Here is a 1,153,433-nt window from a genome sequence, read left to right as displayed (position 1 = left end):
TGGCACTATGTTGACTCCACCTTCTGTAGCCCAATTTTTTTTTATATTAACTTTTATTGAGCTTCAAGTGAACATTTAGAAACCAAGTCAGTCTGTCACATATAAGTTAATATACATCTTCCTCCTTACTCCCACTTGCTCTCCCCCTAATGAGTCAGACCTTCCAGTCTCTCCTTTCGTGAAAACTTTGCCAGCCTCCAACTCTCTCTATCCTCCCATCCCCCCTCCAGACAGGAGATGCCAACACAGTCTCAAGTGTCCACCTGATATAATTAGCTCACTCTTCATCAGCATCTCTCTCCCACCCACTGTCCAGTCCCTTTCATGTCTGATGAATTGTCTTCGGGGATGGTTCCCGTCCTATGCCAACAGAAGGTTTGGGGACCATGACCACCGGGATTCCTCTAGTCACATCCAGACCATTAAGTATGGTCTTTTTATGAGAATTTGGGGTCTGCATCCCACTGATCTCCTGCTCCCTCAGGGGTTCTCTGTTGTGCTCCCTCTCAGGGCAGTCATTGGATGTGGCCGGGCACCATCTAGTTCTTCTGGTCTCAGGATGATGTAGGTCTCTGGTTCATGTGGCCCTTTCTGTCTCTTGGGCTCTTAGTTATCGTGTGACCTTGGTGTTCTTCATTCTCCTTTGCTCCAGGTGGGTTGAGACCAATTGATGCATCTTAGATGGCTGCTTGTTAGCATTTAAGACCCCAGATGCCACATTTCAAAGTGGAATGCAGAATGTTTTCAGAATAGAATTATTTTGCCAGTTGACTTAGAAGTCCCCTTAAACCATGGTTCCCAAACCCCTGCCCTTGCTCCGCTGACCTTTGAAGCATTCAGTTTATCCCGGAAACTTCTTTGCTTTTGGTCCAGTCCAGTCCAGTTCAGTTGAGCTGACCTTCCATTGTAGCCCAATTTTTTAAGGCATCACAAATTGGCCATGGGAGTTCATGGGAGGGACAAAGGGATACTGTGGTATTGTGTGAGAAAGTGCTGTTGAATCTCACTGAGGCCCAAATGGGCAGGCATTAGGACCAAGAAGAACTTCAATGGAGTGGGATGAGGGAAACACTTCAGACTGATGGAGAACACAGAGGGAAATGGCTGGATCCCTGCCCAAAGTGGACACCATGGGAGAGCCTGTACAGGGGTGCCTGTGAGTGAAAGACACAGAGAGCTCCCTACCTTCACCACTGGAAAATTGAGCCCTACCACTTACATCAGCATCTATAACCAGCTAAACTCCCTTCCGTACATGCGTATTGAATTCCAGAAATCAAGCATCCATAACTCATGAATCAGCACTAAAAAAAAAAAAAAAAAAAAAAACCCTAAGAATAAGGTGTCCTGTAGTGGTTCTCAGGAGAAGATTCCAAGCACACTGCAGCTTAGCCAATTCTGACTCATAAAGACCCTGTGAGGCAGAGTGGAACTGCCTCATGAGGTTTCCACAGCTGTGTGTCTTCGCGGAGGCAGACTACCACATCTTTTTCTCATGGAGTGGCTGGTGGGTGTGGGCTCTGGCCTTTCAGTTGGCAGCCAGATGTTTGGCTACTGCACTATCAGGGTACCTAATCAGAAAATTTTCCCACAGAAACCAGAATACAAAATTTAAAGTAAAAAAAAAAGAGACAGAGAGACAGAGAGAATGGGATGGCCAGAGTTCAACCAAAAATATTAAAACACATAAAATTGCAACAGAAGAAGGACCAATCAAAAGCAAAACATGAAGAAGAGGAAATTTTTCCTTTGGAAGCCAGACTAAAGCAAAGAATTGGTAATTTTCAGACAAAAGTGCCAAATATGTTTAAAGAAAGCAAAAAGCACACAGAAAACAAACTAGCAAAGATCAGAAAATAAATGGAAGAACAAAATTGGAGACTCAACTAGGAAATAGAAAACATTAAAACAACCAAACAAACAAACAAAAAAAAACCAAGAACTACTGAAAATGAAGAATAAAGCAACTGAATTAGAAAAAGCCAGACAAATACTCAATGGTAGAGTCAGACAGAAGATAGAATAAATGAACTAGAATAGAAAATAACTAAACTTATCAAATTTCAAGAGAAAAGAATAAAGAAAAACAAAATAACCCCCAAGGAAATATGAGATTCAATTAAGAAATCAAACATTAGAATTATTAGAACCCCAGAGCACTATGACAATAATAAAGGCATAGAAACAGTTTTCCAAGAAAAAATCAGAGGGAATATCCCAGACCTGAACCAAAAACCAAGCCTGCAAATACAGGAAGCTCCAAGGACTCCAATCAGAAAAGACACCAAAAGATCAACTCCACCCCATATTCTAACAAAATTCTTGAAAACCAAAGACAAGGAAAGAATACTGAAAGCAGCGAGAGAAAAACATAACACAACATACCAAGGATCTTTTGGAATCAGTACAGATTTCTCCCCAGAAACTCTAAAGACCAGAAGACAATGGAGTGACGCATATAAAATATTGAATGAAAAAAATTGCCAACCAAGAATTTTTTACTGAGAAAAGTTGTCATTCAAAAAGGCAGGGGAAATTAAGTCATTCCCAAACAGAAGCTCTGAGAATTTGCTACTACCCGACCAGCTTTGCAAGTATTACTTAAGGGAGTACTCCAAAACGAAAGGCAAGAACACTAAATAAGTACTCATGTTATACTTGGGAATAAAAAAATAAAAATGAGAGAGAAAGGTATCTCCAAAAAATGCAACAACATAGGCAATCATAATGACAAAGTATATGATATTTTCAGGAAATAAGCTCAATAATTAAATAATTAAATCCCATGAACAATGTAACATCAAGTGTGCAAGAAATAAGCACAAAGGAAACTCATTGAATACAGGTTTGTATTCATGTTAATGAAGAACACACCAACAGAAATGGAGGAGAAAAGAGCATATCAGGAATAGATATATTATGTTCAGGTTGTATATTAACTGTTGTTTATAAGTTAAACATTGTTGTAATTCTAAGTTTTTTAATGAAATGTATGTGGTAACCACTAAGAAATCACCAAGAAAAAAAAATTCAGAAGAAAAAACATTCAAACAAAAACAGAAAAATAAGAATTAAAAAAAAAAAAAAGAAGAAACAAAATGCTCAAAAAACTAATACCAAAATGAATAGGTAGATACTTCATTTTCAGAAATAACTATAAATGTAAATGGTCTAAATGCTCCATGCGAAAGGCAAAGAATAGCAGAATGGATTTTTTTTTTTTAAAGATCTATCCTTCTGCTGTCTATAAGAAACACACCTTCAACATAAGGACACAAAAAGACTGAAAATAAAAGGATGGAGAAAAATATTCCATGCAACCAGTAAACAAAAAAGATCAGGGTAACCTTACTTATATCAGATAAAATAGACTTTAAAACAAAATCTATTATGAGATAAAGAAGGACACTACATAACTAATAAAAGGTCAATCCAGCAAGAAGACATAACAATTATAAATATATACACACCTAATTAACAACGCACCAAAATGCATGAAGCAAATATTGACTAATATGAAAGAAGAAATAGACAATTCCCCAATAACAGTAGGTGACTTCAACAAACCAATTTCAATTACAGAAAAAACACCCAAAAAGATCACTAAGAACAGTGGGAACTTAAATAAAACAATAAGCCAATGGGACCTAGCAGGCATATGTAGAACACTCCAGACAGCATCAGAACAGTACACATTCTTCTCCCGCATACCTGGGTGATTGTCCTGAATAGACGACATACTATGACACAAAACAAATCTCAACAGACTCTAAAAGTTTGAAATCATACAAAGTATCTCCTCTGACCATAATGGTATGAAGCTAGAAATAGACAACAAGAAAAATAAGGAAAAAGTATAAATACATGGAAACCTAATAATACATTTGCTGTTGTTGTTAGGTGCTGTCACATTGGCTCCGACTCATAGCCACCCTATGTACCACAGAACGAAATACTGCCCGGTCTTGCACCATGCTCACAATCGTTGTTATGCTTGAAGCCATTGTTGCAGCCACTGTGTCAATCCATCTCATAGAGGGTCTTCCTCTTTTTTACTGACCCTCCACCTTCAATACTTTATTAAAAAACTATGGCGTTATAGAAGAAATTAAAATAAAAATTTCCTAGAGCCAAACAAAAATGAAAACACAGTGTATCAAAACCTTTGGGACACAGCAAAAGCAGTACTCAGAGTGAAATTCATAGCAATAAATGCCTATATCAAAAAAAGAGGAAAGATCCAAAATCATTAAATTAAACCAACTTGAACAAATAAAAAAAGAAGAGCAAAAGAAGCCAAAAGCTACCAGAAAAAAAAGGAAATAATAAAGATCAGAGTAGAAAGAAATAAAATGGGAAAACAATAGAATTAACAAAATCAGAAACTGGTTCTTTGAACTAATCAATAAAACTGACAAACCAGTGTCTAGATTAACAAAAGGAAAAAAAAAGGCAAATAACCAAATTAAGAAATGGTGACATTACAACTGATCCAATGGAGACAAAGAAGATCATAACTGATTACAAGGAAAAATTTTACTCCAACAATTTGAAAACGTAGATGAATTGGACAAATTCCTAGAGACACACTACCTACCCAAACTAACACAAACAGGTAGAAAATTTTAAACAGTCCCATTACAAAAGAAGAGCTTGAAGATGACATTAAAAAAAAAAAAAAAAAAAAAACTACCAAAAATAAAAAAAGCCCAGAACCAGATGGCTACAGTAGAGAAGCCTACCAAACATTCAGAGAAGAGTTGACACCAAACTTATGTAATCTCTTCAAAAACATAGAAGAGGAAGAAACACTACCAGACTCTTGCTATGAAGCCAACATAACCCTAATACCTAAACCAGGCAAAGACATCACACAAAAAAAGAAAGAAAGAAAATTACAGACCAAAATCCCTTATGAACATAGGTGAAAAAAAGTTTCAAAAAAATTCTTGCCAACAGAATTCAGAAACAGAGAAAAAAATCATACACTGAGATCAAGTGTAATTTATAACATGGTTACACGGGTGGTTTAATATCAGAAAATCAATCAATGTAATCCATGACATAAATAAGCCAAAAGAAAAGAACCATATGATCATATCAACAGATGCCATTTTCTGATAAAAACTCTCAGCAAAATAGGAATAGAAGGGAATTTTCTCAACATAATTAAGGACATATATCCAAAACCAACAGCCAACATTATATTCAACAGAGAAAGGCTGAGAGCCTTCCCTTTGAGAATGTAAATGAAACAAGTATGCCTGTTATCATCATTCTTATTCAACACTCTACTGGAAATCCTAGCCAAAGGAATAAGACAAGAAAGAGGAATAGACATTATCCAAATCAGAAAAGAAGAAATAAAACTATATTTGCAGATGACATGATCCTATACATAGAAGACCCTAAAGATTCTCTAAGAAAACTGCTGGAACTAATAGAAGAATTTAGAATGTTGCAGGGTACAAAATCAACACACAAAAATCAGGTGGATTCCTCTACACTAACAAAGACTACTCCGAAAAAGAAATCAAGAAAACAATACTATTTACAATAGCCTCCAAATCGATAAAACACCTAGGAATTAACCTAACCAGGGACATAAAAGAGACCTACAAAAAAGGAAAGACACCCCATGCTCATGGATTGCAAAACTTAAAATAGTGAAAATGTAAATTCTACATAAAGTGATCTACAGATATGCAATGCAACGACAACACAAATAAAATGATATTCTTTACCAAAATGGTAAATACAGAAAGGAAAGAAACCTCAAATAGCCAAAGCAATATTGAAGAAAAAGAACAAAGCAGGAGGCCTCATACTACTTAATATCAAAACATACTGTTAGGTTTTGTGTCCCCCCAGAATGCGGGTCACCTTGGCTAGGCCATGATTCACAGTATCGTGTGGTTGTCCTCCATTTTGTGACCTGATATAATTTTCCTATGTGTTATGTATCCTAACCTCTATGATGTTAATGAGGCAATTATGTTAATGATGCGGGACTCAAACTACAGGATTAGGTTGTATTTTGAGTCAATCTCTTTTGAGATACAAAAAAGAAGTGAGCAGAGGGAAGAGGGACCTCATTACAACAAAGCAAGAAAAGGCGGGAGTGGAACATGTCCTTTGGACCCAGAATCCCTGCACTGAGAAGCTCCTAGACCAGGGGAGGACTGATGACAAGTACCTTCCCCCACAGCTGACAGAGAGAAAGCCTTCACCTGAAGCTGGTGCCCTGAATTCATACTTCTAGTCTCCCAAACTGTAAAGGAATAAATTTCTGTTTGTTAAAACCATCCGCTTGTGGTATTTCTGTTATAGCAATACTAGATAACTAAGACACATACCATACATCATTGCTATCAAAACAGCCTGGTATTGGTTCAGTGACAGACATATAGACCAGTGGGACAGAATTCAGAGCTCAGAATTAAACCCAACCATCTATGGACAACTGATTTTTGACAAGAAGACAAAGTCCATTCAATGGGGCAGAAATGGTCCCTTATAAATGGTGCTGGCAAAACTGATATCCACCTACAGAAAAACAAAATAGCACCCATACATCACACCATACACAAAAATTAACTCAAAAGAGATCAAAGACCCAAATGTTAAATCTAATACCATAAAATTCCTGGGAGAAAACTATGGGACCTAATCTTTTGTAAAAAAAAATATATATACAGGCTAATAAATATAACAAAAGCACAAATAGAAGAAGACAGATAGGTAGGACTCATAAAAATTAAAAACTTATGCTTATCAAAATACTTTTTTAAATGAATAAATAGACAACCTACAGACTGGGAAAAAATTTACAGAATCAACTTATCCAATAAGGGTCAAAACTGTAAAATCTATAGAAAACTCAACAGCAAAAAGACAAACAACCCAATCACAAAATGGGTGAAGGGCAGGAACAAGCCAATCACAAAATGGGTGAAGGGCAGGAACAAGAACCTTCACCAAAGAGGACATCCAAGCAGCCAATAAACACATGAAAAGATGCTTGTAATCATTACTCGTTAAAAGAAAAAAAAAAAAAAAAACCTCATTACAGAGATGCAAATCAAAACTGTAATTAGGTAACATCTTAAACCGGCTAAAATGTCACTGATTTAAAAAAACAAACGAAGAGATAACAACAAATGTTGGTAAGGATGTGGGGAGGTTGGTATGGCACTTTCTCAGAAAAACTATAAATAGTACTACCCTATGATCTAACAATCCCACTCCTTGATATACCCTAAAAAAAAAAGAATTTTTTTTTTTTAGGGTATATAGAAGTAAAAATAATGATACAAACAAACGTATGCACACCTATGCTTTTTGCTGCTTTATTCACAATAGGAAATGGAAACAACCAAAGTGCCTACCAATAGATGAATGATACATATATGCAAGGGAATACTAAGCAACAATAAAGAAAAATGATGAGTTCATGAAACATACTATAACATGGATGGACTTGGAGGGGTAATGCTAAGTGAAATAAGCCAAGGATATAAGAACAAATATTGTATGATCTCTTTTTTCTAGGAAGAGATATACATATATAGAGAGAGGCCAATGTTCATTGGTGGTTACCAGGGAGAGGAGAGGAGAGAATTAAGTATGCTTTAGATCATAGAGACTTTTTTTTTTTTGATGATGGGAAACGTGCCACCAAATGTGGATGTAGGATGTAGTGAGCCCAAAACTACTGAAGTAAAAATGAGCATTTGTGTACATATGGATGGGTGTAGGTATATTGGTATATGGGTAGGTACAGGTATATACATAAGTGAGAGCAGATAAAAGTATCTATAAAAAAAAAAAGGTATATATAAATACAAATATGTGGATGCAGGCACATGTATTCACTGAAGACACAAATATGGATACTCCACAGGCATAACCAAATACCATCCAAGATTGGTTTTCTGGGTTTGAGAGCTTAGAACCATAGTCTTATGGGACAACTCAGCCAATTGGCATAATAGAGTTCACAAAAGTCATGATCTGCATCAGAGTGAAGTGAGTAGCTTCTACAGTCTTAAAAGCTTACTAGTGGCCGGCCATCTAAGACATAACCACGAGCCTCTACTAGCCAGGAGCCAAAGAGTAAGAAGGTAACCAAAAGGTAAGAGAAGAACCAAGTCTACACAAGCCACAATATCATCTACCCTGAAACCAGAAGAACTAAATGGTGCCTGGCTACCACCACTGACCATTCAGAACAGGGTCAAAATAGATGGTCCCGGACAGGACGGGAGAAAAATGTGGAGCAAAATTCAAATTCTTATTTAAAAAAAAAAAAAAAAAGAAGCCAGACAAACTGGAACAGTAGAGACCAGAAGACTCCCTGAGACTTTCACTCTGAGACACTCCTTAAACCTAGGAAAAAAAAAAAAAAACAAACCTAGAGTAGAGATTATTCCCTAAGACCACCTTTTAGCAAAATAGCAAAGTGGCACAAAAATAAAGGATGTTATCCATAAGATCATGCCCTACTTAAAAACCATCAGTATGAGACCAAAAGGTCAACAATTTTTTTTTTTTTTTATGAGACCAAAAGGTCAACAATTACTCCAACAAAGATGAGAAGAGAAGGGGGCAGGAAATTTAGAGTACTGGAAGTGGAACAAACAACAAAACTGAAGAGAATATTGACACATTGTGATAAATGTCATGGAACAATTTGTGCGGAAATTGTAAGATGGGAATCTAACTTGCTGTGTAAACTTTCACCAAAAAACCCAATAAAATATTGTTTGAAAATATATGTATATATAAGTATATCAACAGTACCAGTCATTTTGACAGCGCCCTGACATAGAGTGGTTAGAGACAGCTCACGAGTGGAAGTGGTTTGGATTTAAGGGTTGCTGGTAAGTAAATGGAAACCCTGGTGGCATAGCGGTTAAGTGCTATGGCTGCTAACCAAAAGGGCTGCAGTTCAAATCCACCAGTCTCTCCTTGAAACTCTATGGGCCAGTTCTACTCTGTTCAGTAGGGTCACTAGGAGTCAGAATCGACTCGACGGCAATGGGTTTGGTTTGGTAAGTAAATAAAGAGTTGATCTTCTAGCAGCTGTGAAGCCCTCCTCTGCCCTGTCTGTTGCTCTCCAGGTCTGTGATGATTCCTGTGTCAGGCTCCACACTGCCCTGGGTGAGTGCTATGAAATCTAAGAAAAACTCAGGGAAGGAGGAAGTCGGGTTAGGGAGGCAGTGAAATAGGGAATAATATTTCTAGATACAACTTCTAACATTCAATCTGTGTGGGTGCCATTGACTGTATTGATGTTGACTGAGCAAAGGTATTTTTTGAGTTTTAATTTTTACCTCGAATATATTGCAAAATTGTTTTCTAGGGACTCAGTCATCGCAGAATGCTAATTAATTTGCATTATAGCAGGAAAGGGAGAGGAAATGGACTTGGATTTTGAGCACCATTAATATTCAGTGCTCACCTTTCACCATGGGGACCCTTGGCTGACATGACAGGCAGATGTGTGGGGCAGCTACAAATTCAGGAGGAGAGGGTGCTACTCACATCCCCACCTTCATTTGTATTTCATCTCTGTACATTAGGGCTGGCAAAAAAGAAAATGGTAAGGTCCTCTAGGCATTTATTTTCTTCTTCTTCCCTGCTTTATGCAGAAATGGAAATGGATGTTCTTCTCCCTTCTGAAAGTCTCACAGATACTCCTCAGGGTTGCTAGGATGGCAGGTACAAAATGCAAAAATGCCACAACCAGAACTTAAAGAATGGAAATCAGCACCGTACGTAAAAGTGGCTAAATAATGACACAATAATCATTCTTTCTACTTTACTCCATTGTTTAAGGAAGTCACACCTGAATGTATTGCATTTTTCTGCACTATTCTGAAACTAAGCTACAGATTTGGAATGAGACCATATCCTGACTAATCTATAACTGAGTGTAGTGAGCGTGAGCCATATTGCCTTGGCCCTGCAGAAAAACCCAAATACATATTTTTATCTGCCAGTTAATATGCTTACTTCCTCAATTAAAGTTCTTTTCCTGGATTTTCAACTTTTCCTTAATTACAGTTTTGTTGTTGTGTGTGTGTTTTAATGTGATTCAAACTAGTTTCCTTTGATCAAGTTGTAAATTTGGATAAACTCACATTAATATCAAATTGATAGATGTTTACATTTTTTAAAAATTGGCACAACAGATTTTCATGTGTAGTATAAAAGTGGCCTAATAATCTGGATTTATGTACATTTATTAATTCCTATTTTATAAACCCTAGTGGCATAGTGGTTAAGTGCTACGGCCGTTAACCAAGAGGTCGGCAGTTCGAATCCACCAGGCACTCCTTGGAAACTCTACGGAGCAGTTCTACTCTGTCCTATAGGGTTGCCATGAGTCGGGATCGACTCGACAGCAGTGGGTTTTTGTTTTTTTTTTTAAATATATATTGCTCACAAATGGCACAGAAATGGAAAGGGTAGCATGTTACCTAGGAACAGATCTAAAGGTTGTTGTTGTTGTTAGATGCCCTTGAGTCAGTTCTGACTCATAGCAACCCTATGTACAATGGAAGGAAACACTGCCAGGTCCTGGGCCATCCTCACTGTCATTATGTTTGAGCCCATTGCTGCACTACTGTGTCAGTCTATCTCATTCAGTCTTCCTCTTTTTTCGCTGGGCTTTTCTACTTTACCAAGCATGATATTCTTCTACAGGGACTGGTCTCTCCTAATAACATGTCCAAAGTATATGAGACAAAGTTTCACCATCCTCACTTCCAAGGAGCACTCTGGCTGTATTTCTTCCAAGACAGACTTGTTCATTCTTCTGGCAGTCCATGGTTTATTCAATTTTCTTTCCAACACCATAACCCAGAGGTATCAGTTCTTCTTCAGTCTTCCTTATTCTTTGTCTAGCTTTCCCACCCATATGAGGTGATTGAGAATATCGTGGCTTGGGTGAGGCACACCTTAGTCCTCAAAGTAATATTTTTGCTTTTTAACACTTTAAAGAGGTCTTTTGCAGCAGATTTGCCCAACGCAACATGTTTAATTTCCTGACTGCTGCTTCCATGGTAAGTGATTGTAGATCCAAGTAAAATGAAATCTTTGACAATATCAACCTTCTCTCCATTTATCATGACCTTGCATATGGGTCTAGTTGTGAGGATTTTTGTTTTCTTTATGTTGAGGTGTAATCTATACTGAAGACTGTAGTCTTTGATCTTCATCAGTAATTCAAGCCCTCTCCACTTTCAGCAAGTGTCATTTGCATATCACAGGTTGTTAATGAGACTTCCACCAATCCTGATGCCACATTCTTCTTCATATAGTCCAGTTTCTTGGATTATTTCCTCAGCATACAGACTGAATAAGTATGTTGAAAAGCCACAACCCTGATACACACCTTTCTTGATTTTAAACATGCAGTATTCCTTTGCTCTGTTTGAACAAGTGCCTCTTGATCTAGGTACACGTTCCTCAGGAGCACGATTAAGAGTCCAGAATTCTCATTCTTCAAAATGTTATCCATAACTTGTTATGATCCACACAGTCGAATGCCTTTGGATAGTCAATAAAACACAGGTAAACATCTTTCTGGTGTTCTCTGCTTTCAGCCAAGATCCATCTGACAGCAGCAATGATATTCCTAGTCCCACATCCTCTTCTGAATCAGGCTTGAATTTCTGGCAGTTGATGTACTGTTGCAACTGCTTTTAAATGATCTTCAGCAAAATTGTACTTGCATATAATATTGTTCCCTAGCTTTCACATTCTGTTGGATCACCTACCTTTGGAATGGATGCAAATATGGGTCTCTTCCAGTCAGTTGACCAGACAGCTGTCCTCCAAATTTCTTGGCACAGACAAGTGTGCACTTCCAGTGTTGTATCCCTTTGTTGAAATGTCTCAGTTGATATTCTGTCAATTCCTGGAGACTTGTTTTTCACCAATGCCTCTAGTACAGCTTTAACTTCTTCCTTCATATGATCATATGCTACCTCCTAAAACGGTCAAATGTCGATCAATTCTTTTTGGTACAGTGAGTGTGTATTCCTTCCATATGCTTTGGATGCTTTCTGCTTCATTCGATATTTTGTCCATAAAAAAAAAAAATCCAAACCTGTTGCCATCATGTGGATTCCAACTCATAGTGACCTATGGGACAGAGTAGAACTGCCCTATGGGGCGGCTGGTGGATTTGAACTGCTGCTCATTTTGGTTAGCAGCCAAGCTCTTAACCACTGGGCCACCAGAGCTCCATTTTGCGCATAAAAACAACAATAAAAAAACAAACTCATTGCCGTCAAGTCGATTCCAACTCACAGTGATGCTATAGGACAGAGTAGAATTGACCCATAGAGTTTCCAAGGAGTGGGTGTTGGATTCTAACTGCTGACCTTTTTGTTACCAGCCGAGCTCTTAGCCACTGTGATTAAAAAAAGAATAGAATCCTTCAAATTTGCAACTTGAGGTTTGAATTTTTTTGTTCAGTTATTTTAGCTTGAGAAATGCCGAGCTCGTACTTCCTTTATCTAAGTCCAGGTCTTTACACATTGCATTATAATATTATATTTTGTCTTCTTGAGCTGCCCTTTGAAATCTGTTCAGCTCTTTTACTTCATCATTTCTCATTCACTTTAGCTACTCTATGTTTAAGACAAGTTTCAGAGTCTTTTCTGACATCCATTTTTGGTGTTTTTTTTTTTTTCTTTCCTGTCTTTTTAATGACCTTTTGCTTTCTTCATGTATGATATCCTTGATGTCTTCCTACAACTTGTTTAATCTTCAGTCATTAGTAATCAGTGTGTCAAATCTATTCTTGAGATGATCTCACATTAAGGTGGGATACACTTAAGGTCATATTTGGGCTCTTATGGACTTGTTTTAATTGTCTTCAGCTTCAACTTGACCCTGTATATAAGCAATTGCTGTTCTGTTCACATTTGGACCCTGGTGACTCTAATTGATGATTTTGAGCTTTCCCATCATCTCTTTCCACAGATACAGTTGATTTGGTTCCTGTATTTTCCATCTGATGAGGTTCACATGAATAGTCTCTGTTTATGTTGTTGAAAAAAGGTATTTGCAATGAATTAGTTGTTGGTCTTGTAAAATTCTGTCATGTGAGCTCTGGTGTCATTTCTATCACCAAAGCCATATTTTCCAACTACCTATCCTTCTTCTTTGTTTCCAACTTTCTTTCACATTCCAATCACCAATAATTATTAATGCATCTTGATTGCATGTTGTATCAATTTCAGACTGAAGAAGTTGGTAAAAAATCTTCAATTTCCTCCTCTTTGGCATTAGTGGTTGGTGGGTAACTGAGTAATAATCATATTAACTGGTTTTCCTTATAGGTGTATGGATTCTATCCTATCACAGATAGTGTTGTGTTTAAGGATAGATCTTGAAATGTTCTTTTTGACTATGAATGGGACACCATTCCTCTTCAATTTGTCCTTCCCAGCGTAGTAGACCATATGATTATCTGATTCAAAACAACCAGTACCAGTCCATTTCAGCTCATGAATGCCTAGGATATTGATCTGTATGCATTCCATTTCATTTCTGACAACTTCCAACTTTCCTAGATTCATACCTTGTGCATTCCACATTCTGATTATAAGTGGATGCTTCCAGCTGTTTCTTCTCATTTAGAGTTGTGCTAAAGGTAAAAGGTCATAATTTAGGGCTTCTCAACACAGGGGCCAGGTAGCAGGGTACAGTGTCAAGTGTGGTAGCCTCCAGAGAGAGCTGTATTTTAGCTGTAACTATGCACCATATAACATTTTAATTTTGGCAAGTCACTTTGCCTGCCTGGGCCTTAGTTGTTCCATTTGTACAAGGAGGATTCTTTTGTTCTTATCAAGCAGCAGCTTACTAAGAACCTACTGCATGTCAAGCATGGTTAATCTAAATAACCCTTAACATCTTTTCTAATCTATAACCCTTTGGTTTTGTTTGTCAGCCCCAGCCCAGATCAGGACTCAACACTGAGTCTGATTTACTGTTGATTTTTATGTCGTATCTGCTCTTAGTCTAAAGACTTTTTATTCCCCAAAGAGCATTAAAGACTGTATATCCAATCCCATCTGAGACTGGATTTTCTCTATGGGATTCCCAATCCCCTCATGCTCATTATTATCCATGTTCCTACATGCTAATCACTGTTTATTAGCTACTATTGGGAACTCTATAGGGAGCCCTGGTAGCACAGTGGTTAAGTGCTTGGGGCAGTTTGAACCCACCAGCTGCTCCGAGAGAGAAAGATGTGGCAATTTGCTCTCATAAAGATTACAGCCTTGGAAGCCCTCTGGGGCAATTCTATTCTGTCCTATATGGTTGTTATGACTTGGAATCTACTCAAGGGCAACATTTTTTTGTTTGTTTTTCATTTGGGGTCCCTATTTCTTCCTGTCCTTCCTCTGCTTAAATAGACACTTCGGCCCTTGAGTGAGGGTTCTTGGGGTCTGTACGCTGCTTCTCCTGTAGCTTGCTCAGTCTTGATCCCTGAATGACCATCCTTCCAATAACCCACCCAGCCTTGCCTCCATGCCCCAGATAGCTACCATGGGGCACACTTGGTGCTGGCTTTCCCTTAACAGGGTGATTCTGCTGCACTCTAAACCTAGTCCAACAGAACTCTGATTATAGTCACCATACAAAAAGCAGGATACACTTATGGCAAATCTTCAGGCAAATACAGTACACTTGGGTTGGTTTGTTTTTGCTGTTTATCTAAGTACAAATGCCAAACAGCAGATGCTCCCTACTCTAGCTGGTAGTAAACCAAAGGAACACTTTTCTGTTGTCTCGTCATCTGCTTTTCTCTGCTTTCCTTTATTTTTAATTCTGTATCAATTATCTGTGCATTTCCCTCTCCCCTCCCAAGCCTTGGATCTCTTTGGAGAGTTGATTTTAGAAACATGCACACATATATATGCAATTAAATGCAGACTTTGACTTTTCGCCTGGGAAACTGGAAGGATAAGGTGAGCTAAGCTTTTAATTACAAGTACCCATTCTGGGAAGCAGGGAGTTTGAGCTTCCGACAGCCACTACTGCCCGGCTTAATCCCATCTTTCAGGGAAGAGAAAGTAAAACAGCTCACATGTACCTCTGCAAAAGTGTAGACTTAAATAATATATTTGACAGGGTTTTTTTGTTTGTTTTTTGATATTTGCCAAAGCAGACTGTGCTTTTAAATCAGAAAACAATATTATTGTTGCTGTTAAGGTGAGGGCTTGGTGTACTAATGCTTCTTTGTTTTTGCTTAGGTTATTGTGTTATTCTATTTCCGTTTTGTTTAAAGTTGTTGCTTGATATACAGAAATGCTAGTATTCTTCACTCTTATAACCACTTTCATCCAAACTCCCAAATCTCTTTGCAAATACTAATTACTGTGGTCTAATGCCGCTGGAAAATGTTAAATATGCTCCAAAGAGGTTAAACACTTTAAATCCCGATTTACAAATTAAAAACTAGAATGTGGAAAAGCTAAGCAGTATTTGGGGATTTAAATAGGGCTTTGGTTGAAACAACTGTAAATGACAGCTGCCAATCCATTCCCCTGGTCCTTGAACTCGTTTGGTATCCTACTCCCCTTGAATGATCAGACATGTAGGAAGGCAGGTTGCCATTCTGAATTCAGACACTGAAGATCTCCTTTCCTCCCAGTAATATATAACACCTAAAAATATCACTGTACTATGCTAGAGCGGTGGCATCTTTCCAGGTAAAACTTTAAAATATTTATTTCTCACAGAAGTCATTCTTTAAAACCAGTGATTGAGATCAGTTAAATTATTCTTTCTTCCTTCGACAATTTCTAGGTATCCACCAACCAGATTCAGTTTTTTTAAGTTAAAAAAAAAAATAGAGATATGAGTATATACCATATGTATGCATACCTCTATTTTTTATCTGCACAAACACACATGCACACACAAAAATAAAGCAAATAAAAATCATTCCCATTTATTCTTGGTATGAGGAGCAAGTAGACATGTGAGGCTCTTTCGTGCTGTGTAACCACCTAGCTCTATATTTCTAGCATTCTGGCCTATTTATCTCTAAAGATTTGTCTACATTTAGAGTTCTTTGAAGCAGGAGGATATAACATCTATAGACATCAACTAACATTCTAACTTCACCTCAGTATTATCTTATTATACTTTCCCCTCAAATCCACTGAGCCAGAGGTATCTCAAAGGCCAAACAGCAAGTAGACTCACATGAAATAGAAAATGTGTCTAAAGAATGAGGCCAATCTTTGAATAGATAATATGTGGCAAGAATTTTATTAGGACTTTCAGAGACAAATAGACATGACCTTAGAAAATATTAAAGTAGATATTTGGAGGGTAAATGTAAGAATATATAATATTTTAATTAAAATTAAAAGACTGCCATTGGCACCAAATTTTTATTGGGAATGCAAACAGGATTTGCCAATAAAATAAGAAAGTCTTGCCTTATTTCCTCTTGAGCCTTGGAGCCTGTGTGTTTGAATCCAAAGGGCATGTTTGCCTACCTCATTGTGAAATCAAACAGAGTTTTTAGATGGCTCCTTTGCAAGTGGAGGACACTAGGTAGAAAAGATATTGGTTGGTGAATGGTTAAGAGGCTAATAAAATATTTAATTTAGCTTTCAGGACATTCTTTATGTGTGTCAAATAATTGTAGCCACTTATTTCCAACTGACAACCATCTATTTATTAAAACTTACTTTCTTAATTTTTAAATCCTCCCAAGTATCCTTTAAGTATGAAGTAATGATTGTAATTAAACACCTCTCTGCCAACAACAATTTTCCCTAAAATTTACTTTCAGTTAAAAGATGATCTTGGACTTTATGGCTTAAAATTCTGTATGTAGAATGTCATTGTCTAGATTGAATTGATTCTTGCCCTGGTTCAAGGTTAGGAAAACGCTAAAAAGTTTGCTTCAGCTCCACACTAGGTTTCATCACATAAGTACAGGCATAAATATCCCTGGATATATAAATAAGCCAGAACTTGTAGACTTCTGGGTCCAGGTTTTCTGGATTCTATCTGATAATTGGACATTCTGGGTATAGGTTATATGAGAAGCTTAAGGCAAGTGTGAGCTATTTATAACCTATGTCCATATATGTCTGTGGAAACTCTGATTAAGTGCTATGGCTGCTAACCAAAAGGCCTCCTGCTCAAATCCACCAGGCACTGCTTGGAAACTCTATGGGGCAGTTATATTCTGCCCTATTGAGTCATAATCGACTCAACAGCAATGGGTTTGGTTTTTTTAGATATATGTCTGTATCTCTATACATTTATATCTATTACATGAGTTAATAGATGAAAACACAGAGCTCTTGGCCCATGTTAAGTGTTCAGTAAGTGTTAGTTGTTGTGGTTGCTGTCATTATTGTTGTTTCATTTGTTGTTTTGTTACAGTTGTTATATGATATCATAAGCTTCCCAGGGAAGTATTAAGCATGGTTTGAAGCAAGACAGCAATCTGCATGATCAGAAACTCTTAGACTGGAGCATTACACACCAAAAGACTCCCAGCTGCCTTGCCCCCAAACAGTAGTTGTTTGTCTCACTTCTAGGGCTGGCGTCCTCCACCTTAGAAGACTCTGCTGTGATTGACAGTTCTAATCTGATGCTGTCTCCTGGGGAGGGGCTGATAGCCATTCAGAATGTGGGCCAGTGTGTATGATCCTCTGATGATCTTTGAGCAAGCATTTCTGGTGAGGGTGGACATTTGGCCTGGAGAGGTCTTGGCAGAATTCAGTGTACCATGTAAGCAGGCTTCCCAGTGTCTTGAATTGGGGGCCTTTCTCTTGATGAGGCCTGAAGGATTCTCACAAGCTGGCTTTGGAGATTCTGGTACTGCCTCCTAGTTGCAGGCAGTGGTGTCACGAGGGTTGGTGTCACGCAGTGTGGTAATCCACGGTATCACGCCCCTTGGGTCTCCCCCCATACCGGACACACAGAATCCTTAGTAACTTTTTTTGTGCTAATGTTACTCTTAAATCACCGTTCTCCTTTACCCTGAATGTAATGGCAATAAACCAATCCCACTGCTGTCGAGTCAATTCCCACACGTGGCGACCCTACAGGGCACAGTAGAACTGCCAAGGAGTGGCTGGTGCCACCAGAGCTCAATAGTTGTGACATAAACAACTACCCAATCCTTAGCCAAATTAAAATTACACCTTTAACTTATAATATCATATGTACAACCTAAATATATTTACATAGTTTCGTGTGGTTAAAGTGAAAATTCACTAAGAAAATGACAGAATTCAAAGACATTTAAGAACTACATGAAAATTGTGTTCTTTTTAATTTTAAAATTTACTGACAAATGAGATACATTAATGGATTAGGTTCGTAATCAATAATGTCCCCAAAATGTAGAAGTATGGAACACATATGGAAATAATACCATAAATATAAACAGGAACAAATACACATGCATTTTACACTAGTGAACATCTCACCTAAAACAGGACTTCCCTGGCCTTCCAACTGTGAACTTATGAAAGTCTTCATCAAAATCAATGCCCTTCACCAAATCACTTTTTAATGTGTCACTATTTTTTCGAATCATAATTCAACCTTAAACCCTGAAGATTTCATTAAAGTCAGATACTTATATTTGTAAGAGTGATGTTTTTAAAGAAAATTAAAAAAAAAAACCCTAATATTAAAAAAAACCCTGCATTTAAAATTTAAGTTATATTTCTAAACATGTATCAAGAGGCGTGGTATTTCCCTCACTTCATGTTTTAAATTGTCCATTTCTCAAATTAGTTATCAAAGAGTTATATAATCAATAATTGTTACACATGTAACTTTATTATCAGTAGTAATCATAGAATAATAATACGTGATAAGTATAATTGTAAATTGCTTAAAAGTAACATTTCTTAGATTATATGAATATTGGCAACAAAATTGTTTTGTAAAATCTTTCTACATTGAATTACAACATTATTAGTTACTGAGCAGAAGCCTTTTTTAATTTTTCTCCTTGTTTTCCTTTAATCATTTCTTCATCCTCAAAAAAGTTATTGGTATAAGTTCACAAATACTGATTTCCCACGACATCGTAGCTAAAACACCAGAAAATTGGACAAAATCGGCAACAATAAAAAACACTGGCAGCAACAAAAACGAGAGTATGTGCTAGTAGCACCACGCAGACAAAAAAATCCCATGATTTGAAGCATCACTGTAATTTTGTTTGTAATTAATTAGGTAATGACAACTCCGACAGGTAATGACAACTCTGACAGGAGTCCATTAGAAGGTTCAAAAGTAAATTAGCACAGAGTTTTAGCCTTGTGGGTATATTGATACATGTAAGCTGGACTTAAAGAATTTTTTCTTGGTTGTTATAACTCATTAAGGGATATCTTAATAAAAATAATACACTTCTGCTGAAACACTGCACAAAAATTTTATCAACAGTCATTTGGGTGTCACCCCCTCCAACAGTGTCAACCTGTTCAGTCCACTCCCTCCTCCTCACCTAGTGATGCCGCTGGCTACAGGTTCATATGAGAACAGGCCCATATCTAGAGTTTACCAGCTGTCTGAGTGGTGGACAGAAACCTGGAATTACCTCTGCTTTGGAACTAAGCTTCGTACCAAAGTGGACTCTAAATCTTACTTCATAAGTGCAGGGTAATTTTCTGCTATGACACACATAATAACCTCTCCATTTTCTCACCACCTGCGCAGCATCTTCCGTAATTTTTCTCATCACTGTGATTTGTCTCTCTAGTTTCTAGGCTAAACGGTGTATCCTACCTGCTACCATCATCACCTGTCCTAAGAGCGCGTGTCGTTGACAGTCAGATTAATCTGCCACATCCGCCACATTTGCTCACATTAATAGTGTGGCGTGGCTGTTTAGATCATGGGCTTCGGAATTCACTAGGTTTGACTTCATATTCCCTCTTTAAATTAAGGAGTTGCTGTGAGGACTAAAAGCTTGGCACATAGCTAGCTATTGTTTGATTAAATTAGATGAATTTGCAAAATACTTAATAAGATATTTTGGCATGAACAAAACACTCAATACAGGGTCACGATTACTAATACTTAACTTCTCTTAGCTTTCTTCTCCCCTTTATTCTTCCCTCAGGTCTTACTTGAACCTCTCCCTCTCTTTTCTAAGCTCTATGGAATAAAATAATAGAATTTCATCACTATCTTCTATTTGCTGAGGGAAGAAGGGAGTCAGGAGCAGGAAGAAAAGTATAAACAGATCACTATGGGAATACTTAGTGAAGAGAAATGGATTCTGACTAGGAAGGGGGCCATCAAAGAAGCATTCACACAGCAGGCAACATTTGAGCTGACTCTTGAATGACTAAAACTGATTGCTGAATGATAAAGAATAAAGAAACCAGAGAAAGACAGGAAATGTGATCATAGTCAAATGTATATCTGACCTGCCATAATTTATCAGATAGCAAGAGGGAGATTAGCAAGGCAGCAACTGTGTCCTGAGACTCGCTATATGAGAAACATTTGTTCAGAATAATTTTATTAAATACTCATTTACTGTTTCTTTCTTGACTCTGGACGAGACTTCAAAGTGAGCAATCAGAGAACTACAGGTTAAATTCTTATTTTTTCACTTATTTTAAGGCATTTATAAGATCTGTAATGAAATAGATTTTCTTTCAAATGGCACAATTTTCTGAGTCAAAGATAAGGTAGTTTGTAATCTTATTTTAGAAGTAACCCCTAGCCTCTCCCACTCCCAATACCCAAACAAATTTATCCACATCATATATATTTGTTGAATTATAATGAAAATAACAATGAAACTATAAACATTTCTCTTTCCAAATATCAATTATGACTTTCCAAAAGTTATTCAAAAAACTTATCAAAAAATTTTTCTGTTTGACCATACCTTTGTATCCTCACATAATGCAAAGCTTATACTTACACACCTATCACTCTCAAGGACATTACAGGAAGGAACCAGAGGAGTTGGTATTAGGAGAGATTGTTGTTGTTGTTGCTGTTAGGTGCCATCCAGTCAGTTCTGACTCATAGCGACCCTGTGCACAACAGAACGAAACACTGCCCAGTCCTGAGCCATCCTTACAATTGTTGTTATGCTTGAGCTCATTGTTGCAGCCACTGTGTCAATCCACCTCGTTGAGGGTCTTCCTCTTTTCAGCTGACACAGTACTCTGCCAATCATGATGTCCTTCTCCAGGGACCCATCCCTCCTGACAACATGTCCAAAGTATGTAAGACGCAGTCTCGCCATCCTTGCTTCTAAGGAGCATTCTGGCTGTACTTCTTCTAAGACAGATTTGTTTATTCTTTTGCCAGTCCATAGTACATTCAATATTCTTCACCGACACCACAATTCAAAGGCGTCAATTCTTCTTCGGTCTTCCTTACTCATTGTCCAGCTTTCACATGCATATGATGCGATTGAAAATACCATGGCTTGGGTCAGACCCACCTTAGTCTTAAAGTTGACATCTTTGCTCTTCAACACTTTAAAGAGATCCTTTGCAGCACATTTACCCAATGCAATGCGTCTTTTGATTTCTTGACTGCTGGTTCCATGGCTGTTGATTGTGGATCCAAGAAAAATGAAATCCTTGACAACTTCAAGCTTTTCTCCATTTATTGTGATGTTTCTCATTGGTCCATTCATGAGGATTTTTGTTTTCTTTATGTTGAGGTGCAATCCATACTGAAGGCTTTGGTCTTTGATCTTCATTAATAAGTGCTTCAAGTCCTCTTCACTTTCAGCAAGCAAGGTTGTGTCATCTGCATAACACAGGTTTTTAATGAGTCTTCCTCCAATCCCGGTGCCCTGTTCTTCATCATATAGTCCAGCTTCTCAGATTATTTGTTCAGCATACAGATTGAATAGGTACGGTGAAAGAATACAACCCTGACGCATACCTTTCCTGACTTTAGACCAATCAGTATCCCCTTCTTCTTTCTGAACAACTGCCTCTTGATCTATGTAAAGGTTCCTCATGAGCACAATGAAGTGTTCCGAAATTCCCATTCTTCACAACGTTATCCATAGTTTGTTATGATCCACACAGTTGAATGCCTTTGCATAGTCAGTAAGACACAGGTAAACATCCTTCTGGTATTCTCTGCTTTTAGCCAGGGTCCATCTGACATCAGCCATGATATCCTTGGCTCCACGTCCTCTTCTGAAACCAGCCTGAATTTCTGGCAGTTCCCTGTCAATATGCTGCTGCAGTCGTTTTAAATGATCTTCAGCAAAATTTTGCTTGCATGTGATATTAATGATATTGTTCTATAATTTCCACATTCGGTTGGATCACCTTTCTTGGGAATAGGCATAAATATGGATCTCTTCCAGTCAGTTGGCAAGGAAGCTGTCTTCCTATTTCTTGGCATGGATGAATGAGCACCTCCAGCACTGCATCTGTTTGTTGAAACATCTCAACTGGTATTCCATCAATTCCTGGGGCCTTGTTTTTCACCAGTGCCTTCAGAGCAGCTTGGACTTCTTCCTTCAGTACCATCAGTTCCTGGTCATATGCTACCTTTTGAAATGGTTGAACATTGACTAATTCTTTTTGGTATAACGACTCTGTGTTCCTTCCATGTTCTTTTAATGCTTCCTGCGTCGTTTAATATTTTCCCCATAGAATCCTTCACTATTGCAACTCGAGGCTTGAATTTTTCTTCAGTTCTTTCAGCTTGAGAAACACTGAAAGTGTTCTTCCCTTTTGGTTTTCCATCTCAAGCTCTTTACACATCTCATCATAATACTTTGTCTTCTCAAGCCACCCTTTGAAACCTTCAGTTCTTTCACTTCATCAATTCTTCCTTTTGCTTTAGCTGCTCGATGTTCAAGAGCAAGTTTCAGAGTCTCCTCTGACATCCATCTTGGTCTTTTCTTTCTTTCCTGTCTTTTCAATGACCTCTTGCTTTCTTTATGGATGATGTCCTTGATGTCATTCCACAACTCGTCTGGTCTTCGATCACTAGTGTTCAGTGCATCAAATCTATTCTACAAATGGTCTCTAAATTCGGGTGGGGTATACTCCAGGTCATATTTTGGCTCTCGTGGATTTGCTCTGATTTTCTTCAGTTTCAGCTTGAACTTGCATAGGAGTAATTGATGGTCCGTTCCACAGTCAGCCCCTGGCCTTGTTCTGACTGATGATATTGAGCTTTTCCATTGCCTCTTTCCACAGATGTAGTCAATTTGATTTCTGTGTGTTCCATCTGGCAAGGTCCATGTGTATAGTCACCATTTATGTTGGTGAAAGAAGGTATTTGCAATGAAGAAGTCTTTGGCATTGCAAAATTCTATCATTTGATCTCCAGCATTGTTTCTGTCACCAAGGCCATATTTTCCAACTACTGATCCTTCTTCTTTGTTTCCAACTTTTACATTAAATTCACCAGTAATTATCAATGCATCTTGTTTGCATGTGTGATCAACTTCAGACTGCAGCAGCTGATAAAAATCTTCTATTTCTTCATCTTTGGCCCTAGTGGTTGGTGTGTAAATTTGAATAATAGTCATATTAACTGGTCTTCCTTGTAGGTGTATGGGTATTATCCTATCACTGACAGCATTGTACTTCAAGATAGATCTTGAAATGTTCTTTTTGACGATGAATGCAACACCATTCCTCTTCGAGTTGTCGTTCCCAGCATAGTAAACTATATGATTTTCTGATTTGAAATGGTCAATACCAGACCATTTCAGCTCACTAATGCCTAGAATATTGATGTTTATGGGTTTCATTTCATTTTTGAAGATTTCTCATTTTCCTAGATTCATACTTCATACATTCCAGGTTCTGATTATTAATGGATATTTGCAGCTGTTTCTTCTCATTTTCAGTCGTGCCACATCAGCAGATAAAGGTCCCGAAAGCTTTATTCCATCCACGTTATTCAAGTCGACTCTACTTTGAGGAGGCAGCTCTTCCCCAGTCACCTTTTGAGTGCCTTCCAACCTGGGGGCTTATCTTCCAGCACTATATCAGACAATGTTCCACTGCTATTCATAAGGTTTTCACTGGCTAATGCTTTTCAGAGGCAGACTTCTGGGTCCTTCTTCCTAGTCTGTCTTAGTCTGGAAGCTCAGCTGAAACCTGTCCCCCATGGGTGACCCTGCTGGTATCTGAATACCAGTGGCATAGCTTCCAGCATCGCAGCAATACTCAAGCCCCCACGGTACGACAAACTGACAGACAATTAATTAATTAAATATCTGCTTAATTAACTACTAATCAAGGAAAACTAATAGCCAGGACTGGTGGGCCTATGACAAAATAAAATTATAGTAGTCTCTTTATTCTTGTTATATCCTTTATAAATACTAGTTTATATCTTTATATATACTAGTTAAAATACTTGTTATATCCTTTATACTTTATAAATACTAGACAGCAATAACTCTGTGTGTGTGTGTGTGTGTGTGTGTGTAGAAACTACAAAAAGTACTTTGACTACTTAGTAAGTTTGCCAGACCACATACAGGAAGAAACCCAGAATTTTAGGCATAATAGTGATTATTGGATTTAATTTCAAGATAGAGAATACAACTTCATATTTGAAAAATAACTGTTATGGACTTCACCACTTTAAAAATATTTAATAGTTCATATTTATAACTGGATGCAGTTAACTCATTTGCTTTGAGATACACCCCTAACTGTTCACGCATGATCTCTGAGAAAGAGCATGTTCTTTCAGATACTACTGCGACAGAAATTCTTGGCACTAGTTTCCCACGGATAGCAGAATTCCACCCTTCAATTACGGAATAATCCTCTGATTAAAAGACTAAGAAGGGTAGCAGTAGCTTCCATTATCACATCTTAACAGCTTACCCAAGGTCTATTCATCATAACCTGAGATTTCCTTCCTACCAGAGGTGACGGAAGACATACATTTTTGGGGGATGAGAGGTTAGATATTGGTTAGGAGTTATGTATTTAGGTAGAAATGTATTTTCACGTGGAGGCAGGTTTAGACATTGAAATACAGTCAGAGTTAGTTAGAACAGGCAATGGGTGGGTTTGGTGACCCAAGGAGTAACAATGATGCCAAAATGGTGGTTCAGATAGAAAGAGGAAACTATAAGGATACTAATTTTGTCTAGGGCTGGGCATAAACAGTTGGGTAATATGAATTATACTCTACATATTAATAGTATAAATATGTTCTCACCTCCAAACGATAGATTGTAGAAAATGAATAATATCTTCTTCTAAGCTGTAATTTCTACTGATTTACTATTAAGATGGAGTTTCTGCATAAGCATTATTTGTATTCTACATGATTTTTTTTTTTTTTCTGTCTCTCAGAATATGCCTAGCACCCTTTGCAATGATAGAGTCAAATAGAGCAGGACTGGTTCCTGAGATATTTGAGTTTTTTGTTAATTGTTAATGTTTCCCGAGTTAGGATAAATGTTGCACTCTTTTTCAACCCGTGTGGTTTCTTAAAATTTTGCAGCCAACTGAAATAAATGGTTATGTGTTAAATTGTGTTTCACAAAAAGATATGTTGAAGTCCTAATCCCTGGACCTGTGAATGTGACCGTGTTTGGAGTAGGGTCTTTGAGATGCTATCAGTTAGGTTAAAATAAGGTCATAATGGAGTAGGGTGGATCCTAGTCCTATCTGAGCGGTACAATATGAAAGAGGAGAACAGACATGGAGTCATAGGGGGAAGATTCCACGTGAAGACACAGCTGCAAGTCAAGGCACACCAAGGACTGGAGCCACCAGGAGGTAGAAAACTAAGAAATACTTTAAATATATTAAACCCAGTTTAGGAACAATACTTTTGCCCTATTAAGAAATATTTGCCCAAACCTAGATGTCAAATGACAGATACTTATTGAACATCTACTGTACACCTAGGCAATGGCTAAACAACAAGACTTTGAAATTTACCAGTTTATAGGAGGAAAAAAGGAAGATCAGAGAATAGACCATTTACTTTATGGTATTTAATTATAGAATTTAAACTGTTAAAAAGCAAAGACGTCACTTTGAAGATGAAGGTGTGTCTGACCCAAGCCATGGTATTTTCTAATGCCTCATATGCATGCAAAAGCTGGACAATGAATAAGGAAATCCAAAAGAGAATTGAGGCATTTGAAATATGATGTTAGCGAAGAATATTGAATATGTGACGGACTGCCAGAAGAGTGAATGAATCTGTCTTGGAAGAAGTACAGCCAGAATGCTCTTCAGAAGACAAGATGGTGAGACTTTGTTTCACATACTTGGGACATGTTACCAGGAGGGACCAGTCCCTGGAGAAGGACCTCACACCTGGTAAAGTAAAGGGTCAGTGAAAAAAGAGGAAGACTGACACAGTAGCTGCAACAATAGGCCCGAACATGATGCAGGACTGGCCAACATTTTGTTCCTTTGTATACAGGGTCGCTATGAATCGAAACCAGCTCGAAAGCACCTAACAACAACAACATGGCAATTACAGAATTATCAAGAAAGACATCATGCTTGGTAAAGTGGGGAGTCAGTGAAAGAAAGGAAGACAGCCAACGAGATAGATGAACCCAGTGGCAGGAACAGTGGCCTCAAAAGTACCTTCTATGGTGAGGATGGCGCAGAACCAGGCGATGTTTCGTTCTGTTATACCTGGCATCACTCTGAGCCAGAGCCAATTCAACAGCACCTAACAACAAAAATTATAGAGTTACAATATTGTACACAAGAGAAGTGCTATAAATAGGCAATTATGTTAGGATTCTGACTTAGCCTATTAGAAAGTATTGAGAGTTTTGCTCTATTTTTTTTTTTTCAATTCCAGGGCAATTATATGTAGATGAATTACGCATTCTTCTGTGGTCATGTTCCACTTTTGCCCCGAGATTTTCCTTATGTTCGTCGGTGTCCTGAATGTACACTGTTTTCAGTACAATCCAACCATTACCACCCGGCCCTTTCAGGACTCCTGCTTTTTCTTTTGCTGCCCCGATCCCACACTCAATGTCAATGTATTTCTCCCTTAACCAAACACACATTTTCTCCCTGTGCTTATTTAGGTTTTTCCTGACTAACTTCCCCATGACCCCATCATTTGACTAATGCCATCTAAGCTCATGACTGAGAAGCTCATTAGTTCAGAAGTTACCTTTTCAAAATCTCTCCTCATCCGTCCCCACCCATCCCTGACTTTTTTTTTTTTCCCAGAAGTGGACAGTGCTTCTTTCATCTCTTCTAAATTAAACTTCTCTTCAGGCGTGGATTTTATAAGTATTCCTCTGCTTCATAAATCCCTAAATCTACCCTTTACCCCAAATCCATAAGACGAGTGTTATTTGTCAGTTTATTGATGACGGCTTAAGAGTAGGGACGAGCAAAAGCCACCTGCCAGATGACTGACTTGTTCTACTTTCTTTGCGAAAAAAGACAAATCCTGTTTCAGACATTTTTTGTTTGTTTGTTTGTTTTAATAGTAGAGCCGTTCCTAGGGATAAAGGCTTATAAAGAATCTAAACTTCTAAGGATTATGCCACATCAGAAGGTGCCATCAAGTGCCTTTTTGAAGTGCTTATAATAGATGTACTAGAGCTTTTCCTCATTGTAGCTCACAGTGAAAAATAATTTGGTATTAAAGATCAAATCTATGACTCTAGCTAAGCATATTAGTTATAAAAATATCTAAAGCAACTCAGGGAAAGATGGTTTTACTTACAAGGAGTTCCTATGGGTGGGACGTCAGGGAACGCCTTAGATTTATCATTACATTTATTAAATGAGAAAAGGCAAGTACAGGCCAAAATAGTGCTCGGCATGTAGAAGGCATCAGTTAATGTTAGTCTCCCTTCTCTTTTTTATACTTGTGGATTTTCTATACCCTCTGTCTCCTTTCTGTGTAGTGTATGTCTGTGCACACATATGTAAATGTACATATACTTCAAATCTACCTACGTATTTGTATGTAAGGTATCATACATATAATTTTTTTTTTTTTTTTTTTAGGACTACGAGGCTAATTTAATGTCTTGCATATGGCATGTGATACGGCTTTTTGAATTTTAAACTTACAGGCCAGGATCAGTCCATGGTGACCAGAATCCATGATAAAATACCTAATGCGGAATAGTGAGCCTCAAGCAATCAGGTCCTGTTATGCACAACGGTTCCCAGGAACGCGTCAGACTTCAGAAGCTAGTAAACATAGATCTTTATTATAACACTTGCCACATCACGCACCCCTCTTTTGATAAGTTCCCTTCTAATTTTAAACTGTTCAAAATTGTGTGTTTCAATGACTACCTCTTGCCTTCTACTGTATCCACAGAGTTTCTAATTCAATCCTTACAATGTCTTCAGGGCTAGCTTTTATTTTTGCTTGATGAATAAACTAGAAAGATAAGTAAGAATTACTTTTGTTCAGGTGCTTTCATAGCATTTCTATAAGATGTTTTTAATCTATCCTTTATCTTCTTTCTCAAGTTCCAGTTTTACATCTTCATCTTCAATAGCTATCATCTTCCTGACTGCCTTTCTTTTACTTTAGTCTTTATCTTTGCTTTGCCCCAACATTTGGCCCATTCTAAAGGAGAACCGAAGTGAAAGACGCATATTTCTTGCTAAACTCTCAAAGAAAAAAAGGTGGATTAGCTACACCCTAAGAGTCATGATTTAATTTGGAGAATTAAAATAGTACATAATTATTTCTAAAGCCAAGCTCTAAATAGATTTAAATGTACTTTCTCTTCAGATGCGGAATGTTTTATTTCACTGAAGTTAGCATTATTGTACCACTATTTTTTGAACGTGAATAAAATTTCACTGGGTTAACAAAACACCTTCTTTCAGCAGCCCTGCATGCTTTCCAACTCCCTCACTCATTAGGACAGGAACTTCTCAGTAACATTGATTACCCTTTCACGTCAGGCTACGATGGAGTAATGTGTTCCGCCAACTATGATAGTTGTAAATGTGTATGACTTTAGTTTATTCCACCTTTTAGTCTGTGAGCACTGCCTTAGGAACAAACCTTTGCAAAGTTCTGGCTGTTGCATTATTAATTTTACATTCTAGAGTTACTTATATTTTCATTTGTGCCTTCTCTTCCTTGGCCAGGCACTCTGTTTTTCTCAGACATCATGACTTATTTAGGTTTAAAAGAAATATCTATATTGAAATAGTACTCATTCAAAAAATATTTATCAAGGCCTTATTATATACCACCACTCTTCTAGGTAGTGGGAATGAAGAAGTATAAAAACAAAGTCCCCTCGTGGCCTGGTAAGCGCCCATTTTACCTAGCAGAGCTAGTCAGTAAACAAACTAGCAAGTTTTATAGCGAGTCAGTTGGTGTTAGCTACCGAGGAGAAAAACAAAGCTGTTAAGAAGGATGAGGTTCAGCTACTGGCGGTGATATGTACATGTATGTGTGTATGTACATGCTTTTGCACACGTGTGTGGTTTTTAATAGAATTGGTAGAAAAGTTTTCTGAATACGATGACCTTTGGGCAGATTTAAAGGAAGAAGAGGAACAAAATATGATTGAGCTCTGGAGAAAAACTCTCCAGCAGAAGAGAACAAGGCCCTAGAGGGTGACTTTACTTGGCATATTTAAAGAACAGTAAGGAAGCCATTAAGGAGCTCTGGTAGCACAGTGGTTAAGCACTCAGATGCTAACTGAAAGGTTGACGGTTCGAACTCACCAGCCTCTCCAAGAGAGAAAGATGTGGCAGCCTGCTTCCATAAAGATTACAGCCTTGGAAACTCTACGGGGCAGTTCTACTCTGTCCAACAGCGTTGCTATGAGTCGGAATCTCCTCTCCGGCAGTGGCAATGGATAAGGGGATCACTGTGGTTAGGACAGAGTGAAGGAAGAGAGTATGACAGGGAATCAGATCTGAAAGTACCAGAGTGGGAATGAGGGTGGGAAGATCACGTAAGGGTTTTGAAGGCATTTATAAGAATGTTGGCATCCTTATAAGAATGGCATTTCTGGCTTATGTTTTGTTGTTGTTTGTTTTTAATTTTTTTAGCTTATGGTGTTATGGTTTACAAAAAATAAAATGCATAGGTTATAAATGTTAGGCTCTGTGAATTTTTTTTCTTAATACATTTTGTTACGCCAATTGACTTAGGTGTCCCCTGAAACCATGGTCTCCAAACCCCCACCCCTGCTACGATGGCTTTTGAAGGATTCAGTTTATTCAGGAAACTTCTTTGCTTTTGGTTTAGTCCAGTTGTGCTGAACACACCTGTATTGTGTGTTGTCTTTCCCATCACCGAAAGTAGTTCTTATCTGCTATCTAATTAGTGAATACCCCTATCCCGCCCACCCTACCTCTTCCACTTTGTAACCATCAAAGAATATTTTCTTCTCTGTTTAAACTATTTCTCGAGTTCTTACAATAGTGGTCTGATACACTATTTGTCCTTTTGCAACTGACTAATTTCACTGAGCATAATGCTTTCCAGATTCCTTCATGTTTTGAAGTGTTTCACAGATTCGTCACTGTTCTTTATCCATGCATAGTATTCCATTGTGTGAATATACCATAATTTACTTATCCATTCATGCATTGATGGGCACCTTGGTTGCGATGGCACTAGTTTTTTTTTTTTTTTTGGTTGCTTCCACTTTTTGCTATTGTAAACAGTGCTATAATGAACATGGGTGTGCGTATATCTGTTGGTATAAAGGCTCTTATTCCTCTAGGATATATTCCAAGGAGCGGGCTTGCTGGATCATATGGTAGTTCTATTTCTAGCTCTTTAAGGAAGTGCCAAATAGATTTCCAAAGTGGTTGTACCACTTTACATTTCCCACCAGCAGTGTAGAGGTATTCCAGTCTCTCCACAACCTCTCCAACATTTATTATTTTCTTTTTTTTTTTTTTGGATTCATGCCAGCCTTGTTGGAGTGAGATGAAATCTCATTGTAGTTTTGATTTGCATTTTTCTAATGGCTAATGATCATGAACATTTCCTCAATGTATCTGTTAGCTACCTGAATGTCGTCTTTAGTGAAGTGTCTGTTCATACCTTTTTTCCCATTTTTTAATTGGGTTATTTGTCTTTTTCTAGTTGAGTTTTTCAGTATTATGTAGATTTTAGACATCAGGCACTGATCGGAAATGTCATAGCTAAAAACTTTTTCCCAGTCTGTAGGTAGTCTTTTTACTCTTTTAGTGAAATCTTTGGATGAGCACAGGTGTTTGATATTTTTTCCCAGTTTCTCTTCTGCATTGTTAGTAATGTCTTGTATACTGCTTATGCCATTTATTAGGGCTCCTGACATTGTCCCTATTTTTTCTTCTATGATCTTTATCATTTTAGATTTTATATTTAGGTCTTTGACCCATTTTGAGCTCATTTTTGTTCATGGAGTGAGGTATGAGTCTGCTTTCATTTTTCTGCAGATGAATATCCAGTTATGCCAGCACCATTTGTTAAAAAGACTGTCCTTTCCCCATTTAACTGTTTTGGAGCCTTGTCAAATATCAACTGCTCATGTGTGGATGGATTTATGTCTGGATTCTCAATTCTGTTCCATTGGTCTATGTATCTGTTGTTGTAACAGTACAAGGCTGTTTTGACTACTGTGGTGGTATAATAGGTTCTAAAATCAGGTAGAGTAAGGCCAACCACTTTGTTCTTCTTTTTCAGTAATGGTTTACTTATCCGGGGCCTCTTTCCCTTCCATATGAAGTAGGTGATTTGTTTCTCCATCTCATTAAAAAATGTCATTGGAATTTGGATTGGAATTCCATTAAGTCTATAGATCTCTTTTGGTAAAATAGATATTTTTATAATGTTAGGTCTTCCCATCCATGAGCAAGGTATGTTTTTCACTTATGTAGGCCTCTTTTAGTTTCTTGCAGTAGTGTCTGGTGGTTTTCTTTATGTAGGTCTTTTACATCTCTGGTAAGATTTATTCCTAAGTATTTTATCTCTTTTGGGGGCTATTGTAAATGGTATTGATTTGGTGATTTCCTCTTCGATGCTCTTTTTGTTGGTATAGAGGAAACCAACTGATTTTTTTACATTTATCTTGTATCCTGATACTCTGCTGAACTTTTCTACTAGTTTCAGTAGTTTTCTTGAGGATTCCTTAGAATTTTCTGTGTATAAGAGAATGTTATCTGCAAATAGAGATACTTTCACTTCTTCCTTGCCAATCTTGATGCTCTTTATTTCTTTCTTTTCTTTTTTTGTTAAATTTTATTATGCTTTAAGTGAAAGTTTACAAATCAAGTCAGTCTCTTCTTTATTTCTTTATCTAGCCTATTTGCTCTGGCTAGGACCTCCAGCACAATGTTGAATAAGAGTTATGATAAAGAGCATCCTTGTCTGGTTCCCGATCTCAAGAGGAATGCTTTCAGGCTCTCTCCACTTGGTCATGGGAAATTATTTTTTTGATATGCTGTTGAATTCTATTGGCTAGAATTTTGCTTAGGATTTTCACATCTAAGTTCTGTAATTTTCTTTTTTTGTGGTATCTTTACCTGGTTTTGGTATCATGGATATGCTAGCTTCTTCGAGGGAGTTTGGTAGTATTCCATCCTTTTCTATGCTCTGAAATACCTTTGGTAGTAGTGGTGTTAACTCTTCTCTGAAAGTTTGGTAGAACTAACTCTGCAGTGAAGCCGTCCCGGCCAGGGCTTTTTTTTTGTTGGGAGTTTTTTGATTACCTTTTGAATCTCTTCTTTTGTTATGGGTCTATTTAGTTCTTCTACCTCTTTTTGTGTTAGTTTAGGTAGGTACTGTGTTTCTAGGAATTCATCCATTTCTTCTAGGTTTTCAAATTTGTTAAAGTACAATTTTTCATAGTAATCTAGTATGATTCTTTTAATTTCAGTTGGGTCTGTTGTGATATCTTCCATCTCATTTCGTATTCAGGTTATTTGTTTCCTCTCTTGTTTTTCTTTTGTGAGTTTGGTCAATGGTTTATCAATTTTGTTAATTTTTTCAAAGAACCAGCTTTTGGACTTGTTAATTCTTTCAATTGTTTTTCTGTTTCCTATTTAATTTAGCTCTGTTTTTATTTTTATTACTTGTTTTCTTCTGGTGCCTGAGGATTTCCTTTGTTGCTCTCTTTCTATTTGTTCAAGCTGTAGGGATAATGCTTTGATTTTAGCCATTTCTTCTTTTTGGATGTGTGGGTTTATTGATATAAATTGACCTCTGAGCACTGTTTTCACTGTGTCCCAAAGGTTCTGATAGGAAATGTTTTCATTCTCATTGGATTTTACAAATTTCTTTATTCCATCCTTCATGTCTTCTATAATCCTGTCTTTTTGAGCAGGTTATTGTTCAGTTTCCAAGTGTTTGATTTCTTTTCCCTCCTTTTTCTTTTATCGATTTCTAATTCTATAGCCTCATGGTCAGAGAAGATGCTTTGTAATATTTTGATGTTTTGGATTCTGAAAAGGCTTGCATTATGACCAAATATATGTGGTCTATTCTAGAGAATGTTCCATGTGCACTAGAAAAGAAAGTATAGTTGGTTGCTGTTGGGTGGAGTGCTCTGTATATGTCTATGAGGTCAAGCTGGCTGATTGTGGCATTTAGGTCTTCGATGTCTTTATTGAGCTTCTTTCTGGATGTCCTGTCCTTCACCGAAAGTGGTGTGCTGAAGTCTGCTACTATTATTGTGGAGCTGTCTGCCTCACTTTTCAGTGCTGATAGAGTTTGTTTTATGTATCTTACAGCCCTGTCATTGGGTACATAAATATTTAATATGGTTATATCTTCTTGGTATATTGTCCATTTTATCATTATATAGTGTCCTTCCTTATCCTTTATGATAGATTTACTTTAAAGTCTATTTTGTCAGAAATTAGTATTGCCACTCCTGCTCTTTTTTGATTGTTGTTTGCTTGATATATTTTTTCCATCCTTTGAGTTTTAGTTTGTTTTTGTCTCTAAGTCTAAGGTGTGTCTCTTGTAGGCAGCATATAGATGGATCGTGTTTTTTAATCCATTCTACCACTCTCTGTCTCTTTATTGGTGCATTTAGTCCATTTACATTCAGGGTAATTATGGATAGGTATGAATTTAGTGCTATCATTTTGATGTCTTTTTTTGTGTGTTGTTGACAGTTTCTTTTTCCCACTTAATTTTATGTGCTGAGTAGATTATCTTTATATATTGTCCTTTCCTCATATTCATTGTTGTTGATTTTTTTTTTGCTGAGTTTTTTTCTTGTATTTATTTTGATGTGTAGGATAGTTTGTCTCCTTTGTGGTTACCTTAATATTTACCCCTATTTTTCTAAATTTAAACCTAACTTTCATTTCTATAGCCTTATCTTCCTCTCCATATTGATGATCTATGACTACATTTCTTAGTCCCTTTATTGTTTTAATGTTGTCTTCTTTTACATAATAACATCGCTGTTATCCTGTTTTGAGGGTTTTTTTTTTTTTTTTCCAATCTTGATGTATTTTTGTGATTTCCCTGTCTGAGTTGACTTCTGATTGCTCTGCCCCGTGTTCTAGTCTTGGGTTGATACCTGATATTATTGATTTTCTAACCAAAGAACACCCTTTAGCATTTCTTGTAGTTTTGGTTTGTTTTTTACAGATTCCCTAAATTTCTGTTTATCTGGAAATGTCCTAATTTCACCTTCATATTTGAGAGACAGTTTTGCTATACATATGATTCTTGGGTGGCAATTTTTTTCCTTCAATTTTTTATGTAAGTCATCTCATTGCCTTCTTGCCTGCATGGTTTCTGCCGAATAGTCTGAGCTTATTCTTATTGGCTCTCCTTTGTAGATGACTTTTGGTTTATCCCTAGCAGCTCTTAAAATGCTCTTTATCTTTGGTTTTGGCAAGTTTGATTATAATATGTCTTGTGACTTTCTTTTAAGATCTACCTTATGTGGAGTTCACTGAGCGTCTTGGACAGATACCTTCTCATCTTTCACAATATCAGGGAAGTTTTCTGCCAACAAATCTTCAACAATTCTCTCTGTATTTTCTGTTATCCCTCCCTGTTGTGGTACTCCAATCACTCTTAGGTTATTTCTCTTGATAGAGTCCCACATGATTCTTAAGGTTTCTTCATTTTTGTAATTTCTTTATCTGATTTTTCTTCAAATATATTAGTGCCAAGTGCTTTATCTTCAAGTTCAGAAATTTTGCCTTCCACTTGCTCAAACCTGCTTCTCTGACTTTCTACTGAGTTGTCTACTTTTGTAAGTTTATTGTTAATCTTCTGAATTTCTGATTGGTATCTGTCTATGGATTTTTCCAACTTGTTAAATTTTTCATTATGTTCCTGAATAATCTTTTGAATTGCTTCAATTGCTTTACCTGTTTGTTTCTTGGCTTGCTCTACATATTGCCTCATATTCTTCCTGATGTCTTGAAGGGTTCTGTATATTAATCTTTTGTATTCTGCCTCTGGTAATTCCAGGAAGGCACTTTCATCTAGAAGATCCCTTTCTTCTTTGTTTTGAGAGCTTGTTGAGGCAATCATGGTCTGTTTCTTTATGTAACTTGATATCTACTATTATTGTCTCTGAGCCATCTATAAGTTATCATATTAGTTTATTTTATATTTGCTTACTGGGTTGTAGTTTCTTGTTTTGTTTTGATATGCCCAAATCGGTTGCTTGAGCCAGCTAGCTTGAGAATATTTCACCTTTGGAACTCTGACATCCTGTCCCCAGATGGCTAGAAGTGTTATCAAGTACATCAGTCTAGGAGTCCATTCACTTTTCTTGTATGGCTTCAGCTCAGGTGATCAGGTAGCTGATCATTGACTGTGTGGTACAGTCTCTGTCCTACAGTCTTAGAGGGGCAAGGGTGATTGGTGTAGGCACCGGTATCTGGTTGCAGCAGGGGGTCACACTCTGAACAAGGCAGGGGGCTGAGAATCACCCCCCATGTGTCTCTGAGGAAAGCATGTCCCTGTTCCCTAGAGTGTGCAGATGGGTGGGTTCTGCAGACGGACCATGGGCACCCAGTGTTTTTGGTTGTAAGGACTAGGAGGTACCAGTTATCCTTGGACCCCGTCACAGGTGCCTGCGTGACCTGAGTGGAGCTACCAGTCTTAGGCCCCTGATATGGGTAGGTAAGGACCCTGTTTAATAGGCAAAGCAATGTCAAACATCAAACGCCCACCACTTCGCTGCATAGCTGAAATGGTTGGAGTCTGCCAACAAGGGCCTATTCTCCTAAAATAGGCCCACACCTGAGGGGAAAGGTGAAATATACAGAAGTACTTTGCCGAGAGTGCCCTTCTTCTCTAGTTCCGGAGGTGTGATTAGACTGTGTGGCTGGCTACTTCTCCCTGAGGAAACTGCAGCTGAACACTAGTACCAGCCTACTGCAACTGCTCCTGGGAATGGCGCCTGAGGGCTTCCTGAAATTCAGGTCCAGTAACTCCTCTCTGCTTCTGAACAGTCTCTTCCTCCACCTGCCCCTCAGTTCGTTTTCTAAGTTTGCCTTTGATGTTCAGTGCTCCTAGCTTGTCATAAATATACTCGTTTCACTTGTTTTTTTCAGGTTTTTGTTGTAAAGAGGGCTCGCCAGAAGCATGTGTCTATTCTGCCGTCTTGGGTCTGCCTTGGCTCTGTGAATCTTGACATTTGTACATACTCATTTAATCATAACCCAGAACAAAATATAAAATATTTCCACCACATCAGAATATTCCCTCATGCTCTTGCCATTAAACTCTCCCCCTTTCTGTTCATGAACTTTCAGATAAATGGCATCATATAAAGCATACTCTTTTGTGTTTGGCATCTTTTGCTCAAAAATAATGTCTGTGAAATTCATCCCTGCTGTCATATGAAATAGTAGTTTGTATGAAATAGTAGTCTGCATCTTTTTATTGCTAAGCAGTTTTCTAACATTTATTTATTTATGTTGCTTATATTTATCCATTTTCTTGTTGATGGATATCTGGGCTGTTTACAGTTTGGGCTATTATGAGTGAGGCTGCTGTGAACATTCCTATATGAATCTGTGTGAAGACATTTTGTTTGCTTGTTTTCTTGTTTTTTAGTAAATACCTCACTGTGATGCTGAGTCATAGGATAAAGACCTACTGCTGCGGAGTTGATTTTGACTCTTAGGGACCCCATAGAATAGAGTAGAATTGTCCCCATAGGGTTTCCAAGGCTGTAAATCTTTATGGATTCAGACTGCCACACCTTTCTTCCACGAAGAGGCTGATGGGTTCAAACCACTGACCTTACCTTTAGCAGCTGGGCCTTTAATCACTGCTCTACCAGGGCTCCTGAGTCATAGAATAGATGTGTTAAATTTATAATAAACTCCCAAAAAGCTTTCCAAAGAATTTGTGTCATTTTATATCCCATGAGCATTGTACAAGTATTCTGGTTGCTTTCTGCTGTAACTGCCTAAATATTATCTCACACCAGAGGGTGTGAGGTGGTCTGTCCTTGGCATTCTAATTTGTTTTCTTTGCTAACTAATAATGACAAGCACCTTTCTTGCTCATATTAGTCGTTCTTTTATCTTCTTATGTGTTGTGTCTAGTCAAGCGTTTTGTACATTTGGTAAATGAGTTGTTTGTCTCATTATTGTTGATTTGTAGATACTCTCTATCTATTTTCCTGAGAATTGCATTTTTTGGATATATGTTGTCTTAGTCATCTGGTGCTGCTATAACAGAAATCCCACAAGCGGATGGCTTTAACAAAGAAAAGTTTATTTTCTCACAATAAAGTAGGCTCAAAGTCCAAGTTCAGGATGTCAGCTCCAGGGGAAGGCTTTCTGTCTCTGTTGGCCTTCTCATCAATCTTCCCCCAGACTAGGAGCTTCTCTGTGCAGGGACCCTGAGTCTAAAGGACACTCTCTGCTCCTGGCACTGCTTTCTTGGTGGTATGAGGTCTTCCTGTCTCTCTGCTCACTCTTCTCCTTTATACTCAAGAGATTGCCTCAAGATACAATCCAGTCTTGTAAGCTGAGTCCTGCTTCACTAACATAACTGCCGCCCATCCTCCTTCATTAACATCATAGAGGGAGGATTTAGAACATATAGGAAAATCACACAATACTGGGAATCATGGCCCAGTCCAACTGATACATGCATTTTTGGGAGGACAGAATTCAATCCATGACATATGTATTTCAAATAATTTTTCCCAGTGTGTCTTACCTATTTTATTTTCCTAAAAAAGTCTTTCCCCATGCATCTGTAAGTTTGTCATCCTGAGGTAGCTTCTGTGTTGCTGTGATGCTAGAAACTATGTTACCATTATTGCAAAAAAAACAGCAGGTCACCCTTGATGGACAGGTTTCAGCTGAGCCTCCAGAGTAAGACAGACTAGGAAGAAGGATGTGGTTGTCTACTTCTGAAAAAATTAGCCAGTGAAAGCCCTATGAAGAGCAGTGGAACATTGATATAGTGTCAGAAAATGTGTCCCTCATGTTGGAAGGCACTCAAAATACGGTTAGGGAAGAGCTGCCTCCTCAAAGTAAAGTTAATCTTAATGATGTGGATGTAGTAAAACTTTTTGGGACCTTCATTTACTGATGTGGCATGATTCGAAATCAGAAGAAACAGCTGCAAACATCCATTAATAATCGGGACATGAAATGTACAGTGTTCAGCCATTTGAGGACATAGCATATGGTCAAGAACCAATGATACAGAAGGAAGAAGTCCAACTTGCACTGGAGGCATTGTTGAAAAACAAGGCTCCAGGAATTAAAAGAATAACCATCAAGATGTTTCAACAAACAGATGCAGTGCTGGACATGTTCACTCTTCTCTGCCAAGGAATTTGGAAGACAGCTCTCTGGTCAACCAACTGGAAGAGACCCATATTTGTGCCTATTCCAAAGAAAGGTGATTCAACAGAATGTGGAAACTAACAAACAATATCATTCATACCACAAACAAGTAAAATTTTACTGAAGATCATTCAAAAATGATTGCAGCAGTACATCAACTGGGAACTCCCAGAAACTCAAGCCGGATTCAGAAGAGGACATGGAACCAGGGACATCACTGCTGACATCAGATCGATCTTGGCTGAAAGCAGAAAATATGAAAAAGATGTTTACCTCTGTTTTGTTGACTATGCAAAGGCATTCTACTGCGTGAATCATAGTAAATTATGGATAACATTGCAAAGAATGGGAATTTCAGGGCACTTAATTGTGCCCATGAGGAACTTGTACATAGACCAAGAGGCAGTTATTCCAACAGGACAAGAGGATACTGTGTGGTTTAAAGTTAGGAAAGGTATGTGCCAGGGTTGTATGCTTTCACTATACTTATTTAATCTGTACGCCGAACAAATAATCCAAGGAGCTGAACTATACGAAGAACAATGTGACATCAGTATTGGAGGAAGGCTCATTAACAACCTGGGACGTGCAGACAACACAAACTTCATTGCTGAAAGTGAAGAGGACTTGAAGGACTTACGATGAAAGTCAGACATCAGCCTTCAGTACGGATTGCACTTCAACATAAAGAAAACCAAACTCCTCACAACTGGACCAGTAAGAAATATCATAATAAATGGAGAAAAGACTGAAATTGTCAAGGATTTCATTTTACTTGGATCCGCAATTAATGCCTATAGAAGCAGCAGTCAAGATATCAAGCAATGCATTGCATTGGGCAAATCTGCTGCAATAGATCTCGTTAGAGAGTTAAAAAAGCAAATGTGTCACTTTAAGGACTAAGGTGCGCCTAACCCAAACCATGGTGTTTTTAATTGCCTTATGTGTATGTGAAAGCTGGACAATGAATAGGAAGACCAAAGAAGAATTGATGCCTTTGAATTATGGTATTTGTGAAGAATATTGAATATACCATGGACTACCAGAAGACCAAACATATCTGTCTTGGAAGAAGTACAACCAGAATGTTCCTTAGAAGCAAGGATGGCAAGACTTTGCCTCATATACTTTGGACATGTTATCAGGAAGAACCAGTCCGTTGGAGAAGGAGGTCATACTTGGTAGAGGGTCAGTGAAAAAGAGAAAGTCTTTCAACGAGATGGACTGACAAAGTGGCTACAACAATGGGCTCAAGCATAGCAATGGTTGTGAAGATGATGCAGGACAGGCAGTGTTTCATTCTGTTATACATGGTGTCACAGTTAATTGGACCCAACTTCATGGTGCCTAACAACAAGGGAGTCTTTTGAGGAGCAGAAAAAATTTAATTTTGTGGAAGATTAATTGATCATTTTTAATCTTTATTGTTAATACTTCTCTGTCCTGTTGAATAATTTTTTTAAACTCAAAGTTTGCTGAGATGTTTTTCTATTAAAATCTACCTCAAATTGATTTTTGTGAATTAAGTGAAGGAGGGATTGAGTTTTGTTTTTGTTTCTTCCATCCTCATGTAGATATCCATATATTAAAAAACACTTTCCTTTCCCCATTGCATTGGCATAGTGACTTGGTTGAATATCAGTTGGCCATGTATGTCATACATTTTAAAAGGATATCTGGTTGCCTATATGCCATGGGTGGCGTGGCAAGGGCAGAAGCAGGAATAACCGTTTAAAGGCTATTGAAGTAATCCAAGTGATAGATGATGGTAGGTTGGACAACAGTTGCAGCAGTGAAAATGGTAAGAAGTGGCCTAATTTTGAGCATATTCTTAAGACAAACCAAGAAGATTTGCTAATAAACTAGATGTGGTTTATGAGAGGAGAGACATTAAGGATGGCTCCAAGTTTTATGTCTTGAATAACTAGTAGTAAGATGTAGCAATGGGGTTGCTGTTTACTAAGGTAAATAAGGAAGACTGTGTACAAGCAGCTGTGAAGGGAAAAATCTGGATATATATAAATCTGAAATGTCTGTTTAGTTTCCAAATCGAGTTGTTTCTGATGTGAGCCATAGTCTCGTTACATTCTTTCTTTTTTTTTCCTTTGTAAGCTATTTATGATTTGATCATTATATAATTTTATTTTTATTTACATTTCCTCAGGGATCTTATTGGAAATCTAGATTCATATATGCAACTGCCTGCTAGAAATGTCTGCCTGAAATGCACCCAAGTACCTATGTCTAAAACTGAATTTAACAGCTTACTCCCAAACTATTGTCCTCTCTCCACCCTTATTCTCCATAATACATTTCATGGCAGGGTGATGATCCCAATCAAACAATAGCTGTGGAACCCTTCCAGATGCTTCCCTCTCTCCTACTATTATACCGAAAGTCTTATCTTTCACTAAGTTGTAGCAACCTACATGCTCAAGAGCTGTAGAAAACTGGCTTTTCATTTCTATGTCCTTCATAGATCATGCCTAAGAATGTCTATGACCACATTCATGAAAATTACTACTAACTTCTTCCCTTGAGCTCTCTGAGAAACCTGGTGTCACTGAAAAGTAGTTAGTGCTGCAGGTATGGGAGCTCTATCTCTTCCTAACTGTATGACCTTGGAAAAATTAGTAAACATTCCTGTAAAAGTGAGTTTAACATTTTAGGGTTGGCAGTTGATTACATTAGTTAATGAGTGTAATGTGTTCAGTGCCTGGCACATAGCACTTAGCAGAAGTTAGCTCTTTAGCCCTTCTTATTTTTATTATTTCTGACCCTGAACTCCTGATGTAGGTTCAGCCCTCAACAGCTCAAGGAAGCTGACCCTCAACCTGGGGCTAGTCTAAACCCCTTGGTTCTATGGTTTTTCAACACATATCAGTAGTTCTCAGCTGAAGGCAATTTTCTTCACTGGGGCATTGGGCGATGTCTGGAGAGTTTTGACTGTTACAACGAGGGTTAGAGATGCTACTATAATCTAGTGGAGTAGAGGTCAGGGGTGCATCCTACAATGCATGAGAAAATTAAAACAAATAGTTATCTGGCTCAGAGTATCAATAGCGTCGAAGCTGTGAAACCCTGGTATAGAGTCTTAATTATAATTGGTAAGATATGATGATCTATTTTATATATGTTTCCCCATTGGACTATAACCTCCATGATGAACGATTGAGTTGATTTGGATCACCAGTGTATCCCTATTAAGTAGGCTACTGTGTGGTACATGGTAGGTGATCAATAAAAAGTTGTTTGTATGGTTGATGGACACTGTATTTGTCTATTCTTGTGTCTGTTTTTCCACCGGACTGCCCTCTACCTGAGGACAGACCAAGTATCTTTACGTCTGTGGGGCAACAGCATGAAACATAGTACCTGACACATAGTAGATGGACCATAGTATTTCTTCAGTAAATGGAAAATTATACAAGCATACCTTGGAGGTCTGGAACTGAACCTGCAATATCTTTGAGGTATGCCTGTACAGGTTCTGTATGATTTTCAAAGGAAAAATGCAACGTTAACATGTAATCTCACTGCTACTTCAAAGCCTTCTTCAAAGTCTTCTTCAAAGTCAACTTTTTCTACATTCTTAGGACAAGAAAACCTAGTCCTGGGAATAATTTATCTGTAGTGATAATTACCCCAAGACTGAATAATTTTGTTTTAAGACAGAAAAGTAAGTGTTCTCTCTAAAATATATATATATATATATATATAGTGTCATTCTGGTTATTTCATGTATGCATAGTGTTTTAAATGTGAGAGTAGGAAACTGGTTTCTTGGTGAACTTTCACACACTGTGCTAAATTCATAATTTAGCAGGAAAGATTGCTATGTAAACAAATAATCATAAAACAATAAGAAAGAGAAGAGACAATGTCATTTGTTTTTCATTGTCTGAGATAGTGCTTGGCTTAGAGTAGTAAGTACTTGCTAGATGAATTTGAAAGGATTTGGTACAGAGCGTGACAATAATGGAGTTCAATAAGTGATTTCTTTCACTTTTGTCCTCCTCAGTAAGAACTCAACGTTACTCATTGTATGTGTATGTCTTTAGTACTTCTTCCACTATTTTTAAAAGGAGGCACCATGCAGTCTGAGCTTTACAGGCTTCTCATGTTATATGTTCCATCATAACCCAAGACTTTGGATTTGGGAGGAGAGAGAGTAAAGGGAAAGAAATTATTTTCCTGGTTTTGCCTAATATTTTTGTGGATAAAACTACCCTCTGTTCAAAGGAGATCAACTCTAATTCCCAGACCTCACTTCATTAGCTTTCAGTTATATGCCTTTGGTCCTTCTGTTCCCTCATTAAATGACTTTCCCCTCTTCCTACCTATCAAAATTGTACTAACTTCTTAATACCCAGCTCAAAAGTTCTTTCTGTCATAAAGCACCACCTGCTCAGCCAGTGGATCTCTCTGTCCTTGAGTGTCAACAGTAGAGCCTTTTTGGTACTATTCATGGCACTTGATACCAGCTGTCTTGAACTCTATGGTCTGTGAACATGTATATCTATTCAAGTGAGGAGAACTTATTGCAGTGCCAGGTACATGGGCTTTGAGTCATGTGGATGTGGGCCCCAGTCTTGGGTATTTGGTCTTCACCAAATTTTATAATTTACTTGAGACTCATTTTTATCATCTGTAAAATGTAGGAAATAACATTCAGAATTAAATCAGATAGCATCTATAAAGTGCTAACCCAGTGACAGGTATTTGATAGATGTCCAATAAAATTCACTACTTTACCATGTACTTTTCACTAGATTGTAAATTTCTAGGTTCTTCTATTATTATTTTTTTCAATCTAAAGAATATGAGGCTTTAAATGGTCCCCATGTTATATGTTCCACCATAACCCAAGGCTTTGAATTTGGGGGAAGAGAGAGAGTAAAAGGAAAGAAAAAAAATTTAATATATGCTTTAAATCTAACACAGTATGTGCACAATTTTTGAAATTTTAGGTTTACATAAAAATTGTGAATATAGTGTAGAAAGTTCCTACATACCTCACACCCATTTTTCCATATAATTAATACCTTACATAGTTTTATATTTGTTATAATTAATGAACCAAAATTGATACACTATTATTAGCTAATAATAAGGAAGGCCAAAAAAGAATTGATGCCTATGAATTATGATGTCGGCAAAGAATACTGACTATACCATGGACTGCCAAAAGAACAAAGAAGTCTGTCTTAGAAGAAGTACAGCCAGAATGCCCTTAGAAGCAAGGATGGCAAGACTTCATCTCACATAACTTTGGACATGCTCTTATCAGGATATCCTTGGAGAAGAACATCATACTTGATAAAGTAGAAGGTCAGTGATAAAGAAGGAGACTGTCAACGAGATAGATTGACACAGTGGCTGCAACAATGGGCTCAAGTATAACAACGATTGTGAGGATGGTGCAAGGCCGGACAGTGTTACTTTCTGTTGTACATTGGGTCGCTATGAGTCGGAACCGACTTGATGGCACCTAACAATAATTATTAGCTAAAGGCCATCTCATTTACATTTCCTTAGCTTTTATTGGAGCCTTGGTGACATAGCAGTTAAGAGCTTAGCTGCTATCCAAAAGTTCAGCAGTTGGAATCCACCAGCTGCTCCTTGAAAACTCTATGGGGCGGTTCTCCTCTGTCCTACAGGGTAGCTATGAGTTGGAGCTGACTCAACAGCAATGGGTTTTTTTGGTTAGCTTTTATCAAATGTTTTCAGGATGCTACATTATATTAAGCTGTCACATTTCTTTCGGCTCCTCATGGTTGTGACTGTCAGACTTTCCTTATTTTTGATGACTGATAGTTTTAGGGAGTGTTTGTCAGCTATTTTGTGGAGTGTCCCTCAACTGGGATGTGTTAGATGTTTTCCCCATGATTAGAGCAGCGTTCTCATGGTTAGAGTGGGGTTTTTAGAGGAAGACAACACAGATAAAAGGCTATTTTCATTACAGCCTATCAAGGGTACATACTGTCAACATGACTTATCTCTGTTGTTGTTGAGCTTGGCTGAGACAATGTTTGTCAGGTTTTTACACTGTGAAGTTATTTTTCAGCCCTTTCCATACTCTACTTTTTGGAAGAAAGTCACCATGCACAGCCCATACTTAAAAAGTGGGGAGTTATATTCTATTTTCTCTACACATTCTTTGGAATTCTTCCGCGTGGGAGTTTTGTCTCTTCCCTTACTTTATTTGTATATTCGGTCATGTATTTATATCAGTATGGATGCACAGATATGTGTTTTATACTTGAGCTTATAAACTCACACTATTTTTTTGCTCAAATTGTTCTATATTTGACCACTAAGAATGTTTCAGTTGACTCCAGTGTTCCTTTGACATAACACTATCATTTTTTATGTGAGTTTTTAGCACTTCCTTACTTTCCAGTACTGTAATGTACTCTAAGCTCATCTTACATAATTCCTGGCCCGGTATTAGAGTCAGCCATTTTTCCAAGGAGCCCTGCTTTCTTTTGTTAGAGAATAGCATTAGAAATCAAGATCTGGGTGCTAAATGTTCCTATTGATACTGGAGTATCATTGCTTCTAACCCTTCTCAGCTCACAGAGCAAGAAAATATATGTATGTATACTAACCAGTATAAATGCACATACGTATAAATATTTCTATATGTAATCAACTCTAAGGAGCTCTGGTGGCACAGTGGTTAAGCTGTCGGCTGCTAACCAAAATGTCAGTGTTCATAACCCACCAGCTGCTTGCTCCACCGGAGAAAGATGTGGCAGCCTGATTCCGTAAAGACTACAGCCTTAGAAACCCTATGGGACAGGTCTATTCTAACCCACAGGGTCGCTATGAGTCAGATTTGACTCCATGGCAATGGGTTTGGTTTGGTTTTGTAATCAACTCTAATCTGTTACTACATGAATCATACTTTGCTTATGTGTAGACTCCCATTCCAACAATAAAAAAACTTGGTTTCCAAGATCCACCATTTATTTGTTATTTTCAGTTCCAGAAGGCATGTATAGTGGTTTTAGAATTGTTAACCTTCATCTCAATGGGAGACAATTTCATCAACTTCTAAAGATACTTAGGTTGTTGGCCCCTATATCACTCAGTGAGGTTGTTTCATACTTTTATTATATAGATTGTTTTTTTAAATTATTTTTTAATAATTGTTATTGAGCTTTAAGTGAATGTTTAGAAATCAAGTCAGTCTGTCACATATAAGCTTATATACACCTTACTCCATACTCCCACTTACTGTCCCCCTAATGAGTCAGCCCTTCCAGTCTCTCCTTTCGTGACAATTTTGCCAGTTTCTAACCCTCTCTACCCTCCCATCTCCCCTCCAGACAGGAGATGCCAATACAGTCTCAAGTGTCCACCTGATACAAGTAGCTCACTCTTCATCAGCATCTCTCTCCAACCCTTTGTCCAGTCCCTTCCATGTCAGATGAGTTGTCTTCGGGAATGGTTCCTGTCCTGGGCCAACAGAAGGTTTGGGGACCATGACCGCTGGGATTCCACTAGGCTCAGTCAGACCATTAAGTCTGGTCTTTTTATGAGAATTTGGGGTCCGCATCCCACTGATCTCCTGCTCCCTCAGGGGTTCTCTGTTGTGCTCCCTGTCAGGGCAGTCATCGGTTGTGGCTGGGCACCATCTAGTTCTTCTGGTCTCAGGATGATGTAAGTCTCTGGTTCTTGTGGCCCTTTCTGTCTCTTGGGCTCATAGTTATCATGTGACCTCGGTGTTCTTCATTTTCCTTTCATCCAGGTGAGTTGAGACCAATTGATGCATCTTAGATGGCCGCTTTTTAGCATTTAAGACCCCAGACGCCACATTTCAAAGTGGGATGCAGAATGTTTTCATAATAGAATACATACAGTGCTCTGTATATTTCATCCCATTGCCTTCTTGCCTGCATGGTTTCTGCTGAGTAGCCTGAACTTATTCTTATTGATTCTCCCTTGTAGGAGACCTTTCTTTTATCCCTGGCTGCTTTTAAAATTTTCTCTTTATCTTTGGCTTTGGCAAGTTTGATGATAATATGTCTTGGTGTTTTTCTTTTTGGATGTGATGCACCCTATCACCTATCCACCTTGAGAAGTAGTGGTGATAGTTGTGTGCACCAGATTCTAGTAGCAGCTGGGGTTCACACTCCAGGGGGGGCAGGATGCTGACAGGCTTCCCCCAAGTGTCAGTGAGGTAGGTGTGTCTCTATTCCTAAAGCACCTTGGTGGGTGGGCTCTGGAGCTGTACCTTAGGCCCCCAATGCAAGTACCTCTACAGATTGGTAGGTGTCACCCTCCTTAGACCCGTAAGGCAGGAGGCTAGGTGGTCTGGGGGGAGCTTCAGCCCTCAGTTCCCTGTTGTGGGTCAGTGAGGGCTCTGTTGAATACGCAGAGATATCAGACCTGGGAAACTTGTCTTTCCAGTAAATCTGCTAAAAAAAAATGCAGTCAGATCCCTATCAGGAATGCCTTTACATTATAATAGCCACCTTGTTCCCTGTAGGGTTGAAAGCCAAAGACCGTGGATCACATATGCTTGGCCAGAGCTGGTTCTGTGTTTTTAGTCCAATTAGGGAAGGATTTTTGGTCCCTGGGTTTTTTGTGGTTGCTTCTCTCAGGCCGGAAGAATGGGTTAGGAAAAGATCAAAAAAAAAGGGGGGGGGAATAAAAACCACGGAGCAGTTCTCCCTCTGGCTCAGGAAATTCCAATGCTTAATGAAGCCGCCTGGGAAGGGGAGGTGAGGGTTCAGAAAAACAGGAGAGAGTAGCACCCCGGAATATAGACAAAGTTACTTATCTTGCTTGCAATGACTATTTTATCTGAGATTCCCGAGGGGCGTGTCACCTATGTGTGCTGGCTGAATAGAGATTGCCCCCGAGGGTCTGGCCCACAGAAGCCGCGGTCAGTTCCTCTGCTGCCAGTCCAAAGCCCAGTGTCAAGGTTCCCTGGCTGGGATGCTGCACTCCTGGCTCCAAAAACAGTCGCTGCCTCCTGGAGATTTCTCCCTCTGCCAGCTGCGTTGCCCGCGCGGATGGCTGGGCCCCCTCCCGGGGTCAGTTCAGGGGGGTAGGGCTGCGTCCCCTGTTTGCACCTTCACAGGATGTCCTGCTCAGCTCCCCTGTGCCCAGTCCAAAGCCCGTTGCCAAGGTTCCCCGGCTGGGACGCTGCACTCCTGGCTCCAAAAACAGTCGCTGCCTCCCGGGGACTTCTCCTCCTGCCAGCCGCGTCGCTGCGCCGCCTGCGCAGACTGGCTGGGCCCCCTACCGAGGTCAGTTCAGGGGGTAGGGCTGCGCCCCGTGTTTGTGCCATCACAGAATATTGTGTTCAGCTCCCCTGTGCCCAGTCCTAAGCCCGGCGCCAAGGTTACCTGACTGGGACGCTGGCTCCAGACTCCGAAAACAGTCTCTGCTTCCCCGTAGTTGTTCATTCTCCGTCTCTGTCACTCAGGTCAACTCTTTAGATCTGTGTTTGATGGTCAGGGTTCGTAGATTGTCATGTATGTGATCCAGTCACTTGTTTTTCCGAGTCTTTGTTGCAAGAGGGATCCGAGGTAGCGTCTACCTAGTCAGCCATCTTGGCCCTCCTCTAGATTGTTTTTTAACACCCTGAGATCCCTTATCTCCTAAATGGTATTTTTAATTTACATACATTAAGCTTCACTTTTTGTTCTGTAAAGTTCTATGAAAATTTTTTTTTTTTTTTTTTTTAGTTCTATGAGTATTGATAAATTCATAGTTTCTTGTATCCACCATTATAGTATCATACAGAATGACTTTACCATCCTAAAAAAATCACCTGTTGGACACTTGAGACTATGTTGGCATCTCCTGCCTGGAGGGTAGATGAAAGGGTAGAGGGGGTTAGAAGCTGGTGAAATGTGCACAAAAAGAGAGAGTGGAGGGAGAGAGTGGGCTGTCTCTTTAGGGAGAGAGTAATTGGGAGTGTGTAGCAAGGTGTATATAAGTTTTTATGTGAGAGACTGACTTGATTTGTAAACTTTCACTTAAAGCACAATAAAAATTACATATAAAAAAAAAAAATCACCTGTTCTTCACCTATCCAGCCGCCACATCCCTAGCAACCACTGGTCTTTTTACTGTATAGTTTTGCCTTTTCCAGAAAGTCATGTAATTGGAATAACACAATATGTATAATTTTCAGATAGGCTTTTTTCATTTAGGAATATGTGTTTAAGATTCATCCTTGTCTTTTTATAACTTGGTAACTCATTTCTTTTTATTGCTGAGTAATAGTCCATCATACAGATGTATCACCATTTGTTTATCCATTCGCCTATTGAAGGACATCTTGATTGCTTCCAGTTTTTGGCACAATAATTTTTTTGATCAATGAAAAAATGAAGGGAAGAATGTAATATGAAGTGAAGTGACCAAAACAGTGTCTTCAGCCTTGAAGATTTAGAGAAGGGGAAGAATATAACTTCTTGTATTTATTTCTCCTCTAATTTCTCTGATTACTCTTCCTTCCTTGCCAACTTCATGTCTGCTCAACTGGGAATCCCTTTCCAATAGCTTGTCAGTGAGGAGTGCAGATTTTTCAGGGGGAAAAAGAAAAAAAAATCTCAGATCTATTATCACAGCCAGAATTCAGTCACATATACAAGAACAAAGAAGTCTACATTATCATCCTTTTTGCCCTGAAGGATATGTGGATAAAGCGTATTTGATATAAGGTAGAAAAACAAGCCAAAGATACAGCCAGCATAAATAATGGCAAAAAGGTTATAATTATATTTCCACTCAGATGCTGCTGTTATAGTGTCCCATTTTTGGATTCTCATGGAAGAAGAGTTTAAGGCATGAGAGTTTGTAGGTGGAGAGGAGAAAAGCTACCTGGAGATGATAAAGACATGTAGCTGTTTACCTTTTACAGCAGGTTGAAGGAAAATTCATGTGCTATACTATTTATTATTATTATTTTATTTCTGTGTGTAGAGAGCCTCCTACTTGGAATGCAACACTCCTCATATCTTACAAGCAGAATTTATATTGGGGCGCCATCTTTCTATCCTGAAGCCGGAAAGAAAACGCACCATCCTCACAGAAGCGTGCCGATTCCAAGGCTGATTCACATTCCAAATTGAGTTGTTTTGCCTTTCTCAGCTTTCCTTTAAATCTGTTTCCAAGCAATAATCTTTAGACAACTGTTCGCCCACATACCTGTGGTTAGGGCATTGTGAGACAGCCTCGCCTTTATTCTGAATTAAATGTAAAAATTACTTTAATGCAGCATTGAAGTAAAAAGGCTGTAGGCACTCCAGGAAATAAAAGCAAGACATTTCTAGTTTAATGATCCTGCAGAAGAAAAATCTCAGCTTCATTGTGTATCCTATGCATATCACAATGTACATTTGACATAAAGCTGAAAGATAAATAGATAAACCACTTTCATCTCACTGCTTATTATGAAGGATTAGAAAATATATCCAGGGCAAGCCAGGGTCTTACTCTTTCCCCTGTGTTGTTCTCGTATATCTCTCCAGGCAGAGAGTTCTTAAGTCAAATTTCTGAGGAGAGCATAGGAGGAGAGCAGAGAAGAAAATAGGACTCAAAGGTACAACCTAGCCGAATATTCTTTTTAGTCATATCAACCATCTTTTGCACTGAAATGGTTTAATTATTTTTTGTTATGAAGGATTTTTCATTTGATCAACAAATAACTATTACAAGTCTATTTTAGCCATTGGATGCTTATAGTTTCTGAAGAGATATTACAATTTTGAAGAGATAGATCACCTTTATTATCTCCTAGAAGAAAATAGACTTAGATTCTGAGATGTTAAAACAAAACTGTATATGACTCAGTGCCAAATAAGTGGTATTGTGACTACTGTTTCCAGAAAGAGGGACTGATAGCATGGTGTGAGAATATAACTGGATCACCTGGTATAGTCAGAAAACTGGAAGAACTCAGAAAAGAGACAGCATTGTTCAAAAAAGAAATTAAAAAGGAAGCAACAAAGCCAGAGCTATTAGCTTTTGCTGCGTAACAAACCACCACAAAACTTAGTGGCTTAAAACAACAATGAATTTATTTAATCATAAGCTTTATGCTTGTGTGGGTGGCTGAGTGGTTGTTTTTGTCTGGGCTGCCTCTGTTTATTTCTACCAGGATCTTGTAGGCAGCTAGAGGTTGGCAGATGGCCTCATTCACATGCCTGGCAATTGTCCACTGTCAGCGAGGGTGCTCCTCAATCAGGCTAGCTTGAGCTCATTAACATAGTGTTCCAAGTGGTCTCTGAGTTCCAAGCGCAGTAAGAGTGGGCAAGTCCCAACGCAAAACAATTGATCAAATCTGCTTGAGTCATGTCTACTATTATCCTGTTTGCCAAAGCTAGTTACATGACCAAGTGGAGAAGTAGATCCCAGTTTTTGATTGGAGGAGCAGTAAAGGGGCATTCATATGAATCTGTGGACATTTTTTAAAAATCTGTCACAATGTAAAATACAGTGAGCAAAGATTTAGCTTCAGTGGACCAGGGTAAGTATTAAAAAGAAATAGAGAAACATAGTGGGATGGCCTTGAATGAGCCACTGAAGGGATTTTGTCAGGGAAAAAAGAAGGCTAACGTTTTGGGAATGTTTATCTAAAAATTGCATTGAGGATAGCTTCGAAAATAAAGAGTCTAAAGAAACATTCAATTTCTGTGAAAGTAGTTGGCATTGCCTGATACCTAGCAGGTGGACACTAAAAGATTGTTGGACCTTAATCTGAATCCAGATGTGAGGTAATAGGGCATGCACTATGGTGATGGTATGAATGAAAGGAAAGTGCCAGATATGAGAAGTAATTTTGAATTATTAGCATCTCTTCACTACTGGTAGATTTGGGGGTTGGAGGAGATAATTAGAAGGAAATTAAAAAAAAAAAAGATAGCTTTAAGGTTTCAATTCTTGGTGAGAGGGAGGCTGGTAATACATTAACAGTTAACATAGAAGGGAGGAAGAATTTATTCTGAGGTAAGGTTTTGTGTCCATACATTAAATTTGAATTATGGAAGGATAGTAAATTCATCATTTTCAGGTGGGAATTGGAAATGTAGATGTGAAGCTTGAGAAAGGGCAAAAGATATATGGGTAAATAGATATTATTGTTCATCATTCACATAGAAATGGTCAGGGAATTTAAAAATTAGATGAATTGCCTGAGACAGAGTATAGGAAGAAAAACAGAGGGTTGCAGATGTGAACCTTAAAGGTGATCATTGAAAGAAGGAAAGAACAGAGATAAACCAGTAAGCGATAACTAAAGAGCAGAGAAAGAATTAGTAACAAGAATTAGGAAAAAAAAAAAAAAAAGCATATAATGTCACAGAGGCCAAAACACAAAAGTGTTTCAAAACAATTAGAATTTAGAACAATTATCATTAGAATTGAGAAATCAAACTGTGCTGTTTCATTGGGACAACAATAATAGACAAAACAGGTTGGTACGAGGTTGTCAGCAATGACAAGGAACGGTGTATAAAGACAAGGGAAATGGCAGCAATAATTGCAATAAGATAACCGACGCCAAGCTCTCAATTGCAAGATTCTTCCCTTGGGTTAAGGGAAAGATCTTCCCACTAAACCCTCCGTGTTTGGCTCCTCAGTCAGGTTCACCACTGCACAATTTAAAACAGAAAAATTGGACATGGAAATGAGAAAATTGTCTGACCATGGAAGACATATGCAAAAAGAGCCAACATTTTCTTCATTCATTTTGTTTTTCTGATTTTCTGCTTTTTAAAACTTTTCTTATTTCCTAGTGTTGGATATGTGTCTAGTGTTTGTTCGGCCATTCGTTTGTAATGAGTTACAAAGTCTACGGGAGCAGGCATCTGTTCAGGGAACACTTGTCTACACTGTGGTCATTGTGAATGGGACCCCACTAGATTTACAAAGTGTAAAATGTGTATAATCATTTTCACGAGCTCAAGGTGAAAAACTATCATCTTGGAATAATTCACAGCCTAATGTGGAGGAAGAAGAGACAGAAAGAAACAACACAGTGCTGGGAAACCCCAGAAATATTTATTTTACAGAAAAAACAGTCAGAAGAATCAGTGAATAGGGAGAGATGTGCAGAAGAGTCTGAAATGGCTTTGTCTGGAGGACAGTAAGCAGATCACAACAGTAGGCTCAACAATGGGCTCAAACATAACAACGATTGTGAGAACAGCACAGGGCACAGGACGGGTAATGTTTCCTTCTGTTACACGTAAGGTCATTATGAGTCAGAGCCTATTCGATGGCAGCACCACCACCACCAACAAGAGGATGCCATCCTTTGAAGGAGAGCTCAGGTTGAGATGGAGTACAGTATGCAATGGGAAAACCAAATAAGTGGGTCGCCAACGGCAATATATAAAGCTATATAGAAGAGAGGGTGAGTAACATTGTCAGGAGAATTCCAAAGAGTAAATGGAGGAAGTTAGGGTAATAATAATTACCCTTATTATTATCTTAGTGTTTTGTACATGTAAAAAGCATAAACCATTCTGATCTACTTAGCCAAGGTATATATCCAAAGATGAAGTCAATCTGAGTGTATGATATATCCTTAAGATTTATTTTACAATTTATTCCTGGATTACCAGGGATGTTTTGTAAATTGAGTACTTTTCACATGAATCTTCATTTTTCATCCTTGTAATATAAGAAAACCTATGTAGACACATTGTGTAAAACTCAGTTATTAAAAATGAATTTACAGTTATCAATGGTAAGCATATTGTCCTAGTACATTCTTATTCTTCTATTTCAAATTAAATGACGTATGTTAAGACTGGAAAACCTGGTGGCACAGTGGTTAAGCACTACAGCTGCTAACCAAAAAGTCAGCAGTTCAAATCCACCAGGCGCTCTTTGGAAACTCTATGGGGCAGTTCTACTCTGTCCTATAGGGTCACTATGAGTCAGAATCAACTCGAGGCAATGGGTTTTTATGTTAAAACTGTCATAATCTTGTTGGGTTGTTTGAGAAGCTGAGTTGTCATTGCATTGATATGGACTAATCAATGGCTAATCAGTTTAAATAGCAATCATTACTGAACATATTAATGGGAATTTAATTACTATACAGTAGTGCCATGTCAAGTGTGAAAAAGCATTAAAATAAACTAGGATGTGTCAACAAGCAATGCCAGGAAGTGCAATGGTCTATGAACACATTACATTTTTATATTTTCAAGTCCTTTTTTTTTTGCTTGGACAAATAATTGAACCTCAGCGATAACTTGCAAACTATGCAGATTCGTTAATATTCCACTTTCAAGAAAGCCAGGACACATTCTTGGCCTATTTCTACAGTCAGTATATTCAACACAACTTACCATCAGTGTCTCTGTTGTTGAGTGTAGATTCCAGAGTCTCTGTTCTGAAATTCTGGTGAGGATATTAGGCAGGTGGTGAAATCTACATTTTCCATCTAAGCTATTCCATTTAGCTATATCTCATGTCCTTGTAATGTTTGCACTTTATAATCTAGCTGAGGTTACCGGGTAAGCTTGCCTTAAAAGACAGGGCCATTGTGGATGAGACAATGGAAAGGCCAGTGTGAATGCAAAAGTCCGTCACTCTGTGTTTAGCAGGGCCAGGAAAATTCGGCCTAACTTCGAAGCTTATGTGGAGAGAGGAAGAAGTGCCTATGTGCCTGTGGAGGTGTGAGACATGCGTGCCCGCTGCAAAATTCTGAAATCACAAACATATTGATGGTAAGGAAGTCAAGTCTTATTGTTACAGGAATCAAATCAAGTTCTTGTCTCTCACTGATCAAGAATGAGCAGGTAAGGCATGTAGAGTTTTCCACACGAGCAAAGCTTTATTGAAGAGGCTTGCAAGAGAAAACGAGGAGGGCCTAAAGCTACACTTACCCCTCCACCCCTTCACAGAACAAGGACGTGCCTGGGCTGGAAAAGATTCCTGTTTATTCATAGGCATGGTGGGGATATGTTAACTACGGTGCCGCGCAGCAGCTTTCTAAGATGGCTCCTGTCCCAGAGGGCACTGGGATTCATAGCAGGACTTATTATGGGGTGTTGCGTCTGCACAGCCTCTTGCTTTCCAAGTTCGATTCCCAGCTGCTGCTGCTGCCCGTCACTGTCCCTGGTGGAAGATCGCACAGTGGTCACAGGTGGATGTTCTGTGCATGTCCTTGGGGCTGGTTTTATCCAGCTCGTTCTGTAAGACAACTTTAAAGAAGTTTTAGGGCTATTTTCTGATACCCTGCCCCATTGTTCTGGGGAGTGGCTTTGTTTCTGTGCCCTGGTCCATCTCCTGTACTTTGTTTGCAGATTTGGGGGCTCCTCTGTTCCCTGTCTTATTCTGGAGGGATGTTTTCACAGCTGTTCTATCCATCTTTCTCACTGTACGTCAGATGTAGGCACACACACATGCACGCACGTGCACACAGGCGAGCATGAACACACACTCCCTCAGACACACACACACCCTCTTTCCTTTCAGGGTTAGAGCCAATGCAGCAAGTATCGTCACCTCCCTTACCTCTTCACCACCATTTTCCTCAAATTTTTTTGCGGGGCTTTTTTTTACAACCTCCGTTCCAAAAGCCAGCTCATCAGTTAGAAAAGAAAAATTCTACTGCTATTAAATGGAACCTTTATCTTTTATTTTGAATCAAAAGCAAAGAAGTGGGGGAAGTATTTCTTTAAGCCTTTTTTTTTTTTTTTATGATCTCTAAAGCTTATTGACAAGAGCACTTGTGTCTTGGGGGGCTTTTCTTATGTATCTGCTCTTTCCATAGTTTCTCTAAGAGATGTGATATTTCTATTTATTTTCACCTTAAATTAAAACAGGTTGGAAAATAGGAGAAGGGATGAGGAAAAGCTACGAAGAATTCATTTTAGTCATAAAATAAATAAAGAGAGACATATTGATTTGGCAGGAGAGGCAAAAATCAGAACACATAATGATTTGGAAAGCCAGAAGAAAATGTAACGCAAAGGTAGGTATGCTTTGACCAAGGCTACAGAACAAATCTGATGGATACAGGTTTTCTGTGTTCATGTCTTGGCTGCTCCTAAATTTACCCAGAAGCTTCCACATCTTTTATATTTCTCTTTAAAAAAAAAAAGAAAGAAAGAAAAGAACAGAGTCCTGATGGATTGATTGCTGTGACAATTGAATCCTAAACACAAAACTATTCTTTCTCAAGCTAGAGCCCCCTAGGGCAAATTTGAATGGCTGGGGATTGCTAGCTCACAGTTGAAGCTAACCTCCTCCATTGTCCAGAAAAATTGAAATTTACACTGCCTCATTGTTTTCACCTATACACTTTTTTCTTTCAGAAAACATAAATACAATTCTGTGTCTATGAGCTCACATGACCTGTAACCTAAGAGTTTAGTTCATCATCTCTTCCCTTTTTTAAAAATAATTTTTATTGTGCTTTAAGTGAAAGTTTACAAATCAAGTCAGTTTCTCAAACAAAAATCCATATACACTTTGCTATACACTCCCAATTACTCTCCCCGTAATGAAACAGGCCGGTCTCTCCCTCCACTCTCTCTTTTTGTGTCCATTTTGCCAGCTTCTAACACCCTCCACCCTCTCATCTCCCCTCCAGGCAGGAGATGCCAACATAGTCTCAAGTGTCCACCTGATCCAAGAAGCTCACTCCTCACCAGCCTCCCTCTCCAACTCGTTGTCCAGTCTAATCCATGTCTGAAGAGTTGGCTTCTGGAATGGTTCCTGTCCTGGGCCAATGGAAGATCTGGGGGCCATGACCACTGGGGTCCTTCTAGTCTCAGTCAGACCATTAAGTCTGGTCTTATGAATATTTGGGGTCTGCAACCCACTGCTCTCCTGCTCCCTCAGGGGTTCCCTGTTGTGTTCCCTGTCAGGGCAGTCATTGGTTGTAGCCGGGCACCATCTAGTTCTTCTGGTCTCAGGATGATGTAGCCTCTGGTTCATTTATCTCTTCCCTTTTTGTCTCTAAAACATTTTAAAGTTTCCGGATTATAGTAACACTGTCAGGGTCGAGGACATATTAGTTAATTCTCCTAGGCTACTTACAAAAACAATGAAAGGGTGGTGAAAGAGTGCAATCACACCAGTGCGGCAGTGCAAGGGTTCTTGATTTTCAGAGTTACTGGACATGCTCAGAAGTTATGGTGTTTCACTTCTACAAAATTTTCTTCCATCAAATATATACAATGTTCTCCATATGAATATTACTGTTGAAATATGTGATCAGATGGGGAAGAGAAAAGAAATGCATTCTACTAAGTTCACGGAAATGTGTCTGGAAACTGTAGAATATTATAAGTAATATTTCTTCCATGGCTTTACATAGGCAAAATGAAGAGAAGAGCTGAAGCCGCCGGATATTGAAAGCTGTTGATGAGAAAGCTCTGATTTATCCATGCTAACTCTCTAATAAATCAGATTTTCTAGAAAATCGTTTTCTTCTCTCCACTTTACCCTAAAGATCTGGATTCTTGTCTGTTTAATAAGTGTCCCATCCAAAGGGAAACAAGCTGACCTTAAAATTTCAGGCTGTTGGAATCAGTCTCTACCAAAAGAAGCTACTGCTGTCTCTCAGCCTACAAGTAGAACTTGAAATCCATAACCCCATTGCGGTCGAGTAGATTCTGACTCACAGTGACCCTATAGGACAGAGTGGAACGGCTGTATAAGGTTTCCAAGGCTGTAAATCTTTATGGAAGCAGACTGCCACATCTTTCTCCCTTGGAACAGCTGGTGAGTTTGAATTGCCAAGCTTTTGGTTAGCAGCGGAGTGCTTTAACCACTGAACCACCAGGGTACCTTATGAAATCCATATTGGTTCACTAAAACACTAGACTTCCATGTGTGCATCTGTAGTGATGACGAGAAGTAAGCAGTGTGATTGTAATATGTGCTTAAGGCTTTTATATATCAGCACATGTATTCATGTAGCAGTGATTTGGAAGGTTTGGAAATACTTCAAGACTGTGTTGATCTCCAAAGATTTCAGGTTGAATCATGGATTCTATTACACGATGTAATTGAAACTGGTGATGATCTAGGTAGGAAAGGAGAAGCTACTAATGTGACTTTTTCCCCAACAGTGGGCTTTTTGGGCTTCTGCAGCCCAACACTCTCAGTCTCCAGTGTGATACCCAAAGATACTGAATGTAAGCCAAACTACCATCTTGCGTTAACACCCACAGATGATACAACTAGCAAATGTTTTCTTCTGGGGAGCCTCTGAGGATCCCAATTACTCTGAATCAAGAGAGAAGTCAGTCAGGCTTGAAGTCAGTGGCTTGCATTTAAAATCAGCAGAGAAAGGAAAAGTGTGATGAACAGATAAAGTTTCTTGGTTTGTCAGAGCTGCTGGAAACTATTACTGTCAAAATTTACCACCTCCCTTCAGCCCTTCCTTCTCCTTTCCAGTATTGATAGGAAATACAATCAGATCCGTTAGAGCACAAGGCTACTAATTGACGTTCTCTAAATTTCAATTCAAGAGGTAATTTTTCAGGATAGGATCCTGGGAGAGTCCCTACATCTCTCTTCAGCCAGAATTAAAACCCAGGAGGTGCTTCTCATGGGGAAGAATAGAAGGATACCTATAGCTGTGTTTTCCGCCAAAGGACGTAATGAAAGATCGCAGTCGCCACATCCTCTTTAATTGAGTTTCAGCCGCTTCACACATGGGAGTACCATTGTCACAAGGGAGTTATAAACGGACACATTGTCCTTCATGGCTGTGGAGGCCAGTAGTGTGGAGGACGTGGAGAGCATTATTCATGGAGATTGTCCATGTCTCCTTAGAAGGGGTCAGATGACAGGAGTCCTTGGGCAGGAAGACACTGGAACTATGTTTCCAGGAGCATTAGACAGTCTAGCCAGCCAGGTGACACCCATTCTTTAAACAGTTTTCCCCTAGTGGTTGTAGTAAGAAAGTGCATGAATACTCTGGGTGAATGATTTCCACTTTGGCTCCTAAAAGTCAACTGTCCATCAGGATCCTTAATAGATTTAGACATTTTTAACCTAGTAGCTTTATTATACGTTCTGGGTTTTTTTTATTATTATTTTTATTCTTCAAGTAGTTGATAAGTAGCTACTATAGGTATAGTATTAATTCCACAAAGAATAATTGAGCTACTCTGTTCTAGCAATGATATTCTAAAACCAAAAACCAAACCCATTGCCGTCGAGTCAATTCCAGCTCATAGCGACCCTGTAGGACAGAGTAGAACTGCCCCACAGAGTTTCCAAGGAGGGCCTGGCAGATTCGAACTGCCGACCCTTTGATTAGCACTTGTAGCACTTAATCACTGCGCCACCAGGGTTTCCAGCAATGATATTAAGTACTGAGAAATAAGTCAGATGAGTCAGCCCTCATGGAACTTGAAGTCTGGTGGGGAAAACTGATATTTGAACAGTGACTACAACGGAATAAACAGTATCATAGAGATAATTACATACATTAATATTCTCTCTGTTAGTAATTTTTTTTCCACCAAAATCCTTTCAGCCACGGTTCCACCATCAGGTCAGATATATCCTCTTGCATTTCCATATTCTAGCCACAGGTCTTATTTCCTGAAAACTAAGATCATGTATAAATCCTTGCATTAAAAATTCAATATCTCTTTATGTTTTCCACACTTGGTACACTAACTCATGGTATCTCAAGTCATGTATAGTTTTACGACTTTTAATTTTTTGAGAATTATAATGAAAAACCTCTACCTTTTTGCCCCTTTCTCTGTTAACTCTCTATTTCTCTATTGTATCTAACATTGTATGCGCATTTTTCTTCCTGCTTTTAATATTTTAGTGTAAAGCCCTTCAATCTTGTCTGGAGACCTTCTGCCATTCTTCCCAAGCCTGTGAGTGGTACTCTGTTCTTTCTAGAAAATCATTTTTTGGTATCGAAAGATGATGTTTGGTATGTTTTTTCTCCTTTGAAACACCCACAGATTCATCTTTGAATATCTGCATTCGAAACTCTCTTCCAAAACAATGATCTTCAAATATAGACAAAAATTCCACTTATAGCTATAATTCCTACAACTTTTAGAGCTGTGGAATTGACACTCTCAAAGGGGCCCTACATACAACTGGCGTCAACACTTTCGTTTTAAACATAAAGAAAATGGAAGTTGGGGGTAGGAAATGACAGGTCCAAGGTTAAAGTCACTAAAGATATAGTCCTGGTTTCTTCTGGCTCCACCATTCATTCCCACTTGAATCAGCAGAAGTGGGTAGTGAATGGTACGTTTGCTGAGTAGCACAGCGTCACCCTTGGGTAAGTGCTCTGGAGAAATGGCATCTCAATCAGCTTCGTCAGTCTGCATAATTCACTTCTGTAAGTGACCGTCCCCTATCATCTTCCTAGGTCTGTGATAAGGTGTTTCAAATTTATTAGTGCCTATAAATCCTCCTTAATATAACGTGGCTCGTGGGAAATAGCAGCCTCTTCAACCGCTATGAAAAGAGACGTGTAATAGTTTTATCTTAGGTAGTACAGGGTTTTTTTTTCTCTTTATTGTCTGCCATGTCCTTCTTCTAAACACTCCATCCTCCGTCACCAATTCATTCATTCAACATATAATCATTGCTCCTGATATACGTCAGCCCCTTGATTTGCCACCAAGTATAAAATGGTGAATAACATAGACCTTATCTATGCCTTCATGTGGGTGCTTTTTGAATTATCTAGCAAGATGATCATTTGTCTTTTCCATCTGTGATGTTTCTACTGGGAGCCCTAGAAATGCTTTGTTTCTTTAAATAGGCTCTAGGTAGGGAGATAGCCTTCACACTTCTTTACCATGTCCACACATAATTGGAACATGTCATGCAAGAAAACCAATGTGATAAAACTCCGTTAAGACATTGTAATGATGAGCTTCTTATCCATTCCTGACACTGCAAATTGCGCTGAAGTTCTCTGTGGCTCTACCCTTAAAATTACCAGGCTGAATTCTGACAGTCGACTGTTTTATTTTTCCTAGGCTTGTTTACTTCAGAGGTGCTAACACATCGATAGTCATTGTAAAGTAGCAACATAGTTTGTGTGTATGTTATCTGGTGTATATTCACAGTGCCTAATACAGTGCCTAGAACTCAATAAGCACTCGATAAATATTGTATAATATGAAAAAAAAATAAATGAATGAGATTTAGGAAAAGTGCTCGTTATGCACTGGCAGGTCATTTTTCTTCCTAACTTTCCATTCCATTCCTAGAAACCCCCATTAACCTGCAAAGAGTTAGTAATTAGCACTATTTGCAACGACTTTACTGTAATTACTGCCTTGTCCAGGAAAATAATCTTAAGGAGTCTTTCTTGCAATATTTACTAATGATTCTTCCACATTCTGTTGCATTCTTTACTCAACCTCTTTTCCTCTTAGCTACTGCATCTAAGAAGCGCTGACAAGTGTCCCACCTGAGGGAGCCCCTCTGGAGACATCTCGGCAAAGCTTGCTTTGTAGCAGGGGCTAGAATTGGGAGCACTGTTTTAAGCGAGGGACACATTTCTAGTATAACTACCACCCAAATCCAGTACGTATTCTTACTTTGAGCTTCATTTCTCTGCCACGGTAATAGGCTAGAAAAAGGTTATGAGGCAATGAATTGAAAAAAAATGAATTGGATTATTTATTTTATTTTCATTTAGTAATTACTGCACTGCAGGAAACAGAGCTGGGTCTGAGGGAATGTTGAGTTCAAATTTTCAGGTTTTGAATTGCTTGGAGAAAAGGAGATTTCTCTGTTTTCACCTACTACTTTTCCCTGGGAGGTAATTGTGCAGAGCAGAGTATGGTCCTGGGCCGTATTTAACATAGGCCGGTCATAAGTAGACAGTAAATGGAATATTGCTTTTAGAATAGGAATAATAAAGGACTGTAACTTCAGAGAAGTGATAGTGATGCCATATACTAGACATACATTTGCAGGATATTGTGTGTTTGAAAGGCATTTTGTTGTCACTTGACATCATTCATAAACTGTCCATACAATCAGGCAGCAAAGCCTCTTCTAACTCTTTATCCCATTGTTTGGGGTGCATTTCCATCCCCAGGAACAAGACTGTGCTTCATGTACATTCTGCTGGTTTTGTTAATATGCAAAGGTATGTATGCATGTATATAATCTACTAGGTGTTTTCCTCAAGTTACATATAAAACAAGAAATAGGGGAAAAGGGCTAATAGAAATTAGCATGGAATCATGGAATTGGAATTGTAGGGATATAAAAAGCTTTTTTAAAAGAATCCCTGGGTAGTGCAAATGGTAAAGTGCTTGGCTACTAACCAAGGCGTTGAACTTTAGAGTCCACCCAGAGGCCACCGAGGAAAAAAGCCCTAACAATCTACACTAGATCGAAAAAAAAAGATCGAAGCCGTTGGCAATTCTGTGGTGCACAGTTCTACACTGAAACACATGGGGTCACCTGGAGTAGGACTCTACTTGATGGCAACTGGTAAAGTACTTTTAAAGATCGTATTTTAGTTCCTTTTTTACCCATGCACAACTCAGATTGAGGAATAGACAAACAAATGCAAACAAATTAGAGGGAATAACTGGATCTCAGGCAGGGGTGAATTAACGAGTCGGCCAGGTATGCACCCAAGCCAAAAACCAAAACCGTTGCTGTCGAGTCAATTCCGACTTACAGCGACCCTATAGGACAAGAGTAAAACTGCCCCAAAGGGTTTCCAAGAAGCAGCTGGTGGATTTGAACTGCTGACCTTTTGGTTAGCGGCCATAGCTTTCAACCACGGCACCATCAGGGCTCTAGGTATGCATAGACTTACTGTAAGCAAGGTACACATGCGATTAATTGTGTTTACTTACTAATCTATAGTGCACAACTTTGCATGAGTTTTACCACATCTTTTTTTTTTAATTTTTATTTTGCTTTAAGTGAAGGTTTACAAACCAAGTCAGTCTCTCTTAAAAAAACCTATATACACCTTGCTATGTCCTCCTAGTTTTTTTTTTTTTTTTTACCCTCCTAGTTGCTCTCCTTCTAATGAGACAGCACACTCCTTCCCTCCACTCTCTATTTTCGTGTCCCTTCAGCCAGATTCTGACCCCCTCTGCCCTCTCATGCCTTCTCCAGACAGGAGATGCCAACATAGATTCAGGTGTCTACTTGACCCAAGAAGCTCTCTCTTTACCAGTATCATTTTCTATCTATTCTATCTATCTGTTCCACTCCAATCCCTGTCTAAAGAGTTCGCTTTGGGAACGGGCTAACAGAAAGTCTGGGGACCATGATCTCTGGGGTCCTTCTAGTCTCAGTCAGTCCATTAAGTCTGGTCTTTTTATGAGATTTTGGGGTCTGCATCCCACTGCTCTCCTGCTCCCTCACGGGATCCCTGTTATGTTCTCTGTCAGAGCAGTCATTGGTTGTAGCCAGGCACCATCTAGTTCTTCTGGTCTCAGGCTAATGTAGTCTCTGGTTTATGTGGCCCTTTCTGTCTCTTGGGCTTATAATTACCTTGTGTCTTTGGTGTTCTTCATTCTCTTTTGGTCTAGGTGGGTTGAGACCAATCCATGCATCTAAGATGGCCTCTTATTAGCATTTAAGACCCCAGACGCCACTCTCCAAAGGGGATACAGAATGTTTTCTTAATAGATTTTATTATGCCAATTGACTTAGATGTTGCCTGAAACCATGGTCCCCAAACCCCCACCCCTGCTACTCTGGCATTTGAATTGTTCAGTTTATGCAGGAAACTGCTTTGCTCTTGGTTTAGTCCAGCTGTGCTGACCTCCCGTGTATTCTGTGTTGTCTTTCCCTTCACCTAAAATAGTTTTTATCTTCTATCTAATTAGTGAAAACCCCTCTCTCTCCCTCCCTCCCCACTCTAGTAACCATCAAAGAATATTTTCTTCTCTGTTTAAACTATATTTTGAGTTCTTATAATAGTGGTCTTATAAAATATTTGTCCTTTTGCAACTAATTTCACTCAGTGTAATGCCTTCCAGATTTCTCAATGTTATGAAATGTTTCAAAGATTCCTCACTGTTCTTTATCGATGCGTAGTATTCCATTGTGTGAATATACCGTAATTTATCTATCCATTCATCCATTGATGGGCACCTTGGTTGCTTCCATCTTTTTGCTATTGTAAACAGTGCTGCAATAAACATGAGTGTGCATACATCTGTTTGTGTAAAGGCTCTTATTTCTCTAGAGTGTATTCCAATGAGTGGGATTGCTGGATCATATGGTAGTTCTATTTCTAGCTTTTTAAGGAAGTGCCAAATCGATTTCCAAAGTGGTTGTACCATTTTACATTTCCACCAGCAGTATATAAGTGTTCCTGTCTCTCCAAAACCTCTCCAACATTTATTATTTTGTGTTTTTTGGATTAATGTTTGGGTTTTTTTTTTTTTTTTTTTGGAGTGAGATGGAATCTCACTGTAGTTTTGATTTGCATTTCTCTAATGGCTAATGATTGTGAGCATTTCCTCATGTATCTGTTAGCTGTCTGAATGTCTTTTTTAGTGAAGTGCCTGTTCATATCCTTTGCTCATTTTTTAATTGGGTTCTTTGTCTTTTCGTAGTTGAGTTTTTGCACTATCTTGTAGATTTTAGGGATCAGACACTGATCGGAAATGTCATAGCTAAAACCTTTCTCCCAGTCTGTAGGTAATCTTTTTACTCTTTTGGTGAAGTCTTTGGATGAGCATAGGTGTTTGATTTTTAGGAGCGCCCAGTTGTCTAGTTTCTCTTCTGCATTGTTAGTAATGTTTTGTATACTGTTTATGCCATATATTAGGGCTCCTTAAAAAAAAAAAAAAGTTGTCCCTATTCTTTCTTCCATGATCTTTATCCTTTTAGATTTTTATTTAGGTCTTTGATCCATTTTGAGTTTGTTTCTGTGCATGGTGTGAGGTATGGGTCCTGTTTCATTTTTTTGCAAATGGATATCCAGTTATGCCAGCACCATTTGTTAAAGAGACTGTCTTTTTCCCATTGAACTGATTTGGGGCCTTTGTCAAATATCAACTGCTCATATGTGGGTGGATTTATGTCTGGATTCTCAATGCTGTTCCATTGGTCTACGTATCTGTTGTTGTACCAGTACTAGGCTGTTTTGACTACTGTGATGGTATAATAGGTCCTAAAATCAGGTAGAGTGAAGCCTCCCAATTTGTTCTTCTTTTTCAAGAATATTTTACTTATCCAGGGCCTCTAACCCTTCCATGTGAAGTTGGTGATTTGTTTCTCCATCTCATTAAAAAACGTCGTTGGGATTTGGATCAGAATTGCATTTTATCTATAGATGGCTCTTGGTAGAATAGACATTTTTACAATGTTAGGTCTTCCTATCCATGAGCAAGGTATGTTTTTCACTTACGTAAGCCTCTTTTAGTTTCTTGCAGTAGTGTCTGGTGGTTTTCTTTGTGTAGGTCTTTTACATCTCTGGTAAGATTTATTCCTAAGTATTTTATCTCCTTGGGGGCTATTGTAAATGGTGTTGATTTGGTGATTTCCTCTTTGATGTTCTTTTTGTTGGTGTAGAGGAATCCAACTGATTTTTGTATGTTTATTTTGTATCCTGATACTCTACTGAACTCTTCTATTAGTTTTAGTAGCTTTCTTGAGGATTCTTTAGGGTTTTCTGTGTATAAGATCATGTCATCAGCAAATAGAGATACTTTTACTTCTTCCTTACCGATCTGGATGCCCTTTATTTCTTTATCTAGCCTAATTGCTCTGGCTAGGACTTCGAGCACAATGTTGAATAAGAGTGGTGATAAAGAGCATCTTTGTCTACTTCCCAATGTCAAGGGGAATGCTTTTAGACTCTCTCCGTTTAGGATGATGGTGGCTGTTGGCATTGTATAAATGCCCTTTATTATGTTGAGGAATTTTCCTTCTGCTCCTATCTTGCTGAAAGCTTTTATCATGAGTGGGTGTTGGACTTTGTCAAATGCCTTTTCTGCATCAATTGGTAAGATCATTTGGTTCTTGTCTTTGGTTTTATTTATATGATGGATTACATTATTTTTCTAATGTTGAACCATCTCTGCATACCTAGTATGAATCCCACTTGGTCATGGGGAGGTTTTTTTTTTTTTTTTTTTTTTTTTGATACGTTGTTGAATTTTATTGGCTAGAATTTTGTTGAGTATTTTTGCATCTAAGTTCATGAGGGATATAGGTCTGTAATTTTCTTTCCTTTTCTTTTCTTTGTGGTGTCTTTACCTGGCTTCATAGAATGAGTTTGGGAGTATTCTGTCCTTTTCTGTGCTCTGAAATACCTTTAGTAGTAGTGGTGTTAACTCATCTGTGAAAGTTTGATAGAACTCTGCAGTGAAACCGTCCAGGCCAGGGCTTTTTTTTTTGTTGGGAGTTTTTTAATTACCTTTTCAGTGTCTTCTTTGTTATGGGTTTATTTAGTTGTTCTGCCTCTGTTTGTGTTAGTGTAGGTAGGTAGTTTATGGGTTTATTTAGTTGTTCTACCTCTGTTTGTATTAGTGGAGGTAGGTAGTGTCTGTCTAGAAATTCATCCATTTCTTCTAGGTTTTCACATTTGTTGGAGTACAATTTTTCATAATAATCTGATATGATTCTTTTAATTTTATTTGGGTCTGTTGTAATGTTACCTGTCTCATTTCTTATTTGGGTTACTTGGTTCCTCTCCTGTTTTTCTTTTGTCAGTTTGGCCAATGGTTTATCAATTTTGTTAATCTTTTCGAAGTACCAGCTTTTGCTCTTATTAACTCTTTCAATTGTTTTTCTGTTCTCTATTTCATTTAATTCTTCTCTAATTTTTTTTATTTGCTTTCTTCCGGTGCCTGAGGGTTTCTTTTCTTGCTCTCTTTCTATCTGTTCAAGTTGTAGGGATAATTCTTTGATTTGGGCCCTTTCTTCTTTTTGTATGTGTGCCTTTACTGATATTAATTGATCTCTGAGCACTGCTTTCGCTATGCCCCAAAGATTCTGATAGGAAGTGTTTTCATTCTCATTGAAATCTATGAATTTCTGTATTCCATCCTTGATGTCTTCTATAATCCTATCTTTTTTGAGCAGGGAATTGTTCAGTTTCCAAGTGTTTGATTTCTTTTCCCTCCTTTTTCTTTTATCAATTTCTAAATCTATGGCCTCGTGATCAGAGAATATGCTTTGTAATATTTTGATGTTTTGGATTCTGCTAAGGCTTGCTTTATGACCTAATATGTGGTCTATTCTAGAGAATGTTCCATGTGCACTAGAAAAGAATGTATAGTTGGTTGCTGTTGGGTGGAGTGTTCTGTATATGTCTATGAGGTCAAGTTGGTTGACTGTGGCATTTACATCTTCTGTGTCTTTATTGAGCTTCTTTCTGGAAGTCCTACCCTTCACCGGAAGTGGTGAGTTGGAACTGTCTATTTCACTTTTCAATGTTGTTAGAGTTTGTTTTATGTATCTTGCAGCCCTATCACCGGGTGCATAAATATTTAATATGGTTATATCCTCCTGGTGTATTGTTCCTTTAATCATTATATAGCATCCTTCCTCATCTTTTGTGGTGGATTTAACTTTAAAGTCTATTTTGTCAGATATTAATATTGCCACTTCTGCTCTTTTTTGATTGTTATTTGCTTGATATATTTGATATATTTTTTTTCCATCCTTTGAGTTTTAGTTTGTTTGTGTCTCTAAGTCTAAGGTGTGTGTCTTGTAGGCAGCATATAGACGGATCGTGTTTTTTAATCCATTCTGCCACTCCCTGTCTCTTTTTTCGTGTATTTAGTCCATTTACATTCAGCGTAATTATGGATAGGTATTTTTTTTTTAATGAGTTTAGTGCTGTCATTTTGATGTCTTTTTGTGTGTGTGTTCTTGCCAGTTTCTTTTTCCCACTTAATTTTTTTGTGCTGATTAGTTTATCTTTATATATTGTCTTTTCCTCTTATTCATTGTACATGATTTTGTTTCTGCTGAGTCTGCTTTTTTCTTGTGTTTTATTGTGATGAGTAGGGTTGTGGTGTCCTTTGTGGTTACCTTAATATTTACCCCTATTTTTCTAAGCTCAAACCTAAGTTTTATTTCTTTATATTGCCTTGTCTTCCTCTCCATATGAAATATCTATGACTACATTTCTTAGTCTCTCTTTATTATTTTAGTGTTGTCTTTTTTTACATAATGACATAGCTGTTTCCCTGTTTTGAGCTTTTTTTCATGTTGATTTATTTTTGTGATTTCCCTATCTGGGTTGACATCTGATTGCTCTGTCCAGTGTTCTAGTCTTGGGTTGATATCTGGTATTATTGATTTTCTAACCAAAGAACTCCCTTTAGTACTTCTTTTAATTTAGGTTTGGTTTTTATGAATTTTCTAAACTATTTATCTGGAAATGTCCTAGTTTCACCTTCATATGTGAGAGACAGTTTTGATGGATATATGATTCTTGGCTGGCAATTTTTTTTCTTCAATGCTTTATATAAGTCATCCCACTGCTTTCTTGCCTGCGTGGTCTCTGCTGAGTAGTCCAAGCTTATTCTTATTCGCTCTCCTTTGTAGGTGACTTTTTTTTTAATCCCTAAGCTGTTCTTAAAATTCTCTCTTTATCTTTGGTTTTGGCAAGTTTGATTATAATATGTCTTAGTGACTTTCTTTTAAGATCTACCTCATGTGGCATTTGCTGAGCATCTTGGATAGATATCTTCTCATCTTTCACAATATCGGGGAAATTTTCTGCCAACAAATCTTCAACAATTCTCTCTGTATTTTCTGTTATCCCTCCCTGTTCTGGTACTCCAATCACTCATAGTTTATTTCTCTTGATAGAGTCCCACATGATTCTTAGGGTTTCTTCATTTGTTTTTTTTTTTTAATTCTTTTGTCTGATTTTTCTTCAAATATATCTGTGCCAAGTGCTTTTTCTTCAGTCTCACCAGTTCCGCTTTCCACTTGGTCAAATCTGCTTCTCTGACTTTCTATTGAGTTGTCTCATTCTGTAATTTTATTGTTAATCTTCTGAGTTTCTGATTGCTCTGTCTCTATGGATTCTTGCATCTTATTAAATTTTTAATTATGCTCTTGAATGATCTTTTTAATTTCTTCAACTGCTTTTTGTGTGTGTTCCTTAGCTTGTTCTGCACATTGCCTGATCTCCTTCCTAATGTCTTGAAGAGTTTGTATTCTGCATCCAGTAATTCCAGAAAGGCACCTTCATCCAGAAAATCCTTTGATTCTTTGTTTTGAGAGCTTGTTGAAGCGATCATTGTCTGCTTCTTTGTGTAATCTGATATTGACTGTTGTCTCTATGCCACCTATAAGTTATTAGTTTATTTTGTGTTTTCTTACTATATCTTAGCTTCTTGCTTTGTTTTGTTTTGATATGTCTGAATAGGTTGCTTGAGTGAGCTAGCTTCATTATTTTTGCCCTTGAAGCTCTAACTTCCTGTCACCAGATGGCTAGAGCTGTTACCAGGTATATGAGCCTAGGAGTCTACTCACTTTTCTTGCATGGATTCAGCTCAGGTATCCAGGTAGTTGGTCATCAAGTATGTGGTACAGGCTCTGTCCTACAGTCTTAGAGGGGCAGGGGTGATTGGTGTAGGTACCGGTATCTGGTTGCAGCAGGGGGTCATGCTCTGAACAAGGCAGGGGGCTGACGACCATCCCCTGAATCTGTGAGGAAAGTGCGTCCCTGTTCCCTAGAACACACAGGTGGGTTCTGCAGACAGACCTTGGGCACCCACTGCTTTTGGTTGCAAGGACTGGGAGGTACCAGTTATCCTTGGACCCCTGTCGCTGGTGTCTGGGTGACCTGAGTGGAGCCGCCAATCCTGAGGCCCCTGATGTGGGTAGGTGAGGACCCTGTTTAATAGGCAAAGTGGTGTCAATCATCAAACACCCACCTTTCCATCACAGTCTGCCAGCAAGGTCCTATTCTCCTGAAACAGGCCCATACAAGTCCATGCATGAAGGAAAGGTATTCAAAGTCCATGGACCATTTATGCCTGGACAGGAGCCACTTCTGTCCTGAGTTCCCCAGGTCAGTGGAGCTGGCAGATTGTCTTTTCTCCAATTGCGGATTCCTTTTCCAAGGCTGGGAGGATGGCTCAGGACACACAACAGGAGCTATCTCAGGCCCAGGCAAATTCACAGCCATTGAAGATGGCTTGGGGGCTGGGGGCATGGTAAAATATATGCAAGTACTTAGCCTTTGCCGAGAATGCCATTCTTCTCTGGTTCCAGAGGTATGAGTAGGCTGTGTGGCTGGCTGTTTCTCCCTGAGGAAACTGAGGCTAAACACTACCACCGGTCCACCATAACCTGAGGGATCCCAGCGATTCAGGTCCGGCAACTCCTCTCCACTTCTGAACCATCTCTCCCTCCCACTGTAGCTCAGTCTGTTTTCTAACTTTGGCTTTGATGTTCAGGGCTCCTAGCTTGTCATAAATGTAATTGTTTCACTTGTTTTTTTGGGTCTTTGTTGTAAGAGTGTTCACCAGAAGTGTCTGACTACTCTGCCGTCTTGGCCTCACCTCCTTACCACATCTTTGATGTGGTGCAAAATAGGTGAAATTATGCATTACAGATTAGCAAATAAACACAAGTAAACCCCTGGGTACCTTGTTTATTGGGTAATCCATCCCTGTTGAGGTGAATATCTACTGGCTTCATGTCCAGAAATTTTTTCCCCAGTACCTCCCAAAAATATTTACCAGAATATAAAATCAACTTCATAGCAGTGTTATAGTAAAACACCTTGAAAACTACACACTTTCTTCAGCAATGGGAGGGTGAGTATTGATTTTAGACTTAACTCGCATATCAGATCTCCTCCTAATGAGTGTGGGAGCTTCATAATCAGAAGAAATCTGTGAGAATAAAAAGAATGAAGAGTGAACAAATAGTTCTACAGAAGATAAGGCATTTCTGTTTACTGACTCAAGAGGAACAACCCAGGGCTGCATTATTTGGGCAGAGTTTATTTTAGAAAAGAAGGAGGGACTAGAGAAGATCATTTCTTCAGTGGCACTAAAATGAATTTGAAGCAAGGGTAATGGGTAATTTTTTAAAAAATAAAAAAAAGGCCTTCTTACTTTATTATCAGAATAAGAATCTGCAAATATAATAGAATTGAGTAAATGGATAGAAGACTTCAGAATTAAAGAGTAAGGTAATAAGAACTCCCATCAACTTGTGTCCTTATCTATCTAATGTAGGCTATGTGTATTTTTAAACATTCATGTATCTAGCAGGTTATCGTTTGTGATATTAACAAGTAGGTTATTATAGAGGCATATATGTCACGTTATATTTTTCGTAAGAATATAAGAGGGAAATAAAGAGACATAAGCATGTATCTGCTTATTTTTACAAAAGAAATTCGAGAGAAATAAAGCAGAGCACTCAAAGAATTGATTACAAAACTGGCTGGGGAGAAGATATGCAGGTATAGGTAGAATACGTCCTACATATTCAAAAGCAAAAATTAAATCAATGAGAATAGATGAAGAAAAAACTAAAACTGGCTACAAATAGAAACAAGTGATCCCAACTGCATTTCAAATAAATAGTATAACCACACCTGATGAAAAGTAAATAACCTAAATAGTCTCACTATAATTTCAGAATTATCAAATTACAATTTACATTCAACAAAATTCACCAATTTTGAGTGCGTAAACTGTCTTTCCAACACATTTCTCTCAAGCACAGACCTTTCCTTCACTCTAAGGAGAAAAACTAAATCTTAAACTTTGTAAGTAGTTGAGATTTCAATTTGTTTATCTGTTCATTTTTGGTAGTGATACGAGTATAACAACCCTGAAAGTATTTTGTGTGCAGTGCAAGATGAGTAAATGTGTCAACGTTGTTGAAATCCAGGGTCTTCACTGTGATAAGAGGGAAATACGAGTATGGAATGAGGGAAGGCAGAGAAGGATTCTATGGAGTTAGACTGGAATTGGAGATATCAGTAGAAACATAGATTTCCTGTGTCCTCTGAAAGGGCAAGAAGCAATTAGACCCCTGGAACAATGAGCATACTTAGTGCCCAGCTCCTGGTTTCTAAATGTTATTCCCCATAAAAGGAACCGGGGCTAATTGGAGACAATTGATTTCAGGGCTGAAGCAGGGAAGCTGTAAGAGTTTAAAATGAGCCTGGAATACCTAGCTGAATTGTGCTTAGAGAAGATGCTCCAAAAAAAAAAAAAAGAAACCCATTAAAGTAACACACAACAAAACAAAAAAATACCTAAAATTGTTGGGGCACTTTAATGGGGCACAGGAGCAAGCTTTAAGAGACTCTCATTTTGTACATCTGGGACAATTTAAGCAACAATAATAAGATACGTAATGGATTATAACACAGTGAGTAAAATAGGAATCCATGAGTCTATACTGATAAACAATAGATAAAACAAAACAAATCAAAAACAAATAAATGGAGGGTAAGAGAGCTTGTTGCTAACAGTAGAATGCCAGATGATAAATATGGAGGGAGTAGAGAAATTGGAAAACCATTATTTTGCAACCATCACAGAACAAATTGTTTCAGGCAATAATGGCCACCGGCTGTCAAAAATACGGAGAAAAATTTAATGTGGTGCAGAATACTTGTATAACCCCAAAAGTGTTTCCCCACAGATTGCTTTTAGTTGAAAGAGGAAAAACAGTTACTGTACAGTGGAAAAATTGGATAATGCCTTGACTAAGATCAAAATTAACATCACCAGTGAGGGGCAGATGGACATGGTGCCTCCAGATACAATACCCTAAGGACACATCCTTATTCTGGTATTCTGAGGAAGCATATGTTATCTGAATGGGATTATGAGGAAACATTAAACATATTCTGAGGAACAGTTTATCAAATAACAAGTCTGGATTCTTTAAAAATGTCAATGTCATGAAAAGCAAAAGAAGAATAAAAAGTAATTTCAGATTAAAGGAGACACAAGAGACATGGCCATTATGTGTAGTAAATGGCCATGAACTGGATCTTACATTTCAAGGGAAGAAAATGCTATAATATGCATAATTGGGTAACTCGATGAAATTGGAAGGCTGTAGATTAAAGGATTGTATCAATGTTAAATTTCTTGAAATAGAAAAATGTGCACATGATATTAAATGTTTAAAAATACATTTAATATACATACCTATTAAATATATCAACATTAAACTATGTAAGTTAATGAGAGACAGAACAAAGTTTGCAATATAGTACATATTTGAAATTGAGAAAGTGTATATGTATATGAAACTTGCAACTTTTTTAAAAGTTTAAAATTATTTCAAAATAATTTCAAAAAGGAGTGTGTTTCTCCGTATTGTTTATTATTGAAGATAAGGTCCCAGCAAAATACAGGAAGGTCTGAATTTCTAAGGAATAGGTCCCTAAATTTTGGTTTATAGCAGTGTAGGCAGAGGATTTATTTTTTACCTAAAGTTTTTTTTTTTAATTTTAATACATCTTCCTTTCTCATTTTATCAGAGCACTCATTTGTGAATACTGTCTTCTCTTTTTTCTTCTCGCATAGCAATCTCACAGGTACTGTGTGTGGTCCGTCATTTGCTTCCCTTGCATTGTTATAATCCAACAGAGGCATCAAAAAGAACATAAGTGGGTATGTGTACAAATGCCTCACAGGCTTGGGCAGATTCCGAGGCCAGGCCTTCCCCCAGAGGTCATTTCCTCTTCCAACTCTAAATTTAATTTTTCACTCAAGGAAAGCAACCAGATGGCTCCCTGGGCTCCAAGGGGCCTCTAATGGAATGGAACTCACTTTGTATCTTGCACAGTCCTTGAGGATTAACAATCCTGACCAGCTAAATTACATATTGTCTGATACTTGTGATATTGCCAACAGCTGAAAGATCCTTAGGGACTTCATTTCATTTACTTTCACATGGTCTTTGAGAAGTAGATAAGGGATAAGTATCACAAACCCCATTCTTCAAAGAAATCAATTGATGCACCAACCTATTATGTACACCGTTCACAGAGCTGGTAAACCTTCTCTTCAGAAAAGACACATTTTACTCTGATTGACTAATGTCTTTCCACCTTCAGATAGAAGACTGAATCTTTGAATCTGATCTAGGTCTAGTCTTTCTCCTCAACCGACAGTTACTAGATACAACAAGAATATTGTAATATTGGAGTAACTTCAAGGTTTTTATTTCTAAAGTTGTTAAGCATGGTTATCTTAACAGCGCTGTAACATTGCTGTCCTTAAAATTTTCTCTTCTGTAAGTCATGTTGTGAACTGATTTCTTATTTTGTGGCTCAGGCTTTTACATTGAGATTTGTCGAAAGAGTAATTATGGGATGTTCGCTGATGGTGCTCCAAAACTAATCTCCTCTTCATCTGAAGCCTACTACCAAGTGAATACTGAAGCTGGGGCTTTGAGCTTTTTGCAGGCAAAAAATAACTAATAGAGGGAATTTAGTACAATTTTCCACTTAACTTTTGTCCAGAAAATGTGTTATTACATATGGCCAATCTCATCCTACAGTAATTCAGGGAAATTATTTTTCAGTGCTAGAAGTTAAGCTAGTTGTTCAAACTAATTTGTTAATTCACTTGGCAAGTGTTTATTGTGCACTGAAGATAGGAGGCATTGTTTAAGCTAGAAACTAGATGTGCCGGGTACAGTGACACACTGTTCTCATGACGCTTGCGTTCCATGAGCAAAGACAGACAGTATACATGCAAACAGGTGGATGAATAGGGTAACTTCAGGCAGTAATACGTGCTATGAGGAGAAGTAACAAGAACAAGGGGATGTGTAAGAAATCGACTGAGTGGGGGCATTCAGGGTTGACCTCTCTGGGAAAGGGTCATCTGATTCGATTATTGGAAAATTAGTAGGTTTCCCTTCAAGACAGTGTGCGTATAAAACACAAAGTTCCCAAAGCAAGAAAGAGGTTGGTGCGTTTGCAGAAGAGAAAGGCCAGTATACCTGAGTGGAGCAGTGAGGAGAGTGGCAGGAGACGGCTTTGAAGAGGTGGGCAGGGGTGCGGATGAATGTGGGGGACCTGGTGGGCCGAGATGAGGAGTTGCATCATTCCTGATTTCATGCTGATTTTGCATCTAAGACAAACAGATGCTTTGGAAGAGGAGAGGGAATTGTGCAGAAGAACGCGGCAAGGTAAACTACTGGTCTCCCAGGACAGCTGTGCCGTTTAGGCCCAGGGCAACCTGACACTTTGGGCAGTTTCTTTAGCTAAAGCCTTTGCTGCTAGTTGCCACCTACTCGATTCCCACTCATGGTGACTCGCGTTCAGAGTAGAACTGCTCCACAGGGTTCTCAAGGCTGTGACGTTTCGGAAGCAGATCACCAGGCCTGTCTTAGAGGCGCCTCAGGGTGGGCTCAGACAACCAGGACTTTCCAGCCAGCTCATTCCAGTTCGAACCCCTGCTGAGCATTTGCGCTTTTAACAAGTTCCCTGCGGAGAATTTGCGTTTCCACCCCAGGTATACTGAATCAGAATCTACATTTTGACAAGCTCCCCAGGTGATGCTTCCATATAACTTCTTCAGAACTTGTTAGAAATCCTGAGCAGGGGTTTGAACCAAAGGAACCACCTCAGAGCCCCGCAAAAACTCAAGCTTTACACTAGTGACCAAGCACTTAACCCATCGCACCGGCCAGGAACTCTTGCTAAAACTTCTACAGGCACTGAGTGAGGGGTTTTGAGATTTTTTTTGGTGGGGGGGTCTGTGGTGGAAGGCGATGTGTCACCAGTTTCTGCTCTAGGTGGCCTTTCGATAGGTTGGGTGTAACGGCCCAGCCTACCCTCCTCTCCAAGGCCAGCATGTTGGTAGTCTCCAGCTTTCCTGAAGACTAGAAGACAGAGCCATTCTTCAATCCTTACTCAGCACAGAATGGCTTCTTCTGAAGTTTCCTTCAGACTAAAAGTTTACCTCAATAAAATTTTATTTACATTGCTTTTGGAAAGGAAGGGTGTAGTGATAATCTAAAACTGCAACTCAAACCTCATCTACATTTAGTTTTTAACTATATTTACCTTGGTTTGCCATCAGGTTTTCCTTTTCCTCACTCAGTTGCTGTGAAATGCTGGGCAAGTCCTAACCTCCCTAAGTCTCATCTTTCTCTTCTGTGTAACTGGGGTAGGGATAGTACTTTCCTGACGGGTTGTTGTGAGAATATATTTGATAATATATGAAAAGCACTAAGAACAATGCCAATTAATCTAATGATCACTCTACACAGTTACGCAAGTTAGTGATAATAACCAGTCACATTTGCATAATGTTTAAATTTTGCAAGACAGCTTCATATACATGATACCATTTGGTACTTACAAAATTCTGTGAGGTATTACTTGTACAAGTTCATGCAGTTTTAAGTATTCAAAGCTGATTTTAAAATAAATTCCGACTCCTAAAAGGTTTTTTCTTTTTTTTTTTTAAAGGGTTAACCTATTATTTGGTTTCAAGGAGACTTCAGGGGATATTTTTGGTTTAAGGTTATCTCAGCAAAATAGTTTCAGGGGTTTATCCAGCCTCCATGGCACCAGAAAGTCTGGAGTTCATGGGAATTTAAAATACCTCAAGAGAAGGCATTTATTAGGAGGAAGAAGACAGACAGGGAAGGCAGGGAAAACAGCCTAGAGGAAAACTAAGTCGGAAGGGAATTTGGTCTAGGGTTTACATTTTTTTAATATAAATACTCTAAAAATAATGTTCCATACATGGATAATAAAATAGTCAATCCATTTTGTATATTAATTAAAATGTCATTAACATAATATCTTTCATTCTGTTGGAGAAATCATGTTAAAAATTCACAGCCAAATTGTGTTCCAAATTCGATTCGCACACCCCTCTGGCATTTTCTATTTCAGACTTATTTCTCTGACATGCAGCCAGTTGTGGGAAACAACATGGCCCCTTTAGCAGATGCGTAAGTATGTAAATGCTTCACACAGGAATGGAAAAAAGATCTGCCCACTTCAAATGGCAGGGAGATTGGAAGTGGTATCACCAGTAGAAATGCCTAGCTATTTGAATGCCATGCTTCTGACTCGTGTACTAGTGCTCTTAATGAGCCTCTTTGGTTCTTAAACATTCAAACTGGGATTTGGCTAATGCCCAGACTCCCTCTTCCCCAAACACAAGTGCTTCTCTCTGAGTAGAGGAATAAGGCCAAGTGACCCAGACACGGCACTAAATAGATTAATAAGGAAATGTCTGCCACAGAGATGGTTTCCTGTGTGTTGTAGCCATTTGTCTTCCTGCTCATCACTCTGCCTTCAGGCATTTTCTCCCTTTTATTCAAGGAATGTGACTCTAGAAGGGCTCATCATCCCTGATAGCCTTATGCCTTCAGGTCAATGCGGGACACACAAAGGTCACTGCCTTATGAAGGGTGGAATCACATCTTCCTCCACGTCAGGCAAAATACAGGGGAGGGACGGCTCTGAGCTGTCTTTGTGGTTTGTTTTTTTTTTCCTAGTTCAAGTTGACCTTAGGCAAAACTGTGGAATAGTCGAAGTCTGAAGGTGATTTTAGTTTAGTTTTCTTTTCTATTATTCCATTCCTCTGTTTAAGCTTTCTTATTATTTAGAGCTACACTGCGCAAGACGCTATGGGTTGGTCATACCAAGATGCAGAGAACTGTAAGCCATAGTCCGTCTCCAGAAGGAGCTTTCACTGCTGACATAGTCAATGGACATTTCTAGCATGATAGCACTTCAGAAGGGGAGACGGTTTAGGATGGGAGGTTTTTCTCTAAACATTTACAGCTAAGGGTCACCAAGCCTACCTATGTGTGAAACCAGCACACTAAGAGTAAGGAAATGGTTACAAATGACATGATCCTAGTGGTTTATCCTTGGAAAAGTCATTGGTATGACACATGCTGAATGTCATTAAAAGATTCCTCACGCTACGGCTGCTAACCAAAGGGTCGGCAGTTCGAATCCACCAGGCGCTCCTTGGAAACTCTATGGGAAACTCAGACCTATAGGGTTGCTATGAGTCAGAATTGACTCAACGGCACTGGGGTTGCATCTGGTAATGTACTGGTATTATAAACCAGGAATCATGACTTAACAACCTTCTGATTTTGACAGGAATACATGGTTTTCAGCATCTGACTACTATACACAATATATGCTCACCGATAGCTGTGGATGATTCAGGCCACAAATGCTGGAAAATTCTAACTTAAGTTGTTGTACCTCCATTTTATTTATTTATTACATTTATGTAAGCTGGCTCCCCAAATTTCTTCCCAGAATTCATTACTGTAGTTACCTTACCCAATAACAAATGATGGCCGAAAGGAAAAGGAACTGAAAATATGGAACATGTTTTCAGGCCAAGTTATAAATGAGATGGAGAGTTAATAGCGTGTTCCATACTGCTCCAATGAACAGGATTCTCACACACAGAAGAGGTCACAATGTTGAAAAGTAAGGGCATAAAACTACCAAGACTCACACACAGTGATCTCCCAGAACTCTAATTTAAGAAGCGTGTCCCTGACCACTTACACACGCACACCCTTACTTTTTTTTGTCCCTGACCACTTACACACACACACCCTTACCTAGACCTCAACCCTCTTATTTTGTTAATTCATAAATGACTTTCATTACTTAAAGGTTTGCAGTAGGCAACATGTTCCATTACTGGTATTAAGGTACGGACTATATTCTCTTTGTTATTTTCCTTGACCCAGATGTGGTGTATTACAGAGAAGAAGTGGACTTGGAATCAAAGAACTTGAGTTTGACTTTGGACTTAGCATCTGTTAGCCCTGTGTCCTTCAAAACATTGCCTATATCTTCCCTCATTCTCTTTGAACCTTAGTTTTCTTTATTTAAATAAGACTTTAACGATAGCTTGCAGGTATTGAGTAAACACTGCATACACATAGGATTTCTTTTTACTTGGATCCACAATCAACACCCAGGGAAGCAGCAGTTAAGAAATCAAAAGATGCATTGCATTGAGCTAATCTGCTGCAAAAGACCTCTTTAAAAGGTCGAAAAGCGAAGGTGTCGCCTTGAAGACTAAGGTGCACCTGACCCAAGCCATGGTGTTTTCAATTGCCTCATATGCATGTGAAAGCTGGGCGATGAATAAGGAAGACCAAAGAAGAATTGAAGCCTTTGAATTGTGATTCCAGCAAAAAATATTGAATATATCATGGATTGCCAAAAGAATGAACAAATTTTTCTTGGAACAAGTACAATCAATATGCTCCTTAGAAGCAAGGATGGTAAGACTACATCTCACGTACTTTGGACATGTTGTCAGGAGAGATCAGTCCCTGGAGAAGGACATCACGCTTGGTAAAGTAGGTCAATGAGAAAGAGGAAGACTGTCAATGAGATGGATTGATACAGTGGCTGCAACAATGGGCTCAAGCATAACAATGAGTGTAAGGATGGCACAGGACCAGACAGTGTTTCTTTCTGTTGTACAGAGGGGTCACTATGAGTTAGAACTGACATATAAGACATGTCAGAAAACCCCATGAAAACTCTAACTGAAAAGCTCATGTAATTGTATGGATTTAAGGTGAAGAGAACTCAGGGGTTGTTTTGGTGACTGTTGTCCTGACTGACATTGAACTGTTTCACCTGTGACTGGAGAGGTGGGTGGTGCTCTTGACTGGCTCAAAGGAAACTGAAGTCCATGTGTCAGTTAGAATGAGTCCACTTGGGAATAACAGAAAATTCATTTTGTAGTGATTTTTAAAATAGGATTTATTTTTCTCATAAAATGAGATTCCTAGGTGTAGGAGGCTACAGTTCTTGGTTTAGCATCTCAATGCTGCTAGGGCCACAGTTTCTACAATATTTTGGGGTTTTCCTTTATGTTTGTAAGATAGTGGCCTCAACTCTAATATCGAGTGCCATTCAAGACATAAAGAAAAGAGGGAGTATTCCAGCCACAACTGCCCTCTTTCATCAAAACAAATGTTTCCTGGAAAGCTCCAGCAAATATCTACATTGAGCTCTTGGCCAAAATGAAGTACTGTAGCCACCCTTAGGTGTAAAAAGGGGGCTGAAAAAGCAAGTTTTCACCTAGACACAATGTTGGTCTGAACTAAGCGAAGAAGGGGGAGGGAAAGAAAATTAGACAGCTGTCTCACAGTATCTGCAATGAAATTTTATTTTTTATTGAAAACTAGAGCCTTGATGAAAGAACTTAAAATTAAGTTATTTTCTTGATTAGAGAAATATTATTTTTACAGTGGGACTTCTGCCCCAATCACCAACATCCACTTCAATCACCAACACCCACTGGCATCCTTACGTGTGTGAAACAATTCTATTATCTCAATATGCCAGTTCTCAAAGAGGATGACTGCATTTGGTGTTAAACTGGTTTTTCTCATCAGTTACTGTAATTGAGGAACATTTAGCTTCTTGGAACAAAAACCATCTAAACCATGTTTTGTTTTGTTTTTTCCTTTTCTCTGGTGTATTTGTAACTACAGAAATCAGCAAACAGAAGGAATCAGATCAGCGAGGCATTGACTTGTACACACATCCAAGTTTACCAATAGTAGCTAATTAGTAGCTGTAACTGGACAAATTATAAACAGTGAAAACACTGCAAATTTGTAAGTGTGACTCTCGTGCAGGAAGCTGATCTTAACTTGCATCTGTAAATATGGCAAGAACCAGTATTGTACTTCTTACGGTTCTGGAAAGAAAGATGCATGCTAATTTGTATGGGCGAAGACTTGAGGCTCATTTGGTGATGGTTATAGAATTGTGACCTTCATATCTTGCTGCATTTATTCAAGCATTTGACAGTTTCTATCAAAAAAAATTTTTTTTTTTTTTTTTTTTTTTTATCAGTGTCCAAAGAGGTTAATGCAATAGAATCTATGTGGTCAGTACACAGTGCTTGATGATAAGAATTATACCCCTATATGCTTTCAAAGGAAACCCTAGTGGTGTACTGGTTAAGGGCTACGGCTGCTAACCAAGAGGTCTACAGTTCGAATCCGCCAGGCACTCCTTGGAAACTCTATGGGGCAGTTCTACTCTGTCCTGAGGGTCACTATGAGTTGGAATTGACTCGATGGCAGTGGGTTTGGTTTTTATGCTTTCAAAACATAATTTTGAGGAGGAGCTACAAAGGAGAGGGAAGATGAAAAAAAAAGGTGTGCAGAGGGGCTCTTGGAACAGGAAAAACGATCTATCTATGTTACCCAAAGGTCCAGATGTATTTTTTTAGTTGCCTCCTTCATCAGTTTCCTTTGGCATAGATGTAGGTAGAATGGTGGGAGTAACACTGAATGTAGTTGGAGCTTTGGAATTACAAGGAGATTACAAAATTATGCCCCCTCTAAGAATTCTTAATAAGGAGTATAGGCATACAGGGACCTATCTGTTTTAAAGCATTTAGGTGTTCTTCTCTAAGAAAATTCAATGACCTCTTCCCAGTTTGATTCATAAATGGGAAAAAATGTCAGAACCTTCCAAAAGTTGAAGGCATACAATATTAGGACAACTTTACATTTCCATTTTAATCACCAACAGCAAGGCAGCATCCTACTGGTTTGGTGTTCGTGATGAATTTGACTGCAATCGTACCCTTACTGGATATTGTGGGAAATCCTGGTTAGCATCCTCATAGATTTATCTAGAACATCATCAGTCAGAAAACCACGGAATAGCAGAATGGTTTGGGCTCCTCTTTGGTATATGATCTATCTTAAACTCCAATTGCAGGAAAATGGGTAGAATAGTTCACTCTGCTAGTTCACTTTTACAAGTTCAGAGACCTTTTGTAGATTTGGGAAACTACAGCTTATACATATGCTTGGTTGCCCCCAAGAAACTCCCAATGCCATTTGAAGAAATTTTTTTTCAGCTTGGTTTACGTCCTGCCTGCCTTGTCCTTGTCATTAGTAAAGTGCAGTACTAATACAGTAGACCTATTAGTATGTAAGTACTTACCCCACCGTACTGCAAGCCACAGGAAGCTTGGACAATGCCAGAACACATTCTCTGTGCAGGTAGAAACCTTTTAAGATTAACAATACAATGAGCAGCGTAATAAATCCCTGGTACATTTCACCAAGGGTATTTGTTGACAAAAGACCATTCCAGCAGCGCCCGTGCACCATCACATGAAAATAAGCAGACTGCTTCAATGTAAAAGATGAAGGTTCCACACTCACCTGCATAAGAAAAAACCTACACAAAGCACGTTTCTATTTCAGGTGTAAACCCAGGCTGAGCCCTGAATGGTGATAAACTGATTGACCATGACCAATAAAGTGAAACATAATTTTCACTTTACTGCCTGTCAAACATCCCTTTCTTTGAGGAACCATCATACCCTATTCCCTTATTACCCTATTTAGCCCATATAGGCCTGGGTGTAGGTAACTGACTCAGGACAGGCCAATGAGAACAATGTCTCTAGCAGTTGGCCAAGTGGGTCATGTGCAGACTTTTGCTTGGGGGCCTAAGGTTTAATCTTAAACCATTGCCTTTCTACCCACAACTATGAGTAGTCCTGGATGTAAAGACTCTTGTATAAGTAGCATTAGCTGTATGGGAATTCTGCTTTGTGGCTATAAAGCCCAGCGAAAAACAAAATTATCTACTTAGTTGGAAAAAAAACTGAGGAGCAGTGCTTACCTGTATCTGTCAAACCTTTTAACCAAAAGCCACAGGACAAAAAGGAAAGGAACACTGCCAACCAGAAGTTAAAACCCCTTTGGATCAGGTTCCTTTTGCACCTAGCAACTTGAGATGTATTATTCCAGTGTTTTTTTAACTTCATGACCATGTCGTGGGGCTCATCTGGAGACCAGAGTCTTGTACACATTGCTTTTTAACAGCTCCATGAGGGAATTGATCACAGATACTCTCTGGTTTTAACCTAAGAGCATGGGGTGGACTTAGTTAAGTGCACTCACTGTCAATATTTTTCCTCCATACACAATGCAGAGCACATGCTCCCTGTTCTAACTGGGTAATTTGGAGTTCAATACTTAGGAGAGTGAGAAAAGGAAAAAAATCTCATGTTATGCTTTGCAACCAATGCTGTTTAACACTTAGATCAAAAGCTTTATGGCAATCACACCTTTGATGCATTTTACTTAAATGGGAGTGGCTACAGGTGATTTATTTCTATTATAGTTTATTCCCCTTGGGAAAGATATGTCACTGGAAAATGCTTTAAAAAGCTTCATACTCTGTATGAGCTTTGTGAGGCTGGTGGTGGGGGAGTGAGGTTGCTGGCCAATCCATGGCATTCTCAGTCATAAAATGCTCTTGAGTTTATGCATTTGTTTTGGCATAAACAGATAACATCACCATTGTTTTTGTTTTTAAATCATATGATATGTACACCTATATTCTATGTGTGAATAGCAGAAAGGATTTTATAGACTATTTAGCAAGATTTTTGGACAGTTGTAATATTTTCAACACCGCACAGGTCCCTGGAGGGACAGACAATCAAACCAACTGCCATCCAGTCAATGCCGATTCATGATGACCCCATGTGTTTTAGAGTAGAACTGTGCTCCATAGGGTTTTCATGGCTGTGACCTTTCAGAAGTAGATCACCAAACATTTATTCTGAGGCACCTCTACATGAGTTTGAATGACCAACTTTTTGGTTAGTAGCTGAACACTTAACAGTTTGTGACACCCAAGGACTCTAAAGGTGCAATTAAAACACAAACAAACAAAATCGTTGCCATCAAGTCAATTCCAACTCATAACAACCCTATAGGACAGAGTAGAACTTCCCCATAGAGTTTCCAAGGAGTGGCTGCTGGATTTGAACTGTTGACCTTTTGGTTAGCAGCCAAGCTCTTAACCACTGTGCCACCAGGGCTCCAGAGGAACAATCAGGAGTCTATAAATCAAGCAATCCTTTATCAGAAGTCAGTCTCATCTTTCAGGGCCTCACCTGATTGGCTCCCATAGTCAGCAAATGTTTATCTACCTCATTTTTCTAGGATTTTCCCTCCAAAGGGAAGCAAGTGATGCTACTGGCAGAGCAGTGCCATGCTTATGGTGGGTCAGTTTGTACTTCATGGACCTCTCATCTCTAGGGAAGCTGCCAGAAGCCTGAAGCCAGGTACTCAGATGACAACAATTGGTCTAAACCTTAGATGTGTTTGTTGGAAACACTCACTCTGCTTAGAATAAATTCTAATTTGGCCTCTTAAGAACATCTCCTAGGACTTCATTGAGTCCAGAAATGCTCAAAGATTAGTTTACGGCAGCATTTGATTAGTCCCTCAGACCTGCATTTTTGCAAACTCCATGAGTCAGAATTTATCCCAGTTTTATTCTGTTTGTAAAGAAGTATTTCAGATGGCAGCATCTTAGTCCAGATTCATAGTGGCTTTGTCACATTAAGCAAGATATAAGTTGGGAATACGCTGTTTTATAGCAGCTCTGAAGTGACTATGGTCTTCGTTTCTTGATCCCTAATTTGCTCTTCTGAAGTGATATGAGGAAAGAGTCCTGAAGTGAGATTTGGAGCCAGAAATACAGAATTCCAGTCCTTCTGAACTTACTCAGGGCGGGGGCGGGGGGGGTGGTGTTGAGGGGTAGAGGGGTGGGTAATGATCCAGTCACTAAATCATGAGTCATAGTTTCTCACACAAATAAGAAATAGAAAAAGTTTACATGTAGATACTGCTAAGTGTCAGGCACCACGATGACCAAATTCTCTGTGTTCATTTGAGTTTTGTAATGGCTCCACTAGAGAAGCATTACCATTGTTCCTATTTCACAGATGTAACCACTGAGGCACGGAGGTGTTACATTTTCTGTTTGACCTCACAAAGGTAGAAAGGAGTGAATCAGCGATTTAAACCCAGGGAAATTTGACTCTGGAGACATTTTCCCTAATCATTACTCTCTACTTCTGCGGGTATGAGTTTCTTTACAGAGTGATCATGAGCATAAAATTGAAAGTCCTGGCCCTCCTACCTCTTCGTTGTTCCTTTGGTATTTCCTAGCTTACTTGAGCTCCTATTACAATGGCTCTGATTCCAGAACTTTTGGCCCTTTTCCATTAATTCTTCCCTGTTCCAATTCTTCAGAGGTCTGCTTCTGGTTGAAGTCCAGCAACGCATTTTCTATGCTGAGTATATTAATAGCCTCTTGTCTTAGCTTTCTAGGACGATAAGAAAATACTACAAAGTGGGAAGCTTTAAAGAACTTACAGTCTCACAGTTTTGGAGCCTAGAAGCCTGAATTCAGGGTGGTGTCAGAGCTATGCTCTCTCTCTTGGCTCCAGGGGAAGATCCACCCTTGTCACTTTCAGCTTTTGAGTATTTCTTGGCTTGTAGGTGGATCCTCATATGGTATGTTCACTCTGTGTGTGACTTCACACGTCTGTAGGGGCCCTGGTGGCACCGTGGTTAAGTGCTTGGCTGCTATCTGAAAGGTTGGCAGTTCAAACCCACCACCTGCTCCATGGGAGAAAGATGTGACAATCTGTTTCTGTCAAGATTACAGCCTTGGAAACTCTATGGGACAGTTCTACTCTGTCCTATAGGGTAACTATGGGTTAGAATTGACTCAATGGCAATGAGTTTTCTCTCCCTTTATAAAACACCACTCAAAGGGAATTAGGATTAGGACCCACTCTCCTCCAGTATGACTTCCTTTAATTTAACTGATAACAAAAGAAAAACTCTATTTCCAAACAGGGTTACATTCAAAAGTAAAGGGATTAAGACTTCAACAGATCTTTTTAGCAGCACAATTGCATCCATAACATCCCTAATACATTAAATATATTCCTTTTATTAGTTAATATGTTTACATTTTAAGAGGCAATGCCCAGTAGCCTCCAATGCCTCAATTTAAAAAAAAAAAAATTATATCAGATAACATGATAAGCCTAAAGAGGAACTTACCTTTAAGTTAGTAGGGTTCTTTCATAAATGTCTCATATACAAGACAAGTCTGAGAGCCAGAGCTTCCCAGTGTTCAGCCTGTAGACCATTTACATTTGACCCAATCCAACATGCATGATTAAAGTTCAGACTTTAAGTCCCTGTGTAGAGGTTCTGATTTGGTTGCTCTAAGATCTTTAGTTGAATCTTAAGTACGTTATAGCTTCATATCCACTTCCTTAGAGTAAATTATAGATCCCACTCTTTAATCTCTTAAAGATAACAATACAACAGTGGGTATGTCCTGCAAGAAAAGTAAGGACCTGTTTTCTCAGAAAAGTGTTGGCTATCAAAGTTGAGCATCGCATCAACTTGAAAAAATTTGTGTTCGTCTCGTATGAAGAAGTAGTTGCATTATATAACTAACAGAATGATGCATTCATTAAAAAGACATTTTTCCTAGGTGGGAGTCAAATGACCTTCTAGTCTTGGATGGCATAACACATCCCTTGATACGAACCAATAATGCAAACCCAGCTGGTCCACTTAGCTGTTATTAGATGGCTAGTTGATTCATTTGCAACTTTGTTTCAAGTGCATTTCGTTTTCCCTGAAAAAAAGTTAATAAATGTGCAGTAATACTTTTTTTAAAAAGTAGACATTCCCAATGTCCTTCCTGTCTACGCTATGACAAAGAAGAGACAAAAGAACCCTTCTTCTGGGTCAGCCAGATCCCTCAGAGTAGCCAGTTAGCAGAAGGAAAAGGGTTATTGGAGCAGTATCTGTCTGATTTGATACTGAGTTGTAAGATAGGAGCTTTTCCTGCGACTGAAGGGGCAGAAAAAATCAGCTGTCCTGGGAACATCGAGGTCTACTGAACCATGTACCCTAAACAGCCAGAAAAATCTCAGGTCTCTCACTTCAAAGCTGTTGGAAAACTTTCAAGTGCAAATGCCAGAAAGCTAGGACCCAGGTTTGAAAGAGAGGAACAGAGTTTTTGTTTTTATTTTCAAAGGAGAATAGCGTCTTCTACAATCACCACAAGTACAGTATTTTGAGTGGGAGTAGTTTCTATTTGAAGGTGTTCTGAAGGCAAGACCAAATACGTAGAGAGGATTGTGACACTCGAAAGTGCTCTCATTCCCAAGGGCCTGTCAGTCATCATATTCTATGCCCATTCTCTCCCAGCTGTATAAATTGATCCCTGGGTGCAGTATTTGATACAGAAAGCTTCAGTCTCAGAAGCTTTCTCTCAACCCAATTTTCCTTAAAATTGGTCTAGCTATTAAGTTTCCAAGACTGAGAATATAACTTTAGTGAGGGAGACACATTCACAGGGACACATGCCACTCAAAGCAATTGCGTTTCTATAGGCAAGTCTATTGTGTGGAAAGTCCTGTAAGGCCCAAGTCCACGGAAGGACATCGGAAACGTCACATTTTGGAGACTGTTAGCAGATGAGTTCATGGAATTTGTTATCGATTGTTTTGTTTGAACAAATCGGGTGCTGCCCCCTTGAGTCTCCATCCGTAGAGCTTTAAAGTTTTCTCTGAGCTACAAAAACAGAAGGAATGAACTCGGGGGTTAAGTAGCTACACTAGTAAATCATTTATATACGAAGGCTTACTACAAAAGCCCCTTAAAAACGCATAAAATATAAATAGCATAAAATATTTCACACCCTTTGGAAATCTGCACATAGTCTTGATCCTCTGCTAATGGATGTATGTGGGCAGCCTCAGGGTTTTAGCAACTCTTTCTCCCTCTCAGTGAGGACACACACACACACATGAGGAATAGTTCTCTACTGTGGCTGCTACCCTAAATAAAGCCAGGAAGTATTTAGAAGCACATGGGAAGTGGAAATCACTTATTAGAGCAGAGTTCTTCTTCAGCTCTCTTAATGAATGACCCTAGAAATAGTTCTGGAAAAGCCATTTGTCATGACCTCATGGAGCCTTCTGATCCAGGTTCACTGGTTAACAGAGTTATTAGAATTTTTTATATTTACTTTTTTCCCATGAGAGCTGTAGAGATATTTTAAGATTTTATTATTTTAAAGTATGTCTAATTTTCCACTGGATAGGTGGTGGTTTGTTTCTAAATGTTCTGCACATGGCTTCAGAAGAACCTCTATCCCCCTACAACCTTCAATAGAAATTCAGTGTCTCTCTGTCGGTGCCTATCCCTTAATGAGTAGGGAGGCAGAGCTCACATCTGAAAGATTATCAGAGAGACTTTCATTCACTCATTCGACAAGTGTTTTTTGTTTGTTTTATGGACTATCAAATACATGCCAAACATAGTCTAGACAAGGGGGTTCACCTGTGACCCCAAAAAGACAAAGTTCTTTCTCTTGTGAGGCTTACATTCCAATCAAAGGAGAAAGAAAGCAAGAAATTGAACTATGAAATATATAGCATGCCAGAGAATAATCTAGAAAAAAAATAAAATGAGGCATAGAATGTGATATTGTAGAATGGAGCAGGTGGGGCTATATTACTATATTTCATTAAATCAAAGATTTTTATCTACCAACAAGAAGGAAAGAAAAGCTTCCGATTATGATTATAAAATACTATCACTTGTAAGATGCATCCAATTTTCAGAGATGTTAAAATGTAAAAACAAAACAAAAGTGTCATCATAAAGAAGTAGAATATATAGTAGATCATCAGAAAAATCTTTCCCGATGAAGTGATATTTAAACAGAAATCCCAGGAATAGAAGGGTGAAAGATGTATGGATATTGCAGGAAGAACATTTCCAACAGAGGGACTTGCAGGTGTAAAGGTCCTGAGGAGGGAGAGTGTTTCCAGTGATTGTGCGTGAGGAATACCAAGAAGGATGGTATGGCTGGAGGGGAGCAAACAGAGAGCAGATTCCACTAGCCCTTCTAGGCCATGGCAAGAAATTTGAGTTTTACTCCAAATGAGAAGGAAAGCCAATGCAGGTTTTAAGCAGATAGGGGATGCAATCTGATTTATGATTTCTAAGAATCACTCTGGCTGCTCTCCACTCTGGAGAACAGACAGTAGGGGAAAAGTGGTAGAAGCAGAGCAGCAAGGTAAGAAACTGTTGAATTAAACCAGACCAAAGATGATGGGGACTTTGACTAAGGTCTAGGGTGTAGTCTTAATTATCTAGTGCTGCTATAACAGAAAGACCCCAAGTGGATGGCTTTAACAAAGGGTAATTTACTCTCTCACAGTCTAGGAGGCTAGCAGTCTGAATTTAGGGTGCTCTAGGGAAGGCTTTCTTATTCTGTTGGCTCTGTGGGAAGGTCCTTGTCATCAGTCTCACCCTGGTCTAGGAATTTCTCAGTCTGAACCCAAGGTCCAAAGGATGCACTCTGCTCCTGGTGCTGGTATGAGTTCTCCCTGTCTCTCTGCTCGATTCTTCCTTTTATATCTCAAAAGAGATTGACTTAAAACACAACCTAATCTTGTAGATTGAGTCCTGCCTCATTATCGTAACTGCTTCTAATCCTGCCTCATTAACATCATAGAAGTACCCAAACCAACCAAACCCACTGCCATCAAGTCGATTCGGACTCATAGTGACACTATAGGTCAGAGTAGAACTGTCCCACACAGTTTCCAAGGAGTGCCTGGCAGATTTGAACTGCCGACCTCTTGGTTAGCAGCCGTAGCACTTAACCACTACACCGCCAGGGTTTCCTCCTAGAAGTAGATTTACAAAATATGGGAAAATCACATCAGATGACAAAATGGTGGACAATCAACAATACTGGGAATCATGGCCTAGCCAAGTTGACGCATATTTTGGGGGAACACAATTCAATCCACGACAGGTGCTAACAGTGAAGTAATGAGAAGTGGTCGGATTCTTGGTATATTCCAAAGGTACAGTCCTTCAGGAGCAAGGAGCTATATAACCTGATTTTGAAAAGGCTATATACTATTCATGAGTTGCCATCAAGTCATTTCTGACTCATGGGACCCCATTTGTTTCAGAGTAAGACTGTGCTCCACAGTGTTTTCAACGGCTGATTTTTCAGAAATAGATCACTAGGCCTTTCTTCCTAGTTGCCTCTGGGTGAATTCAAACCACGAGAGGATGGAAGTTCAAGCCTACCCAAAGGCACCTTGGAAGAAAGGCCTGGGGATCTACTTCCAAAAAAATCAACCACTGAATCTCTATGGAGCACATTTCTACTCTGACGCTAAAGGCGTCGCCGTGAGTAGGTATCAACTCGATGGCAACGTGTTTAATTTTTACTGGTAACTATTCACCTTGCCAGTTATGTTTGCTGTGCAGTTGAGCTAGGATCTGAGGGCATTTCTTATACAGAAAAGATAAAACTGGTGCAGACTACTACCCTGGGAGTAGAATTTAGAAACATGTAGGTGCTGATAACGAGGACCTCGGTAGAGAAGCTCAGAGGAATTCCCCATTTCAGCATAGATGCTAGTTTAAAACTATGGATAAAGAAGTAGAATTGCCTGGAAAAGAACAGCCTGTGTGCCCAAATAGTGAATGTACTTCAGAAAATTGGAATTAGTTGAAATTGGATGAGGAAAAGACCTGAGAACCCATGAACCTAGTAAATTTACCCAGCCAAGCTGATGATCCCAACCAACACTCTATTTTATGAATTCTATGTTTGGTAAATTAATCTATTTTTATAATTTCTTTAAAGAGTATGTTGCTTAGTAAAATCCCAACTTTTTATTACTCAAAAGTAAAGAGTAATAGCAGGTGAGTGAAACAAATTTTACCTTTGAGGTTTGCATACCTGGGCTTGAATATCTGGGCTATAACTTCCTGGATACCAGGACTTTGGAAATTTCCTTAACTTGTCTGAACGCTCAGCACCAAATTCTGAAAAATGAGGATAATAATGATATCATCTTTGTAGAATCATTGTGGGGATTAGAAGGGGTAACATGGTTTTTGCATCTAGCACCATGAATGACATGTAGGGAGTTTTCAATAAATAGCTATCATTTGTGTCCTGAAAAACCAAAAAAAAAAAAAAAACACTGCCATCGAGTCGATTCTGACTCGTAGCGACCCCATAAGACAGAGTAGAACTGCCCTGTAGAGTTTCCAAGGAGCCCCTGGCTGATTTGAACTGCCAACCTTTTGGTTAGCAGCTGTAGCACTTAACCACTACGCCACCAGGGTTTCCATTTGTGTCCTAGTGGTTATTAATAAGCCAAAATAATAAAGAACAGAATGCCCTGGAATCCAACATGGTGAAAGCAGCCATCATTCCAGCTGGTGAAGCAGGAGGAAACTTGAAGTCTCTTACAGATAGATAAATCTAACTCAAAAGAAAAGAGAAGAGAAAGAGTTGCAATTGTGGCTCTTTTCCTGCCTGGGTTTTTCCCCCTCATACCACCATCTCTGCTTGTACATTTGACTTGCATTGAAAACATTGACTCTTCGTAATCTGGGGTCTCCCTTGAGCTCCACTTTCTCATTACAATCTCAGTGTTAGTCAGTGAGACCCTGCTGAGTTAATTAGGTGAGCAAGTGGAAAACCTAGAGGAATAATAAGACACCTGCTATTGTGGGACCCTTAGGGAACCTCTTCAGTGTTCACCTGGGAGTTCACCTTTTGTTGTAATTGTGCACATTTGGTGGACATCTCAGAGAATTCCTGCTGAACTGGACTATGTTGAATTTGTTGAATTAAACCCTTTGAGTTTAGTTTGGTGTCTTTCCTGTTCTGACTTTGAGTCTTGCTTTCTTCGTCTGTCGCCTGTCTGAAGCATCACCTAGTTCCTCTCGTGACTCTCTCCCTTTGATTTTCCATCTGCTTGTCTCTTACTTTTCCACGTTTTGGTTTGCCTCTACACGTTTCTATGGCACCTTTCACCAGAGGCCCTTGGAACTCAACATAGTTATGAATGGGCTTTGTAAAGCATTCACTGGTGTGTCTACGAAATGACCAATTAACTGCCCGCTGCTGCCCTTTACCAACCTGTAGCAAGGGCCCATGGTGTTCCTGGTTAGTTTAAGGCAGCAGGGAGCTAATTGTTCCCTTAGTCAGTGTGGTGGTAAACTCCTTTTATGATGTTCATAGGTTCACACTCTGCTCTTAAAAGAACCTATTTTTACTGCCTCCTTGGCTGATTACCACCCTGCCTGTAATCTACTCTTATGGCAGGAAGGTGCTGTCAAGACAGCTCCAGGCAAAGTGGGATAATACAGTGTTTCTTGACACCTTTCAGTGTGAGTTCTGGCTTCCTTAAGTAATGGAGACAGCCTGCATCATTATTTTTAAGGAGAAAGATGTCACTGTGTGGCTGGGTTTGTGTTCACTAATGTGCAGATTTGGGAGGCCCTCCTCTTCCATTTTCATCGGATGCATTGTCAACAGATGGATACAGCACAGTGGGCTTTGCCCACGTTCAGTGCTACAGGGCTTTGAAAAATGTAGGCATTCTACGAAGGCTGTGTTCACACTCACCTGTGCACGTGTTAAGCTGTACTTAACACCGGCATACATTGTCAATGAGTGCTAGAAATATTCATGAGAAATGCTAAGTGCAGGCATCACATATTTTACAAAACCTCTGCATGACCTGTTCAAAAGATATGCACATTCTTGATGTTATGGAAGCAAATAAGCTCAATTAAAAAAAAAAAATCTTTTTCTATAAGCCCAATTATTGATTAACACCTGCTGGTTCTACCTGTACGGCATACATCCTAAGGCTCTGCCAACAGTGAGAAAGATTTGCCTACCAGTACCTAAAGTACTGTGAGTGTACAATAAATATTGAGCTACTACTACTCTAGTAATTGAAAGATAAAAGAAAATGTTGTAGAATTGATTTATTGACACTAATCATGAGTACGAGGGTTCTTTTAGATGGACCATGATACACACACACACACACACACACACATATATAATCTTTTCCTCTTCTCTCTTACCCTCCTCCATTCATCCCTTTTCATCACCTTCTAATCCTCCTTCCCCTTCTTTTCTAATAGCTGACTTTTCCCCTGGTTCTTAGTGTTTCTTCCATAAGAAATTATTTCAAACAAAAACTTACGGTTATCTTAATAACTTCTAATCAGTCCCTAACTTCACTATTTCCTCCAAATCTCTCCAATTCATCTTTATTTCTAGATCCTACAGCCTCTACCTTGGTCTAGGTACCCATTCACTTTGAGGTTTTGATCCTTTCTCCTCCTTTAATCTCTCCAATGTATAATTCACCCTTCATACAGCTTCTCTTAGAGCTATTCTCTTTCCCTTCCTGCTTCAACACCCCAACCATGGTTCCTGAATACTTGATGAGTCACATTTTAACTCTAAGCCCAGAATCCAAGACCCCCTGTCAACTGCCTACACCATTTTTTCCCAGTGGCATCATTTGTTTGTCTTACGTTGGGCCTACCTCTGTTTTGGCCAGGCTTGTTTGCGTCACACCTTCTCAAACTATGGACACATTTCCTCCATGGTGTTTGGGAACACTTGCACAGATAGTCCTGTGAGGGCACAATGACTTCTGCCTTCATCTCTGCCAGTGATGGACTTCTTTTCTTTATGAGTGAATCAGAGCTCTCACTCCCCTAGAAGTGTTTCTGGAGGTTGTCAACGATCTTTAAGGGTAGCCTTCTACTTCGTACCATTTCACTTCTCTATATTAACATTGCAGGCAGCCAGCTTTCATTTATTGCTTGGTTACCTGGCAATATTTCTGAAAGAATTCTTTGCCTGTGTTTTCTGGTAAATTCTAAACTAATGCTTATCACTGTTTATATTTACAAAGCATTTTTCATTCTGTTATTCTTGGAATAACACTATATACATAATACACATTGTATGAGTGCTTTTTAACTAATTCTTCTCTCACTTCCTTATTGATACAGTCCTGGCCCTGCTGTTTCTTTTCATGTAAGTATGAAAAATCTCCCTAGATAGATTTTAAACTTGCTGAGATTGTAGATTTTTAATGCTTTTACAGAGCTCTGCATCCAAAGGGTACTCCAAATTGTCTTGACATACTGAAATAAAATAATGAAATTTTAAGTGAATTATAAAAGTATTAATGAAAAATATTATTTATCATTTTTGCTATTGCTTCTTTAGTTGGTTTTCCTGTAATTTCTGATTGTTTTGGATATTAATATTATCTTTACAGAAAAACTGTAAGCTCCTTAGAGCAGGAACTTTGACTTCTGTGCCTCTCTCTCTGTAATACAGAACACTGGAAAAGTTGAGCTATAAAAGTGTAGATACTAAGTAATAATTTACTAAGTGACCTTACAAGACACAAGACTCTCTTTAGTTCTGTTTAGTAAACAGCCTGGTGTAGTCAGTGTTTAGTGTGGTTTCTAGGGCCAAACTGCCTGCATTTGAACCTGAACTCCAGTTTTATGAGCTGTGTGACTTGACCAAGTTACTAAAACCCCTCTGTGCCTCATTTTATACATTTGCAGTACAGAAATCACGATAATGCCCACCTCAGAGAATTTCATGAAGGTTAAATTGAGTTAATACGTATAAAGCACTTGGCATACAGTGATTGCTAAAAGGTGTTGCTATCATATCTGCCTTCTACCTCCTATAGTCCAGTGAAGCAGTTTTAAGCTTTACTTTAATCTTTGATGGTTAAGGTTATCAGGCTCTGCTTTGGAGCTTGCCCTATGAATAAATATTATAAAGAAATAATAGTACTAACTGTGCATCATAGTCCTTTTTCTGGAGAAGAGTGTTAATGATTGATCCTAGTAATATAAATAGATCCAGGAGTATTAGCCGTTAAACAACAAAAACAAAAAAGAGTGTTAAGGTCAGGAGACATTTGCAAAGAAGACAAAGTTTAAGTGTGACTAGTGTTTAAATTGCCACTGCAGTATTCAGAAAAACCCCAAAAACCCACTGCTGTCTAGTCAATTCTGACTCATAGCTACCCTATAGGATGGAGTAGAACTACCCCATAGAGTTTCCAAGGAGCACCTGGCAGATTCAAACTGCTGACCTTTTGGTTAGCAGCCGTAGCACTTAACCACTACGCCACCAGGGTTTCTGCAGTATTCAGGAGGATATGCATAAAGGGGCATTGGCATTTTGGGGATGATGGCTTTGGAGAGAAGTGCTTTTTTAGTATTATCTTTGGAAAATTCTATTTGAACTTATGGCATGGGTGCTGGATCACTCATGATACATCTTCCCTCAGCCCAGATCCCCTTCTTCCTCCCCCAACCATCTAAAGCTTCCACTTCACCTATGAGGCAAACTCTTATTCATATTTCAAACACAACTCAGTTGTCATTTTCTAATTCTTTGTCATCTCCACCTCTGTCTCCACCCCCATAAGATTAATCAGTTCTCAAAACTACTTCCATGACTTGCTCACGTTCCTAGGTATTTATTACCTAGGTTATAATTTATTTGTTTACATACCTGTCTTCTTTTGACTTAGTTACTTTATGGGCTGAGCTTTAATTAGTTCTCTATCTCCTTTTTACAGCGTAGTTTCTAGTAGATTTTTAACTGTCCAAAGTCTTTTGTTTGCTCATAAATGTTAACAATTTTTAATGTTATTTATAAAATTTGTTAGAGTTGTTGAATGGAGAATCAAATAAAAGTATCAAGAGCATAAATCTGGTATTGATAAGAAGTATTCTAACAATACATTGGAAAAGAAGATGAAAACATGTAAAGCAGAGCCCCTTAGAAAGAAGCGAAGCACTGAAGTCACTCCTAGAAGAAACATGTAGACCACTTCAGTAATGTCACTTGGTTTTGCAAAGAGTTGCAATGATATAAACTTAAATTTTTCAGCTCTCTTTGCACACAGAAAACTAAAGGTTTATGCATAAGCGTCACAGAGAGCAGAAGTGGAAGAGTCTCTTGGAGTGTGGGATGTGAACTGGCTTTCAGTTCAGATGAGCTTAGTTTCTAAAATTCCAGTTTAACAACTTATCATAGGGCTCTGGGCAAATGAACACATTTTTTTGAGCCTTAGTTTTGTTATGTTGACAGTTAGAATATTAATACCTACTTCCGAGGGATGCCATGAGGCTTAAATATCCCCTGCTGAAATGCTTGGCATCAGTGACTGACGAGTAAAGTTAACTACTGTTATGGTTAGAGTAGATACAATCCTGGTTCATTCATGGAAAAAAACAAAAACCAAAACCCACTGCCATCAAGTCGATTCCGACTCATACCGACCCTACAGGACAGAGTAGAACTGCCCCATAGAGTTTCCAAGGAGCGCCTGGAGGATTCGAACTGCCTGCCTTTTGGTTAGCAGCCATAGCACTTAACGACTTTGCCACCAGGGTTTCCTCAGTAGTGGAAGCAGTGCAATAATATGAACATTTTCTTCTTTTAAATATAGTCAAATTCTTGAGGACAGGATCAATAAAAACTTTGTTAAAAATATTCAAATGGATGTGCTACTGAAAATATTGCTACTTGATATTCAGGTCCTTAGAGAATTACTTTATTTTCTCACGGTATGCCTATGTAATCATTATATATAATTTTGACTATTAAGAAGGCAGTATCTTGATTACAGAAAAGAAAAATTAAGTACAGTGACTTTAGGGTACAATGAAATAATGATGAACAGTCTTCTTTTTGAAGACAGTTAAACATAAGAAGTCAATGTCTCCCTCCTTGGGAATGATTAAGTATTCCATTTTAAAGTTCTAGATCCATAGCTCATCAATATTTTAAAAGAAAAGGTTAAAGCAATGACTTCCCTTCCCATTGCCAGTAGATAAATACGATGAAGTAACTGCTATATGAACACGGACATGCGCAAGTAGACCTAGTTCCATATACAATTACAAGTTTGAATCCTCTGTTAAGATACTTAGCTTATCTGAAGACTCCTCTTAATGTTGGTAAGGCTACTGAATTTTTACCATAGCTTTAGAAAATATTAGACTTAAGATATATTTGTACCCAACCCCACACACAGAGACCCTCTAAAAAAAAAAAAAAAAACTAGCCCCTACAAAATAAAAAGAAATAAAAACTGTGATTTTGAAATGTCTAAGAGCTTCGGCATGCTAATAGAAATAGAGGTTGAACTTCAACTTTTAATAACTAGGGTCTATTTAAGGAAAGAAAGTTTAGTATCATAACATGGTCTTATGAATAGTCTTTATCATCAGCAAGTAAAATGGGCTGGCAACCTGGTGGAAACAAAGCTAAATCTTTCTATCTTCCATCATTTTAAATGGACACTAGACCGAGAAGTTTCAATAACACCAAGAGACTTGATTGACTAGAACAATCTGTTTATGTTATGTTATGGAGATTCTCCTTCGAAGGATGTGAGAATAAAATCTCCCATAGTCCCCACTCTAGCATGACTGGATATTATCTTCACATCATATAGTTGGTTATGGTATCGTCTGTGGTAGTTTTACTTCCATTTCCAATACTGAGAAATCGGAATAAAGCAAATTTAGTAACCCCCCCCCCCGCCACTCCCGGGTCACAGGTGAGTCACAAGCAGGGAGGAGATTTAATGGACAGTGTAAAAATGTCCATTGAATTGTAACTTTCCTAGTAATTCCCTAAAAGGTAATTATTCAAAGGTAAAGGAAATTTGTACCCAATTGCAGGAGGCTTAGGAGATTTTTGGAAGCTTGAATCCTTCCCTTTAATGTAGTCATTTGTGGGCACACTCATTTTGAGAGTCATTTTTCTCTTCTCCTTCTTCTTCTTCCTCCATCCTTTCTTTATTACAAAAGACCCAACACAAAGATCCTTCATAAAAAGGATGGCTCGTGTCCCTCACGCTATTCCCTCACTCCTGCACGTACTGCCTTAGTTTGACAGCTAGATCAGCTAATCAGTACCAGGCTCTTCCTGGCGCTGACACAGAGCCCCTTCACTTGGCAGAAGACAAAAATAAACAAATAAATAAAGGACGAAAAAGAGGGAAAAATGTTTCACTAGATAAATATTTCATTTGCACTTACCCCCTCACTTATGCGTAGAATAAACTAATATTTCCAACTAGCTAAAATTTCCCTCTGGCATGGAAATACTCAAGCTGCCTTACTTTAACTGCAGTAATACAGTAATCCCTTTTATTCATTTCTATACAGTGCCCATGTTGAAACAATTCAAAGTACTTTAAAAATTTCAAGAATTAAAACCAAAACAGAACACTGATTAGTCCTCACCCAACCTCTTCTACATAGTCTTCATTGCATAAGATAACCCCTGCTGGAATTCTAAAACAGAAATCACTCCTATGTTTCTGATTAGGTTTTGTTAAAATTGTTGCTCCCTTAACTTTCTGAAGCTCTCTTACTTTTCTTGAAAGTAAGAAATAAATTCTTCTATGAGAATTTATGAGACATATCTGCTAAGGTTACAGCTTTCTCCAATATCTAGAGGGATCTTGAAAGCTCCAAATAGTTATGAGTCCTGAATATCTGTGAACTGGATTTAGTCTGCCGGAGATGCCCCACGTTAAAGGCTACCATGAAGACAGGCTGCCTTTATGATCGATGGGGGTTTTGGAAGAAGAGGTTCTTTTTGGTATAGGGTTTGGGGGATCCATTAGATTCAACATGGATTGAATTCTCAGAAAGAAGAAATAAGTATTAGTTTTAATAACTCTACCTAAAGTCATATCTATTATGTGTTTGTACATCCTTGAACTATAACAGATGCAGAGTTCTTAGAATGGTTGTTTTCATACAATATTTATTTCTGAGGTGGCAGAGATTTTAGGGAGGGGGACAAATCAGGAGCCCTGCTTATCTCATTTTGGCACTAGGCCAAATCCTCATGAGACTAGAAGTAGCTCTGTGATTCTCTTCTAGAACAGCTAGGAATGGGACTTGGTACCTCTGGTCTTCTTAGGCTTAAATAAAAAAATGAATAAGTAAATAAAACATGTGTAGGCTGTGCAATTTAGATTTCCATAACAGAGCTAAAACACCCTTTAACAAAAAAGTTTGTGATTGCAGATTTTTGTAACAGAGTGTGCATTTTTTGAATGAGTTAAAGGTGTCTAACAGAAAATAGGAAAGGAAGGTGGATAAAGATGCAGTCGGAGTTAACTGAGAAGGGTAGTTTGACAGGCACTCAGAGTAGATGTTCGGGTGGATACGCTCTGCAGTGTCAGTTTCTAAATTTACAAGCATACTTCTGAAAATGAAAAATACAGAAGGCTGTGCAAATGTTACCTACATCCTAAAGATTCAAAGGACAACAATTAGAAAATCAGAAAACTTTACCCGTTGAGAGATGCGGATTTTACTTGATCAGCTTGACTTCCGAAAAACAAAATCTTTGATATGTTATAACTGCACTCACAGTGTTAAAGGACATTGGGATTACAAAGCTTCATTCGGAGCATTCGAGTGACTACAACTACTGTACCAGTGGCAGGGATTCATTGAATCCACAGTGGGAATGTTGAATGTACCCATTTAAATCAGTTCTGTCCCTTATGGACGGGGAAAATAAAACAGGCTCCCAAAGAGCTGTTAAAGAGAAAAGTGCGTCCTTCCACCCCCCGTAAGGTATTCCCATTAAGCTGTGCTGGTACCTGCTTAGTCCTTAATTGTAGCTGGGCACTGAATAAAATCATGTCCCCAACTGTGGGGCTTTCAAAGGCATCTATTTAAATTCTATTTCTTCCCTCCCCATGAAACACATATTGCCCTTTCTCTTGCCGTGTTAAAGAATGGATGTGCGTGAATACACAGGAAGGATCCATGTCAGGACACATGGAAGGTGCTGAGGGTCCCCCCAAAAGATTAAACTCTGTGTGTGTGTGTGTGTATGTATGTGTGTGTGTATCTGCATCCCCCCCTCCCCAATGTGTGAGTGCTGACTCCTTCTTAGCCACAGGCATTTGGTAGCTTCACAGCTGGAGTGAGCTCGAGCACAGGGTTTCTATAAGCCACTCCCAGTGTGTACATGGAGACACTCTCCTACTATTATGGGAAATTTTCATAAACCTCCAGGAATGTCTCAGTATTTTCTGAAGAATATTAAAAAAAGAATTGGAAAGGAACAAAGTAAAAGGCACCACCAAAACGTTCTCAGAGAGTACTGACATTATTCTAAATAAAACTATAGAGAAATATGATATGACTTGTTTGAGGATTTCAGGGCATTGAAATCATTATTTGCATTGTGTCTTAGAGGAAAGGACAAATGTTTTATGTATTCAGGATTTACAGGGAAAACCAGCTTTTTTTGCATGAAAATTTAATCCGGTGTGTATTTGCATCTTATCCTTCATCCTTTAGGCAATTGTATTTATATACTTCAAGACATAGAGAAATATATGTTTTGAAGACTAATTTTCAAAATGTCATTAGTTTATGAAATACTTGTGCAGTCATATTATCTCTTTGGTGTCTTGTGATAAGTTTTCTCTTAGTTTATAACAATTTCAAAATTACCCAAGTACTGATCTTATTAATTATGATTGAAATTTAGATATTTTGACTTCTCTTTTCTCCCCCCACTAGGCCCAGTCCACCCACTAAACACTGCCATTTCTCCTTCCCATGGCATCTTTTGCATTTCACCTCCATAAAGTAAGCCCTCACCACCAGAGCCCCGAATTACTGCCAGTGGCCTCCTAACGCCTGCCTCCTCCTCCCTTTATGTGTCCTTGAATCCTGCACCCACTGATAAGTGACATCTTAAAAACAGTATTTTGATAATTATCCATTTTTTTGTAAAACTTTTCAAGGAATCCATTCTGTTGGTAGAATGTTTTTAACCTGACACATAAGCCTCAACTTTATCTGATCCTCACCTGATTTCTCTCTCACTCTTTTTTTTTTTTTCTCTTAATTAATTTTCCACATGGAACTTTCTTTCTGGAGAGAGCGTTCTAAGGTCTGTCTACTGAGCATTCTCTCCTCACTCCCTGTCTTTCTTGACTCTATTCGTCCTGTGTTTAGGGTCTGAATCCCGCTGCTCTTATTACTCATTCTGCCAGTTAATTATGTCCTCTTGGGTTATTATGTAAGCAGTTCCTCTATGTAACATCAAGACTAATACCCCTCCTCAGTATTTCCATTTCTCTTGCTAGGGGTCAAGGTGGGGATGCATAGGTGGAGGAAAAGATTTGATAATGAGATATTCTAATTTCTATTAATACAGGGAGTCCCAATAAACTGCATTCATTGCTTAGATGTTAAATATGCAAAACAATACTTCAGCAGTGGGGGTAGGCATGTGGGCCATTTTTAGCTTTAAGGTAACAAAAACTGATATTGGTTCATATCTGTGTATTTTAATTGTTAAATGTAAGTTAATATCATTTAATAAATTGTATAAGAGTCTATTTAAACTCCTCATCATACCCTTATAATCACTGCTTTCTCTTTTTTCTTCTTTTGTTCCACTATTCCTGAATAACTTCAAGGTAAAAAAACAAAAACAAACCTGTTGCCCTTGAGTTGATTCCAACTCATAGGGACCTATAGGACAGAACTGCCACATACGGTTTCCAAGGCTGTAATCTTTATGGACACAAACTGCCATGTCTTTCTTCTGCAGAGCTGCTGATGGATATGAATTGCTGAACTTTTGGCTAACAGCCAAGCTCTTTAACCACCGTGCCACCAGGTCTCCTTCATTTCAAGGTATACTAAAGCCAAAACCAAACCTGTTGTCCCATAGGACGGAGTAGAACTGCTCCATAGGATTTTCAAGGAGCTGCTGTTGGATTTGAACTGTCGACCTTTTGGTTAGCAGCAGAACTCTTAACCACTGTGCCACCAGGGCTCCAATTTAAAGGTATACAAAAAAAAACCAAAAACCAAACCCATTGCCACTGAGTCTGTTACAACTCAAGCAACCCAACAGGACAGAGTAGAACTGCCCCATGGTATTTCCAAGGAGCTACTGGCGGATTTGAACTGCCGACCTTTGGTTAGCAGTGGAATGCATAACCACTTTGCCACCAGGCCTCCAATTTCAAGGTATAAGGGTGATAAATCACTTTAGTCTGGTCACTTAATGGCCTATCAGTGACTACTCTAGTTCTTTTTTCCATTCTTATATAGCCAGAAAACCTTGACCCTCCCTTTGTTCCCTAAAACATACCTAAAACTTCAAATGTAAGGATTTTTTTCCCCCTGCTAGAGAAGACACTAGAATCTGCAAGCTCCATTTTCTTACCAATGCTTGGATGGGGTGGGGTGGGGGGCAACAACAGTATTTTAAACCTACTTGAATTGGTATAAATAAGGACTAATATTCTGGTTTCAAAAACAGAACTTAGAGCAAGTTCTTTTCGGTTTTGATAAGTGACCATTTATATTGAGACATTTATTCAGCAATAACGGAGGAGAAAAAGACACACAAGTGAGTTGCAATGTTGCCTCCGGATATCCTAGTCCTATTGGGAAGGAAGTGGAGCCGTCCTTGCCAGAGAGATGATTGTGGTAAGGTTAAGGCTTCTAGTCCTGAGCAATGCATGCTAACAATAGAGAAGCCAAGACTCCTAAGAGAGCTGTACTCTGACAACAAGTCAGGAAAATACACAGAAAGTCTATAAGAAGGTCCACGCGGGTTCAGTGGCATTGTCATGGATCAAGTGTGCAACTACTTGCCTTAGATTGAATCAGAGAAAAACCATCAGATCTCCACTTCGTACAAGATCTGCTGGACATAGTATGATTCTTATTGCCAGGTGTTATGGATTGAACTGTGTCCCCCCAAAGCATGTGTTATAAATCCTGACCCTATACTTGTGTATGTAATCCCATTTGTTAAATGATGTCACATCACTATAGTGTGTGTCTTAAGCCAGTCACCTTTGAGATATAAAAAGAGCAGATGAGTCACGGGAAAACAAGCAGAGATGGGGGAAGACAGATGCCTAGCCACAGGGAGATCCGAGGAATAGAAGCTGAAAAATGACAAGGCGTTCCCCCCAGAGCCGACAGAGAGAGAAAGCCTTCCCCTCAAACTGATGCCTTGAATTCAGAATTCTAGCCTGCTAAACTGCAAGGAAAATAAATTTCTGTTTATTACAGTCACCCGCTTGTGGTATTTCTGTTATAGCAGCACTAGATAACTAAGACGCCAGGAGACAGCTTTTGAGTACCAAAAGACCTAAGCACTTAGAGGTTGAGCAGATGTTCAGGGGTCCTGGATGCATAGGGTCTCAAAGCTGCAGCAGCCTGAGTAAACATAATTCAAAAACCCACTTCAAACAAATAGCATTAATGCCTAAATTCATGTCACAAGCCGTTTGTGATCAGCTACTAACCAAAAGGTTAATGGTTTGAACCCATCCAATGACTCTATGGAAGAAAGCCTTGGTGACCCATTTCCATAAAGATTATAATCAAGAGAACTCTGTGGAACACGGTTTTACACTGCAACGTAGGGGTTCACCATGTCAGGACTGACTCTCTGGCAGCTAACCACAACTTGTGTCAGCAAGTTTTACGGCTGGAGTTCACAGCCTTTATTTCAACTCCTGATCTGGTGATCAAAAAAGAAAGTCAATGGCATTTAGCTCAAAGGGCAAGACCCCAGTTGGGGGCTTGTTTCAGGGACCCTTTATCAAAGCATTGCACTATTACCCCATCCTCCTGGTTTCTGCCTCTGCTTTATCTCATTTCCACTAGCATGCAAAAGGATTGTCCCGCAACTGTATCTCCTGTCTCCAGGAAACATGCCCTAAATTCTATTTGGGTCTGCAATGGCTGTCTGGTCCTTCTTTCCTTTGAATTCATTCCCAGACATGAAAAATAAGGAAATTATCAATGTAAACACCACCTGTCATCTGTTGTCATCATCCCCTCCCACCACCACAGACTTTCTCTGAAAAAACAAATTCTATATTTATTTTTAATTAAAGGGATGAGTGAAGGGTAAAATTAAGGCACTCTAGATAATGATTAACTTGGTCAATATCTCACTATTGTTTAATAAATTGGATTATTAATATAAAAGGGTAATGGAACTCTCAGATGGCATTATTAGAATAGCACCCACACGGCGACATGGCTCTCCTCCTTTCCCCCATCCTGTTTAGAGAAAAGATATTAAGAGATCAGAGGAGGATACTTTCGAAGTAAACATAGAAAATTCTAGGTACTCTTCACAATGTGAAAAAAAAAAAAAAAGCTTTTAATACTGCCCCAAAATATGTTACATGACTTATATACTAATGTTAGATTACTAGTAGCACTGATGGTATGATAGAAGATTTGTACCTTATATGAAAAATGAGGGCAAATATAGACACAGGTGGGTTGTTACCCAACACTGCCCTGCCTACAAGTGCAATGTGTAGTAGAATTTTTAAAGATCATATACACGTGTGCACAGTAAGAAATGTCAAATCTAAGTTCCCATGCGCTCTTCACTCTTGATACGTTTAATATAGTGCTGATGTCCCGGTATAAACGCAAATGTCCTGCGGACAAACGCTTGTGATTAGCCACGGTTGCTCAATAGCACCTCTCCTGATAGTTCTACATACTCCACCATGGCGTTTTCATTTGTGTGTGTGTGTGTTGGCAGTTGTAGCATTAAAAAAACCACCCAGTGCCCTCGAGTTGATTCCGACTCATAGCGACTCTATAGGATGGAGAACTGCCCCATAGAGTTTCCGAAGAGCACCCGGCAGATTCGAACTGCCGGCCCTTTGGTTAGCAGCCGTAGCACTTAACCACTATGCCACCCGACAGTGCAAAACCACAGGTTTGACAAATGACTTTACATATCTCTTGGGCAAAGTTAAAAAAATAATGTGCCCACGCTCACGTTCCCTCCATCTTCTGTCTCCTCCATACACCATGCACTATTGAGTGATGTCTTTGATTATAGTACATGAACAAGAAAAGAAGAACGGGCTTTTGCTGAAGAGAAGAAAACCCCACTGATAACTCAGATTGTGTCATAGATTGAATTGTGTTACCCAAAAATATCTGTCAACTTGGCTAGGTCATGATTCCCAGTATTGTATGATTGTCTGTCATTTTGCCATCTGATGTGATTTCACTATGTCTGACCAATCCTATCACTATGATGTTAATGAGGTGGATTAGTGGCAGTTACACTGATAAGATCTGAAGATTGGATAGTGTCTTAAACCAATCTCTTTTGAGATATAAAAGAGAGAAGGAAGCAGAGAGACATGAGGACTTCATACCACCAAGAAAGCAGCACCAGGAGCAGAGCGCATCCTTTGGACCGGGGGCTCCTCCACAGAGAAGCTCCTAGACCAAGGGAAGATGGATGACAAGGACCTTCTTCCAGAGGCGACAGCGAGAGAAAGCCTTCCCCTGGAGCTGACACCCTGCATTTAGACTTGTAGCCTACTAGACTGTGAGAGAATAAATTTCCCTTTGTTAAAGCCATCCACTTGTATTTCTGTTACAGCAGCACTAGGTGACTAAGGTTGTTTGCTCACTTAAAAAAAAAAAAAAACACTCAACATATCTCAGTATTAAAAGGAATGTTGAATTTTTTTCTCCTGTGCTTCCCAGTCTAGGGGATTGAGGAATACCAGATTTCTCTAATTGTGGTAAGTAAAACTGTTGACATTTGCCTGGACTGAGATTAAATTCAGAGTATAAAATGTGCTCAGGATCCCGCATCATTATTCATAGTCAGCTCCCTGAGAAATACGGTTCAGAGTTAGTTAATGACCTTTCCTTTGTATAAAACCTTTTCTCATTTTATGTTTCTCATTTTTAAGTACTGGAAATTTATATATTTGCCCACCCACTGCTGATTTTTTTAGGAGTAAATAAACTGCTACTAGTCTCTTACATGGAAACCCTGGTGGCATAGTGGTTAAGTGCTATGGCTGCTAACCAAGAGGTTGGCAGTTCAAATCCACCAGGCGCTCCTTGGAAACTCTATGGGGCAGTTCTACTCTGTCGTATAGGGTCACGATGAGTCTGAATCGACTCGATAGCACTGGTTGTTTTTTTTTTTTAGTCTCTTACAAAGGGAGAAATTGGTTATTCCTTTCATTTTCTTCTCTCCAAAGGCCCCACCCCACAAAAATCCCAAAGAGTGAATTAATTCTTCATTTCTATTTACTATAAAACAAAAGACAGTATAACGTTCAGCTGCATTTTTACAAAAGGACAAAACCTTTCTTTATGTTGATGACCAACACAACCCTATGGATCACTTCATCCCAGAAAAAAGGGTGTCCTGGGGCCAGGACAGGTTTGGATGGGGTGTGAATGGTACTACCAGTCTAGCCATGCGAATTAGGTCTCTTTCCTAAATTCATGCAGTGCCGTCCTGGGGTGTAATGTAAGTACCGGAAGTGTATTTTATTTGGTTTTCTGACTTTGGAAGGTAGAGGAAATGTTGATGTATATCATACGTGATATTCACAGAAGAAATATTGCATAATTTCATATTGTGGGGATCTTGCCCGACATTTCCCCTTCCTTCTGCCACCTGCCATCCCCACCCCAAGGAGAGTAACGCGTATAGTAGCATGTTTACCTGAGTGCATGAATTCCTGGATTGTAGATGCCTATTATATGGCGTCACCCACTCCAGCTGGAGTCTAATCACTTCCTGGGTAGACTAGTTCAGGGCCATAGAACCCTACTAGGCACCCAAGTTTTGGACAGTGTGAGCCGTTTTAGCATTCTCACCATGCAGAACACAGAAACATTTATTGAATGTAAACTGATTTGTTGAAATTTAAGGAAATTTAAGAGGTCTTTCATCTCCCTTCATCCCCTTATTTCCCCCCAGGCTCAGGGTGAAATTCTATTGGCATTTTGTGACAAAAATGTGATTAGGTGGTATGTAAACTGTATTGTGTCCTTCTTCAGGAAGACTAAATTAGTGTCAGCCATGAACACATTAGCTCGCGCTAGTGGATTAGATTTCTGATAGAAAGAAAACCCCCAAAGTGTGGAATCAAAAAGATAACAGTCTTGGACCACTGCAGTGGAGGTTGAGGTAGCTGGCAGCAAAGGGCTGGGGGAAAGAGAAGGAAAACATGAAGGCCTTGGGGTAAAAAGCCTGGCTGCAGAGGGAGAGAGGAAACAGATGTGACCCACTTTTTTAATTATACCTCAGGCAGGCGTCTTTGGGACTTAGTTTTGGGGACTACAGAAACTTGAATCTTTTATTACAAAGGATTTTTATAGTAAATATTGAGAAAAGCAGGACTCAGAAAAAGGCCGATATATATACACACACACACACGTATACATGCATATATATGTGTGTTTTATATATATACACATATATATAATCATAAGATATGAGTGGTTCAAAATATTTTTCTTTGGAAAGGGGCGGTTTTGACTAAGAATGAAAGATAATATGAAGGAAAACAATTCTTGATTAGAGAAGGATCTGCTATATAGAAGCAAATGACTCACAATCAAGATCTGCTATTTCAGACCAGACGCTGCATAAACACAGATAAATAAACAAATCAATCAGCCAAATAACCATCTTTCATGCTTGGAGTTTGGAGGAAAAATGTGATTCTTCAATAGGCCCTAAGACATTCACAGGGGAAAAAAAATTACTTTTGGTTTCTGTTGCCAGCCATTCCTGGTCCCAGAGTGAGGGCTCTGGTGCGGTTTCACATTGTCCCTTGAGCTGTGTATAGGGCTTTATCTGTTCTGCAAACGTTTAAGTGCCTGCTACAAAGTACAGCGTACACATGAATTGCACAAATATCCTGACCTCGAAAAGCTCGTAGTATTGGAAGGCAGATGTGTAAACACATATATAAAATGGTAACGGCAAACAGGTATGCCAGGCTTGCAGTATGTCAGGCCCTGCTCTTTGCAATTTGTATGTATATGAACTCATTTAAGCCTCAGAGCAGCCCTCTCCAGAGACAGCAATATTGTCCATTTTCACAGATAAGGATTTTAGACACAGAGAGATTACGTTAACTCATCCAAGATGGCACAGCTATTAAGTGGTAGAGTCAGGCCTTGCACCCAGGCAATTTAGCTGAGTTTGTAATTTTAGCCTTAGTGCAATGATGGAAAAACAGTAGGGATACAAATAAGGGAAGCTGTTGGGGAGAAAGAAAGGTGTCATGTTGTTGTTAGTTGCTGTTGGGTCGTTTCTGACTCACGGCGACCCCTTGTGTTGCAGAATGGAACTACTCCACAGAATTGGTTAAGAGTTTGGCTGCTAACTAAGAGGTTAGCAGTTCCAATCCACCAGCTGCTCCTTGGAAACCCTATGGGACAGTCCTACTCTGTCCTATAGGGGCACTAGGAGTCGAAATCGACTTGACGGCAATGGGCTCCAGTTTTTTGGTGATCTTTTGGAAGTTGACTGCCAAGCCTCTTCTTCTGCAGAACTGCTGTGTGGCTTGGAGAAACATAAACCTGAGACAATTTTTAAGAAATAAGCGAGAGTGAAGGTAGATGAGAGGGAAAAAAGTCTGGGTTGTACTTTTCTGGCACTGCCATTTTTGTCAGTGATTTCTTGTTTTAATTAAATAAAGCTTCTGTGTGACAGATTTGGCTACTTTTGTTTAATCAACTCAATTCAATTGAGAATAAGAAAAAATTGGTTTTCCTAATATACCATGCTTAGATAAATTGGCCAGTGTGATGGAGCGAGGAAATAGATGTTCTGGCTAATCGATTGCATCACAGGCTGGAGGGTGGGGCGTGGGTCTGCAGTTATGGATTTCCCTACCATAGAAGTGATAAGAAACTGTTTCCACTACCAGCCTGCCCCTGCCTTGGTGTTAAAGGGTTTAAGGCAGCAGATGTTATCTGGAAGGGGGTAAGCGGATAGTAGCTAAGAGTGTAAACTATTTGCACCATCCAGGGACTCCCGGGTAGAGTCAAATAGGTCAGAAAATATTAGAGCTTAAAGCTCATCTAACTCCCTCAGGGGAAACCCTGGTGGCATAGTGGTTAAGTGCTATGGCTGCTAACCAAAGGGTCGGCAGTTCAAATCTGCCAGGCGCTCCTTGGAAACTCTATGGGGCAGCTCTACTCTGTTCTATAGGGTCGCTATGAGTCGGAATCAACTCGATGGCACTGGGTTTGGTTTTTTGGTTTAACTCCCTCAGGTGAGTGGCAGTTTTGCCCTCCAGGATTGCTCCTGCCAGCTCAATGCTCCCCCTACTCCACAGTGTACTTTCCCCAGTTATGCTATCCCAGCTCACCCGATCTGCTGCAAGACACTCTCCTGCAAACTCTGATAATCTCTCCACCAGCACAAATTCTACTGTCTTCCTGAAAGCACAAATCACCTTGCAGGAACACGCTGGCGCTGAGTGGGATGGGTTCCTCCTTTCAGTCTCCTCCCTCCCCATGAAGAATAATTTTCCCTTTTATTGGGAAAAAATTATTAGCTGTCTCTCTCAAAGATAGACAGCTAGATGCAGGGACAATATATGGCTAGGATTGCCAGACTCAGCAAGTAACAACGCAGGATGTCCAGTTACATCTGTATTTCAGATAAATAACATTATTTTTTCTTTAGCATACCTATGGCCCATGCAATATTTGGGACATACGAATGCTGAAATAGTATTTGGTGATCATCTGACCCTCAAATTTAACTGAGTGTCCTGTATTTTGTCTGACAACCCTATGTAGAGCAGAGTGGGAAGGGCATAAGCCTTGACATTTAGCAGAACAGGAATTCAAATCCCAGCTCTGCCAGCTACCAGGCATGCGGCTTTGGGGAACTTACTTTCTCTCTCTCAGCATGTTTCCTATCTTGAATAACAGAAATAACTCCAATATCTATCTCATAAGGCTGGTGAGAGGGTTAAATAAGCTAACCTATAAACCGTGTGGTAGAATACTGCAGATTGAGGTGTGTCAGTAAATGCCGGCTCCATCTGGGGCAAGCAGCATTCAGAGGGTCCAATAAAAACTAGTATCAGTTATGGGTGGTGGAGTTTAACTCTCTCACCTTCTAAAAGAGTTTTCATTATGTAGATACGTGATCAGTGTTTAATTTCTACATCAATTTTAATATAATCTTAATTTTGAAGAATTGGGTGTTTTTTATGTTATGTAAAATATTTCATAATCTAATTGAAAGGTACTCTGCAGTTGTAGTCTCTACAAAATTTGCTTGTTGTAAGCCTGTGCTGGGATCCCGCAATGGTACGTAACTCTCTTTATACCCTGTTAGTGCAAGCAAGTGAGTTCTGCAGTGGCCCAACTTCCTGCCAGTGACTCTGATTCTCTCTCTCTCTCTCTCTCTCTCTCACACACACACACACACACACACACACAGCCCTGCCCTTGCCTGGCAAAAGAGCCCATTTGTCTGTCTCAAAGAGAATAGGGTAGGTGTTCCAGAAAAATTTTTTTAAATGTATTTTCCATTTAGAAAGGAGAGAGGGAAAGAAAAAGGAAGAGAGATAACCCCCAAGAAAGTCAAACTATCTATTTATTTAGTTATGTGTATTGGGTTGCATTTTGCATTAATCGCCGCCACACACAGGAGCCCTGCAATTTATTACTGGTGATAAGTATGGACAGTAGCTATTATTTTCTCTCCCTGTTCTAAAGTGTGGCATAGTGGGACACTTAGATTTATGGAACATGCATTATTCAAAACTCTAGTTCTGGGATGGCTCAGCAGGAAGACTCCCAGCGATTACCATAACCTTTCTTCAAAATTCCTCCTCACTTGCTTTGTTTTCGTATCAGGGTGTTAGAAATCACTATAAAACCAGAAGAAGAAGAATTCGTCCTGAAAATCCCTCAGTACAGTATCTTTCAAAAAGGAGAGTGACTAGGAACCCCTGTTCTGCCTAATCCACAGAAAAGCCCTGGAGGAAGCAAGCTGACTTTCATTTCAAGTAATGAGAGATGGCCATCATACTTCTCTAGTGAATTTCTTGGGCTTTAAAGGCCCAGTGATATAGTCCCTTTTCCAAACCGAGTGCTCTAGGAGCCAGGAATTATTCACTGTCAATCATTTAAGGTAATTTTTCACTCAATATCATAGTATTTCATACATGTGCAAGATACTTGAAGAGAGGAAAAGCAAATTAGGAACCTGAGAAGGGTATACAATTATAAAAATAAAGAAATAGAAAATATGCCCATCTGTATATATTAACAGAGGTATATGTAATGTGAATGAATATATAGATAGAAACTATTTGGAATCATCAGAGCATAATATTTATAATTGCTACCAGCAATAATAATAATTGCATGCATGTAATTTTGTGATAGGCTGTATATAAATGCCAAGTAAGTGTGATAAAAGGTATGCAGTTTGTTGGGCGTAAGAAATCCACCTGAAAATGAATCTGGACTAATAAGAGGGTTATGAGCTCTAACGAGATGAGTCGGGGTACCTGCCAATGGGACACGACTGAGAACGGCATTTCGGTGTTGTGGTAACCTTAAGAAGAATTAATAGGGTAGCGTAATCCTTGCCTATAAGCAGTACAGAAGAAACTGATACTATGGGGGTGTGCTTCGTAGCTAGAGCTCAGGGTAGCTGCTGGGTAGTTCTGATCCTATTTGACAATCCTATCTCTAGTTTTCAAATGGGTAGTTCTCTGCCTGACTTTTGTGAGATTTGTAAGACTGAATTTCTTTATGGCAGGTTCTATATTATACATTGTATGGCTCCTAAATGCCTTACTCTGTGCCATCATCTATACTTCTTTGTGGTTTGGGTATGACAGCCATTTACAGACACATATTATATGTCAGGCACCATGTTGTACATCATATGCATATATGTGTGTGTGTGTTTATGTATATGTGTAAATACATCCAGGATCTGAGTTAATTCTTACAACACCCTGAGGAGGTTTTTATTAATATTCCCATTTTAGAGATGCTGAAAAGATGGAAAAGTTTGGTTGCTGAATTCTTAAGGAATTGAACCATTTGGTCTAGTTTCTCTACATTAATGAGAGAGAGTGAGGCTGTGGTTCACAGAAACCAGCAATTACCGAGAGTTAGTGCTGTGCTTCATTATAATTCCCTTTACTTGAGGCACTGACCACAACCCAGCAACAAAAGCACTACCAAATCAAACCCATTGCTGTGGAGTCGATTCCAACTCATAGCAACCCTATAGGACAGGGTAGAGCTGCCCCACAGGGTTTCCAAGGCTGGAAATCTTTAGAGAAGCAGATTGTCATATCTTACTCCTGTGGAGGGTCTGGTGGGTTCGAACTGCTGACCTTTTGGTTAGCAGCCTAGTGCTTTAACCACTGCACCACCAGGGCCCTGCAACATATTTGAGCTGGATCTAAATTCTCCATATGAACTGGACCCCCCACCCCCCAGCCCAGGCTCACTTCAGTATAACATAGTGGTTAAAGACTGGGACTAGGCTTCCTGAGACTGAATCTCAGTTTTGCCATTGATTAATATATGATCTTGAGCAAGTTACTAAAGTGGGAAGAGTGATAGCGCCCCTCTCGTGGGGTCTTTGTGACAATTAAATGAGTGAATAACTAAGTAGAGCTCAGAGTTGTACCTGGCACGTAGTGGGTGCTACCTAAGCGTCAGCTGTTCTCATTACCTGCATTCTTGTTATATCTTGGCCAGGCTGAGACTTTAAGAACATTTTCCTCATTGGGAATAAGTGGGGACCTTTCGACAATACTGGGGAAGGCCTGGAGCTCTGTTAAGTTATGGTGGAGAGAAAAGATATAGCCTTGACTCCCAATCCTGTCTCCCTGGACCAGCTAACAATTTCCTAGGGAAAATAGGGATGACAATTCAGACTATTTGAATATCTTATGATTCTAATTGGAGAGAATGAGAGTATGCTGCCAGTCAGATGTAAGACAAAATCCAAGATGACCCTTTAAGTGGTAATTGTCTGAAAAGAGTCTCTTTCAAAAGTGGCAACTTTGTCCTTCTACTGCTTATCACATTGTGGAATATTCTGCTCGTGGAGGTAAGAAAATAGAAAATCTTTATCTTCTTATTTACTGACTTGTGGGTGGTTTGGGGAAAATAGGGATTGGCAGAGGAAGGGAGAAAACTGGACAATTAAAATATCCAGGAAAAGCCAACTCAGTCATCCTGGCCTTGTGTTAGAATCCCTGAGGTCAGTATTGGGTTAAAGAAAGTGGTAAATAGAGTGAGCTGAGGAATGTGTTTATAGAAAACTGAAGAAAATTTGTCTTCTGGCTTCTGAGCTATTTATGAATAAACTTAAATACATATGAACACATAAGCCTGACTTTTAAGTAATTGGAATTTTAAAAAAAAGGGGAGGTGGGGCCAAGATGACGGAGTAGTCAAGACACTTTCGTTGGTCCCTTTTATAGCAAAGACCCCCCCAAAACAAGTGAATCAATTATATATATGACAAGCTAGGAGCCCTGAACATCAAAGGCAAAGTTAAGAAATCGGACTCAGCAGGGTGGACGAGAGATGGTTCAGAAGCTGTGAGGAGTTGCCGGACCTGACTTGTCGGGAACCGGTGTGACCACAACAGGGCTGATGGTAGCATTTGGGATGTGTTTTCCACAGCAAGAGAAAGCGAGCATCACAGAGGCTACTAACACCTCCAAAATCAGCAAAGAGCAGTGCTCTCAGGAAAAGATAATTTGTTTCTAACTTACCACACGGATCAAAAAGCATCCCTTTCAAAAGAACTCTCTCCCTTTATCTGATCTCTCCTCCCTCTGACTCAGCACTCAAGCTGGCTTCAGTGGCAGTTGATATCCCTGGGCCTGAGATAGGTCCTGCTGTGCTACCTGAGCCATTCTTCTGGCCTTCAAGAAGGGATAAAATAACAAATGGGGGAAAAAATCTGCCAGCTCCCATAAAATGGGAACCGAGACCAGAAGCAGCTACTGTCCAGGCACAAGTAGTCCATGAACTCTGAATGACTTTCACCTTTGCAAGGATATGTGTGGGCCCATTTCAACAGCTTAAGCCCTTGTTGGCACAGTGCAATGGTGTATCAGCCTGAGGTCTAACTTCAACTGTTTTAGCTGTGCATTAGAGAGATGGGTATTTGATGTTTCACACGGCTGTGCCTGTAAAGCAGGGTCTTCACCTACACTTATCAGGGGCCTGAGCACTGGTGACTTCACACACACCACCTCACCACCCATGACAGGGATCCAAGGATAAGTGGTGCCTCCCAGTCCATATGGTCAAAAGCTTTGGGTGCCCTGGTCCTGCTACAGAGTGCACCCACCTGTGTGCTCTAGGGGACAGGGACATGATTTCCTCACAGACACTTGGGGGGTGGTTGTCAGTTCCCTGCCTCACTCAGAGTGTGACCCCTGCTACAACCAGATACCTGTACCTACAACAGTCAGCCTTGCTCCTCTAAGACTATAGGTGAGAGCCTGTACCATACACTTGGTGATCAACTACCTGGACACCTGAACTGAATCCATACAAGAAAAGTGAATGGACTTCTAGGATCATACACCTGGTAACAGGTTGAGCCATCTGGTGACAGTATGTTAGACCTTCAAAGGTGCCAAAATCAAGCTGGCTCACTAGAGCAGCTTATTTGGGCATATCAAAACAAAACAAAGCAAGAAGCTAAGACACAGTAAGCAAACATAAAATAAATTAATACAATACCTTAGAGATGACTCAGGGACAACAGTCAATACCAAATCACATAAAGAAGCAGACCATGATTGCTTCAACAAGCTCCCAAAACAAAGAATCTAGGAATCTTCCAGACAAATATATCTTCCTGGAATTATCAAAGGTAGAATACAAAACACTAACCTACAGAACTCTTCAAGAGATCAGGATGGAGATCAGGCAAAATGCAGAACGAACCAAGGAATACGCAGATAAAGCAGTCAAGGAAATTAAGAAGGTTATTCAAAAGCATAATGACAAATTTAATAGGCTGCAAGAATCTATAGAGAGACAGCAATCAGAAATTCAGATTCACCAAAACTGTCTCTCAAATTTGAAGACAAAATTAGGACATTTCCAGATAAATAGAATTTTAGAGAATTTGCAAACACCAAACCAAAACTACAAGAAATACTAAAGGAAGTCCTCTGGTTAGAAAATCAATAACATCAGATAACAATCCAAGACTAGAACACAGGACAGAGCAACCAGATATCAACCCAGATGAGCAAATAAAAAAATAAATCAAAATTAAAAAATGTTCAAAATAGGGAAACAGCTTTGTCATTATGTAAAAGATGACAACATTAAAACAATAAAGAGGGACTAAAAACTGTAGTCATAGATCTTTCATATGGAGAGAAGTCAGGGTGATATAAAGCAATAAAAGATTGCTTTAAACCTAGAAAAATAGGGGTAAATATTAAGATAGCCACAAGGGAGACTAACCATCCTACACATCAAGATAAAATACAAAAAAAAACATAAAGACCCAGCAAAAACAAAATCAACAATGATGAAAAAGATGGAAAGACAATATATAAAGAAAAACTACTCAGCACAAAAAATTAAGTGGAAAAAAGAAACTGTCAACAACACACAAAAAAAGACATCAAAATGACAGTGCTAAACTCATATCTATCCATAATTACGCTGAATGTAAATGGATGAAACACAGCAATAAAGAGACACAGAGTGGCAGAATGTATATAAAAAAAAATCCATCTATATGCTGCCTACAAGAGAAACACCTTAGACTTAAAGACACAAACTAAAACTGAAAGGATGGAAAAATATATATCAAGCAAACAACAATTAAAAAAAAAACAAAACAGGGGTGGCAATATTAATTTCTGACAAAAATACACTTTAAAGTTAAATCCACCACAAAGGATAAGGAAGGACACTATATAATGATGAAAGAGACAACATATCAGGAGGATATAATCATATTTATGCACCCAATGACAGGGGTTCAAAATACATACAACAAACTCTAGCAACATTGAAAAGTGAGATAAACAGCTCTACAACAATAGTAGGAGACTTCATCACACCACTTTCAGTGAAGGACAGAACATCTAGAAAGAAGCTAAATAAAGACAAGGAAGATCTAAATGCCACAACCAACCAACTTGACCTCACAGACATAAACAGAACTCTCCCCAACAGAAGCCAAGTATACTTTCTTTTCCAACTCACATGGAACATTCCCCCAAATAAACCACATATTAGGTCATAAAGTAAGCCTTAACAGACTACAAAACATTGAAATATTATAAACCATCTTCTCTGATCATAAAGCCATAAAAGTAGAAAACAATAATAGAAAAAGCAGGGAAAAGAAATGAAACACATGGAAACTGAACAACATCTTCCTCAAAAACTACGTTATAGAAGAAATTAAGCACAGAATAAAGAAATTCATAGTCTCCAATGAGAATGAAAACTCTTCCTATAGAAGTTTGGGGGCATAGCTAAAGTAATGCTCACAGGTCAATTTATAGCAATAAATGCACACATCCAAAAAGAAGAAAGGGCCAAAATCAGAGAATTATCCCTACAACTTTAACAGATAGAAAGAGAGCAACAAAAGAAACCCTCAGGCACCAGAAAAAGCAAATAACAACAATTAGAGCAGAATTAAATGAAACAGAGAACAGAAAAACGATTGAAAGAGTTAACAAGCTGGTTCTTTGAAAAGATCAACAAAATCAATAAACCATTGGCCAAACTGACAAAGGAAAACAGGACAGGAAGCAAGTAACCCAAATAAGAAATGAGATGGGCGGTATCACAACAGACCCAACTGACATTAAAAGAATCATATCAGGCTACTATGAAAAATTGTACTCTAAAAAATTTGAAAACCTAGAAGAAAGGGACAAATTTCTAGAAACACGCTACCTACCTAAATTAACACAAACAGAGGAAGAACAGCTAAATAAACCCATAACAAAAGAAGAGATTGAAAAGGTAATTTTAAAAAACTCCCAACAACAACAAAAAAAAGCCCTGACCCTGATGACCTCACTGGAGAATTCTACCAAACTTTCAGAGAAGAGCTAACACCACTAAAGGAATTTCAGAAAAGAATGGGATACTCCCAAACTAGCTTATGAAGCCAGCATATCTCTGATGCCAAAACCAGGTAAAGGCAGTGCAAAGAAAAAAAAAATTATGACCTATATCCCTCATGAACTTAGATGCAAAAATCCTCAATAAAATTCTAGCCAATAGAATTCAACAACATATTAAAAAATAATAATAATTTACTATGATCAAATAGGATTCATACCAGGTATGTGGGATGGTTCAACATTAGAAAAACAATCAATGTAATCCATCATATAAATAAAACAAAAGACAAGAACCACACTATCTTATCAATTGATGCAGAAAGGCATTTTTCAAAGTCCAACACCCATTCATGATAAAAACTCTCAGCAAATAAGAATAGAAGGCAAATTCTTCAACATAATAAAGGGCATTTATACAAAGCCATCAGCTAACATCATTCTAAATGGAGAAAGTCTGAAAGCATTCCCATTGAGAACAGGAACCAGACAATGATGACCTTTATCACCATTCTTATTCAACATTTTGCTGGAGGTCCTAGCCAGAGCAATTAAACTAGATAAAGAAATAAAAGGCATGCAAATTCATAAGGATGCAGTAACAGTATATCTATTTGCAGATGACATGATCTTATACACAGAAACCCCTAAAGCATCCTCAAGAAAACTACTGAAACTAATAGAAGAGTTCAGCAGAGTATCAGGGTACAAGATAAACATAGAAAAATCAGTTGGATTTCTCTACACCAGCAAAGAGAATGTTGAAGAGGAAATCAACAAATCAATACCTTTTACAATAGCCACCAAGAAGATAAAATATATAGGAATAAATCTAACCAGAAATGTAAAAGACCTAAGCAAAGAAAACTACAAGACACTACTGCAAGAAAACAAAAGGGACTTACATAAGTGGAAAAGCATACCTTGCTCTTGGATAGGAAGACTCAACATTGTAAAAATGTCTATTCTACCCAAAGAATTCTATAGATACAATACAATCCAGATCCAAATTCCAACAACATTTTTTAATGAGATGGAGAAACAAATCACCAACTTCTTATGGAAGAGAAAGAGGCCCCAGATAAGTAAAACAGTACTGAAGAAGAAGAACAAAGTGGGAGGCCTCACACTACCTGATATTAGAACCTATTATATCACCACAGTAGTCAAAACAGCCTGGTACTGGTACAACAACAGATACATAGACCAATGGAACAGAATTGAGAATCCAGACATAAATCCATCCACACGAGCAGCTGATATTTGACTAAGGCCCAAAGTTCTTTAAATGGGGAAAAAGACAGTCTCTTTAACAAATGGTGCTGGCATAACTGGATATCCATTTGCAAAAAAAATGAAACAAGACCCATACCTCACACCATGCACAAAAACGAACTCAAAATGGATCAAAGACCTAAATATAAAATCTAAAATGATAAAGATCATGGAAGAAAAAGTAAGGACAATGCTAGGAGCCCTAATACATGGTAAAAACAGTATACAAATCATTACTGACAATGCATAAACACCAGAAGAGAAACTAGATAACTGCGAGGTCCTAAAAATCAAACGCTTATGCTCATCCAAAGACTTCACCAAAAGAGTAAAAAGATTGCCTACAGACTGGAAACAGTTTTTGGCTACAACAAATCCAATCAACGTCTGATCTTTAAAATCTATATGATACTGAAAAAACTCAAAAAAAAAAAAAAAAGACAAATAAGCCAATTAAAAAATGGGCAAAGGATATGAACAGGCACTTCACCAAAAAAGACATTCAGGTGGCTAACAGATACATGAGGAAATGCTCAGGATCATTAGCCAGTAGAGAAATGCAAATCAGAACTACAATGAGTTACCATCTCACTCCAACAAGGCTGGCATTAATCCAAAAAATGCAAAATAATAAATGTGGGAAAGGTTGTGGAGAGATGGGAACACTTACACATTGCTTGTGGGAATGTAAAATGGAACAACCACTTTGGAAACGAACTTGGTGCTTCCTTAAAAAGCTAGAAATAGAACTATCATAAGATCCAACAATCCCACTCTTTGGAAAGTACCCTAGAGAAATAGCGGCCCTCACACAAATGGTAATGTACACACCCATTGCAGCACTGTTCGCAATAGCTGAAAGATGGAAGCAACCAAGGTGCCCATCAATGGATGAATAGGGAAATAATTTATGGTATATTCACCTGATGGAATACTATGCAATGATTAAGAACAATGAATCTGTGAAACATCTCATAACATGGGCGAATGTGGAAGACATTATGCTGAGTGAAATTAATCAATTGCAAAAGGACAAATATTGTATGAGACCACTATTATAAGAACTCAAGAAAAAGTTTAAACAGAGAAGAAAATATTCTTTGATGGTTACAAGGGTGGGGAGGGAGGGAGAGGAGCATTCTCTAATTAGATAGTAGACCAGAACTATTTTAGGTGAAGGGAAAGACAACACGCAATACAGGGGAGATCAGCACAAGTGGGCTAAACCAAAAGCAAAGAAGTTTCCTGCATACAACCAAATGCTTCAAAGGCCAGAGTAGCAGGGGCAGGGGTCTGGGGACCATGCTTTCAGGGGACATCCAGGTCAATTGGCATAACAAAATGTATTAAGAAAACGTTTTGCATCCCACCTTGGTGAGAGGCATCTGGGGTCTTCGAAGCTGGCAAGCAGCCATCTAAGATGCATCAATTGGTCTCAACCCACCTGAAGCAAAGGAGAATGAAGAACACCAAAGATACAAGGTAATATAAGCCCAAGGGACAGAAAGGGCCACATAAACCAGAGTCTACATCAGCCTGAGACCAGAAGAACTGGATGGTTTCCAGCTACCACAAATGACTGCCCTGACAGGTAACACGAAAGAGAATCCCTGATGGAGCAAAACAGTGGGATGCAGACCTCAAATTCTCATAAAAATACCAGACTTAATGGTCTGACTGAGACTAGAAGGACCTTGGAGGTCATGGTCTCCAGACTGTCTGTTAGCTCAAGACTGGAACCATTCTTGAAGCCAACTCTTCCAACAGGGATTGGACTGGACTATAAGAGAGAAAAAGATCCTGGTGAGGAGTGAGCTTCTTGGGTCAAGAAAACACATGAGACCATGTAGGCAGCTCCTTTCTGGAGGTGAGATGAGAAGGCAGAGGGGGACGGAGTTGGTTGAATGGACACAGGGAATACAGGGTGGAGTGTGCTGTCTCATTAGGGAGAGAGCAGCTAGGAGTACATAGCAAGGTGTGTATAAATTTTTGTGTGAAAGACCGACTTGATTTGTAAACTTTCACTTAAGCACAATAAATAAAAAATTAAAAAGGGGGGGGATAGACTGAACAGAAGCTACATTTTATAAATGTAACTTGTGTTTCCTTTCCCTGTTTACGCTGGTATTACACAGTTGCTGATGTATAAAACCTACCCAAACCCACTGCCCTCAATTTGATTCCGACTCATAGTGAACCTATTGGACAGAGTAAAACTGGCCCCCCATAAGGTTTCCAAGGCTATGAATCTTTATGGAAACAGACTGCCACATCTTTCTCCCATGGAGTGGCTAGTGGGTTCGAACAGCCAACCTTTTGGTTAGCAGTCGGACACTTTAACCACTGCACCACCAGGGCTCCTTTACTGATGTATAAAAAACACAACCATTGCCGTTGAGTCGATTATGACTCATAACGACCCTATAGGACAGAGTAGAATTGCCCCATAGAGTTTCCAAAGAGTGCCTGGTAGATTCAAACTGCCAACCTCTTGGTTAGCAGCTGTAGCCAGGGACTCCTAATTGTTAAATAGTGTTAATATGACCACTGCATATATACATAGAAAAAAATTAGAAGCTGTGTAATAATAATTATATCTGGGTGTTCAGATCAGATACATATTTTACACATATATACATCAGTAAGGAAACACTGGTGATGTAGTGGTTAAGACGCCACGGAAGAAAGGCCTGGTGGGCTGTTTTCAAAAGGTCATGGCTGTGAAAGTCCTATAAAGCAGTTCTACTCTGAAACACATGGGCTTCCATGAGTTAGAATCCACTCAGGGGCGTTTGGAGGTGGTGGTAAGGCAATATAAATTAACGTATCAATCAATAAATCCCACAAATTTAAATTCCACTTTGTTTTCTAAATATACTTAATTGCATATATCATAAATCAGCTTACCAAGTGATACAAGCCATGGCTCAAATTTTTCATTATTTCACTCTACTAATTTCAGAATCAGTTGATTTTTAGAGATAACTGGCATCCTCTGCTCTCCCAGGTGTGAAGTTTTTTTTTTTTATATATAATACTGCCTACAAGTAAATGCTGCTCCGATCTGCATCATGATTTCACATAGGACACCCATCAAACTCCTCCAATGATTCCATTAAACAGTCACTGGGTGATTGTGGGTGGTCTCAATAATTAGTGGGTTTTTCTTAACATCAATTATATTGTCAGTGGTACCTAGTCCTCTTTCAGCTTCGGCTCAGCTAATGTAAATTACAACCAAAGTCTTCTAACTCTTTACGAACTGCCTGATGTTTGTAAGATACAGTAAGCGTCTTCGCTATTGACTCAATCACAAACCCCACTCATTGGAAAGATGTATTTAAGTACCTGGAACCTGGTCTATCAGTGCGGACGAGAAATGATGCACTGTATAGCAGTAAGAACTGAGACCTGTTGCCAGACTTTTTTGGACTGGAATTATTGCTTTGCCATTTAATGTTTAAATAATTCTCTGCCACAGTTCTTTATCTGCAAAATGGGAATGGTGATAACAATTATAGTAGTTAAGTGAGTAAATGCATTTGAAAAGAAGTGCCTGGTATAGAGCATATTTTATGCAAGATTGACTGTAAGGTTATTAACAAAATTAATTTGTGAATGCCCATGACCAGCAAGCATTTGGGGGTCCATTTAATACCCCATTAAATGGAGATCAAATATTCTATCGTACGGAGGGTATATTCAACAGGGATGACGGTGAACGTGGATACTCCCACATCAGGTTTCCACTGCTCTCCCGTAGAAGACACAGTTCTCAATCTATCCCTCTCAGCTTCCCTCCTGTTGTGAGAGTATAGCCCATGCCCTTGGAGTCTGCAACACCTGGCCAGTGGTAGAGGTGGCTCCGATTATTTCCTGTTTACCGGTTTTCCCTTCTTTCTTGGCTTTTCCAGAGCTGGAGTTCTTAAAGTCCTTCAAGGAGCACTTGCCCATGGGGATATTAACCTCTCCAGTAGTGGCTAATATCTCTCACACCAGCAACTGACTGGCTTCTGGACAGAGAACCTCACAGGCACCAGCATGACTCCCAGGAAGTCTACCTGTAGGGCTCCTAGGCTGGGCTGCAGGGGTCCTGAGGGGCATGCCATTTGAGGGCCTCAGAACAGCATTTGTTTACCCACTTACATGGAAAGTATCTCAATATTTTAACAACAGTAGGACTGTACTATGCTCATGGAATACCAGCCCTATACACATGTGCATTTTAGCCATCAGGCTTCTATTAATATTTAACACTCTAAGGTTGAACCTTTGTATAAAATCTTTTCATTTTCAATGATAACAGCCTGAATAAAATTTGGAACATCTATGATTTCTTTAATCTCTTCATTTCTCTTTAGAGTGGTGTCTCTTTTTAATTTTGGTATCTTATATCAAAGGAGTAAGTCATCAAAATATTTTGAAAAAAATGTTTCCCTATTCTTAAGATTATCAAGCACATTCCTTGGTGAGACATGAAGCTTCAGTTAAAGCAAATATCTGCTTGGAGGGAAGTTTGAACAAGTGACATGAGAGATGTAATAACCAAATAAGAAGAGCAGGTCAGAAGAAAAACGCTGTGAAATATTGCTGGAGTGTTGAGTTTTTCACCATTCCCTCAGTTTATATTTGCTTTTTAAATAGGAAGAAATTGTCATATCCTAGACTTATAGCATGTAAATGTTATACTATATCATTCATTTACTTTCTACATCTTGGTCATGAATATGGATGCCATTTACTCCTGTAATTAACATATAGTCTAATAATTTACACCTGAAATCAATTACGGCCTTAAATTAGGTTCTCTACTGAGACCCACAAAGTAACTCTGAGTTATTTTGCTCCTGTTCTCATGCTGAGTAATAATACTGGCAAAGTCTTGGCCCAACAGTCATCCAATTCTCTTGCTATTGTAGACAGGCACTCCCAGAAGCTTCTTCCATGTTTCAGCCTCATTAACCCTGGTCTGATTACACATTATGCTTGGTGAACATCTATTCTGTTTCTAAACTCATAAAAAAAAGGAAAATACAATTTCTAGTATATTCCCATACCACATTTACTATTCTTATGCATTCATGCTTATCACTTTGCAACTTGTTTTTCTGTCTCTTACCAACAAGACTATGTGCTTCTAGAGAAGGGATACGTGTCCACGTCATGTTGACATTTCTGTGTTTAGCATGGTGGCTTGTGCATGTTGTTGTTGTTAGGTGCCATCAAATCAGTTCCAACTAATAGTGACCCTATAGTACAAAGAAGAACTGCCTCATCGGGTTTCCAAGGAGTGCTGTTGGATTTGAACTCCTGACATTTTAGTTAGCAGCTGAGCTCTTAACCACTATGCCACTAGGACTCTGGTTTGGGCGTAGCAGATATTTAAAATTGTTTGGTGTACAAGTGAGCAACAAGGAATATGATCTAAAAAAATGCCACAGCTGCTGAAATTATTATTTTGCCAGTGCTGATTTTTTTCCTTTCTCACTAATAATTATGGAGAGAACATCAGCTGATTCCTGGAAATAAATACTCTGTTTATGTTTATTCATTTGCTCCAATACTTTGACTGGAAACTGGACTCAGTATATTTAATTTTAAAAAATTCAATAGTTTATAACCTGTTTAAGGAGCCATAGTGGTGCAGTGGTTAAAGTTCTCGGCTCCTAAGGTCGGTGGTTTGAAACCACCAGCTGCTCCGTGGAAGAAAGATGTGCCAGTCTGCTTCCATAAAGATTACAGCCTTGGAAGCCCTATAGGGCAGTTCTATAAGTCCGTATCGACTCACAATAGTGGATTTGTTTTGGGTTTTTTTTTTTTTGGCTTAGGAAAAAGATAGGAAATGTCTGTTTTAAGTGGAGGAGTATAATTATCATCTTTAATTATGATTGCTTCGAAGTTTGAGGGAGGTATTCTGAACATTTGTGACTCCCTCTTAAAAACGTTTTATGAATTTGTCGTTTGTGATCTATCTAAACCTTTCTCCATTCTGTCTCCCAGAGTAATAGTTCGGAATGTTTACTACTATCTTTAGAAAGTAGCACTTCTTTAATTCACAGCCAGTCTACTCCAAGCCTCAAAGAAAACCCTCTGTTCTATTATACTGGAGTTCGGTGGGCACATTCATGCCATCCATAACCTTCTTCTGCTTAAGGTTTGTATTCCTCAGCAACCACGTGCCTACAGCATGAAGGGTTCTTAGATTTTTGGCCTGCCCTCACCAAAAATGTGCATCTTCCCACTGCCACGCCCTTGACAATGTTAACCATTCAGGTCTGTATTTTCTTCCTTGAAAACAGGTGACTAAAATACAGTATGATATTTTAAGCCAGAAAAAGTATGATTTGCTATAGATAAAATTATGATTTGGATATTTCCAGTCCCCTTGCTGATGAAGACCAGTCTCCTGCTGTGCATCTTTTTATCCTACAAAAATACTAGTTCAGATTTTTGGGGGATGAATCAGGGTAGGCTCTCACATCCCTTCCCAGGTAATACCTGATAGGCCAATGTTTAATAAAAGGTCCACATGGTCCTAAATGTCTTTTTTTTATCAAGCCATTTAAACATATATTTTTTCACCCAGACAAATGTTTGTTGACTGCATTGTTTTCTATCCTTACTTTACCTACACCAGCCTCCTTTCATCACTATTCCATGTTTTCTTAATTTTGTTGGTTGCCAGTCTTCAGCTAACCAACACTTATCATAAGAGGCTTTAAGAAGATCTGTAGAAGAAATTGTTACTGATTTTTCTTTAATCATACGACTACCTGTTTTTTTTTATTAACTTTTATTAAGCTTCAAGTGAACGTTTACAAATCCAGTCTGTCACATATAAGTTTACATACATCTTACTCCGTACTCCCACTTGCTCTCCCCCTATTAAGTCAACCCTTTCAGTCTCTCCTTTCGTGACAATTTTTCCAGCTTCCCTCTCTCTCTATCCTCCCATCTCCCCTCCAGACAAGAGTTGCCAACACACTCTCAAGTGACCAGCTGATATAATTAGCTCACTCTTCATCAGCATCTCTCTCCCTCCCGCTGACCAGTTCCTTTCATGTCTGATGAGTTGTCTTCGGGGATGGTTCCTGTCCTGTGCCAACAGAAGGTCTGGGGACCATGGCCGCTGGGATTCCTCTAGTCTCAGTCAGACCATTAAGTATGGTCTTTTTTGACTACCTGTTTTTTAGAAACCTAACTAGTATAGCATCTCTATGAATCAGAATCTACTCAAAGGCAATGGGATTGTTTTTTGGGAGCGAGTTAATAAGCACAAGACTTCAAAAGATACTACATTTGAGACTGATCTTCAGTTCTCTCTCTTTAATTAGAACTAAAAGAGTTATTTTAAAATGAAAGACAGTAATATGACTGCTAGGGAGAAAAAAGAATTTCAAGAAAGAATAATGAGAACAATAATGATAGTGATGACCAGCATCTATTGTGTTTTCCTATTTGTCCAGCATTCAACGTGTTTCCTGAGCACTTTAAATGTATTAAATCACTGATTCTCTCTACAACCCTCACTGAGGCAGAGTGAGGTTGAATAACTTGCCCAAACTCTCACAGTTAGCAAGTGTAGAGCCAGGATTCAAATCCAGAGAACCTGGCTTTGGAGCCCTGACATCTAACCAGCTAGTGGCCCTGGCTCTCAGCTGTTTTTGTTATGGTTGGGCTGGGAGGATATTCTTCCACAGAGGTAACTGAGAAATGCAAGAATTCTTTTTTTTTTTTTTTTCTCCTGGGGGCTAAGTGATTCACTTTATACCACTTCTAACTTTGTTGCTGAATTGTTGAGTCCCAGAGAAAAGTTTCCACATGCTAAATTTCTGAAGGCTCTGTTTATAATGTAGTCATCATTATGTGACAGTAGTATTATGTGCCATGACTGACTTTTGAGTGTTTTTTTTTTTTTTTTTTTTCGGTGAAAAACACATGACAAACCCAAAATACCTGAACATTGGGGTTTTGCCTTCTGTTGGGTGTGTGTAGATGTTTATCTTGAATTTTTTTTTTAATGATCCTACTTCAAAGATACCTATCAGGGTGTTTTATATACAGTAAGTATTCAAGAAGAGTTTCATGAATGAATGAATTTCGTAAATGGCAGATAACTTCTTGCATTTTTCTCAGTGAAGTTCATAATTTTGGGAACCCATGTCCTTTGCCTTCTCAGATCATACAACTGTTGTTGCCATGTCAGTTTCATCTTGTGTATACATTTTGATTTGCAAAATAAAAAGAATATATATCTTTTGGAGTCAGATATATGGGGATTCAAAGCTCATGGCTGCCAGCTGGGTGATAGTGGACAAATCACTCACTTGCCGTAAGACTCAGTTTCCTCATCTTTCCATCATGAACAATAATAGTAGGTGCTTCAAAGGTTTGCTATGTGAATTAAATGAAATAGCGCATGTGAAGTGCTCAGCACACTGCTCAGCACACAGTAGACACGACATTAGTGTTGTGCGAACTGCCCTCGAACAATCATACCTCGGAACCGATTTCTTAATCTTTCCTCCATAGTCAGTATGCTCTTACAAGGTATTTCTGTTAACTAAACTTGCCTAGTCTTGTCCTTTACTGTTCTTTCCGATAGTGCCATTTGTTTGTATATATACATGAGTTCATTGATCGAAGGACTGTAACAGAGAATATAATCCTGAGTATTATCACGTTTTATGATTTTGTGTTTATTTTTGATGATTAGAAGTTGGGAATGATGGAACAATATACTGTGAAGGAAAATAAGTAAGTTTCTCTTGGCTCTGGGTTTTCCATGAAGGCTCTGTTGCCACGGAACTCCCATACTGTCCTTCTGAACACAACCAGTTCTGCCATTCTCCTCTGAGGTTGAAGGGCTGTCATAATCATTGCATATTACACAAATATATGTTCTATCTCCCAGTCTAAATGCAGAGAGCTGACATTCTGGCATGCTCATGTCTATATTCCAGCCAGTCCTCCAAACCCTGCAGGCACCTCTCAGCACAGGTATTGAGTAATCCACAAAAGAGCTATGAGTCAGAATTAGGTGGGTGAAAGAAGTGGAGGTATGGGAAAAAGGAGCAATTACAGTGGGGTCTTAGCTCTGATATCTCAAATCTCAGGAAACTCCAAGATATGCATCAGTAAAGATTGTGCTTTATCCATTCCCAAAGATAACACAATTTTTGTCAAAATAATCATGAGGATGTTTAGGGCTGTAGTTGTCAGAAACTATCATAAGGACAAGAAGAAGAAAGAAGCAAAATATTTGTTGAGCTTGTGTACTGAAATGAGAAAGTTATTTGTGTATACATTATCACATTTAATTCTCACAGTAGTCCTGCAAAGCAGGTAGTGTTTGACTCATTTTCAGAAAGGAGGACTCTGACCCAGAGATGTTAAGTAGCTGGCCAAAGTTCATGAAGTTGAAATATGAAACAAATCTTTCTAGCACTAAAGCTCATAAATTGTCTTACTGCGTAGCACTGCCTCCCCAGGAATTTTGTGAACTAGGTGTATATGTCAACATTTAAGGAACATAATTAAAGTCTTTAGGGAAGGAACAAGTGAGAAATTGTAAATTCTGTCTCTTAACCATTACAGATGGTTCTAATATTCCAAAGAATGAAGTTACCATTGCATTTCTCCCACTGCAGTCCTATAGAAGGAATAGTTGATCTGTGACTCACGACAAAAGAGAAAGGAAATGGTTGAGCAGTGCACAGGAACAAAATTTGGTCTACTTGACCTTGCGTTGAAAGTTCTCACCTTGAAGTTGTCCCAAGTCTGCCTGAATAACGACGTCTGTCAGGCACGAGACTGATAAAGACTGAATGTCAGACACTGACAACAATAACATTTCATCATTGGTCAAAATGTTCCACCAGGGGCTGATAATATAGCCAGGGATCATGCATGACTTATTCACATAATGGCAGTGGCTCCTGTTCAGAATAGTTTCAGGAGACAATGGAATATGGGCTGGCAAAGTGTTTCCGCTCCATCAGCAAAGCATCTTTGTCCAGGAGAGAAGCTGATGAAATAACACTACTTGAATCTCTTCTTTTTGCATGTCAAAAGGTGGAAGGATAAAAGTTTAAGGCAAAATTTAAAGGTCTCGTGTGCTTTTATGTAAAATACAGAATTTGGTAAATGTTCTATATATCGGGACATGAAATAGACTTATTAAAAAAAGGAGGATCAAGAGGAAGATAAAGGTGATCCGGAGTTCTGAAATCTCAGTCCGAGTGCAGTATTCTTTACCATTAGTATGACCACCTGCAGATTTTGTGAGGTTCAAGCATACAGTGTGGGAGACAGTTTACCTGAAGGATTCGCTTTACTTTAAACTATGTTGTAAAGGCCACAAAGGAAGACAGTGTCTTAGCTTTATTTAGTTGTTCAATGTATACCTAAAACAATCAGAATGGTGATAGGGAGAAGTGGGAACTTTCCTTCACTGTGGGTTACAGTATGACTTAAACCAAAAAACCAAACCCATTACCATCAGGTTGATTCCGACTCATTGTAACCTTATAGGACAGAGTAGAACTGCCCCTAGGGTTTCCAAGGAGCAGCTGGTGGATTCAAACTGCTGACCTTTTGGTTAGCGGCCAATCCCTTAACCACTGACCCACTAGGGCTCCAAAATATGGCTTGGCACAATCATTTTTGAAAGCAATTAAATATACTTAATAAAAAATTAAAATGCATGTCTTTTTTGATTCAGGAATTCTTATTCTATAACATTTGCAAAGAAATAGACAAATTCACAAATAATATGTGTGTGTGTAATTTGTTCCAGCATTCATCACTATGACAAAAAATGGGAAACAATCCCAATTAGTACAAAATTAACAAGATAAATTTGGGAAGATCCATATAATAGACTACTAAGCAACTGTTATAGAGAATAAGATAGATCTATGCGGCTGGATATGGGCAAATTTCCAACACACACTGTTAAGTGAAAAGAACCAAACTAAGAGCAGGAGGTATAGCCTGACCTTATTTTGTAAAAATAAAAAAAGATAAAGTATGTATGTACTTGAATATCTTTGTGTATTGTTTTACAAATACAGAAAATTGAATTTTAAAAAAATGAAGAATATTCTAGGTAATTATGAGTGAAATTATAGGAGATTTTAATTTTCTCCATTACACAGTCCTATGTCATCTGATTTTTTTATTTTGCATATGTCTTTTATAATTAGAACAATAAGTACATATGTAAGGAAAATGACAGAGGAAACAAAGGGAAAAGGGCAACAACCAGGCCTAGAGAAGTTTGTGAAGCTACTGGTTGTGGCAGCAGTAGGTGGGTAATACTGTTTGGGTCTCCCATGTCTACTAAAGAAAATACCATAAAACTTAACAAGCACAGGTCGAAAATGCCTAGGATTTAGAGTTCTTTAACACTTCCCACCCACTAACTTCTCCCTAAATAATTTTCTGAATGTTTTCATATTTGTCTATCCTCTTTCTATGTTTCTTGCTGACTGGTGTTCTTAGCTGGCTCGTAATGAATCAGAGGATAACCAGAAAACATCCCCTACAAGAAGAAATTAAAACTCAACGGTTAGTAGAGAAGCCACTTAAGGTTTTGATGTCTGCAGCCAGGAAGTTGAGGAAGGTGGGAGCTGATGTCACTTCACATTTCTAGATAAATTATGAAGCATAGTATTCACAGCAATGTCTATTTGTAAGATGAAGGATGGCCAATATTGTTAAAAGACGTATTAAGAATTAATAAGGAGAGATACATATTTGTGTTATCATTCACTTTATCAGGCTTGTTATGAAGGCCTATCTGCCTGGAAACTTAAATGTTACCTTTTTTCCTATTTTTATAAAATACATCTTTGACTTCTAAAAAATGAAAATAATTCTCCAACATTTGGCTGGACTTTTGCAGAAACAATCTTGAGAGCATGGGCCTTGTTCAGAGGATGGTCAGAGCATACTTTAACTTCAGTGAAAGTTATTGGATACAAAGGTGTATTGATTCTGATACATATGGACGTTACTGAGGTGTAATTGATTTTTAATAAAATGCATATATTTAAGTGTAAAATGTGACAGATTTTGACATATGTATAACCCAAGAAGAGCTTGGCTGCTAACCAAAAAGTCGACAGTTCGAATCCACCAGCTACTCCTTGGAAACGCTATGGTGCAGTTCTACTCAGTCCTATAGGGTCGCTATGAGTCGGAATTGACTAGATGACAGTGGGTTTGGTTTGTTTTGTTTTACGCATCCATGAAACCATCACCACCATCAGGATAACTACTATTGCCGTTTCCCATCAGTTTCCTCATCCCCCTTAGTAATTCACCCTCCATCCTGCGGCAACCACTGATCTGCCTCTGGCACTATACAGTAGTTTGTATTTTTTTAATTTTATTTTATATGAATGGACTCATCCAGCATGTGTTCTTTCTTGCCTGGCTTTTTGTACTCCGCATAATGATTTTGAGATTCATCCATATTTTCACGTCTCAGTAAATTTTTTTTTCTTTCTATTGCTGAGTAGTCTTGCATGTATTGATGTTTATTCTCTCACCTGTTGATGGAAACTGGGGTTGTTTCCATTTTTAAGCTATTAGAAATAAAGCTTCTATCAATGCACAGGATTTTATGTTTTTTATTTCTTGGGTAAAATACCTGAGGTTGAAATGGCTGGATCATAGGGAGGTGTACATTTAATTGCTTAAGATCTGCCAAACCTTTTTTTTTTCCCAAAGTGATTGTACTATTTTATATTCCCATCAGCAGTGTCTCAGCATTCCAGGTGCTCCACATCTAATAGGTGTGTATTGGTAACTCATTGCAATTTGAATTTCATATTTCTAATTACTGAGGATGCTGAGCACATTTTTATGTGCTTCATGGTCATGTATGTATCTTTTTTTTTCACATCTCAGTATAGTTTTCTCAACCTCTGCTATGCCGTTTTATGTCAGTTTTCAAATCTGTGGTTCAGGATCTAGACTAAGACTTTTACAGAATTAAAGGAGCCCTGTTGGCATAATGGTTAAATGGTCAGCTACTAACTAAAAGGTAGGCAGTTAGAACTCACCCAGGCACCCCACTGGAGAAAGACCCGATAATCTGCTTCTGTAAAGATTACAGCCTAGAAAACCATATAGGAGAGTTCTGCTCTCTCACATGGTGTTGCTATGAGTAGGAATCAACTCCATAGCACCCAACAACAACAACGATACAGAATTATGGGATCCCCTTCTCCTGTTCTAATCCTGCCAGGATTTCCTCCTTATTCTCTAATCCCTGAGACTCCGTTTTGTGGTCCTCCCAGCCATGAAGATAGCAGGTTTTGTTTATTTTTATCAGTTTTATTTCCCAGTGCCATCTGCTGAGTGGGGGCCTCTCCTTGAGGCAAAACTGTGAGGATTTTAAAAAATCAGGAGCCTTGCCACCATGTAGGTTGTCTCTCCTTACAATCTGCCTGTTTTTGTCTAGTTTTCAGAGTTCTCAGGTAGTTTCAGAGTTTCATTTTGTCTAGAGTTTTTAGTTAGAATGAGTGGGAAAAATGGGCTATAAAGATATCGCACCACCATAATGGAGACATGGATACAGTTGTTAAATTTTTTAACTGACTACTTTGTAATGTTGTATATGTTGCTTAGCTTTTCTGAGCCTTGATTTTATCATCTGTAAAGTGGAGAGAACAGGTTCACCATTTATGAGAATTACATGAGATACCATGCATAAGAACCTGATACAGATTTTGGCACATAATTTTATTATTCTTCCATTTAAGTGTTAGACCTATGAAAAGCTGTCTCTTTCTTTGAGTTAGACTAAAATTCCTAACTAGGTCATTCAGAAAGCTGAACTACTAGATCCCTTCCCAATTAGCTTTCACCTTTCTAAATCAGGTCTTGTATGGACTAATATACTTGAGGAAAACTGTCAGCTTTCTTCTACATTAACTTACTTAATCTTGATTATATGTCTTTGTTCTGAAAATCAAGGAGCCATTAAATATTACAGTAGGAAGGAATCTTAGGAACCACTAAATGCAATCCTCACAGGATTTTTTGACTTGATGAAAGTCACAAACTGATTAACAGATCTAGAGCTTAATTGCTTTTTACTACCTCAATTCCTTTGTCTTTTTTGAAAATAGGTACTTATACACTCATTTCAAGATTTTAAAAAGAGACAACTATTTCCATTTCTTAAATTTTATCTGGGGGTCCAGAAGTTGAACTATGACACACAGTCAAATATTCTTCTCCATTTATCATGATGTGGCTTATTGGTCCAGTTGTAAGGATTTTTGTTTTCCTTATGTTGAGGTGTAATCCATACTGGAGACTGTAGTCTTTGATCTTCATCAGTAAATGCCTCAGTCCCTTTTCAATTTCTGCAAACATGGTTGTGTCATCTGCATATCGCAGGTAGTTAAACGGAGAAAATATTGAGTTGTTAAGAATTTCATTTCCTTTGGATCCACAATAAACGCCCATGGAATCAGCAGTCAAGAAATCAAAGGACATATTGCATTGGACAAATCAGCTGCAGACCTCCTTAAAGTTTTGAAAAGCAAAAATATCACTTTGAGGATTAAGGTACACATGACCCAAGCCATGATATTTTTAATCGCCTCACACACATGTGAAAGCTGGATAACAAATAAAGAAGCTTCAAGAAGAATTGATACCTTTGAATTATGGTGTTGGTGAAAAATATTGACTATACCATGGACTTCCAGAAGAATAAACAAGTCTGTCTTGGAAGACGTACAGCCAGAGTGCTCCTTGTAAGGAAGGATGGTGAGACTTTGTCTCACTTAGTTTGGACATGTTGTCAGGAGGGATCAGTCCTTGGAGAAAGATATCGTGCTTGATAAGGAAGAGAGTTAGCAAAAAGGATAAGAAGGTTGACTCGGTAGCTGCAACAATAGGCTCCAACATAGCAACAATTGTGAGGATGGCTCAGGATTAGGCAGTGTTTTTGTTGTTGTTGGACTTGGGGTCTCATACACGTTAGAACCAACTCAACAGCACCTAACACAACAACAAAGTGCTCTTCCCAATGTGTACATTTGATAATTAACAAAATAATTCTGGAAAGTGTGCCTAAAAGCTGATCCCATTATCTATTTTGAAGTGTATTGTTTTTCAGAATGTATACATATTTAACTTTTTAAAACATATATATATATGTATATATATGCTTTTTTTTTTGAGGATGGAATGGTTCCTTTCCTAGAGAGTCAGAAATAACACTGGTAGAGCAGATATTTCAATTCCATTTTCATTAAAATGCATCGCTATGGTTTTGAGTTCCTGTCATTATGAGTGTGGAACCAGGCTAAGACTTGCTAAATGAAGATTATAATGTAGTTTTGGCTGAATATGTAACAAACAACTTTACCCAATCTTTCTACATGTAATCCCACGTCATGGACTTGTTAGGGAGAATGATTTGTGGTGAGGCTGGAGGGCTTGTGGTTGTTTTGAATTCATTTTTGTGCAAACAGGGTGGAGACAAGTTGTTATATCTGTATCAACTAGATAGGTGTTGAAAGGAGGTTTATCAATTACTCTTCTGACATGACCACATCGTTTTGTACACAGTCACAGCTAGCCTGGTCAAACAACAGTTAAGGTAGTAATTTTTTTTTTTTTTATTTTAAAGTATCACCTCCCCCAATTTTGGGCTAACAGAAACAATATCTGATACAGTATAAAAAGAATAAATCCCATACCATTTTACTGTACATCCTAGCTTTGGCAATACTCTTGTTCTCGTCTCTTTGCACGTCATCCTCCTCCAGCTAAGCTGTAAATTCCTTGCGGGTAGGAATTATGTCTTGTCTATCATCGTACCCCCGAGTGTAACTTAATGGCTGTAGGCAAAAACAACATCAAATGGCTACAAGCAGAGACATAATTAGCCAATGTATGCTACAGTGAGTTGGGGGTGGACTGTGGAGAGCTGATGTTTACTTCATATTTAAACCTCCACATAACTTTATATACTAATTATTTAGAATTATCAAGGAGGAAATAAAAGTAATGCAAATTTTAGGTTTCTCTTTCTTGGAAGATAATGGGAGGATTATACATATTACTTTGTAGATTTTATTTCATTTAATTGTGTTATCCCCATTAGACTCTTTGGGGAGACTTACTAGACTATAAGCTTAGTGAAGGTAAAAAAAAGTGAAGGTAGGTACAATATAAATTTTGCCAACTACTTTATCCTCAATCCCACAATAGTGCTTGGCACATAGTAGGGGTTTATTATAAAATTTTTAATTAATCACTGATACTTTTGGTTTGTTTATACCAAGTTTCATTCTAAAAATGATATGAGGGAACTTACATAAATATCTACAGATAGAAATAAATGTATTAAATTTAGGGGACGAAGAGAAAAAGGAAAGAAAAAGAAATAACAAAAGAGAGCAAGGGGTAAGATAAGCACACAAAAATGCAGGAAACATGGCCTTATACAGTTGCTAAATATGGGTCTCTTTTTTACCCTGCGCTTTCTAGATGCCAAAAGAAAAAAAAAAAAAAAGGAGCACGTGGCAGCGCTTTCAGTGCTCAGATCACAATGCCTAAACCTTTCAGTGTGGCTCAGGCAGCATCCAGCTACCCATACCCACAACTGTGCTTTGGACTCTTCCCCCTGCCCCCCAAAAAAATCGAACAGCAGAAATCAGGATGGAAGTGCTCCGAGGACTTCCCAGAGCAGCCCCAACCAAAGATTTTCAGTAGTTGGCATATATTTATCCAAATTCCCCCAATACTTGAGGATGATCATTCCAAGGCACATGTTTTTCATCATTTCCCAGAGTTTCTTTGTGGGGTTATGCTTCAGTAACCCATTCTAGTAGCTTTTTTCATGATCCTTACATTCCCTCTATCACCTCTCCATTGTGTTGCCAATGTTACCTGCCCTTCCCAAATAAACTACTTTCATTCTTGTCTCAGGGTCTGCTTCTGGGAAAAAGTAAATCAGGATAGGCACATAATAAAAATAAGAATCCCAATATGACAATGATAAAATAAACCATACGGGCAGTAGGAAACTTTTTCTGAGAAAAGTTTCTTTACAGGTACAAGGTAGGCATTGGATCATGCGTAAAACAATATCTTCTACGACATTGGGCAGGTAATGTCTCTCTCTCCTGTGGGCATGATAGCTTTTGTTCGAGAAGAGCTTGAGGAAAGAAAAGGAACGTTATTCAGTGCAGCTGCTGAAAGCTGAAATCCTATACATTAGGATAAGTCTTATTCCCTTTGGTCACTTGGCTCCCATTCCATTTTTAGCTCAACCAGCATCCACTTTTATCAGTTTAGCTTTACTCATTAGAGGAAACCCTGGTAGCACAGTGGTTAAGAGCTATGGCTGCTAACCAAAAGGTCGGCAGTTCAAATCCACCAGGCGCTCCTTGGAAACCGTATGGCACAGCTGTACTCTGTCCTATAGGGTCACTATGAGTCAGAATCGACTCGACGGCAGCAGGGTTTTTTACTCATTAGAAGGCTGCTGTTCATTAGCTACTTTGTTACAGTTCTGGTTGACATGCAGCTCAGTTCCCTAGTCTCTCCACATATTTGGTGTCACACATTTTCCTTGAAAAATATCCCTTTTAGACTAAAATTTGTCATGCATGATCCCTGTGGAGATGAGCAGCCTTTCCTTTGTTTTCTCCTAGGGGAGAAAAAGAAATAATAAAGGAAAGGATGATGTCCTGACACATGGGATAGTTAAGCAAGACACCTCATTAAGATAGCTGGACGTTTTTGATCAGGAGCCTGACGGACAGTGATAGCCTATTGTACGTTTGGACACTAGTTGTCATATCTCTTAAGCATGTGACAATTCTGGCAAGTCACTGCTCGTAACTTTTTTTAATACCCCTATTTCCTTGGCCATTTCCTATTTATTAAATGGAAATAGGAAAACAAACTTTCAGGAAAGTGAGAGTTAACAAAGAATTGAATGGAATGAGAGATTCAGGCCATGTTCAGACAACTGAAAATAAGCAGATTGTGCCATCTTTGGTCTAGTTATTTTCGTGCCTTTGACAGCTTGTTCAGAGCTCTGAAGTCTAGCTGTGATTAATTGTTTGGCTATCACTTATTAATATGGCAGGGTAAGAAAAGAAAAGAAAGAACCAACTGCACTGTTGCAGATGAGCAACACTTGGGGTTTATAGACTCAAAACGAGATGTATTGCTGAATAATTGAGAGCGGTGACTAATCGGCGCAAACTACTAGTATGAAAAATTCAGCACTTCTCAGCACCTACGACCCTCCCTGCTGCCCCTCTCCCCAACAATTCCCCTTTTCACAGGGCTGCATATGTGCTGTCTTTAGTAGGCACCAAACCTGTCAGTTTGTCTCTGAATGGCAAACACTAGAGCTAAATGTTAATGGAGAAACTGTAGCCTCCTTCTCATTTGGGTAAGGCAGTATCATTCTGGGTCTTAAAAACAGCAGATTAAAGGAATATAACTCTCTTGTGGGAGAGGCCAGCAGAGTTGAAGGTAGGACGGTTGTTATAGAGGATTTTATTAATAATAAATACTCACTGAAAGTTCATTTAGTGCTAGGCTCTCCACTAAGGCTTTCCTATGTTATATCTTGTTTAATCCTCGTAGTAATTCTGAGATAACCAAAAAAAAAAAAAACCAAGCAAGCCTGTTGCCGTTGAGTCGATCGCAACTCATAATGACCCTATAGGACAGGGTAGAACTGCCCCATAGGGTTTCCAAGGAGCAGCTGGTGGAATAGAACTGTGAACCTTTTGGTTAGCACCTGAGCTCTTAGCTATTATACCACCCTCCTTTACAAATGAAGGAATTGAGGTGGAGATATTAAATTGTTTAATGTCAGAGAGTAATTGGTAGAGTTGGAATTTGCACTCAGATTGATTTTAGAACCATCAGTCTCAAAAGAGCCCCAAATACTCAGGTAGCCAGATGGTTTTGGCTTATGGATACCTTATTAATAAATGAGACAAAAGCAAAAGGCATGTAGATCTCTACAGTATCTGGGTCCGAGGAGAGAAAGATACTGGATTCCAACACTTCCTAAATTTTCAACGCTCCCAAAGAAGAGAGGAACAGGATCATTTGATCAGGAATGGCTTGGCTGTGAACATCAGAACCAAATATTCAAGAAAACTTTATACTTTAAGTAAAAAATAGTATCCTTGCATATTTGCTTAGTGCTTTGTTAATGAATTTCCAAAATGTCATTAGAAACTTAAGGATAGCTTCTTCATTGAGACAGATCTGTTGTCTTCCTCCAGGCTGGCTTGGCTCTGAGTTAGTGGACTTACTTCCAGGCAAGGAGGGAAACCAAGGGGCAGAACAATTTATCCAGGCCATACCTACAGAAAAGCACACCCATGAGGCAGGAAACCCATTTTGCGTTAAATTATATTTCAAAAATTGTTTCAAATCTCAACTTTCATTTGCTCTTATTGATAAGAACATAGCAATAAAAGAAAAAAAAAAATTTCCTTTGCTACATAATCCGGGAAGCTATAAAGGAGGTAAGGTAGAACATGTTTTTAAATGAATCGATACTGAGCAGGGAACATTTTTATAAGTCAATGGATGTGATAAAAAAAAAAAAAAGGTTTGATGTATGTTTTATAATTTTTACAGAGGCTTTGTAGAAAAAGAAAAGTTTGAGAATGATATTTACGCTTTTCCTCTCTTGGATATTCGTGTATGTATTTATGTATAAAAGTCCTGAAAAGTCTTGCAGTAAAGAAATCTCATTAATTTTGTTTAACCTCCTGTTTTCTAAACATATTGGACCGTAGAAAATATTTTTTCAGAGAATGCCTATTAGTGTCAAACCAATTAACCTTGTATCCCATTATGGGGGTGGGACATACGGTTAAATCATTTCATTTTAGAGATTAAAAAATAAAAAGTCATTCACTTATAAAAATAAATATAGCTATTTATTGAGCACTCAGTAGGAGTCAGATACTAGTCTAGGTACTTGGTAATGACAAAGATCCCTACCCTTACAGAAGTTAACGTTCCCTGTGAGAGGTTGTCTCCAGCCAGTTCTGGAAGAACAGAACAACCTCATTGATAATCAAGAGACTTGAGTCGGTGACTTTCAGAGCCTTTGCAAGAATCAAATTGATATTTCAAAGAGATTAGAAACTGAAGGGAACATATGATATTCCTTCAAAGGCAGGGCTTCAGATTTAACGGCGGCTGTATCAGAATGAGGTATCATTCAGCTATCAAATTACATTTGTTTAGTCCAACACAACTTAATAAATCACGGCCAGATTTAATAAATGTTTAGCTCATTTTAATCCCCACTCAATGTGTTCCAGTGGCCTCATCTCTCTAACTGGTTCACTTTAATATTTATAAGATACGATTCCAATTCTACATTTTATTTTTATTAATTCAAATTTAAGTTGTCCAGTTCTGGGAGATCTAATTAAGATTATGTTTTAATCTCTAATTTTGAAACACAAATTCCCACATTTTCACAATTAAATCGTTATTAAGTAACATCATTTTGGTATTGATGTTCTGTCGGGCAATAAAAAAAAAAATAGTTGGCATGCCATTTATTATCGCTGAACTCAAAAGTCTTCTAAAATGGTGAGGTAATTCTGTGGTAATTATGCCTTTGGGTTTAAAAATATATATAAAGTGATGATTTGGAGAGCAACATATAATACTTTCTACTATGTATGTGACATAGATCACAGTTTTAATTAATGAGTGGCGTATGAAAAGACTAAACAAGTTCAAGGAGTATCACTATTATAGGAATTTAAGTAAAGAGCATATTAAGGTTTCGGTTCTCAAACACTTTCAGGTGCAATTTGTTTGAGAGTTTTATCATTATTTGTAATCAAATGTCTTGGATTTTCATGATTTGTGAAGCACTGAATTTGTGTTAGCACTATCTAGAAGATAAGTAGCTTTTATGAAGTGAAACCAGATTGCTGCAAATCGTGGCCTTGGCATTTAAGATAAATGAGCTCCCTGAGGACAAATCCTGAATTATCTTTAAATTCTTCCAGTACCAAGCATTTTATATGGAGACACTTAATAAATTTTTGTCAAATGATGAATTAATTAATTATTTAGTCAATTACTACAATAGAGAATCCTGGTCACTTTAATAACCTTTCACAAAACTGATTTCCCCTAAAATTACAAGCTTAGGATATGGGATATGTGTGTTACCTGAATTGCTTAGGGCATTGAAAAGTAGTAATGATTTGAGGAAGATTTCCCACCTCCCATAAAATAGTCATTTCCTTTCCAGAGGCAATGCCTGAGAATTTCTCATAAACTATCAGTTCATTCTTTCAAAAATTGTATAGGTACTCTGGCTATGGTAATAAACAACAGCAAAAAAAAAGAAAAAAAAAAGTTTGTGCCCTTGAAGAGTTTATAAAGTTTTTAATGATATATCAGTATTATGAATAAAAATAAAGCAGGGTAAGGGAGATAGGGTGTGAATGGGCAGGATATTTAAAATAAGATGTTCAGGGAAAATCTTTTAGAAAAATTATTATTTGAGATGAAACCTGAAGGAAATGAGGGCATGAGCCATGCAAGAAGGTATCTGTGGAACAGTTTTTCTGGTAGAGAAAACAGTGAGTAAAAGTGCTTTGCGGCAGAAAGCAAAGACTAGCAAGTCTTTCCAATGTGTCTGGAAGAGAGTGAGTAAAGGGAAATTAATAGTAGATGAGGTCAGCAGGAGACACATAATGTGGGATTTGGTCTGAAATGGGAAGCCATTGTGTAGTTTCGAGCAGAATGACATGATCTGATATATTTTTAAAGGATTACTCTGGATTTTGAGTGGAGAATATATTCTGGGCTATGGAATTTAGTCTAAAATCAAAATGCTAGTTGGGCCCTTTTAAGGGTCCAGACAAATAAAATAATGGCTTGGACCAGGTTTTTAATTATGTTGATTGTTAAAAAATAGTCAGGTTTTGGATATATTTTGAAGGAAAAGACAACAGGATCTATGCATGGGTTAAATATAGGTTGTGAAAAAAAGAGATGAGTCAAGAGTCACTCCATTGTTTTTAACTTGAGCCAAAAGAATGAAGAAAGTATTATTTACTGAGATGGGAAATAGTAGGGCAGGATAAATTTGAGTGTGTGGAGTTAAATGAACAATTCTGTTTGGGGCATCCAAAATGCCTGTTAGACAGCTATGTAGGGATGTCAATTATGCAAATACGGGATTCTTGATCAACTGAGAGGCCATATACGAAGATATACATATGGAATTTGTTAGCATAATGATAATATTTAAAGCCTAGAAATGAGATGAGATTACCTGGGATTAAGTGTAGCTAGAAGGCAGAAGAGGTGAAACCGCTGGGCCCTAGGTCGAGGAATGATTAGCACATATTAAAAAAAAAAAAAAAAGCACATATAGAAGAGTGAAATTTTAATTATACAAAGCAAGTTATAATAAAAATAGTTAACACCAGAGAAACAAAATACAAACATTTTATTTTGAAGACCAAGACACAATAAAATCAGTAATATACTTTTTTCCCAAAGGCAAGGTATTGGAATTAATCATCATCTCTCAAGATCTAACCTGGACAATTAGTCTATGACTTGAGTTCCTTGGGAGTTGTGCCTATGTTAGATCAATCTAATTTCAGTCCTAAAAAAATTGTTAAGAGCTTAAAACTCAGCTCTTTTTGAGATACTGCAACCTTGGAGACCACTAGGTCCAAAATCACAGAGGAGACGGTTCTTCGTCACACAGCCTTTCCGGCATGGTTAAGCTTAAGGAATGTGGCCCTTGATTGTTCGTCCTTCTCTTGACTGCTGGTACAGTCAAGACACCACAGGCTCCACAGCACCTTTTTCCTCCTAAGTGTTTGAAAGTGAGAAAGAAGTCTTCTGTACCTTTCCTCCTTTGGTCCTACAGGGTAAGAGACACTATGAAAATCACATATTGCCCAAAGTATTAATTATTTTTTTTTAACTATTCACTAGGCTGGAAACCCTGGTGGCATAGTGGTTAAGAACTACAGCTGTTGACCAAAAGGTCAGCGGTTCAAATCCACCAGGCACTCCTTGGAAACCCTATGGGGCAGTTCTACTTGGTTCTATAGGGTCACTATGAGTCAGAATTGACTTGACAGCAAGTTTTTTTTTTTTTTTTTTTTATTCTCTAGATTTACTAAGTAAGAACATAAAGAAACAAGCTGCAAGAATTTAATTCAACATAAAGAAGACTGTCTTGAAAGCAAGGGTTGTTACCACATTGAAATAGATTGTCTATTTAAAAAAAAAAGAGTCAAACAATTGAAGAAGTTGAGGCTCCTTTTTTACAAGTATTTCAAAACTATAAATATTTCTAGTCTAGGAGTGTTTTAGGTGTAATTTAGATGGAAGGGAAGTGGCCAGTCTAAATTAATATCTTCCAAGTTCTCATCTACTACATGATTTTTTTTATTATTTTCTTTCCTTGGGCAGCTTAACTTCATTTACCTTTGAAATGGCAGAATCTGTTTTTCTTCCTTTCACAGTATTTTCCAGATGACTGCGCATCTATTAAAGAGATGCATGGCATAGAGAATAAGAACAAGGAGGAAAAAACAAAGCAAAATGAGTACATGTCACAATAAACTGAGTTAAACAAATACGTCTTGTTTTATGTCACGAAAGTCAGACAATTTCTTTATCATAGCAGGTGAGCGGGAAAAAGATCTGCATGGAAAATTACCTGCCCTCTGGTCTTCTAAATCTAGACACAATTAACACTAATTATTATTATTATTATTTTTTAATATATAACAATGTAAAAGAAAAAATAATAATAATTTCAAAGGTACTCAGGGTCCAGGCTATATAAATATTACATTTTAAAGCCTTGGAAATACACTCATAAGCAGACCAAATATAGGAGAACGTCTCACAGTGTACTGTTGATGAATTAACAGTGCTGCTCTGTTTGATTCTGAATCATAAAAGTGTAGCTAGTCAAACAAAGTTTCATAACATGGGGAAAGTATTTCATTTCTTGAGTCAAACAGAAATGACTAAGCAAGAATTGTCTTCTAGGATTTCAGACATGTGAAACCTTCTCAAATTTGTGAAATTTAGTAGCAAAGGAAACACACACTGAGGCAGATTCCCATTGTTGTCCACTCCATTGTTTATTAGTTAAAAAATAAGAGCTGTTCTAATGCTATAGTCCTCTCCTTCTCTTTTAAAGAATATTCTTTTTGCCAGTATCTCTAAGAAGACTTTTATGCCCCAGTATTTTATACCCACGTTTTCCTAAGAACTTAGAATAAAAGACAAGGATTTACCATGTGTTTATTGTACCTCATTCTGGTTTTAGTTTTCATGGAGGATCCTACTCTCTGATTTTCAAGGTCAATATCACAGAATTTGCAAAATGTACCCAGCATAGGAATTCTATGCTTACCCTAGAATTAATCAATGCCATTAACTGACACAACCAAATGGACTTTATTTCCTCCTTCACATACCTATAGCACAGCCAGAAAGCATTCTGGGCATACAGTGCAGCTTTTCTAAGTTTTGGTGATGGATTATCTTCCCAAGTTCTTCTACCCTCTCTCACATAGGCCCTAACCTACTCCATTTCAAGCTGCACCGCCTCCCAGAATCACAGTAGAGTCACCATGGAATGGATGCTATTTTTGCAGTATCAGGGGGAGAAGAGATCTAGTACCTAAAAAGCCTCTCATTAATCTCTTCCACTTTCTCTGTGTTCCATGCATTTTCTATCTTTCCATCTATGCATCTACCTACTACCTCCCTATCATCTATCTGTCTAACCTGTGTAGTGTGTAGTGTGTATATAGATTTGGGAACCCAACAGATGTGGCATCACTTTTGGGGTAGGACCTATAGAAGTAGTGCCACTGAATTCCTGTAGAGTCTACTCTAAAATCCTCTGTGTGTATGTGTGTGTGTGAGAGGGAGAAGAAGGGGGACACAGAGAGAGAGAGATTAGCCTTTCCTTGGTATCTTTACTGTGTTTGAGGCCTCAGAGTTTCCAATATCAAAAGAATTGCACATGACTCTGAGGCTTAAGGCTTCCCAGAAGTCATCAAGAAGCTTCTTTTTATAGGCAAAGAATACAGACCCCAGACAGCTTAGATGACACTACACATTAATAGTAGAACTTGCATTCTACACTCACCTTCCTTGATTTTTAATCAATCACGATTCTTTCCCTCCACCTGAGCTTAAATCTAAAAGTTCTTTCTCTATTAGGAGAATCATAAGTCAAATATAAATGACTATAAAGTACAGAAATATTAAAAAAGGAAAAATGAAGGGCAAGTACAGTTGAAGAGTTATCAAGTTTTGCTTATTTGTTCTATATTTTATATTTGAACAATATTATTTAGAAAGGCAAGATAAAAAATCAGGTCTGGTGTTAATATGCTGAATTTATTCAACAGTTATAGGATGCATTGCCTATCAAAGTAGAATATTTTTGAAAATATGTTGGGAGTCCTTTGAAAGGTAATTGAAAAATCACTTAATAAGCAAAGTTAATGTACTAATACTTGTAATTTCATGACTACCAGCAGTGAGGACTTAGACTAACCACAGGAGAAAGTCATGGTATTGAAAAAATGGTGTTTATATTCATTTGTATCAAATAGGAAGTTTCCTGATCTTAGATATGGAAACAATTGTCACCAATTTTTCATATCCTTATTTCACCTTGTTACCAAGGTTGAAATGCCTTTTAGAGTACCCAACAGAGTACCTGACATTTAGCTAAAATTCAGGTGTGACTGTGAAATGACTGTTTTTATTAATCAATAAGAAGCTTCCTACCTAGTTCACAAGTTGTATTAGCATAGGCATCCCCAAGGAGTCATGCCCAACCCTGTCCATAGTTCCTTAGGAGCCAGAGGAGCAGGTTCTTTTACATAGCATCAAGCCTTGCTGCACCTAGATTCCTGGGAGATAACTGTGGCACAAGTGGGCCCATCCCTACTGTACATTAAAAAAACAAAACAAAACTGATGACGCTAGCTGTGGAAAGAGACCTCTAGATCAAGTGCCTTAATTTCCTTTACTAAGGATAGTTTAAGGATACTTAGAACTTTGGAGTTTATTCTGTAAACCCACTGAAAATATGAGCCCTATACATTTCCTTTCACCAATTTTAAAAAGTATTCTTCCTGATTTCTTTTTTTACAAACTAGTTAACAAATCAATCTGCCACATTGGTTATTAATACTTGTAATCTCCCAGTCTTTGAACTTGTACAATATTTAATGGGTTAGGAAAGCATAATATGTCATAAGTGCAAACTTTTTAGTTTACGTTTTTTTTTTTTAATTTATAAACTAATTTTACTGTTAATTCCTACAGAAGTTAGAAGCATAGCAAAAAGTACAGACACCTTCAGGAATTAGTGTTCACGACTGGTTCCGTTGCACTTTTGTTTTGTTTCATTTTTTTCCAAAATTGGCCAACAATTTCATGAACATGTGTCTTAGTCTGTGTTCTTTAGAAGAGCAAAACCAGTGAGAATATATATAGAGAGAGAGGTATGGAGATTTACTTCATGGAAATGTCTCACACAATTGTGGGCTGACAAGTCCCAATGCTGTAGATCAGGCAGCAGACTGGAGACCTCTGCTGACTCACAGGACTGTGGAGGGCTGGCAAATCCAAAATCTGTAGGTCAGGCGGCAGGCCTAAGGCTTCTGCAGGCTTACATCCCATTCTGCAAATCAGGTGACTAGAAGAGTACAAGGTCGAGAGAAAGGAGGCAGACCACATCCTCAAGGAAACTCCAGCTGATTGGTTGACCACATCGGATCACATCATGGAAAGTGATTGCATTATATCATGGAACAGCAACCAGTCAGTGTCTACCAAACCACTGAGAATCATAGCCTAGGCAAGTTGACACATAAAATTAAGCACCACACCGTGTGTCCCTTAAAGTGCTTTCTTACAGATGAGATGTAAAGCAAAATACCATAACACATTTATTTTTATAAAGTAAATGTGTCTGAACTAAAATCATTGTTTACTCACTGTGCTAAAATGTTGTTGTTTTAGTTGTTAGGTGCCATCGAGTCAGTTCCGACTCATAGCGACACCATATACAACAGAACACAACACTGCCCAGTCCTGCGCCATCCTCACAATTGTTGCTATGCTTGAGCCCATTGTTGCAGCCACTGTGTCAATCCATCTTGTCGAGGGTCTTCCTCTTTTTCCTTAACCCTCTACTTTACAAAGCGTGATGTCCTTCTCCAGGGACTGATCCCTCCTGACAACAAGTCCAAAATATGTGAGATGTAATCTAGTCATCCTTGCTTCTAAGGAGCATTCTGGTTGTACTTCTTCCAAGACAGATATGATAGTTATTTTCATAGTCCATGATATATTAAATTCTTCACCAATACCATAATTAAAAAGTGTCAATTCTTCTTTGGCCTTCTTTATTCATTGTATATGAAGTGATTGAAAACACCATGGCTGGGATTAGGCACACTTTAGTCCTCAAGGTGACATCTTTGCTTTTCAATACTTTAAAGAAGTCTTTTGTAGCTGAATTGCCCAATTCATTTCGTTTTTTAATCTCTTGACTGGGGCTTCCATGGGTGTTAATTGTGGATCCAAATAAAATGAAATCCTTGACAACCTCGATCTTTTCTCTGTTTATCGTGATGATGCTTATTGGTCCAGTTACGAGAAATTTTGTTTTCTTTATGTTGAGGTGCAATCCATACTGAAGGCTGTAGTCTTTGATCTTCATCAGTAAGTGCTTCAAGTCCTTTTCACTTTCAGCGATATGTGTCATCTGCATATTGCACGTTGTCAAGGAGTTTTCCTCCAACCCTGATGTCCTCTTCTTCTGCATATAGTCCAGCTTCTACGTGCTAAAATGTAGAAGATTCTTTTTCTCAATTCCTTTTTTATGCAAAAAATTAAATAATATTTGATATTATTGTTAAAATCTCATCCATGATCAATTATTTGATTAAGGTAGGAGTAGGCAAACTACTGCCCATAGGCCAATGCTGGCCCACTACCTGTTTTTGTAAAGAAAAATTTACACATTGTCTATGGTTGTTTGCATGCTCCTACAATAAAATTGAGTAGTTGGGACACAGACTCTAGGCCTGAAAAGTCTAAAGTTTTTACTATCTGGCCCTTAAAAAAAAAAATACACTTTTCTGACCCTTGGCTTAAGCTGTGATTCAGTGGGAAGATGGTTTCCATAATCCTCGCAGTGTTTTCTGGTAATATATCCTGGTCAGAAGATGTTATTATTGATACTCCATAATTAGAAGAATCCAAAATGCTAATACAATTTTTAAATGCCATGATATACGTAGAGAAGTATTCTCTCGAATTCTAAATGATTCTGCAGAGTCAGCTTGTACACCATTAAAATTAAATTTAATAATTTGTATTTTACCTTCACTTCCATCTACCTGTAGTTGTTTTTTCTATCCTCCTTTTTATTCCTGCTATAACATTTAAACGTTACCTGTATACAAGTGTGTGTGTATGCATGTGTGAGCTGTACAGAAAATGAAAAAAAAATGCCTTTATTAATATTTAATACATTGACCTCTTCACTTATCCTCAAATTATCCCTTTTTTTAATCCATAGCAGAATAACAGGGTATCATCCAAGATTTCACTGTTATTACTGTGTGCTATCATCTTCTATTTTATTCCTCTATTCACTTCCCAGCCACTTACTTTTTCTATGTCACACTTGGTCTTCCCAGTATGGTGATGTTTATCCTTTGCTTAATTCCATTTGAGTGGAAGGGATACAGCAGGACAATCTAGGTCTATGAGCACCTTGTTCTGCGGTTCTCTTGGACTTCAGAGAAAATTTTCTCTTAATTGGTCTCTGGCATTTTAACTTCTTTAACTATTTTGAATAAATGTTCTCTATAAGAAAGGGATCTAGAAAAAAGTTCACTACCACCCGCGACTCCAATAATATTAATCACTGTTAATATTGAGCCAGTTCCAACTAGACCTGTTTCTGGGAAATCTGACACTAATGATAAGCTAAGGAACTGTATAAGTAGGTGAACAACCATCATCTACACTAACAGAGTCTTGCCAGAGCTGATGTATGGGAAATAAGGTAGAAAAATCAGTAGTATTAATTAGGGAGACACACTTGGAATAGTTCCAAATAGAGGATGACGTATAAGCTTGTTGTGGGCATGAATCTTATGTATCAATTCTTTCTTATTCTCCAATAAGTTCTCTACTCAGTGAGGATACAACACAATATGTGCTGTAGGCAAACTTGTTTGGCATGGGAATCCTGTGACAGCTGCACCTTTGTCAGTAGCAAACCAACAAAATTCAAAAGTGTTATTTCAAGTCCTTTGTAAGCATTGCTGAACATTTGGGAAAGTGAATAATCATTTCCTTTTCTGATCTTTAATGGTATAAACTTAGAAAAATTGTGCAATCTTAATTTTTTTTCTTCTTGTAGAGGAATAGACCATTACAGGTAAAGTTAATTATAGAGCAAGAATAATGTAATACAAAGGATAAAAATAGAAAATATATTTGAAATCACAGTAAATCTACTAAAAAGGTAAAGAGAAAAACTTCTATTTGGTCACCAGTCTGATAACATATTTCACCGCACTGCCACTTGAGTTATGTAGTATACATTTCATGGACATAGAAAGTTAGAATCAGAAACCACTAGGGTGACATGAAAAGTAGATGCAATGTTTGTATTCAGTAGTTTTAGCCACCTCTTGGGAATATTCATTTAGAGGCATCTGCTCCCAGAGTTCTTAATTCTACAACACGGAAATGGACACATATTTTCATTCTCTGGAGGTTCTCCAACTCAATTTCCTTCCAGCTTTCAATTAAATATTTAATAGGTACCATTGTTGTCAGATACTATGTTTTAGGCACAATTAGAGATTACAGCCATCTACTCATCCATTCATTCAATAAATGTCTATTAAATATCTCACAGGTGTGATTTGTGAGGGTTTAATATGTGAGAAATGATAGCCACCTCCATCAAGTAGCTTGTAATCCGGTTGGAGAATTGAGACAAATGTGCCAAGAATTGTAGTAAAAGGCAGCACACGACAAACATTATTCGAACGTTACAATCAATAAATTTCATAAAGGAGAGAGAAATCACCTCTAATCATAAGGATGAGAGACAGTACTGAAGGAGATGGCACTTGATCTGTGTTTTAAAGAAAGTGTACAGATGTGATAGTCAAAGCTGTAAGGAATAGAAATCGGCACTCTGGGCAAAGGGAATGGCATAAGCAAGGACATGAAGTTGGAGAAGGTAAATGCATTTTAATGGAACCAAATGTATTAATGGAATTGGGGAAGGAAAAAGCGTATTGATGGGGCTAGAGTGCAGGGTAATGGTACATACAAGATAAGAAATGAAAGTGTAACGTAAGTGTAAGATCAGGGAGCACACTGAATATCAGGCTTAGATATTTCATCTTTGAGAGGCAATGAAGAGCTACTGGAATCTCTTAAGCAAGATACTTGATTTCATAGATTAATTTGGCAGCAGTTGGAGGGACAGTATATAAAGGAGAAAGATGTAGGACTCAGAGGACTGGATGTTAACAGAGTAGTAAAGACCAGAGATAATAAGACCCTGTCAGCATAGTGGAGGGACTGAAAGAGAAGAGAAAGATACTCATGTAGGAGTTGGTTCAAGCAAGGGACTCTAAAAGCCCTCATTTTATCTATTTTGTTTTCATTCAAATGGGCTGGCAGCTGTGAGGAGAGGTAGATACAATATGGCAAGAGAGCCCATGAGGTAAGAAAAAATTAATCGAAGGATGGTAGTGACTTTATGACTTGAGTGAAAAAATTCATTTTTGCCAAAAGGAAATAGCATGTTTTTTTAATTTTTATAATGCTTTTTGATATATTGTTTAGCATTCAGTAAATTGTTGTTAAATTTAACACTGTATATATATATAAATTTTGGATGCCAAAGAATTTATGGATAGTACTAAAGCTTTTTCAATTGCTGTTATTTTTTTTTTTTATTTAAAAAAAAAAAAAATAATAACAGCAATTGAAAAAGCTTTAGAGGCACCAAATTGGCAATTTTCCATTCAGTTAGCTTTGAGAAAAATAAAGAAGTCATTTCTTTTCTGTAACCATCTGTGTTTACCTAATATCTAATATCTATTGCATATATCATAATGGTGATTTGATTATCAATTTAAATAAGTGATGGTTAAAAGTGTATAGATCTGGGTTTGTTACAGAAGTGTTAGACTTCATTAAGCACCTTCTGAGTCAGCCTTGATCATTTGCCAAACATTTGTTCCCTAATAAAAATAGCACTATTCTCTATCTGAAGTTTCTCTACTAATCACCAGCTATATAGCTCACAGAAGAGTGTGTCTCTCTCTCTTGCCATCTTATCCCTTTTCCCATCTTCTTAAACACCATTAGTTCATTTGCAGGACATTGGTTAGCATTCAATAAATTGTTGGATTTAATATTGCCAAATTTACACACACACACACACAGAGGTAATCCCCAAATTGCAACCAATTAATCATTAGGTCTTTCTTAGCTCAGAATACACACTTCTAGTACTTCTCTAGATTCTTTTTGCTGAATCCACCCCAGTGGTATGACTGTCCTGCATCCTATTACCACAGTTATATAAGATCAACATTATTTTACACGTAGACCCTAGGTCCTAGAGGAAGAATTAAGTCAAAATTTTTCATTGATAGTAGAGAAACACCACAAAAAGGAGAACCATGGAGTTGCCAGCCAAACTTAGCATGTTTTATGGCTTAAAGTAAATATTGGCTACTTATTCAAGGTGAGGGGAAAGATATAATGCTAGGAAATTGAACCAATAATAAAAAGGCATTTTATTCCCCAATGTTTTTAAACATTACTGGTCTCCTTCTGCTGTAGTCAGAAACTTCATTTGTCTCCCATCAAAGCATCTACAGAAATATGAAAAAAATACCTTTCAGAATTACCATTTCTAACCGAGGTTGATAGTTCTTTGCCCTGTTCTTTCAAGGACTGCTTTTATTTTCTATTTTAATCTCAACTTCATATTTCCATTCCATACATATGCTGCAGAGGCCACAAGACACCAATGCATTTTATGCAAATCAAATAAAAATGTACAGGGCGTTTGGTTTGTTTTTATTTTCAAAAGTTCATTCACCTGTGCTCCATGCTGCAAATAGTATGCACGTACAGATGCTTGAGAAACACAGTCCTTTGACCCTGGCACCCTGAGTCCAGCAGGTATCTTTATTCCTTTAGGAAAAAAAAAAAAAAAAAAAAGCTCGTTGCGGTCAGGTTGATTCCGACTCATAGCAACCCTATAGAACAGAGTAGAACCACCCCATAGGGTTTCCAAGGAGTGGTTGGTGGATTGCAACTGCTGACCTTTCGGTTAGCAGCCATGTGCTTAACCACTGTGCAACCAGGACTCCATTCCTTTAGGGAGCAGAGGCCAAATATCTCTCTTCCTGTTTAACAGTAAGGAACCATAGGGTGACATTCTCTCAGAACAGTATTGCTATCACATTTTGGCATCTGCCGCTCTGTCGGAGAGAGATCTTGCAGACTGCTTCCCTAAGTATTGCAGCCTAGGAAACTCTCGAAACCCCTGGTGGCGTAGTTGTTAAGTGCTACGGCTGCTAACCAAGAGGTCGGCAGTTTGAATCTACCAGGCGCTCCTTCGAAACTCTATGGGGCAGTTCTACTCTGTCCTATAGGGTTGCTATGAGTCCGAATCAACCTGATGACAGTGGGTTTGCTTTGTTTTGTTTGGGAAGAAACACTACGGGGCAGTTCTGTTCTGTCCTATAGGTTCTCCGTGAATTGGAAACGACTTGATGGCAATGGATTTTTTTGGGGGGGAGGGGGGGTTATATTGAAAATCTGGTGTGTCTTTAGTTACATTAAATATTCAACACAAATATTTTCTGTTTGGTCCCTTTGAACATCTTACTGAAAATTTCATAGAAGTTCTTACTATGCAGACGTTTGGGCATCAACTTTTTATTACTATTTACGGTTTATTTATTGTATTAAAAATTTTGTAGCCAAGTCCCATCGCCCACCCCACACTATCACTAATAATTAATGTTTCTCTACCTCAAAGTGTTTGAAAGGTTTATTTTTAGCCCTAACACTTAGAAAACAACTCTTAAGACAACTTACTGACAGTATATACAATAAACTGTGGTGGTGATAGAAATGATGAAATGTATTAAAATTAATGCAATGATTTATGTTAACATGGATTGTTAAATTCAGTGATCATTGTTGATACTTTGAGCAAAACGTGTTATAATCTAGGAGTATCAGATCTGTGGTGTTACATATGAGGACATGAAACAATACTATTTGGATTTCAGGAGAAGTAGAGGGGGTAAAAAGGCACTTAAGTCTGCACTCCAGGCAGGCAGCATAGGTGGGTCTCCAGGTGGGAGGAAGACAGATTAGATTGTAACCCCACCACTGCGCTTCATAGGATATGTAACCTGGGGCAAGCTATTTAACTTCTCCAGTTTCTTCCTCAATAGCACCACCTCACTTTACTGTTCACATTTAATGAGGCAATGCTTATAAAACACTTAGTACAGGGCCTGGTGTGTATTAGTTGCTCGACACATAACAACCGTACTTCTTATTAATCACAGCCAGCATCATACTCCTAAAACATACTCCCCTCAGTTCCCCTGTATTGGCTTAAGGCACTTCCTCTAGAAAGGCATTGAATCACATCACTCAACTAGCAGGGTTTGATTTGTTAGATTAGCTGATTTTCCTCAGTTTTGAACGTGGCCATAGTGAAATGATTAAAATAAACAAACAGAAACAGAAATATATTAATAAAAATATGAGCTTGGAGGATTTAGAAAGTCTAGATCATGGATTGAGGCTAAAAGAGAACAGGCTCAGAAGGCAATGTAGTGATCTAATTCTGGAGACCCACCTACGCTGGTTGCCTGGAGCGAAGACTTAAGTTCCTTCCTATTTTTTACCTCCTCTACTTTTCCTGAAATCCAAATAGTATTGTTTCATGTCCTCCTTTGTAACACAGCAGATCTGATTCTCCTAAATTATAATACATTTTGCTCAAAGTATTAACAACGATGATCACTGAATTTAACAATGCATGTTAATATACATTATTGCATTAATTTTAATAAAATAGATATTATTATTTCCATTTTATAGGTAAGTAAAGTTCAGAGTGTTACCTGCAAATTTCTAGTTAATAAGTAGTAAAATTTGGACAACCTAAGGGTGATGAAAAAGAGCCTCAGTAGCCTTTCACTGTGGAAGTGAAAAATTGATGAGATAGTTTTTTTCCTTGCAGGATTCTTATGAAACCATGCATATGGATGTATAAGATTGTGTGTGAAAATACAAAACACAGTGCCTGGCATGTTGTGCTTGTTCAATAAATGCCAGTTTCCATCTGTCTGATGCTAAATTCCATACTCTTTTGCTATCCTATAGGAATATGCACCATTATTGCATCATAAACCCAGTGCAATGTATTTCTAAATTGAGAGAGTTGGCTTCTATTTTTTTTTTCATTTTTTACTGTTGAAAAAATACATATATAACACAATATTTGCCAATTCAACTTTTCATGTGTACAATCTAGTCATATCAGTTGCATTAATCATGTTATACAACCATCACGCATAGCTATTGTCAAATCTCCCAACCCCATAAACAAAAACTCATGAGGATGGGCTGGGCCCTTTTGCATCTTGACCTGGATCCAGAGCTCCCTTCCGTCTTTCCTCTGCCTGTCCACCCACCTACTCCCTCATTCATGCATTAATTAATCAATTTGCTATTTACTGAACTGCATTGTTTTGCTTTCTTCAGTATTTTCTATTTTTCAGTCAAAATATCTGGCATCTTTAATAGTAGTTATGAGCATGGGAAGGTTCGGTTTTCAAAGACGTTGACTTCCAATTACTACCAAAGTGCTTGGCTGCTACTACGCACTATTTAAAACTACACCTTCTTGAAAATATCAGAAGACATACACAACCCACCAATGGGTGCTTTCTTCTTTCTCTAGTTATTAAGAAATGTAGCCCAACTACAGGGCAATAAGTATTAGGTAGAGTATGCTAGACTGCAATAACTGACTCCCAAATTTTAACAGTTTGACACAACAGGTACTTATTCCATACCTAGTTAGGTGTTCAAATCAGCAGAAAAATTCTTCTCGAGTGGTCTTTCAGGGACCCAGGATCCTAATTCTTGTTGCTTCACCATCCCATAAAGTCATTTCATCAAAAATAGCCAGACAATGGAGGAGTAAAAAGCAGTTACAAAGGAGGCGCACTAGTTTTTAAAAGCCTTGATCTGTAAGTGGTCTACATCACATTCACTCATCTGCACTGGTAAGACGTAATCATATGGTCACATCTAGGGACAAGATATGTACCTAAATACCATCCTATTTGTTGTTGTTAGTTGCTGTCAAGTCAGTTTAGACTCATGGTGACCCTATTACTGGAGAAGAAAGAGAAAATAGAATTTGGTAGGCAGCGAGAGGTTTCGACCAGAGTGTATGAAAGAGAAGCTGTATTTCAATGGTATTTCTGGTTGCTCTCCAACAATAACTTGCTGGTCTGTTGATACTTATCTCATTTTGCTGCAAGAATCCACCAAGGAATAGTAATTTAAATTCTGCCTGTTCCCAAATGGATGACACCTTATTTGGGAGTGTGGGTGACATTAGTTGCAGAAGGGGGCTGATCTTTCTTTAAGTAATTTTAACTAACAGACCCAATTTAGTGCAGCACCAGCAAAGCATTCAATTAAAATCATATTATTAAAATAAAAATTAATGTTCTGTTGCTGAACTGCTTGGCTGAATGCACCAATTAAAAGTTCTCTTATCTTTCCAACCCCCTTTCCAATCTCTTTGGGAAAGAGAAGAGGCATACACACAAACACACATACAACTTCACAACTAAATAAATTGAGTTAGAAGATGAACATTTTGTCCCTGAAATATTGTAATATTAAAATTACCTATGGCATTTGAGATATGCAGTGTAGCAAATAAAGTAAAAAAAGAACATATAATGTAAATACTTTATTAAAACAAGCATAGCTTCTACTTTCTCATATTTGGTTTTTTTAGACTATATTTCACATTAACTTCCTTCTCTCTCTCTCCTTGTCTTCTTAAAATGATTTGAGAAGTGACTGAGAACAGATGAAATTGAGGATAAAAAGAGAGGGTACTGACTGTGGGAAAACCTTAGATTTAACAAGATGTGGGCTCTGATTTTAAATTCAGCATTTGTTCTCCTTCAAGTAATGAATCGGCAGGGAAAGACATCATGCTGGAACCACACAGGACCAGAGCCACAGAACCCAGTTGCCTGAAGCAAGTATTAAACCCTAGATGTACTAGATAAATCTCCCATAAATTGTTGTACTACTGTCATACCGTTCTCAAAACACATGTCATTTTTTTATTATTATTTTATTTTCTTCTCCACTCCTTTTTGCAGGATATTTCATGTGCAGGATCCCTTGATATCAGTCCTATGTAATTGTGCTAACCTAGCTCCTTTGACCTCTTAAGAACCCTAGTGCACTAGTTAGTTTTAACATTTATCATCTACTGGGCAGTTCCTTTCTCCTCAAGATCTCTTTGTAGATATAACCAATATAGTGTCTTGTGAAACAACAATTTTTCTAGTTTGACCCAGTTGCCATTTTCCATCTTCCTTGAACCATTCGACCTTTCAGGAAGTGAGTCTTCCTATTCTAATAGATAGTTCTGCCAAACTGCTCTGTAAACCTTCAGATTCATGTGAAAATGGATTGTCTCTCCACTTTTTGTCAAGTACTCGGCATAGCACTGAGACCACACAGATGATCACAGCACAGAATCTGCTGTGGAGCGTCAAACTGGCTTTCATGTTTGTGTGTACAAGCTGATTGCTAAAAGTTTGTGAACTGCGCTGAAGTCAAATCTCCCTTATTTTAAAAGAACTCTAGACCCTCCACAAAATTAAATGGCCAAAATGGTAGTTGATGAAGATGTTTAAAAAATGCAGCAAGTAAGATCATCACTACTCATCTCAGTTTCTAAGTTATGGCCATTTGATATGATGGGACAGCAGGGGTGAGAAAGTGACAATTAAAAATGAAAAAGGGGGCCAAGATGGCGGACTAGGTAGATGCTACCTTGGATCCCTCTTGCAACAAAGACTTGGAAAAACAAGTGAATCGATCACATACGTAACAATCTATGAACCTTGAACAACAAACACAGATTTAGAGACAGAGAACGAACAAATACGGGGAAGCAGTGATTGTTTTCAGAGCCTGCAGCCAGTGTACCAGTCAGGTAACCTTCGGTGCCCGATTTGGGGCAGAGCCCAGGGGAGCAGATGGCACAAACAAGGGGCCCAGCCCTAGCCCCCGAACTCACTCCGGGAGGGGGTCCAGCTGGTTTGCGCGGGCGGCGTGGTGACGCAGCCGGTGGGAGAAGTCCCCGGGAGGCAGTGACTGATCTTGGAGCGGGGAGAGCAGCGTCCCAGCTGGGGAACCATCCCGCCGGGATTTTGGCTGGCCGCAGGCACGGCATAAGCACGGAGAGCTGCTCCGCCTCCCTGAACTAACCCCGGGAGGGGGCCCAGCCGGTTCGCGTGGGCAGCGTGGTGACGCAGCCGGTGGGAGAAGTCCCCGGGAGGCAGCGACTGGTCTTGGAGTGGGGAGAGCAGCGTCCCAGCCGGGACACACTGTCACGGCACAAGCACGGGGAGCTGCTCCACTCACCTGAACTAACCCCGGGAGGGGGCCCAGCAGGTTTGCGGAGGCGGCACGGCGACGTGGCTGGCAGGACGAGAAGTCCCCGGGAGGCAGGTACTGATTTTGGAGTTGAGAGTGCACTGTCCCAGCAGGGGAATCTTAACGTTGGGCATGGGGCTGGCAGCAGAGGATCTGACCGTGACTCCAGCGGGCCAGACCCCCCGGAGGCAATCTCCACACAGCCCGCACACATAGGCAACGCGCCCGCGGGAATCTCAGATATAATAGTCATTCCAAGCAAGACAAGCAACTCTGGCTATATTCTGAGGTGCTACTCTCCTATCCCTCTGATCCCTCCCCTACCCTTCCCAGGCGGCTTCATTAACATCTGAATAGCCTGAGCCAGAGGGAGAACTCTGATAGGGATCTGACTGCATTTTTTTTTAGAGGATTTTCTGGAAAAACTAGTTTCCCAGTGATGGCTCGGAGACAGCAGTCCATATCAAACCACATAAAGAAGCAGACCATGACAGCTTCTCCAAACCCCCAAACAAAAGAATCAAAATCTTTCCCAAATGAAGATACAATCCTGGAATTATCAGATACAGAATATAAAAAACTAATTTACAGAATGCTCCAAGACATCACAAATGAAATAAGGCAAACTGCAGAAAAAGCCAAGGAACACACTGATAAAACTGTTGAAGAACTCAAAAAGATTATTCAAGAACATAGTGGAAAAATTAATAAGTTGCAAGAATCCATAGAGAGACAGCATGTAGAAATCCAAAAGATTAACAATAAAATTACAGAATTAGACAACGCAATAGGAAGTCGGAGAAGCAGACTTGAGCAATTAAAATGCAGACTGGGACATCTGGAGGACCAGGGAATCAACACCAACATAGCTGAAAAAAAATCAGATAAAAGAATTAAAATAAATGAAGAAACCCTAAGAATCATGTGGGACTTTATCAAGAAGGATGACTTGCAGGTGATTGGAGTCCCAGAACAGGGAGGTGGGACAGAAAACACAGAGAAAATAGTTGAAGAACTCCTGACACAAAACTTCCCTGACATCATGAAAGATGAAAGGATATCTATCCAAGATGCTCATCGAACCCCATTTAAGATTGATCCAAAAAGAAAAACACCAAGACATATTATCATCAAACTCGCCAAAAACAAAGATAAACAGAAAATTTTAAAAGCACCCAGGGAGAAAAGAAAGGTTTCCTTCAAGGGAGAATCAATAAGAATAAGTTCAGACTACTCAGCAGAAACCATGCAGGCAAGAAGGGAATGGGACGACATATACAGAGCACTGAAGGAGAAAAACTGCCAGCCAAGGATCATATATGCAGCAAAACTCTCTCTGAAATAGGAAGGCGAAATTAAGATATTTACAGATAAACACAAGTTTAGAGAATTTGCAAAAACCAAACCAAAGCTACAAGAAATACTAAAGGATATTGTTTGGTCAGAAAACCAATAATATCAGATACCAGCACAACACAAGGTCACAAAACAGAACGTACTGATATCAACTCAAATAGGGAAATCACAAAAACAAATTAAGATTAATTAAAAAAAAATACTCATAACAGGGAATCATGGAAGGCAATAGGTAAAAGATCACAATAATCAAAAAGAGGGACTAAATACACGAGGCATTGAACTGCCAAATGGAGAGTGATGCAAGGCGATATAGAACGATACAAGTTAGGTTTTTACTTAGAAAAATAGGGGTAAATAATAAGGTAACCACAAAAAGGTATAACAACTCCATAACTGAAGATAAAAGCCAAGAAAAACTTAACGACTCAACTAACATAAAGTGAAACACTATGAAAATGAGGATCTCACAATTTACTAAGAAAAACATCTCAGCACAAAAAAGTATGTGGAAAAATGAAATGGCCAACAACACACATGAAAAGACATCAAAATGACAGCACTAAAAACTTATTTATCTATAATTACGCTGAATGTAAATGGACTAAATACACCAATAAAGAGACAGAGAGTCACGGACTGGATAAAGAAACATGATCCATCTATATGCTGCCTACAAGAGACACACCTTAAACTTAGAGACACAAACAAACTAAAACTCAAAGGATGGAAAAAAATATATCAAGCAAACAATAAGCAAAAAAGAAGAGGAGTAGCAATATTAATTTCTGACAAAATAGACTTTAGACTTAAATCCACCACAAAGGATAAAGAAGGACACTACATAATGATAAAAGGGACAATTGATCAGGAAGACATAACCATATTAAATATTTATGCACCCAATGACAGGGCTGCAAGATACATAAATCAAATTTTAACAGAATTGAAAAGTGAGATAGACGCCTCCACCATTATAGTAGGAGACTTCAACACACCACTTTCGGAGAAGGACAGGACATCCAGTAAGAAGCTCAATAGAGACACGGAAGACCTACTTACAACAATCAACCGACTTGACCTCATTGACTTATACAGAACTCTCCACCCAACTGCTGCAAAGTATACTTTTTTTTCTAGTGCACATGAAACATTCTCTAGAATAGACCACATATATTAGGTCATAAAACAAACCTTTGCAGAGTCCAAAACATCGAAATATTACAAAGCATCTTCTCAGACCAAAAGGCAATAAAACTAGAGATTAATAACAGAAAAACTAGGAAAAAGAAATCAAATACTTGGAAAATGAACAATACCCTCCTGAAAAAAGACTGGGTGATAGAAGACATCAAGGAGGGAATAAGGAAATTCATAGAAAGCAATGAGAATGAAAATACTTCCTATCAAAACCTCTGGGACACAGCAAAAGCAGTGCTCCGAGGCCAATTTATATCAATAAATGCACACATACAAAAAGAAGAAAGAGCCAAAATCAGAGAACTGTCCCAACAACTTGAACAAATAGAAAGTGAGCAACAAAAGAATCCATCAGGCACCAGAAGAAAACAAATAATAAAAATTAGAGCTGAACTAAATGAATTAGAGAACAGAAAAACAATTGAAAGAATTAACAAAGCCAAAAGCTGGTTCTTTGAAAAAATTAGCAAAATTGATAAACCATTGGCTAGACTGACTAAAGAAATACGGGAAAGGAAACAAATAACCCGAATAAGAAACGAGAAGGACCACATCACAACAGAACCAAATGAAATTAAAAGAACCATTTCAGTTTACTACGTAAAATTGTACTCCAACAAATTTGCAAACCTAGAAGAAATGGATGAATTCCTGGAAAAACACTACCTACCCAAACTAACACATTCAGAAGTAGAACAACTAAATAGACCCATAACAAAAAAAGAGATTGAAACAGTAATCAAAAAACTTCCAACAAAAAAAAGTCCTGGCCCGGACAGCTTCACTGCAGAGTTCTACCAAACTTTCAGAGAAGAGTTAACACCACTATTTCTGAAGGTATTTCAAAGCATAGAAAATGACGGAATACTACCCAACTCATTCTATGAAGCCACCATCTCCCTGATACCAAAACCAGGTAAAGACATTACAAAAAAAGAAAATTATAGACCTATATCCCTCATGAACATAGATGCAAAAATCCTCAACAAAATTCTAGCCAATAGAATCCAACAACACATCAAAAAAAATAATTCATCATGATCAAGTGGGATTTATACCAGGTATGCAAGGCTGGTTTAATATCAGAAAAACCATTAATGTAATCCATCACATAAATAAAACAAAAGACAAAAACCACATGATCTTATCAATTGATGCAGAAAAGGCATTTGACAAAGTCCAACACCCATTTATGATAAAAACTCTTACCAAAGTAGGAATTGAAGGAAAATTCCTCAACATAATAAAGGGCATCTATGCAAAGCCAACAGCCAATATCACTCTAAATGGAGAGAACCTGAAAGCATTTCCCTTGAGAACGGGAACCAGACAAGGATGCCCTTTATCACTGCTCTTATTGAACATCGTACTTGAAGTCCTAGCCAGGGCAATTAGGCTAGACAAAGAAATAAAGGGTATCCGGATTGGCAAGGAGGAAGTAAAGTTATCACTATTTGCAGATGACATGATCTTATACACAGAAAACCCTGAGGAATCCTCCAGAAAACTACTGAAACTAATAGAAGAGTTTGGCAGAGTCTCAGGTTATAAAATAAACATACAAAAATCACTTGGATTCCTCTACATCAACAAAAAGAATACCGAAGAGGAAATAACCAAATCAATACCATTCACAGTAGCCCCCAAGAAGATAAAATACTTTGGAATAAATCTTACCAAGGAAGTAAAAGACCTATACAAAGAAAACTACAAAGCTCTACTACAAGAAATGCAAAAGGACATACTTAAGTGGAAAAACATACCCTGCTCATGGATAGGAAGACTTAACATAGTAAAAATGTCTATTCTACCAAAAGCCATCTATACATATAACGCACTTCCGATCCAAATTCCAATGTCATATTTTAAGGGGATAGAGAAACAAATCACCAATTTCATGTGGAAGGGAAAGAAGCCCCGGATAAGCAAAGCATTACTGAAAAAGAAGAAGAAAGTGGGAGGCCTCACTCTACCTGATTTCAGAAGCTATTATACAGCCACAGTAGTCAAAACAGCCTGGTACTGGTACAACAACAGGCACATAGACCAATGGAACAGAATTGAGAACCCAGATATAAATCCATCCATGTATGAGCAGCTGATATTTGACAAAGGACCGGTGTCAGTTAACTGGGGAAAAGATAGTCTTTTTAACAAATGGTGCTGGCATAACTGGATATCCATTTTTGCAAAAAAATGAAACAGGACCCATACCTCACACCATGCACAAAAACTAACTCCAAGTGGATCAAAGACCTAAACATAAAGACGAAAACGATAAAGATCATGGAAGAAAAAATAGGGACAACCCTAGGAGCCCTAATACAAGGCATAAACAGAATACAAAACATTACCAAAAAGGATGAAGAGAAACCCGATAACTGGGAGCTCCTAAAAATCAAACACCTGTGCTCATCTAAAGACTTCACCAAAAGAGTAAAAAGACCACCTACAGACTGGGAAAGAATTTTCAGCTATGACATCTCAGACCAGCGCCTGATCTCTAAAATCTACATGATTCTGTCAAAACTCAACCACAAAAACACAAACAACCCAATCAAAAAGTGGGCAAAGGATATGAACACACATTTCACTAAAGAAGATATTCAGGCAGCCAACAGATACATGAGAAAATGCTCTCAATCATTAGCCATTAGAGAAATGCAAATTAAAACTACGATGAGATTCCATCTTACACCAGCAAGGCTGGCATTAATCCAAAAAACAAAAAATAATAAATGTTGGAGAGGCTGCGGAGAGATTGGAACTCTTATACACTGCTTGTGGGAATGCAAAATGGTACAACCACTTTGGAAATCTATCTGACGTTATCTTAAACAGTTAGAAATAGAACTACCATACAACCCAGAAATCCCACTCCTCAGAATATACCCTAGAGAAACAAGAGCCTTCACACAAACAGATATATGCACACTCATGTTTATTGCAGCTCTATTTACAATAGCAAAAAGCTGGAAGCAACCAAGATGTCCGTCAACGGATGAATGGATAAATAAATTGTGGTTTATTCACACAATGGAATACTACGCATCGATAAAGAACAGTGACGAATCTGTGAAACATTTCATAACATGGAGGAACCTGGAAAGCATTATGCTGAGTGAAATTAGTCAGAGGCAAAAGGACAAATATTGTATAAGACCACTATTATAAGATCTTGAGAAATAGTAAAAACTGAGAAGAACACATACTTTTGTGATTACGAAGGGGGGAGGGAGGGAGGGAGGGAGAGAATTTTTTATTGATTAATTAGTAGATAAGAACTGCTTTAGGTGAAGGGAAGGGCAATACTCAATACATGGAAGGTCAGCTCAAGTGGACTGGACCAAAAGCAAAGAAGTTTCCGGGATAAAATGAATGCTTCAAAGGTCAGCAGAGTAAGGGCGGGGGTCTGGGGACCATGGTTTAAGGGGACTTCTAAGTCAATTGGCAAAATCATTCTATTATGAAATCATTCTGCATCCCACTTTGAAATGTGGCATCTGGGGGCTTAAATGCTAAAAAGCGGCCATCTAAGATGCATCAATTGGTCTCAACCCACCTGGAGCAAAGGAAAATGAAGAACACCAAGGTCACACGACAACTAAGAGCCCAAGAGACAGAAAGGGCCACATGAACCAGAGACCTACATCATCCTGAGACCAGAAGAACTAGTTGGTGCCCGGCCACAATCGATGACTGCCCTGACAGGGAGCACAGCAGAGAACTCCTGAGGGAACAGGAGTTCAGTGGGATACAGACCCCAAATTCTTATAAAAAGACCATACTTAATGGTCTGACTGAGACTAGAGGAATCCCGGCGGCCATGGTCCCCAGACCTTCTGTTGGCACAGGACAGAAACCATCCCCGAAGACAACTCATCAGACATGAAAGGGACTGGACAGTGGGTAGGAGAGAGATGCTGATGAAGAGTGAGCTAATTATATCTGGTGGACACTTGAGATTGTGTTGGCAGCTCTTGTCTGGAGGGGGTATGGGAGGATAGAGAGAGGGAAGCCAGCAAAATTGTCAGGAAAGGAGAGACTGAAAGGGCTGAGTCAAGAGGGGTGAGCAAGTGGGAGTACGGAGTAAGACGTATGTAAACTTATATGTGACAGACTGATTGGATTTGTAAACGTTCACTTGAAGCTTAATAAAAGTTAATAAAAAAAAAAAATTGATACAAAAAGCTGCCAGGGAAGGTATCTTGTCACATCAAGGGTTGGGGGAAAAAAAAAAAAGGATGGTCTTGAACCCATATTCTGAATCTGCTTCGTTCTTCCAAACTTTTAAAGTAATGCTGATTTTTCCTGGGTAGTGGTTTGAATCAAGGCCACCCTCAGTAAAGCACAGTCCCTCATTCCAGGACAGTTGTGTACTTGTTGCAGAAGTGGTAGGAATTGAGAAGCATCAAGGCTTGCTTGGGATTATGGCTTGAAATGCCTGCAACACAAGCTAATTTAGGGCAAGTGTTTCTTGTCTCCTATAAACAGAAACCAAACCCACTACTGTCAAGTTAATTCCGGCTTACAGCAGCGACCCTTAGGATGGAGTAGAACTGCCCCATAGGGTTTCCAAGGAATGACCGGTGGATTCAAACTGCTGACCTTTTGGTGAGCAGTCGAGCACTGAACCATCAAGGCTCCTTCTTGTCACCAGAAACCCTAAACTCAAAAAAACCAGGCCCAATGCCATCGAGTAAATTCTGACTCATAGTGACCCTGAAAGACAGGGTAGAACTGTCCCATAGGGTTTCTTAGATTGTAATCTTTATGGGAAGAGACTGCCAAGTCTTTCTCCCCTGGAAAGGCTGATGGGTTCAACCTGTTGATCTTTTGGTTAACAGCTGAGCACTTTATCCACTGCACCACCAGGAATCCTTCCAAAAATGTGAACCGTGGTTAATTAGTCATCTCACAGGAAGCCATACTCTGTGTCATCTCTGTGAAAGGAACCCGTATCTGATCCTGGTGAGTCTCAGCTCAGGTCTTCCTATATCTGCTTCCTGAAATGCTTCCCAGGAGGAAGTTGCCCAGACACTCGATGGCAGTTTCTGATGAAGTTCTCATCCAGTCCTTTCAAGGAACAACGTTCTTTGTAACAAAAAAGCAACAGAGCCTCCATAACCCACAAGTACTTCCTGATCAGTCTCCCACCACCACCACGGGACATCTCACAGTCCCTAAACAACTTTACCCAGCCCTGACCTACAGCACTCAGTTTATATATTTGAGGGATTGTAAACAGTGTCTTTCTCAGAGGGTGGCTCAATTCTCCAGCTCAAAATTCATCAAATTACTGTAAATTAAGGCACCTTACTCTTTCTACTTGATGAAAAGAAAAACTCCATACGCGACTCTGTCTTCAAATATTGTTTCTGTTAGACTGTGGATAAACAAAAATTGTTCAAAAAAGAAAGGGAGAGACAGGAACAGATTGCCCTCCCAGTGGGGGTGGACTCCAAATTTGAGGGAATCAGAGGCAGAGATGACCTAGAATACTGAAAAGCTGAAACATTCCCAGGAGGAGGCTGCGTCTCAGGTACTTTTCTTTCGGTCTCTGCATAGCTTCTCATTCCTGAGAGGAACTCAGTATTGAAATAGGTCAGCACGAGGAGAGATATTAAAGAGGCATTACCTGTCTTCTGAATCATGTCATTCAGCACTTCATTTTCCCCTAGAAACTGAGGCAGAGCAAGACTTCATTAGGGCAAATCGGGCCCAAATTTCAAAGCGTGTTTTGACTCTTTTGTGATGGATTCAGCCTCCAGCTCAGATTCAGGTTGAGAGGGTGACAGAGGTAGGGCCTGGGGAATAGTAAAGGGAATCAGTACCTTCATCCGTACCACAGATACCAGTTTCCTCATTGGATGTCATGCTCGTCTAAGTGTAGTGTGGGGAAAAGAAACCGTTTTAGTTATAGGCACTGCTTTCAAGGAGCTTACAGTCAGGAATGGGTGAGGAGAAATGCCAATGTCCTCATTTAGTCTGAAGGAAAATGTGAATTATAGTTTTGTACTTGTCTGACTCAGCCTCTGACTTTCATCCAAGCGCTTACTACGTCAGGCACTGTGCATGAATTATCTCATTGAGTTCTCATAAAAAAATCGTTGAGATGATTAGAGGCTTGTTCCATTTTACAGATGAGGGAGCTGGAGCTAAGCAATGAGCTCAAGGTCACGCAGCTTCTGTATGTGATACCTTCAAACTTCTACATGTTCTGAACACAACTGCCAGAGAAACCTTGTTAAATACTCTTCTGATCAGTATCTAATCCTTTGCTGATTTTTTTCCTACGGTCCTAATAAAAGAGACTCCATGATGGGCTTGGGACCCTATAGAATCAGAGCTTTACTTTCATGCCTTATTTGTCTCTACTCTCTCACAGGAAGCAACTGCGTTAGCCATGTTTCTTTCTTCTCTTGCCATTTCTCCACATAATTTGAACTTTCCAAGCTCTGAGCTTTTACTTCCATCTTGTGAATGTATTGATTTCTGGGTGGTTGGAGTGCAGTTACTGCTATGGCACCTGCTACTTGCTCAGCCTATACCCAACTGTCCTTCTCTAATATCTATCTTTGCACTAGTTGTCTCCAATTATCAACTCCTCTCATCTTCCCAGGTTGCCTGCCCATCATTTATTTATGATCCTCTCTGGTTTACTTTGCAATGACTGAGTCCGACATTCCTATACATTCATCATTTTATGCAACATCTGGTACCCTCTGAATCGTGGTAGGAATTTGGGAGAAGAAAGTAATTAAAACAGATCCTAAGATGAGACACGTTTGATAGGCCCTATCCAAGCAACTCCTTCACACTCAGGGCTCAGCAGGGAGCAGAGAGAGAATTTCTAGTCACAATTATTTGGAAAGGGTTACTTAGCAAAATTGAACTTTTTTCGGTTTGCATTTTAATCACAATTTGTCATTTTGAGCACTATGCCTATGTACCATGTAATTCTGCAAACACATTACACACACAACCCATCATGAGACATTCACGATAACATTACAGCTTCATAGTGACTACAAATTTGGTCTGTTAAACTAATGAGGTATTTTTAGCTTTTGGCAGATGTCATTGTGACTGTTTTTAACAATGGCTTTGTCCTTTCACATTCAAACCATTTTTAAAGGTTAAGAAGAGGGGAAAAAAATAATTTTTTTGGGGGGGAACCAAAGTTCCGAGGACATTTTAAAAGATTGGCTTGAGATTTGTAGCTAAATTGTACAAATCTGTCTCAATCCCTGTTCTACAAGGAATTCAGTTATTTACTAGTCATTTAAAAAAGAAGGAGAATATTTCAAAATACCTAAGGAGTAAAAATTAGAGAAGAGAGCTTTGTCTCTAAGAGACATATATCAAGATTAGAAAGTAAATGTCAAAAGTTTGTAGGCAATTGGGAGAGAACAAGGACTAAATAGCCTTTTAACTACTTTTTAAATTCTAACCTTTTCTATTTTATATCCCAGCTTCATCATTTGCTATATAACTCTGGAAAACACTTTAACTTTCAGGGGCTCTAACTCAAGCCTAGCCTCCAGTCACCTTAAGGCAGTCACAAAAATCATTGGTCATAATACTTAGATACAACTAACTTCTTGTGAATATGACATACAAAGTCAAAGCTATGTTTTTGAGAAAGCTAGTATGAAAAAATATAGACACCTTCAATAACAATTATTCCAATGCATACCAATTGTTTTAATCAGAGTTACCCAACTGTTTATTGAATTTAGTTGAAGATGGTTTACAGTGTAGTTTGGGAGCTTTTGACATTTGCTGTCAGAGAATTGAGGTGTCACCATGACAGGAATATGAAACGTTGGCAAAACAGACAGAAATAGGCAGTGGCTTATAAGCTTTTGTGTCAAAAGAAACCAAGCTAATAATATTGAAAAATAATGGAAAAGAATAGGATTAGGACATACACAAATAATTAAGGACACCATGGAAAAATGAAAAAGGGCAGAGGGAATCTCCATGGGCTGACGCAGGAGAGATAACTCAAAGGAATGCAACATGACATAGCGTGGGGCTTCGTGGGAAAATAGCAGGGATTGTTGTAATTTTAAAACTTTGTGTATGTTTGGTTAAGTGCTACAGCTGCTAATCAAAAGGTCAGCTGTTCAAATCCACCAGGCGCTCCTTGGAAACTCTATGGGGCAGTTCTACTCTGACCTATAGGTTCTCTATGAGTTGGAATCCACTCAACACAACGGGTTTGGTTTTTTTGTTTGGTATATGTTCAATTAATAGCAAAAAGTTTAGAGGACTATTTGTAATTACAGAAGAGTAAATAAGTGATCCCTCTTTTGCTTACAAAGGAGTACAGTGTATTATATTTCAACAAAGAAGCAAGGGGGTTGTTTAAAGTTTGAAATGCTATATTTAAATCCTTCTTGTATAATACAGATGGGCTCTTCAGCAGCCATTTAAAATGTTTCAATCAAGAGAGAGAAGGAAGGAAACAAGGAGAAAGCAGAGTCTGTAAGATGTCAAGAGGAAGATGAAGACAAGGAGATAAATATATGCCAAAGTCATAAAGTTTTCCATAACTTTTTACTAATGCTTATTATTTTTTTGAAAAATTGCTGTCAATTATTGAAGGCCCTTTTCAGTGGTTTTGCGCATTTTCAATCAAATTTTATTTATTATCTGTGTAATGTTTTGAACTGAATATTCAATAAATCAAATTCTTTAACTTCAATGTTCCTTACATTGATCATCGGCAAAATGTAGATAGCACTAGCTCTTACAGTAGTGGTGATTGAGTGAGTTAGGACCATAAAGGAGCTCTGAACATAATAAATAAATATTGAAGGATAGCTGTTATAATTTGTGAATAAATAATCGTTTCTTATATGAATTGAATAAACCAAAAATATTGTCACCTCCTCCCAAATTGAATGATTGTATGTGTGTGTATTAGCATTGTTTGTATTTTGCTTATTTGAGGATGTGATGAAGACATTTTAAATCTGTGCTTTAAAAATCTCATGCAATATCTCGTCTGCAAATGATTGTCTTATTGTCATGTTCTTTGGATTTTAAAGAAATGAGTAAATAAATATATATAATAGTTTATATCAATACAGTTTTAAAAGGCCGCTAAAGGAATATGATACTAAGGAAAGTGTATGGTACTTACACACATACGGCATAAACATATATACACTCTCACATATTATCACGTATATATCATATATTGGAGCCTGGTGGCACAATATTTAAGAGATCAGACTACTAACCAAAAGGTCAGCAGTTTGAATCTACCAGCCACTCCCTGGAACACTTTGGGGCAGCTTTACTCCATCCTATGGGGTCTCTTTAAGTTGGAATCAACGGCAACAAGTTTTTTTGGTTTTGTATCATATATATTAAAAAAAATAATAATAATATATATGATACTAAACCAAAAAAACCTATTGCTGTTGAGTTGATTAAAAAAAAACCCTACTTGTCTGTCAGTTTGTCATACCGTGGGGGCTTGCGTGTTGCTGTGATGCCACCAGGTATTCAGATACCAGCAGGGTCACCCATGAAGGACAGCTTTCAGCTGACCTGCCAGACTAAGACAGACTAGGAAGAAGGACCCAGCAGTCTACTTCTGAAAAGCATTAGCCAGTGAAAACCTTATGAATAGCAGCAGAACATTGTCTGATATACTGCTGGAAGATGAGCTCCCCATGCTGGAAGGCACTCAGAAGATGACTGGGGAAGAGCTGCCTCCTCAAAGTAGAGATGACCTTAATGACCTGGATGCAGTAAAGCTTTTGGGACCTTCATTTGCTGATGCGGCACTACTCAAAATGAGAAGAAACAGCTGCAAACATCCATTAATAATTGGAACCTGGAATGTATGAAGTATGAATCTAGGAAAATTGGAAATCGTCAAAAATGAAATGGAACCCATGAACATTGATAGCCTAGGCATTAGAGAGCTGAATTGGACTGGTATTGGCCATTTTGAATCGGATGATCATGCAGTCTACTGTGCTGGGAATGACAATTTGAAGAGGAATGGTGTTGCATTCATCATCAAAAAGAACGTTTCAAGATCTATTCTGAAGTACAACGCTGTCAGTGATAGAATAATATCCATATGCCTACAAGGAAGACCAGTTAATATGACTTTTATTCAAATATATGCACCAACCACTAGAGCCAAAGATGAAGAAACAGAAGATTTTTATCAGCTGCTGCAGTCGGAAATTGATCGAACATGCAATCAAGATGCATTGATAATTACTGGCATCTGGAATGCAAAAGTTGGAAACAAAGAAGAAGGATCAGCAGTTGGAAAATATGGTCTTGGTGATAGAAACGATGCCGGAGATTGAATGATAGGATTTTGCAAGACCAATGACTTCTTCATCGCAAATACCTTCTTTCACCAACATAAACGGTGACTTTTTTTTTTTTTTTATACACATGGACATCGCCAGATGGAACACACAGAAATCAAATTGACTACATCTGTGGAAAGAGACGATGGAAAAGCTCAATATCATCAGTCAGAACAAGGCCAGGGGCCGACTGTAGAACAGACCATCAATTGCTCATATGCAAGTTCAAGACGAAGCTGAAGAAAATCAGAGCAAGTCCACGAGAGCCAAAATATGACCTTAATTTAGAGAACATCTAAAGAATAGATTTAATGCATTCAACACTAGTGGCTGAAGACCAGATGAGTTGTGGAATGACATCAAAGACTTCATCCATGAAGAAAGCAAGAGGTCATTGAAAAGACAGGAAAGAAAGAAAAGACCAAGACGGATGTCAGAGGAGACTCTGAAACCTGCTCTAGAACGTTGAGCAGCTAAAGAAAAGGAAGAATTGATGAAGTAAAAGAACTGAAGATTTCAAAGGGCTTCTCTAGAAGACAAAGTAAAGTATTATAATGACATGTGCAAAGAGGTGGAGATGGAAAACCAAAAGGAAAGAACATGCTCAGCATTTCTCATGCTGAAAGAACTGAAGAAAAAATTCAAGCCTCGAATTGCAATACTGAAGGATTCTATGGGGAAAATATTAAATGGTGCGGGAAGCATCAAAAGAAGATGGAAGGAATACACTGAGTCATCATAGCAAAAAGAATTAGTCAATGTTCAACCATTTCAAGAGGTGGCATATGATCAGGAACTGATGCTACTGAAGGAAGAAGTCCAAACTGCTCTGAAGGCACTGGCGAAAGACAGGGCTCCAGGAATTGATGGAATATCAACAGAGATCTTTCAACAAACAGATGCAGAGCTGGAGGTGCTCACTCGTCTATGCCAAGAAATATGGAAGAGAGCTTCCTGGCCAACTGACTGGAAGGTATCCATATTTATGCCTATTCCCAAGAAAGGTGATCCAACCGAATGTGGAAATTATAGAAGAATATCATTAATACCACACGCAAGCAAAATTTTGCTGAAGATCATTCAAAAATGGCTGCAGCAGTATATCAACAGGGAACTGCCAGAAAGTCAGGCCGGTTTCAGAAAAGGACATGGAACCAGGGATATCATTGCTGATGTCAGATGGATCCTGACTGAAAGCAGAGAATACGAGAAGGATGTATACCTGTGTTTTATTGACTATGCAAAGGCATTCGACTGTGTGGATCATAACAAATTATGGATAACATTGTGAAGAATGGGAATCCCAGAACACTTCATTGTGCTCATGAGGAACCTTTACATAGATCAAGAGGCAGTTGTTCAGACAGAACAAGAGGATACTGATTGGTTCAAAATCAGGAAAGGTATGCGTCAGGGTTGTATTCTTTCACCATACCTATTCAATCTGTATGCTGAGCAAATAATCTGAGAAGCTGGACTATATGAAGAAGAATGGGGCATCAGGATTGGAGGAAGACTCGTTAACAACCTGCGGTATGCAGATGACACAACTTTGCTTGCTGAAAGTGAAGAGGACTTGAAACACTTACTAATGAAGATCGAAGACCACAGCCTTCAGTATGGATTGCACCTCAACATAACGAACAAAAATCCTCACAACTGGACCAATGAGCAACATCATGATAAATGGAGAAAAGATTGAAGTTGTCAAGGATTTCATTTTCCTTGGATCCACAATCAACAGCCATGGAAGCAGCAGTCGAGAAATCAAAAGACCCATTGCATTGGGTAAATCTGCTGCAAAGGTCCTCTTTAAAGTGTTGAAGAGCAAAGATGTCACCTTGAAGACTAAGGTGCACCTGACCCAATCCATGGCATTTTCAATTGCATCATATGCATGTGAAAGCTGGACAATGAATAAGGAAGACCGAAGAAGAGTTGATGCCTTTGAATTGTGGTGTTGGCGAAGAATATTGAATATACCATGGACTGCCAAGAGAACGAACAAATCTGTCTTGGAAGAAGCACAATCAGAATGCTCCTTAGAAGCAAGGATGGGGAGACTGTGTCTTACATACTTTGGACATGATGTCAGGAGGGATCAGTCCCTGGAGAAGGACATCATGCTTGGCAGAGTACAGGGTCAGCGGAAAAGAGGAAGACTCTCAATGAGGTGGATTGACACAGTGGCTGTAACAATGGGCTCAAGCATAACAACGATTGTAAGGATGGCACAGGACCAGGCAGTGTATCATTCTGTTGTGCATGGGGTTGCTATGAGTTCGAACCGACATGATGACACCTAACAACAAAGAAAAAAATACTCTTAAGTAGAGTACCTCACCATAAAAAAGTCTGTTTTATTTTAAAATATGTTTTATCTGTTTTAAGAACATCTTTTTGAAGAAAGTTGCAGAATTCACTTTTTTGATTGACAAAAAGCAGTTATGTTTGAGATAGTATTTTTGTCTCCGAGCTCCTCCAAGTCAAGGACTAGATGTTATTCATCAGCACACTTTGTGGCTCATAGTAAGCAACAAATACATGGTTAAGAACGAATGCATGAATGAATAATCAATCAATAAGTGACCATATAAATGGAAGAATGAAAGTCAGAAAGTTAGAATCAGAGAACCGTAAAAGGAACAGGACAGTAGCCGTATCTCTCCTTCTTTTGCCTCCAATTGTTTTCCTTTTGCTCCTTAAAGAGAACCTGGGAAATACAATTTTAGAATGCTGGGTAACTGTTCCTGAAGCATGAAACCTCATGTCAGTCAGAAAACAGTAAGCAGGTAGTTGGCAGTTTGAGGTATTTTGCTTTCTTGAGTCTAAGGGCCACCGAAAAGCAAATCTAAGCATACACTCACACATGAAATTTAAAAGTTTAATAAGTAAACATCATCACACTTGTAGTCATTTTTTAAATGTCTCTTAAATTATAAGCTCCAGTATGCAGAGACACTCTTCACCACTGTATCCCTTGCACCTAGACAACATCTTGCACACACTCTTTTTGCTTCACTCAGCTTTTGTTCAATGAGTCAACGAATGAATGAATGATATTGGAAAGAGATGGTAATAATGAAGCCAAAGGTTAAGGAGCTAGGGCTAGACGCCAATAAAGGGAAGAATGGGTGGAAGTAAACTGAAGTCTACGCATAGGAAGAAAGAAAGGAAAGATACGGGATGGATGTGAAGGAGGGGTGAGAGGAAGGGATTATAGACTCCAGTAGAGAACGAGCAGCATGCGGTTGGAAGAAGAGATCATTGCATAAAGCTTTAGGCAATATTGAGTTTTAATTTATTTTCTTTAACTAAAAATTGTTACAGCAATTTTGGAGGAAGGCAAAATTCAAAAATAACAACAAAAGCAAGTTATGTATTATGTTTCTCTGCAGACCTCATAAAAAAGAAATTTGCTCTTGCACATTATCTAAATGTTTGTAAGAGAGAATGTTTCATGGGGATACAGATTTTTTTTATTTCCTTCCTATCTCTAAGTCTTAACTAATTCACTTAAAACAGTAAAAAGTCTTTCTGTAACTGGGGCCTTTAAATTTGAACACTGGGTTCGGGGTTAGTCACTCTGTCATAATTTAAAAGCCATTGTCTTAGTCATCTAGAGCTGCTGTAACAGGAATATCACCAGTGGATGGCTTTAACAAAGGGACGTTTATTTCTTCACAGTAAAGTAGGGTAAAAGTCCAAATTCAGGGTGTCAGCTCCAGGGGAAGGCTATCTCTCTCTGTCAGCCTACTCATCAATCTTCCCCCCAGACTAGGAGCTTCTCTGTGCAGGGACCCCAAGTCCAAAGGATGTGCTCCGCTCCCAGCACTGGAGCCTCTGCATAGCCTTCAAAACACAGGTCAGCATCTTCTGGTATTCTCTGCATTCAGCCAAGGTCTGTCTTACATCAGCAATGATGTCCCTTTTCCACATCTTCTGAATTGGCTTGAATTTCTGGCAGTTCTCTGTGGATGTATGCTGCAGCCATGTCTGAATTATCCTCAGCCTAGTTTTCCTAGCATGTGATATTAATGATATTTTTGTTAACTTCCGGGTTCTGTTTGATCATCTTCCTTTGGAATGGGCATGAATATGGATCTTGTCCAGCGGGCTGGCCAGGTAGCTAGCTGTCCTCCAAATTTCTTTACGTAGATGAGTAAATGCTCTCAGTGTTGCTTCTGTTGGTTCATGCAACTCAATTGGTATTCCATCAGTGCCTGGGGCCTTGCTTTTTGCCAATTCCTTATGTACTGAGAAAAGAGTGTTGATTATTTTAAAAGTAAAGAGGTAGATGTAGTAGAGTTTTCAGTCCTAAAATGGCCCAGAAAACGTCATTGTTGTATATTCTAACTTTATGAAGGCAGAGGCCACGTGGGTTTTGTTTATCACTGTATCTCCTGTATAAAAAAAAAATCTCCTGTAGATTGTACAAAATCTGGTGCTTAGTAGGCGATAGAGAGAGAGAGAGAGAGAGAAATATATAGCTATATTTAAAACTGAGTTATAATCTACATGCAATGACATGCACAGGTCTTAAGTGTTTAGTTTGATGAATTTTGAGCCATTTTATGTACGCATATTACCTCTATCCAAATATTCTGCATATGATCCCTATTTAAGAATATGTGTCATGAAAACATTTCTCCAGTCTATGGCTTTCGGCTTCTTTTTCTTAATGATGTCGTTTGTCCTACCCCAGAAAGTTCCTTTCTGTCCCATTCCAGTCAATCTCTCCTTCTCTCTGCCCACCCGCTGAGGTGACCAGGTTCTGATTTCTATCATCATAGACGAACTTCGTCTATTCTTGGAAGGTAAAATATATATATATAATTAATTGATTAAGTACTTTTTTGTGGCTGGTTTTCTTTACTCCTAACTATGTTTTTAAAATATGTTCATGCTATTTGCCTATATCACTAGTTTACCTTTTTATAATATATGGTAACATATAAAGTATATGTCTATAACCTAATTTGTTTATCCAGTTTTCTGTTGATGCATATTTGTAGATTGACTGTTTGGGACTATTATGAACATGAGAGTTGATATAAATATTCTTTTCCAAGCCTTTGGACATTTTGAAAACATTTTTATGTGCTTATTGGTCATTTTGTGTTTGTTCTTTGTGAAGCTTCTGTTCAAATCTTTTGTCCCTTTTGTAATTGGATTCTTTGTCTTTTTATTATTGATTTGGATGAGTTCTCTATATATTCTGGATATGAGTTATTTATCAGATACATGTCAAGTATTACAAAAACTTTTTCCCAATCTGTGGCTTGCCTATTCACGTTCTAAATATTTTTTTTAATGAGGTATGAATTTAATTTCAATGAAGACACGTTATCATTTTTTTTTTCTTTTAGAGTTACAAATTTTATGTTCTGTTGAAAACATCTTTGCTTGCTTTCAAGGTTACAAAGATATTGTCCTTTATTTTCTTCTGGTCTTAATGGTTTTGGGTTTTAAGTGTAGGCCTAAAATTCATCTCAAATTCATTTATGTGTATGTAGTATGACAATTTTTTTTTTTTTTTTTAGTATGACAAAGGTTGCATTATCTAGTATTATTTGTGAAAAAGACTTTCCGTTCCCACATTGAATTGACTTGGTGCCTTGTCTGAAGATCAATTTACTCCATAGTCACAGAGATTTCTCCTCCCACAGTGCCTCAGAGGGGTCTTCTCTCTCACAACTCCTGATCTCCCCCAGCTTTTGTAAGCTGAAAATCCAGAGTTGAAATTGGTCCCTCTCAGCTCTCCTCTCTTGCCTTCAAGTCTTTGGAAAATGGCACCCCTCCCTGTAACATTCAGTGAAAAGACCCAGGCAAAAGAGTAGAAAGGGAATGTAGATTTAATCTGTGGTGGGGTTCCTCAAATTCTAATCTGTTTTACCAGCCCTCATATAGATTTGTAATTTTTGTTAAAGGTTTGGTTGATTTCCTATTCTCCTTGTCTGTGGGCAACTTTTCCTTTTCCTGCTAGTCAGCTAGAGATGAAAGCAGCTGTGTGTGTTTTCTCCCCTGTGAAAGGCCATCACTAGAGTTTAGTTTACTTAAAATTTCTTTATATTGTCAGTTTTCTGATGGGTTCATGAAACCTGATTTTGTATCTCCCTTGATTTGTTTTGTTATGGTGAGAACCATCACTCAATATGTATTTGTCGATTAAATGTAGGGATGCAGGGCAGCCTCTTCTGTATTTGTTTTTAAATTCCAGTTCCACTCCTAATTTTCTCCTTGCTATATCCTTGATTTATATCCCTGCGCAAGTTTTTAAATATATCTGTTACTTATTTTCTTCAAATATAAAAAAAAGGAGATAATAATAATAACTAATTTATAAGATTCTTGTGAGAATTAAATGAGTTAATATATGTAAAACACTTCGAACAATGCCTTAAACACAGTAAGAATTGTACGGGTAGTTTTTATTTTTATTATTTATTTGGAATAGAGTTTTTCTAAAGAAAACATAGAATGTGTTCAAAAATCTCAGCAAGACATAGAAATGATCAAGATAATTATCCCTCACTTTGTAGAGGCTAGGATTAAAAATCACAACCAATTATTAAAAGAAAAGGTATTTCCATAAATAGAGTAGTGTTTAATCAACCTGAATAACACTTCCAAGTTGCTGGTGAGTTAGATGCTTTATCAGTAGAATTAAGCACTTAGCTGAATGGGGGAGAAAATATGCTGTTCACAAGTTAAAACTACTGACAGGGTAATCAGCCCTTCTGGGTTTGAGACATATGTCATCATTCCTGGTCTGTATACCTCCAGGAGTTGATGGAATACTGTACGGGACAATGCACAGCTGACATACTTACCTTTCCTTTATACTATCCTCCAAGTAGCACTAGCTCACTGAGACTGGCTGGAGGCTCCTGAGATTCTCTATAAATGGCAGGTATAAGCTACAGAGACCAGACAAAACATATCTTTTAGCCTCCCGTTTCTCACTCTTATTTTAAAGTCTTGTCTTCCTGCTTCATACTAACATTGTGGTATCTTCCAATTATCTTCCCATTTTTTTCCCTCTTCTCACCTACCTGAAGCCAAAATGACAACAACAATAACAAACAATATAATATCACTGATAGATTAGACAGATGAATACAAGACCTTTTCCCATGTGAGTATTTTTTAGAGGTTGCTTAGAATTCCAAAACTGTAGGGGAAAAAGCAGATATTACAAAAGGTCTTTAAAGATAAACAAAACCAACAAACAATCCCAAAATCTTAGAAAGTCCTAAATCAGGTCCAGTTATGTAGGCAGTAGTTTGGACAGAACAAGGGGATACTGATTGGTGTAAAGTCAGGAAAGGTGTGCATCAGGCTTGTATTCTTTCACCACACCTATTCAATCTGTATGCTGAGCAAATAATACGAGAACCTGGACTATAAGAAGAACGGGGTATCAAGGTTGCATAACTACCTGTGTTATGCAGATGACACAATCTTGCTTGCCGAAAGTGAAGAGGACTTGAAGCACTTACTAATGAAGATCAAAGACCACAGCCTTCAGTATGGATTACACCTCAACATAAAGAAAACAAAAATCCTCACAACTGGACCAATGAGCAACATCATGATAAACGGAGAAAAGATGGAAGTTGTCAAGGATTTCATTTTCCTCGGATCCACAATCAGCAGCCATGGAAGCAGCAGTCAAGAAATCAAAAGACCCATTGCATTGGGTAAATCTGCTGCAAAGGACCTCTTTAAAGTGTTGAAGAGCAAAGATGTCACCTTGAAGACTAAGGTGCGCCTGACCCAAGCCGTGATATTTTCAGTTGCATCATATGTATGTGAAAGCTGGACAATGAATAAGGAAGACTGAAGAAGGATTGACGCCTTTGAATTGTGGCGTTGGCGAAGAGTATTGAATATACCATGGACTTCCAAAAGAACAAACAAATCTGTCTTAGAAGAAGGACAGCCAGAATGCTCCTCAGAGGCAAGGATGGCAAGACTGCGTCTCACATACTTTGGGCATGTCAGGAGGATCAGTCCCTGGAGAAGGACATCATGCTTGGCAGACTACAGGGTCAGCGGAAAAGAGGAAGAATCTCAACGAGGCGGATTGACACAGTAGCTGCAACAATGAGCTCAAGCAAAATGATTGTAAGGATGGCTCAGGACCAGGCAGTGTTTTGTTCTGTTGTGCGTAGGGTCGCTATGAGTCGGAACCGACTTGACGGCACCTAACAACAACAACACGGAGGTCAAAATTGTGATATGGAAGAATTGTTGCTTCCATCCACAAGCCTTTCAGTCCTCAATCCCTGACTTTCCCAGACCGGTCTTCTTAGATCTTCTCATGTTACACTGGGTCTATCCAGTTACTAAGAATGCTATTAACACCAAGTATTAGTGCAGTACGACTACTGTGAGTATTGACGACTCTGTCACTCAACCTTGCTCTTCCCCAAGCCCACAAAAAACTTCCTCTCTTTCCCTCTCCCTCCCACCTCTTATTCTATCAGAACAGAGTAATACATCTATCAGATGTACTTTCATGTCCTGTGACTCCTGGGTCAAGGAGATATTTTTAAACGACGATCCTTTCCAGCACCAACAACCACTTATATGTAGGCTGGTCTCATTCTCAATGAATTTGCCAAAGACAGACCGTCTGTACATTTTTTTCTGGAGAAAAATTGGAAAGTGGGCCACCTGTACTCCCTTCCATCTGTTCCCAAGCACGATGCTGGGTGAACGAACACCATCAGTCATAAGATCTGCTCCACCCACCCCACTGATAGATGGTTTCCTTTTTGAGTTATTTCCAAGGTTGATACTCTCTGAGCCAGACAGGCAGGGAGGCAGCTGCAGAGGACAGGAGCGCAACTCCTGTATCGTGGGGATAATTGCCGAAGGCAGCTGAGTTCAGGAGCCCCACCTGTTAATGAACTGCCAATTATTTATATGCTTATAAATCATCCTTTAAACTCTAACAAGCACAGACTGTAATGCTGGTTACCATGGCAACTGGTCATGTCCCAAAGTGGAACAGAGACTACTGACATATGGACTCTGGGTCAATGGTCCTGTATCTCCCAGGACGGATGTTTTTATATCCACAGATAAAACTGTTCTATCCAAGTACAACCTAATATCACATAGAAAGTAAGCATAGGGCATGATGAAATGCCTCTCTTTTCCCTGCTCCCCAGGGAGCCTAGAGGGAATAGGATTGTGTCCAACTCCCCATGAGCTACGGGAACAGGCTGCCCTAACCTGTTAAGTGGCAGTGCCGCTGTACAGACACACAGCTGGTCTACCCAAGCCACCTGCTATCAGATATTTTATTCCCTAAAGCTTCCCGGGCTTCTAGGCTCCACCAGTCTGAAGCGGTTTTCCTAATACATTCAGTTTGCTATTGCAAATAAATAAGATGATGAGCTACTTGTGGGATGCTCAGTAATATTTAGCGAGATGCAAGGAATGGTTTCAGATGAAAAAGAACATATTTTTGCTTCCAGCAAACTGAATGCATTTTCTCTCTTAAAAGCACAGTGAGAAGGCGACCAACCGTGACCCAAAACCCTTTTTATAGTAGAGAGAGAAAACCACCTTTGGCCTTCAACTGGTTTTCCAAACTAGATATAGGGAAGCTCACCACAAGTGGTATCAGATATGAGAAGACAGCTCAAAAAAGCTCATGGTAGCAGGACATTAGTGAAAAGTGGCCTAATCAAGCAATAGAGAAATGTGATTGTAATCATTTTGCCAGGACCAACCCAGAAATGGCTTTTACTGGGCCTTCTAAAAGATACCAGTATTCCATAGAAAATTGAATTGCTGCTTCCACAAAGAGGTCCCTTGCCTATCAGTAGTCGTTTGAACTGATACATTTCACATCCCAAACTGCCTACCGAAGGGCAGAGGGCATAAGCTTTAGCCCAAAAGCAAATGATATGAGATGTATTTGTATCACTACCATTTATGTCCTTCTGCTCAGCTGAAGGATAGAAGAAATAGATGCAGCTCTTTGCCAATCTTTAGATTTTGTTGACAATTATGCTAGTGGTGGGGGTATATTACTCCCTCTATTTTGGACTACTTCCTGATCTCTGCCTCCACTGTATTATGGAGGGGGTTGAGGTTCAGAGACAACATGGGGTTACTTTTTTTCAAAACTTGGTATTTAAACATGTTACCTTGGACTTATAGGCATGTTGATACTGGGGGATGTGCCCACTCCCTGCCCTTGTCATTTTCTGTTGGGAGTATCTACTCATGTTTGATTTCTACCAGTCCATCATATAATCTCCTACGCTTGTCAGTTTAAATATTCAGATAGAGATTTAGAATCTCCACAAAGGGCCTGAGATAAGGGCAAACTCTTTGGCAGTCTATTATACATGATGTTCCCCAAAATGAGATGTCCTGGCATGAGCCTGGTGACTATGTAAACAAAAACCCAATGGATGAGAAGATGTAGGGCTGATGAAAGATCAAAAGAGGATCAGGAACACTTCACCAAAGAAGACATTCAGGAGGCTTACAGACACATGAGGAAATGCTTGTGATCATTAGCCATTAGAGAAATACAAGTCAAAACTACATCAAGACACCATCTCACCCCACAATACTGGCACTAATCAAAAAAAAAAAAAACACAACATAGCAAGTATTGGAAGAGTTGTGGGGAGATTGAAATTCTTATGCACTGCTGGTGGGAATGTAAAATGGTACAACCACTTTGGAAAACAATATGGTGTTTCCTTAAAAAGCTAGAAATAGAAGAACTATACAATCCAGCAATCCCACTCCTAGGAGTATACCTAGAGAAATCAGAGCCCTTACATGAACAGATATATGCACACTCATGTTCACTGCAGCACTATTTACAATAGCAAAAAGATGGAAATAACCTAAATGTCCATCAACAGACAAATGGATAAACAAATTATGATACATACACACAATGGAATACTATGCAATTAAGAACAATGATGAATCCATGAAACATCTCACAACATGGATGAATCTTTAAGGCATTATGCTGAGTGAAATAAATCAGTCATGAAAGGAGAAATATTGTATGAGACCACTATTATAAGAACTCAGGAAAAGATTTACACACAGAAAAAAAAAAAAAACAATCTTTGATGGTTATGGGAGTCGGAAGGGGGAGAGAAAATAATTAACTAGATAATAGACAAGTGTCAACTTCAGTGAAGGAAGGACAACATACAGTATAAGTGAAGTCAGCACAACTAGGCCAAAGCAAAATCATAGAAATTTCCTAGACACATCCAAACACTTTGAGGGACCAAGTAGCTGAGGCTGGGGCCTGGGGACCATAGTTTCAGGGGACATATAGGTCAATTGGCATAACAGAGCTCATAAAGTTAATGTTCAACATTTCACTTTGGTGAGTAGTATCTTGGGTCTTAAAAGCCTATGAGCAGCCACCTAAGATACATCTACTGGTACCATCCCACCCAGAACAAAGAAGAATGAAGAAAACCAAAGACACAGGAAAATATTAGCCCAAAGGACTAAAGTAGCACATGAACCACAGACTCCATCAGCCTGAGACCAGAAGAGCTAGATGGTGCCCGGCTACCACCTGATGGGGATCCCTGACAGGGATCACAGCAAAGAGTCCCAGACAGAGCAGGAGTAAAATGTAGAACAAAATTCAAATTCGCTTAAAGAGGCCGGGCTTACTGGTCTCACAGAGACTGGAGGAACCCCCAAAACTATGCCCCCGGACGCTCTGCTAACCCAGAACTGAAAACATTCCTGAAGTCCACTTTACAGACAAAGATTAGACAGGCCTATAAAACAAACAAACAAAAAAAACACACACACACGAGGAATGTGCTTCTTAGTTCAATCAAATATATGAGACCAAATGGGCAGTTTCTGTCCAAAAGCAGGATGAGAAGGCAAGGAGGGACAGGAACTGGACAAATGGACACAGGAAATCTGGGATAGAATGGGGGCAAGTGTTGTCACATCGTAGGGAATGCAACCAATGTCATATATTATGTGTATAATATGTGTATAAATTTTTGAATAAGAAATTAACTTGAGCTATAAACTTTCACCTAAAGCACAATTAAAAAATAAATAAAAGAGGATTAAATGTGTTCAATATATTGTCAAAATTTAACAGTTGCAAAAAATGTGTAGATGAAAGTGTAATGAACCATGTGGATTGTGGAGAAGAGTTTGTGGATGAACTCAGGGCTCTCTGATCTTGCTCTAGCAGGTTGGTAGTGAGGTAGACAAGGCAAACCAGTAATTTCTAAGTGTATGCATGACTGATTTAACAAGGAAACAAGTCAAATGAAATATCAAGGGAAAGCAGACTATTTTCACACACAGGTAGGAATTTAACCCTCTCCCTGCCCCCACCATCTCTTCATTGGATGTGTCAGGTAGAAACACTAGGGCCTGAGAAACAGGGTCCCAACTTTGCTGGTGCTTTTACATAGCTGTGTACCATTGGGCAAGTAATTTCTCACTTCTATGCCTCAGGGTTCACACCCCTTTCTGTGTACCTCATAAAGCTATAGGAGGTTATACCAATACAATTAATATGTGAAATCTATGAGTGATGAAAGTCTCTAAATAAAATATTGTCAGTGTGAAAGATGATAATATTACTAATGACAATAACAACCCCTACTATCTTTTGGCCCTGGACTAATACACTTAAAATTGATGAGAAATGGATATTGAACAATAACTACAGAGAAACTAAAATAAGACTATTATAGACATGATTAGAAAATGTCAAAAGAATAAAGAAGAATGGGGAAACGTAAAAAGAATAAATGAAGTAACGGTTATTTAACTAGTTTATATCATATCTAATCTGATTAAAACCCTTTGTCCTGGACTCATAGATGCTGTAGGACAGAGAAGAGTTTCCAAGGTTTCAGTCTTTATGGAGGAACAGGCTACGTTGTTCCTGTGCTGGAGATGGAAAACCAAAAGGGAAGAACACGTGCGGCATTTCTCAAGCTGAAAGAACTGAAGAAAAAATTCAAGCCTCGAGTCACAATAGTGAAGGATTCTATGGGGAAAATATTAAACGATGCAGGAACCATGAAAAGAAGGTGAAAGGAATACACGGAGTCATCCTAGCAAAAAGAATTAGTCGATATTCAACCATTTCAAGAGGTGGCATGTGATCAGGAACTGATGGTACTGAAGGAAGAAGTCCAAGCTGCTCTGAAGGCACTGGCGAAAAACAAGACTCTGGGAATTGATGGAATATCAATTGAGATGTTTCAACAGACAGATGCAGTGCAGGAGGTGCTCACTCATCTATGCCAAGAAATATGTAAGATAGCTTCCTGGCCAACTGACTGGAAGAGATCCATATTTATGCCTATTCTCAAGAAAGGTGATCCAACTGAATGTGGAATTATAGGACAATATCATTAATATCACAGGCAAGCAAAATTCTGCTGAAGATCATTCAAAAACAGCTGCAGCAGTATATAGACAGGGAACCGCCAGAAATTCAGGCTGGTTTCAGAAGAGGATGTGGAACCAGGGATATCATTGCTGATGTCAGATGGATCCTGGCTGAAAGCAGAGAATACCAGAAGGATGTTTACCTGTGTTTTATTGACTATGCAAAGGCATTTGACTGTGCGGATCATAACAAACTATGGATAACATTGCGAAGAATGTGAATTACAGAACACTTCATTGTGCTCATGAGGAACCTTTACATAGATCAAGAGGCAGTTGTTCAGACAGAACAAGAGGATACTGATTGGTTTAAAGTCAGGAAGGGTGTGCGTCAGGGTTGTATTCTTTCACCATACCTATTCAATCTGTATGCTGAGCAAATAATCTGAGAAGCTGGACTATATGAAGAAGAATGAGGCATCAGGATTGGAGGAAGACTCGTTAACAACCTGCGGTATGCAGATGACACAACTTTGCTTGCTGAAAGTGAAGAGGACTTGAAGCACTTACCAATGAAGGTCAAAGACCACAGCCTTCAGTATGGATTGCACCTCAACATAAAGAAACCACAAATCCTCACAACTGGACCAATGAGTAGCATCATGATAAACGGAGAAAAGATTGAAGTTGTCAAGAATTTCATTTTGCTTGGATCCACAGTCAACAGCCACGGAAACAGCAGTCAAGACATCAAAAGACGCATTGCATTGGGTAAATCTGCTGCAAAGGTCCTCTTTAAAGTGTTGAAGAGCAAAGATGTCACCCTGAAGACTAAGGTGCGCCTGACCCAAGCCATGGTATTCTCAATCACATCATATGCGTGTGAAAGCTGGACAATGAATAAGGAAGACCGAAGAAGAGTTGACGCCTTTGAATTGTGATTTTGGTGAAGAATATTGAATATATCATGGACTGCCAAAAGAATGAACAAATCTGTCCTAGAAGAAGTACAACCAGAATGCTCCTTAGAAGCAAGGATGGTGAGACTGCGTCTTACATACCTTGGACATGTTGTCAGGAGGGATCAGTCCCTGGAGAAGGACATCATGATTGGCAGACTACAGGGTCAGCAGAAAAGAGGAAGACTCTCAACGAGGTGGACTGACACAGTGGCTGCAACAATGAGCTCAAGCATAACAACGATTGTAAGGATGGCTCAGGACTGGGCAGTGTTTTGTTCTGTTGTGCATAGGGTCGCTATGAGTCAGAACTGACTTGATGGCACCTAACAACAACAACAACTTTGTTCTTATTCTGTTTCTCTTTGACCAGCTAAGTTTCTAAGGAGAAATATTTAGTGAGTGGCCCACTCCTAGTAAGAGTCAATTGACCACACATTTGACCAAGACCATTCAATCTTTCGCAACCAAAAGTAAAGGAGGGATTTGGGGGACAAGATCTGTTTGGTTTTCTGAAGAAGTCGTCAATCTCCACCAAAGGTGTTTCCAAATGCTACTCAACAAGGCTTTTAACAAAAAACCCACAGAAGTCTTTCCTAAATTTCAGAATAGAATTGTTATTGTTTGGGGCTTTAAAGCTTTTGGGAAATCCTGGACATTTTCACCTTTTCTTTAAGCCTGAAATTTCTATTTCCAAGTCTGATTCCCCCAGTGGTCTATACATGCACTGCTGGAGAAGGCGAAAGAGTAGAGAGAGGAAGTGGAGAAATGTGGCTTTGGGTGGGAAAACACATTTACCTTGTAGTCTTCTCACAGCTCTCATCTGTAAGTTGTGGATGCAATAACAAGCCCATGAAACTTGATGTTATTTTTTTTTCTCTTGAAAGGAATCTTAAATATTCTGAATATTTACTTATTTATTTAATACAAACGTTTCAAGTTTCCGTAACACCGGCTTTTGCTGGTTTTCTGATCAGATGGTTCTCACTAAGGATTAGAAATCAGACATTTAGCTGAAATTTCATTTGGTACACCTGATGTTCTCCAAAAGTCAGCTACTTTGTGGCTAATATCTGAAGAGGTGAGTGAGCAATGAGTGAGAAGTGGCGTTCTAACGTTTTTCAGCTACTTCCCAAGCAGTTGGCAATTTCACTCTACTCTCTTCTCCTCCCGTCCCCACCATCTATGTTTGGTCTCCTTTTGCTCTTTCTTAACATAAAAACTAAATCTCCCTGTGTGTGTGTGTGTGTGTGTGCGTGTGTGTGCATGTGTGCGTGTGCGGTGTGGGAGGGTATAAGAAAATAAAAGAGTAGTTTCTAGGTTAGAGTTGGAGAGAGAAGAAAAGGAAATTTTTTCACTCTATTTTCCACTTATTTCAAGTTCTTCCTGTGGCCAGGAATGAGCTAGATCCTAAAATGAATATTTAATTCAGACAAGAGAAGTGATATCATAGCCCAGTAATTAGCATGGAAATGAGGTGTGTGTGTGTGTGTGTGTGTGTATAAGCTTGTGTGTCTTGAGTGTATGTGACACATCTGTGTGCAGCTGGGAGAGAGGAAGTGTGGCCCATTTGAATGTGTATATTGTCTCCCCAACATGTTCACATTTCTTTGCTAGTAAAAGTCGGAGCGAGCCCTCTGTGATTTGACTCCTGAGTGTCTCTCCAGAGCATCTCCCTACTAATAGCCTTACTCTAGACATACCAAACAGCTTGCAGTACCAATTAAGCAGAACGATGTACGCTTTTCCTCCCACCCCTTCCTCCTCCCTCTGTCTCCCTCTCTGTCCTTGTCTTTTAATAGTGAGCTCCAGCATCCTGTCTACCCTGGAGCTCTTCCTGTCATTATCTACCACATTCAGGAACTTTGAGGACACTTAACAATCATTCCATCTATGTGCCCTCACTCTGCCTTTTGCAAATCTCTTGTCCAGTATCACAAATTTCTTGTGCTGCTTTCAAATGGCTCTTCCTGTTCTGCTCAGCTATGAGAGTATGAGTTAATCTGATTCCTACTTGTATCCCCAGTACCTGACAAAGTACCTGGCACTAAGAAGTAATATATGTGTGTGTGCGTTACTGTATATTTCACTATATTGGAGCCCTGGTGGTGCTGTGGTTAAAAGCTCAGCTGCTAACCAAAAGGTTGGCAGTTAGAATCCTTGGAAACCCTATGCGCAATTTCACTCTGTCCTACAGGGTCACTATGACTCTGAATTGACTGGACAGCAATGGGTTTATCACTAGATTACTGTACAAATGTTGATATGATATAATAAAAAATCTATTCTTGCAGAAGGCTTAAGAACTATAGTTACTTGCTGATTATTTGGGTTTTGCCCCAGGTATGTTGGGTTTAGGATTGGCTGGCAGTTGAGGATTCTGCTAGGAGAGCATAGCAGGGAAGAGAGAGGACCTAAAGGGAAACCAGAATTTGTGGCTGGGCCACTGAGTCCAGAGGGTAAAGGAATGGCAGCAAAGGTCACTGCTCACATCCTACCTCTGCTGAGGTGATGTTAGGATGGAGTAAGCAGGAACTTCTAGAAGGGGACTGAAAAAGAATTGAGCTGTGTGTGGCTGTTGAAGGCAATGTCAAAAAAAAATGAGCTATGACTGACATCCATAGTTTAAAACCATTACTGTTTTCCTGAGGCCTTTGGGCAGATTCTAATTTGATTCGACAACAGTATCTGTTTGGCTCCAAACTGATGGGCATCTGCTAATTTTTCTAAATGCTTTAATCATTTCTGGGGTTCTTCTTTAGAACCTCGCCAAATTTCTCCTTCTCACTAAAGTCTCAAGTCCTCAAAAATCTACACCAATTTTAATAAAAGTCTGGGAGGATTACCTTATGTTCCCTGCATTTAGTGAGTATTTCCAGTTTAATATTTCACTCTTTATCTCATTTTCTACATCAAAATGCAAAGAGAGGATGCCTGAGTTTCTAGGAGCCAATGATTTACAGAGCAAAAATTTGAAATTCAACCTAAGGTCACACATAAGCAAAAAGTAATTTGTGTGTGTGTGTGTGTGTGTGTGTGTTTAAACACTACAGTATGAGTTGCTTGAGGATAATGACTTTGACTTCTTCAAATTTTACATCCATCAGCTAGCACAGTATCTAACTCCATTTTCTTCCCCCTTGCGTCAAAAGTAAATATTCTGGGATAGTTTACTGTTTTTATCTTTAAACACACCCTATCAAAAGTGCTTAGTAACTGAAAATTGAATGAGAAATTAAGAATGAATAAAAATAAAATAGGATTTTCAGTATGCGTATTAGATGATAATTGCTAAATTCGTAATTACTTTTTTTATGGTCAAGTGTGAAACATGGGGTAAGGGTGAGCAGAAATGCAAAATGTTAGTTTTTTTTTTAAAGATAAAGAAGTGCAGACAAGGGAAATTTTAGGAAAAGGAACTAGACTGAATGAGTCTGAAGACTAAGAAAGGTGAGAGAAAACAAAGTGGAAACAGAGAGACAGAGGATGAAGATATATGCAAAAAGCGGGGCAAAACAAAAACAAAAAAAAACGTGAGTGGCCCTGATTTCCCCACTGATCAAAATTTGTTGAGGTTCAGCCTGCAGAGGTTTGGACAACGCAGCTGAAGCCAAGTGATCCTCCACTATCCGTCATTGGAGAACCAGTTCAGCAAGATGGCTGGTACTTCTTTGTTTTGTCCTCGAAGGTCTTGTTCAAAAAAAAAAAAAAAAAACATTGCTATCCAATCGTTTTCAGCTTGTAACAACACTATAGGACACAGTAGAACTGCCCCATAGGGCTACCAAGGAGCTCCTGGTGGATTTGAACTGCTGACCTTTCAGTTAGCAGCTATAGCTCTTAACCACTACACCACCAAGGCCTTGTTACATATCCCTAAATTGTAGCCTTCTTTAAAAAAAATCCTTTAGTGATGTAAGAATAGCAGCAACATTTCAGAAATTCTCTAGTAGCAAATCTTCAGGCTAGTAAACAGACCTCTAACTGAAGCATCACCCACTTTTGATGAGCCCTGAAATTCCAAGCTGCCTTTGATGACTTTAACAAAATAAATGAATGAGAAATAGCAGCTTCATACAGGGAGAACTCAAAAGGTTCCAACAGGTCATGAGAAGTCATAAAAAAGTCATAGTCACTGTTTTTTCAGAATAAGATTTACTGGGAAATGTAAGGGCCAGCGTTGCATTCTGAAGAACAAAAGCCTGACCCACTGTCAACTTCTGCACCAAGAGTACTTATTAAAGTTAGGTCCTTAAACTTTCTGGACATTCCAAAGAAATTGAAGTGAAGTGAAATATGATGTCTACAGGTATGATTCTTAGCTCAACTAATTACTCTGAAGAGCAAGGTTTTTTCAGTATTCGTCTAAATGAAATTGAGCCAGTTCTACAAATCCTTAGGTAGTGCTCACCATGGTCTAGCCCCGTGCTAGGCGCCATACATTCAAAGGCATATGGTTCATGTCCTTAAGGAGTTCGTAATGTAGGGATAGTAGTTCATATTCTACTCTAAGGAAGTAGACAGATGTATTTGCAAAGAACTCTATAGTGTTTTGCAAGCGGTGCTACCGAAATGAATGCAGTACTATGCGGGCAAAGCAATTGTCTGGGATGGAGCAGGAAGGCAGAAAGAGATGGTATTTGAAATGGGCCTTGATTAAGTGGTAAGAACTTTCTGGGTGAAGTTGGAGGCAGAAAGGGAAGTTGGAGTGATCGGAGTTAAGGAAATTTTACCCAAGAGTGCAGACTAAATGAACGGACACACACACACACACACGTGTGCATATACTAACATAATAAATGGTTTCTCTGTCTGAATGTCAGCGTATTTCAATGACAGTTGTAAACAGAGTTAGAAATATTTTCTCCTTTCTGCTCTGCAAGGATGTATTCTGTGATCTTGAGCAAGTCCTTTATCGTGTCTGGGTCTCAGTTATTCCATCTGTAAATGAGAGAATTGGTTTCTGTGACGGTGATGACCCCTTCAGTGTAAACATTGGGAGAGACAGTTAACCCTGTCTCATCTATGGCTCATGATTTAGAGGATGCAAGGATAATTCATAAGAAGCCACTTAAGCTAGCCTGTATTTTTTCTGTTATTTCATACGCAGGAAAACAGAGTCTAAACTCTCATAAAAAAAAAAATAATACAGAGGTAAAATAATTGCAAATTAAATATTCCTTTAGTCTAAATCTTTTTTGGAAACCCTAGTGGTGTAGTGGTTAAGTACTATGGCTGCTAACCAAGAGGTCAGCAGTTCAAATCCAACAGGCACTCCTTGGAAACTCTATGGGGCAGCTCTAATCTGTCCTATAGGGTTGCTATGAGTTAGAATCGACTCGACGGCAGTGGGTTTGGGTTTGGGTTAAATCTTTTTTACTGTTTGGTAACAAAGAAATCTCCAGACATAAATTTGACATTTTTCTTTAAAAATTAAGGACATTTTCCCTCTAAATTTTAGATAAGAAAAGGCACTGCTGAGAGTAAGGACATTGACATATAGTACTTTATAACACTGTCGGGCTCTGCCTAGGCAAGTGGAGACGATAAACAATCAGCGTAGTACACAGCACCAAGTTGCAGGTGACAGCAAGAATTGAATGGCTGGAAATACAAAAAGAATATACCAAATCTTCTGCTCATATCTGAATATCTGTAGGATTTGTATTTGTCAAATATGAAAACTCTAGCTCAGAAACTGAGCATAATACCAAAGATAGCCCCAGCCACATTATCCTTCTTCTTCTACAAACACATCTCCAAGACTTAGAGCTCAAAGTTTCGACATTCAGTTTTCTGGTACCTATTTGTCTCATCTGGAAGCGGTATAAGTCGCAACTAAGCAGCAACCTTGAAAGTTAAACTCTGTTAATGGCAGAGTTATATTTTTGTTGAAATGATAGTGAATTACTGAACCAGTGACTGACTGGCAATTAGGTCACTAATTGTCCGGGTGCTAGTATATTTGTGGTGGACGTGTAGTTGCATGTGTGTGTTTATGTGTGAAGGTGTGTGACCTACATATTTTCAAATTGGATTTAAAATGTTTCTTGGGGAAATGTTAATTTGGTGTTTGTTAGCAAAGGTTTTTTTTTTTTTTTTTGTAAAATGCTTGGACAACATCAGAATCTCACATGTATTTGCAAGTTGAAATACCTATAGCAAAATGGCATTTCAGGAAATAGATACCATTTCTGTTGGTACTAGAAAAAAATCAAACATGTATTTAAACCATACCTTTCATAGAGGTCCGTGATCTGCCACTTTCGTGATACAGATAAAGACTCTTGTGTAATTAGGGATTGTGATCTAAGAATTTCTCCTGGGAACATGGAAATTGTACAATGCATGTAGCAATCATCTGTTGAATTAGTGACAGGCCTAAAGACGCTTTGGCTAAGACAGAAATGCCCATCTGAAGAGGAGACCACCCTTTTCCCCTCATGGTGTTTTTAATGTCACTGCACACATGGAGATGCTCTAGCCCTTCTCTAGCCCATGTCCTCATCATTCTTTGATATTGATCCAAACCTCTCGGTGATGAAATCTGGCAGCACCCTCCTCCTATTTAAAGGTCTTGCATGTCTATGATTGTTTTTATGTTTATTAGCTTAATATCTGACATTTATAACATCTTTCTTCAAAAGAGCTCTCTGGAGTGCAATAAGCTGTCAAGTGAAGACAAACGAACATGAAAGCACTTTGTCTTCTGCAACGAGAGGAGATCCTCCCTGGCCCTGCTGCTCTCCTGGAGCAAATTTTCTTGCTTCTTCTCTGTTTTCTTGATCCAACATGATGGGCTTTATCCAGAGTACATCCTCAGATTCTGCTCTTCGTTTTCTTCTGTCAGTCTCTCTCTCTCACAGACACACACACACACAATCTCTGCATTTCAACTCTCACCTTTATTCTGATGACCCCTAGTCTGTAATGCTGTCTTGAAGCCCACCTCTGTATTTATAACTAGTTTTGGGAAATGTCTTCTGTAATATTTAAGCTTAAATCTAACATTTCCAACATATAGCTCATTATTTAGTTTTAGAAAAATTATATACTAACTTTATCTGACATTCAAAATGGATTTTGAGATGCACAGAATCAAAAATAAAAATAATGTTAAGGCTCTAGTTAGAAATAGGTTATAATAGAAAAGGTATAAGAAGTTCAAGAGGATAAGGATGAACAACCAAATTCTGTGAGCAGAGCCTGGAATATTTTGAACCCCCTAAGAGTTAGAGGATGAGCTCTAGTGAGGTCTAGAAAATAAAATCCAGGATTATATGAGATAGAAATGGATGACACCAAAATTAAGTGAGTAAGGTACATTTAAGCCCAGGGGTTATGTGTGGTTTAGATGTGCTTCTAAGTGTTCACATGGTTAGACAGTGGACATTAAAGAAAATTGATGTTGTTCTTAGCTGCTGTTGATTAGCCCCCAACTCACAGCAATCCCTAGAAAAATGGAATGAAACACTGCTAGGTGCCGTACCATCCCTGTGACTGGTAGCAGGTCGGACCATTGTGATCCATAGAGTTTTCATTGGCTGATTTCCAGAAATCGATTGCTAGGTCTTTCTTCCTAGTCCATATTAATCTAGAAGCTCTCCTGAAACATGTCCAGCATCATAGCAATGTGCAAGCCTTCACCAACAGACGGGGGTGGCTGCCCGTGAGGTGCACTGGCCAAGAATTGAACGGGTCCGCAGCAGGGAAGGTGAGAATTCTACCGCTGAACTGCTACTGTCCCCGTGGGGAATAATTAATGCTATTTTATTTATGAGTGCTAATAAACATAAGCAGTAATACTGAAAGGATCAAATGGTTTCTTTTCGTAAGACTTCCTTTAAATTATGCATACCTGGGAGATTCACACTGATTGAGCAAAAGCAGGGGAACCCGTTAACAAGCACACTCCCTTCTATAGCGTAGCTAACCAAATGGGAGACCTGATGCCTATAAGGTATTAATCACCACCTCCCCTCACCCACCAAAACACACACATTTCATACAACCCCTCTGCTTTCTATCCTGCTTTCCCAGTTCCCTGATTGCTGTCAATGATGGACCCATTTTCCAGAAACCCAGGCAGGAATCTTAGGACTCATGTTGTGTGCCTTCCTCTTATTCATTCCAAAAATGCAGTTTAGGCACCAATTCCTGTTGACTCTTCCTTTAAAATCTCTCATAAGTTCATCTTTCCTCTCCACCCTCACTTCTGAGTTACTAAGACCATGTCCTAGGTGTACCCTCCATTTTAAAAATCTGCTACACCAAATACCACTTTTTAGAACTCGCCCAAGAAATTAAAATGCATCTTGTTTACTAATGCATTACACTTAGATTCCCCCTTTTTGTCTTTGAAGACCCTTTATAATCCATCTTATATTTTAAGATCCTTTATAATCCTCCCTTATCTAAATGAGTTTCCCACTACTCCTCAGCATGAGTCTTCTTCTCTGGTCAGGGCACCCTCTTCCTTACCCCATTGCCTTGCGCCATGGTGCTAGCTCCTAACTCTAGGCATGTATCCCTGTTGAGGGCCTTCTTGAGTTTTTCCCACACTCTTCCCCAACTGTCCACATCTTAGACATTCTTAAGAAACCTCCTCTAAGTCCCACTTTCTCAGATGAATCCTACTTCAGGACACGTCTCAGATACCATCTCTGTCAGAAAGTCTCCAGTCTGGTCTAGGTAGCCTCCTTCAGGTGAACACACCACCATGTGGCCACTTGCACAGTTAACACTATATTGCCATTGCCCAGCTATTTGTCTGCATCAACCGTACTGTTCACTCTTTAAGGGCAGGAGTCTTGCCCTGTACTTATTTGTGACCTTAGCACCTACAGTAACCTAGAAGGTTGAAGCGATCCCTGCATGTCTGAATTTCTGAAAAGTCTGAATTTCTGGGTTTACACAGAGTCCTTTTCTCAAAATTTCAGACTTAATTGTATACGGTTCTTTAATCATTCACTAAACTATATGTTGATCTTCTTTTACTAATAAGGTTGAAAATTTCCTGTTACAGAGGGTCCTTACCATAAAGACCATACTCAATGGTTCCCACAGACCATTCAGAGTGCCCACTTACACAGAAAGTGAACAGTAAATTTTTGTTACCTAATTAAATAACCAAGTACTATTGCTAATAACATCACAAATAAAAAATAACATAACCAAAATTGGTAAGAGCAGGAAGAAGTTGCAAAAAATGACTTGAATTGTCACAAGCACTTTCCCTTAACAGCAAGGAGGTCATTTTTGTAGGAAGAAAAAATTATTTTATCCCATTTACTAGATACATTGAAACAGGTACCACTCACATAGAGTGATCAGTAAGATTTTCATTGGTCATATTACAAGTTTCTCTTCACTTCCATGTATATGTATATATATGTTCATGGCCTATGCTAGCTTACACTCACTCCAGCTTAACAGGGCTGGTACAATACAAATTTTCTCACCTGGGTATCCTTTTCTTTACTCTCCTTCTGAAGCAGTCTGGTCCTTATATCCAAACTAAATGCTTCATAGATCAAAGCTCTACTATCTACAGTGTAATTCTCTTGAAGCAGAAAATACCCTTCATATCAGCTCATTCCCGTTGCTTCCAAACCTCACAAAAAGCTTATAATGCCACTTACTAACCTGATTCTCTCCTAAGATCAATACTCAATAATGCTTTCTTGCCATAGAAAAAAGAGAACGCCATAGAAGAAAGAAGGCTCTTATTTTGCTACTAAAAAAATAAAAAAGCTGTGTGAAAATTTTTACTGATAAATTATTGTTAGCCATGAGTATTGGGAATACTTACCAAGTGTATCGGAACTTGTCTGTATTTGCGTGTGTGTGTATATATATTATTTATAAAATTTCACTATTATTCTTAACGTCTCTATTCCTGACCAATACCTAATGTGTTTATTGTTATATGTACCCTTTTTCTTAGGTATAATGTATTGAGTTGATGGTGTAAGTTCAGTTCTCTTCTATATGAGTAAATGTTTCATGGGTCAAGACCATATAGTTTTTTTTTTTTTTTCTTTTAAGTTTAAATCTCCTAAAATAATTTCACAGTTGTAAAACCAACGGTCTTTTTCTCTTACCAGGAAGAACCAAAAATTACTAAAGTATTCCTCCATTCAAAAATATCTTCAGGACATGTTTTACCTATGAGAGATTTACTGAATTTTACAAACTCTCCTTGTATAATACTCTTAGAGTTTAGAATTTATCAGTCACTCACAGGAAAATATACATTATTTTAATCAGCTTTTCCTTTCTGGTGAGAGAGAATGGGAATATCTGTGAAGAATGACTATAACTTTAGAGAGCAGACTATTAGGTGAATAGCCAGAGGGCTGTCTACAGAAGGGATACAGAGAGGAAAAGAGTGCACCAGGCAGTTGAAAAGTGGAGAATTCCCACTGGAACCCTTCTGTTGACACAGTGTAATTCTCTGGCACAGTTGACAGTCCTCTAAGGCCTCGCCTGTGGTGATAGAGCTTCAGGCTAAGCTGAGCCCTACTCAATTCAAACAGGTTCTTTGATATTGTGTTTTCCTTAGGTAGTTATTTAACTGATGTACATTTCTTTTGTTCTCGTTTTTTTTTCTTTGTTTTACTTGCTTCTTTGTAAGTTTAGCACAGCTATGGGTTGTAGCTCTAGCCTCAGAGAAATGGACATTTCAGATCTACAACCCATCCTGCCTGTGGAAATGTTTCAGCTATGCTGTAAAGAATTAACATCCTGACATTGTTAGGCAGGAAGCATGGTGCAATGGAGAGAGCACTGGTTTGAGAGTCTCACTATCTCAGTACTAACCTCGATGCTCCTAAGTAATTGTGTGAGTTCTGTTTCCGTGTCTCCGCTGTAAAATCGGGAAGTTGACAAAGAGTATTTTCTGAGTCTTTTCCAGCTTTAACAGTATTCAAGTCTTCTAATTATATATGATTCCTGATTTTCCTCTAATTTTGTGTGCAAGCTTAATGGCTTGGGATCTCAAAGCTTTTTTTTCTTTTTTTTGTCAAATGGAGTAATAATACTTGCACTATTTACCTTACAGAGTTGTAGTGAAAATAAAATATGAGATTTTACGTGATTATCATTGTGAGCTGCAAGGCCTCATACTTGTACATAACAGGTTATTGTTAGATATTTCTATTTCTATTATTATTCTGGTAAAAAAAAAAAAAAAAAAAAACCTCAATGTGCAACCAGCAGAGGGAGACAAGTTCAGATGATATTTTTTTTTCTTGAAATGGAATCAGTTAATTACTATGTGGATATGTGTTTTAAAGAATCAAAATGAGATCCATGTTATTGGCAAATATGTCACTCGCTCACGGGCTCTATTTACATACTCATGTTACAAAATAATGGGAAAGAGAGAAAGATGAAACACAAGGAAAAAAAATCCTGATTTCTAGGCTTCCTTTAGGACAGAACTCCAGAGCAGCCCTCTCGTGACGAATGTCAAGTCTCTGTGATGGCTTCCCGATATGTACATCTGGGCATGTGGGCTATTTGAGCACCAACTTAGGAACCAATCCAGAATTCTAAAAGTAGAATTTCCAAATCCCCTCTGAAGCTGGCTCTATTCCTCAGCTCTCCTTCCATTCTCTCATTCTGAACTTCAAGCAAACAAACTTAGAGGAGCCTTTTGCCCTTCCTGTTTCCTCAATTTCCACATTCGGTGAATTGAGGAGTTACATCAGGTCTGTGAGATTCCTATAAAAGTCCCCTTTTTCTCTTTCCCTTTCCTTGCCCTGTGGCCTACCTTTATCATTTCTTGCCTCTGCTATTTCACAAACTTTATAACTGGTCTTCCTGACTTTGACTTTTCTCCATCTATCTTTTACTCCACTGCAAGTTATCTTCTCCAAGCACAGGTCTAAATATGTCACTTGCTTTCTCAAAGCTTTCCATGGCTCCCTATTGCATAGAAAATAATGGTTGAGCTTGTTACATGCCTGCCAAAACCCTCAGTGACTGCTACTTACAAAAATGGAGTCATTAGGTCATTTTTCCTTCTAACTTTTTCCCCTCTTTACCCCACACCCTTTCCTACAACTTGCCTTTCCCACAAATGTAAACTCTCTGACAGAAGAGCTTTATTCTTCATCACTATTAAAACAAAACAGCACAAAACTGTATATTATCAATAATATTTCTCCCTTTGTCATCATTTCCTGTGCTAATTTCCTCATTCATCAACAATTTATTAAACTTCTAACTAGTTTCTCTACTCCTCTTCCTCCTCCCTTCCACTTTCCCATTGCCAAAATCATTTCCTTCAAATGTCAGTATCTCACCTCATTCCTCCAGGATCTAAAGTAGCTTTATAACTATGAGATTAATTGTGATTCTTCTTTTGAGCTGTCAGGGTTTTTTTTTTATTAGGCAGCTTCTCTACCCTGCCTGGAGACCCTCGGTAATGCAAACGGTTAATGTGTTTGACTGATAACTAACAGTTTGGAGGTTTGAGTCCACCCAGGTGTGCATTGGAAGAAAGGTCTGGCAATCTACTTCTGAAAAATCAATGATTGAAAACCCTGTGGAGTTTAGTTCTACACACATGGGGTCAGCATAGGTTGGAATCACCTCCAAGACAACTTTTTTTTTCTATGCTACCTTTCCTTTCTCCACCCCTTCGGCTAGTTGGGCAAATAGAAGCTCCAGCAGCTCCATTCCTCCCCTCAGACTTGTTCTCATGGGCATGATTTTGCATAAGGGGTTACCCTTCCTCCATCTTCCAAGGATTACTTCATGCATTGACCCATAGCAGTTGAGACTATTCTAACTCACAGTGACCCGGCAGGACAGGTTAGAACTGCCCCACAGGGGTTTGAAAGCTATAATATTTATTGAAACAGACTGCCACATCTTTCTCCTGGGGAGCGGCTGGTGGGTTCGAACTGCTCAACTTTTGATTAACAGCTGATCACTTTAACACCACGCCACCAAGGTTCTAAGGATTACCTATGATACCATTATTGTCAAGAACCCTCTTTCAGCATGGCCTTTACTGAACTCTCTTTGCATTTTGATTCTGTTCCCTAGCAAGTTAATTGCTTATTCCTTGGTTCATCTTATTCGGTGCTCACTTTACTTCTCCATCTTGTTTGACAATGTCTGCATTCCTGAGGATGAGGACTTTAACTTTTATTATTTTAAACTACCCACAGCACCAAAGAGAGGAATGGACACAAGTAATGATTCATTTTGGCACTGCTCTGTAATGGAGAGCAGGTTTGAAAGACCTGCCTTACTATTATACAATAAAAATGATGGTAAAAATAATTTTACCATCACATTTGAGAGACAGTTTTGCTGGATATATAATTCTTGGCTGGCAATTTTATTTTATTTTTTTCCTTCAAGGTTTTATATATATGTCATCCCATTGACTTCTTACCTGCATGGTTTCTGCTGAGTAGTCCAAGCTTAGTCTTACTGACTGCGCTTTGTAGGTGACTTTTTGTTTATCCCTAGCTGTTCTTACAATTCTCTTTATCTTTGGTTTTGGCAAGTTTGATTATAATATGTCTTGGTGTCTTTATTTCGGAATCTACCTTGTGTGGGGTTCAATGAGCGTCTTGGATAGATTTCTTCTCATCTTTCATAATATCAGGGAAGTTTTATGCCAACAAATGTTCAACAATTCTCTCTGTGTTTTCTGTTATCCTGTTCTGGTACTCCGATCACTCGTAGGTTATCCCTTTTGATAGGGAAAAAAAAAAAAAAAACCCGATAGAGTCCCACATTTATTTTATCTGGTTTTTCCTCAAGTAAGTTGGTGTCAAGGGCTTTATCTTCAATCTCACTAATTCTGATTTCCATTGCCTCAATTCTGCTCCTATGACTTTCTAATGAGTTATGAAATTCTGAAATTTTGTTTTTAAACTCCTGGATTTCTGTTTGCTGTCTCTCTATGGGTTCTTGCAGCCTATTAAATTTGGCATTATGCTTTTCTCTAATCTTAAGTTCCTCTATTGCTTTGTCTGTGTGCTCCTTGGCTTGTTCTGTATTTTGCCTGATCTCCTTCCTGATCACTTATAGAGTTCTGTATATTAATCTTTTATATTCTACCTCTGGTAATTCCAGGAAGTTCTCTTCATCTGGAAGATTTCTTGATTCTTTGTTTTAGGAGGTTCCTGAAGCCATCATAGTCTGTCTCTTTATGTGATTTGATATTGACTGTTGTCTCTGAGCCATTAATAAGTTATTGTATTTATTTTATGTTTGCTTACTGTGTCCTAACTTCTTGTTTTGGTTTGTTTTGCGATGCCTAAATAAGCTGTTTGTGTGAGCCAGTTTGATTATTGGCACCTTTGAATCTCTAATGTCCTGTCACCAGGTGGTTAGATCTGTTACTAGTATGAGAGCCCAGAAATCTGTTTACTTATCTTGTATGGATTCAGCTCAGGTGTCCAGGTAGTCAGTCATCAAGTGTGTGGCTCAGGCTCTCACCTACAAGTCCTAGACAGGCAGGGGTGTTGGTGTAGACACAAGCATCTAGCTACAGTAGGGAGTCATGAACTGAGCAAGGCAGGGGACTGAGAGCTGCCTCTGAGTGTCTGGCAGGAAAGTGCGTTCCTGTTTCCTACACCTAGAGTGTAGGTGGATAAGTTTTTCAGCTGAACTAAGGGCACCCAATGCTGTTGGCTGTAAGGACTGGGAGGCACCACTTATTCTTGGGACCCTGTCATGGGTGGCTAGGTGGTGTGGGTGGAGGCACAAGTCCTCAGGCCACTAACATGGGTAGATGAGGAACCTACTTAATGGACAGAGTGGTGTCAGATGTCACGAATCTGCCTCTCCATCATATAGGTGATACTGTTGAAGTTAGGTTTCAGGTATATGCCTGTTGTACTGTGCTAATGAGGGCCTACCCTGTTGCAATGGACTCACACTGGTCTATGCAGGAGTGAAAGGCATTCAAAGTCCATGGACTGCTTATGCCTGTGCCTAGGCAAAGGAGCTGTGCCTACCCTGACTTCCCTGGCTTAGAGGATTCAGAAGATTATTTTCTCCTGTTTGTTAATTTGTTCCCTCTCCAAGCCCAGAAGAATGGTTCAGGGTGCTTGACGGGCCCTACTTCTGGCCCAGGGGACTTGGCAATCTTTGAAGATGGCTCAGACCCAGTGCAGAGTGGGAAGCGGGGCAGGTAAGTGGGAGAGAGGTTTTTCCCAAAGGGTTATTTTTTGACCCATGCGGTAGGTTAGATACATGTACTTATCTTTTGCCAATTGAGTGCAGCTTTTCCCTGATTCTGGTGGTGTTAGTAGACTCTCTGCCCCTTGTTTCTGCCCCGATGTGGAAAACACATCCTGAGCACCGCTGCTTGCCTCACCATTGGTACCAGCCTATCCTGGCCTGCAGGGTACTGGTTCAGGTCTGGCAACTCCTCACTGCCTCCAAACCATCTCTCCTTCCCCCTGCTGCTCAGTACAATTCCTCAACTTTGCTTTTGATGTTCAGGGCTACTAGATTGTCATATATAATCAATTCACTTGTTTTTTTGGTCTTTATTGTAAGAGGAACCACTAGAAGCATCTGACTCCTCTGCCATCTCAGCCCTGCCCCCCTCTAGCAGGGGCTTCTAATTGCACTGCCCTTATTAGACAACATGAGGGAAGGCTTTTGGTTTTTGTTCATCACTGTTTCCCCAGAGCCTACCACAGTACACATCACATTGTATGTCTCAAAAAATACTATTTTAATGAATTGTCTGATACATGGCAAAACAACTGATGAGGCAGATTTTGTGAATACTCTCCCTCTTGTGTAGGTAATGTCCCTACATTCATTTCTAAAAGCAGAGAGGGCTCAAAGTGTGAATAACAGGCCAAAGAGAAGATAAAGATGTTTTTCAACAGGCAAACTTTTGGGGCCCTTTGAATAATATAACAACCTTACACTAGACTTACCCTGAAGCTTCATTTTGTCAGTAAACTCTTGAGAAAACATATTAGTGTTATTTACATGACTTATAGCCTCAAGATATTTAACAAGGCATCCCATTTAGATTTAGCAGGATCGTTATTGCCTGCTAAATAAATATAGATATGTAAGAATATATTTAGTAAAGCTTAGCAATTAAATAGCATATGCTCATCTTGTTATGTACTTCTTAATTATCAACAAAACGCTTTCCCATGATACTGTCATTTAATTAACATATGATAATCATATTAAGGGAAACAAAGTTTGTCATTGAAGAAATTTAGCAACTGGAACCCAGCTAGTTCTGACTAGCTGGTATAAGATGGCTAGTTGGCATTTTGTCAGTTCTTATTTGATCAGTGATGAGTTCAAGTGAGAGACTAACAGAGTTGAACTAGTTGTTGCTATGTGCCATCAAGTCGCTTTGGACTCATAGTCACTCTGTAAGAGAGAGTAGAACTTCCTCATAGGGTTTCCAAGGCTGTAATCTTTATGGAAGCAGACTGCTACATCTTTCTTCCATGGAGTGGCTGGTGAGTTTGAACCACCTATCTTTGTTTAGCAGCCGAGCTTTAACCCATAGGGGAAAATGCTGGTATTTGGTAAATGCTGATCACTGATGATAGGACATGGTCTATGGAAGAGAGGCTTACCATCATGAGCAAGTCCAGTTAACTCAATCTTCTCTCTATTGCCATTGCTATCCCCTAGTCCAAGATTAAAAGTATTGGTTGACATTCAATCATTTTAGGAGGTAGCTTATGATCAGAAACTGATGGTATTGAAAAAAAAAAAAGTTCAACCTGCACTGAAGGCATTGGTGAAAAACAAGGCTCCAGGACTTGATGAAAAAGGACTTGATAGGATACCAAATAAGATGTTTCAACAAATGAATACAATGCTGTCAAGAAATTTGGAAGCCAGAGGACTGGAAGAGCTCCGTATTTGTGCCCCTTCCAAAGAAAGGTGATCCAACAGAATGTAGAAACTATGCAACAACTTCATTAATATTACATGCATATAAAATTTTGCTGAAAATAACTAAAAAATGGTTTCAGTAGTATATTAACAGGAAATTACCAAAAATTCAAGCTGAATTCAGAAGAGGATGTGGAACAAGGGATATCATTGCTGATGTCAGATGGATCTTGGCTGAAAGTAGAGAATACGAGTGTTAAATGTGTTTTATCGACTATGGAAAGGCATTCAAGCATGTGGATGATAACAAATTATGGATAACATTATGAGAAATGGGAATTCCAGAACACTTTATTGTGCTTGTGAGGAACCTGAACATTGATCAAGAAGCAGTCGTTTGAACAGAACAAAAAGACACTGTGTGGTTTAAGTCAGGAAAGCTGTGCATCAGGGTTGTATCCTTTCACCATACTTATTCAGTCTGTATGCTGAGCAAATAATCTGATAAGCCAGACTGTATGAAGAAGAACAGGGCATCAGGATTGGAGGAATATTCATTAGCAACCTGCAATATGCACATGACAACTTTACTTACTGAAAGTGAAGAGGACTTGAAGCACTTACTGATGGAGATCAAAGAATATAGCCTTCAATACAGATTGCACCTCAACATAAAGAAAACAAAGATCCTCCCAACTGGACCAGTAAGCAACATCATGATAAATGGAGAAAATATTGAAGCTGTCAAGGATTTCATTTATTTGGGTCCGCAATCAACACCCATGGAAGCAGGAGTCAAGAAATCAAATGACGCATTGCATTGTGCAAATCTGCTGTAAAAGACTTCTTTCAAGCGTTAGAAAGCAAAGATGTCACTTTAAGGACTAAGGTTCACCTGACCCAAGCCATGGTGTTTTCAATTGCCTCATATACACGTGAAAGCTGTGCAATGAAGAAGGAAGACCGAAGAAGAATCAATGCCTTTGAATTATGGTGTTGGCAGAGAATATTGAATATATCATGGACTGCCAGAAGTTGTACATAAGATTGCTATGAGTCGGAACCGACCCGACAGCACCTAACAAGCCAGAAGAATAAACAAGAAATACAGCCAGAGTGTTCCTTGGAAGCTGGTATGGCGTGACTTCATCTCATATACTTTGGACATGTTATCAGGAGGGACCAGTCCCTGGAGAAAGACATCATGCTTGGTAAAGCAGAGAGTCAGCAAAAAGAGGGGAAGACCCTAAATAATATTGATTGACACAGTGGCTGGAACAATGGGCTCAAACATAGCAACCATTGTGAGGATGGCTGAGGACTGGAAAGTGTTTTGTTCTCTTGTACGTACTGTCACTGTAAGTCAGAACTGACTTGAAGGCACCTAACAACAACAATCTAAGCCAGTTGTCACTGGATAGCTAAAGCATCCTATTTGTCTCCTTTCTCCCACTATTGCCCTCCTATAATCCGTTTTCCGTAATGTATCCAGAGAAATCTTTCTAAAATGTCAATCTTTGCTAAAATCTTTCATTGACCATTCAAGTCACTAGAATAAAATCCAGATTCCTTACCTTGGAACCTCTTCATCATGACCCTTCCTCCATTTCCAACTACCCTTGCCTCCAACATACACACACAAAGTACACTCCAGGTTTATTTTCCTTTTTTTGTTCCTAGTACACATCTCTGAGCCTTGGTGGCACAGCGGTGAGAGCTTGTCTGATAAAGGAAAAGGTCGGCAGTTCAAATCTACTAGACTTTCCTTGGAGACACTCTGGGGCAGCTGTACTCTGTCCTGTGGGTCGCTATGAGTAGGACTCAACTCGATGGCAACGGGTTTTTGGTTTTGGTGCATGGCTCAGGGCCTTTGCAAGTGTTTCCTCTTCAAAGAAGTTTGACTTGACCACTCTTCTTTATGTTCCCTCCTCACAACTCCAGATCATTCATTCTGCATCATACATTTTTCTCCATAGTATTTACTTTCTCATATAATCTTAATATGTATTTGCTTATTTAGTGTGTATTTCTGGATCTAGAATGTAAGTCCCATGAGAGTAGAATTGTGGTCCGTCTTGATTCATTACTATATCACTAAAAGCATATTGAGTGATTGAATAATCATAAACCTACTGGGCATGCCAGAATATGAAATTTCACACCTGCCTCCACTCTTCCTCACTTCTCCTTGCCCTATATTCTGATTCTAGATATCCAAGTCATGATGTCAACCACAAGTAGAGGACAGAATTCCCTGATTACCTCTAGGTCACTATGAGTTGGAATTGACTTGACAGCAATGGGTTTGGTTTTTTTGGTTATACTGAAAATGAAGCCCTGGTGGCATAGCATTTAAGAGCTCGGCTGCTAATCAAAATATCGGCAGTTCAAATTCACCAGCCACTCCTTGTAAATCCTATGGGGTGATTCTACTCTGTCCTATAAGCTCACTATGAGTATGAATCGACATGATAGCAACAGGTTTGGGTTTAAAACTTTTTTTGTACTGAAAATGCTGCTACTGTCATCTTTCCAGGTGTAGCAACGGTCTTCCCGTATGGGAGGGACAGATTAAAAAGAACAGCAGGAATGCAGATGGTGCATTACTTGGCCATTGCCCACTCCATGTACATGATGGTAGAATGGACAGCCTGGAGCTAGTGAGTGCATACATGTGAAATCATAAAGTGTGTGTATGAGAGTAAGTTTGCTGGCGTGCAAATGTATCATGGAGTGTAAGTACCTTTATGCTTTCGGGTAATTAGTAGTAGAAGCAAAGAGTGAGGACCCAAGTAGCAGCTCAAGAATCAGAACAATCTGCAAAAACTGAGACAGATCGAAGTATTGATGCTCATCAAAGTAGAATGAGTGGAGCAATGGACACTTAGTTTGAAGCAGAAGGCTGATAGGCTGATGTGATAGCAGCGAACCACAAAGACGTGCGAGAATAGCAACCTATGAAAGAGTGGTTTTAATTGTGCGGATTTGTATTGGGTGTTTTACATTACTTTGGGGTCTATAGCTAGGATTTAGACAATATTTAACTGACTTGAAGCGGATTGATTTTGTTAGGCAGTAAGACACATGTGAATGAAGTTACTGTATTTGAAGGGGCCAGATAATGAACTCACACAAGATAGTGTCATGTCTATGGGCTTAAACTGGGATAGTTTAGTATTATCCAATTATTATGAAATCATTGAGAATGTCAGAACAGGAATCCAAAGGAGAAGTGTTAACAATTCTGCGTTCACAGTTCATATAGAAATGCTAATTCTACTTACGAAAATAAACTCTAGGCATGGTGTTATTATGATTAAGACCTTACAACTGGAGAAATGTGGAGTAGTATATTAATAATATTATGGATCTGTTTAGCATAAAATGCAAGCAGTGTAGCTGAGTTAGTTGTACATTTCAGGCTGCATCTGGGTTTCATGTGAGTCTATTTCCTTACAAAGCTAAACAGAGGAATAAACCATGCTTCTTAGGATACTCAGACATTAGCCAGTTTTTGTTTTTCCTGTAGCATTTTTCTCTGGTGAGTGCCAGATTTTCAAAAGCCTCTTTTAGAAAGGCAGTTATTTTAAGATAGTAGTCAAGATTATCTTACCTGATTGATGATGGCTGTTTCACATGGCTAACAGCCATACTTGCCTCGCAAATATCCCAAGAGTATGTTCATTTTTTGCCAGTCCTCTTGAAAGAATGTACATAGCGGTTTATAGAAAAATAACTTGTATACATTTCTTTAACTCATTTATTTGTTTCCTCCTCTATCTTTCTTAAGAAAAGCAAGCAAAGGAGTTACTATTGGGGTAGATTTAGGGAGTGACCATCAGCATGAAATAAGTTATCCAAGATACATTGGCTGTTGAATTTATTAGAAAGTGAGAGATAATGGGGAAGAGACAACTGGAAGGAGTCCCTGAGAGAGTAAAAGGGGAAAAGACTCTGAGAAGGTAATGTTGAGGCAGAAGTGCATAGTGCACCCACAAACACATTTAGTATTTCATAAATAGTGATTGATAAACCACGTGATTGTCTTGGTCACTCAGTGATTCCTTCATTCTTATATTTCTCAATTAGAGAATGTCCCTCTGGGCCAAGGGTTAGGTTAGAGTTGTACTTGAAGTGCGACCTGAATAAAAGCGATATTAAATAATTAACTTATGTAAAAAAGAAATCATGATTTTGAAGTTATTCTGAATCCAGTCTGAATTATTGAACAGTCCAAATTGAGCATTTTTAATGTAGTCTTTTGTTATTGTATTTTACTTTCATTGAACAGTCAATTTAACAAAAGGTACCAAGAAATGGACTTCATTTAATGAAGGTATTAAAAGACTTTAATCTCATTATATATATATTTTTTCTATATGAATGTATGCTTATCATTTTATCCTCTCAGGTAGGTTAGGCATTTCTTGATTATAATCCTGATTAACTTAATATGCCCTTTTCTCAGGGATTCTCGAGACAAAATCTAGATTTCATTGATTTACCACAAATAACCTATTCCTACTACTTTGATGTGAATCATTGTGTACCTCAGTATGTTAAACCTTATGCTTTCTTCTAGCAGTATCAGACAAGGCCCACTAGTAGCATGAGATGCCTAGCATAGGCATTAGTTAAGAACCATGTATGTAAAAACATCTGCAAAGAAAGCTGGAAGCAACCAAGGTGTCCATCAACAGATGAATGGGTAAATAAATTGTGGTATATTCACACAATGGAATACTACGCATCGATAAAGAACAGTGACGAATCTGTGAAACATTTCATAACATGGAGGAACCTGGAAGTCATTATGCTGAGCGAAATTAGTCAGAGGCAAAAGGACAAATATTGTATAAGACCACTATTATAAGATCTTGAGAAATAGTATAAACTGAGAAGAACACATACTTTTGTGGTTACGGGGCGGGGGAGGGAGGGTGGGAGAGGGTTTTTTACTGATTAGTTAGTAGATAAGAACTGCTTTAGGTGAAGGGAAGGACAATACTCAATACATGGAAGGTCAGCTCAACTGGACTGGACCAAAAGCAAAGAAGTTTCCGGGATAAACTGAATGCTTCAAAGGTCAGTGGAGCAAGGGTGGGGGTTTGGGGACCATGGTTTGAGGGGACTTCTAAGTCAATTGGCATAATAAAATCTTTTATGAAAACATTCTGCATCCCACTTTGAAATGTGGTGTCTGGGGTCTTAAATGCTAAAAAGCGGCCATCTAAGATGCATCAATTTGTCTCAACCCACCTGGATCAAAGGAGAATGAAGAACACCAAGGTCACACGATAACTAAGAGCCCAAGAGACAGAAAGGGCCACATGAACCAGAGACCTACATCATCCTGAGACCAGAAGAACTAGATGGTGCCCGGCCACATCCGATGACTGCCCTGACAGGGAGCACAACAGAGAACCCCTGAGGGAGCAGGAGATCAGTGGGATGCAGACCCCAAATTCTCACAAAAAGACCATACTTAATGGTCTGACTGAGACTAGAGGAATCCCGGCGGTCATGGTCCCCAAACCTTCTGTTGGCACAGGACAGGAACCATTCCCGAAGACAACTCATCAGACATGAAAGGGACTGGACGGTGGATAGGAGAGAGATGCTGATGAAGAGTGAGCTATTTGTATCAGGTGTATACTTGAGACTGTGTTGGCATCTCCTGTCTGGAGGGGGGATGGGAGGATAGAGGGAATTGGAAGCTGGCAAAATTGTCACGAGAGACTGGAAGGGCTGACTCATTAGGGGGAGAGCAAGTGGGAGTACGGAGTAAGGTGTATATAAACTTATATGTGACAGTTTGACTTGATTTGTAAACGTTCACTTGAAGCTCAATAAAAGTTAATTAAAAAAAAAATCTGCAAAGAATGTGCTGCCAGCCCACCCCACTTTCTCCTTGCCCTGGAGAAACTTTTTCCTTTCTTCATGCAAAATCTAAGCCACTGATAATACCCATACTCACAAGAGTATACTCTTGATATGTCCTACCCTTTCTCATCAGAGTATTTTGGGTCCCATTCAGGGTCATATCACTCATCTAGTACAATTATTGGAAATAGATAATTCCAGTAGCCCCAGTTCCCTATGTCTTTTTTGTTTTTCTTCCTCCTAACATTGGGGCAACCCTGCCCACCCACCTAAGATGTTATGGCTAAGCTTTTGTCTAAGCCAACCCTTCACATGCCTTAAAACTCAGAAGAAACCTTGCAGGGATGGTCAAGCCTGGAAGGAGAGAGGGAAGTGCTCTTTTAAGTGCAGTCTTGGCAAAGAGATACATAATTTTTGACTCTTCCTTTGGCAGTTGAAGCTCATTTTCCTACTGATACTGGGGACCAAAGGATTATGGGTTTTACAGTTCAACTAACCACCCGCCATTACCAATTTTTTCTGCATCAAAATAAGATTCAAGTTTTAAATAATTTACAGTTACAAACTAGAGGTGGAACGTCATTGACTAATTAGCTGGAGACTATTTTTTTTTTTTTATTTATAAGCCCTGACACGAGATAACTCGATTTATATAAAGTTAATGCACAGCACAAACAAAATTATTTGAACTCTAACAACCTTGAATTTTCAACAATTCAGATTCCAGTCCTTCAAAATCTTTTCTTAAAAAAACAGTTTTCCTTCCTTTCCTCACAAAATCTCAATGAGTTTGTCTACCATTAAACCAATACAATGCAGCAGGGAAATTCTTTGAATATTCAGGAGGGATAAGGCGTGTGTTAACATAGTAAGTGCCTTCTTAGGTACTCTGTGGGCCTTAGGAAAGATTTCTAAACATACTCTTTTTTTTTTTTTTTTGCAATTGTCTTTGGCTAACCGTTTGTGTAAATAAAGGGAACAGTGATAATAAGTGTGTGTATTTATCTCTATGTCTAGGGAATATTTTGGGAAAGATGCACATGAAGGTGGAAATTCTTTTTGTCTCCAGTTAAGAGAAGAACTGGGTTGCCCCAAGACAGGGATTAAAATGAAAACTACAATTCACTCTATAGCATTTTGTACCATTTCATTTTCGTACCATGTGAATGCCTTAAATATACAAATAAATTTTTTTATTCAATAAAACTTAAAAAATAGTTAAAAAAAAAAAAAAAAAAAGTCCTTGGATAGCCAAGGCCCATTTTCCCTCCCCAGAGTCAGTACTGAGGGAGATGTCTAACAGTTTTGACTCCTGTGGAATGACAGTGTAGGTGGCCCTCTTCACTTGCTTGGGTCTTGGAGAAGAGGCAAATGACAGCTACCTTGATTGCCACAAGCTGGGAGCTGTATGCAGCCTTAGTGTCACCCCATAAATGACACTCTTTCTGATATACAGGTTGCCTTCCTTGCATATGAACGTTTTGAGAAGTGCCAGTAGAAACTTGGGTAGCAACAGCAATGTGCTCTGTAAACAACAATCATTAACATCATTACTCACATATGGGACCGAGTGAGTGTTTCCTGGAGAGTGAGGTTGATGTAGGGATCAGGGATCAGCTGGTGAGGCTGGTGCTTGGAAAAGACAAGCCAAGCATTCACACCCTGGACCACTCAATAACAGCATTGTCTCCAATCCATCTTTCATAAAGAGTTCCAGAAGGGGGAGGGGATGAAGGAAGGAGAGAAAATAAACCTTTTAAGGCTGTAAAAGAAAATGCAGGAGAGAGGAAAGAAGGAACAAGATGTGAGTATGAAAAGCCAATTGCCAGGAATGTTTAGTCTTGAAATCAACTTTGGCTTTTCATCTTGGACTTCACTGCCAAGTTTTCCTTCTGTTTTATATTCCTTAACCCATCTTTCGGTGCCCTCCTCTGCTTCCCAGCCTTCTCTATTTCCCTGCTTCCATTTGTCAAGACTTGCATCCTTCTCTCCTTTTTGGTCTTCCACCCCCTTTTCCTTCCTTCCTCACTCTTCCTACTCCTTTCCTGCACTCTTTCTTCTGTGCTTTTATAGCAGGCATCCCTCTCCTTCTCCCCTCTCTCTTTAACAGTACGTCTCAGCTCCATTCCCTCTTCTTAAGGAAATCAGCCAGGCCTCAGAAGGAGCTGTTGTCCTGACAACCTAAAGGCGCATCAGCCTTTCATTGAGGCTGGCTACTGCTGAAGGGGGCAGTTGTGCGAAGCCAGGGGCCACTCGGAGGGGAGGGAGAAGGGGATGACGTGAAGGGGCTGTTGAAAAACAGTGGGGGGAGGGAGGTGCTGAGCCAAGAGAGGGAGGGACTGAAGAGAGAAACAGGAAAGGGAGGAGGGGCAGAGAGACTCCGGGCTGCTGCTGCTGCGGCTGCTGCTCTGTGACCGTTGCCTTACGCTCACTGGCAGCTTGGTGCCGGCTCCCTCGCCCGCCCGGGAAAGTGGGTTACAGCGGGAAGGAGCTCAGCACAGACTCTGGGCATCCTCTTACTGGCAAGGGAGCATACAGCCACAGACAGCCCAGAGAAGAACATCTTCCCTTTTGCAGCCTTGTCTTCTTTCCTAGGGGGGGTTATATTTGTACTCTGTTTTTAAATTGCGTTCCTTAGACTTTGCACGCCCTGCTTGGCTTTTCTGAGGGCTTTGTGAAGTCTTTAGCGTGAAAGACACTGAGCTGGGGCAAGAGAGAGGCAAAGTGGGAAGGCTCACAAACTGGAAAAGCCCGTTTTGCCTTTGGGCGGATGAAAGCCCCCCGTTTGTAAAGCCCTCTCCACGGCGAGCAGCACGCGCGCACACCCCTCCGGAGTCCACCCGCCTGCGGAGCGCGACTCGGCGTGGCCACCATGGTCGCCAGAGTTCAGCCTGATCGCAAACAGTTGCCGCTGGTCCTACTGAGGTTGCTCTGCCTTCTTCCCACAGGACTGCCTGTTCGCAGCGTGGATTTTAACCGAGGCACGGACAACATCACCGTGAGGCAGGGGGACACCGCCATCCTCAGGTAGGGCTTTCGGGCAACTTTTCCGCGTGTGTGTGTATGAGGGGTGTGTGTGTGTGTGTGTGTGTGTGTGTGTGTGTGTGTGCGCTACTGACTGGCGAACGTATCAGCCAACAAAATCCAAGGGAATTGAATTGTGTTCCCTGTCAAGGATCAGTTGTGCTGGTTAAATGTGCTTTGGTGCATGGCATCTTGTTTCTATCGCCGTGCCAGCCTAACTTCATCTAGGGTGTTAGTGACATTTGGGCTGTATTCTTGCACTTTGAAGTTTGTTGGGCTTCCTTAAATTGGAAAAAAGAGTTGTTGGATCATGGCTCCGGGAGACCGGTGCACCGTACTGCATTCTCCCAGCTCCTTTCCTGGTACAAGTGTGTGTTTGTGAGTGTGTGTGTGTGTGTGTGCGCGCGCGCCCTAGCAGTAGTTCAGACAGAAGACTTCCACTGAAGATCTTCTTAATTGACATGGAGGGCAATAATACATCAGTCTTAGAACTTTGGTTGGTTACTGAGTCTTTACTGGAATGTGGATAGAAATCAACACAAGAAAGAAGAGAAACAAATAAACAAAGGAACTTGCCAAATTGCTGGTACTTAAGGAGTATTAAGCACCGTGGTTGGGAAAGAATTAACCTGGCATAAAATGGATGTTTCTAATTGATTATTGACCTCAAAATCTTTGTTAGCTCTGCCAAACTCTGAAGTATAATTTGGAACTGAAATTTGGAAAGGGAGAGTCCCAAGTCCTTGGAAGTTTGACCCCTATAAGGGACAGTGACCCAGAGAGGCTAGAGTGGAATCAAGTCAAAATACTATTGCTAAAAACCTCCAAGCTGTTTTTCCCGTGGTTTTTAGTCTCTCTTCTCCCTCTCCACACACTACAGACATCCTTCATCGTTCTCTCTGGCTTTCCTTGAATTTCTGTCAGATACTGGGGGAAAAAAATAAGGAAAAGAGAAAGAAAACACTGTCCTTGGAGATCCTTTAAAATCTCATTTCATCCAAATTAAATGGCCTGGTGTCAGTCTGTCTATCTAGCTAATATCGCTCCTTGTGGCAATAAAGAACAGTATCCGATAGAAACTAAACCTCTAATCTGTGTGCGAGGAGCTGATAGTGCATAAACCCTGGGGGCATCAGGGAGCAGTTTTGTAGCAGAGCTGCCGACAGCAGCAAAGTTTTCTTCCTTTTTCTCAGAAATAAATTTGGTTGGCTGTCACAGAGTCCTGCTTTGGGATCTCTAGCCTTGTTAAGGAGGAAAGTGTTTGTTGTGTGTGTCCCCAAATTGTAAGAAGTAAGGAAACCCTGACGTGTAAGTACTCCTTCCTTCGTTTTCTGGGCATTGGATGATTATGAATCATGAAGACCCAACCATTCACAGCAGGTTTTTCCCTTCCAGCTCTCCAGCCTTGTAAGCCTGCATGCGTGGTTTATCCACACGGAGTAGTAAGATTTGTTGGGTGATTTATCTGTTTGCAAAGGGATTTGGACATGACACAGAAAATGTTTTGCAAACACCCAAGGATGCTATCTCAGCTGCTAACATTCATGGTCCCTAAAATCATAAAGTTCTCTATATAAATCTATGCTGTCCATAGAAGTTTATTTTTATTTTATTTTTTTTACTAATTATAAGATAGAATATTGGAAAAGTGAATAACCTGGATCTTTAGTTTGTTTTCTTTTATGCCCGTGAACTTTGTAAGTTATTTCTAAGTCCTATCACTTCTGTCTTATGCTACAGTTATCATAAAGTTAGATAAGCATCTAAATGTTAGTTCAGAAGATAAATATTCTTATATTTTCATATAGTATATACATAAAAGTCTATGACTATGAAAGGGACTCCCACTACATACGTATCTGCATATGCTCTTATATGTGCTTCTATGTGTCTATGGCTCAAAAGAAATGGAGGTTTTAGAGCGTTGCCCCTTCGTAGAGCATTACAGTGTGGAAATGGGGATAGTGAGAAAAGTGTCTAAATATAGAACCAGTTATTCCCTGGGAAAGAAAAGACAGACAAACAGAGCATGCAAAGAAGTCACCTGTGAGACTCCAGTGCTCTGCAGATTGCTTTGCCAGACCTCACCTAACATGCCCCCTTTTCATTTCCTTTGCCTTGGCCGAGGCTTTATTTCTGGGTTGGTGGAGTTCTATCAGAAGTAACTGTGGAGAGAGTTCTCTTTGTTTTCTTAGCTGACCTTCTTCTCAGTCTCTTTAAATGAATCCAATAAGCTTTGTGGGTCAGTTTCCTGGTGAAGAATGGTGTTCTTGCTTTCTGTTCACAAGCCCAGCCTGGGAAAGGCTTGCTTCCACTTTATTTGTGGGGAGAGGAAGGAGACTTTGATTCCTTGGAAGCTACAGTAGGTGCTCGGCACTGAGAAAGTGAAAATGGCAAGTGGCAAAAATCCTTTCTCAATGAGCCTGTGGCCTTGAATAATCCGAAATGGCAACAGGAGACAAGGGAGATTTGTCATTCTGGTGGTCCAGTGACAAGAGTTTGGCTGACCATCCCCAAAACATTTACCTTCACTGCTTTGCTTCTATCAAACAAGTTTGGGAATTAATGCTTAGTTTTGTCTATTTCTGATCTTTGGTGTAAATGCGAACCTTGATAAGATAGCATATGTTAGTCTTGGGGACTGGCTCTAGAATTTCCATCTTTTTGGGAAAAAAAAAGACTATAGAATGACTGTGACAAAACTGGAGAAAAAGAGATATTCTGATTTATACATACCTAGTCTGGTTGTTTCTCAGAGAAGATTCTGGATCTTTATTAGGAATTTTATAAAGAGCTACAGGAACCTGCCACCACAACTTCCATGCCGAGGACAGAGTATCAAAGTATTGCCCACACTCCAGCAGCTGCAGTAGGAGTACCTGAGGCTCCTTTCTGTACCTACTGGAACAGAGTCTGCATTTTAACAAGGTCCCCAGGTGATTTATGTGCACATCAGTGTGGGTGGGATACACCAGTCCTTAGGACTTTATGTGTGGTGGCGCCTCAGGGGTTTTTCTGAACAGAACCCACCTTCATCACTGCTACTGCCCACAAGCACAGGAGTTCTGCTACTCCACAGTGGTTCTTCAGACTCTTTACCTCACACGCATGCTCCGTAGGGATTCACTGCCTGGTTACTTGGGGGGTTTACACCATGCAGCTGTCTTGATAAGTCAAGGGGAAAGTGAAAATAGGTAGTGTTCTAACTCAACCGTTACAATTTTATTTTTAACAACTCCACTGACCATATTTTTAATATTAGCAGCATAAGGATAGAATATAGTTATAAAATACCTGATCCCAATGAGCCATGCTAGCTGTATAATACAATGAAATGTATCTTTTTATAATATATGACTTCTGTATACATGCATATCTAGACATATACCAAAGTATGTATATGATTAAAATGCAGGGACTTCATACTAATGTGATTTTAAATATTCTAAATTCAAGGTATTAATTTTTTTTCATTTCACAATTCTGACCCTCTGTGATGTTTGCAGGATATTATAATACTTCTTACGATGACGTTTTTTCCATTTAGAAGTGGATATATCTAATAAATTTTAGGTACAAGGAAGCAAAGTATCTTGGAAAATATACTTTAGGAGTATGTAAATTTTTAGTTTTTTTTTTTTCAAAATTCTACGTCTTTAGTTCCCTATATGTTTCTTAAAATAATGGAGAGAAAAGAAGAAACAATAAAAACATAGATATGATTATTTGACAGTAAAATGTGAAGGTTCTGTGCAAATATCAAGGGAAAATATTTTATGTTCTGTAAGGTATCTGGAACGCCTACAATGTGTGAAAATGGATCAAAACTCCTGACACGATGTGTGATTTTCCGTCACTTATCATTCACTATTTGAAAATAAACTTCATGTGGGCATGGGACTACAAGGTTAGTTTGTGAAGATTACGAAGTTTTTTGTTTTATTTTGTTTTTCTGTAGCTAAATCACTAAAGGTGATAAAAATTTATTGGTTGTTACTGATACTGTCCTTGTTGTTGTTAGATGCGGTTGAGTTGGTTCTGACTTTTACGACCCTCTGTACAATAGAACGAAACCCTGCCTGGTCCTGCGCCACCCTCACAAGTGTTGCTGTGTTTGAGCCCATTGTTGTAGCCAGTCTGTCAATCCATCTCTTTGAGGGTCTTCCTTTTTTTCACTGATCCTCTAATTTAGCAAGCATGATGTCTGTCTTAGTCATCTAGTGCTGCTATAACAGAAATCACAAGTGGATGGCTTTAACAACGAGAAATTTATTTTCTTACAGTCTAGTAGGCTATAAGTCCAAATTCAGGGCGTCAGCTCCAGGGGTAGGCTTTCTCTCTCTGTCGGCTCTGGAGGAAGGTCCTTGTCATCTGTCTTCCCTTGGTCTGGGAGCATCTCAGCGCAGGAACCTCAGGTCCAAGGGATGTGCTCTGCTCCCAGCACTGCTTTCTTGGTGGTATGAAGTCCTCAACTCTCTGTTTGCTTCCCTTTCCTTTTATCTCTTGAGAGATAAAAGGTGGTGCAGGCCGCACCCCAGGGAAACTCCCTTTACATTGGATCGGAGATATGACCTGGGTAAGGGTGGTGTCACAATCCCACCCTAATCCTTTTTCACATAAAATTACAACCGCAAAATGGAGAACAACCACAGAATGCTGGAAATCATGGCCCAGCCAAATTGATACACACATTTTTGGGGGGACATAATTCAATCCATGACAATGTCCTTCCCTCAGGATGGTCCCTCTTGATAACATGTCCAAAGTATGTAAGAGGAAGTCTCGCCATCCTCCCTTCTAAAGAGCATATTGGTGGTACTTTTTCCAAAACAGATTTGTTTGTTCTACAGGCAGTCCCTGGTGTATTCGATATTCTTTGCCAACACCACAATTCAAAGGTGTCAGTTCTTCTTCAGTCTTCCTTATTCATTGCCCAGCTTTCGCTTGCATATGAGGTGATTGAAGATACCATGGCTTGGGTCGGGCACACCTGGGGCCTCAAAGAGACATCTTTGCTTTTTAACACTTTGAAGAGGTCTTTAGAAGCAGATTTGCCCGATGTAATATGTCCTTTGATTTCTTGACTGCTGCTTCTGTGGGCACTGATTGCGGATCTAAGTAAAATGAAATGCTTGACAACTTCAATATTTTCTCCATTTTTCATTTTGTTACTTATTTGTCCAATCGTGAGGACTTTTGTTTTCTTTAGATTGAGGTGTAATGCATACTGAAGGCTGTGGTCTTGGTCTTCGTCAGTACTTTCCTTAAGGATCACAAATGTTATAGGAGGGTTTATTAGACATAATGACTTTATCTTCAAATGAATATAATTAGCTTCTTGTCCATTTTCCATAAAATAACTTTATCAGATACATTCGGTTAATGATGGCATATAGTATGATATATTTTATCTAGGGATATAAAATATTGTGTACTGTTTATTAAAGAAGGCTTATGCACTTTAAAATTAAATCACGTATGGCTTTACTAACAAGGCAGGCAAATTGTGATTAATTTTGTATTTCTATAAGTATGAAACATATGCATACATGCACGCACACACACACACACACGACACATAGGTCATTTGACTCTGAATGAATTATTTGTACAATTGTGGAGTGAACAACCAAAAGAGAATGACTCATCTACTAAGTCAGTTGGTGAGAGTTAAGCAACATTTGTGTTTCTCAAAATTGAATTCAAATAATAGCAAATTCAGGCAAAAAAAAAAAAAGTTTAGTGCTTTTTGCTATGGTCTTTGAGGTCCCCAGGTCCAAATGACTGTGACCCACCTGATAGGAGCTGCCTGCCTGTGCACTGTTCCCTCTCCCTGCCACCACCCAAGCCAGAGAGATCCCACACTTTCAGGACATTACTATGGACGACGGCTATTTGAAACCCTGGTGGCGTAGTGGTTAAGTGCTACGGCTGCTAACCAAAGGGTTGGCAGTTCAAATCCGCCAGGCACTCCTTGGAAATCCTATGGGGCAGTTCTACTCTGTCCTACAGGGTTGCTATGAGTCGGAATCGACTCAACGGCACAGGGCTTTTTTTTTTTTTTTTTTACAGCTATTTGACCTGTTTTTCTCTGAACCTTTTGCCTTTACTTTGTTAAGTTTCAGAAGACTTGGGCTCTAATTTTGGTTCTTTCCTTACATGCTATGTGATTTTGAGCAAATCTCTTGAATTTTATGAAATGATAAAACTAGATACTTTACAAGGTTGTTTTAAGAAGCTCACAAAAGGTGAAGTAGTAAAGATTTTCAACCTCTTAATGTGCTATGGCTGCTAACCAAAGGGTCGGCAGTTCGAATCCACCAGGCACTCTTTGGATACTCTATGGGGCAGCTCTACTCTGTCCTGTAGGGTCACTATGAGTCGGAATCGACTCGATGGCACTGGGTTTTAATGTGCTATACAAGAGCTTCTCCAACCATGGGCAGCCTGTTGTTTTGGCTTTAGGGAACTTTTTAAGACTGGTGTTTCTCCAACTTAGTTATTAGAATTACCTGGGGTGGATGGTGGTGGGAGGGGGCTTGATAAAAACACAGATTGCTTGGCCCCACATTTAGAGTTTCTGATTCACAGGTCCTCGGTGTAAAAAAAAAAAAGTAGGGTCCGAGAATTTGCATTTCTAATAAGTTCCCAGGTGATGCTCATGCTGCAGATTGGGGCCAGACTTTGAGAGCCACTGACCCTTGCTACTGAAAGTGTGGTCTGAAAATGAGAATTTTCATTATCAACTATTTAGTACCATATTTTTTTTTTTAAATGCAAGATCTCAGGCTCTATCCAAGACTTACCAAATCAGAATATGCATTTTAATAAGATCCCCAGGTGATTCATAAAGACATTAAGGTTGAAGAGGACCTGCTTCCACAACCATGGTTGTATATTAGCATCATCTGAGAGCTTTTAAAAAATACTGAAGCCACATATCCCCAATCCTCAGTGATTCGGATATAATTAGTATGTGATAGCGTCTGGGAACAGGTAATTTTAAACACAGCACTCATATGTACATAGAGTTAAGAACTACTGTTTTGGTGGGTGAAGAATCTCACAATTTTTTTAGGCAACACTAGTAGTAGAAGGTATGCAGTAAAAAAATTAGAGTCGTGTTTGGATTTGGAAATACGTCAACAGCCAAAGATGTACAAATTCAATTGGGAGAAAGGAAAGAGACAATCATAGATGCATTTGTTCACCTGATGATTTCATCACCATGATGGCATGGAAAATGGGGTGATTTTATTTTAATACGGATCCAATTTACGTACTATCTATTAGAATGAGGTGGCACAGTGCTTAAAAGCTGGGCTGCTAACCCAAAGATCCGCAATTCGAATCCACCAGCCACTCCTCAGGAACCATATAGACCAGCCCTACTCTGCCCTACAGGGTCACTATGAGTAAGAATCTACTCAGTGGCAAAGGGTTTTAACAAGTTATTAAAATGACACTGAAGCTTTTTTAATCATTCAGGTTAGGCAAGCCACAAGAGAGTTCTTTCTTTTTTTTTATCATTACCTCCGTGACAGAAAAGTGAAAGTGTTTAGGCAAGGACAATGTCATGATTGTTAAATTATTTAAAGAGGTTTAATTCTGTTTACTTACATCGCCATATTAAAAAAAAATGTGATTTGCAAAGTAATAGCTATATGTTTGTAGAATTAATCTCCATTTCTTGTCGTGATCAGTCTCTAGTTGAAACTTACAAACAAGTTTTTGTGTCACAGGTAAAGCCTTCCCGCCAAGAATATAGTATATTCCGATTTCTCAACTACTAGTCGAAGAAGACCAACATCTAAATAACTTGCAAAATTCTAATTTATTAAATCGGGATAACTGACAACTACCTATCCTTATTGCACAAGGTATTGTTATATAATCAAATGAGATAATATATATCAAAGGGTTTTGTAAACTATAAAATGGTATGTAAATACAAACAATTAATAAGATTGTCCCCCAGGTATCTGTCAGTTTGTCGTACCATTGGGGCTTGTGTGTTTTTGTGATGCTGGAAGCTGTGCGACCGGTATTCAAATACCAGCAGGGTCACCCATGGTGGACAGGTTTCAGCTGAGCTTTCGGACTAAGACAGACTAGGAAGAAGGACTTGGTCTACTTCTGAAAAGCATTAGCCAGTGAAAACCTTCTAAATAGGAGCGGAACATTGTATGACATAGTGCCGGAAGATTGGAAGGCACTGACATAGCGACTGCAACAATGGGCTCGAGCAAAACAATTGTAAGGATGGCACCAGACCGGGCAGTGTTTCCTTCTGTTGTACCTAGGGTCACTGTGCGTCAGAGCCGACTTGATCAGCACCTGACAACAAACAACAATAAGATTATTGCTGTTATATGCACAGAAGGGAATAAATAACTTTAAGGAAATTAGAAAATTTAATAAAATGAGCTTTTTAATCTTTTTTTTATTTTAATTGTGCTCTAAGTGAAAGTTTACAGTTCAAATTAGTTTCTCATACCAAAATTTATACATATATTTTTATGTGACCCTAGTTGCTCTCCCTATAATTTGACAACATACTCTCCTCCTATCCACCTCGAATTTCCTGTATCCATTCAACCAACTCCTATCCCTTTCTGCCTTCTCTTCTGGCCTCTGGAAAGGAGCTACCCATTTAGTCTCATGTATCTACTTGAGCTAAGAAGCCCACTCTTCGCAAGTGTCATTTTATGTCTTATGGTCCAGTCTAATCTTTGTCTAAAGAGTTGGCTTTGGGAATAGCTTTAGTTTTGGGCTAACAGAGAGTCTGGAGGCCATGTTTTCCTGGGTACCTATAGTCTCAGTCAGACCATTAAGTCTGTTCTTTTTACTGGAATTTGAGTTCTGCACCCCACTTTTATCCTGCTCCATCAGGGGCTGTCTGTTGTGTTCTTTGTCAGGGTGGTCATTGCTGGTAGCTGAGCACCATATAGTTCTTCTGGTCTCAGGCTAATGGAGTCTCTGGTTTATATGGCCCTTTCTGTCTCTTGGGCTAATATTTTCCTTGTGCCTTTGGCATTCTTCATTCTCTTTTGCTCCAGGTGTGTCGGGACCAGTTGATGCATCTTAGATGGCCGCTTGCTAGCCTTTAAGACCCCAGATGCCTCTCACCAAAGTGGGATGCAGAATGTTTTCTTAATAAACTTTGTTATGCCAATTGACCTAGATGTCCCCTGAAACCATAGTCCCCAGAACCCCGCCCCTGCTACTCTGTCCCTTGAAGTGTTTGGTTTTATTCAGAAAATTTCTTAGTTTTTGGTTTAGTTCAGTTGTGCTGACTTTCCTTGTATTGTGTGTTGTCCTTCCCTTCACCTAAGATAATTCTTGTCTGTCTAGTTGAATACCCATCTCCCTTCATCCCCACCCTTGTAACCATCAAAGAATGTTTTTTACTATGCTTAAACCTTTTCTTGAGTTCTTATAATAGTGGTCTCATACCATATTTGTCCTTTTGTGACTAATTTCACTTAGCATAGTGCCTTCCAGATTCATCCATGTTATGAGATGTTTTACAGATTCACCGTTGTTCTTTATCATTGCGTAGTATTCCATGGTGTGAATATACCATTATTTGCTTATTCATTCATCCATTGATGGGCACCTAGGTTGTTGTGAGCAGTTCTGCAATGAACATGGGTGTGCATATATCTGTTCATGTGATGGCTCTTATTTCTCTAGTATGTATTCCAAGGAGTGGGATTGCTGGATCTTACGGTACTTCTATCGCTAGCTTTTTAAGGAAGCACCAAATCAATTTTCAAAGTGGTTGTATACCACTTTACATTCCCACCAGCAGTGTATAAGTGTTCCAGTCTCTTCACAACCTCTCCAACAGTTATTATTTTGTGTTTTTTGGATTAATGCTAGCCTTGTTGGGGTGAGATGGCATCTCGTTGTAGTTTTGATTTGCATGGCAATAGGTTGTTTTTTTTTTAATGAAAAGTGATCATGGGTATTTCCTCATGTATCTGTTAGCCGCCTGAATGTCTTCTTTGGTGAAGTGCCTGTTCATATCCTTTGCCTACTTTTTAATTGGGTTGTCTTTTTGTTGTTGAGGTTTTGCAGTATCTTGTAGATTTTAGAGATGAGTCCCTGATTGGATATGCCAAAGCCAATTTTTTTTTCCCAGTCTGTAGGTTGTCTTTTTATTATTTTGGTGAAGTCTTTTGATGAACATAGGTGTTTGATTTTTAGGAGCTCCCAGCTATCTAGTTTCTCTTCTGGTGTTTGTGCATTGTTAGTTATGGTTTGTATTCTGCCATGTATTAGGGCTCGTAGCACTGTCCCTAATTTTTCTTCCGCAATCTTTATCATTTTAGATTTTATGTTTAGGCCTTTGGTCCATTTTGAATTATTTTTTGTGCATGGTGTGAGGTATGGGTCTTATTTCCAGCACCATTTGTTAAAGAGACTGTCTTTCCCCACTTAACGGACTTTGGGGTTAGAGGAGCCAGCAGATTATTTTTTCCTGTTTGTTAATTTGTTCCCTCTTCAAGGCTGGGAAAATGGTTCAGGGTCCTACTTCTGGCCCAGGTGATGTGGCAGTCTCTGAAGCTGGCTCGGACCCAGTGCTGAGTGAGAAGGGGGCAGGTAAGTGAGAGAAAAGTTTTTCCTTAAGGGGTGTTTTTTGATCCGTGCGGTAGGTTAGATGCATATACTTGTCTTTTGCTGATTGAGCACCGCTCTTCACTGGTTCTGGAGTCTTGAGTAGTCTCTCTCTGCTGCTCGGTCTCTCTCAATGTGGAAGATGGTTCTCAAGCACCACTGCTTGCCTCACTGTGCACACCAGGTGATCCGACCCGCGGGGTGCTGGTTCCTGCTGGTTCAGGTCTGGCAGCTCCTCACTGCTTCTGAACCATCTCTCCCTCTCCCTGCTGCCCAGTCCAACTCTTCAACTTTGCCTTTGATGTTCAGGGCTCCTAGATATTCATATATAATCAAGTCACTTGTTTTTTTGGATCTTTGTTTTAAGGGGGACCACAGAAAGCGTCTGACTACTCTGTTATTTTGGCACCACCCCCCAAGGTTTTTAATCTTATGGCTATGGTCAGAACTGGTCATTTTCTTTAAGATGTTTGTGTTACTTCATTTTAAGTCCTTTTAAGTCACAAGTATCTTAGAATATAGTTGAGTTTCTAATCACACATACAGAGCAAATGAATGGTTTTTTGTAGTCACCTCTAATCAAAACTGAACCTCAAATTTAATGAGTGATTAACCTTCACAAAAGAAAAGCTTCAGACTTTGTTAATTACTACAGGATAAACTAGTAGAAATTTAGAGTAGGAAAGACTTTGGAGATTAGGCAGCCAACCCTCTTATTTTAAAGTGATATAACTGAGAACAGATTAAGTTAGTTGTCAAATAATTTGAGGGGCCATTTGAGAACTAGAACTCATTTTTCTTAATTATTACTTCAGAACTCTTTTTCCAAGCTATTGAGATTATCTTCTTGGTTTTCACTTTATCCCACAATATGCTCATTATACCTGGAAAAATGCTAAAAAAATCTCCCTTTCCATCTTCTTTTCCTTCTCCCTCCTTCTCTCCCTCTTCCTCTCTCACTCTCTCCAAATAAAAGAAGCACTGATCTGATCTATGGACCACCATCTAGTTAGTGCTAGTCAAGGTGATTTTTTTTTTTTTTTTTTTTTTTTTAGGAAGCACCCCATCTTTCTCATATCCACTATCTGCAGACTTTCTTTTCCTTACTTAGAGCCTCTAGCTGGTCATACCCTCAAAGCCATTCTTGTATTTGGCAGGTCAATGATCTCCTAGTCCTAACAACTTTTGTTTTTAACCCTAGTATCATCTTATTTTTTACTTATGACTCTCTACCTGGTCCAGTCTCCCAATACCTGTCCCTCTTGTTGTTGTTAGTTGCCATTAAGTTGATTCTGACTCATGGCAACCCCTGTGTTACAGAATAGAACCGCTCCATAGGGATTTTTCGGCTGTAATCGTAAGGGAAGCAGATCACCCGGCCTTTTCTCCATGGTACTGCTGGGTGGCCTTGAACCACCACCCTTTAGTTTCAGAGTCGGACTAAAACCACTTATGACACCTGGGAACCTTCCCGGTCCCTCCTAGAGACCCTGATTAGGTGGCTGCTGTAAGATTGTGTCCAAGCCTCTACTTTCAGTTGACAGGTTGTCCTTTGGCCAGCCTCAAGGATTTTCCTTAACATTGTACATTGTAGATTTGTTGGTTAAAGTCTTTGGAGGGAAGGTAAAATTTTCTTTTTTCTAATTTGTGCAAAGTTTACTTGGAGTTAATGGTAGGGCTTATAGTAGTACATTGGAAAGAATTGAACCTAGATTTAGACCAATCTCCTGGGCCAGCAAAAGCCTCACTGCAGGTGCTTAGAATGTTTCTGGTGTGGCGTACAGAACATAGCATTATGAAGGTTTTTTAGGAGATGAGAAATGAAGCCAGTGAGGTACAACATGATGGCCTAAGAGAAAAGCAGAGCACAATAAGGGGAAAATCAACCCTGAGTCCCACAGGGAGGCAGGCAAGTGTTCCAGGGAGGTCTGTTGGCTAGCAGAGGTTCAGCCACAAGGCTGAGGCTCAGGAGAAGAAGAGTCCTCAGGATGAGGGCTGGCTTGAAAAACGCAAAGACCTCAGTAATATGGAATTCAGACCACAGGCACATTACCAAGGAAGATAACTTGATCAATGAGTAAAATGGCAGGACCTGGTCCCTATAACTGAAGCTGTGTATCAAAGCTATAGTAACCCAGCAGTGAGTTGAAGGTGAATTCCAGAGCACTGATCTACATCTTTTTTTTTTTTTTTTTTTGATCTACATCTTCTTAAACGTCTGCTCTATAAATTCAGGATCATAAAACTCAGTTCCAGCAATGTGGGGAAAAAAGTTGAAGACAAAGGTCTAAAACCAAGTAAGAATGGGTACTATTTGCTTTTCTCTGCCTTAGGTAACTTTGCTGGATTATATCTTTAATGTACACAGACCTTCCAGACTACTTGTAGTTGGCAGAACTGTAGACCCGAGCTCTCCTGAGTATCCGAGTCCTGTTGTTTTTCAGCATTAGTCTAGAAATGCCGTCAGAGCCTTCAAAAGTCTCTCATCATCCAACAGCATAAAGTTCAAAATCCTTAGTTTGGATAAGTATCCATGACCTGCTACCTCTTGCCTCTACTAATTCAGAAACACAGTCTCTGTTCCGGAGCACATAGTATGTGTGTACACACACAGTGTTGGTTCTTGCCTTGGTTCATGATGCTCTCTCTGTCTGGAGCCTTCTCCTCCCCTACCCCCACTATACTTCTTTTTCAGGTTAACTTCCTACTTCTTCTTGAAGGTTCAAGGCTCAGCTCTGGTATCATCTCATTTTAGAAATCTCTAATACTCCCGGGGTGGGCTTACCCGTTGCCGTCCAGTCGACCCTGACTCATAGCAGCCCTATAAGACAGAGTAGAACTGCCCCACAGAGTTTCCAAGGAGCGCCTGGTGGATTTAAACTGCCAACCTTTGGTTAGCAGCCAAACTCTTAACCACTGCACCACCAGAGTTTCTGAGCTTAGTACCCTATATATTACCACTGATGGCCTCTCTGCACACCTTAAGCGTAGCATTTACTAAACTTTTTTGAAATATTTGTTCACTTGTGTTTTGCCTCAAATGTAGTATCCATTCCTCAAAGGCAGACATCTTATCTAGTTTACATTTTCACTGCAGAATTTAGGTCAGTACCTATAAATTCTCAATTAAATATTTATTCACTGAATTAAACAGAAAGGGTTGGTCATATTATAAATCAACCAGACTAGAAACTGAGTTACAAAAGAGGAAACAAATTAGGAGACAGGGATGAAAAAAGATATTCTGGTAATAAAATCAACCAGCTCCGGAGTAACTGTAGAAATGTGTTTCAGAAGGTATAAAGGTAAAATCAGGGATAGATTCTTCTCTGATCATCAATGGAGTGGTTAAAGGGCTTAGATAGAAGTACTTTCAGCATTTCGCATTGCATCTACTCTTTTCAAGCACAGCTTTTCAGAAAATGAGAAAAACAAATGGGGGTGTCTTGGTGGATCCCAAAGCTTCAAGGTTAAAGATGCAAGGGCCCACACAAAGCATGCTCCTTTCACTGATAGAATGGCAGCTTCTGACAGAACTAGTCGTCACTGAGTGGTCCAGAGCATTCTGGGTAGCTGTAGGAGAAGCAGGAATATACCCTCCAGGGGCTGCTGAAGCTTTCCCACTCTAGAGGTGGCTATGAATTTTACAGGATTAAATTGGGAATTTGGGAGCTACTTAAAGTAGCTGGATTATAAACAACAGGCATTTTCAACCCCATCAGTTCTACTTTCTTGTGAAATGAGGCAAGATGTAGATCACTCACACTTATTTGACTCAAAGTAATTACTCATGCTGAACAATGATGCCTACCTGGGTTTTACATTGCAGAGCTCATTACTCACTCCTGGATAAATTCAAACTTGAAGTATACAGTGAACCTTGTAATAATCCCAAATTCTCTTTTGTATGTCTTGCCATAATGCACAAGGGCATTATTTATATGAGGTCAGAGGAAAAGCCTATAACCCTGAGGAAAAATGCAGCCCAGTTTTCCATACAATAATGTAGTAATATTTATCTCATTGTAATTTTCTGGCAATGCATTTCGTAGTTAATCTCTGTGTTTTGAAGTCACATAAGACTAAAGACATCCTTTCTAATGTTGTGCTGTAGTCATGCTACCATTTACCATACTACTCTGCTAGGAACAAAAGACAAAAATGAGAGTGGTGTAGTCTAACACTAAATCATGCATAGCAAATACCTGGCTGTGGAAATTTCGATTGGGGAAATTAATTGGTTTCCTGATTCCTTTTTTTTTTTTTTTAATTTCTTCAGTCATACTTCACTTTAGCATGTCAATATCAGGACTGCTTATTTCAGGAGGTTTGAGCAATATATGCTGTCCAATTTATGGCTGATCTTTGTCTTGAGGTAACCAAAGAATGCTGTCATCTTATGAATGTTCATGATATAATTGTATGAGCATATCTCAAGATCAGCATTTTATAGTGCTGAACCATGAGCTTAGCAGCTGAATGGATTTTTCATGCCTCTTTTTCTGACCTCTGTTCTTGTTTATCTTTTGTAACTTTACTGTGATGAACTGGTCATCACCGTAATAATGAACTGCAGAAATTCTACAGGACCTCACTAAAATAGATCAAGCTCTGGAGTGGGCATCTAAGGATTTAGACATTAGTTCCACAAAACAACAACAACAAAAAAGCTATGAATTCAGTAAAGTTGGCAATTAACTTCCATCACTCAAAACCAAAATGGATATAATCCCATTGCCTCTTAAACAAACATATTGATCTGATGAAGTGGCATTATGCTTTTTTAATGTAGTTATGCTAGTCTGAAAGAGAAATACATGTTTTAAGTGGGACTATGATGTGCCCAAATTAAAAAATAAATTTTTACATTATTTTATACATGTCATAGTAAAGCGACCCTATATACAACAGAACAAAACATAGCCTGGTCCTGAGTCATCCTCACAATCATGATACTTGAGCCCATTGTTGCAGCCACTTTGTCAGTCCATTCTGTTGAGGGTCTTCCTTTTTTTTGCTGACCCTCTACTTTACCAAACATGGTGTCCTTCTCTGGGGACTGGTCCCTCCTGATAACATGTCCAAAGTATGTGAGAGGAAGTCTCACCATTCTTGCTTCCAAGGAGCATTCTGGCTGTACTTCTTCCAGGACAGATTTGTTTGTTCTTTTGGCAGTCCATGGTATATTCAATGTTCTTCACCAACATCATAATTCAAAGGCATTGATTCTTCTTCGGTCTTCCTTCTTCATTGTCCAGCTTTCACATGCACATGAGGCAGTTGAAAACACCATGGCTTGGGTCAGGTGCACCTTAGTCTTCAAGGTAGCATCTTTGCTTTCTAACACTTTAAAGAGGTCTTTTACAGCAGATTAGCCCAATGCAATGTGCCATCTGATTTCTTGACTGCTGCTTCCATGGGTGTTGATTGTGGATCCAAGTAAAATGAAATCCTTGACTTCAATCTTTTTTCCATTTATCATGATGTTGTTTATTGGTTCAGTTGTGAGGATTTTGGTTATTTTTATGTTGAGGCATAATTCATACTGAAGGCTGTAGTCTTTGATCTTCATTAGCACGTGCTTCAAGTCCTCTTCATTTTCAGCAAGGAAAGTTGTGTCGTGCTTAAAGCTATGCCACCCGTACTCAAGTATGAGCAGTGTCACCCATGATAGACAGGTTTCAGCTGAGCTTCCAGACTAAGGCAGACTAGAAAGAAGGACCTAGTGGTCTACTTCTGAAAAGAGTTAGCCAGTGAAAATCTTATGACTAGCAGAGGAACATTGTCATAGTGTAGGTAACTTATTTTTACATAATGCTTCAATTTCTACAAAAAAACAAGCAGAATTTAAAATTTAGTTCTTCAAAAAATAAGAGCAGGCATTTATACAGAATCTGTTATAATATGTGAATAATTTGTGTCATCTATATAATTTTTTTTTTTTATATACTTATGGGTCAGAAATGACTGTATGGTAATGGGTATATATACGTATTTAATCCATATTATATGGATGTGTGTTTGAATATAAGATTTTTATTTCAAATTTATCTCTATATTAACAATTATATGTAAAACATAAGAGTATAAATATTTTATATGTACATATAATTTACATATACAAAATATGAATACGAATATTATTGTGAATTTGGGTCATATACACTAATAAGGAACCTAATTAATTTTTTGTACCAATGATGGGGAAGTTTATTGCATAAAATTAAATTTTCCATATTATCAGGGATGTAAACATACAGTATATAATAAGCATCACTCAATGGCTTTATTCATTTATTTTGATTAGTATATTTTATTTTTAATTAATTATTATGCATGGTGCTATAATTATTTTTTAGGAGAAGTGGAGCTTAATCTTTCCTGTTTTTATTAGGTGTTGGCAATTGTATAGTTTTTTTTATCATATATTCTAAAGAGTTAAATGAAAACTTATTAAGCTTTATATTTGTTATTATAGGACAGAAATTAATGCTTCCTTAGCCGAATAAGAAATAACTATTTTTTAAAAGAAAAGTTCAACCATTCTATTTATAATCTAAATTCCACTCTAAATTTCTGTTTTCTTTTATTCTAAATCACCAAGAGATCTAGTGATCTGTTAATGAGCGTATTTGCTGGAGATAGAGACTGTCTACTGAAAGAGAATAAAAGTTTTAATTGAATTTCAGTTCGTTTATCAAGTAAAATTATCTTAATTATGCTTTTATATCCTTTTGTATTTGAAAAACCCAAGACATGGAAGAAAAGATGAAAGTAAAATAAACAAATTCAGCTGTAAGACCCGTATGAATGATACCCAGGCACTACAGCAAATTGATAGCACGATTGTGGAAACACTATTGCTAATATTTGAAAACCTATAGGAAACAGGAACATTTTCAACATTTTCATAATATTTGTGGCATATGATATTCTCCTAGTTATGTATAATAAGGGAAAATAATACTGAATCAACAACAAAATCTAAGTGCTAAGATATATTTTTAAACAGATGCGAGCATTTTGAAAAGGAAACAGAGATCACTGGGAACCAACATGGGTTCCCTGGTAACAAACTATAATGTGAAACATTATTGTTAGGTGCCGTCAAGTCAGTTCTAACTCATAGGGACCCAAAGTACAACAGAGCGAAACGCTGCCCAGTCCTGCGCTATCCTCACTATCGTTGCTGTGCTTGAGCCATTGTTGTAGCTACTGTGTCAGTCCGTCTCACTGAGGATCTTCCTCTTTTTTGCTGACTGTCTACCAAGCATGATGTCCTTCTCCAGGGACTGGTTCCTCCTGATAACATCTCCAAAGCATGTGAGAGGAAGTTTCACCATCCTTGCTTCCAAGGAGAGTTCTAGCTGTACTTCTTCCAAGACAGATTTCTTTGTTCTTTTGGCAGTTCATGGTGTATTCAATATTCTTCACCAATACCATAATTCAAAGACATCAATTCTTCTTTGGTCTTCCTTGTTCATTGTCCAGTTTTCACATGCCTATGAGGTGATGGAAAATATCACGGCTTGAGTCAGGGGCACCTTAGTCCTCAAGGTGACATCTTTGCTTTCTAGCACTTTGAAGAGGTCTTTTGCAGCGTATTTGCCCAGTGCAATACATTGATTGATTTTCTGACTGCTGCTTCCATGGGCGTTAATCGTGGATACAAGTAAAATGAAATCCTTGACAACTTCAATATTTTCTTAGTTTATCAGGATAAATAGGTTTCTTTAACACAAACAAAAAAATTCCAGACTGGTGAAATATATATACCAAAGAAATATTGGCTGATAATTGTAGAGGACTCTCTCAGTACCTTCCAACCATGTGGATAACACAAAGAGTTTCACTAAAGGGCTTGTTGACAAGTGTTAGAATGCAAAAAAGGAATGAAAGCTAAGGGAGGTATATTGTAGCTCAATGTAACAAAGAATGTTTTTTCCATGTATTTTATACCACAGGAGGCCTAAGTGACACAATGGTTAAGAGTTTGGCTGCTAATTCAAAGGTTGGCAGTTTGAATCCACCAGCCGCTCCTGTGGGGCAGTTCTACTCTGTCCTATAGTGTTGCTAAGAGTCAGAATTGACTCAGTGGCAGTGGGTTTGGTTTTTTGGTTTATACCACATGTCATTTAAAAAAATTAATAAGTTAGTTTATAATTTAAATAAAACAAAATTTTAATGAAATAAGCAAATCAGGTTGAATAACTTAAAAAAAAACTCAAATAGCTTTATGGCATAATGGTAATAACACAAACTTCTAAGGCAGAAGACCTAGCTACAAATTTTAGCTCTACCAATTATGAACTTTGTAAACATGGGCAAATTGTTTGTCCCCACTGGGCCTCAGATACTTCATCTCTAAAATTAAAATGATAATAATAATGATCAATAATAATGATATCTACCCTACCACCTGACAAGGTTGTTATAAGAACAACATAAGAGTGCTCTACAATTAATATGCTCTACAGCCTGATTGAGTCCAGCACAACTTAATAGTACCCAACTACCTCCACCAACTGCTCTGACAGGGATCACAATAGACAGCTGGAGAAAAATGTAGAACAAAATTCTAACTCAGAAAAAAGATCAGACTTACTGGTCTGACAGAGACTGGAGAAACCCCGAGAGTATGGCCCCCAGACATGCTTTTAACTCGCTGTTAAAGTCACTACTGGGGTTCACCCTTCCCAGACACCCTTTTAACTCAGTACTGAAGTCACTCCTGAAGTTCACCCCTTAGCCAAAGATTAGACAGGCCCATAAAACAAAACGAGACTAAATGGGCACAGCAGCTCAGGGGCAGGGATGAGAAGGCGGGAGGGGATAGGAAAGCTGATTATGGGGAACTCAAGCTCAAGAAGGGGAGAGTGTTGACATGTTGTGGGTTTGGCAACCAATGTCACAAAGCAATATGTGTATTAATTGTTTGATGAGAAACTAATTTGCTCTCTAAACCTTCATCTAAAGTACAACGAAAAAAAAAAATAAGAGAATGAGGCAGGTGTGATCGAGTGCCAGATACCTGAGCCAAACAGTAAGAGCTCTAGATCAGTGCTGTCCAGTAGAAATAATGTAAGCCATGTACTTACTTAATTTTAAATTGTATAGTAGTCACATTAAAAATAAATACATAAAAATAAAGTTAATTAAAAAAAAAAACCCTTTACATAGTAGAAAGCTAAACTGAATGATTTCTCAGTGCTACTAGAACTGATATTCTATCACTTTGTGATATTTTGAATTACTACTCTAGTTGTGCGTGTATTTATTTTTTTTAATTTTTGCTCACATTCCATTATACCTTAGATTGCTTATGGAGAATTGATTTAGAAATCTGTTTTCTAATCATTTTTCAGTGGCTCTTAATGTATGTACCCTACTGTTTTCTTCATGCTCAAGAATTTGTGAAAATGTCAAGAGAAAGGAACCGTATTTCGTTAAGACCAAAGATCTATGTATGCCTTTCAGCCCTCCATGTAGAGTGATATCAAGGCAAATCTGGTCTCAGAAGGTTGCTCTTACAGGTAGCCAGCCTCACAGAGATAGATAAGATTGATTAGGTCAAACGGTGATCTCATCTCTTGCGTCTTCTAACTTTCTCTATTATGTTTGTACTCTTGTTAATATAATTTTGCCTGAACTCCACCTTGCAGTTCTGCATCCTACTGTGTATTACATCTCTGCCTGACCCTCTTTCTGCAATCTGAATGTGAACCTTATGAAAACAGGAATTCTTATGTTAGCCTCAACCTTCATCCTGTATCAACCTCTTGATAAACATGACTCAGATTATTATTTCATTTACTCCCCAAGAAGTAAAACATGATGCCATCTCTAAATGCTCGCTTCCTCTTGGCTCTTTTCCAACTCTAAGGCCATAGATATCCTAAGCCTTAAGCCTCTCCTCTTCTGGGTTCCTCTGAATCTTGACAGGAACCATTCACCTCCTCAGCTATTTAAGAGCCTTCCGCTTGCTGACCCCCACAGTATCTTTCAGGTTGGTCTCAGTGGGATAGCACTGGGATAGCAGTGGCCATGGTACTTTCATTTGCCTGTGGTAAGCCTACTAGTCCTAAATTGAGGAGTGCGCTGATTGTATCACTTCCTTACTTTTCCAATCATGTGCTTTAGCCAGAGGCAATGAATCCAAACAACTGGAATTTCTGATTTTCTATGCTTCAATTAAAATAATCTCTATTGCCACTAAATATGAGGTCAACAACAAATGGCATCCAGCAAAGTACCCGGATAAACTATGTTTTTACCTTCTGCTGATTCCAATCAATTTCACCGACACTAACACTTTTGCTTTCTTATTTTATGTATGTATATTTCCTTATGCATCTCTTTTTGTAAAGTGACTTTAATTTACCAAAAAGTACAACTGCTGAAATTTATAAACAGTAATTATCAGAATATGAAACTAGCATCTCCTGTTGAGCTGCCAAGAACTTAGCCAATTACATCCTCATTGCCTCAGGTGTATTTACTGTGAAAGAGGCATTGATATGCAGCTTTGTCTCTGGAACCAGGTGCCTATTCAGTGGATAATGTGGCATTTTGGCTAATAGTTTTGAAAGAGCTCAGAAAGATTAAACAAACAAAAGTGAAGATTTAAAGGAAGAAGGGAAAAGATAGAGACAGGTTAGGGGCAAGTAGATTAGGTATGGATCAGGTGTCAGGATTTCAGTAAAACAAATATCTCCATTCCAAAGTAGGTTATCTGTAGGTAAATCTGAAAGTATGCCCATGAAGGTCAATTTCCTAATGGAAAATCTATGGAGACTTAATAAAAAAGGAGGCTTGTTAAAAATATTGACAAGGGGTCCTAAAAATTGCCTAACAAAGTTTTAAATATGCCAGAGTCAATTCTTTGATAATGAAATCTGTTTGATTCAATGTTAGTCCCAAAGGATTAGGCAAACATTTCCCAAGCCCTCAGCCCTTCAGGAGCTACCGAATCATTATAAAGTTCCAACAATCCATACACACCCTAGGTACTTTGTAAAGACATTATATGTCTCAAGCATAAATGAATTGCTGTTTTTCAAGTCTGCAGACTTCCTTAAAATGAAAAAATGTGCTAAAAATTTTCTAAGTTTATAGTAGCTTTTTTTTTTTTATTATTACTGGGCATTTCCTTAATTATAGAGATGTATCAAAAATTAGTTTGATCATAAAAGAATCCTCTGACTCATAAAGTTTGAAGCACATTTATTTTTAAACCAAGTCTAATAAATAATAAATAGGTCTAATTAAAGTATAGGTAGGAAATGGACATGAGAAGATTGGGAGAATGGTAGAGAGATAGGGAGAGTCTTAAATAAGATAGAGTATGAATAACAATAATTTAGCTTAACTAGTAAATGTCTAAAAGAATGTCTGCCTTGAGCATTATACTGTTTTAAAAACTATCTGTATGGGATCAGATTGACAACAGCAGCTCCAAAGGTTAGATAGGAACCACAGGGGGCAGTGAGTTTATGTGAACAGGGGAGGAACAATTCAGAGAAGGAAGGTGAGAATGGTCGCACAACTTGAAGGATGTAATCATTGTCCACTGAATTGTATGTGTAGAAACTGTTGAATTGCTGTATGTTTTGCTGTGTATATTCTCAGTAACAACAACAAAATAAATATATATCTAGAGATGATGTGTAGACAGGTCACAAATACAAAAAGATATATGGTATAAAACAGTGGATTTTGAAAGTGAGATTAATTTAGTTGGACAAATTGAATTTGAGAAGCCATCAGGTGATCATGGTGGAATTGCCTGTTGGCAAGTAAATCTGCGGATTGTCATTCAGAAAAAATGTTTGAGTTACGTGGGATCATTAGCTGCTTTCCTATTAAGGGGTAGTTACAACTATGACTTTAAGTGAAATTGCCAAGGGAAGGAGCATAGCATGTGTAGTCAATGTGCGTAAACCTGTGCAGGGCACTGTGGGAACTGAATAAGTGTCCAACTTAAGCAGATTTACAGCAAAGCTTCAGCTTTAGGGCTCCTCACTTGCATGGGCCATATCCGGTTCCTTGTTTCTAATTTAGAATTTGTCATTTTATGTTCTTTTGTTGTTGTTGTTGAAGAGGCTCCACATTGTATGAATTTAAGGGGCCGTGAAAAATCTGGATCTGTGTTTGTTCTTGTCCCTTAAGGAACTTGTACAAGGAAAGCAGTATATGCCTAAAGGTGGTACAGATGGAAATTACTGTGAGCTGATGTGTTACTATGGACATTTTATTTTTAATGAAAGAGTTGAGTCGTAAGGGTTGCCATGAAACTTGAATGGGGATGGAGAGAAAATTGGAAGGCAGGCATTTCAGTAAAGAAGTAAAGGCAGAATAAACAGAGTAAGCTTAATAAACCAATCTCAGATTGTGTATTACCAGAAGGAAAAAACACAAAACAAAAAACCAGGAGATCTTCGTTTTCAACCATCTTGGCACACTTCTTCGCCTCCAGGCTGGTTAGTAGTAATAATTACATTCTGCCCTACTGTAGACTACTTTGGCCCATCATCCTTTGCCATGAGATATGTGTATACTATGCAGTTGACAGCCTGTGTTGCTTGAAAGTTAAAAAATATGGTGATGACAGCCCCAGGGTTCAGGACAAAGAGAAGACAGAGGGTAGTCACATTTCAGATTTGTTTTCCCAATTGTGCTACAGCACTGTTAGTTTTATTATTATTATCTTTTGCTTTTATTTTTCTCTATACTTGGTAAATTTAATGAGCTGTCACTAAGTAATGGGACTTCTTTATTCCCACTACTATCACTCTATTCCAAACCCTTATCAGTGTATGACTGTATTACTGAAACAACCCCAGTTTTCACATTTATGGAATACTTACTTTATGCTAGGCACTTGAGTTGGGTGCTGGCTTGAACAGTAAGGTGGAGCAGATAGTCTCAGACTTAGATTTTCATTGTTGTTTGAATTTTTCTTCAAATACGGCTTTTTATCAATTTCTTCCCCTGCTCAGTAAACTAAAATAGGCCTCCAGTCCATGTCTCAGCAGCCTCAGTTTTAAAGCCCCATCAAATTCTAGCTGGCCTATTTGTCTAATACTCATCCTCTCTTTTTTTTCCAGGAATATTTCTGGATATCCTATCTCCCCATTTTTCCCTTTGTGTATGTTAATGTTTTATATTTCTTCTGAATGTATGGTTTATTTTCTGCCATCCATTTACCTAGGTTCTATTCACTTTAACCCTAATTAATCTCCTCTAAGAAATTTTTTTTTTTTTTAAGAAATAATCCTCAATTGATTATTTTTCCCCCTGATTTATTTATTTCTGGGCTTCTAAGGAGTGCCAAACAATTTAGCAGTTAAGTGTTTGCTAATAGTTTCGTGCATTTTAGCTTTGTATCCTCAATTTGATTGCAAGTTCACTAATCACAGGATCAAGGAAGGTTGGAGATCACACGAGTGCCTTGGTCTGGGTAACTTCTGAATCAATACTAGTAGGTATACGGGCATTTAATGTTCTTTGCATTTTAAAGAGGAAATAGAACTCCAGGAAAAATAAATGATTTCCTATGTTTCCTATGGCCAAACAACTTGTAATTAGCAGAATGCAATCTAACCAAACCAAATCCGTTGCTGTCGAGTTGATTCCAACTCATAGTGACCCTATACAACAGGGTAGAACTGCCCGCATAGAGTTTCCAAAGAGCAGCTGGTGAGTTCAAACTGCCGACCTTTTGGTTAGCAGCTGAGTTCTTGTCCACTGCGCCACCAGGGCTTCGAATGGAGTTTAGATCAGTGTAATTTCCACAAAGCCTTGCCTCCTATGCCCCATATATTTCCTGGGCCAGAGCTGGACAGGTATCAGGTGCTCAAGAATTCTTTTGAATGGTAGGTAAAGATAGATGGAAGTATATTTATTGCTTTCCCCCATTCTATGTATCATATATTATCTGAGATAATGGGTAACAAGGGGGTATCAATTTACCCATTGTTATAACTAAGTATGGGGTGTGGAAGGGCCAATAAAAATATCAAAGGTGAACAATTCTTTTGAAATTACTTTTACGCATTCTCAGAGTTGATGATTTGACAAAAGCTTGATGACTTAGATATCTATAATCATCACCAGGTGTCTTAGTCATCTAGTGCTGCTATAACAGAAATACAGGTGGATGGCTTTAACAAAGAGGAATTTATTCTCTCACAGTCTAGTAGGCTACGAGTCCAAATTCAGAGTATCAGCTCCAGGGGAAGGCTTTCTCTTTCTGTGGTCTGTGGAGAAATGTCCTTGTCATCAGTCTTTCCCTGGTCGAGAAGCTTCTCAGTGCAGGGACCCTGGGTCCAAAGGACACGCTATTTTCCTGGCTCTTGTTTCTTGGTGGTATGAGGTCCCCGTGTCTCTCTGCTTGCTTCTCTCTTTTGTATCTCAAAAGAGATTGGCTCAAAACACAATCTAATCTTGTAGATTGAGTCCTGCCTCGTTAACATAACTGCGAGGAATCCCATCTCAACATTATGGAGATAGGATTTACAACACATAAGAAAATCACATCAGATGACAAAATGGTGGATAATCACACAATCCTGGGAATTATGTCTTAGCCAAATTGATACACATATTTTTGGGAGACACAATTCAATCTGTGACACCAGGTTTAAGTGCTCACTTCTCCACGGTAGACTATTTGGCTTGACAAAACTCCACTCTCTTTTCCTTATTAATAAATTGGCCTCTTAGGGACAGCATTTTCAATAGTAATGCAGATATCTCCTTTCCTACCAATAAATCTGTGATTTACAGTATTTAATCTAGTTGAAAGGCAGGGAAAATGGAAGTTTACATATGGCAGAATTTATAATAAAATGGCACTGTCCCCAAAGTTTTCCTAATATATATTCACCTGGCACCCAGCCTTATTGGCTGCATTCAGAACTCCACTAATCAGAAGACTGTAAATCCAGTCTTTCCAAGACTCTTACTAGAGCATTTAACTTACTAGGGTTTGTAGATTTTATTGGGTAAATAATATATTTTATAACCTCCTCTGTTGTCCTGTTTAAGACTGGGTCTCTATGTAAAGCTTAGAAATAAACCTTATAATTTCTCTCTCACACCTATCCAAGTTTTGCTTTGTACCCATATATGTATATTATATACTCTGTGACCCTCATTCGATTATAAAACATTCAGCTTTCATTATTAAGAGGTTTCTCTAATTTTTTTCTCCACAGATAACTGCCCCTTGGAGAAGGCTGGGTTATGGAAGATAAGTAGTGTTTTGTCAGTAGCCTAGAATCACTGGAATGAAATTTAAATCGTTCCCCAATGAACTATAAACTGCCTTCCCTTGCTCAGCCTCAAAACTTGAGTGTGATTTAATGTTTATTCAGCACCAACAATGTACAGCTCCTTCGAAAAAGCTTTCTGTTTATCTAGCACTCTAAAGTTCTGAAGACATGTCACACGCATTGCCTAATTAGTCCTCACCAGACTCTAGTGACAGTAGGAAAGGACAAGCACATTTTCCCACCACATACCCTGGAAATAAAGTGCAGGCTTTTGAACAACGTAATTGAAGTCAGATGGCCACTGGACACGAACAGAACGCGGCTCCCGGATTCACTCTTAACTAACCAATAAATGGCATTACTTACTTTCCGCTGCCTAGCCCTTTTTCATCATCTGTTTTCACCACCTCTTTTAGATCCTAGTTCTTTCTTGTCTTCAATTTTTAAAGACTATCTGATTCTTTTTGGCCTTGCTGTATTCTTAGTCCCTGTGTGCAGTATCGCTATCATTCCATTCCATCTTTCCTTTTTCTTCTTTCACTTACTACTGCATTTGAACTCCTCATCAGAGGAGGGCAAGGCATTAAGATACTGTCCCTCTCTCTCTCATTCCTGGTGCTGTGTTCGGGGCAGGCTCCCTGTTGTCGCTGAGGCTGCAGCGTCTTTGCTGAATCACTGCTTTGTATTCAGCCAGGGACCATGGAGTATTCCCAGTGTATTTATTTTCTGTTCCTGAGCTGAATGCTGGGTGCTTCTTTGTCCTGACGCCTTCTGCGAAGGAGTAAAGGAGGTGAGGGATGAAGAGGGGGTAAGAGAAGGAGGGGTAGAATGCCAATAAAGCTTTCTCTGGCCCCCAGAGGATTGTGCGCAAGCGTCTTTAACATTGCTTCACTCAGTGTTCCCCTCTCTGCTGCCCTTGCTCTTAATTGGATCTAGACCCTAGAGAAAACAACTTAGTTAATGGGATGGTTAAAGAAAAAGGTGGAAGTTGGCTCTGCTTAGTTCTGGCAACTTGTTCTCACTGGGGATAAAAGTTTCAGATGCCCAATTTGGGGAAAGGATTCCACTTTCCTGATCATCAGGAAATACCACTTCCATTCTGTGGCATTTTTTTTTTCTCTCAAAGTGGAAGATTATATTCTGCCTCCCCTAAAAATATCTGAAACTAATCTGCTTAGAAAACATGGCTCATCCATTTTTGCAGCCATTTATCCATTCATTTATTTATTCATATAAATATGTTCTTAGTTCCAGGGATTGTGCTAAATTCTGGGGATAAAATGTTAATAGGGGACATAAAGTCCCTGCCTTCATGGAACTTACTTTCCAGTTGAGGTGAAAGACCATAAACAAGTAAGCCAATACATAACTAAGAGTTGGAGGTCGTGGCAAGTGCTAAACAAACAAAAAAACACAGCAGAGTCTATTAAGCGGGTAGGGTCTCTGGGTGGTACAAAAGGTTAATGTGTTTGACTGCTAACCAAAAGGTTGGAGGTTCGAGCCTACCCAGAGGTTCCTTGAAGGAAGGACCTGGTGGTCTCCTTTTGAAAAATTAGCCATTGAAAACTGAATAGAGCTCAGTTCTAGTCTGACACGTATGGGATCATCAGGAGTTAGAATTGACTTGATGGCAATTGGTTTTATCAAGGGGATACCTTGGATAAAGTGTTTATATAAGGCCTCTTTGAAGGGATGATGTTGAAGCTGAGATCAGAAAGCTGCTTAGCAAACTTAACAGCACTATTTATTTTTAACGGCTTTAATGAGGTATAATTTATATATGACACAATTCACCCACGTAAAATATTCAGCTCAGAGATTATTAGCAAGCGTGCAGAGTTCTGCAGGCAGCACTACAATCTGGTTTTACCATTTCCATCTGCCCAAAAAGATCCCTCATGCCCATTTCCTTTCAATTTTCATTCCCACCCTGATCCTAAACCCAGTGCCGTCGAGTCGATTCCGACTCATAGCGACCCTATGGGACAGAGTAAAACTGCACCATAGAGTTTCCAAGGAGCGCCTGGCGGATTTGAACTGCCGACCCTTTGATTAGCAACCGTAGCACTTAACCACTATGCCACCAGGGTTTCCTACCTGTTTCTATATATTTGCTCTTTTCTGGGTATTTCATATAAATGGGATCATACCATATGTTATCTTTTGCTTCTGGATTGTTTCACTTAACAGTATTTTGGGGTTCATCTGTATTTATAGCAGGTATCAGTAGTTTGTTCTTTTTATGACTGAATAATATTTCATGATATGAATATTTTATGTTATGCACCAGCTGATAGAAATTTGAATTGCATCTATTTGGGGTTATTATGAATAATGCTGCAATGGACATGTGTGAACAATTCTTTATGTGAACATACATTTCGATTTTGATAGATACCTGCAAGTGGAATTGCTGGATTGCGTGGTAAATTTTTATTTATTTTTTTAAACTGCCATTGTGTTTTCCAAAATGGCTGTAATATTTTAAATTCACACCACATCCTCTCCAGCACTTATTATTGTCTGTCTTTTTGATATAACCATTCTAGTGGGTGTGTAGTAGTATTTTATTGTGGTTTTAATTTGTATTTACCTAGTGATTAATTATGTTGAACATCTTTTCATGTACTTGTATGTCTTCTTTGGATACATAGTGGCTCCTAAGTACATGAAAAGATGCTCAACATAATTAATTATTAGGTAATTAGTTTTTATTACTGAATTATAAACATCCTTTATGTATTCTGGATACAAATTCTTTATCAGACATAAGAATTGTAAATTCTTTCTCACAGTCTGTCATTTATGTTTTTGTTCTCTTAACATTACTTTTTGAAGTGCAAAAGTTTTTAATTTTGAAGAAGTCCAGCTTATCAATTTTTTTTTCTTATATAAATTAAACTTTCGGTATCATATCTAAGACCTCTTTTGTGACCCTCTTTGCCTAGAGCCACAAAAATTTATCCCTAAATTTTCTTCTAAAAGTTTTATAATTTTAACTGTTACATTTAGGTCTATGAACCATTTTACATTAATTTCTGTGTAAGATGTGAGGTAAGGGTCTAAATTTATTTATTTATTTTTCCCCCAATGTGGATATCCAATGGTCCCAGCACTATTTGTTAAAAAGACTATCCTTTCCTTTTTCGTAGAATTTCTTTGGAACCTTTGTCAATCTATTCATTTTTGTGTTGCTTTATTTCAGGAGGAAACAAGGAGCCATGAAAGCTGAAATCTTTTTGTCCCTTGGTTAGTTATTGCCACAGAGTGCCTGTAATTTATAGTACTTCGTCCTCGTTACTGTCTTGTATTCTAAAATATGTTGAAACTATGGGTATATCTACAAACAAATATGTACGTATTCCTTCACTGAGTACCAACTTTGCACAGATAGCTCTGTACCCTGAAACCTTTTTCTGCCCTCAAATGTTTATAATATAGGGATGAAATACATGCCTTAGCATATCTTTGTGTATCTTACCAACAAGGGTAGATAGGGTATCACTTTAAGACAAGATGGAGCAAAGTGCAAATTTCTAAGTCAAAAGAAACTGACAAATGAGAGTTATTTTTATAAAAGGCATTATGATAAATATATTACTAGCTGTTTAATATCTTCCCAAATGGTTTTCTCTAAATGTTGAAGTGACAAATACGAGTAGATGAAAGCTAAGAGTTATGCCCATCTTCATACTGGACAATAGGCAACTTACTATACCTTTCCTGATTCAGATTGATTCCTATTTTCTTGATGTCTACTGTCTCCACCCTGTTAATTTATATACCTGGATTTTCACTTGTCTGCCTTGCCCTACTGATGCCTGTTTTGGATTTTTTTTATTTAAAGACTACTGGTTTTCTCACAGATAAACTTCATACTGTGAAGTCTTCGTACTGTGAATCTTGACCCACTCTGCCTCACTTTACCCCTCTCCTGGGTTCTTAATACCACTGCCTAAACCTAAAACCCGGCACACTCATTTTCTAGAAAATAAATTTAAACAATTTTGAAACAATATTACTTAAAATCTCAACAATCTGTACCCCAAAGAGTCCAGAAACACAGGGAAAAAAAAAATCCAATTACTCTAACTTCAAATCAAAGCAGTATATGATTTATGGAATATGCATTTAGGGAATTCAAAGAGAGAAATCACTTCCAATTGGGATGGCCAAGGAAGGCTCCGAGGATATGTTGCTAATGAAGCCTCTTGAAGGAGGGTAGGATTAACTTAATACAGGTACAGCAGGAATAGAAAAGTAGGGTGCTACAGACAGTGTGGTTTCTTTATTTCACTCATTCATGCATTATCATGTATAACGAATGTTAGGGTACAAGAAAACATAGGGTGATTTGGAGGGTATTGATGAGTCATCTAACCAGAGCAGGAGACAAGGAGAATATTTTCTAGAAAAGGTGATATTGACTCTAACATTGAAGGCAGAGTTTACCCTTTATGGTTAGAAGGAAGAAGTTCAGGTTGCAGGAAGCAGAAATAGCATGTGCAGAGGCAGAGACACTTTAGGGAGTATGGAGAATGCAGGAACTGGGTGAGCTGGTATGCGTGTGAGCATGAGGACTCGGGTAAAACTGGGGAAGCTCAGGGTGATTTTAGGGAATGTGAATCTTTGCATCGTAAAGAGAATCAAGGTAGATACGTCTGGAAATCTAGGTAAGGACAGGTTGTGAGTCACCTTGAATATTGGGTTTGAAAGTCTGAATTTAATTTTTTTTTCAGGGAAGGAGATGTGATTTGATGACGTACACTGTAGTTGTGGCCTATGGGTTAGTTTGAAGATGAGGAAAGGCTAGCAACAGGGACATCGGCTTAGTGCAGTGGTATGTGTTTGATGGTGGTCCCTGAGTGATACAAATGGTTAACGGGCTCAGCTGCCAGTCAAAAAGTCGGAGGTTTGAGTCCACCCAGAAACACCTTGGAATAAAGGCCTGGTGATCTACTTCCAGAAATCAATCACTGAACACTCTGTGGGGCACAGGTCTCCTCTGACACACATGAGTCATCGTGGTTACTGGGTATGTGCTTGATAACATGAGGGAATGCACTGGAATGTGGTACTGAATATAAATAAAAAGACACTCTACATATTTTGAAGAAATGATCAACGAGACTTTGTGGCTGATTGACTTAAGAGAAGAAGGCTGAGTGAGGAGTCAGAGATATCATTGAAGTTTCAAGCTTGGATTGACCCTACTGTGGTTGTACAGGAAAATGATGAAGTGAAAACCCAGATACTGGTCAAAGAGAGAGAGAATAAACACATATTTGTGCAAAAAATGCTCTAAATATGGCACGACTTTTCAAGATTGCATCAACCATAACTCAAGGGAATTTAGGCTACTAAAGCTGCTGCAGTTAGACCTGAACCTGTCACCCATATCTCTCTAAAATGTAATATTTTCCTTTCAAAGGTATCAAAGTGGTGCTGCTGCTTGCTGTGACTCTCCAGGAAATTCACAGAAACCTACAGGACTAGTCCTTAAAGTCAAAGAGCAAAACGTGTTTCTTAAGGGAATCTCAAAGCCCTCCTGTCATCATCATGGAATTATCATAATCAGGGCTGACACTTGAAACAAAGAGACTTCTGCTTCCCTTAAAGGAACAGGAAATCAAGCCAGTTCATTAAAAAAAAAAAAAAAAAAACACGAAAAGAAGGAAAAGAAAAAGCCAGGCTGTAAGCCAAATTCTCTTTCCTTTCCTTTCTCATCCACTTGTCCTATTTTTGATTTACGCTTTCTTGTCAGCATTTTCTCCAGCGGATCGATTCCTCCTCAGCTCATCCCCGTGATTTTTAAGCAAAAGGAGAAACTCTTTGCAGGTGAGAGATAATCAAATTGAATATTACACAGCCCCTGAAGTGCAGGCAGCTGATAACAAGAGCCAAACTCAATATCCTGACAGATGTTGTCTTGGGTTGATTAATCTCTCCTCTCACTCCGGCGTAGCCATCCTTCAAGCCGGGAAATCACAGCCCCTCAGCCCAATCCCAGATGGCTTTGTGTGTGGCTGGGGCTGGCCCAGAAGAAAAACCCTGTTAGGTGTGCAATAGAATCCCTTCTTTTCGAGGAAGAGGAAATTAAATGCCGGCCTGCCAGCCTCTACTTTGAAATCCACTGTAGTGGAAGGCCAGATCCTGGGCTTAGTTCATGGTGCTCAAAACAGAGATGTCTCTGCTGTGAGTTTTTGGTTGAGCTACTACTACTACTACTAATAAACTACTGTCTCTTGAATTGTAAGTATTGAGGAATGCATAATTTTGTGGTGAAAAATAAAGTATGGGCCATTACAACAATAGGATTTTAAAAAGTAAAAAGATAAAAAGTTCTAAGACTACCTCCAGATGTAAGCAAGGGAAGATAAAAATTTCTTTCTTCTTCCCCTCTTCTTCCTTGCTTCCATCCCTCCCTTCCTTATACACTTGTCTTTCTCTTCCATCTGTCCTTTCTTTCTCCCTCTTCTCTTACTTATACCCTCCTTTTCCCCTTCTTTTAGCCTGTTTAATAAGTAATTATTGACACTTACTAAATGCTGTGGATACAATGAGGACAAAAAGCAGACAAAACAAACAGAAAAATAGCTTCTGTCCTCTTGGTGCTTCCAATTTAGCAGGAGATCTAGGAGGTAGACAAATCACAAAATAGCAATGTGGTAAGTCCCACAACAGAATGTCATGCATGTGCCCTGGGAACAAGAGGAAACAGGGAGGGTTCATGTAACAGATAAGGTTGAGCCTTGAAGTGTGGTTGAGTATTCATCAAAAGGGCAAGGGGAGGACCATTCCAAATAGAGGTGAGCATGTATAACAATGACACGGCGCATTCCAGGTAGAGCCTCAGCTGTAGTCCGCACTGAATGGCAGCCCCAGTGTCACCAAAGGTCCTCATACTCAACTCCACCTTGGAAACTACGCCGGGTTCACTTTCAACTACCCACCTTATATATTCAATCGCTTATTAACTCCCCTGTTTTCTTACCTTTATTTTGCTTCTATACCTATTCTTATTCCAAACATAGTATCTCAAACTGGTGATCTAGTTTATCTGTTTATTCCAATTCTGTATTATATATAATATTTTGTTCATATTTATATGCGTGTACATATATGTATATATTTACATTTTTATATATATGTATATATACACCCATTGCCATCAAGTCAATTCTAACTCATAGCAACTCTATAGAACAGAATAGAACTGCCCCATAGGGGTTCCAAGGAGCGACTGGTAAATTTGAACTGCCTACCTTTTGGTGAGCAGCCATAGTAAAAAATCCATAAAAGCCAAAAACTGTGTAAGGCAGAAACCTGTCAGAGAAAGAAAACTCAAATATTTTCCACTAAAACAAGTGATAAGACTGCACCCTATCAAAGGCAGACAACTTATGAGACCCAGAAAACCAAGGCAGTCCTGTCAAGTTCTGCCTCTCACTATATATATATATATATCTATGTATCTATAAAATATATAAAAAATATAATCAGTGACAAATTGGCTACAACTGTGAGTAAAAATGCCTTACTCTCTTTCCAGTCCTGGGACAAAATACTGGTAGATGCTGACCAAGGAGGGTCGTTGCGTTGTTTGGAGAATGTGAGAGGTCGCTGACCAAGGAGGGTTGTTGTGTTGTTTGGAGAATTCGAGAAGTATAGCTTGAGTCCCCATGGAGCGTAGGGGAGTGAGCCTGGAAGTGTAGTGAGCGCAAGTTCCAGTGGAGGCTGAAATGGGAATGTGCACAGAAATACGCTAGGGCTTGTCATAGAGAGGGAGTCCTTGGGTGGTGCCAACTGTTAATGTGCTTGGCTGCTAAACGAAAGGTTGGAGGTTCCAGTCTACCCAAAGGTGCCTCAGAAGAAGGGCCTGTGATCTACTTCTGAAAAATCAGTCATTGAAAACCCTATGGAGCACAGTTCTACTCTGACACATATAGTGTTGCCATAAATCAGAACCGACTCCACGGCAGCTGGTCACCTGGTACACCTGGTGGCTTAGCGAGTGGTAGGGACAGAGAGGACAATGAGCACTGTTGCGAATGGGAATTCCTTGAGATCATGTCCCATTCATCTTTGTGGTTCCCAGTCAACTGGTATACCTGGTGGCTTAGCAAGTGGTAGGGACAGAGAGGACAACAAGTACTATTGCGAATGTGAATTCCTTGAGATCGTGTCCTATTCATCTTTGTGGTCCCTGCCTGTGGCATGGTGCCTGGCACCTGGACAGTGCTCCGTGAGTGTTTGTGGAATCATTTATTATAATAATGCTGACTGAAAGCAAGTGGCCCAGAGCCGCTTCCCACACTACCTTGGTTTTACAGAATAAAGCAAAGTTTTAAACTATGGAAATAAACCCATGTAAATTATAACTCTACTTCTTTGAATTTATGTGTGATTTCTATGCTAGAATCACAGGAATATACGTGAAAGCCTTTGTAAATGTCGCCACTTTAAAGAAACTGTCGGAATTGGCATAAATATTTTAAAATTTACAGAATACATTTGCCCCAGCTGTGCTCCATTCACCCTGTCCCCCAGTATACCGCCTATCTTCCCCCGCTGTGGTTGCTCCTCACACTGTCTGTTGCCTAAAGTCCTGTTGACATATTCCAGAATCTCTTATTTGCATCTCTGCAAAGGCCTGTGTTAATTCAAAACCAGCAGCATCACAATGCAGATGAAGGGTAAAGCACTATTATTATTTATTATGATGCTTTGAATTTACACTTTACCTGTGGGAAGTTTCAAATGCCTGCATCATTCCAGTCTGCTGTAATCATCTATGTGCATAACTTAAGGCGTGTCAGCTCTTTCTCTGAGCTATAATAAGAAAACCAAGGCAATGTGGGTAATGTTTCCTGCCATAGTTACAGAGGTAACAGCCCCCTGCTCCAGGTCATTTTGTTGTGCATAGTGAAAAGCACCAAGGAACCTGTTTGGTGGTCTCAAGTCCGATGACTGACTGATTGTATGATAGCAGATTTAACTCTGTCCTCTGACCTTTATTAGTTTGGGCTGGTTATCTATAGCCCTCCTTCAGCAATACTGTGAAGTAGGAACGCTTTACTTTGTCCAGCAACTATTTTTTGAACAAACCTCCAGGAAATCTCTATGAGCCTCAGTGTCTTCATCTGTGAAATGTTCATAATGATTACTGCTGCTCAGGGTTATTGTAAGAATTGAATAGCAGATCATATGCATAAAGTCAAGGATAGTGAGTACAGCAGACTACAGAGTAGAACTCACAGAACTCATACAAGCTCTGTGATCCAGCAGAAATAGGAGCAGCAACACTGGTTTGATTCCTTCCAGATCTCATTTCTTTCTAGCACCTCACAGAACACTAAAGGGTCTAGTCAGGCTTTGTTATGATTTAGGTGAATTTTATCTGAGGTTGAATAGTTATTCTCTCTGCTCTAAATCAGTGCAATGTAAGATCTTTGAGGTCAGGTCTGTTTTCGATCAATTTCTGACGAATGAATAAATGAGTATATGAACTAATTGGAAGACACAGACCAGGCAGGATCAAGATATGCTGAAGGAATTGTGCAGTAAACCACAGGTGTGTATACCTCATTGAAATCCACTGAATTTCGCAGAAGAAAGGCCTGGTGATCTATTTAAAAAAAAAAAAAAAACAGCCATTGAGAACCCTGTGGAACACAGCTCTACTCTCATACACATGAGCTCTACTCTCATACACAATTTCTGTTCACCATGAATAGAAATTGACTTGGTAGCAACTGGTTTGGTTTTAGTTTTCAGGGTAGAGTGTTTTGAGAAACCCACTACTGGAGGACTAGGGGGTAATTTAGGGGAAAATCAAGGGTCTGCTTTTTTTTTTTTTCTTCTATAGTGAATACTTCAACTATTTCTGCTCTTACTTCCTGCATCTATCTGCGATAAAAATTTCCAGATGAGCTATAAAATTCACCCTCCAAAAAAAATAAATTCCCCAAAATGAGTTTGTATGATGTACATAGCAGTGTAGAATAATCAGTTTAAAATGAAAGACGTTCTCTTTAGAAAGAATAATGTACAGGCATACCTCATTTTATTGTGCTTCACAGATTTAAAAAAAAAACCCAAACCCAGTGCTGTCGAGTCGATTCCGACTCATAGCGACCCTATAGGACAGAGTAGAACTGCCCCACAGAGTTTCCAAGGAGCGCCTGGCAGATTTGAACTGCCAACCCTTTGGTTAGTAGCCGTAGCACTTAACCACTATGCCACCAGGATTTCCACTTCACAGACACTGCATTTTTTTACAAATTGAAAATTTGTGGCAACCCTGTGTTGAGCAAGTCTGTCGGCGCCATTTTTCCAGCAGCATGTGCTCACTTTGCATCTTCATGTCACATTTTGGAAATTCTCACAATACTTCAAACTTTTAAATTGTTATTATATCTGTTATGGTGATCTGTGATCACTGATCCTTGATATTACTCTTGTAATTGTTTTTGGGCACCACGAACTACACCCACAAAAGATGGCAAACTTAATAGATAAATGTTTGTGTTCCAACGACTGGCTGTTCCCCTGTCTCTCTCCCTCTCCTCAGGCCTCCCTATTTCCTGAGACACGACAATATTGAAATTAGGCCAACTAATAACCCTACGATGGCCTCTAAGTGTCCAAGTGAAAGGAAGCGCTGCACATCTCTTACTTTAAATCAAAAACTAGAAATGATTAAGCTAAGTGAGGAAGGCATGTTGAAAGCTGAGATAGGCCAAAAGCTAGGCCTCTTGCACCAAACAGCCAAGTTGTGAATGCAAAGAGAAAGTTTGAAGAAAATTAGACGCGCTACTCTAGTGAAGACACTGGAACGATAAGAAAGCGAAACAGCCTTGTAGCTAATGTGGAGAAAGTTTTAGCGGTCTGGCTAGAAGTTCAAACTGGTCACAATGTTCCCTTAACCCAAAACCTAATCTGGAGCAAACACCTAACTCTTTTCAGTTCTATGAAGGCTGGGAGAACTGAGGAAGCTGCAGAAGAAAAGTTTGAAGCTAGCAGAGGTTGGTTTATGAGGTTAAATGGAAGAGGCTGTCTCCATAACATAAAAGTGCAAGATGAAGCAACAAGGGCTGATGTGGAAGCTGCAGCAAGTTATTCAGAAGATCTAGCTAAGATAATCGAGGAAGGTGGCTACACTAACCAACAGATTTTCAATGCAGACGAAACAGCTTTATATTAGAAGAAGATGCCATCTAGGACTTTCATAGCTACAGAGGAGAAGCCAGTGTCTGGCTTCAGAGCTTCAAAGGACAGGGTAACTCTTATTAGGGCCTAATGCACCTGGTGATTTTAAGTTGAAGCCAGTGCTCATTTACCACTCCTAAAATCCTAGGGCCCTTAAGAATGATGCTAAATCTACTCTGCCTGTGCTGTATAAATGGAAGAACAAAGCCTGGATGACAGCACATCTGTTTACAACATGGTTTACTGAATATTTTAAGCCCGCTGTTGAGACCTACTGCTCAGAGAAAAAGATTCCTTTCAAAATATTACTGCCCATCCACAATGCATCTGGTTACCCAAGGGCTCTGATGGAGATGTACAAGGAGATTGATGTGTTTTTCATGCCTGATAACACAACATCTGTTCTGAAGCCCATGAATCAAGGAGTTGTTTCAACTTTCAAGTTTTATTATTTAAGAAATACATTTTATAAGTCTGTAGATGCCATAGACAGTGATTCCTCTGATGGATCTGGGCAAAGTTAATTGAAAAACCTTCTGGATGGTATTCACCGTTCTAGATTCCATTAAGTACATTCATGATTCATGGGAGACAGTCAAACTATCAGCATCAAGAGGAATTTGGAAGAGCTTGATTCCAACCCTCATGGATGGCTTTGAGAGGTTCAAGACTTCAGGGGAGGTGGTAATTTCAGAGGTGGTGGAAATAGCAAAAGAACTAGAATTAGAAGTGGGGCCTGAAGAAAGGTGTGACTGAATTGCTGCAATCTCATGACAAAATTTTAATAGATGAGTTACTACTTGTGGGTGAGGAAAGACAGTGGTTTCCTGAGATGAACTAAACTCCCAGGGAAGATGCTGTGAACACTGTTGAAAAGACAAGAAAGGATTGAGAATATGACATAAACGTAGTTGAAAAAGCAGGGGCAGAGTTTGAGAGGACTGACTCCAGTCTGGAAAGAAGTTCTGCTGTGGGTAAAATGCTTATCAAACAGCATTGCATGCTACAGAGAAATCTTTCATGAAAGGGGGAGTCAATGGATGTGGAAAATTTCATTGTCTTATTTTAAGAAATGCCACAGCCACCCCAAACTTCAGCAACCACCACCCTGATCAGTCAGCAGCCATCAACACCCAGGCAAGACCCTCCACCAGCAAAAAGACTACAGCTCCCTGAAGACTCAGATTATGGTTAGCATTTTTTAGCAATTATGTACTTTAAATTAAGGTATGTACATTTTTTTTTTTTAGACACAATGTTATTGCACACTTAATAGACTACAGTATATTGTAAACATAACTTTTATATGTACTGGGAAGCCAAAAATTCATGTACTAGCTTTATTATAATATTCACTTCATTGCGGTGGTCTGGAAAGGAACCTGCAATATCTCCGAGGTATGCCTGTATAGCCTTCAGTTGGAAACTTTCACCCCAGCCACCAACCACCTTGCCTATTTCCTCTCTCCCACCAACCTTTTATATCCCCTTACAATTGATCTAATAAAGACATGCATATAGTATAAAGGGGGAGAAGGAGCCTGATTTTTAAATGAGGTTCATATAGTTTTTTTTTTCTTTGAGATTAGCAAGGACTGAAAAGAATGATTTACCTGGTCCCACTCACTTTTGCCAGCAAACAGACACACTAGGATGTGTGCAAATAGCATATGATATAGTCCTGAGAGACTTGACTTCCCAGGTTCAAATTGTGCAATGTCATTTGCAAGTTTTGTGTCATGAGGCCAGTGATGAAACTGTAAAATGAGGACAATAATATTACCTGTCTTACAGGATTTGAATCAATCATAAATGAAAAATGCCTGGTATGACTTAAGTTATAAATAAATGTTGGCTTTTACTTATTGTTATAAGAAGAAAGCATTATGGTAGGATCACATAGGAGAGTCATTTTAAGGACGGTTTTTGATCCTCAGTTCTATGGACATTTTGGGCTGAATACTTTTCGTTGCGTGGGTCTGTTCTGTACATAATAGTATGTTTACCAGCATCCCAGGAGCCTTTGCGGCACAGCGGTTAAGCACTTGGCTGATAACCCGAAGGTCAGAGGTTCCAACCTACCAGCTCCACAGGAGAAAGACATGGTAGTTACAGCCTTGGAACCCTATGGACAATTCTACGTGTCTCACAGGGTCGCTTCAAGTTGGAATCAACTCAACAGCAATGTTTTTTTTTTTTTGGTTTAGTTTAGCAGCATTCCTGACATATACCCACTAGAAGCCAGTAGTGCCCCTCTTCTCCATTTCCTCAATTGAGACAGCAAAAAGTATCCCCAGACATTGTGCCTTGGGAGAGGAGAGGCAGAAAGAAGGGAGGAGTTATGGACTGAATTGTGTCCCCCCCACCCCCACATATGTGTTGGAATCCTGACTCTTCTACCTGTGGAGGTGGTCCTGTTTGGGAGCAGGGTTTCATTTGTCATGTTAATGAGGTCATATCAATAGGGGGTGTGTCCTGAACCTAATCACTTCTGAGTTATAAACAGTGGATTTGCCACAGAACCAAGCAAACACAGAAGAGATGATGGGGGTGGTGCGGGGGAGGCCCGGGGATAGATGCCATGTGTGAACATCACCAAAGTACTGAGGAATTCTGGGACTACAGAAGCTGAGACCAGGGTCTTCCCTCAGAGCCTATAGAGAGCGAGCTTTTTTGTATAGCCGGTGCCCGGAATTTGCACTTCTAGCCTCCTACACTGTGAAAAATTAAATTTTTCTTCTTTAAAGCCATGCACTTGTGTTATTTCTGTTACAGCAACATAGGAAACTAAGACAGGAGGGAAAAGGTGAAGGAAGGGAGGATATGTTTTACATAGAACACAGGCTAAAGGAGTACACTGAAGCTAAACCTCCCAGGAATTGGTCTTTACCTTGTGGAAAATAGCCATTGAATGGATTACAGCAAGGGAGTTGTCTTCTTCTGAAGATGCTCCTAAACTAGGAACTTGCTATTGGTACATATTTAATTCTTTCTTGGTAGATGGTCTGTGTTCTCATTATAAACCTGTTTCTCCTTGGGATTAGGCTCTTGGTTTCTCAAAACATACCCAGCAAATGAAGAAGAGAGTTCAAGTGAATTGCCAGAGATGTAGACAGTCATTATTAAAGCAAATATTTGCAATGCCCTTGATATGGGAGACTACAACATTAAGACTCCATATCCTAAGGGGGTTCCAGGCAGGAGAGAGCCAGAAGAATCTGTTACCTGAATAAGGTTCTTGCCTCTCACTGGTCACCAATGAGCAGGTAAGTCACATAGAGTTCTCCACACGAGCAAAGCTTTATTGAAGAGGCTTGCACGCGGAGACGAGGAGGGCCTAAAGCAATTTTACCTTGGTCTCACAAAATAAAAGACGGCCTGAGTTTTTAAAAGTTCTTGGGCAGGAAAAGATTCGTGTTTATTCATAGGCACAGGCAACGATATGTTAACTAAGGTGCGGGTGCAGATGGGTCCTGTCCTGGAGGCCTCTGGGATTCGTAGCAGGACTTATTATGGGGTGTTGCGCCTGTGCAGTCTCTCATTCCCCAGGTTCAATTCCTTGGCTAGGGCTGTAGCCCCTCGCTGCCCCTGGTTGAAGGTAACACAGTGGTCAGAGGTGGATGTTTTACGTATGTCCCTGGGGCTGCTTTTCTCCAGCTGCTTCTGAAAGGCAACTTTAAAGAAGTTTGCAGGCTATTTTTAAATACCTGCCCCATTGTTCTGGGGAATGGCTTTGCTTCTGCACCCCGGCCCATTTCTTGTTACTTTGTTTGCAGATCTGGGCACCCCTCTGTTCTCTGTCTTACTAAGTCTCTAGGTTCCAGGCTCAACCCCCTATTATCTTCCTGACGTTATGTATAATCTATTTCTCTCTTACTTGCTTCTCCTGTAACCACACCAGTCTCTTCGCTATTTCTCAAATAGGAACCCTCCCATCTCAGGGCCTTTGCTCCCTGTCTTAAATCCTCTATGACTTTCCTAGAAAGTATGTTCATATTCTTAATCTAATCTGTTGCTCTGCCGCACTGTTTATTCCCGTGTTTCTATCTCTATTCTGGCTATTGGGTAGTATAATCATATATGAGTAATTACGACTCCTAGCAGTCCTCACAACTGGACCAATGAGCAACATCATGATAAATGGAGAAAAGACTGAAGTTGTCAAGGATTTCATTTTACTTGGATCCACAATCAACAGCCATGGAAGCAGCAGTCAAGAAATCAAAAGATGCATTGCATTGGGTAAATCTGCTGCAAAAGACCTCTTTAAAGTGTTGAAGAGCACAGATGTCACCTTGAGGACTAAGGTGCGTCTGACCCAAGCCATGGTATTTTCAATCGTATCATATGCATGTGAAAGCTGGACAATGAGTAAGGAAGACCGGAGAAGAATTGACGCCTTTGAAGTGTGGTGTTGGTGAAGAATATTGAGTATACCATGGACTGCCAAAAGAATGAACAAATCTGTCCTAGAAGTAAAACCAGAATGCTCCTTAGAAGCAAGGATGGCACGACTGTGTCTTACATACTTCGGACATGTTGTCAGGAGGGATCAGTCCCTGGAGAAGGACATCATGCTTGGCAGAGTACAGGGTCAGCGGAAAAGAGGAAGACCCTCAAGGAGGTGGATTGACACAGTGGCTGCAACAATGAGCTCAAGCATAACAACGATTGTAAGGATGGCTCAGGACTGGACAGTGTTTCGTTCTGTTGTGCATAGGGTCACTATGAGTTGGAACTGACTCGACAGCACCTGACAACAACAACAGCAGTGTTTATCCAAATAGCTCAGTGAACATAGCTCCTGGGTAACAGACCCAATGGTGATAACTGTCTCAGTAAGGTAACCTTGTATTACCCCCTTACAGAGTTCACCCTGGGGCACCAAGTTTGGGAATGGCGAGTGAAGAGAGGAGAACTGGGATGGATAGCCAGTTGGCACAGAATTCTCAGGATTGACCAAGTGACAACCGTTCTGCTCTCATCTGATCATGCCTCATTCACTGTGGCCTAAGTTTTGTTATAAAAAGTTTTGCCACAAAAATCAGTTAAGGAGATGTTTCAAAACAGAAGCTAGAAATAGAAGAAAACAAAGGACATTTTTGCCAAGATCAGAAAAACTGACTAATTCTGTAATCTTACAAAGATTCTACAAACCAACTGTTGCTCTTAGACATGAATTCCGGCAGTGATGGAGGAAGGTTCAAAGAGCTTTCTCTAGCTCTAATCCCTTCTGCTCTGCAGTGTCCTTCAGCATCACTCCAGTCCAGCGGAGTAACATGACACTGGAAGGTTACGTATGAAACCTTCTTTTGTGATCTCCTCTTGGCTCTTCAATATTTAACTAAGCTTTCATGGATGGGGTCCAAGAATGAATGGTCTTATTAAAAAAAAAAAAAATACTATTCTTCCTATTCAGTAGAGCAGTCTACTTACTAAGTGTGTTAAGAATCCTTGTACTTACTATTATGATTTACATGCTATATAGAAATTTAACAAAAGCTGAAGAAATTATCTGAAAAAAAAAACGAAAATTTTATCCTAATAATAAAAGCTCAAGAAGGAGGGGAAGGTGAGATTTGCTTGAGGCCCACTAAGGCTGTCTGCTTAAAAGGAACCACTGGAGGAATCCACAAGTCCTCTCCATCTGTCTCCAGCTTCAGTACCATGGCAGAGGAGGCAGCCAGGAATCTGAGCAGAGACCTTACGTCAGAGCGGGCTTTAAAAGCACCAATAACTCTTTCCTTCAGTATAGCTCTATAAATAAGCATCTTTTGCTTTCCATTCAGCTCCTTCAAAGCATTTACAGCTCTTTAATTAAACATATGTCTGCTATGTATTACCATTTAAAAGGGCAAGTGGTTAATGTCCCACTGTTGAAAATTCCTAGTAATTAATTATTAACTAAGTAAGCACAGCTCCTTCTCTACCTACCTCATCTTCTGTTGTGTCTCCCTGTATTTATACATTTATATGGGTTTTTATGGAGTAATTAAAGGATGGCAGAAGTGCCGCAGAGCTAGCCAATGCCAGCCGCATTACAATGTACCTACTGTTCCTCCTTCCAGTCTTCATTAGGGCCATTTGCTATCAGTAAAGCAAAGAATGAAGTGGCCTGGTTCCAGCAGTTGCCCTTACTTCCCCAGGCTGCTAGAGCATTTCCCATAGGTAAAAATTGGAGATTACTTTTACTTTCATCTTTAAAAGGGAGGGTGAAAACTACAGATCCCAGCATGCAAAGCAGCTTCACAGCACTGATCAAAAGCAGAGTTTACTTCAGAGATGTTTCATCTGCCTGAGATGGTCCTCTGCAGTGAAGAGGAAGGTCGCTGAGGCCGCCGTGAAGCAACTCGGCACCAAATTTGGCCTGAAAACTAGCTTATCCACACCTAGGTATATGGTACCTGAGGGATCCAGAGGGAAAATGCTTAAACGAACAGCTGGTGGTTAAGCTTTTACTGTGTCTCAGAACGATGTCAGTGATACAATGATATTGTAAATCTTCGTACTTAAAAGCATCTGTCATCCAAGAAATTTGAAGAGTTTACACATGATAACTCATTAGAGCACCCAACATCCCTCGGTGGTAACTAGAAAGCAAGTATTATCTCTGGCGTACAGGTGGGGAAACCAATGTAAGAAGACGGGCAAATTGCTTTTTCCATTTCTGCACAATGACTCAGCGGTAGTCCTGCGAATAGAACGTATGTCTCCTCGAGAAGGACTCTATTTACAGCTAACGCAAAGAATTTATGCTTTATAGTTGTTTTTTTTTTTTAGTCATTGTGTATCTGAGGATCAGAAAGGGAACTCTTTTTCATACCGCCAGTTGCTATGCTTTTAAGTAGTTATTATACTCCTGGGGTGATAGCAAGACCCTTGATTTTGGAGTCGTCTAGGCTCGGCCATTTAACTGGCCTGAGATGTTGCACAATCTAGCCTCACCGAGCCCATGAAATAAGGGAAATACTATCTACCATGTCTGGTGGTTATGAGGACTACACGCTTATTTTTGCTATGCCCATAGTCAAGATTGGATTTTCTCAATGTGTTGAACATAAATCTAAACTTTGCACAAGTCATTCGGTTGTGATTAAGTTTCTACGCAGAAAACTCAGTTTAGTACTCAACTGCTTTCTTCCAACATAAAATGCCAAATGTGGAAGGGTGCTAAATATCATTCCCCATTCAGATTTCATTTTTAGAAGCTATGCACTGTAGATTTATCAATTTCAAATAAATTCTCTATTTTAGTGAATTTCTCCAAAGGAAGAAAAACAAAGATTCCTCCTGCAGTTATAGGACAATCCATAGTGTTGATAAATGTCTCATCCATTTATTTACAGTAACTTTCACAACTTTGAGAAGTCCCTGGGGCGGGGGGTGCAGACGGTTAAGCACTTGGCTACTAACGGAAAGGTTGGCAGTTTGGATCCACCCAGAGGCACCTCGGAAGAAAGGCCTGGAGATGTAGTTCTGAAAGAGTCACTGAAAACCCTATGGAGCAAGTACTACTCTGACACACATAGGGTTGCCCTGAGTTGAATTGACGTGATGACAAGGTTTTTTCTTCTCCCCCACCACTTTACAACTGTAACTATATATATATATATATATAATATTTTCTAATTATAAAAAAAGTACTTTTTGTATAAAATTTATATAACACAGATATGTGTAAAGAAGGAAAACATTAATAGTATTTGGTGTGTTTCTCTTTAAACTTTCATCCCAAAACATATTTCTCCAAGAGTCTGTGTTCAGTCCCTAATTATTTCACAGAAAGTGTTATGGCAAGAAGCTTGTATGATGGTTGCATCAAGGGCTATTCCTCTTTCATAGTTTTACATTAGAGGTTTTAGAAATGAAACTATGATTTTTAACAAGATCAACAGAAAACACACATGGTGACCTACACAGTAGCCCCTGACCTACGACGTATAAGTTGGCCTTTCATCCTTTGTGCCTCTGGGTGTACTCAAACCTGCAACCTTTCAGTTAGCATCCCAGCATGTTAAACATTTGTACCACTCAGTGACTGTACATATGATGGTGCTTTGTGTTCTGTCTAGTCAATTCCAACTCATAGTGACCCTATAGGACAGAGTAGAGCTGTCCCATAGGGTTTCCTAGGATTTTTCAGGAGCGGATCACCAGGTCTTTTCTCCCTCAGATCAGCTGGTGGTTCAAACTGCCAACCTTTTGGTTAGCAGCTGAGTGGTTAACTCTTGTGCCACCAAGACGCCTTTGTACATATGATAAAAACCAAAACTAAACCCAGTGCCGTCAAGTCGATTCCGACTCATAGCGACCCTATAGGACAGAGTAGAACTGCCCCATAGAGTTTCCAAGGAGCGCCTGGCGGATTCCAACTGCCGACCCTTTGGTTAGCAGCCGTAGCACTTAACCACTACATCACCAGGGTTCCCTTTGTACATATGATAGTAGAGTTTTAATACTATATGCAATATACTGAAACTTGCTTAGAGTCTAATTGAGTTTCTAGGAGTTTTTATCTTGGCATGGTGTCACTAGAATGGGTCTCTCTAGTGAACAAATAGTCAGGCCTGGAGTTAAGAACAGATACCATCAGGGGCCACCTGGGATGCTGGCCTCTGGATTGCTCCTATCATGCTCAATTTACAGTTCCTAGCATGCAAATTTATCATTTTACATGACAGCACCACATTCATGAAGAGAGCCCCGTGAACAATAAACAGCCATATCCTCAGATTGAAGGAGCCCAGGCTTGCCTCCATAAGTCATCCTTTGTTTTGGTGCAGACCCTCAGGCTATGCTTAGACATATCTCATAGCATAAACATCCTTTGCAAAGGCCTGAAGATAGGAATAGAACATAATTTTGCTGTATCCTTACAGAGAGAAAGAAAGGAAGGAATAAAGGGAGCAAGGGAGGGAGGGAAGAAGGAATGAAGGAGGAAGGGAAGAAAATATCATAGGGGTTCCTCAAAGGCTTGTTTCCATTGAGGAACAATATTATTTAAGAATTGTAATATTTAGTGTTGAGATTCAACTAAGAGTAATCAGTTGCTGGTGACTGAGTTCTTTTCAATTTGAATTGTATTTTAATTACCTTCACATGTTTGCTTCTAATAGCAAAGCTTTTTTCTGCTTTGTGGCTTCTCTGTGTATCTGCTTCATATAGGTGTTTGATGGATGCATGGTTGGAAAGACACTTACGTTAATAACATACTGATCTAGACAAGTAGATGGAAGATGAATAGAGAGAGGGCTACAAGAATGGATGATGAACTGATGACCATGCACAGTATGTTCTCATTGCAGACAGATATGCTTGGCTGTTTTTTATCAGTCTTCTTAAAGAACTTGAAATCTAAATTAGGAACAATTCAATTAGTGAAGACAGAGAGTTAAGTTTTTTTCCGTATTCTCACAGCAGATGCTTTGAGAATCAAGGACAGGTGGCTTAAGAATTACGAAAAGAGCCAACCCTTTCTTGTCTTTTTCATTTTCTAGGTCTTTTTTCCTTTTTATAACCTCCTCTTCTTCTTTTGCATTTTCCCCTTTCTAGCTTTCATCATCCTTTTCTTTGCAGCTGCTCTATTTGCTTTCCCTGACTCGCAATCTCCATTTCTCTATTTTATTCAGACAAAGTTCATTCAAAAGTGACCAAAGGCTAATTTCAGTTTTTGCTATATATATATATATATATATATATATATATAGGGGATGCAGAGTGAAAGGGGAATAAAAGAAGTTAAACCTTTCAAGAAGAAATAGTAGCACTTTTCCATATTTGCCATTTTTCCTCCTTATTACATTTGCAAGCATTTTCTACCCAACTGCTAATCAAAAAAATAGGAAGTTGCAAAGAAAATTGGGAGGTTAAAATGGAATTATTTGATTTAAACACTAATAAAAAATAGGAAAGGCAGAAAGGAAATGTAGGGTAAAAGAGAGGATTCAATGAGGCATAATCAGAAAGAAAATACACCCCTCACCCCATAAAAAGGATTCATAATGTTATTATTCCCTCCTGAAAGAGGGGCATGACTCCAAGAATTTAAAGCAAATAGCCCACTGAAGCTACTTATTGATCCTGGGCTATACTTCACATTATAAAATTTAGCTTATATCTTATAGTGCGGTTTCCAAGCATAGAGAGTTGGGTGTTTGGATGAATCTCTTTGTATGTTAATTTATTCAGCATTGGTGTTCTTGCAACACATCCCTGGAGCCCCCAACCCTCAAATAAGTAATTGTTTGAAGTAGAAAAGGGATTTGGATAGCATGTAGTTTGTTGACCTTTTTTTTTTTTTTGGCAAATGTACACTTGGAGATTTTAGAGCTAAAATATAGTATAAAAAGAGTTAGGAATTTAGCTCCTATGAGAAACTATAGCATTTTGATTTGCAGCAAAGTGGATGTAGGGAAGAACCAGGAATCTCATAAAGTTCTTTCCTTGGATTCCATATAATTTCTAGGCTCAGACATCAATGATAAATTCAACTTTTACTTTTTTCTACTTACCTTTATCCAATTTCATATAGTTCTTTTTTGTTCTCCCCAGTAAGGTGCACATAGGGGTCCTTCCAACAGATCAGAAGAATGGGTTCTAGTACTTTCTTAGTTACTGACTAACTGCATGACCTTGGACAGGTTTCAAGTATCTTCATGTGAAAAAAAAAGGGGGGGGGTTAATTTTTACCACTTCTAATGAGTCTTATAGATCTAAATGTTTATAAGACTCATTTAAAAAATCCTCTTCTTTTTTGTTTGGTACTTAGTGCTCCTCTTGATTGCAGAATGTGCTCATTTGCATGGAGTCTGGCATGTTGTTTACCTGTTGTTCATTTAAAGTCAAATGCAACCCCCCCCAACTATTTATTGTATTGGGAACATTCCATATTGCTCATGTGTCTGCTACTATCAGCGTGTCAGTCAGACACAACATCTTAAAGACCGGCAGCTTTGCAACCCAGACAGAGGAGTCCCCACCACTGTCTCCCAGACATTCCCCACCTGTCTTCCATCCTTATCAGGAAGAAAAGTGGCTCATGTTCCCCATACAAATAATTTAGTAGCTTGTCTGTCTAGAAGGTAATGGCATGTCATCCATAGTTCTTGCAATTTTGATAGTGTAATATAATAGGATACGTGATACCCCCAAATTGCAACCCAGACAGCCCTGTTATTGAGAGTGGTAAATTACTCTGGCCTCCTACTCACAGAAAAGTTGTGGTCAGCACCATTCATCTCTGCTGCTTCTTTGAGTCTTTTCAAGCTGCCTACTTCTTGTGTTTCTTTTTCACTACGTACCTCATACAGTTTGAGCAAAACTCTTGGCCTCTGAATCCAATGTTTGGGGATCTTTTTATTTCCATTTCTCATTGTCTTTTCCTCTTTTCAATGAATCCTTGTACAATATTAATGTATCTAAAGTCCTTCTTGCTGTTAGAGAGTGAGATATTTAGGGGAAGAGAAATAGAGTTGTCATACACTTGGATACCTTTATGGAAGACAAGAAGAAGTAATTTCTATGGAAAAATAGGATGCGTATTTCTCTTAAAAATTCTGAGTGTGGCCTTTGATATTTACTCCAACAAAGCCTATTCCATCCTCTTCCTAGGAATCATGGAATCTGAGGTCATCTGGTGAGAAGAAAAATCATCTATTTTATTCAACTACTTTAGAGAATATTTTTGTGGTCTATAGAGATACGGAGTAGTTGCTGTTGTCATCCTCCTCATCATCTTAATGAGAGCAGGTCTTCTGAGTGTTCAACTTATTTGCATTCATCCATTCATTGATCTTTCTGTCTATTCATGCATTTATTTTGCATATGTTTTTTGCACATACTTCCTGTGCAAGGCAGTATGTAAAGAACTAGCAGGGACAGAAAGATGAATCAAAACTAGAAATTACCCTAAAAAAAAAGTTTAGAGTTTAGGTCTGGCCCTGACTGTGGATATTTTTACTTTATTAGAAACTCCAGACAAAGCAGATAGAAATGGATGTTCTCTGAAACATTAAAAACAGGAAGAATTCCAAGTTTTACCATTAGATCATAAGAACTCGACACTTAAGCATGATTTTGTATTTACAGCTGAATCTAAAATTTGACATCAATATAATTATGGAACAGATAGAATATGTATACTCAATTCTTGCTATTAAAAAAATCACAGTAATATTTCAAATGGTGAATTATTTTACCTTTTTTTTTTTTAAACTGTGAATTAACAGTTTGTGCGGGAGGGGAAACCACTTTTCACCTAAACCTCTTGATTTAACATGTAAGTGATTCTAAGCCAAACTTTAAACTTTGCAGATTTTCATGTGGTTAATGAACCATCTATGCAAGATATTCAATGCATCAATCTGGAGAAAATATGTAAAATAATAAACCCATATGTATTCCAACACCTGATTTTTTGAGGACAGGCAGAAACATTCCCATTAGACCTTTTAACTACACTTTTATTAATATGGACTTGGTTAACTCATGATCTTTTGAGTTGTAGATTGCTGAGACTTGTACCAAGGTTTTTTTTTTTTTAAAGAATAGGCTTTCAAAGTAAACAGAATGTTCCCCACATTAATCTAGCATCCCTGGTGGATATTTAAATGTTCAATAAACACGAAATATGAAAACAAACTCTAGGGTGCATATCTAGGTGTCTAAATACTTCATAGTGACTTTTATGGAAATAGTAATTCATTGTTCATTGTGCCCAACTCTTCAACATCTTTACGAATCTCCCATCTGAACTGCCCACTGGCATTGAGTGACTGGTCTGACTCTGTTTTAAGTTTAGACTTCCTTTCTTCATTGTCACTCACCATATTAACTTGCTTGCCTGCTTCAATGGTTGCTATTCATGCAAGTATAGTTCTCCAGTTCTATCCCTACCTTACCTGACAGCAGATTTTGGTTTTTAATCATTCACTCCAGAAATGTTTTAGAGCCCCATGACTAAAATAAGATTCTATCCTAGAAGCTAGATATACTACAGTGATTGAGTTGAAAATGGTGTCTATACTAATGCAGATTTTATTAGATATCTTATGTTTCTAAAACCCTCCTAAATTACTATTCCCTGGATAAAATGTCTTTTATCCTCCAAACAAGCTTTATTACATCTACTGAAATCAGCCATTCTCGTGATAGTTTTATAATCATTCACATACGCACATAGTTAATATTTGTAGAAGTGTGGGTATTTGGAGGCATTAAACTATAATGAAAACCTACCCATTGATATGCAGGTATACCAATTATTAATTTTGTTTTTCCATTTTTGTCATTACAAAGGAACTTATTAGGAGCAGACAGTGAAGTTCTGAATTTCATCCATGTATCTACTATTAATTCTGGAAGTGTTTATTAAATTGAGACTCAGGGGACATCTACATCAATTGGCACAAGATAGTTTTTAAAGACAGTGTTCTATATCCTACTTTGGTGAGTAGTGCCTGGGGTCTTTAAAGCTTGTGAGTGGCCATCTAAGAAAAAACCATCAGTCTCTTCTAGTCCAGAGCAAAGGAAAGTGAAAAAAAAAAAAAAAAACTGAAGACACAATGGAGCAATTAGCCCAAAGGATTAATGGGCCATATGAACCACAGCCTACATGATCCTGAGACCAGAAGAACTAGATGGTGCCCAGCGACTAGTACCAGCTGCTCTGGGATTACAACAGAGGCTACTAGGCAGAGTGGGAGAAAAATGTAGAACAAAAGATCAAATTCACAAAAAGGACCAGACTTACTGGTCTAACAGACTAGAGGAACCCCTGAGACCATGGCCGCTGGACACCACTCAGAACTGAAGCCACTCCCAAAGTCTACATTTCAGACAAAGATTAGGCAGGCCTATGAAACAAAAAATAATACATACAAGGAATGTGTTTCTATAGGAGACCAAATGGGCAACACCTGCCCAAAAACAAAGATGGGAAAGCGGGAAGGGACAGAAAACTGGATGAATGGAACCAGGGAACCCAGGGTGGGAAGGGAAAGGGGGAGAGTGCTGACACAATGTGGGGATTGCAACCAATGTCACAAAACAACTTGTGCATAAAGTTTTGAATGAGAAACTAATTTACTCTGTAAATTTTCACCTAAAATACAATAAAAAAAGAATTTTTTTTTCCATTGAGTAAGGAACATAGAAAATGTATTAAGACATTTTCTTTAAAGAAGACATTAGAATGAGTATTTGCATGCTATGAAAAATAAAGTGATAATTAAGAATAATACAGAAGAGATGTCATATGTTCTAAAGAGAAATGGAAGAAAAGACAAACATCTGAGTAACTTGCATAATTCTAAATACTTCTGGAACCTTGGATAAGACAGTTGATTTTTATGGGCCTCAGTGTCCTAATCTGTAAAATAAGGACTCTTACAGCAATTCTATTCAGAATTTAGTAGCTCTTACTAGCTTTTTTTTTTTTTATTAGCTTAGGAAAAACATACAACCAACCACAAAACATCATGTCTCCCAGAAAGTTAAACTGGCCTTAGGATACAGTGGACCCCGAGGTTTTCTAACTTGTAGGCAGTCTCTCTTACTTTCTGCATCTCTCATTTCTGCCTTTTCTCATTTCTGGCTTCTTCTGTATTGTTCACTGGCCTTCTTCACACAGCAGAGGAGTGCAGGGTTGCTGTCAGTGCTGGACTCATACCTATTATTATAGAATTATAGCCATAGAGGGAAGGAAACTTTTCATGTCAACCCCATCTAGAAAACTCTTTGGGGCAAGGGTGACTATTAGTCTCTGTGTTTGTGCGTGACAGTGTTTGTAAGCCTTTTGTCCCACAATAATTATTAATAACACTACCTGGGTGGAGCAAATGGTTAGTGTACTCTGCTGCTAACTGAGAGTTGGCAGTTCAAGTCCACCCAGAGGCACTTTGGAAGAAAGGCCTAGGAATATACCTCCAAAAAAATCAGCCACTGAAAACCCTATAGAACACAGTTCTACTCTGACACACATGGGGTCACCATGAGTCAGCGTTGACAGTAGCTGTTTTTTGTTTGTTTATTTCACTCTCAGAAGCTCAGTTTGAATAATAAGTTACATTATCACCCTACCTTGGAGGAGACTGATGAACTTGGTTTAGGTCTCATGCATGTGTTTGTACCAATCACTTGATCAGGGAATTAGGACACAGCAATTGGTCATATCCTGATCATATGCTAACACTTGAGGCCAGAGACTTGGGATAATGTGCTGATCAGGTTCCATTTGATGCACAGATGGATGAGAAAGGAGCAGTCCCCAAAGGCAAGAGTGGTTTCCATCAGAAGAAAACCAAGAAGATGTATTTACTGCAGGGTTAAGACACACATACGGTAGCCCCCCATTATCCGCGGGGGATAGGTTCCAAGACTCCCGTGGATGCCTGAAACCCCAGATAGTACCGAACCCTATATACACTGTGTTTTGTCTCATACATACATACATACCTATAATACCATTAAAAAAAAAAAATGATACCTATGATAGAGTTTAATTTATAAATTAGGTAAAGTAAGAGATTAACAATAATAAATAATAATAAAATAGAACAATTATAACAATATACTGTAATAAAAGTTATTTGAATGTGGTCCCCAGGTGGGACAGAACAGGGTGGCATGAGATTTCATCAGGCTACTCATTTAACATTTCAGACCATGGTTGACCATGGGTAACTGAAACTGAGGATAAGGGGGGACTATTGTATAACCACAATGTCATGACAGAGTGCAAATTATATAGAAGAGATGCTGAAATGCAGAAAAGAGGCACAACCAGCATTAGACAGGGTTTTATATTATCTAGTATATATATATATTTTTTTTATATAGTAGATTTATCTTTGAAAACTGGGCAAGCACAATGCATACTGTGAATAAGTCAAATTGGTCAGTTATGTATATTTGTATGTGTGTGTGTGTATATATATATATACGTATGTATGTATGTGTCACGTATTGTCGTTGGGTCTGCCTCAAAGCAACCCTATGCACTACAGAACAAAATACTGCCCAGACCTGCGCTATCCTCACAATCATTGCTGTGTTTGAGCCCATTGTTGCAGCCGCTGTGTCAATCCATTGCATGGAGGCTCTTTCTTTCTTTTGCTGACCCTCTGCTTTGTGAAGCATGATGTTCCTCTCCAGGGACTGGTCTCTCCTGATAACATGTGCACAGTATATGAGATAGAGAGGCCCCACCATTCTTGCTTCTAAGGAGGATTCTTGCTGTACTTCTTCCAGGACAGATGTGTTTGTTCTTCTGGCAGTCCATGAAATAGTCAACACTCTTCGCCAACACCGAAATTCAAAGGCATCAATTCTCCTTATTCATTGTCCAGCTTTAGCATGCAAATAAGGAGACTGAAAATACCATGGCTTGTGTCAGGCACACCTTAGTCCTCAAACAACATATTTTCTTGTTAACACTTGAAAGAGGTCTTTTGTAGCAGATGCGTCACATATGTACACACGTACACGTATATGCCTGTACACACGCGCACACATATAACGTTAACTTCCTCTAATATCCATAAATGGTGAATTAATAGCAAATTAATTTTGGGTCACTATTATGTTTGTATTTCTATAAGCAACTAAAATGACTTGTTTGTTCCTGCAAAGATCTTAGGTTGTATGTGTGTGTGTGTGCGTTTGTATTTAATTCCTTACTACTAGTGATTGAGATATTGAGATAAGCTATTATACATTTTGCTTTTCGTAGCCAGGTCTGTCCTCAGTCAGCAGTTTCACAGGATGACAGTGTTCAAGAAGAGTCAAGCTCTTTCTTAAATGAAAGATGATTACCCGTTATAATAGAATTGCAAGAGGTTCCTTAATAAATGGATGTGCTAGTGCCTATTCCCTGTTTAGATGCCTTAGCCCAGATTTGGTCTTTAGCCCTAACATGAAAAATCACAAATAAAAACACATAATTATTACCTTAAACTGGTATCATACCAACTGTTTTTTTTACAGTATGTATACGCTGTGAGTCATCGAATATTTTCCACAATGGGAAAGTAAAGAGTGTTATCAAAATGACAGTGCTTGAATTTGCTATTTTGGTTTTCCATATTGGACAAGGAAAGCATGGAATAAGATTCTTTATAGAGTAGCAATCGGTTTCATTCTTTTTATTATAAAAATATTAATGATCTACATACAACGGATATAGTACTAAGCAGTGATACACAAAAATTAATAAGACAAACCTGTGATCTCCAGGAGCACACAATCTACAGAATTAGCAGACGGGCATAATTTAATAAACATCCAAATATTTCTGTACATATATATTTGATATTATTTGGCAGAACATACGTAGCCTTAACTTGGTCTATTGTCTATAAACAGGGAATTAATTATCGTTATGTTGATGTTAGGTGTCGTTGAGTCGGCTCCAACTCTTAGTGACCCTATAGGACAGAGTAGAACTGCCCCATAGAGTTTCCAAGGAGTGGCTGGTGGATTTGAACTGCTGACCTTTTGGTTAGCAGCCAAGTTCTTAACCACTACACCGCCAGGGCTCCTGAATTAATTATTAGTATGAGCTATTGTGGGAGTAGAAGAAGAGAAATCAAATTCTGCACAGTGGAGGAGCCAGAGGCTAGACAGATATGACTTGAAAGAAAAGATTGTTCTGGAGTCTCAGAGGATTAGAAGGGATGACCAAATCAGCAAGGGAAGGTGTAAGGTGATACAGAGAAGTCACGTGTGCACAAGCCTGTGCAATAAGCTTTTTCCTAACCAATCTTTGCTGGGTTTTATTTGGAAGTACTAAGATGTTTGGCATGTTACAAAGTGAAGAGGGCTGCTAGGTGACCAATAACTTATTTTAAACCTTAACTTGAAGATGCCGCAGGTGGCCTGGATCCCAGGGTTGGCCGAGGAAACTGCAACACTACAGAACAGCCTCACTACCATCAGTGGGTTTTCTCCTGCAGGTGTTTGTTCTTATGTAATTCATTTCTAAGGGTAAGGGGCAAGGATGGGACAATATTTTGCTAGTGGATCCATTCATGGCACTCAGAACATTTACACACATAACTGAGATCAAACCCTTGCAGAAACTCCAAAGAAAAGCAGATGAATAACTAACAAAGGAATTAAAAATGTAATATGGAAAAAATAGGCACTGAGAAAAAGTTTTATCTAAAGGGAACAAGATGACAAGTGGCTGAAAGTGGTGCTGCTGTGGGCAAGCAGGGCACGGAAGGGCACCTGAGTTTCAAGATGCTTACTGACAAGGCCAAACGTTGACACATCTGCAGTGGTGGACTAAAGCTGGTAGAGAGATGGAAACCTTATCAAAAGTCTACAACCCAACAGTGCAAAGTTAATTAGCTAGCTCACCCCTCTTGGAATATATGGGGAAAGCAAAGACGTTCTGGGGCTCTTTAGAAATTCAGAGAAATTATTAGTCTAGCCTTAAACTTTAGTCTATGTGTTTTCAGAGTAGTTCAAGAAGAATGAAGCATAGAAAAACTATTTTAGCAAGATTCAGCTCTTTGGTTTTTCCTTGATCTCCTATTTTCTTTGTTTATTCTGTGCATCAGATTCAGGAAGTACCTACACCCAGCACTCTACATACAGTCTCCTAGCATACCTGCCAATGCTTTCTACACAAGTGAGCCCAGGCAAGAGTTTGGACATGTGTGTGCCTGTGGAAGTGCAGTGAGATGTCAGCATTAGTAATTCTCACAAGCTCTGGGCCCTTGGTCAGTAGCTTTTGCTCAACAGGATATAAATTTGCAGATCAAAAGGAAATCTTGCTCTCCATGTCCACAGAGCATATTGCTTCAGCATAAAGAATTTCTCATCACTAGCTCATTTTTTTCGTTGCTGTTGTTTGTTTTGTGTGTGTGTGTGTTGGCAAAGCCCCTGTGCTCTCCCCAGTCCTCAACTGTAGTTTTGCCGGATCGCCCGTTTCTAGCACTGTCCCTCTGTTTTTGATCCTAACCACTATGCAGGATTACTTTTTTTTGCTGTTTTCCAATCTTTCTACAGTGGATTCCTGTCAATTTCAGTTCCTTAACATCTCTCAAATCTGCCCCCTTATTTTCCTCCCCCACAATTGCTATATCCATACCCAGGGCTGTATTATTTCTTGATTTGAGCCTTGGAAAAGTCTCACTGGCTTCAATGATCAGCATTGCTTCTTCAATCTATTCCACACACTGTAGGCAGAGCTTTCTAAATGCAAATTCTACTCTAAATATATCGTTGCTTTTCTTATTATACTTCAATTGTTCCAATTATTCTTAAAATAAAATAAAATTAAAATTTTTTCTAAAGGCAAACAAACTCTTTGTAATATTGCCCTACCTCTCTACTTCCTTAAGAAGTCCTTGAGGAACCCAGAAGTTAAAGTGTTCGACTGCTAACGGAAAGGTTGGTGGTTTAAAACCACCTGCAGCTCCGCGGGAGAAAGATGTGATAGTCTACTTTACAGCCTTGGAAACCCTATAGGGTACCTATGAGTTGGAATTGACTTGACAACAGTGGGTTTGGTTTTTTTGGATCTACTTCGTTAGTCTCATTTTATATCATTTTCTGCCTACCTTTTCCTCCCACATCCACCTTCCTCTTTAATTCCAGTTCACTCAAAATGCAATCGCACAGAACTTCTTCCATGTCTTCCAAGGACCTACTTTCTCTTTCACCATTCTTCTTCAGACCCTCTCCCTTTTAGCTTCGACATCCTTCAGTTTTTAACTCAATTTTCACTTCCTCTGAAAAGCCATCCCTGAGCCACCAGTATCCCTTGTTTGTTGTTGTTGGTAGGTGCTGTTTGTTCGATTCTGACTCATATCAATCCTGCGTACAACAGAAAAAAATGCTGCCCAGTCCTGTGCCATCCTCACAATCGTTGCTATGTTTGAGACCATTGTTGCGATCACTGTATCAATCCATCTCTTTGAGGGCCTTCTTTTTTTTTTCTGACTCTCAACTTTACCAAGCATGATGTCCTTCTCAGGGACTTGTCCCTCCTGATAACATGTCCAAAGTACATGAGACAATGCTTGCCATCCTTGCCTCTAAGGAGGATTCTGGCTGCACTCCGTCTAAGACAGATTTGTTCAGTCTTCTGGCAGCCCATGGTATATTCAATACTTTTGTTTAGGTAACTCTTGTTAATCCTTGTATGCACACTAGTGTCTGTGGGATTCATCTGTTTCACTTTTCCCCCCTCACAAGACTGCCACATCCTCGAGAAAAATGCCCAAGGTCTTCTCAGTCGGTACATCTAGTATCTAGTGTAGAAGCTTGTATGTAAACCAGTACTAGTTGCTGTCGAGTTGACTCCTACTCATGGCAACCTCCGATCTGTCAGAGTAGAACTGTGCTCCATAAGGTTTTCAGTGGCTGATTTTTCAGAAGTAGGTCACCAGACTACCTCTGGGTAGACTTGAACTTCCAACCTTAGGTACTTCATATATGAATGTTCCCATTATACAGAGATACTATTCAAGACACTTAAAAAACTCAGAGCCCAGTGCCGTTGAGTCAATTCCGACTCATAGCGACCCTATAGGACAGAGTAGAACTGGCCCATAGAGTTTCCATGGAGCGCCTGGTGGATTCGAACTGCCGAGCCTTTGGTTAGCAGCCGTAGCACTTAACCACTATGCCACCAGGTTTTCCTCAAGACGCTTAAACCTTCTAAAATAAAGACCTCTTCTGTGCTTCCAGCAATTAACAAATATTCTTCAACCTTCTACACAGTTCAAAGCTTCTCCAAATACAGTCATTATTTGGATGCTTTTCCTACATAGCCCATAGTCTTTTTCAGTTAAGACAAACAAACATTCTTAAAACATGCATCCTTCCTGTAGCTTTCTCAGATGATAAGAGAGCCAGCATTATTGAAATTATCCATTGATTCAACGTATTTCAGTGCCTACTGAGCCAATTTCTGAAGACCTGGGAGTTTAGCAATAAGAGAGACAGTGCCCCTGATCACACGTGGTTATCTCATAGAATCTTTCCTTTCCTCTTTTTGCTCCTTCTCAATGGGCACTCACTTTCAATGGTAACTTATATATGTATTTTTGCCCAGTCAGCATTAATTGAGTAGATACTGGGAGCTAGGTAGTGTTATCAATTTATATAACTGTCAAGTTCATGATTATAATGTACAGACTTAATTACATGTACATTCTGTGTTTTAAATGTATGGTTTTAGGTCTCTAGTTGTTTTTATGCATTATAGTATAAGCTTTGAGATGGTAGAAACATCTTATTTACCAAACCTGTATTGTAAGTTTATCACTGGGTACAAAATAGAATGCAAAAGAGATATTCAACTCTGTTTTAGAAGTTATATATTCACTCGGAAGATGGCATGAAAAAAATTTACAAAACAATGTATTAAGCCCTCAGGTATGAGGCAGACATTGTAATAGTATAGCAGGTGTGAGCCTAAGGCAAGAGGAGCTCTAGGCCTGTCCTGGGTTATCTAGGCATCCAGTGGCTGAGCTTGGCCTGCAGCTGACCACTCCCAGCCACAGTGGGGAGCACACAGTTATCCATGCCACGGGAGAAATGTACTTTCTCTGCATGGAGCCTTTCTCTGAGATTTTATCAGGGCGATTTCCATTTTCCACTGCGCTCATTTAACAAGACTTTAGGCATTTAGTAAGACTATATTCCCTATACTTTTGTTTACTCATTCATTCACCCATTCATCAAGTGATTATTGAGCATGCACTTTTTGCCTGGCAGTACTCTAGCTCAGGGCAATATAGCAATGAACAAAACACACAGAAATTCCTGCTGTCAAGAAGCTTACGTTCTAGTGGAGGTACACAGACAAAAATACAAATTAATAAGTAAACATTTTTGTATTTTAAGTCATGATAAATACTTTGGAAACAAAAATTAGCTGGAAAAGGGGCTAGGGAGTTGTCAAAGGAGTATGTGGGGTGTGATTTAAATGGTCCGGTCAGAGGAGAAAGTGCTCTCTGCTAAAGGAACAGTAAGTGAAAATTCCTTGAGGAAGGCGCTTGCCTGGTATATTCAAGACATACCAAGGAGGCCAGTGTGGCGGAGAGGAGTAAGTGATAGAGAGAGGAGGTGATGAGACCAATGACCTAATGGAATACCAGGACTACAGGGCTTACAGACCACTGGTAAGAGCTGACACTTACCCTGTTAAGACTTTGACACTTACTCCAAGATGGGAAGTCACTGGGCAGTTTTGGGAAGAAAGGTGACATGATCTGAATTATTTTTTCAAAGAACCATCAGATTCCTATGTTGAGAACAGATTTCACAGTGCAGAGTAGAAGCGAGGGGACTAGATAGGATGATATTGTAATGATACTGTAACAGGAGACAAATGATAGTTGCTTGGACAAAAGCCATAGCAATGGAAAGGAAAGAAGTAGTCACATTTGGATTTGTTCTGGTGATAGATGGGAGAAGATTTCATGATGGGTGAGAAGTGGGGTGTGACAGAAAGATGACTCCGAGGAATTCTGGCATGAACAACACGAGGGATAGGCTTCCAGCAACTGAGATAGAGAAAACAATGTAAAGAGTGGATTTTTGGTGGGGGGTGGGAGGGGTTAAGAGTTTTGTTTTGGATGTGTAAGTTTGATGTACCTGTTAGACTTCCAAGGGGAGATGTTGAATAGACAGAAGGATAAACAAGCCTAGAGTTCAATGGAGGTGTCCAGGATGAAGCTATGATGAGTATGATGCTAAGTCCCACAGGAAATAGAAAGTAGCTCTAAAATATCATCTCTGCTTTCTAGAAATGTATACTCTATTGCCTGTGCATGATAGACATATGAAATTAAATAACAAAAAGGTAAATCAGCAGTAGGTATATTATATTTACAAAGTATATGAGTACCAAAATGAATGTGGGATTAAATAGTTGTCATAACACTTGGAGAAGGGAGACATACATTCAGTGAAGGGTCCATGAGAAAGGTGGACTTTGAAGAGGCCTCGAAGTACACGCTGCATGCCAGTGGTTACAAGAGAGAGAGGCATCCAAGGCCGAGAAGATGGGCAGTCACAACATGGTATTCTTGACACACAGATGAGATCTTCCTACCTGTCTAAGAATATACGTGTGGCAATCACAGATTAGGTTATACAAAATAGAATTGCATAAGAAGTGAAGTGGACTTGATCCAGCAAAAGGTATTTCTAGATATTTTCATCAGTGGATACCATATTTAATGTATTCAATAAATGAATCTGGTGGCCACAATGAATATATTTAGTTTTGGAATCCAGCTTTCCTACTTTCTCCAAAATATTGTTCATCAGAGTTCTGGAGTCTAACTGATAAAATATATATATCTATATATACACGTATATATGTTTTTTATATATACATGTATAGATACCTGTATGTATAGATATCTGACTTCATAGTTTTTGAAGCATTTTCATTGTTTTAAAATATAAATAGGCATAACAAAGATCTTTAAATACAATTGATATGAAATCATTATTTTGTTTCCACATTTATACTTATGACTATTATAAAGTAGTCAAATTAATGTTATGGATTTGATAGGCTCTGGGCAATATACTTTCTTTTTTGGGGGGGCAATATATATCCTTTTTGCTCTAGGCAGGCTGTCTATCAACCCTGCAAGGAAGTAGGCAACTTTTTCCTAAGCAGTAAGAACCATCATATTGGCAGGGGAAGTAACAATAGAAACTAAAGAAGTTGAAATACTTTAGAAATCAAACATTTTCACCTTCCATGAAATGGCTCAGCTTCCCCTGTTTCTAGTCATACTTTCATTTTCCAAGTAGACATTTTCTAATCTGAGTCTTCCTCTGGAGATAATACAGGGTGCAAACCCCTTCAAAGAAGGGATTTGTGCTTGCTGGCAGCTCCTGGAGCTCTGTTCTGTCTAGTAGTTAAGATCTCCAGAGTGGCTTATGGGCTTTGTGTAATTTCTATCTGCACCGAGACAGCCGGACTTCATTTCGTTTTATTTGCATTTAATAATAAGCCGCCTTTCCTTAGCTCTAAGTTGTGAATTATCAAACACTATCAAATCCTCCTTTCCCATATCCCCGCCTACACTTACTTAGAAACAAACCAATTGGTAACATACTGGTTCCAGGGAAAAGCTGGGCTGTATGCCATGTAATTTGGGGTGGGAAATGCTCTGATATATTTCTTTTGGTTGGGGCTACAAGTGCCGTTTCTGACCTAATGTGAACGCTGGAAATGCCAGAGTGAGCTTTGTGGTGATTTCATCTTTAATTATTAAAACAGGGGAGATCATTCATGCCTCTTTGATGTTCTTTCTTTATTTTCAGGAAAGGAAATGAATGTACAAGTCACTACACATAAAGTAAGATAGGTGGGGAGGATAAAAAGAAAACAAAAAGAAACAAAACGGCAGAAGAATAGAAAATAGAGGGGAATGGTGATTACAAAGGGGACGGGAACCATAGAAATAAGAACAAAAGACAGAGATGTCCTGTCTGATAGGAAGCGTGTGTACTGATCTCAGTACTGTTGGGAAACCAGTGGATTTGAGATCTCTTTGGCTAAGTCATTGTCATTCCATATAAATGCAATTGTGTGTTTGCAGCCCCTGGGCTTGGCAAAGCTAATGAGCATGGGCGGAATGAGGAACAAGGAGCAAAGATTTTACATATTAAAACCTGCTGAGAGTTGTGTCCTCTTGCTATGGATTTTGGAAGGAGACATATTAGTTCAGTAAATCGGGGAAGCTGGAATGGGGTGAGGAATTGGGAGGAAGGAAGCATCAAAAGGAAGCATCAGGACCAGAATAAAAAAGTCACTCAGTATCAAGCATCAAAGATCTCAGTGTGTGGTTTTCCTTCTGTCTAAAATTGTCCAGTCCTGCTAATTAGAAGGCAAGCATAATGAGAGGGCTGGTCTGAGTCATGCTTTAACGAGTCAAAATTACAGCAGGCTGGTATCCGTTACACGGAAGCATTTGTGGGGAGGGGACCACGATGCGTTGTTTTTCAGGGGAGAACATTACCAGCACTCTCCTCTCGCTCAGGGTGTACAATGGACTTCTTCAGAAGTCTAGGTCAGGAACAGCAGAGGGAGCATGAGGGCAGGATCTAGGTGCAGGAGTGAACTATATGAATTTTTTCTCAATGTTATCATTCTCGTCATGGATAATGTTATGTATCTATATCAAAATCTAATTATAATCTAGTTGCCTCTCATCCTTGCGGAGTTTGAGACTTTTCTGGCTTACACTGAAATAGCCTTTAGAAAGAAAGAGTCTGGGTTGTGACTAGGGAGATGTTGCTGAATTGGTTATTTGCCACCTTAATAAAAAAAAAAAAGGTCCCCCGTTATTTGAGTGTTCTCTAACCTGACATACCTGGGGTAAAAACGAACTGTCCTCGATAAGCAGAGAAATATGGAGGAAGGGAATTAGAAATACATGCATAATAATCAATGTCTTAGATACATGGAGCCCAAAGCCCCTAGAGTCTGAGGTCCAGATTCATTATATCACCCTTCGGTCACAAGAGCATCGGTTCCAACCCAGCACACTTAGATGAAGCAGGACTCCAATGGAAATGATCCAGCTAAAGTCTTGCTTGCTTGCTGCTCCACACAAATGTATAAATGCATAATGTCATCTATTCTTAATGCCACCAACCTTGCAATACACCAAAAGCTAGTTAGAAACAGATTTCCTGTTTCATCATGGTTTTATATTTAGTTCATCAATAAAACATTATCTCTACAGACTCACTTTAATAGCTCACAGCTATAAGTTAAAAGTGTATTTTAGATTGGAGTCTCAAAAACAGACAAAGGGAATTGTGTCAATGTGGTTTGTCAGGAATGGTTTCCAGGAGAATCCAGTAGAGGAGTAGGAAGTTGATTCCTGAAGAGGAAGAATCCCAGGTGAGAGTACAATATCATGCAGAATACACAGAGGGTAACCTGGGCTCAGTCCTTCGGAGGAGCTCTAAGGACAGTGCTCAAAATTGTCCTGAGCCAAGGGAGCCTGAGTTGTTATATCCCAGCACCTAGAATCTTTGGTTAAGGGCTTTATTTGAGGGATACAAATTCGTAGGCACTTCAGTAACTCCATGTGTATAAAAAATGTGTATAGGCACAATAAATTCTAGTAGCCTGAGTACAGCCCCCTGACAAGAACTTCAAGTACCTGCCATTTAGAGTGAATACTCCCTGGGGGACAATGCGCAGGAAAATGGTAGGGGATTATCTTAGTTACCTAGTGGTGCTATAACACAAATACTACAGTGCTGGCTTTAAAGAACCAAAATCTATTTTTTCGCAGTTCTAGAAGCTGCAAGTCCAGATCAGGGCCTCTGCTTTGTTGGTAGCCCTGGGCCTTCCTTAGTTCCTCGGCTTATAGAAGATCATCACATAATATCTGTTTTTCCCTCTGTGTACATGCCTCTATGCCTGTTGCTATTTGTTGTCATTGAATTGGGTTGCCTCGTGGTGACTAGTCAATTCTAACTAATAGAAACCCTATAGGACAGAGTAGAACTGCCCCACAGAGTTTCCAAGGAGCTCCTGGGGAATTCAAACTACTGACCTTTTGGTTAGCAGCTGTAGCTCTTAACCACTACACCACCTTAGGTATATTAAAAAAAAAAAAAGTCTCACTGCCATTGAGTCCATTTCAACTCACAGCGACCTCAAAGGACATAGTAGAACTGCCCCATAGTGTTTCCAAGGCTGTAAATCTTTTTTGAAGCAGATTGCCATATCTTTCTCCCGCAGAGACTCTGGTAGTTTCTAATCATTAACCTTTTGGTTAGAAGGTGAGTGCTTTCACCATTGTGCCACCAGGGCTCTACCTTATGTATAACAGAACAAAATATTGCCTGGTCTGTCTTGTCCTATCTTCATAATCATTGCTATGTTTGAGTCCATTTTTGCAAATCTGTTCTTTTTATAAATCAGAAGTGATTAGGTTTAGGACATACCTACACTGGTTTGGCCTCATTAACGTAACAAAAAAAAATCCTATTCCCAAACAGGGTTTCATCTACAGGTATAAAACCCAAACCAAACTCATTGCCATTGAATCAATCCAGACTCACAGTGACCCTATAGAACAGAGCAGAACTGGCCACATAGGGTTTCCAAGGCTGTAATCTTTACAGAAGCAGACTGCCTTATCTTTCTCCCATGGAGTGACTGGTGGGCTCAAACCACTGACCTTTTGGTTAGCAGCTGACCATTTAACCGCTGCATCACCATTCTGGCATGTACTTTGGGTGATACCATTCCATCCGTAACAGGGTTCTGAGGGGATATGGGCATCTACTGTAGAGGATGTGGCAGTGAGTCGCCTCGCATAATATCCATATAGCCCATACTTCTTAAGTGCCCCTCGGTTTTTCTCCCTTGTCCCCCTCTATTTTCATCCACCTTTACAGAACTGCTTGCATTATCTTAAATGTTCCCTGGTGTTATATGTTTGCTTGCCTTTGTACATCGCTTTCCTCTTCGGAATGCCCTTAACTCACCTCTTCCCTTTGATTGCCTGAAAAAGCTTTGCCCCATCCTTGAAGACCCAGCTTAAAGTTTGTCTTCTCTGTGACGCTTTCTCTAAGAAGAATTGACACCCATTTCATTCTGAAACTATGGCAGCTTTAGCCTCTAACATGAACCATATCCCACTGAATTGTTACTTTTAATTTGCATGACTGCTTGCTTTGGTTGTGATGTTTATATTTATTTATCTTTGAAAACCTAGAACCCTAGAACCATGTTTGATACATGGTCAGGATCTGTGAGTGCTGTTGAACATAAGAAAAAAAAACAAAGTATGTGAAAAAGAATTTGGATATAGGAGACACGTTGAATTTTTTTGTTTTCATTGTATGAAAATTTTACTTCAATTTTAAAAAAAACATTAAAAACAGCAAAGACAAAGAAAAAACAAAACTTCTATACTGTACTTGTTGTTGCTAGGTGCTGCCAAGTCAGTTCCAACTCATAGGGACCCTATGTACAGCAGAATGGAACACTGCCTGGTCCTGTCATTCTCAAAATTGTTATTATGCTTGAGCCCATTGTTGCAGCCACTGTGTCAATCCATCTTGCTGAAGGTCTTCCTCTTTTTCGCGGACTCTCCACTTTACCAAGCATGTACTTAGGTTTAAAGATGTATACACACAAAAATTAAAGTCTATACTGTTTGATGTACTTTCTTGAAGGAATTCAAATATGGTATGGTTTGTTTGGTTCTTACTCTTTTTTATGTTTGAGCTGCATTTTCTTTTTTTTTTAATTGTACTTTAGATAAAGGGTTACAGAACAAATTAGCTTCTCGTTAATCAATTAGTACACATATTGTTTTGGGACATTGGTTGCCCCATGACATGTCAACGCTCACACTTTCTCGTCCTTGGGTTCCCTACTAACCTCTTCCCTGTTCCCTCCTGCCTTAACGTCCTTGCCTCTGGGCTGGTGTGCCCATTTAGTCTCATTTGGTTTTATGGGTCTGTCCAATCTCTGGCTGAAGGGTGAACATTAGGAGTGACTTCATTACTGAGCTCAAAGGGTGTCTGGGGACCATACTCTCCGGGTTTCTCCAGTCTCTGTCAGACCAGTAAGTCTGGTCTCTTTTTTTGTGAGTTAGAATTTTGTTTTACATTTTCTTCAGATTTGTCCGGGACCCTTTATTTTGATCTCTGTCAAAGCAGTCAGTGATGGTAGCCAGGCACCATCTAGTTGTGCTGAACTCTGACGGAGGTTGTGGTAACTGTTGTCCATTAGTCCTTTGTACTAATCTCTCCCTTGTGTCTTTGGTTTCCTTCATTCTCCTTTCCCCTAGTGGGGTGAGACCAGTGCAGTATCTTAGATGGCCTCTCACAGGCTTTTAAGACCCCAGATGCTACTCTCCAAAGTAGAATGTAGAACATTTTCTATATAAACTATGTTATGCCAATTGAGCTAGATGTTCCCCAAGACCATGGCCCCCACAACCGTCAGCTGACATATTGAATTTTTTACTTGGAATGTCCTTTTGAGGTAATCAAGTCCAACCTCCCACCCAGAGCAGAAATCTCTATGTATAAGCATCTGCACCAGTAGATACTGTATCTGTTTATTTTAAATAAGGTTCCAGCTAAAACTGTCGCCTTTTACTTAACTACCTAGGACACATCAGTTATGAATCTGCTGTGGGAACACTCTTTGGGGCCAAAAATATCACACTTTTAGCAGTTAGATTTTATATCTAAAATCCCTATTTTAGTATTTTAAATGTGTTTTTCATAGATTAGTAATAGTTGTACTGAAAGTCGATGCATCTGTGTTGAAAAGTCAGTAAACAACATTGACCTAGAAGACATACTAATATCAGGTTCGAAGCTGATGCTGTCCATTAGTGTTCCATGGACATTCATCCCTGCTTGAGTGTCCCTTCTCAGGGAAGGGTCTCCTCCTGTTAAGTGTGACCAAACTTTAACAATGACATTTTTTCGTGTTCAGACCATCCACATGAAATGTAAAGGAAAAATAAATAGCAACAGAAAAGGTATTCTGTTATAAGAGGGACAAAAAAAAAAAAAAAATGTAGAATTTGGACATTGGGTTGCTATGAGTTGAAAATTGACTTGATGGGATGGTAACTAACAACAACAACATAGGCCTGTTTTAGAGAGAAATGAGTGATCCAGGAGAGTTCAGAAGTCTGATATGAAAATGACTGAAATGTTAATTCACCCAGCATTACTAAACAAAGCAGGCCCTCCTGCCTGCCAGACTTGACTGTTAGAAAGTATCTCCTCCTCTCTTCACACGCTCCCTCACCCCCACTACCAGAAGGACCTCTGCCATCCCTTGCCTATCCTACCAGAACCAGAACTTGGCTAGCTTATGTATAGACACTAGAAAGCCTGTGCTCGCGTTTTCCCTCTATGCCATCTGTTCACATACAGTTCCCTTCAGCTAAAAATCGGATTGTCTTGGCCCAAGGTCAGGATAAATGTATCAGCATTCTGCTTGACTGCTTGAAATCTCTTCCCCATCTCTCCAAGACAGGAATGTAACATCTACAATTAAAACTTGAATCTCCTTAGTGGTTCTGCTTGCTCTTGCTTAGCAAACCTCTACCTGGAAATTTGCAAAAGTATCTCCTCTTTCCCTGGCCTGGCCTCCTATTTCTTCATGTCAGTGTGTTATCTATTAGGTCCATTTTTTTTTTAATTTTTATTTTTTTAATAAGATAGCTGCTGTCAGCCTTGATTTACCATCAAATGAGCTTGTGCTTAGAACTTTCAGTACCGTGGTCCCAATGCGAGTTAGGGCTGGTGAAAAGAGTTTTTGCCAAATCATTTTGGCACCATCATAAAAGGAAATTTCACTTTGTTCATTGGGGGCCAGGAGCAGAGAATATTGGAGCAGACAGTGAAGCTGAAAATTGAAATTCTTCCCAGATTGTTGGGCCACCACTTCAGAAGACAGATAAAGAGAAGGTGTTGTGCATATTCAAATGCTCCCTCTTCTTCAGAGCCATCTGTTGGCATCTGGTGAAATAATTTTCCGCATCTCAAAGTCCTTATTTTTATTAAAAAAAAAAAATTATAAAAGTAGAAAAATCTATTGTTATATCCAGTCAATTGCAGAGGAATATACTTGAGGGCAGTAGAGGCAGCTGTTGGTGTATATGTCCAGAGCTGTAAAAGAGCAAGAGTAATTGAGAATCAAAAGCTAAATGAAAAAATACCCAACGTCTGTCCCATCACCTTTACTTTCAGGTTACCCGAAGTCTTGAATGAACAGGGTCAATGCATACATCTTTCTAATGACTTCTTAGTTTCTAGTCAAGTGGTCTGACTTTTGTTCATTGATGGTCCTATAAGATTTGCTGTGCTACCACATTCTCTTCTTCATATCTGTTCTCTCCTCGGCTTCTGTGACTTGCTACTGTTACAGATATTTCTTCTTCATTTCTTCTTTTTCTTCTATTCATGCTTTACGATGCCACCACATACATACACACACACACCTGCCACCAATCCAAATGTAGGCATATTCACATGGTATTCCATTTTCACAGTTTCTTTTTAGTTGAAATTATGAGAGGAGATATTATTTCCAGTCACAACTATATATGTGATGTGTCAGTCAATCTCAGTTTCTGTATTTTTTTGTTGTTTACATTTCCACTTGTAAATCCCAATGCTGTTTCCTTCCTCATTTAGATGCTCACACTTCAAACCCAACTTACCATCTTTTTCAAGGGGGAAACAAATCAAACGAACAACTGCTATCCTGACCTAATTTTCTTATTTTATGTATGGAACAATAGATGATTAGTTCTTCAATGTTTACACTCATTTACTCAATCAACAGACATTTATTGAGCACTTCTATGCACTAGAGGCCCAGGGTGGCATAAATGGTTAACACACTGTGCTGTTAACCAAAGGTTGGAGGTTCAAAACCACCCAGAGGTGCCCTGGAAGAAAAACCTGATAATCTACTTCTGAAAAATCAGCCATTGAAAACCATATGGGGGATAGTTTTACTCTGACACACATGGGTTTGCCACCAGTTGGAGTTGACCTGACAGCAACTGTTTTTTTCTATGTACTAGACATACCCACTGCCACTGAGTCAATCCTGTTTCATAGTGACCCTGTAGGACGGAGTAGAATGCCCCATAGCATTTCCAAGGAGCTCCTGGTGGATTTGGACTGCACATCTTTTGGTTAGCAGCTGTAGGTCTTAACCACTGGGCAACCAAGATTTCCTGAAAGTATGCCCAAGATAGTTGAGTTTAGGGGGTCAGAGATGTAAATGCGTGGAGATTTTTTTAATCCTGATTGAATTTGAGGAAAATTAACTCTGCGATCGAGTATAGGATTGGTTGAAGAGGGGGAAAATCTTCCCAGGTACCTCTTTTACTCCAAGAGATCTTAACCATCACGCCATACTTTACCGTGTTATTGGCACTCACTATGCGATAGCATCTTTAGGGTATTCTAACAGCTCTGGATTACAAACCTGCGTCTTCTGCTTCACTAGCCATGTGATCCTGGGCCTCTCGCAGTGTTAATTTCCTCATCAGTAAAATTTGGATAATTATGGTAAGAATTTCACAAAGTTCTTTTGAGGATTAGATGAGATAACACATATAAGGTTTGTTGTTGTTAGGTGCTGTCGAGATGGTTCCAACTCATAGCGACCCCATGTACAACAGAAGGAAACACTGCCTGGTCCTGTGCCATCCTCACAATCATTGCTATGCTTGAGCCCATTGTTGCAGCCACTATGTCAGTCCATCTTGTTGAAGGTCTTCCTCTCTTTTGCCTTTGAATTGTGGTGTTGGCAAAGAATATTGAATGTACCGTGGACTGTCAAAAGAACAAACAGATATCTAGGAAGAAGTACAACCAGAATGCTCCTTAGAAGCAAGGATGGCGAGACTATGTCTCACATACTTTGGACATGTTCTCAGTAGGGATCGGTCCCTGGAGAAGAACATTATGCCTGGTAAAGTGGAGGGTCAGAGAAACAGAGGAAGACTCTCAACGAGATGGATTGACACATAAGGTAATTAGCACATTTTCTTACCATGATATGTACTCAGTAACTGGTAGCTTTTTGTAGTAGCATTAATATTAATATCAGTATAATATTAATATCAAGCATAACTTTATTTCTTTAATTCACTTTTCAGCAAGATCATTGTACATATACCTTCTAAAATCACCCACGGACAATGTCTCTTTACTTATACAAAACACTACTCCAAACAGATTTCAAGGTATTATCTTTTTCATTGCTCTCTCCATGCAGTTCCACAAATAACTAGACATGATAGATGGTAAAAGAATAGACCGGTAGCAATATTAAATAAAGGCATTCCTATAAAATGCAGGGAGACTTATGGGAAGCTCTTAACAATTGTGAAAAATATAAGGTAAGACCTTGGTAAATTCTTAAACTTACCAAGACAAGTAGAGAATGGGACCTTCGTACTGATGCAGAGGCTAGGCAAGCTTACCATTTCCTATATAACAGCCTCTTCGAGACTGAGCTTCATCTTGGCTCTGGCCAAGTTACATGAGCTTTACTGCTATCAAGTAGTAGCAAATCTGTCTTAGGCTGGGTTCTCTAGAGAAGCAAAACCAGTAAAACTTATAAATCTATCTATCTATCTATCTATCTATCTATAGATTTATATCAAGGAAATGGCTCATGCAATTGTAGAGGCTAAAACATCCCAAGTCTGTGGATCAAGATAGAGGCTTCTCTTGATTCATGTGGCCGCAAGGGCTGGCGAACCCAAGATCTGCGGGTCGTGGAGAGCAGGGCTCTTGCTCACAGCCTGTGAAGATCATGAATCCCAAGATTGACAGGCAAGATTGCAATGCTTCTCCTGATTCACGTAGCTGCAGGGGCTGGCAAACCCAAGATCAGTGGGTTGAAGAGCAGGGCTCCTGCTCCCAGGCTGTGAAGATCAATGAATCTCAAGATCGGCAGATAAGCTGATAGCTCAAGTCCCAAGAGCTGGAGGTCAGATGAACAGGAGGCAGCTGCAAGATCCAGAGTGAACAAAAGGCCAGAACATCTGCTTAGATTCACATGCAGGCCATACCCCCAAGGAAACTCCCTTTCATCTGATTGGCTACTCACAGCAGATTCCCTCATGGAAGAGATCACATATAAACACTGAGAATCAGGCCCAGACAAGTAGACATAATCTTATCCCTCACAAAATCTGAAAAACAAATCCTTGTATGCCAAGGGTATATCTTACATTGTTGAAATTATCTCATGTGCACCTTTACTATTTGGGATTCTAAGAATTTGTCTCCTAGAAGCATAACACTTTACAGTGTGCTGAGAATGAAAGGGTTTTAAATCAGCTTTCTCATGTAACATGTGAAAATGAAATCCAGAAGATGAGAACTATTGTGGGCAAGGTTGTGCAGCTAATTTCAGTTCTCCCTAGTTTTAATTTTCCTTTTTAGACTCTTAGAGCGATTCATATAAACATGACATTTTCCTCTCACCTATTTTCTTTTTGGTCTTGGCTTTTGTTATAGCTTCCTCTTGAAAATCCCTTTCTTCTGGTAGTAAAAGGAGCTAGATTCTGACCCTGTGACTGAGTGGAGCTCAATGGCTTACATGCACCTTTGCTTGTCTTATAGTCCAACAGCCTTGGTGAGTGCTTAGCTCTTAGCATGTTGATAATTCATTTCACATGTCCTAGTCAGTGTTGTTTTGACATACAGCTTTTGCAAATGAAAGGCTGGAAAGGCAGGGAGGGTGAAGACAGCCTTGCCCTGGGTATCCATGCTGGACTTACTAGGACTAGGAAAACAATCGCTCATAAAAATGGTGTGAGGGAATTGTTGAACCTTCTAAAATGTGTGACTCAAATTATACATGTTTTCTGTGTGGGTGGACAGGTGGTGATATGTAAGAAAAGGGAAAAAAAAAAATCACAAAACACCTCCTCAAAGTTACCTTTTCTCTGCTTAGGATTTTTAGATCATTCACGTACACTGAGAACAATATACCATCTGTCATCAATATTGGGACTAATCCAACTGATTATATATATATATATATATCCCAACTCACTCAGGTTAACGGGCTTAAATATATATTTGAACATACACTTTTTGAGATTAGCACAAATAGACCAACACAGGTATCTAGGTTCCACCTCCAGAAATTATGAGTCAGTTGGATGGGGGTGTGGACAATACACCTGTATGTCTTTGAAATCTTTACAGGTGATTCTATGTACAGACTATTGAGAACAACTGATCTAGTGTTCCCATAAACCAAGGCAGTTGTTGGCTGAGATGGATGAAGTATAAGAATATTCCTCAAGGGAAATAAACAAAATGAAGAAATGTGTGGTCACCTCTTCCTGAGCTGAGACCCTAAACAGCAGCAGCCTAGAAGGAACTGAAGAAAGCTTTGAGGATACTGCCATGGTCTTTTTTCTTTTCTAAATTGTGTAACATATCATTGTAAGCAGAGGAAGATGGTACAGTGCTGTGCCTTGCTAAATAGAGATTGGCCAAATAATTCTCTGGTTTGATTAATGAATTTCATCCTAAACAAGTACAATCGGTTTTTACTTAATTCAACAAAACCCTGTCATATGGCTTGACCTGAGTTTAGCAGGTTGAGATCTCAGCTGCAGGAGGAAAGTGCTAGTTAGAATGCAGCTATTACACACCAGTGCCCTAATGGGCCAACTATGGCATGTAATCAATGTGTGAAAAATGGGTAATTCTCACTAATGCCCTGCTAATGTTCTCATAATGATCTGTCAAAGTACTGAAGCTAATTATTGTCATGGCAATTTGGCCCAAGTTCACTGGGATAATTCTGGCATTGGTGAACAAGAACATGCATTGCCAGTTTGTCACCTACTTTGTGACTCCTTTCCCTGGCTTTTCCTATTTCTCCTCACATGGATATCCTATATCTCACTCTATATACTTTTATAAAAAGTGCTTACATACCTACTTTTCCTTTTGTTTTCTTGTTTCCCAAGCTCCATCTTTTTTTCCCTATTCCTGTATTCTTTTCGTTGTAAGATGTAGTGATGGAAAGAACACTGGATGGGATCTCAAGAGTCTGTTCTGGTTCTGTAGTAAGGGCAAGTCATTTGCCGAGTCTCAGTTTATTTAATGCAGGGATAAAGGAACTAGATAAACTGTAATATCCTTCTCACTTTAAAATAATAGTATTTTAGATTTTCTTCCCGTACCTACTCTGTTTTGATCCACAGCACCATTTTTTTTTTTTAATTGTACTTTAGACGAAGGTTTAGAGAACTAGTTTCTCATCAAACAGTTAGTACAGGCATTGTTCTATGACATTGGTTAGCAACCCCACGACATGTCAACACTTTCCCTTCTCAACCCCGGGTTCCCTATTACCAGCTTCCCTGTTCTCTCCTGACTTCCAGTTCCTGCCCCAGGGCTGGTGTGCCCCTTTAGTCTTGTTTTGTTCCATAGGCCTGTTCAATCTTTGGCTGAAGGGTGAAGCTCAAGAGTGACCTCATTACTGAGCTGAAAGAGTGTCTGAGGGCCATACTCTCAAGGTTTTCCTTGTCTCTGCAGGGCCAACAAGTCTGGTCTTTCTTTTTGATTTATAATTTTGTTCTACATTTTTCTCCAGCCCTGTCCGGGACCCTCTACTGTGATCCCTGTCAGAGCAGTCAGTGGTGGTAGCTGGACACCATCTAGTTGTCCTGGACTCAGTCTGGTGGAGGCCGTGGTAGATGTGGTCCATTAGTCCTCTGGACTAATCTTTCCCTTTTATCTTTAGTTTTCTTCATTCTTCCTTGCTCCCAAAGGGGTGAGACCAGTGGAGTATCCTAGATGGCCACTCACAGGCTTTTAAGTTAAGACCCCAGATGCTACTCACCAAAGTAGAATGTAAAACATTTTCTTTATAAACTCTGTTATGCCAATTGAGCTATATGTCCCCTGAGATCATGGTCCCCACAACCCTCAGCCCAGGAATTTGGTCCCTCAGGGAGTTTGGATGTGTCTATGGAGCTTCTATGACCTTGCCTTGTACAGGTTGTGCAGTATTGTGTACTGTCTTACCCTTCACCAAAGTTTCCACTTATTTATTGTCTATTAAGTGTTTTTCCATCCCCACCCCTTGCCTCCCTCATAACCATCAAATATTGTTTCTTTTTGTATGTAAACCTTTTCATGAGTATTTACAATAGTCATCTCATACAATATTTATCCTTTTGTGATTGACATATTTTACTCAGCGTAGTGCCCTGCAGATTCATCCATGTTATGAGATGCTTGACAGATTCATGATTGTTTGCTACTGTTCAGTAATACTCCACTGTGTGTATGTACCACAGTTTGTTTATCTGTTCATCTGTTGATGGGCATCTAGGTGGTTTCCGTCTTTTTGCTGTTGTGAACAATGCTGCAATGAACATGGGTGTGCATATGTCTGTCTGTGTGATGACTCTTAATTCTCTAGGATATATTCCTAGGAGTGGGATTGGATCCACAGCACCATTTTTGATCAAGTTTATTCATCACCATGGTGACTCATTTTTGAAGTATGGGGCATAGAGCCAGCAAGGGAACAGGTGCCAAATGGTGATCAATGGCACAGGAAATGACACTCACCTGCTGTAGACATTCAGTGGCAGCAGGAGGAAATAGTTAAAGAGCCTTTATATATGAAAACAAACTCTCAAGTACATAGCAAGGTAACATTGCCACGTCCAAACTTTCTTCTAGGGCATTTATTCCTGTGAAAGAATTTCTCACTGATAATCTCTTAAATAATAAATTATCTTAACAATGCTATCTAGTGAAGAGCTCAGAGCCCTTCTCATCTCAGTTAACAGAATCCCAGTAAAAGAGTTGGGGCAGATGTAAATTATCCCTGCTTTCTAGATGAGAAGGAGGCAAAAGGCCAGTGGACAGCATTTATGGACAGAGTGAATATACAAAAATTTCCTTTTTAATAGCCATCTTTCCTCAAGATTGTTCTTTTTTTCACGGTGTATATTATTTTTTCAGCAATTACTCAGCCCTTTGGAAACCCTGGTGGTGTAGTGGTTAAGTGCTACAGCTGCTAGCCAAGAGGATGGCAGTTCGAATCCACCAGGCACTCCTTGGAAACTCTATGGGGCAGTTCTACTCTGTCCTATAGGGTTGCTATGAGTCAGAATTGACTCGCTGGTGGTGGGTTTGGTTTTTTTTTTTTTTTGGTTTACTCAGCCCTTTTTACTTAGTTTAAGGCAGTTCGCTGGTTTCAGGCCCAAGAGGGAGACATAGAAATTTTGAGAAAGGCAATCTAAAGTTCATGGCCCCCTGAGGCATAGGGCCAGATTTTGGATCCACTTGTTGGGGCCTGAGGTGGAAAGGCAGTGTTGATGGTCCACTCAGAGTGATTTGCTCAGCTGAGTCCTTGGTTCTAATTCTGACTTCCAGTTAACTGGTTATGGCCAAACCACCTGCATTACCTGTCTCCTTATTGATTTAAAGGATTAATGAAGCTTTTCCAATCTCTCAATATCACTTGTGTGTATGTGTGTGTCATACAAAAAAAAAAAACCTAAACCTGTTGCCGTGGAATAGATCCTGACTCATAGCCACCCTGTAGGAGAGAGTGAAACTGCCCCATAGGGTTTTGAAGGAGCAGCTGGTGGATTTGAACTGCTGACCTTTTGATTAGCAGCCAAGCTCTTAACCACTGCACCACCAGGGCTCTGTGTGTGTCATGAATACACATCTACTTCATGAAACGCAAAAGTCTGTAAAGAATCTAAATATTATTAGCAATCATGAAAATAAAAGGTGGATGGATGATGACTTAGAAGAAATGTACGGTATTGGTCAGTAAATTCAATAGTAAGTTTGTACGTGATGGGGGAATATCATTTGAGCTGGTAGTGTGAAGAAAGGAAGGAATGAAAGGTGAAAGTTGAAATTGTTTTTCTTAGAAGTAGTACAAATAGATAAGACAAATTTTGTTGATGGATGTCTTAAATTTCAAAGCCAAAGAGTTGAATTTTATTCAGTATCTGTGCAGAGATTATCGAACAAGGAATTAATGTAAAAAAATGTTTTAGAAAGATTAATTTGACATTAAGTAATGGATTGTATAAATATTTATAGGTGCTAATTGACCCTACAGGGGCATGTTTGAATCATGTTCTTCTTCAGCTTCCTTTAAATTTTGTTTTGGCATCCTTAAAAGTACCTAGCCTGGAAATATCCAGATACATAAATCAAAATAACTGCTCTTGTTGGTTAAATGTAAAAACTGCACTAAGAAAAAATGCTTAAAGAGAGATTGATTACTAATACAGAGGTGTCCTTTCTTTGGATGATTCTTAAGAACCATCAAAGGCAAAAAACTAAACTGTAGTTTTCTTTAAGTGTTTGTGTGCCTGCAAAGATAAAACTCTAATCCCACTACAGTCCTTTAATGCAAGACGTGATGCTTTTCTTGTTGTTGTATGATTTTTTCTGTTTGTTTTTGAAACATCAGGTCAAGCTCTGGCATGGCCTGTGATAAGAAAACCTTTGTAGTGAAAAGGTACCTCTTTTCATTCCACATTTTATACATATTGAGAGGATCAAAGTTTGCATACTTGAGGTAAAGGTAATTAGACATGAAATAAAAGCCCAAAGGATACTTTTTGTTTTCAAACAGAAAAACTAAAATAGGAGCTCCAGAATATTTCATCTGTATTTAAAATTAATCTATCCCGTGGGTGTTTTCCTTTTTTTGGTTGTATTTATCCGAAGTCAAAGAGTAATCCTAATAAGGGGTTGTTAAGACATATGCCATTTAATTACAAAACCTCTCCCAATTTACAAACAGATTGCGTTCCAAAAGTTTGTTGGCAAGCATTAGTCTAATTATTGAAAAGTTCTGAAGAGTCAACCCTGCTGAATTAGGAACAACACTCCCTGAATATTAATTTAGCATATTGTTCATATCAAATAAAAATTGCAAAAAGTTAACTATATACATAGAAAAACCTTCACAATAGTTATCCTGTTGTTGTTAGGTGTCGTTGAGTCAGTTCTGACTCATAGTGACCCTATGAACAACAGAACAAAACACTGCCCAATCCTGTGCCATCCTCACAATTGTTGTTAACTTAAACCGATTGTTGCAACCACTGTGTCAATCCGTCAGGTTGAGGGTTTTCCTCCTTTTCGCTAACCATCTACATTACCGAGCATGATGTCCTTCTCCAGGGACTGATCCCTCCTGACAACATGTCCAAAGTATGTGAGATGAAGTCTCACCATCCTTGCTTCTAAGGAGCGTTCTGGCCGTACTTCTTTCAAGACGGATCTGTTTGTTCTTTTGGCAGTCCATGATGTATTCAATAGTCTTCTCCAACACCACAATTCAAAGGCATCAGTTCTTCTTCAGTCTTCCTTATTAAGCGTCCAGCTTTCGCATGCATATGAGGTGATTGAAAACACCAAGGCTTGAGTCAGGCGCACCTTAGTCTTCAAGGTGACGTCTGTCTTTGCTTTTCAACACTATAAAGAGGTCTTTTGCAGAGAAAAGAGTTTTAGATGATTAAAAGTTTACGTAAATATCTGCATTTTAAAGTATTTTTCATAGAAAGTGAGACTTGAATACATAGAAAAGTGTGATGGGACTTTAATCCTGAAGGTGTTGAAAAGGATCCAACAACTAAAGTAATAGGCTAGAATGCTCTCTGAAATAGTAAATCTATTGATTACCATCAGTTTCTTTCTAACACTTAATTTCAGGATGATCTTATAATCCTCAAATGTAAAAGTTAAAAAAAAAAAGTGCCTTATAGATATTACCAATAAAATCAACCATTAAATGTAATTATTATAAATAATAAGAAAAATACTTTTGGTAAAAGATGAAGAGAAAAAAAAAGGATGTGACATTTTATTTATACCATTATATTCACAGTATAAAAACAAATCAAACTCATGCAGAGAAAGACCAAAAAAAAGTCTCTTGTAAGAAAAAATACTAAATATTAGTTGTGTTTTGCATCAGATGGTGGGACTAAAGGTTTTAATTTTAAGTGTTTTATAAATTTTCTAAATTTATGAATGTGTTTGCTTTAAAATTTTTTTTAAAATGTGTTTGTATTTTTTTTTTATATGTATATTGGAAGTTTTATTTTCAAATACTATGCCAGCAAACAGCAACCCAAATTGTTCAGCACAGAACTCAGTTTAGAGAGTCTTCATTAGCAGTGGTTGAAATAGCCTCCTTTTCTTTTCTCGGTGATAATATAATGATAATCATAATAGTGATGATAGACAAAGAATATATAGTAGAATATATTTGAAAAGCATAAAATGTTTTTCAAACCAATTTCCACATGTTATTTACTCATTTGTTCCTCATAATATCAACTCCGTGAAGTAGTTGACTTATATACCAAAGATGATCAGCACTTTTTTTGTAGCTGAGTCGAAAGAAGAAGGATTAAAGGGGCTGTACGACTGGTCGGGGAGGCATCAGGTATCTTGGATGAATCATTGTTTATTCCCCTAGTGAGTATATTCACTATTACTTCCTCAGTCCCTGAAGTTTTGTTGGTAGTAATTCATGCTCTGGGGTCCTTGGAGAGCTCAACTTTTCATCTTCCGGTTCTCAAGTCTAGAGTCATTTGGGTAGGCTGCAGAGAAATTGGTGGATTGGTATGCTTAGGGTGACACAAAAAGTACACCAATCAATGAGCTGTTAACTGCTATAGTGTCTTTGAAAAATAGTGAATGCCGTCAGTAAGAACTTTCTGATTATCCTCTGTTACTGTGTTTTTTTGTCTTTATTTGAAATTCTATGCAATTCTGGGATAGTAAAGCATGATACAACCAAAAATCTAATAGCAAAGCTGCAGATGCCCAATTTGGTTTGCATCTCTATACATGACTTATATGGTGACATGGGGACAGAGATTTAACCTCCTCCTACCTTTTTTTTTTTTTTTTTTTTACCTTAGGTGCTCCTTGGAAACTCTATGGGGCAGTTCTACTCCGTCCTATAGTGTTGCTATGAGTCAGAATTGACTCGACGGCAGTGGGTTTTTTTTTTTTTTTTTGGCTTACCTTAGTTAGGAACCCCTGGTGGCATAATGGTTAAGAGCTTTGGCTGCTAACCAAAAGGTTGGCAGTTCAAATCCACCAGGCACTCTGTGGAAATCCTATGGGGCAGTTCTACCCTGTCCTATACAGTGGCTGTGAGTCAGAATTGACTCAACAGCAATGGGTTTTTTGGATTTACCTTAGTTAATTTCTAGTAGAATGTACTTAAAGTCGTATTCATACCTGCTAAGCTTATTAAGGCTCTTCAAAGAGAGGTGCTAAGTATTTCAGGAAAATCGAAAGTCTCCATGCAAAAAGGAAGTCTCTTGAATGTAAAACAAGGCCATATTCTTACTGTATTACAACTTAATGTGGTTCTGTTGACAATTACTGGGGACCATTGCTGTCCTCAGCAGAACAGAATAGAGAAATTTCCATTGCCCTCAAAGCGTCTTTTTTTTTTCTTTTTTTATTAGTGGTAATAAATGAATTCCACAGTCCAATCTCTTTACTACTGACCTTTTTTGCCATATAATTTGAACACTGCACAGATGACACTTTCATATAAAATATTAGTGATGGAACATTGAATTGGACATTAAATAGAGATCCCCAAAGATGTCACCGTAGTAAAATGTGAAAGCTCTCACTTATTTTGGGTCACCAGACTCTGGAAATCTTGAGAGGTTTGAAGATGCTGTCTTTGGCCATGTTGGTCCACTCAACCTAGAATCTTTTTTGTTGCATTTGATATTTGAAGAACTGCCTAAAAGTCAACTATCCTATAAAACCTCAATATTGATTATATAACCTCATTTTAGAGTGTGTTATAATTCAGATGCTCACAATTTACCCAGACTTTTGGAATCCCCTATTCTCTCATACCCAGCCCTCATCCTAGAATTATTCCATATGATATAAGAAGCTCAGAACCATCCTCAACGTTTCTGAAAATGCCTAAGGTGTTATTTGGCGTAGAGATAGAGGAAGTTCTATTTGGGGAAAGGAAGTACTTATAATAACTTACATATTAATTTTCTGCCCTGGTTGAATTTTTAGCCCTGTATTTCCTCCCTGAAGCAGGTATCTTCCTTCTGCCCCGTGCTCCCTCAAGCTTTTCTCTGCTATTCCCCAAAAAAAACACAACCACAAGGTTGACAAGTTTAATAGTTTTTGTTTTTTGAGTTTTTTTTCTTTTCTTGTGCTTTAAGTGAAAGTTTACAGTTCAAGTTAGTTTTTTCATAAGAAAATTTATACACACATTGTTACGTGACCCTAGTCGCTCTCCCTATAATATGACAGCACATTTCTCCTTTCCCCTATGAATTTCCCGTGTCCATTCAACCAGCTCCTGTCCCTTTTTACCTTCTCATCTCACCTCCAGAGATGAGCTGCCCATTTAGTCTCATGCATCTATTTTTTTTTTATCTACATGAGCTAAGAACAGTATCATTTTATGTCTTGTACTCCAGTCTAAAAAAAAAAAAAAATTTTTTTTTTTAACTCGGTCTAATCTTTGTCGGAAGAGTTGACTTGAGGAATGGTTTCAGTTCTGGGCTAACAAAGAGTCCAGGGGTCATGTCTTTTGGGCTCCCTCCAGTTTCTGTCAGACCATTAAATCTGACTGTTTTACTAGAATTTGAGTTCTGCACCCCACTTTTCTCCTGCACCATCAGGGACTCTTTGTTGTGTTCCCTGTCAGGGTGGTCAGTGGTGGTAGCTGGACACCACCTAATTCTTTTGGTCTCAGGCTGTTGGAGTCTGTGGTTTATGTGGCCCTTTCTGTCTCTTGGGCTAATATTTTCCTTGTGTCTTTGGTGTTCTTCATTCTCCTTTGCTCCAGGTGGGTTGGGACCTATTGATATATCTTAGATGGCTGCTATCTACCTTTTAAGAACCCAGACACCACTCACCAAAATTGGATGTAGAACATTTTCTTAACAAACTTTGTTATGCCAGTTGACCTAGGTGTCCCCTGAAGCCATGGTCCCCAGAACCCTGCCCCTGCTACTCTGTTCCTTGAAGTGTTTGGTTGTGTTCAGGAAACTTCTTAGCTTTTAGTTTAGTCCAATTGTGCTGACTTCCCCCTTATTGTGTGTTGTCCTTCCATTCACATAAGATAATTCTTATCTACTATCTAGTTAGTGAATGCCTGTCTCCCTCCATCCCTACCCTCATAACCATCAAAGAATGTTTTCTTCTATGTTTAAACCTTTTCTTGAGTTCTTATAATAGTGGTCTCATACAATATTTGTCCTTTTGCATCTGACTAATTTCACTCAGCATAATGCCTTCCAGAATTATCCATGTTTCACGGATTCATCATTGTTCTTTATCGTTGCATAGTATCCCATTGTTTGAATATACCGTAATTTGTTTAACAGTTCGTCTGTTGATGTGCGGCTAGGTTGTTTCCATCTTTTTACTATTGTGAACTGCACTGCAATGAACATGGGCGTGCATGTATCTATTCGTGTGAGAGCTCTTAATTCTCTAGGATATATTCCAAAGAGTAGAATTGCTGGATCGTATGGTACTTCCATTTTTAGCTTCTTAAGGAAGCACCAAATCAATTTCCAAAGTGGTTATATGATTTTACATTCCTACTAGCAGTGTATAAGTGTTCCAGTGTCTCCACAACCTCTCCAACATTTACTATTTTGTGTTTTTTTGGATTAATTCCAGCCTTGTTAGGGTGAGATGGTATTTCATTGTACTGTTGATTTGCGTTTCTCTTTTGATCGTGAGCATTTCCTCATGTGTCTGTTAGCCTCCTGAATGTCTTTGGTGAAGTGCCTGTTCATATCTTTTGCCCATTTTGTAATTGGGTTATTTTTCTTTTTGTTGTTGAGGTTTTGCACTATCTTATAGATTTTAGAGATTAGATGCTGATCAGATTCGTCATAGCCAAAGATTTTTTCCCAGCCTGTAGGTTGTCTTTTTGTTCTTTTGATGAAGTTTTTGGATGGGCATAAGTGTTTGATTTTTAGGAGCTCCCAGTTATCTAGTTTCTCTTCTGGTGTTTGTGCATTGTTAGTAATGTTTTGTATTCTGTCGTGTATTAGGGCTCCTAGCATTGTCCCTATTTTTTCCTTCTATGATCTTTATTGTTTAAATTTTATATTTAGGTCTTTAATCCATTTTGAGCTAGTTTTTGTGCATGGTGTGAGGTATGGGTCTTGTTTCATTTTTTTTTTTGCAGATGGATATCCAGTTATGCCAGCACCATTTTCTTAAAGAGACTGTCATTTCCCCACTTAACAGACTTTGGGTCTTTGTTAAATATCAGCTGCTCATAGTTGGGTAATTTTATGCCTGGATTCTCAATTCTGTCCATTGGCCTATGTATCTGTTGTGGTACCAGTACCAGACTATTTTGACTACTGTGGCAACATAATAGGTTCTAAAATCAGGTAGTGTGAGGCCTCCCACTTTGCTCTTCTTTTTCAGTAATGCTTTATCTATCTGGGGCCTCTTCCCTTTCAATATGAAGTTGGTGATTTGTTTCTCCATCTCATTAAAACATGCCATTGGAATTTGGATTAGGATTGCATCGTATCTGTAGATCGCTTTATGTGCAATAGACATTTTCACAATGTTGACCCTTACTATCCATGAGCAAGGTATGTTTTTCCACTTACGTAGGTCTCTTTTGGTTTCTTGCAGTAGTGTCTTGTAGTTTTCTTTGCATATGTCTTTTACATCTCTGGTTAGGTTTATTCCAACTAGTATCTTCATGGGGGCTATTGTAAATGGTATTGATTTGGTGATTTCCTCTTATAAGTTCTCTTTGTTGGCGTGGAGGAATGCAACTGATTTTTGTATGTTTGTATTGTATCCTGATACTTCGGTGAAATCTATTAGTTCCAGTAGTTTTCTTGTGGATTCTTTGGGGTTTTCTGCATATAAGGTCATGTCATCTGCAAATAGAGGTGCTTCTTTCTTACCGATTTGGACGCCCTTTATTTCTTTTTCCAGGCTTATCATTCTGGCTAGGACCTCCAGCATAGTGCTGAATAAGAGTGGTTATAAAGGGCATCCTTGTCTGGTTCTCTTTCTCAAGGGGAATGCTTTCAGACTCTCTCCATTTAAGGTGATGTTGGGTGTTGGCTTTGTATAAATTCCCTTTACTATGTTGAGGAATTTTCCTTCTATTCCTATTTTGCTGAGAGTTTTTATCATGTTGTCATGTTTTACATATTGATGTTTCTGTTTCCTTATTTTCAGTGTTTTAGCTTTGATTTATTTTTCTGACTTCCCTATTGGGGTTGATATCTGGTTGCCCTGTCCTGTATTCTAGTCTTGAGTTGTTATCTGATGTTGTTGATTTTTCTAACCAGTGAACTCCCTTTAGTACTTCTTGTAATTTTTTTTTTACAAATTCCCTAAACTTCTCTTTATCTGGAAATGCCATAATTTCACCATTATATTTGAGAGACAGCTTTGCTGGGTATATAATTCTTGGCTGGCAGTTATTTTCCTTCAAGTCTTTATATATGTCATCCAATTACCTTCTCGCCTTCACGGTTCCTCATGAGTCGTCTGAGCTTATTATTATTGATTCTGCTTTGTAGGTGACTTTTCTTTTATCCCTACCTTCACTTAAAATTTCTCTCTCTATCTTTCATTTTGGCAAGTTTGATTATAATATATCTTGGTGACTTTCTTTTGGGAATTACCTTGTGAGGGATTTGAAGAGCTTCTTGGATACATATCTTCTCAACCTTTAATGATATCAGATATCAGGGAAGTTTCCTGCCAAGAGATCTTCAGCAATTCACTCTATATTTTCTGTTATCTCCCCCTGTTCTGGTACTCCAGTCACTCATAGGTTATTCCTCTTGATAGAGTCCCACATAATTCTTAGGGTTTCTTCATTTTTTTAATTCTTTTATCTGATTTTTCCTCAAATAAGTTGGTGTCAAGTGCTTTATCTTCAATCTCACTAATTCTGACTTCCGTTGCCTCAATCCTGCTCCTTCAACTTTCTTCTGAGTTAATTCTGATATTTTATTGTTAATCTTCTGGTTTTCTGTTTGCTCTCTATGGATTCTTGCAGCCTGTTAAATTTGTCATTATGCTTTTCTGTAATCTTTAGTTCCTCTATTGCTTTTTCTGTGTGTTCCTTGGCTTATTCTGCATTTTGCCTGATCTCTTGAAGAGTTCCGTATATTAATGTTTTGTATTCTACCTCCGGCAATTCCAAGAAATTATCTTCCTCTGGAAGATTCTTGATATTTTGTTTTGGGAGCTTGCTGAAGCCTTTATGGTCTGCCTTCTTATGTGATTTGATATTGATTGTTGTCTCTGAGTCATCAATAAGTTATTCTTTTTGTTTTATGTTTGCTTTCTTTATCCTAGCTTCTTGTTTTGCTTTGTGTTGGTATGCCCAAATAGGCTGCTCATGTGAGCTAGTTTGATTATTGGAGGCTTTGAACTCTTACATCCTGTCACCAGGTAGTTAGATCTGTTACTGGGTTTGTGAGCCCAAGATTCATTTACTTTTCTTGTGTGGATTCAGCCCCAGTGTCCAGGTAGTTGGTCACCAAGTGTGTGTTGCAGATTCTCACCTACAGTCCTAAGCAGGCATGGATGATTAGTGTCAGCACAAGTATCTGGCTGCAGTATGGGGGTCATGTGCTGAGCAAGGCAGGTGGGATAGTTGTCCCTGAGTGTCTGGGAGGAAAGCTTGTCCCTGCTCCCTAAAGTGCGGAGGTGGGTGAGTTTTGGAGCCAGACTATGGGCATCCAATGCTGTTGGTAGTAAGGACTGAGAGACACCACTTATTCTTGAACCCCTATCGGAGATGTCTAGGTGGCATGTGTGTAGCCACCTAGTCCTCAGGTCCGTGATGTGGATAGGTGTGGACCCTGCTTAATGGGCAAAGTGGTGCAAAATGTCACGAACCTGCCACTCCACCATATAGTTGATACAGTGAAGTTAGACTTCAGGTATATACCCTGTTGTACTGTGCTAATGAGGGCCTATGCTTTTGAAATGGGCCCACACAGATCTCTGCAGGGGTGAAAGGCATTCAATGTCTGTGGACCCCTTATGCCTGTGCCTAGCAAAGGAGACGTGCCTGTCCTGAGTTCCTGGCTTAGAGGAGCTGGCAGATTATTTTTTCCTGTTTGTTAATTTGTTCTGTCTCCAAGTGTGGGAGAATGGCTCAGGGTGTATGACAGGCCTTACTTCTGGCCCAGGGGAAGGAGCAAGGGACCTGATGTAGGGTGGGGAGGGAGTAGGTAAATGAGAGATATTCTTTCCAAAGGGGGTGTTTTTTGATCCGCACAGTAGGTTGGATGCACGTACTTATCTTTTTCCAAACACCACTGCTTGCCTCACCATTCATGGCAGCCAATCTAGGCTGTAGGGTGCTGGTTCCCACCGGGTCAGGTCTGGCAACTTCTCGCTTCTTCTGAGGTGTCTCTCCCTCCCCCTACCACTCAGTCCAATTCCTGAACTTTGCCTTTGATGTTCAGGGCTCCTAGGTTGTCATATATAATCGGTTCACTTATTTTTTCGAGTCCTTGTTGTAAGAGGGACCACTGGGAGTGTCTAACTAGTCCACCATCTTGGCCCCATCCCCTTTTTCAGTTTTTTAAGGATTGAAGCTAATAAAAGGACATACAGTAGACCATATAACAAAAGCAATTAATAGTAAGTTCTCTCTCTATATATATACATTTTAAGCCAAACCTACTAGTTCTGTTTCTCTAAGGCTTTGGCCTACTTTCATGTTACTGAGGTGACCCTTCTCCAACTTTACTTTTCTACTCATCCCTGTGCCATACCCCCAGAAACTATCTTTAGGCTTCCTGAGCTGCTATATGGCAAACTCATATTCCTGCACTTTATTAGCTTAGTCTTACTTCTCTTTTCCTAAATTCACCAGGATAGGGATAGGAGACACATCCAAAACAGTTCAGTAAAGCTGTTTTCCTGAAAATAAGAACTGTTCTTTCCTTGCAACAAATGTTTCTATCATCGTGGCTTGAACTGCAGCCAGTGTTGGAAATAACATTTTTCCCCTGACCACATTCTGCCTTTTATTAAAAACTGTCTATTGCATCTGTGTGCCACAACCGGTAGGATGCAACATCTTTTTGGCAGAGGCTGTGCCTTATTCAGTGTTGTATTCCTTATAACCCGTTGGAGAAAAACTTCATCTCACAGAATCTGCCCTCTTTCTAGCTTTCTTCTTTACGCCGGATGTAAAGACTGTGAATTTCCTTTAATAGGTTTGTTTCATTCTTTAAAACTTTCAGGCTAAACTTGTACACATTAGGTGTTAAGTTTTATTTCAAATAGCACAAACTACCTTATGCTTGTTCTACAATCTTTATTTTGTTAATCTCATAGCTATCCGGAATTGCAAAATATAAGAACTTTCTTATAATGAGGTAAAATTCTAGTTTAAAACCAGTTGCCGTTGAGTCAATTCCATCTTATGGTGACCGTATGTATGTATGTATATGTGCTTCATAATGTTTTCAGTGCCTGATTTTGTGGAAGTAGATCACAGGCCTTTCTTCCAAGGCGCCTGTGGGTGAACTTAAACCTCCAACTTTTTGGTTAGCAGCTGAGTGAGTTAACTATACCATCCAGAGACTATTGGCAATGAATTTACGATGTTAGTCACATCTTTTAAAATGCTGCCTGCTTGCTGCAAGTTTAAATAGGAAAGGTTTATAACCAACCTTGAGTTTTTTTGGGTGAAAGCACACACACACATATACACGCATACACATACATGCATGTATGTATGTGCATCTATAGATACAATACATTTATACACATATATTATCATATTTTTACACAAATATCGCAGCCCTTCTACATTTGTTTGCCAACCACTACTTCATTCCACCTGTCGTAAGCATGCTATACTAATTTTTTTTATAGGGAGGAGGAGAGAGAGCAAACAAATGTAGAAAAGGCCTGCGTTATATGTGTAAAAATATGGTAATATATGTGTATAAATGTACTATATGTATATATGGACATACATATACGCATCTTTAAAATACTTTTTTTCCCCCAGGATAATTTTCAACTCTTACATTCTGAGCTCTGTCTATGATGATGGAGCCATGTGTCACTTTTCTTAAAGATAAACTCCCAATTAATAAAAACACTGACCTCTATTATAGCCTGCCTTAAGGAAGCAGCATTAGGTCACTAATTGTTTCTTTACTATCTAAACTCATAGATAGTAAATCCTATCAAAAATAACCAGCATGAAGGTCCCTGGGTGGCGTAAATAGTTTGTACTCAGCTGGTAACCAAAAAGTTGGCACTTCAAACACACTCAACAGGACCATGTAAAGACTACAGCCAAGAAAACCCTGTAACACATGGGCTTTTCAAATTCACAAACCCCAAATAAACAAACAACAATAACAACAAAAGAAGTGACCAGTATGCTTGTAGACGTTGTTTTTCATTTGGGTTTGGGACTAAAAAGCCAAGTTTTTCAACCTAGTTATCTTTGAGAGGAAGCTTAAAAAGCCGATTCAAAGACAGCTCCAAATACAATTCATGTCACTTTGGGTATGTCTTACTGAATAAATCTAAAATATTTTTTCTTCTCTTGGTCCCTTAGTTTGTCTAAAAACCGGACAATCACTATCAATAATGGAGATTAGCTAATAACTTTCCACTCGCTGTTTGTGTGTATGTGTGTAAACACACACACACACACACATCTTTTGAGATATAGGTGGACAGCACAGATATTAAAAAAAGTGTTTCTTTGGGGCTTACGGTAGAGCCAGCATGACTTTCCTGCCCCACTCTTGATGATCATCTCTCTCTGGAGTTGAGTCCAAGTCTGCCTTCAGTCCTACTTCACCATATATTACCCACCCATGTATATCACCATATATTAGATGAGTTTTTTTTTTTTTAATTTTATTGTGCTTTAGGTGAACGTTTACAGCAGAAATTAGTTTCTCATTTGGAAATTTATACACAAATTATTTTGTGACATTGGTTGCAATCCCTGCATTATGTCAGCCCTCTCCTACTTTCCCTTGCCACTCCTGTTCCCTGTGTCCATTTGTCCAGTTTTCCTGCCCCTCCCTGCCTCCTCATCTTTGGTTTTGGGCAGGTGTTAGCCAAGTTTTAACCTGTCAGGGGACATTTTCCACCTCCTCTGTGCACTGCTGCAGAGGAACGCTGTGGGCAATCCTCAGAGTCTTTACCAGCTCTCCTCAAACTGTTAATTAAATGAGAAATATTATTACAGCATTTACAAAATCCTATCAGGCAGCTAACATTTCCCGCCCACCTGCATTTACCGGAGCAGTTTTGCTCCCACTCACTCGCCCGCCCGCCACTCATGTCCTTAGGTGAAGAGAATATTGGTTTGTGCTTGCAGACCAGCACGTCCCAGAATGGCACATCGTCACAGTCATTAAACCTGAAAGGAGTGTGTGGGGAACTGAAGATAAGAGAAACAGTGAATAATTACTTTTGCTTGTAAACAGTGGATTTCATGTGAAATAAAAGGAAAGGTAAGAAAAAGAGTAAATGTAAAGAATAGAAGGAGAAATACACTGTTGAGACCTGAAGAAACGAAGGCAGAGAAAGAAGTAAATTTGATAGGAAGTAAGGAAATGAAAGGTGTATATATATATATATATATATATGTATATATATGTATATATATGTATATATATGTATATATATGTATATATATATATGAAATCTATTTAAGTTCTACTGTCTTTATTCATAATGGATGGCTGCCTGATTTTGCTTTTTTACTTTTTATGTATTTAGCACACACATACTCTATCGCCTAGCTTAATAATAAAACAATGGCACCATTTTGAAGATATCAGTAGTTATGATTTTTCTTGTTTAAGGCCTTGGACACCCATATACAAGAACTATAGGACTGCATTGGGCTCTCTCTATACCTGACTCTTATAATGAAAGGATCCAATTATCTTAGCATTAATCTGATCAATTGCTATTGACCACAATGTTAAACCTGTTTGGTCAAGTCTAATGTGCCAACTGGAAGTATTTAGTATGGCATAAGAGTAATTGTTTCAGATTCTAGGTATGATAGTTGCTTTTTCTCAAAGTTTAGCAAATGGAACAAATTTACTTATCCTCCACTATACCTGTTTAGTGAAGGGCTAGGTGATGCAGGTGCTGAAAAGTGTGCTTCAAAAAGACAGGATGGGATGGGGGGTGCCAGTGGTAAGGAAGATTCAGAAAATACTATGAAATAATAGAATGAAAAGGCCTTTAAGTCTTGTGCCTAGAGTCATTCTTAATCTTAGCCTTTATTGAGGCAAAGCTAAGAGGGCAACCTTTAAGAACTCAGACTTTATCTGTTGTTGTAGTTCCTGTGGGAGGCCTTATGTATAACAGAATGAAATTTTGCCAGGTCTTGAGCCATCTTCCCAGTCTTTGTTTGTTGGAACTCACTGTGTCTATCTATTTCATGAAGGTTTTTTTCTCATGTTCTCTGACCCTCTACTTTACCAATCATGATGTCTTTTTCTAGCAATTGGTCTTTCTTGATGATGTGTCCAAAATAAATGACCCAAAGTTTTGCCATCCTCTCTACTTCTGAGCATTCTGGCTATGTACTCTCCAAGACAGATTTGTTGGTTCTGTCAGTCAACGGTATCAGTACATTCAATATCCTTCATCAACACCACAATTGAAATGTGTTGATTCTCCTTTAATCTTCTCTTTTTTATTTTCCAGCTTTTATATTCTTATGAGGTGACGGAAAAGACCATGAAAGCCTTATGGATAGCAGTGGAATTTATTTACCATTTGTGAATTCCCAGCTTACAACACAAAATAAGGGAGTTCTTGGGTGTTGCAAATGGTTAAGCACTGGACTATTAGCGAAAAGACTATTGGTTACAACCCACCCAGAGACGCCCCAGAAGATGGGCCTGGTCATCTGCTTCTGAAAGGTCACAGCCTTGAAAGCTCTATGGACCAATTCTTTTCATAGCCATACATGGGTTAGAATCAACTAGGTGGTGACTAATAACAACAGCAGTACAAAGTATTCAATAAATCAATAAATGATTATCTAAATCAATACATAAATAAATGCATTATTTCTGAGACTCTTTTATTACACACTCTTGGGAGCCCTCTGCCTGGACGTCTCTGATCCTTTGAAGATATCCTCTATATTTCTTGAAATCTTTTACTTACCTGTAAAAGTGTCACCCTGAGTGACAGTCCTATGTACAGGCAAATAAGAATGGCAATTTAAAGACCAGAGCAGTGATAAATAGTCTGACCAGTCAGTGCCAAAGGAGCATCTCTGTGGGTGGAAGAAAACACTAATTTTCATTGCCTATCAGTCTTGGTCTTCATCTTTATGGAAAGTTGATGAGTCTTGGAAGGAGGTGCTTTTGATAGGACTCAGCTGTTGGCCTCAAGGCAATACAGTCTCTTATTGCCCACTTCACTAGGAAAACAAAATTTTTACTTCAAATAAACTTCAGTTTATTTTCCAGGATTACATGAGCCACAACGCTAAAAAAAGCTTAGGTGCTTGGAGCCAGTGATATTTAGATACTTATTCTAGGTTACCAAGATGACTGTGATTGGCCTGAGGCAGAGTGATTCCACAATGCTATGATGAAGAGAGGCCAAGCCTATGAATTTCTTACTGTTCACCATTTGATGAGTTTGCTACCATTCTTGATCCCATTCTGAAATTTTAAAAATATTTATCATACCAAAATATTCTATTATTTTAGTGCCTGCTGATTCAAGAAAATATAATTTCTATACATTGATAGATAAATTAATTAAAAATATATACTTAGTATCATCTTTTTGGAGCCTTGGTGGTGCAGTGGTTAAGAGCTAGGCGCCAACCAAAAGCTAAGCGATTTGAATGCACCAGGCACTCCTTGGGAACCCTATGGGGCAGTTTTACTCTGTCCTATAGGGTCCCTGTGAGTCAGGATTGACTCGACGGCAACGGGTTTGATTTTTCGTATATGGTTCTTAGTACAGAGCTTGACCCAAAAGTAATAATATATCATAGTCTCTGTTTTCAGTACGTGTAAAATGGTAACTCATAGTAAAAATACCCACATTAAAATGGGTTAAGTAAATCAAAATTTCTTTCATGGAAACTAGATTTTCCTTCTTTGAGTTTAGTATGGCACAAATAATTCACAGATTTTATACGTGGTGAAGATATTACAGGCAGATAGGCAGACATTTAAATGCAGTCCAACATTTATAACTGAAAATAACATCCTACATCACTCCAAAAATGCTTTTTGATAGAGAAGAGTAATTAGCAAATACATTATTTCATTCCATATTTGTACTATCGGCAATACTTAGATTGTTATGTGTCTATATTGCTATTTTTTATTTTATTAAAACCAGTGACATCTGTCATTAAGATGTGATGTTTGAATGTCTCACATTTTATATTTTGTAGGAGGGGCTTTGATTCAGTCATTATTTTTGTGTAGAAACAGGTGTGCATTATGTCAGAATGTCTCATTTCATCTAATGCATCACTTATATCAAAGGAAAAAAAAAGCATTCTAACTGTTATGTTCATTATCACACGAGAGTAATGACAGTATATCTAATGAGCTTCATTTTTTGGTAAATTCTTCTATCAGCTGTAACGTGGCATAACAAAGCCTTCCTTCCTCCCTAGTGCAGAAATAGTTTTAGGCTTCTGTGCCATTCCCTCCAGTGCTCTTGCAAGTGAGGTTGGTACCTTATTCCCAAGGCAGCTATGCTCTTATAACCCAACAACTCCTCTGTATTTATACATCCTCACAATTGGCTCACTACTGAAGTCCAGCAAATGCCTGCAGTGAGGGAAGCCTGAAGGATAAATACTTGTGTGGCATTTCTCAGGGAACTCTAATGTTTTGGCTTGCCAGACTCCCTTTCCCTTCTTCCTATAAAAGCAACTAGCTTTTTCCTTTGGAGAACTTTCAGTCTTGTGTTCCATGTGCTACCATTTAGACAGTCAGCCATGAAATCATCTCCACCCAGCAAGGGGAACTGGACTAAACAGACTCTTCCCAGTTTAAATATGGAGCACACTCACGCAAGGATGGGAAGTGATTGGAACTACAGCATCCTATGGACAAAAACCAAAGGAGACTCTCTACGAGCTCATTCCTCCAAGCTCCCTGAAGCATCCCTGGTGTTTCACTTTCCTAAGGCCTGCATATTCAACTCCTTCTCTCTGTGCATTGCTATATAAAGCCATCAGTTCCATTCTCTTCCCTGTTTTAGCTCCAGTAGACATTTTCTGTTGCTTTCAATGAAGAGCATGAACTGATATAAATTATTTTTAGGCTCTGTTTTCAAGATTTATTATTTAGTTCTATTGGCTTTGCAACAAGTTAATTGGGTCCAATGGTTCTAAACCTTACCTAAAATCCCTGCAGCATACACATAAAATTAGCCTTAAAACAAATTGTTCAGTTTGTATACTAGGCTACCTCTTTAGGGGTGTACTCTGTACACGAACATTTCTTTTTATTTTCTTTTTTAATGTACCAGGTGAGCTACAGTTTCTAGTCTCCTAGACCCAATCTTGTGGGAATAAGTTACTTATCAGTGTGTATGATTCTTTTTTATATCTTTACCTTTTAAGCCTGTAGGTTTAGTCCATTGTCATATTTGTGGTGATCTCTGCAAGATACTCATTGTCTTTTTTTTTTTTTTTTGAACTTGAAAAGACTTTGATTCCACGAAGTCTCCTGCAAGTTTGCAGAAGATTCCTATTTGTCAAAGAAAATTGTGGTACTTTACTTTTCAGGGTAAATGTTGAAAATAATTACTTTTAATAAAATACAGTTTTTTTTTCATTTAATGATATAGAGATTAATTAAATGAGCGATTTCTGCTTTCATTCTGTTATAATATTTTAGTTTACAACACTAAATATAAGATTTTATATTGGGGTAGTCAGACCTAGTAATGTCATTTGGCAATTTGATGATCTTGCTGTAAGGTTAATAAAAGCCTTGGCCTCAATTAGGTCTACAATTATAAGAAACTGACTTCTTATGGAAAAATGTAAAAGAATATATTTTCATATACACAAAACCAAACCCGTGCTTTGAGTCAATTCTAACTCATAGTGACCCTATAGGGCAGAGTAGAACTGCCCCATAGGGTTTCTAAGGAGCAGCTGGTGGATTCCAACCGTTGACCTCTGGTTAGCAGCCAAGCTCTTCACCGCTGCACCACCAGGGCTCCATATATTTCCATATAGTAATTCCTAATCAGCAGGAATCCTTATTTAAAAAAATCTTAAAAGAAAATGCAAATCAGACTTATAAATCTACTTGTTGTTTTCCCCTTATTAAAGAGTCCTGGTGGTACAATAGTTAAGGTTGACTGTTGAAACTCACCAGCTGCTCTGGGGGAAAAAGATGTGGCAGTCTGCTTCTGTAAAGATTTAAAGCCTTGGAAACTCTATGGGGGAACTTCTACTCTGTCTTATAGGGTCACTATGAGTTGCGATCGACTCAATGGCAATGGGGATTTTGCGTTTTCCCTTACTGCTGATGTTACTCAATCTTAAAATTCAGAAATAAATGCACACGTAAATGTGGAAAACAAACATGTATGCTGAAGACCAAGTTATTTTTATGTGGTTGATTTCATTTTAAAGAATCAGTAGTTAATATAATCTGGTATTTTTTGAATCAATATTGACACCAATTGTATACTATTATATAAAAAACAAACAATATCGCCATAGAAACCCAGGGAATTAGTTATGCCCTTTGGACTTAAATGTTGTGTGTGTGTTCTGAGTCCTCTGAATCCCTTCTCTTAAGGAAATGGAACACACATGTGTACACACACACACACACACGTGGACATACACACACATGGCTTTTTCTGCAGCCTTTGAGGTCTTCGATGGTTTTCTTTATCTTTCCTGATGCAATTATAAAACTATTGATGATGTCCACATCGCCTGCCTTGGTTCTTTTACTTCTCTTTGACAATGTCAAGCTGTCAAGTAGATATATATGTTCAGGTTTTCCTCTGGCTGGCTGTAAGGCAACCTGCCATAAAACATTGCATTTCATGCAATGCCCAATTCAGCTCTACACTTGAAGGACCTCTTCAGTCCCTCTGAGCTTTAAATTTTATGATTCTGTGATTATAGGTGTAAGGTAAATTTTAATCCTCCTCATTATCACTGGAAAGCCACTAGAGCTATGATTCTGCAAATTCAACAAACACTCTCACCAGGTTGTTTGGTAACTGCAGGGGCAATGGCTCAGACAGTGGTAGAGGCAGTCAAGCCTGGAATAGCTGGGTCTGCTGGTCAAGTTGTTTCTAAGAAAGTGATTATAGATAGGGATATAGACAGAGAGGCTGGCAGCATCAGCAGGGTCTGGAGTTTGCATCAAAGTATCTGATCCTGGGTATGCCTGCTTTGCATTCCAGTTCAGGGACAATCCTGGAAATGATCACAGCTTTGTGACTGTAATCCTAGAAGGGAAAGGACAATAATTTAATTTCAGGATTTGGAAGTAAGGGTAAAGCAAAACCAACTATTCCATTAGCCAAAAACTCTTTAAATTTCTCCTGACCAGGGTTAAATATAAGGATTGATGTCAAGCTGTATCAGCTTCAGTGGTGAAAAGAGAAAAAGTATCAAGGGTTTTAGAGGGTCCTGATAATATTTCCTTCAGTCCAACTCTCCTAGAGATACTCGAACTCTCAAATTCAGGTAAATAAATAAATACATGAATAAACAGGCAAATAGATAAATAAATAATTGAAGGAATATGCAGTTGAGAAATCATAGACTCTTTCCTACAGTGATTTACAGGAACTTTCTTTTCATTGAATTATTTGGTTAATAGACTCAACTGGCTATTTCGTAAAGTGGGTGCAATGATGTATAATCCAGTGTTTGTGTTCATTGGTTCATTTGCACATGTAAGAATTCACTTAGCCAAGGCATTTCACTGTATTAAAAGATAGAGTGATAAAGGAATTGTATGAATTTTATTGCGTACAATCCTGATGCCCACACTTGTACACTCTACCTCTTCTTCCCCTCTTTTTTGCATTTTCCAGGACTATAATATCAGAAGGAAGTTTATACCATCCTAATGTTTAATGTTAGTCTAATTTTAAAGATTTAGGTATAATAATGCAATTCAGTGCATAATTATAGAGTGTCTTCTACATGCACTGGATTGTCTGGGGAGGAACTAAATTAGACAGGAAGACATGATCCCTTCCCCCAAGAGTGTACAGCCCTGTTAAGGAAATAAGACTTGTATATATGAAACAATTAAATAACAGTACCAGTTTATAATTATGTGCTAAATTAAATATCATCAAGTGCCATAATTATATGGTTCAAACTGTAACTCTTGTGGACAGAACCAACCAGAGTTAATTGACCATTTTAAATAATTTAGTAAAAGAGTAAAAAAAAAAAGGAATATAATTTATTTTTGTCCGACTTTTCCCATTTAGGTCACCCGATCCTTTTTATAACTTAGTCACATTCCTAGCATGTGATATTATTAACCATAATTTTCTCTTGATTTGCCTCTAGCTGCAGCTCTGCCTCATGACCTTTATGTGTTTGCCCAAGTATAACATCTTTATTAACCAGAGGTCACACTATAGCTAATTACCACTACTCAGAATTTATCTTTGAACACAAGAACAAATAGAGAATACTCTAAGAATATAAAGCCCAGCCAAATGATTTTCCTCTTTGATCATGGGACAAAACAGTTGCCCACCTAGTTTTCTGGCTCTCAGGTTTCTTGGGACCATACTTTTCCCAATGAAAGTATTTGCTGCCTTCCGGTGGGGACTTGTGTAACAGTGAAGAGTGAAAGAAACATTCATTGAAGCAAAATAGCTGGGAAATCAGGCTTAAATGTGAAGTAGGACATCTAGGAAGTATGACTGGATAAAAATCTTGTCTCTTTTGGCTTTTGTACAGCTAGATAAGCCTTGTAAGCATATTTATGATTTTCTGTGTGATAGTCAGGGAGTCTTGGTGGATTTTTTTTTTTGGTCTGTGTGTGTGGTGTGTGTGTGTCATATTTGGAAAACCAGAGGTGCCCAATGTACTTCATTGGAAGGCACCCTGAATACAATGTGCCACCCATGACCAGTGGGACAGATGGGTTTCCACCAGTAATAAGAACCCCTCAAGATTTATGGTAACCATGGGTTCCCAAATAATACTTCTCAAAATCCATACTACCAACCAAAAATTTAAACACACTCCAGGACTCAACATGTTTCCATTAATGAAAATTCATGGTATTAAAAAAAAAAAAAAAAAATTTTTTTTTTTTTTAAAGCAAAAAATAATTGGGTCTTGAAAGGGTTATGGAAGAAAGTGATCTACACTCAGGATCTTATCTAGGTTGGATTTGAAACTTCAAATCCTATAAAAAGAAGCATGCATTTCTGTGAATAGGTAAATAACAAAAGAAACTGAATAGCTATAAACTTAGCACAAATTTTGAGCTATTCCACAGTGGGCTAAGAAAAAAAAGTTGCCATTGAGTTACTTCTGACTCATGACAACCCCACGTGTGTCAGAGTAGAACTGTGCTCCAGAGAGTTTTCAGTCACTGATTTTTCAGAATTAGATCACCAGGCATTTATTCTGAGGTGCCTCTGGGTGCGCTGCAAACTTTCAGGAATGTTAACTGTTGGCATCCTGCAGGAACCCGTGTGGGATAAATACCAAAAACCAAAACCAAACCCGTTGTCGTAGTGTCAATTCTGACACATAGTGCACAAATAAACGAAAAACCAAACCCGTTGCGTCGAGTCGATTCCGACTCATGGTGACCCTATAGGACAGGATAGAACTGCCCCATAGGGTTTCCAAGGAGTGCCTGGTGGATTCAAACTGCTGACTTTTTGGTTAGCAGCCATAGCTCTTAACCACTACTCCACTAGGGTTTCCTAGTGAACAAACAGGCCTATGTAAATACATAAAGGGCGCCCCTGAGTGATGGAAATGGTTAATGCTCTCAGCAGGTAATTCAAAGGTTGGTGGTTTGAGTCCACCCACAGATACTTCAGAAAAAGGCCTAGTGATATACTTCCGAAAACTCAGCCATTGAAAACCCTATGGAATGCAGTTCTACTCTGGCACACAGGCTCTCTGTGAGTCAAAATCAACTTGATGGCAGTTGGTGAATACATCGAGAGACCCCAAGAAAGTCAGATTGTATAAGGCAGTGAAACAGCTGATGCTTGTTGAAATGTGAATTAAAGAAAATAAGAGATTGGCATATTTTATAGTTACAAGAAAAACTATGAAAATGAAAGCATATTTTAGAGATTAAAGAGATAATTTCCAGTTATTTTAATGTTCTGCTTTGAGGCTCACCAAGTTCTCTAGAGAGATCGGGTAAAAGAACTATTACTGTATCTTTATCTAACAAAAAATATTTTCATATTAGACTATAAAACTTCAAAAGAGATTTCTTTAATGACCCGTCATTAGTCTCAGTAAAAAAGGCTGGTTTGCCTTTTCCGGATGCTTCTATCCCTGCCTGTGACTTCCCTTACTGCCTTTCAGTTTCTCTTTGCCCTGCTCTCCATGAGAGGCCCCTGCCTCCCGTTGAACCTCCCCCACTCACACTTGCTTTCACTGGTAAGTCCTAATGTTCTCATCTGTCTTACCTTCCTCTTCCGCAGCCCTTTTTCTTCTTCTCTCATGGTATACACCTCAGGGCCCTGTCATCTGCTAGCTACCTTGATAACCAACCCGACACTGATGCTAGGTGGGTACTAAAAGAGTGATGTGTATAATATAAAGGATCTCCTGTGTTGACAATTTGCCCTAATGGTGGAAATGTCAGAGAAGTCAGGGAGTAGTTTTTCTTTTTTTTTTTTTTCAATTTTATTGTGTTTTAGGTGAAAGTTTACAGCACAAATTAGTTTTTCACTCAATTTATACACAACGTGTTTTGTGGCATTGGTTGACGTCCCAACAATGTATGAGCACTCTCGTCGCCCTTTCCCTTTCCACATGGAGTTCTCCATGCCCATTCATCCAGTTTTCCTGCTCTTTCCTGCCTTCTTATGTTTGCTTTTGGGCAGGTTGTCCATTTGGTCTTGTATACTTGAGTAGTCAGGGAGTATTTTTAAGACAAGTGGCTTTTTTTCTTCAAATGCCTACTAGAGTGGGTGTCTGCTTTGTCTAACTGTACATACAGTGAAGCCTAATTAACCTTTTAACCTAATTACAGAACTGATAAAGAATCATGTTGCCATGTCTGAAGGGGTAGCTCAAATTCCCTTTCACATCTTCACTAGTATTTTCCACACTCTGTTACTTGAGAGAATATAATATTCCATATTGCTGAAATCGGTACATTTAAATAGGAAGTTAGTTGGTGTTTGTCCCTGAAAAGAAACGAGAAACACCCTTGTTTGGCTTCTAGTTAATACTGGCCTTGAACGTTTCAAGAGCGCCAAACGTCTTTACTCAAATCATGTGTGAGCCGGAACAGTTTGGGAATGATGCTGGATAGCAATAACGTCTTTCACATTTTCAGCAGCAGCCCAGATAACCAGAAAACAGCTTCTGGGGGTATGCTTTTATTTATTTAATGAGTTCATCGCTGTCATTTATTCCGTAGTTTCCAGTGGAGAATTCTTCTAAACATTGGAAAGAGTCTGTGTAGTCCCGGCTGATGAGCTCTGACTATATTCAGTTGAGAGGGAACATATTGATTACAGTTAATGTGAGGGGTGAGGATGGATGGGTAGGTATGTGAATATGCCAATGACTGGAAGATTCTTCAGGGTCCCTTCCTGAGGTAGCATTGTTGAGCCTTTCTGCAATTCCCCCATCAGGCACTGAAGCCACCTCTCCATTATTCAGAGACTGATGGCGCTGAGACATCCTTATTTTGTTTCTTCTCCCTTCTGATGTCTAGCTTTTGATCGTTTTCCTGTTTAACAGCACCTCCATCAGAAAGTAGGGTAGAGGAGAAAAACCAAAACAAAAATATTCAAACGAATCAACTGTATCGTGTGTAGGACACAGCAGGCGCACTGCCTTCTCTGTCGGTGATGGGGCTCTTTCTCACGCTCTCCTTCCCCAAGCCCAGATTGATAAAGCCCTCCTTTCTTTATGCAGTTTCAACAAACTCTCAGGCAGTCTTCCGGATCGTGAGAGGCAGTGTCTTTATAAAAGGTGCTGAGCGTGTTCTACAGGCAAACCCCTTGGAGATAAATCAGTATAGAATATACAACCAGCAAAACCAACTACTTGCCATCAAGTTGATGCCAGCTCCTGGCGACCCATGTGTGCAGAGTGGAACTGCTCCATAGGGTTTTCAAGGCCGTGACCTTTAAGAAGTAGATCACCAGGCCTTTATTCCAAGGCACCTTTGAGAGGATTCAAACTATCAACATTTCTTAGTCGTTGGGTGCCTAACCATTTGAGCTGCTCAAGGGAACCACTGTGTCAGCAATTTGTACTTGTGTGTCTTTACAGCGTCTTTAACCTCTGTAGGTATCAGTAACCTTATCTGCCTACCCTAGGAGAGTGCTTGAAGGATAAAAAACACAAACCAAACCAAACCAAACCCCTTGCCATCAAGTCGATTCTGACTCACAGCAACTCTACAGAACAGAGTAGAACTACTCCATAGGGTTTCTAAGAAGCAGCTGGTAGATTTGAACTGCCGACCTCTTGGTTAGCAGCCAAGCTCTTAACTACTGCTCCACCAGAGCTCCCGAAGGATAAAAGGATACCCTCAAATTTCAGCCCCAGCAGTACTTATTGAGCGCCTACTATGCGCTGTGGCAAGAAATCAATTCATTTCATTTTTTTGTGCTCTTTTCTAGCCTTTATTCACTTTTTTACTTACTTGCTCTAATTTTCTTAATCATGTTTAATTTCAAAAGTAACTTGTAACAATAAAAAATGAATAAAGAAAACATTAACAACCTGCTCGCCTCTCAATCCCCGATCTCTACCCCCTGATGTAATGTAACAGTTTGGTATATTCTACTTTATACTTCCCATCATGGTCATATAAAATATACAAGCATATATACATGGTCAGACAAACATAGAAATATTCTTCACCTCTTTTGGGATTCTTCTCAAATGTCTTTTCTTCAGAGAGTTCTTTCCTAACCACCTTATTTAAACTTAGAATGTCCCCAATCATCGTTACCTCCTCAGGTATTCCTGATGTGTGACCGCCCTGCTGCCTTTTTTTTTTTTTAATTAATTATTCTTTTTATATAGCCTGTATCGCAATGAGGCATACTTAGAGTTTACTCTTATTTCTTGTGTGTCCTTGCCCCCTAGAATATACCATGTTTTTACACAAATAATGTGAGCCTAATCATGCCCTCCCCCACAAGGTATTCTGTATGTGTGGTGTGCTATGCTAATTTTTTTTTTTTTTTTACAGCAACAAGTAAAAGAAAAAAAATTGGCATAGTGACACTTAGGAAAACGCCTCATGGGGAAGGAAGGTGTGGTTGGCGAACAAATGCAGAAGGCCTGCCTTATTTGCATAAAATATGGAAAGGTTCATAAGAGCCAGTATTTGCATCTGTTTAGTTTAGTGCTGTAACTTAGGACTACAACAGTGCCTGACATTTAGTAAGTACTCAAAATTTATTTATAGAATAAATATGAATATATATGCATAGATTTTTTTCAAGGGTAGTTATTTTGTCTTTTTATAAAGTGGATAAATACTGAACAAATAAGTCTACAGTTTGCTTTTCTTACTGAACAACCCAGCTAGAACAATGGATATTTAAATTCATTTTTAAAAACCTTAGATTTATAATATCCCACAGTTTGGACTCCGCATTATATTTGACCGTTCTCATAATGATGGACATTGAGTTGTTTAGATTTTTTCCATCACAAACAATACAGTGCACTTTCAACGTTACCTTTATGTGCTCGTGCTTTTATTTCTATACAATAATAATAGCCAAATTCTTGAGAGCAGTTAGGCCAGAACTTTTCTAAGTACTTTATATTCATTGATGCATTTGATTCTCCCAACAGCTGTACACATTATAGTTATTACCCCCATTTCACAGCTGAGGGAGCTGAGGCTGTTTAAGTAACTTGCTGAAATATCATATATTTTGTCAGAGGCCAAACCAGGATTCAAACCCTGGCAGTCTGCCTCCCTAGTCTGTTCTTCTAACCATTATGCTGATTGAGAAAGTAGACTTGGCATGTCAAAGGTAATACATGTGTTAGCTATTGCCAATTAATTTCAAAAGGAGATAGCAGTCCATACTGTCACGGCAATGAGGAAAAATGCCAGCTTCCCTCTACCCTCATCAGAAAATGTTCGGTGTTGCTATATGTTATTTTATTAATAAAGAAAAAAGAATTTTTTTTTTAGAAGTAATGGGTTAAAGAGAAAGCCTGTTTGAATATAGTTTCTAAAAAAAAAAATATATATATAGTTTCTAGTCAGGTTTAATCCTATGGTCAGGACTGAATGCCAGTGCAATTTTATTGCTTTACCAGGAAAAAAATGCCCATAAGAAATGCCTTCAGTGAAATGAGCATGAGAGCTAATTGCTCGGGGTTGCACAGCCCTGAAGGACTTAGCTACCCCTAACAGTGGAGCTGCCTCTCGCTGCCACTACACCTTCCCTTTACACAGGAGAAAAACCACTTGCTGGCGAGTCAGTTCTGCTGCTTAGGAATCCCCTGTGTGTCAGAGTACAACTCTGCTCCAGGGGGTTTTCAACATATCTATTTGGAAATGGATTACCAGGCCTGTCTTCTGTGACACTTTTGGGTAAACTCAACCCTCCAAACTTTTGGTTAGCCGCTGAACGTTGTAACCATTTGTGCCACCCAGGGACTCCTTGGACAGCATAGGATGAACCGAACCTTGAACATCAGATCCGTTTTAAAGAGCAGGAAAGCTGAACTCATGAGAGTGGAGCCAGGATGCCAAGCCCACTTGGGCTGTGGTGTTTTGATTCTGGGTTGGGGCTTCACTCAGCCTTCCGTATGAGAGATTTCCAAGAATGCAAGTGTGGCTGAGTTCACTCTGACTGGGATCACACTCAGTGTCCTGAGCCATGAAGTGACTGTGATCCTTCAGCAAACAGGTCTCTATTATAAACAAGAGGTTATGAATGAGAGATGAGACAAAATTTGTTTGTAGAATTGTCAACCTATTGGGAATAATCTCTATCCTTAGGGCGACCGTATAGTTTATTGATCATACTATGAAATTTTTGAGAGTGAAAGAGGTGCCATCAGTGATTATACTGGAACAACGGGGGTAAACTGAGATCTGTCTAAGCAAACTGCGACGTCTGGTAATTTTCCGTGTCCTAGGCTTTCTTTTTCTCTTTCTCCCACATATGTGCTTCCAAGTCCACTTGTAAAAAAGGTGGACGGTAACATTTTTCATCTCATTTATTTCTTTATATTTCTTTCCCACCCCTTGTCCCTTCTCTTATTTGGTATTTTTCTACACGACCATATTCCCCCACCCCCCAAATGCACTGCTTCTAATTATTAAGATTATAAACAGGAGGAAGAGGTCACCTAAAGTCCACCTGAGGGTTTCCTGGGTTCCGGTGTGGATGGGCCATGGAGCAAGGTTGCTGTCTCTTGGTTTTGCCTATGTTGTTCTTTTTTTTTTTTTTTTTTTACTATCTTGTTTCTGCCTCTTAAAAATCCATGTTATCTCTAAAATGCAACTATCTTGTAATCCATGAAAACACACATGTCTGAATACTTGAGAGAGAGAGGGAAAGAGAAACAGAGACTGAAATAAACAGTGAACAGTAAGGAAGGCTGTCCTGATATAAGCAATCAAATCCTTCAACCACAGTGTCAATTCCCTAACACACATTAAGTTACTGCCTGACCATGTTAAACTAGACCTAAATTAATTTGCCCGTAAGTATGAGGTGAGCCAATATTTGTTTTCTGAAGCAATTATTTGACTGACCTACCAACTCTGAAAATGGTTCTTCAACTTAAGGGTGAGCGTAGGGCAGAAGGAGCTAGTTCTCTGTGTAACAGCAAAACATCGACCCTCATCATCAGAGGTCATTTCATGAAGAGTGAATAAAAGGAAGGATTGTTATTATTATTTCACAACATTGCTATATCTTGTAAGTGTGAATTTATCAGTACTTTATTGCTCAGTATGTAACCCTACGTAAGATTAGAAAATAAACTTGCCCTGTATTATTTTAGCAATACTCTTGGATTCCCCCTGCCTGCTTTAGTCTGGGTATTCTATAGGAACAAAACAAGTGAGATGTGTGTATGTGTGTGTGTGTGAGGCAGACACACAGATTTATTTACTTCAAGGAAATGGGTCATGCAACTGTGGAGGCCGGCAAGTCCTAAATCCATAGGTCAGACGTTGTAGGCCGGGGACTTCTAAGGCTTACGTCCCAGGAACCAGAATCAGGTGACAAAAAGAGTGCAGGGTTGAGAGGGACTGAGCTTTGCCTGAACATCCATTTTTACACCGGAGGCAAGCCGCACCCCCAAGGAAAATCCCCTTTCAACAGACTGGCTGCTCATATCAGATCACAATCATGGAAAGTGATTACCTTATATTATATTGTAGAAGAGCAAACAATCCAGTATCTGCCAAACCTCCGAAAATCAGCCTCTCCAAGTTGACACGTAACGTTAACCATCACGCTACCATTGTGGAAAGCTGGTTTCTATGTTATCGTTTCAACATAAATTAAGAGTATCTCTTGGAAATTTTTCAAAATGGTACATAAATAAATAATTTTATTAGTTATTTACCAAATCCAGAACCTGAGTTGGAGGAATGAGTTCCATTACTCCACTTTACTCTGGTGAGTAAAAAAAACATAAGCACTTAAAGGTGGATACAACTGAGAATATGTTGGAGACCACTATTTTAGGATATGTGTGGAACCAAAATCGACACATAGCAAATGCTTGATGAGTGTTTGTTGAATACATTCTCAGGTCTGCTTGAAATACTTGTGAGACATGTAGCAAGACAGCCTCTCTGACCCTCAGTATCCTTTTCTGCAAAAAAAAAAAAAAATCTCTAATGATGCTTTCGTCTCTAAAATTCTGTGATTATTAACGATAATTAATAATAACAATAATAGGAATTGGTTTCAAAGGCCCACAGGCAGCCAGGTATAATATAGACAGTTATTAAACTCTCTGTAATAAAATAAAATAAACTGTAGAAAATAAATCACCTGCTTTGAACTTAGTGGCGGGGGGGCGGGGAGGACTCATTGGGCATATGCAAACATAAAATGCAAAAATCTCATTAATAGGAGCATTTAACAGTGCAAAATAGCACTCACCTCTGTGAAATTCTTATCCCTGGTGATATGGTTATTTGCAATTACAAGGTAATTTTCTTTTTCAGAAGTTTTGACTGAGATTCCAGAGTCTAACCTTTTTATTATGTGTGTTAACTTTAATAATTTATACCCAGACCTTTTAATTCTTTGGGTTCTCCTGGTTTCTTCCGTCATCTCATTTCAAAATGCAGCCTTCTTTTAGGTCCTGAGCGTGCCACAGCATGTTTGTTTATTCACCTAGTATGGCAGGTAGAGCGAAAGAGCACACAGTAGAAAGCAATCTGTAGTTATTCCTGTCCTTCGATGCTGCTTTCCGATGCTCTGTTTTGTGGTGTGTTGTTTTTGTCTGTTTTATTTTTTCTTCTCAACCTCTTTGTGTCCCAGCTCTTCTAGGCTCACTACCTGGACCAGTAACTGATGCTGTCATGCCTGATTTTTTCAGCATACTTGCTGGTCTTTCTGGGCTAGGTATTAACAAAAAGTATTATTTGGAAACTATGGGAAAAATAAAAACCTAAAAAAAACCAAAATTATGGATGTCAATGAAGCTGTGAGGCTGTTTAGCTACCTAATGTAACTGAGCATCCGTCCCAGTTTGGCTGTTCTTGGAATTCACTGAGGCTCCTGGAAGCATCCTATTTCAACGATTGTTACACAAATCAGGTAGTTATTTCTCTGTTCATTTACAGAAGAAAGAAGATTAACATACCTTAAGCTCTGAACCTTGGGGAGGGTTTCTGGTTCCTCTCACCCATCCAGGTGACCCTTGCTCTGAGTGTTGATAAAAAAGCCCTGCAGAATTCTAATCACTCCATTTACAATATTAAGATCACTTTAAAACTATAGTAATGACGATGACAGCAGTAGAATGGGAAGGTAGATCTCTCACATGTGGTTGTATCCCTTACTTAGTCATACTTTTCCCATTATAAATTCCTGAGAATCAACCTTCTCCAATTTTTAATGCTTTGGCTGCTATATGGTGTTTAATAACTTTGCCTCACCAAGCAGAGCATGCAGCTAGAAAGTAATTTCCATTAGAGTAGAGACCATATCTGTTGTTCTACCCACAATGCTTGGCAAAGTGCTAGTGCTACGTGTTCGAATAACGCTTGTTAAACAAATAAATACTTGGACGTGTGCATGTGCACCTGAATGGGTGCTCACATGTGCGTGTGTGCACATGCACAGATTATGGTCTCTTTGCTTGTAGCCCAAAAGAAGTCAAAGCAAGTTTTGGAATGCCTGCAATGAATGATATAGAAATCAGAGAATCCACCCACTGCTGTCGAGTCGATTCCGACTCATAGCGACCCGATAGGACAGAGTAGAACTGCCCCATAGAGTTTCCAAAGTGAGGTCTAAATTTAAGGAAATTTCTGTATCTCCTCTTTGTTGATTCTCTTCTATAAACACTGGAGTTAGTCAAACCTAGCTTTGGACCCTGAGTGTTAGGCAATGTAGGTGTTTATCCTCCCTGTTTACTCCTATTTAATATTGTAATAACTCTCACCTCTTAGAGTGTTGTAGTGGGTAAGAGCTCAGGCTGCTAACCAAAAGGTCTGCAGTTCAAATCCAACAGCCGCTCCTTGGAAACCCTATGGAGCAGTTATACTCTGTCCTTATAGGGTCACTATGAGTTGGAATCGACTCAACAGCAATGGGTAATGAATATGTATTAAATACGATAATACATGTGAAACCTGTGACATACTTTGTATCTAGATAAACAGTCATCATTATATATTGTTGTGGAGTTTATTTATTTAGTTATTTTTTGGGTGAGGATTAGAGTTGGAGTCATTTGGAGTGGGTTTTTTAGGTGTTGGGAGTAGATGCTTTTCAGATGTGACAATTATAGGAGGTTAAACAGAAGAGGCTGGAGGCAAGAAATGGCTTTAATAAATACGGTATGGTTAGTGTAGGTTTATGGTTGAAGGATTTCTGAAATCTTTTTTGTAAGTCTGCATAGAGTTATAGTATAATAATGTTTTCCCTTTACTCCTCTTTGGCTATCAATCAGTTATTCTGCTTTGTGCTTGGATTTATCTTGTCCCACAAGCAATAAACAACCAGAGAGATTCTATGTTGTTTGCTTTTCCTTTTATCATTTCTTCATTCAAATCTTTATGCGTGTCTCTTGCTTGTATCTGCGAAATCCCAGTGAGGTAAACTGAAAAGGACAACTTCAGTGCACTGTGACCTAATACTTGTGGCCAATCCATGTGTTAAGGGTTGAACTGTATCCCCCAAAATTGTGTGTCAAGTTGGCTAGGCCATGATTCCCAGTATTGTGTGATTGTCCACCATTTTGTGATCCGATGTGATTATTCTGTGTGTTGTACATCCTACTTCTATGATGTTAATGAGACAGAATTAGCGGCAGTTATGTTAATGAGGCAGGACTCAATCTAAAGTATTAGATTGTATGTTGAGTCGATCTCTTTTGAGATATAAAAGAGAATCAAGCAGAGAGGAAAGAGACCTCATACCACCAAGAGAGAAGTGCCAGGAGAGGAGTGCATCCTTTGGACCTGGGATCCCTGTGCTGAGAAGCTCCTAGACCAGGGAAAGATTGATGACAAGGACATTCCCCCAGAACAGAGAGAGAGAGAGGGAGAGAGAGAGCCTTGCCTTGGAGCTGGCGTCCTGAATTTGGACTTCTAGTCTCCTAGACTGTCAAAGGATAAACTTCTCTTTGTTAAAGCCATCCGCTTGTGGTATTTCTGTTATAGCAGCACTAGATTACAAACACCGCACGGCAGAGCTAGCTACGTGGCATTGAATGAAGAACAGTTATTCCATTACTCAAATGTTACCACAACACCCTGTTATTTATTTATTCCCTTGTTTATTATTATTTTTTATGGTTTTGGCATCCAAGTGGTGGTCTTATTACTCTGTCCTTTAAGTCTGTATTTCTTAAAATATTTTTTTTTTATATAACTGTTATCTTAGAATTGTGGCAAAGAGATGTTCACAATTTATCTAGCTTCTCTCTTACTCCTGAGTATTAAATTCACACTCTCACAGCATCTATATCATGGTCCTGTAACTTGCTGACTATCCATCCAGGTTTATTTGAGTAAATTCAGGCAGTGAAAGAACACCTACCTGCTGTGGCTGCAACCGAACAGCCTCTGCAGGCTGAATTGTCCGGCGCATCTCTACAGTTCACGGAGACCGGCATTCTGTCTTCGGTTTGCGTTGTGTCAACCTAGGCTGTGCCTCTTTGAAGCTAAAAAGTTTTTATGAGACATGGCTAAAGTAGTTCATCTGCTGGGTCACTAATAATCAACACAGAGGCCCGTGCTGTCAGTAAACCCAGAATGACCTGACGCTATCATCAAGATGGCCTATGTCCGGCCGTACAGGCTATTTTACACCTGGCATGATAATTTTATGACCATGTTCCGCTAAGCTGGCTGCCTCAGGTAGCTGTCTTGTTCCCATTAAAGCACTTGTATTAGGAAATTACCTGAAACCTAGGAAACTATTTTCTGTACTATTAGAATATAACTAACGAGTGGACCCTGGTGGCTATTGTTTTCACATTCCCCATCCACCCCTTCAGGCCAGTTTGTGGCAAATCTAAGGTGGCTTTCTCTGCCTACATTGCTTCCTTTCAGGGTCACAAACCTGTCCTCTCTGTAACTTAGGGGCTCTTTAGTGACCCCTGTGTCTCTGTGTTTGCTCTACAGGAGATGTCTGACTCCTTAAAGTTTCCCCTGAGCGAGATCTCATGCCTTGTCAAATATATCACAAGTAGGTGCAGGAGTTTCTCATTTCCCTCCCTTCCACTCCAGGGACCAGTGATGGATGGTCACTGCAGTTCCTTTTCTTTTTTTAATGCCCCCACTTTTGTTTGCTAACCCCACACTTCATCAGTCACTTTGCTTCCAAACTGTATCTCCCTGGTATTGTAAATACTACTTAACACATAATGGAACAACTTTTCATCTTTCTTTCACTTGCTTTCTCACATTTTCACTTTGGAAAGAATCAATCAATATTGACTCTTGAATCTTGAAAATGATCCTACAGTCACTGACTTATAGAGTCATAGAATGTTGGAGCTGGAAGGGAGCTAAGTTATATTTCTCTTTCATCCCTGTTTCCAACAGAGCATGTTTTGGCTCGTTATAACTGTGCGACCATTTCCCCCATGCAGCTTCCAATGTCGTAAGATATTTCACATGCTCTCGATGTTAGGGGTTTTAATGCAAAACTCCAAACATCTATTAAATTGAGCTCATTCAATCTCTGAGACTATGCTGCAGCTATTTTCGCAGCTTTAAATGGTGCAGGGGGCACTTCTGAATATAGGCATTTGCCACCAGAAAGCTTACAGAATGTAATTTGAAGGGCACAAGGATGGCCCATATTAAAACATATTCCTCATCAACTGGTCAGAACATGCTTTGTGGGAAAAAGGTATTGATACACACACACACACACACACACATTAAACTCTTATTTCATATAAACTAGCATCTTAGTATAAATTGCTTCTGATACGATTTTCAGACCCTCCATTTTTCTTCCTCTGTTATTTCACTTATAAGGAGAAAGTCCCTAGAGACTGATTATCACAGACAAGATATGCCATGGGTTCTGGAAAAGTGAATGAAGAAATTAAGACAGGTAATGGAAACTAGTGCTAAGGAAGACACTAAAAACACGCTACACATAATTCAGTGTTTCCCAGTAACAACTCTCAACTGCTCAAGTTGCCCTGCTTTGAGAGAGGAGGGTCTGCCCAGTGTGCTCCGGTGACCAGGTGGCAAGTCAAAGGGCTGTTGTCAGGATAGCTGACCTCAGAGAGCCATCTCAGCCCCTCACCCTATGCTAAGGTTACGCTGCCCCCTCCTAGACCTAAAACACCTTCTTATGGGTGTTTTAATACTGGTGCTATTGTTTTACATTTAGACAGCCCCTTCCTCAGAGGACAGTTATACCTTTCAAGTGTTGACATAATGCTACCCTAGCCCTACTTGTCATTGCTTATCCAGCGAATACATATTTAGCTCCTTTCATCTTTTCCCATAAGTACATCATTCCATTCCTTTAATCATTTCAGTGCTATCCTTTCTTAGGCCAATTTCTCAACACATTTTGAGTATCCAGAGGCCTGGTGCTGTACTTTAACCTAACCAGATTCAAGGAAGGTGGGAGTCATTTCTCTATATTTTCCCTCTGCCCCAGCGTAATAGATCATTGTATTCAGTTCAAAATAGCATCAGTCCTTTTGGCAGCCATATCACATTGCACACTGATACCTAATTTGTCCTCCATTATCAGCTCTGGGTCTCCTTCAGCATTACTACTCTCCAGGTTTCTCCTGTCCACTGAATTATTTTTGCTCAAGATGTATTGGTTTTCATTTTCTGAGCTGAATCTCATTTTGTTATTTTCAACTCATATCGCTGCCCTTGCTGGGTTCATTTATATGACATCTTAGGAGCTTCAGAGGTGCCTGCCATACTTCTCAACTTTTCGCCTGCAAGTTTCATTAATGAGCTATTTCCACCGTCTCTTTACCCAGGAGATCATTAACATAATGAAAATAACCCCTTTCCATGTCACTTTTAAAGAAATTAAGTAAGACCTGGGTTAACATAATCCCAACAAGGAAAAGCACTGCTTAGCATTATTTTCATATGCAAAAGGCTGTTCTTTCTACTGCTCCTTCTCACTTTGAATTATTGGAATGGATTTGGATTTTTTTTTTAAAGAAGATTTTGAGAGTTTGTTAATATTTGTATATTTTTATGTACACTCTATTTCACTTACGCATGTTGTGGTGTTTTTAAAACAAGACTCAGTGTTCAAAGTGCTTAAATGTCATTATCTCAATTACTCCATCTGGATCCCTTAAAGAGTCATTTAGCTTCTTTGTCCTTCTAATGCCTCATGGGTAATCACATCAACTTCTCTTAGGGGAGGATTCCGTGATGATGTGTGTAGAGCCTATCAGAAATCTTTCCCTTCTCCTACGTTGAAAGAATCAAAAACTACAAAGTATGTATTTTACTGGGTGTGGTTGTGTAGTATCATTTTTGGAGAGCCTAAAGATGGGGAATTGGAAAAGGACATTGACTTGTCTTAAGACTTAGGTTCTGAGGTTTTGTTTTTGTTGTTAGGTGTCATCGAGTCGGCTCCCTATACACAAGAGAACGAAACACTGGTCAGTCCCGTGCAACCCTCACAATTGTTGCTGTGTTTGAGCCCATTGTTGCAGCCACTGTCAGTCCATCTTGTCCAAGGTCTTCCTCTTTTTCGCAGGTCTTCTCTACCAAGCATGATGTCCTTCTCCAGGGACTGGTCCTTGCTGATAGCATGTCCAAAGTACATGAGATGAAGTCTTGCCATCCTTTGGCTGTACTTTCAAGACAGACTTGTTTGTTTTTCTGGCAGTCCATGGTATATTCAATATTCTTCGCCAGTGCTATAACTCAAAGGCATCAATTCTTCTTCAGTCTTCCTTATTTAGTGTCCAGCTTTTGCATGCATATGAGGCGATTGAAAATATCCTGGGTTTGGTCAGGCTTACCTTTGTCCTCAGAGTGACATCTTTGCTTTCCACGCCTTAAAGAGGCCTTTTGCAGCAGATTCGCTCAATGAAATACGTCCTTTAATTTCTTGACTGCTGCTTATTCTAATAGAACCTTGAACCTCTATTTACATAGAATATTGTCTTAGACTGTGTTGCAGATATATACAGCTATTTTTCTGTATGTTTTGTCTTAGGTTTCTAGGGCTGCCATAATAAAATACCAAAAGTGGGTGACTTTAAAAAACAAAAATTTATTTTTCCATAGTTTGGAGGCAGAAAGTCCAAATTCAGAGTGTTGACTCTTTTGGAAGGTCCTTCATTGTCTCTTTCAGTTTCTAGTAGCTGCCAGCAATCCTTGAGCCTCCTGAGCTTATAGATCTACCTCTGTCTTCTCATGTCGTCCTGTTCTCCCTGGTGTGTGTGTCTCTATCTATTCCGCTCTTTTTATAAAGACAGCACTCAGAAGGGATTAGGTTTAGAATCCACCCTGCTTTGGTATGGTTTCATTAATATAACGAAAGAAAACCCCTATTTCCAAACAGGATCATTTTTACAGTTACAGGTATTAGGAATCAACATAACTTTTGGGGAGACAAATTCAGTCAATAACCTATATTTAGAAGCTGTGGTTGTAACAAAATATTATTTTTCTATCACAAATATAACTAATATGTTAATGTCCAGGGCTTGTTTTTAACTTTAAAAAGAGTCCTTATATGGGACGAGGTTGGGTTCAATAATCTGGAAGAAACTGTCCAATACTTCATAAGTTTTTTTTTTTTTTTTTTTGCCACTATTTGGACCCATTCTACTGACTTCCTTCAAACATGAAAGATAAATGGCCTGGTCTCCACTGAAATATCTAGAGATTCTTGACATTTAGTTCCAATTACAACAGTATCAACAAGAATAACACAGATAATAGAGATAATTATTAAATTCTCACTAGATTACAGGTAAAGTCTCATAGATCGCCTCTTTTAATATTTACCACAGTCCTGAGATAAGCTTTTCTCTCCATTTTCCATATTAGGAAACTGGTTTTCTGAGGGTCTGAAAAGTAAATTGAATGACAAAGCCAGGACTATTGGACTCCATAACCCTCGTTCTTTCCACAATGCAAACTTTCTGGCTGTGATGACTCTGCTATCTCACAACTTGAAGCTGTAAAGCAGAATTTTTTTTTTTTTTTCTTTGCATAGTCTTTGGGTCAGAAATTTGGGTAGGACCCAGTTAGGAGGACATCTTGTCTCTGCTCTGCAATGTCTGGGGCTTCAGTTGAGAAAGCCCAAAGCTGGGGGTGACTCAGTGACTTGGAGTGACTCAACAGTTCTCCGCTAGTAATATCTGGAGGTGTCTTCACTTATACATACAGCAGTGGATGCTGGCTGGTTGCCGAGGCATTCAGCCAAAATCATCAGTGACCCTTTGATATGAGGCATGGGAGCTTCAGACTTCTAACACAGTGGCTCACAGCTCCAAAGAGAATCAGGCAGAAGCTGTATTAGCTTTTATGAGCTAGCCTTGGAAATCATAGTGTCAGATCCTGTGCATTGTATTGGTCAACTAGTTCTTAGATTTAGCCTAGATTTTGCGAGTGGGAGTGATATAGACCCCACTTCTCCATGAGAAAGTGTGAAACAACTTGCAGATGTATTTAAAACCTTCATAATTCATTATCATAAAACATGTTACTATTAGCTGTGATGATTATCATTTAGTGGTGCTAATTGTTGTCAAGTTCTGATATGGGTTCTTGAAGAAATTTCTTTCTTATAGCTTTTGGTTTATTTACTGTGGTTTTCAATGATGGCCGCAAATTCTCATCATGGGGATCATGATAAACCTATCAAGTCCAGACTCTACTCCAATCTATAAGAGGTCACCCTAAGTGCCCATCAACAGATGAATGGACAAATTACGGTACATTCACACAGTGGAATACTACCCAACGACAAAGAACAATGATGAACCTGTGAAACATCTCACAACACGTGGATGAATCTGGAGGACATTACGCTGAGTAAAACAAGTCAATCACAAGAGGACAAATACTGTATGACACCAGTATTATAAAAACTTGTGAAAAGGTTTACACACAGCCGGTAGAAGGGGAGCTCAGGGCTCTGTAGTCTTATCAAGCTCCTGACACTTTCAGTCTGTGGCAAAACTCACTGAGTTTTGCTTACATTGCTCTCTACAGATGGAGGTGTTCTCAAAGCCTAAAGTCCAGCTCTCTCAGGCTGTCCTGACGGGGTAAACTCCCTGGCCTTTGCTATTAAAACTGCTTGTCTGCCATTCCCTCCTCTTCTCACTGCCTTGAAGGCAACCTGCCCACCACCCCCCAAAATAAATAAATAAATAAAAACTATAGGACAGAGTAGAACTGTGCCATAGGGTTTCCAAAGAGCATCTGGTGGATTAGAACTGCTGACCTTGTGGTTAGCAGGCCTGAGCTCTTAATCACTATACAGAGCTTATAAAATACCACTCTACCTTTGCAAGAGGAATCTTAGGAGCTTCTTTCCCCTTCTCATCAGGGATGGATGACAGGACTTTAAGCAAAGGCTCTGCTGAAGCTATCACAGCAGGGGGTGTACCAGCTTAAAGCTGTCAGTTGCTAATCACTCTACCGTGAATGGTTGGGTTAGTAGCACCCAGTGATTCGATTTACATATTTATAAGTTGCTGTGTGCGCAGAAGTGCCACTTTGGGGTGCCACTGCAGTAGCTCCACTCCATAAAAACATCTTCAAAGAGCCTTGTCAGATGCCTTCAGCATTCTTCTGAGGTTTAGAATAAGAGGAGGTTGGCAGTCCACACCTCAGGAGGAGCTGCTGATAAAATCCATTAATTCTTTCTCCCCTTAGACATCTATCTCACAGGCGCAGCAGCAACCAGTCTCCTCAGTGGGAATTTGAGCACTGTTTGATTTGAACATAAAAGAAGAAGGAAGCATCTATCTCGCCTGTCTGGTTGCCAGGCCACAGGTTATCATGAGTTTCACATGCAGCTACGAGTGTACGTGGAGACATGGAGTATCCATGCATGGAGTGGGCGAAAAGAGACTCTAAAAGGAGCAGCCGGGAAGGATGAAAAGATATAAGGAAGAGTGCTGTCAGGAAAAGCTATCTGGAGCTATGAGGCTGGAGAGCAATTGGTAGTTATCTTGAGCAAGGGGCAGGTTACTAAAGAGATTGTCTTGCAATTCAGTAGAGAGACTGTGATGCCCTCCCTCCTGCTTTCATCCACTGGGCCTGAAAAGTAACCTCAGCTTGCAAAGGTCATTGGACCACAGGCCTAACAAACCTCAGCCATGTCTTCACAGCTGTATCTCAAGCAGGCCAAGGAGGTGACCATCAGTAGGGACCATGCTCCCCAAATCCTCCATAGCTGAGAGTCTTTGCAAAATGGAGACAAGATGAAGAAAAAAATCCAACAAAAGTCAAATTGCATTCTTTATAAGAATGGGATAAGTTGGTGGAGGGTAAAAAGCAAATTGACAAGATTTTTCCTTCCCTTCCTTTGTCTAGGATGGTTTCAGACTGGGTCGAGCTATCTCAGCTTCTTTAAAAGTGTAGTTCTGGGACACCCTGCATCAAATAACCTTAGAAGTCTAATAATAAATGGAGACATTTAGAACTCACCCTAGATCTACTGAATCTGCAGCTCTGGGGGTGGGGTCCTAGAATCAGAATTTATCACAATTTGCCCAAGGACTCTGATGCTGAAGACACCTTAAGCTAGCGCCTATCCTTGCCAGCATTAGGGCAGGAGGGAAGAATGTTGCTAAAGGTCTCTATTAGCATGCACACACCTGTTCTCCATCCTTTTCCATCAAGGGGACCCAGGGACACTAGGAGGCTCTTTTGAGGTTGGATGCTGTTAACCTTCATAAGGTAGTTAATATCAAAATCTTTGATATTAGTCATTGGGTCAACGAGCATTCTAAAGAACAAGGCTACCTACCATGCAAGATATAGTAAAAATGCCGCTTTGGTTTTTGAATAAAAATTAGAGATCATTTGAACCCAGTAAAATTGCTTGTCCAATGACTAGTAAATTTCTCTAGCACTGGAAGTAGAGTCTGTAACATTCTAATCAATGTAGAGTCCCAACAAATATCAAATTAGCTGTGTGACGTCCTTTAATAAATGAACACTGTACAAAGAACATGTAAGTTAATTGCCCTTTTGACTAGTAAATTTCTTGGAAGGGTGTTAGGGAATTCATATCTGAAACCTCACTTAATTCAATGAAAATAGGCTTTGCATTGATAAAGAAAACATCTTCTTAAATAAGTCAGCCAGATTCTTATTGCTTATTTATTATGAATGGCACTAGCTGCACTCACCCAATCAACAACAACAAAATGAAAGTGAAAGGAGAAACAAGGTATGGATGTGCTGTCATCTAACATTTGATATGAAGTTAAATGGTACATTTGTTCCATCCTGGATCTTACCATAATATCACATAGTCCTACTCTATAATATTTAGCAAAATGTTTAAATACCTAGGGTTGGCAGAATTACTGTCTAACCCTGAAATTTTGGACCTCATTCCTTTTTTTTGATGATTAATAATTTTCATATATAAAAACCACCAAAGCCAGTGCCGCCGAGTCAATTCCGACTCATAGCAACCCTATAGGACAGAGTAGAACTGCCCCCATAGAGTTTCCAAGGAGCGCCTGGCGGATTTGAACTGCCAACCTTTCGGTTAGCAGCCGTACCACTTAACCACTACGCCACCAGGGTTTCCTTGCATATATAGCATCACAGAATTTTAGGTTTGGCTAAAATATTAACTTCTTAAATGAAGAAGCCAAAGTCTAAAAATCATATTTATTAAATAATTATTTTCCTGTTAACAATTTACAGTCTTTTTCTTAATAGAGGAATCTAACTTAATTTCAATGATTTTTATAAAGTCAGAATCAAGCAAACAACTAGGATTCCTTTTATTTAAGAAAATTTTCATAGGAAATTTCTAACCGAATGTAAAAAGTCATTGTATGTGGCTTTTTCCATATATAACTTAGATAACCTGGGGCCCTCTGTTTTAATATCTTCAACCCTAAAATGAGGCTAAAAGATGGATCTGCTTCATTGGATGGTCTTAAGAACTAAATTTGAAAGTGTACATTCAGTACTTAGTTCAGAACATATTAAAGCTCCATATGTTTTTAATCATTATTCAAATAAGTTCATAACATGTGTTAAACTCTACCTACATGCAAGTCTATTTTTATTAGAAACTACCCTGTAATTCATATATTTTTTGAAGCCAAAAGTGCCTAAACAACAACAACAGACAACGAATCTGTTGCCGTCCCGTCGATTCTGACTCATAGTGACCCTATCAGACAGAGTAGAACTGTCCCATAGAGTTTCCAAGACCGCCTGGTGGACTTGAACTGCCGATCTGATCTTTTTTGGTTAGCAGCTGTAGCACTTAACCACTACACCATCAGTGCCTTACACGGCATAGTTCTGAATTGGGTCATGTTTTACATTGTTAATAATTAGGAAAGAGCCTTGAATGAAATCCTGCACTATAAAGATCTGCAAATTCAAACTCATTTCCTTTTATTTCCACATACTTAAAGCTGTACTCCTTTATTATGGAGCCACAGGGATTTGTTTTAGTCTTAGATAATAGAATATACTCTCCATTTTCTATAGTAACATATAGAAAATATACAGGTTTTCAAAGAAAAATCTTAAACCAAAATTGGCCATCTTTGACGAATGGTGATTAGCTTATGTTCAGAGCACTGGTCACGTAAAGCAGCGGCATCTCTTTCCCATTTTGCTTTGGAATGTCAGTGTACAGAGGGACCTTCTTTGTCGACAAGGTAGTAATGATGACGACCCTAGCAATTTCCAGCTCTTCTCATTAGCTTCTAGCCACCTTCATTTATTACTACTGATTCCCCTATGTTCACTATATTAAGTGTTAACACATGGTTCTGATTTTACATGACAGTTCTAATAATTAATGATTATAGAGACATATTAGACATACAACGCCAAAAAATATTACCTGTAAAATTAATCTCCAACTTGGGTTTCTTTTGCATGTTGGGAATAAACCAAACCAAACCTGTTGCCATCAAGGTGATTCCAACTCATAGTGACCACGCAGGACAGAGTAGAATTGCCCCATAGGGTTTCCAAGGAGCTGCTGATGGATAGCAGCCGAGCTCTTAACCATGGTGTTACCAGGGCTCCATGTAGAATATGCTATTTAGAGGTCACAGTAGGAACACAAGTGCACCCCTGCACCTCTGCTTTTCAATCTTATGCCTATTAATATAAATCATGGAAGAATACTAAGCCTAATTTTCTATCACCCATGTCAGGATATGAGTTAGAATGGACTCAATGGTGACAGATTTTTTTTTGTTCTTCTTGTTGTTATGTCAGGTTTGCAGAAGAGACCTCTGAGCCCAGAGAATAGTAACAGAAATTCTTAATGGAAAGGGAAGGAAGGCAATGAAGGGAAATATTCTTGGCCTGGTAACTCATAAGTGCCCAAATAACTGTCAGAGAAGATTTCATCTTTTGCATAATGGATTACCACTCTTCCTTCTGTCCAGCTTTGGGAAGGAGGGACAAGGGCAGGGAGCAGGCCTAAACCACTTGGAGTCTCAGCTAATGAGCAGTGATAGAAGCATGGACAAAGCGTTGAAAAGGAAAAGGAAAGAGGAAGGGAGGTGTGGGAATCAGTGCCTCAGAAATGAAGAACAGAACTGAGAAGCTGATGGAGCTTGGTTGCAGAACCACCCAGCAAGAGTCCTGACTGTAATGTCTCAGCACAAATAGGAGGGGTGAAAAAGAGACTCACTGATGTCCGCAAGGCATATCATAGAGACTCTAGTCAAACCCACTCTGCATGTTAAAATTTTTAAGATTTATTTTCTGTTTTTTCTTTTCTCTAATCTCTCTCACAGTCATACCCTCCTCCCCCTCACACACCTAGCCTACACCAAACCCATTGACACCCAGCAGATTCTGACTTATAGCAACTCTATAGGACAGAGTAGATCTTCTTCCGTAGGGTTTGCAAGGCTGTAATCTTTACAGGAACAAATTGTCACATCTTTCTCCCATGGAGTGACTAGCGGGTTCAAACCACCAACCTTTCCATTAGCAGCCAAGTGCTTAATCATTGCACCACCAGGACTCCTTGTACATAGCTAGTCTACTGGGTGTTATTTCTTAAGGAAAAGCATCATAAGCTTTTATTAGGAATGGAAATTCTGATTGATCCTTAACTTTTCCATCAGAGATGGTCAAAAATTCAATGTGTTCCTAATATACTGCTTAGCTGAACAAATATTTACAAAGCGCTTTTTTAGAGAGTGATAGGAGCTGGGGATATAGAGAAAAAACAGGTGGAATTTTTGTCCTGGATAGCTTGAGGGTCTACTGAGAAGAGATATATATATAATTTTTATTGTGCTTTAAGTGAAACTTTACAGATCTAGTCAGTCTCTCATACAAAAATTTATATTTACCTTGCTATATACTCATTTCTCTCCCCCTCATGAGACAGCACACTTCTTCCCTCTGCTCTCTCTCTTCACATCCATTTGACCAGCTTCTGACTCCCTCTTCCCTCTCATCTCCCCTCCAGATAGGAGATGCCACAGCATAGTCTCATGTATCTACTTGATCCAAGAAGCTCATTCTTCACCAGTATCATATTTTATCCCATTGTCTAGTCCAAACCTTGTCTGAAGAGTTGGCTTTGGGAGTGGTTCCTGTCTTGGGCTAACAGAATATCTGGGGACCGTGACCACTGGGGTTCTTCTAGTCCCAGGAAGACAGTTAAATCTGGACTTTTTAGGAGAATTTGGGGTCTGTGTCACACTACTCTCCTGCTCCCTTACGGGTTCTCTGTTGTGTTCCCTGTCAGGGCAGTCATCCATTGTAGCTGGGCACCATCTTGTTCTGGTCTCAGGCTGATGTAGTCTCTGGTTTATGTGGTCCTTTCTGTCTCTTGGGCTCATAATTACCTTGTGCCTTTGGTGTTCTTCATTCTCCTTTGCCCCAGGTGGGTTGAGACTAATTAATATATCTTAGATGGCAGCTTGTTTTATCGACAATGCAAAGGCATTCGACTGTGTGGATCTTAACAAACTATGGATAATATTGCAAAGAATGGGAATTCCAGAGCACTTAATTGTGCTCATGAGGAACCTTTACATAGATCAAGAGGCGGTTGTTTGGACAGAACAAGGGGATATGGATTGGTTTAAAGTCAAGAAAGGTGTGTGTCAGGGCTGTATTCTTTAACCATACCTATTCAGTCTGTATGCTGAGCAAATAACATGAGAAGCCGGACTACATGAAGGAGAGCAGGGCATCTGCATTGGAGGAAGACTCATTAACAACCTGTGTTATGCAGATGACACAACCTTGCTTGCTGAAAGTGAGAGGACTTGAAGCACTTACTGATGAAGATCAAAGACCACAGCCTTCAGTATGGATTACACCCCAACATAAAGAAAACAAAAATCCTCACAACTGGACCAATGAGCAACATCATGATAAACGGAGAAAAGATGGAAGTTGTCAAGGATTTCATTTTCCTTGGATCCACAATCAACAGCCATGGAAGCAGCAGTCAAGAAATGAAAAGATGCATTCACTGGGTAAATCTGCTGCAAAGGACCTCTTTAAAGTGTTGAAGAGCAAAGAAGTCACCTTGAAGACTAAGGTGCACCTGACCCAAGCTGTGGTATTTTCAATCACATTGTATGCATGTAAAAGCTGGACAATGAATAACGAAGACCAAAGAAGAATTGACGCCTTTGAATTGTGGTGTTGGCGAAGAATATTGAATATACCATGGACTGCCAGATGAATGAACAAATCTGTCTTGAGGGAAGTACAACCAGGATGCTCCTTGGAAGTAAGGATGGCGAGACTGCATCTTACATACTTTGGACATGTTGTCAGGAGGGATCAGTCCCTGAAGAAGGACATCATGCTTGGCAGAGTACAGGGTCAGCGGAAAAGAGGAAGACCCTCAACGAGGTGAATTCACACAGTGGCTGCAACAATGAGCTCAAGCATAACAATGATTGTGAGGATGGCTCAGGACCGGGCAGTGTTTAGTTCTGTTGTGCATAGGCCAACTCGATGGCACCTAACAACAACAACAGATGGCCGCTTGCTAGCGTTTAAGACCCCAGATGCCACTCTCCAAAGTGGGATGCAGAATGTTTTCTTAATAGATTTTATTATGCCAATTGACTTAGATGTCCCCTGAAACCATGGTCGCCAAACCACCGCCCCTGCTACACTGGCCTTTGAAGCATTCAGTTTATTCAGCAAACTTCTCTGCTTTTGGTTTAGTCCAGTTGTGTTGACCTCTCCTGTATTATGAGTTGTCTTTCCCTTCACCTAAAATACTTCTTATCTACTATCTGATTAGTGAATACCTCTCTCCCTCCTCCTTCCCTCCCTCTCCCATCTCGTAACCACCAAAGAATATTTTCTTCTCTGTTTAAACTATTTCTCCAGTTCTTGTAATACTGGTTTTATACAATATTTGTCCTTTTGCAACTGCTTAATTTCACTCAGCATAATGCCTTCCAGGTTCCTCCATGTTATGAAATGTTTCACAGATTCCTCACTGTTCTTTATTGATGCGTAGTATTCCATTGTGTGAATATACCATAATTTATTTATCCATTCATCCATTGATGGGCACCTTGGTTGCTTCCATCTTTTTGCTATTGTAAACAGTGCTGCAATGAACATGGGTGTGCATATATCTGTTTGTGTAAAGGCTCTTATTTCTCTAGGGTATATTCCAAGGAGTGGGATTGCTGGATCAAATTGCAGTTCTATTTCTATCTTTTTAAGGAAGTGCCAAATTGATTTCCAAAGTAGTTGTACCATTTTACATTCCCACCAGCAGTGTATAAGTGTTCCAGTCTCTCCACAACCTCTCCAATATTTATTATTTTGTGTTTTTCGGATTAATGCCAGCATTGTTGCGGTGAGATGGAACCTCATTGTAGTTTTGGTTTGCATTTCTCTAATGGCTAATGATCGTGAGCATTTCCTCACATATCTGTTAGCTACCTGAATGTGTTCTTTAGTGAAGTGCCTGTTCATATCTTTTGCCCATTTTTTAATTGGATTATTTGTCTGTTTGTAGTTGAGTTTTTGCACTATCATGTAGAGTTTAGAGATCAGGTGCTGATCAGAAATGTTATAGCTAAAAACTTTTTCCCAGTCTGTAGGTCATATTTTTACTCTTTTGGTGAAGTCTTTGGATAAGCATAGGTGTTTGATTTTTAGGAGCTCCCAGTTATCTAGTTTCTCTTCTGTGCTGATAGTAATGTTTTATACTGTTAATGCCGTGTATTAGGGCTCCTCATGTTGCCCCTAATTTTTCTTCCATGATCTTTATCATTTTAGATTTGATATTTAGGTCTTTGATCCATTTTGAGTTCATTTTTGTGCATGGTGAGGTATGGATCTTGTTTCATTTTTTTTGCAGATGTATCTCCAGTTATGCCAGCACCATTTGTTAAAAAGACTGTCTTTTCCCCATTTAACTGACTTTGGGCCTTCGTCAAATATCAACTGCTCATATGTGGATGGTCTTATGTCTGGATTCTCAATTCTGTTCCATTGGTGTATGTACCCGTTGTCGTACCAGTATTAGGCTGTTTTGACTACTGTGGCAGTATAGTAGGTTCTAAAATCAGTTAGCGTGAGGCCTCCCACTTTGTTTTTCTTTTTCAGTAATGCTTTACTTGTCCGGGGCCTCTTTCCCTTTCATACGAAGTTGGTGATTTGTTTCTCCATCTCATTAAAAAATGTCTTTGGTATTTGGATTGGAATTGCACTGTATCTATAGATCACTTTTGGTAGAATAGATATTTTTACAATGTTAAGTCTTCCTATCCATGAGCAAGGTATCTTTTTCCACTTATGTAGGTCTCTTTTGGTTTATTGCAGAAGTGTTTTGTAGTTTTCTTTGTAGAAGTCTTTTACATCTCTGGTAAGATTTATTCCTACCTGTTTAACTTCTTGATGGCCACTGTAAATGGTATTGATTTGGTGATTTCCTCTTTGATGTTCTTTTTTTTGGTTTAGAGGCATCCAACTGATTTTTGTATGTTTCTCTTGTATCCACATACCCTGACAAATTCTTCTGTTAGATTCAGTAATTTTCTTGAGAATTCCTTAGTGTTTTCTGTGTGTAAGATCATGTCCTTTGCAAATAGAGATACTTTTACTTCTTCCTTGACAATCTGGATACCCTTTATTTCTTTATCTAGCTTAATTCCTCTGGCTAGGACCTCCAGCACAATGTCGAATAAGAGTGGTGATAAAGGATACGCTTGTCTGGTTCCCGATCTCAAGGGGAATGCTTTCAGACTCTCTCCATTTAGGGTGATGTTGGCTGTTGACTTTGTATAAATGCCCTTTGTTATGTTGAGGAATTTTCCTTCTATTCATATTTTGCTGAGAATTTTTATCATGAATGGGTGTTGAACTTTGTGAAATGCCTTCTCTGCATCAGTTGATAAAACTATGTGATTCTTGTCTTTTGTTTTATTTCTATGATGGATTATATTAATTGTTTTCTAATGTTGAACCATCCTTGCATTAAAAAAAAGAAAAAAAATTTTTTTTGAATCTCACTTATTCATGGTGAATTATTTTTTTGATATGTTGTTGAATTTTATTGGCTAGAATATTGTTGAGAATTTTTGCTTCTAAGTTTGTGAGAGATTTAGGTCTGTAATTTTCTTTTTTTGTGGTATCTACCTGGTTTTGGTATCAGGGATATGCTGGCTTCATAGAATGAGTTTGGTGTATTCCATCTTTGTCTATGCTCTGAAATACCTTTAGTAGTAGTGGTGTTAACTCTTCTCTGAAGGTTTGGTAGAACTCTGCAGTGAAGCTGTCTGGGCCAGTGATTTTTTTCGTTGAGAGTTTTTTGATTACCGTTTCAAGCTCTTGTTTTGTTATGGGTGTATTTAGTTGTTCTACCTCTGTTTGTGTTAATTTAGGTAGGTAGTGTGTTTCTAGGAATTTATCCATTTCTTCTAGGTTTTCAAATTTGTTAGAGTACAGTTTTTCATAGTGATGTGATATGATTCTTTTAATTTCAATTGGGTCTGCTGTAATATCGCCCATCTCATTTCTTATTCGGAGTATTTGCTTCCTCTCCTATTTTTCTTTTGTCAGTTTGGCCAATGGTTTATCAATTTTGTTAATTTTTTCAAAGAACCATGTTTTGGTCTTGTTAACTCTTCCAATTGTTTTTCTGTTTTCTATTTCCTTAAATTCTGCTCTAATTTTTATTATTTGCTTTCTTCTGGTAACTGAGGGTTTCTTTTGTCACTCTCTTTCTATTCAAGTTGTAGGGCTAATTCTTTGATTTTGGCCCTTTTTTCTTTTTGTATGTGTGCTTTTATTGATATAAATTGACCTCTGAACACTGCTTTTGCTGTGTCCTAAAGGTCCTGATAGGAAGTGTTTTCATTCTCACTGGATTCTCTGAATTTCTTTATTCCATCCTTAATGTCTTCTGTAATCCAGTCTTTTTTGAGCAGGGTGTTGTTCAGTTTCCAAGTGTTTGATTTCTTTTCCCTGCTTTTTCTGTTATTGATTTCTGCTTTTATGGCCTTTTGGTCAGAGAAGATACTTTGTAATATTTCAATGTTTTTAGATTCTGCTAAGTCTTGCTTTATGACATAATATGTTGTCTGTTCTAGAGAATGGTCCATGTGTACTAGAAAAGAAAGTATACTTGACAGCTCTTGGGTGGAGTGTTCTGTATATGTCTACAAGGTCAAGTTGGTTAATTGTGGCATTTAGATCTTCCATGTCTTTATTGAGCTCCTTTCTGGATGTCCTTCACTGAACGTGGTGTGTTGAAGTCTTCTACTATAATTGTGGAGCTGTCTATCTCACTTTTCAATGCTGTTAGAGTTTGTTTTATGTATCTTGCAACCTTGTCATTGGGTGCATAAATATTTAATATGGTTATATCCTCCTGGTATATTGTCCCTTTAATCATTATGTAGCGTCCTTCCTTATCTTTTGTGGTGGATTTAACTCTAAAGTCTGTTTTGTCAGAAATTAAGATTGTCCCTCCTGCTCTTTTTTGATTGTTGTTTGCATAATATATTTTTTTCCATCCTTTGTGTTTTAGTTTGTTTGTGTCTCTACACCTAAGGTGTGTCTCTAGTAGGTAGCATGTAGACGGATCCTATTTTTTAATCCATTCTGTCACTCTCTGTCTCTTTATTGGTGCATTTTGTCCAGTTACATTCAGCATTGTTACGGATCGGTATGAATTTAGTGCTGTCATTTTGATGCCTTTTTTTTGTTTGTTGTTGACAGTTTCCTTTTCCCATTTAATTTTTTGTGCTGAGTAGCATATATATTGTCTTTTCATCATATTCATTTTTGTTGATTTTGTTTCTGCCGAGGCTCTATTTTTTTCTCATGTTTTATTGTGATGTGTAGGATAGTTTGTCTCCTTTGTGGTTACCTTAATATTTACCCCTATTTTTCTAAATTGAAACTTAACTTTTATTTTTTTATATCACCTTATGTTCCTTTGCATATGAAAGGTCTATGGCTACATTTCTTAGTCCCTCTTTACTGTTTTAGTGTTGTCTTCTTTTATATAATAACATCACTGTTTCCCTGTTTTGAGCATTTTTTAATATTGATTTATTTTTCTGATTTCCCTGTCTGGGTTGACATCTGCTCTGTCCAATGTTCTAGTCTTGGGTTGATATCTCATATTATTGATTTTCTAAACAGAGAACTCCCTTTAGTATTTCTTGTAGTTTTGGTTTGGTTTTTAAGAATTCCCTAAACTTCTGTTTATCTGGGAAAGCCCTTATTTCACTTTAATTTTTGAGAGGAAGTTTTGCTGGTTATATGATTCTTGGCTGGCAATTTTTTCTTTCAATTTTTTATATAAGTCATCCCATTACCTTCTTGCCTGTGTGGTTTCTGCCAAGTAGTCCCAGTTTATTCTTATTGACTCTCCTTTGTAGGTGACTTTTTGTTTATCCCTTGCTGCTCCTAAAATTCTGTCTTTAAGTGGCATCTGGGGTCTTAGACACTAGCAAGCAGCCATCTAAGATGCATCAATTGGTCTCAGCCCACCTGGATCAAAGGAGAATGAAGAACACCAAGGACACAAGGTAATTATGAGCCCTAGAGACAGAAAGGACCACATGAACAAGCGTCTGCATCATCCTGAGACCAGAAGAACTAGATGGTGCCCAGCTACAACCGATGACTGCCCTGACAGGGAACACAACAGAGAACCCCTGAGGGAACAGGAGAGCAGTGGGATGCAGACCCCAAATTCTCATAAGACTAGACTTAATGGTCTGACTAGACTGGAAGGACCCCAATGGTCACAGTCCCCAGACCTTCTGTTGGCCCAGGACAGGAACCATTCCCGAAGCCCACTCTTCAGACATGGATTGGACTGGACAATGGGTTGGAGAGGGATGCTTGTGAGGAGTGAGCTTCTTGGATCAGGTGGACACTTGAGACTATGTTGGCATCTGCTGCCTGGAGGGGAGATGAGAGGGTGGAGGGGGTTAGAAGCTGGCGAAAAGGACACAAAAAGAGAGGGTGGAGGGAGAGAGCAGGGTGTCTCATTATGGGGAGAGTAATTGGGAGTGTGTAGCAAGGTATATATGGGTTTTGGTGTGAGAGACTGACTTGATTTGTAAACTTTCACTTAAAGCACAATAAAAATTATTTTTTTAAAATTCTCTATCTTTGGTTTTGGCAAGCTTGATTATAATATGTGTTGGTGACTTTCTTTTAAATCTACCTTATGTAGAGTTCGAAGCGCATCTTGGATAGATATCTTCTCATCTTTCATGATATCAGGGACGTTTTCTGCCAACAAATCTTCAACAATTCTCCCTGTATTTTCTCTCCCTGTTCTGGTAGTCCAATCACTCGTAGGTTATTTCTCTTGGTAGGGTCCCACATGACTGTTAAGGTTTCTTCATTTTTTTTTAATTCTTTTATCTGATTTTTCTTCAAATATATTGGTGCCAAGTTCTTTATCTTCAAGCTCACCAATTCTGCCTTCTGCTTGCTCAATTCTGCTCCTCTGACTTTCTATTGAGTTGTCTAATTTGTAATTTTATTTTTAATCTCCTGAATTTCTGATTTCTGTCTCTCTATGGAGTCTTGCAGCTTATTAAATTTTCGTTATGTTTTTGAATAAGCTTTTTAATTTCTTCAACTGCTTTATCTGTGTGTTCCTTGGCTTGCTCTGAGTGTTGCCTGATTTCCTTTCTAATTTCGTTCCTGATGTCTTGAAGAGTTCTGTATATTAGTGTTTTGAATTCTGCCTCTGGTAATTCCAGGAAGGCACCTTCATCCGGAAGATTCGTTGATTCTTTATTTTGGGAGCTTATGGAGGAGATCGTGGTTTGTTTCTTTATGTGGCTTGATATTGACTGTTGTCTCCGAGCCATCTATAGTTATCGCATTAGGTTATTTTTTGTTTGCTTACTGTATCCTAGCTTCTTGCTTTGTCTTATTTTGATACGCCCAGATGGGTTGATAGAGTGAGCTGGCTGGATTATTTTTGCCTTTGAAGCTCTGACATTCTGTCATCAGATGGCTAGAGCTGTTATCAGGTATATCAGTCTAGCAGTCCATTCACTTTTCTTGTATGAATTCATCTGAGGTTTCCACGTAGCTGCTCATCAAGTTTATGGTACAGGCTCTGTCATATAGCCTTAGAGGGGCAGGGGTGATTGGTATAGGTACCATCACCTGGTTGCAGGAGGGGGTCACCCTCTAAGCAAGGCAGGGGGCTGAAAATCATCCCCAAGTGTCTTTGAGGAAAGCATGTGCCTCTTCCCTAGAGCGTACAGATGAGTGGGTTCTGCAGACAGACCATGGGTACCCAGTGTTTTTGGTTGTAAAGACTGGGAAGTACCGGTTATCCTTGGACCCCTCTCACAGGTGACTAGGTGACCTGAGCAGAGCCACCAGTACTTAGGCCCGTGATGTGGGTAGGTGAGGACCCTGTTTAATAGGCAAAGCGGTGTCAAACATCAAACATCCACCTCTCCACTGCACAGCTGAAACAGTTGCAGTCTGCCTATAAGGGCCTAGTCTCCTGAAATAGGCCCACACAGGCCATGCTGTGGGGAAAGGTATTCAAAGTCCACAGGCCATTTATGCCTGTGGAGCCACTTTTGTCCGGAGCTCCACAGGTTTGTGGAACTGGCAAATTATCTTTTCCCCCAATTGCAAATTTTTTCCTTCTGAAAGGCTGGGAGGATGGCTCCAGGTGCTGAACAGGGCCTATCTCAGGCCCAGGGATATCAATTGCCACCAAAGCTGGGGCATGGTAAAATATACACAAGCGCTTAGCTTTTGTCGAGAGCACCATTCTTCTCTGGGTACAGAGGTGTGAGTAGGCTGCTTCTTCCTGCGGAAACTGTGGCCAAATGCTACTACCAGCCCACTGCAGCTCCTCCCAGGAATGATGCCTGAGGGGTCCCGGTGATTCAGGTCCAGCAACTCTTCTCTGCTTCTGACCTGACTGCCCCTCCGCCTGATGCTCAGTCCATTTTCTACCTTTGCCTTTACTGTTTGGGGCTCCTAGGTTGTCATAAATACAATCGTTGGACTTCATTTTTTGGTCTTTGTTGTAAGAGGGAATCGCCAGAAGTGTCTGGCTATTCTGCCATCTTGGCCCCATCTCTCTCTATTTTTTTTTAATTCTGAAAAGATACATAACAAAACTTACACCAGTTCAACTATTTATTTGTACATGAAAAATTCAGGCACATTGGTTGTTGTTGGCCAGCTTAGAGAAGACAAGCTGCAGAAGGAAGAAATTCCCCATAAAATCTAAAGAAAATGCTTATTCGCCCAGGAAATCCAACATGACTTGTAGCAGAAAGGTGAATACAAGGAAACCAAGAGAAGATCATCCAGGGGAAAATGAGCCTGGTATGTGTGGTTCTGGTGTGTAAGAGCTCAGACTGAATAGATTATGACTCTAGTGTTCATGGAAAGACTTAAAAGTTTCATTGACTACATTCTCTGTATAACCCTATGCCTACCTAAATCTGGCTACGTATTCAGAAATTGTCAAACTTCTGGGGTCTGGGCCTCAGATAAAAACTGAGGTGGATTGTTTGTGTAATACCTCTGTGTGCTCAACTCTAATGGCAAAGCTTAAGGTTTCAAAAGACTTGTCTATAGCCTGAAACTTACAGGGTCAGATTTAGGCAAAAAAGGCTGTTTAAGCTCAGAACCAAGAGCTTGGTGATGAGAAGCACTTTCCCTCACAATTTTAGCAGATAAAATAAATCAGCTGGAGCCCATCACTTGAGGCATGTATAACAGAAAAAGAAAGTGGGTGGGGGGATCCCTGATATAGCTGATGTGGCATCAACTTCTTGATTACCTTATTCATTTGTTTACATATCCTATAAATAAGAATCGAATGCCTGCTAAAGGAATGGGGAGTGTTTTGGGTGTTAAGGATGCATTTTTTAACACCTGATCCTTATGCCTGCCCTAAGGTAACTCATGTTCCAGTAGAGAAAGACAGGAAAAAAAAAAAAGAAAACAAGATGATAGAGCTGTTGAACTACTAAAATGATAGAACTACTATGAAGGAAGAAAATAAGGTGGCATTATGGAAATCCATTGCTCAGATAAGGAAGGTGGACTTGCAAGACCTCTAGGAGAAGGTGTCATTGAAGTTGAGACTGAAATGATAAAGATAAGCTAGGTCTACATCAGCAGTATGTGCATGGCAAAGTAAAAAAAAAATCCACCTTATTTTAGAATATACAGATTAAAGAATGAAGAGTAATTTTCTAACAATAAACCTGTTACTATTTTTTTAAGGAGAGAGTCATTGTCTCTCTCTCTTTGTCTATGTCTCTGTCTCTTAATCTCTTTCTTTTTCTCAGAAAAGTGGAGGCTGGCAACTTTCCTTTATGAATCCATGGAAGTCATGTGTCTCTGTCTTGTGGAGCCGGAAGTTTCTGAAACACAACAGAAGGCATGTCTAGATTTCTCAGGCCCTTCACAGACTATGGTTTTGGCCTCATCAGAGTTCAAAGGATCGTCTTTAAGTCTAATAATGCTGTGTGTATGGTCGTCACTTGATAAGTACTTGCTAACTTAAAAAACAACAACAACAAAAAAGAAATTCCATTGGATGATGGTAGTTGCTAAATAATTGCTGTTGTTGTTAGATGCTGTCCAGTCGACTCTGACTCTTACTGACCCATATGTGCAGAGTAGAACTGCTCCACGGGGGTTTCTGAGTTTTCAGAAACAGGTCATCAGGCCTTTCTTTGTGTCTTTGGGTGTGTTCAAACTGTCAAAAGTTTTGGCTAGTAGTTGAGCACTTAACTATTCATGGCATCCAGGGAGTCTTGCTAAATGCATCCTTGTTGGTAAAGGAATGAAATCGTGTTTAGCCATCTTCTGTCTTTATGACTCTCTTTCAAAGACTCTGGAGTACTTTATTAGTTATTCCACAGTACACCCTTCCTCTCCATTTATTTCCTTAGCCTGGTGTAAGACTGAATCCTGAAAGTGGTAATCCTGAGTAGTGATTTATAGTTTTGGTGGAAAGATAAGCTTTGACTTAAAGCAGCACTCTTGTCCTATCACTCTAATGATATTTAGGTAAATAACAGTGTAAGATAGAACACACCTTTAAAAATAGGTTATTTTCCCAATTAGATTGTAAAATATCAGAAGGTAGGAGACAATTATGCCTCTTTAGATCTCCAGTACCTAGCACATATCATACAAATGATAGATCCTAACCAATGTTGGAGGCTTTGTGGTGAATTGAAAAAAAAAAGGAGCTTTGGAACTAGAGAGACTGGTTTGAATCCTGGGTCTATAATTTGCCAGTACTATGGCTTTGGGCTAATTAGTATGCTCCTTGAACCTCACTGTGACACCTATAGAATGCAGATCACACTACCTTTTGAGGCATATGTGGGAATTAGTGATACTTCAGGCAAAACAACTGTAGGACATAGAATGGGCTCTGTAAATTGTAACTATTAATGAATAAAAGCAGCCAAGAAGAACAGGCAGACAATATGCTGTTAAGTTCTGTGAGGGCAGAACTTTGTTACCTTTGCTTATCTTTGTTAACCATCATATTGACAATGCCTGGCCCTTGAAGTAGATACTCAACAAATATTTGTTGAGTCAATGAATGAATGAATGTTATTCATGATGGTGTGATATGGGTGGGGAGGTAAGAGTTGGTATTGTATTATAGTGTTCTCTACTCAGTGATTACAAAGAATTAAAGAACATAATAACTGTATTAGATATCAAGACATCCTTAAATTTGTTATTGCTAGGAGAAATATCTTTATATTATCTTTGATTTTATAACAGTCCTAGAAATAATACTGCCCCTCCTATTTATAAAGAAACTCAAGAAAAAGAATTACTATTATATTCAGTTTCTAGTAGTAATTTCCAACAAGACAAACATGGACAAATATTAATCAATGAAGCAATACCAAGAATCCACCCTAAATGTCATTTGCAGAACTTTGGGTCTGCCTGGTATTAACAAAGGTGAAGTAAACTTAAACCTGTTGCTGTCGAGTTGATTCTGACTCACAGTGACCTTATTGGACAGAATAGAACTGGCCCATAGGATTTCCGAGGCTTTACAGAAGCAGACTGTCACATCTTTCTCCCATGGAACGGATGGTGGGCTTGAACCACTGGCCTTATGGTTAACAGCCGAGCTCTTAACCACTGTGCCACCAAAGCTCCTGAAGTCACTTTAGTGAGGATAAATCGTCACTTGGTTGACCTGCATTAGTGTTCCGCAAAAAAAGAATGTGTTTCAATCCGAAGGCCGTGCAGTGATTCTCTGAACCAGAGCAATATGAACCTGCAAGGGAGAGTTGAAGATGTGCTTTGGGGCATTAGCTCTTGCACCATCACGAGCAGTAAGCAGAGAAAAGACTGATGAATCTGGGACAGCACGAGCATATTCGAAACACGCAGTTTGTTAGCCTTCGTGCTCAGGAAACAGGGCAGTGTATTCTGAGAATTTCTGAGGGCAATGACCAGAGTCTACGATTGAGTCTGTATCTGTGTACCTCCTGGGAGAGTTAGCATCAACCTACAAGAGATGGTGGAATTAGGCCTTAAGTGGAAAGGATTCTGCTTTTCCAGGGACCTAAGAATCTGATATAAACACCTGTGTCATTACTGTTGGCAGAAATAAGAGAAGCTAGTGAGGAAGATGAGAATTCACCTAGGTACAGAAATATCCGGGTCAATATTCTCTGTGGTAACGTGAGGATTTTTCCCTTCCTTGTGACTACAGTTGTTGTTGGGTGCAGTTGAGTCGATTCTGACTCAGAGTGACACCACATGACAGACTAGAACTGCCCCTTAGGGTTTTCTTGGCTATAATCTTTATGGAAGCAAATTGCCAGATCTTTGTCCCGCAGAGCCACTGGGTGGGTTTGAACTGCCAACTTTTTGATTAGCAGCCAAGCACTTAACTGTTGAGCCACGAGGGCTCCTTACAACCAAAGTAGCCAGATGGAAAGCTGAATTTTATGACTAAGCACCCATATTCCCTTAGTGCAGTCTCAATTTTAGTCTGTCTTATTGTTCAACAAAACTAGTAAATTTCATTCCATTTGTGGTTTGGAAAACATGAATATCATACTCTTTGCTGGCCTAATACAGTCTGTAGTAAAGAGGGGAGAGAAGAGAGAAGGAAGGAGGAAGGAGGAAGGAAAAAGGAAGGAGAAAAGGAAGGGGAGAGGAAGAAAGAAAAGAAAACTGAAAAAAGATTAAAATATTGAAAGATTTGAATAGGGATAGTATGATCCCTTAAGTGGTTAGCAAATTCCCCTAAGTGAGTTTTGAGTTTAAGCAGGTTTGTTCACCTGGAATAACTCTTAGAGTTACCATCTGTCAAAAGAAATAGAAGACAGTCAATTTCAAAAATTTTGCATTCTCAAATATAGAAGGACTAAATAAATCTTCTAGGTAAACAATATGCCTCCAAATATAAAACAAACACGCTCAAGCAGTGCTAAGACAGAAGTGGTGTTTGCGTGTGACTTTGTACCAAGGATCCACCTACCGCTAGTATTTTCTCATTTAAAAAAAAAAGCGTAAGCCTGTTTACAGAACCCAAGTAAGTATTAAAGGAAAATGTCTGGATGTTCCTGGTTGAGTTTGTATAGAGGAAGCAGACTTATTTCCATATAACAGCTCAATGGAATGTTATAGTCACTTCAATAAAAAAAAATAAAATAAAATTTATTTTTATATTGGATCATAAAGTGATTATACCAGAAGTGACCAACAGTTGATCAGTTTTCGGAGGGACTAGTATAGGATGCTACTGAGAAAGGTATAAAATCCCTCAAATGTGTCTAATTGTCCCAAACTATGCCACCCAAGGGAAATATTCTTCTGACCCTTTCTGTGATCAGTTTATGTTATAAAACATACGGGTCGATGACTCTTACAACATAGTTTTGCTTTAGTGGATAATGCAGCCACAGATCTCTTTTATTGTCCTATAAACACCACGTCTTCCTTGGCTCTAGTGTTGGTTCATCGTGCAGTCTCCCTCAAGATTATCTTCTGGTGTCATTATTTCACATATTAATTGAACATCACTAAACTCTATAGAGTATGAATGAATTTTGGAGAACAACCATTAAAAATAACACAGATTTCAGAGCAGGGAAGCGTCTAGAAAATAACTGAGGCAAAACTCAAAAGGTACACTCTCCTTTACTGTCATCTGTTGCAGAGCTGACCCGATTGTTGAATTTGGAGGAGAAAGAGAAGGCTAGGAGACATTTTCTCCAAGCCCTAAGAAATAATGTGTGTGTGTGTGTGTGTGTGTGAGAGAGAGAGAGAGAGAGAAAGAGAGAATGTCGTAGAGGATCCCTGAAGCAATACCACTGACATAAAAGGGTGAAAGTCAAACTACTTAAATGTGAACCTGGATTCCATCACTTATTAGCTCTGTGATCTTGACCTTTTAATCCCTTTCAAATCAGTTTCCCCAGCAGTAAAGCATTGATAATAGTACCTTCCTCGTAGAGTTGTGACCATTAAATGAGAAAGAGCCTGAAAAGCCCCTAATATGGTGCTTGGCTCACTATATGCACCTGTGGGGCAGTTCTTCCCTGTCCTATAGGGTCGCTATGAGTCAGCATCGACTCGACGGCACTGGATTGGTTTTTAAAGGTGACTCGCTAATGACTACGATGGTTATTCTTTATGTAATCGTGATGATTGTTGTCGGGTACCGGCGAGTTGATTTAGACTCATAACAACCCCATGTGACAGAGTAGAGCTGCCTCATAGCATTTTCTAGGCTGTAAAAAAGAAAAAAAAATTTTTTTTTTTTTTAACCTTCATAGAAACAGATCCCCTATTTTCTCCCGTGGAGCTACTGAGTCGGTTCAAACTACCAACCTTTTGGCTAGCAGCCGAGTACTTAACTGTTTGTGCCATCAGGGCTCCCCCCTCATATGAGTAGACGAAAGTGTTTCCTTCTTTATTGTCTGCTAAGGAAAAACACTCTCACAACAGTCATTGAGATCTAAGGGACAGGTTTAGGGCAGGAAGGCTTCCAAGAAAGCAGATTGGAAAAAAAAAAAATAGCCCAGATGCCTAAAGGAAGGAAGAGAAAATTCTGAAAACAAATGAAGGAAAAAAATGTTGACAGAAAATTTACCCGTGTGGGATCCCCTTCACTGCTTGTTTGTAATATACCAGGCGCTGGGCTAGCACTGCTGCCATAATGACAGGTGGGCTTGGGGATCTTTGGAAGGCAGACCCACGAGTAAATTGTGACAGGGAGAGAAAATTTAGGATCTTCCTTAAATATGTCAAGAGAAGAGTGAGTGAATGAAGTAGAGAATGAGGGTGGTAGAGAAGAAGGTGAAAATGAGGACAAATGACGTGGAAGCTTTGTCTCAGTGTTTGCTTTCGGATCTATCCTGGCCACGATTTCCAAGCCATAGAATCAGCTACAAGGCATGGCACCCTAGGAGACGCTAGTCCCTCTGGCTCAAGCCAGCTGTCACGTGTACTGAGAGGACCATATAATAGGAGAAATGGAGGCAAGTTTGACTGGCACTACAGATTAATGCCCTGGCAAAGCTATTAATGATGTCATTGTTCCCAAGGGCTAAAGCACTGAAGACACAACGGTGGTTTCCTTGTATATTTACCCGAAACGCTGGTGTCTGATATCATTTGGGGGTGAGTAGAGGCTGGGGGCTACAAACAGAAAGTATTGTTTTACTGACATATGCAAATGTTTGGAAAGTCTTCTATGTTTCAAGGAGAAAAAAAACACAAGGTAAATTGTGGTGAGAGACAAAACAAACCGTTGTGTGGTTTTCCCTCTTCCCTGGGGAGCGACTGCTGATTTCACTGTAATTTTGGCTGCTATTGCTTTGAGCTAAACTTTTCATTTTTATTAAAAAGGAAAAAAACAAAAAACTTTGAGTCTAGAGGATTACAAGCTCCTGTGCTTTTGATTTTTAATAAAAAGCGAGCATTTACCTCCGAACAGTAGGAGCAAGGAAGGGAATTAAACCTGAGGCGAGCGAGCTGACCTTTAGAGGGGTTCTGCTCCGGAGGGAGGTGAGGAGGGACTTAACGCACATCCCTTTTCTTTCTCATGTACACACTTTCTGGCTAATATGCTTGTAAATATAGTTTTTAATGGAAACAATTATTTGGTTTTTAAAAAATAAATCTGTATTCATTAGTGTTCGTGTTTCATTGATAGACAGGGTGGAGGCAAGTCTCTCCAAGAGCTTTGCAGGCTGGTATGTTTGGATGTCCTTCTATATATCAATGGTTCTGGTGCTGATTGAAGACATAGCATCAAAAGAGGGATATCATAACCACCTCTATGTAAGACTCTACTGAATGAGGAATCTGGGGCGATGCCTGACATAGCGAAACTAATCATTCCAAGACGGCTGACAAAATACTCCTTGCAACTGGGAATATGTATGCCCAAATTGCAGGAAAATGTAATTCCTTACTCTTCACTTTTTTATAGAGGAAAAGAAGCATAGTAAATTTAGCCTAATTTGCATATGACTTTTTCTGTAAAACTTATGTATTCCTGTGGCATTAAATGAATACCACTGTTTAAAGAAAAACGGTCTATGATCCGTGAATTCAGTTTAAAAATAACTGTTTGCATTATTCCCCAACCCTCCCCTGCTGCAATTCTACACACTACTGTTTCACCTCAGCAAAGGGACTCACCCATAGCTAGTTCAGGACTTAAAAGTGGTGAGCCCCTTGAGCGAGGCCTTCCACCATTTGTTTTATTTCCCCCTTCTTCACTCCTCCTGCCTCTTGTGGAAAGAATGTCAGCCTGCTAGAATAAAGGTTGGGAGTTCACATTTCTATTAGAAATCTTTCAGGGCTTTAACTCTCTCTGTCAAATGGATCACTACTCTCACAGCATTTAATTATCTTTACCATCCCCAAATGCTCAGCTTTCAGAGAAAACATTTAAAGACTCCTTTGTTAGCGTATCCAAATAGAATATATTGGATTGGATTTTGTTTTCATGAAATTTGCCTTCTTGTGGCCATTGGCATTACTTAGACGTGTACATTGAATGCTAACTGTATTATGTTTAATTGGTTTTCTTATTTAACTTTTCTGGTAACTTGAAGTTAGTTAAAATTATAACCATGGGATAATAGAAACCTCTCTTGGAGCGGATTAGACAGCTAAGGGATCGTATGCAAAGGTCAGGCTACCAGTTGGCTTGGGAGAAGCAGGAGGCTTACGGGGTAAAAAATGATGGCGAGGAAACATTCCGTATCGACTCAGAGAATGTCAGACTGGAAGAGCTTCAGAGGTGGTTCTGTCTAACCACTTTCTTCTAGATTCTACGTCTATAGATGACTTGTCATGAAATCCTTAGGTGGATAATTTAATGCCTCAATGTCAAGTTCAAACAATCTGCTATTAAAATCCTCACTTTTGATTAATGTGGCCTGAGAGACTCAAAGGCCTGGACAAAACTTTGCTGCGATCAGAAGGAAGTGTGTGTATTTCAATAGTGAGTTTATTGGTTAAATGAAGCGACTTCTGGCCTCTTAAAATAAATGGATTCTTGATCCAACGGCTCACTTACAAGCCTCTTTTTCTCCTATGAATTAAAAACAAAATCATAGAGCATATCTGCTGCCTTCATTTTCTCTGCAACATCATGCAGCCTGGATTGACCCTCTTCATACCAATGGAACAGTCCTTTTGAAAATCATCCAGATACCCCTCTGGCCAAATTAAATGACGTCTTCTCAAGGTTTTATCTTCCTTTACATTATTTTTGCATTAACTCTTGTACTTACCACTGTATTTGTGAAGCACAAGTATTCCTTGCCTTTCTACACTGCCCTATCCTGTTTTCTCCCAACTTTTTTTTCATACGTGCATTCATTCATTCAACACACATTTATTATCACTAGGCGTTTTGCTAGGCATGAAGAGCATATTACTGAATGATAAGTGATTCCTAAAACAACCTAAAAAGAATACCAGGGACAGAATCTTGTAGAGACTATAGGCTTATATGAGTATAAAATCATACTCACTGGTAATTCCAAATAATATTTATAATCCAGCATCCTGCTATTTCATGAGAACCTAGGATGTCACCCTGTTACTTGTCTCATCACATTTCAACTCTTCAATTTAAGGTCAAGTCCTGCATCGTGTCCTCTTTCTGCCTGCAGGTCCTTATTTCTCACTTGCCTTCCTTCATGTAAACCACGGTCCTTGTCACCTCTGTGGCTTTGTTTCGCCTTCTACCTCAAATGTCACGCCTGATCATCTCTAACTGTTCATGTTGTACTTTTAATTTTAATCCCCCTTCTCTCTGAATGCTTGGATTCTTACTTGAATACATTGACTTTTTCCCCCCTCTGAATGTCAGTGATCTTTGAACATGTAGTCGGAATTCCTAAATTTAGTCATTTATCATATACCAATGACAGAAGTATATGAAGGGCATAAATTCTGGTATCAGCATTCCATCACTATACCAATTGAGTGATAGGCCTATGCTTCTGTTTTCTCCTGGGTAAAATGGAGATGGTAATAATACCCACATCTTAGAGTTATTGAAAAGGCAATAGTAATAGAAGATAAATGAGCATATAGGTGGTTATGCTGATAGAAAGATACATAGACAGAAAGAGGCAGATACCAGTTTTTTACTTAGAACAATTCTTACAACGTAGCAAACCCTCAGGAAAATGTTAGATGTTATTATTATTTTGTATTAATATTTACAAATAACTACTTTCTGGATTTTTTTTTGTGTCATTTCTTAAAGCATAAATTCTTTAAAGGCAGAGATTCTACAGTTTATTTCTCCCACAGCCAATAGAGAACTGTCTATGGTGCTTGCTGTATATGGATTACTAAATTGACTGATAGAGGTGTTAGACAGCTGCTTTTCTTTTCCATTTAATACCCTCTGCACCCCCAACATAGATAAATGAATTTCCCTCTCTTTTTTTTTCTTTCTTTTTTTTAATCAGGCCACATACTGTGTGTCTCAGTTTAAGGGAATATCTAGAGCTTATCTAAGGCCAGGGGCTTTGTAATGAGACAACATGTATGAGTTGGACCCTCATTACATTCAGGGAAAGTTTGATCCCTTCTAAGTCTTCGGAGAGAAGTAGACCTCTTACTTAGTCTTGAAGCCTTGATAGATAAGACTTGTCAGAGAAACATTGGGATGTGGCATAAGATCAGTCCAGAAGTGGGGGGGGGGGGTGCGGCATGAGCAACAGATTGGATCTGAAAGTCTGGAGGTGCTTATGGTAATGGCCAGTCATCTGGTTCAGCTGGTGTGTAATGCTCCTGGGAGCCCAGTATTGGAGAGAAAACAGGAAAATTGGGGTAAAATACTGAGCTTGAGGGTCATTCTGTGTTCAACTTGAGGGTTATTCTATTTAAGGGACCGTGATATTCTGATAGGATTTCTGTTATTTACATATCATCATTGTTCAGTAGATTAAATGAAAAAAGCAGAAATTGACATCCTTTTCCTTTTTCTGGTAATGGTGGAGCTTTTTTTTTTCCTTTCTTAAGTGAAAAATGATTCATTCTTAGGCCCTATATGTGGCCCATTTGATAAGATGAGTTCAGCTTTATATAAATGTTGACAGCTCTAAAAACAACAGTACTAATGGTCCAGCTGAGCACTCTCTATACCAACCCCGGAGGGCTTCCAGAAGCAGGCAGGGGAGCTCTGAGTTAAAAACAGCCCCTGAAAGTACCTTATCTGTCTTTATCAGTTAAACCCATAACTATTTTCTGCCACAGCCAGTTTCCATAGACATCATTGTGAGTTTTGTCATTCTTTCATTGAGATGGGCTCATTTCACATTTCACAGGATGGGAGGGGTAGGCAGGAACTCTCCTCTGAGATACCACAGCATTCTCTTTTTAACTTTATTTTACTACTTGGTAGGTTATAGTGTAATTTATCTGTTTGTGCATCTGTCTTCCCCACTGATTTATGAGCTCCACTGGAAGGTTCTGGAAATCTTTGCCACGCTCCAGACATTGTGTTAAGGGTTTTACATGGATAATGCATTCATCTTGCTGACATCCTAAGAAAGAGGTGATATTATTAATCCCATATTACAAACAGGGAAGCTGATGTCTAGAGAGGCTAAGAAAATTTTCCTGGTTTTATACTTAGTAGATCTTGAAGCCAGGATTTGAACCCAGTCTAACTCCAGAGCCTGAACATATTTAACTATCATACCATACAAATACCTATTGATTGAATATGTGAATAAATGGAGCAAATCCCCACCCACCCCACTGCCGTCGAGTCGATTCCGACTCATAGCGACCCTACAGGAGAGAGTAGAACTGCCCCAAAGAGTTTCCAAAGAGCTCCTGGTGAATTCAAACTGCCGACCTCTTGGTTAGCAGCCATAGTACTTAACCACTATGCCAAAATGGAGCAAATACTATGCACATTTTCTTAGAAAGAACATTAAATCGGGGACTAGGCAACCTGATCTCTAGTCCCAGATCTGCTACAGACTAGCCAAGTGACCTCAGGCAGTTATCTCAACTTCAAACCTCATTTTCCTTATGCATAAAATAGAAACTGTAAAACTTCCTTGCCTGTGGTATTGTGAGAATTAAGTCATACAACACAGGTGAAAGCACTTAGCACGATGCCTGGTACAGTCTAAGTTTTTTTTTTTCGGGAGGGGATGTTTTATTTCCTAAGCATTTTAATAATTTTACAATATTAGTACTATATAGATACAGTAACATAATGAAATCCGTAATAAATATTTACTGCTTTTTCATTTTAAGTGATCAGTTACATTTTAAGGAAATGTTTTGAATTGGAGGTAGAGACCTTGTCACTTTTTGGGAATCAAATGACCTCATTTGGGTTGTCCTTGTTTCCTCCCTCTACGTCTGCCTTTCCTTTTCCTTCTCCCTTAAGTCTTAATTTTGAGGCAAGAATATGCTCTTAAATTCTCAATTTCTTCTCCAACAGTCTGCTACCATCAGCAGAAGTTAGTGGTAGTGTAGAAGTTATTATTTTAAAGGCCGTACCTTTCAGTGCCCCTGTGTGCCCAGTTGAATACCTAAGGATAAATTTTGTATGGTATCATTGAGATAAAAATATTTTCTAAAATTATTGTATGTGAGTATTGAACTAAGCTGACCATTTTTCTTGTACTCCACTGTGCTTCATCAGAGCACAACCATCTTACCCCTCACGCCTGTTACACTATCCTTAGCAATACTGGTGAGCTGCCCAGCTACTCATCTACGGGGGTTTTGTTTTCAGTACCAGTACTGGGAGAAAAGACAGTGTCTTTTTTTTTCTTTTCTTTCTTTCTTTTTATTTATTGCCCTGCGTTTCAAAGGTTTTGGACATCTATAAATGAATAGCCTAATTTTTAATATGTGTTCTTCAAAGCTGTATAGGAGCAAAACTTGGCAATAAAATTTTTTGAGGAGAAAGAGACTCACCATCCAAGTCTCCAGGTCCTTTGGCAGGTCTTCAGAGATTTAGCAGGAACTGGGTAGAGGAAGCACTAGGGGTGCAGTAGTTAAGAGCTCAGGCTGCTAAACAAAACGTGAGCAGTTCGAATCCACCAGCTGCTTCTTGGAAACTCTATGGGGCAATTCTACTCTGTCCTGTAGGTTTGCTATGAGCTGGAATTGACTTGATGGCAGTGGGTTTGGTTTGGTTTGGTTTGGGGTTGCAATTGTGTATCATCTGAATTGCTTTGTTTTCCAGGATTCATTGCATAGCAATATAAATTTTTTTTTTTTCTTAGCAACAAAAATAGTTTTCCTTTCTTTCTCACCCTTCTTTGCTCCAAGAGGCCTTTGGGCCAGCCAGCCTTGACTTTTCTAAGGCATGTACATCCTGTCTCAATCTGTGCCCAAACCTCAAAGGCCAGAAGGTGCTTACCCTCACTTGAATCAGGGGAAACTTGGGCAACACCAGGTGGTGACTGAGAGGGCAGAAGTGGGTGAGGGTTACTGCAGCTGCCACCTCAGTGACTCGTGTTGGCAAGCGGCCATCACATCACTGCAGGACCCCCTGTGGCCATGCTGGGTGCACATGCCTCAGGTCCCTGTGTCTCACTAATGTGAGTTACACATGTAATTATCCAGGCAGCAGGCTCAAATATCTCCACGGTCAGCAAAGTCTCATCAGCAGAAGGGCATATTTCATTTCATGTGACTCTAGCAGAGCACTGCTGAGTGTTATGAAGTTGTCGTGATTAATTGAAGGACAAATTACGAAGTTGTGGAGCAATATGTTGTCCCCATGGCAAGGCCCCCATAGGTCAAACAAAACAGGAGATGAAGGACTGTACCTGGGACTGTCAGGAAAAAATACCCACAAAGGTGTTTTTGGTTATGGGGTCCTCACCAAGAGCTCAGGGTCCATCACTGCACAATACTCTGGGAAATCACAGTTTTGCTGGGAAACAGTGGCATGAGTGGAGTGTAAGAATTCTGTGAGTTAAAGGTTTGCCTGAGGAGCCCTGGTGGTGCAGTGGTTAAAGCACTTGGCTGCTAACCAAAAGGTCAGTAGTTCAAACTCACTAGCTACTCTGCCAGGGAAGGATGTGGCAGTCCACCTCCCTAAAGATTTACAGCCTTGGAAGCCCTATGGGGCAGTTCTACTCTGTCCTGTGAGATCGCTGTGAGTCTGAATTGACTCGATGGCAGTGGATTTGATTTGTTTTTTGGTTAAAGTTGGCCTACAGATCAAAACACATACAGACACACATTCTTAATAGCACGTACATTGAGTGCTTCACAGGTCTTTTGAACAAAAACCTTCTTATTTTCTGATCACAGGTTTCGTGTGGCTTCCTTTCCCCCTCCAACTGACCATAGGTTTCTGCTAGGCATCCCCTGGTGTGTCTTTGAGGCCAGAGACCTGCATCATTTTTTAAGAGCAGAATAAATAGCCCCTAAGCCCTGTATTCTCTGATATACCTATGAAATGCTTGTGAGAATTGTGGATATGTTAAAGGTATATGAAATGGAATTACAGATATATATGAAACATACATATACGAAAGGTAATGGACTGTGAAAAATGAAAAAAAGAGGGATGAGAACAAATAAAGAAGAATCCAGCATGGGCAAAAAGGGGAAAGCGAAGTAGATGATTATGGTCAGGAGGGTTAATTGCCATTAGACCTTTGGTGCTACGTAGTGGCTGATGGTGCTAAGAGCGTCCAGCTTGGATCTTAGACTATTAATGCCCCAGGGAGGTCACAGAGAAGTTCAGAGATAGTCAGGACTGCTGAGCCCATAGTTCCAAGGAGCCCCTTCTGCCTGATTCACACCTTTCACTACCATCTGTGGCCAACTAAAAACCAAACCCAGTGCCGTCGAGTCGATTCCGACTCATAGTGACCCTAAAGGACAGAGTAGAGCTGCTCCATAGAGTTTCCAAGGAGAGCCTGGCGGATTAGAACTGCCTATACTCTGGTTTGCAGCCGTAGCGCTTAACCACTACACCACCAGGGTTTCCCCATCTGTGGCCAGTCCCCATAAAAATGTCCGGCATAATGTGGCACAACTGCTTTTTGTTTTGCTTTTCTTGTTTCATTTTTTGCATGGGGAGGGATAGAAAAATGATGGTATACAGAGGGATTTAGAGTGATGAATCAACAGGATTTGTAGAGGAAAAATATTTTAGCTGCCCTGATCTAGACTACATTTTACTATCTTATTGATGATAATGCCAAATGGAAGGGACTCAAAAGCATTATTGATGTCCCCATAGATTGCATCTATTGCTTCCCCTTTCTGCATGGCTTGCCAGTCTATTGGAGATGAAAATTAAATTGACTTGGCACCATTTCCTCCTCACACAGGCATTTGTTATTGCCCGGGGCCTTATTTCTTCTAGTTTATTGCAAGTAGGTTGTTTTCTGGATTGTTTTAGTTTCTTCCTTAGTTAAATTAAAAGGTATTTATTGAGCAAGTACTACTAATAATGCCATCCCTAATGCTGTTTTTTAATGCTGTTACTGCTGATACCACTCTCTGCTACTGCAGCTAGTTTTTTAATGTAAAACCCACATTGTTCATGGCTGTCTACGTGATGCCTTGTAGGCATCAAGTTCTTAAGTATACAACAAGCCTTTAAATTATATACATTTATATGGGAAACTAGGGATCATAGAAGTTTAGTAAACTTCTCGAGGTCTTGTAGGTAGTAGTGACAGGGCTAGACTTGAAGCTGAGATATGTGTGATACTGTACAAGGAATAAGGTTGGGGCAAAACCTACACAACGACACCCCCCCCACCAAAAAAAATGAAATTAAACCTTATCCCCTACTTTAAAATTTAATAAATATAAAGACAGATGTATATATGACTCTAGTTCAGTGTAAATTGTATTGAACGTTCTGAACACTGCTTCTCAAATAAATGCATCAGAACCACTTGGGGAATTTATTTTAAAAATAAAATAAATTCCCAGACTGCAACCAGAAATCTTTGGGAAGAAGACCAAGGGATCTGTAATTTAAAAAAAAAAAAAAAAAAGTAAAATTCTCTACTGATTCCAAAGCTCAGCCAATTTTTAGAAATGCTGGTAATCCTTAACAGCCAAGGTACCGTGAGAGGGAATGAAATAGTCTAAACTGGAGGAACTGGGATTTGGGGAAGGCCGTTTGAGTGATCTAGTTGAGCTTATGGTTTCTAGAGTTGCACAAGTCTTAATCACATCATGATTTCTACAAAATAGTTGTCAGTGGCATTAAACTAAAAAAAACTAGCAGCACCCACTAATTTTATAAATGTTCTACTCTCAATAATTATTGTTAACCATTTTTTTCTATTGTTGGTTTGAATAGATATTATGTCCTAAAGCATTCTTCAGCGGATTTCTTCTTCTACAATAATTTGATCCAACCTTTCAGTTTACTCATCTAGTAATCTAATTACCATATACATGGGAAAAAAAAAAAGGTTTATCGTCATCATCATAGCCATTAAGTTATAACTGCCAGCCTTTTGTTTAAAACCCAAACCCACTGCCATCGAGTCGATTCCGACTCATAGCAACCCTACAGGACAGAGTAGAACTCCCCCATAGAGTTTCCAAGGAGCGCCTGGCGGATTCAAACTGCGAATGCTTTGGTTAGCAGCTGTAGCATTTGACCACTACGCCACCAGTTTTTCTACCTTTTGTTTAGACATTATTTATGTACCCTTGATCAAAAGCCATTTCACTTCTCTGGGCCCAAATATTCCCATCTATGTCATGAAGGGGTTGGGCTCAATGATCTCCACATTGTGAAAACCCATGCATTTAAGATCTTTGAGCATCAACCATCAGCTTTACTCTGGTTACTCAGTTGAGGCATTTCTCTTTCCAAGTAGGAAACTTCTTCACAATTCAGTAAATATAGAATCGCAGCTTCAGAAGCCAGGTCTGGAATAGCTAAGAATCTTGCTGGGTAGAGTTCAGGCTTACATCTGAAAGGCTATCTATATGGAAAGCCTAGACTATCCGAAATAGTCCAGAGCATTTTGGGACTAGACAGCTGATGAATGGGTAAAGGGTGCCTGTGCCTCGCACTGTCAACCTGTCATTTTAATGAATATTAGAATCACCCACACAGCAAATTAGGAAGCCGAGGACCTTATCTTGGCTGAGAGTGAGCCCCTCCCAGGACCTAGGTTAGTCTGTGAGAGCAGTTTCAGTAGCTCAAAGTTTCCCTCCTACCTGCTACTGCAGGGGTTTGTACTGCTGGAATTCTGTGACCTCTCTTGTCCTTGAATTAATATAGGCAGAAAAGTACCTTGAAAAATAAAGATATTTCACATGATTTAGAGTCCGACCTTAAGATGTCCTTGATGGTATGTCTGAAGGAAAAGAAGGAACGCCTGTTCCCAGACAGGTTGAATTTTTTCCTTATCAGAAGGGTTAAAATAAATATTCTTTCTCTTCTGTGCTTTCCCAGCATTTCTCTGGCTGATAAAATGGGAGATCTGTGTGTTGGATTGAGAGTTATGATGAAGCAAATCCAAAGAGATGGGACAAACTTTTCTCTCTGACAATGCAAATCAAGTTGAATTTGAAGAAAATGAGAGGAAGTATGTGTCAATCAGAAAAGGGCTTGGCTGGGAAAAGGAGAGTATCCAAAGCAAAAGCCCTAACGTAAGGAAAGCTTTGAGTGGAAGATTAAGTATTCTAGCAACAAGACTGGTCTGTCCTGGTCCTGTTGGCCAGGTCATGGCAGCTGAGTGACATTAAACCTTTGAATCATACAGTCACCCCTCTTGTCCTGGTTCTGAGCTTTCTAAGCCAACCTCTCTTCATAATGTTCTTTCCATGGAGACAAAGCACTGGCCATGCCACCAGTCTGTGTGGGAGCTTTCTTTTACATTATAAAATAATAAACTGGTATTCTTTTTTTTCTTTTTTTAATTGTTAGCTTGACTAAGGTGTAGATAGATAAATGGATAGCTGCTGTTTTTCTTCTTTTTTTTCTTTTTTTAATTGTTAGCTTGACTAAGGTGTAGATAGATAAATGGATAGCTGCTGCTGAGTCAGCTCTGACTAAGGCGACCTTGTGTACAACATAACAAAACATTGACCAATCCTCCATCATCTTCACGATCTTTGGAAAGTTGGAGTCCATCATTGTGGCTACTATGCCAGTTAATCTCATTGAGGGTCTCCTTTACTGTCCCTGGCCTCCTATTTCCCCAAACATGATGTCCTCCTCCATCAACTGACCTCTCCTGACAACACGTCCAGAACAAGCGAGTTAGACAATATTCCATTGTAATCCATAAAGTTTTCATTGGCTTATTTTTGGAAGTAGATCTCCAGGCCTTTCTTCCTAGTCTGTCCTGACCTGGAAGCTCTGCTGAAACCTGTCACCATGGATGAACCTGCTGGTGTTTTGAATACTGGTGACATAGCTTCCAGCATCCTAGCAACATGCAAGCCACCACAGTATGTCAATGACAGATGAGTGGTAGAAGGAACAAATACGAAGTTTATAAACAAATCACAAAGAACAAGTATGCTTATATTAAACAGTGACTGGTTAGAACTGTACTATTTAATACAGCAGCCATTGGCCAATGTGGCTGTTTAAATTTAAATTAAATATTAAAAATTAAGCTCTTCAGTTGCACGAGCCACATTTCAAGTGCTAAATAGCCACATATGGTTGCTATGTTCAGTACTGCAGATTTTTGACCATTCATCACAGAAAGTTTTGTTGGACACCTCTGGGTTGGAAAGTAGTTCTCAATTCCTTTACCAGATCTTACTTGGTAATCTGCAATAGCACGCTTTGGTCTAGCTTTGTTTCAGTTTGTCTGCGAAATAGGAAAAAGATGCTGTCAACCAAATAGGAATTATATGGATATTTTAATGCAATTGCTAGTTGATGTGTTATAAATAGAACAAAGAAGACTGTTTGTATATTTAAATATTAATACGAATCACATTCCCTATTGTCATCCTGTCCCACAGGAACTCCTTTACTATTTAAAATCTCTCCATCTTTCTAAAACTTCTCTGTAAAACAAGGCAAAGAGAAATACTGAAAGGTCGTCCTTATAGTTCTTGCCAAAGAATTATAAGCTACTGTAAATTTGTAAAATGTCGGATATTAAATGTGAACTGCTAAATGAGCAAAGCTTTGCCAACAAAATAACTAATGACGATATTTTCTATTTGTATGCTGCTTTTCCAAGATGTTCTCACGCACATTCTCTAATTTAATACTTAAAATAACCCTGTGGGATAGATGGGGACAGTGAGGGGGTTGTATTTATTATCCTCGTTTTACATGTTCAAAGAGGTTAAGTTACTTGTTCAAGGTCGCAGTGTTAGTGTCAGCAACAGAACCTGGGCTTTAGCTGCTAATTTTATTTTTATTCTATTATAGTACCCTGCTTCAATTATTAGCACAAATACTATGTTTTAGGCAGACAATGATATAAAGATAATAGGGATTTTGAGGATTGTTGTTGTTGGGTCCTGTTGAGTCAGTTCTGACTCATGACGACCCTACGTACAACAGAACGTAACGCTGCCTGGTCCCACGCCATCCTCACAATCGTTGGTATACCCAAGTCCACTGTTGTGGCCACTGTGTCAGTCCGTTTTGTTGAGGAGTTGGAGTCATGAAATGCAGCCTGAAGACATTCCTCATTTTTCCTCCAGGTTGAAGAAGTACGCTTGGACCTTTGGAGGTCACATGGAAAGAAACTGCCATTTTGTTCTTCCTTTCTATGTATTTTACTCCTGGAACTTAGCTTACATTCATTAATTGCATGTGTACTGAGCATTTATTGTATGCCATGTACTTGCACTTGGAAATATAAAGAGGAACAAGTCATACCCCTGATCTTAATAGGCCCATCTTCTGATGGGGCAAGAACTACGTGTCAATCACGATACCATGGCACAGATGCCAGATAAGGTTTATTACAATGTTCTGGCAAAGAAAAGGAAGGGGTGGTTCATTCTGTCTAGAGGGAGGTGGTTGTGAGAGAAAGCTCACACTCATGTAGGTGACTTTTGAGCTAGGTGTTCAGGGGAAAGTAAGAGCTAGGTAAAGCTTGAAAGGGAGGAAGGATTGCTAGGTTGAAGAAACAGCGTGAACAAAGTTATGTTTATTTAAAACAAAGTAAAATATTTGTACAGAGAGTTTCCTATGTTCCAGGTATTTTATGAATGCATTAAACACCTCTTCATCCCCATAGCAACGCTGTGAGTTAGGTACAGTTATTATCTGCATTTTACAAATGAAACTGAGGCACAGAAAGGTGAAGTAATTTATTCTAGGTCAAATATCTAGTAACTGATACAATCAGAATTCAAATCTAGGCAGCCAGATTCCAGCAATTGTGCTCTGAACCACACAGTAGTGGTAATACTGCATATTCAATTTTATAACCTGATTTTTTCCCCTTTTTATGGCATATCATAAGCTGTTTCTCAAGTCATTAAAATCTTTTATAAATGCTATTTTAATAGCACAGGAACCCATCTTGTTGATGTATTATAATTTGTTTAACCAGTCCTTTATTTTGGGACATTAAGTTGTCTCTAGTTTTTTAGCATTTTGAGTAACAGTATTTTGTGAATCAGTTTCCTTCACAGGCCCAGCATAAAGGAAAATCACATGAGATTCCATGGGTAATATCACCAAGTATTAGAACAGTTTAGAAGGCAAGAGTGCATACTAAATGCACTCCACATTAGATCATTCGCTTTGGAGATCATCTCCAGCCTATTAAACACCCCAAGTTAGCTCCTTCCAAAGGCCTAGATATTTCAAGACCTCTGGTACCCAGTTAGTCTGTTCTGAAGGATTGCAAATCAGTTTTGATATTAACATATAAAACATATAATTAAGAAAGTAATTTAACTGAAAATGTTATTACAAACCCAAAAATAGGTGATCTTTGGATTATCTGCTCTTCTGACTTACTTATTACTATTGCTCTGTCCATTTAAGTGAGTGCTGGCAGTTTTTGATTGCTTTGCCCTAAGTCAAACGTGGCAGAGAGAAATGTGAAAGTTTAGGTTAAGATGCAAGAACTTTTTTCCCCCTAAATGAATCCAATTAAAATGATTAAGCTTCACTTGACTCATACCGATCATACATCTTTCTTCTTGCTTGGTGATAGCATCCATTTTAAGGAATAAACCTAAAAACGCTGAGCAAAGAACACAGACCCTTCATTTCCAAAAGGTTCATTTCCCACTCTCACTTTAGATTGACGCCCTGCAGGGAAACTCATATACCCTATAATTTAAAGGACCTCAGACACTTCATGGGAAACTTGGTAAAACATTCTATTTAGAGACATGCCTGCTGATATGACATATATTTTTATAGTTATACCTCTTTATTGCTGGAACATAAAACCTGTTTTTGCCCAAAATCTGCCTGCTTTCAGAAAATAGAACAAGAGACATGCAGAAAACAGTGATCCTATTATTGTGTCTTGTGGCTTTTGTTTTATAGTTCTCTTTTCCAACTCATCTGTTTTCCCTGCAGCTATGGGATCTGGATAGCAAAATCTTTTGGACATTTCCTCCACTGAGCCCAAGATGACTTCCAGTTTATAGATCTAACAGTATCTCCTTTGAAAGCTACTTCTAAAGCTCTCCTTTACTCATTACCTGACTTGGTCCCTCTAAGTACAAATGCAACAGAGTCATGCATTCAGTCCTTCACTTCTTCATTCGTACTGTGTTGTTGTTTTTTTCTTGTCCGTGGTGGCTTGTGTGTTGCTCTGATGCTGAAAGCTATGCTACTGGTATTTTAAATACCAGCAGGGTCACCCATGGTAGACTGGTTTCAGCTGAGCTTCTAGCTAATATAGACTATATAGACTAGGAAGAAGGACCTGGCAGTCTAATTCTGAAAAAAATTATCCAGTGAAAACCTTATGAATAACAGCAGAACATTGTCTGATATAGTGCCCAAAGATGAGCCTCAAAAGACGACTAGGGAAGAGCTACCTCCTCAAAGTTGAGTCCACCTTAATGATGTGAATGAAGTCAAGCTTTCAGGACCTTCATTTGCTGATGTGGCAGGACTCAAAATGAGAAGTAACAGCTGCAAACATCCATTAGTAATAGAAATGTGGAATGTATAAATTATGAATCTAAGAAAATGGGAAATCATCAAAAATGAAATGGAACACATAAACACCAGTATCCTAGGCATCAGTGGGCTGAAATGGACTGGTATTGGCCATTTGGAATTGGACAATCAGATGGGCAACTATGCTGGGAATAACAACTTGAAGAGGAATGGCATTGCATTCATCGTCAGAAAGAACATTTCAAGATCTATCCTGAAGTGCAATGCTGTCAGTGTTAGAATAATATCCTTAAGCCTAAAGGAAGACCAGTTACTAGGACTCTTATTAAAATTTTTGCACTAACCACTAATGCCAAAGATGAGGAAATTGAAGGTTTTTTTACCAACTTCTGCAGTCTGAAATTGATCAAATATGCAATCAAGATGCATTGATAATTACTGTTGATTGGAATGTCAAAGCTGGAAACGGAACAGTAGTCGGAAAATGTAGCCTTGCTGACAGAATGATGCTGGAGATTGCATGATAGAAATTTGCAATACCAACGACTTCTTCTTTGGCAAATACCTTTTTTCAACAACATGAATGGCAATTGTACACATGGACCTCACCAGACGCAATACGCAGGAATGAAATTGAATACATCTGTGGAAAGAGATGATGGAAAACATCAATATCACAAATCAGAACAATGTGGGGACCGACTGTAGAACAGACCATCAGTTGCTCATACACAAGTTCAAGCTGAAGCTGAAGAAAATTAGAACAAGTACATGAGAGCCAAAGTACGACCTTGAGTATGTTCCACCTGAATTTAGAGACTATTTCAGGAAAAGATTTGATTCATTAAACACTAATGATTGAAGACTGGACAAGTTGTGGAATGACATCAAGGACATTATACATGAAGAAGGAAAGAGGTCATTAAAAAGACAGGAAAGAAAAAAAAGACCAAAGTCGGTGTCAGAAGAGACTCTGAAATCTGCTCTTGATGAAGTAAAAGAGCTGAACAAAAGATTTCAAAGGGTGACTCAAGAAGACAAAGTAAAATATAATGAAATGTGCGAAGACCTGGGGTTAGAAAACCAAAAGGGAAGAACACGCTTGACATTTCTCAAGCTGAAGAAGAGAAAATTCAAGCCTTGAGTTGCTGTATTGAAGGATTGTAAGGGAAAAATATTAAATGATGCAGGAAGCATCAAAAGAAGATAGAAGGAATACACAATCTATCAAAAAGAATTGATTACAGAGAACCCCTGAGGGAGCAGGAGAGCAGTGAGATGCAGACCTCAGATTCTCATACAAAGACCAGACTTAATGGTCTGAGACTAGAAGGACCCCAGAGGTCATGGTCCCCAGACATTCTGTTAGTCAAAGACAGGAACCATTCCCAAAGGCAACTCTTCAGACAGGAATTGGACTGGACTATGGGATAGAAAATGATACTGGTAAGGAGTGAACTTCTTGGGTCAAGTAGACACAAAAGACTGTGTGGGCAGCTCCTATCAGCAGAGGAGATGAGAGGGTAGAGGGGGTCAGAAGCTGGCTGAATGGACACGAAAATAGAGAGTGGAAGGAAGGAGTGTGCTGTCTCATTGGGGGAGAGCAACTAGGAGTATATAGCAAGGTGTATATAAATTTTTGTATGAGCAACTGACTTGGTTTGTAAACTTGTACTTAAAGCACAATTAAAAAAAAAGTATTGATTGACATTCAACCATTTCAGGACGTAGCATATGATCAAGAACCAATGGTACTGAAGGGAAAAATCGAAGCTGCTCTGAAGGCATTGGCAAAAAGCAAGGCTCCAGGAATTGAAGGAATACCAACTGAGATGTTTCAACAAATAGATGCAGCACTGAAAAGACCACTCGTCTATGCCAAGAAATTTGGAAGACTGCTACCTGGCAAAGTGACTGGAAAGGATCCATATCTGTGGCCATTCCAAAGAAACGTGATCTAATAGAATGTGGAAATTATTGAACAATATTATTAATATCACACATAAGTAAAATTTGCTGAAGATCATTCAAAAGCAGTTGCAGCAGTACGTCAACAGGGAACAGCCATAAATTCCAGTCCAATTCAGAAGGGGATTTGGAATGAGCGACATCATTGCTGATGTCAGATGGATCTTGGCTGAAAGCAGAGAATACCACAAATACCTGTGTTTTATTGGCTATGCAAAGGCACTCCACTGGGTGGATCGTAAGGAATTATGGATGACATTACGAAGACTGGGAATTTCAGAACCCTTAATTGCGCTCATGCAGAACCTGTACACAGACCAAGGGGCAGTCATTCGAACAGAAGAAGAAGGATACTTCATGGTTTAAAATCAGGGAAGGTATGTGTCAGGGTTGTATCCTTTCACTACAATCATTCAGATGACACAACCTTGCTTGCTGAAAGTGAAGAGGACTTGAAGCACTTATTGTTGAAGATCAAATACTACAGCCTTCAGTATGGATTACACCTTAACATAAAGAAAACAAAAATCCTCACAACTGGACCAGTAAGCAACATCATGATAAATGGGGAAAAGGGTGAAGTTGTTTAGGATTTCCTTTTACTTGGATCCACAATCAACGCCCATGGAAGCAGCAGTCAAGAAATCAAACAACACGTTGCGTTGAGCTAATCAGCTGCAAAAGACCCTGTTAAAGTGTTAAAAATCAAAGATGTCACTTTAAGTGCTAAGGTACACCTGACCCAAGGCATGGTGTTTTTAATTGTTGCATATGCATGCAAAAGCTGGAAATGAGTAAAGAAGACCAAAGAAGAATTGATGCCTTTAAATTATGGTGTTGGCAAAGAATATTGAAAATACTGTGGGCTACCAGAAGAACGAACAATTCTGTCTTGGAAGAAGTGCAGCCAGAATGCTCCTTAGAAGCAAGGATGGCAAGACTTCGTCTCACATACTTCTTACATGTTATAAGGAGGGATCATTCCCTGGAGAGGGACATCATGCTTGGTAAAGTGGAGGGTCAGCAAAAAATGGGAAGACCCTCAAGAAGCTGGATTGACACAGTGGCTACAACAATGGGCTCAAGCCTAACAAAAGTTGTGAGGATGGTGCAGGACTGGGCAATGTTTTGTTCTGTTGTTCATAAGGTTGCTATGAGTGGGAACTGACTCAGCAGCAAAAACATAAATCAATATTTAAGGAGCGTTTTTTAGGTGTGTGGTAAGAGTTGTGCCACATGTTGCCAAGAATGACACACATGGAAAAAAAAAAATTCTGACCCCGCACCCCCCAGCTCTCTCAGCAAATGACTGTCCCTTGTAGAGTCTTGTATACAGGGACATTCATTACTTCCCGACTTTAAATATTCTAATTCTGCAATACTTCCACCCATCCCCATACACCACCTCCTGGTACAATGGGGAGAGGGGATGCCGCCTTCTATGTAAGATCATTCCCTCTATTTTTGCTTTGGATTTCATCTTTCCCACTATTTGTTGGGAAACTTCACCTGTTCATTTCCTTTCATTGTTTACATTCAACCTCACTCTCTAAAATGGATCTTTTTTCATTTATAATAAGCATTCTCCAATCACTTCCATTTTAAAAGTAAACAAAAGCTTCTCGAATGGGTTTGTTGTGTAATCTCTTTACTTTGGTTTAATTGTATATGTGTTTTTATCTGTTTGTTTTATCTTTTAGCCACCTACCTCCAGACTTAGAAATTCTTTTCAGGGCAGGGATTGTGCCTGCTTTCACATACCATCATTTCTTCAGGGTGTAGCATAGTTCCTGATACATGATAGTCATCTGATAAATACTTGTTGAATTAAGAAATAAGTGAATTTAAAGAACTGATAGCCTAATATGGCATGGAACTGATAGCCTAATATAAGCTTAGACATATGCCAGGCACAGAGTAAAAACTCAAAATACTAACTGGTCACATATGAATATGAAATTAAAAAGCACTGAAGAAATAAGCTCAATATGAGATAGGTAAAACACCATTAAAAAGAAGTTTACATGTCAAACTTTTGCTTCTTCTGGGAAGCCATTTTTACCTGTTATCTTGACAAGGTAGTATAATTCCATCACTCTAGTATCCAACATGAGTCTTATGAGAACACTATGGGAATACATACAGAACTGTGTTGAATACAAATATAATTATTCTAGTGAAATTATGAAGCATTTATTTTCATTGGGATTTGACTTTTACCTACTCATATCAGTGTTGTGCTCCTCACCTCCAGACTGTCTTCTTTTTCTTATGAACTGGCCTATACATTATTTTTACCTGATGAAGGTGGAGGATTAGAAAAAAAAAAAAAAGGGAAATGAGACTAAGGGTGGTAGTTTGGCTTTGAGTTAGAATCGCCTTGACTTAAGAGTGTTTTGACTCAGAATATGGAGTTGTCTAGAACTTCTTTATGCAAAAGAAGTTGTGGTAGAATAGCGATAGAGTAGATCATACAATGCTGTGGCCCTACATTTAGGACTGTAGAAGGCTGTTCCCCTGCTCTTACCTCTTCTCTTAACCCATAGTTTGGGTTTTTTTGTGGTTGCTGTTCACCCATTTGGATAAATGAGATTGTCCTGAAATGAAATCTGTCTTCCATGACAACAAATACTGTGGGCTACAGTTAAAATATATTACGAGGGGACTACAGTATAATTATGCACAAGGCCGTGACACCATCTGTAATTCTTTGGGCCTAGCATCGGAATAGGGAGGGATGTCCGAGCCGGAGTGTGCTTAGGCAAAAAGATGTTGTTCTATCCCTGATCTTTCTTTAAAAAAAAAAAAAAGCCAACATTGTTATATCAGACTAGCTCTAGAGATCTGGCTCCATCTTGAGGTTCTAAAAACACCTTAAATTGAGTAATTTACCTTCTCTCTATAGCCTGATCTTCATTCTGGATTCTGTAACTCAGCTTATGACTTTCCTCCCCTCCTCCATAAGGAAATCATTCAGTAACAGAAAAGTGGCATTTTGCTCTTTGCTTTCCATTACCCACATTCCCCATCCTAGAATCAATTTCTGTTTATTCTACTTCAACATCACACTAATACCATTGCCTTAGTTTAGGTCCTCATCAGCCGTCACATTGTCTTTTATCATAGGGTCTCTGATGATCTCCATACAACAGACTCACACCAAAACTAATTTTAAACAGGTGCTAGAGAAATGTTTCTAAAATATTCCTCTGACCAACTTATTCATCTGCTAAAATCCTTTGTTTTGTCTTCATTTTGAATGAAACGTAAGCATGACATACAGGCCCATGCTACGCTGCTCAGTTTCCTCTCCCATGACTGCTCACTCTCACCTCCACACTTGGCCCTCATTCTCTGACCTCCAACAAATGCTGTTCATTTGTTTCTTTATGGACACCATACTGTTTTACAACATTGCCCCAGTTGTTTCCTTTGTCTAGACAACTTTTTTATGTCTGAATGTCCAACTGGTTTTCACCTCCTGAGGGAAACTTTCCTGATCATTAACTGTCTTCTCAACCCTGAACCACACATCATCAATTACCCGTTCCTCTGTATATGCTTGTACCGTATCCATTTCTCTGAGATTATAGAGATGTTATATTAAATCGTTTACGTGTCTGCTTCCCCCGAATTAACTCTTGGCTTTCTGAGGGAAGGGATGGTCTCTTATTGGTCATTAAGGCCTCAAGACCTGGCACCTAACAGTAGCTTAATGTCTTTGTAGAGCTGTGTAGACCAAGCGGAGTTAGCACAACCAATGAGGGAGCATATGTACTGTTAGCCATGTCCCATTTGGAAGATAAGAATCATTAACAGCCTCTTCATCGTTTTCCTTGGAGATTTTATACCTGCTCTGCCCCCTTCTCTCATTCTTCTGTAGGTGTTACCCTTGCCTTGTCGTTAATACCCTTTCATTCATCTTCAGATGACAACGTCCCTTAAATAACGTTGGCTGTTTTAACACTTCCACTAGTTTACACTATTTTTCACAATGGTATAAGGAACAACAACCCGAACATCACACACCATGTAAAAAAGATTGTTCTGTGCATCCAGCTGTTAAATCTGTTGTGCTCTGAGTGGGCCTGGGCCAGCTCACACATACAGAATATTCACTTGCAGGGCTAGCGACTGTAACATTTTTGATTAAGCTTCCTATACACTTCATGAGCACTTACTTAGGGCCGTGTTCAGATTATGAAGATGACCTGAACCACTGAGATTTTGCTGGATATCTGTTGATATAGTTTTTTTTTTTTTTAATAACTTTTATTAAGCTTCAAGTGAACGTTTACAAATCCAATCAGTCTGTCACATGTAAGTTTACATACATCTCACTCCCTTCTCCCACTTGCTCTCCCCCTCTTGAGTCAGCCCTTTCAGTCTCTCCTTTCTTGACAATTTTGCCTGCTTCCCTCTCTCTCTATCCTCCCATCCCCCCTCCAGACAAGAGTTGCCAACACACTCTCAGGTGTCCACCTGATATAATTAGCTCACTCTTCATCAGCGTCTCTCTCCCACCCGCTGACCAGTCCCTTTCATGTCTGATGAGTTGTCTTCGGGAATGGTTCCTGTCCTGTGCCGACAGAAGGTCTGGGGACCGTGGCCGCCGGGATTCCTCCAGTCTCAGTCAGACCATTAAGTCTGGTCTTTTTATGAGAATTTGGGGTCTGCATCCCACTGATCTCCTGCTCCCTCAGGGGTCCTCTGCTGTGCTCCCTGTCAGGGCAGTCATCGATTGTGGCCGGGCACCAACTAGTTCTTCTGGTCTCAGGATGATGTAGGTCTCTGGTTCATGTGGCCCTTTCTGTCTCTTGGGTTCTTAGTTGTCGTGTGACCTTGGTATTCTTCATTTTCCTTTGCTCCAGGTGGGTTAAGACCAATTGCTGCATCTTAGATGGCCGCTTGTTAGCATTTAAGACCCCAGACACCACATTTCAAAGTGGGATGCAGAATGATTTCATAATAGAATTATTTTGCCAATTGACTTAGAAGTCCCCTCAAACCATGTTGCCCAGACCCCCGCGCTTGCTCCGCTGACCTTTGAAGCATTCATTTTATCCCGGAAACTTCTTTGCTTTTGGTCCAGTCCAATTGAGCTGACCTTACATGTATTGAGTGTTCTCTTTCCCTTCACCTAAAGCAGTTCTTATCTACTGATTAATCAATAAAAAACCCTCTCCCACCCTCTTTCCCTCCCCCCCTCGTAACCACAAAAGTATATGTTCTTCTCAGGTTTACTATTTCTCACGATCTTATAATAGTGGTCTTATACAATATTTGTCCTTTTGCCTCTGACTAATTTCGCTCAGCATAATGCCTTCCAGGTTCCTCCATGTTATGAAATGTTTCACAGATTCGTCACTGTTCTTTATCGATGCATAGTATTCCATTGTGTGAATATACCACAATTTATTTACCCATTCATCCGTTGATGGACACCTTGGTTGCTTCCAACTTTTTGCTATTGTAAACAGAGCTGCAATAAACATGCGTGTGCATATATCTGTTTGTATGAAGGCTCTTGTATCTCTAGGGTATATTCCTAGGAGTGGGATTTCTGGGTTGTATGGTAGTTCTATTTCTAACTGTTTAAGATAACGCCAGATAGATTTCCAAAGTGGTTGTACCATTTTACATTCCCACCAGCAGTGTATGAGAGTTCCAATCTCTCCGCAGCCTCTCCAACATTTATTATTTTGTGTTTTTTGGATTAATGCCAGCCTTGCTGGTGTGAGATGGAATCTCATTGTAGTTTTAATTTGCATTTCTCTAATGGCTAATGATCGAGAGCATTTTCTCATGTATCTGTTGGCTGCCTGAATATCTTCTTTAGTGAAATGTGTGTTCATATCCTTTGCCCACTTCTTGATTGGGTTGTTTGTCTTTTTGTGGTTGAGTTTTGACAGAATCATGTAGATTTTAGAGATCAGGCGCTGGTCGGAGATGTCATAGCTGAAAATTCTTTCCCAATCTGTAGGTGGTCTTTTTACTCTTTTGGTGAAGTCTTTAGATGAGCATAGGTGTTTGATTTTTAGGAGCTCCCAGTTATCGGGTTTCTCTTCATCATTTTTGGTAATGTTTTGTGTTCTGTTTATACCTTGTATTAGGGCTCCTAGGGTTGTCCCAATTTTTTCTTCCATGATCTTTATCGTTTTAGTCTTTATGTTTAGGTCTTTGATCCACTTGGAGTTAGTTTTTGTGCATGGTGTGAGGTATGGGTCCTGTTTCATTTTTTTGCAAATGGATATTCAGTTATGCCAGCACCATTTGTTAAAAAGGCTATCTTTTCCCCAGTTAATTGACACTGGTCCTTTGTCAAATATCAGCTGCTCATACGTGGATGGATCTATGTCTGGGTTCTCAATTCTGTTCCACTGGTCTATGTGCCTGTTGTTGTACCAATACCAGGCTGTTTTGACTACTGTGGCTGTATAATAGGTTCTGAAGTCAGGTAAGGTGAGGCCTCCCACTTTCTTCTTCTTTTTCAGTAGTGCTTTGCTTATCCGAGGCTTCTTTCCCTTCCATATGAAATTGGTGATTTGTTTCTCTATCGCCTTAAAAAATGACATTGGAATTTGGATCGGAAGTGCATTAAATGTATAGATGGCTTTTGGTAGAATAGACATTTTTACTATGTTAAGTCTTCCTATCCATGAGCAAGGTATGTTTTTCCACTTAAGTATGTCCTTTTGAATTTCCTGTAGTAGAGCTTTGTGGTTTTCTTTGTATAGGTCTTTTACATCCTTGGTAAGATTTATTCCTAAGTATCTTATCTTCTTGGGGGCTACTGTGAATGGTATTGATTTGGTTATTTCCTCTTCGGTGTTCTTTTTGTTGATGTAGAGGAATCCAAGTGATTTTTGTATGTTTATTTTATAACCTGAGACTCTGCCAAACTCTTCTATTAGTTTCAGTAGTTTTCTGGAGGATTCCTTAGGGTTTTCTGTGTATATAATCATGTCATCTGCAAATAGTGATAACTTTACTTCTTCCTTGCCAATCCGGATACCTTTTATTTCTTTGTCTAGCCTAATTACCCTGGCTAAGACTTCCAACACGATGTTGAATAAGAGCGGTGATAAAGGGCATCCTTGTCTGGTTCCCGTTCTCAAGGGAAATGCTTTCAGGTTCTCTCCATTTAGAGTGATATTGGCTGTTGGCTTTGCATAGATGCCCTTTATTATGTTGAGGAATTTTCCTTCAATTCCTATTTTGGTAAGAGTTTTTATCATGAATGGGTGTTGGACTTTGTCAAATGCCTTTTCTGCATCAATTGATAAGATCATGTGGTTTTTGTCTTTTGTTTTATTGATGTGATGGATTACATTAATGGTTTTTCTGATATTAAACCAGCCTTGCATACCTGGTATAAATCCCACTTGATCAGGGTGAATTATTTTTTTGATGTGTTGTTGGATTCTATTGGCTAGAATTTTGTTGAGGATTTTTGCATCTATGTTCATGAGGGATATAGGTCTATAATTTTCTTTTTTTGTAATGTCTTTACCTGGTTTTGGTATCAGGGAGATGGTGGCTTCATAGAATGAGCTGGGTAGTATTCTGTCATTTTCTATGCTTTGGAATACCTTTAGTAGTAGTGGTGTTAACTCTTCTCTGAAGGTTTGGTAGAACTCTGCAGTGAAGCCGTCCGGGCCAGGGCTTTTTTTTGTTGGGAGTTTTTTGATTACCATTTCGATCTCTTTTTTTGTTATGGGTCTATTTAGTTGTTCTACTTCTGAATGTGTTAGTTTAGGTAGGTAGTGTTTTTCCAGGAATTCATCCATTTCTTCTAGGTTTTCAAATTTGTTAGAGTACAATTTTTCATAATAATCTGAATTGATTCTTTTAATTTCATTTGGTTCTGTTGTGATGTGGTCCTTCTCGTTTCTTATTCAGGTTATTTGTTTCCTTACCTGTATTTCTTTAGTCAGTCTAGCCAATGGTTTATCAATTTTGTTAATTTTTTCAAAGAACCAGCTTTTGGCTTTGTTAATTCTTTTGATTGTTTTTCTGTTCTCTAATTCATTTAGTTCAGCTCTAATTTTTATTATTTGTTTTCTTCTGGTGCCTGATGGATTCTTTTGTTGCTCACTTTCTATTTGTTCAAGTTGTTGGGACAGTTCTCTGATTTTGGCTCTTTCTTCTTTTTGTATGTGTGCATTTATCGATATAAATTGGCCTCTGAGCACTGCTTTTGCTGTGTCCCAGAGGTTTTGATAGGAAGTATTTTCATTCTTGTTGCATTCTATGAATTTCCTTATTCCCTCCTTCTATAACCCAGTCTTTTTTCAGGAGGGTATTGTTCATTTTCCAAGTATTTGATTTCTTTTCCCTAGTTTTTCTGTTATTGATCTCTAGCTTTATTGCCTTGTGGTCTGAGAAGATGCTTTGTAATATTTCGATGTTTTGGACTCTGCAAAGGTTTGTTTTATGACCTAATATGTGGTCTATTCTAGAGAATGTTCCATGTGCACTAGAAAAAAAAGTATATTTTGCAGGAGTTGGGTGGAGAGTTCTGTATAAGTCAATGAGGTCAAGTTGGTTGATTGTTGTAATTAGATCTTCCGTGTCTCTGTTGAGCTTCTTACTGGATGTCCTGTCCTTCTCCGAAAGTGGTGTGTTGAAGTCTCCTACTATAGTTGTGGAGGTATCTATCTCGCTTTTCAATTCTGTTAAAATTTGATTTATGTATCTTGCAGCCCTGTCATTGGGTGCATAAATATTTAATATGGTTATGTCTTCCTGATCAATTGTCCCTTTTATCATTATATAGTGTCCTTCTTTATCCTTTGTGGTGGATTTAAGTCTAAAGTCTATTTTGCCAGAAATTAATATTGCTACTCCTCTTCTTTTTTGCTTATTGTTTGCTTGATATACTTTTTTCCATTCTTTGAGTTTTAGTTTGTTTGTGTCTCTAAGTCTAAGGTGTGTCTCTTGTAGGCAGCATATAGATGGATCGTGTTTCTTTATCCAGTCTGTGACTCTCTGTCTCTTTATTGGTGCATTTAGTCCATTTACATTCAGGGTAATTATAGATAAATAAGTTTTTAGTGCTGTCATTTTGATGCCTTTTTATGTGTGTTGTTGACAATTTCATTTTTCCACACACTTTTTTGTGCTGAGGCGTTTTTCTTAATAAATTGTGAGATCCTCATTTTCATAGTGCTTGACTTTATGTTAGTTGAGTCGTTACGTTTTTCTTGGTTTTTATCTTGAGTTATAGAGTTGTTATACCTTTTTGTGGTTACCTTATTATTTACCCCTATTTTTCTAAGTAAAAACCTAACTTGTATTGTTCTATATCGCCTTGTATCACTCTCCATATGGCAGTTCAATGCCTCCTGTATTTAGTCCCTCTTTTTGATTATTGTGATCTTTTACCTATTGACTTCCATGATTCCCTGTTATGTGTTTTTTTTTTTTTAATTAATCTTAATTTGTTTGTTTTTGTGATTTCCCTATTTGAGTTGATATCAGGACGTTCTGTTTTGTGACCTTGTGTTGTGCTGGTATCTGATATTATTGGTTTTCTGACCAAACAATATCCTTTAGTATTTCTTGTAGCTTTGGTTTGGTTTTTGCAAATTCTCTAAACTTGTGTTTGTCTGTAAATATCTTAATTTCGCCGTCATATTTCAGAGAAAGTTTTGCTGGATATATGATCCTTGGCTGGCAGTTTTTCTCCTTCAGTGTTCTGTATATGTCGTCCCATTCCCTTCTTGCCTGCATGGTTTCTGCTGAGTAGTCAGAACATATTCTTATTGATTCTCCCTTGAAGGAAACCTTTCTTTTCTCCCTGGCTGCTTTTAAAATTTTCTGTTTATCTTTGGTTTTGGTGAGTTTGATGATAATATGTCTTGGTGTTTTTCTTTTTGGATCAATCTTAAATGGGGTTCGATGAGCATCTTGGATAGATATCCTTTCGTCTTTCATGATGTCAGGGAAGTTTTCTGTCAGGAGTTCTTCAACTATTTTCTCTGTGTTTTCTGTCCCCCCTCCCTATTCTGGGACTCCAATCACCCGCAGGTTATCCTTCTTGATAGAGTCCCACATAATTCTTAGGGTTTCTTCATTTTTTTTAATTCTTTTATCTGATTTTTTTTCAGCTATGTTGGTGTTGATTCCCTGGTCCTCCAGATGTCCCAGTCTGCATTCTAATTGCTCGAGTCTGCTCCTCTGACTTCCTAGTGCATTGTCTAATTCTGTTATTTTATTGTTAATCTTTTGGATTTCTACATGTTGTCTCTCTATGGATTCTTGCAACTTATTAATTTTTCCAGTATGTTCTTGAATAATCTTTTTGAGTTCTTCAACAGTTTTATCAGTGTGTTCCTTGGCTTTTTCTGCAGATATCCTAATTTCATTTGTGATATCATTAAGCATTCTGTAAATTAGTTTTTTATATTCTGTATCTGATAATTCCAAGATTGTATCTTCATTTGGGAAAGATTTTGATTCTTTTGTTTGGGGGGTTGGAGAAGCTGTCACGGTCTGCTTCTTTAAGTGGTTTGATATGGATTGTTGTCTCCGAGCCATCACTGGGAAACTAGTTTTTCCAGAAAATCCGCTAAAAAAAATGCAGTCAGATCCCTATCAGAGTTCTCCCTCTGGCTCAGGCTATTCAGATGTTAATGAAGCCGCCTGGGGAGGGTCTGGGAGGGAACAGAGAGATAGGAGAGTAGCACCTCAGAATATAGCCAGATTTGCTTGTCTTGCTTGGAATGACTATTATATCTGAGATTCCCGCGGGTGCGTCGCCTATGTGTGCTGGCTGTGTGGAGATTGCCCCTGGGGGGTCTGGCCCGCTGGCGTCACGGTCAGATCCTCCGCTTCCAGCCCCAAGCCCAGCGTCAAGGCTCCCCTACTGGGACGGTGCACTCTCAACTCCAAAATCAGTCGCTGCCTCCCGGGGACTTCTCGTCCCTCCAGCCGCGTGGCCGTGCCGCCTCTGAGAACCAGTTGGGCCTCCTCCCGGGGTTAGTTCAGATGGATGGAGCAGCTCCCCGTGCTTGTGCCGTGACCGAGTGTCCCGGCTGGGATGCTGTTCTCCCCGCTCCAATACCAGTCGCTGCCTCCCGGGGACTTCTCCTACCGGCTGTGTCCCACGCCGCCCGGGCGACCCGGCTGGTCCCCTTCCCGGGGTTAGTTCAGGGGGGTGGAGCAACTCTCCGTGTTTATGGTGTACCTGCGTCCAGTCCAAATCCCTGCGGGACGGTTCCCCGGCTCGGATGCTGCTCTTTCTGCTTCAAGACCAGTCACTGCCTCCCGGGGACTTCTCCTACCGGCTGCGTTCCACACCGCCCGTGGAACCGGCTGGTCCCCCTCCCGGGGTTAGTTCAGGGGGGTGGAGCAGGTCTCTGTGCTTGTGCCGTACCTGACTGGTACGCTTGCTCCAGGCTCTGGTAACAATCGCTGCTTCCCCGTATTAGTTCGTTCTCCGTCTCTAAATCTGTGTTTGTTGTTCAGGGTTCGTAGATTGTTATGTATGTGATCGATTCACTTGTTTTTCCGTGTCTTTGTTGTAAGAGGGATCCGAGGTATCGTCTGCCTAGTCCGCCATCTTGGCTCCGCCCCTGATATAGTTTTTATGAGTGTGGAAATTCTGTGCTTCTCAAATTCAGGGAGAGCCAACATAGCATGTTTCCCTTAGTTTTATTTGTTTCCATCTCAGACATAATGGACACTGAATTACAAATTAAAAAAAAAAAAAAAAGACTATGTTATGCCTACATGCCAAGATCTGCATATTCATAAGCACACATAGTCACTCATACACATATATTCAGTTCTTTGGTGCCAGGTTAACCAACCCTTTTAAAGTCTTCTTCAATGCTTTTAAATTGAAGTAAGCAAAATGTTGCATATCTTTCAATTTCTTTTAGAAACTTTAATGACATATGGCAATTTTCTCAAAATTGTTATGTCTCCCAAATATCTTCTGGAGGGGACATAATTTCTGTAGTTTGCTTAATTCGAGTCAGAGAAAACTTGACATTTCAGTGTCTATTTACCTCTTTGAAGATGAAGCCAGACATTTGCTTGAGGTTGAAAACCCTCTCTAGTTGTTTCATCTTTCTACGTTCATGGGCAGACATTAATCCCAGGATTCACGAGAAAACAAACGCAAACTCAGTATGTGTACAATTTAGAACTTAGACTCATTGATAGCATTTCAAAAATAGTATATTTGTTTGACAGATTGGCAAATACATATATGACCAACTTGTAGGCTAGCCCCTCTCATATTGCATATCCTAATGGGAACATTTGCAGATAGGTACTACTAAAATATTCCCTCTCCTGGAGTGATATCATCCAGCCATTCAAACATTCTTCTTATTCCACAACTAGTTAGTGGACTCCCACTATGTTCCAAGCACAAAAAGACATTATAGAAGAATCTTTTCAAAAAGAAAATAGATACACACATCTGAATAGCTATTATGTTTTACTAAAGGAAACACATGGTAAAATATGATAGCCATTCAGACTTATAAATCAAAGACTGCTCATATTTTTACTGATAGACATTTATCCAACAGTCGGCAAAAATTTATGGAGTACCTCCTATGTCTCAGGCACTGCATTAAGTATTGATTTACTGTCCTTCCTGTTTTAGACAGTTAGCAGAGTAGACATAGTCTTTCCATTAATTGGGTTGTGGAGGGAGGAGTTTATAGAGATGATTGCTGTCATAAATACCTTGTAGAAAAAACTTATTTAAAGGGCTTGGAAAGATGAAAGCTGGAAACTAAGTAATGGAAGAAGGAGCAGGTAAAATCAGCATACTTACCAAGGGATAGTGAGCCATACAAAAAAAGTTACTTATATACATTTTTGCCTAGAGCTGCCCCAGGCATGCTTATTTGGAAAGGGACTTTTTCTGAAAATCTGTTGTGATAAACAAACTGAATCATTATTTAGGATGCCCGGGGTGATTACCATAACAGATGGACCTTTTCTTTGTATTAAAACCCACACCCACTGCCATTGAGTCGTTTTCTTTGTATTACTGTGTTGCAATTATCAGTGACTTCAATTTGGAGTTTGTACTTCCTTCCTGACAAGGTTACTATGGTCTCAACAGTAAATGAATATAGATTTACTATCTGGAGGCTTTGAGCAGTGTTGGTTATAAAAAATGGATCTGACTGGAAAATCTGCCCACCCTTGCCCAGCAGAGGTGCTCTGAGTTGTGGAAATATGGATGGATTTCACAGAGCTGCAATCAAGTGTTTTTTTCTTCAGGAGAGTTTTTCATGGGGGGTGTAGGGGAGGGAAGAATCACTGCTTTACTCCAGTTACCAGGTCTAATATGACAGATTTGTGTCAAGGAAATATCTTGTTTGTTATCTATCTTTACAATTTCTAAAATTTTTCTAATTCTATATTTTTATTCTATTTGTTTCTTTCAGAAGCCCTGGTGGCATAGTGGTTAAGCGCTATGGCTGCGAACCAAAAGGTCAGCAGTTCGAATCCACAGGCGCTCCTTGGAAACTCTATGGGGCAGTTCTACTCTGTCCTATAGGGTTGCTATGAGTTGGAATTGACTCAACAGCAATGGGTTTGGTTTGGTTTTTCTTTGTTTCAGTCATCTTATGAAGCCTTAATGGGTTGGGTGAATTACTTTTTACTGTAAAAATGAGGAATGGGATCTTGTCAGATTTCCAGTGTCTCATCCAATGAAATGCCTGAAACGCAGACAATTACTGGATATCTCCCACTCCTTTCAGAGTGGACAGCTTTCTCAAGAAACCATTTTGGGGAAGAAGTACAGTATCAGCATGCAATCTACTTCTTTCTAGAACAAGAGACCGTCGACCAATGGTGGTGACACCATCTTCTATCATCTTCCTTATCCTACTTCACTGGTTTATAAGGGTTTGGCCAAGTTTTAGTTGTTAATTTTATTTTATTTCTTTTTGTTTGATTGGTTTTGGGACCTCAAGCACAAGCTTCGAATTCACCTTTCTTCTCAGTTCAGGATAATTTGTCATTAACACTGAGGTTAGTTGTCAAATGGCTAAATTTTTAGCATATCTTACTAAGTAATTTGATGGTCTATTCTTCCAAACTGGGGAAATTTCATTTTTTCTCTTTTTATTTCCAAATACTAAAGATGCTATTTTAATTCACCAAATATGTGAAAAGTGTACATAAGGTATTAATTTTTATCATTTTGGAGTGAAATAGTATTCTGAGGCATTAGGTTGGTAACCAGGTACTAAAAGATATTATTTTTTAAGAAAGAAGGAGATTTCCTGAAAGACTTAAGTCATTTCTCTAAAATGTGTATCCTTTCTGAATGTTAGATTGGCCTTTTATGGATATTGCAACTTTCTGTGATGAGATGAAGTGTATTATCTCCAATTTAGATATAGCAGTTATTGCTAGAAGTGTAAGTGACTCTATGCATGATATGAACCACGTCAATTGGAGAGCAGAAAATAAATTCCTAGATCCCTGAATCATTGCCCAGTGCAATTCTGTGGTTTCTGATGTCCCATGTCTGAACCCTTGGGAACGATGGCCTAGCTCGCTCTTTTGCTCTCTGATGACTTTGCTTGAGCTCAGGGATGAATGACTGAGTGCTGCCGCACAGCTGACCTGCTTTCTTCTTTCACCCCCTGCTAATGGATGTGATCAAAATGTGCCTTGGACACAGGAGCCTAAATAATGGCACTGTATTTCCTCGTGGAGTGCAGTAATATTTACTGAGCCCAACAGCTTCATTTTCCTTAGTCCCTGCTGCATTAATGGTTGGCTTTAGGGTTGGAGGTAGGAAGGGAGGGAATGAAGAATTGATGAGAGGGACTTGGATGATGTGGTTAATGGATGGCCTTATTAGAGACATTTTCCCTCGGCTTAAGTGAAACCATTTTGTCTGAGTTGGTAAGAAGTGGGTCATTTCCTGAGCTGTCAGGCTCAGTGCTTTCTTGACTTGTGGCTGTAGTTGTAGCAAACTGTTGGCTTCCCCACTGGCTTTTGTTTTTCTGGAATATGCTAGAGGGCCCTGGCTCTCTGGGTCTTCCCAGTGCAGGACTGGACTTCTACACAGACCGTTTGTTTCTTTTCTGAGCTGTGGGCTGCCTCAAAACTCTATATGTTTCACCGCTGGCCTCAACTCTGACCTGGTTCAGTGGTCTAGTGGTTCCAGGTACCTGGAGACCCAGGTAAAACCAAGTCTCCCAACCTTATGCACATTAAGCCAAATCTGTATATGGAATGAAAAAAAAAAAAGAAAAAACTCGTAAATGTGTTGTCATTTTTTCCCAGTGCGTGTGCTTGTTATGGTGAGTAAAATTCAAATTCATTTAAAACATTTCTGGTGTATCAAAACTTTTGGCCACTATGCACTTTCTCCATCAATGCATATTGAAAGAATGACCATGGCCATGTGTATTCCTACACAGTTCTTTGACAGTATTTTCATAATATTTGCTAAGAATTTCTCTCCCTCAATCCTTTTCTGGTATGTGACATGCTGTCTCCTGTAGACTCTCCGTGTCATGGATTATACATCAGTGACCTTCGAGCACAGCGGTAGTAACCCTTCCTCTGCCCACAGCTATTGTTTGGGAGAATTGAGTCATTGTATTTCTACTCTCCCAATCCCCCAGTTCAGGGCTGTGTGGGTAGTCATTCCCCAGGGATATTGGAAGGGCAGAATACGTGGATGGCCAAAACCAAAGGCAACCTGCAGTCTGTTACTTAACAAGACTCTGTACTCTGAGTCATTGACATAAGGCTGTGTTACTCTGTCACTCCTGCTGGTTAAAAAAAAAAAAAAAAGGTTTGATTCCATTCTTTCCCCATCCCCCACCCCATACATGCCTGCCATCAAAATTCCCTAAGCAATTGGTAGATATATATGTAAAGGTAGACCCTGCTTAATTTTGAAAACCTCTACAAAGATAGATTATATCTGTTCCTTCAACTCGTACCCTGAACCTGGCATAGGCAGGGAAACTAAATATACCAAGAAATAAACCAGTATCTCCAGACAGGCTTTTGCAGATTCAAAAATCATAAACGCTTAATTTAGGCAAACTTAAAAACCATCTCCATCTCCAGTATAAAGAAGAAAAGAAAATGAAATTGTGCCTTGAAATCAGTTCGCGAAACAAATATGACCTACCTTAATTGATAGATAAAAAGATAATTTCGTAGGGCTATTTTTCTCCCCAAAGCCACAAGTTAGTGACTGCATCTGTATAGACTAAGAAAAGAACACTTAGGTGTATTTTCCACTGAACAATACTATCCAGGATTCTTTGTGTCTTTATGCTTTCCCCTTCCCTCCTCTCTTCTCTGGCCAATTCCAGGAATCAGAGCAAAGCCTTCTAACTCACTTTTTTTTAACTTCTGAACACATATATTTCTCAAACATATTTCGACTTGTTGGAGCCAGCACATATAAAGCTTCTGGTTTTAAGCCCATAATTTACTTGCTATAACCAGGCATGATTTTGGGCAGACAAGTAGAGAAGGAAGCAGAACGAGGGTATCTCCCTTCTGTCCATGGCTCTGCAGGGAATTCTGTTGAAACCAGAAGAGTCAGACAGAAGGTTTCTTTAGCTTCCAAGAGATAGTAAGTCAATTGTATTACATTTTGGGTATCAGCGTCTGCGACAAAGGCACAATGGATAGCTAAATGGATTTATAGATAGATACCAGGTGGATGATAAAGAGAAACTCTGCATGCATTGAAGAATTGTGCTACGGGATGCCTTTTGGAAGATCATTTGGCCACCAGAGAAGCCACACACAAAGAAGGTAAAGGAGATAGGGCCAATAAGTAAGAAATCTATTATGACTACAGAGTTGTGGATTCTGGAACGGAAAGAATAATGAAGATAAAATTAGAAAACATGAGCAAAGTTGTATACTGTGCTTTTCTCTCTTCCAGTGAGCTCAAAGGATGAACACTTCTGAAAAGGATAATTTCCAGCTATTTTATGCTCATTGTATGTGAAGAAACCAGTGCACAGAGAAGTCAGTTGACTTCTTCAATTTGCTTCACGTGTCTTAAAATAATCCTGTGTTGTTTACTCTCAATCTATCCAGAAAGACATTTCCCAGAATATGGCTAAAAAGATTACGGTAAAGGAATTGAAATGTCCCATGTTAAATGATGAGTCCAAAACTCATAATTTTGATTTTAGTTAAATTAATAGACTCTATTGTATTGTGCGTCATCACCTGTACAAGAAAAATGTTAATTTGTGTTCCCAGAGGAATATTATAAGGGGTTCATGTATCAAGGAAACCCTGGTGGTGTAGTAGTTAAGAGCTACGGCTGCTAACCAAAAGGTCAGCAGTTCAAATCCACCAGGCACTCCTTGGAAAACCTATGGGGCAGTTCTACTGTCCCTTATAGGGTCGTTATGAATCAGAATTGACTCTTGATGGCAGTGAGTTTTGTTTTGGTTTTCACCTATCAAAGAGATTTTTTGTTCTTTAATTTTCATGCAGTATTTTTACTAGACAGAATATTATATCTGATGTCAGATTATATCTGATGTCAGTTAGGGGTCTTGTTTCAACATTCTTTGTTACCTAGGACAAACGTCTTTGACCTCCACAATGACAGCTGGAGAAATCCTATGGCATCCCAAGATTTTAGTGATCCCTGTTTGAAGACTGTTAACTAACTCTTGCGAACTGATAGTCTTATACTTTTCCTTGGCTCTGTGTCTTCTGTCCCTACATTTCATTTCTCCTTCATCCATTTTCAGTTTAGATACAGAATCTAGCCTTTTTACAAAGGTTCACAAGAAATTCATTCACAATATTTTGTACTGCTTTTTGTAGACTTTACAGAAAACTTGTACTACATGGTGCTCAACATCCTAATATTTGGCTTGCTATACTTTTTTTTTTACCTCCACAAACAGGCAACAGATATAGGGGCTAAAATCATATATGGGCATTCAGGATATGTGGGTTTTAGTTCAGCTCTTTCCCAACTGGCTATGTAATCTGGGGTTTGTCACCTAAATTCTCCTGGACTATTGCCTTGTCTGTAAAATTGGACCATCATTCCGATCCTTTCGTGATTTTAGATTCTGAGAGCCTCCATGCCATAAGTGCAGTGTCTTCAACTTTTTTGAATCCTTCACAATGCTTGGTCAATGTAGCCATGGGAATGGAACCTCAGTAGATATTTATAGATTTCTTAAAAAGCAACCTTTGTTCTGGTATGAGGCTAAACTGAAGAACCCTCTAACTTTTTTTGCACTAATAGAGACAAAATAAACACTTCTATAGTCAACCACTGTAGTTCTGGGCTGTTCTTATAAAATCCTTTTTAGTATTGGTTATTGTAGGATGTTTTTACAGTAAAGCTTTTAGTGAATAAATAATCCCCAAGATGTAACGATTTTGTCTTGTCTGATACAGCTAAGAGGAAAGTCCTCTTTACATTTATGTTCCAGAGTTTACTAGGGTATTAGCTAGGGTGTGGATAGCTGCTGTTCATCTCAGGCTCTTTAACAATTGGTTTGGTTTGCCCACACATGATTTGGCTGCAGTGATCATACTCATTCCTTATCCGGCCAGAGTGGTTCAATTCATCTAGCACACACATATATGTGCCTTGTAAGCTTAGTAGTTTATTCTGAACTAAATCTTAATGCCCCATCCAAACTTAAGCAAGCAATCATTTAAGTTTCCAATGTGCTATTCTCAAAGTGCAAGTAATACTCCAGTTGTTTTGTTAATCTGAGTTCTCAAACTTTTGGAGTATTTTATATTTACTCACACAGTGTCCCATTGATCCATCTACTTAAACATAGCAAAATACTCATAGGATCTCCCTTTCTAGGCTGGGGGAAGGGGGAAGGAGGGTCAATATATAATACCTCTTCATTGTCCTCCTGAGTTCTGATTCAATTAAGAAATAACACAGAAAAGACAGATATCTCCCCTATATGATGAATTGTCAATTTCTTTATTACTGACAATGCCAGTTGGAAAATAAAGCTATAGAGCTGTGATTAAAAGGATGTGCTAATACATTTTGTCCCCTGTGCCTCTGTCTAACTGCTCCGCCATCCCTGTTGTCTAGATCTTGGGACCAACCACAGAGTAGAAAGTTTGGCTTTACAGAATAGTCACACTTACTTGGAATTATACTTTCACACTGTTCAAGATGGAAAAACAAATAAATAAATAAATCCTTGTACCTTGCAACTCTTAAATAGATTAGCTCCATCCAGTTGAGAAACATGGATCATATATATGACCCAGTGTTCAAATAACTCAATCCCAGTGAGTCAGAAGGCCTCTAGGTGGGAAAATTACTTCTGGAATTTCTTCTAGGTGGGAAAAAGAAACCAGGGAAAGGAGGTTCCCCTCAGCATTACTTTTATTCAGAATTAACAATTTCTTTGGAGTTGACCAGATGACTACCAAGAGTAAGACAAATTTGACCTCAATTTTTACCACTTTTTCTTTCTCCCTTAAATATAAAGATATGGTTTTCAGGTTCTATTCTATCATTCTTTTGTATTCCACTAAGGTCAAGAGATAAAACCTCTCCTATTAGTTTTTCATTTATTGCTCTCTTGCCAATGAGTTTTAGTTGAGCTTTGGGAAAAGATTGTAGTAAGAAGTGTGCAGCTGTTACAGGTCTTCTGATCTGGCCTGTAGTCAATATAAACACTATATGTTCTATTGGCTACGAATTGAATTCTTTGCATCGTCTGTTACCCATGCTAACTACCCCCCATGCCCAGTCACTGCAGGCTTCTAAGTCAAGTACAAGTTACTTATGTTATTTGATGTTAATGGTGAAATGGCTGCCCCTCTCATATCCCACCTCAGATATTGTCTACACAACATATAAATTAACCTTTGATTCATAACATCTCTTAATATTTAATTTTAAACGACAATCTAAGCATGTAACATTGCATGTTACTTTTAATACTTTGAAGCACAATAGGAAACACTGATTACTATAATGCTGAAATCTGTATGAATAGTGTTTAAAAATCACTGCTGCTATGGTAACCAAAAAAAAAAATCTTATTTTTTATTACAGGGGTCTGTTAAAGAATTTTTTCTTTTCATGCTTCAGATTGATTTTCACTTGCTTTTGTTCATTTCATATGAAATGACTTTTCTGAAATAGAAGTGATTACTCATTGTGCTCCTTTCTTCCAGTCTTCTGCAGTAGACTGTAGTAAGATTCAGGAATCAACATTTAAAATAATTATAGTAAAATGGGGATCCAAAATTACATAGAAATATTGTTCTGCAAACTTTGTTCTTCTAGCCTGTTCTATGAAACTCAGCCATTAACAGTGGCTAACCATTCTGTGAATAATGCAGCCCTCAGTGTCAAGTGGCTGTACCTCAGCAGCTTACCATATGTCCCCTTTAGTAGGTGTGTGTGCAGGAGGTGTAGATTCAAAATTATTATAATTATCCTTATTACTCATTCAATCATGTATGCAATTAATCACTCATTTAACCACTCAGCTAGACAAATAACCAACAAAATAACTAACCAACATATATGGAGGACACTGCTTGCATTGGTTATATGTTCCATATGACCTGGAAGGAGACAAAGCATGTCTTCTTTTGTGTGCATGTGTGTGTGTGTTCAAAATAATGCATGAATATAGCTAAATACATCAAAGTATAGCTCAACCTCCTGCCTCCTTCCACTTTCCCCAAGAATCCTACTTTCTATTTTTAACAGTTTCTGTTTTAATTCTTATGCTCATTAGCTCCATATAGCTTATTTATACTTATTACTTATTAATGTTTATCAACTTTAGATATTATTTATTGACTTCATGCTATATTAGATAACAATTTTGCTCATTGCAAGCATTGCCCAGCTCTCCCAACCCAATATGATTATAAACCTACTCTCAGTTCTCTTATTGGTCAAATCTGTGTAAACTGATTGTACTCAGATTTAAACCTCCATTTTTTGTTCTGTAAATCAGACAAAAGCTCTTAACCTCTACCTGGTCAGTTAAGAACATTTGAACTCCTCTATGGGTTTTGGTTTTTTTTTTTTCTTTTTTTTTTGGTTTATGTGCCTCTAGCTTGCTTCCTACTTTAATTTTTTTTTAGTGAAAATGAGAAGTAAAGCATCATTATCTTATATTTGTATAGCCCTTCATAGTTTGAAAATCTTTAAAGTGTTCGGGTTTGTGGGTAATCTTCAGGAACACTCGTGGCCTCAATAAAGCTGAAAATGAAGGAATGTCCATGTATGGATATTAGCCACATTACTCAGAAGATTTCCTGTTGCCAGTACAATCTAGAGACGCTACTGAATATGAAGTCCTTTGAAGGAGGAATCACCTTGGTGGCAAAGTGAGTAGCAGTTGATATCTGGAGGAGGTAAGCCAACCTAGGGGAGAAGAAGCAAGATGCTAAATTACCACTATTTGGAAAAAACGATGGTGCCTATAAAAGGGCAAGGGTGTCACAAATGATGTCCTCTGGGCTAGCATCATTCATGACAAAGACAGAAAATAAATGAAGAAAGAAATAGTTTCTGCTTCCTTTTGTTAAGGTTGATGCAAGAGGGTTCAAGAGGTAACCCTCTCATAGTATACAGACTAAGAAAGGTCCGTGTGATTGCCTTTGGGTTACTGCACATTTATATTATTCTGAGCTTTACCCTTACTGGCCCTTAGATTGACTATGTTGTAAATGAACACTTTCAGAACAACAGAGAAAATATGTGAGAGAGTCATTTAACTTGTTAGCTTCAGTTATCTTCGCTGGAAATGAAGGGGGAACAAGATCATTTGTGAAGTCATTTCTTGATGTTACAGTCTATACTGTGGCTCAGAAGTCAGGAAACTGAACCATGAAACATTGAGGTTGAATAAAAAAGTCTATGAACAGTAGCTTACATTTGTAGAGCACTTTACCAATTGTAAACTCAAATATTCACCTTGCCCGAATGATTTCTTAGGACAACACTGGGAAATGAACTGGGTGAGTACCATTGACCCCATTTTACAAATGAGGAACTGAGGTTCTAAAAGACAGACTTATTTGCCCAAGATCTTAGTTACATTATAATCACTGAGCTGAGATTAGAAACCTGATTTCTTCTTTCCTGGTAGAATTTTTTCCCACTTCCCCTCTGAGGTAGGCAACACATATGTGTGCAATGTTTTCTTCTTTTTTAATCCCTATTCACAATTTATTTCCATCACATACATACACGAATTTTGTGCCCTATAATCACCATTTGAGGCATTATGGCGGGCATCCTTTTCTTTTCGTTCTTACATACTGCCTTTGTATAGCAAAATCCAGGATTAAAGATGACTTGATTCACTGGCTATTAATATCCTGGTGAGATTAGGAGCATTGTCAGTGTGATATTATTTCCTCCTTACATTTAATTATAAGCATACATTCCATCTAAACTGTAGAAATAAAATAAATAAAAGAAGTAGGGGAGATTATCAAAGATAAAGTTTCAATTAAGTCACTGCTCTTACAGGTCAAGTGAAAAAAATACTTTCTCCTCTGCATCTTTTGTGAGAAGGGTCAGTTACATGCATGGTGTTCCCAGAAAGGGTACGTTTCAAAAGGTGACAACTATAACTCTTTCAGGGATTTATTTACCTCCCTCCCTACCGCCCCACTTTTTTTTCTTTTTCCATTTTAACTAGAAGCCCTGCTACACAATTCATTTTGAGAAAGATTGCAAAGTGGTGACCTTAGAGCTCAAGAAATTTGTCGGGGTGCGGAGGAGAACAAGAAGAGAAATAAAGAGTCCAGAATTGTCTGGAAGATTGCTGTATAACAATGGGAGCTTTGCCAAGTACTTTTTTGTGTGATTCAAGGACTATTTTTCCCAGGGAAACTGTAGATGAATGCAACTTCTGAAGTCTGGTCTGAAAGAGGATACATTTATTTCATAACTAGGGACCCCTTCCAATGTTTCAAGTACCTTAGAGTCTGTCTTAAGCCGTGGTGGGCACAGGAAGTTGTGACAAAGTATCAGAAGTACCCTGGCTGTGCAGGAGGAAAGAAATAAATTGCCAAATCTTGCTTATATATGTGAAATAAGCCTTTGGATAGATCTGTAAATATTTCTCTGATGATAACCCAGGTCATTTCCCAACCTAAAGTTAGTTGTGGCAAACTGATGAAGCCAGCTCATATGGAAATGAAAACATCCATCATGGCATCATAGAATTTGAGGGACTGAACACTCTCCAGATGTCATCTAGGCCATAGCACTCATTTTGCAGTTAAGGATGCTGAAACCCAAAGAGGTTAAGTGTCTTGCCCAAGGTTAAATAGCTTGTTAGTAGCAGATCTGGGACTAGAGCCCAGACCGCATGACTGGTGGGCCAGAGCTTTTGGTCAATTTCAGTATAGTCTGTAGTCTGTCCATATGGCCAAGACATATGGTAGAATCCTCAAAGACCCAGTTCTGCTCCCAGAAAATCTAAGCTAGTCATTGCTTTCTTTTTGATTCTGTCTCATAATTTATCTACCCATATATATCAACTCTAATTAATAAATTGCAGACTTATAATGTTTAGCCTGAATGTGCAGAAGAATAACTAGTTTACATTAAGGTAAGGAAGCAAAGACAGACAGAGAACATGACCTGAGAAAAGGTACAGACATGAGAATTTGGCTGGTGTCCTTAGCAACCAGTGCAAAGACTAAGTTTTCTGTTGAACAGAGAGGTGCACATAAATGCAGGAGCATAGTTCAGTGTCAAGATATGTAAAACCTTCAGTGAAATCTCAAAGACCTTGTATTGAATTCTGTGAGCAAGGGAGGTCCTGGAGGTTTTTGAAGAGAACAGTGGCTTGTGCTAACCATTGTTAAAGTGATGAATAACAGAAAATAGGATTGAGTCTCTCAGGGAGGATTTAGAGGCATAAAGACCAGGTAAGAAATTATTTTAATGTTTAAGCTATCTTTTATGTATCTTGGGGAAGATGGGTGAAATTCTTCAATTTACAGAATCCAGATTTTACTGTCTACTTGTCCTTGGATGTGGTACACCACAGGAAGTGCAGTTTAATACTTTCCCCACATCAGTGTAGCAAGGAGCAGTGTACAGGGCGGGCCATGACGTTTACAGAACCTGCTACATACAATGTCTGTTATAAGCAAAAATGTCATTGTCTCAGTTCTTTCTCATGAAAGTCACTATAGATTGCTTGAACACAGGACTTTTTGATTGACAGAGGGAGTTATACACCTGACTCAAAGGTACCATTCTATACTCCTGAGATCAATTGATAAGAACTCTGTACAATAGGTTGATTAATGATTTACTAGTCAATCAGAACAGCTGCCTCTGGCATTTATCCTGGCAAATATGAGAGGATAAGGCATTGTATAATGAAAAGAGAAGATAATACACGCACACACTGTATTTTTATGTAAATAATGCACAAATCATATGTTTCTTTCCCAACCGTGCAAACCCCCTGCACTACTTTTATAAGTGTGCGAAGCTGCACATTACGTATGTGGGCACATCATTTGTGGGAAAAAAAAGTGTTTTGTGTATATATATATATATATATAAGTTAAAAAAAATTAAACCCGTTGCCATTGAGGCGATTCTGACTCATAGAAACCCAATAGGACAGAGTAGAACCATAGGGTTTCCAAGGAGAGGCTGGTGGATTTGAACTGTCGACCTTTCAGTTAGCAGCTGTAGCTTTTAACTACGGCACCACCAGGTATATATAGAGAGAGAGAGAGAGAGAGAGAGAGCGAGAACGAGCATATATGTATATGCTCTACAGGGTAGCTGTGAGTCAGAATTGACTTGAGGGCACACAGCAACTCAGCATATATATAAAACGCATACATACAGAATACTTACGTGTATATATGTATATATATATATATATACACACACATACATACATATATGTATATATATATAAAATGTGGAAACCCTGGTGGCATAGTAGTTAAGAGCTATGCCTGCTTGCCAAAAGGTCGGCAGTTCGAATCTACCAGTGGCTCCTTGGTAACCCTATGGGGCAGTTCTACTCTGTCCTATAAGGTCACTATGTGTCAGAATTGATGCAACAGCAAAAGATACATATAAAATGAAGAGAGAGAGAGAAAGGAAAGGAAAGAGAAGAGGTAGGCCAAGTAGCCAGTTCCTATAGCTGCTTCGTACTTTGATAGATTTTTTAATCCAAGTTGAGCCCCAGGCTATACACGTCTTTATAATAAATCTTCTTTTCTTAAGGTATCCTGAGTGAGCCTCCGCTTTTTGCAGCAAACTGACAAATATATTAAGTTTTAATGTTGCATAGTTGACAATTAAAACTCACTGAATAAGGTTCGGCTGGAGAGAGTAGACTAATATTTCCATTAGAATGTGCCACCAAGTGGCTACCAGATGGTGTATTTGACTTATGAGATCTTATTTTTGAGGCACTTTGACTTAAAATAAGTCAAAGAGAAACTTTTTCTGGACCTGCGGTCTGGAAATAGCATATATAAAGGAAACAGAGTAGAAAGTTATCATGCATTGAGTTGTGTCCCCCCAAAATATGTGTCAACTTGGCTAGGCCATGATTCCCAGTATTGTGTGATTGTCTTTGGTTTTGTGATCTGATGTAATTGTCCCGTGTGTTGTAAATCCTGATCTCTGCCTGTGGTTAATGAGGCAAGATTAGGTTATATTAAAGAGGATTAGGGTGGGATGCAACACCCTTACTCAGGTCACAGCCCTTTTCCAACATAAGGAGAGTTTCCTGGGGGTGTGGCCTGCATCACCTTTTATCTTACAAGAGATAAAAGGAGAAAGACGCGATCAGAGAGAGAGGGACCTCCTACCACCAAGAAAGAAGAGCTAGGACCACACATGTGCTTTAGATCTGGGGCCCCTGTGCTGAGAAGCTCCTAGACCAGGAGAACATTGATGACAAAGACATTTCCCCAGACCCGACAGAGAGAGAAAGACTTTCTCTGAGCTGACTCCCTAAATACACACTTCTAGCCTCCTAAACTATGAGGGGATACATTTCTGTTTGTTAAAGCCATCCACTTGTGGTATTTCTGTTATAGCAGCACTAGATGACTAAGACAAAAGGTAAAGACAATTGATCACAAAGTGAATGGGTTTCTAGCAACCTTTGCTGCATTATTTGGTTATTGAGCTAAACAAACATTTCCCTGAGGTTGTGGTGAAAAACTAGGACACTCTATACACATTAGTGGATATACTCCTTTGTTGAAAATATGTCTGTTAAATTTGTGTGGAAATTGCTGTTTAAAAGGTTAACCAAAGTTAAACAGGTTTCAGGAATTCAGTCTTTCATACATTACGGTACATTGTGAATATCTAAAAAAGAGGTAAAATGGGCCATGATTTTTAGATTTTTGACAGTGAAAACTCCTTCCCCCTGATTTTGGAGAACTGTTTATTTATATCTCATGGGGAAACCAGTCTTTATTCACTCCTCTTTGTTATAAATTGACGTGTTCTCTTTGATGTTAGGACTTCTCTGATGGCTGTGGATGCAACTGATTGTTCTTTTTGTGGAATTTTATAAAATAGATAAACAGGAACTTTGGGTTCTATGACTTCAGTTTCCATCTCTAAGTGTATACTATATTTTAGAGTAAATCATTTCAAGACTATATAATAAATCGATGGGATTTAAGACTGGGAAAGCACAGATCAGTTTTTACTAGTGATTTACATGTTTATAGGAAATTAAACGTGACTTCACTTCATTTGTTCTTCAACAAATTGGCCTACTGTTCTTCTTGGTCCTGGCATGTGTTAGATAAAGGGTAGTTAATGGAAGAGTCCAGCTATTGTTTGAGGTTCCCTTATGAGAAGTATTCTACCATGTGATTTGGGAGCAAAGATAATTTCTCACTGCATTATGCCAGGAAAATGAACAGTGCTGTGCTGAAGACCCAGGAGAAACTGGAGTGGTTTGGGAAAAAAAGTCAGCTAGCTAATGTCTGGGGAAGTTGCCAAGTCGAAACTCTCAGCATTTTTGTAGGCCTCATTGCAGAAAATCTGCAGGCTTTGTGAGAGAGAGAACAACGTAATGGAGTGAAGTTTTCGGGCTGCTTTTTAAACCTTCAAGATTTAGAAGTTTCACCAATCTCTGCCTTACAAGTCCCCAGTGAAGTATCATCAAAGTGAGAGTAATCACGTGTGAGCTCGTGAACACATGTTTTAATCTGTTGGTTGTGATGATCATAGTGGGGAACAGGGGCACAGGTGAAATGACCATTCTGCCATTTCTCCAACAACCATACTGCAGGCCCTCGTTTGAATGTGCATCTTTTCATCTGTCTTTTCTTGGAAGAATCCATGCACAGAGGAAAACGGAAGCCGCACAGATGAGAAAGGGCAGGAAGATGAGGGTGGCGCTCAATGAGAGTTCGCATCCTCTCCAAAGAGGGACACATATGCTGGCTCCCCATGTACCTTTGTTTGCATTTTTTTTATTCCTTTCCTCATTCTCTCTACCTCATTTTAGACAACATCACGAAAACCACCAGGATGGGAGGCTCAGCCTCTTTATCCTTCACGTGAAGATAATAAACATCCCCTGCCTTCTTTGACATGGTCGTAGTATCCTACATAGTCTTTTTCTGCATCTCTCCTGGGCAGGCAGAGCTGTCTTTTCTCTTACCAGGTCAAAATTACTAGAAATGGAGAGGAAAGATCATGCTTCCTGAGTCTAAGCCAGCTGATTTGAAATTACACAAAGTCTGGGGCTTGTGCATTCTTCTTAGCTAGGAGGCTGTCAATTAACGCTTGTGGTTGAGGGCAAGCTAAGCTCTGTAAGAGCAGGGAGAGACATCTGTGGTTACTGCCCAGAGCATGGAATGATCAGACTGGAGGTGAGACTCTGGGACTTGCTGATGGTAAGAATGGTCAAGTTAGACAAATAACCGTTGCTTTCGATTTCCATCTTTTCCATCTGATAGCGAAGAGATGTTTTAAAATTGTTTTGCCTTGCCTACATTCAGTTTTTTTCGGGTTTATTTTTCTATTGATTTTTGATTTAGAAGTCCTTAATATTTTAAATCTTCACCTTTTTGTCTTTGAAAAGTGTTAGATCCATCAAACTGCAGTAAGTGACGGAGCCAGATATAATGCACACAAAAAGGGATGAAGCGTTCATGGGCAGACTCTCTTTGCTGATGCACACAAGTGTACCATAATTGCACGGGAGCCTGGTAATTATGCCCTCTGTGACAGAGGGGTTTCTGTGTATTGTAGATTAAGCCTTTATACTTGGAAACGCATCTTCTCTTATTACAGGGTCGGATTCTGAGAGCTATTGGTGAGAAAATTGCAGAGGGGCGCAAAGTAGTTCTGACCTCACGTCCATAAGGCAAGCAATGCACGCCAATAGCCTCCTGCCATGATGAGCTTCTCGCTCACTCTTTAAATGCATGTATATGTACATAAACACACACACACGTATACACCAACAATAATTAACTTTTTTAAACAAATGACACATAAGTATGCAAGAAAGCATTACAAACTTCATTTGATTCTGGTTATATCTTTAAGTGTGGCTACTATAAGGCCAGCAATGAGACTGGAGAACATTCTGTATGTAGATGGGCATGGGTGGAGAGAAATGAAGGAGCCACGGCTGGTGTTGGCAGTGTTTTTCTATAGACCTTCTGAGCCCTAATTGTTATTTTTGTTGTTGCTTCTACTCGGGCGGGGGGGGGGCGGGGGGAGGACATGATAGCAAAGTAGGGAATGCAGAAGTGGGAAGACTCTTACCTGAATACTTAACATTAGACTATTATACTGATAAAAACTAGCTTGATGCTAAGCTAAATATATATTTTTTATCCCAAACCCCTGTTTTTGCATAGTACAAATGATTTATGTAATTTTGGTCTAACTAGATTAAAAATCACGAGTCCTTATTGAAAAATGTGATGCCCAGTCCCTTTGCTAATCAAGGTAAATGAGCCATAGTCAGATAGAAGGAAAGACAAACCAAAAAAAAAGAAAAAAAAGCTGGCGGGAGGGGAACTGAGTTAGATGAAGAGAAGTGATTAAAACCACAGAAGCTTCTTCTGAGGACATGAGCCTGAAAGAGAACAGCGTCACTCTGAGCCTGAATTACTGTGAGAGCTGGCCCTCTCCGTCATTTTTAATGGAACGTTATTAAAGACAAATCTGGAGTAGAGAACCCTTCAGTGCTTCCTTTTAATTTATTTATTTCTGCAGAAGAAAACCCTGTTAACCCCAGCAGATAATGTATTCAACAGCTTGTATCCATGTCAAGGTTGTTTCCTAAAAATTTTCTGGGATAAATTTAGTTTAACATTTGCACGTATTTACACATGAGGTCTTCATTTCAAGGTCTTTGGCTTTAGTAAGAAAGTCATTCCTAAGGCAGGATGTCTGCCAGGGCTGCAGAGTAGATTCCATATTCATGGCAAGGCTCCCCTGCTTCCTAGGACATGTAGAGGACATTGCCTCAAGCGCCCCTTTTCTCCTCTTGGAGTGTCACGGTGGAGATTGGGACTGCTGTGAACAGCAGGGAACTTTCTACAGTGAAGCCCTCTGGGTTGCCTCAGACCTAAGCTGGCTTCCCCATGGTCTTTGCCCTCCTTTGTGTAAGACCTAGAGATGATGCCTGCTTTCCTTTCCTCTTTAATTAAAAGAGCTGTAACCCTCCTAACCATTTCCCCCAAGGAAGCTACTCAGGAGTGGCATGTAACCATCCAATCTCCCAGATTCCTTTTGATAAGTTCACAGGAGTACACAGGTTTTTTCTGTTTTAAGGGTTTTACAGCTAATATTTGGAAACCCTGGTGGTGTAGTGGTTAAGAGCTAAGGCTGCTAACCAAAAGGTCGACAGTTTGAATTTACCAGGTGCTCCTTGGAACCGCCAGGGGGTGGTTCTACTCTGTCCTTTAGGGTCTCTATAAGTCAGAACCGACTTGACAGCAATGGGTTTTTTTGGTTTACAGCTAATATTTGGGAGGGGGTAGTGAAAAAAAAAATTTTTTTTTTTTTTTTTAGTGATAGAAAGAGAGAGAACATTCCTTTTTCCTTCCATTGACATTAATAGAGCACCTACAATGCACCTGGCCCCATTCCAGATGCAAGCAATGCTATGATGTAGGAGGAAAACTCCCATTTTTATGAATCTTTCATTCAAGTTTGAGAGAAGACAAGACATACCATCGCCTGCTTTTTACATAAGTTCTAGGAAGAAAAAGAGTTAGGGTAAAGGCTTGACTTGAGGATTGTGGGATGTTTTCAAAAGCCTATTGTATTAAAAATAAATAAATACACATTTCTCAGGAGCAGTGGCATTAGAGGGGAGTCCTGAAAAAAGAGCAGGCATGAGTCTTGCAGAACTCTGGGACAAAGCATCCAGGGAGTTGTCTCAGCAGCTTCAGAGACCTCCTGGCAGCAAAAAGCTTGAGGAGTGGCAGGATTGGTGATGTGACCAGAACAGGAGGAATGAGGCAGAGATCGGCAGGAGGTGAGCTTCCTGAAGCAGGCTAGGATGATCTGCAGTAGAACCAGAGGCCAACAAGGAGTTGAGATTTTATCCTACATGTAATATGAAGGCATTGCAGGGGAGTGACATGAAGTAATTTACATTTTTAAGAGATCACCTGGCCCAACTGAAGACCAAGAAATTGAAGGAAGTTTCCCAAACCATGCAGTCATTTGGAACCAAGCTAACCCTAAAGCTCAAGCCTCAAACCAGCCCTACTCAGGGATCAAGAATTTTAGAGTCAACTTTAAGGTCAAGATCTTTAATCAATTTGTTTTCTTCTGATATTTGTCCTTGAAAGTAACCCTATCGTTCAGCCACTGACTAAGCAAAGATACTTCACTGCAGTGTGAGGAATTCATGAGACAGATACTTGTCCCAGCTGATTATATTTTCATAATTGTGTCATATTTTATCTTCCTTCAGATAGCAGTGATCTGAATGAATATATATTTAGGTATTTGGGAATTCTGGGTAGGCTTGATCATTTTAGGAAAGGGCAGATATATGGAGATATTTGAATTTCATATTAAATTGATCATTTTAGAGGGCTTCTGAAGTTTGAGCGCTGTCCTCTGGGCTCTTTGGATTGAGAGTCCATGAAAGAGAAGTGATAGTCTCCTATATGCAGTGCCGAACTGAGGGAGATAACCATGATGGAATTAGATGCAACGATTACTCCTCCTTTAGTGTAAAAGTGACAGTGCTCTGTACTAGAGCCAAGACTGGAATAGAAAGATCTCATCTGGTGGGCAGAAAGAAGGTATGCTTAGTTTGTCAGAAATGGTCCACAGTGTCTATGATATGTTAGCTCTGGAGAAGAGAAACCAGAAACATGCAAATGGACTGTTATCAAATGGCATGCCTCCTAAGTCCTTTTGAGGCCAAAAGAATATATTTTATCTTCCAGAAAAAAAAATCTTTAAAAAATAAAAGAATCTCCAACTATAATGATTCTGTATTTACAGATTTGTAGTATCAGTGTGTAAAAAACAACCGTATTTTGGCACAGAATTCTGAATTAAGATACCGATTTTGGTACAGAATTCTGAATTAAAGTACCGATAGTGAATACCCCCCAAGTGAAGATGCTGCACTAAAGAAGCAATTTCAGCATGAAACAACCAACCTTTGGAGTGGTGGGGCTCTAAAACCAATCTTTCAATCACCTTTTCATCTTTATTTTTAGAAGGCACAAATAATGAAAATGTTCTCCACATACTCTTCTTATTCTTCTAACTTCTTCCTGACCACATATAAAAGCACAAGCCTGTTTATAAAAAAAAATCTTAAGATAGGACCACCCTAACGAGAAGCAAAATAAAACTAGGGAAGACAGAGGAGTAAGTGTGATTTTTCATTAGGTAGGCTCTTCCTACCATGACAACCTCTATCTGACCTTTGGAAAAACAAGGCTCATGGGGTTTCATCATAAACTTATCTTTATTTTTTGATTCCACCTATCTCTTTAAAATTTATTCACGGGGATAGTCTTCCCCTCTCTCTGACCAGGAGTTTTCTGATCATTCTTAGATAACACAACCCTAAGGTAACTTTAAGGACAAGCATAGACTCCATATAAAAATTAGGCCCCCAATCCCTATTAGTTGGTCAACAGTTTTCTCTTAGTTCAAAGAGATCTCTTCTAGTTTAGAAAAAGAAGGGTACTAGCTTCTTTTCTCTTTTTCTCCTCCTGTCCTTCTCACTCAGTAACAATTCTTTTTTTCTTCCCCCGAGATTCGGACTTTGAGGCGGGAAAAGTGGTAAAAGGAATAGAAAAGTTCTTATGTGATTAGTGCTATTGTAAGTGTATCTAACATTTTCTAACCCTGGCAAAAGTTTAAGGTCAATCTTTCTCCAAAGGAAATTTTCAGAAGTTCTTAGGAGACACCACCCATCACTGGGAATATCTCACCTGAAGTTCCTTTGACCGCACTGAATGCAACCCCACCCTCAGTGTTGACCCTTTCTGAGGCCCCAGGAGTTAACTTATATAACTTCACCTGACATTTGCTTAATCCTGCTTACCTCCACAGGTTGCCCTATTGAAAAGGACCTAAGAATACTTCATCTTGCTCTCTGCCATGTAGGGCAGATACGTACAGTCTATAGGAAATATCCAAAGATCGTTGGGGATCCCTGGAAGTACAAGCCATGTGATATAATCACCTCCTCTTAGCTCCACCTTCAGCCCATCTCTTGTCCTTCTGAATGCTCAGGTGGAAGTCAGTGTGACTCCTAACTGCCTATAAAGCTCTCTGATAGCTTTGTTGAAGTCTTTCTTGAGGTTACTGGGGAACCATTCTAACCTCTTCTAGGGAGAAGGGCTCATAGCACACAGCTTACTCCAATTATTTTTTCTTTTTAAACTCCTCTTCTGTATCTTTCAGTTTTCAAACCTTTTATGCTTTTGATGTTGGTAGACGTTTAAAAATCTTCTACTCTTTAAAAGTTCTACCATTAATCTCACAATTCCTTTTGTTATTTGATGTCTCTCTCCAAGAAATCTACCATTGTAACATTCTCAACTTCTTACATAACCTGACATTTTTTGAGTAGCCTTGTACACGTTCTAATAATATGGGCTTAAGTTTTACCAAAGTGTGTAAGTGCAAAATATTTATTTTATTTCACTCACATTCCTGGGTGGATAACCTGAAGAAAGATAGTGCTTCATTTTATCCACAGGCAGTTTGCCTCTGTGGCATGATTTAGTGGCTCAGAAGACCTTTATGCCTATAAATGATTGTCCTCCATTACCCTTGCCTCTACTGATATCTTGTAGGGTCCTAGAAAATCAAGCATAAGAGAACAATTACTTTCAGTTAAAGTCAGAAAACCTGAGTGTGAACCATTGCTCCATTCAATAGGTATAGAATTTTATTGCTTGTAATGCAAGGTGCAAGACATAACTTCTCTACATTTTAATTTATTCACTTGTAAAATGTGGTCAGAAATATCCCCCTTAAAGGTTTGTCATATTGATTAAATATGGTGATGAATATGTAAGGACAGTATAAACCTATAAAGTATTCACCAAATAGTTGTTGTTTCGACTACTACTACTATTGTTACTGCTACTACACTCCACTTACGGAAGAGAAAGCAGATAGGTGCATTTAGAAGGTGGGCAGCTCTCAGTGGAGGGAAAATTGTTATGGAATACTGAAGAGGTCGTGAGTAGCTAAAAGCAAGATGAAGGCAATGAGCATCTTGTTGGAATAAAGGCAGCTGGAGAGAGACAAGTCACTGGAAAGAAAGCTGATTAAGATCCCAACCAAACTTTTCCTTGATATTGTCTCAGGTTCGTTTTGCCTGGAAGAGAGACACTGGCTTCAGTTTAGGTCTCTATGTCAACTGTAAAGTGGTCCATATATTGAGGCTTCTCATGTTTCCTTCCTAGGAATATCATTAAGATTTGTGAGTTAACGAGAAATTTTCTGTTTGACATGGAGGTATATCACATTCCTGGCTTAGTTACAGTCCAGTGCATTCTTTTTCTGATATTATCTGCTTAGCATATAGTTGAAATTCATTTGCCAGAAAGTGTAAGTTTTAGAGATTGGAGGCATACACATGTACAGACGAAGGGGCATGGAAAACATAACCCCCATTTCTGCTGCACTGAAGACACTTAACCCAGAACCCAGTGCCGTCAAGTCAATTCCGACTTCCTCCTATTTCACAAAGAGGTGCTCATAGGGAAAAGACATCATAAGAAAAACAAAAGTTAAAATGACCGATTGATGTTGATTAAACAACTTTTAAAGAGCCAAAGAGATTTTCCACAAATGCTAAACAATTGGCTTTTTCTATAGGCTGAGTCCCCAAGGGATATTTTAGATATTTACGTGGTATTTGGGACCTGTATAAAACTTGAGTTTGGGGAAGCAGAGGCAACTATCTCTTATTCTCATGCCCAGCCCTCTTTCTCTCCATCTTATTTCTTGTTCCTGGTAACATCTGACTGAATTGTCACGACTTCAGTTAAGTCCTGCCCAACATGTGCTCAGTGTGTTTTCTGAACATATGCATTTTCTTTTAAATTGTTTTTAGAATGTCTTGATTTTCTTATAGAATATAAACAAAGCATGCATAATCACTTAACGAACATGCCTTACCCTAAAAAATAGTGAACCTCCTTATTGGCCATGTCAGACAGTTAATTAAGAAGGTTTTTATTGTGAAAACAGATGATCACATTTCAGATTGACACCTCTCAATACATAAGTGGAAACCCTGGTGACATAGTGGTTAAAAGCTACGGATGCTAACCAAAAGGTTGGCAGTTCAAGTCCGCCAGGAGCTCCTTGGAAACCCTATGGGACAGTTCTACTCTGTCCTGTAATGTATGGCAATGGGTTTTAATACATAAGCATGACTAACATTTATTTGTTAGCCTTAAAAGATAACGTAGATAATACAGGGAAATACCAGATAGCCACTGAGAATTCAAAGTTAAATGCTTTGGGAGATTGTTGTGATAATCTAAATGGAAGCATCTTTCTCTCAAAAGACTTAACTAGTGGCATTCAGCTTAACAGAACATCTACCCAACATGAAAAGGTAGGCCCTTGGATTTGCATCCATGCTAAAAAAAATAATAGTAATATCATTATTTTTACAAAATGATTTCATATTCACACTTAGTCCTCATGGGAGTCCTGTGAGGTAGCATTATTATACTCATTTTTTAGAAGGTGCTTTAATGCACACTCTAACTACTGTGTCCAAATCCGGCAGCTTTGAAGATAAAAGTAAGACTCTTCTATTTACATTGATCGGTTCCGATAACCATCCTTATTTTTCATCTAATTACAAAATAGGTATTTGCCATGAACACTAAGGAAACGGTCAGCTTCACCAACTTTCCTAATAACTATTTCTTCTCTTTGAAAACAGTAAGATGCCAGCCCATGTGAAGCTTGGAATATAGATTGTAAGAGTTTCAAAGGGGATATAACTTCTCCCCTGTCTCCCTCTACTGCACTTCCATTTATCTTTAATGTTCTTCTGTTTTTTTTTTTCTCTTCAATTCTCCTCAAGAATCTCCTCCACAAAGCTTCTTGGGTTGAACTTCCTGCACTCCTCACTTCCCCTTGCTTCAGCAATCCCATAGTTCTCAGGTCTACGCCCTTTCAAAGCTTGCCAGCTGCTGGTTTTTCTTTCATCTTTAGTCTACAACTTGCGTTTACCTTCCTTTTTCTTCCCTTTCTTTTCTTTCTGTTTATTTTCTTTTTTTATTTGTGTGTTCAATGTATTTCAGTTTTTTTTTAACCATTTTCCTCACAGTGTTGAAAATAATACACAACAAAACATAAGCCAGTTCAACAATTTCTACGTGTAATTTGGTGACATTAATTACATTCTTCAAGTTGTGCAACAATTATTGCTCTTTCCAAATTAACAAATGAACTATTAACATATACTTGATGTCCTCTAAGCAATCTAAGTAGTAATTTTTGGTTTCGATGTATTAGCTTATTTCATTTAAATAAGATCATAGGGTATTTGTCTCTTTATGACTGACTTATTTCACTCAGCATAATATTTTCAAGGTTCATTCATGTCGTGGCATGTATCAGGACTTTATTACTCTCTATGGCTGAGTAGTATTCCGTTGCATGTATATGCAACTTGTTTTCATCCGCTCATCTGTTGATGGGCATTTAGGTTGTTTCCACATTTGGGCTATTGTGATAAGTGCTGCCATGAACACTGATGTACAGGTTTCTGCTTGCGTTCCTGCTTTCACTTCTTCTGGGTACCTAGGATTGGAATTGCTGGGTCATATGGCAGTAGTAATATGTTCAATTTCTTGAGCTACCAAAGTGTTTTCCACAGTTGTTGCATATTTTACATTCCCACCAGGAATGGATGAGGGCAGTGTCTTAATGATGAAAACTTTTTTTTTTTTTTTTAACTTAGCAGATGTTATGTTTCATCAGGGGGAGAATAAAACCACACCTTCCTAGGCTTTTCACAAGAGGCATCATGCCATTCTCAAGCCACTCTTTAAATTTATGCTGAGTGATCACTCCTATTGTCTGTTGTAGAGTGTCACTGATTCAATTCTGACTCATAGCCACCGTGTAGAGCAAGGTAGAAGTGCTGTATAGGGTTTCCTAGGCTGTAATCTTTATAGGATCAGATTGCCAGGTCTTTTCTCCTGTGGAGTGCCTTCTAGGTTCGAACTGACAACCTTTTAGTTACCAGCCAAGGGCTTAACTGTTGTGCCACCAGGGCCCCGTCCCTATGTCTAAAAAAAAAACAAATTGAAAATCATGAAGGGGAAAGGCAAGATTATTGGAAAGAGAGAAGAACCCTGCACAATAGCCATGTCAGTCACCCTCTCCTGTAAATGAGCCGCCTTTACAAAAGATGTTTATTTTCAAGTCTATACAAGCTTATTTAGAAGTCCAACTCCCTAAGCATCATCCAGTGATAAAGCATTTTGAAAACTTCCCTGAAGCACCATGAGAACGGGTGCCAATATTGGGAACAACGTGGCATGTATAAATCACTCTTTCCGGTCACCAAGTCCTTGCAAATTTCCTTCTTTTCCAGTTTAGTACAGAGAAGGAAACAAAGGACTAGGGAACAGAAACCTGGGTGCAAATCCTCTCAAGTCCATGTGTAGGTCGTGTGATCCTGAGATGTTTCACTTCTCAGAGCCTCCATGTCTTCATTTCTAAAATGAAATGTCTGCTGTGCTTCCCTCGCTCCATTGCCATGTTGAAGAACCAATATGATTTAGGTGAAATATGTGAAAGTTGAAAACCCTGGTGGTGTAGTGGTTAAGAGTTATGACTGCTAATCAAAAGTCAGCAGTTTGAATCCACCAGGTGCTCTTTGGAAACCCTATGGGACAGTTCTACTCTGTCTTATGAGGTTGATATGAGTTGGAATTGACTCGACAACAGTGGGTTTAGTTTTGTTTTTTATACGAAGGTTGAAAAGTTGTTATGTATTGATTTAATACTAACACTGTTTATTACTGTTATTACTGTTTAATACTGTTATTACTTTCTATTCTTTTGGCTTCCATGGTGTGAAAGTTTCAGGTCAGGTTTTTCTTTGTCTGAACAAAGAGAAACAAAAAGTGGGCAAGGATCAGCAGTAATTGAAGTGTAAAGAATCCCTTGAGAATGTCCAGATTACAGATTCCATATTTGGCCCATACTCCAATTTCTTAATGATTGTTTTCCTAACAAGGACTGGCCATAAATAATGGTAAATGTTAGGAATGTACTCCTGACATTTACTAGAACAGATGATATTGGAAAAATGGGTACGTGCCACTAATCTATCATAGTATGTGTAAAAATCATTTACAGCAGAGTTCAATAACCATTAACTTGGAATTCTGGGAAAATACGTCACCTGAAACACCATCTTAGAAGAAATTTTGGTGTACTGTGTAATAACAGACTTCCAGAATTCAATATAGATGATATATACTCAGCAGTCAGCATTATACACATGACAGTCTTATTGAACATAATTTTATTTCTTCAATAATTACAAGCAATGAAATACAATAACCAAGAATATCTTTTCTTTAGGAAAGCACATAAATCTTTTTAAAAGTATGAAAAATTTATATCACTTTCTGAGAGTTGACACTAGCACAAGCAAAAATCAATACAGAGAATCTTCCACAGGAGACAGACACTAATAGGTTTCTTGCTTTTCTATCCTGCTTTTAACCAGAGACCATAGCTAAACTAAAGAAGAGATATTTACTTAGGGAACAACTCTTTCTGGGCAGCCAAGAAAGCTAGTTTTAGGGCATGCCATCATTTGGGAAAGACCCAGTTTGAAATCAAGTCTTTTAGTGGAAAGAGGACCATTTTGCTTTAGGTAGTGCTGTTGTACGATTCTACTTCCTTTGAAAGGCAGACTTCTCGTGACTCGTAATTTACTAAGGGGTGACATGTATGTGTTTGAGGGCAAGGCAGAAGGCTCTTCTGCTCCATCAGGGTTCCCTCTGTTCCTCTTTTATGGAGTCACATAATATTTAATATAATTTTGAAATGCAGGACACGAAAATGGTGAATGCATGCCTGTGACTCATCTCCAAATATTGTTCAAGTGGCAAGCCCTAGCAACAAGAATTGTAATGACAACTCTCCTACTGTAAAAGCAGAAACGAAGTACAAAGCCTTTCTGAGAGTTTTGTAGAGTAAAGCCTCACATGCACGAGCCCAGGGCACTAGAAGAGAAGGGGTTTCTTCTTATCTGCCCCTGGATGTGACTGTAGGCCAGAAGAGGCTCTCATCTCTTTGATGAGTTAATACAACAGTATCAAACAAAACATCCAATGTGACAAGCATCCATTCTAATTCAAATAAAGGTTTATTTAAGAAACGTCTGTTCAACAAAAGTCTATTGAGCAACAGACATGTGCTAAGGTTGGTATTAAGTGTTGAGTTTTAACTTGATTCAGATGAAGGGTACACATTGCCATCCAGGGAGTTAATTTGGGTAGATACATGTCCAACAGAAAAAGGGGTTTCTTCCTTTATTCGTGGCCACAATTATGTCACAATGGAAGCAACTCTCAACTACTTCAAACCCAGATAAAGTTAAATCAGCAACTTAAAGGTGAAAACGGCTATAGTTGTGCCTATGTCTCCCCAGAGGTCCCTCTCTTCCTGCATCTTTCCACTTTACAAATCCCCCCATTTCTCTAGTCTATTTCCCCCAACTGAATTCATGTTCCTGTTTGGCTGTTTTGCGGATTATCATGAATTGAGGATAATAACTTCAGGTGGAGAATAAGCTGTAAAAAAAATCAGCTAATGGTCTCATTTAAATGGCCTCAGTAGTAAAGAGCAGGAAGAGGAAGCCTAGACAATACATAATCTAGGAGCTGAATTATTTTCAAATGGAATAATTTTCAGAGTTCCATAGAGTGACAATAGCTCTTAAATCCTATGAAAGGAAAAGCTTATTTCAGCTTCTGGGTATATGTGTGACTTTTTTTTTTTTGCTCCCCAAAGCTAGAATTGCTCTTATAATCGGCACACAGAAGGGATGTCCTGCTGGGACTAAATTATAAATAAAAGAAGCATTCAGCGCCCTCAAAGGGCTTTACCTGTGGTAATAGTGCTTTCCATCTTTAATACACTTCACTTTTATTATAGGATTATTGCTTTCAGCTCCTCTCCTAAATGTGCGATTTCATCAGCACAATATCTCAGGCAGATAAATAACACTAAATAGGGTTACAGTGATTATGAAAAATTGTAGTGGCATGTTGTTCATCACAGTACCAATATCATTTTGGTGTCCAATAGGTAAGACAGCTTCTAATATTAAGCAACAAACATGATTTTCTTCTTTTGTATGATGAAAAGTAAGAATAGGCTGAGTCCACCACAATTTTCTGAACAATGAGTGTAATTTGTTCAGGGACATTTGCAACCCTTATACCAGGTGACTGTCAACACTCTGACATATTTGGACATTGGCAGGTAGACTGTGGTTACAGTGTTTGGCAGATGTATAAAAACTGGAACAAAAAGAGATAATGAATTGCCATGTTTAAAACAAATGTTGAATAAATATCAGGCCAAAACTGTCCTGGAATTTTTGTATTTAGACTGGTTCTACATACTTGGAAAACTTAGTATACTGTTTGAATCAAGAAGTTTCTGCTAAAAAAATTAGTTAATATTAGTTCACACTAGCTACGCGATACTTCCTACAGGGTGATGATTCATCTCTGTTCACAAAACTACTATTTTGTGAACTATGTGCCTTTCAGGAGCTACATTCTGTGAATATTGTTTGATGATCAGTCAAGTGTTTATTGATGCACCATGTCCAAAGCTACAAGCCCTACTGCCACAAATGCTTTTTCTTTCTATTTCTCTAATTCTTTATCTTCTGTTCCATGTGAACTAACTTGTGGATAAATAGGATCTGCCACAACCATGGCTGTGAACCAGTGTGAGGAACATGAGTGCACTCGGATCCCGCTCATTCCAGGGCTACTCTCAGCAACCATGGTTGGTCAGCCCATTCAGTGATGGGCTACTTGGCTGTCTCTCTCTCCAGGTTGTCTAGGTTGCTTTCAGTAAGAATTGCCCTACTGTGCCAGCTCCATGTCTTTGGACTCGTGTTCTCTTCCTCATGGGTTTTGTTTACACACTTGAATATTTAAGCTTGAGTATCTAAAACAACTATGTGAGATAGATGTGGCAGCCTGTTTCTGTAAAGGTTACAGCCTTGGAAACCCAAAGAGGCAGTTCTAACCTATCCTATAAGGTCACTCACTATGTGTCAGAATCAGCTTGATGGCAACAGGTTTTTTTGTTTGTTTGTTTGTTTTATCTACCCCAAAGGCCCTAGTCTCCTACTAGTAGCTTATAGATCAGTTATCCATGAAACTTCTTAAATCTTTTTTGAACTATGTTTATTTTCAGCCTAACTAGCTCTTAAAGCAATTTTTAAGTTTCATAAGTTGACTAATCTTGCATAAAATATCATTTTTATTCCAAATAAATATTTTAAGAGCTTTACGTTTTAAGAGGTGTGTCAATCCTAATATAAAGGAAGCAAGTGGTTGCGTTTACTTTTTTCCAGTCCAGCCTTTCCCCAGTTATAGATTATGCCCCATTGTACCATATTCTCAAAAGATAAAATATATATATGTGTGTATGTATGTATAAAAAATGTATACATATGTATATATATATATCTCCTAAATGTATTTTTTTTTAAATGTAGAGTTGTTAATATATAATGAAATATTTACCTTAGGACATCCACCAGTTACACATCCAAGGTAAAGCTTGTTGTAGCTATCAAATCAATTAGCTCTAATATTAATGTCCTTCTAAGTTTGATTTCTCCTAAAATCTATAATCTCCAGGTTGTTTCCTGTCTCCTCATGCATGTGCTTATATAGAGCTCAAGAACCTTAATTCATATATTTCACCCATTGTGTCCTTTCCCAATTTGGTTTTATTCAGTTAAATGTAGAATAATCCTCCCCTTAAATCTTCTACCATTTGTTCATTGTAGAAATAAAATTAATTGGTCCCAGACTGGAAGAATTGAGGTAGGAGTAAGAGATGGAAATTTAGGGTAGGTGAGAGAGGACTATTAATAACTTGATGATCACTTTGACTTTTTAGTCCTTTTTAGAAGCAGATTGTGAATTTTTACCAATATTTCCACCTTCAAAAGTTCAGTAAAGCTATTAATTTGTCCTGATGACTTTTCTGCATCAGTCTACAATGACCAAAACAATGAGGTCAAAAAAGTAGAAAATACAATGACAGCCTGCATGATATTTCTATCATTATTATATGTAATAGTAAAATAAATGAAATAAGGTTTGAAAGTAAATGAATGAATGAATGAATAACATTTCTTTTAAGTTATAGACTGTCTTCCTCCCTTTCACACACACGTGCACATTAGATGTTTCTACAAAAATGACTGAGGTGGTTAGACAGACTTTTTTCAGTGTTATTTTATGGAAAAGGGGACACAAAAATTCCTTTGTGCCCATGTTTATAGGACTCAAAAATAAAAAAAGAACCCACTGCCATGGAGTCGATTCCAACTTATAGCAACCCTATAGGATGGAGCAGAGCTGCCCCATCAGGTTTCCAAGGCTGTAAATCTTTATGGAAGCAAACTGTCCCATCTTTCTCCCACAGAGTGGCTGGTGAGTTCAAACCACCAACATTTTCTCGGTTAGCAGCTAAGTGCTCTAATCACGGCGCCACCAGGGCTCCCTTTTTTATAAGACAGCAAGCAAAAAAAAAAAAAAAAGCCTGTTCTTTTGTGCTGTGGGAAACTTTCTTGGCTGTTTCTACTTGGTATTATTCCTATCAATTATAGAAATTCAATTTTTAATATGTATATTTATCTGATGCATCAACTAAAATTTTCATATTTAATTTATTAATGCAAAGAAAAAAGACGAGTATGCAAATATATTCTATCTTTTCTTTAAAATTATTCTTACTGCATTCGGCAAAGTCCTTTTGATTGGAAAATGGCAAGAAACAAAAACTTTTCTAATAAGTCCAGTGACAAATACCTTCTGTTTTACTATTTCATCCTTTTTAACTTCATATAGGCCATGGTTTTAAGTAGCCCAAGACACAAGGGGGATCTATTCTTAGTTCAGTACCTAACCATTGCTGTGAGGTTGATTCTGGTTCATAGCGGACCTGCAGGACAGAGTAGAACTGACTCACAGAGTTTCCAAGGCTATAAATTTTTAAGGAAGCAGACTGCCACATCTTTCTCCTGTGGAGTAGCTGGAGGGGTGGAACTGCCGACCTTCTGATTAAGAGCCGAGTGCTTCACTACCGCACCACCAGGGCTTCTAGTTCAGCACTTAGTAAACCAATAAGTGTGTTTTTAATGAACCATTGAAATTATGGCACATAATCTAATAATGCTTACTTGGTGTAGATGCATACATCGAGCATAAAAAAAGGCATAAGAAGAATTGAATTAAAAGTAAACAAGTAATACAGCAGTGTAGGTTTCATTCATATAGCAGTTAATATGACCATTGTTGCTTTTATATTCTCAGAACTTGACGGCTCCCGTCATTTATTAAAATTCTTCCATTACCCAAATCCTAGTAACAGGAGAAGCAATATAATAATAATAAAAAAAAAAAAATCCTAAAGTGCAAACTACACAAAAGAGTAACAATTTAATCATATTCTATCACAAGCTGCATTTCTTCCAAAAAGAACATGAGCTATGTATAGAAATTCTGGAAAACTCTGAGAGGGAACTTCACAGGCAGTTCAGAGAGAAAGAATGTGAATTTAAAAAACAATATTGTAAATATGGGACAGATCATGCAGGAAAATGCTTCTGAAATGGTTCACAATGAAGGCATAATGTTTAAAGAGAACGCGAAAGAAAAGGAGATGGAAAACAGCAGAGAGCATCCAGCAAAGAATCTTAAACTTGGAAGATACATTAGTGGTCATTAGGGGCTACTCTGTGTCATGGTCATGGTCATGGTCAGAGCCCTGGTGGTGCAGTGATTAAGAGCTCAGCTGCTAACCAAAAGGTCAGCAGTTCAAATCCACCAGGTGCTCCTTAGAAACCCTATGGGATAGTTCTACTCTATAGGGCCTCTATGAGTCAGAATTGACTAGACGGCAACGGGTTTGGTTTTGGTTGTGTGTCATGGTCAAACACTTTCCACAAATCCATGTTAAGTATTCATCTACCCAGAGAGACAGACAGGGAGAGAGAGAGGGAGAGGACATAATCTGTATATGTAATTCAAAATAAAATAATAATTTTACATTTCTGAAATAGATTTCTCCAAGAGAGCAAAACTTTCTCTCCTAGACTGAAACTACAAACCTACAAGTATTTGAGGAGTTAGTATTTTCTAGTTTCTAGAGAAGAATGCCCATTATCTCTTCTCAAGTACACTGTACGTGAATATTCTACTTCTCTCAGTCTCCTTTTCTATTGAGATGGAGGTGGGTTCCCCTCACTTGATAGAAGAAAAGAAAGAGCAAGGAAGAATGTCTGTGACTGGCTAGAGGTTACATAGCAAATCAGTTTAGAAGCCGGGATGTGAATGGGAAATCATTAGAGTCCTCTAGTGCCTTTGGTCAAGGATAGGGTGAAGTAGAGATAGGATTGATAGGGACAGTAGTTTGGCCGGTGTAGCAGGTCACACAAGAACTCACATTTGATATACAGATAAGGTCCTTGGTCCTGCTTATCTCGTGCTGAAATTATTAAGTGCTCTGATGACCTTTTGGGGAATAGTGAGCAATTCTAAGTAGTGTTCAAACAATGAATGACAGTGTTTAATAACACTGGAAGGACTCGAGAAATGCAAGGGAACATATTAGTGTGTCATAAAGACCTAGACATAATTTATCTGATTCTGAGAGGCTATTTATACCCAAAGTTCTGCTTTCATGAAAGATTTAAAAAAAAAAAAATTAAATAACAAAAAAAGTGACTTTAATATAGCTAAGATACCTAAATCAAATATGAAACCAAAATTTCTGTTCTATTTTTTTTCATGCTAACACACTCTTACACCACCTATTTAGGACAGATTCCTACACACACACAAGATGACAGGATTTGTATGTGCCCTGAGTCTATGAGGATAAAATTCATGCAGCAAAATAATGGATCAGCCAGCAGATGAATGGTTATTCCTGTTGCCTTTGAATCAAAACAAAACAAAAACAGGAAACACACCATGACCAACAACAACATAAAACAGCAACGTAGATCAAGCTCTTTGCTTTATGAATATAAAATTAAGAGAAATCAGGTGAGCTCTTCATCAAGAAAATGTATTTCCCAATTAACCAGTGGGCCATCATGGAACAAATTTGAGGTGTACTAACCTGCTGCTTCTCTGGTTATTATCAGGTGGTTGTTTTTAGTTGCTCTGCAGTTTGTCAGACTCATGGTGATCCCATGTGTGCACATTATAACTGCTCCACAGGGTTTTCAAGGCTGTGGACTTTCAGAAGCAAATCACCAGGCCTGTCTTCCCAGGCACTTCTGTGTGGGTTTGAACCACCAATCTTTTTTCTAGAAGTCAAGAGCTTAACCGTTTGCACCACTAAAAAAGGAAATTCTGGTAAAAGTCACAGCTAAAAGATTTTCTTTAACTCTCCAACATATGTTAAATATTAAAGCTCCCCCAGCAAGTCAAAGTTATCCAGGGTCCAGCAATTACAGTGCCCTGGTGCTTCCAGGAATACATACATTATCATGGACCAGATTGGAAGCAACATAATCGCTGTTCATTTCATGATTAGTTTCTGTTAGCTGCTGGAGGACCATGGATGCTGCTGTTGGCACCAAGCCCATTTCTGGGATAACTGAAGTCATTCTGAAAAACCCAAGTGCTAAGACCATCACAATCTAGATCTCAAATGCAAGAAGCTCCAGGGCCCAACCAGCCTACAACCTCAATTTTAGACAACCCAGCTTGAGTTACACAGTCAGAAGGACATGAATTCTGTGGCCAACCAGGGAAATGGGGGTTCTAACTCACAGGAAAAGCATCCTTTCATATTGCTCAGTATCAGTCCTCTACCATTTCTATTAGCTCATCCAGGTGACAGTTTTCTTCATGGTAGGTTTTTGTATGACTAAAAGGGTCTTCATGGCAAATTGACCAATGACATACCTATTAGGGCATGTTTTCAAACAAAACTCTGGCCTGAGGATAGTTCCTGCTTTGGAAAATCCAACCGAAAGCAAAACAAAAGAAAATGTAATTTATAAAGGTGGTTAACACGGTTGGAGGTCAGAGATGGGGTTGATTCATCAAATTTTAGAAGAATTTTTCACTTTAAAAGTAGTGCAGCACTGACATTCTTTAAATAGAGAGGTCCATGGAAATGTATATGATTTCATTGATTAAAAATCCAATAAACACAGTCATTCAGGAAAATATCCATTTCAGAAAGTAAGGTACAACTAACGGTACAGCATTTCAGCCATTCCCTTAAACAGTGAGAGAATTTAATCTGTGTATAATTTCACAAACTCAAATTTGTGATCCTGACCAAGGGGTTAAGCAAAGAAGCAGGGTTTTTTAATGAGGTGATAATATATATGTCCCCATTTTCCCTGGGCAGGCCCAGTTTATATTTGTTGTGCTACCAATTATTTATAGTATCTCCCTTCATTCTCATAGGTTTCTTGATATTAAGGATATATTATATGGTCACCTTGTTGATAGGGTTGCTGTACAATGGAATAATCTCAGTGTTAACTTGAACATAGAATGGCGTTGTATAAGTAAAACTCAGCCAAGACTCAGATGAGGGACGTTAGGGTTGGTGTCATTCATTCATTATTCCATTAAATATTTTCAAACTTTAGCAAATATTTATTGAGAATTATATGCCAGGTATACTGAAGATCCAAATGAGTACAACCTTTTCTTTCCTTTTTATTTTATTTTTTAAATTGTTGTGGAGAATATTCACAGCAAAACACACACCAGATTTACAGTTTCTACATGTCCAATTCACTAACATTAATTACATTCCCCAAGTTGTGCAGCCATCCTCACCCTTCTTTTCTGAGTTATTTCTCCTTCATTAACAAGCTCACTGCCCCTAAGTTTTCTATCTAATCTGTTGAGTTGCTATTATCACTTTGATCCCATGTAGATAGCTCTTAAAAGACCTTAATGCTCAATGCAGACCTTTTTTTACTAGTTAAGCTAACTAGTGTTTGGTTTTAAGAAGACTTGAGGGGATATTTTTGGTTTAAGATTTAAAGGTTATCTCAAGGTAATAGTTTCAGGGGTATAGCCAGCCTCCTTGACTCGTTTGTCATCACTGTAAATATATTTACCACACAAGTTTTGCCAATTCAACTGTTTACAGGTGTACTACTATTGGCGCAATTTCATTAATCGCAATTGCAGCAACCCTACCCTTAATGAAACTTTTCCATTACTGTTAATCCCCCGATTTTCTCCTCCCTTCTGCCCTGGTAACTACTAATAAACTTTGGTGTCTCTACATTTGCCTTTTCTTATCTTTTTTGTAAGTGAAGCCATACAACATTTGTTCTTTTGCGATTGACTTATTTCACTCAGCAGAACGTCTTCAAGCTCCATCCTTATTGTAGCATATGTCAAGACTTCGTTTCTCCTGCTGGCTGAGTAGTATTCCATCGTATGTATGTACTGCAATTTGTTTATCCATTTAACTGTTGATGGGCTTTTAGGTTGTTTCCCCCTTTTGGCCACTGTGAATAGTGCTGCAGTAAACATTGGCGTACAAGTCTTTGAGTCTCTGCTTTCAAGTCTTTGGGATACATACCTAGGAGTGGAATTGCTGGGTCATATAAAAATTTTATTTTTATGGTAGTTCTATTGTTAATTTTTTGAGAAACCACCATGCTTTTTTCCTTAATGACTGTATCATTTTGCATTCCAACCACCAATGGATAAAGGTTTCAATTCTCCCACATCCTCACCAACATTCGTTATATATATTTTTTTGATGGAGTGCAATGGTATCTAATTGCAGTTTGGATTTGTATCTTTCTGATAGCTAGTGATGACGAGCATCTTTTCATGTATTTCGTGGCCATTGGTATATACTCTTTGGTGAAATGTCTATTCAAGCTCTTTGCCTATGTTATTATTGGGTCATTTGTCTTTTTGTTGTTAAGTTGTCCAAATTTTATATATATTTTGGTTGTTAGATTCTTACGAGATATATGGGATATTCTCCCAGACAGCAGCTTGCCTTTTCAATTTTTTTGTGAAATGTTTTGGTGAACAAAACTTTTTAATTTTTGTGAGGTCCCATTTATTTTGTCTTTTACTGTTTGTGCTTTTGTTATTATATTAGATAATCCATTGTTAACAGGTAGGCCTGATAGCATTGCCTCTGCATTTTCTTGTAAGAATTTTACGGTTTTAGTTTATACATTTAGGTCCTCAGTCCATTTTGAATTTTTTTTGTGTGTGTGTATGGTATGAGGCATGTATCCTGTTTGCAAATGAATACAATCTTGAATGCTTCCCTAAGGAAGTTATATTGTAAGTGGAAACAGAATATAGAATATCTGTGTTGCCTATCTCATTTAACATTTAACAAGCTATGTTGCCATTAACGTTGTATAAATGAGGAAACAGGCTTGCAGATGTCTAATGTCTTGCTTATTATCACACAGCCCATACATGGAAAATCGAGATTCAGAGACACACTGATTATTAAAATCTTGCACTTTTCACTCCACCATTTTCCCTTTTAGACGTAATTAAGAGATGCTTTAAAGCACCTTTTATGCTTGGTATATGGGAGGGACAGAGGTGAAGATGAAAAGGAATGGTAAACTCCACTCCATGCAACAGCTTCCTGAGCTGCTGGGACCACCCAATGGGAAGGATTACCTAGGCCCTCTCGGGGGAGGTGTGGCCTACGGGTGGGTATGTACTGATAGGGATAGCATGGCTACTGGGCCCATTGAACCATCTGATGTTAACATAGATTCTTGCAGCTGCTTGGGCTGCCGTTTCACCATTGTACTTACTGTTCATACCCCCTCCCCCGGAAAAAATGTTTTCTCCTTTTCTTTCTCCATATAATTCCCTGCCCTATTACCAACCTTGACCTTCACCTTCACGAGTGAGGAATACTGTTTCTTTAAATATTCAATGATTTATAAAATTATAACAGTAAAGAAACAAAAATAATAAAAAATGAAGAAAGAAAATAGAAAAAAAAGAACTTTAGAAATTTAAGAAATATGCATAGAATATTGAAGTCAAACCAAAAAGGGATTCTGTGCCTGCCAAGTTTTCCAAAACAGCGGTGGCTCTTTCTGTTGCCCCTACAATTTGCTGGCCTATAAGGATGTTACACAAGTGGCATGTACCCCAAGGCTCCTGTCTAACAACAGTGGCATACAAAGAAGCTGGTCTTTTTCCACTCCCCACTCTCCACATATTGGTGGGAAATAAGGAAAAAAAAAAATCCATAACTTTTATGAAGAATTGTTGTTGTCTTTAATTGCCATTAAGTCAATTCTGGCTCATGGTGACCCCATGTGTGCAGAATAGAACTGCTCCATAAGATTTTCAAGGCTGTGACCTTTTGGAAGCAGATCTCCAGGTCTGTATTCCTGGTCACCTCTGGGTGGGTTTGAACTGACAACGTTACGGTTAATAGTCCAGTGCTTAACCATTTTGTCACTCAGGGTCTCCTATATATATGAAAAATGGGATATGGTCTTCAGATTATAGCAAGGGAAAGGAGTTTTGGTTGGCCAGGCAAGAGGATCGTTCATAGCCAATGTCAGCACTATGCTTGCTGAGGAACCCCCTCTATACACCAGAGTAAAAATAATGGTTGCGTATTACCTATCACAAAGAAAAAATTGAAATGACTGCTCTTATTACTTTAGGACTAGTAAGAGGAGACTGGAAGAAGAATGTGTTGGTTAGGGTTAGACTTACATCGTTGCATAATATGGAAAGCTCAAATAAAGTGGCTTAAACAAATTACTACTTTTATTTATTTACTTTAGTGTAAAATAGCCCAGAGAAACCATTCAGTAATGAAATTTGTTAGAACTGCCCCAGGCCTAGCTTTTGACCTTGCTATTTTTAATGTATGACTTTTATCTCAAGGTTCAAGGAAGCTTTTGGAACTCTAGCAATTACAGTCCCATACGTCCGTCTAGGAACTTTCCTGCTGGCTCTATCCATTGACTTTACCTACATTTCATTGACCACTCCATCTGCAAGAGATCCTGGAAGATGGAAGCTTTTAGCTGGGCTCATTGCCTTGCATAATAATACAGGTAATTCTCTTATGGTAGAAAAAGGGTAGGATAGATATTGGGGAGAAAACTACCAGTCTCTGCCACCGACAGGGATGGCATTTTCATTATTGAAATGCATGTGATTACCGTAAAACAGGTTTCTAACCTAATGAGCAATTCACTATGGTAGCCGCTGTTCTTGTGACATTATCTCAGCCAGCTTAACCCTGGGCTTCCCAGGGGAGCAGGGATATAGGGCCTGGCATAGTGTCATGTCCCCTTCTCAAGTAAGGGATTTCCCTGTTAAGTCTTATTGCTGCTTTTCTTAACTCAGGTGATAGTAAGACTTAGGGGGAAAGGAAGTATAGATCTTCCTAATGTAAGGAAATATCAGCAGAATTACATCAGGAAACATCGTGCAAACTTATTGTGGAAAAAAAAATAAAATTATTGTGCTGATCCTATTGCTTCAAAATGCATCCCTTGACAAACCAAAAAGACCAAGCCTGTTGAGTCGCTTCCAACTGATGAGGATACCATGTCTTAGAGAGTAAAACTGTTCCATAGGTCTTTCTTTCCCAGTGCTGCTGGGTAGATTCAAAACTGGGCTTTGGACAAGTTCATTCCGGTTGGAACCCCTGCTGAGAATTTGCATTTCTAACAAGTTCCCAGGTGATGCTAATGATGGTGGTTAGGGACCAATTCTGAGAGCCCCTAGTAGAGCAGTGGTTCTCAAAGTTTGTTATACATAAGAATCACCTGGTGATCTTGTTAAACTGTAGATTCCGATTCAGTATATTTGGGGTGGCAATGCAAATTCTCAGCAGGGGTTTGAACCAGAACCAACTGATTCAAAGTCGTGGTTCAGAACACCAACCTATAGATTAGTAGCTGAGGGCAAACCATTTGCACCCCTCCAGGGACCTCTCACATCTCTTAATGGAGTTAAAGTAATAGGTCAAAAATGCAAGGTGGCAGTAGCATCTATTTATGAAGCCATTTCTCATAGTTTGGGACAAAAAATAATTCCCTCCCATCTCTAACATGTCATTTTTTTTTTTTTTAATTTCCTCTTTAATGAGTACCTATTATATTCTGGATATGATTCAACAGTAATTGACTCAACAGCAGTGGGCTTGGCTTTTGTGGTTATTATATTCTGGATGCGGTGGGTACAAATACTTGTAAGGTATAGTGTCTGCCTTGCATTCCAGCTGTGTTCAGGGTAGGAATTCCCTGTTCTTGCTCTATTTCGGGAATTTCTTAGGTTTGAAAAACTTAGATTTAGAGATAGTGGTCAGAGACACTTTGCTTCAGAACCCTGTATTGATCTTATCACAGAGCCCTCTACAATGGGGTGTGGTGAAGAGCCAGTGAAATAAGATCTAAAGTGCTTAGCTGCTGCCCGCCACACAGGAAGGAGCACTTAGTAAGTGTTGGTTACTATTGTTAACCTTAGTGTGGGCTATTCATGTTGTTAGCATTAGCGTTGCTGTGTTGTTGCTTCTTGCTAACATTCCTGTCTACTCAGTTTGTAATCTTTTCCTTTTTCTTGCAATCAACCAAAATTGTTATATATACAGTTCTTTCTCTTTTCCCTCTTCCTCCATATCCTATTCCTTTGCTGTCTACCCACCTGTCTTCATGGTCCTTCCCCAACCTCTCCATAAAATGCCAATCCTCTTAGTCTGTCTTTGGGAATTTCCATACTAATACACTCAAATCTGGACAGATGGCATATGTACAGGTAGCTGATTGGTAGCCCACTTCCAATATACCCATCTTCCACCACTGGGCCCACCAGAAATAACAATAAAGGGTCCCTGTTTACTAAACACCCTCTGCCACACCTCTCCACACTCTCTGGTTTCTTATAAATGGAATACTCAGGTTTCTTTGTTGCTTGGTTGCAGCTCAGGAGTGCTTCTTCTGAGTCATTTTGTTGCTTGACCTTTCTGCCCTCTCCCAGAATTCTAGGCTCACAAACAGCATAATAAATTCCCATCTCATCATCATTAACTGTCAACTGGAAATCCATAGCCAGGTGAAGGGTAGAATAGGAACCCACGTCTTGTCTCTACAGCATGCTGGATGTCTAATTGCTCATTAGCATACCACACGTGAGCATCCTGCTTTTAATTAGTTACGTGGTGTGATAATTAAGTAGTATTTCTCTGCAGTTGCCCCTTGTGTGAGGAGGAGAGGGAGGAAGAGGTTGGCCAGAGATGGAAAAAGGTGTTAAAGCCAAGTATAAAGTTTTAAATAATTGTGACTCTGGAGACAAAATCTCCAGCAAACTCTCAAGGGGAGAAAATAAAATAATTCCCTATGTTTAAAAAAAAAAAATCAAGAAACAAAAGCCTCCCACTCCCCACCCTGCCTGGTAGTTATTTGAAGGAAAATAACTTTTTTTTTTACTTAAGCCAAAGATAAAAACAAGCATGAGAGCCAAAGAATGTCTATTGTCATTCTGTTTTTTATTCTGATATGAAAGCAGAACTTGCATTACAGAGCTAGTTTAGGACAAAGAGATTAGGGGAAGAAAACTGCCAAGATCAGAAAGGATTAAGGATGGCCTAATGAGGCCTTGAAATCCCTGGGCTGCCAACGGAAAGGTTGCAGGTTCCAGTCCACCCAGAGGCACCTTGGAAAAATGTTCTGGCAATCTGATTCTGAAAAATCAGCCACTGAAAACCATGTGATGCACAGTTCTACTCTGACAAACATGGGGTCTCCATGAGTTGGAATTGACTTGACGGCTACTGGTTTTACTAAGGCCTTGATTGTTAACTGGAGCCTTGGTGGTGCAGTGTTAAGAGCTGCTACCTAACAGGTCATCAGTTCAAATCCACCAACCGCTCCTTGGAAACCCTATGGGGCAGCTCTGCTGTGTCCTATACGGTCACTATGAGTTGGAATTGACTCAACGACAACGCCTTTTTGTTTGGTTGATTGTTAACACAGAGATGTTTCAAGAAGTCTGTATGTGAACACCAGAGAATGACCACAGTAGTTAGAATGTTAAATCAGATCCTCTTTTCTCCCCTTTTGGAAAGACGAAGTACCACCTCCCTGAACGGCTGTCATGCCGTTAGTGTGAGGGAAAGGGCTGAGGAAGAAATTGCTCTACTCAAGAACTGCATCTCCCTGGAACATTATTGAAATTACTATGGCCTAAGGTCGTGTTCTGGCAGAATACATGCTACTGAGTTTCTTCTGGTGGGGAAGCAGACGGCAGGGCTGTGAGCCCTCTATATGCAGATTTGAAATGTTACCACGTCGTCAAAAGGAGAGATGTAAATCTGTTATAATACACAGCACCAAGTGCATCCACATTGAACCTTAGAATACTTCAATCTCTTTGAAATCACGTTTACCTCAAGCAAGTGCCAAATTCCCCATTTAGAAAAAAAAAAAAAAAAACTTCCAACATGAATTTTAGCCTTTTTCTAGGTGATTCTTCCTTAGGGACAGCAAAATCGACAGCTCTGGGGCTCTCGAGCATATACTTTTTCATGCCAAAGCTAGTTTTCTGTAAGATATGTGCAACATTGTAACATTATAAGTCTATTTTAAATAGGACACTATTCTCAAGCCAGTCTCCTTCACCTGGAAATCAGACAAGTAACAATACACGTGTAGTATATAGACATTAGAAAACAACTTTAAAATTGCTAGGAAGATTGTCAGGGAAAAAGATCATTCTAAGTGTAGAGACCTGGAAAATGAGGTGGATTAAAAATGGAATCACCACGACCATCTCTCTTAGTATCCTCTCCCTCTCTTTTCCCCCTGTCATTCACAGCATGGTGGAGACATGGAACAGCCCTTGTTAGCTCCTGTGAGCCTTGTAGCGAGTCTGGCCTCAGAGGCTGAGTTGTGCCAGCATTCATCTGCGCTGCACCAGAGCCTTGACTTGGTGTCTTGGAAGCCGCCTCCTTCCAGCATGTGGAAAACATCACAGGGCCATTTCCTCGCTCAAGATTTGCAGGCAGTCAATTCCAGACCACTCTACCCCTTGTCCAAAATGAAGTCTAGGTTAAGAATGCAATCTGACAGAAGAGGAGTAGAGGGAGAGTTTCCTTTTTTCCTCATTCCAGAAGAGTGATTTTTTTTTAATTGTGCTTTAAGTGAAAGTTTACAAATCAAGTCAGTCTCTCACACAAAAGCTTATATACACCTTGCTAAACCAAACCAAACCCACTGCCATCGAGTCGCTTCCGACTCATAGCAGCCCTATAGTACAGAGTAGAACTGCCCCATAGAGTTTCGCTACATACTCCCAATTGCTATCCCCCTAATGAGATAGCACACTCCTTCCCACCACTCTCTCTTTTTGTGTCCTTTTCACCAGCTTCTAACCCCCTCCACCCTCTCATCTCCCCTCCAGGCAGGAGATGCCAACATAGTCTCAAGTGTCCACCTGATCCAAGAAGCTCACTCCTCACCAGCATCCCTCTCCAACCCAATGTCCAGTCCAATTCATGTCTGAAGAGTTGGCTTTGGGAATGGTTCCTGTCCTGGGCCAACAGAAGGTCTGGGAGCCATGAACACCGGGGTCCTTCTAGTCTCAGTCAGACCATGAAGTCTGGTCTTATGAGAATTTGGGGTCTGCATCCCACTGCTCTCCTACGCCCTCAGGGGTTCTCTGTTGTGTTCCCTGTCAGGGCAGTCATCAGTTGTAGCCAGGCACCATCTAGCTCAGAAGAGTGAATTTTTAGGATTCTCCCAGATACTGAGGACAGGAACCAAGGAGCTATTCAAACAGACTTAGCCTCTTCCACTTGGATTTGATGAGCTAATACACCTAAGATCCTGCAGGATTAGCAGACACCATAGTAGTAAAGGATGATGATAGCTCCCTTGAATGAGACAGGGAGGTGGTAATAGCCAAGTAAGGGCTGATATACAGACTTCCTTCTTTGCCATTCTGCCTGATAGCAGTACACTATCATTTGCAGCTGTAGGCTGTTGGAGCTGCTCTGTTCTTTCTTCTGCACTTAGTTCTCATTCTCCCAAGTAACTGAGTGGGTACCTTTCTCATCTGAGTAAAGAGGCTACAGGTGACTCCCTGTCACTATCCATGAAAATCCTGGCCTCAAAACCATACTGCCATATTACCTTAGGAGTCAAAGAATACATCAGACAGAATACATTTTCCATGAAGATTAGTGACATTAGCAGATAAAATTATGAATTGTCTGAATTAAAGTTCATCTTACAAATTTCAAGATCATATCTATAGAACTCTGTCCTTAAAAAATTGTTGATCTAATGAGAAACAATATAAAAGCTGGTTTAATCTTGATATGTGCTTCATAGTAAAGCTGAAAATATGATTTAAGCATGTCACTCAATATAGAATTTCTTATTGTTGTGGGTTGAATTGTTTCCCACAAAAATATGTATTGAAGTCGTAACACCCACACCTGTGAATGTGACGTGATTGGAAATAGGAGCTTTGCAGATATAACCAAGTTAAGATGAGGCTATACTGGAACAGAGTGGGCCCTAATCCAATGACTTGTATCCTTGTAAGAGAGAAATTTAGACACAGACACGAGGGAACAATGACATGTGAAGATGGATGCAGAGATTGGAGTGGTGTGTCTACAAACCGAGGAATGCCAACAATCACCGGAAGCTAGGAGGGAAGCATGGGACAGACTCTGTCTCAGAACTTCCAGAACCAACCCTGCCAACAACTTGATTTTAGACATCTAGCCTCCATAACCAAAAGAGAATACATTTCTGTTGTCTTAAGCCACCCAGTTTGTGGTACTTTGTTATGGCAGCCCTAGAAAGGTAATACAGCTGTGAAATATATGTGACTATAAAATTCCCATGCTTTCATATGCTTGGCTAATCAATTCCTGCAAGGGGGAGCACCCATTGTTCATTATAATCACCATTCTCTCTCTCTCCTGATTGCATTCTTTGCTGTCTTAGTCATTCTTAAATTAAACAACTGGCCTTATACCGACATCTTTTTTTTTTTTTTTTCCCTCTTCTGTAGAGTGTTATCTTCATTTTGACCATTAGAGAGTGAAAAGGTTTCCCCAGTAAGTTTGGGCGGAGTGATAGAGCCCACCCCATTCAATCTCTCCCTAAAAAAAGGTATTGCTTTAAAGACCCCAAAACAAGATCATTGGGCTTTCTACTCACTGAGAACTCACTAAACCTGTTTCTGGGAGTGCCTCTGAACCCCACAATCCTTGAGCCTAGCTCATGAGGGACCTATAAGAGGATTCCAAACACAGAAAATTAGAAATTCGTGTCTTGCTTTGATTCAGATGATTTTGTGCTTCCCTGCCAAATGTTTTTTACCTCCCTCTATCCTGCCTTCTTAAGTACATGACCCTCTTGAACCGTTCCCTTGATCCCCTATAAAAATGTGCTTGATAATTTATGACCAGAAATTTACTGCATTGTTTTCTATGTAATGGTAGCCTTCCTGATGCAATAGTCTGAACAAGTTTAAGTACCTCTGCTATGCACACATCAAGAAGTGATTGCCATCTGGTGCCCACAGAGAATACCAGAGTGAATGGAAAGTCACAGGCCCACACCACAAGTGGCTAGCATCCGAGACAGCGGATTCAACGACTTGTTGGGTGAAAAATGTTTAAAACATCAAAACAAAATAATTTTTTTTTTAATGGGAGGATTCAAAGCTTCAACTAGGAGTCAGGAAAGAAATTTATCAGCATCTTCATCCCCCTAAAGTCTAGAGGCTAGCACTCAAAGAATACTGAAATCTTCTTTCCACACCACAATCTAGGATTCATGATTTTATGATTTATTGTTTTTGTTGTTGTGAGCTGCTGTCGATTTGGCCACTAACTCATGACGCATCCATGCATAGCAGAACAAAAGGCCTGTTCCTGCACCATCCTCGGGACCAGGCGCCTCCTGACATTTGAAATCAAGTTTCAGATTCAACACCACCAAGTCAGTAGCAGCAACAGGAGCAACAACAGGTGGTAACTATTGATTCGGTTTGCACAGCAAACGGAAGAGAGGCTGGACGTTCTTTAGTACAGTTGTCTTTACTCTTACATGAAAAACAAAAACAAAAAATGGTGTTTAGAGTATGAATATTCCTACCTCAGTTTGCATGAGAAAAATGATTGGAATATGGTAAAGAAGAGGGTCTATTAGATTTATCGAGGAAGTGATATAGTAGTTATTGCATCCCAAGTTATTCTTGGTGTTGTCAAGATCAGCCATATAGAGTGCTAAAATATTTGCTCAACTAGATCGTGACTTTAATTTAGGAGAAATACGTGAGTGTAAATGTGCACACCCAGGTGGAGAATGGCAACGCGTTCTAGAGGTAAAGAGTCTGGCCTTAAGAGTATTTTGGAAATGAGAAATTCTCTGAAGAACCTAGTCTTCAGAAAGACTGGATGCAGGACACCACACTAATTTCCTAGATAGGTAATTATTTCCTAAACAGGAAATTGAGCCAACAGGTGCTGACAGAAATTTAAGAAGGGACAAATCACAGATAAATGAGCAAACCAAAACTGGAAAAAGGTAAAAAAAAAAAATCAAACTTATGACAAAGAATGGGCTAAAGTGAAAGCATGCCATGACAGCTTCCTAAATAACAAGATGATACACTGATAATTCAACATGATACTAAGATAATGAAAATGCATAAGATCACTGGCTTCATAAACAGACACCTGCTATTACAGAAGAGGTAAGTTGTAGCCTATAGCTCCTAGTTATACAGTAAGGTGAGACTCTATCTGGCATACCCCCTTCTGGTCTGAGCGCCCCAGGATCACAAAGATGCTGATAACTGGGAATGAATGAAGAAACCAACAACAAAAATTATTAAAGCACTTTAGGATATATGAGGAAAGATTAGAAGAATAAAATAGCTCCACTTTCACCATGATAACGAGGAAAGAATATGCATGAACACTATGTGAGACAGTTGTAAACACTAAGGAGCCAAAGGAATAATTTACAGTGCCGTGATACGAAGGTGTATGTGGCTAGGGGGAATAGGATAGAATTACACTATGTCAAATATAATTTGAAAGGTCTGGAATATGTTTCAGAAAAGTTAATTGTGCCCAAACTGTTTTACATGCTTAGAATGTTAATCAGCTGCCTCCTCCCCCACGTGATGCTTGTATATCAGATGCAGTCTCGCCATCCTTGCTTCTAAGGAGCATTTTGGTTGTATTCCCAAGACAGATTTGTTCCTTCTTTTGGCAGTCCATGGTATATTCAATATTCTTCACCAACACTGCAATTCAAAGGCATCAATTCTTCTTCACTCTTCCTTATCCGTTGTCCAGCTTTCATGTGTTTATGAGGCGACTGAAAACACCATGTCTTGGGTCAGGCACAGCTTAATCCTCAAGGTGACATCTTTGCCTTTTAACACTTTAAAGAGACCTCTTGCAGCCTATTCGCCCAATGTAATGCGACTTTTGATTTCTTGACTGCTGCTTCCGTGGGTGTTGATTGTGGATCCAAGTAAATGAAATCCTTGACAACCTCAATCTTTTCTCCATCTATCATGCTGTTGCTTATTGGCCCAGTCGAGAGGATTTTTGTTTTCTTTATGTTGAGGTGTAATCCATACTGAAGGCTGAGGTCTTTGATCTTCATTAGTAAGTGCTTCAAGTCCTCTTCACTTTCAGCAAGCAAGGTTGTGTCATCTGCATAACGCAGGTTGTTGATGAGTCTTCCTCCAATCCTGATGCCTCATTCTTCGTATAGTCCAGCTTCTCAGATTATTTGCTCAGCATACAGATTGAGTAGGTATGGTGAAAGCATACAACCCTGACACACACTGTTCCTGACTTTAAACCATGCAGTTTTCACTTGTTCTGTTCAAAGGACTGCCTCTTGATCCATGTACAGATTCTTCATGAGCATAATTAAGTGTTCTGGAATTCCCATTCTCCACGATGTTATTCATAATTTGTTATGATCCACACAGTTGGATGCCTTAGCATAGTCAATAAAACACAGGTAAACATCTTTCTAGTATTTTCTGCTTTCAGCCAGGATCCATCTGACATCAGCAAAGATATCCCTGGTTCTGCATCCTCTTCTAAATCCAGCTTGAATTTCTGGCAGTTCCCTGTCGATATACTGCTGCAGCCACTTTTGAATGATCTTCAGCAAAAAAAATAAATAATCAAGATGCATTGATAATTACTGGCGATTGGAATGTGAAAGTTGGAAACAAAGAAGAAGGATCAGTAGTTGGAAAATATGACCTTCGTGATAGAAACAATGCCAGAGATCGAGTGATAGAATTTTTCAAGACCAACGACTTCATCGCAAATACCTTCTTTCACCAACATAAATGGCGACTATACACATGGAGCTCACCAGATGGAACACACAGAAATCAAATTGACTACATCTGTAGAAAGAGATGATGGAAAAGCTCAATATCATCAGTCAGAACAAGGCCAGGGGCTGACAGTGGAACAGACCATCAATTGCTCATATGTAAGTTCAAGCTGAAACAGAAGAAAATCAGAGAATAAATATGACCTTGAGTATATCCCACCTGAATTTAGAGACCATCTCAAGAACAGATTTGACGCATTGAACGCTAGTGACCGAAGACCAGACAAGTTGTGGAATGACATCAATGACATCATCCATGAAGAAATCAAGAGGTCCTTGAAAAGACAGGAAAGAAAGAAAAGACCAAGATGGATGTCAGAGGAGACTCTGAAACTTGCTTTCGAATGTTGAGCAGCTAAAGCAAAAGGAAGAATTGATGAAGTAAAAGAACTGAACAGAAGATTTCAAAGGGCCTCTGAAGAAGACAAAGTAAAGAATTATAATGACATGTGCAAAGAGCTGGAGGTGGAAAACCAAAAGGGAAGAACACACTCGGTGTTTCTCAACCTGAAAGAACTGAAGAAAAAATTCAAGCCTCCAGTTGCAATAGTGAAGGATTCCATGGGGAAAATATTAAACGATGCAGGAGCATCAAAAGAAGATGGCAGGGAATATACAGAGTCATTATACCAAAAAGAATTAGTCGATATTCAACCATTTCAAGAGGTGGCATATGATCAGGAACCGATGGTACTGAAGGAAGAAGTCTAAGCTGCTCTGAAGGCATTGGCAAAAAACAAGGCTCCAGGAATTGATGGATTATCAATTGAGATCTTACAACAAACAGATGCAGCGCTGGAGGTGCTTACTCGTCTATGCCAAGAAATATGGAAGACAGCTTCCTGGCCAACTGACTGGAAGACATCCATATTTATGCCTATTCCCAAGAAAGGTGATCCAACCGAATGTGGAAATTATAGAAAGATATCATTAATATCACACACAAGCAAAATTTTGCTGAACATCCTTCAAAAACGGCTGCAGCAGTATATCGACAGAGAACTGACAGAAATTCAGGCCAGTTTCCGAAGAAGACGTGGAACCAGGGGTGTCATTGCTGATGCCAGATGTATCCTGGCCGAAAGCAGAGAATACCAGAAGGATGTTTACCTGTGTTTTGTTGACTCTGCAAAGGCATTCGACTGTTTGGATCATAACAAATTATGGATAAAATCGCGAACAACGGTAATTCCAGAACACTGCTTATGAGGAACCTTTACATAGATCAAGAGGCAGTTCTTCAGACAGAACAAGGGGATACTGATTGGTTTAAAGTCAGGAAAGGTGTGTGTCAGGGTTGTGTTCTTTCACCATACCTATTTAGTCTGTGTGCTGAACAAATAATACAAGAAGCTGGACTATATGAAGAAGAACCGGGCATCAGGATTGGAGGAAGACTCGTTAACAACCTGCGTTATGCAGATGACACAACCTTGCTTGCTGAAAGTGAGGAGGACTTGAAGCTCTTAATAATGAAGATCAAAGACCACAGCCTTCACTGTGGATTGCACCTCAACACAAAGAAAACAAAAATCCTCACAACTGGACCAATGAGCAACATCATGATAAACGGAGAAAAGATTGAAGTTGTCAAGGATTTCATTTTCCTTGGATCCAGAATCAACAGCCATGGAAGCAGCAGTCAAGAAATCAAAAGGCGCATTGCATTGGGCAAATCTGCTGCAAAGGACCTCTTCAAAGTGTTGAAGAGCAAAGATGTCACCTTGAAGACTAATGTGCACATGACCCAAGCCATGGTATTTTCAATCACATCATAAGCATGTGAAAGCTGGACAATGAATAAGGAAGACCGAAGAAGAGTTGACGCCTTTGAATTGTGGTGTTGGAGAAGAATATTGAATATACCATGGACTGCCAAAAGAACAAACAAATCGGTCTTGGAAGAAGCGCGACCAGAATGCTTCTTAGAGGCAAGGATGGCGAGACTACGTCTTACATACCTTGGACATGTTGTCAGGAGGGATCAGTCCCTGGAGAAGAACATCATGCTTGGCAGACTACAGGGTCAGCAGAAAAGAGGAAGACCCTCAACGAGGTGCATTGACACAGTGGCTGCAACAATGAGCTGAAGCATAACAACGATTGTAAAGATGGCTCAGGACCGGGCAGTGTTTCGTTCTGTTGTGCATGGGGTCGCTGTGAGTCGGAACCGACTTGACTGTATCTAACAACAACAGCAAAAATTGCTTGCATGTGATACTGATGATATTGTTCTAAAATTTCTGCGTTCAGTTGCATCACCTTTCTGAATATGCATAAATAGGAATCTTTTCCAGTCAGTTGGTCAGGTAGCTGTCTTCCAAATTTCTTGTCATAGATGAGTGAGCACTTCCAGTGCTACATCCGTTTGTTGAAACACCTCAATTGGTATTCCGTCAATTCCTGGAGTCTTGTTTTTTGCCAGTGCCTTCAGTGCAGCTTGGATTTCTTCCTTCAGTACCATCAGTTCCCGATCATTATGTTACCACCTGAAATATTGCCTCTGTGTATTCCTTCCCTCTTCTTTTGATGGTTCCTGCATCGTTTAATATTTTCCCAGTAGAATCCTTCAGTATTGCAATTTGAGGCTTGAATTTTTTTTCTTCAATTCTTTCAGCTTGAGAAATGCCAAGCGTGTTCTTCTTTTTTGATTTTCTACCTCCAGGTCTTTGCACATCTCATCATAATACTTTACTTTGTCTTCTCGAGCTGCCCTTTGAAATCTTTTGTTTATCTCTTTTTTCAGCAATTTTTTTTTCTTTTGCCTTAGGTACACAACTTTGAAGAGTAAGTTTTGAGTCTCTTCTCACATCCATTTTGGTCTTTTCTTTCTTTCCTGCCTTTTTAATGACTTTTTGCTTTCTTCACGTTTGATGTCCTTGATGTCATTACACAACTTGCCTAGTCCTTGATCATTAGTGTTTAATTAGTCAAATCTATTCTTGAGATGGTCTCTAAATTCAGGTGGGATATACTCAAGGTCGTACTCTGGCTCTTGTGGACTTGTTCTAGTTTTCTTCAGTTTCAACTTAAACTTGCGTATGAGTAATTGATGATCTGATCCGCAGTCAGCTCCTGTCCTTGTTCTGACTGATGATACTGAACTTTAACATTGTCTCTTTCCACATATGTAGTCGATTTGATTCCTGTGTGTTCCGTCTGGTGAGGCCCGTGTGTATAGTTGCCATTTATGTTGTTGAAAAAGGGCATTTGCAATGAAGAAGTCACTGGTCTTACAAAATTTGATCATGTGATCCCTGCCATCATTTCTATCACTAAGGCCATATTTTCCAATTACCAATCCTTTTCCTTTGTTTCCCTCTTTTGCATTCCTGTCACCAGTAATTATTAGTGCATCCTGATTGTATGTTCGATCAATTTTGGGCTGCAGAAATTGGTAAAAGTTTTCAATTTCATCATTTTTGGCCTTAGTGGTTGGTGCTTAAAGTTGAATAACAGTCGTATTAACTGGTCTTCCTTGTAGGCGTATGGATATTATTCCATCACTAACGATCCTTGGAAACTCTATCGGGCAGTTCTACTCTGTCCTATAGGGTTGCTATGAGTTGGAATCGACTCGACGGCTGTGGGCTTGGTTTTTTTTTTTTTTTGGTTAATAGTGTTGTACTTCGGGATAGATCTTGAAATATTCTTTTTGGCAATGAATGCAATGACATTCCTCTTCAAGTTTCATTTCTGGCATAGTAGTCCAATTCAGAATGACCAATGCCAGTCCATTTCAGCTCACTAATGCCTAGGATATCGATGTGTATGTGTTCTATTTCATTTTTGACGATTTCCAATTTTCCTACATTCATACTTCAGACATTCCAGGCTCCGATTATTAATGGATGTTTGCAGCTGCTTCTCCTCATTTTGAGTAATGCCACATCAGCAGATGAAGGTCCTGAGAGCTTGACTCCATCCACATCATTAAGATTGACTCTACTTTGAGGAGACAGCTGTCTCCAGTTGCATTTTGAGCGTCTTCCAACCTGAAGGGCTCATCTTCCAGCACTATATCAGACAGTGTTCCACTGCCATTCATAAGGTTTTCACTGGCTAATTCTTTTCTTTAATAGACTGCTGAGTACATCTTCCTATTCTGTCTTAGTCTGGAAGTTCAGCTGAAACCCGTCAGCCATGGGTGACCCTACTGGCATTTGATTACCGGCGGCATAGCTTCCAGCATCGTAGCAACATACAAGCCCCCACGGTATGAGAAACCAACAGAGGCATGGAGATAACTTCCGCTAATCCATCTTATTACATCATAGTGATAGGATTTACAACACACAGGAAAATCACATCGGATGGCAAAATGGTAGACAATCATATAATACTGGGAATCATGACCCAGCCAAGCCAACAGATATTTTGGGGGGACACAATTCAGTCTATGACAGACAGAGCAGAACTGCCTCATAGGGTTTCCAAGGCTGTATAGTCTTTGTGGATGCAGACTGCCACACCTACTCCAGACCTTTCTTTTAGCAGCCTAGTGCTTTAACTACTGTACCACCAGAGCTCCTTCTTTTAGCTCTCTAAGCCCCACAAATTAGTTAATGTAGTTCAAGACAGAGAGAAGGAGGCCAGATTCAGAAACCTGAGTTATACTGCTTTAGCAATCAGAAAGTTCTCCCAACCCCCTTATGTGATCAGCACTTCCTACACGTGTCCACATGTAATTGCTAATGGCCTGGTAGATCATGCAGTGGTCTCAAAGGGGGTCCCAAGACTATGCACTGAGGATTTTGAAAAAAAATTATTGGAAACCCTAATTTTTTAAATTTCGTTCATGTTATTTCCTATTTAATGTATTTTGTAATGTTTCTAAGATACTAGTATAACAGTATATCTATCTATCTATATATAAGTAATTTGAAAATAAATAAATGTGAGTATATTGAGGTCATGTGCTCAATCAGAAAAAAAAAATTAATTGTATATTAATGAACAGGAGGGAGACTCCTAACCATTGAAGGGTCTTAAAGCCAAAAAGGAAACACCAAACCCATTGCCATCAAGTCAATTCTGACTCATAGAAACCCTGTAGGACTGAGTAGACTTGGCCGGTAGGGTAAGCAGACTGCTGCATTTTCTCCTGTGGAGTGGCTGGTAGGTTTGAACCACTGACCTATTGGTTACAGCTGAGCACTTAACCACTGCGCCACTAGGGCTCCTTTGAAGAGTCCTACATACCTCAAAGGGCCTCAGTAAATATCACATGAGATGAAGTGTGTTTAAGTTCCTTGGAAAGCTTAATGTGCTGTACAAATGTAAAGTAGGATCTTTATTGTAAGGATTAAACCAAAACCGAACCAGTTGCCATCGAGTGGATTCCAACTCATAGCGACCCTTTAGGACTGAGTAGAACTGCCCTGTAGGGTTTCCCAGGAGTGCTTGGTGAATCCCAACTGCAGTCCTTTTGGTTAGGAGACAAACACTTAACCGCTACACTACCAGGGTTTCCATTGCGAGGAAGGAAAATTGAACATTCCTTTCCTTAGAGACAAGCAATCAACAGAGACTGGCATCCTGAAAGCAAACAGGGGATTTGACCCCGTCGCTTGAGGCAAGTGTGGAAATTGGGAACAGTAACTTCTGAAACAACAACCTAGACAACAACCTGAGATATTGCAGGTGGAAGACTGAGGAGAAAGGCTCTAGAAAAGAGGGAAGAAAAGAACAGCAAGGAGTCATGTCATGGGAATAGAAGAGGTCTTTTCAGATGAAGTGAAATGAGAACAAAGAGGAGGGAATAAGTAGCTATGATGCTGCAGAGGAGAAAGCTAGTAGTTATGGGGACAGGGAGAAGGTAGTAGGACAATCTTTTAGAGCTGAGAGCATTTGTTCCTGAAATAATTCCCCAGTCACCTATACACTCACCCAATATTAATGCAAGCAACCCTACACCACCAGCACCATAACTTCAGACATTTATGTGTGGTGTTGTTAGGGAAACCCTGGTGGCGTAGTGGTTAAGTGCTACGGCTGCTAACCAAAGGCTTGGCAGTTCAGAGCCACCAGGCGCTCCTTGGAAACTCTATGGGGCAGTTCTACTGTGTCCTATAGGGTTGCTGTGTGTCGAAATCAACTCAATGGCATGGGGTTTGGTTTTTGGTTTGGGTTGTTGTTAGTGCTGTTGAGTTGAGATTCCTACTTATGATGACCCCATGAGTTACACAGTAGATCTGCTTCAAAGGGTTTTCAAGGCTGTGAGCTTTCAGAAGCAGATTGCCAGGCCTTTTCTTCCATAATACTGCTGGGTAAGTTTCAACTGCCAACCATAAGGCTAGTAGTCCAGCACAAACCATTTGTGCCACCTAGATACCTCGCACATTTATATAGTGCTTTCTAAATTAAAACTAGTTTCATGTACATCACTGTCATGTTAGCTTCTAAATATTAAAGGCCTAGAACTAATCAATCAAAGTAATATAAACCTGAAGATAGGAAACACACAATACAATTATAAGAAAAAATGAAAGTAAGACTAGGGCTTGGTGAAATTTTCAAGTTTTAGTTTGTTCATATTACATACATACCATTGGGTCTGACAATGGCCAAGTTTAAATTCTTCACCATTCATAAGCAAAATATAGCCATTAAATTTTGTCTTATATTCTTAGAGCCATATTAGAACACACAAACCATATTTCATATAAGTGTTTTTAGCCACTGTCTCTGGCCCAATGTCTCATTAATAAACTAAAAAAAAAAAAAAAAGTTTTTGAGTAAATGCAATTGACCAAGTCAGGTGCATTATGGGTAAGACAGCTTTGCCATTTTGAGTCAGAGATGTTATTGGATAGCTGGATGTATATAGTGAAAATCTATCAGCTGACTGAATGGCAAATAAAAGTTTTACAGAATTTTCCTTGCCTCATGTTCTTGCAAAAGCTGGACAATGAATAAGGAAGACCCAAGATGAATTGAAGCCTTCAAATTATGTTGGTGAAGAATACTGAATGTACCATGGACTGCCAAAAGAATGAATGTATCTGTCTTGGAAGAAGTACAACAAGAATGCTCCTTAGAAGCAAGGATGGCAAGACTAAGTTTCATATACTTTGGACATGTTACAGGAGGGATCAGTCCCTGGAGAAGGACATCATACTTGGCGAAGCAGAGGGTCACCAAAAAAGAGGAAGAACCTCAGTGAGATGGATTGGCACAGTTGCTGCAACAATGGGCTCAAGCATAACAATGATTGTGAGGATGGTGCAGGACCAGGCAGTGTTTTGTTTTGTTGTACATAGTGTCGCTGTGAGTCAGAACCAACTTGATGGCACCTAACAACAACAGTTACTGAATACATTGAACAGAGTTACATCGATGAACTGATATGTTCTGATAAAACAAGACAGTCTTTGTGTAGATGATCAAGCCAAATTCAGATGTCTACAGATAGAGTGAAATAAAGCTGAAATGACTCTATTTATATGTGGGGTTTCTTGAAAAACAAAATTTTATTTTTGGAAAAATTTTTTTAACAGCCTTTAAGGGTCTTACATGTAAAGCTTTTGCTAAGAGATTCTAAGATTATACACAGATGTCACATTCTGTCTTTTTCCTACTGAGCGGTGCCTTTACGTTAGTATATATGCAATCAAGGTCACTCTACAAACATTTGCTTACCTGAAAACAACAGCTCTATTTTACTTAGGAAGCAGTGCTAACATACAGTAATTTTTTTTTTTTTTAATCATTTCCCTGTGTGCCATTGTTACTTCATTGATTCAAACCATGGACCTGGATGTTACTAAGAATATGACACATGTCTATATGAGAGATTTCCATTACCTCATTATAATACAAGATATAAAACAACAACAAAAATTCTCCTAGAATTCTGTTAATAAAAAAGAGAAGTTTGGAGAAAATTGTCCAGTGTAATCTCTTTAATACTGTAAGGATTTTTTTTTCTCAAATATACTAACTTAGTACTGGTTTTTGAAATGCAGAGAAATTCTTACCCAATTAAAATATATATATATATATATATATAATGTATATCTGGGGTTATATATACATGCACAGAAGAATGGAGTAAAATCTCCATTTCTTTCTTTGATGTGTTTGATGATGTTCAGATAATAAAAAATAGTAGTATGAAAGTTACTGAAAATTCAAAGGAGACTGATACAAATGGCAAGAAAGATGATAATGAAGGCTGGAAAACAACCTGGGAGAAGGTGGATTCATCCTTAGATTCACTCATTAATTTTGTAGAAAGGCAACTGTGTTAAATTTAGTTCGGGAAGCTATGGAATTGCGCATTCTTTATTCTTTCATGAGAATGAGCAAAAGAGCAAGGGAACAAGCTGAAATCAGAGTCAGTCAAAAAAAGCAAGTTGGCTGACAAGTTAGGGTGAATGAAGATCCGGTTTAATGCCTTCCATTTAACCCGACAATTATCACGTTTGTAATTGTATAATGCTAACTAATATTACTCATATTTAATGAGGTATGCAAAATTCTAAGCCTCCGTTAAGGAAAAGTCAAAATATGTTTTGAACACTGTGTTTCCTGAGGAAGCAAGGAATACATTTTAAAATATTTCAATAGAAAAGTAGAATCAAGAGAGAAAAAAAAAAAAGGAACAAATAATAACAAGCATTTAATTAATCATTGACATATCTAGTATTTAAGAAGCCGTGGTGGTACAGTGGTTAAGCACTCGGCTGTTAATCAAAAGGTTGGCTGTCTGAACCCACCACCAATTCCAGAGGAGAAAGATATGGCAGCCTGCTTCTGTAAAGATTTATTGCCTTGGAAACACTATGGGGCAGTTCTGCTCTGTCCTGTAGGGTCCGAGTGAGTTGGAATTGACTACAACAGGTTTGGTTTTGGTTTGGCATGACTAATATTTATGGAGTATTTAGTATGTGTCAGAAACTGTAACAGAGATAAGCGAGGCTAAAAAAGTCCCTGGAGGTAATAGATCTTACATTCGATCAACTAGAAAACCGTATTACTCAGAATGCCTCAATTCTCAACCCAATAACTAAGCTGGTTTTGCTGTTGTTCTCACTTGTTTAATAATTAGCAGCAAAGATTTAGAATAAATCTTTAATTGTGTATGGAAAAATGCAGTAACACCATCGTTCCATATAATCCAAATTTGTTACATAAAATAGTCATACTCTATCATTATTTCAATGCTTCTTACAAATAAAATTATCTAAAGAAGGTTAGGAAGCAGAAGGGATAGAAGACAAAGAAAGAAGAATAAGGAAAATAGAAGAAATATGTCCATGCTGGGAAAGGAATGCATTATATATTGTGTGTTTGGGGCCACCACTCACTCCTTCTCTTCCCGGGGTTCTGAGGGCTAGCGGATGCATGTACAGGTTGGAAATACTCCATTCGTAAGTGTGTACAAACTTCATTAGTCTATAAGCTCCCTGCAGCTCCCATGCTTGGCTCTCTGCTGAAAGGAGGACTAGAGAAATTGACTTGAATCTGAGGCTAAAGGGAGACTGGACCTCTGGCCTCCCATCCTGAGTTTAGAACTTGGGGTATGCATGCTCAGTGTGCCTTCTTTGAAAAGAACAAGCATTTCTCTGGAAACCAAGCTCTGGACCTTGCCTGGATGTGCCCCAACATGGAATTTGGAAGTCCATAGCATGGGAGCCTCAAATGTGGAAGAGCCGGAAGACAAAGCTTGCTGTGTCTAAGTACAAAAAAATTACAAGCCATTGAAAAATAGTAAAATGGGAAATGGTTTCTGCTGCTGAAGTACAGTAACTCAGTCCACTCATGCAAAATGACTCAGTGGATGTCAGGGTCTGACCTGGCAGATGTGTCCTTTCTACCTCCCTCATCCCTTGGAAGGGAGAAAGTCAGATGATGAAATAGATTGTGTTATTCTACTTTATGGAAAAGTAAAGTTCTGAGGGAGAAAGACAAGGGCACCAGGTACAGGATAAGTGCATGAATTACATCAGAGCTTTAGAGAGAATCAGAGCCCTTGAGCAGCCCTAGATACTTTAATGCTAACCATGGTGTACAATTTGTCTACAAAGACAGGTAAATGCATGTTATGTATTAACCATGTCATCAATACACCTTCCCGGTACTCCCTGTAACCTTTTCTTCAACTTCACTCAAGCTGCAAGTCACACTATCAAATATTAAAGATGGAAAAGTGCCTGCGAGGTCACAGCTTGCTCCTTCCCACGAGCACTGTGAGGAAAACCAGAGTGTTCCTCTGTATTTTACGCAAGTGATATTCCATCTTTCCTCGCTGGTGTGCACAAAGTCCTGTCCAAACGCTCCCACCTTGCTGGTTGGTTTTGCACAGAGAGATAGGTTTTAAATGCACTAGAGGAAAGCAGCTTTTGCTAAATGTTTTATAATGTGTCAGGAAACCTTTATCGAACGTTTAATCCAAAACCTGGCTTTGAACCAGATAAAAAAAGGGAGGCATACAATTCTGTAATTAATTTTTGTTTTTTTTACCTTCTTTTGCTAATCGCTGATAAAAAGCTTACTTCTATTAACAACTCTACTTGACAAATTGCACTGCTCAGCGGAAGCATTTAGAAATTAATTACGCATTTTATTGCATTGGATTGGATAAACAGGGAAGCACCCACAAGAAAAAGGAAAAGAAGGAAATGGTCAGAATATAAACAACCTTTTGGTGTCTGACTATTTCTATTAAGACTCAATGTGTCATCTAAATAAATAAATAAAATAAAGACATGAACCTCTGAGATGGCACCTCCTATTTAAGTGTACTTTGGCTTCTAGGCTATGTCAGTAATACAATTTATTTTTCCTCTCAGGGAACATCTATGTTTTTTCCAAAGCCCAAGTTGATTGGGATTCCTAGTGGAATTTCTTTTCTAATGGCCATGGAAGCTCAACACTTCCCCTTCCCACATTCTCCAGCTTCTAGCGTTAGGAATCTCAGTGCGAGGCCTTCTGGGATTTAACTAAGAGTAGCAAATTGTAACAGTAGGTGTATTATTATGCTGCCAAAGTATTTTTAAAAATGGGGAAGAGAAGATTAAATTGGCCTCCACTTCACTTCTCTAGTTAGAGTTAAGTCAGAAGTGGTCAGAAGACCATATGTAATTTTTATGGTTTTCTTTTGTCTATAAATACACATGTTTCACAATGACTGTTGAAGGAGACTTTCTGGTACATAATCAAACTGTTCTAGCTTGTGAACTCCTACACTTTGTCTACACTAACCAAAGACATTTACCTTGTGGCAAACTCTTTGATAAATTCATGTTTAAAACATCATGGTCTTCTCTCTCTTTTGCTCTCTTTGCATACTAAAATAACAATTTTTAAAAATTTTCTTCTTCAGTTATGTATGCCCTCAGTTGTTCAGTTCTTTCATTCCATTCCTGTAATTATCACACCAGTAATATAAGCATATTATTGAGACAAACATTACCATCAATGATTGTGGGTAGACAGAGAAAGAAGGGTCTTACCTACAAAAATTCTGACTACAGCTGCTTTTTGAAATGAGACAGAAATATATAGAAGAAATTCAATCTCACACAGAAATACTGTGTAAAGAAAGACACATTAAGACAGAAGACTAAGACAGAAGGTGCTTTCCTGATGGCCAAATTCAGAAATTGATGAAGAGCTGCCTTCCAATCTAAGGAAGCATCAGAGTAAATTTCCTTCCAGAAATCTGCTCCAGAGAAACAGAAAAGGGAGGTCTGAGAGACTGGACAACATTTGATATGAAAGTGAATATCTTTGGCAAAACTGTGATTTTCCCTCAAGGAAGACTTGTAGAAAAGATACATTTTAGGGGGATTTGGGATTCTGGTTAAGGTCTGGAGATACTGCCAAGTGTTAGAGTTCCTTCCACAAAAAAATTGAAACTAAGAAGGCAAACCACTAAACCAATCATAGCAGAGGTTTGTATCAAGCCCTAGGTGGAGGATGGCTCTTTGTTGTCTTTGTTAGGTGCCGTTGAGTCAGTTCCAACTTATCGACCCTATGCGCAACAGAGTGAAACAGTGCTGTGTCCTGCACTAGCCTCATGATCATTGTTATGCTTGAGGCCATTGTTCCAGTTACTGTGTCAGTCCACCTAGTTGAGGGTCTTCCTATTTTTCACTCACTCTCTACTTTACCAAACATGATGTTCTTCTCTAGGGACTGGTCCCTCTTGATAACGTGTCCAAAGTACATGAGACAAAGTCTTGCCATCCTTGCTTCTAATGAGCATTCTGGTTGTACTTCTTCCAAGACAGGCTCTTTGTAGACCTGATGAAATCATGACACTTGCTTAAAGGTCAAGTCCCAACAGAACCATGCTGTAACATTACTGAAAGGAGAACATATTGATAAAGCATTCTGTTTTTGCTTACTCAAGAGTGGTAGAAACGGGAATATCTTCACCTTGACTGTTTGGCGTGAGTTTTCTCTCTCCCTCCTTTTTTTTTCTCTCTCTCTCTCCCCCTCCCTGCTTCCCTTTACTAGCTGATTCCATTGCCATTCTTTCTTTGGCCATATTTTGTCATTGTCCTTTTCTGCAAAGCAAGTAGGCAGTCGTGATTGAGATTCTACATAAATCTACTTGTTGCATGAATGAATGCACCCACTGTAGAATGCAACTCTGACTTATGTACAGACTGCTGGTTATAAAATAGAAAGAGAAGCTTTTATCATCAACAGATAATATGTTTTACCTCTCTCTGTGTGTTAGGTGGCAACAGAGGTTTTGGATACCAAAACATATATCAAGTTCCCTGCCTTCAGAGGATATTCTATGTATATTCAAGGCATTTTAAAAGAGAAATTACAGGCCATATTAAAACTTCCCCATGAAGAATCCACACAGTCAGTACTGCTGGATTTTGCAGGAGGGAGTACCACCATGGAACTGTAGGGAAAAGTAGTAATGGGGAAAGTACATAGTGTTTATATTGGGAAGACCTTGATGGTCTGAGAATGAATATGTACATCATAGAGTGCTGCAGTGTTTGGGGAATGGGGAAGATCTTGCTGGACCTTTTTGAGAAAGGAGAGCTATCACCCTGATCCTTACAAAAGCTTGAATCACGCTTCTCCACTCTATTCTCCTCTCAGTGTCCTCTGCTCTTAAATTTCAAACTCCGACTTTTTATTTACTTATTCATTTTCTCCCTGCTTTAAAACTTCTGAGTTCACTGAAGCGGAGCAACTGCTGATGTCCAATACAAAACAACAAATGAGAAATTTCCTTCCTTGCAAAAGGAAGCTATGTAGGCCCTCCTGCAGACTAACTTCAGCTATGTGAACAAGTGAGAGAGAATTAGGAAGGTTTATTACACTTAGCATTATCTAGGGCTCTAGTCCCTTGCCTCTGCAGTCTTATTTTGGATTGCTTTGAATTGTCGTCTGCAAACATATGTGAAAGGTAAAAGAAAAAAATAATAATAAAGGCATACTGTATGTATCACATGTGCAATGTTCTGTTAAAATGTGTTTCTCTAGGGAGTTCAGCTGATGTTTGTAATAATCACAGAAACTCTTCACTTAAGAATTGGATGGAAAATGCCCCTTTCTGTTTTCTGTATTTCCATGGGTGATACCTGATTACTGCAGGTCATGATGTGTGGCTGGTCAGTATGTGCAAATGGGAAGTGTGTTTTATTTATGTATTTATTCAATTTGTGAAATGCATCCATTTCATAGACCTCTTTGCAATAGTAATATATCAAGCTCTCCCTTTAGGAAGAAGAGGAGGGGGGGAGGGGACGTGCTGTATGCTCCATAGCTCTGATGATTTTCTAGGTCTGAGCCTAGAACGGCACTGAGACTGCTGGCTTAGCTCGAGGACAAATTGTTTCAAAGAACTCTAAGAAGGGATAGACTGATTCACTATTTAGGGTTTCTGTTTTAATGTGGTCAGGACACAATGGACCAAACAGACCTCTCTTTATTGATCAGGACTGATGACTCCAAATCACTCAGGTCTGTCCCTAGATGCTGGGTGTCATATAACTGACCTTTCTGGAGGCTGTTGCAAACCAGAAAAAAAATCTCTGAAATTTAAGTTCATAGTGACATTTGTGGGGCTATCTGAAACCACAGTATTTACAGAAATGGTGGAATTGGATGCCTGCTAAACCCAAACCTGTTGCCATCCAGTTGATTCCTACTCATAGCGACCATATAGGACAGAGTAGAACTGCCCCACAAGGTTTCCAAGGAGCTGCAGGTGGATTTGAACTACTGACCTTTGGTTAGCAGCTAAGCAGTTAACCGCTGGGCCACCAGGGGTCCTGGATGACTGCTAAGTAGACATTTATCTCAGTAAGTTCTTCGGAGACTTATTCATTTTTCTTCACTAAGGAAATCTAAATTATTCGTTAAAAATGTGTAGCCAGAGGCGGGGCCAAGATGGCCGACTAGGTGGATGCTACCGTGGATCCCTCTTGCAACAAAGACTCGGAAAAACAAGTGAATCGATCACATACATAACAATCTATGAACTCTGAACAAGAAACACAGATTTAGAGATGGAGAACGAACGAACACGGGGAGACAGCGATTGTTTTCAGAGCCAGGAGCCAGCGTACCAGTCAGGTGACCTTCGGGGCTCGATTTGGGGCAGAGCCCAGGGGGGCAGACGGCACAGACAAGGGGCCCAGCCCTAGCCCCCGAACTCATCCCGGGAGGGAGCCCAGCCGGTTGGCGCGGGCGGCGTGGTGGCGCAGCCGGTGGGAGAAGTCCCCGGGAGGCAGTGACTGGTCTTGGAGTGAGGAGAGCAGCGTCCCAGCTGGGGAGCCGTCCCGCCGGGATTTTGGCGGGCAGCGGGCATGGCGCGAGCGCGGGGACCAGCTACATTCCCCTGAATTGACCCCGAGGGGGGCCCAGCCGTTAGCGCAGGCAGCGCCCACCCAGTTTGCGCGAGCGGCACAGTGCGCCGGAGGGAGAAGTCCCCGGGAGGCAGTGACTGGTCTTGGAGCGGGGAGAGCAGCGTCCCAGCCCGGGGAGCTGTCCCGCCAGGATTTTGGTGGGCGCAGGCGGGGCGTGAGCGCGGGGTGCAGCTCCACCTCCCTGAATTGACCCTGGGGCAGTCCCAACCGGTTCACGCAGGCCCAGCCGGTTTACGCGGGTGGCGTGGCGGCGCAGCCGGTGGAAGAAGTCCCCGGGAGGCAGTGGCGGGTCTTGGAGCGGGGAGAGCGGCGTCCCAGCCGGGACGCGCCGTTGCGGCTCAGGCGGGGGGAGCTGCTCCGCTCTCCTGAGCTGACTCCGGGGGGGGAGCCCACCCAGTTCGCGGGAGCGGCACGCGACGCAGCTGGCAGGACGGGGAGTCCCCGGGAGGCAGCGACTGATTTTGGAGTCGGGAGTGCACCGTCCCAGTAGGGGAGCCTTAACCTTGGGGATGGGGCTGACAGCAGAGGATCTGACCGTGACGCCAGCGGGCCAGACCCCCCGGGGGGCAATCTCCACACAGCCAGTACATAAAGGCGACGTACCCCGCAGAAATCTCAGATATAAGAGTCATTCCAAGTAAGACAAACAACTCTGGCTATATTCTGAGGTGCTACAATCCTAGCTCTCTGATCCCTCCCCCACCCTCCCCAGGCGGCTCCATTAACATCCGAATAGCCTGAGCCAGAGGGAGAACTCTGATAGGGATCTGACTGCATTTTTTTCTTAGCGGATTTTCTGGAAAAACTAGTTTCCCAGTGATGGCTCGGAGACAGCAGTCCATATCAAACCACATAGAGAAGCAGACCATGACAGCTTCTCCAAACCCCCAAACAAAAGAATCAAAATCTTTCCCAAATGAAGATACAATCCTGGAATCATCAGATACAGAATACAAAAAACTAATTTACAGAATGCTTAAAGACATCACAAATGAAATTAGGCTAACTGCAGAAAAAGCCAAGGAATACACTGATAAAACTGTTGAAGAACTCAAAAAGATTATTCAAGAACATAGTGGAAAAATTAATAAGTTGCAAGAATCCATAGAGAGACAGCATGTAGAAATCCAAAAGATTAACAATAAAATTACAGAACTTGACAACGCAATAGGAAGTCAGAGGAGCAGACTCGAGCAATTAGAATGCAGACTGGGACATCTGGAGGACCAGGGAATCAACACCAACATAGATGAAAAAAAATCAGATAAAAGAATTAAAAAAAAAAACGAAGAAACCCTAAGAATCATGTGGGACTCTATCAAGAAGGATAACTTGCAAGTGATTAGAATCCCAGAACAGGGAGGGGGGACAGAAAACACAGAGAAAATAGTTGAAGAACTCCTGACAGAAAACTTCCCTGACATCATGAAAGACGAAAGGATATCTATCCAAGATGCTCATCGAACCCCATTTAAGATTGATCCAAAAAGAAAAACACCAAGACGTATTATCATCAAACTCGCCAAAACCAAAGATAAACAGAAAATTTTAAAAGCAGCCAGGGAGAAAAGAAAGGTTTCCTTCAAGGGAGAATCAATAAGAATAAGTTCAGACTACTCAGCAGAAACCATGCAGGCAAGAAGGGAATGGGATGACGTATACAGAGCACTGAACGAGAAAAACTGCCAACCAAGGATCATATATCCAGCAAAACTCTCTCTGAAATATGAAGGAGAAATTAAGATATTTACAGACAAACACAAGTTTAGAGAATTTGCAAAAACCAAACCAAGGCTACAAGAAATGCTAAAGGAGATTGTTTGGTCAGATGACCAATAATATCAGGTACCAGCACAATACAAGGTCACAAAACAGAATGTCCTGATATCAACTCAAATAGGGAAAGCACAAAAACAAACAAATTAAGATTAATTCTAAAAAATAAATAAATAAATAAAATAATACACATAACAGGGAATCATGGAAATCAATAGGTAAAAGATCACAATAATCAGAAACAGGGACTAAATATAGGAGGCATTGAACTGCCAGATGGAGAGTGATACACGGCGATACAGAACGATACAAGTTAGGTTTTTACTTAGAAAAATAGGGGTAAATAATAAGGTAACCACAAAAAGGAATATCAACTCCATAACTCAAGAAAAAAGCCAAGAAAAACGTAAGGACTCAACTAACATGAAGTCAAACATTATGAAAATGAGGATCTCACAATCTACTAAGAAAAACGTCTCAGCACAAAAAAGTATGTGGAAAAATGAAATGGCCAACAACACACATGAAAAGGCATCAAGATGACAGCACTAAAAACTTATTTATCTATAATTACCCTGAATGTAAATGGACTAAATGCACCAATAAAGAGACAGAGAGTCACAGACTGGATAAAGAAACACGATCCATCTATATGCTGCCTACAAGAGACATACCTTAGACTTAGAGACACAAACAAACTAAAACTCAAAGGATGGAAAAAAATATATCAAGCAAACAATAAGCAAAAAAGAAGAGGAGTAGCAATATTAATTTCTGACAAAATAGACTTTAGACTTAAATCCACCACAAAGGATAAAGAAGGACACTATATAATGATAAAAGGGACAATTGATCAGGAAGACATAACCATATTAAATATTTATGCACCCAATGACAGGGCTGCAAGATACATAAATTAAATTTTAACAGAATTGAAAAGTGAGATAGACACCTCCACATTTATAGTAGGAGACTTCAACACACCACTTTCGGAGAAGGACAGGACATCCAGTAAGAAGCTCAATAGAGACACGGAAGACCTACTTACAACAATCAACCAACTTGACCTCATTGACTTATACAGAACTCTCCACCCAACTCCTACAAAATATACTTTTTTTTCTAGTGCACATGGAACATTCTCTAGAATAGACCACATATTAGGTCATAAAACAAATCTTTGCAGAGTCCAAAACATCGAAATATTACAAAGCATCTTCTCAGACCACAAGGCAATGAAACCAGAAATCAATAATAGAAAAACTAGGGAAAAGAAATCAAATACTTGGAAAATGAACAATACCCTCCTGAAAAAAGACTGGGTTATAGAAGACATCAAGGAGGGAATAAGGAAATTCATAGAATGCAACAAGAATGAAAATACTTCCTATCAAAACCTCTGGGACACAGCAAAAGCAGTGCTCAGAGGCCAATTTATATCGATAAATGCACACATACAAAAAGAAGAAAGAGCCAAAATCAGAGAACTGTCCCGACAACTTGAACAAATAGAAAGTGAGCAACAAAAGAACCCATCAGGCACTAGAAGAAAACAAATAATAAAAATTAGAGCTGAACTAAATGAATCAGAGAACAGAAAAACAATTGAAAGAATTAACAAAGCCAAAAGCTGGTTCTTTGAAAAAATTAACAAAATTGATAAACCATTGGCTAGACTGACTAAAGAAATACAGGAAAGGAAACAAATAACCCGAATAAGAAACGAGAAGGACCACATCACAACAGAGCCAAATGAAATTCAAAGAATCATTTCAGATTACTACGAAAAATTGTACTCTAACAAATTTGAAAACCTAGAAGAAATGGATAAATTCTTGGAAAAACACTACCTACCTAAACTAACACATTCAGAAGTAGAACAACTAAATAGACCCATAACAAAAAAAGAGATTGAAACGGTAATCAAAAAACTTCCAACAAAAAAAAGTCCTGGCCCGGACGGCTTCACTGCAGAGTTCTACCAAACCTTCAGAGAAGACTTAACACCACTACTACTGAAGGTATTTCGAAGCATAGAAAAAGACGGAATACTACCCAACTCATTCTATGAAGCTACCATCTCCCTGATACCGAAACCAGGTAAAGACATTACAAAAAAAGAAAATTATAGACCTATATCCCTCATGAACATAGATGTAAAAATCCTCAACAAAATTCTAGCCAATAGAATCCAACAACACATCAAAAAAATAATTCACCCTGATCAAGTGGGATTTATACCAGGTATGCAAGGCTGGTTTAATATCAGAAAAACCATTAATGTAATCCATCACATCAATAAAACAAAAGATAAAAACCACATGATCTTATCAATAGATGCAGAAAAGGCATTTGACAAAGTTCAAAACCCATTTGTGATAAAAACTCTTACCAAAATAGGAATAGAAGGAAAATTCCTCAACACAATAAAGGGCATCTATGCAAAGCCAACAGCCAATATCACTCTAAATGGAGAGAACCTGAAAGCATTTCCCTTGAGAACGGGAACCAGACAAGGATGCCCTTTATCACCATTCTTATTCAACATCGTACTTGAAGTCCTAGCCAGGGCAATTAGGCTAGACAAAGAAATAAAGCGTATCCGGATTGGCATGGAGGAAGTAAAGTTATCACTATTTGCAGATGACATGATCGTATACACAGAAAACCCTAAGGAATCCTCCAGAAAACTACTGAAACTAATAGAAGAGTTTGGCAGAGTCTCAGGTTATAAAATAAACATACAAAAATCACTTGGATTCCTCTACATCAACAAAAGGAACACCGAAGAGGAAATCACCAAATCAATACCATTCACAGTAGCCCCCAAGAAGATAAAATACTTAGGAATAAATCTTACCAAGGATGTAAAAGACCTATACAAAGAAAACTAGAAAGCTCTACTACAAGAAATTCAAAAGGACATACTTAAGTGGAAAAACATACCCTGCTCATGGATAGGAAGACTTAACATATTAAAAATGTCTATTCTACCAAAAGCCATCTATACATATAACGCACTTCCGATCCAAATTCCAATGTCATATTTTAAGGGGATAGAGAAACAAATCACCAATTTCATATGGAAGGGAAAGAAGCCCCGGATAAGCAAAGCATTACTGAAAAAGAAGAAGAAAGTGGGAGGCCTCACTCTACCTGATTTCAGAACATATTATACAGCCACAGTAGTCAAAACAGCCTGGTACTGGTACAACAACAGGCACATAGACCAATGGAACAGAATTGAGAATCCAGATATAAATCCATCCATGTATGAGCAGCTGATATTTGACAAAGGACCAGTGTCAGTTAATTGGGGAAAACATAGTCTTTTTAACAAATGGTGCTGGCATAACTGGATATCCATTTGCAAAAAAATGAAACAGGACCCATACCTCACACCATGCACAAAGACTAACTCCAAGTGGATCAAAGACCTAAACATAAAGACTAAAACGATAAAGATCATGGAAGAAAAAATAGGGACAACCCTAGGAGCCCTAATACAGGGCATAAACAGAATACAAAATATTACCAAAAATGATGAAGAGAAACCAGATAACTGGGAGCTCCTAAAACATCAAACACCTATGCTCATCTAAGGACTTCACCAAAAGAGTAAAAAGACCACCTACAGACTGGGAAAGAATTTTCAGCTATGACATCTCAGACCAGTGCCTAATCTCTAAAATCTACATGATTCTGTCAAAACTCAACCACAAAAAGACAAACAACCCAATCAAGAAGTGGGCAAAGGATATGAACACACATTTCACTAAAGAAGATATTCAGGCAGCCAACAGATACATGAGAAAATGCTCCCAATCATTAGCCATTAGAGAAATGCAAATTAAAACTACGATGAGATTCCATCTCACACCAACTAGGCTGGCATTAATCCAAAAAACACAAAATAATAAATGTTGGAGAGGCTGCGGAGAGATTGGAACTCTCATACACTGCTGGTGGGAATGTAAAATGGTACAACCACTTTGGAAATCCATCTGGCGTTATCTTAAACAGTTAGAAATAGAACTACCATACAACCCAGAAATCCCACTCCTAGGAATATACCCTAGAGATACAAGAGCCTTCACACGAACAGATATATGCACACCCATGTTTATTGCAGCTCTGTTTACAATAGCAAAAAGATGGAAGCAACCAAGGTGTCCATCAACGGATGAATGGGTAAATAAATTGTGGTATATTCACACAATGGAATACTACGCATCGATAAAGAACAGTGACGAATCTCTGAAACATTTCATAACATGGAGGAATCTGAAAGGCATTATGCTGAGTGAAATGAGTCAGAGGCAAAAGGACAAATATTGTATAAGACCACAATTTAAGATCTTGAGAAATAGAAAAAACTGAGAAGAACACATACTTTTGTGGTTACAAAGGGGGGAGGGAGGGAGGGAGGGAGGGAGGGAGGGAGGGAGGGAGGGAGGGAGGGAGAGGGCTTTTTATTGATCAATCAGTAGATAAGAACTGCTTTGGGTGAAGGGAAAGACAACACCCAATACAAGGAAGGTCAGCCCAATTGGACTGGACTAAAAGCAAAGAGGTTTCCGGGATAAAATGAATGCTTCAAAGGTCAGCGGAGCTGGGGCGGGGGTCTGGGGAACATGGTTTGAGGGGACTTCTAAGTCAATTGGCAAAATAATTCTATTATGAAAACATTCTGTATCCCACTTTGAAATGTCGCATCTGGGGTCCTAAATGCTAACAAGCGGCCATCTAAGATGCATCAATTGGTCTCAACACACCTGGAGCAAAGGAAAATGAAGAACACCAAGGTCACACGACAACTAAGAACCCAAGAGACAGAAAGGGCCACATGAACCAGAGACCTACATCATCCTGAGACCAGAAGAACTAGATGGTGCCCGGCCACAATCGACGACTGCCCTGACAGGGAGCGCAGCAGAGAACTCCTGAGGGAGCAGGAGATCAGTGGGATGCAGACCCCAAATTCTCATAAAAAGACCATACTTAATGGTCTGACTGCGACTAGAGGAATCCCGGCGGCCATGGTCCCCAGACCTTCTGTTGGCACAGGACAGGAACCATCCCCGAAGACAACTCATCAGACATGAAAGGGACTGGACAGTGGGTAGGAGAGAGACGCTGATGAAGCGTGAGCTAATTATATCAGGTGGACACTTGAGGTTGTGTTGGCAACTCTTGACTGGAGGGGGGATGGGAAGATAGAGAGAGAGGGAAGATGGCAAAATTGGCACGAAACGAGAGACTGAAAGGGCTGACTCAATAGGAGGAGAGCAAGTGGGAGTACGGAGTAAGATGTATGTAAACTTACATGTGACAGACTGATTGGATTTGTAAATGTTCACTTGAAGCTTAATAAAAGTTAATTAAAAAAAAAAAAAAAAACGTGTAGCCACATAGCAACACAGGGACGCATGATTACAGGATCCTGTACAGATTTTCCAAATGAACTGCCTACTACCCTTTACAATGTTGTTGCCGGGTGAAAACCCCAGGTTTTGCCTGGCTTGACTTGTTACAGCCAATAAATAAGAGGTCCGATGTGGGAGATCAGAAAGATGCCTTTATTTCACTGTACAAGGAAAGGAGCAGTTGGAGCTGTTGCCTCCAAGACTGTCGCAGGCAGCTTGGGGAGATGGGCTTTTACAGAGAACAGACAAGGAAATGCAAATTCATCATGAATATGCCAGATTGACCTTCACACAGGGTTTCAGAGCTTGGGAATGACTATGCATTTTCTTTAGACAAGGGTTTGATCCCCCAGGATGAAGGAAGAAGGTGATTTTTTTTCATTAGGAGGTTAAGTCTCTGCCCAAAGGCAGTGTCATAGATTGAATTATGTCCTCCCCAAAATGTGTGTCAACTTGGTTAGGCCATGATTCCCAGTATTGTGTGGTTGTCCTCCATTTTGTTATGGTAATTTTATCTGGAGAGGATTAAGGTGGGATTGTAACACCACCCTTACTCAGGTCGCCTCCCTGATCCAAGGTAAAAGGAGTTTCCCTGGGGTGTGGCCTGCACCACCTTTTATCCTTCAAGAAATAAAAGGAAAGAAAGTAAGCGGAGAGTTAGGGACCTCCTACCACCAAGAATGTAGCACCAGGAGCAGAGCATTTCCTTTGGACACGGGGTCCCTGTGCCTGAGAAGCTCCTCAAACAGGGGAAGATTGAGAACAAGAACCTTCCTCCAGAGCGGACAGAGTGAGAAAGCCTTCCCCTGGAGCAGATACCCTGAATTTGGACTTGTAACTTACTAGACTGTGAGAAAATAAATTCTCACTGTTAAAGTCATCCACTTGTGGTATTTCTTTTATGGCAGCACTAGATGACCAGGACAGGCAGGTTGAGGCCATCTATGGCTCATTCTGTGGTTATCTTGTCAAGAACAATTTCAGAAGAAAGGGCCGCATATTCTGCTCAGTGTAGAAGGATAAGTCAGAGCAGGTGTCTCTCAGAAGGGTTGGGCTCTAAGGCTGCCTGACTCAGTGTACCTTCTGATTTTTTTCCATAAACTCTTGAGGGAGGCAGCATGGAGAAAAAACAACCATGATGAAATTCTTTAGCTACTTCCAAGGCTGGGTAAGCGTTTCTATCTCATAGATCCCTGGTGACTTAAAGCCTCACGGCTGGACTTAAAAATGAACGGCTTTGAAAAGTCTCATTTTGACCACATAATTGAATTGATGGTATTTTCTCCTTGGTATGAGGTTACTGGGTTCTTTCTTTAGCAAATCTGAATTGTATCCAGTGGTGACAGAACACTGTGCCAGTTGCCCTGCCTTCCTGAGTGTGTACCATTGGTGTGGCCTTCACATTTGCCTCTTTGTTCTTGTAGACTGGGTGTGTATTTGTAGTCTCTTGGCACAAGATGGGCTTTGTATACAGAAACCCCCAAAGCCCCAATGTGTTTAAGAACAATGAATGTTAATGTTGTTCCTAGCCAGCAGCCAAAGGAGAAAAGATGTTTCTAATGAGAGCTGACATAAGAAGAAACACTGGCTTTTGTCTCTCTTGTACGTTAAACAATTCATGAGGTTTCGGGTTGAGTGAGACATTTAATAAATATTGGCCACTTGGGCTGCCTGCAGCTGGTGATTTGTCACTATTGGTCAAATGTATGAAAAGCAGAATGAGTTTTTCAGCTTTGAGGACTTAAGGCTTAACAAATAATGCTGCTTACAATCTGTTTCAATTTAAAGGTTTAACATGATTTAAGTCATAAGTACTGAATTTGGTACATCTAAAAAAGGCAAGGCTCTCATAAGATGAAATGAAGGCCTTGGTAAATTGAAATCTTTCATAGCATCTTAGCATTGGAATTGTTCTTAGATGTCATGCAGCCTAATCTCCCACTACTTGCAGGAATCTCCCCTGAGGATTGGGCCAGCTCTCTAAACCAAACCAAAACCAAACCCAGTGCCATCAAGTCGATTCTGACTCCTAGCGACCCTATAGGACAGAGTAGAACTGCCCCATAGAGTTTTCAAGGAGCGCCTGGAGGATTCAAACTGCTGACCCTTATGGTTAGCAGCTGTAGCACTTAACCACTATGCCACCAGGGTTTCCGGCCATATTCATGCTTCAACACCTTGCCCTAACTAATTGAGTTCCTTTAAAGAAGCTGCCCTCTAAAGTCTTGATATAAAGGAATGACCCACAAGACCTGAACTGTCTTATCTCACATACCTGTATCTATATTTGTGACCTCTTTGCTAATAGTTCAGCTGCCTTCTAGCGTGGTTAAAAACGAACAGCTGCCGTCTAGTAGATTCCAACTCACGGTGACTAATGTACGTCAGAGTAGAACTGTGCTCCCTAAGGTGTGATTTTTAGAAGTATATCACCGGGACCTTCTTCTTAAGTGCCTCAGGGTGGACTCAAACCTCCAACCTTTCAGTTAGCAGTGAAGCAAATTAACTGTCTGTACCACCCAGATACTGACTTCCCAGTGTGATTAACCTTAGGGATAAAGCACCTGCTGGATGGCTTTGGCCCCTCTACACCACTCCTGTTGGAAACATTTTCTTGGTATTGAGGTGTTTTCTACGTCTTTACCATCTTTACCCTTTTTACTAAACATGGCCTCCCCAAAAAAGAAACACTAAGATTTGTGGCTGAATTGGCAAGTCTAGATCCTATGGTTTATGAAATTAGAACAAAGATTTCATCAGAGAAATCATAAATTGGTGTCCAAGTCAAATGTTCCTACCTTGCATTAAGGATAATGTATTCCAATAGTTTATTGTTTCAACTGATGTGGGTAGAAGGCAAAGATAGGTTTCGTAAAGAGAGAAGTTGTTGCTTGTGACAACCTCATGGCCTGCCTTAGCAGGAAGAGGACAGAACTCATTTCAACTAGAAAAAAAGCACATAGATCACCTACCTTCTGTTCCTTGGAAAGTAGTCCCATCCAAAGGATGGGTTAGTCATCCAACCTTGGCTTAAGTATTTTGTCCTGCCTCTAAGACAGACAAAGGCTATGGGTGGTGAATAAGTTGGCTTTTTCCTGCCCCCATCCCCCACTTGCATATCTTTCTTTGCTTACCCTTTTTTTTTTTTTCCATCATAACTTTGAGCATCCAAAAGAAGTGGAAGATAGCTGTCCCTGTGTTGGTAATTGTTTAATGTTTAATTTCTACACAGATATGACTCTCCCTTAGCTATGATGAATTGGAGGGAGGGATGAATTGAAAATGAAAGTCAGGATGAAGGAAGTAGTTCTTTAATAAGAAAAGCGCTACAAAATGCTCAGTCAAGAGGAGAGTGTGGGTGAATATTCCTTTTGTAGTCGATGGAAAATGCCAGTAACTCCCGGTGTCCTAGATTTGACATGGTGTCTTAGGCAGCAAAGATGTCACCTCACTTGAAACAGTTAGTCATGTGCAAGAAAACAATACCATGATGTCTCTATTTAAACTGAGATTGGGGAGAAGAAAAAGTATGGATTTATTTGCCAAGTTATTCACTTTATTGAATCTGACTTTATATGGCACAGCTTGTCATTTTGGGGTAATAAAAAGCGTAGGGTTTGGAAGAAGATCTGGCATGCTATCAAATAGCTACATGATCCTGGCACCTCAGTTAACCTCTCTGGATCTCACATCCCTGATTTTTAAAATGTTTGTAATAATGCTCATTTGAGGGCCCATGGGAGACTTAAATGAGATAAGGTACTTGGAAGCACTTTTTAAATTATAAATTATCATTTAATGACAGGAGTTGTTGACAGCATGATACTGTCACTGGTAACAACTATGGCAATAATAATCACGGATGCCACAGAATAGAGCTGGCACATAGCTGTGCTAAGTATAATCTACAGGGCATGTTAAAACAGTGTTTTCCTGGACTCTCTTGGGTATGCAATACCCAGAAGATGATGTTTTGGAGGATCTCCTGATAGTTTCCAGAAGCATCCGAGGAATGGATCTCAGGAGTAGCTAGAAATTGTGCCTTGTCATCCAGGCACCAAGGCAAAAGGGAGCCTGTCCGTTAAAGGGACTAGGTGGCTTGTCAGTCCTGAAATCAGAGTATGTTGTTTTGCATACACCTTATCAAGACATCCCCTGACTCTCTTAGCATCAAAAGTGTCAAAAAGTTTGATCCATTTTAAAGACTTCTGTATCAGCCTGAAACCCAAATGCCAGCCTCTTACACATAGGTACACACATGTGTGTGGGTGTATCCATGCCTATGCACAGGCACCTCTGACCTGACTTCTTGCTCAAGGAATCCCGGTGAGGCTTGGACAGAGGAAAAGAGGCCTTAAGGTGATATGGGTCCAAAGTGGCTGGCCTGGAAACTGCAAGTTGACCATGACATAGTAGAGAGCCCCGTCTCCTTTGTCTGACTTTTAGCCAACTCAAGGTAATGTTTATGAAGGGAAAACATAGACTAAGAGGCTATTCTGACCCATAGTACTTGTCCTGATATTAACAGCTAGAAATGCCCCTTTCTCTTTTTTGAGCTACTAAAATCCTATTAGTCATTCAAGGCCTTGACAGCTAAAATTCTTTTTCCTTTCTGAGGCCATTTCTAGCTTCCTGCAGAAGACTGGCCCTCCTCTCTGCTCCCAAGTGAAAGTTATGTGTGTATAAATCTCTCCCTCTAATCTGTGAGCTTCTAGAGGAAGGACATCTGTCTTCTTTGTCATTGAATCTCCAGCATCTAGCACATTACCTGGCACAGAGCCACCACCCAGATGATTTAATAGTGCCACTTTTAGAGGCTGTGTTCTTAAATGCAGGGTCATTGCCCTGTATTGTTCTCCTGTTACTACTGTACTGTCTGGACTCAAACCCACCATATTCTGTAGGTTTCTTGATGTGCGTGCTAGTTCACTTTAATATGAGGGAAGTCCAAGTGGGTCACATTAAACTATCTCAGTTGAGTAAATTCAGCCTGGCAAATATTCACATTGGTCAGATTTTGTCACGTTAGGTGTAACTACAGAGGGTGCAATGAGTTGCATAATAAGGTCCTTCTAGCCCTAATCTTTGTAACTTCCCCCAGATGATTGGATGGGACCATGACAATAAGGTATATGGAACCCTAATGAGGGAACTGGTCAGTTTTGTCATCCCATTAGACTTAAAATGAGCCATACCAAAAGCAGGAAGGTAGGATCTCACCACCACCAGGGAAGAAGAACCAGAAGTGGAGCTCATCCTTTGGACCTGGGATCCCTGCACTGAGAAGCTCCTGGAACCAGGAGACCAAGAAAAAGAGCTGCAATACTGAAGACAGAGAGAAGCAGGGCCAGAGAAATGGTAGTAGGAGAGACCTACAGGAGGTGATGCAGTGAGCTTCCCGGGTTTCCTAGGCTAGCCAACCCATGGGGCTAGAGTGTCTTTGGGCCTAGGTGTACTGACAGAGTGGGGTGCCTCGGGGCACTTAGAGCTAAAAGAGCTTTGTAATACTTCCTCAAGCAGTGCAGAGGCTGAGGGCCAGAGAGAGGCCTGCCTGTAGGCATGGATGAGAAAAGGCTGTCCTGATGAAAGAACTGTATCCTGAGCATTCCTGAACCTGAATTGTATTACTCCCCTCGTAAACCCCATAATTGTGAATATTGTCTGTGAGTTCTGTGTGGCCATCGCAATGAATTATTCAACCCAGCAGAGAAGTAGTGAGTGCCACGGGAGGGACCGTTAGTGTCAGAATTGGTAAAGATGGCAGAGAGAGGAGGCATGTCTGACCTCTACCTCATAAAAATCAGCCTTGGGCTGTTGATCTTGATCCTTCTTCCCCCTTGTGAGGTTAGAGGAAGTCAGATGCCTCCACCATGCCATTCTTACACTACATAATTCACCTGTACGTTAAATCAAAGACTAGATAGAGATAGTAGTTGCTGTGAAAGCCCGATCTCTTCTTTCCGAGTTTCATATTTGGTTCCAGACCAAGATTCAGCTTGATATTTTCCCTATATTTTATCCAGAGAAACTCTTTTCTTCCAAATACACGCATAAACGTCCCTTAGTCCCCAAACTTCATCCTTTCTAAAATATTATTTATTTTTGTCCCTACAATTTCTCCAAAACTATCTTTAAATATCTTTGTAATTTTATTCTTCTATGCCACATTTGTCTTATTTTCATTCTCAAATCAGTATGATACCTCTTGACGTGTTATCTGTCTTGAACGTATCTTCAACACATTAATTACTATCTTGGGGTATAACATTGATCCCACATGACAATTTACTTCATTCACAAACTAAGGAACAGTGTGACAGATACATATTGAAAAAGATCTGGACAGGTTGGAATATATATAGAAAGGCCCTGGCCTGGTGGGGAAAGGTAGTGAGTTCCCTGCCACTGATTGTAGACAAGCAGAGGCCAGCTGAATATAAAGGCAGGGGCATTGCAGAAACAATTAATTAAGTAATGGTCACTTCCAGAAGTATAATGCTCTCAACTTTTCTATTGCTATACCTAGATCAGAGATTGCATGTCCTCACTTCTATGTCTTCCCGAAAATGGAATATTAATCCAGCATTAATTGTGAATACCACACTATTCTATATGATTTTATCATCTTTTTTTAAAAAATCACATATCCATTCCCTGGGCCATTTTTTTATTAGTGGGAAGATGACCATAGTCACAAAAAGTTGGGGATGAAAAAGCAGATATGAGGTCTGTTGATTTCAGAATATTCTAAAATGAACATCACCCCCACCCTTTCTCCACCACTCTTTTGCCGTCTCCTCACCATTATCAGGGCCTTTGCGAAGTACAAGTGGATCTTCCTGTCCTGTGGCTGTGTGCATTTCTAGGACTGTCTTTCTTTTCATTGCTCCAAGTGTTCACTTATTGCCTCTCCCTCCCCCGCCCCCCCGCCTTACCATATGCATCACATTGGATGTGACATAGGGGGGACCACATCCCCTCCCCTCTCCTGCCCTGAGGTGCTTGTGGAGCTCAGAGAATGACGTGCAGTTGGGTTGTTTATCACTGTGCTGAAAAATGGAAGGATGGCATCGCTACAGGAGCAGATGGCACTATACGCTTGGCATAATTTTCTCAAACTAGGACCAGGGCTGTGAATACTGGCATTTGCCTGCGACAGTCATTCACTTCAAAATATAACAATGGAAATAAGATGCTTCTGCAGAAAAGGTATGGAGATTTTAAATTACATGTATTTAACTGTCATGGGCTCCTGTTGTGTTCCCACACCATGGTTGTACTCCTGACATTTTCTACCAAGCAAAATTTTGTATATGAAATCTTATTTTTTGCGTTTACCTCCCCTAGGTATTCCCATAAATGAACTCAGGCAACGATATATCAGAAAATTGCATTTAGGCACATAGAGAATGTTTGAATAAATAGGGATAAAAAACGATGGTAGAGAGAATATGTTTTAAGCTCTGGTAGCTAACAAAGGTCTGAAAGAGAAACAAAGGAAGCTTTTATCTTTGTTTTAGGAGGCTTACGGTTCTAGTACTTTTTAACTGTGTGGTTTTAATCAAGTCAAACCTATTTGACTTATAGTTTTCTCACTGGGCAAGTAAGGAGTTTTAACTGGATTGTCACTAAGATTTCTTCTAGTAATTGTCAATTTGCTGTTTCTGTGGGAACTAATGAGGCAATAATACAGGCCAGCTACCTTTTGGCCTACTTTTGTGCTTTTTTTTTTTTGTTTGTTCATTGTTTGGTTGGCTTGTTCAGCTTAAAGATCCATGGGGTTAAAGGAGAGAGAATATAATGAAAATGGCCACAGGCCTTGGTATACATTTCAATTCTGAAGTACATTTCACTTTTTCGTCTCTTTCTCCTTTCTCTCTTGTAAGATTGATACTTCTTAGCCTCAGCTTTGATTTCCTTTGAGAAAATTGGATTCCCCCCCTCCAATGGCTCTAGTTTCTCATGTGTTTGAATTAATTAATTCGTGAATTCATTTGTTTAGCAAACTCTGTTCCAGGCGGGTACTAGGCTATAGAAATGCAGTAATGGTTAGGATATGTTTCCTGCCTTCCAGGAACTGACAGCCCAGTGGGAGGCATATGGCCCCCATATATGGATTTTAGAGAAATTGTTATATTTCTTTCCAATGAAGAATGAAAAAGAGTCTTTAAGTGGAGGAAACAGTATGCACTAGGACTCAGGGTCATGAAAATGTCTGACACCCTTGAGGAAGAGTGAGAAATTCCATGTGTCTTGAATATAGGTATAAATGAAAAAGTCAGGAATTAAAGACTCAGAGAAAAATACCAACCAGATTTTGAAGGACTGAATATGCCTAAAACATCGAATCTTATTTCTACCAAAATAAAGATTTTTATGTATGAAATGAAGTATTATAATGAAATTATTTATTTGTTTTGTAATGAATCTGTGATTTTGAGGGTAATGTAGAAGATGCTTTTTAGGAGACAGATACTAAGAAGATAATTAAGAATAAGTGAGAGAGGCAGGGGAAGTACAGGTCCTTCTGAGGTAAGATCAATAAAATTCGTTTACTGATGGAGTATCTAATAGAATCAAGGGATCTTTGTTTATTCATTCATTCAATGATATTTATTGAGCACCTACTATGAGTCAGCAATAAAAAAGGCTGAGTCCTTGTTTTCTGGGAGCTTCTCTTCTAGTAGGAGGGCATAGAAAATCCCTGAATGAACAAAAGAATAACAATGTGCAGTGATGGCAATGCTCTGCAGATCATTAAGACAGAGAGCTATGTTAGACCAACTGGGAAGCTCGTTTAAACTGATGTGATTAGGTCAGTCTCACCAGACAGAATAACAAGAAAGATACAGGCATGCAAACATTCCAGGCAAAAGGATAGGTTTCTATTTTTGGAATGTAAATGTTGCTGTTGTTGTTAGGTTCCATCAAGTCGATTCCAACTCATAATGACCCTGTGTACATGTGTACGAGAGAAGCTCGGTCCTGGGCCATCCTCACAATCGTTGTTATGCTTAAGCCCATTGTTGCAGCCACTGTATCAATCCGTCTTGTTGAGGGCCTTCCTCTTTTTTAGTGGTCCTCTAATTTACTAAGCATGATGTCCTTCTCCAGAGACTCATCCCTCCTGATAACATGTCCAAAGTGTGTGAGACATCCTTGCTTCTAAGAAACATTCTGGTTGTACCTCTTCCGAGACAGATTTGTTCGTTCTTTTGGCAGTCCATTGTACATTCAATATTCTTCCCCAACACCACAGTTCAAAGGCATCAATTCTAACCTGGTCTTCTGTATTCATTGTCCAGCTTTCACATGCATATGAGACAATTGAAAAGACCATGACTTGGGTCAGGCACACCTTTGTCTTCAAGAAGACATCTTTGCTTTTCAACTCTTTAAGGAGGTCTTTTGCAGCAGACTTGCCCAGTGCAATGAATCTTTTTATTTCCTGACTGTTGCTTCCGTGGGTGTTGATTGTGAATCCAAGTAAAATGAAATCCCTGACAACCTCAATTTTTTCCCTGCTTATCATTTTTATCATGATGTTGCTTATTGATCCAGTTGTGAAGATTGTTGTTTTCTTTATGTTGAGGTGTAATCCATACTGAAGGCTGTGGCCTTTGATCTTCATTAGTAAGTGCTTCAAGTCCTCTTCACTTTCAGAAAGCAAGGTTGTGTTATCTGCATAATACATGTTGTTAACGAGTCCTCCTCCAAACCTAATGCCTCTTTCTTCCTCATATAGTCCAACTTCTGAGATTATTTACTCAGCATACAGACTGAATATGTATGGTGAAAGGATACAACCCTGACGCATACTTTTCTTGACTAAATCAAGCAGTATCCCCTTATTCTGTCCTAGTGACTGCCCCTTGATGTACAGATTCCTCATGAACACAATTAAGTGTTCTGGAATTTCCATTCTTCACAATGTTAGCCATAATTTGTTGTATCCACACAGTTGAATGCCTTTGTATAGTCAGTAAAACATAGGTAAATATCTTTCTGATATTGTCTGCTTTCAGCCAGGATCCATCTGACATTAGCAATGATATCCCTGGTTCCACGTCCTCTTCTGAATCTGGCCTGATTTCTGGCAGTTCCCTGTCGATATACTGCAGCAGCCACTTTTGAAAGATCTTCAGCAAAATTTTACTTGCAAGGGTGGGATCACCTTTCTTGGGAACTGGCATAAATATAGATCTCTTCCAGTTGTTTGGCCAGCTAGGTGTTTTCCAAAGTTCTTGGCATAGACGAGTGAGTGAGTACTTCCAGCGCTGCATCTGTTTGTTGAAACACCTCAGTTGGTATTCCATCAGTTCCTGAAGCCTTGTTTTTGCCAATTCCTTCAGTGCAGCTTGGACTTCTTCCTTCAGTACCATTTGTTTCTGCTGATATGGTACCTCTGAAATGGTTGAATATCGACTGATTCTTTTTGGTGTACTGAGTCAGTGTATTCCTTCCATCTTCTTTTGATTTTTCCTGAGTCATTCAATATTTTCCCCATAAATAACCCAGTGCCATTGAGTCAATTCCGACTCATAGTGACTCTATAGGACAGAGTAGAACTGCCCCACAAAGTCTCCAAGGAGCACCTAGCGGATTTGAACTGCCGACCTTTTGGTTAGTAGGCATAGCACTTAACCACTACGCCACCAGGGTTTCCATTTTCCCCATAGAACCCTTCAATATTGCAACTTGAGGCTTGAATTTTTTCTTCAGTTCTTTCAGAAGAACTGAAGCAGAATGGCGTTGCATTCATTGTCAAAAAAAATCAAGATCTATCCTGAAATACAGCATTGTCAATGATAAGATAATATCCATACCCCTACAAGGAAGACTAGTTAATGTGACTAGTGTTCAAATTTATGCACCAACCACTAAGGCCAAAGATGAAGAAATTGAAGATTTTTACCAACTTCTGCAGTCTGAAATTGACCAAATATTCAATCAGGATGCATTGATAATTACTGGTGATTGGAATGTGAAGTTGGAAACAAAGAAGAAGGATCGGTAGTTGGAAGATATGGCCTTGGTGATAGAAATGATGCTGGAGATCGCGTGACAGAATTTTACAAGACCAGCTACTTCCTCACTGCAAATACCTGTTTTCACTAACATGGCAAATACCTTTTTGCCAACATAAATGGTGCTTATACATGTGTACCTTGCCACATGGAATACACAGGAATCAAATCGACTACATCTGTGGGAAGAGACGATGGAAAAGCTCAATATCATCAGTCAGAACAAGGCCAGGGCCTGACTGTAGAACAGACCATCAATTGCCCATATACAAGTTCAAGTTGAAACTGAAGAAAATTAGAACAAGTAGACAAGAGCCAAAGTACGACCTTGAGTATATCCCACCTGAATTTAGAGACTGTCTCAAGAGTAGATTTGACACTTGAACACTGATGACGGAAGACCAGACAAGTTGTAGAATGACATCAAGGATATCATACATGAAGAAAACAAGAAGCCATTAAAAGACAGGAAAGAAAGAAAAGACCAAAATGAATGTCAGAAGAGACTCTGAAACTTGCTCTTGAATGTCAAGTAACTAAAGTGAAAGGAAGAAATGATGAAGTAAGGAGTTGAACAGAAGATTCCAAAGGGCAGGTTGAGAAGACAAAGTAAAGTATTATAATGACATGCGCAAAGACCTGGAGATTGAAAACCAAAAGGGAAGAACGTGCTTGGCATTTTTCAAGCTGAAAGAACTGAAGAAAAAATTCAAGCCTCAAGTTGCAATATTGAAGGATTCTATGAGGAATTTAAATAAATGAGGATAAAGGAGGCAGAAAATGTTTGGAAGGCAAGCTAATCACTACATTTAGTGTTTGTTAAATGTGAAGACATGGATTTGCCTGGTAGGCAGTTGGTAATACACCTGACCACATGATGACCAATAAGGTCAGTGGACATAACTTGAGAATAACTAGATTACAGAGGAAATTGAAGGTATATTTGTGGTTAAGAAAGAGACAAAGTAGAAAATTCCAAAGAAAGAACCTAATTAATGTAACCAATTGCCAGAGTTGTTGAGACAGGACAGGACCTAAGGTCCAGGGTGGCATAGGACTCCATGGAGAAGCAATAGAACTTTTCTTTTGTGATAGGAAAGAAATGAAGAAGGATAACTTACTAGGGACAAATAAAATGTTTGCTAAGTAACATAGAGTTCTACTGAAACTAGAATATTCTGTTCTGCTTTTTCTATCACCGACCAGAATTATAGTTTAGAAATCCAAATTTCATAATTGTGAATCTTTCGGTAATTTATCATAGATTAGTATGGGCTTTAAATTAAAAAAAAAGTCACAAGTTTTATTTCTGTCTACTTCTCTAAATCTTCTTACCATATTTTAGTTCAGTAGCAACATATTACTTGTGAAATTAGTAAAAATTACAGGTGCACAGATACCCTGCCTTCCCCAACCCTGAATCTCCCCAAATTGTATAGACACAGGGAGCCCTGATGCTGTAGTAGATACAGAGGAAAAATTTCATCTACAAGCATAAGACTTCTTGAACCCTCACTGGTGGCATAGTGGTTAAGAAGTACAGCTACTAACCAAAAGGTTGGCAGTTTGAATCCACCAGGTGCTCCTTGGAAACCATATGGGGTAGTTCTGCTCTGTCCTATAAAGTCACTATGACTTGGAATCGACTTGACAGAAATGGGTTTGGTCTTTTTGATTTTTAGTTTAACACTGCAACATGCATTGAGCAGTTTAGACTTTGAAATCTCTAAATATTTCAGATTTAACATCTTTTATAGATATTTCAATTCTGTTTAGATGCAGGCATTGGCAATACGAGTACATATGGGAGATGAAAAAATGAAAAATAGAATAATCCTCTTCCCTATGATGCTAACGAGCTAACGAGCTCTGGCTTCAGGACTGCTGAGCTTACTTCAGGGAAAAGGGTCCTGATATTTTAATCTATATTAGAATAAAACTCAGTAACAATTTGGAGGCTTTTTTCTAACAATGATACAAGACAGAGTAAAAGTGCTGGAAATGTTTCTTAGAAGCCAAATCTTAATAGATTTTTTCTTTTTTTTTTATTTTAAAATTCAAGATAGATAGGCTGAACATATTTGGGCTGCAAAAATCGTACACAAGGAAAAGCATATTTATGAGGGGAAAGGAAGTGGAACCAAAGCCTTGGAACAGGAAAGAAGGCAGAAAAAAAATTATTTAGAAAACCATATTGGCAATGATTAAGGGGCGGCATGGAGAAAAATGAAATCCCCGAGAAAGAAGGAAAAGTGGGAAAGCAGGGGACCTGGAAAGAAAAGAGAGGGTTTTAACAACAAAAAACGGTGAAGCTGACAGAAAACATGCCCGTGCTGACGTGGCCCACTTCTTCAGGACCCCTGGGCTCGCCAGAGGAGCCAGAAAGCTTCACAATTTCAGTTCATGGCCAGGCGTTTACTTCCTCCACCATCAACCTATTAATGTTTTTCTAATAATTACCATTTTTGAAACTGTTTTGGATGTTAAAAATGTTTCTTTTTAATAAGCTGATTTAAAAAAGCTGCTTATTAGCATAAGCTCTTTGCCGTTCAGCCCTCTTCCTAATTAAAAGCACTCATCTGTGGAGACCTCGATTTTTCCCTTCTCTCTGTGATGGGTTTTTGGATGTTTTTCCTTGGCAATTTATTCTATTTTACTCTTCTTTACTCATCTAAAGAAGAAGTTTTCTGTTCCTGTATTCCACAGAGATAGACGCTATTGAGAAAAACAACACATAGGTGGTGACTCGAGGTGCAGACTATTTGAGAGAGGAATGGAATATCCACCCATGCGGTTAAAAAAGCAAAATCCAAACCTACTGCCCTCGATTCCAACTCATAGCGGCCCTATAGGACAGAATAGAACTGCCCCATGGTGTATCCAAGGCTTTGATCTTTAAGCAGATGGCCACATCTTTCTTCTGAGGTGTGGATGGTGGGTTTGAACCCCTGAGCTTTTGGTTAGCAGCCAAGCGCTTCAACCGCTAGCACCACCACGGCTTCTATCGAGGAGGTTGAGTTGGGTCTAAAGAGAAACCCCTACTTTTATGGGAGTTGTGTCAGATTTCCAGTTTTGCAAGTTACCAAAAGTGATACCTAAAAATGAAAGATAATAAATCCAATTATGGCATTCTTTAAATAGGGCTATATCACCAACATCTGTAGATGTGCCCTTGGAAATACTCCTTCTCTAATCACGGTAGTGTTGAGAGCTCGTACTTGGTTGGAAACTTCTCCACAATGTCCTTAGAACATGGGGATACACAGTGGACTACCTTAGCTGTTTCTAGTCATGAAAAATGATTTGTAAGTATTTGACGAGGGAACATGGGAAGTAATTAGGCCTGAAATGGTGTGATTTGTAGAATATATATATTTATTTATTTTAATGGGCAGAAATTTTTAATACAAAGATAAAGAAATTGTTTTCACCAAAAAAGCATTAACAGAAAAGTTTGTTTGTATGAAATCTGGAATAAAGGGAGTAAAGAGTAAAAACGTATGTGTTTACAAGGTTGCTCAGGGAAAAGAGATTTCTGTACAGATGACATAAGGCTTCCTGTCTACTTGCTGTAACATTTTATTTAATGCTCAGCATTGTTTATATATGGACCCTCTTGAGAATTTGCCTTCTTATTCCTGAAAAGTAAATATTTGCATATAAACATTTTTTTTTTCTTAGTGTCTTGGGTTTCACAGGTGCCTTAAAGCCCAAGAGTCAGTGAATGTGAGGTTAAGAATACTCGATGTAACTTCTGTAATTGGCGCTGCTACATACGTAGATGATTTTTTTCTTTGGTTTTACTCAGGTTTGTGCTTATCAAGTGGACTTCTGATTTCAGTATTTTTTTATTTTCTAGCTTTTTCTACAGGGGAGAGCTGTGCCAAGCAGACCTAATACAAATGTTTGCTTTGCTTGGCGGACACATTTTTCAGTGCAAGTTAATAATATAACGTTCTTACTGTGGCTTAAAAAAAAAAACAAAACACTTCTTAGTGCGGATTGCCCCCCCGCCCAGGGCCTTTTAACTCTGAAACAGCTGACAAGGTTTTTTCTCAGTACCCACAAAACAGAAGGTTCAGGTCAGATCGGCTGGTTTTCTCACCAAGGTCTGCCATCTTATGGGAGCTCCAGGTGAGGATACACATCCACCATACACCTAATACATAGCATGCATGAGAGGGATCACGTTTGTCCAATCAAGCACTCATATCTTAAATATCTAGTTTGCAAAGGGAAGTGTAAGAGTTCCTTGTTAATGGAAAGTTTCTTGCCCTGCACTCAGAACCAAACTTCCTTATGATAACCACCAATTTTATAATTTGAGAACATTTTGTACCTAATGCAGATTTTATAAAAGCATGAAGAGCAGTATGATGCTAAGTGATTTATATGTCAGTGAAAAAGAGGAAGACCTTCACTGAGATGGATCGACACGTGGCTGCAGCAATGGGCTCAAGCATAACAATGATTCTGAGGACAGCAAAAGACTGGGTAGTGTTTCCTTCTGTTGTACGTAGGGTTGTTATGAGTCAGAACCAACTCAACGGCACCTAACAACAACAACAACATATGCTACGATCACAGAAATGGGAAAGAACAAAAACAGCTAAGCTAGACTTTGCCCAGTGGAGGCGAACTTGAACAGCACGAATCATTAGCTTATTCACACAAGGAAGCATGGGCTGTGACCTGATTAGATCTAACTTAGAGGAGAGAGTACAGAAGTTGCTCTCTCCAGATACATGAAGAATTGGCACAAGAAGAAGGGGTATATTTATTCTGCACTGTTCCAGAGTTAAAGACTAGGACCAGAGAGTATCAGATATGTGGAGGGGCGTGGTAGGAAAATATCATATTAACGTCTAGATGACTTAAAGCTAGGGGACTTACCCAACAGAAGATTGTTGGATCTTTTAAATTGTGAGCTCTCCATCCATGAAATAGTTCTCAAGCAACGGTTAGGTAACCATCAGTCAGGAAGCCTGTAAAATGTATTCTACATTCGGCTAAATTTTTTAATATATTCTAAATCTAAAAATTTGAGGCTATCTTATTTAATTATAATAAACCTTCTATTCCACTACTAATTAGAGGGATCTTTTTTTTTTTTTTTCTTCTGTCCCTCTTGGCTGTTCAGCAAATAATTTTCTCTGCTTTAATCATTTTAAAATTTAAATTATTTTTTAATAAGGGTATAAATTGTTACTTTATTTAGTGAATCAAACAACACATTTCCTAATGTAGTTTATTTCCTTAAGCTTAATCAGGGATTTAAGGATAGGATTCCTGACTTTCTCTCTCCCTTTCTGTCTCTCTCTCTCTATATATATGTAAAATTTTTTTATTCTACCCACCTTTTTTTGTTTTTAACATACGTTCTGGGTAGTGTGTTCTAGGATTTTTTTTTCATTAACTCATCTTGTAAATTCCTGAGTCTAGCGATTCAAGAAGTCACATCAGTCATCTATAGTTTAGTAAGTGAACTTTATCAAAACAAAGGCATATCGCTCTGTGTGTGTGTGTGTGTGTTGGCCCTTGACCATTCAGTGGCGTATCATGATCGGGGCCCCCATGTAACCCACTTTATTCTCCCCATGGGCAACTGTATATTTCACAGTTCTGTGGTCAGGTCAGTAACCCTCACAGAAGAAAAGCTGGACTAGATTCCCTTTATTCTAAACTTAGACCATCACAGGTGACATGACATAAATGCCTACTGGAGTGCTGAGTTTCTGAAAGTATGGCTGTACCTAGCTACCTGGGGAGTACAAAGCTGAATTCACTCTCACCTCGTGAATCTTCAAAACCATGTCAGCTGGGTTATGATTATAGGATGTAGTGATGATGATGTATGGGGTGAAAGGAAAAATAAAAGCACACAACTCAGTCTGTTTTTAAGACTGCAGGTAGAGTGGTGGTTTACTACGGCCACTCAACACCTTCTCCTCCAAAAAAGGTAGCCATGTCATCATTTCATTTTTATATTGAGCATATTTCCTGCTGAAGTCAGCAAATAGTAACATATATGGAATCGCTTGATGTTAGGTTTATGATTTCTTAGCTAATTTTAGGGGAGGGGAAGGTGGACTGGCATCTCCTGGGCTGGTTTTCTTGGACACAGGGGAAGGATATTAGAAAACTGACATGGTAACATGAGGCAGGGGCTCTAGCACCATCTTTTATATAAAACCACACACACACACACAAAAAGAAACAAACCTGCTGCCATCAAGTCAATTCCGAGTCATAGGTTTTATATAAAGGCAGAAGGCACAGATCTTTAACTATATCTTCTCAGGAAGCTTCCTCCTCTCTCTTTTTCTAATTGTTGCAAAAGTATGTATTACACAGCATTGGCCAATTCAACATTTTTCAGGTGTACAGTTTAGTGATAGCAATTAAGTTAATCATGTTAGCTTCTTCCTTTTCTAAATGCCTTTCCTCCCTAGATAAACTGCAAATCAAGTTGTGGGCCACAGACCTTGGGTCCCAGACAGGTGGACTCAGAAAATGCTGTCTGCATAGCCAAGGTCTCATATGTGAGTAACCCACTACAGCAATCAGGATAGGTATTTATGTGGTTTACAATTATTAAGGAATATTAAAAAGGTCAGAAAAATGTTTTCAAAATTACAGCTATTTAATGCTTCTGTCCTAGAATCTCAGACATTTTTAAAAAATGTCAGACAGGATCAAAATGATGATGAAATGACTAAAACAGCTCGATTAGCTTAGTGAAGGCCAAAAGCATCACGTCGTTTATTGAACCTTTGAAGGATCCAATCACTAATAGGAGAAAACTAGGAAGTTACATGTCCCAGAAGACCTGGTGATCAACAGTGGGCCCCTAAAAGGGATTGATTATGCAAGTGGTCCTAGTAAATGCATCATTCCCCTGGACCAGAGAATCTTAACTGGGACATTTTTTGTCGTTACAACTTAGGCAAGAATAGGGGGGTAGGTGATAGTGATATCTAGTGGATAAAACCAAACAAACAACCCATTGCATCAAGTTGATTCTGACTCAGAGTGACCCTATAGGACACAGTAGAACTGCCCCATAGTGTTTCCAAGGAGCACCTGGTGGATTTGAACTGCCCACCTTTTGATTAGCAGCTAAACTCTTAACTACTACACCACCAGCATTTGTAGATAGAAGCCAGGAATTGAGCTAAACAACCTGGAAGGCATAGGACAGTCCTTCACAACAAATAGTTATTCTTCTTAAAATGTCAATAGTGCCAACGTTGAGAAACCCTGCTTTAGGGCTTTATTTGAACTGGCCCTTGGATGTCAACACCCTCCCCCTCGTCACTCAGTTCCAGAGATGCATCTACGGAAAATAGCGCCTATGCCAGGCAGTGAAATTGCGTCCCTGCAGAGGCGTAGTGAGGGTGACAAGTGCCCAGAAGCAATCTCTGTGTTGCACACCCCACCAATTTCAAGATGAATAGACATTGATAGCAGCGAAGAGTCAGCAGAAACGCCTCCCCCACTCTTTTCCTGCTGCCTCAGTCAGGCATTTTTCATATTTATGGTGCCTTGGAATGCCATTCCATGCCTCGTCTGGTTCCCCCTTGAACTTGAACCTGAGGGCAAATGTCCCCTTCTGTACCCCCTATGCCCCTGCCCTTGGTAGGCCTCTATGCCCCTGTCCAAATATCTGACACTCACCTTTTAGATAACTTTACCACATTATCAGCTCAAAAATACTAGTCAAGCGCCTTAATATTTTACTTAGTACATTATGGCACTACATGAAAACTACAACTCCACCTTCCTTGCTTTCACTGATGAAAACTGGTCATTTTTTTTTTCAGTTTCTTTCTATACTCAGCTGAGGAAGATTCCACAGTCTCCCTTGACCCATCAACCAAAAAAACCAAACCCAGTGCCGTGGAGTCGATTCGGACTCATAGCGACCCTATAGGACAGAGTAGAACTGCCCCATAGAGTTTCCAAGGAGCGCCTGGTGGATTCGAACTGCAGACTCTTTGGTTAGCAGCTGTAGCACTTAACCACTACGCCACCAGGGTTTCCGCCTTGACCCATGGAGGCTCTCAAATACAAAGTATTAGTTTTAACTTGCTGAACGATCTCTCACAGCTGGCGATGAAAACTTCGATGGTTAATAGAAACTGCTTAGTGGCACCCCGCTTCGAGGAGTGCCCAGGGCACATGCCGTGACTGCCAGACCTTAGATAGGCCTCAACCATATTCCTTCATCAATCCTAAGACATATACCGTATTCCTCCGTCAATCCTAAGACATACATGAGAACCTGCATGCGTTCGAAATACGTAGTGATTAAGATCATGGACTTGGGAGCTACATGACCTCCGTGCAAGTCTTAGTCAGTTATGGGATCTCTGGCGACTTAACATTCCTCTCTAAACCTCAGTCTACTCATTTATAAAATAGTGCTAATATTAGCCTTGAAGGGCTGTGAGAAGTCTACACAGCACAAAGGGTCAGGACATGGTGATGGATATAAATGAAGGAGACGGAAGTAGATATGCCGTAATCCATGAACCTCTCTGTACTATTCCTTCAGCAAAAGTGTATGAAGGCCAAGTACCCAGCACTGTAGTAGGTGTTCCATTCTATATTTCATTATCTGCTATAGGCTGACAAAGCTTCTTGCTCTCTTTTTCTTTCTTGCATTGCTCATTTATCAACAACCATTGCCGTTGTCACCAAAGAGGTTAAGCAAAAGGAGAGAGAAAACAAAAAGCAAAGTTTACCAATTTACCACACTGGCTTGAATTTTGCACTTATTTCCCAACTGACTGAACAAAGAATTGCACACGTTAAGATAAAAGGAACACACTACTTATAGGATCTATATAGTGTTACTGATGATACGAGACTTACATTTGTTTGGTTCCAGTCTTTTTGAGGGAGAGTGTAAAGAGTAGACAGTGTATTTTAAGGATACGGTAGGATAGGACCAGACCTTGTATTCCAGCTCATTTATCCTCTTACAGGCCTGTTTTTGATGTTGCCCTCAGAAAGTCATCTTACTGTCTTCGGTTTTCCTTTCCAGACATTGAAATGGCTTATTTCAAATGGCAAATAAATGTTGTTTAAGTTGTAAAGGCATTGTGTTTTTGGAGTAGGAAACGGCCTTACAAATCATCTCCTATAGCTCCTTTGTTTTCCTGATAAAGAATCTGAGGCCCATAGAGGTGGAGTAACATGCTCAAATGTCTAGCTCAAAGAAGTATTCTTCTGAATATTTCTTGAATTCTTATACTGCTTTTCCTTAAAATATCTCTAGATAAAGAACTTTAAACAATGTACTTTTTTCAAATACTATACACTAAAGGCAAAGTAGGGCCCAAAAGGTGTTAACTAAGCATTTACGTAGTGAATCTTAGTTTATTCAATAGAAACTGCTCATTCGCTTGTTCTCATCTTATCACCTGCTGTTGTCGTTAGGTGCCATTAAGTCAATTTTTGATACACAGCAAGCCCATGTGAAGAGTACAACTGCCCCATAGGGTTTTCTAGGCTGTAATCTTTATGGGAGCAGGATCACCATGTCTTTCTCCAATGAAACGGCTGGCTGGTTGGGTTTGAACTGCCAACCTTTCCATTATAAAATGAGCCATTGTGCCGCCAGGACTCCTTCTATCATACTGGGGAGTACTGTTTATCTTGCCCATTTATAGATGGTGATTGTAAAGAGGTCATCATGACTCAGTGTTATGTGATCTAGCATTTCAGAAGTGAAATCAAGGTGGGCCCCAGCAGCGAAGGAAGGGTCAAAGGAAAGGTCAGGGTCTGGAGGATAAGGGCATATGGAATCAACTCCATTATTTCTAGTCATTTAGTATAAACCTCAAAACAAATTGGAAACCATATAGTTTTACCTTTGACTTTTACTACTCATTAATCAACTGCAAGAAGCCCTAGTGGCACAATACTTAAGTGTTTGGCTGCTAATCAAAAGGTCAGCAGTTCAAATCCACCAGCTGCTCCTTGGAAACCCTATGAGGCAGTTCTACTCTTTCCTATAGGGTCGCTATGAGTTGGAATGAACTGGGCAGCAAGGAGTTTGGTTTTGGTTATTTAACCAACTGGAAATAAGTCCCTTGCCCAACCTTCTGGGCAGTACCACTTGGGTCATTTGTGTTTGTTTATGTTCTAAAGAAAATGCACAGGCCATCTAAAATTGTACATTAACAACATCCAAAACACCTCCAGTTCTAAGTATAAACAAAATATACATCTATAACAACAGAAAATGTATTTTGAAGAGGAATGAAATGGAACAAAGTAGTGTGTTCACTCCCCAGAAAGTTTTTCTCCCCCCACCCTCTACCACTTACCAGTGAGTCAGGATCCACTGAGTCTTATCCTTAGCTTTTCCATTATAGTACAGGGTGGAGAAACACAAGTAGGAATTTCAATAGTTAAAAGCACCAGATGCATTTACTGGCCACCTGCTATGCCCCAGCTGGTATTTTCATATATGTGGATTCAGGTGTGAAAGACTGGTGTTTAGTAGTAAGACAACTCATTTTACCTTAATCCATCCCAGTACCTAGATTAATGTAATCCAGGTGAGATTTATACCTCAGTCCTTGATTTAATCCAAGTGCAAGAACAGAATATAGAAGTCACAGGCATTTTGGAGGTAAATTATTATCTGTAAATAGCAAGGGCATATATTGTATTTACTCTGATCTCCTCAGAAAAAGATATTTTTTGTAATAATTACTCTGATAATTTCATAACATATATCATACATCTAAAAAGTTGAATGACATATAGCAGGCGTTTAAATGTTGTTTCCTTTTCCTTTAATGATACGTGCTTTCACTATTACATACAGATAATCAATTTTGGAAATTAAATTATTTAAGGTTTAGGGCTTAGTCTTTCTCTCTCTTTTTCCTCCTTCCAGTGGCCCCTCTCTGTGTGCTTATGCATGTGCCCGTGTGATTTTTGAAGTTAATAACAACACAGTTCAGCAGAAAACAAGAACTTCCGCATCGCCCTACTTGTCAGTCAGTTTTCTATGTACCATAATTAGCATATCCCAAATCGTATCTATTAGAATATTTGTTCTGTAGAAATAAAATGCGTTACATTTAAAAATAATTTTGTATTTAAAAGGTTCACGGGTACAGATTTCACGTGTTTCTTAGAGGACTTCCCAGCTCCTTTAGTGCATTCATTAAAAAAAAAAAAAAAAGCTATGAATTTCAAAAAAAAAAAAAAAATTAAACCCCAAATATCCCAAACTCATTATCCCCAAGAACCCAGGTCTTATGACTAGCTATAGGACTAACTTTTCACAAAACAGGGTTTTAGAATGTGTGAAAATAATGGCAAAAAAGGTCTGCAAAAAAATAGTGAGTAGGTGTTCACACTTGCAGTATCCAGAAACCCAGCTAATCGTGTGCTCAACTCCAGAGCAGAGAATTAAACCCTGGAATGTGGAGGAAAAGACAAGTTTCATTTTTCAAGAGTCTTTGTGTTTATTATTTTTCAATAACCCCTTTCAAATAAAATCTATCTCTTTTATAATGAAATTACCCTGTCTGGACTAATGCAGCCAGCTCTGATACTAATTTTATGATTGTTTATTTTGAAAACAAAAATGTTTTCCCTTGGTGATTATAACAAATTGTTGCCATCAGGTAACTTTCGACCCATAGCAACCCTATGGGACAGAGTAGAACTGTCCCAGGAAGTTAAGAGCCGAGCTCTTAACCACTATGCCACCAGGGCTTCAATGGTGATAATTGGATTCTTTATTTAAATAAATAAATAGATGAATGAATGAATGTTGCCTCCAAGCTGGCTACCCTGTCATTTGGTCAGTTCATGAATTATTCTCTGTGTATGCCCTTTCATTCTTTCTCTTATATCCCAAGAGAAGTTAAAATGAAAAATGAATGAGCTCATATTCTCAGATCAGATCTGTAAAAACCTGAGAAAAGCTCCTTCCAATGTATGCAAGAGAAAAAAAGCTGAACCATGGCAGGAAGAGTGTGCGTAGAGACAGGCTGTGTCCTATGTAGCCAACTCCAAAATCCCCAATATCATTGTGTTTTTTTTCTCAGAGCCAAGACTTAAAGTATTTGTGCCAGTAACTGTGCAGATGCCAGCTGCCAGTCAGCAGTTCTTTGCTTGAACCAGATTGTAAGTCCAGCACTTCAGGTGGAGAGCCTACAAGTCAGCAGGAGAATTTTCTGCTGCTCACAGAGCATGTTGTTACGCCTTCTGGAACTAGGAGGAAAGAATCAAGTAAACCATGTGACTATTAAAAAGTGATCTGTGACATGAAGTTCGTAGAGGTCACAGGAAGTCAGCCATTCACCTCAAACTGTAATTTAATATCATTTCTATTCTGGCCCATTTTCCCCCACACTGCTTCATTACTTCATGGCCATCTTTTCTTGTTTCGTAAGTATAATCTAGTTCATTTCTTAATTAAAATGTGTCTTCACATTTCTTTCTTGCAAACTCTCAGACGTTGTCAATGACAGTTTCCTTTTCTACAAGGTTCTAAAAAATTATTAAAGGCAGCTAGAAAAAGAATCTGCTACGTACTTTGGCTTTGTCAGTGCCACAAAACGTGGACACATGTAAAAGAGGAAGGGGGTAGTGGTGAATAAATTTCCATTGCTTGTTAATTTCTTCTTAACCTGCAAAAGGATGCTTCCAATTGTTAGGGACCTCTTTCTAGTTTGGGCAGTTCAGCAGCTGCTCAGACACCCACCTGACATCTATCAAAGCCCAGCTTGGTTCTTTTTACCTAATAGCTCTACTTTCTTGGTGCTTAAGACCTGTGCTCATCGGACACTCGGGCCCTTCCTTGCCCCTGGCAGCAAATCTACCCTGCTGCTTGGAAAAAAAAAAAAAAAAAAAACCTGCTCCTTAAAACTCTCTTTCTCAGGCTACACTAGCTGGAGCTAGAATTGATTTCCCTCACTTGGAAATTGCAGGCACTACACGGCCAAGCCAAGGCCTGTATAAAGCAACTGGGCAGCATCTGGAGGGCTCAACACACCATCAGCAGGCTTTCCATTTAGATACTGAATGGACCTAGTGAACATTTTTCTGTCAACATCTTAGGCTGAGGGCACTTTTGCAAATTCCCTTGCACGAATACAGGTGGTTTCGCCAAGAAAATATCAGTTTAGTTTTTAAGCCTAATAAATCTAATTTTACAATCTGTAGGATTGAGAACAGAAGGAGAAGAAATAAGTCATATGGTCACATCTACTACTACTTTCTGGGAAAACTGTTACCTGGTGATGCTAGTGATAAGGCCCTGAATATGGGATGGCTGTGGAATTTTGAGGGCTCTCTTTAGAACTTCCAGTGGTTATCTGAAATCTCCCTAGCATCTCTTCTTGTGCTACAGTCAAAACAGATGAGGAGGGATGTTGGCTTTCAATGAGTGTTTCTCTAAATGTGCTTGGCTCCCACACGAAGACCAGAGCCTTACCTTTAAAGGGTGAAACACATACAGGGATTTTGACTTAAAGCTGTGGGGACGTTTCTGGTTGAAAATGTACAGAAAGCCTATCAGAGGTACAAGGCTTAGCAGGATAGAATTCCCCAGGGTGACAATGTATAAAATAGAACACCAGAAAGAACAAAAGAAGACTTCCGGATGTTATTAGTCAGAGTGCAAAAGGAGCCTCCTGGTCCAGGAGAAATTCCGCATTCACCTGACGAGAATCCCCCCACCCCAGACTGTTGACTGGGATATTTAGAGATTATATATGTGAGCTAGGGTGAAAAATGTTTTCCCCTAAACTGTGTCCTTTTATCTGTCCCTTTCCTTTGACTCACTCTCCATGAAGTCAAGACTGATTTCTGTACCCCGGAGTGTCCCCTGCTCTTGAACAGAGCTCTCATTTCACTCAGAGTGTCACAGCCTTTAGCCTTTAGTTGCCTACTTCAAAGTAGGCAATTTAGCTTTGTTTTTTTCTAGTTAATGTATCAGTTCTTTGAAGACAAGGATTATGTTTTTCACTGTTTTTCTATCCCATGCAGTATCTGACGTGGTCCTAAGGTACATAGGAGAATTTCATTAAGCACATGTTTATTGATTAATTGATGGCTGTTCCATTATGAGATTCAAGAAACTAGTGCAGCCTGCTAATTCAAAACAGGCAACACCCCTCAGATAGAAGTCGGAGGCTAAGTTCTAAAAATTAGATCCCCGGGAGAGTGGAAGATGAAGAGTTTGGATCTTACCAAGCTTACGTTTCGGGATGGGAAGAAGTCAGATCGCCTCAATCAAGGTATTATAATCAATGGTTGAACTTGTCAAAATTTTGTCCCAATAAAGAAACAGATCTGTTCACTGCATCAAGTGTTTAAAAAAAAAAAAAAAATCAGGCATCACATCGAATTAATAATAATATAAAAGCCAATTTCACAGCCCATTACCTTAAACAGCCTAGCAGGGGAAAACTGAAGGGGGGCTTGAACAAACATGGGCATCCATGTTTGTGGTCTTCATTAGTGACCCCTAGCCAATTTGAATAACTTTTTTGTATTCCCTCACCAACTGACAGTTTTTGGGCACCATTAACCCAAACTCTAACACAAAGAAAAGAGGAGTCAGGAGAATATTTCAAACCCACCTCCTCAGTTCACTTCATTACTAAGGCTACAAACTCTTCTTCGGGTTCCTCCTCCTTTTTTCCTTCCCTTTTGTTTCACCGAAGGCAATTCATCTCATTTTAATTAATTTCCACTTGCAGCATTATCACCCTGAGTATAAAGGCAAAAAGTTTCTTTTTTTTTTTTTTTTTTAATTACAAAGCTAATGGCATTAATTACCGGTACAGTAAATGCATCAGTGCACGAAAGCCGAGTGTGTTCCAGGGAGCTGAGGCAGCAACTGGTGAACATCTCAAAAGCTGCAAAAGGTTTAGTCACAAAGGAGAACCCTTTCTGTGGCAACAATATGGAGGCTGTCTTCACACTGATTGAGCCACTGTTTAATTGAAGCCGACATAGCCTCCGGACTAGGGACGGGACTATTTTGTTACAGGGAAAAGGTTATTCATACAGAGTCTCTGTGGGCTTCTCACTGGCTTGGCTGTCAGATGGGAACTGAGAAATCAAACAAGTTTTGATATATTTGAAAACAGCTGCAGTAGCATAGCACTTACGGTATGTATGAATATAAGGTCAGATGTTCTTCCTTCTACCCGTCCAGTTAGTTTTTGCTCTACTAATTAAGCAAAAGACTCCTGAGTTTGTGCTCAAATAACAGTTAGTGCTCTACTACTAACCAAAAGACTGGCAGTTCAAACCCGCCCAGTGGTGCTGGGGAAGAAAAGCCTGGTGATCTGCTTCTGTAGAATCTATAGCCAATAAAATCCTCTGGAACAGTTCTCTCTGTAGCACATGGGGTTACCATGACTTGGAATCAACTTGACAGCAATGGCTTTGGTTTGTTTTTGCTTTTATGATGTGCTAAAAGCTAAAGTCCAATGCTTGATACATGGTTAGAGAGGACTGGACAATGCTGAGTGTTTCTAAAATTAGAAAGCTTTCATACTAATCTAACGAAGACAGAAGTATTCTGCTAAAGACTTGAAATGTAATAAGTAAATCGCGACAGCACCTTCCTCCGCCCAAGTGTCTGCCTCCTTGCAACTTTGAGCATTCTCTGTTGGTCATCCAAAATGTCATGAGCAAACATGCCTGGCACTCCATGAACACCACGTAGAACAGTACACCTGTGTTTCTGGAAGCCCTACCTTTATTCTATTGCCAAAAGATTATACACAAATCTGTACCTCTACCTTTTTCTGAGTACAGTTCAAAAATTTCCTCCTAGCGCTCTCCTTTGCTCCCAGACATGCCTACATCTTGTTTTTAAAGTCTTCCTCCTCCATTTCACCCCCATCCCCTTCTAATTCTCTTCAGCTACCTACCTATCAGTTATCAGATGAATCTTGGCTGAATGTAGAGAAAACCAAAAAGATGTTTATCTGTCTTTTTTTTTTTTTTTTACTATGAAAAGGCATTCAACTGTATAGATCATAACAAATTATGAATAACGTTCCAAAGAATGGAAATTCCAGAATACCTCATGTGGACTCTGTATATGGGTCAAGAGGCAGTTGTTTGAACGGAACCGAAAAGGCATGTGGCAGGGTTGTGTCCTTTCACGTAACTTATTCAATCCGTATGCTGAGTAAATAATTAGAGAAGCTGGACTACATGAAGAAGAATGCGGCATCAGGATTGGAGGAAGACTCATTAACAACCTGCGTTATGCAGATGACACAACCTCGCTTCCTGAAAGTAAAGACGACTTGATGCACTTACTGATGAAGGTCAAAGATTACAGCCTTCAATACGGATTACACCTGAATGTGATAACTATAAAAATCCTCGCAACTAGACCAATAAACAACATGATAACTGACAAAGGAATTGAAATTGCCAAGAATTTCATTCTACCTGTGTCAACTATCAATGTTCTTGGAATCAGCAGTCAAGAAATCAAATGACACATCACATTGGGTAAATCTGTTGCAAAAGGCCACTTTAAGTGTTAAAAAGGAGCCCAGGTGCCACAGTGTTTAAGTGCTTTGCTGCTAATGGAAAGGTTGGCAGTTCAAACCCACTGGCAGCTCCTCAGAAGAAAAGACACAGCGACCTGCTTTCTTAAAAATTTATAGCCTAGGAAAGAAGCCCTGTGGAGCCGTTCTACTCTGTTATATGGGGTCATTATGAGTCACATGTCTCACGACAACCGCAACAAAGCGTTAGGAAGCAAATGTGTCACATTGATGACTAAAGTGTGCCTGGCCCAAACCATGGTCTTTTCAGTTACCTCATATGCATGTGAAAGCTGAACAGTGAAAAAGGAAGGTTGAAGGACAATTGACACGTGTTGGCGAAGAGTACTGAATACACCCTGGACTGCTGGAGGAACAAACAAAAAGTCTTGGAGGAATACAATCAGAATGCTTCTTAGAAGCAAGGATGGCAATACTTGGTCTCACTTACTTTGGATACGTCATCAAAAAAGACCAATTACTAGGAAGGGATATCATGTTTGGAAAAGTAGAGGGTCGGTGAAAACAAGGAAACCTTCCATGAGATGGGTTGAAATTGTGGCTACAATAATGGGCTCAAATATAGCAGATTGTGAGGATGGCGCAGGACCAGACAATGTTTCATTCTGTTATTGGAAAGCTTGCGTGATTTGGAGCTAACTCAACCGCAGCTAACTTTACCACCACCCATCAATTGGAGTCCCTGGTGGTACAAATAGATAATGCACTCAGCTGCCAGCAGAAAGGTTAAAGGTTCACGTTCAGTCACCTGGGAAGAAAGGCCTAGTGATCTAATTCTGAAAGATCACCCTTTGAAAACCCTATAGAGCAGAATTCTACCCTGACATACTTGGGGTCACTGTAAGTCAGGATCACCTCAGGAGCAATCTGTACTGTTGCCTATCGGTTGCCCTCCTCTCTTTCTCCATTCCATTTTTTAGTCAATTACTGATGATATATAAGTACGCTCTGAAGGCATACCTGTACTACCTGTACAATCTGAAATTGTTTAGGCAAAAATAGAATCTGACCTCATCAACACTGAAGACTTAACATTTTCTCATAGTTTAGTTTTGCCGTCTTTATCCTAATGTATGAGATTCTAATTAAATGCAAAATGGTTTTTTAATTTCACCTTAGAGTTTAATTTTTATTATTCCAACAGTGTATATTACTTTCCTTCTGTAGATGTAAAATATTTCATAGTGATTTTATGTAAAAGTAGGATTTGTGATCTTATCTATGAACTTAACCATAAGATCCATGGGAGTGTGTTGTCATGTCCAGAAAACCAAATTATAAAAGAAATTTTGGAATGTATATTTTGTATATTGGCAATTGCCTGCAGTTGTTGCTCTTTGGAGCCCTAGTGGCACAGTGGTTAAGAGCTCGGCTGCTAACCAAAAGATCGGCAGCCTGTATTCGCCAGCTGCTCTTTGGAAACCCTATGGAGCAGTTCTGTTCTGTCCCACTGGGTCGCTGTGAGTTAGAGTCGCCTTGACGGCAGTGGGTTTGGTTTTGATTTGGTATTGCTCCTTAGGAGTACAACTTAGTGATATCCATATAGCAGATTTATCGCTACCCTATCAAAACTTAAAATATGCCCAAAATTTCCAGCTAATGTTAGCTCTGTGGCTTTTACGTTGATCTGAATTTAGATTTTATGTGTAACTACTCTGAGAGTATATTATGACTTCTGTATTTCCTTTTGTTTTCCATAAGTAAGTAAATGAACCATGTGTTCTTATTTGAAAAATGTGAGAGAAAGGCAAGTGTTTCTCTTCATGTTTCTCTGAATATCTCAATTTGGTAGATGATAAAATTATAATTCCCTCTGAAGTAAAAGATTTCAAGAAAATTTTGGTGTCTTTATTTTGTGTGTGAAATTTTCATGTAAAAGCTTATAAGCCATAATGAAAATAAATAAATAAAATTAATGGCTGAGTTTATTCCAGTTTTTATAAAAAGGGACATTTATTTAGATTTAAATTTGTCAAAAATTTTTAGTACTTTCTTTTAATACAAATAGGCTCACTGATCTTTACAGCAATATGATAGAACTGATATTTGCCAGGTAGTTCTTCAAGTTATCATCTGAAAGAGCCTGTAGGAAATACCTGAGGAGACGTTGAACAGGCCTTCCACTTTCCTTGAAGACTTCAGCTTCCTTCGTGAGGAAAAGGGGGATTAATGCTAACCTCCCTTTCATAGTCTGGACCAGTTCTTTTATGGCGCCCACAACTGATTTCTTTGACATGTTTCCACATGGTAGCACACAGGATTTGCCTCTCTTATTTTGCCAAATATTTTCACATGTAATAACAAAGTCACCACCACCGCCACCACGTAACAATAGTGATGAGAATAATAGTAATTCTAAAAAAAAAAATTCTAATAAGTAACATTTATCGAGTGCTCACTCTATATACTTACTATTGCATTGGTCTAAGCAATTTTCAGGCCGTGTCAATTATCACATCAGCCCTATCAGATAAACACTGTTATTACCCTCATTTTATGTGTAAGGAAATTGAGACCCTTTACCCAAGATGACATGATTGGTAGGTGTAAAGCCTGAACCAAACTTCTCGTTGTTGTTTTTAGTTGCCTTCTTATTCCTGAGCATGAGTTATAAGTATTTTAATGATACCAATGATGATACTGTGCATTTAGTGGTATGCTTTCCACACTCGTATATTCTTTAAGATCGATAAATGTATTTTTTAGCCTTGGCAACATTGATTTATCATCAGGTGCCTTTATGAAGGAAAGTCTTCTCTGTAGTGCTTTGCAACCTCTTCAAGAAGAGTTTTAATGAGTGTAGGAAAAACTATGGCCATTTACAATGAGATATATATATATATAGGATTGGAGCCCTGGTTAAGACCTCAATTGCTAAGCAAAAGGTTAGCAGTTCAAATCGACCATCTGCTCATTGGAAGCCCTGTGGGGCAGTTCTAGTCTGTCTTAAAGGGTTGCTATGAGTCAGAATCGACTCAACAGGAACAGCTTATTTAATTAGAGTTAGAGAAAACACCGGGAATCTTCTCTCCCTTTTGTGGAGAGGATCTATTAATCTTTACCCAAAAAAAGTCTGTGCTCACCAGGCACAAACACATATCAGTGTGTTTAGATAGCTACAGCCCAGTATATGATTAATATGAATTAATGGAATATGGAATGCTGTATCTCTAGTCTGCTTTGGACCAATACCTGTCTGAATGAATTTTGACAAGACTTTAAAAATCATACTGTTCTAATAGTAGATAAAATTATGTGGTTAAAAGTTATGACCCTTTAAAATATGAAGCGACATATAAATGAAAACATGAACCAATATGAAAATATTAAAGTCATCTGTTCATTTCTTAACAATGAATAAGGTCAATGTAAGCTGTCATCCTTAAAATTCATAAATAGGGTGACAAGAAAGAAAAAAGAGGAAATGAGGGAAGAGATAATAGGAGAAATAACAGGGGTGAAGAGAAACAAAAAGAGGAAGAGAAGAGGAGGGGAAAGTCTTATTCTGAGGTAACAGATTGGACTGAAAAAAATATATGTATATCAAATATCAGTTATGCAGAATAAAGCGGGGCTTTGGATGTATTCTACACTCTTTCATTAAACAAATACTTATTAACCACCTGATATGTGTCTGGTACTGTGCAAGCTTTATGGTGATGAACAAAATGGACTTAAATCTTGATGCCAAGGGAGTGAAGGAAATGTGAACCCACAAATGCTGTATAAATGCCTATTCTGATTAGTGCTATGGTGAGAGCATACCAGGGAGATTTTCCTTATATTAGGTCATCCAGTAAGACCATTGCAAGGAGTGGTTAAATTGGGGCCAGAAAGATGACAGTACTCAATTATGTGAAGGGCAGTTTTAGGGATGCTAAAACCAAAAACAAAATGAAACCCCATTGCCGTAGAGTCAATTCAACTCATAGCATCCCTCTACGACAGAGTAGAACTGACTCACAGGGTTTCCAAGACTGAAATCTTTTTTTTTTTTTTAATTGTACTTTAGATGAAGGTTTACAGAACAAACTACCTTATCATTAAACAATTAGTACACATATTGTTTTGTGACATGGGTTACCAACCCCTCGGCATGTCAGCACTCTCCCTTCTCAACTTTGGTTTCCCTATTACCAGCTTTCCTGTCCCCCCCCACCCCCCGCCTTCTAGTCCTTGCCTCTGGGCTGGTGTGCCCCTTCAGTCTCGTTTCTTTTATAAGCCTCTCTGGAAACCCTGGTGGCATAGTGGTCAGAAGATCTGGGGAAAGTGACCTACAGGATCCTTCCATTCTCAGTCAGACGATTAAGTCTGGTCTCTTTACGGGAATTTGGGGTCTACATCCCACTGCTCACCTGCTCCCTCATGGGTTCTCTGTTGTGTTCCCTGTCAGGGTAGTCATTGTTTGTTGCCAGGCACCATCTAGTTCTTCTGGTCTCAGGCTGATGTAGTCTCTGGTTTATGTGGTCCTTTCTGTCTCTTGGGCTCATAATTACCTTGTGTCTTTGGTGTTTTTCATTCTCCTTTGCTCCAGGTGGGTTAAGACCAATTGATGCATCTTAGATGGCGGCTTGCTAGCGTTTAAGACCCCAGAAGCCACTCCAAAGTGGGATGCAGAATGTTTTCTTAATAGATTTTATTATGCCCATTGACTTAGATGTCCCCTGAAACCATGGTCCCCAAACCCCCACCCCTGCTACAATGGCCTTCGAAGCATTCACTTTATTCAGGAAACGGCTTTTAATTTAGTCCAGTGTGCTGACCTCGCCTGTATTGTGTTGTCTTTCCCTTCACCTAAAATAATTCTTATCTACTATCTAATTATTGAAAACCCCTTTCCCTGCCTCGCTCCCTCCCACCTTTTGTAAACATCAAAGAACATTTTCTTCTCTGTTTAAACTATTTCTCCAGTTCTTATAATAGTGGTGTTATACAATATTTGTCCTTTTGCAGCTGACTAATTTCACTCAGCATAATGCCTTCCAGATTCCTCCATGATATGAAATGTTCACAGATTCATCATTTTTATTTATCTATGCATAGTATTCCATTGTGTGAATATACAATTATTTATTAATCCATTCATCTCTTGGTGGGCACCTTGGTTGCTTCCATCTTTTTGCTATTGTAAACAGTGCTGCAGTGAACATGGCATGCATATATCTGCTCATGTAAAGGCTCTTAATTCTCTAGGACATATTCCAAGGAGTGGGGTTGCTGGATCATACGGTAATTCTATTTCTAGTATTTTAAGGAAGCACCAATCAATTTCCAAAGTAGTTGTACCATTTTACATTCCCACCAGCAGTGTAGAAGTGTTCCAGTCTCTCCACAACCTCGCCAACATTTATTATTTTGTGTTTTTTGGATGAATGCCAACCTCGTTGGAGTGAGATGGAATCTCATTGTAGTTTTGATTCACGTTTCTCTAATAACTAATGCTCGTGAACATTCTTTCCTCATGTATCTGTTAGCTACCTGAATGTCTTCTTTAGTGAAGTGCCTGTTCATTTCCTTTGCCCATTTTTTAATTGGGTTATTTGTCTTTTCATAGTTGAGTTTTTGCAGTATCATGTAGATTTTAGAGATCATACGCTGATTGGAGATGTCATAGCTAAAACCTTTTTCCCAGTCTGTAGGTAGTCTTTTTACTCCTTTGGTGAAGTCTTTGGATGAGCATAGGTGTTTGATTTTTAGGAGCTCCCAGTTATCTAGTTTCTCTTCTGCATTGTTAGTAATGTTTTGTATACTGTTTATGCCATGTGTTAGGGCTCCTAGCATTGTCCCTATTTTTTTCTTCTATGATCTTTATCATTTTAGATTTTATATTTAGGTCTTTGATCTATTTTGAGTTAGTTTTATCCCATGGTGTGAGGTGTGGGTTTTGTTACTTTTTTTTTTTTTTTTTGCTGATAGATATCCAGTTATGCCAGCACCGTTTGTTCAACAGACTATCTTTTCCCCATTTAACTGACTTTGGGCCTTTGTCAAATATCACCTGCTTATATGTGGTTGGATTTATGTCTGAATTCTCAATTCTGTTCCATTGGTCTATGTATCTGTTGTACCAGTACCAGGCTGTTTTGCTTACTGTGGTGGTATAATAGGTTCTAAAATCAGGTAGAGTGAAGCCTCCCACTTTGTTCTCCTTTTTCAGTAATGCTTTACTTATCTGGGAACTCTTTCCCTTCCATATGAAGTTGGTGATTTGTTTCTCCATCTCATTAAAAAATGTCGTTGGTATTTGGATTGGAATTGCATTGTATCTATAGATCACTTTTGGTAGAACAGACATTTTTACAATGTTAAGTCTTCCTATCCATGAGCAAGGTATGTTTTTCCAGTTATGTAGGTATCTTTTGGCTTCTTGCAGTAGTGTCTTGTAGTTTTTGTGTGTGTGTGTGTAGTTTTTTACACATCTGTTAAGATTTATTCCTAAATATTTTATCTTCTTGGGGAGTAGTGTAAACGGTATTGATTTGGTGATTTCTTCTTCTACGTTCTTTTTGTTGGTGTTGAGGAATCAAACTGATTTTTGTATGTTTATCTTGTATCTTGTTACTCCCCTGAAATCTTCTATTTGATTCAGTAGTTTTCTTGAGGATTCTTTAGGGTTTTCTGTGTCTAAGATCATGTCATCTGCAAATAGAGATATTGTTACTTCTTCCTTACCAATCTCTTTGCCCTTTATTTCTTCATCTAGCCTAGTTGCTCTGGCTAGAACCTCCAGCACAGTGTTGAATAAGAGTGGTGATAAAGGCCATCCTTGTCTGGTTCCCGATCTCAAAGGGAATGCTTTCAGGCTCTTTCCATGTAGGATGATTTTGGCTGCTGGCTCCATATAAATGCCCTTTGTTATGTTGAGGAATTTTCATTCTTTTCTTATTTTGCTGAGAGTTTTTAATCATGAATGGGTGTTGAACTTTTTCAAATGCCATTTCTGCATCAGTTGATAAGATCATGTGGTTCTTGTCTTTTATTTATATGATTCTTTTTAGTTGGTAGGTGCCCTAGAGTTGGTTCTGACTCATAGCAACCCTATGCACAACAGAATGAAACACTGCCCGGTCCTGAGCTATCCTTACAACCGTTGTTATGCTTGAGCTCATTGTTGCAACCACTGTGTCAATCCACCTCATTGAGGGTCTTCCTCTTTTCTGCTGACCCTGTACACTGCCAAGCATGATGTCCTTCTCCAGGGACTGATCCCTCCTGACAACATGTCCAAAGCATGTAAGATGCAGTCTCGCCATCCTTGCTTCTAAAGAGCATTCCGGTTGTACTTCTTCTAAGACAGATTTGTTCATCCTTTTGGCTATCCATGGTATATTCAATATTCTTCACAAACAGCACAATTCAAAGGCATCAACTCTTCTTCGGTCTTCCTTGTTTGTTATCTAGCTTTCACATGCATATGATATGATTGAAAATACCATGGCTTGGGTCAGGTGCACCTTAGTCTTCAAGGTGGCGTCTTTGGTCTTCAACACTTGAAAGAGGTCCTTTGCAGCAGATTTACCCAATGCAATGCGTCTCTTGATTTAGATTTACCCAATGCAGTGCGTCTCTTGATTTCTTGACTGCTGGTTCCATGGCTGTTGATTGTGGATCCAAGTAAAATGAAATCCTTGACAACTTCAATCTTTTCTCCGTTTATCATGATGTTACTCATTGGTCTATTTATGAGGATTTTTGTTTTCTTTATGTTGAGGTGCAATCCATACTGAAGGCTGTGGCCTTTGGTTTTCATTTGTAAGTGCTTCAAGTCCTCTTCACTTTCAGCAAGCAAGGTTGTGTCATCTGCATAATGCAGGTTGTTAATGAGCCTTTCTGCAATCCTGATACTCTGTTCTCCTTCATATAGTCCAGCTTCTCATATTATTTGCTCAGCATACAGAGTGAATAGGTATGGTGAAAGAATACGACCCTGACACTCACCTTTCCTGACTTTAAACCAATCAGTATCCCCTTGTTCTGTCCAAACAACCACCTCTTGACCTATGTAAAGGTTCCTCATGAGCACAATGAAGTGTTCTGGAATTCCCATTCTTCACAATGTTATCCGTAATTTGTTATGATCCACACAGTCGAATGCCTTTGCACAGTCAATAAAACACAGGTGAACATCCTTCTGGTATTCTCTGCTTTCAGCCAGGATCCATTTGACATCAGCAATGATATCCCTGATTCCACGTCCTCTTCTGAAACCAGCCTGAATTTCTGGCAGTTCCCTGTTGTTATACTGCTGCAGCTGTTTTTGAATGATCTTCAGCAAAATTTTACTTGCATGTGATATTAATGGTGTTATTCTGTAAGTTCCACATTCGGTTGGATCACCTTTCTTGGGAATAGGCATAAATATAGGTCTCTTCTAGTCAGTTGGCCAGGATTTATATGATGAATTACATTAATTGTTTTTTCTAATGTTGAAGTATCCCTGCATACCTGGTATGAATCCCACTTAGTCATGGTGAATTATTTTTTTGATATGTCGTTGAATTCTATTCGCTAGAATTTTGTTGAGGATTTTTACATCTGTGTTCATGAGGGTTATAGGTCTGTAACTTTCTTTTTTTTGGAATCTTTACCTGGTTTTGGTACCAGGGATATGCTGGCTTCATAGAATGGGTTTGGGGGTAGTCTGTCCTTTTATACGCTCTGAAATAGCTTTAGTAGTAGTCCTGTTAACTCATCTCTGACTGTTTTGTAGAACTCTGCAGTGAAGCTGTCTGGGCCAGGGCCTTTTTTGGGGAAGTTTTTTGATTACCTTGTCAGTCTTTTGTTATGGGTCTATTTACTTGTTCTACCTGTTTGTGTTAGTTTAGGTAGGTAGTGTGTTTCTAGGAATTCATCCATTTCTTCTAGGTTTTCAAATTTGTTAGAGTACAATTTTCATAGTGATCTGATATGATTCTTTTAATTTCAGTTGGGTATGTTGTAATATCACCAAATTGATTTCTTGTCCGGGTTATTTGCTTCCTCCTGTTTTTCTTTTGTCAGTTTGGCCAATGGTTTATCAATTTTGTTAATTTTTTCAAAGACCAGCCTTTGGTCTTGTTAAGTCTTTCAATTGTTTTTCTGTTTTCTATTTCATTTAATTCTATTCTAATTTTTATTATTTGCTTTCTTTTTGTACCTGAGGGTTTCTTTTGTTGCTTTCTTTCTATTTATTCAAGGTGTAGGGATAATTCTTTGATTTTAGCCCTGTCTTCTTTCTGTATGTGTGTGTTTATGGATATAAATTATCTCTGAGTGCTGCTTTCATTGTGTCCCAGAGGTTCTGATAAGAGGTGTTTTCATTCTCTTTGGAGCCTGTGAATTTCTTTACTCCATCTTTAATGTCTTCTATGACTCAGTCTTTTTTGAGCAGGGTATTGTTGTTTCCAAGTGTGATTTCTTTTCCCTGCTTTTTCTGTTACTGATCTTTACTTTTATGGCCTTATTGGCAGAGAAGATGCTTTGTAATATTTTGATATTTTGGATTCTGCTAAGGCTTGCTTTATGACCTAATATGTGTTCAATTCTTGAGAAGGTTCCATTTACACTAGAAAAGAAAGTATACTTGCCTGCTGTTGGGTGGAGTGTTCCGTATATGTCTAGGAGGTCAGATTGGTTGATTGTGGCATTTAGATCTTCCATGTCTTTATTGAGCTTCTTTCTGGATGTCCTGTCCTTCACCAAAAGTAGTGTGTTGAAGTCTCGTACTATAATTGTGGCACCGCCTATCTCCCTTTTCAATGTTGTTAGAGTTTGTTTTATGTATCTCGTAGCCCTGTCATTGGGTGCATAAATATTTAATATTGTTATACTCTCCTGGTATATTGTCCCTTTAATCATTATATAGTCTCGTTCCTTACACTTTGTGGTGAATTTAATCTTCCAGTATATTTTGTCAGAAATTAGCATTGCCACTTCTGCTCTTTTTTGATTGTTGTTTTCTTGATATATTTTTTGAGTTTTGGTTTGTTTGTGTCTCTAAGTCTGAGGTGTGTCTCTTGTAGGCAGCATATAGATGGATTTTTTTTTTTTTTAATCCATTCTGCCACTCTCTGTCTCTTTATTGGTGCATTTAGTCCATTTTCATTCAGCGTTAAGTATGGATAGGTATGAGTTTAGTGCTGTCATTTTGATGTCTTTTTTGTGTGTTTTTGACAGTTTTTTTCCCGCTTAGTTTTTTATGCTTAGTAGTTTATCTTTATATATTGTCTTTTCCTCTTATTTGTTCTTGTTCATTTTGTTGCTGCTGAGTCTCTATTTTTTCCTATATTTTATTTTGATGAGTAGGATTGTTATTCTCCTTCGTGGTTACCTTAATATTTACCCCTCTTTTTCCAAGTTTAAACCTAACTTTTATTTCTTTATATTGTCTTGTCTTCATCTCTATATGAAAAACCTATGGCTACATTTCTTAACATTTCTTAGTCCCTCTTTATTGTTTTAATGTTGTCTTCTTTTACATAATAACATTGCTGTTTCCCTGTTGTGAGCATTTTTTTCATCTTGATTTATTTTGTGTTTTCCCTGGCTGGGTTGACATCTGATTGTTCTGTTCAGTGTTCTACTCGGGTTGTTACCTGATATTATTGGTCTTCTTACTAAAGAACTCCCTTTAGTATTTCTCATAGTTTTGGTTTGGTTTTTATGAATTCCCTAAACTTCTGTTTATCTGGAAATGTCCTAATTTCACCTTCATATTTGAGAGTCAGTTTTGCTAGCTATATGCTTCTTGCCTGCCAATGTTTTTGCTTCAATGCTTTATATAAGTCATCCCATTGCCTTCTTGTGTCTATGGTTTCTGCTGAGTTGTCCGAGCTTATTCTTATTGACTCTCCTTTGTAGATGACTTTTTGTTTATCCCTAGCTGCTCTAAAAATTCTCCCTTTATCTTTGGTTTTGGCAAGTTTGATTATAATATGCCTTGGTGACTTTCTTTTTGAATGTACCTTATGTGGAGTTCACTGAGCATCTTGGATAGAAATCTTCTCATCTTTCATGTTATCAGGGCAGTTTTCTGCCAACAAATCTTCAACAATTCTCTCTGTATTTTCTGTTATCCCTCCCTGTCCTGGTACGCCAATCATTCATAGGTTATTTCTCTTGATAGAGTCTCACAAGTTTCTTAAGGTTTCTTCATTTTTAAAAAATTCTTTTATATGATTTTTGTTCAAATATATTGGTGCCAAGTGCCTTATCTTCAGTCTCACCTATTTGGCCTTCAACTTGCTAAATTCCGCTCCTCTGACTTTCTGTTGAGTTGTCTAATTTTGTAATTTTATTATTAATCTCCTGAATTTCTGATTGCTGTCTCTCTATGGATTCTTGCAGGCTATTAAATTTTTCATTATGTTCTTGAATAACCTTTTTAATTTCTTCAACTACTTTATCTGTGTGTTCCTTGGTTGCTCTGCGTATTGCCTGATCTCCTTCCTAAATTCATTCCTGATGTGTTGAAGAGTTCTATATATTAATTTTTTGAATTCTGCATCCAGTAATTCCAGGAAATCACCTTCATTCAGAAGATCCATTGATTCTTTGTTTTGAGAGTTTGTTGAACCTATCATGGTCTGTTTTTTTATGTTAATTGATATTGACTGATGTCTCCGAGCTATCTATAAGTTATTATATTAGTTTATTTTGTGTTTGCTTACTGTACCCTAGCTTCTTGCTTTGTTTTGTTTTGATATGTCCAAATGGGTTGCTTGAGTGAGCTAGCTACATTATTTTTGCTTTTGAAGCTGTGATATTCTGTCATCAGAAGGTTAGAGCTGTTATCACTTATATCAGTCTAGCAATCCATTCACTTTTCTAGTATGAATTCATCTGAGTTATCCAGGTAGCTGATAATCAAGTGTGTGGTATAGGCTCTGTCCTACAGTCTTAGAGGGGCAGTGGTGATTGGTGTAGGTACCAGTATCTGGTTGCAGCAGGTGGTCAAGCTCTGAGCAACACAGGGGGCTGAAAACCATCCCCTAAATGTCTGTTAGGACAGCGTGTCCCTGTTGCCTAGAGCGTACAGGTTGGTGGGTTCTGCAAACAGACCATGGGCCCCCAGTGCTTCTGTCTGTAAGGACTGTGAGGTACCAGTTATCCTCAGATCCCTATCTTGGTTGGCTGGGTGACCTGAGTGGAGCCACCAGTCCTTATGCCACTGATGTCGGTAGGTGAGGACCCTATGTAATAGGCAATGCTATGTCAAATATCAAACATCCACCTCTTCACCGCAAAGATGAAACAGTTGCAGTCTGCCAGCAAGGGCCTAGTCTCCTGAAATAAGCCCACACAGATCCATGCATGGGGGAAAAGTATTTAAAGTTCACAGACTGTTTATGCCTGGACAGGAGCCGCTTCTCTCCTGAGCTTCCCTGGTTAGTGGACCTGGCAAATTATCTTCCCCCCCAGTTGTGAATTTATTCCTACTCCAAGGCCAGGAGGATGGCTCAGGGCGCTCAATACGGCCTATCTCAGGTCCAGGGAAATCAATAGCCATCAAAGCCAGCTTTGGGGTTTTGGGTGCGGTAAAATATACACAAGTCCTTAGCTTTTGTCGAGAGTGCCATTCTTCTCAGGTTCTGGACGTGTGAGAAGGCTGTGAGGTTACCTACTTCTCCCTGAGGAAACAATGTCTGAATGCTACCACCAGCCCACCATAGCCTTTCCCAGGGATGGTGCCTGAGGGATCCCAGTGTTTCAGGTCCTGTAACTTCTCTCTGCGTCTGAGCCATCACTCCTTCCCCTTTGCCTTTGATGTTCAGGGCTCTTAGCTTGTCGTAAATATATTCTTTTTACTTGTTTTCTTGGGTCTTTGTTTTAAGAGGGATCACGGGAAGCGTCTGGCTATTCCACCATGTTGGCCCCATCTCCCCTTTCGCTTTTTTGTGGATTAGAATTTTGTTCTACATTTTTCTTCTGTCTCTCCAGGACCGTCTATTGCGAGCCTTGTCAGAGCAGTCAGTGGTGGGACCTGGGCACCATTTAGTTGTGCTGGACTCAGTCCGATGGAGGCTGTGTTAGTTGTTGTCCATTAGTCCTTTAGACTAATCTTACTCTTGTGTCATTGGTTTTCTTCATTTTCCCTTGCCCCTGACAGGTTGAGACAAGTGCAGTATCTTAGATGGCCACTCAGAAGGTTTTAAGACTTCAGATGCTACTTGCCAAAGTAGAACGTAGAACTTTTTTTTTTTATAAACTATGTTATGCCAGTTGAGCTAGATGTTCTCCAAGACCATGGTCCCCACAGCCCTCAGCCCAGTAATTTGGTCCCTCATGGAGTTTGGATGTTTATGGAGCTTCCGTGACCTTGCCTTGCACAAGTTGTCCTCCGTTCCCCAGTATTGTGTACTGTCTTACCCCTCACCAAAATTAACCACTTATCTATTATCTATTTAGTGTTTTTCTATCCCTACCCTTTTCCCCTCTCATAATCATCAGAGATTTTTTTCTTTGTAAACATTTTCAAGAGTTCTTGTAGTAGTGGTCTCACACAATATTTATTCTTTTGTGACTGACTTATTTCACTCAGCATAATGCCCTCCAGATTCATCCATGTTGTGAGATGCTTTGCAGATTTATTTTGTTTTTTATTGTTGCCCTGTACTCCATTTTGTGTATGTACAATACAAATAAACCTATTAAAAAATGGGGAAAGGAAATGAACACTTTACCAAAGAAGACACTCAAGCAGCTAACAGACACATGAAAGAATTTTCTTGATCACTAGCCATTACAAAAAAAAAAAAAAAAGAGAAATGCAAATCAAAACCACAATGAGATACCATCTCTCGCCACAAAAAAAAACGGACACTAACAAATGTTGGAGAGGCTGTGGGGAGATTGGAACTCTTTTTTTCTTTTTTTTTTATTGTGCTTTAAGTGACAATTTACAATCCAAGTCAGTTTCTCATACGAAAACTTATACACACATTGTTATGTGACCCTGGTTGCTCTCCCCACAATGCGACAGCACACTCCTCTGCACCCTGAATTTCCGGTGTCCATTTAACCTGTCCCCCTCTGACTTCTCATCTCGCTTCCAGACAGGAGCCGCTCACATAGTCCGACGTGTCTGCTTGAGCTAAGAAATACACTCTTCACCAGAATCATTCTATGGTTTATACTCCAGTCTAATCTTTGTCTGAAGAGTTTGCTTCAAGAATGGTTTAAGTTTTGAGCTAAAAGAGAGTCTGGGGGCCATGACCTCTGAGGTCCCTCCAGTTTCAGTCAGACCATAAAGTCTGGTCTTTTTACTAGAATTTGCGGTCTGCATCCCACTTTTCTCCTGCTCCATCAGGGACTTTATGTTGTGTTCCCTGTCAGGGCAGTCATTGGTGGTAGCTGGGCACCATCTAGTTCTTCCAGTCTCAGGCTGATGGACACTCTGGTTTATGTGGCCCTTTCTTTCTCTTGGGCACATAGTTTCCTTATGTGTTTGGTGTTCTTCATTCTCCTTTGCTCCAGGTGGGTTGAGACCAACTGATGCATCTTAAATGGCTGCTTGCTAGCTTTTGAGACCCCAGATGCCACTCACCAAAGTGGGATGCAGAATGTTTTCTTAATATACTTTGTTATGCCCTTGGCCTAGATGTCCCCTGAAACCATGGTCCCCAGACCCCTGCCCCTGTTGCTCAGTCCCTCAAATTGTTCGGTTGTTTTCAGTTAACTTCTGAGCTCTTGGATTAGTCCAGTTGTGCTGGCTTCCCTGTATTGTGTGTTTTCCTTCCCTTTACCTGAAATAATTCTTGCCTACTGTCTGATTAGTGAATACCCCTCTCCCTCCCTCACCACCCCCATAACCATGAAAGAATGCCTTTTTCTGTGTTTACACCTTTTCGTAAGTTCTTATAATAGTGGTCTCATATAATATTTGTCCTTTTGCAACTGACTAATTTCACTTAGCATAATAACTTCCAGATTCCTCTATGTTTTGAGATGTTTTGCGGATTCATTCTTCTTTTTATCGTTGCGTAGTATTCCATTGTGTGAATATAACATAATTTGTTTATCCATTCATCTGTTGTTGGACACCTTGGTTGTTTTCTTCTTTTTGCTATCTCAAACAGTGCTGCAATGAACATGGGTGTGCGTATATCTATTCATGTGAGTGCTCTTATTTCTCTAGAATATATTCCAAGGAATGGGGTTTTTGGATCATATGCCAGTTCTATTTCTAGCTTTTTAAGGAAGCACCAAATTGATTTCCAAAGTGGTTGTACCATTTTACGTTCCCACCAGCAATGCATAAATATTCCAGTCTCACCACAACCTCTCCAACATTTATTATTTTGTATTTTTTGGATTAATGCCAGTCTTGTTGGAGTGAGATGTTATCTCATTGTAGTTTTTATTTGCATTTCTCTAATGTCTGAGGACTGTGAGCATTTCCTCATATATCTGTTAGCCACCTGAACGTTTTCTTTCATGAAGTGCCTGTTCATAGCCTTTGCCCATTTTTTAATTGGGTTATTTGCTTTTTGTTGTTGAGGTTTTGCAGTATCTTGTAGATTTTAAGGATTAGATGCTGATTTGTCATAGCCTAAATTTTTTTCCCAGACTGTAGGTTGGCTTTTTACTCTTTTCATGAAGCCTTTGGAGGAGCATAAGTGTTTGATTTTTAGGAGCTCCTAATTATCTCGTTTCTCTTCTGGTGTTTGTGCATTGTTAGTAACATTTTGCATACTGTTTATGTCATATATTAGGGCTCCTACTGCTGTCCCTATTTTTTCTTCCATGATCATTATCATTTTAGATTTTATATTTAGGTCTTTGATCCATTTTAAGTTAGTTTTTGTGCATGGTGTGAGTTATGGGTCTTATTTCATGTTTTTGTAGATTGAAATCCAGTTATACCAGCTGAATTTCTTAAAGAGACAGTTTCCCATTTAAAGAACTTTGGACCTTTGTCAAATATCAGCTGCTCATAGGTAGATGATTTTATGTCTGGATTCTCAGTTCTGTCTATTGGTCTATGTATCTATCATGGTACCAGTACCAGGCTGCTTTGACTACTGTGGCAACATAATGTGTTTTAAAATCAGGTAGTGTGAGGCCTCCCACTTTGTTCTTTTTCAATAATGCTTTACTTATCTGGGCCTGTTTCTTTTTCCATATGAAGTTAGTGATTTTTTTCTCCATTTCATTAAAAAATGCCATTGGGATTTTGATTGAGATTACATTGTATCTGTAGATCCTTTAGGGTAAAGTCGACATTTTCACAATGTTGAGTCTTCCTATCCATGGACAACGTCTGTTTTTCCATTTATGACCGTTGGTTTTGGTTTCTTCCAGTAGTGTCTTGTAGTTTACTTTGTATAAGTCTTTTACATCTGTGGTTAGATTTATTCCTATGTATTTTATTTTCTTCTGTGCTAGTGAAAATGGTATTGATTTGGTGATTTCCTCTTTGATGTTCTCTTTGTTGGTATAAAGGAATCCAACTGATTTTTTATGTTTATATTGTATCCTGATACTTTGCTGAAATGTTCCACTAGTTCCACTAGTATTCTTATGGATTCTTTCGGGTTTTCTGTGTATAAGATATATTTTCTGCAAATAGAGATACTTTTACTTCTTCCTTAACAATTTGGATTCTCTTTATTTCTTTTTCTAGCGTAATTACTCTGGCTACTACCTCCAGCACAGTGTCAGATAAGAGAGGTGATAAAGGGCATCCTTGCCTGGTTCCTGTTCTAAAGCGGAATCTTTCAGATTGTCTCCATTTAGGATAATGCTGGCTGTTGCCTTTGTATAAATGCCCTTTATTATGAGGAGTTTTCTTCTATTCCTTTTTGCTGAGAGTTTTTATCATGAATGGGTGTTGGACTTTGTTGAATTCCTTTTCCACATCAAATGATAAGATTAGGTGGTTCTTGTTTCATTTATGTGGTGGATTGCATAGATTGTTTTTCTAATGTTGAACCATCCCTGCATAGCTGGTATGAGTCCCGCTTGGTAATGGTGAATTTTTTTTTTTTTTTAATTTGTTGTTGAATTCTATCAGCTAGGATTTTGTTGTGGGTTTTTGCTTCTAAATTCATGGGGGATATTGGTCAGTAATTTTCTTTTTTGTTTTTGTGTCTTTATCTGGTTTTGGTATCAAGGATATGCTGGCTTCATAGAATGAGTTTGGGAGTATTCCATCCTTTTCTATGCTCTGAAATACCTTTAGTAGTAGTGGTGTTAACTCTTCTCTGATAGTTTTGTAGAATTCTCTAATGAAGCCGTCATTGCCCGGACTTTCTTATTTTTTGTTGAGAGTTTTTAAATTGTTTTTAATCTCTTCTTTTGTTATGGGTTTATTAATTGTTCTACCTCTGTTTGTTTTAGTTTAGGTAAGTAGTGTGTTTCTAGCAATTTGTACATTACCTCTAGATTTTTAATTTGTTAGAGTACAATTTTTCATAGTATTCTGTTATGATTCTTTTAATTTCGGTTGGGTCTGTTGTGATATCACCCATCTCATTTCTTATTCAGGTTATTTGCTTCCTCTCCTGTTTTTCTTCTGTCAGTTTGGCCAGTGGTTTATCAATTTTATTGATCTTTTCAAAGAACAATCTTTTAGTCTTGTTAAGTTTCTTGGCTGCTTTTCTATTCTCTATTTCATTGAATTCTGCTTTAATTTTTATTATTTGCTTTTGTTTTTCTGAGGGCTTCTTTTGTTTTTCTCTTTGCATTTTTTCTAGTTTTGGGGTTAATTCTTTGATTTTGGCCCTTTCTTCTTTTTGGACGTGTGAATTCATTGCTATAAATTGACCTCTGAGCACTGCTTTTGCTGTGTCCCAAAGGTCCTGGTAGGATGTGTTTTCATTCTCATTTGATTCTATGAATTTCTTTATTTGATCCTTAATTTCTTCTATAACCCAATAGTTTTTGCGCAAGGTGTTGTTCAGCTTCCACATGTTTGATTTTTTTTTTCTCTTGTTTTTTTCTGTTATTGATTTCTATTTCTATGGCTTTATGGTCAGAAAAGATGCTTTTTAATCTTTTGATGTTTTGGAATCTGCTAAGTCTTGCTTTATGATGTAATATGTGGTCTATTCTGGAGAATGTTCCATGTGCATTGGAAAAGAAACTATACTTGGCTACTGTTCAGTGGAGTGTTCTGTATATGTCTATGAGGTCAAGTTGGTTGATTGTAGCATTTAGATCTTCCGTGTCTTTATTGAGCTTCTTTCTGGATGTTATGTCCTGCGCCAAAAGTGGTGTGTTGAAGTTTCCTACTATTTTTGTGGAGCAGTCTATCCCTCTTTTCAATGCTGTTAGAGTTTGTTTTATGTATTTTGGAGCCCTGTCATTGTGTGCATAAATACTTATTATGGTTATGTCCTCCTGTGTATTTGACCCCTTAATCATTATACAGTGTCCTTCCTTATCCTTTGTGACGGATTTTACTTTAAAGTCTCTTTTGTTAGAAATTAACATGGTCACTCCTGCTGTTTTTTGATTGTTGTTTGCTTCATATATTTTTTTCCATCCTTTGAGTTTTAGTTTGTTCGTGTCTTTGAGTCTCAAGTAGTGTGTCTCTTGTAGGGAGCACATACAGATCGTGTTTTTTTTTTTAATCCATTCTGCCACTCTCTGTCTCTTTATTGGTACATTTAGTCCATTTACATTCAGCATAATTATTGATAAGTTTGAATTTAGTGCTGTCATTTTGATGTCTTTTGTGTGTGTATGTGTGTGTGTGCTGTTGACAGTTTCTTTGTTTCACCTAATTTTCTGTGCTGAGTCATTTTTCTTTATATATTTTCTTTTCTTTTTTATTGTTGTTACTTTTGTATTTCATGAATTTTTATATTTTTTCTTGTTTTTTATTTTGATGTGTAGGAGTGTTAGTTTCTCTTGTGTTCACCTCAATATTTACCCCAATTTTTCTAAGTTTAATCCAATGTTTCTTTCTTTATATCAGCTTGGCTTCTCCCTATGAAAGATCTGTGACTACATTTTTTAATCTGTGTTTTTTGTTTTTAATGTTGTCATCTTTTACATAATAACATCTCTGTTTCCCTGTTTTGAGCATTTTAGCTTTGATTTATTTTTGTGATTTCCCTATCTGGGTTGATACCTGGGTGCTCTGTCCTGTGTTCTAGTGCTGGGTTGTTATCTGATGGTTTTGACTTTCTAACTGGATGACTCCCTTTAGTATTTCTTGTAATTTTTGTTTGGTTTTTGCAAATCCCCTAAACTTCTGTTTCTCTGGAAATGCCCTAATTTTGTCTTCATATTTGAGAGACAGTTTTGCTGGGTATATAATTCTTGGCTGGCGATTTTTTTTTTTCTCTCTAGGCTTATATATGTCATTCCATTGCCTTCTTGCCTGCATGCTTTGTCCTGAGTAATCCGAGCGTATTCTTATTGACTCTCCTTTTAGGTGACTTTTTGTTTATCCCTAACCCAGTGCTGTCGAGTCAATTCCGACTCGTAGGGACCCTATAGGACAGAGTAGAACTGTCCCTTGTTTATGCCTAGCCACTCTTAAAATTCTCTCTTTATCTTCAGTTCTTTCAAGTTTGATTATAATATGTCTTGGTGACTTTCTTTGGGGATCTACCTTGTGTGGGTTTCAGTGTGCATCTTGGATAGATATCTTCTCAGCTTTCACGATATCAGGAAGTTATAGAAATCTTCAACAATTCTCTCTGTATTATCTGTTATTTCTCCCCCCCCCCCTTGTTCTGGTACTCCAGTCACTCGTAGGTTATTCCTCTTGTTCTGGTACTCCAGTCACTCGTAGGTTATTCCTCTTGATAGATTCCTGCATAGTTCTTAGGGCTTCTTCGTTTTTTAAAATTCTTGTATCTGATTTTCTTCAAGTATGTTGGTGTCAAGTGCTTTATCTTCAATCTCACTAATTCTGAATTCCATTGCCTCAGTTTTTCTCATGACTTTCTATCAAGTTATGTAATTCTGAAATTTTATTGTTAATCTTCTGAATTCCGGTTTGATGTCCATTTGTTGCTTCTTCTTGCTTATTAAATTTGTCCTTATGCTCTTTTCTAATCTGTTTAAACTCCTCTAATGCTCTTTCTGTGTTCCACTTGGTCTGCTTTGTGTTTTGACTGGTCTCCTTCCAGTTCTCTTGTAGAGTTCTCTACAGTAATCTTTTATATTCTACCTCTGCTAGCTCCAGGTAGTTCTTTTCATCTGGAAGACTTCTTGAGTCTTTGTTTTGGGAACTCGCTGAAGCCATCATGGTCTGCCTCTCTACATGATTTGATATTGACTATTCTCTCCAAGCCATCAATAAGATATTGTATTTTTTAATTTTGTTTGGTTACTGTTTCCTAGCTTCTTGTTTTGTTTTCTTTTGATATGGCCAAATAAGCTGCTCACATGAGCTAGTTTGATTATTGGCACTTTTGAAGCTGTAGCGACCTGTCACCACGTGGATAGAAGTTTTACCAGATATGTAAGCCCAGGAGTCCCTTCACTATTCTTGTATGGATTCAGTTCATTTGTCCTGGTCATCAGTCATCAAGTTTGTGGTGCTGGCCCTCACCTACAGTCTTTGATGAGCAGGGTGATTGGTGTAGGCACAGGTATCTGGCTGCGGTAGGGGGTCACGTGCTGAGCAAGGCCAGGGGCTGACAACTGCCCCTGAGCGTGGGGAAAGTGTGTCCCTGTTCCCTAGTATGGGTAGGCGGGTGGGTTTTGCAGCCAGAATATGAGCACCCAGTACTGTTAGCTGTAAGGAGTGGGAGGCACCACTTATTCTTGGACCCCTGTCACAGGTGGCTAGGTGTTGTGGGTGGAGCCAACAATCCTCAGGCCCCTGATATGGGTAGGTTAAGACCCTAGGTAACAGGCAGAGCAGTGTCTAATGTCACAAACCTGCCTCTCCACCATATAGCTGAAACAGTTTAAGTTATACTTCAGGTATATACCCTGTTGTACTGTGTTAATGAGGGCCTACGCTGTTGAAATCAGCCCCCACAAGCCTATGCACAGGTGAAAGGCATTCAAAGTCTGTGGACCCCTTATGCCTATGCCTAGGCAAAGATGCTGTTTCTGCCCTGAGTTCCTGGCTTAGGGGAGCCAGGAAGTTATTTTTTCCCTGTTTCTTAATTTGTTCTCTCTACAAGGCTGGAATAGTGGCTCAGGGCAAGTGCTGCGTCCTTCTAGCCAGGGGGATGCAGCTGGCTGGGACCCACTGCAGAGCAGAAAGGCAGCAGATGAGCAGGCAAGATGTTTTTCCTTAAGGGGTCTTTTTGGATCCACGTGGTAGGTTAAACGCAAGTACTTACCTGTTGCCAGTTGAGGGTGGCTTCTTGCTTGTTCTGGAGGGTTGATTAGACTCTCGATTGCTCTTTCCTGATGTGAAAAATGCGTCCCTAATGCGACTGACTTCTTCACCGAGCTTGCGCCTGTGGAATTGGCCTGCAGGGTGACGGTTTCTACTGGGTCAGGTCTGGCAAATTCTCGCTGCTTCTGAACCATTTCTCCCTCCTCCTGTCTCTGAGCCTGATTGCTTGACTTTGCTTTGATGTTCAGGGCTCGTAGCTTGTCATATATAATCAGTTCTCTTATTTTTTTTGGTCTTTGTTGTGAGAGGGACCACAGGAAGTGTCTGACTACTCCGCCGTCTTAGCCCTGCCTCCTTGAGATCGAAACTCTTATGCACTGCTGGTAGGAATGCAAAATGGTAAATCCATTTTCAAAAACAATATGATGCTTCCTTAGAAAGCTAGAAATAGAAATGCCATGTGATCCAGCAATCCCACTCCTAGGAATATATCCTAGAGAAATAGTAACTGTCATTCAAATAGACATATGCACACCCATGTTCATTGCAGCACTGTTCACAATAGCAGAAATATGGAAACAACCTAGATCCCCATGAACAGATGAATCAATAAAGCAAGGCTGTCATCTTTATTGAAGTAGACTGTCACACCTTTCTGCCACAAAGCAGCTGGTGGGTTCGAACGTCTGGCCTTTTGGTTAGCAGCCGAGTGCTTCACCACTGCACCACCAGGGCTCCTTTTTGAGGAGCTACACATGTGTGATTTACGAGCATGTACATGGTTTATACTCTACTATGTCATCATGTGGGAAAGTCATTTCATAAATCCTAAACTAGCGACTCTGAGGATTTAAATACCTTGCTATAAAGGGAAGTTGTTTTTAGAAAAACTGAATGTGTCAAGCCTAAGTCTCACTCTCAAGGATAATAATTCCTTGGGTGATAGTGACAGAAGGAACCAGGGAGACATGTACAGTTCACACTTCTAAAAGTAATTTCTGACATAATTTGTTACAAAGCAGGGAGAAGAGGAAGTAAGGGCTGCAAAAGACAAATCAGAGTGGAGATGTAGGGTGGGGTTTGGATTTGAGGGGCCTGTTTCCTGAGACTCACTGCAGGGGATGCTGAAGGAGGTGGTCTTTCCTTTAAAAAAATGTCATACATGTACTTCATGAAGAAATCTGCGGCATGCCCACATTAGCCAAAAAGAGAGAACGATAGTCCCCGACAGTATTAAACTACCTAATATTTAAGTCTACAAGCATGTGGGGGTTAACAGGATGAAGAATAGCCAACACTGAATTTTGCCAAATCTGAACAAGTTGAGTGCCCGTGTTACTGGGCTGTAAGTGATATGAAAAACGAACCAAAAAACCAAATCCACTCCCGTTGAGTCGATTCCGACTCGTAGCGACCCTATAAGACAGAGTAGAACTGCCCCATAGAGTTCCCAAGGAGTGCCTGGTGGATTCGAACTGCCGACCCTTTGGTTAGCAGCCATAGCACTTAACCACTACACTACCAGGGTTTCCATGTGATATTAGAGTGTTCAAAAGATACGTTCTATAGGCCAGGGGACTGTGTCACTGTGAGAAAATTATGAGAACAGCTTCTGGCCATAAAATAGAGCAAATGAACTGCTCTAGCCCTGTAGCAATGCTCAGCAATGGGATGAGAGTGAACTAAGGGGTATCAGAAAGAAACAATCATTTGTTGGGATCACCTTCTAGTAGAAGTGAGTTAAATGGCAATTTGTCAAACTCTGATCCAGTGCCTCTGGAATAAACAATCAGCTATCTTCAGAAGCTAAGAAGACGGGCTGTCTTCTGAGTAAGGAACTTGACAATTGTCATGGATTGACTTATGTCCCCCCCCAAAATGTGTGTCTCAACTTGGTTAGGCCATGATTCCCTGTAGTCTGCGGTTGTCCTCCATTTTGTGATTGTAATTTTATTAAAGAGGATTAGGGTAGGATTGTAACATCCTTACCAGGCCACATCGCTGATCCTATGTAAAGGGAGTTTCCCTGGGTGTGGCCTGCACCACCTTTTATCTCTTAAAAGATAAAAGGAAAGGGAAGCAAGCTGAGAGTTGGGGACCTTATAACACCAAGAAAGCAGCACCAGGAGCAGTGGGTGTCCTTTGGACCTGAGGTTCCTACACTGAGATGCTCCCAAACCAATGGAGGGTAGATGACAAGGACCTTCCACTAGAACCAACAGAGAGAGAGAGAAAGAAAGCCTCCCTCATGAGCTGACACCCTGAATTTGGACTTCTAGCCTAATAGGCTGTAAGAAAATCAATTCTGCTTTGTTAAACCCAGTCACTTGTGATGTTTCTGTTACAGCCACACTAGATGACTAAAACAACCATGAAACATGAGAGTAATGACCAGCCTATACCTAATGTTAAGGATGATGGGGGAAGGGGAGGGTTTGAAAACGCTGTCCTCTATAACAGTTTGAAAAGTTTTCAGAAAGAATTAGAGATAATTTGGAAGAAACCTATAGATTTGTCATTCTGATTAAGTCAATAATTTTAACCTAAGAAGAAGACAGATTTGAGGAGGTACCTTAAAGGGCTTTCAATCTGATTTCAAAAGCCAGACAGATGGCTGTATGGAATATATTTGTGAAAACATTAAATAAGCCAGTAACCAGGCATGGGAGGGAAAATTATGGAGATTAAAACTCTTCTTTAAACATTGGAAGGTGATTTGGTAAAATTAAGTGTCTATTTGGAGAACTGGTTCTTATTTTAGTTGAATAGAGAACCAAGCATCATAGTATAAGAAAGCTTAGTTCAATGTTTATTTTCAGCATTTTATTTAAATGTTTTCAAATACACAGGAAAAAAAATGTAATAATATAGTGAAAACTCAAATATTCAAAGCATTGACTTAACAATTGTTATTCTGCCATAAATAAATCATCAATTTTTGAGGATATATTTTAAAGTCAATCAAATATATCATATTTTACTCCTAAGTAATAAAGTCTGAATACACTGGCACACATATATATACACATTTTTTTTCCTGTATAGTCTCAATACCTTTATCACACCTAACACAATTAACAATAGTTCCTTAATTTTTTTTTATAAGGTCTAAAAAAAAAAAAAAAATTTTTTTTTTTTATAAGGTCTGTATTAGTTTCCTAAGGTTGCAGCAAGAAATTACCACAAAACATTGGCTTGAAAAAACAAAAAGTTATTCTCTCAGAGTTCTGGAGGCCAGAGGTGTGAAATCAAGTGTCAAAGGACACCGTCCCTCCATAGTCTCTAGTGGAGAATCCTCCCTTGCCTCCTTCAGCTCCAGATGGCTCACAAATGTACCTTAGTTTATGGCAGCATGACTCCAATCTCTGCCTTTGTCTTCATACCCTTTTCTGTGTCTCTGAGCGGCCTCTTCTTCTGTCTCTGCCTTCTCTTAGGACAGCTGTCATTGGCTTTAGTTGTTGTTAGGTGCTGTCAAGTTAGTTCCAACTCATACTGACTCTATGTACAACATAACGAAATGCCGTCTGGTCCTGTGCCATCCTCACAGTCGTTGCTATGTTTGAGCCCATTTTTGCAGCCACTGTGTCAATCCATCTCATTGAGGGACTTGCTCTTTTTCACTGCCCCTCTACTTTACCAAGCATGATGTCCTTAACAGAGACTGGTCCCTTTTGATAACATGTCCAGAATACATGAGACAAGCTCTCACCATCCTGGCTTCTAATGAGCATTCTGGCTGTACTTCTTCCAAGACAGACTTATTCAGTCCATGGTATATCCTGGCAGTCACGGTATATTCAATATTCTTTGCCACCATCATAATTCAAGTGCATCAATTCTTCTTTGATCTTATTCATTGTCCAGCTTTCACATGCATATAAGGCAATTGAAAACACTATGGCTTGGGTCAGGCAACCTTAGTCCTGAAGGTGACATTTTAAAGAGGTATTTTTTTATCTTGCAGGAGATTTTCCCAGTTCAGTATATCATTTGATTTCTTGACTGCTGCTTCCAAGGGTATGTGTCTTAGGCTGGGTTCTCTAGAGAAGCAAAACCAGTAAAGCATATAAATATATATAGAGAGAGATTTATATTAAAGGAATGGCTCATACAATTGTAGAGGCTGGAACATCCCAAGTCCATGGGTCAGGATAGAGGCTTCTCCTCATGCAGGAATGCCAAAGTGGGCAGGCAAGAAGACTGCAAGTAAGCTGCTAGCTCGAGTCCCAAGAGCTGGAGGTCAGAGGAACAGGAGCCAGCTGCAGGATCGAGAATGAGCAAAAGCCCACAAGCTTTTCCAGAATAGCCACTTACATTCAATGCAGGCTACATGCCCAGGGAAACTGCCTTTCAACTGATTAGCTACACAGCAGATCCCATCATGGAGCGATCACGTAATATCAAATCTCATCATGGAAGTGATCACACCATCACAGGACTATCAAATCACTGAGAATCATGGCCCAGCTAAGTTATAGTGTGGATTGTGTATCCAAGTAAAATGAAAGCCTTGAAACTTCAATTTTTTCTCCCTTTATCATGATGTTGCTTATTGGTCTACTTGTGAGGTTTTTTTTTTTTTTTTTCTTTACGTTGAGGTGTTATCTATATTTAAGGCTTTGATCTTCATTAATAAGGGCTTGAAATCCTCTTTGCTTTCAACAAGCAAAGTTGTGTCATCTGTATATTGCAGGTTGTTAATGATTTTCCACCGATCCTTAAGCCACATTCTTCTTCACATAGTCCAGGTTCCCTGATTATCTGCTCAGCATGCAGATTGAATAAGTAATTGAATAATGAAAGGATACAACCCTAACTTACACCTTTCTTGATTTTAAACCATGCTGTAATTCCCTTTTTCTGTTCAAATGACTGTCACTTTGCCTGTGTGCAGGTTCCACATGAGCACAATTAAGTGTTCTGTAATTCCCATTCTTTGCAATGTTATCCATAATTTGTTATGACCACACAGTCAAATGGCTTTGAATAATCAATGAAAAACAGGTAAACATCTTTCTAGTATTCTGGCTTGCAGCCAATATCCATCTGACATTAGCAATGTCAGATGCCCACCCTAAATCCAGGATGATTTCATCTTGAGATCCTTAACTTACTCACACTTGGAAATACAGTATTTCCAAATAAGATCGTATTCACTGGTACCACGTGTTAGGATTAGAACATATCTTTACGGAGCCACTACTCAACACACTGCAAAGTCTATATTCACATTTCCCCAAAATGCTTTTTACAGTTGATTTGTTCAAATTAGAATCTTATCAAAGTCCATTTATTTGGACAATGTATTGTAATTAATTACAAACTGGGAAAATCTGTTTCTGATCAATAAGCCAAAATCACTCTAGAGTCGCGTATTTGAAAATATGAATTAATACTAAACAGTAACCATAAACAAGACATATTGTCCTGGGTTCTGGGTATATGATGACAAAGAAAACAGATGGGAAGTGTTTTGGAAGATTGTTTCTTGGTTGGCAGCATTATCACAAAGTAACACAACCTCACAAGTGTTCCTTCAGGCAGAATGAACTAAAAAACTGTGGCTGCCAAGTGGGAATATAAGGTTGTCAGTTCCTTTTTTCCTTTTGACTTCTATAAGGTTGACCAGAATTTTTCCTCAGATTCATAAATTTTGTCATAAGTGCTTCGTGGTTTACATGTTTATATGTTCTTTATAGACCAGAATAATCGATGAGTAACTGGAAAGTCAAGACACTGTTAAGATATTCAGAAGGAAAGAGACATTTTTGGACCCAGAAAAATTTATCTTCTTTGTCTATTTGGGAGTTCTGGGTGGTGCAAATGGTTAAGTGCTCAGTTATTAACTGGTTGGCAGTTCAAACCCACCCAGAGGTGCCTTGGAAGAAAAGCCTGGTAATGTGCTTCCAAAAGGTCTCAATCATGGAAACCCTGTGGAGCATATTTCTACTCTGAAAAGCATGGGTCACCATGAGTCGAATCAACTCGATGAACCCTGGAATGAATATGAACGATTGCGTCTTTTTTTTTTTTTTTTTAAGCCAAATACATATTGCGTTACCTCATTCTGGATTCTGTATCCTTCTGTCAGATAACAAGTGAAATCTGCCAGTGGGTTGAAAAGTTATTATGGGAAAAAAGGGAGGGACCCAGGATGAGACTGTGACTTTTTTTTTTTTTAAGAAGCCCAAGGGGTAAGAATTTTAATATTGCTCACCTGTTCCTTGGGTGGGTTATGCAAATGCTGAGTGAAAGAATCTTGTAAAATGCTTGAGAATACTCAGGTGAAGAGTATAATTAAGTGTGCATTACTATTTTTATTATTTTCTGGGTATGGTTTAAAATAATTATGGCTGGATAACGTGAATAGTTGTTCCTTGAAATAAGTGACTCTGCAGCCTGGCGGGGAGGTTATGATCCTGGGCTTGTAAACCTAGTAAGTTAAGTAACAGAGAGCACGGTCTAATTAAATTTGTCATCCCCACCTGGGAAATCATACCCACAGGCTGAACTATGGCATGAAACTTCAGGAAAGTTTGTTTTTTTTTTAAAGAAAATTCATTAGAAAGAAACTGAGGGGAAAAGTTTGAAAATGAAAATTTATGAAATCAGCAAAGGAGCCGCTTTCAAATATCCCCTTAAAGAAAAGAATTAAAGTCGTGAAAGTATCAGCAGGTCCTGAGAGTTATGGAGTCGTCTGTGCAGTTTGGACACATAAAACGTCAGACCTCAGGCAGCCACATTGTAGGGCTGGAATCACCATGAACATTAAGAAGCGTCCCATGTAGTTCCACACGGTTACGTTCAAGCCAAGTGTCATTGCAGATGAGACTCCATGTCATTGTCAAGTGTGGTCTAATATCAACATTAAATAGCATCTTCAAAAGATCACCCAAGTATCACTTTAATAAAAATGCTAAGTTTCCCTTTTTCATATTTCTTTCAAGTCTTTAAATACATATTTGGTATGATTACATATATGCACACAAACGTGAACATTTGTTGAGATACCATGTAAACTATGCATACTATTGCATAGTTTGCTTTTCTTCTCAGCATGATAGCCTAAACATTTTCAGTAGTTTTCATGTTCTTATATATTTTAGGAACCCCGGTAGCACAGTGGGAAACCCTGGTGGCATAGTGGTTAAGAGCTTAAGGCTGCTAACCAAAAGGTCGGTAGTTCAAATCCACCAGGCGCTCTTTGGAAACTCTGTGGGGCAGTTCTGCTCTGTCCTATAGGGTCACTGTGAGTTGGAATTGACTTGATGGCAGTGGGTTTTGTTTTTTTGATAGCACAGTGGTTAAGAGCTTAGCTGCTAACTAAAAGATCAGCAGTTTGAATTCACCAGCCGCTTCTTGGAAATCCTATGAGGCACTACTGCTCTGTCCTATAGGGTCACTATGAGTCAGAATCAACTCGACTCCAACTCTTAAAAAGAGTTTTTTTTTTTTAATGTATTTTAAGTGACTTTATAATATTTACATGACTTGATTGCTATACTAGATCAATCTCCTAATTTTGGAAATTTAGGTTGGTTCCAATTTTTTATTATGGTGGCTCAGTAGTTAAGAACTACCACTGCTAACCAAAAGGTTGACAGTTCGAATCTACCAGCTGCTTCTTGGAAACCCCATGTGGCAATTCTACTCTGTCCTATGGGGTCACTATGAGCCACAGTCCACTCAATGGCAATGGGTTTGGTTTATAGATAAATTTGCAATTATGTTTTCGCCAGTTAAAACCCAAACCCAAAACCACTAACGTCGAGTCAATTTCTACTCGTAGCGACCCCAGAGGGCTTCCAAGGTGTAAATCTTTACGGAAGCAGACTGCCACATCTTTCTCACGCAGTATGGCTGGTGGGTTTGAACTGCTGACCTTTAACTTTGACTACTGCGCCACCAGGGCTCCTTCCAGTTAAAACAGTTCCTGATATAATGTAAGTACTCAATAAATATTTGGTGAAGGAATGAATACACTTATTTTTGCCCTTCCTCAGGTTAGTATTACCAGAAATGCCACTCTAGTTTTGGAATTTCTATTACTTACCCAAAGGGTTGTATACTTCTACAGTGTCAACAAATTATACGTATATACCTTTTACTTGCAACCTTGCCAGTATTTATTATCTATTAAACGTTTTAAAATGAGTCTGTATTAAGAGTTGCTTTAGTCCTTTTTGCTCTGCATAGTGTACCTTTTTTTCAGTTTGCATATTCTGAGAAGAGGATTTTAATGGAAAAAATAGAGAAGTCTAAGTGATATTCAAAAAAATGGGTGAAAGGAAAAAAAATTAAAAGAAAAAAGAGCAACACAGGCAAGGAAGATGCTAAATTCCACTACAGAGCCCCTTTCTTGCTTCTATAAAATGGCACACATGGCCTTTCTTTTCTTCCTTTCCCCATACCCTAATACACACTGTCTGTTTGCAACACGAAACTCTTAAACATAGCTCTTATTGCAAAGACTTTATACCAGGACCAAACTTTGAACCACCAAACTAGAATGAAAAATTATGTGTATAAGATTTTTTTCTAGCTCCCATTTCAATAGCTGATATAGAAATGTGTTTATTCTCCAAAGGGGGATTTTTTTTTAAATAATTTTTATTGTGTTTTAAGTGAAAGTTTACAAATCAAGTCAGTCTCTTACAAAAAAACCCATATACTCCTTGCTACACACTCCCAATTACTCTCCCCCTAATGAGACAGCCCGCTGCCTCCCTCCACTCTCTCTTTTCGTGTCCATTTTGCCAGCTTCTAACCCCCTCCACCCTCTCATCTCCTCTCCAGGCAGTGTCTCAAGTGTCCACCTGATCCAAGAAGCTCACTCCTCACCAGCCTTCCTCTCCAACCCATTGTCCAGTCCAATCTATGTCTGAAGAGTTGGCTTCGGGAATGGTTCCTGTCCTGGGCCAACAGAAGGTCTGGGGGCCATGACCACTGGGGTCCTTCTAGTCTCAGTCAGACCATGAAGTCTGGTCTTATGAGAATTTGGGGTCTGCATCCCACTGCTCTCCTGCTCCCTCGGGGGTTCTCTGTTGTGTGCCCTGTCAGGGCAGTCATCGGTTGTAGCTGGGCACCATCTAGTTCTTCTGGTCTCAGGATGATGTAGTCTCTGGTTCATGTGGCTCTTTCTGTCTCTTGGGCTTATAATCGCCTTCTGTCCTTGGTGTTCTTCATTCTTCTTTGATCCAGGTGGGTTGAGACCAATTGATGCATCTTGGATGGCTGCTTGCTAGTGTTTAAGACAAAGGGGGAATTTTAAAAAAAATGAGCACCAAATAAGTAGTTATTGTAAAGTAATTTCATCCGTAGCAGCATGGCAGGCAACTGTTAGCCCACAGGATTCAGCAATGTGGAAATAAAACAGAATCTTTTTTTTTTTTTTAAAGTCATAAAGTAGGATGTCAGAGCTGGAAGGGGCCTTTGAGATAACCCTCATTTTACCAACGAGAAGCCATGTCCAGAGAGGTGAAGTGCTCAAGATTACACAGCTTGTTAGTGTTGGAGCTGGGACTAGAACTCAGGCCAGGGGGCTTTCTACAGCCACATCTTATGGATGTTACTCCCAGAAGGAAGCCAAAACCAACACCAAGTGATTGAGGTGAGGCCAAGGAGGTGAGACTAGCTCCACAAACAGTACCCAGCTCATGCGATGTTGCATGCCATTGAGTCGATTCTGACTCACAGCAACACTATATAACAGAGTAGAACTGCCCTATAGGGTTTTCTAGGCTGTAATCAATTTTCTTGTTTGTAAAATGGGGCTAATTTAATATTTATATCGGCCAGTTTTAAGATTAAATGGAGCAGTATACGTAAACAAGTAGTTTGTGTATTTTAAATAAATGCTTGGATTGTTTTTGTTATTTCCCTTTTCTTAGCCTTAGAGACAGGGCTGGACCCATTCTTCTTGCATTCCATTTAATGCTCTTTTGACTACAGAATGGCTGCTTATCCTGCGTATGTCAGAATTTTTTTCTTATCCATGGTGCTTGATTACAGCAGTAGATAAGTGGCCCCAAATCCCTTATCTCATTCCTTGGTTCCAGTTTGATAAACACAAACCCTGAAACTACTAAAGGTATGTTGCCTGAGTATCCAGAAAGCTGCTCCATAACACAACAAATCCTGGTGCCTTAAAAGGAAAAGAAATTGGAGTCTCAAAACTGCCCCCCTTCTCTGATGCTTGACAACACAAAATGTCCCAAGTCCCAATACTGTCTTTTCCAATGACTGATAAATTATCCTCCATTATACATTTTCTCACTTTTAGCTCCTGTTCTAACTCAGCTGCTTTAGACTTGTCATTCTCTCTTTTCCTTTGGTTCTTTGCTCCTTTTAGGGGTATCTTTTTTATACTTTTTTTTTTTTGTCTTACACACACACACACATATATATATATAGACACATATACATACATATACGCAAAACACACAAATGACAGGACAAAATGGCAAGACATTTTATTAAAATGCATGCATTTATTTTGCTACTAGGGCTTAAGGGCAGAAGCACAAATTGTTAGCAATAATAATAAAAAAAAAAAAAACCACTCAGAATGAAGTTAAAAAGTTGAAGACGAATTACACGGTATTAAAAACGAAAGCAGAAGGGGAAGCAGTGCAGCCTATTTAGGACAGAAGCCCCTGGTTCTGGGAGGTTGGCTGTGAACTCCATGCACTGCTGCTGGACACAGGGAAGATCACAATGCTGTAACATTGGGAAGTTGATTTGGCAAATCTAAATCAAAACCGTTGGCAGGTGGAAGTTGGGATAAGGGAGGTGCAGAGGTAGCAAGGAGCATTTTAAGTTAAACACCAACATGATGATTAGTTGCTGGTAACAAATAGCCAGGAGAAAGCCACCATTTCTGTATCTTCTAAAACAGAGCCGGTTAGATAAAGCCTGTTATAATCCATTGCACTCCACAGGGAGTGTTTTGACGTTTGACCCACATTATTTCCCTCTGGGATAAATTACTTGGTTCGTCTGTGCCTTCTTTTGCCCAAATCTAGTCTATAATCTGCCTTTCCCAGCATCTAATAGGCCCTGTTCTTCTTGGAAGATGATTCTGCATGGAAGGGAGATTCTCACTCCTTCCCATTCTCCTTTCCTAAACCACTTGGTCATTAAGATAAGCACTTAAAGTGAGGTTGTTCTTATCATTAGTTTGCATCTTTGTCACTTGTATTTGAAGATATACATACACACACAGAGAGTTATACATACATACATACACACAAAACACATACATACAAACGACAGGGTTGGTCAGTAACATCTTCGTATGTCCAAAAAATTTAAGACGACACCTTTTGTAATTTCTCATTTGGGTCCAGTTTTAAAATCTGTTGTCCTATCACCTGAACCACCGTGGAAATAAAATTCTCCCTCAAATCCTGTGTATTAAGCATTACTCCTCCCTGGATATTGGCCCGGGTTGGGAGACCCTCGGACGTCCCTGTGGCCCCCTTTGCGTCCTCCACTCCAGCACTTAGGTGTAAGCAATGTGGTGAGGTGTTGGGCAACAACAGTGCCAGTATGAGGAATATCTAACTTCTACCTGGGCAAGTTGTTTAGTCTATTTCTCAATTTTCTCACTTGTGGATGAAATACTAGTATCTTCATAGAGCTTTAGTTTGAAATAAATAAACAAATATTACATAAAATTTGCAGCACAGTACTAGGCACATAGCAGCACTTTAAAACAAGTGAAGAGAAAACTGCAACCCAGTGTCACTTCTCCTACTAGATTGTAAACTCCTTGAGTTCTTCTGTACAGAATATAGTAGGCAGTTAATTAATTTGGAAAGAATGATTGCAAGAATGCCTGCATTTATGAACAAATCATAAAACTAGAGCTGAAAGGGATTAGAGAACTTGCCCAAAGTCAGCCGTTGTTCAAAGAACTAGAATTTGAGGCCAGATATATTTTACCATACGCTGCCAGTTCTATAACATAGAAATGTTTTCATTAATGCCTTTAGTTTGTGGAGGGTTAGCACTTGTTTTTCACACATGCTTCCTTGAGCTCTACTGGCTTGGTGATGAAAGCAACCATAAATCCTTGGGACTTGATATTAAAGTGTTTTGGCTCAATTACCTGCATGGATTTATCTGTTTGGTGACGGTGTGGACTTATAACAGCCACCAGCAGTGAGGATTAATCTCCTGAGCTTTAATTAAAACAGTCTTTGGAGAATACAACTGCCTCAGGAAGTGCCAAAAATCTCATTTGAAAGCTTCCTGATTGTGATATTTCCAATATCATATTGCAGATGCAAGAAACTTGGGTGTTTGGAATAAGCTTAGGATAGGAACAGCCTCACTCTAAGTGCTTATCTTAACCACCACCCATCTGTTCCTCTCCCATCATGGCTCTGAACACTGCATAAGAACATGCATTCCTCTTCCTGTCCCATTTTGCATCTGAACACGATCTATTTCCAAAGTAGTTTTTATCTCTGCTTTTCCCATCAAGTAAAGCAGAAACTGTGAGCACTTCAACAGGACTGGAAGGATCTGTCCTAATACCTTCTCCCGACCACTCTTTCCTGAATCTCCTGTTTTAAACTCATACTTAAATCAGTTGTCTTTTTTTTTTTCTTTTTACTATTCACAACCAATTCATTATTACTTCTGCTAATTTTTCTTAAACAGTTTATTGTATCTCTCCCTTCTACTTCACTTCATGCATTAAAAGTCTTTTTGCCTCTAGTTTCTCCCATGGCCATGCCATCTCCTACATGATGCCAGAGTTATTGACTTTATATAATAAAGCAGGACTGCCAGGAAAAAAAAAAAAAACTAATTTGATCCTAGGCTAAATTACAAGATGTACAGTGTCCAGAACAAGGGCAGTGAATGTCAATTTTCTTCTTTGTCCTCATCAAAGCATACCTAGAGTAGCATGTTCAGTTCTGGGCACAACAATTAAAGAACACCAGCAAACTGTAGAAGACCCATGCCAGGCAGATCCAGATAGCAATGGTGCTGGAAGTCGTGGGAGGCGAGGGACAAGTTAAAAGCCCTGAGGAAATTTCTTTGAAAATGAGAAGGCAAAGGGGAGACGCCACCACAGATTTAAAATATTTTTCTTTCTCTTGCAAGGATAACACTTTAACCGCTAGTTGCAAACTATGGATTGGTTGGATTTCAGCTACATCTAAGGAATAATTTCTAATGTTAGAAAAAAAACAAAAAACGTTAGAGCTCCATAAAAAAGGATGATGTAGCGACTTTCCTGTTTGAGTAGCGGTAGCATGGCTACTTATTCCAAATTGTGTAGGATGTATCCATGTATTGATGTTGTTGTTAGTCACCATTGAGTCATGTATAGGGAAGAGAAATAGACCACATGACTGCCTGGACTCTCTGCAATGCTGAATGATTGGGATTCCACAATCGTTTGAACCTCATTGTTTACCACTGTCTTACTGAACCCCTTTTGCCTTAATCAGCTCAATTATCCCCACCTACCAAGGTTTATCCTGATCGCTGTCCCTCACACATACGTATTAACCTCCAGGCAATCTATGCCCGTCATCTCCCTCAAAGTCAACTCAAGAAGTCTTCCCTAATTAAATTCATCTTTTTTATTCCTTCACAGCCATATTTATTAGGGTGCAATCTAAGGATCTTTAACAAATATACCAGGAAAAAAAAAATACAGTGGCTAAAAATAATTAGAAGTTTATTTCTCTCTGAAGTAATAGTTCAGAAGTAGATGATCTTGACGAGGGTTTTGCATCTTCATCAAGTGGCCCCATTTTGCAACTTCCACAAGTGTCCTCCATCTCTGGATCCAAGGCAAAGGAAGTGGCATGTAATTCTTTCACTCACCCTGCACTGGCCAGAGTTTGTGGTTGCACTCAACTGCAGGAGAGACATGGGGAGCAGAGCCTTTACTAGTGGCCAGGGGTTCACCTAATACTCGATTACAGATGAAGGGGAATGTGGATATTGACAGCATCTCGCAGTCTGCTGGAACAACCCCTCAGCAATTACTTTCTTTGGGATTCGTTGCTTTATTTTATTTTTCCTTGTTGTGGCTGCTATTTTGTAAGTGTCTTGAGGACAGGGACAATTGCCTCTATTTTTGGTCCACCTCCAATTTATACATTATAACTCATTGTCATCAAGTCGATTCTGACTCAGAGCAACACTATAGGACAGAGTACAACAGCCCCATGTTTCCAAGGCTGTAAATCTTTAAGAAAGCAAACTGCTACATCTTTTTTCTCCAAGAATGGCTGGTGGGTTCCAACTGCCAACCTTTCGGTTAGCAGTTGAGCACTTAACCACTGCATCACCAGGGTTCCTTGTTATCCATTATAGTCTCCTGTATATGTGCTGGGTTCTTAATAAGTGTGTATTCAATTAATAGGTAGACAAATAGTTGACCAAAAGTATCATTTTTAAACTCATGTTAGTATTTCTTGGAGAGTCTGGTTATTTTATTACCTTCCAGTCCTTCTAAGACTTAAAAACATTTAGTTACAGTCTGTTGAGATTAAATATTTCTCCTCTTCTCATTACTCTTTTCACTGCTTAGGGATGGCTCTGTCATGCTTCTCCCCTGCTGGCTCTGTCATCTATTTTTAAAGGCACAGGCTCACTCATTAGGCTGAGGTTCACATTCTAAATAGAAGAATGTAGCGTCTTGTGCCACTAACCCGATTCTTGGCTTTTCTGCAGAAGAAAAATTTCTGATCCAGAGGTCAGGGATGCACTCTGTCTCTGGGCTGGGGTTGCATTATAGTACATTCTGAAATGCAATCAGTTGTTTGAATAGGACCTGACCTGCAGAGTGTGGCTTCATTTACATATTAGCTGAGATGATGATAAGCTTTTCTGAAAGCCAGCAACTTGATTTTGAATCATTACTTGTTATTAGAGTCCATTAACATTTTCAGGGTGAATTCATATGTTTAAAAACTGTAGTCTCTGATCTATCAAAACTTTTTAACATTCTCTTTTTTCAGTATGGAGCTTCTTGGCTTTTAAATATCCCACAAGTCTTCTAAAAAGGAGAATTGTATAGTGAAGCTTCAGATCTTGAAATATATTTTGTATTTTAAAAATACACAAATCACAATGTGATACACTGCATACTCTCATATTATTGGGATTTTTCACTTACTAATGAGACTTAAATTGTTTATATTTTCACATGAGTTATGCCATCACTGCAGGAAACCAGCAGAACATGGTACTTAGAGACAAATAAGCAATGTTCCCTGACACCTGCTGCCCCACACCCTCCAATATATGTGCCTAAAGCTATGCTCGCCCAACTAATGTGGAGAGAAGACTGCTACAAGGAGCCATCACTGACATAAACTTGGAACGCAAAACCTGTTCAGATGATTTTTATAAGCTTCAATCATTACTTAGATGGTCGTTAAATGCTTAAATAAGCATGTGTAGTATCTAATCAACTCAGAAGGGTGCCTTCGAAACTCATTTTACTTCTGTAGTTTCTTTCAAGTTTTATTTTGTCTCTAAACAAAATTCTCTAAATTAAATCTCTGCTTTAATTGGGTAAATGGTAAAAAACAAAATTGTAAAGTGGATATGCTCAGAAGAATGTCAATCTACATGAACTCATTGCTCGATTACTTTCCTCTCTATGCTGTTTAAAATTCTCTTTTCATTTTATTCTGATCTTTATCAGAAAATATTACAGTATTGCCATGATTGAAAATAAAACCTTCACCTTCAGTATCTGTAAAATTTGCTCAGAGGGTAACTTGCCCATCACTTGTGAATCATTTTACACCTAGGACTAAACTGTGTGCATCTTTCCAATTGGCTGGTCATAAGCGTTCTCCCAATTCCAACTTCCATTTATTTGATATCCCAGCGCACATGACTCATTATTTTCCAGAAGTACTAGGCTGTGAATTGCCTCACGGCTGCTCAACAAACTGTGTCAAGCAGTAAAATCGTATGCCACTGGATTGGGTAAAAGCTTCCTTCCTTAGCATTAGTTTCATGGTCTTTATCACAATCAGAACCTAATTGTAACCTTCCCCTTCTATTACATGTGAGAAAGCACAATCAGAAGACTAATACAAGCTTTACACTAGGTCTGTGTCTCCTGACATGATCTCTCTCCTGCCCATTCCTCACTATTTGTTTGTATTTGAAAATAGGGACAGGAGCACAGTGGATCCTTCATCAAACAAGAAGTGATATGGACTTCATCCTTCAAGACAAACTCTGACCCCATATTACTTTTGTTTTGCCAGACGGATTTGGCTTCTGGACTTAAAGCAACTAGTCAGAGACATCTAGTAAAGCCTCAACCATATTCATTGAAAATCAGCACATTGCCATCCACTATCCTCGACAGCACTGGGCTGGGGCTGGGATCACATTTTACCTGTGAATACTGGATTCGCTGACATTATCCTCTTTTTAGCTTCTCAGTGTTTATTTTCAATACCTAAAAGGCTTTGGCTTCCGCATATTTCTGAGTTGGCAGAATGTAAACCTAGATTGATAGGTTAGGATTGTGGGGATAACACAACCTTGGTTATTGCTTTTTGATCATGTGTCTCTGGCTTTTCGTTCGTTCATTTATTCCTGCACTATTAGAACTTTTCTCTTCTTCTGCTCTGTACTGCTGCAGTTATGTTTCCAATCCATCATCATTGTCATAATCATCATCGTCATCACCACAAATAAAACGTGGGACACGAAGACCAAATGCAAATTCTTTATTTTTAAACAGTTTTCGATTACGTGAATGATCCAAAACAAAGTCCCCAACATCTGCCAGTATTCAGTTTGAGATTGTAGACTAAGGACTAAATGCCAACTCATCTATCATTGTTTCCTTTTCTTTGGACCACATCTTAACTCTTCTAAGTTCTTCAAAATAAAAGCCCAACCCTTTCTCCTTCACACACACACACATTGAAACCACACTGCAGGCAAAAGACACCTCAGTTTGAGTTTTACTGGCTTAAATAGTCACATATACCGAGACATTTTGCAAACCGACAAAAAAAAAAAAAACCTAGTGCCATCGAGTCAATTCCGACTCATAGCGACATACATAGGAAAAAAATAAATAAAAATATAAACACTTCTAAAAATTGAGATTTGGGAAGGCATTTATGGAAAAAAACAATTGAGAAAAGGCATTTGATAAAAATTTCACATCCGTCTATAGTAAAAAAATATATTTTATATGTCAAGGTTTAAGGGAAATTTATTACCTCATAAAATAAATCTACTACAAAAATAGAGTAAAATACTTAATGGCAAAATTAAGCTTTAATTGAAAATCAGGAATGAGTCAAAAATGCTCAGTTTCACACCACCGCAATGAAATCTCCATAGCCAGCGCAGCCAGACAAGAACAAGAAAGAAAAGGTGTAAAGATTGCAAAGTAAGAAACAAAGCTCTTATTATCTGCAGAAAATATGATTTGCAGAAAATAAGAGGATTTATCAACTATTTGAACCTATAATATAGTTTAAGAAAGTGGTTGAATACAAAATCAATATACGAAAAATCAATTGTGTTTGTGTATTTCAGCAAAAACCAAGAGAACACATGTCTGTATTTCTTCTTGCTGGGTAACTTTAGCAGTACTTAGCTGTAATAACTGGGGCTCGGGTGCTTACCTTGCAAAGAAGTAAGGGTTTCTAGGGCAGGTGACAAAAATAGCAGCATCATATGGGAGTTTATTTGGGGATGGGAAAGGCTTTCTGGAGCAGGAGTTACTGGAACTAGTATTGAGTAACTACAAGTAGGAATAAGCCAAAGAAAGGATGCAGACCTGGAGAACAAGGATAGTCTCAGCGGAAGTGATATGTGGTAAAGACATGGAGGTTGGGGAAAACAAAAATTTTGAGAGTCAGTATGTAAACCAGATACCTCGAGGGAGGGAGGGAGGGAGGTTATTAACTTTGTCAAGCAACATTAGTGAAGAACTTGCTGATTAATTCTGCGACAAGGAAATGTCAGGGGCTTCTAAGTGAGGAAAGGTAGGAAATCATGGTGGTTATGCTAATTAAAGATGGGGAACTAACATCGCCACACAATTCATTAATATAAGTCCTATTTTTCATCGGTCACCAGAGAGTCTTCAGTTAGGTCCAGTAACGGGCGAGATATTGGGAGAAGGGAATTATTCAAAGCTCAGGTTCTTTACCAGCTTCAGTTGGTTAGAAGTTGCAGTAAAACACAGTATTTGGTTTCTATATCTCCTGGGCAAGTGCCGTAGTAAATGGAATATTTTCCTTTTACAAAGTAATGCAGGGAAACTGGATCTAGATTAGAAGCCATTCTAAAATGTCTGCTAAGCCACTGAAATGCCCAAAGAAATGACAGGCTACTGCCCTGGGGTGGGAAAAGCTTTGGCAGCCATGCAGAGGAGGGTCCCGATGGGAGTCACAGAGACGAGTTGACTGTCCATGACTCTTTTAAAGAGAAAATCAGTTTAGTTTTATGAAGACACTAAAGACACAAAGATGAGTAAGACACAGTCCTTGCATCCCCACGAAGTGTTCACATTTTGAATGTTTGGATGAGCTTGGTTGGAAGAGACAAGGCTGTTTTAAAATCTGCACGGCTGGTGCCACCTGAGCTTTACCAGGGCCCGAAGGAGGCTCCACTAGGAATGGCAATTAACAGTCTGGGCACATGCTAGGAGCCAATGCATGCAAATGAAAAACAAACAAATTTGAAGGTGGGATGGGGAGAAGGAGGTGCTGGGGGGAGGGACAGAGAACAGGTGAAACGGCGAATCCACCCATCCGATGAATTCTTCTCTGCTTTCGTTTCCCAGCTGCACAGGGTTGGCTGAGCGTGCACCTCACTTGTTAATCTCCTTTTTGCATCCTTGTTTTCATGGCTGTCAGAACTCCATATTATGCAAATTGGGCTTATGCAATTAAGGGAATGATGTTTCCCTTGAAGAGTTTGACAAGGTAGTGGGAGCTTGGACTATGTTTTTCAGACGGGAGCATGGCTGCTTATTTACCTACAGATGGAAAAGGAACAGGAAAAGGGAAAACACTGTAGCGCTAGCTTTTCCTGACTGAGCTGCTCCTTTCTTTTGGTTTTCCTCTGTGGCTTCACAGGCGAACAGAGGGTCACTTCGTGGCGTTTGTCGATGGTAAATGACCACTTTGCGCAAGATGTAGCTTTGACCTGTTGAGTTCACAGATGCAGAAGGTCACTGAATCAAGTCCACTGGCAGGATTTTAAAGAGGGCAGATGATTTCATGACAAATAACATTTGAAGCCACTGGAGCTACACGTCTCCTGTTTGGGGTCATGAGCTGATTTTCTTTGTAGCCAGAGAGAACTGAGGCCAGAAACCAGACTTTGTCTCCTATGAACTAAATTACACGATAGAGGAGACTATCACACCTATCTTCCTCCAAAAAATCTGCTGTTATTAGGAAGCGGGATGTGATGGATCAGGCTTTTAATTGGGAATGGCAAATTCCATATTTCTCTACTTATGGGAACAATACGCAGAGGATGCTGTCCTCAACTTGAACATATGGCTGGAAAAAGGAAAATAGCCCTCTCACAACTTGCCAGATTTGATTTTTAAAATATTCTTCACCACCAAAGTCCCAATATATGACTAAATGTCTATATATACGACTCTATACCCCCTCTCCAAAAGTGCGATAGATACTTCCTGAAATATCTGAGTGGTGGTAGAAAATAGCGCCCTCTATCCTGCCTGGTGGTGCAATGATTAAGCACTCAGCTTGGTGATTCAAACTGCCTGCCCAACGGCTCCATGAGAGAAATACCTGGTGATCTGCTCCTATAGATTACAGCGTAGAAAACTCTGTAGGACAATTCTACTCTGTGACATGGGGTTGCTATGGGTTGAAAATCGATTTGACAGTACCTGACAACAACAACGGTCTTACCTGGCATTTAGTATTAACTGGTCAACTTCTCATTGGTCAATCAACAAGTGTTTTGGGGAGTACCTTGTATGGATTTGGCACTGTGTGGGCACGGGCATGTGAGTGTATGATGGGAAGTGAGGCAATGAAGAACAGTAAGGATATAAGTTGTCTTTCTTCTCCTTCTTGATTATTATATTACCATTTCCCTACTCCTGACTCCTTCGTACATCTTTTCAGTTTTCTTCACATGCAAGTCTTTATAATTTGCAAAGCATATTCAGGTTTCCACCTTCCAAAGAAGCAGTCCTTGTCACCCAGCATAAAAATCTAGACTATCACCTTCTCTTAATTCTCCAAGAATGGACAGTGGTTGCTGAAACTACCTTCTCCCTTCCATAAATTCATCGAAAAACTGGATTTTGACCTCTTCCAGGAGTGATGGAAAAAAAAAAAAGCACTTCATATTCTTAGCTTTCTTAAAACTTTGTCTTGCCTTCATTCTACTTATAACCTATCCACCTGTCTGATAATCCTGTCTTACTGTCCCTTATGCCATTTATTTTATTCACTCTCTTATTAATTTTTTCTAGTGGACATGCAGTCGATTTTTACTCTGTGCTAAGAACTATGATTTTTGTGAGACCACAAAATTGACTAAGACATAGTCCCACCTTTAAAGGAAACTATACTTCAGTGGGAATAAAGTAATTGCAAATGAATATAACATGGTGGGTTAAATATGATGCTAGTGCAAATGGGGTATAATTGGAGACAGAGAGAAAGAACAGATAACTGGTGGGATTGAGCATCAGGGAAAGCATTCTGACAGAACTGACAATTGAGCTGAGTGTTACAAGTTTTAAGAAAAAATTCACCATCCATCTCTTAAAAGTTGGTGTTTCCCAAGCTTTTCTGCTCAGCTCTCTTCTCACTCAGCTCCAGGATTCCCAATAGCTTTAACCCTGAAAAAATACTGATGACCCACAAATGTATATCTCAACGCTATTTTTTTAATTGAGCTTCAATTTTCTTATAGAAATGTCTATAGGTAGAGTTTTGTATAGCTTTCCTTCTCTAAATAGCATACTAAATAATCACCCCCGCTTATAAATACATTTTGCTAGAGTACTCAATCTCAGCTAATAATAACCTTTTTCATTCAGTCACTACCACTTGAAACTCTGGGGGCATTTTGATGTTCTCATTCTTTTCCTTTAGACTACATAACACATTGATCACCACCTTCTAGAAATTCTGCTTCTCAAAGGAACACCAAATCTGTTTTTTCCTTTTTTATCCCTATAGCCACGATCATCATCATTTCTCATTTCAAATAATAACAGCTACCCATCTGAATTTAGTCTCATAGAAATTGCAACAAAAGAAAGTCTATGCATTTTTATAATTTCATTCACCACCTTTACTTTTTCAACCTTATCTTTCCTCATTTTTTTCATTCCTACCTTTTACTTGCCTGAATAAACTGTGTATGTATCTCATGCCATTTCTCACAGTGCTTCTTCTTGTGAAAAACCCTTCTCCCTTTCTCTGACTAGTGAAATTTTATTTATCCTTCATTTTCCCATTTAAATGTCATATTATATCTATAAAAGAAATTTTTTTTTTTTAGGAAGGATTATTAACTTTTTAGATATTTTTAAGTTAATAGCATGCATCATAGTAAGGTACAGTTGGTCGTGTAATTGCCCCTAGACTGTATCTCCTTGGGGACAAGAACTGGGTCTTGCACCCAGTGTTCAGGAGATGCCCAGAAAACATCTGTAAAATTAAAGTATGCTTCCCTTGATTCTCATTTTCCCAGTGTTCTTCTGAAGAATCAGAGGCTGTCATTATTTAGAATAATCCAAAATAATGATGGTTTGATCTTAGAATAGAGAAATTAAGGATGTACTGGCAAGAAAAAAGAACAGTCCAAATGACTGGGCTATAAAATCTGCAGCCCTGCTTGGAAAGGGACATAGGGAAGCCTTTGAAGAGTTGACATGACACTTTAAGCCATCTTTAACTTAATACACTGCGTCAGTATAGCTGTAACTTATCCAATTTAGCTGAGTAAGGTGAGTTTGTATACTTCAAGCTAGTTTGTAAACTGTGATTGCTTGACAGTATAGTTTTAAAAAAATGATGTTGCCTGCATCTTGAAGCAGCTGGCTCTATGTGAGATTGGAGGTGAGATGTTTGGAAGGAGAGTGACAAGGACAAAGTTACAAATCTCATGCTTGAAATCTTCATTCAGGCAGAACTTTTGCTTCTCTCTCACCACCACCCTAGAAAGTCAAAGGGCACAGAGAAAAGGGTAACAGAAAGGGGCTATGGAACCCAGAAATGGTAGTGTTTTATGGTTGCCTTGAGAACCCAATTTTATCAGAGACTGCTGATAAAACCACTAGTTATTTGGGAGAGAGACATTGAATGGTCTCTAGTATCCCATTTAGTTTACTGGACCCCTTAGAAGGTGCAGACACGTTGGACCTGAAATGGCGAGAAGTATAGAATGAGAGGCTATAGAAATGAAAAACCCTCAAAACCAGAGGCTTTCAGGAGCTAATTGGCAGAAGCTTAGATCTGTCCAGAAAGGGTTTGGGGGCACAAGAATGTAAACTCCTGAATGAGGGAATGCCTATAAACAATACTTTTAGAAAAATTGCTTTATTAGAAGATTTTTATTTTAAAATCTAGGTCAGGTTTTTTGTTTGTTTGTTTTTTCCAAAAAAAAAACTTTTTCCTGTGAGTGATCAAGGAAGCCATTCATTTATTTTTGGGCTTCCATCTTTACATAAAATGAATAAGTACCATGAGTTGGTGTTCTATTTCAATTTTATTTCTGTTCATTTATTTTATCCCTTGTTCATGCTCCAGACAATGGTGATTGTGGTAGATTACATATACTGAATTTGATTCATTATCATGCCAATTTAGGAGAAAATTTAGCAGAACTGTTGAGAGATATAATCGAATTGTGTATATTGATGACTTAGTTTAATTGTATTTGTGTTATATTAATCCATATTAATAAGACAAAATGATTTAATCAAAAATACTAAAATATATTTTAATAATAAAAAGCATGAAAAAATGGTTTTTATCAATGAAGCCACAGTCAGGAAAACAGAAAGCAGCCAAAGTATTTAAATAATGGAAAAAAAATTCAAAGAATTGGTTATACAGGTGATGGACTCTTTGGCAAGCCAGTCAGAAGGCATTGAGAAAATCAGGGGATTAGCATCACCTGGAGAGACAATGGGCTCCCTGGGTGGCAAAAACAGTTAAGATCTGGGCTGCTAAGGAAAGTTTGGTGGTTCAAATCCCCCTAGAGGTGCCTCAGAAGAAAGGCCAGGCAATCTGCTTCTGGAAAGTCACAGCCACGAAAACCTTATGGAGGGAAGTTGTACTCTGAAACACGTGGGGTTTCCATGCATCAAAATTGACTCAACATGCAGCTGGTGGTGGTGGTGGAGAGGCAATGGGAGGGATCAGTATTAGGGCCAAGGGGTTGATCACTAGAGGAGATATGCCCACTGCTGAAGACTGTGACCAAGGCAGAGAATAAGAGAGAAATACTAGGGCTTTTCCCCTACCCCCCAGCCTCTAATTCTCTGCCAGTACTTGTCATTGACTAAATTCAGTGGACAGGGGATCCTGGACAATATGGCCCATAGGAGTCAGAACAGATAGGGGAGAATGAGGGATGGCTGTTCAAAATAACATGGCCACAGGCTGACAGAGGCTTTCATGTGCTTCCCCAGAATCTACTGTAATGCCAAGAAATTTAATTGTCTGTGGTCATATATATAACCCCCTTTTTGTAAATTGCCTCTCCTGAATCTTGAGCAATGATTTATCTGAGCATAAGGGGGTGGGGGTGACCTGAGCAGCACAGGCATAGCCTACCAGAACCTGCCCTGCACTGATTCCCGGCCTGCCCTGTCAGCCCTAGTACATGCCACAGACAACCCTTCAGCTGGATCTGCTCTGCTGCACCATAGCTGAACCACTGGCCCTGCCCATTGGACAAGGAGGTAAAAAGTATTGTGCCCACAGACGAGCAAACAACAAAGAACACACAGCCTGCCTGCTCAGATGTAACCAAATAAAACAAAAAATAGGATGAGACAAACAAATCTATAATCCATAAATGAAGAAAATAACTACTGAATGTCCCAAAGACAGCAGACAATATCAAAACATTAAAAAAAAAAAAAGGAAAGGGTAGTTCCAGTAGGTATCCAAAACAAAACACCAGATGGCTTTCCAGTAGAAGAAAAGGCAATAGACCTATCTGATAGGGAATTCAAATCTCTAACATTTGGAGCTATCCAAGAGTTGAAGCAAAAGCAGACAAAAATGAGGGAAAATAGACAAAATCATGGGAAAGTTAGATAAATTCATTGAAAATACAGACAAAAAAATGGAAGAATTCAAGAAAATAATACAGGAACAAAATGCCACAATAAATTCACAACTAGAAATTATACAAGAACAACAACTAGAAATCCAAAAGAGAAACAGCAAGATTTCAGAAATGGACAGTGTCATAGAAAGACTGAGGTTTGAAATGATGGAAGACAGAATCAGTGAAGTTGAAAACAAACACATGGCTACAACTCTGAGGAAAAATCAGAAAAAAGAAAGAAGAAAAATGAAAAAAACCTGAGAATTATGTGGGATACAATCAAAAGCAAAAATTTACAAGCGATCAGAGTTCCAGAACAGGGGGAGAAAACAAAACATAGAGAGGATCATTGAAGAATTGCTGACAGAAAACTTCCTTAATATCATGAAAGATGAAAAGCTGACCATTCAAGGAGCTCAATGAACCCCATATAGGGTAGACCCCAAAAGAAAATTACCAGGGTGTATGACCATCACACTCACTAAAACCAAAGACAAAGAAAGAATCCTGAGAGCAGCTCAAAAAAAAAAAAAAAAAAAAAGTCACATACAAAGGAGAAACAATAAAACTAAGCTCTGGTTATGTGGCAGAAACCATGCAGGCAAGAAGGCAATGGGATGGCATATACAAAACCTTGAAAGAAATAAGTTTTCAACCAAGAATAATATATCCTGCAAAACTCTCATTCAAATATTATGGTGAAATTAGGACATTTCCAGATAAACACAAATTAAGGGAGTATGTAAAAACCAAACAAAATTTACAAGAATTATTAAAGGGAGTTCTTCTGCCTGAGAACAAACAACATTAGACCACTGCTTGAATCTAGGACGCAAGATCATACCAGCTATATACCAGTCTAGGAAACAAACTCTCAAGGACTATCCCAAACAAAAGAATTACAACAGAGAACCAGAGAGGTTAATCTGTAAATGACAGCAACGTCAAAACAAAGAAAAAGAATAAACGGTGTAAGTATAGAATTTTCTAATGGAGAGAAAGGCAAGGCAATACCAAGTCATAATAGACTGGTTCAAACCTAGGAAGATTAGGGTAAATTTCAAGGTAGCCACAAAGAAAGTTAACAAAACTACTCATCTAAATGAAGAAGAAAAACATAAGGTCTCAGTAAAAAAATCCACAAAAACAAAAGAAATGAAAAAAAAAATTGACAAACAAAAGGAATTCAGCACAGGAGAGTAAGAGGAACAAAGAAACCATCAACAACAACAACAACAAAAAGGCAGTACAAAATGACAGCAATAATCTCACACCTATCAATAATTTACTCTGAATTTAAATGGCCTAAACGCACCCATAAAGAAACAGAGAATGACAGAATGGATTAAAAAAAAAAAACAAAAAAAAAGGAAAAGGATCCATCAAAAAGCCTTCTACAAGAGACACAACTTAGAAAAAAGAAGCAAATTTATTAAAACCCAAAGGATGGAAAAGTGTATCAAGCAAAGGGCTATCAGAAAAAGACCAGGACTGGCAATATTAATCTCAGGTAAAATAAACTTTAAAACAAAATCCACCATAAAAGATACAAAGAAAGGCAATATATAACGATTAAAGGGATGATCCATCCTGAAGATATAACCATAATAAACATCTACGTACCCAATGACAGGACTCCAGAATACATAAAACAAACTCTAACAGCACTGAAAAGAGACATTGACAGTTATGGTAGGAGATAATAGTAAGAGACTCCAACGCACCAGTCTCAGTAAAGAACAGAACAGCTAAAGAGAAACTCAGCAAAGATACAGAAGAGCTAAAGGGCACAATCAGCCAACTTAACCTCATACACATACATAGACACTTCACCCAACATCTGCCAAGTACACATTCTTTTCCAACATACGTGAAGTGTTCTCCAGAATAGACCACATCTTAGGCCACAGAGCAACCCTCAACAGAACCCAAAACACTGAGATAATACAAAGTATTTTCTCTGACCACAAAGCCATCAAGGTAGAAATTAACAACAGGAAGAGCAAGGGAAAAAAATCTATTACATGGAAAATGAATAACACTCTGCTTAAAAGACCACTGGGTAATAGAATAAATCAGAGATGGAATCAAAAAAATTCCTAGAATCAAAAAAGAATGAAAGCACATCATATCAAAACCTTTGGGACATAGCCAAGGCAGTTGTCAGAGGTCAATTTATAGCTATAGATGCACATATCAAAAAAGAAGGGACAAAATCAAAACATTAGCTATACAACGTGAACAAATAGAAAGCAGAAAAAAAGCCCACAGCCAACAGAAAAAAGGAAATAATAAAGACCAGAGCAGAAATAAATGATTTAGGGATTAGAAAAGCAATAGAAAGAATCAACAAAACCAAAAGTTGGTTCTTTGAAAGGATCAATAAAATCGGCAAACCACTGGCCAAAACTGACAAAAGAAAAACAGTAGAGGTCGCACATAATGCAAATAAAAAATGAAATGGGGGACATTACAACAGACTGAACTGAAATAAAAAGGATCATTACAGAATATTATGAAACACCATGCTCCAACAAATTAAAAAACCTAGAGGAAATGGATAAATTCCTAGAAACACACTACCTACCCAAATTAACACAAAATGATGTTGAAAATCTGAACAGACCCATAATAAGAGAAGAGATTGAAAAGGTTAAAAACAAAACAAAACAAAAAACAAAAAAACTCTGGCCCAGATGGCTTCACTGGAGAATTCTACCATTCAGAGAAGAGCTTAGACCAGCACTACTCAAACTATTTCTATGTTCTATAAAAAAAGGAAGTGATACTTCCAAATTAATTCTATGAAGCCAGCATAACCCTGATACCAAAATGAGGGAAAGACATGACAAAGAAAGAAAATTACAGACCAATATCTCCCATGAATATAGATGAAAAAATTCTCAACAAAATTCTAGCTAATAGAATTCAGCAAAATATCAAACAAAATAATTCACCACGACCAAGTAGGATTCATACCAGGTACTCAAGAATGGTTCAACATTAGAAAATCAATCAGTGTAATCCACCACATAAATAAAAGGAAAGAAAAGAACCACATGATCATCTCAATTGACACAGAAAAGGCATTTGACAATGTACAACACCCATTCCTGATAAAAACTCTCAATAAAATAGAGATAGAAGGGAAATTTCTCAACATAGTAAAGGGCATTTATGCAAAACCAAGGGCCAACATCATTCTTAATGAAGAGAGGCTGAAAACATTCCCCTTGAAAACAGGAACAAGACAAGGATGCACTTTATCATGACTCCCGTTTAGCATTGTACTGGAAGTCCTAGCTAGAGTAATAAGGCAAGAAAAAGAAATAAACGGCATTCAAATTGGTAAAGAAGTTAAATTGTCCCTATTTGTGGATGACATGATACTAGACATAGAAAACCCAAAAGACTCCATAAGAAAACTACCAGAACTAATATCAAGACTCAGCAGAGTATCAGGATACAAGATAAATGCACAAAATTCAGTTGATTTCCTATACACCAATAAAGCAAATGATGAAAAAGAAATCAGGAAAACAATACCATTTTTAATAGCCCCTAAAAAAATGAAATACTTAGGAATAAATCTAACTGGGATCTAAAAGACCTGTACTACAAAACACTACAGCAAGAAACCAAAAGAGATCTACATAAATGGAAAAAACATACCACACTCATGGATAGGTAGAATCAACATTGTGAAAGTGATAATTCTGCACAAAGCGATTTACAAATACAATGCAATCCCGATCCAAATACCAACAATATTCTTTAAAGACATGGAAAAACTAACCATTATCTTTATATGGAAAGGGAAGAAGTCCCAGATAAGTAAAGCACTATCAAAGAAGAAAGATAAAGTTGGAGGACTCCCATTACCTGACCTTAGAACCTACTATCCAGCTATGGTAGTCAAAACAGCCTGGTACTGGTACAATGAGAGACAGTCGACCAATGGAACAGAATTGAGAACCCAGATGTAAATCCATCCACTTATGGTCACCTGATCTTTGACAAGGTCCTGAAGTCCATTAAATAGGGAAGACAGTCTTTTTAAAAATGGTGCTGTCAAACTGGATATCCATCTGCAAAAAATGAAATAGGACCCATACCTCACATCATATGCAAGAACTAATTTGAAATACATCAAAGACCTAAATATAAAGCCAAAAACTATAAAGTTCATAGAAGAAAAAATAGGATCAATGCTAGAGGCCCTAATACAAAGCATTAACAGGACACAAACTATAACCAACAACATACAAACCCCAGAAAATAAGCTAGATAACTGGGATCTTCTAAAAATTAAACACCTATGCTCATCAGAAGACTCCACCGTAAGAGTAAAAAGAGAATCTACACAGCAGAAAAAAACTTTTGGCTATTACAAATCAGACAAGCATCTAATCTCTAAAATCTACAAGAAAATTCAACACCTCTACAACAAAAAGACAAATAATCCAATTAAGAAATGGGCAAAGGAAATGAACAGACACTTCACCAAAGAAGACATACAAGCGGCCAGCAGACACATGAAGATATGCTCGCGATCACTAGCCATTTAAGAAATGCAAATCAAAACCACAATGATACCACCTCACCCCTGCATCACTGGTACAAATCAGTAAAATAGGAGAGGTTGCGGGGAGATTGGAACTCTTATGTACCTCTGATGGGAATGCAAAATGATACAACCATTTTATAAAACTATACGGTGATGCTTCCTTACAAAGCTAGAAATAGAAATACTATATGATCCAGCAATCCCACTCCTAGGAATATATCCTAGAGAAATAAGAGTCATCACATGAATAGACATATGTACACCCGTGTTCATTGCAGCATTGTTCACAATAGCGTAAAGATGGAAACAACCTAGATCCCCATCAACAGATGAATGGATAAAAATCTATGGTATGTACACACAGTGGAGTATTATGCAACGATAAAGAGCAACGATGAATCCTGGAAGCATCTCATAACATGGAAGAATCTGGAGGGCATTACGCTGAGTGAAATAAGTCAATCACAAAAGGACAAATGTTATATGAGACCACATTTAAAGGTTTGCACAGAAAAAGAAACAACCTTCGATGGTTACAAGGGTGAGGAGGGATGGAGATGGAAAAATACCAAATAGAAAATAGATAAGTGGTAACTTCGGTGAAGGGTAAGACAGTACATCTTGTACAACGCAAGGTCATGGAAGCTCCATAGACACATCCAAACTCCCTGAGAGACTGAATTGCGAGTTTGAGGCCTGTGGAGACCATGGTCTCACGGAACATCTAGCTCAATTGGCATACCATATTTTATAAGGAAAGTGTTCTACATTCTACCTTGGTAAGTAGCTTCTGGGATCTTAAAAGCCTATGAGCAGCCATCTAATGTTCTCCACTGGCCACCCGCCTTTGGAAACCCTGGTGGCAAAGTGGTTAAGTGCTACGGCTGCTAACCAAAGGGTCGGCAGTTCTAATCCTCCAGTTACTCCTTGGAAACTCTATGGGGGAGTTCTACTCTGTTCTATAGGGTTGCTATGAGTTGGAATTGATTCGATGGCGCTGGGTTTGGTTGGTTTTTTTTTTTTTTTGGCTCACCCCTTCGGGAGCAAGGGATAATGAAGAAAATTAAAGACACGAGGGAAAGATTAGTCCAAAGGACTAATGGACCACATCTACCACAGCGTCCACTGGACTGAGTCCAGTACAACTAGGTGGTGCCTGGCTACTACCACTGACTGTTCTAACAGGGATCACAGAGCTGGACAGAGCTGGAAAAAAATGCAGGACAAGATTCTAACTCACAAAAAAAGACCAGACTTCCTGGCCTGACAGAGACTGGAGAAACTCGGGAGGGTATGGCCCCCAGACAACCATTCAGCTCAGTAATGAAATCACCCCCAAGGTTTACCCTTCAGCCAAATATTAGACAGTCCCATAAAACAAAAGGAGACTAAAGGGGCACACCAGCCCAGGGGCAGCTAGAAGGCAGGAGGGAACAGGAAAGCTGGTAATGGGGAACTCAAGGTCGAGAATAGAGAGTGTTGACATGTCGTGGGGTTGTTAACAAATGTCATAAAGCATTATATGTATACTGACTGTTTAATGAGAAACTAGCTTGTAAACTTTCATCTAAAGTACAATAAAAGAAAGAAAAAAAACGGAGGTGCGGGTGTCTTTTAAGAATTCTCACATCACCACCATAGTTTGATTCCTTTGGGAGTGTGGCAGCTGGGGTCCAGAGAAGCTGAAAAAGAAAATGGCTTTCTCTGTGTGTCTCTCCCACTCCCTGCATTCTCCTAGACTCCTTTCTCCATTTCTTTCTAGGGTCTCATGTGGTAGCTACACGCATTTGGCCACATTCAGCTTGATATATCCTGGCGTAGGTAAAAAGATCTTGTCTCTATTTCCTGACACCCCCACTTCTCTCTCCTTATTTCTCTCACTTGCCCCATCTCTTACCAGTGTCACCTGTTTCTTACTCTGATTTCTTTCTCTGGCGTGTGAGGGGGCTCGTTTTAAGGAACTAGTTGGCTTTAGAAAAGGCTAGTTCCAACTGGAACTTGAATGCAGCTACACAACGTTGTCCAGTTTCTGTTGGAGGCTCAGCATGACTTAGCTGTGAATGGAGAAGCTGCACCACTAAGAGTGGATGTGGAGTTGAACTGGGGCCAGCAATAGTGTAGTATTTAATTCAGTTCCCAAGGAGCACCACAGTTAATTTGTTGTTTTAGACAGGGCATTAATGTTCTGCTTTCATGGTTTTATATTCTTTCTTTTGTCATAATTATTATTTTATCTAGTTGGGTAGTTTGAGAGGAAGAATAGGAAGGCTTAGGCTTATTTTTCTACATTATAGTAGTCCCGTTTTCTGGTCTTCTCTAGCTTCTGTATTTAACATGAATTTGAGCTGGTTCTTATCACATAATGAGGCATATTGTTAAAGAGGGGATCATCCATTGTCTAGCACAGTGTCTGGATTATATTAAGCATTTTTTTTTTTGTAAATATACCCAATTTTTATAAGGTTCATCAAGTCTTTAAGATAAGGGGTGTTATGGATTGAACTGTATCCCTCAAAAAGATATGTCGAAGGCCTAACCCCAGTGCCTGTGAACGCGACCTTGTTTGAAAATAGTCTTTGAAATGTTATCAGTTAATGTGAGGTCATACCAGAGAAGAGTGGGTATATATCCCATCTGAGCTGAGCCTTTATAAAAGAGGAGAAGAGACACAGAGACAGACAGAGGGAGGATCCCATGTAACACTTCATCTGCAAGCCAAGGGATGCATGGAGCTACCAGAAGCTAGGAGAGAGGCATGGAACAGGTTGTCCCTCAAAGCCTTGGAAGGAATCAGCATGGTGGACACACTGATCCCAGACTGTCAGCCTCCAGAACTGAGAAAATAAATTTGTGTTGTTTAAAGCAAATTGCTTTGTGGTATTTTGTCACAGAGTCCCAGGGAGATTTCATTTAAATCTGAGAAATTACCACATTCTAAGACAAATGATGCACTGATTTTCCCAAAACAACAAGAGAACTTTATGAGCTTCTTCTCTACTTTGTGGATCATTTCCATTGTGACACATAACACCATAGAAGGAAACTTTGAGGGAGAAACTTCTTGAGTTTAAAACTTAGAGTTGCCCAAACAACACAGAAGTTGGGACAATCCAGGAATTCATTCACCCTCTGTTTTAGGAGATAGAAGACTTCCTTTCAGCCCCCAGTTAACCTTGAGCAAATTAAATAATTGCAAGCTCAGCAATCTCATGTCTAAATTGTGGAAATAATGTCTATCTCTTATGATTTTATTGAGCGCTTAGTGAGTTCCTGAACTTGAAACCATTAAGAAATAAAGAGTATTGACATCATCCTCATCCTCATTTTTAATTGCATAAGAAACTAACTACCTACCAGGGGTTATTCTGTCACAGTGCAGTGGTTGGCATATCACTACAAAAGTTATCTAATTACGTTGTAGTTGAAGCACCTCCAATACCAGTGTAATCCAATTACATTTGCCAGATAAAAGATATTAGACTGGAAATGTAGTCTCTGGTATGGTCCTGCATTTACAGCTCCCTGCTCATTAGTGAGCCTTTCAGAACGGAAAAGGTCGTTCAAACAAACAAAAAACCCAGACACATTGTCCTTGAGGCAATGCTGACTTTTAGTGACCCTGTATTTTCTTTATAGGACAGAATAGAACTGCCCCATAGGGTTTTCAAAGAATTGATGGTGGATTCGAGCTACCAATCTTTTGGTTAACAGCCGAGCTCTTAACCACTACACCAAGAGGGCTCATAAAATGTTCCAAGTAGCCATTTATTCTAGTATCCTAATCGCTTCCTAAGAAAACCTGCTGGAAACCAGAGGAGAGAGCACTAACCGTTACCAAGGCTGCAGCAGAAACTATTTGTGGTGGGAAATGAACCCTATCCATTTGTCTGCGTTTGCTGATTCATCACCTAATTTTCTTCTGTAGTTTTCTGTCTTTCCAGGTGTCATTTATCGATAGTGTTTTTACGTGACTTCACAACCTTCAACTCATTCTCTTTAATCCCACTCCCCCGCTTTATGGGAAGATAAAGGAAAAGTGAAATTGGGAAAGCAAAAGACTCAGGCAGAGAGATAGAAAAGGAAGAAAAAGTTTACTGGAGAAATTTAGGGAGCAATTGAGTACAAAAAGATGATGAGAATGGTTGGGCATAGATCCAAGTAATAAAAAGAAAGAAAAAAAAGGAGAAATAGACAGAGTGCTAGGGTTTAGAATTTATGTCTGATATTTCCTCATAGACCTGCCCTTGTTTCACTTCCTTTTGCCTCTTATGTTTACTTCTATATCACCATCATTAAAAAGTCAAGATGTCCCCTTGATAATTAAGTTGTGCCTACTCTGTCCTATAGGGTTGCTATGAGTTAGAATTGACTTGACGGCAGTGGGCGGGTAGTCTAAGCCATTGTCTTTTCAATCACCTCATATTCATGTGAAAATTGGATAGTGAGAAAGGAAGGCAGAAGAAGAACTGATGCATTTGAACTGTGATGTTGGCAAAGAATATTAAATATACCATGGACTGTCAGAAGAATGAACAGATCAGTCATAGAATACAACTAGAATGCTCCTCAGAAGAGAAGATGGCAAGACTTTGACTTACTTTGTGCATGTCATCAGGAAAAACCAACTGCTAGAAAGTGAGATGGATTGACACAATAACCACAGCAATAGACTCAAGTATACAATGATTATGAAGATGGTACAGGAGCGGGGAACATTTTGTTCTGTTTTGCATGAGGTTGCCATGAGTTGGAGCCAACTCAACAGCCACTGATAATCACACAGTGAGATGTGGTTCTCAAGCCACCTTAGAGCAATCAGAAAATCTCTGTTTTAAGCCCTTGTTTGGCACATGAATTATTGTATTAAAATCCAGTACAATGACATCTAAATTCTCTCATATTTAACAATTATCCAGCCACAAAAGACACACTAATACTTTAGTTATACCTTGCTCTCATAGAATTTTCTACACTATTTGTTAAGTTAGTTTGCATCTGTTGTCTCATTCTTTCACACAGTAATTTAGTAATTTAGTCAGATTTTTGTCCTTGTTTTATTGATGAAGAAGCTGAGGCCTTTGGTTATTAAGTAATTTACTAGAGATCACACATCAACTTAAAGAGGTTTATAAAAAAGCAAGAGTTAAACATGATCCTTGAACCCAATAATCAAGATATGGTTGAATAGGATGCACGTTTTTAACATTTATCATTCACTAATCATGAAAATTTTTCATAGAATGAAAAAAACAAACAAACCATGGCTTTATATAAAAAAAAAAAATTTTTTTTTTTTGCCCCTTAAAAGCCCTAAAATAAGTCATTGGCTAATTGCTGAAATATCACGTAGGAATGTAGGAGTAAGGGAACATCACAGAAAGCCGGATTAAGGACGGAAGGGCTTAACCAGGAAACCAGTCCAGCAGAAGAAGTGAGTTACATTTCTCGAGCCAAGCTGCTGAGTTGATCCTGAAATCAGTAAGGCTGCCCAAAATTATCCTGCCCACCCAAGGTTCTCAACCCTTTCTGGGAATCAGACTCATGTAGGAATCCCAAGAACTCAACCAAGAAGAACTCACACAATATTCCATTCAATATCAAGCCTTCATAGACTTCTTTAAACCTATCTGTAGATACCTTAAGACTGTAATTCTCAATATACGGCTGTCAGACCACCTCATCAGAATGTCTTTGGGTGAGTATTAAAATGCAGATTACTGATTCTCATCCCAGAACTCTCAAAACAGCCTCTGATCACAGAGGCTAGGGAGTTAATTTGTAACAAGCATTGTGATTATTATACACACTAAAGTTTGAGAACTCATGTGTTAAGGATCTATGGAGCCAAGATAAAACCATCTATCTTAGAAAGTTAAATTTGAGGCTTCCCACAAAGTCAGCCATCCCTGATCTAACCTCATTGTGTCGTTGTCGTTAAGAGCCATCGAGTCAGTTCTGACTCATAGCGACCATATGTACAACAGAAGGAAACACTGCCTGGTCCTGAGCCATCCTTACAATCGTTGTTATGCTTGAGCTCATTGTTGCAGCCACTGTTTCAATCCATCTCTTTGAGGGTCTTCCTCTTTTCCACTGACCCTGTATTCTGCCAAGCATGATGTCCTTCTCCAGGGACTGATCCCTTCTGAAAACATGTCCAAAGTATGTAAGACGCAGTCTCGCCATCCTTGCTTCTAAGGAGCATTCTGGTTGTACTTCTTCCAAGACAGATTTGTTTGTTCTTTTGGCAGTCCATGGTATATTCAATATTCTTCGCCAACACCACAGTTCAAAGGCGTCAATTCTTCTTCCCTCTTCCTTATTCGTTGTCCAGCTTTCACACGCATATGATGCGATTGAAAATACCATGGCTTGGGTCAGGCGCACCTTAGTCTTCAAGGTGACATCTTTGCTCTTCAACACTTTAAAGAGGTCCTTTGAAGCATATTTACCCAATGCAATGCGTCTTTTGATTTCCTGACTGCTGCTTCCATGGCTGTTGATTGTGGATTCAAGTAAAATGAAATCCTTGACAACTTCAATCTTTTCTCCATTTATCATGATGTTGCCCATTGGTCCAGTTGTGAGGATTTTTGTTTTCTTTATGTTGGGGTGTAATCCATACTGAAGGCTGTGGTCTTTGATCTTCATTAGTAAGTGCTTCAAATCCCTGACACACACCTTTCCTGACTTTAAACCAATCAGTATCCCCTTGTTCTGTCTGAACAACCGCCACTTGCTCTATGTAAAGGTTCCTTATGGGCACAATTAAGTGTTCGGGAATTCCCATTCTTCTCAGTGTTATCCATAGTTTGTTATGATCCACACAGTCGAATGCCTTTGCATAGTCAATAAGACACAGGTAAACATCCTTCTGGTGTTCTCTGCTTTCAGCCGGCACCCATCTGACATCAGCAATGATACCCCTGGCTCCATGTCCTCTTTAGAAACCGGCCTGAATTTCTGGCAGTTCCCTGTCGGTATACTACTGCAGCTGTTTTTGAATGATCTTCAGCAAAATTTTGCTTGCATATATTAATGGTATTGTTCTATAATTTCCACATTCGATTGGATCACCTTTCTTGGGAATAGGCATAAATCTGGATCTCTTCCAGTCAGTTGGCCAGGAATCTATCTTCCGTATTTCTTGGCATAGATTAGTGAACAACCTCCAGGGCCACATCTCTCTGTTGAAACATCTCAATTGATATTCCTTTAATTCCTGGAGCCTTGTTTTTTGCCCATGCCTTCAGAGCAGCTTGGACTTCTTCCTTCAGTACCATCAGTTCCTGATCATATGCCACCTCTTGAAATCGTTGAACATCCATTAATTATTTTTGGTGTGATGACTCTGTGTATTCCTTCCATCTTCTTTTGATGCTTCCTGTGTCGTTTAATATTTTCCCCATGGAATCCTTCACTATTGCAACTCAAGGCTGGAATTTTTTCTTCAGTTCTTTCAGCTCGAGAAATGCCGAGCGTGTTCTTGTCTTTTGGTTTTCCATCTCCAGCTCTTTGCACCTGTCATTACGATACTTTACTTTGTCTTCTCGAGCCACCCTTTGAAATCTTCTGTTCGGTTCTTTTACTTCATCAATTCTTCCTTTTACTTTAGCTGCTCAATATTTGAGAGCAAGTTTCAGAGTCTCCTCTGACATCCATCTTCATCTTTTCTTTCTTTCCTTTCTCTTCAATGACCTCTTGCTTTCTTCATGGATGATGTCCTTGATGTCATTCCACAACTCGTCTGGTCTTTGGCCACTAAGGTTCAATGTGTCAAATCTATTCTTCAAATGGTCTCTTAATTCAGGCGGGACATACTCAAAGTCATATTTTGGCTCTCATGGACTTGCTCTGATTTTCTTCAGTTTCAGCTTCAACTTGCATATGAACAATTGATAGTCTGTTCCACAGTCAGCCCCTGGCCTTGTTCTGACTGATGATATTGAGCTTTTCCATCGTCTCTTTCCACAGATGTACTCGATTTGATTTCTGTGTGTTCCATCTGACGAGGTCCATGTGTATAGTCGCTGTTTATGTTGGTGAAAGAAGGTATTTGCAATGAAGAAGTCATTGGTCTTGCAAAATTCTATCATTCGATCTCTGGCATTGTTTCTATCACCAAGGCCATATTTTCCAACTACTGATCCTTCTTCTTTGTTTCCAATTTTCACATTCCAATCGCCAGTAATTATCAATGCATCTTGATTGCGTGTTCGATCAATTTCAGACTGCAGCAGCTGATAAAAGTCTTCTATTTCTTCATCTTTGGCCTTAGTGGTTGGTACATAAATTTGAATAATAGTCGTGTTAACTGGTCTTCTTTGTAGACATATGGATATTTTCCTATCACTGACAGCGTACTTCAGGATACATCTTGAAAAGTTCTTTTTGACGATGAATGCAACACCTTTCCTCTTTTTTTTTATTAACTTTTATTGAGCTTCAAGTGAACGTTTACAAATCAAGTCAGTCTGCCACATGTAAGTTTACATACATCTTACTCTGTACTCCCACTTGCTGCCCCCGAATGAGTCAGCCCTTCCAGTCTCTCCTTTCGTGACAATTTTGCCAGCTTCCCACTCTCTCTATCCTCCCATCCCCCCTCCAGACAGGAGATGCCAACACAATCTCAACTGTCCACCTGATATAATTAGCTCACTCTTCATCAGCATCTCTCTCCCACCCACTGTCCAGTCCCTTTCATGTCTGATGCGTTGTCTTCGGGGATGGTTCCTGTCCTGTGCCAACAGAAGGCCTGGGGGCCATGGCCGCCGGGATTCCTCTAGTCTCAGTCAGACCATTAAGTATGGTCTTTTTATGAGAATTTGGGGTCTGCATCCCACTGATCTCCTCCTCCCTCAGGGGTTCTCTATTGTGCTCCCTCTCAGGGCAGTCATCAGTTGTGGCTGGGTACCAACTAGTTCTTCTGGTCTCAGGATGATGTAAGTCTCTGGTTCATGTGGCCCTTTCTGTCTCTTGGGCTCTTAGTTGTCGTGTGACCTTGGTGTTCTTCATTCTCCTTTGATCCAGGTGAGTTGAGACCAACTGATGGATCTTAGATGGCCGCTTGTTAGCATTTAAGACCCCAGATGCCACATTTCAAAGTGGGATGCAGAATGTTTTCATAATAGAATTATTTTGCCAATTGACTTAGAAGTCCCCTTAAACCATGGTCCCCAAACCCCTGCCCTTGCTCCGCTGACCTTTGAAGCATTCATTTTATCCCGGAAACTTCTTTGCTTTTGGTCCAGTCCAATTGAGCTGACCTTCCATGTATTGAGTGTTGTCTTTCCCTTCACCTAAAGCAGTTCTTATCTACTAATTAATCAATAAAAAACCCTCTCCCTCCCTCTCTCCCTCCCCCCCTCGTAGCCACAAAAGTATGTGTTCTTCTCAGTTTTTACTATTTCTCAAGATCTTATAATAGTGGTCTTATATTTTTTATACAATATTTGTCCTTTTGCCTCTGACTAATTTCGCTCAGCATAATGCCTTCCAGGTTCCTCCATGTTATGAAATGTTTCACAGATTCGTCACTGTTCTTTATCGATGCGTAGTATTCCATTGTGTGAATATACCACAATTTATTTACCCATTCATCCGTTGATGGACACCTTGGTTGCTTCCAGCTTTTTGCTATTGTAAACAGAGCTGCAATAAACATGCGTGTGCATATATCTGTTTGTGTGAAGGCTCTTGTATCTCTAGGGTATATTCCGAGGAGTGGGATTTCTGGGTTGTATGGTAGTTCTATTTCTAACTGTTTAAGATAACGCCAGATAGATTTCCAAAGTGGTTGTACCATTTTACATTCCCACCAGCAGTATATAAGAGTTCCAATCTCTCCGCAGCCTCTCCAACATTTATTATTTTGTGTTTTTTGGATTAATGCCAGCCTTGTTGGAGTGAGATGGAATCTCATCGTAGTTTTAATTTGCATTTCTCTAATGGCTAATGATCGAGAGCATTTTCTCATGTATCTGTTAGCTGCCTGAATATCTTCTTTAGTGAAGTGCGTGTTCATATCCTTTGCCCACTTCTTGATTGGGTTGTTTGTCTTTTTGTGGTTGAGTTTTGACAGAATCATGTAGATTTTAGAGATCAGGTGCTGGTCGGAGATGTCATAGCTGAAAATTCTTTCCCAGTCTGTAGGTGGTCTTTTTACTCTTTTGGTGAAGTCTTTAGATGAGCAAAGGTGTTTGATTTTTAGGAGCTCCCAGTTATCGGGTTTCTCTTCATCATTTTTGGTAATATTTTGTATTCTGTTTATGCCTTGAATTAGGGCTCCTAACGTTGTCCCCATTTTTTCTTCCATGATCTTTATCGTTTTAGTCTTTATGTTTAGGTCTTTGATCCACTTGGAGTTAGTTTTTGTGCATGGTGTGAGGTATGGGTCCTGTTTCATTTTTTTGCAAATGGATATCTAGTTATGCCAGCACCATTTGTTAAAAAGACTATCTTTTCCCCAACTAACTGACACTGGTCCTTTGTCAAATATCAGCTGCTCATACATGGATGGATCTATGTCTGGGTTCTCAATTCTGTTCCATTGGTCTGTGTGCCTGTTTTTGTACCAGTACCAGGCTGTTTTGACTACTGTGGCTGTATAATAGCTTCTGAAATCAGGTAGAGTGAGGCCTCCCACTTTCTTCTTCTTTTTCAGTAATGCTTTACTTATCCGAGGCTTCTTTCCCTTCCATATGAAATTGGTGATTTGTTTCTCTATCACCTTAAAAAATGACATTGGAATTTGGATCGGAAGTGCATTAAATGTATAGATGGCTTTTGGTAGAATAGACATTTTTACTATGTTAAGTCTTCCTATCCATGAGCAAGGTATGTTTTTCCACTTAAGTAGGTCCTTTTGAATTTCTTGTAGTAGAGCTTTGTAGTTTTCTTTGTATAGGTCTTTTACATCCTTGGTAAGATTTATCCCTAAGTATTTTATCTTCTTGGGGGCTACTGTGAATGGTATTGATTTGGTTATTTCCTCTTCGGTGTTCTTTTTGTTGATGTAGAGGTATCCAAGTGATTTTTGTATGTTTATTTTATAACCTGAGACTCTGCCAAACTCTTAGTTTCAGTAGTTTTCTGGAGGATTCCTTAGGGTTTTCTGTGTATAAGATCATGTCATCTGCAAATAGGGATAATTTTACTTCCTCCTTGCCAATCCGGATACCTTTTATTTCTTTGTCTAGCCTACTTGCCCTGGCTAGGACTTCTAGCAAGATGTTGAATAAGAGCAGTGATAAAGGATATCCTTGTCTGGTTCCCGTTCTCAAGGGAAATGCTTTCAGGTTCTCTCCATTTAGAGTGATCTTGGCTGTTGGCTTTGCATAGATGCCCTTTATTATGTTGAGGAGTTTTCCTTCAATTCCTATTTTGGTAAGAGTTTTTATCATAAATGGGTGATGGACTTTGTCAAATGTCTTTTCTGCATCAATTGATAAGATCATGTGGTTTTTGTCTTTTGTTTTATTTATGTGATGGATTACATTAATGGTTTTTCTGATATTAAACCAGCCTTGCATACCTTCTATAAATCCCACTTGATCGTGGTGAATTATTTTTTTGATATGTTGTTGAATTCTATTGGCTAGAATTTTGTTGAGGATTTTTGCATCTATGTTCATGAGGGATATAGGTCTATAATTTTCTTTTTTTGTAATGTCTTTACCTGGTTTTGGTATCAGGGAGATAGTGGTTTCATAGAATGAGTTGGGTAGTGTTCCGTCATTTTCTATGCTTTGAAATACCTTCAGTAGTAGTGGGGTTAACTCTTCTCTGAAAGTTTGGTAGAACTCTGCAGTGAAGCCATCCGGGCCAGGGCTTTTTTTTGTTGGGAGTTTTTTTGATTACTGTTTCAATCTCTTTTTTTGTTATGGGTCTATTTAGTTGTTCTACTTCTGAATGTGTTAGTTTAGGTAGGTAGTGTTTTTCCAGGAATTCATCCATTTCTTCTAGGTTTGCAAATTTGTTAGAGTACAATTTTTCCTAATAATCTGATATGATTCTTTTAATTTCAGTTGGTTCTGTTGTGGTGTGGTCCTTTTCGTTTCTTATTCAGGTTATTTGTTTCCTTTCCTGTGTTTCTTTAGTCAGTCTAGCCAATGGTTTATCAATTTTGTTAATTTTTTCAAAGAACCAGCTTTTGGCTTTGTTAATTCTTTCAATTGTTTTTCTGTTCTCTAATTCATTTAGTTCAGCTCTAATTTTTATTTGTTTTCTTCTGGTGCCTGATGGATTCTTTTGTTGCTCACTTTCTATTTGTTCAAGTTGTTGGGACAGTTCTCTGATTTTGGCTCTTTCTTCTTTTTGTATGTGTGCATTTATCGATATAAATTGGCCTCTGAGCACTGCTTTTGCTGTGTCCCAGACTCTTTGATAGGAAGTATTTTCATTCTCGTTGCATTCTATGAATTTCCTTATTCCCTCCTTGATGTCTTCTATAACCCAGTCTTTTTTCAGGAGGGTATTGTTCAGTTTTCAAGTGTTTGATTTCTTTTCCCTAGTTTTTCTGTTATTGTTTTCTACTTTTATTGCCTTGTGGTCTGAGAAGATGCTTTGTAATATTTCGATGTTTTGGACTCTGCAAAGGTTTGTTTTATGACCTAATATGTGGTCTATTCTAGAGAATGTTCCATGTGCACTAGAAAAAAAAGTATATTTTGCAGCAGTTGGGTGGAGAGTTCTGTATAAGTCAATGAGGTCACGTTGGTTGATTGTTGTAATTAGGTCTTCCGTGTCTCTGTTGAGCTTCTTACTGGATGTCCTGTCCTTCTCCAAAAGTGGTGTGTTGAAGTCTCCTACTATAAATGTGGAGGTGTCTATCTCACTTTTCAAATCTGTTAAAATTTGATTTATGTATCTTGCAGCCCTATCATTGGGTGCATAAATATTTAATATGGTTATGTCTTCCTGATCAATTGTCCTTTTTATCATTATATAGTGTCCTTCTTTATCCTTTGTGGTGGATTTAAGTCTAAAGTCTATTTTGTCAGAAATTAATATTGCTACTCCTCTTCTTTTTTGCTTATTGTTTGCTTGATATATTTTTTTCCATCCTTTGAGTTTTAGTTTGTGTCTCTAAGTCTAAGGTGTGTCTCTTGTAGGCAGCATATAGACGGATTGTGTTTCTTTATCCAGTCCGAGACTCTCTGTCTCTTTATTGGTGCATTTAGTCCATTTACATTCAGCGTAATTAGAGATAAATAAGTGTTTAGTGTTGTCATTTTGATGCCATTTTATGTGTGTTGTTGACAATTTCATTTTTCCACATACTTTTTTGTGCTGAGATGTTTTTCTTAGTAAATTGTGAGATCCTCATTTTCATAGTGTTTGACTTTATGTTTGTTGAGTCGTTACGTTTTTCTTGGCTTTTATCTTGAGTTAAGGAGTTGTTATACCTCTTTGTGGTTACCTTATTATTTACCCCTATTTTTCTAAGTAAAAACCTAACTTGTATTGTTCTATATTGCCTTGTATCACTCTCCATATGGCAGTTCTATGACTCCTGTATTTAGTCCCTCTTTTTGATTATTATGATCTTTTACATATTGACTTCCATGATTCCCTGTTATGAGTATTTTTTTTTTAATTAATCTTAATTTGTTTTTGTGATTTCCCTATTTGAGATGATATCAGGATGTTCTTTTTTGTGACCTTGTGTTGTGCTGGTATCTGATATTATTGGTTTTCTGCCCAAACAATATCCTTTAATATTTCTTGTAGCTTTGGTTTGGTTTTTGCAAATTCTCTAAACTTGTGTTTATCTGTAAATATCTTAATTTCTCCTTCCTATTTCAGAGAGAGTTTTGCTGGATATATGATCCTTGGCTGGCAGTTTTTCTCCTTCAGTGCTCTGTATATGTCGTCCCATTCCCTTCTTGCCTGCATGGTTTCGGCTGAGTAGTCTGAACTTATTCTTATTGATTCTCCCTTGAAGGAAACCTTTCTTTTCTCCCTGGCTGCTTTTAAAATTTTCTGTTTATCTTTGGTTTTGGCGAGTTTGATGATAATATGTCTTGGTGATTTTCTTTTTGGATGAATCTTAAATGGGGTTCGATGAGCATCTTGGATAGATATCCTTTCGTCTTTCATGATGTCAGGGAAGTTTTCTGTCAGGAGTTCTTCAACTATTTTCTCTGTGTTTTCTGTCTTCCCTCCCTGTTCTGGGACTCCAATCACACGCAAGTTATCCTTCTTGATAGAGTCCCACATGATTCTTAGGGTTTCTTCATTTTTTTTAATTCTTTTATCTGATTTTTTTTCAGCTATGTTGGTGTTAATTCCGTGGTCCTCCAGATGTCCCAGTCTGCATTCTAATTGCTCAAGTCTGCTCCTCTGACTTCCTAGTGTGTTGTCTAATTCTGTAATTTTATTGTTAATCTTTTGGATTTCTACATGCTGTCTCTCTATGGATTCTTGCAACTTATTAATTTTTCCAGTATGTTCTTAAATAATCTTTTTGATTTCTTCAACAGTTTTATCAGTGTGTTCCTTGGCTTTTTCTGCAGTTTGCCTTATTTCGTTTGTGATGTCTTGAAGCATTCTCTAAATTAGTTTTTTATATTCTGTATCTGATAATTCCAGGATTGTATCTTCATTTGGGAAAGATTTTGATTCTTTTGTTTGGGGGGTTGGAGAAGCAGTCATGGTCTGCTTCTTTATGTGGTTTGATAGGGACTGCTATCTCCGAGCCATCACTGGGAAACTAGTTTTTCCAGAAAATCCGCTAAAAACAAATGCAGTCAGATCCCTATCAGAATTGTCTTTGGATTATAACCGCCACCTTGTTCCCTGTAAGGATGAAAGTCTGAGATTTGGATCATATATGCTTGGCTGTAGCTGGTTCTGTGTTTTTAGTCCAATTAGGGGTGGATTTTTGGTCCCTGGGTTTTTTTTTGTTGTTGTTGTTCCTTCTCTCAGGCCAAAAGAGTGGGTTAGGAAAAGACCAAAAGAAAAAAAAGGGGGGAAAGCAAAGCCGCCGTGGAGCCATTCTCCCTCTGGCTCAGGCAATTCCAATGTTAGTGAAGCCGCCTGGGAAGGGTGGGGGACGGATCAGAGAAATAGGAGAGTAGCACCTCAGAATATAGCCAGAGTTGCTTGTCTTGCTTGGAATGACTATTGTATCTGAGATTCCCAAGGGGCGTGTCTCCTATGTGTGCTGGCTGTGTGGAGATTGCCCCTGGGGGTCTGGCCCTCTGAAGCCACCCGCTGCCAGCGTCAAGTTTCCCCTGCTGGGACGCTTTACTCCCGGCTCCAAAATCAGTTGCTGTCTCCCGGGGACTTCTCGTCCTGCCAGCCGTCGCCATGCCGCCCCTGGGGACCGGCTGGGCCCCCTCCCGAGATTAGTTCAGGGGAGTGGAGCAGCTCTCCCTGCTTGTGCTGTGCCAGCGCCCAGTCAAAATCCCGGCAGGATGGTTCCCCAGCTGGGACGCTGCTCTCCCAGCTCCAAGACCAGTCACTGCCTCCCGGGGACTTCTCCCACCTGCAGTGCCACGCCGCCCGTGCGAACCGGCTGGGCCCCCTCCCGGGGTGAGTTCGGGGGGTAGAGCTGGGCCCCTTGTTTGCTCCGTCAGCTCCCCTGGGCTCTGCCCTAAATCGGGCGTCAAAGGTTACCTGACTGGGATGCTGGCTCCAGGCTCTGAAAACAATCGCTGCTTCCCCGTATTTGTTCGTTTTCTGTCTCTAAATCTGTGTTTGTTGTTCAGGGTTTGTAGATTGTTATGTACTTGATCGATTCACTTGTTTTCCGAGTCTTTGTTGCAAGAGGGATCCGAGGTAGCGTCTACCTAGTCCACCATCTTGGCCCCCCAACACCTTTCCTCTTTGAGTTGTCATTCCCAGCATAGTAGACTGTATGATTGTCCGATTCAAAATGGCCAATATCAGTCCGTTTCAGCTCACTTATGCTTAGGATATCGATGTTTATGCGTTCCATTTCTTTTTTGATGATTTCCAATTTTCCTAGATTCATACTTTGTACATTCCAGGTTCTGATTCTTAATGGATGTTTGCAGCTGTTCCTTCTCATTTCGAGTCGTGCCACATCAGCAAACGAAGGTCCCTAAAGCTTTACTCCATCCACGTCATTAAGGTCATCTCTACTTTGAGGAGGCAGTTCTTCCCTAGTCATGTTTTGAGTGCCTTCCAAGCTGGGGGGCTCTTCTTCCAGCACTATATCAGACAATGTTCCACTGTTATTCATAAGGTTTTCACTGGCTAATGCTTTTCAGAAGTAGACTGCCAGGTCCTTCTTCCTAGTCTGTCTTAGTTTGGAAGCTCAACTGAAACCTGTCCTCCATGGGTGACCCTGCTGGTATCTGAATACTGGTGGCATAGCTTCCAGCATCACAGCAACACACAAGCCCCCACAGTATGACAAACTGACAGACACATGGGGGGTTCTAGCCTTAAAAAATTTTATTTATTTATTTATTTTTAGACAATATTAAATATCAGCCTTAATCCCATTTAAGGTTAGGATAGACACTGTCTCCAGGAACACCAGTGGTTCTTGGTTCTTGTGTTTTTCTCTGCTGCAGATGTTCAAGATAGGAGGACATCTGACTTAGCATGAGCCTCAAAAGACATCTAAGAGTGCTTCCTCCTACCCCAGAATCATCTGAAGGAGAACTCTAAGCCCCTAATAAGTCCTGCCACAAAATATTATGACCATTTTTATTATGTAACAGGAAAAAAAAAATACCTTCCCTGTAGCTTTCCACAGTCCATGACACATACCCTTTCCACTGCATCTCGGTGGCTTGAAGAATATGAAGCCAGTGCAGTAAAAAAGTGAACAAGCCAGTCCTGTTTATTCCCATTAAAATTCCAGTACATACTGTTTGTTTATCTCCCTTTGGGAACAAGCTGGGAAACGGTTAGTGTTGGGGGAAATAATAATAAAAAAAAAAAGTCTTAAGTGTTGACTCCACATTTTCAGGGCTTGATAAGTCCTTGTGAGTGTAGCACTCTATCACTTTTCTCAGCAGGGTATAATTACTCATAACTTGAAGGTTTTATCTCTGGGCTGCCTCTAATAAAAAGGGGGAAGAAGGAAGGTAAATCTGTCACTCACAGGAAGTATAGATTTTTAATTAAGTACCACATATAATTGTTTCAGTCTCTTTTGTGACAATTGGGAGTCCAGGGATTTGGGGCAAGGGGGAGAAGATTGTCCCACAGAATTATGAGGATTTGTAAGTGTAGGGATTTCTGAATGTGTGTGTGTGTGCAAGGGTGTGTGTGTGTCCCCTGCTATGCCTGAGGCTCATCCTTGTGTCTAGTTTTTTGAATCTCACTTTGCTTGTCACTCATTTACATTCTCTTCAGGAATGCTTCTCAGTATTTTTAGTCTGTTAAATTATTTCTCATCCTTCTACAACTTCTTCATACTCTTCTCTTAGCATAGGGCAATGTATCTTAAACTCAATATTTGCATGTGGAGTCATCTGATGCCACCTTATAAAACAGGGAGTAGAGAAGGCAAAGTGGTGTTCCACATTGATAAAATGGTCATGGCTCCTCCCATATTAATAAAAGTCATCTAAAAACCTATACCAGAATGCCTAGGCTACCTTCCTTTCACTTAGCTGTAGCTTTAGTGGTGTCAAAGCAGACATTGTGGTTATAGGGCTGTGACTGTCATCTCCATTGGAGGCCTTCTCTGGAACAAAAGTGGTTTTGGACACTTGAAAAACAGACTCTTTCTCTGAATGTATGGCAGTGTCTAAACAGTTCCTCTTTTTTCTTTTTCTTTTTTTAATTGTGCTTTAGGTGAAAGTTTACAGTTCAAGTTAGTTTTTCATATTAAAATTTATACACACATTGTTATGTGACCCTAATTGCTCTCCCTATAATATGACAGCACACTCCTTCTTTCCACCCTGCGTCCATTCATCCAGCTCCTGTCCCTTTCTGCCTTCTCATCTCACCTCCGGATAGGAGCTGCCCATTTAGTCTTATGTACCTACTGAAGCTAAGAATCGCATTCTTTACATGTATCATTTTATGTCCTGTCTAAACCTTGTGTGAAGAGTTGGCTTCAGAAATGGTTTCAGTTTTGGACTAACAGAGAGTCCAGGGGTCATGCCTTCTGGGGTCCCTCCAGTCTCAGTCAGGCCATTAAGCCTGGTCTTTTTACTAGAATTTGAGTTGTGCATCTCAGTTTTCTCCTGTTCCGTGAGGGACACTCCCAAACAGGATATTTCTTGAACATCATCCATACTAGGAAAGCCCTAATTTGTATAATTTGCCAGTTTCCTTCATTTAAATACTCCCATTATAGCCAGTTTAGAGGCTCTGATGTATATATTTAGGGTTTCTTCATAAGCCTCAAAATGCCACCATCATTCTCATCTCAGAAATTCCGCTATTGCTTCTCCTTTCTGGGAAAACTTTTCCTTTAGACCACCACCCAGCTCTCTACCTTCCTTCATTCAGGCCTCCACTGAAATTTTACCTTTTCAGGGAGGCCTCTTCTGGGCACACATTATTCTTAATCTACTGTTTTCTTCATAGTACTTATTATGATTTGACAATCTACTACACACATATCTTTTTACTTGCTTGTTATCTATTTCCCTTACTAGAATTTTAGCTAGGGAATTAGTTGGTCTTCTTCATTGTTGTATCCATAGAACCTATAATAAAGCTGGCATGTAGTAGATGCTTAGAAAAAAATGTTGACTTAATAAATAAAATATGTGATTAATCAATAGTTATAAGACAAAGACTGGAAAGAATTTGTACAACTTTGGAATATTTTTAACTTTAAATATAAAAGGAAGAATCAGCTGTCCACTCTACTGTGCCTTCCCCATTCCTCATTCATCTTCCTATCATAAAAAAAAGTTAATTACATGTGAATTTTTGTTATACTGGGAGTGTCTTGAAGGCTTGCAGCATTTCTTATTCATGCTCGTTTCCCAATATCTGGAATACAGTAAAAGCTCAATAAATACATGTTGATTGAGTGGATGAACTTAACCACATTCATTAGTTGTAATGTTTGGTATTCCCTGTTCCCAGAGATGATTAGTGGTAAGTTCTTCACCTTTAGGGACCAGGTTTCTCATATGTAGTTTGCTTGAAGCTACACAGAAGAATATTGGCAGAGTTAGGGCTTGAATCCAGGTCTTCCGTTTTCCCTTAACCCAGTCCACTGTGCATCTCACTTCACTAGGCTGTCTAGCTAAACTAGTGTGGTATTCCAGGTGCAATGTGGAAAAAGTATGAAATTGGCAGCAGAAGTTGATGTAGATCTAAAGGATAGGAAGGTTGGGGACATTTAGAAGAACTAAGAAAACCAGAGGGGTCAGGGTAAGGGCATAATATACCTTTTATTGTCCCAGGGAATATGATAACTATTACTACAACTCTCAAGATTGCCCCTCCTCCCTGCTCACTACTGGAAATACTCAAGTGGATAACAGTGCCATTCTGCTATGCAGATCCAGCTATGCTCAAAGACATGGGGTTTGAAAGACTGAGAAATATATCTAGCAGATGCAAACCCTGCTGTCCAGTTTTTTTGGAAAGAGGCATGCAGTCAAATACCAAGGAAAAGAAAGCAGGAGTGAAGATGGCATCTTAAATCTATTATGAGTAAAGAAAGAGATTGCATGGTATAAGAAGCAAGAGTGAAGAGAAATGGATTGTGGTCCTGTAATTTCATTGGACTGTCAATCCTTGAAGTCTGTTTCGCCTTTTTAAAATGAGAGGATTTGTCATTATGTTCTAATAGGGCCAATATGATGTAATTAAGTCTATTCAAGAAATAATCCTTATCTTGATTAGGTAAATAGGACCTGATTAATTCCACTCTGATTAACCCCTGCTTCTCAGAGTGTTCTAGAGGCTTCTACTCATTCTACCCGGCAATTCACCACATTCTCTCAGCAGAAACTAAGAAGCCCTGGTGCCCCTCACAATAGAGATGAAGCCAAGACCCAGTTGCTCTAAAACATAAAACACTTCTACAAACGGTTGTGGTTTGCTTTGCAACTGGGATGGCACTGGAGAGGACAGGATGATGGGAGGGGGATAATAAAGAAGAAATTCCTTTAAAACATCAAAAAGGCTTTATATATCTTTCTTGCCCTTTCATAACGACTTCATCTGGCAGCCAGATCGCCTTAATGGTCTGCCTAAAAAAGGCCCATACTGTCCCAACATAGCCAGACACACATTCTCTAGCTTTGCTTTGCTTCTTTGATGCTGTCACATGTCCTTCATTTTCTACATTTCATTCATTCTTTGCCTTTCAGTTACAAGGATAAAAGTGTCTGGCATTGAAAAAAAAAAAAAAAGAAAAGAAAAAAGATCAGCTTACATTTTTTTAAAGGGGCAGACATTTCATTCAGGCTTTGATTTCCTTCCAGAAAAAAAATCATTACATTTCTTTAAAGGAGAGAAACCAGGGAAATTTTTCTGCTTCCTTTCCCCCCTTCCTACTTTGCATCCCAACTCTACCATTTTCAGCAGTAAGAAACAATGCTGGTTGTAGGGTGTAGGGTGTTTCCTAGAAAGCTCTAATGCTGCCACAGTGAATAAAAAAGCCTGATCCTTCATTTACAGCTAAACAATGACAATAGATAATTAGAATGCTTTCAAGCACTACACTATATGCAACATCTATCGAAAACATACACACACACACACACTTACTGGTTGAGATAGCTATTTTTAAAACTAGGTGATGTTGAGGAGGAAAGATAACCAATAGAGAATAATGCTTATAGCTTCCATAATCTGTAAGTATACAAAACAGAGATCTGAAGCATTGTATGTGAAAGAGGGTATAAACAGAAATAGAATCAAAATCCTTGTAGGAAAAGGGAAACATTATATGATAGAGTATGTGTGGGAGAAAAGATCCCTTTAAATAATGAAATGTGGCCATAAGGATATATATACAGTCTCCAAAACTAATGAGCCTGGCCTTAAACTATGGAGGGACACAGACAATCTGCAAAAGAAGGACAAGTAGCAACATTAAGGGACAAGAGTTGGCCAAATATGGAGTGTCAGAATACTCTCATGGGAAAAGAATAGGAAGTGATAAAATTTTCAGATAGGATAAATAACTACTTTCTACAACAGATGTTTCAAGCCTCAACAAAAAGGAAATGTCTGGTGATAATCCTTCGATTTGAACTGATGCTAGAGGTATGTGTAAAGTAATTGTATGAATATGATCACAAAATTTTAGGAGAGAAAAAAATGAAGAAATCTATCAATTAAATATTAAATTTCAAGAAAGGAATCTGTGCCAAAATACAAGATTTGAAAAAAAAAAATTAAATGAAGGTTTGTAAAGTTAAATAAGCCACAAGAGGCCTGGAAATATTTAAAATACCTTACTGGAAATTCAGGATAAATATATTACAAGGATCAAGTGGAATGAAGGCTAGTGAAAGTAAAACAAAAGGGTCTGAATAACCAGCAAAGTCAGAGACTTTTGTTGGAAGGAAAAAAAAAAAAAGGAAAAGGCATCTTTGCAAAGAGAAAAAAATAATTAAGAAGAACTATAAAAATCAACCAAGAAAAGCAAGACTTCAAACAAGAAACCTAGAAGCACCCTAAACATAGGGGGATCCCATGAAAGGTACTCAAATTATAATACTTAAAGGGTCTTCAAACAGCTAGCCAAGTCCTTGTTAGGACACTACCATGTCTCAAGCTCAGTTGTACCCACACCCCCTAGGGACAAAATCCTTTAGGGAATTTGAAGCACTATTTAATGGTCAGCGTATGAATAGTGTGCTCAGGAGAAAACAGAAAAATTAGAGAGGCTGAATGAGTTATTGATTTCCTTTATTTATAGGCAGAGTCAGTAAACCCCTGAGCAGTGCCCATGTTCCATTCAGAGTGATTAGATAAAAGTCACTGGTTATCTCACTTCCATACTGGTCTTGCTGGTATCATGCCTAATGAGGAGAAGACTCAGTAATTGCTTTCAAAACCTCCTTGGTTGAGAGAAGGCAGCAGCTTCTATAAGAAGAAATAATTGAAGACTAAACTGCTAGGGCTTCTCTAGATTTACTACATTTTAAAATAGTGTTTTAAGAAAACCTGTGAAAATCAATACTGGGAAAATATTTTGCTTTTTAAATATGGACCACCATCTTACTTAAAAATAGCAAATAAAATATAAAAATAATAAAAAGTTGGCTCAATAGAAATGTATGCATAGTTTAATTTTCACGAAAAAAAATCTAAAAGAAGGAATAATTACTAAAATCTTCCAGTTGGCACCAACCTTTCTTGGTTGGTGAAATGCCAATCAATGGGGATAAGTTAAAGAAACTCTCAAGAGAAACTAATTGATCAGTGAAGGTTAAGGTGAGACCCAATATGGACAAATGCAAGGAGTCTTGGAAGCTGTAAAGAGGTCGTGGCAGCCAGTATATGTTGTTTTCTACTGACAGCGCTGGTACCATCCAAGTTATTCTGATGTTAGAGAAGTTATCCAAATGTGGGTGTTCTTCAGATGGAATTCAAAACTGAACACAGCATACCCCATTCTTATTCATCTGAACTGAATGTAACCAAATAGAGCTGCAGAAAGTAGAGAATGAATAACTTAAAGGACCAAAGAGATGGGAATCCAGCCGTGTGAAAACAGGCTGGTAAAGCTGTGGCTTTTCATTTTGCTCAGGGGAAAGCTGAGCAAAGATAAGAACAAAGTCCCCAAAACCTTAAAGGAAGTGTTTAGTGAGAACATGACTGGTTAATAGAATATGATACGGTAGCATTATGGGATGCCTCTGGAAATTTGAAAGGGATAATTTTTAGGAGCTCTGTTGGTACAATGGTTAAGGCCTCAGTGCTAACTGAAATGCTGGTGGTCCAAAGCCACCCAGCGACTGTGTGAGAGAAAACCTGGTATCTGCTTCTGCAAAGCTTATAGCCAAGAAAACCCTATGGGGCAGTTCTACTCTGTCACTCAGGTCACTATGAATTTGAATTGACGGCACCTAACAAAAAGACTCCGCTTTGCATGGTAGATTTTAAAACTTGCACAACTTTTTAATCAAGAGATGGCAGATGCTAGATATATTAATAGTATAATAAAAGATTGATATGTATTCAAGGATATTAAAAAAAAAGATACTAGATCCAAAATAGGATTTTAGTAGAAAGTAGAAAAATGTGAGTGTTCAAAAGTTTACGTGAGGTAGTTTTTAGAAGGTCATGCTCTCTCATGTTCTGTGTTTTGACACCTCTGCCAGATGAAAATTATGTTCTTCTGGCCCAGGGTGTCTCTTTTTTTTTATTGTTCGGGGTACTTGAATTTCCACAGGGGTAGGTGAAAATACCAAGAGGTCAGGAGACTGATGCTATAAATCTTTAGAAATACTAGTTGTTGGAGGTGATGAGGACTCCATTAACAGAGTGAGAATATTTTATATACTTCCCCCTCTGCAACATCTCAGTCCTTTCATCTCCAGCCTTTAAATTATGCTATAAAGTACTTACATACATATTCAGTAATTTTAAGTATTTCATTATCATGAAAACAGAATATGTATTTTCCCCATAACTTCGTAAATGTGATACTAAACTCTAATGATGATACCAATTAATCTAATGATTAGTACTAAAAGAAGCAGCTGTCATTTATTATTTGAGTGCTTACAGTGTCCAGGAACTTTACCATTTTAAAAATAAGGAAACTTATGCTCTAAAATGTGAAGTAACTTGTTCAAACCAGTCAACTAGAAACTTGTGAAGCTAGTATATATACCCAGTTCTATTAAGAGTTTGGCTGCTAGCTGAAAGGTTGGCAGTTTGAATCCACCAGGCGCTTCTTGGAAACCCTATGAGGCAGTTCTACTCTGTCCTATGGGGTCTCTATGAGTCGGAATCGACTTGACGGCAATGGGTAATAGGTATATGATTCCAGAGCCTTTATACTCTCACTGACCCATTGCATGGTCCTTTCACCAATGTAAATGTTTACTCCCCATTTGATACTCTCCTTTGCTTCACCAAATTAAAATATATATAATATATATATACACAAATTAAAAAAAAAATATATATATCTGTACATATCTTACAGTCCCCTGCTGTACCTTCCACACAGTAAGCATACAATAATGAAGAATTGAAGTGGATTTCCCTGGCCATCCAAAACTGTGCACGGCTGTGCTAGAGCCATGGAATACAGCCCTACTCTGTTTCTCCAGTCTTAAATTCAAGGGCCCTCCTTACAGAAGGTATCCATGTTTGAGTTTAGCTTTACCCTCACTGCCTCAATCATTCTGCCACTAAAGATCTCATATAAAGAGCCTCCAACTTCAAATTAGATCACAAACCAATAGCCCATATCTATCTCGGACTAAACTCCATTTGTGAAGTCAAATTTGGAAGCTGATCTAAACAAGTGCCATATGTTATGTAGATGTAAACAAGCAGAGAGCAACAACTAAACCCATTCCTCAGTGTGATTGTGGACCCCACCTCACCCCGTGTTCTCCATCGGTTTATAGATCTCTCTTATTAAATCAGCAATGGTCATCATGAGAGTGAGGTCTAAGCCTTCCTTCTTTGTAATACCGATAAATGGCACAATGCCTGCTATGTACTAAGAACTCAGCAAATCTATAGAATAATTGGAATATATAAAAAATACAATTACCAGGCTAGATTCCCTCCCAAAATCTAAATTCAGTATGCCTAGGCATGTGGATTAAAAAACAAACAAAAAGTGACTCTAGAGTGCCCCTTATCCTTATTCCTTTAGAAATGATATTAGCAACATTTGCTCTAGGCAGTCTTCTAGTCATCTCTAACAGTCTCCCCCACCCTCCCACACAAACATAAACTCCACCCCAGGGGGGACCGGGTATCTTCCATACATAGGCATTTCCTTAGCATCCTCACATAGCTCTTGCTCTTCTATATTTGAATGTATTATTTGGTGGACTCATCAATTAGATTGTAAGCTCCATCAGGGCAGAGATTACTCTATTTTGTTCACTGTCTTATTCCTGGTGCCCTGTACAGTGTCTGACATGTATAAATTCCAATATATATTTAATTTAAAAAATTGAATGCTTTAATGAACAAATGAGAAAATTAATTTTAAAAAAGTGGTATCCAATTACCCACAGAAAATATATATTATGAAAAAAGCCTTAGGAATAGCCCAATGAGCACCTCACGGCATTGGTATTTGGCTGCATCATGGGCTACAGAAGTTTCATGAATGTTCTTGAAATATTCAAACACATCTACCAGGTTATTTTCATGGGGACACAGTTTCCAAGTTATTTTAATTTAAAACCACTCCCTAAACAACACATTCGGGGGCTACCTGTACAGAGCAGGCTGACAATTCTCATTAAAGAAGAAACACAGCATGTTCTCATTTTTAATAAAAATTGTGTATATTTAAATTTTCTCTTATGACTGTTCCACAGATTAGTTTCTAAAAGCAATCATCAGAAAGATTGAAACAGTCATCTGGAGTAACTTTATAAAAAGACAGATTTCTGGTTCCCAAACAAGGAGATTTTCATTCAGAAAGTCTAGGTAGGATCTGTAAATCTAAATGTTTAAAAACCTTCCTAAATAAATCAGATACATAGAAAATCACAGCCTTGGGTCATAGTGAGTATGAAGTTGGGGACCTGCTTTATGTTATTCATACTGATGTCATCATCATCAGGTAACATCTACAAGGGAGCCTGATACTGTGAATCACATGGATGTTTAAGGAACTAAGGCGCTTTTGGAGCTGTCTAAGTCATTAGAGAGATAACAAATATTTTTACAACAGTTACCATTTCAAAAACTCATTACCAACAAATATTTTTACAACAGTTATGCCATTTCAAAAACTCATTACCAACAAATATTTTTACAGCGACTATGCCATTTCCAAAACTTATTGTTCATTGCATCAACTTTTACTTTTGAGGCTGAAAACTGATGAATTCTGTATTAAATAACAGTTTTCACTTTGGGTAGGGCACCTGCCTTTTGTTTGTACTTTAGTGCAACTCTGGTGAAGGCAGCAACAAAGTAAGTTAAAAATGTGACAAATAAGCATGCTTGAAATGTTGGACATTGTTCTAATTTTTGCAGATAATTTATAACTGGATGAAGTAGGCTAACAAGTAAACTTCTACATAAATAGCAGTCTAATGGTTCAGAAATTTTTTGGAGTACACAGTACTGCAACCTTTATTTTAAACTGTTCTTGGCTAATTTTCAATAGCACCCATTTGATGTCTTTTATTTGAGCAGATCTCTCAGTACTCTACAAACCACATTCATGGGAATTACCTCACCCATCTTTAGGATGTAGCCACTTTTGTGGTATAAAAGTAAGAGCTGTTTAACATAGCACTGGACCATAAAACACTATATTAAGACTATTACTCTCTTTTCAAATCTTCAAGGGGAACTCATAATAATAGCAATCATAATAAAAAAAAAATAGCTGTCGTTTATTATGCTCATTCCTTTGCTCCACTCACAGACCACAGGCATTATTCTATGAAGAAACCATAACTTGTACTAAGTACCAAAATAATTAGCCCATAGAACTATTGGTCATCCAATCCCATCATATTTCATACTTGCTCCTTACCATCCAGTTCCACAGCCATGATTATGAGCAACTTATTAGGGAGATTTTTTGTGTCAATTCCTCTTCTATAACAGCAAAATCAGTCTCCAGTTAACACCATCCATGTTCTTCACCCTCTCAGAGATTTTCCCTTCGGATATCTCTTTTCTCAGCCATAATATGTAAATTGTTTAGAACAATTTCTAATGCCTTAGCTTTTAAAGGGAAAATGATAATATAAAACATCTGGGATAAGAAATTTAAGAATTATCTTCACATCTATAAATAGGTTCTGGTAATAAACTCATATAGTATTTGTATTTTGCTTGTGTTCTCCTTACAATAATCATAATTTTATATTCATTTGAGCAGTTATTTGTGTAATGTCTGTCATATCAGCTACACTGTAATTTCCACTAATATATCCCTGACACAAAGCATGATACCTAACACATATTCATTGTAAATATCACCTCTGATGCTATGGGAAATCAGGGTGTGGCTATTGTTGCTGTTAGATGCAGTCAAGTTGACTCCAACTCACAGTGACCCCATACATAGCAGCACAGTCCTGTGCCGTCCTCATAATTATTGCTGTTTGAGCCCATTGTTGAAGCCACTGTGTCAATCCATCTCATTGAGGGTCTCCTTCCTTTTATGATGACCCTACTTTACTGAGCATAGTATCTTTCTCCAGCAAATGGTCCTTTCCAGTGATGTGTCCAAAGTAAGGAAGACAAAGTCTGGTCATCCTTGCATCTAAGAATCGTTTTGACTGTACTTCCTCCAGCAGAGATTTGTTTGTTCTTCGGGCAGTCCACGCTATTCGGTATTCTCACCAACACTTCAAATGTGGCAATTACTCTTTGGTCTGCCTTTTTCATTGTCTAGCTTTGCATGCATATGAAGTGCTTGAAGAGGCTATGGTTTGGGTCAGGCGCACCTTTATCATCAAAGTGGCATCTTTGCTTTTTAACACTTCATAGTGGTCTTTTGCAGCAGATTTGCTCAATGCGTCATTTGATTTCCTGACTGCTGCCTCCACGGCATTGACTGTTGATCTAAGAAGAATGAAACCTTTGACAACTCCAATTTCTTTGCCTTTTATCATGATGTTGTTTATTGGTTCAGTTGTAAAAATACTTGTTTTCTTTATGTTCAGGTGTAACCCATGCTGAAGGCTGTAGTTTTTTACCTTTATCAGTAAGTGCATCAAGTCACCTTCACTTTCGACAAGCAAGGTTGTGTCATCTGCATAAACCTTAAGCAGTATTTGCCAAATGATGAATAAACATTTCCAGACCTCAGCCTAAGATATTTGTTACAATGCTGTTATGGATGTGCTAAATGTACTTAGAACGAATAATTCTTTGGCCAAGTGAAAATATGCCACTGTGCAGAACAATTTCAGTAAAGAGACTGTGAGGTCAAAAGTATATCATTCTATTACTGATTAGTTAGGTATAACTTTATGGTGTTTCTCTGATTTTAATGTCCTTGGAAACTGTGAAGAATTCTCACTTAATCAATTGTTCTCTTACTAACCACCTCCATCTACCCAAATTTATCTTCAAATAATCAGGTATCAAGAATAGACAGGATTTTCCCGTAGGAGAGGCTTGAGTGTAGATGAGTTGAGGAGTTACATAAGGAGTTGACTGTAGATGAAGCTGTTTTCAGCAGATATCTGCACAAGATTTCGTGGTTTGGGGGCACTAAGGTAGCTTCAGGGGGCAGCACTAGCAGACAGAAAGAGATCTTGGTCTATAAATCCTTGTTTTCATCCTGTTTGACAATATTCTTTAAAAATTTTGAGCTATGAGACAATCTTAGTGGTCATTCTACAGGAAATCAGAGGAGATCACTGCTTTAATAGGACTTGATTATTTATTACCAATAGTAATGCTGGGTGGGTAGGACCCTTACAGAAGCTCTGGGATGCAGCATCTTTCTAAGAAATATAAAGTGATTAAAAACCAGTTTAGTAAAATCCCAAGGGCAGAGAAGGAAAGGGAAAGTGGAAAGCAAAGACAGTAAAACCAGATGGCACCGAAAGGACTTTGGTTAGAGGGTCTTATCAAGAAAGAACATAATACCTTCTCACTTCTTTACTTTCAGATTTTACTTTTTTTTTTCCTCTCTCTTATCTACTTTGAAGACTAGGACAAAGAACCAAAAGAGAAATGAATTTGGTCTATCACTTGGACTTCCAAATGATAAGAATGTGATTCTTTTTTGTTGGTGATCTTCTTTAGGGGGATCAGAATATTTGGTATATATTTTGGCCCCTGGTGTCCCTTCTTAGCATTCACAGTGTGCCCCTCTCATTCACCCTATGCTTTTTACCCTCTCTTCCACTTCCCTGGTTTAGGTAATAAGGGCCTAAATTAATAATCACCTCCTAACTGATCTGCCTGGTTGAAATCACTTTCTTTTTCATGCATGTGTGTGCATGCATGCACACGTACACACTCACATACATGTGCATGACTGGCTTCCCTTAAAGACACATACTATTATTTGCTTACTCTGTTTTTGGTGTTTTCTCATTTTATCATTTAAAATCCGAACGCCTCTCCTACTTTCAAAACTTTTCATCGATTTAACTCCAGCATCTAATAGTACATAAAGTGATCTCCCAGGTTCTCTAGCAACTATGATGTGGAGACATTACCCTCTTCATCTAGATGGTGAGCGCCCACAAGATGGGGAAAGCATTTTTTATTGATTTTTGTATTTCCATGGAAAACATGGAAGTAACTTTCACATAGTAGGTGCACAATAAGTATCTCTGAATGATCAGGTGACTGCCTTCAATAATTTTGAGGAATCTCATCCAAACATAAGAAAAATCTGACAAAATCACCCATTTTTCCCCTGTGAGATGTATATGTACAAATACCTTCATCAAGCTCAGTGACACTTCTCATCTCTGTATAATTCTGAAGGAACAGTTTATTTTTATCTTTTAATGTTCTTTTTGTTATTTACTCTCTTTTGGTCTTGTTCACATTGTGGCTTTTCACTTTGTAAAATGTATACAAAAACCCTTTGGCTACATTGTTAAAACTGCCAGATCTATTTTACATTTATTAAATCTCAAGAGAGCTGTATCATGAGTACCTTGTGGGAACTTTCTTGTGTAGAATATTCATGGGGTCTATTGTACATGTATTCCTATTAATTTGATCAGAGTAGGGGATCTGCCCTTTGATTTTGGACTAGTATGCCTTTTCACATATGAGATATAGGATCTGAATATTTCTTATCCTAAATCTCTGAGACATGCTACAATTCAGCCATATCAGCCTTGGGAACTGCTGTTCCTTCCATAGTCAGTGTTAGTTACAAAGCCGCAATACAAGTACACAAAGAGTGCACCTTAGAGCAACAATGTAGGCATTGAATCTTGCAGGGGAGTGGTTTTAAACTGTGTCCCAGGGACTCCTAGCATTTGTAAGAGATTTCTGAAGATGCCTCCTATGAGAAAAGCTGCAACTTTTGCCAACTTTATTTTTTATCTATTTTACGTAATCTGGGTACCATGTAAGATTTTACTTGGGAAAAGAAAAACTACAACAATAACAACAAAATTTTCAAGCTTAAAAAAATGTGAAGTCAATGGTATTTGGGGATAAATACAAAAGTATGGAAATCTTACAGTACCCTTAAACAATCCTATGTATGTTGGCGGCTCTTACACACTCATTTCTCGTTTTTTTAATGCCGAACCCATCTGAATGAAAGTCATTTACCAAAAAAACAAAACCTGCTGCCATCAAGTCGATTCTGACTCATAGCGACCCTATAGGACAGAGTATAACTGCCCGACAGAGTTTCCAAAGAGCGCCTGGCGGATTCGAACTGCCGACCTCTTGGTTAGCAGCCATAGCGCTTAACCACTACGCCACCAGGGTTTCCTAAAGTCATTTAAACCCATTGCCGTCGAATCGATTCCGACTCATAGCGACCCTGTAGGACATTTTAGGGGGGGACAAAATTATCTTTTCTGTACCCATCCAAAAGATCATCATACCCACTTCCCTCACATGATGTGGTTGAAGATCTATTTACTGAGTTCCCCTACATGACAGATATTAGATACACTGCTAATTATAAAACAAACAAACATCAGCTACAGCTCCCACACTTGTGTAGTTTATTACTTAAAGGGGATTGCACATTTTTATTCTTCAATTTCTGATAGTTAGAAAGAAGCTTTGGTTGCCTGGTCGATTTGTTAGTTATTGGCTTGTTTAATTGATTGTTTCATCTTTCATTAATTTGACAAATGGAGATCATGGATGTAGTTGAGGCTGGTGACTTACTACTGGTGATCAATGCCTTTCTGGGCAAGATCATGAAATGGGGCTTCTTGTCAGTGACATAGTGCTCTCCATTTTAAACATGGAATGACTGCTTCTATACAGGTCCCACACCTAGCATTTCTTTTTATTGTTTTCTTTTGTATAATATTTCTGCAGATTTATATCTCTCTACCCCTTTTGAGGACAGAGACTGTTTTTTATCCATCTGGGAGTTGCTCCCTTCCCTACTGTTTCTAGTGTAATTCCTTGCACATGTAGGGTACTCAGAAAAACTTCTAAAATTGCCTGTTGAGTTATTAGATTTCTGCTTTTCTGACTGTACTGATGAGATTAATGACTGCAATATTGCAGAGTTTTTTTTTGTTTTTGTTTTTTTTTGAGCCTCATATCAGGCTCTATCCATGTGGAAGACAATTCTTGCTTCACTTAAAGTGTTAAAATAGATGACTTCCAAAATTCCTTCCACCTCTTAATTTGTATGATTCTCTGTTAATTGCACAAGGGTGCATTTTTATAAACAGAAAAATAAGTTTGCCTTTGGATGTTAGACTTTCACATCCTTTGATCTGAGTTTCCATTGGATTTACTATAACCATTGGCACAAAGTTCTCTGCATTGTACTGAAAACACGAGTAACCTTGGCTCTGCTCTTTATCACAGAAACCCCTTCAATGCGAGGCATCCTACAAATAAATCTGCTTGTACCTCTCTGACACCCACATTGACTCAGTGTTTTTTATTTTTTTCTGGAAAAATATGAATGATTATGAGATGTGTGTATGTGATTCTGTGTGTGTCCACATGTGTGCCACAGATAGCTTTCCTATTCATTTTTCTTGGGCACATGCCTCTCATAGTCTTTTAATCAATATATATTGAGTATTTCCTAGCTTTCTAGCACTGCTGTAGATGCTTAGGTAGAGTCAAAGAAGAGGACATGCCCCTGTCCTTGCAGAGTCTAATCGGGGAGATTCAGGAAATAACAAGGGAACTGTAAACTCAGCACTCCCTGGACAAGTGTGATATGTTCTGAGAAAAGGGTCACCACATAGGCTAAAGGACAGTTCATATGGCAATTATATTTATTAAGGGCAAGTTCTTAAAAGAATTTACTCTCACCTTTATATTGTTGGAGGGGCTATTTGTGAGGGTGGCCAGTGGAGGGATGGCATAAGCTAATGCCTATAGGTGAGTATCCTGGTCATTGGAAATGAGCAGAAGTGAAGGGAAACACATAGTCAAGTCCCAGGTGAGGAATGGAATAGAGAGTGGTAGATGTGCAGGACGATGGATGGTGTTAAAAGGAAACTGGAAGAGTTTTCATATGTTATGGGAGGCGGCAGCAAGCCACTGTATATAATATGGATTCAGTGAATGTTGTGTTTATGAAAGACTAAGCTATATGTGGAGCCCTGGTGGCACAGTGGTTAAGAGTTCCGCTGTTAACCAAAAGGTCAGCAGTTCGAATCCACCAGCTACTCCTTAGAAACCCTATGGGGCAATACTACTCTGTCCTATAGGGTCACCATGAGTCAGAACTGACTTGACGGCACCTAACAACAACAACAACAACAAGCTGTATGTATAGAAGGAGCACAAAGATAAGAAAGTCATCTGAAAGATAGTCACAAAGATCTCCCTACGATATAATAAATAGCTTATCATTATGGCTGGGGAAGTGGAGAAGAGGCAAATATGAGATATGACTGGGTTTGGTGATGAGTAGTTTTACGGGCTGATTCTTCTGGTGCCTTTTAGTGGAGATTACCTTATATTCTTTACTGAATAATGCCTCTGGCCTATGAGTAGGGCAAAGGAATGAGCATAAGAAAAGACATAGCTATTATAATTGTTATTATTATAAAGTCTCCTTGGAGATTTAGAGGGAGAATAAGAGTCTTAATGTGGTGTCTTGTGGTCCAGGGCTATGTTAAACAGCTATTAGTTTTTACCCTAGGGTGGCTGTGTCTTGAAAATGGGTGAAGCGGTAACCAAGAATTTGGCTCGTAGAATACTTAGGGATCAGTTCAAATAAAAGGCACCATAAAGATTCAAGGTATCATTATCAATAGTCATAACAGTGTTGGCTGTTAATGTTGTCATGAGACGTTTATAACAACTAATTGCAATGGTAGCTCATACTGCAGTCATAAGCTTTAAGAAATAATCTTTTGAGTCAGTCGTAATATTAAACATGTCCAAAGGCAGCTAAACAGCCTTTGGAGATAAACAAGAATGGTTTGATTTTTACCTGTGACAGTGCACAAATCTGGTATTTTCTGATTTGGAACAGTTTTGCGTCTGGAAATTAAACTGTCAGAGTTGAAAAGTATGGGAATGTGAGGACCAAAAACTGTTTAATCAAAGTGCTAGGTACTTTTTTTGAAAGGATTGGAAATGGACTGTTCAATAACAGTGTAATCATGTGAAATACATCTTCAGATCAAGGAGAGCTGGGAGAAGAGAAAGAAGACAAGTGAATGGAGACTGCTTTCCCAATGGTCAACAGAAAGGAAATATTCTCCCTTGTCCCCTCTTTCATTGTAGCATCAGCTGTTAAATAAACTCTGTCTTTACCGCCAATCACAACAGTCACCTATAAAATTCTTCTATAAACACACTGATCCAAATTTCTGAGGTTCCAAAATATTTTATAACATATCAAAAATGTATTTTATGCATCATAGAAATCTAGAGAGATAGAGAGAGCGAGAGCAAAGGCAAGAGAGAGAATGTACGTGTCTGTGTTCCATCTTTAAATCTAAATAGTCTATCTCTGCTTAAAGGGGAGCCCTTGGGTCATGCAAACAGTTAACACAGCCTGCTAGTAACCAAAAGATTGAAAATTCTCATCTGTAACAGAAGGTTAAGAGTGACAGTTACTAACCAAAAGGTTACCACCAGAACCCAAAGGTCACCACGGTTTCTTGGAAACACTTTGAGGCAGTTCTCCTCCATCCTATAGGGTCACTATGAGTCGGAATTGACTCGACGGCAATGGGTTTGATTTGGAGTTTACCTGGATGACACTTGCCCAGTACCTGATATGATGTAGAGGCTCAATTAATATTTATTGAGTAAATTCAGGGGGAGGGTGTAATGACACGCTTCTGTGTCTTAATTGTGGTGGTGCTTATATGACTATATGCATTTGTCAAAACTCACAGAAATTTACCTCAAAAAAGTCACCTTCTCCCTTTGCCATGAGACCAAAAGAACTTCTTAGTGCCCAGCTACCATTACTGAACATTTTGATCAAAGATTCCATAGAAGAATCCCAATCAGAAGGGAAAAATGCAGAACATAATTTCAGATTTTCATGGAATCCTGACTTTCTGGAGCCATTGAGGCTGGATGAACTCCTGAGACTATTGCCCTGAGATAATCTTTAAACCTTAGACCAAAAGTTTCCTCTGAAGTCTTCTTTAAACCAAACAGTTGTTTAGCTTAACTAGTGAAGAATGTCTGCCTTGATCAGTGTGCTTTTTAAGAACTATCTATATAGGGTATTGATAACAGCAACTCAAAAAATTAAATAGGAAACTTAGGGGACAGTGAATTTATGTTAATAAGGGAGGCACAATTTGTAACAGGAAGGTGCGAATTGTTGCACAATTTGAAGAATATAATCAATGTCACTGAATTGTACATACAGAAATTGTTGAACTGGTGTATGTTCTGCTGGGTATATTCTCAACAACAATAAAGGAAAATAAATAAATAGATTTAAAAAAGAGTTAATTTTATTGTATGCAAATAAAAAATGAGTAGGAATATTTTTGAATGAATGAATCCTTACCTCATAAAGGATCCATACATGTTCATTTATTTGTCTTTTTATTTAACAACTCTTCTTTGAGGAACCACAATGAATTGGGCACTGTGCTGTAATCTGGAAAAATACAGATAAATACGTAATCTCTCCCCCTCCTCTCCAGGCATGGGCCCTCTCTTCTCCACTCCTCCTTATCTTCCCACCTCTAATAGTTCCCCTGTGTTGGCATCTTATGTCCCTAAGACCATGTGGAAGGCATTGCCTCAGAGAGCTGGAGGGCCCAGAGGTTCTGGATGCTTTGGGCCCAGAAATATTACAGAGGTCTTTGAAATAACCCAATGCCAACAAGAAGTCTTAATTCAGTAACATCATGGAGACAAGAAATTGTGTAAATATATATGTATTTTGCTGGAAAAAAAAAATATGTTCCAAATTCAAAATGATAGTTAAAAAAAATTATCAGGTAGGACTCACCTGCATTTCGCTAAATTGTCTTTTATTTGGGAAGAATGGTGAGGTAGTAATATTATTAAAAGAATAGGAGCAATTATAAGAGTAATAATAATTTAAGTATGTTTATTAGACTTGGATGCCTATCTAGTTTCCATACTCCCACATGATTCAATGAAAAGCAACCCCGTCTCCAGTTAATATAGTCTGATTAATCTAAATCAATAATAGTAATTCCATTCATCTCAGTGATTGGCTTAGAGTTAATAATTTGTTGTTGTTTGGTGCCGTCAAGTTGATTTCAACTTACAGTGACTGCAAGTGATGCACAGTAGAAATTCTCCATAGGGTTTTCTTGTGGTAATCTCTTTTAATTTTTTTTTCTTTTTTATTGTACTTTAGATGAAGGTTTTTAGAACAGACTAGTTTCTCCTTAAACAGTTAGTATACATATTGTTTTATGATATTGATTATCAACCCCATGACATGTCAATACTCTCCCTTCTCAACCTTGGGCTTCCTATTACCAGCTTTCCTGTCCCCTCCTGCCTTCTAGTCCTCGCCCCGGGGCTGGTGTGCCCCTTTGGTCTCATTTTGTTTTATGAGCCTGTCCACTCTTTGGCAGAAGGGTGAACCTCAGGAGCAACTTCATTACTGAGCTGAAAGTGTATCTGGGGCCATACTCTCAGGGTTTCTCCAGACTCTGTCAGGCCAGTAAGCCTGGTCTTTCTTTCTGAGTTAGAATTTTGTTCTACATTTTTCCCCAGCTCTGACTGGGACCTTCTATTGTGATCCCCATCAGAGCAGTCAGTGGTGGTAGCCAGGCACCATCTAGTTGTACTGGGCCCAGTCTGGTGGAGACCATCGTAGATGAGGTCCATTAGTCCTTTGGACTAATCTTTCCCTTGTATCTTTAGCTTTCTTCTCTCGCTGTGTTCTTAATGGAAGCAGATTGCCAGGTCTTTCTCCCATGGATCTTCTGGGTGGGTTGAACCACCAACCTTTCACTTAGGACTTAAGCACTTAACTGTTAAACAACCAGGGCTCCTAGAATTAATAATAGTAAGCATTTACTATGTACCAGGTACTGTTCTAAGCACTTGACTTGTATTAACCCTTATAGTCATCACAATAACCCAATCAGGAAAGTAGAATTCATATATCATTTCATAGGCAAGGAAACTGAGGCACAGAGAAGTAAGACAACTACCTGAAGTTAAACAGCCATTAGATCCAATGCTGGAATTGAAACTCAAGCCACCTTATGTCAGTTTTCATGTTAATAACTACTATATTATGCTCCACACCACCTAATTCTGTTCAGTGAGAAAATACTTTTGGGGAAGAAACCTTGTACCTGAGGATTAAACCAACACAGGGAGAAGAGAAGAGCCAGAAACCGAAGAGAAGCAGAGCCGACAATCTGGTGTACCATCCTGGAACCTATCTCGCGTTGGCACTTACTGTTAGGTGTGATGATAAATGCCCTCATTCTATGAATCGGTCTAGGTCAAGGGTTTCTGGTTTTATAGCCAAAAGCACTTGAGCAATTATTAATGTATTGATTGATAATCCCACTGTTTGTCACATAGCAAATGTGTTACGTGTGTATGTAATTCTCACAACCTGAAATAGGTATTATCGTGGCCCTTAACAGACTGAGGGTTAGAGAGATTAAGAAATTTGCCATAGTCATCTATTGAGTAAGTGGCTGAGGTCAGTAAGATGGATACCAAAAACCATGTTCTTAAACACCATGTATTACTACTGTCTTCCCCAATCATAAATATTATTCCATAATAATAGCTTTCTTATGCAATGTCTATTGTATAAAGCAAGTTTACCTGTTTTAATGAGGAAGTCATATATATTTAAAGTCTGATTTATTTCCATTGTTAAATTAGTCAATGGACAGTCCATATCATGTTATGTATCTTATGCCACTAGGTACTCTCTTTTGTTGTTGTTAAGTGTCATCAAGTTGGTTCCAACTCATGGCGACTGTATTTATAACAGAACAAAACATTGTCTGGTCCTGTGCCATCCTCACAATCTTTGCTATATTTGAGCCCATTGTTGCAGCCACTGTGTCAGTCCATCTCATTGAGAGTCTTCCTCTCTTTTGCTGACTCTCTACTTTACCAAGCATGATATCCTTCTCCAAGGACTGGACCCTCCTGATAACATGTCCAAAGTACTTGAGACAAAGTCTTGCCATCCTCGCTTCTAAGGATCATTCTGGCTGTACTGCTTTCAAGACATATTTGTTTGTCCTTCTGGCAGTCCATGGTATATTTAATATTCTTCACCAACACCGTACTTCAAGTGCACTCTCTAAGTGATTCAAAACTACTGCTCTGTTCCAATTAGCCTATAAAACAAGTTAAGGCAACTAACAGTGGGCATTTTGGCTTTTTTGCTACATTTTCCTTGCCTTTTATGCAGGTTGAAAAAAATGCCTAAATGGGCTTTTACTTATATATGCATGATTTGATTGCATTATATTATTGAAAATAAACTTGGAAAACTTTTTTGTTGGAGATTAAAAAATCTAAACATGGTGGTGAAGCTTGCAGACAAATGCAAGAAACAGATTGAAGACTAAGAGGAGAATGGACCTCAAGACAGTTTCTCACAGATGAGGGTTAAGCCCATCAATTATCAATAGCTCTGGGCTTTGGCTAGAAAATTGGCAGCTCCCGCCATCGGTGTTTACAGCCTGTAACAAGAGACACAATCTTCACACACACTCACACCCATTTATTTTAAAAATGTACTCAATGGCAGGCACTAAAAATAGATGAGTCTAGATTCACTGGACCCACTGACAGTAATCAACAGCATGAGTGGGAGAAAAAATAAATTACATGTTTTGCTCATTCTAGCTGAAATCGTTAGTAATTCTCCTGATCCTACGAAGAATGGAGAGAGTTTAAAGAAATAGAGTGATCATTTGGAGATATTTTCAAAATGAAGACCAAGATTATAAAAATAAATTTAATTTTTGAAGGGCCTTTCTCCTAAACAGAAGCAGTCTTCATTCTAAATAGAGGCGGCTCCCCCTACAAGAAACAGGTCTTTGTAATTCCTAGAAATACTCAGAATGGCTTCATATCATTCACTGCTGCACCCCTCATGGTGGGAGGCACGGAAGAAGGCAGGTATGAAGGACAGGGACGGAGGAAAGTAGCCTCCGGAAGTCTGACCTATGGAGAACACCTCAGCCCATGTGGCCAGCCTTTGCGTAATCCTGTGCCTACCGTTTTGTTTTCCAGTTGGGTTATAAACTGGAAAATACCAAAGGCTCTTCAAGAACAACTGTTTCACTACTAGCTTCATTACATTCAGTTTAGGGACACAAGCAATTTAAGTTTTGGTCCTTCTTGCCTTTTCTTTTTTCCCCATATGCCTTATCCCAATTCCCAAGTGTAGGGAATAAAACTATTTGATGGACAAATTAGTATTAGAGGCTTAAATCACTATCCCTTTCAAGAGAATTTCTGTTTTAGAAAAGAACAAACACAAGAGAACGGGGTTCCATTTAAGGTTTAGAAATAAATAACCAATTACTTTGTGCTTTTTGGTAATTAGATGGAGAAATTGCACCTATAAAGATCGAGGGCTCTGTGATTTCCCCTAAACGTTAATCACTAACGGTGGAATTTCAGGTATCAGTGGGTGTGACGTTCCGGCTGTCCTGTGCCCTGTCAGTTCACACCACAGGGGCAATCACACACTGAGTAGCCAGGGTTATTTCGATCAATCTGCCTCAGGACTCAGTAAGTTAGACGCTCAGGATCGGGTACATGCAGAGGAAAAGCAGAATAAAATGCCTCCCATCTCAAGATTATTGGGGGACATTCTAAGAGGTTGTAAACATCAGAAAAATCTCATTAAAATTTTGCACCCTTTCTCTGGGATGAATTTCTATCAAAGGACAACTTGGCAATCCTGGTGAGGGGTGGATTGATTGGAACAAAACTGACACTAAAATGATGGTGTTTCGTCTCTCGTTTCAAATGTAAATGACTGTCCTTTGATTCTGAGGAAATATAGCCTTGGTCTGCCTCCCACCATGGCTCAAAAAAGCTTTTCTCCAGAAACGTCATTTCCTATGCTCTGACAGACTCATTGGTCAGCAAAGAAAATAAAAACTCTCAACATATCCTCCCCAAAAGAAGGAATGGTGATGGGGTGCTGGAGTGCTTTGTATTCCTTAGAGAAAAGAACAATTGGAACAACTGGTTTATTTTCACAAATATATCTTATAAAATTAAAAAAAAAAAAAACGAAACTTTGAAATGAACAGTCCCAGGAGCCTGCAGGCTGTTCCCAGTTCCTGCATTGCCTTTGGTCTTTACACTCGCGCACAGATTTCTCTCTGCCCCTTTATGAGTTGGCTTTGCATGATAACCCTAAACATGGGGGCAAGGGCCAGGAAGTAGCGAGAGCAGTACATGCTCGACTGTATCTTTATGAAGGCAGGGGGCAGTATCTGCCTTGGTCACTGCTTAAGGTATATTCCCAGTATATCACATAGTGCTGGGCCCGTAACAGGAATTCTGTGGATGGAGGGATCTGTGCCTCAATTTCCTAATCTAAAAAATAAGCATAATAATAGTTTCTATGTCAACATAACCAGCCTCCTAAATTTTGTATATTGATTAAATATGTTAGTATGCAAGTTAGTATGCAAAGCACTTAGAACAATGCCTGCCACATGGCAAGTGCTGAATAAAGGTCAACTGCGATGCTGTAAACTAGGTAATAGCAGAAGGTTGCTGGAAACGTGTTCTTTCTATTTACTGCTACATCACTACAACATCTATTCATTGATTCAGCTCACATTTATTGAGCAATGACAGGTGATAGGTGTTATGGTACTCACTGAGGCTGTAGTTGGGAATAAAATAGACAAGTGTTCTGCCCCCACCGAGTTTACAGTTTAGTGGGAGAAACAAGTAAAAAGCAAAGGAAACACATACATATCCAAGATGCTTTCAGATGTTGATAAATGCTCTAAAGATCATGCCATGGAGTTAAAAGGATTGGGTAAGCCTGGATGGGTACCGGAAGGGGACTGGAAGCTACAAGGTGAGAAGCTAATTTTGCAAAGAGCCAGGGAACGACATTCCAGGCTGATGGAATGGCAGTGCAGGGCCCTGGTGATAAGAGCTTGGCATGTTCGCAGCATGAGAGCAAGGGGATGGTGAGAGCAGATGAGGCCTGTAGAGGCAGCCCATTAAGACCAGTCTGCTCTGGTCATGGTCCTGCACAATTAAAAATAACCTCTCTGGACCCACCCTTAGTTTCAAATGCTCAGATAGAGCCCAAATGTTCCTTACTTATCATCCTGTGGTTGATTTCTGCAAAGGATGGGTGTATATATATATATATATATATATATATAGAAACCCTGGTGGTGTAGTGGTTAAGTGCTACAGCTGGTAACCCACCAGGTGCTCCTTGGAAACTCTATGGGGCAGTTCTACTCTGTCCTGTAGGGTCGCTATGAGTCAGAATTGACTTGGCGGCAATGGGTTTGTTTTTTTTCGTTTTCATGTATATGTATATGGCATCTGCCTATCTTCAGCTGAGCTGATTAATGCAGTTTTAATCCGTCACCTAATTGTGCTTTGCTATTTTCTCTTTCTTTATCCTGCACTTTCTCCGCTGGGCAGGGGGTCTGGAGGGCAAACACATTCATTATGTTGCCAGCAAACAAGATAGGAATCGCGCTGCAGGGAACAAAATTAAATTTACAGCTTTCTCTTGTACGTGTCATAAACTGTTGATTTAACACAAGAAGAGAAAGCTGCAATGAGGGGACCCAACTACTGTGTGGAGCTGGCTCAGTCAGGGAGAGGTCAGCAGTGACTGCTGATGATCTTTGCCTAGGCTTCTGAGACCACCGCCTGCGCCCAGCCAAAGGCTGCAGGAAGGGAGACTTGGTTTGCATCTTGTGTGTGCAGAATTCCGCCCTAGGACCGTTGCTTTCACAGACATACTAACTATACAAACTTCATGCCTGCATGAAACATTAACTGCTCAGTATGGCAAGAGCAGTTTCATTGAGTGTTTATAGCTAATATCCTTGAGATATTAGGGCTGCAAGAAATCTTTTTAAAAGTTACAAGTGAGGAATCAGGCAGAGAGGCAGCTTGGTAAAGGTCACCCAGCTTGTAAATAATAGGATTAGTTCTCTTCCTACAGAAAACTTTTGCTGATACCCCAGTACTAGTTAGGGACTGTCCCTTCATGTTCCCCCAACACTGTGTACTTGTCACTTACACTCTTCCCAGTCTATGACCCCCACTAAGCTATACACTTCTTGAGGACAGAGAATGTGTCATGATCCTGCTTATTTCTGAAGCGAGGAAGAGGGTATCTGAATCGTATAGGCACTCTCTATATATTGGTTGTATCAGTGACCCCACGTTAATTTCAAAAGAGGCATGATTAATTACAAAAGATTTACTTTATCACAGGGAGAACCTCACCTCAAAGTCTTTTCTTTGTTCTCATTCATTTTCTTTACTGCTCCATACTACTCTTAGGAGATGAGGCAGGAGGAAAAAAAAAGAAGGATGAGATAGAATTTCAAAGGGTTTAAGTAGGCTCTCAACAAGTTGCCCTGCCTGTTCTAATAGAGCACTGGTGGATGTTAAATAAGCTGACTGTGGAAACCAGATGCTTATTGTTAACTATGTTCGGAGAAAGTAAATAGAACAGGGATTTAAGAATCATGGTACGTGGTTGGGTTAAAAAGCACTATTATCCAACGTTTGTACAAATATTTGGTGCATACGTCATTCAAAGGATCCAAATTCAAGCTGAGAATTTAGTGGAGACAATGTTAAAATACAAAAGAAAAACCTCTTCTAGCAAGTTTTAACCTCAGCTATGAATCTTATTAGATAACTCAAAGAACCCCCAGGATGCATGTGTGTTTCTCATATATTGTAAAGTATACATGTGTGGTCTTCTTCCTTTTCTTTTTATTTTGTTTCCACTCACCTGTTGTTTCTAGTGGCTCTATTGAGCAACAGGTCCAGAGATGGGGAGCATGGAGGCTGACAGCCAGCCATAGCGGCCAGAGTTGAGCCTGGAAAGGGAGAACAGAGCCTAAAATCGTTACCAGAACTGAAGGTCACAGATTTATCAAGGCAGAGACATTCAGCAAAATTACAGCCTTGGAATGCAAACTGTGTGTGTGTGTGTGTATGTGTACATTCACACACACATACATCCACCCCTGTACAGACAGAAAGATGAAGTGATGTATGCAAAAATAAAAATAACACAGAATCAGAAAATGTCAATCTTTTTATTTCTTTTGAGTGAAATCTGTGATCCTTTTTTGCTAAATCCTTGCATTGTTGTAATTAGCTGCCATCAAGTCAGCACCATTCCTGGCGATACCACATACAACAAAATAAAATCTTGGATTCTGTCCCATCTTCACGATCATTGATCTGCTCAAGTTTATCGTTGCAGCCACTGGGTATTTTGGGTGACTTCCAGCCTACAGGGCTCATCTTCCACCATCAGTCTCTCACTGTATCATACTGCAGTGGCTTGCATGTTACTACGATACTGGAAGCTATACCACCAATATTTCAAATACCAGCAGGGTCACCCGTGGTGGACAGGTTGTGGCAGAGCTTCTAGACTATAACAGATAAGGAAGAAAGGCCTGGTAATCTACTTCCAAAAACTGTTGTTGTTGTTAGGTGCCATTGAGTCAGTTACAACTCACAGCAACCCCGTGTACAACGGAACAAAATGCTGCCCAGCCCTGTACCACCAACGTAATCCTTGCAGTATTTGAGCCCATTGTTGTGAGCCACTGTGTCAATCCAGCTCATTGAGGGTCTTCTTTTTGGCTGACCCTCTACTTTACCAAGCATGGTGTCCCTCTCCAAGGATTAGCCCCTCCTGATAACATACCCAAAGGATGTGAGACAAAGACCATCTTCACTTCTAAGGAGCATTCTGTCTGTGTGTCTTCCGAGACAGATTTGTTCACTCTTCTGGAAATCCATGGCATATTCAATATTCTTTGCCAATACCATAATTTAAAGGCATCAATTTTTCTTTGATCTTTCCTTATTCATTATCCAGGTTTTGCACGCCTATGAGGTGATTGAAAATACCAATTGTGTCAGGCGCACCTTAGTCATCAAAGTGACATCTTTGCTTTTCATTGCTTTAAAGAAGACTTTCGCAGCAGATTTTCCCAATGCAATATGTCATTTGACTTCTTGACTGCTGCTTCCATGGGCGTTGAATGTGGATCCAAGTAAAATGAAATCCTTGACAACTTCAGTCTTTTCTCTATTTATCGTGATGCCGGTCCAGTTGTGAAGATTGTTGTTTTAGGTTGAAGTGCAGTCCCTACCGAAGTCTGTGGTCTTTGATCTTGATCAATAAGTGCTTTAAGTCATCTTCTATTTCAGTAAGCAAGTTTGTGTCATCTGCATATTGCACACTTTTTAATTTTTATTGTGCTTTAATTGTAAGTTTACAAATCAATTCAGACTCTCATACAAAAATTTATAAACACCTTGCTATATACTCCTAATTGCTCTCCCCCTAATGAGACAGCACACTCCTTCCCTCCTCTATTTTTTTTTCGTGTCCATCCGGCCAGCTTCTGACCCCCTCTGCCCTCTCATCTCCCCTTCAGACAGGAGATGCCAACATAGTCTCTTGTGTCTACTTGATCCAAGAAGCTCATTCTTCACCAGTATCATTGTCTATCCCATAGTCTGGTCCAATCCCTGTCTGAAGAGTTAGCTTTAGGAATGGTTCCTGTCTTCGGCTAACAGAAGGTCTGGGGACCATGACCTCGGGGTCCTTCTAGTCTCAGTCAGACCATTAAGTCTGGCCTTTTAACGAGAATTTGGGGTCTTCATCCCACTGCTCTCCTGCTCCCTCAGGGGTTCAGTGTTGTGTTCCCTGTCAGGGCAGTCATCAGATGTAACCAGGCACTATCTAGTTCTTCCGGTCTCAGGCTGATGTAGTCTCTGGTTTATGTGGCCCTTTCTGTCTCCTGGGCTCATAATTACATTGTGCTTTGGTGTTTGTCATTCTTCTTTGCTCCTGGTGGGTTCTGACCAACTGATGCATCCTAGATGGCTGCTTGCTAGCATTTAAGACCCCAGAAGCCACTCTCCAAAGTGGGATGCAGAATGTTTTCTTAATAGATTTTATTATGACTTAGATGTCCCCTGAAATTATGGTCCCCAAACCCCTGCCCCTGCTATGCTGGCCTCCAAAGCTTTCAGTTTATTCAGGAAACTTCTTTGCTTTTGTTTTAGTCCAGTTGTGCTGACCTCTCCTGTATTGTGTGTTGTCTTTCCCGTCACCTAAAATAGTTCTTATCTACTACCTACTTAGTGAAAACTCCTCTCCCTTCTTCCCTTCCTCCCCCCTCTCGTAACCATTAAAGAATAATCTCTTCTCTGTTTAAATGATTTCTTGAGTTCTTATAATAGTGGTCTTATACAATATTTGTCCTTTTGCAGCTGACTAATTTTACTCAGCATAATGCCTTCCAGATTCCTCCATGTTATGAAATGTTTCACGGATTCATCATTGCTCTTTATCGATGCATTAATATTTCATTTTGTGAATATACCATAATTTATTTATCCATTCATCCATTGATGGGCACCTTGGTTGCTTCCACCTTTTTGCTCTTGTAAACAATGCTGCAGTGAACATGGGCATGCATATATCTGTTTGTGTAAAGGCTCTTATTTCTCTAGGATATATTCCAAGGAGTGGGATTGCTGGATCATATGGTAGCTCTATTTCTAGTTTTTTAAGGAAGTTCCAAATCGATTCCAAAGTGGTTGTACCATTTGACATTCCCACCAGCAGTGTATAAGTGTCCCAGTCTCTCCATAACCTCTCCAACATTTATTATTTTGGGTTTTTTGGATTAATGCTGGCCTTGTTGGAGTGAGAAGGAATCTCATTGTAGTTTTGATCTGCATTTCTCTAATGGCTAATGATCGTGAGCATTTCCTCATGAAACTGTTAGCCACCCGAATGTCTTCTTTAGTGAAGTGTCTGTTCACATCCTTTGCCCATTTTTTAATTGGGTTATTTATCTTTTCATAGTTGAGTTTTTGCAGTATCATGTAGATTTTAGAGATCATACGCTGATCGGAAATGTCATAGCTAAAAACTTTTTCCCAATCTGTAGGTAATCTTTTTAATCCTTTGGTGAAGTCTTTGGATAAGCATAGGTGTTTGATTTTTAGGAGCTCCCAGTTATCTAGTTTCTCTTCTACATTGTTAGTAATGTTTCGTATGCTGTTTATGCCACTTATTAGGGCTCCTAGCGTTGTCTCTATTTTTTCTTCCATGACCTTTATTATTTTAGATTTTTATTTAGGTCTTTGATCCATTTTGAGTTTGTTTTTGTGCATGGTGTGAGGTATGGGTCTTGTTTCATTTTTTTGCAGATGGATATCCACTTATGTCAGCATCATTTGTTAAAGGGACTGCCTTTTCCCGATTTAAGTGACTTTGGGCCTTTGTCAAATATCAGCTGCTCATATGCAGATGGATTTATGTCTGGATTCTCAATTTTGTTCCATTGGTCTCTATATCTCTTGTTGTACCAGTACCAGGCTGTTTTGACTACTGTGGTGGTATGATATGTTCTAAAATCAGGTAGAGCGAGGCCTCCCACTTTGTTCTTCTTTTTTCAGTAATGCTTTACTTACCCGGGGCCTCTTTTCCTTCCATATGAAGTTGATTTTTTTCTCCATCTCATTAAAAATGTAGTTGGAATTTGGATGGGAATTGCATTGTAGCTATAGATGGCTTTTGGTAGAATAGACAGTTTTACAATGTTAAGCCTTCCTATCCATGAGCAAGGTTTGGTTATCCACTTATGTAGGACTCTTTTGGTTTCTTGCAGTAGTGTCTTGTGGTTTTCTTTGTATAAGTCTTTTACATCTTTGGTAATATTTATTCCTAAGTATTTTATCTTCTTGGGGGCTACTATAAATGATATTGATTTGGTGATTTCCTCTTCGATATTCTTTTTGTTGGTGTAGAAGAATCCAATTAATTTTTCTGTGTTTATCTTGTATTCTGATACTCTGCCGAGCTCTTCTATTAGTTTCAGTAGTGTTCTTGAGTATTCTTTAGGGTTTTCTGTGTATAAAATCATGTCATCTGCAAATAGAGATACTTTACTTCTTTCTTACCAATCTGGATGCCCTTTATTTCTTTATCTAGCCTAATTGCTCTAGCTAGGACCTCCAGCACAGTGTTGAATAAGAGTGGTGATAAAGGGCATCCTTGTCTGGTTCAGGATCTCAAGGGGAATGTTTTCAGGCTCTCTCCATTTAGGATGATGTTGGCTATTGGCTTTGTATAAATGCCCTGTATTATGTTGAGGAATTTTCCTTCTATTCCTATTTTGCTGAGAGTTTTTATTCATAAATGGGCATTGAACTTTGTGAAATGCCTTTTCTACATCAATTGATAAAATCATGTGATTCTTGTCTTTGTTTTATTTATATGGTGGATTACATTAATTGTTTTTCTAATGTTGAACCGTGGTCATGGTGAATTATTTTTTTGATTATTTTTTGTTGAATTCTGTTGGCTAGAATATTGTTGAGGATTTTTGCATCTAAGTTCATAAGGGATATTAGCCTGTAATTTTTTTTTTTTTTTTGCAGTGTCTTCACTTGGTTTTGGTATTAGGGATATGCTGGCTTCATAAAATGATTTGGGGAGTATTCTGTCCTTTTCTATGCTCTGAAATACCTTTAGTAGTAGTGGTGTTAATTCTTCTTTGAAAGTTTGGTAGAACTCTTCAGTGAAGCTGTCCAGGCCAGGGCTTTTTTTTGTTGGGAGTTTTTTATATTGCAGGTTCTTAATGAGTCTTTCTCCAACGCTGACGCCATGTTCTTCTTCATATAGTCCTGTTTATTGGATTAATTGCTCAACATACAGATTGACTAAGTATAGTGAACGGGTACAACCCTGATGCACACCTTTCCTGGTTTTAAACCATGCAGTATCCACTTGTTTTCTTTGATGGACTGTCTCTTAGTCTATGTACAGTTTCCTCATAAGCACAATTAACTGTTCTGGAATTCTCGTTCTTTGACATATTATCCATAATTAGTTGTGATTTACACAGTCGAATGCCTTTGCACTGTCAATAAAACACAGATAAATATAGTTCTGATATTCTCTGCTTTCAGCCAAGATCCAACTGACATCGGCAACGATATCCCTTGTTGCATGTCTCTTCTGAATCTGGCTTCAATTTCTGGCAGTTTCCTGTCGATGTATTGCTGCAACTGTTTTTGAATTATCTTCAGCAAAATTTTACTCGCATGTAATATTAATGATATTGTTCATAATGACAATGCATTTCCACATTCTGTTGGATCACCTTTCTTTGGAATGGCCATAGATATGGATTCCTTCGCATCTGTTGGCCAGGAAGTTGCCTTCCAAATTTCTTGCCATAGACAACTGAGTCCTTCCAGTTTTGCATCCATTTAACCAAAGAAAACCCCATGGATCACGACAGAATATTTCTAAGTGTTTAGAAACATGGTATTAAGATGGGTACTGTTGGGGGCAGAGGCTATGAATAGATGGGGTACAGGGCATTTTTAGGGCAGGGAAATTGTTCTGCATGATACTGTAATGGTGCACACATGGGACATTATGTAGTTGTCAAAACCATAGACTTTATAACACAAAGAGTGAACTCTACCGTAAACTACGTACTTCAGTGAATATTAAGGTATCAATATTGGTTCATTGATTGGAATAAATGCACCACAGGAATGCAAGATGTTAATAATAGGAGAAACAGTGCGCACAGGGAAGAGTGGTATATGGGAACTTTCTGTATTTTCTGCATAACTTTTCTGTAAACTGAAAACTGCTCTGAAAAATAAAGCTTGCTAGGAAAAGATTTAAAAAATAAAGTTTGACTAATTGTACGTGGGTATATATATATATTTTTTTTTATGGGACATAAAAGGAGCCCTGATGATGCAGTGGTAAGCTTTCCACTGCTCACTGAAAGGTTGGCACTTTGGACCCACCAGACACTCTGCAGGAGAAGGATGTGACAGTCTGCTTCTGCAAAGATTTACAGCCTTGGAAAACACATGGGGCACTTTTACTCTGTCCTACATGGTTGCTATGAGTTGGAATGGATTCAACAGCCACTATTTGAAGTGTGGTTTAGATGGGACATATTCAGAAAATAGGGTAGTGATTATCAGTTTCAGTGGTTGGTAGGGTTAGGAGTGTAGACTAGGGCAGTATATCAGTCTGCACGGGGTGTGATTTTTATTTATAAGAAGACGGATATGGGTAATGGCTGAAAATCACTATTTTAAATATTAGTAAAGATTGTTGCTGTTGTTGTGTGCCATGGAGTCAATTGCAACTCATAGAAATCTTATAGGACAGAGTAGAACTGCCCCATATGGTTTCCTAGGCTGTACGTGAGATGAAGCCTCTGTAATCTTTATGGGAACAGATCTCCAGCTCTTTTCTCCTGTGCAGTGGCTTGTGGGTTTGAACTGCTGAACTTTCGGTTAGCAGCTAAGCACTTAACCCATTCATTGTGCTACAAGAGCTCCTTAGTAAAGATTGGACATACCTAAAATGAAAAGAAAAATTGGCTTCCTCGAGGACACCTTACCTCCCACCTTCCAGAAGTGACAACCAAAAATATCTCCAGACTTTACCAAGTGTCCTCGGGGGTCAAAATCACCCTTGCTTGAGAACCACTGCTCTAGAGGGTTTCAGTGGTCCAGTCAAGATAATCAAATCACTTCATGCCAGCCCTCTGCCCCTCACCCTTCACCTGGGCACAAACGTAAAAACCTAGAGAATGAAGACAAGCAACAAAACTCTTTTAATTTTTTAAAAAGCTTTTATCATATGTTATGGCTTCTTGATAGGGTCAGTAATGTTCTCTTGAACATCTGTGACCATTCATCTTGAAACATGTATGACATTTGAAGAGTACAAGTGCTTTTGTAAAACCTGGTCTCGAGTTTCTCATAGAATTGAAAGGAAGATGAAGATATTGGGGAAAGGGTTGTAGGAAGGAGTATTTTGTTTTGGGGATTACATTTGAAATGCTAACTTGATCTTTTAGTGTCCCAACTGTTTCTTGCTTTCTAAAGACCTGTTCTAAGTCTCATTGTTTCTGTCTTCAAAAGAAAAGACATTGATCTAAAAAGGTCTCATCAACAGGAACTATGGGGTCACTGCAATGACCAGACATTCTCTTGTGCCAGAATAATTTAAAGTTTTAAATACATAAAGTGACAGACAGTGTGACTTGTACAGGACACCTGAGCTCTTTTTTTTTTTTTAATTAACTGTGCCATTTGTTTACCTTTTGTGTGACTTGGGTGTGTTACCTGGTATTGGAATATTGAATAGGCATCTTTTAAAAATTTTATTGTGTTTTAGCCTGAATGTTTACAGTGCAAATTAGTTTCTCATTGAAAAAATTATATACAAATTGTTTTGTGGCATTGATTGTAATCCCCAAAATGTGTCAGCATTCCCCCATTTTCCTTTTCACCCTAGTTCCCCATTTCCATTTAGCCAAATCCTTTCCTGCCTTCTCCACTTTGCTTTTGGGCAGGTGTCGCCCATTTGGTCTCATATCCTTGATTGAACTAAGAAGCACACTCCTCACATGTGTTAATGTTTGTTATATAGGCCTCTCTAATCTTTGGCTGAAAGGTGGACTTCAGGAGTGTCTTCAGCTCTGAGTTAGCAGGGTCTCCAGGGCCCATATTCTCGGGGGTCCCTCCAGTCTCTGTCAGACCAGTAAGCCTGGTCTTTTCTTCTGAATTTGAGTTTTGTTCCACATTTTCCTCCATCTCTGTTTGGAACGCTCTGTTGTGATCCCTATCAGAGCAGTAGGTGGTGGTAGCTGGGCACTCTCTAGTTCTGGACTTAGGCCGGTGGAGGCTGTGGTTCATGTGGCCCATTAATTCTTTGGATTAATATTTTCCATGTGTCTTTGGTTTTCTTCATTCTCCCTTGCTCCGAACATTATGGGACCAACAGATGTATTTTAGATGGTTGCTCGCAATGCTTTAAGACCCCAGACACTACGTATCAAAGTAGGATGTAAAACACTTTCTTTATGAACTACGTTATGCCAGTTGACCTAGATGTCTCCCAAGACCACGGTCCCCAGCCCTCGGCCCCAGTAACTCTGTTTCTCATGGTGTTTGAATGTGTCTAGGAAGCTTCTATGGCTTTGCCTTGATCAAGTTGTGCTGACTTCCCCTATATTTGTGTTGTCTTTCCCTTCAGCAAAGTTAACACATTTCTACTATCTAGTTAGTGATTTCCCCTCCCCACCCCTTCCATCCCTAGTAGCCATCAAAGATTTTTTTTTTTCTGCATGTAAGCCTTTTCTTGGGTTTTTATAATAGTGATATAATATTTTTCCTTCTGTGATTGATTTATTTCACTTAGCGTAATGCCCTCCAGATTCATCCATGTTGTGAGATGTTTCCTGGATTCATCATTGTTCTTTATCCTTGGGTAGTATTCCATTGTGTGTATTTGCCTTCATTTGTTTATCCATTCATCTGTTGATGGGCACATAGATTGTTTCCATCTTTTTGCTATTGTGGATAATGCTGCAATGAACATGGGTATGCATATGTCTATTCTTGTGAAGGCTTTTATTTCCCTAGGATCCTAATGTTACTAGGCGTGGGATTGCTGAATCCTTTGGTATTTCTGTTTCTAGCTTTTTTAAGGAGGAGCGATATCATTTTCCGTAGTGGTTGTACCATTTTACATTTCCACCAGCAGTGCATACAAGTTCCAACCTCTACAACATTTATTTACCAGTTTTTTTTTTTTTTTAATTTAGTACCAGTAATGTTGGAGTGCGATGGTATCTCATTGTAGTTTTGATTTGCATTTCTCTAATGGTTAATGATCATGAGCATTTCTTCACGTGTCTGTTAGTAGCCTGAATGTCTTCTTTGGTAAAGTATCTGCTTGTGTCCTTTGGCCATTTTTTTAATTGGATTATTTGTGTTCTTGTTGTTGAAGTATTTTGTGGATTTTAGAGATTAGACCCTTGTCTCAATTTTTTTCCCAGTCTGTAGGTTCTCTTTTTCCTTTTTTTGGTGAAATCTTTTGATGAACATGTTTAATTTTTAGGAGCTCCCAGTTATCTAGTCTATCTTCTGGAGTTTATGTATTGTTAGTTATGGTTTTTATTCTATTTATGCCATGTATTAGGGCCCATAGCATTGTACCTATTTTTTCTTCCATAATCTTTATCGTTTTAGGTTTTATATTTAGGTCTTTGATCCATTTTGAGTTAGCTTTTGTGTGTAGTGTGAGGTATGGTTCCTATTTCATTTTTTTACAGAGAGACATCCAGCTTTGCCAGCACCATTTGTTAAAAAGACTGTCTTTTCCCCATTTAATGGAGTTTGAGCCTCTGTCAAAGATTAATTGACTGTTGATAGATGGCTTTATGTCTGGGTTCTCGATTCTGTTTCATTGGTCTATGTGTCTGTCATTGTACCACTACCAGGCTGTTTTGAATACCATGGCTGTATAGTAGGTTCTGAAATGAGGTAGTGGGAGGCTTCCTATTTTATTCTTTTTCTTCAGTAATGCTTTGTTTATTTAGGGCCTCTTTCCTTTCCATATAAAGTTGGTGGTTAGTTTTTCCATCTCCTTCAAGGTTGCTGTTGCTATTTGGATTGGGATTGCATTTTATCTGTAGGTCACTTTGGGTAGAATTGACATTTTTACAATGTTGAGTCTTCCTGTCTATGAGCATGCTATGTTTTTCCATTTATATAGGTCTCTTTTGGTTTCTTGGAGTAGTGTTTTGTAGAATTCTGTTGGAAATTTTTGCATTTGTATTCATGAGAGATATTGGTATATGTATGTGTATATATACATGTATGTATGTATATTTCCTGGTGTCTTTGTGGTCTTTGTCTGCCTTTGTTATCAGGCTTATGCTGGCTTCATAGAATGAATTTGGTAGTATTTTTTCCTTTTCTTTGTTCTGAAATAGTGTGAGTAGTAGTTCTGTGAGCTATCCTGTCAATGTTTGGTACAATTTTCTAGTGAAGCCATCAGGGCCAGGGCTCTTTTCTGTGCAGAGTCTTTTTTTTTTTTTTTTCCTTTAATTACCTCTTTAATATCTTCTCTTGTTGTCTGTTCAAATTTTCTATCTCAGTTTGTGTTAGCTTCTGTAGGTAGTGTGTTTCTAGAAATTTGCCCATTTCCTCCAGGTTCTCAAATTTGTAGGAGTATAATTTTTCATAATATTCTGTGATGATCCTTTTTATTTCAATTGGGTCTATTGTAATGTCCTCCATCTCATTTCTTATTTGCATTATTTGCTTCCACTCCTGATTTTCTTTTGTTAGTTTGGTCAATGGTTTGTCAATTTTGTTGATCTTCTCAAAAAACAACTTCTGGTCTTGTTGATTCTTTCTATTCTTTTTCTGTTCTCTACTTCATTTATTTCTGCTTTAATCTTTACTATTTCTCTTCTTCTGATGCTTATGGGCTCCTTTTGCTGTTCTCTTTCTATTTGTTCAAAGTGTGGGACTAACATTTTAGCTTTTGCCAGTTCTTCTTTTTTTATGTGTGCATTTATTGCTAAAAATTGCCATTTGATCACTGCCTTTGCTGTGTCCTAAAGGTTTTGGTATTATTTTTCATTTTCATTTGATATTAGCAATTTTTTGATTCTCTCTTTGATTTCTTTTATTACCCTGTTGTTTTTAAGCACCGTGTCATTCAATTTCCATGTATTTGATTTTTTTTTTCTCCTTGCTTTTGCTGTTGTTGATTTCTGTATTTATGGTGTTGTGATCAGAGGGAATGCTTTATATTATTTTAATGTTTTCAATTTTTTTGAGGGTTGCTTTGTGACCTAGGTGTGTTCTCTTCTGGAGAATGTCCCATGTGTGTTGGGAAAGAATGTACGCTTTGCTACTGTTGGGTTGCGTGTTCCCTATATATTTATGAGGTCAGGTTGGTTGATTTTGGTCTTCAGATCTTCTGTATCTTTGTTGAGTTTCCTTCTAGATTTCTGTCCTTTACTGAATGTATTGTGTTGAAGTCTCCTAATATTATTGTGGAACTGTCTATTTCTCTTTTCAGTTCTATTAGAGCTTGTTTTATGCATTTTGGAGCCCTGTCCTTGAGTGCCTAGGTATTATTATGGTTATGTAATCATGGTGGGTTGTCTCTTTAATCATTATATAATATCCTTCCCTGTGTTTGCCTTAAAATCATTTTATCTGAGATTAATATTGCCACTCTTGTCCTTTTTTGGTTACTGTTTGCTTGATATTTTTTCCTTCCTTTGGTTTTTAATATATATATCTCTTTGTGTCTAAGATGTGTCTCTTATAGACAGCATATTGATGGGTCACGTTTTTTATCCATTCTGCCACTCTCTCTCTCTCCTTACAGGTGCATTTAAGCCATTTACATTCAGTGTGATTATCGGTAGGTATGAGTTTATTGCTGTCATACTGTTCTTTTTTTGGTGATCTGACATTTTCTTTGTTCCTCCTCATTTCCTCTGCTGGGTTCCTTGTTTTTGGACTTTCTTTTTCTTTTTTTATTATATATTTTGTGTTTACTGAGTCTTTATATTTTTTTCTCCTTTTTTATTCCAAGGAGTAGGTTTGTTAACTTTATTTGTGGTTACCTTGAAATTTATCCTTATCTTCCTAAGTTTGAACCAGTCTCATATTACTTGATATTGTCTTGACTTCCTCCCTCTCCATTTGAAAGTTCTACACCTACACCATTTATTTCCCATTTTACTGTTTGGACATTGTAGTCATTACAGATTGACACCTCTGTTTCCCTGGTTAAAGTTTCTAAGCTTTTTTACAATTAAGAGTTCTTTACCTAAGTTATAGGAGCCCTGGTAGCAGAGTGGTTAAAGCGATTGACTGCTAACGAAAATGTCAGTGGTTTAAAACCACCAGTGGCTTCACAGAAGACAGATGTGGTGGTCTGCTGCCATAGAGATTTACAGCCTTGGAGACCCGCTGAGGTCACTGTGAGTCGGAATTGACCAGATGACAGTGGGTTTGATTTTGGCTTTACCAAGTTGGTGTCTGGCTGATGCTGTCCCGTGTCCTAGAGTACAGATGCTGTCTGATGTTGGTTCTCTAACTGATGGACTCCCTTTAATATTTCTTGTTAATGTGGTTTGGTTGCTATGAATTCCCTTAATTTCTGTTTATCTGGCAATGCCTTAGTTGCTCCATCATATTTGAGAGAGAGTTTTCAGGAATATATTATTCTTGGTTGGCAGTTTTTTTCTTTCAAGGTTTTCTATATGCCATCCTATTGCCTTCTTGCCTGTATAGTTTCTGCTGAGCACTCAGAGCTGACTCACATTGTTTACCCTATGTAGGTATCTTTTTGTTTTTCTTGAGCTGCTCTCAGGATTCTTTATCCATCTTTGGTTTTGACAAGTGTGATTATGCTCTGTTTTGGTGACTTTCCTTTGGGGTCTATCCTATATGGAGTTCATTGAGCTCCTCAGATGGTCGACTTTTGTCTTTCATGATATTTAGAAAGTTTTCTGCCAGCAAATCTTCAACAATCTTCTTGTGTTTTCCATTTTCTCCCACTCTTCTGGAACTCCAGTCATGCAGAAATTTTTGCTTTTGTGTCCCACATAATTCTTCATTTTCCTTCTTTCTTTTCTCTGATTTTGCTTCCAAGTGGCACCCATGGATTTATCTTCAATCTCGCTGATTCTGTCTTCCATTGTTTCAGATTTGCTCCTAAGACTTTCTGTTGAGTTGTCCATATCTGAAATTTTATCTTTTTTGATTGCTAGTTGCTTTTTAAATATGATTTCTAATTATTTATTTTGACATTTTGTTCTTATATTGTTTTCCTGAAATCTTCTATTTCTTTGTGTTTTCCTTGATTTTGGCTATGTTTTTGTTGGTTTTGTCTGTATTTTCCATAATTTTGTCTATTTTTTTCCTGTGTTTTGTCTGCGTTTTCCATTATGTCTTTCCTAATCTCTTGAAGAACCCTAAATATTAGTCTTTTGAATTCCTTATCAGTTCCACTGCCTCTTCTTCTACCTGAAGGTCATCTGATTCTTTCTTTTGGTCACTTTCTAAGCCATCTTGTCCTGTTTTTTTTTTTTTTAATGTATTTTCATATTGTCTGCTATCTTCAAGACATTATATATTATTTTCTTTCTTTATTGTATGCTTGTTTTAATCTGCTTTTTTGTTTTGTTTTGATATGTCAGGGCAGTCAAGTCAGGCATGCTTTGCTGCTTGCCCATCTGTGGACATAATAGCTCTCATTACCTTGTCCAGGTGGCCAGGACAGCAGCAGGCAGGGTGAGTTCATTTCATTGTACACTGCTTTGGCAAGGTGCCTGAGGGTGGACTGGACAGCACTGTCTGCCTTCTGATGTTGGTCCAGTGGCGTGGGAACATTCACAGTCCCTTGACCAACAGGCAGTGGTGTCAGATCAGCAGTGGTACAAGCTCTGTTCCCACTATTCAGCAGCTGGTCGAGTGGCAGGAGAGAAGTGGGTACCGGCCTGATGTGGTAGTAGGCCTTAGCACCAGGGATGCCCTATCCGTGGCAGCACTGCAGAAGTCTGCAGGAAGGGGTGTGGGGTACAGAGCTAGGTGTGGGGGAGAAAGGAGAGAGAAAGAAAAAAGGAGCCAGAGGGTGGGGTGAGTAGACCTGGGGGAGGGCAAGCTGGTACACTGGTGGCACTATTTCCACGGCAGTGCAGCAAGGACTGGTGGGAAAAAGGGGAGGTGGTCTATATGGTGAGGTGGGAGGAAGAAATAAAAGGAAAAAAGAGAAAAGAAAAAAATATGGTGGTGTGGTGTGGTATGGGATGGCTAGTGGGGGTGGGGCTGGTGGGAAGAAGGAAAGGTGATGTACTGGGCTAGGTGAAATGGAGAAAGAAAAGGAAGAAAAGAGGAAAAAAAAATGACAGCATGGCAGGGACCATGGGTGAGCGTGGGGTAAATCCAGCGAAGCTATGGGCTGGTGCGCTGGTGGCTTTCTAGCTGAGACAACCCAGCGAGGTCCAGCAGAAATGAGGGAGGTGGCATACAGGCCTAGGTAGGAGGGAGAAACAAAAGGAATAAAAGAGGAAAAAAAAAAGAAATAAGAGTTAAAAAAAAGATGGCTTCATGGTGCTGACCAGTAAGTGGGGGTGGGGCACAACTGAGGGCTGGTATGAAGGCAGGGGCGGTGGCTTATGGGGCTAGATGTGAGGGAGAAAGAAGGGAAAGAAAATAAAGAGGAAAAAAAATGGTGGTGTGGTGGGAGCTGGTGGGTGGGGTTGAGGTGGACTGGGGCAGCAATAGGCTGGTGTTTCTCTAGCCATGGCAGTGTTCTGGGTCCGGCAGCAGGTGGGAGGAAGAAAGAAAAGGAAGAGAAAACAAACAAACTGGTGGCACCGTGGGGCCAGTGAGTGGGGGCAGGGTGGACCCAAGGACTGGTTGGATGGAAGGGCAAGTCATATATGGGGTTAGGTAGGAGGGAGAATGGAAACCCTGGTGGCATAGTGGTTAAGTGCTACGGCTGCTAACCCAAGAGTCGGCAGTTCAAATCCTCCAGGCACTCCTTGGAAACTCTGTGGGGCAGTTCTACTCTGTCCTAGAGGGTCGCTATGAGTCGGAATCGACTCAACGGCACTGGGTTTGGTTTCGTTTGGTTTAGGAGGGACAAAGAAGAGAAAGAAAGAAAAAAAGTAAAAATAAATGGTAACGTGGCTGGCGCCAGTTGGTCAGGATGGGGCAGACCTGGAGCAGTGGGGGCAGGTGGCTCTCCCGTCGAGACAGTGTGTCGTGGCCCATCAGGTAGGGGTGGAAGTGGTGTCTGGGCAGAATGGTGAGGGGTAGGAAAGCATGTTTTTCTGGTTGCTGGGTACTCTATCGCCTTCTGGGAGCCCTGTGAATTTGCATTCACATACTCCCTGTCTGAGGTTGTCACTGGCTGTGTTCCAATATGGCGAAGCTGTGCTGTGTTAGTTGGCAGGGGTCCTCCATTCCATATCTGTCCTTGTTCTCTGTTTTCTGTCAGTTTCTTCTTTCACTCGGTGTTTGATGTAGTTCTTTATTTACTTCATTTGATGCTTAGGGTCCAGGGTTGACATTTTTATCTGTTTTACTTAGTTTTGGGGGTCTTTTCTGCAGAGGGTCAGCATGGTGTGCCTGTCTATGGTGGCATGTTTCCTCTGCCTTTCTCTGGATTAGGCTTTTATAATTTGTATAACTTAATTGTTCAATGTGAAATGAATAAAATAAATTCATGTACAATATAAAAAAAATTGGGGGTATTCACTATGAGTGGCAATCGACTCAAAGGCAACGGGTTTGGACTTTAGTGTGTTATTATATAATGTGCCTGGGATTAGGCTTCCGAAATGCAGAATTTTAATCCCATATCCAGCACTAATTTATTATATGACTTTAGCAATAGGAGCTTTCATGTTTTCACCTGTGAGATTATTACAGTCAAAAAAGTTGAAGCCAGAAAGGGTTGTAGACTAAGATATATCATGTAGAGTTTAACATTTTAAAGCATTATAATAGAGAATAGTTTCCCAACTCTGATCACAAAGTGAGTCTTAAAGAGAGACTGTACAAACTAACTGCATACTAATTAACTTTTTATACCCTAGCAGGAAAAGTATTAGAGTAGTTTGCTCCAGCATGTGTCTCTCTCCTGTTTCCTGGACACAGCCAGTTTTCTAGGGGACGTTCTTCCAGAAGCCAGGCAACTTTGCCAAGCTGTGTAGGCCATGCAGTGTTGCCAATAGCAATTTATGCACGAGTCATGTGTCCGCCAATCACAGAATTCATAAAAACTATTCTCTAAGAACACTTATTGCCGACCACATTTGGTTGTCTAAGACTTTAGCTAGGAGAGCAGTAATTTGCTATAGACTAGGACTAGAATTCATTTTCTTATGCCAAAATGCTAATGTGAATGTGTGGAAAGAACCTTTGTCTCCAGGGACAAAGAAGGCAGATACGCTAATGTTTTCTTTTCTACCCCACTTCCTTTTTTTTTTTTTTTCCTACTTTTTTTTTCGGGGGGTGAGTTATTTTGACATGATTATGCGCTCTCATTCCTGCATTCAAGTCTGTTGTCCTCCACTCTTGCCTGCCAATTCTCATCTATTCAGTCTGTGTATGTATGTGTGTGTGTTGTAGCCTTTCTGTCTAAATTCTTCTCAGAATGGGTTCAATAAGATAAGGCTTCATATCCCTGCTAAGTCTGACATAAGAGTCCAGCTTCTCTTCTGAAGAAAAACTGCTGTGTCATCTCTTTTTGGTGCGTGGATACTACACACTGGTGTCCTTTGATTTAGAATATATCTTGGAGTCAGGCCCACCCAAGTCACACCTTGGAACCTCAGCTTATTCTGGGTTGACTTTCCTAGCACTCAGCATTCCTAGTGTTTGAGTAGGAAGGAGAAGTCTATGGATTTGGGGAGCTCGTTAAGCCCATGGCATAGCCATTTCTGACATCTAATCCAGGTTTATGCATGTGACCTGATTAGTCACAGGCAGAACAGTCACGAAGCTAACCAGTGGGTTTGCCACATGGTCCAGCTGCATTCCCACTGCTCAGTGTTCAGACATGTTAAGTACATATAAACAGAGTTAACCACAGATGGTCCATTTAGCTCACCCTATGAATATGGCATTTCTTGCTGTTTACAGACTGGATAGGAATAAAACTGTTTACTCTGATAATTCTGAATACTTTATGCAAAATTATATTGTTACATGCATTCATGGATTGGATGGAAACATTCTGCAGTAAATGTGATTTTATGCTATACTTATTGAGATATAGTCTATCTTGCTTCCTTTCTGTGTGGTAGGGAAATGCAAACCAAGCTTTGTCATGTCCCTTATCCCAAAACAGAGTATATTCTGAAGCTGTGCTCTCTAATGTGGTAGCTATTAGAGACATATGGCTAATTAAATTTAAAATAATTTTAAAGAAAATTAAAAATTCATTTCCTCACTTGCTACTTTAGAAGTGCTCAACAGCCAAAGTGGCTAAGGGCTACCTTATTGAGCAGGCCATATATACAGCATTTCCATCATTGCAGAAAGTTCAGTTGGACAGCACTATACAGTATTATTTCTCCCAATGTGCTCTGTGGAATTGCTTTTTCTGCTTATTCATAACACGAGTTGCTAGTCCACATTTAAAATCTACTAAATCAGAATCTGCAGGGGTTGGCCTTGAAATATGTACATTAAGAAACTTCTCAAATAGTCTTTATGTGCAGTGAAGCTTGACAAAGATTCATAGGGTGAGTTGTCACATCTTTTACACGTCCATGTTTCAGTAAACAAAATATTGCTAAATGTGTATTTATTTAAAATAGTTCTTCCATTGCTGCTTTCTGTTTTGTTATTCTCTCTCTCTTTATTAAGATATATTTCCCTCGTGCCTTTTGGGATCATAAAGTAATTGCCATCAGGAGAATAATTAGTAAATGATTTGGTTGAAGCGACTAGTAGGAATCTTCATTCCTCCTTTTCGACAGCTATTGCGTTAGCAAACATAACGGGAGAATGAAGTGCTGAGTGTAGGAGCACCAGAGCAAATGCCGCATTTCCACTAAAAAACTGCTTTAATTCTGACAGTTACTCAGGTCTTCATTGTCTCCCCTCTTCCTTTCATCAGTTCTTTGATTATCACTAGAAATTATAAGGAAAGGTAGAGTCAGGGTCTCAGGGATGAAGGAACTTCTTAGAATTTACCTTCCTGACCCTGTTTGAATTATGTGTGTGCCATTACTGAATGGCTGACTCATCCTGGGTCCTGACATCTTGCCTAGTTATAAGAATCACCTGTCTTGGCCCTGGGCATTGTTAGGAAGTACCCGTGGGTGATTGTAATCATCCTGAAGATATGGAAACCACTAATTGGGACCGTGATCAATCACTTCCATTAGTCCACATTCCCCTTCTTGGGATTGCCTATCTCGTCATCATGGAGCTCTGGAATCTAGAATACCCTTCCTTTTATGGAGCTTAACTTGTCTTTGAAGCAGCTATCCACAGGTTCTAGTTCTGCTCTTTAACGCTTGGAGTACATGCCTAATACTTCTCCACCTGACACTCCTTTTCCTCTATCTGCTATTCTACTTGATGCTACCAGTGGCATTCCTCCAGAGCCTTCCCTTCCCTGGTTACATTCTGACTTTGACATGCTTTTTGTAACCATTATATTTTAGACAATGTATCACGTATTCTCATCACACTGTCCTCTCTCCCAGAAAGTTTCCAGTTTGCGTGTATCTCTTTAAAATGTGGCACTCTGAATCTTCTTTTTTTTTTTTTTACCCCCCCCCACTTTGCACTTCCTCCAAAAACTACCCTTTGATATGCACTGATGTTCACCATGTCACCCTCCTGTCCTGTGTTCTGCTAATTTCACTGTTGGTTATACATATCAATAAGTGTTCAGATAGGGAGAACCTGCAATCTTTCTCCAACCCCAACCCAAGTTAGACTTTCTGTATTCTTCTCCTCAACTTTCTGGATTTCAGCAGTGATATCTGTTCCTCCTTGTGGCAGCTGATACAAACCAGTCTGATCGGCTCTAATACAAGTCAGTCCTGGAAGTCTCCATTCCCTTTCATTTTCTTTCCTGCGGTGTGGGATTATAGGTTTGCCACCCCCTGCCTGGGAACTCTGAATGAGACCTAAGGAAAACTGGAATTTTCACCAATGTCCTAAATCACCATTATTAAGTCCAAAGAGCACATCCTGTACAGGAAAATTGCAGCAGCATATGGGCAGCCCTCTGCACTTCATATGTTATCCATCACATTACAGAGCTTTGCCACATGTTCCTGAAGCGATCAGGGAAGAACTTGGCTCAATGCTTGCTGAGTGGGGCCACTTAATGTGTTTTACAGCAAACAGTTTTGCAATTACTGTGGGCATCATGGACCCAGCTGATATTTGCGTTTTGCCCTGACAAGTCTGCAGCAAATAAGCATATGACACAAAGACAGCCCACTGAAATCAATGGAAAAAGGAGCTAGAGAAAGAGAGAAAAGGTTTATCAGTTACAAATAGAGAAAGAAAAAAATACGGCTTTCATCATGGCTAATCTATATGCGTGTGTGTGTGTGTGTGTATACATCAGAGGCCCTTGGGTGGCACAAAGAGCTTCCACTCAACTACTAATCTCCTAAAGTTTGATGGTTCAAGCCACCCAGAAGCAACATGGAAGAAAGGCCTGGAAATCTGTTCCATAATGATTATAGCCATGAAAACCATATGGGGCAGTTCTACTCTGTGACACATGGGGTCACTGTAAGTTGGAATTGAATAGATAGCAATGGTATATATGTTAGGTGCCATGGAGTCAGTTCTGACTCATAGTGACCCTATGTGCAACAGAACAAAACACTGCCCAGTCTTGTGCTATCCTCACAAGCATTGAGCCCATTGTTGCTGCCACTGTGTCAATCCATTTCATTAAAGGTCTTCCTCTTTTTTGCTGACCCTGTTCATTACCAAGTACAACGCCCTCCTCCAGAGACCGATCCTTCCTGATGACATGTCCAAAGTATGTGAGACAAAGTCTTGCCATCCTTGCTCCTAATAAGCATTCTGGCTGCACTTCTTCCAAGACAGATCTGTTTGTCCTTCTGGCAGTTCATGGTATATTTGATATTCTTCACCAACACCATAATTCAAAGGCATCAGTTCTTTATTGGTCTTCCTCATTCATTGTCCAGCTTTTGCATGCGTATGTGGTGATTGAAAACACCATGGCTTGGGTCAGGTGTACCCTTAGTCCTTAATGTGACATCTTTGCTTTTTAGCATTTTAAAGAGGTCTTTTCCAGCAGATTTGCAATGTGTTGTTTGGTTTCTTGACTGCTGCTTCTATGGTCATTGATAATGGATCCACGTAAAATGAAACCCTTGATAATTTCAACATTTTCTCTGTTTATCATGATGTATTCCAGCCATGGTATTTTTAATAGCCTGATATGCATGTGAAAGCTGGACAAAGAATAAGGAAAACTGAAGAAGAATTGAGGCATTTGAATTATGATGTTGCCGAAGAATATTGAATATCCCATGGACTGCCAGAAGAACAAACAAATTTGTCTTGGAAGAAATACAGCCAGAACGCTCCTTAGAAGTGAGGATGGTGAAATTTTGTCTCACGTAATTTGAACATGCTATCGGGAGGGATCATGAGTCAGAATCGACTCGATGGCAACAGACTTTTTTTTTTTTTTAATCAGGAAGGACTAGTCCCTGGAGAAGGGCATCACACTTGGTAAAGAGTCAGTGAAGGGGAGGAAGACCCTCAATGAGATGGACTGACTCAGTGGCTGCAACAATGGGCTCAAACATAGCAACAATTGTGAAAATAGCACAGGATCAGGCAGTGTTTTGTTCTTTGTGCATAGGGTAGCTATGAGTCAGAACCAACTTGAAGGCACCTAACAAAAAAAAACAACAACAGGCACTTGTAAATATGACCCTGTTTTGTTACATTAATGAGGCCATATCAGAGTAGAGTGGGGCCTAAACCTAATCATCTCTGAGTTATAAAAAGAGCAGAACAGACACAGAGACACATACAGGGGAAAGACAGACTCCAAAAAACATTAATGAACTCCAAGGAATTCCCAAGGCTACTGACAAAGACGAACTTCTCCCTAGCATCATTCCCTGAATTTGGACCTCTAAGCCCATGAACCGTGAGATAAAAAATTTCCATTTTTTAAATTCATCAACTTTTGGTTTGGTTGGTTTGGTTGGTAGCAAACCAAGACTAGGTTATTCCATGATTAAGAACTATTCTGGGAGTACTGTCAATTATTTCTAATAAGTGAACACTGTTTTAGAATGCTTAGTCTACTAGAATTCTAGTTATTTGGTTGGTTCAATGTTCTAAAATCAAAGTTTTTACAATATAAAGCTTCTATGACCATTTGCATATAAAAAAGTTTTTACAATAATTTAATATAACTTTTATCCTGGGTTTCATTTCTTTTATTTATATAACAAATCAATCAGATTTTATGAGCCAACTATTATAGACACTAATTTAGACTAGGTTTTAATTAAAGTCAAAGTGTTAATGCTATTTTGAAAGAAATATCACAACACCGAATTAAGAGGTTTCTATTTTTTTTTATGTAGAGTAAAAAAAAAAAAAAAAAAAAAAATTTTTTTTTTTTTTATGTAGAGTGTCCCTTCCCTCGAACTAGTTCTTAGTCATAAGCAAAAAGGAGAGATAGATGGTCAAATTGATCCAATGCCAATTTTCCTTTGAATAATATAAACACACATCTGTTGTTCTCTATGAATCTGTAACCACAATACGGTTGCCAGTCTATAAAATTTCTTATTCTGAATTAAATGTATTACCATTTTTTTGTGACCCTCCTTCTCATCATTCTGTACACAATAAAAAATAACATAACACATTGCTTCAGTATAGAAGAAAACAAAAATCCTCACAAGTGGGCCCATAAACAACATCATGATAAATGGCAAAGAAATTAAAGCTGTCTAGGATTTCATTTTACTTGGATCCACAATCAACGCCCATGGAAGCAACAGTCAAGAAATCAAAGATGTATTGCTTTGGGCAAATCAGCTGTAAAAGACCTCTTTAAAGTGCTAAAAAGCAAAGATGTCACTTCCTCCATGACTAAGCTGCGCCTGACCCAAGCTATGTTTTGGTTTGATATGCACGTGAAAGCTGGGCAATGAAAAAAAGAAGAAAAAAGTAGAATATAACATTTTTGATGAGGAATATTAAATATACCATGGGCTTTCAGAATAATGAACAAGTCAGTCTTGGAAGAAAATACAGCCAGAATGCTTCTTAGAAGCTAGAATGGCATGACTGTATCTCACTTACTTTGTACATATCATAAGGAGGGAGCAATTGCTAGAGAAGGACGTCATGTTTGGTAAAGTAAAGGGTCAGTGAATGAGAGGGAGATTCTCAGTGAGATTGACACAGTGGCTGCAACAATGTGCTCAAACATAGGAACGATTGTGATGGCGGTACAGGATAGGGCAGTGTTTCCTTCTGGTGTACGTAAGGTACCTATGAGTTGGAGCCAACTTGATGGCATCTGACAACAACAACAATATGTTGCCGCCCTGAAAATGGAAAAATGGACTGTAGTGTTAAGTGAAATGGATCAATTTGTGGGTCCCGGGTTGATCTTTTTCTTTCTACTTAATAACTAGAATCATTATTGGGATATGTGTGTGGCCTTTTCAGCACCAAAGCTATTTTCATCCTCATTGAGTTCTTGGGCCTAGTCAATTTACCAAAAAGACAGAACAATTTGATAAGTCATCTTTTCTTCTGAAAAAGCAAGCCCTCCATAGCATGTGGCATAATTTGGAGGCATTATTCAGGAGAAACCCTGCAGAGCTGAGCTCCTATATGTGGAATCACTCTCATTTTTCTGTAGAGGGGTTAGCTAAGTCATGAAGGTTGCAGTTCTCAGACTGTCTGGGAGATCCAGAGATGACAGAGGAACTTCTGCTTTGGAGGAACTTGGCCAGGGTATTAAGTCAAAAACTCCAAGGAATTTTACAATAATGCATATTGTGGTTCCAAGTATTTGGATTTGTTTTTTGAGGGAAGATTCCCTTTTTTGTTTCTGTTTAAACATTTTTTTTTTCTTCTTTTAATGTACCCTTAATGCAGATACTATTTTAAATATAAAGGATAATTGAAAAAAAAAATTCATAATATCTTAGAAAAGAAATCATTGATAGTATTTTAGAAAATTTGTTTCTAATTTCTCTAAGTGTTCATTTTCTTTTGTAGAGTTGAAACCATACTTAGAAGATCTTCCTTAGTAAAGACATTTAATAAAGGCATTGTTTATGTCCAAGTTGTATAAGTGACAAAAACAGTGGAATAGAATAGAGAGACTGGCTTTTAGCTCTTACTTTTCTACTTATTTGTTTATAAATTTAGGTAAGTTGTATATATGTGTGTTTATAATGTATTTTATTTGGGGCCTTATTTTCCTCTTTTGTTACATGACTAAATTTGACTTGATTATTTCTGAATCTCCTACAGGTTCCTTCTCCCATAATTTGTGATTTCAATTACCACTGTTAGAATTTAAACTATGTAAGAACATCAGACCATATGATTTCTCCACCATGTATCTGAAAACCTTAAAGTTACCCTGATACGTAGATGTTGTTCACTATATATTTGTTATATATCAATTAGTTGTTACAATAATGAACTTAAGTGGAGACCTAATCAATACCAAACACAACCCATTGCCTTAGATTCGATTCTAACTCATTGCACACTGAGTGGTTAAACTCTCAGCTGCTAGCTGAAACGTCAGCGGTTCAAACCCACCAGCTGCTCTGCGGAAGAAGGAGAAAGGTGTAGCAATCTGCTTCTGTAAAGATTACAGCCTTGGAAACCCTATGGGACAGTTCTGCTCTGTCTTAAATGGTCACAATGATTGACCTTATCAATAAAACCGACTCCAACCCACTGTCGTCGAGCCGATTCCGACTCATAGCGACCCTATAGGACAGAGGAGAACTGCCCTATAGAGTTTCCAAGGAGCGCCTGGTGGACTTGAAGTGCCGACCTTTTGGTTAGCAGCCGTAGCACTTAACCACTACGCCACCAGGGTTTCCACCTTATCAATAGTCTTTCTAAATTATACAAGCTCTGTTTACTACAAATGAGGCACAGGATAGCAAAATGGTTGAGGCAGCGGAGTGTTGTGGTTAAGAGGGAGGCTCTGCAGCCAGATTACCTGGAGAGACACACCAGCTCCACCATTTACTTCTTCTGTATCTTCTGCACATTCCTTAACTTAAAAGGTATTATTTAAACCTTGGAATCAAATACCTACTGCAGGTAAAATATAGGATGATTGTGAAGTATAAATCAGTTTATATACGTAAAGCACTTAGAAGGGTAGCTAGCATAGAGGAAGCCTCGTCCATGTTTGCTATTATTAATAGTGTGTGCTGTAAGTCTAGGGAATGAGAATACGCCCAAAGAATGTCTTAGCATTTTTTTAAATTAAAAAACAATAAACTTAATATAACTTTCACGTCAAAAGTTTATGTCAGAATTCCGCTGGAGAAGGAACTAAAGAAGCTTGATGAGGAAGAATGAAGTCCAAGAATTTGCTTAAGATTAGAGATGGGGGATAAGCTGGGTAAGCCTGAGGTTTAGTCCACGAGGTCAGATCAACTAAAAAGGAAAGAAGAAAACATTTAACAGAAATTGTCTTGGTCATCCAGCGCTGCTATAACAGAAATACCACAAGTGGATGGAATTAACAGAAAAATTTATTTTATCATAGCCTAGAAGTTCAAGTTTAGGGCGTCAGCTCCAGGGAAAGGCTTCCTCTCTCTGTTGGCTCTGGAGGAAGGTCTTTCTTGTCAATCTTCTGCTGGTCTAGGAGCTTCTCTGTGCAGGAACCTTGGATCTAAAGGACGCGCTCTGCTCCCAGTGCTTCTTCCTTGATGGTATGAGGTTCCCAACTCTCTGCTTGCTTCCTTTTCTTTTTATCTCTTGTAAGATAAAAGGTGGTACAAATCACACCCCAGCGAAACTCCCTTTACATTGGATCAGGGAGGTAACCTGAGCAAGAGCGTTGCATCCCTCTCCAATCCTTTTAACCACAGGCAGAGATTATGATTTATATAACACGTAGGAAAATCACAAAATGGAGGACAACCCCACATGGCCTAACCAAGTTAATAGATACATTTTTGGGGGAACGTAATTCAATCTATGACAGAAATATAAGTAAATTCTTATTCCTTTTTTCCAACTTTTTGCTGGTCTTATGGTTAAAGTCTGTATCAGTCCTGAGCTTCTCACTTAAACAGGAACATGTACCTGTTCTCCAGTTACCTAGAGGCAAATGGCTAGCTGTGGGTATGAAGCGTGGAGAAGGGAGTTCTCGGGACCAATAATAATGAGCAAATGACAGAGGGTTGAGGATTTTGCTCCTTCCCAAGAGTTGACCAGTTTCTGGGGGCTTGGTCCCCACAGAGGAGTTCTAGGATATGCCAGGCTCTGTGTCCATTCTGAGATTCAACAGCAAAGTCAGCTTTCCATGTCCCTTCACCACCACCACCCCAACTTAGCTCCTTAAGACACTGAACTGACGCACAGAGGGAGCATAACAGGTATTAGTTTTATTGAAAAATATGGAAGAGAGAGAGGCTAGCTGGCTTCCCTGTTTATGGTGAATACATGTGGTTCCAAGAAGCCCAGGTGGTGCAATGGTCAAGCAATAGGCTGCTAACCAAATGGTCAGCAGTTGGAAGCCACCCAGCTAGAGGCTCCGTGAGAGAAAGACCTGGGACTCTGCTCCTGCAACAATTACAGCCTAGAAAACCCTATAGGAAAGTTCTACTACGTCACCTGAGGACAGAGGACACTAGGAGTTGAAAATTGACTCTACAGCACCTAACAACAAAAATGAATGTGGTTCCTAATCACACAAACTGCCGTCAGGTCTCTAGGCCTTTGAATATATGTAGTGTTTGCTTGGTTTGCTTGGGATAGGAGCCCTGGTGGCACACTGGTTAAGCATTTGGCTCTTAAACGAAAGGTCGATGGTTCGAACCCACCAGCCGCTCAACAGGAGAAAGATGTGGCAGTCTGCTTCCGTAAAGATTTACAGCCTTGAAAACCCTATCAGACAATTCTACTCTGTTACTATGAGAAAGAAATGACCCCACAGCAACGAGTTTGTGTGTGTGTGTGTGTGTGTGTTTTTCTTGGAATACCCATTTCTGTTCCTTCTACTGGATTAATTCTTGCATATCCTTAAAAAATTTAACTTGCATATTACCATCTTCTAAAGACCCATTTTACTGTGTCTTCTCCAACTTTTCTCAGGCTCAATTAAATGCTCCTCCTTTGTAACCCATGAGCACCTGTGCACATTTCTGTTATAGCCCATAACATAGCATTATAAATTCTACTATCACCTTCCTCATTAAACTTTTAAGACTCTTGGTGCCAATGACTTTGAATTTCAGCTTTGTAACCTCAGGATTGACTTTTGTTCAGTGTAAGGAAGGATTTTGAAAGAATTAATGGGGCTTAAAATGGGCTGTGGAGAGCAGAGATCTATAAGCACTAGTTAATGACGGACAACCAGGCAGTGTCTATCTTCCCTCCCTGATCTGAGATTAAGGGAACGCCTGATCCAGTCATTAAAATGAATTCAGCAGGACACTACCTGGAAGTGCTTTTTTTTTTGCCAGAGATAGTTTACATTACACAGGCTGAAGTAGTTCATTTGCATTCCTTTAACATATTTTGTAATTTAGATTTTTACCGATTTAGCATGCTTCTCTTCTCTTCTCTCCAAGTCAGTAATTTTTATTATACTATTATTGTGGTTGTTAGGTGCCTTCAGTGGTTCCAGCTCATAGGGACCCTATGTACAACGGAGTGAACAACTGCACCAGCCTTAGAACTGTTGCTATGTTTGAACCCGTTGTTGCAGCCACTGTGTCAGTCCATCTCAGTGCGGACCTTCCTCTTTTTCACTAACCGTCTACTTTACTAAACATGATATCCTTCTCCAGGGACTGATCTCTCTTGATGACATGTCCAAAGTACATGGGATGAAATCTCACCATCCTCACTTCTAAGGAGCATTCTGGCTGTACTTCTTCCACGACGAGTTTGTTTGTTCTTCTGGCAGTCCGTAGTGTATTGAATATTCTTTGCCGGCACCATAATTCAAAGACACCTATTCTTCTTTGGTCTTCCTTATTCAATTGTCCAGCTTTTGCATGTGTATAAGGTCCTGGATAATACCATGACTTGGGTCAGGAGCAACGTAGTTCTCAAAGTGACTTCTTTGCTTTTTAACACTTTAAAGAGGTCTTTTGCAGTAAATTTGCCCAATGCAATAAGCTGTTTGGTTTCTTGACTTCTGCTTCCATGGGCGATGATTGGGGACCCAAGTAAAATGAAGTCCTTGACAACTTAAATATTTTCTCCATTCATCATGATGTTTTGAGGATTTTTGTTTTCTTTATGTTGAGGTGTAATCCATATTGAAGTCTGTAGTCTCTGATCTTCATCAATAAGTGCTTTAAGTCTTCCTCACTTTCAGCAAGGAAAGTTGTGTCATCTGCACACAGGTTGTTAATGAGACTTTCTCCAGTCCGGACATCCCATTCTTCTTCATATAGTCCAGCTTCTAGGATTATTTGCTCAGCATAAATACTGAATAAACATGGTGAAATGATACAACCCTGGGCACACCTTTCCTGATTTTGAATCATGCCATAATCCTATTGTTCTGTTCAAAGGACTGCCTCTTGGTCTATGTACAGGTTTCACATGATCTAATTAAGTGTTCTGGATTTCCCATTCTTTGCAATATTATCCATAATTTGTTATGATTCACACAGTCGAATGCCTTTTCATAGTCAATAAATACAGGTAAAGCTCCTTCTGGTATTCTCTTCTTTCAGCCAAGATCCATCTGACATCAACAATGGTATACCTCATTTCACATCATTTTATGAATCTGGCTTGAATTTCTGGCAGTTCCCTGTTGCAACCATTTTGAATTATCTTGAGCATAATTTTACTTGTGTGCTATATCATTTGATAATTTCCTCATTCTGTTGGATCGTCTTTCATTGGAATGGGCAAAAATATGGACCTCTTCCAGTTGGTGGCCAGGTAGCTGTCTTCCAAATTTCCTGACATAGTCAAGTGAGTGCTTCCAGCGTTGCATCAGATTGTTGAAACATCTCAATTGGTATTACATCAATTCCTGGAGCCTTTTTTTTTTTTTCCCCCCAATGCCTTTTATATAGCTTGAACATCTTCCTTCAGTTCTCTGAGTTCTGTGTGTCCTGAAATGGTTGAACGGTGACCAACTCTTTTTGGTACAGTGACTATGTGTATTTTGTCAATCTTCTTTTGAAGCTTCTTGTGTCGTTCAGGTTTTTGCTCATAGAATCCTACAGTATTGCAACTTGAGGCTTGAATTTTTTCTTCAGTTTTTTCAGCTTGAGAAATGCCAAGCTTTTTCTTCCCTTTTGGTTTTCTAACTCCAGGTCTTTGCACATTTCATTATAATACTTTATCTTCTTGATCCACCCTTTAAAATCTTTGGTTCAGCTTTCTCTTCATCGATCCCTCCTTTTGCTTTAGCTACTCTACATTCAAGAGAAAGTTTCAGAGTCTCTTCTAGCATTGATTTTGGTCTTTTCTTTCTTTCCTGTCTTTTTAATGACCTTTTGCTTTCTTCATGTGCGATGTCCTTGATGGCATCCCATGACTTCTCCGGTCTTTGGTGATTAGTGTTCAGCGTGTCAAATCTACTCTTGAAGTGGTCTCTAAATTCAAAGGAGATATACTTAATATCACACTCTGACTCTTGAGGAGTTGTTTTAATTTTCTTCAGTTTCAACTTGAACTTGTGTGTAAGCAATTGATGGTCTGTTTTGCCATCAGCCCCTGGCCTTGTTCTGACTGATGATATTGAGCGTCTCCATCGTCTCTTTCCGCAGATGCAGCCAGTTTGATTCCTGTGTATTCCATCTGGTGAGGTCTATAGTGACCGTTCATGTTGTTGAAAAAAGATATTTCCAGTGAATAAGTCACTGGTCTTGCAAAATTCTATCATGGAGTCACCTCTGTTGTTTCTATGACCATGGCTATATTTTCCAATTACTGATCCTTCTTTGTTTCCAATTCTCATATTCCAATCCCCAATAATTATCACTGCATCATAATTGTATGTTTGATCAATTTCAGACTGGAGAAGTTGGTAAAAATCTTCAATTTCTTCATGTTTGCATTAGTGGTTGAGAGTAAATTTGAAAAATAGTCATATTAACTGGTCTTCCTTGCAGGTCCTGGATGTTATCCTATCCCTGTCAACATTGTATTTCAGAATAGAACTTGAAATGTTCTTTTCGACAATGAATTTGACGCCATTCCTTTTCAATTTATCATCCCCAGCATAGTTGATCATAGGATTGTCTGATTCAAAATGGCCAATACCAGCGCATTTTTTGCTCACTGATGCCTAGGATATCAATCTTCAGGTGTTCCATTTTATTTTTGACAACTTTCAGCTTCCCTTGATTCATACTTCATACATTCCATGTTCTGAATGTTTGCAGCTGTTTCTTCTCATTTTGAGTTGTGCCACATCAGCAAATGAAAGTCCCGAAAGCTTTACTCCAGCCATGTCATTAAGGTCAACTCTACTTGGAGGAGCGAGTTCTTCCCCCAGTCATATTTTGAATTTCCTCCAACTGAAGGTCTCACTTGGCATTAGATAATATTCCCTTGCTATCTGTAAGATTTTCACTGGCCACTTTTTTCAGAAGTAAATCGCTAGGTACTTCTTCCTTGTCTGTCGTAGTCTGGAAGCTCTGCTGAAACCTGTCCACCATGAGTGACCCTGCTGGTATTTGAAATACTGATGGCATAGCTTCCAGCATCACAGCAACACACAAGCCACCATAGTACAGCAAACTGACAGATGAGTGGTGGATACCGTTATCACATCCTCATATTTTAAAAAATATTTTAAATCTTGTTTCTAACAATTTTGGGTAAAATTAAAACTGATGCTACTTCTCAGTGCATTTCTCAGCTCTTTAGATAAATAGTTATGTGTCTTTTTTAAATTGCATCCTTAATAATTCTGACTTCTATCACTGTGCATCACTTATTATCAAACTTCTTTTCTTGGCCACTTAGCCCCATGCCATCTTCTGCTCTGTCCTTCTCTAGCCTTTCTTTAGGAGCCCTGGTGGCATAGTGTTTAATCATTTGTCTGCTAGCCAGAAGCTTAGTGGCTGGGACCCACAATGGCTCCACTTTTGAAAAGACCTGAATATCTGCTCCTGTAAAGATGCAGCCTTAGAAGCCCAACGAGGCAGTTCTACTCCGACTCATAGGGCCACTATGATTTGGAGTCGACAGCATGCAACAAGAACAGCCTTTCTTTGGCCAGTCTTTTTTTAGTGATAATAGAAACACAATTTTTGCTTTTCTTTCTGTTACCGTATATTGATATTTGAATTATTTCACTTAAAGCATCAATTTGCATTAGAAATATCACAGTGGTCATGCTAAATGGTAATTCTGTGTACTTGAAGCTTTTAAAAGTTTCCTTAAATCAAATGTCTAAAGATATTTAAATCCACAGGTAAAAATGTGCAAGTCAATTATGAAACAATAGCCAGGTTCCACTAGAGTGGCGAATGATTACCTATTTTATGAATTAGGGACCTAGATATACTTTTGGAATTAAAGAAAAAAAAAAACTTGTTTATTTAAATAAACTCTAGGCCTTAATTTCTTATGTGAATTTAAATGAAAGTGATGACTGAACTCAGGCCCCTACTGTGAAAAGCAAGTGTGTGAAATGCTAATGCATTCATGAGGTCAGAAGAGTGTAATTTGGTAATTGAAGCATATAAATGGCTTGAATGAAGTCCATATATTTTTGAATCTGCTCCATCCATTACTTCAACATTTTATAAGTCATCTAATTATTGGATATGTTAATTACCATCAGATAAATGAATGTAGTTATTTCTCTTGCACACATAGCCTGAGTCATATCAAATGCTATGTAGTTAGAGATTTGCTATTTCGACAGTGTATTTTTTTGATCCGTGTGTAGATACACAAGGGGGTTTTCATACATCTCTCAGTCATCAAAGTTCAGTATGCGTATAAGAAATACTTCCTTCCACCCAGAGAGCCTTTTTTTTTTTTTTTAAGGATATTTATTCAAGAGCTCCATCAAAAAAGGAGTCCACCAGCATCACAACAAAGTCTCCTTCCCAAAGCTCTTGCCGAGCACCAGTACGTATTCAGATAAATGAACCATTGAATGCTGTCTGTAATAGCAACAGCTGGCATCTCTCCGATAATGCTGAGCCGCCCAGCCCCTATAGATCAGAAAATAGGCAATGACTAAGTAGAATTTTTAAAGATCTGAAGTCTGCTGAATACCCATGGAAAATGAGCAAAATGTGCTTTAGACCACCCTGACAAATGCCCAAGGTCCAATCTCTCAAAAGGTTTTGCAGACCAACAGAAACGGGGAGTGAAAATGATTATCTCTATCCTCAAATTCTCAACGTGGTCAAAGGGGCTGTAAAATCCTTCTAGTGAGCAAGGCAGGTTTAATGGTGGGGAACAAATGCTTCTTTAGTCAGAGGCCAAGCCTTTTGGATTTGTTGTAATTTCCTGTTAGAGACAGCGAAGGCAGTATACACCGTCTCCTCCTACCCAACCCAGCTTTCCAGCCTCCTTTACCCTGCAGTTTCCCATTCCTCTCTTCTTTTCCTTTCTTCCAGCACAAACGTTAACTGTATTGCAGGCTCTCCTGGAGTCTGCACATTGAGGGCACAAGGCCCGAACTGTGATCCGTTCGCTAGAATTCTACTCAGAAACCCACTCTCTGGAGAAGGAAATGTGTTGTGTACTTGAACTACTAACTGTAAACCTAATTGGTAACTAGCGGAAGGTTGAACAGAGCACTGACAACAGCTCATTAGGGGCTGAATAGATGATCTTGTGCAATCAGTTGCCCTTTGCCTGTGCCCCTGCATAGCAGTGGGCCTCCTATTATAATTAGGCTTTTCATAGCCTGTGCCGTTTTCTCTATTGACTTCTGTGATTGCAGAGAGTAGGTGCTGTTGTACAAAATCAGCGGTTTGCTCTGTGCGAGCTGCTGACATTCTTTTGAAACATACTGAGGACTATTGTCCAGTATCAGTTGCTTATTTATTCTGAGTCTGGAATAGACCTCATTCTTTTTTTTTTTTTTTAACCAATTGTTTGTTAAATTACTCTGACAGATGCATTTTAAAAGGCAGGTAAATTTAGTCCCTGAGATTATATGGAACAATGATCTTGGATGACTTACCATTTTCCCCTGGGTGTCATTAACTCCCTAGGGCTTATATACCCATGAATTTCCCACAGGGCTAGACACTGCCTTGAACTTGTTACGAGGTCAGTATCTGCTTTTTCATTACTGGCTTGTGCCCTAAACAACTCCTTGTAGTTGGAGTTGGATGTGACTGTAAAAATAATATGACCAATGTCCTTTGTGTTGTAGCAACATGGCAAAAGCATAGAGACAGAGGTTTATTAGTGGTTACCAGGGGCAGCTTGGAAGGGGAAATGGGGAGGTATTATTTAAGGAGTACTGAATATCTGTTAAGAGTGATGAAAAAATTTGTAAATGGGCAGCAATGATGGCTATGCAACCTCGACAACGTAATTAATGTTCATACACGTAAAAATGGTTGAAATCCAAGGAGTGGCTGGTGGATTCACACTGCCAACCTTTTGGTTAGCAGCTGAGATCTTAACTGCTCTTAACCATGTATATATTCAGTTCTAAAAAAAAAAAAAAAAAAATAGAAGAATGAAAGGAAATTTCTTGCATCTTACTACAGTAGCTTGAACTCTTCACTAGCACTCATAAGCCAGAGACAGTGAGCAGGAATCACCTATGGGACATTATGTGAGCCTTCACCTATGTCTGCAAAGTGACTCTTTTCTCTATTGAAAAGGACATTGGTTAAATGATTGGTCAATCAATCAAACTCATGTCTTTTTTTTTTTTAATTTTTATTGTGCTTTAAGTGAAAGTTTACAAATCAGGTCAGTCTCTCACACAAAAACTTATATATACCTTGCTACATACTCCCAATTGCTCTCCTCCTAATGAGACAGACTGCTCCCTCCCTCCACTCTCTTTTCGTGTCCATTTTGCCAGCTTCTAACCCCCTCTACCCTCTCATCTACCCTCCAGGGAGGAGATGCCAACATAGTCTCAAGTGTCCACCTGATCCAAGAAGTTCATTCCTCACCAACATCCCTCTTCAACCCATTGTCCAGTCCAATCTCTGTCTGAAGAGCTGGTTTTGGGAATGGATCCTGTCCTGGGCCAACAGAAGGTCTGGTGGCCATGACCACCAGGGTCCTTCTAGTCTCAATCAGACCATATTAAGTCTGGTCCGTTTACAAGAATTTAGGGTCTGCATCCCACTGCTCTCCTGCTCCCTCAGGGGTTCTCTGTTGTGTTCCATCAGGGCGGTCATCGGTTGTAGCCAGGCACCATCTAGTTCTTCTGGTCTCCAGCTGATGTAGTCTCTGGTTTCTGTGGCCCTTTCTGTCTCTTGGGCTTGTAATTACCTTGTGTTCTTGGTGTTCTTCATTCTCCTCTGATCCAGGTGGATTGAGACCAACTGATGCATCTTAGATGGCTCCTTGCTAGCATTTAAGACCCCAGAACTCTGGGTTTTTTGTAGATGTCCTTTTTCAGGTTGAGGATGTTCCTCCTGCCTCTCGTAACCATTTCTCCTCTGTTTAAACTATTTCTCAAGTTCTTATCATAGTGGTCTTATACAATATTTGTCCTTTTGCAACTGACTAATTTCATTCAACATAATGCCTTCCAGATTCCTCCATGTTATGAAGTGTTTCACAGATTTCTCACTGTTCTTTATCGATGCAGAGTATTCCATTGCAAACCCTAGCAGCGTAGTGGTTAAGTGCTACGGCTGCTAACCAAAGGATCGGCAGTTGGAATACACCAGGTGCTCCTCGGAAACTCTATGGGGCAGTTCTACTCTGTCCTATAGGGTCGCTATGAGTCGGAATTGACTCGACGGCACTGGGTTTGGTTTTGGTTTTTTAGTATTCCATTGTGTGAATATACCACAATTTATTTATCCATTCATCGGTTGATGGGCACCTTGGTTGCTTCCATCTTTTTGCTGTTGTAAACAGTGCTGCAATAAATATGGGTGTTCATATATCTGTTTGTGTAAAGGCTCTTATTCTCTAGGATATAGTCCAAGGAGTGGGATTGCTGGTTGGTATGGTAGTTCTATTTCTAGCTTTTTAGGAAGTGCCAGATTGATTTCCAAGGTGGTTCTACCATTTTACGTTCCCGCCAGCAGTGTATAAGTGTTCCAATCTCTCCACAGCCTCTCCAACATTTATTATTTTGTCTTTTTTGGATTAACACTAGCCTTGTTGGAGAGAGATGGAATCTCATTGTAGTTTTGATTTGCATTTCTCTGATGGTTTATGATCATGAGCATTTCCTCATGTATCTATTAGCTATCCGAATGTGGTCTTTAGTGAAGTGTCTGTTAATATTGGCCATTTTTTAATTGGGTTATTTGTCTTTTTGTCATTGAGTTTTTGCAGTATCATGTAGATTTTAGAGATCAGGTGCTGATTGGTGTGTCATAGCTAAAACCTTTTTCCCAGTCTGTAGGTAATCTTTTTACTCTTTTGGTGAAGTCTTTGGATGAGCATAGGCGTTTGATTTTTAGAAGCTCCTAGTTATCTAGTTTTTTCTTCTGCATTGTTCGTAATGTTTTGTATACTGTTTAAGCCATGTATTGTCCCTATTTTTTTCTTCCATGATCTTTATCATTTTAAATTTTATGTTTAGGTCTTTGATCCATTTTGAGTTCGTTTTTGTACATGGTGTGAGGTATGGGTCTTGTTTCATTTTTTTGCAGATGCATATCCAGTTATGCCAGCACCATTTGTTAAAAAGACTGTCTTTTCCCCATTTAACTGTTTTGGGGCCTTTGTCAAATATCAGCTGCTCATATGTGGATGGACTTATGTCTGGATTCTCAATTCTGTTCCATTGGTCTACATATCTGTTGTTGTACCAGTACCAGGCTGTTTTGAATACTGTGGTGGTATAATAGGTTCTAAAATCAAGTAGAGTAAGGCCTCCCACTTTGTTCTTCTTTTTCAGTAATGCTTTTACTTATCCGGAGGCTCTTTCCCTTCCATATGAAGTTGGTGATTTGTTTCTCCATCTCATTAAAGAGTGTCGTTGGAATTTGGATCGGAATTGCATTGGAACCTATAGATTGCTTTTGGTAGAATAGACATTTTTATAATGTTAAGTCTTCCTATCCATGAGCAAGGTATGTTTTTCCACTTATGTAGGTCTCTTTTGATTTCTTCCAGAAGCGTTTTGTGGTTTTCTTTGTATAAGTCCTTTACATTTCTGGTAAGATTTATTACTTAGTATTTTATCTTCTTGGGGGTAATGTCTATTATTTTTAATTTATTTTTTTTATTAGGTCCTGGGTTACATATGCAAAGTGGACACGCCATTCCAAATGGATAGAAACATATAGTTTTATAAAAATAAATAAATAAATAATCAAGAAATAGTACATACAGAAGGAAGAATACAAAATATAGCCACAAACCTCCAAGAATAATATTTGGAAGTCTTTTTTTTTTTTTTTTTTTTCCTCCCTTGGTTTCTTTTTATAAATTTTATTTTATTTTATTTTGTAAAAATATAAACAGCAAAACGTATATCAGTTCAACAATTTCCATGTGTACAATTCAGTTACATTGATTACATTTTTCAAATTGTGCAACTATTCTGCAATTTACTGTTTCAACAAAAAACTTTCATTCACGAAAGCACATATAGCATTTCATTTTCTTTTTTTTAAGGGTTGTTAGCATGTGACTTTTTTAAAAAAAGTGGAGCTTTTACACTGAGAAGATTTGAGGGAGACATGGAAACTATCTTCAAATAATTGAAGAGTGTCCATCTAGAAAAGGGCTTTATGTATTTGGTAAGAACTTCCAGCAATATGTTGGTTCGAGCAAATATAAAATCCCCTCCTACGACCACTACTAATGCAAAAAAACAATTGAATATTAACAATTTAAAAAGTAGTAAATAACTGGATCAAAACAAAGAAATGAGAATATTCATGTGAGAGAAACAGGAGGAAACTCAAAGCCTGAGGATAACTTGAGCTGATCCCATGACATGACAGGATGTATAGATCACAAGTATATGGTCTATGAGGTACTCATGTGGAGCTGGGATTTTGGAAGCAATATAAAACAGGAAGCAGAAACACGTGACCACAAGATCTGGGCTGTGAAGGGGGCCATGAAACCCCTGCTAACTGGCCCCAAAGTTACACTAAGTTTGTCATTTTTTGCTAGGTCTCAGGAAAAAAAAAAAGTCACCTGTAAGAAATTGAATCCCAATCTGTACCAAATTGAATAACATACCGAAAAATTAGAGCTAATGTAACAATTAAAATAGGTATAATATTTTTAAATGATTCACAAAACAGTTGAAGAACATTAGGCACAAAAAGGTTTATTTGAGAAAGAAATGGCAATTCCTTGAAATAAAAAATACAGTCACCACAATAAAATTTTGCCACATAGACTAAACTATAAATTAGACACAGTTTAAGACAGAATTAGTGGACAAGAGGTTGTATTTGAGAAAATGACCCAGAATGTAGCACATCAAAATAAAGAGATGCCAAATATCATATATTTATATATGATAAATATAAAGAATAGGATGAGAATTCCAAGATAGGTCTAGTAGAAGTTCTGGAAAAAGAAAGTACAGAGTAATATTCAAGTGGATAATGGAAGAAAGCCTTAAGACTTAGAAAGTAGAATTCACAAGCAGGATAAACAAAACTAAATTTGTACCAAGACACTTTATAATAAAAGTAAAGCACAAAAAAGGAAGAGATCACCTTAAAAGCAACCAAAAGAAAAGAGAAAAGTATAAATTCAATTGAAGCAAACTTCTTTCGTTAGCATCGACAGACCAGAAGACAATGGAATATTGTCTTCAAAGTAATTAAAGAGAGTAGCCATTAATCAAGAATTCTATACCCAGTTAAACTGTTATTCAAGAAAGAGTTCAAAATAAGCATTTTGAACAGAAATATAGAGTAAAAGATTCAATTAGTTGCTGACCATCAATAATTACTACAGGATATATTAATATTTATATTGAATTAAATAAACTGAATCTAAAAGGGAAAAGCAAGATAAAAAAATGATGAGCTGAGTATATATAAACAGTATATAAATCCAAGTGATAGTTTAAAAAATGAGGTGGAAAGGAATACTACTAAAGAAAGATGCAAGGAGGAATTGGAGTTAAGGAATTCTAAGTTTTTTTACTACTTTGGAGTAGGGTATTGGTATTGTTTAATTTTACAACCTAAATATAGAACTTAAATTGTAAGAATACCATTATAATGATGGAAATAGAATGTATAACATTCAGACAAGATGGGTGGGAGAGGCAGTAGGTAGGAGAAAAATATTTAAAAAAAATCTTATAACCTAGTAAAAAAAAAGGAAATTAGAAAAAAATAAATTAAAAAGCACAAAGCATGAATTCTAACCAAATATTTATGTAATCACAATAAATGTAATCAAACATCTGAAAATGTATTTTCAAGTTGAAATATATCTATATAATTTTATACGTTTATATATATAGTTTACATAAATATATGTTATTATATATATACTATATCACATGCAGAAAGCCTTGTTGCATAATGGTTAAGTGCCACAGCTGCTAACCAAAAGGTCAGCAGTTAGAATCCACCAGGCACTCCTTGGAAACTATGAGGCAATTCTACTCTGTCCTATAGGTCGCTATGAGTCAGAACTGACCCAGCAACAATGGATTCGGTTTTGGGTTTTTTACATGCACATAATAAAATATATTTATATATAACTATATAATTTTTCACCATTACTCTGTCACTTGTCATACTGTGGTGCCTTACATGTTGCTGTGATGCTGGAAGCTATGCCAACAGTATTTCAAATACCAGCAGGATTTTACCCATGGTAGACAGGTTTCAGCAGAGCTTCCAGACTATGACAGACTAGGAAGAAGGACCTATAAATCTATAAAACTTGGCCGGTGAAAACCTTATGAATAGCAGCAGAGTATTGTCTGATATAGTGCTGGAAGATGAGCCCTTCAGGTTGGAAGGCACTCGAGATACAACTGGGGACAAACTGCAACCTCAAAGTAGAGTAGACCTTAATGAAGTCGATGGAATAAAGCTTTGGAGACCTTCATTTGCTGATGTGGCATGACTCAAAATGAGAAAAAAACAGCTGCAAACATACATGAATAATCAGAACATGGAATATACAAGGTATGAATCTAGGAAAATTGGAAGCTATTGAAAACAAAATGAAATGCATAAAGACTGGTATTCTAGGCGTTAGTGAGCTGAAATGAACTGGTATTGGCCATTTGGAATCTAACAATCTTCTGCTTTTCTATGCCTGGAATAGCAAATTAAAGAGGAATGGTATCACATCATTGTCAAAAAAAAAAAAAAATTTCAAGATCTATCCTGAAATACAATGCTGTCAGTGATAGGATAATATCCATACACCTACAAGGAAGACCAGTTAATATGCCTATTTTTTGAATTTACACACCTACCACAATGCCAAAGATGAAGAAATTGAAGACTTTTACCAACTTCTGCAGCCTGAAATTAATCAAACATGCATTCAAGATACATTGATAATTGCTGGAGATTGGAATGTGAAAGTTGGAAGGAAAAAAGAAGGATTGGTAGTTGGAAAACAGCTTTAGTGATAGAAACAACACTGGAGATCACACGATAGAATTTTGCAAGACCAGCGGCTTATTCATTGGAAATACCATTTTTCAACAACATAAATGGTGACCATACACGTGGACCTTGCCTGATGGAAAACACCAAAATAAAATTGGCTGCATCTGTAGAAGCAGATTATGGAGAAGAACAATACTATCAGTCAGAACAAGGCCAGGAGCCAGCAGCAGAACAGACCACCAGTTGCTCATATGCAAGTTCAAGTTGAAACTGAAGAACACTAACACAAGTCGAAAAGAATCATAGTACAAACTTGGTATATCTCACTGGAATTTAGAGGCCATCTCAAGAATAGATTTGCTACATTGAACACTAATGACCAAAGACCAGACGAGTTTTGGGATGACATCAAGAATATCATACACGAAGAAAGCAAAGGGTCATTAAAAAGACAGAAAAAGAAAGAAAAGACCAAAATGGATGTCAGAAAAGACTCTGAAACTTGCTCTTGAACATAGAGTAGCTAAAGCAAAAGGATGAAATGAAAGAGCTGAACAGAAGATTTCAAAGAGTGGTTATAGAAGACAATAAAGTATTATAATGAAATGTGCAAAGACCTGGAGTTAGAAGACCAAAAGGGAAGAATGTGCTTGGCATTTCTCAAGCTAAAAGAACTGAAGAAAAAATTCAAGCATCGAATTACAATATTAAAGGATTCTATGGGCAAAATATTGAACAACACAGGAAGTGTCAAAAAAAAACATGGAAGGAATTCAAGAGTCACTGTACCAAATAGAGTTGGCCGACGTCCAGCCATTTCAGGAGGTAGCATACGATCAAGAAGTGATGGTCTTAAAGGAAGAAATCCAAGGTGCACTGAAAGCATTGGCACATAACAGGTTTCCAGGAATTGATGGAATACCAATTGAGATGTTTAACAATTGGATGCAACTCTTGAAGCTCTCACTTTTCTTTGCCAAGAAATTTGGAAGACAGCTATTTACCCAACTGACTGGAAGAGATCCATATATGTGTTCATTCCAAAGAAAGGTAATCGAAGAGAATGCAGAAATTATTGAACAATGTCATTAATATCACACCCAAGTAAAATTTTGCTGACGATAATTCAAAAATGATTGCAACAGTACATCAACAGAGAACTGCCAGAAATCCAAGCCAGATTCAGAAGATGACATGGAATGAGAAATATCATTGCTGAGGTCAGATGGATCTTTGCTGAAAACAGAGAATACCAGAAAGATGTTTACCTGTGTTTTATTGACTTTGCAAAGGCATTTACTGTGTGAATCATAACAAATTATGGATAACATCGTGAAGAAGGGAATTCCAGAACTGCAGAATCTGTACATAGATCAAGTGGTAGTCTTTTGAATAGAACAACTGGATACAGCATGGTTTAAATTCAGGAAAAGTGTGCATCAGGTTTCTATCCTTTCACCATACTTAATTCAATCTGTATGCTTAGCAAATTATCTGAGATACTGGACTGTATGAAGAAGAATATGTCATCAGAATAGAGGAAGACTTATTAACAACCTGCTATATGTGGATGACACAACCTTGCTTGCTAGAAGTGAAGAGGACTCGAAGCACTTACTGATGAAGATCAAAGACTACAGGCTTCAGTTTGGTTAAAAGAGACAAAAATCCTCACAGGTGGACCAATAAGCAACATTGTGATAAATGGAGAAAATACTAAAGTTGTCAAGGATTTCATTTTACCTAGATCCACAATCATTGCCCATGGAAGTAGCAGTCAAGTAATCAAATGATGTATTGGGTTGGGCAATTCTGCTGTGAAACACTTCGTAAAGTGTTAAAAAGCAAAGATATAACTTTGAGAAACAAGGACCCCCTGACCCAAGCCACAGCATTTTAAAATGCCTTATATGTGTGCGAAAGCTGGACAATGAATAAGGGAGACCGAAGACCAACTGATGCCTTTGAATTATGGTGTTGGTGAAGAATATTGAAGATACCATGGACTAGACTGCCAGAAGGACGAACAAGTCTGTCTGGGAGGAAGTACAGCAAGAACGCTTCTTGGAAGCAGGGATGGTGAGACTTTGTCTCACACACTTTGGACATATTATCAGGAGGGAACAGTACCTGGAGAAGGACATCATGCTTGGTAAAGAGTCAGTGAAAAAGAGGAAGCCCCTTGAGGTGATGGATTGACACAGTGTCTGCAATAATTGGCTCAAACATACTAATGATTGTGAGGATGGTGCATGACGGTGTTGCATTCTGTTGCTATTAATCTGAACCAACTCGAGGGCACTTAACAACAACCACCACACATATATATGTTGTTGTAGTAACAGAAATATATGATAAAAAATACTTTTATCAGCAATATTTAATAATCCTAAACTGGTATGTACCCAAATGAAAATGTTAACATATATCCAGCAAAAGTTGACCAAGTTACTAAAAAACATTGACCAATATATAATCATCCTGAGAATTTTTCATACCATCTCTTTCTTAAACCAGTAGATGAAAAGAAAACACACAAAAAAATATAGTAATGATATAGAGAATATGAACAACACAATTTAGTAGCTTAATGTAAGCTTGTATAGAACTGTGAACCAAACAATTGGAATATATATATATTCTTTTCAAGTGTGCATGTGCCCTTTGGAAAATTGACCAGGAAATAACTTATAAAGATAACACTGATATGCAAGCAATGGTATCCCCACTTCTATACTCCATTTGCTTGGAAACTAAATAAATCATGGATCAGAGCAGGATTCATAATGGAAAGTCCAGAATATTTAGAACATCATGACCATGACAATGAAAACACTGTATACCAAATATTGTAGGATGCAACCTAAGTGATTTTAGATGAGAATTCTAGCATGTATTGGGAATAAATATATGAAAAAGAATATATTAAAATATATTTTTAAAAAAAGCTTAAAAAATGATGGGCAAAGAAGTTAAAAACAGATAGGAACGGAGGAACTAAGTTAACCCAAAGAACATAGAAAGAGAGAACAAGCACAAGTATTCTACAGAATAAGTAATAACTTAATACAGAAAAGCAACCAATTAAAAATCTAAGCCTCCTGAAAAGACTGATAAAATAGAAAAACCTGTGCAGTGGTTGATCAAGTAGAGAACAGAAGCCAAGAAAATCACTATTAGGGATAAAAGGGACATAATGAAAATACAATAAAAAGGTTTTAAATCATTTGAACATCAAATTAACAACTTTATGCCTAAACATTTGAAAACTTAGATAAAATGGACGTTTTAGGAAAAAAAAATGACAAAACAGAATCAAGAAAAGAAAATAATTTTACCTTTTTTTTTTTGTCACTATGGTCAGTGTGGTCAAGGTGTTTTCAATTCATTTGAAGAGGAAAAAAGAACACAAGGAGAAAAGAGACACTAGCAAGTGTTAGCCAGCAGCTCAAATTAAGTGCTACATCATGTTATGCAGGCAATAAATACATTTTACAGACTATAATCATAGAATGTTAAACCTTCAAAGGAAATTTAAGGATTAGCTAGTCAGGTGAGTCCCATCCTGAAACAAATGCAGAAGGGTGGGATGGAGGATACAATCCATATGAAAAGCATATGGTTCTGCCATGGTGATGCCGGTGTCCAAAGGAGTGATGTCACCTTCAAGCTGCCTTAATAAAAGAGTAGCTTCTTAATTTGTTCCTATTCGGTTGAAACTTGCTGCTTTTATTCTATTGTGAGTATCATCTCGTAAGAAGGTCATCACAAAAAAAATTATTATCTTAAAAAAAATTCTAAGGAGAATGACTAGAATAGTGAAGGGACTTTAAACTGTATCGTAAGGGCCATGGGCTGTCTTCAAACATCTGAAGGGATAATGTACAGAAGAAAAAATGAGTGTTTATTATGGTCCCTAAGAAAATAACTAAGACCAAGGTATGTAAATTTTAGGGGGACAGGTGGCTCTTCTTTATGTTGAGCTAAAATTTTAGTGATCAAACACATCAGAAAAAGGTATGGCTTATCTCTGGAATTACGAGTTTCTCGTCTTTCCTGGTACACTCGCATCTGCTGAGTGGTCACTTAGTAAGGAGATAGCAGAGGGGACAAAGGCATCAGATGAGAGGTTGTTCGAGATGTCCTTTTAAGTTTAATTTTATGAATCGAAAAACTATTTCTACTTTCAGACTTGCCTATGTGAAATATGCCTGGGAAACAGGTTTCACTCATTACATGCTAAAAAACTAGCCACACTCTGCGATTAATAACTTTTTTAAATGTATGGAATTAATACACTTGATTCCTACAGTTCTTGGTGTTTGTGCTGAGTATTTAAATCTCAAAGAATTCATTCATCATAACCAATAACTTGCTACCACAGTTCAAAAAACAGCAATAAAGAACAAAACAAAACCTGTTGTTCTCGGGTCAATACCAACTCATAGTGACACTGTAGGACAGAGTTGAACTGCCCCATAGGGTTTCCAAGGCTATAAATCTTTTGGGGAGCAGACTGACACATCTTTCTCCCACTGCACGACTAGTGGGTTTGAACCGCTGACCTTTTGACTAGCAGCCAAGCACCTTAACCACTGTGCCACCAGAGCTTCTGCTACCATAGTGGTGAAGGTGATTTGTCTCACTGCGGGAACCCAGACTGTAGTAGTGGATGATCTAGTGCATCCCATCCCCACTTAGGGACAAGAAACTTACTCATTCCCCAGCTGCTGTGAATATTGGTGGCTAATGGCTCTCAACTGATTCCTTTGCCAGGAACTTCCTTCAGACAAAGACAGCTACCTTGGCCAAATCACACCTCTCCCTGGGGACAGTTCACCTCCAATGACTGGGTGATGAGGGGTATCAAGTCTTCCTTGCTCAAAGGCTATACAGCTCTGAAAGGCCATTCCAGCTCCAGAGCGTTTGCATACAAGTCTCAGAGTCTCAGAGTCTCAGAGTTTGTTTTCTGGGGAACCTGACACAAAACGTGGGGTGATTCCTTAGGTCTTTGGTGTCCATTTTGTGGCATGCAGAGTAGGCTGAATCTTATGACATCACAAGGAATTCCAGGTGAAATGGCTGTATTGCAACAGTCATTCAGTAATGTTAAGGAGTCATTCCCTTTTCCTGCTACGTTCTGTCATTTAAACTGGGATTTCAAGGAGAAAGAAGTCATTAGAAGAACCAAAAATAAAACCAGTTGTCGTCAAGTCAATTCTGACTCATGGTGACACCGTGTGTTTCAGAGTAGAACTGTGCTCCACTGGGTTTTCAATGGCTGTGTTTATTCAGAAGTAGATTGCCAGGCCTCTCTTCTGAGGTGCCTCTGAGTGGATTCAATCCACCAACCTTTCAATTAGCAGCCGAGCACTTAACCATTGTGCCATGAGGGACTCCTCGTAACAAGAATAGGAGGGTGTAATGGAAATGGAGCAAAGGAAAAGGAGAAGGTGAAATAGAAGGCCGAGGATATGCTAATTCTTTTTCCAGCTATAATTACATTTTCACCACTTTGACCAATGCACACCTTTCTGAAGCATTCCTCCCTCCATTTTTTTCACCCTTCTTTTTTTGAGCCTGTTTTGTGCATTTCCCTTTGATGTACACGAAAATAGAAGTAGTAGACAGCACTTTGATATGGTAGAGTAAGGAGACACCTGTTTATGATCAGGGGATCTAGATGTCTGCCACAGCTCTGCCACTTACTATAAATAAATTTTCAATGAAATATATACAGTTCCCAATAAACTATAAATAAAATTTTAGTCACTTTGTCAGTCAATGTACATGGGACAGTTTTCGTAGAAATTAGTATAACTTAAACATCTGCTCTAACCTGGTTAGTAATGTCATGCTTCCCTTAGATGTGAGGATGATTATAGTGTTAGAAACCATTCTACTTAACCTCTCAAACCCTCACCAAGCAAAACTCCCACTAACTCCCCAAATAGACCTAAACATTGAGTCAGTCACGTCCGATCATGTCTCCATGGCAGTATGGCTTTTAACAAGCATGCGCTGTAACAATGAAAAACCCATCAAGTATGGAGGGAAACCCTTTTCCTCTTTGGAAAGGGTGGCGTAGAAACCCAGGAATCTGGATGAGGTAAATGAATTCCTCGTCATTTTGGGTTAATTGAAACATGTTGCCTTCTATGGTTTCGCTTTCTTCAAATTATGACCATTTCAGAAAAAGAATCGCGAGCACTCATTTTATCTGCATTAGTCAATATAAGCCCTTGAGGAGATCTGCCTTCTGGATAAAATTTCACGGATGTTCCTTTTGCTATGAATTGATCATGACATATTGCCTTAAAATCTCAGTGCTATTATGTTTTCTTTTTTGCAATCATATAACAGCCATAAATTATATTTTTAACTTCCTTAGTTCAATTAAGATGATCGCTATATCTTTCTTGCTTTTCCAGGGCTTCAGAGGGATCACTGAAATTTAGCTAATCAACCTGCTTAACTGCTTTTCTAAGATGACATTCTGGTCTATTCACCAGAATAACCCTCCTCTATTACAGTCACTTGGGTGTGTGATCTCATCATGTTAAATGATCGTAATTACGAAAAGAAATTCAGCTAATTGTTTGCCTTACTGTTTAAAAACAATTATCGTTGTTCATTCACCTGCTGAAATGTGGCCTCATCTATAGAAACAATCTGGGTGTGCTAGAGTCAAATGTTAATTTTAGAAACAGTCACCTGGTGGTACATCAGAGATACTGTACTTGGCTTTTCCTTGAGTTTTTTCAATGTCCACGTCTACGAGAGAAATGAATTGACCTCTAAGAATTTAAGCAGCGTATCTCGATTTCCAAAGTGTAGTTCAGAGTAATAACTGCACAAACCTTTTCCATCCTGAAGTAAAACAATAAGACTGTCATCTAAGACCATTATCCATTTTGAGAAGTACAGCATAGTGTTCAGAGATTCTTTTTGTCTTCCATCAAACGTGTATGTAACTTATAGAAACCTTAAAAAGTCTTAGTAATATTTTGCACTGATAAAACCACCTCTCTAGTACAGGGCCCCTTTGCTGGTTTGTGAAAAGTAGGGCATATTTCTGTAAGAGCCACAAGCAAGAGACTGTAACCCAATAGAAAACTCTTTGAACCACAGCAAGCCTGGCTAGTGGGAACAGGAAGCAGTATGTTATCTCTTGCTGTATCTTTCCCTTTTCCCAAATACAGGAACCATGAGAAACATTACAGGTCTAAAAATAGATCCCATATGTGCTATAATTTATTGATCTGGGTATGTCTTCAAGGAATGAAATAAAGGTTACATAAGTTGATAATTAATGACTTAAATACAGCTCTGCATGGCATTCTGTAGACCGTTATTTGGCAATTAGAGGCTCACTTGATCAATAAAGACGACAAAAGCAAACTTTCAGACCACTGTCTGCTTTGGAGGTAAAGAGAAGCAGTTAAACTTTCTGAATGTAGTATTTTATGCTATGAGGCTTGGTTGTGACAGTTATAATTGTCATTTGGCACCTTTTTTGAGGTCACAATGAAGGACTCCAGGTTGGCCTCAGAACCCTCAGTTATTTCATCAGTGAAGACTCATGTTTAATGTCAGAACCAAATATTTTATGTTCATAAATGATTCTGATCAAAAGAAGTTTAAATGTTAATAGTTATTCTCTCAAAACTTGTCACTGACACTAGGGTCATGTCTGCCATGGCACTGGCATAATAGCTGCCCTTTTATGAGAATTCACTGGGTAAAAGTCATGATACTGAAACTTTCTTTGAGTCTGCAGCCTTAAGAAGACCAGGAAATCACTACTTCCTTCCACAGCAAGGGAGTATGAAGACTTGGGGGGACAGGTTTTCCAGCAGTTGAAAGGCCTGCCTCAATATATATATATATATAGTATACATGTAGACACACACACACACACACACACATGTTGTTCTGCTGTTAGGTGCCGTCGAGTTGGTTCCGACTCACAGCAACCCTATATACAACAGAACAAAACACTTCCAGGTCCAGTGCTATCCTCACAATCACACTGTTATGCTTGAGGCCTTTGTTGCAGCCATGGTGCCTCATTGAGGGTCTTCCTGTTTTTCACTGACCACCCTCTATTTTGCCAAGCATGATGTCCTTCTCCAGGGACTGATCTCTCCTGATAACATGTCCAAGGTATGTGAGATAAAGTCCTGCCATCCTTGCTTCTAAGAAGCATTCTGGCTGTACTTGCAAGACAGACCTGTTCATTCTTCTGGCAGTCCATGGTATATTCAGTATTCTTTGTCAACACCATAATTCAAAGGCATCAATTCTTTGTCTTCCTTATTCATTGTCCAACTTTCACATGCTTATGAGGTGATTGAAAATACATGGCTTGGGTCAGGTGAACCTTAGTCATCAAAGTGACATCAGGTGAACCTTAGTCATCAAAGTGTTATCTTTGCTTTAACACTTTAAAGAGGTCTTTTGCAGCATATTTGCCCAATGCAACGCATTCTTTGATTTGTTGACTGCTGTTTCCAACGGTGTTGATTGTGGATCCAAGTAAAATGAAATCCTTGACAACTTTGATCTTTTCTCCGTTTATCAAGATGTTGCTCATTGGTCCAGTTGTGAGGATTTCTGTTTTCTTTATGTTGAGGTGTAATCCATACTGAAGGCGGTGGTCTGATCTTCATCAGTAAGTACTTCAAGGCCTCTTCACTTTCAGCAGCCAAGGTTGTGTCATCTGCATAACGCAGGTTGTTAATGAGTCTTCCTCAATCCTGATGCCCCATTCTTCTTATATAGCCCAGCTTCTTGGATTATTCGTTCAGCACACAGATTGAATAAGTATGGTGAAAGGATACAACCCTGACGCACACCATTCTTGACTTTAAACCACAGGTATCCCCTTGTTCTGTTCCAATAAATGCCATTTGGTCTAAGTACAGGTTCCTCACGAGCTCAGTTAAGTGTTACGGAATTCCCATTCTTTGCAATGTTATCCATAACTTGTTATGATCTATACAGTTGAATGCCTTTTCATAGTCAATAAAACACAGGTAAACATCTTTCTGGTATTCTCTGCTTTCAGCCATAACACATATGACATCATATAAATGTATGTATATGTGTATATATATATATGTATGGAGCCCTGGTGGCGTAGTGGTTAAGAGCTTGGCTGCTAACCAAAAGGTTGGTAGTTCAAATTCACCAGCAGCTTCTTGAAAACACTATGTAGCAGTTCTACTCTGTTCTATAGGATTACTATGAGCCAGAGCCAGTTTGATGGCATCTAACAACAACAGCAGCGTATACATTTGTGTATGTATATATTGATTTATACATATAGTTAATAAGTTAATATATTAACTAGGTTAATGTATTATGATAATAATATAACAGTAAATGAATATACTAACTACTGTGTCACCAGAGCCCTCTCAGTCTCTCTCTCTATATATGTGTACATATGTTTATATATATGTGTGTATATACATATATAAATACATCACATATATACATATACATATATATATATGCATATGTGCCACCAGGGAGATATATATATATATGGTATATTTATGTATGTATATGTATCCCTGGTGCCACAGTAGTTAAGTACTTGACTGCTAACCAAAATGCCGGCAATTTGAACCCACCAGGTGTTCCACAGAAGAAAGATATGGCAGTCTGCTTCCGTAAAGGTTACAGCCTTGGAAACTCTGTGGGGCAGTCCTGCTCTGTTCTATAGCGTCACTATAAGTCAGAATCGACTCAATGGCAATGGGTTTAGTTTGGTTTGGAGATATACATATTTTTTATATATAATTTTACTTATTTTGTTATTGTTGTTAAGACTATACACATCAAAACATAGATCAATTTGACAGTTTCTACATTTAATAACATTAATTATATTCTTCCCGTTTTGTAACCACTCTCACCATTCTTTTCTGAGTTGGTCTTCCTCCATTAACATAAATTCACTGCCCCCTTTCGAGTTGCTGTTGTCACTTTGATCCCATAAAATTGTTCCTAAAATAGAATAATGTTCAAGGCAGATATTTTTTACTAGTTAAACAAAACTGTGGTTTTAAGAAGACTTCAGGGGGTATTTTTTATTTAAAATTTAAAGATTACCTCAGGTGAATATTTTCAGCGGTTCATCCAACCTTTGTGGCTTCAGGAAATCTGGAGTCCATGACAATTTGAAATTCTGATCTACTTTTTCCCCCTTTTGATCAGGATTCTCCTATGAAATCTTGGATCAAAATGTTCAGTTCCTCTTGCCTCATGCCAAAGGAGGCAGTTGTTCATGGAGGCAATTAGCTACACATTCCACATCTTCCTACTATTCCTGATTCTCCTTCTCCCTCTGTTGGTTGCTCCAGGCGAATGGAGACCAATTATTATGACATGAATGGCCACTTGCAAGCTTTTAAGACCCCAGGTGCTACGCACTGAATTAAGAGGTAGAGCAGAGGCACTAAACATGTTATTAGGCCAATTAACTGGGATGTCTTATGAAACCATGACCCTAAATCTCCAAACCAAGAAACCAAATCCAATGAGGTTTTTGGTTATACAAAAGCAGGCTCTTTCTTTTGTTGTTGCTGTTATTGTAAATGTATCTATCACACAACTTTTGCAAATTCAACTTTTTACTGGTGTACAAAGTATTGATAGCAATTACAATAATCGACTGTTCAGCCCTACCCTTAATCAACATGATATTTCCGTTAATAAACTTTGTTTTCTATACATTTGTCTTTTTTTCTCTTTTTATATAAGTGAGGTTGTACAATATTTGTCCTTTTGTGATTGACTTATTTTACTCAGCGTAATGTCTTCCAGCTCCACCCGTATTGTAGCATGTATCAAGACTTCATTTTTCCTACCAGCTGAATAGTATTCTGTTGCATGTATGTACCACATTTTGTTTATCCATTCATCTCTTGATGGTCATTTAGGTTGTTTCCACCTTTTGGTTATTTTGAATAAAGCTTCAGTGAGCATTGTTGTACAAGTCTCTTTTTGAGTCTCTGCTTTCAAATCTTTTAGGTATATACCTAGAAGTGGAATTTCTGGGTCATATGGTAGTTCCATTTTTAGTTTTTTGAGGAACCGCTACACTGTTTTCCACAATGGCTTTATCATTTTGCATTCCCACCAATGAGTAAGAGTTCCGATTTCCCTACATTCTCTCCAACATCTGATGTTTTCTGTTTTTCTTTTCTTTTTTTTTTTTTTTTAGCCATCATAGTATGAATGAAATGGTATCTTGTTGTGGTTTTGATTTGCATCTCTCTGATGGCTAATGATGCTGAGCATCTTTTTATGTTTGGTGGCCATTTGAATGTCTTCATCTGTGAAAAGTCTACTCAAGTCCTTTACCCATGTTATGATTATTAGTCCTTTGTTGTTAAATTGTCGAAATTTTATGTACTGTATTTTTATGTAAATAGCATGCTCCTTCTACATTTGTTTACCAACACACTCCCCCCTCCCCGCAAGATAGGTTTATAAGTGCTGCTGTACCAATTATTGGGAAACTCTTATTATTTTTACATGTTTCTGTAAAACAAACAAAAAAATTAGCATACCGCAATTTCACCAAAAATGCTTTGAGGGGGGAGGGTGCAGCTGACAAAGAAGCCTAGGAAGTGTGCATTGTTTGCATGAAAATACAGTATATTTTGGTTATTAGGTTCTTGTTGGATATACAATTTCCAAAGATATTCTCCCAGTCCCTATCTTGTCTTTTCATTTTTTGATAAATTCTTTTTGATAAATGAACAAAAGTTTTTAATTTTTATGAGGTCCCATTTATTTATTTTGTTTTGTGTTGAGTGTTCTTTTAAAAATTATATTAGATAATCCATTGTTAAAGCTAGGCCTGACAGCATTGCCTCTGCATTTTCTTCTAAGAGTTTTATGGTTTCACTTTGTACATTTAGGTCCTTAATCCATTTTGAATTTCTTTTTGTGTGTGGTGTGAGGCATGGATCTTGTTTCATTTTTCTGCATGTGAAAATCCAATTTTCCCAGCACCATTTATTGAAGAGACTCTTTGTTCCCCATCGAATGTACATAGCACCCGTGTCAAAATCAGCTGACCATACGTGTGTAGGTTTATTTCTGGACTCTAAATTCTAATCCATTGGTCTATTTGACTCTTGTTATACCAGTAGGCCCCCCACACACACGTCTGTCATTTTGTTGTACTGAGGGGGCTTGCGTGTTGCCGTGATGCTGAAAACTATGTCACCGGTATTCACATACCATCAGGGTCACCCATGGAGGACAGGTTTCAGCTGAGTTTCCAGACTAAGACAGATTAGGAAGAAGGATCCAGCAGTCTACTTTGGAAAAGAATTAGCCGGTGAAAACCTTCTGAATAGCAACAGAACATTGTCTGATGTAGTCCCGGAAGATGAGTGCCCGAGGCTGGAAGGCACTCAAAAGAGGACTGGGGAAGAGCTACCTCCTCAAAGTAGAGTCGACCTTAATGACATGGAGTCAAGCTTTTGGGACCTTCGTTTGCTGATGTGGTACAACTCAAAAAGAAGAAACAGCTGCAAACATCCATTAACAATCAGAACCTGAAACACAGGAAGTATGAATCTAGAAAAATTGGAAATCATCAAAATTGAAATGGAACCCATAAACATCAATATCCTAGACATTAGTGAACTGAAATGTACTGGTATTGGCCATTTTGAATTGGACAATCTTAGGGTCTACTATGCCAGTAATGATAATTTGAAGGGAAATGGCGTTGCATACATTGTCATAAAGAACATTTCAAGATCTATCCTGAAATACAATGCTGTCCGTGATAGGATAATATCCATGTGCCTACAAGGAACACCAGTTAACATGACTATTATTCAAATTTATGCACCAACGACTAAGCCAAAGATGAAAAAAATGAAATCCACCAAACATGCATTCAGGATGCATTGATAATTACTGGTGAGAAATTTGGAAATGAAGAAGAAGGATCAGTAGATGAAAAATGTGGCCTCAGTAGTAGAAACGATGCTGAAGATCACCTGGTAGAATTTTGCAAGACCAATGAATTCTTCACTGCATATACCTTTTTTCACCTATATAAATGGCAACTACGCACATGGACATTGCCAGATGGACTACACAGGAATCAAATCGACTACATCTGTGGAAGGAGACAATGGAAAAGGTCAATATCATCAGTCAAAACAAGGCCAGGGACCGACTGTGGAACAGACTATCAGTTGCTCATAGGCAAGTCCAAGTTGGTACTCAAGAAAATTAGAACAAGTCCACGAGAGCCAAAGTACAACCTTGAGTATATCCCACATGAATTCAGAGACCATCTCAAGAATAGATTTGACACGTTGAACACTAATGACAGAAGACCGGACGTATTGTGGAATGACATCAAGTACATCATACATGAAGAAAGCAATAGGACATTGAAAAGACAGGAAAGAAAGAAAAGACCAAGATGGATGTCAGAGGAGACTCTGAAACTTGTTCTTGAACATTGAGAAGCTAAAGCAAAAGGAAGAAGTGATGAAGTAAAAGTACTGAACAGAATATTTCAAAGGGTGGCTCGAGAAGATAAAGTAAAGTAATATAATGACATGTGCAAAGAGCTGGAGATAGAAAACCAAAAAGGAAGAACACACTCTGCTTTTCTCAAGCTGAAAGAACTGAAGAAAAAATTCAAGCCTTGAGTTGCAATAGTTAAGGATTCTATGCGAAAAATATTAAACGATACAAGAAGCATCAAAAGATGGAAGGAATACACAGAGCCATTATACCAAAAAGAATTAGTCGACGTTCAACCATTTCAAGAGGTAGCATATGATCAGGAACCTACAGTACTGAAAGAAGAAGTCCAAGGTGCACTGGGTGCACTGAAGGCATTGGCAAAAAACAAGGCTCCAGGAATTGACGGAATATCAATTGAGATGTTTCAACAAATGGATGCAGCGTTGGAAGTGCTCATTCATCTATGCCAAGAAATTTGGAAGACAGCTACCTAGCCAACTAACTGGAAGAGGTCCATATTTATGCCTATTCCCAAGAACCGTGATCCTACCGAATGTGGAAATTATTGAATGATATAATTAATATCACATGCAAGCAAAATTTTGGTGAATATCATTCAAAAGATGTTGCAGCAGCATATCCATAGGGAACTGCCAGAAATTCAGGCCGGATTCAGAAGAGGATTCAGGGATATCATTGCTGATGTCAGATGGATCCTGCCTTAAAGCAGAGAATACCAGAAGCTGGTTTATCTGTTTTATTGACTATGCAATGGCATTTGATTGCATGGATCATAACAAATTATGGATAACATTGCAAAGAATGGGAATTCCAGAGCACTTAAATGTGTTCATGAGGAACCTGTGCATAGATCAAGAGGCAGTTGTTTGGACAGGACAAGGGGATAATGATTGGTTTAAAGTCAGGAAAGGTGTGCACCAGGGTTGTATTCTTTCACCATACCTATTCAGTCTGTATGCTGAGAAAATAATACGAGAAGCTGGACTATGTGAAGAAGAACGGGGCATCAGGATTGGAGGAAGACTCATTAACAACCTGCATTATGCAGATGACTCAACCTTGCTTGCTGAAAGTGAAGAGGAATTGAAGCACTTACTGATGAAGATCAAAGACCATAGCCTTCAGTATAGATTACACCTCAACATAAAGAAAACAAAAATCCTCACAACTGGATCAATAAGCAACATCATGATAAATGGAGAAAAGATTGAAGGTGTCAAGGATTTCGTTTTACTTGGATCCGCAATCAACAGCCATGGAAGCAAAGAAATCAAAAGATGCATTGCACTGGGCAAATCTGCTGCAAAGGACCTCTTTAAAGTGTCGAAAAGCAAAGAACTCACCTTGAGGACTAAGGTGCACCTGACCCAAGCCATGGTGTATTTGACTGCATCATATGCATGCAAAAGCTGGACAATGTATAGGGAAGACCGAAGAAGAACTGACTCCTTTAAATTGTGGTGTTAGCGAAGAATATTGACTATACCATGGACTCCCAAAAGAACGAACAAATCTGTCTCGGAAGAAGTACAACCAGAATGCTCCTTAGAAGCAAGGATGACAAGACTGTATTTTATATACTTTAGACATGTTGTCAGGTGGAATAAGTCCCTGGAGGAGAACATCATGCTTGGTAAAGTACAGCGTCAGTGGAAAAGAGGAAGACCCTCAATGAGAAGGATTGACACAGGGGCCGCAACAAAGGACTCAAGCATAATGATTGTGAGGATAGCGCAGGACCAGGCAGTGTTTCTTTCTGTGGTACCTAGGGTCACTATGAGTCAGAATTGACTCAGTGGCATCTAATGACAACGTACCAGTAACAGGCTGTTTTGATTACTGTAGATATATGTTTTAAAAGCAGGAAATGTGACTCCTCCTCCTTTTTTCTTCTCTTTCAAGATTGCTTTAGCTATTTGAGGCCTCTTGCCATTCCCTATAAAGATGAGAATTGTTTTTTCTTTTTCTATTTCTTTAAAGAAGACTGTTGGCATTTTGATCAGGATTGTGTTGAATCTATAGGTTGCTTTGGGTGATATTGGCATCTTAACAATATTAAGTCTTCTAATCCATGAACATGGAACATCTTTTCCAATCATTTAAGTCTTCCTTAGTCTCTTTCAGTAGTGTTTTATAGTTTTCATTGTATAAAATCTTCATGTCCCTGGTGAGATTTATTCCTAGGTATTTTATCCCTTAGGTGCTATTGTAAATGGAATTGTTTTCCTAGTTTCCCTTTCAGGTTTCTCATTGCTAGTGTATAGAAAGCCAACTGATTTTTGTTTGTTGATCTTGTACCCTTCAACTTTGCTAAATTCCTCTATTAGCTCTGGAAGTTTTCTTGTGGAGTCTTCGGGATTTTCTATACATAGGATCATACCACCCTTGAATAGAGGTAATTTTGCTTCTTCTTTTCCAATATGGATACTTTTTATTTATTTTTCTTATTGCTCTGGCTAAGACATCTGATACAATATTGAATAGAAGTAGTGAAATCAGGCACCCTTGTTCCCAATTTCAAGGAGAAAACTCTCAGTCTTTCTCTATTAAGTATAATGTTGGCTGTTGGGTTTTCATATATGCCATGAATCATATTGAGGAATTTCCCTTCTATTCCAATATTCTTTAGGGTTTCCATCAAGAAAGTGTGTTGGATTTTATCAAATGCTTTTTCTGCATCCATATGGATGATCTTGTCTTTCTTTTCCTTTTTCTATTGATACAGTGTATTACATTGACTGATTTTCTGATGTTGAACCATCCATGATTTCCTGGAATAATTCCCACTTGGTCATGGTGTATGACTTTTAATATGCTATTGGATTCTGTTGGCTAGTATTTTGTTGAGGACTTTTATATCTATATTCATTAGAGATGTTGGGCTGTAATTTTCTTTTCTTTTGGTGTCTTTTTCTGGTTTGGCTATCAGGGTTATGTTTGCTTCGTAGAATGAATTATGATATATATATGTGTGTGTGTATTTAATATAAATATATAAAATATTCGGTGTATTTTTTAGTTGATTCAGAATATATTTTAAGTTGACCTTGCAAACATCTGTGTCAATATCATTATGATCAGAATAGTCCCTGGTGGTTTCTCATTCAAACTGACTCAACAAGGATCTTAAACAAATTGCCTTGGCCTGCACCTGCCCGTGAACTCCCCAACCTTAACCAAGCTCAGAGGAAAGAAGAGGCATTTGAATAAGCTGTACTTCATCATCCAGAGATATTACTCTCTAGCTTGTCCCCTTTACAATGCAAGAACCTAAAACAAGAACCTATCTATTTTTCTGTAAATGAAATACTTTCTGGATCCACAGCCTCACTCAGATTGTTGTTCCAGGAGTCCAAGCAGAAGTTGTACTAGCGTGACGGCTCTCCAAACACAGTCCCTAAGACAGACATTGTCTTCACTTCTGAGAGATTGGATCTTTTAGAATACAGACTAATTGTATCCATTTTTAGAAAATTGATAAAGGTAGATTAATTTTTTGCCTATTTATAAAATATTTTATTTCTTCTATTTCCCTAATATGTTTGAAACTGAAGGTTGATGCCAACTGTCATTAAATAAATATATAACACACACACACACACGAAACACAATTGACTGAGAGAAAAATACTTGAGGACATAATTGTGTTTCATTTATTTTTGTATCCCTGAGATTTACATCAACAACCAATACAGAAGAGAAGCCCAGTGATGTCTGTTGAGTACCTAAAAGGCTTGTAATCTTTCACCTGTGGGACATAATGATTATTTGTCAGCCCTGTTGGAAAAACGCATCCTCTAGAATCTTGTTACTCAAAGTGTGCTCCATGGTCTTTACTCAAAAGCTTGTTAGAAACGTGGAAACTAGATCTTACCATTGACCTACTGCATTAGCTTCTTCATTCTAACAAGGCCTGCAGGTGATTCCTGTGCACATTAATGTGTGAGAAACACTGCTTCTCTGTATATCCAATTCCATTTTAGGATGACTAAGCTTTGTGTGCCTAAGTTCTTGCACTATGAACGCCTTTCTTAGTTTTATGTTGATTCCTAGAGAATCTAAATTGAAAAGAAGAGAGGATCTGATTATACTCATTGCCTATGACACAATCATAGCTCCCCCACCCCTGTGGCTATTCCTTATCCTTTAATATGGGCATCACTATCTAGGTTAATAATAGCCTGCTTTTCTCTCACACAAAGTATGACGGTCCCCTCTTTAGAAGGTAGAATACTTTATATTTAAGAATCCAAGGATTTTCTCTCCTGATTCAAATTCTTCTGAAACTCAATTAGCAATTCCAGAATAAACTTATTAGCCAAGACAGCCATTATGAAAAAAATCATTTAAACTTTGCTATATATTTTTTTTCCAGCATAGAATACTGTGTTTGACCATTTATTAAGTATATGTTATATGTAACCTATTAGGGTAGAGTAGAACTACCCCATAGAACCTACTTGGAAAGATAAAGTGAAAAATAACAAGTAACTCTTAAAATAACTAGTTACCGTGTGATTAACCAAATTTCATTAGTTATTAAAAAGTAAAACATTCTCAATTTATAAATAGGCATAGAGGGTTAGAAGATTTCCCCTTAAAAGATATGTCTACCTGGAATGTCAGAATGTGATTTTATTTGGAATAAGGACTTCGGCAGATGTACAGGTAGTCCATGACTTATGATGGGGTTCTGTTCTGACAAACCCATGATAACTCAGTTCTGATGTAACTCAAATACCTCTTTTTTTTTTTTTTCAAGCTTTCATTATTATTGCCTTTTATTATCAGTGTCTTCATAAGTCCTCTCTTTATTTGTCTTTGGACATTGTCGTGAGAATGATAACATCAGCAAATTACATGCTGCACCATCGTATGTAGTACATGTTACTAACAATAAAATGTACAAAGAAAATGGACAGTCGTAAGTGCGATTCTTTGTAACTCGAATATGCTAAAGTTGGGGACTACAAGATGAGATCATCCTGAATTAGGCTGGGCTCTAAATCCAAGTATCCCTATAAGAGAGAGAAAAGGGGAGAAGAGAGAGACAGGGAAGAAGGGCATGCATACACAGAGACAGATGGAATGATGTGCCTGTAAACCAAGCAATACCAAGTTTCCAGAAAATACCAGAAGCTGGAAGAGGCAAGGAAGGATTCTCCTTTACAGCCTTTGGAAAGACCATGGCCCTACTGACATCTTAATTTTAGAGTTCAGGCCCCCACAACGATAAGAGGATAAGTATCTGTAGCTTTAAGCCATCGAGTTTGTGGCAATTTGTTACTTGGCATCGCTAGGAAACCAATACAATAGGCTAAATAAATCCATTGTTTGCGGGTGCATTGACTGAATAAGTAACTGACACTCTAACGTCTTTACCTGAAGTCATAACATTTTTACCTGATCCTGTTTCTGCAAGCGTGGAAGGGCACACAGATGCATAGAAAACAAGACACATGCAAACACGTGGACAGAGATTGAGACAGCAATAAAAAGCGGACAAGCAGAAAAAAAGCATTGATACTGCCTAGAATGGAAAATCGTCAGAAAACAGAAAAGCAAATTAAGGCTTTAAACCAATTTTTGAAACTGTGAGGGCAGAAGTTTAAAAAAAAAAAAAAAAACAGATCTGGAATAGATGTGTTTATAAATGACTATAACTTTTGTCTTGTGATATTCTCGATACACAAATAAATTAATAAATACCCTTTACCCTCTACGTGAACAATCACAGTTTAACCTGGGGACTTTGAGGTCATTAAAGGTATCAGATTTTATCCTCTCATGGTACCTGAATTGAGCTCTGTGAGTGTGTGTGTACATGTGACTGACAGATAGTGTTTGAAATCATACTCTTCCCTTCTGGGGAATTATCTGCTGCACAGCTTTGCAACCATAATGTGGACGGGACAGTAGTCATCGGTCTGGTTGAATGAATACCTATGTCATTTGTTCTACACAAGCCCCAATCCCTAGCCAAATCTGCACTATCCAGCAAGATATTAAAATCATTGATATATTAGGTGTGTGAGCGAAATGGGTGGTTTTAAAATAGTTTGTTCCATCTGTGTCACTAATGTGGGTCTTACCACCTTGTAGCCTCACAAGTCAATATCCGAATTCAATGACAAACGTTTTCAAAAGCATAACTCATTAAGCTTTAGTGCTACTAAAGACAAGGACCTTGCTTGTGTGAGGCCATCAAGCATTGATATTGACTGTCTAGGACATTTTTAAGGCTATTTATATAACAATAAAGTTGCTTTATTAGTCTCATCAATCAGGAGAGGCCAAATTTCACCCTGGAATCAGCTCTGCCTGAGCCTGTGGAAAAGGGAAGGGTGAGAAATCATGTAATGCCTTATCTTCAATCTCATTTGAAACTTCCTAATTGAAACAAAGGACAAGCAGAGTTTATTGCTTATAAAATAAATGAAGGAGGCACTGTTAATGTAGTAATGAAAGTTTAGCCTTCTGGTTGTTTTTCCTCTACTTGACAGAGAGTTGGTGGTCAGCCAGTGGAGTGATTCCTGGTTTCCATAGTTAGAGACACAATGTTATTTGACCAAAATGAATGTACTGGTAATGGAGTAGGGCTGAACCCAGCTTGTAGCACAAGCTCCGTCATCTGTGACTTGGAAAGTAATACTGCCTTTCTCTGGGTCATCGTAGTTAACAGTTCAGCCTCAGAAGGAAAAGAAGATTGGGTTCAAATCTCATCTGACCTACATGACCTGAAGTTTCTTGTCTGAAAAACAAGGGACCTACATCATAGGGTATTGTAAGAATTAGTGTAGATATTGCCTGGTGCATAGTAAGCACTCAGTAAATATGCTCTGTATTAACACTATTGGTTCAGACAGGTCCTCACTTTTAGTTTGGCATCTAGGTGTGATGTGCAAAGATAGGTTGATGGTGATGTTTGTAAGAGAAGATTGGTTTTAGTGGCAGACAGAGTTAGATTTGAATTCTAGCTCTACTGTTTATGGACTGTAAGTTCTTGGGAAGTTAACCTACTTTGAGGTTTTAGTTTCCTAAACTATAAATAGTTATGAACATAATAATGTCACCTCCTCAAAGTTGTTGAGAAGGTCAAATAGGAAATGCATGTTGGTAATGTACGTTGAGTGCTTTCCGTATGCCTGTAGTGCTTCACATACTATAAACGTTTAATCAGTAGTGTTTCTGTACCATTACTGAGAGTCCAGGAAATTTTTAGAGAGACTTATCTATACACATTCCCAGAGAATTATTAACCTTATGGATTATATACATTTATTCAATAAATATTTGCTGAGTACCTCTTAAGCTAAACACTGGGAATACAGGGGACAACAAGATAGTGAGATCTCTGCTGAGGAATCTCATGTCTAGATGGGAGAGACAAACATGGTTATAAAGTCACGACAACAAGCTGATGTGAAAGAGAGTGATTGGTAGATGGGAAAAGGCTATGTGGTCAGTGAAGGACCCTCTAGAATTCTGTGATTTGAATGAGGAAAGAGCAGGCAGTGCAAATATGGGGGGAGCAGGGGGACACATTTTAAGCAAAGGGAACTGCAAGTGCAAAGGTTCTGAGGTAGAAACAAGCCTGATAAGGAAAGCCAGCTTGGCTGGAGCTCGGTAAGCAATGGATAGAACGGCAGAATATGAGGTCAGCGAGTTAGAGGTGAGATCATGTGAGGGCTTTGTAGATCCTGGTGAGAGTTTGCATTTTATCTAAGTGTACTGAGAAGCCATCAGATGATTTTTAGAGCTAGTGAGGGTGGGGATGTCATGATCTGATTTCTCTTTTTAAAAGGCAACTCTGACTGCAGGGAAGAAAGAGATGGTGGTAACTTACAGTATGGCCACAGAGAGGCATACCAGGGCAGCAGCAGTGGAGATGAAGGGAAGTTAATGAGCATAGAAAATATTTTGGGAGTAAGAAGTGTTGATGAATTTAATAAAGAGAATTTTAAAAAATAGTTAAGGATGACATGAAAATAGTTTATGCTAAAAAATGTTCCTTCCTTCCTTCCTTCCTTCCTTCCTTCCTTCCTTCCTTCCTTCCTTCCTTCCTTCCTTCCTTCCTTCCTTCCTTCCTTCCTTCCTTCCTTCCTTCCTCCCTCCCTCCCTCCCTCCCTCCCTCCCTCCCTTCCTTCTTTCTTTCTTAAGCAATATTGGTCCATCACTTATTAAACTTGGAGCAAATTAACCCTGAACGAGCACCAGTATTCTTTTACCAAGGGAATGTTGTGGCTTATTCAGGTGATGTTCTAGCTCTTTCCAAAGACTAAGATTCTAGGTACTTCTTTTTTTTTTTAATTCTCTAAAGACTGTAGACATATAAAAAAGAAGTGAGAATGCTCTAATTGGGAAAGAGAGCCATCATGTGTTGAATTTTACCGTGTGCTAGGTACTGTGCTCTGGATTCATATAAATTATGTCATTTAGTTCATTTTAACAGTGCTAATAAGTAAAATAGGAGTCCCTGGGTGGTGCAAACAGTTAAGCGCTCAACTACTAACTGAAAAGTTGGCAGTTCAAACCCAACCAGAGAAACCTCTGGAGAAAGTCCTAGTGACCTACTTCTGAAAGGTCACAGCCATGAAAACCCTGTGGAGCCCAGTTTTGCTCTGAAACACACACAGTTGCCATGAGTCAGAATCGACTCGAGGGCAACTGTGTTTTGTTTTGTTTATATTAAGTGAAATACAAACTCCACGAAAATGGGATTTGGACTGTTTTAACCAAAGTATATCATGAATTATATCATGAACCCCTAGAACAATCCCTAGACAGGTGGTAAAAGTCTGTTTTGAATGAGTCAATTAATTAGATAGATATGATCAGCCTTTATGTGAATATGGAAACTTCAGCTGAGTTGAAGCCAACTGCTCAGTCTCATAAGCTGAGTGACTAAGCCAACGTTTGAGCTCATTAAGTATTCCTCTACACCCCCTGCAGCTGACTGGGCAAGAAGGCAACGGCTGATCTTCCTAACGTCCATCCTGAGTCTTCCTGTTGTGAAAATACCTCAGTTTGACTCAGGGCCTCAGTCAAACATAGAGAAGAAGCTTGGTTATGTCAGGAAATTTTGGCTTAGTGATCTGAGGAGCCATGCATGGTCAGAATCTCATTCTATTTTGTCAAATCCTTCTCCATACTACATTTATACTAACATGGAGAGAGAGAAGAAAGCACTGTCAAGGAGTAAGGAATAGGATAGTAGTCTCCTAGGACTTCCATTACAAAATGCCACAAATTGGGTGGCTTCTAAGAACAGACATTTAGTGCTGCATGATTCTACAGCCCAGCAGTCTGAATTCAGGGCATAGGCAGGACTATGCTCTGTCTGTCTGCTCTGAGGGAAGATCTTTCCTTGTCTCTTTAGCTTCTGCAGGCCTCAGGTATTTCTTGGCACTCCTTGGCCATCTTCCACCATTTGTCTCTCTGTGTCTGTTCTCTTTTATAAGGACAGTACTTAGATTGGATTATGACCCACCATAACTCCATTATGACCTCATGTTAACTGATAATGCCTTAAAAGATCTTATTTCCAAACAAGGTCAGACTCACTGGTCCTAGGCATTAGAACTTCAAAATATCTTTTTGGGAGACTCAATTCAAGCCACAACTGAACAGGTTTGAGGCTCTCAGGTAAACATTACTGGATAATTCAGGAATGTGTATTTTGGGAGATATTACCCTGATCTTCATTCTGAAGAAAGAAGTACAACCAGAATGCTCCTTAGAGGCAAGGATGGCGAAACTGTGTCTTACATACTTTGGACATGTTGTCAGGAGGGATCAGTCCCTGGAGAAGGACATCATGCTTGGCAGAGTACAGGGTCAGCAGAAAAGAGGAAGACCCTCAGTGAGGTGGATTGACACAGTAGCTGCAACAATGAGCTCAGGCATAACTACAGTTGTAAGGATGGCTCAGGACTGGGCAGTGTTTCGTTCTTTTGTGCACAGGGTCGCTATGAGTCGGAACCAACTCGGTGGCACCTAACAATGACAACATACACCCTGAGGCTAACGTGAAGCTCTGTGGCACAGTGGTTAAGCATGTGGTTGCTAATGAAAAGGTCAGTAACCACTCCTTAGAAACTCAATGGGGGAGTTCTACTCTGTCCTATAGAGTTGCTATGAGTTGGAATTGACTCAGTGCAGTGGGTTTGGTTTTTTCGGAAGGCTGACATAAACTATGAAACCATTCACTGACTTATACCAAGGCATTTTCATTAATTGATTGGAAAAATTTATTTATTTTAATTATTCCAGTTAAAGAGAAATAAAAGTAGTAAACTGCTGTAAAAGGCCCTAGGAACAGAACTAAAGGTAGAAAGGAGAGAAGAAGAAACAGAGGACATTTGTGGAGAAAAAAAAAAGGAAGAGAATATTGCCTGAGATTTTTTTTTTTCCTTTAAAAATTTGGAGACTTCTCATTAATGAGGTACTACTCATAAAAAACACACTTACTGGAGTATTAGACTCCTTATTTTTTCAAAGTCCTTACAGTCCCTATTTCATGAATGAAAGATGAACAACTGTATTTTATTACAAATAATCCATGAGATGTCGAGCAGCAAGGTGAAGGCAGCCTGACCTTTCCCATTCTCTTCATCCTGGTCCTTATTGCCAAGTGGTGCTGGTTGAGACTTATCACATCTGCCAAATGCCCTGTGGGAAATGATGCCTACTACCACGTTAAAGATACTTATATTTCAAGGCCTCAAGGAGCATCAATTCCAAGGTAATTGGGCCATTTTCTTCATTGGATAGCTCTGTGGGTAACTTGTTTTTGTGTAGTGGTTCTCAATGTACAAGTGGTAGTTGTTCAAAGGGATTCTTGGACTTGAAAATTTGGAAGTTATGGTATAGGACTCAGGCTCTCTTTATTTGTTTGGCGTTGTTTGTAGGGTGAGCTTATTAGGGACTTTTTGGTTTACAAAACACAGAAAACCTGACTTGAACTGGCCTAAGCAATAAGGGAGTTTATTGGCTTACATACCTGAAAAACACAGTGGTAGGGCTAGCTGCAAGTATTGGCTGACTATTTTGTTTCTTCTTTGCTTTATTTTCTTCTGTCTTGACTTGTTCTCACATATGTTCTCTTCTCATTGTCATGAGATGGCTGGAACAGCTCCAGACCTTACATCTTCTGGGATTTAAATCCCTTGGGAAGAACAAGCACCTTTTTCAGAAGTCAGCAAAAGTCTCAAACTTTCCCATTCCATTTGGCTGGGTCTGACTGGGTCCCATGCTCATCCTCAATAACAGATGCACTGGCTGGTTTCCCTGAGTACCTTCCCTGCAGACAGCTAGTGGGTTCCAACTAACCTACAACATCTGAGACTGATGAAAGCGTGGCTCCTGAAATGGCTGTTTCCTTAAATAAAGTGAATGAGTCCTGAGTGGGCAAAAACCAATACATGTTCATTAGAGCAAGGCTGATTGAAAGAAGGAGTTGGGAGAAGAGGAAACAGGAAGACAAGAGAAAGGAAGCAAAGGAGGCGGAAGAAAAATATCTACACAGACATGATATACACTTAAATGTATGTTAAGAATATCTAGTTAGGTTAGTGGCTTTTATATTTATGTGTGACGTGGTTATCTAGTGCGGCTATAGCAGAAATACCGCATACAGATTTATTCTCTCACAGCCTAGTGGGCTAGAATTTTGAATTCAGGATGCCAGCTCCAGGGGAAGGCTTTCTGTCTCTGTCAGTTCTGAAGGAAGGCCCTTGTCATCAATCTTCCTGCCAAGGAGCTTCTCAGCGGAGGGACCCCAGGTCCAAAGGACTCACTATTCTCCTGGCTCTTGTTTCTTGGTGGTATGAGGTCCCCTGTCTCTCCGCTTGCTTCTCTCTTTTATATCTTGAAAGAAATTGATTTACGACACACGCTAATTTTGTAGATTGAGTCCTGCCTCATGACATAGCTGCATCCAGTCCTGCCTCATTAACATCATGGCGGTAGGAATTACAACACATAGGAAAATCACGTCAGATGACAAAATGGTGGACAATCACATAATACTGTAATCATGGCCTAGCCAATTTGACACACATTCTGTGGGGACACAATGCTATCCGTAACATTGTAGAATAACCTATAACTATATATATTTTTTTAATTGTGATTTAAGTGAAAGTTTACAGTTCAAGTTAGTTTCTCATGCAAAAATTGATATACACTCCTTGTTATGTGACCCTATTTGCTCTCCCTGTAATGTCACAGCACACTCTTCCTTTTGACCCCAAATTTCCCATGTCCATTCAACCTGCTCCTGTCCCTTTTTGCCTTCTCATCTTGCCTCTGGACAGGAGCTGCCATTTAGTCTCATGTATTTTTTTTTTTTATTTTATCTATTTGAGCTAAGGCTTACCCTCTTCAGGAGTATAATTTTACATCTTATAGTCCAGTCTAATCTTTGCCTGAAGAGTTGGTTTCTGGAATGGTTTCAGTTCTCTGCTAACAGAGAGTCCAGGGGCCATGTTTTCCAGGGACCCTCCAGTCTCAGTCAGACCATTAAGTCTGTTCTTTTTACTAGAATTTGAGCTCTGCACCCCACTTTTCTCCTGGTCCATCAGGGACTCCCTGTTCCCTGTCAGGGTCATTGGTAGTAGCCAGGCACAATCTAGTTTGTCTGGTCTCAGGCTGATGGAGTCTCCACTTTATGTGACTGTTTCTGTGTCTTGGGCTAATATTTTCCTTGTATCTTTGGTGTTCTTCATTCTTCTTTGCTCCAGGTAAGTTGGGACCAATTGATGTATCTTAAATGGCCGCTTGCTAGCTTTTAAGACCACAGACACCACTCATCAAAGGGGGATGCAGAACATTTTCTTCATAAAGCTTGTTATGCCAATCGACCTAGATGTCCCGGAAACCAGGCCCCTGATACTCAGTTGCTCGAAGTGTTTGGTTGTATTCAGGAAACTTCTGTGCTTTTGGTTTAGTCCAGTTGTGCTGACTTCTCCTGTAGTGTGCATTGTCCTTTCCTTCACTTAAGATAATTCTTATCTACTGTCTAGTTGGTGAATACCCCTCTCCCTCCCTCCCCACTCTCTTAACCTTCAAAGAATGTTTTCTTCTGTGATTAAACCATTTTTTTGAGTTCTTATAATAGTGGCTTCTTACAGTGTTTGTGCTTTTACGACTGACAAATTTCACTCAGCATAATGCATTCCAGATTCATCCATGTTATGAAATGTCTCAAAGATTCATCATTGTTCTTTATCGTTGTGTAGTATTCCATTGTGTGGAAATACCTTAATTTGTTTATCCTTTCGTCCGTTGAAGGGCGCCTAGGTTGTTTCCATCTTTTTGCTATTGTGAACAGTGCTTCAGTGAACATGGGTGTGCATATATCTATTAGTGTGATGGCTCTTATTTCTCTAGGGTATATTCCAAGGAGTGAGATTGCTGGATCAAAAGATACTTCTGTTTTTAGCTTTTTAAGGACGCTCCAAATTGATTTTCAAAGTGGTTGTACCATTTTACAACCCCACCAGCAGTGTATAAGTATTCTAGTCTCTCCACAACCTCTCCAACTTTTATTTGTGTGTTTTGGATTAATGCTAACCTTGTTGGGGTGAGATGGTCTCTCTTGTAGTTTTGATTTACATTTCTCTAATGGCTAATAATCATGAGCATGTCCTCATATATCTCGTAGCCACCTGAATGTCTTTTTTGGTGAAGTGCCTGATCATATTCTTTGTCCATTTTTAAATTTGGTTATCTGTCTTTTTGTTGTTGCGGTTTTGGAGTGTCTTGTAGATTTTAGAGATTAGATACTGATGGGATTTGTCAAAGCCAAAAGTTTTTTCCCACTCTGTAGGTGGTCGTTTTACTCTTTTGATGAAGTCTTTTAATAAGCATAAGTGTTTAATTTTTAGGAGCTCCCAGTTGTCTAGTTTCTATTCCGGTGTTTGTGCATCGTTAGTAATGTTTTGTATTCTGTTTATGCCACATATTAGGGCTCCTAGCATCGTCCCTATTTTTTCTTCCATGATCTTTCTTGTTTTAGATTTTATGTTTAGGTCTTTGATCCATCTTGAATTAGTTTTTGTGCATGGTGTGAGCTATGGGTCTTGTTTCATTTTTTGCAGATGGATATCCAGTTATGCCAGCACCATTTGTTAAAAAGACTGTCTTTTCCCCAATTAATGGACTTTGAGTCTTTGTCAGATTTACATCTGGGTGCTCACTTTTGCTTCATTAGTCTATATATCTGTTGTTGTACCAGTACCAGGCTCTTTTGACTACCATGACGGTATTATAGGTTCTAAAATCATGTAGTGTGAGGCCTCCCAGTTTGTTCTTCTTCTTCGATAATGCTTTACTTATTTGGGACCTCTTCCCCTTCCATATGAAGTTGGTGATGTGTTTCTACATCTCGTTAAAAAATGCCATTGGAATTTGGATCAGGATTGCATTGTATCTGTAGATCCCTTTGGGTAGATTAGACATTGTCACAATGTTGAGTCTTCCTCTCCATGAGCAAGGTATGTTTTCCCACTTATGTAGGTCTCTTTTGGTTTCTTGCAGTAATGTCTTGTAGTTTTCTTTGTATATGTCTTTTACATCTCTGGTATGATTTATTCCTAAGTATTTTACCTTCTTGGGGGCTATTATAAATGGTATTGATTTGGTGATTTCCTCTTTGAAGCTCTCTTTGTTGGTGTAGAGGAATCCAACTGATTTTATATGTTTATCTTGTATCCTGATACTTTGCTAAGCTCTTCTATTAGTTCTGGTAGTTTTCTTGTGGATTCTTTGGGCTTTTCTTTGTGTAAGATCATATCATCTGCAAATATAAATACTTTTACTTCTTCCTTACCAATTTGGATGCCCTTTATTTCTTTTTCTAGCCTAATTGCTCTGGCTAGAACCTTCAGCACAATGTTGAATAAGAGTAGTGATAAAGGGCATCCTGGTCTGGTTCCCGTTCTCCAGGGGAATGCTTTCAGACTCTGCATTTAGGATGATGTTGGCTGTTGGCTTTGTATAAATGCCCTTTATTATGTTGAGGAAAATTTTCCTTCTACCCCTATTTTGCTGAGAGCTTTTATCATGAATAGGCGTTGGATTTTTTCAAATGCCTTTTCTGCATCAATTGATAAGATCATGTAGTTCTTGTCTTTTGTTTTATTTATGTGATGTATTACATTGATTATTTTCCTGATGTTGAACCATCCCTGCATACCTGGTATGAATCCCACTTGGTCACGGTGAGTTATTTTTTTCGATGTGTGGTTGAATTCCATTGGCTAGAATTTTTTGAGAGGATTTTTGCTTCTATGTTCTTGAGGGATATTGGTCTGTAATTTTGTTTTTTTTTTTTGTGGAGTCTTTACTTGGTTTTTGTATCAGGGTTATGTTGGCTTCATAGAGTGAGTTTGGGAGTATTCCATCCTTTTCTGTGCTCTGAAATACCTTTAGTAGTAGTGGTGTTAACTCTTCTCTGAAAGTTTGGTAGAACTCTCCAGTGAAACAGTCAGGGCCTGGGCTTTTTTTTGGGGGGGGGGAGGGAGTTTTTAATTACCTCTTCATTCTCTTTTTTTGTTACAGGTTTATTTAGTTGTTCAACCCCTGTTCCTGTGAGATTAGGTAGGTAGTATATTTCTAGAAATTTGTCCATTTTCTCTAGGTTTTCAAACTTGTTACAGTACAATTTTTCATAGTGTTCTGTAATGAATCTTCTAATTTTAGTTGGGGCTTTTCTGATGTCACCCATCTCATTTCTTCTTTTAGTTATTTGCTTCCTCTCCTTTTTTTTCTTTTGTCAGTTTGGCCAATGGTTTATCAATTTTGTTGATCTTTTCAAAGAACCAGCTTCTGATCTTGTTAATGCTTTCAATTGTTTTTCTGTTTCATTTAATGCTGCTCTAATTTTTATTATTTGCTTTCTTCTGGTGCCCAAGTGCTTCTTTTGCAGCTCTCTTTCTATTTGTTCAAGTTGTAGGGTTAATGTTTTGATTTTGGCCCTTTCTTCTTTTTGGATGTGTGAGTTTATTGCTATAAATTGACCTCTGAGCACTGCTTTTGCTGTGTCCCAAAAGTTCTGGTAGGTGTGTTTTCATTCTCACTTGATTCTATGAATTTCTTTATTCTGTCCTTCATTTCTTCTATAACCCAGTAGTTTTTGAGGAAGGTGTTGTTTGGTTTCCATGTGTTTGATTTTTTTTTTCCCCTTGCTTTTTCTGTTATTGATTTCTACTTTTATGGCTTCGTGGTCAGAAAAAATGCTTTGTAATATTTCGATGCTTTGAATTCTGTTAAGGCTTGCATTAAGGCCTAGTATGTAGTCTTTCCTGAAGAATGTTCCATGTGCGTTGGAAAAGAAAGTATACTTGGCTGCTATTGGGTGGAATGTTCTGTATGTGTCTATGAGATCAAGTTGATCGACTGTGGCTTTTCGATCTTCTGTGTGTTTATAGAGCTTCTTTCTGGATGTTCTGTCCTTCACCGAAAGAGGTATGTGGAAGTCTCCTACTATTGTTGTGGAGCTGCCTATCTCTCTTTTCAATGCTGTTAGGGTTTGTTTTATGTGTTTTGGAGACAGGTCATTGGGTGTGTAAATATTTATTATGGTTATGCCCTCCTGTTTATTGACCCTTTAATCATTATATAGTGTCCTTCCTTATCCTTTGTGGTGGATTTTACTTTAAAGTCTCTTTTGTCAGATATTAATATTGCCACTTGTGCTCTTTTTTGATTGTTGTTTGCTTGATATATATTTTTTTCCATCCTTTGAGTTTCATTTGTTTGTGTCTTTAATCTAAGGTGTGTCTCCTGTAGGCAGCATATAGATTGGATTGTGTTGTTTGTCCATTCTGCCACTCTCTGTCTCTTGATTGGTGCATTTAGTCCACTTACATTCAGCATAATTATCGGTAGGTCTGAATTTACTGCTGTCATTTTGATGTCTTTTGTGTGTGTGTGTTGTTGAACAGTTTCTTTGTTCCACTTAATTTTCTGTGCTGAGTCATTTTTCTTTATGTATTTTCCTTTCATCTTTTTTCTTTTTTGTTGGTTTTTTTAGTTGGTGAGTCTTTATGCTTTTCTTTTTCTTTTTATTTTGATGTGCACGATTGCTAGTTTCCTTTGTGGTTACCTTAACATTTACCCCTATTTTTCTAAGTTTAAACTGACTTTTTTTTTTTATATCGCCTTGACTTCCTCTCCATAAAACATATGATAGATATATGACTACATTTTTTAGTCCCTCTTTTTTTTTTTTTAATGTTGTCGTCTTTTACATATTGATGTCTTTTATTCCCCTATTTTCAGCATTTTAGCTTAGATTTATTTTTGTGGTTTCTCTGTCTGGGTTGATATTTGGTTGCTGTCATGTGTTCTTATCTTGGGTTGTTATCTGATGTTCTTATTTTCTATCTGGAGGACTCACTTTAGTATTTCTTATAATTTTACAAATTCCTTAACTTCTCTTTATCTGGAGATGCCCTAATTTTGCCACCATATTTGGGAGACAGTTTTACTGAATATATAATTCTTGGCTGGCAGTTATGTTCCTTCAAGGTTTTATATATGTCATCACACTGCCTTCTTGCCTGCATGTTTTCTGCTGAGTAGTCTCAACCTAGTCCTTTTTATTTATTTATTTTTTGTACTTTAGATGAAGGTTTAAACAACAAACTAGCTTCTTATTAAACAGTTATTACAAACATTGCTGTATACTATGGCATTGGTTAACAACCTCATGACATGTCAACACTCTGCCTTCTCAACCCTGGGTTCCCTATTACCAGCTTTTCTGTCCCATCCTGCCTTCTAGTCCTTGCCCCGGGGCTGGTGTGCCCCTTTTGTCTTGTTTTTTTGCCGTGGGCCTGTTTAATCTTTGTCTGAAGGGTGACCCTCAGGAGTGACCTCATTACTGAGCTGAAAGAGTATCTGGGTGCCGTACTCTCAGGGTTTCTGCAGTCTCTGTCAGGCCAGCAAGTCTGCTCTTTCTTTTTGAGTTATGATTTTGTTCTACATTTTTCTCCAGCTCTGTCCAGGACCCTCTATTGTGATCCCTGTCAGAGCAGTCAGTGGTGATAACTGGACACCATCTCATTGTCCTGGGCTTAGTCTGGTGGAGGCCATAGTAGATGTGGTCCATTAGTCCTTTGGATTAATCTTTCCCTTGTACCTTTGGTTTTCTTCATTATTCCTTGCTCCTGAAGGGGTGAGACCAGTGGGGTATCCTAGGTGGCCACTCACAGGCTTTTAAGATCCCAGATGCTACTCACCAAAGTAGAATGTAGAACATATTCTTTATAAAATATGTTATGCCAATTGAGCTAACTGTTCCCCGAGACTATGATCCCCACAGTCCTCAGCCCAGGTCTATCAGCGAATTTGGATGTATGGCGTAGTGGTTAAGTGCTACAGCTGTTAACTAAAGGGTCAGCAGTTAGAACCCACCAGGGGCTCCTTGGAAACTCTATGGGGGGAGTTCTACTTTGTCCTATAGGGTTGCTATGAGTCAGAATCAACTTGATGGCACTGCTTTTTTTTTTTTTTTTTTTGACGGAGCTACCATGACCTTGCCTTGTACAGGTCGTGTTGGCTTCCCCAGTATTGTGTTCTGTCTTACCCTTCACCAAAGTTTCCACTTATCTATTGTCTATTAAGTGTTTTTCCATCCCTACCCCTTCCCTCCCTCGTAACCATCAAATATTGTTTCTTTTTGTATGTAAACCTTTTCATGAGTTTTTGCAGTAGTGGTCTCATATGATCTTTGAACTTTTGTGATTGACCTATTTCACTCAGCATACATAATACCGTCTAGATTCATCCATGTTATGAGAAACTTCGCAGATTCATTGTTTTCTTTATCATTGAGTAATACTCCATTGTATTGGGCCTGCTCAATCTTTGGCTGAAGGGTGAACCTCAGGAGTGATATACGTACCACAGTTTTTTTATCCATTCATCTGTGAATGGGCATCTAGGTTGTATCCATCTTTTTGCTATTTTGAACAATGGTGCAGTTAGTATGGGTGTGCATATGTCTGTTCATGTGACAACTCTTATTTCTATAGGATATATTCCTAGCAGTGGGATTGCTGAATCATATGATATTTCTATTTCTAGCTTTCTAAGGAAGTGTCATATCACTTTCCAATATCATTTTATCATTTTGCATTCCCACCAGCAGTGCATAAGAGTTCCGATCTCCCTATACCCTCTCCAGCATTTATTTCCTGTTTTATTTATTCGTGACAGTAACGCTGGGGTAAGATGGTATCTCATTGCAGTTTTGATTTGCATTTCTCTGGTGGCTAGAGATCATGAGCATTTCCTCGTGTCTGTTGGCCGCTTGAATGACCTTGGGGAAGTGTCTGTTCATTTTCTTTGTCCATTTTTTAATTGGATTATTTGTCTTTTTGTTGTAGAGGTATTGGATTTTCTTGTAGATTTTAGAGATTAGGCCTTTGTCTGATTTGTAGTAGCCAAAATTTTTTTCCCAGTCTGTAGGTTATCTTTTTATGCTTTTGGTGAAGTCTTTTGATGAACATAAGTGTTTCATCTTTAGAAGATACCAGTTATCTACCTTATCTTCTGGAGATTGTGTGTTGTTGGTTGTGGTTTGTATCCTGTTAATGCAGTGCATTAGGGCCTCTAGCATTGATCCTATTTTTTCTTCTATGAACCTCATGGTTTTTGGCTTTATATTTAGGTCTTTGATTCATTTTGAGTTAGTTTTTGTATATGGTGTGAGGTATGGGTCCTGTTTCATTTTTTGCAGATGGACATTCGGTTTTGCTGGCATCATTTGTTAAAAAAAACTCTCTTTTCCCCACTTGGACTTTGGGACCTTGTCGAATATCGGTGACCACAGGTTGTTGGATTTACATTTGGGTTCTCAATTCTGTTCCGTTGATCAAAGTATATGTCACTGTACCAGTACCAGGCTGTTTTGACTACCATAGATGAATAGTGGGTTCTTCTTCTTCAATACTGCTTTACTTAGTAGGGACTTCTTCTCTTCCCATATAAAGTTAATGACAAGTTTTTCCAGCTTTTTAAAGAATGTTGTTGGTATTTGGATAAGTTTTGCATTGTGTTTTTAAATTGCTTTGAGTATAATTGTCATTTTCTCAATGTTGAGTCTACCTATCCATGAGGATGGTACGTTTCCCGTTTATGTAGATCTCTCTTGGTTTCTTACAGTAATGTTTTTTAGTTTTCTTTCTATAGTTCTTTTACATCCCTTGTTAGATTTATTCCCAAATGTTTAGTTTTTTTTTTTTTTTTTTAGGGCCATTATGTATGGTACTGTTTTCCTGATTCCCTTTTCATCATTCTCTTTTTTGGTATATAGGAATCCAACTGATTTTTGTATGTTTATCCTGTATCTTGTGACTTTGCTAAATCTTTCTATTAGTTCCAGTAGTTTTCTCATGGAGTCTTTTGGGTTTTCTATGTATAGAATCATATCATCTTCAAATAGGGAGAGTTTAACTTCTTAATTACCAGTTCGGATGCTCTTAATTTCTGTTTCTTGCCTTATTTTCTAGCTAGTATTTCCAACACAGTGTTACATAGGAGTGGTGATAAAGGGCATCCTTGTCTTGTTCCTGTTCTCAAGGATAATGTTTTCATCCTCTGTCCATTAAGAATGATGTTGGCCATTGGTTTTGCATAGATGCCCTTTATTATGTTGAGAAATGTTACTTCTATACCTATTTTGTTGAGAATTTTTAATAGGAATGGGTATTGGACTTTGTCGAATGCCTTTTCTGCATCGATTGAGATGATCCTGTTATTCTTTTCTTTCTTTTTATTTTTGTGGTGGATTACATTGATTGGTTTTCTAATGTTGAACCATCCTTGCATACCTGGTATGAATTCTACGTGGTCATGGTTTATTATTTTTTGGATGTGATGCTGATTTCTATTGGCTAGAATTTTGTTGAGAATTTTTACATCTGTATTCATGAGAGATATTTGTCTGTAATTTTCTTTTTGTGGCGTCTTTGCGTGATTCTGGTATCAGGGTATACAGGCTTCCTAGAGTGAATTTGGAAGTATGACTTCCTTTTCTATGTTCTGAAATAATTTGAGTAGTACTGGTGTATGGTCTTCTCTGAATGTTTGGTAGAATTCTTCAGTAAAGCCATCTGGGCCAGGGTTTTTTTTGTTGTTGTTGGGAGTTTTTTTGTTTTTAATTTTCAATCTCTTATTATGGGTCTGTTCAGATTTTCAACATCATTTTGTGTTAGTTTGGGTAGGTAGTGTGTTTCTAGAAATTTGTCCATTTCCTCTAGGTTTTCAAATTTGTTGGGGTATGGTCTTTCATAATATTCTGTAATGATCCTTTTTATTTCAGTTGAGTCTGTTGTAATGTCCCGCATTTCATTTCTTATTTGTGTTATGTGCATCCTCTCCTATTTTTCTTTTATCAGTTTGGCCAGTGGTTGATTTTGTTGATCCTTTCAAAGAACCAACTTTTGGTTTTGTTGATTCTTTCTATTGTTTTTCTACTCTGTCTTCCATTTATTTGTGCTCTGATCTTTATTATTTACTTTGTCCTGGTGGATGTGGGCTTCTTTTCCTGTCCTCTGTCTAATTGTTCAAGTTGCTTAGCTTATACTTTGATTTTGCCCCTTTCTTCTTTTTTGATGTGTGCATTTTTGCTATAAATTGTCCTCTAAGGACTGCTTTTGCTGTGTCCCAAATGTTTTTGTATGATGTGTTTTCTTTCTTGTTTAATTCTAAGAATTTTTCTTTTTATTCCATCTATGATTGTTTTTATTACCCAGGGGTTTCTAAACAGGGGGTTATTCAGTTTTTATGTAATAGATTTTTTTTTTCCCTTACTTTTCCTGTTAATTTCTACTTTGATGGCGTTGTGGTCAGAGAAGATACTTTGTATTTTCTCAGTATTTTGGATTTTGTTGAGGCTTGCCCTGTGGCCTAAGATGTAGTCTATTCTGGAGAACATTCCATCTGCATTGGAAAAGAATGTGTACTTTGCAGCTGTTGGGTGGAGTGTTCTATATATTTCTATGAGGTCAAGTTGGCTGATTGTGCTTTTTAGCTGTTCTGTATCTTTGTTCGGTTTCTTTCTAGATGTTCTGTCCTTTACCAAGAGTGGTGTGTTGACGTCTCCTACTATTTTTGTGAAAGTGTCTATTTCTCTTTTCAGTGCTGTTAGTTTCTTTTATGTATTTTGGAGCCCTGTCATTGGTGCATAGATGTTTATTATGGTTAAGTCTTCATGATGGATCATCCCTTTAATCATTATATAGTGTCCTTCTTTGTCTTTTATGGTGGATTTTGTTTTAAAGTCTATTTTATCTGAGATTAGTATTGTCATTCCTGTTCTTTTTTGGTAGTTATTGCTGATATATATATATTTCATCCTTTGATTTTTAATAAATTTGCATCTTTGTTTCTAAGGTGTGTCTCTTGTAGACAGCATATTGATGGGTCCTTTTTTATGCATTCTGTCACTTTGTGTCCCTTTATGGGAGCATTTAGGCCATTTACATACTGTGTAATTATTGATAGGTGTGAGTTTATTGCTGTCATTTTGTAGTCCTTTTTTTGTGTTGCTAGCTTTTTCTTTGTTCTTCTTACTCTCCTCTGCTGAGTTCCTTTTGTTTGTGGATTTCTTTTTTCATTTCCTTTTTTTAAAATGAGATTTTGTTTTTATTGAGACTGTTTTTTCTCCTTATTTTGATGAGTAGGTTTGTTAGCTTTCTTTGTGTTTACCTTGAAATTTACCCTTATCTTCCTAGGTTTGAACCAGTCTTTTATTACTTGGTATCACCTTTCCTTTCTCGCCATTTGAAAGTTCTATATCCACACCATTTATTCCTTTTTTTATTGTTCTGACATTTTCATATACAGATTAACCTCTGTGGTTCTCTGTTGCAATTCTTTTGGTTATGGATAGTCCTCGAGAGTTCGTTTCCTTGGATAGTGCAATATCGCATCCTAGATTCAGTCTGTGATTTGATGTTTGTTCTCAGACAGATGGTCTCCTTTTAATAATTCTTTTAGGTTTGATTTGGTTTTTACATATCCCCTTAATTTCTTTTTATCTGGAAATGTGCTAATTTCACCATCGTATCTGAATGAAAGTTTTGCGGAATACATTATTCGTGGTTGGCAGTTTTTTTCTTTCAATATTTTATATATGTCATCCCATGCCTTCTTGTCTGCATGTTTTCTGCCAAATAATCGCAGCTTAGTCTTATTGTTTCTTCTATGTATATGACTTTTTGTTTTCCTCAAGCCGCTCGCAGGATTTTTTGTCTTTGGTTTTAGTGAGCATGATTATGACATGCCTTAGTGTTTTTCTCTTGGGATCTCTCCTATATGGGGTTCACTGAGCTTCTTGGATGGTCAGCTTTTCATCATTCATGATATTAGAGAAGTTTTCTGTCAGCAATTCTTCAATAATCCTGTCTGTGTTTTCTGTTTTTTCTCCCTGCTCTGGCACTCCAATCACTTGCAAATTTTTCCTTTTGTTTGTATCCCACATAATCCTCAGGGTTTTCTCATTTTTCTTCATTCTTTTTTTTTATTTTTTTCCTCAAACAGAATTGTATCCCAGTGTTTGTCTTCCATTTCACTGATCCTGTCTTCCATCATTTCGAACTTGCTCCTCAGTCCTTCTATGACACTGTCCATTTCTGAAATCTTCTTTATCTTTTGAATTTCTAATTTTTTTTGTTTGATTTCTAGTTGTGAATTTATTTTTGGCATTTTTTTCTGTATTATTGTCCTGAATTCTTCTATTTTTTTTAAATCTGTATTTTCCATTAATTTGTCCACCTTTAACATAAAATTTGTTTTCTCCTCATTTTTGTCTGTTTTTGCTTCAACTCTTGGATAGCTCTGAATATTAGAGATTTCAATCCCCTATTAGGTAGTTCTAGTGCCTTTTCTTCTACTGGAAAGTCATCTGGCGTTTTATTTTTGATACCTACTGGAATCATCCTCTTTTTTTTTTTTTTTTTTAATGTTTTGGTATTGTCTGCTGTCTTTGTGAAATTCAGTAATTTTCTTCGTTTTTTGATTGTAGTTTTTTTTCATTCTAGATTTTTGTTTTATTTGTTTATATCTGAGCAGACCTGCTGTGCATTCTTTGTTGTTTGCTCATGTTTAGTCGCAATATTCTTCACTTTCTTGTCCAGTGGTCAGGGTAGTCACTCAGATATGGTGCAGGAGGGCAGGTCCAGCTGAAGGGAAGAGAGTGGGATGGGTTGTTTGTGGCGTATAGTAGGGCTGGCAAGGTGGGCCAGGGATCTGTGCTGAGCAGGTTCCTGTAGGCTGTACCTGTGTTGCTTCAAAATGTGATGTTCAGCGCATGGTACAGGTGTGCAGGAAAGAGGGGGGAGGTCATGATGTACAGAAGTAATATAGGTATGGGAAAGAGGAGAAAGAAACAGGAGCCAAAAAGAAACAAAGGCTATAAAAAAGAAGAGTGCAAAGGGTTCTTGCCATTGGAGCAGAGAGTTGAGAAACTGAGAAATGGAGAAAAACACAAAGGAAAAAGAAAGCAAAAAAAAAAAAAAGGAAAAAGAAAAAATAACTAGATAAAAATTTGGAAAAGAAAGAAAAAAAAAGGAAGAAAAGCCCCCAGGAGTCCCATTGATGTGGCCTTGAAGACTGCAGAAGTCTCTCAGGCTGCGCAGTATAGCCTAACTAGAGCAGGTGTAGATGTCAGAGAGTACTGGGTATACAGGACACAAGAAAAGAAGATATATATAGACAGACAAGAACTGAGAAATGAAGAAAGAAGTTGAAATAGAGAGGGGATAAAAGAAAAAAAAGAAAGAACAACAACAAAAAAAGAAATGACCTCAGGGATCCCACCTATGTGGGCTGTGCAGATTGGGGCAGTGGCTCCTAAGTCGTGCAGTGCAACTTGGATACAAGGGGCTTAGAAGCCAGGAAAAGAAAAAGAAAACAGCAAACAAATCAAAAGAAGCAAAGAAAAAAAATGCCCTAGAGATCCCACCAGTGTAATTTCGCGGTCAGGGGGAGTCATTCCCCAGTGGGGCTGGCTTCACAGCTTTTGAAGAAGAAGCAAAGATGGCACAGGGAGCCAGGTGTTTGAGAGCAAGGAGGGGTTGGTGGTGGGATGCATGGAAGAAACAAAAAAAAGATGGAAAGAAGCAACAGCAGCTCAGGTACCCAGCCAGTGGGGCGAACCCAATTGGCCTGTGGTGGAAGCAGTTGCTTCTTGGTTAAGATACTGCAGCTAGTGGGAAGCAGATTAGGCTGAAGGGGGAGGGGATAGGGATGCTGAAGGTGGGGGATAGGAAAACATATATTGCTCATTACTGGGTGCTCTGTCTCCTGTTGGGAATTTTGTGAAGCTGCTTTCCCATATTCCCTGTCCACTGACCTGCAGCCAAGCAACTGCAGCTAGCCAGGGAACTCGGAGATAGAGCAGCGGGAGAGGATGGAGGGTAGGAAAGCTTGTAACGCTGGTTACCGGGTACTCTGCCTCCTGTTGGGAGCTCTACAAAGTGGCTCCCATGTTCCCTGTCAGCTAATGTCTGACAGAACTCCAAGATGGTGAATCTGTGCTGCATTAGCTGATAAAGAACCTCAGCACATATCTCTCCTCGGTCTCTGTCCTCTGTCCATTTCTTATTCCATTTGGTGTTTGGTTGTGTTTATTATCTCTTCATTTGATACGTTGGGTTCCAGGAATGATGTTTCATTTAGTTTTTTGGGTTTTTTTTTGCTGTGGAGGGACGGCATGGTGCTTCTGTGTAGGGTACCATGTTGTCAGGAAGTCCCCCGAGCTCAGTCTTATTGCCTCTCCTTTATAGGTGACTTTTTCTTTATTCCTAGCCACTCTTAAAATTCTGTTTATCTTTGGTTTTGGTAAGTTTGATTATAATATATCTTGGTGACTTTCTTTTGGAATCTACCTGATGTGGGGTTCAACGAGCATCTTGGATAGATACCTTCTCATATTTCATGATATTGGGGAAGTTTTCTGCCAAAAAATCTTCAATAATTCTCTATATTTTCTGTTATCCTTTCCTGTTCTGGTATTCCAATCACTTGTAGGTTATTACTCTTGATGGAGTCTCAGATAGTTCTTAGGGTTTCTTTATTTTTTTTAATTCTTATGTCTGATTTTTCCCCAAATAAGTTTGTTTCAAGTGCTTTATCTTCAGTCTTACAAATTCTGACTTCCATTGCCTCAATTCTGCTCCTATGACTTTCTATTGAGTTGTCTAATTCTGAAGTTTTATTGATAATCTTCTGGATTTCCATTTGCTGTCTGTCTATGGATTCTTGCAGCCCGTTAAATTTGTCATTGTGCTCTTCTATATTCTTCTTAATTTCCCCTATTGCTTCTTCTGTGTGTTCCTTGGCTTGTTCTGCTTTTTGCCTGATCTCCTTCCCGATCTCTTGAAGAGTTCTGTATATTAGTGTTTTGTTTTCTACCTCTGGTAATTCCAGGAATTTGTCTTCCTCTGGGATATTTCTTGATTCTTTGTTTTGGGAGATTGCTGAATATGTGATTCGATATTGACTGTTGCCTCTGAGCCATCAATAAGTTATTATATTTATTTATTTTATGTTTGGTTAGTGTGTCCTACCTTCTTGTTTTATTTTGTTGTGATATGCCGAAATAGGCTGCTTGATTGAGCTATTTTGATTATTGGTGCCTTTGAAGCTCTAATGTCCTGTCACCAGGTTTTTAGATTTGTTACTGGATTTGTGATTCCAGGAGTCCATTTACTTTTCTTGTATGCATTCAGCTCAGGTGTCCAGAGAGTCAGTCACCAAGTGTGTAGTGTAGGCTCTTACCTATAGTCCTAGATGGGCAGGGTTGATTGGAGTAGGCACCAGTATCTGACTGTAGTAGGAGGTCATACACTGAGCAAGGCAGGGGGCTGAAACCTGCCCGAGAGTGTCTGGGAGGAAAGTGTGTTCCTGTTCCCTAGAGAGTGTAGGTGGGAGGGTTTTGCAGCTGGACTGTGGGCTCCCAATGCTGTAGGCTGTAAGGACTAGAAGGCACCACTTATTCTTGGACCCCTGTTGCAGGTGGCTAGGTGGCATGAGTGAAGCCACCACTCCTCAGGCCCCTTATGTGGGTAGGTGAGGACCCTGCTTAATGGTCAGTGTGGTGTCAAATGTCACAAACCTGCCACTCCTCTGTGGAGCTGATACAGTGAAGTTAGGCTTCAGGTATATACCCTGTTGTACTGTGCTAATGAAGGCGTATGCTGTTGAAATGGGCCTATACAGGTCTCTGCAGGGGTGAAAGGCATTCAAAGTCCGTGGACCCATTATGCCTGTGCCTAGGCAATGGAGCTGTACCTGCCCTGAATTCTCGGCTTAGGGGAAGCTGGCAGATTATTTTTTCGTGTTTGTTAATTTGTTCTGTCTCCCAGATTGGGAGAATGACTCAAGAACAGTGACGGACCCTACTTCTGGCCTAGGTGGAGTGGTAATTGGCAATTGCTGGAGCTGGCCTGGGACCCCGTGCAGAGCAGGGAGAGAGATTCTTCCCACATGGGGCATTTTTTAATCCGAGGGGTAGGTTAGATGCATATACTTATCCTTTGCTGATTGAGTGCCGCTGCTCACTGGTTCTGGTCATTTGAGCAGACTCTCTGCCACTCAGTCTCTCCCGATATGGAAAATGCATCCCAAATGCCACTGCCTGCCTCACCGTACATGGCAACCAATCTGACTGGCCTGCAGAGTGTGTTTCCTGCCAGATTTGGTCTGGCAACTCCTTGCTGCTTCTGAACCATCTCTCCCCACCCCATCACTCAGTCCGATTCCTCAACTCTGCCTTTGATGTTCAGGGCTCCTAGATTGTCATATATAATTGATTCACTTGTTTTTTCAGGTCTCTGTTGTAAGAGGGACCACCACCATCTTGGCCTTGCCTGTCCTGTAACTATATTTTATAAAAAATCTCATATTAACAAAATGCTTAGCAAGAGGGGCAGTGAAAATAAAAGGAGAAATAATACATTACTTATTGGCTTCCTCATTATTCGCAAAAAGGTAACAAAAAAAAAAAAGGAAGATGGAAAAAAAACGTTTGCTGTCAAGTGAACTCCAACTCCTGGTGACCCCATGCCTGTCAGTGTGGAGCTGTGGTCCACAGGGTTTTCAATGACTGATATTTTGAAATAGATCACCAAGACTTTCTTCCAAGGTTCCTATGGGTGGATTTGAACCTTCAGCCTTTCTTTTGGTTATCAGGTAAGCACATTAACCATTTCTACTACCCACGGACTCCGTCAAAAAAATACCCTTTTTCAAATTCTATTTCAATATATGCATTCAAAGGTATATTTTAAAAAGTGCAAGTATTTTTCATCATAGCTTGCAGATCTTTAAAATGGCAACATTTATAATCCATGTTTTTGTATTGAATTTTATTTCAATCAGGTAGTATCTGACCGAGCTATGTTTGAAAGGCCAAGTCACCTCATGTAAGAACTTGTTGCTCCCTACATTTGTACTTGTGCCATGAGATTTAGTCAACCAAAGCTTTCCATCCATATGCCTATAACACACCACCAGTTTGTATATTGTCATCAACCAAATACCGGTAACCTTCCATGGGATTCCAGGAAACACAGAGCATCAGTTTTGTAAATAAGGGAAATGCATAATGAAAAGAAGGAGAGCAGTAGCAGATAAATGAAACGAAGGAAACAAGACAGTCAGCTAGGTAGGGCAGCCATTAAATGTTCTAGAAAGCATGGTTTTCAGTCCGACTACCCAGAATATTTGTCTCCCTAAAATATTCCTTGAAACTACTACAGTATTCCCTGATACGTTTCAATGAGCTTGTAATCTTTATGTTTGGACTCTGCAATGAAAGACTATTGGGCTGCTGGTTCTGGAGCTAGTATCCAGAATACAGAAACTATTGAAAGTGAGGTTGATCACCAAGTCCCCCTAATCACCCTCCAGGTGAGCACAGAGAACCCAGAGTCCAGTGCATTTCTTAAGACTGTACTTTCACTGACTGACCTCCAGAAAGCAGGGGCACATCCCTGCAGGGCTGGGTGCATTCCCAAGGCTGTTCGTGCAGAACAAGAAGCATTTCCATGGAAACATTGTATATGCTCGTGTGTGCACATTTCCACTTGGCATTTGTCCTTCCAGTGACCAAGCCAAATGTGACAGTTCGTGTTATAGCTACTGGCAGCAGGACTTGCTTCATTAACACCATGTCTCGCTAGCAGGGTTATAGAGAAAGGAGTGTTGGTTTCCTTTAGGGAAAGTGATTTTTACTGGGTCAATGCCAAAGGTCACACTGACAATATTTTGAGACAAGCTGGGCCATACCCTTCACATCACTGCTGTGTATTTGGGGGCTAGGGTTCTTTTCTGTAAATAAAATCTAATATAGCAGAGAACTACTTACCTTGGGAGAAAAAAAAGGGGATGCTATTTACCCAAGGTACGAAATTGGCAGTATGTTATCGGAGGGTATTTTCTGAGCAAATATTTAATCAGAACCTTTTCTATTTTTTTTTTTTTTTTTTGGTGTGAGGATGCTCTAGGAAGTACAGTGCAGTGCCCTTCTGTGTTCCTGATTAGAAGATTTATCCAGAGCTAGTGTTTTTAGCACTGGGTTTTTTTGTATGCAAAAGAAACCAGCGTTTCTAAATGTGTTGTGTACCTAGTCTACTGTCTCACGTACCTCTGAATTGCCAACTAAATTTTTATCAGTGCTTCCTGTTGCCAAATACCAAGGTCCTGTGAATTCATATTTGGTTATGTTTTTCAAGGGATATAAGGATTATGAAATATAGTCATATAGCTTTACATACTCTTGCCATACTCTACATATCTATAAACATATAAAATCCAATTTATTTGCTATTTTATCCTTTTCAGTAGCTTAGACATTTATTTTTGACAAATGCTCAGAAATGCTGTCACATTGCTGATAGGTTTTTAGTTAACTCAGGTGACATATGAATGGCATTGAGAAAAAATGTTAGTGACACTTTGTTTTAATGTTCTTTTTCTTTGCAGGAGTCACATGAAAGTGAGAATTAAAATGTTCCCTCTTTGTTGGCATTATGTTCTCTTTCTAGTTCTTAACCTTGGTTAAAGAATATGTTGTTTAGATGGTTTCTCTAAGCTTGCTTACCAGACATTGGGAGAGATGTCTCATGCAATTGTAACAGTGGGGCCGACCTCAAAGATACAGTGGCAATGGTTATTTAAATGACATTGCTCTTTGAAACCTTGAATAATGTCCCAAGGCGCAATCTGAATGGGTGACAACACAGCTGTTTCCTGAATTTTGCTCATTATAACACTGATGCAGCCACAATGCAATTGTGAAAGCCATGGGCATGAAAATTTGTTTCGAGGGTAGATGACATGAACAAATCCAGTTAACTTCTCACCCATGGACATTATCGTGGATTGAATTATGTGCTCCATGTGTTGTCAATCCTTACCTCTACACCTGTGGTTATAATCCCATTGGGGAATGGGTTGTCTTTGTTATGTTAATGATACAGGATTAATGTAGAGTATATCTTGAGACAATCTCTTTGGAGTTATTGAAGAGGTTAAAAAAGCAAGCAGAGAGAGAGAGAGAGATGGGGTATAGAGATGCCAAGCCAGAAGGAGATCTCCAAGGAAGCAGGAAACAGGTGCTAAAGAGCTAACAGGGAGAAAGCCTTCCCTAGAGCTGGCACTCTGAATTCGGACTTCTAGCCTCCTAAACTGTGAATAAATAAATACCTGTTTGTTAAAGCCATCCACCGGTGGTATTTCTGTCATAGCAGCAGTAGATAATTAAGACAGACATGTAGGAATATGTACACTTACTACATATAAAAAGGAAAAACTGTTCCACTAATTTCTGAGAACACTGTTTAGTGGGAGAAAGTATGGCTTTTGGAGTCAGAAACTCTGGAGTTTGAATTTCATTACACTTCTGTCCAGCTTTGTGAAAATGGCCAAGTTCTCTGACTATCTTGTTTCCTTGGAAGGAATAAATGGAGAGATTACTATTAAAAAAGGTCTGATTCACCTTAATTGTCCAATCAATATGACTTTTCTACTACGCTCTGATACACCTATACCTTTCCTCCTGGTGTCCCCCAAAGTAAGAACGCTTCCTGAAACATAGAAAGCAATCATGTTTGTTGAATGAGAGATAGTGTTAAAATTTGACAGCTGCAGAAAATTACACCAGAGATTGAAACTAAAAACTAAAGCCAATAAAAACACTTCAAGTGCCTGGTCACCTACGTTGGCCTGGTTGTGATAATGAAGATAGAACTAAGACTTGATTAGCCTAGAGGAAAATAGTGAAAATTTGAAAACCTCTTTCAGAGATACTAAGCAGGATGCTATATCAAGTTGCTTAAAATTAACTCAGTGAACAAATAAAAAGCAAAAATATAGGAATGTCCCATTTTTTCATATGCCTCCGTCATAAAGAAAGGAAAGTTAAACACATTCACTATTATTTGCATCATGATCAACACCTCTGTAAGAAACACCCACAAGCACTGAAAAGAAAACATTTGCCTACCCAGCTTTTAGTCTTCCTAGAGACACTAATTTCCATTTTGAGAGCAGGTATACTAAAAAAGAAATTTCTTTCTCAGTTTTATTTTAAAATGTGGATATTTTTGTACTTGTGAATTTGCACATCCCTTGAAAATGGTTTAAGACTTGCAAATGTACTCTGATACTATTAATTTGAACATGTGTTTCTCTTCTTTTTCTCCTTTTCTTCCACTTGTTGGGCATTCTATCTGTTCACTCAAGATGTGTTTACTACAGTAAGAAAAAACATTGATTGAATCCTATATTTTGATTAAGTTGAGTCTTTGGAGAGGGACATTGTGCTTGGTAAGGTAGTGGGTCAGCAAAAAAGAAGAAGACCCTCAACAAGAGAAATTGACACGGTGGCTGCAACAATGGGCTCAAACATAGCCACGATTGTGAGGATGGCTCAGGACAGGGCAGTGTTTTGCTCCGTTGTACATTGGGTCTCTGAGTCAGAACCAACTCAATGGCACCGAAAAACAACATGGATGCAAAAAGGGTGGGAAGAGTATATGCATTTATTTTGACCAAACATATATGTATTACTCGATGTGATTATCAATATCTATAGTAAAATTGTTAAAAACAAGTAGATAAGCCATTTCATAGTCCTACATATAACCCAAATTTGTTTGGTATCCAAATTAATTGAACTTTTATGTGGTAAAATAAATAATAAAAGCATATGTATTTTGCATTTTATTAATAGTACAATTTCTAGCAAATTCTGGAGATGACTACTATGTCATTTGAGTTAAATCACAACAGATCAATCCAGTCATCTGAGAAATTGACATAAATGATTAATTAAGCTTTAAACCAACAATTCTCACTCTAGCTAGATTCCTATTTCACAGAATGTCTTAAGTATCCCTAGAGCAAGAAAGAGTAAGAACAAGACAAGTCTCCTGTGCAAGTAGCAAGATTTATTGACATACTTTCCTCATTTCCCCAGCTACATTCTTAACCCCTTAAGGGATAAATCAAAACTCTTTTCATATCTGCAAGCACCCAGCACAGTGCTCTGGCTATGCAGTTAGGTGCTTATCAAACATAAGTGAAAGAAATAATCCACGGTGCTATTCTCTATCATTTATTAGGTCTTCAACCAAATCTGGGCTACTTCCAAGAGATATTTGGCAGGGAGATTGATACCTATGGACATTTTCCATTGATAGTGCTGTTGAGTCTCATTCATTCATCGCTGAGTCAGAATCGACTCGACGACACTGGGTTAGTGCTATTGAGAGGTATCTGTCTTCGGATTGCTTGTACCCTCTGTATACCCTCAAATCTTTGTCTCTCATCAAACCTCACACCACGGCAGCTAGGGTGAGCCATGACTCATTTTAAGTGGCTGAGATTCAGGTTGTATTTACGCATTGCCAATAGAAAATACAGTTTAAGTCCAGATGTGCTGGTTGTGTGTTTGAATTTCCTTGTATTTGTCATGATTTTTCTTTTAGACAAAAGTATAGAAACTTTGGACCATTATATTCCAATCCCAAAGCCATTTTTATCCCAGTATCCCAGTCTTCCAAAGAAAAGCCCCTCCTCTCATCCTAGTAGAATCCCATCTGGAAAAGGCTATAAAATGGTATAACATGGAGTTGAAGAAGACTTATAGTCCAGATTCTTTTATCCGTATGTTTTCTAGAACTGTATATTTCTTGTTGTTTGATGGAACATTATTAACCATGAAAGAGCAATAAGCCCAGGTACATCATAGATCCTAGTTCCCTAACCCTTACTATCTTTTCTCTTTTGATTACAAATTATAAATCATTTCTAGTTTTCATTTGTTGCCAGAAGAAATACCATCAAATACACTCTGCCAAGTTTATTTGTTTTTCTCTATTTATTGGGCTGCCCTGGTTTATAAAACCCATTACGAGCAGTGGATTGAAGGTGATTTTAGAGCAAAGCTCCTAGAAACTAGAGTACAACAGGCTCCTCCATTTCATTATTTTCCCAACTGAAATAGAGCCACAAATAAATGCAGTGTATCTGTGGGAAACTAATTCCTGTTGAGCTCAATTGTCAAGTTGAGAGAAGTCAAAGAAAAGGATTGGGGAGGGGGAGCTGTTGAGAATGGACAGGAGAAAGTTAAAAGGCCAGTGAAGGAGAAACTGCCACTGGACAGGAACTTAACAAGGAAAGATGCATCTCAATAAATGAACATAAAAACAAAGGAACAATAAAGGAATATAATGGAGAAAAGAAGAAAAGTGTAGAAGGAGAAGGAGGATAAAAAAACTATGATAAATAATTAGCAACTAAGAAAGAAAGAGACATAGAGAAAAGGAAATAAAACCAAAGATCTTAAAAGATGGTACACCCAAAAAAACCTGTTGCTGTAGACTAGATTCTGACTCATAGCGAAACTATAGGACGCAGTAGAACTTCCCCATAGTGTTTCCAAGCAGTGGCTGGTGGATTTGAACTGCTGACCTTTTGGTTAGCAGCTGTGCTTTTAACCACTGTGTCCCTAGGGCTCCTGAAAGATGATACCTTTTGATTATTCTTGGGGGAAAAATGACATGGACCTGACGAAAGCTTATTTTGCGCTTGCAAAAACTTCATTAAATAATGATATTTCTGAGCTCGCTTTAGGTAAAGAAATGAGTCTGTAACTGCCTTGCTACCTATAAGAGAAGGCAGTCTATGCATTCAAGTGGGAGAGAGGCAAGAGGGCAAGGATACCACACACAGTGGGAACACATCAGGCCAAGCCAGAAGTCCTTTGGAAATAAATGACCTCCATGTTCTGCAGGGAGGGATTTCTTTTCTTTTTATTATTGTATTTTCGATGAAGGTTTAGAACAAACTAGTTTCTTGTCAAACAGTTAGTACACACATTGTTCTATGACATTGGTTAACTACCCCATGACATGTCAACACTCTTGCTTCTCAAACCTGGGTTCCCTATTACTGGCTTTCCTGTTCCCTCCTGCCCTCTAGTCCCTGTCCCAGGGCTGGTGCACCCCTTTAGTCTTGTTTTGTTCCATGGACCTGTTCAATCTTTGGCTGAAGAGTGAATCTCATTACTGAGCTGAAAGGGCGTCCAGAGGCCATACTCTCAGGGTTTCTCCAGTCTCTTTCAGACCAGCAAGTCTGGTCTTTATTTTTGAGTTAGAATTTTGTTCTACATTTTTCTCCAGCCCTGTCCGGGACCCTCTATTGTGATCCCTGTCAGAGCAGTCAGTGGTGGTAGCCGGGCACCATCTCGTTGTCCTGGATTCAGTCCAGGGGAGGCCATGGTAGATGTGGTCCATTAGTCCTTTGGACTAATCCCTCCCTTTTTTTTTTTTTTTTTATATCTTTAGTTTTCTTTATTCTTCCTTACTCCTGAAGGGGTGAGACTAGTGGAGTATCCTAGATGGCCACTAACAGGCTTTTAAGACCCCAGATGCTACTCACCAAAGTAGAACGTGGAACATATATTTTATAAACTGTTGTGCCAATTGAGCTAGCTATTCCCCAAGACCATGGTCCCCACAATCCTCAGCCCAGCAATTCTGTCCCTCAGGGCATTTGGATGTATCTATGGAGCTTTTTTTTTTTATGGAGTTACCATGACCTTGCCTTGTACAGGTTGTGCTGGCTTCCCCAGCATTGTGTATTGTCTTACCCTTCACCAGTTTCCACTTATCTGTTAAGTGTTTTTCCATTCCCACCACTCCCCTCCCTTGTAACCATTTTTGCTATTTTGAACAATGCTGCAGTGAATATGGGTGTGCATATGTCTATTCGTGTGACGACTCTTTTTTTAAATAGTTTTTATTGTGCTTTAAGTGAAAGTTCACAGATAAGTCATTCTCTCACGTAGAAACTTATATACACACCTTACTACATACTCCCACTTACATTCCCCCTAATGAGTCAGCCCACTCCCTCCTTCCAGTTTCTCCTTTCCTGACCATTTTTTCAGTTTCTAACACCCTCTACCCTCCCATCTCCCCTCCAGACAGGAGATGCCAACATAGTCTCAAGTGTCCTCCTGATACAAGTAGCTCACTCCTCATCAGCATTTCTCTCCAACCCATTGTCCAGTCCAATCCATGTCTGATGAGTTGGCTTCGGGAATGGTTCCTGTCCTAGGCCAACAGAAGGTTTGGGGACTGTGACAGCCGGGATTCTTCTAGTCTTAGTCAGACCATTAAGTCTGGTCTCTTTATGAGAATTTGGAGTCTGCATCTCACTGTTCTCCTGCTCCCTCAGGGATTCTCTGTTGTGTTCCCTGCCAGGGCAGTCATTGGTTGTGGCTGGGCACCATCTAGTTCTTCTAATCTCATGATGATGTACCCTCTATTTCATGTGGCCCTTTTTGTCTCTTGAGCTCATAATTACCTTGTGACCTTGGTGTTCTTTATTCTCCTTTGATCCAGGTGGGTTGAGACTCATTGATGCATCTTAGATGGACGCTTGCTAGCGTTTAAGACCCCAGATCCCACACCTCAAAGTAGGATGCAGAATGTTTTCTTAATAGAATTTATTTTGCCAGTTGACTTAGATGTCCCCTGAAGCCATAGTCCCCATACTCCCACCCCTGGTCCGGTGACCTTCAAAGCATTCAGTTTATTCAGGAAACTGCTTTTGGTCTAGTCCAGTTGTGCTGACCTCCCGTGTATTGAGTGTTGTCCTTCCCTTCACCTAAAGTAGTTCTTATCCACTATCTAATCAGTAAATAGCGCTCTCCCACTCTCCCACCCTCCCCCTTCTCGTAACCACAAAAGAATGTGTTCTTCTCAGTTTAAACTATTTCTCAAGTTCTTATAATAGTGGTTTATACAATATTTGTCCTTTTGCATCTGACTAATTTCACTCAGCATAACTCCTTCCAGGTTCCTCCATGTTATGAAATGTTTCACAGATTCATCATTGTTCTTTATTGATGCGTAGTATTCCATTGTGTGAATATAGCATAATTTATTTATCTATTCGTCCCTTGATGGACACCTCGGTTGCTTCCAGCTTTTTGCTATTTTAAACAGTGCTGCAATAAACATAGGTGTGCATATATCTGTTCGTGTGGAGGCTCTTATTTCTCTAGGATATATTCCGAGGAGTGGGATTTCTGGGTTGTATACTAGTTCTATTTCTAGATTTTTAATGAAACACCAGATCGATTTCCAAAGTGGTTATACCATTTTACATTCCCACCAGCAGTGTGTAAGCGTTCCAATCTCTCCACAGCCTCTCCAACATTTATTATTTTGTATTTTTTGGATTAATGCCAGCCTTGTTGGAGTGAGATGGAATCTCATTGTAGTTTTAATTTGCGTTTTAAAAAAAAAAATTTTTTTTTTTTTAATGGCTAATGATCGAGACCATTTCCTCCTGTATCTGTAAACCCAGAACCCCAGTGCTGTCTGTATCTGTTAGCCGCCTGAATATCTTTAGTGAAGTGCGTGTTCATGTCCTTTGCCCAATTTTTAATGGGATTGTTTGTCTTTTTTTGGTTGAGTTTTAGCAGAATCATATAGATTTTAGAGATCAGGCGCTGGTCGGAGATGTCATAGCTGAAAATTCTTTCCCAGTCTGTAGGTGGTCTTTTTACTCTTTTGGTGAAGTCTTTAGATGAGCATAGGTGTTTGATTTTTAGGAGCTCCCAGTTATCTGGTTTCTCTTCGTCATTTTTAGTAATGTTTTGTATTCTGTTTATGCCTTGTATTAGGGCTCCTAATGTTGTCCCTATTTTTGTTTCCATGATCTTTATTGTTTTAGTCTTTATGTTTAGGTCTTTGATCCACTTGGAGTTAGTTTTTGTGCATGGTGTGAGGTATGGGTCCTGTTTCATTTTTTTGCAAATGGATATCCAGTTATGCCAGCACCATTTGTTAAAAAGACTATCTTTTCCCCAATTAACTGACACTGGGCCTTTGTTAAATATCAGCTGCTCATATATGGATGGATTTATATCTGGGTTCTCAATTCTGTTCCATTGGTCTATGTGCCTGTTGTTGTACCAGTACCAGCCTGTTTTGACCACTGAGGCTGTATAATATGTTCTAAAATCAGGTAGAGTGAGGCCTCCCACTTTCTTCTTCTTTTTCAGTAATGCTTTACTTATTCAGGGCTTCTTTCCCTTCCATATGAAGTTGGTGATTTGTTTCTCCATCTTATTAAAAAATGTCATTGGAATTTGGATCGGAAGTGCATTGTATATACAGATGGCTTTTGGTAGAATAGACATTTTTACAATGTTAAGTCTTCCTATCCATGACCAAGGTATGTTTTTCCACTTAAGTAGGTCCCTTTTGGTTTCTTGCAGAAGTGTACTGTAGTTTTCTTTGTATAGGTCTTTTACATTTCTGGTAAGACTTATTCCTAAGTATTTTATCTTCTTGGGGGCTACTGTAAATGGCATTGATTTGGTGATTTCCTCTTCAATGTTCTTTTTGTTGGTTTAGAGGAATCCAACTGATTTTTGTATGTTTATCTTGTATCCCAACACTCTGCTGAACTCTTCTATTAGTTTCAGTAGTTTTCTTGAGGATTCCTTAGGGTTTTTAGTGTATAAGATCATGTCATCTGCAAATAGAGATACTTTTACTTCTTCCTTGCCAATCTGGATGCCCTTTACTTCTTTATCTAGCCTAATTGCTCTGGCTAGGACCTCCAACACAATGTTGAATAAGAGCGGTGATAAAAGGCATCCTTGTCTGGTTCCTGATCAATGGGAATACTTTCAGGCTCTCTCCATTTAGGATGATGTTGGCTGTTGGCTTTGTATAAATGTCCTCTATTATGTTGAGGAATTTTCCTTCTATTCCTATTTTGCTGAGAGTTTTTATCATGAATGTGTGTTGAACTTTGTCAAATGCCTTTTCTGCATCAATCGATAATATCATGTGATTCTTATCTTTTGTTTTATTTATGTGGTAGATTACATTAATTTTTTTTCTAATGATAAACCATCCCTGCTTACCTGGTGTGAATCCCACTTGGTCATGTTGAATTATTTTTTTGATATGTTGTTGAATTCTATTGGCTAGAATTTTGTTGAGGATTTTTGCATCTACGTTCATGAGGGATATACGTCATGTGTGTGACTCTTATTTCTCTAGGATATATTCCTAGCAGTGGGATTGCTGGATCATAAGGTATTTCTATTTTTAGCTCTCTAAGGAAGCACCATATTGTTTTCCAAAATGGTTGTTTCATTTTGCATTCCCACCAGCAGTGCATAAGATTTCCAATTTCCCTACAACCTCTCCAACATTTGTTATTTCCTGTTTTGTTGATTCGTGCCAGTAATGCCACGGTGAGATGGTATCTCATTGTGGTTTTAATTTACATCTCTTTAATGAGCATTTCCTCTTGTGTCTGTTGGCAACTTGAATGTCTTCTTTGGTGAAGTGTCTGTTCATTTTCTTTGCCCATTTTTTAATTGGAGTATTTGTCTTATTGTTGCAGAGGTGTTGGATTTTCTTGTAGATTTTAGAGATTAGAACTTTATCTGATTTGTAATAGCCAAAAATTTTTTCCCAGTGTGTAGGTTACCTTTTTACTCTTTTGGTGAAGTCTTTTGATGAGCATAAATGTTTAATTTTCAGAAGATACCAGTTATCTAGCTTATCTTCTGGAGCTTGTGTGTTGTTGGTTGTGGTTTGTATCCTGTTAATATATTAGGGCCTTTAGTGTTGATCCTATATTTTCTTTTATGAGCTTTATAGTTTTTGACTTTATATTTAGGTCTTTGATCTATTTTGAGTGAGTTTTTGTGTATGGTTGGAGGTAAGGGTCCTGTTTCATTGCTTTGTAGATGAACATCCAATTTTGCCAGCACTATTTCTTAAAAAGACTGTCTTTTCCCCATTCGAGGAGCTTTAGGCCCTTGTTGAAGATCAGGTGACTGTAGGTGGATGGATTTACTTCCGGGTTCTCAATTCTGTTCCATTGGTCAATGTATCTGTCATTGTACCAGTAACAGGCTGTTTTGAATACTGTACCTGTGTAGTAGGTTCTGAGGTCAGGTAGTGTGAGTCCTCCTACTTTATTCTTTTTCTTCAGTAGTGCTTTACCTATCCAGGGCTCCTTCCCTTTCCATATAAAGTTAATGATTAATATTTCCATCTCTTCAAAGAATATTGTTGGTATTTGGATCAGTATTGTTTTGTATTTGTAAATTGCTTTGGGTAGAATTGTCATTTTCACAGTGTTGAGATTACGTATCTATAAGCATAGTATGTTTTTCCATTTATGTAGATCTCTTGGTTTCTTGCAGTAGTATTTTGTAGTTTTCTTTGTATAGGTCCTTTACATCTCTGGTTAGATTTATTCCCAGGTATTTTATTTTTTTTAGGGGCTGTTATAAATGATATTGTTTTCCTGATTTCTGTTTCATCATTCTCTTGTAGAGAGCATATTGATAGGTCTTTTTTTTTTTTTTTTTTTAATCCATTCTGTCACTCTTTGTCCCTTTGTGGGTGCATTTAGGCCATTTACATTCAGTGTAATTATTGACAGGTGTGAGTTCATTGATGTTTTTTGTGGCGCTAATTTTTCTTTCTTCCTCTTATTCTCCTTTGCTGAATTCCTTTAGTTTCTGAATTTTTTTTTCATTTCTTTTGTTTTTTGTAGCTTTTGTTTTTACCGAGACTTTTTCTCCTTTATTTAGATTAGTAGGTTTGTTAACTTTCTTTGTGGTTACCTTGAAATTTACCTTATCTTCCCAGGTTTGAACTAGTCCATTATTACTTGGTATTGCCTTGCCTTCCTCTCAATTAGAAACTTCTAAACCTACATCATTATTCCCTCTTTTATTGTTCTGACACTGTTGTCATTTACAGATTAATCTCTCTTTTTCCCTGTTTTAATTCTTTTGGTTTTGGGTAGTCCTTGAGAGTTCGTTTCTTAGGCTGGTATCTGGCCATTACAATTTTACATCCTTTAATAATTCTTATAAGTTTGGTTTGGTTTTTACATATTCTTTTAATTTCTCTTTATCTGGAAATGTCCTAATTTCACCCTCATATTTGAATGAAAGTTTTGCAAGATATATTATTTGTGGTTGGCAATTTTTTCTTTCAAAGTTATATATGTTTCATCCCATTGCCTTCTTGCCTGCATGGTTTCTGCCAAATAATCACACTTAGTATTACTGTTTCTCCTCTGTATGTGACTTTTTGTTTTTCTGAAGCTGCTCGCAGGATTTTTTCTTTGTCTTTGGTTTTAGCAAGTGTGATTATGATATGCCTTGGTGTTTTTCTCTTCTGATCTATCCTATATGGGGTTCGTTGAGCTTCTTGGATGGTCAGCTTTTCATCGTTCATGATATTAGGGAAATTTCCTGTAAATTTCATTTTCAATGATCCTCTCTGTGTTTTCCATTTCTAACCCCTCTTCTGGAACTCTGATCACTCACGAATTTTTGCTTTTGATTGTATCCCACATAATCCTCAGGGTTTCCTCATTTTTCTTCATTCTTTTTTCTAATTTTTCCTCAAACAGAATTGTATCCAAGTGTTTGCCTTCAGTTTCCCTGATCCTGTCTTCCATTATTTCAAATGTGCTCCTCAGCCCTTCTGTGACACTGTCCATTTCTTAAACCTTCTTGTTTATCTTTTGGATTTCTAATTGTTGTTTTTGTTTGATTTCTAGTTGTGAATTCATTTTGGCATTTCAGTCCTGTATTATTTTTCTGAATTTTTCCTTTTTTTTTTTTTGTATTTTCTGTAAATTTATCTGTTTTTTCCTCAGTTTTGTCTGCTTTTTGCTTCAACTCTTGGATAGCTCTGAATATTAGAGGTATGAATTCCCTGTGAGGTAGTTCTATTGCCTCTCCTTCTATTGGAAAGTCATTTGGTATTTTATTTTGGGTGCCTACTGCAACCATCCTGTCCTTTATTTTTAATATGTTTTGATATTGTTTGCTGTCTTAGGGATATTCAGTAGTTATTTTCTTCATTTCTTGATTGTAGCTTTGTTTGTTTCATACTGGTCTTTTGTTTTATTTGTTTATGTCTGAGCAGCTGAGCTATGAATTCTTTGTTGTTTGCTTGTCTGTAGTTGTGATACTTTTCACCTCCTTGTACAATGGGCTGCACTCAGATATGGTGCAGCAGGACAGGTCCAGCTATAGGGGAGGGGCTGGGGTGGGTTGTTTGTGGCACATACTAGGGCCAACAGGGTAGGCCAGGAATTATTGCTGGGCAGGTTCCAGTAGGCCCTGCCTTTGCTGTTAATAGGTGTGATGTTCAGTGCATGGTGTAGGTAGGCAGGAAAGGGGGGAAGTTGTGATGTATGAAGCTAATATGGGTATGGGAAAGAGGATGGAGAAACAGAAGCCAAAACCAAATAAAGAATCAAAGGGAGAAAAAAAGGTGCAAAGGGAGCTTGCTGTTGGAGTGGAGGGATGAGAAACTGAGAAATAGAAAAAAGCAAAAAGGTTAAAAAAAGAAAAAAACTAGATAAAAATTTGGAAAAGAAAAGCCCCAGGGGTCCCACCAGTGCAGCTCTGAAGACCAGGGAAGTATCCCAGGCTATGGAGTATAGCCTGGCTAGAGGGGTATAAGATGTCACACAGCACCAGGTGTTCAGGAGACAGGAAAAGAAGGTAAGTATAGACAGAGAAGAGCTGAGAAATGAAGAAAGATGCAAAGGGAAAAAGAGTGAAGAAAGAAAGAAAAAAAAAAGGAAATGCCCCCAGGGATCCTGTCTTCACAGCTGTGCAGATTGGGGGTGTGGCTCCTAAGCCATGCAGTGTAGCCCAGCTAGAAGGGGCTCCCAAGTGCAAAAAGAGAAAGAAAATAACCAAAGAAACAGAACAAAGCAAAACAAAAGAAAGAAGCAAAAAAAAAAAAAAAAAAATCCCCAGGGATTCCACCAGCATGATGTCTCAGGCTGGGGGAGTGGTTCCCAGTTGAGTGTGGCTTCACAGCCTTTCAAGAAGAACCAAAGATGGCACAGGGAGCCAGGTGTTTGAGAGAAAGGAGGGGGAGGTGGTGGGAGGCACAGAAGAAACCAAAAGAGACAGAAAGAAGCAACACCAGCTCAGGAACCCATCCAGTGTGGGCAGGGTGAATTCAAGCATCCCCGGGGCAGAAGCAGTTGTCTCCCAGCTAAAAGGCTGCAGCTGGAGCAAAGCACAGGAGGCCAAATGGGGAAGGGAAGTAGGGTTGGGGTTAGGAAAGCATATATCACCTGTTACTGGGTGTTCTGTGTCCTGCTGGCAACTTTCTGAAGCTACTTTTCCATACTGAGGGATTTATTTTCCAGCCTCCTCCCTTCTGAAATCAAAATCTCAGCATCTTTCCAGGAATACTGTCTGATTTATTCCCTCTAAATTAACAAAAGTCTGTCAATTCTTCATTGTGCAGAAGAGTAGGAGTGGAGTTTTCAAATGAAAATAATAACTCCTTGCATGTGTAAACTTATTTATTTTTTTAAAACCTCCAAGCATTTATGACCCCTTAGGTAATTTCTGTGAGTGTGTGTGTATGACCATGTCTATGCTTACAGCAGCCCAGAACTCCTATAGACAGCTTCGTTTCTTTAACTGGCTCTTCATTAATCTTGCAGTTTCAAAGTTTGATGGAGAATATTTACTTTTCTTTTTAACTTTTTTTTTTTTCTAATTTATCTCAGCCCAAAACTTGTACCCAACTGTAATTTCCTTTTATAAATATGGTTGGTGGTAAAATGAGTCTGTAAAATGTTTTCAAAATTACTTACATTTAATTAACTTAAAATGCTTAAAGGCTATATAGATAGATTTGGTTATTCCCAAATGATTTAATACAAATAAACTTCGGAAACTTTGGGCCAAAGATAGCCCCCTGGATTAGTTCCTAACCATTGGATCAACCTAAGACAAGAACATGATACTTTGGTGTAACTCCGAGATAACTGAGAAGTCTCTCATGCCTGCCCTAGGTCTTGATGATTTTCATGAGTAAGAAGCAATGATTTAATTGGTTCTCTGGTGATATGGGAGTTGTGGGTCTTTGATTCAAACTGTACAAGTCTCAATGGATAAAGATTTATAATCTTTGTAAGCCTTTCTTCACCTAAGTTGCTCAGTTTATTCTCATTTTTGGACATCAGTGAAGAAGCTAAGTAATCCCATTGTCCTTTGTGGTTGTGATCATCTCTGACCAGGCATGTGAAAATAAACTCATAGTTGTTGCTTTTATGCCTAGCAGGCTGAGCATGTTAGGTGGTAAGGAAGGCATATGGCCCCTTGTTCCAAAATTGTATTTTTACACTTACTAAATGAATAGACCTTTTCTCCAAATCATACCTTATATTTGTCTGCAACAAAATGACTTAAGGTAAATGGGAGAGGGTAGTAATGAAAACAGAATGACTTTTTTCTTCATATTCCATGGTAAATTAATAATTATTTTCAATCTTCCAACTTTTTTTTTACATTATAATGTTTCCCATGTGACAGACCTTTGCCTGTTCTTGGAATGCCATCAGAACTGAAAATCTTATACTTTCCTCACCATTTCTTTTGATAGTCATTGTCAGAAGCACTATTTTCCAAACATATGCAAAGAATAAACTACATCTGTGAGGAAAATAAAATGCTTCAGCTGGGGTCCATAACTAAACCAAAAAATCCAAACTTATTGCTTTCAAGTCAGTTCTGACTCATAGCAACCCTATAGGACAGAGTAGGGCTGCCACATAGGGTTTCCAAGGAGCGGCTGGTGGATTTGAACTGCCAACCTTTGGTTAACAGCCAAGCTCTTAACCACTGCACCACCAGAGCTCCCAGGGCCCATGACTAGAGGAGGTGTTATGAGCCACCTACCTAGAAGCTTCTGTTAAGACTCAGATGACTTGTATCCGAATGAAATGGCAACTCACTCTACCTTTGGTTATCTCTTTATAAATTTTTTTTTTTTTTTATAAATGGGTAGAGGAGACATGATCAGACACTAATAAAGTGTTGCTGTTTTTCTATTATTGATTTTACCATGAGAATTGTTTTTGTAATTCTTTTTCTTTTTTCATGGTAATTTTTACAATCAAGTCAGTGATTTGGACTTTTCTTGATTGGAAAGCAACCCCAGAAAAGTTAGTCTGTCCTTTGATTACCCACAGAACTTATAATATTAACTCTCAGTGTGTCTTTTATCTCTATGAAGTTTGCTTAAAAGTCTTTGAAAACCACTAGACATAACTTTCTAAGGACAGGTATCATTTCCTCCGTTTCTCCCATGTGTATCAGCGTTCTTGGTTCCAAGACACCCAGTAATTACGTGTGATAATATAAGTGAATGTAGAGATGGAGTAGAGGGAGAGAATCTATGAGCTTTCTTGGTTAAATTTGAGGTCGAAATTCACTGTGGAAAAATGATATGTTTTAAACCTGTCTTAAATTGCAGGGATATCATTCTTCCATTTATCACTCATTCACTCGTTTACTCAATAAATATTTATGGGAAATCCACACAACTTTCTACATCCTAGTAATATGGACGCAAACAAGAGGGACATGGTCTTCATACTTGCGGAGATTACTTATAGTGGAAATTACAGAAAAGTGAAAACATACATAAAAAAAAATTACAGATAATAATTTCAAAAAAATCAGATAGTGATAAATATTATACAATTATATAAAAGGCTGACTGGATGTCTACTTTAAACCAGTGGGTCAGAGAAAGCCTCTCTGATAAGATGACATTTAAACTAAGCTCTAAAAAAAAAAAAAAGGAGCCAGCTGTGCAAATATCAAAGGAAGAACATTCCTAAGAAAATAAATGAAAATTACCTATTTACCTGAGACTTGGTAATTACTATCATTAACATTTTGATGTATATCCTCTGTGTGCCTGTGTGTGTGTTTGTGTGCAAATAAGTTTTACCATAGCGTCCATTTGCTTTATTCCTTCAACAATTTATTGTGAATATTTTACCACATCACTAAATATATTTTTGCAACCTACATTTTAATGATGGCATAGAATTTCACACAATGTTACTTAATCAGATTTCCCTTTATAGTTTCCCATTATCTTGTTCCCAATGTCCCAATGTTTTGACACCTTGATTTTGATTTTTGTACAGTGAGGGCCTCTGAAAGAAAGTATAATAAAATAATGAAGAGGGCATATTCTGGAGTCAGTCAGCCTGAGTTTAGATCCTGGCTTTGCCACTTACTAGCTGTGTGACCTGAGACGAATTGCTTAACCTCCCTGGGCTTCCATTTTCTCTTCTCTGAAATGGGGATAATAGCAATACTAGCTGACAGAATTGCTGGCAGGAAGTCTGAGTGAGATAATACTTGCATTGTGCACGGAGGAATGGCGAGCATCTCAGTCAGTGTGAGCTACCATTTTTAGGTTCTTGAGAACTGGGTAGAGAACAAAATATTCTGCACCAACCAAACACTGCCGGCTGTTATTCTGAGTTGTGGATGAGAACTTTCTGATATTTTTTAAAGGCATGTAAGAAAGTTTAGATAAAGTTGGATTTGTGTGGATTAAAGCACAGCCCACAATGCCTCCCCAGGAACTGACTCAAGAATAAACAAATTTTCCTAACCTGTGAAGCTTGGGGTTGGGTTTCCTTGGAAGGTCAGAAAAGTTGCAGACTTGTGGCTGTTCCCCCAATTTGTCCATTAATAATGTGCTTATCTTTTACTCATGAGGGCCACAACGCTAAGGAAACATGCACTATTCCAGTTTTTAACTCTCGGTCTTACGATAAGCCACTATTATTGGATGGAAAGGTCTGCAAAAAGGCCAGTGAGTTCAAGGAATGAGAAAAGTGCACGCAAATGAAACGTGATTGGGCTCAAAAATTGGAGCTGTGGTGACCTTCTTGTCTCCAGGCCATCACATTGCCCCTGGCCTGAGCTTTCTAAACTGGGGTTCCCATGATGGGCTTCATGAAGTCTGTCATCCACTTGAAATTGTTGACATTCTGTGATCAGAAGGTCACTTAATGAGCACAAAATTAAAACAAAGGGAGTTAGCAAGAATATCTAACCGGCTTCTGGCCTCAAGTTATGGTAGCCTGATGCCTTCTTTGAATTTAAGTTTTTTGTTTTGGTTTTGTCTTTTTGCCTCTTATGACTGAGGGTCTATGGAGAGTTGAAAAGGGTCTGTGATTCCCTTAAAACCCCTATACCCAAACCAAAACTTCTCATAAATGTATATTTGGAATTGTTCAAAGTAAGGTCAATAGCCTTAGTCATACTTTCAAAGGTGTCTGGGAACCAAAACAGGTTAAGAACTCTTCTGGAACCTGGGATTGGACTCCTATGAACCTTGCTTTGGGATCTGTCCTCACACTGGCAACCCTGAAGCTTGTGTTCCTGACTTTTACTGCAGGAAAGGGTACCTGGGCTCGTGTATTGTCTCCAAGTTCCACCCCAAGCCTTAGTCTCCCAGAGACTGTGTTGCACATATTTGTTGCCAGGGCTTCCTAATTGCACTTTTTTTTTTTTTTGACTTCCGTGGACAACCGTGCAGAGCCCACTTAGATTAATATCTTGTACACTTTCAGTTTTTGGCAACATGTAATATGCGTTTGTTCAGGCATGATATTATTTGTTACTCATAAACCAATCCATGCCTCCCCCCATCATTCCCCTAGAGGAGTTCACTGCTTTCTCATTTAGGCCACCAACATGCCATTTACATCTATTAGAGCACATCTTATTGGAAATTACGTAGCTACCTATGTGTCCTTGTAAGACTGTGGGCCCTTGAGGAAGTTTATCTTTTTATCTCTCCAACTCCAGCATGTAACCATGCCTGAACAAATGTAAATCTGAGTTGCCTTATAAGACTATTACTGTAAGGGTGTCCTTGATGAGATGGTATGGAATGTTACTTGGCCTTTTCTTTGTAAAGGTGAAATGAAGAAAATATCTTTTTAACGTAAATGTTGTATTTCCATTTTTGGACTGACTGCCTAGAACTATATTTATGATAACCCTGTCACTAACTGTGTAGAAGTCACTGAATATATTTTGTGTGCTAAGCTCACTGTTTTACATTTCTTATGGTCATTTCCCCTTTGCCTTGACTTTCTTGCCTGTTTTAATTTTGCATGCATTTTTTTGTTCTTGTTGGTGGTGGTGGTTTGTGATGTCAAGCTGATTTAGATTCATAGCAACCCTATAGGATGGGGCAGAACTGTCCCATAGGGTTTCCAAGGCTGTAATCTTTATGGAAGCATACTGCCATATCTTTGTCCCATGGAGCAGCTCGTGAGCTTGAACCGCCAGCCTTTCGGTTAGCAGCTGAGCACTTAACCACTGTGCCAGCAAGGCAACTTCAAGCATAGTTAAGCCATCTTACATCAGTTTGGCATAAGATATTATATGAATAACAATAATAATATATGAATGGGAACCCTGGTGGCATAGTGGTTAAGTGCTACAGCTGCTAACCAAAAGGCTGGCAGTTCAAATCTACTGGGCGTTCCTTGGAAACTCTATGGGGCAGCTCTACTCTGACGTATAGGGTTACTGTATTGACTCGACGGCAACAGGTTTTGTTTTTTTGGTTTTTTATTATATGAATATATATATCTATATATACACATACACACATATGTATATACCTACTCTCAGCCATTTCTCCACAAGCAATAATCTTATGGCTGTCTGATGGAATCTACTTCCCACAGAAATATTAAAAAAAAAAAAACTGATTGTCTTCTCACATTTCATCTCATATTTTTATCCAGCTCATAGGCTGACCTGAGCTACTAGCCTTTCTTTTCTCCAGGATAGCTCAATTTGTTGCTCTCCAAGCCCTGGTTTTGATGGAGTTGTTATGCAAATAGTACCCTTACAACAGAAATAAAATGCAAATTAACATTCCACAATGCCAGAATATATAGCACTATAAATCCATTGCTACACATTTCAGTCATCTATATCCCTACCACACCAATTTGTGGTTCCTGGATTAGCCCTACCCATACTTACTGAATCGAAATGTGAATTTTAATAGATCCTAAGGTGATTTGTATGCAAAGAAAAGTTTAAAAAGCACTAATCTGCATGATCTTATAGACAATCTATTCCATTTTAAATGTTGAAATACAGACTTCATAATTGATGTAGGGTAGAAGTTTAGTATAAAATAAAAAACAAAAAACCCAAAACCGTTTTTGATTGGTATTTGAGTCCTGACTCTGCCCCTCCCTTTCATTTATATAAAACTCAGTCTTTACCTCCCAGTCTTTACACAGGCATGCACGTGGGTGATGGGGCTACAAATATGAGTAAGATAGAGTGTTTGTTCTCATGGAGCTAACTGTAATTCTGAGCAAATCTGTGAAAAATTGTGCTCCCTTCCAAACTCTACTAAAATTGCTGTAAAAGGATTTTTTTCTCTCTCTAAAGATAAATACGCAAGGATGGGGAGAACGAGGGAAGGGCACGCAAAAACAATTTTGGAGCTGAAAAGCAGATGGATGAGTAAGGCTGTTTTAGCAGATCAGAAAATGCCAAAGCCAAAGCCAGTAGTGGAGAAAGCTGAGAACCAAAGCGATTCATCTTGCAGAATCCCCAAGCTGTTCAGGAATACGCAGCACCATATAGCACTGGGAGTAGCAGAAAAGTTTGGGGCTGGGGTAGGGGCTGAAATAAGAAAAATGTTTGAATGGTATTTAAGAGTTGGTTAAACCCCTCATCCTTTCCCCTCTCCGTGCCCCTGAGCAATGTTCCTTGACAAAACTGAGCAAAATAAATTAGGTTTATCTTCTGGATAAGGTATAACAGGGTCTCTAAAGAGCAGACATCAGACACAGTTGAAGGGGTACAGGAATATTTGCGTATTAAATACTAAGCCCCTGTACCCACCAAACACCAGCCCTAATCTTCCATTCATTTGGCAGCTACATTTTTTACCCTCTGTGTAGAATTTTGTAAAACTCTTTCTTAGGGAATCTAACTAACTCAAAAGGGAAAGAGCTAATAAAAAAGACATAAAATAAATATCCCTGAGTCTGTGCCGATATAAATAAATGATTGAATAAATAAATGTGGGAAGAGGCACATCTCTCATGCACAATTCCAAATAACTAATGTAAATATTCCTCCTTCAAGAAGGTAGAACATACCTTCTCTCTACTCCTTAAACAGGGGCTGTACATAATGACCTGCTTCCAAAGAGCATAAAATGGAAGGAAAGGAGGAAAAAACAAAAACAGTAATTTCCAGTGCAAAAACCTGACAAACACTACCTTGGCCAGGTGATCAAGGTCAACATCAACAGAGATAAGTCATGTTAATAATAGGTACTCATCTTAATATGTAGTTTTCCACCCCAAAACACATAACCCATTCTAATCATTAAAAAAAAAAAAATCAGGCTATTCCTAGTTGAGAAATATTCTACAAAATGCTGACTAATACCTCCTAAAGCTGTCAAGGTCATCAAATACAAGGAAAGCCTGAGACACTCTCACAACCAAGAGGAGTCTAAGGAGGTATGACAACTAGATGTGATGTGCGGTCCTGAATGAGATCCTGGAAAAGAAAAGGGACAGTAGGTAAAAACTAAGGCAATCTGAATAAAGTATGAACTTCAGTTAAAATAATGTACCCATAGGGGCTCATTAATTTTTACAAATTACCACACTAATATGAGATATTAATAATAATGGAAATTAAATTTTACCCCAATAAAAAATAATAATAAAGGAAGCCGGATGTGGGATTTTTGCAAATTCTCGGTAACTTTTCCTATTTTTTGTCTCTGTAAATCTAAAAATGTTCTAAAAAAACTTATTTTTAAAATAATAGATAACCAGTGGCTGGGAGGGGGGACAGACAGACGAACCTGCAGTGAAGCTCCCAGTCAACAAGTCGCACCCACACACGCAGGATTTCCACTCACCTTTTATAAAAATATTATCCAACTTGTTTTTTATTTTAACTTATCAGCATTTTAACATCTTTCTGTGCTAGTCTATATAAATCTACTGTTTTGGTTATCCTTTGGTGCATAAAAATCTAGCCAATGCTTAGTGGCTTACAACAACAAGCATATTATCGCATCTCTAGATGTCACAGTCCAGGAATTTGGACAAGTCTTGAGTAGGTGATTTTTTCTATGCCATGTGGTGCTGACTCAGTGGAAGTCAGCGCATAGTCAAGCTAGACTGGAGAGTCCACATGGGCTGCATTCTCTGTCTGTTGCCTAGGCAGGGATGGCTGGCAGGCTGGGCTCAGCTGCATCCGTTGACCACAGTGCCTTCCAACGGGGTCTCCAGCATGGCAGCGTCCCTATAACCAAACTTCTGACGTGGTGGCAAAGTCTGGAGTAGATATGTCTCCCAGGTAGTGAAGCATACTGAGTAACAGTCTGATTCTTGGAGTTAGGATGACTAGATTCCGTTGCCAACCCTACTATTTTTTAACAGGAATCCTTTGAACACTGTAATTGACTTCTCTCTGATGCATTTTCTATTCTATAAGCTGGGGATAGTAAGAATACTTAATTTGCATAGGGGAGTCCCTGCAGGATGCAAATGGTTAATGTACTTCACTGCTAACAGAAAGGCCGGAGGTTTGAGTCCACCCAGAGGCACCTCGGAAGAAAGACGTGATGATATACTTCCAAAAAGTCAGCCACTGAAAACCCTATGGAGCACAGTTGTATTCTGACACACATGGGGTCACCATGAGTCAGAATTTACTCGACAGCAGCTGGTACTTGTAAACCTTACCCAGGTTGTTGTGAGAATTAAATCTAATAGCACACGTAAACATCTTAGATCAGTGCCTGGCACAAAATAGGTGCTTAATAAATATTGGCCTTTACCGTGTTTCGTTAAGGCTCCTAGCTTTGGCATGCATTCGTTCTCTATTAAAAGTAACAAAAACAATTTTTTGGTTTGTTTTAAGAAATATTAAGCCTCCCAGTGCAAACCACATTCAGCTTTCATTTCCTCAGCTCATAAAATCTGAGATAAATTAAAGATTCCATTTAGAGAATTTCCCGAAACCTACAAAACCTGCAAACAGCTATACAGAGATGAATAACAAGCAAAACAATTCCTTCCACTTCATAAAATACTATTGAAAAGCTTCAAAATTTGCAAATTATCCTAGATATGAAAAGTTCTGATACCCTGCTAACCCAATGGCACGAAATAAAAGGAAAACATAATAAACCTTGGGGGGCTGTGTACCCCACTGACAGAATAGCTAAATTGGATAGGCAAGAAATTTCAAATATCCAGCTTTATCAGCCACATGAAGGAGTGCTCTTCGGTGTCCGCAGACCTATCGGAGTCTGAAATCTACCTTGAAGGGCTCCAATCTCACTTTCATTGTGTGACTTGTTTGGTGCATATCACGAGATTATAAATGTTGAGAGCATTATTGTGCTAGTGTTTTATAAAAGCAAAGTTATTATTTCTCTTAAATATGGGATTGTGAGAAGTGGTGTTTTTGCTTTCTTAACTGTCTGATTTTATGACATATCAGGATTTTATAACACCCAGGGATCTCTGGTTTTCTAACAGCAATACCTGAGGTACCGGGGGGAAAAATGCTTTTTTGAAATGCATATATTTTGTGAAATCAGGAATAATATAGTGAGCAGGCCTGCACCTGAATAGGAATAAAAACTTCCCTTTCACCCTCTTCCTTCCATCCCAGGTACTGTCCAAGATAGCTCCAGGCACTGCTCCAGCCCACATTTTCAATAAATAATGCAGCCTGGAGAATGTTCTGACACAATGTTGTGAAACACAAATGGTACCTGACAATTAAAGGGATGATTTTACTAGATCTTCTGCAATAGGGAGAATGTTCATCAATGAAGAAGGTCTCAAAGAAAAGGAAGGGAGCATAGGGTTGTATAGAGACAGGTTAAAATAAGCAAGGGAATTACTCGTGAGCATCATGGAGTCATGAAGAAGACGGAGACTGATCTCGAGAGCACGCGGTTGTTCTTTGTGGTTAGCCCTTTCCCAGAACACAATAGGATAGCAGATGTCTTAACCATTGTTGCTTTCCGGGAGCACAAGGCTGAGATAAGTTCAATATTGTTAATGTGGCCTTCTAACTCTTTCTAGTCTCCCCACTCAGAAAGTCACCTCAGTAAATTACACCTTAATCAAACTTTTTGCCAAAGTGGACATTTCCAACACCAAAAAAAAAAAAAAAACCTTCTGCCAATGAGTTAATTTGGAGCAGAACTGCCCCGTATGGTTTCCAAGGCTGTAATCTTTACGGAAGGAGACTGCCACATCTTTCTCCCTCGGAGTGGCTAGTGGGTTCAATCCACTGACCTTTTGGTAGCAGCCAAGCGCTTATCCACTGTTCCACCAGGGCTTCTGGGACATTCCCAAGACCCTCCTTATTTCTTTTCTACCTTGTAAATTATTGATCACTTGTTTCAGAAAAAAAATGTTTCTAGTCCCATCCTTCCTCATTTCATTTTTGTGACTTATAAATGTAATAATAGCAACAGTAATAATAACAATTTTTCAAAAACTACAACAAAATACAACTACGATGAAGTAACAGACCATATCTAACAACTATGGAGTGTTTGCTATATGCTAGGTACTCTTCTAACATCTTTACCTGTATTCATTTATAAAGCCCCAGAACAATCCAATGGAGAAACTGAGATTTACGGAGAAGTTAAACAGTTTGCCTGAATTAGGTTGTGTGGATGAGATTTGAACTCTTGACCATTAAACTAACTTCTGAGTCCTTTGCCACACACTGACATGTGCCCCTCGGGAACACAGTCCAGCACTAGTTGGGGACTGCTTAGGAATCACTCGTATCTCCTGAGAGTGTTAGAAAGGGAGTGTACCTCTCCTGCTCTGCTTGCCACAACTCCACCACCTAAGCTTATTTTTACTACGTACTGTGAGCTGGCAGGAAAGGCTAACCTCACACATGGCATGCTGCACAGTCATTAACGTGGGGTCTCAGAAATTTTATTTTATGGAAACACCTTCGAAAGCGACTGTCAAGCAGATTAAAATGAATTATATTATTCTCTGATTAACGTATCGCTTGTCTTATAAAATAATTTTTAAAAGCAGAGTTTAAGATCATATGCATATATATAAAAATATATAAATATATAAACCAAACCAAAACCAACCAAACCCACTGCCATCGAGTCGATTCTGACTCATAGAGACCCTATATATAAAACATAAGTTGTAAGGTCTATATGATTCCAACCAAACATAAGTTATTACTATCAGTGTGAACAGAAATATGAATATGAGTATAAATCATCAGAGATAAGTATTGTTAATATTCTGATTACTTGTCTATATATTTTTTCTGAATTGTTTATACAGAGTGGGTGTTATTTTTTAATCTTAAAACATTCAGTAAAATTATTTCTAAATTTCTAGACTTCTATATTCTATGTTGATCCTTTAAGTTTGTTATCTTACCAGGTAACGGAGGAATGGGGTGGGGGGGCATGACTACATTTTTGAACATGAGTATTCTTATTTGTCTTTTCTGTATCTTCTACTTAAAAAAAAATCATTCTGAATGTCTCTTCTAGAATTTTCTTTTTGTATTGGCTCATTTGTCTGATTCTCTGTTGGTTGCTCTTTAGCATCTCACTCTCTTAAACTTTCTCATTCTGAGATTGTGTGTGCATCTTTCTCTCTGCCTCGCTCTGTCCCACTCTCTGTCTGTCTCATGCTTATCTTAGTTATGACTTGTTGTTCATACATTTCTGTCTTTCTCCATCTACCTGAATATATATAATAATACATATACAAAGAAAAAATAAAACATCTGAACAGTGGAATTACAGAAGATTGAACTTATTAGTATTTAGAAGAATATTTCTTTAAAGTATTGAAAAGCAAAGATGCCATTTTTGAGGACTAAGGTGCACCTGACCCAAGCCATTATATTTTCAGTTGTCACATACGCATGCAAAAGCTGGACAACAAATAAGGAAGACTGAAATAGCATCGATGCTTTCGAATGACAGCGTTCGTGAAGAATACTGAAGTACCATGGACTACCAGAAGAACAAACAAGCCTATCTTGGAAGAAATACAGCCAGAGTGGTCCTGAGAAGCAAGGATGGCAAGACTGCATCTCAAGTACTTTGGATATGTTATCAAGAGAGAGCAGTCCCTGGAGAAGGCCATCATTTTTGGTACAGTAGAGGATCAGCGAAAAAGGTGAAGACCTTCATCGAGATGAATTGACACAGTGGCTACAACAATGGTCTCAAACGTAGCAATGATTGTGAGGTTGGCGCGGGACTGAGCAGTGTTTCGTTCTGTTGTATGTAGGATTGCTGTGAGTCAGAACCAACTAGATGGCACCTAACAACCAAAGCCTCATGATCTGCATGGGCTTTGAACCAAAAGAGCCACTTACTGAAATACTGAAGAGTTGAGTAGGGATTGTAATTAAACATTTCATTGTTAAATTGTTCCTTTTGTGTGCCGTTGAGTCAATTCTGACTTGTAGCGACGCTGCAGAATAGAATAGGACTGCCCCATAGTTTCCTAGGTTATAATCTTTACAGGAGCAGATCGACAGGTCTTTTCTCCTGAGGAGCTACTGGCTGGGTTCAGACCACAGACCTTTCAGTTAGCAGCCAAGTGCTTAACCATTGCATCATCAGGGCTCTTTAATTGTTAAAGTACTGACTTTTTTTTTTTTAAGATTGTGAGCCATTTTAATGCCTAGGTCTTTTATTGGTTTTCTTATCATAGTCATTTGGAAGCTCATCACCCATTCCCAGGCCCCTTTGAGTTCCAGGAAAAGGAATGTACTAATTGGCTGTTTTATACTGGGTACCCAGGCTGAATTATCTTCTCTTCCATCCTGCCCTCCACTACATGTATGCACCCTTTTGGTAAGGTATACTTATTTATTCAGCCACCTTTCTGTCATTTTGTCATATTATGTTAGCTTGTGGCACCGGTATTTTAAATATCAGCAATTCATCCCACGTTGGGCAAATTTGAGACAGGGACAGAAGGCTGAAGAGCCTCGAGGCTGGAATAACAGGCCCGTTGATCTGGGACTCTATCCCGTGAGAGATGTTACAAGACAACCCACACATACAGCCTGTGATACACAAAGTCTTACATATCTCTCTCTCCCAAGTTGTTTTTCAGGACCCCACTATGGGGGTGGTGTCCTGCATATCCCTCTCGTAAGTTGTTTTTCAGGACCCCACCGTAGGGGGTGGTGTTACAAGATAACCCACATCCTGGTCTCCGATGCCTAGAGTTCCACGTATCTTTCCTACAAGCTGCTTTCCAAAGATGAACAGAATCAGCCCATCCCTAGGGCATGAGCAGCGAGAATAGGTGCGACCTTACAGTCTTGTCAAGTGGACACTAAGACTACGCAGTGCTGATGTGACATTGTCCAAACTGACTCCACCTTGGATTCCAGATGTGCACACACCTAATTTCCTAACCCCTGTATTTCTCAGAAAGCCCCAACTTTATCCCCAGAAAGCAATGAATAAAACATGAGATCCTTCCCGCCTAAAACCTCTTATAAACACCAAGAAAACCTCTGTTCAGAGAGAGACTGGAGGCTAGTGTAGGCATAAGCCCCTCTCTGTCCCTCCCTCCCAAGCCTTTGTTTTGTTTTTCTTTTTTCTCTGTCACTAATAAACCTTTGTTTGTGTGGAACTTCTGAGCCTCTCCTGGTCCTTCTTGGTCAGTAGAAGGCAAGAACCTAAACAGGACTTGGCCCCAAACAAGGGATCCTTGTCCTGCAACAATTTCAGTGGAGCTTCCAGGCTAAGACAAACTAGGAAGAAAGGCCTGGCAATCTACTTCTGAAAATTAGCCAGTGAAAACCTTATAGCTCACAACAAAACATTTTCCAACTCACTTGCTTTCAACATGGCATCAGAAGGGATCAATCTCTAGAAGATGACATTATGTTTGGTGACATAGAGGGTCAATGAAGGCATGGGAGACTCTCAGTGAGATGGATGGGCCCAATTGTCACAACAAAGGACTTGAACATGCTGGCAATTGTGAGAATGGCACAGGACCAAGCAACGTTTTGTTCTGTTTGCGTAAGGTCAAGATAAGTCAGAGTTGACTCGACAGCAGTTAACAACAGCAACTTATTTACTTACTCTCTATCATTAAAGGAGTATTTGAATTTGATCATTCTGGGCCCAGGATTCACATTTCTGAGGGAATCCTTGTCCTGATCTTGAATTCCCACATTAAAACCTTTGTAGAGTTGCAGTTACTCTGTCTAAACTATTCAGCATTCCAGATTGAATGCAGTTTTCTGTTTTGTTATACTGCTTGAAGTCTTATCCTCGCAGGAAAGCAGCCTCATCAAGAGCACATGGCTTCTGTCCAGGTATATCTCACTGATTAATCAGCTTTCACATACTGGAGGAGGAGCTGTCCAATGTGCTGAAAATGCTCTCTCCATATCACTACCTTGCCTCTGAAAGTCCAGTGCTGGCTAGCAGAAGCAGAGTGGCTTTCACATGCCACTGATTTGTGGCTAGAGTTCCCTTGATTTTATGCCAACCTTCTGTCCAGAGCCTATCTCAACCTTGCTGAAAACACATTTCAAAACAGGCACTAAATATATCTTTCATTAGAAAACGTTTATCAGGAGAGTAGTGAAAAGGGGTGAATGTCATTAACTCAAATTAATTGATAAATTAGCAGAATTAATGAAACAGAAAGAGCCTTGCAAACCTATGCATTAATATACAAAACAAGTTTTTTCATGACGTTTGCCTCCCCCCGAAAAAAAGGGAAAAGAGGAAGGAAAAGAAAAAGAACTGACTGCTAAGATCACAGACTGTATTACATTGTGAAAATCTACTTTTGTATGGGGTATTAGGGGTCTCAGTGCCAAGCTTCAATGCAGGGCATTTTTGAAATCATCATTTATTAAGCGATTCTAAATAAACACTTGGAACCTGCCAATGGCATTGATGAAAATGAAGAATTTACCCTTGTCTCAGTGCAAATTCATGAGCCCACAGGTATCAGGAATTGCCTTCTATTAGACATTAATCAGGGGCATAAAACTTCTTATTGATCAAAGGGAAGACATTTACTACCTGTGTTACCATTTCTCCGTGGCAGTGCCTGCTGCCTGCAGAGTAGCTGTCCCACCGTTGGCTCCAAAACTCTTCCTACGGAGAGGCACCATGCCTGATGCTGCACGAGAAGCTGGGAGGTCCCCGTGGCAGATACCCTTCAAACCTCTTGCTTCTACTGTGGCTGGAACAGAGAGTCTCAAAGGATTGGCAGGCAATATATGTGCCTTCATTCTGGCCTGTATTTTGTCAGCTATTTTTCCTCCCTGGGAAAAGAGAAAAATGGCTCTTCTGTAGCCAAGAACCCTTTAAATGTCTTCACCATGCTATCACTACCCAATCAAACTTTGAAAAGGCTTTCAGGCAACAGCTGGCTCTTCTCTGCCATTCCTTGCTGATGGTCAAGCTCATTGTCTGTAGCATTCATAACACTGGTGGTGTTTGCCATGAAAGTACCTGGAACAGCCCAGATAGCAGCTGTCTTCTTATGTTGTCCTCCTGCTGTGGTTGTACGTGTGTCTCATGAGCGTGGAGAGTAAAAGCATGTTTGATAAATCAAAAATGAATCTGGCCAAACATATTCTTGCTAGCTTTTCATCTGGAATTGAGATGAAATGGTATACAGTGAGGTACTTCTGGGAGGTTCTAGCATGGTCTCACACGCAGAACCATCGTCCCCTGGAGAGGTAAGGTGAACAGACCCAGTATTGTGGAGTAACATAAGAGAGTTATTTGCATTTTTCCAATTTTTGAGAAATTTGGGATCATTCACTTGTGGGTGGTCTGCAAGGGATCTCACTTTTACAAACATATTATTTTCTACAATATCTTTGTCCTGTGCAATTCTGGTGTCTTCTGACTCTCTATGCTGTTTAAAGATGGGGAATTTTGGTCGAAATAATATAGTAGAAGGAACTATTATCTGATGTAAGATTGTTAATCTCTTCTAATCTTCCTTGTAAAATAATATTAGATTCCCTCCACGATGGAGAAAGACATGGTGAGTGGCCTGAAAGAACAAGATACAATGTAATCTGTTTTGCTTTTACTGTTTGCTTGTTGAGCTTTTTTTTTTTTTAAACATTGCCTCAGGCAGATCTGATTCTCACAACATTAGCCTCCCAGAAACACACTTTACAATGGAGAATGTGTTCACTTACTTGTTGCGTAGGGCTAGCTGGCTGAGCTGTTTGCATTGGATACGTATCTTTTTATCTTGCCTTGGTTTTCCTCTTGCCACTTTGGTGCTGCTGAGAGCTGATGATTATGAGAAAGCAGTAAGTGACAACTGCCAGAAAGGTTTGGACTCACTAGCCAGTGCTCACACTGAGTCCCTGGGGGCGGGGGGTGCAGAGTCCTTGTGTGAGAATCAGTGATTGGGAATGAAATCAGCTTCGGCTCACATAGAAGAAACCTTCCATTTAGTGAACAATAAGTTTTTGCTCTCTTGTGCTCTGGTTTTGGCCCCATCAGTGTTCAGGTGTCATACAGAATTGGAGTGATCCATATGAAACTGTAATTTTGAAATTACCTTTATTGAGTACCCGCAGGACTTTTGTGCTTCAAGTCAGCGCTGTCATATATTTAGAACAAAGAAATTAGGGACTCTCACTTCCTTAATTTTATAGTCTAGCATACGTATGATTATAATGTGAATTGTCATGTGACTTGGCATTAGGTCTTATCCAGACAGAGACTGTTCAGAAAGGTTAAGGGGCTCACATTGCCCAAGAGAAGAAAGAAAAGCCACACAAATAAGCTATTTTATTACACTGACCGACGTTCTCAAAGCAAAGAGTGTGGCAAAAAAAAAAAAAAAAAAATGTGGAATGGGAGGGGTAGCACAGAAACTATGAACAAAATTTATGATTTAAGCCCTTCTGATTAATACAGTATAGAAATGAAATAATCCATTTCTGAATAAAACCATGTTGTTGTTGGTAGGTGCCTTCAAATCAGTTGCATTGAGTCCTACGACAGAACTAAACACTGTCTGGTCCTGAGCCATCCTCATAATCTTGCTGTATTTGTGCCCACTATTGCAGCTACTGGGTCAATGCATCTCTCTGAGGGTCTTTTTGGCTGACCTTCTACATTACCAAGCATCATGTTATTCTCCAGGAACTTGTCCCTCCTGATAACATGTCCAAAATCCATAAGGCAAAGTCTTGCAATCCTTGCTTCTAAGGAGCATTCTGGCTGTACTTCTTGCAAGACAGATTTGTTTGCTCTTCTGACAGTCCATGGTATATTCAGTATCATTTACCAGCACCGTAATTCAAAGACAACAATTCTTTTTCAGTCTTCCTTATTCATTGTCCAGCTTCCAAATGCATATGAGGTAATTGAAAATACCATGGCTTGGGTCAGGCGCACCTTAGACTTCAAAGTGACATCTTTGCTTTTTAACACTTCAAAGAGGTCTTTTGCAGCAGACTCGCCTAATACAATACGTCCTTTGATTTCTTGACTGCTGTTTCCATGGGCATTGATTGTGGATTTGAGCAAAATGAAATCCATGACAGCTTCAATCTTTTCTCCATTTATCATGATGTTGATTATTGGTCCAGTTGTGAGGATTTTTGTTTTCTTTATGCTGAAGTGTAATCTATATAGAAGGCTGTGGTCTTTGATCTTGATCAGTAAGTGCTTCAAGTCCTCTTTGATTTCAGCAAGGAAGTTTGTGTCATCTGTGTAACACAGGTTGTTAACGAGCCATCTTCCAATCCTGATGCTGTGTTTTTCTTCATATAGTCCAGCTTCTCAGATTAGTTGTTCACCGTACAAATTGAATAAGTATGGTGAAAAGATATAACCCTGACACACACTTTTCCTGATTTTAAACCACACACTATCCCCTTGTTCTGTTAGAGCGACTGCCTTTTGGTCTATGTACAGGGTCCTTGTGAGCACAATTAAGTATTCTGGAATTCCTGTTCTTCACAATGCTATTCATAATTTGTTATTTTCCACACAGTTGAATGCCTTTGCATAGTCAAAAAAACACAAGTAAACATCCTTCTGTTAGTCTCTGCTTTCAGCCAAGATCCATCTGACATTAGTAATGACATACCTTGTTCTAAGTCTTCTTCTGAATCTGGCTTGAATTTCTGGCAGTTCCCTGTTGATATACTGCTGCAACTGCTTTTGAATTATCTTCAGCAAAATCTTACTTGTGTGTGATATTAATAATATTGTTCAATATTTTCCAAATTCTGTTGGATCATCTTTCTTTGGAATGGGCATACATATGGATCTCTTCGAGTCAGTTGGCCAGAAAGCGAGGATGACGAGGCTTTGGTTAGTCTGCTTTGGACATATTATCAGGAAAGGCCAAGTGTTAGAGAAGAACATCATGTCTGGGAAAGCAGGGGGTCAGCAAAAACAAGAGAAAGCCTCCAGGAGTGGATTGATACTATGGCTGCAACAATGGGTTCAAACATACCAAAGATTATAAGGAGGGCACAGAACCAAGTGATGTTTTGTGCTGTTATACATAAGGTTGCAATGAGTTGAAGCCAACTTGACAACTAAAACAACAGCAATGACCTTCTAAGAGTGTTCTTGGTAAAGCCAGATGAAGCTGACTTGCCCTTGAGGGAGAATGGGCATTATTAAGTCAACATGAATCTTGTCGCTACTCTGGTAGCACATACTGAGATTTCAGCCAAGTTGCAGGTGCTATGTCACGAGGTCATTAACCTTAAATAGTGATAACAGATTTAGAAGAAATAAAGGAGCAATTTCAAAATAATGCCTTATTAATATCCACTTTAAGGAGCCCTGGTGATGCAAGTGGAGTGCTGGTTATGCAGTGATTAAGGGCTTGGCTGCTAACAAAAAGGTCATCAGTTGGAATTGACCAGCCTGCTCCTTGGAAACCGTATGGGGCAGTTCTACTCTGTCTGATAGGGTCCTTATCAGTTGTAATTCCACTCAACTGCAATAGGTTTGGTATTGGAATCTCTGCTCAAGAAGACCTGGTGGCATGACATTTAAATGTTTGGTTGCTAAGCGAAAAGTTGGTGGTTCAATCCACCCAGTGGGCCCACGGGAGAAAGACCTGGCAATCTGCTTCCATAAAGTTTACAGACAATAAAACTCTATGGGGCAGTTCTGCTTTCCCATGGGATCACCATGAGTCAGAATCAACTCAACGGCACCCCAAAACAGCAACAACAGTGTCCACTTACATTCAGTTTTGTCCCATTCTCTTCCTGTCTTTTCATTCAACAGCCATATTTCAAAAGTCACTATGAGAGAAGATGCCTCTATTGTAATACTGTCTCAAAGATCGTGTGGCCCAGGGACAGAGGGGGTGGGAAGGTGGAATACAAACACTCAGAGGCGAGGAAAAAGTCTGCTAAAAAGATGGTGGTTTTTAACCATAGAGCTCTTCCTAGAGCTCAGAATGTGGCCGTCATCTTTGAACATCTACAGCTCGCTCTTTAACTTGTTCTGAGTGTGAAATTTCAGAGTTAATTTATATGGTGGCTGTAGTAGTAAAAGAGGTGATGACCTTTGACTTCCTCTCCCTCAAGTCCAGATGAGTTACCTTCCCTCACCTCCACCACCCTACCAGGGTCAGTGTTTTATGTAGGTTGTGGATTGTTGCCACGCATATCATTCTCCAGGTTGAGTAGGCTGAGGTCGTTTCAAGTGCTCTCCGCAATGGGCTTTCATCTCCGATTCATCAGCTCTTGCTTTCATGTCCATTCTTTCCGTAACTTCTGAAGCTGTTTTTGAACACCTCCCTCCAGCTCCCATTCATGTCCTGATTGGCAATCTGTTCAACAGAGCCAGACTTTCAGCAAAGTGTTTAGAGGATGAAAAGAGAGTTATAGGGAGAAAAGAGGAGAAACCACAAAATCAGTTGTCTCACAAGGCTGAGGACATCCTCCCACCACTGTCCTTGAAAGGAAAAGCTGAGGAAAAAAATAAGTTTGGAAATAGGAAATATAGGAAGTGGAATGGAAAGTGGATGATGGAAAAGCAAACATGGAAATCAGAAAAAATCCTTACGATTATAATTCTCCGTGTGAGAAGTGTCCTTATGATTTATAACCATCCGTCAATGATCTATCGGCTTCTTGTCAGCTGAGGGAAGGGAGCATTACATTTCCTTCCCCGAAGATGGATCTGTTTGATGATATCTCCTTCAGTTTGCAGCTACAAAAGTCCGCTGTTTCACGTTTGTACCCACAAAGTACATTTAAAAAATGGAGACTTTTTTGCTTCTTATGTGTGCCCGCCTTTGTCTCTTTCACCTCTACTTCTACCAGTGAAGGCAAGCTAAACCCAACAGAGCCCTTTTCTAAAGGGAGAGCTGAGAGACAGTCTCCTTACTTACCTACCTACCTACGTGTACAATGTGTTGACTCTATTCTATCCTGCATGCTGTATCTATTAACTGTCATGTTTTAGACAATTAATTTGATCAGAATTATTTCTAAATGCGTGTAGTGATGAGTCCTATTATAACGTGGTTTTGGTCCAATGATAACATTTACGTAATGCTGTATAGGATCAGACTATAAAGTGAGAGGCTGAGTTTTCAAGTGAGGCTTAACGGAAAACAGACTCCTGACTTTATAGCCGTGACTCACACATCAGAATGCTCAGCCCAAGTGCATTATAATTTATTGCAAGTACTTTTTTTTTTCCTTACTGCTGGAATGAGATAAAGAAGAAACCCTGCATGGTACAGACTACGTATTTTTTCCTTCTAGAATGTTTGATATTTTAATAGCTCAGAAAATAACTTTTTTTTTTTTTTAATAGCTGTGGAATTGTTTTTAGTTGCATGAGTGACTGAGATTTTTAACCAGAAATCTGAGGCAGAATTCCAACAGTAATTTTACACTTTTAAAGGTACAACCAAAATATTTTTTCATTTCTAAATGGGACAGAGGGTTGGGGTACACAGAGAATAGGGGCTCATAGGGAAAATCAAAACAAAAGCGAGATATGATATTGCTTCTCATCTTTCATCAACTAAGTGGGGAGGAGGGGAGGAAAGAAGAGAAGCTATAGATCAAAGGAAAGAAAAAGGTTATAGATCCTTACTACTTCAGTGAAAGTATAATTGCCACTCACCCACTGGGAAGGAGTAGGCCATGATTTTGCAGCCTGAGAGTCTACAAGGCGAAGGTTATTCCTCGTCTAACACAGGAGAAACACCAATTCTGCAAGTAGATCACAACAGTATGAACCATCTGTTGTCCTCTGTTCAGACTAACCTGGAGAGAGAACCATGGTCTCTACTTTTTATGGAACCATCTAGATCTCATTCATAGTGAGGCATTTAAGGCCTGAGCTGCCTGTGCATAGATATCTCAAAAATCCCCTAAAAACGTTCAAGGGATGGCATTACAGCCAATTTTACACTGTTCCACTATAGGCATGTGGGTCTTCCTGCTTTCAGTTAAGCACGGGCTTTAGGGGACGAGCTGTTATCAAAGAGGCTCAGGTGGAAATCAAATGCAGGAGGACCCAGGCTCCTAAAATGGAGTGTCCTGGAAGATACCTATAAATAAGCAAATAATTGAATTAAACAACAATATCTGGAGGTTCTTGGATTTAGCCCAAGAATGGGATTTCTACACAATGAATGTTGTCTTAGTTTCCTAGGGCTGCTATAATAAGATATAATACAAGTGAGTAGCTCTAAAACAGAATTTTTTTGCCTCACAGTTCTGGAAACTAAAAGTCCAAAGAGTATTAGTCATATCAAATCCTTCTGAGGGCTCTGAGAGGAATTGCCTCATGCCTCTCTCCTAGCTTCTGGTAGTTGCTAGCAATCCTTGACATTGCTGCCTGTAAGATGCTCCTGTCTCTGTGGTCACATGGCTCTCCACCTGTGTGTGACTCTATTTCCCTATCTGTTCTCTCCTTTTATAAACCACTACTCAGAAGAGTTTAGGAATCTATGACCCACCCTACTCCAATATGACTGACTTAACTGGTGATGTCTTGGAAGAAAAACCCTTTATCCCCAAACGAGGTCACATTCACAGAAACAGGAGTTAAGACTTGAACATATTTTTGGGGGGAGATAATTCAATCCATAACAAGGATCCAAGATTCAAATTGTGGAAGGGAATGGTGACAAAATCTTTGTAGGTCCTTTGAGAAATCACTGGGTACTTTCAATACATGATGCCATTTAATACAATAATCTGAGGCAGTAGTTATCATTCCTGTTTTATAGAAGAAATCCACAGAAACTCTTCAATAATAATAGTGGACACTTTTAGGGCAGGAACTGCTCTATACGTTTAAGATTAATCATTTAATCACCTTGACAATCCTATGAGTTAGATAGTATTATCCTCTTCATTTGACAGAGGAGGAAACTTCGGCGGAGAGAGGTTAAGCAGATGTCCCAAATAGAGCGAGTCTATGGGGTCGCTTTGAGTCGGAATTGACTCGACGGCACTGGGTTTGGGTTGGTGAGGGAGCTAGGACTCAGTGCAGTAAACTGGCCCCTTGGCACTACCCACCACTGCCCGTCTGAGTGCTGCCTCTGTTTCTGAAATAACTTGCCTAGAGCTGCTAAACTGCTGAACCCGTGGCTTTTCTACTTTCCTACTGACAAGAAAATGGAGAATTTTGTTATGGACTGATTAAGAAGATAATGATTCATTTTCTAAAGTGAACCAGGCTCTTGGAAAGAACCTAGAACAGCTGTTTCCAACCGCTTATAACTGTTCCTGGGTTTGATCCTAACTCCAGCTGTGACTGGGCAAAAAGTCATTTCTCTCTGGTCTCAGTCTCAATTTAGAACTCTTTTTAGAATTGCTGTCTTCCCTTTTTGTGTTTATTTCTTCTATATGAATGCACAGATGACACAGTGGTGTGACAACAAGGGGAGTGCGGACAATGCTGGGTTGACAGTTTGTGGAGATGTTCTCAGTGCTTAATTTGGTGGTTTGACTCCTTCCCTACTCTCCTTCTCTTACCATTACCGTCTGCATGGCTGTGCATTTCTGCTTCTTTAAGAAGATGAACCTGAAAAATATAGCAATGCAGATATTATACATATGCTTATATAATAATGCATGTATGGCCATACAAGGCACTTTCTAGGGATAGTAAGAGACGAAAAGCACATCTAGAGAGGCCTTTGCATCGCTCCAGGGATGACAGAGCCTGTTCTGGCTTTGCCATTGTAGATTGTTTTCCACTGATAGGTGATGAGTGATTTGAATAAGTAATAACCCCATCACAGAAAGAATACTTTTCAGTATAGCACATGCTATAAAAAACCAAACCAAACCCAGTGCCATCTAGTTGATTCCGACTCATAGCGAACCTATAGGACAGAGTAGTACTGCCCCATAGAGTTTCCAAGGAGTGCCTGGCGGATTTGAACTGCTGACCCTTTGGTTACCAGCCGTAGCACTTAACCACTACACCACCAGGGTTTCCAAATACTAATACGCAAATTGAGAATTTAAAGAAATATGTGATTGATTGCAGAGTCTGAGTAATAATATGTATTGAGTGGTGTCATCCCACTCTAACATAAAGAGAAAGCATTTTGAGGGTGACTCAGGGACATCCGTGTGTTTCCATTTTGAAGGTGACTCAGGGACATCTGTGTTTTTCCATTTTGAAAGTGACTCAGGGACATCAGTGCTTTTCCATTTTGAAGTTGACTCAGGGACATCAGTGTTTTTCCTTTATAGTCATCCCTCATACATGACTGTTCCTTTTTTACCTACCAAATGTTAACAGTGAGGGAGTCTGAGTGTAAGTGTAGCTATTGTTTTACACTTTGTGAAATGTTTTCCTTGATTCAAAGAAGTACTCTGTGTAGTTTAAAGATGTAGGGGGAAGTAGCATCAGCCTCCTTTTACCAAAGAAGGAGCTCAGATACAGAAAGGCTAAATGACTTACCTGTGTTCCCACAGGCACTAGGCTGAAGGCCAGAACCAATACTAATATCCACAAAAACTAAACAGTGTGTCTTTCATCCTAACACTCCATCAGCTGTGTTTAGATTCCTGAATTACTGTGGTTCGAATGAATCTGATTCCTATGGATTTACCATCTCCGGATTCTCAATCTCAGAGCACCCATTACTACTACTCTATGTATACACATGTAGTGTGCAAAGGAGCTAGGGTGAGGGAAGGTGATCTTACCACACAAATGCTATCATGTAAACTGGACTAAAATTTAGTATGAATCGAGGAAGCTAAAGCTTCTTCAAGATAAGTGTCTGGCAGTACACAATACTGGGGAAGTCAGCACAACCTGATCAAGGCAAGGTCATGAAAGCTTCATAGGCCCATCCAAACTCCCTGAGGGACCAAATTACTGGGCTTAGCGCTGGGAATTGTGGTTTCAGGAGACATCTAGCTCAATTGGCATAGCATAGTTTATAAAGAAAATGTTCTAAATCCTACTTTGTTAAGTATCTGGGGTCTTAAAAGCTTGTGAGTGGCCAGCTAACATACTCCACTGGTCCCACCCCATCTGAAGCAAGGGAGAATGAAGAAAACCAAAGACACAAGGGAAAGATAAGTCCAGAGAACTAATGGACCACAACTACCACAGCCTCCACCAGACGGAGTCCAGCACAACTAGATGACACCCGGCTACCACCAACTGTTCTGACAGGCATCACAATAGAGGGTCTCAGGCAGAGCTGGAGAAAATTGTAAAACAAAATTCTAACTCACAAAAAAAGACCGGACTTACTGGTATGACAGAGACTGGAGAAACCTCCAGAGTATGACCTGGATACCCTTTTAACTCAGTACTAAAGTCACACTGAGGTTCACCCTTCAGCCAAAGATTAGACAGGCCCATAAAACAAAACAAGACTAAATAGGCACGCCAACTTATGGGCAAGGACAAGAAGGCAGAAGGGGACAGGAAAGCTGGTAATGGGGAACCTAAGGATGAAAAGGGGAGAGTGTTGACATGTGTTGGCCACCAATGTCACAAAACAGTATCTGTATTAATTGTTTAATGAGAAACGAATTTGCTCTGTAAACCTTCATCTAAAGTACAATAAAAGAAAGTTAAAAAAAATACCATTTACAATAAGCTCAAAACCATGAAATAAATTTAGAAAAAAAAATTAAGTGTCTGGTTCAAGGAGATCAAGATAAAGAGAGTAGACATGCATTGCACAAGAGCAGGAAAATGAGACCGAAAGCGCAGACAGGAGTCAAAGCTAGAAGTCAGGTCTGAAAAGAAGTAAAGATGGGATCACAGAACTAGATAGCTGGAGGTTCATGTTGCACACAAGGCTAACAGGGGCATCTGAGGGTCAGCAGTGAATCCCCACAGTTCTTTTTATTACACGCTCCATCTAATCTTAGAACATGGTAACGAAGCAGAGAGGATCCAAAATGACTGATTGTTCAAAATTCTTTAAACTTGGTTTTTAACTAATTTGGCGTTTATTTCTGAAATTGCTTGCATATGTATTCTTGGGATTCATTATACTTAGAATAAAACTGTAATGCCAAACTAAGGACTTCTGGAGGATTTGTATATTTCCACCACACTTTATCCCATCATCTGCTTAGGTCTTTTCCTGATTCCACATTTCAGTGTGAGGAATATACGACATAGCTTCCTAGACCAATTGTCTTTCCTTCTAGAGGGAAATCATTTCAGGATACTTTTGCTGATCGCTAAGGGTTTTGTTTGTAGTGTTGAATTTACAAAGCTAAAGGTGTTAGCAAAAAAGGAGTAAACACATTCTTTTTTTTTTAATTGTACTTTAGATGAAGGTTTACAGAGCAAATTAGTTTCTCATTAAACAGTTAATACAGATATTGTTTTGTGACATTGGTTGTCAATCTCGTGACATGTCCACACTCTCCACTTCTTGGCCAGCCTTCCTGTCCCCTCCTGCCTTCTCGTCCTTGCCCCTGGGCAGGTGGGCTCATTTAGTCATTTTTGTTTTGTTTTGTTTTTATTGGCCTGTCTAATCTTTGACTGAAGGTTGAACCTCAGGAGTGACTTCTGTACTGAGTTAAAACGGTGTCTGGAGGCCATTCTCTTGGGGTTTCTGCATTCTCTGTCAGACTCGTAAATCTGTTCATTTTTGTGAGTTAGAATATTGTTCTACATTTATCTCCAGCTCTGTCCAGGACCCTGTATTATGATCCCTGCCAGAGCAGCCAGTGGTGATAGCTGGGCACCATCTATTTGTGCTGGACTCATTCTGGTTGAGGTTGTGGTAATTGTGCTCCATTAGTCCTTTGGACTAGTCTCTCCTTGTGTCTTTGGTTTTCTTCACTCTCCCTCACTCCAGATGGAATGGAACCAGTGAAGTATCTTAGATGACCCATTATAAGCTTTAAAGACCCACTTGCTACTCACCAAAGTAGCATGTAGAACATTTTCTTTATAAACTAGGTTATGCCAGTTGAGCTAGATGTCCTATGAGATCATGGTCCGTAGCCCTCAGCCCAATAATCCGGTTCCTCAGGAAGTCTGGATGTATCTATGAAGCTTCCATGACCTTACCTTGGTCAAGTTGTGCTGACATCCACAGTATTGTGTACTGTCTTACCCTTTACTTATCTATTGTCTAGTAAGAATTTTTCCCTTCCTACAGCTCCCCTCCCTAGTAACCATCAAAGATTGTTTCTTCTGTGTGTAAACCTTTTCATGAGTTTTTATAATAGTTGCCTCATTCAGTATTTGTCCTTTTGTTATGCTTCAATGAACATGGGTGTGCATATGTTTATTCGTGTAACAGCTCTTATTTCCCTGGGATAGACTCCTAGGAGTGGGATTGCTGGAAACCTAAGGTGTGCCTGACCCAAGCCATGGTATTTTCAATCTCATCATATGCATGTGACAGCTGGACAATGAATAAGGAAGACCGCAGAAGAATTGATGCCTTTGAATTGTGTTGGTGAAGAATATTGAATACACCATGGACTGCCAAAAGAACGAACAAATCTGTCTTAGGAGAAGTACAACCAGAGTGCGCCTTAGAAGCAGGAATGGCGAGACTGCATCTTACATACTTAGGACATGTTGTCAGGAGGAATCAGTCCCTGGAGAAGGACATCATGCTTGGCAGAGTACAGGGTCAGCAGAAAAGAGGAAGACCCTCAATGAGGTGGATTGACACAGTGGATGCAACAATGAGCTGAAGCATAACAACGATTGTAAGGGTGGCTCAGGACAGGGCAGTGTTTTGTTCTTTTGTGCATAGGGTCGCTATGAGTTGGAACCAACTCAATGGCACCTAACAACAACACGAACAAGCTATTTTTATTTCTAGCTTTTTAAGGAAGTGCTGTATCTTTTTCTAGAATGGTTGTATCATTTTACATTCCCACCAGCAGTGCATAAGAGTTCCAGTCTCTCCACAGCCTCTCCATTTGCTATTGTCTCTTTTCCTGATTCATGCCAGTAATGTCAGGGTGAAATGGCATCTCATTGTAGTTTTTATTTGCATCTCTCTAATGGCTAGTGATCTGGACCATTTCCTCATGTGTCTGTTAGCTGCCTGAGTATCTTCTTTGGTGAAGTGTCTGTTCATATCCTTTGTCCAGTTTTTAATTGGACTATTTGTCTTTTTGTTGTAGAGGTATTGGATTTTTCTATAGATTTTAGAAGTTAGACCTTTGTCATATTTGTCATAGGCAAAATTTTTTTTCCCAGTTTATAGGTTCTCTTTTTACTTTTTTCTTGAAATCTTTTGATGGGCATAAGTGTTTAGTTTTTAGGTGATTCCAGTCATCTAGCTTATCTTCTGATGTTTGTGCCTTAGTTATTGTTTGTATGCTATTTTGCCTGTATTAGGGCCTTTAGTGTTGACCCAAATTTTTCTTCTATGATCTTTATAGTTTTATATTTAGGTCTTTGATCCATTTTGAATTAATTTTTGTATATGGTGTGAGATATGGGTCCTTTTTCTTTTTCTTGCACATAGGCATCCAGTTTTGCCAGCACAATTTGTTAAAAAGACTGCCCTTTCCCCCATTTAATGGACTTTGAGCCTTTGTCGAAGATCAGGTGATGTTAGGTGGATGAATTTACATCTGGGTTCTCAATTCTGTTCCATTGGTCAATGTGTCTGTCATTGTGCTAATATCAGACTGTTTTGACTACCATAGCTGTATAGTAGGTTCTAAGGTCAGGTAGTGCAAGTCCTCCTACTTTATTCTTCTTCTTCAATACTGCTTTACTTATTTGGGGCCTCTTTCCTTTCCATATAAACTTAATAATCAATTTTTCCATCTCATTGAAGATGCTATTAGTATTTAGATAGGGATCGCATTGTATTTGTAGATTGCTTTGTGTAGAGTTCACATTTTCACATGTTGAGTTTTCTTGTGCAGTCCTTTGGATTCTCTGTATAGTATCATATCATCTGCAAATAGGGTTAGCTTTACTTCTTTCTTACCAGTTTGGGTGCTCTTTATTTCTTTTTCTTGCCTTATTTCTCTAGCTTGGACTTCCAGCACAATGTTAAATAGGCGTGATGTTAAAGGACATTCTTGTCTTGTTCCTGTTCTCAGGGGGAAAGTTTTCAGCCTCTCTATGTTATGAATGATTTTGGTGGTTGGTTTTATATAGATGACCTTATTATGCTGAGGAATTTCTCCTCTATACCTATTTTATTGAGAGTTTTTATCAGGAACAGGTGTTGGACTTTATCATATGCCTTTTCTGTGTTGACTGAGATGATCATATGATCCTTTTGTTTTGTTTATGCAGTGCAATACATTGATTGATTTTCTGATGTTGAACTATCCTTGCATGCCTGGTATGAATCCCAATTGGTTTCGGTATATTACTTTTTGTTTATATGTTACTGAATTCTATAGGCCAGAATTTTGTTGGGAATTTTTGCATCTATATTCAAGAGAGATATTGGTCTGTAATTTTCCTTTTTTGTGGTATCTTTTCCTGATTTTGGCATCAGGGTTATGCTGGTTTCATAGAATGAATTCAGAAGCATCCTTTCCATTTCAGTGTTCTGAAATAGTTTGAGTAGTACTGGTACAAGCTCTTGTCTGAATGTTTGGTAGGATTCTCCAGAGAAGCCATCTGGGCCCAGGATTTTTATTGTTGTTGTTGGGAGTTTTTTTAATTACCTTTTTTAATGTCTTCCCTTGTTATGGGTCTGTTTAAACACTACCTCAGTTTGTGTTAGTTTAGGTAGGTAGTGTGTTTCCAGAAATTTGTCCAGTTCCTCCAGGTTTTCAAATTTGTCAGAGTATAGTTTTGTCATAATACTCTTGTGATCATTTTTATTCAGTTGGGACTGTTGTAATGTCACTCATTTCATTTCTTATTTGGGGTATTTGAGCCCTCTTTTGTTTTTCTTTTGTCACTTTGGCCAATGGTTTGTCAATTTTGTTGATCCTTTCAAAGAACCAACTTCTGGTTTTCATGATTCTTTCTATTGTGGGGCCAACACATTCTTGAAGACTTTCTTTTCTTTTACATCTTGTATCCTTCCACATAGTTCAAAAGATTACAATTACAAATGTGAAAAAAATAATAAAGTTAAAGAAAAAAGTGACTTTTCTGTGAACAAAGATTTATCAGTTCCTTAAAAATTGAATTTGCATTGGGCCAAGATGGCTGACTAGGTAGACGCTACCTCGGATCCTTCTTGCAACAAAGACTCGGAAAAACAAGTGAATCGATCACATGCATGACAATTTACTAACCCTGACCAACAAACACAGATTTAAAGAGTTGACCTGAGTGACAGAGACTGAGAACGAACAACCACGGGGAAGCAGCGACTGTTTTCGGACACTGGAGCCAGCGTCCCAGTCAGGAAACCTTGGCGCCGGGCTTTGGACTCGGCACAGGGGAGCTGAGAACGGCATCCTGAGACGGTGCAAACACGGGACACAGCCCTAGCCCCCAGAAGTGACCTCGGCGGAAGCCCAGCCAGTGCACGCAGGCAGCGCAGTGACACGGCTGATAGGAGGAGAAGTCACTGGGAGGCAGCGACTGGTTTTAGAGCCAGGAGTGCAGCATCCCAGCCGGGGAACCTTGGCCCTGGGCTTTGGACTGGGAGCAGAGGAACTAACCGCGGCTTCTGAGACAGCTCAAGCACGGGACACGGGCCTGACCATCAGGGGCAATCTCTACCCAGCCAGCACACACAGTTGACGCGCCCCTCGGGAATCTCAGATAAAACAGTCATCCCAAGCAAGATAAGTAACTTTGTCTATATTCCCGGGTGCTACTCTCTCCTGTTTATCTGAACCCTCCCCTCCCCTTCCCAGGCGGCTTCATTAACATTGCAATTTCCTGAGCCAGAGGGAGAACTGCTCCGCGGTTTTTCTTTTCCTTTTTTTTGGGGGGGGGGGGGTCTTTTCCTAACCCATTCTTCTGGCCTGAGAGAAGCAACTACAAAAAACCCAGGGACCAAAAATCCTTCCCTAATTGGACTAAAAACACAGAACCAGCTCCAGCCAAGCATATGTGATCCACAGTCTCGGCTTTCATCCCTACAGGGAACAAGGTGGCTATTATAATGCAAAGGCATTTCTGACAGGGATCTAACTGCAATTGTTTTAGCGGATTTACTGGAAAGACAAGTTTCCCAGGTCTGATATCTCTGCGTATTCAACAGAGCCCTCACTAACCCACAACAGGGAACTGAGGGCTGAAGCTCCCCCTAGACCACCTAGCCTCCTGCCTTAGAGGTCTAAGGAGGGTGACACCTACCAATCTGTAGAGGTACTTCCATTGGGGGCTTAAGGTCTGGTGCACACAACTATCACCACCACTTCTCTAGATGGACCCAAAATCAGATTCTACTCAAGAATAGTGAATGGACTCAGGCTTATATATCTGGTAACAGCCCAAACGAGCTGGTAATAGGACATAAGTGAGTCAAGGGCTACAACAATCAAGACAGCTCAATCTAGTAGCCCATCTACATATATTGAAAGAAAACAAAGCAAGATAAGACTCAGTGAGCAAATATAGAATAAATCACTACAATATCTCAGTGATGGCTTGGAGACAGCAGTCGATATCAAACCACATAAAGAAGCAGACCATGACTGCTTCTACAACTCCCCAAACTAAAGAATCAAAATCTTTCCCAAAAGGAGATACAATCCTAGAACTGCCAGATACAGAATATAAAAAACTAATTTACAGAATGCTTCAGGACATCAGGGATGACCTCAGAAATGAAATAAGACAATCTACAGAAAAAGCCAAGGAACACACTGATAAAGCAGTTGAAGAACTCAAAAAGATTATTCAAGAACATAGTGGAAAAATTAATAAGTTGCAAGAATCCATAGAGAGACAGCATTCAGAAATCCAAAAGATTAACAATAAAATTACAGAATTAGACAACGCAATAGGAAGTCAGAGGAGCAGACTTGAGCAATTAGAATGCAGAGTGGGACATCTGGAGGACCAGAGAATTAACTCCAATATAGCTGAAAAAAATCAGATAAAAGAATTTAAAAAAATGAAGAAACCCTAAGAATCATGTGGGACTCTATCAAGAAGAATACCTTGCGTGTGATTGGAGTCCCAGAACAGGGAGGGATATCAGAAAACACAGAGAGAATAGTTGAAGATCTGTTGGTAGAAAACTTCCCTGACATCATGAAAGACAAAAGGATATCTATCCAAGATGCTCATCGAACCCCATTTAAGATTGATCCAAAAAGAAAATCACCAAGACATATTATCATCAAACTTGCCAAAACCAAAGATAAAGAGAAAATTTTAAAAGCAGCCAGGGAGAAAAGAAAGGTTTCCTACAATGGAGAATCAATAAGAATAAGTTCAGACTACTCAGCAGAAACCATGCAGGCAAGAAGGCAATGGGATGACATATACAGAGCACTGAAGGGGAAAAACTGCCAGCCAAGGATCATATATCCAGCAAAACTCTCTCTGAAATAGGAAGGTGAGATTAAGACATTTACAGTTAAACACAAGCTTAGAGAATTTGTAAAAACCAAACCAAAGCTACAAGAAATACTAAAGGAAATTGTTTGGTTAGAAAACCAATAATATCAGATACCAGCACAACACAAGATCACAGAACAGAGCATCCTGATATCAACTCAAATAGGGAAATCACAAAAACAAATTAAGATTAATTTAAAAAAAACAAAACACTTAAAACAGGGAATCACTGAAGTCAATATGTAAAAGATCACAATATTCAAAAAGAGGGACTAAATACAGGTGGCATAGAACTGCCATATGGAGAGGGATACAAGGCGATATAGGACAATACAAGTTAGGTTTTTACTTAGAAAAATAGGGGTAAATATTAAGGTAACCACAAAGAGGTATAACAACTCCATAACTCAAAATAAAAACCAAGAAAAACATAACGACTCAGCAAACATAAAGTCAAATACTATGAAAATGAGGAACACACAATTTACAAAGAAAAACATCTCAGCACAAAAAAGTAAGTGGAAAAATGAAATTGTCAACAACACACATAAAAAGGCATCAAAGCAACAGAACTAAACACATACTTATCTATGATTACACTGAATGTAAATGGACTAAATGCACCAATCCTTTGAGTTTTAGACACAAACAAACTAAAACTCAAAGGATAGAAAAAAATACATCAAGCAAACAGTAAGCAAAAAAGAGCAGGAGTAGCAATATTAATTTCTGACAAAATAGACTTTAAAGTTAAATCCACCACAAAGGATAAAGAAGGACACTACATAATGATAAAAGGGACAATTGACCAGGAAGATATAACCATCTTAAATATTTATGCACCCAATGATAGGGCTGCAAGATACATAAACCAAATTTTAACAGAACTGAAAAATGAGATAGGTACCTCCACAATTATAGTAGGAGATTCAACACACCACTTTCGGAGAAGGACAGGACATCCAGGAAGAAGCTCAACAGAGACACGGAAGACCTAATTGCTACAGTCAACCAACTTGACCTCATTGACTTATACAGAACTCTCCACCCAACTGCTGCAAAGTGTACTTTTTTTTCTAGTGCACATGGAACGTTCTCTAAAATAGACCACATATTAGGTCATAAAATAAACCTTTGCAGAATCCAAAACATCGAAATATTACAAAGCATCTTCTCAGACCACAAGGCCATAAAAGTGTAAATCAATAACAGAAAAATTAGGGAAAAGGAATCAAATACTTGTAAACTGAACAATACCCTGCTCAAAAAAGACTGGGTTATAGAAGACATCAAGGAGGGACTAAGGCAATTCATAGAATGCAACGAGAATGAAAATACTTCCTATCAAAACCTCTGGGACACAGCAAAAGCAGTGCTCAGAGGCCAATTTATATCGATAAATGCACACATACAAAAAGAAGAAAGAGCCAAAATCAGAGAACTGTCCCTACAACTTGAACAAATAGAAAGTGAGCAACAAAAGAATCCATCAGGCACCAGAAGAAAACAAATAATAAAAATTAGAGCTGAACTAAATGAATTAGAGAACAGAAAAACAATTGAAAGAATTAACAAAGCCAAAAGCTGGTTCTTTGAAAAAATTAACAAAATTGATAAACCATTGGCTAGACTGACTAAAGAAATACAGGAAAGGAAACAAATAACCCGAATAAGAAACGAAAAGGACCACATCACAACAGAACCAACTGAAATTAAAAGAATCATATCAGATTATTACGAAAAATTGTACTCTAACAAATTTGCAAACCTAGAAGAAATGGATGAATTCCTGGAAAAACACTACCTACCTAAACCAATACAATCAGAAGTAGAACAACTAAATTGACCCATAACAAAAAAAGAGATTGAAACGGTAATCAAAAAACTCCCAACAAAAATAGCCCTGGCCCGGATGGCTTTACCTCAGAGTTCTACCAAACTTTCAGAGAAGAGTTAACACCACTACTATTAAAGGTATTTCAAAGCATAGAAAATGACGGAATACTGCCTAACTCATTCTATGAAGCCACCATGTCCCTGATACCAAAACCAGGTAAAGGCATCACAAAAAAAGAAAATTACAGACCTATATCCCTCATGAAAATAGATGCAAAAATCCTCAACAAAATTCTAGCCAATAGAATTCAACAACGTATCAAAAAAAAATAATCCACCATGACCAAGTGGGATTTATACCAGGTATGCAAGGCTGGTTTAATATTAGAAAAACCATTAATGTAATCCACCATATAAATAAAACAAAAGACAAAAACCACATGGTCTTATCAATTGATGCAGAAAAGGCATTTGACAAAGTCCAACACCCATTTATGATAAAAACTCTCAGCAAAATAGGAATTGAAGGAAAATTCCTCAACATAATAAAGGGCGTCTATACAAATTTTTTTTTTTTTTTTTTTTAATACAAAGCCAACAGCCAACATCACTCTAAATGGAGAGAGCCTGAAAGCATTTCCCTTGAGAACGGGAACCAGACAAGGATGCCATTTATCACTGCTCTTATTCAACATTGTGCTAGAGGTCCTAGCCAGAGTAATTAGGCTAGACAAAGAAATAAAGGGCATCCGGATTGGCAAGGAGAAAGTAAAATTATCTCTATTTGCAGATGACATGATCTTATAAATAGAAAACCCTAAGGAATCCTCCAGAAAACTACTGAAACTAATAGAAGAGTTTGGCAGAGTCTCAGGTTATAAGATAAACATACAAAAAATCACTTGGATTCCTCTACATCAACAAAAAGAACATCGAAGAGGAAATCACCAAATCAATACCATTCACAGTAGCCCCCAAGAAGATAAAATACTTAGGAATAAATCTTACCAAAGATGTAAAAGACCTATACAAAGAAAACTACAAAGCTCTACTACAAGAAACTAAAAAGGACCTACTTAAGTGGAAAAACAAACCTTGCTCATGGATAGGAAGACTTAACATAGTAAAAATGTCTATTCTACCAAAAGCCATCTATACATACAATGCACTTCCGATCCAAATTCCAATGACATTTTTTAACGTGATGGAGAAACAAATCACCAACTTCATATGGAAGGGAAAGAAGCCTCGGATATGTAAAGCATTACTGAAAAAGAAGAAGAAAATGGGAGGCCTCACTCTACCTGATTTCAGAAGCTATTATACAGCCACAGTAGTCAAAACAGCCTGGTACTGGTACAACAACAGGCACATAGACCAATGGAACAGAATTGAGAACCCAGATATAAATCCATCCATATATGAGCAGCTGATATTTAACAAAGGCCCAGTGTCAGTTAATTGGGGAAAAGATAGTCTTTTTAACAAATGGTGCTGGCATAACTGGATATCCATTTGCAAAAAAATGAAATAGGACCCATACCTCACACCATGCACAAAAACTAACTCCAAGTGGATCAAAGACCTAAACATAAAGACTAAAACGATAAAGATCATGGAAGAAAAAATAGGGACAACGTTAGGAGCCCTAATTCAAGGCATAAACAGAATACAAAATATTACCAAAAATGACAAAGAGAAACCAGATGATTGGGAGCTCCTAAAAATCAAACACCTATGCTTATCTAAAGACTTCACCAAAAGAGTAAAAAGACCACCTACAGATTGGGAAAGAATTTTCAGCTATGACATCTCCGACCAGCACCTGATCTCTAAAATCTATGTTTCTGTTAAAACTCAATCACAAAAAGACAAACAACCCAATCAAGAAGTGGGCAAAGGATATGAACACACACTTCACTAAAGAAGATATTCAAGCAGCTAACTGATACATGAGAAAATGCTCTCGATCATTAGCCATTAGAGAAATGCAAATTAAAACTATGATGAGATTCCATCTCACTCCAACAAGGCTGGCTTTATTCCAAAAAACACAAAATAATAAATGTTGGAGAGGCTGCGGAGAGATTGGAACTCTTATACACTGCTGGTGGGAATGTAAAATGGTATAACCACTTTGGAAATCTATCTGGCGTTACCTTAAACAGTTAGAAATAGAACTACCATACAACCCAGAAATCCCACTCCTCGGAATATACCCTAGAGAAATAAGAGCCTTCACAGGAACAGATATATGCACACCCATGTTTATTGCAGCTCTGTTTACAATAGCAAAAAGCTGGAAACAACCACGGTGTCCATCAAGGGATGAATGGGTAAATAAATTGTGGTATATTCACACAATGGAATACTACGCATCGATAAAGAACAGTGACGAATCTGTGAAACATTTCATGACATGGAGGAACCTGGGAGGCATTATGCTGAGCGAAATTAGTCAGAGGCAAAAGGACAAATATTGTATAAGACCACTATTATAAGATCTTCAGAAATAGTATAAACTGAGAAGAACACATCCTTTTGTGGTTACGAGGGGGGGAGGAAGGGAGGGAGAGGGTTATTTACTGATTAGTTAGTAGATAAGGACTACTTTAGGTGAAGGGAAGGACAATACTCAATACACAGAAGGTCAGCTCAACTGGACTGGACCAAAAGCAAAGAAGTTTCCGGGATAAACTGAATGCTTCAAAGGTCAGCGGAGCAAGGGCGGGGGTTTGGGGACTATGGCTTAAGGGGACTTCTAAGTCAATTGGCAAAATAATTCTATTATGAAAACATTCTGCATCCCACTTTGAAATGTGGCATCTGGGGTCTTAAATGCTAACAAGCAGCCATCTGAGATGCATCAGTTGGTCTCAACCCACCTGGATCAAAAGAGAATGAAGAACACCAAGCTCACACGATAACTATGAGCCCAAGAGACAGAAGGGACCACATGAATCAGAGACTTACATCATCCTGAGACCAGAAGAACTACATGGTGCCCAGCCACAACCAATGACTGCCGTGACAGGGAGCACAACAGAGAACCCCTGAGGGAGCAGGAGATCAGTGAGATGCAGACCCCAAATTCTCATAAAAAGACCAGACTTAATGGTCTGACTGAGACTAGAGGAATCCTGGCGGTCATTGTCACCAAACCTTCTGTTGGCCTAGGACAGGAAGCATTCCCGAAGACAACTCATCAGACATGGAAGGGACTGGACAATGGGTAGGAGAGAGATGATGATGAAGAGTGAGCTACTTGTATCAGGTGGACACTTGAGACTGTGTTGGCATCTCCTGTCTGGAGGGGAGATAGGAGGGTAGAGAGGGTTAGAAACTGGCAAAATTGTCACGAAAGGAGAGACTGGAAGGGCTGACTCATTAGGGGGAGAGGAAGTGGGGTAAGGAGTAAGGTGTATATAAGCTTATATGTGACAGACTGACTTGATTTGTAAACGTTCACTTGAAGCTCAATAAAAATTATTATTGAAAAAAAAACTGAGTTTATTAAAAAACAAAACAAAATAGAAATATAAAGTTTTAAGCCATCAGAGCTGAACAGAGTTGACCCTAATGACCGTCCATTAGGCCGAAGGAAGAGGTAGGGTGTGTTCAAGACCCCCAGTCAGCAGCTACAGAATCAACACTGTGCACATAAAGGGTCCCTCCACTAGGGTATTGCTCCTGTCTCGGTATCGTGCTGATTATATGATAGACTTGGTGTAGCCAAGTGAGAATTGAATTCTTAAGGAAATAACCTCTAAGACAAGGATCCACAGAACATAACAACCAAGGTATTTGTGTCACCTTTTTATTTTTATTTTTTAAATTGCATTATAGCTGGTGCTTCCATTGTAGCTGACTGATCATGGTAGGGAAAAACCAAAGTCTCATGGGTGTTTTCTCAGCCCGTATCCAGGACTTAAGATTCTCTTTGTGGAGTGGCTTCTGCTGTGGTCAAGACGTGTCCTAACTGCTTGGCATTTAAGGAACTCTGAGATTGTCAGGGGAGATTCTGGACCATTTTTTAAGATGACAGTTGGCTCTCATCCAAGTTGGAACTAGCTCTAATCCCTGCTACATTCTCCTTGGCTTTAGGATTGAGAGAACACTGGTGGTAAAACTTGGCTTAAATAATAATTGAATTGAATAAGTTTAATTGGATACATGAGGGATTAGTTAAGAGCCCTCCCCTCTCCCTTCTTATAGAACATCTAATATGGAAGGTTCTGGAAGTAATGGGTTATTTTATATGGTTCACATAATGAAAGGATTCCAAGGATGGATGTGCGCTTGGATTCTCTCACGTTTGGAGAGGTGGCTTCCACGTCATAGATTTCTTCCTGAAGAGATTAAAAGGTCCCAGAATTAGAAAGCCCCTGTGTTTTAAAAGCTACCCTGAGACTTCTTTGAGTTTGGGATGTGATCCAGCCAAAATCTAGACCCAGCATTCACAAGGACTCTGACTTAGTTCTGTACATTCAGAATGGCATTGCAGGTATCAGTCAAGAACCTAAACTTTTGTGTTGGACAGATTTGATCACACGTTTTTTTGCTTTTCTGAGCCTCGATTTCTTCATCTATGAAATGGGGATAATTATAGTACTTCCCCAATACAACAGGCTTGAGAGGGCTAAATGTGATGTTATGTAAAATACTTGGCACTGTGCCTGACTCGCAGTAAGCATCACAAAATTGTAGATGGGTTATATATAATTAGCAAGGGCAACAGAAGAGCCTGTCACACACATGGAATTTGTTGTGAGGCCTGACTCTAGAATGGAGAGCCAGAGACCCAACTCTCTTATTCCTCTGGAATAAACTCAATGGGCATAGGCCTTGGCACTAAGAAGGTGTTTGAATAGTTTCCATGGTATTAGATTCAGTGTTAGAAGGCTCTGTAATTCCTTCCCAAAGCATATAGATCAGCAAGGCTCTGACTTTCCCTAAAGAACCCCCTGCCTGTCATCTCACTACTATGTACATATATTCCACAGATGGCCAAGACTTGGCTCATTCTTTTTTCTCAGATTTGCAAAGGAAAAGATAATTGTTCTACTGTGTGTTGGCATATTGCAGGCTTTGTGTGACATACTATGGAGAGTTTAATTCAAATGATGAAGGAATTAAAAAAAAAAATCCCACATCTAAAACAGATGTACAGGCAGGGCCCATAAAAAAAAAAAAAAGAAAAAAAATTGAATTTGCTCTAGTAACTGAGTCGATTCTTCCTTAACACCCTGGATGTTACTGGCCTATTTTTAGTAAAAAAAAAAAAAAAAAGCAAACAAAACAAGCCATTTGCTGTTAAATTGATTCTGACTCATAGTGACCCCCATGTATCTCAGAGTAGAACTGCTTTTCATAGGGTTTTAAGAAAAACGCTAAGGTTAAATGAGTTCTTAAGTATGCAGTTACGAACCAGCACAGGATACACCTTTCTCATTCACAAGTTGTCTCATTGTATGATTACGATAATTATGATATTAAAATAAACAAAAAAAGAGGACACTTAATTATCTACTAATTTGTAACCATAGCCTCTCCAGGACTTATTGTAGTGCCTCTGTCATGAGCTTGATTATAGTCCAGGAACTTTGCTGTGGCAATTCAGTACCTCTAAGTTAAGGAGTGTATGGTTATGAAAAACATCTTTACCCTCTAGATGTTTGTCTTCTGCTTCTGGACATGTGTACCAAGAGGCCAAAGTCTAACTCCGGGTTACTTTGCACTACTGACATTTTTGACGGAATATTTCTCTATTGTGGGGAAATTTCCTGTGCGTTGTAGGATGTTAAGTATCATCTCTGTAGTAACTCTCCACTTCCAGTTGTAACAACAAACAAATATTTCCAGACATTGCCACATGTCATCTCTTCTTAGCAGCCATCGAGTCAGTTCCAACTCATAGTGACTCCGTGTATAACAGAATAAAATGTCGCTTGGTCCTGGACCATCCTCACAACAGTGGTTATAACACGTCCAAATTAAGTAAAATGAAGTCTTTCCATCCTCACTTCTAAGGAGTGTTCCGGCTGTACTTCTTTCAAGATGGATTTCTTGGCTCTTCCGGCATTCCACGGTATATTCAGTATTTTTTGCCAACACCATAGTTCAAATGCGTCAATTCTTCAGCCTTCCTTTTTCATTGTCCAGTCTTCACATGCATATGAGGTGAGTGAAGTGACTATGGCTTGCGTCAGGTGCACCTTAGTCATCAAAGTGACATCTCAGCTTTTTACGATTTTAAAGAGCAGCAGGCTTGCCCAATGATATACGTCATTTGATTTCTTTATTGCTGCTTCTATGGGTGTTGATTGTGGATTGAAATAAAATTAAATCCTTGACAACTTCCATATTTTCTTCATTTATCATGACATTGCTTTTTGGTCTAGTTGTGAGGGTTTTTGTTTTCTCTGTGTTGAAGTGTAATCCATATTGAAAGCTGTAGTCTTTGATCTTCATTAGTAAGTGCTTCAAGTTGTCTTCACTTTAGGCAAGCAAAGTTGTGTCATCTACATATTGCAGGTTGTTGACCCTCCTCTAATCTTGACGCCATGTTCTTCTTCATGTAGTCCAGCTTCTTGGACTATTTGCGCAGCATACAAATTGAATAAGTCTGGTGAAAGGATACAACCCTGGCACACACCTTTTCTGATTAAACCATGCAGCATCCCCTTGTTCTGTATGAATGACTGACTCTTGGTCTATGTACAAGTTCCCCGTGAGCACAATTAACTGTTCTGGAATTTTCATTCTTTGCAATGTTATCCATAATTTGATATGATCCACACAGTCAAATGCCTTTGTGAAGTAAATAAAACACAGACAAATGTCTTTCTGGTATTCTCTTCATTCAGCTAAGGCCCTTGTGATATCAGCAATGTTATTCCTCATTCCACATCCTTTTCTGAATCCAGCTTGAATTTTTGGTATTTGCCTGTGGATGTCTAACTGCAGCCATTTTTAAATTATCTTCAGCAAAATTTTCTCACATGTGATATTAAAGATATTGTTTTATAATTTCTGCATTCCATTGGATCACTTTTCTTTGTCATGGGCATGAATATGGATTTCTCCTAGTCAGTTGGCTGGTAGCTGTCTTCCAAATTTCTTGTTGCATCCATTTTTTTTTATTTACTTTTTTAAATTGTAGTTTAGGTGAAGTTTTACAGGGCAAACTAGTTTCTTGTTAAACAGTTAGTACACATATTGTTTTATGACATTGGTTAAAAACTGCACAACATGTCAACACTCTCCCTTCTTGAACTCAAGTTCCCTATTAACCAGCTTTCCTCTCCCCTCCTGCCTTCTAGTCCTTGACCCTGGGCTGGTGTGCTGTTTTTGTCTTGTTTTGCTTTATGGGCCTATCTAATCTTTGGCTGAAGGGTGAACCTCAGGAGTGACTTCATTACTGAGCTGAAAGGGTGTCTGGGTGCCATGATCTTGGGCTTTCCCCAGTCTTTGTCAGGCCAGTAAGTCTGGTCTTTTTTTGTGAGTTAGAATTTTGTTCTACATTTTTCTCCAGCTCTGTCCAGGACCCTCTATTGTGATCCCTGTCAGAGCAGTCAGTGGTGGTAGCTGGGCACCATCTCGTTGTACTGGACTCGGTCTGATGGAGGCTGTGGTGGATGTGGTCCACTAGTCCTTTGGACTAATCTTTCCCTTGTATCTTTAGTCACCTTCATTCTTCCTTGCTCCCAAAGGGGTGAAACCACTGGAGTATCTTACATGGCTGCTCACAGGCTTTTAAGACCCCAGACGCTACTCACTAAAGTAGAATGTAGAAAATTTTCTTTAAAAACTATGCTATGCCAATTGAGCTAGAAGTTCCTTGAGACCATGATCCCCACAGCCCTCAGCCCAGCAATTCAGTCCCTCGGGGAGAGTGAATCTCTCTATGGAGCTTCCATGACCTTGCCCCCTACAAGCTGTGCTGGCTTCCCCAGTGTTGCGTACTTTCTTTCCCTTCACCACAGTTACCACTTATTTCTTGTCTATTTAGTATTTTTCCATCCCCACTGCTCCCCTCCCTCATAACCATCAAAGATTATTTCTTTTTGTGTGTAAACCTTTTCATAAGTTTTTAAAGTAGTGGTCTCATACAATATTTGTCCTTTTGTCATTGAGTTATTTCACTCAGTATAATGTCCTCCAAATTCATCTATGTTGTGAGATGCTTCACAGATTCATCATTGTTCTTTATTGTTGTATAATACTCCATTCTGTGTATGTAGCATAGTTTGTTTATCCATTCATCTGTTGATGGGCATCTAGGTTGTTTCCATCTTTTTATTATCGTGAATAATGATGCAATGAATATGGGTGTGTATGTCTATTCATGTGATGACTCTTATTTCTCTAGGATATATTCCTAGGAATGAAATTGCTGGATCCCCAACTCTCTACTTGCTTCCCTTTCCTTTATCTCTTGAGAGATAAAAGGTAGTGCAGGCCAAACCCCAGTGAAACTCCGTTTACCTTGGATCAGGGAGGTGACCTGAGTAAGCCTGGTGTTACAATCCCACCCTAATCCTCTCAGCATAAAAAAAAAAAACATTGCCATCAAGTCGATTCTGACTCATAGTGACCCTGTAGGACAGAGTAGAATTGCCTCATAGAGTTTCCAAGGAGCACCTGGTGGATTTGAACTGCCAACCTTTTGGTTGGCAGCCACATCACAAAATGGAAGACAACCACACATGACCTAACCAAGTTGATGAATGTTTTGGGGGGGACACAATTCAACCCATGACAGATGGGTATGGAAAGAGGAGGGATAAGAGAGTGAAACAGGAGCCCAAAACAAACAAACAAAAAGTGCTAAAGGAGCTTGCCATTGGAGTGGAGAGGTGAGAAATGAAGAAATGGAGGAAAACAAAAAGCAGGATTAAATAAAAAGGAGGAAAAAAATTCATAAATAAAAATTAGAAAAAAAAAGAAAAGCCCCCAAGGATCCTACTGGCGCTGCTGCCAAGTCTAGGAAAGTGTTTCCCAGGCTGCTCAGTACAGCCTAGCTAGAAAGGGTAGGGATGTCACATAACACCAGGTATTATGCAGACAGGAAAAGAAAGTAAGTATAGAGAGAGGAGAAATGCAGAAAGACAAAAAAGAAAAAAGAAATGCCCTCAGGGATCCTACCAGTGCCACGGCACAGAACAGGGGCGTGGCTCCCAAGCCATGCAATACAGCCTGAATAGAAGGGGTTCCCAGGGGTTCCCAGTCAGGGAAAGAAAAAGGAAAAAAAAAAAAAAAAAGGCTCGGCATCCCACCAGTATGGTGACATGCACTAGGGAAGCAGTTCCCCAGTTGAGCGGCCCTTCACAGCCTTTCATGAAGAAGCAAAGGTGGCACATCGAGCCAGGTGTTCAAGAGAAAGGAGGGGGAGGTGGTGACGGGCAGTGAAGATACCAAAAAAAGTGGAAAAAAGCAACACCACCAGGAAACAAATGGCACTCCATGAGACAGCCAGTGTGGGTGGGATGAATCCAAGCAGCAAGGAGCCAAAGCCAGTGCCTCCTGGCCAAAAGACTGCAGCCAGCTGGAAGTAGATGAGGCTGAGCAGCAGAGAGAATAGAGTAGGTGGGAAGGTGTATATCGCTGATTACTGGGTGCTCTGTCTCCTGTTGGGTGCTCCTTGAAGCTGCTTTCCCATATTCCCTGTCCACTGATCTCTGATGGGAGTCCAAGATGGTGAATTCATGCTGTTAGCTGATAGCGGACCCCTGCACGTATCTTTCCCTGCTATCTGTTCTCTGTCAGTTTCTTATTTCATTTGGTGCTTGGCTGAGTCCTTTATCCCTTCATTTGACATTTAGGGTTCCAGGATTGACGTTTGTCTCTGTTTTGCTTAGTTGTTTGGGTCTTCGCTGTGGAGGGGCAGCATGCTGCTTCTGTCTATAGCAACGTGTTGGCCAGAAGTGCATGCATCCATTTGTTGAAGTATCTCAGTTGGTATTCCACCAATTCCTGGAGCCTTGTTTTTGTTTTTCACCAATTCCTTCAGTGCAGCTTGGACTTCTTCCTTCAGGACTGTTGGTTCTTGATCATTTGCTACCTTTTGAAATGGTTGAATGTCGACCAATTCTTTTTGGTACAGTGACTCAGTGTATTCCTTTCGTCTTCTTTTGATGCTGCGTGTGTCATTCAATTTTTTTTTGTTCCCATAGAACCCTTCAATATTGCAACTTGAGCCTTTAATTTTGTCTTCAGTTTTTTCAGCTTGATAAATGGCAAGTCTGTTCTTCTCTTTTGGTTTTCTAACTCCAGATCTTTGCACATTTCAGCATAATACTTTGTTTTCTCAAGTTGCCCTTTGAAATCTTCTTTTCAGCTCTTTTACATTTCTTCCGTTCACTTTGGCATCCATTCAGATTTACATGCAAGAGCAAGTTTCAGAGGGTTTTTTTTTTTTACATAATTTTGGTCTTTACTTTCTTTTCTTTTTAATGACCTTTTGCTTTCTTTATGTATGATGTCATTGATGTCATCCCACAACTCTTCTGGCCTTTGGTCATTATTGTTCAGGGCATCATACCTATTCTTGAGAAGGTCTCTAAATTAAGTGAGATATATTCAAGGTCATACTTTGTCTCTCATGGACTTGTTTTAATTTTCTTCAGCTTCAACTTGAACTTATACGTGAACATGTGGTGGTCTGTTCTGTGATCGGCCTCTGGCCTTGTTCTTACTGATGTTATTGAACTTCTCCATCAACTCTTTCCTCAGATGTAGTTGATTAGATTCCTATTTATTAAAATGGGTGAGGTCCATGTGTGTAGTCATCTTTTAGGTTGTAGAAAAGAAGGTATTTTTGATGAATAAATCATTGGTCTTACAGAATTCTGTCATGTGATCTCCATGGTCATGCCTATCACCAAGGCTATATTTTCCAACTACTGATCCTTCTTCTTTGTTTCCAGCTTTTCCATTCTAGTCACCATAATTATTAATGCATCTTGATTGCATGTTTGGTCAATTTCAGACTGTGGAAGTTGATAAAAATCTTCAATTTCCTCATCTTTTGCATTAGTGGTTGGTGCATAAATTTGAATAATAATTGTATTAACTGGTCTTTCTTGTATGCATATGGATATTATACACGTCCTCTAGGGACCAAAAATTGTCCCTAGTTGAAAAACATTCATATAACTCTTCTTTGTTAATTGGAGAAGCAAATATACCTCTCCTACCTATACAGTTCTACGGTCCCCTGTCCCTAAAATTAAAAAGTATGAGGATAGATAATTAGTGAGAAATTAAGTAAGGTGTATACATTTGCTATTAATTAGTAAGTAAAAGATTAAAATAACCAGAAATAGGAGAAATTTACATAAAGCAAATTTAATTAAATTCTAAATGCTACACTGGTATGTTCTTAGCAGACAGTAATGCTTGTTAAGTATGAAGAAACGTGTCTGCTTGTGTCTGTGTGTCTATGCTTGTTAAGTATGAAGAAATGTGTCTAACTGAACAGGCTTCATATCTGGTGGAGGTGTATCACGTCATGGATAGACTATCAGAAAATATTCTATTAAGTAATCTTTTGGTACAAACTGAATTTAACACCTCTTTTCTGCCTCAATTTACATTCATCATTTTGAAAGCATAATCCCCAGCCTTGTGTAGCATGAGTGGAATTGTCAGTGCCCCTGTTTGTATGAGTCTGCATAATATACTTGGTGTAAAGAATTTGATGACATCCAGTGTTTGAGATTTTTATGGGTGTATTGATTTTTTGTGACAGTTTTATGGATTCAGATATACTGAATAAGGAAGATAAAAATTTGTTTGCTTACCTTTCCTGTTATTTTTTTTAAAGCTGATGTTTAAAGCCATAGACTCATACTTAAGGTAGACAACCCGTCTACTATTTGGGGTCTCATCATTCTTTCTCATCATTAAAGTTAGCAACTCACTAAACATTTAGCTACTGCTTTATCCTTCTTTTCACTGTTATTCACACACAATGTATATTTAGTTCCCAGGGATGATTTTTTTTTTCATAACAGAAAAAGGGAACTTTTTTTTCCTCTTCTTTGCTTTCATGTTAATACCAATCTCAGTAATTCACTTTTATTCTTTCTTTTGTATCTGATCATTTTAATCATTTCTTAAAACATGTTACAGTAGCTATCTATTCTGCACCTATTAGAAAATTCGTAAATATTTGATAATTGGCCTAATATCAGTTTGTTAATTCATTTCAGTGTCAGCTATATACATATCGTGTTTACACTGCTAAGCTCTGTCAGAGCTACAAAGATGAATTCAGAGACTATCACTGTCTTCAATAAGCTTATTAGGAAAGATGAGTGGGGAAAAAAAAAAAACACTAATGCAATGTGGAGTGTCATAAGCAGGAACCAAGTAAAAAGATGGGATACTGATGAGAGATTTCCTAGAGACGTAGCTTTTCAAAGAAGTCTGGACGGGTGAACTGGGTCTCAACAAAGAGAGTAGGAGTGTAGTTGAAGCCTTCCTAGGTGGCAGGAAAGAGATGAGCAAAGATATGGAGAGGAGAAATAGTTCACTGTGTTTGGAAAATGTAGAGTTTTGGTTTAATGTGGGAGGTCAGAGGATTAGGGCACTAAACCAAAACCAAATCCGTTGCCATCCAGTCAATTCTGACTCATAGCAACCCTATAGAAGAGAATAATCCTCAATTTTGCACCTATGACAGCAGATTTGATACCTCTGTGGCTACATGGGAACTCTGCTTGTTCAGTGAAGTAAGAGCTCGGCTGCTAATCAAAAGGTCTACAGTTCCAATCCCCTAGGTGCTTCTTGGAAACCATATGGGGCAGATCTACTTGGTCTTATAGGGTCACTATGAGTCCGAATCGACTTGACGACAATGGGTTTGGGTTTTTAATGGCTACATGTGTTCATTCTATGTTGATGGATATAAGAAGAATGTGGAGTGTATTATATTCCCATGTTAAAAGGGAGAAACCCACTCACTGCCCATAGTTTATTCATATAACCAATATAACTAGGACGTCGGAGGGGAGTATGGAAAAAAAGCATGAGGTTTTTTTTTTTTTTTTTTAATTTGTTTAAACAGGATTATTTCTCCTGGTTAGAATTCTCCAACAGGAGAGGATATGTTCCAGGGAATGAATCTTGGGAGTTTTATAAGCAGAGTTAGTTTATAGAGTTGTCGTTTTCTTTACCATCCCTAATTTTATGTACTTTTTGGAGAGATCTGTTAATCTTTCAACACCTACTAATATTGCTTTTTGTAGTCAGCTCCCTTCTCTGGTCCTCCTAGAGCATTCAGCTCACTTGACTTGAGCACTTACTCTGGTGCACTGGAATTCCTTTTTGGTTCTGCCAACACCCCACATCCACTCCACCAGTACAAGAGCTCCCAAGAACAAAAACCATATGCCCACTCCAGATTATCCCCAAAATCATACTTTTTTTAATAGTTCTAAGTGACTTACTGATTCTGTGCAATCTCTTAAATAAGGTGCAAACCTATTCAGTGGCAGGTGGGGTTCTCTGTGGGTTACCCAGTTCTGCTTCCCATGGTTACAGAACCCATGGTTGAAGAATTTTAGATCTTGCATAAAATTTAGAACGGTAGGAAAAGTGATATGAGGTCATCAGGAAATACCTGAAAGATCTTCTCTCCAAAGAGGCTTTTAGCAAAATCATAACAAGACAGAAAACAAAATAAATACAACCTAAATTAGTAATAGTGTGACTCATCTTGTACAGTCCTATTCTTGCTAGTAACTCTTTGAATCTCCCACGTTTGAGTTATGAATCTCTTGGACTTTATGGCAGATTATGTACCTTCTTACAGATCTGCTTTTGTACCTTCTGACCTCCCAACCTGCTCAGTGACTTCCTGGTAGGATTCTTCATTGGAAGACCCTCTTGATCTGAACAATGGAGATTTTCTCATTACCTATCCTCAGCTGACTGCTAGAAATCCCAGTGGAAGTGGAGAGATATCCTCTGACCCTGTCCTTGTGCCACCGATGTCCACACTCTTTAGGGCGCTGTCCTTTCTAAATCCTGGGTTTATTTGCTATACCTTGAGTTCCTAGAGGAAACACTCCATTTAATCAAACAACACATAACACTAATGGATTTTTCCAATGCACCTCTTCATACTTTTTTGGTTTTGACAATCTACATAACATCTTATTTTTTACATTGGGTTTTGTCCATGTATATTTTTTAAACTTATCTTTTGCTTCCACACAAGTAAAAGTTACATTAGAATGCACACACATACACATACACTCACATTTTTTCCCGACAGTATAGTTAACCAAATGCCAAGCACTAGAGCACAGATAGAATATTTTAAAAGGAAATCACTTATACAGATATTAAAGGAATCTTCTTTTTTATGTTGCCAGAAACTAAGTGTACTGAGTTAATAAACTAGAAAATAATCCTTTTCCAATACACCTCTTCATACTTTTTCTGCTTTAGCAAGACTCATTTTGGTGATAAAAATCATTAAGCGTCCAACTTTGAACTAGTTTGTCTCATATTGAAGCATTCTGAGTGGGTGATAATTAATTCATATCATATTATGATGGCATGGCACAATAATTTTCATCTACTCTGTAGGCCTGCCTAATGCACAGTTAAACACGCTTACCTTCTACATGCAAGCACATGGTGCTTACTGGCAAATCAATCTATACTGGAACAAAAGTCTGAACTTGTGTTAGCATATGCTGATAGCCATGTGATCTATGATGACCCTGTGTGGCTGGTTATTTTCATTTAATAAACATAAAAATCTATAAATTATGACTACTACTTTGGTCTTTGCCTTCAGTTTCTTATGTACTCTTTTTATGGTTAAAAATAGTTGCTACCTTTAATCTAGATTTTAAAATTAAAAAAATGAGTTATGACATTACATTATTCTTTTGCTCGTTCTTCGGTATGTAACGTTTAGTTGCATTGTAGAAGGATTATTTTCTAGTTTATTAACTCAGTACACTTAGTTTGCTGGCAACATAAAAAAGAAGATTCCTTTAATATCTGTATAAGTGTTTTCCTTTTAAAATATTCTATCTGTGCTCTAGTGCTTGGCATTTGGCTAACTATACTGAGTCGGGAAAAAATGTGAGTGTATGTGTATGTGTGTACATTCTAATATAACTTTTACTTGTGTGGAAGCAAAAGATAAGTTTAAAAAATATACATGGACAAAACCCAATGTAAAAAAGAAGATGTTATGTAGATTGTCAAAACCAAATTTCCATATAATTTACTGTTTCAGTAGATGTATTTTTATGGGTCTGGAAATTTTACTGAAATAGTCAATTACTTCTTTAGGTAAGATAGATCTAAACAGCCTCAGTGAGTAATTTGGAATAATGACCTGTGTGATAATTTTAACTTTTCCATTGGCAAAAGTTGCTCAAATGTCCAAAGGTCCCTAAAGACCTGGCTTCAAAATGCTACCTTGTGCTGACAATGAAATTTACCCAGTTTATGCACAGATTCTGTTAAACTTGGGATAGGAGTGGAAAATAGGTAACCATATGTTATGTATCTATATGTGTGACACTATTTAATTCACACAATGGGCATTTACCAAGTGCCTATTTTATGCCAGATTAGTTTAGGGGGTTACCCAGATGAATAAGATCAAATCCTTGTCTTTATTTGTCTTATAGGCTATTTTTATGTAACATATATTCTCAGTGGTTTGGCAGTTATGTAATGATGTAATTTTGCTGTTATGTAATGATGTAATCACCCTTCATTTTGTGATCTGATGTGGTCATCCTCCATTTTTGCATAATGTCAATTTTGCATAACAGCTTAGTCTTTGGAACCTAACCATGTCAATAACTGAGGAGGGGATGCAATTTTTTTTTCCCCAAAATGAAGAGATTAAGATCATATTCTTGGCTAAACAGCATTCAAAGTATCTCTCTGTGATGTAGCAAATCTGGCTACTATTGTGTTGAGCTGGCTGGTGACGAAAGTACGGGAGACACATGACAGAAGATTTAAAATGTATTCACAGAGGTAAATGTCTATTTTTCTAAGTAGGAAAAAAAAAACAGTGAATCTATATTCGACAACTTAACTAATGATCTAGAAGAAGATAGCAAACAGCCCATTAATTAATTCACTAATGAGTCTAAATTGAGAGGTGTAAACACCAGCAAAGACAGAGAAATGATGCCACAAAGAGTAGAACAGGAAAAGTGAGATAAGGCTGAAATGAAGCAGCAAGCAGCCATGAAGTCAGTTCAAATTTATGGAAAGCATTTGACTAGTCTTAACAATATCTGCATAGCAGAGAAACACGTACTGGGAAATGGAGATGCCAAACGATGCCTTAATCTCACTATGTTTATGAAAACAAGTGGAGAAGAAAATGAGACCTGACTATCTTGGCACCCAACTCATTAAATGACCTCACTCTAAATAAACTGCAAATTTCATATAAAAATCGTGTGATAAGGAGGGCTGTTGTACCATAGGTGAGGCATTTTAAAATGACTCATCTTTTCTCCTTCCTATGAGAGAAGAGTTGGCTTCTATGTCTCTATGGTAGACAGAGTGTGGGTTATGCATCAATTTCCTGACTACGCATGGATGTGAAATCTCTGTGCCTGGCTGTTTTGACCTGGATTTGACTTAGTTTGGAACTAAAAGGGAACATGCTGTTTTAATTGTTCTGCTGTGGTGCTCCTGGCTCCTTCTGCTAAGCCTTCACACCCCAGAGTGCTGAGCAGCTGACTCTACAGCTGCGAACAGGGACTGGGGCAATTTCTTTTTCGGCCACACATATATCTTGCCAAAATGATAAAGAGAGAAGTTTTGTTTGTTTGTTTAAGTGTTTCCATTGCTAGACTACTTCTGAGGTTGAAGGAGAAAACTAAACCACCCTGAAGAATCTATCCCTTCTCCATTAACCCAGAATTTTTTCCACTTTCTTTTGAGAGAAAAAGACCCGTTTAGTTTTCTAAAATAAGTAGTAATTCAAAAACATTTCTCCTTCACCTTCCTTGAAGTATGCACTGTAATACTAGTCTCTTCATGTCCCATAAAATGTGGAACTCATTCTAATGTAGCCAGAAATGCCGGTAGCAACCTTTATTGCCAGAAGACCACCTGCAGTCCCCTGGAGCTACAGCCAGAGTTATGCCACATAATGTTTGCCTTCACCCCTTGACACACAGCTATCCACCTGCCACTGGACTTGCCTTGGTGCTCACACACTTCTCCGTCCTGGGGGTGGACATTCTAAACTTGTAAGGATCGAGGCAAACTCTAAAAGCTAGTCTAATTACTACAGAGGTGGTGGAGCATAACTTATATGTCCACCACACAGGACTATCAGAATGTACCTATGAAAGGAAAGTATAGTTCAGGACTGAATAAAAGTGCTACAACACCAGCAGGCTAAGTCTCAGAGTTAAAACCCAGGCAGATCGAGTTCTATGTGTACGATCTTTTTCCTAGACAAGAAGAAAATAATCCGGTGGAAAGTCAATTCTCAGTTAACTGTATTTATCTGCATTACACATACTCGGATTGTTTATAGCTGAACTGAGTCTGATAGAATGACATTCATCCACTGGTTGGTAATTAGATCTGTTTTTTTTTTTTAATAATATTTTATTGAGTTTTTGGTGAAAGTTTACAAAGCAAGTTAGCTTCCTATTTGATAATTTCCACACAAATTGTTCAGTGACGTTAGTTAGATTTATCACAATGTGTTGACATTCTCTGTGTTATTTGTTCCATTTCCAGTACTCTAAATTTCCCTGCCTCCATATCTTCTCATCTTTGTTATTGAGTAATTGTTGACCTTTTGTTCTCATAGTAAACCACTGATCTTATCCATAATACACTTTATTCTGTGTGCCACTCTGCTATTTAACTAAAAAGTGATTTCAGGGGATAGGCTCGGTTCTAGCTTTAAAGAGGATCTCAGGGTGATAGTCTCAGGGAGTCCTCTGTTCCAGTTTATCTGCCCTTTTTTTTTTTTTTAATAAGAATTTGAGTTCTGCTCTACATTTTTCCCCCATCCTGTCCAGGACTATCTATTGTGACCCCAGTCAGAATGGTCAGTGTTTGTAGCTGGGTACTCTCTAGTTCTTCTGGTCTCAGGGTAGATGAAGACATGGCTCGTGTAGGCTTATTTCTTCTCTCAGCTTTTAGTTACCTTCTTACTGTTTTCCTCCTGGTGAGTAGAGACTCACAGTTGTGTCTTAGTCGGCTGCTTGCAAGCTTTTAAGACCCCAGATACTCCTCGCTTCACTAGGAGGCAAATCATGATTTTTATAAACTATGTTATGCAGATTAACTGAGTTGTCCCATGAGACTATGCTGGTCATTAGATCTTAAAAGAAAAATTGTGAAAACACTTAGGACTAAAAAAATGACATGGCAACGATTCATCTTGCATATAATTATTATTTTTATTGGTCTTGTTGAGTCTGATCGTGTGGAGAATGCAAACAGATTCAGTTATGCTTTAAAGCTCTAACATTGTTATTTTACCCTGCCAGGTGTGTCGTAGATGATAAGAACTCAAAGGTGGCTTGGTTGAACCGTTCTGGCATCATTTTCGCTGGACATGACAAGTGGTCTCTGGATCCCCGGGTTGAGCTGGAGAAGCGCCATTCTCTGGAATACAGCCTCCGAATTCAGAAGGTGGATGTTTATGATGAGGGTTCCTACACTTGCTCAGTTCAGACACAGCATGAGCCCAAGACCTCCCAAGTTTACCTGATTGTGCAAGGTAAGAAAAATGGGACAGGTGATATAGTAAGGGAGAGGTAGAATCACCATGATGCACAAAGATTTGCAAAATCTTTCCTGAGTGCGGGAGGGGAGGAGAACACTTCCAAATACATTACTGGATTTAAGGACCTGTTTTCTTTCTAGCAGGATAGACTTAAAATCAGAGGACTAAGGAGAATACACAGAGAGGACCTTGCCACTGTGAGCCAGTACCCTTGGTGAGAATGTTTTCTCCTAGCCCCAAGCCTGAAAACACACAGCAAGGGCCACAGCTCTTAGAGCTAGTTAAAGCAGGGAAACAAGAGCTCCCAGAATGCTTCTAACCATGTGAAGTTCAGTTTATCACCCTGTTAGGAACTGGATGCTTTGCTGAATTTAAGATTTTGTTTTATCTATCCTCAGCCTGAAGATTATCACTGATTATCTGCTTTTATAATAGTAAAAATTTTTTAAAAATTATAATTCCCAGAGGCTTTGACATCATCTCAGCTGGCCAGCTTTCTGTGTAGTTTGTATGTACATTTAGTGGCAAGTTGTTTGTGAACAAATCCAGCAATAAGGCTTTGCAAAGTCATTGGGGACAATCTGCTTCTAGATCGGGATTTCCAAGGGAACATCTGAGTTATGGTTCTACAGGATGAAAACACTAGACGGTACACACATGCCCCCAAACTATAGCTCTTTTGGGTCCCTTTCCCTGTAATTGCAGAATGAGAACAAAGCTGATGAGCCGCACGATTTTATTAATCCATCTATCAGGAAAGATCTAAGCACTAACAAATATCAGAGCTGTGCTCATGTAGTCTTGATTTACAATTTTATGTAAATTTAATGCAAATTAGGCATGGCCCTAGGGCTCCTGTCAGGATTCCAATGCAGTCAGTGATGTGGCAAAGTTTGACTGTAGCTGCTATTAATGTGCTATGGAATTGATTATTGAAGCATTTAAATTATTGCTCTCCCAACTCTTTTGATTAATAGATTGAACCTGGAATAAAATACATCAGAGACTGCCTGGTGCAGGGTGGTTTAATCATGTGACCTCTATCTTGGTCCGATTGCAATGGCTGACAGCTTCATTTTATTGCTTGTAAAGGCATGTCTACTGGGTTATAGAGTCCACATCACAGTCAAAGCATAGTATGCTTTCCTGGCAGTTTAATACTTGAGATACCAGAGTTTAGGAACTCAGGCAAACCATTTAAATGTGTAAGCATAACCAGAGATATGCAAACACGTGAATGGGTTCATTTACCAGCTCCTTCAAAACACATGCAAGCACACAGACGCAGACACAAACACACGGACAGCCCACTCAAAACAAAAGAGGAATTTCTATCTGATTCATTGACAGGGGAAGGGGAGACAACTGGTTGACTTAAGACTCCTTAGAACAGATTTTATGCAGTGACCAACTCCTCATTATATTGAGATTCCTTCACAATTTTAATATCTTTGTTCCCTTTAATGTCTTTAGGGAGCTCTTAGAAACCACAGCTAGGAATTGTGCATTGTTTTATACTGAATAAAATGGGACAATCTAAGCATTGTATTCCCTGGCTTCCAGGTGAAAAAGCAGAGGTTCGTTAAATTTAGGTTACTTGCTCAAGATCACAAAAAGTGATATGTAGAATCAAACTCAAAGCATTTTATGCTGGAATGGAAAATTTTGCTATGATTTTAAGGAGTCCTGGTGGCATAGTGGTTAAGAGCTCAGGCTGCTAACCAGAAGGTCTGCAATTTGAATCCACCCCCTACTCCTTGGAAACCCTATGGGGCAGTTCTACTCTGTCTGACATGCCAATGCAAGTAAAATTAAATTTAACTTTAACTACTAAATACCAGGTACCGTTCATTCATTGTCTCATTTAATTCTCATATATCAGTATTAAGTAGGTCTTAATAATTTTATTATAAATATGCAAAAAGAAAAGGTAGCTCTGAGAGGGTAAGAAAATTTCCCAAAGCTCCCTGTTGACTTAGGATAAGGTTTCCAACCCATCTCTGTCTCATTTAAAATATTATTTTAAGTTCTTACTCAGCACATTGCTTTGAAAGAAAAAAAAATGAATACTGAAATATGTAGTTGTAAAGGGATGTGGCTGAGTCAGGGAGGGGGATTTTTTTTTTTTTTAAGTGTGCTTTAGGTGAAAGTTTACAGCTCAAGTTATTTTCTCATACAAAAATTTATACACACATTGTTATGTGACCCTAGTTGCTCTCCCTATAATGTGACAGCACACTGTTCCTTTCCACCCCATATTTCCCGTGTCCATTCAACCCGCTCCTGTCCCTTTCTGCCTTCTCAGAGGGGGATTTTTTTTTTTTTTTAATTGTATGCATGTGGGCATTTGGTCTCTAGCATCAGATGGCTGAACAACTTCTCCTTGGGACATCCAGCTTTGTGGTTATGTCAGAGTGAGTTCCTTTCCTTTTGTCCGTTCAAACTGTGTCTTCACACTGCTTCCTACTCAAGGACTCAACTCTAACCCAGGCAAAAGCTACACATGAGCATAACTCTCGGTTGTAATCCGTAGTGAACAGGTTCACATGTCTTTCATCACGTCAAAGAGTCTGCTTCTATGTATGGCTGGTATCCATCTCTCTTGAAATGCCACAGCACCTTCCTACAGAATCAAAACCTCTTTTCAAATTTACAATCCCTGTGTTGGTCCCCTTCATAGATTATGAAAATCCAGCCTGACTAGTCAGTAAATGCTGCTCTTTGTCCTTATCCAATGGTGAGGCCACCCTTAGTTCCAAGGTGTTATGCAGTATCACAAAAGAACAGTGGTTAAGAAAGTACCTGATTCCCATCTCAATTTCCCCTTTTGCTACCTAAATTAAATTTGGGGTAAACTACTTCACCTCTTTAAGCCTCAATTTTGTCATCTGCAAAGTAGAGATAATATGAACATTTTAAATTCTCCTAAATATGAGGATTAAAATAGATGACCTATGTGTGCCTGGAACATCAGACATTCTCTGTAAATAGGTGATGATGATGTTGACGATGCTATAGTAGTAACTACCATGAGACTCACTCTTGCCCCGGAGGGAGTTTCAGCATGAGTGCCTATTGCTTGCTGCCCAGGGTCACTCAATGCCTGTTGCCCTTGCAGTGGACTGCTCTTTCCCTTAGAGTCTATTCTTTAGTTTTTCTTCTCTAGGATTCTAAGTGGCTTCTTAGAACAGCATCTCTTTTATATCGTCACCTGGCAATTATTAAGGATACTTGAGGAAAAAAAGTAGTATGCATCAGGATCACGTAGAGGGTTTGTTACAATTTAAGTTAGTGGGACCTACACTGGAATTTTGATTTTGCTAGTTCTGGGGTGGAGCCTGAGTACGTGCATGTCTAACAAGTTCCCAGGCAATCCTGATGCTGCTGGTCCAGGGACCACACTTGGAGAACTACTGCTCTAAAAGAACTGTGTACCTTAAAATCATACGGAAAAGCAAACCTGCATTTTTTTTTTTTTTTTTTTAATATTAGGTAGTGTCTCGCCCCCAAATACTCTTAGAACTTATCTTTCTGGGCATGAGAGAGAGAGAACAGGTAGGCTGAGATATAATGTGACTTTCATGGTAACATCTTAGACTTTCCAAGACTGCTTACCCGGCTTATTTCTGTAGAAAGAAAACTCCTTCCCTCTCTCCCTCTTCCCTTTCCTCTGTCCATTTTCAGCTATCAAAGCTTTAAAAATATGGTCGAATCCTGCTCCTCTTGAGTTGAAAAGCATCCTACTTTATAAATTTGGAAGTGTTTGTGTCAGATCTCGTTTCTCCTGTATCCATTTCTCCTTGGAAGCCTCCTTTCCCTTTATATATATTTCTATCACATGATAGTTATTTTTCAACATCTGAAATATTTTCTCTCTTATTTGGTGACACTTTTTCATGAAGAAAGTAAGATTATATCAGGTCATGAGAGTCATTATGTCCAAAAAAACTCTGTATTGAAATAAATATGCTGCGTGGTTCACTAAACACTCTTCTAGCTAAATGACATCTATACATGTCTGCCTCATGAGGCACACAGGTCAAATTTTTGCATCAGCAAGTGTACGGATCAATATAGTGACCTTTGGGACCTTTTATGATTTTATGATTAGTTTTTATTAAATGTTGCACCTGTGGAAGTCAAGGCTACACTATGTATAATCATTCATTTGAGAGAGTTAATAAATGGTGGGCTTCATATCTAAAGTGAGATTTTTTGGTTTGCATGCTACCACCTTTACAGATTTTAAGATCAAAAATTAAGAAAATATCACCCTTAACACTTCAAAACAAATAAACAGGGTACTCCAGCATCCTTTCCATTAATAATGCCCATGTCTTCTCCTTTGATTTTCTGGTCCCTAATCCCTGGTCCCTGCAGATAGAGACCCATGTGTTACGACAATGTTTCTTTGATTGTGGTCCTTATGCACCATGCACAGAGTCAATATATTGTTTTATTACATTTGTCAAAATGCATATTTCCAAGAATGACTCTCAGAAAAATGGAATCATACTCTCTGGGGATAGGGCCAAAATTTGCAAATATGGCATGTTCTTCAGGTGATTCAGATGCATACTAAAAATCAAGAGCTACTATTTTAGGGATCTAAGCAATCAATGAGAGGCATTTACTGTTGCCTGTCTCATCATTCTCCTATATGACGCATCATCAAATTATATCTAAGACTCTGTACAGCAGATACTACAGCTTTGTGTTAGTAAAAATAAAAAATAAAAGGAACCTGTATGCTTATCACAAAAGAGATTAAGCTCATGTTTTTGAGCCCTGAGAACAGTTGCTCCAAAACCTAGGGTTTTTTTAAACTGTAACTTTAAGTATATCCATGTATATATGACAACAAAGGAAATCCTGACAATATTCTTTTTAAATGTGATTCTTTAAAAAAAAAAAAAAAGTTCATTCACCACAATTTACACCATTTTTCTTATTTTAAATTTATTTATTGTATCATTCTTACATGAGCACTCTCAGTTATCTCGAGCTGTCATAACAGAATTACCAAAAGTGAGTGGTTTTAAAGAATATAAATTTATTTTCTCACACTTCTGGAGGCTGAAAGTTCATATCAGGGTCTCGAAAGTGTTGGTCCCTTCTCTGAGCCTCTCTCCTAGTTTCTGGTGACTGCCAGCTGTCCTTGGCATTTGTTTACTTGTAGACAATATTCACATGGCATCTGTCTTTCCCCTGTTTGTGTCTCTGTATCTATTCTGCCCTTTTTTATAACTGAAAAGTGATCAAGCTTAGTACCCACCCTACTCTGGTATGACCTTACTAACAAAAGAAAAACCCTATTTCCAAACAGGATCACATCCAGAAGTACCGGGATTAGGGTTTCAATATATATTTTTGATGGATACAAATTTAACCCATAAGAGGTACCCGTAAAGAGTGGGTAAATTTCATGGTGAATCCTTATGTTATTGGGTAGTATTGTTTTAGAGATGCCCTAGTCTGCATATAATAAAACGAGAGATAATCTTTAAAAAACATTTTGGAATATCTGAAATGTATTTCTAAATAAATACTTAAATATCATGGAAATGTTAAATAGAACCCCAGAAATATTTTTCAGCACTATTATTCAAATCGTATTCCTTGTCAGGAAATTTATTGCATCATTAGTTTGTTAAGTGCTGTGGAGTGAGCTCCAACTCGTAGCGACCCTATGTACAACAGGACAAAACACCGCCAGATCCTGCACCATCCTCACAGTTGTTGCTATGTTCGAGCATATTGTTGCAGCCATCGTGTCACAGTTGATTTCTTGACTGCTGCTTCCGTGGGTGTTGACTGTGGATCCAAGTAAAACGAAATGGTGTTTGTAGCTGTTTCTTCTCATTTTAAGTAATGCCATATCGGCAAACGAAGGTGCCAAAAGCTTTACTTCAACCATGTCATTAAGGTCAATTCTACTTTAAGGAGGCAGCTCTTCCCCAGTTGTATTTTAAGTGCCTTCCAACCTGAGGGGTTCATCTTCCAGTACGTATCAATGTCCCACTGCTATCCATAGGTTTCTACTGGCCAGTTCTCTTCAGAAGTAGATTGCCAGTTCCTTCCTCCTAATCAGTCTTAGTCTGGAAGCTCCACTGAAACCTGTCCCCAGGGGTGACCCTGCTGGTGTTGGAAACACCAGTGGCATAGCTTCCAGCAACACAGCAATGCGTAAGCCATCACAGTATGATAAACTGACGGACAAGTAGTGGATTGCAAAATAGCCTTAATTAAACAAATATGATTGTGGAAAATGAGAATGGGACTCCTTGTAAGACCAACATGTTCATCTTTCTTTTCAAATCCACACACTTAAAAATCCACATTTCCTGTATTTTACTAATCATAAAAAAAAAAAAAGTTTTTTTTTTTTTTTTAAACTCATATTGAGTTTCGATTGTAATATCTATAGGTTCTTTTTTCATTTAATAATTAAAAGTCAAATTTTAGGAAACATACTTTTCTTTTTTATGAGGAAAGATCTAGAACTTATAGTTTTTAAAATTTAAATTCTTAGAAGTCAGTTTTACAATCCTATTAAACATTCCTGATGGTGACCAAAATCTCTTACCTGGAACTCCAAGAAGGTACCTTTTTCTGTCTGTCTCTCTCTTCCTTCCTCCTGTCGTTCTTCCCTCCATGTCTCCTCCTGTCCTTCTTTCATTACTTCTTTCCTTTTTTCCTCCCAGTCCTCTTTTCTTTTTCCTTAATTAGCATAGTGTTCCACTGATTATTTTTCCAACAGTTGAACATTGCCTACAATATTTCATGTAAAAGATTTGCCGCTGCATTCTAATTGAACTTGCACTTTTCATTTTTAAGGCATTCTCATAAAATAAGAATTTGAAATCTTCTTTATTACGATTTGATCCGTAAGGTTAATTTGTTGATTACTGAGAATCTTAATGATTAACTGGAATTCCCATTTGGGAACTCTACTAATTTTCCTACTCTTCAGCTTAAGTTTTCAGACAATAGCACCTTGATTGACTGTTAGTAGGTCAGGTTCAGACTTTAAAGATGTCAGTATCTGCTTCAGCAGCCACACAGCTAATATAATGGGAATAAGTGAAACTTTTGGGCTAAATTATTCGGAATATTATTGGATGTAGTTTTAACTTGATATCCCCCTTGTAGTAAGGACTTCAAGTTTTACCTGAATCAAACCTATTCATCCATAATTAACTACTATCTCCAAGATTTCTATAGGTATCTGCAGCCCACCTTTTAGTTATTAAAATAACACCATTTATATCCACACACTTCTTCCTGTAAACTGCATTTGTTCCTTTTAAAGAAGAGGAGAAATATAGGAAGAGAGGCAAAGTTATTTTAGTACCAATACTGGTAGCAGTGTTGGCTCAGTGTGAAAATCAAGCCTCTATACTAGGAAGAAAGCAACTGGGAAGGTAGATCAATGAAAGCTCAGCTATATTTGAATCTTGAATCATTACTCAAATAAGGATTTTAATACCCTGTGGTCAGAATTTTGAGGGTGATTAGGAAGATTATTCCATATTGGCTCTACATCGGCCACATATTGTAGCCACAGTCTGTACCACAAGTTATATTTATTTATATTTACATAATATCATACATGGCTACTCTCAGATGTGCTAGTTTTTACAGAAGTATTACCATAACCATTTAAAGGAGGATAACTATCCTTTCAACTATTTTAAAATAATACTATAAACCAGCATAAATCATCATCTGTAGTATTTATGTTTTCTATGGAAAGCCTAGTGATATAGTGGTTAAGAGCTACAGCTGCTAAACAAATGGTCAGCAGTTCAAATCCACCAAGCACTCCTTCAAAACCCTATGAGCCATTTCTACCGTCATATAGGGTTACTATGAGCCAGAATTCACTCGATGGCAAAGGGTTTGGTTTGGGGGTTTTTATAGACTACCTAAAAGAAAAAAAAAATTTTTTTAAACAGTGTACTCTTAAAAATATTAAAGGCAACATTTTGAGTTCACACATTTAAAATGTTAAGAAGATGATACAAACACAACATACATATATATATATGTAGTCATTGCTTTTAGTTTACTGTAAATAGGCAACATTCCTTCCTGTATAACACTCACCTGGATGATAGGGATTGTCTTTAAAATTTGTCACGTACTATGTCTACCTGACTAAAAAAATTATAAAATACAGTAAAATCCCTCCCCCCTTTTTGTTTTTGTTTAACCAGTAAGCAGACTGAAACGTATTGAGAAAGCAGTCCAACCTGTGCCTGGGCCCAGGCAAGGAGGGCTCTGAGAGTGGGCTGCCACCACTGAAGAGCCTGTGTCCAAGTAAGAAAGGCCTCTAAGTGACAGGCAGTCTGGGAGAGATAGGATGCTGCCTGCATTCAGGTGAATTGATAAGTAGATGTATTAAGGCTAATGAATGATAACCCTTTCTTTCTTCACTATTGGAAAAGTACAGATGTGAAAAAGGGGAAAGCTAAAATGAACTCTGTGATGTAGGAATGAAATTGGAGTTACTAGTGTTTATTGATTATTTTTAATAGAAGGGAGGTGATAAATAGGTGGATGATAGATAGAGACAGATGATAGAGAGGTAGCGATATAGATAGATGATAGATAGATATGTACAGAGTGAAAGACAGATATGTAAATGTGTGTATGTAATTCCTAACACTGCCCACTGAGAGGACCCTGGAGCAATGATACCTCAGTAGCAAAGAGCATACCTAGCACCCAGACCTTGGTTTTAAAATATCGCTTTTCATTATAAGGAACAACCAATTACTTGGAGAAATGGCTGATTCCAGGGCTGGGGCAAGGAAAAAAAAAAAAAAAAAGTAAAGCTTGGAACACCTTTGGGCCAGAAACTCAAGAAGTACTCAAAGAGTAATGAGGCACCCCAAAAGCAAGCTTGAGAATGACTTTCTTTGGACAACTTTGGGACAATTTGGGCATAAAAATAAGTAATAATAGTAACAGATTATGATTCTGATAGAAATTAAGCAATAGTTATTAAACAAAGAGAATATAAAGCTCTTTCTTATAGTAAATGCCAACTAATAAATGCAAAAAGAATGATGGAATCAGGAATTACCATTTGGCAACCATCACAGAAATAATTAAATCAAGTCACAAATATCAATGGATTCTAAAACTAGTGGGTAAACTTGAAATAAGGAATGTGATTTTACATAGTCTTAAAGTAGCACCCCACAAAATGTTTAATAAATACAAAAGGGAAAAACGTGGAAAAATGTAGCCAACATCATATTAATCAAGTGATCGAAGTTTACACTACAAATTGATAGCATGTGCCAACTAATAGAATTCAGTGAGCAGAGCACAGCATCACTTTTCTGATATTTATGCCAAAATCTGAGTCTAATAATAATAAAACATTGGGCAACCCCAAATCAAAGGACTTTCTATAGAAAGACTGGCTTGTAATCTTTATAAGCGTTAAGGCCATAAAAGTCAGGAGAAATAGAGAAACTACCCTAGGTTGAAGAATACTAGAGTAATGTGGCAGCTGAGTATAACGTGTGACCCTGGATTGGATCCTTTGCTAGAAAAGGCATTATTTGGACTGCTGGCAAAACTTGAATGGGTGATGGATGTATGGAAGTTCTTATTATTATTGTTGAAATTTTTCTCTAAGTTTAGAATTGCTTCAGAATAAAAGTAAAACACACAATTATGGTTAAATCAGGTATTAGAATTAAATACTAGCAAACAAAATCCAAAATCATTTTAAACTTTGAAGGTAACATAATCAAGTAGGATTTTTCTCCCCCCAAGAATAATCCACTACAAAGGAATATATTAATAAAATATATCACATCAAAAGGCCAAAAGAGAAAAATCATGAGGTAGTTCCAATAATTAACAAAAATACATATGGCATAATTTAACTTCTATTCTTGATTTTTTTAAATACAAATTTTGTAAGCTAAGTAGGGAGAATGCCTTTCTTAACAGGAAAAAGATGAATAATCTCAACAGTAATTAATGTCAGAAATAAGGCAAAGATACTGTCCTAGGCAGGGTTCTGTAGAGAAACAGAACCAGTGAAATTATAGATATGGATATATATACAGAGAGGTATTTATTTTAAGGAATTGATGCCATGATTGTGAGGGTTGTCAAGTTGAAATTCTGTAGGTCAGGGATAGGCTGGAAATTTCTGCAATCTTGTGTCCCCAAAATCCATAGGCCAGGTGACAGGAAGAGTGAAGAGTGAAGAGTGAAGGAGTTCTGGCAAAATGTCTATTTATATTCTGGAGACAGAACACATCCTAGGAAAAACACCCTTTTGCTTTTTTTGGCCTTTGACTGATTGGATAAGACCTACCCACATTATGGAGGGTAAACCGACTGACTTAATCACTTGTAATTAGTTTATAAGAGTCCAGATTAGTGTTTGTCCAAACAACTGGACATGACAGCCTAGCCAAGTTGAAACATACCAATAATCATTATTACTATTTAACATTTTTCTGGAAGTTCTAGTCAATGCAATAAGGCAAGAAAATGAAATGGGAAAGAAGGAAACAAAATGCATCAATATTTCCAGCTAATATGATTACTAACTAAAAAAAAAATAAAATCTTATAAAGTAATGAGAGAAAATATTAGTACTATTAACAACTTTTTAAGTTGTTCAGTTACCTGGATAAATATACAAAATCAATGGCTTTTAAATTTAATTATGATAAACACATGAAATATAATAAAAATGACTATTCAAAAAGCTGAAAAAATATAAAAACATTTATGAATGAATTAAATAAACAATATGGAGAACCTTCATGCAGAAATTGATATCACTTTACCTGAAAGAATTAGAGTTTTTGTTTGTTTGTTTGTTTGTTTTAATAGAAAGGAAATACCTAATTCCTGGATAGAACATAAATCATTTTAAAGATGGAAATTTTCCCCAAAGCAAATAGGATGAGTTTTTGTTTGTTTTACGTATCTAAAAACAACTTCAGAAGAGCTTTTACTAGATTTTTAAAAGGAATTAGCCAGTAAATTAAAATAATAATTTTAGGGTAGGAAGATTTATACTTCTAGAAACTAACATATTTTATAAAGATAAAATAATTAAAACGGTGTTTTTCTTTAAGAATGGCATATTCAGTGGAACTATATGAAAAATGCAAGGCACTACCACATATAGTAATGTCAGATATGATACAGGTTTATTTAAAATCATAGGGAGAGTATGATTATTCAACAAATGACTTTTTAACAGTTAGTTGTAGAAAATATGAAGTTGTTTGTACTGAACGACAATTCACCAATATTAATAGCAGATATATTAAAGATTTTAAAGTAAAAAAAGAGGAAAATTCAAAGAATCATCAGAAAATACATATCTCAGCAGGCTGAGTACGGATTTCTTAGTATAAATGCAAGTGAAAAGGTGTAAGGAAAAAATGAACGCATTTACATATTATATATGTACGTTATGTATGTATCCAACAGAATGCAGAAATTATCGAACGATTAATATCATACACAGCAGTATATCGACAAGGAACTGTCAGAAATTCAAGTCAGATTCAGAAGAGGATGTAGAACGAGGAATATCATTGCTGATGTCAGGTGCATCCTAGTGGAAAGCAGACACTATCAGAAAGATGTTTACCTGTGTTTTATTGGCTATGCAAAGGTATTCAACTGTGTGAACCATAACAAATTATGGATAACATTGTGAAGAATGGGAATTCCAGAACACTTAATTGTGCTCATGAGGAACCTGTACACAGATCAAGAGGCAGTTGCTTGAACAGAATAAGTGGATACAGCGTGGTTTAAAGTTAGGAAAGATGTGTGTCAGGGTTGTATCCTTTCACCATACTTATTCAATCTGTATGCTGAGCTAATAATCCTGGAAGCTGGACTATATGGAGAACATGGCATCGGGATTGGAGAAAGAATCATTAACAACCTGGGTTTTGCCGATGACACAGCCTTGCTTGCAGAAAGTAAAGAGAACTTGAAGTACTTACTGATGAAGGTCAAGGACTACAGCCTTCAGTATGGACTACACCTCAACATAAAGAAAACAAAAATCCTCACAACTGGACCAATAAGCAACATCACGATAGCTGGAGAAAAGATTGAAGTTGTCAGGGATTTCGTTTTACTTGGATCTACAGTCAACACCCATGGAAGCAGCAGTGAAGAAATCAAATGACACATTGCACTGGGCAATTCTGCTGCAAAGGACCTCTTTAAAGTTTCAAAAAACAAAGTTGTTACTTTAAGGACTAAGGTGCACTTAACTCAAGCCATGGTGTTTTCATTGCCTCATATGCAAGTGAAAGCTGGACAATGAATAAGGAAGACCGAGGAGTTGATGTCCTTGATTATGATGTTGGGGAGGAATATTGAATATGCCATGAACTGCCAAAAGAAGGAATAAATCTGTCTTAGAAGAAGTACTCCCAGAATGTTCCTTAGAAGCAAGGATGATGAGACTTCATCCCACATACTTTGGACACATTATCCAGGAGGGACCAGTCCTTGGAGAAGGACATCATGCTTGGTAAAGTAGAGGGTCAGAGGAAAAGAGGAAGACTGTCAACAAGGTCAGTTGATGGAGCAGCTGCAACAACAGGCTCAAACATAACAAGGATCATGAGGATGGCACAGGACCAGGCAGTGTTTCCTTCTGTTGTACACAGGGTCGCGATGAGGTGGAAGCAACTCCAGGGCACCTAACAACAATGACAACATAACATATATATGTGTGTATATATATATATATATATAAATATATACACAAATACATATATGTACATAAATATATATATATATATTTATAGTATACACGTAGGGGAACCCTGGTGCCGCAGTAGTTAAGAGCTTGGCTGCTAACCTAAAGGTCAGCTCTTTAAAATCCACCAGGTGCTCCTTGGAAATCCTATGGGGCAGTTCTACTCTGTCTTATAGGGTCACTATGAGTCAGAATTGCCTTGATGGCAACTGGGCTTGTTTTGTGTTTTAGTCCGCAAGTTAGGACCAGTTTCCATTGTGACTACTCTAAGTTGTAAGTCGGTGCTGATGTAAGTCGAATACTTTTTTTCTTTTAGTTTTCATTAATATTGCCTTTTATTTTCAGCATCTTTATAAATGCTATCTTTATTTGTGGGTGAGTGAACATCAGAGAATGATGACATCAGCAAATTGTGTGCTACAATGTTATAAATTACTAACAATAAGATGTACCAAAAAAAAAAAGGACAGTACTAACTGTGGTTCATGGTAACTGAAATACATCACAAGCCAAGGACTACCTGTATACATGTGTATGTATATAATTAAGAGATAAACTGATATAAAAACAAAATATGTAGCAGATAAAGTTTTAATGCCATCAAATAGATGTTATTTATAAATAGAAATAACAAATTAACAATAACTAATAAGTATTAACAACTTAATAAAGAAAATATGACCAAAAATTATCCAAAAGCATAAATTGCCAATTTACAAAAGAACACATGAAAATAGTCAGCAACCATGAAAAGCTTTTAAAATCCTTACTAAGAATCAAGGAAAGGCAAAGAAAAAAAAAAAAAAACAATGTATTTTTTAAGCCCGTAATACTGGGAAGGGTTAACAGAATGAGGATAGCCAATGTTGGCAAGTCAGTAGGAACACTGCCACTTTTCTATACTCCTGGTGAGAGTGTAAATTAGTGGGAACGTTCCCTAGGGAAATACAGGGATGTCTATCAAAGTTTTAAAATATATTTGTATCATTTGACCTAATAATTCTTTCATAAACTGTGTATGAAAAAAATCATGTCTTCTTTGTACAAAGTAGTCATTATTGTGTTATTTTTTAAAAGAAAAATATGGAAAACATCCTAAATATTTAAAATAAGAAATGGTACATTAAATTGGGGTCATTTCATAAGAAGGAATACTATTATTATGGTCATTACAGCAGCTGCCTAGCATTCAAACGTCTTCTCTGTAGACGGGGATTTTTCTCCTTGTCAGTATTGTGAGGATGCATGCAACGTAACTCCCAGTATATAAAAAAATAAAAGCTGGAGTAAAATCCAAACAACCTCAAAATTAGGACTTGAGCATGAGATCAAGGCCCTGAAACTCCAGTGCACCTTCCTTAGACTTGGAATGTTCATGGATTTTATTGACAAAAGAATCCTACAGACCAAAGACAATCTATTCAGGTAATTGAAGGCACTGGCAGCAGTGAGCTTATATGGGAGTGATCACAGCACTGATGTTCCAGCGGGGCCTGGGTCCAAGGCCATGTTGGTGGAGGTGAAAGCTAAGGCGCCACGTGTTCAGAGTCATCATTAGTCACGTCCCTCTCATGTGGTTCTGTGGCTTGATTTGGGTTCTCCAGCCTTCCTAGTGATTCTGTGAGTTTCAACAGTTCCTTTTCTGCACAAGAGAGCCAGAGATGTTTCTTTTGCTTGCAACTAAAAACTCTGACTTTTACAACTAAGCAGTCATTAACTGGGGCCCTGGAGGGAGAGTAGATAAGCCTTTGGCTGCTAAGCAAAAGGTCATCAGTTCAAATCCACCAGCTGCTCTTTGGAAACCCTATGGGGCAGCTCTACTCTGTCCTATAGGGTCTCTATGAGTCAGAATTGACTTTATGGCAACTGGTTTGGCTTGGGTTTGGTTCGATCATTAACTATCTTGTTTTAGAGAACTTCATTAAATGATAAAAAATATTTGCAATACAAAATAAATTTGTATCATCTGACCTAGTAATTCCACTTTCATAACTGTGTACAAAGAAAATTATTTGAGGTAGAAATGTAGATCTTTGTACAGAGTACAAAATGGTTAAGTAAAATGGCAGATTCCAAAACTAGTTAACCTATAGCCTTGATTCTGTAACTGTAATAGGTACTGGCTTCATTTGCCAATCTACCCAAGCTGGCTCCCACGTGTCTGTCAGTTTGTCCTACTATGGGGGCTTGCCTGCTGCTGTGATGCTGAAAGCTATGCCACCAGTTTTCTGATACATCAGGGTCACCCATGGAGGACAGGTTTCAGCTGAGCTTCTAGACTAGGAAACACTAGGAAGAAGGACCCAGCAGTCTACTTCTGAAAAGAATTAGCCAGTGAAACCCTTATGAATAGCAGAACATTGTCTGATATAGTGCCGGAAGATGAGCCCCCTGGTTGGAAGGCACTCAAAAGACGACTGGGGTAGAGCTGCCTTCTCAAAGTAGAGTCGACCTTAAAAATGTGGCTGAAGTAAAGCTTTCAGGACTTTTATTTGCTCATGTCACACTATTCAAAATGAGAACAAACTGCTGCAAACACCCATTAATCATCAGAACCTGGAATGTATGAAGTATGAATCTAGGAAAATTGGAAATCATCAAAAATGAAATGGAACATATAAGCATCGATATCCTAGGCATTAGGGAGCTGAAATGGACTGGTATTGGCCATTTTGAATCAGACATTCATATAGCCTACTATGCTGGGAATTACAACTTGAAGAGGAATGGTGTTGCATTCACTGTCAAAAAGAACATTGCAAGACCTATCCTGAAGTACAACGCTGCCAGTGATAGGATAATACACATATGCCTACAGGGAAGACCAGTTAATATGACTATTATTCAAATTTATGCACCACCCACTAAGGCCAAAGATGAAGAAATTGAAGATTTTGATCAGCTTCTGCAGTCTGAAATTGATTGAACATGCAATCAGGATGCATTGATAATTACTGGTGATTGGAATGCAAAAGCTGGAAACAAAAAAGAAGGATCAGTAGTTGGAAAATATGGCCTTGTTGATAGGAACAATGCCAGAGATCAAATGATAGAATTTTGCAGGACCAATGATTTCTTCATTGCAAATACCTTTTTTCGCCAACATAAACAGCAACTATACACATGGACCTTACCAGATGGAACACACGGGAATCAAATTGACTACATCTATGGAAAGAGACAATGGAACAGCTCAATATTATCAGTCAGAACAAGGCCAGGGGCCAACTGTGGAACAGACCATCGATTGCTCATACGCAAGTTCAAGCTGAAACTGAAGAAAATCAGAGCAAGTCCATGAGAGCCAAAATATGACCTTGAGTATATCCCACCTGAATTTAGAGACCATTTCAAGAGCAGATTTGATGTGTTGAGCCCTAATGACTGAAGACCAGACGAGATGTGGAATGACATCAAGGACATCAGCCATGAAGAAAGCAAAAGGTCATTGAAAAGACAGGAAAGAAAGAAAAGACCAAGACGGATGTCAGAGGAGAATCTGAAACTTGCTTTTGAACATTGAGCAGCTAAAGCAAAAGGAAGAATTGATGAAGTAAAAGAACTGAACTGAAGATTTCAAAGGGTGTCTCAAAAAGACAAAATAAAGTATTATAATGACATGTGCAAAGAGCTGGACATAGAAAACCAAAAGAGAAGAACATGCTTGGCATTTTTCGGGCTGAAAGAACTGAAGAAAAAATTCAAGCCTCGAGTTGCAATAGTGAAGGATTCTGTGGGGAAAATGTTAAACAACTAAGGAAGCATCAAAAGAAGATGGAAGGACTACACAGAGTCATCATATGAAAAAGAATTAGTTGGCATTCAAACATTTCAAGAAGTAGCATATGATCAGGAATAAATGGTACTGAAGGAAGAAGCCCAAGCTGCACTGAAGGCATTGGCAAAAAAAACTAGCCTCCAGGAATTGATAGCATATCAATCGAGATGTTTCAACAAATGGATGGAGTGCTGGAAGTACTTACTCATCTATGCAAAGAAATATGGAAGACAGCTTCCTGGCCAACTTACTGGAAGAGATCCATATTTATGCCTATTCCCAAGAACGGTGATCCAACTGAATGTGGAAATTGTAGAACAATATCATTAATATCACATGCAAGCAAAATTTTGCTGAAGATCATTTAAAAGTGGCCTGCAGCAGTATATGGACAGGGCAATGCCAGAAATTCAGGCCAGATTCAGAAGAGGACATGGAACCAGAGATATCCTTGCTGAAGTCAGAATGATCCTGGCTGAAAGCAGAGAATACCAGCAGGATGTTTACCTGTGTTTTATTGACTATGCAAAGGCATTCGACTGCATGGATCATAACAAATTATGGATAACGTTGTGAAGAATGGGAATTCCAGAACACATAATTGTGCTCATGAGGAACCTGTACATAGATCAAGAGGTGGTTGTTTGAACAGAATAAGGGGATGCTGAGTGGTTTAAAGTCAGGAAGGGTGTGCATTGGATGGTATTCTTTCGCCATACTTATTCAATCTATAGGCTGAGCAAATAATCTGAGAAGCTAGACTATATGAAGAAGAATTGGGCATCAGGATTAGAGGAAGATTCATTAATAACCTGTGTTATGCAGATGACACAACATTGCTCGCTGAAAGTGAAGGGGACTTGAAGGACTTACTAATTAACATCAAAGACCACAGCCTTCAGTGTGGATTACATCTCAACATGAAACAAAAATCCTCACAACTGGACCAATAAGCAACATCATGATAAGTGGAGAGAAGGCTGAAGTTGTCAATGATTTCATTTTACTTGGATCCACAATCAACACCCCTGGCAGCAGCAGTCGAGAAATCAAAATACACATCGCATTGGGCAAATCTGCTGCAAAGAATCTTTTTAAAGTGTTGAATAGCAGAGATGTCAACTTGAATTCTAAGGTGTGCCTGACCCAAGCCATGGTGTTTTCAATCGCATCATATGCTTGTGAAAGCTGGACAATGAATAAGGAAGACCCAAGACCCAAGAAGAATTGACACCTTTGAATTGTGCTGTTTTGAAGAATATTGAGTATACCACAGACTGACAAAAGAACAAACTAATAGGTCTTTGAAGAAGTACAACCAGAATGCTCCTTAGAAGCAAGGATGGCGAGACTGCGTGTTACGGACTTTGGACATGTTGTCAGGAGGGATCAGTCCCTGGAGAAGGACATCATGCTTGGCAGAGTACAGGGTCAGCGGAAAAGAGGAAGAGCCTCAATGAGGTGGATTGACACAGTGGCTGCAACAATGAGCTCAAGCATAACGACAATTGAAAGGATGGTGTAGGACCAGATGTGTTTCATTCTGTTGTACATAGGGTTGCTATGAGTCAGAACCAACTCGATGGCACCTAACAACAACAACAAACCCAAGCTGGAGCCCATATTCTAGCAGTTCGGTGGCCCTTTTTGGGCACCCTAATCTCAAATTTATCTGATTTTCTCTTGTTTTGACCTCTTCAGTGCCCAACCTTAAGTAACTCTGATAGTTTTCTTTTACCTCTCTGATCTAAACCAAAAAAGAAAAAAAAACCTGTTGCCTTCAAGTCCACTCTGACTCATAGTGACCCTATAAGACAGTATAGAACTACCCCATAGGGTTTCCAAGAAGAGCTGGAGGATTCAAACTGCCAACCTTTTGGTTAGCAGGCAAACTCTTAACCCCTGGCCATCAGGACTCCTCTCTGATCTATAGAGTGTTAAGTGTTCCTATGAAAAGGGATATCATAACATTTATTGAGTACTTTGCAATTGTATTATGCTAACCTCAGTTGGGAGCCCTGGTAGCTCAGTGGTTAAGAGCTCAGCTGCTACCAAAATGTTGGCAGTTTGAATCCACCTACCACTCCTTGGAAACTCTATGGGGCAGTTCTACTCTGTCCTATAGGGTTGCTATGAGTCTGCATGACTCAAAGGCAGCGGGTTTAGTTTTTTTGTTTGTTTAACCTCAGCTGAGTCATCATGCTTTCTGGAAATTTCTCAATTTATTACTTGCTTATTTTCTACTCAATTATCTAAAACAATCTTCCTCAGTCTTTTCCACATTTCAAGTATGCAACCTCTCACTGCTCCTCTGTTACAAGAGCTAGAATTCTTATGTCTTTCTCTTTGACCTCTATTTATACATGCTGTTAATGATTCTCTTTTTCTTACAAATCATTTCCCCCTGTTTCCTAAAACATCTTTGTTTCTTCTCTCTCATACTATTCTAAATTCATCTCCCTTAGTTGTATGGTCTTTATATTTCTCTATGTGTCATCAGGACTGTTCTTACCTCTCCAACTTTTTTAGGTTTTATCCATTGATGACCTCATCTTTAACTATAACATCTATCTTAGTTACCTAGTGCTGCCATAATAGAAATAGCACAAGCGGGTGGCTTTAACAAAGAGGGATTTATTTTCTCACAGTTTAGGAGGCTAGAAGTCCAAATTCAGGGTGCCAGCTATAGGAGAAGGCTTTCTTTCTCTGTTGGTTCTGGGGGAATGTCCTTGTCATCAATGTTCCCCTGATTTAGGAACTTCTCAGCACAGGGACCCCAGGTCCAAAGGATGTGCTGTACTCCTGGGGCTGCTTTCTTGGTGACATGAAGTTCCTCTGTCTTTCTGCTCCCTTCTCTTTTTTATATCTCAAAAGAGATTGACTCAAGATACAACCTAATCTTGTAGATTGAATCCTGCCTCATTAACATAACTGCCTCTAATCCTGCGTCATTAACATCATAAAGATAGGATTTATAACACTTAGCAAAATCGTATCATTTGACAAAATGGTGGACAATCACACAATACTGCAAATTATTGCCTAGCCAAGTTGACATACATTCTGGGGGACACAATTCAATCCCTAACAACATCTATATAGTTTGATTCCAAGACTTTTTTGCCAGCATTTTCCTTTTGTTTTTTTCTGAATGCTACCCCAGATTTCTAAATACCTTATAAGCATTTCTTTCTACCAGCCACTTCACGTTTATTGAGCTCATGTCAAAATTATTTTCTTCTGCTGTTATGGATTGAATTGGTTGCCCCAAAATATGTGTTGAAACCCTCACCTCTGTACCTTTAAATATGTCCCTGTTTGGACACAGGGGTTTTCTTTTGTTATATTAATGAAATCATAGCAAAGTTGTGTAGGTTTTAAACCTAATCACCTCTGAGATATCAGAAGAGCAGTATAGACACAAAGGCACACACAGGAGGAAGACAGACAGCAAGGAACACCAAGAAATGCCAAAGAATGCCAAGTAATGCCAAGGAACTTCTGGAGCTATGACAAGGAAAGACGCCCCGCCCCCGAGTTGATGCCCCGATTTAGAATTTTAGCCTCCAAGTCTGTGAAAAAATAATTTCCTGTTATTTAAAGCCACCCACTTGTGATTTTTTTTTAATGGTGGCAAAAGGTAACTAAGACACCCTCCAAAGCATCTCCTCTTCTCCCTTCTCATTTTCTTATTTCTTATAATGACACAATAGGTTGCCCTGAAATAAGGGCTGTTTCTCACTTCTCTATCTCCGTCTCTCCCTCCCACTCAAAAAATCACTTGCAACATCTTTGCAAATCGTGTTTTCATACATTCTCTAAGTTAGGTTCTCATTACCACTGTCCTAGACCTTTTGAAGAAAAATGGTATCCTTGCTCCCATCTTTCTGTATTCTAAGGTGTTCGACACATTACTTCCAAATATTTGTGAAGTATAACTCTGATATTAACATTCCTTGTCTCAAAAACTTCTGACTGCACACAACTGAACACAGATTAGTCTGGCCCTGCATGATTTCCCCCCAAATATTGTTACAAACTTTTGCCTTTGTGTACATCCTAATCCAACTCTTCCCCAAAATTGTGAGACTAGAATTAGCCAGGCACGGAGTGTGAGGAAAGGCCCTGAGACTGGACAGGACACCAGTGAGCTGGACCACAATGAGCAAGAAGGGATCAGGCACAAGAGGAAGCGGCAAGGGTAGGCAGAACTGTGCAGTTGTGTTGAGTTTTTGTTGTTTTGTTTTGTTTTCCAGGGTGTGTGGAAATTGACTGAAAGAATTAAATTGGGAAGTAACAGGTTCCCACTGAGGTTTTAAAACTAAAACATCCAGTTGGCATAATCTGAGAGATAGACGGCACATTAGGATAGTATATGGTCTATGTAGTGTGGATTCTCCATCATGGCTTACCTGGTCTCATCACTCATAAACAAGCTCTCCCTTCTCTAGCAGTGAAAGAACATTTATTCCTATCTTAACACATACCGCGTTCTATTTTATAACATGGCTATTTGAATAGACATTATATCCCCTCTACTGGTTTACTGGTTTAAGCTCCTAGAGTGAACAGACTCTGCCTCATTTCTCTTTGAAATCACACAGAATCTTAGAAAATCGAAGGTTCAGAAAATACTTGGTAGTGAATCAGTAGTTTTAATTTCTAACACTGTAATCACTGAACATCAGATTTCCAGGGGAGGATAGGATCATATAGATTGTTGAGGTCATTGATGAAAATCTTAGTCTTTATTCATTGTGATCCTTCATCACTCCACGTTTGGAGCAAATCTTTGCAATGATCTTTGAAACAAAAATAAACCTCATCAGCTCGTTTGAAAGAGTGTAGCGGTCATCACCCAAGTAATAATCACTGAGTACTTTAAGACTTCTAAAAACAATGTATCAGTTTTCTCTTCTGGTATTTTCCACTATGAGAAAATTTTATATCTGAAAGAAAACTTATTATTTTCTACCAAGTATCCTATCAGAAGAACTGTACCAGACCTACGAGTTAGTAAAAAATGAGAGCATTTCACATTGTTCTGAAGCAGAAGAATAGGGGTAGGTATAGCTTTTTAAATGTTCACTGGTTGCTGAGCAGATGCTGATTTATGGTACATTTTAAAATAGTTTTCTGGATGGAATGGTTTATGGAGAGCATCTGAAAACCTATGCAACTTTCATTGATCTGCTCCCTGCTGGATAATACTGCTCTTTAAAATCAATGACATAATTACTTCTTTTAGAATGCCTCTATGGTTGTAAACAATTTGTTGTTGTTTTGTTCAGAAGTTAATTCCTTATTTGCTCCCCCATTAAATCAGAATTTTTGGACTTTGGGGTACTACAAGTTTGTCAGTACTCAGCCTTTCTCATCATCCTTCCTCTGCCCCATTCCATTTCCATTTCACAGGATAAGCACTTACAGACAACTTTAAGTCTATTGCTTTCTAGGCTAATAATCTCCAGCAGAACACTGTGAACCAAAATTAACAAGCTACTGAACTGCACATGACCCACACCTCTATTGCAGCAGAGTATTTCACAATAAATTTCTAGAACAGAAAAACAAAACATTAGCATGGTGCTTTTGTTTTGGTGTGTGTGTGTAGTTTTTTTTTTTTTTTTTTTAACAATGTCAAGATACAGGAATGTGTATGCCCAGAGGTGAATAATAAACTCCTTATATCAGACCCCAGATCAAATTTTTGAGCAGTTTATGTCACCCCCTTAAAAAAAAAAGAAGAAAAGTTCTTTAACTGTTAAAAGGGGGAGAAAACGTGTTCAAGAATTCAGCCTGGCCAAACAGCCCATGATTGATAGGGCTCAACAACCAAGGTATTAACCAATTCACCAATGCCAAGTCCTTGTAGTGATTTTGCTGCCCATGACAGCTGGTGTTCTCTACTGGAAGGCTTTTTTGGTATACATCTATGATTTGCATATTTATATACTTTGCTGCTTGAGGTCTGCATTTCATAGCAATGTGCTTAAGCTGTGCAGCCTTGCTGTTCAAGTGCCTCTGGGCACAGGGTAGTGGAATTGGTTTGGGTAGAATTAGACATTTAGGTTTTATGTTTTGCAGTATGTTAGCCAGTAATGCTGTATTTTTTGTTCATCTTCCTCTTCATCAACTTCAGCAATACTTTCCAAGCATCTCTCTGCATGGCCTACCATTTGAAGCAGACACATTATATGCTCTGTAGGAGGGTACATGCTCAGATATTAGGGCATCATACTAAGATAGAAAGGAAGACATTAAAGGGTATATGTAGTGAAATGGAAGCTTGGAGAGAGAATCGTGGGATTTGCACATTGAAGGGAGTTACTGCTGCTTTTTCTCAAGTTGGGGAGAGTTTAAGAAGCTAAGAATAGCTCTGTAAGTCAGGTATCTGTGCTTCTTAGCTGATACTTCTCTCTAAACATCAGTATTACAGGGTTTCTGGAGCTGGCGGGATTTCCACAGTTGCTTGAAAAATCAGACAGAGAATGTTTACTGAACAGAAAAAATGGAGAGTTTTTGAGGAAAAGAATAAGGATTGAAGGAGACAAGAGTACAAGAAAGAAAAAGAATATGTAGAGTGAAGTGATCATAGGGACAGAGAGAGTAGCACATGATTGCCAAGGTGAAACAACAATAACGACAACAACAAAACACCTTGAGGAGGCAGGGCCAAAATTGCAGAATAGACAGATGCTTCCAGTGAGCCCTCTTAACAAAGACCTGAAAAAACAAGTGAAACGAGCATATTTATGACAAGTTAGGAGCCCCGAACATCAAAGGCAAGGTTAGAAAGTGAACTGAGGGGCAGGGGGAGGAAGAGACACTTCAGAAGTGGAGAGGAGTAACCGGATGTAAATCACGGGAGCCCTCAAGCACCATTCCCAGGAGCAGCTGTGGCAGGCTGGTACTAGCGTTCAGCCACAGTTTCCTAAGGGAGAAGCACCCAGCCACACAGCCTACTCACACCTCCGGAACCAGAGAAGAACGGCGCTCTCAGCAAAATCTAAGTACTTGCATATATTTTACTGCACCCCCCCGCCCCCGCTATCAACCTGGCTTCAGCGGCTGATTTCCCTGGGCCTGAGAAAGTCCCTGTTGAATGCCTACAGCCATCCTACCACCCCTGGAGAAGAAATAAGCTTGCACTTGGGGAAAAAGATAATTTGCCAGCTCTACTAACTGGGGGAGCTCAGGAAAGAAGCAGCTCCTGTCCAGGCATAAATGGTCCATTGACTTTTAGTACCTTTCCCCTCTGCATGGACCTGTGTGGGCCTATTTCAGGAGAATAGGCCCTTGTCGGTAGGCTACAACTGTTTTAACTGTGTGGTGGAGAGGTGGGTGATGTTTGACATTGGTTTGCCTATTAAACAGAGTCCTCACCTAACCACATCAGGGGCCTAAGGGCTGGTAGCTCCACTCAGGTCACCCAGCAACCCACAACAGGGGTCAAACATAACTGGTACTCCCAGTCCTTACAACCAAAAACATCAGGTGCCCATGTTCTGACTGCAGAACCCACTCACCTATACACTCTAGGGAACAGGGACGCACTTTCCTCAAAGACACTTGAAGGATGATTCTTAGCCCCTTGCCTTATTCAGAGTGTGACACCCTGCTGCAACCAGATACCAGTACATACACCAATCACCCCTGCCCCTCTAAGACTGTAGGACAGAGCCTGTACCACACACTTGATGATGAGCTACCTGGACACCTGAGCTGAATTCATACAAGAAACGTGAATGGACTTCTAGACTGATATACATGATAACAGCTCTAGCCACCTGGGGACAGGACATCAGAGCTCCAAAGGCAAAAATAATCAAGCTAACTCCCTCAAGCAACCCATTTGGGCATATCAAAACAAAACAAAGCAAGAAGCTACAACACAGTAAGCAAACATAAAATAAACTAATACAATAACTTATAGGTAGCTTGGAGGCAACAGTCAATATCAAGTCACATAAAGAAACAGGCCATGATCACCTCAACAAGATCTCAAAACAAAGAACCAAGGGATCTTCTAGATGAAAGTGCATTCCTGGAATTACCAGAGGGAGAATACAAAAGATTAATATACAGAACCCTTCAAGACTTCAGGAAGGAAATGAGGCAATATGCAGAACAACCCAAGGAACACACAGATAAAACAGTTGAAGAAATTAAAAAGATTATTCAGAAACATAAAGAAAATGTTAATAAGCTGGAAAAATCCATAGACAGACAGCAATCAGAAATTCAGAAAATTAACAATAAAATTACAGAATTAGAAAAGTCAATAGAAAGTCAGAGGAGCAGAAATGAGCAAGTGGAAGGCGGAATTTGTGAACTTGAAGATAAAGCACTTGGCACCAATATATTTGAAGAAAAATCAGATAAAAGAATTAAAAAAATAAAGAAACCTTAAGAATCATGTGGGATTGTATAGCTTACGAGTGATTGGAGTACCAGAACAGGGAGGGATAACAGAAAATACAGAGACAATTGTTGAAGATTTGTTGGCAGAAAACTTCCCTGATACTGTGAAAGATGAAAAGATATCTATCCAAGATGCTCATTGAACTAAAGGTAGAATTTAAAAGAAAGTCACCAAGACATAGTATAATCAAATTTGCCAAAACCAAAGATAAAGGGAGAATTTTAAGAGCAGCTAGGGATAAATGAAAAGTCACCTACAAAGAAGAGTCAATAAAAATAAGCTCAAACTACTCGGCAGAAACCATGCAGGCAAGAAGGCAATGGGATGACTTATATATATAATTGAAAAAAAAAATTGCCAGCCAAGAATCATGTATCCAGCAACACTGTCTCTCAAATATGAAGGTGAAATTAGGACATTTCCAGGTAAACAGAAGTTTAGGGAATTCGTAAAAACCAAGCCAAAACTACAAGAAATACTAAAGGGAGTTCTTTGGTTAGAAAATCAATAATATCAGTTATCAACACAACACTAGAACACTGGGCAATTACATGTCAACCCAGTCAGGGAAAGCACAAAAATAAAAAATTGTTCAAAACAGGGAAACAACGATGTTATTATGTGAAAGAAGACAACTTTTTTTTTTTTTTTTAAGAAATGTAGTCATAGATCTTTCATATGGAGAGGAAGCAAGGCAATACAAAGAAATAAAAGTTAGGCTTAAATTCAGAAAAATGGAGGTAAATAATAAGGTAACCACAAAGGAGACAAACTATTCTACACATCAAAATAAAATACATGAAAAAAATAAAGACTCAGCAGAAACAAAATCAACACCAACGAATATGAGGAAAGGGCAAAATATAAAGATAGTCTACTCAGCACATAAAATTAAGTGGGAAAAAGAAACTGTCAACAACACACAAAAAAAGACATCAAAATGATAGCACTAAATTCATACCTATCCATAATTATGCTGAATGAAAATGGACTAAATGCACCAATAAAGAGACAGAGAGTGACAAAATGGATTAAAAAACACGATCTGTCTATACGCTGCCTACTAGAGACAAACCTTAGACTTAGAGACACAAAGAAACTAAAACTCAAAGTATGGAAAAAATACATCTAGCAAACGACAATCGAAAAGAGCAGGAGCATCAATATTAATTTCTGACCAAAATAGACTTTAAAGTTAAATCCACCACAAAGCATAAGGAAAAAAAAAAAAGGAAGGGTACTATATAATGATTAAAGAGACAATATACCAAGAGGATATAACCATATTCAATATTTATGCACCTAATGACAGGGCTACAAGATACATAAAAAATACTCTAACAGCATTGAAAAGTGACATAGCTCACAAAAATAGTAGGAGACTTCAACACACGACTTTTGGTGAAGGACGGACATCCAGAAAGAAGCTTAATGAAGAGATGGAAGATCTAAATGCCGCAATCAACCAACTTGACCTCATAGACGTATACGGAACACTCCACCCAATATCAGCCAAGTATACTTTTGTTTCTAGTGCACATGGAACATTCTCTAGAATAGACCACATATTATATCATAAAGCAAGCCTTAGCAGAATCCAAAACATTGAAATATTACAAAGCATCTTCTCTGACCATAAGGCCTTAAAAGTACAAATCAATAACAGAAAAAGCAGGGAAAAGAAATCAAATACTTGGAAAATGAACAATACCCTTCTCAGAAAAAGACTGGATTATAGAAGACGTTAAGGATGGAATAAAGAAATTCATAGACTCCAATGAGAATGAAAACACTTCCTATAAGAACCTTTGGGACACAGCGAAAGCAGTACTCAGAGGTCAGTTTATATCAATAAATGCACACATCCAAAAAGAAGAAAGGGCTAAAATCAAAGAATTATCCTTAAATCTTGAACAAATAGAAAGAGAGCAACCAGAGAAACCCTCAGACACCAGGAGAAAACAAATAATAAAAATTAGAGCAGAACTAAATGAAATAGAAAACAGAAAAACAATTGAAAGAATTAACAAGAGCGAAAGCTGGTTCTTTAAAAAAAAACAATAAAATTGATAAACCATTGTCCAAACTGACAAAAGAAAAACAGGAGAGGAAACAATTAACCCAAATAAGAAATGAGATGAATGATATTACAACAGACCCAACTGAAATTAAAAGAATCATATCAGATTACTATGAAAAATTGTATTCTACCGAGCTTGAAAACCTAGAAGAAATGGGTGAATTTTTAAAAACACACTACCTACCTAAACTAACACAAGCAGAGGTAGAACAACTAAATAGACCGATAACAAAAGAAGAGATTGAAAAGGTAGTCAGAAAACTCCCCCCAAAAAAATCCCTGGCCCGGATGGCTTCACTGCAGAGTTCTACCAAACTTTCAGAGAAGAGTTAACACCACTACTACTAAAGGTATTTCAAAGCATAGAAAATGATGGACTACTACCAAACTCATTCTATGAAGCCAGCATATCCCTGATACCAAAACCAGGTAAAGACTCCAAAAACAAAAAAAAATTACAGACCTATATTCCTCATGAACTTAGAGGCAAAAATCCTCAACAAAATTCTAGCCAATAGAATTTAAGAACATATCAAAAAAATAATTCACCATGACCAAGTGTGAGTCATACCGGCTACGCAAGGGTGGTTCCACATTAGAAAAACAATTAATGTAATCCCTCATATAAATAAAACAAAAGACAAGAATCACATGATTTTATCAATTGATGCAAAAAAAGGTATTTGACAAAGTTCAGCACCCATTCATAATAAAAACTCTCAGCAAAATAGGAATAGAAGGAAAATTCCTCATCATACTGAAGGGCATTTATACAAAGCCAACAGCCAACATCATCCTAAATGGAGAGATCCTGAAAACATTCCCCTTGAGATCGGGAACCAGACAAGGATGCTCTTTATCACCACTCTTATTCAACATTGTGCTGGAGTTCCTAGCCAGAACAGTTAGGCTACATAATGAAATAAAGGGCATCCAGATTGGCAAGGAAGAAGTAAAAGTATCTCTATTTGCAGAGAACATGATCTTATACATTTAAAACCCTAAGGAATCCTCAAGAAAACTGCTGAAATTAGTAGAAGAGTTCAGCAGAGTATCAGGATAAAAGGTAAATAAAAAATTTTTTTTTTTTTTTTTTACAGTTGGAATCCTCTACACCAATAAAAAGAACATTGAAAAGGAAATCACCAAATCGATACCATTTACAGTAGCCCCCAAAAGATAAAATACTTTGAAATAAATCTTACCAGAGATATAAAAGACTTATACAAGGACAACTACAAAATACTTCTGCAAGTAACCAAAAGAGACCTACATAAGTGGAAAAACATGCCTTGCTCACGGATAGGAAGACTTAACGTTGTAAAAATGTTTATTCTACCAAAAGCAATCTATAGGTTCAATCAAATTCCGATCTAAATTCCAAAGGCATTTTTTAAGGAGATGGAGAAACAAATCACCAACATCATATGGAAGGGAAAGAGCCCTGGGATAAGTACAGTATTACTGAAAAAAAAAAAAAAAAAGTGGGAGGTCTCACTCTACCTGATTTTAGAACCTATTATACTGCCACAGTAGTCAAAACAGCCTGGTACTGGTACAACAAGAGATACATAGACCAGTGGAACAGAATTGAGAATCTAGACATAAATCCATCCACATATGAGCAGCGGATATTCGACAAAGGCCCCAAAGCAGTTAAATGGGGAAAAGACAGTCTTTTTTCACATGGTGCTGGCATAACCAGATATCTATCTGCAAATAAATGAAACAAGACTCATACCTCACACCATGTACAAAAACGAACTCAAAATGGATCAAAGACCTAAACATAAAATCTAAAACAATAAAGATCATGGAAGAAAAAATAGGGACAACGTTAGGAGACCTAATACATGGCATAAACAGTATACAAGACATTGCTTATAATGCAGAAGAAAAAGCACAACTGTGAGCTACTAAAAATCAAACACCTATGCTCATTCAAACACTTCCCCAAAAGAGTGAAAAGATTACTTAGAGACTGGGAAAAAGTTTTTAGCTATGACATTTCCAGTTAGCGCCTGATCTCTAAAATTTACATGATACTCCAAAAACTCAACTACAAAAAGACAAATAACCCAATTAAAAAATGGACAAAAGATATGAACAGACACTTCACTAAAGAAGTCATTCGGGTAGCTAACAGATACATGAGAAAATGCTCATGATCATTAGCCATTAGAGAAATGCAAATCAAAACTGCAATGAGATTCCATCTCTCTCCAACAAAAAACCAAGGCTGGCATTAATCCAAAAAATACAAAATAATAAATATTGGAGAAGTTGTGGAGAGACTGGAACACTTATACACTGCTGGTGGGGATGCAAAATGGTACAACCACTTTGGAAATGGATTTGGAACTTCCTTAAAAAGCTAGAAATAGAACTACCATACGATCTAGCAGTCCCCAAAACCCTCTGCCGTCGAGTCGATTCCAACTCATAACGACCCTATAGGACAGAGTAGAACTGCCCATTAGAGTTTCCAAGGAGCGCCTGACAAATTCGAACTGCCAACCTCTTGGTTAGCAGCTGTAGCACTTAACCACTACACCACCAGGGTTTCCTACCAGCAATCCCAGTCCTTGGAGTATATCCTAGAGAAATAAGAGCCTTTACCTGAACAGATATATGCACACCCATGTTCATTGCAGCACTGTTTACAATAGCAAAAAGACGGAAGCAACCATGGTGTCCATCAATGGATGAATGAATAAATAAATTATGGCATATTCACACAATGGAATACTATGCATCGATAAAAGACAGTGATGAGTCTGTGAAACATTTCATAAAATGAGGAATCTGGAAGGCATTATGCTGAGTGAAATTAGTTGCAGAAGGACAATATTGTATAAGACCATTATTATAAGAACTGGATAAACAGAGAAGAAAATATTCTTTGATTGTTACCCAGAGCGGGGAGAGAGAGAGGGTGAGAGAGGGGTATTCACTAATTAGATAGTAGATAAGAACGACTTTGGGTGACGGGAAAGACAACACACAATATAGGCGAGGTCAGTATAACTGGACTAAACCAAAACAAAAGAAGTTACCAGAATAAACTGAATGCTTTGAAGGTCAGCATAGCAGGGGTGGGGTTTTGGAGACCTTGGTTTCAGGGGACATCTAAGTCAACTGGCATAATAAAATCTATTAAGAAAACATTCTTCATCCCACTTTGGAGAGTGGCATCTGGGATCTTAAACACTAGCAAGCGGCCATCTAAGATGCATCAATTGGTCTCAACCCACCTGGATCAAAGAAAAATGAAGAACGCCAAGGACACAAGGTAATTACGAGCCCAAGAGACAGAAAGGGCCACGTAAACCAGAGTCTACATCAGCCTGAGACCAGAAGAGCTAGATGGTGCCCAGCTACAACTGATGACTGCCCTGACAGGGAACACAACAGAGAACCCCTGAGGGAGCAGGAGAGCAGTGGGATGCAGACCCCAAATTCTTGTAAAAAGACCAGACTTAATGGCCTGACTGAGAGTAGAAGGATCCCAGTGGTCATGGCCCCCAGACCTTCTTTTGGCCCAGGACAGGAACCATTCCCAAAGGCAACTCTTCAGACAGGGCCTGGACTAGAGAATGAGATGGAGAGGGATGCTGGTGAGGAGTGTGCTTCTTGGATCAGGGGGACACTTGAGACTATGTTGGCATCTCCTGTCTGGAGGGGAGATGAGAGGGTAGAGGGGGTTAGAAGCTGGCGGAATGGACACGAAAAGAGAGAGTTGAAGGAGGGAGCAGGCTGTCTCATTAGGGGGAATGCAATTGGAAGTACGTAGCAAGGTGTACATATGTTTTTGTGTGAGAGACTGACTTGATTTGTAAACTTTGACTTAAAGCACAATAAAACTTAAAAAATAAAAATAAAAAACTTGTTGCTGTTGAGTAGAGGCCAACATATGGCAGCTCCTTGTGTTACAGAGTAGAACTTCTCCTTAGGGTTCGTTTGGCTGTAATATTTACAGAAGGAGACCACGAAGCCTTTCTTTCGAAGCACTGCTGTGTAAGTTTGAACCACCAACCTTGAGGCTAGCAGTCAAGACGAAACCATTGGTGCCACCCAGGAACTTGAAGTAGGTGATTAGGTGGAGGTAAACTAGAGTGGGGGAAGGTCATATAAAAATTTTTGAGGTAATTGATGAGAATCTTAGGCTTAATCCGCTGTGAGATTAAAACTTTTATTGAGGTCAAGGAGGGTGTTAACTTAGCAAAAATAATGGGCAGAGTTTTGAGTGATAGAAAAGATAGGCTGAAATGAGATGTTTTTGAAGACAGTTTCTAGAAAGTACTAGTAATGAAGAAGGAGCCCTGGTGGCACAGTGGTTAAAGCGCTCAGCTGCTAACTGAAAGGTTGGCAGTTTGAACCCACTAGCCACTCCTCAGGAGAAAAGACTGGTGATATGCTCCTGTAAAGATTATAGCCTAGGAAACCCTATGGGGCAGCTCTACTCTGAGTTGGAATTGACTACAGCACACAACAACAACAACTTGAAGAAGAAGGTAACCAGGCTATAATTCTAATGTGTGAAGGTAAGGAAATAGGGCAATTTTCCATATTTGAAGCCTATGATATCTGGCAGAAATTTTCAAATTCTGTCTGAAGAACAATAAAGAGTTTAAAAATAAACTGGAGTTTCTTCTATAGCATGGTTCTACTATAGTGGTATGGAGCTCAGTAATAATGCAGTAGAGCCCACTTTGATAACCTGCCCTGTCTACCTGACACTCACATTCATTTCTGTAACCTTCACACCGACCTTCTAGAGTGAATATCGTCAGCCCTATCACAGATGGGATGATAGAGACAGAAAACACTAAATCACTCACTCTGGTTCGCACAATGCATGTGTGCAGTGCCCTGACTCAGACTCAGCTCTGTCTGATTCCAGAGTCGTGTTTGTTTGCCTCCTTGTTTTCCTAACATGCTGCTTCCTTGGACCCAGAAGAGGGGGATGAAGGAGAGATGGTGAAAGTTCTCCTGGGCATATTTGAGTTGACAGAGAAATAGCCAGCTAGAGATGTTGCGTAGACAAAGGACTTGCTGGGTTTTTGCTCTGCATACCTGGGAAGTGCATGGTGTCAGGTACTACGATCCCTATTTTATACTTTAAGAGATTGAGGACTAGAATGGATGAATGACTGAATTATGATAAGAAAGACAGTTTGTGCTTAAAATTTTGAAAGTTAGGGTGATCTACATCATCAATATGCATTTATTTCAAGTATAATTGGAACAGGATTTTGATTGCCTAGGCAGCTCTAACACATGAGAAGGTGTCACAAGTAATCAAATATAGAAAACAAAGCTGAATATATAGGTATTACTGTCTCATGAAATGACAGATATCAAATACAAAATCTAAGTGTAATTTTTTTTTTCTTCCACCAATATTTCTCTTCTTATTTGGCTTGGCATGGTCATGGTTCAGACCCGCTTTCAACATGCTTCTCGGGGGATATAGTCCAAGTGAGCAGCTGTTCACAGAATCCTCGGTGGCTCAGGCATGAACTTCAAACTGAATGCTATCCACACATTTACAGGAAACACTTCTTTCTCTTTTGAAGTGTTATCTTCTAAGTAATGTCTCACAAAGTGCCGCTGAACCCCATTCTTCTGCATCAGGTCAATGTCCGGCTGAAAAACCACCTTATACATGGTAAAAAAAATATATATATACATGGTAAATAATAATAATTGTTACTATTTTGTATTACCTTGAACCTGATCTTTAGAATATTAGCCAAAGACTTGCCGAGGCCCCAGACACCTTAAGGTCTAGTATACACAGGTTTAACAGCATAAATTCTGAGGTCAGACTATATGAATCATATTCCAGTCTAATTTGTTTACTAGCTGTATGAATCGGGGCAAATTATGTTACCATTTGTGCTTGAGTTTCTTTTTCCATAAAAAGAGGATGTAGCAGTAACTCTTTCATAACTTTCTCTCTCTCTCTCTCTGTGTACAAGAGGGATTAGAAGAAAATGTAATCTAAAGCCTTTACTAGGGAGCCTGACATATAGTAGGTGCTCAATTAATATTAAACCAACCAAACCAAACCCAGTGCCGTCAAATCGATTCCGACTCATAGCGAACCTGTAGGATAGAGTAGGACTGCCCCATAGAGTTTCCAAGGAGCACCTCGTGGATTTGAACTGTTGACCCTTTGGTTAGCAGCCATAGCACTTAACCACTATGCCACCAGGGTTTCCCAATTAATATTAATATTAGATATCATTACTTTATTTTTTACTGGCCTATGATTTACTGCTTTTTCACATTGAGAAAATTATTTTAAATAACTTACTCATCTAGCTATTCATACAGGGGAAAAATTACAAAACTATCTTTTGCATTTCTGAAATTTTTCGTGTTTATCTTGTATGTTGTTGTTAGTTGCCCTCGAGTTGATTCCAACTCATGGTGATCCCATGTGTGCAGAGTAGAACTGCTTTATAGGCTTTTCAGGGCTGTGAACTTTCAGAAGCAGATCACCAGGCTTGTCTCTCAGGGAGCTGCTGGGTGAATTTGAATTGCCAACCTTTAGGGTAATAGTCAAGTATGTGATATTTGCATCACCCAGGGACTCCTATTTACCTTGTCTAAACCCATTGCAGTCTAGTGGATGCCAACTCATAGCCAACCTACACAACAGAGTAGAACTGCCCCATAGGGTTTCCAAGGGGCGGCTAGCAGATTCCAAGTCCCGACCTTTTTGTTTAACAAACTCTTAACCATACGCCACCAGGGCATAGGAAACTTCAAGTGCTAATTACTTCAAAGAGGAGGAGGCCATTCTTCTAGAAATTATTAATGAGACTTGCTTCACCAAATTACTAGTTTTCATCAGCATCCTCTTCTGAGACCAAAGCCCTAAAAAAGAGGAAAACTGACTATAATCCAAAAATGTCTAGAGCCGTTCCTCTGTATCATCACTCACTTATTGTGTTTACCTCAAACTTGGCCAAAGAGATAGCAAAAAGCAAAGCAAACAGCAGTAGATTAAAGGATGCTTCAAAGTGTGGAGAAAACACACACACAGAAACATGGAAGGAATGAGACTTAGAGGCAAAATAACACTTTTGATAGGATGCCATGCCATCCAGAAAAAAAAAAAAGTCCTAACTCTTTTGCAACAGACACCTAGCTGAAGATCTATAGGTAAACTTGCTTTCGTTTTGTTTTTTATAAACTGATATTCTTATTTGAAAACTTTTTTCTTCATATCTTAGTATTTACTTGACAATAATTATTAATATTTGCACTTTAGCATCAAAACAAGTAGTTAATTTTAAATACATGCAAATGCATTGGAGGAGTTTTCAATTTAAAAATCTATCAGTAAATGTCTTTCAAAGTAAAACATCCTAATTTTTAATGTAAATATCATACATTAATTTATTTGTTTTGCATTCATGATTTCAATGCCATGTTGAGCTTTCTTAGAACAGAATACACAACTGTTCTGGTTATTTGTCCCATTGGATACATTTCTCAATCCTTTGGAAACATGACATAAATAGAGTTGCTTTTGAAAATGAATGAAAATAAACCTCTTTTTCCTATTTAAAAAAATCACTTAGGCTGAGTTTTGTATCTTTTGCCTCTTCAATGTATTCCAACAGATTAACTCCCGAAGTACCACTAGAATTGTACTGTGTCTAATTCAGAAGAAATAAGTGTTAGAAACTGTGTGGCAATTTCAATTGTAAAATGCCTAATGAGGTTTGTCAAATCCAAACATTAGGACACCATAAATAGATATTCAGGTTTAATGTTTAGATGAAATTAGACAAGAAAATATGCACTCTGACTCCAAGGTTGTTATGTACAGGCATACACACACACACACACACACACACACAAGGACTGATAATAAATAACATAATTAATTTATAAAAAATGTGAGTTGTTTACAAATCAAATGTTTTATCTTTCAAAAGAGTCCACTCTACTTGAATGCTATATATACCCTTCTTCCAGTGTGAGTCTTTTTACTCTTTTGGAGAACTTTTCATTTACTGATGTATTTATGAGCAGTAGAAGAGTCCTTACTATCTTATTAATAATTTTGTTTTGTTTTTTCTTTACTATAGACAATGATACCCAGCTTAATCACACACTTTGTTGAGATCTGGACCTAGTTTTGGCAAAAAAATATTTGTTGTCTTGGCATCAAGGTACCAAGTTCTTAGAAGTAATTTCCAAAATAAGCTCAGGAAATATTTTGAATAGTAATTAGATTATGGAAATAAGAATTCATTTTTATAAAATAAATTTAGATAAGTTCATAGATAACTCTGTTATAGATAGCTATGGTAGTACTCATAGTGAACATGTCGATTGTGAGTATTCACAGATAGAATTCACAGGTAACTTTGTTAGTACTTATTTTAGTTAAAACAGTAAGAAGTAGTTATGTTAACATAATCTAAATATATTAGATATGTCTGCATAAGCACACACATCAAGCACACACACACACATTATATCCTTGTACCGTAAGAGATTAAATCCCATTTTATGATTTCGGCATTTAAAAGGCAGATAATATTATCTGTAATTCTGTACCATTTCTATACAATTAGACAAGAGAAATGAAAATAGTGATAATTAATAAAACTATAAAATCAATCTTGATGATGCGCCAATTATCTCCTTCCTTGGGCTAAAGGTAAAAATGATAGTAATGTTCTTATTCCTTGGAAATTCTTCTCCGCAAATGGCACAAAGCTAAACAAACGTGCTTACGATGAAGTTTTTCAAGTTAACCCAAAGCACTCATAAGGAGTCAGTAACTAACAGGGAAATCTCCCACAGTCAAAAATTAAAAGAAAATGCATTGAGGTGAATCGAACCTGAAAGTAGAAATTCACAGTAGAAGCAGAACCGGTTACTGCTTAGGAATATATCCTTAACCTAGGGCTTCTTCTTTCAGGTGGTTATTTCCATTCAAGATAACTTTACGGATTAAAAAGTTTAAAGGTCTTGAGGAAATTGGACACCATTAAAAATAGCGTGGAGGCCCACTGGAGGAGGATTACACTTGAGAAAGTACTGATTGTAGGGCAATCTAAAAAGGACTCTAAAGAGAGTATACTTAAATTTTCCAATAAGTGAAGCATAAACAGGATAGCATGAGAAAAGAACAGGAACATTTAAAAGGAATAATATATATATATTTCAATGGGACAGCAGCAAGAAATCTCCATGAAAGTGAAGGTTCTATGTTAAACATGGCAGAAGGGAGAATTGAAAGATGGAACTAAATAAATCACCCAGGATGAACCACAGGTTGGCAAATATATGAAACATATAAAAAGTAAAATGATAGGAGACATAAAAGATGGAATTAGTTTCAAAATAAATCTAATAGGAATTCCAAGATAGAATAAAAAGAATTGAGGAGAGAGATTAATTTAAGTGAGTCTGAAAACTTTTCTGGAACTTAAAATATAAATCATAGATTAAAAAAGCATATTCAGACAAAAAATGCCAACAATAGAAACATTTAAAAAGCCAGACACTTTATGATGAAACTGTAGAACATGAAAGAAAAAGAGAAAAAAAGCTCAAATCATCCATAGTAAAAGCAGGTTGTCACCAAGGAAAAATGATCAGTCTGATTGAAAACCACCTATCAGTAATAGAAGATTCCAGGGGAAAAAATGAGATGATTGTTTTAAAGGGTTAAGGGAAAATAAATGTAAGCTACCTAGAAATCAATGAAGATAAAAATATTATTCAATATAGAGGGAAAAGTAAAAACATATACAGACAATAAATAGTACAATAATATAATACTTGCAGACACTGGGGAAAACTGTTTTCCAATAACAAGGAGGGTAAACCTAGAAGGAAGGATCGAAAAACAAGAAGCAATATTGAATAAAGATACTGGAAAACATTTTTTTTAATTACAAATAGGCAATGAATAAAAAATGATGGTTAATTTGGGAATTAAAAATAAGAGAACTATAATATAATAGTGGTATATGTAGTATAATTGACTACATGCATGGAAAGAGACGATGGAGAAGCTCCATAACAGTCAGAACAAGGCTAGGGGTCAACTGTGGAACAGATCATCAATTGCTCATATGTAAGTTCAAGTTGAAGTTGGAGAAGGACATCAGGCTTGGTAAAGTAGAGGGTCCTCGAAAAAGAGGAAGACCCTCAACAAGATGAATTGACACAGTTGCTGCAACTATGGGCTCAAATGTAACAACAGTTGTGAGGAGTGTGCAGTGTTTGGTTCTGTTGTACATAAAGTTGCTATGAGTTGAAACCCACTTAATGACACCTAACAGCAACATTATATTATATATAGTATTTAACTACTGGGGGTGCAATCATTAAAGTGCTTGGCTGCTAACCGAAAGGTTGGTGGTTCAAACCCACCAGCAGCTCTACGGGAAAAAGATGAGGCAATCTACTTCTGTACAGATTTACAGCCTTGGAAACCCTTTAGGGCAGTTCTGTTCCATTCTATAGGCTGTCTATGAGTTGGAATCAACTCCACAACAGTGGGTTTTGTTTTGTTTTGTTTTGGTTATAATACAATACAATGATATCAAGGGAGATGGAAGGTTGGTAAATGTTAGTAAACATAATCTAAAATCCTTGCATTATTTGTAAGGAGGAATTCCATGCCTCACACCACACATCAAGCAGCAAGCAACAATCTACTACTGGGAGAGGGACAACAGAGAATGATTCAGGTACACTTGCACAGGACCAGCCTATGACTGAAGAAAGAGCAAGAAATCCAAGAAAAACTCTTCTGCACTTGGCACTTCACACTGAATATAAATCGGTTATCATCTACAATTAAGGGAAGGGCAGGAGAGCTGAGGTTCGTGCCTCCCTCACTCCCATAAGATGAGGGAATCCAAATCCTCCCTGAGTCTGGGGCAGAGCAGAACTGAGGAAATCCCTGTTGCACGCCAGACCTTACATTAAGACTAAGACAGTGTCAATCTATTGTCAGAGGAACTTAAAGCCAGTAGTGTACTTAGGTGACTAAAACAACCCAGCCCAGACTCAGATCCATGACAGACTACATTCGCCCAACCCTTGACATTAGCAGCTGAGAAGTAAAAGAGATGGACCTTTATCTTGGTGCAAATGCATCATTTGGCTCTGTATCTATTATTCTGTTATGCACAATTTTTGGTGTATAATAAACTATTATGAGATGATTCCAAACAAGAAAATAGACTGTGTCTTTAAGAGATAGCATAGGCAATAGAAACAGACCTAGAGATGACCCAAATATTAGAAATATCAGAAAAGACTAATTACTGTAATAAACATGCTAAAGGATTTAGAAGAAAATTTGGACAGTGTGGGTGAATAAACAAGGAATTTAAACAGAGAGATGAGAACTGTTAGAAGACAGCCAAAGAGAAATACTGGAAATGGAAAACATATCAGCAGTGAAGAATTAATTTGATGAGCTTATCGGGAGGCTGGAAAAAAAATAAAAAGGAACAATGAACAATAAGACATCAGTAAGAATTATCCAAAATGAAGCACAAAGAGAAATAAAGTGTGAAAAAATATCAACCTGAACATTCAAAATCTGTGGAGACCACAAGAGGGTAAGATCTGAGGAGAAGAGAGAGAAAAAGGTAGAAGTAATGTTTGAAGCCTATGGGCCAATTCTACTCTATCCTATAGGTGGAAACCCTGGTGGTGTAGTGATTAAGTGCTACGGCTACTAACCAAAAGATTGGCAGTTCAAATCCACCAGCTGTTCCTTGGACATTCTATGGGGCAGTTCTCTGTCCTGTGGGGTTGCTGATTGACTTCATAACAATTTTTTTTTTTAATTTGAAGTAATGGTAAAGAATTATCCAAAATTAGTTGAAGACACAAAGCTCAGGTCCAAGAAACCTAAAATTATTTTAGAAATCAAATACACACACATACATATATGTGTATATATGTATGTGTGTGTGTCTATATGTATATACCAAACCCAAATGGAGACTATTGTTGTCAATTCTGACTCATAATGTGTATAAATAAGTATGTGTATGCATATATATACATATATATATATATATTGCTGTTGTTGTTGTGTGCCATCAAGTCGATTCCCACTCATAGCAACCATATAGGACAGAGTGGATCTGCCCCATAAAGTTTCCTAGGCTGTAATCTTTATGTAAACAGATTGCCACATGTTTCTTCTGCAAAGCAGGCTGGTGGGTTCAAACTACCCACCTTTCATTTAACAGCTGAGCACTTAACCACTGTGCCACTTAACCACTGTACCACCAGGACTCTATCAAGGCTTTTCCCATATCTTGGGTTGTGGAGCATAAATGAAACTACGTTAATATAATTTGAATTTTTGGGAAGGACTTTGTAAAAATATTAATAGACTGTTATATCCCAAACGCATTCATGTATTTTGCTCTTGTAGTTTTAATTCTAATGTAGTGTGCCTAGCACAGTAGATGTTTGTTATTATTCATTGACAAACCTTTTATTCCTTGAAGCATTCTTTGAGTATCGATCACGTGCAGAGCATGTTGGAAGGCTCTGTAAATTTTACTAGGGAAAATGGGAATAACAATAAGGTAATGAAGCTGATTCCATCTCATTGCCTTATTTTTACTTATTTCATGTTCTTAATTTTACAAATAGTTCATGAATGTGTTCAAATAAAATTTTCAGTGTAGATAAACTAGGAGCTGTTTTTACCACAATCTCCAGTCCCAGATCCCTCTTCATGAAGATCTATTGTTGCACTTTTGGGCCAATATTCTTATCTTACAAAGTGACAAGAAGAACAACTAAATTAGGTTGTGGGAGTAGGAATAATATCCCTTGAATCTTTCTAGGGTCTCATGCTGCCTAAAGATTAGTAAAGACTAATACATTCAATAAATATTTGTTTAACATAGTCTATTGGCTTTGAGGGCAATGGTAGTTCAGTGGTACAGTCCTCCCCTTCCATGCAGGAGACACAGGTTCTATTTCTAATCAATGAGTTTCATGCACAGTCCCCACCCATCTGACCATGAAGGTTTGTGTGTTGCTCTGATGCTGACCAGGTTTTAGTGGCGCTTCCAGATTAAGACGGACTAGGAAGAAAGGCCTAGAAATCTATTTCAGAAAATCAAATGAAAATCCTACAGATCAGAATGGCCCAATCCACAACTGATCAAGGGGATGAGGTGGGACAGGACAGCATTTTGTTCCATGTCATGGGGTTGCCGTGAATCTGAGGCTGACTCGAAGGCAGCTAACAACGACAACTACATTTGCCTTCTAGACGCTGAGGAGAGAACGGTAAATGATTTTATGAATAATTTTTTAAAAATTGTACCCTAATGGAACCTAGACTCTAGATGAGTAGACAGTCAATAAAGAGGATAAATAAGAAAAAATACATAGTATGCTAGATGGTGCTAGTGCTATGGAGAAAAAGAAGGGGGGGTATTTGCAATTTACAATAGTGTAATAGAAAAGCCCTCCCTGCTGACATTTGATCAAAGCCTTGAAGATGAGGAAGCAACAATGTACACCCACTCCTCACTTATTGAAATGGTTAGGTTCCAAAGACTAGGCATTTATGCAAAAAGTGGTGTGACGTGAAAATGAAGGAGGACTACATCATCACGTAACTACCAAATTACGCCATTACATAGCTGCCAAACCACTGAGAATCATGACACAAACCTTAACTGTCACAGCCAGTGTTACTCTTGCCTTGCACCTCAGAGTTCATTACTGCCAGATGTACATTGTTATTGCACCAGATAGTTGGATAGTAGATTTTTTACTATTGTAGTAAGTGTGAAATGTCAGATAATGAGACAGTCAATAAGTGAGAAATAGATGTATCATCTCCCCCACTCTGCCTCTCACCAAATCAGATTGGACTGGATCACAGAAGCACAGAGTCCATCCATGGAGAACAGTTAAGGCCTGGCTGTCTATGGCCAACTTTTCCCTCCACTCCTGGAGGACATAGGATCTAAGTAGTTTATCGTAATTACATCATTTTCATTTCCAATCAAACACCATTATGTGAGTTATGTATGGTTGTCTCTCCTATGTGATACGCTAGAACAAGCACCAGCTTTAGAGCACAGAGACCTGGATTCAAATCCTACCCTGCTAATTTCTAGTTATATACTTAATTCAGGAGAACTTCTGTTTTCTCATTTGCAAAATAGAAATATTAATAATAAAAATCCTTGCAAAAGTTATAAGTGCTACTAAATTAAATATGTTAAGTATGTTGAGTGTCCACACCCTCTCCTAGTCCCTGATTCCACTCTTCAGGCTCAGAAATCTCATGTGTCCTAATACAGTCCTGCCTATTAGAAAATATGCTTCTAAATATCAAAATTTTATTGTATTTTTCTCTTCATTGTGGTATGTTTTTTAAAATTTGAGTATCTCTCATAGTGCCTTGGATATTATCGGCATTAAAATTTTGTAAAATGAGTTTTTTAAAACAAATCTCTATGTTTTGGAAGTCTCATCTCTCAGATTTTGAACCTACCTATTCGTTAAAAAAATCAGTTGCCATCCAGTCAGCTCCAGCTGATGACGACCCCGTGTGTGTCAGAGTAGAATTTTCAATGACTGATTTTTCAGAAGTAGATCTCCAGAACTTTATTCCAAGCCACGCCTGGGTGGACTTGAACCTCCAACCTTTTGGTTAGCTGCTAAGCATTACACTACCCAGGGACTCCACCTATTTATTTGCCCTTAGGTTTCCTTAGCTATTAAAACTTCATCCATTAATTTCTATAAAGATAATTTGATGTGCTTTTGTTTTTCTGAAATTTATACTTTGATTTGAAAGGAAAGAAAGGAGAAGAATTAACAATCAGGTTTTTATTTCACTATCTCTACAACTGCTGGTTAACAAGTGTATTGCTTGAAAGATTTAGGCAAGAGTAATGGAGAGAGTAAAGGAGCCCTGGTGGCACAGTGGTTAAGAGCTCGGCACCTAGAACCCACCAGCTGCTCTGTGGCAGAAAAGACCTGCTGTTCTGCGTCTGTAAAGATTACAGCCTAGAAAACCCTATGGGGCAGTTCTACTCTGTCCTGTAGGGTTGCTATGACTCGGAGGCACACAAAAACCATGGGAACAGGGGAGGGAATGGAAAGGAAGAAAAAAGAGAAGGGAAGGAGGGAGAACAGAAGAGAAAAGAAAGACAAGGGGGGGAAAAAAAGAAAGCTTTTTCCCAGTCCCCCATAATGAGTGATTATTGGCAGTATTTTCTCCCTGGAGGCATTGCCATGTAACATAAATCACAGAATGGCTGTGTTCAGCCAGGATCGGGGGTCTCAGGGAAAGCACACAGTTGTTGTGGCAAGCCAGCCACTGCACCAGCAGGAGGGCTACATACTAGACTGGACCTGTGAGGGCTCCTTATACCTTCCTGGTGATTCTCACAAGCACCCACATGCCAGGGCAAGGGGCTTTTCATCAGCGAGGGTTCAGATGATGCATCTAAAGCTGAGATGCAGCCAAGTTAACCAATGGTAACCCAGCCAACCTAATTAAAAAGCCTCATTTACTTTCATTAGACGACTATTTGCAGGTACAAGACCTTTAGGTTATCACAGCTGAGATCTGAAAGAAAAATCCCATGTTAGAAGGCACCAGATCTGTCTGGTGAAACAGAAAAGAATAATCCCATTGACTCCTCTAGTGGAACTATGCTGTACCTTTGCCAGGTGTTTGGTGTGGGAAATGCTGGAGGAAGAAGCGAAGCAGCTCACGAAAACAGAACAAAATTGATAACCATTTTATCTTCAGAATTATCAGGAGCCAAATATCTTCTCCCACAAGTCTTCCACTTTGATAGGTAAAATACCAAGGGGAATAAATGTAAGAAGGGCTGAAGGAACACGTCATTTTCTAATTATGTTTTACTTGTTTTTAGTCCCTTCAAAAGCATGAGTGTCTACAGAGAGTTAGGTAAGGCAGAGGCTTGCCCTTCAGATGCCTTCTCTCTGCAGGATGCTAAGTGTCCTCTAGTAAAAATCATTTCCCATTCTAATCCACCAAGAACTAAAGTAAGGTTTTATGTTAGAACCTATGTAATCTGAAGGTTTGGAGCTCGAGCTAGCCATGTGCTGACTGAGTCACCAGCTTGTTCGGACACAGAAAATTTAGTCTCTGGACACTTACCATTGACAATGTTGCAGATATATTTATCTTTAAGTTCAAACCAGTTCTCAGCTAAATAGGAAATGTGCCATAGCCCTTTATATATCACAGGTATCTGGCATAGTTTCCAGCATAGAGTAGGCATAGATCCAATGTTTATTGGGAATGACAAAAACAAAACAAAATACCTTTTACTGGTTTATGAACACTATGCATCTGTGTTTAGTTCATTTCCTGGTGGGAGCAAGGTTGAAGACTTCTATGTGTCCTGGAAACACATAAGTCATTGATCTTTAATAATCTTGATCACACTTCTCAGTTTATGTTTGATGTCACAGTGATATAAATTGGGTTTTTACTTTCTCTATTCTTTATGTGACCTGAATCTGAGTATCTAAAACTCAAACTCTCAAACTAAGTTTTGTTTTTTTTCTTTGTAGATATCACACTTCACAAAGGTAAAAATTCTGAGTGTATAAAAGGAACAACATGCTTGGATTAAGTAAAAGCAATTAGTGAGGATGGTTATTTTCCATGAGCGGGGCATATTTCTGAAAGAAAGTTTAATTTGGGAATTAACTTCAAAGACTGTTAAAATGGAAAGAGACTTAGAGATCACCAAGTCCTATAGTTTCAAACTCTTCTTTTTCATTTTAAACAACTCTCTGAAAGTTGACATTAAAGCTTAGGAGATAAAACATATGTTTAGAATTCTTCTGGCTTAGCTAGAAGGGCTGGAGGAGTATGGAAACCCTACTTTCTTGTCCCATCTCATATTCCGCCTCATGGTGCTCCATGAAACCCCTAGGGAGCATCCAAGTTCAGTGTGAAAGTCACTGCTCTACTCCCCTCATTTTACAAAGAAGGAAACTGAAGACTAAAGAGTTTGAAAGACTTGCCTGTAGACAAAGAGCTAGTTTGTGGTAGAACTGAAACTAGAGACCAGACCTTTCTGGTTTCACTTCCAAAATGGAGCTGCCTCCATTCTGTTGTAAAAATTAAATGCATTCATTGTAGGCAATTCATTAGACTTTTCATCTTCTGATTCCCAGTAGAATGCCCTCTCCTCTGAATCATGCCACCCTATTTCAGACTCACTGGAATAAATACCATTCTTTCTCAAATACCTGCGTTAATACTTAACATGGAAGTCATAGGTATATTACATACACATGATATGCCTCTTTCCTGAAAACAGGTTCATTTTTGCCAAATCAATTCTATTTTATTTAATTCAGTGTGTGTGTGTTTGTGGGGGTATAAATACTGCTCTGTATGTGGTGCTAAACTTGAATATGAAAGGAATTCAAACCACAAGCCATAGTCTTTTAATTTTGAGAGTGAATAAATCATGCAGAGACATATTAAAATAGGCTTCATAGAAAGGGAGAGGTTTGGCTTATGGAACAGGAGAACAGAAGAGATGGTTTGATTTCAGGCATAATTGGATCCAGAAATTCAGGTAATATTGTCAGAATTCCATTTCTCTCTACACCTCTTGGCTATACTTTCTTCTTTGTTAACCTTATTCTCAGTCAAGATTTCTATATAAAATTGGAAAGGTAACTCTGGAAATTTCAGACTATACAAGTATGAGATCTTAGAAGCGGAAAGTCTCAGTCTCTCTCTTTCTCCCTGCACCCCACTCTCTCCTATATTTCTTTTTCTTCAGCTATTTTTTGTTTTCTTTATGTTGAGGTATAATCCATACAGAAGACTGTAGTCTTTGATCTTCATTTGTAAGTGCTTCAAGTCCTCTTCACTGTCAGCAAGCAAGGTTGTGTCATCTGCATAACGCAGGTTGCTAATGAGTCTTCCTCCAGTCCTGATGCCCTGTTCTTTTCATATAGTCCAGCTTCTCAGATTATTTGCTCAGCATACAGATTGAATAGGTATGGTGAAAAAATACAACCCTGATGCACGCCTTTCCTGACTTTAAACCACTCGGTATCCCCTTGTTCTGTCCGAACAACTGCCTCTTGATCTATGTACAGGTTCCTCATGAGCACAATGAAGTGTTTTGGAATTCCCATTCTTCAGAATGTTAACCATGATTAGTTATGATCCACACAATCGAAAGTCTTTGCATAGCCAATAAAACACAGGCAAACATCTTTCTGCTATTCTCCGCTTTCAGCCAGGATCCATCTAACATCAGCAATGATATCCCTGTACTAGTCATAAGGTTTTCACTGGCTAAATCTTTTCAGAAGTAGACTGCCAGGTCCTTCTTCCTAATCTAGAAGCTCAGCAGAAACCTGTCTGCCATGGGTGACCCTGCTGGTGTTTGAATACTGGTGGCATAGCTTCCAGCATCACAGCAACACACAATCCCCCGCAGTATGACAAACTGACAGACACATAGGGATGAGAGTGTAGGTGACCCAATTTGATCCTTCTGAAATATGAGAAAGACATAGCCTGATGACTATAGTTCAATCAAGTAGAAGATGTTTGTGTTAATATGCAAAACATAGCAAAAACAATGAACTCAAAATGATCGTGAAGATGGCACAGGACTGGGCAACATTTCATTCTGTTATACATAAGGTCACCTTGAGTCGGAATTGACATGATGACCTGTTGCAGGTTGAATTGTGTTCCCCTAAAATGTGTGTCATCTTGGCTAGGCTATGATTCCCAGTATTGTGTGATTGTCCACCGTTTTGTCATCTGTTGTATTTCCCTATGTGTTGTAAATCCTACCTCTGTGATGTTAATGAAGCAGGATTGGAGGTAGTCCTGTTAATGAGACAGGAGTCAATCTACAGGATTAGGTTGTATCTTGAGTTAATCTCTTTTGAGATAGAAAAGGGAAAAGGGAGAAGAGAGGAGACGGAACTGCACGCTACCAAGAAAGCAGAGCTGGGAGCACAGTGTGCAATTTGGACCCGGAGTCCATGCACTAAGAAGCTCCTAGACCATGAGAAGATTGATGACAAGGACCTTTCCCCAGAGCCAACAGATAAAGAAAGCCTTCCCCTGGAGCTGGCGCTGAATTTGGAGAGAAAGCCCTGAATTTGGACTTTTAGCCTCCTAAACTGTGAGAGAGTAAATTTCTTTTTGTTAAAGTCATCCACTTGTGATATTTCTGTTATAGCAGCACTAGATAAGTAAGACATGACCCCTGACAACAACGATAAATACTGTAATTACTTGGAAATTCCATCCTCTAGTCTATACCCTGTAGCAGGTATCCATTCCAGAAGTAAAAAAAGAAACTAATGATAATATGAAATCAGTATAAGAATGAGGATAGCAAATGAGCATCTTTCATTACAAGCATTGAATAAGAAACTATTTTACAGTGGGCAAGCCTCCAGGCTTAATGTAGCTGCTGCCTCAGCATTCCTGTTGAACCAAAAGAGCTATGAAAAAAGAAGCAAAGCAGGGGCCCTTCTGCATCCCTTGCTTAGTTAAAATGTTAGTCATACTTCAACTGCAAACTCTTTGAAAATAGTGATGATGTAAGAACAGGCAGAATTTCAGAACCTTCATGGAATTTGCAACCTTAGCCTAAAAAATCCTCTCTTGACATATAGACTAAGCAGATTTGCTGTATAAGAGCTTTAGAAAGGAAGCATACGGAATTCACTGTCACTTTTCTCCAATATCTCCTTACCTCTTGCACACACATTTGACAAATGACAGATAAAACTGATCCTGGAATAGGTCGTGGGTGAGCCAGGACTGGGATGTGTGGCCAGCAATGAGCTTCAAAGAGGCTATTCCTCTCTGTTAAGTTTACTGTGATCCAGGAGCACTGCCAAATGCAGTCCTGTTTTTTTTTTTAATTAATTAATTAATTTTTTTTTGTGAAGTTGAGCAGCAGCCCCATCAGCTCTGACTTCTAAAGAACACTTGGCCCTATTATTTCAAATAGGTTCCTCAAGTCATCAGGTTTCTCTCTACACGTTCAGCTACAAATGAAGTAAATGAACCCACAGTTTTATAAGCATCTCTTGTAGCGACTGTTGCAACTCACTGTACTTGTTTCCAGGGCAGTCTTGCCATGAGTATTATCATTCTATCCCCAGTACATCAAACCAAAAACCAAACCCATTGCCGTCAAGTCAATTCCAACTCATATTGACCCTATAGGACAAAGTAGAACTGCCCCACAGAGTTTCTAAGGAGCGCCTGGTGAATTCCAACTGCCTATATATTTTGGTTAGCAGCCATAGCTGTTAACCACTATGCCACAAAGGTTTCCTCCCCAGTTGTTCTTGTTAGGTGCCATCGAGTTGGTTCCAACTCATAGCAACCCTATGTACAACAGAATGAAACATGGCCTGGTCCTGTTTCATTGTTATGCTTGTGCCCATTGTTGCAGCCACTGTGTCAGTCCATCTTGTTGAGGATCTTCCTCTTTTCCGCTGACCCTGTACTTTACCAAGCATGATGTCCTTGTATAGGGACTGACCCCTCCTAACAGTATGACCAAAGTATGTAAGACACAGTCTCGCCGTCCTTGCTTCTAAGGAGCATTCTAGTTGTACTTCTTCCAAGACAGGTTCATTCATTCTTTTGACAGTCCATGGTATATTCAACATTCTTCTCCAACACCACTATTCGAAGGTGTCAATTCTTCTTAGGTCTTCCTTATTCATCATCCAGCTTTCGCATGCATATGATGAAATGGAAAATACCCTGGATTGGGTCAGGTGTAACTTAGCCTTCAAAGTAACATCCTTGCTTTCCAACATTTTAAAGAGGTCCTTTGCAGCTGATTTGCCCAACGCAATGTATCTTTTGATTTATTGACTGCTGCTTGCGTGGGTGTTGATTGTGGAGTCAAGTAAAACGAAATCCTTGACAACCTCAATCTTTTCTCCATTTATCCTGATGTTGCTTATTGATCCAGTTGTGAGGATTTTTGTTTTCTTTATGTTGAGGTGTAATCCGTACTGAAGGTGGTAGTCCTTGAGCTTCATCAGTAAGTGCTTCACATCCCCCTTCACTTTCAGCAAGCAAGCTTGTGTCATCTGCATAACGCAGCTTATTAATGAATTTTCCTCCAATCCTGATGCCTCATTGTTCTTCATATAGTCCAGCTTCTTGGGTTATTTGCTCAACATACAGATTGAATAGATATGGTGAAAGGATACAACCCTGATGCACACGTTTCCCGACTTTAAACCTATCAGTATCCCCTTGTTCTGTTCGAACAACTGCCTCTTGATCTATGTATAGGTTCCTCATGAGCACAATTAAGTGTTCTGGAATTCCTGTTCTTTGCAATGTTATCTATAATTTGTTATGATCCACACAGTCGAATGTCTTTGCATAGTCAATAAAACACGGGTAAACATTTTTGAACTTTATTCACAGGACTTTCACACACATTATGTCTTTCTATCCCACACCTTATAGCACACCTAGTGCCCTGAGTAAAACATGGGAAAATTAAGGCACGATAATATTTATTTGTCGTAGTTGGTTGCTGTTAAGTCAGCCCCTTACTCATAACAACCCTATGCAGAGCAAAATGAAAAGTCGCTCGGTCCTCTGCCATCTCCACAATTGTTGGTATGCAGAAGTCCATTATTGCAGCCACTGTGTATTTTAAATGTCTTATAACCTGAGGGGTTCATCTTCCAGCACTCCACTGGACAATGTTCTGTTGTGGTCTGTAGGATTTTTATTGGTTCATTTCAGAAGTAGGTCACCAGATCTTTCTTTCTAGTCTGTCTTACGCTGGAAACTCCTTTGAAACCTCATGGGTGACCCTGCTGGTATTTGAAATACCAGTGGCATAGCTTCGGGCATCACAGCAACATACCACAGTACTACACAATATGTCACCACTGTACAACAAACTGACGGATGGGTGTTTACCAGTCTGGCCTGTATCACACAGCAAGTCAGGGGCAGGCATGGTACTTGCCTGAATCCCAGACCAAGGATCTTTTTACTGTGTTCTCAAATTGCCTATATTCAGACTTCAGAATATATGTTCATGTACCTGGGGCATGGAAACTATAATAGAGAATAAGAAAAATAAAAAATTTCTGAAACCTCAAGCCCTAGGAGAAACAAAGCTGGAACAAACCTGTTGCCATTGTGTCATTCCAACTCATGGAGATCCTGTGTGTGCCAGGGTGGAACTGCTCCATAGGGTTTTCTTGGCTGCAATCTTTACAGAAAGAGATCACTGGGGCTTTCTTTCATGGCTTCACTGGATTTGTTTGAACCGCCAACCTTTAGGTCAGTAGTCAAACACAAACTGCTTGTACCACGCAGGGATCAAGTCCTAAGACAGAGGATTTTTTTCTTTTTTTCTGTAGTATTAATGATACAGGACTCAATCTACAAGATTCGGTTGTGTCTTAAGTCAATTTCTTTTGAAATGTAAAAGAGAGAATTGAGCAGAGAGACATGGGGACCTCAAACCATCAAGAAACAAGATCCAGGAGAATAGTGCATATTTGGACGTGGGTCTCTGCACTGAGAAGCTCCTCAGCTGGGAAATATTTATGACAAGGACCTTCCCCCAGAGCCAACAGAGAGAGAAAGCCTTCCCCTGGAGCTGGAACCCTGAATTTGAACTTCTAGCTACCTGGACTGTGAGAAAATAAATTTCTCTTTGTTAAAGCCATCCACTTGTGATGTATCTGTTATAGCAGCACTAGATGACTAAGATACCTACCGAATAAGGTACCACCATTTCAGCCTGGTATCCATCCTTTCCATGAACTTCCTACAACCTTACATTCCAGCCATTACTCTCATTACACTTATTTATATTCCCTTGATATGTTTCACTCATATCAAAACACTTGCCAGTCCCAGAAAAACTAACCAACTTCACCACCTTTGAATTTTTGCAAAAGGTATTTTCAGCCTAGAATTCCCTTTTCACTCCTTCAACTTTCCTGTCCATTTTACTTATCCCTCAGGCCAGAACACTTAATTGTGCTCATGAGAAACCTTTACATAGATTAAAAGGCAGTTGTTCATACAGGACAAGGGGATACTGTTTGGTTTAAAGTCAGGAAAGGTGAGTGTCAGGGTTGTATTCTTTCACCATACCTATTCAATCTGTATGCCGAGCAAATAATCTAAGAAGCTGGGTTATATGAAGAAGAACAGGGCATCAGGATTGGAAGACTCATTAACAACCTGCATTATGCAGATGACACAACCTTGCTTGCTGACAGTGAAGAGGACTTGAAGCACTTACTAATGAAGATCAAAGACCACAGCCTTCAGTATGGATTGCACCTCGACATAAAGAAAACAAAAATCCTCACAACTGGACCAATGAGCAACATCATGATAAACGGAGAAAAGATTGAAGTTGTCAAGGATTTCATTTTACTTAGATCCACAATCAACAGCCATGGAAGCAGCAGTCAAGAAATCAAAAGACGCATTGCATTGAGTAAATCTGCTGCAAAGGACCTCTTTAAAGCATTGAAGAGCACGGATGTCACCTTGAAGACTAAGGTGCGCCTGACCCAAGCCATGGTATTTTCAATCACATCATATGCATGTGAAAGCTGGACAATGACTAAGGAAGACCGAAGAAGAATTGATGCCTTTGAATTGTGTTGTTGGTGAAGAATATTGAATATACCATGAACTGCCAAAAAAATGAACAAATTTGTCTTAGAAGAAGTACAGCCAGAATGCTCCTTAGAAGCAAGGATGGCGAGACTGTGTCTTACATAGTTTGGACATATTGTCAGTAGGGGTCAGTCCCTAGACAAGGACATCATGCTTGGTAAAGTACAGGGTCAGCAGAAAAGGGAAGACCCTCAACAAGATGGACTGACATAGTGGCTGCAACAATGAGCTCAAGCATAACAACGATTGTAAGGATGGCTCAGAACCGGGCAGTGTTTCATTCTGTTGTACATAGGGTTGCTATGAGTCGGAACCGACTCGACAGCACCTAACGACAATAACAACAACAACAACAGAGCCAAACTTAGATGCTACATCCTCTAAGAGGCTTTTCCAACTTCCAGAAATGATCTCTCCTTCCTCAACACCCTCTTCATTCACTGGTTTTTTACTTCTGCCGTATCACGCCTTACCTTGTGATATGGTTGTCTATATGCCTGTCTTCCTCCCTGGATTGTAAGAACATGGAGGGCAGGACAAATTTATTACATTTTTCCGCAATGCTGTAAGCTAGGTGCTTAATGACCATGATGTCATTAAGGTGAAAATTTGAACTTAAGCGTTAGGGTTGTAGATTTGGAATAATATATACGTGGTTTTCATATATAAGATGAAGATCTACACTTCGAGCTGTGAATATTTGTTATTATTGTTATTTTTTCTCTTGATGGTGATGAGGAACAGTGATGTCAGTGCCATTGGGCTTTATGGTGAATGCCATCCTTTCCTCTCCACTAACTTAGAGCCAGACGGACTTGTAAATAGAGATAATTTACCGTGATCTCATTTCCAGTCTTTTCACTCTGTATTCCACTCTGCTTCCTTTAATAAAACTGGTCTTGCTTCAGAATTGGTTGATTCGCTATACCAGGTTAGAAAGACCAGAGAGCATGTACGATCAAATCCCACGCAGCTAAGCAGCGGGATGTGAAATAGGTTCTGGAGCACAGGAACACCTTAAAGTACATCACCCTGACTTGCCTATGACCAGAATATCCTAGTAGGACGTTTCCTTTGTGAAGATGTTTCCCGGGTAATTGAGCCTAAGTGCCCAGGAACAAGTAGCTAACTGTCGAATTCCTTCTCACTGGTTGAACAGTAGAACTCTTTTGCGGTGTGCCTTGTCCTGTTGCTCCAAGGTCCTTTACTTTGAATTTCTTGGCCTCACTGGTAAGTTGTCCACCTACCAGGGACTTAGAAACATAAAGCCAGCCAGAAGTTTCCTCTACAAGATCTTGGGAGGAAGAAATCCTTATAATAAATTTAAACAGGAAATGTAAATTGTGTGTGATTGTCTTATAACAGTAATAATAACAATAGCAGCAACAACAATGATAATAATAATAAATCTTACTGTGAAAACCACAACCCCAGAAATTTGGTAACATAAGAGGGGAGTCAAACAACAGGTGCATATAATGTTTCCTCTGATTATTTTCTTCTCTTTCTAAGTTTCTGATTAGGATATATATTCTTTTTCTCTCCCATGTGCACACACTCCTTTGCTTCCTCCTCTTCTTCCCCTTTTTCTTCTTTCCTCATTCTCCTTTTTCCTCTCCTTTCTCCTCATCGACAACTCTAAGTACAGAGAATTGTGTCCACCACCATACGGGGCCAGCTATCCTGGTTGGAGAATCCTTGTGCAGCATTCATTGTTGACCTGCTGTCCACTGTTCTGAAGCGCGTGGCTCTCTGACCAGCCTGGAGTGACAATTCTTCAGCTCATGGCTCCTCTCCCTTCTTTCTAATCCCAACTTCTTCTAATTTTCTTTATCTCACTAAACATTTTAGTATTTCTCTTTGTTTCTCTGTGTTTTGATCAGTGTTTGAAGAATAATTCAGAGAGCAAGGAAGTTCTAAAGCAGTTGGTGGTGGTGTGACAGCTGTTCCACTTGTATTCCCCTAGGGAGTAATTTTACTCCATCAGGAGAGGAAAATTGAATCGCCCCCTTTACAGCCCCTCTGCACCATTTCAGCAGTCAGCACCTGCCTGTGCCCCCCAACCAACAGCCCTGACATGAACACGGCCTTCCTCACATTCAGCGTGGGCCCCCAAACTCGAAGTGGCGTGCCTGTGACTCTGCTGGCAGCCAGAGCTGGTCAAGAAGTTACTTCTCAAAACTCTCCATGAAGGGAGGCTGCTTCTCTGCCGCAGTGTAGCGGAAGAGAAGGCAAGGATGATGGCTTCAGGGAGACAATGGCTTTTGAATTCTCACTTTCTGATACCTCCCCAAAGTAAAGGTATTGAAGCCAGAAGATGACCCTCATTTAAAAAAAGAAAGAAAGAAAAGGTTTCCCAAGCAAAACCCAGCTGTCTGAAGGGGAGAGTGTCATTGCCTTTCCCAGCAAGTTCTGCATTTTCAGAGGGAGATTCATGTTGCAAGAAGCAGCTTTGGAAGTCATCTCAGGAGAAGATCCTCTTTTTTTGCCTCGCTAATCAGCCCTTTTGTGCTGTCTGGGTCCAGTGACAAGTCACATGGAACCTGCAGGAGAGCTATTTTAAACCCCTGTTTTGGGTGCCAAATGCGTAGGAGGCTAAAACCTGACGAGGAAGCCACCATCCTTCACCTCTGTGCCCCCAGACAAGCCTCGGTGATTCAAAACCTTAGCTGTGCCAGCTACTGGAGCACTGCCATTTTTTTTTTTTTTTTCAGCTGTAGATTCCAGTACTCTAGAGGGAAAATGAGTTTCCCAAATATGTCCCTCACTGCTACTGCTACCAGGTTTCTGCTGGGGGAAGACTTGAAAGAAGATTCATCATGTTGCCATCGCAAAGACTTTCCCGATGGTTTTATTATTTAACACTTTCCTGCCATTCTGGGATTGTGGGGAATACTGTCAAAATTCTGGACTCCAGCCTACCAGTACTGTGACCTTATGAGGCACAACGTATCTTTCACAAGATGTCCTTGATCACTCTGCTGATACAAATGAATTTTATGGCTGTTGGAAAAAAGACAGCATTTCACAGCAATTCATATTTTAGACTTTTTGAAAAGAAGTCATTTAGAAGTAACTGGGAAATATGCCCTTGGCCTGGGAAGAGCAAAGCTTTCTCCAAATCTTTTATTTTGCTGTTAAAACCTTGGCTGGGAAACATGATTTAGTGGGTGAATATGAGCCACATTGGAATGACCAGTATCTGGCAGGGAGAATTCATCTGGTTTCCTGGTACTTCTCTAGGCTAAGTCACCGATTTTCTACTCTGTGACTTAGTGGATGCCTTTGTTTCTAATTTCCCCAAGGACCATATTCAGGTTTCACTATAAAGGTAAATCTGAGTTACAGGGCATCATCAGTCAGGGTACCTGCAGGAAACAGATGGCACACTCAAATTGGATAATTTCAAAGGAGTTTAATAGAGAGTTTTTTAATATTTAGGCAGAAGGCAGGGGGTAAGAAAATCACTGGGGGTAGTGCAGAACCTTGGGGCTAGTAACATCAGAAAGCTGTTCTCACCTCTAGGTCTGAAGAGGATACCGGGAGGGAGCAGTTACTAGAAGCCAAAGAAACGGAGAACAGTATGCAAAGGGTTTCCCAACAAGGGCTGGGCGTGTAGTGGGAGACTGCAGTCAGCCCACAGAGACACTGTGGTGAGGAAGCCAAGGAATAAATGCCCAGACTTCTCTCTCCCTTCTCCTTCAGATTTTTTACCATCCTCCTCACTGGCCAGAATGCCGTGGATCAGCCTCCCAAATAGAGCAGGATGGATTTGGGAGTGGGTGGAGTGTACAAATAGAAGGAATCCGTAAAAAAGATTGTCAGGCTCCATGGACCTTTCACTTTTTCTTTCTTTTTTTTTTTTCAAGAGAAGGATTCTCTGTTAAATAAGGTAAATGTACAAGGGCTTTGACCTTTCCCAACTCTGCCTGGAATCCCTGGGTGGTACAAATATTTAACATGCTTTGCTGTCAACCCAAAGGATAGAGGTTTGACTCCCCTCAGAGGCAACCTGGAAGAAAGCCCTGGTGATGTAGTTCCAAAAAATCAGCTACCGACAATCCTGTGGAGCACAGTGCTACTCTGTCACACGTGGGGTCACGTGAGTCGGAATCAATGAAATGGCATCTGGTTACTGGTAAACACTGCCTTGCTCTATCTGTTTTAGTTCGGTAATTGATGTTGGTGTCATAGATTGAATTATGTCTCCCCAAAATATGTGTCAACTTGGTTAAGCCATGATCATAGTATTGTGTAGTTGTCCTCATTTTGTGACTGTAATTTTATGTTAAAGAGGATTAGGGTGGGATAATAACACTCTTACCCAGGTCACATCCCTGATCCAATGTAAAGGGAGCTTTCCTGGGGTGTGGATTGTGCCACCTTTTATCTCTCAAGAGATAAAAAAGAAATGGAACCAAGCAGAGAGGGGGGACCTCATACCTCCAAGAAAGAAGAACCAGGAGCAGAGTGTGTCCTTTGGACTCAGCGTCTCTGTGCAGAGAAGCTCCTAGTCCAGAGGGAGATTGATGAGAAGGCCAATAGAGAAAATCTTCCTCTGGAGCTGATGCCCTGAATTTGGACTTTTAGCCTACTTTACTGTGAGGAAATAAACTTCTCTTTGTTAAAGCCGTCTACTTGTATTTCTGTTATAGCAGCACTAGATGACCAAGGCAGTTGGTTAAAAGACACACTAATAGAAATATACAGTGAAAACATTCATTTTGATAATTGATATTAAAAATACGTTTTTATGCATCCAAGACTATCCTTCTTCAGAAAAAAATGGCTAGTCGATCCAGGATGGTAGGAGGTGAGGAAATGCCTGAAGTACCTAGAGGCTCCTCATAACCAAGGGAAAGAAAAAGTTTTATGACTACTCAGGGAAGGTGACTATGTAAGTAACCAGCCCTGCTGTAATACCTGTTGTAACTATCCAACCTTCACAGGGCTTATGACAGAATTAAAAAGCAAATGCCTTTTTTTGCTGGGTAAGGGTGAAGGAGGGAGTTGGCAGATGTCACCAATAGTTTACCGTAAATTACTAGAATGTTAAAAATGTTAAAAACATACTCTTTCCTGGCTAATGGTCACTTCGAAAAAAGGAAACACATAGGAAGGTACAGTCTACTGAAGATAAACTGTCTACTCCCTGCTTTTCCCACAGGCCAACCCTGAACCACTAACAGCTACTTGTGTAGCCAGAAACCTCTCCCGAATTACTAACACTGATGCCTTCTGACTCTACTTGGCAGCAATCAGAGATAGCAAAGCAAGATCAATCCCATTAAAACCAGGATAGACAGACACCCCTGGCCCCACGCTCTACTGGAGACGTTTCAATCCTCTGCAACACAGGCACCGTATTTTTCTTCTAATCATCACCTGAGAGTGAACCAAGAGGAGGTTCTGTGCTCAGCTGAGCTTGTACAGCATCACCTCCCATGGTAGTTGCAGCAGAGAACCTCACCTCATCCATTCCCACACTGCCTTTCACTTCTTCTGTTATGGTAATGCCTAGATTCTCTTTGTTTTTAACCCCTGTGCCTTCACTATACCCTATTTTAATTTGTCTCATATCATAATGGAGACAAGAATCAGAAAGTTATTACATAGTGAAAGGCGTTCTGGCTCTGAAAACAGAACCCTGGATTTTGATTCTGGTATTGCAACTTTAGCTCTGTGACTTGAATGAGTTTTATCACCTGGCTAAACCAATGCAATCAAGATGCATTGATAATTACTGGTGATTGGAATGCAAAAGTTGGAAATAAAGAAGCAGAAACAGTGGTTGAAAATATGACCTTGGTGAGAGAAATTATCAAACAATATCATAAATACCACATGTAAGTAGAATTTTGCTGAAGTTAATTTAAAAATCATTGCAGCAATATATCGACAGGGAACTTCTTGAAATTCAAGCAGGATTCAGAGGAGGATGTGGATCCAGGGAGGGATATCATTGCTGATGTCAGATGGATCCTGGCTGAAAGCAGAGAACACCAGAAAGATGTTTACCTGTGTTCTACTGACTATGCAAAGGCATTCGACTGTGTGGATCATAACAAGTTATGGATAACATTTTGAAGAATGAGAATTCCAGAAGTCTTAATCGTGCTGATGAGGAACGTGTACCTAGATCAAGAGGCACTTGTTCAAACACAGCAAAGGAATACTGCATGTTTAAAATCAAGAAAGGTGTGTATCAGGGTTGTAGCTTTTCAACATACTTATTCAGTCTGTATGCTGAGCAAATAATCCAAGAAACTGGACTATATGAAGAAGAATGAGGCATCGGGATTGGAGGAAGACTCATTAACAACCTGCAATATGCAGATGACAGCCTTGCTTGCTGAAAGTAAGAAGACTTGAAGCACTTGCTGTTGAAGATCAAAGACTACAGCCTTCACTATGGATTACATCTCAACATAAAGCAAAAATCCTCGTAACTGGACCAGTAAGCAACATCATGATAAATATAGAAAACAGAAGTTGTCAAGGATTTCTTTTACATGGATCCATAATCAAAGCCCATGAAAGCAGCAGTCAAGAAATCAAATGACGTTATTTCATTGGGAAAATCTGCTGTAAGAGACCTCTTCGGTGTTGGAAAGCCAAGATGTCACTTTGAGGACTAATGCACACCTGAACCAAGCTATGGTTTTTAATCGCCTCATATGTATGCAAAAGCTGAAAAATGAATAAGGAAGACTGAAGAATGACTGATGCCTTTGAATTATGGTGTTGGCGAAGAATACTAAATATACCATGAACTGCCAAAGAATGAACAAATCTGCCTTAGAAGATGTACAGCCAGAATGCTCCTTAGAAATAAGGATGGCAAGACTTCTCACATACTTTGGACATATTCGGAGGGATCAGTCCCTGGAGAAGGAAATCACGCTTGGTAAAGTAGACGTTCAGCGAAAAAAAGGAAGAACCTTAGTGAGATAGATTGACACAGTGTCTGCAAGAGTGGGCTCAAGCATAATGAATGTGAGGATGTCTAAGGACCAGGCTGTATTTTGTCGTTTTACGTAGGGTTGTTATGAGTCGGAACTGACTTGATGACACCTAATAACAACAACAGCAAACCTCAGCTGCTAATCTGTAAAATGGAGATGATGATAGTATCTTATATAAAATAATGAAAGGACTTTGTTTCATAATTATCTGATATTAGATATGATCATAGGTTCTTTGGATGGTGGGACACAACACAAAGACACATGGATAGGTGAAAGCCAAAACTCTTTGCTATTTACCACTCCAAAAGAGAGAATGCTGCCATGCAGAGCCACACAGGGTTTGCACCTGGGGACAGGGTAGCAACAAGCTGGAACCATAGAAGGCAGCTTATGTATGGCAAGTGGGGTGGTGTGAAGTAGGTTTTGTAGGCTTGCTGTGGATTGGAGATTTTGAATAATTCCATGGGCTGAAACTAGAAGGGACTTGCCCTGGGTGTTAGGCTTCTGAGACCTCTAACAGTAAAAAAAAAAAAAAAAAAAATTTTTTTTTTTTTTTCCAGGAGTGTTAGAGCCTGGTAAGGGAAGTAGTTGGGCTGTGAGCATAGCAAACTGCCCAAAAATGGGAATTAAGAGTTTTTAGCCATGACCTCAATACTGGATCAAGAAAGCACTTGTGAAATATTATATGACAGATCTGGCATAGTATCTAATATATAATCTATCTATCTAACTATCTATTAACATAGTCCTGCCATCAAGGGCTAAATGTACACATATACCAGGGAAGCAAGTTGGGAGGAGGAGAGAACAGAGATGCAAATGAAAAATTATAACGCTTGAAAACATCTATAGAAATGTGAGCAAAGTCCAGTTGGCCATGGGGAGGGAATGACTCTCTCCCTGGTATCTGAGAAAGGTTTCACTGAGGAGAAGTGCGGAAGAGCCTTGAGTATAAGCCAAAATTGTCCAAGTGGGCAGAAGTAACCAAAGAAATGGATGAATATGTGTAGAAGTGGTCGGTGTATTCAGGAAGTGGCAAATAGTGTCTTTTTAATGGAGGAGAAGGAACATGGAAAGGAATAGGGGGAGATGAAGTGAAAATAATCCATGAAAGCCAAAATGTCATGGCCTTTGAAAGGCCTGCAAAAGGAAAATGAAGTTTCCAGTACAGACTAGGCTATGGATTTTTGGAGGGGAGTGACATAATTAACCTATTGCCATTGAGTTGATTCCGACTCATAGCGACCCTATGAGACAGAGTAGAACTGCCCCATACAGTTTTCAAGGAGCGCCTGGTAGATTCGAACTGCTGACCTTTTAGTTAGGCAGCCATAGCTCTTAACCACTATACCACCAGGGTTTCCGTGAAATAGTTAAAGGAATATTTTATAAAGGATGCCAGGAGCAGTGAGGGAAAGGCTAAGTCTATATCACCAATAGAAATATTGACCTGTAGGATTTTTATGTTTTGGACTGAGACACAACCTTTTTCTTCTCCCACTTATATGCGATGCATAGAATCATTCTACTTCTGAAATAAAATCATAATCATTTAAATGTATTTGTTGAGAGTAGCCATCAGTATAGACCAGCTCATGGAGGATTTCCTTGAGGGCATCAGATGGTTTTTCTGATTTACTCAACTGAACACCGTGTCCCAAAGGATGAAAACTGCATTCTACCATCAGTTAAGTATCTCAGCATGGCTGCCTAAGAAAGAATAAATAAAACAGGACTTATTTCTCAGTTCTTTCAATGGGAGATGATTTGAACAACCCTGACCTGACCAGCCGTGTTGTCATCTGCCTGACTTGTGTATGACTGAGCCCTTGGAACATCACTGTATACTAACATCTAAAATATGGGAATGGGTGTGACTTGGAGAGGGGACAGAAAGTAGCATTGACAATGCTTGTCTTTATTTCATGGGTGTTTTGGCTGTGTCAATGTCTGGAGCATCCTTCTTTTGGCCCTGGCAGTTCAGAAATCACTTAGTATTTGGGAAAATTCCCATAGTGATCAGGCTATGATGCCGCAACTGCCATGGCTCCCCAGCCATCATCCCTTCTTTTCAGGGTTGCCACAGCAGAAGTATCTGATGTTGCTGGGGCACTGGCAAACTCTGTCTATTATCATTCATCCGTCTGCTCCAGCCTCCCAAACCAGGGCCTTTGAGCTCTGGTCCCTATCTAATCTATGCCTCCCTACCTAACGACATCCACTAATGTGTGCTAACAGATGTCTGAGGGAAAATTAGCTGTGGTGTCCAAATCAATTAGCCCAGAGTTGCTGTGTGGGAACAATTGCTCAGTAGGCTGTGCGGGCTGTATTTTTATTTCCTGTTTCTTTTTTCCAAAGGTGAAGTGATGTACCCCAGGCTGAGCTTCCCTGCTCTGTATTTTTTCACTGTCACGCAGTCTACCTCCATGCTTAATGGGTTCTCATTGGACCACCAGATGGAGATGCCTTTACCATATGCAAGCTCTCAACAATCAAACTAGGAACAGGAGGGCTGCATTCACCCCAAAGGCAATGTAGCACAGAATCAAAGCCATGTCGGCTTTAAAAATAAACATTTTTGCATGTTATAAAGTCTAAGAAATGTTTTAAGGGAGTCATCTTATAGATGGAGAATGGCTTGAATAGCCAACACACCTATGTTAGTGCATGAAAAATGGATCTCTATTTCCCATCTCCTAATATGGGGAAATGGAAACCCTGGTGGCATAGTGGCTAAGTGCTACTGCTGCTAACCAAAAGATCACCAATTCAAATCCACCAGGCGCTCCTTGGAAACTCTATGAGGGGAGTTCTACTCTGTCCTATAGGGTTGCTATGAGTAGGAATCGACTCAATGGCAATGGGTTTCGTTTTTTGTTTTTTTTAATATAGGGCCGAAGCTCTGGTGGCACAATGGTTAAGATCTCAGCTGCTAATCAAGAGGTTGGCAGTTCAAACCCACCAGCTGCTCCTTGGAAACCCTATGGGGCAGTCCTACTCTACCCTGTAGGGTCACTATTAGTTGGAATTGACTCAATGGCAATTTTTTTTTTTTTTAAATACAGGGCCAAAGTGTCAAAAGTATGAGTAAATGGAGGAAAAGAGCTAATCTAGAGTTAGGTGGACCTGGCTGGCTTTGACCTTGTAGGCCCTGGGACCTGGAAGGAGTTTCTAAACTTCTTAAGCATGGGTTTGTACCTTATGTTAATTGAGAGTGATAACATTTACCTTGCAGCATGGTTAATCACTTTTGGCCTCAGTTTCATTGTATGTGAACTGCGAAGTGTAAAGAACATCTCAAGGGTGTTCTGCCTGAGAACACGGCTTGCTATATAGAATGTGCTCAATAAACGATAGTCATGTAGTCATCAACCTTTCTATTTGCTTCTCAGAAACACCTAAAGAACATTCAACTTGTGAATAATTCTCACCTTTTGTACTTTTTTTTGACCACTCCAGGCACAATCTTTTTGAGTTATCTGAGGTTTAACTTTTTTTTTTTACCCGATCATCTTCTATCAGATTTGCCATCTCTCCCCCCAAAAGAATTGCCGGACCTGCATCTACTACTACCTTCACTCTCTGCTTGTTTCTGCCAACATCTTCTTTGAAGACACTCATTGTGATAGCATATGTATTCTTTATATTGAGGAAATGGACACCTATTCCCAAAACAGGACCAAGGCTCATAAAAATAAAAGAATACTAAATAGAATACAGAGAAATAGTTGGAGGCAGTTTTTAAAAGAAGTTAATTTTTTCTCTTTTATTCTGTGTGTCCATATTTGAATGTTTGATCTTGCTTAGGTTAGAAGATCCTTTGAAATGATGAGAATAACTGTCTTTATGCTGCTTGTAATCCTTCAACACCACCTTGCTTATTTATGTATTTCATTTTAAATCTAACAAACTTCACGAGGCCCACCTCCATCAACCCATGTATACGGAATGATCCTATTTTCAAGAACTTTTGACATCTGCTATAAAGAGTTTTGTAAGTGGCAGACAGTCTTTTTTTTCCCCATTCTGGAAATGTAATCACCACCACAAGGCATGTAGACGTTCAGAGGCAACTTCCACTGCTAAGAGGAAACGGAGAGAGAAATAGAAGCAACTGAATGCAGCCTGAACCCCCATGCACACCTTTCTCCTCCTCTATAAACAGATTCTGTTTTCCTCGCCCTCCTATGCAGCTTTCTGGGTTTTGACAACCGGGGTTGTAAGAGCTGAGAATTCTGATACGGGAATAACCTCCTGATTAGAAAGTAGTGAAGTTTGTTTTATCTTCAGAAGGATTGCTTATTTTGTGCTATTTTCGATAAGTTATTTTTTTCAGCGCAATTACATTTCCACTTTAGATGGCTCACTGTGGATCAGAAATAGAGACCTGCCAGGCTTCCGTCTCAGCCACCTCCCACTTGTACACGAAGCAGTTCCCCATGAACACACAAACGTCACACTCATCCGTGTCACATCAGCTTCATGGTCACATTTATCAAAGCTATCCCAGAGTCCCTTGCAGAGGCGAATATTAATAGGGTTCATTTAAAACCAAGAGTGATACTAATGCTTTTTTCTGTGTGCTAAATGGGAGGAAACAAGAATTACACAAACAAACAGACAAAAAAAGACAGGGTTGTTAGAACAGTTAACAAGGCGAGGTGAAATCTTTGGGCAAGGAGAAGTAGTGCTGAGCTGTCAGAAATCTTGATACTGCCGTTTACATATTATTATTCCCATGGCTTTATACCTAGAAAGCAAAGCAGCCTTTCTCTCCGTATACAACACACTGCCAGGTAATCAACCCTGAGCATTTCCCCTGAGTACATTCTGTCTGTCTGTCTAGCTAAAGCATTCTAACATGGCAATACCTTAATTCAATGGGGGCTGAAATTCTCTCTGCCTTAAGTTTGTAAAGAGGAGGCAGAGGGAATTTACAAGGCATTTCACTGGGCTCTGGGAGGTGGAGTAGGGGAGCCTATGAAAGCAGAGTGGACAAGCATTGAGAATGAATCCTTTCCATTTTCCCTTCAATCATCCAGGACCCTTTGCACACAGACATGGTATGTTGGCAGGCCTGCTTCACATAGTAGCAAGCTAACATAATGGCCTTGCTGGTAAGTTTTGTTGGGTGGCATTTCACACTGGGATGCTGCTTCAATGCCCAGGAAATGGCATCTTGTTGCCATGTGCTGAGGTTATGTCTGTGCTGAGTTGGGGGAAAGTGGCATTGCTCCTCCCTCGAGCAGAGCAGAGAAGCAGAAGCAACCTTTTTCTGTCCACTGGCATTAAACTGACTGTAAAAAATCAAAACCAAACCCACTGCTGTTGAGTCGATTCCGACTCATAGCGACCCTAGAAGACAGAGGAGAACTGCCCCGTAGAGTTTCCAAGGAGCACCTGGTGGATTTGAACTGCCGACCTTTTGGTTAGCAGCTGTAGCACTTAACCACTATGCCACCAGGGTTTCCATACTGTAGTAATTATTTAGTAGCCTGCCAGGATCCTTGTGCTTCACATTCTACATGGAAGAAGATAGACTGAATGCTTGTCTTAAAACCCTTTCAAGCACCTAAATGTAAGTCTTTAATGTATTTTTGCTTTTTGAAAAGGATGTGTGATAAGAGATGAATGTTTGAAAAGCAATGGTAATATGTAAAAACATCCTTTATCACTTTTTAATTAAATGGAGCAGCGTCTTAGAGAATGAAGTTAATATGGCTTTTTGGAATTCTTTAGGCACCTGATTCAACAGTTATTTTTACTCTTGAATCAGAGATACAATAGTAATTAGATTTTAGGGTCAAGTCATCCATTGTGGGGACTGCCATTGTCTTTGAGTAAAATGGTTCATTTACCTGTAGCCTGGTCGATCAGCATATCCTTTAGTCTATCCAACGTACCCCTCTACAGCAATGGTTCTCAAATGGGATAGTTTTATCCCCCCCTCCTCCCCACCACCAAGACATTTGACAATGTCTGAAGAGAGTTTTAGTTGCCACAACTTGGGTGGGAGCATGCTAATAGCATCGGGTAAAGAGAGGCCAGGGATGTTGTAAAATGTCTTATAAAAGCATATGACAACTTCTCACAACAGATAAATACCAGCCCAAAATGTCAATAGTGCCAAGGTTGACAATCCGACACTAGAAGGATATATAGAAAGGTATAAAATTTCCAAAATGAAGTAGGATAGACTGAGAAAAAAGACGCTAGACCATTACCTTTCTGGAGTTTTAAGCAGGAAAACATAGCTGTTTACGCAACCTTGACCAAAAAATTTTCCTCGTTGTTCTATAAGGCCATACCTTGCTACCAAACGTGCATCTTTGGGAAAGATACATAGAGAGTGGTGAGAAAGAAAACATGCAGTCAGGTTAATTAATTCAAATCTGTTCACCAATGGTGACATATGAGAGTACACAGTATAGAGGATATAGAGTAGTGTTTTAGAGTACAGGATCTTAAGACAAAAAGAGGCAGACCTAAGCTCCTAACTCAGGCTATGTAAATTCAATTTTCACATCTATAATATGGGATTATGAATGGTACTATCTTCTAGAATGGTAAAGAGGAGTGAATTAATTAATATGTATAAAACCAGAAAATATATAAAACCAAACTCTTTGCCTTTGAGTCGATTCTGGGCTCATAGCGGCCCTATAGGACAGAATAGAACTGCCTCGTAGGGTTTCTTCGGAGTGGGCTGGTAGATTCCAACCATCGACCTTTTGGTTAGCAGCCAAGCTCTTAACCGCTGCGCCATCAGGACTCCAATATATATAAAGCATTTAGTAAGTGCTGAAAAGTGCTAGGTATTGTTTTTTACAAAGAACAAACAAATCTGTTTTGGAGGAAGTACAACAAGAATGCTCCTTAGAAGCAAAGGTGGCAAGACTGTGTCTTACATATTTTGGACACGTTGTCAGGAGGAATCAGTCCCTGGAGAAGGACATCATGCTTGGCAAAGTACAGGGTCAGTGGAAAAGAGGAAGACCCTCAACGAAGTAGATTGACACAGTGGCTGCAACAATGGGCTCAAGCATAACAACGATTGTAAGGATGGTGCAGGACCGGGCAGTATTGTCTTCTGTTGTGCACGGGGTCGCTATGAGTCAGAATCAACTCGATGACACCTAACAACAACAACAACATTGTTATTATAACCCTTCACATTTGATGATAGTGGCAATATAAGAATAGGTAATCCGAAGCTTGATGGAGCCACACATGCTTCAGACGGGTAGAAAAATTTTCAGGCAGTAAAGGCTCTGTTAACACTGTTCATAAGCCTAATGCCCAGCTGACTTCAATCTATGTAAATCATGTTCATATGTGAATTCTACTGTAGCAGTGTGCTGAAACCTATGGAAGCAAAAGGTCAACCAGTAACACAGTTTACCTGAAGTGTAATTAATGCTCCAAATATATCCAGGTACAAGAACAGAAGAGAAAATGCCCCCACAATCCATAAGTTTTCAAAATAGGTAGCTAGGTAGAATGATTTATGGCACTGAACTCAAGATTTCTTTTATTGTAACCAAAATAAGTATGTTTCCTTTTTTTTTTTTTTTGTGCTTTAAGTGAAAGTTTACCAATCAAGTCAGTCCCTCATACAAAAATTTATATACACATTGCCATGTACTCCTAATCGCTCTCTGCCTAATGAGACAGCACACTCCTCCTCTCCACCCTGCATTCCCTGTGTCCGTTCAGCCAGCTCCTGTCCCCCTCTGCCTTCTCATCTCCCCTCCAGACAGGAGCTGCCCACACAGCCTCCTGTGTCTACTTGAGCCAAGAAACTCACTCCTCACCAGTATTATTTTCTGTTTTATAGTCCATTCCAATCCCTGTCTGAAGAGTTGGCTTTGGGAATTGTTCCAGTCTTGGGCTAACAGAAGGTCTGGGGACCATGGCCTCTGGGTCCTTCTAGTCTCTATCAGACCACTAAGTCTTGTCTTTTTACGAGAATTTGAGGTCTGCATCCCACTGCTCTCCTGCTCCCTCAGGGGTTCTCTGTTGTGTTCCCTGTCAGGGCATCATCAGTTATATCCGGGCACCATCTAGTTCTTCTGGTCCCAGGCTGATGTAGTCTCTGGTTTATGTGGCCCTTTCTGTTTCTTGGGCTCATAATTACCTTGTGTCTTTGGTGTTCTTCATTTTCCTTTGCTCCAGGTGGGTTGAGACCAATTGATACATCTTAGATGGCCACTTGCTAGTGCTTAAGACCCTGGACGCCACTGACCAAAGTGGGATGCAGAATGTTTCCTTAATAGAGTTTATTATGCCAATTGACCTAGATGTCCCCTGAAACCATGGTCCTCAAAGCCCCGCCCCGCTACTCTGACCTTTGAAGTGTTCAGTTTATTCCAGAAACTTCTTTGCTTTTGGTTTAGTCCAGTTGTGCTGACCTCTCCTGTATAGTGTGTTGTCTTTGCCTTCACCTAAAATAGGTCTTGTCTACTATCTAATTAGTGAATACCCCTTTTCCTCCCTCCTCCCCTTCCCACCCTCGTAACCATCAAAGAATATTTTCTTCTGTGTTTAAACTATTTCTTGAGGTCTTATAACAGTGGTCTCACACAATGTTTGTCCTTTTGCAACTGACCAATTTCACACAGCACGTCTTCCAGATTCCTCCATGTTATGCAGTTTTTCACGGATTCATCATTGTTCTTTATAGATGAGTAGTATTCCATTGTGTGAATATACCATAATTTATTTACCCATTTATCTGTTAATGGGCACCTTGGTTGCTTCCATCATTTTGCTGTTTTAAACAGTGCATGTATCTGCTCGTATAAAGACTCATTTCTCCAGGATATATTCCAAGGAGTGGGATTGCTGGATCATATGGTAGTTCTATTTCTAGCTTTTTAAGGAAGTGCCAAATCGATTTTCAAAGTGGTTGTACCATTTTACATTCCCACCAGCAGTATATATGTGTTCCAGTCTCTCCACAACCTCTCCAACATTTATTGTTTTGTGTTTTTTGGATTAATGCCAGCCTTGTTGGAGTGAGATGGTATCTCCTTGTACTTTTGATTTGCTTTTCTCTAATGGCTAATGATTGTGAGCATTACTTCATGTATCTGTTAGCTGCCTGAATGTCTTCTTTGGTGAAGTGCCCATTCATATCTTTTGCCCAATTTTTAACTTGGGTTGTCTTTTTGATGTTGAGTTTTTGCTGCATCATGTAGATTTTAGAGATCACACGCTGATCAGAAATGTCATAGCTAAAAACTTTTTCCCAGTCTGTAGGTAGTCTTCTTACTCTTTTGGTGAAGTCTTTGCATGAGCACAGGTGTTTGATTTGTAGGAGGCCCAGTCAGATAACTACGTTGTTTCTTTTCTGGTGTTTGTGCATTGTTAGTAATATTTTGTATACTGTTTATGCCATGTATTAGGGCTCCCGGAAGCCCTAGTGGCGTAGTGGTTAAGTGCTACAGCTGCTAACCAAAGGGTCTGCAATTCAAATCCGCCAGGCGCTTCTTGGAAACTCTATGGGGCAGTTCTACTCTGTCCTATAGGGTCACTATGAGTCAGAATTGACTCAGCCGCCCTGGGTGTGTGTGTGTATTAGGGCTCCTAGCACTGTCCCTATTTTTTCTCCCATGATCTTCATCATTTTAGATATCTAAGTCTTTGATCCATTTTGAGTTAGTTTTTGTGCATGGTGTGAGGTATGGGTCTTGTTTCTTTTTTGTTTTTTTGCAGATGGATATCTAGTTATGCCAGCACCATTTGTCGAAGAGATGGTCTTTTTCCCATTTGAGGAACTTTGGGTCTTTGTCAAATATCAGCTGCTCATACGTAGATAGATTTATGTCTGTATTCTCAGTTCTGTTCCAATGGTCTATGTATCTGTTGTTGTACCAGTACCAGGCTGTTTTTACTACTCTGGCGGTATAATATGTTCTAAAATCAGGTAGTGTGAGTGAGACCTCCCACTTTGTTCTTCATTTTCAGTAATGCTTTTTTTTTTTTTTTTTACTTATCCGGGGCCTCTTTCCCTTCTGTATGAAGCTGGTGATTTGTTTCTCCAAATGTCATTGAAATTTGGATCGGAATTGCATTGTATCTATAGGTCACTTTGGGTGGACTAGACATTTTTACAATGTTGAGTCTTCCTATCCATGAGCAAGGTATGATTTTCCATTTACATAGGTCTCTTTTGGTTTCTTGCAGTTCTTGTATTTTTCTTTGTATAGGTTTTTATGTCTCTGGTTAGGTTTATTCCTAAGTATTTTATCTTCTTGGGGACTATTGTAAATGGCATTGATTTGGTGATTTCTCTTTGACATTCTCTTTGTTTGTGTAGAGGAATCCAAAACTGATTTTTGTATGTTTGTCTTGTATCCTGATAATCTGCTTAACTCTTCTATTCTAAGTTTCAGTAATTTTCTTGAGGGTTCTTTAGGGTTTTCTTTGTATAAGATCATATCATCTGGAAATAGAGATACTTTTTCTTCTTCCTTACCAATTTGGGTGCCTTATTTCTTTTTCTAGCCTAATTGCTCTGGCCAGGACCACTAACACAAAGTTGAATATGAGTGGTGATAATGGGCATCCTTGTCTGGTTCCCATTCCCAAGGGGAATGCTTTCAGACTCTCTCCATTTAGGATGATGCTGGCTGTTGGCTTCGTATCAATGCCCTTTATTATGTTGGGATATTTTCCTTCTATTCCTATTTTTCTGAGACTTTTTATCATGAATGGGTGTTGGACTCTGTCAAATGTCTTTTCTGCATCAACTGATAAGATCATGTGGTTCTTATCTTTTGTTTTATTTATATGATGGATTGCACTGATTGTTTTTCTAATGTTGAACCATTCCTGTATACCTGGTATGAATCCCACGTGGTCATGGTGAATTATTTTTTTGATATGATTTGGAATTCTATTGGCTAGAATTTTGTTGAGAATTTTTGCATTTAAGTTCATGAGGGATATAGGTCTGTGATTTTCTTTTTTTGTGGTGTCTTTACCTGGTTTTGGTATCAGGGGTATGCTGGCTTCATAGAATGAGTTTGGGAATATTCCATCCTTTCCTATGCTCTGAAATACCTTTAGTAGTAGTGGTGTTAACTCTTCTCTGAAAGTTTGGTAGAATTCTCCAGTGAAGCCGTCAGGGCAAGGGCTTTTTTTTTTTATTGAGAGCTTTTTAATTACATTTTCAATATCTTCTTTTGTTATGGGTTTATTTAGTTGTTCTCCCTCTGTACTGGGTTCCCTGTGTTTATATAAGTTTAGGTAGGTAGTGTGCTTCTAGAAATTTGTCCATTGCTTCCAGGTTTTCAAATTTGTTAGAATTATAATTATTCATATTAATCTGACACAATTCTTTTAATTTCAGTTGGGCCTGTCGTGATATTGCCCATCTCATTTCTTATTTTGGTTTTTGCTTCCACTCCTGGTTTTCTTTTGTCAGTTTGGCCAATGGTTTATCGATTTTGTTAATTTTTTCAAAGAATCAGCTTTTGGTCTTGTTACCACTTTCAATTGTTTTTCTATTCTTATTTCATTTAATTCTGCTCTAATATTTATTATTTGCTTTCTTCCAGTGCCTAAGGGTTTCTTTTGTTGCTCTCTTTCTATTTGATCAAGTTTTTGGGATAATTCTTTGATTTTGGCCCTTCTTTTTTGAATGTGTGCATTTATTGATATAAACTGACCTCTGAGCACTGCTTCAGCTGTATTCCAAAGGTTCTGATAGGAAGTTTTTTCATTCTCACTGGATTCTATGAATTTCTTTATTCCATCCTTAATTTCTTCTATAACCCAGTAATTTTTGAGCAGGGTATTGTTCAGTTTCCAAGTGTTTGATTTCTTTTCCCTCCTTTTTCTGTTATTGATTTCTACTTTTATGGCCTATGGTCAGAGAAGATTCTTTGTAATATTTCAATGTTTTGGATTCTGCTAAGACTTGCTTTATGACCTAATATGTGGTCTATTCTAGAAAATGTTCCATGTGCATTGGAAAAGAAAGTATACTTGGATGCTGTTGTGTGGAGTGTTCTGTACATATCTATGAGGTCATGGTGTTTGATTGTGGCATTAAGATCTTCCGTATCTTTATTGATCTTCTTTCTGGTTGTTCTGGCCTTTACCGAAAGTGGTGTGATGAAGTCACCTACTATTATTATGGAGCTGTCTATCTCACTTTTCAGCGTTGTTAGAGTTTGTTTTATGTACCTTGAAGCCCTGTTGTTGGGTGCATGAATATTTAATATGCTTATATCCTCCTGGTATATTGTCCCTTTAATAATTATATAGTTGTCCTTCCTTATCCTTTGTAGTGTATTTCACTTTAAAGTCTCTTTTGTCAGAAATTAATACAGCCACTCCTGCTGTTTTTTGATTGTTGTTTGCTGGATATATTTTTTTCCATCCTTTGAGTTTTAGTTTGTTTCTGTCTTTATGTCCAGTGTGTCTCTTGTAGGCAGCAAATAGATGGATCGTGTTTTTTCATCCGTTCTGCAACTCTCAACTCTTTATTGGTGCATTTAGTCCATTTACATTCAACATAATTATGGATAGGTAATTTTTTTTTATGAGTTTAGTGCTGTCATTTTGATGTCTTTTTTTGTGTGTTGTTGACAGTTTCTTTTTTCCACTTAATTTTTTGTGCTGAGTAGTTTTTCTTTACATATGTTTTTTTCCTCCTTTTCATTGTTGTGGATTTTGTTTTTGCTGAATCTTTGTTTGTCCTGTATTTTATTTTGATGTGTAGAAGTGTTAGTCTTCTTTGTGTTTACCTTAATATTTACCCCTATTTTTCTAAGTTTAAAACAAACTTACATTTCTTTGTATTGCCCTGACTTCTTCTCCATATGAAAGATCTGTGACTACATTTTTTAGTCCCTCTTTATTGATTTAATGTTGTCATCTTTTACGTAATGACATTGCTGTTTCCCTGTTTTGAGTTTTTTTTTTTTTTTTTTTTTCTAACCTTGATTTATTTTTGTGATTTCCCTGTCTGGGTTGATATCTGGTTGCTCTGTCCTGCGTTCTAGTCTTGGGTTGATATCTGATATTATTGTTTTTCTAACCAGAGTAGTCCCTTTAGTATTTCTTATAGTTTTGCTTTGGTTTTTACAAATTCCCTAAACTTCTGTTTATCTGGAAGTGTCCTAATTTTGCCTTCATATCTGAGAAATAGTTCTACTGGATATATGACTCGACGGCTGTGGGTTATGATTCTTAGTTGGCAATTTTTTTTTCCTTCAATGCTTTATGTAAGTCATCCCATTGCCTTCTAGCCTGTGTGGTTTCTGCCATGTCATCTGAGCTTATTCTTGTTGGCTCTCCTTTGTAGGTGACTTTTCATTTATCCCTAGCTGCTCTTAAAATTCTCTCTTGATCTTTGGTTTTGGCATGTTTGATTATAATATATCTTGGTGACTTTCTTTTGAGATCTACCTTATGTGGGGTTCAGTGAGCATCTTGGATAGACATCTTCTCATCTTGCACGATATCAGGAAAGGTTTCTGCAAACAAATCTTCAACAGTTTCTCTGTATTTTCTGTTATCCCTCTCTGTTCTGGCACTCCAATCACTCGTAGTTCATTTCTCTTCATATAGTTGAGCATGATTCTTAGGTTTTCTTCATTTTTTCTTAAATTCTTTTATCTGATTTTTCTTTGAATATATTGGTGCCAAGTATTTTATCTTCATTCTCACTAACTCTGACTTCCCTTTCCTGAATTCTGCTTCTCTGACCTTCTATAGAGCTGTCCAATTCTGAAATTTTATCGTAAATCTTCTAAGTTTCTGATTGCTGTCTCTCTGTGGATTTTTGCAGCCTATTAAATTTTTCATTAAGTTCTTGACTAACCTTCTTAACTTCTGCAACTGCTTTATCTGTGTGTTCCTTGGCTTTTTCTGCATTTTGCCTGGTATCCTTCCTGATTTTTTGAAGAGTTCTGTAAATTACTCTCTCCTTTTTTTTTTTTTTATTTTCTGAAATGGAACCATTTTATATTGTACATACCATAGCTTATGATGGAATAAGTAAGTAAAAAATTATACTGCTGTGCAACACATACACACACACACACAGAGAAATCATGAGAGGCAAAAAAAATTAGGATACAGTGAAAATAGTTATTTATACCTCTACCAGGTCCTTAGTGATAATGAACATTCTAAACCGTTCCACTGTGTGATCTTGGGAGGTCTCCACCCTCTAGGAACCAGTTAACTGCCTTCCAGGTTGTGAGTGTAAGTGCCAGCACTTTGTGGAATGTGTAGCCGCAGCTTCCCCCAACTTGGAGTTTGGCAGGGAATAAGTCAGCCCTGGGAGCTTTTCAGGCCATTGGGGACCTGGTGGCCAAGGAAGGAAGGTGTTTTCTTGGACTTCCTGCCCTTGGCTCAGCAGGTGAGAGTGCTTTGATGCTACAGTGGTGAGGGGGTGAGGGGTCCAGGGTGGGATGAGGGCATCGGCTCTGAGAGGTCTACCGTGCTGGGAAAGGAAGCACATCTGGATTTTTGCAGTCCGATCATTCTGTGCAGAAGGCCTTCCTGGCCAGCATTGCGTGCAGGGTGGCTGGCGCTCTGCTGGCACGGTCATGGTGGGGTCCGACTGGTCTTGACCACAAGTCCGTTCCTACCTTCCGGCATTTCAGAGAAAAATGGATGACAGCCTCGGTACTGTGGGCAGTGTCTTCATCCTCAACTGTGTAAACTCCTCTGGCCTGTCTGAAAGACACCATAGGTGAGAGCTGCAGGCAACCCTTGCTGACTTTCCATTTCTGTGGATGCATGTGTTTGACTCTCCTTTAGTTCTCCAAGGCTGCACCCTCTGGTTTACCACAAAGAAAAGGATATCAATCTCCAATACCTCTTTCATCAAAAAATGAAGTTTTGCTGCATGCAACAAAAAATGTTACTCTAGCTCTACAGAATCTAGAGGTAAAGCCACCCTGAGAAGTGTTGGCAGCTAACACATCTGGTTGTTTCCACATGGAGATGCAGAACACACTTCTCCATGGAACTGACTGCCTGAGGGGGAAGATCCAGAAGTACAAGGATTTTTTCCTTTCCTTTTTTTTTTTTTAAAGACAGAAACCTTTCGGCATTGCAAACTTCAACATTAAGATTTTTAATTTTTTTTGTTTTTTTCCCTTATTTCGGTGGGCATTTTGCATGAGATATTTGAAATTCAGGAACATTTTGACTCTCCTTGAAGTGCAGGAAATAGATTGGCTCCCTTACAAAAGAAAAAAAAAAAAAGTAAGAGCCTCATCCTCAGAAATGCTTAGAAAACAGATTCTGGGAGACACTTCCCATGATGGTCGAGAGATAGATCCACACGATGAAGGCAGTACCTGAATAATGCACAAATTAGCCAAAAAAAAAAAAAAAAAAACAGCCAACCAAACACACAGACCCTCACCCCCTATAACACACAACTTAAAGGGATTTGGAACTCCATTGCAGTAAAGAATGCTCAGGAAAATGCTTAAGGTCCAAGAAGTCTGTAGATTAATTAAGAGCAAACCAGGCCTCAGAACCATGGTTGGACAGTTTGCTCAAGGGGCAGCTCCATTTTTGTGAGAGGAAGCTGTCCCCAGGCAGGTGGGACAGAGATGGTGGCAGGGGGGATTCAATCACTCCTTTCCGGAGATAGTGCAAATCTTTCTGATTGCTTGGTGCCTTGTGTAGAGCCTTCAAGACGCATCCACCAAGGCCCACTCCCTGCTGGAGGCTGACAGTACATTCTGGGAACAACTACTTTGTTCACTCTGAGAGACAGGAACGCAAAGCAGAAGCAAGCCAGTTTCGGTCAGCTGTCGGGAAAGAGCAGGGTGAGGGGGAGCAGAGGGTAGCAGGTTACTTTGGATTTGAAACCCAAGCAATTTCATATGAGAAAGTTCAGCACCAGCTATTCTTGTAGTCTGTTCAGACCATGGTAACTGGAAGAAGATGCACTTGTAGCCAGTCAGAGAAGCCATCTCATCTTTAGGAAGTCTGGGAAGAAGCGGCGATGGTGGGCGGTGTAGGGTGCAAATGCCAGAAGAATCTAGGGGCTCTGTATCTCAGCCTGGCCAAAGAGAGACTTGGAAACCCGGGCTCAACTGCCTCAAGCAAGTGAAAGCAACTCGTGTTCACAGCCTGCACCAAGGAGGCCACCTCTTGGGGACTGTGCCCTGACCCCTGTGACTTTTAGGGCCTCGGAGGCTGGTGCTGGCCCCACCCCAGGCTTGGGGCTCACCAAAGTCCTTTCACCTGGAAATGAGCAGGCTGGGGCCTTCCTGCTCCTCCCCAGCCTCCATTTCCCCATCTCCTTCCTGCCTGCTCTAGGTCCGTTCAAAGTCCTGGGGCAGGGAGGTGAGAGATATGAGGATGGTGGTGGCTGTTGCCACCGCAACAAAACCAAGAGGGCACTTTCCAAAAGGAGATGTAAAAACAACCAGGAAACAGGCCAGAGGTCACCTCGAGGGCACAAAGCACAAAAAATGAAAGTGGACAGAACTGGCTGGACAGTGAAAGCCTCGATGGTAAGTGGATTCCTGACTGGTACCACCTCCAATAGCTTATATCGTTAAATAGAGAAGTTGGTGGGGTGGGGGGGAGTGGGAGGGGATACAGCAGCAACTCAAATGGAATCTTGGCTTCAGAGACAATGTTCAGACGGACAGACGGACACTCCTGAAAGGCCGGCTCCCCCTTCCCGAAGACAGCAACTTGAAAAGATTCACTGTTTTGCTTCACAGCAGAGAGTTCTTCAGTGTCTTAGAAGTGATTCCATACAGGGTCTTCTGGGATTTGGTCTTGGTAAACTTGAAGGGTTAGTAGTTCTGTTTGCACCCAAGAGGAACTACTTGCGTGCCGTTGTTCTAGAATTAAGCCTGCTGATGTAGCTTCTGTAAGCGCGGGTCCAAGCTTCTCATCTAGTGTCTACATCTCCTTGGAGTTTTGTTGGTAAGCCTCCAGTTTCATCTTTTTCAAGGGTGGCACTCCTTCCAAATCTTGAGAGAGTTCTGATGTGTCTGTGGTGAGACTCGTATCACCAGATGGCTGCCTTTCCACTTTTTCTGAGCTGCTTGTCGAGTTTTCCATCAAAGAGTGCGAGTTCTGCTCGTCAGAGGCATCTTTGGCCCTGAGGTACTCCTTCCCATCAGCCTGGGTTTCATCCACCTTGGCTTCTGCATCATCACTGGGCACGGCTGAGTTGGGCTCTGGAGCAGGGCTGGAGTTACTGCTGTTCTCCCTTTTGATGGGGGAGGCACCTCCAATGGAGCTCTGGTTGCTGTTGTCATCATGCATGTCCCTCATCCCCGGATAGGAGCTGTTCTCCAGAGTGGCCACCTCTGAGCCACACTTCTCATCCTTGCCCTTCTACTTGTTTTTGTTTTTATTGTCAACCCCGGACTCCATCACAGAGAGCCACTTGTAGATTCACAGGGACGTATCATCCACAGGCACCCACTTCTTCTCCCATTTGCACACTTTCTCCATAGCTGCCATGACCCTCTTGATATCATCTTTGGCCCGGCTCCTGGTGTTGGCTCAAACCAACCTACCTGAGACGGTGCTGCTGGGGACAGAGGCTGAGGCTGCACCACTGGTCCTGCTCCCATTCCGTGGTGGCCACACTTGCTTGCTCGTGACTCACTCACACAGACATTCACACACACACTCACACACTCTTAAATTAATCTTTTGAATCCTGCCTCTGGTAAATTCCAGGAAGACATCATCGCCTTGATTCTTTGTTCTGAGAGCTTGTTGAGGTGATCATGATCTGCTTACTGTATCGTAGCTTCTTGTTTTGTTTTGATATGCCCAAATAGGCTGCTTAAGTGAGCTATCTTGATTATTTGCACCTTTGAAGATTTAATGTCCTGTCACCAGATAGTTAGAGCTCTTACCAGGTATATGAAACCTAGGAGTCTATTCACTTTTCTTGTATGGATTCAGCTCAGGTGTCTAGGTAGTTGGTCACCAAGTGTGTAGTACAGGCTCTGACCCACAGTCTTAGAGGGGCAGGAATGATTGGTGTAGGCACAGGTATCTGGTTGCAGCAGGGGATCACATTCTGAACAAGGCAGGGGGCTGACAACCGTCTCCCAAGTGTCTGTGAGGAAACAGCGTCCCTGTTCCCTAGAACACACAGGTGGGTAGGTTCTGCAGCCAGACCATGGGTACCCAATGCTTTTGGTTTTGAGGACTGGGAGGTACCACTTTTCCTGTTGTGGGTGGCTAGGTGATATGGATGGAGCCACCAGCCCTCAGGCCCTGATGTGGGTAGGTGAGGATCCTGTTTAATAGGCAAAGTGGTGTCAAACATCAAAAACCCACCACTCCACTGCACAGTTGAAACAGTTGAAGTCAGATCTCCAGTACATACACTGTTGCAGTCTGCCAACATGGGCCTAAGCTCCTGAAATGGGCCCACACAGGTCTATGCAGGGGTGAGAGGTATTCAAAGTCCACGGACCATTTGTGCCTGGGCAGGAGCCACTTCTGTCCTGAGTGCTCCAGTTTAGGGGAGCTGGCAGATTATCTTTCCCCCTAGTTATTGATTTATTCCTTCTCCAAGGAGAATGGCTCAGGTCATGCAATAGGACCTATCTCAGGCCCAGGAAAATTGACAGCCACAGAAGCCGGCTTGAGGGCTGAGGGTGTGGTAAAATAAATGCAAATACTTAGCTTTTGCTGAGAGCACTGTTCTTTTCTGGTTCCAAAGGCATGAGTAGGCTGTGTGGCTCACTGTCTCTCCCTGAGGAAACAGTGTCCGGAACGCTACTGCCAGCCCCGCCGAGATCATGCCTGAGGGGTGCCAGTTCCCAGAGTCAGTTCCGGCAACTCCTCACCACTTCCCTCCCCCTACCGCTCAGTCTGATTTCCTAACTTTGCCTTTGATGTTCAGGGCTCCTAGCTTGTCGTATATATAATGTTTCACTTGTTTTTTTAGGTCTTAGTTCTAAGAGGGATCACCGGAAGCATCTGACTACTCCGTCATCTTGGCCTCACCTCTGAGTTTATTTCCTTTTGCTCAATTAAAATGGAATGGCATTTTCAACTCTGAATCTATTGAGGGCACTGAGAGGTTTTGTTAGTACTGAGCATTAGTTTCCAACACCATTTCTATTGCTTTGTTCATCAATGCCACTTAAAAATGGCAACATCTAAGTTTTTGCCCCCTTAATTTCCACTTTAGGAACAGGCAGAACTTCTATCCTGAGGGACACTCAAAGTTTAGTCATTCATTTGAAAACAGACTGAATTTTGATTATGAGTCACATTTACCTATCTAAACTCAGGGGCTTTAGATTTTACAAGAACAGATGATTTTGAAATCAGAGATATTTCATTAATCTTTGGATAAACTTTGAGCAAGCATATTTGATAATTGATCTTCATTACCAGGCAAATGTGCAATTCAGAAAGCACTTATTTGTTACACATTCTTCATTTGGTTGTTGCCCAGGATCAATTTGCCATTTTGTTGAATAGAATAGGCCTTATAAATCATCCAACCTAGTTCACACCAGACACTTTGTTGTTGTTGTTGGGTGCCATCAAGTCACTTCCGACTCATAGTGATCCCATGTACAACAGAATGAAACACTAGTCCTGTACCATCCCCATGATTGTTGTTATGCTTGAGCCCATTGTTGTACCACTGTGTCAGTTCATCTCATTGAGGGTCTTCCTCTTTTTCACTGACGCTCTGCTTTACCAAGCATGATGTCCTGCTCCAGGGTTGATCCCTCCTGATAGTATGTCCAAAGTATCACCATCCTTGCTTCTAAGGAGCATTCTGGCTGTACTTCTTCCAAGACAGATTTGTTAGTTATTTTGGCACCCTATGGTATATTCAATATTCATTGCCAACACCATAATTCAAAGGTGTCAGTTCTTCTTTGGCCACTTTAACCCAGTGCTGTCGAGTCGATTCCAACTCATAGCGACTATATAGGACAGAATAGAACTGTTCGGCCACTTTAGAGCCCCTAAAACAAACCTCTCAAGGAAGATCCTAATGTGATCATTTCCACCTCCACCAAAGGTGTTTAAAATATTATTTTATTTGAGCATTATCATGGCTGCTCAAGGAATTCTTAAGATAGTTAGTACTGATGGAAATCCAGAGGTAAAGAACCAACCAATAAAATAAGAATGGTGGGTACAAAAATAAACAAGAATTGGCATGAATTTCATGTATGTTTCAAGGTTTTATGTGATTCTATGTAAAAAGGAAATGAATGTTTTTTTTGTCCACATGACCTGTACCCAGAAGGCAGTCATTTCTCCTTGCTTATCTGAGGCAGGGAGCGGGACAACTGTTTCCTCCCTTCACCTCCTTTCAATGAAGACAGACTGCTCTCGTCCACTTCACTCTGAATTCTCCTCTTCTGACCTGCGTCTCTTTAGTCCCATCCTGGCAGTAGTAACAAAGGCTTTGAATCCTCTGCTATCTGTAGAAATGCTGGAGTGATGTCAAAACCACAGGGTTTTGCCTCAGAGTTCCCCTGCCCTCAGTTTGTGTTCACCCAGCTACGACCAAACCATCCACACACAACACACATTTGCTTTCTCTTCGGGTATGAGGTTCCAGTGTGCTAGCTTCAGTGATCTTTCCATTTCCCCCCTTTTAATTCCACCCCCAATAAGCAGAAAAGGGACCAAGATTTTTTTTTTTTTCTTTTGTCTTCAAAAGGAAGCAGGGTAAAGAGTAGCTGTCTCCTGGAGCATAGGGACTCAAAATGAAGCAGGGCTTTGGCGATGTAAGTAGAGGGCAAAAGGGAAGACTTTGAAAGGTGAACTTGCGAGAGACAAGCTGGTCATGGAAAAGTAAATTGCCAGCTTGCCTCCAGTGAACAAATGCACCTGCCATTCGTATTGCAGCCAATTTGCTGTTTCTACTTTTATCTCTCTCACGCAGCAGGCTCCAAACTCTCAAAGGTTTTCCTGTGCCTCTTTTTGTGATGTGCAAACCAGCAGGGCTGTAAGATAGAGGGTTCTGTATATGGATTTTATCCCCACCCTCTCTCCCACTCATTGCATTAAAATAAATTGAGACAATGATATTCATAAGAGAAGCAAAGTTCTAAGGAGCAACAGTTCTTCCACCAAACCCTAGTGTCTCGTCAACCGTTCAGTTTTATAGGTGCTCAGCATCTACCTATAATGCAGGGACTGGAGCCCAGCCACCAAGGGAGAGGCACGCTGTGCTTTGAACACGTTACTTAGGCTTCAGGTAATGCCTTCTAATCCCACACTCGTATAGTGAATAATAACTCCTGGAGAAAGACTTCCTTTGAAGGATGAAAGTTTGCAAATAAGGTGTCAGTGCCTAAATATATATATGTATATATATTGTCAATGTGAGGAAATGTTTGATAATGAGCGGTTGCCAGGTGTCTATTTTTAATTACCTAAGTGGGGGGGAGAAACGCCATCTTTCTGTAAAAAGAATTCAGAATGACAAATGTAGATCTGCTTATTTGAAAACATCCAGTTCAATCATTTCTAAAAAATTTAATTATTTCAGCATGTCTTGTTGAGCTTTTACAGTAGCTTACGTTTCTCAACCCCAAAAGATGCTTCCAGGTACAGACTTCCAATTCTGTATGTCTGTGCTTCTCTGAAGACACTTTTAAAAATAGGCTATTTCAAACACTAGCAGGAAAGAAAGGAAGACCTTGGAACAGCATCAAATGAAGTTTTTTGCTTTGTTTCTTTCTCTCTGTCATGAAAACCTGAAGTAAGTGTTTTGCAAAATGTTCTGATGCTGACTTAAGGCTGGTATTTTAATTGCACAAAGGAGAAGTTATTCGACTGTAGTTGCCTGATGGAAGGGAAGGCCTCTGTCTTTAGACTTATGACATAAAGAAAATGCAAACATTTGGACAACACTTCTATTCCAGTGCCCTCCTTTGCCTTTCTGACTTGTGCTTCTGTGCAAAATGAATTGCCTTCAATTAAAAGTGGGAGTGCTAAGCAACTGTAGTATATATCTCAGAGAACGGAAGCTAGGATCTTATCTAGAGCGCAGACATCATTAGAAACAGAAAGAAGGCACTCAAGGTATCCTAATGGTAAAGAAATAAACACTGCTTAAATGTTCTAATCTGCTCTCCAGAGACATCACAGATGAAATACAAGTCACTGTTCATCCATTATCTCCCCAAAATACAGTTTCAGAGAGAGTTTTTCTGGCCTTTATTGATACATTCATTTACTTATTCCTACTTTTGTTCCAGGAAATATTTAAACTTCTGTGCTTGATATTCCAATCAAGTAGCACTAGCATGTTCAGAGATCAATGACATTTATTGTAAGCACTTGCTATGTTCCAGGCATTATGTAAAGCATTTCACATGTATTTTCTCATTCAATACTTTTAAAATCCTTTGAGATAGGTTAATTTTCCCATTCTGCAGATGAGGAAACTGAGCCAAAGAAAGGTTAAATTTCTGCTCAAGATTAAACAGGTAGTGAATTGAGGAACCGGGATCAGAACCTTGCCTGGCTTTAGAGTTCAGTGTCTAGCCATTAACCTATGCTCTAGAAATATGTCTTGAAAGAGGTTGTTCCCACGCTCATAAGTTCCCAGGCATATCTGAGTTAAGTTCCTTTTGTCAGAGCATTCATCCCACTCTACTTTTGACTGTAGACCCACGACTTCTTAAGTTCATGGATATGGGGGAGCAGTAGACACGGTACTGTTTGGATCCAGCTCAATTTAATTGATTTTCTAAGCCCTCTTCTCAATAGATATTATAAACCTATACCACTGGAGTTGGGGAGATGTTATTGGCCCATAAGCACACTGTAAAGATCAGTCCCTAAGTCTCCTGCCAGTTGCTGTCCAGTTGATTCTGACTTACAGTGACCGTCTGTATGTCAGAATACTGTGCTCCATAGGGTTTTCGGTGACTGATTTTTCAGAAGCGTATAATCAGAACTTTCTTCCAAGGACCCTCTGAATGGCCTCAAACCTCCAACCCTTCTGTGAGCAGCTAAGAGCATTAAGCATTTGTACTACGCAGGGACTCCCTAATTAGCATTATAACTTGTGCTAGGCCAAGTATAACTACACAGTCACGGGACACTTTCTGCAAGCCACAAATAAATGCCAGTCCTGTTACCATACAATCCTGCCTCAATTTTCTCTTCCATATGAGCTCTCTGAAAAGAAAGAACGCTTAAAAGAAAATATTCTAAGCACAGATAAATATACTTTCCTTACTTGATTTAGTTAATCCTTGTATCCATCCTGGGATCTAGAAAATTGGCATATGTTCTTTTTCTCCTTTTAGACATGAAGACACTGAGGTACGGAGAGATTTTGTGTCATGGAGGAGCCCTTCTGGGAGTCAGAAGAAGTGTGGGAATCAAAATCTAGGGATCCTGTAGCCTGTGTTCCCTGTTGTTAGTGAGTGGGGCTGCTCTTAGATAAGGCTGTTCTCTTATGTGGGTCAGATCTTATTTTCTATTCAGAGTCACACATTTTCAGTATGTCCCCCTCAGTATTATCCTGAAATTCTCCCTAGTTGGCCTTAAAAATAACTACTTTACTGGAAATACATTCAGTGAAATTCCTTTATGTTTTCTTATGAAGAAGTGCTTTTGTAATAATGAGACCTGCAAAATGGCAAATACAGGACTGTTTCACTATGAAAAAGCTGAGGACAGACTCAACCCATGTTAGAAACCATATTTGTTCTGGTAATCTATTATTTTATATTTAAGTGAAGGAAACCAATACAGAGGTCCCTGAGTCCTAGCGTTGGTTATATAACAGCTTCCTTAAATAGTTCCCTTAATGTCCTCCTCCTCTAGCCTGTGGGGAGGGGGGTGGGGAAAAAAACCCCTGCAGGTACAAAAAACACCAAGACAGAGGGAAAGCCAAAAATATAACTCAGGACTCAGATATTTCCTGGCAGCTGTGCTATTTTACTAGCGAGCATATGCAACCAGAGTGAAGCTTGGTTATAGTACCTGGAATACAAACTAAGCATTTTTCGTTCCTCAGGCCATTTCTAGAAATATCTGGTACAGTTTCATTACCTCTATAGTTATGAACGAGGTTGTGACTCCCTTGATGAGAAATGCCATTCTGCTAATTCCAATCACATTCCTTTAAACTGGCTTCACGTGGTTTGTGTAGAGCACTTGCTTCCACGCTGTTCATCTTACGTTTATTTACAAAATTCGAACTTGAGAATGCCAGAGTCCCAGGGCAGATGGCTTACAGTTATCAGGGCTCTGGAAACAAGCACTTTCAGGTTCTTAACACCAAAACTGTATGATCAGAGACAGGCATGAGGTAGGTAACTCGTAATAGTTGGCAGAGACCAAAGTGAGACACAGAAGTAGGCACTGGCCTCCATTTCTGACTCTGCACTGTGTCTTCGGTACTGGTGGAAGAGAGGACAGGTCCCCAAACCTCTTATAGGCAATGGCCAATGTCAGGCAGGAGGCTGTAATTGGCCAGAAAATCAAAAAGAAATGGATGAGCAGACCAGAAGATTGTTTGTGTAGTAATTAGCAACAACCAAATCAATCTTCACTGAATGGAGAAGAGGATTTCATTCAACTGTCTTAATCATGAAATATGAGGGACCCTGAGAGGACATCATTCCACTCTCCAGCTTCAGGCCAGCACACATCTAAATAAAAGTTGAAATGTTTGCTCTTCTTAGTGGTATTTCAGCAAGGGTAATTAACGTTAGCTGCCACAGCAGACATCCCTGAACTCTCGTGGCTCACGCAGTCCAATCCAGGTCAAGCAGCCTTCTGCTACCAGCCACTAGGCCACTTGGATCCCCCAGCCCCTTGGGCGCTATGGCAAGGTAGGAAAAGGCTGGAGCAACACCCACGTTCTTTTTAAGGGTAGGCCTGGATGTAGTTTGCCTCACCTTCTCTAAGATATTATTGGCCGGAGCCCAGTTATATGTTTCCAAACTAACTGCAGGAAGTTGGGGAATGTAGAGAAGCACACAGATACTTGGTGAGCACTAACAGCACCTTCCACAATATCAGAGGACATCATGGACAATACATTGGGAACGCCATTCTGAAGAGCTCTGGATAGTACCAGCACACTCATCCATACAACAAGGAGGCAGAGGGACTAGACCCACGGCGCCCTGACAGAGCACACACACACAACTAATGTAAGACATGTTGAGGCAGACAGCTAGCCTGGAAGCCAAAATTAGATTTAATGTGTTTGTCTTCGGTTTTGCATTGTGATTTCAAGAATGTGAAGCATTTTAAAAATATTTTAGCAAAGGGGTTAAGTAGAAGAGCATAGATCCACGTTTGGGAAATACACCGGTACCAGTTTGATCTGGTCAGTTCCAACTCGCGGTAGCCCCACGTGTGTCAGAGCAGGGCTGTGCTCCACAGGGTTTTCAACGGCTGAGTTTTTGGAAGTAGTTCGCCAGGCCCTTCTTCTGAGCTGTCTCTGACTGGACTTGGACTGCCAACCTTTCAGTTAGCAGTGGAGCGGGCTTGCACCACCCAGGGACTTGGGGGAAATACACGCATCCATGTAAAGTGGCACTCTGTCATTTTCCCACCCCCTTTTCCTTCCTCTGACTAATTGTCACAATTTTAATGGAGCCCTATGAAGACGTTCCCTTCGGTCTAGTATAAGCGAAACGTTCCTATTACTCCCATTAAAAAAAAAAAATTTAGAACCTGTAAACTACGGTGTGCTTTCAGTCGAACAGTTTAGCATCTGATTGAATGAGAAAGGTTATAACGTTTTGAATGCTGGATTCACATGTCAGAAATAGCCACAGCATATGACGTTTACACGTGTGAATTCCCTAATCCCAAGCAGGGTTGTCAACTACCAGCGTACCAGCTTTGTTTGGTTGATACTTTTTCTTTTTTACAATGTTTTAAGACACTTTTTAAAACATTTATAAATAATTTACTCTACTTTGTAATTAGACTTAGTGATTAGAATTTTGCTCACTTATGTAGCTGTTTTCCCTTAAATGGATGGCACCAGCTGGCTTATACCTGAAACGTGATCTGACTCCCAAAGCTATTAGGGGGGCCAGCATAAGGCAACGCATAATGTATGGAGCTTCACGAAAAGTTGACAGAGGGGAGAGGTTTTGCATTCTCTTATATTTCCTCTAATGGAGGAAGATTGGCTTTTAAACTTAAACTTACTCTGGGCATACATTTAATTTATGTGACATGGAAAAATACTGATATTATGTTCTGTCATACAACCTCTCATCATCAGAGGGAGGACAAATAACTAGAAGTTTGCATTTTGGATTTGAACCACTTGGGGTATTTTACCCTCAGGAGAAACGTGATGGCTGTGTAATTAATGAAGACAGCGTTCAGCAAAAGGCTAAGAGAGCAAAGGAGTCGCAAGTGGCCCTGAGTTCCCCTAGTCGTTTCTGTGTAATTTTACTCATGGTATTAAAATCCAGTAAGTTATTCATTCACTCCCTTAACGTACAACTAATGAGAAACCATGTCAGGCTAGGTATTTTGCTTTCGTGTTGGGGTGATGGGGTTAAGTAAGTTTTATTCATGGAAATCCAACATTCTCAATTGCCAAAGTCTCTGAGGGGCATTTCATTTTCCAATGAGGTTAAGTGACTTGTCTGAGGCCAGAGGGAAGGCGGGAAGTTAACCGACAGACAGAGGGATCGGCTTACCCTTTCCCCATTGCTTGAAAAGGAAGAGGTGTGGGCTCAGAATGGAGAACTCTCCTGGTGGCCAGCAGGCCTGGCTCTCTTAGTCCATCTGGAGCTGTTTGGAAGTGATAACGCAAGCATCCCACTTACTGCGACAGTGTGTCCCTCCTCCTTGTGCAGCCTGTGGCTTATTGAGAACAAGCCTGTGGCCATCACGTAAGGAGCCTTTAGTCAGCTGAATCCAGGTAGACTAGAGGACTGACTGGGCATCAGAGCCGTGATGACCACGACTGCCTCTTCCTGATTCCTGCAGTTCAGTTGCCATGGCGTTAACTCCAACTCAGGGTGACACCATGCTTCAGAGTAGACCTATGCAGCATAGCATTTTCAATGGCTGATTTTTCAGAAGTAGATCATAGGGCCTTTCTTCCAAGGCACCTCTGGGCGTACTTGAACCTCTAACCTTTTTATTAGCAGCCAAGTGTTTGCACCACCCAGGGGCTCCATTCCTGCTCTAATAGCCGAATAATCTGCCTCACGTGCTGTGACAGGACAGAGATGGGGGCAGAAATGTGAGTGATGCTCACTTCCTTCCTCTTATGCTCACTGTCTGCAGTTTTTATAGAGAGTTCCCACCAAAGCCGTGTGGATAGTTTACTACTTCTGGTGGCTACGAGGGCAATTCCAAACATGATACAGACGCAGCACGGAGCCAGAGAAATTCCTCCTGGCTCGCCTCGTGGAAGTGCAGCTAATTCGGACCCGTCCTGAGTCAATCTGCATCACTTTCTCCCTCTACCCAGCCCCATTTTCCCAGCATTCAGTTTTTCTCTAGATGAACCCAGAGTTCCACTCGTAGTTAAAACCATCTTGTTGGAAGAAAGGGTCAGTGGACACATCATGTTGTATGAGTGCAAGCGTTGTGAGAGATGGATACAAACATGGCCATGGAGGGTCACAGCTGCCTCAGAAATCATTCGCTAGACTGCTCAGGCCTCGTGGCGTGGTGCCGAGAGACTGCTTTTTGCAAGAATAGATCAGCTTGCCTGAACGCAGGTGTTGTGCATGTCTATGTGTGGCACTGGGAGCTAGGTGTGGGGGTTTTGATAGGCAGCATGGGTTTCCTTAGCACATGGAGGCTTGCCTAAAACGCCACGGCAGGACGCAGAAGGAAGAGAAGAGAAATCTTTGACATTTCTCCATAACATGCCTAGGACTCTGAGCAAACTAGTGGGGCCTGAGGTCCGTCTATGCTTAACTTTACATCCAGTTCAGGGTTAACAAGAGACTCACCCATTCAGGTCATTTGTGGAGGCAGAGATGCAGCATTCCTCCCCACGCCACCACACCATTCATTCTCTTGAGAGATAAAAATCCCATTCTGCATTGACCAAATTGAAGGAAAGGAAAGGTGATACAGGCCTGTGAGGATGGCTCCAATTTCCATTGTGAAATAATAAAAGCTTTCCAAGTTTCAGATATTAATAATATCATTATTAAAAAAAAAAAAAAAACCTCTCCAAACCAGAAAGCAAATCCTTTACCATATAACTTTGAAACAGAATAATGCAAAGAAAACTAGCTCCAGTAAACCCAGCCCCTGTAGCCCCTGTACGTCAGTGGTACATCAGTTGGGAAGGACAACTACCTACCCAGACTTTCTTATCTCTAGCTGTGCCCTGGGTATCTTGGCAACTATTTAATTCAATCAGTATGGCAGCAACTCACATCTCAGAGATAAATAATCTAGTTCATGAAATGTCAATGCCTTCCTTGGATCCTCCTGACATAGTCAGAAAAGCTGGCTTTGAGCTGCAGTACTTTTACTTTCTAGTTTTGTGACCTTGGCCAAGAGAATGGATCTCACGGAGGCTCAGCTTTCAAACGAACATGGTAGAAGAAGGGTGATAATACCTGCCTGACGTATTGCACAAGAATACGCATGGGTCAAATATGACAAGGCATGTTGTTGTTAAGTGCTGTCTAGTCGGTTCCGACTCATAGTGACCCTACATACTACAGAACGAAACACTGCCCGGTCCAGCATCATTCTCACAATCATTATTATGCTTGAGCCCATTGTTGGAGCCACTGTGTCAATCCATCTCGTTGAGGGTCTTCCTCTTCTTCGCTGACCCTGTATTTTCCCAAGCATGATGTCCTTCTTCAGGGACTGATCCCTGTCCAAAGTATGTATGACACAGTCTCACCATCCTTGCTGCCAAGGAGCATTCTGGCTGTACTTCTTCCGAGACAGAACGACAAGGCACATTCCACTGTTTTAACAGTATCGTGTCATGCTATCACAGATGTTACTATCATCATCATTATCTTTTTTATTTCTTCTCACTGTTCTACTCATTTGTGTCTTCCTGCATTATTTAATTGTTCACTTGCCACCTCCAACAGAGGGCAAGCAACGTTAAGAAAGAGGAATCCAACTCAAATTCATTAATTAGAGGTTTTTGGTTTTGACACTTTTCCCCCACAGACCCTGCACAATTTTATTTATGTCTCTGGATTTTTTAAACCTTCTTGGAATTGCTGAAAGCATTCTATCTCTTGTAGCTAGGTTTAACACTTGCAGCAATTACTACTCTCTCCACTGTCATATATGATTTTTGAAAACATTGTAATTTACATGAATGTATGAATCAATTCACAATGGTAACCTCATAACTTTTTGTTTAGAAGGAAATAATATGAACGCTGCACATTCTCTTTGTAATAGTTCATGGTAAGCCTTGAATAGGGGTAATGCAAGGGGAAAAAAAAATTCTAAATCCTTCTGTGAATCCTATTCTTGGTCTAAGTATTCGGTCTTCTGGGCCCTTGATCAATGGCAGAAAAGGACTTTTATTATTTCCATGTGTTCTAGGTATGCTTGAGTTCACCCTAGTTGGTTTCTATTAGAATCTACCTCCTTCCGTACACACAAAGAACACTATACGCCTTAAGCAACTAAAACAATAGAATTTAGGCTAATAATATGGGCATGAAATCATTAAGTTTAAGGGTTTCATACAAATTCCATAGTTATCTGTACATAGTTCTGATTCCAAAGATGAAACAAAGAAATGAGATGAACAGTAAGCCATTTTGAAAATGGTATAGTAACTATTCTTACTATTTTCATGATAACTTCCTACTGGTACTTCTGTTAAAGAAATAAAAACTGGCAATAATGGACAACCTTAGCTGGCCAGGAATGGACATATTGGCACTTAGATAATTTGTCCTCTTTCTAAGACAACCCACACACTTAGGTTCTGGGATGGTTCTACACATTTAATCAATATAGAAAAATCCCAATATAATATACCTTCTTTTTAGATAGACTAAGAGAATCTTAAGAATCCCTGGTTGCTCCGTAGTTAAGCACTCAGTTGCTAACCAAAAGGTTGGCAGTTTGAACCCACCAGCCCCTCTGTAGAAGAAAGATGTAGCTGTCTGCTTCTGTAAAGATCACAGCCTTGGAAGCCCTATGGGCAATTCTACTCTGTCCAATAGAGTCACTATGAGTCAGAATCGACTTGATGGAAGTGGGTTTGGTTTTCAGGAAATCTTAGGTAGATGCAGATATTCATGGCACACATGTATCACAGTAAGAACACATACACCCATGGATGGTATATAAGTGAGCTGCATAATACTTCATTGTCCCATGGACACTGTGTTTTGAGTTTCTTAGAGCTTCTGACCCAACATCCCTTTTGGTGGTAGCCTCTGTCTGGGCGGGTCGGTAGGGACTGTTTTGGTGTAAATCTGACTCCTGGACCACTGACAGGGACTCACAGGGCCGCTTGAGAATGTCAGCAAGTAAATCACAAAGGCCCAAAAGAGTATGTCTTACTCAGCTTCTACCTTTGGCCCATGCAGTAAAATGCCGCTGCATCTTAGAGCACTATGGTGAGTGAGGCTATTGCAATCGAGGCTTGAATTTTTTCTTAGTTCTTTCGGCTCGACAAACGCTGAGGGTGTTCTTCCTTTTTGGCTTTCTATCTCCAGCTCTTTGCACGTGTCATTATAATACTTTACTCTCTCTTCTCTAGAGGCCTTTTGAAATCTTCTGTTCAGTTCTTCTACTTCGTCAATTCTTCCTTTTGCTTTAGCTGCTCGATACTCAAGAGCAAGTTTCAGAGTCTCCTCTGACATCCATCCTGGTCTTTTCTTTCTTTCCTGTCTTTTCAGTGACCTCTTGCTTTCTTCATGTATGATGTCCTTGATGTCATTCCGCAGCTTGTTTGGTCTTCGGTCACTAGTGTTCAATGCGTCAAATCTATTCTTGAGATGGTCTCTAAATTCAGGTGGGATATACTCAAGGTCATATTTTGGCTCTCGTGGACTTGCTCTGATTTTCTTCAGTTTCAACTTGAACTTGCATAGGAACAATTGATGATCTGTTCCACAGTCAGCCTCTGGCCTTGTTCTGACTGATGATATCGAACTTTTCCATCGTCTCTTTCCATAGATGTAGTCAATCTGATTCCTGTGTGTTCCATCTGGCGAGGTCCATGTGTATAGTCACCATTTATGTTGGTGAAAGAAGGTATTTGCAATGAAGAAGTCATTGGTCTTGCAAAATTCTATCATTTGATCTCTGGCATTGTTTCTATCACCAGGGCAATATCTTCCAACTACTGGTCCTTCTTCTTTGTTTCCAACTGTCGCATTCCAATCACCAGTAATTATCAATGCATCCTGATTGTATGTTCGATTAATTTCAGGCTGCAGCAGCTGATAAAAATCTATTTCTTCATCTTTGGCCTTAGTAGTTAATGCATAAATTTAAATAATAGTCATATTAACTGGTCTTCCTTGTTGTTGTTGTTAGGTGCCGTCTAGTTGGTTCCGACTCATAGCAACCCTATGCACAACAGGACGAAACTGCCTAGTCCTGTGCCATCCTTACAATCGTTGTTATGCTTGAGCTCATTGTTGCAGCCACTGTGTCAATCCACCTCCTTGAGGGCCTTCCTCTTTTCCACTGACCCTGCACTCTGCCAAGCATGATGTCCTTCTCCAGGGACTGATCCCTCCTGACAACATGTCCAAAGTATGTAAGACGCGGTCTCACCATCTTTGCCCCTAAGGAGCATTCTGGCCGCGTTTCTTTCAAGACAGATTTGTTTGTTCTTTTGGCAGTCACTGGTATATTCAATATTCTTCGCCAACACCACAATTCAAAGGAGTCAACTCTTCTTCAGTCTTCCTTATTCATTGTCCAGCTTTCACATGCATATGATGTGATTGAAAATACCATGGCTTGGGTCAGGCGTACCTTAGTCTTCAGGGTGACACCTCTGCTCTTCAACACTTTGAAGAGGTCCTTTGCAGCAGGTTTGCCCAATGCGATGAGTCTTTTGATTTCTTGACAGCTGCTTCCATGGGTGTTGATCGTGGATCCAAGTAAAATGAAATCCTTGACAACTTCAATCGTTTCTCCGTTTATCATGATGTTGCTCATTGGTCCAGTTGTGAGGATTTTTGTTTTCTTTATGTTGAGGTATAATCCATACTGAAGGCTGTGGTCTTTGATGTTCATTAGTAAGTGCTTCAAGTCCTCTTCACTTTCAGCAAGCAAGGTTGTGTCATCTGCATAATGCAAGTTGTTAATGAGTCTTCCTCCAATCCTGATGCCCCGTTCTTCTTCATATAGTCCGGCTTCTCGTATTATTTGTTCAGCATTGGTGAAAAACAAGGCTCCAGGAATTGATGGAGTATCAATCGAGATCTTTCAACAAACAGATGCAGTGCTGGAGGTGCTCACTCGTCTATGCCAAGAAATATGGAAGACAGCTTCCTGTCCAACTGACTGGAAGAGATCCATATTTATGCCTATTCCCAAGAAAGGTGATCCAACCGAATGTGGAAATTATAGAACAATATCATTAATATCACACGCAAGCAAAACTTTGCTGAAGATCATTCAAAAACGGCTGCAGCAGTATATCGACAGGGAACTGCCAGAAATTCAGGCCAGTTTCAGAAGAGGACGTGGAACCAGGGATATCATTGCTGATGTCAGATGGATCCTGGCTGAAAACAGAGAATACCAGCAGGATGTTTACCTGTGTTTTATTGACTATGCAAAGGCATTGGACTGTGTGGATCATAACAGACTATGAAAGACACTGTGAAGAATGGGAATTCCAGAACACTTGATTGTGCTCATGAGGAACTTTTACATAGATCAAGAAGCAGTTGTTCAGACAGAACAAGGGGATACTGATTGGTTTAAAGTCAGGAAAGGTGTGTGTCAGGGTTGTATTCTTTCACCATACCTATTTAATCTGTATGCTGAACAAATAATACGAGAAGCTGGTCTTCCTTGTAGGCATATAGATATTATCCTATCACTGACAGCACTGTACTTCAGGATAGATCTTGAAATGTTCTTTTTGACGATGAATGCAACACCATTCCTCTTCAAGTTGTCACTCTCGGCATAGTAGGCTCTATGATTGTCTGATTCAAAATAGCCAATACCAGTCCATTTCAGCTCACTAATCCCTAGGATATCGATGTTTATGTGTTCCATTTCATTTCTGATGCTTTACAGTTTTCCTAGATTCATACTTCATACATTCCATGTTCCAATTATTAATGGATGTTTGCAGCTGTTTCTTTTCTTTTTGAATTGTGCCACATCAGCAAATGAAGGTCCCCAAAAATTTACTCCATCCATGTCATTAAGGTGGACTCTACTTTGAGGAGGCAGCTCTTCCTCAGCAGTCTTTTGAGCGCCTTCCAACCTGGGGGGCTCATCTTCCAGCACTATATCAGACAGTGTTCCGCTGCTTTTCATAAGGTTTTCACTGGCTAATACTTTTCAGAAGTAGACTCCTCGGCCCTTCTTGCTAGTCTGCCTTAGTCTGGAAGCTCAGACGAACCCCGTCCTCTATGAGTGACCCTGCTAGTATCCTGCATAGCTTCCAGCATCACAGCAACACACAAGCCCCACAGTATGACAAACTGACAGACACGTGGGGGAAAACAAAAGAAGACCTCTCTTTTATTGGGATTTATAAATTATTTAAAAGTGACAAAATTTTATTTGGAAAGATTTTTCTTGGTAGTTCAAGAGTTAAGCTTCTAGAAATTTTAGTGGAACTTATTTCACTTGTGGTTGTGTACTCTCGCATCCTTGTTACTCTTTATTGTAAGGTATAAATGCCTAGACATTGATTGACTAAAGGGCTAAACATGTTGATGTGACTGTCCCATTTGTAGTTTAGAACTCAATATATATATCTTTGGGGTGTTTTATTGTTAATTCCAACATTAGTGATTAGTTGGGAATTGTAGTAATTACCTACACCTTTTGGCAATAATAGCATCTGCAAAGATATAACTAGAATGCCATTAGGCATAAAAATGCATGAGCTGTTATATCATGTTATCTCATGAGGGGTTAAGCTAACACTGCTTTATTAGCTAGTTGTAGCATGCCATAATTAATAGTTACTCTTGTAGAACCTTCTACAGTTTACTGAACGAGTTCACATGCATTATCTTATTTGGCCCTAATATCAATCCTATAATGTTATCTACTATCAACCCTTGAAATTACCTCCAACTGCCAGGTGAGGAAATTGAGGCTCAGAGAGATTTAAATGATCTATCATTAATTTTGAGTATGGTGGGTACCATTAATTCATTTATTGATTCATTTGGAATTTGTTAAGCTCCTACGGTGTGCTTGAAGATGGGGATTCAAAAGCAAATAGAGAACACTGAACGGCATTATGAGTTAGTGGCGGGGCAGGATCAAAATTTCCTGGTGCTCAATCCAGGGCACTGGGCTTCATTTTCCAATCTCATCATCCATCCTGGAAATTACCACACCATGCAACAAAACATGTTTTAGTAGCATTTTCAGAAGCAAAATGCTAGGCTGGATGGATGTTTGATGTTTCACAAGATGGCGTTTATGTGTTATATTGTATATTTTTATTCTTATTTTTGAATCCTTGGATTAAAAAAAAGCCAAGTGCAGCTTAAAAAACTTTGTATAGATTTCTAAACCCAAAACTCTTGTATAGACATGCCATGCTTTTCCATATCCTATTGTATATGGCAAAAGGTAGGGCTTAAGATTCTCTAGCTGTACCAAAAAAAGTCAGGGAATAAGGGAGTTGAGAGTGTTTTATCCCCACTGCACCCCACACACACCGTACACATAGACCTTGCCTCAGCTTCAAATGAACGATAACTAATGAGATTAATTTGTTGCTAATTTGTACCACTAAGGATGACATTTTGATCTGCATGCAAGTAATAACTGCCAATTATTTGAGGTTAAGGAATAAGCCAACTGACCACTCTTCTCCCCCGCTCTGGAACTGATTTATTTCTTTCTGTTGGTTGGTCAGTTAGAGACCAAGGATAAAGTCCTTAAGACATTCACAGCTAGAGTTAGATGGTCTGGTAGACCTAGGATAATTTTAAAGCAATGTGTACAGACAGATAAGAACCAATGTCTAACATCTGACTAAGCTGGTTATGTGGAAACCCAAAGAACACCATTTATCTCTATGAAAAGGTCTCTCTTCAAAGCTTCCCTGTATTTTGACTGATTTCTAACTTACAGTTAGGGTTCTTTAACTAAGCAAGAGAAATTGACATGCTAGTTTTATGTAAAACGAGAAAATTCATTGGGAGAATATGGACGAGCTCACAGAATCAAAGGAAAAGCAAGATAACCTTGCCTTGGAAAGGACAGAAGCCAAGCATCTTTAGGAATCCAGATTACAGAAATTAATGAGAAGTAATAGTATTTCTAGGTGGTTGCCCTTTCACAATATATATCAATAACTATTGCTGTTGAACAAACTACTGCAAAATGCAAAATGCAGGGGCATAAAACAATAATTATTCTTTATTTCTCACTTGCCTGTAAGTTAGCTGATCTACGCTGGGCTTCAACAGGAGTGGTTCTGTTCCTGGCGTTGCCAGATTACGTCCCATGTAATATCTGGAACAACTTATACTAAAAAATTATCCATTGTTTTGAAGGAATCTGGAAGGCATTATGCTGAGCGAAATGAGTCAGAGGCAAAAGGACAAATATTGTATAAGACCACTATTATAAGATCTTGAGAAATAGAAAAAACTGAGAAGAACACATACTTTTGTGGTTACGAAGAGGGGAGGGAGGGAGGGAGGGAGAGGGTTTTTTATTGATCAATCAGTAGATAAGAACTGCTTTGGGTGAAGGGAAAGACAACACTCAATACAAGGAAGGTCAGCCCAATTGGACCGGACTAAAAGCAAAGAGGTTTCCGGGATAAAATGAATGCTTCAAAGGTCAGCGGAGCAGGGGCTGGGGTCTGGGGAACATGGTTTGAGGGGACTTCTAAGTCAATTGGCAAAATAATTCTATTATGAAAACATTCTGCATCCCACTTTGAAATGTGGCGTCTGGGGTCCTAAATGCTAACAAGCGGCCATCTAAGATACATCAATTGGTCTCAACCCACCTGGAGCAAAGGAAAATGAAGAACACCAAGGTCACACAACAACTAAGAACCCAAGAGACAGAAAGGGCCACATGAACCAGAGACCTACATCATCCTGAGACCAGAAGAACTAGTTGGTGCCTGGCCACAATCGATGACTGCTCTGTCAGGGAGCACAACAGAGAACTCCTGAGGGAGCAGGAGACCAATGGGATACAGACCCCAAATTCTCATAAAAAGACCATACTTAATGGTCTGACTGCGACTAGAGGAATCCCGGCGGCAATGCTCCCCAGACCTTCTGTTGGCACAGGACAGGAACCATCCCCGAAGACAACTCATCAGACATGAAAGGGACTGGTCAGCGGGGGGGAGAGAGATGCTGATGAAGAGTGAGCTAATTAAATCAGGTGGACACTGGAGAGTGTGTTGGCAACTCTTGACTGGAGGGGGGATGGGAAGATAGAGAGAGAGGGAAGATGGCAAAATTGGCACGAAACGAGAGACTGAAAGGGCTGACTCAATAGGCGGAGAGCAAGTGGGAGAAGGGAGTAAGATGTATGTAAACTTACATGTGACAGACTGATTGGAATAGTAAATGTTCACTTGAAGCTTAATAAAAGTTAATTAAAAAAAATTATCCATTGTTTATTCTGAAATTCACATTTATTCTATCTGGCAATCCTTTCTGCTCTACATGGCTCCCATATTTCCTCTGGGAAAAAGAGGCTTACCTGGGAACGTTCTTCTCATGATGGCAGAGGTACCAAAGCAAATGACTCAGCTTGCATTACCTTGCATTGGACATCTTACTGGCCAAAGCAAGTGACATGGCCTGGGAATGGAAAACTGCGCCCCACCCACTACAGAAGGGCATTGGTGTGGCAAAGTATGTGGATACAGGGAGAGGTGGAGAATTGGGGTCATTAACACGGTCCATGACAGGAGTGTCATTATTTACAAAAACTAACTTCCAGGGAATGAGAGTCTGACTGGTCTAGTTTAGGTCATGCTCCCACCCTTGGACAAGGGAGAATGGGTACTTGATTGATGGTACCAACAAACTAATGGCAGTGGGTGAAGAGTGGTTTCCCAAAACGAAAACCAGAGTGTCTCACCAAAAGAAGGAGGCATGAATTCTGAGAAGGTAAAAATGATAGATGTCCACTCCACTAATGTCCCTGACATTATCCGTGTTGCCACTTTTTGTCGTGCATGGGGGATCTTGGTCTTATACAAAAAAGAGGAAATAAGGGATTGGAATCTAGTGAACTGTACAGACATGTACAGGTAAGGCTGGATCCACAAACCCAGGAGATCCTGGAGATCTGATAGAAGGTGTGCATAAATAAATTATCAAAAGAGTCAGAAGGGGCAATAAAAACATGGCGATAGAGCCAGTCTGACTGTGTCATGGTTTTACTTAAGGCGATTCACTGCAAGTTAAAGGAATTCAGGCATCCAAGTGTACCTAGATCTTAGTATTATTTTAGGAACTACCATTCAATTTGTATTGTTTTAACATAGAATTTATGTTTTTTCAATGAAAGAATATCACCTTTTTGATAATTCATTTCTAAAATTAGAACTATTAGTTGTGAAATATTCATTTGGTGTCATTTTATCAATGAAAACCCGAGGATTCCCTTGAATAATGAATTTTGCTAGAGTTTTTTTTTTTTACTCAGCATTTTAGGAGGTGCTCATCTCATGACCAATTAATGTAGAAACTGGCAGCATATAAAAATAATGTAGTGTCCCAAAGATTGATGGATTTTTTTTTTTAATATTTTTATAAAATCACTTGGCATGGTCAGTGAGGTTTGTATTTGTATGTTTACCAGGAATATTGGGCTGGACATGTTGGTGGCACTTTATAGGACGATTCTGAAAACCAAAACAATGTGTACATTTTATACTATTTAACAAATGGCATTGCAAAAAATTGTATATGGCATAGTGGTTAAGTGCTATGGCTGCTAACCAAGAGGTCGGCAGTTCAAATCTGCCAGGTGCTCCTTGGAAACTCTATGGGGCAGTTCTACTCTGTCATATAGGGTCGCTATGAGTCAGAATTGACTTGATGGCGGTGAGTTTGGTTTTTGGGTTAATATATATATAAGATTAAAGATGTATCTAAAATTAAAGATAGATATAATTATATATATAATTAAAGATATCTTTTATGTAATTAAATATATACATGGAGCCCTGGTGGCACAGTGGTTAAGAGCTTAGCTGCTAACCAAGAGGTCAGCACTTGGAATCCACTAGCCACTCCTTGGAGACTCTATGGGGCAGTTCTACTCTGTCCTATATGGTCACTATGAGTCTGAAGTAACTCGATAGCAGTGGATTTGGTTTTGGTTTGTATATATATACCTGGTTGTCTTTCATACCATAAATACATTCTAGATGATTGAAAGAGTTCAATATTTTCAAAAATGAAACAAGCCATTAAAAGAAGAGTAAACAGAGTTAAGTATTTAACTGATCTTATGATGGAAAAGGAAACACTGGTGGCATAGTGGTTAAGAGATATGGCTGCTAACCAAAAGGTCAGCAGTTCAAATCCACCAGGTGGTCCTTGGAAACTCTATGGGGGCAGTCTTACAGGGTCACTATGAGTCGGAATCAACTCGATGGTGGTGGGTTTTTTGTTTTATGATGGGAAAGGGCCTTCTATGAATAAAGCAATAGAAGAAATTACAAAAGAAATATCAATACATATAACAACAAAGAAATTTAAATTTCTCCTGACAAAAATAATCATAAACAAAATTAAGAGGCAAGGAATAAATTGGGAATGTTACAAAGAACATTATAATAAAAGGCTAATTCCTCACTATATAAGGAGCTCTTCTTAATTGATAAGAAAAACAAAATAATCCAAATTGGGGAGATTGCTGAAACTGAATAGGTTGATAACCTCAAATAAATGGTTTATGGCATTACATTTAGGAAAACATAATAAATCACACTAATATCCTATGAATGAAGAATTGCTAGGGAATAGCCCAGAATGAGGAAAAAAACTGAGAGTACTGTAATGACTCAAGAATTGAGCATAAATCAATATTATAATGATTTTGAAAAATAAACAACAGTATTTGCTAATGCAAATAAGATTATCATGTTAAACAGTATTTTTAGGTAGCCATCCTTACTGAGAATTAAAATAGAATTAAAAATGCCATCTAGCACCACTTTTACAGAAGTAAATGTGATCTAGGGAAAAGGATGACATTTGAGAAAACTATAAATTGTTGGTTATGGTCCTTGCTCAATTTTTCATTAGCTATGTGACTTTTACCAATTTTGTTCCTTCTGACCACACCTGAAAATGGTAATAATAATAATATCTATCTTTCCACAAGTTTTAGAGTTAATACAATAAAAATGCACATTGTCACCTTGATGTTATACTATCAGTGAGTGTCTGAATTTTCTACAGGAAACTAGAAAGAAGCTATTTGATCATTAGATTAATAAAAAATTTAAGTGTGTATATACATATATGTATACATATATATAAAATGTGTGTGTGTATATACATATAAGTATAAAAAAAAAATTTTTTTTTTTTTTTGTATAACCAAAAAAAAAACCAAACCTGTTGCCATGGAGTCGATTCTGACTCATAGCAACCCTGTAGGACAGAGTAGAACTGCCACAGGGAGTTTCCAAGGAGCAGCTGGTGGATTTGAACTGCTGGCCTTTTTGGTTAGCAGCTGTAGCTCTTAACCACTATGCCACCAGAGCTCCCACATATATGTATACATATATAAAGTTTATGTGTGTATATAAACACATACACAATTTTATATGCAATATATAATTACACACATATGTATGTACAATTGATACTTACACACTTATGTACATATATACTAATGACTCCTCATAGGAAAAAAACAAAGCAAGTTAAAACTCAAGAAAGCCTATCATTTAGGAAGTTAGACACCAAGTTTCTCTAGCTTCTTATGTTTCTCCAATATACAAGCACCTCCTGCCCCACAGCAATTTTTTTTTTAAAGAGATAACGAAGTTGACAGTGAAACGGATGACTAGAGGGCTGACTAAAGATATATATATAAAGGCTATATTATACTGATTAAAAATGAAAACTTGATCCTTTCTGATAAAAACGCGATGAGATGCCTTCCTTGAGCTAAGGAAAAAATGAGGGTGGAGGTCATTAACTTTTTTTTTTTTTTCAAGTGTTCGTGAGCATCTACCATGTTCCATGCACCATGTTCTATAGGATTCAGTGGTCAAGAAAATAAAGACCCCAACTTCTGCCTCTTAAAATACAGTGAAAGGCACAGGCAACTAATGGAGCAATCATGATTCAATGCTGGACTGGGGAAATCCAGGGCACGATATTAGAACACAAGAAGAGCATTTTATCCAATATGGAGCAGGAGGCATGGGTGGGTGGGGGAGGGGAGAGACAGGAAAGTCTTACTGGAAAAAGTGAGCCACTGACTAGCTGAAACCTGGAGGGGGAAAGAGGTGAGTCTCACAAATAGTTGAAGGAAGAATATTTCATGTAGAAAAAATAGAATGTTAAATACCCAGGAGCAAGAAAAGAGGATAGCACATTCCAGGAACCAAAAGTTGTTTGAGGTGACTGGATTAAGCAATGCAAAGGGAGTAGGAAATGAGGCAGAGAGATAAGCAGGGTTCCATCATGATTGACCTATTAAGCTCTGTTAAGGAGTTTGGGCTTTATTTTGAAGGCAGTGAGATTAACCATGGAGTACTAGACTCACATTTTCAATGTAAGGGAAAAATTCTGATTGCAGAGTGGTGAATGAATGCAGTGAGTATGGAGAAAGGAATGCTAGAGGCAAAGAAACCGGTTTAATTATTTTGCCATAATTCAGGCAAAAAAAATGTAGTGAGGGATAGAACAAGGTTAGTAGGAGTAGAGATCAAAAATAATGACTGAATAGGAGAAATATTTCAAAGGCATGAACTACAGAACTTGACGATCAATTTTATGTAGGGGACAGCGAAGAGAGCAACCAGGGGAGATGCCTTGTTGTTTCTGTTTTTGCTTGTGCAACTGTTGGCATGGTGACACCATTCACTAAGATAGTAGACACAAGACTACAAGAGTTTTGAGGGAAGGAAGAAGATGAATTCAGTTTTGAGAATGTTGAATCTTTCTTTGGTATCTGTGTAGAATAGCCAACTAGAAATGTAAGTAGGAAGGTCATGAGGAAAATCTGGACTGTAGATATTGATTTGGGAGTCATCCATAACAAAGTAACAGCATCTGAAGCTAGAGAGTGGAAAGGATCACTACAGTGAATGTATGGATTGAGATGAAGAAAGAGGGTAGTGAGAGAACCCTAGAAAATATAGATATTTAAGGACCAGGGTAAGATAAGCCCAAAATTTAACTGGGAAAGCTGGCCAGAGGGGTAAGAGGAAAAGCAGTTAGTTGAGTTTGGTGTCATAGAAACCAAGAAAAGAAAGGATTGGATGAAGGTGGTTGTGGTGAACAGAGTCAAATACTTCAGAGAAAGATAAGACAATAACAAAAAGTGTCCATCGGACACTCCTGAGAGGAGTTTCTTTGGAGGTCAAGGGAAGAAGCTGATTTCAATAAAGACTGAAGGGTGACTTGGAGATTAAGACATAGTATGGAACAATTTCCTCAAGAAATTTGGAGAGATAGAATTTGAAAGTTAATAAGAGGGTAACATGGGGTTCGGAAAGTATTTCTTTCTACAGTGGAAACACTATATCACATATGCATGCTTGTGGGAAAAAGTTGGCACAAGATATAGTAGAGGAATAAAAGATGGAATGAGACCCACTGGGAGTGACCCAGAGGTGGGGTAGAAAGTCAACATGGTTACATGTCTAACTGTTTGACCCAAACACTTTCTCTGCCTCCAGTCTCTGAGATACATGACCTTGGTATATTGTCCGTAATTAGGAGAGCCAGTGTAGCTTGGTGGCCAGAGGATAGGCCTGAGTCTATTATTCTGGATTTTATAGCCAATTCTATCAGTACCTGTCTAATGTAACATTGAACAAGTGTCTTCAGTATATATCCCTCTCGTACAAGAAAGGTTATACAAGTAAATTGAATCATAGTTAATAATTCTCTGGAGCTTAACCATTGGTGATATTTTCTAATTTGTAAATTCGCATGTTTTCGCATTAGGGATATGGAGGGTTTTTTGTTTTCCTCTCTCTTTAATCAGAACATACCTGCATTTCTTCTCTTTACACTGTGTCCCGTGTTCGAATTCAGAAGCGACTACAACTTGAGTAATGGGATCTCTTGTAAATATTACACAGTATTACAAAATAAAGTGTACATATAGTATGCAATATATATTACATATATTGTTATCTTACTGTAAACACCCTATGTTACAGGTTTTAGATTGTGGAGGAAGGCACCTAAATCTTGTTCTTGAGCATAGTAATTGATTTCTATTTCATTGTTGTTTTTTGGAGACACTCAGAACACTGACTTCGTCTGCTGGGAATTAGAAACTATGAATCTTAAGCAACAGAACAAGCAAATGCTCTGAGGATCTGGATTCTAAGCTAGCCATAGTTCTTGGCAGGATCACCCTTGACAATCATTAGTCCTCTCTGTGCCTCGTGTTCTCCTCCATAAGATGGGCTTGACTTTTTAAAGCCCTCATTGTCTAAGACTGGGACAACATATTGCAAGTAGATATGTGACTATGAGAAAATGACCCTTAAACTCCAATTTAAAAAAAGTGAAAATAGAAACTCTATGAATAGAAATCTCTAAACAATAAGAATTAACTACATTCTACTTCCGTCATTTGGTTTGACTTAGAATCACCAGCTCCAACCCAGAGGCCGTGTAAGATGTCATTGTGAGAGGGAGGCTCAGGTCACGAGAGCATCTTCACACTTGCTCCTTGTGACACTCTGATCCAATCAGTTGCCCGGGTGCTGTCATTGCCTCCTACAGGGATGTGCGGGATCCTGTGATTGCTGGACAGTTGCCTCTGTGCTCGGCTTAGATGAAAGGTCATCATACAGGACCACTGATGGACAGGGAAAATGAGAAAAAAATAAGATTTTTTTGTTATTGAACTCCTTCATACCATTTTGTCCTCATTCCTCCCCAAGGCACATATTTCTCAGAGGCAGCATAAGCAACTAAGAGTTAAAAAAAGACAAAGAAAAAAGGAAAATCCCAGTCAAACCATAACTCTGCTATTTGTAACCGGTGCATGACCTCTGTGATGAAATTTGTGAGTAATTCACTTCCCACTCAAGCCAGCCAGCATGAGATCTAATGCTGCCACCCTGAACACTAATGAAGGAAGTCAGACGGCAGCACAGTGTGTCCATGGGGACTCATTTCTCACATCACCAAAAAATAATTTCCATCAGTTTTGGCCATCTGGTAGCCTGGATTGTGAAGATGGATTTTTATTCAAGCAGTGCTTAAGAGCGTGGGCCCTGGAGACTGCCTGCATTCAACCCTGTGCTCCATCCCTCACCTAGCTCCCTCTAAGCCCAATTTTCCCACCCATGAAAGCAGAAAAAGAAAATATTAATAGTACCTGCATTATAGGATTTTATTTCCTTTTTATGAGGACTTATTGAGATAATACTTGCAAAGTACTTTACACAGGGTCTTGCATATAGTAAATGCTTAATGTTTCCATTGCCATGGAGTCGATTTCAACTCATAGTGACCCTATAGGACAGGAGAGAACTGTCCCATAGGGTTAACAAGGAGCGGCTGGTGGATTCAAACTGCCAGTCCTTTGGTTGGCAGCCTGAGCTCTTAACCACTGCGCCACCAAGGCTCCAGAGATAATTAATGTTAGCTATTATTTAACTGTTGGAAACTCTGGTGGCATAGTGGTTAAGAGCTACAGCTGTTAACCGAAAGGTTGCCAGTTCAAATCCACCAGATGCTCCTCGGAAACCATCTGAGGCAGTTCTACTCTGCCATGTAGGTTTGCTATGAGTCAAAATCTACTCAACAGCAATGGATTTCTGTTTTGGGGGGAAGGGTATGATTAAATTGTTAGTGGTACTAGTAGTGGTGGTATTGGAGTAATAACAGTATTTCTGTAATGTTGACCTGTTTGTGTTTTTCAGCTCTAAAGTACAGCATCTGGCCTGTTACACACCAGGTTGCTATTAGAGGTTTTCTATTATAGCGACTAGCCCATGATTTACTTATGTGACGAGATTATAAGAAACTAGGGATTGCCACATCTTAACACAACGTGGCGATCTTATACTAAATGACACTGATGTCTTCCCCTGGTGTTTGTAAGGAAGATTGGTTTATATTCATTTTATATGTGTAAGAAAATAAATTTAGGCAACACTTGGTGACAAGAAAAAATTATCCTTAGCTTGTATAAATATCCATGCTCTCTAATATCCAAATAAGGTTTATCCTAATCAAAAAGGCTCTAAGACATTTTCATTACACGACTCTTTGTACTTCTTTCCTCCAGCACTCAGATGGCCAAAGTGGGGGTATGCCCACCTTGTGGCAGCGCTTTAGGTTCTCCTTAAGAGACTTGATGAGCAGATGCAGAGCATGGATCTTAAAAGTACTTTGACTTCTTAACACAAAAATTCGAATTGCATAAGCTATAAAACCACTTAGCTCAAATTTACCATTTCCAGTTGCGTGGACCAGTGCTGCAAGCCTGCTTTTACTGACGTGGTTACATATGCCATTTGATTTTATCTTTATAGTTCCACCAAAGATCTCCAACATCTCCTCGGATGTCACTGTGAATGAGGGCAGCAATGTGACCCTGGTCTGCATGGCAAACGGCCGTCCTGAGCCTGTTATCACCTGGAGACACCTTACACCTACTGGTAAGCAACATTCCAGTCTCCAAGATACCATATGCCGTTTAAGATACTCTCATGCCATAGACTCCGTTGGATCAGAAGGGCAACACACATCTTGTTATTAAAACACTAGGAGAATTGTGACATAGGTCTTATTTAGGGCCCTCCCTAGTGGTCTCTAATTAATATGGTCACCTCTATCAATTCTATGACCGTAGTACTATAAAAATTAAGTTTTATATATATACATATGATTTACATATCATTTAATTTTTAATAGCACACTTCCCCAAGCCAACACAGAATGACTTGACATGTTTAAAATGCGTGCCAGTTTAGTACTTGAGTGTCTTGGGGCAATGTTCTGTATGAGTTAAATTTACATTGTTTTTGTTTATATGTTTAGGGTTTTTTTGTTTTTGTTTTGTTTTGAACTGTAGATCAGTTTCCTAATATGTAGTATCTTGTGAAGAAATCTGTCAGGAATCATTCAAAATGCTTTCTGATTTCTAGTGATCTCTCCTCGACTCTGACTCTGTGGATGGACACCAGGTGTGGACTAAGTTGTACGAGCTTGTTATGAATCAGCACCTATCATTGCTAATTCAGTAAAAATAAGACAATTATTTCCCAGTAACCTCTTCCACGCTACCCCCTTCCCTGCCCTCTGTCATCACCACAACTGGGTTCCCAGACCCTCCTGTTGTTTAACTTTATTCAGAAGTTCACCAAATCCCTTAGGATTAACTGCCTGCATACTCCTCTGCTCTACAGATGACATTTTCTCATATGCAAACCATGCCTTTGCAAATGACACAGTCTTTGTAGAACGGGGCCTACTATTTAATTTTTCTTAAAAGAGGAGTGATAGCACAATCATTCTTATACAATGTCATTTTTGGTAGATAGCCCCAACTTTTAAATGATATTCTCTTAAAGAGTGTTTTTAAAACACAGCTGCCCACATTCATTTACATATTGTCTATGGGTGCTTTTGTTTGGAAACAGCAGGCTTGAGTAGTTGGAAAGACGGTCACGTGACCCAGGAAGCCCTTTACACAAGTTTGCCAGCCCATGCTCAAGATCAATGCATGAGGCACAGGACAAGGGCTTGTTGCAGTCACCTATGATCCCAGTAGCTTTTGAAATATCCTCCACTGAGTTCCTTCAGACATCTTAATGGAAAGAACTTTTTTTCTGTAATTATCTGAGCCCTCTCTGTGGGTCCAATTCTATTATAGCACACGCAAAACTAGCTCCCTGCTACATTCACAGGTGTGAGGGCAGACTCCTATTCTTCCACCTAACAGGTATTAATACCCAAGCCTTCTTTTTCATCTATTCCACATCTGACCTAAAGAATGACCTGATCATAACCATACTCTTCGTGACAGAAGAAAGGATTTTCCTTGACTATTTTATACAAGAAACTGGGATATTTTTGCTTTAAATTTTCTTTTCAAAATTTGGAAGCAGGAGGTGATCTTTTTCAGCGTGTAATGCAAAGCCTTTCCTGGAGACATCCACGGAAGTGGCTCCACTCACACGTGACAGTAAAGCTTCCTGCAACCTATGGCCGTGTGAACAAAAAACCCTGCTCACTTTGTTCAATTATTAATTGTGCCTTCAACAGTAGAGTGTGACTGCCTTGCAGAGGAAATGTACCTGTAATTAGCTCGACCCCACAGGGATATCTAGCTGTGAAAGTGGAAGATTCTGTGCGGGGTTTGCATTGCAAATACTTGATTACCTGTCATTTTGATGACAAGAGGAGGAGAAAGCAAAGAGGGTGCTTGAGAAGAATATTTATTACCTCTTAATTCCTTTAAAAATAATTTTTTTTTTGAGTAGGTCATTTTGTTTCACTTTCTTTTACAAATATACCACAAGTGTTTTTAAGGAGACGGGGAGATTAGAAGGATGGTGAATTTTTCATACGTACAAAATCAAACATTTACCTGACTTGGATGAAGAAGAGGGGATTGATGCATTCTGACGTTGCCTTTCTTAGGTTCTGATTTCTTAACTTCTCTCTCCTCTTCAGTTATTCATTATAATTGAAATGATGTGTCACGTATGTGGTTGTTAAATGTGACCCACTTTCTCCCTTAATTAAGTGAGGCTTCCATAATCCTGTAACTCCCAGAGGGCAATTGCACCATAACATGTATTTTCTATGGAGTGTTTGATCTCCCTTCTGTGAGCAATGCTGCTCCCATCTTCATTTAACTTTGTTTTGAAGTCTTTCTTCTGGCATTCATGAGGAAACCCCTTTCTTAAGTGTGTGTCATCTGTTATCAGGACTGCTCAGGGTTATAGAAAGAATTTCTATGCATTCTCTTTCTATAAAGGGTTGCTCAACCTCAGTAGCTTTCTGTACCTGAAAGACTCAAAAGACACACTGAGGGTTTAGCGCCTTAAGCTGAGAACAACTCAGGAGGTGCTCTGTAATTCTCTTGTTCAAGCCAGAAGCCAGATTTGACATCAACACAGAATATAGAAATGCCGCTTAAGAGAGATTTTATATTTTTATAGGGTGGATTTCTAACGGAAATACTGTACTGAGAGGAGCTACAAGGACTCGGAAGAATCTGGAATCTCATCCTCTCAGTGAATGTTTGGTTTTAATATCTTGGTCTGAGATTCCCCTTTAAAAACATTTCCAGGTTTGAATCCTTTTCTGATGGTGCTTTTCAACTCCCCTAAGGCTGCAGCCCCATCTGTGTTGTGTTACTTTAAATTCTACAACACACCCAATTATGTCCAGTATAGACTCGGCTTCATGGGTCTGAGAGAAATACCTGATATTAAATTGAGCTTATTTAAGTTGGATTCCAGAAGTACCTGGCTCAGGTACCTACCATCTCATGGCTCAGGTACCCATCATCTCATGGCTCAGGTACTACCATCTCATTTTGAGTTAGCATGCTGGAATTAGTGTAACTTCACATTTCACACAGAAAGCATATGATCCATAGTTTAAGCTTCAGGAAATTTTGTCTCTGTGATTTTCTGATATGAGCCTTCCAGAAGGTTCTGTGAGTGAACATTGGAAGTATATGTATATAGAAGAGTCAAACCTATGTGTTTTTTTAGGTAAAGCCTCTTGACCATATAATAACAATTTAAAGGAGGATCATGGCTCAGCCTCTTCTATCAATTAAAAAAAAAAAATCTATTTCTTGTATTTTTTAGTTTTTAATATTCCTATTTTTTGTTTTCAAGAAGCATGAAGACAGATTAAAAAAAATCTTGTTATATTGTTTTCAGTGCCTTGTATATTGCTTTTAAAATATGTCATCCATCAATACATAATTATATTTATATTATCTTGATCTCCATCTCACAATTTGTTCATTTGGCAAGAAATACTTATTGGGTGCTCATTGTGAAAGGACAAAATGAAAAGCAAGACAGGCATGGTCTCTGCACATATGGAGCTTAAAATTTGGCATAATAGCAGGGCATTAAACTAATAATTGCATGGTAACCACTTAATTAGATTTACGCATTATAAAGGAGAATTACAGCATGCAATAAGACTACCAATAAGGCCATGTAGCAAAATCTGCAAGGTCAGCAAAGCTCCCCTGTTGGAAGCTTATGCTGAGACCTCAAGGATGAATAAGATCTGGCTAAGAAAATAAAAATAAATTTTTTTTTTTTTTTTTTTTAAGAAAATAGGGAAAGGAAAAGTATTTCAGTCAGAGGCCCTGGGTGATAACGCATCAAGGAATCCTGGCGAGGATGTTTCCATGGAACCGTGACGTTAGGGTTTAGTCATTCAACTTTTCTTCTACTGTTTAAATCTTTAAAAAATACACAATTTCTTTCACATTTGTAGCAGGTATGTAGATGGTTATTTGAGTGTATGAATGTCTTAAATTTACTCCAGAATAGCCTATTCAAGTAGTTGCAAACTCTTTATCAGTAACCTTATCATTAAACAACTGGTCAATTTAAAGAGTAAAGAATACAAAATTAACCACGTGTTCACCGGCTTCCACGGCCCAAACTTCAGCATCTTGGATAGACTGACAGTCACTGACACTGTCAGCCTTTATGCCGTGAGGGTTTTCTGCAACCTGATGCTGGCCATTCAGACAGGTGTTGGGCTTTGGAAGAACCTAGCACCACCCCAGTAACTTACTTCTGCTCTCCCCAGGTGTGCCATCAGATTCCCAAAGTACGCGGCCCGAAGAGAAATAAATCATCCTAGATCTGTCCTTGGGGATCTAGCTTGGACTTGAGTGCTCCAGGATATTTTAGAATCTTGCATGGAGGAGAAGCAATAGCTTAATCACAAATATGCACATGGCTTAATAGAACAGAAATAGAGAATCCATGTTTCTCAGCATCTGTGTTTCCTAATATTTAAAATAGGAATAGTAATAGAACCCCTATCAGGACATTATCATGAGAATTAAGAGAACACACAGGCAGAGTTCTCAGCACAGTGTTAGCTATTATTATTACTACTATTATTACTTATTGTAATTATTGATTATACATGCATCAGCTTCCTACAGTGATCAGTTTAGAGGAGAGTAAAAAACTGATAGCTTGGCAACAACCTCAGCACCATCTTTACCCAAATCCACCCTCTAATCCCACACAATACCAGCAGGATTTAAGGAGGATGCTCTCAGCAAGGCTAGACTTACTATTTCATATCTTATACTGTGTCATATTTGATATACACACTTGAGGTATCCCTTTTTCAGTGTCCCTTTTGAGAACATGAAGCACGACAAATATGTGTCTTGTTAGGGAGATATTTTCTAGCACGGTAGGTTGATGTGTCTCACTCTCTTCCTCAGAGACAATTCTCCCAGTCTGGCTGTGTAACAGTAAATAATTTATTAGCTGTAGTACATAGAACCTGTAATGAGAAATTACAACCCTTTTTATTTTATCCAAAACTGGTGTCTCAGAAGATATTCTACGAAGACATAAAAAATGATCTGCAGTGTTCAGGGGTAAGCCTTTGAATGGAAACAGAGGGGTTATACATTAAAAATATACGTATACTTTTTTTTTCTTGAAGAAGCATATTAAAAAGTTAAAAATAATCATGAAATTATTGAAAGAGACAGATATTAGCACAATGAAATTCGTGAAGACAAGTGCAGGTTGATTTACTTGGGAGTCAATCAAACTGCTAAAAGAGAGGCTAAGACTCGCATTTTGTTTGATGCTGCTTCTTACCCACATAATAGGCAAATATTAGACTAGGTTTTGCTACTCTTTTGAACTGGCTGTGGTTGACGTTGGAATCTTGACCATGGATGTCCTTTAGGGTCTTTCCTAACGTTCTTCATGAGATGCCAACCTAGGTCTTATTTAGTCCTTGACAAGGGAGGCATCCCAGATCCCATGAACCCATTTACCCAGGGTGGTTTGAAGCAGAGGGGCCAGAGAACAATTTCCAAGAAATGTTCAGGGTAGAAAATAAAAACTGTCTAAGGCCAAAATTTGGGAGTGATCCTGGCCTCTTCCCCTTCTTTTTCCCCCAGCAATGATTCATCTGATACATTGTGTTGATTCTGCCTCCTTAATAAGTACCAGCCCACTCACCTTTTCAAATTGCCGTCTCCACAACGCAATTCATCCAGGATTTTCTCTTCCTGGATTTCAACAGTTTTACAATTGGGCTTTTTGCTAGACATTTCTCCCCTACTACAGGAACATTATTTCCAAAATGTAAAAATCATCAAATTAATTTTCCTATTTAATGTCCCAAATTTCCAAGGCCTTTGGGATAAAGTTAACTACTTAACATGGCATATAAAGCCTCCCATTCAACTTATACCCCTACCCACTGAATATTACACTGGAGACAGGTTATAGTGCTTACATTTCAAGAAAGTGCCTTGCTCACTTGCTTCTTGCCTCCATACATCCCGGTTTTCTCTTGAAACATGATTGCTTATCCCACTTGTACCATCATTTTGCCAGTACAACCTCTTGCAAGACTTTCAAGACGACACTTTTTTCCAAAAGCTCTATCATAGAACTAATACAAGCCCATTTTACTTACACACTTAACTGTCCCCCTAGATTACAAGATCTGTAAACATGCGGAAACTATGCTGTGTTCCTGTGTTATTCTTAGTCCCAGCACATTGCTTGGTATATTGTCCATGCTCAGTAAATCAATGAATTAACTGAGTTATTCATTTAAGGGCTTTGTAAAAAATTAGAGGTATTGTTGTATAATAACACAACTCATACCTTGATGTGTAAACTACACGTTTATAACAAAGCTTGGTTGCATAGAAAACAAACTATAAATGATACACAATTGAATAATAGAAATAAGCCTATCTAACTCTTAGTTTCATTAATTTATTTCTGGGAAGGTTTTGGCAATTTAAGTAAAGTTCTCTGTGGATGCTCTATTCAGACATTTTTAGATATGTTGCCCTGATATGCTGATCGTCTTCCATCTGACCCATGCCATTATCAGCTGGGTTATGGGAATGCTTTGAAATGGCCACATTCTTGCATGTGAACTTTTGATATTCTCTTTATCACTCATTTATTATCAGTAATTGTTCTCAGCAATTATCAATCAGTATTTATCTCACACATCTGTTTACCTCTTTGCGCTCTATTTTTCTCATAAAAGCAGGCACCTGCATGTCCTTATTTCTCCGTACAGTACCTCGCACAGAGGAAGGATTCAATAAATATCAGTCTAACGAATAAAGCAATTATTCTAGAGAAATGTCAGCCTCTAGAAACTATTATTAGAAGCTGCTTGAAGTTTAGACTTTAATACAAAATGTTCATAAACTATAATTTTGCTTTATTGAATCATGTATATCTCTAATACATAAGAAATTTTCTTTTATTCACACACTTTGTGAAATGTCTACCACAGGCTTCTGTATTTGGAAAAGAATTGGAGCCCTGGTAGCACAGTGGTTAAGTGATTCGGCTGCTAACCAAAAGGTTGGTGCTTCAAATCTACCAGCAAGGTTGGCATTTCAAATCTACCAGCCACTCCTTGAAAATCCTATGGGGCTTTTCTACTCTGTCCTCTAGGGTCACTATGGGTTGGAATTGACTTGATGGCAATGGGTTTTTGATTGTTACGATAAAGTTCTCAGCACTGTCACACCGCTGAACTTGCCTTGTAGTCTGGGGGCAGATATTCAGGCCACCCTGGCTTTGTCAGTAGAGAGTAGTTCACAGGCTGAGTCAGCCTGAAAAAAGGTCCCCCATCACAGATATCCCCCATCGCAGAGCTATAAGTTTTATAATGCCTCCTGTGATTCACTATAGAACATCCCTTCCAGCTATAACCACCTGTAGCTTAACCTTCATGACCATTATTAGACAGCCCCATGAGTTTCCATACCCAACTAATCATCAGAATCACCTGGAGTGACGGCACAGGTTTCAAAAATACAGATTCCCTGGCTCACCCCACACTTACAGTGAATTCTGGGATTATGCAAGAGTAAAGTTTCCCAGTGATTCAGGTGATCACCCCAGTAAGCAGAAGGACAACCCCCATAAGCACAGTGAGAGAAAAAGATCAAAAGTACTGCTTCTCTAACCTTAACATGTGTTACAGATTGAGTTGTGCCCTCCAAAAATGTGTGTCAACTTGGCTAGGCCATGATTCCCAGTATTGTGTGGTTGTCTGCCATTTTGTGATCTGATGTGATTATCCCGTGTTGTAAATCCTATCCTCTAAGATGTTAATGAGTCAGGATCAGAGGCAGTTATGTTAATGAGGCAGGCAGGATTCAACGTACAGCATTATGTTGTATCTTGAGTCAATCTCTTTTGAGGTATAAAAAAGGGGCTCCAGTAAAGAGGAGAGGGACCTCATACCACCAAGGAAGAAGCACAAGGAGAAGAGCATGTCCTTTGGACCCAGGTTCCCCGTGCTAAGAAGTTCCTGGATTAGGGGAAGATTGGTGACAAGGACATTCCCCCAGACTCGACAGAGAGAGAAAGCCTTCCCATGGAGCTGGCACCCTGAGTTCAGATTTCTAGCCTCCTAGACTGTGAGAGAATAAATCTGTGTTTGTTAAAGCCATCCACTTGTGGTATTTCTGTTATGGCAGCACTAGATAACTAAGACAATGTGTTTGGAAATCTTCTGGAGAATCTTGTTAAAATGCAAATTCTGTTTCAGTAGGTCTAGGATGGAACCTGGAATTCTGCCTTTCAAACAAGCTCCATGGTAATGCTGGCACTACGGGTTCATGGACCACATTTTGAGCATTATCCAGGGTCTTAAGGACAAAATAGTTGGGAAGATACCAGAATGTGTAAATAGTCTAGCACAGAGAAATATCTAGATAAGTTTTACAGTGTACATAAAAAAGAAAAAAAAAAAAACAACCCACTGCCATCGAGTCGATTCCAACTCATAGTGACCTTATAGGACAGAGCAGAACTGCCCCATACAGTTCCCAAGAAGTGCCTGGCTGATTCGAACTGCCGACCTCTTGGTTAGCAGCCGTAGCACTTAACCACTATGCCACCAGGGTTTCCTCAGTGTACATAGTATTCAACAATTATTATCATAATGTTAATATTTTAATTTCTCTGTTCTACCCCTGGACCCTGGAGATCTAGAGGTGGTTCATAGAATGATAAAAATAATTATTGCTTTGAGAAATAGGCTGCCAAACTTTGACCACAGACCAAGAAAATTGCCGTTTCTTGGTTTTTTAGAAATGTGGAATATTGGACCCAACCCCAGACACCCTGGATCGGAATCTGCATTTTAACAAGATCCTCTGGTGGTTTCTATGGACTTTACTTTGAGAAGCCCTGGGCTGGAAGTCGAGAGTCTTTATATACAGACAAAGCTGTTTTCCTTAATAGTTGCAGTATAGAAATTAAGGAAATTTTCCTACTTTCCTACCAGCTAGTAACCCTCAACTCCATCCCTACCTCCCTTTCCTCCAAATGTACTCCTGCTAAGAAAAAAAAAAAAATGGAGACAGGAGTGGGAGAGGGAATGAGAGGTTATAATACCATGCCATTGAATATTTATCACTTGGGAGAGACTGCATCTAATATTCTACTGGCTACATCAGAGGACAGTGCTAAATGTTGTTGGAAAAATTTAGGCTAGCGTATGAAGAAATAATGTCTGAATGACAGTAGCCACTTTCCTCATCATCTTTTATAATGGCTTTATCTGCAAAATGTAGATGATGATATGTGCTCTGCCTGTCTCACCCAGTTGCTTTGAGAGATCAAATGAGATAATGAATACTAAAGCAGTTTGAAAAGTACAAGGCTTTCTAGAAATGTAAGGGATTGGGAGGAATAGTGGCTTGGTAGAAAGAGTTTAGAGTCAGAAAGCCAAGTTTGAATGCCTGATTTTCATCACTTACTTTTTTGGGTTTTGGGTTAAGTCCTTTAGGCTCTTTACTTTTCATCTGTAAATATGAATAATATAATACCTGCTCGCTTACGAGGATTCTTGTGTTCTCCCAAATGAGATAATGTATGTGAAAATGTTTTGTTAACAATAAAGCATTATCCAAGTACTGTTTATTGTCCCTATTATTTTATCTTGGATTCCACAAAACAAAATATAGAACTAAATTCCAATGGTGATTTTGGTTAAAGAGTAAATAGAACTAACTGCCAGACTATGTATGAGACAGTCTATTTGATCAAAATAAGAAAATGAATCTCTGGGCAGTCCAAAGCAGTGGTTCTCAGAGTTCTGGCCACAAGCCAGCAGCATCACCTGGGAACTTGTTAGAAATGCAAATACCCACCCCCTACCACAGACTGACTGAGTGAGATACCGTGGGTGTGGGGTCAACAATTTACAGAACAAGACAGCTAGGTGATTCTGATATATGCTGACCTTAGAGAACCCCTGGTCTAAAGAAAACACACCTTACTGAGACATTGAGGATTGTGCGCCATTTACCAAACACAAGCAGGGAACGTTTGAGATTCTTTCTGGTGCAATTATAAGAAATCAGTCGGAATGTTTCAGTGACCTGGTAAGGTGTGTGTGTGTGTAAAACAATTTGTTATATAAATGAACTATCACTTCTCTTTGGTTAGAATTTCTGTCACTTTAGATAAAGAACTTTTGAAGTAACAACTGCACAGAAATTCCCACTTTGTCTTTTCCCATCTACATTCTAATGATGTTTGAGGCTAACATATTGTTTAAAATGTGCACATATGTAGGAAATCCTCATGGTTCTTTCAGCATATTAATTTGCAAGTCTCCCAGTACACTGAGGCTGCAATTCATCCTAATAAAATGGGGAAACCTCTGTAAGTAACTCAAATGGAGTCATACTGTTCACAATAGACACGCCAATAAAATCATCCCATGCCACGTAAGAAACATTTGTGAAAAGCAAACTCCTTTACAAAAATACTTCACCAATTTTTTTTTATGCATCATCTGCTTTGATTTTATGGATCAAATCAGCTGTTTTTCTCAAGTTGATCAACAATTCAAAAGCCCAGGAAGCTTTAAAGGAAGCCGCAGGATTGCTAAATGGTGCCTTTGTCTGCTCTCCATGCAAGTGTTAAGGCCTGATGAAGGGAAGAGAAAAAGAAAAGAAAAAAAAAACTTTAATAATCCACTTGGCAAATATCAGTGCAAATCAGATCTAATTCTTCAAGGTGTTCTAGGAATAAAAGCTGAAATGTCAGTCTTTGAACAACATCAGTCTTTTTATTTATTTATCTATTTTTGCTTGGTCACTGAGGTTTTCTGCTCTTTTGGCTGTGGAAAGACAGATCCAGATTAGGGAATGAGGTGTTTGAAAAGCAGATGGGAAAACAGTCACCACTGTTCCTAACAGCAAGTTAGTCCTCATAGTGCAATCAAAGGGACCTTTTATATTCTGTATTCTTAAAACCTCTACCACCCAAAAAAAAAAAAAAAGTTGCCTCATATTGCAACGAATTACATATTCCATGATTTCATCTTAGAACAAAAGTTATTCCAAATATAACACATGGTACTGGGTGCACATATGGTTAAATGCTCAGCTGCTAAACTAAAGGTTGGCGGTTTGAACACAACCAGCAGCATCAAGGACAGAGAGCTGGTGATCTGCTGCTATACAGATTACAGCCAAAAACACCCTACAGAGCAGTTCTATTCTGTAACAAATGGGGGTGCAGTGAGTCAGAATCAGCTCGATGGCAATGGGTGTTTTCGTTGCTGTTGTTTTTTCTTTCCCTTTTTTTTTTTTTAAACTGACCACTTAATGGCCCATAGCTTAGGGTAACTTGGTATGGACACAGAAGAGAGCAGAAATAACCATTTTTTATTTCCTAGTAATTAATTGTGGTAACCATTCTTGGTGCACATGTAAAGAATGCTAGTTTGTTTATTTATTTATTTTTAATAACCCTACTAATTAAAAAAAAAAAAGTCATTCTAGTATCTGCTCTCATGATGCCTACCACCTGGACTCCTGACTCATCTGTCTTGCCCTGAACCACTGAGTCACAGAACTTGCAACGGCTCTGTCGTCATGTGTCTTTAGGATGGGATATATCCTGGAGTCAGGTGCTCTTTTAAACTTAGGATATACAGCCATGATTCTGAGACCAAATGGGTCTTGCACTCCTCTCAAAATCTGAAGGTCCTGTCTGCAGAGCCAACCCCCAGTATCTTTTCCGTAATGGTAAAGAACCAGTAGGGGACCCAAAGCACATCCTGTTGGGTTGTATGAGTGAGTAGCTCTAACTTTCTGCCCTTGGCAGTCATGTTACTAGAGGAGATAATTCCCTGGGAACATTTAAACACTCTAAGCTCTCCATAGCAGGCTGAGTCAGCCGCTGGGTGTCAGAGTTGATCAGGTGCTATGCTGAGACCAGTGTGCGATGTTGCTAAGCTTCTGATAATGTATGTGGATCTTCTCTCAGGTCTGTTCCTTGTCAAAGGTGTGGCCCTGCCAAGGAAGTGTCTGGCAGCAGCAGTTTCCCATAATCCCATTCTATCGTGCTGTGTAAGGGTGGGTGATTGGTGACTGGAGGAAGGATACAGGGCAGCTACTGTGGCCAGCCTGTAAGGAGCACATCTTGCACCTGACCTGATCCTAAATAGAGTCCTCTTGTGAAGTTAGGGTGAGTCATTTTAGCAGATAGAGAAAATTCACTTTGGTTCTCAGCTGCCTGAAATGGTACTTTTCTAAGTTCAGACTGATTCTCAGTGTCCACAAAAACACTAAGATAGGGAGCTGGTTCTCTTTCTTTGGGGCTTTTATCCCATTATGAAAGAGTCACATAAGGTAGACAAGCCTAATGGTTATTCAGGTCTTTTTTTCACCATTCAGGTCAGTCACCGTGGACCCTTCAAATCTTTTCTTACCGTTCCTATTACTATTATTAGTACTGTTACCACCTACACCAAAAACAGCCACACTAGTTTCAATTAAAGAACTTTGGTGGTGCAATGGTTAAAGCACTTGGCTGCTAACTGAAAGGTCACCGGTTAGAAATTACCAGCAGTTCTGAGGGAGAAAGATGTTGCGATCTGTTTCTGTAGAGATTTACAGGCTTGGAAACACAATGGGGTCACTATGAGTCAGAATCGACTCAATGGCAGTGGGTTAGTTTCAATTATTATTGTCAATGATGGAGTGCCTACTGCATATCAGACCATATTCAAGGAAGTCTGCATTTATAATTTCTAATTTTTATAGGAGCCACTAGCCAATCACCCATGTGTGATTCCATGAATCTTCAGAACTTATTCTCAACCGAAGTATAGAACACTACAGCGAGTCACCTATGAATCAAGATCCTTGCCCAAGGGTATTCCTAGGTTTGATCAGTGCAAAGTCTACCAGATGTTAGTAGAGACTCTATATGAATATGCCTCATCGTTTAGCCATATGGTATAAAAATGTCAAATCCCCATAATGGAAAAAAAAAAAAAAGATCCCATCTTGCTGCTGTCTCCCTGTTGGTCTTTAATAGGAAACCAAACATATAACAAGTGGTATGAAGAGTTTTCTTCAAACACACACGTGTACATGCACACATCTGTCTAAATTATTTGCATACAGTTGATATTTTTATTACTAATTTTAATGAAAACTTTTTTGTTTATAGCACTATAGTGTTGAATATTCAATTACAATGAAATATTTGGAAGAATTGGACTGATTTTTCACCTTCAAAATAGGGACTCTGAGTTTCCATTCCATTCCTAATTGGAAAAGAAACCATTTGAGACCACATTGAACCCTTCACTGTAACTCTGAATGCCAAATGGAATTTATGGGTTTTTAATAATAAAATAGCCCAATACCTTGCATTATTTTTTCAGTTTACATCAATAAGAAAGTAAGGTAAAAACCTGCACCCCTGAGATCCAGTTGTATTCATGAATCACTGAGCTTTCCTCAGTGATACTTGTCAAACTATTTCGATATGTGCAACATCAAACTACAACTACTTTGCAGTAAAAAATTAGAGAAGAATTATGAGATCTGAGTGGAAAAAATTCAAATGACATTTGAAAAGCAAAGTATAGGAAGCTCTAACTATTGCCATATTCAAATCTGATTCAAATCTTGAGTCAGATTCTGACTCAAGACCATAGCCTTCAGCCTTCAATAAAAAGAAAACAAAAATCTTCACAAATGGATCAATAAGCAACACCATGATAAACAGGGAAATTACTGAAGTTATTAAGGATTTCGTTTTACTTGGGTCCACAGTCAATGCCCATAGAAGCAGCAGTCAAGAAATTAAATGACATATTACATTGGGCAAATCTGCTACAAAAAGACCTCTTTAAAGCGTTAAAAAGCAAACACGTCACCTTGAGGACTAGAGTGCACCTGACCCAAGCCATGGTATTTTCAGTCGTCTTATATGTATGAGAAAGCTGGACAATGAATAAGGAAGATTGAAGAAAAATTGATGCATTTGAATTATGATGTTGGCGAAGAATATCAAATATCCCACGGACTGCCAAAAGAATGAACAAATCTGTCTTGGAAGAAGTATACCCAGAATGTTCCTTAGAATCAAGAATGGTGAGACTTTGTCTTATATACTTTGGACGTGTTATCAGGAGGGATCAGTCCCCGGAGAAGGACATCATGCTTGGTAAAATAGAGGGCCAGTGAAAAAGAGGAAGACCCTCAACGACATGGGTTGACACATTGGCTGCCACAATGAGCTCAAACATTGCAATGACTGTGAGGATGGCTCAGGACCGGGCAGTGTTTTGTTCTGTTGTACATGGGGTCGCTATGAGTTGGAACCAATCAACAGTACCTAACAACAACAGCAACAATCTGAGGGGAAAGAAAATTCGTATACTGCGTAATTCTCTGAGTTTATCCATAAAGACAAAAGTCTCTACAGATAAACATAGAGAAAACATGCACTGTGTTTCAGAGGATGAAATTAGAAAGTAGGTAACCTGGGTTTGAGTTTGAGATATAATTTCCTAACTGTGTGACATGGTACTTAATTTAGCCATATACAAAAAAAAAAAAAAAACCTGCTGCCTTTGAGTCGATTATAACTCTTAGTGGCCCTATAATCACTAGCCATATAACAACCCATAAAATCAAGTGATAATAAGAGCTCTTCATAAGCATTTTTGTGTAAGTTAAAAGAAATAATGTTGAACAAACACTTCCCGTAGTACCTGACCTGTTAAGCTCTAATGAAGATTATTCGCTTTTGTTCCATTGAATTTCTAGAGAAAAATATGTGTTCTAGGTGCAAAGGCATCATCCGCAAGTGACCATGCTGCAAGGTGAACCAAAATATAGTTAGCAAGGACATGTTTGCATTTTTCCATCACCCTGGTGCTTTAGCTTCTGGTGCTTTAGTTGTGGTGGAGCGCCGGGGGGAGGGGTATTTTTCTTTGCCTTAACCGGATTTGTACATGCTAAAATGATGGATCTTTTTCCTTTAAACAATGCTTATAGATCTGTCAGGTGCCCTATTTAAACCTTAATGGCTTTTGCAAATAGCAGGGCTTATGAAACACCCAAATTTGAGGTAAAAGAGAAATATCCAACGTAATTGGCAGGCAAGCAGCCAAAGTGAGCTGAAGGCAAAAAGTCACCAGAGGGTCTTTGTCTACTGCTGAGGGGCAGAAGCTCAGTCTGGCTTGGCCTGTCTGGACATTTTGCCCACACAGCTGTAACCTCCACTCCCCGTTGCCTAGTATCTCTCCCATAACCTTAGTCATGACTTTCCCTTATTCTCTGCTGCATTTGGATTGTTTTTCCAGGGGATGTTTTCCTGTTCCTCTAGCAATGTGCAGAGGGCTATAGGGAGCATGGTACAGCTGGGAAGGCAGCCAAACCCACACATTCAAAAGGCCTGTCATATGGCATCCAAAGTTTCTGTCAACCTGGCTTTCTGCCTTCTCAGTTCTCCTTCCTAATCTCCTCTTGTGTTCTCTACTGTCTGGCACTAGGAAAATATTCTCCATCATTTTTTATCTTTCTTTTACGCTCCAGCCCCAAGTTGTTCTAAACTTTAAGTCGAAGCCCCAAGAAGGCTTAAGAAGCAGAAGTGTGTGCAACTTTCATCTTTGAGGAAGAAGGGCCAGTAGGCACCATGTGTGTTGGTGTGAGCAGTATCCGGGCTTGCCCCTTTCCTTCTGGCTTCGACCAGGGACAAGGCGAGAATCAGCCAAGTATTAGTAGAGACTCTGTAAGGACTGCTCCCCTCAACCTCATGAAATTCCACACTTTTCATATCATAATTACCCTGTTCATCACACATAGAAAAGACATATTGCTTCCACAAATTCAAAATCAAAGAGAAAAGTTAAAGAGATGTCATAATAAACAGAATAATGGCACCCGTCCCACAATGTCAACATCGTAATCCCAGGGATCTGCGAATATGTTACTTTACATAGCAAAAGGGAATTCACCAATGCCATTATGTTAAGAATCTTGAGATGAGGAGATTATTCTGGAATATCTCGGTTGGGCCAATGTAATCGCATGGGTCATTATAAGAAGGAGGAAGGAGGATCAGAATGAGGAGGGAGAGGTGAAGACCAAAGCAGGGATTGTAGTCAGAGAACTTTGAAGATGCTGTGCTGCTGGCTTAAAGAAGGAGGAAGGGGCCACAAGCCAAGGAATGCAAGGAGTTTCTGGAAGCTACAAAAGGCAAGGAAATGGATTCTCCCCTAGAGCCTCCAGAAGGAATGCAGCTCTACTGACACCTGATTTTAGCCCAGTGATACCCATTTCAAAGAGCCCTGGTGGTGCAGTGGTTAAGCACTCAGCTACTAACCAGAAGGTTGTTGGTTCAAACCTAACAGCCACTCCATGATAGGATGATATGGCAGTCTGCTTCCATAAAGATTTACAGCGTTAGAAATGCTATGGGACAGTTCTAATATGTCCTATAGGGTCACAATGAGTTGGGATCGACAGCAACGGGGTTTGTTTCAACACCCACTTCATACTTCGGACCTCCAGAACTGTAAGATAATGCATTTGCATCGTTTTAAGCCACTAAGTTTGTAGTAATTTGTTACAGCAGCCTTGGGAGATTAAAACAAGGAGAGACTCCTTAGAGCTATTTACAACTAGACATTCAGTTATGTAAAACCGGGCTGAGGGGTTTTTTTGGGGAAAAAAGATACTGAACCTATACAGAATTACTTGTTTTAGCATAATGCCAAATTGATGTGATCTGATCAATGTAATCAGCACATATTTTATTATTGGTGACTAGTATTCAAAGAATTGTATTTTGATAAAACTTAATGCTAAACATATGTCAAAGGAAGCTTTTTAAATTTTGTTTTAAACCCACAAAGCACTTCAGGAGCTTACACTGCCTCAGAGCAGGTGTTGTGAACCTCAGTTATCGTGGTATCACTGAAGCGCAGAAGCGCTCTTGGTAATACGTCCAGGTGATGAATACTAGATAAACCTTCATCTACTGTGATACAGTGCTGCGGATTATATCTCTTAAACTACAATTTTGGGAAAACCACATAACTGTTTTGGAATTCAAATATATCCATTTCAAGTATTAGCTGGGAAATTTCACGGAGAAAGGGATACAATGAGCATAAAAAGGAGGTTTCATGGTTACGATTAAGTGCGTGGCTTAAAATGGTGATACTAGAACTCACTTTCTGTTCAGTTCAGATAAGCAGTGGTTTTGCTCTCATTTCATTTGGTGAGCATGTAGGATGGCCTCGGTTTCTGGGGTTGCTGTTGATCTTAGGTGCCATTGAGTCGGTTCCAGCTCATAGCGACCCTATGTACAACAGAACGAAACACTGTCCTGCGCCATCCTCACGGACCTTGTTATGCTTGAGGCCGTTGTTGCAGCCACTGTGTCAATCCATCTTGCTGAAGGTCTTCCTCTTTTTCGTTGACCCACTAATCTACTAAGTGTGATGTCCTTCTGCAGCGACTGGTCCCTCCTGATAACTTGTCCAAAGTACACCGTCCTTGATTCTAAGGAGCATTCTCGCTGCACTTCTTCCAAGACAGATTTGTTCTTCTGGCAGTCCACAGTATACTCGATATTCTTCCCCAACACCATAATTTAAAGGTGTCAATTCTTCCTCAGTTTTCCTTACTTACTGTTCAGCTTTCTCATGCCTATGAGGCAATTAAAAATACCATGGCTTGGGTCAGAAGTACCTTAATCCCCAAGGTAACATCTTTGTTTTCAAACACTTTAAAGAGGTCATTTGCAGCAGGTTTGCCCAATGCAACAAGCCGTTTGATTTCCTGACTGCAGCTCCGAGAGCACTGGTTATGGATCCAAATAAAATGAAATCCTTCACAACTTCAATCTTTTCTCCATTCAGCGTAATGTTGTTTATTGGTCCAGTTGTGACATTCAGATACATTACTTCCCTTCCCAAATTCACTGCCATCGAGTCAATTCTGACTCATAGCGACCCAGTAGGACAGAGTGAACTGCCCCATAGGTTTTCCAGGGTTGTAACCTTCAGGACAGCAGACTGCCACTTCTTTCTCCTACAGAGTGGCTGGTGGATTCGAACTGCCAACATTCTGATTAGCAGCCGAGGCTTTAAGCACTGCAGCCACCGTGGTTCCTCCTTTTCTTTCCAACACAGAGTCAACATCTTCTTTTCTTACTCCCTGTTCCATGTATTACAACTAACTACACTTTGTAGAACAGACTCCGGTTCACAGCAAGTACTGAATGAATAAATAAGTTAATATTGAATTATTTCAATAATAGCAGCTAATGTTGTATTTTTTTTTAATGTTGTATAAGGTTTTAAGGAACCCTGGTGGCATAGTGGTTAAGAACTTGGCTGCTAAGCTAAAGGTCAAAATTTCGAATCCACCAGCTGCTCCTTGGAAACCCTGCGGGGCAGTTCTACTCTGTCCTATAGGGTCGCTATGAGTCGGAATCTACGCAACAGCAATGGGTTTGGATTCTGGTTTAACTTTGTGTAAAGGAGCCCTTGGGTTGTGGAAACATTTAACACACTTGACTGCTAACCAAAAGATTGGAGGTTTGAGTCCACCTACAGGTCCCTTAGAAGAAAGGCCAAGCAGTCTACTTTCGGGAAAATCAATCATTGAAAACCCTGTGGAGCGCAGTTCTACCCTGACACACATGGGGTCACCAGGAGTCTGAATCAACTCGATGGCAACTGGCTGGTTAAAATAGTGAAGCTCTCAGCTTACCATGTGCTCTCCCTCATTTTGCTTCAGTTGCCTGCCCAGAGGCGTGATGAGGTGGGTATCGTCCTATGAGTCTAGAGTCCTGGCTCCTTCGCACCCAGCTGGCTTTGTGGAAAAATTTACTGAATAATCTCAAGCCTCATTTTTCTCATCTGCAAAAAAAAAAAAAACAGAGATGCTTCTGTCTCTTAAAGTTGTTGTGAGGATTATACAAAACAGTCCCCACCGCGTGCTCCAGCAGGGGGCCTACACTTGACAAGTATTTTGTAAGTTGTAGATTACTGCTGTGCTCAGTTGGTGGAGGAGAAAAATGAAAATCAGAGGCAAAACATGACTTACCCAATGCCACACACCACCCTAATACCGAAATGGAATATCTGACTCACCTCTTGTTCTCTTCTCTCTCTACTGTGTGTTTGGAATCCATTCCTTAGTCTCTCTTCTTTTGTTGTTGTATCTCCCCAATACACACACAGTCATTCTGTAATCATGCACACATACACACACACACACACACACACGACACGTATACACACTCGTGCATACCTATGTCACTGCCCGGCTCCAGTTGCTGGGAAGAAGCACTGGGTACCTGCACATGTTCCTGTCAGGAACCTGCTAATGGCAGATGACAGCCGTGCAATGACAGAAGCTGTATGCCTCAGGGGTCAGTCCCCTGCAGAGAAGAGTGATCTCACATCCAGCCCTAAAAAGGCACTCAGCGTCGTTTTCCTTCCTGTGTGAGCCTGTGGCCATCTCCCTGCCCACCAACCACTGTGCGTACAGCAATTGGCTTATCTGCCCTTTATAAACCTGCTAACTCCAGGAAGTCAGAAAAGTCTCCTGGCAGAAGTGGTTCAGTGCATCACTCCCAGGCTTCTGAGGAAGCAGGGCTGGCCTCTAGCTTCTAAGGGTCAGAAATAGAGATCAGTATCTTGTCAAATGAAAGGCATGCTTGAAGATTTGAGCCACTTTTATTATCCTTCTTTCCCCTCAAGCTCAACCTCCAACCCAGGCTCTCTAACTGATGATTTGATGGCGCCCACATATTGGGATAAACACAGCATATTAGCTCTGCAGGAGCTGCCAGGAAGGACAGTCGCTATTTTGTGCCTGAGGTTTTGAGGAGAAGACAATCTGGCAAACGGTCCGTTTCCCTGGAGGATGCGAAAGCAGCTAATCTGGGATAGCCAGAGAAGAGGACAATGAGGACAAACAGAAACAGGCACATATGCAGTGTTTCAGAATCTCTCCTTACATGGAGACAAAAGAAATATTGTCCAAGTGGCGAATCCTGTTGCTTGTGACCCGGAAGACTCTAGTGGCTGGATACGCAGTCGAAGAACCCTCTAAGCCTGGACTGGTCTGAAGGACTCGTCGTCATCCTCCACACCCCAATCCTGGCATCGCTTTTCAGGGGATTTGTTCTATACTTTCAGCCTTAACACTCTGAGTGGGAGAAAGATGCCAGCCTTACGAGCGGCAGCAACACAGCTTGGTAATTGTTTTTTAAATGCTTTTTTGCTTTAAATTGATACCATGGGTCTTTCGTTCTTCCTCCTGGAGGAATTGCAATTGTTTATCTTTTGAAGGGTGACTTTCCTTTATCCTGTGAGAATTAAGGGACAAACTTGCAATTTCTGACTCTCTAAGGAAGGATTCTAACAGGAGATACATGTTATCCTACCAAACAGGCTGCTGCAGAGGACGCTGAACCAGGACATGACAGAACTGGGTTCCAGTTTGGACTCTGCTGCCAATTATATGTAACCTTGGCCAAATTACTCTTCTTCTGAAAGTATCTGTTTCCTTATAAGTGAAATGACAAACTTACGTTAGACCAGTGTTTCTCAACCTTAAATACACATAGCAAGCACAGCAATCACTCAGGGATCTTATTAAAATGCAACATTCTGATTGGGCACATCTGGGGTGGGGCCTGGGGTCCCACATCTAAGCTCCCAAGTAACAACAATGCTGCTGGTCTGTGCATCACATTTTGCAGGCGTCAGGAACATTGTTTCTCAAAGTATAGTCCACTGACCACTGGAAGTATTGCCAGGGCTGCTTCCAGCACACTTTCTGAATCCAAAATCTTCTCACTGTCTTGGCTATTAAACACTATTTCCAGTCCCATCATCTCTCTGCTTGATTCCTTTAGCCATCAGCCAACTGGTGTCCCTGCTTCCATTTCTCACTCCCTCCATATTCCACCCAGCAGTCAGAGTTCCCTTTTAAAATCATAAATCAGAGATGACTTCCCCAGCCTCAGTCAAAATCCTCCAATGACTACCAGAATCTCCTGGAATAAAATCCAGTGACTATTCAGACCCTACATGATTTAACCATTCTCTGCCACCCTCTTCCCCCACACCATTCTCCCTTTCTCAGTGTGCTCTAGCCCTGAGGTTCTCAGGTGATTTTGCTCCCTAGGGGACATTTGGCAGTGTCTGGAGACAATTTTTTTTTTTTTTTAATTGTGTTTCAGGTGAAAGTTTACAAGTCAGTTTCTCATACAAAAAGTTAAACACACCTTGCTGTGTACTCCTAGCTGCTCTCTTCTTAACGAGACGGGACATTCCTCCTCTCCACCCTGTATTCCCCACGTGCATTCAACCAGATCCTGTTCCCCTCTTCCTTCTCATCTGCTCTCCAGACAGGAGCTGCCCACATAGTCTCATGTGTCTACTTGAGCCACGAAGTTCACTCCTCAGCAGAATCATTGCCTACCTTATAGTCCAGACCAATCTCTCTGTAGAGTTGGTTTTGGAAATGGTTCCAATCTTGGGCTATCAAAGGGTCCCTCCAGTCTCAGTCAGACCATTAAGCCTGGGCTTTTTATGAGAATTTGAGATCTGCATCCCACTGTTCTCCTGCTCCATCAGGGATTCTCTGTTGTGTTCCCTGTCAGGGCAATGATCGGTGGTAGCCGTGCAGCTGTCTAGTTCTTCCGGTCTCAGGCTGATGGAGTCTGGTTTATGTGGCCCTTTCTGTCTCTTGGGCTCATATTTACCTTGTGTCTTTGGTGTTCTTCATTCTCTGGAGACAATTTTGATTGTCACAGCTAGGTGAGTGCTCCCAGCTTCTAATAAGGAGAGGCCAGGGATGCCCCTAAAATCCTACAATGAGCAGGATAGCCTTAAACAACAAAGAATTTTTCAGTCCCAAATATCAATAGTTCCACAGAAGAGAAAGCCTGTTAGAGCCATACTGTCCTGCTTTCTATTCCTCAAGCTAACCAAGCTCTTCCTCCCTCAGTGCGTTTATACTCACTGTACCCCTGTACCTAGGACCCTTTTCCCCATATACTCATATCGCAGCTTCCTCATCCTTAAGGCTTCAGTTCAAATCAGCTCGCCCTGATCGCCTTAGCTCAAAAAACATACACTCCTTGCTACTCTTTTTTTTTCATTGTACTATTTTATTTTCTTGTAGCACTGTCACTGTGTGAAAGTTCATTATTTGCTTATTTATGAGATTTTCTGTTGCCCCACAGTAGAATATAAGTCCTAAGATGGCATGGACTTTGCCCGTCTTAGTCACTGCTGTTTTCTTAGTGATACTGATGTACCCTAAAGGGTACCCAGGGCATATTTACTGCTCACAAATATACATAATTAGTAAATGTATGAACACACAACAGAATCTACTAGGGTATATATTTTAAAATACAGGTTTTTGAGCCCTGTTCCAGATCTACTAAAACACAATCTCTTGGGTGAGGGGTGCAGGAATCTATATGTTAACAAGTTCTCCCGGGTGACTCCTAAACCCACTGGAGTGTAAGTTCTACTGGGCTGGATAACCAATAACGAACTCCTGTGACTCAGGAGAAGGCATTAACTCCCAAATCTGCACACAGACCTTGCTACCGGACTTGATTTTCTTCTGTCCTGCTGGAGTCAGGAAAAGGCCAGGAATCCAGTCTTTGGTTTTGTCTCTGTGGGTGGCAGATGGGGCAAAAGGTCTGGGACATGACTCTGACTGGGGACCCAATCCATCCTTTCCTGGAGATTATGAATAGACCTGGTTTCTTTTTCTTGAAAACTGAAGGAATCCTAAGGAAAGGTGAGAAAATGACCTTTCCTGAGCAAATAGTAATAAAGTGAGAAATAAATAAGGGATAAGCAAAAACTATATGAACTTAACTTTAAGATAATGAGTTTCATGAGGACTTTAAAAAATTGGTGAGGTTCTCTTTCCTGAAGCCACACCAGTGGCTATAAGATCACCATCAGCCAAAGCTTGTGAGAGATTTCACACCCAAGGCTAATGAGCCATTTATTTCCCATCTTGAGTTTATTTCATTCGTTTTTGTAACATAAAGGAAAGACTCTACATTTATTTCTATTGCATGCAGCCTTAAATAGATTTGCTTTATTGCTGAAGTCTTACAAGGCAATGATCTTGAAATTCTTGTTATAAAATTATAAACAAAACACCAATTCCCTGAAAACTCCCCTTGAACTAAAAGATGGTGGGGGGTTATCCGTGTACGTCAGTTCAGAGGTAGAACTCACCCTCTGAATACTATTCTAACATCCAGCTACTCCTGACATATAGTAAATATTCAATGTGCGGTCACTATTATTACTGTTATCCCATGCTTTAGCTATTTCAATTGGTTCCATATAATCAGTGAATTTGATTATAGTGTTCATATCTAGATCCCTCAAGTTTACTTCAGTCCTTTCATTGGCAGTCTTTAGGAAAAGTTTTCGATCAAATAAGAATCTACTTACTATAATCTAGTTTACATACTACACATTGTTAACAAAGCAAATTTTGACAAATGCTTTCCCTAAATTCAAAGGTATTCCACAGTATTTCTTTAATCAGTTGTTTGGTAATCATCATAAATTGAACTCAGGTATTTCGTCACGCTAGTGTTCTGTCTGTTGTTAGTATATTGTGGTTCCAGCCAATCTTTCTCCAAGGATTTCTCACATGCCCTCAGAGACAAATCACTGATGCTCCTCAGGAAAATTATAAAAGATACAGGTTTCCCAGCAGCTCCTAATCAATAGCCATTTAGTTTCTGGGAAAAGTTGATCTTTGGTTTAAGTCCTTGGGAATTGAGTATCATTTTTAAGCCTTTTCTGAATTTTACACTTCATGACATCTTTGCCCTTATTACTGACATACAAAGTCAAGTGAACATAAACGTAGACCTTCCTATTGTAATACAGCTGCTCCTCATCTCCATGAACCCAGCATAACATTGCTCGTTACATAAACTAACCTAACCTGTTGGCGTCGAGTCGATTCCGACTCATAGTGACCCTATAGGACAGAGTAGAACTGCCCTATAGAGTTTCCAAGGAGTGCTTGGTAGGTTTGAACTGCCGACCTTTTGGTTAGCAGCTGTAGCACTTAATCATTATGCCACCAGGGTTTCCTCTCATTACATAGGTGATTTAAAAACAAAGTCTCGATCTATTCCTAAAACTAACCACCTTATGAACATCCCCTGGAATGCATATAGTCCCTTTATTAACAACAACAACAACAAAAAAGTAATAATTAAGGAATTTGGTGTTTCTTAATCAGAGCCGAAGCTTATGGTTGGTGGCATAGAATAATTATCACATTCATCATGAACAAATATTCCCTGAGTATCCTCTATCAAGTGCCAAGTTGGAAACTAGGTCCTGAATACTATGGGGGAAGCGGGACATTAAATTGGAAAAAAAGGACCAAGGGTCACCTTGTCTATGATCAGCAATGATCTCCACCATTAAGAGGCATTGGATCATCATAGCATAGCTCTGGAAAAGGTAGGCCTATTGATCAAGTGTGCCCTTAATTATCTGAATATTGGCAAGATTAATGGTGGCATCACACAAAAAATGAAAGGAGCAGGGAAGGCTCCTTTCCTTATTTTTTAAAAGAGTCTATGAAGAAGTCTTTTAATGAATCCTGTGTGGAGAAAACTGACAAGCTTAGACCAGCAAGACCAAAAATGGTAGATATACAAGTACAGGAAAGCTTCTAGGTGTGCTTTCCAAAACCTTCATTCTCACTTGTCTTTGAAAATATGGCATTATGCCATGCCCAGTCGTGTGCACTCGCAGTTACACCCATATCACATTCCATACATCTGTTCCAGGGAATGGTGGGGAGGAAGGCATTTTCTAGTAGGTTATCATCCCAGTATCTCCAAATGCAAAAGTCTGCTACCAATCAAATCATGATCCATGTGGAATGCAAAGGTGTAATATCACACCTAGCCAAACTTCATTTTAAATTCTAGTATAAAACAAGACTCTCAGAGGGAAGATTCAATCTTAGTAACTACACTGGTGTAGTTTCTCTTACCCATTGAAATCCCAAGGCATTCCACTACCAGTGCGTGTATAGGTATCACTTACTGAGTGTGGAAATGAAGCCACTTTCAGGGGTTGGACGTCGCCACTCTTTAATGATTATTCAACAGCATAACATATTAGTTACAGATAAGACTTAATATGCCCACACACATATATATTAAGAGACATATATGAATGATAAGAGAAAGTAAGCCTAACAAAAGAGTCAGAAGGATCCTGATTCACTGAATAATTAAACAATTTTATAACTGACATGATCCACTTCCCAGGTTGAGCTACCAACTAACGTTGCACCTTTGGGGTGGTGGTTATTTTTATCTTAATGACTAGAGATTCCCTTCCTGCCTGCACTGTGGTGGGAATATCCTCGTCTTCTCCTTAGAGTCACTGTTCATGAACCCCAAGGTGGTACACTCATGAAATTCCACCCTGGTTCCACCCTCTTGCCTTGAAAATGACTTCCTCTTCCTCCCTCAGACGTGCCACCATTAAAAGCAGGAGATCTGGGATGCTGATATCACATTGACATCCAGGAAGTCATTCTCATCATTGCTGTTGTCACTGTGCCAGTGCTGGGTTGCCACTGGTCATTCCCGAAGGCCAGGCTCAAATAAGAGGAGAAGGGAAAAAACCCACAAAAGTTAATATGTCCCAACTTCCAGCTCTTTAGAGGCTCTCAAACTCGAATTTTTAGCTTCTCAAAAGAGAGCTCTGAGAAACTGTGGTGCATTTATACAATTTTCAAGCTATAAAAAGGTACAGAAGAAACTTCGATGCATCTTGTTAAGTGAAGAAAGCCAGTCTGGAAAAGCTGCCTAGTGTATGAATCCAACTATATGACATTCTAGAAAAGGCAAAGCTGCAGAGACAGTGGAAAGAAGAGTAGATGCCAGGTATTCAGGGGAAGTGGGGGGAAAGGATAAACAGGTGAAGCACAGGTAGCTTTTAGGACAGTGGAAGGATTCAGCATGATGCTATAATAATGGACCCATGACATTATGTATTTGTCAAAAGCCACAGGGCTGGACAACACAAAGGGGAATTCGAGTGTAAAGGATGGACTTTAGTTAATAATGGTGTCATAAAGTAACACAAGAACGCAGAACGCTAATAATAGAAGAAACTGTGCAGGGGACAGAAGGGGTATGTGGGAGTGTTCTGTACTTTCTGCACGCTTTCTTTGTAAACCAAAAACTGCTCTAAAAAGTAGTCTTACCCTCCCCCCACCCCGCCAAAAAAAAGTCAAAAAGCAAAAAACCAAGCTCAAACCTGGAAGACAATGTCTGCATTTTTTCTAAGCGTATGCATGGATGTGGCCTGCTAGCACTATTCTTTTCATGTGAAAAAAAAATGTTTGCTGAGATAAATCAACATTCTCATCTTGACTCAGTCATTTGACAGGAATGAAAAAGATTGTACACTGTAAAGAAAAGGTAAAAGGATAGGGCATGTAAAGAGGTTGGAGAAACAAGATAATTTTATATTTTACACAGATACTACATTTTTTTTACACCATAAAATATTAACTATTACCACCATGGCAGAAGTGTCAAAATTTCCAGGGCAAAACGTAAAAAAATGCATGTTCTTCCCTATAAGGTAAAATGGATTCTGTTCCCTTAAGAACACATGGAAAACAATCATGAACAATCACAATGGTATGAAGTGTCGTGGCCTAGAAAATTGTCAAGGGACAAGTTTATGGGCAAATTTTAAAAGAGGAACAGTGAATTCAGTTTACATAATCACTAAATGTTAATAAGATTATCTGAACCTGTGAAATATAGTCAGAAATTCCTTTATGGGATACTTAATTTTTCTCCTAGATGTACTTAAGGTTAGAGAAAACATAGTCATAGGTACCACAGCATTTGGAATGAAAAACAAAAACAAACAAATAAAAAACATGAAGAATAAAAGCCGAACCTTTCCAAATAGGATGTGTGGAATTTGACAGTGGGGCTAAGTTCAAGTTTATGACCTGTATCCAAACTGCCACTAGAAAAACTTAGGGAGGTTGTTTGTTTTTCTAAGCATGTAGAATCTCTATGCTTTGCAGGCATTTGACTTATAAACAATAAGAATTACCCTATATGGAGTGTAGAAAGAAAAAAAAAACGTTGCTGTCAAGTCCAACTCATAGCAACACTGTAGGACAGGGTTTAACTGCCCCATAGCGTTTCCAAGGAGCAGCTGGTGGATTCCAACTGCCGACCTTTATGGTTTGCAGCCGAACTTCTAACCACTACACCACCAGGGCTCCAATATGGTGTGTAGCGGAAATATAAAAATATTTCCTGCTGACAAAGTAAAAGATTGAGGTGTACATAGCTTTGAGGCCAGATGTCTGTATTCTAAGCCATTTTCCAGTTTAGAATCCTGAAAAAAGTCTAGGAGAAATTGTCACCATACATATAACCACTATCGGCCTGGGAGAGAGAGGAGGGGAAGCAGAAAAAGTGCTCTGCTAGGCTCTTAAAGTCCTGTGATTGAAGAGGCAGAGGGCTGCCTGAGAGCGGCCACTGCTATCCTGACAGAGAGCATTAATTAGGGCAGCAGATAGACTTATGAGCAGTCACATCAAGGCAACATCTTAATTATCTATCTGAAGATGACGTTGTTATGTGCCGTCGGGTCCGTTCTGACTCATGGTGACCCTAAGCACAACAAAATGAAACACTGCGCAGTCCTGCACCATCTTCACAGCCGTTACTATGTTTGAGCATGTCATTGTTGGAGCCACTGTCAGCCCATCTCATTACGGGTGTTACTGTTTTTCGCTGACCTTCTACCTTACCAAGCATGATGTCCTCCTTCAGGGACTGGTCCCTCCTGATAACATGTCCAAATTATGCGAGATGAAGTTTTATCATCCTTGCTTCCGAGGAGCACTCTGGCTGTACTTCTTCCAAGACTGACTTTTTTTTTTTTTTTTTTTCTGGCCAAAAAACCAAAAACCAAACCTGTTGCTGTCATGTCAATTCCAACTCATAGAGACCCTATAGGACAGAGTAAAAGGGTTTCTGAAGAGTGGCTTGTGGTTTTGAACTGCCCGTCTTTTGGCTAGCTGCCAAGCTCTTAACCACTGCACCACCAAGACTCCTTTCTTCTGGCAGTTCATGGTATATACAACATTCTTTACCAACACCGTAATTCAAATGCATCAATTCTTCTTCAGTCTTCCCTATTTATTGTCCAGCTTTCACATGCATATGAGACAATTGAAAATAACATGGCTTTGATCAGGTGCACCTTAGTCCTCGGAATGACACCTTTGCTTTTCAACACTTTAGAGAGGCCTTTTGTAGCAGATTGGCCCAGTGCAATGTGTCATTTGATTTCTGGGCTGCTGCTTCCATGGCTGTTGATTGTGGATCCAAGTAAAATGAAATTCCTGACAACTTCAATTATTTTGTCCATTTATCATGATGTGGCTTATTGGTTCTGGTGAGAGGATTTTTGTTTTCTTTATGTTGAGGTGTAATCCAAACCGAAGGCTGTGGTCTTTGATCTTCATTAGTAAGTGCTTCAAGTCCTCTTCACTTTCAGCAAGCAAGGTTGTGTCATCTGCATATTGCAGGTTGTTAATGAGTCTTCCTCCAATTCTGATGCCCTGTTCCTCTTCATATAGACCAGCTTCTTGGATTATTTGCTCAGCATACAGATTAAATAAGTATGGTGAAAGAATACAACCCTGACTCACACCTTTCCTGACTTTAAACCTATCAGTATCCCCTTGTTCTGTCTGAATAACTGCCTCTTGATCTATGTAAAGGCTCCTCATGAGCACAACGAAGTGTTCTGGAATTCCCGTTCTTCTCAATGTTATCCATAATTTGTTATGATCCACACAGTCGAATGCCTTTGCATAGTCAGTAAAACACAGGTAAACATCTTTCTAGTGTTCTCTGCTTTCAGCCAGGATCCATCTGACATCAGCAATGATATCCCTGGTTCCACATCCTCCTCTGAATCCTGCTTGAATTTCAAGAAGTTCCCTGTCAATATATTGCTGCAATCATTTTTAAATTAACTTCAGCAAAATTCTACTTACATGTGATATTTATGATATTGTTTGATAATTTCCACATTCTATCCGGTGGCGTAGTGGTTAAGTGCTATGGCTGCTAACCAAAGGGTTGGCAGTTCGAATCTGCCAGGTGCTCCTTGGAAACTCTATGGGGCAGTTCTGCTCTGTCCTATAGGGTCGCTATGAGTTGGAATCGACTTGATGGCACTGGGTTTGGTTTTATCTGAAGATATCTTAGTTGTTTTTTCCATAAATTTACTTTTGCTGTTAATGGCTGAGGAACATAGAAACTTTGCTCCTTCTTTTTAAAAAAAGTGTCTGTGGGAGTTGTTGTTAGGTGCCACGGAGTTAATTCTGAATCATAGTGAACCCATGTAAGAGTAGGACTGCCTCCGTAGGGTTTTCTAGGCTGTAATCTTTACGGGAGGAGTTTGCCAGGTCTCTCTTCAGCAGAGTCTCTGGGTGGGTTTGAACCGCCAACATTTGGTTAGCAGCTGAGCACTCAACTGTTGTGCCACAAGGACTCTTTTGTGGGAGTTACAGGCATCTAAGTTCAGGTTTTAATTACTCTATGCCTACATTTGTGTAAACGCACACATACAATTGCTTTCCCTACTGTTTTGTTTGAAACGCTCTGTTCAGCAAGATAGTATCCACTTACCAAGGTAGATGGTCTAATGTTCTCTTCTTGGCTAATAAGGCTTCTAAAAATCTGACCCTTTCTATGTGATTCATTTGTCACCACTCCCCAGTGTGCATCTTTCTTTGAAGAAAAGCCATTCTGCTGTTTCCTCAGCAGCTCATGCTGATCGCAGATCGCACACCTTCCTTCAAGTCATTACTGCTGCCCAGAATGCCTATCCTTTAAAATGCATCTATCCAAATTCCCTCTTTGCCTGGGTCCCGAGATGGTCTCACCTCATCAGTGACACCTCTGCCCGTTTCAATCCCTCACACCCTTCCTATCTTACAGAACATTATACTCATCTGAACTTTCAACGTATAATGCTGTTTTGTCCTTTAATTGTACACCATTTTCTTTTATTTGTTGCTCATAGTTCTATCTATTGGATAGCTCATTGCTCTAGCAACTACATACCGTTTGATATAGGTTACAAATTATTCTTCGATCTTAGTCTTGTTTCCTAAATAAAATGGTAAATTCCTATATACCCCTTCCCTGGCCTTGGTAGTGCAAATGGTTGACAGGCTCAGCTGGCAATTGGTGTCCGCTCAGAGACACCTCAAAAGATCTGGTGATATACCTCTGAGAAATCAGCCACAAAAATCCTATGGGGCATAGTTGTAGTCTGACAACCATGGGGTATCCATGAACGAGAATCAACTTCAGGACAAATGGGTGGCTTGGATATGTAATAAAACCAAAACCAAACCCGTTGCCATTGAGTCGATTCTGACTCATGGAGACTGTGTAGGTCAGAGTAGAAGTGCCCCTAGAATTCCAAGGAGTGGCTGGTGGATTGTTTACTAAGAAATTGGAGCCCTGCTGGTGCAGTGGTTAAGAGCCTGACTGCTAATCAAAAGGTCGCATTTTGAATCTACCAGCTGCTCCTTGGAAACCCTATGGGAAAGTCCTACCCTGTCCTATAGAGTCACTATGAGTCAGGTTCAACTCAACAGTGATGGATTTGGTTTCTTGGTTTACTAAGTAATTAATTTTAAAATATTGATTTGAAACAAATAATCTCTTAAAGAGACCTAGAAAGAATTTGAAATATTGGAATAATGGACTACATCAAATCATTTTACACACAAAGGAAATGGAAAACACAGAAGAGGAAAGTTGACAATAAAAATTAACTTTACTGAGCATTTATTCTGAACAATTACTGTGCTAGACACCATCACACACCACAGTAGGAGAATTCTTGGACAACCACAGATGGAAATATTACGATGATCACTTGTGAACCACCTGGGGTTTCTTGTGAACTTAACAGAAACATATTTGTCTTATGTCAAAATGCTCATGTTTGAGAAAATCATAAGGAAAAAAGTAAAATAGGTTCTTTTCATTAAAAAAAAAAAAAAAATTTTTTAACCACCTTTATTTCTAAGAAAACTCAAACCCAAGTCTTTTCTCTTAGATAAAATTTCTCTTTGATTTCCCTCTTCCTAACCTTTTTATCCAGGCTCCATCTCAATCTATTCTACTGCAGCCCTTTAGCCATCTTTATGAACTATGTCAACATTATCTCATAGTCCTCCACAAAGAAAGGTCATCAATATACAAAACAAATGCATTTTTGAAAAGTCTTCTGTAAAGAAAACATTTTGCAAAATGACTCTTATTTTTCTATTTACTTGAATCAGTAAGAGAAGGTTCAGCTCTCAGATTTCACATACAAATCTACTCAATTGGTATCATCTGATTTGCATGCTGATTTTAGTCCTGATTATAGAGAAGGGAAGGTGGCTTTGATCATCCTACTCACTTATAGGCACCCAATTATGCATCTTCAAAACTATAAAGCAAAAACACCAGTAGCCAAAGCAGCAAAATAAGATTTTTGACCCTGGGGACAATTCCAATTCTTTGGATCTTTACTACATTGCCGTCACCTGCCCTCTGGCTCTCATTAACTACAGCTGTCATTGCAAAGCGGCGCTTAGGCAGCCATTTTGACTGGGTCCCCATCTGTGTGACACTAGGCTTATACAGGTGCGAAGTTAGGGCCAGGGGCTGAGCGCATCTAACCTGGGAAAAAGGAACCCGAAGTATCATTCTTCACCTAACATACTTTGCAAAGTATGACATAGCGAAGTTGTGTGTTGCACATTTTCTTCTCACAGTACACTGGAACGCAAAAAGCAAAAGGAGGCAAAGAAAATAACTTAGTTCTTGCAGCCAGACTACCTACCTGTCACCTTTAAGAATAAAATTTTGGTGATTTTAAAGAAGAAAATAAAATACCTAGGAGTATATGCAAGAGCAAACGTGGATTGGGAAAAGGCGGCAGTACCAGATGATCGGCTTTACCCTAGAGTATGGCATTGCCTTCTTCCTGCCATCTGAGCTAGCCGCCATTTTGCTGGGGATAAACCAACCTCAGCACATTAGCCACCTGCTGTAGAATCCTGTGTCATTGCTTCCAGATAACAGCCCACTGGTCTTTAAATGACACTTTTTCCTCTTTGGGGTTTACAACTACTTTTACTCTTAGGGGAAAAAAAAAAAAAAAAGTTAAACAAGGAAACCATGCTCCGTTTGTATGGAGGCTAGCTTAGAGAGAGTCTCTAGAAGCCACGTTTTCTTTTCCTAGGTAGATATTTGAAGATATTGATAAATACAGTGATTTTTTTTTTCCTTAATTGTGCCTTAGGTGAAAGTTTTCAGTTCAAGTTAGTTTCTCATACAAAAATTTATGCACACGTTGTTATGTGACCCTAGTTGCTCTCCCTGTGATATGACAGCACATTCCTTCTTTCCACCCCAGATTTCCTGTATCCATTCAGCCACCTCCTGTCCTTTCTGTGTCCTCATCTTACTCTGGACAGGAGCTGCCCATTTAGTCTCGTGTATCTACTTGAATGCAGAGAAAATTATTATAGGCATTTACTCTGGGACAGAGGTATGTAGGTGTGTGTGTGTGTTATCCATACATACATATATATACACATGTATATGTAATTCTATTTTTAAAAAAATTTATTGTGTTTTAAGCTAAAGTTTACAAATCAAGACAGTCTCTCATACAAAAATTTATACACACCTTGCTATTTACTCCTAATTGCTCTCCCCCTGATGAGACAACACACTGCTTCCCTCTACTCTCTCTTGTCATGTCCATTTGGCCAGCTTGTGACCCCCTCCACCCTCCCATCTCCCCTCCAGACAGGAGATACCAATATAGTCTCATGTGTCTGCTTGATCCAGGAAGCTCACTCCTCACCAGCATCATTTTCTATCCCATTGTCCTGTCCTAGCCCTGTCTGAAGAGTTGGCTTTGGGAATGGTTTCTATCTTGGGCTAACAGAAGATCTGGGGACCATGACCACCGGGGTCCTTCTAGTCTCAGTCAGAGCATTAAGTCTGGTCTTTTTACGAGAATTTGGAATCTGCATCCCACTGCTCTCCTGCTCCCTCAGGGGATCTCTGTTGTGTTACCTGTCAGAGCAGTCATCGGTTGTAGCCGGGCACCATCTACTTCTTCTGGTCTCAAGCTGATGTAGTCTCTGGTTTATGTGGCCCTTCCTGCCTCTGGAGCTCATAATTGCTTTGTGTCCTTGGTGTTCTTCATTCTCCTTTGGTCCAGGTGGGTTGAGATCAATTGTGTGTTAAGTCTCCTACTATAATTGTCGAGATGTCTATCTCATTTTTCACTGCTGTTAGAGTTTGTTTTATGTATCTTGCAGCCCTGTCATTGAGTGCATAAATATTAATATGATTATATCCTCCTGGTAATTTGTCACTTTAATCATTATATAGTGTCCTTCCTTATCCTTTGTGGTGGATTTAACTTTAAAGTCTATTTTGTCAGAAATTTATATTGCCACTCCTGCTCTTTTTTGATTCTTGTTTACTTGATACATTTTTTCCATCCTGTGAATTTTAGTTTGTTTGTGTCTCTAAGTCTAAGGTGTGTCTCTTGTAGGCAGCATATAGATGGATCTTTTTTTTTTTTAAATCCATTCTGCCACTTTCTGTCTCTATATTGGCGCATTTAATCCATTTACATTCAGCGTAATTATGCGTAGGTATGAATTTAGTGCTATCATTTTGATGTCTTTATTTGTGTGTTGTTGACAGTTTCATTTCCCTACTCAATTTTTTTCTGCTCTTTCCCTCTTCTTTGTTGTTGTTGATTTTGTTTCTGCTGAATCTGTATTTTTTCTTGTGTTTTATTTTGATGAGTAGGATAGTTAGTGTCGTTTGTGGTTACCTTAATATTTACCCCTGTTTTTCTAAGTTTAAATCTAACTTTTATTTCTTTATATCGCCTCGTCTTCCTCTCCGTTTGAAAGACCTATGACTACATTTCTTATTCCCTCTTGTTTTAATGTTGTCTTCTTTTACATGATAACATCACTTTTTCCCTGTTATGAGCATTTTTTTAATCTTGATTTGTTTTAGTGGTTTCCATGTCTGGATTGACCTCTAATTGCTCTGTCTAGTGTTCTAGTCTTGGGCTGATACCTGATATTATTGATTTTCTAACCAAAGAACTCCCTTTAGTATTTCCTGCAGTTTTGGTTTGGTTTTTATGAGTTCCCTAAACATCTGTTTCTCTGTAAATGTCCGAATTTCACCTTCATATTTGAGATACAGTTTTCTGGATATATGATTGTTGACTAGCAATTTTTTTCCTTCAATGGCTTACATAAGTCATCCTATTGCCTTCTTGCCTGCATGGTTTCTGCTGAGTAGTCCGAGCTTGTTCTTATGGACTCTCCTTTTTTTTTTTTGTAGGTGACTTTTCATTTATCCGTAGCTGCTCTTAAAATTCTCTCTTTATCTTTGGTTTTGGCAATTTTGATTATATGTCTTCGTGACTTTCTTTTAAAATCTACCTTATGTGGAGTCCGATGAGCATCTTGGATAGATATCGTCTCATCTTTCACTATATCAGGGAAGTTTTCTGTCAACAAATCTTCAACAATTCTCTGTATTTTCTGTTATCCCTCCCTGTTCTGGTACTCCAGTCACTCATAGGTTATTTCTCTTGATAGAGTCCCACATGATTCTTAAGATTTCTTCATTTTAAAAAAAAATTCTTTTATCTGATTTTTCTTCAAATATATTGGTGCCAAGTGCTTTATCTTCAAGCTTACCAAGTCTGACTTCCACTTGCTCAATTCTGCTTCTCTGATTTTTTATTGAGTTGTCTAATTCTATAATTTTATTGTTAATCTCCTGGATTTCCGATTGCTGTCTCTCTATGGATTCTTGCTGCTTATTAAATTTTTCATTATGTTCTTGAATAACCTTCTTAATTTCTTTAACTGTTTTATCTGTGTTTTCCTTGGATTGTTCTGCATATTGCCTGATCTCCTTCCTGATGTCTTGAAGGGTTCTGTATACTAATCTTTTGTATTCTGCATCTGGTGATTCCAGGAATATATTTTTCATCTAGAAGATCCCTTGATTCTTTGTTTTGAGAGCTTGTTGAAGTGATCATGGTCTGTTTCTTTATGTGATTTCTTTATGTGATATCGACTGTTGTCTCTGAGCCATCTATAAGTTACTGTATTAGTTCATTTTATCTTTGTTTACTGTATCCTAACTTCTCCCTTTGTTTTGTTTTGATATGCCTGAATGGTTTGCAGATGGTTAGAGCTGTTATCAGGTATATTAGTCTAGGAGTCAATTCACTTTTCTTGTATGGATTCAGCTCAGGTGTCCAGGTAGCTGGTCATCAAGTGTGTGGTACAAGCTCTGTCCTACAGTCTTAGAGGGGCAGGGGTGATTGGTTTAGTTTCCAGTATCTGATTGCAGCAGGGGGTCACATTCTGAACCAGGCAGGGGGCTGAGAATCATCCCCCAAGTGACTCTGATGAAAGCACGTACCTGTTCCCTAGAGCATACGGGTGGCTGGATTCTGCAGTCAGACCATGGGCATCCAGTGCTTTTGGTTGTAAGGACTGGGACGTACCAGTTACCCTTGGACCCCTGTCATGGGTGGCTGGGTGACCTAAGTGGATCCACCAGTCCTTAGGCCCGTGATATGGGTAGGTAAGGACCCTCTTTAATAGGCAAAGTGGTGTTAATCATCAAACACCCACCTCTCCACTACACAGCTGAAATAGTTGTAATCTGCCAACGAGGGCCTATTGTTCTGAAATAGTCCCATACAGGTCTATGCATGGGGAAAAGGTATTCAAAGTCCACAGACTGTTTATGCCTGGACAGGAGCCACTTCTGTGCAGAGCTCCCCTGGTTAGTAGAGTTGGAAAATTATCTTTTCCCCCAGCTGCAAATTTATTTCTTCTCCAAGGCTGAGAGAATGACTCCAGGTATTCAACAGAGCCTCTCTCAGGCCCAGGGAAATCGATAGCATGCAAAGCTGGCTTGGGGGCTGGAGACATGGTAAAATATACGCAGGTACTCAGCTTTTGCCGACAGCGCCATTCTTCTCTGGTTCTGGAGGTGTGAGTAGGCTGTGTGGCTGGCTGGTTCTTCCTGAGGAAACTGCAGTTGAGCACTACTACCAGCCCACCGCATCCACTCCTGGGAATGGTGCCTGAGGGATCCAGGCAATTCAGGTCTGGTAACTGCTCTCCTCTTCCAAACTGTCTCTCCCCACCGCCCCCACCCCCAGTCCATTTTCTAACTTTGCCTTTGATGTTCAGGGCTCCTAGCTTGTTATAAATATAATCACTTCACTGTTTTTTTCAGGTCTTTGTTGTAACAGGGATCACTGGAAGCATCTGGCTATTCTGCCATTTTGGCCTCGTCCTCTAATTCTATCTTTAAATGGAGTTCTACATGATATGTATTACTATTGCTATTTTACATTTACGAATACTCAAGTTTAGAAGGTTAAAGAAATAAAATCTAGTATTTGAACACACATCTAGTGCCTAAACCACTATACTGTGGCTTATGACCTTGCAAAGCTCTTGAAGTATAATCTCTGTTCATTTTTAAAATCATGCTATACAAACACAAAAGGCTCTGTTTTCTTTACCTTCCTTTTTTTCCCAAGGAAATAAATGCACTCAAACATTCATTTGTAAAATACTTTAGAAGAGTGACTATTAAACTTAGAGGAAATGGAGGCATTGGCGAAAGAAATTAAAAAAAGGGAGAGAGAGAGAGAATAAGCCTCTGAGGATAAGGCCCCATAGTCAACACTTTAAGTACACTATCCATATGTTTTTTGTGTCCACTAAAGATTGAGAACCAGTGCCCTAAAGTATTTTGTTGTTTTTCATCATATTATGTGACAAGTTATTGGAGAGTATAGTCAATGATAGGAAAATGGTAAGTTATGGACAGATGCCACCTGAGACTTTCCTAATATCATTTAATTAGAGCAGCAGAGTGAGTTTTGGAAGCTCTGGTGTATTATCAGTCAGAAATTAAAATTAAGCTATGGTTATTTGGAATTCCTGAGAATGTGGAAGCCGATTGGTGTGTTTGGACTGCTTTAATGGATGACTAGGAAGAGAATAAGTGTTTTAGCAGAAACTTTTCTTACCTGATGACCTTGTATGCAAGGTAAGGCGTCTACTAGTAGGTCACAGAGTTTATTTAAAAGAAATGAGCATTTTACCAAAGGTTTTGGAACGTGCACTAATCAGAAGCTGCCTGTCAAGTTGAAGTGGCATCAAGAGGCTCAGAATAAGGGCTCTTGGGCGTTAAATGGTTCCTACCAAATACCAAACCTATTATCATGATTGGCTGTTATAGCCCTCTCAATGGCAAAGTGATTAAATTGGTCATTAGGAAACCCTGAAGATGCATAATTATGACAAGTAAGACTCAAGTGCAGGGAGACTTCTATCTCACTGACTGAATTACATTTCAGGGAGAAATCAATGAAGGACTGCTTTTAAAACCACTGTCAGCTGTGTGGAAGCTGCTTAGGAACTGGACTCTCTTGATCTTAAGACAAATCTCTTTTGTGTATCATTCCAACACATGCAGTTCAAAAATTCCCCCAGTTCTTAACTCTGATTCTCAATGTCCATCCTATGCAACACCTTTTTTTTCCAGTTACAAACCTGAAGTATGCATGGAATGCTCTCTCTTTTCTTTTCTTTTAAATCATTTTCTAAGTCTCAGATGCCTCTAACAAGATCTTGAATTTATCCTGAGTCACACTAACTTGTTCTAAGTCCTCAGCATGGATGTGCTTCTTTGGCCCACTTATTAATACTAACAGTAATGACTAAAAACCAGGACTACAAAATAAGTTTGTCTTTTCCAGTCTGAACTACATGTAAGAATTGAAGAAAATAACTGAAGAACAGTTTAGGACTATGCTTTTGAGTCCAACTCTGGGGACTAAGTAAATTACTAAAAAAAACTACAGTAGTTCCTCCTGGAAATGCATACACTATTAACCATTGTAAAATATGCTTGGACCACTAACAATGATATCTGCCAATAAGGATGCACTCGGCTGTACCAAAAAAGACCAGTACACAGTTCAAAGATTTTTTGTTAGCATTATAGAGGAGACAGGTGATATTAATTCAGTTTCCTTGGTAGAATGCTTTTCAATTATTGACAGATTGGCAAAGAGAACATGAAAAGAGATCTCAATAAAGAACGTATACTTGTCCTTTTGGAAGTTGGCAGCCAGATATAGAACCAATGTAGTGCCCAATATCAAGCTTCATTTATACTATCAAGCTTTGTCATTAGTACAAACTAAAAGTACCATTTATTGAATACTGATATTTGTCTAGTTACTAATATCTTATTGGAATAAAATTCCTTCTAGGTATGTTATATTAGGTGCAATATAAATTATAATTGCAATAGTTGATTTTTTTGAAACATCACTAGGAATGTTGCTGTTAGGTGCCGTTGAGTCAGTTCTAACTTATAATGACCCTATGCACAACAGAATGACATGTTGCCTGGTCCTGCGCCATCCTTACAATCATTGTTATGCTTGAGCCCATTGTTGCAGCCACTGTGTCAATCCATGTCATTGAGGATCTTCCTCTTTTCCACTGACCCTGCATTTTACCATGCATGATGTCCTTCTCCAGGGACTGATCAATCCTGACAACATGCCCAAAGTATGTAAGATGCAGTCTCACCATCTTTGCTTCTAAGAAACATACTGGTTGTCCTTCTTCAGAGACAGATTTGTTTGTTCTTTTGGCAGTCTAAGGTGTATTTAATATTCTTCACCAACACCACAATTGAAAGGCATCAATTCTTCTTCGATCTTCCTTATTCACTGCCCAGCTTTCACGTGCATATGATGCAACTGAAAATACCATGGCTACAGAGGTGCGGCCAAGATGGTGGAGTATTCAGACAACTTTCGGTGATCCCTCTTACAACAAAGACCAAAAAAAAAAAAAAAGTGAAATGATTATATATATGACAAACTAGGAGCCCTGAACATCAAACGCAAAATTAGGAAATCAGGCTGAGCAGTACAGGAGTGAAGCGGTGAGGAGTTCCTGGAACTGACTCTTTGGGAACCAGCACCCCTCAGGCGTGACTGCAGTGGAGCTGGTCGTAGTGTTTCAGACACAGTTTCCTTAGGGAAAGACAGCGAGCCACACAGTCTACTCACATCTCTGGAACCAAAAAAGAACAGGTCCCTCAGCAAAAGCTAAGTACTTGTGTCTATTTCACCGCACCCCCCAGCCCCCAAGCTGGCTTCCATGTCTGTCAATTTCCCTGGGCCTGAGATAAGTCCTGCTGCATAACCTGAGCCATTCTCTCAGCCTTGGAAAAGGAATAAATTAACAATTGGGGGAAAAGGCAATCTGCCAGCTCCACTAAGCTGGAGAGCTCAGGACAGAAGCAGCCCTGTCCAGGCAAAAACGGTCTGTACACTTTGAATGCCTTTCGCCCCTGCATGGTCCTGTGTGGATCCATTTCAGCAGATTAGGCCCTTGTCGGCAGACTGCAATGATGTGTTTGTGTTTGAGATCTGACTTCAACTGTTTCAGCTGTGTGGTGGAGAGGTGGATTTTTGATGTTTGACACCACTTTGCCTATTAAACAGGGTCCTCACCTACCCATATCAGGGTCCTGAGGACTGGTGGCTCCACCCATGTCACCTAGCCACCCATGACAGGGGTCCAAGGATAACTGGTGCCTCCCAGTCCTTATAATTAAGAGCACTGCTACCCATGGTCTGGCTGCAGAACCCACACACATCTGCAGTCTAGGGAACAGGGATGCACTTTCCTCACAGACACTCGGGAGGCAATTGTCAGCCCCCTGCTTTGTTCAGAGCATCACTCCCTGCTCCAACAAGATACCTGTGCCTATACCAATCACCCGTGCCCCTCTAAGACTGTAGGAGAGAGCCTGTACCACACACTCGATAACCAACAACCTGGACACCTGAGCTGAACCCATACAAGAAAAGAGAATGGACTCCTCAGCTCATATACCTGGTAGCAGCTCTAGCCATCTGGTGACAGGACATTAGAGTTTCAAAGGTGAAAATAATCAAGCTAGCTCACTAAAAGCTGCTTATTTGGACATACCAAAACAAAAGAAGCTAGAATACAATAAGCAAACATAAAATAAATTAATACAATAACTTTTAGAGGGCTCAGAGACAACAGTCAATACCAAAGCACATAAAAAAGTAGACCATGATTGCTTCAAAAAGCTATCAAAACAAAGAATCAAGGAATCTTCTGGACGAAAGTGTATTCCTGGAATTGCCAGATGAAGAGTACAAAAGATTAATATACAGAACTTTTCAAGAGATCAGGAGGGAGGTCAGGCAAAACGCAGAACAAGCCAAGGAACACACAGATAAAGCAGCTGAAGAAATTAAGAATGTTATTCAAGAACAAAATGAACAATTTAATAGGCTGCAAGAATCCATAGAGAGACAGCAATCAGAAATTAAGATTAACAATAAAGTTACAGAATTAGACAACTCAATAGAAAGTCAGAGGAGCAGAAGTGAGGAAATGGAAGGCAGAATTAGTGAGATTGAAGATAAAACACTTGGCACCAATATATTCAAAGAAAAATCAGATAAAAGAATTTAAAAAATGAAAAAAAAAAAAACCCTAAGAATCAAATGGGACTCTATCAAGAGAAATAGCCTATGAATGATCTGAATACCAGAACAGTGAGAGATAACAGAAAATACAGAGAGAAGTGTTGATGATTTGTTGGCAGAAAAATTCCCTGATATCATGAAAGATAAGAATATCGAAGATGCTTATTGAACCCCACATAAAGCAGATCTCAAAAGAAAACCACCAAGTCATATTATAACAAAACTTGCCAAAACCAAAGATAAAGAGAGAATTTTAAGAGCGACTAGGGATAAACAAAAAGTTACCTACAAAGGAGAGTCAGTAATCTCAGACTACTTGGCAGAAACCATGCAGGCAAGAAGGCAATGAGATGACATATATAAAACATAGAAGGAAAAAAAATTGTCAGCCAAGAATGATATATCCAGCAAAATTGTTTCTCAAATATGAAGGCGAAATTAGGACATTTCCAGATAAACAGAAGCTTATGGAATTTGTAAAAACCAAACAAAAACTACAAGAAATACTAAAGGGAGTTCTCTGGTTAGAAAATCAACAATATCAGATATCGACCCAAGACGAGAACACAGGACAGAGCAACCAGATATCCACCCGACAGGGAAATCACACACACACAAAAAAAAATCAAGATAAAGAAACGCTTAGAACAGGGAAACAGCAATGTCATTGTGTAAAAGATGAGGTCATAGATCTTTCATATGGAGAGGAAGTCAAAGTGATATAAAGACATAAAAGTTAGGTTTAAATTTAGAAAAATAGTGAAACATATTAAGATAACCACAAAGGAGGCTAACAATCCTACACATCAAAATAAAATAAAAACATAAAGAGTAAAGAAAAACAAAATCAACAACAAATAAGAGGAAAAGACAATATATAAAGATAAACTACTTAGCACAAAAAATTAAGTGGAAAAAAGAAACTGTCAACAACACACAAATAAAGACATCAAAATGACAGCACTAAACTCATTACACTGAATGTAAATGACTAATTGCACCAATAAAGAGACAGAGAGTGGCAGAATGGATTAAAAAATTATGATCGGTCTATATGCTGTCTATAAGAGATGCACTTAAACTAAAACTCAAAGGATGGAAAAAAATATATCAAGCAAACAACAATCAAAAAACAGCAGGGGTGGCTATATTAATTTCTGACAAAAGAGACTTTAAAGTTAAATCCACCACAAAGGATAAGGAAGGACATTATATAATGATTAAAGGGACAATACACCAGGAGGATACAACCATATTAAATATTTATGCACCCAGTGACAGGGCATCAATATACTTAAAACAAACTCTAACAGCATTGGAAAATGAAATAGACAGCTCCACAGTAATAGTAGGAGACTTCAATACACCACTTCTGGTGAAGAACAGAACACCCAAAAAGAAGCTCAATAAAAACACAGAAGATCTAAATGCCACAGTCACCCAACTTGGCCTCATAGACATATACAGAACACTCCACCCAACAACAGCCAAGTATACTTTCTTTTCCAACACACATGGAACATTCTCTAGCACAGACCAATTATTAGGTCATAAAGCAATCCTTGACAGAATCCAAAACATCAGAATATAACAAAATATCTTCTCTGACACTAAGGCCATAAAAGTAGGAAACAATAACAGAAGAGGCAAGGGGAATTCAAATACTCAGAAACTGAACAATATCCTGCTCAAAAATGACTGGGTTATAGAAGAAATTAAAGATGGAAGAAAGAAATTCATAGATTTCTTTGATTCCAGTGAGAATGAAAACACTTCCTATCACAACATTTGGGACACAGTGCTCAGAAGTCAGTTTATAGCAATAAATGCACACATCCAGAAAGAATAAGGGGACAAAATCAAAGAATTATCCCTACAACTTGAACAAATAGAAACAGAACAACAAATGAAACCCTCAGGCACCAGAAGAAAGAAAATAATGAAAATGAGGGCAGAACTAAATGAAATAGAGAACAGAAAAACAATTGAAAGAGTTAACAAGACCAAAAGGTGGTTCTTTGAAAAAATAAACAAAATTGATAAACCATTGGCCAAACTGACAAAAGAAAAACAGGAGAGGAAGCAAATAACCGGAATAAGAAATGAGATGTGCGATGTCACAACAGACCCAACTGAAATTAAAAGAATCATATCAGATTACTATGAAAAATTGTACTCTAACAAATTTGAAAACCTAGAAGAAATGGATGAATTTCTAGAAACATACTACCTACCTAAATTAACACAAACAGAGGTAGAACAAATAATTAAACCCTTAACAAAAGAAAAGATTAAAAGGTAGTTAAGAAACTCCCAACAACAACAGAAAAACGAAGCCTTGGCCCTGACAGCTTTAATGGAGAGTACTATCAAATTTTCAGAGAAGAGTTAACACCACTACTACTAAAGGTGTTTCAGAGCATAGAAAAGGATGGAATACTACCAAACACATTCTATGAAGCCAGCATATCCCTGATACCAAAACCAGGGAAAGACACCAAGAAAAGAAAATTACAGACTTAGAGCCTTCATGAACTTAGATGTAAAAATCCTCAACAAAATTCTAGCCAATAGAATTCAACAACATATCAAAAAAATAATTCACCAAGGCCAAGTGAGATTCATACCAGGTATGCAGGGATGGTTCAACATTAAAAAAACAATTAATGTAATTCATCATATAAATAAAACAAAAGACAAGAACCACATGATCTTATCAATTGATGCAGAAAAAGAATGTGAAGTCCAGCACCCATTCATGATAAAAACTCTTAGCAAAATAGGAATAGAAGGAAAATTCCTCAACATACTAAGGGGCAATTACACAAAGCCAACACCCAACATCATCCTAAATAGAGAGAGTCTGAAAGCATTTGCCTTGAGAACGGCAACCAGACAAGGATGCCCTTTATCACCACTCTTATTCGACATTGTGCTGGATGTTCTAGCCAGAGCAATTAGGCTAGAAAAAGAAATAAAGGGCATCCAGATTGGTAAGGAAGAAGTAAATGTATTATTTGCAGATGACATGATCTTATACATAGAAAACCCTAAAGAATCCTCAAGAAAACTACTGAAACTAATAAAGAGTTCAGCAGAGTATTGGGGTACAAGATAAACATACAAAAATCAGTTGGATTCCTCTACAATGACAAAGAGAACATCAAAGAGGAAATCACCAAATCAATACCACTTACAATAGTCCACAAGAAGATAAAATACTTAGGAATAAATCTAACCACAGATGTAAAAGACCTATATAAAGAAAACTACAAGACACTACTGCAAGAAACCTACATATGTGGAGAAACATACCTTGCTCATGGATAGGAAGACTCAACATTGTAAAATTGTCTATTATACCCAGAAGCGTCTATAGGTACAATGCATTTCTGATCCAAATTCCAATGACATTTTTTAATGAGATGGAGAAACAAATCACCAACTTCATACGGAAGGGAAAGAGGCCCCAATAAGTAAAGCATTACTGAAAAAGAAGACTATACTGGGAGGTCTCACACTACCTGATTTTAGAACCTGTTGTATCACCACAGTAGTCAAAACAGCCTGGTACTGGTACAACAACAGATACATAGAACAATGGAACAGAACTGAGAATCCAGACATAAATCCATCCACATATGAGCAGCTGATGTTTGACATTTGTTAAATGGGAAAAAGATCGCCTATTTAACAAATGGTGCTGGCGTAACTGGATATCTATCTGCAAAAAAAAAAAAAATGAAACAAGACCCATACCTCACACCATGCACAAAAACTAACTCAAAATAGATCAAAGACCTAAATATAAAATCTAAAATGATAAAGATCATGGAAGAAAAAAATAGAGAAAACACTAGGAGCCCTAATACATTGCATAAACAGTACACAAAATATTACTAACAATACACAAACATTAGAAGAGAAACTAGATAACTGGGAGCACCTAAAAATCAAACACCTATCCAAAGACTTCACCAAAGGAGTAAAAATATTACCTACAAAAAAAAAAAAAAAAGAGACTGGGAAAAAGTTTTTAGCTATGACATTTCTGATCAGCGTCTGATCTCTAAAAACTGCATGATACTGCAAAAACTCAACAACAAAAAGATAAATAACCCAATGAAAAAAATGGGCAAAAGTTATGAACAGGCACTTCACCAAAGAAGATATTCAGGCAGCTAACATGAGGAAATGCTCAGGATCATTAGCCATTAGAGAAACGCAAATCAAGACTACAATGAGATACTATCTCACTCCAACAAGACTGGCATTAATCCAAAAAACACAAAATAATAAATGTTGGAGAGGTTGAGAAGAGACTGGAACACTTATACACTGCTGGTGAGGATGTAAAATCATAATACCACTTTGGAAATCTATTTGGTGCTTCCTTAAAAAGCTAGAAATAGAAGTACCAGCAATCCCACTCCTTGGAATATATCCTAGAGAAATAAGAACCTTTACATGAACAGATATATGCACACCCATGTTCATTGCAGCACTGTTTACAATAGCAAAAAGATAGAAGCAACCAAGGTGCCCATCAAAGGATAAATGGATAAATAAATTATGGTATATTCACACAATGGAATACTACACACCCATAAAGAACAATGATGAATCCATGAAACATTTTATGACATGGAGGGATCTGGAAGGCATTATCCTGAGTGAAATTAGTCAGTTGCAAAAGGATAAATATTGTATAAGACCACCATTATAAGAACTCAAAAGATAGTTTAAACACAGAAGAAAATATTCTTTGATGGTTATGAGAGTGGGAGGGAGGGAAGGAGAGGGGTATTCACTAATTAGATAGTAGCCAAGAAATATTTTAGGTGAAGGGAAAGAACACACAATGCAGGAGAGATCAGCACAACTGGACTAAACAAAAAGCAAAGACTTTTTCTGAATAAACCAAGTGATTTGAAGGCCAGATTTGAAGGGGTGGGGTCTGGGGACCATGGTTTCAGGGGACATCTAGGTCAATTGGCATAATAAAACCTATTAAGAAAACATTCTGCATCCCACTTTGGTGAGTAGTGTCTGGGATCTTAAACTCTAGCAAGTGACCATCTAAGATGCATCGATTGGTCTCAACCCACTTGGAGCAAAGGAGAATGAAGAACACCAAATTAAGAGTCCGAGAAACAGAAAGGGCCACATAAATCAGAGACTACATCAGCCTGAGACCAGAAGAGCTATATGGTGCCTGGCTACAACCGATGACTGCCCGGACAGGGAACACAACAGAGAATCCCAGATGGAGCAAGAGAGCAGGGAGATGCAGACCTCAAATTCTCATAAAAAGACCAGACTTAATGGGTCTCGCTGAGACTAGAATAACCTCATAGTTCATGGTCCCCAGACCTTCTATTAACCCAAGACTGAATCCATTCCCAAAACCAGCTCTTCAGACAGGGATTGGACTGGTTTATAAGATAGAAAATGATACTAGTGAGGAGTGAGCTTCTGGGCTCAAGTAGCCACAAGAGCCTATTGTGGCAGCTCCTGTCTGAAGGGCAGATGAGAAGGCACAGGGGCACAAAAGTTGGCTGAATGGACACAGGGAAAACCGAGTGGACAGAAGGAGTGGGCTGTCTAATTAGGGGGAGACCAACTAGGAGTACGTAGCCTCCAAAAACCAAACGCACTGCCACCGAGTCAATTCTGACTCATAGTGACCCTATAGGACAGAGTAGAACTGCTCCATAGAGATTCCAAGGAGCACCTGGTGGATTTGAACTGCTGACCTTTTAGGTTAACAATAGTATCTCTTAACCACTACACCACCAGGGTTTCTGAGTACATAGCAAGGTGTAGGAAACCCTGGTAACATAGTGGATAAGAGCTACGGCTGCTAACCAAAAGGTCAGTGGTTCAAACCTACCAGGCGCTCCTTGGAAACCATATGGGACAGTCCTACTCTGTCCTATAGGGTCACTATGAGTAGGAATCGACTTGACAGCAACGGGTAGCAAGGTGTATAGAAATTTTTGTATGAGAGACTGACTTGATTTGTAAACTTTCAATTAAAGCACAACAAAAGTTAAAAAAAAAAAATTAAAGAAAATACCATGGCTTGGGTCAGGTGCACCTTAGTCTTCAGGGTGACATCTTTGGTTTTTAGCACTTTAAAGAGGTCCTTTGCAGCAGATTTACCCAGTGCAATGTGTCTTTTGATTTTTTGACTATTGCTTTCATGGATGTTGATTGTGGATCCAAGTAAAATGAAATCCTTGACAACTTCAATCTTTTCTCCATTTATCAGGATGTGTCTTATTGGTCCAGTTGTGAGGATTTTTGTTTTCTTTATGTTGAGGTGTAATCCATACTGAAGGCTGTGATCTTTGATCTTCATTAGTAAGTGCTTCAAGTCCTCTTCACTTTCAGCAGGCAAGGTTCTGTCATTGGCATAATTCAGGTTGTTAATGAGTCTTCCTCCAATCCCGATGTCCTGTTCTTCTTCCTATAGTCCAGCTTCTAGGATTATTTGCTCACATGCACATTGAATAGGTATGGTGAAAGGATACAACCCTGACTCACACTCCTCAGTGTCCCATTGTTCTGTCCAGACAACTGCCTCTTGATCTATGTACAGGTTTCTCATGAATACAATTAAAATTAAAAAAAAAAAAAAACAAACTTATTGCCGTCAAGTCGATTCTGACTCGTAATGACTCTATAGGACAGAGTAGAACTGCCCCATACGGTTTCCAAGGAGTGCCTGGTGGACTCGAACTGCCTACCTTTTGGTTAGCAGCCGTAGCTCCTAACCACTATGCTACCAGGGTTTCCTGAGTACAATTAAGTGTTCTGGAATTCCCATTCTTCGCAATGTTATCCATGTTTGTTGTGGCCCACACTGTATAATGCCTTTGCATAGCCAGTAAGACACAGATGAACATCCTTCTGGTATTCTCTGCTTTCAGCCAGGATCCATCTGACATCAGCAATGATATCCCTGGTTCCAGATCTTCTTCCGAATCTGGCCTGAATTTCTGGCAGTTCCCTGTCAATATACTGCTACAGCCGCTTTTGAATGATCTTCAGCAAAATTTTGCTTGCATGTGATATGATATTGTTTGCTATTTTCAGCATTTGGTTGAATCACCTTTCTTGGGTATAGGCATAAATACGGATCTGTCCCAGTCGGTTGGCCAGGTAGCTGTCTTCCAAATTTCTTGGCATAGATGAGTGAGCACTTCCAGCGCTGCATCCCTTTGTTGAAACATCTCAATTGACATTCATCAATTCCTGGAACCTTGTTTTTTGCCAATGCCTTCAGTGCAGCTTGGACTTCTTCCTTCAGTACCATCGGTTCCTGATCATACGCTACCTCTTGAAATGGTTGAATATCGACTAATTCTTTTCGGTATAATTACTCTGTGTATTCCTTCCGTCTTCTTTTGATGCTTCCTGCATCGTTAAATATCTTCCCCATAGAGTCCTTCACCATTGCAACTCGAGGCTTGAATTTTTTCTTCAGTTCTTTCAGCTTGAGAAACACTGAGAGTGTTCTTTTCCCTTTTGGTTTTCTATCTCCAGCTCTTTGCACATGTCATTATAGTACTTTACTTTGTCTTCTCGAGCCACCACCATTTGAAATCTTCACAGTATAAACCTTTGTTTATATTGTGCATAACATAAAAGCCATTCATTTTTCCTTTTTCACTTCTCTTCCTATAAATTTCTTTCACTTTCTTCAGTTCTATTTACCGCCTGATTTGAACTGTACTCCCATCTTCCCAGCAACTCATTTAGGGTGAAAACTGAATGCCCTTTAAGAAATGAACTGTCAGTGTTTGATATCACTATGCTCCTCTCATTTAGAGAAATGCTATAGGTTCCTTGGAGTGAGGAGAAACTACCAAAAGTGGGGAGTCAAAACGCCCTAAAGGATGAAGCAGTTTTATTGCTTTTAAATACATTTTGATTTTTATATAAAAACATAGGAAAGAGAACAAAATAGACACTATTGACTAAAATAAGCAAGGGCATCTTTTTTATGCAACTCAACTACAAGAAATCTTGTGAACTCAGGGTGTACAAATGAGAGCCATGCTGAAAATTGAAAGAATTTTTTTGCTAATAAAACTGAAGGAAATCAGAAAAATATACCAGAAGTCAATGTGTGTTTAAACTTCTAGTTCTCTTAATTTTCAAAGTATATCCTGTCTGGAAGGGTCATGATAAAAAAAAAAAAAAAAAAAACCACCCACAATTAATCATTTTCAAGAGCCTCTAACTCAGGGGATATTCTTTCCACCGCTTTGATAGCCAGTTCTCAAGGTTTACCCCCAAAACAAGCCTGAGAAAGCACTCATTGTTTATTTCCCTGTTGACTATTTTTATGCCTGTTGTTTCCACGGAGCTCTGGTGGTTTAGCGGTTAGCTGCTAACCAAAACGTCAGCCGTTCGAATCCACTAGCTGCTCCTTGGAAGCCCTATGGGGCAGTTTACTCTGTCCTAGAGGGTCACTGTGAGTCGGAATCAACCGGACGGCAGTGCATTCGGTTTTTGGTTTCGGTTGTTTCCATGGAGTTCCTGGATGATGCAAATGGTTAACACCTGACTGCTAACCAAAATGTCGGCAGTTCCAATCCATCCAGAGGTGCCTGGGAAGAAAGTCTGGCCATCTACTTAGAAAAAAATCAACCATGGAAAACACTATGGAGTGCTTTCACTGTGGCTCACACGTAGTCCGCGTAAGTCGAAGTCAACTCGACAAAAACTGCTTTCTTTTTTGAGGGGGCGGGAAGGGCGTGTTATTCCCATGTGCATATGAAACCAAATTAAATGCAATGTAATCAGAGTTTAAAATGTCATTTTAATTGAAACATAGTAGCTTAGAATAAATGTAAGTTATCCATGTAATATTTGGGGCATTTGAAGTGAACTTTTCACATGATTTGGTTATCATGAAAATTAAGAAATAAAGAAGTAGTTAATCTATTATAATGGTTTATCTTTATCTGGTTTCCTTGTAGTTAGAAAATTTTTGGATAAGATGAATCTTCTTATATTTGTAGAGGAGAATAGAGAATGTAGATTTCTGGAATAAAAAGTCATTCAGTTAGAGAGTGACAGAGGAAATACGTATCTGAGTTCAGGAAAATTACCTACATACAATTTCTTATCACGTTTATGTACAGAAATCCTTAGAAGGAAAGAAGAAGGTCTGGCCTGCTGGAAGACTTTAAGAATTGGAAGACCTCTCTATATACAATGATAGAGGAACCACGCCATACAATTGTTTAAATAGAAAGAAATTTTGTATTCAAGCATTTTCTCCTGATTGCAAAATATACTTGTATCAAAGATCCCATATCAGAGGTGTGGTGCAGAACTCAATGTAGAGATAAATAAGCTCCCTGATAACATAATCTTATGTTAGCATATACATGAATTCACAAATCATCCAAGAAACTTTTCTGTAAATAAAACATTATGGAACTGTATTCTACCTGAGGAATGTTTCGTCAACATTGGTGATGTTGATTCTAATAATGGCGTTATTTACTGGATAGTTCTACTGGTCTTATGTGGGGTGAAAAAGTGAAAGGAAGGAAAGCTGTATTAGTATAATTCACATTATCTGCCACTCCACTTTCCAGAAGGGGCTCAGTTCACTGCTATTTACAGTTCACTGGCCACAGCTCGCTCTTATGACCCTCTCACGCTCCAGCAAGGCTCAGAGACATGATCTCCCGTGTGCCCAGGAAGAGGAAAATGAAATGAGATGTGGTTAACACAAAGCATTGTCCCTCCCTGCCCCAGTCAGCCTTTCTAGTCGTTAAAGTCGTTAGAAAAGTATAATTCTTTTTTTCCAGTAGAATACCGTCACCTCCTCCCTAAGAGAGGCAACCCAGTGACAGCACGCACCTCAGATTCCAGTCTCCAGTTGAGGCACGCTCTTGAGGTCCAGATACTATTCCTCCCAGTTCAACAAACACGGAAATGAAAAGTTGTCATTTCCATCCCCTCCGCATCACATACGCATCTAACATACGGCGATGGAACAGCAACAGCCTAAGTTCAGTAAGCACTTTCCCTGGAAAAGAGATGAATGGGAGATAGGTTTGAGTCACTGGCCTAGAGCAATTACAAAATTCCACTGGGCGTGATGGTATAAAAGCCACCTCCCTCGACCTGGTGGTAAGAGTTGATCCCTGTTAAGCATCTGATTCTGTGTTCTTGCCCACTTGTTTTTTCTTCAGTGGCCCCTAGATCTACCATCTCTTTGATCATATCTGAAGTGGGAATTTGCAAATATGCTTTCCTTGGAGGCTGTACAACTTTTGCAGTTCACCTTCTGCTCTTGGTGGCCTAAGGCTTTTAAAAAATAACAGTGAAATTTTCCATCCAATTTCTCAATTAAATACAACTTCATAAATTATCTTTTTTTTTTTTTTTTTTTCCAGAAGTTCAGACATTTTGGTTCTGGACTTGAGTTTTTTTTTGGTGATTTTTTTTTCCCAATATGTAGTAAACTTCTATTTGTTTCTAATCAATAATATGTGCTTATGACTACACTCAGTGCTCTTTGGGGAACAAAGTTCTTATACATGTTGTATTTATTTTGCTTTCTAGCCCTTACACCCTCCCCAAACATTGTTGTTAACTGCCACTGAGTTGGCCCCCAACTCCCATGCCAACCCCAGTGAACCACCCTCAATGCACTAGCCCAGCGTTCCATTGCAGATCAGACTGGAATCCGTAGGGTTTTCTTTAGCTGATTTTCAGAAGTAGATTGCCAGCCCTTTCTTCCCAGTCTGTCATGCTCTGGAAGCTCTGCTATAACCCGCTCAGCATCGTAGCAACACAGCAGCCTCCAGTGATAGGTGGCTGGTGGCTGTGCGTGACCAATAGCCGTGCATGAGGTGTACTGGCCAGGACTTGAATCCAGGTCTTACGCATGGAAGGTGAGAATTCTACCACTGAGCCGCCGCTGCCCTCAACTTATCGGTAGCTCCACTGAAGTCCCGCCCTTAATTTGATCTTTGCCCTGCATTTCTTCAATCAGCTAAAAGGTTTTGTTGGCCATTTCTCATTCAGAGTCTTAAAATTTTATGTCTTGCTATTTGGAATCAAAAAGCAGCTACGTTCTCTGACTCTTCAAAGCCCCAAATTTCTGGACTTTTTTTTTTTTTTTTACTGTCTGCTTTCAAACTGCCCAATTCTCCCCTTTGCTCATTTTTTCCTTGTAATACCTTACCAAAGACAGCTGTGTTAATTATGTATTGCTGAGTAACCAAGTGTCACAAAGTGCAGCAGCTTAAAACAACAAGCATTCATTATCTCACAGTGTCTGTGGGATGGGAAACCGAGAACATCTCAGCTGTGGGGTTCTGGCCCAGGGTCTCTCATGAGGTTGTCATATGTCAGCTGGGGTTAGAGTCTCTGAAGAGCTGGCTGGGGCTGGAGTATCTGCTTCCAAGCTCATCCCCATGGCTGTTTGGCAGGAAGCTTCAGTTTTTCACCCCATGGGCTTTTCTATGGGCCTACCCATGACATGGCGTTCCCCAGAGTGTGTGGTGCAAAACGGTGAAAGACAGTGAGTGAGCAAAGAGGATCCAAGACTGAAGCCACAGGTTTGTATAACTTAGTCTCGAAGTGACATTTCATTTCTTCTGCCAAATGGTATTGGTCACAAATTCCAACCCAAATGCACTGTGGGAGGGGACTACCTAAGAATATATCTGGAGATTGGGGGTGTTTGGGGGTCATCTTAGAGGCTGACTGCCACAGCAGCCGATTGTACCAAACACATAGGTTTTGAACTGAAGCTGCACACCCCGTAAGCGTGTGGCCTCCCCCATAGGCTAACACGAGTGACAGTTTTACCGAATATTTTGCTGCTTCCTAACACAGATCATAGTCTTCAACTGGCCACCAACCTTTCAGTTTGCCCAACAATTGGCCACTATGCTAACGGCACATTTTACATTTTCACGCTACAAATTTTTTGTAACAGCCAGGGTATTTAATGATAAAAAAAAAAAAACACGTTTTACATTTTCACGCTACAGATTTTTTGTAACAGCCAGGGTATTTAATGATAGGGGCCACAAAAAAAAAAAAAAAAAAACCTAAATTTTCTTAAATGTTTCTTGTTTCCAGGTTCTCTTATAACCAACACAATGTCCCCAAAGTCACAAGAATTTCCTCTACAAAAATAAATGTTTGAACACACCAGTCTACTAATAACGGCTGCTTGGTGCCAGTGCCTTCAGGAGAAAGTTCATTTCCTTAGTGTTGCTTACGAGGCCCTTTGCAATCTAACTCCAGTCTGTATTTCCAGCTTCCTCTCCAACTATTCCTCATATATACTCTGTGCTCTAGTCACAAGACTTCACCATCTCTGGAGCGTGTCAAGCACTTTTATATATGTGTATTGTACATGCCAATTGCTTTGCCTAAGATTCTCTGCCTTTGCCCAACACCTGCACAGATTCCATGGAACTGCTCCATAGGGTTTTCTTGATTATAATATTTATGGAAGCAGATTGCCAGGCTTTTCTTTCATGGTAATGCTAGATGGGTTCCAACTGCCAACCTTTAGGTTAGCAGGCCACCGCAAACCATTTGTACCTCCCAGGGACCCTGTGCCTACAATAAACCAAAAACAAAAAACAAACTCATTGCTGTCAAGTCAATTCCAACTCATAGTGACCTATAAGGCAGAATAGAACTGCCCTACAGGGTTTCCAAAGCTGTAATCTTTGCAGAAGCAGCTAGGCACACCTTTCTCCCACAGAGCAGCTGGTGGGTTCTGTCGCTGACCTTTTGGTTAGCAGCCAAGTGCTTAGCCACTGCACTTCCAGGGCTCCTTGTGCCTATAAATGGAACTCCGTAAAAGCTAAACAGCTGGAAACCAGATGGAAGCAGTTGATTGTTCTAATTTTCCCCCAAATATCTCCATTTATACTCTTCCTTCAAAAAATTTAACTCCAGCCCCAACCTATACTGAGTTTCAGGCCCATATATTCAACTGTTTGTCAGATATCTCCATTTGCAATTTCCCAATTTGTATCGCATGAGCTATTCTTATTTTCCTTTTTTTTAGCTTCTTGCCATGTTGTGTTTTAGTTATTGCAAGACCCTCCTAATTGGTTTCCTTACCTGCTGTCTGACATTCCTTTAGTTTATTTTCCACACTGCTGTCAAAATGACTGTTCTACAAGGCAAATTAGTCTTGTGTCATTTCTATTTAAATGCCGTCAAGGTTTTCTGTTACACTAATGTTAACATTATCACTTTTGTACCTACACAGACAGCAGTCTATGGTTCTGCCCTTGCTTATCTCTGGAGATTCAACTCTTGCCAACTCCCCTCCTCCCCCATGCCCCAAATGTGGGGGAGACGTACCTAACCAAAATTATGGTTCCGGAAGGCACCATTCTCTCATGTGTTCACCTCTTCCCTCTCCATGGCTCTTTCTCTGACTAAATGTTAACCGCTTAGCCTGAAAAAAATGTTCCATATAGACAGCCCTCTCTGTAAATATTTATTAAATCGGTGCATGATTATTGGAACTTTTCCTTAACACCACAGAGCACAAAACCTAAAATCTGAATGTGTTTTGTAATTAAGTTGTTAGTTTATTTACGCTACTGAATGTCTCCTCAGTTGTTGGGCTCCTGGTATAACGACCCATGTGTTCCATCCCCTTCTTCCTTTTTGTCTCTTAGGAAGCCCGGTTTCAGCATGAGTTTTTGTTTTTGTTGTTGTCTTTTGGGTGTTGCTGGGGGCTGTGGGGAAGGAGCAGGGTATTGAAAAGTTTGGTTTCTCATAGCTTCGCTTTTAAACAGGATCTCAACTGACCTGTCTGGCAAGCTATTCATACTTTGCCTTAAACTGGACTTTAAAAAAAAAAAAAAAGTCTTCCATTGGAAGTGATTGGTTAAGCCAGAAAGATAATGACCCCACAGGGAGGAGGCTGAGGTAAGCAAAGACTGCAACAGGCAGACAAACAGAAAAGGAGGAAGCAGTTAAAAAAAACCCACAGGTACCTGAAAAGCCTCAGCTGAGACAGTGAAGGAGGTAAAAAGAGAAAGAGGAGAAATATAATCAGCTACTGATAATTGGAGGGGCTGGATAAAATGTGGAGGAAGTGATGTGACAAAGTTGCTGTTCTTTCCTAAAGAAACACACACACACACACACAAACACACACACGTTGACCAAGAGCATGCAAGCGGTTAAGATGGGTGCACTCTGACCTCCAATGCACACTCTTAGTGACTGTCATCTTTACTCTTGGACGCCGAGACTTGTGGAATTGGGCTGCTTTGGATATCTACGCTCTTTGGATATCTATGGTTTTGTGTGTGTGTGCGACTATTCAAAGGAAGGTGCCATAAAAATAATGTAATTTCCATGGCTGAGCTCTGCTCGGGAGGTTGAGAGGAAACAAGGGCTTATGGTTAGAATTCTGATGTGTGCATTTTGTTGTTGTTGTTAAGTAACGCTCTCAGAAATCACATCTGCAAGAGAACATGGGACGATATTGACTAAGCTCACAACAGTTCGGTGAGGGACCTTCATGCTTCTGAGCAACTAAAAAAAAAAACTAGCCAATCAGGATTCATGGCAGGTAGCTATCACCCAATCAGTATTCATTTCGTGTGACTTATAACCAGCCGATGTTAGAAAATGGGTGAGAGGCAGAATTCAGGTATATAATATGATTATAAGATAACAGATCAGAGTGCAACTCCACGAAGTTACAGGGTTGACAGGCTTGGAAAATGCATTTTGTAGCTTTAGAGAAGACACAATTTTTATAAGATCGTAGTATCAACAATGAAAACAAACAAGCTCAAAACAAACAAAAAGGAGTTTATAACATAAGACCCTTTGCTTTCTATTTATTGTGAAATGCCCAGCTTTACATAAATATCTAATGACTTGCCCGAGGAAGTTACAGAGGTATTAGCCTCCAAACGTCTTTCTAGGAACACAGCTCTGGAGGGCAGGACCTTTTCAGCTCTATCCTAATTGTCAATCTGTTTGATTGCTCAGCTCGCTTCCTTTTTTCTTTTTAAGTGTGTTTTCCATGATGCAGTGACCTACCCTGGGACAACTCTCATTTCACGCCAGGAATACCGTCCTATTGTTTGGCTATAGCTTATGTAGCTTAAGTGGAAAGGGGGATCAGTCCGGGACCGTGGCATTCTGACCCAGGGTTAAAAACAGCCCGTGCAGGAGTTCCCCCAGGCTCTGGTTATCGCTGCTGAAAGAACAGTTCACTTCTGTTTTCTTTTACTGAAAGTGACACCGAAAGTAACAAAACGGAGTAAAGTTTCAAAGAAAAGAAAATGACCTTTAAATTTTCTGAAGCATAAAGGCCACTTCGCGCAACAGAGAACAGCAAGAGATACGTGGCCTTAGGAGGCGAGTGCGATGCCTCAGATTAGGGGATAAAAGGGAGAACGCAGCTGGGAGTTTGGGGCTTGTCCTTTCTGAAGTCACGAGGACTGAGGTCCCTTTTATATGGAGAATAGCGGTAGATGAACCTCAAAAGACTTTGTATAGATAACCCAGAAAACCCAGAGGTCTCAATAATTACCCAAGGTATCTAAGAGTTCCAAAATGAGCAGGCCAACTTGCTGTATTTCAGTATTTTCTATTAGGCTTTTATAAAACCAGGATCAAAAAGAATGTGTGTGAAATTAATATGGAAATGTTCTCTACTACTTATAGATCTAAGTCTCAAAAAAGAAATTAGCACAATTGTTTTTCTACACGAATAGAAAAACAAAACTCAGATGTCACTATAGGGTATATATATATCTATATCTATATGTAAGTATGTATGTATTTATATGGCGAAGTGGTTAAGGGCTTGGCTGCTAACCTAAGTTCAGCCGCTGGAACCCACGAGCTGCTCGCAGGAGAGAGATGGAGCAGTCTGCTTCCATAAAGATTAAAGCCTTGGAAACCCTATGGGGCAGTTGTACTTTGTCCTATAGCATCACTATGAGTTGGAATCTATTCAACGGCAATGGGTTTTGGTTTTTCTTGCTTGGTTTATATGTGCGTGTGTGTGTATGTTTGTGTCTTAGGTTGGGCTCTCTAGGGAAGCAAAACCAGTAAAGTGTATAAATATATATATATATAAAGAGATTTATACCAAGGAAGTGGCTCACTCAGCTGTAGAGGCTGGAACATCCTAAGTCCGTGGGTCGGTACAGAGGCTTCACCTGAAGCACGTAGCCACAGGGGCTGGCGAGCTGAAGATCGACAGGTCAGAGAGCAGGGCTCTTGCTCCCAAGGCTGTGAAGATGGCCGAATCCTAAAGATTGGCAGGCAAGACTACGGGCAAGCTGCTAGCTTCAGTCCCAGGAACTGGAGGTCAGACGAACAGAAACCAGCTGCAGGATCCAGAGCGAGCAAAAGCCCACTAGCGTTGCCAGAAGATCCACTTATATTCATGCAGACCACACGCCCAAGGAAACTCCCTTTCAACTGATTGGCTACTCCCAGCAGATCCCACGGAGGTGATCACATAGTATCAAAGCTCATCATGGAAGTGATCACACCATCATATGACTATCAAACCACTGAGAATTACGGCCCAGTCAAGTTGACACACAACCTTAACCATCACAGTATGTACGTATGTAGCCCTGGTAGTGCAGTGGTTAAGAGCTTGGCTGCTAACCAAAAGGCCGGCAGTTCAAATCCACCCGCCACTCCTTGGAAACCCTATGGGACAGTTCTACTCTGTCCTATAGGGTCCCTATGAGTTGGAATCAACTTGACGGCAATGGGTTTGGTTTTATTTTCTGTATAAGGAATTGCAAACAGTATCTATTTAGAAGTTTAGAGAACTGTGGAAATTTTCAAAATTGAGAAGAGATTGCAACAGCTAAATTCAGTAGGAGAAAGAAAAGTTATAATTCTACTTTTTTTGGTATCATTTTGAAACTCTAAATGATGATAAATTTACACTTTAATTGAAGTGATCATTTCTTAAGAGGCCAATGAATCAGCAAGGGATTAAAAGTCTGAAATTTTAAATTAGTATTTTTCTACATATCAGAACCTCTCTCAATTCTAGGTTAAATCCTTGTAGTCTAACAGAGTGTCTTATATATTTTGTGTGATAAGCTTAACAGAAATAGATGAGAATTGCAAGTATGAATTCTTACTGGAAGTTGAAATACAAGTTCATTTTAGGACTAAAGAAGTATATGATTTTAACATATTAGAATATGTAAGGAAATACAACAAAAATGCTAATGCTGATACGGCATTTTTAGCAGGAAAATCATAAGTTTTGTAAAAGATACTTCAGTCTCTCCAAATCCTACTTGCATTCAGAATTAGCTAGCAGGTGTTTTAAGTGCTCTACTTTTTTTTTTTTTACTATTAACCGAAAGGTTGGCAGTGTGAACCCATCCAGAGGAGCCTTGAAAGACAGGCCTGGCAATCTGCTTCTGAAAGGTCACGGCCTTGAAAATCCTATAAAGTGCTGTTCTACTCTGCGTACATAGGGTCTTCGGGAGTTGGAATCAACTTGACAACAATAAAGTTTTTTTTGTGTGTGTGTGTTGAGAAATTAGTATTTGGGCCGGTGAAGGATGCACCATGATTACAAGTAATAATCACTTTCCTTTCATCATCTATATAAAGGAAAGAAACTTGATAAATGGTGATCAAAATCATTATTCATGGAGTCACAACAGTCAAAGAGACTTCATTGTTTATTCTATTTTTGGAGACCTTAAGGAATAGAGACTTGTCAATCTCCTTTGGGAGCTCATTCCAAGGTTATATCAAAACAAACAAACAAAAAAAAAACCTGTGTTCTAAGCCTGGAATCTGAATAATAGCTACTGTCTAAATTCTGTTTATATTCCTGGGCCCAAAGGTACTTCTAAAGATAACTGTAGAATCATCCTAATTTTGAAGATTACAAAGTCATGCTAATGTCACATGAATCTTTCTGCTTCTAGGAAATATTTGTAGCTAACTCTTACTGCCTCTACCATCTGTCAGTTGGTCAGATTGTGGTGACTTGCATGTTGCTGTGGTGTTGAAGGCTATGCCACCAGTATTTCAAATACCAGCACAGTCGCCCTTGATGGACAGGTTTCAGTAGAGCTTCCAGACTAAGACAGACTAAGAAGAAAGGCTTGGTGATCTATTTCCAAAACTTAGCTCTAAAAATGGCACGGTGGCATCAGAGGTCCTTTAACTTCAGCGGGAGAGATGAGAGTCACCATCAGCATCCTATGAGGTAGAGGTCAAACATACTTTACCCTCCAACCTTTTTACCAGCTCTAACACCAGCCGTCCCTCCCATAGCGCTGTCTACGTCTCTGCTGGGTTCTATAATTTGTTGCAGTGGCCACATAGAACTCACAGGCCATACTCAGAGCTATGGGGATTATTAGGGAAGTAATGGGTTACAATTCAGGATCTGAAACAACTCGGGATGGAGTTCTTCAGTCAGGACAGCTTCTTGGCTATGCCCTCAGGCAAGCCTCTCTCTGGCACTCAGCTCTTGGCCTCTCAGTCTCTCTGTCCTCATCCTGGCCTCCTCCCTGCTCTGGCAAGTGTTATAAATCTCTTTACCTCCATCAATACGTCTCCGGGGGGCACCACACTCCACCAGTAAGCCTCAGCCCGAAGCAGAGGCATTATGGCAGGTAGGATGTGTGCCCTGTGCACCACTCGAGGAGTTTCCATCGTCAGCTATGAGAGATCATTCAGCAATTCACAACTAATTGCCAAAGATGCAGAAACCCTGGTGGTATAGTGGTTAAGTGCTACCGCTGCTAACCAAAAAGGTCGCCAGTTCAAATCCACCAGGCGCTTCTTGGAAACTCTATGGGGCAGTTCTATTCTGTCTTATAGGGTTGCTATGAGTCGGAATCAACTCAATGGCAACAGGTTCGGCTATTTTGATCGGCCATAGATGCTGTCAGGCCCCTGTCCCAAAGGCGTTCAGCTCTCTCGTTCCATTGGTCGGCAAGCCTAGCTCCATTGACAAGAACCCAGGGACATCTCCACTTCACCAGGAAGCCTCCTACCCAAAGGCACTCAGCTTTCTTGCTCTGTGGGCTGGGAAGTCCACCATGCTGTCTCTTCTCAGTCTTCTCGTTCTGCTGCTGTTGATTCTCTGCCACACTTGCTGCTGCTTCTTGCCGTCTTGCACCATTTCTGGTGTTGCAGCTCTCACTCTCCTGGGTCTGGGAGAGTCTCAGCACAGGAACCCCAGGTCCAAAGGATATAGTCTGCTCCTGGCTCTTCTTTCTTGGTGGGAGTGAGGCCTCCCTCTTTCCACCTCTGGGATAGTTCATTTTAAGCCTAGTGGGTTGGTAAAACTGACCAATTCCCTGGTTAGGGTTTCATACACTTTATTTGCATGATCCCACCCCTGCAAGTATGCCATGCATCTTACTTTCATGGTCCCACCCAGTCATTTGGTGGGAGTTACAAGACCATGGCAAGAAAGGCCATATAAAAGCAATTCGTTGCACTGCATTAGCCCTTGAAATCTTTGTAGATCACAGCATAATATTGTCTGATATAGTGCTAGAAGATGAGACGCCTAGGTTGGAAGGCACTACGCAATCGTCACACCAATGGACCTAAGCATGCCAACAATCATGAGGATGGTGCAGGACTGACTATACATAAGGCCACCGTGCATCTGAGCTGACTTAACAGCAAAACTCTCTCTGAATACCTAGTATGCATTCCATGATGGCTATGACAAGAGTTTCCCATTCTCAATTCCACAATATTTTTGGAAATGGCTTTCTCTCACTTCCTTCTACTAGATAAATTGTAACCCTGAAACATTAGTGTTTTCCTTTCTCTTTTCTCCTCTTTCAAAATCAGTCTTCCTTCAATAAAAACTTTGTTGTTGTTAGTTGCTGCCCATTCAATTCTGAGTTATGGTGACCCCATGTGGAACAGTATAGGGTTTTCAAGCCTGTGACCTTTGAAAGCAAATTGCCATGCCTTTCTTCCAAGGAGCCTCTGGTTGGACTTGAACTACCAAACTTTCGGCTAGGAGTCAAATGTTTAATTGTTTGTGCCACCAGGGACTCCTCTGTAAAGACGACCACATGCTAAACATTGTTCTAGGATTCATGAAAGAGATCGAATAGATCCAACTAACCTAGCCTTTTCTCTCCTCCCTCTTTGCTCTCCTTTTCCTTCTTCCCCATGTCTCCAAGGTTACTCTCTCCATCTGTATGCGTTTTTCTTTTATATATTCTACTTCTTCAACTCTCATTTATTTGATAGCCCTTTGTCTTTTCAATCTCTCTCTACTCATTCTTAGCCCTCTGCATTCAAATGCATAAAACTCAGTTTTATTGATTTTTTTTCTCCTACTTTTAATGCTACCCTCTCTACCAATAACCCGAGTTCTTTCTTTTGGTGCCAAATTTCTCAAAATAGTGGATGTCTCCTCATTACTTACCTCTTTCACTTTCAATTAGGTTTGGTTGTGACTGGTTACTTCCCAATTGCAAAATCCAATTGTCATGGCATCATTTTAATTCTCCTTGTTTCATGGTAACATTCACCCTTTCAATAATTCCTTCTTCCTTGAAACCCAAACTTCCATCAACAAGGCTGCTGCATGGCCATAAGGTGATACACTGCTCTGTTTTTCTTTCTTGTCTTTTTTTGTTTCCTTTCTGACCACTCCTTTTTCTTCTTCACTGACTCCTTTTCATTCTCCCATCTGTGATACGGGAGTGCTTTTTTCTTTGTTTATTTTTGTTGCCTTGGAGATGATCCTCAAGGGACAGCTTGTTTATTTAATAGGAATACTGTTAATAATACAGTATTTCTGAGCTTATTTTCTTCTTACAATTTGTCATGAAAGGAACAATTACTTGATTTTGCTTTCCAAAAATTCATAGTGAATTACTGATGAATAGTTTTTGATATAGTGGGAAGATGACTGGATTAAAACCTTAAAGATCTTTTTTTTTTTTTTTTTGTCATTTCTTTCTTTTTTTTATTGTATGTTAGATGAAGGTTTACAAAGCAAACTAGTTTCCCATTAAACAATACACATAGTGTTTTGCGATGTTGATTGCTAACCCCGTGACATGTCAACATTCTCCCCTTCTCAACCTTGGGTTCTGCATTAGCAGCTTTCCTGTCCCCTCCTGTCTTATTGTCCTTGTCTCTGGGCTGGTGTGCCCATTTATTCTCATTTTGTTTTATGGGCCTGTCTAATCTTTGGCTGAAGGATGAACCTAAGGTATGACTTCATTATTGAGCTATAAGCCTGCGTGTGGGGGTCGGGGGGAGAGGGCATACTCTTGGGGTTTCTCCAGTCTCTATCAGACTAGTAAAGAACCTTAAAGATCTTTGTGATGGAAAACAAGACACTTAGTCTCATTGACCTACAGTTTCCTCAGCAAATAGGGATTATAATGCCTGCCTCTATTATTGTGATAACTGTAGGTGGTAACTGGTGATGATCAGATAACACTAGACACATAAAACCCCTTTGTAAATGTTAAAGCACTATTTCGATCCAGTTTATATTCTTACCAGGAACCAATGTTAAACAGATCTAAGGTTGTACTTTCCTCTCTTCTCTTTTGTAGATGGTATAGCTTTTACCTCTGCTATAAAAAAAAATATGTGTATATCTCTAATTCTTTGCCTGAAGACAGAAGGTTATTTCACTTTAAATCCTTTCCACCTCCCAGAGCTGTGTCCTTGGGAACTTCACTCTCCACGACTACTCAAAAAGAAGAGATATTGGGTCTGTCATAGCATCTACCAATTCCTTAAATAACCAAGGGTGAATTTATTTAATTTAGCAATTCAAGGCCATAAAAACTAGATTTTGTCTGTTTGTTTGTTTCCTATTTTAGTTTGGCCTTCTTTACTCCCTTCGTAAGTGGAACTACTGCAAGTTTCCTCTGGTATACTATTCATATTTAAAGTTAACGAAGAAAAGAAAGAAAGAGAGGGAAGGAAGGAGGTGGGGAGGGAGGAAAAAAGGAAGGAAGGAAGGGAAAAACAAACATTAAAAGACAAAGATTTTTCTGTGTTCTATTATGTTCATTTCTTGCCCTATCATTTCATAAACATGATACCTTGTCAGGACACAAAGAGGAAGTGTTTAAGTTGAGAGGCATTTAGTAAGGAGATATTTAAGTTGGCCCTTCGATAATGAGTAAAATAACATCTGGGGGAATATAGAAGTCAAACAGCATTTCGGAAAGAAGAAAAATCTTGGGTGAAAGAATTGAGTTGAGAAGGTATAGAATAAACACAAGTGGTAGTGAGTAGCCATGTCTGACAGGAACCTATGGTAAAGTTAAAGGGATTAGGCTATTCTTTAGAAAGGTAGAACCCAAGGTACCTTGGATTGGAGGAGACCCTAGGCATCATGTAGTTCAGTACTTTTTTTTTTTTTAATGCTAGAATTCATGCTATAATGTCCCATCTGAATGGGTACTCAGAATAAATTTAAAACCTGTGATGAAACTCTTTCCTGAAACAACCCAATCCATCTTTTGACAACCCTCCTGTGAGGAGCTGCTTTTTAACATTGAGCACAAATTTATCTTCTTTCCACCTACTGGTAGTCCTAATGTGGTAGTCTGGGCATACTGAAAAAGTTAAATTACTTGATTATCATCTTTTATATATTTAAAAAGCATCTCAAGTACTTCTAAATCTTCTCTTCTCAAGCAAAACATCATCAGTTCCTTCGGTACCTCATATGATATGAAATAAATTCAAATTCCTTTACTCAATGTTATGCTCACCTAAGAATGTTCCCCAATTTTCCTATGTCTATCTTAAAGGGTAATACCTAGAATCGAATGATAAACTCACTATGAATCTTGACTAAAGAGGGTAAAATAATTCTGGGTGGTGTGAGTGGTTACGTGCTCGACCACTAGCCAAAAAGTTCAAACCCACCCAGGGGTACCTCAGAAGACAGTTCTTCTGAAAGCAGTCTTGAAAACCCTATGGAGGAGTTCTACTCTGCATACATGGGGTCACCATGAGTAAAAATTGACTCGATGGCAACTAATAAACAATATCTATCCCATGTCCCTGCATGGTGAAAACAGTTAAATGTTCAGAACCTGATTTGGATTAAGTGCTTGGAAAAGTTGTTGGCTCAAACCCAACCAGAAGCCCCTCAGAAATAAGGCCTGGTGTTCTCCTTCCAAAAGATCACAGACATGAAAACCCTGTGGAACGAAGTCCTACTCCACAACACACAGGATCACCACGAATCAGAACTGACTTGATGGCAGCTGGGTGTTTTTTTGTTTTTTTTTTTTGGTTTATCCATCTCTTAGAAATTGCTTTTTCCTGCTGTCTTCTGAAACTTCTTTTCTTCAAATAGTACTTCCTTCAGTGGTGATATTTGATTTTGTTCAGCTACTTTTAATTCAGACTGAATTTATTGTCATGAATACATTATGTCTACAATAAAATTAGTTGACTTGGTTTTGCAGCTGCTAAATCCATTTCTTCCCATCTCTTTCTCCTTTCTGCCTCCCTTAATCTTGTCCTCGTGCATTTAGTTGTTTTGAACTCAAGGAAAGGAGTTTTTATTCCCTCTGACAAACTGGAGCTATTTCCTGGGGAGTATTTATTGTAATGCTTAGAAATTTATGTTTCATTAAATAGTGAGAGGCCACTGAAATTTTTCAACATAATCAAAATTCTTCTTTAAGAAGACTAACCTGACAGCCACAGACAGAACAGATGGAAACGGAGAGAGATGAGAATGCAGTTTGGAGAGGATTTCAATTGCCCCTTAGAGTGATGGCAGAGGAAATGGAGAAGAGTGGTAGGCGTGGTGACAGAACTGCAGAATTTGCTGATAAACACGAAGGGGAGGGAGAGACCAAAGTTCCTGGTAAGGTTGTAACCTGTAGTGACTGGGAAAATGGTCAAATGATGGAATCAGAAGAGAAGTGCTTTGGAAAGAGGGTGTTATTGGGACTTACTGAGTTCCAGTGTCAGATAGACATATATATGAAGGTGACTGTGTAGACTGAAATGATAGACTAGAACTCAGGAAGCAGATAAGGATTAGAAATATAGATTTGTGTTTTATTTACATACCAAAACCAAAACCAGTTGCCCTTGAGTCAATTCTGACTCCTGGCAACCTCATGTGCTTCAGAGTAGGACTGCGCTCCGTAGGGCTTTCAATGGCCATGATCATTCAGAAGTAGAGACGTGTCTAGGTGGACTTGAACTGCGTGGTTAGTAGCTGAGTGAGGGTTTAACCATTTGTGCTATTTGTCTTACCCAGGGACTCCTTAACTACATAAAACCAAAAAAGCCAAACTCATTGCAACTGAGTTGATTCAGCCTCATAGAGACGCTATATGGTTAGCAGCTAAGCTCTTAATCACTGCACCACTAGGGCTTCCCTTATTTATTTACATAGAAGATATTAATTAAAGACCTTCAAGAGGTCAATAATGTTGCATATTGCATAGAAGTCATCTAGGAAGATGACTGAGAAAAAGTCAATGTTTTGGTGGCTTAGAAATCTATGTAGTTGGAAAAATTAGGATACTTGGGTGGAAGGGGCAGAGAAGTACAGGAGCCAAAGAGTATTTATTCATCATTTCTTTTTAAAATATTTTTTTTAATTTATTTTGTTGTTGTTGAGAATATACACAGCAAAACACACACCAATTTAACCTTTTCTACAGGTAGAATCCAGTGGCATTGATTACGTTCTTGCAGTTGTGCAAATCACTCTCACCCTCCTTTTTTGAGTTGTTCCTCCCCCATTAACATAAACTAACTGCCCCCTACAGTTCCTATCTAATCTTTCAAGTTTCTTTTGTCACGTTAATCCCATACAGATACAGTTCTTAAAATAGTGTAATGCAAGGCAGACATTTTTTACTAGGCAAGCTAGACTTGCATGGATTTAAGAAAACTTCGAGGGATATTTTTGGTTTAAGGTTTAAATATTATCTCAGGGCAATGGTTTCAGGGGTTGATCCAGCCTCCATGGCTTTAGAAAGGCTGGCATCTGTGAGAATTTGAAATTATGTTCTACATTTTCCACCTTTTGATCAGAATTCTTCTACAGAATCTTTGATCAAAATGTTCAGTAATGGTAACTGGGAACCATCCAGTTCTCCAGGTCTCATGGCAAAGGATGCAGTTGCTCATGGAAGCAATTAGCCACACGTTCTATTTCCTCCTCCTCCTTTCTTTTTTAAATTGTACTTTAGATGAAGGTTTACAGAGCAAACTAGTTTCTCATTAAACAATTAGTACACATATTGTTTTATGACATTGGTTAACAACCTCGTGGCATGTCAACACTCTCCCTTCTCAATCTTGGGTTCCCTAAGACCAGCTTTCCAATGGGAGTGGGGCAAATCCAAGCAGCAGGGACCCTGCACTCCCCAGCTGGCTGAGCAACCGCAGCCAGCCAAGAAGCTGCAGGATCTAAGCAGGGGGGAGAAGAATGAGGGATGGGAAAGCATATTTCACTGGTTACCAGGTTCTCTGTCTCCTGCTGGGAGCTCCATGAAGCTGCGTTCCCGTACTGCCTGTCCACCAATCTCCAACAGCAGTCCAAGATGGCAAATCTGTGCTTCATTAGCCGATAGGGGACCTGCACACTCTGTTCTCTATCAGTTTCTTAACCCATTTGGTGCTTAGTTGAGTTCTTTAACTCTTCATTTGACACTTAGGGTTCCAGGATTGATGTCTGTCTCCATTTCACTTAGATTTTCGGGTCTTTGCTGTGGAGGGACAATGTGGAGCTTCTGTCTATAGCGCCACATTGGCTCCTAGAGTATTTATTCTTGAATGAACCATCTCTACTCACTTTCTCCACACCATCATCTACCCGCCCCTCTCTCTCACTCCCTTGAACTTTCAGTAATCAGGTTCTTGCTCCTAGAAATTTATTGAAGGTGGTCTTTCAGAAATCATCATACTCTGTCCCATTTACTCCCTCCTTTTGTCTTCTAAATGCAAGAATTCCCCAAAGGTCTGCTCTCAGTCCTCCGCTTCAATCAGCTCTGTAAATCAGAAAAAAAAAGGCTAAAAGTGTATTCTAGCCTCTTTCATTAGTTCCAGACCTTTTGGTTAGCAGCCGTAGCTCTTAACCACTACACCACCAGGGTTTCTGTATTTAAAATGCTCTGGTCATAAAGCCCACCTGTATGTCTTTCGTGTCTGCTATCTCAAACACAAAGTATCCTAAATCAAACCCATCGTTTTTAATGGTTCCAGTACTCTTCAAAGTACTCGGTTTGTCAACCCTGAGGACAACTTCAACTTTTTCCACTCCTGTCCCTTACTATCTTCCATATGTCACGTCCCCTTAACTCTACCTACAATGTACCCCCCAAATCTTACCCTTGTCAATACTACTATCACCACTGCCACCACCATCCTAATCCAAGACTTCATTGTCACTTATCTGTGGTATTAATGTCCTAGATGGACTTCCCATATCTAGCCATTCTCACCTCTAATCTGTCCTTTTAGATTGCTTCCAAATTAATCTTCCTAAAGCACAGCTTAAATCATGTCATTCTATTACTCCAAAGTGTTTAAACGCTTTTTATTACCCATTGAATAAGATCCAAACTCCTTAAAATAACATTTAACATCATTCACCATCTGGTGATATCCCACATTTCTGAAGTATCTCCCATTTCTCCCTTTCAGTGATTCAGTGCTTCATTCGAACTACAACTTGTCCTTCTCCTGTCTGTCTTGGTCACTTTAGTCATTTTATCCTCTTTGACATAAATATCCTTTCTTCTCACCCTCCTCTGTGAAGCCTTTATTGATTACTCCAGCAGAAAATAACATGATTCAAAATAACATAAAATACAGCAGCATGCTAAATTTTCACAATAACCCTATCACATATCTACTGTTTTCTAAGTCTTCCCAATGAATAAGCTGGAGTTTATATAGGTTTGTCAATTAGCCCAAAGTAACATAAGCAGTTTTTCAGATTTGTCTGATACCAGTCAATGTTCTTTACACTTATCCAAATATTTTTAATTTTATCATCACCTCTTCAGGTAAAATAGTGAGTCCCAAAATTTTCAAGTGGCTTCTCACTGTTTAAGTAAGTGTAAATTTCTAGCTTCACCGAAGCCATAGTAATAAGAGAAAAAAAAAAAAATAACAATGATGTATTACCAAAACCAAAGCCATCGCCATCAAGTCGATTCCAACTCATAGCTACTCCGTAGAACAGAGTAGAACTGCCCAGAGGGTTTCCAAGGAGCAGCTGGTGGATTTAAACCGCGGGCCTCTTGGTTAGCTGACAAGCTATTAACCACTGTGCCACCAGAGCTCCAATGACGTATTAGGTACTCGACTAAAAAGTCTGTTTCTTGAGTCAGCTTTATTGAAATATCATTTACAAGCAGTAAAATCCACTCTTTTTGGTGTACCGTTCTATTAATTTGATATTTCTAACTTTGTTTTTCTTAAGCTCTCTCTTTATAGTCTGGCGAATTATTTTTGTCATTCCCTTTAATCGTTTGATTTCGTATCAACAACAGTTGACTTACCCTTTGCCCTATCATTTCTTTGGAAATGCTGGGTGTTGAGAACATTGTTTTTAGTGATTCTCCCAATCCTTCTTTAGGAACTGGTGAAGTCGTTCATAGAATAAGAAGGTAAGTCCATAATGTTAGCCAAAATTCATAGATTTTTCCCATTAGTTCTTTTGTATTAATGTCTTAAGCCTAATAAAATTTGTATTCTTGAAGATTATTTTCTTCATCTTTAATTGATTATAGATTTATAGACTACATAAGACTTAGATGGTTACATAGCCACAAAAAATGTGGAAGATTTAACTTCTGAAATGAAATTCGAATGCAGTTCAGAATGAAATCATAAGAGAAAATACAGGAACAGAACCTATTATTTTAGAACCTACATTTCTACAAAACCTATACAAATAATTTATTTATTCACTCATTCAATAAACATTTCTTGAGCATCTACTATGTGAACAGATTATGAACTTTGCCCTTAAGTAGCTTGCCATCTAATAGATATTCTAATGGTTTATTTCATATATAATAGGGAGAACAAATACACCAAAGTGATGTTCACTTTAACAATAGTTAATGGCTAAATTAAAGTGTTGGAACCACCAAACATGTGGAAAAGTCTTTATGGTTGTTATTAACTTTTAGGAAAGAACTGATATGCTAACAGCCTTTGATGCTTCACAGTATCATATATTGATGCCCAACAGTAATAAAATAACAATAATTGGAAAGATAAGACTTAAAGCCAAGTTTCAATACTTTAGTACTATGAGGTCAATCAGTGCATTAGAAATAAAAGGAATCATTTTCATGTAAAACCAAGACACCATTTAGTAATATGAACGCAAAGGAGAAAATATTCCCCTGTGGAGTTTTGAAGAAAAGATAAAGCAGGTTTGGAGAGCTTTATTGTGAAGTTCTAAGAGTAATTTGTCCTGCCATTATAGTCTAAACATGCCATTGTTCTTTTCTTTAGAAAAGCATCTTGTTTTTGACCTCTCTGTTTAAGACTTTAGAGAAAACAAACAAGAAAATGTTCAGGCATTTCTCATCATAATACATTTCTTGTCAAAATTGCACAAGTGCAATTTTGAATTTACAGAATAAAGAGTAAGAAACACGTTTCGCAGCTCTTTTCTGGCTCCAGTAGCACAGCCCCACAGCTGCAGCCCTGTGGACACTGACCACCCACCACAGGGGTGTCTTTTATGCCTCAGAACACTCTGAATAGGCACTTGGATCATCTGGCCTTGGTATGCTTAGGACAGGCTGAATGAGCTGTTCCCATTACTCCCTGTTTTTCTCCTTCCTCTCTCCCATCTTCATCTCCCATTGCATGTCATTAAAATAAAAAGGATGAAATGAATTATAATGTACAGCAATTGCTATAAAATAAGATAATACGTATAGATAATAGGTCTCATGACAACACATATATCACAGAATTCAGAGGAGAAAGAGTCCTCTAACCCCCTCCAGCTGCTAATCGGCACTACCAAAATTATCTCTTTTAATAAGTAGGTAAATACCTTACTTTAAAATAATCTTTGCGAGTACGAAGTGTCATGTTCCCACCTTAAAAATCTGAGTTTTCACACCTCATAGAAATTTCTGCATGTATCTGTGATAAATACATTCAAATGCAGAGCTAAAATATTCAAATATACATAATAAGCCCAAGCAAGATCTTCTTTGTTCTGACCTAAAATACCTCATTAGCACAGATGTCCATGAGAGCCCAAAATACTCAGACTTCCAAGGGCACGAAAGGGCCCTTACTTTTGTGGACTAAACAAATAAAAAAAAAATAGATGCATGTAATTTAGTGTGTGAACTTGAAGATATTATCCTGACAAACCGATTGGTGCGCACATGCTGCCAAGGGGAAAACACCAACAAGGCAGTGTTATTATTACTGCTGTAATTATTGCCAAAACCATGAGACCTTCGAGCTTTCTGGATGAGAGGCGTGCAAGGGAAAAACAATCTATCCTAGGGTTTGCTCTGTGGACTTGAAATTACTTTCCAACCTTTTCTTCTTGTTTATCCAACTCATTTCAAAAGATGAAACACCTATTCCAAGGTGAGGAAAAAGGCTTCTGGGGAACAGAAAAAATAAATTCTTTAGGATGGTCTTATTTTCTTTTGTTCATTCCCCCGATCCTTCCCCCCTCCCTATTTCCGGGGTTTTAATTTGCCTTACTGTGTTTTCATCCTTCACCCTCAATTTTTTCAGAATGTCTTGCTTCTTTTCTCTCTCTCATCTCCCAATCTCTCAGAAGTACTGTAAGTAATCAGTCATATATTCACTGTGTTCTTCCTTTTTTGTTGCTGCTTTAAAACATCCCCATGAATATAGCTTCAGAGAAGCCATGATACCCGTTATGGAAACCAAATGAGTGACAGTTAAATATAGGCATACTTGAAATGAAGGCTGTAGAGAAACAGTGTGATGTAGAGGTTGGGAGGATACATCGTAGAAATGTGGTTACATTGGATCCCTGGCGCGACCATTTACCAGCCGTTGTAAGGCTAGTCTATCCTCTGCTCTGAGTCTCGGTTCCCACAGATCTCATGAATGGTTAATAATATTAGCTCACTAGATTGTTGAGGATTAATTGACATAAGGTTGTAAAACACCTAGGAAAATGTCAGGAACATAAAAGCACTTAATACAAAGATAAAAGACAGCTGTGAAAGGGGCGGCAGCAGTGGAGGCAGCTGTGATGGTGACGACTGAGACCTGGGCTGTCAAAGAGCCTCTTTGCAAGAAGGGGCAGTCGCCTTCATCCATTTGGATTTCAAGTCCTTGATAACCATTCACGTATTTAAAAGCTGAGGAGCACTCTGCTATATCCAGGGTACTTAGGCGTAAGTGTTATGGTCAGGCTTAAATCTCTTCAGGTCCCTGGAGAAAGGTTTACTTAAAGAACATGTATATGCAGGCACATACACACACACCCCAAAATCCAAGCACTGACTTGCCCTTCCTACCCTTTTCCTCACTATTATTTTTAAATGTTTCATATATTCAAAAGAATACCTAAAACATTCATGTAAGTTAAAAATAATATCCGTGTATATTACCCAGCATAAAAAAAAAGAACCTGACCTATCTATGAAGCTCCCCCTATGCCCCTACGTGATTGCAGCACCTACCCTCCCACCCGAGAGATAAGCACTGTTCAGAAATTTGAGTTTGTCATGCCATTGCTTTTACCGTAAATTGCATAGACGTATGTAACGCTAAAGAGCCCTGGTGGTGCAGTGGCTAAAACACCCGGCTTCTAACCAAAAGGTCACTGTTTTGAACCCACCAGCTGCTGTGCCTGGGGATAAAGATGTGGCCGTGTGCTTCTATAAAGAAGCAGCCTTGGAAACTGTATGGGGCAGTTCTACTCTGTCCTATATGGTGGCTATGAGTCAGTACCGACCTGACAGCAGTGGGGTTGGTTGGTATGTATCGTTAAATAAACGCTGCTGGGTTTCTTTGTTGAATTTCTATAAATTATCTCAAATTTATGGATTCTTTGGAGATTAATTCCCGGCTGTGTGTTCATAGTCCATTGAATGAAAACACTGCAATTAAGTTATCCATTTCACCATCTATTGGCTTTTGAGTATTTCCAGTATTTGGTCTCAGAACCATATTATTATGAATATTTTTGTACATGCTTCTTGGTGCATGTAAGTATGAGGTTCTGCATAGCACATACTGAAGAGAATGCATTGCTGGACTCTAGGGTATGCACCTCTTCAACTTTACGAGGTAATGCCAAATCTTCTCCTAGTAAGGTTGTATTGGGTAGGATTAGGCTGGGCTGCTGTGGATAATAAAAAAGCCAGAAAAACAGTAGCTTACCTGAGAACCTGAGATAGCCCTGCATTTCGATCTCAGGTTTAAGAAGTCTGGAGGGGTAAGTCCAGGGATGGTATGACACTCAGCAATGTCAGAGATCCATGCTCCTTCTATTGTAAAGATCACCTTGTATGTACAATTTTCATTTCCAAGATCATATCAAGGCCCAGAATGGTTTCTGGAGCTCTGGCAGTATATTCACATTTTCACTGGTAGGAAGGAGGAAGAAAGAGGAAGTGCATACCCCTTTTACAAAGATGCACACACCACTTTGACTTGTATCCCTTGGCCAGAATTTACATGGTAATACCTGGCTGCAGGGAACACTGGAAAATGTAGTTTGCCTTCCAGCTGATCATAGAGCCAGCGAAAAATAGACTTGTCATTACTAAGAAAGACAAATATTGGGGAATATCTGGCGGCTTCTGCCACAGTGGTTTTATCTATTTATATATCTAACCTGCAAACTAAGAGAGGTTTTGTTTCTCTGCATACTTGCCTCACTTGACATTATCAGACTTTTTACATTTTGTCAAAGTGGTAGGTGTGAAATACTGTGCCATTTAAAAAATTGTATGCTTATACTTAATAGTGGAAACCCTGGTAGTTGTTAAGAGATGCCTGATAACCAAAAGGTCGCCAGTCCAAATCCACTGGGTGCTCCTTGGAAACCCTGTGGGGCAGTTCTACTCTGCCCTCTAGGTTCTCTATGAGTCAGAATCAACTCGACAGCAGTGGGTTTTTTTGGTATGGTTGATAGTGAAGTTTCATCTTTTCATATGTTTGTTAGTTATTTGGATTTCCTTTTTTATGAACTTCCTGTTCATATCTCTTTCCCTTTTTTGTGTTAGTCTCTTATTCTTATTGATCTTAAAGTCTTAGAGTTTTTATTCATTCTGAATAACAGCTTTGTTAGTTATATAAATTGCAAAAACTTCTAGTTGGTGTCTTATCTTTTTATTTGTACTTAAAAGAGTTCCTTAGTTTAATTTTGTTGAATTCATCAATCTTTTCCATTATGACTTAAGCTTTTTATGTCCTTTGAGAAATCCTTCAATACCCTGTAGTTATATAATACTTATAATTTCTTCTAAAAGTCTTGAAGTTTATCTTTTGCCTTTATACTTTTCAACAGATTAAAATTGATTATTTTTGTGTGTGTGTTATATGGGTGGGTATGTTGGGTATAACTATAATTTTGTTTATTTATCTGTGGATAACTAAAAGTCTTAGCACAATTATGATAGATTAGCCTTACCCCACTGATCCGAAATGCCAACTCTGCATATTCAATTTTCCTTATATGCAGAGATCTGTTGCTGGGAACTAGTTATTTACTCATATGTCTATATATACCATCATGTATATACATATATAGACAGAAAGAGAGCCCTGGTGGCACAGTGGTTAAGAGCTCATCTGCTAACCCAAAGGTCGGCAGTTCAAATCCACCAGTTATTTGTTGGAATCCCTATTGGGCAGTTCTACTCTGTCTGATAAGGTCACTATGAGTTGGAATCAACTCAAGGGCACCTAACAACAATATCTACACACATACACACACATACATACATATATATATATATATATATATATATATATATATATATATATATACACACTCACAGTGGCCTAATATTTATAGACTTGTTACCCAATACATCAAAAACCTCTATCATTTTATTTTTTTATTATTTAACTAAAATTAATTGAGTAAATATAATGCCCCAAGTTTAATCTTGTTGATATGTGACATTCAAAAATGAATCAGACAGATCCTAAACCCCCAAAAATTTACTACCTATAAGAAGTGATAAGAACTATAAACAGCAAGCATAATACAACACAGAAAGTAATAGTAGTATAAGAGGGGTTCAAGAAAGGTACCATGAAAGCTCAAAGAATAGAGCAAACTGCCAACTGGAGACCAGGAAAACCTTTGTAATTGAGAAGGCAAATACACTGAACAGTAAAGAATGGGCAGGGTTTGAACTGAGGAAAAAAATTAGTAGAGAATGCTATGAACAAAGTTTTTTAGTGCTGCCGTAACAGAAATGCCACAAGTGGATGGCTTTAACCAACAGAAATTTATTTTCTTACAGTTTAGGAGGCTAGAAGTCCAAATTCAGGGCCCAGGCTCTAGGGCAAGGCTTCTGTCTCTGTCAGGGAAAGGCCTTCTCTCTTTTCAGCTTCTGTTCCTCCGTTCCTTGGCAATCTTCATATGGCCTGGTGTCTACCTTCCCGCATCTATGCTGGTTTCCTTCTGTGCTTCAGGTGCTCCTTTTATATCTCAAAAGTCATTGGCTTAAGACACATCTTACACTGATATAGCCTTATTCACATAATAAAGAAACCTTACCCCCAGATGGTATTATATCCACATGTATAGGGGTAAGAATTTACAACACATATCTTTGGGGACACAATTCAATCCATAACAGCCTCCATCTCTTGCACCTGTGCTCCAAGTGAAATTAAAAACCTCTTAAACAGAAGTTAAGCTAGATAAACCCAATACATCATCAATCAAATCCAAACTTATACCGGAGATCAAACTTAATGGTCTGAGTTTTGTTGTTTGAGCACTGTTAGCCCTCTCATATAAGCATATGGGTGATGTTATGGAACCTTCAAATGACCACAGATAGGATTATCCTACTTCATCACCTACCTTAGTAACCACAGTAGATGAAAAAAAAAAGATACAAACATCTTAAAAAAAAATAAAAGTTGTCATCAAGTAGGTTACAACTCATGGTGTTCCCGTGTGTGTCAGAGTAGAACTGTGTTCTGTAGGAATTTCAATGGCTAATTTTTTTGGAAAAAGATTGCCAAGTTTTTCTTCCAAGGCACCTTTCAACCTTTCAGGTAACAGCCAAGCACTTTAACTATTTGCACCACCCAGGGGCTCCTCCAAATTGAAATTTACCTTCAGGTGACAATTTGACATCCCTAGGAGTCCCCAGGATTCCAGAACACTTACTTGTGCTCATGCAGAATCTGTACGTTGACCAAGATACAATCGTTCCAACAGAACAAGGGGATGTGTGTGGTTTAAAATCGGAAAAGGTGTGTATCAGGATTAAATCCTTTCACCATACTTATTCAATCTGTATGCTGAACAAATAATATTAGAAGCTGAACTATACAAAAAAAAAAAAAAAACATGGCATCAGGATTACAGAGAGACTTATTAGCAACCTGCGATATTCAGATGATACAACCTTGCTTGCCAAAAGTGAAGACGACTAGACGCACTTACTGATGAAGATCAAAGACTACAGCCTTCAGTATGGATTACACTTGAACATACAGAAAACAAAACTCTTATAAATGGACCAATAAACAACCATGTTAAATGGCAAAGAAATTGAAGGTGTCACGGATTTCATTCTTCTTTGATCAATAATCAATGTCTGCGGAAACAACAGTCAAGAAAGAAAATGACATTGTGTTGGGCAAGTCTGATACAAAAGACCAAAGACCTCTTTAAAGTGCAAAAAAAGCAAAGTTGTCATTTGATGACTAAGGCATGCCTGACCCAAGCCATGGCCTTTTCAATCACTTCATACGTATGCAAAAGCTGGACTTCAATAAAAAAGGAACCTGAAGAAGAATTGACACATTTGAATTGTGGTATTGGCAAAGACCGTTGGATATACCATGGACTTCCAGAAGAATGAACAGATCAGTCTTGGAGGAAGTACAGCCAGAATGCTTCTTAGAAGTGAGAATGATGAGACTATGTCTCACTTACTTTGGACATGTTATCAGGAGTGACCAATTACTGGAGAACAACCTCATGCTTGGTAAAGTAGAGGGTCAACATAAAAGAGGAAGACCCTCAATGAGATGGATTGACACAGTGGCTGCAACAATGGGCTCGAACATAGCAATGATTGTAAGGATGTCACAGGATCAGGCAATGTTTCATTCTGTTATATATAGGGTCACTGTTATGTATAGGGTCACTGTGATGATTGTTCTGTTTCAACTTGTGTAGGCTACGATTCTCGGTGAGTTGGCAGGCACTATGTAATTACTTTCCATTTTGTGATCTGATGCAAGCAGCCAATTAGTTGAAAGGGGATTTTCCTTGGGGGTATGGCCTGCCTTCAGTGTATGAATGGATGTTCTGGCAAACCTCAAACTCCCTCAGCCTGAACTCTTTTCATCACCTGACCTCTGGTTCTTGGGATGTAAGCCTGCAGAAGTCTTCAACCTGCAGCCTGAGCTGCAGATGTTGGATTTGCCAGCGCTCACAAGCTCCTGAGCCAACAGAAGCCTCTAGCTTACCACCTGACCTGCAAATTTTTGGATTTGTCAGCCCCTACAGCCATGTGAGCCAACAGAAGCCTTCAGCTTGCCACCTGTTTCAGAGATTTGGGACTTAACAGCTCCTATAATTTCATGAGCCATTTCCTTGAAGTAAATCTCTTTCTATGTATTACATTTATATATATGCTGCACCAGTTTTGCTCTTCTGGAGATCCCAGGCTAAGTCAGTTGCTATTGTTGCCGGGAACCCCAGGTTCTGCTTGGTGCAACTCCATCTGGTACCAAGAAAACAGAGACCGAGATGGGGAGAACAAAAGGCAACTTTATTGGTTGTCCAAGCAAGGAGACAGTCAGGGCTAAGTGCCTTCTGAGACTGCTGGATGGCAGCTTGTTGAGGCTGGTTTATACAGGCAAGATCAGTTACAAAACGCACAGGCACAGATGGTTCAGAATGAGTAAGCATTTTCTAGGGCCTGTGTTTGATCCCCTGCTCAAGAGGAAGTTAGCCATGTTTGTTCATTAGCATGTCAGCTCTCCACCCAGGGGTTGAGAATTTACCATGTACGAGGCAGTTAATAAGCTAAAAGTTTTCTGAAGTGCCAAGATGGAGGTCAGAACCCATTTCAGCTGGTTCCAGCTAGCTGATGGCTGTTTCTTTTCAAAGAAGTTCTGAGGAGAAAAACAACTTTAGGAAATGGGCTGGGCGAGGAGCTGTCCTGAGGAGACAATGATTTTAAGAAAATGGCTTCTAGCCCTTTTACTGTGAGGCAGAGCAGACTCGAATGCACCTAACAACAACAGCAACAACTAAGGAGTCCCTGGGTGACATAAACATACAAACAATTGAGTGCTTAACTACTCACCAAAAAGTGGGCAGTTTATGCCTGCTCAGAAATGTCTAACAGGCCTGGCAGTCTGCCTCTGAAAGCTCACAGCCTTAAAAACTCTATGGAACACTTCTACTCTGCACACATGTGTCAGAATCAACTTGACAGCAACTAGAAGCAACAAGGAGATTCAAGACGATAAATGAGTGTGTGAGGGCAGTTCTCAAAGGATTCCATAATCTTAGCTATGGTAGTATCATATTAGCAAATGTATACATTCCCAGGGTAACTGTTTTGCAGCAAGAAACTATTTGGATGAATTAGTTTGGTGCATTTGTTAAAATTTCAATCACATTTTTAATACTCAAACTTGTATATTCTTTCTGGACCTCTTGTTACAAGGAACCAGGGGGATTCTGTGGCCCCACACCACCAGTGTTCAGAATTTATGAGGATGGAAAATAATAAGAAGGAAAAAACTAAATATAAAGATAACCTCATCTTTCCTTCTCATCCGATTGCTCTGTGGTAATTTAGTCCCCGGCTAATGTATTACCCATAATTTATTGTAAATTTATTAAACCTCAGTAACTCAGAAGCCTAGTAGCTTATGGATGGTCCTCTAATTAGTGGAATTAGAGGACGATACTGCTTTCTTTGATTAATTGGCACATGTGGAGGCTGGATGCCCTCTGAGGCCTCATTTGCACATTAAGTTACCACATATTTTGTGCTGAAATACGAAGGGTTCCATCTACCCATGTGAAGGCAATGTCCTGTGGATCTAATTAAATCACTATGCTTTTTCCCCTTTCTCTTTTTCACCCACTTTGGCGCAATTTTCTAAGGAATAACCTAAAAGTTTAAAAATGGAATAAACAACCTATGTGTAGTAGCAATTTACAATTACAAATTCCTTTCACATATATTATCCCATTTAACTCTCTCAACAACCCTCATAAGAACATACAGCTTTATTCCCATCTTACATATAGATATTGAGATTGATAGGCCTCCCAATTTATAAAGTAGTAATTGATCAAGCTGGGGCGCACACATAGATCTTCTTACTCCAACATTGAGCTATCTTCACTCTGCTATGTTGCCTCCTTAGAGAATTACCCCAAATTGCATGATAAAAGACATGAAGAAAATACCATTCTTCCATTGTCATATTCTGTGACAACCATTATTGTAAAGGGAAGGTTAGCCTGAACTGGTAGAAAGACTTTAACACATTAAGGGAAAAATGGCGTTCAGTGAGAGTCAAAATGAGCTCATAAAGAAAGAGCCATATCTGACCAATGCATTTCCATGTTTGACAGAGTTCTTGGGACCCTCAGGAAAATGCTCTAGACAATGTTGAAAGCAATATGAGAAAACATTTTCCAAAAGGAAAAGCTGTTCATAAATAAGAGAGTAACTTTGCCTTCATCCCAGGAGTTTAAGAGAGATTGGATGGCTAGTTGGTTATAATTCTAACTCAAATGTCAGCTACATGGTTTGCAAAATGGTTCATTAAGGTCTCTTTCTTTGCTGAGCTTCTGTGGTTTTTAAAAACATAGCAAGCCAAGTTTCTGGGTCAGAGAAATTTATAGGCCATTGCCTTTGCTGGGCATTTGTCAGAGCCTGAAATAAGGGAGTTATTTTAGACAGTGAGCAGTTCCAGTAACCAAAGGCCATCCAGCCATCTTCTGGGCACCTCTCACAGAGTGTTTTACCTTTTGGGGAGAGCATATCTGGATGGATATAACAAAGGTTCTGAAGGGCCTTCTTGGTATAAATGCCTGTTATTGTGGTCAGTGTCATTTAGGAAAAGCAGGAGGGAGGTGTTTCAAACAGAAGTTCAACTTCTATTCCCTGAAGCCCCTCCAGCTCCAGCACTGCTGTGGTTTTTCAGCACCCTGTGAAACTGGCCTCTGGGAAGGCAGTGGAGGGAGATAGCTGAGCTGCCTGCCTGGGACGTACACTGGTTGGTTGCTAGCTGGGAGAACTGGTTGCAGAACTGTTTTCCCGTTTAGGTACTGAGTTGCTCAGTGGCGACCTGTATCGTGAATATGCTTCAGCCAGGCTGTCTAAGACGGCAAAAAGAACACTTCTTTCTTGCTGTGAGTTCTGAAGGAACCCGAACCTGTGGCAGCTGCGACCCATCTTGAGAGGAGACCTCTATCTGATCTATAAGAGAGACTTGGAGAGAAATGAGACTTGGCACAGCTTCCTACAGGTTCTCCATAAAGAATCTTGTGCGAGGGCCACCAGCTTGCTGTGACTTAATGCCTCTTAACTCGTCTTCCACTGCTTTTGCTGGTGTTAGGAGGCTGGAAAACAACACATCTGCATAGAAATGACAAGATGAGAAGATCTTATGAGAAAAACCCTATTGCTTAATGGCCTATATCTCGCTTTTCTCCACCATCAGTTCTCTCAGCTTCTCTCAGTCCCTCTAAAATACCATTTGCCTCTTGGTGATGCCAGCTCCCTCACCTCGTTAAGCTGCTGCGAAGGAGACCCGGGGACTGATGGCAGACAGGTTTTATGTGGCTCCCGCAAAGAAGTCAAGCTCGGCATGGGGGAGGCTGCTGGGGAGATATTACCGCAGGCTCTGGCACACCAGCTGATTGTTGTTGTGAACTGACAGATAATGGGGGAGCTTTCTTTGATAGCTGGTTCCTTGTGGGTGCAGCTGGATTTAAAAAAAAAAAAAAAGAAAGAAAAATTTGCTCCATGGGAAATAAATTTAACGATTTATTTTTTTGGTTTGTTTGCCTTTTATTAACACTTGCTTTCAGGGTATCCTAGAGGCATTGCACTGTCAGGCATTATATTGTCTGATGAAAACCTGGACTCATAACTCCGTAAGTCCTTCCTCTAGGTGGTCACTATGCCAGGCCCCAGGGGGCAGGTGGAAGCAGAGCGAACCACTGCTCAAGATTCTGTTACGATCACTCTGAAAGGGTGGCACTGGTGGGGAGCAACAGAGTGAAAGCTGGCTGAAATATGTTGGCTGAAAAGTTCAAAATTGTTGGCTGTAAAGTTCAAATGCCAATTTGAGGGTTGCCTAAAAAATCCCAACATGTCCCAGTTGCATTTTGCTTAGGAAAGAGGGAGAGCAGAACTGGAATTCCAGAGGAGTACCAGGCTCCACCTCATTTCCTCTGCATGAGAATTAAACTACGATATGAAATCTCCCAGGTGGTGAGGGCTGCTCAGATAGTCAGCATGGCCCAGACCCTGAGACATCATCTCCCTCCCTTGGAGTCTCTCTCTAGCTCCTTAGCTAGAAGGTTTCATGCCTCTCTCCACAAATGGAGGTTCTAACATTCATGGTCAGTACATCGGAGCCCTTAGCTAGTTTATACCAAACTAGAATAAGATAATGAACCCAACTCATTGGAATGAATCTAATAATAATAGCAGAAATAGTAGTCATAGTCATAAAAAAACCAAAATCATAGTGTTGTTATTGTTGTTAGCTGCCTTTGGCTGATTTTTCAGAAGTAGATTTCCAGGCCTTTCTTCCTACTCTGGCTTCACCTGAAATCTCTGTTGAAAACTGTTTAGAACCATAGCAACACACAGCTACATTTTAGTATTTACCGCATGCCAATCTCAGTGCCAAGGTCTTTCCACGTATTATCTCATTTAGGCCTCATTTCAAACCTATGAGTTACATACAAGGGTTGCCCCATTCTTACAGCTAAGTAGCTTGTCCTAGGTCGCAGGGTTAGTTAAATGCAGAGCTAGGCTCTGTCTAACACCAAGAAATGTATCATCTTTACTATCACAGTTTATTGTATAGAACCAACCCTTCTCCAAATCAGGGTTTTAGAGCTCCCCCCTTTTTTTTTAGTTACGAAACCCCTATGTTCTCCAGCCAAACTCTTACATTGAACTCTACGCTATAACACAGATATACAGCATGCAACAGAGGAACCCCCCTCTTGCTGTCTCCTCCATTTCCTCTTCTTGGCGCATCCACCAATTTGAAAACCACAACCCCAGATCATGCCTAAAGTGCGTGCACTTTTGGACTTTCTCCCTTGGATGGCCTGAGCCCTGCCCTATATTTTCCGATTTTCTTCTCCTTCATAGAAGCCGCATGTTGCTGTCTCCCGCACAAGAGAGATCCTGGTGATTACAACCCACAACACTTGCCCGGCACATCGTATGAAGCCCTTGGACTATATCGTTAGAGACATTTTTTTACAGTAATAAAAGAAATAAGTAGGCCATATCAAGAGCATATAATAGTATAAATTATTGCAAAGGAGAATAGAAGCATCCACATCAGGAGAAAATTTCAGAACTTATGCACTAAATAAGGGGTGTGGCTTGTTAAGGAAGGAGAGGGTACTAGCAATTACGAGGCACCCTTTCAGGTATGACCCTGGGTGCTTTGCACAGGCTTTCTCATTTATTCCTCACCACAGGCTCGGAGGAGTCCTACCCTCCCCGGGCTTTACTTCACCAGCTTCCTCTGACAACGCAAAATGCTCAGAAATTGATCTCATTCAAGGGGAAAAGTTGTATCATTTGGAGATAAAAATAAGAAAAGTGCTTAACGCTTCACTTGCTGAATCCTCTGCAGAAAAATGGCCTTTGCAGCCACTCCTCCGCAGGAACGAATCCTGCCATGGAATATTATTTTCTCATCCTCTCCGCCATATGTTCAGGCAATCTGTGTTTCACAGCCTATATTAATACACTGAGTCAGAGGCAGTGGGGTTCAGTGGGCTAAGAAACAGCCTGGAAAATTGAGGGGTGTGAGTTCTAATTCCGTCCTTCCCCCTCACTTTTTGGCTGGCCTTCAGGGAAGTTGTATCGAGCTCACATCGTCCTCCATTTCCTCCTCACTTCTCACACATGGATTACAGTGTCTCAGCAAATTGAAGAGAAAGACCAACAATGTCTGCACAGAGTTTTCTAAATGTCTTTGGCGCCTTTAACTGCCCACGATTTTAAAACTATCCTGAGGCTGTCAAAGATCTTAAACAAATGATCTCTACCCTTCAGTCATGTGCAACCTAGCTGGAACATTTTAAATATATATTTATAAAATTAGTTAATCATCTCAATACTTTCAGGTAGTTGCTTTTTCTTTCCTTTGACAGTTAAAGTTATTTTAACTTTTATGTAATTAAGAAGACATTAAGAAAGATATTCTCAACCCCGATGATAATGTATTTATGCAACATCTCAAATCTTTCACAAAATGAGCCAAATTATGTATGCATGTGTATGTATGTGTGTTTTTCCATGTATGTTTTTCTTTTGTGTGTGTGTATATGTGAATAAAACCAAAAAACAAACAAAGCATTCAGTAGAGTCAATTCCAACTCATAGCGACCCTATAGGACAGGGTAGAATTGTTGCACAGGGTTTCCAAGGAGTGGCTGTGGATTCGAAGTACCGACCTTTTGGTTAGCAGTGGTAAATCTCTGTAGCTCTTAACCACTGTGCCACTAGGACTCCATATGAATAAAGAAAAAGTAATTATGTTCATCTCAAATATATAACAGGCTCAGGACTTATTACTATACACCTAGCAAGAGTAGAACATTTCCTGTCCTCTCCTATTCCGGGACCAGAGAAAATTCTTCCCTCCTTTACACCATTCCTGGGAAAGCTGAGGAATACACATCTGAAGACACGGCACAGAAGATGGAGGTGACATGAGGTAGTAGACAAGAACCCTCCACAAGGGATAATTCATAGTTACAATTGGAAGTTATATGGTCTACGAGACCATATTTTTGAAATTTGCTCTGCAAAAGAGGGCCACCATGACTTCCAGGAAAATGTACAAAATGGTCTTTCTGTATATACTTAAAACTACAAGGATAGTGCAGGGTTTTGAGATGGAGGCACATGAGTCATTCAAATGGCACATCACAGGTATGTTAGGCTGACATCAAAAATACAAAACCCAGCTCCTTTGTCCTGGCATAGAAATCACAATGATAACATACTTACCATGTAATATTGGGAAAGCTGCTATCCCAGATATCCCTTAGAAGGTCAAGTGATTCTATTAGGTGTCCTCAGGTGTATTTGGGTTTAGGTCTTTCCAAAGAAGAGATTTTTTTTTAAGTGTATGTAAATATATATAATAACTATTTGTAAGTGAATATCATGGGGATTCAGGATTCAATTTGGGGCAAGGGTAGAATTTGACATGGCATCTTTGAATATTGTGGTGTCTGGCCACAAAGTGCTCCAGATAAAATTTTCCTAAACAAATAGGCTCTGTTTTCTAGCATGAGGCATTTGTGTGGTGGGTATGAAATTCCCAAAGAAGAATGGGAATAGCATCGGGGTACTCTTTAGCAAAATCAGGCAAATGTAAATGCTTGCAACATTAATTTTGACTATAAGTGGCATTGGGGGTAAATTCACACTGGATCCCTCAAAACAACTGAAGAAAAGTCAACTTTCAAGTTCTGGGAGGCCTCTGGGATCTGCAGAACATTGGAATTCTTCATGAAGTCTTTAAGAGGAGATTGGGACTGAAAGGAGGAAGATCTTAAATCCAGGAAAACTTTGAGCATCCTTGATGTGCTAGGGGAAAATCTAGACTTATACCTTTAATTGGGAACTGGTTAAAGAATTGTAAAGGTCTTTGACTATAAGACCTTGACTTTCTCTTTTCCTTCTTGCCTTTTAATGTCCTTCTATCACAGAAGCAAGCTGACATGAGCCTAAATCCAAATCTTCAGTGAATTTCTTTCTGGGTGATTAGTGTACTTGTCTCAGCCATCATGGAGGACACCTTTGAAACATGAGTGTGTTCTACTAAAGAATAGGTCTGATCTAAGAATTGATGTGGGAAACCAGCTGGATGTCAAGAGTCAATTGAAGTCTACAGTGCCGAAATAGTGGATTTAATAAGGGTCGATTCTCAGATATGTCAGTCTGGCAAGCCAGATTATTGTTCTTCTGTGGGCTTTAAGGCCATTTGGAAGTCACTGGCTGCACTACAATAAAAGCTTCTCTATTTTATGGTTACTTGGCCTGCATGAGGGACAGTCACTCATTCTTGTATGGGAGGCCTTGGAGGTGGCATCTGTCTCATAGAAATTTGTATGTACAGTTCCAGGGCCCAAACTCATGACACCACCCCATCTCAGATACCCCAGTGCTTTGCCGAGTCTTCCCTTTCAGTCAAATTTTAAGTTTCCAAATACATTCACGTGGAGGCAATCATGTAAGAGGTAACAAGCTTTTCCAAAAAGTTATCATAGAAGGTAATATGTCTCCAGGTGAGGACCTGGGTATCAAGACGAATCATGGTAGCCCACATCTGAACTTGGTCACACCCCCAGTGAGCTTGTTATATGGCTCATTTTAAGGTTTCTCTCTTGGCCAGAGTCGAAAGTTTCTACAGAAACTCTTGAGTAAAGGCCTAATGCCTGCCTAATGGGAGCTTCAGAGTTTATGCACAGGACTATGCTCTTTTCACCTTTCCAAATGGTTATGAAAAGAAAATGTTCCCAGACCAATAGCATTTATGTTGAAGTGCTGTAAGCAACTCCATAGTCTCGTGAGTGTCCTTACCATCCAAGTAAGCTGAACGTATGTACCTAGGGGTGGGAAACCCAGTAAGCAAAGTAAGCATGGGCTTACTTTTGCTTACTTGCTAATCTGTAATGAAAAATTTCACGTGTTTCACCCAGGTAAGCACAGGCTTACTTGTGCTTCCTTACTAAGCTGTAGTGAACAATTTCACATGTGTTTTACCAAAGTAAGCGCGAGCTTACTTGTGCTTACTTATTAATCTGTAGTGAAGAATTTCACATGGGTTTCACCCAGGTAAGCAATTAATCTGTAGTGAACAATTTCACATGGGTTTCACCTAGGCAAACACGAGCTGACTTGTACTTACTTACTAACCTGTAGTAAACAATTACACACGGGTTCTACAAAGGCAAGCAGAGGTTTATTTATGCTTATTTACTGATCTGTAGTAAACAATTTCACATGGGCTCCACCCAGGCAAGCACGGGCTTACTTGTGCTTACTTACAAATCGGTATGTAAACAACATCACATGGGTTCCACCCAGGCAACCATGGGCTTGCTTGTGCTTACTTACTAATCTGTTGTTGTTAGGTGCTGTTGGGTCGGTTCTGACTCATAGCAGCCCTATGTACAATAGAACAAAACACTGCCCGGTCCTGCACCATCCTCACGATTGTTGCTATGTTTAAGCCCATTTTTGCAGCCACTGTGTCAATCCATCTCTTTGAAGGTCTTCCTCTTTTTCACTGACCCTCTACTTCACCAAGCATGATGTCCTTCTCAAAAGACTGATCCCTCCTGACAACATGTCCAAAGTATGTGAGACATATTCTCACCATCCTTGCTCCTAAGGGGTTTTCTGATTATACTTCCTCCAAGACAGACTTGTTCATTCTTTTGGCAATCCATGGTATATTCAGTATTCTTCACCAACAACAGAATTTAAAGGCATCTGTTCTTACTCAGCCTTCCTTATTCATTCTCCAGGTTTCCTATGCATATGAGGGTATTGAAAACACCTTGGCTTGGGTCAGGTGCACCTTAGTCCTCAAGGTGACATCTTTGCTTTTCAACACTTTAAAGAGATCTTTTGAAGCAGAGTTGCCCAATGCAATGGGTCTTTTGATTTCTTGACTACTGTTTCCGTGGGTGTTGATTGTGGATCCAAGTAAAATGAAATTCTTGACAACCTCAATCTTTTCTCCATTTATCATGATGTTGCTTATTGGTCCAGTTGTGAGGATTTTTGTTTTCTTTATGTTGAGGTGTAATCCATACTGAAGGCTGTAGCCTTTGATCTCCATTAGTAAGTGCTTCAAGTCCTCTTCACTTTCACCAAGCAAGGTTGTGTCATCTGATAAAGCAGGTTGTTAACGAGTCTTGCTCCAATCCTGATGCCCCGTTCTTCTTCATATAGTCCACTTCTCAGATTATTTGCTCGGCATACAAATTGAATAGGTATGGTGAAAGAATACAACCCTGACACACACATTTCCTGGCTTTAAACTATGCAGTTTCCCTTTTTTCTGTTGGAACAACTGTCTCTTGATCCTTGTACAGATTCCCCATGAACACAATGAAGTGTTCTGGAATTCCCTTTCTTCGCAATGTTATTCATAATTTGTTACGATCCATACAGTTGAATGCCTTAGCATAGTCAATAAAACACAGGTAAACATCTTTCTGGTATTTTCTGCTTTCAGCCAGGATCCATCTAACATCCCTGCTTCCAAGTCCTCTTCTGAATCCAGCCTGAATTTCTGGCAGTTCACTGTTGATATATTGCTTCAGCCTCTTTTGAATGATCTTCAGCAAAATTTTTCTTGGCTGTGATATTAATGATATTGTTCAATAATTTCACATTTGGTTGGATCACCTTTCTTGGGAATAGGCATAAATATGGACCTTTTCCAGTCAGTTGGTCATGTAGCTCTCTTCCAAATTTTTTGGTATAGAAAAGTGAGCACTTCCAGCTCTGCATCCATTGATCGAAACATCTCAGTTGGTATTCTGTCAATTCCCAGAGCTTGTTTTCCACCAATGCTTTCAGTGCAGCTTGGATTTCTTCCTTCAGTACCATCAGTTCCTGATCATATGTTACCTCCTGAAATGGTTGAACATCGACCAATGTTTTTTGGTATAGCGTCCCTGTGTATTCCTTCCATCTTCTTTTGATGCTTCCTGTGTCATTTAATACTTTCCCCATAGAATCCTTCAGTATTGTAACTCAAAGTTTGAATTGTTTCTTCAGTTCATTCAGCTTGAGAAATGCTGAGTGCGTTCTTCCCTTTTGGGTTTCTATCTCCAGGTCTTTGTGCATGTCATAATAATTTACTTTGTCTTCTTGAGCTGCCCATTGAAATCTTCTGTTCAGCTCTTTTACTTCATTATTATTATTATTGATCTGCAGTCAGCCCCTGGCCTTGTTCTGACTGATGATATAGAGCTCTTCCATCATCTCTTCCAAAGGTTGTAGTCGATTTGATTCCTGCATATTCCAGCTGGCGAGGTCCATGTGTACAGTCACCATTTATGTTGGTGAAAAAAGGTATTTGCAATGAAAAAGTCATTGGTCTGGCAAAATTCTATCATGCTATCTTTGGTATTGTTCCTATACCAAGGCCATATTTTCCAACTACTGATCCTTCTTCCTTGTTTCCAACTTTTGCATTCCAATCACCAGTATTTATCAATGCATCCTGACTGCATGTTTGATCAATTTCAGACTACAGAAGTTGGTAAAAATCTTCAATTTCTTCATCTTTGGCCTTAGTGGTTGGTACATAAATTTGAATAATAGTCATATTAACTGGTCTTCTCGGTAGGCATATGGATATTATCTGATCATTGACGGCGTTGTACTTCAGAATAGGCCTTGAAATGTTCTTTTTGATGATGAAAGCAATGCCATGCTTTTTCAAGTTGTCATTCCTGGCCTAGTAGACCATATGATTGTCGGATTCAAAATGACCAATACCAGTCCATTTCAGCTCACTAATGCCTAGTATGTTGATGTTTATGCATTCCATTTCATTTTTGATGATTTCCAATTTTCCTAGATTCATACTTCATAAATTCCATGTTTCGATTATTAATGGATGTTTGCAGCTGTTTCTTCTGGTTTTCAGTCATACCACATCAGCAAATGAAGGTTCTGAGACCTTGGCTCCATCCACACCATTAAGATCAACTCTTTTAAGGAGACAGCTCTTCCCCAGTTATATTTTGAGTGCCTTCCAACCCGAGGGGCTCATCTTCTGGCACTATATCAGACAATGTTCTGCTGCTATTCCTAAGGTTTTCACTGGCTAATTCTTTTCAGAACTAGACTGCCGGGTCCTTCTTCCTAGTCTGCCTTAGTCTGGAAGCTCAGCTGAAACCTGTCCACCATTGGTGACCCTTCTGGTATTTCAATACCAGTGGTATAGCTTCCAGCATCACAGCAACACACAAAAACCTAACCAGTTGCTGTTGAGTTGACTCCGACTCATAGCGACCTTATAGGACAGAGTAGAACTGCCCCATAGGGTTTCAAAGGAGTGGCTGGTGGATTCGAACTGCTGAATTCTTGGTTAGCAGCTGAGTCCTTAACTGCTGTACCACCAGAGCTCCATAAATATATAGAGAGAGAGAGAGAGAGAGAGAGATTTGTATCAAGGAAATGGCTCACATACTTGTAGAGACTGGAATGTCCCAAGTCAGGACTGGTCAGGATAGAGGCTCATTTGTGTTTACTTAGTAGCCTATAGTGAGCAATTTCATATGTCCTTCACCCAGGCAAGCATGGGCTTACTTGTGTTTACTTAGTAATTTATAGTGTACAATTTCACATGGGCTCCTCCAAGTCAAATATGGGCTTCCTTGTGCTTACTAATTTCACTAAAGCGTGTGTGAAATTGTTCCCTACAGATTATCAGCTAAACACAAGTAAGCTCATACATACCTTTACTGTTAGATAATCTGCCCTTATGCATACTGTAAGAATAACAACCAGAGAGACTTTCTGTTGCTACAGAAAGTCTGTTGTTACTATAAAGTATCTGGCTAATTCTGCCTTATACTTCAGATCCCAATTTAGATAGAAATTGTTATCTGTTAGCATGCTAACACACATATAAACAGCTACCTGCTGGGTTAACACTCCTACTTTCCCCACCGGGATTTATTCAATGATTTGTGTAAGTTCCTGTTTCCCAACTCTATGCTCCGTGAGGGTAAATACCATGCTGATTTTGTTTACCATTTTATCCCTAGCACTTAGTACAGTGTCTAGCATACAGTAGGTGCTTAATAAATATTTGTAAGTGAATAGATTAAAGAAATGAATGAAGTCTGATACCACCACTATTTCATGAAATGTGAACAGGATATTCTGGGAAATTTTACTAAAGAAGCTGAGGAGTAAACCAGGAGCATGGGTGGAGCAAGTTATATTTTTTAAAAAGTAGCAAGAAATCTTATTTAGGATGCAAGGATTGAGCATGGAGTCAACCAAGTTATAGGATATATCAGATACATTAGGAAGCAAAAGGGTGGAAGGGTGATACCAAAGGCAAGCACAGGAAAAGACTGGCATGAGTTACCAAGAACTAAGGGGGCCCATGAGGTCAGGAACCAGCAGAAGCCAATCTGGATATGGTGCTTTGAGGAGGAGATAACTATGGAAAATCTTAAAAGGCTAGGCCAGAATCTTCCTCTTTGATCATTCAAAGAGTGTCAAACTTAAAAATGAAACCCAGTGCCGTCGAGTCGATTCCAACCCATAGCGAACCTGTAAGACAAAGTAGAACTGCTCCATAGAGTTTCCAAGGAGCACCTGGTGGATTCAAACTGCCGACTCTTTGGTTAGCAGCCATAGCACTTAACCACTATGCCACCAGGGTTTCCCATCATAAAGTTAAAAAAAAAAAAAAAAAAGTTAGCACCTAATAAATGTCAGGCTTTGGAAAAAGGATGTCTTTTCTTTGCCAGCCATCTTAAAATCATATGTTTGGTTAAAAACACACTGCCCCTTTATTCTGATCTATATTTCGCCTTGACATTGAAAGAGCTTGGCTCACAGCTGAGTGCTCTATCTCAGTGCTGCAGCTGATATGACCAAGATAAATGTATCAGAGACTTGTGTTTTCCCTTTTCTCTTTCTCGCTTTCCATTTGGCTTGTCCATTTCAACTTCTGTGGCACCTTACTGAAAAAGCCCCGCACCTTCAGACCTTGTTTTTTTTTCTCACCCCCCACAGGACTGGCCTTGTACTTGCCTGTGTGGAGAAGCAGGCAGGTCAGCTTTTTCCTGTCAGCATGCTCTCATAGAGCTAAGTACATGAACGCCCAAGTGTGGGGAGGTGGAGGTAGAGTACTGTGGGCTGTCCACAGTAAAACCAAGCTCCCAGGCTGGCTTATCATTGAAGCACAGATGCCAGTGATGGATGGGAAAGGGTGCAGACATTCCAAAACTGGCAGACTCAGAAAATAAACAAATAACATAAAACAAAACAAACTTCTACAAATATTCATCAAGTGTTTCATGGATATAACATTCCAGCTGGAAGTAAAGGAAGAAGAGTGGAAGGAGAGGTTATAAAATAAGCAATTAAAAAGCAAATGAACAAGCTATCTTTTGACCGTTTTATGTGATATAGAAGAAGTACAATAACTAGACTGATATGCAGGGTTCTTTTTTTTTTTTTTTTGGCTTTGTAGGCCTGGAAAGTATTTTCACAAAAATAAACTAGGAAAAAAAAAAATGGCAGTTTATTAAACTTATTTGTTTCTGCTTCATTTAAGTAGGTAAGCGTAAAAAAAAAAATCTTGAAACCTGATCATTCCTGTATTGTGCAAACAGTTGAGTGCTCTACCACTAGCCAAAAGGTTAGTAGTTTGAACCCACCCAAGCTACCTCAGAAGACAGGCCCAGGTAGTAAAGGGAGCAGGTGTGTTTGTTTTAGCTGGAGAGTTCAGGGAAGGCCTCTCACAGAAGGAAAGGACCTGAGAACCGAAAGGTAAGAATGAAACAGCCATGGAAAAAAAGTGGGGAAAGGGCATCCCAACCAGAGGAATGAGGAGGAGCAAAGGCCTAGAGCAGAAGTCTAAAGTAAGAGGAAGAAGGACAACGTGATTAAAGCACAGAGGAAGTGAGGCTCCTGGGCAGGAAAAATGTTGATGAGGCTGGCAGGGGTAAGATCCTGCAGGGACTCAGAGACCAGGGTAAGGGACATTTCCTATGTCAAGGCTTTCCTATTTTTTTTAGGATGTCTTAAGACCTTACTCTGTAAATTTCCAGGTTCTCTTTAGCTCAAGTATATGGTAGCTCCTTTCCTGGTACCAGCTTTGTGGTCCCTAGGTCACTGAATTCAATCATTCTGCTGAGGGAAAAGTTGGTGAAAAGAAAAGCATGAGTGAGATAGTATTGCAGAAAACCAAAAATGCTGATCTAAAGGGAATTATATTTGGCTTATCCTGGACAACATGTTTATATAAAAATAGGCTATATTATGGTCCTATCCCATCAGATTTGTCTCACTAATTAGTTTTGCTAATTAGTTTGCATCTATTATATACATACTAAATGTAATGTGAAGGAAATGGCCCAAAATGAAAATTTGCCATGGAAAATCAGCCAATAATTAAAGTAAAAAAAAAAAAAAGTAGATTGCACTGTATCTGCAAAAAATAAAATAAAATAAAACAGATGTGGATGAGGACAAGTTGGGCAGGAATTTGATGAGGGGATCTGAGACGCAAACTCAAAGGACATGCCCTCTGGCTAGTCTTTGCGGGATGATGGTTTTGGTGCGGTGATTGGAGAAGGGCTCTGAGTCAGACTGAAAGAGGATCAAATACCAGCTTTGCCCATTACTATCTTTGATTTGGATAAATTACTTTAATTCTCTAAGCCTCACTTTGCTCATCTGTAACATGGAGTTAACAGTGACCTTTACATAATGTATTTTGTCAAAATTAAATAATAAAGCATTTTACTCAGAGATGGCATAGCAAGCATTCAGTTATGGTTTTCATTATTATAATAATTTTTATTATATTTTAAATTTATATGTGTTTACATATCTTGTTATTACCTTACCTCCTTCCCAAATATGGACCATAGGAGATCAGACCCTAAGCCGTTTCACTCACCCTGGTAGAATGGCAAGACTTTATGAGCTAAGCAGGGAAGAAAGGCTGGTGAAGAAAAATAAGGAAAGCAGAAACGAACTGGAAACCAAATGAAGGAACTTACCACTGAATAAAATCTTGCCTTTGTAATATGGTTTGTTGTATATAAGGATGGGCATATCTGGAAATACATATCTTTTCAACTAGGGCATCTTTGTTGTTAAGACCTCATTTGGGAGAGACTGAAATACTATTGGACTTAATAATCCAGTCCCAAGATTTTCTTTATCTCGCAGTCAAATGCTCAGGTAAAATAAATATTACCTTTCTGCATAGCTCAATCAAAGACTCCACCTATACGTAGATGTCTTCTTTCTCTGAACTTGCTACGTAATACTCTCCTAAACGTCCAGCTCTGGGTCAGACCCCTGAAAAGCGGCCCACCCCTCAGCCAACTTTCCTTCTTGGAGACGCCTAGATAAGCTGTTATATGACAAGAATGTGCAGAAATACAGCTGTAATATGTTACCTACGAGGCGGGCTCATCCCACGTCTACTCCTCTTGTGGCCTATTCTAACCAGTTTTTCTCCACAGACTTGCATAGCAGACATTTACCCACTTGTGGATCTGAATCTAAGCCTGTTATGTGGTTGTTAGGTGCTGTAGAGCTGATTCTGACTCAGGGATGAGTTATTTGGCAATAATTCTAAAATCTATTTTTATAAACTTTTATTGAAGTGTGATGTGCCTGTAGTAGAGATTACAAATCTCATATAGCTCAGTGACTTTCTACAAAGTGAGCATACACGTCACAATTCAAGAAAATAAACATTGCCAGGAACCCAGACACCTCCTTTGTCCTTTTTTTCAGTATTACTTCTCCCAAAAGTAGCCACTATTATGACTTCTTTTTAAGTATAAATCATATCTTATCTTTCAGGTTTGGCATCTTTTACTAAATATTATGTGTATATTCTATGTACACTCTCATGCTATCTGTAAATAATGACAATTTTATTCCTGCCTTTCCAAATCTTGTAACTTTCATTATTTTTCTTGCTCTATTGCATTGACTGTGAGCTTCAGTAACATATTACGAGAAGGGAAGGCAGAAATCTCTGTTTCATTTTTTATGTGTTGTGAAAATGTTCAGTATTTCACCATCAAATATAGTATTTGCTTTAGAGGTTTGGTAGATACTCTGTGTCAGATTTAGAAAATTCCTTTGTATTCATAATTGCTAAATATTTTATCATAAATGAGTATTAAATTTCTTTTCATCCTTTTCTGCATATATAGAGGCAATCACACTGTTTTGTTTTTATACTGTTACTGTGCCAAATTATATGGATTGATTTTTTTTTAATGTTAAAAATGAAGCTTCTGTTTCTGAAATGAATCAACATGGTGCCATAGACAGAAGCACCATGCCATCCCTTTACAGCAAAGACCCGAAAACTAAGAAAAACAGAGAAAAATGCCAGTCTGGAACCCAAAATATCAAATGAAGAGATAAAGAACTCAGCCAATCACCAAATGGAATAAGAAACTTACAGAGAACAGACAGTGAAGAGAGATAAGTGTGGAGGCCCCCTATCAGCTAACACAGCATGGATACGCCATCTTGGAATCCTGTTGAAGATCGGAAAACAGGGAGCACAGGAAAGCAGCTTCACACAGCTCCTAGCAGGAGACAGAGCACCCAGGAACCAGCAATACATGCTTTCCAACCCCCCAACATCTACCCTCTGCTCTCTGGCTGGCAGCTTCCTGGCTGGCAGCAGTGGCTTGGCAGGCTGGGAAGTGCAGTGTCCATGCTGACTGGATTCACCCTACCCACATCAGAGATCAGTGGATGGGGAGTACGGGAAAGCAGCTTCAAGAAGTTCACAGCAGGAGACAAAGCACTCAGTAACCAACGACATATGCTTTCCTAATCCCCACCTTTCTTCTCCCCTCCTTCCCCCCTGGCCTTCTCTGCTTCCTGCCAGCCCCAGTCTCTTGGCCTGGAGGCAACTGCTTCAGCCCCAGGCCACATGGATTCACCCTGCCCACACTGGCTGGGTCCCCAAGTACCATTTGTCTGTTGCTTGTGTTGCTTTTTTCCATTTCTTTTGGTTTCTCGGCTGCCTCTCAAGACCTCCCCCTCCTTTCTCTCAAACACCTGGCTCCATGTGCCATCTTTGCTTCCTTTTGAAAGGGTGTGAAGCACTGTTCAACGGGGGAACCACTCCCTCAGCCTGCGACACCATGCTGGTGGAATCCCCAGGGCCTTTTTTTTTTTTTTTTTTTGCTTTGCTTTGTTTTACTTTGCTCTGTTTATTTGTTTGTTTTCTTTTTCTTTTCATGGCTTGGAAGACCCTTCTAGCCATGCTGCACTGCATGGCTTAGGAGGCACTCCCCAAATATGTGCAGCCATCTAGGTGGGATCTCTGGGGGCATTTCTTTTTTATTTTTTCTCTTTTTTCCTTTTTGTCTTTCTTCATCCCTCAGTTCTCATCTCTCTGTCGTTACCTTCTTTTCCTGTCTCCTGAATACCTGGCACTGTCTGATATCTGTACCTCTCTAGCCAGGCTATATTGTGCAGCCTGGGAGCCACTTCCCCAGTTTTTGTAGCTGCACCAGTGGGATCCCTGGGAGCTTTTCTTGTTTTTCTTTCTTTTCCTTCTTCCAAGCTTTTATCTAGTTATTTTTTTTCTTTTTTGCTTTCTCTTCCTTTTTGTTTTTCTCCATTTCTCAGTTTCTTATCTCTCTATTCCAATAGTAAGCTCCCTTAGATCTCTTTTGTTTTGTTTCTTTGTTTGTTTTGGCTCCTGTTTCTCTCTCCTCTTCCCCACACCCATATTAACTCCACACATCACAACCTCTCCTCTCCTTCCTGCCTACCTGCATGATGCACTGAACATCACACCCCCAAGCAGGCCAGGCATGGCCTACTGGAATCTGCTCAGCACTGATTCCCAGCCCACCCTATCTGCCCTAGTACGTGCCACACACAACCCATCCTAGCCCTCCCCTTCAGCTGGACCTGCCCTGCTGCACCATACCTAAGTGGCTGGCCCTGACTATTAGACAAGGAGGTGAAAAGTATCATAACCACAGACAAGTGAACAACAAAGAACAGACAGCCCACTAGCTTAGACATAACCAAATAAAGCAAAAAAGTAGGATGGAACAAATAGATCTACAATCAATAAATGAAGAGAGTAACTACTGAATGTCCCAAAGACAGCAGACAATATCAAAACATTTGACAAAAATGGACAGGATAGCTCCAGTAGGCATCCAAAATAAAACACCAGATGACTTTCCACTAGAAGAAAAGGCACTAGAACTACCTGATAGGGAATTCAAATCTCTAATATTCAGAACTATCCAAGAGTTGAAGCAAAAAGTAGACAAAAAATGAGGAAAAAATAGACAAATTCATGGAAAAGGCAGAAAATTCATGGAAAATACAGACCCCCCCCCCCCAAAAAAAAAGGAAGAATTCAAGAAAATAATACAGGAACAAAATGCCTAAATAAATTCACAACTAGAAATCATATAAAACAACAATTAGAAATTGAAAAGATAACAAGATTTCAGAAAATGGACAGTGACATAGAAAGGCTGAGGAGCAGGTCTGAAATGATGGAAGACAGGATCAGTGAAATTGAAGACAAACACCTGGATACGAATCTGTTTGAGGAAAAATCAGAAAAAAAGAATGAAGAAAAACAAAGAAATCCTGAGAATTATGTGGGATACAATTAAAAGCAAAATTTCTGAGTGACTGGAGTTCCAGAACAGGGGGCAAAACTTTAAACACAGAGAGGATCACTGAAGAATTGCCAACAGAAAACATCACTAATATCAGGAAAGATGAAAAACTGACCATCCAAGAAGCTCGATGAACCCCACATAGGATAGGCCCCGAAAGAAAATCACCAAGGCATATCATAATTACACTTGCTAAAATGAAAAACAAAGAAAAAATCATGAGAGCAGCTCAAGAAAAACAAAAAGTCACTTACAGAGGACACGATAAGACAAAGTTCTGATTATTTGGCAGAAACCATGCAGGCAAGAAGGCAATGGGATGACATTATAAAATTTTGGAAGAAAAAAATGCCAAACAAGAATAATATATCCTGCAAAACTCTTGTTCAAATATGATGGTGAAATCAGGACATTTCCAGATAAACAGAAACTAAGGGAATATCTAAAAACCAAACCAAACTTACAAAAATTATTAAAGGGAGTCCTTCAGTCTAAGAACAAACAACATCAGACCGCAGCCTGAATCTAGAATGCAAGATTGTACCAGCCAGATACCAACGTAGGAAATGAGGTCTCAAGAGAACTATCCCAAACCAAAAGAGTTATAACAGGGAACCAAAGAGGTTAGTCTGTAAATGACAACAATGTCGGAACAATAAAAGGGGGATTAAATAGAGAGGAGGGCAAGGCGATATCGAGTAATAATAGACTGCTTCAAACCTAGGGAGATAAGGGTAAATTTCAAGGTTACCACAGAGAAAATTAACAAACCTACTCATCAAAATAAAGAAGAAAAACAAAGTCTCAAAAACAAAATCTACAAAAACAAAAGAATTCAGCACACGAGAGTAAGAGGAACAAAGAAAACATAAGCACCAAAAAAAAAAAAAAGCACTACAAAATGACAGCAATAAACTCGCTCCTATCAATAGTTACACTGAATGTAAATGGCCTAAATGCACCCATAAAGAGACACATAGTGACAGAATGGATAAAAGAAAACAGGATCCATCAATATGCTGTCTAAAAGAGACATACCTTAGAAAAAAGATATAAATTTATTAAAAAATCAAAGGATGGAAAAAATATATCAAGCAAAAAACTATCAAAAAAGAGTAGGAGCGGCAATACTAATTTCAGATAAAATAGACTTTAAAACAAAATCCACCATAAAAGACAAAGGGCACAATATAATGATTAAAGGGATGATTCATCACGAAGACTTAACCATAATAAACATGTATGCGCCCAATGACAGTGCTCCAAAATACATAAAACAAACTCTAACAGCACGGAAAGATAAATTGACAGTTCCACAATAATAGTAGAAGACTTTAACACATCACTCTCAGTAAAGGACAGAACATCTAGAAAGAAACTCAACAAAGATATAGAAGAGCTAAAGGGCACAATCAGCCAACGTGACCTCATAGACATATGTAGAACACTCCACCCAACAGCTGCAAAGTACACATGGAATGTTCTCCAGAATAGACCACATCTTAGGCCACGGAGCAACCCTCAACAAAATCCAAAACATTGAAAAATTACAAAGCATCTTCTCTGACCACAATGCCATCAAAGTAGAAATACACAAAAGGAAGAGCAAGGAAACTGAATAACACCCTGCTTAAAAACCACTGGGTAATAGAAGAAATCAGAGATGGAGTCAAAAAATTCCTAGGGTCACACAAGAATGAAAATGCATTATACCAAAACCTTTGGGATACAGCAAAGGCAGTGCTCAGAGGTCAATTTATAACGATAGATGCACACATCAAAAAAGGAGGAAGGGACAAAATCCAAGAATTAGCTACACATCTTGAACAAACAAAGAGAACAGCAAAAGATGCCCACAGCCACCAGAAGAAAGGAAATAATAAAGATCAGAGCAGAAATATGTGAAATAGAGAATAGAAAAACAATAGAAAGAATCAACAAAACCAAAAGTTGGCTCTTTGAAAGAATCAACAAAATCAACAAACCACTGGTCAAACTGACAAAAGAAAAACACAAGAGGGCGCAAATAATACAAATAAGAAATGAAATGGGGGACATTACAACAGACCCAAATGAAATGAAAAGGCTCATAACAGAGTACTATGAAAAACTATACTCCAACAAATTAGAAAATGTAGAGGAAATGGGCAAATTTCTAGAAACACACTACCTACCCAAAATAACACAAAATGATTTTTTAATATCTGAGCAGACCCATAACAAGAGAAGAGATTTAAAAGGTAATTAAAATAAAAAAAAAAAAACTCCCCACAAAAAAAAAAAGCCCCGGACCAGATGGCTTCACCGGAGAATTCAACCAAACATTCAGAGAAGAGCTTACGCTAGTACTACTCAAACTATTTCAGAACATAGAAAAGGAAGCAACACTTCCAAATTCATTCTATGAGGCCAGCACAATCATGATACCAAAACCAGGCAAAGACACCACAAAAAGAGAAAATTACAGACCAATATCTCTCATGATTACAGAGCAAAAATTCTCAACAAAAGTCTATCCAGTAGAATTCGGCATCGTATCAAAAAAATAATACACCACAACCACGTAGAATTGATACCACACATGCAAGGATTGTTCAACATTAGAGAATCAATCAACGTAATCCACCACATAAGCAAAAGGGGAAAAAAAAAAGAATCACATGATCATCTCAATCAACGTAGAAAAGGCATTTGACAAAGTCCAACACCCATTCCTGATTTAAAAAAAAAAAAACTCTCAATAAAATAGGTATAAAAGGGAACTTCTTAACATGATAAAGGGCGTCTCTGCAAAACCAGTGGCCAACATCATTATTATTGGAGAGAGGCTGAAAACAATCCCCTTGAGAACAGGAACCAGATAAGGATGCCCTTTATCACCACTCCCATTTAACATTGTGCTGGAAATTCTAGCTACAGCAATAAAGCAAGAAAAAGAAAAAGCATCCAAATTGGTAATGAAGAAGAAAAACTGTCCCTATTTGCAGATGATATGATACTATTCTGCATGAGAAAAGTACTGGAACTAATAGAAAGATTCAGCAGAGTAGCAAGATAAACACACAAAATCAGGGGGATTCCCATACACCAATGAAGGGAACAATGAAAAGGAAATCACAAAAACAATACCATTTATAAAAATTAAAAAAAAAAAAAATTTATTTTTTATTTTTTTATAGTAGCCCCTAAAAACATAAAATAGGAATAAATCTAACCAGGTGTGTAAAGGATCTATACAAAGAAAACTACAAAACACTACTGCAAGAAACCAACAGAAATCTACATAGATGGAAAAAACATACCATGCTTATGGATAGGTAGACTCAACATTGAGAAAAGGACAATTCTACCCAAAGCGATTTACAAATACAATGCAATCTCATTCCAAACACCAGCAACATTCTTTAAAGAGATGGAAAAACTTATCATTAACTTCATATGGAAAGGGAAGAAGCCCCGGATAAATAAAGCACCACTGAAGAAGAAGAGTAAAGTAGGAGGACTCACACTACCTGATCTCAGCACATACTGTACAGTTACAGGTAATCACAACAGCCTGGTACTGGTACAACAACAGATACATTGACCAATGGAACAGAATTGAGAACCCAGATTTAAATCCATCCACCTATGGTCATCTGATCTTCAACAAGTGCCCAAAGTCCATCAAAGGGTCCTGGCAAAACTGGATGTCCATCTGCAAAAAAATGTAAGAGGACCCATACCTCACACCATATACAAAAACTAACTCAAAATGGATCAAAGACCTAGATATAAAGCCAAAAACAATGAAGTTCATAGAAGAAAAAATAGGATCAATCCTAGAGGCCCTAATATATGGCATTAACAAGATACAAACCACAACCAACAACATACAAACTCCAGAAGATAAGCTAGATAACTGGGATCTTCTAAAAATTAAACACTTATGCTCACCAAAAGAGTGAAAAGAGAACCCATAGACTTGGAAAATTTTTTTGGCTATTACAAATCAGACAAATGTCTAATTTCTATAATGTACAAGATTACACAAGAAAATCCAACATCTCTACAACAAAAAGACAAATAATCAAATTAAAAAATGGGCAAAGGAAATAGACACTTCACCAAAGAAGACACTCAAAGGACCAGCAGACACATGAGGAAATGCTCGTGATCTTGCCATTAGAGAAATGCAAATCAAAACCACAGTGAAATATCATCTCACCCCATTATATACCAGTATGAATTTAAAAAAACGGGAAATAACAAATGTTGGAGAGGCTGAGGGGAGATGGGAACTTTTATGCATTGATGGTGGGAATGCAAAATTATACAATCATTTTGGAAAATGACATGATGCAACTTTGTTGTTGTTAGGTGTTGTCAAGTCAGTTCCGACTCGTAGCGATCCTGTGCACAACAGAACAAAACACTGCCCGGTGCTGCACCATCCTTACAATCGTTGTTATACGTGAGCTCATTGCTGCAGCCACTGTGTCAATCCACCTCGTTGAGGGTCTTCCTCTTTTCCGCTGACCCTGTACTCTGCCAAGCATCATGTCCTTCTCCAGGGACTGATCCCTCCTGGCAACATGTCCAAAGTATGTAAGACACAGTCTCGCCATCCTTGCTTCTAAGGAGCATTCTGGTTGTACTTCTTCTAAGACAGATTTGTTCATTCTTTTGGCAGTCCATGGTATATTCAATATTCTTCACCAACACCACAATTCAAAGGCATCAACTCTTCTTCGGTCTTCCTTATTCATTGTCCAGCTTTCACACGCATATGATGCAATTGAAAATACCATGGCTTGGGTCAGGCACACCTTAGTCTTCAGGGTGACATCTTTGCTCTTCAACACTTTGAAGAGGTTCTCTGCAGCAGATTTACCCAATGCAATGCATCTTTTGATTTCTTTACTGCTGCTTCCATGGCTGTTGATTGTGGATCCAAGTAAAATGAAATCCTTGACAACTTCAATCTTTTCTCCATTTATCATGATGTTGCTCATTGGTCCAGTTGTGAGGATTTTTGTTTCCTTTATATTGAGGTGTAATCCATACTGAAGGCTGTGGTCTTTGATCTTCATTAGTAAGTGCTTCAAGTCCTCTTCACTTTCAGCAAGCATCTTTAGAAAGCTAGAAATAGAAATACCATATGATCCAGCAACCGCACTCCTGGGAATATATCCTAGACAAATAAGAGTGGTCACATGAATAGACATGCACACTCACGTTCATTGCAGCATTGTTCACAATAGCAATATACATACACACAATGGAGTATTATGCAACAAAAAAGAAAAACGAATCTGTGAAGCATCTCATAACATGAATGAACCCGAAGAACCTTATGCTGAGTGAAATATGTCAATTACAAAAGAACAAATATTGTATGAGACCATTACTGTAAAAACTCCTGAAAAGGTTTACACACAAAAAGAAACAATCTTTGATGGTTACAAGGGAGGAAAGAGGTGGGGATAGAAAAACACTAAATAGACAATAGATAAGTGGTAACTCTGATGAAGGGTAAGACAGTACAGACTACCGGGGAAGCCAGCACAACTTGTGCAAGGCAAGGTCATGGAAGCTCCATAGACAAATCCATACTCCTGAGGGACTGAATTGCTGGGCTGTGAGGACCACAGTCTCAGGGAACACCTAGCTCAATTGGTATAACATAGTTTTTAAAGAAAATGTTCTACATTCTACTGTGGTGAGTAGCGTCTGTGGTCTTAAAAGCCTATATGAGTGGCCATCTAGGATACTCCACTGGTCTTACCCTTTTTGGAGCAAAGGAGAACAAAGAAAACTAAAGATGCAAGGGAAATATTAGTCCAAAGGACTAATGGACCACATCTACCACAGCCTCCACCAGACTGAGTCCAGTACAACTAGATGGTGCCTGTCTGGCTACCACCACTGACTGCTCTGACAGGGATCACAATATAGGGTTCTAGACAGAGCTGGAGAAAAATGTAGAACAAAATTCTAACTCAGAAAGACTGACTGCTCTGACAGGGATCACAATATAGGGTTCTAGACAGAGCTGGAGAAAAATGTAGAACAAAATTCTAACTCAGAAAGAAAAGACCAGACTTGCTGGCCTGACAGAGACTGGAGAAACCCTGAGAGTATGGCTCTTGGACACCTTTTCAGCTCAGTAATGAAGTCACTCCTGAGGTTCACGCTTCTGCCAAAGATTGGACAGACCCATAAAACAAAACAAGACTAAAGGGGCACACCAGCCCACGGGCAAGGACTAGAAGGCAGAAGGGAACAGGAAAGCTGGTAATAGGGAGCCCAAGTTTGAGAAGGGAGACTGTTGACATGTTGTGGGGTTGTTAACCAATGTCGTAAAATAATATGTATACTAACTGTTTAATGAGAAACTAGTTTGTTCTGTACACCTTCATCTAAAGTACAATAAAACTTTTTAAAAAGCCATTCCTGGCCAGTAAATCCCCCCTAGAGGATGGAGTAGAACTGCCCCACAGAGTTCCCAAGGAGCAGCTGGTAGATTGGAACTGCCGACCTTTTGATTAGCAGACAAGCTCTTAACCACCGTGCCACCACAGCTCTGATATATATATATATATATATATATTTGTATATATATGAGTTTGGTGTGCTAATATTTTATTTAGAATTTTTGCATCTACATTTATAAGAGCAATTGGCTTGTTAATTTACTTTCTTGTCTTGTTTTCCTCAGGCTTGTTATCAAGGCTCCCCAAATAACACATTGTTCCACGCGCTCTTGATAAACATGTTTTGTGCTGTGGTTAGATGGTGTGCTTTTTATAGATCAATTAGATTGCTACTCAATTATGTTTTTCAAATATTCTATATATTTATTATTGTCTGCTCATCCTGTCAGCTCTAGAAAACAATATATTAAAATATTCTACTGTGATTGTGAGTATTTATCTATTTCTCCTGTTGGTTCTGACAATTTTGGCTATAATTTTGAGACTAGGCAATAAAAAAAAATACATCCAAATTTATGATTGTATATGTTCTGTTTATTTTAATGAAATATCTTTATCTCTGGCAGTAATCCCTTCTATCTTTATTGTATCCACACACATCCACCCAGTGCCCTCGAGTCGATTCCGACTCTTAGAGACCCTATAGCACAGAGTAGAACTGCCCCATAGAGTTTCCAAGGAGCACCTGGCAGATTCGAACTGCTGACCCTTTGGTTAGCAGCCGTAGCACTTAACCACTATGCCTCCAGGCTTTCCTCTTCATTGTATAGCATATCTATACAAGTAAATCTAAATGAACATGTACAGTTTAAACATCTTGCAGTGTTTAAAATATATGTTGCATATTAAGATATGCTATACAATAAAGTATAAAAAATTTTTTTTTCTATTTTTATACAATAAAGTTTAAACTGTACGTGTTCATTTAGATTTACCAACACGTTTGTGCTTTAGAGCGCTCTTTTTCCTTCCTGCGTTACTCTGCTTACAGTTGAGATCATTTGCCTTCTGCCTAAAGAACTCCCGTTTGTTTCTTTTAGCATTTAGCATAGTTCTGCTACTGACAAATTAATTTTATTTGAAAAACAATTTACATTCATTTTTTAACGGAGAATCCCACCGGAATAATGTTTTTGTTTCGAATGAGTACTAAATTTCTAGATTGGAGGTTATTTGCTTTCAGCATTTTAAACATCCCATTATCCTCTACTTTCATGCTTTCTGTTTAGAACTCATCTGTGAATCTTTCTATTGCTCCTATGAAGGTAATACGTCTTTTTCTGCTAGCTGTTTTAAGACTTTCTGTTTTCTGGTGGTGCAATGGTTAACCTTTGGGGCGTTAACCAAAATGTTGGTGTTTCAAAACCACCAGTGGCTCCATGGGAGAAAAGACCAAGTGATCTGCTCTAGTAAAGATTTCTGCCTCGGAAATGGTGTGGGGCAGCGCTACTCTGTCCTATAGGTTGCTCTGAGAATCATTTCAACGGCCCATAAAAACAACATTTTCCTTTGATTTTCAGTAGTTAAATTATGATATGCTTAGGTGTAGTTTTCTTGAATATATCCTTTTTAGGGTTTATACAGCTTCCTGAATTTATATTGCAATGTCTTTTGTTAGGAAACCCTGGTGGCACAGTGGTTAAGTGCTATGGCTGCTAACCAAAGGGTCCGCAATTCGAATCTGCCAGGCACTCCTTGGAAACTCTATGGGCCAGTTCTATTCCATCCTATAGGGTCACTATGAGTCGGAATCGACTCGATGGCACTGGGTTTGGTTTGGGGTTTTGGTCTTTTGTTAGTTCTGAGAATTCCTAGAAACAATCTCTTTAAATATTGCCTTTGCCTTATTTTCCTTCTCTCCTCTCATTCTGGAACTTGAATTACACATATTATAAAACATTCCACCATGTTCCACATATATCTTATACTCAATGCCATGTTTTCCCTCATTTAAAAAAAAAAATTCTCTGTGCTTAAATATAGATCAACCAATTTATTAACCCGTCTTCTGCTGTGTCTTGTCTCTGTTAAATCCATCTGTTGAGCACTTTATTCAAATTCTGAGACTCTATATATTTTTTTTTTTTACCTATTTTATTTCTCTACAAAGTTTTCCAAGTTATCTTCTATTTTCTTGATCATATTAACTATAAGATGTTAAAGTTCATATCTGATAGCACCGAGATCTAGATCACTTACGGGTCTATTGTCTCTCTGTAAGTATTTTCTCTTGATCTTTTGTCATTTAATTCTCTATCTAGGCATGTCTGTTAATGTTTTACATTGTAATAAATAACATCAGAGGCTCTGGAAGGTGTTGTCTTGTAGGGGATTTGTTTTTTTGCTCTCAGGCAGTTAGAGTTTGGGCAGATCAACATGACCCAATAAAAGTTAATCTACTTCAGGCTTGTTATACCTGGGACATACCTTAGTAAGCTTAATCTCAATTTTATCTCGCAGCACTATGGAATTGACAAAATTTCTGCTTAGAGTTTTTAGTGAGTGTCCTAGCAATTGGTTTCTTGGTCTACTGCCCTGTGCACATACATCTTAGAAGTTGACAAATGCTTTTAGGGGAAACTTCTTGCACATCCCAGGATCTTAGCCCCCATGTCCTGGCCGATTTGGTAGCTCTAGATTCTTTTGTTGTTGCTGTTGTTATGTCCCCAGTTTAGGGACTTTGGCTTTCTCTTTGCCGTCTTTTCCTGTACTGTGAATGAACAAATATTCCAAAGGAAAAAGCTGCAAATACAGGGCTTACCTCAGTGGTTTTCCTTCCATCTGGGATTGTGACCCCTCAAGTCCAGAAGTCTTGTTTGCTTCAGATGCATTCAAACAGTTTCTTTGTGTGTGTGTATATCTTTATCTTTCAATCCAGCTACTCTACTTGTTATTAGCAGAAGGGCTATTCTAATAACCCATTATTTTGTCATAGCTACAAGTGAGAATTCTCCTTGTGGTGTTAAGTTTTATCTTGACTGTGATGCTTTGTTCAGTTTGTTAAATTTGTAAGCAGAGTTTTAAGAGGATGTTCCATTTAAAATTTTTACTTTAAAACACTCTTTCCTTTAAGCTCCTATTGTATTTAAAAACTGCAGAAGGGTACGGTAAAGCTGCCTTAACAAAAGATTTAACTGAATTGAGTAGGTGATAATGTCAGTAAGAACTCAAAAGCAAGATTTGTTCTTGACCAGTGTGTGAATAATTGAGAGTTGTCTCTTGGAGCAAAAAGCTCCTATGACAATACAGATTCTCTTTGATTAAAACTGCTTTTTAAAAGCTGTTAAATAGTTTTGTTTCTTAGAACTGTGGTATGATTTCTTCTACAATTACCAGTCATGCCGCAAGGGAAAAGATGTTGGACTTGCTACCGAAGAAATTAATGGCAAGATATTAGAAATGTCACTGGCAGTTCTGTTTGTGTCAATGTGATGTAGTAAAAAGAGTGTTGCACTAGTGTGAAAGTGATCTGAACCCTAGTTCTGTGGTTCTGAAGTGTCAAGGTTGTGTGAGATTTGGTAAGGCCCTTTCTGCTGCCTCCCATCTATCACAACTTTATAACTTCTGAGATCTTGTAGATTCCAGAAACTCCTATCACAACACTCTGTCTTCTACATTGTGGGCAGAGACCTCTAATCCCAGGCCTCCACATGTGACTACTGATTAGGACAGACTCTTAGCTGGGTTCTGACCCAGATTAATTCTAGAAATGTGTTCCTTAAATTATATGTCATAGATATTTATTGAGCACACACCATAAGGAAAATATTTGGTTATGTCTTCAGGGAATATTCATGAGCCACAATTTTAGAGCTTACAGTTCCACGGCCAAGTAGACAAGGCAAAATAAGAACCATGACAGTTATAAACAAGCTGCTAAAAAGTGGTGCCCATACCTGGTTAAAGGAATATAGAGATGAGGAAAGGAAAATCAAGAAAGGCTTCATAGAGAAGGTAGTATTTAAGATCAGCCTTGAAATTATATGCAGACTTCCTGTAGACACAATGGGGAAGGAAAGGAATTCAGGTAGGGGGAGTATTCGGGCGGCGAAATAATCAGAGCAAATGCACGAGGGGAGGGAACATGGTGGGCCCAGTGGCTGGAGACGGGCATTATGCCGTGGAGGTTAGGACCCCTGGCTATAGTGTCAGAAAAAGCCAGGTTCGAATTCTGACTCTGCCACTTATATGTGACCTTGAGCAATATCTTAACTCTACAGGTCTTAATTTCCTCATTTGTAAAACGAGGATAAAGATATTTACCATGAAGAACTATTGTTATTATTAAATAATTTATACAGTCCTTGGCACAGTGTTAAGTGCTCCATAGATATGAGCTAAGAGTACTTCAGGATTGGCAGACTAAGGTGCACTGGGGGCTCAGAGCCTTTCAAGCCCACCAGTTTTTTTGGTTGTTACATCCGGGAAAGATGAAAGTATAAGAGGGTGGGTGCAGGGAGCTGAACACTTGGCAGATGAAGTCCCCTTTGAGGTGCCACAACGATAATCACCCAGGGGCCCAGTGTGAAACATGAGGCTGAATTTCAAATAGGTAAAACTGCCCACTTATTCATAACAATGCACGTGTCCAAAGAAATTGTCTCTAATAGCCTAGGGTCGATATCTTCTTCCTTTCAATGAGAGCTAATACCTCGCCTTACAGTCCTTCATCTCCTCAGCAGTACCAGCAAGGAGATTTCTATGGAGCAGAATTTAGCACAAACTTTCAACACCTCAGCCAGCAGTAGCTTCCTTCCGCAGAGGGCCCTGGCAATTTATCATTACCACCAGCTGTCAACCTCATTAAGGACTGTGGAAAAGCGGTATTATTGATTGTATATAATGTTGCACTGTAAATTGGCAAATTCATTTCTTCTTAAGAAATCTCTGGCTTTTGAGTTACCACAAGGATAGCTTCCAGAAACTTGTTCATGAATAAGCCTGTTACAGGGAGATACATTCTCCCTCAGGGAGAGAGAGAAGCAGTTAGAAGGCAGTTGGGAATTTCCCTCGAAGGCTTTTTTGAGGACTAGTTCAGGCACTCTTGGCAAAGTAGGATATTCTAAGAGCTACCCACAATGCCAGATCCTGCCAATGGCTCCCCAGAGGCACCTGTGAGGGCAGGCGAAGAGCAGGAAGCTCTAAGTCACCATATGTGCAGTTTAGTTCTGGCTTCAAATTAGATCTGAGAAAGTGAAGTCGCATCTCTTGGGCAAGTGCCCCTATAGGTGAGAACAGCTTAATCAGGACATGCAGCTGTCTATTACTTAAGGAAATCTCAGTGGGGACTTAAGGAAGAAAAATCCCAGGGAGTTAAGAGCAGATAGGCTGCCTGCCAGATGGTCGAATTCTAACAGAATTTAAGAGATAACAGTCAGTCTAACAATAGGAGTGGAGTCCCTGGGTGATACAAATGACTAATGAGCCCAGCTGATAACTGAAAGGTTGGAGGTTGGAGTCCAACTTGAGATGCCCTGGAAGAAAGGACTGGTGATCTACTTCCAAAAAATCAGCCATTGAAAACCCCATGGAGTACAGTCCTACTCTGACACACATGGGGTGGCCATGAGTCAGAATTCAATCACTGGTAACTGGTAATGGTAACAATAGGAGCAGAGCAGTAAGGAACCAGCATCAAACTTATTCTGTAATTTAGGGTAGACACCTGAATTAGAGGAATAGTGGTTCATTTGGACTTCCTGGTAAAAGAGGGAGGAATTGCTAGCTCCCAAACTCCCAGAAAGGGGCTGTGCAGGAAGAGCCAATCCAAATGAATTAATCTGAAAGACACGAGAACCAAACCGAGGAGGAATGAGAATAGACTCATGAGGCATCTCTTAGTCCATCAGACCTCCCAGGACGCTACTCTCTGACGTGTATACAGCGCAACTGCTTAACTAGCTCACCAGCTGCCCCACAGGCAGAACCTTTTTCTTCCAGAATTTTCTAACGCCTTTATATGTGACTGGAATGTTTTTGTTTTCTCACCCTAACATCAATGCTCACCACTCAAATCCCACGTAAGATGAATTCATCTCTTGAACCTGACAACTGAAAATGGTCTTTCCTTCCTCTGGGCTCTTCTTAATTTGTGTTGTTTATCCGTACAATTGCACCGAATACTGTTTTCATCGCATTGTGTTATTCTTACTTGAATCTCTGCTGTATAATCAGTATGTTAAAACACTAGTATCGGTAAAATTCTATGAAGAGAATTTTAAAGCCATGGATGCTAGCATTATTCTATTTTACCTTTGACATAAATAGAAAAGTTTGAGATAAGTCTTTATCCAAAGTTTTAAAACTGTAGCCTATAGATCACCTGTAAGAAAATTAACTGGAGAACTGTAAAAATACTAATTCCTAGGCCTCTCCTCTGACCTACTGAATCAGAATCTCTAGGGGTAGGACCTGGAAATATGTATTTTAAACAAGCATTTCAAGGGTTTCTAGTATATACTAAAAATGGATTCATCATGTTTGTGGTTATAAGATGAAGCAAAAATACGTGTATTTATATGAGTGAAACTAGGAACGTTGCAGTTTAAATTTTTATGTAGGAGAGTGGAAATCTTTTCTAAGTGTTTTACTCTCTTAAAGGTACATAGTCTCCACTCTACAGTTGTTTCTGTATCATGGTATCATACTTACCAGCTTACACAGGAGAAACGGACTCAGTCATCATGACCTGGCTCTGTCTGATGACAACAGTTTTACAATTTTACCTTTTGCTCCTTCAAATACTGATAGAATTACGACCCTCAGTTATGGGAAATCCTTGCCAGTAGAGACATTCCACTAAAAGCTTAGTTCTCACGAATAATAAGAGAAGTTCAGCAATGCAGTGTGAGCTTTCAGTGAGACCCCAAGTCTTACTTTCTCCATCTTAAGAAGATATAAAATGAAAAGTGAGGAGGAATGCATAACCTGAATTAGAACAAAACAAGTAGGCATTGACCTCATCTCAGGGGTCACTCAGCATCATGCTTATCTCACTACATCAAACTGCCCCCCAAAACGTAGAGCTTTATTTCCTTTTAAAACTTCTTTTGTTACATTTCCATTACATTTTTCCTACCAACTGTGCAATAACTTGATATTTGTTCAATAAATTCTGCTAAAATGAATATATGACAAAGGAGGACCAGCGATCTGTCTAGTTGATAAAGAGTAGACCCATGTTACAAAAAGGCAGAAAAGGAAAGATGGATTAAGAAAGCAAATAAAATAAAAATCGCAAGCAGATTTAATGTTTCTTTTGAGTTCCATAATTAATGTTGTGCAATTCCAAGTGTGTGCTTTTATTACTTTTTCCTTCCTATGAAAACCTGGGTCCTTTATAAGGGCAAGGATTTCCCTATATAAGCTGATAAGTACGATACCATGATACAGAAACAACTGTAGAGTGGGGAATATGTACTTCAGCCTTTACACAATATTAATTAATTACTTAACTATAATTACAATCGTGATACGCCGGTTTGGTGAAATGCCAAAGCAGGTATAAGCTGAACCGGGAGAGGAGGTAGACAGTCACACAGTACTAGCCAATACTTTTCAACTTGCTGTAGGCATCCATTTTAGTAGTGGAATAGAGGGCTAGTTAATCCAGAATGTGGTAAAATGGAGGCTGATTAAAAGACTGACCACTATATTTTAAAATTTGCACATAAGGCAATATTTTATTAGCATTTTATGCCACCCGTTTCAATTTTTTAAAATTCAAATTCATATTATAAAATTCTATTGCACTGAATAATAGTCCCTACTCAATGTGCCTGAAATTCCAGAAATTGAAACCAGATGCTGCTGTTAATGGTTTGGTACACAGCATGGCAGGCCCTCCTCAAAGAAAAAAAATCATATGTGATGCATAAAAATTACAGCACAAGGTTTCAGATTAAATTATGCTTTGTGATCTAACGAATCTTAAGTATGATTATTCTAATGACATCATTTGTATAATTGATGAGTAAGTGAAAGAAATAAAATACAGAGAAAAGTTCAAATTATTTCAAATCCCTGAATATAGCTTGTGGACTTAAGTAAATGACAACTACTATTAATGGCCGCTTTATCTAATTCTGATGTCACTCAAATCTAATTTGCACATTTACACAAGCTTTCTTCCTGGAGGAATTTAGCTGACTTGATGTGACGACTCTGTTAGATGCTTTATTATATGTATTTCCAGCACCCAGGATGGTGTCCATGTTGCCCATACTCCAAGTCAGAAAGAGGGAGAAAGTTTATTTAGGAGGTGGCACCAATGGGTAATCTGACAGCAATGCAGGCTGTCTCTGTGGAGTCCCAAAAGGCAGTTTTACATTAGAACTTATATATGATTTTTTACAAAGGTTGAAGTGTCCTTGTAACCCACGGATAGCATGCCCAGATGAGTTATTTATTACAAGATAATTACAAGAAACTGTTTATCAGACTGAAGAGATACATGCTGGATATCTCCTTATCAGGCTAATGATATACATGTTAGACATCTGGGCTCTAATCTCCCTGTGGGGAGTCATAGGTCACAGGTAGCTGGACAGAGCAATACAAAGTCATTAACAAAGGTATGCAGAAGCGAGAACTCAGGCAAAACAAAGAAAAAAAAAATTATAGGTTCATCATGGCGTTAGTTATGTCAAGCTTTCAGTCACCCATTTTTAAAAGGAGAAAACATGCTGCGGGGGGTATCAGGGTCACAACCAGAATATGTAGACCGTTAATCTAATAATTTTTAATGAATGAGTTGAAGAAATGAACTCTGGACATGGCCTTTTCTCTGGATTAAAAATTCCCACTAGGCAACCAGAGGCTAATTTTTGGAGATTCCTGCTTGTCTTTATTATATGAAGGCCTCGCTCTTCCTCCTTAACTCTGGAGAACAGAGTTAAGTTTTTGCCAGCTCCTGCAAGGTCTGAACAAAAATGCCTTTCTAGCATCCTTTCCTATTCTTCCTTCAAGACTAAACTGAAAAAAAGAGTGTCAAACACATCATCTGTTGTTCTTCTTACCTCTGGCCTCACTCAGGGAAATATTACCATTTCATAATAATATTATTATGGCAGTGTCACCGTCTCACACAAGCTAAACATTTAGAACTCGTTTGAATAAACAGAACAAAGCCATTTTTATATGCAGTGGTTTTCTCATAGCACATGAAGGACGTGGTTTAATAAGCAACGCATAATTCTAAGAGGAAGAAATGATCCTCTCACATGCCAGCTGATGTACAACAGATGACGGAGATGCTAGCAAGACAAGGAACTCAGGTAGGATTAAGTACAAGTCCAAAATCCCACAACCATTATATGGCAGAACCAGGATTCTCTTCCCATGACACCGTACTCCTCCTATACTTTCAAAATGAGCTGCCAAATAGGAAAAAATGCACCAAATGAATAGAGACACGAAGTGCTCAAACTGAAGGATTCATTCTGTTCTGAATTTCTGAAGTGCCAGTAGTAGCAGCCCAAATCTGAGAGCCATTATCTGTGCTCCTCTTGACTTATAATTTAAATCTGACCTACAAAATCTTTGGCAGGATCCACTTTCTAAACTCAAGTATAGATCCACGTGAATTTAATTTCTTTACACTGAGTCACCCAGTACTATCTATCTCTCTAAAGCAAACCTGAAATATTTTAAGCGGGGGAGGGGGGGACTTGAAAGATAGTGGAAATGTTATAAAAACGTGTGATTCTATCAGATTTCCAGCTCAATTTGCTTGTTTGGAGAGGTTTGAAGTTTGAAGACCTTGTCTTGTGGGTGCTCAATAAATGTTAATTGAACTGAACTGAATTGAGACCCAAGTTCAGATACAATTTAATACCAAAATAGTTAAGCTTTGGTCAGATCACAAAGTCACAGCTGATGTAATTGCCTGGGACAGGCATTACAGCAGGTGTGGTGGGAACAAAAGGGAGAAGGCTGGCAGGGCACCTCAGATTATGTTTTGGGCTCTGAAAAAGTGCTATTTACAGCCAAGAAGTGTCATGACGCCTTGCTAGCTTTTACAGACACTAAAACGTTTTGCTATTTCTTGAAATTGTCATGATGTGAAAAATCCGTGTCTCTTCCTTTCCTGCTCCCTCAAAGACATCCCCTTATCCCTCCACTCTGAGGTAGAAATCTCTTCTTATATTAAAGACAGCAGGTGTAGAACTATGTTCAAAACCAGAAAGAAACTAAGTAATAACTTTCCAATTAACTGCCAATAAAGTAGGCATTTTGCAATCATTTCTAAGGGGTAACAGAGGAGGGGATGAGGTGATAACTTGGTAGAAAACAACAGAGCCACCCGTGCCAAATAGACTTCCAGTCTGCTGGGGCCAGCAGCTTGTGAAGTAGAGCACATGTGCTCTGTCCACGGCCTCCCTGAGGATCCCTAAGGCAAGACTGCGGTTTACCCTAGTCTGTGGTTCATTCCAGCTGACTTTCTCAAGAGACTCTTTATCCCACATCTCTCTTGCAGAGAGTGGAGAAGTCATCCCTCAGGGCCTTTCACACTTTCAGTTCATCCATCATCCTCAGAAAGCAAGCCTTCCTCCATCTGAAACTGAGCATGGTGCAAGACATATTCGAATGAGCTCTTACTTCTTCTGATTTCTTCTTCTCTCTCTTTTACCACTTTCCAACTGAAATACGAACAAAGAAACTGTCTAGTGTCTGGCAAGATGACTATAGGTTGGGAAACTACTTCAGGGTTCCCTTCCCAGTAAACCAAAGGAAAGCTAATGCCCGTAGTACAGCATGACCACATAAAACATCATGCTTCCACAGTTTATCTGTCAAAATACCCTTTCCTTTTATTTTCTTTTTCAATATTATATTTACCATTTCGAAACTGCCATTCTCTCTTTTTTATTTTTTTTTGAATTTGGTGAATCAGATCTTATTCATGCCCTGCTCTTTCTTCCAAATAAGTAATTCAGCTCTCAGTTCTTGAAACCTTTTCTTTTTTCCTACAAATTTTGGCCAATACACTAATCCTTACCCCTCCTATGAACAAAATGTTTTTAAAACTCTCCCCAAAACACAACTGGAACAAGGACAAGAAGGTATATAACATTTTCTAGCTGGGATAACCCACTGCCGTCGAGTCGATTCCAACTCATAGCGACCCTATAGGACAGAATAGAACTGCCCAGTAGAGTTTCCAAGGAGCGCCTGGCGGATTCGAACTGCCGATCTTTTGATTAGCAGCTGTAGCACTTAACTGGGATAGGCCTAAGCAATCATCAAGTCTGGTACTTTTATTTTAAGAAAATGATATAGAGGCCCAGAGAAGTCAATGCATTTGCCTGGGCTAGTCAGTGATAGGTCCAGGACCATTACCTGCACAATTTCTCTACATATGGAGGCATAGCCAATCATAAGCAATCTGGGCGGAATAGAAAAATCAATAGCCTGACAACGTTAAACACAGGCTCTATGTGCTCAAAAGCATTAGTTCATTAAGTACTGTTATCTTACACAAAAACCCAAACACGTTGCTGTCACATAAATTCCAAATCATAAAGACCCTATAGGATAGAGTAGAACTGCCCCATAGGGTTTCCAGGGAGCAGCTGGTAGATTCAAACTGCTAACCTTTTGTTAGCAGCCTAAGCCATTAACCACTGCGCCATCAGGGCTCCATCTTATATGCATAATATTCAATTTTTCATCATTCAGAGATTAAAATAAAATGTGTACTAGTATTTTACATATCACTCCTATACAGCTCAATAATACCTTTAAAATACAATATGAACTATGCATTTAAGGGAACTATTTAGGGGAACAATTTCAGGGTAAATAAGCTTTTGAGATGGAAGACCATACAAACACATCGATAGAATTACGTTTTCCATTGTCAACTCCTTCTTTTAGCACTACTAGCTCCTCAAGCCATTACGCCGTCTTTCTTCTCAAAGGCAACATTGTGAAGCACTGCCACTGCTTCCTTGGCCCACATTAACTCTGCATGCTGACTCCTGCCCCAAACACTCTACAGCTCCCTCTTCAGGTTACCAACACCAAACACACACCCTCAATGATGACCCTGCAGCTTCTGACACTGTTGACTCTCTTTTCCTTATTCCCAGAAGACTTTACTAAGTTCTACTGTCTCTTTAGATGGCTGTCCTTCTCTCCTTACCACTTGAATGTGGAGATGTGCCCCTGTTTCTGATTACTTCTGAGTTACTGATTACTTCTCTTTCTACATAGTCTTCCAGGGCTGCTCTTACGCCTACATTGACTTGAACTTGAGAGGAGGCTGTTCTGAGCTGCAGACCTGAATTTCACTGCCTGCTGCTCATCTTTACTTGGATGTCTTATGAACACCTCAATGTCAACATATCCAGTAGTTCTTCTCAGGGCAGTTAGTTTCTCTTAATAATAAAGCTAGTTCCTGCTCTGCTTACCCAGCATTATTTTCTATCACCTTCTTTCCCTGAATTTAGTCATTGACAAAGCCTGCTAATCCTCTCTGTAACATCTCTCAGTCCAACCCTTCCTTCCCGTTGTCACTATCATTACCATCTACCTGAGCAAGATCTCTTGGTCTTTCCTACCACTAGTCTCTCCTACTCCAAATCTTCTAAAGTTATCACTAGAGAGTCAAGTTTTCCAATGCTGCATCCTCTGCTGGTTTCTCCGTGCCACCAACAGCCTTCAGTGGTTTCCCACCACCTTCTAAGCAAAGTCCAAACTCCTTAGCTTAGCTTGCATGGCCGTGATAGAAGTCCCCATCCATGTCTAGATTTACATCGCTGCCTTCTGTGAGCCTGTGTCCAGCCTTCCTTGACTGTGAGCCTCCACTTTCTCACTTCTTTTCCTCCACTTTGGTTATGTTCTCTTTTTTCCCCTTGAATCGTTATCAGTCGGAAGAATCCTCAAGTCCCCCGGTTGAATTTTGCCTCCTCTATGAAGCCTTCTCAGATCCCCCAGATAAAAGAGACCTGTCATTCCTGTGAATACCTATTTCATTTTCTGTCTCCATCACGTACCCACAGTTGAGCAGGGAGAGTTATTTGTGCCAGCACTTTATTTCTTCATTTGTATCCTTTGTTTCTCAGCCATCGTGATCTTATTTATCCAGTGGCTCGCACATCACTAATGACCAGAAAACGTTTTTAATTGAATAAATATTTCTCTAGCAAATGAAGTTGTGAGATAGATATGATTAAAAAATGATTAACATGCTAGAAAAGGCTAAAAACTAATAAAAGTAGAATATATATAAGCTGCAGAACCATTCCATGTGTTACAATTTTTCCACAAAATTGACCACTTTTTGATTTTACTAATGTTTAAAATATCCTATATGTGTAAAACTAGACCTATGAGATCATTTTTTAGGCTCCAGCTATAGCAATGAGCCATCTGTCCTCTCTAACCATAATTGACTCTTCAGTGATCCTGGAATCCCCCCCGCTATCCTATCCCATACCTGTGCCTCTGAAAACATTCAAACGTTTCCCGCATTGCTTGGAATGACCTACCACCCACCCCCACCCCCATATATATATAATCCATTTAGGCTCAGTCAAAAATTTCAATTTCTCTATGAAGTTTTCCCTGTCACTCCATTGGAATAACATAGAAGAGTATGGGCCTTAGGGTCAGAAGACCCAGCTGAAAGTCTGTGTTTTCCGTTTCCTGGCCGATTTAAGGTAACTCACAGTTTCCTCATTTATAATGTGGATATAATCATAATAGCTATATCATAAGGTGTTGTAATATTTAAAATAATATAATGAATGGTAGCTATTTTATCATTAAGAAGCTCTGGTGGCACAGGGGTTAAAGTGCTCAGCTACGAGCCAAAAGATTGAAGGTGCAAACCCATCAGCCCGCTCTACAAGAGAAAAAGGTGGCGGTCTGCTTCCGTAAAGATTTGCAGCCCTGGAAACCCTATAGGATTTTTTACTATGTCCTACAAGGTCACTATGCATCAGAACTGACTCCATAGCAACGGGTTTAGGTTTTTTATTTATTTTATCATTATCTTATTCCCAATACAAAGCATTTCCTTTGTACTCCCATCATGGTACGATTTTCACAATTGTTCTTATAGTCTTTGCATAATTCAAGTTCATGTCTGTTTCAACTACTGCATTATAAACCACATGAGAGCAGGTCACGGTCTGGTTCATCTTTGTATCTGCTTCGGAGGCCAGTTCAGTGCTAGGCATATATTACTTGCTATGTCCGAGAAGTTAACTTCAAAAGTTTTGAAAACAGGTAGACCTAGGTTAAAATTCCAACTCTGCTACTAGTATTCTGATTTGGGGCAAGTTACCCAACATTTCTGAGCCTTGGTTTCTTCTTCAATAAACTTGGAGTAATAACAGTGGCTACCTCCTGTATTATTGTTAAATAAGATAAAGTGTATAGGAAGACCGGTACAGTAATGTGCAGAGAATAGCATGCTATGTACTCAAAAGCGTAGCTATATGCTAGGTGCTCACTGTATGCATCTTGAATTCAAGTATTTGCATAAGATATCATTTCCACAAGTATAAAGTATAAAGGAGGTGTTGTCACAAGGTGAAAGTGGAGACATGGCGGAGGGGGTGTGTGCTCTCAACAGGACCCTCTCTGGTCCAAGGGCTTATTTGTACCTGCAGTCTGACCCTGTACCTCAGAGCACAAGAATCACTTTGATCGAACCCCCTGGCATTTGATTTTGTTCTTCTCTTTGTGAAAAAATCTCATTAGAGACATTGTGCTGCAGAGAAAGCAGGTCACTCAGCTGGGGGCAGGCGAAGAAAGTCTTGCTTGGCTTAGGGATGACCTCCATGAAGAATGAAGTGCTAGTGATGGGCTCTGGGATTTGCAGTGTGCCATGGCCAACGTTTTCACCAGGGGCCATTGGGAGTTCGGGCAGAAGGAAGAGTAATGAAGGGGTTAGCTGAACGGCTGCTGTAGGCGTAAGCATCAATTCTCCCCTCCTGGTTAGGTACTGGGTGGGTTAGTGATGGGATTCCTTCCCATCTGGTAGGAAATTCTGGGTGGAAGGGGAAACGGGGTGCTGCCATGGGTGATATTGGGGTGATATATTTAGCCTAAACACCCCACTGGGTTGGTCATCATGTGTAGTCAACAGTGACCTTATCACATTTTCCTTAAGAACCCATTAAGGAACGCAGGACTGGCTTTGGCTTAAGACTATTTCTTCCCAATCAATTTATATAATTTTATGTTTTGTTGCCTTTATAAAACATAATGGCAACCCCCTCCCCACCAAAAAAAAAAAAAAAAAAAAAACCCAAACCCATTGCTGTCAAGTCGATTCCGACTCATAGCGACTCTATAGGACAGAGTAGAACTGCCCCACAGAGTTTCCAAGGAGCACCTGGTGGATTCGAACTGCTGACCTTTTGGTTAGCAGCTGTAGCACTTAACCACTATGCTACCAGGGTTTCCAAAAAAGAGAAGAAAAATAACAGAACATGCTAGCTTAGCACATAAGCTACTAATAAACTGCTGTGCTGCACTTTAAGATTCACACAGGTTTATGATCTCCTGGGATTGTGGGCTGCTTAGTTATCCAAACTAAAGAAGGTGATGAAGGCTAGTCCCAGTTGGAGTGAGGATTTCTTCTCTTATATTTCTCACCTCTTACTTACTGTAGAATGGCTTTCCCAACCTGGTCTTCCTAGGAGTGTACCAAATAGGAGATTGTCCTGGCTAAAATAAAATTTCTGTTCTTTCCCATATTTCCAATTAGGCACTTAACAGCAAAATTGTTACTCTTGAATCTCCCAGTTTCCCTCTTAGAGAAAGGGGAATTAATAAATGTGAAAGCACCTAACACAGTGTCTAGCCCATACTAATGCTTATTATATGTTTATTGTTTTCTTATTAGCTCTAGATCCATAATATAAAAAGACTGCATTCTGACTCTCAAAAATAAATCTGTAATTTTGACTGAATGAGCTTTCTACATAATTCAAGAAGTCAAGAAGGGTCTACATTGCCTTTCTGTACAGCATCAGACCCAACTGTAAGGTGAATGGAGCTGTGTTAGAATTCTACCCCAGGCCACTGGTTATACGGTTAGCTACATATCTAACACTTTTCATCATTCTAAGTTCTGCCCTGAGTCCCTGGGCGATGTAAATGGTTAACATGCTTAACTGCTAATCGAAAGGTTGGAAGTTCAAGTCCTCCCATAGGCACCTTGGAAGAAAGGACTGGTGATCTACTGAAGAATCGCCCATTGAAAACCCGATGGAGCACAGTTCCACTGACATGATGGGGTTGCCATGAGTCAAAACCAGCTTGATGGCAATGGGACTGTTAATTTTTTTCCAATGCTTCAGGCTTATCTTACTTGTCACTCAAAAGAGGATCTACTAAATTAATTACCATAGTAAATAAACATACCGTGTGCATATCTGTTATTTGCCGGGCGCTGTCCCTTCTAGGAATACTGGCGTTTTAAGAATGACCACTGGGATAAAACACGCTTAATGGCAAAAGACTGAAACAAAGGGTAGAAGTGGCAGAAGTGGAAGGAAAGCACTTAGCCCTATCAACTTATCTTAAAGGTTGCCCATCGTAGAACTGCCCCTGTGTATCTCAGAAGGGCTTTTTTTCTGTCTTCATTATGTTATTTACTTTGTTCTAAAATGCAGAATTTTTGAAGCATTTTTGAGTAGGCAAGTAATTTATAATCCACCTATGCAACAGGTGAAATTAATTAATCTAAGGTTATGTTGTTGTTGTTACCTGCCATCCTGATCCCATGGACAATAGAACAAAACACTGTCCAGTTCTGCACCATCCCCACGATTGGTTGCAGACCTGACCAGTGTGATCCATAGGGTTTTCACTGGCTGATTTTAGAAATAGGTCATCAGGCCTTTCTTCCTAGTCCGTCTCAGCCTAGAAGTTCAGCTGAAACCTGTTCAGCATCATAGCAACACGCAAGTCTCCAGTGACAGACAAATGGGGGCTGCACATGGTGCATTGGCCAGGAATCAAACCTAGATCTCCCACATGGCAGGCAGCGATTCTACCACTGCCCCCATCTGAGGTAATACAACTGGTTAATGGCTGAGCTTCTGCAGACCACCAATTTATTTGACTCCCAGCCAAGAGATTTTTAAAACTATATCCATGCTCCCTAATCTGTGTGTATTTTCACCTGCCTGCTTGGCAGACCCAGAATTTTTCATCATTAAAGCCTCCAATAAGAAAATAAAAGGGGGTGTGTCTTCGTTTTGTCACCCTCTCCGCCACTGTGCAAAATATACAGTCTATTCAAATACCTCCTCACCTGGCCTGTAGCTCGAGGTAATGTCAAGAGTCCCACATGACCTCTCTAGATCATGCCCAGAGTTAGAACACCCACCAGTCCTTACAGACCCGTCTTGACTCTTGAAATGTCTGTGTCTCTCTTCTAGGCTCTTCAGGGCTAAGAATTTTTTTTTTTGACTTGTCTGCCCTGCTTTCTACCCTCCATTCCTGAGTTATGCTATTACTGTTAGTTGTCCAAGTGGGACACTAGAAGATTAAGATGCTTTCCTAGTAGGCTCTTGAGACACCCCTTTAGCTTGTTATATTCAGAAAAAAAAAAATTAAATCAGCCAAGATTCCAATAGAATTTTATTACAGCTAAGAGCTACCTAACTAGCCATGTTCAGCTTCCTATAGTGTAAAAACATATCAGCAAACGTGCACAATAAACCATAGTCAAATAGGAAACACAAGGCACATTAAAATAACACCCCAACATTCTTGACACTGATCCTCTCCTGTGTAAACCACTCTCTCTGTAATCCTCTCTCTGCTCTTATTATCTCAAGTGAAAGTAGCCTGGCATTCCCTCTGAGGTCCTATTTGCTCTGTTTCTTTTGACTGGCCCCTGACCTGGGGACCATGACTAAAAGAAAAATAAATTTGAAAAAACCTTGACATTGAGTGGATTCCAACTGATGGCGACCACACGTGTTTCAGAGTAGAACTGCTCCATAGGGTTTTCTTGACCGTAATCTTGGAGCCCTGGTGGCGCACTGGTTAAGAGCTCGGCTGTTAACCAAAAGAACGGCAGTTGGAATTCACTAACCATTCCTTGGAAACTATAGGGCAGTTCTACTCTGTCCTATAGGGTCACTGTGAGTCAGAATCGCCTGCAGGGTAGTGGGTTTGGTTTTTTGTTTAATCTTATACGTAAAGCAGCAGATCGCCAGGCCTTTTGCGGTGCAGCTGGGTGAATTTAAACCACCAACTTTTCGGGTAGTAGCCAAACCGTTTGCACCACTCAGAGAACCATGATTAAACAAAACAAGACAAAAAACCTGTTGCCCTAGAGTTGATTCTGACTCAGAGGGACCCTATAGGGAACCATGGTTACAGAGCCTAAATTTTATACCCTGGGTCCACGCTCTTCTTTTTCTCACCCTTTTCCAGCATCCCCCTCCTCCCCAGCGCACCCAATCACCCTGTTCACCCTGAACCTCCCTCTCATCCCCTCCCCCATCTCTAGCAACCCCCATCACCCTGTTCACACTGCAGGACTTTGCAGTCTTTCGGGCCAGGTGTCATCTCACTTGCTTACACTTCAGCAAATCCTGCGGAACGTCTCCAGGGATTCAGGATATGTACTTCGCATTTTAAAGTGCACATCATGAATCATCTTCTCCCCAAAAGCCCTGATTTCCGTTAAGCAGTTAAAGCTATTAAGTTTCTCACATTTACATTTTAACAAAGGAAAAGTGGTGTAAGCCTTTTTCATAACCCACAGTCTTTGGGCAGGGGATGTTTTTTATCAATGTGTTCTCTTTATGTTTGCCTTGTAAGCGACTTGAAATTGCTTTGCCTCACTTTTGCCTCCTCCAAGAGCTCACTGAGGTGAGTCATTGAAGAAAGCCAAAAAAAAACCAAACCCAGTGCTCTCGAGTCAATTCCGACTCATAGTGACCCTATAGAACAGAGTAGAACTGCCCTATAGTTTCCAAAGAGTGCCTGGCAGATACCAACTGCCCACCCTGTGGTTAGCAGCCATAGCACTTAACCACTAAGCCACCAGGGTTTCCGGGTCATTGAATGGTCATTGAAGAGGAGAAACAAATCTGAATGCAAGGCTGAAGCTGAAGAAAGGACCAGGGATTCCAAAGCTCCCTAAGTGGAGTGAGAGTTGTTTAGCGAATGCTTCCCTTGATTTTATTTAACTACTATTATAGCATTCATTCGTCACTCAACAAATATTTACAGAGCATGTACTGTGTGCTAATCAATGTTCTGGGCCTGGGAAAATACAATTTCAAACAAAACAAATATTTTTTCCTGCCCTCATGAACATTCTAATTAAAGGGAGTGTTGCACGAAGGTAGATTATAATCAATGGCCATAATAAATAAAATTGAAAATTGTATTATCAAGTAATAAGTGCATAAAAAAAAATGAAGAACAGGAATTAGGATAATGGTCTCAAGAATATGTGGGAGGGAGCAAGTCTGCTGTTTTAAAGAGAACCGTCAAAGTCAGACTCACTGAGAAGGTGAGATTTGAGCAAAGACATGAAGATGAGGAGGAAAGGAGCCAAGTGGCTTTCTGGAGAAAGACCTTTCCCGGCTGAGGGCGCAGCCAGGGCAGATCACTGAGGTGGGGCAGGCCCCGTTTGTGTAAGGAAGAACAGGAAGGCCTGGGTGGATGGGGCCAAGCGACCAAGGGCAAAAGCAGCACAGAGAGGCGAGAAGACGCCAAAGAGTTAAGGGAAAGAGGAGCGCAGGTCCTTTCCTTCAGGAGCGGAGGAATAACATATAACTATGGTTCTATGAGCCAGAATCTGCTCCACGGCAGCAGTTTTATGGTTGGGTTGGCTGCGGCTAGTCTTCTCTTTGGTAAAGAAGGAGCAGGGCTTTCTGGGAGAGATGGCCAAACAGCGAGCTGCTGTGTGTGGGAGGCAGGCAGGAGGAGAAAGGTATAGAAACCAGTAGATTACAAATGCTCACACAGATCTTGCAATGCACACCTGTTATTGCAGAGTGTATGGAGAATATTTCACTAAGTCAGCTGCTATAGCCAGCTTCTCTGCAAGCTGTTTCACTCCAGTGCTCTCTAAAGTTCCTTCCTAATTCCACTGTCTTTTAGGCCAACACCCTCCTTGTCTTCTTCCCCAGGCCCCACTTAATCTTTATAGCTGAGAAGAGACTTTGGAGATCTATTCTCTATGTGATGCAGGATTCCCCCACCAAAAAAAAAAAAAACAAACAAACCCAGTGCCGTCGAGTCGATTCCGACTCATGGTGACCCTGTAGGACAGAGTAGAACTGCCCCGTAGAGTTTCCAAGGAGCACCTGGTGGATCCGAACTGCCAACCTTTTGGTTAGCAGCCATAGCACTTAACCACTACACCACCAGGGTTTCCAGTTCACAGCATCCTTAAAAGCCTGGGCTTGAGCATCTTCATAAAGGGGTGCTGTTCAACCTATCAATCAAACAGTCCACCAGTCAATAAACAATCATCCATGTATTTATACATTCATTCATTTAACAAATATTCGTTGAGTGTTTACAATTTATCAGGCTTTATTCTAAGCACTGGATAAGCTCAGACGGGACTAAGACAAGTAAAGTCATTGTCGTTGTGGAATCTATATTCTAGTGACAAGAGACAAGCAGCGTTTCAGATAAGGGGTCAATACAAAGAAGAGAAATAAGTCAGGGCAAAGAGAGGTGACAGGAAGTGCATGGGCCTATTTTAAATCTAGTGAAGTGAGGGAGCAGAACCGTCAGAAGTCTAGAGAATGGTGTTCTAGTCAGAGAGAATGGCAAGCACAGACATCCAAACCAATTGCCATCGAGTTGATTCAGACTCATGGTGACCCATGTATGTTGAGTTGAACTGCTCTGTAGGGTTTTAATGGCTGTGGTCTTTTGGAAGCAGATAACCAGGACTGTCTTTTAAACCACCAACGTTTGGGATAGTGGTCCAACACTTAACCATTTGCACCACCCAGGGACACCTACAAAGGTCCAGAATCAAGGCAATAAGAAGCCTGTAGCATGTGTCAGGGCTTGTATTTCTGGTAAGACAGAGGTTCTCAACTCTTCCTGCCTATCAGCATCCCTATGGAACATGTCAGGACCCCAGAGGACCACACTTCCATCAGACCTCGGAAATCCAAATCCCTGGTGATGGGAGCTCACTACTCCTACTTTTTCAAAAGGCTCCACCAGATGCTTAACCAGGTTTGAGACACACCAGATACACGGCCAGGTGAGAACCGCGGCACTAGTGACCTAGCTGTGAACACAGCAAACATCTTCTCTGTCCTCCTGGAACTTTGTAGGTGAACTCTAAGTATTAGAACCTTATTTATTTATTTTTATATTGGTCCAAAGCCTATTTCCATGTGACTTTCGGTCTTTTGCACTTATTAAGTCCCCTAACTTCTAGAAAGAATTTCAATCCCACTTGCACGTGGCATGGAAACCCTGGTGGCATGGAAACTCTGGTGGCATGTGGCAGCTTTTCAGGGTCTTGGATAACACTCATTCTCATGAGTGCCCTTGACCCCTGTGCATGAGAGATGTCAGACCCTCTACCATCCCAGTATCTCTTTGCTACGTTCTAGAAGCGCTCATGGAATCCTTTTTAAGTGCAGGGCCCAGAATGGACACATCTTTACACTTAATGGCCATAGAGACAGCATCTCTTTATCTCTGTACCTAAATTCCTTCCCAAATAGTATGCTTAAATGCATCTGGTTTGCCTTATAAAACCCATTCCATTGATTCAGCCCCTTCTCTTCCTGTTTTCTGCTCTGTGCCATTCTAGCCATTCATAAATAATATTATTCAGAAAAGTGTTGATTGACCCAATTAGCTGGAATACTCAATCACTGGCATTCCACTTTTAGAATAAAGAGGTAAAATTTCAATAAGTGAGCCAATAACTGAGAGTTTGCTTAAAAAGAACTTTCAAGGTATGTTTTGGGGTCAGTTCATATTAGATACACTCCGAAAATACGTACGCTGTCTCTGATCCATCATTCTGCAAAGCTCTTATTGTTGTACAGGTTGCAATTACCGAAACAAATTGAGCCTTTTCCATGAGGCCTAATATTCACCAAGGCAGGCAGATACTCCCCTAACGTTTCTGGGTCTTGGTGCAAGAGTACAAATGAAGGCTCATAACCCAGTAGTTACATATTCAAAAGTTAGAAGTCACGTTAAAAAAAAAAAAAAAAAAAACACTCCATCCTCTAACTTAGAAAATTCTTTCAAAATGGCCTGTAATCTCAGTTTGAATTTAGGATTCTTGGATGCCTCTGAGTTCTGTCCCCAAATATGACAATGTGGAGAGCTGAATCCTGGACCGTGGGTCACGGCTCATCCTTCTCCTTTTTCAATATCTGGCTCTGTCTTCCCACACCATAAGGAAGCTTCGTGAATACATGTGTGGTCACCCTGGTCCACATATCCAAGCTCCATCCACACCCCCAACAGACAGTTGTCCCTGGCCACTCCACAAGTCTAGGTATATACAAACCAGGATCTGATCCACACGCCCAAGAATGAATGGGGAAAGAAACTCTGGCAGAGCCATTTGGGCCTGGGGTTTTGGGGTCCCAAATACCGAGTAAGGTTGTGGGCTAGGCATTTGCGATGAGAGGGCATGTTTCTTGGTTCCTGTGAACTCCTTGTCTTATGGGGAGGACTGTGCCCACAGAAAGGGCAGAAGAGTGTCCGTGGAAGTATAGGACCCTTCAGGGAATGCTCTAGCCTGGGCTTTATGGCAGAAGAAGCAGGACTCCATATTTTAGAAGTATTTTTATTGCAAAGGTGAAAATAAAAATGGGTTTTTGGTTAACTCCAATTTCACTTGAATATGTATTTAAGCAGATTTTTCTAATATGCATAATTATTTTAAAAGGGTACTCTGTTCCCCTACAGTACTTTCCTAGGAGGCTTGGTATAGAATTCCACATGATAAAAACTTTTTTTGCTCTATTTTGTCTACCTAAGTAATGTACAATGCAATAATCTGTCAAAATTACTTCTTTAACCCACTAGGAAGCAATGTCATACAGTGCTAAAAAAAAAAAAAAACTTTTATATATGTCTCTGAAGACAAAGTACTAAATTTTCCTCTGTCCCTAAACAGCTAGGTGACTTTAGGCAAGATGTTTTACCTCTCTGGTAAGGGTGAGGACAATGCTTGGGCAATCTGTAGGGTCTATACCAATTTTAATATTCTCTCTGCCACATTTATGCATTCACTGTTTTTCCTATAATCCCACAGAACAAGTCAATTGGCAATTTTCGAATTTAATGAAGGGCAAGTGTAAAAGCAACACTGGAGAACCAGAAGGGGAATAGAAAATGGAAACTTTTTGTATGGATTAAATTCTGACCCAAATAATTTAGATGTAGATGGCAGCCATAGAAAGCAACTAAGATCATAGGATAAGGCTCCACAGATGGGGACAACAGAGCCAAGGAGCTCACCATTTCATTCAGGCTGAAATTTTTAGTCAAGGCCAAAATATCCAAACCAGGAAAAAAAAAAACAACCCTTCGTATCTCTTGCTAAACTGAATAATCAAGTCCCTAGAGTTATCGAGAAGGCATCAGGGCTTCCCTACATGGTTCAAACTTTTAACAAGTACTTCATGCTTGTTACTATCCCAGGTGCTGGACAAAAGACGGAAAAGACAGGCATCAGATTCACTTAGGTAGACCCTCTCTCCTCAAGAAGTTCAAATAACTAATGCTGATAACCTATTAAAATATAATGTCCTCTATGTTCTAATGTAAAAACGTTTGAGAAAGAGGACTATTTCTCTGATGACCCACAATGAAGATGACATTTAGGCTGCGTCCAGGAAGGTAAATAGGAGTTCACTGGGAGGAAAAGAAAAAAAGGCCATTCCAGACTGAAGAGAAAATACAAGACATGGAGGTGTGCTGTGTTCAGGAAATGGTATAAAGTTTTGGTAAAGTGGAAGATCACTGTGATAATAGCAATAGTCAATGACACACATTGAGCAGAGACTACATACCAGAAAATACACTAAGCACTTCACAGAGATTATCTCAATTAAGACTTACAACACCCTGTGAGATAACTATTACTATCTCTAATTTTGCAGACAAGGATCCTGAGACTTAGGCTAAATTGTACAAGGTCTCACGGCTAGCCAGTGGTGAAACTGGGATCTAAGTCCAAGCAGGGAGTCTCCAAAAGTCATACTTTCACCACTAGGGTATTCTCTTTCCCTTAAATGAGAGATTACAGAGATGTGGTATATAAGATAAAATATAACTAAGATATATATACTTATCTGAAAGAGAAACATTTTCCCTTTGTAGAAATAAATGATCATTGTATAGCCAAATTTTTAATCTTAGAATTAATCACTACAGATCCACCAACTTCAATCGATATCAGAACCTACCTCTTGCAACTTGGGGTTTCTGTAAAAACTGAGAGATGGGAGAAAATAACAAAGCCTATTTTTTAGCATTTTCAGATGCAGGAAAGAAAGAAATAAATGAAGGGAAGGACTGTTTACAGTCTAGACACCCAGTTCACACTCATTCATATATGTGCACACACACACACTCACACACACACTCAACCTAAGACAGCCCTGTAGAATTACAATGCAGAAAAAAGTATTGGCCATCAGAACTCTGGGACTGCCATGAAGCAGATGTATCCTTCTTTCTTGGCTAGTCTGGTGGAGCTGCCCTAACTACAGGCGTTTATGAGTATAGCAAACACAAGAAAGAAAGGTCACCTGCAACGTTTTCCCCCAGGGCTAAACAAGCCCAGGTGTGTAGAAACAGACTCTGAATGGTTCATGCTGGCATTTAATTTCTAGATTCAGGAAGCTAAGTTCAGAATGTCCTCTTGACAATCCAGCAGGACAGTGGGGAAAAAAATGCAGAATTTTTCAGGTGCTGTGAGGTCTATCTGATGGGAAGTAGGGGAGAATCAGCTCTTATAGGGCAGGTGGTTCACTTCTGTTCTCCTAACCCAGGAAGCAGTGTAGATAGTGTTAAAAGTAGAGTTTTTGAGTCTGTCAGGCCTGCCGTGGGATTTTCTCTATGCTCTCTACTACTTATTTAATCATTTAAGGCAGCCAGGCATTTAACCTCAACCTCATTGGATTATTTTCAGAGTAAATGAGATAATGCATGTAATGGGCTTAGCACAATGGTTGGCACATAGAAAACACTAAATAAATGGTGAAAAAAAAACGTAGCTACTATCTAATCTAGTAAAATTTAACTCAATCCAAACTTCTTTTGGGCACCTCACCCACTCCCCACCTCACCCCCCAATCTGTTTGAGCTGTAAGCACCAAGGAAGCAGGGAAAAAAACACTTGTCTCTTGGAATCTCACCCTTATCTAAAAATAAAGCCATCTGGGAATTCACTCTGAGTAAAGTGGCTGCCAAGAACGGCAGTTCATCATCACCTAGCCATAGCCATAGTCAGGGCCAGGATGATTGAGCTGAGTGTGGGGCCAATTCCTGGATTTCCATCATGGCTGTGCCAGTGGGAGACACATGTAGGCAGGAGTCCTAGCCAAAGAGAAAATAAATGGGCCCTCCCACCCCACCCCAAACTTTAACAGGCTATCCTAAGGGGTTATCATGATCTCAGAAAGTGTTGCCTGAATGATTGAATCTGGGTTCGTTCTACTGAAAGAACACATAGTATCTTACCAGATAACATCATTCATTTCTCAGCCTCAGGAGAAATCTGAGTATTTGATTTCACTTGAGGAGTGTTACCATGGCCAGGGAGAAAAATCCCTAACCTTTGCATTACTTGGAATTATGTGATCTTATTTATTTATTTATTTTTTATCCTAGGCCTGTGCTAGTAATCTCTCTACGTAAGAACCCAGCAATGCAACCAGGATCTTAATGGCACTAGCTGAATAAAACCATTTCTTTGTCCCCCACTAAGAGTCAATGACCACTGACCTGAAGAATCAGAGAGCCAGAGCGGTCAGCAGATAGAGACGTGCCTTAGAACCTAACCTCTGCCCTTAGCCACAGCCTTGGCCTTGGGTTCTGCTTGGCTTCTCATTCAGTCTTCACTGAAGGGTACTTGCATTTTGAAGGCTGCTTCAATTTAGAACAGGATGTGCTTTTAGGAAATAATAATATATAATTAAAATCTGTCGAACAGAGATAATTTTTATATTCAGCAAAGTTGCCAAGGCATCAGATTTTTTGTCATTACCATATTTGCAAGGTTAACGTGCTGTACTTAATAAAATAAATAGTTTTACAATTTTTCCGACAGATTATAAAAATGGAAAAAGTGAAGAATATTCCATTCCCTTTTGAGTCCCTGTAGACACTATATTAACCCTTCATCAGGGTGATGTTCTCTTCCAAAGCAAGCTTTCAGGCATTTAGGAGATCAGATGAACTTGAAAATGTATTAACTTAAAAGAGTGTTTGATAGAGTGAGGAATGGAAGAAGTGGGAAAAAAAAATCAGTTTATATGTTTTTCTTTTTTCATTATTATGTTGAAAGTATACATAATAATGCATATGCCATCTCAACAATTTCTACCCCTACAATTCGGTAACATTGGTTACATTATTCAAGTTGTGCAACCATTCTTCCTATCCTTTTCCAAATCATGGTTATAGTTTCCTGAGGATTGGAAAAAAATAAAGAGAAATTTGTTTTAGACCTGCAGGAAAAAAGATAGGGTTGTTATTTCAGTACTTTGTGAGCTATCTCTAAAAAAGTGATAAAGAAGAGTCACTAAGCGCAGGGTCCTGTTGCTACAGAGGTTCTGGGATACTTGGATTTAAGTGTTGTATTTCAGAAGGCAGCAAGAATATAGGAACAAAGGTAAGTAACTAACAATCAGCTAAAGTGGTAGAACAGAAACGTTACCTGCAAGTCAGAAGTATGGAAGCCAGTGTCCAGGGAGTGCCTCAGGCTACTGAGCACTTTTTTAATATCCTAGTTCAACCGTCATCATAATGTTTTCTTTTTCCCCTAGATCTCCCAACTTAGGAAATAGCCGAACCCATCCACAGTAAGTCACTGTGTGCCTTGGGATGCAATCATTTACTTCTTCCCTGCTGCAAGCCCCAGGCAAGTTTTAGGAAATCTTTAGCAGAGGCCCTTGTTCCTCTAGTTGGTATTTTGCAGAGCTATTGGCCTTTCACATAGACTTTTTAATAATATACTCATTTGAGATCTCATTCATAGAAAAGTGGAGTTACCTTTCCTAATAAGAATCTTACCACTTTCTTCTATCCCACTATTTTCTATGCTTTTCCTCCACAGGCCTCCAGGAATAAAAAGACATTCATGCAATACGGTCTAATGTTTGATGACAAACAGACTTGAGTTTAGTTCCTGACCCTACCTACATCTATCTACATCTAGTTCGATCTTGGACAAGTTACTAAAATCTCAGAGCTTTAGTTTCCCCATCTGTAATTTGTTGATGACATTTACTTCACCGGATTGTTGTAAATGAGGGATAAATGAAATGACATTCATCCATTTCCTAACCTCATAAGTATTTTGTAAGTTCTTACTATGGGCTAAAATGGAAAGCTGGATTTTAAAGGAAGGAAGGAAGGAAAGAAAATAGTTTAAGAGAAGGTAGAGACTACCACTAAAGGCTATGGAGATTTTCCTTAGTTTGATACATTTCAAATAACGATATTAAAATGCTTGAATGGGCCTTTGTGATCTTGATCTGAGCTATGTAGAATAAATAAGATTTGTCAGTTAATGGAGACTTACACTTGAGGGGAAGATGTGATACTTGACAGACATGCCACAGAAAATTAAATTTCTGCTTACGTATTGTATATTTCTGATGCGTTGGCTTTCATATCCCATGGGGTAAACATCTGTTTACTTAGTCTCCTGGCTGCTAAGCCCTCCGCAGCTCCCCAATTTCTTCATTCTGAGTCAGTCATAGTTCACGCCCCAGCTGATTAAGCAGTGGGCTTTGAAGAGGCAGGTATAAATCATCCCCTAAAGCAGGGACAAGTGTCCTCTAGGGCCCCCTGTGTCTGCTCGCATCGACTTGTGTGTGGGATGATTTCTGTTGGACGTAAAGCTTTAATAGCCTTCTACATTTCAGATGTGTCTCATTAATCTATAAAGGCAACATTCTCATTGATGCTCTGCCACACGACAATGACTGCAGACAAGGTGGTCTTTTCTAGGCATTTCTAAGTAACTTATGTGATGCGCCACCCCCCCAGGCCAGAGCTGGTATAGTATTCTATGGGCTATATCTAGCACAAGGTATTCCTCATCCCCTGATCACTTCCCAAGACTAGCACGTAAAGGTTGCAGCAAGTGAACTCAGGTGTGTTCTGTGTAGTGATGGAGAAGAAAAAGCTGGGAGTGAGATGTAGATTCTAGTTCCACCTCTGCCATTAACTACCTGCATGATGGCAATCGTATTGCTTCACCTCTCTAAAATTCTGTTTGCCCATCAATAAAATAATGGAGGAGTTGACCTAGTTGGTCTCAAAGGTCTTTTCCACAGCAAAATTCCGTAGTCAGCAGGACCTCTCACAACTAGTCGAGCAGACACTAGAAAAGCCCCATCTCATTTCTCCGCTTCTAAATTTATACCTTCAGTTGTCAACAAAACATTGCCCGATATATAAGGGAGCTGAGTTAGCCATATTTAATAGCATGGGAGTTGTCTAAATCAAGGTAGGAACATCAAACTTTCGCACAGGTGTTTGGTCACAGTTGAAGAAAACCTAGGAGAATGGAAGGATGCAGCAAATCCCGGGTGCCCCAATTCCAGCTTAAATTACATAGCAGCTTGCAAGGCAGGGGTCACAGGACATTCCTTATCAGACAGTTTCTATATCACAGCAAGTCACTGTCTCTTTCTGCCTTATAAATAAATAAAAGAAATAAACACCCCCACCTCACGCCTGCCCCTTTCAAGGCGATTGTTCTCCCACCCCCTTTGGAGTCTAATCCAGGACACAAGCCTTTGAAGTAGAAAAATGTACTTCCTGGTTCCAACTTTCCAGGAGTGCAGAAAAATCCTAAGAGGTCAGGGAGAATGAAGACAACTATAAAGTCTACATGCCTGAGAGTACTTAGCATCCCATTCTTCCTGACACAGTGGGACAGGTCTGGCCTAGTAATGAGGCGTTCTGCCTGCCTGTAAGAGAGATGCTTATCTTTTCAGTGTTTATAACTGTTAGAGGTAAAATATATATATCTAATAAGAGAGAGAAGGAGAAAAGAAGCTGCCTCTCTGATTCTCCTCTAGATTTATATTCTCTGAATCTTCGATGTCTTTGGGAGCCTTCGTTTTATTTTTAATTGGAGAGGACCACATTCACATAGTTAGCTTATGTATCTTACTGGTCTTAACAGTCTTCGGTCTCTTTTTTTGAATGGTTTCATTATGCTTTCGCATTGCAGAGTTGAGTTCACCGGACCATTCTCTTCTCAAGATTTAACAGTAGTTTTACACGTGTTTGTGGCTCAGTGTGACCTAGATGTATGTTTTCTTTGGTTCAGAAAACACTTTTAGCCTTACTTTGTGTCGGGCACCAGCTAGGCACTTGAGGGGCCTCGAGCGACGTAAGCTTCCGTCCTTATGGAAAACCCGATGATTTATGGGAGAGCCCACATACATGCTACGTTGCTCTGCTTTCTCTTTCATTTCCACGTCAAAGAGAGATCATCAACAGAAGGAGAGTTTACTTATTTTATTTCTTTTTTAAATACTCCGGCTCATCTTCAAAAAAAGATCTGTTGAAGAAAGGCATTTCCAGGGTGATTTTTTAAACCTAAAACTCCTGTGCACCCTTCGTCTGTCTGGCAGCCCTTGCCAAGGGGATGCTCAAGACCACAGGTACACTGGCTGCTGCTTGCCTGCTAAGCACCCAGCACCAGTCTGTGCCCCCAGGACGTTCAATAAATATTTGTAGACTGACTAAATCCTACCTGTCAGCTAGGCTGTGCCTTTGTCACACAGCCAGGGAAGTTGGGGATGTCAGTGCAGCCATTTGAGTGAGATGGAGAAGAAACACTGTCAACTGAGTTGCTACAAACTTAGAGGAATGCGAAGTAAGAGAAAAAGAAATGGTATCAAACTATACTCCCTCTCCTTAGGGTCATTAAATGGACAGGTTACACAACTGATGAAGATCAGTTTGGTGGGATTTTTGTTTGTTTTTAATCATCAATGTGAAAATCCTGTAATTTATTGAAGCATATATTTATGTGTGTATATATATATATATATATAGCCTTGTGCTATGGCCTTCAAAAGCATATTAAAATAATATAGTTTGCCTGCCAGAATAAACAAGGTATATTTTCTAGACCATCAAGTTTTACTTAAAAATCAAATTGGGTACTTCTGCTTCTGGGAAGATGGAGTAGATATGCTTTTCCCTATTCCTTCTGCTAAGTGCAACTAAAAACCCTGATTATCATATATAAAACATAAAAAGACTCTGAAAATTGGAGAGAAGAAGGCGCAATACCTAGAAGCCCTGGGATCCAAGGAATAGTAGGGTAATGAGCTCCCTGGGTTTTCTTTTTGTCTTATGTATTCCAGATTTGGAGTTGAAGAAGCCAGTAACCTGAAATGTCAACGGATATAGATAAAAGAAGCTTCCCCCCCCAAAAAAAAACCTGATCCTTCTAGCTAAAGGACTAGGAAAGAGGCAAAATAGCAAGACAGAAAACTTTTTAATAATAGCCACTCCCCTCAATTCAAACACCACAGGGGGGGAAAAGCTTTAGCTCCAATCCCACCTGTATCAGCAACAGCCAAGGAGAGGTCCTAGACCTCTATACTCATGAGGCTGTAATGAGGCACCCCAATACCTCCACCAGGAGGTTGTCAGAGAAGGTCAAGTGGTGACCTGGGACTTTTATCCTCACCAGCCGGTAATGAGCTCCTAGTCATTGATCAGTGTAATTCACTAAATTAACAGACTAAAGAAAAATTACATGATCATAAATATCAATGCAGAAAAAGTGGTTAAAAAATTCAACACACATTCATGATAAATACTCTCAGAAAAATAGGAATAGAACATCTTCAACTTAATAAAGCACAACTACAAAAATATCTACAGCTAATGTTATATGTCATAGTGAAAACTGAATGCTTCTTCCCTAAGACTGAAACAGGGCAAGGATATCTGTTCTCTACTTCTATTCAACATAGTGCTGGATGTTCCAGCCAGTCCAATAGGCACAAAAAGAAAAAAAAAATTCATAAAGATCAGAAAGGAAAAAATAAAATTGCCCTTTTCCCAGATGACATGACTATCTATATAGAAAAGCTCAATTAATCTATGAAAAAAAAAAAAAAAAAACTCCTAGAACTAATTAGTGACTTTAGCAAAGTTACAGGATACAAGATAAACATACAAAAAAAAAATTATATTTCTATATACCAGCAATGAATATATGGACACTGAAATCTGGTACTATTTATAATCAATCAGATAAAAATGAAACACTTAGGTGTAAAAATCTACCAAAACATGTAGATTTATATGCTGAAAACTACACAATGCTATTGAAAGATATTTTAAAAAATGTAAATATATGAAGAGGTATAGTGTGTTAATGGATTGAAAGGCTCACTTTAGTAAGTACCCTGAGAAGCCTGCCTATTCCTAAAATACAGTGCTTCTTCCTCTGTTCTGCAAAGCACATTTTTGCTAGTTCAGTGAATAACACTGTTAATAATAGCTAATGCTTGCACAGCCCTTACAAGTACCAGGCTTTATTGTAAGCCTTTAACATTTATCGGTCCATTTAATCTTCCCAATAACCGTATAAGATAATTACTATTGCTAGTCCCATTATACAGATGAGGAATCAAAGGACATAGAAATCTTTAACTTGCTGGAGGTCATACAACTTGGTAAGTGGCCAAACCAGGATTATGAACGAAGGCAGTTTGGTGCCAGGTTCTGGGCCTTAATCACCTCCCTCTTGACTTTTTAAGTGAAGATGTAAATTCTACCCAAATTGATATGCAGGCTTAAAGTAATTCCTGTCAAAATTCCGGGAAGATTTTTTATAGGTATAGACAAGATTTGGTTCAAATTGGAAAAGGCATGTGGCAGGGTTCTTTTCTTTCACTTTCTTATTCAACATGTATGCTGAATGAATAATCCAAGAAGCTGCTTTATATGAAGAACAAGGCCTCAGGATTGGAGGAAGACTCTAACAACCTGCGATACGCAGATGATAGGTACTAATGTAAGCTATGCGAATGACTATACCAAGGGTACAAAAAATAAACACAGCATTTGACACTTGAATCATTCATTTGGAGATCAGTGAATTGATTCTAACACTCAGGTCTCCTGACAAAGACATTCATGAAAAGAGCATTTGCCGGACTGTGCGAACTAAGAAGAGCCAAGATGGAGAACTAGAGGGCATGTGGGGTCTAGATAGGTGGATAACAAATGGCCACAGAGAATCAGGAATCAAGAACCCAAACACTTAGAATTCTGGAATGCAGTTGGCATCAGAATCTGGGCCATTGGGATGGCTAGAAGGACATCATGGCGAAGGAAAGATGACAAGAAGACACTGTCTGGAATAAGATCACTTACTGCCCAGTCCTAGGCAGATATTTAACTTGCACAGTCCATTAAGACTGCAAAGATGGCATATGAACAAGAAAGTTGGAAGGACTTCAGAAAGGAAGATGTAAAGGACCTGATGCAGATACTTTACTTCCTGAAAATTCCGTACCCAGTATGACTCAAAAATGATACTTTTTGTACTAAGGGAGAAATAATATTAATAGCAGTCAAAGTAATAATGCTTACCTCTTGTCCTCTTTTCTTCTACATTTTTCTTTAATGCTCTGATCAGAGAAGAAATAAGCTGTTTATAAATATTAGAGGCTACGTATCTGAAAAATCCTAGAGCAAAAAGGTCAGGCTAATGAACCTTCAGAATCAGGCTTTTGGGGGATCTGAATAGGAGGCCCACCTCCTCCTGTACTTTGTTGAATGACGGGGTAGCCTTCTGTGCTCAGGCTTTGTCAAATCTTGCTGTGGGAAATGTTTCATTCTGAGGCATGCAGGTAGACATAACACTGCCGATTTCATGTTTGTCGTTGTAAGTTGCCATTGAATCTGCTTGGACTAATGACGACCTCATTTACAGCAGAATAAAAAACGTTGCCAGTCCTGCACCACCTTCATGGCCTTTGGTAAGTTTGAGCACATCGTTGCAGCTATTATTTTTCCTTTATGGAAACATCAGGATTTCCTAGGTTGACCTCAAATCCCCTGTGAATTAAGCGTAGGTCCTAGCACTTTGTTTGATATTGAAGATACATTGATAGACAGCTGAAAGTAGCAGTGACGGGAGACAAGGCTATTGTCTGACTGGAAGCTGCTCGGCGTGTGTCACGATGATCTTCAGAATAACAAGCCTTTGCTGTTGTTAGTTGCCATCGAGTTGGTTCCAATTCATGGAGACACCATGTATGCAAAGTAGAACTGCTCCATAGGGTTTTCAAGGCTGTGACTTTTCAAAAGCAGAGTGCCAGGCCGGTCTTCCTAGGTGCCTCTGGGTGGATTTAAACCACCAACCTTTCAGTTAGTAGTCTAGCGCTTAAAGATTTGAGCCGCCCAGAGACTCTTAGAAGCCTCTGAGTACCACAAAGTGGTGTTATGTCTTACTAAGCAGTAAAAAAAAAAAAGCTGGTATATATGTCTTTTTTGGGGGGGGGGGCAAGATGCTTTACATAAACATCTGTAATTTTGCTTTAATTACAATCTAAACAATTTCAGTGAAAAATTTTGTACTATTGAGTTTATATTATACTCACCCACCAGTTCCCAATTATTTGAGAACTCTCTTCTGCTATTTTTTCTAAGTGCATTTTTCTTCATGCACGATCAGGTGGGCCTGACTGCGGGTGTAGCCAGCAGTGAGCTCAAGGGAGAGCAACCATCAGAAGACGGATAAGCCAGGTCAGGAGTGATAACTGCAACCAGTGTCAGAAACGGGACAGGGACTTGATCCAAGTGGAAGCCAGCTGGAAGCAAGCAACAAGGCTTAAGGGTGACTGTAGCAAATAGCTTTGGGAGTGTTGGAATTGTTTAATAAGACAGGACTGGGATGGAAAACCCACTCAAAACCATGACAAAAACCAGTTCAGTTACTGAAGTGAAGGGAAATTACCTTAAATATTCAAATTATTCTGATATGGTGTGTTTAACAGGACAGGACAGGACTGAGATGGAAAACCTACTCAAAACCACCACAAAAAACAGTTCAGTCGTTGAAGAGGGGGAAATTCCTTTAAATATTCAAATTATTCTGATATGGTGCTTGCATTAAGTTATTAGAATTATCGTTTTCCTCTTTATTTGGGTTTATATAGCACCTTGGAAACCCTGGTGGCGTAGTGGTTAAGTGCTATGGCTGTTAACCAAAAGGCTTGCAGTTCGAATCCACCAGGCGCTCCTTGGAAACTCTGTGGGGCAGTTCTACCCTGTCCTATAGGTCCGCTATGAGGCAGAATCGACTCCACAGCAATAGGTTGGGTTTTTTGTTTTTATGTAGAACCTAAGAATTCAAATAAGCCTCACAAGTGTTTTTGATCATTCTTTGAAATTAAACTAGCAAAGATATAATTAGCTTCCTCTAATTTGGTTTAATATGCAGTACCCAGTTATTGAACCACTTCTTATCTCTGAGTTCTCTTTAAAAAAGCATATCTGTAAAACAAGCAACAGGACTTAGCATGCAGTGAGCCCCTGCTGTGTGCCAAAAACTGTGCCAAACTCCTTATACATAGTAATTTATTTAAAGCCTTCAGCAAACATATAAGCTGTTAGTTTTACTTACAGATGAATAAATTAAGGCTTTGATGGTTGATGTAACTTGCTCCTGGATATGCAGATAGTAAGGGACAGAAGTGGGTTTCCAGAGTTAATGCACTTTCTGCCCCTCCATGCTGCCTCCGTCTTTGGAGTACAGAGCTGTGAAGGGCCTGCTCTTTGAAGTCTACTCTGCAGATAGCTAGATGTTGCAATAGCTATGATAACAACTAGTAATTAAGTTGGTCTCATAGCAATACCTACGCCCAGACAACATCGGATTCATTTAAGTCATTTGCTCTCCAAGGCAACATTATTTTCCCCAAGACTTACATATGAAAACAATAAAAGAAAACTGAAGGGAAATCAAGTGTAATATCAGTACCGTGCTTAATAAATGCTGGACTCTGATAAATGAAATGGCATAAATAAAAGTAACTATACTTAGTCACCTCCGCTGTCCCAAAGACAAGGTGACACGTGTTGTAAATGGCAGAACTCCAACTCTGAATGCCTTTCTGGCATAACACTAAAGCAGAAAGCCACAGAGTGAAATTCCCTGGGCTGGTAACCTCATCAGCTCTTTTCTCCTCTTGACATTGGCAAAAGCATGTACTCTGGAAGGCAGCTCTAATTGCTTGCCAGCACCTGCTTCCAGGGTCCAGTGGTCAGATGCACAGACTGAATGCCAAAAGTCATACTTGCTATTTCCAGCTCAGCCATAGCCTTATGGCCTGGGCATTGTGGTGCCCGCTTGTCCTCATTCCACCTTCCCTGCAGTCTGCAAACACAGGAATGCTAGCTATTTTCCCGCTCCTGGGCCCCCCTCACAGAAACGAACTCAAGACTTTGAGTTTCTGATGTCTTACCATAAGAGATATTCCTGAGTGGCAGCCAGGATGAGGGACCTTGGTGGGAGCTCTGGGTGCTGATGCAGGTAAAGGAAGTGAACACCTTGACATCTCCTGGGTTTTCATACCGGGCCTCTGATGCCCAGATGCACTGTAAATATGTGGCCTCAGTATGTAGAACAGTAATTTCTCCAGCACATGTTCCAAGTGCACCCTGTGCGGCTGCATGACTGTGACTTTACTAACTCTCAAAGCCTTTTCCTGGTTTTGTGTTACAGACTCAATAGCAAAGGATCAATTTATTTTAAAGGCCAAATATTAAAAATTCTATGGAAGGCTCTAGGGTGTCTGATTCGGAATTTAATTGAAATCAGAGTATAATGTTGTTCACAGATGAAAAACCGAACAAGTGTATTTGGGGGACTTGTAATGATAGCTCTGAATTTTGAAATGGAGACCAGCAGGGAGGAAGATAAAGCAATGATTTTTTTTTTTTTTTTCAGGACGCCATGTGCTTGTACTCTAAAGAGTGCTTCAATATCATTGGCGTCTTACATTAGGGCAATCATAGTCTCATATTGGGACAGCTGTAGGTTTCCTATCTTTTGAAGTGTGTAGGAAAGAAAGTTGATGCTTTTATTGCTTCCCCTATCCCAAACTTGTAAAACTTTTTATAGCTAATATACGTGGTCCCCAACCTGGAAATGGGTTGTATCCCAAAAATGTATTTTTCATTGTTACATGTATCCTGGAATGTATTTACCCTTTGACATAACATTCTACTAGGTGATCAATTTATCAGACAAGCTATTGAAAAAAAGCATTTCATAAGTCAATCACAAAAGGACAAATATTGTATGAAGACCACTACTATAAAAACTCATGAAAAGGTTTACACACAAAGAGAAACAATCTTTGATGGTTACGAGAAAGGGGAGAGATAGGGATGGAAAAACACTAAAAAGACAATAGATAAGTTACCCTTACTCTTTGCTGAAGGTTAAGACAGTACACAATACTGGGGAAGCCAAAGCAACTTGTCCAAGGCAAGGTCATGGAAGCTCCAAAGACACATCCAAACTCTCTGAGGAAATGAATTTCTGGGCTGAGGGCTGTAGGAAGCATGGTATCAGGGAACATCTAGCTCAATTGGCATAACACAGAATAAAGAAATATTCTACGTTCTACTTTGGTGAGTAATGTCTGAGATCTTAAAACCTTGTGAATGGCCATCTAAGATACTCCACTGGTCTCACCTCTTTGGGAACAAGAGAGAATGAAGAAACAAAGACACAAGGGAAATATTAGTCCAAAGGATTAATGGACCACATCCACCACAGCCTCCACCAGGCTGAGTCCAGCACAACTAGATGGTGCCCGGCTACCACCACTGACTGCTCTGACAGGGATAACAACAGAGGGTCCTGGACAGAGCTAGAGAAAAATATCGAACAAAATTCTAACTCACAAAAAAAGACCAGACTTACTGGCCTGATAGAGACTGGAGAAACCCCAAGAGTATGGCCCCTGGACACCCTTTTAGCTCAGTAATGAAGTCACTCCTGAGGTTTACCCCTCAGTCAAAGATTAGACAGGCCCATAAAACAAAATGAAACTAAAGGGGAACACCAGCCCAGGGGCAAGGACTAGGAGGCCGGAGGGGACAGGAAAGCTGGAGCTTAAACCCAAGCTCAAGGAGAGTGTTGACATGTCATAGGGTTGGTAACTAATGTCACAAAACCATACGTGTACTAATTGTTTAATGAGAAGCTAGTTCTGTGAACTTTTATCTAAAGTACAATAATACAATTTTTTAAAAAAAGAAATAGTAGGAAAAAAAAGCATTTCACCCATGATATGCTTGAAGTATACTGTGTATTCACCATGTGCCAGTCTTGTGCTGGGCCCTGAAGACCCACAAGTAAACTCCTTCAAGGAATTCAAGCTATCGTGAGAAAGACAAGCTATTATAGTCGCACAGTTCAATAGGGTGAGACGAGTGCTGTGAAGGAGATGTGTAAAAGTACCCTGAGAGTCAAAGGAGGGATCAACTAAATGTAGTTTTGAAAGAGAAGTCTGTGAAGAGCAGTCTAGTTAGAAAGCATGTGAGTGAAAAAGCAGAGCAGTACAAAAACGTGGTGTCTTTAGGACTCAGATGTTCTGAAGTCATGGAGGCTGGATAAAGCCCTGAAACTATTGCTCTTGAGATAATCTTGAAATCTTAACCCAAAAATATTCTCTGAAGTCTTCTTAAAATGAAACAATAGTTTAGCTTAACTAGTAAAGAATTTTTTTCTTTACCTGCCTTGAGCATTATGCTCTTTTAAGAACTATCTATATAGAATCAAATTGACAACAGCAACTGGAAAGATTAGATAGGAACCTTAGAGAGCAGTAAGTTATAATAATTGAGGAGGAACAATTCACAAAAGGAGGGTGAGGATGGTTGCACAACTTGAAGAATGTAATCAATGTCACTGAATTATATGGTAGAAACAGTTGAATTTTATGCTTTGCTATGTATATTCTCAACAACAATAATAATATAAGCAACATCATGATAAACAGAGAAAATTTGAGGTTGTCAAGGATTTCATTTTACTTGGATCTACAATCCACACCCGTGGAAGCGGCAGTCAAGAAATCAAAAGACACATTGCATTGGGCAAATAGGCTGCAAAAGACCTGTTTAATGTGTTGAAAAGCAAACATGTCACCTTGAGGACTATTGCGTACCTGACCCAAGCCTTGGTGTTTTCAGTTGCTTCATATGCATGTGAAAACTGAACAATGAATAAGGAAGACTGAAGAAGAATTGATGCCTTTGAACTGTGGTGTTGGCAAAGAATATGGAATATACCATGGACTGCCAAAAGAGTGAACAAATCTGTCTTGGAAGTACAACCAGAATTTTCCTTAGAAGCAAGGATGGCGAGACTACGTCTCACATACTTTGAACATGTTATCAGGAGGGATCAGTCCCTGGAGAAGGACATCATGCACGGTAAAGTAGAGGGTCAACGAAAAAGAAGAAGGCCCTCAACAGGATGTATTGACACAGTGGCTGCAACGATGGGCTTAAGCATAGCAACAATTGTGAGGGTGGTGCAGGACCAGGCAGTGTTTCGTTCTGTTGTGTGTAGGGCCGCTATGAGTCGGAACCAACTCCACGGCGCCTAACAACAACAATATTCTCAACAACAGCAGCACAGTAAATAAACTTTAAAAAAAATGTCATCTTTGGAAAAGGGCAACAAGAGCACAATAGGGAGTGGTGAACGCTGAAGCTGGAAAGGCGGGCAAGAGATGAGACGTTTTTGTCCTGGTAATGAGGAACCTCTGAAAAAGTTTCTTTAAGTGACTGGCATGATCAGATGTGCATTTTAGAAAATCACACTGAGAGTGGAGGATGGATCTGAAGAAAGCAGAAGAGGAGACCAGGCCACTGCTCAGCAAGCAATTTCAGGGGTTTACTAGTCTAATAAAATCAATTATACGGTATTTCCTATTTTTGTAAATACAAAAAAAAAATGGTAAATTGGATTGTTTTATTTATTTATTTATTTATTCTTAAATAGTGAGTGGGGCCCTGGTGGCACAGTAGTTAAAGTGAGAAGAGAAGGTAACCAGGGACATACTTTGAAACATACAAAAATGTCTTATTATTCATATTACCACCTCAAATGCCTTGCTATCTAGTATTTTCCTAGTAGGTTGGCAAAAGGCAATGGTTATGTAAGTTATTCTTGGCTGCCATTACTGACAACTTAAACCCTGCTCTCAGACCATAAATGTTTCTGGTGTCAGAGCCTCCCAAGACTTGGCCAGAGCAGCTCACAGCAGTGAGTGCTTCCATAAACGCGTTCCTGCTCTTTCAACTTCTCTTACTAAACATGTTGAGAGGAGCCTGCTACTCACAACTAAAGCAAATTGGAACACAGAGTGGTAGGAGGAATATATGTGTGTGTGTGTGTGTGCGCGCGTGGGGAGAAATGGAAAAAATGTGAGAAAAGGTAAAAACCTCAGAGAAGGAGAATACCCCATTAAATAAGAAAACAGTGCATATTGCTCCAGACATTTTTAACTCCCTGATCTCCAGCTATGATGGCACTAGTTTTTTTTTTTTTTTTGATCTCCAGCTATAAGCCATTATCAGTCATTTTCATCCTGATGCAGGATCTACTGTGTTATTGTGTAAGTGCCGTGTGCCCAGGGAGGCACCTAGGAAGAGAACATCGCTTCTATCCAATTCACCATTGTCCTTTCATTTTCGACTTTTTCCTCTGTGCTGAAAATGAGAGACGGGAATCAAACAAAGAGAACAGCTAACTTCTCCTCTTTTGGTTGTATGCCTTTCTCATTTACCCTTCCATGTATTCACCATGCAGAACATTACAAATATGGATGACCTCAAATCTTTGGTCTTCAAGTTTTAGGGCCTAAGTTTGTGGGGAGAGCTACTCTAGTTATCAAGTAGCAATCTGAGCTTAGGCGAAGCCTTTATTCTGGTCCTACCTTAGCTTTTTTTTATTTGTAGAATGTGGGTTTAGAAAATAGCATCTCTAAGGCAGAATTCTTGGCTTCCACATGGGAGACCTACGTTCAATTCTAGGGCAATGCAGTTCATGTATAGCCACCACTCATCCGTCAGTAGAGGCTTTTCTGTTGCTGTGATGCCGAACAAGTTTCACTGAAGCTTCCAGACTAAGATGAACCAGGAAGAAGGGCCTGATATTTTACACCCAAAAATCAACCACTGAAAACCCTATGGATCACAACAGTCCAGTTAGCAACCAATCATGGGCACAACACAGGACTGGGCAATGTTTCACTTAGTTGTACCTGGGGTTACCATGAGTCAGGGGCTGACTTGATGGCAGTCAACAGCAACAACAAGGTCACGTGGGAAGTCTCTGGTCTGCTGAGTTTAAGGAAGACTAGTAGTGAAACAGGAATGAGTAGTTCAGTATAATTCTACAACCAAATTGTCTATCGTGCTTAGAGCACCACTGAGAGGAAGTAACGGTCTATAATACATACAGACCCTTCATCTTTTTTCTGCTTTACACACCTTAAGAAAGCAGGACATCCCTAATGGCCACTGGGAAGATCATCTTTCAGTTTAGAAACTGGGTCTGAACCTCTGAAATAAATTAGATGTGAATAAATGTAGACTCTGATGCTAATTTTAGAGAGCTCTGTTGTCGACAGTAAGCACAACATAAAATAGAGCCAGATGCCATGTCCCCTTCTCAGGATATTAAGAATGCTGACTGGGCAAAGTTAACGATACAAAATCATTCTAATCAACAGAAGTAAAACAGTGTCACATTTAGATTTCACGGCAATTTGACAAATAAGATTTAGTGGATATGCAGGGTTGAGTTATTGAAATTATTCAGTCTACACCTTTCGTTGAATGCTCTGTATGTTTCAATGACATGGTTGAAAAATAGGCATCGGGCAGTTATGAATAAAAGGTAATCACAGCTCTCATAATAATAATAATAAAGTACCTTTCTATGACTTACCAAGGAAAGTAGACTCGGTGATTTATAGGAGTGGGGAGTGCTCTTGTCTGACTTGTCTTTCCAAAGTAAGGCACCCTTTCGTTATGCAATTCCCTTTCTGGAGTGTTTCCTGGGAAGGCAATGCCCTCTGAAATAAATAGGTGTTAAAGAAAATCTGATGCAAATAAGGACTCTTCTGTCACGGAGACACATGCCTTGTAACTGTATAAACGTATTTCTCAGAAAGCTCTTGCTGTTGAGAAATACTGTTTGAAAGGAAGCCAAGCTACCTACAAATGGTATCCTCTGTCCCTGAAGACACCTGCTTCTGCTTCAGTTGGCTGCCTTAGCTCTGTGTGTGTGTGTTTGACACATTCAAACGAGGCTTCTTTTATCCTGTTCCACGATCCAGCACAACTCTCTCCTTTGGGTTCTGGATACTGAGCTGATTTGTCTGTATTTATACTGCGGTGCCATCTGAGAATATGTCAGACACCATGGTTGTACATATTAGTATGCGACTTCAAATGCCAATTGCCTGATAAACCTTGGCTTCTGCAGCCTACGCTCGAAGTGTTCAGGGAGCCCAGAGTCAGCTTAGTACATACTAGTTCCTCCCTTGTCTGGCTCTAGCTTCCTTTATGGCTAGTTACTGGGGTCACCACTGCAGGTGTCCCGTAACCTTCAAACAAGGAGGCGCCATGTTCCCCATGTCTTTGAGTTCACTAGTAAGTGAGGCCATGCCTGGTTCAGTCACAGCAAGGAGGGATGAACCGTCTACAGATTATGGGGTAAGTCTAATCTAATTGCACTTTGTTAAGCTCAAAGAAAAAAATTGGGGGGGGTGCCTGAATAAACACTTTTGCACGCAGGCCCTGGGACAAAGTTAGAGAATTATATGTTGGTACTAAAGAGCTCGTTCAGGCTCCAGCTGAATCCGCAAGCCCACTTTTGCAGCTCTTCTGGGGACTCAGCTCTCTCTAGAAACCCTTAGGAAGTCCAAGTCAAGGAACAAATCCACTGGTAGTCCCAGAACAGTGTTTCCCAAGTGTGCCTTGTGGCTTGTCCTGCTAAACTCTCTGGAAAACACTTCCATGGTTATGTAAGTTTATGAGGTACACACTGCTTTTACTTTTTGGAGAGTCACAGAACACGTTATCGTATTAAAGGTTTGAGGAGTTCCTGCACTTCAAAATATTATATATATGTGTGTTTTAAAATCCGTGTTTTCCAAAGTTACTTTGCCATACAAGCTCTTTTCTGCACAGCACTTATCTTCATCCATAATGTTGAGAAATGCTGCCCTGGAACAACCCTATACAGCCAGAGAAAGACCCAAGTGCTTTTCCTCATCCCAGGTTCCTAAACATAAGTCATCAAGCTGGTGGGCTTCTTTGGGCTTATCTAAACCCCTAGGGCACCCTGAAAGAGCCTTGGTGACACAAAGGTTAAGTGCTAACTGCTAACTTAAAGGTTTGGTGGTTCGAACCCACCAGAGGCTCGGAGGAAGAAGAGATCTGACCATCTGCTCCGGTAAAGATTACAGCCTAGGAAACCCTATGAGGCAGTTCTACTCAGTCCTCTAGGGTCGCTACGAGTCGGAATCGACTTGATGGCATCTACCAACAACAGGACACCTGGGGGTGGGTGGGTGCTATGACTGGACTGGAGATTTGAATCTGGAGTGAGGCTTGGATCCAGAGTGGAAGACTGAGCTGTCCAGAGCTAGAAGCTCACAAACCGCTTCCACGCAAAGTGCTCTCAGCGGCACGCCATTAGCCCTTTCCCTGCCCGAATGGTTTCCTGACGTCTTTGAGCTCAGAAACCAAATTTGCCCTCCCAGTTTAACTAACATAAGAGATTGGAAGCTGAAAAGCCAGTGATTCTGCCAGAGGCATTTCTGAGTCTATTCTACCAGGTAGGGAGTCAGTGTTCATCTTTTCACTTTAGAGGAAGTCCAGACATTCTTAAAAACATATTCTGTCTTTAACAGAACACTGTGAAACTCTCACATACCCTTCTTTCTGTTTTTTTCTCCACTGCTGCTGATGGTAACCAAGATATTTGTATGGGAATAAAAGCTGTCTCTCTTATTTTCAACTGGCATCTCTACATTCCTGATATTATTATTTTGCATTTCTCTAGACTTTGTCTTTCCAAAAGGCTTTGCAATCATTCATTAGTTATTCCTCATAGCTTCCGTATTAGGTACAAAACTATGATTTACCACTTTCACCATTTTATCCTTCCTTTCAGTGGCCCCCTCCCCATTCTTGGAGGGAACAGAGAGTTAAATAACTGAGGGTCTACTGTGTGTTAGGAGTCCCTGGGTGGCACAAATGCTTAAATGCTGGGCTACTAACCAAAAGGCTGCTGGTTTGAATCCACCCCCAGGCTCCTCAGAAGAAAAGCCTGGAAATCTTCTTCCCAAAGGCCACAGCCATAGAGATCCTACGGAGCACAGTTCTACTCTGAAACATACATGGCTGCCGTGAGTGGCCGTGAGTGGTAATCAACCACGTGTTAAGCTTTTCCTCATGTAACCAGCACAATCCTGGATGAGATTTGGTGCTAATTCATGCTGCTCCCTATTCCACTCCTCCAAGTTTGCTGTAGACAAAGTTATTTGCAAGAACTGGCAAAATGAGGGGGCAAATTATCAGATTTATTAATAGGTAGGTAAAGCATCTGAGGACTATCCACCGCCACCACCATCATCACCATAACTCTACCCTCCACCCAGTACATGGCTTCTCTGGAAAGGGGTGACAGTGGGAAGCTTAGGCTAGGAATCACAATGAGGCTTCTTCCCTCCACCCCATGCCCCCCACATCTAAATGTCTAGGTCTGCATTTATTCCACCAAGGAATAGAAGCAGAGCTGGGGTTTGAATCCCAAAGGACAAGCCATACTCATGACATGCTAGCAGAGATGCAAGTGGTCCCCCTCCCCGTGCATAAGCACACAAGTGCAAGGGAGATGGTGGAGCTTAAAAGCCTGCCTTCAAGGCTTAGAAGTCCTGCACTTATAAATCACGGCTGACAAGGACTTAGGCTCTGGTCCATCAAATCAGAAAGTCTTTCCATTGAGGAGGAGCTAATGAGGCGTGGACCATGAGGGAAAAGATTGAAAGTTGTATCCCATGTGACCAGTTTAAGAACATGAGGAGAGCAGCAAAGATGTTCTTCAATTCTCAAAGCTGGTATTAAGTATCAACACCATTTTATGAATGAGAAAACCAAGACACAGGTGATTAAATGACTGGCACAAGGTCATATAAGTAAGTGGCAGACCAGAGTCTCCCTCCATACATTGTTTCCAACAGTGCAGAATGAATGGTTCCAATGTTTGCTGCCTCTTGGTCCCAAAGCCACCTGCCTTTTTATACCCCTTTTTTTTTTTTTTAATCTCCGGGACCACTGTGTATATACCACCAAAAACCAAACCCACTGCCGTCAAGTCGATTGCAACTTACAGCAACCCTATAGGACAGAGTAGAACTGCCCCATAGAGTTTTCAAGGCTCTAATCTTTATGGAAGCAAACTGCCACATCTTTCTTCTGTGGAGCTGCTGGTGGATTTGAACCCACCAACCTTTCAGTTAACAGCTGAGTGCTTTAGCCACTGCACCAGAGGCTGTGTATTACACTTCATTTATCCACCTGGGAATTGGCTGCCTTATAACCACACCTACCTGGAACCAGCTAGCAGTCAATGCCAGTAGAATATTTATGTGGCAAGTATTTTGACAGGTTAAGGCCGTTTTTTTAGCTATTAATGTACTTTCTTTATAGGAAACCCCATTAAGACCTTAACGTAGGACTATTTGCTTTGAATTTGCACAGTTCTAAGAAGTGGACTTAATGTCTTGTTGCCTTATTCTTAAACCTTAGAAGATAAGGAGAAACAAATCCAAGGGGGAAAGAATCTTGGAAAATTTGGAAAAGGACAAGAGATGCCAGTTAGTAGCCTGACCAGGGAGAAGGCAGAAAAACAAGAAAAGCAGATGCTAAAACTGAAAAACTCACAGCAGTGCAGGTACATTTAATAGCTCAACAGATCGTTGAATGGGTCCTAAAGATATCAGCGTGTTACAATAATGAATGCTCGTAACAATGACCCTGACTCTTCACAGAAAGAAATCAAATTAATGTCAGTACTGTCTGTTTGAAATGGCAGGAATATACATGTTACAGGTTTAAAAAAGATTTCCATCCAAAGAAGTTAAAACGTAAAATGCCTTACTGTTTAAAAAGGCATCACCTGAGCTATTAAAAAATAAACAAAAACTTGACTCTCCAGAATGAATCATTTCCAAAGGGTTCTGGATAAACATGGTCTTATGGATATATTTTGTATTCTGCCAGGAATAAATATACGGGAAGGGAATTACAAATTTGCACATATCCTTCTTAGGTATTAGACATACCTGTCCCTTCCCATACTACTCTCATCCACCTGCTCTGGCCTCATTCCTCAGATCCATTCAAAGAAATGCATGCACTCTTGATGCACACCCAGAAAAATAGGCCTTACATTAAAAAATTCTTTATCTGAAATTCAAATTTAGCTGGACATCCCGAATGTTTATTTGCTACCTCTGGAATCCAGACTGGGGAAGTTTCTACTGATCAGCTGGGTTGGGTAACCACTGAGGTTCTGCTATCCCTGCAGAGACACTTCAGTTTCTAAAACTCAGAAACTTGCTAGGAGTCATGCGACTCCACCTGCCTGCTTTCTTGATGAGCAGCATTTGATCTCTTGACTGTCGGTCAAAGAACTTTGACCAACAACATCAAGATGATGCATCCCTGCATTCTTTAGTCACGTTTCACCCTGTGACTAAATTCTTGTAAATCAGGGTCAAGAGATTAGACTGTTCGTATGTCAAGAGCTGTGGCTTGTGAAATAAGAACAAGAACCACGGAAGAACAATCTGAGAGGTAAAGAACGAAAGCCTATATTTATACCTGATGATTCTGGCAATTGTCAAAGGAAAGAAAGCATAGCATAGGTTTCTTTAAAAGCCATGAATAAACAGAGCTTTCCATTTTTTACATTTGTCTGAATCTGGCAAGGTGGATTAACCCTTGATTTGCCCTCCTTTCCATTCATCTGCATTTAGTTCTCTTACGAATAATGAAAGGAGATCAAAGTGCCTTTGTGAGTTATGACAACCAAGTGCGAATAGATGGATTAAAAACATAGTGTTTATTTTTTTAATTTAAATAGAGGAGAGATTTGTGGGTAATATGCAAAATATGTGTTCACTAGTAACAAGCTAGCTGTGGGAAGAGAGAGAAAATATGGAGGCACCATCAGTGTTGTTTTGTTTTTAAGTATGAGATTGATTTTAAATTTTTCCTGTATGTCAGTTTTATTACAGGCAAATTAATCCTTCTTTTGATGCATTGAGAACTTTTTTCTGAACTCTTCATGGAAAAAATATGTATCCATGGCTTTCATTTTTCATAAGCAGTGAATTAAATCAGAATGCTGAGTTAGTGGTTGTCTTACTTATCTAGTGCTGCTATAATGGAAATACCACAAGTGGATGCCTTTAACAAACAGAAATTTATTCTCTCACACTTTAGGAGTCTAGAAGTCAAAATCAGGGCACCAGCTCCAGGAAAGGCCTTTTCTCTCTGTTGGCTCTGGGGAAGCTCTTTGTCATCAATCTTCCCCGGGAGTTACTCAGCTCAGGGACCCCAGATCCAAAGGATGCACTCCTCTCCCGGCTCTTGTTTCTTGGTGTTAGTAGGTCACTCTCTCTCTGCTCACTTGTCTCTCCTTTCATCTCTGGTAAAATAAAAGGTGATGCAGGCCACACCCCAGGGAAACTCCCCTTACATAGGATCAGGGCTGTAACCTGAGTAAGGGTGTTGCATACCACCCTAATTCTCTTTAACATAACCTAATATTGCCTCATTAACCACAGGCAGAGATTAGGATTTACATCACATAGGACAATTACATCAAATCACAAAATGGAGGACAACCACGTAATACTTAGAATCATGGCCTGCCCAAGTTGGCACATATTTATGGGGGACACAATCCATTCTATGACAGTGGTCCTAACTTGGGAGATAAAAGGTTCAAATAAGATAGTTTGCCAAAAAGGCACCCTGCTTTTTCCTCATTGGATTCTCTGTCTCTCCAAATTCTAGCATAAGGGCAGGGAGCTCAGAGTGAGCTCATTTTCCTTCCTCACTTATACATCATTTCAATGTGAGAGTGTTCCTACAGATAGAGAGCACTGAGAGCCTTCAACAAGTTCATGTGTGTTGTTGTTGTTGTTAGGTGCTTTAGGTTCTGACTCATAATGACCCAATGTACAACAGACCCTGTATACAACAGAATGAAACACTGCCCGGTTCTGCACCATCCTCACATTTCAGCCCGTTGTTGCAGCCACTGTATCAATCCATCTCGTTGGGTGTCTTCTTCTTTTTCGCTGACCCTGCACTTCACTAAGCTTGGTGTTCTTCTCCAGGGACAGATCCCTCCTGATAACATGCTCAAAATGTATGAGACACAGTCTCACCATTCTTGCTTCTAAGAAGCATTCTGGTTATATTTCTTCCAAGACAAATTTGTTCATTCTTTTGGCAGCCAATGGTATATTCAATATTCTTCACCAACACCACAATTCAAAGTTGTCACTTCTTTGATCTTCCTTGTTCATCATCCAGCTTTCGCATGCATATAAGGCAACTGGAAACACCATGGCTTGAGTCAGGCACACCTTAGTCTTCAAGATGACATCTTTGCTTTTCAACACCTTAAAGAGGTGTTTTCCAGCAGATTTGCCCAGGGCAATGCGTTGTTTGATTTTTTGACTGCTGCTTCCATGGGTGTTGATTGTGGATCCAAGTAAAGTGAAATCCTTAACAACGTCAATCTTTTCTCCATTTATTATGATGTTGTTTATCAGTCCAGTTGTGAGGATTTTTGTTTTCTCTATAGGGTTGCTATGAGTCGCAATTGACTCGACGGCAGTGAGTTTGGTTTTTTTTTTTTTTTTGGTTTTTTGCAGTGTAATCCATACTGAAGACTATGGTTCTTAGTAAATGCTTCAAGTCCTCTTCAGTTTCAACAAGCAGGGTTGTGTCATCTGCATAACACAGGTTGTTAATGAGTCTTCCTCCAATCCTGGTGCCCCATTCTTCTTCATGTGTAGTTCAATTGTAGTTAGCTCATAATTCATTTCCTAGCTTCTCGCTTTTTCTCTTCAGTGCTACATGCAACTAGGGAGAAAATGGGAGTACAGAAGTGTGCATCAGGGCATAGATAGTGGTGAGCAAAATGTTAGGATTCTGCTGGATGTGTCAGAGATCTGGTAAAGATTGCTCTGGGTAACGGTAGGTATATCAAGACTTTCATTCAGTTAGACTAGAAAAAGAGATGATCTCAATTCTTGGGCTAGGACTAGTGCAATAAAGGGTCATCCATGTATATTCTCCTAATTCAAGATTATATTGCAGAATAAAAAAATAGGCACTATCTAAATTAAGATCAAGAAAGTGAAAGGGGAGGTGGAAAAGAAGAAAAGAAGTTCTGACCCATAACAAAGGAAGAATCAGAAGGTAAAAGGAGATTTGAAGGTGGAAGAGGAATGACAACTTGCCAGCCAGAAGATGGCCCTGCAATTGGGGCACACAGCTGCGAAGAATGCATGTCAGTTCTGAAAATGTGTCTGGGTTCTATAGGGCCTGAAACTTCTTCAATTTGAAGGCAGGACCGTCTTTTAAAAAACTAATACAAAATTGGGTATAAATGTCAATATTTGTTTAGAATGAAAATAGAAGTCACAACAAATTATGAACTTTAATCTTCCCCTGGCCTAGGAGCTTCTCAGCACAGGGACCAAGGGTCCAAAGGACACACTCCACTCCCGGCTCTTTTTTCTTGGTGTGAATGTGGTCCCTCTCCTTTCTGCTCACTTCTCTCTTTTATACCTTAAAAGGGATTGACTCAAGGTACAACCTAATCCTGTAGATTGTGTCCTGCCTCATTAACACGACTGCCTCTAACCCTGCCTTATTAACATCATAGAGGTTAGGATTTACAACACATAGGATTATCAAATCACAAAATGGAGGGCAATCACACAATACTGGGAATCACGACTTAGCCAAGTTGACATGTTTTAGGGTGGCACAATTCAATCCATAACAGCTGACATAATCCATAAATATCACAAAATTGGATGAATATCATCATCATTTTATGAATTCACTACCTAACATACTTCTGATACTTTTAGCCCTATTTTTTTCTTGCATATATTTTGTTGATTTTTTATTGTTGTTTGTTTGCAACTTTGGAGAAACACCATCTGTTACAGAGTAAAACTGCTCCATAGGGTTTTCTTGGCTGTAATCTTTACAGAAGCAGATCTCCAAGCCAGTTTCTTCCGTGGTATTGCTGGGTGTGTTTGAACCATCAACCTTTTGGTTACCAAGTACAAAACCATTTGCACCACCTGGGAATTTTTGTTGCCTCTTCATGAAAATATAGTTTGGTAATATTTTCTATGGAGCAAAGCAGAAGACAATTCAACTTTTATTTGATTGCATTTTTTGTTTTAGAATTTATAGTTTTATAAAGATCCTTTGAGCATCACAATTCTTATTGGCAACGCCACATAGATGTTTATGATTGTTGTCAATGTGGGGGAAAAGCAACATCTGTGGGGATTCTTTCATCAATGAGAGGTATAAGATCTTAAGAGCATTCCAAGTTTTCTTGTACTGTGCCTGCTCTTAAAAATAGTCTTTTAGTGGACAACACTCATTAGCCAGTGTATTGCCAATGTTCTCATTCTAGCAGCACATTAAGTGTTTTATGTTATCTTTGTTGGTTAGTATTTTGCATAAAGTTGACAGAAATTTACATATTTCTTGATTTAGTGATACAGTGGAATTTTACATACAACTTTGCATGCCTCCATGGCCAGTGTTTGTAATACTGTGACAGATTTCTGCCCTAAGTAGAGAAATGTTGGTAAATGTCATCTCATAGTTTGCATTTTAAAATATAGTAAAACCTATGAAAGCTGGAACTTGATGGGACTGCCTTGTTTTTCCACATCTCCCAAGATTTCTACCTTTGACAGTGTGCAGTCTTATCACTTTTCTATCACTCTGTTAGTGGAAAATATTTGAATTTTCCTTCTCTGACAAGTTTCTGCCTTACACAGTTTCCAGCTTTTGCAGGTTTTACTGTATATAATTATATGTAACATATAATTGATGTATATAATATGCATGACTTTATACACCGAATTATCAAGTATATTCCTGACATGCAAGATTCCCTGCTTGACATTTTGCTGATAGCTGAATCCTCTGTTATAATTTTCAAATATTTTATTGAAGTATGTATATACTGAAAAATGCCCATATCTTAACTGTGTGGCTCATTGAATTTTCACTTATGGACTCTCATGAAATAGGCATCCAGATCCAGAAACCAAACGTTATCAATAAATACCCCAGAAGGCTCCCTCTTGCCCTCTTCCAGACACTACTCCCAACAAGAGTAACCATTGTCCTGACATTTAAAGGTACAAATTTATTTTGCCTGATCCATAGTTTACATAAAGGGAATTATACATATACTAATTCTTTGTGCCTGACTTCTTTCACTCAACATTGTGTCTGTGAGATAAGTTCAGAACAATTATAAATAATGTTACTGGTAACATTCTAATACATGTCATTTAGGGAATATATGGACTCATTTCTGTTTGTTATGTTCTAGGAATGGGGTTGCTGGAGCCTATAGTAGGCAAATATTGTGAGTTAGTAGATTCTGCCAAAGAATTTTCCCAAGTGGTTGAGCCACTGTATCCTGGTAGTCCAATGGTTAAGGGTTCAGCTGTTAACAAAAAGCTTAGTGGTTTGAACTCACTAGTGACTCCATGGGAGAAAAGACCTGGAGATCTGCTTCCATAAAGATTTCAGCCTAATGAATAAAAAAAATCAGAAAATAAAGAATGTTGGAGAGGCTGCGGAGAGACTAGAACTCTTATGCACTGCCGATGGGAATGTAAAATAGTACAACCATTTTGGAAAACCATTTGGCACTTCCATAAAAAGCTAGAAATAGAAGTAACATATGATCTAGCAATTCCACTCATAGGAATATATCCTAGAGAAATAAGAGCCATCACATGAATAGACATATGCATACCCACGGTCATTGCAGTATTATTCCCAATAGCAAAATGATGGAAACAACCTAAGTGCCGATCAACTGATGACTGGATAAACAAACTATGGTACATACACACAGTGGAATACTATGCAACAATAAAGAACAATGATGAGTGAAAAGAGTAAATCACAAAAGGACAAATATAATAAGACCACTCATAAAAATTCATGAAAAGATTTACATACAAAAAGAAACAATTTTGGATGGTTACAAGGGAGGGGAAGGGAGGAAAAAACACTAAATAGACAATAGATAAGTGGTAACTTTGGTGAAGGGTAAGACAGTACGCAATACTGAAGGAGCCAGCACAACTTGACCAAGGCAAGGTCATGGAAGCTCCATAGATGCATCCAAACTCCCTGAGAGACTGACTTACTGCCCTGAGGGCTGGGGACCATGGTCTTCAAGAACATCTACCTCAATTGGCATAACACGGCTTATAAACAAAATGTTCTACATCCTACCATTGTGAGTAACATCTGAGGTCATAAAAGCTTGTGAGCAGCCATCTGAGATACTCCACTGGTCCCACACCATCTGGAGCAAGGGAGAAGGAAGAAAACTAAAGACACAAGCTACCAGAGTCTCTACCAGGCTGAGTCCAGCACAACTAGATGATGCCTGGCTATCACCACAGACTGCTCTGACAAGAATCACAATAGAGGGTCCTGGACAGAGCTGGAGAAAAATGTGGAACAAAATTCTAACTCACAAGAAAATACCAGACTTACTGGTCTGACTGAGACTGGAGAAACCACAAGAGTATGTTCCCCGGACACCCTTTTAACTCAGTACTGAAGTCACTCCTGAGGTTCACCCTTCAGCCATAGATTAGACAGGCCCATAAAACAAAATGAGACTAAGTGGGCATACCAAACCAGGGGGAAGGATGAGAATGCAGAAGGGGACAAGAAAGCTGGTAATGAAGAACCCAAGGTACAGAAGGGGAGAGTGTTGACATGTCATAGGGTTGGCAACCAATGTCGCAAAACAATAATGTCACAAAACAATACGTGTATAAATTGTTTAATGAGAAACTAATTTGCTCTGTAAACCTTTATCTAAAGTACAATTAAAAAAAAAAAAGAAGAAGAAGCCATAGAATAATTAAGAACTCATTAAAAAAAAAAAAAAAAAAAGGATTTCAGCCTAGCAAACCCTATGGGACAGTTCTACTCTGTCACATTGCGTCGCTAGAAGTAGGAATAGACCCAGCAACACATAACAACAACATTTGGAAGAACATTCCATAGACTAGCTTCTGACTTTTTATCTGTAAAACTTCTTTGTCCTTCGCTATTCACATAATTCTGATACTGGGTGATATAAAAACCCTTTGTCATCAGGTCCATTCCAACTCATAGTGACCCTATAGGTCAGAGTAGAACTACCCCATAGGGTTTCCAAGGAGCACCTGGTGGATTCGAACTGCAGATCGTTTGGTTAGCAGCCATAGCTCTTAACCACTATGCTACCAGGGTTTCCCTGGGTAATACAGGACACATTAATATCACAGTACAGCCTCTGTCCCTGCAATGCTGAATCAGTACAATGGGAAACGGGGTCCCTACACTAGCATGTTAATAATAGAATTAACTGTGAACCACATAAATTTTTTTCCATTTAACCAATCTACAGGTATCGCCAACACAACTTCCCCTTATTAGGATTTCCGAGATTTCCTCATGCACTATCATGTCAACTTCAGAAGTGTGATAGAAAAAGAGGGAATGGAAGGAGACGATGGTTATAACCCATTGTGATTAAAGTATCTTACATTTGCAAATCTTCCAAGCATATTGCCAAATTGAACAAACAGCTAAGGTCTCTTCCAGGATCTTGGAAATGGCCTTGGCAAGTGTGGGGCCCTGCAGCGTAAGCTTCATTGGTGTTGTTGTTAGTTGCAATCAGCTCCAACTCATTCAACCTTATGTACAATAAAACAAAACATTGCCCAGTTCTGTGCAGTCCTCACAATCTTGGGTATGTTTGAGCCCATTGTTGCAGCCACTGTGTCAATCCATCTCATGGAGGGTCTCCCCTTTTTTTTTTTTTTTGCTGACCCTCTACTTTACCAAGCATGATGTCCTTTTCAAGCAATTGATCTTTCCTAATGAAGTGTTCGAAGTAAGCAACACAAAGCCTTGGCACCCTTGCTTCTAGGGAGCATTCTGGCTGTTTTTTCCTCCAAAACTGATTTGTTCATTCTTCTGGGAGTCCGTTATATTCAATATTCCTTTCCAACACCACAATTCCAATGTATCATTTTTTCTTAAGTCTTCCTTTTCCATTGTTCAGCATTGACATGCATATGAGGTGATTGCAAATACCACGGCTTGGGTCAGGTATACCTTAGCCATCAAAATGGCATCTTTACTTTTTAGAATTTTAAAGAAGCCTTTTGCAGCAGTTTTTCCCAATATGTCATTTGATTTCTTTAATGCTACTTCCATGGGGGAAACCCTGGTGGCGTAGTGGTTAAGTGCTACTGCTGCTAACCAAAAGGTCGGCAGTTGGAATCTGCCAGGTGCTCCTTGGAAACTCTATGGGGCAGTTCTACTCTGTCCTATAGGGTCACTATGAGTTGGAATCGACTCGACGGCACTGGGTTTGGATTGTTTTGGGTACTTCCACGGGCACTGATTGTTGATCCAAGTAGAATGAAATCCTTGACAATTTCAATTTCTTCACCATTTATCTTGTTTTCATTTATTAGTCCAGTTACGAGGATTTTTGTTTTCTTTTTGCTTAAGTGTAATTCATACTGAAGGCTGTAGTCTTTGATCTTCATCAGTAAAACACTTCAAGTCATTTATTTTCAGCAACCAAGGTTGTGTCAACTGCTGGGCGGTACAAACTGTTTGCACTCAGGTACTAACTGAAAAATTAGTAGTTCAAATTCACCAAGTGATGTGACAGAAGAAAGGGCTGGCAATCTACTTCTGTGAGATTATGGCCATTGAAAACCCTATGAAGCACAGTTCCACTCTGACACACAAAGGGTCACTATGAGTTGGAATCAACTTGACAGCAACAAGTTTTAAGCTTCATTAGACTATCCATAATTTATTGTCTAAATACTGCTATATAAAAAACCACCACAAAAACTCAGTGGTCTTTCAACAACAAGGATTTTTGCTCACGTGGCAAGGCTAGCCGGCCCAGTGGCTCTGCTGATCTTGTCTGAGATCACCCACATGTTTGGGGATCATCTGATCTAGCAAGGCCTTAACTGGTGTGACCTGGGGAGACTCAGCTCCGCTCCTCATGTCCCTCACCGTCAGCCAGCCCAGGCATGTTTCTTCTCATGGCGATAGCAGAGGACAAGAGCAGACCAAGCCCCAATGTGCAAGCCCATTTTGAGCCTTACTTTGCATTATGTTCACTAACACTTCAATAGTCAAAGCCCCCAGAGTCAGAAGTGGAAGGAAGACCCTACAAATTCGCACAGAAACGAGTAAGGACAAAGAAAAGGAGGGAGACCGAGGCCATTCATGCCAGAAATCCACCTCAATTAGGTTTCCGGAAAATCTTCCTCTTGTTCCAGGCCTTTCCTTTGTATACAACTGGGAGCATCTGTGGGGTGTGCTAGGGCTGGGTGAGCAAGATATACTGAGGGCGCATCTGTGGTTCAGTTTAGGTCACAATGGGAACACCACTCCCACCCAAAAACTCTACCTTCTCCCTAGCTGAGCTTTCCACTATCTTCTTTCATATCAAGGCACACATGGAAAATGATATCTTTATGACCTGTTAGAAACCCAGGTGGTGTTGTTGTCAGGTGCTACAGCTGCTAACCTAAAGGTCGGCTGTTCAAATCCACCAGACGCCCCTTTTAAACTCTATGGGGCAGTTCTACCCTGTCCTATAGGGTTGCTATGAGTCGGAATCGACTCGATGGCAACAGGTTTGGTTTTATGACCTATTAGAATAGGCTGATCATGATGACAGGCAAATTGGGAATTTCTTCCCACCACTCTGAGGGCTGAGGGGCTTAATATCTCTGCACACCAGGAAATCGGTCTGAGTCAGGACACAAGTTAGTAAAGTCTACATTAGAGGGCTGGGGCAGCTCAGGCTTTCACCACTAGGGAATCATCCCTTTGGTCTGTGAAGCTCTTTCCATATGGAAACACATTCGGGATGATGTAACGTAGTAAGCCTCATCAGTCATGTACGTTATTGCATGAAGTCTTGCTGGCTAAATCTCTTAACTAAGGTTTTGTTTTGATTTATTTTCTTTTGTTTGGATTTGACTTCCGGCAAGGAGAAAACAGAGACATGCAAAGGCTTTAAGCAGGAATGAGCAAAAGACATGCTTTGGAAATGTAGAGAAACAATGGTACATAGGAAGTGAGAGAATTTAGAATGCAAACTTCCGGTTCAGCCTCCACTAGCTGCTAAGACAGTTTACCTTTGACTGGAAAGTGAGGACTATGATAGTACAAAAATACCTGAGCAGGCTGGGAGAGATTTCTCACCTGAACTACTAGGGTCACATAGTGTTACAGCAAGTTTAGATGTAGTAGGAAAGTAAATTGTTTTTGTAGGATTATCAGAGTTATTGGGTATTAATCCCTAAAGTCACCGACAGTTTCAACTGGTTGACATTCCAATGCCATCTCCATAAGTTCGGAGAATTGTTTGCAAAATGTCCCAGAGAGAGCACATGGCCGTTTTCTGTACTGAACCTGTATGAAGAGCTATGGATGCTTTTGAGATTTAGGAATTCAGGTAGAATCTTATTTTAACCAACTTGAAGTGAAATGAAAATTACTGTATTGAATCCAGATTTCATTAAAACAGAAGTTTACTGCTGCAGAGTATGAAGGACTATACTGTTCAGTTCTTTATTTGCGTACGTAAAACAAGTATTAGGTACACACTGTGTCTGCAAACAATAACAAATGAGAGACATGCAAAAGAGAATGCGCCAATTCTGAGGGAGTACCTAAAATTATCTCTTCCACTGTAACAATATTTAAATGATATAAGGTGCTCTTAATATCATTTGTATTTTTTTTTGTTTGTTTTAGTAGTGATGAAGGCACTGACAAGCTTACTTTCATGGTATTCAAATTTTAGGGCTATCTCTTAGTCAATAGCCTGTTCATTGCTGTGACTAAAAAAAGAAAAAGTTGCCATCGAGTTGAAAATCTACTTGATGGCATCTAACAATAACAACAACAACAACACACATACATAAACACCCCTAGCAGTGCATAGAACTGAAAATTCACCAACACATTTGGCATTAAGTGTATTTATGTTATAGAGACATCTGACCTCAGATTTTACATTTAATTCCCAAAGAGTAACATTTTCATTAAGTAGAACGACTGCTAACTGAATTCCAGTTTTTCAACACAAGGAACCATTTCCATTCTCAAGACCCATCTTTCATTTCCAACTGGTTGCACCCAGAAGGAATAGAAGGACCCTGAGAAAACCCAGTGGAACTTGCGTGCTGTAAGATAGCTTCCGAGGGAATGAGAACATCCACAGCAGCCAGCAGCCTCACCAGAGGATATCAGCAAGGCATTGTCCTACTTTTAACCCTTCTTTCTCCTTTCTGTTCATCCTCTCTGCGTGGTAAAAGGCAGACAGCCTAGTCCTCAGAGGGACTGAGAACTATAGGGTTCAGTAGGCTAGGGATCAGGGAGCTGTATCTTATTCCTCAGAAGTCAATTTCTTCTAGCTACCGTTTTAGACTAGACAGGGCTTCCATTCTGAAATAATCTCAGCAATCCCATTTTACCACATATTTGACTTTCCTCTTTTCCAGCTTTATCATGCTTACAAAAAGCCCGAGATAAGGTAGAGGGGGAAGGGAATCTGAAGAAAAAATCTCTTCCTATGTGTTCTTTGTTTATATTTTTTGAAATACTAAAAAGGACTGAGACTTTCAAGAAACCAGGCAGTAAGCATGGAAGGCTATTCTCAAGGAGAGCAGGATTTCAGAAAAACAGTGGACATTGAAAGGAAATGGATCAGGGTGAGTATGAGTATATCCCCTACTTCTCTTTTTCAGAAGTATTTGGTAGATATTGATTTGAAAAAGGACTTGAGGAGACTTGTTACTCAGAACAACGAAAGGGATGGTTTATGCCAGAAGACGCTAAGAGTGAGGTGGGGTCAGATGTTGTATAGAGTAGCAGAGAAGAGTTAAAAACTGTATTTACAAATATATTCTAAATAAAAGCTAGGTTTTGGAATAAATGGGACATGCAGAAAAAGCCTGGAGTTGTAATAGGAAGATAAACATGAATGTATCAAGAAAAGGGAGTCTTAGTACAGCTAAGTCAATGATAAGGTACTTAAAAAAATAAAATCTTTTACTTCTTTTATGTCTTGCTATGTTATTTCATGGTTTATGAGAAGAAAACAGAATAACTGCATTTTATGCTGCTTTACAAATCAATATAATTGTATGCAAAAATACGCACACATATGTACCTTGAGTGAGAATATGAAGAAATAAATCTTTGCTTGCTTATTCATCAATGCTTGATCTAAGTCTAATCAAAAGACAAAACAAAAAAGACAGGATGAGTATTATTATACTTCCCTAATTTTTTAAAAAAATTTTTATTGTGTTTTAAGTGCAAGTGTACGTATCAAGTCAGTCTCTCACACAAAAACTTATATACACCTTGCTACATACTCCCAATGACTCTCCCCCTAATGAGACAGCCCGCTCCCTCCACTCTCTCTTTTCCTGTCCATCCCAGCAGCTTCTAACCCCCACTACCCTCTCATCTCCCTTCCAGACAGGAGATACCAACATAGCCTCAAGCGTCCACCTGATCCAAGAAGCTCACTCCTCACTAACATCCCTCTCCAACCCATTGTCCAGTCCAACCCCTGTTTGAAGAGTTGGCTTTAGGAATGGTTCCTGTCCTGGGTCAACAGAAGGTCTAGGGGCCATGACCACTGGGGTCCTTCTAGTCTCAGGCCATTAAGTCTGGTCTTTTTATGAGAATTTGGGGTCTGCATCCCACTGCTCTCTTGCTCCCTCAGGGGCTCTCTGTTGTGTTCCCTGTCAAGGCAGTCATCGGTTGAGGCCAGGCACCATCTAGTTCTTCTGGCCTCAGGCTAATGTAGTCTCTGGTTTATGTGGCCCTTTCTGTCTCTTGGGCTTATAATTACCTTGTGTCCTTGGTATTCTTCATGGTCCTTTGGTCCAGGTGGGTTGAGACCAATTGATGCATCTTAGATGGCCGCTTGCTAGCGTTTAAGACCCCAGAAGCCACTCTCCAAAGTGGGATGCAGAATGTTTTCTTAATAGATTTTATTATGCCAGTTGACTTGGATGTCCCCTGAAACCATGAACCCCAAACCCCCACCCCTACTACTCTCCCCTTCAAAGCATTCAGTTTATTCAGGAAACTTCTTTGCTTTTGGTTTAGTTCAGTTGTGCTGACCTCGCCTGTATTGTGTGTTGTCTTTCACTTCATCTAAAGGAGTTTTTATCTACTATTTGATTAGTGAATACCCCTCTCCCTCCCTCCCTCTCTCCCCCTCTCGTAACCATCAAAGAATATTTTCTTCTCTGTTTAAACTATTTCTCAAGTTCTTATAATAGTAGTCTTATGCAATATTTGTCCTTTTGCAACTGACTAATTTCACTCAGCATAATGCCTTCCAGATTTCTCCATGTTATGAAATGTTTCACAGATTCATCATTGTTCGTTATCCATGCATGGTATTCCATTGTGTGAATATACCATAATTTATTTATCCATTCATCTGTTGATGGGCACCTTGGTTGCTTCCAGCTTTTTACTATTGTAAACAGTGCTGCAATAAACATGGGTGTGCAAATATCTGTTCGTGTAAAGGCTCTTATTTCTCTAGGATATATTCCAAGGAGCACGATTGCTGGATCGCATGGTAGTTCTATTTCTAGCTTTTTAAGGAAGTGCCAAATCGATTTCCAAAGTGGTTGTAACATTTTACATTCCCACCAGCAGTGTAGAGCTGTTCCAATCTTTCTACAACCTCTCCAGTATTTATTGTTTTGTGTTTTTTGGATTAATGCCACCCTTGTTGGAGTGAGATGGAATCCCATTGTAGTTTTGATTTGCATTTCTCTAATGGCTAATGATCCTGAACATTTCCTCGTGTATCTGTTAGCTACCTGAATGTCTTCTTTAGTGAAGTGTCTGTTCATATCTTTGGCCCATTTTTTAATTGGGTTATTTGTTTTTTTGTATTTGAGTTTTTGCAGTATCATGTAGATTTTAGAGATCAAGCGCTGATCGGAAATGTCATAGCTAAAAACTTTTCCCCAGTCTGTAGGTAGTCTTTTTACTCTTTTGGTGAAGTCTTTGGATGAGCATAGGTGTTTGATTTTTAGGAGCTCCCAGTTATCTAGTTTTTCTTCTGCATTCTTAGTAATGTTTTGTATACAGTTTATGCCATGTATTAGGGCTCCTGACGTTGTCCCTATTTTTTCTTTCATTTTTATCATTTTAGGTTTTATATTTAGGTCTTTGATCCATTTTGAGTTCGTTTTTGTGCATGGTGTGAGGTATGGGTCTCGTTTCATTTTTTTTGCAGATGGATATCCAGTTATGCCAGCACCATTTGTTAAAGAGACTGTCTTTTCCCCCATTTAACTGCTTTGGGGCCTTTGTCAAATATCCAGTGCTCATATGTGGCTGGATTTATGTCTGGATTCTCAATTCTGTTCCATTGGTCCATGTATCTGTTGTTGTACCGGTACCAGGCTGTTTTGACTACTGTGGAAGTATAATAGTTTCAAAAAACAGGTAGAGTGAGGCCTCCCACTTTGTTCTTCTTTTTCAGTAATGCTTTACGTATCCAGGGCCTCTTGCCCTTCCATGTGAAGTTGGTGATTTGTTTCTCCATCTCATTAAAAAATGTCATTGGAATTTGGATCGGAATTGCATTAAGTGTATAAATCGCTTTTGGTGAAATAGATATTTTTATAGGGCTAAGCCTTCCTATCCATGAGCAAGGTATGTTTTTTGTACTTATGTAGGTCTCTTTTGGTTTCTTGCAGAAGTGTTTTGTAGTTTTCTTTGTATAAGTCTTTTCTATCTCTTGTAAGATTTATTCTTAAGTATTTTATCTTCTTGGGGGCTACTGTAAATGGTATTGATTTGGTGATTTCCTTTTCGATATTCTTTTTGTTGGTGTAGAGGAATCCAACTGATTTTTGTACGATTATCTTGTATCCTGATACTCTCCTGAACTCTTCCATTAGTTTCAGTAGTTTTCTTGAGGATTCCTTAGGGTTTTCTGTGTATAAGATCATGTCATCTGCAAATAGATATACTTTTACTTCTTCCTTGCCAATCTGGATGCCCTGTTAGCTTTGTATAAATGCCCTTTAATATGTTGAGCAATTTTCCTTCTATTCCTCTTTTGCTGAGAGTTTTTATCACGAATCAGTGTTGAACTTTGTCAAATGCCTTTTCTGCATCAATTGATAAGATCGCGTGATTCTTGTCTTTTGTTTTATTTATGTGATGGATTACATTAATTGTTTTTCTAATGTTGAACCATCCCTGCATACCTGGCATGAATCCCACTTGGTCATGGTGAATTGTTTTTTTGATATGTTGGTGAATTCTATTGGCTAGAATTTTGTTGAGGATTTTGCATCTATGTTTATGAGGGATATAGGTCTGTAATTACCTTTTTTGGTGGTGCCTTTACCTGGTTTTGGTATCGGGGATATGTTGGCTTCATAGAATGAGTTTGGTAGTGTTCCGTCCTTTTCTATGCTCTGAAATACCTTTAGTAGTAGTGGTGTTAACTCTTCTCCAAAAGTCTGCTAGAACTCTTCAGTGAAGCCGTCTGGGCCAGGGTTTTTTTTGGGGGGGGGGATTTTTTAATTACCTTTTCAATCTCTTCTTTCGTTACGTGTCTATTTAGTTGTTCTACCCCTGTTTGTGTTAGTTTAGGTAGGTAGTGTGTTTCTAAAAATCCATCCATTTCTTCCAGGTTTTCAAATTTGTTAGAGTACAATTTTTCATAGTAATCTGATATGATTCTTTTAATTTCAGTTGGGTCTGTTGTAATATCACCCATCTAATTTCTTATTTGGGTTGTTTGCTTGCTCTTCTGTTTTTCTTTTGTCGGTTTGGCCAATGGTTTATCAAGTTTGTTGATTTTTTCAAAGAACCAGCTTTTGGCCTTGTTAATTCTTTCAATTGTTTTTCTGTTTCATTTCGTTCTGCTTAGATTTTTATTGTTAGTTTTCTTCTGGTGCCTGAGGGTTTCTTTGTTGCTCTCTTTCTATTTGTTCAAGTTGTAGGGGTAATTCTTTGATTTTGCCCCTTTCTTCTTTTTGGATGTGTGCATTTATTGATATAAATTGCCCTCTGAGCACTGCTTTCGCTGTGTCCCAAAGGTTCTGATAGGAAGTGTTTTCATTCTCATTGGATTCTATGAATTTCTTTATTCCGACCTTGATGTCTTCTATAACCCAGTCATTTTTGAGGGGGGTATTGTTCAGTTTCCAATGTTTGATTTCTTTTCCCTGCTTTTTCTGTTATTGATTTCTACTTTTATGGCCTTATGGTCAGAGAAGATGCTCTGTAATATTTCGATGTTTTGGATCCTGCTAAGGCTTTCTTTATGACCTAATGTATGGTCTATTCTAGAGAATGTTCCATGTGCATTGGAAAAGAAATTGTACTTGGCTGCTGTTGGGTGGAGTGTTCTGCATATGTCTATGAGGTCAAGTTGGTTGATTGTGGCATTTAGATCTTCCATGTCTTTATTGAGGTTCTTTCTGGATGTTCTGTCCTTCACTGAAAGTGGTGTGTTGAAGTCTCCTATTAGAATTGTGGAGCTGTCTGTCTCACTTTTCAGTTCTGTTAAAGTTTGTTTTATGTATCTTGCAGCCCTGTCATTGGGTACATAAATATTTAATACGGTTATATATTCTTGGTATATTGTCCCTTTAATCATTATATAGTGTCCTTCCTTATCCTTTATGATGCATGTAACTTGAAAGTCTATTTTGTCAGAAATTAGTATTGCCACTCCTGCTCTTTTTTGATTGTTGTTTGCTTGACATATTTTCTTCCATTCTTTGAGTTTTAGTTTGTTTGTATCTCTGAGTCTAAGGTGTGTCTCTTGTAAGCAGCATATAGATGGGTTGTGTTCTTTAATCCATTCTGCCACTCTCTGTCTTTTTATCAGTGCATTTAATCCATTTACATTCAGCGTAATTATGGATAGGTATGAGTTTTTTTTTTTTGAGTTTAGTGCTGTCATTTTGATGTCTTTTTTTGTGTGTTTTTGACAGTTTCTTTTCCCTTCTTAATTTTTTTGTGCTGAGTAGTTTATCTTTATGTATTGTCTTTTCCTCTTATTCGTTGTAGTTGATTTTGTTTCTGCTGAGTCTCTATTTTTTTCTTGTATTTCATTTTGATGAGTAGGATTGTTAGTCTCCTTTGTGGTTACCTTAATACTTACTGCTATTTTTCTAAGTTTAAACCTAACTTTTATTTCTTTATATCACCTTGTCTTCCTCTCCGTATGAAAGGTCTATGACTACATTTCTTAATCCCTCTTTATTGTTTTCTTCTTTTACATAATGACATCTCTGTTTCCCTATTTTCAGTGTTTTTTTATCTTGATTTATTTTTGTGATTTCCCTGTCTGGGCTGATATCTGATTGCTGTGTCCAGTGTTCTAGTCTTGGGTTAATATCTGATATTATTTATTTTCTAACCAAAGAACTCCCTTTAGTACTTCTGGTAGTTTTAGTTTGGTTTTAGAGATCATGTTCTGCTTCTTTATGTGATGTGATATTGCCTGTTGTCTCTGTGCCATCTATAAGTTATTGTATTATTTTATGTTTGCTTTTTTTAGGGACTATATCCTAGCTTCTTGCTTTGTTTTGTTTTGATATGTCCAAATAGGTTGCTCGAGTGAGCTAGCTTGAGTGTTTTTGCCTTCGAAGCTCTAACATCCTGTCACCAGATTGCTAGAGCTGTTACCATGTATATGAGCCTAGGAGTCCATTCACTTTTCTTGTATGGATTCAGCTCAGGTGTACAGGTAATTGGCCATCAAGTGTGTGGTACAGGCTCTGTCCTACAGTCTTAGAGGGGCAGGGGTGATTGGTGTAGGTACTGGTATCTGTTTGCAGTAGGGGGTCATGCTCTGAACAAGACAGGGGGCTAAGAGTCACCCCCCAAGTGTCTGTGAGGGAAGCACATCCCTGTTCCCTAGAGCTCACAGGTGGGTGGGTTCTGCAGATGGACCATGGGCACCCAATGCTTTTGGTTGTAAGGACTGGGAGGTAGCAGTTATCCTTAGACCTCTCTCACAGGTGGCTAGGTGACATGGGTAGAACCACCAGTCCTTAGGCCCCTAATGTGGGTAGGTGAGGACCCTGTTTAATAGGCAAAGCTGTGTCAAACATCAAACACCCACCTCTCCACCGCACAACTGAAGCAGTTGCAGTCTGCCAACAAGGGCCTATTCTCCTGAAATAGGCCCACAAAAGGTATTTAAAGTCCATGAACTGTTTATGCCTGGACAGGAGCCACTTCTGTCTAAGCTCCCCATGTTAATGGAGCTAGCAGATTATCTTTTCCCCAGTAGTGAACTTATGCCTTTATGGCTCAGGGTGTGCAACAGAACTTATCTCAGGCCCAGGGAAATCAACGGCCACTGAAGCCGACTTGGAGGCTGCAGGTGCAGTAAATTTGTGGTGTTGGCGAAGAATATTGAATATACCATGGGCTGCCAAAAGAACGAACAAGTCTGTCTTGCAAGAAGTGCGGCCAGAATGCTCCTTAGAGGCAAGGATGGCGAGACTGCGTCTTACATACTTTGGACATGTTGTCAGGAGGGATCGGTCTCTGGAGAAGGACATCATGCTTGGCAGAGTACAGTGTCAGCACAAAAGAGGAAGACCCTCAATGAGGTGGATTGACACAGTGGCTGCAACAATGAGCTCAAGCATAACAATGATTTTGAGGATGGCGCAGGACTGGGCAGTGTTTCATTCTGTTGTGCAAAAGGTCACTATGAGTCGGAACCGACTCGACAGCACCTAACAACAGCAACAACTCAGCTTTTGCCCAGAGCGCCATTCTTCTCTGATTCCGAAGGTGTGAGTAGGCTGTGCAGCTGGCTGTTTCTCCTTGAGGAAACTGCAGGCGAATGCTACCAACAGCCCACCACAGCCTGAGGGCTTCTGGCCATTCAGGTCTGGCAACTCCTCTCCTCCTTTGAACCGTCTCTCCCTCCCCCTGCTGCTTAGTCTATTTTCTAACTTTGCCTTTGATGTTCAGGGCTTCTAGCTTGTCATAAATGTAATTGTTTCACTTGTTTTTTCAGGTCTTTGTTGTAAGATGGTTCACTGGAAGTGTCTGACTACCCTGCCATTTTGGCGCCGCCTCCAGAATTTTTAAGATTTACATAAATATATGTCCATATATATATATATATAGGAGCCCTGGTTACACAGTGGTTAAGAGCTCAGGCTGGTAATCAAAAGGTCAGCAGTTCTAATCTACCAACCTGTCTTTGGAAACCCTATGGGGTAGTTCTACTCTATCCTGTAGGATCTCTATGAGTTGAAATCGAAATTGACTCAATAGCAACAATTTTTTTCTTCAATGTGGACACAAAAAAATTGTACAAATACTATATGTAATGAGAAAGAGAAAGGCAGTTCTCATACAGTCACCTCTCTACTCAAAATCAGCCTGTATTTAACAACAGTTTTTTAATATTAGAATGTATTAAGAGTCACTTAAAAATTAATTCAGTTTTCTGAAAACTTGATAAGAAATTGTTTGGACTCATAGGAAGGTCCTTTGTCCTATGGTTTAAGTTTCTTATGGTTCAAAGAAACCCTGTTGTTCTAATATTGAAGACATATAAAATTCCTTTTATGCTAAATTATTCCTGATGATGCATGTCACTTGTATCAGGCCTCTGTCACGGGAGAGTGATTTTCACCAAAAATGATTAAAGCTGGACATAGTTATCCAAGTGCACATTATTGTTGAACTCTGTTTCCATAGGAATCAATGAAACATTCAGCCATTTGAGAAAAAAAAGTTGACTTATTATCTCAAGTTGGTTTCCAATTTCCAAAATACATAAGAAAATATCAGACATTGTTAACCTGCAAATGCTGTCCCATCCTCAGAGACAACTGTCCTATTTCGTCTGGGTCACAAGCGAAGTGGGTTTGTTGAGAAGCAGCTTTTGCCTACTCAGCCAGCCCGATTTGCCCACTTTGTTTCTGACAGCTCCGCTCAAAGGAGGATTGGAACTAGATTAGCTACAGACGCTACAGGTCAAAACTGAAAGCAGCATTAGAAGTTTTGTTTAGGGAAAACCCAGACATAAAATGTTACAAGTCTTTTAATTTAGAAGAAAAAACTGGAGGTATTAGGGCTCAATTCTGGATCCGCCTTTACTTGGGTGGCGCGTCTTTACACTCTGTCCATCTCTGGCTGTCTAACGTTAGGTGGTGCACATTGTGCTTTTACAACACTACCACTCAAAGTGTGGTGAGTGGACCAGTGTCCGCTCGTGTAAACTGTTAATGGTCCACAATGGCATAAGTACAGAAATCAGGAGTAAATATTCAGATAAACATACTTAATCCGGTGAATCAGTAACAAATTCACAGACACATTTGCAATAGCACTGACTTACATTATTAGCACGTAATCTTGTAAAAAGTTGCAAAGCAGCAGGTATCAGAAGATTTAAATTTTAATTGGACCGCTGTCAATTACTCACTTCACTTTCTGTGTCTTAGTTTCCTCAAATGTAAAATGAGGATTTGAATTTAATCTCTAAGGCCCCTTCCATAACTAACACTACACAATTCTATAGTCACACTATTGAATATACTTTTGTAATATTTCATCTTAACTTTTCCTCAACCATTTATCCTTACTATCAATGGTTTTTTGTTTTGTTTTTCAAGTTTTTTTTAACCCTTAAAATTGATGCTTGCAAGACATCGGAAAACATATTATCGAGACCAAAGATCTGAATCATTGTTTGTTATTTTTTTAAATAAAATTATTCCTTAACTTTTAATTTTTTGTTTTAAGAAATGAACAAGCTATTTTACTGTTTTTGGAGCCACTGTGTGGGTTTGAACTGCCAACCTTTTGGTTAGCAGCTAAGCACTTAACCATTAAGCCACTATGGATAAAGTATTAAACCAAAAACAGCCTAGAAAACCCTACGGGGCAGTTCTACTCTGTCATATGAGATCATTATGAGTAGAGAATCAACTCAATCGACACCTAACAACAACAACAGTCTAATACTTTAATATGTGTATGTAGTAAAATTATAAAATTTTAAATAAAAGGAAGTAATGGGAATATCTTATTTACTGTAACTCCTTTGTACACTTTTAAATAGTTCCTCCATTGAGAGGGAACAGACCAAAGAAGAAGGCTTAGAATCTGTACTTCAAAGAGTAAATCTCTGCCAAAGACTTAAAGAAAGCAATCCTTCTTTAAAAGTCATATCTGGTCACGCAAAGCCCTGTCAAAGGTGCAAACTCTAAAATTACTCTCTATTGGATGCTTTCACATCTCAAGTGCCCACTTTCTCATTGTGGGAGAACTATCTGGAATGACAGAGCAACCTTGTCTTCAGATGTGCCAACGTTGTGAGAGCTGTCCGTGGTACTGCTTCAGATCCTAGCAGCATCCTCCTGCATGATTGGTTCTAACTTGAGCCTTGCTTTTCTAAGTTGCTTCCAATATCCTGCTTGGTAAAAGTATCTAAATGAGATGAAGAAGTATCTTACATCATATGTGGGAGATAGTTGCCCCCACCTCCTAAAAAAATGTATACCTTCCAAACTTAACTTCTGCCAGTTGCATCTTGATTCTCTTATGAGTCTTGCCTTGATTCTAACTGGTTATCCATGTCTGTGGCTGACATTAAACCTCCCTCCTTCAAGTAACCTTTATTCTTTACTTAGTCTCTCTCTATATATATATCCTAGCCACCTCTCTATTCTCCTAGTCTTTTCTTCAGACCTGAAAACCATGGAGCCACGTAATATATAGAAGAGAATTGAGATCATCTCAACCACTTATGTTCTTGTTGGGTGCCTTTGAGTTGATTCTGACTCATAGTAATCCCAAGCGACAGAGTAGAACTGCTCCATAGGGTTTTCATGACTGTAAACTTTATGGAATCGGATCAACAAGTCTTTCTCCCCTGGAGCCACTGGGTAGGTTTGAACTGCCAACTTTTTGGTTAGCAGCCTAGTGCTTAACCATTGTGCCACCAAGACTCCTCAGCCACTTACAAGATCTTATAATCATGATGGACCTTGGGTCTCTGCTAACTCCCTGCCCTTTCCACTATATCACACTTAAAACACTTAAAATTCTACATGCAGAGCAGATTCTACTGGGTATAAATCTCTTTACCTGAGAAGAATCAAACACCAGTGGATGGAAATGGATAGATACACAGTCTGCTTTTTGTTGTTGTTGTTGTTGTTTTGTTTCCCCAGAACATCAGGCACAGTGCACTACACATTACAGACGTTAAATTTAAGTACTTATTGATTTGAGATTGCAGCATTCTTACAGCTTCTCCGTCTCATTAGTTTTGCCCTCCTCTTCTGTAAATTTCCTCAATTTTTATATTTGGGCCATAAAAATATTCAACTCGATTTTGCATGTTTAATATTACTTTTTTTTTTTTTCCTGTGAGGGCCTTGCTTAGTGTTTTACACATGCTAGGTATTGGATAACATTTCTTTTTTTTTCAGCTTGCCTGTGCTGTAGCTTTTGAAGAATACTTCCTCACACTCAGCACTTAAAGTAGCATCTCTTTTGTTTATATTTGTCGTACACATAATATACTTGTGTGTCTTAAAATCATTCATGTTTGTTCCTTTTTTAATGTTGCTGATTTTCAGGTCCATCTCCTTAGTGAATACATGTGTCTGTTAGATTTTTTCTCATCTGCGTTTATTGTTTCTAAGCTCTATCTTATAATTTAGATGCTTTCTGTTCATATTTGTAAATGTGTTGGCCCTCCTCACATAATTTTCTGTACAATGGCCCTTGTCATACCTTTAAATCCAGTGCCTTCTGCAACCTCCCCATAGTTGTTCTTGTATACAGTGATGAGCCTTTATTACCCCAAATGAAGGGGTCCTCAAAACTGCATATCTAGTTATTCACGGTAAATCTTTACTAATTGATGGATAATATTAATTTCAGAATAAATTTAAATCAAATTAGAATCTTTAACATCCATTTCCTATTTACTGAAACTCAACTATACGAATTGCCCTGTGTTGTTTTTTATCACTTGCTTATAATTCTGCTCACTGTAAAGCTAGCAGACATGATGTCCACCATTTGTTCTTCACCAGATAACATGGCTTACCTGTCATCTTGATGTTTAAGATGATGCTCTATGAACATCTCTGCCTTTTAAAAAGTGCTTAAGTCAGCATCTAAAATTATTCTCTTTACCTATTATGAAGGTTAGTTCCATTCACCCGTTCTGACTACATATTTTGAATATATATAGAGCTCTCTCTTTTCCTCATACCTCTGCAAAAATCAAATTCAGTCATTGTGACAGCCAGCTATCAAGCCAAATGTGGGCATCATATACAGAGTCATTGATCTGTTAACGTCCGGATTTTCCAATTACTCCATTCTCTGCTTCCAGGGGCTGTTTTTGTAGAATCTTAATTAAATCCTAATCATACACAGTAATTGTTTTCTTATTAACACTAGATTTAAGAAATTAGTTGAGTATCTCAGCCTTTTGGACTTATCATTAATATTACCTTCCTCATTTATTTTTGACTCCATTCTTTCAGTACTTTTCTCTCTTCCTGTGTGCCTGCCATCAGGTTTTAAAAACACTTCTTTTTAGCTTCAGTCATTGGTACTAACTCTGACTCATTCTTCTTTTGTAGATTTTATTGTTTATTTGTTTACTTCTAGAGTCACTCTACCATTGCTTTGTGTAAGCAGCAGCTATTATAGTGAATAAATAGAGAACATCTAGGTTTACTACCCACACTAGGTTTATATCCAGGATTCCTACAAAACCTCAGATGTGGACTAAGTACTTGTTTAGGAATCCAATCAGCTACACTTTGAACCTGATTCCTATATATACACTATCAGCATACACTGCGTACTCCATCAACACTGTGGGCCCAGTGATTTACTAATCCTCTCCAGCCAATGGAGTACCCACTCATTCAGTCTGGTTTAGAGTATTTCCCAGTCCTAGCTCCTTCAAAGTACAGTCACATCAAGGCTATTTTTCAGTCTCTCAGAGAACTATTGCTAGCCAACTGCAGGTTTACACTACAGAATCTACATTGTGCAGTGAGAGGACCTCTGTTGATTTTCACCCTCTTCTCCCAACCACTGTTTCCTCCATTTATCTTTCTAACTTTGTTTTCCTTCCTGACTTCCACACTCCCTCTCATCCTTGTTAAGCACATTTCTGTTTTCTTACACAACTATGTTCTAATAGACTATAGCATAACAAAATCATGTTTAATCAAAGAAATCCCAAGCCCCCTATCCAGTGGCCTGCTTATTTTCAGTGGCAGTTGATGAAAGATAGTTTCAGGAACTGAAACTATATATACACACACACACACACACACATATATATACACACACACACACACACATATATATATACACACACACACACACATACATATACACACGTACATACATACATAAAGGTAATCCTTTGGAATTCATTGTAATAGGAGTTGACCTCTAGTTCTCTTTTTCATTCAGTTAGTCTACATCATTCTCCCTCCCAATATCATGCACAAATTCTTCCTTATAGCCACCCACCCATATGCCCAGCAGAAGGAAAGAAGGGGTGAGGAGAAAGAAAAGAAAACTGGGCTTAAGTGACATGAAGAATGCTCAGCTGAATAGGAGCATTGGAGCCAAATATCACAACCATAAAATCAACAATGTAGTCCAAATATTAGAAGCGACAGAGTGCAGGAGAGAGGAGCTGCCAGCAAATTCCTTTGGAGTCAATACATTATTCAGTAAAGCAATACCTTCTCATATCAATGTGATATATGGAAATTCAGATTTCAAAAACAGTTAGTGATTAATTACTCACTTGATGAAAGGACTAACAATAGTGTTTTTAATAGCGTACTCCACTGTGCCATTTCAAATATGGCTTTATTTACAGAAACTCAATTACACAATTTGTAGGAGCATGGCTCTATTATCAAGTATCTAGTATCAGAAATGCATGGATTCAAAGAAACAGGAAATTGTGGATAAATAAAACCATTCATTCATTTAGCAAATGTTAGACCAGAATATTTCTGGAGAAATCCAGAAAGGAAGTGAACCCTTGGGGAAAAGTACAATGTCTTGTTCAAAGTTTTAGCCCCAGTACCTGCCAAAGTGGGTGATTATTTTACGTCAGCTTTTCTAGACACAGAGCCTGGGACAGGATTTAGGAGTATACGATTTATTGAGGGGGTGTTCCTCAAAGAAAAGCCTATAAGCAGGGAGAGAAATGGGGTAAAGGAATGGAAGAAGCCAAGAAAAATGTTGTCACAGGGAATCTCTAGATGAGTCTGGTCCATGATGAAGCTCTGGATTGTAAATAGCACTGCAGAGTTGTTCCACCTTGAGATAAAAGGGCAGATTTTTATTAACCTGTATTAGTCATTAACTGTTTGAGAACAGGGAAATTGTAAACTCCCAGGAATTTCAGGACCTCTTGGCTCTCATCCAGCAACAAGTCTCCAGAGAAGGCTGCAGGTGTGAGCTGGTAACCACAGCTCTCACAGCAGCTCAGAGATAGATGCGCCTTTTGGAAAGGGAATCTGGACTGGGTACCTAAAGTGCCAACTGCAGTAATCAACAAATATTTATTAGGCAAAGGAAAGAACAAGTATGACCCAATGTGATTCTAAACCAAGCTGGCATTTTATGAGAATGGTGATATTCTCTAATTTTTCTTTATGGCAATAAATCTTATTTAACATACTACTTATGTCCCATGTGGTTTAATCAATGTCATTTTAGAAGACACGGTTTAAGTAGCAAGTGAGCATAAGCAACTACCAAGTCCAAGAACACAACCAATCAAGAAGCACTAAAATAATGTTTGCTTTTAATGCAGCTCTTGTTGACAGCGTAAAATCAATAAGATTTCATAGGCAGCTAGATGTGTGAGACCATAAACAAGGTGGGCAGAAGAAATGTTGGCAGAGAACATTAAAGCAAGACCCAAAACAATACAGAATGGCACCGTAACGCTGGGTCAAAAAGAAGAACAATTGGAAATATACAGGTTAGGCAAGTAATGCCCAAACATGGATTGCTTTTTCTAAATAGGCCAATGCAGGGCCTTGAATGGTAGAAGGCACAGGGGCAATAGCTGGATTTACTGATTCTGAGAAAGATTTAAAGGATGCTATCAAATAGTGATGGTTATGTTCATGGAGTCTTACCCTGAACACAGGTATACAGCCACCGTTAGCAGCAGCATCTGTGAATACATGTGGTAAGCCCACTAAAGCACTAGTTGCTCAAGTATGACATTAATAACTTATGATGTGAGGATGATAGCACATAAAGTTCTATGTAAATCTTTTGAACACAGGGGATTTCAAATGTTTAGGTTTCAGTCTAACCATGATCTTCCATCTCCTTTCAGTGTAGTCTTTTATTTTGTAGAGACTCTGAGATATTAAAGCTGTACAAGAAGTTGATCGTCAGGTATTTATCTCTGTTAATGTCCCTCGGCTTTAATCAACAGAAACTCACTCATCTAACACAAGAAAAACAGGAGATATGCTAGAAATCCATGGCAGTAAATCATAGAATTGAATGAAAAGCTAAACAATATGGCCTCGGTAAGGCAGAAATATAGCAGCTTCTAAGAAGGAGATGTTTGGAAACTTTGTCTAGCATGATTCCATTAAAGGAACTCATCTCGTCCTCTAAGCTTCTTCATTCAAGTTTCACATTTCAAGAGGAGAGAAATTTATTAGTCTGGCCTGGATCACGTATCCCCTTGGATTAAACAGCCTGTCCAAAGGCCCAAGACCCAGGAAGGCTCCCCACAGAAATCACTGATGTCCTGGCAGCCACCCCAGTGTATGTTGGCTTACACACTGGATATTATCACTGGAGTGTCTGTGGTCATCAATGTGTTCAAAATCCATGAAAGCTTTTAAATGTATTTTTTATTTATGTGCTTCTTTGAGAGGTCTTCATGTGTACATTTATATTTTTTTAAATTTTATTTTGCTTTTGTTGTTGTTGAAAATATACACAACAAAACATATGCCAATTCAACTGTTTCTACATATACAATTCAGTTACACTGAATACATTCAAGTAGTGTTACCATTTTCACCCTCCTTTCCTAAGTTGTCCCTCTCTTATTAGCGTAAACTCACTGCTCTGTCTTAGAATAGGTTCTTCAGAGAAGCAAAACCAATGAAGTGTTCATATATATGTGTATATATAGAGAGAGAGATTTATATCAAGGAATGACTCAAGGCTGGAAAGTTCCCAAATCCATGGGTCAGGCTGGAGGCTTCTCCCAAATCATGTACTTGCAGGAGCTGGTGAACCCATGATCCAGACCATGGAGGCTGACAAATCCCACAACCAGCAGGCAAGCCTCTAGGTCAAGTCTCAAGAACCAGAGGTCCTATGAACAGAAGTCAGCTGCAGGATTTAGAGTGAGCAAAAGTCAGACAGCCTGGCCAGAAAGTCCACCTATATCGGATGCAGGCCACACCCCCAAGGAACCTCCCTTCCAACTGATTGGCTACTCACAGCAGATCTCATCATGGAGGTGATCACATTATATAAGATATCATCATGGAGGCGATTACATCAATATACAACTGCCAAACTACATCGTAACTGCCAAACCACTGAGATCCATGGCACAGCCAAGTTGGCACACAACTTTAACCATCACACTGCTCCCTAAGTTTTCTATCTAATCTTTTGATTTTCTGTTGTCAGTTTGATCCCATATAGAAAGATCTTAAAAGACCACAATGTTCAAGGCAAACATTCTTTATTGGTGAAGCTAAACTATTATATGATTGCTGTCAATGAGTTGTAAAATTGGAAAAAGTTATGATAGATACATTTACAACAATGACAAAACAAAAAGTAGCTGCTGAGGCTGCTCATGTGCAAGCAAAAACCTCAGGGGATTTGGTCCTTTTGTTTGGAGGTATAGGGTCATGATTTTATGGGACATTCAAGTTAATTTGACCTAATAATGCATTTAGTGCTTCCTGTTGAATTCACAATCAACAGCCATGGAAGCAGCAGTCAAGAAATCAAAAGACGCATTGCATTGGGTAAATCTGCTGCAAAGGACCTCTTCAAAGTGTTGAAGGGCAAAGATGTCACCTTGACGACTAAGGTGCCCCTGACCCAAGCCATGGTATTTTCAATCGCATCATATGCATGTGAAAGCTGGACAATGAATAAGGAAGACCGAAGAAGAGTTGATGCCTTTGAACTGTGATGTTGGGGAAGAATATTGAATATACCATGGACTGCCAAAAGAATGAACAAATCTGCCTTAGAAGAAGTACAATCAGAATGCTCCTTAGAAGCAAGGATGGCGAGACTGTATCTTACATACTTTGGACGTGTTGTCAGGAGGGATAAGTCCCTGGAGAAGGGCATCATGCTTGGCAGAGTACAGGGTCAGCAGAAAAGAGGAAGACCCTCAACAAGGTGGATTGACACAGTGACTGCAACAATAAGCTCAAGCATAACAACGATTGTAATGCTGGTGCAGCACCAGGCAGTCTTTCGTTCTGTTGGCATAGGGTCGCTATAGTCGGGGCCAACTGGACAGCACCTAACAACAACAGCAAGTTCATTGCATAGTGCCTGAGGTCGTAAAAGCTTGCAAGCAGCCATTCAAGGTTACAATAATCGGTCTGTACTCACTTGGAGCAGCAGAGGAAGAAAGAGAGTCAGGAACAGAAGAAGGACTATTGAATATGTGACTAACCGCCTCATAAAAAACTACCTCCTTTGTCATGAGACGAGAAGAACTGGATGGACCTGGCTACCATTACTAAACATTTTGATTAAAGATTCTATAGGAAAATGCTGATCAAAGGGGGAAAAGACAGAATATAATTTCAAATTTTCATGAAATCTAGGTTTTCTGGAGCCTTGGAGACTTGATGAACCCCTGAAACTATTGACCTGAGATAATCTTTAAACTTTAAACCTAAAATGTCCCTGTAAGTTGTCATAAAACCAACTTCTTTTTTTTTTTAATGTGGAATTGAATGGATTTAGATTCTTGGGTACCAAGCTAATCTTTTAAACTAGCATTTTAAAGTCAAATTAAAGGTTTAAATCTGTGACACAGGGGTTGCCCTAAAACCTTCCCTTTTAAAAAAAAAAAAAAAAAAAGAATCAGAAAAGGAAGGCTGTATCTGTAGTTCCCAGTGCTCATATCCCACTGCTCTTAGTTTTACATAGGCTTACTTTTTTAAAAGTTTGGCCTCTTCTCAATAAGATGCCATTATTTCTTATTTGCACTTTGGCTTAAACAATCAACCTACTCTCAGTTGTTCAGGGCTTGCTGTCTAGTCTTAAAATTGTCACTCTACAATGAGATACTGAAGGGCATGAACCTGCCCTTCATCTGTAGTCCCATGCTTAGCAGAGCATATGATAGGCACTAAAACCAAAACCAAAAAAACAAACCTACTGTCACTGCGTAGATTCCAACTCATAGTGACGCTATAGGACATAGTAGAATTGTCCCATAGGGTTTTCAAGGCTGTAAATCTTTTCAGAAGTAGACTTCCACATCTTTCCCTTGTGGAGCATCTGGTGGGTTCGAATCACCAACCTTTTTGTTAGCAGCCGAGCACTTGTTTTAACCACTGTGTCACCAAGGCTCCTCTAGGCACTAAAGACATGAGTGAATGAATGACTACATCCCCTCTTCCTCCCTTATAATGGTAGCCTCTTATTTATTAACAATATAAGCTAGGGTGTACAAGATTTGAAGAAACATATAAAACCCAGATTGGTCAGTTTTTCAATCTAAAACAATCTCTAACAAAAGGCTCAGTAGCGAAGGTAGAATTTGAAATGTTTAGTAGTATGAAGTTTGAGCTTTATATTTGTGTTTTATTTATTCATTTATGTTACTCCAGGCATCCAATGGCATGGATGAGGTAAAATTGACCATTTTCATTAATTTTGTTAAAAGTCTAACTTGTAGACCTGTGTCCTGGGCAAAAGAAAAGGGTAAATTAGTGCAGCCATGTGTTTTCTTCTTCACAATAAATCTGAACCCGTTTACTTGCATCGCTGGACTTGTACTTCTTGGATCATAAAATTTGCCCTCTATAAGCCCAAGCAATGGTAATAATGATGCAAACTTGACTGAATTTGCAGCCCCAAAGACATGAGAGTATTATTTAGGACCTAACATAAATCCACCATCAAGTAGCTTTCATTAAAATTTTGAGACATCGCCAGCGCAGTGTGGAGTTCTGTATTTAACTTGCAGATGGTGCAAATACCGATGATTCAGGAACACCGGCCTCTACTACTCAGTTTGAATCTGTAGTTCACCAAAACTAATCGGATTCAACAAATCCTATTCAGTTGTCACATATGTGGACCCATTCCCAAGCACTTCTAGTTTACTCTGGAGTTGGTGACGTGTGCCACCATGTTTATTATTATGAAAATTATAAAATAACACATTCGCCAACTACCAGGTAAGTCTTTTATGGGTTAATAATGTCTACGGCAGATGCTTTTTTTTTTTTTTTTGCCTCTCCCTTGTTTTGTTGCTCTTGATAAGCAAAACAAAATTCTTCACTGACGTGTGTGTTTTAAATACAGAGTTGTATTCCGCTACAAACGGTAATAGCTTGGTGCAAAGTATGCCCCGTCACCTTTCCCTGCTCCCCTTCCATCTATATTCCTGCTATGGGAAAGCACTCATTAAGAGTCTCATCTAGGAGTGAGCTTCTTGGATCAAGTAGACACGTGAGACTATGTGGGCAGCTCTTGTCTGGAGGGGAGATGAGAAGGCAGAGGGTGACAGAAGCTGGCTGAATGGGCATGGAAATAGAGGGTGGAGAGGAGTGTGCTGTCTCTTGGGGGGGGAACAACTAGGAGTGTATAGCAAGGTGTATACAAATTCTTGTATGCGAGACTGACGATTTGTAAACTTTCACTTAAAGCACAATACAAATTAAAAAAAAAATGTTTTGCTCGTACACCCCCCCCCAGAAAAAAGGGTCTCACCTCCATGCTGAGATACCCACTTCTAAGTCACGATTATTCCACCACCACTCTGTGGCTGCTGGGGTTGTCATTTTAGCACACCAGCATTGGCAGTCACGTACTTCATATGTGCTGTGTAATAGTCATGCCTCTGGGTATACAGGGAGATGGAGCTTATTGCCCTGATTGCGTACATACCGAATTGTGATTGAAGATCAACACACCTCCGTTCCAGCACTTATTACAATGTGTCATCGTCATTTGTTTGCTTAGCTAGTAGCCTGTGATCTGTCTAAGGGTGGGGGGCCACGTTTTGTTTCTTTCTGCAACCCCCTTCCCAAAACAGCACAGCACCTGGCAGATAGTTACTGACGCTCCAACTGGCCAAAGAATTGCCTGGCTGAAGTACACACAGAGTATGCCCATAGGATTGTAAGCCTTAGCCAGGATGTCACACCGTTTGTGTCAGCAGAATGAAAAGAAAACAAAACTTCGATGCAGGAGAAGGTGGAGGAATACATTAAAAATCCAGATACTTCCTGCTGGTGCCAGTTGAAAATGATGCCTTTTGCGTAACAAAATAGTACATTCTGGCTCCCCCTCTTGATGAGACGGGCATGTAATACCGATAAGATCTGAGCTACGTTGTCATGCTTTTTTTTAATTTTTCTGTAGGAATTGCATTCACGTACAAAGATTTGTGAAAGAAAAACAAAACCCCTCTTTTTGAAATGTTATGTCTGTGAATAAAATATGTACATGTTTTTGAGACTTGGTTTGACACCACAACAGTATATTTAAGACGAAGTATTTATCTTCCGCGCACACATTTCACTGTTTTAACACATCCATTTGTTTCTGGAATGAAGGCAGAGGCATGAAGGTGGGAGGGAGTGGAGAAGGGAGGGAGGCAGGAAGGAAAGGCAAACAAGCAGGGAGCTTTCTGTTGTGATATTTCAGCTTTCCTCTTGACAGCAAATTTCTAATTGGAATACAGTTTCATTATCCCGGATGTCAGTTCACAAATCATGAATTAAGCAGCTCAAGCCAAGTGGCACCTAGCAGTGAAACTTGCATTTCTCAAAATATTGGCAGATCGGGCGAGCAACTGTTGATTTTTAAATGTTTAATGAGCAATATGTTACTTATTCTGGTAATATTGTTGTGTTTCCCTAACCTTTCTCAGGCTGCCTCCTTCTGCTTCATTGCTGGAAAGCTTCCAGAAATGGAAGGGTGGATTTGGGAGGGGAGAGAGTGTGGACAGAATGACAAAGAACATTAAGAAGGAAAAGTTAGTTAAAATTATCCTCCATATGATGGAGAAGTATCCATGTCTTCTCAGGATCATAATGCAGACACTCGCATGGTGCTCTGTGAATCTCAGTATGTTGCTCCTTGCATGTTTATGATCACAATGGGGGAAAAAAGAAAAAGAGGAAAATAATAGCAGTCTTGCTCGTGGGTGGTTGAAATGAGAAGCACATACGGTAACGGGGAAGTCCTGGGTAAGGAAGTCTCGCGAGTGAAATCATGAGACCAAGCCTTGATGAAGTTACTCTGCACTAGGTTGTGATGAAGTAGTTTTGGTCCAGGGAGTCGACCTGTGGCTGGATTTCAAAAGAAATCCAATTAAAGTGCAAAAGGGTAAGAGAGAAATCAATAGTTACTTCATGTTGTTGTTGTTAGTTGACATCTAGTGAACTTGTGGTGACCGCATGTGTATGGAGTAGAACTGCTTCATAGAGTTTTCAAGTCTGTGAACTTCTGGAAGCCGTTTGCCAGACCTGTCTTCTGAGGAGCGTCTGGATGGGTTCAAACCACCAACCTTTTGGATAATACTCCAGCGCTTAACCGTTTGCACCACCCAGGACTCCTAGGCAAAAAGCACTTGGCTTCTTAATTCTCTTTAGATAGTGGACTGATGAGTAAGTCTGAATTTACTATTGGTCAGTATGTGTAAAATATCTGATGAAAATTAAATCTTCATCAAGGCAAAGAAATGTGAGCACTTATGCAAATACAGGCATCATTTGTTGCCTAAAAAACAATTAGCTTTCTTGATCAATTTTTTTTTTTTTAGCTAAAGTGAACGAGGAGCTTGGGGCATTACTGAGTGAGTTTGAAACCCTGTACAGGGCTGACAAAGATAATTCATGCAGAGATCTGGACAGGTAGGGGTGTTAAAGTGGAGATACCATATGACTGATGAGCATAAAAAATTTGCTACAGAGACAAATCTCCTCAACAGAGGCCTCATTAAATTTCGGAACAGAAAGTGAATACCTCAGTGCTCTATGAATTAATATGAAAAAAAAAAAAAAACTATCACCTGTTTGGGGAAATGAGGGAAGGGTTTTACCTTTATATAAATATATCATCAGCTTGCTGTTGTGTACGCATGTTACGCATACAGTAAACTACAGTAGAAAAACAGTGCTTTGGAAAGCCATCCAGGGTCATATTTTGTAAAGTTATTTGGAAATATACACATATTTACGTGTCTTCCATGTGTGTGTTCCTGCAGACGGCAGCTGTGATTTTCTCCATTGTAGGTCGAAGGCCTATTTTTGTTGTTGAGCTCAAGAACCCTGGAATGATGCTAACGAGGTCAGAACAGCAAGGACAGTCTGTCTCCATAATTCAGTGAACTTTATTTTGTCCTTTGGCTACAGTCTTTAACCCTGTTGGTGATCCCTGAAATGAATATTCAATGGCTATGACATGTGAAAGAAAGATCATTTTGGATTGATCATAGAGAGGTCATCATGTATTGAGTACTATGTCCCATGCAAAATGCATAGACTTATTTGGGATAATTATAATTATTCTGTACACTATAGCAAGAGGGAGCCATGGTGGCACAGTGGTTAAGAGATCACCTGCTAACCAAAAAGGCGGGCAGTTTGAATCCACCAGCCGCTTTTTGGAAACTCTATGGGCAGTTCTACTGTGTCCTATAGGGTCACTATGAGTTGGAATCTGGTTTGGGTTTTTGGTTTATAGCGATAAGTTCCTATTTATAGAGTTTCGGCTACAGTGCAGCAATTTTGATGACACATCACATTTGTTAAAATGAAATGCAGCAACCATTTATAAATCCCCTACTGTAATATTTCACTCAATGAAGTATTCAATGTAGAAACAACTGAGAGTATGATGAAAATCTTATTTGGGAAGTGAAGATAAATAATACAATTTGAACAATAAATTCAAATGTTAGATTAAGGTTACTTGGCTTGCCTCAACCTCTAATAGAAAGGAAAAAGATAACATTTCTTCTGGGAAAAAATATTTGGGAGAAGATCTCTAGAATAGTTTGTGTTTTGGATTGAAAGTAGAAAGATTATGGCACACTGAATTCATTATCCAATTTCTAGTTTACTCCTTTTGAAATTTTTATTAAAAAAATAATATTTCCTCATAAGGCTGTTACAAGAATTACCTGAGGTAATATAAATATGTACAGAAAGCCCTAAGTAAATAGGACTTACTGTTTCCCTTGAGGAGGCCCTTCATTCAATTTTGTTTGTTTATTCGTCTGTTTGTTTTTTAAAGCAACTACTATGGACTGGGAAGGTCTCACTTGGTAACAAAATACTTTTCCTTCAGTTCTCAACTCAAGTGGCTTTTCCTCTGGAGACTTTTCCTAACCCCCATACCAGGTAAACCGCCCCCCCCCCCCCGCCATGCGCTCTCATTACCCTAAATATCTTTCCTTCTTGGCACTGAGCAGAGTTGTGACTTAGGTATTAGTCAAATAATCACACAAACAAATTGAGATGTCCAGCTTCATGAAAGTGAAAATGGGCTGGTTTAATTCACTACTATGTCCTCAGCACCTAAGGCAGTTTACCTGGAATGTAGTTGTTGTTGGGTGCCACTGAATCAATTCCAACTTACTGAAACCTCGTGTGACAGAGTTGAACTGCCACCAAAAGGTTTTCTAGGCCGTAATCTTTTTGGGAGCAGATTTCTAGGTCTTTCTCCTGTGAAGCCGCTGGGTGGGTTCAAACCGCCAACCTTTCAGTTAACAGCTGAGCACTTAACTGTTGCACCACCAGGGCTCCTTCTGGAACATAGTGATTATTTTTGTTGTTAGGTGCTGTCAAGTCGGTGCTGACTCATAGCTACCCTATAGGACAGAATAGAACTGCTCCATAGGGTTTCCAAGGAGTGCCTGCTGGATTTGAACTACTGACCTCTTGGTTAGCAGCTGAGCTCTTCAGCACTGCGCCACCAGGGCTCCACGTGGAACATAGCAGGCACTCAATAATACCTTTAGTTGGATGCATAAATAAATGTTCAAGTCAATGAATGAATGGACAGATATAAGATAAATAGGCTTAGAACACTGACTTCATGAATCTCATAGTCTAGTTGGAGAGGCAGAAAAGCACACAAATGATGGCAATACAGGCTGACCCAGATCACAATAATTGCATGAACAAAATTCTTTGAGATACCGAGGAAACCAAAAAGAGCTGGGAGTTGTGAACAGGAATAACTTCAAGCAGGGGTTGGAAGGAGGAGGCAGCAGAAGGGAAGATGCTGGGAAAGACTTCATAAAAGAGATGGCATTCAGGCTTGTTCTTGAAGGTTGAGTGGAAGGACTTCAGGCAGAGAGGAGAGGACAGTCTTTCTGGAGGAAGAAGAATGGCAGGTACTGTTTGCTGTAGAAATCTAAAAGCTCCAACACCATCATGTCAAACAAAACAAACTGATGTTTTTCAATATTCAGAGGCAATATTCAAGGCTTGATTAGATTTAAATATACAGTAAAAAGATATGGAAAGAGTCCAAGAGGAAAAATGAACCTACGAGAGGGCAGAAGCTCAGAGTGTAAAGTATTTTAAGTACATGGAGGCTCTGGAATCCAGCAAATAGGGAACAGTCAGTTCCTTCAAAAGAGTGCCCCTTCACAGGCTGATTCCTAAATGCAAGGTCTAATCTGGGAATGACCTATAGTGGGAAGAGAATGAAGGCAAGTTGAGGCTCTCCAGCAGCCTAAAAAAAAAAAAAAATAGTGGGAAGAGAATGAAGGCAAGTTGAGGCTCTCCAGCAGCCTAAGAGACTATTAAATTTGACTGTGTGCATTTATTTATAGATAGCCTGACAAACCCCAACCCAGTGCGAGATGACAAATAGATGGACAGACGGATAAGTGACTGGACAGACAGATAGATATAGATAGCTGCCATCAAGTCATCTCCAACTCATGGCGACCTTATACACAACAGAACAAAATGTTGCCTTGTCCTGTGTTATCCTCACAATCGCCAGCGTCCTCACAATCTAGTCCATCATTGCAGCTACTGTGCCAATCTATCTCAAGGACTCCTTTGCCCTCACTGGCCCTCTATCTCACCAAACACTATGTCTTTCTGTAGCAATCGAGCCTTCCTGATGACATGCCCAAAGCACGCATATCAGACAGTGCTTTGTTTTGAGCCTTAAAGTTCATTGGCTAACTTGCAGGAATAGGTCACCAGGCATTTCTTCTAGTCTCTCTTGGTCTGGAAGCTCCACTGAAACCTGTCCACTGTAGGTGACCTGCTGGCATTTGAAATACTGTTGGCATAGCTTTCAGTATCACAGCAACACGCAAGCCACCACAGTACAGCACATTGAGAGATGGGTGGTGGCACATATATATAAAAACTCATTGCTGTCGAGTCGATTCTGATTCATAGTGACTCTATAAGACAAAGTAGAAGTGTCCCATAGAGTTTCCAAGGAGTGGCTGGTAGATTCAAACCACCAACCTTTTGGTTAGCAGCAGAGCTCCTAACCACTGCACCACCAGGGCTCTGTATATATAAACCAAACCAAACCTGTTGCTGTCAAGTCAACTTTGACCCATAAAGAGCCTACAGGACAGAGTAGAACTGCCCATAGGGTTTCCAAGGAGTGGCTGGGGGATTCGAACTGCCAACATTTTAGCTAGTAGCCTGAGCTCTTAACCACAGTGTCACCAGGGCTCCCCTCAGAATATGTAGTACTTGATAATTGCATATATTACCTCTTTTGAGGTTGAACTTCTCAGCAATCAACCTTATGAAGTCATCAAGACAGACATCTATAACTCTGAACTTCAGTTTGCTCATATGTAGGGATAATAATACCTGTATTACAGGGTTTTCAAGAGAGTTGAAAAATATTCAGGTGAGAGCTCTTAGCACAAATTTTCACTCAATAAATATTTTTGTTCCTTCACCTTCCTTTTCGTATTTTCATTCTGGGCACAATTAAACTCTTCTATTTGTTCCATTCTCCAAGATCTCATTTCTGTTTTCTTCCCCCTCCTATTGCTGTTCCCTTCTTGGCACTTACACCTCTCCTTGTTTCCTATTTTCTCCCATACTTCCATCCACAGTCCCCCCTTGCTGTTCTCCTGCTCCCTGCCTTTCTCCTCTGCTAACTCTTTGAAAGCCAGAGTAGGGACTAGGTGAGGTCCAGGGGTGGTGGATGGAGAGATCCCACCTGCCCAGAGGCCTCTTCAACAAATGATTTAGGTATCTTTGATTTGGGAGGATAGAGACACCAAAATGTATTCAATTTTAGACAGTCACTTGATTCTCCACCTTCCCCATTCACACGCATGCATGCACACCCTTGCACAGAGAGCCTAGCCAAGAATTATGCGTAAAATCACTACTTCACCCTTTCTTGTGGGTGCTTTTATCCTTGTATTTATATTTAATTCTTCTTCATCCATTTTCAGAGCTTCAAAAATAACTCAGTATGGAAACCAATAGTAATGTAAGAATGAAAAAAAGAGGTAAAAAGGAGATGCTGAGATATAAATGACAAGTAGACATGAACATTTTAATGCTGTCAGAACCAGCATCCTCTTAACTGTACTGCCAAGCCGTACACTTCCCAAGCAGCAGTAACTCTCTCTTCCCCACAAGGCCCTCTGCTACGTGGTATTGGGATGTTTCTGAGTCCAGGTGGTGATCGCTTTGTGGCCTGAGGCAAAATGTTTGATGATATATGCCATACTTTTTCTAGCTTATATAACACAGGCGTTATCCCTGCTCTGCTCAATGACACAAATGTTTAATTCTTCCTAGAATCTTACAAAGCTTGGATAGCACTTCAGGAAAGTCAGGCAATAGAGCACTGCCAGGTGAGACATATAGAGAAAACAAAGGAGTAGGAAGGTGGAGCTCCCTCCTTCAATCTCCCTCCCTCTTTCCCTCTCCCTTTCTGTCTCCCTGTCTGCCTCCCTCTCTTCTTCTCTCTCTCCCTCCCTGTCTACCTCTCCCTCTCCTGCTCTCTCTCCCTCTCTTTCCCTCTCTTCCTCTCTCTCTCTGTCTCCCTCTCTTTCCCTATCTGTCCCCTGCCCCCAGTATTTTAACTTTACTTTTCTTTGGATGGAGTTGCTCTTTGTACCCTGGAACAATTTAAACAAGGGTCTCCTGTCTTTGTACACATTTATTTCAGCACTGTATTGCTAATTTTTTTTTTCTTTAAGTCTCTGCCTTTCCTGAGACCTTCTACGGCCTTTGGAACCTTGGATGGTTGCTGTCTGATTCCCTGTAGTCATTTTCTTCTCTGTCTCTGCTGAATAGAGTTAATGTTAGTCTTCAGCATTGACTCAGGGCAAAGAAGACAATTTAAAAGGGGGAGAAAAAAATGGATATTTTTGTCTCAGGATTGGATTCTGTGTCTCAGGGTCTAAACTGTGTGGCCATTCCAGGCTGCCAGTCCCTATGAGGATGTCGTGCCATTTCTTCTGTTGTCTATCAATTTTAAGACCTCCCAGACAGCATAAAATGAGAAAGAGGTTTATCGTGAATTCTGGGCAATAATACTCTCAGAGGGGAAAACTTTTCAGCTCCTGGAAATATAATTTCTAGTTTCATAATTCGAAAGGTCCATAACTGATTTTTATGCAATTTCTCTTCCATCTCGTTGTTGGGCATTTGTGTGTGATTTCATATGATGGCTTTCCTCTGCTGTGGAAACCCAGAACGCTGAGCACCATGTAGGTTTGTGATCACAGTCTCTCCAGCAGGCAAAAGAAGTGACTGGGGCCTTTTCACCTCTTTTAGAGAAACAGGTGTAAGGCTGTTAGTCCGATTCTAGCTCTTAGTAGCGGCAATCTCTTTCCTGGAAAATCTCAGGATGCAAACAAAAATAGTACAGTTCATACCAGCAGCTGGAGCGTTTGAACCTTTCTTCATAGCATGGCTGGTTTGATGAGGCCCGGGCAAGGGAACCAAGGAATCGGGGTGGCTTCATGAAGCGTTGGCATTATTTTGCAGTGAAAGTGTGTATCTGAGTCACCAGAATGCTAAATGCAGATTCCTGGTGCTTGCTCCTGACCTACTGGATTAGAACTTCTGGGGTTGAGGCCTAGAATCTTCATTTTTAATGAGTTCCCTGTGTGATTGTTCCTAGTTTGGGAACCACTGCTTTAGAAAGATATTTAGAATGACTAAAAATGTAAATGGACTGACAGATATTGTTTCCATAATTATTGGAAAATAACTGATCAGAGCCATAAATCATAGAATGCTATGTTTGAAATGCCCCTTTGTTGTCATTTCTCATACCCAGCAATTTAAAAAATAGGAAACAACAGAGCCCAAGGGAAAGTACAGTTTTTTCAACTTCTGTGTTGGAGTTTGCTCCTCTATACTGGGGGTCAGCAAACTTTTTCCATAGAAGGCCAGACAGTAAATATTTCAGGTTTTGTGAGCCATACAGTCTCTGTTGAATTACTCAAATGTGCCATTGTAGCTGGAAGCAGCAATAACACGATATATAAACAAATGGGCATGTCTATGTCCCAATAAAACTGTATGAATTTTGAAATTTGACTTTAATATAACTTTCATGTGTTACAAAATATCATTCTTGTTTTAATTTTTTTAATCACTTAAAAATGCAAAAAACATTCTTGGCTTATGGACTGTACAAAAAACAGACTGCAGGTCAGATTTGGCCTTGGACCATAAATTGCCAGTATTTTCCCTGTATCTTTATTGGTTCCAACTTAAGATAGATTCGGAAAAGAATAAACAGCAATCTCAGGGAATAATTCTTTTCTTTCCTTCTCTCTTGTTTTGGTTATCAATAAAACAGTAAGATAGTCTTATAAATGTCTGTGCCAAGCATTACAAGATTTTTGTTCAGAAAAGACATCTGGGTCAAAACTCCATTCTTACATTTTGCAAGTGGTTCACCAGACATAGAGAAAGTTATTCAGAGTCTAGGAGGTAAAAACCTTCTTCAACGGTTGTGGCAAAAAGAGAAAGGCTAAAAAGAAAGCAATTAACATTTAACGAGTGCCTACTGTGTCTGGGCGCTGTTCATCATATTCAAAACTGGGGAACTAGAATATGCAAAAATAATGAATATTGACAGTAAGAGTATGTTTAAGTTACTGTTACTAGTTATTATTAATAATGTAATGGTAGTTTGCTGAAGAGTTACTTCCCCTTTACTTTTTTTTATTGTCTCGTGTATTATGCTCCATTGTATCTTCCAGCACAGTGCTTGAAATGTAATAGTTGTCAAATTAAATTTTCTACTACTTTCTATTATAAGGAGATAAGACGCTCATTAAGTAGAGCTTTCCAAAAGGAAAGCCATTCTTTCTGTATTTGTCTCCTGTTTTTTTAGCATGCAATAGAGGATTTCAGCTTTATGAAGAACCCAAGGGATGACAATCTCCTGACCTTATTTTGCTTTTCACTTACAGTTATCAAAGTTTGGATATTTGGCAGCTGCTCTATACAACAGCCACACTCCGTACCATCTCTTTAAATTACTTGATTTTAGTTTATCCTTTGAGTTTAGGTGCGTTGATTGGTCTCTGTTGTGCCTATTTCAATGGTTTTTGAACTATGTGCTAAGGAACAGAGACTGAACTTAGCTGTTCTGCTGCTAAAATGAACAAATGGCATTCATTTTCTGATTCGTAGGGAGAAAATGTAACTGAGTAGAATTTTATTGACCAAAGGTTGTCCCATGAAACCCTCTTATGTGTTTTAGTGTCTGCCAGCCTTTTTCTGAATTAGAATCTAAAATACTGTAGGACTGGGCACAAAATCACATAATCATGTTCTACTTCTCGTATATGGATTTTTTATTCATCAAAGACTACCATGATCTTCAAGTGGCCTGCAACACGAACAAGGTTGAGAACCTGTGTCCTGGATTGTAATTTGGGAAAGTTATTAGTGTCTTTCCCAAGAAAAGGAAGACTAAATCTGTAGGATTTGGATTAAATCTGATGAAATTACTTTCAAAATGTCTTTCAAACAAACTTCACTATAAGTACATCTCGAGTTTCATATTTTCTACACATTAGTGAAAAATATATTTCTGCTCATTTCAGGAGTAATTTCACATTCCTGTTGACCCACATTGTGACACTTAACTTTCTCCAACTGTCCGTGAGCATATTGAACACACACGCACTCCTGTTTTTCCAAATACCTCTTAACTTTAAGTTGCTTTATGATATTCCTATTGGACGGCTTCATGGAGAGAGGAATAGATTTCTCAATGACCAGGGCTTGAATTTGTGTGTGTGTGTGTGTGTGTGTGTTGAGGTGGGAGATCAAGAAACTGACTGTTTTGGAATTGCATCTTATTATGATTTGTGTGGATCCATGCTCAAACCAATCTTCAGCTGGCCACATCATAGCCCATGTAGTAAATACGCAGCCAATAATCCTCTTTCCCACACAACCCGTGAGAACATTCAACAAGTCTCTAGATAGATATTCCAATAGGTAAGAGATGAACATGGGACAACACTTTATCCTTATCCCTCGTGTGCAGAGAGTGCCTTGCTGACCTGCCTAATTCTAAACCCCAACCCTTTAGACCACCTAGGACTATATCAGGACAAGGGTATAGGTAAAAATAATAGTTTGGATCTTTAAAGAGGACTGAAGATTATCTCCACATGGCCAGGGATAACCACACCAGCCTTTTGTGAATCTTGACCTTTTCTATACCCAGCTACCTTTCCAATCATGTATTCATCTAGTCATTTATTTCACAGATATGTAAAATGACAGGTCACTATTATTTGCAGGATTGTTTTATGTGATATCAAAGCAGAGTCTTCCACTGAGTAAGCTTCAAACCAAACCAACCAAAATGAACCTCCGTCTCCCCTGACTGCCCACAAGGCTGATTTATTTCCTGGAGATATCTGTGAGTCTACTTCAGGTTTTTGTGATTCTGATAATGTTTTCTTTCTGCTCTTAATCTTCCTTATGGTCGGTTTTGCTTGATTTCTTCTTACGATCTCCCTGTGCCCTACTCCATTTCCTTCTTGTTTGCTTCAGGGCTTCCCCCTCATGCTTGCATGCATTCACTCTTTCCCTGTGGTCTCCTCTGCCGTTAACACAGCAGGTCAGACAGAGTTGCCTGAGAGCACTGCTCAGGTTGCCATCAACGTAAAGCCAACTGAAAAAAGAGATGATTTGAGATGCTGAATTTTTTACCTTGAAATTGCAATGTTTATTAAACTAATAAAAAAAAAAAAGGAACCTAAAATTGCATCAATATATGCTAGGTTGAGATATTGACATAATCAGGTTTAGCCTTCTGGAAACCAAAAGTATTTTTAACTAGTGGACAAGCAATGGGAAGCTAATGGCGTTCTGAAAGCCTAATAATTTACTGAACGTGTTCCCAAACCTCCTGCTCAGAACTTACCCAATTATCTCCTGAAAAACTGGATTATCATTGTTCTCGTCGAAGCTATGGATCAGCAGTTTAAAAGATCACCTAGCGTGACCTTAAATGGACCCAAAGACTTTTAGTGTGCCTTATACCTATTCAAGGGCTGACTTATCTGTATATTGTAAGCCATGACCTTTTTTCTTTTTTAATCTGCAACTAATTTCACATCAAGACTTAGATATTGGTGAGGATGATTTTCTGTTTTGGTGTTTGTTGCTCACTTCGTAGTTATCCCAAACATTTAGATGCACTAAGCCAAGGTTATATAAAATTGTGAAATCTGAATTTGTGAGCCCCCTTCTCCCCTAGCAGTGTCCTCTTCTTCCACTTTCCCAGAACCTCTTCCCACAAGTACCTATCCTGATAGCCTATAGGCTTAGAAGTCCCTTCAGTGCCAACTGAAAATTAAGACATTAGCTGATAAAAGATACAACAACTTTCATTAATGTTTGCATTGAAAAGGAGTCTTAATGGGAAAATAATTAAGCTTTAAGACTTGATATCTTTGAGGCAATTTATTCTGCCTGTCAACCTGTCAGATCTCACTGCACAGTCAGACCCGGGCTTTCATCATGTTATCTGCCTACACCTCAGGCTGGTCACGTATTATTTCCATGTATCTCTGCAACCAGGCTACTAGAATGTGGGGTGGATAGCTCAGAATCTACAAGCATGATCCCAAGAAATTAATTCTTTCATCTGCTTACAGTTAATTTACTCTTAGAGGATCTTTCAACAGTGGAAAAGGTCAGTAGCCATCCATCTGCCATTCCCCACAGTTACTGACAGCTTCTCCACCAATCAAAGGTGTTTTTGTAACAAAATGCATACACGATGGAATTAGGAAAGGCTATTTAGAATTTCTCTTCCAACTTTGTATGTAAAGGACCTATTCACTGTGATTTTACAATACGCAGGTCTAGAGATCATGCCAGGCAAAGCAGTGTGAACTGCATGCAGGTCAGAGAAGTAAGCAAACAACAGACAGCTGAGTAGCACAATCTAGGCTTTGGAGCTCTAGGTAAGCTGGGTGTTTGTCTGTGTGTGCATGTATTTCACAAAGAGACAGGCTGTGCCTCAAACACCCAGGCAGCCATTAGACTGCTAGGAATGAGGTACATACACCCACTGGCCTCAAACATTCTATGGGTGCTGCATTCGTCTGTGATTGAGCCAGACACACAAGACACGCAGCGTTGGCAAAGTGAAAGGCATTATTATTACTTATAGAAAACAAACAGTAAAAATAACAACAGATTCCCAGAAATGCTTACCCTACCCCAAATTACCCACGTCCATTCTGGGCAGGCACGCAGTGGTTCAGGTCAGCGGTTCAGGTCAGATGCTGTGTTCATGTCACCACTGGCTCCAGCTACCACCATGCTGCCTGAGGCTTCTTCTCTGCTGCTGGGCCTCGATGGGCCTTGCCTCGCCAGCAGGAAGACCCCTGCTTGGAATCTCCCAAGCATCTGCCACTGGGCCCTTCTAAACCTCTGCTGCCAGCTCCTACCATACCACCTGGGCCTGTGGGACTCTTTTGCCACCACGCTACCAAAGTCCATGCTGCTCAGGGGAAGGGAAAGTCCTGCAACACCTGCATGGGGCACACTCAGGCCTCTCTGGCCCTGTACAAGAAAGTATTACAACTCTTTTAGCTCCACTGGCAAATCTCCTGCCAAAGGCATCCAGCTCTTCCCTGCTGCAGGAAGACCCCTGCATGGGGTCATCCAAGTCAACCTCTGCATGGGGCACACTCAGGCCTCTGCTCAGCATGGGCAAATGTTATGGATCTTTCAACTCTGCTAACAAGCCTCCTGCCTGAAGGCACTCAGCTTTTGTTCCATGGGCTGGCAAGCCCATTACTGCTGTTTCTCACTGCCTTACACCATCTTCAGTATTACAGCTTTCTCTTCTGGGTCTAGGAGGTTCTCAGTAAAGGGACCCTGGGTCCAAAGGTTACACTCCACTCCAGATTCTTCTTGATGGTAGTAAGGTCTCCCAAACTTTTGGGGAACTGGCTCTTATATAAGCCTACTCCTTGTCAATTTCAAGGCATGGTCCTCCTAGCAGTACCAGGAACTGACCAGCCTTCTCAGTAGACCATAAGTCACTCACTTTGCATAGTTCCAGCCAATCACTTTGTGGGAGTTACAAGAGCATGGAAAGAAAGGCCATATAAATGCAATTAATTGTACCACCCTGGGAGGCAATCAGCATAGGAGAATTTTGTCAGAAACCTCGTGTCTAGAACGGGTAGGCAAGATGGAGCTCATTCACAGGAACAGAGCTGAGAGAGACTTGCTTAATACAGGATAATGGTTAAAACCACGAGTCAAATAGATGTCCTGTCCCTGCCATTTACTGTCTGGGTGATGCTGGGAAACATCCTTAACTTTGCTAAACTTCCGTGTCTTCATAGGTAAAGAAAGAGAGAATGAAGTAAGCCTATATAGTTCAATGAACTAGCATGTATAAAGAGCCCTGTGATACATAGTGATACCCAACAAATGGAGGGTGTGTTGTTAGCTCGTGAATGGGACTTTAACGTCAGGTTCAAGGTGGGATGTTAATTTTCCTAATGGTAACTTAACTTTTCTCTTCAATCATCCCTGACCAAAAAACAGGATTAATCGCTGATCACAAACCAAGGTAGGCTCCACGTGAATTGGGCTCACAGTTAGGAAAAAAAAAAAGGAATGTGCCTATGGATATCAGACTACTAAGATTGGAAGGATGGTTCTGAAATGTCAGTGTGCATCACCTAGGAGCTTTCTAAACATGGATTGCTGGTCCTCACTCTCAGATATTCACATTCAGTCAATCTGCAAAAGGGCCCACCAGCGATCGCATATCTAACCATCTCCCATGGTGATCCTTATGTAGGTGGTGTGTCCGTGAATCGCGCTTTGAGAACCACTGGAACAGGTGCTTGCAGGAACCTGAGATAAGCTGATCACTGCATGTGGGCGTCGTATTATCATAAGTTTTCTAAAAAGAAATTTGAAAGAAAAATACATTGATTCACATAGTTACTTTTTCTTTTAATTTAAAAAAAGGAGCAAGAGTTTACAAGCTCACCTGAAAAGACATTTTTTAATGGAAATATGTAATATACAGAGAACACGTACAAAGGCTATTGAGCAATGAGTTTGACAATATATTTGACTGAATTTTGTGAAACGCATAGGAAAAGTATTCAAAACAATAATTTTTAAACAGACTCTTTACACAAACCCCCACGTGTCTGTCAGTTTGTTGTACTGTGGGGGCTTGTGTGTTGCCATGATGCTGGAAGCTATGCCACCAGTATTCAGATACCAGCAGCGTCACCCATGGAGGACAGGTTTCAGCTCAGTTTCCAGACTAAGACAGACTAGGAAGAAGGACCCGGCAGTCTACTTCTGAAAAGCATTAGCTGGTGAAAACCTTATGAATATCAGTGGAACATTGTCTGATATAGTGCTGGAAGATGAGCCCCCCAGATTGGAAGGCGCTCAAAAGACGACTGAGGAAGAGCTGCCTCCTCAAAGTAAAGTCGACCTTAATGATGTGGATGGAGTAAAGCTTTTGGGACCTTCATTTGCTGATGTGGCACGACTCAAAATGAGAAAAAATAGTTGCAAACATCTATTAATGATCAAAACCTGGAAGGTATGAAGTATGAATCTAGGAAAATTGGAAATCATCAAAAATGAAGTGGAATGCATAAACATCAATATCCTAGGCATTAGTGAACTGAAATGGACTGGTATTTCCATTTTGAATCAGACAATCATATAGTCTACTATGCTAAGAATGACAACTTGAAGAGAAATGGTGTTGCATTCATCGTCAAAAACAACGTTTCAAGATCTATCCTGAAGTACAGCACTGTCAGTGATAGGATAATATCCATACACCTACAAGGAAGACCAGTTAATACAACCACTATTCAAATTTACGCACCAACCACTAGGGTCAAAGATGAAGAAATAGAAGATTTTTAACAGCTGCTGCAGTCTGAAATTGATCAAACATGCAATCAAGATGCATTGATAATTACTGGTGATTGGAATGCGAAAGTAGGAAACAAAGAAGAAGGATCGGTAGTTGGAAAATATGGCCTTGGTGATAGAAACAATGCCAGAGATCGAATGGTACAATTTTGCAAGACCAACGACTTCTTCTTTGCAAATACCTTCTTTCACCAACATAAACAGCAACTATACACATGGACCTCGCCAGATGGGACACACAGAAATCAGATTGACTACATCTGTGGAAAGAGACGATGGAAAAGCTCGGTATCATCAGTCAGAATAAGGCCAGGGGCCGACTGTGGAACAGACCATCAATTGCTCATATGTAAGTTCAAGCTGAAACTAAAGAAAATCAGAGCAAGTCCACGAGAGCCAAAATATGACCTTGAGTATATCCCACCTGAATTTAGAGACCATCTCAAGAATAGATTTAATGCATTGAACACTAGTGACTGCAGACCAGACGAGTTGTGGAATGACATCAAGGACATCATCCATGAAGAAAGCAAAAGGTCATTGAAAATACAGGAAAGAAAGAGAAGATCAAGATGGATATCAGAGGAGACTCTGAAACTTGCTGTCGAACGTTGAGCAGCTAAAGCAAAAGGAAGAATTGATGAAGTAAAAGAACTGAACTGAAGATTTCAAAGGGTGGCTCGAGAAGACAAAGTAAAGTATTATAACGACATGTGCAAAGAGCTGGAGATGGAAAACCAAAAGGGAAGGACACACCTGGCATTTCTCAAGCTGAAAGCACTGAAGAAAAAAATCAAGCCTCGAGTTGCAATAGTGAAGGATTCTATGGGGAAAATATTAAATGACACAGAAAGCATCAAAAGGAGATGGAAGGGATACACAGAGTCATTGTACCAAAAAGAATTAGTTGATGTTCAACCATTTCAAGAGGTAGCATATGATCAGGAACTGATGGCACTGAAGGAAGAAGTCCAAGCTGCTCTGAAGGCATTGGTGAAAAACAAGGCTCCAGGAATTGATGGATTATCTATTGAGATGTTTCAACAAACAGAAGCAGCACTGGAGGTGCTCACTCGTCTATGCCAAGAAATATGGAAGACAGCTTCCTGGTCAACTGACTGGAATAGGCCTATTCTCAAGGAAGGTGATCCAACTGAATGTGGAAATTATAGAACAATATAATTAACATCACATGCAAGCAAAATTTTGCTGAAGATCGTTCAAAAATGGCTGCAGCAGTATATTGACAGGGAACTGCCAGAAATTCAGGCCGGTTTCAGAAGAGGACGTAGAACCAGGGATATCATGGCTGACGTCAGATGGATCCTGGCTGAAAGCAGAGAATACCAGAAGGATGCTTACCTGTGTTTTATTGACTATGCAAAGGCATCTGACTGTGTGGATCATAACAAATTATGGATAACATTGTAAAGCATGGAAATTCCAGAACACTTAATTGTGCTCACGAGGAACCTTTACATAGATCAAGAGGCAGTTGTTCGGACAGAACAAGGGGATACTGATTCGTTTAAACTCAGGAGAGGTGTGTGTCAAGGTTGTATTCTTTCGCCATACCTATTCAATCTGTATGCTGAGCAAATAATCTGAGAAGCTGAACTACGTGAAGAAGAACGGGGCATCAGGATTGGAGGAAGACTGATTAACAACCTGCGTTATGCAGATGACACAACCTTGCTTGCTGAAAGTGAAGAGGACTTGAAGCACTTACTAATGAAGATCAAAGACCACAGCCTTCAGTATGGATTCCACCTCAACATAAAGAAAACAAAAATCCTCACAACTGGACCAATGAGCAACATCATGATAAACGGAGAAAAGATTGAAGTTGTCAAGGATTTCATTTTACTTGGATCCACAGTCAACAGCCATGGAAGAGGCAGTCAAGAAATCAAAAGATGCATTGCATTGGGTAAATCTGATGCGAAAGACCTCTTTAACGTGTTGAAGAGCAAAGATGTCACCTTGAAGACTAAGGTGCGCCTGATCCAAGCCATGGTATTTTCAATCACATCATATGCATGTGAAAGCTGGACAATGAATAAGGAAGACCGAAGAAGAATTGACGCCTTTGAATTGTGGTGTTGGCAAAGAATATTGAATATACCATGGACTGCCAAAAGAACAAACAAATTTATCTTGGAAGAAGCACAACCAGAATGCTCCTTAGCAGCAAGGATGGCGAGACTGCATCTTACATACTTTGGACATGTTGTCAGGAGGGATCAGTCCCTGGAGAAGGACATGATGCTTGGCAGAGTACAGGGTCAGCAGAAAAGAGGAAGTCCCTCAACGAGGTGGATTGACACAGTGGCTGCAACAATGAGCTCAAGCATAACAACGATTGTAATGCTGGTGTAGGACCGGGGAGTGTTTTGTTCTGTTGTGCATAGGGTCGCTATGAGTCAGAACCGACTCGATGGCACCTAACAACTTTATAGAAAGGAGCCCTAGTGGCACAATGGTTAAGAGCTCAGCTGCATTCCAAAAGGTTGGCAGTTCAAATCCACCAGCCACTCCTTGGAAACCCTATGGGACAGTTCTACTCTGTCCTGTAGGGGCTCTATGAATCAGAATCAACTCGATGGCAAAGGATTTACTTTTATAGAAAAGATCATGGACTTTTCTGAAGAGTGCTAAAGTAATTATGATCCAAGTGGCTTGCTTTCTAAATACGTGATTCTTGGATAGAATTGGGAGACTCTCAAATAATGGGATACCCAGTAGATATGCCTCACAATGACCAGATGTCTTAAACAACTTTCGACAGCATTTCCTAGGCAGAAATCCATTAGTGATTGAGTCTCAGCTAGCTACTCTGTGTTGTTGTAGTGAGATCCTTACATGGAAGTTATGGAGGGTGAAGGGGACAGACTTTCCAAGTAGAATGGTCAGCTCCCCAGTGTGAGACCAAATGGTTTCAGCACAGGCTTGAGAAGTTGCACAGCACCGTTTTTTCTATGATATAAACAAATGACTGAGTGTATTTAAGCGCTTGGTTGAGGTCCAGAGTTCTGTGATACATAACATGGAGTTAAAAAAAAGAAAAAAAAAGCCTGAAATTTTTGTATGGCTGGTATTAGTTATCACCTGATCTCCCCAACCCTAAAAGTTCTGCACAGAAACCCTATTAATCAAGTAATTTTAAAGAACTTATTTTGTGGCCAATGACTCTTTATGAGTGGGGGTGGCGGATGGCTAAGCCACAAGGCAACTTGAAAGTTCCCAGTGAGGAAGGAGGATAAGCTGAGTTCTGCTTCAGCTGAGGGAGTATAAAAGCAGAAAGCAACTACCCCCACTGACACATCACACCCCCTCACCTTTCCTGTAAGACTCATAGTTCATATCATTAAAAACACCCAGATTGGGATCATTCTCAGAATTCAGATTCAAAGAGATTGGACAATAGAAGAGCACAGAGATCTCTGGGTAATGTCGTTGGATCAAGGCTGATGATAGGCTATTGAAATGAATATGACAGAAACACAATAAGAAGGTTCCACACTTGGAAGAAAGGAGCTGGTGAAAATTAGGGGATGAATCAAGTGCATAGTTCAACCTAACTTTAGCCCCAGCCGGAAACTAGAGGGAAATCCTGGTGGCGTAAAGGTTAAGTGCTACGGCTGCTAATCAAATGGTTGGCAGTTCAAATCTGCCAGGCGCTCCTTGGAAACTCTATGGGGCAGTTCTACTCTGTCTTATACGGTCGCCATGAGTCGGAATCGACTCAATGGCACTGGGTTGGTTGTTTTGGGTTGGGAACTAGTGTGCAATCTAAATGCCAGTGACAATGACCAAAAAGCAAGAAGGCAAACTGATGCCACAGGATGGAGTGTAGGTAGAACACATGTGCATGTGCACAGAGGTACCTTCAACTTCAAGGTCAGCACTCTGAGTCTAGACCCCTCTCAACAGTGAGGAAAGAGCTTCTGACAATGGCCATGGCCAGCCTCAGTCTCACTGCTGAGTATTCCGGGCCTATAGGCTATACATAGTTCTTTAGTAGCCACAGCTGGGAAGTAGAGGATGCAGGCAGGAACAGACAGTGCCCACATACAGTCATTAAAACTCTGTATTGTTCATCTAATTAGAAAATTGTCCTGACTATATAATATCAACTGGCTTGGTACAATTCCTCCTGTCATTTGGTATGGGGCTCTTATTTCCCTATTAATTCTTCTTTCCTCATCCAGAAAAATCCCAGAGATTTTCTTTTTCATTATGAGAAACTCACCCTTAGGATACAGCCACAAGGGTGAGTGTGTCTTTCCCCTGTACTGAAGTTATTAAATTCAATTTCATTTTAAAAAACTTTTATTACAAAAATAGTATATGAACTATGTCAAAAATTCAAGCAGTATAGGGGAGCATAAAATGAACAAAATTCCCCGAGCACACACTTCTGGCAGCCCCACTTCCATTCCTAAGAAGTAAGACTGTTAACAAGGTTATACAGATGCTGTCTGTGGATATACAAGCGTTATCTCTTTAAACACTTTATGAGTATATGCACTTATGTGTGTATATAACTTTCTTGCACAAACAGATCGTATTATACATGCCATTTTCTAAACACTATGCCAGTACAACATTCTCTATAAATGTATATAATGCTAACTTATCTTTTAAATAACTGAATAGCATTATATTACATGGACTAATTTTTCCTGATGAAATGAACTTATATTAAAAGCGTAACACATAGTAAACACTTAATAAACCCTAGATATAACCATGTTAAATATTTTGTGGTAATCTTTTTCTTGCTGTGCATGATAGTTTGTCCAACTATATAGCATCCCTGGAAAATATATATTAGTTTTAAACCAAACAACAAACTCACTGCCGTCTAACCAATTCCGTCTCATAGCGGCCCTAAAGGACGCAGTAAAACTGTCCCGTAGGGTTTCCAAGGCTATAAATCTCTACAGGAGCAGACTGCCCCACCTTGCTCCCTCGGAGCAGCTGGTGGATTCTAACCGCTGACCTTTTGATTAGCAGCTGAGTGCTTTAGCCACTGCACCACCAGGGCTCCTTGTATTAGTTTTGCTTGTCTATAATTTTCATATGATGGGTACCATATTGTATGTATGCTGATAGGTTTTATTTCTTTCAATAAACATTTTGTCTGAGTTTATTTATAAATAACAGCTTTTTTTCTTTCTCCTGTATTTCTTCCACTCGCTGTTTAACTTATTGGCAGGCACACGTAAAAGCAACAGATATTTGTCAGTGACTGTTTCTAACTGTACTAGGAAGCCAGGTGCTGCTCTTCTGGTCACAATCTACTTGCACATATACTTTTAAGTGTTTAGGACTTTTTATGCTAGACATTTATATTTTGAATGGTTCGTCTTATGCCGCGTTCACAAGTACCTCATCCCCATCCCATTCCCCACTTACAAGGTTAATTTCTTCTTTTGACTTGGAGTTATCTTCCTCCAATTACAGAGACCTCAGAAAATAAATTAATAAGTTAAATTTTTGAAAAACTAAGTCTTTTTTTCTTTTTTTTCCTTTCGTCTCTATCCATTGGCTTAGAGGGAATCTCCACATCTATCTTCTTTAAGGGTTTCACATTCAACAGACACAAAAAACTCATTTTCCTATCCACCTCGCCCCATCTCCAGCATCAAAATACCATCCAGGACACACACTAATCAAGCCGAGAACCTGGGGGCCGCCCCTTTCCCTCATGTTGCCCTTTAATCAGAGGGGAGTGTGTGAAAGCAGCACCTTCCCTCTACCAGGCACCCATCAGGTTAAGACAGTTTTAGGAGCTTTCTTCATTTCAACACTTTAAAGCCCTGTGGTTGCCATTCCCCTTCCTTTGTATTTACAAAGAAGGGGAGGAAACGTCCTCACGCAGCACTTTTTAAATGAAATGACTTGTCAAGTGGGAGATAGTGGCAGTGATCTGAAAGGCAGTAAACTTAGCGACCCTCACTTGCGCTGACGGCCTGTCATGCACTTGAAACATAAACAGCAGTGGAGACAAATCGCTGCTGTTTGCCTATGAAGCTTTGGCCCACTGGCCTCCCGGCCTTGCAGGAGCTTGTAGGCCCCGCCTAGAAGAGTGCCTGCTTTCAAGATCAGCCTCGAGGCCTCCCCGTTCTCTCCCACTCTGCCTGCCTCTGTGGTGACTCCTAACACTGCAGCTGGGGTCCCTACCCCTCTGATCCATCTGACTCCCAGACAGGCTGAAGAACCAGCGCCAGGATTGTGGATGCTGGCATGCAGAGACCTTGAGCCCAAACTGAATCTTAGGGGTTCATTCCTACCTCATACATCTTGGTTTAAAAGCAAGAAGCAAATGGCAAGACTCCCTGCTGTGACTTGTGTTGATCCCTGAACAACCAAAGACCTCCCAGCTTATGTTAAATGGAAACATTCTAAAAACATTGCTTGGGTTTGTGCTTAAACCAGGCCCGTTTCGGCCTCACTTCCACCCCCTACTTTTCTCGTCATTATTTATTTATTGACTCTGAGCAGGAGCATTTCTCTAAATTGGATCAAGCAGCTCATTCCACTCTGAGCTTAGCTGAAGAAGTGGAGGAGGGATTTTGGGGTTGAGCTCAAATGAGGTCACGGCAGCCTGGGTGCCTGTGATAAAAGGGTAGGGGGCCAGCCGGGGCTATCGCCTGCTTTATTTTAATTACCGTTCAAAGGCTGCTGTGGCCGCCACACAACTCTGCCCAGCAATCCTTCTGCAGTGCAGTTGCCCTGCTGCGTTTAACACATTCGCTTACAAAATGGCAATTGATTTATGTGGCTCTTGAAAACAGCAACCGCTGCTCTCATCTCTCTTGATATTGAGTCCTCAGCCACGGCAGAATCGCTAATGACAGGTTGGAAAATGCCCCTACAGTTCCGATGACAATGGTGAAAGGTCTAGGTTGTTGCTGCCTCTGCCCAGCAATTCTAACCTCTGCCTCGCTCCCCTCTCAGGAAATGGTCTGGAGAACAGGCAAGGCCTGCATGAGTTTTTACTTCTATTTTATTCTCAAAACACTCTCCGAAGTACTTAGATGTTCTGGTTTTTTTTTTTCTTTTTTCAGCTTTACTCCTTTGCCACTCCTTCTGCTCACTCTTGAGGGGATACAAGTGAAGTAAGCCAGTGAGGGCTTGTTTAATGACATCATGCCACATTATAGAAATTTCCTGTAGTCCCTACTCTAGTGGTTTGACACATTAAAATCCACCTTTTCAGCCCATTTCATACCAACCCCATATTTCTGAGTGCCTTTGGAACATACTTCGCAAAATGTGATACCAGCACGTCAAGAATGGAACTCGTTATCTTCACTCCAAAATAGGCACTTCTGCCTGATTTCCCCAGTGGTACCGACAGTGGTCACATCCAGAAATTCACTGCTTCCAACCTATTCATTCACAATACATTTCTTCATAGCTGGTGGGCTACGGAGACTGCAGGACAGGTGAAGGTACAAATCCATGGCACACATACTGCTATTCCCTTCTCCTGGCTTCATTGTGGACACCGCCACTCTCTCCACTGAGCCCAGACCCTGCCTCAGAATCCTTCTCAACACACACTGTAGGCTTCACTGTCAATTGGTCAGGGTTGATGATGACTACTCGCCATCCTTGAAGAACCACCTCCACTTTCACAGTAGTTCCCAGGAAGGTTTATCTCTATATATGTTAGAACTGGTACCCAGGAACTGGCACCAAGAGTAAGTGGTGATTGTATACAAATGACTTCAAACAAATAGAATTTCCATGGGACTTCATATTTACACACTATATTTCCTCTAGAAAGGAAGAAAAAAGAGAGAGAGAAGGGGGAGAGCAAGGGAGGAAGGTAGAAGAGAGGAAAGATGAAGGGAGGAAGATTTAAAAATTGTCAAACAAGCACAGCTCCTGATACCTTGTGGGTAGTCAAGGCTCCTGTCTACCTTCAGTGGGATGTAGGTTTACCTAACATACCAAATCCAAAGTCCTCAAACCACCCCTCACAGCCCAGAGTATGCCCTCTTCTCACATTGTACTCCTCATTTCTCCTGTGTGGAGAACTTTATTACAGGTCAGCTAACCAGGTTGGCATGCCATTTTAGTTTTCCAGCTGATTCTCTCCAGGTGTGTTTTACAACTTCCTGAAGACACATTTCTTTCAGGAAGTCTTCCCTAACATGGCAAGTCCATTCCACACTGTTCCTCTAACAACTTTGCTGGCTGTTTGCACTCATGTGCACCGATACCTTTATATTGCTACTGTAGGGGTTTCTATAAATAAATGGGTGAGGACTAAATTTTTAAGTACTTTTTTTTTTCATTTATGACTTACTTGATTCTCTCAGTAAGGAAGTTAAGTGAAGTGGACAGGCTTCCTAAACAAAGGCTGTCCTTTTACCTTCCTCATTTTTAATTTATAACTGAGCTGTATTGCTTGGTAAACTCCCAAAGTCTCTTTTCAACCTCCCATTCTATACTCACAAGACAGAAACTGAGCAGACTCAGAAAATCAAGAATCCAGCCATCCATGGCATCTCCCTGCATTGTAATTATACAAGTGGGCAAGCCTACTGGGAAAATGGTCTCCAAATGTTCACAGGCCTGGTTCAAACGTCAGCTCACCCTTTACTACCATTATAACTTCGGGCAAGTTCCCTGTCCTCTCTAAGCCTCTATTTCCTTATCTGAGATCTAACTGAAGGTGATGCTGAACTAGTTGAGATAATATGAGTCCCCTACCACGGTACCCAGTAAGTGTTCAAAAAGTGGTAGCTTATTCAACAGTCACTCCACAATATTAATTGAACACTCAACATGATGAAGCATTGTGCTGCACCCTGGGGGTACAATCGGTGAGCAAAACCAAATGCAGTCCTTACTGTGGCAAAGTCACAGTACAATACAAGTCCCCTTTAGAGAACTGAATATAGGGGGAATTTTGATTTCAAGTCTGGGATTTAGAAAGGCAGAGCAGTTTCTAAAAACTGACACCAAATAGGGGGTAATGGTTACATATGAATAAAATAACAGCATGTCTGGGCCCACTAAGAAGATGAAGGAATGGCAGCCTTAGGTTGCATGCCAACTCTAGCTATGGCAGCTAGCTGATTTTCTGTAGGCGAAAACAAAAATGAAAGCCGTAATGAATTGAGTCTCTTTGGATGCCAGGAAAAACAATGCCAGAGTGTTTTTCATTTGGCCCATGCTCATTCATGGAGCCAAAGCCAGTTGTGAATCTCCCCTAGCATTGTGCTTGTCACTGGTTTCTGGGCAACAACTATACCCTTTGGGGTTGCAGAAGGCAAGGGGCCAATTTGCCTAATCCATACCCTGTTGTGTCTTACTATTCAAATAGGGAGAGTTCCTACAGCAAAGTAATCCACCCTTTTACATTGCATTCAGCTCAAATATCTTAATAGTCAGATTCATCTTTCTCTAGAGAACCCTCTCTTCTTTCATTTCCATTCCTCTAACACATCTTTAAAATTGTCCTCATTGTATCACTTCCCCCAGGTTTTTTAGCTTGTTTGGTTAATGGGTTTTTTATTCTCTTTCCTTCAAAACGTTACTCTTCCAGGTGTCTCATTATCTTCCTATGATCGATGCTTCTTTCAATCATGGATCATTTACTACCCTCGACCCCTCTCTTTAGTGATGAGAAGGGAGGGCAAGAGGTAGGAGAGGTGGTTTCAGCCTTCAGACAGCAACACTGTCAAACTCTAAAAGTTCTCTCAGGTGGGATGTGCAGCTGAGAAACAAGAACTTCAAAGATCTGGGGAGAGACACGGCTGGAAATACAAGCAGAATCTTATTGTAGGCATCTTTTCTAGATTTCTTGCATTTCTTCCTCTCTCTTTGAAGCATGTTTGTAAAGAATATGATGTGCAAAAATGTAGGGAAGGAAGCAAAAACAGGAACAGGTGAGCATGTTCTGGCGGGAGGGGGTGGGGGGCAAAAAGAAACATCTTTCAAGAACAGAAACTTGTTACAGCATTTGAAGTCAGCACAAGAAACTTCAAATGGCATCACTGACAGACGATCCTCTTCTCTTTTATTTTCATAGGTAGAAGTTCACAGCTTGCTTTTGCTCAGTCTCCTCATTCCCTTTGTCAACCACAGATGTGTGAAAACACACACACACACACATGCCCTGCAAGGAGAATTCCAGCCCTTTGCTTTTCATTACGCTGTATGTGTTTTTGTGTTTGTAGGTGATGGGTTTACAGCCACGTCAATGTAAATATTCAAATTCAGGTGAGTAAAAGAAATCCTGATCACATTTCAAAAACATCTGCCCTTCTGTGAAACAATGATCTACTGAGATGTAGTACTTATAAAACTTTCCCTAGCATGGGAAAAAAAAATGACTTGTTCGTTTCATAACTCATCAGAGTCCTTAGAATTCCATATTTCTAATGTCATGAAAATTTAGAAAATGTCCCCAAATTTTATTTCCTGTATCTCAAATTAAGGAAAAGAAAAACAGGCATCATAATGAGTATCAGGGTAGAAGTTTCTTTTTTTTTTTTTAATTCTAAATAGGGGACTGGTGATCATGTCCTGGGGAAACTGTCAAAAATAAGCCAGCTCTTTTCTGTGACCCAATATTGTGGGTATCAGTGAGTGTGCCTGCTGTTTCCTGGAGTCCCTGGGTGGTGTAAAACATTAATGCACTCATTTGGTAACAAAAAGGTTGGAGGTTCGAGTCCACCCAAAGAAAACCTTAAGGATTTGCTTCTGAAAAAAATCAGCCATGAAATCCCTATGGAGCATGGTTCTGCTCTGAGACACATGTGGTCACCATGGGTCGGAATAGACCCCATGGCATCTGGTTTATTTTTTTAATGTATGCTGCTTCCTAAATGTCAAAGTGAAAGGTTATATGTAACTAAATAGCTGTGTGTGTGTGTATGAAAGAGAGAGAGAAGCTCTACAGAAATATATTTAACTTCAAATGGCTGTTTGCATACAAGTGCCTGTTGACCTTGGGAGTCTGATAGACGTTCTGGGTATGAAATCTATAGGTTTCAGCAAAGCACTGCGCTCTACAGGCAGTGGGCTCCCAGCACTTAGGAGGTAGCGTCTGGTGTCCTTTAACTTGACTTATTCCTGCTGATCTGCCTCCACCTTGGGGAGAATAGACTAGAGCACTTTCTTCTTGCCGTTACTGCGAGGCCATTCTTTCTGACTTATGAAGAAATACTAAAAGAACTAATATGTACAACTTGTGTAAAGAGTGACTGAGAGGGGAGATGCTAACTATGTGCAAGAGTTTGAAAGGTGCATACACTGAGGAAGGTGAGAAGTTATTTAGCCTGGTAGCTGAATATTGCCAGGAGACACAAAAGCACATTAAACAACAGGAGATTTAGACTAAACACCAGATCCCAGAATAAATATAACACTCAGCAATGTGAACAAGCTTGTGGAAATAGGTTGAGATGTTTAAAATACCAGAATGTTGAAATTTGCATTTCAAGTAAACATGTATACAAGGGCAGAAAATAATAGATAGGAACAAGAGAAGGGCCCAAATTGTGGCCATAGGGTGTTATTACACCAAGGGATGTAAACAACAGGTTAAGCATCACATTCTAGGATCAGAAAAGGCCACAGTATGCCTGAAGCTTAAGATAGAGCAAAGGGAAATGATGCAGCACCCTTGGGTTGAGAGCAGCTAGTAAGTGTGAACTGAAAGAACTAGAGAAAAGGTGTCCCCATGTGGACAGGCACGTTGGGGCAAATGGAGTGGAGCAGGAAAACCTAAGTGCATTTTAGAATTTTGTGGCTCAAGATTTACATGGTTTACTCCATGCTTCGAAACAAGAGACTACAGTTGTCCAGATGAGAGGAATGGCGTCTTCCTGTTTCCACCGTGGACTCTGTTGGCATTTCCATACCTTTTTCTGAAACAGTAACTCCACACAGCAGATATGTGGTCAGGACGGATGCCCTCCTCCAGACTTGCAACAACAGAGTATCTATTTTTATGAAAATATTGAGCCTTCTACATTTGCTTGCCAACAGCTCCTTCTTCCCCACCCCTCAGGTATTAAGCTCCACAATGCCAATTTTTTACAGACTGCTGTAAAAAAAAATTAGCACAGCCCTTACAAAAATATGGGGGGCGGGGGGAGAGCAGCTGGCAACCAAGCATATTTGCCTAAAAACAAGCTACTCAGTGCACTCTTTCTTCCCCCAGGAAAATGTACTCTGTTTGTTAGGATACTTAAAAAGTAGTAGATTTATACACCAGCTTTTCTTACAGAAATACTTATCCACCTTTCGATACTTAGCACCAGTCTCTTGTGATATGTTGAGTCTAATGTAGTTTGTCTGCTTGTGTTTCTTATTTCAGTATAGCTAACTCAACAAACATACACTGAGTAACTAATCTGTGCCAAACCTTCTCCTAGTTCATGGGGATATTAGGAATAAGACATGGTCCCTGAAGAGCTTAGAGTCTGGTGCTTTAGTTCTGTAGAAATGGGAAATCTCCCATTTCCTCTCAAGTCAATATGAATTAATAAGAAATTCTCAAGTGAAGTAGTAAGAGAATGCCTTGTAGAAATGTTTCCTTTGGGCAAAAGTAGATAGACTAACAAGAAATGACAAAGAATGCCAGACTTTCAACTGGAGGACCCAGGGAGTAAAGAGAATGACAACAGGAAGAGTCAGAAGGTGGTGTTTACTATTTTAAATCCTTGTCAGGCTGGTTGGATAAGGGAAGACCATACAGTTTCTCTTACTGTATTTAATTTGCACCCTGGGACTTCCCCACCTACTAAAACAGCTACATAGACTATGTTCTACAATAGAAAGAGTTCTCAGAATGGAGGACCGTTATCACTGTAGCGGTAAAAGTGGTCTGTTTGCCTCAGTTGTGGGTTACTTAAGGGAAAATGCCCCTTTCATCCTAAAGTATGTTGGAGGAAATTCTTCCTAGAGACATGAGATCGAAAACTCAGCCGTGGAGGATCTGTTTTATTATATGCTCATGAGGAAAACATGTGATTATTAATGCCTACATTGACCTGTAAGAATCCCAGGGCACAACCCCATAAATATTACTTTGTTTTCTCTAGGTCATCTGAATTTCTACTGTCACAGATGCCATGTTTCCAAATTGGCAGCGCTTAGGTGGTGTTGCTCTGATCACCTTTCCCTCTTCTGGTTTATTACTTCTGGTATCTTATACCTAGCTCAGGCACCTCGGTTCAAAAACAAGAAGCGGTAGCAGTGGAAACAAATCACTGCAGTTTTCCCGCTAAGCTTTGGCCCAGGAGCCAACGTAGGAATTCATTGCTCGCCATTTCTACGTATTTTATGGGAACTGAAAAGAATTCCTCTCACAGAACTCAAAACCACCATACGGGGTCGCTATGAATGGGAATCAACTCAATGGCAACAGGTGTTTTTTTTTTTTTAAGAATTCGGTGTTTCAGCCATCTCTAACTAGGCTGTATTTGTCCTTGCTTTCTTTTATTTACCACCCTGTACATTTACCCACCTGGGAATGAGATTAGGGGATGAGAGAGGAGGACAGGGAAAGAATTTTAAATCATATTTCACTGTTTTCTCATTACAATGCACCATTATTTCCCCAAATCAATAACGTGGTCTCACAGTCTATGCTACCCTTGCACTCCAGGTTTTTAAAGGGCTACACTACTATCTTGGCCTGCAGTTCCCAAAGTTGCCATTAGACTTTGCAGCATTTATTTGAAGCAAGAAGGTTCTTAGCGTCAGTTAGTGGGCATGACTCTCAGTCAGGAAAGATCTTTTTTTCTTTTTTTCCTCCAAGCCCAAATCCTGCCTAGCAAATCCAATCAAGCGGAACATCAAAACTTTCTGAGATTTCTGTTTTCTTCCCTACCACATTCTATTCTTTGACGTGTGAAAACGTGGCTCCTTGCTTGAGTGTGGGGATGGGTAAAGGAAGAAACACAGACAGGAAATTAACCTTTTATGAATATATCCAGATATATACTTACAGACAGATTCTAAAACATTTCAGTAGAAACATGTGCTCGATAACGTGCAGGACTTCAGAAACAAATTATCTAAAATGACTATTGGTTTTCTTGTTGTTCTTGTTGGATTTGCAAATTTCCTCAAAACTAGCAATATTGACAGTTGGCAGTGTACTTGAACTTGAAGCGTTCCTGACAGTTGGGTTATAGAATGTTATCAAAGAAGCCCTGTGTCCTACTGGGAAACCAGTAAACGGGCTTTGCTGAATATTTAGACAGTGACTTTGTCTCTGAGCTGGCTGTCTGTCACGTTGATCTGACCATTAGGGAATATCCAGAAAAGGAAAACAGCTTGTGGCATTTGAGCAGGGCTATTAATTGGTACCATTTAGTGTGGGCTAAAAAAAAAAACAAAAAACTATTTTTAGTTTTTTAACCAGGAGTAAGATTCCATAATGGTGGCAGGACTGTGTTCTTTAACACCCTCCCCAGCTGCTCGGGAAACCCTGGTGGCATAGTGGTTAAGTGCTACAGCTGGTAACCAAAGGGTCAGCAGTTGAATTTGCCAGGCGCTCCTTGGAAACTCTATGGGGCAGTTCTACTCTGTCCTATAGGGTCGCTATGAGTCAGAATTGACTTGACAACACTGGGTTTGGTTTTTGGTTTTTTCCCGCTCCTCTATCCTTACCCAAGCAGCAGTGGAGTTTTGGGATGGGGTAGGGGGTGTTCAATTTAGCTAAAGTCCATAGGCCTTTTTAGTCAGGCTTTTCCCCTGTCTCAATCCTCTTCATCATCTCTTTCCCTTCTTTTTTTTTTTTCCTTACCCTTTCACTTCCTCTTTCTTCTCTCTCTCTCTCCAGATAGAAAGCCATATAATCAATGATGCTCCATATGGGGTGAATTTAAATAAGCTTGCCTGTATCTAGAGATTTTTTATTTTGTTTTTGCTAAAATGGACACGTCTAACTTTGTAGATCTTCCCTAAAAGGCCCTCCATAGCCCTAATCCCAACTTGTTAAACCCAATTCCTAGTTGACACAGTCCATCACAAAATCTACCATCAGTAGCACATGCTCATGGATCTGGTCCAGGGTCCGAAAGCCTCGAAGATGGTAGAGTTTGATACCGAACAAGGTTCACATGATCCTTGTGAAAAGAACCCCACGGAATCTGGAGAAGGATGACAGTGTCTCAGAAGGAAACCACTTCTGCACTTTGGTTGGAAGAGCACTTTATAACATGGTGTAATTAATGCTTCATCGGGATCACCTCAGAGCCCCTTCAACTTAGGAGCACCTCCTCCCACCCGCCACCTTGCTCCAAGTCCTTAACCAATGGCTGTGGACATACAAATACTCCGGCTTCTCGCTTTTTAATTAGGACAGCTATGAAGTGAGGCCTTCTCTGTCTACGGAGCTCACTGAAAAGTGAGCCAAAGTTGCCGCTGTGGGACTTTTCTTGGCACTACACCTTTGCTTGACTCCTTTTCCTTCCAGACTCCATTTTCCCACTATCCTACCAGTCTTGTCTAGGAACACTTCCTACTTAGTCATTTTCACACACATTTTTGTCTTGGGGTCTGCTTCTGTGGAACCTGACCTCAGGTGAAATATGTTGTCAAACTATTGGAAAGCCACCTGGATTTATTGCTTAAAAAAGTGAACTGCTGCATATTTTAAACTTTAGAAAATAATTGTGTCAACCTATATTTTTCAGGAAGAGAATTTGAGGGTGAAGAAGAATATCTGGAGATCCTCGGCATCACCAGGGAGCAGTCAGGCAAATATGAATGCAAAGCTGCCAACGAGGTCTCCTCAGCGGATGTCAAACAAGTCAAGGTCACTGTGAACTGTGAGTATGGCAGGAACCAGCAGGTGCTATGTGCCCAGGGCCCACCTCTGCCTCCAGTGAGTTCTAAAGATCCCATTAGCAAAAGAATGTTGCATTTTAAGCACACACTCTTCTGGTCAGGGATGCACATTTATACACTGGACGTATCCAAGGGCAGGATCTGGCCTTTTAATTTGATAAATCAACTCTACCAACCCATAATACATTTAACAATACACTCTGTCTTTTACTCAGACTACAGAACTAAGAAAACATGATCAGACGTCACTGGCATTTCTAGCTATCACTATTCTGGCCCTCTTGGAGGCCAAGGTCATACCACTTTGTAAAGAGAAACAATTTATATCTTCTTTAATTAGAATGTTCATCTTAATTCATTGTTTTTCAAAAAGGAATAACCCAAGATCATATTCTATCCTCCACTACTTAACTAATCGAACTTGAGAATACATTCAAGCCACTGTCCCCAGTGGCTAGCTGGGATGCCTGACAAGTTCCTTTTTGTTATCTATTTTTTCCAAAGTATTGGGCATTAGAAAGGAAGGTTTCACTAAGATGCATAGATAAGTGGGCATACTTTGAACTTCTCAGATGAAAGGATCTTTAGATGTAGTTCAAAAGTGGGGGAGGGAGTATCCACGTGGTATGTGTCACCCAGCAAAAGGAATAAAGAGAATTTGTTTACACTGTTCAGTTAGGAGTGGCTTTCTACATCATTCAGATTCAAGTTTCCGTATCACTCAATTGTGGCTAGTAACATGGACAAAGGGATAGACAAACACAGCACACACATACATACATACCCTACATACACACTTATAAACACATACCTGCACACATGTACACACATGCCCTACATGCACCCAAGTAAACACGTACACTGATATACACACACGTGTACATACATCCGTGTACATAATGTACATACACACACACAGGCACACAAACACACATGCACAGACATCTTAACCCATATTTGAAAGTATGCTTTAGTTACTTTCTGTCATTTTATGCCCTCCATACAGTCACCTCTGTCCCATGATTTTGTATAAATTCTCTCTAATCTTTCTAATAGCCTTGGCAGGTAGATATAAATGACTTTATTTTAGAGTTTAGGAAACTGAAGCCCAAAAAGATAAAACTGCCTTTCCAAATTGACACAGAAAGTTAAGAAAAAGAGATTCAGACTCAAGTCTGTTGGATTCAAAATCCCATGCTCCCAGGAAGAAGAAGAGGAGGAGCTGTCAATTCTTATGACCTACTATATGCACTGTGGGATTAAGGGATTTTCCACTCACAATAAGCACATGATATAAACATCATCGGTCCTATTTTAGCAATGTGGAAACTGAGGTTTAGAGAGCAGATGAGACTTGCCTAGGGCACCCCAGCCTGTATTTCACTGCACTGCTTCCTGACACTTGCTCTAGGTGGGCACCCCTCGAAAAGGAGCAAAATCTCCTTTATATCAAACCTAGAAGACCCCGATAGATACCACTCTGCCATTGACATTTATGGTACTCATTTCCAAGAAGCAGGGGCTGTGTTTGATGAAATCTGAAGTGCTTTTATCCCTAGTTGTCTACAAATTTTTGGTAATAGAGTTTTGAAATGCCAGTATTACTATTTTTTTTTTCTGCACTGGGCGTGTTTCAAAGACACATTAATGATCTCGATGTTATAAAATGCTTTAGGACCTCTATTTCACATGAAAGGTGATCTCCCTGGGTGTTTATATAAGTTTGTAATTAGGTTAGTTATCGTCTTTTATGTACACACAGCCAGGCCATCATCTTCCACCTCTTCCCTGATTTTGCAGTCAAGATTTCATTTTCTCTTAATTGACCTTCATCTTAATTAGATTTCTGAAAGTCCAATGATGAACTACATAGAAAATATTTATATTTCCATTGGGTGAAACATCAAAGAGGTCTAGAATGCAGATGGCTCCCTAGATCAAAGCTAGCCGCCTGGACCCTATTATTATTAGTGCAATTAGTCTGACATTGCTCCTTCTTGACTGTCCTCAAAGTGTAACTTAGAACAGCAGAAAATACTGATAATTTTCAAGAAGAGGCCTTTATGACAATATGAGCTTTTACTAATGGTAAGCGTACCACAGGAGGATATGGACAGACACTCAGGATTCTAAAAAGATACCTCAGAACAAATTATATGAAAATCTATAATGAGCTTAGTCAGACATCCGGTATGTCCTGATCAGCAATGCCTAGCACATACCTGACCTTATAACCAAAGCTCAGTCAATGTTTACTGAGTGAATAGGCAAACAGCTCACAGGTAAACTCTGCCCTCTTGACATCTCTCCAAACCTTGCAAATGACATTGATCACAAATGAGGAAGTATGTTCTAATATCAATTTCCTTTGGAAGCACCTTTCTACCAACACTTCATAAGCTGTGTTCGTGTCATATTAAAGCAACTAGTTGAAAGAGTAAAAAAGTTATTGCACATTGTCCCTGTTGTCCTCTTCAAACAATTCATCCTACTCAAACATGGTTGTATGAGATCATCATGTTTGAATTCAAGAACCATGTCTGGCTGCCAAACCCCTTGCAAACTGAGAAATATCCAGGGTTACCTTTGCCACTTCATCAAAGCCTATGAAAATGTCCCATGATTTAAACTGATGCTTCTTCTGCTTCAAAACATAGTTGTTAAAACAACTACCACAGCCTCCACCAAACTGAGTCCAGCACTACTAGCTGGTACCCAGCTACCACCACCGACTGCTCTGACAGGGATCACAGGGATTACAGACAGAGCTAGAAAAAAATGTAGAACAAAATTCTAACTCACAAAAAAAGACTAGATTTACTGGTCTGACAGTACTGGAAAAACCCTGAGAATATGGCCCCCAGACACCCTTTTAGTTCAGTACTGAGGTTACTCCTGAGGTTCACCCTACAGCCAAAGGTTAGACAGGTCCATAAAACAAAATAAGACTAAATGGGCACACCAGCCCAGGGGCAAGGATGAGAAGGCAGGAGGGGACAGGAAAGCTGGGTGAATGGAAATGAGGGACACAAACTCAAGAAGGGGAGACTTCAACATGTTGTGGGGTTGGCGACCAATGTCACAAAACAAGATGTGCAATTGTTTAATGAGAAACTAATTTGCTCTGTAAATCTTTGTCTAAAGCACAATAAGATAAGTAAAATCCTAGGTGTTAGAATTAGGTCAGATAGCCAGGCTCACTAAAGTAACTAATGGCTGCATGGATTGTTGTAGTGAACCAGAGCCTGCGTATCATTAAAAATCCCCAGTGTTGGGTAGCTTGTTCCCACCATCACCTCGTTTACTTAGTTGCTCTGCCAACAGATACTTGCTGCAGGGCACTGAGGCTGGTGCAGTAAACACGAAAGACATAAACATTCCTCCTGCTGAGCTCATAAACCCCACCTCTCCTTTCCACATCTCTCAGATCACCCTTCTCAACAGCAAGTCTGCAGCATCTCACACAGCCATTTTACATAGAAAGTCTCCTTTTCTAAGTGGCAGAAGGTCCTAGAGATTATCAAAGGCTAAATCATTGATTTGAAATCTCTTCAGTTAGATAAGCTTAGTAATATTTTACACACTAGACTGGACTCTGGTGGCCAGTATCTTATGCACCAAACCAAAACCAAACCCACTGCCATCGAGTCAATTCCGACTCAAAGCGACCCTGTAGGACAGAGTAGAACTGCCCCATAGAGTTTCCAGGGAGTGCCTCGTGGATTCGAACTGCTGACCTTTTGGCTAGCAGCCGTAGCACTTAACCACTATGCCACCAGCGTTTCCATATCTTACGCACAGGGTAGCTAATTTCTTCCAGATGCCAGTCCTAGGGACAGCCTGTCCTTTCATTATGGGTTATGAGTGTAATCCCTCAATTTCAGCTCACATTCTTGCTGTCTAACTCTATCACGGTGTTCTCACAGTGCATTAAAAATATCTACTTGAGGCGGGGCCAAGATGACTGACAAGGTAGACGCTACCTCAGATCCCTCTTGCAACAAAGACTCGGAAAAACAAGTGAAATCGATCACATACATAACAATCTATGAACCCTGACCATCAAACACAGATCTAAAGAGTTGACCTGAGTGACAGAGACTCAGCCAGCGCAAGCAGGCTGCACACTGACTCGGCTAATGAGAGAATGAGCAACCACGGGGAAGCAGTGACTGTTTTCGGAACCTGGAGCCAGCAACCCAGTCAGAAAACCTTGGCGCCGGGCTTTGGACTGGGCACACAGGAGCTGAGCACAGCATCCTGAGACAGCGCAAACACGGGACACAGCCCTAGCCCAGTGACTTCAGGGGAAGCCCAGCCAGTGCACGCAAGCAGCGCAGCACCGTGGCCGACAGGAGGAGAAGTCATCACCAGGAGACAGTGACTGGTTTTGGAGCCTGGAGAGCGGCGTCCCAGCCGGGGAACCTTGGTGCTAGGCTTTGGATTGGGAGCTGAGGAACTGACCACGGCTTCTGAGACAGCACAAGCACAGGACACGGGCCTGACCCTTGCGGGCAATCTCCACCCAGCCAACGCACAAAGGCTACACACCCCCCAGGAATCTCAGATAAAACAGTCATCACCAAGCAAAATAAGTAATTTTTGTCTATATTCCTGGGTGCTACTCTCCCCTATCTATCTGATCCCTCCTCTCCCTTCCCAGGAGGCTTCATTAACATTGGAATTTCCTGAGCCAGAGAGTGAAGTGCTCTGCATTTTTTTTTGTTGTTTTTGTTTTTGTTTGTCTTTTCCTAACCCATTCTCCTGGCCTGAGAGAACCAGCTACAAAAAACCCAGGGACCAAAAATCCTTCCCTGACTTCACGAAATTGGAATAAAAATACAGAACCACCTCCGGCCAAGCATATGAGATCCACAGTCTTGGGCTTTCATCCCTACAGGGAACAAGGTGGCTATTATAACGCAAAGGCAATTCTGATAGTGATCGGACTGTAATTGTTTTAGTGGATTACTGGAAAGACAAGTTTCCCAGGTCTGATATCTCTATCTATTAAACACAGCCCTCACTGACCCACAATTGGGAACTGACGGCTGAAGCTCTACCCAAACCACCTAGCCTCCTGCCATAGGGGTCTGAGGATAGTGACACCTACCAATCTGTAGAGGTACTTGCATTGGGTGCCTAAGGTACAGCTGCAGACCCCACCCACCAAAGTGCTTTAGGAATAGAGACACACCTACCTCACTGGCACTTCGGGGAAGCCTGTCAGCATCCTGCACTCCCCCACCCCGGAGTGTGACTCCCTGCTGCTACTAGAATCTGGTGCACGCAGCTATCACCACTACTCCTCTAAGTGATTAGGTGACAATCTACACCACACACTTGGTGACCCAAAATCAGATTCTACTCAAGAATAGTGAATGGACTCTTAGGCTTATATATCTGGTAACAGCCCAAACCAGCTGGTAATAGGACATAAGTGACTCAAAGGCTACAACAATCAAGACAGCACAATCCAGTAGCCCATCTATGTATATTGAAAGAAAACAAAACAAGATAAGACTCAGTGAGCAAATATAAAATAAATCATTACAATATCTTATAGATGGCTCGGAGACAGCAGTCGATATCAAACCACATAAAGAAGCAGACCGTGATTGCTTCTACAACTCCTGAAATTAAAGAATCAAAATCTTTCCCAAATGAAGATACAATCCTGGAATTGCCAGATGCAAACTATATAAAACTTATTTACAGAATGCTTCAAGACATCAGGGATGACCTCAGAAATGAAATGAGGCAATCTACAGAAAAAGCCAAGGAACACACTGATAAAGCAGTTGAAGAAATCAAAAAGATTGTTAAAGGACATAGTGGAAAAATTAATAAGCTGCAAGAATCCATAGAGAGCCAGCATTCAGAAATCCAAGAGATTAACAATAAAATTACAGAATTCGACAACTCAATAGGAAGTCAGAGGAGCAGAATCAAGCAATTGGAATGCAGAGTGGGGGAGTCGGAGGATAAGGCAATTGACACCAATATAGTTGAAGAAAAATCAGATAAAAGAATTACAAAAAATGAAGAAACCCTAAGAATCATGTGGGACTCTATCAAGAAGAATAACTTGCATGTGATTGGAGTCCGAGAACAGGGAGGGATAACAGAAAATACAGAGAGAATAGTTGAAGATCTGTTGACAGAAAACTTCCCTGACATCATGAAAGATGAAAGGATATCTATCCAAGATGCTCATCGAACCCCATTTAAGACTGATCCAAAGAGAAAATCACCAAGACATATTATGATCAAACTTGCCAAAACCAAAGATAAAGAGAAAATTTTAAAAGCAGCCAGGGATAAAAGAAAGGTCTCCTACAAAGGAGAATCAATAAGAATAAGTTCAGCCTACTCAGCAGAAATCATGCAGTCAAGAAGGCAATGGGATGACATATATAGAGCACTGAAGGAGAAAAACTGCCAGCCAAGGATCATTTATCCAGCAAAACTCTATATGAAGGTGAAGTTAAAACATTTACAGGTAAACACAAGCTTAGAGAATTTGCAAAAACCAAACCAAAGCTACAAGAAGTACTAAAGGAAATTGGTCAGAAAATCAATAATATCAGATATCGACACAACACAAAGACATAGAACAGAAAATCCTGATATCAACTCAAATAGGGAAATCACAAAAACAAATTAAGATTAATTTTAAAAAGAAAAAAATGCTCAAAACAGGGAATCATTGAAGTCACTATGTAAAAGATCGCAATAATCAAAAAGAGGGACTAAATACAGGAGGCATAGAACTGCCATACGGAGAGGAAAACAAGGCAATATAGGACAATACAAGTTAGGTTTTTACTTAGAAAAATAGGGGTAAATATTAAGGTAACCACAAAGAGGTCTAACAATTCCATAACTCAAAATAAAAACCAAGAAAAACATAATGACTCAGCAAACATAAATTGAACTACTATGAAAATGAGGAACACACAATTTACAAAGAAAAACGTCTCAGCACAAAAAAGTAAGTGGAAAAATAAAATTGTCAACAACACACACAAAAAGGCATCAAAATGATGGCACAAAACACATACTTATCTATAATTACGCCTAATGTTAATGGACTAAATGCACCAATAAAGAGACAGAGAGTCTCAGGCTGGATAAAGAAACACGATCCATCTATATGCTGCCTACAAGAGACACACCTTAGACTTAGAGACACAAAGAAACTAAAGCTCAAAGGATGGAAAAAAATATATCAAGCAAACAACAATCAAAAAAGAGCAGGAGTGGCAATATTAATTTCTGACAAAATAGACTTTAAAGTTAAATCCACCACAAAGGATAAAGAAGGACACTACATAATGATAAAAGGGACAATTGACCAGGAAGATATAACCATATTAAATATTTATGCACCCAATGACAGGACTGCAAGATACATAAAACAAACTATAACAGAACTGAAAAGTGAGATAAACACCTCCACAATTATAGTAGGAGATTCAACACACCACTTTTGGAGAAGGACAGGACATCCAATAAGAAGCTCAATAGAGACCCGGAAGACCTAATTGCTACACTCAACCAACCTGACCTCATAGACTTATACAGAACACTCCACCCAATAGCTGCAAAGTATACTTTCTTTTCTAGTGTACATGGAACATTCTCTACAATAGATCACATATTAGGTCATAAAACAAGCCTTTGCAAAATCCAAAACATCAAAATATTACAAAGCATCTTCTCAGACCACAAGGCCATAAAAGTGGAAATCAATAACAGAAAAATCAGGGAAAAGAAATCAAATACTTGGAAAATGAACAATACCCTGCTCAAAAAAGACTGGGTAATAAAAGACATTAAGGAGGGAATAAAGAAATTCGTAGAATGCAACGAGAATGAAAACACTTCCTATCAAAACCTCTGGGACACAGCAAAAGCAGTGCTCAGAGATCAATTTATATTGATAAATGCACACATACATGAAAAAGAAAGAGCCAAAATCAGAGAACTGTCCCTACAACTTGAACAAATAGAAAGCGAGCAACAAAAGAATCCATCAGGCACCAGAAGAAAACAAATAATAAAAATTAGAGCTGAACTAAATGAATTAGAGAACAGAAAAACAATTGAAAGAATTAACAAAGCCAAAAGCTGGTTCTTCGAAAAAATTAACAAAATTAATAAACCATTGGCCAGACTGACTAAAGAAATACAGGAAAGGAAACAAATAACCCGAATAAGAAACGAGATGGACCACATCACAACAGACCCAACTGAAATTAAAAGAATCATGTCAGATTATTATGAAAAATTGTACTCGAACAAATTTGCAAACCTAGAAGAAATGGATGAATTCCTGGAAAAACACTACCTACCTAAACTAACACAATGAGAAGTAGAACAACTAAATAGACCCATAACAAAAAAAGAGATTGAAAAGGTAATCAAAAAACTCCCAACCAAAAAAAAAGCCATGGGCCAGACGGCTTCACTGCAGAGTTCTATCAGACTTTCAGAGAAGAGTTAACACCACTACTACTAAAGGTATTTCAAAGCATAGAAATTGATGGAATACTACCTAACTCATTCTATGAAGCCACCATATCCCTGATACCAAAACCAGGTAAAGACACCACAAAAAAAGAAAATTATAGACCTATATCCCTCATGAACATAGATGCAAAAATCCTCAACAAAATTCTAGCCAATAGAATTCAACAACATATCAAAAAAATAATCCACCACGACCAAGTGGGATTTATACCAGGTATGCAAGGTTGGTTTAATATTAGAAAAACCATTAATGTAATCCACCATATAAATAAAACCAAGGACAAAAACCACATGATCTTATCAATTGATGCAGAAAAGGCATTTGACAAAGTCCAACACCCATTCATGATAAAAACTCTCAGCAAAATAGGAATTGAAGGAAAATTCCTCAACATAATAAAGGGCATCTATACAAAGCCAAGAGCCAACATCATTCTAAATGGAGAGAGCCTGAAAGCATTTCCCTTGAGAAAGGGAACCAGACAAGGATGCTCTTTATTACCGCTCTTATTCAACATTGTGCTAGAGGTCCTAGCCAGAACAATTAGGCTAGACAAAGAAATAAAGGACATCTGGATTGGCAAGGAAGAAGTAAAATTATCTCTATTTGCAGATGACATGATCTTATACACAGAAAACCCTAAGGGATCCTACAGAAAACTACTGAAACTAATAGAAGAGTTCGGCAGAGTCTCAGGTTACAAGATAAACATACAAAAATCACTTGGATTCCTCTACATCAACAAAAAGAACATCGAGCAGGAAATCACCAAATCAATACCACTCACAGTAGCCCCAAGAAGATAAAATACTTAGGAATAAAACTCACCAAAAATGTAAAAGACCTATACAAAGAAAACTACAAAGTACTAGTGCAAGATACTAAAAGGACCTACATAAGTGGAAAAACATACTTTGCTCATGGATAGGAAGACTTAACATAGTAAAAATGTCTATTCTACCAAAAGCCATCTATACATACAATGCACTTCCGATCCAAATTCCAATGACATTTTTTAATGTGTTGGAGAAACAAATCACCAACTTCATATGGAAGGGAAAGAAGTCCCAGATAAGCAAAGCATTACTGAAAAAGAAGGAGAAAGTGGGAGGCCTCACTCTACCTGATTTTAGAACATATTATACAGCCACAGTAGTCAAAACAGCCTGGTACTGGTACAACAACAGGCACATAGACAAACGGAACGGAATTGAGAACCCAGATATAAATCCATCCACATTTGAGCAGCTGATATTTGACAAAGGCCCAGTGTCAGTTAATTGGGGAAAAGATAGTCTTTTTAACAAATGGTGCTGGCATAACTGGATATCCATTTGCAAAAAAATGAAACAGGACCCATACCTCACACCATGCACAAAAACTAACTCCAAGTGGATCAAAGACCTAAACATAAAGACTAAAACGATAAAGATCATGGAATTAAAAATAGGGACAACATTAGTAGCCCTAATACAAGGCATAAACAGAATACAAAACATTACCAAAAATGATGAAGAGAAACCAGATAACTGGGAGCTCCTAAAAATCAAATACCTATGCTCATCTAATGACTTCACCAAAAGAGTAAAAAGACCACCTACAGACTGGGAAAAAATTTTCAGCTATGATATCTCTGACCAGTGCCTGATCTCTAAAATCTATATGATTCTGTTAAAACTCGACCACAAAAAGACAAACAACCCAATCAAAAATTGGGCAAAGGATATGAACACGCACTTCACTACAGAAGATATTCAGGCAGCTAACAGATACATGAGAAAATGCTCTCGATCATTAGCCATTAGCCATTAGAGAAATGCAAATTAAAACTATGATGAGATTCCATCTCACTCCAACAAAAAAAAAAAACAAGGCTGGCATTAATCCAAAAAACAGAAAATAATAAATTTTGGAGAGGCTGTGGAGAGATTGGAACTCTTATACACTGCTGGTGGGAATGTAAAATGGTACAACCACTTTGGAAATCTATCTGGCATTTTCTTAAAAAGTTAGAAATAGAACTACCATACAACCCAGAAATCCCACTCCTCGGAATATACCCTAGAGGAATAAGAGCCTTTACACGAACAGATATATGCACACCCATGTTTTATTGCAGCACTGTTTACAATAGCAAAAAGCTGGAAGCAACCAAGGTGTCCATCAACGGATGAATGGTTAAATAAATTATGGTATATTCACACAATGGAATACTACGCATCGATAAAGAACAGTGATGAATCTGTGAAACATTTCATAACATGGAGGAACCTGGAAGGCATTATGCTGAGTGAAATTAGTCAGATGCAGAAGGACAAATACTATATAAGACCACTATTATAAGATCTTGAGAAATAGTATAAACTGAGAACTCATTTCTTGTGGTTACGAGGGGGGAAGGGAGGGAGGGTGGGAGAGGGTTATTTACTGATTAGTTAGTAGATAAGAACTACTTTAGGTGAAGGGAAGGACAATACTCAATATGGGGAAGGTCAACTCAACTGGACTGGACCAAAAGCAAAGAAGTTTCCGGGATAAACTGAATGCTTCGAAGGTCAGTGGAGCAAGGGCAGGGGTTTGGGGACTGTGGCTGAAGGGGACTTCTAAGTCAATTGGCAAAATAAATTCTATTAAGAAAACATTCTGCATCCCACTTTGAAATGTGGTGTCTGGGGTCTTAAATGCTAACAAGCAGCCATCTAAGATGAATCAATTGGTCTCAAGCCACCTGGATCAAAGGAGAATGAAGAACACCAAGGTCACACGATAACTATGGGCCCGAGACAGAAAGGGCCACACGAACTAGAGACTTACATCACCCTGAGACCAGAAGAACTAGTTGGTGCCCGGCCACAATCGATGACTGCCCTGACAGGGAGCACAACAGAGAACCCCTGAGGGAGCGGGAGATCAGTGGGATGCAGACCCCAAATTCTCATAAAAAGACCAGACTTAATGGTCTGACTGAGACTAGAGGAATCCCAGCGGTCATGGTCCCCAAACCTTCTGTTGGCCCAGGACAGGAACCATTCCCGAAGACAACTCATCAGACATGGAAGGGACTGGACAATGGGTTGGAGAGAGATGCTGATGAAGGGTGAGCTACTTGTATCAGGTGGACTCTTGAGACTGTGTTGGCATCTCCTGTCTGGAGGGGGGATGGGAGGGTAGACAGGGTTAGAAACTGGCAAAACAGTCACGAAAGGAGAGACTGGAAGGAGGGAGCAGGCTGACTCATTAGGGGGAGAGTAAATGGAAGTATGTAGTAAGGTGTACATAAGTTTATATGTGACAGACTGACATGATTTGTAAACTTTTACTTAAAGCACAATAAAAATTATTTTAAAAAAAGAAGTCAGGGTAAATGAACAGCTTAACAAAGAGTATAAACTTGCTATTAAGATAATAAATAAATAAATATCTACTTATGGACTTGTGTCACCTAGTGTCCAATATTCCTAGGGTAATAGCTAGCACACAATGAAGTCCAACAAATAAAAAAAATGAAGTCCAACAATTTTACTTCCTATACTGGGCTTTTTTTCTATTCGTGGAGAAATGCTTCTCAAACTTGCTCCCAGCTCTCAAGCTTGCCCCTGCCCTAATGACCAGCTAATATTTCCACCTTCTGCTTCCCCACAGCTACCTCTCCAGTTGGGTTCACATCGGCACTCGCTTTCATCCCCTTGAACTCACCTGTGCCTCCACCCTGGTGTCTACAGCTAACTAATCAATACAACACAGATGCGGGGGGACATTGGGTCTCTAGCATTTCCAAAGCTCACTCTTACACTGATACCCGTTTGTTTAAAACCATTTATTTAAGCAGAAGTAACATGAATGTCTCTTAACTGGACTTTTTAGTGCTCTGATTAAAAAAATTACCAAGTGAGGAAATTTGTAGAAAAATGATTATTTAGTATGGAACCAGACTGGACACCCTCTCTAGCTGTTCATAGCTAGATCTATCCAGTTATTGTGCTGACCATTAGTATATTTTTGTGTTATGGAAGATATCCATAAAACCACCTCCTAATATTTATTAATCTATTATGAGATCTTCATGGGAAATACCCAGTAAGAATTTGGAGTACTCTCATTTTCCAGCAAAATTTTGTAATATGAATGAGAACTATCATTTTTTCAGTATCTTCAGAGTACCAGGAACTATGTCGGAGGCTTCATATACACTCACTGCAATCCTCACGCCGACAGTGGCAAACGAAGTGAGGAGGTGTGGTGGGCTGGGCCGACCTCAGTGGGAGACTATTTTTTTTTTTTTATCACTGACATTGTTTAGAATTTCCAGTACATGGTGATTTAAAAAAAAAAAAAAAAAAGACCAACATTAATCAGTTTTATTATTGTTTTTAAATTCACTACAGACAATGCCTTTCTTATTGTCTATACCCTCTACCTCCACCCCCTTGGTACACCACTGCACACTAACCCTGTGAGATAATTGATATCATTTCCATGTATACAAGTCAAAGGCAAAAAAAAAAAAAAAAAAGCAAAATAAAACAAATGTAAGCATTCTCTGGTACAAAATCAGAGAACTTGTAGGTGGTAGAGATTCTAAGCCAGGTCTAACTCCAAAGTCCACCGTCCTTACATGACACTGTGTGAATAATGGTAATAAAAACAATAAATTTAATCACTTTAGATGTCAGAAGTGCTTTCATACACATGATTTCATTTAATCTTTACATCAAACATGTGAGATAAGAAGGCAGGTGTCATCACCTACATTCATAGATGAAAGACTCCGGTAAGTCAAAACGTCTCTGGTGACATTCTAAGTGGCAGAAGCTGAAATTGAGCCCACTTCTCCTGATTGCTAATCCAGGCTTCTATCCACTATGTCACCTATGTCATTGCATGCTATGCCATTTTCTGTTACCCTGTAAATAGCAGAAATATGTAACATTTGCCTTTCAAGCTATCAGCAGTTGGTATTTTTCCTTATTAGGAATTCACTTTTCTCTAACTCATTCAGATGGAATCAGGCAAGCAGAGAGGTTCAGAACATGAGAGACCTGATTTAAAATCCAGACTCCACCAAATACTATGTGACTTTGGACAAGTTATGAAACATCTGTGAGCCTATCCTCACATTCATAAAACGGGGTTAATAACATGGACCTCCTAGGACTATTATTGGAAAACCTGGTGGCGTAGTAGTTGAGAGTTTAGCTGCTAACCAAAAAGGTTGGCAGTTTGAACCCACCAGGCACTCCTTGGAAACCCTATGGGGCAATTCTACCCTGTCCTATAGGGTCACTGTGAGTCAGAATCGACTCAACAGCAACGGGTTTGGGTTTTTGTGTGTGTGTGTTTGTTTATGACTATTATTAGGATGAAAATTTTATGTACAGCCTAGTACAAGTACAGTGCTTACACATGATAAATGCTTATAAATTGGATCCTTCAGAGAATTTTCTTCTTTTACATTACTATTTCTAGCATATGGAAGATTAAAGAATATTTTGTTTCCTCAGCCATTGTCATTGTTATCCTATTCATTGTAATTGGAAGAGCCTTGTTCCTGGTGATGTAAGAAGAAAAAGGCCTTATTCATATTTTCAGAACCCAGAATTTTGAAGTAATGAAAACCAGAAGAGTCTTGTGGCAATTGTAAACTACTCCCTAGTCATGTAAAGGATAACAATGGACCTCCAATGCAGCACTTTTATGAAGCCACATTTTTATTATAATCATATTTTGAGCAAGGATGACATCTACTATTTTAACTACACTACGGTGGTATGATTTGTAATAGTTTTTCTTAGCCTCACCGCTACCAAATTCATTACAAATCAGTTTTGAAATGTTCATTCCAATAAGCCATGAAAGAATAGACCCGCACCACAGTGTCGTTTGAGAAATATTAGGAACAACTTCCTCTTCATTCATTTATAATTATCTGTGAATTTACCCCAGTGCTAGAAACTTACTAAGTTTTCAAAGAGAGAAGCAAATGTTTGGCCTTTGTAATTGACCACTACCACCCTGTCCCAAGATTGATGCACTAGAATTGCCCAACCCTAGTTCCCTGCCAGCTTTCCCATGCTGGGGTCTCCGAGGGGCTAATGAATAGCTTACTGACTAGCCATCCATGTTGTAAACAAATGGGGACAACAATAAAAGAGGTATGGGAGACCAAAATGCCCCCTTGGTTTCAGATCCAGATGCTTAGAGGTAGTAGTTTAGAGCACCTTCCCTCACAAATCATGGCAGTCTTGGCCTGAAGACAGAGAAGAAAAAGGGGAAGGAGAGAGCCCAAGTTAAGATTTCCAGCATGAGAAGCATAGGAGAACTGCTCCCTGCCAGAAGGTTGGTCCCAAGAGGAAGAAAGAGAAGAGATGAGTCAAATAAGCCCAGTTTCTTCTTCCCAAATTTTTCTATTAGAAAAAGCATTCCTTCCTCCTGGGGGTCTCAGAGGTTCACTAAATAAACTCCTGCCAGGAAATATCCAAGCTAAGGAAGAATTCTGCCTCAAAACTATAGCTGGGACCTTGTTCTGTGGTAGAGACGCTTGAGGGCATCTACCATGTCATGATTATCTTGAGGCGCCAGTGGTGGTGGTACAGGGAGTGTGAAGCCCAGTCCAGGTTTAGGGCTGGTTTAGCAAAGCAGGAGCCATCATCATGAATTTCTTAATATGACAGTGTGTCTCCAGAAACTCACATAACACTGGTTAAAACTCATTTGACAGATTGAAAAATTGAATGAACCAATAGAATTACAAGGAAATTATTTTCCCAGCTGTATTAGTTTCCTATGGCTATCATAACAAATTACTACAAAGTCTGTGGCTTAAAATTATAGCATTTATTGTCTCGCTGTACTGGAAGTTGGAAGTCCAAATCAGGGAAGGTCTAGGGAAAGGTCCTTTCTTGTCTCTTCCAACTTCCGATAGCCACAGGTGTTCCTTGGCTTGTGGCAACTTAACTCCAGTCTCTGCCTCGGTCTTCACATGGCTAGCTTCCTTCTGTGTCTGTCTCTGTGTTTCTTCTCTTTTTATAAGGATACCAGTTACATTGGATTAGGGTCCACACTACCCCAGTATGACCTAGTGTTAACTAATTACATCAGTAAAGACCCTATTTCCAAATAAGGACACGTTCATATTTACCAGGGTTAGGCTTGAACATACCTTTTGAAAGACACAATTCAACCCATAACATAGGTAGGCCACAGTGCTACAGACTGTGGAGTCCCCAGAAGCCTAGGAACCTAATATGGTGAGAAGAGGTGAGGAAGAGAAGATAACATATATTGACTCTTTTACTGCTGGTTGTCTCTCTCTCTTATGCATCTTGGGTGGCATCACCCAGATGCCTGAACCAGACATTTCACCACTCTTCCTCCTTTCCCTCACCCTTCATTGCTAGCAGTGTTGATTATGAGGCCCATGTCTCTCAAATTTGTCCACTCCCTTCCAGTCCCTGTGTCACAATCCTAGTGCAGGTCATCTCTGGATTACTTTAGCAACCTCCAAATGCTCCTCCCTGACTTTGTAGACGAGAACCTTGAAGCAATGTGACTCTGAGCAAGGACTAAACTCTCTGTTGAGGAACAGAGTCTAGACTTGAGCCCAGGTCTATCAGACTCTAAATTCAAGCTCTTAACCTCTATTCTATGCCTTATTCCTATCTAATACCAGCCACCCACCCTGCCAACACTACTACTTACTACCAATTATTGCATTAATCTTTGAACTAATGTGCTCTAAATGATTTATATAACCCATCACACAGTGATAGAATGGAATCTTGATGATCTTTTCAAGTTAACTCCTTCTTTTGAAAGATGAGGAAGAACAGACTAAAACTGGTACAGATTTTTGCCCAGGCCCCACTTCTGCTTAAGAACAGTGTCAAAATTAGACACCAAGTGTTCTACTCTGGCTGTTACTCCTGACTTCTAACCCATGGAATAGATGCGTGAGTTATCATATGGAGATTTAGCAATTTAAGTATTAAGTGGGTATGGGTAAGAAAATACACTTGGGTCATGATGATACCAACTGATGTATGTAAAGAATGGACAGTTTTGACTCGAACTGAGATTTTTATAACTGGAAGGGATTCTATAGATCGTTAAATTGTGGCTTTCTCATTTTATAGATAATAAAGCTAAGGCCCAGAATGACAGAGAGTGTGATGGGAGGCCCACACAGCCAAGCTGAAATAAAACTCCAGCACTCCTAGATTCCCATCCCGGGTTCCTCCCACTATATCATGCTGCCCTTTGGTGCCTGTGTGAAAATGGGCAGATGAGTCTAAAGCAGAGCAACGATAGAAGCCCACTCTGGCATGCCCATTTACAAACGGGCTGACAGTGCCTACCCACATGTGCTCTAGCTCTCCTTCTCTCTGACAGTGATGTACAGGAGTCCATGCTGATGTGCACGTGAAATGAGGCAGAAAATTGCAGACCAAACTTCTGCTTTTGTACATCCATTTAAACTAACAATATCAGGATTTCTGTAGGTCAAAAACTTGGAAAATAGTTTCCAATATAAAGACAATGAAAAAATATGTGAGATGCACCAGGTGCTGAAGTTCAGGGTTTAATTGATTTTTGTATATTATAGTTTACTAATTTCCCTAAAAGGGCTTTTTTCTCTGTGAGTCTAATAGGCATGCTTGGGTTTATTTTTTTCCACATGTGAACAGCCAAGTTGCCATTTTCTGTCAAATAGCCTTTGGGGAAAGGGTCTTTTTCTCCTTGAAGGTCCACAACCTGCATGAACACAGCATCGTCAAGCCAGGAATTCAAATCTACCGTTCTGCTTCAGTTGTGCGGACCTGTAAATGTGTGTTCCACCCACCTCAGGACTGTTGTAAAGAACCCCAGAAAATTATAATGTCAGATATGTTTCTAAGCTTATTTCAAGCCTTTTATACTTTTGTAGGACCAGTCCTGGGAAAGAAAAAAAAAAAAAGTATACAAATGAGAGAGAGTAGAATGCTGATACATCAGGAAGTCTTCTATGTACCAGGACAGACTTCAAACTGTACCTAAAACACACAAAATTTACCACGTCACAGAGATAAGTGAACACATACGATAAAAGAAGATGAAATAATCACGTAATACAAGTTTTTTTTTTTTTTTTTTTTTTGGAGTGTCTTTCCTGCAGCAATATCAGGCCACGCTTGGGTTAAAAGGACCTTAGCCTTCTATTATTTTCATGAGACACCTAGCAGCCATCTCAAACTATAATAACAATAATGATGAGAAAGAAAAATGCCCATTTCATATAGCAGCTTAATTCACAATAATAAAAACCTGTGTAGATATTATACTCTTCAGTTGGAATAATTGATGATCTATTGTAAGAGGCATCGCCAGTTGAAATCAACTCCATGGCAATTTGTTTTGAGCATTGTAGGAAGGAAAAAGAAACCCTAGGTCCCATTTCCATAAAATCCTGTTAAATGCCCCGTTTAAGTGAACCAAGTGTCCAGTTTCATTAATCATCTCATTTTATTTAGTTTTCTAGTGATCTGTCCCACTCAGCTGATCATATAATTCCTATAAATGGAGCTTGAAGACTTTCCAGCCCCTTTCCAATCAGATTGTCCTTCCTAATTCCTCCCTGCATGGAAATTCTGGAGCGCTCTCTGACTCTCACGTAAACCTGTGTACCTGTCCTTCCTACAGATCCTCCCACTATCACAGAATCCAAGAGCAACGAAGCCACCACAGGGCGACAAGCTTCACTTAAGTGTGAAGCCTCTGCAGTGCCTGCACCTGACTTTGAATGGTACCGGGATGACACCAGGTATGTCCCAAACCTGTAGTACACCAATGCCCCACCAGGTGGTCGTAGGGACCCCACAATTACTAATGACAAAACCAGAGATGTAATGATGCAGACCTATACTATTAGACTATTGCTTTTCCATATTTCTTTATCACGTGCTTAGGGGCCTACAGCTCATAAGCTGAAGCCGAAAAGCACCCAGGTAAAATGCAGAAAGTGAGGTAGGTAGTTCAGTGATTAGTGTTCCCTCTGCATGTCTTTCTGTCCTGGACCAGAAACTCAAGGCCAGTGGAACTCATTCGTTCCTGAGTCTACTGTGTTGACAAACATTGATTCTGATAATACGAGATCGCACAACTGAAGTCTGGAATTGAGCAGGGAACAACAGACTCTAAGTTCTTTACTTTTCCTTCAATGTAATTTTGGGGAAGGAATGACTAAATTAGAAATGTTATCAGTATTTCTTTTCACTCTTCTGTTTTTGAAATCTTAGAATAAACAGTGCCAATGGTCTGGAGATTAAGAGCACGGAGGGCCAGTCCTCCCTGACTGTGGCCAACGTCACTGAAGAGCACTATGGCAACTATACCTGCGTGGCTGCCAACAAGCTGGGGGTCACCAATGCCAGCCTAGTCCTTTTCAGTAAGTATGCAAAAAAGAAGGGCCCAATTCCATAGAATTAAGTTTATTGAAATCTCACTTGGAAAACTTGAAAACTCATTCCCTTATCTATTCAAGGTAAACTTATACAAAATAAGAATATAGTCAGTGAAACAAAAACAATACTCTTATTAATTCCTGTGCATAAGGAAAGATGCGCAAGTAGAGCAACTTCTTTCTCTATCCCCTGGCTTATTTTTGATAGCTGCTTTATTTTTGGAGCCCTGATGGTGCCATGGTTAAGAGCTCGGCTACTAACCAAAAGGTCTGCAGTTTGAATCCACCAGCTGCTCCTTCGAAACCCTACAGGGCAGTTCTACTCGGTTCTATAGGGTCGCTATGAGTCAGAATCGACTTGATAGCAGCAGGTTTGGTTTTTGGTTTTGGGGCTTTATTTTTGTTTTTTTCCTGTTATTTAAACTGCAAGAATATTCACTGACCATACACATCTCTTTGGCGTGATGGTCTCTTTAAGAAGCAGAGGCGACATAAGAGCCTGGGAGTGTATGACAGTTTAAAAATGGCAGAAATGAGATTGATTGAGGAAGAAATATTCAGTAAGAATAGATAAGATGCTGGAAGAAAAGGAGGCTGAAAAAAGTAAGTATACTTTTAACAACCCAAGAGGAAGGATAGACTGACTGATTAAAACCTAATATAAAATCTAGAGGAGGAAAAATAGTTGCAGAAAGGTTTCTATATGACAGCAGAAAACAGGACTTTTGGGTTACTTTTTTTTGAGCAGACATGGAATGGTAGGAAAAAGACACATTTCTGAAGACCAGAGAAGACTCTGAAAGCAGACTAGTGAGGGATCAATCATTTTAGAGTGACTTATGTTAGTAGGAGACTCCACCTGGAAGTCTTGCTCTTTACAGCATGTTACAGTCAGCTATTTGACCCCTCTGCCTTTTTGACCCCGTGGCTATGAGTGTAGAAGTAACTGCTTCTAAGAGACAGAAGTATAATGAGTGGGATCAGAGAGAAATGATAAAATTTGGAATAGGGACCTATGTCTAGGAATAAGTAAAACCAGCAAAAAAGTTAGTTCACGCTGGGCCTGAAAGTTCATTTAGACCAATGTTTTGTTTGTTTTTTTAATCCAAAGAATCTATTATTATCATGGAATAGCAAAACTTTAAGAGTTTTTTTTTTTTTCCTGCACAGATTCAGTTAGAAAAACTAGACACACTATGACCAGGAGAGGTATCTCCATCTTGTTTCATTCATTTTAGATGAGACTTCAAGAAAAATCAATTTTAGTGAAAGTTCTTTTGAAATGTAGTAGTAACGCTATTTTAAAACAGCTCTCAAGATGCAACTCCACTTATAAAAAACTACCACCACAAATGATTCTAAATTTGGTCTTAAATATCTCATTCATAACTCTCATTGACTTCAGTTTGTGACAGTTTGATGTGATACAGCTATACAAATACTGCGTCAATATGAAGTTTAAAATTCATACCCCTGTTTACTTGTCTTCAAAGACCAATATCAGTGTTCTTTGCTTCAGCTAGGTTCATCAACATCCCCAAGACACCTGAAAGAAAGAATATTTATAAAGAACTGCAGTTGCTTGCTTTATTCCTGACATTATAGATTCCATTTAAGATTCAGACAAATCTGACTTGGTTAAGTAAAACATACACTTAGTAATAAAAAACGAAAACCACACCCATTGCCATCCAGTCAATTCCAACTCATAGCAACCCTATAGGACAGAGTAGAACTGTCCCACGGGGGTTCCAAGGAGTGCCTGGTGAATTCGAACTGCTGGCCCTTTGGTTAGTAGCTGTAGCTCTTAACCACTATGCCACCAGGGTTTCTATGCTTAGTAATAGGAAGGTTTTATAGGGATTGAAAAAAAGAAATGGGACAATTGGATCAGTCAGAGAAGGTGAGCAACTGTAATTCTGCCTTAAAGTGTATTTTCTTCCTCTCCCACTTAGATTAAGAAGGGTGTTAAGGATATGTTTCAAATAATAAATAAAATCATATCCGTAAACTGAGAGAAAAGAAGGGGAAGGGGAGGAAGGATGAGACAGTGAAGTAGTGAAAGAGCATGAGCTGTGCCTCAGGGCATGGAGATACTGCCAGTCTCCTGGATGGTGGCGAAAGGTAATCTCCAGCCCTATAATTTCATCACCCTATTGGGTCGCTATGAGTCACTGGGTTTGGTTTTTTTTATTATTATTATTCATAAAAAAAAAAAAGTCCCATTTAAAAGTAGGAGACCCACCTTGAAGTCTTGCTCTTCAGCAGTGTGTTACAGTCAGGTATCTGACTTCCCTGCCTTTTTGGCTATGAGCAGACTAAATTGAGAAAAATTAAGAAATGTCAAGAGTCATACAGAATCTCTGTTTGCAAACTGAGAATCAAGGAGCCCTGGTGGAGAAATATTTAAGCAGTTGGCTTCTAACCCATAGATTGCTGGTCCAAGCCCACCAAGCAGCTCAGTGGGAGAAAAACCTGGTGATCCGTTTCTGTAAAAATTACTGCCTAGAAAACCATGGGGCAGTTCCACTCCGTCACATAGTATCCCTGTGAGTCAAAAATCAGCTTTAGGGCACCTTACAACAACAACATTTCCTGGTGGGGCCACACAGCCTCTGCAGAGCAGCCCACACAGGCACTAGTTCTGCATTTCGTAGTGTATGGAGGAGGCACCTGCGTTAGCGTTTGGTTTGCAATGATTTACTAGCTTATGGGAAAGTTTGGAGGTTTAGTACTTAGTGAAGAATAGAATACTACAGGTTATTAGATTTTGAAACAAAAAGGAGCCATTAAAATTACAGGAAGTTAGTGAATCTGCTGCCCTATTTCTTAGACCTTGAAGTGTGAACATTTTAAGGGGGAAACACTACCTCTTCTGTAACAGAAATGGAACACCCACCTATTAGATTTGGAAGATGCAATGTTACAGCCTGCAGTAGTTAGAACCTTGAGAATGAGGCTCACAGTAGCCTATTTTCACCCATGCAAAAAAGGAATCAGAGAGAAAGAAAAGGAAGGGAGGAAGAAAGGGAAGGAAGGAGGGAGGGAAGGAAACAGGGAGGAAGGAGGGAGAGAAAAAAGGCAAAAGAAAGTGCATGTGTGAGTAGATTTTCCATTTCTTAGATTCAGGGTACAATCAGTGGCTTAGTGGGAAGAAGGAAGACACTGAAAGTGTTGGTGGCCGTACCTTTCCACAGATGAGGATTGGGGGAGGGTGCTCGGGGGGCAGTGGCCGTGGCTGCCCAGCTCTGACACAGAGCACAGTGTGGGCAGTGGGTGCCCTGCTGACCAAGCTAGTTCGGAGCAGACGAGGCAGCTGGCAGAGCTCCAGGGGCGGCAGCAGGTAGAAACCTGGAGCCAGAGCCCCTGCAGAGTCCCTGATTATTCATCTTTGTTAGCAGGTCAGCACACTTTCAGTCACATCCACCACAGTGACATGTACTGAATTTTCACACAGGGTCAACTTGTGGTCACTGACACACTCCACTATCCGCTTCGTATATACATGTACTGCTCAACTCTCTATCCAAATGTCGATCTCCAAAGAGGTCCAAATAACTGACTGAACATTTAAGAATACATTATATTCATGGTAATTTTTTTTTCCTAAGCCCATGGAAGCTTTCGTTCGCATTTGCCTTATTCTCCACACATTCTAACGTTCCATTTGTCAAGAATCCACTCCACTCCAGTCTGTATATCCAAGTAGTACCCACTGTATATTTTTCTCATCCCTGGGCAAAACATTGCCTTGTATAATTTTTCTGAACACACTAATTCAATAGCACAATGTGTATGGGCAATGACTCAGCTCGTTGGTCTTTGTCAGACAGGAGAATATGCATCACCTAGATCAAGACTTGGGTTTCAGGGGATGACAAGGGAAGATCCACTGTCAGCATGTGTAACAAAAGAATGGATTCCATGTTTCCACACTGATGACTGAGCACAAAGGAAACCTATCTCGTTTCAGTGCTTATGCTGTTTGTTTTAAAGCAACAGATGGGGAGGAAGAATAAGGGTGATGATACATGTCAGTGCTGCTTATTATCAAGTAGTCCTTACAGTGTACTGTGCGTCGTGCTTCATACACATGCTAAACACTTCATATACAGGATCTCATTTAATCATCATGACAACGCTATTCAAAAAAACCAAACCCAGTGCCTTCGAGTCGATTCCGACTCATAGCGACCCTAGAGGACAGAGTGGAACTGCCCCATAGAGTTTCCAAGGAGCGCCTGATGGATTCGAACTGCCGACCCTTTGGTCAGCAGCCATAGCACTTAACACCACCAGGGTTCCCAACAACCCTATTAGGTGCTCATATTTCTATATTATACAAAGTGGTTATATAACTAGTTCAACTAAGACTGAGCTGGTATTTAAATTCAGGTAGTCTGTACCCAGAGTCTAGGCTCTAAGACAATACATTATCTAGATATTTGTATGTGGGGAAAAAGGTTAAGAGATGTATGCTTTGTGCTTTGAAAGTGAGGAAACATCTAATTTCTCTCTCTTTTTTTCACTTAATGAGATGTTTGCACTGGCTTAATATTGTTATATTCTTCCTACCAGGTTGGCTGCTTCTGATGCCTCCTATTTCCATTTCCCTTAACCCCCACTAGCCTAGGATCCACTAGATTAGTTAAACCCTTGGCCCATCTTTAGCATATTGAGCTTTTGAGCTAATATGCTAGCCTAGTCATCCAGTATTTGGCTACAGGCATAAAATACTCTCACACATTAGATAAGGACAGACCTACTGACCAATTACCTTTTACTTGATGGACATACAAGGATTAATAAAGTATTTTGAAGTGATTGAGTACAAAAGAATAAAAATGCAAAGAAATCTATACTGGGGCATACCACATCAGTGTATAGCAAGGATTTTTTATTTTCTTTTTTAATTTTAAACATTTGTTAACTTATAAACCTATAAGTGACTAAATTTAAAGCACTACATAAGCAACTGAGCACTGGAGAGTGTCCTCATAATGAGGGTGCCCACCTTTTCTTTAGAAATAATTTTAAGTTATTATCTTAGGGGTCCAGTATTTAAACATACACCATTTAACGATGCTAGTTAAGACTTGGCAAAGTCTCTTAACTAGCTACTTTTGGATGCCACATAATAAAAAGTCCAAGCTGCTATTTGAATACTACTAGTTTGAAAAGCTAGCTGCAAACTGCTCATGAGAGTGCCCTTTGGATACAGAAGGAAATAGGTGGGCAGTGGGGCTAGTTTTGGTCTCAAGAATAGGCATTGAATGAATATGTTAACTTCAGAGATAATTGAACCTCTTCAATTTTCATTGGAAAAGAAAAGAAAATCATATCTGAATTAATAAATTGCCTTCATATATATATATATACCCACCTCTCAACCCAGGCTTTTGTCCTTTAGGTATTTTTAATGTATGGTTTTTCATGTGAAGAGTTAATATTCATTTAGCTGTTTCTCACAGTGGCCCAGCAGGATCAGCCAACACCATTCCACACCCACCTCCCCATTTAGCAGATAAGTAAGCCAAAGCTCAGAGTTAAGGGTCTTGCTGAACTCTACAACATAAAGCACTAGGACCAACCTTAGCTCTCTCATTCTAAAATCTCCCAATCAGCTGTTGAACATAGGACCAAGGTCCTTGTTGTCCCCTCCTTTTGAATATGAAAAGTTGGAGAACTTATTTTTCAGTTAAGTGGTCTACACTTCACACTCTTACACAGGAACCCATCAACTCTGGCATACGACTCTAAATAGCAGCAGCATGATGATGGAAGAATAAGGATAAAAAAAACTTCCTTGGCGAAGCATCTAAGGAATAATAAGTTAGTAGGATAGAATTAAGAGAATGAGAATTACTAATGGTGCATGATGCAGCTAAGAAGATGATAACAGGGTGGAGCAAAGACGATAATAACAAGACTGGAAGCAGTTGAAAAGGCGAAGAAAGGAGGGTGGGTGTGATGGCTTAGCAATATAAACGGTCTCTTATAAATGAGGGTAGAGTGCATTTGACCAGCTGTGAACAGTGATGAGAAAATATTAAGCTGAGTCATTTAAATAGTCTGAATAATAGTAATAATAATAAATAAAGTTCAGTAGATTGAGTATAATATGGCACAGCGATCTCCAACTGCTACATAAATGCTGAAAATTGTTTAGCTATTTATTTTCAAAGCTGGAAACTTAATACCAAATAATCAGTGGAGGTTTAAGCCATTTTTCTACTTGACACTTGTGTAACTAAGACACAATTGTTCACTGGGCTATTATTGACCTGCTCCATTGTCATATACTTAGGAAACTTTTTCATTTAAGCTACTCCTTTCAGCCAAGCTGGAGCAAAGCCTACTCTGCAAAGAAGACTAGGTTTCCTCAGGATCCAGATTTACTGAGTGTCCAAAATCCGAGTAAAACCTGCTCTTTCTAAGCTTATGGCACAAAATGACAGGAGATCAAATTGGAATATGTATGTATGCATTTGTCTTTATGGTTTTGATTTATACTCCTTTTTCATTTCCAGTGTGTCTTTATTCAGTCAAGCTGCTAGGAGGAATTTAGAGAAGTGAGCGCTAATTATGTTGCAAGATAGGGCACTGGGGTTGGGGATAGGGTTTAGGGGTAGTAAGACATTCTATCCCTAATGCTCCTTTCTACTTTTCTGAAAAAGCCTCAGTGGGGGATTTAAAGTTAAACCTGGTTTTTGATGATATAAATGGAAGGTACCTGAAAGTCTGAACTCGGTTAGCACATTCCGTTTATGGACAGTACGTATGGGGAGGTGAGACCCCAGAATTCAAAAGGAAAGCATTTCCTATTACATCCTCAACAGGCTGTATCATCAAGAAAAATTGATTTGTTGATCAAATTTCAGGTGAGATTGTATTGAAACTAAGGGCGGGATTAAGAAATAGACTAATAAAATTATATCATGTCAAGAAATTTATCACTTTGCCATTACCCTTGCACTGATAACAATATTATGGGAGTATAAATCTGAGGGGAAAGTTGAATTATTATTAAATTTCCCAGATGCTTGGGTAAAACCTGATATGAGCAATAAAGGTTCAGGAGAACAAAGAAGAAGTCTCTAGTTACAGGTCCATCTGTCTTGGGCCAAAGGCGCCAGAACCAGGATGAAGATGCATGACCTGAATTTGATCTCTATTAACATACACAGATCTCCAAAATAACTGTAATCTTGGTGGTGGATTTTCCAGTGGAATTTAGGGTCCTATTTGTAGTGTTACCACATTCTGATGTTATCCCCTACTTAGATTATTTTTGCTTAAAGTCTCTGTATTTTAAATGTCACCTATAGCTCTTTTTGATACTTTAATGTCAATAGAAAGGAAAGGAGAACACTTTATGGGAGAGAAAATCCTGCAGGCATTGAAATTTATCTGTTTTTTCATTGTTTGAGTAACTAAGCATAAAAATATATATCTATAAATGTTCCATGATGCTTACTATTTTTCCCCTTTAGAGCGTGTTTTACCCACAATTCCCCACCCCATTCAAGGTCAGTATGGTTTTTATCACCATAGCTTTTTAGCTGGGTCATTCTCCATCATCTATAACATGCAAAACACACAAAGGGGAAAACACATTCACAAAACTCACACACAATAGAAATCTTTTTTTTTTCCTTAAACTTTCAACGGAAAAATCAATCCATTGCTCCCAAACCAGTTGATAGGCATGTAATAGGCCTGTCGCCCAACCTAACTTCAACTCAGTCAGTAGCTGGGGAGACAATGCTAAACTCAGAAATCAATTTATTCGTCGGTCAGTATTTACTACAAGTAACTATGATCACATCCTTGGAACACAATCAGTTTGATTTTTTAACCCCCCAAAATACAAATCCTCTCCTACATCTGGAAGGTTATACAATCTGAATCTGAAACCCCTGCTAGTGCTTGGAAAGATGAATTAATTTACTGCCAAAGGTTAAATTCAACCATATTACAAGAAGGACATTACTTTTTCTTAAGATATTAGCCTGTTCATGAATGGACATGGGGAAGACAGGGTGGAGAGAAGGGGTGTGCTTGTCTCATTATGCGGAGAGCAACTAGGAGTACATCGAAGGTGTATATAAATTTTTGTATGAGAGACTGACTTGATTTGTAAACTGTCACTTAAAGCACAAAAAAAAAGCCTATTCAGGGACTTTCCCATTGAACCATAACTATGGTGGTAAACATGAATGAGAAAACAAGGTAGGCGTTCTGAATTCCTTTTCATAAAACTCCAGACACTCAAATTAAATTTTGCCTTCTACATCACATTTAGATGCAAGTTTCAGCCACATCCTTCTAGCTTAAGGCAATTTGAAAGCAAATCGGCAAATAAAATTAAAGCAATGTAAAAAAAAAAAATCTGAAGTGAAACTAACCTTCCGTTGAAATTAAATTCCAGAAAAGTGACTGGCAAATAACAATCAAAGACCTGAGAAAAAATGGAAACTAGGCCACATGGGGCCTAGTGTGGAAAAAATAAATCCAATTAAACAAGGTTGTTATATATAATATAAAAGAAATGTGCTCAGAATTAAAGGTAGAAAGCTGCTGTTTTCTAAGTTTGAAGATGGATCAGGTTTCATTAACAATTGTCCAAACTAAAAATTAGACCAAAATTGAGTACAGATATTCAAAGTGTCAAAAATTAAATATTTTGCATATGAATGTATTCAAATATGCAAACCTTTTAAATTATATCTTAAATGAGGATTGCGAAGTTTCAAGGATAAACTAGACGGTTTAATAAAAGGTTTATTCTTAAATAAATTTTAAGAAGAATCCAAACTATTTTTAGTATAAAAGATTTAGAAAAACCCTGTTGAATAAAAAACTTCCCTAAAATATTGATGAAATCTGTTTCTTAATCCAGCCACTAAAAATAAGGACTGTTAAAATGTGCCTGTTTTTTACACTTGACACATAACTTAGTCTTCCTGGGAAATATTCCATTTTGAATTCCTGACATGCCACAGTTATCTTCTACTGTTGCTGCAGAGGTTGACACCATTTTATCATGCTACCGTCTTGCAAATATCTTGATGTGACAAACACATCTGCACACATTTGTCTCAATGGGTCACATCTTCAAAGAGGCCATGCTCCATCCAAGATGAGCCTTGTACAATGTCACTATGATGCTAGGTATACTTTGTGAGAGACCATTCTGTAGCCACGAACTCAAATATCTGATCATGCATTTTGATACATTTAACAATGAAAAAAGTGTAGCCTTAGACACTGTTCACAAAGGACAGCAGTTGGCTATTAAAAAACAGTCTGGATGGAGCACGTGGGGTTTTACTGAGCTTTTTATTTTCACATATTTGAATTGTTGATGGGAGAATGACCCTAGTATAATTTTACCTTGTAGGTAGATTATAGTTAGCTTCCTTAGATACAATAGTTTTTAGAGAATATAGTTTATCTGACTACTAATACTTTGGGCTTCTGCTGGTGGAAATTGAAAAGCTGTTCATTGAGACTTGAGATAGCTGGTGTGAGAGGGTGGTATAAGAAGACAGTCCCCTTTTAAGTTGTCTGTTCTTTACAAGAACATGAACTTCCTAGAGATCAAATCTGTTTTCTCCTCCTATCTCCAATCAAGATGGTGAAAGAAATACTAATAGGATTCTTAACCCTTTTTATAGTGCCAAGTAAGTACCCAGATATCTATGAAAAGCATACCTCATTGTCTAACAACTACTGCACAAGACAACTTCATCTAATTAAATATCTTCTATTTTTTATTGTCATCATTCATGTGGAAGCCTAAATTTGAATCCTAAAGTATTGACATGTGTCTAAGAAGCTTGCTGAGGTAAATGGCATGAAGAATTTTGAAAGTACGGTAAAGTCATAAAGATCTTTTTCTACCCCCACCCTCGTGATAAAAAAGAGAATGCTCTCTCCTACTTTCCAACCAAACAGAAATGTAGGCCTAATATCAGCTGCTTCCTTATTAATCTCTCTCACTGGAGGGTCTCCCCTCCTGTCCCCACTCTCCATGGCCCATCAGCTGACTGGTGATAAACAGCAGAGTCGCAGAAGGAATTCAGTCCTAAACCCCTTCAAGCGGTGATTAAACAAAAACAAGGCTCAAAAAATCAAAACGTATTTCCCTTGAGTTTCCTGCATCATATTGCTTGATTTTTGGCAACAATGATAATTATAAAACCAGTACCTGGAATTGCACCAAAGCGTAATTTGTATTGGTGTGGCCAATCAGAAATTTTAAAATGCCCCCTCCCCTTCTGCCAAAAACAAAAGTGTGCTTCCCTGCTTCTTAATTTAAAAGAGCTATTTAAATAAATAAGATAGTGTTCCAGCCTTGATCTGTTTCTGATGGGCGTTTTTCCCCATTAATTTGAATTTAGGTTTATTTATTCTGAAATGAGGGCTGAATTGCACAGGCCACATTCGCATAACTATCCCTGACTCTGTGCTGCAGAAAACCCGCTGAACTGTAAAATGACAAGCGAGGAGGCTCCAAATGTCTGAGGGGTCTCTTCTCACTTTGTTCAGTTCGAATCATTTCCTGGGGCCTCTGAACACTTGGAAATGATAACCTTGCTGCTTCTCACCACCCCATGAGCCTACTTGGGCAAAACCCTTCTTCTTCAGGGTGAAGTGCACCTAGAGACACCCTCACCTGTAGACAGACTGTGGGTTCAGAAGGAGGTGACAAAACCAGCCTCAGAAAGTGAAAGAGAAGGAAAGTACCAGAATGAACCTCCATTGTCTTGTTTTTGTTATAACAGAAGGCAAGCATTCCCCTGAGCCTGGGGATCTCTGGGCTCAGTCAGCCCATCTTCTCCTGTCACTGCCACTTAAAAAACAAAAAAAAAACCTGGAATACATTCGCCTCCCATCTGATTGTTTATCCCAAGTGAACAGCCTTTCTAGTCACTAACCCCGTGTGCCAAGTGAGTTTGGGAAATGTTGGGATTATCTTCTAGGCTCAGGCATTGCAGTGGGTTTTTTCACAGCTGCTTGCCATTCAGTCCCTGTTTTTCCATTGATAAAACACAGTGCACATGGCTGGGTTTGCATGATTAATACAGCTATCTAAAACTCTCTCTGAAAACAAAACAACACCCCCCCACCAAATTAAAGTTAAAAAAATTTGAGACCCATCCCACAAGCAAACCATGCTTGCAGAAAGAAATCTGAAGTCAGCCTGGCATGTTCCATCCTGAAGGGGGATCTGTGTTATTATGGGCAGCCCCTGGCCTGAGAACAGGGGGAGGATGAGGTATACCTGCCTCACCTGGCCCTTCCAAAAGTAGGATCTTGAAATCAGGCTCCACTGGGATGAAGGGAAAGTGGGAAAAAAATCCTGAACATCTCCCATGCCAGGAAAATGAATGGATAATCCCTACAGGTTCATTTCTTTCATTTATTTTCTGTAGGACATCATCCTTGGTACCAATGAGAAATGCCTCTTTTCAGCTCCTTATTATAACAACAGTTTCTTGTCTAATAATAATTAAAATATTAATAGCCACATTAGAATAACCAACATACATGGTGAGTTTATCATGTACCCATAGAGTCTAAGAAAGTAACATGCACCTTCAACCACTTGTTTTAATCATCAAAATGCATCCGAATTCTAACCTACCCCTCCCTGTCCCAGGCACATGTATAAATATACAGTACACTAAAAATCACCATAATGTATACATTCATCTTCATTAAATATGTACCTGTCTTATGAAGTTTGAACTTCACCTAATTTATTTAATGTATGATAATGCCTGAAGGCATAATTCCCAGTTACCTTAAGAGTCATACATTTTTACAAAATCCATTTTCAAATATGCTCAACACACAGAGAGATATATGCCCAGCTCACACAGAGATTTATCTGAAAGCATTCATCTTTAAAAACCATGAGCGAGCTACCTGGCCCTGGCACATCTAACTTCTCACACTCATTCAGGCTGATTTACGTACACACCTCTATTCATCATGGATAATTACTAGCATTGTTCTCTGTAATTCAGTTTTTCCAACTGTGAAATGGGAAAGAAATTATATTTTTCATGCCTACAAGTTCAAAGTGGTGTTTTAAATACTATAATAAAATTAAAAAAGAGCCTTAAGTTCCTAGAAAGTGTATTGAATTTCAAACAATCATATTCAGATACACATATCTCTTATGATTTTGAAAAGTATTGCTAATATAGCCATGTGCTTATAGTGCAGCGTGGCTTTGTTATACTTAGATGTATTACGGATTCTGAGGGTGTCTGAAATGCCCACGCTGCCAACAGATTTAAATAAATACAGGTGCATCCCCAAGCTAAATAGAAACAGTTTATTATTGTTATTATAAATACCATATTACACTTTAGAGGGGCTGCAAAATAGCATAGTTCTCTATTGGGGATGGCACACCAGCTTGTGTGTAAGCATGCCTGCGCATACACGTGCACGCACACACACACGCATGCAAACACGCTTTTCAATGGATACCAGTCATACACATTACCACCTGTCAGACTAACCCAAAGTCATCAGCCCAAAGAACCTACCCTACCTGCTGGTCAAAGGTTTAAAGCATGTCCCAGAAAGGGTTTCAGTTTTTACATACATCTTCTCCTTCTCTATTGGCTGGCCAAAACAAGGGCCATGTTTCTGCTGATAGAATCTTGGCAGCCATGTCAACGCAAATTTGACGGCAAGATCATTGGCCCTGATTACTACACATGAAAGTAATTCAGAGTTGGTATTAATACCTGATACTACCCTCTGGCTCCTATTATGACCAACAATCTTATTTCCTCCAGATTTTTTTTTTTAACTGCTTGTGAACCAAGTGGAATAGTTGTTCCAATATTTCACCTGGAATCAATACTTCACCTACCAATCCTATGACTGAGACCTAATTGTAATAGGTTTTCTGTTCTTCCCAATTCTGTGTTTTACTATTCCCATCTAACCACTCTTTATTCTGTTCTCTGTTTCCCAAACTGTTCTTGTTCTCTCCATTAAACTTTGCAAGCAAGGATAAATTTATTCACACCATTATTTAAATATCCAAGAGCAGCTTGACAGTGTTACCTCTCTCAGAATTTACATTTAACTTCAAAGTTGTTGTTAGTTGCCATCGAGTCAATTCTGACTCATGGTGGCCCCGTGTGTGCAGAGTAGAACCGTTCCATAGGGTTTTCAAGGCCGTGACCTTTCAGGAGCTGATCACCAGGCCTGTCTTCGAAGGCGTCACTGGGTGGGTTCAAACCACCAAACTTTCATTTAATAGTTGAGCGCTTAACCATTTACACCACCCAGGAAACCCTAGCTTCAAGCTAAATGGCTAAAAATCCTTCAACATCAGCTTAAAGGTAGGAGAATCGTTAGTGCTGGGACCCTCTTCTAATGCCTTGTCCTGTTTTCCTAGCCTGGATCTGCCTGCCGCTGTCAGGTTTTTGTGGCGATCACCCTGTTCTTACTCCTTGATGTACTATTTTGACTTCAGAGCCAGCAGGGATTTGAAGATGAATATATTTTTGAAAAACCAAGCTTCCACTAAATTTTAATGTGATGGAAATATTTCTCCTCTATAAGCTTTATGGGAAAAAAAAAATCTTTCAAAGTTACAATTACATCTGGGGATTAAGTTTAAGTAATTGACAGTCTTGTCTTTTTAATTAAAAGGAAAAAGACTGGTTAACAAGAGCTCAGTGAGGTTTGCAGAGGAAAATGTTGGAATGCTGTCCCAAAGGGTGAGGAGACCAGGATCTTAAATTATCAGAAAATGCTGACCCAGGCCCCTCTAGTCTTTACAGTGCCCTCCCAGTGGAGTTTGCCCTAGCATTTGAATCAGTGTGTCATTTGGCATGATGGGAGTGGTCTACTGTGAGGAGCATTGCTGAGTGAGGCCAGGAAAGATGTCCTTTTTGGGGAGCTTACCTATGGGTTCAGGAACTCTGAGTCACCTAAAGTCCTTTAAAGAAGTAGTACTACTTGAAAAAAAAAGAAAAAACAGACCCATTGCCGTTGAGTCCATTCCAACTTATAGTGACCCTATAGGACAGAGTAAAACTGCCCCATCGAGTTTCCAAGGAGCGCCTGGCGGATTTAACTGCCAACCTTTTGGTTAGCAGCCATAGCACTTAACTACTACACCACCAGGGTTTCCAAATCTTTTCCAAGAATTCATTCATTGGTACAGTTCCAGTCCTTGACAAATCTCATACATACCCATTGCCATCAAGTCGATTCTTACTCATAGTGACACTATAGGATAGAGTATAACTGTCCCATAGGGTTTCCAAGGAGCAGCTGGTGGATTCAAACTGCCCACCTTTTGGTTAGCAGCCAAGCTCTTAACCACTGTGCCACCAGTGCTCCAGTGTCATACATAGCCTGCAAAAAGCAAAAAACTTAATTTTAATCTTTCCATTAACTCTCCTTTTTGCCTGAAATTCTTGTTCCTAATATCTGTGTTGATTTTCTTTTTCTCCATATTTTCAACCATATTCAACTTGCGTTACCTTCATTAGCTACACACTTTCTCTTTCAGACACTTCAAACAAAACCCAAGAAAAAATTTTGATGAGGCTAGCATTCACTTCTACACACTGGTTACTGCTCGTGCAAACACCACAAAGCCATTATCCCATGTACCTAGAAGAAACACCCACTTCTGAAGAGGCAAAATAGAAATTAACCTTCGCAACAGCTTCCCTTATACAATCACTCTATCATCACCATGTTCTTTCATCATTGCAAGTCATTTGTAGGTATTAAATTAAACAAGCACCTCTCTGGGGGTGGGGGGCGGGTATCAGTTTAAGTGTCCCCACCCTACATCTCCCCTTGTGTACAGCTGTGAAGAAACACACCTGCCAAATAAGAACACAGCATGACATAATGAGTCTGGAATTCCAATTGAAGGTGTTCATATGTACCCAGATGTATGATGGAAGTGGGCAGAGCGCTCACTAGGGCTACACTGAGAATTGCCAGCTCATATCCACCACAAATCAGTGTGGGGAGAGACCTTACAAGTCACTTATCATGCTTCCTAGTTGGTCCCTGGGGAGCCAAACACCATAGTTTAACACACTGTTTTGCTTATCACTGGGTCGATGGTAAAAGACAATGCTTCCCACATCTCTGCAACACATATGTACACTTAACACCTAGGCATTACCGCTAACATAGTATGTTTACTATAAATCATAGTTACCAGCCCATTGTACTTTCTATCTGCCCCATACAATAGAAGGCTCTGTCGTAACTATCCACTCTCCAAATATTGCAGTCCCAGTAAGATGAATGATTTTTTTAACTGCCTGAAACCCTAGTAGGTTCCGACTCATAGCAACGTAGGAGGATATTATTTGGACCAACTGTGGCAACTTGTTTAAAAAAATAAGCAGGAGGAAATAACTGTGCCTTGGCTGGGTGTCCATTCATCCTACCATCCCATCCACTTTAGCTCACATAGCACCAGGCGTTCCCAGCCATGTCCAGTGTTGTAAAATTGCCTGACCATTCTAAAATGCTTTCTCAATCCTATGTGTAGATTTTGTATGATTTGGAAACGGGAAGTTTAGAGAATAGAAGAAGCTAAAAAATGAGCAGTAGCTTGCATTTCTCTTTGCTGAACCTCAAGTTAAAGACTAACTTGGGAAATTTGTTTTATTTTGCTCCTCGTAGTTCCAGAACGCAGGTAAGTTTACCATTATAAGGTTACAGTGCTGAAAATGACAAGATCGATCTGACCTACTGGAGTTTGATCTTTCCCTGGGAGGTCCACTCCCCTCTTCTAACTCATTAATACTGTGACTTCTTGTTCTTCGTTTAGACACACTCTCCACTTTTTCTCCCCTTTGCTTTGTAGAGCACCTTTTAGAGTTCACATTTTCTTTTTCTTATAATTTCTAAACATTAGGAACACAAGAAAGAACCTTCATTTTTGATGTGCAATGGAAACTAGTTTTTGCCCCCTGTTAACTTTGTTTGGTAAGGCATACTATTTTGATTACACCATTCATCCACTCTAAAGAAAAAGAAAAACACTACATGAATCCCTGTTACGTACCAAGCACTGAGCTAAGTCTTGGGTTTGATGGCAGACAATGAGCCAGAAACAGCCTCTGCAATGAGGGAGCTTACTGACCAGATGTACAAGTAGATGATGAATTAAGTAATTGCAATAAAGTGTGGTCAATCCACGTTAGGATAACTGTGAGGTGTTTAGGGAACACCTAGCAGAGGCATCTTAGCTAGGCTGGGTTTCCATGTGAAAGCAAAGTTTAAAAGGCAGACAGAAGAAAGGGAGGAGAGGGACAGGTCATTCCAGCCATGCAGAGGTCTAGAATGCAAACAGAGCTGAACTGAAAGAGGTTCAATACTAAATTTAATTAATTTTCTTAAAACCTGAATAAACAATTTTCCCTAATAACTTTCTTCTCTTTCTTTGTACCTGGCCCGTTTTAAATAAATGAACGAATGAGTCAGATAAAGCAGTGGAGTTAAAGGAGAGAGACTGGGCATTTCCACCTGTCTTTTTTTTTTATACTTCGAGGACAAGGACAGCACTTGTATTTTAATTGTATAAATGTGTACAGATGTCACATACTCTGTGGTAGGTACACTATTCAAGGTTAGTTTTCCGAAGGGTACTGAGAGCCTACTAGCTATCTAGAGAAATATCTAGAAAAAACTCACATCCTCTCAATAGGTGGATTTGACAGTAGATTTTTATTGTAGTTGTAGGGGTTGTCCTGTCGTAAGGGCTATCAGAATTCCTGAGGAGTGCAAATGGTTAATGTGCTAGGCTGCCAACTTGGAGATGGGCAGTTTGAACCCACCCAAAGACACCTCAAAAGAAAGACATGGTGATTTAGTTCCCCAAAAATCAGTCATGGAAAACTCTATGGATCACAGTTCTACTCTGACACACATGGGGTCACCATGAGTTGGAATCAATCTGATGGGAACTGGATTTTTAAGGGAGCATCAATATTTTCAGGGAGTTGCACCAGAACATGGTTGTAATGTTATACTTGGAGTCAGTAACATAGCAGGAGTTACAGATAAAGCAGACTTGTTACTCAGGCATCCTGGCACTTTCAGTAATAAAGTCACTGGAAAGGGCCCAAAGCGGAACTGCAGAACTTCCTACCTAGGCCTGCACTGTGGTGGTTACTGCCATAGCAGCAGGCTCAAGGGTGACACAGAGCACACCAACATCTTCTAATCCTTTATCTTCTTCTTTTCAGGAGCTTTAAAACCCCAGGAAATGTCACATTTTCACTTGTTTTCTCTGCATTCAGATCTCACAGGCCACTTACCTCGCTTCATGGTATTTGAACATTTTTGATCTTGCAAAATACAAAATGAAAATGTACGTTATGTGGATTAAAGATCGTCTTACATCCCTTAGGATTTTGAACCTAAAATGGGTCTGCAATTCACAACTTAGGGCTGGGAGATAGAAAGAGAGGAGTAAAACCAGGAAGGATGAAATCTCTAGAGACATATCCCAACCTTCGCTTTTCGCTTTTCACCCTTTTTAGCAAGTCAGATAAATGAAGGTACACAAGGCTTTAAAACATACATAAAGTATATGTTTTTAAACATAGGAAATAAAATCTACTTTGAACCAAGAGCTCAGTAGATTTGGGGCTGAGAAGTGGTTCTTTTTCAATGAGTTGACTACTAACAAAATTCAGAAGGCCAGGGTTTCACCCGCAGGTGCAATGGGGGTGTTCTAGCAGAAGAATAGAGTGTGTAAGTCAGAACTAACTGTCCGTCACTACAGCCGATTCAAGTACATTCACTTCTGGAATGTTCTTAATCCTATACATATTTTTAGGTGGAGTAGCCTAGGGAGGTTTTTCATAAGGTTTTCACTGGCTCATGCTTTTCAGAAGTAGACTGCTGGGTCCTTCTCCCCAGTCTGTCTTAGTCTGGTAGCTCAGCTGAAACCTGTCCTCCATGGGTGACTCTGCTGGTATGTGAAGACCGGTGGCATAGCTTCCAGCATCACAGCAACACACAAGCCCCCACAGTACGACAAACTGACAGACACTAGTGACACTAGTGACCGAAGAACAGATGAGTTCTGAAATGACATCAAGGACATCATCCATGAAGAAAGCAAGAGGTCACTGAAAAGACAGGAAAGAAAAGACCCAGATGGATGTCAGAGGAGACTCTGAAACTTGCTCTTGAGCATTGAGCAGCTACAGCAAAAGGAAGAATCGATGAAGTAAAAGAACGGAACAGAAGATTTCAAAGGGTCTCTCGAGGAGACAAAGTAAAGTATTATAATGACATGTGCAAAGAGCTGGAGATGGAAAACCAAAAGGGAAGAACACACTCAGCATTTCTCAAGCTAAAAGAACTGAAGAAAAATTCAAGCCTCGAGTTGCAATAATGAAGGATTCCATGGGGAAAATATTAAATGACACAGGAAGCATCAAAAGAAGATGGAAGGAATACACAGAGTCATTAGACCAAAAAGAATTAGTTGATATTCAACCATTTCAAGAGGTGGCATACGATCAGGAACCGATGGTACTGAAGGAAGAAGTCCAAGCTGCTCTGAAGGCATTGGCAAAAAACAAGGCTCCAGGAATTGATGGAGTATCAATTGAGATGTTTCAACAAACAGATGCAGTGCAGGAGGTGCTCACTCGTCTATGCCAAGAAATATGGAAGACAGCTTCCTGGCCAACTGACTGGAAGAGATCCAGATTTATGCCTATTCCCAAGAAAGGTGATCCAACCAAATGTGGAAATTATAGAACAATATCATTAATTTCACACACAAGGAAAATTTTGCTGAAGATCATTCAAAAATGGCTGCAGCAGTGTCTCAACAGGGAACTGCCAGAAATTCAGGCTGGTTTCAGAAGAGGACGTGGAACCAGGGATATCATTGCTGATGTCAGATGGATCCTGGCTGAAAGCAGAGAATACCAGAAGGAAGTTTACCTGTGTTTTATTGACTATGCAAAGGCATCTGACTGTGTGGATCATAACAAACTATGGATAACACTGTGAAGAATGGGAATTCCAGAACACTTCATTGTGCTCATGAGGAAACTTTACATAGATCAAGAGGCAGTTGTTCGGACAGAACAAGGGGATACTGATTGGTTTAAAGTCAGGAAAGGTGTGCGTCAGGGTTGTATTCTTTCACCATACCTATTTAATCTGTACGCTGAACTGATAATCCGAGAAGCTGGACTATATGAAGAAGGACGGGGCGTCAGGATTGGAGGAAGACTGATTAACAACCTGCGTTATGCAGATGACACAACCTTGCTTGCTGAAAGTGGAGAGGACTTGAAGCACTTATTAATGAAGATCAAAGACCAACGCCTTCAGTATGGATTACACCTCAACATAAAGGAAACACAAATCCTCACAACTGGACCAATGAGCAACATCATGATAAAAGGAGAAAAGATTGAAGTTTTCAAGGATTTTATTTTACTTGGATCCACAATCAACAGCCATAGAAGCAGCAGTCAAGAAATCAAAAGACGCATTGCATTGGGCAAATCTGCCGCAAAGGACCTCTTCAATGTGTCGAAGAGCAAAGATGTCACCCTGAAGACTAAGGTGGGCCTGACCCAAGCCATGGTATTTTCAATCACATCATATGCATGTGAAAGCTGGACAATGAATAAGGAAGACCGAAGAAGAGTTGATGCCTTTGAATTGTGCCGTTAGCGAAGAATATTGAATATACCGGGGACTGCCAAAAGAACAAACAAATCTGTCTTGGAGGAAGTGCAGCCAGAATGTTCCTTAGAGGCAAGGATGGAGAGACTGCCTCTTACATACTTTGGACATGTTGTCAGGAGGGATCAGTCTCTGGAGAGGGACATCATGCTTGGCAGAGTCCAGGGTCAGCGGAAAAGAGGAACACCCTCAACCAGGTGGATTGACACAGTGGCTGCAACAACGAGCTCAAGCATAACAACGATTATAAGTATGGCAGAGGACCGGGCAGTGTTTCATTCTGTTGTGCATAGGGTCGCTATGAGTCAGAACTAACTCGACGGCACCTAACAACAACAACAAGAGTCTAGGGAAACCACTTCATGAAATTGAGCCCCCTGGGCATTCTCTAACATTTTAGTTCATTGATTATTAAAAATTAAACTTCTCAGTCTTATTAAGAAGCTCTCAGGATTTGAGAAAGCTGATTTGGTACAAGCGACGTAAGGAAGCCCTCTTTATGTTGGGACTGATTATTCAAACTGTACTTTTTGTAACAACCCGTATCACCACTGAGCACAGTCCATAGCAGTTAAAGTCAAATATACACCTATATTTATTCTGCAGGACAATTATCCAGTACATCAAGCCTAGCATCAGAAAAAAAAAAAGTTTTTTTTTTTTTTTTTGCATCAGAAAGACTGCATAAATCCATGGAAATTTTTTTTTTTTTTGTATTGCATTGCCATTTCATGCTGTTAGGAGTATGCTCCTTATAAGAATTAGGCCTTACCTACCTTTGCTTTCCCTTTGCTGTACCTATGTGATACCAGCCAACTAAAAAAAAGAACCAGCCTGCTTCTAATGCTGTCAACTCAACGCCAAATACTCAGAAAGTGATTTCACCAGAATTGGAGGGCTTTTTAAGGCATTGATTTGTTTTTATAAATAGATTTCTATTCTGATAACAAATGTTATGCAGTCTCATTATGGAAGAATTTGAAAATATATGAAACTATAAAGAAGAAAATAAAGAACATACATGATTCTTCTACCCAGAGATAATGCCCGCAACATGATATAAATATAAGTTTTGTCTGAAAGTTTGAGCTGTCAACAATCTATAGAATATTCACATTAAAATATCTAAAGCGACCTCTGTTTCCCACTCTCTACAAGGCAGGGAGTGTTTGGGTGTCTTGCTCAGGGTCATAGCAGAAGCAGACCCAGGAGCAGCTCTCCTGTCCCACCTAGTGCTCTCCCTACACCCAACGAGCACACTCCCCGCCCTTGCAGGGCCCAAGTCAGAGCCTGACTCATCTTAGAGGAGATTTCCCTCGTGTTACCTCCAAGATTTCCAGTAAGAGCCCCCCTTTCAGACATGGGAGCTCCTACATTCTCTCAAAATTGACGTGTTAATATTTTTCCCTTTTTAGAGCTCTTTCTCCTGTTTTTTTTTTTTTAATGGCATCGTCTTTTATTTTGAAAAAAAATTATAAAGAAATCTGATTTTATTCTGTATAGAACATTTTGTTTATACAGTGTTGGTCCACCAAGTGATGAAAATAAGAAGTGAGGTTCAAATATTTAATTTACAATATATGAAGACAAATTATGTCAACATTTATTTTGGTTTAGGTTTATTCACTCGTTCAACAAAGGGCTCATGAATACTATATGTCCAGGGTTGCAATATAGAGGTAAGTCATTCATGCCTATGAAAACCAAACAAAACCAAACCCAGTGCCGTCAAGTCGATACCGACTCGTAGACTCACTCCTAAATAGCCTCAGACATCTGAACTCCATTTCTGGTCTAGGTCAACTGTAAGAGAAAAAGCCTTCAGAGGTATCTGAAAGTAAAGAATGGGATTCCCTTTTGACCCAAATCCAGCTTAGGGAGGGCAGCTTCTCATCTCAACAGCTCTGATTTCTCACCCAGAGAGTAACAATATTCTCTTAGTAGTCAGGAAAATTGTCCACCTAGGGACTGGGAGAGAAAATAGGAATAACTTAAAGTTGAGATTTAGATCTATTTCTGTTATTTTGGGCTCTTTTTTAAAATTATTCCCCAAACCAGAGTGATGACTTCAATTTTCAGAGAACATTACTCTAGAAATATTAGGTATGAAGGTTTATACAACATGAATATTGTATATGGGAGGAAATCAAAAGCTCCAACAAGCTACATAGGAACCACAAGCATATCTTTTCTGTGGCAAAAGAAAATAATAGTAATAATACTTGCAGGTAGGAGCTGCCAGTCCTTAAAGTCTCAGAGTTGAGTGGAAAAACCTGCAAGAAATAAATCAATAACTTTCAAAGTGTAGCTTTGAAAACTGAATTAATAAATTAAAAAAAAAAAATCTCCCTTTTAAGTCACTATAATGATAAAGGTCTTACTTTCTATAACCGTGGCAAAAATAAATAAATAAATAAGTTCAGATGACAAAAAACATAAATTCCCATGGAGGAACCTTGCAAATGTTAGGCTTCAGGTCCTCAGAGTCAGTGAGGGAGGAAGAAGTAGCACATGGACTCTTTCCCTTCGTTTCTTTTATTAAATTTCTTAATGATTACAATCCTTTCCCTCTCCCACTATTTCTAGGCAACTGGAGGATAACATCTCCATTGGATTTGGACCCTTTTCCTCCCTCCTACATGTGCTCTTACTAACTCTGGCCCACAAAAAAAAAAAAAAAAAAGTTCAACTAATTATTTTAAGCCCTCTAACTAATGTCGTTTTCAAAACCCGTGGTACGTCAGAGGACTAGCCTTATAGGAAGAGCCGCACCATACACAACAGAAGAGAAAATGTTTTCTTGTTCAAGTGGGTTTGGCAGGTTAAAAAGTGAGGCATTTATGTTTGAGAAAATATCCTGGAACTAGAATGATTGCCCAAGAAATATAAACCCCCAAACCATACAATATAGATGGGAATGAATGCTTATAAGCAGCGGATTGGAGTCAACGACGGGCCCAAGCACAGTAAGAATTGTGAGGATGGTGCAGGACTGGGCGGTATTTCATTCTCTTGCCCATAGGGTCACGATACCATGAGTTGGAACCAACTCGATGGCACCTAACAACAACAAAGTCAAGTTGTCAAGAGTCAAAACTAAGAAAATCAATTCTTCTCCTTATAGATTTGTTGTACCCTCATCTCCTCTTTCAGGTAGAGGTGAAAGAAGGCAAAATGCCAAATTTTTTCATAAACATAGGTATGATAATTTCCTAAGGCAACAAGGATGTTCCTAAACTGTAATCTCTAGAGGCGCCAATGACGCGTCTCTCATCATCACAACGTTAACTTTCATCTCAGGAGAAAGAGAGCGAGCGAATGAATCATATCGCGTAGTAAGAGACGAAAGGTAAGAGGGAAAATAAATCTTCCGCCCTTTGAAAAATAATTAAGCCTGGGTTTTCATTTTCCAGGGTTTAAATTTTGATTAGTCATTAAGGATATTTTAAATAACATTTAATATTTAAAATAAAATATCTAATATTTTAAAAGCTTTTAATTAAAATAATAAATAATATTTTAAAATAAAGCTCTCCCTTTAAATAAATTTACTTACTTAAAATTTCCCTCCAGAAAATGTCCTAACTGCCAGGATTAAAGGAGCTCCTGGCCCAAATTCTCATGAAAGGACTGTGAATCCCAACTATAGTCCTGTCTCTGGGTTAAGGTATTACCATTTCAAAGAGGGAATACAATCTTCCCTACCTAGAATCTTGGATACGGAAGTTCCTGAAGTATTAATTGATTCATTCACTCCCTCATTCATTTATTTATCCACTCAGACATTCATTCATTCAGCAAATTTATTGGCACTTACTCAGAGCCAGAGAAATAGTAAGCTCAGGATACAGTAGTGAACAAGGGACACCTATTGTCTATACCAATGATAGAGGCCGAGACAGCTCATTGCTGCAGTCTTGTCTTCCATGGTTGGTTGGGTGTAAAGAACCTGAAAGTTAGAAATTAAAGACAGGCTAGCATAAATAAAATTGTCAAGGTACTTGCCTTTTCTAAGGAGCCCCGGGTGTACAGTCACTGAGCGCTTGGCTGTTAACCGAACATTGGGTGGTTGGAACCCAGCAGCCACTCCGCAGGAGAAGGATGTGGCACCCTGCTTCCATAAAGATTAAAGCCTTGGAAACTCTATGGGGCAGTTCTACTCTGTCCTACAGGGTCACTATGAGTAGGAATCCCAGTCTTAGAAACCCTATGGGGCAGTTCTACCCTGTCCTATAAAAAAATAAATTAATTCGGGATTGACGCAGTGACTTTGGTTTGGTTTGCTTTTCCCAGTATTTCTGTCCCCATTGCCTCCTTGTGCCACTGCGTCAGGAGCTCAGATCTACACATCTAACAGTAATCCTCTCAGAGCATAGCTAGAACCTACTCCGTACTATACTCCCCCAGCATTTTGCCCATTGCATTGCCGAAATAGGTTTATCTTTTTATTCTATTTTTTGAACCTGTTTCCATGGCTTACTTGTTAAGTACATCTGATGAAACAAGATAGATATGTGGAGCGCAGATTCTCTGAGAGGAATAAAAATCATAGGTTCCAGGTATGTTGCATTAACCTGTCCAGTAAATCTCTATAGGAATAATATCTATGATAAATACAGTTTTATTCGAAAATTTGAGATCGCCTTTGCACTAGAAAAGCAGAATAATTTTCAGTTGATAAGGACAAAAAACAGTATATTTCTTTTCCATAATAATAGGAATGACCACTTCATGAAAAGTGACATTTTGTTTCTGCTGACATTGGAGCCCTGGTGGTGCAGCGGTTAAGAATTACAGTTGCTAACCAAAAGGTCAGCAGTTCAAATCCACCAGCAGCTCCTTGGAAACCCTATGGGTTCTACTCTGTTCTAAAAGGGTCGCTATGAGTTGGATCCAACTCAATTTTTTTCCTGACACTGAAGAAAAATAAGTCTCTATTTTTCCCATTACTGCCACCTGGTGGACAAAGGTGACTTCCTTGGCAAGTACATAGGAACATGTCTTGGCCACTAGATGACAGCACATAACCAAGTTTTCAAAGAGCTAGGCTGAGAGTTTCATGATAAACTCAAAATTGCTTTTGCTTCTCGAAAGACAATGTTCTGTTCCTACAGAAAAGGATGAGTAGAAAACTGTTCAAAATAAGTACTCCATTCTCTTTTCCTAAAGACAAATGGAATTCCAAGTCTAAAGATGTATTCCACAAACCGGTTGATTTATTGCAGAGTAGGGAAAGCTAGCAAGGAGCGCTGGTGGCACAGTGATTAAAGTGTTCACCTGCTTACCGAAAGGTCTGTGGTTTAAAACCACCACTCCGCAGGAGAAAGATGTGACAGTCTGCTTCCATAAAGATTACAGCCTTGGAAACCCTATGGGACTGTTCTACTCTGTCCTACAAGGTTGCTAGGAGTCGGAATCCCTCCACGGCAGTGGGTTTGGCTTTTTGGAAGGACAGCTACCTGAAATTCAACTGGTAACCTAGTTTATTTTTTAAATATATTTCAAGCAAATGTATTTATTTATCTGAATTTTTCTGAAATTGTCTTGTTTAAAGCTTTCTTTTAATCAACGCTTCTTAGTAGGGAAGCTTACCTCCCCTAAGAGATTCATTAGACTCTCACCCAAGGCGATTCCAGTGACTGGTTAACCTAGGCACGTTGTTCTTTTTCTCCTGTCAAAATGCTGCCTAATCGATATGCTTTTCTATCACTTCTTTGTACTAGAATCCCCCAAAGTTTTGTCCATTGTGTTGCTAGAGTATATTTGTCTTTTTATTATATCCTTTAGACCTACACTGCCGTAGCTTCCTTGTTAAGATATGTTTTTTTCTCTCTCCATCAAAATTTCACTGACAGTCCTCCCCGTAGGAATTTTACCCAAAAAATTAACAACAGCAACTTGTATCCACCAAGCGCTTATTATATGCCTGATACCATTCCAAGTATAGAATGCCAATTAACTTATTTAATCCATAGCACAAGTTTATAATAGACATGTTAATTAAACTCATTTTACAGATGAGGACACTGAGCAGAGAGGTTGAGTGAGTTTTTCTGGGTTGTTCCTATGAAAATTAGCTCTTCCTACCTTGATTTCTAGCATTCAGAATGTTGAAGATTCAAAGGAAGTGAGATGTGTGCAGAGAGCCTAGAGCAGAACTGCTGGCCTTCCTCCTTGGCCCCAGTTTTGAAACAATTGCTATTCCAGTGAACATTCCCATGAGGCAGATGGACCATGGGCACCAAGTGTTCTTTACCTAAAGATGGTCCCATGAAGGATCTAGGTTCCTTTGGGTGACGTACATCACTCTTTGCCTTGAATGAACCTTGCAAATTCTAAGGAATGATAAGCCAAAAGGCTGGACCCAAGAAAAAAGGAAAGTTGCACTTTGCACAAGAGCAGACCCAGTTGCTTTCTGGCCACTATCAAATGGTTTAAATGTCCTAGTGATACCCCTAGAGCTATAGGAGCCTTGTTTTTATGAAAATACCAGTGGGGTATTGTGGAATAATGGGGAGGGTTCTAGCTGAAGAATTGGGAGCCCTGAATTTCAGTCCCAGCTCTCCCTCTAGCTGTCTGTGTGACCTTGGGTCACCCATTAGCCTCTCTGGGCCTTGGTTTCTCCTATTACAATGAACACATTCTCTACAATGTCTTTTCTACAATTTTTAAGGAAGTATTTTTAATTTCAAAGAAAAGATATCAAAGCAGGTATTATAAAATCAGGTGGCAGTCTGTTTAACTACAACTGAAATATCAGTGTTCAGATCATGAGGCATATAGAGAAGGTAGGCACAGGTAGTGATCAGATTTCTTGCTTTGATAGAACCCGGCTTCACTGCAAGGCTGAGAGTGGCATTGGTTGATGGGTGTTTGTGTTAGTTACCCTTGTCAGTTGGGAACAGCTACAGGTAACGGACTGACTCTTCTAGGACAGAAGGGCAGGTAGAGACATCCTTGACCATCTTCTGAAAGTTCCTTGGGAGGTCCACCAGTGATCACCACACAAAAGCACATCCAGGCTGGGCTCCTCTCCTGCATATGACCAGTTTAGGGAAATTGTACTTACATGAAGACACAGTTTTCTCCTAAGAACAGCCTGGATGACATGAGGTTTGCTAAAGCTGAATCATAGCCAAACATTTTCAAGACTTCAGGTACTGGGGCAATTGTGCCCTTCTCTATATCCATCATGAGAATGCCAGAAAATGGCATGCTGCTTGATGGCGTCTCCTTGTGACCTGCTTTGGGTGGATAAAGCTATGAGGAAAGGGATTAATAAATTACACAGACTCTCAGAAACTCTGCAGGTCTGATTTTCAAGGTCTGCCTTCTTTGTGCTAAATCAGAGAATAAAGAGTGTAGCTACTCAGGTTCCCTGTTGTTTTAAGTTAGAAGGCTGCTTGGTGTATAGTTCTTCTCATTCGTCAGTGACTCTGGATCTTGGATTTGGCCCATTGTGCATTCAGAGTGTCTGCCATGCACTGGCTGGGCTACAACAGTAAACAATGCCAAACACAGCCTCTCCCTCCATGAAACTCACAGCCCAGTGGGGAAGCCAAGCATTAATAATAATAATAATTAAACTAATACATTTGAAATTAAAACTGAAATGTGTGCCATGAAGGAAGGCGGGGAACTTAATCATCTCAAGGAGACATAAGAAAATCCCCCTGAGGAAGTGACAATTGAATTCTAATGGAATCTCAAGTAGAGAAGTCATTGGACCACAGGCCCTATGGCTAGAGAAAGCATGGTACCATGAGAAATAAAGGAAGGCTGGCAGGCTGGAATGTAGAGATGATCCAAACCAAACCCAGTGCCGTCGAGTTGATTCCAACTCATAGCGCCCCTATAGGACAGAGTAGAACTGCCCAACAGAGATTCCAAGGGGCGCCTGGTGGATTCGAACTTCCCACCTTTTGGTTAACAGCTGTAACACTTAACCACTATGCCACCAGGGTTTCCAAACCTGTTGCCCTCGAGTTGATTCCGACTCATAGAGACCCTATAGGACAGAGTAGAACTGCCCCATAGAGTTTCCAAGGAGCACCTGGTGGATTTGAACTGCCGACCTTTTGGTTAGCAGTCGTAACACTTAACTGCTATGCCCCCAGGGTTTCCCACAGAGATGATAGGCATTGATAAAGCTGGAGAGGTGTGGGGAAAGGGGTGACAGACTACATAGGGCCATAGAATCCATGCTAAGGATTTTGTCCTTTTTTCTGAGAGCCACAAGGAAGCATAAACAAGTTTCAAGCAGGACAGCGAGGTGACCAGATGTACAATTCAAAAGGCTTCCTCTGGCTAAAAAGCTTAGTCACTTCACTTCCTTAGAGAAAACACATTACTCAGGAATACAAGGCCATGTCCTGATCTTCACAGAAAAGAAAGCCTGTATCCCACAGCCACAGTCTAGGCTCCTGCACTGACCAACCATTCAGTTGGTCCTGAGATTCAAGGTAGAAATCCTGTGAAAATTTTATATGTTTACTTCCGAAGATCAAAGAGCGCTATGATTTACTTGATAAAAGGACACTTAAAAAAGGAACTCAACCACAATTTCTTGAGATAGCCTGAGATTTATTTATACATTCAGTAAATAGGTACTGAATATCTGCTACGTGCCAGGCTCTCACATAGACACCAGATGTCTAATGGCAGACGAGACACCCATTGTTGATGCCCTGATGGAGTGCGTGTTCTAATGGGTGACACAAACCACAAACAAGCAAATAAATAACCACGTAATATGAAGCCAGTAGTGTTGAGTGTTATTAAAATTAGTAAAGCAGGATAAAGAAATAGAGAAACAGGGGTACTAGTTTTGATAAGGTGACCAGGGAACCCATTCCTGAGTTGGTGACATTACAGCAAAAATCGGAATGAAGTGACGGAGTGGGCCGTGCAAAGATCTGAGGGAAGAACATTCCAACAACAAGTGCAAACGTTTAGACCTGGCATGGACTCAGCCTGTTAAGAGAAGAGGAAGGAGGTCATTTGGCTTCAGTGGAGTGAATCAGGGGCAAAATTCAATATGGAGTCGGGAGCCAGACACATTCTGTGGTCTCACAAAATTGGAGTCAAGGATACTTTTAGATGCACACTCAGAGTTCTGTCCTTGTCTACACACAGCACGTAACACCAGCTAGTTGTAGTTGCAAATCATTTTTGCCACCTCTAGTTGAACAACATTTGTTCCAACAACAAAAAAAAGTCTCTATTTGCCTTTCTTTCAAAAAAATCTATCAATATCCTATCCTATCAGATTGTCCCTTCTGCCTTCTCTCTCATTCCTCTTTCAGTGGAGAGCACCAGACTGCCTTTGTGTTAATTCTCAATTGATAAAGAATTTTTTTCTTTGTGTTTGTTTTGCTTAATGTTTCTTTTTTTAGAAATTGGCACCACCGTGCACTTCAAGCAAAAAGGTATGGTTCTTATTTCTAGTTACCTTCTCTATGTTTAAAATTAAGATTTCACAGCAACATATTGTGGCTTTATGTATTTGAATTTGTTTCATATCAGTAATATTCAGTAATAATTTCCATAACACATTTGCAACCATTTTACTCGAATTGTGAACTTACCCATAAAAAGTTACTGGTCCAACTCATGACCCCTATATTGCTTTTGATAGGCTATTCATTTTTAAATCTCTGGAACTGAGAAAGTTACTTCCCCCTACTTTCCTTATCTTAAGTGTCCAGGATTAATTGTTGGATAACTGCATTTTGGAAATACTCACTGTCCAATGAATGGGCTCTCTCAGAAAAGACACAGAGCCTATTATGGCCACTTGTTGGCTATTCAAATAGATAGAGTGCTAAAGGAAACAGAGGAGTATCTCTTTAAATGAATCGGTTAGGCAGTTGTATCTCCTCCTGCATCATCCTCTTCCGAGGTCATCATAGAACCTCACTCTGCCACAGTCAACCAGGGCTTCCAGGCTCTGCCAGGAACTGCCTTTCTGTGCCCTTCAAACTGTGCCACATAATTTCATCAGCCACGTGACACATAATCCAGGTACTTTCCTCTATAGGGACAGTGCAGTCAGGTCAATGCGCCACAAATGCGGCGCCTTATTTACAAGTCCAAGAGATCAGATTTCCTAACAGTGTTGTAGCTCAGACCAGAACCACAGAGACACTGTGTGGCCTGCCACCCTCCCCTTAAGTCCTCGTGGTCACCCAAGAGGATGGACAATGGTCTCCTTAGACGATGTCTTCCTCTTAGAGCCCTTAAAGGTATTGAGAAAACCAAGATCATTCTCAATAGTGAAAACCGATCCTTGTGCGACTAGACCATATTTGTGACTAACAGCCACAGAGATATGGACACCTGGTTGTTTACGCCCAAGAAAGGACTAGCACCTCATTCATGACCAGCTTTAGCAGACCCTCACAGAAGACAGCAGAGAAGAGGCAGCCAGGAATATATGCAAAGGGCCATCATCATGCAGAACAAGAAGGTGTAAACTACTATCCTCTTCAGTATTTCTTCTCTCCCCAATTCCATGAGGACTAATTACATTTGTATCTGAAGTGGTTGGTGTCACTCACTAGAACATGAGACACATCAGGACATTAAGGTGGTTGGAGAAACAGGATACATGTTTGTTTTTAATTTCAAAGACCATCGAAATAATATAAGTGTTATAAGTACTATTAGTATTGACCTAAGATTTCAAAATCTTTCATGTCAAAATATATTACATTGTTTTGATGTGGAAAAAAAGTGATAATTCCAGCTTTACTATGAGAATACTTCAGCCTTACCAAAATCTCACTTTACAGATGGGGGAACAACGCATAAAGGTTTATGTAGGGAAAGCCTACATTTAATTTGAGGACTTAAAATAAACATAAGTGTTTCCCCTCTTCTAATCTGCTCCGAGGGCAGCGGTGGTTCGGTGGTAGAATTCTCACCTTCCATGCAGACAACCAAGGTTTGATTTCTGACCAACACACCTCATGTGCAGCCACCACCCATCTGTTGGTGGTTTTAGCACCACGGTTGCCCAAGTCAGTGGCTGACTCGATGGCAGCTAACAGCAATCTGCTCCTGCCTGGAGGATATAGATTTTAATCCCTGATTCATTCATCCAGAAGAAGTCGTATTGGCTGAAAAGGCATAGCAGGTGATGCCAAAGTCAGTCTTATGAAGCTTCCCCTTAAATATGGCTTCCCAGAAAACCAAAGTGCCGTAGTCTGCACTTTAGATAATAGTGAAAAGAGATACTTAGGAGGTTCTGAAGATTGCTTTCTTTCTTTGGCTTCACAGTTATTTTATAGGTTGCTTCTGCTTTTGTTTTATTTTCAATCATTCGAACAACTCTTAATAACTCTAAAAGAATTAAAACTCTCTAGCTTGTCTTTCCTTCTTGTATGGCTGAATTATTTACGAGAATGAATTACAATTGACCCCGAATCCTTAGTGCCTGAAAGGAATGCCGGAGGATCACTGAGGGTGTGATTAATGACCACTGTGAATAAATCGAGTCCCATATACAGGCAAGGAGCCCTGAGTACTCGGGAGAAGCAAAAGAACAGTGTTGGCCAGATTGAAATTGGCCAAGCATCATGCTCTTTAGAACAGGTGTTTGAAAAATCACCTTGTCCTTTCTTTGAGTTTTTATTGAGATTACAAAATAACTGGTTCAGGATCCTACCTCAGATTTGTAGTATAGAGGCTTGCCAGAAAATGCTGGTGTCCCTGAATTTCAGAATGGTTTTCCAGTCTTGCCTTTACGAAATCCTTTCTATAAGCAGTGCCGTGGCAAAGCGCAGTCCAGTTTTCATCTTGGTACAAAGCTTCACGTACCAACCTCCTACTGGTGTTGAGAACCTTGACCTAGTCTAGTATGTTGACTCAAGGTTCACAGTCTTGCAACAACTGTATTTTGCCCTTTCAGGCCAAAGATTAAAAGACTTTGACCTCATTTACTGAACCAATGTCTTTAATCGAGGTTGTTATTTCATGCCTTTCTGTAATCTAAATTTCTATAGTTAATAAATATGATGATGCTGTCATTTTCTAAACATTTACTAGATACCACACATACGTGTGTGTACACATACATGTACTAAATTTTTGAATTCTGGTTCTATTTGCCTATCTATTCTTAAGGCTAATTTGTGTTGCAGATTCTTGCTTTCATTATATCTGTCAGGATATGAAAGCACTTGCTGAGCCTGGCCATCTGGTGTGGGAAATAGGATTTATCATTTGCATTTCCACAAATAAGCAGAAATTTCATAACTACGAACTGAAACATAATTAATGATTTTCCTGATTATTCTTCTCTGAAATAGCCATTAACTGAAGTAGTCTTCTATGCAGTCATATAGATCTATAATTGCATACCCACTTGTGATGATTCTCAACTATCACCCATTTACCCTTGCATTTTTCAAGCCTATTTATTTACTCTCAAAACCAATTATGAAAAGAGCAAGTAATATAAGCACATGAAATAGCTATATGAGAGCACTTAATAAATAATAATTGATAGAGATGAGGAGATCTTTAACAGAAGTACAAAATACAGTTCATATATATAATAATACTCCTATTAAGGGTAAAATTAAAGATTATTAACACAGGCACACAGATTTCCTATGTATAACTCAGAATGGCAAGGGAAAGTAACAGCTAATTCTCAATTATGTGTACTAGAAGACCAATTATACGTGTGTATATCCTTTGTGGGAGCCCTGGTGGTACAGTGGTTAAACATTCAGCTGCTAACCAAAACATCAGTTCAAATCCACCAGACGCTCCTTGGAAACTCTGTGGGACGGTTGTACTCTGTCTTATAGGGTTGCTATGAGTCAGGATTGAATCGATGGCAACAGGTTTGGTTTGGGTAGGTGTATCTTATGTGTATGTATGAGTATGTATTTAACATAAGGAGTCCCTGGGTGATGCAAATGGTTAAGTGCTTGACTGTTACGTGTAAGGTTGGTGGTTCGAACCTACCCGGAGGCACCTTGGGAGATAGGCCTGGCAACCTGCTTCCAAAGGTCACAACCTTGAAAATCCTGTGAATCAGTTCTACTCTGCACACGTGGGTCGCCATGAGTTGAAATCTATTTGATGACAGCTAACAACATTTAACAGATATACTTTGTGTGCATGCGTGTGTGTATACGTGTATTAGCAAGAATATTATATGTGAACATGTATATGTATGTATCATGTTTTTTAATGAAGAAATTTTGCTTTGTCAAATAGTCATTATCCTTCAAATAAAATGATACAATTATGCTTCTTAGACATGCCCAGGTAGCTCTCAGCTCAAAGATGCCTGGAAGATAATCTAACCTGTCCCAGTACTAAAAGAATGATTTAGGAAACAATTAAGCAGAATGAGACTCTTTTGGAAAACATTCCGTTTCACACTCTCCCTGGGACAAAAGAGAAATCATTGCTGCTTAACCCTATATGGCCTCCATCTGGAAGGCTTACGCTAATTCTGGTGGCACAGTGGTTAAGTGCTGAGCTGCTAAATGAAATGTTAGTGGTTCAAACTCACCAGCTGCTCTACAGGAGAAAGGTGTGGCAGTCCGCGTCCATAAAGATTACAGCTTGGAAACCCTATTGGACAGTTCTACTCTGTCCTATAGGGCCTCTATCAGTTGGAATCAACTTGATGGCACACAACAACAATCTGAACATACTTTTGGAACTCTTTATCAAATGTGTCAAGCAGCTCATGCCATCTAATGTATGTAGAACAAAAAATGATAGGAAAATAACATCGTTATCAGACCAGAAGCCCTGAGAAGTTTCCATTAAGAAAGCTTGAAGGTCCCAAAAGGTCAAAAAGGCTAAAAGGCCCTGCCTTCCAGCTCCTGATGGGACTGAGATTCTCTTAAAATTTTAAAAGGAAGAGGAGACAGTTTGGAAGGGTTTTGAGCTAAGATTCAAAATACCTAGATTCTAGTACCTGGTCAACAATCATTAGCCAGGTGCTCATAGGCAGGATATGCCGCTTTGCTGAATCTTAATTCCTCATAAAAGGCACAAACCTAAAGGTAACTATAAAACCAAAAAAAAAAAAAAAACCCATTGCCATTCAGTTGATTCCAACTCATAGCGACCCTATAGGAGAGAAGAGAACAGAGAACTGCCCCACAGGATTTCCAAGGAGTGTCTGGTGGATTCGAACTGCCAACCTTTTGGTTAGCAGCTGTAGCTCTTAACCACTGCGCCACCAAGGCCCCAAAGGTAACTAAAGTTCTTATTAATAGGATCCTATCGCTCAGAGTCAGAATTGACGCAATGGCAACTGCTTTGGGTTTCTTTTTATAGCCATTCAGGACATTACAGAATTGACTGGTTAAATACTTAAGTTGTTTATCCTGTGCTTCCACATCTTTGCACATTGAGCTCAGGAAACCCTGGTGGCGTAGTGGTTAAGAGCTAGGGCTGCTAACTAAAGGTCAGCAGCTCTAATCCACAAGGCACTCCTTGGAAACTCTACGGAGCAGTTCTACTCTGTCCTGTGGGGCCGTTACGAGTCGGAACCCACTTGACGGCAGTGGGTCTGGTTTTTTGGTTTTATGTATAGTTATTAATTCAAAATTTGTATATACTCATATTTTATATTAAGTAATGTTTTTTCAGAGTCCCTGAATGGTGCCAATGGCTAAGCACTGGTCTACTAACCAAAAGGTTGGCAATTCAGACCCACCCAGAGAAACCTTCCAGAAAGGTCGCAGCCTTGAAAGCAGTTCTACTCTGCACTCTTGGGGTCTCCATGAGTCAGAATCAACTCAAAGGCAACTAAGAACACGTTTAATATTTTTAAGAAGCATTCTATTTAGAAGTATTTCTTTGAAAATCATTTCCACCGAGATAATGGATGTCCCTCATTGTTCCTGTTTGTTTGGCTATTGTTTTAAACAAATCCAAAATGCACATTTGACAGTGACTCACCGGCACCCTTTCACTGTGAAGCTCCACTGTCGGTGGAGACAAGCACAGACCATGGCGCCAAACTCCTGTGTAAAAATCCCAGCACCTCTACTTGCCAGATGTATCAATAAATACTAGCTCAGTAGACATAGCCTCTCTGTGCCTCAGTTTCTCATTGTCAAACTGGGTTAGTTATAGCACCTTCCTCATAGGATGGTTGTGCGCTTATATTTGTAAAGCATTTATAATAACACCTTATAGTGTTACGTGATTGCTTTCTGGTTTTATTTTGTTGCTGTTGTTGTTCCTTATATAAAACACAGATTAGGGTGCCAAGCTTGAATTCAGCATCTTTCCTATATTATTTTATCTCCAAATCTGGTATGTTTGTAGACATTTTTGGAAACATGAATATACCAGAGGATGCCTGCATTGCCCTTACAAACCATCATGGTTTTAAACAGACACACATACACACGCATACTCATTCATGAACATTGATCTGCACGTATGCCCTCAAAACTTCAAAGTGATCCATGATTACAGCAGTTTTTCTTTTGAACATCATTATTTAAGTATAGTCTTAACTTCTAAATTGTCTGTAGTGAAAAATGTTAACATCTTCTTCTTTTAATGAATATTCCAAAGGAGACACTGGGACAAGAGAAGTGTAGGAGACAACCCCTTCAACTGGGCCTCCAGTTTCTGCCCCAATCCTCCTCTTTCCATTGACACACAAACCCCTTCCCCACCTTCCTCGCCATTCAACTCTGTCAGACCACAACCCCACCTCCTAGTCATGTCCACATCTTGGAAACTAAGGTGGCAGCAGGAGACACGTTAGGCTGCCCCTCCATGCTGAACTCGGGGGAGTTCAAGTCTCAGCTCTGCTCCCGTTCAGACCTGCCTCCTAACCTCTCTGGCCCCAGGGGTGTGTGTGTGTGTGTTTTAAGTGTCAAATGAAGAGTTTGAATAAGTTCATCCCCTGCTGCCTCTAAAGATCCTACGTGTGCTTGATTATTTTCTATCTCACTGCTAAGGTGCTAAATCAAAACCAAACCATTGCCATCGAGCAGATTCCGACTCAGAGCAACCCTATAGGACAGAGTAGGACTGCCCCACAGGATTTCCAAGGCTGTAAGGGAAGCAGACTGCCACATCTTTCTCCATGAAGAGCTGCTGTTGGGTTCCAACTGCCCACCTTTTAGTTAGCCGCTAACAGCCCAGTGCTTAAACACTGCACCATCCAGGCTCTTTGCTAAGGTGCTACCCAGCTATAAATACTACTTTGAAGCCATCCCCTTCCCCTTAACAAATAAATAATGACGACTCCTCTCCTGGGAAACAAGGAAGTCATGGATTAAATTGGCCCCGTTTTTTATTGATGGAGGTGCTGTGATGAATGGCTGAGGAGGCCGTGTCTGGCTGCGGAAGGACCCTCATCATTGCTGGGAGTCTTACTGGGTGCTGGCCTCAAGGAGCTGCACCACGCGAGAGCAGGCAAGGTGGTCTAGTGACAGGAGGCTGCTGGACCATCAGAGACGTCAGCAAACAGGCAGTTTAAGCTGGTCACTGGCAAGAGCATTGTGTATTTAGAAGTGTCTCAACCAATGATACCCCTTAAGATACTCCTAAATCCCGGCAAGAGTGGGATTTAAGAAAAATGCTGCGCCCTTCTTTGGCTGCACATGCGCACTGACTATGCGGCGCTACTACCTGGCCAGGCCTCACCTCTGCTGCAATCAGCGTCAGCGGTAACAGAGTACGAGGACGTAACTACTCTCTTCTCTCTCTCCCCTCTTTTGCCCCGCAGGACCTGGGTCGGTGAGAGGAATCAACGGATCCATCAGTCTGGCGGTTCCACTGTGGCTGCTGGCAGCATCTCTGCTCTGCCTTCTCAGCAAATGTTAATACAAGTTTAAAAATAATAATTAAAAAAAAAAAAAACACACAAGAATGCATCACACAGGATACAAAGAGAGAGTGCGCCAGCTGGGGGGGAGGCCGTTGATTTCACAAGTTTGTGTGTTTATAAATGAATGGGGAAATAAAAAAATGAAAAAGAAAACACAACATTTTACAAAAAAAAAAAAATTTAAGTCCATCAATTAAAAACAAATTTTTTTTTAAGACAATTCAGGGTGGGAAAAGTTCTACCAGGATCTGTGTATATCTAAGCAAATGTGCGCTGTGTAAAGGCTACATCATACTAAAGACGTCCGGGTGTTGTAAAAATAACGCAAAGAAGTACCAGACGGATATTAACCACTGCCATCACCCCTCATCCTTCCTTCATGCTTTTTCATCTGGGAGGTGGGGAGGATAAGGACTTGCACTGGTGTTTATATTTCCACAATCTTTTTATTCTGTTTTTTTATTTGAGCCATTGCAGACTATTGATGTAATCCATGAAGGAGTCCAGTGTTGGGCCTTTATCTGGCTTGCCTGCCTCCACCCTGTCTCCAACTTTTAAGACCATACCTTCTCCCTCCAGTGTGTTCTATCTACCCCTACCCATCCAGATATTCCCTCTTTACCCTCCCGCTGCTTCTCTTCACCCCCACCACCCCCCTGAGCACTAGTTATGCCGCAAATGCTAGGAAGTGCCATTCTAATTGTATCCACTGTGCGCGCGTGCTTGTCCTTCTCTCACGTGGCTGAACATGTGTGTGAGCGTGTGTCTCTCTAAAGCATGCCAAGGGAATGGTCCATGTGTACATAGACTCACTGTGCTGTAGATACTGTCATGCATTGTAATTGTGAGATGCGGCTGTGACAAGTTGCTGGGGGGCGTTGGCGGGAAAGGAGGGGAGGAGCAGAGCCCCTTTCCCCAGCTTTGACTGCCACCTGACATCAGCGTGTATTCAAACCAAGCTGTGCCCCTTCCAAGGGCAGAACCCCATACTCCCTCTAGTCCAATCATGGGAACCCCGTCAGGAGTCACTCAGAATATCACTGTAAAGGAAAGTGCCTGCTGTTGATGGGTGAGCAAACAGTAGAAAAAACAGTGAGGTGAATGAGGCAAGGTAGGAGAAAAGGTTTCTGATTTCACTCTTTTTTCATGATTCTGATGGATTCATATATTTTTGGGCTTTTTACAGACTGGCCTCTGCTCTGCTTCAGGAGGGGGTAGTATCTAGCAAAGCCCCCAGAAACCGGCCGATCTCCAAAGGTTAATTCCCAGTGGCAGCAGACTGATGAGCCACGTAGAGCTCCCAAGCGACCCCTTGGCCCCCTCCCTAATCTTCAAATAACACTGCATTTGTCCCATCGATTCTTCTGAGCAGAGTTTGTTTCATAGTTCAGATAAAATACAGGGAGAGTGAGCAAAGAAGGAAAAGTTGGCAGATACCCAGGTCCCTATCCATATGCTGGAGATATTGTCAAAGCTCTAATACAAAGCCTAGACCTTAACAAAAAGGAATTTGCTCCTTTGAAGATTTTTGACCTGGTGTTCTAGGCTATTGCTTTATTTGGTTCCCCACATCACCTCCCTTTAGTTCCCCTGATGGTGTGTCCAACATCATTTTTCATACAGGCCCATCATTATCCTAGAGTAGGCCACTAAGAATTGCATTATAATCACCTTCCCTGCTTGCTATTAGCTTCCAGTCTTCTGGAAAAAAAAATACAGTGGGTTAAGGTGTTTAAACGTACTCCTCCAAGAGTGTTCTTGCCATTAACACTGAAATGGGAGCTAGTTTCTTAACCAAAAGAGCTGGACATCCTGTAATAAATTTAGGCAGATGTCTTAGTACCACAGAGTTTGGCATCTCCACAGGCTTTTCTTAGAAACAGTCTTGCAGAGAGAGCTAGCTCCCTGTGTGTGCGTATCTTTGTCAGGAAACTAGTCATTGCTCTAACTTATGCTATAAGAGGTATCAGACGTGGCTCAGTTTATGAACGGACAGATATTATCATTGAGGTTATAATTGAATGTATTACATCAGAGTCCAAAGTGACATCTTACTGAGTTTTGGAACCTTAAAATTTCTTGTCACATGATATAAAACAGGAAACTTAACAACTGTAAATTAAAAGAAAAAAACTCTGAAAATTCTCTCCATATTTTTTATTGATCCAAGGCTCTTTGCAATGAGTCTCTTCTTTGCAGGTAGTCATCTCTTTGATGAGCAGCATTTTTAAGTTCTTCTAGGAGATTCTATTTCTTTTTCCCTAGAAGCTTGTCACTCTTCCCCTTTTATGACTTTTTATGATAGACCCTGAAATTCTTATCCAAGAAGATGGCTACTAAAATAAATGGGTGAGCCATCTTCCTACACACCATCAATTCATTGACAATCAGGAATTTCTCTAACAGTTTTGGTCTTCTTAGTGCAGGGAATAAAAGGTTATCATCTTTGATGATAAATGTTCCCCATATATTCAAGAGGCAGCCACACCCTTAAGTGGACACTGGAAGAGTACATGCTAACTTAAAACTAGATAGGAAGGGAGAAGCAACAGGGGTTAATTCAGGAGTCGTTTAGCATCAGCACCAGGAATGGATCCCCATGGTATATCACAGGCTTTCATCAAACTCTTGGCATTCCTACTATCTCTGCTCTAAGGATAAGATTTTGGTTTTATGGAAGAAGCTTCTTCATTGAAAAGAATGTCTTTACCATATTGGCACCATCTATTCTCTCAGTTTTAATATAATGGATCATATATTAAACATCATTAAATACATATTAAAAATTGTGGTGGCTTTGCATATAACTCTGGCAAGATGTGGGATTTTTAATTATTATTATTTGCTTATGGCTGACATTTCAGAGAAAACACTGATTCCAGAAATCTCATGTTTGAGATGTAACTAAGCAATGTGAACAACGGAGGAGAGCATCTTTTTGAGAAACGTCAAGAAAAATGTAGGGGCCAGAGGACTGTACCAAGAAATAGGGTCTCAACATGAGATTTCTAAATGTAGTTCAACATACTTCCATAAACCCCTTCAAGAATCTTGTCCACTGGTAAACAAAGCTTGAAACCCGGCACTGAAAAAAAGCCAGGTGGTTGGAAATAACATACTGAGAGGATGTAATACCTCGATTAGTCTGAACGACTCATATACTTAATGTCAGGAAAAAATGTTCTTTTTATGCAAGATGAAACTCCACCATTCTTAAAGCAAAATCCTTAAACCCAGCTTTCAGCTGACAAAAGCAGAAATAATCTTGACCCAGGGTGCTTCCCGAGAAATGAAAGCTGCCCTAGGTTCTGTAGCTACGGATGTGGACTGGTACGGTCTGCACAATAGTTCATAAAAAGGCTTTGCCTTTTTTGGAGGGACGCCCTGGCTTGTTTAAAGACACAAAACCCCTCCAGCATAAAAGAACTAAGGCCTAGGTGAAAGTAGGTGAGTTTTCTGTTGGAAAGGATTATTCCATCAACTCTTGCCTTCTCTTCCAAGGCAGACAGCCTTCTCCCTTGTCATGGGCTTTTTTTTTTTTTTTTTAACTATATATGAAGATAACTGGGGCTATTCACAGAGACCTTGTAAAAGTACTCGTGATTTTCATGTTCTTGGAGGACCGAAACAAAAATCTGTTTCTCCTCCAAAAATGGGCTTACCTCCTTTGCACACAAAAACTAAACTCAGCAGGAAATTGTTTCTGAATTGTTAGCTTCTTTTTTTTTTTTACTACTCTAGAGTCACAGGCTCCATCCTCAGGTTGGTTGTGGTCTGAGTGTTTCTACTGAATAGTCTCCCTGGAAGTTCTCATTTTGTCCTTTGCAGACCTTGAATTATTTGTGGAAAAATATATATGTGTATGTAATTTTTAAAAATCTTAGCTCTACAAATGCTATATTTACAATATCGTATGTATTATAAGAAAAATCTAGCATAATGGCTTAATTTTAAAGAAAGGAAACTGCTGAATTTGGTTTACAAAAGAGCTGTGCTTTATTTAGAAAGGCATGGAGCCCCATTTTCCCACTTTGTACTTATTTATTTAAAAATATTTTCTTCTGCACCAAGTTCTGTAGATTTAACCGTGTCCTGCTTTCTCTTCATCCTCATATAACCTTTTAGGTAGATTTAGTCTTGGTTTCCAAGAACTTATCATTTTTTATAGATATGTAAAAACAGTGCTTTATATGACCTACAGAAACTATTAATATTTTATAGACAAATATGTACCACAAAAATATTGAATAAGACCCTGAGTTAAGGAGCACAAACGTGGTTTAAGAAGCCTTCTTTTTTCTTAAGTTTTTAAAATAATTCCTCTCCAAAGACTGCATCTGCCCCAGCCGTGTAAATTTTCCATCAGAGTTGGCGTAATGTCTGTAAACATCTCACTACATGCAAAATGGAGTTTTACATTTATGTGCATACTAGTGGAAGAGAAGTGAACTATTCTCATTTGCACGTAGCTATGCTGTTCAAATGCCGCCAACTGAGAGTTCAGAAAGAATTTGTTCTCACCCAGCAACGAATATCACTTTCCTCTTGGCAAGGAAGCTGGTGTTAACATTAATTAGGTTTAGGTTTAACATTTACACCAATGAAAATGTTTATGGATATTATGGAAAACTTATTTTACAATCTTGATTTCCTTTCAGCACATTTACATACTATGTGCTGATTAATAAATTAGGCACCAATTATGTATAAATCAATGTAAATCGATAGTTTATACATAATATAAACTATGTAAACTTCATTTTTCATGCAGGGCCCAAGTTCGGCTAAACCTATGAATCTTAAACAAAACAAAAAAAACATCATGGGATAGCCCACTCATCATGGGATAAAAGCCAAAAAATTCCAGAGGGTCAGTATGGGAAGAAGTGTGACTAATGGCCCAAACACGAGTTGACCTCAGCAAAAGGAAGAAGTCTGCAGGAACTCTTAAAAGGTTCATATCCTGCTCCAGTCACACAATTCAATGGCCGCCTCTTAGTTCCTTCAGACCTAAGTTGAGATTCTCCCAACTGTTGTCAAATTTGCCTCACCTGACACCAAAGCTAGTCAGACTTTCCCTGAAATGAAGAGAAGGGAAGGGAGGAGTTTTAAGACTCAGTTGTCTGTTGCATCAACTCTCAAGTCTTTTCGTGTCACTTCTTATTCACCATCTTTATTGTCTTATTTAAATAGCTCCAAGGAAGTCAACTACACCTTAATGAACAAACTATTACTCAGTGTTTATTTTCCCGTTCGACAAAAACAGTGGGAAAGCTTCTTTGTCATCTTGATCCTAAGAAGTTGTTGGATATATGCCCTCTGTTAGATTCTTGAGAAATATCTTGTTGAGTCTCATCCGAGGAAATAACTACTTAATCTGGTTACGTTTCTGCATATCTATCCTGAATATAATAAAGGAGGGACGGAATCAATTTAGTTGGGAGTTTCTCGTAGGCATGTCCTCTTGGAGTCTTTTTGAAGTGTTTGATGTGTTTAACAGAATGACTTATAGACCTTTTCCACAGACTGAACAACCGGTACATAAAGAGTCATCAAAGAGATGACTTCAAGGAGTGCATGGATTTTCTTCAAGGACTGCGTTATAGAAAGAAATTAGGTCAAATTAGCATTAGACTCAAAAAGTACTTCTCTACCCAAGATAAACGAAAACTTTGAAGTGAAATGGAAAGCATATTGGACTGGGAGTCAGGAGAATTGGGTTCTAGCCCTGGGTCTGGCCACAAGTAAGTTGGTCAGTCACTTGAGCCTTTTTTTTTTTCTCAACCCAAAAGTGAAAAATTTGGATGACATTTTCTTTAAAATCTCTTTCAACCCTTAAACTGTTCAATTCTGAGAGAGAACTTAATACTTACATGGTGCTAAGCCCAGCAAATTGGTCCAAACAGCTGCTTGTCTTCTCCAGTTTGGTCTCCATACTAACTCACTTATTGGAAACATCACTCCATCATCTCCATTTCAAAATCCAAAACTCTCTAGAATACGGTGTCTCTGAACTGCTTCTATAACCCTGTTCTAATCAGAACTTCCTAGCAATGTGGAGAAGGGATATACTCAGATTATACTGAGGGTGTTGAAATAACTGGAGATGGTTTCCTTGTTTTTATTATAAAATCTGACTGTTGAACTATATTCTAATAACCTTTTGGAAAGGGAAACAGCCAGATTGGGTATTAGTCATGTAACAAGTGAGGAAGTTGTGCAAACGAAAGGAAACATCAGTTTTCTCTCATCCTGGGCCAAGTGCCTCATTGCAGCAAATGTCTGTCCTTGGAAACTCTTTGCTTGTACTGATGGCAATAAACATGTGGTCCCAGGTAGGTTCAAAAGGCTCTTCTGTGGGAAACAGCCAAGATAATATATTCTGTTTTGGAAGAAATTTCTAATGGCATAAGTTTTCCTACACTTGACTTGCCGCCTATGGAATCAAGCAAGTAGATGGAAGAAAAACAGGCCTCATTTTCAAAAAGTCTAAGTTGATACCATTTAGAGAAGGCAGGTTGAAAATAAGACAAAAGTAAACATATTTTAGGAGGTTAGAGAGTGAAGCCAGTAAGAGTTATGAAAAACAAATCGGGGAGTTAATAAGGACTTACTTTCTTGTGCTATGTCCATGATGGATTCAGGACAAGCCCAATTGCCTTGATCCATTAAAGTATAGCCCCCCACTATCCTAGAGACCTTGCTTAACATCTGTCCAAAGTTATCTTTTCATTCATTGCCTCAAAGAGCAGAAGCATTTTGAGTCTCCTGTGCACTATAGAGCAGGGTTCATTCAGAACCTCCCAGCATTGGTATTAACTCTTTGTGTAGGTAAGAAAGACAGAGTGTTTAGAGTATTTAGGATGCTCCTTTACATGGGAGAATGACTTGCCTGTGGAGCAGCTCCAAACTTCCGTGTTTATTTCAGAGGTGCCTCTTTTTGGGTAGTGCTCCTGAATCTAATCCTGCAGCTACACTCTCCTCTGTGCAAGCCCTCTCTAAGTCGGTGCAGGCTAAGAACCTTCTTCTTGCAAATCAAAAAAATGCGTCATACTACTAGCTTCATGGCACTCAGCCCAATTCCAAGCTACTTGGAGTTTTTTTTTTTTTTTTTTTTTTAATCCATTTCCCTAAGTCTTTACTCTTCACCAGAGAATGTAAATGGCTCATCCTGGTGAATTGTGGCCAAGTTCTGCTCCTTAAGCATTTACTGGGAAGGGTGTAAAGGGGAGGTTAAAGGGAGAAGATGCTGAGGGACTGAAGCATGGGGGAAGCTTTCAACTTCCTCCCACCTACCCCTCCCAACACCTACTTCACACTCTCTTTCTCATTGCTTAATTAAAGGGTATATGAATCCTGCTCTTGATTAGAATTCTCCCTATTAACAATGTTTTATATATATATATATATATATATACATATATATATATATACATATTCCTTTTTTCAGCCCAGTAGACATGAACTGAATTTCCCTTGACAACACAAACACATGGTCATTTTTAGGTTTGGGTTTTATGTCACTCAAGGTATTTTATTTTTGTTTACTGGCTGGATTATTTCCCCTCTGGATACTAGCTCTGTGGAGGAAAATAAAAGCGCAGTGTGTGTAAAAAAAAAAAAAAATTAAAATAAAAAAAGCTTTTTTCCTTTTCTTTTTAAATGTATTTAAATTCTGTTTTTCTCTTCTGTTACTTTACACGTATGAATGCTCTGCTCTTCTGTGATCTTAAAACAAAATGAAATAAACGTGAAAAGGAGATGTGTCTTCATTGACCTGAGTTGGTGATCTTGTGGTTGACTGCACTGCTTCTTGGAGGTTTTCATGAATAAGATAGGAAATAAAGTCAATGGTAACAAAAATCACGTGAGAAAGTGGTGGGCGACATGCTGAGGATTTGTTTGAAGACTCTCTAACAAGTCTCATGTATCAGAGAAAGGAACATGATCTTTACAATAATTTTCTTCATCTAAGCAAAGAGACTCTCTGAAAGCAATTTTCTCTTTCTTCAACGAAAGATCTAAAGGAATACGCACAGGTTACGACTGGGAGGCTATAGATAAAGCATTAAGAAGTTTCTGATTGTCAGACTTGGATGAGATCATGGGGACACGATACCAAAAAACATGATGGAGTACACCTACCTTTTTTTAAAGTCTCCATAATAGGTCTTATCTGTAAGGGTTAGTTTTAATGAGCTCCTTCCTGATAGCAGTGGGAAGAATTAAATTATCTTCTAAAGCAACTTATCGTTTCTACTTACGAAAAAGCAGTTTGTCTTCTATTCTTGTTGAGAGCTATTATCTTCATAAAATGTTCTAAGAATCTCTTTAGAATCTCAATAGCATCTCCCCGGACCAACAGGAGATGAGATGTAAGCAATCCACAATCCAAAGAGGTGAGGTTGACTGATCATATATCAGAAAGGGTTGGGAGGGTCTGAAGTCTGACTTTTAGGAGTTAAATTGGGTCTAAAACACCTCTCAGAGGACTCATCAAGCATGGGGTGGCTGGAGGAGGAGAAGGGAGCATTTGCACTCGTGCTCACCTTCAGTAATCAGCAAAGGATCTCAGACAGAACTGAAATACCTGGTCCCTTTGGTTCACAGAGACAGCTTAAGGGCCCAACATCCTCAAATTTGAATTTTGTATAAAATGCTGAAAATGCCCTTCCATCACCAATCTTGTGAAAAAAACTCACTTGAAGTCTCAAGTAGCATTTTCCCCAGCTGTCCCAAGATTTATACATAAAACCTGTGAAAGCCTGAACCTGTGTAAGGCAGAAACCTGTCAGAGAAGGTGAGTTCAAATATTTTCTACTGCATAGAGAGCCATAGGAAAGTAGTGACTGTACCCTGTCAAAGGTGGAAAACTTGCGAGACCTGGAAAAACAAGGCAGTCCCATCGAGTTCCAGCTCTCACAAGTTTCACTGTATTTCTTTTAAGCCACAGAAGCTTCAGATTTAGAAAGTTAAACCACCCTGAGGCTTTGCTATCATTAATGCTATCGTTAGTTCCTTCTATCACAATCCCACTTGCTATTCCTTTGTATGTTCATCTACTTAAATAGTACTTGAGAGCTGGAGAGAAACTGAGTCTACGCTTCTAACCTCTTAAGGAAAGGACTATGTCTTTTTCACTCCTGTGATCCTTTCGGATCTAGCATGGCATCATGCTCATAGCACAGGTTTAACAAATATATATCAAAATAGAATTGAGTTGTGTTTAGTTCAACCAAAAAACCTACCACATGTGGAATTCTTTTCTATCAATCATTATAACCTCACCATAGCTGTGGAAGTTTTCTAAATCTGAGTCTATGAAACAAATAGTACCATTCTCCTCCCTCGTCCAAAAGAAAATTGCTATACAAATGTGGAAAACTTGGCTGCCTGTAAGCCCAAGACTGAACTCTTCATGTTGTGTTTGGTGTGAAGGAGAAAAGATCTTTCATTCCTAAATTCTCTTCTACTCTCTGGACTGGCTATGTTAGCTGATTGGAACAGCCTTTGTTCAGTCCAAGTTATGTCCTGGCCAAAGAATCTCAAAAATGTTGAGGATCTATGGAGAACCCTGGGAACTGTCTGAGAACATGCATTGGGGTACATCTTCTAACTTATTTCTCCTTTCACAGCCCCAAACATTCTCAATGAGAAGGCACTGGCTTACTTGCCATGTGCTTTTTAAGCATATTAGATTTTACCCCTTAAGACAGTGCAAAATGTTGACTAACCATGTTATCTTTACTTTGTGTCATGCCATCTGCTCACTCTGCTCCTTTCTGGCTTCTCAGATCAAATTAGGAATCCAATGATCTAGTAACAAAGTCTCCTATTTTCCAGAGAATCCAAGAAGGTGATCCTACTAGTGGGAACAAACAACACAAGTAGACCCTGATTAGAAACCCATGTCTGGGGAAAGGATGTAGCTGAGGGAAATGGTGCAGTTACAGCCTTGGGAAACTCCAGCTTAAGTCATCAGAAGTTCCCAGGCAGTTGACCAAAAAGTGACATAGCACTCTCTCAGTTGCTGTGACCACAGGCACCATCCAAAGACTTCTACTGTGCTAATCCTTTGACTCCAGATCCTTGAACTGTGAACATACCTCTCTGTTCTTTTATTATTTTATGGCTCTTAACAATTAACTCAGCCTGCGCGACTGAGTTTTTGCCTTATTCTTAATGGTTAAAGCACCCGGCTACTAACCAAAATGTTCGAGGTTTGAGTCCACCCAAAGGTACTTTGGAAGAAAGGTCTGGTAATCCACATTCAAAAAATCAGTCACAGAAAACACTACAGAGTACAGTTATACTATGGCACACATAAGTCTACCATGAGTCGGAATTAACTCAACGGCAACTGGTTAGTTAGTTGGTATTAACATATAACCCCCCAAATCCTGTACTAGCAACCATGAGGTTGTACAGACTTCAAGTAGCACTGGTTCACTCAGATATAGTAATATTTGACCAAATTCTTGAGGGGGGAAAAAAACAATCACTGAACTAAGAGGACTCAACAGAGAAACAACCAAGAATCCCTTCTGGGTGAACATGTTGCCTAGGTGCATGACAGCTGGATGGACACTTGAAAAAGCTTCTTATAAACATGATCCTTAAGTCTGGTTGACCCCTCTCTACTATGTCTTTCCTGACTCAGGCCAGCTTCACTGCCCTGAACCTGCCTAGAAGTTAGGCAAATCATGTAGCCCAGCCAAGAAGTAAATGAGTCAAGAGGAGGCATGAGTCACGTAAGTCAAATACACATGGACACTCCCAAGACACAAATGTTTCCCTACCCTGCCCCCCACTCTCACTATGCTTTCGTGTTCTAAGACTTGGAGAACCTGTCTCAGAATATAACTGCTGATGTAATGTGGAAAGACACAGAGCTCTTGTTATGCCTCTGTTCATTTGTTTTGAAAACACTATCTTTCAGTGGGAAACCCAAGTCAGGGTTCTCCTTGTTTTTTCTGGAAGGTAAGATTCTTATTCCTAAATAGCAACTTCCTGGTATTTTCCCCTCTTTAATCCTAATTTGTGAAAGAATAATGGTATTTTCAGGAAGACAAGATATTTTTTAACAACTAGCTGGACTCCAAAGGAACCCAGTTACCGCACTCTGCCTCGCATCCTAAATGAACACTGAGAAGAGACGAGATGAGCACAAAGGAGACTTAGTCTCCAAGCATGGTCAGTATTCACGATACAGTGTGCAGTCCCTGGGCTGCTGGGAACAGGAAGACCAGCTTTCTCCTGAGTTCCTTTTTTTGTTGCTGTTGCCTATACACACCAGATCTTAACCAGAATGAACTTAACTTTTTTCCTGTTTAAAGAAATAGGGAATAGACTTTTCACCTTCCCAAAATCCTTTGCAAATAAGAAGCAATAAAGCAAAGGTTAAAACAAAAATTCCTGGTGGATACAGTCACTGTTTTCATTAACATTTTGAATGGTTATTTTTTAATGGTACATTTAACTAAAGCTAACTTACCCACGGGAAGAGAACGTGGCCATTATGATCAGCATCTGTTGAACAAACCGAGGCTCCACGTTTGGTGATGCGTGATTATAACACCAGGGATATTACATGTTAAACAGCAGGCTCATTAGCATTAATTTCTGCATTTAGTCCCACTCAAAATCTCCTGTATCTATAACATTTGCTAAATACATTATTGTTTTTGAAATAAGTACACCCTCAAGTATTATCACATAAGTAACAACGGAACTAATCCAAGACAGGCGTGTGTGATGTAGTTATGAGTAGAAGAAAGGAAATCTAAGGATGTTAACCCTGGCCCACAATTTGGAGATGGAAAGCCACCACTTGTTGACATGGTGTAAAATTCAGCCTGAAAACACAGAGTCACGAAGCAGGGTATGGCAGCTGTAAGGTCACTTCAGAGAAGGTAATAAGTTGTTAAATGGGAGTGTCGGAAAAGACTCTGGAAATGCGTGAATATACAGAGGCCAATCGCCATGCAAGGAGCCCTGGTTGCACAGTGGTTAAGCGCTCAGCTGCTAACCAAAAAGTCAGTGGTCCAAACCCACCACCATTCTGTGGGAGAAAGATGTGACAGTCTGCTCCCATAAAGATTACAGCCTTGGAAATCCTATGGGGCAGTTCTACTCTGTCCTACAGGGTCTCTATGACTCAGATTCTACTCAACGACAATGGGTTTGGTGATCGCTACTTTATTCCTTCATCCATTTGCCATTCATTTACAATTCTTTATGAAGAGACTGGAGTCTGTGGGTGGTGCTAATGCTTAGTGCGCTCAGCTCTTTGAAGGTTTGAACCTTCTCAGAGGCTCCTGGGAAGCAAGCCCTGATAACCTACTTCTGAAGAATCAGCCACTTGAAAACCCCGTGGAGCACAGCTCTACTCTGACACACGTGGCATACTGCCATGAGTTGGAGTTGGCTCAAAGACAACTGGTTGCGAAGAGACTACTTTGTACCAGGCACAATCTAATTCAGTTGCTCCTTGAAGGGAAGCTCCTGCCCTCATGGAGCTCACTGTCTGCCTGGGAAAACAGACACTAATAAAAGATTTATAAGGCAACCCTTTCGTGATGCAAATAACGACCCTTTCATAGTCCTGCCATCCAACTAAACAGACTATGCCTAGAGCTGTGTTTGCATCAACAAAGTGGAATCAGGGTCACTAAAAGGTGGGGCTTGAGAACCCTGCTCTGTGAACCCTTTACTATGTACAATGCCCAATCCTTCCTTTTCTTCCTAAACTATTTCATTCTGAACTGTACTTCCTGCTCCTGCCTCTCGGACGTGCATAGCGGCGCACACACAGACACACACATACTGGTCTCCATGGCAATGCGTCCACAACTGTAGGCTCCATACTGTCCTTCCTTGTTATCCCCTTTGGAATTCTCCACACCCCACTTATTATCAGTCACTGCTCTCTTGTCAGCATATCATTCATTTAGTCATTCATGACCCAAATATGTGTGAGTCTTTACTATTTCCCAGGCATTGTACTAGGTGCTGGGATACACTAGTAAGTGAAAATGAATATTGTTTCTATCTTCATCCCCCCAAACTTACTCAAATTTCAGATGGAAAAGGATGTTTTGAAAGAGTAAGTGAAAAGAAATTGTGGCAGAAAATCATCATTGCATATTGAAAGAAAAGAGAGGAAGGCTCTAATGGAGCGGGGATGATAGGTCTGCCAAGGAAAAATATGTGAAAACTGATTCCATCCTTACAAAGGCACAACAACCTATTGAGGCAAGACCAATCTAACTCTCCCCATTTGATAATGACCTTGTTACACAAAGGTTTTGTATTTTGAGGGCCCAGCATGCACACTTTTCTCTTCCTGTTGCTTATCTGCATCCATTAACCAAAATGATAAATGGTTTCTCTCCAAGCTGCATTCCTACCCTTGAATATCCCTGACATGTCCCATGATAAGGCTGTAAATATGGAGGATGGCCAGCCCCTGACAGCTCTCTCTAAGTGAACTAAGTAATGCTGACCCGCAAAATGCCATCCCCTACATTTAATCACACAGATTGATAATCGTAACTCGATATGGCAAAATAAGCTGTATTGACCAAAATATCTTCATGCAACCATTTGTTGTGGTAACAAGTTTGGCCATTATTGCACTGCCCGTGCTGATATGCACTGATTCATCTCCTACTAAAACAGCTTTTTGAAAAGCAAAGATGTCACCTTGAAGACTAAGGTGCATCTGACCCAAGACATGGTATTTTCAGTTATATCGTACGCATGCGAAAGCTGGACAATGAATAAGGAAGACTGAAAGATTGATGCTTTTGAATTGTGGTGCTGGCAAAGAATATTGAATATACCATGGACTGCCAAAAGAACGAACAAATCTGTCTTGGAAGAAGTACAACCAGAATGCTCCTTAGATGCAAGGATGGCAAGACTACTTCTCACATACTTTGGACATATTGTCAGGAGGGATCAGTCCCTGGAGAAGGACATTACGCTTGGTTAAGTAGAGGGTCAATGAAAAACAGGAAGGCCCTCAACATGATGGATTGACACAGTGGCTGCAACAATGGGCTCAAGCATAACAACTATTGTGAGGATGGCACAGGACGGGACAGTGTTTCGTTCTGTGGTGTGTAGGTAGCTATGAGTCAGAACCAACTCCACAGCACCTAACAGGTGAGGTTGATTTCCTAGGGCTGTGCCCTTCTAAGGATTGATTGTCTTCTGAGTCCCTAGAGTCATTTTTCCTCCGTCCCTGCTGAATAGAGTTAATGTTAGCCTTCAGCCTTGACTCAGGGCAAAGAAGACAATTTAAAAGGGAGAGAAAAAATGGATATTTCTATATCTCAGGGTCTAAACTGTGTGGCCATTCCAAGCTGCCAGTCTCTACAAGAATGTCATGCCATTTCTATGGCCCATCAATTTTAAGAACACCCAGACAGCAGAAAGTGAGAAAGAGGTTGATCGTGAATTCTGGCTAATAATACTCTCAGAAGGGAAAACTTTCCAACTCTCAGAAGGAGAATTTCTAGTTTAATAATTTGAATGTTCCATGACTCATTTTTGTGTGTTTCTCTCCCATCTCGTCATTGGCCGTTTGTGTGTGATTTCATATGATGGCTTTTCTCTGCTGTGGGAACCCAGAACACTGAGTACCATATAGGTTTGTAATCACCATCTCTCCAGCAGACAAAATAAGTGACTGGGGCCTTTTCAGCTTTTCAGAGAAACAAGTGTAAGGCTGTTAGTCCAATTCTAGCTCTTGCTGCATTTCTCCTGGGAATAACTCCACAGCAAGTTCAGCAATCTCTTCCCTGAAAAATCTCAGGACCCAAACGAAAATAATCCAGTTCATACAAGCAGCTGGAGCATTTGAACCTTTCTTCATAGCATGGCTAGTTTGATGAGGCCCGGGCAAGGGAACCAATGAATCGGGGTGCCTTGGTGAAGCGCTTGCATTATTTTGCAGTGAAAGTATATATCTGAGTCACCAGAATGCTAAATGCAGATTCCTGGTGCTTGCTCCTGACCTACTGCCTACTGAATTAGAACTTCTGGGGTTGAGGCCTAGAATCTTCTTTTTTAAAGAGTGCCCAGTGTGATTGTTCCTAGTTTGGGAAACACTGCTTTAGAAAGATATTTAGGATGACTAAAAATGGAAATAGACTGACAGATTTTGTTACCATAATTATTGGAAAATAACTGATCAGAGCCATAGATCATACAATACTATGTTTGGAATACACCCTTGTTGTCATTTCTTATACCCACCAATTTAAAAAATAGGAAACAACAGAGCCCAAGGAAAAGTACAGTTTTTTCGACTTCTGTGTTGGAGTTTGCTCCTGTACACTGGGGGTCAGCAAACTTTCCATAAAAGGCCAGACAGTAAATATTCCAGGTTTCGTGAGCCATACAGTCTCTGTTGAATTACTCAACTGTGCCGTTATAACCGGAAGCAGCCATATACGATATATAAACAAATGGCCCTATCTATGTCCCAAGAAAGCTTTATTTATGGATGCTGAAATTTGACTTTTATATCAATTTCCTGTGTTACAAAATGTTCTTATTTTAACTTTTCTTCACAACTTAAAAATGCAAAAAACATTCATGGTTTATGGACTGTACAAAAAACAGACTGCAGATGGGATTGGACCCCAGGCCATAAATTGACATCATCTGCCCTGTATCTTTAATTGATTCCAACTTAAGACAGATTTGGAAAAGAAGAAACAGCCATCTCAGGGAATAATTCTTTCCTTCCTCTCTTTTTCTGGTTATCAATAAAACAGTAAGATAGTCTTATAAATGTCTGTGCCAAGCATTACAAGATTTTTGTTCAGAAAAGACATCTGGGTCAAAATGCCCGCCTTACATTTTACAAGTGGTTCACCAGACATAAACCCATTGCCATTGCCATCGAGTCAATTCCGACTCATAGTGACTCTATAGGACGGAGTGGAACTGCCCCATAGAGTTTCCAAGGAGCGCCTGGAGGATTCAAACTGCCACATAAGGTTTCCAAGGAGCGCCTAGTGGATTCAAACTGCCAACCCTTTGGGTAGCAGTCATAGCATTTAACCACTACGCCACCAGTGTTTCCTCACCAGACATAAAGACAGTTACCCAGAGTCTAGGAGGTAAAAACCCTCTTAGACAGTCGTGGCAAAAAGAAAGAGGCTAAAAAGAAAGAAATTAACATTTAATGAGTGCCTACTGAGTCTGGGGAAACCCTGGCAATATAGTGGTTAAGAGTTACAGCTGCTAACCAAAAGGTTGGCAGTTTGAATCCACTAGGCGCTCCTTGGAAACCTTATGTGGCAGTTCTACTCTGTCCTATAGGGTCGTTATGAATCAGAATTGACTCAATGGCAATGGGTTACTGTGCCTGGGCACTGTTCGTCATATGCAAAACCAGGGAACTAGAATATGCAAAAGTAGTGAATATTGACAGTAAGAGCATGTTTAAGTTATTCTTACTAGTTAATTATTATTAATCATGTAATGGTACTTTCCTGAAGAGTTGCTTCCCCTTTACTTTTTAGTATTGTCTTATGTATTATGCTCCGTTGTATCTTCCAGCACAGTGCTTGAAATGTAATTGTTGTCAAATTAAATTTTCTACTACTTTCTATGGTAGCATAATGGTTAAGAGTTACAGCTGCTAACCAAAAGGTAAGCAGTTTGAATCTACCACACGCTCCTCAGAAAACCTTTGGGGCAGTTCTACTTTGTCCAAGAGGGATGCTATGAGTTGAAATCAACTCGAAGGCAGTGGGCTTGGGCTTTCTATTATAAGATGAGACACTCTTTAAGTAGAGCTTTCCAAAAGGAAAGCCATTCTTTCTGTATTTGTCTCCTGTTTTTTATTTTTAGCATGCAGTAGAGGATTTCAGCTTTATGAAGAACCCAAGGGATGACAATCTTCTGACCTTATTTTCCTTTTCACTTACGGTTATCAAAGTTTGGACACTTGGCAGCTGCTCTATACAACAGCCACACTCTTCACCATCCCTTTAAATTACTTGATTTTAGTTTTTCCCTTGAGCTTAATTGCATTGATTGGTTTCTCTCGTGCCTATTTCAATGGTTTTCAAATGATGTGCTAAGGAACACTGATGTTCCAGAAACTGAACTTAGATGCTTTGCTGCTAAAATGAACTCATGCAATTCATTTCCTGATTTGTAGGGCGTAAATGTTACTGAGTAGAATTTTATTGACCAAAGATTGTCCCATGAAACTCTCTTACATGTTTTGGTGTCTGCTGCCCTCTTTCTAAATTAGAATCTAAAAACATACTGTAGGACTGGGCATAAAATCACATAATCATATGTCTTCCTTTTTTGTATTTGGATTTTTTGTTCAGCAAAGACTACTGTGATTTTCAGGTGGTCTGCAATTTGAACAAGAGCGAGAACCTATGTCCTGGATTGTAATTTGAAAAACTTATTAGTGTATTCCCCCAGAAAAGGAAGACTAAATCTGTAGGATTTGGATTCAATCTGATGAAATTACATTCAAAATTTCTCGGAACCAAACATCATTTTAAATATGTCTGGAGTTTCATATTTCCTACCCGTTAGTGAAAAATATATTTCCACACATTACAGGAATAATTTTACATCCCTGTTGACCCAAACTCAGACACCTAACTTTCTTCACCTGTCCATGCACATTTTGAACACACACACACTCCTTTGTTTATTCCAAATACCTCTGAACTTCCAACTGCTTTCTGATATTCCTATCTGCTTCAAGGAGAGAGGGATAGATTTCTCAATGACAAGAGTTTGAACTGTGTGTGTGTGTGTGTGTGTGTGTGTGTGTGTGTGTTGAGGTGGGGGATCAAGAAGCTAACTGTTTTAGAATTGCATTGTCTTATGATTAGGAAGAAGGACCCGGCAGTCTACTTCTAAAAAGCATTAACCAGTGAAAACCTTGTGAATAGCAGCAGAACATTGTCTGATATAGTGCTGGAAGATGAGCCCCCCAGGTTGGAAGGTACTCAAAAGATGACTGGGGAAGAGCTGCCTCCTCAAAGTAGAGTCAACAATAATGATGTGGATGGAGTAAAGCTTTTGGGACCTTCATTTGTTGATGTGGCACCACTCAAAATGACAAGAAACAGCTGCAAATATCCATTAATAATTGGAACCTGGAATGTAAGAAGTATGAATCTAGGAAAATTGAAAATGATCAAAAATGAAATGGAATGCATAAACATCGATATCCAAGGCATTAGTGAGCTGAAATTGACTGGTACTGGTGGTTCTGAATCAGATAATCATATAGTCTACTATGCCAGGAATGACAACTTGAAGAGGAATGGTGTTGCATTTATAGTCCAAAAGAGTGTTTCAAGATGTATCCTGAAGCAGAATGCTGTCAGTGATAGGACAATATCCATACGCCTACAAGGAAGACCAGTTAATACGACTATTATTCAAATTTACGCACCAACCACTAGGGCCAAAGATGAAGAAATAGAAGATTTTTATCAGCTGCTGCAGTCTGAAATTGATCAAACATGCAGTCAAGATGCATTGACAGTTACTGGTGATTGGAATGCGAAAGTTGGAAACAAAGAAGGATCAGTAGTTGGAAAATACGGCCTTGGTGATAGAAACAATGCCAGAGATCGAATGATAGAATTTTTCAAGACCAATGACTTCTTCATTGCAAATACCTTCTTTCACCAACATAAACGACAAGTATACACATGGATCTCGCCAGAAGGAACACACAGAAATCAAGTTGACAACATCTGTGGAAAGAGACAATGGAAAAGCTCAGTATCATCAGTCAGGACAAGGGGCTAGGGGCTGACTGTGGAATAGACCATCAATTGCTCATATGCAAGTTCAAGCTGAAACTGAAGAAAATCAGAGCAAGTCCACAAGAGACAAGATATGACCTTGAGTATATCATTTTTTTTTCTTTATATCCCACCTGAATTTAGAGACCATCTCAAGAATAGATTTGATGCATTGAACACTAGTGACCGCAGACCAGACGAGTTGTGGAATGACATCAAGGACATCATCCAAGAAGAAAGCAAAAGGTCATTGAAAAGACAGGAAAGAAAGAAAACATCAAGATGGATGTCAGAGGAGACTCTGAAACTTGCTCTCGAACGTCGAGCAGCTAAAGCAAAACGAAGAATTGATGAAGTAAAAGAACTGAGAAGAAGATTTCAAAGGGCGGCTTGAGAAGGCAAAGTATTATAATGAGATGTGCAAAGAGCTGGAGATGGAAAACCAAAAGGAAGGAACACGTTTGGTATTTCTCAAGCTGAACGAACTGAAGAAAAAATTCAAGCCTCGAGTTGCAATAGTGAAGGATTCTATGGGGAAAATATTAAACGACGCAGGAACCATCAAAAGAAGGTGGAAGGAATACACAGAGTCCTTAGACCAAAAAGAATTAGTTGATGTTCAACCATTTCAAGAGGTAACGTATGACCAGGAACCGATGGTACTGAAGGAAGAAGTCCAAGCTGCTCTGACGGCATTGGCAAAAAATAAGGCTCCAGGAATTGATGGAATGTCAATTGAGATGTTTCATCAAACAGATGCAGCACTGGAGGTACTCACTTGGCTATGCTAAGAAATATGGAAGACAGCTTCCTGGCCAACTGACTGGAAGAGATCCAGATTTATGCCTATTCCCAAGAAAGCTGATCTAACCGAATGTGGAAATTATAGAACAATATCATTAATACCATACGCAAGCAAAATTTTGCTGAAGATCATTCAAAAATGGCTGCAGCAGTATATTAACAGGGAACTGCCAGAAATTCAGGCTGGTTTCAGAAGAGGACATGGAACCAGGGATATCATGGCTCATGTCAGATGGATCCTGGCTGAAAGCAGAGAATACCAGAAGGATGTTTACCTGTGTTTTATTGACTATGCAAAGGCATTGGACTGTGTGGATCATAACAAACTATGGATAACACTGAGAAGAATGGGAATTCCAGAACACTTCATTGTGCTCAGGAGGAACCTCTACATAGATCAAGAGGCAGTTGTTCGGACAGAGAAAGGGGATACTGATTGGTTTAAAGTCAGGAAAGGTGTGAGTCAGGGTTGTTTTTTCACCATACCTATTCAATCTGTATGCTGAGCAAATAATCCGAGAAGCTGGACTATATGAAGAAGAACGGGATATCAGAATTGGAGGAAGACTCATTAACAACCTGCATTATGCAGATGACACAACCTTGCTTGCTGAAAGTGAAGAGAACTTGAAGCACTTACTAATGAAGATCAAAGACCACAGCCTTCAGTATGGATTACACCTCAACATAAAGAAAACAAAAATCCTCACAACTGGACCAATGAGCAACATCATGATAAACGGAGAAAAGATTGAAGTTTTCAAGGATTTCATATTACTTGCATCCACAATCAACAGCCATGGAAGCAGCAGTCGAGAAATCAAAAGACCCATTGCATTGGGTAAATCTGCTGCAAAGGACCTCTTCAAAGTGTTGAAGAGCAAAGATGTCACCTTGAAGACTAAGGTGTGCCTGATCCAAGCCATGGTATTTTCAATCACATCATATGTATGTGAAAGCTGGACAATGAATAAGGTAGACTGAAGAAGAATTGACGCCTTTGAATTGAGGTGTTGGTGAAGAATATTGAATATACCACGGACTGCCAAAAGAACAAACAAATCTGCTTGGAGGAAGTACAACCAGGATTCTCCTTAGAAGCAAGGATGGCGAGACTGCATCTTATATACTTTGAACATATTGTCAGGAGGGATCAGTCCCTGGAGAAGGACATCATGCTTGCCAGAGTACAGGATCAGCAGCAAAGACGAAGACCCTCAACAAGGTGGACTGACACAGTGGCTGCAACAATGAGCTTGAGCATAACAATTGTAAGGATGGCTCAGGACCGGGCAGTGTTTCGTTCTGCTGTGCATAGGGTCACTATGAGTCGGACCTGACTCGACGGCACCTAACAACAGCAACAACAGGATTAGTGTGGATCCATGTTCTAAGCAATCTTCAACTGGCCACACCACAGCATGTATAGTAAACAGGAAAACTCCAATCATTACCCCTTCCCCCCTTTCTTTGTCTTGCTAAACACAAGCTTGCTTTGAGCAAATTTTTCAGGATGTCGCAGCAGGTGGTAGCTCCATCCACTGAACTAGCCGGAGCTACTCCTTGAAGCATGTGCAGATTGAAAAAATCATATCCTTCAACCGACCCCCAGACTGGATTGTCACTGGAAGGAATGATATTTCCCAGCCCATGATTTCACCCGATTCCATTTTAGAACTGAGGGGTGGCACCACATACACATCTAACGGAAGATGATTTAATATTTGGAACCCCAAACAAGGGCATGGGAGGGCTAAGGGTGGAAAGTTCCAGGTACCAAGCCCAACCCCTGATGCCATCAGCAACAAAAAGCTCCCCAGCCCCCTCAGACGGTGAGCGCGTGGCCTTATGGTTACTAGACCCCATGCGCTCCTTGTATATGCAGACAATAAACTTGCCACTTTCTGTTTCCCTTGCAATTTAGTGTCTGTCTTATTTCAACCTGCTAATAAGACAGGACAAGGACCTGAGTGTCGTTCTGTTACAAATGTGCAGCTGGCACTCCCCTTTTGCACACAAAGGGCAGATAGCTCCTACCCATGACAACATTCGACAACTCTCTAGATAGATATTCCAATAGGTAAGAGTTGAACATGGGACAAGACTTTTTCCTTATGCCTGATGTGCAGAGAGTGCCTTGCTGACCTAAGCCTAAACCCCAACCTTTAGACCACCTGGGACTATATCAGGACTGGGGATACTAGCAAAAATCATATTTTAGACCTTCCAAGAGGACTGAAGTTTATCTCCACATGGCCGGGGAAAACCACACCAGCCTTTTGGGAATCTTGACCTTTTCTATACCCAGCTGCCTTTCCAATCATGTATTCATCTAGTTATTTATGTACAGGTATGTAAAATGACAGGTCACCATGATTTGCCAGATCATTTTATGTGATATGAAGGTGGAGTCTTCCATTGCTTAAGCTTCAAACCAAACCAACCAAAATAAACCTCGGTCTTCCCTGACTGCCCACAAGGCTGATTTATTTTCTGGTGATATCTGTGAGTCTATTTTAGGTTTTTGTGATTCTGACAGCGTTTTCTTTCTGCCCTTATTCTTCCCCATGTTCAGTTTTGCTTGATTTCTTCTTATAATCTCCCTGTGCCCTACTCCATTTCCTCCTTGTTTGCTTCAGGGCTTCCCCCTCTTGCTTCTCTGCGTTCACTCTTTCCCTGTGGTCTCCTCTGCCGTTAACACAGCAGGTCAGACACAGTTGCCCGAGGGCACTGCTCAGGTTGCCGTCAGTGTAAAGCCAACTGGAAAAAGAGGTGATTTGAGATGCTGAATTTTTTTTTACCTTGAAATTGCAATGTTTATTAGACTAGGAACCTAAAATTGCATCAATATATGCTAGGTTGAGATACTGACACAATCAGGCTTAGCCATCTGGAAATCAACAGTGTTTTAGAAGAGTGGACAAGCAAGGGGAAACTGATGCGGTTCTGAAAGCCTAATAATTTACTGAAAATGTTGCAAGACCTCCCACTCAGAATTTACACAATTACCTCATGAAAAACTGGATTGTCATTGTTCTCATCAAGTCTAAGGATCAGCAAGTTTAAAAGAACACCTAGCATGACCTTAAATGGACCAAAAAACTTTTAGTGTGCTTTATACCTAGTCAAGGTCTGACTTATCTGTATATTATGAGCCATGACCTTTTTTTTTTTTTTTTAATCTGTAACATGGATTCAATTGAGTCCCCTCGAAAATATGTGTCAACTTGATTAGGCCATGGTTTCCAGTACTGTGTGGTTGTCCTCAATTTTGTGATTGTAGTTTTATGCTAAAGAGGATTAGGGTGGGGTTGTACTCAGGTCACCTCCCTCATCCAAGGTAAAGGGAGCTTCCCTGGGGTGGGGCCTGTACCACCTGTTATCTCTCAAGAGATAAAAAGAAAGGGAAGCAAGCAGAGAGTTGGGGACCTAGTACCACCAAGAGAGAAGCACCAGAAGCAGAATGCATCCTTTGGACCCAGGATCCCTGCCCCTGAGAAGCTTCTTGACCACGGGAAGATTGAAGACAAGGACTTTGCTCCAGAGCCAACAGAGGGAGAAAGGCTTCCCCTGGAGCTGACACCCTGAGTTTGAACTTGTAACGTACTAGACTGTGAGAAAATAAACTTCTCTTTGTTAAAGCCATCCACTTGTGGTATTTCTGTTATGGCGGCACTACACAACCAAGACAATCTACAACTAATTTCACATCAAGACTTAGATATTGGTGAGGATGATTTTCTGTCTTGGTGCTTGTTACTCACGTCCTAGTTATCCCAAACTTATAGATGCACTAAGCCAAGGTTATGTAAAATTGTGAAATTTTGAATTTGTGAGCCCCCTCCTCCCCTAGCAGTGTCCTCTTCTTCCACTTTCCCAGAACCTCTTTCCACAAGTACCTACCCTGATTGCCTATTGGCTGAGAAGTCCCTTAGGTGTTAAATGAAAATTAAGACATTAGCTGATAAAAGATATAACCACTTCCATTAATGTTTGCATTGAAAAGGAGTCTTAATGGGGAAATAACTAAGCTTTAAGGTTTGATATCTTTGAGGCAATTTTTCCTGCCTGGCAACCTGTCAGATCTCACCACACGGACTGCCCCTGCTTTTCGTCATGTTATCTGCCTACACCTCAGGCTGGCCACATGTTATTTCCATGTAACTCTGCAACCGGACTACTAGGATGTGGGGTGGATAAATCAGAACCTACAAGCATGATCCCAAGAAATTAATTCTTTCATCTGCTTACAGTTAATTTACTCTTAGAGGATCTTTCAACACTGGAAAAAGTCAGCAGCCATCCATCTGCCATTCCCCACAGTCCCTGACAGCTTCTCCACCAATCAAAGTTGTTTTTGTAACAAAATGCATACATGATGGAACTAGGAAAGGCCATTTACAATTTCTCTTCCAACTTTGTATGTAAAGGACCTATTTGCTGAGATTTTACAATACTCAAGTCTGGAGATCATGCCAGGCAAAGCAGTGTGAACTGCATGCAGGTCAGAGAAGAAAGCAAACAACAGACAGCTGAGTAGCACAATCTAGGCTTTAGAGCTCTAGCAAGCTGGGTGTTTGTCCATCTGTGTGTATTTCACAAGCGGACAGACTGTGCCTCAAACACCCAGGCAGCCATTAGACTGCTAGGAATGAGGCACATACACCCACTGGCCTCAATTGTTCTGTTGGTGCTACATTTGTCTGTGATTGAGCCAGACACACAAGACACACAGCATTGGCAAAGTGAAAGGCATTATTATTACTTATAGAAAACAAACAGTAAAAATAACAACAGATTCCCAGAAATGCTTATTTGTCTTGGATTGAATTTTGTCCCCCCAAAAATATGTGTATCAACTTGGTTAGGCCATGATTCCCAGTATTGTGTGGTTGTCCTCTGTTGCGTGATTGTAATTTTACTTTGAGAGGATTAGAGTGGGATTGTAACACCTCCCTGATCCAAGGTAAAGGGAGTTTCCCTGAGATGTGACCTGTACCACCTTTCATCTCTTAAGAGATAAAAGGAAAGGGAAGCAAGTGGGGAGTTGGGGATCTTATACAACCAAGAGAGCACCACTGGGAGCAGAGGGCATCCTTTGGACATGGCGTCCCTGCACCTGAGAAGTTCTTTGACTAGGGGGAGTTTGAATGCAAGGAATCTCCCTCCAGAGCCCACAGAGAGAGAAAGCCTTCCCCTGGAGCTGACGCCCTGAATTTGGACTTGTAACCTACTAGACAGCGAGGAAAATAAATTTCTCTTTGTTAAAGCCACCCACTTGTGGTATTTCTGTTATGGAGGCACTAGATGGGGAGCATTACCCTTTACTTGAAATGTCCCTGGGCAGGCATGCTCAGGTCAGATGCCATGTTTGTGTCACCACTGCCCCCAGCTATCACCATGCTTCCCGAGGCTTCTTCTCTGCTGCTGGGCCTTGCTGGTCTTGTCTCGCCAGCAGGAAGACCCCTGCATGGGATCCCCCAAGCCTCTGCCACTGGGCCGCTCTAAACCTCTGCTGCCAGCTCCCACCACGCTACCCCAGCCTGTGGGACTCTCTCATCACCATGCTACAAAAGCCCATGCTGCCCAGGGGGAAGGAGAGGCCTGCAACCCTTGCATGGGACACACTTAGGCCTCTCTGGCCCTGTACAAGAAAATATTACAACTCTTTTAGCTTCTCTGGCAAGCCTTTTGCCAGAGACATCCAGCTTTGCCCTGCTGTAGGAAGATCACTGTCAGATCCTCTGAGGCAACCTTGGCAAGGGGCACACCCAGGCCTCTGCTCAGCATGGGCAAGTGTTATGGTTCTTTCAATTCTGCTAACAAGCCTCCTGCCTGAAGGCACTCAGCTTTTGTTTCGTGGGTGGGCAAGCCCACCACAGCTGCCTCGCTCTATTAGCCAGCAAGCCCACCGCTGCTCTCACTGCCTTATGCCATATTCAGTATTATAGCTCTCACTTCTGGGTCTAGGAGGTTCTCAGTGTAGGGACCCTGGATCTAAAGAATGTACTCCACTCCAGATTCTTCTTGATGATAGTGAGACCTCCCAAACTTTTGGGGGACTGGCCCTTATATACGCCTACTCCTTGTCAATTTCAAGGCATGGTCCTCCTGGCAGAACCAGGAACTGACCGATCTTCTCTCAGTAGACCATAAGTCACTCAATTTGCATAGTTTCAACCAATCATTTTGTGGGAGTTATGAGACCATGGTTAGAAAGGCCATATAAAGACAATTAATTGCACCACCATGGGAGGCAGTCAGCATAGGAGAATTTTGTCAGGAACCTCTTGTCTAGAACTAGTAGGCAAGATGAATCTCATTCACAGGAAAAGAGTTGAGAGAGTCTTGCTTAATACAGGATAATGGTTAAAAATACAAGTCATATAGATGTGCTGCCCCTGCCATTTACCATCTGGGTGATGTTGGGAAACATCCTTGACTTTGCTAAACTTCTGTGTCTTCATTTGTAAAGAACGAGAGAATGAAGTAAGCCTATATATTTCAATGAACTAGCATATATAATTTTTTAGCATATATAAACAGCCCGTGTGATAACAGTGACACCCAACAAACAGTGTGTTGTTAGCTCAGGAATGGAAATTGAATGTCAGTTCAAGGTGGGAATGTTGACCCTCCTAATGGTAATTTAACTTTTCTCCTTCAGTCACCCCGGCCGAAAAACTGGCTTAATCACTGATAACAAACCAAGGTGGGCTCCAAGTGAATTGGGCTCACAGTTAGGAAAAAAATGAAATGTGCTGATGGGTATCAGACTACTAAGATTGGAAGGATGGTTCTAGAATGTCAGTGTGCATCACCTAGGAGTTTTTAAACACGGATCCCTGGCCCTCGCTCTCAGAGATTCTCATTAGGTCAATCTGCAAAAGGGCCCAGCGGTAGCATATCTAACCAACTCCCATGGTGATCCTTATGTGGGTGGTCTGTTCACCAATCACACTTTGAGAAGCACTGGAATAGGCACTGGCAGGAACCTAAGATAAGCTGATCACTGCACGTGGGCATCATATTTTCATAAGTTTTCTAAAAAGAAATTAAAAAGAAAAATACATTGACTCATGGACTTTTTTAAAAAGGAGTAACAGTTTATGAACCCATCCGAAAAGACATTTTTTAATGGAAATATCTCATGCATAAACCCTGTTGCCGTCGAGTCAATTCTGACTCATAGCAACCCTATAAGACAGAGTAGAACTGCCCTTTATGGTTTCCAAGGAGTGCCTGATGGATTTGAACTGCTGACCTTTTGATTAGCAGCCGTAGCACTTAACCACTACGCCCCCAGGGTTTCCACTTCTCCTGCGTAGAGAACACTTATAAAGGATATTGAGCAATGAGTTTGACGATATATTTGACTGAAGTTTATGAAATGCATAGAAGTACTCAAAAGAATAATTTTTATATAATGCCTTTATAGAAAGGAGCCCTGGTGGAACAGTAGTTAAAATCTATGGCTGCAACCGAAAAGATTGGCAGTTCAAATCCACCAGCCACTCCTTGGAAGCCCTATGGGGCAGTTCTACTCTATCCTTTAGGGTCTCTATGAGTCAGAATCAACTCTATGGCAAAGAGTTTAGTTTTATAGAAAAGATCATGGACTTTTCTGGAAAGTGCTCAAGTAGCTATGATCCAAGTGGCTTGCTTTCTAAATATGTGATTCTTGGATAGAATTGGGAGACTCTCAAATAATGGGATACCTGGTAGATATGCCTCACAATGACCAGATGTCTTAAACAGCATTTGACAGCATTTCCTAGGCTGAAATCCATTAGTGATTGAGTCTCGGCTAGCTACTCTGTGTTGTTGTAGTGAGATCCTCCCATGGCAGTTATGGAAGGTGAGGGGGACGGGCTTTCCAAGCAGAACAGTCAGCTCCCCAGTGTGAGGCCAAATGGTTTCAGCATGGTGCCATTCCTCCAGTTATAAAGACTTCAGAAAATAAATTAATACATAAATAAGTTAAAGTTTGGAAAAACTAAGCGGTTTTTTTTTTTTTTTTTAACTTTCATCTATTTCCAATTGCTTAGAGGGAATTCCTCTGTCTACCTTCTTTAAGCGTTTCACATTCAACAGACAAAAAAAAAATTATTTCCTTACCCACCTCGCCCCATCTGCGGCATCAAAATACCATCGCAGGCACACACCAATCCAGCCGAGAACCTGGGGGCCAGCCCTTTCTCTCAGGTTGGCCTTTAATTAGAGGGGAGTGTGTGAAAGCAGCACTTTTCCCTCTACCAGACACCCATCAGGTTAAGGTAGCTTTAGGAGCTTTCTTCATTTCAACCCTTTAAAGCCCCGGGGTTGCCTTTTCCCTTCCTTTGTATTTAAAAGAAGTGGAGGAAAGGTCCTCACGCAGCACTTTTTAATAGAAGTAACTGGTCAAGTCCTAGAGGGAGCCAGTAATCTGAAAGGCAGTCAATTTAGTGACCCTCACTTGCACTGACGGCCTGTCATGCACTTGAAACATAAACAGCAGTGGAGACAAATCGCTGCTGTTTGCCTGTGAAATTTTGGCCCACTGGCCTCCCGGCCTTGCAGGAGCTTGTAGGCCCCGCCTGGAAGAGTGACTGCTTTCAAGATCAGCCTCGAGGCCTCCCCGTTCTCTCCCACTCTGCCTGCCTCTGTGGTGACTCCTAACACTGCAGCTGGGGTCCCTACCCCTCTGATCCATCTGACTCTCCAGGGTGAAAAACCAGAGCCAGGACTGTGGATGCTGGTACGCAGAGATCTTGAGCCCAAACTGAATCTTATGGGGTCATTCTGACCTCATATATCTTGGTCAAAAAGCAAGAAGCAAATGGCCAGACTCCCTGCTGTGACTTGGGTTGATCCCTGCATCCCTTATGCTCAATGCAAACATTCTAAAAACATTGGTTTGTGCTTAAACCAGGCTCTTTTCAGCATCACCTGCACCCCCCCCGCCACTTTTCTCATCATTATTTACTTATTGACTGTAAGCAAGAACGTGTCTCTAATTTGGATCAAACAACTTATTCTACCCTAAGCCTAGCTGAAGAAGTGGGGCAGGGATTATGGGGGAGAGCTCAAATGAGATCATGGCCTCCTAGGTACCTGTGATGAAAGAGTAGGGGGCCAGTTGGGGTTATTACCTGCCTTATTTTAATTACCGTTCAAAGGCTGCTGTGGCTGCCACACAACTCTGCCCAGCAATCCTTCCACAGTGCAATTGCCAGGCTGAGTTTGACACATTCGCTTGCAAAATGGCAATTGATTTATGTGGCTCTTGAAAAAAGCAACCGCTGCTCACGTCTCTCTTGATATTGAATCCTCAGCTATTGACAGAATTGCTAATGACAGGTCAGAAAATGCCCCTACAGTTATGAGGACAACGGCGAAAGATCTAGATTGTTGCTGCCTCTGCCCAGCTATTCTCTTCCTCACTCCCCTCTTAGGAAATGGTCTGGAGAATAAGCAATGCCTGCGGGAGTTTTTACTTCTATTTTATCCCCAAAGCACTCTTCCGAATATTTAGGTGTTCTATTTTGTTTTGTTTTCCAGCTTTACTTCTTTGCCATTTCTTCTGCTCACTCTTGGGGGGATGTAAGTGAAGTAGGCCAGTGAGGGGGGTTTTGTTTTATGACATCATGCCGCATCATAGAAATTTTCCATAGTCCCTCCTCCAATGGCTTGACATGTTAAAATCTACCTTTTCAGCCCAAGTTCCATACCAACCTCATATTTCTGAGTGCCTCTAGAACATACTTTCTAGAATGCCCCTGCAAAATGGGATACCAACATGTCAAGAATGGAACTCATTATCTTGGCTCCAAAGTAAGCGCTTCTGCCTGATTTCTGTAGTGGTACCAACAGTGGTCACATCCAGAAAGTCCCTAGTTTCCAACCTAGGCAGTGCATCCAGAATGCATTTCTTCGTACCTGGTGGGCTTCAGGAAACCCTGGTAGCATAGTGGTTAAGAGCTGCGACTGCTAAACAAAAGGTCAGCAGTTCTGACCCACCAGGTGCTCCTTGGAAACCGTATGGGGCAGTTCTACTCTGTCCTACAGGGTCGAGTCAGAATTGAGTCGACAGCAATGGGTTTTGGGGGAGTTGGTGGGCTACGGAGAGCCTAGGGCAGGTGATGGTACAAGTCCATGGCACACATACTGTTATTCCCTTCTCCTGGCTTCCTTGTGGACATTGAGCCCAGACCCTGCCTCAGAATCCTTCTCAACAACATACTCTAGGCTCCACTGTCAATTGGTCAGGGTCAATGATGGCTACTCACCATCCTTGAAGAACCACCCCTAGTTTCACAGGGATTCCCAGGAAGGCTTATCTCTACCCATGTTAGGACAGGTGGCCAGGCACTAAGAGTAAATAGTGGTTGTATACAAATGACTTCAAACAAATAGAATTTCAAGGGACTTCATGTTGACACACCATGTTTCCTCCAGAATAAAAAAGGAAGAAGAGAGAGAGAAGAGGAGGAGTGAGAGAGGAAAGCAGAGAGAGAGGAAAGAGGAAGGGAGGAAGATTGAAAAATTGTCAAACAAGCACTGATCCTGATACCTTGTTGGTAACGGAAGGTTCCCGTGCACCTTCAGTAGGAGGTAGGTTTACCGAACACACCAAACCCAAAGTCCTCAAACCACCCTTTTCTCACATGGCACTCCTCATTTCTCCTGCTTGGAGACCTTTATAAAGGACGGCTAGTCAGGTTGGCATGCCCCCTTTACACTGTTGCCCGATTAGGGTCCGTGCCCTGGAGCAGACGAGCCAATAAAACGAACTCCAGGTTAGAAAGAATGAGAAAGCTTATTCAGGAGATGAATACATCACAGGGGACTGGAAACAACACAGGCTGTCTCTGTGGAGTCCCAAAGAGCAATTTTACATTAAAGCTTATATAGAATTTTAGAAGGGTTAGAAGTGTCTTTGTAAGTACTTGGCTAGAGGTATGCTCAAGAGGAGTTATTCATTACAGGAGAGGGACAAAAGATACCTTCCAGATATCTCTTAATCAGGCTAAATATATACGTATCAGATACCTGGGCTCCAATTTTCCTGTGGAGGTAGTATGTCACAGGTGGTCAGACAAAACAAAAGGTTATTTGCATCAGTTTAAAAAAAAAGAACAAAGTCATTCACATTAGGTCAAAACAGAGTCATTAACAGACGTATGTGAAGGAGGAGGCAGGCCGAAGCAGAAACAGGTTCGTCATGGCATTAGTTATGTCCAGCCCTCAGCTGCCCATTTTGAAAAGGAGAAAACATGCTGAGGAGTCTTGGGATCACAACGGTTTTCCAGCTGATTCTCTCCAGGTGTGTTTTACAGCTTCCTGAAGACACATTTCTTCCAGGAAGTCTTCCTGGAAGTAAGTCCATTCTATACGGTTCCTCTAACAACTTTGCTGGCTGTTTCCACTCATGTGCACCAATACCTTTCTTTATATTGCTCCTGGATGGGTTTCTGTCAATAAATGGGAGAAGACTAAATTCTTAAATACTCTTTTTTCTCATTTATGGCTTATTTGATCCTCTCAGCAAGGAAGTAAAGTGCAGTGGACAGACTTCCTAAAAGAAAAGCTGTCCTTTGACCTTCTTCTTCATTTTTAATCTATAACTGAGCTGCATTGCTTGGTAAACTCCCCAAATGTCTCTTTTCAACCTCCCATGCCACACACTCACAACACAGAAATTGAGCAGACTGAGAAAACTGAGAATTCAGCCATCTATGGCATCTCCCTGTGTTACCAATTGCCAATCTGACACAAAGGGTTCTTGTCTTTTCCCAAGTAAGAATACATGCAAAAGAAAAAACTTTATCTTCAGCAAGCTTTATTTTGCTTGAGGCAAGCAAAAGGAGTCAGCAGGATCTAAGTCTCACCAAAAGACTGACTTGAAAAGGGAAGCAAGGCTAGGGTTTATACGGGTTTGGTGGAGACAATAGAGTAATGAATATTTAGTGGGCTTCTTTCAAGGGGCAGGTACTTCTCAGAAAGGTGGTGCATGTTAATTAGGTTGCGTGCACATCTGGAATCCAAGATGGAACCCGCTGATATACAAGATGGAGTCCTCTCGGCAGCCCTTGGCATCACTTATTATGGGATATAGCACAAGCTCCCTGATCTTTGCCACTACATCGCCATCTTCGGAGGGCTAAGAAAGGTTAAACAGTTGTCACACTTTGTTCTTCTGCTGGAGCCTGTAAAGGGGCAAGGGACTAGAAAAACACTAAGAAGGAGATAGTAATTCATGGGTTATTTCACCCTTATTTCATGTTGACAGGGAGTGGTTTCTGTTTACCCAACTTCTAGATGGTAATCTTTTAACTGCTCTTTTATTCAGCCAGCACAGTTAACCCTACCTGTCTCACCTGCATTGTAATTACAAAAGTAGGCAAGCCTACTGGGAAAATGATCTCCAAATGGCCACAGACCTGGTTCAAACTTCAGCTCGCCCTTTACTAATATTACAACCTCGGGCAAGTTCCCTGTCCTCTCTAAGTCTCTGTTTCCTTATCTGAGATCTATCTCAAGGTGATGGTGAACTAGAGGAGATAATATATGTATGTGAGTCCCCCAGCACAGTGTCTAATAAGTGTTCAGTAAGTGGTAGCTTATTCATCATTCCCTCGGCAATATTAATTGAACGAACACTCAACAGGCTTCAGCATTGTGCTGCGCCCTAAGGGTACAACTGACAAGCAAAATCAGACGTAGTCCTTACTGTGGCCAAGTCACACAATGTAACAATAGCTATTATCAATACGACTCCCCTTTAGAGGACTGAACATAGCAGGAACTTTGATTTCAAGCCTGGCGTTTAGAAGCGTGGGGCAGTTTCTAAAAACTGACACCAAATAGGGGGTAATGGTTACATATGAATAAAATAACAGCATGTCAGGGCCCAGAACTGAGAAGGCTGATGGAATGGCAGCCTTAGGTTGCATGCCAGCTCCAGCTATGGCAGCTAGCTGATTTTCTGTAGGCGAAAACAAAACTGGAAGCTGTAATGAACTGAGTCTCTTTGGATGCCAGGAAAAACAATGTCAGAGTGTTCTTCATTTGGCCCATGCTCTTTCAGGGAGCCAAAGCCAGTTGTGAATCTCCCCTGGCATTGTGCTCGTCACTGGTTTCCGGGCACTAACTTTGGGGTGGAAACCCTGGTGGCATAGTGGTTAAGAGTTACGGCTGCTAACCAGAAAGCTGGCAGTTCGAATCCTCCTGGCTCTCCTTGAAAACTGTATGGAGCAGCTCTTCTCCGTCCTATAGGGTCACTATGAGTCAGAATCAACTTGACGGCAATGGGTTTGGTTTTTTTTTTATTTTTATTTTTTTAACTTTGGAGTTGCAAAAGCAAGAGATCGTTTTGCATAATTCACACCCTGTTGTGTCTTACTATTCAAATTGGGAAAATTTCTACGGCAAAGTAATCCACCCCTTTACTTTCCAAGCAGTTCAAGTATCTTAATAGCTAGATTCATCTGTCTCTAGAGAACCTCTCTCCTTTCAATTCCCTTCCTCTATCACGTCTTTAAAATTGTCCTCATCATATCACTTCCCCCAGGTTTTTTGGTTTGTTGGGTTGATTTGTTTTTTATTCTCTTTCCTTCAATACAGTGCTCTTCTGGGTGTCCCATTATTTTCCTATGATGGATGCTTCTGGTCCATGAGGTCACCCACCACCACCATAGCAACACTGTCCAACTCTAAACGTTCTCTCGGGTGGGATGGGCCACAGAGAAACAAAGACTTCAAAGATCTGGGGAGAGACATGGCTCGAAATGTAAGCAGAATCTTATTGTAGGCATCTTTTCTAGATTTCTTGTATTCCTTCCTCTCTCTCTCTTTGAAGCATGTTTGTAAGGAATATGATGTGCAAAAAGGTAGGGAAGGAAGCAAAAACAGGAACAGGTGAGCATGTTCTGGCGGGAGGGGGTGGGGGGCAACAAGAAACGTCTTTCAAGAACAGAAACTTGTTACAGCATTTGAAGTCAGCACAGAAAACTTCAAAGGCCATCACCGATATACCATCCTCTTCTCTTTTATTTTCATAGGTAGAAGTTCACAGCTTGCTTTTGCTCATTCTCCTCACTCCCCTTGCCAACCACAGATGTATGAAAACACGCACACACACACACACACATGCCCTGCAAGGTGAATTCTAGCCCTTTGCTTTTCATTACACTGTATGTGTGTTTGTGTTTGTAGGTGATGGGTTTACAGCCACGTCAATGTAAATATTCAAATTCAGGTGAGTAAAAGAAATGCCAACCACATTTCAAAAACATCTGCCCTTCTGTGAAAGAATGATCTACTGAGATGTTGTACTCATAAAACTCTCCTCAGAACCGGAAGAAAAAAAAAATCACTTGTTCATTTCATAACATATCAGAGCCTTCAGGATTCTATAGTTAAAGGTCATGAAATTTAGAAAATGTCCCCAATTTTTGGTTCCTGTGTCTTAAATTAAGGAAAAGAAAAACAGATATCACACTGATTACCAGGGTAGTAGTCTTTTTTGGTTTTTTTTTGAATTCCAAGTAGGGGACTGGTGATCATGTCCTGGAGCAGTTGTCAGGAATAAGCCTGCTCTTTTCTGTGAGCAAATAGTGTGGTTATCAGTGAACGTGCCTGCTGTTTCCTGGAGTCCCTGGGTGGCATAAAAGGTTAATGCACTCAGTGGCTAACCAAAAAGTTGGAGGTTCGAGTCCACCCAAAGAAAGCCTTCAGGATCTACTTTCGAGAAAAATCAGCTGTAAAAACCCTATGGAGCACAGTTCTACTCTGAGACACATGAGGTTGCCAGGGATAGGAATAGACTCCTCGGCATCTGGTTTATTTTTTTTGTTTCTGCTGTTTCCTAAATGTCAGAGTGAAAGGTTATATGTAAGTAAAGAGGTGTGTGCACACACGTGTGTCTGTGTGTGAGAGCGTAAGTGAAAGAGGGGGAGAAGCCCTATGTAAATATATTTAATTTCTGATGGGTGTTTGTGCAAATGCCTGGTTGACCTTGGAAGTCTAAGTAAATAGACTTTCTAGATGTGAAATCTACAGGTTTCAGCAAAGCGCTGCGCTCTACAGGCAACGGACTCCTAGAACTTAGGAAGTAGCGTCTGGTGTCCTTTAATTTGACTTATTCCTGCTGATCTGCCTCCACCTTGGGGAGAATAGATGAGAACACTTTCCTCTTGCTGTTACCTTGAGGTCCTTCTTCCCTTTTGTTTTTTCATTGTGCTTTAAGTGAAAGTTTGCAATTCCAGTCAGTTTCTCATACAAAAACATACACACAGTGTTATGTGACCCTAGTTGCTCTCTGCAATGTGACAGCACACTCCTTCTCTTCACGTTGTATTCTCATGTCCATTTAACCAGCTCCTGTCCCCCCCGCTGCCTTCTCATCTTGCCTCCAGACAGGAGCTGCCCACATAGTCTCATGTGTCTACTTAACCTCAGAAGCACACTCCTCACCAGTATCATTTTATGCCTTATAGTCCAGTCTAATCTTTGTCTGAAGAGTTGACTTCTGGAATGGTTTTAATTTGGGGCTAACAGAGAGTCCAGGGGCTATGACCTCTGGGGTCCCACCAGTCTCAGTCAGACCATTAAGTCTAGTCTTTTAATAGAATTTGAGCTCTGCACCCCACTTTTTTCCTGCTCCATCAGGATTCTCTGTTGTGTTCCCTGTCAGGGAAGTTGTTGGTGGTAGCCAGGCACCAACTGGTTCTTCTGGTCTTAGGCTCATGGAGTTTCTGGTTTATGTGACCCTTTCTTTCTCTTGGGCTCATATTTTCATTGTGTCTTTGGTGTTCTTTATTCTTCTTTGCTCCAGGTGGGTTAAGACCATTTGACGCATCCTAGATGTTGGCTTGCCAGACTTTAGGACTCCAGATGTCACTCACCAAAGTGGGCTACAGAACGTTTTATTAATATACTTTGTTCTGGCGATTGACCTAGATGTCCCCTGAAACCCATGGTCCCCAGACTGCTGTTCCTGCTACTCTGTCCCTTGAAGTATTTTGTTGTATTCAGGAAACTTCTTAGCTTTTGGAATAGTCCAGTTGTGCCAGTTTCCCACATATTGTGTGTTGTTCTCCCCTTCACCTGTCTGCTATCTAATTAGGAACCCTAGTGGTGTAGTGGTTAAGAGCTACTACCGCTAAGCAAAAAGGTCAGCAGTTTGAATCCACCAGGTGCTCCTTGGAAAACGCTATGGGGCAGTTCTACTCTGTCCTTAAGGGTCGCTATGAGTCAGAATTGACTCAATGGCAATGGGTTTACTATCTAATTAGTGAATACCCCTATTCCTCCCTCCCCACCCTCATAACCATCAAAGAACATTTTCTTCTGTGTTTAAACCTTTTCTTGGGTTCTTATAATAATGATTTCATACGATATTTGTCATTTGGTGACTAATTTCCCTCAGCATAATGCCTTCCAGATTCCTCCATGTTATGAGATGTTTCATGGATTCATCATTATTTAATCGTTGTGTAGTATTCCACTGACTGAATATACCATAATTTGTTTATCCATTCATCTGTTGATGGGCACCTTGGTTGCTTCCATCTTTTTGCGATTGTAAACAGTGCTGCAATGAACATGGGTGTGTATATATCTATTAGTGTGAGGGCTCTAACTTCTCTAGGATATATTCCAAGGAGTGGGATTGCTGGATTGTATGATAGTGATAGTTCTATTTCTAGCTTTTTAAGGAAGCACCAAGTCGATTTCCAAAGTGGTTGTACCATTTTACATTCCCACCAGCAGTGTATAAGTGTTCCAATCTCTCCACAGCCTCTCCAACATTTATTATTTTGTGTTTTTGAATTAATGCCAGCCTTGTTGGAGTGACATGGTATCTCATTGCAGTTTTGATTTGCATTTCTCTAATGACTAATGATCATGAGCATTTCCTCATGTATCTGTTAGCCACCTGAATGTCTTCTTTGTGAAGTGCCTATTCGTATCCTTTGCCCGTTTTTTAATTGAGTTATTTGTCTTTTTGTTGTTGTTTTTGCAGTATCTTGTAAATTTTAGAGATTAGACACTGATTGGATTTGTCCTAGCTAGAAATTTTTTCCCAGTCTGTAGGTTGTCTTTTTAGTCTTTTGGTGAAGTCTTTAGATGAGCATAACTGTCTGATTTTTAAGAGCTCCCAGTTATCTAGTTTCTCCTCCAGAGTTGGTGCATTGTTACTAATGTTTTATATACTGTTTATGCCATGTGTTAGGGCTCCTAACATTGTCCCTATTCTTTCTTCCATGATCTTGATCGTTTTAGATTTTGTATTTAGGCCTTTGATCCATTTTGAGTTAGTTTTTGTGCATGGTGTGAGGTATGGGTTCTGTTTCATTTTTTTGCAGATGGATATCTAGTTATGCCAGCACCATTTGTTAAGGAGACTCTTTCCCCCAATTAATGGACTTTGAGCCTTTGTCAAATACCAGCTGCTCATAGGTGGATGAATTTACGGCTAGATTCTCAATTCTGTTCCATTGGTCTATGTATCTGTTGTTGAATCAGTACCAGGCTGTTTTGACTACTGTGGGGGTATAATAGTTTCTAAAATCAGGTAGTGTGAGTCCTCCCACTTTGTTCTTCTTTTTCAGTAATGCTTTATTTATCCAGGGCCTCTTCCATTTCCGTATGAAGTTTGTGATTTGTTTCACCATCTCATTAAAAAATGCCATTGGAATTTGGATTGGGATCACATTGTGTCTGTACGTCACTTTGGGCAGAATAGGTATTTTCACAATGTTTAGTCTTTCTATCCACGAGCAAGGTATATTTTTCCACTCTTTTGGTTTCTTGCAATAGTGTCTTATGGTTTTCTTTGCATAGGTCTTTTACATCTCTGGTTAGATTTATTCCTAAGTATTTTTTTCTTCTTGGGGCTATTGTAAATCATATTGACTTGGTGATTTCCTCTTAAACCTTCTTTTTGCTGGAAGAGAGGAATCCAATTGATGTTTGTATGTTTATCGTGTATCCTGAAACTTTGCTGAAATCTTCTATTAGTTCCAGTAGTTTTCTTGTGGGTTTTTTAGGGTTTTCTGTGTATAAGATCATATCACCTGCAAACAGAGATGCTTTTACTTCTTCCTTACTGATCTGGATGACCTTTATTTCTTATTCTAGCTCTGGCTAGGACCTCCAGCATAATGTTGAATAAGAGTGGCGATAAAGGGCATCCTTGTCTGATTCCCATTCTCAAGGGGAATGCTTTCAGACTCTCTCCATTTAGGATGATGTTGGCTTTGTATAAAAGACCTTTATTATGTTGAGGCATTTCTCTTCTATTCCTGCTTTACTGAGTGTTGGATTTTGTAAAATGCCTTTTCTGCATCAACTGGTAAAATCATGTGGTTCTTGTCTTTTGTTTTATTCATATAGTGGATTACATTGATTGTTTTTCTAAATGTTGAACCATCCCTGCATATCTGGTATGAATCCCACTTGGTCATGGTGAATTATTATTATTTTGATATGTTCTTGAATTCTATTGGCTAGAATTTTGTTGAGGATTTTTGTGTCTAAAAGTTCATGAGTGATATTGGTCTGTAGTTTTCTTTTTTTGTGGTGTCTTCACCTGGTTTTGTGCTGGCTTCATAGAATTTTTTCATAGAATGAATTTGGGAGTATTCAATCCTTTCCTATGCTCTGAAATACCTTTATTTGTAGTGGTGATACCTCTTCTCTGAAAATTTGGTAGAATTCTCCATCGAAGCAGTTAGGGCCAGGGCTTTTTTTTTAAATTACCGTTTCAATCTCTTCTTTTGTTATAGGTTTATTTAGCTGTTCTTCCTCTGTTTGTGTTAGTTTAGGCAGGTAGTGTGTTTCTAGGAATTTGTAAATGTCCTGTAGGTTTTCAAATTTGTTAGGGTACAACTTTTCGTAGTATTCTCTTCCGATTCTTTTAATTTCAGTTGGGTCTGTTGTGATACCACCCATCTCATTTCTTATTCGTGTTATTTGTTCCCTCTCCTGTTTTTCTTTTGTTGGTTTGGCCAATAGTTTATCAATTTTGTTGATTTTTTCAAAGAACCAACTTTTGGTCTTTTTAACTCTTTCAATTTTCTATTCTCCATTTCATTTAATTCTGCTCTAATTTTTATTACTTGCTTTCCTTTGGTGTCCAAGGGTTTCTTTTGCTGTTCTCTTTCTGTTTGTTCGAGTTGTAGGGTTAATTCTTTGATTTTGGCCCTTTCTTCTTCTTGGATGTGTGCATTTATTGCTATAAATTGACCTCTGAATACTGCTTTTTCTGTCTCAAAAGTTCTGGTAGGATGTGTTTCCATTCTCATTTGAATATCTATGAATTTCTTTGTTCCATTCTTAATTTCTTCTGTAGCACAGCAGTTTTTGAGCAAGGTGTTGTTCACTTTCCACATGCTTGATTTTTTTCCTTGCTTTTTCTGTTATTGATTTCCAGTTTTATGGCTTTATGGTCAGAAAAGATGCTTTGTAATATTTCAATGTTTGGGATTCTGTTAAGGCTTGCTTTATGGCCTAATATGTGGCCTATTCCGGAGAACGTTCCATGTGTGTTGGAAAAGAAGGTATATTTGGGTGCTGTTGGGTCAAGTGTTCTGTATGTGTGTATGAGGTCAGGTTGGTTGATTGTGACATTTAGATCTTCTGTGTCTTTACTAAGCTTCTTTCTGGATGTTCTGTCCTTCACCAAAAGTGGTGTGTTGAAGTCTCCTACTATTATTGTGGAGCTGTCTATCTCTCTTTTCAATGCTGTTAGAGTTTGTTTTGTGTATTTTGGAGCCCTGTCATTGGGTGGGTAAATATTTATTATGGTTGTGTCCTCCTGGTATATTCAGCCTTTAATCATTATATAGTGTCCACCTGTATCCTTTGCAGTGGATTTTACTTTAACGTCTATTTTGTCAGAAATTACTATCTCCACCCCTGCTCTTTTTTGACTGTTGTTTGCTTGATATTTTTTTCCATCCTTTGAGTTTTAGTTTGTTTGTGTCTTTAAGTCTAAGGTGTGTCTCTTGTAGGCACCGTATACACCTATCATTTTTTTAATCCATTCTCTCCCTCTCTGTCTCTTTACTGGTGCGTTTAGTGCATTTAGATTCAACTTAATTATGGATAGGTATGAGTTCAGTGCCAACATTTTGATGTCTTTTTTTCTTGTTGTTGACAGTTTCCTTTTTCCACTTAATTTTCTGTACTGAGTCGTTTGTCTTTGCATATTTTGTTTTTATATTTTCTTTTCCTCTTTTTCATTGTTCTTTATTTTGTATATGGTGAGTGTTTACATTTTTCTTGTTTTTTATTTTGATGTATAGGATTGTTAGTTGCCTTTGTGGTTACCTTAATATTCACCCATATTTTTTTAAGTTTAAATCAATCTTTTGTTTCTTTATATCACCCCGACTTCCTCTCCACATGAAACATCTATGACTACATTTTTTAGTCCCTCTTTTTTGTTTTAATGTTGTCATCTTTTATGTAATAACATCTCTGTTTCCCTGTTTTGAGCATTTTACCTTGGATTTATTTTTGTGATTTCCCTATCTGGGTTAACATCTAGTTGCTCTGTCCTGTGTCTAGTTTTGGATTTTATCTGATGTTATTGATATTCTAACCAGATGACTTCCTTTACTGTTTCTTGTAATTTTCATTTGGTTTTTGCAAATTTCCCAAACTTCTGCTTATCTGGAAATGTCCCAGTTTTACTACCATATTTGAGAGACAGTTTTGGATATATAATTCTTGGCTGGCGTTTTTCTTTTTCTTTGAAGGGCTTGTATATGCCATTCCATTGCCTTCTTACCTGCATGTTTTCTGCTGAGTAGTCTGAGTTTAGTCTTATTGACTCTCCTTTGTAGGTGATTTCTCATTTATCCGTAACCACTCTTAAAATTCTCTCTCTATCTTTGGTTTCGGCAAATTTCGTTATAATGTGTCTTGGTGACTTTCTTTTGGGATCTACCTTGTGTGGGGTTCGGTGGTCATCTGGAATATATATCTTCTCATCTTTCATGCAATCAGGGAAATTTTCTGCCAACAAATATTCGACAATTCTCTCTTTATTTTCTTCTATTTCCCCCACCCTGTTCTGATACTCCAATCACTCATAGGTTATTCCTCTTGAATAATTCTAAGGCTTCTTCATTCTTTTTAATTCTTTTATCCAATTTTTCCTCAAGTATGTTGATGTCAAGTGCTTTATCTTCAGTCTCACTAATTCTGACTTTTATCGCCTCATTTCTGCTCCTATAACTTTGTATTGAGTTGTCTAATTCTGAAATTTTATTGTTAATCTTCTGGATTTCTGTTTGCTGTCTATGGATTCTTTTGAATCCTATAAAATTTTTCATTATGCTGTTCTCTAATCTTCTTAAGTTCCTCTGTTGTTTTGTCTGTGTGCTGCTTGGCTTGTTCTGCATTTTGCCTGAGGTCCTTCCTGATCTCTTGAAGAGTTCTGTATATTAATCTTTTGTATTCTACCTCCAGTAATTCCAGGAAGTTATCTTCATCTGGAAGGTTTCTTGATTGTTTTGAGAGCTTGCTGAAGGCATTGTGGTCTGCCTTTTTATGTGATTTGATATTGACTGTTGTCTCCAAGCCCTCAATAAGTTATTGTGTTTATTTATTTTATGTTTGCTTACTGTGGCCTAACTTCTTCTTTTGCCCAGATAGGCTGCTTGTGTGAGTTAGTTTGATTAGTGGTGCCTTTTAAGCTCTCACGTCCTGTCACCACGTGGTCAGAACTGTTACTAAGTATATAAGCCCAGGAGTCCATTCATTTTTCTTGTATGGATTCAGCTCAGGTGTCCAGTTAGTTGGTTACCAAGTGTGTGGTACAAGATCTCACATACAGTCCTAGATGAGCAGGGGCGATTGGTGTAGGCACAGATGTCTGGCTGCAGTAGGGAGTGAAACACTGAGCAAGGCAGTCGGCTGACAACCACCACCGGCTGTCTATGAGGAAAGCATATCCCTGTTCCCTAGAACGTGTAGTTGGGTAGGTTTTCAGTCAGACTATGGACACCCAATGCTATTGGCTGTAAGGACTGGAAGGCACAACTTATTCTTCAATCCCTGTCATGGGTGGCTAGGTGTTGTGTGTGGATCCACCAGTCTTCAGGTCCCTGATGTGTGTAGGTGAAAACCCTGCTAACAGGCAAAGTGGTGTCAAATGTCACAAACCTGCCTCTCCACTGTATAACTGAAACAGTTGAAGTTAGGATTCAGGTATATACCTTTTTGTACTGTGCTACTGAGAGCCTGTGGAAATGGGCTCACACGGGTCTATGCACAGTTGAAAGACATTTAAGGTCCGTGGACCACTTATGTCTTTGCCTAGGCAAAGGAGCAGTTTCTACCCTGAGTTCCCAGCCTAGGGGAGCCAGCAGATTACTTTTTCCCTGTTGACAAATTTGTTCCTTCTCCAAGGCTGGGAGAATGGCTCCGGCCATGTGATGGGTCCCATTTCCAGCCCAGAGGATACAGCCAACTGGGACCTGCTCCCTTCACATGATATAATTTTATTATTCTCTTTGTTAATCTCACCCTCTTGCTTTAATATAATTTCACCTGAAATTTGAACAACAAATCAATTTTTCTTGATGATACAGCCTGTTGAGGATTTAATAGGAAATGCTTTCCTTTTGCATTCTGGGGGTCTCACCTCCCTATGCCCACTGCTGATAAATTGAGTATGCTAAAAGAGTTCAGACTTTCAGGTACCTTCCATTTATCTCATCAAAACCAGGGTTAACTTTAAATCCTCCACTGAAGCTCTTTCAGAAAAGTAGAAGGGAGCATTAGGGATAGAATGCCTTACTTGCTACCCCTAAACCCTATATTGCAACATAATTAGCACACACTTTTCTAGATTTTTCCTAGCAGCTTGACTGAATAAAGACACACTTGAAATAAAAATCAGCAAAAATCAAAACCGTAAAGACAAATTGATATATTCATATTCCAATTTGATCTCCTGTCATTTTGTGCCATAAGCTTAGATAGAGCAGATTTTACTCGGATTTTGGACACTCAATTAATCTGGGTACTGAGGAAACTTAGTCTTCTTTGCAGAGTGGGCTTTGCTCCAGCTTGGCTGAAAGGAGTAGCTTAAATGAAAAAGTTTCCTAAGTACATGACAATGGAGCAGGTCAATAACAGCCCAGTGAAAAATTGTGTCTTAGTTACACAAGTGTCAAGTAGAAAAATGGTTTAAACCTCCACTGATTATTTGGTATGAAGTTTCCAGCTTTGAACATAAATAGCTAGATAGGTCTCAGCAATTATGTAGCAGTTGGAGACCACGGTCCCATATTATACTCAATCTACTGTACTTTATTTTTTTATTATTACTCTTACTCAGACTGTTTAAATGACTCAGCTTAATATTCTCTCACCACGCTGTTCACAACTGGTTAAATGTACTCTGCCATCATTTATAAGAGAACGTTTATATTCCAAAGCCTTCACACCCACCCTCCTTTCTTCACCTTTTCAACTGCTTCCAGTCTTGTTATTATTGTCTTTGCTCCACCCTGTTATCATCATGCACCATTAGTAATTCTCATTCTTTTAATTCCAAACTACTAACTTAATCTTCCTTAGATTCTTCCCCAACAAAGTTTTTTACCCTTATTCTTCCATCACCATTCTGCTGCTATTTTAGAGTTCTATGCCAGAGTTTTGGGCTCCTGTGAGAGTGTGAAGTATATACCACTTAATTGAAAAAGAAATTCTCCAACTTTTCATACTGAAAAGGAGGGGAGGGCAAACACATTGGTCCTATGTTCAGTAGCTGATTGGGAGATTTTAGGATGAGATGGCTAAGGTTGGTCCTGGTGCTTTATGCTGTGGCTTTTAGCACATCCCTTAACTGTAAAAAAAAAAAAAAAAAAATTTTTTTTTTTTTTTTTAACTGTGAGCTTTGAGTTACTTATTTGCTAAATGGGGAGGGTGGTGTGGAATGGTGTTGGCTGATTCTGCTGGGCCACAATGAGAAAGAGCTAAATGAATATTAACTCTTCACATGAAAAACCGTTTGCATTAAAACACTTAAATGACAAAGCCTGGGTTGGGAGGAGGGAATGTGAAGGCAATTGTATTAATTCAGATAGGATTTTCTTTTCTTTTCCAATGGGTATTGAAGAGGTTCACTGATTTCTGAAGTTAGCATATTCAGTGCCTATTCTTGAGACTAAAACTAACCCCAGTGCCCACCTATTTCCTTATCGATCCAAAGGGAGTCCTTATGAGCAGTTTGCAGCTAGTTTTTCAAACTGTGTTTGAGTAGTGTTCAAACAGCAGCTTGAACTTTTTATTTCGTGGCTTTCCAAAGTAACTAGTTAAGATGCTTTGCCAAGTTTTAACTAACATCATTAAATGGTGTACATTTAAATACTGGACCCCTAAGATAATAACTTAAAATTATTTCTAAAGAAAAGGGGGTCACCCTCTTTATAAAGATTCTCTCTAGTTCTGGGTTGCCTAAGTAGTGCTTGGAATTTAGTCAGTTATACGTTTACAAGTTAATGAATGTTTAAAATTAAAAATCCTTCCTACACACTGATGTGGTATGCCCCAGTGTAGATTTCTTTGCATTTTTATTCTTTTGTACTCAATCACTTCAAAATACTTTATTAATCTTCATATGTCCATCAAGTAAAAGGTAATTGGTCAGCTGGTTTGTCCTTACCTAATGTGTATGAATATTTTATGCCTGTAGCCAAATACTGGATGACTAGGCTGGAATATAAGTTCAAAAACTCCATATGCCAAAGATAGGCCAAAGGTTTAACTAATCTAGTGGATCCTAGGCTGGGGGAATTAATGAAAATGGAAGTAGGAGGCATCAGTCATCCTGGTCGGAAGGACTATAATAGTATTAAACCAGTGCAAACATCCCATTAAGTGAAAAAAGGAGAGGGAAATTAGATGTTTCTTCATCTCCAAAGCAAAAAGGATACATCTCCTAATGTTTTGTCCCACACACAAATGTATCGGCTTAGAGCCTGGACTCTGAACACAGACTACCTGAATTTAAATACCAGCTCTGTCTTACTTAGTTGGGCTAGTTATGTAACCACTTTGTATAATATAGGAATATGAGCGCCTAATAGGGTTGTCATGGTGATTAAACGAGATCATGTTGTCTTAGTCATCTAGTGCTGTTATAACAGAAATACAAGTGGATGGCTTTAACAAAGAGAAGTTTATTTTCACACAGTAAGGTAGGCTAAAAGTCCAAATTCAGGGTGTCAGTTCCAGGGGAAGGCTTTCTCTCTCTGTCAGCTCTGGAGGAAGGTCCTTGTCCTCAATCTCCCCCTGGCCGAGGAGCTTCTCAGGCACAGGGACACCGTGTCCAAAGGATGTGCTCTGCTCCTGGTGCTGCTTTCTTGATGGTATAAGGTCCCCAACTCTCTGCTTGCTTCCCTTTCCTTTTATCTCTTGGGAGATAAAAGGTGGTACAGGCCACACCCCAGGGAAACTCTCTTTACCTTGGATCAGGGAGGTTACCTGAGTAAGGCTGGTGTGACAATCCCACCCTAATCCTCTCAACAGAAAATTACAATCACAAAATGGAGAGCAACCATACAATACTGGGAATCATGGCCTAACGAAGTTGACATATGTTTTTGGGGGGACATAATTCAATCCATGAGAATGTATATGAAGCTTTTAGCATGTGTATGAAGTACAACGCACAGTACACTGTAAGGACTACATGATAATAAGCAGCACTAACGGGAGTCATCACCCTTATCCTCCCTCCCCATCTGTTGCTTTAAAACAAACAGCATAAGCACTGAAAAAAGATAGGTTTCCTTTGTGCTCAGTCATCAGTGTGGAAACATGGAATCCATTTCTATGTTACACATGCTGACAGTGAATCTTCTTTTGGCATCCCCAGCAACCCAAGTCTTGATCTAGGTGATGCATATTCTCCTGTCTAACAAAGACCAAAGAGCTGAGTCATTGCCCATACACATTGTGCTATTGAATTAGTGTGTTCAGAAAAATTACATAAGGCAATATTTTGCCCAGGGATGAGAAAAATATATACAGGGTACTACCTGGATATGCAGACTGGAGTGGCGTGGATCCTTGACAAATGGAACGTTAGAATGTGTGGAGAATAAGGCAAATGTGAACGAAAGCTTCCATGGGCTTAGGAAAAAAATTATCATGAATATAATGTATTCTTACATGCTTGTTCAATTACTTTGACTGCTTTGGTGATCAACATTTGAACAGAGTGGAGAAGTAAAGGTGTGTTTGAAACAGGGCAGAGTGTATCAGTGACCGCAAGTTGACCCTGTGTGAAAATTCAGTACATGTCACTGTGGTAGATGTGACTGAAAGTGTGCTGACCTGCTACCAAAGATGAATAATCATGGACTCTGCAGGGGCTCTGGCTCCAGGTTTCTACCTGCTGCCGCCCCTGGAGCTCTGCCAGCTGCCTCGTCTGCTCCGAACTAGCTTGGTCAGCAGGGCACCCACTGCCCACACTGTGCTCTGTGTCAGAGCTGGCCAGCCACGGCCACTGCCCCCGAGCACCCTCCCCCCAGTCCTCATCTGTGGAAAGGTACGGCCACCAACACTTTCACAGTGTCTTCCTTCTTCCCACTAAGCCACTGATTGTACCCTGAATCTAAGAAATGGAAAATCTACTCACACGTGTACTTTCTTTTTGCCTTTTTTCTCTCCCTCTTTCCTCCCCTGCCTCCTTCTTTCCTTTCCTTCCTCCCTTCCCTTTCTTTCTCTCTCTCTGATTCTTTTTTTTTTTTGTCTGGGTGAAAATATGCTATAATAGAGCTTCATTCTCAAGGTTCCAACTACTGCAAGCTGTGACATTGCACCTTCCAAACCTAATAATATGTGGGTGTTCCATTTCTGTTACAAAAGAAGCAGAGCCTCCTCCTGAAAATGTTCACAATTAAGCCTTGGGTCTAAGAAATAGGGCAGTAAATTTGCTAAATTCCTGTCATTTTAATAGCTCCTTTTCATCGCAGAATCAAATAACCTGTAGTATTCTAGTCTTCACTAAGTACTAAACCTCTAAACTTTCCCGCAAGCTAGGAAATCAGCTGCAAATGCAGGTGCCTCATCTGTGTGCTATGAAATGCAGAACTAGTGCCCTGTGGGCTGCTCTGCAGAGGCTGTGTGGCCCCATCAAGACGTGTAGCTGTTAGGTGCTGTAAGGTCGGTTTTTGATTCACAGGGACACTATATAACGGAGTAGAACTGCCCCATGGTTTTCTAGGCAGTAATCTTTACAGAAACAGATCACCAGGTTTTTCTCCTACAGAGCTGCTTGGTGAGTTCCAACCACCAACCTTTGGCTTAGTAGTCAAGTGCTTAACTGTTTCTCCACCAGGGCTCCTTGATTCTCAGTTTGCAAACGTAGATTCTCTAAGACTTGACATTTCTTAATTTCTCTCTGTTCATTCCGCTCATAGCCAAAAGGGCAGGGAAGTCAGATACCTGACGGTAACATACTGCTGAAAAGCAAGGCTTCAAGGTGGGGTCTCCTACTTTTAAATGGGGCTTTTATGAATAAAGGGTGGTGGAATGACAGGGCTAGAGATTACCTTTCATCACCACCCGGGAGGCTAGCAGTATCTCCATGCCCTTTGGCGCAGCTCATGATCTTTCACTACTTAACATTTTCATCCTTCCTCCTCTTTTCCCTTTTTCTCTCTCAGTTTATAGATATGATTTTATTTATTATTTGAAATATACCCTTAACACACTTCTTAATCTAAGTGGGACAGGAAGAAAATATACTGTAAGGCAAAATTACAGTTGCTCACCTTCTGTAACGGATCCAATTGTCCCATTCCTTCTTTTCAATTTCTATAAAGCCTTCCTATTTTTTTTTTTTTATTACTAAGTGTATTTCTTACTTAACCAGGTCAACTTAGATTTGTCTTAATCATGAATGGAATCCATAAATTCAGGAATGAAGCAAGCCGTTTTTAATAAATATCCTTTCAGGTGCCTTGCAGATGTTGACGAACCTAGCTGAAGCAAAGAACACTGATATTGGTCTTTGAAGACAAGGGAACAGGGATATGAATTTTAAACTTCATCTTGACATGGCATTTGTATAGCTGTATCCCATCAAACTGTCACAAACCGAAGTCAAAGAGAGTTATGAATGAGATATTTAAGACCAAATTTAGAGTCATTTCTGGTTGTTTTTTATAAGTGGAGTTGGATCTTGAGAGAAGATTTAAAATAGCGTTACTACTACATTTCAAAAGAACTGACTTAAATTGATTTTTCTTAGAGGCCCATCTAAAATGAATAAAGCAAGATGGAGAAATCTCTCCTGGTCATAGTATTTCTAGTTTTCCTAATCAAATTTGTGCAGGAAAAAAAAAAACTAATAATAGTGGATTCTTTGGATTAAAAAACAAACAAAACAAAACATTGGTCTAAATGAACTTTCAGGCCCAGGGTGTGCTAACTTTTTTGCTGGTTTTACTTATTCCTAGACATAGGTCCCCATCCCAAATTTTATCATTTCCCTCTGATCCCACTCATCATACTTCTGTCTCTGAGAAGCAGTTACTTTTATGACTCATAGCCATGGGGTCAAAAAGGCAGAGGAGTCAAATAGCTGACTGTAACATGCTGTAAAGAGCAAGACTTCCAGGTGGAGTTTCCTACTAACATAAAGGATTGATGCCTCCTTAATCTGCTTTCAGAGCCTTCTCTGGTCTTCAGAAATGTTTCTTTTTCCTACTATTCCACGTCTGCTCAAAAAAAAAAAAAAAAGTGTCCCACAAGTCCTATCTCCTGCTGTCATGTGGGAACTTTTCTGCAACTATTTTTCCTCTTCTAGGTTTTATGTTAGGTTTTAATCAGTCAGTCTAGCCTTCTTCTTGGGATGTTAAAAATATACCTTCTTTTTTCAGCCTCCCTTTCTTCTAGCACCTTATCTATGCTCACTGAATATTTCTTCCTCGATCACTCTCATTGCTGCCATTTTTTAAACTGTCATACACTCCCAGGCTCTTACGTCACCTCTGCTTCTTAAAGAGACCATCACCAAAGAGATGTATGGTCAGTGAATATCTTTGCAGTTTAAGTAACCAGGAAAAGAAAAAAAAAAAGAGAGACTAAACAAAGCAAGCAAAAATAAAGCCAAAAAACCAAAAACCAAACCTGCTGCTGTCAAGTGAATTCTGACTCATAGCGACCCTATAGAACCGAGTAGAACTGCCCTACAGGGTTTCCAAGGAGCAGCTGGTGGATTCAAACTGCAGACCTTTTGGTTAGTAGCCGAGCTCTTAACCATGGCACCATCAGGGCTCCAAAAATAAAGCAGCTATCAAAAATAAGCCAGGGGATAGAGAAAGAAGTTGCTCTACTTGCGCATCTTTCCTTATGCACAGGAATTAATAAGAGTATTGTTTTTGTTTCACTGACTATATTCTTATTTTGTATAAGTTTACCTTGAATAGATAAGGGAATGAGTTTTCAAGTTTTCCAAGTGAGATTTCAATAAACTTAGTTCTATGGAATTGGGCCCTTCTTTTTTGCATACTTACTGAAAAGGACTAGGCTGGCATTGGTGACCCCCAGCTTGTTGGCAGCCACGCAGGTATAGTTGCCATAGTGCTCTTCAGTGACGTTGGCCACAGTCAGGGAGGACTGGCCCTCCGTGCTCTTAATCTCCAGACCATTGGCACTGTTTATTCTAAGATTTCAAAAGCAGAAGAATGAAACACTGATGATATTTCTAACTTAGTCATTCCTTCTCCCTAATTACATTGAGGGGAAAGGAAAGAAGTTCCAGTCCATTGTTCCCTCCTCAATTCCAGACTTCAGCTGTGCAATCTCGTATTCTCAGAATCAGTGTTCGTCCACAGAGAAGACTCAGGAATGAACGAGTTCCCCTGGACTTGAGTTTCTGCTCCAGGCCAGAAAGACATGCAGAGGGAACACAGACCACTGAACTACTTGCCTCACTTTCTGCACTTTACCTGGGTGCTTTTGGGCTCCAGCTTATGAGCTGGAGGCCCCTAAGCACGTGATGAAGAAATATGGAAGAGCAATAGTCTAATAGTATAGGTCTGCATCATTACAACTCTGGTTTTGTCATTAGGAATTGAGGGGTATGACCACCTGGCTCCAGGTGTACGTACAGGTTTGGGGCATACCTGGTGTCATCCCAGTACCACTCAAAGTCAGGGGCAAGCACTGCAGAGGCTTAGCAGTAAAGTAAAGCTTGTCGCACTCCGTTGGCTTTATTTCTTTTGGGTTCTGTGATAGTGGGAAGGTCTGTAGGAAGGACAGGCACACAGGTTTATGTGAGAGTCAGAGGCAACCAAAAAACCAAACCCATTGGCATCGAGTCCATTCTGACTCATAGTGACCCTATAGGACAGAGTAGAACTGCCCACAGAGTTTCCAAGGAGGGCTTGGTGAATTCGAACTGCTGACCTTTTGGTTAGCAGCCATAGCACTTAACTGCTACACCACCAGGGTCTCCAAGAGTCAGAGAATGCCCCAGAATTCCCATGCAGGAAGGAAATTAGGAAGGGCGATCTGATTGGAAAGACACTGGGAAGAGTCTTCAAGCTCCATTTACAGGAATTTTTTTATATGATCAGCTGAGTGGGACATACCACTAGAAAACTAAATAAAAATGTGATGATTAACGACACTGGGCACTTCGTTTACTTAAAAAAGGGAGCATTTAACAGGATTTTACAGAAATGGAACCCAGGATTTCTTTTTCCTGCCCTCGGAACAAATTACTATGGAGTTGATTTCAACTGGAAACACTGATGGCTTACTGGTTAACCACTATGGCTGCTAGCCAAAATGTTGGCAGTTCGAATCTAGCCAGTGCTCCTTGGAAACTCTATGGAGCGGTTCTACTCTGTCCTATAGGGTCGCTATGAATTGGTAATGCCGCTTATAATGGATCATCAATTATTCCAGCTGAAGATTATAATATTTTTGCAGTTTCTTTCCTTGTCATAAATTAAGCTGCTGTATTAAAAGAGCTTAGAGTTTTTCTTTTGCGTCACCATCACATCATTATTGTTATTATAGTTTGAGATGGCCTCAAGGTATCCGTTGAAAATAATAGAACACTAAAGTCCTCTTAACCCAAGCGTGGCCTAATATTGTTGCAGGAAAGGCACTCAGAAAAACAACTCATATTACAGGATTATTTTATCTTCTTTTATCATATGTGTTCACTTATCTCTATGACCTGGTAAACTTTGCTTTTGTGTGTTTTGGGTACATTTTAAAGTCTGCCCTGGTGCCTAGAAGACTTCCTGATGGATCAGCATTCTACTCTCTGTCATTTGTATACTTGCGTTTTTTCTTTCCCAGGACTGGACCTACAAAAATATAAAAGGCTTGAAGTAAGTTTAGAAACATACCTGACATTCTAATTTTCTGGCGTTCTTTACAACAGTCCTGAAATGGGTGGAACACATGGTTACAGGTCCACCCAACTGAAGCAGAACCAAAAAACAAACCTAAACCCATTGCTGTTGAGTTGATCCTGACTCATAGTGACCCTATAGGACATAGTAGAACTGCCCCATAGAGTTTTCTAGGAGCACCTGGTGGATTTGAACTGCCAACCTTTTGGTTAGTAGTCACAGCATTTATCCACTACACCACCAGGGTTTCCTGAAGCAGAATAGTAGATTTGAATTGCTAGTTTGATGATGCTGTGTTCATACAAGTTATAGACCTCCAAGGAGAGAAAGACCCTCGGCCCAAAGGCTATTTGACAACAAAATGGCAACTTGGCTGTGTACATGTGGAAAAAAATAAACCCAAGCATGCCCATTAGACTTACCGAGAAAAAAAAGCCCTTTTAGGGAAATTAGTAAACAATAAAAGACAAAAATTGATTAAACCCTGATCTTCTGCACCTGGTACATCTCACTTATTTATTCATTTTCTTTATATTTGGAAATTATTTTCCAAGTTTCCAACCTATAGAAGACCCTGATATTGTTCGTTTAAATGGATGTACAAAAGTACTTTAGTCTGCAATTTTCTCCCTCATTTCATTTGCCCATATCCACCTGGACACATGTACATCACTATCAGAGAGAGGAGATGCTAGAGCATATGTGTGTAGGTACCATCAGCCCATTTGTAAACGGGCATGCCAGAGTGGGCTTCTATTGTTGCTCTGCTTTAGACTCATCTGCCCATTTTCACACAGGCACCAAAGAGCAGCATGATATAGTGGGAGGAACCCAGGATGGGAATCTAGGAGTGCTAGAGTTTCATTTCAGCTTGGCTCTGTGGGCCTCCCATCACACACTCTGTCATTCTGGGCCTTAGATTATGAGAGAGTCACACTTGAATGATCTCTAGAATGCCTTGCAGCTATAAAAATCTCAGTGGGGGTCAAAACTGTTCATTCTTTACATACTATTCGTATCATTAGGACCCAAGTGTATTTTCTTACTCATACCCAGTTAACCCTTCAATTGCTAAATCTTCATGTTATAACTCAAGTGTCTATTCCCTGGGTTAGGAGTCAGGGGTAACACCCGGAATAGGACACCTGGTGTCTGATTTTGACTCAGCTCTTAACCAGAAGTGGGGGCTGGGAAAGAGTCTGCACCAGTTTGAGCCTTCCTCCTCTTTTAAAAGAAGGAGTTAACTTAAAAAGATCATCAAGATTCCATTTAAAATTCTATCACTGTGTGATGAGTTATATAAATCATTTAGAGCACATTAGTCCAAAGCATAATGCAATAATCGGTAGTAGATAGTAGTCTTGACGGTGGGTGGGTGATATTAGATAGGAATGAGGCATAGAATAGAGTTTAGGAGCTCGGATTTAGAGTCTGATAGACCTGAGCTCAAGTCTAGACTCTGTTCTTCAACAGAGAGTTGTCTTAGGCTAGATTCTCTAGAGAAGCAAAAACAGTAATGCATATAAATATACAGAGAAATTTATATTAAGGAAACAGCTCATGAAATTGTAAGGGTTGGAACACCCCAAGTCCTTGGATCAGGATACAGTCCTTTGCCAATTCACGGAGCCGCAGAAGCTGGTGAACCCAAGATGACCAAGTTGGAGAGCAGGGATCCCGCTCACAGGTTGTGATGGTTGAGGAATTCCCACGGTCGGCCAGCAAGACCGCAAAGTTTCTCCTGAGTCACTTAGCTGCAGGAGCTTGTGAACCCCGCATAGGCAGGTCAGGGAGCAGGACTCTTGCTCACAGGCCGTGAAGATCGGGGAATCCCGAGATGGACAGGTAAGCTGCTAGCTCAAGTCCCAAGAACCAGAGGTCAGAAAAGAGACAGCTGCTGGATCCAGAACAAGCCAACAACCTTTGCAAGGCAAGCAGGAAGGAAGTAGGCAGTGGAAGGCAGAGGATGAAGGTTGAGGGGGTGGTGAGCCGCCACAGGCCAACCCCCCCACCCCCCCAGTACCACTCAGCGGATTCCATCATGGGGGTGATCATACACCAAATTTCAACAGGAAAGTGATCAAAACATTATACAACTGCCAAAGCACTGAGAGTCATGGCCCAGCCAAGTTGACATAGAATCTTAATCATCGCAAGAATTTAGCCCTTGCTCGGGAGTCACACGTCTTTAATGTCCTCATTTACAAAGGCAGGGAGGAGCATTTGGAGATTGCTGAAGTAATCCAGAAAGGCCTGCACTAGGATTCTGACAAGGGTACTGGAAGGGAGTGCACAAATTTGAGAGACACGGGCCTCATAATCAACACTGCTAGCAATGGATTAGATGTTCAGGGTTAGGGAAAGAAGGAAAAGTGGCAAAGTGTCCGGTTCAGGCTTCTAGGTGATGCCACCCAAGATGTGTAAGAGAGATAGACAACTATCAGTAAAAGAGTCAATAAATGTTATCTTCCCCTTCCTCACCTCTTTTCACCATATTAGGTTCTTAGGCTGCTGGGGACTCCACAGTCTGTAGCACTGTGGCCTACCTATGCTATGGGTTGAATAGTGTCCTTCAAAAGGTATGTTCAAGCCTAACCCTGGTAAATGTGAACACGCCCTTATTTGGAAATAGGGTCTTTACTGATGTAATTAGTTAACACGAGGTCATACTGGGTGGGGTAGTGTGGACCCTAATCCAATGTAACTGGTGTCCTTGTAAAAAGAGGAAAAGACATGCAGAGACAGACACAGAAGGAAGCTAGCCATGTGAAGACAGAGGCAGAGACTGGAGTTAAGTTGCCACAAGCCAAGGAACACTTGGGGCTAGCAGAAACTGGAAGAGACAAGAAAGGATCTACTTCCAGTAGAGTAAGACAATACATTTCTTTAATTTTAAGCCACACGCTTTGTAGTAATTTGTTATGACAGCTGCAGGAAACTAATACAGCTGGGGAAATAATGTCCTTGTGATTCTATTGGTTTGTTCAGTGTTTCAATTTGTCAAATGAGTTTTAATCAGTGTCATGTGAGTTTCTGGAGCCAAGCAGTCATTATTAAGAAATTCATGATGATGGCTCCTGCTTTGCTAAACCAACCCTAAACCTGGGCTGGACTTGACATTTCCCATACCACCACAAAGGGCACCTTAAGATAATCATGACATGGTGGATGACTTCAAGCCTCTTTACCACAGGACAAGGTCCCAGCTATAGTTTTGACGCAGAATTCTTCTGCACTCTGGACATTTCGTGGCAGGAGTTTATTTAGTGAACCTCCTGCTCTGAGACCCAAGAGGAAGAAATGTTTTTTCTAATTGAAAATGTTTTTCTAATTGAAAAATTTGGGAAGAAGAAACTGGGCTTGTTTGACTCACCTCTTCTCCTTCTTCCCCTTGGGACCAAGCTTCTGCAGGGAGCAGAAGTTCTCCTATGCTTCTCATGCTGGAAATCTTACTTGGGCTCTCTCCTTCCCCTTCTCCTGCTGCAGCCCAAGACTACCATGATTTGTGAGGGAAGTCTGCCATGCTAAGCTACTACCTCTAACCACCTGGATCTGAAACCAAGGGGGCATTTTGGCCTCCCATACCTCTTTTACTGATGTCTTAATTTGTTCACAACCTGGATGGCTAATCGGTAAGCTATTCATTAGCCCCTCAGAGACCCCGGCATGGGAAACCTGGCAGTGAACTCGGATTGGGCCCTTCTAAGTGCATCAATCTTGGGACAGGGTGGTAGTGGTCAATTACAAATGCCAAATATTTGCTTCTCTCCTTGAAAACCTAGGAAGTTTCTATCACCGGGGTAAATTCATACAAAAAAAAAAAATTTTTTTTTAGATAATGATAAATGAGTGAAGAGCAAGTTGTTCTTAATATTTCTCAAATGACACTGTGGTGCTGAGCTGTTCTTTCATGGCTTATTGGAATGGACATTTCAAAATTGATTTGTAATGAATTTGGTAGCAGTGAGGCTAAGGAAAACTATTACAAATCATACTGCCCTATACCTAGTGTAGTTAAAATAATAGCTATCATCCTTGCTCAAAATATGATTATAATAAAAATGTGGCTTCATAAAAATGCTTCATGGAGGTCCATTGTTATCCTTTACATGACTAGGGAGTAGTTTACAACTGTCAGAGGACTCTTCTAGTTTTCATTATTTCAAAATTCCAGGTTTTGAAAATGCTGGTGAAGTCCATCTTCTTACCTCACCAGTAACTAGACTCTTTCAATTACAATGAAAAGGTTAACAATGGCAGTGGCTGAGGAAACAAAATACCATTCATTTAATCTTCCACAAACCAACCAAACCAAACCCACTGCCATGGAGTCAATTCCAACTCATAGCGACCCTATAGGACAAAGTAGAACTGCCACATAGAGTTTCCAAGCAGCGCCTGGTGGATTTGAACTGCCAACCTCTAGGTTAGCAGCTGTAGCACTTAACCACTACACCATCAGGGTTTCCTTATCTTCCATATATTAGAAATAATAATGTAAAAGAAGAAAATTCTCTAAAGGATCCAATTTATAGGCATTTATCATGTGTGAGCCTGTGTAAGCGCTGTACTAGGCTGAACATACAATTTTCATCCTAATGATAGTCCTAAGAGGTCCATTTTAGGTTTATATTATTAATCCCGCTTTATGAATGTGAAGGCAGGCTCACAGAATGCTTCACAACTTGTCCAAAGTCACATAGTCAGTATTTGGTGGAGTCTGGATTTGAAGCCAGGTCTGTCATGTTCTGAAGACCGTGCTCTGAATCTCTCTGCTCTCCCAATTCTATTTGAATGAGTTCTTTTGGAGAAAAATGAATTCCTGATACCAAAAAAATACCAACTGTTGGTAGCTATTGACAGGGTACGAAAAAATGGCATCGCATGGAGTGACATAGGAGACATAGTGGATAGACGCCTCGATTAGGAGTCAGGGGAGGTGGGCTGTTTCAGCTTCTGCCGCTTCGGATGTCACCAGAGGCATTTTGACCTACTGGAGTCTCTCATGTATGTCTGTAGATGATGACATCTGCTGTCTTATCTCACATGTTTGATGTAAAGATCAAATGAAATCACACATACGTAAGCACTTTTGATATCTAAAGTGATTAAGTTTATTACTTTTATTATCAGTATTCACATGGTGACATGTAAGGAGGGGGGCTTTGGACTCAGACCTGGCTTAGAGACTCTACCATCCACAAGTTCTCTGATTTTGTGCCAGAGAATGCTTACATTTGTTTGATTTTGCTTTTTGGGCCTTGGTCCTGTATACATGGGAACGATACCAATTACCTCACAGGGTTAGCCTGCAGTGGTGTACCAAGGGGATGGAGGTAGAAGGTACAGACAATAAGAAAGGCATTGCCTGTAGAGAATTTAAAAACAATAAGAAAACTGATAAATGTTAGGGTTTTTTTTTTTTTTTTTTTAATCACCAAGTACTAAAAATTTTGAACAATGTCAGTGATAAAAATCTTAGTCTCCCTCTGAGGTAGACCCAGGCCGCCACACCTCTTCACTTGGTTTGCCACCATCAGTGTGAGGATTGCAGTAAACGTATTTGAAGTCTCCAGCATAGTTCCTGGGAACTCTGAAGATACTCAAAACATGATGATTCTCATTCAGAATACAAAGCTATGATAGAAAAGGAGAGTACTCCGGATTCTTACTGAATATTTCCTGGGAAGGTCTCATAATAGATTCATAATACTAGGAGGTGCTTTTACTGATACCTTTCTAAATGCAAAAAATAAACTAATGGCCAGCACGATGACTGGAGAGATCTAGCTAGGAATAGCTAGAGGTGTCCAGTCTGCTTCCCTACTAAACAATCCTTTTCCTACAAATTTCCTCACTTGATGATTTTTTTTAATCAAAGCACTAAAAAGTCCAGTTAAGACACATCCATACTACCTGGAGGCAATCGAGGTCTCCAGTCCCAATTATGTAGTCCATGGTAACCTCTGCTTAAACGTTGTTGTTGTTAGGTGCCGTCGAGTCGGTTCCAACTCACAGCGACCCTCTGCACAACAGAACGAAACACCACCCAGTACTGTGCCATCCTTAGAATCGTTGTTATGCTTGAGCTCATTGTTGCAGCCACTGTGTCAATCCACCTCGTTGAGGGTCTTCTTCTTTTCTGCTGACCCTGTATTTTGCCAAGCATGATGCTTAAATAAATGGCTTTAAATAAATGACTATCAATGTAAGGGTGAGCTTTGGAAATGCCAGCAACCAAATGTTCCCCTGTATCTGTGTCGTGTTGATTAGTTAGCTGCAGACACCAAGAAGGAGGCACAGGTGAGTTCAAGGGGATAAAAGAGATAGGACGCCAACGTGAATCTAGCTGGAGGGGTAGCTGTGGGGAAGCAGAAGGTAGGAATATTAACTAGTCAGTAGGGCAGGGGGCTTGCTTGAGAGCTGGGAACTGCTTTTTGAGAAGCATTTCTCCACAAAGAGCCCCAGTACAGGAAATAAAATTAATAGTCTCTATTTATTGGACTTCACTATGTGCTAGTTATTACCTAAGGATGCTGGACACTAGGGTGACACAGGTCCATAAGTAGATATTTTTAGTGCACTGTGAGAACACCGTGACAGAGGTGGACAGCAAGAATGTCAGCTGAAATTGAGGGATCACACTCAGAACCCATAGTGAAAGGACAGGCTCTCCCTAGGACTGGCATCTGGAAGAAATTAGCTACCCTGGGGATCAGATACTGGCCACCAGAGACCTGTCTAGTGTGTAAAATGTGACTAAGCTTATGTAACTGAAGAGATTTCAAATCAATGATTTAGCCCTTGGTAATCTCCAGGACCATTTACCACTTAGAAAAGAAGACTTCACATGTAAAATGCCTGTGTGCAATACTGCAGACTTACTATGGAGGAGGGTGACCTGAGAGAAGTGGAAAGGAGAGGTAGGGTTTATGAGCTAAGCAGGAGCAATGTTTATATCTTTGGTATTTACTTCACTAGCAGGTTTCAGTGCCCTGCAGCAAGTATCTGTTGGCAGAGAGACTAAGTAAACAAAGTGATGGCCAGAGCAAGCTACCAGCACTGGGGATTTTTAGTGGTATGCAAGCTCTGTTTCACTACGACAATCCATGCAGCCATTAGTTACCTTGGCAAGCCTCTGCCTAATTCTAACACCTATGTTATTTATTTATTTATTTATTTTATTGTCCTTTAGATGAAGATTTACAGAGCAAATTAGTTTCTCATTAAACAATGAATATACACATTGTTTTGTGACATTGGTTGCCAACCCCGCAACATGTCAACACTCTCTCCTTCTCGACTTTGGGTTCTCCATTTCCATTCACCCAGGTTTCCTGTCCTCTCCTGCCTTCTCATCCTTGTCCCTGGGTGGGTATGCCCCTTTGGTCTCATTTTTTTTTTTTTTTTATAGGCCTGTCTAATCTTTGGCTGAAGGGTAAACCTCAGGAGGGACTTTGGTACTGAGCTAAAAGGGTGTCCAGGGGCCGTATTCTCAGGGTTTTTTCCAGTCTCTGTCAGACCAGTCAGTTTGGTCTTTTTTTGTAAGTTAGAATTTTGTTCTACATTTTTTTCCAGCTCTGTCCAGGACCCTCTACTGTGATCCCTGTTACAACAGTCAGAGGTGGTAGCCAAGCACCATCAAGTTATTTTGGACTCAGTCTGGTGGAGGCTGTGGTAGTTGTCAAACACCTATGTTTTGAAGCAGAAAAGGAACCAGTTAAAATCATGAAACATTTTCACAGAGTTCAGGCTTTGATGAAGTGACAAAGGTGACCCTGGATATTTCTCAGTTTGCAAGGGCTTTGGCAGCCAGACGTGGTTCTTTAATTCAAACTCGATGATTTCATCTATTTGATACAAGTGTGTTTGACTAGGATGAATTGCTTGAAGAGGACAATAGGCACAATGTGCAATGACTTTTTTACCCTCTCAACTAGTTGCTTTAATATGACACAAATACAGCTTATGAAGTGTTGGTAGAAAGGTGATTCCAAAGGAAACTTATATTGCAATATTCTTCCTTTTTTGTGATCAATGTCATTTGCAAGGTTTGGAGAGATATCAAGAGGGCAGAGTTTACCTGTGAGCTGTTTGCCTACTCACTCAGTAAACACTGACTGAGCTTTGGTTATAAGGTCAGGTATGTGCTAGGCATTGCTGATCAGGACATACCGGATGTCTGACTAAGCTCATTATAGATTTTCATATAATTTGTTCTGAGTTATCTTTTTAGAATCCCAAGTGTGTGTCCATATCCTCCTGTGGTACGCTTACCACTAGTAAAAGCTCATATTGTCATAAAGGCCTCTTCTCGAAAATTATCAGTATTTTCTGCTGTTCTAAGTTACACTTTGAGGACAGTCAAGAAGGAGCAATGTCAGACTAATTGAGCTAATAATAATAGGGCCCAGGCAGCTAGCTTTGATCTTGGAAGCCATCCGCAATCCAGACCTCTTTGATGTTTCACACAATGGAAGCATAAATATTTTCTATGTAGTCCATCATTGGACTTTCAAAAATCTAATTAAGATGAAAGTCAAGTGACAGAAAATAAAATCTTGACTGCAACAGTCAGAGAAGAAGTGGAAGGTGATGGCCTGGCTGTGTGTACATAAAAGAAGATAACTAACCTAATTATAAACTTATATAAACACCCAGAGAAATCACCTTTCATGTGAAATAGAGGTCCTAAAGCATTGTAGAACATCGAGATCATTAATGTGTCTTTGAAACACACCCAGTACTAGAAAAGAATAGTAATACTGGCATTTCAAAACTCTAGTACTAAAAAATTCGTTGACGGCTAGGAATGAAAGCACTTCAGATTTCATCAAACGCAGGCCCTGCTTCTTGGAAATGAGTATCATAAATGTCTATGGCAGAGTCGTATCTGTCGGGGTCTTCCAGGTTTGGTATAAAGGAGATTTGGCTGCTTCTTTCAGAAGGGTGCCCAGCTAGAGCAAGACCACAGAAAGCAGTGCAGTTCAGTACAGGCTGGGTGCTCTAGGCAAGTCTCATTTTCTCCCTAACCCTCAGTTTCCACATTGCTAAAGTAGGACCAATGATGTTTATCTCACGTGCTTACTGTGAGTGGGAAATATCAACTATAAATCTCTTGGAAATATGAAATTTTGAATCCAACAGACTTGAGTCTGAATCTCTTTTCCTACACTTGCTTTCTATTTCACTTCGGAAAGACAATTTTATCTCTTTGGGCTTCAGTTTCCTAAATTCTAAAATAAAGTCAGGTGTATCTACCTGCTAGGGTTATTGGAAAGATTAGACAGAATTTATATAAAACCATGGCACGTGTATAGAAGGCATAAATGACAGAAAGTAACTAAAGCATGCTTTCAAATATGGGTTAAGATGTGTTTGCGTGCCTGTGTGTGTATCGTGTACACGTATGTGTGTATGCATGTGTGAGGGCATGTGTGTGTATACGAGTGCATGTATTCATTTGGGTGCAGCTAAGTTGTGTGTATAACATGGTGTGCATGTGAGTATGTGTTTATATGTGCACATGTAGGGTATGTGTGTATTTGTGTGTGATGTGTTTGTCCGTTTTACTAGCCACAATTGTGTGATATGGAAACTTGAATTTGAATGATGTGGAAAGGCACTCCTAATGAAACAGAGTAAATGAATTCTCTTTATTCCTTTTGCTGGGTGACACACCTCACGTGGATATTCCTTCCCCCCACTTTTGAACTACATCTAAGGAGCCTTTCATCTGAGAAGTTCAAAGTGTACCCACTTACCTATACATCTTAGTGAAATCTGCCTTGTTAACACCCAATATTTGGGAAAAAATAGATAACCAAAAGGAACTTATCAGGCATCCCTCCAAGCTATTGGAGACACCTGGTGTCTGGCCACAGTGGCTTAAATATATTCTCAAGTTCATTTAGTTTTGTAGTGGTGGATAAAATATGATCTTTGGTTATTCCCATCTGACAAACAATGCATTAAAGACGAAAATTCTAGTTAGAGAAGATATGAATTGTTTCTCTTTCCAAAGTGGTATGACCTTGGTCTCCAAGAGGACCAGAATAGTGATAGCTAGAAATGCCAGTGCCGTCTGATCATGTTTTCTTAATTCTGTAGTCTGAGCAAAAGACAGAGTGTATTGTTAAATGTATTGTGGATTATATTTAGAGTTGGTAGAGTTGATTTATCAAATTAAAAGGCCAGATCCTGCCCTTGGATACGTCCAGTGTATAAATGTACATCCCTGACCAGAAGAGTGTGTGCTTAAAATGCAACATTCTTTTGCTAATGGGATCTTTAGAACTCTGGAGGCAGAGGTGGGCCCTGGGCACATAGCACCTGCTGGTTCCTGCCATACTCACAGTTCACAGTGACCTTGACTTGTTTGACATCCGCTGAGGAGACCTCGTTGGCAGCTTTGCATTCATATTTGCCTGACTGTTCCCCGGTGACGCCGAGGATCTCCAGATATTCTTCCTTACTCTCAAATTCTCTTCCTGAAAAATATAGGTTGACACGATTATTTTCTAAAGTTTAAAATATGCAGCAGTTCACTTTTTTTAAGCAATAATTCCAGGTGGCTTTCCAATAGTTTGACAGTGTACTTTGCCTGAGGTCAGGTTCCACAGAAGCAGACCCCAAGACAAAAATTTGTGTGAAAATAATGAAGTAGGAAATGCTCCCAGAAAAACCTGGTAGGGGAGTGGGAAAATGGAGTCTGGAAGAAAAAAAGAAGTCAAGCAGGAATGTAGTGCCAAGAAAAGTCCCACCGGAGCAACTTTGGCTCACTTTTCAGTGTGCTCTGTAGACAGAGCAGGCCTCATTTCAAAACTATCCTAACTAAGAGGCAAGAAGCCGGAGTATTTGTATGTCCACAAGCATTGGTTAAGGACTTGGAGCAAGGAGGCAGGTGGGAGGAGGTGCTCCTAAGTTGAAAGGGCTCTGAGGGGATCCTCAAAAAAAAAAAAAATTATGAAGCGTTAATTACACCATGTTATAAAGCGCTCTTTCAACCAAAGTGCAGAAGTGGTTTCCTTCTGAGACACTGTCATCCTTCTCCAGATTCTGTGGGGTTCTTTTACAAGGATCATGTTCCAAACCCTTGTTTGGTATCAAACTCTATCATCTTCGAGACTTTCAGGCCCTGGACCAGATCCATGAGAATATGCTACTGATGGTAGATTTTGTGATGGACTGTGTCAACTAGGAATTGGGATAGGAAGCTAAACATCACTGGTTTAACCAGTTGGGATTAGGGCTATGGAGGGCCTTTTAGGGAAGATCTTCAAAGTTGGATGTGTCCATTTTAGTAAAAACAAAACAAAATCGCTAGATAGGCAAGCTTGTTTAAATTCCCCTCATATGGAATATCATTGATTATATGACTTTCTTTCTAAAGAAAGATAGATAGAAAGAAGGAAGGAAGGGGAAGTGGAGGGGGAAGAAGAAAAAGAAGGGAAAGAGACGGTAAAGAGGATTTAGAAAGGGGAAAAGCCTGCCCAAAAAGGCTATGGACTTTAACTGTAGCTAAATTGAACCCCCACCCCACCCCCACCCCATCCCAAAACTCCACTGCTGCTTGGGTAAAGATAGAGCAGCTGGAGCTAAAGGGTGTTAAAAAACACAGTCAGGCCACCATTACGGAATCTTGCTCCTGGTCACCCCTCACTAAATGGGATCAAGTAATCAAAAAAAAAAAAAAAAAAGAACCCAGTGCCATCGAGTCGATTCCGACTCATAGCGACCCTCTAGGACAGAGTAGAACAGTCCCATAGAGTTTCCAAGGAGCACCTGGTGGATTTGAACTGCCAACCCTTTGGTTAGCAGCTGTAACACTTAACCACTATGCCACCAGGGTTTCCAATGGGACCAAATAATAGCTCTGCTCAAATGCCACAAGCTGTTTTCCTTTTCTGCGTATTCCGATGGCCAGATCAACATAATGGACAGCCAGCACAGAGACAAAGTTACTGTCTAAATATTCAGCTAAGCCTTTTAAATAGCTTCTCAGTAGAACATAGGGCTTCTTTGATAACATTCTATTACTCAGCTGTTAGGAACACTCTAAGTTCAAGCCTACTGCCATTGTCAATATCACTGGTTTTGAGGAAACTTTGCATATCCAAAAAAAAAAAAAATAGTTATTGTAGATGATTTGTTTCTGAAGTCCTTCACATTATCTAGCACATGTTTATACCGAAATGTTTTAGAATTAGTCTATACGTATATATAGTCATAAAATGTCTGCGTTTCTTCCTTTACTCATCCCCACACTTAAGCAAGGAGCCAGCTTTGTTTTCACACGTCACAAAAATGGAATGTGGTAGGGAAGAAAACAGAAAATCTCAGAAAGTTTTGATCTTCCACTCGATTGGATTCGCTGGCTGGATTTGGGATTGGAGAAAAAAAAAAAAAAAAAGAGCTTTCCTGACTGAGAGTCATATCCACTAACCGATGCTAAGAATCTTTTTGCTGAAAATAAATGCTCCAAAGTCTAAGGGCAGCTTTGGGAATCGAGGCCAAGACAGATGCAAGCTCATTGAAAACCTGGAGTGCAGGCGCAGAACAGACCGTGAGATAGTACTATTGATTCGGGGAATAATGGTGGATTGTAATGAGAAAACAGTGAAACATGATCTAAGATTCCTTCCTTGCCCTCCTCCCTCACCTTCTAATCTCATTCCCAGGTGGGTCCAGGGTGGTAAGTAAAAGAAAGCAAGGACAAATGCAGCCTGTTGCCATTGAGTCGATTCCAAATCATAGTGACCCTATACAGTGGCTATGAGTTCTGTGAGATGAACTCTTTTCAGTTCCCATAAAATACCTAGAAATGGTGGGTAATGGGTTCCTACTTTGGCCTCTGGGCCAAAGCTTAACAGGAAAACAGCAGTGATTTTTTCCACTGCTACTGCTTCTTGCTTTTAGACCAAGATGTCTGAGCAAGATGTAAGAGTTAAGAGAAATAAATCAGAAGAGGGAAAGATGATTAGAGTAGCACCAACTAAGGCTCTGCCAACTTGGAACAATGCATCTATGAGAGTACAAATTAGAAAGACCTAGAGAAAATAAAGTAATATTTATGGGGTTGTGCCCTGGGATTCTTACAGGTCAATGTAGGTATTAATAATCCTATGTTTTTCCTGATAAGCATATAGTAAAATAGAACTTCCAGGGTTGAATTTTCAATCTCGAGTCTCTAGGAAGAATTTCTTCCAATACCACTTACGGATGAAAGGGGTATTTTCCCTGAACCTAAGGCAAGTAGATCACTTTTACTGATACTGGGATAACTCTTTTCCATTCTGAGGGCTATATCTATCACAGACAGCCTATGTAACTGTTTAACTAGAGTAAGGAAATCCCAGGGTGCAAATCAAATAGGTAAGAGAAACTATATGGTCTTCTCTCATCCAACCAGCCTGACAAGGATTTAAAATAGTAAATGACACCTTCTGACTCTTCCTGTTGTCATTCTTTCTTTACTCCTTGGGTCCTCCCATTGAAACTCTTGCGTTCTTTGGCATTTCTTGTTAGTCTATTCTACTTGTACCCACAGGAAACTTTTCTACAATGCATTCTTTCTACTACTTGAGAATTTCTTATAAATCCATATTGATTTGAGAGGAAATGGGACCTTTCCTGTTTCTACAGAACTAAAGCACCAGACTCTAAGCAACTCAGGGATCATGTCTTATTCCTAATATCCCCATGAACTAGAAGGTTTTGCACAGATTAGCTGCTCAATATATGTTTGCTGAATTAGCTGTACTGAAATAAGAAACACAAGCAGACAAACTACATTAGACTCAACACATCATAAGAGAACTGAACTAAATATTAAAAGGTGGATAAGTATTCCTGTAAGAAAAGCTGGTGTATAAATCTACCCCCTTTTAAGTATCCTAACAGAGTATCATTTTACTGGGAGAAGAAAAGGTGCACTGAGTAGCCTGTTTTTAGGCAAATATGCTTGTTTGCCAGCCGCTCTCCCCCCACCCCCCATATTTTTGTAAGGGCTACGCTAATTTTTTTTACAGCAGTATGTAAAAAATTGGCATTGTGGAGCTTAATACCTGAGGGGTGGGGAAGAAGGAGCTGTTGGCAAGCAAATGTAAAAGGCTCAATATTTTCATAAAAATAGATACTCTGTTGTTGCAAGTCTGGAGGAGGGCATCCGTCCTGACCACATATCTGCTATGTGGAGTTACTGTTTCAGAAAAAGGTATGGAAACGCCAACAGAGTCCACGGTGGAAACAGGAAGATGCCATTCCTCTCATCTGGACAACTGTAGTCTCTTGTTTCAAAGCATGGAGTATACCATGTAAATCTTGAGCCACAAAATTCTAAAATGCACTTAGGTTTTCCTGCTCCACTCCATTTGCCCCAACGTGCCTGTCCACATGGGGACACCTTTTCTCTAGTTCTTTCAGTTCACACTTACTAGCTGCTCTCAACCCAAGGGTGCTGCCATCGTTTCCCTTTGCTCTCTCTATCTTAAGCTTCAGGCATACTGTGGCCTTTTCTGATCCTAGAATGTGATGCTTAACCTGTTGTTTACATCCCTTGGTGTAATAACACCCTATGGCCACAATTTGGGCCCTTCTCTTGTTCCTATCTATTATTTTCTGTCCTTGTATACATGTTTACTTGAAATGCAAATTTCAACATTCTGGTATTTTAAACATCTCAACCTATTTCCGCAAGCTTGCTCATGTTGCTGAGTGTTATATTTATTCTGGGATCTGGTGTTTAGTTTAAATCTCCTGTTGCTTAATGTGCTTTTGTGTCTCCTGGCAATATTCAGCTACCAGGCTAAATAATTTCTCATTCTCCTCAGTGTATGCACCTTTCAAACTCTTGTACAAAATTAGCGTATTCCCTCTTAGGCACTGTTTACACAAGTTGTACATATTAGTTTTTTTTTTTTTTAATATTTCTTTGTAAGTCAGAAAGAAAAGCCTCAGTAGATGGGGCCAAGATGGCGGAGTAGTCAGACATTTCCTGTGGTCCCTCTTACAACAAAGACCAAAAAAAAAAAAAGTGAATCGATTATACATAACAAGCTAGGAGCCCTGAACATCAAGGCAACATTGAGGAACTGAACCAAGTGACAGGAGGAAGGAGAAATGGTTCAGAAACAGTGAGGAGTTCCCAGACCTTAACCAGCAGGAACTAGCACCCTGCAGGCTGATTCCACTGGCATGAGCACAATGACACAAGCAGTGGCATTTGGGACACATTTTCCACATCCAGAGAGAACTAGTGGCAAAGAGACTGCTCAACCCACAAAAGATAAGCATCTGTATTTAACCTACCATGAAGATCCAAAGTACACCTTTGGGAAAAACCTCCCTCCCACTTATCTGCTCCCTTCGTGCTCTGCAGTGCGTCCCAGATAGCTATATCCCCTGGGCCAGAAGTAGGACCCTGCACTCACCCTGAGCCATTCTCCTGGTCTTGGAGAGGGAACAAATTAACAAACAGGGGGAAAAAAAATTATCTGCCAGCTTCCTTTGAACTCAGGTCAGAAACAGCTCCTTTGCCCAGCACAGGCATAAGGGGTCCATGGACTTTGAATGCATTTCACCTCTGCATAGACCTGTGTGGGTCCATTTCAACAATTAGACCCTCATTAGCACAGTACAACAGGGTATATACCTGAAAGTCTAACTTCAACTGCTTCAGCTACTTGGTGGAGTGGAAGGTTCTGATAATTGACAGCACCTGCCTATTAAGGAAGGTCCTCACCTATCCACATCAGGGGCCTGAGGACACTGGTGGCTCCATCAATGACACCTAGCCACCCACAACAGGGGTTCAAGAATAAGTGGTGCTTCCCAGTCTTTACAGCCAGCAGCACTGGGTACCCATAGTCCAGCTGCAAAGCCCACTCTCCTACTTGCTCTAGGGAACAGTGACATGCTTTCCTCAAGGGCACTCAAGGGTAGTTTTCAGCCCCCTGCATTGCTCAGCATATGACCCCCCTAATGCAGCCAGATACCTGTGCCTATACCAATCACCCAAGCTCATTTATGACTGTAGGTGATAGCCTGCACTGCACACTTGGTGACTGACTACCTGGACACCTAAGCTGAATACATACAAGAAAAGTGGACACACTCTTAGGCTCACATACTTAGTAACAGCTCTAACCACCTGGTGACAGAAAGTTAGAGCTTCAAAGTCTCCAACAATCAAACTAGCTCACTTGAGCAGCCTATTTGGGCATATCAAAACAAAACAAGAAGTTAGGCCACAGTAAGCAAACATAAAACACAATAACTTACTGATGGCTTGGAGACAACAGTCAATATCAAATCACAATAACAGGCAGACCACGACGCTTTCAGCAAGCTCCCAAAACAAAGAGTTAAGAAGCCTTCCAGATGAAGATAACTTCCTGGAATTACCAGAGGTAGAATACAAAAGATTAATATATACAACTCTTCAAAAGATCAGGAAGGAGATCAGGCAAAATGCAGAAAAAGGCCAAGCAACACACAGACAAAGCAACAGGGAACTTAAGAAGATTAAAGAAGAGCAGGGATTACAAATTTAATAGGCTGCAAGGCTCCACAGAGAGAAAGCAAACAGGAATCCAGAAGATTAACAATAAAATTTCAGAATTAGATGACTCAATAGAAAGTTTTAGGAGCAGAATTGAGGCAACGGAAGTCAGAATTAGTGAGATTGAAGATAAGCCACTTGACACCAACATATTTGAGGAAAAATCAGATAAAAGAATCAAAAAGAATGAAGAAACTCTAAGGTTTATGTGGGACACTATTAAGAGGAATAACCTTCAAGTGATTGGAGTACCAGAAAGGGGGAGATAAGAGAAAATATAGAGAGAATTGTTGAAGACTTGTTGGCAGAAAACTTCCCTGATATCGTGAAAGATGAGAAGATATCTATTCAAGATGGTCATTGAACCCCACACAAGGTAAATCTCAAAAGAAAATCTCCAAGATATAATCAAACTTGCCAAAACCAAAGATAAAGAGAGAATTTTAAGAGTGTTAGGGATAAACGAAAAGTCAGCTACAAAGGAAAGTCAATAAGAATAAGCTTGGACTACTCAGTAGAAACCACACAGGCAAGAAGGCAATGGAATGACATTATAAAAGCTGGAAGGAAAAAAATTACTAGCCAAATATTATATATCCAGCAAAACTGTCTCTCAAATATGATGGGAAATTAGGGGATTTCCAGATAAACAGAAGTTTAGAAAATCTGCAAAAACCAAATGAAAATTACAAGAAATACTAAAGGAAGTCTTCCAGTTAGAAAATCAATAACATAAGATAAAACCCAAAACTTGAACACTGGACAGAGCAATTAGATCTCAACCCAGATAGGGAAATCACAAAACTAAATCAAAGTTAAAACGCTCAAAACAGGGAAACAGAGACATCATTATGTAAAAGATGGCAACATTAAAACAAAAAGAGGGACTAAAAAATGTAGTCATAGACATTTCATATGGAGGGGAAGTCAAGGCAATATAAAGAAATAAAATATTGGTTGAAACTTAGAAAAATAGGGATAAATATTAACGTAAACACAAAGGAAACTAACAATACTACACACCAAAATAAAAAACAAGAAAAACATAAAGACTCAGCAAATACAAAATCAACAATGAAAAAGAGAAGAAAATATATAAAGAAAAATGACTTAGCACAGAAAATTAAGTGCAACAGAGAAACTGTCAACAACACAAAAAAAAGACATCAAAATGACAGCACGAAAGTCATAAACCTATCAATAATTACTCTGAATGTAAATGGACTAAATGCACCAATAAAAAGGTAGAGAGGGGCCGAATGGATATAAAAAAAAGAAGCAAACAAAAAACTCTCCATCTATATTCAGCCTAAAGGAGACACACCTTAGACTTAAAGACACAAACAAAAACTCAAAGTATGGAAAAAAAAAAATCAAGCAAAAAACAATCAAAAAAGAGTGGGAGTGGCAATATTAATTTCTGATAAAATAGACTTTAAAGTAAAATCCACCGCAAAGGATAAGGAAGGACACTACAATATGATTAAAGGATGAATAAACCAGGAGGACATAACCGTAATATATATTTGTGCAATACAATGACAAGACACCAAAATACATAAAACAAACTCTAAGAGTATTGAAAAGAGAAATAGACAACTCCACAATAATAATAGGAGACTTCAACACTCCACTTTCAGCAGACAGACCATCCAGAAAGAAGTTCAGTAAAGACACAGAAAATCTAAATGTCATAATCAACCAAACTGACCTCATACATATATACAGAACTCTCCACCCAACGGTGGCCAAGTGTACTTTCTTTTCCAAAGCACATGGAACATTCTCTGGAAGAGGCCACATATTAGGCAGAATCCAAAACATCAGAATATTACAAAGCATTTTTTCTGACCATAAAGCCATAAAAGTAGAAATCAGTAACAGAAAAAACAAGGAAAAAAAATCAGACTTATGGAAACTGAACAACATCTTCCTTAAAAAACCATTGGACTACAGAAGAAATTAAGGATGGAATAAAGAAAATAACAGAATCAAATGAGAATGAAAACGCAACCTACCAGAACCTTTGGAACTCAGCAAAAGCAACGCTTAGAGGTCAATTTATAGCAAAAAATAATACACATCAAAAAGAAGAAGTGGGAGGCGGAGCCAAGATGGCGGACTAGGTAGATGCTACCTCGGATCCCTCTTGCAACAAAGACTTGGAAAAACAAGTGAATGGATCAAGGACATAACAATCTACGAACCCTGAACAACAAACACAGATTTAGAGACGGAAAACGAACAAATACGGGGAAGCAGCGATTGTTTTCGGAGCCTGGAGCCAGCGTACCAGTCAGCGGATTTTCTGGAAAAACTAGTTTCCTGGTGATGGCTCGGAAACAGCAGTCCATATCAAACCACATAAAGAAGCAGACCACGACAGCTTCTCCAACCCCCCAAACAAAAGAATCAAAATCTTTCCCAAATGAAGATACAATCCTGGAATTATCAGATACAGAATATAAAAAACTAATTTACAGAATGCTTCAAGACATCACAAATGAAATAAGGCAAACTGCAGAAAAAGCCAAGGAACACACTGATAAAACTGCTGAAGAACTCAAAAAGATTGTTCAAGAACATAGTGGAAAAATTAATAAGTTGCAAGAATCCATAGAGAGACAGCATGTAGAAATCCAAAAGATTAACAATAAAATTACAGAATTTGACAACGCAATTCAGAGGAGCAGACTCGAGCAATTAGAATGCAGACCGGGACATCTGGAGGACCACGGAATTAACACCAACATAGCTGAAAAAAAATCAGATAAAAGAATTAAAAAAAATGAAGAAACCCTAAGAATCATGTGGGACTCTATCAAGAAGGATAACTTGCGTGTGATTGGAGTCCCAGAACAGGGAGGGAAGACAGAAAACACAGAGAAAATAGTTGAAGAACTCCTGACACAAAACTTCCCTGACATCATGAAAGACGAAAGGATATCTATCCAAGATGCTCATCGAACCCCATTTAAGATTCATCCAAAAAGAAAAACACCAAGACATATTATCATCAAACTCGCCAAAACCAAAGATAAACAGAAAATTTTAAAAGCAGCCAGGGAGAAAAGAAAGGTTTCCTTCAAGGGAGAATCAATAAGTTCAGACTACTCAGCAGAAACCATGCAGGCAAGAAGGGAATGGGACGACGTATACAGAGCACTGAAGGAGAAAAACTGCCAGCCAAGGATCATATATCCAGCAAAACTCTCTCTGAAATATGAAGGCGAAATTAAGATATTTACAGATAAACACAAGTTTAGAGAATTTGCAAAAACCAAACCAAAGCTACAAGAAATACTAAAGGATATTGTTTGGTCAGAAAACCAATGACATCAGATACCAGCACAACACAAGGTCACAAAACAGAACATACTGATATCAACTCAAATAGGGAAATCACAAAAACAAATTAAGATTAATTAAAAAAAAAAAAAAAATACTCGTAACAGGGAATCACGGAAGTCAATATGTAAAAGATCATAATAATCAAAAAGATCCTAACTGCCATATGGAGAGTGATACAAGGCGATATAGAACAATACAACTTAGGTTTTTACTTAGAAAAATAAGGGTAAATAATAAGGTAACCACAAAGAGATATAACAACTCCATAACTCAATATAAAAGCCAAGAAAAACGTAACGACTCAACAAACATAAAGTCAAACACTACGAAAATGAGGATCTCACAATTTAATAAGAAAAAGTCTCAGCACAAAAAAGTATGTGGAAAAATGAAATTGTCAACAACACACATAAAAAGGCATCAAAACGACAACACTAAACACTTATTTATCTATAATTACGCTGAATGTAAATGGACTAAATGCACCAATTAAGAGACAGAGAGTCTCGGACTGGATAAAGAAACACGATCCGTCTATATGCTGCCTACAAGAGACACACCTTAGACTTAGAGACACAAACAAACTAAAACTCAAAGGATGGAAAAAAATATATCAAGCAAACAATAAGCAAAAAAGAAGAGGAGTAGCAATATTAATTTCTGACAAAATAGACTTTAGACTTAAATCCACCACAAAGGATAAAGAAGGACACTATGTAATGATAAAAGGGACAACTGATCAGGAAGACATAACCATATTAAATATTTACGCACCTAATGAGAGGGCTGCAAGATACATAAATCAAATTTTAACAGAATTGAAAAGTGAGATAGACACCTCCACCATTATAGTAGGAGACTTCAACACACCACTTTCGGAGAAGGACAGGACATCCAGTAAGAAGCTCAATAGAGACACGGAAGACCTACTTACAACAATCAACCAACTTGACCTCATTGACTTATACAGATCTCTCCACCCAACTGCTGCAAAGTATACTTTTTTTTCTAGCGCACATGGAACATTCTCTAGAATAGACCACATATTAGGTCATAAAACAAACCTTTGCAGAGTCCAAAACATTGAAATATTACAAAGCATCTTCTGAGACCACAAGGCAATAAAACTAGAAATCAATAACGGAAAAACTAGGGAAAAGAAATCAAATACTTGGAAAATGAACAATACCCTCCTGAAAAAAGACTGGGTGATAGAAGACATCAAGGAGGGAATAAGGAAATTCATAGAATGCAACGAGAATGAAAATACTTCCTATCAAAACCTCTGGGACACAGCAAAAGCAGTGCTCAGAGGCCAATTTATATCGATAAATGCACACATACAAAAAGAAGAAAGAGCCAAAAGCAGAGAACTGTCCCGACAACTTGAACAAATAGAAAGTGAGCAACAAAAGAATCCATCAGGCACCAGAAGAAAACAAATAATAAAAATTAGAGCTGAACTAAATGAATTAGAGAACAGAAAAACAATTGAAAGAATTAACAAAGCCAAAAGCTGGTTCTTTGAAAAAATTAACAAAATTGATAAACCATTGGCTAGACTGACTAAAGAAATACAGGAAAGGAAACAAATAACCCGAATAAGAAACGAGAAGGACCACATCACAACAGAACCAACTGAAATTAAAAGAATCGTATCAGATTATTACGAAAAAATGTACTCTAATAACAAATTTGCAAACCTAGAAGAAATGGATGAATTCCTGGAAAAACACTACCTACCTAAACTAACACATTCAGAAGTAGAACAACTAAATAGACCCATAACAAAAAAAGAGATTGAAACGGTAATCAAAAAACTTCCAACAAAAAAAAGCCTTGGCCCGGATGGCTTTACTGCAGAGTTCTACCAAACTTTCAGAGAACAGTTAACACCACTACTACTGAAGGTATTTCAAAGCGTAGAAAATGACGGAATACTACCCAACTCATTCTATGAAGCCACCATCTCCCTGATACCAAAACAGGTAAAGACATTACAAAAAAAGAAAATTACAGACCTATATCCCTCATGAACATAGATGCAAAAATCCTCAACAAAATTCTAGCCAAGAGAATTCAACAACATATCAAAAAAATAATTCACCACGATCAAGTGGGATTTATACCAGGTATGCAAGGCTGGTTTAATATCAGAAAAACCATTAATGTAATCCATCACATAAATAAAACAAAAGACAAAAACCACATGATCTTATCAATTGATGCAGAAAAGGCATTTGACAAAGTCCAACACCCATTTATGATAAAAACTCTCACCAAAATAGGAATTGAAGAAAAATTCCTCAACATAATAAAGGGCATCTATGCAAAGCCAACAGCCAATATCACTCTAAATGGAGAGTACCTGAAAGCATTTCCCTTGAGAACGGGAACCAGACAAGGATGCCCTTTATCACCGCTCTTATTCAACATCGTGCTAGAAGTCCTAGCCAGAGCAATTAGGCTAGACAAAGAAATAAAAGGCATCCGGATTGGCAAGGAGGAAGTAAAATTATCCCTACTTCCAGATGACATGATCTTATACACAGAAAACCCTAAGGAATCCTCCAGAAAACTACTGAAACTAATAGAAGAGTTTGGCAGAGTCTCAGGTTATAAAATAAACATACAAAAATCACTTGGATTCCTCTACATCAACAAAAAGAACACCGAAGAGGAAATAACCAAATCAATACCATTCACAGTAGCCCCCAAGAAGATAAAATACTTAGGAATAAATCTTACCAAGGATGTAAAAGACCTATACAAAGAAAACTACAAAGCTCTACTACAAGAAATTCAAAAGGACATACTTAAGTGGAAAAACATACCTTGCTCATGGATAGGAAGACTTAACATAGTAAAAATGTCTATTCTACCAAAAGCCATCTATACATATAACGCACTTCCGATCCGAATTCCAATGTCATTTTTTAAGGTGATAGAGAAACAAATCACCAATTTCATATGGAAGGGAAAGAAGCCCCGGATAAGCAAAGCATTACTGAAAAAGAAGAAGAAAGTGGGAGGCCTCACTCTACCTGATTTTAGAACCTATTATACAGCCACAGTAGTCAAAACAGCCTGGTACTGGTACAACAACAGGCACATAGACCAGTGGAACAGAATTGAGAACCCAGATATAAATTCATCCACGTATGAGCAGCTGATATTTGACAAACGACCAGTGTCATTTAATTGGGGAAAAGATAGTCTTTTTAACAAATGGTGCTGGCATAACTGGATATCCATTTGCAAAAATATGAAACAGGACCCATACCTCACACCATGCACAAAAACTAACTCCAAGTGGATCAAAGACCTAAATATAAAGACTAAAACGATAAAGATCATGGCAGAAAAAATAGGGACAACGTTGGGAGCCCTAATACAAGGCATAAACAGAATACAAAACATTACCAAAAATGACAAAGAGAAACCAGATAACTGGGAGCTCCTAAAAATCAAACACCTATGCTCATCTAAAGACTTCACCAAAAGAGTAAAAAGAACACCTACAGACTGGGAAAGAATTTTCAGCTATGACATCTCCGACCAGCGCCTGATCTCTAAAATCTACATGATTCTGTCAAAACTCAACCACAAAAAGACAAACAACCCAGTCAAGAAGTGGGCAAAGGATATGAACACACACTTCACTAAAGAAGATATTCAGGCAGCTAACAGATACATGAGAAAATGCTCTCGATCATTAGCCACTAGAGAAATGCAAATTAAAACTACGATGAGATTCCATCTCACTCCAACAAGGCTGGCATTAATCCAAAAAACACAAAACAATAAATGTTGGAGAGGCTGTGGAGAGATTGGAACTCTTATACACTGCTGGTGGGAATGTAAAATGGTACAACCACTTTGGAAATCTATCTGGCATTTTCTTAAAAAGTTAGAAATAGAACTACCATACAACCCAGAAATCCCACTCCTCAGAATATACCCTAGAGAAACAAGAGCCTTCACACAAACAGATATATGCACACCCATGTTTTATTGCAGCACTGTTTACAACAGCAAAAAGCTGGAAGCAACCAAGGTGTCCATCAACGGATGAATGGTTAAATAAATTGTGGTATATTCATACAATGGAATACTACGCATCGATAAAGAACAGTGACGAATCTGTGAAACATTTCATAACGTGGAGGAACCTGGAAGGCATTATGCTGAGCGAAATTAGTCAGAGGCAAAAGGACAAATATTGTATAAGACCACTATTATAAGATCTTGAGAAATAGTAAAAACTGAGAAGAACACATACTTTTGTGGTTACGAGGTGGGGAGGGAGGGAGGGAGAGAGAGGGTTTTTTATTGATTAATTAGTAGATAAGAACTGCTTTAGATGAAGGGAAAGACAACACTCAATACATGGAAGGTCAGCTCAATTGGACTGGACCAAAAGCAAAGAAGTTTCCGGGATAAAATGAATGCTTCAAAGGTCAGCGGAGCAAGGGCGGGGGTTTGGGGACCATGGTTTAAGGGGACTTCTAAATCAATTGGCAAAATAATTCTATTATGAAAACATTCTGCATCCCACTTTGAAATGTGGTGTCTGGGGTCTTAAATGCTAACAAGCGGCCATCTAAGATGCATCAATTGGTCTCAACTCACCTGGAGCAAAGGAGAATGAAGAACACCAAGGTCACATGACAACTAAGAGCCCAAGAGACAGAAAGGGCCACATGAACCAGAGACCTACATCATCCTGAGACCAGAAGAACTAGATGGTGCCTGGCCACAATCGATGACTGCCCTGACAGGGAGCACAACAGAGAACCCCTGAGGGAGCAGGATATCAGTGGGATGCAGACCCCAAATTCTCATAAAAAGACCATACTTAATGGTCTGACTGAGACTAGAGGAATCCCGGTGGTCATGGTCCCCAGACCTTCTGTTGGCACAGGACAGGAACCAACCTCGAAGACAACTCATCAGACATGAAAGGGACTGGTCAGCGGGTGGGAGAGAGATGCTGATGAAGAGTGAGCTAATTATATCAGGTGGACACTTGAGATTGTGTTGGCATCTCCTGTCTGGAGGGGGGATGGGAGGATAGAGAGAGTGGGAAGCTGGCAAAATTGTCACAAAAGGAGAGACTGGAAGGGCTGACTCATTAGGGGGAGAGCAAGTGGGAGTACGGAGTAAGATGTATGTAAACTTATATGTGACAGACTGACTTGATTTGTAAACGTTCACTTGAAGCTCAATAAAAGTTAAAAAAAAAAAAAAAGAATACCCACATCAAGCTTTTCTTGCAGATTTCTGAGGCTATCATACCCTGAGTCCAGCAATTGGACCAATGTAAGTTCCTGTAACAAAGTGACATTGTAGTTATGTTTTATGAATCTGTAACATTTGGAAGCAACTCAACTGCAATGGGTTTGATTTTGTTTTTTGACGGTGTTAAATCATGCAAAAAGGCTTAGGATAAGAAAACTAAACCTAATTACTCCCCTTAAGGGATTTAATAGAGTGAACAAGACAAGCAAATAATATCTATAATATGATGAAAGCCATAGTTGAGGGGGTATAAACATCAATAAAGGGTTCATAGAAGAAGCTAGGATTTTAAGAGAAATTTGAAATATATATTTAATCAATGTGCATGATGTTAAACTTCTCTAAAAAGAGAATAGGATAAAGATCATAGAAATGGGAAACAGGAAAAAAAAGAAAAAAAAAAAGAAGAAGGGGTCACAATCAAAGAATTAACCCTACAGTGCTATCAAATAGAAAGAGAGCAGAAAAAGAAGCCCTTGGACACCAAAGGAACGCAAATACTAAAAATTAGAGCAGAATTGAATGAAAAAGACAGAAGAAAAACAATTGAGTTAACGAGACCAAAAGCTGGTTCTTTGAAAAGATCAACAAAATTGATAAACCACTGGCCAAACTGACAAAAGAAAAACAGGAGAGGAAACAAGTAACCAGAATAAGAAATCAGATGGGCAATATCACAGCAGACCCAACTGAAATGAAAAGAATCAGAACGGAATACTATAAAAAATTGTACTCTAACAAATTTGAAAACCTAGAGGACATTTACAAATTCCTAGAAACACACTACCTACCTAAACTAACACAGAGGAAGAACGGCTAAATAAATCTATGAGAAAAGAAGAGGTTGAAAAGGTAATTTAAAAACTCCCAACAACAACAACAAAAAGCCCTGGCCCTGATGGCTTCACTGGAGAATTCCACCAAATTTTCAGAGAACAGTTAACACTACTACAAATAAAGGTATTTCAGAGCATAGAAAAGGATGGAATAGTCCCAAATACATTCTATGAAG

General features: G+C 39.4%; 1 protein-coding gene and 1 pseudogene across 2 annotated transcripts; one reads left to right on the top strand and one right to left on the bottom strand.

The window, feature by feature from the left end:
- Positions 1–208,458: 208,458 nt before the first annotated feature.
- On the top strand, positions 208,459–1,076,243 carry LSAMP (limbic system associated membrane protein). 2 transcript variants are annotated; one of them, XM_064284506.1, is made up of 9 exons: positions 208,459–208,613; positions 707,393–707,625; positions 810,231–810,356; positions 1,020,497–1,020,631; positions 1,038,862–1,038,982; positions 1,039,458–1,039,606; positions 1,047,115–1,047,150; positions 1,068,763–1,068,795; positions 1,076,100–1,076,243. In XM_064284506.1, exons 1-9 carry the CDS (start codon positions 208,459–208,461, stop codon positions 1,076,195–1,076,197), a joined length of 1,086 nt encoding a protein of 361 aa, XP_064140576.1. In that variant the 3' UTR covers positions 1,076,198–1,076,243. The 2 variants fall into 2 exon arrangements, with proteins under 2 accessions (XP_064140576.1, XP_064140623.1); XM_064284553.1 differs by lacking the exons at positions 1,047,115–1,047,150; positions 1,068,763–1,068,795.
- On the bottom strand, positions 782,300–792,355 carry LOC104846149 (B-cell CLL/lymphoma 7 protein family member A-like; annotated as a pseudogene).
- Positions 1,076,244–1,153,433: the final 77,190 nt, after the last annotated feature.

This window comes from Loxodonta africana, chromosome 1 (assembly GCF_030014295.1).
Source record: "Loxodonta africana isolate mLoxAfr1 chromosome 1, mLoxAfr1.hap2, whole genome shotgun sequence".
Taxonomy (NCBI): Eukaryota; Metazoa; Chordata; class Mammalia; order Proboscidea; family Elephantidae; genus Loxodonta; species Loxodonta africana.
The sequence above is the reverse complement of the archived record's forward strand: the minus strand, read 5'-3'. Positions and strand labels throughout refer to the sequence as shown.

Bases quoted from the DNA above. Each gene is read 5' to 3' on its own strand.
- LSAMP (XM_064284506.1), top strand. From the start codon at position 208,459: ATGGTCGCCAGAGTTCAGCCTGATCGCAAACAGTTGCCGCTGGTCCTA. The intron at 1,038,983-1,039,457 runs GTATGTCCCAAA...TTGAAATCTTAG, and splicing joins TGGTACCGGGATGACACCAG to AATAAACAGTGCCAATGGTC. The intron at 1,068,796-1,076,099 runs GTATGGTTCTTA...TTTGCCCCGCAG, and splicing joins CGTGCACTTCAAGCAAAAAG to GACCTGGGTCGGTGAGAGGA.